This window comes from Leopardus geoffroyi, chromosome B1 (assembly GCF_018350155.1).
Source record: "Leopardus geoffroyi isolate Oge1 chromosome B1, O.geoffroyi_Oge1_pat1.0, whole genome shotgun sequence".
Lineage (NCBI taxonomy): Eukaryota > Metazoa > Chordata > Mammalia > Carnivora > Felidae > Leopardus > Leopardus geoffroyi.
The window spans coordinates 49,537,868-50,621,986 of NC_059327.1; the positions used below are offsets into that span (position 1 = coordinate 49,537,868).

Sequence of the window (1,084,119 nt, forward strand, 5' to 3'; positions counted from 1 at the left end):
GTATGAAAGAATGTGTAAGCCCAGGCAGGCTCTCTGCGCACATCTGGTTTTTCCTTTTATGCTTCTGTGATTTCTATGACACAGGAAATCCATTCTGGAACAACCCTGTCTGCTTTCTAGTGAGTGCATTAAAAATGGGGATTAAAAGTATGTTTATCTCGCTGGTCAGAGCAGAAAGATAAAATCCAGAACAGAACCATTTTGAGGGTGGACCAACTCCAGCTTCATCCTACACTGTGCCCCGGGGGAGGTGCTAGTAACTGAGACCAGAGGAGTGCAAGTCCGAGGAAATAATTTTTGCACAGGCTTAAGACTATCTAGACATGGATTTCACTCTGAAACATACCAGGTACAGGAAAATACCACGTGGTGAAAATACCAATTCAGCTCAACTCAACAAATACTATTAAATACTAAATACTAACAGAGCCCTTCTCTACAAGGTTTCCACATTATAACCTCTGTGATAATAATCTTCTCATAGAAAGTCCTTAAAATGGGCTGATGTAGCCAGCTTTTCCCACCCATTGGAGAGATAACACGGAGCTATTTAAGAGATAAGCAACATTAAATAAGGTGGGAAAGGACAAGAAACATTAGACTGTGAAATTAAAGAGGACTGGGTTACGCTTGGGGTTGCAGGGAGCCTGAAGTCACCTCGGCCCCTAGATTACAAATGTTACTCAAAAAATAGATTGGGGGCTATCAAAAGAGAGAGAGGAGAGATCAAGCAAAGGCAGGACAACCAGTCAGAAGCACAGAATTGCCAGAAAAGTATACACTGTGAATGCCCTCCCAGGCCATCCTTTATTTTATTTTCTTGGGTTCCAATCAACAGTAATAATTAACTTTTCTGCCCCCTGTTTTGGTCATGTAACTCTGCCCTTAAAGCTTTCCTACTTTCCCTGTAGTGGCAGAAGGGGCTGCTGGCCTAGTGAAGTTACCAGAGTTTCATTTTTGTCAAGCTGTTAAACTTCATCCCCTCAAATATATTCCATTTTGTTCACTAGTCTCACATAAGCATTCTGCCATTCTTCCTTATTCTTCTATAGGACCAAACTCCTGCCAAGGCAGGTATGCCTGCCACAACCCAGACCACCCAGATGTCAAGAATGGCCCAGCGGCACCTGGGTGACTCAGTTCAGCGTCAGACTTCTGCTCAGGTCATTATCTCATCGCTCCCGAGTTCAAGCCCTGCGAGTCCTACCAGCCCCACATCAGGCTGTCTGCTGTCAGCACAGAGCCTGCTTCAGATCCTCTGCCCCCCTCTCCCTGCCCCTCTCCTGTTCACCCTCTTTCTCTCTTTCTCTCTCAAAAAAATAAACATTTAAAAAAAAAAGAATGTTTCAAACCCTGTTTAACTCCAAGTGTGCAAGAGTACCATACTTCTTGACAAGCTAAACACAATGGGCACAGGATGATTTGCACCCACTCTCTAAACCGTCGGATGGCAGCACCATCAACACCAGGAAATACTTAAAATTTCCACAGGGCTACACTAGTGTTGGGCCAGCTAACCACTGCGCAGGATTTGGGGCTGATCAACTGGATGACTTTTTGACAAACAAAATAAAAAGATTTTTCTAAAACTCCGTAAACCCATAAGCCAATCAGACAAAAGCGTGTTTCTAAAGGCATTTTAAACGCTGCCAATTATTTTATGACAATTTCTGGCTCTTATGAATCGAACATCAGGGACTGTTCCCTATTTGTACCAAACATTTCATTGTATGTGCAGTTAGCACAATTTCTTACATCTATCATAGGCTAGCCTCCATCACCATCCAGGGGGATATTCCACTGCACAAGACCAATTTGTAAGATGCTAGAAGCAAAAAGGGATTGACACACATCATCTAATTCCCTTTTGTGTTTCAGTACAGATAGCAAGATCTGAAACTTAGATTCTCCTTCAAATTTAATTTTTCCAAGTTCAAATAATTTAGTCACAAAAGCTTCTCTTTGCACAGACCAGCCTAAATTAATTTAGATGAAAAGAATGGGACTTCCTGATCTTTAGTCTTCTGGAGAAAGTCAATCAAACACTTACCATAATCTTACCTTGATAACATATCCAGTTCCACACAGATTTTCTTAACCTACAATTCAGCTAGCTTTAGGCCACATCCTGGGTCAATAATCCTTATAATACATTGGAGTACAAATCATGTGAATTAGTAAAATCCTGTTCAATTACCTTTTTATATTATCCACCTGGGAGCACTCTCATTTTCTCATCCCAGTTTCAGACATGACCAATCTCATAATCTTCTCATAAACTGTTGAATCACCAAATCTCAACCAGCTCCTTCTGACAGTATAATCGATTGCCTCTCAGGTTCCCCCAACAAGCTTGTAATGATTCCTGAGGGCAAGAGAAATGGCTAGCAACTGGGTTTTCAGCCATTTAGCACCCAGCCATGGGAGTGAAGATCTGCCATATACGAAAACCAGATTTCTATCCACTCCCAGACCATTCTAGGTTGTTATTTCTTGGACATTTCTACTCTTCCCTCATGGTTTACCTCCTGATCTAAACTAATCAAGAGAATCTTTGAAATGCACTAGCCAATAATCTGCCAGGCTTCTTTGACATGAATACTAAGAGTCAAAATGGCTGGAAAATCATTACTATCATGTACTTCAGCTTCCACTGGCACCATTGCCAGTATGCTAACCCACCACTTGATAAATGGAAGTTATTATTGTCACTCTGGTTTCTTCCATGTGTCGGGAAAAGGTGCAGGAGGTGAGATGTGATAGCACCTTCAGTTAGCTGGAGGAGTTTCAAAATGCTGATGGCAGACCTGCGAGGTCTGGGTGACAGAGCCAGGAGAAAAGCAAATTCAATTCAAAAATGCCTTGAAAATAATGTGAGTTTTTGTTGAAATTCTCTTTAGGAGGAATCCAAGGAAGAATTTTATCTCACTACACCCAACAAAGCTCCTGGGAATCCTCTTTTCGAATTTCTTCCCCCTACCTCCCACCAACAGCTGTTTCTCTCCCCTCCTCCTCTCTTCCACTGTCTTCAACCTTGTTCTCTTTGCTTCCTTACTACCCCTTCTCCCTCTTTCCTCCCTCCTCAAGTGGAAAAATAAGCCTGCTCCTGACTTCTGTCTCTTAATTTTGTCGAAGACCTAGCAGGTGAGTGAGCCAGCCAAGAATCCTTCCTCTGGAAGTCAAGGAGTGGCAAGGGACTGCTTTGTATACATTTAAATTTTAATTTTTTTTCCTTCTCATGACAGCAGTATCAGACCAGATCCAGTCTCCCTGCTGAGTTCCCAAGGAACACACACAGGGCCTCTACAGTTTTATCCCCATACCCTTAGAATAGCAGACAAAGGATGTGAAGGACCATTCTTCGCTGCTCTCCTTGGACCATTGACCACCTTTTGCTTGGTGACCTAGCTAGCTGTCCATCACCAGAATCATTCAGGAGGAAGAAGAATGATCTGTCAGGGACTCCTTCTGTGTCTGTGATTCTAAATGCCCCTGCTCCTTGCAGTTCAATGCCCTGTCCTCATTACTTCTTTAAAACTGACTGCTCGGGGCGCCCGGGTGGCGCAGTCGGTTAAGCGTCCGACTTCAGCCAGGTCACGATCTTGCGGTCCGTGAGTTCGAGCCCCGCGTCAGGCTCTGGGCTGATGGCTCAGAGCCTGGAGCCTGTTTCCGATTCTGTGTCTCCCTCTCTCTCTGCCCCTCCCCGGTTCATGCTCTGTCTCTCTCTGTCCCAAAAATAAATAAACGTTGAAAAAAAAAAAAAAAACTGACTGCTCACCTTTCTATCCTTTAGCCGATAGCATACAGTTGACCCTTGAACAACACAGTTTGAAACTGCGTGGGTCCACTGATGAGCAGATTTTTTTTTTTAATTTTTTTTTTCAACGTTTATTTATTTTTGGGACAGAGAGAGACAGAGCATGAACGGGGAGGGGCAGAGAGAGAGGGAGACACAGAATCGGAAACAGGCTCCAGGCTCTGAGCCATCAGCCCACAGCCCCACGCGGGGCTCGAACTCACAGACTGCGAGATCGTGACCTGGCTGAAGTCGGACGCTCAACCGACTGCGCCACCCAGGCGCCCCGAGCAGATTTTTTTTTAAATAAAGACACATACAGTATCATAAATGTATTTTCTCTTCCTTGTGATTTTCTTTAAGCTTTTTAAAGTTTTCTTTTTTAAAAGTTTCTTTTTAAAAATTTATTTTTGAGAGAAATAGAGAGGCAGAGAGAGAGAGAGAGAGAGAGAGAGAGAATCCTAAGCAGGCTCTACACCGTCAGCACAGAGTCCGACAAGGGACTCGAACTCAAAAAACCAGGAGATCATGACCTGAGCAGAAATCAAGAGTAGGACTGCAGTTGACTCAGAACAACGTGAGGGTTAAGAGAGCCCCCCCACCCCTTATGATATTCTTAATAACATTTTCCTTTCTCTAGCTTACTTTATTGTAAGAATCCACTACATAACACATATAACATACAAAATATGTGTTAATCAACTGTTTGTATTACCAGTAAGGCTTGCTAGGCATTAGTTTTCAGAAAGTCAAAAGTTATGCATGGATTTTTGACTTCCAGAGGCATTGGGTGGGGGATGGGGGTGGGCACTCTAAACCCTCACGTTGTTCCAACTGCAGTTGTTATCAGTCCCTCTTTATTTACCATCACACTGAAAGCCTTCTAATAATCTCATCTCAAAAATCTCAGTCTTGCCCTCTTCATGCTTCAGGCTGTCACAATACACCAAAGTTAAATGTTATCTGTCCAACTTCTAATTTGGGTTTGTTGAATTGTGTCCTGTTTATCATACAATAATATTGAGGAAGAATTCTATTTTCTTCTGCCTACCCACATCCATGGAACTCACACTTGGTATGACTCATGGGAACTAGAATACTTAAGAAGTGATAGTTGTGGCAAGCACCCAACTTCCATTATTTTCTGAGGGATAAATAAATAATACTGTGCCAAACTTATTAGACAGGCCTCTCTTTGGAGACAAGTGACAGGAACTCAATTCATGCTAGCTTAAGCAAAAAAATGAATTTGTTGGCTCACTTAACTGGGAAATCCAGGAGTTTGTACTGGCCACAGACACAGCTAGGCCCCAGGTTAAAACAAAGTTGTCAGGGTTTGTCCTCTAAACCTCTCATTTCTTTTTGCCCCTTATTAGTCCCAGTCTTTCCTACTTCAAAAGAGTTCCCCGACCCCCCCAAAAAAAGAGCTTCTGTCATGCACTTGGGAAGACTGTTGCTGGCAGTTACCAACTATGACACCCCAATTTAGCAATACCAGCAGAAGACAAAATCTCTCTCTTGGTATTCATATACTAATTCCAGGGAAAGACTCCAATTGATTCTGCTTAGTTGAAATGCCCACCCTTTGGACCACTGTTGCCAGAGGAATGGGATACTGTAGTTTTGAGCCTACACAAAACCACAGGAAAGGGAGAGGACTGATGTCCCAAAGGAATGAATGCTGGACAGAGAAAATGACATATGTCCACTACACGAATGGATGGAGGGTTAGGACACCGTTTGGGAGTGAAAGGATTTGTGTCCCTGTGCTCTTTGTGATTGGGATGTGTGATTGTTGACAAGCCCCTTCGCCTTTTTGAGCCTCAACTCTTCACGTATGAAACGGTTATATGGAAGTTGCCAGTACAATATTAAATTATATGTTACAGTATCTCTGTGCTGGTACCAACTGAATTTTCAGATGATGAAAAACTGAGTTGAAGAAGGCAATGCAACAGCGCCGGCCCCCACTCCTCTATTTTTATGCGAGTACATTTATGGAGCACTTCACATTTTACGAAAAGCTCTTTCATCTACCACACAAATTGGAAAACGAAGCTGAAGGAGCTGGAATGCTTCGAATACAGACTAAAATTAACTTATTTGTGTAACTGTACCCACACGCAGACACGCAAAATATATGACGATACTGCAATTGAATCATTTCCTGGATTAAGAAAAGTGTCAGAGACTCACTCAGGGACAACACGCACGCAGGCACGCGCATCATAAGGCAGGGATCCCTATGAGCACGTAGGCACAGCCCTCTCCTCTGGGGAGTCCACTCTAGGGTTACGGAATTTCAGGGCCAAGCACCGATCCCTAACGTGTGTGTGTGTGTGTGTGTGTGTGTGTGTGTGTGTGTGTGTGTGTGTGAGAGAGAGAGAGAGAGAGAGAGAGAGAGAGAGAGAAGAGTGGAGGCGGGAGAAGAAGGGAGCACAAGACAGACTAGGAAATTTTAAAAACACGCCAAAAAACAAAAACAAAAACTACAGAATGTCTGCTGCTGGACCCTTCCAGGAACGCAGCGGCCTTGGCACCTTCGCGGCAGTCCCCTCCTTCCGCCCACTCCTGCTCCAGACGCTCGAAAATCCGGCTCCGCGTTTTCCCTCTCTCTCTCCCGCCCTTCGGGTTAAAGCTCCCCCGCCAGGAGTAAACAAGCAGCCCAAACAGGCAGCCAGTAGGACTGGCCCCTTCTCCTCGTTTCCTGCGCCAGCCCCAGCAACAGGCCCCGCCCCTCACGACAGGCCCCGCCCCGCGCCTTCCAAGCCGCCCGCCTTCCCCTTGGCGGCGTCCGCCGGCTCTGGCCGTGTCCCGGCCCTGTGCCCAGTGTTCGGCCCCGTGCCCAGTCCCTGGTCCGCCCCCGGAGCTTCCTCCCTCGGGACCCCGCGGCCCGCCCGAGCGCCCCCGGCCCGCGCCGAGGGAGGGTGCGTGGCGCACACGTGACACGTGTTGTGGGCGGAGCCTGCGCCGGCAGAGACGCCGGCGGAGGTGGCCCGGGGGAGGGTGGGCGCGGGCCTCGCCTAGCTCTCGCCCCGGAGCTCGCGTAGGCCTCGGCCGGCCCGCCCGCCCCGCCCCTCCTCTGGCCCGGCCGGGGCCCTGCTCTGGCTCCTCGCCCGGCGAGCGCTGCGCTAGGCCTCCCGTTGACTTTGCCACTGTTACGGCTCCTCCTCATGCACCCTCCGCGCGCAGCGCGGCTTAGGGGCCCGCCCTCAACTCTCCCCCAAGTCCCTACCCGGCAAAGCCTCTTTCCTTAAGTTTCTTGCCTGGGGTCCACAGACCCTGTATAATCACACCCCCACCCCCAACCCCCGCTGCATAAACACACCGCCTTCCTGCCTCCACCCATAGAGACGTCTTTCTGCACACACAGACCTTATATTGTACGGTCTTCTTCCCACACTTCTCCATTACCAACTCCGTAACCGGATTGTTGAAGGGGCCGGTGAGCTCACCTGGTGCAACTCCCTTCCCTTTCTGTCACTTTTAAGTTGGGGAAACTTGAGGTTCAGAAAGGTGGAAATATTTTCTAGATTGGAACTAAGACCGGAGCTCAGACCTCCTATTGCCAGGGCCTTCTTTGTAGCCTGATCCTTTCCTGCAATTCAGAGTCAGACTGACTACCCTGAAACCGGTAACTCCAGTCTTGATTATCCAGTTTGCACCTTCCAGATCCCACCACACATCAGGGAAAATGTATCTGCCTGTTACCTTCTGTCTGTCTGAGGGTAGCTCCAGGAAATAATCGTAGTTGACAGAAAAGAAAGCTTTTACCGGGTACTGCAGAAGAGGCGGTTTTATATCTAGAGGTTGGGACAGCGGACTGTGCAGCCAGGCAGCCTGAATTCCGGTTCTAGCTTCTCTACCTACTAGCTATCTGGGCAGTTATTTGACGTCTCTCGGCCTTGGGTTCCTCATTCATAAATCGAGAATAATGTTGTGAGGTTTAAATGAGTTAATATAGGTATAGTGTTCAGGAAAGCATTTGGCATATAACAAACTCATCAAAGAAATAACTCTGGGCTGTCCACTATGCTGGTTTTCTTAGTGTTCTTCCTGATGCTCTATGTTCTTCCTCTTCCCTGAAGCCTCCCACTCTATATTGCAGCCAGATTTTAATCTATTAGGTCAGGCCCAGCTTTAGAGGACTGCCTTCAGGTTCCAGCAGACAGTTATGGAAGGGCAGAGGGCAGGGTAGCCACGTTGACTGGGGCATCCCCAAGTTGAGAGCTGCACAGCTGACTTGTAAGCTGAGGGGAACAGGATGTGTGGCATAGTGAGGACAGAAGCAGGGAGCTTCTGAGCTCTGCGTTCGTGAGGTGAGCATGGGAGGGGCTGGCGCTGTCAGCCACGGAGCCCAACAGTGCAGAGAGGAGACAAAGGCAACCACCAGGCAGAATGTCAGACAGATAATCAACCAGTTCCTGACCTTTTCTCTTCTGACCCTCATTCAGTAAATTCTACAAGTGACTATGTGTCTCTAGTCCTCCCTTGTGAGTTCCTTATGAGCAAGCCCTGTATTGTGTTCCCCTTTATTTATCCTTTAGCCAGTGTTTTGGCAATCAGTGATCAACAAATGTTTGAGTGTTTTTCGAGTGAAATTATATATACATGTCATGGAGCTGGGCCCTGTGGAGAGGGCCCTGATTTTAGGAAAGGAATCTCAGAGTTTGCCTATCCAACCCCCTCACTTCTGAGTTAAAGGAAGCTGTTTGCCTGGGGTTATACAGCAAGTTGCCAACAGAAGCCAAGTCTCTGCTTCAGTCTGATGTTATTTCCATGACACTGCATTGAACTTACAGCGCAATTGGAAGGAAAAACAAACTCCCTAAAAGCTGTAGAACAAAGTAAGGCAGTGTGTGGTTAAGATATGAGGCATGGTACAAATGGGCAGAAAGGTAGGAGTTGACAGGACTAGCGTCCCCAAGGGCTGGGATCCGTCAGAAAATACTGCAAGAGACAGAACTGGTCCTGAAGGATTGGTGGGATTCAGGACAGTAGAAGAGAGAGAGAATTCCTGGTGGGGGAAGTGGCTTTCCACTGAGGCCATGGTGGATATTTAAAGGTTGAGGAAACCAGTTGGGTTAGAAGAGAGGTTTGGGTTGGATCATAGTGGGAGAAAATGGTAGGTTAAGGTGAGGCCAGATTTAGGAAAATTTCAGATACCATCGTAAGGAGTTTTGACCTTAGTCTGTGGATAACGGGGAACCCCTGAAAGTAGGACCTGAGCTAGGCACTGAACCAAGACAAGACAACAGGCAAGCATCTGCCAACTTGGTCTGATTTGCATCTTTTGTAGACAGTTGCTTGCCATATATGTGCATTTACTTAATTTACCCACACATGAAGGAAACTCTACCAACTAGCTTGTGTGTATTTATTTAGTCTCCAAATACACATATCTGTGTGGGAGCAGAGGAAGGAGTGGGAGATTAACAGAGTTTGTGTGCCTGCTGTAAGACCAGGCACTTTCATCCGTGATAGTTTATTTAATCCTCCCAGTCTGGTGGGGTGTGGGTCCTGCTGCTCCAGTAACACCCAGAGATGGTAAGTAACTTTCCCAGATCTCAGAGCTAGGAAGCCATGGGGCCAGAATTCAAACTCAGCTTTGACACCAAAGCTCTCTCCAGTCCCCTGTCACAAATTTCCAGTGAGAGGACACAGGAATTATGTTCCTACTCTCAGGTTCCTTCTTAGGGACGGGGGTGGGATAACCCAGCTAGGCTTACATTTCTAGCAGTATTTTCACATCCCTGGTTTTCTATGCTTATCTTTAGGGAAAGAAAATTCGTATTTTGTGTCTTTAGAGGCAGATAAAGCTGGGTTTGAATTCCATTTCCACCACTTACCAGCTGGCGGCCAAGTGGACTTTCTGTGAAGCCAATGAACCTTAAGCTTCAGGAACCCCTTACATGAATAGGCCCCTGGCAAGCCCTCTACCCAAATTTGAAACTAATTGTGCATTGTGGTACTTAAAGAGGGCAAGTGCAAAGCTCCAACAATTGTATGGCTTCAGGCCCATAAAACCTGGCTCTGCCCTACCTGGATGATCTATGTCAATTTACTTTCTTAGACTCAGTTTCCTCATCTGAATAAAATCACCTAGACTCTGCCTCTACCAGCTGAACATCCAATTGACACACACTACTAAAAAAGCTGATCTCACCCAGCCTATGCCTAAGGCAAAGGTTCGCGGAGACCCTAGGCCAAAGGAAACACCTAATGGGTCCATTTGTTAAGCAGTTAGATCCAAACAATTTAGTGGTTGTTTCCAAAAATAATACACATAAATGGAAAGAACTAGATGTTTATATTTTATTTTTAAATAACAATTTCTTTTTTAAGGTGATTTTATTAATTTTTTTAAATGTTTATTTTTTGAGAGAGAGAGAGAAACAGAGGGCTAGTGGGGGAGGAGCACAGAGAAAGGGAGACACAGAATCTGCAGCAGGCTCCAGGCACCGGGCTGTCAGCACAGAGCATGACTCGGGGCTTGAACTCAGGAACCATGAGATCATGACCTGAACCGAAGTCGGTCGCTTAACCGACTGAGCCACCCAGGCACCCCGACTATAATTACTTTGTAATGAAATTTGTGCACCTGTGAAGAACTCAAACCTTGGAATCAGATTGCATATAACCACCCTCAGTTCCTTTTCCCCATCAATTTTCTTTGGAACACAGCATCCACTCAAAACCCAACTCTGTAAAGGTAGGATGTTGTCAAAAGAAATGTCATGCAATCTAATGTTGAAACTGTGGATTTCCTTTAAGTAACAGTTTATACAGTTTGCGACAGATGTCAGGTATCACCATCTTTCCTTCAAAAACATAAAATATTCCGAGGCACCCCTGTGAATTTTCTCTGTCCCTAGGGGGTGCCTCTGCTCACAATTTGAGTATCATCCATTAAGGACCATTAAGGAATAGAGACTATTCCAGGAAGTAACCAGAAGGCATCAGAGTTCTCTCTGGCAGAATAGAAGAGGGGGAACCACCTTTACCCTCCACAATCTGCCACAGTGTTACTATTCAGTTCTCCACAGGAAATCTTCCTGAAGTCTCTCTTCCTGAGAGTTCTCTCCACTCTCTGTTGTGGCTATTTACAAAATATCAACAAAGCAAGGAAAGATATGGGTGGGGAGGCCTGGGCTCTAAGACAACATCTTAACCATAGCCTCCTCTTTCCAAAGTCTCTCGAAGCTTTAATCATGTATGAATCTATGAATCCACCTTCAACTTTCTCCTAAGATGCCAACGTTCTTAATTAACTTAATTTTAAGTTGGTCTCATAAGGGTGGGAAGGAAAGAAATGTTTCTTTTATTGTATACATTCGGCAGGTTAGGAAGATGGGAAATGTGCCATCTTTAAATCAAATGAAAATCTATTCTCACGTGAGGCAAATTTCCGAAAGGAGAGAGCAAAGAACAACCAAAAGCTCTGTACTGGGGGGCTCTGGGATGATGGAAATGTTTTTTGATCTGAATGCAAATAACTGTGTTCAGTTTGGGAAAATTCATCACTTTTGATATCTGCATCTCTCTGTATATGTACAAAGAGGGAGGAAAGCAAATTGCAAAATTAAAATAATATATAAATTACATAAAAATACAACACAAAGAATAATATTTTAAAAATCTGACAATGAATTAGAAAGGTGCGAATGTGCTATATGTTCGCGGTAATGTTATAAAATAAATTTTAGGGGCGCCTGGATGGCTCATTCAGTTAAGCATCCTACTTCGGCTCAGGTCATGATCTTGTGGCTCATGAGTTCAAGCCCCGCATTGGGCTCTGTGCTGACAGCTCAGAGCCTGGAGCCTGCTTCGGATTCTGTGTGTGTCTCTCTCTGCCCCCACCCCCCTTGTTCTCACTCTCTCTCTCTCTCAAAAATAAGTAAACTTAAAAAAAATTTTAAGATAAAATAAAAATAAAAAAATAAAATAAATTTTAAATCATTTGAAAAACAAAATAAAGCTCTCTATCCAGCTTTAAGGAAACTTTAAGTGTTGGGCCAGGAGGAGGGAGGATTGTTTCTTCTGCATGACCTAGCAGGATTTTTGAAAGGTTTTCCTTTATACTTGTTCTCCCTTTTACACTACTGAGGGTCAGATGCTTAGCTGAGGCAGACCAATAAAAAAGACAGCTTATCAGGATGTCTTGTGGAGTTAACACAGGAAAAATCCACATTGCTCACTAATTCAGGATTGGCTAAGCAACCATCCTAAGGAGCCAAGAGACAGAGGCCTCTGCTCTTTCTAAGGGCATTGGTGGGATACCTGCTCTTATCTGTGAGGCTAGCTCCTGCAGCCAAGGAAACAGCCAGGGACCAGAGACTGAAGGAAAGAGCACTGGACGTCTGTAATCTGAGCACCTCTTCTGTAAAATGATAGCTAGGCAATGAATAGAGTCTCTTCTAGATTGAAAACGCAATCATTTTGTGATCTAGCGATACTGAGAGAATAGTTAATAGTCTTAAGGAAACCTGAAAGGAGAAGTAAACAGCAAACGCACCCTGGAAAGAATAGTTGGTAAAGCAGTCTTCAAAATTATCACAAGGCCAGTGACCCAGATGGGAGATGCCAGGCAAACACATGAATATTACCGACTTCCAAGATAAGGGCAAAGGGGCGCCTGGGTGCCTCAGTCGGTTAAGCGTCTGACTCTCGATCTCAGCTTAGGTCATGATCTCGTGGTTCGTGGGTTCAAGCCCCATGTCGTGCTCTGTGTTGACAGCTCAGAGCCTGGAGCCTGCTTCAGAATCTGTGTCTCTCTCTCCCTCTGCCCCTCCCCTGCTGCGCTCTCTCTCTCTCTCTCTCTCTCAAAAATAAATAAACATTACAAAAAAAGTTTCAAAGATAAGGGCAAAACAAAAGGCTCTGGGTGCAGCAGCAGGAGCAAGCTGAATTTATGGGGCTGGGGAAGCAGGCCAGCTCAACAGATAGAATACGGTAAAACCACATGATGAAAAATTTGCAGCCAAATAGAAGTAAACATGAAAAGTGGTTGCCGCTGCTATGTTTTGATCCCATCAGTGCTATGCTGTGATTGAGTAGGTATAGCACTCAAGGGTGTAAAATACGTGAGAAGTGTATGTCCTATTCAGGTCACACTCTCTGCAGGTGCAAAGTGGGAGAAGAGAAAGACAGCAACGTGGTATAAGTTACAGAGTATCAAGGAATCAGAAAGCCACTCTGAGCTGCAGTTTCCTCATCTATAAAATGAGGGTCATAATACTACCTTCCTCACGGGGTGGCTGTGACCTGTTATAACACTCAGAGCAAGCTAGGGCTCAATAGAATAGCTATTATTATTCATTCTTATAATGCAATGCCGAAGCTCCAGAAAGCTGCACAGTCCCTTCAGCCACTGATTTGGAGAATAAATCTTCCAGGACCATGACTTGCCAAAGTGTCCTGAGTGGGGAGAGTTTTCCAGAGGGTTCTTCCCCCTCCCCCCATGGCATTTTGCATTTACCTTTATTATAGCATTTGTCCGTTTAAATTTTTAATTTTAATTTTTAATTTTAATTTTAATTTTTTGTGAGATAAGCCTGAGTGAGGTCATTTGTATGCAGAATGTTGCTTCTTTACCCTCCAATTTATTTTATTCTGGAAGGTCCAAGTTATATGGGACCTTTTTTGTATTGAAATATATATTGTGGAAGTTTAAAGTGTAAATGTTGATTTGATACATCTATAGATTACAATATGATTACTATTGTAGCATTAGCTAGCACCTCTATCATGTCACCAAATGATCATTTGTTTTTTCTGGTAGGAATAATTAATATTTACTATCTTAGCAAGTTCGATGTCTCTAATAGAGTATTATTGTCTATAATTACTATATTGAGCATTAGATCTCCAGGATTTATTTATCTACTAGTTTGTACTTTTTTTTAAAGTTTATTTATTTTGGGAAAGAGAGCATGAGCAGGGGAAGGGGCAAAGAGAGGGAGAGAGACAGAGAATCCCAAGCAGGCTCTGCATCGTTAGCATGGAGCCCAAAGTGGGGTTCAAACTCATGAACTGTGAGATCATGACTTGAGCCAAAGTCAGACACTTAATTGACTGAGCCACCCAAGCACCCCAGTTTGTACTCTTAAACAACATTTCTTTTACTACCCTACTTCCCCAACCCTTGGTAACTGCCATTTTACTCTCTCTTTTTATGAGTTTGGCTTTTTTTAGATTCCATATGTAAGTGGTACCTTATGATATTTGTCTTTCTCTGTCTGACTTACCTTAACTTAGTTTAATGTCCTCAAGGTTCATCCAGTGTTGCAAATGGCAGGATTTCCTTCTTTCTCATGACTGAATAATATTCCATGGTGTGTGTGTGCGTGTGTGTGTGTGTGTGTGTGTGTGTGTGTGTGTGTGTTTACAAATACACCATATCTTCTTTCTCCATTGATTGACACTTAGGTTGTTTCTCCAGGGGATTCTTTCTTTTTTTAATGTTTATTTATTTATTCTGACAGAGAGAGAAAGAGAGAGAGAGCATGCATGCACAAGTGAGGGATGGGCAGAGAGAGAGGGAGAGAGAGAGAAACCCCAGCAGGCTCTGTGCTGTGAGCACCAGGCTCAATCTCACAAACTGTGAGATCATGACCTGAGCTGATCTCAAGAGTCAGACACCCAACTGACTGAGCCACCCAGGCGCCCCTCCCGGGGATTCTTAGTAGGAATAATTATTTAATACCTAAGCTTTGACTTCTTGTTGACACCCCCCACCCCAGGAGCCACTGCATCTATAAGCAGGCTGAAGCTCCTGAGGAAAATATTGAAGGAGCCTCACCTGGAGGTAGGGAAGGCCAGGGTTCTAGAAGAGAGATTTCTGACTGATTCCTTTGCCATCTTTAAGATATTGATTGGGTGGTATTGTTTTTAAGCATTAGGGGAATAGAAAATGATGGGGAGACTGAAAAGCAAGAACTGGCCAAAGTCCCCAATAGTTTGAATGTCTGAATCCAAAAGGCTCTGAATTTTTCTTTACATTTTTCATGAGAGGAGGAAGGTAGATTAGAGGCTTGGTGCCTAGGAGAGATGGGGATACCCATTCAAGGCCTGGTGTCTTTCTCTGATCGCTATTCATAGGTATAGTAAGACTGGCCATACACTCAGAGAGACTGGAAATATTAAGACACACATTGTGGAGAACAACTGAATATGAAGAATCAAGAATTTTACAAATATGTTATCTTTTGGACCTTTAAAGAATGAAAATGTTTACATTTTGGAATAGCTATACAATGATAGTATAGAACCATTAAAAAATGATGTGTGCAAGAAAATAAGAAATGTTTAAACACAAAAGTAAGATAATTTGCACAGAATTAGCAATTGTGTGTGTGAGTGTGTGTACCAACATGCGAAGGATTGTCCCAATATGTAAAGTGTTTGCTTGCGGGTAGTGGAATTGTGGGTGCTTTTCTTTGGTCTAATTGTTTACACTTTTCTGTATTTGCCACAGTTTATACAGTAAGCACATACTACTTTGATTACTTGGTGGCAGACGGAGGCTGAAACCGACCTCAAATCTCCTCAGTTTCCTTCCCAATTCTTTGAATCAGGTTTATTTCCTGGGAGGCCCCTCTGAAAAGTTTTGAAGGTTACGCGGGGCCCTCCGGGGACGGCGGTGTCTGGCTCGGGCGGGTTTCTGCGCGTCCCTTCCCCCACCGCGAGTGCAGATGGGGCTGTGCGGCCAGAGCGGTTCCGTGTCCTCCGTCCTCCGAGGAGCGGGGCACCGGACGCCGCGTTGCAGCGCGCGGCGAATCCTGGAGAGGCTGCGTGTGGGCTCGTCGGCCCTCCACCCCGCGCGCCGCCGGGCCCGGCCCAGGAGCGGAGGCCACACGCGCCCCCCGCCCCGTCCTCTCCCCGGGCCCAGCGCCTAACCCTGGCCGCGGCGGGCGGAAGCGCCCGAGCCCGGGAGGGAGAGCGAGGCCCCTCCCCGCCAGCTCAGCCTCAGGGCGCGCGAGGCCGGGAGGGCGGCGGCGCGGACGTGCCCGGGCCCACGGAGGCCTCCCGGCGCCACCCCCGGGGCGCGCGGCTTGCTCCCTCCGGGCCCAGCCCCGCGGGGGGCACGCAGGGAGGGACGCGGAGGAGGTCGGGACCCGGCCCGCAGCCCGGACGCTCGGTCTTCTGGCTCTTTGGGCCCCTTTGTCCCGCAGTCGTGCTCGGCTGGCGGATCGGAATCGCGTCCCTAGCGGTTCGCGCGCGTTAGCGTCGGTGTGGGCTAGCCCGGGAGGCTGAGGGCTGGCGTTGGCGCTTGGCGTCCTTCTTCGCCTGGGCTGTCTTTCGACCAGTTTCCTCCAGTTCTGCCGCAGTTCTTCCCAAGGTTAAGTCTGCCGCACCAAAGGCCTTGAACCTGTCTTTCTCTTCTGTAAATCCGCCTTACCTCACCAGCTTTGGTAAACTCGTTACCATCCACTACCCTCTGCCAACACACGTGCCCAAGGCGAAATGAAATTTTACCTCTACTTTGCCATTGGGACACAAGATAGTGCCCTCTCACTGCCATCAACAAACATTCCCAAAGAAAAAGAGAGTTTACACTTGCCCCCTCACCCCAGAACCAGCTACATAATTTGCAGGGTCTAGGGCCAAATGAAAACGCTGGACCTCTTGCCAAAATGTTGAGAACTTCAAGAGCACTAAACCAAGGCAGAAACTATACATACATTACATTACATTACATTACATTACATTACATTACATTACATTACATTACATTACATTACATTACGTTACATTGCATTACATAAAAATTAATGTTTATTTATTTTTGAGAGAGACAGCAGGATTTGGGGAGGGGCAGACAGAGAGGGAGACACAAAATCAGAAGCAGGCTCCAGGCTCCCTCCGGGCTGTCAGCACAGAGCCCCATGCGGGCCTGGAACGCCCCAATCTTGAGATTATGACCTGAGCTGAAACCAAGAGTCCCAAGCCTAACCGACTGAGTCACACTCACACAGGTGCCCCAGCCAGGGACTATTGTTAAGTACAGGACCCTGTGTGTCTCCACAGGTGGTATACCCAGGAAGCTGGCCCTACCAGCACCTTTTCTATTCTCAAGCCTGTGCTCTAACCTTCACCCACAAACCTTTGTTGTTAAAAGAACAATCTCTTCATTGTGGCTAGTTACTAGAACTGGGGATCTTTTCCCTTGGTCAGCTACCTCCTTAAACTTCTTCACAGCATTGACATGGCTGACTACTCTTTTCCTTATAAAACCCCCTTTTCCTTTGGTTTCTGTCACAGGGCACTATTGAATTTCCCTCCCTCTCTGATGCATTTCTCCAACTCCTCTGCTGGCTTCCCGTTCTCCTGTTCTGCATCTGTGTGTGTTCCCAAAGGTTAGGTCCTCTGCTCCTCATTTTCTCTCTAATTCCCTTGGAGAGACTGTCCTCCCCATTTTAGTCCCCACCTGTGTGCATGTAAAGCTCCAGTCATTATCTCCAGCCCAGATTTCCCTCCCAAGTCCTCGTCTTGCTTTTCTCTTAGGTGTCCTGGCAACTCCAATGTAACAAGTCAGAAATTGAATGTATGCTTCTTCCGCCTTTCCTTCCTTCTTTCCTTCCTTCTTTGTGGGAACTGAGCAACAAATAAACCAAGCCTGGGTCCCTTCTAAGTGCAGGACCCGGTACAATGCCACAAAGCCAAGCCTTACCACCACCTTTCAAATTATCTCCTCACAAAATATTTTAGTAATCAAAAAGGGAGGTGGGGAGTAAGTTTGTCATAGAAAAAAACTGTCAGGTACCATCTTGCATCATGACAGTTACATCACAAGTACTAGATAAATCGGTACTGTGTGCCGTCTGAAGATGCAATGAGCACACAGCCATTTCTGTGGTATTCCAGCCAAAGGTGCATAACCTGGTCTAATCATGAGGAAACACTGGACAAACCCAAACTGAGGGACAGCCTAAAAAATGGCCTGTAATATTAAAAAAAAAAAAAAAAAAAAAAAAAAAGCCAAGGCCATGAAAGTAAAGGAAAGTTGAGGAACTTTTCTCTAGGATGTAGATTTGAAAGACACCACAGTTGGGTGCAATGCATGATCCCGTGTTGGATCCTTTTTCTCAAAGAATGGTATTAAGATGACAGGTAAAAGCTGAATGAGTCTCTGAGCAAAGGGAATAGAATACTTTGTACTATTCCTTTAGTATAACTTTTCTCAAAGTTTGAAATTATTTTGAGGCACCTGGGTGGCTCAGCCAGAGGAGCGTGTGACTCTTGATCTCAGGGTCATGGGTTCAAGCCTCACGTCGGGGTGTAGAGATTACTTAAATAAATACATATATATTTTTTTAAGTTTGAAATTATTTCAAAAGAAAAAAGAAAATTTACCCCCCTCCAAATTAGCTTTTCCTCTAGGCCTCTCCCACTTTCCAAGTTCAAAAACTTTGGGATCATCTTTGATTTCTCCCTCTTCCTCCACCGCCCCTCACCCCAACTCCTTTCTCACTACTTGACTACTAAGTCCTGTCAATTATTTTTTTTAAATATCTCTCACATAGACACCTTTCAAATTAAACTTCCAGCTTTTTTTTTTTTTTTTAATGATACTTCCTACCGCACATGATCATTTTAAGGAGCATTTGTGAAGAGAATTTGTATAACAAAGTACCATATAAACATAAAGTCCTATCTCTCCATCTCAAGCCTGGATTACTGCTGCTTACTGCTGTAATTTTCTAACTGTTCTTCCTGTCTTTGGTTGCTCTCTTTAACAACCCACCCTGTATACAGTTACCAGAGTAATCTGCCTAAAAGCACACATTTATCCTTTAGGGCCCTTGCTTCCCACGGTGGACAGTGGGGCTTAATCCATATTCCCTAGGAAGACTGATGTTCTTTGAGTTGCACCAAGGTGGTCTGCCATCATATCAAATAACCATGACCTTTGTCCTGTTCATAGAGAAAATAAAATTTAATGGATAGAATGTCCTCGACTTGTAAGGTTTTTTCCTCTATGTATTTTTTTCCCATAGTAGTAAGAATCCCAACTTTTATTTGCTATCATAAGCAGATGACAAACTGAATGAAAAAGCAGCAAATTAATAACACATATTTGGCAACAACAGATCATGTTTACTTCAACAGCTTGGTTTTCTCATGCGCGCATGTTTGGTAGCTGAGATTTTTATGATGCATGTCAATTGTATAGTCATTGTCTTCCTTAAAATTTGCTTTTTTATGATAAAGTGAAATGTATTAAAATTTCATCATAAATAAGTTTGAGAAAAAACTGCACTCCCAAATAAACACCTTGACCTATTATTCAGGGTTTTTCCAACCTTATCGCTACTACTCCCCCTTCATGAATTCTTGACTTCAGACAAAGTTGTTTAATCTCTGTTCGCTTTTGCTTTTTTTTTTCCCTTTTGCTTTGCACAAACCATTCCATCTCCCTGGAACTCTGTCCTGGCTCACGCCTGTCCAAACAAACCCCATACAGCCTTAAAGGACCAAATCAACTCTCCACTTGGTGAAACTTCTAAAATCATGATTATCTCTCCTTCTAATGCACCATGTTACATGGAAAACGCATGAGAAAGAACACAATGGTATGCAGCAGTTTCTCAAACATCAGAGGGCATAAGAAACACCTGCAAATCTTTCTAAAATGCAGAGTTTTGGGGGCATCTGGGTGGCTCAGTCGGTTAAGCATCCAACTCTTGATTTAGGCTCAGGGCATGATCTCATAGTTCTTGAGATCAAGCCCTGTGTGGGGCTCTGCTGTCAGCATGGAGACTGCTTGGGATTCCCTCTCTCCCTCTCTCTCTGCCCCTTCCTCTCTGTCTCTGTCTCTGTCTCTGTCTCTGTCTCAAAATAAATGATCATTTAAGAAAATACAAAATAAAATGCAGAGTTTTTTGTTTTTGTGAGAACATTTTAAGTTATATTCTTACCAAATTTCAATTATACAATACAGTGTTATCAACTATAATCACAATATTTCTTGTTTTGAGAGAGAGAGAGGCATGAGTTGGGGAGAGGGGCAGAGGGAAAGAAATAATCTCAAGCAGGCACCATGCCCAGCGCAGAGCCAGATATGGGACTCCATCTCATGACCGTGAGATATGACCTGAGCGGAAATCAAGAGTTGGACATTTAACAAAAGGAGCCACCCAGACACCCCTATAATGACAATGTTTTATATTAGATTCTCAGACCTTTTTCATCTCACGGCTAAAATTTGCACCTTTTCTTTCTTTTTCTTTCTTTCTTTCTTTCTTTCTTTCTTTCTCTCTCTCTCTCTTTCTTTCTTTCTTTTTCTTTCTTTCTTTTCTATAAAGTGATACAATGCAGTGATACCATGCAGTGTTTGTCTATGTTTTCCTTATTTCACTTAGCATAATGCCTTCAAGTTCCATCCATCTGGTCACAAATGTCAGGATGTCCTTCTTTCTTATGGCTCAATAGTATCTTCTTTATCCATTCACCTGTTGATGGACACTTAGTTTGTATCCATATCTTGGCTATCGTGAATAATGTTGCAATTATGGAAGTGCAGAGGCCCCTTTGATATCCTTTTTCATTTTCTTTGGATAAATACCCAGATGTGTGATTCCTGGATCATAAGGTAGTTCTATTTTAAATTTTCTGAGGAACCTCCATATTGTTTCCCTTAGTGGCTGCACCAGTTTGCACTCCCACCAACAGTGCACGAGGGTCCCTTTTCCCACATATTGCCAATATTTGTTATTGCTTGTGTTTTTTTATTTTAGCCATTCTAACAGGTGTGAGGTGATATCTCATTGTGGTTTTGATTTGCATTTGCCTGATGATTAGTGATGTTGACTACCTTTTCATGGACTTATTGGTCATTTGTATGTCTTCTTTGGAAAGGTGTTTCTTCATTTCTTCTGTCCATTTTAAAATCAGGTTATTTGGGTTTTTTTTTTTTTTTTTGCTTTTGAGTTGTATGAATTCTTTATACATTTTGGATATTATTAACCCCTTATCAGATAAATGATATGCAAATCTTTTCTCCATTCTGTAGGTTACTTTTCATTTTGTTCATAGTTTCCTTTGCCGAGCAGAACTTTTTAGTTTGATGTAGTCCACTTGTTTATTTTTGCTTTTGTTACCTTTGTTTTTGGTGTCAAATCTAAAACATCATTCCCAAGACCAATGTCCAAGGACCCCTATGTTTTCTTTTAGGGGTTTTATGGTTTCAGGTCTCACATTCAAGTCTCTAATTCATTTTAAGGTGATTTTTGTGTATGGTATGAAATAAGGGTCCAGTTTCATTTTTTTTGCATATTTGGCTGTCCAGTTTTCCCAACACCATTTATTGAAGAGACTGTCCTTTTTCCTTGGTATATTCTTGGCTCCTCTCTTGTAAATTAATTTACCACATATATATGGGTTTATTTTGGGATTCTAGTCTGTATCATTCATCTCCGGGTTTGTTTTTATGCCAATACAATACTGTTTTGATTGCTGTAGCTTTGTAATGTAGTTTGAAATCAGACTGCACTATGCCCCCATCTTTATTCTTTCTCAGGATTGCTTCAGGTATTTGGGGTCTTGAGTTATTCTATAGAGATTTTAGGATTGCTTGTCCTTTTTCTATGAAAAGTACTATTGGAATTTTGATAGGGATTGCATTGAATCTGCAGATTGCTTTGGGTCATATGGGCATTTTAACACTATTCTTCCTATCCATGAGCACAGAATATATTCCCATTTATTTGTATCTCCTTTAATTTCTTTCATCATTGTCTTACAGTTTTCAGTGTACAGATTTTTCACCTCCTTATTCTTAGGTATTTTATTCTTTTTGATGTAATTTCTTAATTTCTCTTTTTGATAGTTTATGAGTATATAGAAACAACAGATTTTTTCTAATTTTTTAAAGGTATAGTTATTGTTTTTGAGAGATAGAAAGAAAGAGAGAGAGCGGGGGAAGGGCAGAGAGAGAGAGGAAGACACAGAATCCGAAGCAGGCTCCAGGCTCTGAGTTGTCAGCAAAGAGCCTGACGCAGGGCTCGAACCCACGAAATGTGAGATCATGGCCTAAGCCAAAGTCAGATGCTTAACCAACTGAGCCACCCAGGTGCCCCAAAACAACAGATTTTTGTACATTGATTTTGTATGTCTCAGCTTTACTGAATTCATTTATTGTATCTAATCGTTTTTTGGACAATCTTTAGGGTTTTCTACACATAATATCATGTCATTTGCAAATAGAGACAGTTTTACTTTTTCCTTTCTGATCTTCTATTTCTTTTTCTTTTATTCATTTCTTTTTCTTGCCTTGTTGCTCTGGTTAGGACTTCCAATACTATGTTGAATAAAAGTGGCAAGAGTCGGGCATCCTCGTCTTTTTTCTGATCTCAGAGGAAAAGTTTTCAGCTTTTCACCATTGAGTGTGATGTTATCTGTGGGCTTGTCATATATGGTCTTTATTATGACAAGGTATTTCCCCTCTATACCTAGTTTTCATCATGAATGGATTGAATTCTGTTAAATGCTTTCTCTTCATCTACTGACATGATCGTATGATTTTTCTCCTTCATTTTGTTAACGTGGTGTATCATGTTGATTGATTTGTGGATACTGAGAAAGTCCTATCATTTTAACCCATCGATTTATTTTCATCATTAGGGCCACTCTCCCTAATCCAGCCCTTCTTTATCTTATCCTGAATTTTGCTGCATCATCAACGCATGGTTTTTGCTGCATGGTTTTACCCTCGTCTTTTTTTTTTTTTTAATTTTTTTTTCAACATTTATTTATTTTTGGGACACAGAGAGACAGAGCATGAACGGGGGAGGTGCAGCGAGAGAGGGAGACACAGAATCAGAAACAGGCTCCAGGCTCTGAGCCATCAGCCCAGAGCCTGACGCGGGGCTCGAACTCACGGACCGCGAGATCGTGACCTGGCTGAAGTCGGACGCTTAACCGACTGCGCCACCCAGGCGCCTCAGCCCTCGTCTTTTACCTCTCAAATCTATCCTGTTTCTCACTAATCTTCTGGAAGTAGTTTCATCAGATTATTTCTCTCTTCAACAGCCCACAATGCTCCTCACTACATCTTGTTCAGGTGTTGCCTGCCCTTGGCCCTGCCTTCTCCACCTGCCCTTCCTGCTCTGCCCTCACGGGACACAGGTCAAGCTTTGACTCCTCTCCCAGTAGCAAACCCTTTCCTACTCTTCTGGTTCCTACAGTTGCCTCCTCCTTTCTGCCTATACAAGGCCCACCCTTCCTCCAGAGCTTGGGTCACCTTCACAACTGCTTTTCGATCACTCCTGCCCACACTGACTTTGAACTACAACTATGCTTAACATCTTTAAAATGCAGAGGTTCTCCAGTACTTTCTTGTCTATCAGGCACACCTTCCTGTCACATTGTTAGTTTCCTGGATTGCAGGGATCCTATCTTACCTTTAGCATCTTTTAAGGGGTCTGGAAAAGAAACAGCTTTGTTATTGAGTACAAACGATGGTATCTTTGCTAAATACACTGATTACCAGGTGGATGGGGGCTCATGATGAATCAGCTATTCAGTGTTTCAACAATATTAACAAAGGATAAATATCTTGAGTTGGATATCACATTACCCACCCTGATATTTATGCATTCCCCCAGAATCATCACCACAGAGACCTACTAGTACTATTACTAATTACTAATAGGAGAGTCATCTCCTTCATGTGTATTGGGGTTGAGATCACCAATCATGAGAATGCTGAAACTATTGGTGATATTTATTAAAATAAGCCTATTTCTGGGAACCTGGCAGGCTCAGTCAGTAAAGCATGTGACTACGGATCTCGGGGTCATAAGTTCGAGCCCCACCTTAGGCATGGAGCCTGCTTTAAAAAAAAAGATTATTTCTATCACACTGGGTTACAATTGGACCTTTCCTAGAGTGTACATCAATTCTTTGATCTTTGAGCATGAATGAGTAAGACAGTTTGACAAATATGCCAGGTGCAGGAATTACATGCACTTCTTCTCAGGCAGGAACAGGCCACCCTGACAGACAACTCATCTGCTCTTGCAGAAGCCTCTCTAGATTACCTTAGATCCCATTTGTGTGTAAAGGTGCACTCATGAGGAGGCAGCAGTCACCACGCTGGGGACTTTTCTTTCTAAAAAGAAAAGAATACTCATCTAGATCAAATGCTACAGAGAGATCCAGTAGGATGAAGATGGGAGAAATGACCATTTGATTTGGCAATTAGAAGTATCCTGGGAACCTACATGCTATGGTATGAACGTTTGTGTCACTCCAAAATTCACGCTGAAATCCTTACCCCCAAGATGATGATTTTAGGAGGTGGGGGCCTTTGGGAGGTGATTAGGTCATGAGGGTGGAGCCCCCACTAATGGGATTAGTGCCCTTATAAAAGAGACCCCAGAGAGTTCCCTTACTCCTTCTACTATGTGAGGACACAGGGAGAATGCTGTGGTCTATAAACCAAGAAGCAGACACTAAACATGTCAGCAATTCGATCTTGGACTTCCCAGTCTCTAGAACTGTGAGGAATAAATTTCTGTTGTTTATAAGCCACCCAATCTATGTGGCTATATTTTGTTTGAGCCACCCAACAGATTAAGACACCATGAGAATGCAATTGCCATGAGGGTGAGGCTGAGACCAGATTTCCTGATTTAAGGGGAGTAGATCTTGAAGAACAGAAGAAAGAGATGCATGTCACCTGCAGGAGAGTGTTTAGTGAAAATGAAGGAGAGGAACAAGTCTGGGTCAAATCATGACATTTTGGAAGCAGGTTGTAAATGTGAGGTGAAGAATGTAAGACATCTGAAAAAGGTTTAACTGAGAAGGAATGGTCCTAGGCAGCGCAGAGGATGGAACCAGGAGCCTAGGTGGGTAGAGACATTAGTTTCCGCGGGTGCCATTTTGTCAGAAACCTGTCCTCTCCCTTATAGACATAGCAACGCACAACTCTGAGAGTCTCCACCGCCTTAAGAGATGAGGCTGTATCTGAAATGGGGCTCTTAGACACATCTCTCTCTCTCTTTCTTTCTCTTTGTTTATTCTTCCATCTTTAAGTGTAAGATTTAGTAGAATTCGGTAGGTTCACATTGCTGTGTAGCCATCAGTACCATCCATCTCCAGAACTTTTCCATCTTCCCAAACTGAAATTCTGTACCCATTAAACACTTGGTGCCTCTGACAACCCCCATTCTACTTTCTGTCTCTATGAATTTGCCTATTCTAGGTACCTCATGCGAGTGGAATCACACAGTATTTGTCCTTTTTTGTCTGGCTTATTTCACTTAGCATTAGGTCCTCAAGGTTTGCCCACATTGTACCATGTGTCAGAAGTTCCTTTGTTTTTAAGGCTGAATAATATCCTGTTGTATGGATAGACCACATTTGTTTATCCATTCATCCATCAATGAACACCTGGGTTACTTCCACCTTTGGCTATTACAAATAATGCTCCTATGAACACGGGTATAAAAGATACATCTCTTAAATACTGTCTCATAAATATGTTTTTTGATCCTGCCAAAAGTAGGGCTTAACAAGGTGATTTATTTCTACTATAGAAATCTCAGGATAAGTAGGAAGAATTTGGGCTATTTCTCAACTGGGATTTTAAGAGTAATGAGGGTATGAGATGTAAGGAGGAAGGGTAGAAATGCAGTGAGAGGAGAGAATGAACCCTCCTAAACTGAAAAGCCACAGGAAGAAAACCCAAGGTCAGAGTGAGGCCGCTGGCAATAGTTGACCCCGGGGTGGATGCAGAGGATAGGGGAGGCCACATGGTATTTAGAACCAACGCCAGGAAAAGGAAGTACAGATCTGGTTCCTGCCTTGGCTCTATATTAACTGGAACACCCTGGCCGGGTCCATTAACATCTGTGAATCTTGTAATCCTCACCCGTATATTGATGAAAGGAGTATCTTCCATGTTTGTCTCATGAGATTGTTTAAAGGTTCAAATGTGTTGATCGTGTAGGAGAAAGGGCATTGTAATCTAGCAAATACTTTTTTTAAAAATCTGGATTGTGATAAAATCAGGGCAGGAGCTAGAGAACCTAAATTATGGAAATACACAAAATAAAGAAAAAAAATAAGCTTGGGGAGAATGTAGAGTGTCAGAGAGACTACTGTAGCATAAAAACTATAATTTAGGGCATAAAGAAGAACCTAAGAACTTATCTTGCTTTACCTACCTTTAAGACATACATCCTTTAAGATCCAGATCAGTGTTATCCCTGATTATAATTTTTCCTAGTCTCTCTCCCCACATAAAATAATCTGTTTCACTGGGGTGCCTGGATGGCTCAGTCGGTTGAGCATCTGACTTCAGCTCAGGTCATGATCTTATAGTTCTTGGGTTCAAGCCCTGCATCCGGTTCTGTGCCTCTCTCTCTGCCCCTCCTCCACTCACTCTCTCTCTCTCTCTCTCAAAAATAAATAAACATTTAAAAAATTTTAAATAAGCTGCTTCTCCATCATCAGTACTTGCTTCTATTTTAGTACTGGTAACTGTACATTTTGGGTGTTTCTCCCCTTTCTTCCTTTTTACTGTGATAAAATACCCATAACATAAAATTTACAATTTTAACCATTTGTTTTCAGTCTTAACCATTTTCAAGTGTATGATTCAGTGGCACTAAGTACATTCACATTGTTGTGTGACTGGCACCACCACCCATTTTCCAAAGCAGAAACTCTGTACCAACTAAACACTAACTCCCCATTCTTCCCCCTTCCACAGACCCTGGAAACCTTTATTCTACTTCCATCTCTTTGAATTTGCCTGATCTAGGTTCTTCATGTAAGTGGAATCATATAGTAATTCTTCTTTGTGACTGGCTTCTTCTTTTTTTTTTTTTTTTAACGTTTATTTATTATTGAGAGACAGAGAATGAGCTTGGGAGGGACAGAGAGAGGGGGAGACACAGAATCCGAAGCAGGCTCCAGGCTCTGAGCTGTCAGCACAGAGCCCGACACGGGGTTCAAACTCACAAACCGTGAGATCATGACCCAAGCCAAAGTCAGATGCTTAACCTATTGAGCCACCCAGGCACCCCTCTTCTTTTTTTTTTAAGATTCTTTTTTTTTTTTTTTTAAGTAATCTTCACACTCAACATGAGGCTCAAAGCCACAAGCCTGAGATCAAGCCTGAGTTGCACACTCCAACAACTGAGCCAGCCAGGCTGGCTTCTCTCATTTAGCGTAATGTTCTCAAGGTTCATCCATGTTGTAGCCTGTGTCAGAATTTCCTTCCTTTCTAAGGCTGAATAATATTCCAGTGTATGTATAGATCACACTTAGTTTCTCCATTCATCTGTCAATGGCCCCTTGTGCTGCGTCCACCTTCTGGCTATTATAAATTACACTGCTATGAACATGGGTATACTAGTATCTCTTTGAGTCCCTGTTCTCAATTGCTTTGGTTTATACCCAAATTGCTGAATCATAAGGTAATTCCATGTTTAATTTTTCCATAGCACTTGTCACTTTACAACCCTGCCAACAAATACACAAAGGTTCCAGTTTCTCCACATTCTTTGTCAACACTTGTTATTGATGTTTTCAACAATAGCCATCCTAATGGGTGTAAAGTGGTAGGTTACTTTTTAAAATATATATTTCTTCCTCAAAGTTCTGACTTTTTGGGTATTTGATTCAAATGAAATCAAAGACCTGAGCTGAATACATATTTCCCTAAGGGTGTCTGTATAAATATTCAAAATTGTCCTAAACCTCTCCCCAATAGGAGTAAAAATATGTCTTCACCCATGTCAGTCATGTCTGAATTTTCTTTTCTTTTCTTTTTTTATGAAATTTATTGTCAAATTGGTTTCCATACAACACCCAGTGCTCATCCCAAAAAATGCCCTCTTCAATACCCATCACCCACCCTCCCCTCCCTCACACCCCCCATCAACCCTCAGTTTGTTCTCAGTTTTTAAGAGTCTTCTTTGCTTTGGCTCTCTCCCACTCTAACCTCTTTTTTTTTTTCCTTCCCCTCCCCCATGGATTTCTGTTAAGTTTCTCAGGATCCACATAAGAGTGAAAACATATGGTGAATTTTCAAGAGACATAAATGGGCAGAAAAGGTGCTGCTCCCTGGACTGAGATAAGAGAGGAAGGAGCGCCCTCTTGTGCCCGTTCTCTGCCAGTGTCAGTGGATAAGGAAGCCCGCTGAGAAATGAACATTTCAGACCTTCTGATGACATTCCAATGACCAGTCAAACTCCAATCATGTGCCTATTGCATAAAAGAGAATGTGGAAATACAGAGCAAGTGAAACTGGGATCCTCTGAAGAATTCCCAATCTAGAAGGCAGGTGGGGGCGCGCCTGGGTGGCTCAGCTGGTTAAGCTTTTGACTTAGGCTCAGGTCATGATCTCACAGTTTGTGGGTTTGAGCCGTGGTCAGGCTCTGTGCTGACAGCTTAGAGACTGGAGCCTGCTTCGGATTCTGGGTCTCCCTCTCTCTCTCTCTGCCCCTCCCCTGCTTGCGTTCTGTCTCTCTCTCAAAAATAAAATAAACGTTAACAAAAAATTTAGAAGGCAGGTGGGGGGTGGGGAGAGTAAAATATTGCAGAAATAACAATAGATGACTAGAAGCAAAATGGATAGATTGCTATGTGGATACAGAAAGATTAATACTTCGTAGGGGATAAGCCAAAATTTGTATCAAAATGTAAATCCAGCTGGCTAAGAAGGAGCTGTGGTTGGCACTGGAGATTCTCTTAAGGTTCCAGATGCAGGGTGTCCCTGAGCTGGGAGGGCAGCCTCCATGAAGGGGCCACAGGGGTCTAGCTGTTAGGTTTCCAGAGCTCTTTGCAAGGTTTAGACAAGCTCACCTATCTTTTGGAGGGAGGCCCTGGGAACTCATCCCGTGTTCCTTTCTTCCCTTTTGTGTCTTTCCCCTAGCTCCCTATCTCTTGAATTTCATCTCCTGACACTTCCTCCTTCCCTAAACTGGCTGTTGACTGGGACACTGTTTTATAGCTTCCCTTGGCCCCGATGCTCACAAAAATAATTACATAGGTCCTCTGGCTTTAGGGTTTTTGCACATATAACAAGTATGGGGACCAGTTATAAAGGATTAAAAGGCTCTCTCGCAATCCTTGCTCCCAGAAGCAACCTCCAGCTGGCCTCTTAGAGTGGGTAGAGTCCTTCCCTTGGTCTTCATCCTTCTTCAATGCTGAATGAAAATGGAGCTAGGCATGGCAGTAGATGTGACAAAATATCCAATCAGGTAGAAACTAATGTTCATTAGGGAAGCAGCATCATGTAAAACAAAACAAAACAAAACAAAACAAAACAAAACAAAACAAAAAAAACAAAAAAAAAAACCACAGTTCTTTATGGTCAAACACATCTGGGCTTAAAGCCCAGCTCTGCTGTCTGTAGCTGTGGCCACCTGCAGCACATCACCTTATCCCCAATCTGATGCTATGAAATGAGGGTAACAGCTTGCTTACCTCCAAGGATTCTTGTGAAAGTTAAATAAACTAGAGTACATAAATCATTTAGGAAGTACTGCATGTAATAAACGCCCATCTTCTTCCCCCTCTGGCCCCCAGCCTCCTTCTGTTCCTGTAAGTCTAATGGCTATGGCTGAGACTTCTGGGTCAGTGGCGCAATAACAGAATTTTTAGGTCAGCAAGAGCTGTATGGGAAGCAGAAGAATAGTTGCTTTGTTGGTATTCTCATGTAGGGTGGTGTGGGGAAGGTATTTCCAAGCCATTTCCAGCTGCCCAAGCCAGAAATCTGGGAGTCATCCTTGAATTCTCCTTGTCTCTCACCCCCTTATCTACATTTCTAAGTTCTGTTACTTGTCCTCAAGATATTCTAAATCCTAGGGTTCTCTCCATCCCCCTGCATTATTTTAAGTCAATCTTGTCTTGTCCCTGGAAATCCACAATGGCTTCCTCACTGACTTTCAGAATTGTCCCTTTAAAAAAATGTTGTATTTGTTTTATATTGAGAGAGAGAAAGAAACAAGCACTCATGTGCAAGCAGGGTAGGGGCAGAGGGGGGAAAGAGAGAATCCCAAGCAGGCTCCATGCTGTCAGCACAGAGCCCAACACAGGGCTCCATCCCATGAATCATGAGATCATGACCTGAGCCCAAATCAAGAGTCAGACATTTAACCAGCTGAGCCACCCAGGAACCCCCAGAATTGTCTCTCTTCCTAATTAACTAGAAGATAGAGCTCTTCCTCCATCCAAATCTGAGCCAGTCACTCTCCTATGGGAGATCACTTATTGGTTGCTCAACTTCTTTCAAAATGAAGTCTTCATTCCTTAGCACGTCTTGGTTCCCGTTTGGACTCCCGCCTTTTTCAGCTTTCTCTCTCACCAATCCTGCCGCCACTGCACCCCCTCTGTGTGCCAGTGTACTGAACTATTGACAGTGCCAAGGATCAGGAAGGCACAGTGACTGAGGAGTTCCTGGATGTGGGACTTCAGTACAAAGACTAGGCACTACAGGGCTGTGCAAACCAGAATGGCGGTCACCCTAGTTTTGCCTTGGGTCTCTGCATGGCTCATTCCTTTCTCTCGAATGCCTCCCCTTGTTTGACCCACCTCCCATTTACTGCTCAACACTACTCATCCTCCGTTTCTGTTTGGACATCATTTGTGCAGCTCCTCAAGGAGCGGTTTATTTGTCCCTTCCCAGAGCTGTCGCAGCCTGCACAACTTGTAGCTACCACTCTCTTTTAATGGCTGCTTTGTTTCCCCTCCCCCCCCCCCCCCCCCCCCAGTTATAAACCCACTAAAGGTAGGAAGGTTTTTTTCTCTTACCTATATACCCAGAGCCTAGCAGAGCGCCTGGCACAAGGTAGGTGTTCAATAAAGTTCTCTTGAATTAATGAATATCAATATAAATTTATCTTTATCAATTGTCATCTAATTCATATCACTATGGGGGATGTCATGTACCGAATGCTTGTGTCCCCATGCAAATTCGTATGTTGTAGTCTTAACCCCTAGACTAACAGTATTTGGAGATCAGGCCAACAAAAAAGTGTTAGGGTTAAATTAGGCCATAAGAGGGGCACCTGGGTGGCTCAGTCGGTTAGGCGTCCAACTTCAGCTCAGGTCGCGATCTCGCGATCTCGCGGTCCGTGAGTTCGAGCCCCGCGTCGGGCTCTGGGCTGATGGCTCAGAGCCTAGAGCCTGCTTCGGATTCTGTGTCTCCCTCTCTCTCTGCTCCTCCCCCGTTCATGCTCTGTCTCTCTCTCTGTCTCAAAAATAAATAAACGTTAAAAAAAAATTTTTTTTTTTTAAATTAGGCCATAAGAGTGGGGTCCTGATCTGAGAGGATTGTGTCCTTAGAAGAGACACCAGGGAAATCTCTCTTTCTCTCCACAGGTACCAAGGAAAGTCAATGTGAGCACACAAAGAAAAGGCAACCCAAGGAGAGAGGTCTCACCAGACACCAACCACGCCCACCTTGATCTTGGACTTCCAGCCTCCAGAACTTTGAGAAAATAAATGTCTGCTATATAAGCCACTTAGTCTGTGGTATTTTGTTATGCTGCCCAAGCAGACTAATTCCATGGGTGTACCTAGTTCATATAACTGTGCTGTGACCAATGATAATTAAGGGGCACACAGGGAACCATTACCCTGAGGTAGACTGTCTATTCCAAAATGGTCACAATTCTCTTTCTCATCCCACATGTTCTTCCAGAACCTTGCAACTCTCCACACTCTATGCCCGCTCTGCTTGAAACTGGACAAACCTCTGTGGTCTCCAGGGAACAATGGAGTGACACCAAGATACTTCCAAGGCTAAGACAAAAGAGGTGATTCAGAGTCCACCTGTCTCTCTCTTGGGATGCTCATCCTTAGAACCCAACCCCCATGCTAGGTAATCCCAGCCCAAATGAAGAACAACAGTGGCTCCTGCCCTCAGCCCTGGCTGAGTGCCCAGTGGAAGGCTAGCATGCACTTCCCAACCGTGCCCCTACACCATCTTGGAATTGGCTCTTCCATCCCTCTGTTGGGAATACCCAGAGGGTGTTGTGTGGATCAGAGACAAGTTCTTCCCCAGAACCCTCCCAAACTGCAAAGTTATGAGGGGAGTAACAGGCTCTTGTTGTAAGTTTGGGTGTGGCTTGTTTTATAGGAATAGGTAACTCAAATACAGCTTAAGATAAAACCACTTGTACTAGATGAGCCCTTCTTTCTCTTGATAGGTCCTTGCCCCAGAGGATTCTGGTTTATTTCAGAAGATACTGGGGACATACTCCAGACTGGTCCATTCAAACATATGCCCACAATGTGACTGGATCCTGACATAACCCAGGGGGGCCAGTGGGGCAAAGCAGGGCAGAAGCTGTAGGCCATCCCAGCCACACAGCTGCACCTGACTCCTGGGGGCCGACCATGAGGGCTCAGTCTTCAGGAAGAAGAAATCTTAACTGATAGCCAGCTGCTTTGCCCATGGGAAGAACACAAGGTCTCATCCTGGGTGTGTTTTCCTTCTTCTCTGCCTCAAAGTCCTGTATTAGTGTCACCTTGGGTGGTGCAAATTAATCAAATGTAAGCTGGTCATGTTTTGTCCTACACCAATCATTTGGGCATCCAAACCATTGTATCCTGGGCCATGCTTCCAGACCATGGAATTTGAATGTTTTAAACATTCAAATATGTGTATATTAGTACATGTTATGGTATGCAATATAATAACATAACATGTTCAGCATTGCATGATTGACGAACATTTATTTTTCTATCATTCTGCTTTACTTAGGTAAATTAGTATCTTAGAATGGTAACTTCTGGGACCTTGAAATGGTACATGAGTAGGTGGTTTAGTTTAGAATGTATGACTAATACTTTTGCAGCTAAGTAAGATTTTCTGTTTTCCAAATTACTCTTTCGAGCCCACTTATGTTGCTTGACTATCAGTTATAATTCCTTCTTGGGAAATGTAATTCCTTCTTGGGAAACACCCCTCCGACCCACTCCTGGCCACATTTCTCCCCAGGCTTCTTTGTTCTCTGACTTCCAGATAGGTTTGACCAAAGCCAAGCACTGTCAGAGTGTCAAGGGCCAGGGAGTGAGAGGGGTTGGGTCTTCTCCCTTCCCCACTAGGCCTTGGTTTCTGAAGTGGCTGTGTTCCTGCACCACACAGAATACATCCTGTTGGATGGCCCCTCTCCTGTGGCTACAGCTCTTCCTGGGTTCTAGAACAACAGGCCCTTTCCCTTTTGCCTCTTCAAAAGCAGGCCATCCCTGCTAACCTGTGTCCCTTTATCAACCGCATGGTATCTATCATCACATTTGTATCTAAGTTTGTAAATATGTCAGCACTTACGCCATGAATATCTTTCACTGAAATACTGTAGAATTCGCTATCCCAAGAAGGTACCTAAGCAGAAAGTTTCTAATAGATGAGCCAAGTAATATCCAACTCTCCAATGTGTAGAGCACCTTGTCATTTCTATCGAAATCGTTTCACAGGTTTAAACTGACTCCGTATCTGGAGCCTGGATGGGTATTGCCTGAAGCCCAGCGTGCCTCTGGAGATGCTGTGTGAGGATTTTCGTTGCTGCTTCGGTGGCTGGGAGCCCTGCCCACCCATGAGGAGACCAGGCGAGATGAGCAGGAACTTGTAGAGCGGGGCTGGGTTCTGCACTCAGGGATATCTAGGGAGGAAAAACACATCGTTCAAGTGACAGCCACCAAAACATCACAGAGGAAGCCATATAATTAAACTTATTTTAATGACACAAAACAGCTTTATCAAATTGTAGGGCTGGATGGGATTTAATGAGACTTCCCAATATGACCACCCTTAACCCCCATGCAATCTTCACCTTGAGCTAATAATAAGTTTGTTAGTCTCTAAAGTGCTTTCACAACCATAATTTCATTTGAAACTCAAGAAAATTCTGCAAGGTAGGTAGGGAGGCATTAGCATCTCCGTTTTACAAATAAATGGAACCAAAGAACAGGCAGTTTACGTGCCAGCCCAAGTTCACAGACCAGAAAGGTATTAGGGCCTGGTTTGGAGACTTGGGACTCTCAGGCCAGGTGAGCATAGGTAGAGTTCCCATATTTTCACTCACTACTAATCTGTGCATGCACACATTCGTTCTAAAAAGGCAAAGGCAACATATTTGGTTGACATTCCAACCAAAACTCACAGTGAGAAAGGATATCTCCTGGACATCTGGCCGTGAGCAAGAAAGGGAAGAGGGGAAGATGGGGAGAACAAGAGAAAGAAAGAATACGAGCTGAGCTTGCAGGAGCAGGAGCAATGGAGTCTTGTAAGTTCCCTCTTGCGTTGGCCCCTACTTGGCAGAGAGACACAAGGAGACGGGGCAGGTATGCAGATACTGTAGCCTTCCCTGAATAAAATCCTGATCCCACAAGACTCCATATTCAGCTGGCATGGCCCAGCCGTCAGATGGTTTGTTATATCCCTCTCATGCTCTGCTGGGTATGTTTGCAGCAGAGTTTCTGTTAATCTGGGAGTAATCCTACTTTAGACTTTGACAAATCAAAAATTGCTTCAGCCAAGGCGCCTGGGTGGCTCGGTTGGTTGAGCGTCTGACTTTGGCTCAGGTCATGATCTCACAGTTTGTGGGCTCGAACCCCCAGTTGGGTTCTGTGCTGACAGCTGGGAGCCTGGAGCCTGCTCTTGATTCTGTGTCTCGCTCTCTCTCTCTCTGCCCTTCCCCCACTCATGCTCTGTCTCTGTCTCTCTCAAAAATAAATAAACAAAAAAGGAAATTGATTTAGCCAATGACTGCTGTCTCCTGTTCTCTTCTCCAAGGAATCAGGTCCCTCATTATTCCACAAAGATGCCCCACACTGTCTGGTCTTGCCTCACACCCTACACTAACTAGCCTCATGCACTCTATTCCTTCTCTACATCTAGCCTATCCTTCAAGGTCTACCTTCTCCAAGAAGCTTGAGTGTCTTAACCCTCAGGGATTTCTGCCTCAGCTGGATTCCTGAAGCCATTATTATTGAGACCTCAGACTTTGCATTAAACATATGTTCTTGGACATTTGTATTCATTCCTGGATGTAATTATTTGTGCCCTGACGGGACTGCAAACTTCCTGAGAGCAAAGCTGGAATCTTACACTTCAGTGAATCTATGGGTGCCTGCCTATAGGAGATCCATATATTTTTGTTGATAATTTTTCTGGAAAAAAGTAGGTAAAACTGGAATTAAATGTAGTAAGTTGTTAGACTTGGAGAAGAAAAAGGGGAAGAAAAGGGAGTAGGTAATCTTCCCTCTTTTGCAGCTTTCAGTGTTGTTTTAAGAGCAATGAAGAATAAGCATTTTCAGTGTTGTTCTAAGATCAACATAAAGAGAACAGAGGTGTTCCTTTCTGCTATTTTAGTGACAATGAAGATAAAAATAATACTTGTTGAATGAAAAAAAAGGACTAGTTCTCTGGGATACAAGAATGGGCTAGTCACACCTCACCTATAACAGTTTCAAATTTAATCCTATTACTCTGCAAAGCTTATTTATCACTGCATTTGAGGATCTTCTTTCTCCTAAGTCCCCGGGGGAAAGTTCACATGCTGAGGCAGGCTCCTCTCAAGCTCTCCTTTTTAGCCAAGGCAGGTCCCAGGGATTCACTTCCCCATACCCACCATCCCCCCACCCTTGGTAATTGTCATTGCCTATCCAGACTGTTAGGTTCCTCTTTCCTCTAAGATTGGCTCTAGAAAGATGGTCTCCATACATTCACCCTTTCTTTCTGTCCCTGAAAACAAGTTCGTAGACCCTCTTCATTTTAAGGCTTTAATTTCCATCATTGCAAGAGAAAAGATAAGATTTAAGGGGAAAACATGAGGAAGCTACATAAAGCGTATAAATCTGACAGTCTTGTACCTTGATCCACAGCATCTGATGATCTGGTTAAAATAACTGGCAATGTGTTTTATACCAACATTGGTTATAAGATAATAGAAAAATACACATTGGTCTCTGCTCCATGTTCCTGACACAGGGCTCCTCAAACACTTATAATTTCCTGAGTGATAAGAGCACTGGAAGCATCTTTTGTTTTATTGAGGGGACTCTGGATGGGCTCCTGGATGGGGACTGGTCACCAGAAAGGCCAAGCCATGATTAGAAGCTTAGAATTTTCAGCCCCATTGACCATCCTCCAGAGAGGGGAGAGGAGCTAGAAATGGAGTTAATAATTGATTGTGCCTTGGTGCCGAAGCCTCCATGAGAATCCCAAATGGATGAAGTTGCTCTTACAAACAATGTTGTTATAAATTATCTTTACTTACGTGCAGGTCCATCTGCTGTAGCCTTTCCTCAGTCTATTCCCATGAAGAGGGAGGGAATCAGCTACCGATCTTTCTCAACTCACAATGGGGTTGGTTATGTCCCCATAAACACACCATGAATTGAAAATATTGTAAGTCAAAAATGCATTTAATACACCTAACTTACTGACCATTATAGATAGCTCAACCTAGCCTTACACATGCTCGGAACTCTTACATTAGCCTACGGTTGGGCAAAATCATCAAACACACAGCCTATTTTATAATAAAGTGTGGAATAGCTTATACAATGTATTGAATTTTTTTAAAAAGTGAGAAACAGAATGGTTGTGTGGATACAGAATGGTTGTAACTATCAGCTGTTTACCCTCGTGATTGTGTGGCAGACTGGGAGCTGTGACTCCCTGGCCTGCATCACAAGAGAGTGTTGTACTACATATTGCCAGCCTGGGAAAAGATCAAAATCCCAAACTCAAAGTATGGTTTCTACTGAATATGAATCACCTTTCACCATTGTAAAGTTGATGGTTAATCCTAAGTCAAACCATTCAAAGCCAGGGACCATCTATCATTTAAATACATTTTTCTTGCTGGTTGAACTTACTGTTCTCTTTTCTTTTCTCTACACCCTACATACAATGCTGCTGGAACCTATGACTCCGAGGTCAAGAGCATGTGCTCTACCAACTAAGCCAGCTGGGAGCCCCTTACTGTTCTTTTTCTAGAGATATTTACCCAACAATATTTCTTTAAAAAACTTTTTTTTTTAATTTTCTTTTTATGTTTATTCATTTTGAAAGAGAGAGACGGACCACAAGCAGGGGTGGGGCGGAGAGAGAGGGACACACACAGAATCTGAAGCAGGCTCCAGGCTCTGAGCTGTCAGCACAGAGTCCGACACAGGGCTCAAACTCACAAACTGTGAGACCATGATCTGAGCTGAAGCTGGATGCTCAACCGACTGAGCCACCCAGGCGCCCCTACCCAATAATATTTCTATGTCTCGTCAGCCTGTCTTTAAAAGGGAAGACATTTATATGTAAAGGCCATGCTTTACATAACAGAAGTCTCCAGGGTTCTGTTCTTGTCCCACTTCCTAGGCAACCAGTACCTACATCTTCAATTGCTGGTTTTATATCTCTTGCCCCGCTGTCCCTCCTGAGCTCTTGGCTCATAAATTCAGCTCTCTTCTGAATATGTACACTGGTACTCCTACAGGTCTCTCGCACCTAGCATGTCCTGCTGCGTTTCCAGTCTCAGTGATGGGTGGTATGAGCGTTAACACAACTGTCTAATCCAGATACCTAGGAGTTACCTCTTCCTTGATTGGAAGCTTTCCCCCTCCAGCCTGTAAGCCCCTGGAGGGCAGGGACTGTATCTTATTATGGTTGTATCCCTAATGCCCACCCTTGTACCTGTAAATATTTGTTGGATAAATGAATAAATATATGAATGGTTTTTCCTCTTTCATTTCAGGGCAATGGCTGAAAGCACCTTGCAGGTGGACTTTGAAGTAGAGACAGAAAATTCCCATCTTCAGATTGGATGGTCATTTTATTGGGCACAGAAGAGTGAGAATGGGGAGAGGCTATGGAGGCTGAGTGACCCAAGAAAGGGTAGGACCTTATAGGAGGCTATGACCCAAGAAGGGCTATCAACCCAGGAACAAGCAGCTTGAATTGTGTATAGCAGCTTGAATATACTTCTGGGTGTGCCACTCCCCACTTCAATTTTGTTTTCTGGTTCTCCATTCACATTATTTGCAGAAACTTGCAAATGATCATTGATACAAACAACACCACTGGATAAAACCAGGGATCATTTAAGAGAATAGACTAGGTAAGGAGTGTCTAGATACGGAAAACAGATAGATATAGTAACCATAATGACAGCCCTTACTGTGTGTCAATCATCCTTCTAGAAATACCAGTAAAAACAATTGCACATATCTGACTGCCTTGTGCTGTGTCATACCTTTATTATTTCATTTAATCTTCCCAAGCCTGTGATATGGTAAAGAAAGGTAAGGAAGAAAGGTAAACAATCTTCACTCCGTAGGAGACCCTATCCACCTTCCCCTTTTACAAAAATCTACACTCAACACTTTCTTATGACACACAGTTCAAGAGTAATGTGGTAATACTATGTATAAACATGGAATATTGTATTTGAAAATAATAAAGTCAGAAGTATTTTGTTTTAGTCATATAAACACAGCTTCAACTCACTCTTAGAAATTGTCTCAGCATAGGATATGGGTTGAGCAATAAGTAAGGGTCACTGGTGGGGACAAAGGTTCAGAGGACAGAGAAGGTGGCTGAGGAATGCTCGCCTGAGAGGGGTTTCCTTCTGGAAAGAAAGTCTTAGAGTCCTGGATGCTTAATCTCCAGAATGGAGCTGCTTCCTGGATTTTTCAATCTGAGAATTCTGTGAGAAGGCTCCCTGCTGTCCTCCTGCCTGCTTAGGATCCCAGATTGCTGCTCAGAGCCGTGTGGTCACCCTTCCAGGAGGTCCCTGCTTTGTTCAACACTATGGAGAGGGTGTTCTCTTTTTGTCCTTGCTCACTCTGCTTCCGTGAGAAACAGAGGGAGGGTGTTAGGGAAAAATCATCAACAGAGTTTTAAAGAAGTCACAGGCTTGTCTTTGCTCTTGGTTTATCTTTTAAGGAACCTTGGGGTAGAGCTGTGAGCTGTGGAGGAAGACTAAGCAACCCCTAGGCAGGGTTTTGAAATTTAAATCCAAGACTATGTGATGGCACCATTCAGTCTCCCAAGTGAAGTAAGGTAGGGGTGTGTTGCAAAATGTGCGTAGGCCATAAAGTTCCAATGGTTGTTTGTTAGTAATGATTGTGAACTCGGATTTCAAAACAGCCATGTCTTAGAAAATTGGCTTCTAATGTAGTTTGTGGTGAAATGCTATATTACTAAATGTTATACAACACCCAAATATATATACTACATACAACACACATATATGTGTGTATGTGTTCATTCACATATAAATGTGTGTATGTATGAATGTGTGTGTGTATATATATATACATACATGTGTGTGCGTGTATATATATATATATATACACGCACACACATATATACTTTTTTTTTAAATTTTTTTTTAACGTTTATTTATTTTTGAGACAGAGAGAGACAGAGCATGAATGGGGGAGGGTCAGAGAGAGGGAGACACAGAATCTGAAACAGGCTCCAGGCTCTGAGCCGTCAGCACAGAGCCTGACACGGGGCTCGAAACCATGGACTGCGAGATCATGACCTGAGCTGAAGTCGGCCGCTTAACCAACTGAGCCACCCAGGCACCCCTATATACTTTTTTTAAATTTTTATTTATTTCTGAGGCAGAGAGAGACAGAGCATAAGCGGGGGAGGGGCAGAGAGAGGGGAACACAGAATCAGAAGCAGGCTCCAGGCTCTGAGCTGGCAGCACAGAGCCCGACGCGGGGCTCGAACTCACAAACTGTGAGATCATGACCTGAGCCGAAGTTGGTGGCTCAACCGACTGAGCCACCCAGGCGGCCCTATACTTTTTTTTTTTTTTTTTAATTTTTTTTTTTCAACTTTTATTTATTTTTGGGACAGAGAGAGACAGAGCATGAATGGGGGAGGGGCAGAGAGAGAGGGAGACACAGAATCGGAAACAGGCTCCAGGCTCTGAGCCATCAGCCCAGAGCCCGATGCGGGGCTCGAACTCACGGACTGCGAGATCGTGACCTGGCTGAAGTCGGATGCTTAACCGACTGCGCCACCCAGGCGCCCCATACTTTTTTTTTTTAAGTAAGATCTAGGCCCAAAATGGGGCTTGAACTCACAATCCTGAGATCAAGAACCACATGCTCTACTGAGCGAGCCAGCCAGGCAGCCCACATACATATATATTTTAAACCCAGCAGTAACAGTGATTAAATATCTGTCATAACTAATATGTATATAACTAATAATATTACATAACTCACAAACATGGTTCTTCTCTTCTGATAGATCCCAAAGAGAAGCCAATTTGTGTCAAATATTTTGTGTGTAACTCTTAAAAACAAGTAGCCATTATGCTACAGTCTAAATATTTAGTGAGGGGCGCCTAGGTAGCTCAATCAGTTAAGTGTCTGACTTCAGCTCAGGTCATGATCTCGCAGTCCATGGGTTGGAGCCCCTCATGGGGCTCTGTGCTAACAGCTCAGAGACTGGAGCCTATTTCAGATTCTGTGTCTCCCTCTCTGCCCCTCTCTGATTGGCGCTCTGTCTCTGTCTCTCAAAAATAAACATTAAAAAAATTTTTTTAAATAAAAAATAAATATTCAGTAAAAGAGAAGCAGGTAGAGTCACTCTTGTTGGAAATGCCAGGGTAATTTATTATGCAAAGCATCACAAAGAAGATAACAAGACAGAACAAGAAAACTATGCTCTTTTAGAGGCAAAGGATAAATGCAAAGACTCTAAGTAGTGGTCCTTCCTGAGAGTTAATTTTGCCCCCAGGATTCTTAGCAATTAGGCCCTTTCTTCTCATAGGCATCAAAAATTAACAACAACCAATATTGTAATTAGTAAGCAGAGGAGCACAGGTAGCACAGAATTCACAGTATTGAGTTCAACACACATGCACAGTTCAGTCTGAGTGTGGAATAAAAGACCCAATGTCGCTCAGGAGGGAATACATGTATGTATGTGCAGGGGCAGACTGTACAGAGACCATGCAGGAAAAAAAATAGGTAGCTCACATTTCAGCCGCTATGGATGCAATCACTTTCCACATAGTAGAAACCATGGGGGAAAGAAAAGACAAGACAAAGGGAGCTAAAACTGAGGGCAAGTAAAAGTACAAGCGAGAAAGAGAAGCTTATTCCATGGGCGGGGGGGGGGGGGGGGGGGGGGGGGGGGCGGAGCCTGCTGCCAATGTCCAATGTCCCTTGGCTGCTGCCTGACCTCTCCACAGCTTTCACCAACAGTGCTCTCTCTCTCTCTCTCCTTCTCTCTCTCTCCTGCAGCCTCAGGCAGTGACCTGGTGGGATTTTGATACTGGTAATTGCTATTACCTACACCAGCTGCTACTTACTGAATACTTATTTGAGCTAGGCACTACTAAATGCCTTATACCCCCTCTGCTAACTCTGTGAGGTTAGTGTCATTACTAACTCCGTTTTACAGATGAGGAAACAGAACCTCCCAGAGGTTAATAACTGACCCAAATCACTGAGCTACTAAAACTGGTGCCATGGGCCACCTGGCTGGCTCAGTTGGTAGAGCATGAGACTCTTGATCTCTCGGGGTCACGAGTTCAAGCCTATGTTGGATCTGGAGCTTTTAAAAAAATAAATAAAATAGGGGCACCAGGGTGGCTCAGTCAGTTGAGTGGTTGAGCATCCGACTCTGGATTTCTGCTCCAGTAGGGTCATGATCTCACAGTTCAAGGGTTCGGGCCTGCTTAGGATTCTCTGTCTCCCTCTCTGCCCCTCCCCCACCAAAATAAATAAACATTTAAAAAACAAATAGATAAAATTGTGGTATCAGGCATTGAACCTAGGCTGTTTGAGTCCCAAACCTATACTCTTGGTCAGCAAAGTGAAAGATAATACGGTATTTCTTTTTAAGTTTATTTAAGTAATACTCTACACGCAACATGGGGCTTGAACTCATGATCTGGATATCAAGAGTCTCATGTTCTTCCAACTGAGCCGGCCAGGTGCCCTGCAAGATAAGATGGCATTTAATGAGAGAGAACACAAACAAGTATTGAATACCTAAGATACACCTGGCATTTAGTCCGGACAACAATCCTACAAGGGAGGAATCATTATTCCCATTTTACAGATGAAGAAATAGAGGCTCAGAAAGGTTTGGTCACTCACTTATCCAAAATTGTGCCATTTGGTAAAAGAACTCTGGCCTCTCTGACCACAAAGCCCATATTCTTTCTTACTCTGTATTCCAAATGGAACTCTCACGAGTTTCACTGATTGAGCTAAATAATTAAAGATCTCTCCTGTTGAGATTTCTAATTCTGCCCATCCAAACCAAATAAACAAACACCTGGGGAAGTCATCAGACTTTGAAAGAAGTCTATTAAAGACTGCCTGTAAGGAAACCACTGCACAGGTTTGTTTCGTAAATACTTCTGTTACAGTTAATTGTATTTTCTGAAGTTCAAAGGAAAGGATAGGAGACAGAAACCAGTTTCCATTGGTTTATAATCAGAACTCACCAGTGTGATTGATTCTTTCTGGTATTCTATGCAAAGTCACTTTAGTCACAGCTGTGTCCCTCCGGCATCAGAAGAAAGCAGGGAATAAATGTGCAGGGGACTGTGGGGTTCTGCAGCTCCAGGCTTTAGTTAGACAGGAATGGACTTTAAAGATGTTGGGATCCAAACTCTCATTTTATAAATGGGAAAATGAAAACTCAAAGGTTGAGTGACTGCTAGTTAATTGTAGAGCAGAGGCCAGAAAACTGGCTTTCCTGATTCTTAAGCCATTGTTCTTTCACGACAAGAATCAGCTATCACTTTGGAGTATATTCTTTTTTCCTCCTCTTCTGATTCAGAGAGGGGATGAAAAAAGGGTGACAAAGCTTACAGAAGCATTTAAAAGATCAGGACACTAAAAACCAAGTTAGCTTGGAAAGCGTTGGAAGGTAACTGCAGAAGCTTGAATTAGCAGAGTACAGAAAAAGATAAGGTCTTATCTAAAGCAATTAGAGTAAGCAGGCAATTAAAGGCTTTTGTTACTAGCATTTAGGTGAATGGTCTGAAACAGCAAGCTTTTTGAAATCCGTGCCAGATCAGAACCTAGAAAGTGAGGACTTCTCTGATCGCCAAGAAAAAGCAGTGTGAGCTAAAAGGTACTTAATGTTTTTACACTTAACTTGGTAGGAAAAAGAAAAATGACATGAAACAAGATGTCAGCTGGGGTCCTCTGAGTCTACCTCCAGGTCCCAGGAAGTCCAAAGCCCACCCTTCAGTTTTTGCGAATTGTCCCAGGAGGTTTTGTTTTTCCTGTCTTCTAGACTTCCGAGATCTTGCTTCCATGTGTAAATTGAGAATTTACTGTAGAGATGGAAGGCGGGGTTTACATCTCAGTAACAGCAAATAAATTCGGATCTGAATGGGTCCTGGCCTCACTTCCCCACCTGTCTCAGCACCTGGCTGGCTCTTTCTCCACCACTTCTCTCCCTCCTCCCAAGCTGGAAGAGAAACAACAAACTTCCTCTAATCTCTGGCAGAGCAGGTTTCCCTTCCTCTGGAGACCAGGTGCCTGTAACATCCAAGCCCTCAAGGTGGCATCCCTCCCCACAAGCGCATCAAAGCTTTCCCCCAAGGAGACAGCTCCCTCTTTCCCCTTCCTGAACAGGCATTGTAGGTCTGGCTGTTAAGATTTGGAGAAAAAAAAAAAAAAAAAAAAAAGAAAGAAATTCCCATGTCTTTATACAAGATGGAAAATTTTCTTAAGATAGTACTTGCTGGGGTCCCTGGGTGGCTCAGGCAGTTGGATGACTCTTGATTTGGCTCAGGTCATGATCTCATAGTTCTTGGGTTTGAGCCCCATGTTAAGCCCCATGTCTGGCTCTGTGCTGAAGGCTCTAAACCCATTTGGGATTCCCTCTCTCTGCCCTTCCCCTGCTTGCTCCCACGCACACGCGCACGCTCGCGCTCTCTCTCACTCTCAAAATAAATAAATAAACTTAAAAAAATTTTTTTTAAAAAGATAGTACTTGCTGTACTGTGGCGTTTATATATTTAAATTGCTTTGTTCTTTATGAAATTTTAATAACTAAGAGCAACGGACATTTCTTCATATAATTTTAATAAACAATCTTCAAAATTATAAAGCATTAGTGATCAGACCTAGGCTTTATTCCCATCTTCTATCAATGATTCACACCAGAAGGGGTTAAATGAAGCAGCTGTAAAGAGGCAGCTTTAGAATTGAAAGCCATACGTGGAAATCAGGTACCCTTTAAATGGGCAGGTTTTGAAAACTCAAGTCTAGTAAATAATACAAAACATCACAAGTTCACAGTAATACATGTGGATTTGAAACTGTTTCCCTAAGCAGGTTTCTCTTTTTGGAGACATTTCTCATATTTGAAAACTATAAATCATGACAGACAAAAGGTGAAGAAGACGGGTCTCAGTAGCCTCATGGCCACGGTCCTGGAGAGATGACTTAAGGAATATTCTCCGTATTCTCTTATACTCCTGAGCTTTGTTCTGTTTCAACCCTTCCATTCCACAAAGCTCTACCTTTTCCAAGTATCCAAGTATTTTCTGCTTACAGGGGCAAGAAAGACTCAGTGTTCAGGTGTCAGGCACCTGCTGGGCAGAGCTTTGTGGGTCTGTCCTTCTCATCTTCGCCTTAATAATATGCTCCTGAGTTCTGCCTGTTCCCGTTTCTCTAGTTCCTCCTGAAATCTTCCTACATACACCTATCTTAATGATGTGAGACCTTTCTATCAAATGAACACAGGGTTCCCTCTGCTGCAATTGCATAGGACTTTGTCCACCACCCTCTCCATAGTGGCAATTCTCAGAGTTTTCCTTGCTTCTCTCCTTCTGTCCCCTAATTCAATTTCTTCAAAACCCATTTCCTCTTCTCTATGGTCCCACATCCAGCATTTCCAAAATTTGCACAATCGCCTTGCATCACTTAGGAGGTTGCTTATTTCCTCTGAGCTACGTGGCCCACTGAGAGAGCAAACTGCCACCGCCTGGAGAGGGGGAAACCTTAGCCACACGCAGCCTCGTGGCCCAAACGGCCAGATCAGACTGAGAAAAAGATCCTAGCACACTTTTGGAGGGTTTAATTGTGCTTTCTGCTCCTTATCAAAAGTACGAAGCATAAATAGTGATTATAATTAGTACATTTACATAAACAACACAAGTAGATCACTACCATTGCACACTTCATTTTATTAATAGCTTCGTTGTTTTCCATCATTGTTTAATTTGCCCTGGTTTCCCTTCCAGCTTTAATTAGCACAACTTTTAAAGTTTATAAATATAATGAATTTTTTAACTTAAGCAAGCCCCTCTAGTGTGTGACAGATGGTTAATGTCAAAAGCCCATGGGGAAGGCTTCTGTTTAGCCTTTGATTTTGTTTTGTTTTTTAGGCCAGAGAAATGTTTGACTGTGCTGATAATTTGTAAGCATACATCAACCATCAACTTTTATGTGCTTTAAATTCCTGGCTCTCCCCTGGATTTCTCTTCTGCTCCTGGCCCAGGAGGGGCCGGGAAACCAGGCAAAGCATGCCTAAATGGCCTATGTGATAAGCCTCATAAAGTTATTTTTCTCAATTAATGGTTTTCACTGACAATTTTACTGCTCTGCTTTCAGCTTCCTCATTCCCTTGGGCATCTGTACATATGTCTGTGATAAGCCTCATCCAGTCCAACAAAATTGGCCCCTCAGAATACAGACTGCCCTATTTTTAAAAAAGTTCATTTTATAAAAGCTCTTTTTTTTTGAAACATAACACTTGAAAATACATTTAAACAGAAAGTAATAGAGCTTTAAAAGAGAGCTATAAAAGTGATTTATTCACGAGTACATACTTATTCCTCTCCCAATTGACATCCACTTTACATTAATTTTCCTTGCATGTGTATCCTCAGCTTTTTTTCCCTAAATCTTTACTGCTAAAATGAACTTTTTATTCCATCCTTACTCTCTTCTACTTTGCTCCAAAGACTCATACGGGCTGAGAGAGATCCACTGCGGGTACAGAACCACAATTTGGGAAACTCTGCTCTGAAATAATAATGTTCCCTAATCATAATCACTGACTTTATTAGGTAGTCAATTAGCTATTTTTTAACTGGGGAAAGAAAAATTCCTAATTCATTTTTTCTGAAGTTACTTCAAATGCACTTTTATAATCATGCCCCACTGGGAGCAGGAAAGCATACCTTTTTCTTAGGTCAGTGGAACCTCCACTCTATAAGGAAATAATCTATAGAGACCCCCCCACCCCAACAGACTCACAGCAGAAGAAAGAACCAATGATAATTGTGCTCCCTTTATATTGTATACTTTCAAAGCAGATTCATCCATTTCACTTCATCCAGTCTGTTTTTTATTTTTTATTTTTTTAGCAGATAAGAAAATAGAGGTGTAGAGTCTCATGGTAATAAAAGCTACAGGGGTGCCTGGGTGGCTCAGTTGGTTAAGCGTCCAACTTTGGCTCAGGTCATGATTGTGGGTCCAAGCCCTGTGTTGGGCTGGTGCTGACAGCTTGGAGCCTGGAGCCTGCTCTTGATTCTATGTCTCTCTGTTTCTTTCCCTCTCTCTCTCTCTCTCAAAAATAAACACTTAAAAAATTAAAAATAAATAAATAAAAGGTACAGCACAGGGATTATAGGCACTGATATTATGATAGCGTTGTGTGGTGTCATCAGATGGTAGCTACAACTTGTGGTGAGCAAAGCTTAACATATAGAGATGTTAAATCACTCCTTTATACACCTGAAATTAATGCAGCATTGTATGTCAACTATACTCAAAAAATATTTTTTTAATAGAACCTAAGAGAAATTAAATAAAAGATGTCTTTAAGGTCACACAGCTTGTCAGAGACCAGAATTTAAACCACCACTTGATGATTCTGATTAAAAAAAACAAATTTAGTTTCACAAATAGGATTCAAGATCCAGCAATCTTCACAAATGTTATGGTGGGGAAGCTTTTGTAAGCAATACTTACCAGTGACTGTGCTTTCCTTAGTTTAGATCTATCCTGCAATTTATTTTTCTTATCATGTGACTGTCGGCTGAAATCTGGGTTCATTTCATGTCTTTTCCTCCTTCTGTAAATTAGAAATCATTGGAAAATTACAAACAATCATTTTAAATTTGCATGGCTATTTGTCTGTTTGATTTTGTTGTTCCTATGATTTAAATGATTGTTTTCACTCAAGTGGAAATGGGCCAAATGTAGATCATAAGACAACTGGTTGAATAAACTCTGATGCATCCACACAATGGAGTACCATGAGCTATAAAAAGTAAGGCAGGGTAATTCTACATACAACTGTGGAGTGATCACCAGGATATATTGTTACATGAAAAAAGAAAGGGGGGTGGTGCCTGGGTGGATCAGTTGGTTAAGCTTCTGACTTAGGTCAGGTCATGATCTTGCAGTTCATGGGTTTGAGCCCTATGTCAGGCTCTGTGCTGACAGCTCAGAGCCTGGAGTCTGCTTTGGATTCTGTGTGTGTCTCTCTCTGCCCCTCCCCTGCTCACACTCTGTCTCTCTCTCTCTCTCTCTCTCTCTCAAAAACAAATAAACATTAAAAATGTTTAAAAAAAAAAGGTGAATAAAGTGGTATGTTTATTTCAAAAATGCCTGTGTGTATTTGCTTAAATTTTTTTAAATGGAAGGACGACACCATAACATCTTGAAAAATGGTTACCTATAAGTAGGATCCCTATGTGATCCAATCAAGAACAAAGAACAGTATGGAGGGGTAGGAACAGAAGCTAGACTTCTCCAAATATACTTTGTTTTATATATTTGACTTTGGAACCATCTCAATTTTTCTCAAAATTATAAAATAAAACAAAGGAAGAAAATCCCTAAAATCTAAGAATAAATAAAAGAAACAACTCCTAACTATGGAGTTAGTGGCATTATTACATATGGAGGAATTAGTTAGTTCATGGGACTTTAACACAGTAATTTGTCCGCATATTCTTTGTAGTATTCTACTAAGAACTAAGGACAAAAATACAGGCAAAGAAATCTTAAACTGTTTTTTAGTAATCCTATTGTTTGTATTAATATTAGTATTGGTTTTCTAAAACTATCATATATATTAGGATAAAGTAGGGATCAGCAAACTGCAGCCCAGAGGTGAACTCTGGCCCAATGCCTATTTTTGTAAATAAAGTTATATGGGGACATAGTCATGCTTATATTTTTTTGCATCTTGTCTTTGACTGTTTTCAGACTACAATGACAAAGTCGAACAGTTGTGACAGAGATATATCCTGTAAAGCGTTTATTCTCTGGCACTTTCCAAAAAAGTCTGCCTGAAGTAATGGATCTAAGCAATGATCTCAATAGCCACTAACATCACAAAAAAAGAGACAACTGGAGATTTGCACCTCATGATGGAAGTACATGATCCTATCTCCTCAAGCCTCTAGCTCTGACCACCAGTATGGCCAAGTACAGGAGACAGAGGGACATGCCAAGCTGCACGTTGGGAGTACAATCAGCAAAATCAGAATGTGAGAAGCTCTACAGAATAAATAGCCTGATTTCTATAACAAACAAATTGCAAGGGGAGAAAAAAAGGACAGAGGATAAGCCTATAGATCCAAAAAAAGAAAAAAGAAAAAAAAAGATTTAAGTGACACATGGACTAAATACAATATGCAAACCTTATATGGAAGCTGATTAAACAAACCAACTGTTTAAAAATACCTTTTGTGAGACAAAGATACCTCAAAACTGGTTTGATATTTGATTTATTATGAAATCATCCATGGATTTAGATGTGATATGAAATACCACAATTTCAATATATATTGAAATATACATGAATGAAATAATACAACCTTTAGATTTGTCTTCAAAGTAACCTGGGGAAAGGGAAGAAGGGGTGAGGGATAAAGGAAACCAGATTGGTCATGAGTTCAAAACTGTTAATGCTAGCTGATGGTTACAAGTGGTTGTATTTTGATATTTGAATATCCACTATAAAAATTTTTATTTAAAAAGTCCAGCTTTGCTCAAATATCTCTTGTTGCTTAGTTTTCAAAAATGTCCCCCAACTTTTAATTAAGAACTTTTGAATATAAAGAACATTTGAAAGAATAGCACACTGATTACCCATATACTCTCCAACTAGATTCAACAATTACTAACATTTTGATATTTTTGCTTTATCCCTCTCTCTATATAGATACATATATATAGATACACACATCACGTATATATGTATGTGTGTATATATATGTATGTATGCATTTTTCCCATACTGTAAGAAAATAAATTACAGACACTTCACCCCTAAATACTTCAATACTCATCTCCTCAGAGAGTAGATGCCTACCTAACCACATTAGTGTCATCATACTTTGAAAAATGAATGGTAATTCTTTAATATCATTTAATATTCAATTCATATTCAAATTTCTGCAATTGTTCCAAGAATGTCTTCTATAATCTTTTTTTTTAATGTTTATTTATTTTTGAGAGAGAGAGACACAGAGTGAGCAGGGGAGGGGGAGAGAGAGGGAGACCCAGAATCTGAAGCAGGTTCCAGGCTCTGAGCTGTCAGCACAGAGCCTGATGCGGGGCTTGAACTCACAAACTGTGAGATCATGACCTGAACTGAAGTCGGATGCTTAACCGACTGAGCCACCCAGGCACCCCAGTCCTTTTTTTTTTTTTTTTAATCAGAATCCTATATAGATTCAAACTGCATTTGGTTGTTATGTTTCTTATGTCTAGAACATTTTTCCCACTTCTTTTTTTTCCTCATGGCACTGACTTTTTGAAGAGTCCAAGCATCATGTCTGTCTTGGTGAATGTAGCACATGCACTTAAAAAAGGGTGTTCATGGAATTGTCTATTTATCTCTTTAGATCCATCAATTTTTCTCTTAAGTACTTTGAGCCTTGTAATTAAGTAGATATGCATTTGTAACAGTTATATCTTCTTTAGTTAACCCCTGTATCATTATGAAATGTCCCTCTTTATCTTTGGTAATACTCTTTGTCCTGATGGCTCTTTTATTTGATATTAGTGATCATCCTAGCCTTCTTATGCTTACTCTTTGCATGGTACATCTCTTTCCATCACTTCACTTTTAAACCTATCTGTGTCTTTGTATTTAAGGTGTGTCTCTTATAAAAAGTATATGGTCAGTTCTTGCCTTTTTGCCCATTCTATAATCTCTGCCTTTTAATTGGGTGTTCAGTGCATTAACACTTAATGTGATTATTGCCTTTCATAAATGGTATCTGAGTTTCACAGAAAACTCAGGACATTATCAGTTTATCTCATGTTAATGTACCATTCATATGCCTGGGTATCTAAGTTTGTCTCTCTCCTATTTACCACCATAGTCCAGTATAAGGGCCACACACAAACTCTTAAATACTATCTTCAGGAATACATTGATCAATACATAGTCAATACATTCACAATGATCCAAAATTCAAGAGTTCAAAAGGATGTGCAGTGAAATTTTTTCCATCTATTCTTGTCTCCAACTTACAGTTCTCCTTGAAGGCAAACAATATAGTATCAGTTTCTTGTGTATACTCCAAAGATACTTTATGTATAGATATTTTATGGATATATGTGTGTGTGTGTGTATATATATATATATATATATATATATATATATATATATATACTTTCTCCTCCACCTTTTTTTTTTTTTTTTTTTTTCAGAGAGAATCCCATGAGGGGCAGAGGAAGAGGGAGAGACAGAGAGAGAAGCAGGGCTCAAGCTCACCTGATGTGGGACTCAAACTCATGAACTGTGAGATCATGACCTGAGCCAAAGTCAGAGGCTTAACAAATGAGCCACCCCAAGCACCCTCCCACCCATTTTAATATAAATGGTAGTATTTCTTTTAAACTCTGCTTTTTTTTTTTTTTAAGTTTTATTTATTTACCTTTGAGTGAGAAAGAGAGCACATGTAGGAGGGGCAGAAAGAGAGAGGGAGACAGAGAATCCCAAGCAGGCTCCATACTGTCAGCACAGCAAACCCATGAACACCGTGAGACCATGACCTGAGCTGAAACCAAGAGTTGGACGCTTAACCACCTGAGCCACCCAGGTGCCCCCAAAATTTGTTTTATTTTATTTTTTTGAGGGAGAGAGTGTGTGTGCATGCAAGTGGGGGAGGGGGAGTGGGAGAGGGAGGGAGACAACCTCAAGCAGGCTCCATGCCCAGTGTGGAGCCCAAAATGGGACTCAATCTTGATCTCGCCACCATGAGATCATGACCTGAGCTGAAATTATGAGTTGGATGCTCAACCAACTGAGCCACCTAGGCACTCCTTAAACTCTGTTTTGTACCTTGATTATTATTATTTTTTTTGCCCAGTACTTTCTAAGTTATTAGCAACTCAATTAGATTTTTTTCTGATGCAACTAAAATTTAAAGTTTATGAACAGAAAGGCTACACTTCTTGCAAAATCAGTTAATGAGTATTGCAAAGCTAGTCAGTGATGATATAAAAATGAGTAAGGCACATGGTCTGCACCCTCAGAGAGCTTGATTCTTGCCTAATTAGGGATACCACTCTCATCTCACCTCCAAAGGGACTCGAGTAGTCCTGAAAATACAAAATACACAAGTAATCTGAATGTCCCCAACTCAGCAGACTTTGTGGGATTACCCTTTCTTTTACTATAGCCACATAATATAATTTGAGTAAACCATCCTACAAAAGAAGTGCTTACTTAGTACGTGTTAGGCACTTTCGTAAGCATGTTGCATATATGAGGATTACCTCACAGGGATCCTATGAGCTAGGTATTACTATTATTGCCAGTTTACAGGTGTGGAAACTAAGGCACAGAGAAGTTACAGAACTCCCCAGGATCACAAAGCTAGAAATGTGGGAGTCTGGATTTGAACCCAAGCAAATCACTGTACACTGTACACTTTCACTATCTTATGCTGCCTTGATGTTAATCTGTTTAAATATATTCTGAAAACATAGCAGACATATTAAAACATTACAAAACATTTCAAAATTTATTTCCTTTCTTATTTATCCTGTAAACATGTATGTATGTGTATATTAACAAACAGATACATGTGTATATACAGACACAGATGTATATTTTCTTACTTTCTCTTCTTTCTGTACTATGGGTGGCATACTACAGATACTCTCTTGAAATGTGCCTCTCTCCCTTAACAACGTACCTTCTTACTGCCAATCAGTTCAGAGAGCTCTTCCTCATTTTCATATGTGCCTAGTACTCCATTGTGTGAATGGACCATACCCAGTTTATTCAACAGACATTCTCCATGTATGAAAATTTAAGTTCTTCCCAATACTTTAAAATAGGAAACACCCCTGCAATAAATATCCTTATACAGATATACTTCTCATATTTTCTTTTTTTAAAGTTTATTTATTTTCAGAGACAAGAGAGAAAGTGTGAGCAGGGGAGGGGCAGAGAGAGAAAGGGAGAGAGAGAATCCCAAGGAGGCTCCACGCTGCAGAGCCCGATACAGGGCTCAAACTCACTAACCATGAGATCACAACCTGAGCCAAAATCAAGAGTCAGACACTTAACTGACTGAACCACCCAGGTGCCCCTACTTTTCTTATTTTCAAGGTTGACTCCTAGAAGTGGGATTTTGGGGTAAAAATGTAAAGACATATGTATTTTTGCTGGGTAATTGCCAAATATCCCTCTATAAGGTTTGTGCCAATTTATACTCCTACTAGCAATGTATGAGGTACCTGTTTGCCCATAGCCTCACCAACAGAATGTATTGTCAGCCTTTAAACTGTTTGCCAATCAGATAGTTGAAAAATGGTAAAATAATTAGGTTTGTTAGTGGGAATGGGGTGGAAAAGATGACAGGGTGGGAGAGGAATGGAAGAGATGGGGGTGTGGCACTTCTCTGAGTATACCTTTTTTTTTTTTTTTTTTTTAATTTTTTTTTTTTTTCAACGTTTATTTATTTTTGAGACAGAGAGAGACAGAGCATGAACGGGGGAGGGTCAGAGAGAGAGGGAGACACAGAATCGGAAGCAGGCTCCAGGCTCTGAGCCATCAGCCCAGAGCCCGACGCGGGGCTCGAACTCACGGACCGCGAGATCGTGACCTGGCTGAAGTCGGACGCCCAACCGACTGCACCACCCAGGCGCCCCTGAGTATACCTTTTGTGCACTTTCCGTATACATTTTAAAAAGAGTTTTTATTTATTTATTGGGGGGAGAAGGCAGAAAGAGAGGGGGAGAGAGAGAGAGAGAGAGAGAGAGAGAGAGAGAGAGAGAATCCCAAGCAGGCTCCACGCTGTCAGCACAGAGCCCAATTTAGGGTTTGATCTCACTAACTCTGGGATCATGACCTGAACCAAAATTAAGACCCAGAGGCTTAACCTACTGAGCCACCCAGGCGCCCCACTTCTTATTTGCTTTTATGTAGTTTGAACTTTAGAACTATGTAACAAACCACAGTGAAGGGAGATATTTAAAAAAAGAACCCACATAACTTTTGAACACAGTGTTATGAATATATGCCCTCAGACTAAAGTCAAAAAGCACCATAAACAGGGTTGCCTGGCTCAGTTGGTTAAGAGTCCAACTTCAGCTCAGGTCATGATCTCATGGTTTGTGGGTTTGAGTCCCATGTTGGGCTCTGTGCTGACAGGTTGCAGCCTAGAGCCTAGGGCCTGCCTTGTATTCTGTGTCTCCTTTTCTCTCTGCCCTTCTCTCACTTGCACTCTCTCTTGCTCAAAAATAAACATTAAAAAAAAAGCAAATACTGTCTAGTTAGCAGATTTGTTTTAATAATGAAATAGGTTAGCAATTTTAAAATTACTTTCAGTATTTGTAAGTAAATACATACTGTTCGTGTATATGTGTGTGTGTGTGTGTGTATAGTATGCAATTTTTATATAAATTATATATATAGTATATAATCAAAATTATACATGTACATATATAACTTGTATAAATAAATATGAGAGCCTGGTTTCTCACTGTCAGAGAAGGGAGGTGTAAATATGGAAAAGGAAAAGACCAGAATGAACTCTATGGTTCTAGACTGAAATCTGAAGTATTAAAATATCAAAAGAAGGGGCGCCTGGGTGGCTCAGTCGGTTAAGTGTCCAGCTTTGGCTCAGGTCATGATCTCATGGTTCATGAGTTTGAGCCCCGTGTTGGACTCTGTGCTGACAGCTTGGAGCCTGGAGCCTGCTTCGAATTCTGTGTCTCCCAATCTCTCTGTCCTTCCTCTGCTTATGCTCTGTGTCTCTCTCTTTCAAAAATAAATAAACATTAAAAAAATATATATCAAAAGAAGCTGTAATGTGAAATTATAAGAGCTACAAAATGCAAACAAAACTTAATGAACAAGACAAATTTACCAATAATGGTTTACTTCTCAATTACTTTTTGCTTCTATTCATTGAAAAGCATTTTTTTTCACAGTAAATTCTATTTTCATCCTTTCCTATACTGAAGTGCCAGCAAATTGTGTCTAATGGCAAGTAAGTAGAAAAGAGCACGGAGCTTCTCACCCTTGCCAGATTTGCACAATGGGATCACAGTTGTCCAGGTAATTGAAGCGAATGATATCAGTTGGATGTTTGTCAGAGGATCGCCAGGGTGGGAGTTCTTTCTCCCCGTGAGTCTTCTTTCTCAAAGAGGAAGAGGACCGGAAAGCGGATGCTGGAAACTGCTTTTCCTCTGGAGAACTGCTTGTAACTGGTTGAATGTCAGCAACCGCAAACCTGTCTTTTGGAGGTGTCTAGAAGAAGAAAATTACTTCTGTTCTTAAAACATCATAATAATGACAACAAAAAACAAAACACCACCACCATCATTATCATCATCGCCCCAACTGCAATGATAATGGTGACAATAATTATAGCAGCCACCAATCCAGGAGTATTTGCATGTGTCAGGTACTTTCTCAGGAAGTTTTCATGCATTATTTTATTTAACCTTCATAATAACTCTAAAAGGTAATAGTTACTACTCTCATTTACAGAAGCGGAAACTGAAGATAGGATAAACCAATGAGCTTGCCCACTATTACATAAGTAGTAAGACAGAGGGTCAGAATTTTTTTTCTTTAATGTTTATTCATTTTTGAGAGAGAGAGAGAGAGCAAGCAGGGGAAGGAGAGATCAGAGGGAGAGGGGGATAGAGGGTCAAAAGCGGACTCTATGCTGATGGCAGAGAGCCCTATGCGAGGCCCAAACTCATGAACTGTGAGATCGTGACTTGAACTGAAGTCAGACGCGTAATGGACTGAGCCACCCAGGGACCCCAAAGGGTCAGAATTTGAATCTAGGACTGTCTTGCTTTAAAGTCCTTGCTCTAAACCTCTCTATCCTATACTGTCACCTCTTCTACCACATCATTGTATAATTTTTCCACAATTGCAGTGAACTTATTCCTAAAAATGTACACATTCCAAAAAAGGTACTCCAGGCTTAATTATCTATAACACACAGGGGCAACTTCGAGTTATATGGGGGGTAAACTATAGATTTTATCAGTTTTCAAAACCTTAACTGCTCCCAAAGAATACTTTTGCTTTAATTTCCCAAATTGAAAGTCTATTTTTGTGTGTGAAATTCATAAGGTTTTTTATGTGGTTGTAACCTAAGGGAAGTGGTAATGGTATGTTGAGAAGCCATTAAAGGCTTAATTTTTGTTCTTTAAGAGATTAGGGAAGCTTTGCGTGGTAAATTGGTTTGCTTGAATTGTTGGTGAAAATTAAGAAATTCCCCAATCTCTTCAAGCAGAATCAGTTAGTTTCTTATCCTTGTGTTAACTGTTCATTGTATACATTTCTATTACAGAATAGCATGTATTACTCCGTGTTGTAATTATGTATTTGTTTATGTCCTAGGCCACTAGACTAGGCTCCTTGAAAGCAGGGTTAGGACCCTTATACTCAGCACCCAGCATATAACAGTACTTAATACATATTTACTAATTTAATGAATGATTGTTAAGAAGACCTTTCACATTTATATAATTGATAGCTCATTATTGGTTTAGTATTCAATATTTTCTTCAGGTCTCATTTAGAATGGTCATTCATTTCATTTCTCTGAGCTTATATCAAACAGAATCTGTCTGTTTTTGCTGACGAAGACCTTATTTAATACTACTGGGAATAAATAATACACAACACTAAACAATTTCAGGCAGAAAAAACTCATGTGTGTTAGTAATTTTATACAAACATTATTCATTCTGAAAAGTAACAAAATGTTTGACACTTTTTTTTATTTTTTAACGTTTATTTATTTTTGAGACAGAGAGAGACAGAGCATGAACGGGGGAGGGGCAGAGAGAGAGGGAGACACAGAATCGGAAACAGGCTCCAGGCTCTGAGCCATCAGCCCAGAGCCTGACGCGGGGCTCGAACTCACGGACCGCGAGATCGTGACCTGGCTGAAATCGGACGCTTAACCGACCGCGCCACCCAGGCGCCCCAAAATGTTTGACACTTTAACAAAACAGAATAGAAACTGTGATACTTTTCTGTATTAAGTAAACAAAATGTTGTTCACCTAAAGCCTTTTTGAGAATTTTTAAAATCATGAATGGATGTTGAACTTCTGTTAAATGCTTTTGTTGCATATACTGAAATGATCATACATCTTTTTTTCTTTTATTCCGTGAATTACATTGGTTAGTTTTTTAATATTATGCCAACCTTACTCTCCATGGATACATCCCACTTGGTCATCATGTATTATTCTTTCTTTATAAATAACTTGATTTAATTTGCTAATATTTTTAAAGGATTTTTATGTTTGTTTTCATGAGGGACATTAGTCTGGGGTTTTGTTTTGTTTTCTTATAAAGGTTCTATCTGGTTTTGGTATAAAGGTAATGAGTTGGGAAGTGTTCCTGTCTTCCATTTTATAAAAGAATTTATGTAGAATTAATATTTGGGTGGCTCAGTTGGCTGAGCGTCCAACTCTTTTTTTTTTTTTAAAGATCTAATTTTTGTTTTTTTTTTAATGTTTATTTTTAAGAGAGAGAGAGACAGAGTGCAAGCAGGGGAGAAGTAGATAGATGGAGACACAGAATCAGAAGCAGGCTCCAGGCTCCAAGCTGTCAGCACAGAGCCTGACACGGGGCTCAAACCCCTGGACTGCGAGATCATGACCTGAGCTGAAGTTGGAGGCTCAACCGACTGAGCCACCCAGCTGCCCCTGAGCATCCAACTCTTAAAAATGTTTTTTTTAATGTTTGTATTTATTTTTGAGACACAGAGAGACAGAGCATGAGCAGGGGAGGGGCAGAGAGTGAGAGAGAGAGAGAGAGAGAGAGACAGACAGACAGACAGACAGAATCCGAAGCAGGTTCCAGGCTCTGAGCTGTCAGCACAGAGCCCGACACGGCTCAAACCCACAAACTGCGAGATCATGACCTGAGCCAAAGTTGGCTGCTCAACCAACTGAGCCACCTAGGCGCCCCAAGTGTCTGACTCTTGATTTAAGTTCAGGTCATGATCCCAGGGTCATGGGATCAAGCCCCACATCAGGCTCCATGCTGAGTGTGGAGCCTGCTTGAGATTCTCTCTCTATCCCTCTGCCCCTCCCTTCCACTTGCTCATGCTCTCTCTCTCAAATTAAAAAAAAAAAAAAAAAAAAAAAAGAATTAGATTCCTTCCTTAAATCTGTGATAAAATTCACCAATGAAGCTATCTGGGTCTAGAGTTTTATGGAAAGTTATGAATTCAATTTCATAAATGATAAACATTTATTCATGCTTTCTATTTCCTATTGAGACTTTTTGTAATTTGTATTTTCAAGAATTGTGTTTCATCTAAGTGGTCAAATTTAGTGATGTGGACTAATTCATAGTATTCTCTCATTATTCTTCTCATGTTTACAGGATCTGTACTGATGCCCCCTCTTTCATTTCTGTTACAAGTAATGAATGTTTTCTCTCTTTTTTTCCTTGATCAGCCTAGCTAGAAACTTATGAAATTTATTTATGTTTTCAAAGAAGCAGCTTTGGTTTTACTGATTTTTCTTTATTGTTTACTCTGATTTCATTGATCTTAGCTCTTTATTATTTCTTCCTTCTATCTACTTTGGGTTCAGCTTACTCTTCCTTGTCTAGATTGAGTCTTTTTGAAATTATATTGTGTGGGGTGGATAGCAGAGCCTTGCAGATAGTTACAAAGATCATTCTAGTCCAGTCTTCATGTTAAGCTTGAGGAAACTAATATTAACCACAACCATTTGCTCATAAAATGCTTTCAAAAGCTCTGCTGAAGCACATGCCAGGTACAAGGTACTGGGGGTGGGGGGGAGGTGGAAGGGGGAGGTGCTTGAGTGAAGGTAAACTCCAGTGGCTGCCTACGTTCACCATCACTGAAGTAACCTCACAGGAAACTACACAAATTACTCAAGCATGTATGGTGCTGACAGTTGACTTTTTAACCTTAGTCACATGACTTTATTAACCTTAATCACATGACTCTTCAGTGTTTCTGACTTAGGTCTATTTCTTTTTTTTTTTTTTTATTTTTTTTTAATGTCTTTATTTATTTTTGAGACAGAGAGAGACAGAGCATGAGCAGGGGAGGGGAAGAGAGAGAGGGAGGCACAGAATCTGAAGCAGGCTCCAGGCTCTGAGCTGTCAGCACAGAGCCCGACGCGGGGCTCGAACTCACAGACTGTGAGATCATGACCTGAGCTGAAGTCGAACACTCAACCGACTGAGCCACCCAGGTGCCCCAAGGTCTATTTCTTTAATCAATAAGTTTATTAGTAGATTTTATTAACCTTTGTCGTTCTGATTTAGGTCTATTTATCAAGCAGAAAAATTAAAGTTTAATATAACAAAGTGTTTGCTAAAGAAATGTAATACTAAGCAAAGAGGTGGCAATTTTCTCGCATCAGAACTATTCATTATTTTTAAATACAGTTATACATATTTTATAGAAAAGAATTATTGCTAAAGACAAAGCTGTAAAGTCAGTTTTATAAGTAATACTCAAAACCTCTTTTCTTCTATAAACTGGTTAATCACTTTTCTCTTCTCTGCCCCAGAACTGCCCAAGCTTCAGCTATTGAATGACATTCCCTGCCCCCAACTGAAAATGAGAGTCAAGAAAAGCCTTATCAGATCTGAAAAGAAGTCACAGTCATGGTAATTTTGAAAATAACTTCTTCCATCACTGCAACTTAAATTTTTCTTTTTTAAAAGAAATCCTCATGGAGCACAGCCATTACTGAAATCTGAAAGACTAGTTTTATCGTTGCAATTGTAACAATATTAATTATGCATAGTTTATTACTATATTAAATGTAGATGGATTCTACTTTAAAACAATAAAACTAAACCTAAATGAACAAGTTAGGAGCTGACTATTCATCTTTCAAAAGGATTCTTCAATTTTAAAAGGATTCACTGCAATTTTTTCACAGGATATGATACCCCTGTGGTTTTAAAAATCATTTAAAAAATTTAATTTACACATAATTTTCAGGAACTTATCTATTGTACAAAACGATGCACAACTCTGCGTGTGTATAGATCACACCATAAAGAAAAGGCTCATAAAATTTTCCCATGAGTTATCTAATTAACTGTGACTATAAGAATGAACATAAACATTGGTTATAATGCAGACAAAACAACTAGAAAAATTATTCCTGCATTATTTACTTTTATGATCATATGTAAATGCTTTACATTGCTTAGTTTCTAGATTAAAAAGAACTTTAGTATACTCATTACTCATTTCCATAATTACAGATTTATTGGAAAACTTTTCTTTGTAAATGATATACAAATAAACTTTAGCTCACCTGATAGAATCAGAAAATTTGAATTAATAAAGTAAAATTTGATGACCCTTTGATAGCAAATACTGCACATTCTCCACAGAGTCTCAGTGTCAGAATTGCTTGGTGTGTGAGTCAGAGACACAGAAATCCAGAAATCTGAACAGAATGAGGAGTTCCGCAGTCCTAGCCTCCTGGGTGGAACTGTGGTTTTGGGAGTGTCCCATGAGGACTCTCAACTAGCATGGATGTCTTGAACAAGGCTATCAAGTTCTCAGAAAAGGAAAATTTTGACCTAATAGTGTACTTCCTTTCAACCAAGTCCCCTCCCCAACTTCAAGTTTGATCATTTAGTCTTAGTTCTGGAATTCCCTTTTTTTTTTAAGTTTTAATTTATTAAAAAAAGTTTTTTTTAATGTTTATTTATTTTTGAAAGAGAGAGAGTGAGTGAGAACAGGGGAGGGCAGACTCAATTCGAAGCAGGCTCCAGGCTCTGAGCTGTCAGCACAGAGCCAGACTGTGCTCAAACTCACAGACCATGAGACCTGAGCTGAAGTCGGGCGCTCAACCGACTGAGCCACCCAGGTGCCCCTAAGTCTTAATTTAAATTCCACTTAGTTAACATACAGTGTAATATTCATTTCAGGTGTACAATATAGTGATTCAACACTTACATACAACACCAGGTGCTCATTACAAGTGCCCTCCTTAATCCTCACCACCTGTTTAACCCATTCCCCCACCCCCTCCCCATCCATCTCCCCTCTGGTATTCCCAAATAGCTGATATTTGTATATTTGTTGCTTTTCATCCCAAATGTACCTTAGGCTTGGTAACATGAAGTTCTTTTACCATTTGAATGTAGTGCTTCTTCCATATACCCTGCTCAAAGGGAGTTGGAGAGAAATTGATGTACCAGTTAAATCGTAAACATTTGAGCATCCAGAGCTGATCCAGCTCAGTTAAGTTCTTCCAGTGCCAGCTCACCTGAAAAAAAGTAATTGGAAAGAAAAAAAAAAACTCAGTTTACATGCCCATTTTTTCTAGGTCTTGAGCTGTCACCCTGGACCTGAGATAACTCTATTGTTCTTTTCCTCCAAATCACAACTTAAATAATTATCTACCTGAAATGCTCTCTACCTAGGCAGGAGGATTTTCTGTAAATGTTAAATCACACTTAGATTCAGAGTCAACTAATTTTTATTGAGTACGTATTAACCATCCCCACAGCAACCTAAGGAGGTAGGTGTTATTACTACTCTCATGTTGCAAACAAGGCAACCGTGGCTCAAATAGACTTTGGAACTTCCTAGAAGTTCATATGAAAGTTATAGGAGGGTTATAGAAACTCAGGTCTGCATATTATTTACTCATTTTTGGTATGCTTCCATTTTCCCTCCGTTCTCATGATTTAACTAAATAGAAATTTTATAAACAGAACACAATTACTGATATCTTATGGTGTGCCCTATGTAGCCTTTAAGATTCCATAGAGCATACACTGTTTATTCTCTACATTCCATTTCCATGGCATTCTGGTCATTCTCACACATCCAGCAAATGTTGGAGATGACCCTACTATGGTGCAGCAGTATTTATAGTAACTTACTTCAGATTTTGAACAAGTCTTGCTGAAAGCTAGTTCATATATAAAGTTCAGCCCAGGGGTTCTGTGTCGTGTTGTAAGAGTCACAAAGACAACATCTAACCTTCAAACCTAAATTTCAACCTTGGGAAATTAGTCGCTTTTTCAAGATTAAGTCATTAATAATTTTTAAGCACACACACACACAAAGGCAGAACACTATAATATTCATCCATCCATTTATCTAGCCCTCTCTTCCTCCTTCCATCTACCAAATACTGAGTTCCATTATGTTCAGCATTGTTTTCTGGGCTGAAGAGGAGACAAACAGGAGAGGGGAGGGCACAATTACAAGAAATAACAGGTTCAGGAGCTGGAAGAATGAAAAAGGGTAGAAAATCTGACAGAGCCCTGCAGGCAGGAACAGAAATCACATCTACTTTGTTCAATGCAGAAATGAAACAACAGCAACCTTAATCCCCATATGGTTCATTAACTCAGAATTCAGTGGAGAGGTGGGGTTTCGGAGGGATGGGATGAGGAGAAAAATATCTCAATTCTCACTCTTTCCCTCATTTTCCTTACATCTTGTTTTGACCTGGGTATCAAGTTTTTCCCTCCCTCCCCCACTCCCCGGGGGTAGATAAGGTTTTTGTATGTTTTGTTTTTGCTCTTGGGTGTTTTTTTTGCTTGTTTTTAAGGTAGACAGGAATGAGGCAAATTGAAGAGTAGGTAGGAGGGTAGGAGCTTTCAAAATTATCAGACCCTTCCTGCCTCCATCTTTTTAAACAATTCAAAGCTCATTTTAGTGCAATGACATTATTGTTTAAATCTAGCTGAAGAACAACTGCCTGTGTTTTCTTCACAGTCAGTACTGGGAAAAAAACATAATGCCAGGATCTTGTAAGATTGACATATGGTACACATATATGATAGGATTAGTGATTTCAAATAACATTTCCCTCAAATGAAAACAGTCTCAGTGTGCAAAATTTGAAAAATTCCAAGAAGTTTAAAGAAAAATAATACCCAGGGCACCTAGGTGGCTCAGTCAGTTAAGTGTCTCGATTTTGGCTCAGGTGGTGATCCCATGTTAGATTGAGTCCTAAGAAAGAGACTGCGCTGACATCCTGAAGCCTGCTTGGGATTCTTTCTCTGTCCTTCCCCCTGTGTGCTCGCTCTCGCTCGCTTGCTCTCTCTCTCTCCCTCTCTCTCTCTCTCTCAAAAAAAAAAATAAATAAATAAAAAAATAAAATAAAATAATCATTTAAAAAGAAAAACAATACCCATAACCCCATAAATCAGAGATTACCTTTATTAACAACCTGACAGTGTTCTTTTTTTTTCTAGGCGTTGTGAAACAAAATTGGGAAACTCTATATACACAATTTTAAATTGTGTTTCTTCATTTTACATATTATTAGCATCTTTGTGTTTTGAAAACATGTTTTCTAATGTTCCCACAGTAATTTATCATATAGCTATATGATACTCTTTTTTTAAGTTTATTTATTTTGAGGGGGGGGGATAGAGAGAGACTCCCAAGAAAGCCTGTTAGTGGAGAGCCCAATAAGGGGCTCAAACTCATGTGAGATCATGACCTGAGCCGAAATCAAGAGTCGGAGGCTTAAGTGACTGAGCCACTCAGGTGCCCCTAAATTGTGTATTTTCTTTAAAAGCTTCTGGGTATTATAGAATACTCACAAAGCCCTCCTTCCTTATGTTTTCTTTGAGTATTTTATGATTTCCTTTGATTTCATACCAATCTTTTATCCTACTAGAATACTTTTTTCAGATAGCTGCCCAATTGTCCTAACACCATTTATTAATTCATCTTTCTTACTGCATCCATCTTCTTAACTTTAAAAACTGAAGTTAACATGTTACACATATGTGAATGCATGGTGACTAGTAACTTCTAGTGTTACCAACCTCTATGGAAACACTTAATAAAATGGCTACTAGTTTATCTCATAAATGACTGAAGTATACTTTAATACATGGTGGATTTACTTATAAAAAAACAGCAGCCCCTTTTCCAAGGCCACTGGAAGCATGTCTACTCACTCTGAACTCTTACTCTCACAGTCTTTGGTACATATCTTATTAGCACCTTATTTTGAGCTCTTCTGTTTATGAATGGCCTGTACCATACAATTTAGAATTTTATCCTAGTTGTATGCTATGCACTGTAAGACTATCCTGCTGATGAACCATTTCATATATGTGTATCTGTCTCCCCAACCAGCAGATACTATTCTGTGGATACTAATGATGTCTTACATTATTTTATATCTACTTTTGAGCACTAAATACAGAGTTAGGTACAAAGAAGATGGGGATTAATTCAAACTATATAGACTAAACATATTGACCATCTCATCTTATTTCTTGGTTTTGTGCATGTGTTTTTTTTTCTTCTCATTTTAGAGTTTTCTAGGCTATCACTATAAAATGTTGGACACTAATTCTTTGCCTTTACCTGTGCACAACGACAAAGGCTCCGGGGGTCCAGGAAAGAAAAGATGTATAAAGATAACACCCTTGGAAGCTTGGTAGTAAAATCCAGAGCTTCTGCTGGAATTTTTTCCTGAAGCTTTCGACAGCAGAACTTTTGCTGTGCCAGGGAGCAACGTTCTAACAGGCCTGTCAAGATTCTTCTCCGTTGAGAGTCTGTCCATTTGTCAAACTGGAAAAAAGAAAGAAAAAACCCTGCAGGTTCAGTCTAATACCAGAAATTCATTAGAGGAAGAGAGAAGAATGGCAGAGAAAGTAAGTTTCATATTTTATTACTAATGAATAGCATGTACTTCTTCCCCTAATTAGTAAATTGATGTTTTGCCACTTACCTGTCCTTTCTCACATTTATACATGCAAGCACGTACAAGACCTGAGTGCATACACAGAAGTGCACTCAACCTCAGAACTTGCCATTATATAAGATCAGTAAGTTGGGAGCTGGCCATATTTGTAAACTGAGAAAATATACATTTAAAGATACAATTTCAAGAGAAGGCACCTGGGCAGCCCCTTTCCCACCAGAGTTTCTATATTAGCTCATTAGTGCCAAACTCCAGGATCAGAAACAAAGCTTTGCACTCACAATTGGAGATAAGGTAAAATATGCAAATATCCCTGAGAAGGGGAGTATATTGGGTTAAAGCCCCAGTAATGTGTAAATGATTGATTGGAGAGAAAATGTCAATAAGAGGACCTGGAAAAAAGACTGCCAGACACAGGAAGTAGATGCCAGAGTAATCTGGAGGCATGCCAAACAAAAGCTTTGGTTACTTCATAATTTTCCCCAGAGATAACCCTTAATCAGTTCCAAGATCAATGACTGATGAAAGATAAGAATTTGAGGGCTGGCCAAAACCCAGAGAAAGGCTCTTATGGGAACATCTACCAATTGAATGAGTCAGTTTACCAGAGTCTAAATCTGTCTTTTTTTTCCTTAGCCCATTAGAGAAGAGAAATAGGAAAGTTTGGGGCTACCCGTATTCTGTATACTATTGCATTTCATGTATAGGTATTTATTACAGTCATCATAAAGTAATGAGAATTTTATAAGGAACTTTAGTTGTAATCATAAAATACACTACCTAAAAAGGCATATAAAGCATGACAAATCAACTTCATTATAGTCATATGTATTTATATTTAATTGGCAAGAATACTTCTTTTTTTAAAGTTAAAAAAATGCTTATTTATTTTGAGAGAGAATGCAAGCAGGTGAAGGGCAGAGAAAGAGGGAGAGAGAGAATCCCAAGGAGACTCCACACCAGCAGCACAAAGCCCGATGTGGGGCTTGATCCCATGAACCATGCAATCACAACCTGGACTGAAATCAAGAGTTGAAAGCTTACCCAACTGAGCCACCTAGGCACCCTGGCAAGAATACTTCTTAATCAAAAACTATTCACTATTATAGATCTATTTAATGACCCAGGAATCTCAGTTTGCAGACTATAATTCAAGGACGGGAGGGTGAATGTAATAAGCAAGATAGAGTCACTCCTGTCAAACAGTGACATAAGCAGTGAAGGGTGTTGCAGCTAAGACCAGATTTCACCCAAACCGGCACAGACTGGAAGTACTAAGAACTGATAAGAACCTGGAAGAACCAAGAGCTGATAATCACTAGAATCAGAAGAGGCCTGCAAAGGCCCAAGACTGATTAAACTTTCAAAAAAAATTTTTTTAATATTTATTTATTTTTGAGAGATATACAAAGCACAAGGAGGGCAGGGGCAGAGACAGAGGGAGACACAGAATCTGAAGCAGCTGAGCTGTCAGCACAGAGCCTGACATGGGGCTCAAACTCACAAACTGTGAGATCATGACCTGAGCTGAAGTCGCACATTTAACCAACTGAGCCACCCACGCGCCCCAATTAAACTCCTTTCAAAAGGGGGGATTTCTATGGCAAACTGTCAGACTCTCCAGACACTAACCCTTCAACTTCTGACCATATTTGAAAGGCAAATGCTGCCAAAGGCCCCTACTGATTGATCTTGAACATAACAGAGATTCCCACTTTTTGAACATAATAAGCAGTGTGAGCTGAGAGATGACCTAGACTGGACTGCGGCCTCACCCTAACTGTGCACTTAGGGACTGACTAACTTCACATTTGGTTCATTAATTTCTTGCCCCCTGTTGTATCTTCTTTGTTGGGTGACTTTGTATTATGCTTTGTTTTGTGTGACGTGTATGAAGCCAAGTTAAATGGGTAGTGAATTGTCGTTGAGTTTGGAATCCTGACATTGTCAAGACACAACTCCTGTAGGGGCCTTTATGGTGTGCTCATGGCAGGGAAGAAAAAGCCCAAAACCTCAACTTACAAATAAATGAATAAAAATCTATTCGTGTGTGAGTGTTCCCTGATTTCTCCTATCCCTATTTCTGCACAATCCATATTTCCAACTCTCACAATACAGGACTTCTTTCCTTTTGGGATGGATTATTACAATGAAGAGAGAGAAGTCAGACCAGAATGACTGGGGCCAGGGGAAGGACCATGCCTGAGAAGCTGCATTGATCTATAAAATAAAGAACCAAAGGGGAAGTGTGAGGAGAAAGAAAAGCAGTAAGGTTTTGGCTTGTTGGGGGTTTGGGGGTTCAGACAGTCATTCATTGCCTTAGATAGCAATTAGAGAATGAGAGAGCTGAGGAATGAAGGAAGGTGTTAACTAGGAAACCACAGTACCAAAATGGAGTCACCTATGTTAAGGGCCCCACTTCAGCAAACCAAGATTTAATACCTAACCTAATTGCATATCATAAATTCCCCAGGAATATAACTTTAACCAGTCAACATGGAATTTCCCGGTTAGTACTAGGCAATTAATTTACTGACGGATCCCTTCCATTCCACTTAGGAAGAAAACCTTGCCTAAAACAATGCATTCTTTGCTAGTAATTTTGTTTTTAGGCTCCCTCTCTACCTTTAAAAACCTTTCCTTTTCTACGGCTTGATGGAGCTCCTATTTGCTAGATAGGATGCTGCCTGATTCACAAATTGTTCAATAAAGCCAATTTGAACTTTTAAATTACTCGGCTGAATTTCTGTTGTTTAACAAAAGGAGACCTGAGAAGTACTGCTATGAGTTTTAAACTGGTTCTGCTGTGATTTTCCTTTGAGACACAAAGTGAAAATTGGAATTCATTTTTAAAATGACTTATAGGCAGTGCTCTGTGGTTCTGTAGAAACTGAGCCACATGGGGACCCAGGATGATTATGGTTACAAAAAAATTTTTCATGAGATATTATTATCACTGCACAAAATCAGAAATAATCAAAAATGCCTAATAGAGGATGGCATTACAGATTGATGATGGGTTTGGTAATGAGACTATTGGAAGTCTTACTTCCAGTATTCTATTATTTCCAATACTCTTTGGAAATAAATCACTAAATTCCAGCTCCACCACTAACAACCTCTCAATTTCCTCATTTATACATTAGGATAATTATATCTAAATGGTAGGGTTGTTGTGAGGATTAAATAATCTATGTATAAAATTCTTAATAGGATTTATGACTCATTATACATGGCAGCTTATTATAAAATATCAAAGTGATGTTAAAAATAATGAGTATGTGGGTTAAATCAGTGTAAAAAGAGTATATATGCAAACAATTAAATTAAAAAGCATAAAATTATGTCTGTGCATTGGCAAGGATGGGAATTACATTTAGAATGACGGAGGTTAGCTCATCTACTTTCATTGCTGCCCACAAAAAGAGAATGAGCTCAGCTTGAATAACAGTGATTTAAAATGAATGTAAAAGAACACCAGGATTATAAAGTGCTGAAGAAATCTATAAAAGAAAACATTAAAACATTTTCCTCTAGAGATTAAAAAGATAATTACATTGGTTTCTCATTTATTTCCCTGATTATAATGGTCAAAGGTAATTTATATCTGGCGTTGATAGGTGTTTTTTGCCTCGAGGGATTTTCCTTTCTAATTGTGTTTGTTTAGGCTAATACAAAATGAATTTGCATTCCTTGAACTCCTACCAATTGAAGGTGGGTTGATGACTCAGAAGAACGCTTCACAGTTGGGGGAAATCCCTTTGGAATTTAAAAGGTGCTAAGAATAATCCAAAAAGTAAATAATCCATGGAAGAGTTAATTGTCCAGGAATTCGATAATCTCCTTTCAAGTAAAAATACCCATAACATTGTAGCCAGGGATCCAATATGTGAAATTTGGGGAGTAGCTAGGACCATTCTTCCATCCTGTATCACACAGATGGTACCTCCCTTCACAGTTAGTTCCTTTGTTTACATTATATTACATTAAATCAATTATGTTACGTTATGTTCTATCACAATTATATTTTATAATTGTTTTAATGCCTTTTTACAGGGCTTTCTGGACTTAACAGAATTGTGAAAAATCCTATGTTTGGAGTAGTTGTTCCAAGGATTCTTTTTTTTTTTTTTTTTTTTTTTTTTTTTTTAATTTTTTTTTTTTCAACGTTTATTTATTTTTGGGACAGAGAGAGACAGAGCATGAACGGGGGAGGGGCAGAGAGAGAGGGAGACACAGAATCGGAAACAGGCTCCAGGCTCTGAGCCATCAGCCCAGAGCCCGACGCGGGGCTCGAACTCACGGACCGCGAGATCGTGACCTGGCTGAAGTCGGACGCTTAACCGACTGCGCCACCCAGGCGCCCCTATTCCAAGGATTCTTAATGCAGTTGCAGGACATCAGGACAGTTGCTACAGCCATCAGTTTCCACTCACCTCACACAGACTGGCAAAGAAAAGTTTACTGTGAGTGGGGGGACAAAATGAAGAAGGCTTGTTATTTTTTGCTTATTGGTTATTTATCCCAATCTGGTTGAGTTTCTGAGTCCTGTTACCAAAAACTGACTTTCACAATTAAGGTATGGATACATTATTATTCAAGAATTTCATGGGGTGCCCAGGTGGCTCAGTTGGTTAAGTATCCAACTCTTGATCTCAGCCTAGGTCATGATCTCACAGTTTATGAGATTAAGCCCCATGTTGGGCTCTGTGTGGACAGGGCAAAACCTGCTTGGAATTCTTTCTCTCCCTCTCTCTCTCTGCCTGTCCCCCGCTTGTGCACCCACCCTCTCTCTCTCAAAATAAATAAATAAACTTTTAAAAAGTTTCTAACAGGTACATATACAATTAAACATGAAAATCCTCTGTAACTGCTCCTCCCCATCTAATCGCATTCCATTCCCCAGAAATAACCACCATGCAATTCCACTTTAAGTTTATTTGTATTTGAGAGAGAGAGAGAGAGAGAGTGCACGCATAAGTGAGCATAGCAGGGGAGGGGCAGAGAGAGAGAGAGGGAGACACAGAATCCAAAGCAGTCTCCAGGTTCTGAGCTGTCAGTGCAGAGCTGATGTGGGGCTGGAACCCATGAATCATGAGATCATGACCTCAGCTGAAATTGGACACTTAACCAACTGAGCCACCCAGGTACCCACCGCTGTGCATTTCTATGCATTTGCATACACTTATAGCTATCAACAAGGAAACACTTAAGTAAATTAGAGTATACCTATCCTGTGGGATACTGCTAAGCAGTTTAAAAAACAAACAGGGGGCACCTGGATGGCTCAGTTGGTTGAGCATCCAACTCTTGATTTTGGCTCAGTTCATGATCCTGGGATTGTGGGATCAAGCCCCTCATTAGGCTCTGTGCTGAGCATGGAATCTACTTGAGAATCTCTCTCTCTCTCTCTCTCTCTCTCTCCCCCTCATCCTCGGTCCCTCTCCTCTGTTCAGTCTTTCTCTCTCAAATAATATTTTAAAAAATAATAAAATAAAATAACAAACAAGCTGTAGCCATAAATGACCTGATATGTAATGAACGTGGAGCATATTGTTCTCTCATTCATTCATAGTATTTTCATTTTCTCATTTATCCATTCATTATAGCTATACCATGATCTACATACTCAATTTACTACCAATACCATTTAGGTTGTTTCCAATATGAAAGAAAGAAAGACAGACCAAAAAAACCCAAAAACAAACCAACTTCAATATTCCAAAACATGCCTTTTCATGCCCTGTGTGAATATTTCTCTAGTACAGAAACACAGAAGTGGAATTACAGGTTCAGAGGACATTTGCCTTTAAAACTTTAATTGATCCTGTCAAATTGTCTTTTAAAAGTCTTTACCATTTTACAGTCCCTCCAATTGTGTTTAAGCATATCCTCCTACTCTCCAATAAATCCTTACTTATATCAAATATTATCTATCTCCTTAATTTTTGTCACATAGGCAAAGGGAGGGACTGGGAATCTCGTTGTTTTAATTTGTATTTCTCTAATTTCAGTTTTTTGGCCATTTGTATATTTTTGTATATTTCTCATTCTTCTATTAGCTCATTATTCCATAGGAATATCTGTATTTTTCTTATTGATTTGTAGAAATGCTTTACAATCCTAGATATTAATCTTTACCTATCATGCAATTTACAAAATATTTTCTCCTGTTTCTCTTTTGAATTTCAGCTCTGATTACGGTTGTTGCCAGCAAATTAAAAGTGATGCCATCTACTTTTTTCAAATTCTTTATAACACATTCTTTTTGTTTGTTTGTTTAGATTTTATTTTTAAGTAATCTTCACATCCAACATGGGGCTTGAATTTACAACCCTGAGATCAAGAGTCACATGCTCTATTGACTGAGCCAGCCAGGCTTCCCCCTATTATTTCTGTTAACAATGCAGAAGCTGAGAAAAAGTTTGAGATGCTTTCTTTTCAACCAATATAGTTCTGTGTTTGTTCTGGAGAGTTGTTTTTCTTGGGAGGCAATTGCCTTTTCTAACAAGGATTGAAGGGCAGAGAAGATTTAAGACATAAAGGATTAAGTAGTAGCAGGGAGCAAGTGAAGTAGAAGAGGTTTGCAGTTTCTCTTAATTATTTTGTTTGTTACTATACAGAATATCAGATAAGACTATGCACCTATGTATGAACAAAAATGACATTCTATGGCCAAATATATTTTGGACTATTATTGGATAGGTTTTATATTATGTCTTACTTCACAATGACCAGATTATTTTAAATTTTTCTAATGTTTATTTATTTTTGACGGGGGGACGGGGGGGCGGGGGGGGCAGAGAGAAGGAGGCAGGGAGGGAAGAGAGCAAGAGAGAGAACATGCACAAGCGGGGGAGGGGCAGAGAGAAAGGGAGACACAGAATCTGAAGCAGCCTCCAGGCTCCAAGCTGTCAGCAAAGAGCCTGATGCGTGGCTCAAATGCATGAACCATATGACCATGACTTGTGCTGGAGTTGGACGCTTAACCAACTGAGCCACCTAGGCACCCCAGTCCAGATTATTTTAAAAAATGACTTTACTTCTAATACTAGATTGCGCTTTATTTATTTATTTATTTATTTTTAATTTTTTTTTTCAACGTTTATTTATTTTTGGGACAGAGAGAGACAGAGCATGAACGGGGGAGGGGCAGAGAGAGAGGGAGACACAGAATCGGAAACAGGCTCCAGGCTCTGAGCCATCAGCCCAGAGCCTGACGCGGGGCTCGAACTCACGGACCGCGAGATCGTGACCTGGCTGAAGTCGGACGCTTAACCGACTGCGCCACCCAGGCGCCCCTAGATTGCGCTTTAAAACCAATATTTGATCCCTATAATGAAAAGCCCAAGTAATGCTAAGTATTACTTAGTGTGGAATCCAACTCAGGGCTCAATCCCACAACCCTGGGATTATAACCTGAGCTGAAATCAAGAGTCAGACGCGCAACCGACTGAGCTGCCCAGGCACCCTGGCGCTGCATTTCTTATGTTATCAGTCTCATGGTTTTCCTGAAACATAAACCAAAAAAATCTAAAAACTAAAATGGAGATAGAAAATTAATAGGGCAAATTGGAAATAATCCCCTCAAACTCAATTCATGTGGCTTTTGTGGAGGTATATAGACTACCACATGACATAGTAAATTCGGGGTATAAGTTTGATGTTGGACAAAAGAGAAAAACCAGTAATTATCACTTATTCATCTAGAAAGTATTTATTAAATGTCTGGGCGTGTCAAGAAATGTACAAAGAGCAAGATATAGAACTATGCCTTCCCTATATAAACTAGTCTATTGGAGAAGAGAGATAATTAGTGATCTTTGCAAATATATTTCTATCAGCTATGGTAAAAGAATAAACAAAATATTTTTAAAGGTTTAAAGACCTTGAATTTTATACAGGGTGATATTAAAAATACTTTGGGGTGCCTGGGTGGCGCAGTCGGTTAAGCATCCGACTTCAGCCAGGTCACGATCTCGCAGTCCGTGAGTTCGAGCCCCGCGTCAGGCTCTGGGCTGATGGCTCAGAGCCTGAAGCCTGTTTCCGATTCTGTGTCTCCCTCTCTCTCTGCCCCTCCCCCGTTCATGCTCTGTCTCTCCCTGTCCCCCAAAAAATAAATAAACGTTGAAAAAAAAAAGTACTTAACAACCGGCAATCCCACCAACCATTCAAAAGCTGGTCACACCAAACACTGGCTGAACTGGCCTTGGTTATATTAATTCAGGGATTTCCACTGGAATGATAGTATAAAAACAGTTATTCTAAGTAAGTCTTTTTTAAGTTGTTGGTGACAAGTATGAAGTTAGTTTTAAAATGTAAATAGGATATGAGAAAAACTCTGCTAGGTTTAAATTTTTGGTGTTTTTCACTTCTTAATTTTTAGCATATTTATAAAATTTTATTATTTTGAATAGGTAATACATTCATATGATTAAAAATATCAAAAGGTACAAAAGGCTATTCAGCTAAAGGAGTCCCTTCCACCTTGTCCCAGACTCATCCATCTCCCTAGGGGAAACCAATGTTGCCTCTTTTCTTGTGTATCCTTCCAGATATACTATGTATATAAGTTTTAAAAATGTATTTAGGCTAATAAATATCCTAGACAGGAGCTTGTAGACCAACACAAAAAAGAATTGGTGACCAACTAAAACAAATAAGAACATTAAGACATAGTATTTATGTTAGTCTTAGTGCAATGGACTGAATGTTTGTAGCTCTCCAAAATTCATAGGTTGAAACCTAACCTACAAGGTGATGGTACTAGGAGGTGGGGCCTATGGGAGGTGATTAGGTCATGAGGATAAAGCCTTCATGAATGAGATTAGTGTCCTTAAAAAGGAGACCCCAGAGAGTTCTCTCCCCACTCCTGCCATGTGACGCTACAGTGAAAAGAAGGCCATCTATGAATCAAAAAGTGGGATCTTCCCAGACTGAATCTGCCCATGCCTTGATCTTGGACTTCCCAGCCTCTAGAACTATGAGAAATAAGCTTCTGCTGTTTATATGCTACCCAATCTATGTAATTTGTTATAGCAGCCCGAACTTTCCTAAGAACTTTAGGCTGTTATAGCAGGCTAAAACTTTCCATTTTCCTTAGGAAAATGAGTTTCAGTAACTCATAGGAAAGGGCATCCTGTCCAGTTACATTCTAGTCAGAGATGCTCTCTTAAGGAAAAAGTGTTAGCGGTATGCTTAAAAATGGGGTATTTCAAGTATATTACACATAACAAGAGTTAGAGAAATCTAAGGATAGTTTTTTTTTTTTTTTAACATTTATTTATTTTTGAGACAGAGAGAGAGAAAGCATGAACAGGGGAGGGTCAGGGAGACACAGAATCTGAAACAGGCTCCAGGCTCTGAGCTGTCAGCACAGAGCCTGATGCGGGGCTCGAACCCACGGACCGCGAGATCATGACTTGAGCCGAAGTCGGACGCTTAACCGACTAAGCCACCCAGTCGCCCCGGATAGTTTTTTTTTTTTTTTTTTTTTTAAGTAATCCTAATTTATTTTCTAAACTGAGATATAATTCACATGCCATAAAATTCGGCATTTTAAGTTTACAAGTCAGTGGCTTTTAGTGTATTCAGAAGGTTGTGTCGTCAACACTACTATCTATTTCCAGAACACTTTTTTTTTTTTTTTTTTGAGCAGCAGGCAAAAGTTTAACAGAGTATAAGATTAGAAAAGAAGAATAGTAGAAAAGCTCTCCTTATAGAGAGGGGATATTTGAAAGTGAATGCCCCTCTTTTCTTCTTAATGTGTATTTATTAATTTTGAGAGAGAGAGAAAGAGTGAGCACATGCAGAGGAGGGGCAGAGAGAGAGGGAAAGAGAGGATCCTAAGCAGGCTCTGCTATCAGTGGCAGAGTCCCATGTGGGGCTCAATCTCACAAACCCATGAGATCACCACTTGAGTTGAAATCAAGAGTTGGATGCCCAACCAACTGAGCCACCCAGGCGCCCCCCAGAACATCTTCATTATCTCCCCAAAGAAAGCCTGTACCCATTAGAGTCATTCCCCCAGCTCTTGGAAACCACTAATCTATTTTGTGTCTCTATGGATTTGCCTATTCTGGACATTTCACATAAATGGGATCATACAGTATGCGGCCTCTATGTCTGGTTTTTTTCACTTAGCATATTATTATTTTTAAAAAATTTTTTCAATGTTTACTTATTTTTGAGGGGGGAGGTGGGGCAGAGACAGAGAGGAAGACACAGAATCCAAAGCAGGCTCCAGGGTCTGAGCTGTCAGCACAGAGCCCGATGTGGGGCTTGAACTCACAAACTACGGGATCATGACGTGAGCCAAAGTTGGATGCTTAACCAACTGAGCCACCCAGGTGCCCCTTACTTAGCATATTATTTTTAAGGTTCATCCATGTTGTAGCATGTATCATTACTTTATTCCTTTCTCCTACCTTTCAAAAAATTTAAAAATTTTCTTACCTTTAAAAAATTTTAGCAAAATAAATGTAACATAAAATTTACCATTTTAACCACTTTTAAGTGTACTGTTCTGTGGCATTAAGTACATTTACACTGTTGTGTGACCATCACCACCATCCATCTGCAGAACTTTTTCATCTTCCAAACTGAAACTCTGTACTTGTTAAATAATAAGTCCTCTTCCCTTGGTAATCTCTATTCTACTTGCTGTCTCTATGAATTTGACTACTCTAGGTACCTTATATAAGTGGAATCAATACAATAGTTGTCCTTTTGTGTCTGGCTTCTTTCACTTAGCATATTGCCTTCAAAGTTCATCCATGTGGTAGCAGGTAGCAGGATTTCCTTCCCTTTTAAGGCAGAATAATAGTCTACCATAGAATAGATCACATTTTGGGGCACCTGGGTGGCTCAGTCAGTTAAGCATATGACTTTGGCTCAGGTCATGATCTCACGGTTTGTGGGTTTGAGTCCCACATCGGACTCTGTGCTGACAGCTCAGAGCCTGGAGCCTACTTAGGATTCTATGTCTCCCTCTCTCCCTGCTCCTCTCCCCACTCATGCTCTGTTTCTCTCTCTCAAAAATAAACAAACATTTAAAATAAGTTAAAAAAAAAAAAGAATAGACCACATTTTGTTTATCTATTCATCAGTTAATGGATATTTGGGTATTTACATTCTGACTATTAGGAATAATACTGCTATTAACATGCATGTACACATTTTGGCATGACTGTATGCTTTCAGTTCTCTTCGGTGGTAGAGACAGGTGGGGCTCAGAGAGGAATCTGATGAGTAGTAAACACTGCTTAGAGATTGATCATGACCCAGGGAAGGACAATGACCACTGGGACTCTATGTCTCCCTTGAGGAAAGGGTGAGAAAGTTTTCAGTTGTGTAAAGAATAGTGGTACCTTGTTAAATAAAAGCATAAAGTTGTTACAGCTTTCCTTTGGAAATTTAAATAGAGGCAGAAGGGTGTAGATGGATGCTAAGCAGCTCAATGGATGAACCGTGCTGGTTACTAAGTGGTCGTCTCATATCCCAACTCACCTTTCTGAATGCTGTTTTGTGAGAGATGGAACCCTACTTCATGAGTGTAGAACCCTAACCGATTCACACAGATGGTACCAGTTAAATTTCTCAGGCAATATAAGTGTTCAGTTATGTTTATGTTCAAACTGAATTCTTTGGGCTCTATGATAATGTGACATAACATAACATTGAAGTAACTATATTTTGAATGGTTACCCATTTTCCAAGCAGAGCTCTTCTTTCTTCAAATACCTGCAATAAATAAAAAAGAATGGAATGGTTTTATATTTCATGGTTCAAAATACCCATTGTAAGAAAGACATCATTAAAGTATCAATAAATAAAAATTGACAGTCTTTTGACTGTACCAACTGAGTATAAAAAGACAGATTTCATTCCTGAGAGGGTACTTTACTTATTTTTAACTTGGGGAAGGTATCATTTTTCTCAGTTTATCCATGGGGAATAATTCATCTTAAAGAAAAAGTAATCCTTTTTTTAAAGGCAAGAAATAAGAAAAGAATGGAATTGTAAAGTGAAATCAATTTTAGAATTTGAAAAGAGATGAAAGACCTGATAAAGGAAAAACAGGAAAATGGAGATCCTCCCCCAAATATCAACTGTACGAGAACCTGTGAAATTTATGAATGAGCAGCTCTGTTTTTATATCTTGGTATGTACACCCCTCAGTGGGTGTACCTGCACTGAAATGTCTGTGGGCTTAGAAATGTGTTTATGTACACCTCTGGACATACAAGTCAGTGTTTATCTGTATAGGTTTGTTATCATAGACTATTTAGGACAGAAACCACGTCTGATCCATTTTTTACATTTCCAGTATAGAGTGCAAAGCATATTATAGATACTCAGATACTTGTGTTTGCTGGATAATGAATATCCTTATGGATGTATCAGTGCAATGTGGATGGATTTATATATTAGCGCAGAGGTGTTTTTCTGAGCATCAGTCATGTGTGTATTGTTTTTTTTTAATTTAATCAATTATTTAAATTCAAATGAGTTAACATACAGTGTAGTATTGGTTTCAGGAGTCATGTGTGCATTAGAATGAATGAGGGAAGGAGACTGATGTGAGAATGTGTGGCAGAGGAGGGTGTTATGGAGACAGGAAGCAAGGGAGAGTCATGAGCAGACATGAATGTCTCTCTCACTCCTACACACACCCCCACTGGCAGCTTTCAAAATTGGGATTGATGTTTCTCCCTTCCTCTTAGCACTGCCTAGATTTTCCAGCCCTGTAAGAATGTTCCCCCTTGGAGAGAAGCTAAGGCCTATTTCTTCCCTTTTTGCGGAGGAGGGTGAGGAGCTGGTTTTATGTTCTAACAGATAATGCTTTCCTTCCTTTTTTAGACTCTCAAACTCTAGTTTCAAAGGGCATAGGAAAATAAGAATTGAAATAATCGGTCCAACAGCAACCTCATGGCCTGTGAAACATCGGTTTTGCTCCTGGCCAGAAGATCTCACACATCGCAGGTAAACACTTTTCGCACATTAAAGAAGAAAAAGAGGGGCGCCTGGGTGGCGCAGTCGGTTAAGCGTCCGACTTCAGCCAGGTCACGATCTCGCGGTCCGGGAGTTCGAGCCCCGCGTCGGGCTCTGGGCTGATGGCTCAGAGCCTGGAGCCTGTTTCCGATTCTGTGTCTCCCTCTCTCTCTGCCCCTCCCCCGTTCATGCTCTGTCTCTCTCTGTCCCAAAAATAAATAAACATTGAAAAAAAATTTTTTTTTTTAAAAAAAAAAAAGAAGAAAAAGAATGCCCTTCTCCCCTTCCCCCTGTTAACTGTCACCTGGGCTATTAGGACTCTCAAATAATGGCAACAGATAAACTCAGGATTTCTAGATGAAAACAGAAGAGAACCTATAGAATAGAGAAGATTTAAAAATCTGGATTCAAATATTTCCTGGACTCTCGCCCTCTATCTAACCAAAGCCTGTCAATCATCTCTCGCCCAATCCAAGTCACCAGCACCAGCACTTCTCTGATATCTAGGGATCTGGCTCCTCTCAACTCATATTCCACTTACAGCCCACACTCCACTTGGGGTTTATAGGGTTTGTTATGGCTGTCTAGTTGCTTCCAGTCATTTTATGTTCCCATGTGGATTACAGATTTCTCTATAATCTGTATGGGTTGCAGGGCAGGCCCTCAACGAGCATCTGCTGATTGAACAACAATAAAAAAGCTTCAAAAGTCATAGAATTTTAGAGCTAAAAGGAATCCCTAAGAGCTTTTCATTTCCTTATGTTAGAGAGGACAAGCAGAGGCCTGAAGGATTACATTTATAATTTTTTAAGAATCACTGGTTCCAGTCTGTCTGTTCAGCTCAACTCTGTACTGGGTTCCTCACTAAACCTTGGTCTCCCCTGTCCTGACTCCCAGCCCTATTTTCACAATGAACTGCTGCCCATACTTGGGCCTTACAGTGGGAATAAGAAAAGGTTAGATTCCAAGACCACAACCTCCTTTCAAAAGGAGGATGAGATGACCATCATGGTGCCCAATGACAATACGGGGCATTTGGAAACAAAGGGGCACTGACTTGAAGGGGAGAGAAGAGTCAGCAAGAAGGTAGGAGGAAAGGAATGGGGTGGGAGGTGGGGAGTGTCACTCAGGCTAAAACAATAGTCTTTAGAAGGCCAATGACCAAGTCTAAGCGGGTCCAAGCAAATCCAGTTCTTACCAAAGGCATCTAGACCCAAGTAGAAACTGATGGGAATGAGTGGGGAGAGGAAAACCACTAGACAAGCTCAGATATGGTTCTTGTTCTACTCTTGCAAGAAATATAATTTGGGACATGCTATTTGTCAGGTCCTCGGTCAGACTCAGAATCTTATACTCTCTGGTTTGGAGCAAGTCTTCATTCCCAAGATTTGCAATCAGGTTCATCGTCTTAAAGAGCTGGAAAACAAAGTATTGACTCAAAATAGAAATATTAAAATGGATCTTCTTTCCTCGCAGAACACTGCAGTCTGTTTATATCACAGTTTACTCAGAGCCTGCTGTTAAGTCAAAATCCTACGGTTGTATTTTAGTCTGTTGACACTGAAGTTACATATTTCACCATGTGACATCATTACAGTGTAGGAGTAAGACATTTAGGGGCTCCTAAATTATGACTGATTGATGGCAACTAGGTGTTTTTCTCAGAACACCCTTTTAACATGTACTGTACTACATTTGTAAACCGTACTTGAAAAGAAATGTTGGTTACTTTCAATTAAAACGCTAGATGGTGGAGCGCCTGGGTAGCTCAGTCTGTTAAGCATCTGACTCTTGGTTTCAGCTTTGCCTCGTATTGGGCTCTGCACAGACAGTGCAGAACCTGTTTGGCATTCTCTCTCTCCTATCTCTGCCCCTCCCCTGGCTTGCTCTCTCTCTCTCTCTCTCTCTTTCTCTCAAAAATAAATTAAATGAACTTAAAAAAAAAAGAAAATTAAAAAAAAACACACTAGATGGCAAAGAAATGTATATGTTTAAAACATTCTTCCTCTCAAAAATCATAATGCCTAAATTAATTTGAAATCTGTTACATTTGCCTATGCTGATCATGCTATTTTTTAGACACCCAAATTTGAATTCAATCTCTCTGCTTAAAGTCTGCTGTGAAGTTAAAATCCCGTGACCCAATGAGCACCAAGTGTTGTATGGAAGTGTTGAATCACTATATTGTACCCCTGAAACTAATATTACACTGTATGTTAACTAATCAGAATTTAAATAAAAACTTAAAAAAAAGTCTATGATCCTGTTTCAGTCTGAAATAGTTATGTCTTTTACATTTTACGACAGAATTGAAGAAAGACAAAATTAAAACAAAAACAGAAAACAGGACCTCAAAATTACAGTGGTCATTGATGACAAATGCCCTGTTTTAGAAGTGTAGAGGGGCATCTGGATGGCTCAGTGGGTTAAGCGTCTGATTTTTGGTTTTGGCTCAGGTCATGAACTCATGGTTTGTGGGATCAAGCCCGGTGCTGGGCTCTGCACTGACAGTGTAAAGCCTGCTTGGGTTTCTCTCTCTCCCTTTCTCTCTCTGCCCCTCCTCTGCTCATGCTTTCTCCATCTCTCAAAATAAATAAACATTAAAAAAAAAAAAAGAATAATTTCTTTCCTTGAAATTATTGTGTGGACACCTTCTGGCCAGCTGTATCCTTGGTATCTGTTTTTTAATACCTTTTGCACATTTGTTAGAATGTTAGAATGTTAGATCTGGAAGCAACCTCCAAGGTAATCTGGTCGAACATACTCATTTTATTTTTTATTTTTTTTTAACATACTCATTTTATAAAGGATGATGGTAAAACCCAGAGAAAGTAAGTGACTTATTCAAGTCATGCAGGAAATTATCGGTGATCTGAAACCAGAATTTCCATTCACAGAGTTACTGTTCTTTATTTTTATTTACATAATTTTAAAATTGTTTTAAGATTTGTAATTTTATTGCACTATGTAAAGCAAAAAATGAAAGCTTTCATTTTACAGGACCACCTCCCCCAGTGCCATCCACCTCTTTGGGGGAAACGACTATTAATAGTTTGGTATACCCATATACAAATTTTATGTGTGTGTCTATGCACATTTATATAAATAGATACATATGTGTATATACACATGCAAAGATTTAAAAAAATAATTTTACTCCAAACTAAAATCTAACTAAACCGAAAAGTAATTTGTGGTAAAAAATGAGAGCTCTAAAGAACAAAATAAATATTATCTCTAGAAATTATCATTTCTAGACAAAAGCTTTTCAAAGACCAAGATAAGACAATGTAATGCTTGCTGTGATGTACTGCCCTGGGTTTATTCCACCTGTTGGGGAGTGCTGCTGGCTGTTAACCATGAGGTTGAGAGCTCTGCTTTGTCCAAGGTCGGGCTCTTCCATGGGGCAGCTAGCATCTACTGAATGGTCGGTGTAGAAGTGTATGTATGTGATTTTTACACCCAGTGTGGGACTCCAACTCATGACCCTAAGATCAAGGGTAGGATGCTCCACTGACTGAGCCAGCTAGGCACCCCAGTATGGAAGTATAAAGGCTGGTGGCTACAGTGCCAGGCCTCAAACTTGTGACCTTCTCTCCCTTCTCCTCCCTTTCCCCCCTCACCTACCTCTACTCCTTTCCCTTCCTTAGTGCTGATCCAGAAAGCCTTCCACAGTGGATGCTCTATATGCTATACCAGAGTCTGCTTCTCTAGTAAACCAACCTGCAACAGGCAATCAGGCAACTAAGATACTTTTTTTCTCCATAGCTGCTAAATCGATCAAGACTTCCAATTTTTCAAAGAAAATTTCTGAAAATCAAGGCATCCAACAAATATGTATTTCAATTCAAGTCACTTTTTCACATATGTGTAAAATCTTCACAATTCTATGTGGAAACAGATTTCAAATCTAAACATTGAACTTTTAGGGGGGAAAGCAGAGAAGCTGTTATATAAACTGTTGGAAAGTTAAGAACATTTACAAACAGGTGCTCAATAAACAGTTGTTGAGCTGAATAAAAAATACTCCCAATAGACTTGTGTTCATGGCCAGATGAAGGCTGGATTTCTCTCTCTCATTCTCTGCCTTCCTTTTGTTTCTCCTGGTCCCTCCTTTTATTCTATATCTCATTCTTCTTTCCTCACTTTTTTAAAAATCTTTTTCCTTTTCAGTCTCTCTCCCTTTTATTTCTCACTGTTCTGATTGCTGTGCTGGCTGCTTATCTGTCTCCCAAAGTCACTCAGGTTTCACACCAGAAGAGTAGAAACAGGAAAGTACTGAACAGGAGGGGTCAGGACTGAAGCTCTTGCTTTGCCAGAGTGATTAGCACATCAGTTAGGTTTAGAGGGCAAGGGTCAAATCCAGACTAAGAAAGGAGGGATTTAGGGACTAGAAGGCAAGAGAGTCAGTTGAAGGAGGTCCCAGGGAGGATGGCTGAATTCTGACTCCATCTTTTGTGCTTCAGGAATGTTATCAGGCACTGGAAATACAGAGAGAAAAGACAGAATCTCAACTCAACACATTGCAGTTGAGTGGGAAAGTTGGTAAACAGTGATGAGAGCAAAGAAAAGCAAGCAGGAGAAGGCTTTCCAGAGAAAATCGTATTGGAGTTAGTGCTTAGAGGGGGCAACAATGGCTCATCTGGAGGCCACTTAGTTAGCCTGGACATAGGATGGGAGGAAGCAGTGGCAGGGGTAGGAACTGAGAGGTTGGTTGAGGTCAACTTAAGAAAGATCCTCAATGCTATGTGTAGGGGTTTGGAATTTACTCTTTGGAGCAGGGTGTGTTATCAGTTTTACATAATAGGATTAGCTTGGTATTTTACTTTAAAATTTTGTTTATGTTTATTTTAATTTTTTTAGTTTGGTATTTTAGAAAAATCATCCTGGGACCAGTGCAGAAGATGGACTGGTAGGACTAGAGGGAGTGAAGCCAGTTAGGGGTTACAGCACTGCATCAGGCAAAGGGTGATGAGAGTGTAAACTGACAAGGTGGAAGCTGGAGGCATATAGATGAATAATGGAGACAGGCCTGGATGAAAAGGAAGTCTCCTAGAACTTGAAAATGAATTGGATATGGAAATGAGGGGGTGCTGGAAGACATACCTCCCTGGGCCTCCCTCTCATACTCCTAAATGTGTTGGAATACTGAGAGTCATTGCTCTTTCCTTGGGCCATTTCTCCAAGTTATGTTTGGAGCAAGGCAACTTTGAGTAATGAGGTACTGTCTCCTTTTGGGACCAAGAGCAGACTTGCTTACTGCTTACTACAAAAGCAATGGATTCCTTCCAAACTAGTACAGCCACTCTGGAAAACAGTATAGAGGTTCCTCAAAAAATTAAAAACAAAACTACCCTCTGACCTAGCAACTGCACTACTAGGTATTTATCCAAAGGATACAAAAATGCTGATTAAAAGGGGCACATGACCCCAATGTTTATAGCAGTGCTATCGATGATAGCCAAAGTATGGAAAGAGCCCAAATGTCCATTGACTGATAAATGAATAAAGAAGATGTGGTATATACATATACAACAGAATATTACTTGGTGATCAAAAAGAATGAAATCTTGCCATTTGCAACAATATAGATGGAATGAGAGTGTATTATGCTAAGCGAGATAAGTCAGAGAAAGACAAATATCATATGATTTCACTCATATAAGGAACGTAAGAAACAAAACAGATGAACATAAGGGAAGGGAAGCAAAAATAAGACAAAAACAGGGAGACAACCCATAAGAGACTCTTAAATACAGAGAACAAACTAAGGGTTGCTGGTGGGGTGTTGGCTGGGGGGATGGGCTAAATGGGTGATGGGCATTAAGGAGGGCACTTGGGATGAGCACTGGATGTTATATGTAAGTGATGAATCACTAAATTCTATTCCTGAAATCATTATTACACTATATGTTAACTAACTTGGATCAAAAAGAAAGAAAGAAAGAAAAGCAGTGGGTTTACTGTTCCTCAGTAAGGGTTTGTGCTACAAATCCATGGTGTGTAGTATTTTTCTGGGCCTTCTATAGCATTCTTGTGGGACAAGGTGGGGAAGAAACAATGCAAACATGATGCTACAGCTGCTTGCTGCACTGTGAGTAACGAAGTTCTTTGTCTCTCCAAGAATCTTGTGTTTTACTATGAAACAGTAATGTCTTCTATGCCATCAATAACAGGCTAAGTTATGAGCTTGTAAATTGGGGAAAACCAACCCAGAGCTGGCAGGGAGAAGGATGATTTCTGGCTCGAGTGACTTGGTGTAAAGTGATGCCTTTTACCAGGAGGAGGAACTGGTGTGTAGGAGCAAGATAATGAAGTCAGTTTTATTGATGTTGATTGTGTTTTACTGCCAACGAGGTGTGGTCCTTGGAATAGGTATTGATAATAGGAGCTCACAGGCCTGTTGGTAAATTCTGCCTCCAACTGAAGCAGGAATGGAAATCCCCAGAGGCTGGCCAATCTCACACCCCAGCATGATACTCAGCTTCCCATCTCTGCAATCCTTTGGTGTATTCTACTCGTGCTTCCCCAGAATGCAGGTAAGAAAGAAACTTTTTAGGAGAAGCCTAGTAATGTGAGTCATCAGTTGAGATTTACTCATTTTATTTATTTGGTTAAATATCCACCATTATCCAGTAACCGCAACTATAGCAAGAAAATCTTTTTGGGGAACTCCTCACAGAGTACCCTCTTCTCTCTCATTCCTGGCTATTCCAGCAGAGAACCAGTGATGGGAGAAAAAAGGCACTTGGGATGAGAGAGAGAGGAACAGCGACAGTAGAAGAAAGAGCAAATCTAAGACATTTTCATCATGGGCAAAGATTCTGTCTACAACCAGCTTTGCCCATATAGCAAGAGCTCAATAAAAGCTTTTGGAAAAAATCCTACATCTGTCTTTTATTTTAACCCATTACACAATCCTAAACAATTCCTGTTCATATTTTGATAACTAACATTTTTATACTCCCCCCGCCCCCACCTTAAGGCATGGATTCATTGATAAAATAGCTCTGGTCACTTACCCGGTCATTCAAAAGCTGATGGTTTAGGGGTGTCCAGGTACTCATCTTTGTCTGCATTTTGGGGCCATCTATGCTTTTTGGAGGTGCAAATGCCATCATGAAATAACTGAATACTTTCCATAAGAAAAACCATACCTATCAGAAGAAATGAATTATATAATCTTCAGAATATGAAAAATACTAATACCATACCATCTTTTAGTATGTTGAAAGAGGGAAATGGGGGAAGAACATTTACTGGGATCATTTTACATGTTAAGCACTTTACATGCATGCTTAATTAAAGCTCACAACAATCTGGTGAGGTTGTAGATTTTAGCCCATTTTACACATGAAGAAAATGAGGCTCACCGAAGTTACACACCCTGCCAAAGTTTACAGAAGCAGGAACTGCTGGAACTAGAAATCAGATCAGGTCTGTTTAAAATCATTCCCAGGTAAAAATATACCCCATTTGCCAGAAAGAAGTATTTTAACTTATAAAATCATAGTGCAGTATAAAGCACTCCATCTTTGCCCCTGTGTCTTTCTTCCTCTCCTCCTTCTGATCTCTAAGTAACAAGGGTTCTAGCTTGACACCATATTTAAATACCATATTTAAGAAGTAGAATGGTGTAAGGGCACCTAGGTGGTGCAGTCAGTTAAGTGTCCGACTCTTGCTTTTGGCTCAGGTCATGATCCCAGGGTTGTGGGATCAAGCCCTGTGTCAGGTTCTGCGTGGAGTGTGGAGCCTGCTTGGGATTCTCTCTCATTCTCTCTCTCTGCCCCTCCCTGCTTATGTGCACTTTCTCTCCCTCTCTCTCTCAAAATAAATGAATTAAAAAAAAAAAAAAGTAGAATGGTGTAATGGACAAAGCCAAGCCTTTAGAGATGGACAGATTTGGGTTGGAAAATGTGCTATTTTTAGATGCCCAGTATATGTCTGCCTTCATTTGATTAAAACCCTTTAGGGGTGCCTGGGTGGCTCGGTTGGTTGAGTGTCCAGCTTCGGCTCAGGTCATGATCTCACGGTTTGTGAGTTTGAGCCCCATGTCGGGCTCTGTGCTGACAGCTCGGAGCCTGGAACCTGTTTCGGATTCTGTGTCTCCCTCTCTCTCTGCTCCTCCCCTGATCGTGCTCTGTCTCTCTCAAAAATAAATAAACATTAAAAAAATTAAAAAAGAAAACAAGCCCTTTAATTTCCATAAAGAATTACTTTCTTCTCATTGTTTAGAGTCTGCTGGGTTGGTTCATCAAGGTGGCTTCCCCTTTCCCAGGCAAGATGGGGTCATAAGACCAAGCTAGGCCAGTTGGACTGGTGCTAGTTCATCCTTACCTAACAACTGAAGGGTTGTTCACAATAGCACTGATGTTCTGTTAATTTCCTCCCACTGCCTCACCCCTCAGAAGCCCCCTGTCTTTTCTTGTCCATTTTGTGAGCCACCTGATATTCTTGCAATAAATTTCCTCTTTCACTTATTTGCTTCATTGAAAATATTACATTTGCTTACATTAAAAAATTACAAAACTTTTTACCTCATACAAGTTTGATCCTGGCTCCAGAACCTACTAGCTGTATAACTTTTTACAAGTTATTCGATCTATCTGAGCATTTTATAAAAAATGTTTATTTATTTATTTTGAGAGACAGAGAGAGAAGGGTAGGGGCAGAGAGAGGGAGAGAGAGGATCCCAAGCAGGGTCTGCACTGTCAGTGCAGAGCCCAACTTGGGGCGTGAACTCATGAACCATGAGATCATGACTTGAGCAGATATTAAGAGTTGGATGCTTAACTGCATGAGCCACACAGGGACCCCCAATCTATGTGAGCATTTAATCTATCTGCATCTACCATCAACCACTGTTTTGAAGATTAAACTGGTCCAGCAGTGTCTGATAGATGAGCGGTCTCAAGAAGTGGTAGCTTCCTTCCAACCTTTCTTAGAACTTCCTGTCATTTACAGAGTGTCTCGAAACCCATTAGAGAGCCATAGCAAAATATTTTAAGGTGGAAACCATTTGAAGCAGACTGATGGTAGTTTCAATATATATCCTCAGTGTTTCCGTTTGCTTCTGCCTTCCTTGTTCTTTAAAGATGGGTTGCATATTAAAAAGCAGTAGTGACCGAGGAAGCTAGGGCTTGCGTGCCTGATTTATGGGCTCCAAAAATTATTCTACGGTAGCAAAGGCTGGACAATTTGGACAATTAAAAAAAAAAACATTACTTTTCGGCTGATATGGGGCTCCCCCAAATGCTAGATCTGAAATCTTTGAGGTTTTCACTCGACAGGTAATATTCTCTCTTAGGGTTAAGTTATAGCTGAAGAGAAAGCCAATATTTTAAAACCACAAGGTCATCATTACACAATTCCTTCTTGGCAGTAGCCTACTGCCACCATACCACTGATATAAAGAGGACCCAGATCAGCACTCACGTTCTTCCCTACCTCTAACAGCTAATTATCTGAGTCATACATGTTTAGCCAAATTGCAAAAGGTATAGGAAATTATTTCATTACAGTATTATTAATTGGCAGCTATAAAAGTACGTGAGTGAGCAAATTACAGATACAAAGCATGGTCTCGGAGCCTAGATCTGCCCAGTTAAAAATTACATATTTCTTTTTGTATTGTTCTTATTTATGTCTGACCTTTTTTCTCTTTAAACCAGTTGTTATTTTTAATCTTTTTTTTTTGAGGGCCATAAAGATATTTGAGAATATGATAACAGCTAGGAATCCTTTCTGTAGAAAAATGCACATGAATATAATATTTTGCTTACCCCAGGTGAAAAATTCCTGCTGTAAGCTGAGAACTTTCCAGTTTGTATAGGAAACAGGCTAGGTACAATTTCTGAATTAGGGCAAAGTAACTTCTCTTGGGCCTCCCTAAGGCCCTGCACTGGCTATTCTCTTTTTCCTGGTGCCTAACAGCTAGAAATTATTTAAATTAGCTTCTCTTCAATTAACTTGGCTTTAAGGAGATAGGTCTGGCCAGGAGAAACAGCCCTCTTGGTAATACAGTTCTGCTGAAGCATTCAAATGGGGTTGTCCTGCCCTTGCCTTCATCATTATCCTTTTGTGTTTTTTTCCTCCTCCTTCCATTCCAGATCGGCAGTATACATATCTGCATGCACACACATGTTCATAGTATAAACACTCAGTACTATTACAAAGACAGACACTTGTATATAACATGCACAAGAAATAACTATCCCCACTCTTTCAGCAAGACAAAGCAAGTTGTCTTCCTCTCCTTACACATATAAAGCTTGCTGGTGTGTGTGTGTGTGTGTGTGTGTGTGTGTGTGTGTGTGACCTCTTTCCACCTTAATTGCTATCCTGGAATGTTGACCTTTAAGTTTTCTTTGAATAAAAAGGAAGATAGAGGGTCTTTGGCCCTAATCCCCAATGTATGGTATGGTTCTAGTTCCATGTCCAACTGCAAGGATGGGTTCTCTGGTAAAGTTACAGTGGTCACAAATCTCCAATCCCATTTTCTGAGCCATTCTTCACACTGTCACCATTATTCAATTATACTAAGGACCTATTAGCCCTGAGTTAGGGGGTACAAAGATAAGAGTCTCTGCTTTAATATACTATGCAATCTACTGTCAGAAAGGGTTGCTTTTTTGTTTTATTTTTTATAAATAAAAATTGTATGTAATTAAGATGTACAACTTAATGTTTTGGTGTATGTATATATTGTGAAATGATTACAAAGTATTATTCATCCATCATCTCCCATAGCTACCATTTGTGTGTGTGTGTGTGTGTGTGTGTGGTGAGAACACTTGAGATCTACTCAGTAGGTTTCAAGTATAAAACATTATTATTAATTATAGTCACCATGCTGGACATTAGATCTCCAGAACTTACTCATCTTATAACTGAAAGTTTGTACCCTTTGATCAATGTTTCCCCATTTTCCCCATCCCCCAGCCTCTGGTAACCACCATTCTACTAATGCAAGTATTTTTTGAAGGACCAGTTGATTGTGTCACTTTTCAGCTCAAAAACCTTCAGAGGCTCTCTGAGGGCTACAGCATAACCAGACTCCTTAGCATGGAAGTCTAGGTCCACTAAGAATTTACCTCAATTGACCTTTTCAGCCTCATCTCCCAGCCCCTCACACCATGCACTATCCACCCAGACACACTGAACTTTGGTACAAAACAACTAGTACAAAATTCTGAGGCTTCTTGGCTCATGTCATTTTCTTACATTGCTCACCTGAATCTGAATCCCAGTACTACATAATTGGTACTCAAATATTTGTTAAATCAACTGAATGAATACAATAGTGGGGAAGCAGTTTATAGACGAAAACTAATAGGAATGTAGGATAAAACTCAGAACATTATGAGTTGAGCACTGGAATTATACTCAAGGTTATCGGATTTTTATTTGGAATACACAGAGAATAAGATTGAGTTTCTCTGCCAACACACAACTCATTGTGCACTGCAGTATCATCAGAGAAGAAGATCTCAGATAGTATCAGGAAATTATCAGGCAACAAGGTATAGTTAGATTTAAATACGAATTCATCTTTCATTCAACTGGGTAGAGACAAAGCAAAAACTATACTGCAATACAAAGAGCGAGTGTTTGCTAGGTATAGAAATAATTAATTGCTGTTGTTAATTTCGCAAGTACGAGGCATCTGGTACTTTAACTGCAGCTGAAACGGAGCGAAATGTAATCCCCAGGAACACTAACAAGGCTTGCGAGAGGCCCGGGAGGATCTTAGAATGGAGCTCTCAAAAAAGTCTCCATCTTTTTCATGCACTGCCCACTGCTCTCACCTCTTTAGCTCATCTCCTTCTTCAAGCCTCAAGCTCTGGTGTTGCCATGGCAGCTTTTCCTTTGACTCTGTCCAGCCCCCACCCTTCTTTCCAGTCAGTAGTCCAATCACCATCTATAAATCCTTTCGCTGGCATCCGGGGTCTCTTAGGCAACAATGTGTGGTCTCTTGATTGGCCAAGAGATTCAGAAGGGCTGGCTCCAAAATTGGGCACACGGATAAAATTAAAAAGCAAGAGCGCAAGAGGTTGGGAGGGGCTGCAATCTCCCAATATAATGCTGGGAGGAAAATGCATCTGATCCTGAAACAAACAGAATTGACAAGCACTCAAGACATATTTGTGTTCCAAATCAGGACAACCAACTGAGCATGCCCAATTATATTTCTCTGGTCATTCCGAGGCTCCGAAATGCAAACTCCACTTTTCCAGGTTTTAAGAGTGGCCAACAGGTAAAAGAGGGTAGGAGGAAAAAGAATTCGCGACTGGTTCAATTAAAGAAAAGCACCTGCAAAAGGAAGTGGGAGGACACGGGAAAATTGCCCAACACACAAATTCACAAATGCTTCATCCTGAATTTCAAGAGGAATTCAGGCTGACTGACAGATACACCGGAGAACCAGCAGATGGCATGGCTTAATAAGAATAACTCCAAATTTAGAAAATTTTACAATCCAGTCTAATTAAATTTATTGAGTACCCACCACGTAATAAAGGGCAGGGTGAGAACACAAGGATAAAAAAATGAGGAAGACTGGAAGATGCAATGTGTAAATACCTAATATAAGGCCCACACTGATAACTGTTGTGATAGAACTTATAAACAAGTGCTAGAAAACAACCAAAAATTCAAAATTTCAGAAGGAGCTCCATGATAAATATAAAGCAGTTCCTATGGGCAGCAAGCAAAAACAACAACCAAAAAATCCCCAAAACAAACACAAAACAAAAAAACCCCAAAACTTCACTACCTTACATTCCTAAAATAGATAAGAATATATTCTCCTCCAACTTAAATGTAAACCTATGTTTGTATTGTGTTTTGTAGTTTGGAAATCGGCAACATTTGCATACCTCCAGCTTAGGAGAGTGAAGCTCATAGAGATTGTTGCTTTCCTTGACTTAACAAAGGGTCTGTGAGTGGCCAAACTGAAATTAGAACCCAGGTTGTTTGAATTCCAGCCTTGTGGTTTTTCCACATGATCAGGTTGTATATAAATGAGTAAACAAAGCCTTTGGTGGGGGGTGGAGACCTTGGGGGAGGTAGTAGATGCAATACTAAATTACCATGTGCAGCATTGCCAGTTAACATTTATGGTTTCAAAACGGGTTCATCAAGAGACCAGTTTTAACAACATTCCGTTTGAGTGCTATGTCTCTCTGCGAAGTTCTCACTCATTAAAGACTTTCTATTGGTGGTTACAACATGGAATGAAAGAGAGATGGGATAAAAGAAACCATCTCATGTTACCCCTGTTTAATTTGAATAATCATATACGTGAAAACAAGCTCCCTTTTGACTATCCTCTCAACCAGCACTCTCTAGGCTTCCTCTTGTCTGGCACCTTATCATCTAACTGAAGACACTCCTTACCTTCTGTTCTGAATGACAACATTCAGGCTATATTCACAGTGAGCACATCAGTTCAATGTCTGAAATACTTCAACATTACTTCAAACATAAAGAAAAATGTAGAGACTACATAGAAACACCCTTGTATCCCCACCAAAAATTTAAAAAACATTAACATTTTCATTTCATGTGTGTGATTAACTGTTGAAGCCCCCTTTTGTACATTTTCCAGATCTTATTTCCCTCCCCGCTTGCCTAGAGGCAACCACCATCTATGAAATTGGTGTGTAGCCTCCTTTTCCAGTTTTTATGCTTTTTATAGACGCATGTTTGATCTCAAACAATATGGCTGTTTTTAAAGCGATACCATAATTTACATATCTTGTAGTTCACTTTTTTCAATGTTATATTTCTGAGATTTAATCATGTTGACACACGCGGTGATAATTTCTACATCACTCTCACTTCCCATGTGAGCTATGATATGTCCTATGCCTCACAGTTTTCACAGGATGGTGTGTAAACTGCATAAAAGTACATCTAGCTGCACATCTTCAGAGGTTCTGCAGGGACAAGGGATGTGGAAGTACATACCGCATACAGATTTTCACATACACTATTTGCCTCCTCACTCCTCAGTAGAGCCAGTGTTGGCTCAACAGGACACACTGTCTTGCTTAGAATCAGCCTGAGGATCAGTATTACTTTAAAAAACAAACAAAAAACCAAAACTGTTACTGCACAAGTATTTACTATGAAAATTGAAAATGTTGCTTCATATATTAATTTTTGCTTTTCCCCATAGCTCACCTTCTGATGTTAAACTATATTTATGGCTGCCTAAGCTCAATACTCATTACTTATTTAACACTTATTCAGTGCCTTTTAAAAACTGTGATAAAATACACTTAACACAAATTTACCATTTTAGCCATTGTTTAAATGTACAGTTGAGTAGTGGCAAGTACATTCACATTGTTGTGCAACAGGATCAATATACTTTAAGTTCCATGGCTATCAACAGAACAAGATGATGCCTATTAAGTCTAGCTTGAAAAGGGACAAAAAGGAAAACAGTATAGTAAAAAAGAACTGCCTGGTCTTGAATGAATCCAGACTTTTTCTTAAAAAGCTGCGTGACTTTGGATGTCATTTAACCCTTCTGAGTGCTATTTTCCTCGTCTGAAAAATGAGAGGTTGAGTTTAGATAATCTTTAAGAACTCTTTCAGCTCTGAAATGGCTTATGTAGAAAAAGATGGGAAATGCTACCAATAACCACAATCTCCACCTGTGCACTAAGGTGCTGGCAAAGGGGATATAAACTGCTCCTAGGCAAGTATCTTGTCTAGTCTGTTGTTTAAGCGTGAAGCTCTGCAACAGGTCAGATGCCTACTCTTATCTGCACCCAGTGCCACCCTCAACACCTGTATTCCTGCTCTTGACCACCTTCAACCCCGGATCCCTAGGTCAGCACCCTCGTTCGTAGAACAGGTTTTGGTGGTCTTGCAATAACAGAATCCCCAGTTTGGGTAAAGAGTCGCCACGCTTTTTCAGCGGGGGAGGGAGGGCTTTGCAAAGAGGGCTGAGCGCATTTCAGAGAAACGCTTCCAGAGCTCGAAACCACTCCGCCGGAGCGGGATAACTAGCGCAAGGCGTCACCCAAACACGAGGCAGAGACCGGCCGAGAGCTCCGAGCCGGGACCTCCAAGCGGGTCTCAAAATGGGAGCGTGCGGCCGAGTGTGCGCAGCGCGCCTGCGCCGTGCGTGCGCGCGCGCGCTCGCTCCCTGGGCCGCGCGCTCCGGCGCTCCCGAAAGCTCGCGGTTGCTCCGAAGCGGCGCGCGCGTCGGCGGTCCTCGCTGGCTCCGTTTACCTGAGGGACCCGTGGCCGCCCCCGGCCGGCGCTACAGCCCCCTTGGAGCCGGGCCCCGAGATGTGAGGTGAGCGACGAGCCGAGCGGTTCCCCAGTCCCGCTTAGCTGGAAAAGGGCGCGGGGAGTGTGGGGAATGAGGAGGTGCCGCCGCGGCTGCCCGCTCCTCTGCCTAACCCTGTGCTGAGGAGCCACCAGCAGCTCCGGCACCTCCTCCTCCTCAGGGATCGTTATTCTCGTCGCGGCCAAAACAAAAGCCTTCGGCGCCGGGCTGTGGCGGGGCGTCGGAGGGGCTCCTTGGGACCGACGGCGGGCCGAGGGGGTGCGGAGGAGCCGAGTTTGGGGTGAGGGCTGAGGTGGGCAGACGCCCGGGAGATTATTAACCCTCTGTGTCCTAAGCCCGCGCTGGGCAACCTGTGCGAGTGTGGACCGCGGCTCCCCTTCCGCCTCCCCCTTGCCCAAATCCTTGGTGGAGGAGGGCGTCCGCGATAGGCGCCCGCTCCCTGGGTCGGCGCCGCGGGGGCGTGTGGCGCTCCCTGCTCGCCGGAGCGTGGGTGGAGGACGCGGCGGCGGCCGGGGGGAGGACAATGCATCCAGGGCTCTGGCGCCCTGGGCGTCTGGGGCCGGCCGGAGACCCACGTTAGAATTGCTTCAGGTTTAGATGTTGTGTTGGCATTTGGCCGACCTCTTCTTTCCAGTGCCTAAAAGTTGTCCCCTCCATCCCATCAGTTTGCAAAGTCTGCGCTCCCTCCCCAACGCTTCCCCCAGCTGCTCTCTTTTATGCTAATGTGCATTTGCCGTGGGGGTACTGCTGGGTAATTAATAGACGGCCTCGCAAATAAAGGTGCTGTAAAAACGTTTCAAGACATTTTAACATCTTCCTAGAGGCTCGTTAAATCTCAGGAGACTTGGAGTTAGGCGGCTCCTCTCTAGGAGAAAGCTTTTCTTTTTTCTTTCTTTTCTTTCTTTTTTTTTTTTTTTTTTTTTTTTTAGAACAAAAGCGCATGCCATCAATTTAGGCACGGGAGAGATTTGAAGTTGAAAGTTATCTACTCAATAAAAGAAACCCAATTTTTTGCCCTGAATTAAAATGAAATTTTTAATTTTGGTTCCCTAAATTTGGGCAGATGCAGCAGCAGAGCAGACTAACAGCTATAAAAAATAAAAGTATCTTAAAATCTTATTTCATAAAAGTAGCTTTGATAGACCTGTAATGTTTATTTATGGGAATTGGGTTACTTTGCAAAGCCAACACCACAAGAGCAAGGAAACAAAGACCTGACTGACATGAGGGATGTTACCTCCCTCTTCAGCCTCTTTTAGTCTTCAGTGGTGTGCTGACAGTCTAAGGAATAGACAAATCCTTAATTCTGTTATTAAGAAGAAAGATAATGCTTTCCATACATACTTTTAAGCAAATCAATACTATCTTTTTCCTCCAGGGGAAAAAAAAAAAAACAAGGCATTTACGTGAACTACTAAGCCACAAGCTACCACAAAAAGGTAAAAAGATTCAGAATTAGGGAGTGTAGGAAAGAGGTGTGAAAGCTTAACTGGGCTGGCTTGGAAGGATGGAGCTCAGGATTTAATTAAGATGCAGCCCTTTTCTTACCCTGTTGCCTTTTATTTAGTGAAATAACATGTTCCTCCTCAGCCCCCCAAATGTTTTGAAACTATTAGGAGAGTAAGTAAATAATAAAACCTACCATCCTCCCTTTCCTTTCCTACTTTTTTTTTTTTAAATCTCATCCACTTAACTAATATTCTCTACCTCTACACCTCTTCTAAATCTGTAAGAGTGTCCCATTAATAGAAGAAACGACTGTGAGCTCTATCATTCATTTCCCCATTTTAGCTGCTGTATTCCTTTGAGCTTTATTTTGTGCTTTGGGCATTTATTTAGGTGGGTTTTTCTTGGGAGTTCCATGATTGAAATATTTGAAGTAGGGAATGTTGAGAGCAACTTAATAAAGTGCACATTCTTCCTTTGTATTGTACAGCGTGGAAGGCTTTGCCATCAGAGAAGGAGAAAGGAGTTTAACTCATAATAAGTCCTCTGTTTCCCATTTGGCTTCAGGAGAAACTCTACCTATCTTAAATTTCATATTAGTTTGTTAGTAAAACTATCAGATTGTATACTCAAAAGTAATTCTGAGCATATTAATTTGTTGATGTTAGGCTGCTGTTGATTTTATTTTCTTTAGGAGACATGTGGTACATCTTTACTTTTCACAGAGGTGATGTTGTCTTTATGGTATTTTTAACCCCTAAAACTCTAGAACTATGGCTACTTAAAGCTGTAGCTGCCCACATAAAAGAGCAATAAATCAAATAAAAAGAATGATTTGGAAAGTACATGTTGAAGAAATTATTCAATATAGATTTGGAAAAAAAAGTGGCAACTCTTTACTGGCCAGGAAAGAGGTTTTAACTGAAATCCTGGTCTCTAAATTTTATCTTACTGAAATAATTTTATAGCCAAAGCATACAAACCATACAACCTTCCTAAGGGAAAAATCGGGCTTGATATTAGAGAGTTTTCTGATTAATAGATTTTAATTGGAAGAGGAAACTGGGCTAGAATTGCAATCTGATTTTTTTTTTTTTTTTTTTTTTTTTTTTTTAGTTCAGAATCTGGCCATCTTTTAACTTTTCCTTTTTTTAAAGATTTAATTTAAAAATTTTTTTAAATTGTTTTATTTTTGAGAGAGAGACAGAGTGTGAGCAGGGGAGAGACAGAGAGGGAGACACAGAATTCGAAGCAGGCTCCAAGCTGTTGGCATAGAGCCTGACATGGGGCTCGAACTCATGAGACACGAGATCATGACCTGACCTGAAGTTGATGCCTAATCTGAGCCACCCAGGTACCCCTGGATTTAAAAAAAAAAAAAAAAAATCTCTATACCCAATGTGGGGCTTGAATTCACAACTCCAAGATTAAGAGTCACATGCTCTACCCACTGAACCAGGCAGGCACCCCTTTAACTTTCCATTTTGTTTTCAAGTTGGTTGTAAAAGCTTTTCCGTTTTCTTTAGACTGTATTTTGATGTCTACCATTCATTTTGTTTTTTTTGTTTTTTTTTAAATTTTTTTTTTTGTTTTTTTTTTTTTAATTTTTTTTTCAACGTTTATTTATTTTTGGGACAGAGAGAGACAGAGCATGAACGGGGGAGGGGCAGAGAGAGAGGGAGACACAGAATCGGAAACAGGCTCCAGGCTCTGAGCCATCAGCCCAGAGCCCGACGCGGGGCTCGAACTCACGGACCGCGAGATCGTGACCTGGCTGAAGTCGGACGCTTAACCGACTGCGCCACCCAGGCGCCCCTACCATTCATTTTGATTTTGAACCTAAATGTATTTGTTTTTCCTGTTTGGGTTTTTAAACCCTGTCATCACTGAGCACATTGTATGATTAGGTTATTTGTGGCACAGATGGACTTTAAAAATTAGATGAAATAGACCTGAAAAGAAATCCTCATTCTGAGATTAATAGGAATTGAGGCCCTTGAATTAAATATGAAGCTATATAAACTCAGCAACCAGGAAACAAAATTTTGAGACTGAATTTATTTTTTAGATAATAAGATGTGGAAAACAAATGGCCAAAGGATATATGGATTTTAGGAAAAGGAAAGTAACACTTAGAACAGTGAATATGCTTTGACTGTATATTTTCTCTAACAATACAGTAATTTTCCTTGGAGGAGGAACTTCATTATCAAGAAATAGTCATTGCTGGTCCTTGCAGTGCATTCTTGGGAAACTGAAAGAAGACAATATCCCTCCTGTTCCCACTGTAGCCCCTGTGTGTGAGACAACCTGTGGATGGTATTTCATAATTGGAAATGCAAAACGTTGTATATACATATAAGGTGTCAAGAAAATTAAATCTGAACTGAGAATGATGAAATGGATCACTTTCTGTACAATGTGAATTGAAATAGAATTACTGAACATAATCTTTTGCGGGACCCTCTTGACAGCCCTCAGGGCCTACTTTGTCAGTATTTCCGGATTCAGTCTGCTTTCCTCTTCAGTTGCTGCATCCTGCTTTTCCCACCTGTGTTTTTTGGGTCTGGCTTTGTAGCCAGCCTGAAAACAGCCTCCTAAAAGTTGCATCTCCTACCCCCCTCCCCTTTTTTATTTTGAGGGGGAGAGAGAGAGAGAGAGAATATCTTAAGCAGGTTCTAAGCTCAGTGTGGAGCCACACACAGGGCTTGATCCCATGACTCTGGGATCATGACCTGAGCCAAAATTAAGAGTCAGATGCTCAACCAGCTGAGCTATGCCAGGCGCCCCTCCTACCCCTTTATTGCTGTTTTTCAGGACAGATACTTGGCTTATTTTATTTTAAGGGCTTTTATTTTTTATTTATTTTTAAAAATTTTTAATGTTTATATTTGAGAGAGAGAGAGACAGAGCATGAGTGGGGGAGGGACAGAGAGAGAGAGAGAGAGACAGAATCTGAAGCAGGCTCCAGGCTGTCAGCACAGAGAGAGAGAGAGAGAGAGAGAGAGAGAGAGAGAGAATCTGAAGCAGGCTCCAGGCTGTCAGCACAGAGCCTGACGCGGGGCTCAAACTCACGAACTGTGAGATCATGACCTGAGCTGAAGTTGGAGCTTAACCAACTGAGCCACCCAGGTGCCCCTATTTTAAGGGCTTTTAAAATTAATATTCAAAGGAAAGCTGGTAAGATCAGATTTCTGATGTTACACTTTCATAAAAATTAGATGTGTCAAGTCCTTTTGTTTTCTAATGGAATGATAAGTAACTTAGTTTTCCAAGCATCTTTCATTGCTCTGCAAAGGAGTGTGTGTCTTTTCCTACAAGTAGGGCATGAACAGCTATTGCTATATCACTCACTTTCTGATGAGCCCTGGCCTCTGATGGTGTTTACTCCAATTATGTTAACTTAGCAGGTTCCTTTATTTATTTGAGATATTGCAGATTCCTATAATAAACAATGTAATATCAGTAAGAATGCCAAAATGACTGTTAATCTTTGTTTAAGAGTTGCTGTTACATTGGCAGGACCTCTTTGGGTCCATGATCTTCTCTATTTTCTATAGATCTGTAACTTCAACTTGCAACTTTTTCCTAGGTTGTACTTTAGGAAAACCTTAGGAAAAATCACTTTTGTTACCCACGCAATCCTGTTTAGAAGCAGTATCTCATTGTTACTAAAGAGAGATTTGGAATATATATCAAAAGTTCTTTTATTTATTAAAAAATTTTTTTAGGGGCGCCTGGGTGGCGCAGTCGGTTAAGTGTCCGACTTCAGCCAGGTCACGATCTCGCAGTCCGTGAGTTCGAGCCCCGCATCAGGCTCTGGGCTGATGGCTCAGAGCCTGGAGCCTGTTTCCGATTCTGTGTCTCCCTCTCTCTCTGCCCCTCCCCCGTTCATGCTCTGTCTCTCTCTGTCCCCAAAAAAATGTTGAAAAAAAAATTTTTTTTTTAAATTTTTTTAAATATTTACTTTGAATATATAGAGAGAGACAGAGCAGGAACAGGGGTGGGGAAGCAGAGAGACAGGGAGACACAGAATCCGAAGCAGGCTCCAGGCTCCGAGCTCTCAGTGCACAGCCTGATGTGGGGCTTGAACTCACGAACTATGAGATTATGACCTGAGCTGAAGTTGGACACTTAACTGACCAAGCCACCAGGTGCCCCCTTTTATTTTGTTTGTTTTTTTTCTTAGTGTTTACTTATTTATTTTGAGAGAGAGAATCCCAAGCAGGCTCTGCACTGTCAGTGCAGAGCCCAATGTGGGGCTTGATCCCATGAACCCTGAGATCATGACCTGAGCTGAAATCAAGAGTTGGACACTTTAAGCAACCGAGCCACCCAGGCACCCCTGAAGAGTTCTTTTAAAATGTGCATACCATTTGATTCAGCTGATAGGTCATCTGATTTTTTTAATATTGAAAATCAGGTGGCTGCCTGGGTGGCTTAGTTGGTTAAGCATCTGACTTCGGCTCAGGTCATGATCTCACAGTTTGTGGGTTCTGGCCCCACATAGGGCTCTGAGCTGTCAGCTCTGGATTCTGTGTGGATTTTGGATTCTGTGTTTCCCTTTCTCCCTGCCCCTCCCCCACTCACGCTCTGTCTCAAATGAATAAATGTTAAAAAAATATATATATATTGAAAAACAGTTTTGGGGCCCCTGGTGACTCAGTTAAGTGTCCAACTCTTGATTTTAGCTCAGGTCATCATCTCATGCTTCGTGAATTCGAGCCCTGCATAGGGCTCTGCACTGACAGCAGGGAGTCAGCTTGGGATTCTGTGTCTGTCTCTCTTTCTCTCTCTCAAAATAAATAAACTTAACAAAAATCAGTTTTTACTCAAACTAAATTGATCATTGCTCTTTTGCTTTTCTTTCTACCTGCAGTAGGGCATTAGAGTGTCCCCTGGCTTGTTGCTCAATTAGCAGCCAATAAATCAGTGATTCACCAATGTTTATTCTTGTTAGCCAGTCAGTACACATTTATAGATTTAGCAGAGCTAATTATTTCATACACAGAGTAATATACCATAGGTTCTTTCATAAAATCTCAGAGCATTTATTTTATTTTTTAAGTAATTGAAATAGTTTTATTCTGTGCATTTTTTTTTTTTCACAAAAATGGGATATATATGCTGTTTAGGAAATTGTTTTAATTTTATTTTTTACCTATTGTTACTGTCTTACCATGTCAGTAGATACAGATCTTGCTCATTGTTTTTAGTGACTACGTAATATTTCACTACGTGGTTGTGCCATAGTGGGTTTTTTTGTTTTTTGAGAGAGAGAGAGAACACATACACAGAAGTGAGCTGGAAGAGTGGGGGAGAGAAAGAGAGAGGGAGGGAGGGAGAAAATCCTAAACGGGCTCCATGCTCAGCACAGAGACTTACACAGGGCTCAATCCCATGACCTGGGATCATGACCTGAGGCAAAATCAAGAGTCTGACACTCAACCAACTGATCTACCCAGGCACCCCTGTACCTTAGTGTTTTGTTTTGTTTTTTAATTTTTTAAAATATCCATTTATTTTTGAGAGAGAGCGCGCTAGCAGGGGAGGGTCAGAGAGACAGGGAGACACAGAATCCAAAGCAGGCTCCAGGCCCAGAGCTGTCAGCACAGAACCCAATGTGGGGCTCAAACTCCTGAACCGTGAGATTATGACCTGAGGTAAAGTCAGACACCTAACCAACTGAGCCACCCAGGCGCCCCTGTACCATAGTTTTTTTGTTTGTTTGTTTGTTTGTTTGTTTTTAAATTTTTTTTTTTCAACTTTTATTTTTTTGGGACAGAGAGAGACAGAGCATGAACGGGGGGAGGGGCAGAGAGAGAGGGAGACACAGAATCGGAAACAGGCTCCAGGCTCTGAGCCATCAGCCCAGAGCCTGACGCGGGGCTCGAACTCACGGACCGCGAGATCGTGACCTGGCTGAAGTCGGACGCCTAACCGACTGCACCACCCAGGCGCCCCTGTTTGTTTGTTTTTAACAAGTCCCTTATTGGTAGGCTTTTAGGTTGTTTCAAGGTTTTTTTTTTTTTTTTTTCTTTTTTGAGAAAGAGCACTACACTGCAAGTGGGGGAGGGAACAGAGGCAGAGGGAGAGAGAGAATTCCAAGCAGGCTCCATGCTGTAGGCAGAGAGAGGGAGGGAGGGAGGGAGGGAGAGAGAGAGAGAGAGAGAACGACCCAAGCAGGCTCCATGCTGCCTGTGCAGAGCCCAGTGTGGGGTCAAACTCACAAACTGTGAAATCATAACCTGAGCAGAAATCAAGAGCGGGATTGCTTAACTGACTGAGCCACCCAGGCCCCCCAGCTAGTTTTTTATTTTATAAACAATGTTACTCTAACATTTTGTTTATGCATCATATGTACTTGTGTGTTTACTTAGAATAGAGAATATATTTATTGCATCAAATTGTGCACGTTTTAAGGGCTTTTGATGTAAGTAGCCATTTTTTAAAAATACCAACCAGTTTACAGTAGTATATCAAGTTGTTAGAATGTTGAAAGTGTTCTTTTTTTCTGTACCCTCTCCAATCCTGTGTTCTCTTCGTTGTTATTTTTGCCTGAGTGGTGAAAATGTTCTCTCATATTTGCATTTTTTTTATGAGTAAAGTTGAATATCTTTTCACATATTTGTTGGTTATTTGCAGTTCGGTTATAAGTTTATGTTCTTCTCCCATTTTTCTATTAAAGTGTTATTCTTTATTTGCTTTTATTTTTTAAATTTGTTTTATGTATTTTGCTAAGCATTTAATTATTTTTAAATATACCTATACTCTGTTTCTCTTTTAGGATAGCATATCTCAAAACATGACTTACGGGCCGCTTGTAATAGTATCTGAGATGATTGGTTAGAAAATGCAGTTCATTTTCCAGAGATTCAGATTTCTTAGACTTGTGAGGGGATTCATGAATCTGCTACACATTAAAATTAGAGAGAACCTCTGATTTGGAGGAAATATAAAGTAAGATTTTTACTCTTTTTGTCTTATTGAGTTTACTTTTTTCTTATTTCAATAATCATAAACTACAGTCTTAAAATATTAAGATTGTCATCCTACTTCAGCCTAACAATAGATTTTACAGGAGTGTTTTGATATATGGTAATTTGGATGTTGTGGTACACAAAGGAAACCATTTTAGAAGGCGGTGGGAAGCTTCACTTCTACATGAGGAAAAGAAGTAACCAAGAGGAAATCAGGTAAAATAAAGTGGGTAGAAGTATCAGGAGGTGTCTCATCTAGTTTTAAAAACTCAGTGAGGTATTTTTCATTCCTTCTTTTATATGGTAGTTGTCTTTGAACCACAAATTTGAAACAGTGAAATTTTAAAAACTCTTCAGTTTAAATGAACTTCAAAAAATTTTTGGTATTACTATATATTCAGTAAGGAGCAGTGTTCTCTTTAGTAGTTTTTTTTTTTTTTTTTTTTAAAGTTCTAAGCAGATGAACTTGCTGCATAAGCAGCAAACTACAAAGACTGAACTTACATGGATATTTTAATGTTGTAAACTGATAAAGCTTTCAGTAGTTTTTTTTGACACACATTTAATGGTATGCATGATTGTTACTGTGTTGCATGTAATTAAGCTTAATTGTAAATGATTATGTTTACTACCAGTTTTTAAAATTTTTTTTTTTTTTCAACGTTTATTCATTTTTGGGACAGAGAGAGACAGAGCATAAACGGGGGAGGGGCAGAGAGAGAGGGAGACACAGAATCGGAAACAGGCTCCAGGCTCTGAGCCATCAGCCCAGAGCCCGACGCGGGGCTCGAACTCACGGACCGCGAGATCGTGACCTGGCTGAAGTCGGACGCTTAACCGACTGCGCCACCCAGGCGCCCCATGTTTACTACCAGTTTTATATAGCCAGACCCCACATTTCTGGGGCCAGTTTGAAGGAAGGAAAAATATGGCAGGCCAAGAAGCTGTCGCAAAGATCTCTAACTTAGAGATTTTGTATAGAGAGATTAGTCATTTGGAGCAAAGATTGGCTCATAACCTTAATATTCCAAATTCTAATTCTTAGACTCTCCTTTTCCCTTCCTCCACTCAATACCATGTACTACAGGAAGAAACTAGAAAGATTGAACCACTGCTTTATTTTATCCGAATAGTTTTTTCTGCCTAATAACTAAAGCTTGGGATGCAGAGGTCCCAAGCATTGAGAGTGAACAAAGAACAGTTTCTTTCCCTGCTTCAGTGAAACCAGTCCAGGTCTCAAGATCTAAACTGTCATGGGCCCTAGTATTTAAGTTGTCTTATTAACCTGTGTCTCTGAGAATTTCTGAACCTGACCATTCTCATGTTTTCCGAGCTCAGGCTTTCCACAACAAACTTAGAAATACTCAATGCATATAAAACAAAATGAAATTAAAGTAAATTCAACATCATTATTAAGCCAAGTGAAAGTATAACAACTTAGTATATGCTTTCTTCCTACCAGACCTACCTTCTACCCTGTCCACTACCTCTCAGCCCCAAATAAGATATGTATCTTGCCTCTGGAAAAGTAGGAGCAAGTGAAAATACTATAAAGCTTAGTGGAAACCATAACTGGGAATCCTATTCCTGCTGTGTTTTGTTGTTGTTGTTGTTGTTTTTAGGGATGATTTTTATTCTTTGCAGCCTGGCTGTGCAATGAAACATTTGTTAGTCAAATATTTCTACATCTATGGTACAAAGTTTTTGTACTATCTAAAAAGATGATGTAATGTTGGAAAAATTTCCTGATAGTACTTTAGAACCTTCTATTTGCCAATTCACTATTGGTTGATGGAGGTAGCCTTTGTATAACTGTGATTCAGTAATAAAATTACCTAATCTTTGATGCTGCTTTACCATTTTATAAAGTATGTTTACATATATTATCTCAGTTCACTCATATGTCATCCTTGTAAAGGAGGTAGTATTTTCAGAAGAAAAATTCTGAGTTCAGAGAAGTTAAATAGTACGTTTACACTTACACAGCTAGTAAGGGACTTGAATTCATATCTTTCAATTTATTTATATTTCACCTTTTTCACAAATACATTCTGCCAAGCCAGTTCATGTAAAAATGTACTATTAATGATTAAAACACATAAAGTAAATTTTAAATTTAATAGTTCCAATTATGGCATATTTAAATTAGGACAATAGCATAAGCATTTTTTAAAATGGATCAGTTATATCTGTGACAAATGAAAAACTGCCATTCTAGATAAGAAATAAAACCGTATGTTGGCAATTGAGGGAAGAAAATTTGCCTTTAAATTCTGGTTAAGGATTGTCTTAGTATATCTATAGCATAAATGATAAGTAGAAAAACTCTACTGTGTCTCTGAAATACTCATGTATTTTATCTATTAGGTCAGTATGACATCTTTCATGAAAGATTGTTTTATTTCTCTTTCTCTTAGTTCATTGTTGGTGTACGGAAACACAGATTTTTGTATATTGATTTTGTATCCTGCAACGTCACTGAACTCATCAAAGATTTTGAGAGGAAATTAATTTCTTTCATTAAAAAATACTTCTCAGATATTTCAATCAGAGGAAGAAATAGCTCTTCTCCTAAGATGGAATCTGTTGTTTGGGAATGTGGTTGATCAACTTGATATGTTGGCCAAATGTGCCCTATGTAATAAAATGAAAAGAAGAGACAAGATGATGTCATTTTCCCATATTGTGAAACCAAAAACAAATGCCTTTTGTGAGATCAAGCTAACAAACCTCTGACGGTGCAGAGTATTTAACTGTTTGAAGAACTTAACAGTAAGATATAGAAGAAAAACTTTCAAGCTGAGACCTGCAGGTGTATAAAGATCTAAAATACATATTGAGTAGGCCTCATCATCCGAATCTCATTCAGATCCAGGAAGGATGGCTATGAGTTGGATTGTCTTCTACGTTTGGCCCTTGACTATATTTGTGGGGCATATAGGTGGGCACAGTTTGTTTTCTTGCGAACCTATTACCTTGAGGATGTGCCAAGATTTGCCTTATAATACTACCTTCATGCCTAATCTTCTGAATCACTATGACCAACAGACAGCTGCTTTAGCAATGGAGGTAAGACTTGTTCTATTATTTGACATATCTTAGACAATGATTCTTACATTGTCTTGTTACTAATCTAATGAAAGTGATAACAGCAAAAGAATATATTATTTTTAACTGTCTTGTACATTAAAAAATTAGAGATTTAAGTTCAAACTCTAATAGATTGAAGAATTTATGTTTGGGGAATGTTACTCTTGACCTATTTTTAGACATGCTTTTATATAAAGAAATATGAAACACTGGTACATGGGAGATAATAGTTATTCAGAAATTCAAAATTGTGCAAGTTATGATTACATTTTTTTCCTGTTTGGCTGGTCATAAAACCTCAGATAAAGAGTAGACTATAATAATAATATTCACAAATCAATCCTTAAGTATTGAAGGTAACATGATCTTGTGAAATAAATTCTTTTGTTCAGCCTTTAGGCTGGTGTTTGTCATATTTGAATTTTCTTAAAATTTAAAAACATTTTTCTCATTTTACTTTGTTCACATCAATTTAAGAAGGATCACTCCTGATGAATGAAGGTTTGGTTGTGTAAATTATGTTGTTGACCTGTCACAATTTTATGAAAATTTGTTGCCTTTCTTGAATTTTTCTACTGGTAACTCTTCAGGTAACTTTTTAATGATTTTACTTTAGAAACTATGGCAAATTAATGAATACAGTTAACAGTAGGTTTAAATAAATATGCATGCATTTCTGTAGAGGCTTTAGAATTGTGGACAAGGATAATATGTTTACCAGGCGAGAATCAGGGAGGCCGTGGATGGTGGCAGTAGGGAGCATAGGTTTATACAAACCTGGGTTTGAATTCTAGCTCTGTCACTTTCTAGCTTTATTACTTTGGGCAAATTATGTGAACTTTCTTACCATAGTTTCTTTGCTATGTAAAGCTTCTTGTAAAATGGAGCTAATAATAATTATACGTAGAATGTTTTGTACTTTAGCCTTTAATCTATTGTTACAGTGTTTTCAGCACATTGAGGCCTATGTGTTTTGGAATTTTTCATTTTATGGTAAAACCCAAAGATTCATTACTTCCAAGTAGACTAGCATAAGTGTGTCTAGGAAAATTGGTAGAAAGATTATTGTTCATAGATTAAAAAAAAATTTTTTTTTTAACGTTTATTTATTTTTGAGACACAGACAGAGCATGAACGGGGGAGGGGCAGAGAGAGAGGGAGACACAGAATCAGAAGCAGGCTCCAGGCTCTGAGCCATCAGCCCAGAGCCCGACGTGGGACTCGAACCCACGGACTGTGAGATCGTGACCTGAGCTGAAGTCAGACGCGCAACCGACTAAGCCACCCAGGCGCCCCCTTTTTTTTTTTTTTTTTAATTTTTTTTTTTAACGTTTATTTATTTTTGAGACAGAGACAGCATAGATTTTTAAATGTGAAGGGCATCTTATATATTCTAAATATTTGAAAATATTATAGAGGTTGAACAAAACATTTTCTGCTCTTCTGAATATACAAGGTATAACTAGCTTGGTACAGGCTAGCCAAGAGAGATTTGGTATAGACTATCAGATTAGGATATGAAAATGGGTATTGGTTTAGTACATTAATTTGGTTCTGGGCATAGCAGTCCTTGCTGTTTTTTGAAACTATCAATTCTCTCACAAAGAAATTGAAGTAGGAAAACCTTTGTTTTTAGTATCATAAATCAGTGTAATTCCTTTGGGAAGTAGATAGGGTAGTAAGAAGCAAGTCATCAAGGTATTTGAATTGATGTGGGTTCAGCTTTTGACTCTTCTTTGTAGTAGCTTTAAGACTGAACAAGTCCCTTAACAAGTCCCTTAGCCTTGGTTTCTTCATTTGTGAAACTGGCAGTAATAACAAAAATACTTTAAAGGGCTGTTAGGATTAAACAAGAAATTTATAAAGTAGCTAGCACAGTGTATAGCATACAAAGGTGATCTGCAAATGTTAATTCTATTCCAAATTCCATTTCTAAATGATCCCAAAGAGAAGGTACTAGAAAAGTTAATATATTTGTTCCAAATAAACTTGCATTCATTTGTAGGCTCTTGGGACATTCATGATGATGACATAGTAAACTGTCACTAACCTCTTCTTAAAGTTGCCTGTGTAGTCTACGTATTTTATTGGCAATAAGGTTGCTTCTGTTTAAATTTCACACGTTTTAGGGAGAGCACCTCAGTGGGCAATATTTTCTAAGGGAAGGCTCCAGTTCTTTGAAGTAAAGTTGCAGATAGTTTTTTTTTTTTTTTTTTTTTACCATTTAACTGTTTTTTTTTTATTTTATTTTTTTTTATTTTTTTATTTTTTTTTTTTATTTTTTTTTATTTTTTATAATATATGAAATTTATTGTCCAAATTGGTTTCCATAAAACACCCAGTGCTCATCCCAAAAGGTGCCCTCCTCCATACCCATCACCCACCCTCTCCTCCCTCCCACCCCCCATCAACCCTCAGTTTGTTCTCAGTTTTTAACAGTCTCTTATGCTTTGGATCTCTCCCACTCTAACCTCTTTTTTTTTTTTTTTTTTTCCTTTTTTCCTCCCCCTCCCCCACGGGTTCCTGTTACGTTTCTCAGGGTCCACATAAGAGTGAAACCATATGGTATCTGTCTTTCTCTGTATGGCTTATTTCACTTAGCATCACACTCTCCAGTTCCATCCACGTTGCTACAAAAGGCCATATTTCATTTTTTCTCATTGCCACGTAGTATTCCATTGTGTATATAAACCACAATTTCTTTATCCATTCATCAGTTGATGGACATTTAGGCTCTTTCCATAATTTGGCTATTGTTGAGAGTGCTGCTATGAACATTGGGGTACAAGTGCCCCTATGCATCAGTACTCCTGTATCCCTTGGATAAATTCCCAGCAGTGCTATTGCTGGGTCATAGGGTAGGTCTATTTTTAATTTTCTGAGGAACCTCCACACTGTTTTCCAGAGCGGCTGCACCAATTTGCATTCCCACCAACAGTGCAAGAGGGTTCCCGTTTCTCCACATCCTCGCCAGCATCTATAGTCTCCTGATTTGTTCATTTTGGCCACTCTGACTGGCGTGAGGTGATACCTGAGTGTGGTTTTGATTTGTATTTCCCTGATAAGGAGCGACGCTGAACATCTTTTCATGTGCCTGTTGGCCATCCGGATGTCTTCTTTAGAGAAGTGTCTATTCATGTTTTCTGCCCATTTCTTCACTGGGTTATTTGTTTTTCGGGTGTGGAGTTTGGTGAGCTCTTTATAGATTCTGGATACTAGCCCTTTGTCCGATATGTCATTTGCAAATATCTTTTCCCATTCCGTTGGTTGCCTTTTAGTTTTGTTGGTTGTTTCCTTTGCTGTGCAGAAGCTTTTTATCTTCATAAGGTCCCAGTAATTCACTTTTGCTTTTAATTCCCTTGCCTTTGGGGATGTGTCGAGTAAGAGATTGCTACGGCTGAGGTCAGAGAGGTCTTTTCCTGCTTTCTCCTCTAAGGTTTTGATGGTTTCCTGTCTCACATTCAGGTCTTTTATCCATTTTGAGTTTATTTTTGTGAATGGTGTGAGAAAGTGGTCTAGTTTCAACCTTCTGCATGTTGCTGTCCAGTTCTCCCAGCACCATTTGTTAAAGAGGCTGTCTTTTTTCCATTGGATGTTCTTTCCTGCTTTGTCAAAGATGAGTTGACCATACGTTTGTGAGTCTAGTTCTGGGGTTTCTATTCTATTCCATTGGTCTATGTGTCTGTTTTTGTGCCAATACCATGCTGTCTTGATGATGACAGCTTTGTAGTAGAGGCTAAAGTCTGGGATTGTGATGCCTCCTGCTTTGGTCTTCTTCTTCAAAATTCCTTTGGCTATTCGGGGCCTTTTGTGGTTCCATATGAATTTTAGGATTGCTTGTTCTAGTTTCGAGAAGAATGCTGGTGCAATTTTGATTGGGATTGCATTGAATGTGTAGATAGCTTTGGGTAGTATTGACATTTTGACAATATTTATTTTTCCAATCCATGAGCAGGGAATGTCTTTCCATTTCTTTAAATCTTCTTCAATTTCCTTCGTAAGCTTTCTATAGTTTTCAGCATACAGATCCTTTACATCTTTGGTTAGATTTATTCCTAGGTATTTTATGCTTCTTGGTGCAATTGTGAATGGGATCAGTTTCTTTATTTGTCTTTCTGTTGCTTCATTGTTAGTGTATAAGAATGCAACTGATTTCTGTACATTGATTTTGTATCCTGCAACTTTGCTGAATTCATGTATCAATTCTAGCAGACTTTTGGTGGAGTCTATCGGATTTTCCATGTATAATATCATGTCATCTGCAAAGAGCGAAAGCTTGACTTCATCTTTGCCAATTTTGATGCCTTTGATTTCCTTTTGTTGTCTGATTGCTGATGCTAGAACTTCCAGCACTATGTTAAACAACAGCGGTGAGAGTGGGCATCCCTGTCGTGTTCCTGATCTCAGGGAAAAAGCTCTCAGTTTTTCCCCGTTGAGGATGATGTTAGCTGTGGGCTTTTCATAAATGGCTTTTATGATCTTTAAGTATGTTCCTTCTATCCCGGCAGATAGTTTTTTATTGCATGGTTGTCAATATCAGGACAGTGATGCCACTGACAAAAAGAGATGTCAGTTTGAGAGTGTAAAGTTTCTGTAATAGCAGAGGACATGGGAACTCAGCAGTCAACACAACATCCTTCCAAATGGAAGTAAGGATCTTGAGTCCTTACAAGGACTCGAATCTGCTGATGACACCCTCTATCTCTGCTCTCAGAAAATGTATGTCAGCTTTTACCAGGAGCAAGTCATTGGAGCCAACAATTGGAGGACATTTTTGAGTGTTCATTGTGGGACTTGGTGAATTAAAGGATAATTTCCTAAGTGCAGCATCTTTTAGCAGGCCCATGTTTCAAGCCTGCCTAGGGTTCATTCCTGTACTGATGAGTGCCTGGAATATAATAGTATATGGCAGTGAGAGAGGGATACCACAGATGAGAGGAAATATAGAATCTGGGTTATCTCAAATTTGATTATTCATAGTCAACAGGTTGGCTGTTCTTTCATTGTAGATACAGGGTTCTTAGTACTTTCATTGAAATTGGAACATGTTTTTTTTTTTTTTTTTTTTTTTTAATTTTTTTTTTTCAACGTTTATCTATTTCCGGGACAGAGAGAGAGACAGAGCATGAACGGGGGAGGGGCAGAGAGAGAGGGAGACACAGAATCGGAAACAGGCTCCAGGCTCTGAGCCATCAGCCCAGAGCCCGACGCGGGGCTCGAACTCCCGGACCGCGAGATCGTGACCTGGCTGAAGTCGGACGCTTAACCGACTGCGCCACCCAGGCGCCCCGAAATTGGAACATGTTTAAATAAATGGGTTAATGTATCAATTCATTAAGTTAGAAAAGATCTTTGCTTGTATGTTTCTCTGTTCCTCCCTTCCAAAACATACTCATCTATACACAGACACACACGCTAAATTTTTGCAAGTTCTTAACTTGGTATCTTTCTCTTTGAGTATCAGTGGCTTTTGATAGAAAACAACTTTTTTTTTCCTCCTTCCTGAGTTTTCCAAACCATTTTGAGCTGTCTGGATTGCTAAGTTAATTTTTGGGAGCTGTCCAGTGTGGACAACAAATTGTCAACAAATTGTAACTATCTTTACCAACCACACCGTTATCAGGTATTTATGACTCCATTGGTAATAAAAGAGATCTTAAGAGCCTCTCCCCCTATACTAAATAAATGCAGTTGAATAGGAAGGGGACAGTTTAGTGGAAAAAGCACTGAAATGGAGATAAGAAATTTGTATTTTGCCACTAACTAGTTTTGTCACTTCTTTGTGTTGGTTTCTTCTAGGAAGTGATTCTTTTTCCCTGTCCATTTTAAATACAAGGTTGTTAAGATCAAATGATGTAAGTGATCTGTATATTTAAAAACTTTGAGGGGCACCTGGGTGGCTCAGTCGTTAGCATCTGAGTTCGGTTCAGGTCATGATCTCACGCTTTGTGAGTTCGAGTCCCACATCCCGTGAGCTTGTGCCCCGCTTGGGTGAGCACGAGCCCTACTTTGGATGAGCCCTGCTTCTCTCTCTCTCTCTCCTTGTGAGATTCTCTCTCCCCCTCACTTGTGCCCTCTTTCTCTCAAAAGAATAAAAATAAAAACTTTGGAAAGTTAAAGTGCTGTGTGAATGCAAAATAGTAGTCCTTGTTGTCTGTCACCCTGTCATCCTTTTAACTTTAGTTAGTATGTGGAACAAGCACTCTTACCTCTTTAGGAGGTTGATCACTTGTCTTTTTTTTTTTTTTTTCTTTTTTTTTTTTTTTTAAAGGAAACTTGACCACTGTAGAATAATCAGAGGAAAAACTTTTGGGATGGTTTGTGTTTTGCCTCCATTTCCTGTTTTTTGTCATCTGCATTAAAGATTTTCTATAGCATGGAGAGCTGGCTGGCTGGCAGTGGGATAGATCCTGCTGAGAACAACAGAGCCTAAAAGCCTCAAATCCTTGGTATTCTTTATGATTCATTAAGATCAAAACATGTTTGGGGGCACCTGGGTTGGTTCAGTTGGTTAAGTGTCTGACTTTGGCTCAGGTTTATGGGTTTGAGCCCCGTGTTGGGCTCTATGCTGATAGCTCAGAGCCTGGAGCCTGCTTTGGATTCTGTGTCTCCCTCTCTCTCTGCTCCTCCCCCCCCCCCCCCCCCCCATGCTCTGTCTGTCTCTGTCTCTCAAAAATAAACATTTAAAAAAATTTTTTTTGTAAAGAACAGAACATGTTTGAACCAGTCTTGCTGTTATCCAAACTCAAATTGTACCTTAAAAAAAAAAACTTTTGGGGCACCTGGGTGGCACAGTTTGGTTAAGCGTCCAGCCTCGGCTCAGGTCATGATCTCACAGTCTGTGAGTGCGAGCCCCGCATCAGGCTCTGTGCTGACAGCTCAGAGCCTGGAACCTGCTTCAGATTCTGTGTCTCCCTCTCAATCTGCCCCTCCCCTGCTCACACTTTTGTCTGTCTGTCTGTCTGTCTCTCTCTCTCAAAAATAAATAAACATTAAAAAAAAACCTTTTTGGGGCACCTGGGTGGCTCGGTCGGTTAAGCATCCGATCTCGGCTCAGGTCATGATCTCGCGGTCCGTGAGTTCGAGCTGTGCTGACAGCTTAGAGCCTGGAGCCTGTTTCAGATTCTGTGTCTCCCTCTCTCTATGACCCTCCCCTGTTCATGCCCTGTCTCTCTCTGTCTCAAAAATAAATAAAACGTTAAAAAAAACCTTTTTATTATAGTAAATCTCAATTATATGGAAATGTAGATAAGATAATATAGTGGACAACATATATCCATCATCCGGCTTCAAAAATTATCAACTGACAGCTAGTTTTGTTTCAATTGTGACTGCATGTCCAGCTGGGTTACTTTGAAGCAAATCTCTAATACCATAATTTCATCCGTAAATATTTCTGTGTAAATCTCTAAAAAGTAAGGGCTCTTTCAAAATGTATAAACACCGTACTTTTATCTCTTTGTCAGTATCCTCAAATGTCCAGTTGATGTTCAAATTACTTTGATCATTTCACATTTTATATAGTTGGCTTTTCAAATCAGGGTTCATCTATCCCATTCAATTGAGAGGTCTCATAAGTTTCTTTTAACATATAATTTCTCCTTCCCTTTCCTCTCTCCTTTTTTTCTTGTAATGCGTTTGCCATATGGAGTTTCCCATAGTCTTTATTTTGCCGATTGCATCCGTGTGGTTTGATTTACCATGTTCCTTTGTCTCCCTTTTTAATTTTTTTAAAGAATACTTCATAGGCCTATAATACTTGGTTGTCACTCTTTATAATTTTTAGCAGCCATTCTTGATCATTTCTTAGATCGGTAATTTCATTAAAGTTTTGTAAAAGGGTGATATTCTAATTCTGTCACTCTTTTCTCAGCTGGAATGCTTTATAAACAGAAATTTCCTGTCTTTACTGTTGGGCTACTGAGTTAGACTCTTGTACAGTTTATGTAAGAAAGACAGGATATATACTTGATCATTCTCCTGAATTTAGTAGTTTTTAAGATAATGAGTACCCTTCAGAGGTGACCATTGAAGTCTTTTTTTTTTTTTTAAAGGTATCATTATGAACTTGTGAATTTAACATATTTGATGTGTTTCAATCCTACTCGAGTTATTATTCCTATTGGAGCTCTAACTACACTGTCTTTGGTAGTGGGAGCCTCTTCAAGATAGCGCCTGGGTTTTTGACACTACTCTAGCTTGCTTGCTTTCTGGTATGATCCAAGCTCCTTTCTTAAAATTCTGCCTCAAACTTTGAACCAGAGATTTCCCTAGAGAGCACTGGTTCCTTTTAGTTGGAAATGATATTTAGAGACCATTATCTGGGTGCTAAGCCTGTTGATACTAGGTTAGCCATTTTTAGGCCTATTCGTAGACAAAACTAGGAAATAAATTTAAATTTATTTAAATATTTATTTAAATTTAAATATAAATTTAAATTTAAATTTTTAAATTTATTATTTTTTTTTCACTTCTCAGTATGATTTAATTTGCATTTTTCTTATGGATAAGTTAAAATATCATTTTATATACTTAATAGTCAGTTGTAGTTCTTTTTATTTCTTTTTTATATATAATTTATTGACAAATTGGTTTCCATATAACACCCAGTGCTCATCTCAACAAGTGCCCTCCTCAGTGCCCCATCACCCACTTTCCCCTCTCCCCTACCCCCATCTACCCTCACTTTGTTCTCAGTATCCAAGAGTCTCTTATGGTTTGCCTCCATCCCTCTCTGTAACTTTTTCCCCCCTCCCTTCCCCCATGGTCTTCTGTTAAATTTCTCAAGATCCACATGAGTGAAAACATGGTATCTTTCTCTGACTGACTTATTTCACTTAGCTTAATATCTTCCAGTTCCATCCACATTGCTACAAATGGCCAGATTTCATTCTTTCTCATTGCCAAGTAGTATTCCATTGTAGGTGTAAACCACATCTTTATCCATTCGTCAGTTGATAGACATTTAGGCTTTTTGCATAATTTGGCTATTGTTGAAAGTGCTGCCTTAACATTGGGATACATGTGCCCCTATGCATCAGCACTCCTGTATCTCTTGGGTAAATTCCTAGCACTGCTATTGCTGGGTCATAGGGTAGTTCTATTTTTAATTTTTTGAGGAACCTCCACAGGGTTTTAAAAAAAATTTTTAATGTTTATTCTTGAGAGAGAGAGAGCATGAGCAGGGGAGGGGCAGAGAGAGATGTAGACCTAGAATCTGAAGCAGGCTCCAGGCTCTGAGCTCTCAGCACAGAGCTTGACACGGGGCTCAAACTCCCGAACTGTGAGATCATGACCTGAGCTGAAGTTGGATGCTTAACTGACTGAGCCACCCAGGCTCCCCCACTTTTTAAATTTTTTTTAAGTACATCATGAGTTTAAATTGATGTTTTAAATCAAATAATATCACAGTTTTTTTGTTGTTGTTTTGTTTTGTTTTTTTGAGGAGGGAGGGCAGAAAGGGAGAGAGAGAATACTGAGCAGGCTCCACTCTGTCAGCACAAGGCTCTATGGGAGGCTTGATCCCATGAACCATGAGATCATGACGTGAGCCAAAATCAAGATTTAGATACAACTGACTGAGCCATCTGGTGCCTCTATCACAGAGTTTTTATTTACCATTTTAAAATCTTATTTTTGTTTTTCTATTCTCTTATACTAAAGCTTTACAATACACATACATTCTATCATTTCAGAATAATAACAGTGTTATTACTAACAATATGATTATTGAAAGCCGATTGTTTTGTACTTATTTTTGTCTTTAGGGTTGTGACTCACCATTGATATACAGTACAAATTACTCTGCTTTAAAGTTTTAATTTAAAAATTTAAATATTTAAAGTTTTATATTTAAAGTTAAATATTTCTCTGTGTGGTTAAACTCAAAACACATTTAGATTCCTATGTTTCATTTTTTGAGGAATAACTTAAAAATTTTTTTTGGTCTAAATTTAGTGGCTTATTCAGTTGAGTGACTCTTGATCTCATGGTTTGTGACTTCAAGCACTGCATTGGGTTCAGTGCTGCTGGTGCAGAGCTTGCTTGGGATTCTCTTTCTCCCTTTCTCTCTCTGCCCCTCCCCTGCTCAAAATTAATAAAATTTATTTTATAATTGTGTTTTACAATTTTATATATAGAACAAGATATATTCAGAGAAGTTTAGTTTCTGGCCCTTTCCCTTCTACCTTGTTCTTTCCTTCCTACTAAATGTAGTCATTTTACAAACTTTTTTTTGCTTATTCTTCCATTAAAAAATCATAAATATATTTATGTGAAATGTTTATGTAATAAACATGTATTCTTTTACCTTTGATAGAGTATTTGTTTTCTCCATATTTTTCCGTTTAACAATAATATCATGGATATTCCATAGTAATATTTACAGATATTATTCATTACAAATAGTTGTTTTAACTGGCAAAATACATATAAAGTTCACCATTCCAATCCTTTTAAGGATTGTGCACTATAGTTCAGTGCATTAAGTATATTCATCTTGTTATGTAGTCATAACCACTATTTATCCATAGCACTTTTTCATCTAACAAAACTGAAATTCTGTACATAGTAAACAATAACTCCCCATTCTCCCCTCCTCCGAGCCCCTGGCACCCTTCCTCCATTCTTCTTTCTGAGTTTGACTACTCTAAGTACCCAATAATAACAGGAATCATACAATATTTCTCCTTTGTGACTGGCTTATTTCACTTAACATAATGTCTTCAAAGTTCATTCATGTAGGATATGCCAGAATTTCCTTTCTGTTTAAAACCAAATAATATTCCATGGTATATATACACACCACATTTTGTTTATCCACTCATCCATCAAACACCTGAGTTCCTTCGACCTCTTGTCTATGACAAATAATGCTGCTGTGAACATGTGTGTTTGAATCTCTGCTTTCAATTTTTGGGGATATATACCCAGAAGTGGAATTGCTGGGACATATGATAATTCTGTTTAATTTTTTGAGGAACCACCATACTGTTTTCCATAGCAGTTGCTCCATTTTATATTCCCATCAGCAGTGCCACAAAGGTTCCAGTTTCTCCACATTCTCGCTAACACTTGTTATTTTTTATTTTTGTTTTTTGTTTTTATAATATCCTAATGGGTGTTAAGTTGTTCTCATTTTTTTTCATTCAATTACTGTTAATGGACATTCGGGTTTTCTGTCTTTTGCTTTTGAAACCAGAGCTTGTCCTTATTCATCTTTGTATACCTAGTACCCAACATAATGCCTCACACATAGGAGGTGCTAAATAAGTGTTTATAAAGTTATAAAGTTCATTAATTAATTCAAACTGTAAGTTCCTTAAGAGATGATAGTAGTCAGACTTGGTCAGGGTTATGATGTTATATCTAAGCACTTGATCTCCTGGAGTTGTAAATAGGAGTGTGCTGGATGGGAATGGGGATGGTAATCCCAGTACCAAGAGTACTACGTAACTGTGAACACTAGTATTTTACTTTGCCTTTTCAGGGGTGAGGAACAACTGGTCAGAGTGACTCAGAACTTTGAACATTTATGTGTTTGTACTTATAAGTGATGTAATTACGCAAAAGAACAGAGCAACCCACCTTTCCCATCTCTAGGCCCTTAATGTTCCTTCTGCCTTAAATAGTCTCTATCTTTTGTCAGAATTCTAATGGTTGGATTTGATACATTATTAAGTAGGAAAAAAGAGTAGATAACATGTATGGTATCATCCTGTTTTTGTTTAAAAAAATATATATGCATGTTTATGCAGAGTAAGTGATGTGGAAGGATTTTCACCAAGGCCAACAGTGGTTTTCCTGAATTAGTACAATTTATTTGTGTTTTCTATGTCTTATTTAATGTTTGTATTTTTTTATTTTTCTGTAAGAAACATATTGTGCCTTTAAAATAGTGACATTAGTACAGAAACTTTTTTTTTAATAATCCAAATTGTTCTTTTTTGTTTAGTTCTCAGTTGTAGTACCTAAGAGTTAGTATATTAAATATATTTTGATTGAATGACTGAAACAAAGGATCTTATGTGAAAGGGATCAGTTGTAGAAAGTATTTGAATGGGCCTTGAAAGATTTTTTTTGTTGATTTTTGTAAGAAAACAGTATAATATACCCCTGTGTAGTAGTAGTAATTAATGTTTTGTAGGTAGGCTTTTTAGAAAACGAAATTTGATTATATTCTTGCAATTCATGGTTTATATCTTCAGATACATGTATTATCAAATTTATTTCCCTTATTATCTTTTGTTTGGGTTAGTATTCATAGGTGGTTTTCCCTAAGCAAACAACAATCTAGTGAAGTAGCTTGAAAAGTCTGTTGTGTGACAGGGAACCTGTCAGTAATTAAGAATCTTCTAAATAGAAAAATGTACATAGAAGTAGTAGAGAATTAATTGCATTTATTTATTTCTGACTGTGGAAAAACTTAAAAAATTTTTTCTTTGATTTTCTTGTATGACAAATCACTTTAAAGAAATACCTTTAAAATACTTATTTCCAATTAAATTATGAAGTGTGGTGGAATTTTGTAAAGTTTTATCCTTTGAGAGAAACCATAGTTCTGAACTGTTCATGATATTTGAAATATTAAAATTTGCTTCCTTAAAGTCAAATGTTACGGGTTGCTCTGGGAACTCTCCATTGACTTAAGAAGATAAACATGTTCCTCTCATAATGGCAAATTTCTGCAAACCGCTATCTCAAGACTTTTTTTTTTTAATTAAGATTTGTAAAAGAAAAGCAAATTTATAGGTTAAAGGTGTTCTTCAAACCTAGAACTTTTTTTAATACAAAATTCCTGAAGTTTTAGATCCTTTCTCATTGAGAATTTATTTTTACAGAAAAGGAGTTTTTTAAAGGTCTTATTTTTAATCATTTAAAATTATTGTAAAAAGTTGTTTTTGAATAATTTCTTACTCTAATTTGGATCTGAAATAGAATGAATATCATTTTTTTGAATTTCCAAGGCCATTCCACATTTGGTTTCACATTTAGTGAATTTAGTCATAATATTCCCAAACCCAGTAGGATACAGTTTCTATGGTTACCAGACCCTTTGTAGAATGACAAAGATTGGAATTCTGATTCTCATGAGTCAAATTTTGGCCTTTGACTCTGTTCCCTTTTCATACCCCTTGCTAAGCTTGGGCTGTTGCTTGCTTGAAGGCTTGTCAGCTACCAGGTTCCTATGGTAACAGGAATGGAAATTTGAAGAAAGAGAATGGGAGCACAAAGGCTTGGTTGATTTGAATTTGAACAAAGAATAGAAGGTTCCATGTACTGCACCTTTGTTGTAGAAACCAGAAATTTAATTTTAGAAAGTTACTTTTCAGTTTGTAAACTTCGTATACCTTGGTCTTGATTTAGTGAACAAAAGTATTACTATTTAAGGAGGTACTCAGTAGGAATCTTTAAAAAATTAATCAGCTAAATTGTTTTTCTATTTGATAGAACTTTAATAGTATTTCTTATATATTCTCGGCTTTACAGTATTCAGGCTACCTCATTTAATTTTGATTTTGCTGAGTTTAAAATTGTTAGTCAACACAATTTGCTCATTTGAAAAATATTAATATTTTTGTTTTTGTATAACTGCTTTATTGAGGTACAGTATATATACACAACTTCACCTAAAGTGTTCAGTGTTCTGACAAATTATATACCCATGAAACCAATCAACACAATCAAGATATAGAACATTTCTATTACCTCAAAAGCTTTCTTGTATGCCTTTGTAGTCTACCCCCATCGTTACACCCTGCTCCAAGCAACTAGTGATCTGTTTTCTGTCACTGTGGATTAGTTTTCATTTACTAGAGTTTTATATAATCATATGGTACCTATTTTTTTTTTTTTTTTTTTTGGTCTGGTTTCCTTTACCCAGCATAATGACTTTGATATTCATCCATGTTTTGTTTTTCTTTTTAATCACATCATTCCAGTTGACTTTTACTTGTTGAGAACAGGGAATTCAGGGTTCCTTACACCCACCTTATAGGATTGCTATTGCTCTGTTAACTTGCAGTGCTTCCTTAATCCCTTTTTAAAGCTTTTGCTGGGTTCTGTATGCTAACTGTTGAATATACTATTATTTATATGTTCTTAAGACCATTTTGCAGAGGAGAAAATTGAAGTTTAGGGAGGTTATGTAGAACATTAAGTTCAAGGGCTCTAGACAGGAATGTCAGGGTCTTGACTCTTGGGTCTCTTTGTAGCTCTGTGATCTTGGGCAAGTTACTTGATTTCTGTGTCTCATTTTCTTCATATATATTATAAAATGTGATTACTAATAGTACCTACCTTATGGGATTATTGAGAGGATTAAATGAGATAATGTGTGTAAGACACTTAGAACACTGCCTGTCCCTTTAGTGTTAGTAATTAACTAGCTGACATACTCAGCACAGGACACTTAATAGCTAATAAATGGCAAAAGCATGAACTTTTAGCTTTAGGCTCATTGCAGGCAGCACAAAATAGCCACTCAAATCAATGGAGGTTTAACTAACATAGTAACACAGCGATATTGGATTGGTTGGTATGGATTGGTTGGTATTTTATGTATTGCTAAGTACCAAGCAAGTTTTGAGACCTAAGACATACATTAAAAGGCATACATGTGCATATATGTACATATATCATTAGCATGTGGATATGTTTTTAATTTTTAATTTTATAGTAATTTACAAAACAGTACAGAGAAATTCTTTGTACCTTACCTAGCCTGCTCCACCCCTACCTGCTACCCACCCCCCCCATCTTAGTATCTTATATAACTAGCATACAGCATCAAAACTAGGCAATTAACATTGGTACTATAGACATTATTTACAGGCCTTATCATATTTCATCAGTTTTTACATGTACTCAGTTTTTTGTGTGTATATGCACTTGTCCATCTATGTGTAGTCTTTGCAACTTTTTAAAATGTTTATTTTTTTAATGTTTGTTTATTTTTGAGAAAGACAGGCAGAGCGTGAGCAAGGGAGGGGCAGAGAGAAAGGGAGACACAGAATCCCAAGCAAGCTCCAGGCTCCAAACTGTCAGTACAGAGCCTGACTCCGGGTCTGAACTCAACAAGCCTGAGATCATGACCTGAGCTGAAGTTGGACGCTTAACCGACTGAGCCACCCAGGTGCCCCTGCAATTTAAAAAAAAGAAAAAAAAAAAAAGCTCTGTGCCTAACATGGGGCTTGAACTCAGGATCAAGAGTTGCATGCTTCACCAAATGAGCCAGCCAGGCACCCCTAGTCTTTGTAATTATATATAGATATAGGTACACAGATATAGATATATTTCCCTTAAATATATATAAAATATATAAAAATTATATATAAAATATATACCGTTAAAGAACTGTTTTATCACCACCAAGGAACTCCCTCATGCTTATTTTCTCTCTCCTCCCTTTTTCCAATCCTAAGCAACCACTACTTTGTTCTCTATAATTTTGTCATTTCAAGAATGTTGTATAAATGGAATCATATAGTACGTAATCTTTTGAGATTGGTTTTATTTCACTTAGCATAATACCGTTTGGGATCCATACTGGTTATTCCAGGTATCAGTAGTCATTATTTTTAATTTCAGAATACTTTGTTTTATAGATATTCCACAATTTGTTTAATCAACCACCCATTGAAGGACATTTCAGTTTCCAGTTCTTTGCTATTACAAATAACGTTGCTATGAACATTGGTGTATAGGTTTTTGTGTAGACATACATTTTTATTTTGGGGGACAAATGCCCAGGAGTGTAATTGCTGGATCATGTGATAAGCATATATTTGGATTTTTAAGAAACTGCTGAACTATTTTCCATAGTGGTTGTACCATTTTACATTCTCACCAACAGGGGCACCTGGGTGGCTCAGTCAGTTAAGCGTCTGACTTCGGCTCAGGTCATGATCTCACGATTCGTGGGTTCAAAACCTGCATTGGGCTCTGTGCTGACAGCTTAGAGCCTGAAGCCTGCTTCTGATTCTGTCTCCCTCTCTCTCTGCCCCTCCCCTGCTCACGCTCTGTCTCTCTCTGTCTCTCAAAAATAAATAAATGTAAAAATTTTTTTTACATTCTCACCAGCAGTGTATGAGAGATTTACTTTGTCTGCATTCTTACTATCATTTGGTATTATCACAGTTTTTTATTTCAGTTTTTCTAATATATATATACTATGTATGTATATAGTGATACCTCATGTGATTTTAATTTACATTTCCCTTGTGGCTAGTGATAGTGAACATCTTTTCGTGTGCTCATTTGCCATTCATGTATCCTTTTTGGTTAAATATCTGTTTATGTCTTTTGTTCATTTTGCAATGGTTTCTTTTGAGTTTTCAGAATGCCATATATATTCTGGATGCAAATCCATTATTGGATGTATGGTGTGCAAATAGTTTATCCTAGTCTGTAGCATGTCTTTATATCCTTTTAACAAGGTCCTGAAGAGAACAAAAGTTGTAAATGTTAAAATTAAGTCCAATTTACCATTTTTTTTTTCCTTTATGGATTGTCCTTTTGGTATAATTTCTAAGAACTTTTCACCTAACTCTTGGTCCAGAAGATTCTTCTTTCTTCTTCTTTCTTATTCGTTTTGTACATTTAAATCCATGATCACTTTTGAGTTAATCTGTATAAAGTATGGTTCATTTTCTTGTCTATTAATGTCCTCTGGTTCCAGCACAATTTATTGAAAAAACTATCCTTTCACCATTGAATTGCTCTTGCTCTTTTCTCAAAAATCAGTTGTCCATTCTTAGGTAGGTTTAATTCTGGGTTCTCTCTATGTTCTGTTGATCTTTTGTATCTGTCTCTCCACTGATTGTTCACATTGTCTCCACTGATTCTCCACATTGTCTTGATTACTGTTAACAATATAGTAAGTCTTAAAATTGGATAGCATGATTCTTTCCACTTTTTTTTCAAAATCTATTGTTTTTCCCATATAATTTTAGAATAAGTTCCTTTTTATCTATTAACAGTCATGCTGAGTTTTGATAAAAATTTCGTTAAATCTGGAAATCTTTTGGGGGAGAATTGCCATCTTTAATGTTGAATCTTCAAACCATGAACAGTGTTGTTATAGGTTGAATTGAGTCCCCCTAAAACATATAATGAAGTTCTAACTCCAGTACCTCAGAATGTGACCTTTTTTGGAAGTAGGATCATTACAAGTGTAATTAGTTAAAATGGGGTCATACTGGAGTAGGAAGGGGCCCTAATTCAGTTATGACTAGTATCCTTAGAAAAGGGAAATTTGGATACAGACACACATGGAGGGATGATGTGAAGAGGCACAGGGGGAATGCAATGTGAAGATCAGATTTATGCTATCACAATCTGAGGATTCCAAAAGCTAGGAGAGAGGCCTGGAGCAGATCCTTCTCTAGCATCTGCAGAGCAAACATGGTTCTGTCGACATCTTGATTCAGACTTCTAGCTTTTAGATATATGAGACAGTGAATTTCTGTTGTTTAAGCCATTCAGCTTATGGTACTTTGTTACAGTAGCCCTAGCAAACTAACACAAGTATATATCTGTCTTTTTTTTTATATTCCTTGATTTATTTTTATTAGCGTTTTATGGTTTTTTGCATACAAGTCTTATACATGTTTTGTTGAATTTCTACGCAGGCGTTTTTTCTTTCTTTCTTTTTCTTTTTCTCTTTCTTTCTTTCTTTCTTTTGTGGTTATAAGTGTATTGTTTTAGTTTTTCATGTGCTCTTTATATATGGAATGCAAATCTATATAGAAATAGTTGGGGTTTTTGTATGTTTTTCTTGTGTCCTGCAACCTTACTGAACTCACTAGTTCAAAGAGGTGTTCTTTGTAAATGCCTTGGGATTTTCTACGTAGACAATAATGTCACCTGCAAATAGGAACAGTTTTCTTTTTCCAGTCTCTCCTTTTCTTGCTTTATTGTATTGGCAGGATTTCCAGTCCCATGTTGAATAAGAGTGGTAAGAATAGGCATCCTTCCCTTATTTCCAATCTTAGGAGTAAGAATCCATGTTTCACCATTAATTATGATAGCTGCAGGGTGTTTGTAGATGTTCTTTATCAAGATGAGGAAATTATCCTCTATTTCTAGTTTGTTGAAAACTTAAAATCATGAGTGCTTTTTCTTTTTCTTTTTTTTAACATTTTATTTATTTTTGAGAGAGTGTAAGCAGGGGAGGGACAGTGAGAGGGAGACAGAGAATCTGAAGCAGGCTCTGTGCTGACAGTAGTGAGCCCGATGTGGGGCTTGAACTCATGAAATGTGAGCTCATGACCCGAGCTGAAGTTGGACACTCAACCAACTGAGCCACCCACGTGCCCCTCATGAGTGCTTTTTCTGCATCATTTGGTATGATAATGCGATTTTTCTCTTAGCCTGGTAATTTGGGATTACGTTAATTGGTTTTTGAATATTGAGCCAGCCTTGAATTTCTGGAGGAAACTCTACTAGGTTGTGGTATATAATGCTTTTAATATATTTTTGGATTTGCTTTGCTACTGTTTTTTAAGGATTTTTACATTTATGTTCATGAGAGATACTGGTCTGTAGTCTTTTGTGCTATCTTTGTTTGGTTTTAATATTAAACACCCCTTGTTTCATAGAATTAGTTGAGATGTGTTCCCTTCTCTGCTGTTTTCTTGAAGAGATTATGTAGAATTGGTGTTACTGTTTCTTTAAATGTTAGATTTTAGCTATGAAACCATCTGGCCTGGACATTTCTTTTCTGGAGGTTTTTAACCACAAATTCAAATTCTTTAGTACTTAACAGGACTATTCAGATTATCAGCGTCATCTTGAGTGAGTTTTGGTAGTCTGACTTTGAAGAATTGGTCTACTTCATGTAAGGCATCTAGTTTATGTGCACAGAGTTGTTTGTAATATTCCCTTATTGCCTTTTTATTTTTATTTATTTTTATTTTTTATTAAAAAATTTTTTTTTCCTTACATTTATTTATTTTTGAGGGACAGAGTGAGACAGAACACAATTGGGGGAGGGGCAGAGAGAGAAGGAGACACAGAATCTGAAGCAGGCTCCAGGCTCCGAGCAAGTGTTTAGCCCAGAGCCTGACGTGGGGCTCAAACCCACAACCATGAGATCATGACCTGAGCCGAAGTTGGTCACTTAACCGACTGAGCCACCCAGGCGCCCCCCCCCCCAGCCCAGCTGCCTTTTTAATGCCTGTGGAGCCTCAGTGACATCTTCTTTTTCAGTCTTAGTATTGGTAATTTGTGTTTTTCCTTTTTATTTAATAGCCTTGCTAGGGGCACCTGGGTGGTTCAGTTGGTTAAAAGCATCCAACTCTTGATTTCTGCTCAGGTCATGATCTCATGGTTTGTGAGAGTTCAAGCCCCACGTTGGGCTCCATGCTGTCAATGCAGAGCCTTCTCAGGATTCTCTCTCTCTCTCTCTCCCTCTCCCTCCCTTCCTCCCTTCCTCCCTCCCATACACACACACACACACACACACACACACACACTGTCTCCCTCTCTCTCTGTCTCTCTCTCTCTCTCTCTGTCTCTCCCTCAAAATAAATAAACTTAAATAATCTTGCCAGAAGGTAATCAATTTTATTGGTAATTTCAGAGAACCAGCTCTTATTTGAGTGATTTTTCTCTATTTTACTGTTTCCAGTTTTATTGATTTTTTCTTTTTTTTTTTAAATTTTTTTAATGTTTGTTTTTGAGAGAGAGCATGCGTGCACACGCATGAGCTGGGGAGGGGCAGAGAGAGAGGGAGACATAGAATCCGAAGCAGGCTTCAGGCTCTGAGCTGTCAGCACAGAGCCCGATGCAGGGCTTGAACTCCTGGACCACGCACGAAATGATGACCTGAGCTGAAGTCAGACGCGTAACTGACTGATCACCCAGGTGCCCCAATTTTTCTTCTTTATTACTTCTCTTTGCTTGTTTTTGCTTTATTTTGTTCTCTAGGGCTATTACAAATAATGTTCTGTGAAAATTCATATACAAGTTTTCCCTTGAGCATCATTTTTTTTTTTTTTTAATTTTTTTTTTAACGTTTATTTATTTTTGAGACAGAGAGAGACAGAGCATGAACGGGGGAGGGGCAGAGAGAGAGGGAGACACAGAATCGGAAACAGGCTCCAGGCTCTGAGCCATCAGCCCAGAGCCCGACGCGGGGCTCGAACTCACGGACCGCGAGATCGTGACCTGGCTGAAGTCGGACGCTTAACCGACTGCGCCACCCAGGCGCCCCCCTTGAGCATCATTTTTTAATTCTTTTGGGTATATACCTAGGAGTAAAATTGCTGGGTCATATGGTAATCTATGTTTAACTTCTTAAGGAATCACCAAATTGTTTTCCATAGTGGTCGCATCATTTTGCATTCCCACAGCAACACATGGGGGTTCTGATTTCTCCATATCCTTGTCAGCATTTGTTATTTATTCATTCATTTATTTATTTGTTTATAGATTACAGCTATCTTGGTGTAATATAGTATCTCATTGTCATTTTGATTTACGTTTCCCTAATGACATTGAACATTTTTTCATGTTTATTGGCCATTGCATTAACTTCTTTAAAGAAATGTCTCTTCAAGTTCTTTGCCCATTCAAAAAATTAGGTTGTCTTTTGGTTGAGTTGTGGGGTTCTTTATGTATTCTGGATACTAGACTCTTATCAGATATATGTCTTATAAATATTTTTTTCCATTTTGTGAGTTGTCTGTGTACTCTACTGAAAATGTTCTGAAATATATGAAAGCATTCTGTTTAGATGAAGTCTGATATATCTGGTTTTTTTTCTTTTGTGCTTGTGCTTTTGTTGTCTGATCTAAGAAACCATTGCCAAATCCAAGGTCATGAAGGTTTACCTCTATTTTCTTTTGCAAGTTTTGAGTTAATTTTTGTATGTGGTATAACACAGGGTCCCCAGCTTTATTCTTTTGCATGTTTAGACTTCTGCCAATACCAGAGTGTTTTGATTACTATAGCTTTATGTTAAGTTTTGAAATTGGAAAGTATGAGTACACCAACTTTGTTCTTTTTTTCAAGGTTGTTTTGATCTGTTCAGACTCTGTTGCAATTCCATAGGAATTTTAGGATCAACTTTTCCATTTTTGCAAAAAAAAAAAAAATGCCATTTTAAGGGTTTAAATTGAATCTCTGGATCACTTTAAGGACTATTGCCATCTTAACAACATTGTCCTCTAATTCCTGAATATAGGATGTCTATTTGTTAGGTTGTCTTCAGTTTTTTTCAGTAACACGTGGTAGTTTTCTGTCTTGCACCACATTGGTTAACTTTATTCCTGAATATAGGATGCTGTACTTTTGATGGTCTTAAACTGAAGTTTTTTCTTAATTTCAATTTTTTTTTTAATTTCATTTTTAGTATATTCCTGAAAGGTAGAAACATAGCTTTTATCTTTTTTTTTTTTTTTTTCAATGTTTATTTATTTTTGGGACAGAGAGAGACAGAGCATGAACGGGGGAGGGGCAGAGAGAGAGGGAGACACAGAATCGGAAACAGGCTCCAGGCTCTGAGCCATCAGCCCAGAGCCTGACGCGGGGCTCGAACTCCCGGACCGCGAGATCGTGACCTGGCTGAAGTCGGACGCTTAACCGACTGCGCCACCCAGGCGCCCCCATAGCTTTTATCTTTATTGACTTTGTATCCAGCGTTCCTAGTAAATTCATTTATTCTAATGGTTTATAGATTATTTTGGATTTTCTTTGTGACAGGTTTTTATTAGTCTGGTTCTATTAGAAGACAGACACTCTTGGGGCATCTGGGTGGCTCAGTTGGTTAAGCATTCAACTTTGGCTCAGATCATGATCTTGTATTTCATGAGTTCGAGCCCCACGTCGGGCTCTGTGCTGACAGCTCAGAGCCTGGAGCCTGCTTCAAATTCTGTGTCTCCCTCTCTTCCCCTCTGGCACTCATCCTCCCCCCCCCCCCCGCCTCTCTCTCTCTCTCAAAAATATACATTAAGAAAAAAAAGTTAAAAAAAGCAGACACACTCAATGATTTAAATAAGGGAAGTATAATAAAAATAAGCCATTATAGGAGAGTATTTATAAAATATAGAGAGAGCTCAGTAGGGCTCTCTAGGGCAGAGGGACAATCTTGGAAGGGACTTCCAAACACCAAGGCTCAGACCTTAATTGTAGATGATGTAGTTGCAACTCAGTGGATGACAGAGACGTTCACTGGGTTGCCTGGGCCAGAGCTGGTCCATGGTTGCTGGGCAAGCAAGAAGCAGTTCTTCAGGGCATACATAGGCAAGTGTTAGCTGGTGGTTGAGTAGATAGAGGGAGTCAAGGCACTGCCGCAAGTCCATATTGGAAGGATTCAGTGTCCATATTGGAAGGGCTGCAGGAAGGGTGTCACTAGGCTATGTCGTGATTGTGAGGCTACTTACTAAGAGACCTTTCTGGGCACATGGCTGGGACACAGCACCATAGATTTCTTTACATTTGCACTGCTGCCTGACTGCGCAGCAGCCACAACCAACAAGGACGCCCCCTTTGTCCTGCAGTGTTCCTCTAACACTCTTTATTGAGAAAGTTTAAACACATGCTTACTGTAAAGGAGAAGTGGTGACATAAATCCTATCTATTATCATAGAGCATTGATATTGAAGACTGAATGTGGAACAGAGATAAAAGTTTGGGAACTAGAACACAAGTCCTCCATGAATAATGATAGTTTCTTTCTGATCCATATACCTTTAATTTTTATATTTCTTGCTTTCTAATTCTTTTATCTTTTATTCCTATGTTTTTACTGCCTTGGTGAGGACTTTCAATACAGTGTTAAATAAGATAGTGGTAACAGTTATTTTTGTCTCATCTTTGATCTCAGGAAGCCTTCAATAATTTACCAACAAGTATGAGGTTTTCTGTGGTTTGGTGTATATACTTGACATAAGATTTGAGGAAATTTCTTAGTCTCTTAAGAGTTCATAATAAATGGATGTTGAATTTCATCTAATACTTTTACTACAGCTATTTAATGGATCATGTGATTACCCCCCCTTTTTCTTTTTTTTTTTTTTTTAATTTTTTTTAACGTTTATTTATTTTTGAGACAGAGAGCATGAACGGGGAGGGTCAGAGAGAGGGAGACACAGAATCTGAAACAGGCTCCAGGCTCTGAGCTGTCCGCACAGAGCCTGACGCGGGGCTCGAACTCACGGACCGCGAGATCATGACCTGAGCCGAAGTCGGCCGCTTAACCGACTGAGCCACCCAGGCGCCCCTACCCCCCCTTTTTCAATTAATGACATTAATTATATTAACTGGTTTTTCAGATGTTAATCCTTGGGGAAAAAGTGCATTTAGTGTGGTATATTGATTTTTTATATATTATGGATTAATTTACTGATACTGGGATATGGATTTTTACATCTATGGTCATGAAGAATAATTTTCCTTCTTAGGTAGTCCCGTTGGGTTTTGTTATAAAAATTACTCTGGTTTCATAAGATGAATTGGGAAAGGTTCCTTTTTTTCCTTTTTTAGAGTTTGTGTATGATTACTGCAACTTCTTGCTTTGATGTTTGATACATTTTTCTAGTGAAGTCATCATAACTTAGAGGTTTCTTTGAGGGGGGGACCATTGCTAATAATGGATTAAATTTCTTTGTAGATAGAAGACTGGATTTTCTTTGAGTTTTGGTAAATTTTCATTTTTTCCCAAGGCATTTGTTCATTTCATCTAACATATCAAATTTATTATTTATGATATCTACATTATTTTTCTAATAATGTTCTCTCCTCCATTTCTGATATTGGTAATTTGAGGTTTTTTTTTTTCCCCCTCCCTTTTCTTTTCCTAATTATTGTCTGTCTTCTATATTCTCTAAGTTTGGCCACTCTTTTTCTAGCTTCTGGAGATGGTGCTAATATCATTGCTTGTTTTCAGGCTTTCTTAGTTTCTTATATGTGTATATCGGCTTGTAAATTTCTTCTCAGTACAGCTTTTGCTGTTATTTTATTGTTTTTATTTACTTCTCTATATAATCTATATAATTGTACAATTTAAATTTCAATTATGATTCCTTTTGTTGATTATGAGTTATTTACAAGCTTGTTGTCTGCTATTTCAAACAGTGGGTTTGGGCTTTTTCTGTAACTTTTTTCTACCTTAATTACATTTTAGTCATAGAACCTTCTATGAATGATTTTAGTTCTCTGTTTTGTTGTGGCATGATTTTTAGGATCTAGAATATGGTCAATTTTGATAGATTCCATGTGTGTGTTAAATAGGATCCAGTCATTGTTGGGCATCATGATTATAAATATGTAGATCAAATTTGTAGTTGGCTTGTTTAGATTTTCTGTATTCTTACAGAATTTTTGCCTCACTCTTCTGTCACTTACTGAAAGAAGTGTATCAGTCTTTCGCTCAGAGTGTGGGTTTGTACATTTTCCCTTTTATTTTGTCTATTTCTGATTAAAATATTTTGAAGCTATGTTAAGTGGTGCATATATGTTTAGATTTGCTTTTTAGGATCAGTGAATTGATTCTTTGTCTTATGAAATGCTCTTTATCTCTGGGAACACTTGTCATAAAATCTACTCTTTCTTTTGGCTAATTCTTCCATTACCATTTACCTTTCTTTTACTTATTTAAAAAAATTTTTTTTAATTTATTTTTAAGAGGCAGAGAGAGACAGAGTGTGAGTGAGGGAGGGGCAGAGAGAGAGGGAGACACAGAATTCGAAGCAGGCTCCAGGCTCTGAGCTGATAGCACAGGGCTCGATACGGGACCCAAACTCACAAACTGTGAGATCATGACACCTGAGCTGAAGTTGGACACTCAGCTGACTGAGCCACCCAGGCGCCCCTCTTTCTTTTATTTTTAAGCCATTTGCTTATATTGAAAAATGTCTTTTGTTAACAGCATAGTTGGGTTTTTTTTTCCTGTTTTTGTTTTTACCTAGTCCAAAACTCTTAGTCTTTTACTTAGAGTTTTTAGTCCATGTATATTTAAAGTAATTACTGATATACTTGGGTTAATATTTACTATCTTACTATTTGATTTCAGTATGTCCAGACTGTTTTGTGTTTCTTTCTCTCTCCAGTTTTGCCGCCTTTTGTGTTACTCTGTTTGCCTCTCTTTTACCATGTTGTGCATTTTTTTATTGCTTATCATAGAAATTGATATGTACCCATGACATATAATATTCTAATAAAAATCATTGTTTAAACCACTACCCCATTAGTGTTCCTCTGGCCTCCCATCTTTTCCATTTGATTATTATATATTAATATACCTGTGGGTTGTATGTATTTTAAGGCATTATTTTGTTATTGGTACAAGGAGTATTCATTTATATTTTCCCACATATTCACCCCTTTTGTTTCTTTTAAGTACTTCTGGAGCTTTCATCTTTGATCGTTTTCCTTCTGTCTAAAGAACTGTTGAGTATTCCTTGTAGTGCAGGTTTGCTGGTGACCTATTTTCTCCCATTTTTGTCTGTCTGAAAATGTCTTTACTTTGCCTTCATTTATGAAGGATGTTTTTGCTGGCTATAGAATTATGGGTTTGCAGTTCTATTTTCTTAGCTCTTTAAGTTCTACTGATTTATGGTTTTCCAAAGCAAGCTCTGAATGTTAACTGTTCCTCTGTTAAAAGTAAGTTGTCTTTTTTAACACTGGCTGCTTTTTAGATATTTTTCTTCTGTTTTCAACAATTGAGATAACATTTGCCTAGGTGTGATTTTCTTGTATTTATCCTTGGGGTTTGTAAAAGTTTTTGAATCTGTAGGTTGTTGTCTTCAATTAGTTTTAGAAAATTCTCAGTCATCATCTTTTTGTATATTGCCTCTGCACATTCTCTCTCTCCCCTCCTTCTGAGGTTCCAGGTATGCATATCTTAGACTTTTCCATGTTTTACATGTCTCTTATTTTATGTATTTTTTCAGTATTTTTTTGGTCTGTGTGCTTCTGTTTGAATATTTCCTATTGTCTTGTGTTCCATTTTGCCAGTTCTGTCTTCTGATCTAATGAGTTCTTCAGATTGTATATTTCAGTTATAGAATTTCCATTTGATTCCTTTTATAATAGATTTTAGTTTCTGATAAAATACATTTTTGTTTTCCTGAATATATTTGATGTAATTATATACAGTCTTGTGTATTAAGATCAATAGCTGGGTCACCAAATCAATGTAATTTTTTTTCTGGGTTTTAATCGTATGGTCCTGTTTTTGTTTTGTTTTGTTTTTTAATGTTTATTTTTGAGAGAGAAAGAGCGCATGAGCTGGGAAGGGGCAGAGAGAGAGGGAGACAGAATCTGAAGCAGGCTCCAGGCTCCTAGCTGTCAGCACAGAGCCTGATGCAGGGCTCAAACTCACTAACCATAAGATCATGACCTGAGCCTAAGTTGGCTGTTAAACCGACTGAGCCACCCAAGTGCCCAATGTGGTCCTGTTTTTAGAAATGCCTAGTAATTTTTTATTGAGTGTTAGATATTATAAAATATTGGTGAGGTTCCAGATGATGTCATATAGCTCCAGAGGAGGTTCACCCTTTCTTCTGATACGCAGATAAATGGGAGATCACCTTACTTCCAACAGGAAGTGAGCTGAGTTGAGGCTGGGTTACAGTTTTGGCAGGTCTCTGCCTCCCTCTAATTTGCTCCTGCAACTCGAGTATAGCCATTCAGAGGCTGAGTCTGGTATGTTCAGTTCCCCTGGCAGAACTTGAACTCTAATCCAGCATGTAAAACTGCCAAAATCTCCACTCTGCTTTTCAGAGGTTTTCTGCTTAGCTTCTTAGTGTCCTTCCTTATGCTTCAGAATTTTCAAATTTCTTCAAGGGAAAATTGGCTCTGTGTCAGACTCTATCCTTGGCACTTGCCCTTCTCACCTGTGTGTTATTCCTTTTGTTTTGAATTTTGTTTGTAGCCTTGTAAGACCACCACAGTTCTGCTGGTTTCTCCGTTTTCTAGCACCAGCCCAGTCAAAGCCTGATTCACGGCCTCTTGCCTTATGCCCAATTTCAACAAATACCTCCTTGGAAAAGTGGCTGCATTTATCAGGCCACCTCTCCATGTTTCCCTGCTCTCTGTATTCTTGGTTCTTTTAGTTCTTTTACTTCAGCAGTTCTTCAGTAGCTTTAAATAGGTGTTTTTAAATTTTTTTTCTGTATTTTAAAATTGTTCTTGATGGAAACATCGGTATAACATAAACTATTCCTTCATTCATGGAAGTGATGGCCATATATAGTTTATTGTTATTTGTTGGTTACCACATCCATTATACAGTTAACTTCTTTGACATCAGTTTTCTTATGTGACTCTTGGTTTTCTGACTGCATTGTGTATGGCGGACCTTTGGAAAATATTATATATCAATGTAGAAATTGATTCGTACTCAGTAGAAAGGCTTAGTGGTGAAAATATGTGTTACCAGATTAAAATCAGCAATGACTCTGAAATTATTGTATAAATAAGTGGGAAATGTATTTGATAGTCAAAAACCCAGGTGCACATTTATTGGGATATTTGATCTATTCTTGTGGTTATAATTATTTTAACATGGTTTTATGTTTGCGCCGCTATTTTTTCCTTTTATTTCCTTAATATCAGCTTACAGTGTTATTTCTGCTTACATTATGCGATACCAGAGTTCAAAGAACTCTCTATAAAATTTTTAATGTAACAGGAACAAGAAAATATGGACAAATGTGAGAGATTCTTCCCTCTCCCTTACGCTCAAAATAACTACTGCTATGTATAACTACTTCTCTTCCTCCACCCCCTCTCCCTTTCCTCTTTTAACTTTTGTCTGCTCTCTGTTGATACTTGTTAGTTGAAGAAAATGTAGAAATTGAAATACATGAAAAGAAGAAAATCAAAATTTCTTAAAATCCTGTCGCCAAGCAGTAATCACTTTTTTGAGCATTTGGCATATCTTTCATGAATTTTTATTTTCATATGTAAAATTGATCATAATGTGATTCTGAGCCCTGCCTCTTCATTAATATCACCTTTAAGAATTAAAATTTAGATTCTGAGATATAACTCAGTCTTAACCAATTCAGACTCTTCAGGGATATAGCTAAGAGGATTTTGTTTAGAAAAACAAAATCTTTTTTTCAGAAAATTTTAATAACCTCCAGACATTTTTAAAATGGAAAAAAAAAAAGAATCTTGTAATATTTTATATAGTAAACTTTAACTTGTATACAACTCCTCCTCTAATTATTCAATTTTAACTTTTTCCTAGCCATTCCACCCAATGGTGAATCTGGATTGTTCTCGGGATTTTCGGCCATTTCTTTGTGCACTCTATGCTCCTATTTGTATGGAATATGGACGTGTCACACTTCCCTGTCGTAGGCTGTGTCAACGGGCTTACAGTGAGTGTTCGGAGCTCATGGAGATGTTTGGTGTTCCTTGGCCTGAAGATATGGAATGCAGTAGGTGCGAAAATCAGATTTTCATAGATCATTACTTATGGTATGCTGCAGTATGTTAAAATTACCTGTCTTCTAGTTCATCAGTTTTTTAAAACTTTTGAAATGTAGCATATATTAGTTTTAATTTTGAACAGAGGTTTCATGACCTCTGAACTGTTCATTTCCTTAGGGACTTGGAATCACTAAATGAAAAAGGTAGAAAAGAAAAAACGTTTCTGTGAAGAAATTTTTAAAAGAATGAAGAAAAACGACAATTTTTTTCCTCAAAAAATTTCTGGTTATACAAGTATGAGTAATGCAGTTAGAAAATATAGAGAAGAAAATAATCATTCATTACCTCACCATTAAATGTCTTCAATGATGATTTAATGGAAGTTAAGTATCCATATGATTTAAATGTGTTAATGACTAAAGAAGTTCTGTCAACTCTGCTTTTCTGTCATGTATTAGCAAACCAGAATCAGAAAATGTCAGATACTTTTCAGATCACTTCCAAATATAGATTGTAAACATTTTCTAAAGATTCGAAGATGTTTACTAGACAGTCTTACAGATTTATATGAGAGTAATAACGTGTACAGTAATACTGTATTTCTTATATGATAATGTACCTTTCTGTATTGTGAAGTATTTCGAGGATAAAGAATAGTAAGATAAATGGGTATGTACCTATTGTTGTCTAACTTTATCCAGTCTTAACATTTTGTGATACTTGCCTCAGTCACTTTTTTTTTTCCCCCCTCAAATAAAACAATACAGATAAAATTGAAAGTTCCTTTCTTGGTACCTATCTTGATTTCATTCCCTTCTTTCCTCCTCAGAGATGAGGTATTAATGATTGTGTTGTTAATCATTCCTATATTTGTTTTTATACTCTTGCTACATATATACATATCTGTAAACAACATTAATTTTTTTTATATGTGTATATAGTTGTATCTGTAGGTTTGGTTAATTCCTTTTAATTGCTACATAATGGTATTAATATTCTAGGGTAATTTGGCCATTTCCTGTTGATGGTCACTTAAGTTATTTCTGGGTGTTTGCTGTTATCAATAATGCTGCAGTGAACATTCTTTTTTCCTTCATGTTTAAAATTAATTTTGTTTACCATCTAACAATGGCCCTTGGAGGTAGGTTAATAGCAGGACTTGTTACTCTCATTTGGCATTTGAAAAACTTACGAAATAAAACATATATTAGTTTCTCCTAGTCAGTTCACGGACATTTTGCTTTCTTGTATTTGTTATCTGTTTCCCACATGTTTAACCTGTTTTTTTTATCTAGCCCCATGTAACCATTCATCCACCTTCTCCCCAAGAATGTGGTAGTGTTTATAGTTCCTCTTTTAGAAGTCTGTTAATTTCTTGGTGTTTATAACAGCTATGAATTGCTTGGGCAAGAACCCTATTTTGTTTCTTGTAATTAACTCCCACTGTTTAGTAGTCTTTTATATTAACAGTTTGTATACAAGTATAGACATCTCATTATTATCTTTATTTCTTTGTTTTGTTGGGATTAAATCTATTTTATGTCCTCACTGTTGTCTGGGATTGACTATGACTAATTCTGAAACCTTAAAGTCTGGCACAGTGGTCTTTCATAACAACTTTCATTCTTTTTTTTTTTTTTTTTTTTTTTTTTTAATTTTTTTACTGTTTGTTTATTTTTGAGACAGAGGCAGAGCATGAGCGAGGGAGGGACAGAAAGAGAGGGAGACACAGAATCCGAAGCAGGCTCCAGGCTCTGAGCTGTCAGCACAGAGCCAGATGCGGGGCTCAAATTCCTCAACCACGAGATCATGACCTGAGCTGAAGTTGGATGCTCAACCGACTGAGCTACCCAGCGCCCCTAACAACCTTTCATTCTTCTGCATTGCTCAAATCCTTGTTCCTGCTGTTCTTGAACTTAATTGACACTCCCAGACTTTGGATTTTTATTTCCCCTTCCTCATATCCCTCTTCCTAATCTAATTTATTTCCTTACTTAGCTTAAGCTTTGTGCCCCATCACTTGTAATAACATTCTTGCTAGCAATTTCAATTCATTCCTTCTACTAAACTTGTTCAGATCCCCAGCTGGATCCATTGAATCAATTTCTAACAGATTAATTATGCCATATATTTAATGATGCCAACCATAGCCGTTCTATTTGCTGTTTGTCTTTGGTAAATTTCCAGTTTGATCAACAGAATAATTTGTTTATTGCTCTCAGCATCTCTGCCAAATCTATATCTCTTGCTTCAAACCCATATTTTGCCTTTATTCTATATTCCCCTCAACCTCAGCTTGCCCTCTTTTCATGAAAATCATGTAGGCCTTCATGTATGAACTATTGTGGTCGGCTACTTCTCAGACCAGTTATTCTCAATTTTTTTTTTTTTTTTTTTTTTTTTTTTGGATCCTGTTCCTCTTTCTACACCTTAAACACCTTAAATATTGGTGCTTCACAGAGTTCTGTACCTATTCATTTTTATTCTATGTGCTTTCCCTGGATGATCTCATCTCACTCATTTTAACTCTTACTCATCTGCTAATGACTCCTACACCTAAATCTTAGACTTGACTCTTCTGCTGAGTTCCAAATCTGCGTATCTAGCATCCATTTTGGAAATTCTAACCTGCATTTGTCTTAAATTCCTCAGTTGCAACAGACCTAAAATTGATTTATTCCTTTGCTCGTTTTTTAATTCTCTATAAGTTATCTTCTGTTTCTCCTTCATTGACTTTAGCTTCTGCATCCAATCAGTTACAAACTGTTGCTTTTATCTAACCAGTTTCATGTCTGTCTCATTCCCACTGCCTTATCTGTCTTTGTTTTATGTTATTTTTAAGTAATCTCTACACCCAGTGTGGGTCTTGAACTTTTAACCCCAAGATCAAGAGTTGCATGTTCTACCGACTGAGCCAGCCAGGTGCCCCTACCTTATCTGGTTTTCATTCTGGCTCAGCTAGTATCTCTCTGCTCCCATTTTTGCCCAAGTCTGTCTTCCACACTGCTCCTAGTCATATTTCTAATTACTTGGGTTAGGTCTATATGTATATATTTCTTCAACAGTCATTAACTCAACAAATGTTAATTGGATGTGTCCCCTGTGCTAGGTACTAGTCTAGATGCTGAAGATGAGTAGTGAACAAAATATAGTCTTGGTTCTTACAGAACTAAAATTCTAGTGGTTACGGTAGTAGTGGGAGATAATAAATAGATAATGTCAGAAATAGTTTCTTTATGCAGTGTTACTTACTGATGGCTATGTTAGACTATTGTAATAAAGATTACTGTTTGGGGAACCTGGCTGGCTCAGTCAGAAGAGCATGGGACTCTTGATCTCAGGAGTCATGAGTCTGAGCCCCATGTTGGGTATAGCGGTTACTAAAAAGATAATAAACTTTAAAAAAGTACTGTTTTTGGGGCGCCTGGGTGGCGCAGTCGGTTAAGCGTCCGACTTCAGCCAGGTCACGATCTTGCGGTCCGTGAGTTCGAGCCCCGCGTCGGGCTCTGGGCTGATGGCTCAGAGCCTGGAGCCTGTTTCCGATTCTGTGTCTCCCTCTCTCTCTGCCCCTCCCCTGTTCATGCTCTGTCTCTCTCTGTCCCAAAAATAAATAAACGTTGAAAACAAAAAAAAAATTAAAAAAAAAAAAGTACTGTTTTTGAAGTCAAAACAAAATTAAGTATAAAACCATATAGTTTAAAAAAAATTTTTTTTAAGTTTTTACTTAGTTTTTTGAGAGAGAGAAACAGAGTGTGAGTGGGGGCTGGGGGAGAGGCAGAGAGAGAAGGAGACACAGAATCCAAAGCAGGCTTCAAGCTCCGAGCTGTCAACACGGAGCCTGACGTGGGGCTCAAACCCATGAACCATGAGATCATAACCTGAGCCGAAGTCGGACGCTCAACTGATTGAGCCACCTAGGCACCCCAAACCATATCCTTTTTTGATCAACAATGGAAAATCTAGTTGTATGACCCATAAACAAGATATCAACATTTACTTTATTCCTACTTAATGTGATTGTACTCTAAGGATATAAGAATGAATAAGGTCATGAGTACTAAATTTGGAAATCCAAATTGTTTGGTATCCATAGATTTCCCAGTAAGTGAAAATGGTTCTCATCTTGTTTTGTTTTGTTTTTTAGGTTCCCAGATTGTGATGAGCCATACCCTCGACTTGTGGATCTGAATTTAGCTGGTGATCCTACTGAAGGAGCTCCAGTGGCAGTGCAGAGGGACTATGGTTTTTGGTGTCCTCGAGAATTGAAAATTGATCCTGATCTTGGTTATTCTTTTTTACACGTGCGTGATTGTTCACCTCCTTGTCCAAATATGTACTTTAGGAGAGAAGAACTTTCGTTTGCTCGATACTTCATAGGATTGATTTCAATCATTTGCCTCTCTGCCACGTTGTTTACTTTTTTAACTTTTTTGATTGATGTCACAAGATTCCGTTATCCTGAAAGACCTATTATATTTTATGCAGTCTGCTACATGATGGTATCATTAATTTTCTTCATTGGGTTTTTGCTTGAGGACCGAGTAGCCTGCAATGCATCTAGCCCTTCACAGTATAAGGCTTCCACAGTGACACAAGGATCTCATAATAAAGCCTGTACCATGCTTTTTATGGTACTGTATTTTTTTACTATGGCTGGCAGTGTTTGGTGGGTAATTCTTACCATCACATGGTTCTTGGCAGCTGTGCCAAAGTGGGGTAGTGAAGCTATTGAGAAGAAAGCATTGCTATTTCATGCCAGTGCATGGGGCATCCCCGGAACTCTAACTATCATCCTTTTAGCGATGAATAAAATTGAAGGTGACAATATCAGTGGCGTGTGTTTTGTTGGCCTCTACGATGTTGATGCATTGAGATATTTTGTTCTTGCTCCCCTCTGCCTGTATGTGGTAGTTGGAGTTTCTCTCCTCTTAGCTGGCATTATATCCTTAAACAGAGTTCGAATTGAAATTCCATTAGAAAAGGAGAACCAAGATAAATTGGTGAAGTTTATGATCCGGATTGGTGTTTTCAGCATTCTCTATCTCGTACCACTCTTGGTTGTAATTGGATGCTACTTTTATGAGCAAGCTTACCGTGGCATCTGGGAAACAACATGGATACAAGAACGCTGCAGAGAATATCACATTCCATGTCCATATCAGGTAAGGGAAACCTTGTTCTAAATTTCAGAATGTGTAATAGTGGAAAGAAGGCATATTACTATGAAGATCTAATCTTAGCTAGTTTTTTTATTTTAAACAAAACTGTTTATGAATTTCAACCTGTACATTAAAATTTTAAAGTGAAGATAATGAACAAATACATTGTAGAAAGAATGTAATGCACGTGTTTCCATAAACATCTTCTTTTTAAAAGATGACTTTTACGAGTCTAAGCTATGGGCTTTTAAGCAGTTTACTTCTGTTCTCACAAAATAGTTTGCTTGTTGATTGTTTAGAAGTCTACAGGTTTGAGAGCAAGAAGCACTTTACCAACTGATAAAAAGGCACTGTCTTTTGTGAAAATTTTACTGATGGTCGGAAGAGGAATTGTTTTAACAGTTTTGAAAAAATAATAGAATGCACTTGTATGAACTAGTTCATCCCTTAATTGGTCTTAGTTTTTCTTTTTTGCATGGTGAATATTTTATGATTTACCTTTGAGTTTAAACAGATCAGATAATCATAGTCATGAAATCATAGAATTTTAGGTCTAGAAAGAATTTGAGATAATTTATTCGTTTCCTTTATAATTTAGAGTTCTTAAACATCTGTCTCATTCGAGGCTTAGAAATGTTCGATGACTTGCTTCTTATATTTTAAACTGAGATTTCATTGCTAAGGGAGGAATGAAGCAAGGAAAGTAGTCCAGAATAGTTGATGCTAAGTTACGTCTCTATCTTAAAACCTTCTCTAGAACCTGTGCCCCTAGCTATCATCCTCCCTTCAAGACAAGTTTTCTTGAAACAGCAGTCTCCATTGCTGTCTCCTTCATCGTGTTTCAGGTTTGCTGTTAAAAGTACATCAGCCACCCTTTCATCTCCCCTGATCTTTATGTTTTAATTACCTTTATTAAAGTACTTAGGTATTGTAGATAATTTTTGTTTACTTGTCTCTTTCCCCTGCTAGACAGTGAACTCTTTGAAAGCAAGAACTTTTTTCATATTTTTATATTTATTTTTATTTTAGTGTTTATTTTTGATAGAGACAGAGTGTGAGCAGGGAGGGGCAGAGAAAGAGGGAGACACAGAATCTGAAGCAGCTCCAGGCTCTGAGCTGTCAGCACAGAGCCCAATGCGGGGTTCAAACTCACGAACCATGGGATCATGGCCTGAGCTGAAGTTGGAAGCTTAACAGACTGAGCCACCCAGGTGCCCCTTTATTTGCATAATTTCTGAATTCATATTCTGTAGGTTAGTAGATGATAACATTGAGAATGTGGCTATAGATGGAGAAAAGACATTTTCAAGAACTGGTAACAGTGGTACTGGGGACAAAGTGTGATTAGCACTTAATGCTTATAAATATTTAGTGACTGAGAATGCCAATTCCCCTTCTTTTATTTTGCGGTATAAACAGTCCTACACAAAATATTTTTATTATTGTATAAATATTAGCTCTGGGCTTTTAAAAAAAAACAACTACTGAGAGACCAAAAAAAAAAATAATAATAATTGAAATTGAATTTCTTGGCAGAATGACTTATTGAAAACTCTTAATATTAGTTTTCAGACCTGAAGCCAAGTAATGGAATTTTGCCTTTAATGAGAGAGAGATGGTAGAATTACATCATATATGCTTCTCTATATAACTTATTTAGGATTCTAAATATATGTTATCTTAGGACTGTTAAAGAATAATATTTGACTATGAAATGATGATCTAAAAAATACCAAACCTGAAACATGTAAATTGATAAATTAGAGTAGTTGGGATGTCACTGTTTTCAAGACATTCCTAGAATTCTTTCAGTATCTTTTTAAATTTTTTTTATTTTCTAATATATATATTTTTTTAACATTTATTCATTTTTGAGAGACAGAATGCAAGCAGCGGTGGGGCAGAGAAAGAGATGGAAATACAGAATCCAAAGCAGGCTCCAGACTCAGAGCTGTCACAAAGCCCGACTTGGGGCTTAAACTCACAAACGGTGAGTTCATGACCTGAGTCAAAGTTGGATACTTAACCAGCTGAGCCATACAGGCACCCCTATGAGCATCTTTTTTTTTTTTTTTTAACGTTTATTTATTTTTGAGAGAGAGAGAGAGAGAGAGAGAGAGAGAGCGCGCGCGCAAGCGGGGGAGGGGCAGAGTGACGGGAGGCAATCTGAAGCGGGCTTCAGGTTCTGAGCTGTCAGTACAGAGCCTGACGTGGGGCTCAAACCCATGAACCATGAGATCATGACCTGAACTGAAGTCAGACACTTAACCAACTGAGCCACCCAGGCAGGCACCCCTGTCAACATCTTTTTTTAATGTTTATTTATTTATTTTGAGAGAGAGCCAGCATGAGCGGGGGGAGGGGCAGAGAGAAAGGGAGAGAGAGAATCCCAAGCAGGCTAGCCATGCTTGTCAGTGCTGAGCCCAGTGTGGAGCTCAAAGTCACAAACGACGAGATCACGACCTGAGCCAGAATCGAGTCAGACACTTAAAGACTGAGCCACCCATGCACCCCTCAGCATCTTTATAATCAGTTTGAGCTACACAGAAATATATGTGTGTGTATGCATCTTTTTATGGTCATGGGTTAAAAAGTGTTTTTCATTTCCAGCATATAGAAATAACATTGGAAATGAATACTGAAAAGAATAGAGAATGACTTAACAACAATAACATAGTTATTAAGCTGTAAACCCTAGAACATGAATCCCAGCTTCGTATCTTACTTTCATTATTTACTAGCTTTATAACCTTAGGCCAACTTCACCTCTCTCTGCTTTATTTCCTCATCTGTAAAATGAATAATAGACTGTAATAGTAGTAAAATAGTAATAGATAGATAATATTAGGTAGAAATATAAGTAGGATCTATCCCCTGAGGTTGTTCTTAGGAGTAGAGAGGCACACACACTTAGAAGAGTGCCTGCTACATAATAAGTGCGTGGATGTTAGCTCTCATTTTCTTCACCTATTATTGTTCCTACTGTTATTTACACACATTTGTGTGTATATATACATATATGAATATGGGCTTCTTAAAACCATCCAGTACCAAGCTTTACCAAATGATGTATTTGCTTCATGCTTTGTTTATTTAAAATTTTTAAGTAAGCTCAACACCCAACGCGGGGCTTGAATCACGACCCTGAGATCAAGAGTCACACACTCTACTGACTGAGCCAGCCAGGTGCCCCTTGCTTCAGACTTTTGAAAGAAATCTTTACAGATTTGTCTGAAGCTCCCTATGTACCCTTCCCCAGGCCTCTTCACCTCTTATTCCCTACCCAGAGGTAACTGTCATCCTGAACTTGAGTATGCCATTTCGTGAAAGTCTATACAACTGCCAATATGTATGAGCTATAGTAAAACTTTGTTTTACATAATATGTAATACAATGTACTATACTACACATATTTCTGTAACTTGGTTTTTTAACTTTTAACATTTAGTTTTTGAGATGTATTTATAGTAATGCTATAGCTCTAGTTTATTTTTTAAAATGTGTTTCCTTTTAAGGAAGTTTATATTGTAAAATGTTTTAAATATATAGACATATAGTAAGTAATATAATGGATGCTCAAGCATCCATCTCTGCTGAACTCTTTTTTTTGAATTCTAATCATGTAGATTCTTTTAAATATTCTTTGTAGAATTGTTGTCTGCAAAGGACAGATTTGTCTCTTGCTTGCTTTCTGGTTCTTACATTTTAAGATTTTTGCATCTATACTCATAAGTAAAATAGTTTATGATAATTTTTACTTTTCTTGTATTGTCCAGTTCTGAGTGTCAAGGTTATAACAGCTTCATAAAGAGAGGTGTTTTTTTTTCTTTAATTCTCTGAAATAATTTTTACAGCAAATAGGGACTATCTGCTCTTTGAAAGAGTTGGTATAGCCTCCTGTTAAAAACTGTCCTAATATCTTTAAAGTAAGAAGAGAGAAGTTGTGGAAGACACTAGGTTTTTAAATTACTATTTCAGTTTCTCAAATAGTTATATTTCTCCTTTTTAAATAAAATTATTTTTAATGTTTTTTTATTTTTGAGAGAGAGAGAGAGAAACAGAGTGCAAGCAGGGGAGGGGCAGAGAGAGAGGGAGACACAGAATCTGAAACAGGCTCCAGACTCTGAGCTGTCATCCCAGAGCCCAGTGTAGGGCTCAAACTCATGAACTGCAAGATCACCACCTGAGCCGAAGTCAGACACTTAACTGACTGATCTACCCAGGTGCCCCATAGCTTTATTTCTTCTTAGGGCATTTTGTTAATTTATATACTTTTTTTGAATATTATTTTATCTAACTTTTTAAATACACTGGTATAAAGTTATTCATGTATGTTTTGTGAATTGTTACCATTTATTTGTTTGTAATGTATGTTCTCTTTATTCTACCTTGATCAGTCTTGTTAGAGGATTATCTTTTTAATTCAGTTATTTCTGTGCTAATTTTCTTACTAATGCTTTTCTTAGAATTACTTTTTTTATATTCTTAAAAGCTTAACTCATACATTTTCAATATTTTCCAATTGTTTAAGTGCATTTAATAGTCATTTTAGGCTCTTCTGGGTGGCTCAGTTAAGTATCCAACTCTGGTTTTGGCTCAGGTCATGATCTTGCAGTTTTGTGAGTTTGATCCCTGCATCAGGCTCTGCACTGGCAGCATGGAGCCTGTTTGAGATATTCTCTCTCTCTCTCTCTCTCTCTCTCTCTCTCCCCCTCTCTGCCCCTCCCCCACTTGTACTCTGTCTGTTTCAAAATAAATAAACTTAAAAAAATTACCATAGTCATTTTAAATTTAACCAAAAAACTATTATTAACCATGTTGGTCACTCATTTTGTTTCTCATACTTGGCTCCAAGCATATTTGTGATTTTTTTTTTTTTCTTTTTGACAACCTTTTATTAATTCAAGTTACAGACTCTCTGGCCTCTTTTTCTTCATTGAAAATTTCCTAAATCTGATGGAAGGGGTGTATTTCACACTAACACCTCATGGATTAATAATTCTCAAGTACATACATTGTTTTTTTAATTTCCTGCAGTATGTATTTTTCCCCTCAGAGTTAGTATTAACCTTTGTCTTCACATTTACAGTTGCACCAAAAACCATAAGATAGCTAGGAATAAACCTTACCAAAGAGGTAAAAGATTTGTTTACTGAAAACTATAGAAAGCTTATGAAAGAAATTGAAAGCACAAAGAAATGGAAAAACATTCCATGTTTATGGATTGGAAGAATAAATATTAAAATGTCTATACTATCCAGAGTAATCTACATATTCAGTGCAATCCCCATCAAAATAACATCAGCATTCTTTACAGAGCTAGAACAAACAATTCTAAAATTTGTGTGGAACCAGAAAAGATCCCAAATAGCAAAGGTAATGTTGAAAAAGAAAAAGCTGGAGGCATCACAATTCCAAACTTCAAACTATTACGAAGCTGTAATCATCAAGACAGTATGGTACTGCACAAAAACAAGACGCTCAGATCAATGGAACAGAATAGAGACCCCAGAAAAGGACCCGTAAATGTATGGCCAAGTAATCTTCAACAAAGCAGGAAAGAATACCCAGTGGAAAAAAGACTTTCTTCAGCAAATGGTGTTGGGAAAACTGGACAGTAAGATGCAGAAGAATGAACCTGGTCCACTTTCTTACACCATACACAAATATAAATTTAAAATGGATCAAAGACCTAAATGTAAGACAGGAAACCATTAAAATCGTACAGGACAAAACCAGCAACAACCTCTTTGACCTTGGCAGTAGCAACTTCTTACTAGGCATGTCTCCAGAGGCGAGGGAAACAAAAGCAAGAAAGAACTTTTGAGACCTCATTGGGATACTAAAATCTTCTGCACAGAGAAGGAAACAAACAATCAAACGAAAAGGCAACCAACAGAATGGGAAAAGGTATTTTCAAATGACGTATCGGATAATGAGTTAGTATCCAAAATCTATAAAGAACTTCTCAAACTCAACACCCAAAAAATAAATAATCCAGTGAAGAAATGGGTGGAAGAGATTTACAGATACTTTTCCAAAGAAGACATCCAGATGACTAACAGACACATGAAAAGATGCTCAGCATCACTCATCATCAGGGAAATACAAATCAAAACCACGATGAGATACTACCTCACACCTATCAGAATGGCTAAAATTAACAACTCAGGAAACAAACTTTGGCAAGGGTGCGGAGAAAGGGGAACCCTTTTGCACTGTTGGTGGGAATGCAAACTGGTGCAGCCACTCTGGAAAACAGTATGGAGGTTCCTCAAAAGGTTGAAAATAGAGGCACCTGGGTGGCTATTTGGTTGAGCGTCAGACTTCAGGTCACGGTCTTGCAGTTCGTGGGTTCAAGCCCCACGTTGGGCTCTGCACTGACAGCTCAGAGCCTATAGCCTGCTTTGGATTCTGTCTCCCTCTCTCTGCCCACTTTTGCTCACTCTCTCTCTCAAAAATAAATGGATAAACTTAAAAAATTAAAACTAGAGCTACCCTATTACCCAACAATTGCACTACTAGGTATTTAGGATACCAAAGGTTACAAAAATGCTGATTCGAAGGGACACATGCACCCCAGTGTTTATAGCAGCACTATCAACAATAGCCAAAGTATGTAAAGAGCCCAAATGTCCATTGACTGATGAATGGGTAAAGAAGATGTGGTGTATATACACACAGTGGAATATTACTCAGTGATCAGAATGAAATCTGGCCATGTGCTACAACGTGGATGGGACTAGAATGTATTATATGAAGCGTAATAAGTCAGAGAAAGTTATATGATTTCACTCGTGGAATTTGAGAAACAAAATGGATGAACATAAGGAAAAATAAGATAAAAACAGGGAGTCAAACCATAAGAGACTTTTAAATACAGAGAACAAACTGAGGGCTGCCTGAAGGAGGAGAGTGGGGGGGATGTATTAAATGTGTGATGGACATTAAGGAGGGCATTTGGAATGAGCACTGGGTGTTATATGTAAGTGATGAATCACTAAATTCTACTCTGAAACCATTATTACACTATATGTTAACTGCCTTGCATTAAAAATACATATATAACAAAAGATTATGGTGATGGTTGCACAACTCTGAATATACTAAAAACTCTCAACTGTGCACTTTAAAAGGATGAATTTTATGTAAATATATATCAATAAAGCTGTAAAATATTTCAAAAAACAACAAAAACATTTAGCATAATAGTTTAGAGGCTATTCTGGAACATAGTGCAGGCGTGATTAAAGCTTTAGTCTGTGTGTGAATCTCATTAATTCTCTTGTGACTCCTGCTTTTCAATCTTGTTTAAGTAATAGATGTTGAATTAAATCTTGCTTGTTCAAAAAAAAAAGTGCTGTAAATATGAAGTCTTACTAGTATAAACTTCGTTTTGGTTAAAATCTGTTATCTTGATATCCACAAGAACCATATGAAATAGATAGTATGGCTTCATTTCTGACACTAATGGGAGGAAGGTGAAGCAGTAAGAATAATACAACTTACTCAGAGTTACATTAATAAACTGTGTCAGGGGTCAGCAAACTGTAGCCCATCCAAACTATAGCCCACTGACCAACAATAGCACCGGCCATCTGGGTTAGTTTTCTTTTTTTTTTTTTTTTAATTGTGGTAAGATATCCCCAATAAGTGATAACATAAGATTTATCATTTTAACCATTTTTAAGTGTACAGTTCTGTGGCATTAAGTACATTCACATCGTTGTGCAACCATCACCACTGTCTATCTCCAGAAACCTTTTCATCTTCTTAAATTAAAAACTCTCTACCTGTTAATCATTAACTCCCATTTTTCCCTGCCTCTCTACCTCTGGCAATGATCATCTACTTTATGTCTGTATGAATTTGACTACTCTAGGTACCTCATATAAATGGGATCATACAGTATTTGTCCTACTTTATGATTTTTTTTAATATTCAAGTATTAGAATTTGTATTTTTTTTTCATTTTTTTTAACATTTATTTATTTTTGAGACAGAGAGAGACAGAGCATGTACAGGGGAGGAGCAGAGAGAGAGGGAGACAAAGAATCTGAAACAGGCTCCAGGCTCTGAGCGTGAGATCGTGACCTGAGCTGAAGCCGGACGCCTAACTGACTGAGCCACCCAGGCGCCCCAGAATTTGTATTAGTTTTTATTCAGAATTTTCCTTTAGAGGAATCATATAGACTTATGAATTGAGCACCGGAGATCACAAATTCCTATTTGAAGTCATATCACTGAGCATACCTGAAAGAATACTTAACAGCCTCTGATAATAATTCCTAATGGGAAGTTTTTTAAATGTATTAAACAATGATGTTGTCCTTGGGGTAGCCTCTTCAGGTGACTTAACATAATATTTGAGTAAGTTGGTTCTAAGATAAGTAAGGTTGCGGGGAGCCTGGGTGGTTCAGTCAGCTTAGGTCATGATCTCACAGTTCTGTCTGTTCATGGGTTCGAGCCCCACATCAGGCTCCACACTGCCAGTGGGATTCTCTCTCCCTCTCTCTCTGCCCCTCCCCTGCTTGCTCTGTCTCTCTCTCTCTCAAAATAAATAAACTTAAAAAAAAAAGTTAAAATAAGGTTGCTTAATAGTCATTTTGCATGTTACTGAAGTTTCAAATATTTAAACAATAGGTTTGTGAAGTAGTTGATCATTGTCTCAGAACACTAATTGCATTTAATGCAAATTGCATGTATTCGTGTGAAGAAATAATTTGAAGGAAAATGGGCTGGTGTAAAGTCTCTAAAATATTTAAAATACTTCATGCCAACTATTTAGCAAGAATGATTTTTAAAAATGTATTAAATAGTACTTAAGAGGGGCGCCTGGGTGGCTCAGTTGGTTAAGTGTCCGACTTCGGCTCAGGTCATGATCTCACAGTTCGTGGGTTTGAGCCCCGCGTTGGGCTCTGTGCTGACAGCTCAGAGCCTGGAGCCTGTTTCAGATTCTGTGTCTCCCTCTCTCTCTGCCCCTCCCCTGTTCACGCTCTGTCTCTGTCTCAAGAATAAATAAACATTAAATTTTTTTAAATAATACTTGAGAAAGTAGTATTTAATGCCTGAATCCAGAATTAATTATGAAATTTAGCCTGAGTTGTCAGAGTGGTGCATATTTTATAGCTTAAGATCAGTAGAGTATATTCCTAGAATATGTTTCTATCTTATGTATTATTTAAAGAACACAATAATTTTCCAGGTACTTGGGGAGTTTTTTTCTTTAAAAATAATTCCCTCTATTTAGTGCCTTCAAAGAAGCTTAAAGCATTTTATAAAATAGTTAAAGTCTCAAAGATTGTTGATATTCTTAGAAAGCCATTTGAACATAATATATTGGTTAAAAAATGGGCTTTTAAGTCATATTGGCTGGCTTTATGTTCTGCCCCTAACATTCTGAGCTCAATTCCTTATGTAAAACACAAACAATAGGTTAAATATAGTAATATTTACCTCATGGGTAGCTGTGAAGATTCAATGAACCAATAAATTTAAACCTTGTAGTAGAGTGCCTTGCACAAAGAAAAATTTCAGTAATGCTGTTACAAGTACATAATAATTGAGATTTGAAGAAAGATTATCCCTATCCTTCATTTTTTTTCTTTTAAGCATTCATTTTCAAAAGAACACGTGTCCTTTCCTAAACTGCCCCTTTATTTTTTTTAAATCTCTTCCATCCATCCAATTCAGTGCTCTATGTCTCAAGGAATTTTGATACTAGAACCTGTGTTTTGGTAATAGAAATATGTTACCATGATACAAGCAGCTTAGCTAAAACTGTCACTTTCACATTAGAGCCATTTGTAGAATTCTGAAAAAAAAATCTTATAGCAAACAAAAAATTGTATTTGAATTAAGTCACACAAGGGAACCCATCTGTTATTTATCTAGTCTTGATCTAGAAAAATGCAAAAATAGCAGAATAACGTCAAATCTAACTTATGATTTTAGCTTCATTTTCTGATAAGAGTGCTTCACTTTACCAGGCAATTCCCAAAGGTATCAGCAATGCCTATGAAAGGACCATAGGGGAAATGGGTAATATGGGACACTTCCCACAGTGAGTAATTCTGTGTAGATATATATAGTACTACCAATCTTTTTTTTTTTTCTGCTAATTTTTAAAGTGGTAAATGTTGCCTGTGACTTCCTAGCACCAAATTAATTTTTCCTCAGATTTGTTCAGTGTCTGTAGTGGAGGAAAAGAGAATTCCCTGAAAAAATATATTCCTTGTACAAAAATATATAAAATATTAAATATTAAATTTATAGAAAACTATTAATACTATCATATATAGGTTGTAAAATGCTGTCACAATGGCACTTTTGGATAAATAGATTAAAACATACAAGTCCCTATTATTCTGGCTTCTGTTACACTGCCATATTTGTTCTCTCTGGGGATTCCATTTTGTTCTTGGTCTGTATCAGACACCTTTCTGACTTGCTAGGTTGAAGGATATTTCCGAAGCCTTCTATAAAATAAACTGATAATCAGTGCGTGTTGGATGCTTGGGCTGGAAGACTATTTTCTGGAATACCTACAGAGTTCTTACCAGTGGGGTTACATGTTAATGGTGTCTATTCTAAATTCATTATGTTTATTCTAAAACCTGTTTATGTCAAGTAGTATGTGTTACTTCAGTGCAGAATTGAATTAAATAATAGGTAAACCAGTGAAGAATGGATTGGAAAAGAAAGCATTATTTTCATGAAACTTAAGTTGACTGCTTTGGAAAGACTTGATGAAGTCAAGTTGCTTTTTAAAAAGATTGAAGTTAATATAGGCAAGGTGAAGTGTTAAAGGTTGGGTTGAGGAGAAACATCAAGGATTTGCACATAGATTGCTTTATGAGTATTTGAGTTCTCTGTTCACCTTAAAGAAATAGAAACTGGAAATCATGGATGGTGAAAAGCTTGTAACATCTAAGAAATAACAAATATTAATTAGCAGATCAGCAATTAAAGAAAAAGCCTTGACCTTACATCAGATGATTAGCTGTTAATTCCAAATAAATATATTTTGTGTGTGTGATTTTTTTTTTAATATTAACCACCTGTCCGATTATGTCAAATATGAAATCTTCCATTTTGTATCCTTTAGTGAATCACACCTGTTTTATCAGTGACCTTATATATTTTATCAGGTGACTGAGTTCACTGATATTTTCAGATTTTGCTAAAGAAAGAGCTAAGAAGTTTGTCTCTTAGTAGAGCACTAGCAAAATTAAAAATACACTCAACTTCCTAATGACAATAAGACTCCTGACAATATGTCTGAATGTCAGCATCAACAATTAAAGCCTGAACCAATAAAATCTGGGGACAATATACTATTTGAGACATCACTGATCTTACATGATTTAGGAGAGATCACCAAATGGTTCCCCACTTCAAAAATATAAATTGGAACGAGCACAGTAAGAAGTTAGGGCTGGTCAAACCGGGGCTCTCAGGCAAATGGAAGGGGAGGGGTTGTCTGAGGGTTGGTGGTGGAAATTGAGACCTGAGCCAGCTGGGAAGTTAAGGTTAAGAAAGGGAGTCAAGTACTCCTTGTGAGCCTAGATCGCCAGAGTCAGAGGTTTAAGTGTTTGCAAGTTAGTTCTATGTCCTGGCAATCAGCAGAAGCAAATTCTTTTCTGCAGGATCCCCACTGAGTAATTAACCAAATAGCTGGCAATATAATGCTCCCAAACACATTAGAAGACAAGCCCCTATGACTGAGTCATTCCTATGACTGAGTCATTCCATATAACAACATCAAACTTAGAACCACAGATACTGAAATTGTGAGATAATAATAGATAAGTATGTAATATTTATAGAAATAAAAGGTATAGTCACAAAGATTACCAATCTACAAGAAACTACTTGGAATAAATAACAGTTTTTGTTTAAAAAAATCAGATGTCTAGAAACAATTTTTGAAATAGAAACAATTTTGAAATGCAAAACAGTTTAGACTGCTGTTTAAAGAGAAATTTAACTGTGTATGTAGGTGAAAAAGTTACCCAGAATGCAAGAAGAGAGGGAAAATATGAAAGTGATATTAAGAGGAATGGAGGACAGAATGAGAAGTTTAAAAAGAGGAAAATTAGAGTCCCAAGAAATGAGTTGCTAGAGGAGAAAACTGAAATAATGCATAGGAGACAATATTTAAGGAGGTAATGGCTGTAAATTTTACAAAACTGCAAATATGTGAATCCATAGATCAAGGAGGTACTATATACCCCTAGCAGAATAAATAAGAATAACACTTTTGTGAAACTTTTGGTCAGCACCAGAGACAAAAATCTTGAAAGCAGTAAACAAAGAAAGGACAGCTCATCAAAAAAAAAAAAAAAAAAACCCAACCCAAAACAACAAAAAAGACCAACAGAATAATAGCAGAGTCCACAACAACAATGAAAATAGAAGACAGTATAATATCTTTAAATATGGAGAAAAACTTCAACCAGAATTTTGCGCCTTGTGAAACTGCTGTGGTAAGCATGGAGATGCACTGCCAGATCCCCTTCAAAGAAAGACTCTCCATTGCAGGATGTGTGGTTAGCAGACACCCTTTCAGCTGCAGAGAGCTGCCTTATCTGACTTCATCCCTTCCTGGGATGGCCTGCAACTACCAATTGTTAGCGTGGGCTGAGAAGCCCTGGCGATTGGCCCAAAGTGGGACATTTTAAAGGTCATTATTTGCTCCAGGACTCCCTACCAGTTAGTGGAGGCTTTTCTGAGAATTCATGGCAGGTCACTTTTTCCTTTCCTCAGTCCTGCTTCCATGGAACCCTTTGCTTCACAGGTCTCTTCCTCATAAATGCCTTAATACCCCAAAATTCAATTCTGCATCTTCTAGAGAATTCAGCCTGTTCTCAAGAACAAGGATGAAATGAAGCCATTTCCGTATAAACAAAAACAGAGTTTATCACCAAGAGACTTGTACTAAAGGCATTTCTAAAGGTTGTATTTCAAGAAGAATGAAATGATCTCTGAGGGATACTAGATGAAAGAATGACAAGGAAATAAAATTGGATATTAAGCAAAGCAAATACAGTTTCTGTAAAATCCCAGTAACTGCATAATTTGGGGTTTTTATATACCTAAAATCCAGTGGAAAAAAAAGTACAAAAAATGTATGTAGACCATCATTGGGTTAATGCTTCAATCAGTGAGTTGCATCAGAAATCAATTATTCCAGAATCCCTGATTAAATGCCCTTCTCTCTTTACCCTTTTTTGCTTTCTCTCCTGCCCCCTCCCCCATTGGCCACTTGTTCTTCAGAGGTTTGGGGGTTTTTTTCCTGATTGTTTTTTAACTTTTTGAATAGGTGCTATGTTAGAATGATTAATAATAGTAAAAATGTATAGTGGTATAGTGAAAAGCATTATTCCTACTTTTATTCCTCATATTCTCAATTTTCACCCCGTGTCCATAGCTTCTTGTATTTATATACAGAATTTTTTTTTCCTCTGAGACTGTCTTGAGAAAGACATAATATACTTAAAAGAGCTCAGCGCACAGAAGTCACCAGATTTAATTCCCTTCATTCCTTAACCATTTTGACCTTAAGATCCAGAAAGCATAATTAACCATGTATTTTGATGCTAGGTGTCATAACTTTTGCTTTATACCTGTAAACATAAAGTAGCACCATAAAACCATATTTCATGCATGTCTTAATGAAAATTTCAAAGAGCTTTCCTAGCCTTGGCCTAATTGAAAGGAAAACTATTTTTTAAAGTGAATGTGACTAATAGAAACTCATGCTTTCTGGAAAGTGATTCAGGTGTTTCAGAATATATTCATGAAATTGAAAAGTTTGTGCCTATTCCAAATGAAAATTGTTTTTATCATTTTAAGTATTAAAATGTAAGATCAGGTTTTTTTAATTAAGGTATAATTGACATTAGGGTGTACAACATAATGATTCAATGTTTGTATATACTGTGAAATCACCACAATAAGTCTAGTTAACATTTATTACCATACATAATTATAACAGTTTTTTCTTAGGAAAAATTTTAAGATTTACTCTTAGTAGCTTCCAAATATGTGATACTGTAGCATTAGCTTTAGTCACCATGCTATATATTACATCCCTATGACTTATTTTAAAACTGGAAGTTTGTACCTTTTGACCCCCTTCACTCATTTCTTAACTACCAATCTGTTTTACCAATCTGTATCTGTGAGCTTGGTTTTGTTTCTTGGATTCCACATATAAGTGAGATCATATGGCATTTGTCTTCCTCTGTTTGACTTATTTAGCATGATGCTGTAAAGATCCAATCATACTGCCACAAACGGCAAAAGTTCGTCCTTTTGTATGGCTGGCTAAGATTTGTGTGTGTGTGTGTGTACACACCACATTTTCTTTATCACTTCATCTGTCAGTGGACACAGGTTGTTTCTGTATCTTGATATTGTAAATAATGCTGCAGTGAACACGGGGGTGCATAGATCTTTTCAAGTTAATGTTTTCATGTTCTTTTGAGAAATACCCAGAAGTGGAATTGCTGGATCATACGGTAGTTCTAGTTTTAAGTTTTTGAGGAACCTCTACACTGTTTTCCATAGTGCCTGCACCATAGGGAACAAGGGTTCCCTTTTCTCCACATCCTTGCTGACGCATTCTTGCCTTTTTGATAATAGTCCTTCTATCAGGTGTGAGGTGATGTGGTTTTGATTTGCATTTCCCTGATAATTAGCTATGTTGAACATCTTTTCATGTACATGTCTGCCGTGTCTTCACAAAGCTGTCTCTTCAGATCTGCCCATTTTTAAATTGGATTGATTATTGTTTTGCTTTGAAGTTGTATGAGTTATTTATGTATTTTGGATATTGATCCCTTATCAACTATATGATTTGCAAATATTTTCTTCCATACAGCGGGTTGTATGGAAGCATCCTTTTGTTGATGCTTTCCTTTGCTCTGCAGAAACTTTTTAGTTTGATGTAGTGCAACTTGTTTAGTTTTGCTTTTGTTACTTTTGCCTTTGATGTCAGATCCCAAAATTTATTGCCAAGACCAAGTCACGGAGCTTACTGCTTGTATTTTCTTCTAGGAGTTTAGTGGTGTCAGATCTTACATTCAAGTCTTTAATCTATTTTGAGTGCTTTTCTGTGTATGGATTAAAACTGTCTAGTTTTCCTGACACAGTTTATTAAAGAGACTATCCTTTCCCCATTATATATTCCTAACTCCTTTGTTGTAAATTAACTGACCATATATGTATGCATGCGTTTACTTCTGGGCTCTCTTTTCTGTTCTGTTGATCTGCATGTCTGTTTTTATTCCAATACCATACTGGTTTGATTGTTATAGCTTTGTAATATAGTTTGAAATCAGGGAGCGTGATGTCTCCATCTTTGTTCTCCTTTCTTAAGGTTGCTTTGGCTATTTTGTGTTTTGTGTGTGTGTTTTAGGATTATTCGTTCTATTTCTGTGAAAATGCCATTGGAATTTTGGTAGGGATTGCATTTAATCTGTAGATTTTCTTAGGCAATAATGGACATTTCAACCATATTAATTTTTCTAATTCATGAGCACAAGTTACCTTTCCATTTATTTGTCTTGCATTTCTTTCATTAATGTCTTGTTTTATTAATCTGTAAATCATGAGATTGCAGAGCAATTTTGAGGAGTTTCAAATAACTCATTTTTGAACATGGTCTATCCCCTAAATAGTTTTTGCAAGGCTGAGGAAGTTGATCTGTTGTAGTAATGCTTGGCAAAATCTAAACCATGTTTCTGTTACATTATTTTATACTTAATGACATACTAATTTAGTTTCTTTAGTTAATATTTTGGAAGAGAGAATGGAACTTTTCAGAATGATTTACCCTTTATTTGTTGGGGGGAAAAACTAGTTTATTTTTTTAATCTAAAAAAGAAAGATTATGCTTTTCACAAGATGAATGGGCATCATTATATTGTGAATGAACATGAGAATTCTTTATGTGCATCAAGATCAAGTGTAAATTCTACAAAGTTTTTAATTATTTGCTTCCCAGTTATTGCATACATATTGTAAAGTATATGTATATAGTATACTTTCCATTTTCTAGTTATTTCTAATTTGTAAGACTAAAGTGACATCACAGTGATTATTTTTTCTCTCAGATATAATTTGGATGAAAATTCAAGATGTTGTGCTTTATTAATCAAGTGTAACTTCTGAAGAAGTGATTTTCATAATGCCATCAAAGCAAAACAATGGTAGACTGGAATGAGATAACTGGATTATTTTTCTTTTCATTTTAAGTTATTGGATAAATTTTGGCTTTAAGCCTTAACCTCATTTGTGGGTTTTTATGAAGTTAATTAAGTAATAGGCACAATATATCAAGATGTCATGATAAATTTTTGAGATAATAATACTCTGTGGTTACCTTTCTGAGCATTTACTAGTTAATTCCTTCCTAATCAGCTTACTGTATTTATTTTCACAGGGTTAGAAATAAGTCAATAGGCCAAAGATTGGAAAAGATAAACTTGGAAAGTAAAAGGAAGATGCATAGATACAGATCTAATGAAAGAAGTGAATTACCAATTAGCTCTCTACTTATCCTACATAGTACTGCTTTGGTGCCTAGGTGGCTCAGTCTGTTAAGCTTCTGACTTTTGATTTCAGCTCAGATCATGATCTCACGGTTTGTGGGATTGAGCCCTGTGTCCGGCTCTGTATTGACAGTGTGGAGCCTGCTTAGAATTCTCTCTCCTCTCTCTACCCCCCCTTGCTTGTGTTCGTTCTCTCTCTCTCAAAATAAATGAACATTTAAAAATAAATAAATAAATTTTAGAACTGTTGCCACCCCGAGAGGAACAAAGTATTGTAATTATAGGATCCTTGACTTCCTTTTTGTCTTTTCTTTTTAAAAGTAGTTTTAAATGTTTCTGACATACAGAGATATATGAAGAGTAAACATCAGATACCAATAGATTTGTCAACCACTTAATAAATAAAACACTACCAAAACCTCAGATCTCCTTCCCTGATTGAAACTCTCTTCTAAACTATCATTATTTAGGGGCGCCTGGGTGGCGCAGTCGGTTAAGCGTCCGACTTCAGCCAGGTCACGATCTCGCGGTCCGGGAGTTCGAGCCCCGCGTCAGGCTCTGGGCTGATGGCTCAGAGCCTGGAGCCTGTTTCCGATTCTGTGTCTCCCTCTCTCTCTGCCCCTCCCCCGTTCATGCTCTGTCTCTCTGTGTCCCAAAAATAAATAAACGTTGGAAAAAAAAAAAAATTTTAAACTATCATTATTTAGAACTCGGTGTTTTTGTATGTTTACTTAGATATTTACTTACATGTATTTTTTCCTAAATTATATATAGTATTAGTTTATTTCATAACGTTATAGTGTCAAAACTATGCATTTTTTGCAGCTTGCTTTTGTCATACATTGTGTTTGTGAGATACGGTAATATATAGGGATTTATTTGCTTTTTCTGCTGTTCAGTATTCTGTTGTATGACTATATCACATGTGTTTATTTTGCTCTGGATATTCAGGTTGTACCTTTTTTCCTCTATTATAAATAATGCTGCTATGAATATTCTTATGAATAATGCTGCTATGAATATCCATTTGAGCTTCTCTAGAATATACACCTAAAAATGGAATTGTTGGGTCATAAAATCTGTGATTCTTCAGCTTTACTAGGATGTTGCCAAATTGCTTTCCAAAATGTTTTAACCAATTTAAAGGTTTTTTGTTTGTTTTTTTTTTTAATCATTTATTTTTGAGAGAGAGACAGAACAGAGCACAAGTTGGGGAGGGACAGAGAAAGAGAGACACAGAATCTGAAGCAGGCTCCAGGCTTTGAGCTGTCAGCACACAGCCTGACGTGGGGCTCGAACCCACGAACTGTGAGATCATGACCTGAGCTGAAGTTGGGTGCTTAACTGACTGAGCTACCCAGGTGCCCCTGGTTTAACCAGTTTAGACACCCCCATATGAAAGTACAGAAAGTTTTCATTATTTTACATCCTCACCATCATTTGGTGTCATCAGACCTTTTAATTTTGAGCAATCTTATTGTAGTCATTGCTATTTTAATTTGTATTTCCCTAATTTGAGAATTCCTCAAATTCTTTAATTTGTATTGCTAGTAAGATTGAACTTCTTATGTTCATTAACTGTTTAGGTTTTGTCTTCTGTGAATTGCTTTTTTTTTATACACACACACAAATATGCACACATATATTCTGGATTACAATTCTTTGTCAGTTTATACATTACAGATAGCATCTAGCTTGGCTTTTTACTTTTTTAATGGTGTCCTTTGTTGAACTGAAGTTTAAAATTTTAATGTAGATATCCATTTTTTCTTTGCTGTTTTTTTTTTTTTTTTAATGTATTTTAAGAAATCTCTACCTGAAGGTCATAAAAAATATTCATCTGGGGTCAACTGGGTGGCTCAGTCAGTTAAGCGTCCGACTTCGGCCCAGGTCATGATCTCACCATTTGTGAGTTCAAGCCCTGCGTTGGGCTCTATGCTGACAGCTCAGAGCCTGGAGCCTGCTTCAGATTCTGTGTCTCCCTCTCTCTCTCTGCCCCTTCCCTGCTCATGCTCTGTCTCTCTCTCTCTCTCACAAAAATAAACATAAAAAATTTTTTTAAATAGAAGAAATATTCATTTGTGTTTTTGTCTAGCAGTTTTAAAGTTTTGCTTTCCAGATTTATGATTTTTAAACTATAGAATTTATTTTTATATCTGGTGTGCAGGGGAAATACTATTTTTTAAGTATATAGATATCCAATTAGTGCTATTTATTTAGTCCATCTTTTTATCTACTGATCTGTAGTGCTGCCTCTGTCATATGTTAAGTTACATGTGTGAAACTTATTTCACTATTCCATGGTTTGTTTTCTGTCCTTTATTTTCTATCATTGTCTTAATTACCATAGCATTACCATAAGTCTTTATATCTGATGGGGCAAGTAGGTGACTTTTCAAAGCAGAATGAAAGGCAGATAGAGCAATGTAGTGTATAAGTGCACAAAATTTGGAATCAGAAGACCTGTATTCTAAAACTGTTGTCACTTATCAACATGATAGATTCTGCATGAGCCTGATCAATAGTTTATTTTTATGTGGGCTTTAGGGGACCACAGGCTTAATGTAAGTCAACATTTTTAATGAATCTTTTTAAAAATGAAAGCAAAACAGGCAGAAAATAACGTAAAAGAAGGTTATATAAGATGACATTAAATAAATAAAATGAAAGCAAACCTAATGCAATATGTGTTTCCATTAGTGATAGATTCCACTTGATAGGGAAAGTGGCCAAAGACTCCGCAACCTGATTCAAATCCAAAGTCTCAAAAACAATAATTGAATTTAGGTCACCACAACAGCCAAAAATACACCCTTGGTGGTTTTCTTTCTTTGTGAGGTTTTTTTCTCCCATAACATAATTTTTTCTATATAATTAAAAAGAACTTAAGTTCGGGGGTCTTTGGTGGATTATGGTTCTAATTTTGAAAAAAACAAAATATGGAAAAATATTTTTCATATTATGGTTGAATAATATCATATTGCAACGTTCTATTGGTTGAAATTAGAGTGGTGATAGAGGAGATCAGTTATTCAGAAGAGAGTGAATGTAGGCTTTTCACAGCTAGCCAGGTTGTTGTAGAAAAATTACAGTAATCAAGATACAGGGCTTAGAGTAGATGCTGATTGTCTCCCTTCTCTTCCTGGGATTCTCCTTTAGTTCCCAGTAAATAGACCAAAGAAATATGTCAGGTCAGTTTTTTGCATTATTAAGTTGATTTATTTTAGCATCAGTAGGAATATAGCATTTTATTATTTTTTTAACTTTTTAAAACTTACTCATTTTTTATATTTGGGGAGAGCATGTACATATGGGAGAGGGGCAGAGAGAGAGTGAATCCCAAGCAGGCTCCACACTCAGAATGGAGCCTGATGTGGGGCTTGATCCCATGATCCTGGGATCATGACCTGAGCCAAAATCAAGCCACCCAGTTGTCCCAGGAATATAGTGTTTTAAAAGGACAATTATAAACGAGACAGTAAAATTTCTTGTTTGTCTATTGTAATTATACCAGGAACTGAGGTATTTGGTGGGTTTTTTCCTCAAAAGAAAAAAAAAATCTGTAAGCATTCAGCTCAATATAGGGCTGTTTTAAAATAAAAACTGAACATTGTATTCCTTTTCCTTTATTATTTTTTTTTTAATGTTTATTTTATTTTTTTTTTTTTTTTAATTTTTTTTTTTTCAACGTTTATTTATTTTTTGGGACAGAGAGAGACACAGCATGAATGGGGGAAGGGCAGAGAGAGAGGGAGACACAGAATTGGAAACAGGCTCCAGGCTCTGAGCCATCAGCCCAGAGCCCGACGCGGGGCTCGAACTCACGGACCGCGAGATCGTGACCTGGCTGAAGTCGGACGCTTAACCGACTGCGCCACCCAGGCGCCCCTAATGTTTATTTTTGAGAGAGAGAGTGTGAGTGCGAGATGGTCAGAGTGAGAGGGAGACAGAATCCGAAGCAGGCTCCAGGCTCTGAGCTGTCAGCACAGAGCCCAAAGCAGGGTTCAAACTCATTAGCCTGGCTGTGAGATCATGACCTGAGCCAAAGTTGAAAGCTTAACCTACTGTGCCACCCAGGCGCCCCCCTTTTCCTTTATTTAAATATTTTTCTTTAGTGAGTTTTGCCTTTCTAGCTACTACAGATCCTGTTTTACATGCTAACTGCCTGAATTTTTTGTGTGTTTTACAGCTAGATAATAATGCATTTTCCTTCCTCTTTTTCCTTGTGTATAAGGGAAAATTCCTTTCCTTACAGCAATAGGTTGGCCATTCTTTTGCAGAGTCTTGGCCCTCTTGCTCCAGCACTCTTTGCATACGGCACGTTCACAAAGGTATTTCTTGAGTTGCTTTGTCACTGTATTCTGCACATGGGCAGGTGCTGATTTGTCATCCCTGGAATTTTGGTTTTAACCAGAATCTTATAATACAAAATATTCCATGTTATATCCCTCTGTCCTTCAATTCCTCACTGTATTGCCTTGCCTGATTGAAGATTTTGGTTGTTGCTGTTTTTACTGATTTGTTGTTGTTGACTTTACTGCTTTTTGTTTTTAGCACTTCTTCCCTTTAATTCAAGCATTTCTGTTATGTGGACAGTATTTCTGATTCATAAAAGGCAGTACAATGCAGTTTCAAACACTAAAGAAGTTAGAAGGCATGGTTTCTCACTTAGGATATCTTTTTTCCTCCCTCCCCTTACCTGGATAGTCTTGTCCAGTCCAGTGTTTTAGACTATATAGCCCAGCTTCATTTCTGAGTTCCAGACATACACACACACACACACACACACACACACACACACACACGACATTTCCTTTCAGAAATCTACAAGGCATTTGCAACTTAACATGTCTAAAACAGAACTCTTTGTTTTTCTCCTAAAACCTGCTTCCTGTGTCACATCCCCGGTTCTTCCCCCATTTAGTAAATTATGTTATGATTCATGAGTTGCTCTCACCCCAAATTAGGAGCCATTTTGAACCCTCTTTTTCTCACATACCTCATCACACCCAACCCATCAACTTCCAACCACCTTCACTTCTACCTTAGTCCACGCTATTTGATATTTCAACAGTGGCCTTCCAGTTCATCTTCTTGCTTCTATTCTTGTTCCTTTACAATTTATTTACAATAAATGACCAGGGTGAACTTTTTAAAACATAAATGAGGGGTGCCTGGGTGACTCAGTCAGTTTAAGTGTCTGACCAACTCAGGTCATGATCTCACAGCTTGTGAGTTTGAGCCCCGCATCGGGCTCTGTGCCTAGAACCTGCTTCCAATTGTGTGCCTCCCTCCTTCTCTGCCCCTCCCCCACTCACACTCTGTCTCTCTCTCCTTCAAAAATAAATAAACATTAAAAAAATAAAACATAAATGAGATCATATTGTGCCTTCAAACAAAACCCTCAAATGACTTCCTATTACTCTTAATAAAAAAGTCATCATTTTCTTTATTGCTTGCAGGGCCATTTATAATGTGGTTCCTGCCTACTTCTCTGACCTACTGCCTACCATTCTGCTTGCTTGCTCTGCTCTAGACACACTGGTTTCCTTGTTATTGATCTTGAGAAACAACAGATTTGTTCTCTCAGGATTATTGTCATTGCTGTTCCTACTGCTTGAAATACTCTCACTGCAGAGTATATTCCGAATCCCTGTTTAAATACTGTATTCTCGGGGCGCCTGGGTGGCGCAGTCGGTTAAGCGTCCGACTTCAGCCAGGTCACGATCTCGCGGTCCGTGAGTTCGAGCCCCGCGTCGGGCTCTGGGCTGATGGCTCAGAGCCTGGAGCCTGTTTCTGATTCTGTGTCTCCCTCTCTCTCTGCCCCTCCCCCATTCATGCTCTGTCTCTCTCTGTCCCAAAAAAATAAATAAACGTTGAAAAAAAAGTTAAAAAAAAATACTGTATTCTCAGAGATGCCTTTTCTCACTATTTTGATCTAAAATATGTGGCCCATGCATTTGCACCACCTCCAAAACCTTATCCCCTGCTCTGCTTTAGTTCTGAGTTTTTATTACCACCTGATATCACAGGATTTCTTTATTTCCTTGTTAATTGACAGCACTCCACCCTCACCCTGCCCCCACCTCTCCCTAGAATGTAAGCTCAGTGGAGCAGAGAATTTTCTGACTCATTTACTGTTAAATCTCTTGTACCAGGATATAGTAGGCACTCAGTACTTGAGTGACTGAAATAATTAGCTATATGACCTTGAGCAAATCAGTCTACCTCCCTACTTTGATTCCACACATATAAAACGAAGGAATTTGACTGGATAAGATCTCTGAAGAAGAGTATTTTAGACTGCAGATGACCAGTCATCTGGAATTGAAGGCAACCTCAAAGTCATTAAGTTAAAGCCTGCAATTTTTTAAAAATGATTTTATCAAGGTCACATTGCTCAGGCCAGTGCTCTTTTCACATTACATAATAGCTCTACTTCTGTACTCAAATCTGATTAGATCTCCCTCCATACCTTAATTACAGTTTTGACTAGTTTTAATTTTTAGGTTCTTGGCCCTCTTCCTATTTATTATGTGAGCCCTGTCTTTACATTTACAAATAATTGTTTTTCTTCAGTCATTCTTTTCTCACCATTCACTGAATATAAGCTGATATGATTTGAAGCATGCTTCTGAATGGTCTCATTCTTCCCCTTATCTTCCTCCACTTTTATAGGAACTTTCTCTTTTGTGAGTCAAAAGTATATAGTTCTGGTTAAAATATATGTGTTAACTACTATGATAGATTTTTAAATCATGGAAAATAACTTTTGGAGCAAAATTAGACATAATAAAAATTAGAGACTAGTCTCTAATTCCCCTAGAAAATTTTTCAAGAATAGTAGGATTACAGGGGTGCCTGGGTGTCTCAGTCAGTTCAGCATCCAACTCTTGATTTCGACTCAGGTCACGATCATACTAACCTTGAGATAAAGCCCCACCTTGGGCTGTGTGCTGACAATGCAAGCTTGCTTTGGATTCTCTCTCTCCTCTCTCTGGCACTCCCCTGCTCGCTCTCTCTCTCTCTCTTAAAATAAATTTAAAAAAACAACAACACTAAAAACAAAAAGATTAGGGGTGCCTGGGTGGCTCAATCAGTTAAACATCTCACTTGGGTTCAGGTCATGATCTCACAGTTTGTGAACTTGAGCCCCACATTAGGGGCTGCACTGTCAGTGCAGAGCCTGCTTGGGATTCTCTCTCTGCCTCCCTCTCTGCCTGTTCCCTGCTTGTGCTTGCTCTGTCTGTCTCTCTCTCTCTCAAAATAAATACATAAAGTTAAAAAAAAAAAGATTAATAGGGCTACAGGTTATTAGGATAAACCTTAGAATTTATCTAGTCTAATCCCTCAATTTTCACATGGGGAAATTTAACTGTATATAATAGCATTGGAAACACTGGAATAAACAAAGATAAATGGTTGTTTACTTCAGGACTTCTCAGAGCCTTTAATATATGAATATGCATGTGAATCTCCAAGGAGGAATTATAATATCCAATTGTATTTTACCACAGAATATCTTACTATGGATTATCTTTTAGTATCTTCTGGGACAGTAGTACCCATGTACCACATGTTTGAGCATTTATTAGATGTCAAGTGCAGTTCTAAGTACTTTACATGTTTCAACTTATTTTACACACTGTCTGTATTCATTTGTTCTTATTATTATGTGAAGATCTGTGTTCAAGAAATAATGTGCCATAGTAGAGAATATAAGGAAGTCACAAGATGTGTGTGTGTGTGTGTGTGTGTGTAAATGCTGAATATAAGTCCTGGGCATTGATTCATTTACAGCTCATCATCATGTGTTCTATTTAGGTGATCATTGGTCTCTTTATATAACTTACTTTAGATACTTACGATATTCACTATATACTTTATTAAATATGAATATAACTTGGTATTTTCTTAGAGAAATTCATTTGTAGAACATTTACTGGTATCTACCATAATCTAGATTTACACTGTATCTCATGAGCTTTTAACATTCCATTAATACGATAGAAGTTCCCGTGGTTAATATGTTTTGTAAGTGTTGATTATATACATATGGTTTTCTCCACTTAAAAAATTCCAGAATATTAGGAAAATATTATTGTAAAACATGCTAGGAAGAAAAACACACCTCCCCATCAGTATAACCAGTATTTACATTTTTCTTTATATTTTTCTAACATTTAAAAAAATAATGTTTATTTATTGAGAGAGAGAGAGAGCAGAGAGAGAGGAAGACACAGAATTCAAAGCAGGCTCCAGGCTCTGAGCTGTCAGAGGCACCTGGGTGGCTCAGTCGGTTAAGCCTCTGACTCTAACACTTTTTTAAAGATTTTATTTTTAATCTCTACACCCAATGTGAGGCTTGAACTTACAACCCTGAGATCAAGAGTCACATGCTCTACTGACTGAGCCAGGCTGGCACCCCTTTCTAACATTTTGGTAGCTACTGTAGAAATATATACTCTGTTGCCTCCAACCAGTGAATCACACTTTTTGCTCTTGTCTACGTAGTTCTTTTCCTTGAATCGGGCTGGCTTTGTGACTTGTTTTTGATTAGTGGAATGCAGCAAAAGTGATTCTGTGTGACCTTGAGGCTAAGTCATAAGAAGCCTTGCAATTTTTTCCAGGTTTTCTTGGAATGCCTCCTGTGAGAGGAACGAACCTCTAGTAAGAAGTCAGCCTGCTCTGAAACCACAAAATGTGTGGAACTCCAAACTAATCATAAGCTTGTATGGGAGGCTGCATGAAGGGAGGAGGAGGAGAGCAGGGAAAGGTCCCAGCCAGCCTTCCACCTTTCCCAGCAATCCTAACTGATACTCTACATGTTTGAGTGAAGAAACCATCTTTTATGTATATCCATCTCAGTATTACGTTCAGATAGATGATGCAGTTAAATGACAAATGGGGCTGGAATTAACTGCAACTATGCAAGAACCCAAGTGAGAGTCACCCAACTGAGCCCAGTCAACTCACAGAACTGTCAGAGATAATAAGTACCTGTTTTAAGCTATTAAGTTTTGGTGTCTACACAAGAGTAGATAGCTAGAACAGTGCATAGTGATATGTAACAAAACACACTAAAAAGTCATATTTGATATGTATGTAATATGTTACAGATATTGTATGTAATTTTTAAATATAAATGGGAGGCCTGGGTGGCTCAGTGGTTGAGCGTCCAACTCTTGATTTCAGCTCATGTCCTGATCCCACAGGTTGTGAGTTTGAGTCCCATGTCGGGGCTGTTCACTGACAGCACAGAGCCTGCTTGGGATTCTCCCTCTCTCTCTGCCCCTCCCTCGCTTGCACGCTGTCTCTCAAAAAAAAATAATAATAATAAAATATAAATATCATATTTGACACATTAGTCTACACCTGGTAGTGTACTAGAGGTTGCTCACACAGGCTCACAAGAGGCAGTTGTGTGCCTTTCTTCATGACTCCACATTAAGTGAGTAGCTTGAAAGTGGCATGGTTGGTGTATTTACACTACAAACTTTGTAGATGCTACAAAACAGAGCTTACCTCCATCCAGAAAGCCAGTTGTTAAACATTTATAAGCATACCACTGTATCTTCCTTTTTTCACTTTACTTACGTTATCATTGTTGAATGGCTACTTATTTGGTTATTTTTTCTAGATACCTAACTAGAATGTATCTTTATTTAAACAATTTCCTATTATTGGTCTACTGTTCCTTTAGCGTGTATTTCTTGAAACAGAATTTGTCACTTAAAAGGTATACACATTACAATTTTTAGTAAGTACTGTGAGATTGTCTATCAGAAATATTATACTAATTTATATACTGCTCTTCCATGGAGATATTTCCTCATACCACACCCAACTCTTAGTTTTATATTTGGAATGCTCAGACTTAAAAAAATGAAGTTCTCTACTTTTATTCTTAAAAAATGTTTAATAGATATTCACACAGTTAAAAACCCAAAAGTTATATGAGTATATGGGGAAAAAATCTCCCATTTATGCCTGTGTCTCCCAGCTACCCAGTGCCCTTCCCAAGGTAACTTGAATATTACAATGAATTTTTATATCCTTTCAGAGATGCTTATGCATGTACAAGTAGGTATATTCCTTTTTCTTTTTTCACTCAAATGGTAGCTACTATTCACATTTAACTATATATCTTGGAGACTAATACCTGAAGAGAAAAGTCTTCCTCAATATTTTTTATGACCTCATAATATGCCATTCACTGGATAAACACATTGTTTCTAATATTTTACTATTGCAAACAGTTTTTGTATATCATTTCACATAAATGTGAATAAATCTGTACATAAATTTTTAAAAGAATTGCTTGATCAAGAGTATAATTTTTTAGATACAATTGACATATATTAGCTTCATAAAGTATATAATTTTGGTAAATATTACCAAATTGTCTTTTATAGAAGTGGTATGGATTTATATTCCTATCTCCAATATATGAGAGTATATTTCTCCACACATTTGCAAATGCAACATACTATCAGACTTGGATCTTAACCTATCTGATGGGTTAAAAATGTAGAATTGTCATGTAATTTTAATTTTTTTAAACTGTGAGTGAGCTTAAGCTCGTATATTTGTATTTCATTTTTTATAAACTATCCATATCTTTTGCTAATTTTCCTTAAGTAGTAGACTTTTATCTATTTATAAAATATATTTATTAATAAAATTAGTCCCTTTATCTGCCATACATTTGTAACAATTTTATACCAGCTTTTTTATTGTCTTTTGACTTTATGGAAGTTATAGCCATGCAGAAATGTTGGGGTTTTATGAAGTCAGATTTATCTGTCTTCACTTTTATGGCTTGTAGATTTTGTGTTATAACTAGAAAGTCATTCTCCATCCTGAGAATATAAAAGCTTTCATCTTGAACTTTGTGGTTTCTTTTTGGTTGTTTACTTTTTTTTTACATTTGAATTTCGATCTACTAGGAATTTATCCTGGTATGAGATATGGTGTGGCTTCAGTGCTAGTTTTTTCCAAATACCTAACTAGAATCCACTTACTGAATAATTCATCTTTTCCAGATGATTTGAAATATCACATGTAATAAATAGTAAAACTATGCTTCCAGTATACACAATTATATTATAGCTCAATTCTACTTATTTCTTATTTATTTATTTATTTTTAATGTTTATTTTTTGAGAGAGAGAATGCAAGTGGGGTAGGGGCAGAGAGAGACAAGGAGACACAGAATCTGAAGCAGGCACCAGGCTCTGAGCTGTCAGCACAGAGCCTGATGTGGGGCTCGAACCCACAAATTGCTAGATCATGACCTGAGCTAAAGTCAGATGCTTAACTAACTGAGCCACTCAGGGGCCCCTACATATTTCTTTTCTCTTTCAGTTTAGACTTCTGTGTTCTTCTATATGAACTTTAGAATCATCCTGTTTAATTCCCAGGTAACTCTGTTGGTATTTTTATTAGACTTGTGTTAAATTTAATGGCTAAATCAAGGAGAATTTGCATTTTTATAATAGTGATTGTTTCTAGCAAAGAACATGTTTTAAGAGGAGTATATTTTAAAGTTCTTCCAATATATCACTCATTTTTCTTATTAAATTTATTCCTTCCTAGTTGTTTAGCTTTTTTTTTTTTTTTTTTTTTTAACTGTGTTTGTACTTGTTTGCTAAGGCTGCCATAACAGTATACTATAGACTAGGCAGTTTAAACAACAAAAATTTATTTTCTCACAGTTCTGGAGGCTGGAAGTCCAAGATCAAGGTATCAGCAGGGTTGGTTTCCTCTGAGAACTCTCTCTTTGTTTTGTGGATGATCACCCTCTTACCATTTCCTCACATGGCCTTTTCTAGTAGTCTTTTTTTTTTTTTTTTTTAATATGGTCTTTTCTCACATGGTGCATCCTTGGTGTGTAGGTGTCCAAATTTCTTCTTGTAAGGACACCAGTCAGATTTGTTTAGGACCCATCCATATGACCTCATGTAACCTTAATTATCTCTTTAAAGACTGTATCTCCAAATGAGTCATCTTATGAGGTACTGAGAGTTAAGACTTCAACATATGAATTTTAGGTCCTCTTTTTTTGCCTACTAACTGATTGATTGTTATGTATGTATATATGAAAGTGATTTCTGTATTTTACCTTGTACCTTGCCACCTTGCTTATTATTTGTAATAATTTTTACCTTTCTCTTCGTTTTTCCAGGTATAAAATTATATTACTTATAAATAATAATTTTATCTCCTTTATAGTTTCTACACTCACAATTTGTTTCTTTGGTTGCAATCTGTTAGAACTGTTGAAACAAGGCTAAGAGTGGTGGTATAGTACATATTCTTCTTGTATTCCTGACGTTAATGAGAATATTTAGTGGCTTCTGGCATTCCCATTAAGCATGATACTTTTAGATTGAGATAGAGTTATTAAAAAAAATTTTTTTAACGTTTATTTTATTTTTGAGAGACAAAGAGCAGGAGCAGGACAGGGTCAGAGAGAAAAGGAGACACAGAATCCAAAGCAGGCTCCAGGCTCTGAGCTGTCAGCACAGAGCCCTACGTGGGGCTCAAACTCACAAACCGTGAGATCATGACCTGAGCTGAGGTTGGGTGCTTAACTGACTGAGCCACCCAGGTGCCTCGAGATAGTTATTTTGTTACTTTAAGAACTTATTCATCATCTCCATATTTTATTATAACTTTTTAAAAAACAAAAACGGATGTTCAATTTATCAAATGCCTTTGGCGTACATGAAAATGATTATGTATATTTTTCCTTTGATCCAGTGTGTTGAATTTATAAATTGGTTTCCTATTGAACCATCTTTGTATTTTTGTATTTTGTATTTTGGTGATGGCATATTCTTTGAATTTGCTGTTGGATTCTGTTTGCATAAAAATTCATAAATGATACATATAGTTTTATTGTTTTATAGAGTGTTGAGTTAGGTACAACTTTATGCTTGCTTGTGGAATCAGTTAATATTTTACTATCATCTGTTTCAATTAATTTTCAAGTTTATTTGAATGGAATTGAGCAAAGTAATCTCTTAAAGATATTTTAGTTTTGTTCTCTTTTTCGTAATGTTTATTTATTTTGAGAGAGAGAGCATGTGCAAGCAGGGGAGAGGCAGAGAGGAAGAGAGAGAATTCCAAGAGAATCCCTCCCCCCAACACAGGTCTCAATCTTGCAAATTACACGAGCTCATGACCTGAGCCAAAAGCAAGAGGTTGATGCCTAACTGACTGAGCCACCCCGGTGCCCCATTTTTGTTTTTATTGTAGCTGTGTGAATGCAGGCATGTGCATGTGTATTTGCTGTTTTCTTCCCTTTGTTTGTTTCTTCTATTTTTATTAGTTTCTGTTCCTTAGTTTACTTTATTGATAGATAATATAGTTAACATTCCTAGTTAGTCATTGATCTATTAAGGTGAATACAGTTCTTGTTCTGCAGAAATTTTAAGTTTTTAGTAATCAAAACTGTCAGTCTTTTCCTCTTATGGCTTCTTTCATGTTACTTTTTCATTTTTTTTTTTAAATATTTATTTTGAGAGAGAGCACGTGAGCAGGGGGAAGGGCAGAGAGAGAGAGAGAGAAGAAAGAGTCTGAAGCAGGCATGGAGTCTGACGTGGCTGCAATCTCACAAATTGTAAGATCATGGCCTGAGCCAAAATCAAGAGTAGGTCGCTTAACTGACTGAGCCACCGGGTGCCCCTTAGTGTTACTTTTTTTAAAATGGCCTTCTGCACCATCATTATAAAAATGTTCTTCATTCTTTTCATACTTTTATGATTTGTTGTAATCCGCCTAGAATTTCCTTTTCTTATATGAAGTGACATCTAAATTATTTTGTTTCCAGATGGATTGCCAACCATCCCAACATTATTTATTAAACAATATATGATCTTTTCCCCCATTTATTTGAAATACTTTTATTATATACTAAACTTTCAACATTCTATGAAAAATCCTATTGGTCTTTTTGGATTGTACCAAGTTTATAGGATTAATTTGGGGGATAATTGAATTGGTATCTTTAAAACATTGAGTGCATGTAGAAACATGATCTGTTTATCTATGGACTTCAGTTTTTCTCTGTGTCCTTTGATAGAGTTTTATCATTTTCTTTGTATTTCTTGCTAGGTTTATTTCTAGATATTTTTTTAGTTTTTGTTTGCATTATAAATGAAATTGTTTTCATTATGTTTCTTCTCTGGTTATTGATGGTATATAAGAAAACATTTGATTTTTGTATGATCTTACCTTAGTTACTGAACCCTTTGATTCTCTTGGATTTTCTGGATAGTCTTTTGTCTCCTTGTTCCCAATATTTACAGTGTTTTTTTTTGTGTGTGTGTTGCTTCTGGCACGGCATCTTATTGAACTGACAAGAACTTCTGGAATGGTAGCCTTATTCTTTATAGCACCAAAGGACAAAACTAGGACAGGTGGCCAGAATAGCTGGAAGAGGGGGTGCCTGGGTGGCTCATTCAGTTAAGCGTCTGACTTCGACTCAGGGCATGATCTTGTGGTTTGTGAGTTCAAGCCCCACGTCGAGCTCTGTGCTGACAGCTCAGAGCCTAGAGCCTGTTTCCGATTCTGTGTCTCCCTCTCTCTGTGACCCTCCCCTGTTCATGCTCTGTCAATAATAAATAAACGTTAAAAAAATTAAAAAAAAAAAAAAGAATAGCTAGAAGAGGGAAGTGGGAAGGAGCAAGCTTGTATTTTATCATCAATACCACTGTCTAATTATATTCATACAATAACTAGGTTGAAAGCAAATTAATTTGTTAGGTAAAGAATAAGACTAGATGACTTCTAAGTCTTAATGATAGTTGAGAGTATAAAGAGAGAATTAAGGAGTGACTTTAAGAACTCTTGTATAGAGGGTAGTGGGGGCGCAAAGGGTAGAAGAACAGGAGTAGGAAGTCAAGAAGAAAGTAATAAAAGTGAGAATGTAATGCCTTATTAGGAGAATAATCATGACTATACAGTGTTCTAGAAGCCAGGGGAGATCAAAGTTTTGTAAAATGTGAGATAGTCATCAATAACTGATGCTACATAGAAGTATTAAGAAAAAGTGAAACAGGGATGTCTGGCTGGCTCAGTTGGTAGACCGTGCAGCTGATCTTGATCTTGGGGTTGTGAGTTCAAGCTCCACATTGGGTATAGAGATTACTTAAAAATAAAATCTTAAACAACAATAAGCCGTTGTATTTTTTAATGAGGAGGTTATTTGTGATCTGCTTTAGCGTCTCCATCTGCTTCTTAATTATAGTTCTTAACTATTCAGTAGTTTCTTTAATTTGTATTTTCATTTAGATTATCAGCTTGATGGAAACATTAATCAAACCTTACATCTGTTTTATAAGTCTCATGGGACTTTGAAAAGAATTATTCTTAGAGTGGTGGATGATCTATAAACATTTGCTGTTTGATTTTTAGGTAAATCCTAAAGGAATCACACCTTAGTTCTAAGTTATAATTGTAATATAAGTTCTATGTTTTGAGCTTACCAGGCTACTATAATAAACATAAACATAAAATCTAAACATAAACATAAAATCAGTTACAGATAAAACATAACAAAATTTCTAAATGAAATCAATATAAAAGACAAAATAAACTGATTTATATAATAGAAATGCAAACTGATGACCAGTGATTAAAAACATGGGCCTACTCGACTTCAGGTATGAAGTAGCCAGAGGTGATTTGGTGTTCAGTTTCTGGGGAGTATTGAAAAGCAAAAGTATCACATGGAAGTCAGAGGACCAGAACTAGGCTCACTGGTTAAAAATAAGAATTGGTGCACCAGTTGGTTAAGTGGACAGCTCTTCATTTCAGCTCAGGTCATGATCTCATGGTTCATGAGATCAAGCCCTATGTTGGGTTCCGCACTGACAATGCAGAGCCTACTTGGGACTCTCTCCCTTTCTCTCTCTGCCTCTTCCCTGCTCACACTGCCTCTCTCTCTTCCTCAAAATAAATAAACATTAAAAAAAAAAAAGAAATTGGAAATGGGGCTTCCCTGCTCCTGAAAGGAAGTTTGTATAGTGATACCACCTGTCCCCTGAAGCTGTAGTTAATATAAAAATATTATCTAGAGATGTGGGAGAGTGCCAGCACAGCCTTAAGACATTCAATATTTAAGCCAAACTGTAATGACTCCATACCTGAATCTCCAGTAACCAATAATACACAACCTGGTTTTTGATGAGGTTCCTGTGGGCACTGGTGAAGACAAACCAAAAGCTATAAGACAGGGTGAGATGAGGGAGAGAGGAAGGGAGAGAGAGAGAAAATTCTCACTCAAGATCTGCAAACTAAAATCCCAAAGCACAATTTAAAAAAAAAAAAGGCCAAACTTAGAAAGCATCTAACAAAATCAGCAATCAGGAGATGGATTTGCTCCCAGATGAAATGAAAGTAGTAAGATAATTTTTTAAAGACTTAAGAATAAGAATGTTTAGGATTCTCCAAAAGATAAACAATATAAACCATTTTAAAAGAATAAGAAATTATGATAAGTCAGCAGAAATGAAATAATAATAGACAAATAAGAACCAATTTTAAGACATCTTAGAATTGAATTTATGAAAATTAAATCAGTAGATAGAATGAACCCTAACATAAGACATGGTTGAAGAGGGAATTAGGGAAGAAGAAAGTTATTCTCAAGAGTTCACCCAGAATACAGAGTATAGAGAGACATACAATAGTAAAAAATTATGTAATGTAGTTAAGAAACATGAAAAATAAGGATTGAGGAATTTCAGTATACATCTAATGGGAGTTCTAGAAGAAGAGGCCATAAGAATGGCTAAGAAGCAGTAACCAAAGACCTAATGTCTGAAAATTCTCCAGAAATGAAAACTTGGGTCCTTACATTAAAAGTACATTCTGCATACTAAGTAGAAGAAATAAAAATCACAATGAGAAACATTCAGTGCAACTACAAAGTGAAAAGGATAAAGAAAAACTTAAAAGCTGCCAGAGAGAGGAAATAAATCTCTAAAACATTATCAGTTAACCTTCTCAACAGAAACAATAGAAACTAGAAGGCAATGAACTAATGTTTTTAAAATGCTGAGAGAAACTTTACCCATCTATACCACCATTCAAGATTGAGGGCAAAATAAAGACATTTCAGGCAAAGACTAAAATAATTTATCGCTGGCATACCCTATCTGTAAGAATTTCTAAATGTCATCCTTTAGCAAGAAGAAAAGGGAATCCAAAGGTAGGCATAGGGTGTACTTTTTGACAAAAAAGACTATTGTCTTTAGTATAACTAAAGATAATAAAAATAATTATTTTTGTAAAGGTTGCTTTGAATTTCTGGAAAATAATCTAAAGTGTGCTAGGAGTATTCAAAAAGATGAAGGTGCTGATCATTTTAGCTATAATTTTTTTTTTAATTTTTTTTTCAACGTTTATTTTTATTTTTGGGACAGAGAGAGACACAGCATGAACAGGGGAGGGGCAGAGAGAGAGAGAGACACAGAATTGGAAGCAGGCTCCAGGCTCTGAGCCATCAGCCCAGAGCCCGACGCGGGGCTCGAACTCACGGACCGCGAGATTGTGACCTGGCTGAAGTCGGACGCTTAACCGACTGCGCCACCCAGGCGCCCCTTAGCTATAATTTTTTTAATAAAATGAAGTATATTTTCTAAATGTATGTGTTTATTGAGTACCTACTATGTGCTGGCACTGGTCTAGATTCTGGGGATAAAACAGTGGAGAAAATAATCTCTTCATGGAGTGTATATTTTAGTGGAAGTAAACTGTATACTGCTTAAAAGAAACAGTATAACCCAAACAGACAGACTTGAATACATTGGTAGACAGGAAAGGATGCACCTGGAAAATCTATTGCTGTGATGAAGTGAAAAGCTGATGTGACAATATTAATCTCAGATAAAATACAGTTTAAGGTGAAGAGCATTAATAAGCAAAATGAGCAACTAGAGCATTATTGAATTTACATAACATCTAACAGAGGCTTGAAAGTGAAAACTGACAGGATTCGAAGAAAACTGATGAGTCCCCGGTTATGATAGATTTTGGCATACCTCTATTAAAACAGGTGAACAGAAAATTGAATGTATAGAAAATTTGAACGACAGAACTAATTGATATAGTACACAGAGGAGATTTTGTACCCAACAGAGAGTATGTGCTATTTTCGAGTACACAAGGAATACTTAGAAAAATCGTGTCCTAAATCACAAAGGAAGTCTCCAAAATTTAAGGTAACCAGAATAAATATAGACCGTGTTCTCTAACCACAATAATTAAAATTGAAACCAACAATAAAAAGAGATTTTTAAAAACTCATATCAATAGAAACTAGAAAATGTACTTACAGATAACTCAGGTTAAAGAGGAAGCTTGAAAACAGCCAGCAGGTAGGTAGAAGGAAGGGCTATAAAAGATATGCACAAAAACTAATAAAATGGAGGGGGGGGGATTAATACTTCCCTAATTTTATATTGTAATGATTAATGATAGGACTAACAGAATTGGCCAAGAAGAATATAGGTATTATATTTGAGGCTCTATTCCTATTCATGGCTTATTTTCTACATTAATAATCTTTTTCTTTAGAAGATACCATTGTGAGCTAATAAGAAAAATATAGGACTCAAAATACAAAATAGAAACTTAGTTGAAGAGTGTGTATCTTTTACATACAACAAAATTAACTGTAGAACTATGTAAGTGAAAATATCAAATTGTAGAATTACTTTACTGTTGTTTATTTAAAGGATTTATAATGGCCTTTGATAGAAAGTTCTTTCTATATATTTAAGGTATTTTTCTTTCTCTTCTTGTAGGTTACTCAAATGAGTCGTCCAGACCTGATTCTCTTTCTGATGAAATACCTGATGGCTCTCATAGTTGGTATTCCCTCCATTTTTTGGGTTGGAAGCAAAAAGACATGCTTTGAATGGGCCAGTTTTTTTCATGGTCGTAGGAAAAAAGAGTAAGTTGAAATTATCACAGTGTTCACAAACCTCATATTCACATAAAAGTTTTACGTTGCTTATGTTAAAACACTTTGGATTTGGAGGATGTATTTCGACATGATTATAACCTCAGTTGCTACTACTTAGCACAGTAGCGTGTCAAAATTAAAAGCTAAAAGTTTATTCTGACAACGTAGCCAAGTAGAACCAGACTTGAGGTCTATGCCTTACTAATTCAGAATATTTGAGAGAAAGCCAATCTTATTTTCAAAAATTTAAATTTTAACTAAAATTAACAAATTAATGCTTTTATGTATATTATTATTTGATCTTCTCAGTATTCTTGTGAGGGCTGGTATGTATTATTTCTGTGTTACAGATGAGAATACTGACACAGAGAGGTTAAATGCTTTGGCCAAAATCACGGGTATTAGGTTAGACTTTCCTTTCAGTTGCCCATTGTTCTTCCAAGTATACCAGAAATGATATAAAGAGATAACATGTTATTCCATTATGATAAAGTATATGTTAAAGCCAAAATAGATGATATTAAATGCATTATAAAATGATAATGAAATACATTAAAGAAATTATTTTAAATCATTATTGGCCACACTGCATATTAGAATGTCATGGTAAAATATATTTACAGCATCTTTAATCATAAAGCAAAAGGAAAACAAGACTACAGTATTCACAAAGGAACAAATCATTTCAAACTTTTATTCAGTCTAAATCTTACATGTATACTATACCTGAATTATCACAAATTCTAAGTTGAGTCTGTATGCTTATGATTTTACCTAAACTAAGGTCCATGGAAAATGGGTTTTGGGAGAAGGTTTGTGAAGCTCTTAAGGTTATATTTAAAATGTTGTGCCTTGGGGTGCCTGTGTGGCTCAGTCGGTTGAGCATCAACTTTGGCTCAGGTCATGATCTCATAGCTCGTGTGTTCAAGCCCTGAGTTGGGCTCTGTGCTGACAGCTCAGAGCCTGGAGCCTGCTTTGGATTCTGTGTCTCCCTCTCTCTCTCTGCCCCTCCCCAACTCACACTCTGTCTCTCTCAAAATAAATAAACACTAAAAAAAATTTTTTTAATGTTGTGCCATACATGGGTTAATGTACTTTTCCCATGCAACTTAAAATGCCTCATTAACAAAATCTGTATTTTCTTAAGTACAGTAATTAGGCGTTACTATTACACAGATTAGATTGAGATAAAAATGCACAGTTTTAAAATGTACATTTCTTATTACTATATCTGAGACTGCTACTAGTGATATCAGATAATGCATTTCTCCTTTAAGTAACAGTTTCACAGAGCAGAGAAGGAAAGAAGGGGAAAGAGTTATTCAACAATAACAACAAAAACCTATTTCCTGGGCATTCATTTTTTAAGAAAGTCTTTATAGAATGCTTACTATGTGCCATGAACTATGTTGCAACACCAGGGATGCAGCAGCAAACAAATAGGCTGAGTCCCTGCTTTCATGGAATATCTGTCCCTATGGGATTTACTGTGACTTATCTGTATATTCTTTGACATTTTTAAATATATTTTAATCACACTAAGAGATAATACTGAGGAAAGGTCTTGTATTAAACATTTCTGGTCACCTCTGGACCTTATACAAACAGTTCTGTAATAGGGTTATATTAGAAAGTCTAGGTAGAACTAAACCCAAGCTACTCTTATGGAGAATTATCTTAATTATTTGGGGGATCCTGGTTGGGCCAGAATCATTTTGAAACTGGTCAGAACTCCCAAGACCCTTCTATTTGGTTTTCTGTGACCATGGATCCCCACCTAACAAGCCATTGTAATCCTCCAAGCCAGGACTGTGCCCTGGGCTAGAGGGCAGCTCCTTATGCTGGAGCTCAAGGGTATGAGCATCCCATAGCTATTTCTAGCATGTGTCTTCTACTTTAGCCTTGAGAAATAACTGTAAAGTAATCGTAATAATGGTTACCAATTAATTGAGCACATTTAATATTCTAAGCACTGTTCTAAACATTTTATATATTATTAAACCATTTAATCCTTCAAATAGCCTTGTAAGAAAGATCATCATTTCACAAATAAGGAAACTGAGGCATGGATTCAGGGTTTCATAGTGAATGCTAGAATTGAGATTCAGAACCAAGCATTCTGACTCTAGGCTCTAGTCTTTGCTCTCAACCTCTTTGTTATGTACTGTGCTACAAAGAGACTAGTTTCTAAAATTGTGCTAATCAAATTAGTGTTTTCCCTCTAAGTGAAGCCACACTTAAGGTTGTGCTTATACTAGTAATGCTGACACTGATTGAAATATTTTTAGAAATCTTCTTTTGGAATTATCTGGATCATATCACCTAATTTCTCTGTAAAATGAGGGGACAAACCTTTACCATTTCAAGGTGGATTAAATTTTTGGCATAACCAGATGTCAGTTTGAACCAAGTTTTAAAAATAAGTTTAGAAAATAAAGTCAGCAATCAAGACTGACTTGGGATTTATGAATACATGAGTAGGGCCTCTGATGAAGGAGAAACAAATACTGTGTTTTTTTCAGCTATCTTTGACTTGTTCTTTCTTCTATCCAGTTTTTGACACTTTGTTTCCAGGGTGTGTGTGTGTGTGTGTGTCTGTCTGTCTCTCTCTCTCTCTCTCTCTCTCTCTGTCTGTCTCTCTCTCTCACACACACACAGACACACACACACACATATATGTTATGTTTTATCATTAAGTTTGATCCTCGACTGTTGGTTTTATTGCGTGACTTTTGGAAGTTCTCTAATCCTTTAGAACCTCAGATTTTTCATGTATAAAATAGAGATCACAGTATTTATTCTTAATAGATACCTATTCATAACAGATAACTCATACTCTCTTAGAGATACCCTCTTAGGACATTGATCTCCATAATAAAATAAAAACATTATTAAGAAGGATCAAAGGAGAGTGTATGTAAAATACCTGGCACAGTGTGGGTACTCAACAGATATTTGCCTTCCTTTAGCCCTTTTACCTCACTGCTAAAACAGTAACAGTAACAACAATCCTTTTGTAATCTGAAAACTTAGAATATATGCACTCTTTTAAAAAAATTTTTATTCATTCATTTTCATTTTTTTTTAATTTTATTCATTTTTATTTTGAGAGAAAGAGAGAGACCGAGCATGAGCAAGGGATGGGGGAGACAGAGGGGGACACACAGAATCCGAATCAGGCTCCAGGCTCTGAGCTGTCAGCACAGAGCCCCACACGAACCCATGGCTCGAGCCCCACAGCTCGAACCCATGAACTGCGAGATCATGACCTGAGTTGAAGTCGGACGCTTAACTGACTGAGCCACCCAGGCGCCCCTAGAATATATGCACTTTGTTAATGTATGATCCAATCTTTATATGTTAGAGTTTTGTTTTTTTCATGAAATTGTTTATCTAATTTTAATTTAAACGTCTGATTCTCATAGTTGCTTGTTTACATAAACTGACACTGATCTTTGCAACTATTTCACTGGCTCTTCTTATCAGTTTAATTACTGCTTTGTTTATCATCATAAATAAATGTTTTTAACCTTTCCATAGCAGTTAAAAACTTTTGCTCTTGACAGTAATTCATCTCCTTAGTTTTTTTTTCCTTAAGGCTTTAATATATCCGGTAGTTAATTTTATGTTCACTTAATTTTTCATATGTTTTGTTTAATTATGACCAATCATGTTTAATCTAGCACTGAACAACTGCTTTACCATAAAACCAGCTTGTAGCCTGAAAACAACTGTTGTAACTTACAAGTTCAAAAAATAGCTGTGTTACAGTGAGGCCTCTGATACATCCATAAACCATGCAAGAACAAATTTCTCTATTATAAAATCTTTTATAATATTTCAGTGTGATTGAGAATCAAATTTCTTTTTTTTTTTTTTGTTTATTTATTTATTTATTTTGAGAAAAAAGAGAGAGAGAGAGAGAGAGAGAGAGAAAATCCCAAGCAGGCTCTGTGCTCCTCTGCCTCACAAACTGTGAGATCATAACCTGAGCTGACATCAAGAGTTGGACACTTAACTGACTGAGCCACCCAGGCATTCCTAGAATTATAAACTTCTTTAATTGAAAGGAACCTTTTAGAAATGATAAAATTGTATAGCTTCATTTCATAGATGACAAAAATGAAAGAAAGGGAATAATGACTTGCTTAAGATCGTGTATTTATTGAACTAAAATCCTGATTTCCTTATTTTGATGCAGGCTTCTTTCCATCATACCACTTTAGAGTACAGATTGATAGGGATTTTTGTTGTATTCTTTCCTCTGTCAACGATGTTACCTTATATCTCTGCTAAAGACATTATTTGAAGAGCAATTAATTTCAAGAATAATGTCAGTATGTCACAAAAGTGTTGTTTATTGGTCTATGGGAATGTTAGTCTGTATCTTAAACTTAGTATTTTGTTTTCTAGGATAGTGAATGAGAGCCGACAGGTACTACAGGAACCTGATTTTGCTCAGTCTCTCCTGAGGGATCCAAATACTCCTATTATAAGAAAATCAAGGGGAACTTCCACTCAAGGAACATCCACACATGCTTCTTCAACCCAGCTTGCTATGGTGGATGATCAGAGAAGCAAAGCAGGGAGTGTCCACAGCAAAGTAAGCAGCTACCACGGCAGTCTCCACAGATCCCGTGATGGCAGGTGAGTTTTTTTGGAAGCTTAGTTTATTTCATAAGTTGAATTAGTCACACAACTTAAGAATGAAGAGTAGCCAAATCTGAAATAGAAGTTGGACATCATTTGTATTTTTTAAAAAAAATTTTAATTGAAGTATAATTAACATAGAGTGTTATATTACTTTCAGGTGTACAATATAATGATTCAACAGTTCTATACATTATTCAGTGCTCATCATAAAAACTATAGTCTTTTTTTTTTTTAATTTTTTTTTTCAACGTTTATTTATTTTTGGGACAGAGAGAGACAGAGCATGAACGGGGGAGGGGCAGAGAGAGAGGGAGACACAGAATCGGAAACAGGCTCCAGGCTCTGAGCCATCAGCCCAGAGCCTGAGGCGGGGCTCGAACTCACGGACCACGAGATCGTGACCTGGCTGAAGTCGGACGCTTAACCGACTGCGCCACCCCAGGCGCCCCTAAAAACTATAGTCTTAATCCCATTTGTCTGTTTCACCCATCTTAAAGAATTTAAGAATCTTTTTTTGTCTCTTTTTTTCTTTGTTCATTTATTTTGCTTCTTAAATTCCAAATGTAATGTGAGTGAAATCATATGGTATTTGTCTTTTTCTGTCTGACTTATTTTACTTAGCATTATACCCTCTAGGTTTATCCATGTTGTCACCGATGGCAAGATCTTTTTTATGGCTGAGAGTAATGTTACCCCCTTTTATTTTTTAAAGTTTATTTATTTATTTTGAGAGAGAGAGAGGAAGGTTGAGCGGGAGAAGAGAGAGAGAGAGAGAGAGAGAAAATGAATCCCAAGCAGGCTCTACACTCTGCATGGAGACTGACATGGGGCTTGATCCCACAAATGAGATCGTGTCCTGAGCCAGTATCAAGAGTTGGATGCTTAACCAACTGAGCCACCCAGGTGCCCGTATTCCCTTTTTTATATATACCACACCTTCTTTTTTTTTTTTTTTTTTTTTTAAGTTTATTCATTTTTGAGAGAGAGAGATGGAGCATGAGCAGGGAAGGGACAGAGAGAAAGAGAGGGAGACAACAGAATCCGAAGCATGCTCCAGGCTTGGAGCTGTCAGCACAGAGTCCAACTTGGGCATTGAACCCATGAACCATGAGATCATGACCTGAGCCAAAGTCAGACACTTAACCAACTGAGCCACCCAGGCGCCCCTATATACCACATCTTATTTATCCATTCATATATGGGTGGACATTGGGTTGCTTCCATATCTTAACTATTGTAAATAACGCTGCAGTAAACATAAGGGTGCATGTATCTTTTCAAACTCGTGTTTTCATTTTCTTTTGGTAAATACCCACTAGTGGGATTACTGGATCATATAGTAATTCTATTTTACATTTTGTGGGGAACCTCCATACCGTTTTCCACAGTAGCTGCACCAGTTTGCATTCCCACCAATAATGCACTAAGGTTCCTTTTTCTCTACATCTGCACCAACATTTGTTATTTTGTGCCTTTTTTATTTTAGTCATTCTGACAGGCATGTAGTGATATCTCATGGTTTTGATTTGTATTTCCCTGATGATTAGTGATGTTGAGCATCTTTTCATGTGTCTGTTGGCCATCTATGTATCTTCTTTGGGAAAATGTCTAATCAGGTCCTCTGTTCATTTTTTAATTTGATTATTCGTTTTTCTGGTATTGACTTGTGTAAGTTCTTGATATATTTTAGATACTAACTCCTTATTGGATATATCATTTGCAAATATCTTCTCCCACTCAGTAGGTTGCCTTGTTGCTTATTGACAGTTTCCTTCACTGTGCAAAAGCTTTTTATTTTGGTGTAGTCCCAATAGTTTAATTTTGCTTTTGTTTCCCTTGCCTGAGGAGACAGATCTAGAAAAATGTTTCTCTGGCCTATGTTCAAAACATCCAAATTGGTACTGAAGAATAAAACTTAACACTATGTGCAGATGACATGATGGTATATAGAGAAAACCCTAAAGACTCCACCAGAAAACTGTAAGAACTGATAAATGAATTCAGTAAAGTCACAGGATAGAAAATTAATATACAGAAATCTATTGCATTTCTTTACATTAATAATGAAGTAGCAGAAAGAGAAATTAAAAAAACAATCGCATTTACAACTGCACCAAAAATAATTAAATACCTAAGAATAAATCAAAGAGGCAAAAGACCTATATTCTGAAAACTATATAACATTGATGAAATAAATTAAAGAGGACATAACAAATGGAAAAATATTCCATGATTAAGTTTTGGAAGAACCAATATTATTAAAATGTCCTTACTACCCAAAACAATCTACAGATTTAATGCAATCTTTGTTAAAATACCAACAGCAGTTTTCACAGAACTAGATCAAATAATCCTAAAATTTGAGTGGAATCACCAAAGTTCTGAATAACCAAAGCAGTCTTTTTTTTTTTTATTTATTTATTTTTTTCAACGTTTATTTATTTTTGGGACAGAGAGAGACAGAGCATGAACGGGGGAGGGGCAGAGAGAGAGGGAGACACAGAATCGGAAACAGGCTCCAGGCTCTGAGCCATCAGCCCAGAGCCTGACGCGGGGCTCGAACTCCCGGACCACGAGATCGTGACCTGGCTGAAGTCGGACGCTTAACCGACTGCGCCACCCAGGCGCCCCAAAACAGTCTTGAGAAGGAAGAACAAAGTTGTAGGTAGCCTAATCCCAGATTTCACAATATACTATAAAGCTGTAGTAATCAAAACAAGATGGTACTAGGACAAAAATAGACACATCGATAGTCCAAAAATAAACCCACACATATGTGGTCAATTAATCTATGACAAAGGAGGCAAGAATATACAATGGAGAACAGACAGTCTCTTCAACAAATGGTGTTGGGAAAACTGGACTTTTTGTAATAGGCAAAAGAATGAAACTGGACCACTTTCTTACACCATACACAAAAATAAATTCAAAATGGGTGAAAGACCTAATGTGAGACCTGAAGCCATAAAATTCCTAGAAGTTGGACATTATTAAGCTTTTAAACTTTGCTAGGTACGGTTGCCCTGGATTATGTCCATCAGACTTAAAGCTGCTCAGAGGAGTTTAGAATTTAGACCTGATGCAGTAAGCAAATAATGGAGGCATTGAAGGGTTTTGAGCAGGGAGAAGGTCAGGGTGAAAGTGGATATTTTAGTAAGATATATTTAGCAAGCAATTACAGAATGCATACTATGTTAAACACTATGCTAGACTCTGGGAATAAGATGATTTAGGTATAATCTTTGTTCTTAATAAGCTGAAGAAAGATAGTGTAGTCAGTGCTGTAGTTAAAAACATGAGGTCTGGAATGAAAATCCTCGGTTTCCTCATTTGTACAATGGAAATAGAAATATCTGCCCCTTTAGGAATGTTGTAAAGAGTAAATGAGATAATATGGGTAATTGCTTGGAACAGTGCTTATCTCAGTAGATACCTGATATCAACTTCTGTTACTATAAATGAACAAGTAAAGTAAAATATAAGTATGATGGCAGAGTACAGAACTTGGCAAACTTTTTCTATAAAAAGCCACTTAGTACATATTTTAGGCTTTGTGGGTTGAGCACACAGTCTCTGTTGCAACTATTCATTTCTGTTGTAGCATGAAAGTAGCCATAGAAAATGTGTACAGTCAAATGGAAACAGCTTTTCCTTTTTATTTATTTGTTTTTCAGTTAAGCTTTATTTATAGAAATAGGAAGAGCCAGAGTTGGCCACTGAGCCAGTTTGCCAACCCATTTTGTAGGAGCAGTAGTGGCATGGAGGAGGGAGTGAATCTGGTCGGGGACAGGGTCAGATAGCTTCACAGAGAATCTTTGAGAGAAGGCTGGATGTGTTTTTTCGAATTAGATGATGGAGACCCCAGAATTAGAAACTTCTTAGGACTTGGGGCCTGGGTGGCTCAGTTGGTTAAGCTCCGACTTGGACTCAGATCATGATCTCATGGTTTGTGAGTTCGAGCCCTGCATTGGGCTCTCCGCTCTCAGCGCATAACTGGCTTTGGATCTTCTGTTCCCTCTCTCTGTGCCCCTGCCCCACTCATGCACGTGTACTCTCTCTCTCTCTCTCTCTCTCTCTCAAAAATACATAAACATTTAAAACAACACAAATTAAAAAAAAAAGAAACTTCTTAGGAGCTTTTCAATAATTCGGTTGGGAGTTGATGAAGGCTTATATTAGGAGAGTAGTTGCAGTGGGAAGAGAGGAAGAGCTGATTTGAAAAATATGTAGAGGGGCGCCTGGGTGGCGCAGTCGGTTAAGCGTCCGACTTCAGCCAGGTCACGATCTCGCGGTCCGGGGGTTCGAGCCCCGCGTCAGGCTCTGGGCTGATGGCTCAGAGCCTGGAGCCTGTTTCCGATTCTGTGTCTCCCTCTCTCTCTGCCCCCCGCCCCCCGTTCATTCTCTGTCTCTCTCTGTCCCAAAAATAAATAAACGTTGAAAAATATGTAGGAAGAAGAAATGATAGTAGTTGATTACACATTAATAACGCTGGATAGAAGAAATGTGCCAAAAGATCTTTTGTTTATTTGGTTTTGTTTTTTGTGTTTTTAAGATTTCTAGTTTAGGAAACTGAAAGAATGAAAATTCTAATGCCTGAAATGGAAAGCAGGCCATGCTCACTTTAAGACAGTTTAAGCCCCTGGGTGGCTCAGTTGGTTAATCATCTGACTCTTGATTTCAGATCAGATGGTTCATTTTGTGGTTCGTGGTTCAAGCCCTGCATTGAGCTCTGTGCTGACAGCTCGGAGCCTGCTTGAAATTATCTTTCTCTGCCCCTCCCCTGCTTGTGTTCTAAATAAATAAACAAACTTTTAAAACTTTTTTAAATTCAAAAAAAAAATTTTTTTTAATAAATAAATAAAATACCTGTTTCTACAACTGTGTTATATCCTTCAATCTCATTCCAGCCTTTCTCCCAGTCTTCTCTGTCCTCTGAGCATAGGTCACGATTCTTATATGTACTCTTTTTAAACCTCTGGTTTTTTCTTTCAACTTGCTTTCTTTTGCCTTTTAACTTGATCTGCTACTCTGTGTTTAAAAAAAAATAGCAGTGTCTTTGTGATATTTTTTCTATCTTTTATCCATTTCTTTTTTCTTTTCCTGCCAAATTTTTTAAATGAATATTTTGAATATTTCATTTCATATATATCCAGTCTTTTTTTTTTCTTCTTACCCACTTAAACTGTACTTTCTAACATCACCAATGACCTGTTTTAACCACATTCAAAGATCCTTTCACTTTTTTGCTTTTTTCCTTGCGTTCAACACTCGTATGAGAGAAGTGCTCTTCTAAGTGTTAAGGACATACAGATGGAAGACAGAAGAGTAAACAATCGGTTATAATACACTTTAATGGATATAATAAAATCATATACAAAATGCTTTGAAATCCCAGAGAAGAAAAACATTTAACTTATTATAGAAAGTCAGAGAAAACCCCACAAACAAGATAGCATTTCTACTTGGAATAGGATGCAGAGGAGGCAGCTGAAATTAAAGACAGGAAAATAGCATATGTGGAGGCAAGGAGGTCAAGCAGGCAGTTAGGTACCAGAGTATGGCTAGAGCATAGTTTGTACACTTGGGCAGATGAAACATGCTGAGAAATTTGGATTTTTTTCCTGACAGCAATAAGAAACTATTCTTTAATAGTTGGATTTGGAGCCTGGGGATAATAAAATCAGATTTGTGTTTAAGAAAGATTACTTTGGCAACAGCATAGGAGAAGAGGAGATTGTAAGTAATCACAGTTGAGAAGTTTCTGCAGTAATTTATGGGTCCTATCTTAAGGTACTCATAAGGAGGGAGGGGATCTGAGAGTCTTTTAGAATATGTTTTGTAAACATTACCCTCTATGAACTATCAGTATTATTTGACATTGGACATTATTAGCCTCATTCTTTTCAATAAGGAATGAACAATTATTTATAACACACCTCCTATGCATGTGGCATTCTGTGTGTAAAGGGATATATAGAAGAAAGCTAATTTCTGCATTCTAGGAGCATAATCTTATAAGAAAGAGAAGACATATACCTAGGAGCCAATTACATGATAGTGCAAGCCAACATATAATTAAAACAGTGATTGTTAGAGACGATTGACATTATAGAACATTAGAGGAAATATGGAAGGTGAATGAATGGTAATAACAAATAAGTTGATACTGAGTAGAGAATTTCTGAAGGCAAATAAATATAGGGTATTCAGTCTCTCTAATCTGAATGGAACTGGAACTTAGGTAAGGACATTTATAATCATTAAGGTAGTTGACATTTTAACAATATTTGTTTTTCTAATCCATGAGAATAGAATGTTTTTCCATCTCTTTGTGTCGTCTTTGATTTCTTTCATAAGCTTCCTATAGTTTTCAGCGTACAGATCTTTTACCTCTGGTTAGCTTTATGCCTAGGTATCTTAGGGTTTTTGGTGCAATTGTAAATGGGATTGATTCCTTGATTTTTCTTTCTGTTGCTTAATTATTGGTGTATAGAAATGCAACTGATTTCTGTACATTGATCTTCTATCCTCTGACTTCGCTGAATTCACACAGCAGTTTTTTGGTAGAATCTTGGATTTTCCACGTAGAGTGTCATGTTATATGTGAATAGGGAAAATTTGACTTCTTCTATGCCAATTTGTATGCTTTTTACTTCTTTTTGTCAAAAAATTAAAAATAGAAGTACCCGACCCAGCAATTGTACTACCAGATATTTATCCAAAGGATACAAAATTGCTAATTTGGGGCACCTGGGTGGCTCAGTCGGTTAAGCATCTGACTCTTGGTTTTGGCTCAGGTCACTCACAGTTTCATGAGTTTGAGCCCCACATCAGGCTCTGTGCTCACAGTGCAGAGCCTGCATGGAATTCTCTCTCTCCTCTCTCTGCCCCTCCCTCACTGGCACTGTCTCTGTCTCTCTCAAAATTAATAGGTAAACTTTTAAAAAATGTTTAAAAATAAAAACCAATTTGAAGTGCTGATTGGAAGGGACACATGCATACCAATGTTTATAGCAGCACTATCAACAATAGCCAAATTATGGAAAGAGCCCAAATGTCTATCAACCAATGAATGGATAAAGATGTGCTATGTATATACACTGGAATATTACGTGGCCATCAAAAAGAATGAAATCTTGCCATTTGCAACATTGTGAATGGAACCAGAATATATTATGCTAAGCGAAATAAGTCAGAGAAAGACAAATACCATATGATTTCACTCACATGTGGAATTTAAGAAAGAAAACAGATGAACATAGGGGAAGGGAAGCAAAAATAAGATAAAAACAGAGAGGGAGGCAAGCCATAAGAGACTCAACCACAGAGAACAAACTGAAGATTGCTGGAGGGGAGGTGAGTAGGGGAATGGATGGGCTAGATAGGTGATGGGCATTAAGGAAGACACTTGGGATGAGCACTGGGTGTTATATTTAAATGATGAATCACTGGGTTCTACTCCTGAAGCCAATACTACACTGTATGTTAACTAACTTGAATTTAAATTAAAAAGAAAAAAAAGGTAGTTGATAATTAAAATTGTGAGATAGAATTACTTGAAACATAACAAAAAAAAAAAGAACAGACCAAGAACAAGACCTTAATAAATACTTACAGTAATAATAATACAAGAAGAATAGCCAAGATGTGAATCAAAGAAAGAGCTTATTGGCATATGAAAGAATCTATAAAAGTATACTGTCATGAGAACCAGAGGATAGATTATGACTTCCTGTAATGGCCTTTCCTACCTCTGTGCTTAATCAAAATCATACCCATCCTTTAAGGCCTGCTTAATTCCCATGTCCATGGCAGTTAATTGCTTTTTAATCATTTTTATCATTTTAATCATTTTTAATCATTTTATCATTTTAATCCTTTTTAATCATTTATTTTCCATACAGCAGTCTTTCCTCAGCTAAATGTGTAACTTCTAGAGAATGAGAACTAGATGACAGACATTTCTGTATTTCCCCACAGTACCTAGCACAGTTCTAGGCATATATCTCTATCTTCTATATCTATCTTCCTGTATCTGTCTGTCTATCTATCTATCTATCTAGAGAGATAAATCTGTTGAATAGATGACTTTAGAAATAATGTAGGCGGGGCACCTGGGTGGCTTAGTCAGTTAAGCATCCGACTTCAGCTCAGGTCATAATCTCACTGTTTGTGAGTTTGAGCCCCATGACTAGCTCTGTGCTGACAGCTCAGAGCTTGGAGCCTGCTTCGGATTCTGTGTCTCCCTCTCTCTCTGCCCCTCCCCTGCTCTGTGTCTCTCTTTCTCAAAAATAAATAAACACTTAAATTTTTTTTAAAAAAGAAAGAAAGAAAGAAAGAAAGAAGGAAAGAAAGAGAAAAGGAAAGAAAGAAAGAAAAGAGAAAAGAAAAGAAAAGAAAAGAAAAGAAAAGAAAAGAAAAGAAAGAAAGAATGTGGGCATTTAGGGGCACCTGGCTGGCTTCGTCAGTGGAGCATGCTGAGCTCAGTATCATGAGTTTGAGCCCCGCGGTAAAGATTACTTTGAATGTGTGAATGAATGAGTGAATGAATGAATGAATGAGGGAGGGAGGGAAAGGAAGGGAAGCGAAGGGTCACATTTCCCAGGAATTCAGGGCCCAAAACTAAAACAACAGTCTACTAAGGGTGTTGTGTGTGGTACACGAATATTCATACTGCAAGGCCCTCTGCCATAGCCAGAACTTAATAGCAGATCTGGGGGAGCCTTTGTGGCTCAGTCGGTTAAGTGTCTGCCTTCAGCTCAGGTCATGATCTCACAGTTCATGATCTCACAGTTCGTGGGTTCGAGCCCCACGTCAGGCCCTCTGCTGTCCACCCAGAGCCTACTTCAGATCCTCTGTCCCCCTCACTCTCTGCCTTTCCCCCACTTGTGCTCTCTCTCTCTCTCTCTCTCTCTCAAAAATGAATAAGTAAAAACTTTAAAATAGCAGATCTGAAAGATTCCAAGGCCATCTTGAACCTAAAAGTCTAAATAGGGGTTTTCATAATTACAAAAATCATCTCATAGAGATTTCTTTCTTAACTGTCAGTTTTTAAGTTTACATGTTAACACTATCTTTTGGCCATCACTTTCTCATCATCTCATGGTATCTTGACTATGAGATCACACACACACACACACCTACCTGCTTCTCCATATTCACTCTAGTGTAGTATCCATCCTTGATGGATACTTATTGATCTCAGTGCTCCATGAAATAAAATAGCCTGAAGTAAATACACCTACACATGTATGTCAACTTCAAAGAATAAGTAATTGTTACTATGTGTATTATAAGTATTGTTGGATTAGAGGATGGGTAGAAAAGGAAGTGGAAGAGTAAGTAGGTTGAGGTTTGGAAATGAATGATGTGGTGATAAGTAGGTGACATGAGAGGGTGACAAGGGAAAGCTAGAGAATGAATAATGAGATACTGGTTAAACCCAAATGAATTCAATTATTTATATAAATGGTAGCAACTAGTTTAGAGAACCAAAAAGAATAAATCATCTTTAAGTTTCTAGCATTTTGACTTTGGAAATATACCTTATTATCTTTTCAGCAAATTAACCAAATTAATTATTTTGCCTAAGTTTATATTAAAATTAATGTACATTTTTATATTGTGTGTTAGAGTAGATGGTTACAGTTTTTTAAATGACTGGCAAAAGATAAATAAACTTGGTAATTCCTATATATACAATTGAGATTAAACACTATAATTAAATTTATTTTTCTGTGTAGTTGATTCCTAATTATCCATGGGCAGATTGTTCATATTCTAGAATTTCATGGATAGCCTTATATTTCACTTAAGTAGACAAAATAACTCAGTATGGTAACTTTTTCTATGAAAAATGTATTCTTTGAGTCTTATTTGGTAAACTCAAAGATTTAGTTTTATTTTAGAAAATACTCAATTCATATTTTTAAATAATGGTTGGTTTTCATTTTTTAACGACTTTGATATCATTTATTAAGCACTGCATCATACTTTGCTTTTTTTTGTTTGCCAATTCATTTGAAATAGATGCTTATGAAATCATTTGAGAGGTGAAAGATCTCCAGTTAGCTGGCAAATTATATTTGGAAATAATCTTTCACTTGATTTAGGACAGTAATCATGATGTGAAATAATAATTATTAACTAGAATAACAAGCTCATTCTGAAATATTTTCATTTGTAAACAATGTAATTATTTTACCCAAACATGCAAATCGAAGTTAAAACTGTTTGCCCTGAATGTGAAATATCTTTTAATAGATAAGAATTAAATGCTTTTTTACCTGTTAGCATAAGAAGCTTTTTAAATATTTAAGATTCATCTTTTCATTCCTTTTCTTTTTCTTTTTCTTTTTCTTTTTCTTTTTCTTTTTCTTTTTCTTTTTCTTCCTCTTCCTCTTCCTCTTCCTCTTCCTCTTCCTCTTTCTCTTTCTCTTTCTTTTTCTTTTTCTTTTTCTTTTTCTTTTTCTTTTTCTTTTTCTTTTTCTTTTTCTTTTTCTTTTTCTTTTTCTTTTGAGTGAGAGAGAGAGCAGGAGAGGGGCAGAGGGAGAAAGAGAGGATTTTAAGCCTGCTCCATACTGAGCGCAGAGCCCAATACAGGGGCTGGATCCCATGACCCTGGGACCATGACCTGAGCTGAAATTAAGAGTGGGATGCTCAACCAACTAAGCCACTCAGTTGCCGCAATGCATCGTTTCATTTTCATATTTTCTTTTTTGCTTTATTCAAACTGGAAGCAAAAGACATGCTTTCTTTTTATCATTTTAAAAGGACTTCTGGAGTGCCTGGCTGGCTCAGTAGATGGAACATATGACTCTCCAGCTTGTGAGTTGGATATAGAGATTACTTAAAAATAAAATCTTTAAAAAATAAAAATAAATAAAAGGACTTCTCAAATGTTAAACTCTGTGATCTGATGAAAACTTTATTTGATAAGCACTTCTATAAAACTAAATCACCTCACTAGTGTATGAATCAGTCTTTAAAATCTTTAAATTTTATAAATGATTCTTACTGAATCATGAAATTTGTAATTATTATGAAGGAATGACAAAGGAATGATTTTTGACAGCCAGTAGATCTTCAGCTGCTCAGGATTCGTTCTTTTGCTGACTATTTTAAGACGGAATGTACTGCTGAATCCTTTTTAATTTTAGAGGTATTGAAGTAAAATTTAGTATATATTAAAATTATAAATTATATGCAGTTACATTTTCTTTGAGCTTTGTTTTACTAAATTAAATAGTTTAAGAGGGGTGTGTGTGTGTGTGTGTGTGTGTGTGTGTGTGTGTGTGTTTTCTTATCTTTGATGTTCCCACTGTTGCCTTTCAAGATAAGCACAGTGATGGAGAGAAGACTGCCTGCCTGCACTAAGCAGTGTAGCTCAGTTAGCATACATTGTACTACTCAAAAGCTGGGTCTTGGGCTAGGTGTAAGGGGAGAATTTGCTTCGTCTGGAATATAGCTACAGATGTTCAGAGGATGTTACTAGAATATTTAAGTAAATGTAGCTTCTATGAAATAGATGTTCACAGCCTCAAGCCCTAATGAAAAGTAATTAAGACATTTACAGGTAGCTCTTCAGCCATTAGCTGGGCTATCTGGAAAGAAGCTGTCGGCACATAACCGTCATCATTGCTTGCCAATTCATTCACCTTTTTATTTTTAGGTTACACTAATTTGTCCTCTAATTTCATATGCTCCCTCTTCCAACCCTAGTCTTTCAATAAAATTTGTTTTGTTGTACTACTGATTATAACCACCCTCATAGACTCCCTGGGACAAGGCCATGTTGCTTCTATCATTGTTCCTCCTCTCCCATTTGAATGAGCGAAGTATCCATGCTTAGCATAGCTCTGTATCAGCCAGCTCTGTTTAACCTTAATATCTGTTCCTGTGCAAGGAGTAAGACCTTCATTCTGAATTTAATGAGATGGGTTTTTCCCCTTTCAGGTTAGCCGTGTGAATGTCTACTTTTTGAAATTACTATAAATCATCAAAAATTGATGGTTACTTTTTCACTGGTTCGTTTCCTAATCATTTTGCTTAATGAGACGTTTTCATGAGATTTTTAGTTTTATTTTCTAGTGTGTTGTCTTACCTACTTCAAAATAAACTCTTCTGTGTTAGGTATACGCCCTGCAGTTACAGAGGAATGGAAGAGAGGCTCCCTCATGGCAGCACATCACGACTGACCGATCACTCCAGACACAGTAGTTCTCATCGGCTCAATGAACAGTCACGGCATAGCAGCATCAGAGATCTCAGTAGTAATCCTATGACTCACATCACACATGGTACCAGCATGAATCGGGTTATTGAAGAAGATGGAACCAGTGCTTAAATTGTCCTAAGATGGAGAACTTGTGCTGTTTAAAAAGCAGATTTTATTCTTTGCCTTTGCATGACTGATTGCTGTAACTCAACCGTTACCATGCTTTCAGTCAGGTGCAGATTGTGTCCATTGGGAAAGTAAATTTTTGCTTTTTATATTGCATCAACCTTAGAACATCAAGGCATCAAAAATGCTAATAATGATGTCATCACATAAATAATTCTTATTTCTAGGTTATGAAGAGATTATTTGTCTGGTAAGCATTTTTATAAGCCTACTTATTTTATATTTAGAAAAATCCTAAATGTGTGGTGACTGCTTTGTAGCAAACTTTCATATGATATCAACTAGTTGTGAGATAACATTCTGGTAGTTGTATTAATAAAACAAAATTTCAGAATTAAGGAAATTTTCTATGCAAGGTTTATTTCTCAGATGAATAGTTGGACTTTGTAGTTTTCTTTCCACTAAGTGAAAAAGAACTGTGTTTTTAAACTGTAGGAGAATTTGATAAATCAGCAAGGGTATTTTAGCTAATAAGATATAACATCAACAGAAGAAACTGAATAGTCTATTGAAGGCTCTTTTAAAATTCTATCAAAATAATCTTCATCCAGAGACACACAGGATTAGGATTAGCAATGGAATAAAAACGGAGATGGATCTTTTTTCCCCTGTGATTGTGCTGTCTTTATTACTTTTGTAAATATTACTTTTACTGGCTGTGTTTTTATAACTTAACCATATGCATGGTGGAAAAAGTTTAATTTGTAGCCACCTTTTTCCATGTAGTAGTATTGATTCATAGAGAACTTCATGTTCAGATCTGTTCCGTGGAGGCATGTAATAAGATAAGCATCACACATTATAAGCTTTTTTTTTGTGGGAACCACAATTACAAAATGGCAAAATGTTTTCTCTACATTCATTGTTGTATTTTTCTACAGTGAGATGTGATCTTGCCAAAGCCACCAGGCCCCTCCTAACAGTGAGTTGATTGTCTGCATTTGCATTGCCCAGGAGCCACTAGACTACAGCTTTCTGCCCCCACATTCTTATTTTCAGATTCTGGATCATTCTTTCCTTACAGTTGAAATATATATAACTTAAGTCCAAAGTGGTGATTAATTTGAGGTATTTGGAAACCATTGTAACTAAATGAAGCATGATTAGTCTTGCTGTGAAGTATCTTTTAGTCTTACCAATATCAATTCAAAAATGTTTGACATTCTGTTGTGTAATGTTTAAATAATTTACAATAAAACCGTGAACTTTATTAGGCATGAAATTGATCAGAAGGGAAAGAAAAATTCTGGAAAATGGTGGATGTGTTTTATAGTAAAGTGTATTTAAACAAGTGGTCCTCAGCCCTAACTAGACAAGAATCACTTGGGGAACCTCTGATGCCCAACACCTTCCTCTCTTTCAGAGGAGAATTTGTAGGTTTTTTTTGTTTTGTTTTGTTTTCTATGTTTTATTCTAATCTGCAGCCAGACTTCAGGTTGTTTTGAACTAACTTGCCCCCTGATAGTGATCTGATGGCATCATATGATATCACATGAATATCTAGGCGGACTCAATATTTTGCTTTTATATATCATTACCTGATATGCAATTGTTCTCCACTTTATTTTCCATTATAAAATGTGGAATCTGGGGCCCCACTCCTAAAGTTTCTTATTCAGTAAGTCAAAGGTGGTAGGACTTGAAAACCTGAGTTCTAAAAATATCACACGTAATTCTTAATGCAGGTAATGCAAGAATCATACTTTGAAAAATGTTCTAGACTCTAGAGAGGCCTGGCTTTGCCATATGCCAGTTTTTTACCTTTAACAAGTAAACTGCTCTGAGCCTCAGTTCCCTTGTTTATAAATGAAGATAGAGGAGAAGTACCTACCTCACAAAGTTGTCGAATAGGGATCAAATGAAAAATCACACAAAAGCTCTTTGAAAACTGTAAAGCATTATGAAATATAAAGGATTAAGATTAAGGATTTAAGAGATTTGAGGGCTACTATTGTACATTCCTTGACATGTGTTTAATTTATGTGTACTTTTTTCTCTCTCCTTTAAAACAAAAATACCAAGAAATTAGGTGTTGAAAAAAAGGCTTCATCATGCAAAAAAAGTCAGTTTTCTGATAATAATTTGTATATCATATTTCTTTCAAAGTACATATATCTTATTGTTTATTATTGACTCTTTATAGGACATATTTGAACATTTAGCCCCGAAGTCTTTTTCTTTTTCCTCTGTCTTTATTGTCTTTCTCCTTGGAGCTGGAGTTCATACTCAAGATACGCAGAATTTGAAATTCCCTCATAACTGACAATTAGTAAACCGTTTCTCTGAAGGCCAGACTTAGAACAACTCGTTTATACAATAAATCAATAATTCATAAGGCTTTTTTCTGAGAATCTCTCCTGAGAACAGCATGAGAAGACCAAAACAAACATTCAGAAACAAAAATAAGAAGTTAAAATAGAAGGTACCAGTTTGAGCTCAAAGATGTTGTCATCCATCGCCATCTGCATTATATTATCAATTGCCAAAATGTTAATTGATTTTCTTGTGCAAGTAGGCCAAGTGTAGACAGTTAAGTGCACATCCCTATGAAAATCTTAATTTTTGTGCTTCCTGATTTTTATATATTCATTTCTCTTGTTTGTTAAACTCCCTGTTGGCATATATGTAAATGCTATATTGATCTTTCATTTACTTTCAGTATCTTAATTTCGCTCCATGAAATTTACTTAATATCATCAGTCCATTGTTTTAAATAACAGTATTTACTTTGGGTCAGGTTATTTATCAAACTGGTGCTTTAAATTAAGAAATATTTTTAAGAAACTGTTAAAGAACTATAGCAAACCAGCAATTTCAAAGTCTCAATTCCCTTAAACCAACTTGAACAAGTCGAGACAGCTTTCTTACCATATGTTTAACTTTAATTTGTGTTTTGATTGGCATGTGATAATGTTTAGTATTTTATTTGTTCAGCTGACAACTGCGAAAATAATAGTTTCTCCAAGATGTTAATATATAATCAAGAGCTTTCAAAAAGTACTTTGATTTTAGCAATACTGTATTTAATTTATTCAATAATTAAAGCAAAAGATCATACTAAGCTCAAAACAATAATTGGTTTGAAAGAACAATTGATTAATAACAACTAGCACAGGGCTAAGTACAGAGTAGGTTTTTCAATAAATATTTACGAATGAACAACTCATGTTATGCAACTCACATTTACCCTTAGTAGTGAGACTCTCACCTCAAAGGAATTTGAAGTATCTAAATTTAAACTGAATGAAATGAAGTCTCTGCTTTACCAGAATAACATGTGGCAAGTAATAAATACATAACTTACACAAGAAATATTTACATAAGCTTGTACCAAAACTTGATATTAATTTTAAAAGGTGAACACCAATTCTTAGAAGTATTTAAGCTCTTGTTGCTTTATGTGAAATTAAATCTTTGTATACTAGTTGGGTAAACAAATATTCAAGTAAACCTTTATTAGTAGTGATTTTCTTTTTCTGCTGCTTCTTAGAGCAAATGTATGAAAATTCTAAAAATCTTTTTAAATTAGAAAAATTTCCTACATTTTAGCCTACCTCATTAGTTTCTTTGTGATAAGAGCTGGATATAACAAATTATACCTATCTTAGTTGAGGCTATATCCCTGTGATATAAAAGGAACTACTTAAAATGTTTTTAGAAAATGGTGGCCAGAGCTTAGAAAACAGTAACAGACCAAAATTTCATTATGATGATATTTGTACTGCTTTTGACATGCCAAAGGTATATTCCTGTATTATCACTTGGATGATTTTCATCATCTAGTGCAGTGAAAATCCCTTTAGGCTTGGAATTCAGAGACCCATAATTATGATGTGAACAGGACAGGTCATTTAGTCTCAATTTCTTCAGTGTAAAATGAGGATAAGTTAATTGTTGAGCCCCAAACCTACCTCACTGGACTTTGGTTGTAAGGAACAAATGAGATAACATGTATTATCATGCTCTCTAACCTATAAATTGCTCTGATACTGTTTTTGTTAGAATTTGGGGGTTGTAGAAAACAAGGATATGGTCTTCAGTAGTATTTAGCAACAACAACCAAATAGGCAATTAGACCAGTACAATCTTGATACAATTTGGTACAATCTTTAAATCAACAATCCAATTAACTTTTTGAAAATGAGGTTCTTTTTCAAGAGTAGGTATGTCCTGAAACTGTGCTAGCTCTTGAGTATATATAGCCAGTGTGTGCTCTCAAATTGTATACAATTAAATTTGCAGGTCAATCTCAACAGCAAGTTTGAGATCTCCATTATATTATTCTTTTGATGGAATTATGTAAGTACATGAGCTTGACTTCACTGAAACTTGTAAGAAAAATACAAAGAAGAGTGTAGGCCCTTTAACTTTTCTTTGAGGACTTCCATGTGCCTATTTCTGATTAAGAACAAGTTTTAAAAGTAATAGCTGTAACTTGCTGATATTCATCATGGCAAAACTTGAAATTTTAAGTTATTTAAAATTATCTTAATTGTATGTTTGTATATATAATTTTTTTAAACCTACATAAAGTAAGGATTTCTCCATTCTTTTCCGCACATCAACACACAAAAGAGCATTTTTATGGAACCTAGATTTACAAAGGAACTCATGCTTCTTTTAATTTCTTTTATACCTTTTTACAACTGACTAAAATAAGAAAAAGTGTTTATATTCATTTATTTCCTAGTAGCCACATTTATACATTATTCTTGTATCATTTCTATTTTATATGAAAAGAATTATGTTGACATCTCTTCATAATTTAACTAATTCTCTTTTTTTGTTCCAGTTGTATGGGTTTAGGGAAAGGAATAGGGAGACTAAGCATCCCGTAGCCTTCATCTGACTGTAAACAGTCTCCTGGGATTTTTTTCTAATTTAATTTTAATCCTATACTTCTTTAATAGTCAAACTGGAATAGGATTGTAATTTTCTACCAGGATCCAAAATCTTCTAGGATAGAAAATACTAAGGTCTACCTAAAACCAGACATTTCTTAGACATTTCTATTGGATTCACAAAGATGTAATATACTAATAAGCATATTTCCTATTCTGTGATCTCTAATTAGAAAGTAAAATTTTGTTGCCATAAAGATAAAAGAAAGTAAAGTTTCACTTATATTTTAGTCAAATCCCACAGCGGTACATTACATCCTATAAAAGAAAGTAGTTCCATCTATATAAATGCATTAAAGAACAGTTCCCTTCAGATTATTATTTTTTTAATAATTATTTATCTCAGGAAATCTATTATGTCCTTTCTTGGACATTTTCATTGGTATGCTAGCATTGCTGTTAATTTATTTTCATTTTATTGGCTGCTGTTACCAGTTTTTCCTGATAAATAAGTTTTTTACCTTGTAATAATTCAGATTTTGAAGATTCGGTGTTCCATTATTTTGATGATTACCATTTACTAGTAATATTAGTATTTATAAGACAGTGATATTTTTAAACTTATTATTTTATGTTTCCTGAAGTAGGGTGAATTACTTTATTGTTGTTGTAGCCCTGGTGTTTTTGTTATATGTCACCTTGTTTATATTTTAACTTGCAAATATTTCTTTAATTGTCTTGTGCTTATTGACTTAAAAGGCTTTAGAGCTTCATAATTTTCTCTTTTCAGAATTGGCAGATTTCTTTCCCTAATGCTTAGTAAAAATACATTATGTTATTTTTTAAATACCACAGAATTTTGAGTCAGGAGACCTGGTTTCTAGTATTGCCTCTGTTTTCAGTGAGCTTTGTAACTAGAATTTTACCTCTTGGGACCTCAGGTTTTATCATCTGTGAATAGATGTGAAGAAACAGGGGACTAGTTTAGGTAGTGTCTCAAATTCCACCTGCCTGTAATTTGGGTGTCGCTTGACCATTTTGTAATCATTATTCTGGCTTACTTTTATTCTTGTTATTCTTCCCATGAACTATATTTACTAGTTCAGCCAGTACTGTTAATGAAATCTATGCTTAAATTGCTAGGATTCAGTTATGTTATTAACTTTGTTTTCCACTTATAATTTTGAGTAATTTTAAGGAGGAAATTATATTACAGATAATAAAAATAAAAGAAAGGTTACAAATAATTGACACGACCTGTTTTTTTCTTCCATAGGAAAAGTCTCCTAAAGCACTAACATAAGCACCTTAAAACTGATATATAGGAGAAAAATGACAAAATTCTGTGGTCTTTGTTCTCTTAAATATGAATATAGCTATTTTAGCCTTAACTTTAAACAAAATGTATTCATGATAAAATTAGTGAGCAAAGCGGTGATAGCACTGGACCATATAGCTAATTAAAAAGCTCTTGGCTTTTACCAACATTAATATAATTATCAAATGTAAAAGGAATTTCAAGAAGTGGATTGAAATTTTTGTTTAACAATTATTCTTAAAATGTTCTTAGATTCATTGGATAAGTGTAATTGCCAGATTGCCATGAGCATTGTCCTACTTTAAAATGTTAGAGATAAATGTAGTTTTTTTTTTTTTCTGGCTATGCAGAAGATGTTTTCATAAAGCCTCCTTAACTGTCTAATAAAATAGAGATTGCATTAGTTCCATGTCTCAGCAGAGTTCTCTTACAGATTTAATTGTGCTCTCTGAGAACCAAGGAAGAGCCAAGGAAGTTACTTGTTACTTTTAGAGATCACTGCCTCTAATTGTCTGCATTAGCTCATATCAATCTGTTGAACACATTGGTCTATAGATTTATAACCCAGGTATTGGTTTGGTGTTGGCTAGGTAGAGAAGAATAATGGAAGGTTGATGTTGGAAGATGGTGTGATGCCTTTAGCTATACTTGATTCCTTGTCTTTGGTCAGTCCAATGGATCAACTTTCCTGGCTTTCAGAAATTAAATGAGATGACTAGCTTCTCTCATTCAGACACAGCTATATTACAATGTTATTTTGATTGCCTGTAAAGAAAAACAACAACAACAGCAACAAACACCAGACCTTTATTTTCAGTTCTCTGGCTCTGCATGTTTTGTTATTACACTTGTTAAACTTGAATCTGAGGTCCAAACATTTCATTGAAGATTTTCTGGGTTTTGATAATAGGATATTCTAGAAGATAAAGCAGATAATCCTAGTGTGATTTAATTTATATTTATGCATCCACCATTTTTCTACCTACTTCTCCCCTCCCCAGTTTTGAAAAGGATGTTTAGAGTTGTCTTCCTTCACTCCCTTAGTTAGCCCCTGCCTCACATAGTTTTTCCCTAACTACTCTTGTCAGCAGAAACATCTAATAGGAAATGATTCTATATTTCTGGAACAAGATCAACAAAAAAGTTCTTTGCATTGAACTGAGGTGAATATGTACTTGAAAATACTGTATTTTTTTTAATATGTGAACTTAAAATTATTTTTTAATTATAAAAAGGGGTCTCTGGTTTGAAAATATTAGTCTGGAAGTTCTTTTGTCATTAGGTGCTATTTCTACCTTATCAGAGTAAATCTGAATTCTTCATCATTCATCTTTTTAAAAAACTAACTTCTCTAGAATTACTCCATTTCACATATCTTTAACACCAACTTCAAACAACTTTTCTGCTTCTGTTTTCAAACGCCAAATTTTATTTTTGAGTTTTATTTCTTCATTGAAGTTTCAAAGTATTGCATATGTGAAGGAGTGACTGCAGTTTAGACATTTACTTTGGTATGATAAAGATAATACCACTACCACTGCTTTCTCCGAAACCCAGAAAGAAGAGTTCATTTGACACTCAAAAGCTATTAAATTGTCTTATTTTTTTTTATTTGGAAGAGCTATGGAAGCTGTTTCTTCTAATTTAAAATTGTTCAAGAAAATACTGACTTTACTGTATTTTAATCTGATAGTGAATTTAGGGGATTGTTTATATAAATATATGTGTCTACAACTAATAATAGTTCTGAGTTATTTTGTTTTCTATAATATTGTGATACCTGAAGCTTAAATTTATTTAATGTGAACTTTTTTTTTTTAAATTTTTTTGGTAAGCCTTTATTTTGTCTTGTTTTGTTAGTGTTGTGTGTTAGGTTATTATGGTCCTCTCAGCAGAAAATCCTTTGTTAGACAGCCTGATTCTCAGAAAGAACAATTTAAAGAGATTTATACTATGTCATCATAGTTGGATAGTATTATCCTGAACTGTGTGAAATTGCTGGTTTTGTTCATCAAGAGTGATCAAATGTTTGCAATTTCATAATATGTATTCAAGAAACAATCAAACAAAAGGTGTTTTAGAATAAATATATTAACTTTCCATTCTAATTCCTCTTATTAACCTATCAGAGACCTTACGAAGGAGATTCAAACTATAGATAACCATAGGTCCATCAAGAAAATTCTGCTTTATTTTGTAGTTAAATTGCCTAGTTTTAAAGATATTTAGTCAAAATGATTTTAGTAATTGAAAGCAAATACCTTTTGGGAATATGTAAGTTATATAAAAACTTTCATAACCTGGGATATTATCATATATCAAAGGACTAGTATGTAAATATCATTAGAGGCAAAATAAGTCCCCCCCCCCCTTCCATATCTACTATGGACTCAAATTTTGCTAGCTATAGAATTTTATCTTCTTGGTAGGCATTCTGAAATGATACTACTATGTTATAGAGTCAACAGATTTGCCTTAAAATGCCATTTAAAGATTTTCTTTATACCTGTGTTTCAAATTATAAGAATCAAAGTATATGGGTTTAAAAATGCATGTAAAAAAATATGAATCTCCTACACAGGAAATCCAGAATTTTAGAAGAGCTATTATCTAAGAGGTTGTAATTGGATAGATCTAAACTCACACTACATCTCACATAAATAATATTATGAATAATAAGGGCAACACATTAGCCAACAAGAGCTGATCTGGTACACTTCATATTAATCTAGTGTCTCAGTTTTGACTATACTTTTATGGTGGGGAAAATTGACTTAGATCTCTCAGTAATCACTTGGTATACTTCTTTCTAGGAGATACCCTGAGCCCTGCCCAGGTACACACACTCTCCATCTGGCCTATTCCTCTAATGCTACATTCCTCAAGACCTTCCTACCTGCCTTCTATCCCCAGTCTTCCTTATCAGTACTTCCGAAGTATAATCTATATTCAAGCATTAGGAAGAAGGAAATTTGCTTTAATTTGTATTCAAGTGTGTTAGTCACTATAGCCCTTTTAACCTGCTTAAAGATAAATCTGCATTAAAGACAAACACATTGCTATTAGCACAAATTACTATCAATTGGAATATTGAGCTTTAAAACAAAAATGGAAATAGTGTTGGTTGGATTCTTTTGAGGCAAGAGATACCGTTAAGTGACCTAACTTAAGCATCTCTTGCTCTTTCTCTGAATGCATGTGATGTCTGAAAGTGCCGTATATTTTCAGTGACTTTGAGGAGGGGAGCTAGTCATTTGTAATTCTGGGTCATTGAAGTCAGGGTCTTGCTGATCCTGTGTTTTTCAGTTCAAGAGCTGTGTCAGGAGCATCTTAGATGTCCGTCACCCACACTCTTAAGATTCTGTGTTCGAGCCTCAGTTTTCTCTACCTCCCAGCTAGTCCTGTCTATCTTCCAGCTCTGCTCATTGATACTATAGACAATAGCTTTCCTCATTTTACTTTTATTGACAGTGACACCACCTTCTCCTTTTTTCAAGAGATAAAAAGGTAGAAACGATATTCCTTTGTCATTATTTAAAAAAAAAACTATTATTTTTAAACAGCTGGCACTTAGCAATTTAGTTTTCACACCCTATTCTGAATTAAATTGATATGGTGATTCTAAAATTGATTCTAAAATCTTAATCTTGCTTTTATCATGTAAGCATCTAGTTAGTGTTTATGCTAAAGACTTGTATTTTGTGGTATTAGTTCTTCACATTTCTTTTTTATGTATTTAAAATTGTTCATTTCTGAGTGAGTGGGAAATTACTGTTATTGAGCTATGTATAGGGCAGGTGCACTTGATTAGAGCATGAACTGTACTTTCACGTTAGCTGGATGTGCTTTGCACTCTGCTCTTGTAGATTTATTTTGTTTACAGTAGACTGATGTCCATTTTTGTAAATGTTTTTACTTAGCACTTTAACTGTGAGTGTACAAACTGATTTTAAATGTAGTGGTTGTATATTTTGGTTATAAATTGGAAATTTTTAATAAAATTAAATAATTTGTTCTCTATTTTGTCATTAGTATCTGCATATAATTTTCTGTATCACCTTCTAGACTACTTAATTAACATATTACACTGCTATTTTTCAATTGGGTTTCATATTTTATATTCTAATATTACTAATATTTTTCATTTATAACATAGAATTCACATTATTCTGGAATATAGAAATATGTAAACAAAAACCGTCCAGCATCATATCCTTTTCTCTCACACTTATTTTGTCAATATAGATCAGATTGATCTCTGTTTATATAACACTACTGGGCACATAATAGGGGTTCAATACATACCTGTTGATAAAATTGAAAAGTATCTGTATCAGTTTTCTAATTAGAAATCCTACTCACGGGGTGCCTGGGTGGCGCAGTCGGTTAAGCGTCCGACTTCAGCCAGGTCACGATCTCGCAGTCCGTGAGTTCGAGCCCCGCATCGGGCTCTGGGCTGATGGCCCAGAGCCTGGAGCCTGTTTCCGATTCTGTGTCTCCCTCTCTCTCTGCCCCTCCCCCATTCATGCTCTGTCTCTCTCTGTCCCAAAAATAAATAAACGTTGAAAAAAAAAAAAAAAAAGAAATCCTACTCACATTAACAAATCAGTTGATTTTTTTCATGCACAGGAAGGCAGACCAGGATTCAAACTATTATTAGAGTTTCTTGCCTGGATCATACAGCCTTTGGTTCCAAGGAACCTTTGGAATCATAAGGTCTAACTTCCAAGCCAGGACAAAAATTCTTCAAAACTATCTTTTATAAGCCTCTGCTGGAATGATTTCAGTAACAGGAAGCTCACTACTCTGTAAGGCCTTCCATTCCATTTTGAGGAAACTCTAATTGTTGTAAAAGGCCTTGCGTATATTGGGTGGAAAATGTATTTCTTTGTTACCTTCATACACTGGTAGTACTCTACAGATACACTGTAATTCTTTCACAGGACCATTTGCTAGACATTGGAGAAAAGATATGTTGTTTCTTCCAAATCTTTTCTATAAGCAAAACATGTCCTATTTTCCAGTTTCTCCATGACTTCCTATCAGATCCTAGTTGTTCCCTTCCAAAAGACTACAGTTAGGAATATTCCTCTTAAAATTTCCATAGAACTGAACACGTATCTCCAGATTCTATAAAACTAGTGAAGAATCTAATGTACACTATATTCTGTACACTATTACTTGTATTAAGTTTATCACAGAAGAATGGAGCACTTTTTTTTTAATGATCTCCCTCCAATTATTGAAGGATGAAGATATGCATATATACATGTCCATCAATTGTTCAAACTCTAATGTTTGCCAATTTCAGATATTTCTCTAAGGCACTGATTGGTCATTTACTGTGTGCCAGGCAATGAACTAAATAAAATTCTTAATCTCCTGACAGTTTATTTCTAAGGTGAACCAAATATTTAATAAAGATGGGAAAATACCCTAAATTGTTTTATGACTGCTAAATTAGGGAATTTTTTTGAGTGTTTTGTTTTATGGTGATCATTAGCTAACTACACAAATTTTGATCATTAACAGTTTGAGTACTAATCATAGTGTATGTGCTGGGGCAAATACATAGACTAAACCATTGTTTTTTAGCTATGGGATCATTTCATCAAATAAAATAGTACATGTCTCAATACGTAAAACAGATAAAAGCAGGATTTTTAAAAGAGAAAGTGCCTGAAATCTTAATTATTTGACCTAGTCCTTTTATCTCTTCACTACAGCATCCTTGAATCATCTAGACAGAACTCTTAAGAGCTCAAAGATCCAACTTTATAAATTACATTACAATTTGACTATGGCTGTGGTCACATGAATCTACACATGTGATAAAATTGCAGGGAACTATACACAGAAATGAGGGCTTGTAAAACTTGTGAAATCTATATAAAATAGATGAATTGTATCTATACCAATTTCTTGATTTTGCTATTGTACTACAGTTACAAAAAAATGTTACCATTGGGGAAAACTGGGTATGGGTATTATTTCTTAAAACTGCGTGTAAATGTGTATCTCAAAAAGGTTAACAAATTTTTTAAATTAGTGAACTAAGTGATCTTAGGTCCCTTCTAAAATTCTGTAATTAATGCCCCATCCATTTTCTAGCTGTTTTTTTCCTTCTGTTAATTCTAAAGAACCTATTAGAATTATTTTTGAAGAGACTCTTGGTAAATGTCATTTACCCAGGAATCCTTCAGTTCTTGTTTTGCCTTTCCTAATGTGATATTCTCACATGAAAACAAGACCCTGCTAATGTGCTCCATACATTTTGCCTGTTCCCATTCTTCTTCTAAAGTTCCCAGGAATAACAATCAGAATCACCCCAGACTTTTGAGTGTGGTCAGCAGAATAATGGCCCCCAATTCCCAGAACTTGTGAATGTGTTATTTTCATGGAAAAAGGGACTTCGTAGATGAATTTAAGATTGCAGACCTTGAGATGGAGAGATTATCCCAGATTATTCATGTGGGCCCAGTCTAATCACATGAGTCCTTAGAAGCAGAGAACTCTTCCCAGCTGCGGGCAGGGAGGTGAAAAAGTATGAAGGTGTAAGAGAGATGCAACATGGGAAGGACTTAACCCACTGTTGCTGGCTTTAAAGGTGGAGGAAGGAGACCATGAGTGAGGGAATGTAGTGGCCTCTCAAAGCTAGGAATGGCTTTCAGCTGACAGCCAACAAGAAAACATAAATCTCAGTCCTACAACAGCAGGGCACTAAATTCTGCCAACCAGAATGAACAAGGAAATTAATATTCCTCTGAAGTCTCCAGAAAGAAACTGACATCTTCATTTTAGCCCCCATGAGACCCATGTCAGACTTCTGACCTACAGAGATAATAAATTTGTGTTGCTTAAGCCCCTAAATTTGGGGTAATTCGTTATAGCAGGAATCAAAAACTAATAAACTGAGCCTCATACCCCCACATCTGCAGAGTGTAGGCAGTGAAAAAACAAGTAATGGAAAATGGCTCAAGGAGTCCATTAAGAGTCAGAAGCACTTCAGAGAGCTGGTGAGTTGCCTGCAACAGACTGTTGAGGTTGGTGGAGACAGGTTGGAAGTGTTGAGTAATAAGAGCAGTCACTCCCTGGTGCCTATTCTCTCTTTTAGTCTTCATCTTTTCCACCATTATTTTTCATTTTCATTTATTCCCATTCCTCTTATCCTCTCTTCCATCCTTTCCTCCTCTTTAAAACTCTGCTGTTCATTTTTCCCTGTTAATCAAGTATATGTTTTTATATACTCCACATTCCCACCAGCATACCCACCCATTTGTCAGAAGAATAAGCCTTGGAAAAATATCAAGATTTTCAGGTGCAGCAAGGAGCCAAAAGGTTAAGAAACGTAGCTTTATCACCTGGTCTGAGTACTCCATGCACCAAGAGGGTTATATGCAAATTGATTTATTCAAAACAAAACAAAACGGGCTCCTGGGTGGCTTAGTCTGTTGAGCGTCTGACTCTTGATTTTGGCTCAGGTCATGATCCCAGGGTCATGGGATCGAGGCCTGCATTGGGCTCCATACTAAGCGTGGAGACTGCTTGAGATTCTCTCTCTCTCTCTCTCTCTCTCTCTCTCCCCCCCCCCCCACCCCCACCCCTCTCACCAACTCGTGCTCTCTATTTCTCTCTTTAAGCTAAGCAGGAACTCAAAAATTTTTGAAAAATAACAAAAGCTTTTTGCTAAGGTATTGATTAGTCACTATCTTCTATTCTGCAGCTGAAGAATTATGCTGAGCCCTTTTCACTATCTCTGTAGACAGCTCAAAACTAAACACCCTAAGGGGCTAATAGTTCATCAACTTCAAATAATATTAGATGAGCTACTGTACAGTAGTAAATACAGTTGAAGCATTTAAACATGTCACATGAGGTAAATCAATGAAGTAGGTATATTTTTTATTTTAAGAATTTTTTGGCACCAGATTTGTTAGAAAGTGCTGAATATGGGGGATAAATTCACACACTAATACCAACATGCAGACTTCGGGTTTCCCAAATGTCCTGGTGGCTAAAAGGGCAGAAGGGGTGTTCTCTGGCAACAGATCAGGCATGGTTGAGCCAGTTTAAAGGAACTGTTAATAGTCCTGAAGGCAGAGGTAATACAGGTGCCCTTGGCCATAAATTTAGTCGATTCCAAATGAGCCCTTACCATAACAACGAGAAGATAAGTCCCTCATATTCTCAGAGTGGAAATAAGCATTCTGAAAATTCCAAAGATTGTCTAGGTCCTATGGCCGCCAGATACTGGCTTGTTTCTGGAGCCATTGCTACAGCACTTAAATTTGTTAGCAAATCCAGAGGAGAACAAACTAAATCATTTAAACTTAAAAATTCTTCCTTTCCTCTCTTTTTTTCTACTTGCTGTTAATTTCCTTTGCAGAACCATGCCATATTTAACTATAAGACTTTTAGCGATCATAATTTTAGTTGTTTTTTTCAGAGCCAAGTTCATATTTGTAGTGTTTTTCTTGTCCGTTGATGAAAGTTACTTTAGTAAATGATGTTTCATGTTTCTGGGAGCATTCAATAGCATGCATTAATTCATTCTTTTATTCAGCAAATACTCATTTGTTTACCTACTCTTTACCAAGTAGTAAGACCCTAGGAACTCAAAGAAGAAAATGACATGGTGTATACTCTTGCAAAGTTCACACTCCAGTGAGGAGATGAGATTTCTAACACTGGTGTGCTAAAAGTGTTATGTAAGCACAAATGTGGAAGAACTTACTTCTGCCATGAAGACCGGGCATACAGAGAACTTTATGGAATGTGAAAGAATTAATTGATTATGTAGGGGACAAAACAGGCAGTTGTTCTGTGGCAGTCCTGTAATCAGAATGTTGAGTGCAAAAGGAGGAAACAGACAATAAGTAAAAAATTAACATATTAAGATAATAAATGCTATAACTTTCCTATAGGCAGGGGGTTAAGGTCTTGGTAAAAAATTAATGGATTTTGTTCAAAACGCAAAAGGGTGGGAGCGCCTTTTGGCGCTCAGGCCTTTTGGGTGGCTCAGTCGGTTGAGCGTCCAACTTCTGTTCAGGTCATGATCTGTTTGTGAGTTAGAGCCCCACATCGGGCTCTCTGCTGACAGTGCAGAGCCTGTTTCAGATCCTCTGTTGCCCCCTCTCTCTGTCCCTCCCCCATTCACTCTCTCTCCCTCAAAAATAAAAAACATTTTAAAAATTTACAAAATGCAAAAGGGTGCATTGAAGCATTTTAATTAAGTGATTAACATAATTTTCTTTTAAAAAATTATTCAGAGTGTGGAGGTTCCTCAAAAAATTAAAGATAGATCTACCCTATGACCCAGCAATAGCACTGCTACCCTATAGCAATAGCAATAGGAATTTACCCAAGGGATACAGGAGTGCTGATGCACAGGGGCACTTGTGCCACAATGTTTATAGCAGCACTTTCAACAATAGCCAAATTATGGAAAGAGCCTAAATGTCCATCAACTGATGAACGGATAAATTGCGGTTTATATACACAATGGAATACTACAATGGCAATTGTAGTGGCAATGAGAAAGAATGAAATATGGCCTTTTGTAGCAATGTGGATGGAACTGGAGAGTGTTATGCTAAGCGAAATAAGTCATACAGAGAAAGACAGATACCATGTTTTCACTCTTATGTGGATCCTGAGAAACTTAACAGAAGACCATGGGGGAGGGGAAGGGAAAAAAAAAAAAAAGAGGTTAGAGAGGGAGGGAGCCAAAACATAATAGACTCTTAAAAACTGAGAACAAACTGAGGGTTGATGGGGGGTGGGAGGGAGGGGAGGGTGGGTGATGGGTATCGAGGAGGGCACCTGTTGGGATGAGCACTGGGTGTTGTATGGAAACCAATTTGACAATAAATTTCATATTGAAAAAAATAAATAAATGTGCCACTTTATATGCAATAAATAAATAAATAAGATAAAAAATTATTCTGGGGGGGTCCTGGGTAGCTCGGTTGGTTGAGCCTCCGACTTAGGCTCAGGTCATGATCTCTCGATTCATGGGTTCCAGTCCCTCATTCTCTCTCTCTCTCTCTCTCTTTCTTCCCCTCCCCCCCCAAAATAAATAAACATTTTTTAAATAAAAATGAATAAAAAATAAAAATTATTCTGGGGGCACCTGGGTGGCTCAGTCAGTTAAGTATCCAACTCCAGCTCAGGTCATGATCTCACAGTCTGTGAGTTCGAGCCCTCATGGACTCTCTGCTGTCAGTGCAGAGCCTGCTTCAGATCCTCTGTTCACCGCCCCCTCTCTGCCCCTCCCCCGCTCGCAGGCACAGGCACCCTCTCTCTCTCAAAAATAAATAAAAATTAAAAAAATTATTCTGGTAGCTTTATGAAAATGGATTATGAGGACTGAGAATTCACACAGGGAAACCAATAAAAAAGCAGTTGAATTAGTATGGGTTAGAGATAATAGTGACTTTCATGCAGATGGTTTTGCAGAGATGGACAAAAAAGGAAGATTCAGGATGTCTTTTGAAGTTAGAGTCAATAAGACCAATATACTGGATGTTATAGATAAGGAAAAGGGGTGAATAAAAGATAATTCTTAGTTTTTTAGCCAGGGCAGGTAGGTAGGTTATGATGTCACCGAAGTGGAAAAGACTGGAAGGAGTATAGATGTTAGAGGGTTCTGTTTTGGACAGGTTAAGCTTAAGGTAACACTACTAGCTATCCAAGTGAAGATGCCATGTAAGCTGTTGGATAGGAGTCTGGAGCTCCAGTTGAGATTTTGACCTGTGATAGAAATTTGAGACTCATCAAGGTGTAGATGGGATTTAAAGCCATCAGGCTATATGAGATCACCTTGGAAAAAAGTGGATAGAGAAGAGAAGTTGTGTAGAGCACAAAAAGTCAGGAAAGGGGACTGAGAGGGGGAGGCCAGTTAGCTAAGAAGAAAATCAAGGGAATATGTCAGGGAAGCCAGGAGACAAAAGTGTTCTAAGAGGAGGGAATAGTTCAACTGGTCAAATGATGGATAAAGATCAAATAAGATGACTAATGAAGACGACATGATTTTACAACATGTAGGTTATTGAAAAGAAGTGGGAGAGAAGCCGTTGTGGAGTGGATTGGAAAGTAAATGGGGAACTCGCATTTTGAGCAGCTGGAAGACTACATACTTTTAATGACTCTCCCAATGAAAGCAGTCAAAATACTGGATTATATAAAAATCATACTGAAGGAAGTCCATTAGGCCAAAAGGAAATGACACCAGATAGTAGCTCAAGTACACAGGAGGAAATGGATAAATGGTAAATATGTGGGTTCATATGTTTTTTAAGTTTCCTAGATCCATTTTCGGGGTGGGGGGAGGCTATTTCTCATACACACCACCAAGTAATTCTCAGACACTAGCAGGGTGTCCAAGAATTCCACTCAATTCTGACACTGTCCACCCAGAGATAGCATCAGATTCCACAGGATAAGGATTCAGTCCTATACGACCGCCTCCAACCACACTTCAGATGCCAGTGACAAGCCCTAGGCTATTACCTGTGCTTCTGACACACCGGCCACACAATGACCTCCACCTTAGGTTTGATTCATTTGCTAGGGCAGCTCATAGAACTCAGGGAAACACTTTCTTACTTTTCTAATTATTTGTAATTATTTTAATTATTTTATAGTATTAGTATTGTTTTAATTATGTTTTATAGTATATATTTTATTATATAATTTTATATAATATAAAAATATTTTATATATTATAAACATAAAAATATATTTTATTTTATATGTTTTATTACATAAAACAATAATTTTATTATATAAAACAATAATTTTATTATATAAAACAATAATTAAAATGTGTTGGATTTAGGGTCGCCTGGGTGCTCACAGTTGGTGGGTTCAATCCCCATGTTGGGCTCTGTGCTGACAGCTCAGAGCCTGGAGCCTGCTTTGGATTCTGTGTCTCCCTCCCTCCCCACCCCTCCCCTACTCATGCTCTGTCTCTCTCTTAAAACTAATAAACATTTTTTAAAAAAGATTTAGGGGCGCCTGGGTGGCGCAGTCGGTTAAGCGTCCGACTTCAGCCAGGTCACGATCTCGCGGTCCGTGAGTTCGAGCCCCGCGTCGGGCTCTGGGCGATGGCTCAGAGCCTGGAGCCTGTTTCCAATTCTGTGTCTCCCTCTCTCTCTGCCCCTTCCCCGTTCATGCTCTCTGTCCCAAAATAAATAAACGTTGAAAAAAAAATTAAAAAAAAAAAAAAGATTTAAAATTTGTTGGATTTATAATATTTATATTATATACTAATATATGATAATATGACAACATATATGACAATAAACACAAAGGAGGGGGAAGGGAATGGAGCTACATTGGAACGAACAGTCTATACTCGCAATAAATTAGTATTAATTTTAAGTAGTTCTGATAATGCATACTATAATCCCTCATAAAAGAAAATCCATATGGCAAGAAAATAACTGTAAAAAAATACAGTAAAAAAATCAAAATAGGCATTAGCATGTTCTACTACATATTTCTTAAAAAACTTGTTTAATGTTTATTCATTTTTGAGAGACACAGAGACAGAGACAGAGCACAAGATGGGGAGAGGCAGAGAGCAGAGATGGACAACACAGAGTGTGACATGGGGCTTGAATTCACAAACCTCAAGATCACGACCTGAGCTGAAGTCAGATGCTTAACCAACTGAGCCACCCAGGGGCTCCTAAATAATTTTTTCTTTAACACAAAAGAAGGAAGTAAAGGGAGAATAGTGGAACAAGAAGGACAAGAGATATAACAAAGGAGTAACAAAGTAGCAAATGTAACTCTAACCATATCGATAATTACATTTATTAACATGAATGTGATAAATCCTCCCTCAAAAGCTATCAGCCAACAACCTGCACAAAAAAGCAATGTAATCCTATCTGCTCTTTCCAACAGGTACACCTTAGATTCAAAGACACAAATGGGTTGAAAGTAAAAACACGAAAAAAGATATGCTATGCAAACAATAACCATAAGGGAGCTATAGTGGCTATGCTAACACCAGACATGTTAATCAAAGAGAATCAATATTGTTATTATAATAATAGAATTGTTATAATAATAAAAGTGTCAATACTTGAGGAAAATGTAACAATTATAAATGTATACATACCTAAAAGCAGAACCTCAAAATACATGGAATTAAACCTAACAGAAATGAAAGGGGAAATAGACAATTCAACAGTAATGGTTTGGGGTTTTTAGTAACTGGTAGAACAACTAGACATAAAAGCAGTGACAATATAGAAAACTATCAAACACCTCAGCCTAACTGACATATATAAAATATGTGATCTAAATATTGCAGGGGCACCGGAGGAACTCAGTCAGTAAAGCAAAGGACTCTTGATTTCCACTCAAGTCATGATCTCATGATTCATGGGATTGAGCCTAGCATGGAGCTCTGTGTTGATGGAGCCTGCTTGGGATTCTCTCTCTCCTTCTCTCTCTGCCCCTCCCCCATTTGCACACTCTCTTTCTCTCCCTCTCTCTCTCTCTCTCTCTCTCTCTCTGTTAAACACTTAAAAATAAATAGATAAATAAATAATTAAATATTACAGAATGAATGCATATTCTTTCCAAGGACACATGGAACATTCTAGTGAATAGACCATATGCTATGAGCAAAGATTGGCAAACATCTCTTATAAATGACCAGAAAATAATTTTTTTTTTTTTTTTTTTTTTTTTTTTGCTTTGTGGACCATACAGTCTTTGCTGCAGCTGTGCCTATTTATTCTTGTAGCACAAAACTAGTCAGAGATAATGCATAAACAGGCATGGCTGTGTTCCAATAAAATTTTGTTTACTAAACAGGTGGCAGGCCAGATTTGATTTGCAGGCCAGATTTGATTTGCGGGTCATAGTTTGCCAACCTCTGTGCTATGCCATAAAACAAGTCCCAATTAGTGTAAAAGGACTGAAAGAATGCACAGTAGTTTCTTCAAACACAGCAGAGTTAAATAAGAAATCATTAACAGAAAGAAATCTTGAATAACTATTTTCTATATGAAACACACTACTACATAACTCACAAATTAAAAAGATGTCACAAGGGAAATCAGAAAATATTTTGTGATAAATGAAAATGAAAATGAAAACAAAACAATGAGGAGCACCTGAGTGGCTCAGTTGGTTAAGCATCTGACTCTTGGTTTTGGCTCAGGTCATGATCTCACACATTGTGAGATTGAGCCCCACATCAGGCTCTGCACTAAGTGGAGCCTACTGAGGATTCTCTCTTTCCCTCTCTTTCTGCCACTCCCCTGCTCCCATGGTCTTTCTCTCTCAAAAATAAACAAATAAACTTAAAAAAACAACAACAATGAGCTTAGAAAGATCAATCCCAAATTCATTCTATTATCCTAATATCAAAGACAAAGACATCAGGAAAATGAAACTATATACCAATATACCTCACGAACGTAGATGAAAAAATCTTTAATAAGATATTAGCAAACTGAATCCATCAATATTATAAAATATTGTATATACAATATTTATATATAATAATTATATGCATCGTGGCTAAGTGGGATTTATCCCAAGAATGCAATGTTGGTTTAACATCTGAAATATCAACAGATGCAATGTATTATGAACAAAAGGACGAAAGTCACATGAGCATCTCAATATGGAAAAAGCACTTGACAAAGTCCAACACCCCCTCATGGTAGAAACTCTTAGTAAATTACGAACAGAAGAGAATGTCCTCAATTTGATAAAGAGTATTTGTGAACAACTAACACTTTATTTAATCATAAAAAACTAAATGCTTTTCCCTTAAGATTGAAAATAAGGCAAATATGTCTATTCTTTCCTCTTTCAACATTGTACAAGGTTGTGACTAGTACGAAAGCCTAGAAAATGATTGAACGAATTCAGATTGGAAAGAAAGAAAACTGTCTTTATCTGCATATGACAACACTATATGGAGACAATCCCAAAAAATCTACACCCAAAAACCTACGAAGAACTAATAAATGAGTTTAGTAGTGTCACAGAATACAAGATCAATATTTTAAAAATCATTTATTTTCTTAATGTACTAGCAATAAGCAATTTCCAAATAAAATTTTAAAGTCCATTTACAACAGCATCATGAAGAATGAAATATGAATAAATTTACCAAAAGAATTGTGAAACCTGTACCCTGAAAACTACAAAACATTGCTAAAACAAGCTAAAGAAGATCTCAAAACCGTGAAGAGCTAAATCCATCTTCATGGTTTGGGAGACTCAGTATTATTAAGACTGAAATTCTTTTCAGGGTGCCTTGGTGGCTCAGTCAGTTAAGCGTCTGTCTCCAGCTCAGGTCAGGGCCTGCTTTGGATTCTGTGTCTCCCTCTCTCTCTGCCCCTTCCCTGCTCTTTTTCTCTCTCAAAAATAAATAAACATTTAAAAAAAGATTGAAATTCTTTTCAAACGGGTCTATAAATTTCATGTAATCCCTGTCAAAATTCTAGCAGGACTTTTGTAAAACATGACAAGTTGAGTCTAAAATTTATGGAAATATAATATATCTAGAATAATCAAAACAATTTTGAAAAGAATGAAGGTGGAGGACTCACAGTACTGAATTTCAAAACTTATAAAGCCACAATAAATAAGACCATGTGGTATTGGTACAAAGATAGGCAGACAGCAATTAAAATCTTTAATTTATGGTTGATCAATTCTCAACAATGGTTCTAAGAAAATTCAAGAGAGGAAAGGATAGGTTTTCTTTTTTTTTTTTTTTTTTTTAATTTTTTTTTTTTTCAACGTTTATTTATTTTTGGGACAGAGAGAGACAGATCATGAACGGGGGAGGGGCAGAGAGAGAGGGAGACACAGAATCGGAAACAGGCTCCAGGCTCTGAGCCATCAGCCCAGAGCCTGACGCGGGGCTCAAACTCACGGACCGCGAGATCGTGACCTGGCTGAAGTCGGACGCTTAACTGACTGCGCCACCCAGGCGCCCCTAGGTTTTCTTTTTTAACAAATTATGTTGGGACAAGTAGATAACCACTTGCAAAAAAAAAAAAAAAAAATGAACTTAGACCCTAACCTCATACTATACACAAATGTTCAGCTAAAATACAGTGTTCACCAATATGTAAGAACAAAACTAAAAAGCTTCTAGAAGAAAACATAGATATAAATCTTCAGATGTGACAACAAAAGTTGTCCATACAAAAGTTGTCCAACAAAAGTTCAATCCACAAAATAAAAATTGGTAAATTGGCTTTGCCACAATTAAAAACTTTTGTGTTCCAAAAGACACTACTAAGAAAATTAGAAAACAGGCCACAACGTGGGAAAAAAATATTTGAAAATCATATAAAGAGCTCTCACAATTCAGTAATGAGAAAACAACCCAATTAAAAAAAATTTTTTAACATTTATTTTTGAGAGACAGAGAGAGACAGTGTGAGTTGGGGGGGGTGGTGGGCAGAGAGAGAGGGAGACACAGAATCCGAAGCAGTCCCCAGGCTCTGAACTGCCAGCACAGAGCCTGATGCAGGACTGGAACTCATGAACTGCGAGATCATCACCTGAGCCGAAGTCAGCGCTTAACCAACTGAGTCATCCAGGCGCCCCAACCCAATTTTTAATTAAAAACATTTTTGAAGTTTATTTATTTATTTTTAGAGAGGATGGGGGACAGAGAGAGGAGAGAGAGAATCCCAAGCAGGCTCCTTGCTGGTAGGAGCTCAAACTCACAAACCATGAGATCATGACCTGAGCTGGCATCAAGAGTTGGATGTTTAATTTTTTTTATGATTTATTTTATATTTGAGAGAGAGAACACGAGTAGGGGAGGGGCAGAGAGATGGAGACAGAAGCTGAAGCAGTCTCCAGGCTCCAAGCTGTCAGCACAGAGTCTGATGTGGGGCTTGAACCCATGAGCAGTGAGATCATGACCTGAGCCAAAGTTTGGATGCCCAATTGACTAAGCAATCCAGGCACCCCAACAACCCAATTTTTTAAAGTTCAAAAGATTTCATGTTTATTTTTGAAGGAGAGAGAGACAGAGCATGAGCAGGGAAGGGACAGAGAGAGAGGGAGACACAGAATCTGAAGCAGGGTCCAGGTTCTGAGCTGCCTGCACAGAGCCCGATGCGGGGCTTGAACTCACAGCTGTGAGATCATGACCTGAGCCAAAGTCAGATGCTTCACTGACTGAGCCACCCAGGCACCCCTAAAGTTCAAAAGATTTAAAGAGACATTTCCCCAAAGAAGATGTATACTTGGCTAATAGACACATGCAAAGATGCCCAATCTCAGTTACTAGGCTAATTCCAGTTAACCTACAAGTTAAACCATACTCCAGCAAAATGGCCATGCTAAAAAAGACAGATAATAGCAAGTGTTGATGAAGCTGTGGAGAAACTGCAAACCTCATATATTGCTGGTGAGAACATAAAATGGTATATACACGTCGGAAAACAGTTGGGCACTTTCTTAAAAAGGTAAACATAAATTTAACATACAACCCAGGAATTCTACTACGAGGTGTTTGCACATGAGAAATTAAAACATATGTCCACACAGAGACTTACACGTGAATGTTCATAGCAGCATTATTCATAACAGTCCCCCAGATGGAAACAATCCACATCCTTGTTAACTGGTGAATGGGTCAACAAAATGTGGCATATCCATACAATGAGATTCTATCCATCAATAAAAAGGAAGGAATTACTACTATATACAGTGGAAATAAACCTCAAAGACATTATGTTAAATGAAAGAAGCAAAATGCAAGAGGTTACATTTTGTATGATTCCATTTATATGGAATGGGCAGAAATGTCAAATCTATAGAGACAGATAGATTAGTGGAAATGGGCACGAGAGATTTTTTTTTTTTTTGGCAATGATGAAAATGTTCTAAAATTGTACTGTGGTGATGGTTGCACAACTTCATATAACTTTCCTATAAATCTAAACAGGTGACTTTTTGAGGTAAATGACATCTCAAAAAAGCTAAGGAAAAAAAAACCAGATTGACTAACTGTGGAGTCAATACCTACAAAGTCGTCACTAAAAATTTGAGTCATCATTCATTAAAAATAAATTGCTGGAAATTCTGGGGATGAAATGGACAGCATGGTGACTATAGTTAACAGTATTGTACATTTGAAAGTTGCTAATAGAGTAAATCTTAAAAGTTCTCATCAGAAGAAAAAAAATTATAAATACATGAGGTGATGAATGTTGACTAAATTCACTGTGGTAATCATTTTGCTATATATACATTCTTTTGTTCCTGATCATCAATTCTAGAGTGTATGTTGAGGGGGACCTCCCCCCAACACACACACATACCACCAACCAGTCCCTGATGACACCAGCCTGACACTGTCTACCCAGAGATAGCGGGTAGAGGTTCACCTGGACAGTCTAACATTTAGAAGTTGAAAGTGTAAGAGGAAACCAGCAAGAGGGATCAAGAAGTGGCCAGAAAGGTAGGCAACGTGTTGTCCTGGAAAGCGAGGGAAGGAAGTTTTTCCAGGGGGGGTTGCATAATCAACTCTCCTGTTGGAAAGTGCTGCTAAGTCTAATAAGGTGAGGACTGAGAAATGGCCATTGATTTAGCAACTGCAAGTCAGTTTCAAACACATGCTTTTGGTAGAGGAATGAGGCAGAAAACCCGTTTCCGGTGGGACTAAGAATGGAGATAAGAAGTCTAGGCGTATCGATGAGAGTAGATGACCAAGGGGGAGCATCAGAGATGGTTACTGGAGATGAGGTAACTGAGGGTTATTAATAGGTTAGAGGTAACAAGTAGATAACAAAGAGATGGAGTTAAAATGTGCTTTTTCCAAGGCCACCTGGGTGGCTTAGTCGGTTGAGCGTCCAACCTCAGCTCAGGTCATGATCTCACAGTCTGTGAGTTCGAGCCCCACATCAGGTTCTGTGCTGACAGCTCAGAGCCTGGAGCCTGCTTGGGATTCTGTGTCTCCCTCTCTCTCTGCCCCTCCCCTGCTCATGCTCTCTCTCTCTGCCTAAAATAAATAAACATTAAAAAAAAAAAAGTCCGTTTTCTACTTGAGCGTGAGCTTCTTTTATTCATTCGTTAGCTCATCAACATGGATTCACTGGATTCATTTATAGATGAACATCTTTATTTTGGAATAGGTGAGATAAAGACAGGAAATTCTGTGAGGCAGAAGGAAATACAGTGGTTGAGCCTGGGGCTGGAAGGCCTGTGCTGGGAAAATGCTTTGAATGAGGACAGGTCAAAGGTTTTAGGCACCCAAACCAACTTCATCTATTTCACGGTTTAAAAAATTTTTTTAATGTTTATTTTTATTTTAGAGATAGAGAGACACAGTGCGAGTGGGGGGAGGAGCAGAGAAAGAGGGAGATACAGAATCCAAAGCGGGCTCCAGGCTTGGAGCTGTTAGCACAGAGCCCGACGCGGAGCTTGAACCCATGAACTGCGAGATCATGACCTGAGACAAAGTCAGATGCTTAACCAACTGAGCCCACCAGGCGCCTCTCATGGTTTTAGACTAGATGACCCCTTGCCAGTTTAAAACAACTGAACAAGCAAACTCGGCAAGGAACCTGCCTTCTCTGGAATTCCCTTAGTTCTGTCTCCAAAGGTTGTCTTCTTCCTCTTTCATCTCTGGCTTCCCTCACTTTCCCTGGTCATGCCTGAAATAAAATAAATTATTGATACAGAAACAACGTAAATATGTCTGTGGAGGGGGAAGTTAACTTTCTTTTACAGAATGTCAGGGTCGGGGGGCACCTGGGTGGCTCAGTCGGTTAAGCATCCCACTCTTGATTTCAGCTCGGGTCATGATCTCACGGTTCGTGAATTCAAGCCCCGAATCAGGCTCTGCACTGATAGGGTAGAGCCTGCTTGGAATTCTGTCTCTTCCCTTCTCTCTGGGCCTCCCTCACTCTTGAGTGTGCTCTCTGTCTCTCTCAAATTTAAATAAATAAAACTTAAAAAAAAAATGAAAGTATGTCAGGGTTGGAAAAGGCCCTAGACATCATCTAATTTAGGGACAGGCAGACTTTTTCTGTAAAGGGCCAGATGGTGAATATTTTAGGCTCTCAAATTTCAACAATCTGCATCACAATTACTCAACTCTGCTGTTGTAGCACAAAAGCAGCCAGAGACAACACATAAACAGGTGGGGTTGTTTTCCAATAAAACTTTATTTATAAAACCAGGCAGTGGGCTAGATTTGTTCCAAGGGCCATAGTTTGCTAACCCCCGATCCACACCAAGAGGTGATACAACTGAGACCCAATTAGCATGAAGGAAAGCCAGGACAAGAATCTACTTTCCCTGAGCCTCAGAGAAGAGCTCATCTTACTACAACAAAGATTCTCAAATTTTCCTTTGCATAAAAATCACCTGGGGGATAGAAGGGATAAAATTATGAAAAAACAGATTCTCAGGCCCACTCTTCATAGATTTAGATTCATTTGGTCTGAAGTAGGACCCAGAAAAAAGCACACATGATAAATATCCCTTCCCACATCATAGATTCTTGAATCCCCTAGGCAACGAGTAAATCCTCCGTATCACAGATGGACAAGTAAGCGGGGGATGAGGAATGGTTTTGAATACTTCTCCCGATTTTTTTCCCTTCCCCTTTGCTCCAGAATCCCTTGGTCTGCAGCAGCTTGCCTGTGCCATGGGGCGGGCCTGCAGGAAGTATGCCGACACCTGCCAGCTGGCCTAGTGGGCGAAGTTTAACTCTAGGGAGGTGACAGGGCAGTTTTGAGCCAGCTTTCCTAATGAGCATCACTTGTTGACGGACTAGGGGGGAGGCGCTTGTTATGCACTTTTGGCCTGAAGCCTTCTCTGGGATTGCAGATGAATGGATGCCATAAGGCGTCCTTGTTCACCTCAGTAGAAAAAAGTGGAAAAATCATCAAAGCAACAATTTGGTTCGCACTTCTCACTGAAAAGGGTCAGATTGGCTGGAGGAAGCTTGTGGAGGTAGTTTGGCATGGAATTTTCACACTTGATCTATTTCTTTCTTCCTCAATCCATTACCCCTGCCCAGTGCACCTTGATCCCTTGAATGGGGATATTGTCTGCTCCAAGTCATCCAAAACAAAGCCTCTGTTCTTTTGAGTAATTCCTGCCCCCAATCCCCCAGATGCTTAGGAAATATAACCCCTAAGAAAACAACATGTGGTTCAGAATATTATGTCAGGAGTCCCTATTCCTGTAAAGGGACTGGCCTAATCCAGAAACTTCGTTTCTGACATTATCCCAATTTCAAACCCCCTACAGTACCTTTTCCTCATAGTCATTCATCTCTTTGTAAGAACTCTAGAGCTAGGCGTATATATTGGAATTAAAAGTTAAGTTATAAGGGGTGCCTGGGTGGCTCAGTGGTTAAGCGTTTGACTCTTGAGTTGGGCTCAGGCCATGCTCTTGCGGCTCATGGGTTCGAGCCCTGTGTCATGTTCTGCATTGACAGCAGGGAGGCTGCTTGGGATTCTCTGTCTCCTCTCTTTCTGCCCTTCCCCCACTCGTTCTCGCTCTCTCTCTCTCTCTCTCAAAAATAAACTTTAAAATAAATAAATAAATAAATAAATAAATAAATAAATAAATAAATGTTAAATTATGAGATAAGATGGAATTTATGGGGCTCAATTTCAAACTGATTTCCAGGGCCATCCCCATCCGACTCTCCAAGGAAAGGGAAGAGGCCTAAGGCAATGGTCAGATTTAGATTCTTTATGGTTGATGCTTTCAACATAGATAGCCACCTTCTTTAACCATAAGACCACACTATACAGAAGTGCAAAAAGAGAGGTTCCTCCCTCTCCCCAAAAAAGGGAGTTTCCCTCCATTCCTGCCTTCGTTTCTGTAGCGCACAGGGCTGGAAGGCAGGCGAAGCCTTAGCTGGTCTTTCTGGCACCTTTGCTCCTGCTGTCCTTCCATGTCACCTAAGACTCCTACTGACCCAGCCCTGGACAACTTCTGAGCTGACGTCGCGGTGACTCACAAATGTGCGTTTTCATCTGTGTGAATCCCTTGAGAAACAGGGGCTCTGAGAGGAAAAAGACCGGCTGAGATAACGCTGCTCAGGAGTGAGGTCTCCTTTCTGAGGTTTCCCTAGAATAGTTCGTATCTGTAAGTTCTAAGCCACAGTGCGCTCTTGTCATAAGGGGGGGTGTGTCTGGATGAGAGAGAAGAAGGGATGGGGAGATCAAACACACTCTGAGGAAGGCCCAGCTTCAAAGTCAGGTCCAGCACTGATCTAGGTGTGAGAGAGGAGGTGGAAACCAGGGCCGGCTCTTTCCCTTGGGGCTCTTTCCACCCACCTCTCCATCTTCCTGCCTCTGCATCTTCCTCTGAAGAAGATGCTTCTCTGCTTCTCTGTATCCCCGTTTAGACCAGGAGTTTTCAACCTGTGGTTCGTGGGGCCCTGGAATATACAAACATATGTGCATTTTATGGGAAAAGGTCTCTCATTTCTTATATTCTCAAAGTGGACTATCACTAAAAACAGTTAAGAACCATTATTCTAGATTTTTCCTCCTTTTCCTCCTTTCTTTTTTTAAATTTTTTTTTTCAACGTTTATTTATTTTTGGGACAGAAAGAGACAGAGCATGAATGGGGGAGGGGCAGAGAGAGAGGGAGACACAGAATCGGAAACAGGCTCCAGGCTCTGAGCCATCAGCCCAGAGCCTGACGCGGGGCTCGAACTCACGGACCGCGAGATCGTGACCTGGCTGAAGTCGGACGCTTAACCGACTGCGCCACCCAGGCGCCCCTGCCTCCTTTCTGAGCCTCCCTCTGCCTCGCTAGGATTCTGACAGTTACACTGTTTTCACCCTCTTCCCTCAGCCCACGCTTCCCTGTCTCTTCTCTCATGTCTTCTCTCTTTCTCCTTCTACCTTTGGCTTCCTGCCCCGTACCCTCTCTTTTTCCTTCTGAAATCTGCCCATAATACAAACATAAACACTAATAATTGTCACATGTTGAGGTGCTCAGTAGCTAAATGTTTAGGCTCCCTAATTATGTTCTTAATTTTATTTTTTTTTTAATTTTTAAAAATTTTTTTAAAAATTAAAAAAAAATTTTTTAAATGTTTATTTTTGAGGGAGAGACAGAGACAGAGTGATAGCCAGGGAGGGGTAGAGAGAGAGGGAGACAGAATCCAAAGCAGGCTCCAGGCTCCGAGCTGTCAGCACAGCTGACGTGGGGCTCGAACCCATAAACCATGAGATCATGACCTGAGCCGAAGTCGGACTCTTAACCTACTGAGCCACCCAGGCGCCCCTATGTTCCTAATTTTAACAGCCACTGAGTTGGACGTTTTAGATTTTTCTAAAAAAAAAAATATATATATATATATATATATATGTATATATGTGTGTGTGTGTGTGTGTGTGTGTGTGTATATATATATATATATATATATATATATATATATATATGAGGGATAGTTGTTGGCTACTTCTTAGCTTATCTGTGAGAGTCAATTTTGCCCCCATGAGCCCACAGCTGTGCATGAGAACAGTTTCCTGACCTTGGTCTTTAGACACCCGGAGCACACTTGCTCCCCCTACAGTCACAGTTTTAGGTTGCTTACTACATGGCAGAGGAGGATAAGCCAAAAGACAATAAACCTAACAGAATTTGAGTCCATGAGCAGGGACTGTTTTCCGCAGCTTGCTGGGCTATCAAGAAAGATGGCTGCAGACATACAGAGGGAAGAGGCAGAGGAAACAAGGAAGGGTCTGACATCTGAGCAGTAGGAGACCCTCCTTGATTTACCTCAACAATTAGAGCAGATCTTTGACATTCAAGTGTACAATCTGTACAAAGTGCAATCTCGCTTTCCAGTGTTTTGATGTTTCGATATATTAATATTCCAGTATCTTTGTTTGCATGATGCTGCCATCATGTTATTTTTTTAATGTTTATTTTATTAACTTTTGAAAGAGAGACAGAGCAGAGGAGACACAGAGAGAGTGAGACAGAAAATCTAAGGCAGACTCTGTGCTATCAGCAACGTGGGGCTAGAACTCACCAACCGTGAGATCATGACCTGAGCTGAAATCAAGGGTAGGACACTTAACCTACTGAGCCACCCAGGTGCCACCCCACCATCATGGTATTTTTAAAATCAGAAACATTTACATCCTGAGATGTAGTCATAAAATTAGACACTCCATTAATTTTCAAATGGAGTAAATGTGTACTCATCTGGGAAGACTTTATGCCCCTATAATGTTCAAGAAAAGAAAGAAAAATAATTGGTAAAGAATCTCTTACAGGGAGCCTGGGTGGCTCAGTGGGTTAAGCATCTGATTCTTTTTTTTTTTTTTTTAACGTTTATTTATTTTTGAGACAGAGAGAGGCAGAGCATGAATGGGGGAGGGTCAGAGAGAGAGGGAGACACAGAATCGGAAGCAGGCTCCAGGCTCTGGGCCGTCATCAGCCCAGAGCCCGACGCGGGGCTCGAACTCACGGACTGTGAGATCGTGACCTGAGCTGAAGTCGGACGCTTAACCGACTGAGCCACCCAGGCGCCCCAAGCATCTGATTCTTAATCTCAGCACAGGTCTTGATCTCAGGGTGGTGAGTTCAAGCCCAGAATTGAGGTCCATGCTGCTGGGCATGAAGCCTACTTAAAAAAAAAAAAAAAAAAGAAAGAAAAAAGAAAAAAAAGGGTCTTTGTTTTCAAAGACTTTTGAACAAGCAGAGAATGAACGTGACATCATTGAAATGGATACAGATAACTCTGTGTTAGAATCGCCAGCTACATATGACAAAAACAAAAAAAGGTTAAAACAATGCAGACAAAAACTAGAACAATGAAATAAGTGCTATCTCTGGGGTGCGGAGGTGGGGAAGAAGCTGTCCTAAAAAGATTTTTTCAAAGTTACAAAGCATAACAAAAAATATATATATCATTTGAAGATGGACTCAGAGGAGAGTATTTGGAAATACCTTATAACTAGTATTTTCTCACTCTCCCCCTAACTAGGGTAGAGTTAAAAAATGCTTTCTCGGGGTGCCTGGGTGGCTCAGTCGGTTAAGCGGTGACTTCAGCTCAGGTCATGATCTCGCGGTCTGTGAGTTCGAGCCCAGCGTCAGGCTCTGTGCTGACAGCTCAGAGCCTGGAGCCTGTTTCAGATTCTGTGTCTCCCTCTCTCTCTGACCCTCTCCGTTCATGCTCTGTCTCTCTCTGTCTCAAAAATAAATAAATGTTTAAAAAAAAAATGCTTTCTCAGCAATGGGGAAAATTTGTACACATATACTCAAAAGTGAACAGTGATACTATTGGAGTATTTTGTTCTTTAGTTTTTCACTTTTTTTAAGAGCTGAAATTGAATTTCGTGTTAAAATTTTTCATGATCATTTTCATTTTTATTTTCTTTTATTATTATTTTAAAATGTTTATTTTGAAAGAGAGAGAACTCATGTGCATTCAGGAAGGGGCAAAGAAAGAGAGAGAGAATTCTAAGCAGGCTCCAACTGTTAGCACAGAGCCCAACTCGGGCCAGAACCCATGAACCAGAAGACCATGACCTGAGCCTAAATCAAGAGTCAGACCCCCAACCAACTGAGCCACCCAGGAACCCCTCATTTTTATTATTTCAGTATCATTAAATACCATTTATAAATATACATCTTCTATCTGATCGTTTTATGTGTTTATAATTTTTTAATTTGAAGTGCACTAAAGTTTTGTTCCAATATTTAATTTCATAAATTATAAACTAAAAAAAACCCCCAAATATGTAATATCTGCTAAGCACTGTTGTAAATTCTTTGTATTGACTCACTTCATCTTCATAATTCTATTATCATGTCCATCTCACAGATGGGGAAAGTAGAGGAAGATGAAGTAAATTACCCAAGGTTGCACACTAGTTCTGTTGGGGCTAGAATCTGAACTGTGCCATCTGGCTCCAAAACCTACGCGCTTAAACACTGTGTCACACCACCTCTCCAAAAACTGACGCATTGGGATTTCAGTATTACATGAAATAAATAGCCCTATTTTGCTTTGGCACCGGGGTTGTCATCAGCAATTCAAGAAAATATAATCCAAAAGCTTCACAAATTCCCAATTTGCAAATTCATTTGAGGTGTTAGTTTAGAGATCATCAGCTCCACATTTAAGAGGTTTGCTTCCATGTTTACAGGCAAGTAAACAGAGGGCATACAGAGGAACAGCAATCTATGTCCTCCTCACAAGTTCGCTTTGAGGAAGGGATTATCACCCCTGTCAGCAATGAGCCCCAGGGGCAGCTCACAAGAGTCAGCGATGTTAAACCTGGCTGACGTCTACGCGTACCTGATCATCTCCCGCACAACCAACAGCTGTGTCTTGCACTATCACTGTGCTCAGCGGCTGTGGGCAGAGAAGGTGGAAGCTGTGCCCGTGCCCAGGGCATGGTCTCAAGTGAAGCATTTCCTAATGCTGAAGCATTACCTTTAGCGAGGTAGCAAAATGTTACCTTGACATTCAGCAATTGGGAGGTAGCCCAAGCCATCTGCCTCTCATTTAATTTTTTTTTAATGTTTATTTATTTTTGAGGGAGAGAGAGAGAGGGAGGGAGGGCTGGGTGGAGAGAGGGAGACACAGACTCTGAAGCAGGCTCCAGGCACAGGGCTTGAACCCATGAGCCGTGAGATCATGACCTGAGGTGAAGTCGACATTTAGCCCACTGAGCTACCCAGGTGCCCCATCTGCCTCTTTTATCTAAGGACAGCTTTTATGGCATAGATATAGGTTTTTTTCCAGTATTATCACGTTTCCCCTTCAATTCTCTGCCCCTAAACACTCTCGCCTTTCGTCCACCCTAAGTCACATGCATCCCTCCTTTTCTCTTAACCTCCATGTCTCCCTGTCTCTCTCCTACACCCTCTCTCCCACATACTCTTCCCTCTCCTAAGTTTTCATACAGGCTCAGATTCAGCCCCTCATTCCTTTTCCCAGGTAAGAGCCCCTATGACTACTGACTGCTCCTCTTTCCTTCTCTTCTCAGAGCCTTTCATGGGAGGGAACTTTTTCTTCTGCCATTCCCACACACCTTCTCTGACAGAGGTATGAAACTGCTCCTGAGAACTGGGGATTTGGGATGTTCAGTCTCAAAATCCTGCCTAACCCTGCCCTTAAGATCCAAGAAAGATTGGTTTGAATACCCCAGGGAAGAGTCCAGAAGTTTGCCCCCATTTCTGTTATTTCCTGACTCTGAGCCCTGCCTCTACCATTAGTGTAGCTTACAGGTCTCATGCTCACCCCGTAAGAGCTGTCTGTGTTCTGCACTGTGTCCACTTGGAAATGAGATTCAGCCTTTCCCTCCGTTTCTGCCCCAAACCTACTTACAGGAGGTATTTGTGTGAGAAACAAACTTGACTGAGTGTTCAAGAGTAGGGGGTCACAAATGCTTCAAGGCAAACAGCTTCAAAAGGGACATCAGTAATTCCTGTGTTTTTTTCTGTGTGTGTGTTTTAATTTTAAGTTTATTTATTTATTTTGAGAGAGAGAGAGAAGTATGAGCAGGGGAGGGGCAGAGAGAAAGAGGGAGAGAGAGAATCCGAAGCAGGATCCTTGAGATCATGACCTGAGCCAAATTCAAGGGTCGAATGCTTAAGTGACTGAGCCACCCAGATACCCAAATATCTGTTTCTGAGAGAGATTGGTCGTTGCCAGGGGCTGGGGAAAAAGGAAGAAGATGGGTGAAGGTAGTCAAAAGGTACAAGCTTCCAGTGTTAAGATGAACAATGTACAACGCAGGGACCACAGTTAATAGTAGTGTATCGGGTATTTGACAGTTGCCGAGAGTAGGTCTTAAAAGTTCTCACCACAAACACACACAGAAGGTAAACATATGAGGTAAAGGGTGTGTGAATGAACCTTATTGTGGTAGTCGCTTCACAACATATACATATATCAAACCATCACATAGTACACCTTAATTATATCAACAAGTCTGGAAAAGGAAAAGTATTTTTTTTTAAGTTTATTTATTTATTTTGAGAGAGTGTGAGTGTGGGAGGGGCAGAGAGAGAGAGAGAGAGAGAGAGAGAGAATTCCAAGCAGGCTCTGTGCCATGAGCACAGTCCATCAGCTGGGGCGCCTGGGTGGCGCAGTCGGTTAAGCGTCCGACTTCAGCTCAGGTCACGATCTTGTGGTCCTTGAGTTCGAGCCCCGCATCAGGCTCTGGGCTGATGGCTCAGAGCCTGGAGCCTGCTTCCAATTCTGTGTCTCCTTCTCTCTCTGCCCCTCCCCCCTTCATGCTCTGTCTCTCTCTGTCTCAAAAATAAATAAACGTTAAAAAAAAAATTTTTTTTTTAAAGTCCATCAGCCAGGGTGCTGGCTCTTGGTCATTTTCCCTGCCTTATTGCTCTGTCTTCAGTACATCTTACAGCTCTTCCTTTGCCTCTCTTCCTCACATGCTTTTTCCCAGTTATCCTAGTACACGCTTATTTTTCTCTTATTTAACAGGATAATTCAGCATCCTAGCCCACCATTTTTCAATCTGTGTCATAATCCCTTAGTGGGTGGTAGAGCCAAGTTAGAGGGTCACAAAGATTTTCTTTTAAATAAAATAGAAAATACAAGTGTGTGCATAGTAACTATTGTTTTGTGAAATGCATTTTGATCATACCGTATAAATAATAAGAGCTATGGTTAAAAAAAATAGTCTATAAGACACTTTCTGGCTTTAATGGGAGATCTTAGCTCCAGGCCCCCCTTTGCTTAGCCATAACCATCAAAGAGCTCCGCAGAATAAAAGAACCTGCCTCTCTGAGCGTGACCCATTTTTCTTGAAGGCAGCTTGTAAGATGACTTTAAAACATACCCTAACAGGACTCCCATTTTCTGAAGCGGTCAACTCTGCCAGCTTCTGAACATGATTGTAATAAAGCAGAGCTCTTTGGTCGCTACCTCCTTTTGCAACTGATTTGAGGTTGCTGTTTGACTTAGGGACTTGGTGATGTAATTTGGCAGTGTCCAAATGTAAAATGGTTTCCTCGTCTGTTTGTTTTCTTACCATGTGCAAGTCTGACATCCATCTGGGGATGGGAAATGGAAGTCATCGATGGGAGTCTCAGGGAAGGAGGGAGGATATCTGTTTCTCACATTATTGGTGATATTGCTTAAGGAAAAAAAAACACTGATGGCCTTTTAGGCCATATTAAGATGCTCCTACATCAAAGCAGCTGCACCAAACTGCCACAAGCCTGTGTTGGCCCTGCCGACCAAGTAGCGTGGAGGAAATAAACTTACCAACTCATCTTTTTTAAGGAACATGGGATGGATGTGGAAGGGACATGGGAAGGAACCAGCATTTACTGAGCACTACTGTGTGCCTGGCACTGTAACTCATACAGCCCCGGGAGGTAGGTATTATTATTCCTAGTTTTGAAAGTTATTATTCCTAGTTTTGAAATTTTAGGAACATGTTCTTGCTGTGGACATTCTGTTTCTAATTTTAAACCCTTTTATTTATTTTTGAGAGAGAGTATGAGCAGGGGAAGGGCAGTGGGAGGAGGGGGGGCAGAGGATCTGAAATGGGATCTGCATGGCTCAATGTGGGCCTTGAACTTGTGAACTGTGAGAACTGAAGTCAGATGCTTAACTGACTGAACCACCCAGGCACCCCCCTACTGTGGGCATTCTGAAGGGTCCCACAATAGCTACCTGCAGAGCTGAATCAAAGGTGGGGCCAACTGTAGTTGCCCAGACATCATCCTCTAAAGAGTGCTGACACCTGCTGAAATCTAGCGAGGTGGAGAGTGTTTTATTTCCAGTACTTCTCTTGGGGGAAAGGAGTAAACAGCTGTAAAAGATAGTCGGTGGGCCCCTGGCGGTGGGGTAAAATCGACCCCTGGCTGCTAAACGGCCTCCTGGAGTATGCAGGAGGGTGAGCGTCGCAGGTTCTGGTTTGCTGGGTTGCTATGCTGGGTTAGAGCGGAATTCTTCAGGACAGCGGAGGAAGGGCTGAGCAGCTGCCGCCAGAGGGCGCCCTTCCCCCCTCCCCTCCTGCTTGGGGACACCTCCGCACTTAGCAGCCCTTCGCCCTCCTTCCCAGCACTAAACAGTGGCTAAAGACTGCGGGTTTGAAGGCCAGGTAAATCGTTAGCCTCCTGAGGCTACCGCAATCCAGCCCTGGTTCCATCTGCCTCTCACCTGCCTGGTCTCCACGCACATCCCTTTGACCTCTGCAGTCTAGCCCTCCCCCAGGGGAGCTCCCTCCTCCCCGCCCCTACTCCTCTCCCTGTGGGTCATAAAGTAGAAATGAAACAAATTTCCCATAACTGCTTTTCTACCACTAGGCATTTTGTAAGTTATTGTGTATATAAATCGAGGTCATTTAGAAATTTTATGTGACTTTCACTTTGAGTAAATCTTTTCAGTACTTAATAACAGTGTTGCTGGAAATTGTTTTCCTAAGGAGAGAACAGCAAGCCCACCGTACCACAATTTCATTAGGTTTCATTTTTCTAACTTCACAGTGACAGCCGTGCAGTTTAAAAATCAAACATCCGTGTCATGATGTAGATGAGTCTCAATGAACAGGAAAGGTGTTATTTATAAACCCAAATCTGGCTTTTCCCAAATTCCTTTTTAAAATTAAACAATTCAGAATGCTGTAGAAAATCATTAGATCTTTGTTCTACACTGTGGAGAAAAGACATGGATGAGCAGATCGGGAGGAGAGAGGGATTCACAGAGGGGTGGGGATAGAAAAAGAAGTAGGAAGACAAAGAGGGAATGTAGTGGGGGGAGGGCTGGGAGAAGGATGTGAGGAAGAGGATGAAACAGGTGATGCAGGGAAAAGAGAAGAGAGACATGCTGGGCACTGCGCCTCGTGCCTGCCGTGGTGGGTTAAATGGATGGAAAGGAGAGCATGGGTGTTGGTGCTTTAAGAGAGAGTTTTCCTGGACCACGAGGTAGAGTGTGAGGGTGAAATCAGAGGAAAGGCAAGGGGGAAAATAATCACAGAGAGACTGCTTATTCCACTGTCTTTCTCAGGGCATATGCTCATCTTCCAGAGCCACAGCTGAAGAAATTGCAAAAGGAAGGTCCAGAACTACTCCTCTCACAAGGTGAGTATGCTTCCATCTGCCACGCTGTCTGCTTGCTTTGCACATTCTCCCCACGTCATATGCTAACAGCACCCATCGTGTGCCATCCTGGCACAAACACAAAAGGAGGAAGCGAAATTAGAATGTGGGGGAGAGGGATAGAGCACAGCTTATTTTTTGTTTGGGAATTTGTGGTAATACATGGGTTACTTTCTTTTTTTTAATCTTAATGTATTTTCTTTTTAACTGATGTATAACTTCTATAAAGTATACTAATCATGACAACTTTTAATATGTGTATTAGGACCATGTAACCACCCACAAACCAGATTAAGGTAAATTGTGTTTCTGGACTCCAGTAGCATCCCTTATGCTCTCTCCCAGTCTGGATCTCCCCAGAGGTAACCACTTTGCCAGTCTCTATCCCTATAAATGAGCTCTGCCTGTTTGATTTATATATATGGCGGGGGGGGGGGGGGATGGATAGCAGGAGACATTTGTGGGTTTTGGCTCCTTTTTCTCATCATTGTCTTTGAGATTCATCCATGGATGGTGTTGTGTATAGCGATAATGCATTCTTTTTCTTTGGTGTGTATCATTCCATTGTGTAAATGTATCATACTTTATCCATTTTGTTGTTGATGGACATTTTGTTGTTTCTAGCTTTGGGTTATTATGAATAAAGCTGCTGTGAACATTCTTGTACATGTGCTGGGTGTGCATAGACACTCAGTTCTTTACTATATGTACCCTAGAGTGGAATTACTGAGTCAGAGGATATATGCAGGTTTAGATTTAGTAGGTGATGGAACCCTTGGTTACTTTAATCCAAAGTGCCTTAGAGTGACAAGAATTCTCCACAGAGACTCTTATCGGTGGTTTTGTAGAAGACTCAGTAAACTGTCAGAGGATGGGGAATAGGGAGGGACATGAGGAGTACTCTGACAGGAGATTATGAAAGAAAAGAAACAGCAGGAAAGAAAACAGAAATGGGAGACAGGGCTCCAGCACATGGAGTTAAGATTTGGTTATGGGATGTTGAGGTCAAGGCAAATGAAGACGGTAGAGAGGACGCTGTGGCTGGTTATGGATGGTTCTTCAATAGTGAATATTCTCTTGCTGATCACAAAAGAGAAAAAAATGGAGAAGACAAAGTTGTATAAGAGGACAAAACCGATTGGAACCAAGCCAGTTGCCTGTAAAAATGAGTAAATTCATTTCCCTGAAGACAAAAACAAAAGTCATTACCCTCTGAAATCCTGTTCTGTGGCCATCCTGTGGTAGTGATGGTGAACGAAGCCTTGGTTATCGTAGATCAAAACTTAATGTCTCCAGCATGAATTTTCTAGCCTTATTTACCTAAAATTAAAACAGTTTAATTATTTTTAGAGATTGCAGTCGAGAACAACTTTGTAAGCAATATATCCGATCTTACCAGTTAATGTTCAGCCTTCGTGATGGCTGGAGATCACATGCCTTGGAAGCCTGTTAGGGGAAGTCTGTTCATCTCGTCCGGGTTAATTGAGCAAATCATAGCAAGGCGTCGATTTGCCTTTTCATCCTCCCAGTGCTGAGAGGAAAGAAGGTCTGTGCATATAAGTAAATGCTGGTGGAAGTTCAAGATCCCTGCCCCTGTCTGCTGTTCTCAGTCCTAAATCAGTGTTTAGCTACCACCTGAGTAGGAGTAACACTACCCTCTCTTATTCCTTTCTTCATTTTACTAACACTTATTGAGCACCTCCTCTGTGTAAATAACGGTGATAGTTGCTAGGGGGAGATAAAGGAACTTGTAATCTTCTAGGGTAACCCTAGGTATATAAATGTAATTGTAATATAAGGTAAATAAAAGAAGTAATATAATGGATTTATATACAAAAGGGTAATGAAATTTGGGAAAGTATTGGCTTATTGAAGAGTTTCTCAGAAGCTGTAGCATTATAGTTGTGCCTTAAAAATGAAGATGTAGGGGGGCTCCTGGGTGGCTCAGTCGGTTAAGCATCCAACTTCAGCTCAGGTCACACAGGTCATGATCTCGGGGTTTATGAATTCGAACCCCGTATTGGGCTCTCCACTGTCAGCACAGAGCCTGCTTCAGATCCCTCTACCCCTCCCCTGCCGGTTCTCTCTCTTTCAAAATAAATAAACTTGTTAAAAAAAATGAAGTAGCAGGATTTCAGTGGGTCCAGATTGGAGGTGGGGTGGGAAAGAGCCTGAGTACTGGCAAAATAGGAAAAGTTCACATTTGCTTTAGGTAACTAATCTTTCTTAACAACTGCTCTGCCCTGGCTGGAGAGCACCACTCCCATTCAGAATTGTCTCATTTAAGAGAGACCATAGCATTTATATGGCAGGGAGCATTTGAAACACAATTTAACTGTCTTTAAATGGATATTTGAGCCAGTCTCCTTGCAGAAACACATAGAGAACTCTATTTTCGGAGGTCTCCTGGTAGAGATGCCTTTGGATGTCCAGCCAGTTGAGATCCTTTAGAAGAAGATTCGTCCCTTGCCCATGCTCTTCTCACTCATGTACTGCTGCCTGGTTGACCTGGCGAGTTTCTGAATCTTGGCAACTTTCTGTGAGGCAGGATTTAGTTAGAATGAACACTCCCCTGAGACAATGCTCTTTAGTTCACTTTTGGTGGTTTGGAGTTCATTCCTTATTCTATTCAATCAACAAGTATTTGTTGAGTGCCTCCCATGTGCCAGAACAGTTTCTGGACACTAAGGTACAATAAATAAGGTAGATTGTTGTCTCGTAGAGCTTCCCTTCCAGTAGGGTGAGACAGACAGTAACTAGAGAAATAAGAAAATGATCGACAAGTGAGAAGAGCTACATAGAGAATTAAAATAAGGTGATGTGATAGTGAGTGAATGGGTGGCTTCTTCTGTGAGTTGTCTGAGATGGTGACATCAAGCTGAGTTCTGAAGGAGCCTTCCATGCAGAGATGTGAGGGAAGTGCATTCCAGGCAGAGGCCCGGCTAGTATAGAGGCCCTAAGGCAGGACCCAGACTGGCATATTTGAGGCACAGAAACAAGGCGAATTTGTCTAGAGCACAGTGAGCACACAGACAGTGGGTGTGAGATCTTAGAAAGACGGCCTGGGGCCAGGTCACTGAGGACTTTGTGACTCAGGGGAAGGAATTTGGATTTTTTTCTTGCAGCGAATGTACTCATAAATACAGATGAAGAGAAGTTCACTGGGGAGACTTCTAAAATACCAGATAATACCCATTTTAATGGCCTTTGCGCTATTTCTCAGATGGAAAAATGAAATTATAGGTGGATCTAGGTTTTCCTGCACAGCTTATCGGTGGGAGAGGCAGAAGCTGAAACCAGCTGAGGGTGTCCCATGGCAGGTAGCAGAAGCACAGACCCATTGTAGCCCACCCGTGACCTCGCCCCTCTCCAACATGACCTGATACCTGCATTACACTACCTATTGCTGTCAGTTGGACCAGAGGAAAGAGGAAGCAACTGGGATTCCAGAGCCCGGGCACTGAGTACTGGCTCTGACACTGGAAACCAAAGGAAAGGAAAATAGTTATTGAGTACTTTACGTAGTGCGTAAGCAGGGGAGGGGCAGAGAGGTAGACATAGGATCCGAAGCAGGCTCCGCTCTGATGACAGGGAGCCCGATGCAGGGCTCAAGAGTCACAACCTGAGCTGAAGAAGGGCACTCAACGGGCTGAGCCACATAGGCACCCCTGCAGGTTTTCTATCTTAGTTTCCACACCAATCATGCGAAATGGTTCTTCTTATCCCCATTTCACAGATGAAGTAGCAGGGACTCCGACGGGTAAGTATGATTTCTGCAAGTTTGGGAATCCAGCCCAGGTCTACTTGGTTGCATTATCCTCTGTTGTCTCTCCTTGTCGTGTGTCCTGCGGCCAGTCTTTTATAACCTCTCTGGGCTGGGGTCTTCTCATTCATTAAAGGGGACATGAAAAAAATCAATGTTTACGGCCTCAACTAGCTCTAATATTCGGGATTCTAAATGCCTTTGAATGGGTTTAATTCTTTTTCTGAGCGAGAGTTCTGAACCATACTGTGACAAATGCTTTAACCAGAGCATGATTCCCACCCCTTTAAGGCCAGAGAGGATAATGACCTCGAATCTGGAGCATCTGGCACAGGGGTTTGTTCTTCTGACACCAGGAAGTGAAGGCCACTTAGAAATACAAAGGATACTGTCTTAGCTTCTTTGTCCCCCTTGTTTACAGCTCTTGATTTCTTCTTTTCTTCCTTTATGTCTGGAAAATCCTTCTCATCTTCTAAATCCTTGTGCTTTGAAGACCAAGTTGGCCAGAGGAATGTCAAAGGAGACACGGGGTTAAATCAGAAGTGATTCTGTTCACTTCTAGCAGCAGAAGCCTGCCATTGTCACCCCAGACCTCGTCCTCTTGCCTCCATTGTGAGAGCAGAGGCTCCACATTCCAGGGTCATCATTTCCTTTAGACTTTGCCACCAGCAAAGGGCAAGTGGCTCCTTCTTAATTGATGTTTGCCTGCTTGGGGCCAAAAGAGCACCACGAACCCTGATACTGTGACCTGAGCTGAAATCAAGAGTCGGTGGCTTAACCAAGCCATCCAGGTGCCCCTGGTCAAAACCTATCTTCAGTGCAAAAGTTATCTTGGGGGTTGAATAAGTGGGAGTGGTTGTCCATTTATAACATGTTTTAAAACTCTAGGAAGGCAAGTCTTTTCTTAGTATTCTTTATTTAGGTGAAATGTATCTGTCTTATTAATTTTTTAAAGTTTATTTATTTAAGAAATCTCTACACCCAACATGGAGCTCAAACTCATGACCCCAAGATCAGGAGCCACATGTTCCATGGACTGAGCTGGCCCTTATCTTACTTTTTTTTTTTTAATGTTTATTTATTTTTGAGAGAGAGAGAGAGAGCATGAGTGGGATAGGGAAAGAGAGAGAGGAAGACACAGAATCTGAAGCAGGCTTCAGGCTCCAAGCTGTCAGCACAGAGCCCGACATGGGGCTCCAACTCATGAGTCGTGAGATCATTACCTGAGCCGAGGTTGGACGCTTAACTGACTGAGTCACCCAGGTTCCCCTTATCTTATTTTTTATGAAAGATCCAACATGAACAATTTTTATCATGATTGGATGTTGGATTTTGTCAAGTACTTTTTCCGCATCTATTGATATGGTCAAATGATTTTTCTTTAGTCTGTTTATATGCTGGATTACATGAACTGATTTTTGGGTGTTGAACTAGCCTTGTACACCCAGGATAAATCCCACTTGGTTGTAGTGTATAATTCTTTTCACACACTGTTGGAATCCATTTGCTAATAATTTGTTGAAGGATTTTTGCATCTATGTTCAGGAGAGATACTGGTTTATAGTTTTCCTTCTTGCAATGGCTTTGTCTGATTCAGTATTAGGATAATGCTGTCGTCAGAATGAATTAGGAAATACTCCCTTTGCCTCTTTTTCTGGAAGAGGTGATAGATAATCAATGTGATTTCTTCCTTAAATGTTTGTTGGCATCATCAGTAAAACCATCTGAGCCTGGTGCTTTCAGGTTTGAAAAGTTACTAATTATTGATTCCATTTCTTTCATAGATAAAGTCCTATTCAGATTATATATTTCTCCTTGTATAAATTTTGCTAGAAATGAACTTGGTAGAAAGACTTGTGTCTTTCAGGGAATTGGTCTGTTTCATCTAAGTTATCAAATTTGTGAGCATAGAATTATTTATAATATTCCTTAATTATCCTTTTAATGTCCATGGGATCAGTATTTATGGTTTTTTTTTTTAAGTTTTCTTTCTTTTTTTTTTTTTTTCCCAACGTTTATTTATTTTTTTTGGGACAGAGAGAGACAGAGCATGAACGGGGGAGGGGCAGAGAGAGAGGGAGACACAGAATCGGAAACAGGCTCCAGGCTCTGAGCCATCAGCCCAGAGCCTGACGCAGGGCTCGAACTCACAGACCGCGAGATCGTGACCTGGCTGAAGTCGGACGCTTAACCGACTGGGCCACCCAGGCGCCCCAATGGTTTTTTTGTTTTTTTTTTTTTAACGTTTTTTTTAATTTATTTTTGAGACAGAGAGAGACAGAGCATGAATGGGGGAGGGGCAGAGAGAGAGGGAGACACAGAATCGGAAGCAGGCTCCAGGCTCTGAGCCATCAGCCCAGAGCCCGACGCGGGGCTCGAACTCACAGACCGTGAGATTGTGACCTGAGCTGAAGTCGGCCGCTTAACCGACTGAGCCACCCAGGCGCCCCCCCAATGGTTTTTAACTATATATCTACATAATGTATTAATGCATTTTGAATGTACATGGGATCTTTGATTTTTGGTATTAATAATTTGTATCTTCTCTCCTTTTTCCTTGGCTTGTCTGTCCAGAGGTTTATCCATTTTATTGATCTATTCAAAGAATCCACTTTTAGTTTTGTTGATTTTTAAAATTGATTTTCTGTTTTCAGCTTCATTGATTTCTACTCTATTTTTTGTTATTTATTTTCTTGTGCTCACTTTGGATTTAATTTGCTCTTCTCTTTAAGTTCCTAAGGTGGAAGCTCATATGGCTGGTTTTAGGTCTTTCTTCTTTTCTAATATGTGCATTCAGTGCTATAAATGTCCTGTTATGCACTCCTTGCACTGGATCCTACAAATTTTGGTAAGTTGTATTTTCATTTTCACTTAGTTCAAAACATTTTAAAATTTCTCTTGAGACTTCTTTGACCCATATGTTACTTAGAAGTGTGTTTTTTACTCTCTAAATATTTTAGAATATCTTAATGTTGGGGCACCTGGGTGGCTTAGTTGATTAAGTGTCTGACCTTATACTCAGGTCATGATCTTACGGTTTGTGAGTTCGAGCCCCACGTCAGGTTCTCTGCTGTCAGCTCAGAACCTGGATCCTGCTTCAGATTCTGTGTCTCTCTCTCTGCCTCTTCCCTGCTCGTTCTCTGTCTCTCTCTGTCTCTCTGTCTAAAAAATAAATAAACATTAGAATATCTTAATGTGATTGATTTCTGGTTTGATTCTGTATGCTTTGAGAGCATACTTTGTATAGTTTCTATTTTTTAAATTTGTTGATATGTGTTTATGGCCCAGAATGTGGTCTGTCTTGGTGACTATTCCATGTGACCTTGAGAGAAATGTGTTTTCTGTTGTTGTTCAGTGAAGTAATTGGTAGATGTCAATTATGTCCAGTTGATTGGTGAAGTTGAGTTCAACTATGTCCTTACTGATTTTTTAAACTTTATTTATTTATTTTTGAGAGAGAGAGAGAGAGAGAGAGAGAGAGAGAGAGAATGAGTGAGGGAGGGCAGAGTTGGGGGGGGGACAGAGGATCTGAAGCAGGCTTCATGCTGGCAGCAGAGAGCCCGATGTGGGGCTCAAATTCACGAACTGTGGTATCATGTCCTGAGCCAAAGTCGGACACCCCTGTGAGCCACACAGGCACCCCCGTCCTTATTGATTTTCTGCCTGCTGGACCTATCCATTTCTGGCAGAGGGCCATTGAAGTGTCTGACTATAATCGTGGATTCATCTATTTCTCCTTGTAGTTCTATCCATTTTTGCCTCACATATTTTAACAATGTTGTTAGGCACATATACAATAAGGATTATTGTGTCTTCTTGAAGAATGGACTCTTTTATCATTATGTAGTGCCCCTCTTTATCCCTGATAATTCTCCTTGCTCTGAAGTCTGCTTTATCTGAAAGTAATATAACTAGTAGCTACTCTAGCATTCCTTTGATTAGTGTTATCATGGTGTATCTTTTTCCAACTCTTGAATTTTTTTTTTATTAAAAAAAATTTTTTTTAACGTTTATTTATTTTTGAGACAGAGAGAGACAGAGCATGAACGGGAGAGGGGCAGAGAGAGAGGAAGACACAGAATCGGAAGCAGGCTCCAGGCTCTGAGCCATCAGCTCAGAGCCCGACGCGGGGCTCGAACTCACGGACCGTGAGATAGTGACCTGAGCCAAAGTCGGACGCCTAACCGACTGAGCCACCCAGGCGCCCCTATCTCTTGAATTTTTAAAAAATACTCCATGAAATCTATCACTGATGAAAGTATTACTTTGGAAAATGTAACTACTCTTGCAAAAGACAGTGTGTAAGCTATTTTCAGTCATTCATACTTTAGTATGAATTAAAGGGGCAAAAGGTTTATGTGATCTGAAGAGAAACCAGAGTATACTTTAGTATGAATTAATATAGACGATCCTGTTAAAGGTAAAGATAATTTTTTTGTGGAAGGAAATGGGGAAGTGGTAAGAGATTAAGAGTCTGTAACTGAGACAGGAAGATTCAAGCTCCACAGAAAGAAAGGAGAGAGACAGATGTAAAAGGAAAATCTTGTGTTCTTTGAGATTTATGCACAAGGCTGATGTTGCCTGAATGCTTTAGAGCTTTCCTTCCTAAGTGAGCCCATTAGCAGTTGTGCACTGAGGGTAGACTTGGATATGGAGAGGGAGCTACGAATACACAAGGGCTCTAAGGAATGGCCCAGTGACACGATACCTAGTGGCTCCCTGTAGGTCTTAGAACTTTCTGTGGTTTCTCTCACTAGGCTTAGGAAATTGAGGGAAAGGCAAAATTGATTCCCAGGCTTATTCCCCAAGGTTCCTTTTTGCTTCCTTCTTTTAGCCACATCCTCTTGTATCACCTTAAACACTTTTTACTCAGACTGCATCGAGATGGCACCAGTATGTCTGGTTATGCTCAACCCTAAGAAGCAGGACATTCTTTCAAAGCCTGCTTCCTGTCAGAGTGTCTCAGGCTTGAGAGGATCTGTCCAGGCAGGACTGGCCTTTCAGCCAAGCTGAATATGTGGTGTGTCTTGATGGTGTGATTTAAGGAGTGCCAGAAAGGTTGCTACATCCAAAAAATTTTATTTTCCACTCATGCCTAAAATTCCACCCTTAATGATTCATACCTGTTAACAGCTGGTGCCTGGAAGGAAAAGACACAGAAGGAAGATACTGGCTGTTTACTTCCAATTTTGCTTCATGATGGCCCATGACTAGGGTTACAAAAGGGATTTCGGGGGCACCTGGGTGGCTCATTTGGTTGAGCGTCTGACTCTTGGATTTGGCTCAGGTCATGACCTTACAGTTCGTGGGTTCGTGCCCCGCATTAGACTCTGTGCTGACAGTGCAGAGCCTGATGGGATTCTGTCTCTCTCTCTCTTTCTCTCTCTCTCTCTCTCTCCCCCTTTCTCTCAAAATAAATAAAATAAACTTAAAAAAATAAAAGGACTTCTGAGTGTACAATTTGGAATGTCTTACAACTTTGTAGTAAGTGCTGACAATATTCAATACAAGGTCTCAAGGCCTTGGGGCAGGGGAGAGCAAGAGGCTCTCAGTGACTATTTCTTAGGGGGCAGATTAATAGCAATGAGTTGGGTTTGACCAATTCAGTCTAGATCATGCCACTTAATATATCGTCAATTAAATATCCTTGTTTGTCTTCAGTATGCTCTATTACTTATTTTCAGGTAAAAACAGACGAAATGAAGTTGCATGCTGGCATCCCACCACCTACTTGGTCCTTGTTGGGACATATTTGTTGTTATAGTATGATTTAGTAGCTTGACTAAAGTTCTGTTAAGTATTCACATGACCATTTATTCTCATCTCTCTCTTTCTCATCTGCCTCCTATTCTTTTCTACTCTTCTCCTGTTAACTTATTCATACACGCACACCCTACAGTGACCTACACATATTGTTACTTTATGAAAATGGCTGCCTGGGGACATTTATGAGTATCAGATGCAGACCCACTTTTGCCACCCTTGGCCCACTCTTGCATTTTGATAGCCCATCTAGGAAAGACTGTCATTCAGTGGGGCAAAGTGGAAACATCTTTGGTCATAGTCAGGAGGTTTGGGTTCGGGCTCCATTTTCTACATATAAAGGATTCTGTACCATAAATAGGAGTTCACCAGGTCTACAAGAGAAATAAGATCTTATCATGAGGAGGGAAAAACGTGTGAAGTATATGCCAATGTTCAAGAGCAGCATTTTTCACAATAGCCCAGAGGTGGAAGCAATCCAAGTGTCTATCAGCAGATGAATGTGTAAACAAAATGTAGTATGTCTATACAATGGAATATTATCCAGCCATGGAAAAGGAAAGAAGTTCTGGCACATGCTACAACACGAATGAACCTTGAGAATATTATGATAAATGGAAGAAGCCAGACACAAAAGGACAACTATTGTATGATTCCATTTATATTAAATATCTAGAATAGGCAAATTCATAGAGACGGAAAGTAGATTTGATGTCAGCAGAGGTTGGATGAGTGGGGTGTGGGTTCTTATTGTTCAATAGGTACAGAGTTCCTGTTTAGGGTGATGAGAAATTATGGAAATAGTGGTGATGGTTGCACAATATTGTGAATGTAATTAATGCCATTAAATTTTTTTGGTGAAAAGTGGTAAGTTTTATGTCCTATATATTTTCCCACAATAAAAAGATAGTAAAATTAAAAAAACAGGAATTTAATAATAAAACTATAGATGTGACTCAAGATCCTGGCATGGGAATAGACTCATAGAGCTAGGAAAAGAGTAAAAACTTAGAGGAAACACAAAAAGAAGGCCTAGAATCAAGAAAACAGAGCTTGTTTGGGAATGGCAACCTAGACAGAGTGAAGTTACCAGGAGCAGAGCAGCAGATAAAGCTAGAGGGATGAATAGACATCAGATCGGGAAAAGCCTGTGTGCCGAATGACAGTGAACTGGCCCCAGGAAAGGGTTCTTAAGTAGGAGGAACATATATATGATCAGGTTTGCCTGTGAGACAGATCGCTCTGGCAGGTATGGGGGATGTGTTGTACAAGAACAGTATTGAAAGCAGTGCTGAGTACGAACACTGCCAGGTGTGGCTAGGCAAGAGTTACTAAGCTGTGGCCCAGGCTCACCACTGATCTCCACCGTATATACGACACCCTTGAGATACAGTGTCAGTGACAGGAAACCCACCAAGTTGTCTTGGTTTTCTTACCTGCCTTCACACAAGCTTTACCCTGTTGTAAGAGGAGCCCACATGTGTGCTTTGCTGGGCTCAGCCTGACACCAAATCTCTACACTGGGAGGAAGTCCATGTGGGCTGTAGCTCAGTTGACAAGGATCATCTGTGTGAGCCCTGGAAGCTCTAACCTAAATGTGTCGCTTCCTGGTAAGGTCATCCTGGGAAAATGCCCTCATAAAGGAAATAAAAGAGGGGTGTTTCTCTCCAGTCTGAGAAAATTCTGATCGCTTCTCCTGCCCTAAAGCTACCTGTCCTAATTCTCCTACCATACTGGGTGAGCCTCTCTCAGCTCTGAAAGAATGCACTTCCTCCTTTTTGCCTGCTCTGTTTGACCTTCCTGCCCATCGGCCATCCTCACTGCCCTGGAGGCTATGTGTGGACCCTGCTTCTCACTGAGTCATCCCACTGCCCATGGCTCCCCACTAGTACAGCTGCCAGCCGGGGGCTCTTCTCCTAACCCACAAGGGGTGCCCGTTCTCTCCACCTCTCACTGGGGTGCTCCAGATATGGCTCCCTGCTCCCCAGCTTTGAGACTCTGTTAAGCCAGTTATGGGGGCTTGGCGGTATGCTGGAGCTTCAACTCTGTGTTCAGTGAGCTCATGTTGGCAGCTTGAAATCAGCCATGGTGGGAGTGTTTGCACCACAGAAATCTGTAAACCCCACAAATGAGAGCTTTTCTTTCTGGAGAGCCAGTTGTCCTTTTTATCAGTATACCACTGACTGGGCTTCTGGTTCTTTAAACAAATGAACAAACAAGCAAACTGATCCAGAAATCTTAAGGACTTCATTTCTCTCAGAGATCTTCTGGGTCCTCATCACCTCAGAAGGTAGGAGGCAGGGCTCAGTGAAGATTTAGAGCTTCTCTTCCCACCCACGTGGTAAGGTTAATTGGGAGAGGCTGGCTCTGTTTGGGGAGACCAGATTCCTCCCCAGTAGGGCATCCTCCCCCAAGCTGCAAGGGCTCTCATCAGCCTCTTGCACTAAAGATAAATTCTTCAGCAGGAGGGTATTTGTGGGCGCCCTCCAGTGATGGGGATCCTGCTTCCTGTAATTCTCAACCCATGTTCTGTCTGCCCATGTTCCTGAGGTTCAAATGCAAGAGAAGCCACCCTCCTCCCAGGCATTTGGACACATCTTCAAGGCCTTGCTGCAGGAGACTGGACACATCAGATATATTATCTTTAAAGCCTCTAGGCTTTGTTAGCTCATTAACATCCCCAGTTTCAACTAAAAAGGCCTGGATGGCCTTCTGGTTAAAAGACAGAAAGAAGAAAGTTGTAATCAACTTGGTTTTACTGTGTTTAAGTTGTTAGGGTTTTGATATGTTTTGAGATTGCATACGTTATACTATTATTTTTGTCATTCGCCAGGTACAATTTTCGTAAGATTACACTTGGAATCCTGTGATGGGTTGAATTGTGTCCTCTTTCCACCCCTCTCCCTCACCCTCCAATTACTAAAGTCCTAATCATTAGTACCTCAGATCATGAACCTATTTGGAAATATGGTTGTGGATGTAGTTAGAAAAAAGGAAGTCATACTAGAGTAAAGTGGGCCCTTAATCCAATATGACTGGTGTCCTTATGAAAGGGGCAAATTTGGACACAGGCATGGATGTAGGGAGAACACCATGTGAATGTGAAGATGGCCGTCTACAAACCAACAGAGTGGCCCAGAACAGATTTTTTTTTCCCTCACAGCCCTCAGAGAGAACCTTGATCTCAGACTTCCGGCTTTCAGAACTGTGAGACAATACATATCTGTTTAAGCCCCCCAGTCTGTGGTACTTCCTTAGGCGGTCCTAGCAGATTAATACACCTCCCCACCCCACTCCCAATAAATTTATTTCCTTTTGTGTCCCACCAGCATTTGTAGACAAGTAAAATTATCATAGTTCACTACAGCCTCAGAATTTTTTCTTTTTAGATAACTTTGTTTATTGCTTACAGCCAGGGGAAACTGAAATCTTGCATATACTATCCAAAATTAGAACTAGCCCCAACAATTTAGAAATGTTTAAAAAATTATTTAATAAAAATAAAAGAATCTTAAGACACATTAAACTGTATTCACATTCTCCAAAGTTTCTTTTTATATTTGTGAACACATACATTTTCACATGGTTGGAATCATTGGCTTTGTGCTTTCTTGTGTTCTGTGTTTTTCATTTAACATTATTTGATAGAAATCATTCTACAGGGTGATACTCTTCATATTCTTATTTAAATAGGTTCGTATTATTTTTGTGCCTTTCATGTATTATCGGTCATTTGTTATTTTCTAATTTTTCACTATGAATATTTTTATATAATTTACTTTTTAAAAATATACTTCTTTTGAACTATTTCCTTGAGGTACACATGCCCAGAAGAGAAAGTCCTGGATTCCAGTTTCCTAGTTCCTGTTACATTTTTTCCCCATATTCTCTAGACAGGTTGAGCCCATCTGTGGTTTTACCAGAAATAAAAATTAAGTGCAGATTTTTCCATAACGTTGACGTCATTTAGCCTTACAATTTAAAAAATGAATTTCCCTATTTTAAAAAGCTTTCCTGGGGCGCCTGGGTGGCTCAGTCAGTTAAGCGTCCGACTTCGGCTCAGGTCACGATCTCACTGTCCGTGGCTTCGAGCCCCGCGTCGGGCTCTGTGCTGACTGCTCAGAGCCTGGAGCCTGTTTCGGATTCTGGGTCTCCCTCTCTCTCTGACCCTCCCTCATTCATGCTCTGTCTCTGTCTCAAAAATAAATAAATGTTAAAAAAAAAAAAAAGCTTTCCTTAGTTTCCTTAGTTTTTACTTATATCACTACTAGGCAGGGGGCCCCAGGCACTTTGAAAGCATCTGGGTTTATAGTGCTATTTTACTGACATAGGAGCGATGTGCAATAGACACTAGTTCGCTGGGGTGGCCTTGGGCGGTCGGCCTTCCCTCTCTCTTAGCTTGCAGCTCCCGCCGCTCCTGCGAGTGCCCCCACCGTGAGCCCCCGTCTCCCTTTGGAACTGCACCCACCAGGGGTCAGCGTCCGCCTAGCTTTGGGCTCTGGCTTCCCACAATGCACCGGGCCCTCTAGTCCGCGAGCCGGGAGGGGACCAAGCGGCGGCGGCGGCGGAGCTCGGAGGGTTTGGGGCGCGCGGGCCAGGCGTCCGGGGGGCGGGGCGTCCGGGGGGCGGGGCTGAGGCGGGGGCGGGGCCAGGCGCCGCAGCCGCTGTGGCCCACAGCTGTGCGGCTCCTGCGGGCGGCCGCCGGGATTTACGTCGCACCCTTCCCAGCCTCCGAGAGCTGTCCACCTGGCTCTGTAGTAAGGTAGGGGGGCTTCTCAGGACCGTCCCTGTGGCGGGGTGTGTGTGGAGTCTTTTCTTGTTCAAACTGGAGAAGACTTAAGCTGCCAAAATTTAGACATGGAGCAACCGGGTTGGCTTCAAGGGATCTGTTCTAAAACTCTTTTGTCTGCGACCCCTTCTCGGCTCTCTCTAGACTCTGTTGGGCTTTGGGAAGCCTGATTTGGGGAGTTTGTGCCTGGGTAATTTCAAGCTCTTGGTTCATCCGTTCTGCCTTGTGTGTGCAGACTTCGGGGTGGGGTTAGAATGTGTGAGAACTTGTGTGGGTGTGGGCTGGGTTTCTTCGGATGTGTGCATGTGTGAGAACTCAGGAAAATTTAGATGTCGGTCGGGGTCTGTTTCACAGTGTGCGTGGGGATCCTGAGCCCCTGCTGTTTCAGGTAGTGAGTGGCGTCTGTCGCGTGCGCCTCTTGCGACACCCTATCCGGAGGTGGCTATCCTCTGATCGAAAGCCAGTGGGTGTCCTCAAGTTATAATAGACCCAAACACACCGCACCCCAGGACTACTTCCCAGGACCTGCTTCCCGGCAGTCCCTGCTGCCACAGCCAGAGCCCCCTTAACAGCACAGCTGAGCCTAGTTTGGAGATCGCACAGTTTGAGCTTTCCAAAAAATAAAGTTTGCCAAATTGAATGCACTGAATGGGGGAGTGGGCACCTGCGATAGCTTAAGCTTGTTGGCGTCTGTCCTCCTCAGCCTGTTTCTGGGTCACGCTGCATGGCTCCATTCATTCAGTCTCCCTTCCTGGTAATAATGCCAACCCAAAATAATCCCATCCTGAAAACTCCAGGCTTCGGTTCTAAAATGATGTCCCTTCTGCCCACTTCTAAAGGTTCAGAAAAGCCCATTAGTCCTCTGATCCCTATCCCCAGCATAAAATAAATTATATTTTTAAAGGTATATAGATTTAAAAAACCCTTACCCTATATTATATCCATTCTAATCATTATCAATTGATTGATTTTACTTATATACATGCAGTTTTATTTATTGTTTAATAATAAAGATTATAAGTAGGAAAGCTAAAAGATATATTCTTCAGTTGAACGTGATCCTAATTAGCAAACTAGCTCATCATAAAAGGCAGAAGATGGAAAGTCAGACAAGCTTGATTCTAAAACATTTCTGCTTAGAGGTGCCTGGGTGGCTCAGTCAGCTGAGCGTCTGACTTTGGCTCAGGTCATGATCTCATGGTTGGTGAGTTTGAGCCCCACTTCTGGCTCTGTTTTGACAGCTCAGAGCCTGGAGCCTGCTTCAGATTCTGTGTCTCCCTCCTTCTCTGCCCCTTCCCAACTTGTGCTCTGTTTCTCTTTCTTTCAAAAAAATAAAATAAAGCATTTTTGCCTCCAAGAAAAGAACTGTTGGATGATTAAATTTTCTTTATTGTTCCTTTCAAATATAAAATGCCATGAATCAACACAGATTCTTTTTTTGCTAGACACAGCTTTTGATTGGAGATACCAATAAAAAATAAGAAAATTCTTTCAAACTGTAACCACCTTACCTATGCCCAAGGAAAGAGGGTAGGTCTAGAAATTGTTAGAATTCTAAATTTTTGTTAAGCAGGGATTCTTAATGGTCCTTAATGCTGTCTCTGGGTACTTTGCTCCAGAAACGTCAGTTCTCTATCAAAATGTGAAATTATGAATTACTCGTTATGTAAAATATTTTCTATTTGGAAAAGATTTGTATTCTCCACATTTGACATTACTACTATTTTTATAGCATTATGCGTTTATGAGTAAAAAGATACAAACCTTTAAAAAACTAAATACAAGAAAAAAATTGTGTTGGTATACATCAGTGGTTCCCATCATGAGGTCTTCAGTTATTGACAATAAACCTAAAAGATAAAACCAAAATCCAATATGTCGTTAATAGTCACCAACACCCATAAGAACGAGAGGGGACTCTTTGAAGCTTAAAAGGAGCAGTTTAAGAACATGTTAGAGATAACTTTGCATAGTACATTGTAAGCATCAGTGAGCCCATAGCCTCAAGAGAGTCATATGGAAAGACACCGACACCCACATAAGGAAACTTAAATACAAATTCGTGGGCTCACAAAAAATAAGCAGATCAAATGTTTCCTATATCAGCTGTAAATATATGCATTTTAGGTTAGCTTAAACAACCCATTGCTTTTACAGTCTTCCAATGCCCTTATTCAAAAATGGCACAGCTGGCACAGTTCTTGCTTCTGAAGGAGATCCACTTAAAAACTGACCTCTAGCCACAAGCTGGTTTACAGGAGTTAGCACAAACAAGCAACTCATAATTTACTCCTTTCTTGAGCAGATCTTTATCAGGCACCTACTAAGTGTAAGAGTGGACTCACTGCTTTAGTCTACTCCTTGTGAAAAATAGCTGTAGGGAAGATCTCTTATTGGGGGCCGTGTCATCAGGACCATACAATTAGGGGCCTAGATAGTTCTTGCCTGCTAAGGAAGCAAAAGCATCTTTCAAAAGAACCGTGAAGGGGCGCCTGGGTGGCTCAGTCGGTTAAGCATCAAGACTCTTCTGGCTCAGACCATGATCTCGTGGTTGGTGAGGTCGGGCCTCACCCTGACAGCATGGAGCCTGCTTAGGATTCTCTCTCTTCCTCTCTGCGCCCCCTTGCTTGAATGCATGCGCACACGCGCTCTCTCTGTCTCAAAATAAATACTTTTTTTTTTTTTTAAAGAAGAAGCACCATGAAGACCAGAGGACCTCAATTTAAAGACACACCAATTATTTTGGAAGGAGAAGGGGATAGAGAAAATACCTTTAAATATTTCCCCTTTGGCTTCTATCCCTTATGGTACCAATTAACAACAACAACAACAAGACACCAAATTAACAAAAAAATCATTATATAGTGATACTAAAATTATTCTAATGATGGAGTCATGTAATATGAGATTATAGAAGCATTAACTCAAGAGTTAATCATATGTGAACTATCCCAACTTTACAATAAAACCACCCTAGTTGTTCATATTCATATATTTATTCAATAAACATCCTAACACTGTGCTAACACTGGAAATGCAAATAATCTAACCCCTGACTTTAAGAAGCTGATTTAGTTGGGGAAATCAACTTACAGATAATTCCAAGAAAGTGTGTGCTTGGTGTGATGATGTCTACTCATGGTGCTATGGGCTCCTATTATGGTTTGGTGGAGTTGGGAAAGGCCTTCTGGAAAAGGCAGTGCCTGAAATTCATATGAAAGAATGACTTTTAGCCAGGAAAGGGGAGGAAGAGTTCTCCAGGTAGAGGGGACAGGTATTAACAAAATCATGGGGGTGAAGTGGCAATATAGGAGGCCTACAAAGATTAGAAATAAGACTGAAGAGAGAGGTAGGGGTCAGCGCAGAAAAGGCCTGGGCAAGGGGGAGGGGAGCCACTGAAATCTTCAGCGGGAGAACAACAGGATCGTATGTGCTTTAGACAGTTACTCTCAAGCCTGAGTGAAGGCTAGACCTGGGAGGCCAGGAAGTAGGTGGCGATAGCAGTGATTAGAAAAGCAATGATGGGGGCGCCTGGGTGGCGCAGTCGGTTAAGCGTCCGACTTCAGCCAGGTCACGATCTCGCGGTCCGTGAGTTCGAGCCCCGCGTCGGGCTCTGGGCTGATGGCTCAGAGCCTGGAGCCTGTTTCCGATTCTGTGTCTCCCTCTCTCTCTGCCCCTCCCCCGTTCGTGCTCTGTCTCTCTCTGTCCCAAAAATAAATAAACGTTGAAAAAAAAATTAAAAAAAAAAAATCTTCCTAGATGGTCTTTAAAAAAAAAAAAAAAAAAAAAAAAAGAAAAGCAATGATGAGGGCTTAGCATTTGTAGAATGCATTACTATTTCTGGCTTTCTCATATTTTCATTTGGTTTTTAGAACCACCCTTTGCAATCAGGGTAGGGTAAGATTCATGTCTTCGTTTTCTAAGTGCTTACCTGAGTGCTTTGTGTGCATCATCCTCAACCCTCATAATAACTCTGCAAATTAAGTATTATTAGGTTACTCTACAGATGTTGATACTGAGGCAGGGTCAGAAGTGGCTCCAGATCCAGTGTCTAGTGCAGGATTCATTCTGAACAGCAAGTGGGTCCTGCCCCTCTTGAGAATGAGGCAAGACAAGCCTTCTAGGCAAATCTATACCCTGGAAACACCTCTCAGGAGTCAGCCTGGCAAAAAGACTGCAATACCAGTTTTTTAAATTTTATTTATCTTGAGAGACAGAGACAGCATGAGTGGGGGAGGGGCAGAGAGGAAGGAGACAGAGAATCTCAAGCGGGCTCTGTGCTGCCAGTGCAGAGCCCAATGTGGGGCTCAAACCCACAAAACCGTGAGATCATGACCTGAGCTGAAACCAAGAGTCTGATGCTTAACCAACCGAGCCACCCAGGCACCCCCGCAACCCTAGCTTCTTAAGTAGTTCTGTCTTTGCATTTAAACGTCCCATTGAACAAAACAGTGTGACAGTTCCTCAAAATAGGAAACATAGAATTACCATGTGATCCAGCAATTCCAGTTCTCGGTGTATTACCCAAAAAAGTGAAAGCAAGGCCTCAAACAGATGTTTATATGCCTGTGTTTATAGCAGCATTATTCACAGGAGTCAAAAGGGGGATCAACTCTAGTGCCCATCAGTGGACAAATGGATAAACAAAACGTGGTCTATCCATACAATGAAGTATTATTTACTCAGCCTTAAAAAGGAAGGACATTCTGACATGTGCTTCAAGACAGATGAACCTTGAGGACATCATGCTAAGTAGAGAGCCAGTCACAAGAGAACAAATAGTGTAGGATTTTACATATGGTAGAGATGGAAGTAGGCTGGTGGTTGCCAGGCACAGGGGAAGAGGAGAGCGGGAAATTGCTGTTTAATGGGTAGAGTTTCAGTTTAGATGAGATGAAAAGAGTTCTGTGGATTAGCAGAAGTGACGGTGGCACAACAGTGTGAGCATGCTTAATGACTCTGAATGGTACACTTAAAAATGGCTAAAGTGATCAATTTTATTTTACCACCACTGCCACCACAAAAAAAAAAAAAAAAAAAAAAAAAAAGCCTATTGAGCCTATTGAGCACTTTGGTCAGATGACCAAAGTCCAGAAACTTTAAGTAAATTTGTGATAAGAAGACTAGGCAATGTAAGTCAAAAATTAAAGCAGACATCTCGAAAGGCCCAGCCCAAGCAAAGAATGCTGGCTGGATTCCCGGAGGACAGATTACGGAAGTGTAAAGTTGGAAGGTCCCAGAGGTACCGTTTAGTTCAACCTCCACCTTTTACAGATGAGCACAGTGAGACCCAGAGTCAAGTGACTTGCCCAGGGTCACTGAGCAAGTTCAGTCAAAGGGAGAATTTAAAGCAAAAACCTGGCCTCTGCCAGACAGTTGTGCCTGGTACTGGCAAGGCACCTCTTTGAGCTGACAGAGGTGTGCTTTGGCTTTCTTTCTAAGGAGAAAGAAACCAGGATTTCCATCTTTATTAGCCTTGCTGCAGTCAATGCAGAGGATTACAATTATTGCAGAGATTTGCGTGCTTGGCACTGGTGTTTGGTTGCTGGCTTTGTCTAGGTATCAAGGTGGGAAAGTGGGGAGAAGTTAGAGTTTGTTCATTCATTCATTCATTATCAAATATTTGAGGGCCTCTGTTGTGCCACATATCCTTTCCAGTTTCCAATTTTTCCATCAAGTAACAGCTGTCTGCCAGCTTTATTCTAGATGCTGCTCTGCCAATCACCCTTGGACATAAACTCTAAGTTGCATTAACCTTCCTGACTTACAGAAAGGTCAAGAGGGGAACAGATCCAATTGGAGGGGAAGTGACATGAGGGTGACAGATGCCAAAGAGAGTTGTGCTTCCCGAGAGGAAGCCACATGGAGCTAAAGGATTCTCATTAGGACGTGTGTCTAGTGGCTGCAGACCCATCAGGATGGGAGTCCTACTCATGTAACTCTCCCCGGCACAGACAAGTGTGGGGATTGCCTGAAGTTCTTAATGCCTGCATGGAGGGTCAGTGATACCCACAGTGGGAACCCCAAAAGATAAACAAAAAGAGTGATACACAAGAGACAAGCAGAGGTAGAAAGAGAGAGATGTGGAAGACAGGGCAATCTGGAAAAGCCCTGATATTCATGGAATGACACCCCTATCGTGAGGCCTGTAAGGATAAAGCCAGGTTGGCTCTTCACAACTATGTGCATAAAGGTGAACGGAGCCTTTTTTTCTTTCCAGTGTATGGACTTACCTGCTTTCAGGAGATCTTAGGTATAGGACATAAGGTAAAACAGAACTTAAAAAATAAGGCACTAGGGTAGTTCAGTAAAACAAGCACCAGATTTGAAACCACTTAAGAAGGAAGGGCACATGAGAAAGTCACAGTGCCTGGCGTAGAGGAGACACACAGTGTATTCAAGCTAGATTAAAATTGTAACATGTAAAAGTGGTCATAGCAGTGAAGCAGAAATAGATTCTACTAGGCACCTGGGATGAGACGCTTTGGCATGGAATTTGGCTTTATGTTTCTTGGAAGCCACAATATAAAAGGAAACAGGTTGGGTTACATCATATTCTTATTCTGGCAAGATAAAGTATACAGATTCAACTATAGAGAAGACCTTTTTTTCCCCCTGGAACTAAATTCAAAGAAGGATTTGTCACATAGGCTCCCTTGAATATAATTTTGAAGCTGTGGACAATATCTTCAATACTATTTTATAATCCACTCTGAAAACATCATGCAGATAGGAATGGTTTTTATGCAACTAACACTCTTAGCTTTGGTGGAAACTATCTGGAGTTATCACTGGAAGTGTAAAGTACTTTTCTGTTAGAATGCTGTTGTGGTAGGATCCCAGGGGAGTCATTTTCAGGAAGTTACCTAAGGATGAGTCATCAGAAGAACTTGGGGAAGTGGACAGAATTGGACACCTGAGCAGGAAAAGGCTTAACTGTTCATTGAGTTTAGTCATCTTTACTGTCATAAAGAAGAGTATCCCTTGGCAGGAAACAAGAACTGAGTGGCCCAACAGGCATTTAAGCTTTGAAGCAAGAATAGAATAAGCCCTGTGCTACTCTTGACACAAGATGGCGGGCTCCAGGAACAATAGTACCTGCTGCTCATGGGTCAACCAGCAAGTAACAAGCAGGCAGTGAATTTACTTCATGTTAACTAAACAGGAGGTTGTGAGGTAATGGAAAGGCCACAGGCTTTGAAGTCAGATAAATCAGGTTCAATTCCTAGCTCTGCTACTTATTAGCTATGTGATTTCACAAATTACTTCATTTTTCTCATCCTCCATAGGATGGTAATATCTTCCTTTTATGAGTCATTTTACTGATCAGGGATAAGATGTATAAACAAAAATAGTAATGGTAGCTAACAATTATTGATGCTTACTTTGGATGAAGCATTATGTGAAGTGCTTTACATGCATTATTTTGTTTATTCTTCAAAGCAGTTCTCTGTGGTACATACTACCTGGCACCTAGATTCTCAACAGTTGGTGTGTACTAGTATTATTGGTATCAGTTATAATAATAAACTGAGTAGATAAAAATGAAGGAGGCCATCTTTGCCCTGGGAACTAGTGCCTGGAATAGGGGTCAGCAAACTTTCATCCACAGGCAATCAAGCTCATATCTGTTTTTGTATAGACAGTGAGGTAAGAGTGTTTTTTACATATTTACATGGTTGAAAAAAGTCAGAAGAATACTATTTCATGACAAATGAAAATGATGTAAAATTCTGCCCATGCTGGAGGAGATGATCACCCCCACCTTTTTGCCCATCTACCTCCTATCACAGCACCTGTCCCTTTATATTTACTTAGTCTATGAATCCTTCAAAGTTAGGGAAGATGTCCTAATCGCTTACTTCTGGGACGTGGTAACCTCCACGTGTGAAGGCTGAGAAGGAGAATCACAGTATTCTAAAGGAGGAATGAACTCTCCAGCTCAAGAACCTGGAAAGATAGGTAAGAAATGGGGCAGATAAATGAAAATCCAGGCAAGGAGGACCCAGGATAGCAAAGTTCCTGGCTGGGTTTTTGTTTTTGTTTTTGTTTTCTGAAGAACATTGAGTAATTCCATTTAGGAGTACCCTCAACCCTAAAAGACAAAAAACACTCTTCAGAGTATGGGCATCATAGCTTCCTGAAGATAGACATCACAAGACTCCATTGTAATTTAGAGAAGATGTTTCAGGAAGGGCTGAGCTAATATGGTCCCCAAACCACATGATGGTAATGGAACAGGGCATATGGATAAACTTGAACACGTAGATAGCTAACTGGACAGAGGAAGGCCATCTCTTCATGCAGATGCCTCACATGAGTTCTTGTCACTCTCGTCTGAAACTTCAGAGTCTTGACACTGCAAAGGGACCTTATCTAGTAGCCTCTTGATATTTGATATTCTGTCAGCCCACGGGGTTGTATCTGCTCTTACAGAGAGCAGAGAGCTGTCGCCCATAACTTCGATCTCTTCATTGGGCTGTCACTAAGATCTCAAAACCTTTAGTTTACCAGCATGGTTTGAATTTTGATTTGCTTTGAAAACCGAGACTCCTTATCATCTCCTAGCCTGCTGCATCTTATCAGCCACTTTGGGCTTGGTCACACCATTTTGTGAGATCTTCCTGTGGTTTATCTCCATCAAGTTGGCAGTTCACTGTGCAGAAAAGCTGAATGTCATAGAAGCATACTTAACAGTTCCTCCTTTAGATTAATAATGACGAATATTCCAGTACTAACATTTTCTTTTATTTATAAAAGAGACTCTCTTATAATGGTCTTGTTTGTAAATCAGTTGTCTCATTATCATTAGAAATTTACTTTCAGGTTTCGTTCTTTCTTCGACTTACCAGATTTGGGTAAAACCAGGGAATGGTTACTGTCATAAAGTGGGCCCTCAGAGTTTGTAGTCAATTCTTTTTTATTTTCCTAGCCTCTCTCCTGTTCCCCAGAGCAAGTTTTCAAACAGCCTCTCTTCTCCTTAAACCTCCCACCACCCAGGTTCTCCTTGCTCTCCACAAAGGACCATGCCCACTACTTTACGGGGAAGATAGAGGCGGTCAAACAGTAATGCCTTGAGTTCCTACTGCCATGTGAAAATGTCTGGTTAATTTTGCATGTATCCTCTGCTCTTTCTGTACAGTCCCAACTCAAGAGGTATCCTTCCCTTGAGTTAGGGCCTGCCTTTAAATCTGTGCCTTGGCCTGTGCTCTGGACCTTCTCCACTCTCCTTCTCAGGGACCCCTCCCAATGATTGCTGAGTCCTTGGCACTAGCCTTTATACATGCCTCCATCTCACCCATCTGAAAACCACTCCCTCGGGCAGCCCTTCTCTTCACGACATGACTTATTTAAAAAAAATTTTTTTTAAATGTTCATTTATTTGAGAGAGAGAGAGAGAGAATGAATAGGGGAGGATCAGAGACACAGGGAGACAGAGGATCTGAAGTGGGCTCTGCACTGAAAGCAGAGAGCCTGATGTGGGGCTTGAACTCACAAACCATGAGATCATGACCTGAGCTGAAGTCAGACACTTAACCAACTGAGCCACCCAGGTGCTTCCACAACTCAGCTTCTTGATTTAGAATTGTTTCTATTCTACTTCCTCATCTCAACTCTTCAGCTTTCTTTACTCTGGCTTGTACTCTTATCACTCCACTGAAATTGTCCTTACAAAGGCCACCGACTACTGCCGTGTTGTTGACCCCAGTGCATTTGTCTTATCTCTCAACAGCATTTGACTTTACTGACTACATGCTTCTCTTTGAAGAGTTGTCTTCTTTTGACACTATACTTTCCTGGGTTCCTTTTTCCTCTTGCTTTCTTCTTGGGCTCACTTTCCTGTGTCACCTCTTCAGTGGTAGTTCTACCCTGGGTTCTGCCCCCACTCTTCCCAGCGTTCTTTTGGTTCCAAGTAATAGGACCCCAATTCAAATTGAACTGAACAACCTACCAACCAAACCACCACTACCACCATCACCACCACCAAAAACCACAGCAAAGGAAATGCATTGATTCGTGTGCCTGCTGGGATAGCCGGTCCAGAGACATAAAATAAGGACGTCACAAACAGCCTCACTCTTTCTATCTCTTAGCTTTGTTCTTCCTGTGTTGACTCCATTCTCAGGCAGCCTCTTTCCAAATGATGGCAAAATGCCTGCCAGCAACTCTAGGCTTATATCCAATCCTCTTAACAAACAATGGAAAAATTTCTACCCAATTTCTCAATCTGGAGTTCTAGGAATCATTTTTTGAGTCCTCTTCCCCCACTGCTTAATCACTAAGTCCCATCCCAGCTTCTAAATATCTATCCCCTCTCTGCTGCCAGTATTTTAGTTCAGGTCACCACTTTTTGTCTATATTCCTGCAACAGCCTCCCAGTGATTTTCTCAATTTTTTCTTCACATTCCAACCAGGGTCATCTTTTGAAAATGTTCATCTGATCCTATCACAAGCCTTTGATGACCCCACATTGGTGGGAAGCTAAAGGCAAGTTAAGTTCTGTAAACACTTGTGTGATTCAGCTCCTGCTTATTTCACTTTTGACTTCATCTCTTGTTCTAGGCCGTTCAGCCATAGATGCCAGATTAGCCACCTGTCTCCCGGCTGTGCACCTTTTCACGTAGCGCTCCCTGCATCTGGACCATTTCCCTCTTGAGCCCCTTTCCTCATGAACCTCTACTTCTCTTTTCAGTTCCCACATTAGATACAACAGTATTGAGAAAAGCCTTCCATATTGCATTGTGCACACAGTTTTTCCTGTAAGAGCGTTCTACTTTTCCCATCTTAGCAATTATCACACTCTGTTGTAATTGTTAAATCATCTATACCCCGCAGCAGACCATGTAGTCTGCGAAAGCAGACATTTCCCATGTTTTGTGAAATATCCTCAGCATCAGAGTAAGACACTCAATAAATATTTATTGCAATTGTGACATAAAATGAGACATTATTGTCCTAAGGGATTTTCCAGTTTTCTTCTAGATTTTAGAATCTAGGTTGTTTCAATAGGCTACTGGAATATCTAGAATACAATGTCTACTGCCTTTTTGAAACTGTGCTTATTGGTCCTCCTTAAAGAATAGTAGTTTTCTTTCTTTCTTTCATTCTTTCTTTCGGGCACAAGTGTGTGTGTGGGGGAACAGAGAGAGTGAGAGAGATAGGGGGAGGGAGAGAGAGAGAGAGAAGTGGGACTCACCCGGGGCTTGTGTTTTTTCACCCAAAGCAAGGCTCATGCTCACCTGAAGTAGGGCTCAAACCGTGTGATCATGATCTGAGCTGAAGTCAGATGCTTAACGACCGAGCCACCCAGGCACCCAAGAATAGTAGAGTTTTAGAACCGAAGAGGATCCTAGCACTCATCTAGCACTATCTCCCTTCATTTGGCCAATGAGAAAGACAGCCCAGAGGGACTGTAACATGTACAAGCCACAGAGCTAATTGGACTAGAACTCAGAGCTCATGACTTGCAGAATGGCTTCTTCTTCTATGATATCATGATATCAGCACTTCTAACAGACTAGTGTAGTATGATTATTATATTAATTCAAAGGAATCTTATTACCTCTAACCTCACATGTTTTACTTTTTAAAATATACTTCATGACCCTGTACATCTCAATAGATTCTAACACTTTCTCAGGATGAAAACCACTCCTTGGTCTGTGGATACCCAAGTGTCATCTGGAGTTCTCTCCTCCCAGGTAGGGTTGATGGTGGATGCCCTTGGCTCTCTAACAAAGAACTAGAAGTTACGCGTTGGATTCATTGCTTCACTGTTTTGCCTCAGAAGGGTAATTACTGAGTAGATGCCATCTGGATTTGATCTGAGGAACACTCATGTTGTGTAAAGGAAGCAACACACTTCTGTTTAACTCGTGTGAACTTCTGTTCTCCATTGCCTCTCTGATGTCCAATATGAAACAGGAGCTTGAAAAGAGAATTGCTTCTACACTTGATTTTAGCCAAAAGGCCAAGAAGCGATGAGAATTGCTTTTATAAAAGCCAAGTCGAGATGTGGAAAAAGACTGGGTGAGAATAACTTACTAAGGATAATTATAATAGAATTGAGTATGGGTGAGGGCGCCTGGGTGGCTCAGTCCGTTAGGCATCCAACTTCAGCGCAGGTCATGAGCTCACAGTTCATGAATCGAGCCCCGTGTTGGGCTCTGTGCTGACAGCTCAGAGCTTGGATCCTGTTTCAGATTCTGTGTCTCCCTTCTCTCTCTCTGCCCCTCCCCTGCTCACGCTCTCTCTCAAAAATAAATAAACATTAAAAAAAAAAAAAAGAATCAGGTATGGGTAAGGAAACAAATATTAGGGAAAGTTTTTAGTTAATTAAAATTTTTTTAATTTAAAATTTTAATTTAGTAAAATTTTTATTTTACTTTATTTTTGTGAGAACTAAAATTATATGACATTTTAATTTTAGGCTGCAAAAACAAAAACAAGCAAACAAACAGTAACAACAAAAAAACCTGAAATAGGCTTGTCAAATGATGTAAATTCATCCTTTTCTTTTTTTTTTTTTAAACTTTTTTTTTTTTTTCAACGTTTATTTATTTTTGGGACAGAGAGAGACAGAGCATGAACGGGGGAGGGGCAGAGAGAGAGGGAGACACAGAATCGGAAACAGGCTCCAGGCTCCGAGCCATCAGCCCAGAGCCCGACGCGGGGCTCGAACTCACGGACCACGAGATCGTGACCTGGCTGAAGTCGGACGCCCAACCGACTGCGCCACCCAGGCGCCCCGTAAATTCATCCTTTTCAGGGAAGCAGAAGGTAGACCAGTGCAAGTTATCCTCAAGGCCACTTAATTTGTTAAAAAAAAAAAAAAAAAAATTGTAAGGAAACCAAAAATGGAACCACTTAACCAAAGCATTATGAAATTCCAGTTAATGGACCTATTCCAAAAGAAAATGCCTTGACGGTTCATTCAGAGATTGTGTATAAATAAATGTTCTTCAAGCATTAATTTAAAATATAATGTTCAATATATTTTTTCATCATGATGCCCTGCTTTTCAAGGGCTCGGACTAGCCCTGCATATTTCCTTTCTTCTAAATCTTTGTAGGGTGCCTAATGCAATGTTGTGCATATGCCTTTGATGATGGAATTTTGTTTCCCAACCTATTTTGGGGGCCAGCTATTCTTCCTTTGTTTTTTGTTTTATTTTGATGGGCCATGAACTTTTATTATCCCTATTTGAGAAGCCACAGTATTACCAACTAGTCTTTCTCACTCTGGGTCAACATTGTTTTGTTTCATCCTTACCCCCTTCTTTTTAACTTGCAGACACTATTTCTTCCAAAAAGGAGAGAGAGAAATAGAATATATAAGGAGATGCTCAATCAACCAGTCTCTGTTGGAGGCTTGGCATGTTATTTGTCGTAGTTCTTGATACTAAAAAGGAAACTAAAAATGAAGTGAAAGACAAGTTAAAGTATATTTAAAACAGATGTCTGTGCTTAACTTAAAAAATTCCAAATGTAACCCTTTGACCCAGCAAGCCTACTTCTCGAAGTCGATCCTATGGAAATAATTAAACACATGCAAAAAGATTTATCTCTACCATGTTCATCTCAGCCTTGTTTATAATGGGGAAGAATCAGAAACAACTTGAATTTTTAGCCACTGGGACTTAACATATAAATACAATGGAATTCCTCAGTTAAAAAAGATGCACTTATGGACATATAAAGATAGTTACCTTTATTAATTGGAAAACGTAAGTTATAAAGTGTATACAGATTCAGGGCACTTGGGTGGCCCAGTTGGTTGAACATCCGCCTCTTGATTTCGGCTCAGGTCATGATCCCAGGGTTGTGGGATTCAGCCCTGCATGGGGCTGGTGCTGGGCATGGGCCTGCTTAAGTGTCTCTCCCCCTCTGCCTCTCTCCCCTGGGCATGCATGCTCTCTCTCTCTCAATATATGTATTTATATATAAATAAATAAAGTGTGCAGTTTCACCCCACTTTTGTAGAAGAAAAATAGACAGAAATGACTAGGAGGAGATACAAAGATTATATGGTGGTAATGAAATCAATTTTTTAATCTGTAATTTTTAAAACTTTTATACAATAAATTTCTATAAGGTTATATTTAAATTAGAAACTGCTTCAAACAAAACAGTTTTCATTAATGTCATTATTTTCTATGATCTTTTTCTTGAGAAGTAATTGATTGTAAATAAATGTGGAGATATTTGAGGTCTTATGAAAAGGAAAGTGTTTCTTTTATTTTCTTGCCTTCATACTGTTTTTTCTAGATGCAGTGGATTCCAAATCAATAGCTATGTTAGTTGGAGTGTTGTGAGAAGAAAGCACACTAGTTTACTTCAATTCTCTTTAGAACTTGGGACGTTTAGTGGTGCCTGGATGGCTCAGTCGGTTGAGTGTCCGACTTCAGTTCAGGTCAGGATCTCACAGTCTGTGAGTTCGAGCCCCGCATCGGGCTCTGTGCTGACTGCTCGGAGCCTGGAGCCTGCTTCAGATTCTGTGTCTCCCTCTCTGCCCCTCCCCTGCTCATGCTCTGTCTCTCTCTGTCTCAAAAATAAATAAAAACATTTAAAAAATTAAAAAAATAAAAGAACTTAGGACATTTAATTTTTAGCTTTTTGTCCAGTAACTCTCTGTGAAATGTGGAGAACTTCCTCATTACTATCCCAGCAGAGACACTGGATAGTGGGCTCTACTCCTAGACTAGAACATGGCCAATCTTTGCCAAGAAGCCATAGGTACACATAATAAATACTAAATTAAGGGGAATCAATTTACTATAAAATTCATAATAATTCACCTGGCCACCTAGGGTAACTCATCACTCTTACCCAAACTACTGTGAACATTTACTAAATTGTCAAAATAATTCTGAGCTATTAATTCAACAAATATCTGAAAATTGACAACCTGGAATCAAATCCTGGCTCTTCCCTTTAACTCTGTGAGCTTGGAGAAGTAAGTTAGTTTCTTGGGGCCTTGGTTTCCTCATGTATAAAATGAATAGTATAATACATTGTTGTTGTAAGGATTAAATGAGATACGAAATGTATAATGCCTAGCACATAGTAAGCTCTCAGTAAATAGCAACTATTAAGTACCTAATATGTGCCAAATACTGAGATTCACACTCATTGATTCAGCAAACATTTATTGAGTGTTTAGTGTGGGCCAGAGTTCTAGGTACTTGGGTTTTACCAGTGAACAAAAAAGACGAAACAGACTTTCCTGTTATCATGGAGTTTACATTCTAGCAAATGCAAAGATTAAATACAATGTAGTCCAACCCATGGTTACTGATAATACAAATTTCTGTTATTACTATGAATATGTTATGTGCCAGGCACTGTGTGAGTGATTTTCATATATAATCTTAGTTTCTCATTAACCTTGTGAGGTAGGGATTATTGTTGTTACTTGATGTTGTGGAAACTGAGCATCAGAGAGGTAATGTACATTAAGTTAGCAGATAAGTGGAGGAGTTAATATTCAAAGCCACTTCACCACCACACCTTGCCGCCTACACTTGGTAAGTCATTGGTGATTGTTATTTTCTTCACTTTCTTGCCAACGCTTTTTGCTCTGCAGTGGGAGCTTCAAGGGAATGAAATTTGAGTGTTCCTTATTTCGTATTAAAATACTTAATTATCTTTGCAGGAAATGCTCAGAGAGGGAATAAATGACTCTCCTCCATGTGTAGAAAAGGGGTCACCATTAGAGGGAGAAGTCACGATGCAGTCTTGAGAGCGGCACGTAGATGGGGTCTGGGGGGAGACTCCCAGGGGAGTTCCCTTGATGCTGATCATCCTACCAGGAAGGAAACAAAGAAGTTGATGCCTCCGGTTTGTATCTGATGGTGTTGCATCATTTATGTTTCCTGGCTCGGAGTCTTTAGGAAAGAAAGATGCAGCTTCTCCAGCTCTAAATATCTCTCGTCTTCTGTAGTTGCCCAACTGTCTGGAATGTTCATGTCCTCAAAGCCATGCTGGCTAACTACTGCTAGAATTTCAAAAATTACTCTTATGAAATATTTCAAGGGTCTAGAAAAGTGTGAAGAACATCATGTACTCACAACTTAGTTTTGTCAAATCTTAACATTTTGCCTTTTTGTTCCAGTTCCTTTTTTTTTTTTTTTTTTTTTAAGAAAATGTATGCATGTAGCTGAATCCTCGGTGAAACCCTCCCCCCAATTTCACTCTCCTCCCTCCCTCCCTTCCAGAGGCCACGACTGTTCTGAATTATTGTTACAGGGCATGATTTCATTCTGTCACTTGCTACATATACATATGTGGATAAACACACTTAACACATGATGCTCTGAGGCACATTCTTGTAGCCGGGTCCTTGTACACTTGGGTGGGAGTTTCTCTGGGGTGTTTGTCTACAGCTGCAATTGTTGAGTCATAGTGAATGTACCCTGATATCGCCAAATTTCTCTCCACAGTGGTTGTACCAGTTGATGGTTTGTGTGACAGCTTCTGCTTCTGCACTGCCTTACTTATAATAGTCATGCCTACTGTTGTCTGACTTTTACAATTTTTTTTGCCAATCTGATCCATGTGAAATGGTTTCTCATAATGGTTTGTATTTTCCTGATTACTAATGAGGTTGAACATTTTTTCATGTGGTTATTGGCCATTTGAGTCTCCTCTTTGTTGAATTATTTGTTCATATTCTTTGCTTTTTTGTCTCCTGTGTTGTTCTCTTTCTTATGGGTTGAAGTAGTTCATTGTATGTTCTGGTTACTTACCCTTTACTAGTCATACACTGTGCAGGGATCTCCAAGTCTCTTGCTTGTCTTTTGCTTTGTTTATGGGGTATTTCAATATACAGACAAATTTAATTTTAAACTTAGTGACCTTACAATATTTATTATTTGTGTTTTCAAGTCTTATTTATTTTTAAATATTTATTTATTTTAAGAGAGAGAGCACAAGTGAGAGGAGGGGCAGAGAGAGAGAGGAGAGGGAGAATTCTAAGCATGCTCCAAACTGTCAGCACAGAGCCAGATGTAGGGCTCAACCCCACGAACTGTGAGATCTCAACTTGAGCCAAAATCAAGAGTTGGACGCTTAACTGACTGAGCCACCCAGGTGCTCCTTCAGGTCTTATTAATTTTTTTTTTCTCCCAATCCAAAAGCATATGCATATTTTCTTTCTAAATTTTTTTTCAGGTTTGATATTCACATTAATCATGTAACACATCTAGAATTTATTCTGTGATTGGTATCCATTTCTCTTTTTCTTTCATACAGATAATCAATGAGTCCAGCACGTTTATTGTATAAGTAAATCAGTTTCTTTCTCCACTGATCTGTTATGTCTGTCTGAAACCAAGTTTCCATACAGTTGGGTTTGTTTTGGGGACTTCTTTGGTTGATTGATCTAGTTATCTATTCCTGGGCTAATATAACACTATCTAAGTACTATAACTTTTTATACATCTTCATACCTCATACGGACAGGAGGTCTACCTTGTTTTTATTTTTTTCAAAATTGTTTTCTGTTATTCCTAGTTCTTTATTCTTCCATTGGATTTTAGGATCAGCTTATCTAGTACCAGAGAGGTACAATCAGTGAACCTATATTGATGCCTCATTATCTTTTTTTTTTTTTTTTTAATTTTTTTTTTCAACGTTTATTTATTTTTGGGACAGAGAGAGACAGAGCATGAACGGGGGAGGGGCAGAGAGAGAGGGAGACACAGAATCGGAAACAGGCTCCAGGCTCTGAGCCATCAGCCCAGAGCCCGACGCGGGGCTCGAACTCACGGACCGTGAGATCGTGACCTGGCTGAAGTCGGACGCTTAACCAACTGTGCCACCCAGGCGCCCCCTCATTATCTTTTTTTAAGTTTATTTATTTATTTAGAGAGTGTGTGTGAGTGGAGCAGAGGCAGAGAGAGAGAGAGAGAGAATCCTAAGCAGGCTCCATGCTGTCAGCACAGGGCCCAACATGGGGCTTGATCCCACGAACCTTGAGATCATGATCTGAACCGAAATCAACAAGTCAGCTGCTTAACTGACTGTATCACCCAGGCACCCCATCATTATCACCCAAGGTTTATAGTTTACATTGGGGGTCATGAGTTTTAAAAATATATAATGACATATATTCACCATTATAGTAGCAGACAGAATAATTTCGCTGCCCTGAAATCCTCTGTGTCTTACCTGTTTATCTGTCTCTCCCTTCTACCACTCCCTTTGCCCATTTTGAAACTGGGTTGTTTGTTTTTGTATTGTTGAGTGTTAGGAGTTATTTATGTATTCTGGATATTAAACTTGTATTGGATATATGGGTTGCAAATATTTTCTCCCATTTTGTGGGTTGTCTTTTCATTTTCTTTATAGTGTCTTTTGATACACAGAAGTTTTCAATTTTCATGAAGTCTAGTTTATCTATTTTTTCTTGTGTTGTCTATGCTTTTGGTATCATATTTAAGAAACCATTGCCAAATCCAAGGTCATGCAAGGTCAATCCAAAATTTCCCCTATGTTTTCTCTAAGTTTATAGTATTAGCTCTTAAATTTAGGTCTTTGATTAATTTTGACTTAATTTTTGTACATGGTATAAAGTAAGGCTCAACTTCATTCTTTTTCATGTGGACATCTGGTTTTCCCGGCATCAGTTTTGAAGAGATTGTTCTTTCTCCTTTGAGAGCTTTTGGCACCCTTGTTGATATCAGTTGGCTATAGATTTGGTTTATTGCTAAGTTCTAAATTTTATTCCATTAGTCTATATGTCTGTTTGTATGCCAGCAACACAGTTTTGACTACTACATAGTTTTGTAATAAGTTTTAAAATCAAGTGGTGTGAATCTTCCAACTTTGTTCTTCCTTTTCAAGGTTATTTTGGCTATTCTGGGTCCCTTGAAATTCTGTGCAAATTTTTAGGTTGGGTTTTTCCATTTCAAAAAAAAAGACCTTTGAGATTTTGGTAGAGACCACATTGAATCTATGTGTTGCTTTGGGTAGTATTATCATCTCAAGAATATTAAATCTTCTAATCCATGAACATGGGATGTCTTCCTATTTATTTAGATCTTTACTTTCTTTTAGCAGTGTTTTACATTTTTTTCACTGATGGCTTATGTTGTTTGTTTGCTGATACTTGCTGGGAAGATAGTAGCACTCTCTATAATACAACGTAAGAGATTTTCCCTGAGATGTAAAGTCCTATAAATGTTACCTAAAATGGGAGAAAGCAACATAGTATTTACTTTTAGTACCAGAATTGGTTTCCCTAGTCATAATCTTGTAGGATTGTTTAATAAGGAAAAAGAGATAGAAACTTCTCTGGCTTAAAGATTCTTAGGACATTTTGTTGACCTCATTGTCCTCAGAAGGTCACAAGAGATTAGTTTACTCTATGTTGAATTTGACTAAAAAAATTTTTCAGGAAGATTTTTTTAATGTTTATTTACTTATTTTGAGAGTTAGAAAAAGAGAGAGAAAGAGAGAAAGAGAGAGAAAGAAAGAGAGAGAGAACAAGCTGGGAGGGGCAGAGAGAGAGAGAGAGAGAGAGAATCCCAAGCAGGCAGGCTCTGCACTGTCAGTGTAGAGCCAGACATGGGGCTTGATCTCATGAACTGTGAGATCACGACCTGAGCTGAAGTCAAGAGTTGGATGCTTGACCAACTGAGCCACGTAGGTGCCCCAGAAGATCTTCTTATTGAATCCATCTTCAATATTGCAAAATCTTCTCTAATTACATCTTCTATCGTTATATTCCATTACAATCTATATCATATAATAATATAGGACAGAATACTCCAGGTGTTTGATCCAAAGCCCTGTATTCTTTCTCCTACCCCAAGTTAGTCATAATTCTTCAAACATTTAAATTTACTGGCACATGCTACACACTCCTCCTAACCCCATCATTAACAGTTCAGCAGTATGGTGTGAAAATTACTTAAGTTACTCAAATTTTACTAAAGCATTCAGGAAATTAGCATTCTCAAACTTTTCTGTCTCCTTAAATACAGTCCCAAGAAAGACTCCAAGCCTTTTTCTTACAGATAACTGTTCTGCATCAAAGCAGTGCTTAGCAAAGAAACTAAGATCTACTTTTTAGGCAGACCTTCCAGGCTTAGGAGGAAAAAATGGTGGCTCTTTGTGAGCCAAAGCAGGACGAGAGGAAGGGAGCAGATTTAGTCTACTGGCTTATACATTTACCTTGCATTTGCTTACTGGCCTTCGTAAGGTTAGCATAAGTCCTCTAATATCAGAAGCAAATATTAGATATTCCCTTAATATTCTGGGCATTTTAAATTCTGTCACCTGTTTTTACAGAAGGTCTTCAAGACAAATATTATTATGCCAGTTTTATAAGAAAATCAGCCTCAGAGAAATCTAATAACTTGCAATGGTCACACAGAGAGTAAGTAACAGGTCTGTGTTCAAACCAGAGCTGTCTGGTTTCAACATCCATGCTCTTGTCATTTCCTAGGCTTGGCTTCATTAATCTTAAACTTTGGGACTAAAAATCATTTATTTCTCAATAGGTATTTGGCAAATAAGAGCCTAGGCATCCTATTTCTCTTTCTAGTATTTATAGAATGATTCAGCCTGGTTATAATGTCCTGAACCAGGATGGTGGTACATCAAGGGGAGGGGACTAGATGGAGGGTTGCTATTGACATAGAAATAATAGGATTTAGTTGGTAACTGAGTGGGTGGTAAGGAGCAGGTGGTGTCAAGATGAGTCAGGATGTAGGCTCATTGAGAATCATTCTGCCTTTTTATATAATCTATTCATTTTAGAGAAGCACCTTCCATTAAAAATGCTTTTCTCTGAGGCATTATAGACCCTTGTTATTTATAATTTACCATCTGTGAGCAATCGGAATCCATGACATAACAGTTTGGATTGAGCTAAGGTGGAATAATCTTGAATTGTGTGTGCTGTGAGGCTGGTGTGTGGGAGGGAAGCTCCTTGCTTCTGAGAGCACCTAGGCAAAGGCTCAGTCTCTTTATCTCGCTGTAGCTTTGCTGCATAAAAAATAAAAAAGGACTCCCATAAAAGTTGAAAAGTCACTTACATTTTTCAGTTTTACAATATTCTTTTATACTGGAGTGTAGTAGCCCTCTGTCTTTTTGTTTATTTATTTTGGTCTGTCTGGCACCTTCTGTATACTGAGATCAGCTTTTCCTTTACTTCAACCACGTGATTCTAGAAGGAACTGCCATGTTCTTAGAGCTCATTGGTCCAGGGTGGACACCTGACCTTTGCTGACCAATTAAAGACTCTTCTCAGGATATTTGAACTTAAGACCAGAAAAAATTTGAGCAACTCCTTGCCAATGGTGATACTAGATGGACCTCTCAATGGCCACGTTTCCTATCATGTGGTGTAGGAAATGAAAATGGCTTGCCTGGAGAAGCATAAACGAGAGATGGACAGAGTCTGGACAGTGTATGTGTCCCTGGGTCCTATTTTTTTTTGGTAGCCTACTGCACCCTTATCTTTTCTTAGATTTGGTTGTTCAGCCATTCCTTGAATTCTGTCATGTGATATACTACTTTTTTTGTCATCCGAGTGCCTATCATTTACAATCAAAAGACTAATAAAGGGGAAAGTTTTATGTGATAATGCTGTTGTCACATTTGGGATTCAGAAGGGTTTTAGGATGGATCCATTGCAAACATCAAGGGCCACTCTATATTTTTTCTTTAAAAAAATTTTTTATTAAGTTTATTTATTTTGAGGGGGGGGGAGTGCGAGCAGGGGGAGGGGCAGGGAGAGAGGGAGACCCAAAATCTAAAGCAGGCTCCAGGCTCTGAGCTGTCACCGCAGAGCCTGATGTGGGGCTTGAACCCACAAGCCATGAGATCATGTCCTGAGCTGAAGTCAGATACTTAACTGAGCCACCCAGGTGCCCCAACTCTATATTTTTTCAAGCACTGAAGGGCTCGATTTTGCATCTAACTCTACTGACTTTTCTTTAGGTAAAACTGTTTTTTAAATGGTGAGAAACCTTGTTATCCTCAACTATGTCCAAACGTAATCCAGTAATTTGAATATTAACTTACTTTTCCCACAATTACTAAGGAGCTGAAAGGAAAAACTGGCCAACTTTCAAAAAGTATTTGTTAAGGTTCTGAGATGAATAGGACTATCATCATCATTTGAGTTTTTTTTTAATTATTTATTTAAGATCAGTTGAACAGAATAGAGAACCCAGAAATGGACCCACAAACGTATGGACAACTAATCTTTGAGAAAGCAGGAAAGAATATCCAATGGAAAAAATGACAGTCTCTTCAGCAAATGGTGTTGGAAAAACTGGAAAGCGACATGCAGAGGAATGAACTTGGACCACTTTCTTATACCATACACAAATGTAAACTCAAAATGGATGAAAAACCTAAATGTAAGACAGGAAGCTATCAAAATCCTAGAGGAGAAAGCAGGCAGCAACCTCTCTGACCTCGGCTGCAGCAACTTCTTACTCAACATGTCTCCATAGGCAAGGGAAACAAAAGCAAAAGTGAACTACTGGGACCTCATCAAGATAAAAATCTTCTGCACAGCAAAGGAAACAATCAGCAAAACTAAAAGGCAACTGATGGAATGGGAGAAGATATTTGCAAATCACATATCAGATAAAGGTTTAGTATCCAAAATCTACAAAGAACTTATGAAAGTCAATACCCAAAAAACAATCCAGTGAAGAAATGGGCAAAAGCCATGAATAGACATTTTTCCAAAGAAGACATCCAGATGGCTGGCAGATACATGAAAAGATGCTCAACATCACTCATCATCAGGGAAATACAAATTAAAACCACAATGAGATACCACCTCACGTCTGTCAGAATGGCTAACATTAACAACTCAGGCAACAACAGATGTTGGTGAAGATGTAGAGAAAGGGGAACACTTTTGCACTGCTGGTGGGAATGCAAACTGGTGCAGCCACTCTGGAAAACAATATGGAGGTTTCTGAAAAAATCAGAAATAGAACTACCCTATGACCCAGCAATTACATTACTAGGTATTTATCCAAAGGATACAAAAATGCTGATTCAAAGGGGCACATGCACCCAACGTTTATAGCAGCACTATCAACAATAGCCAAATTATGGAAAGACCTTAAATGCCCATCAACTGACCAATGGATAAAGAAGATGTGGTAAATATATACATACAATGGAATATTACTCAGCAATCAAAAAGAATGACATCTTGCCATTTGCAACTACGTGGATGGAACTAGAATGTATTATGCTAAGCGAAATTAGACAAAGACAAATATAATATGATTTCACTCATATGTGGAATTTAAGAAACAAAACAGATGGACATAGGGGAAGGGAAGCAAAAATAAGATAAGAACAGAGAGTGAGGCAAACCATAAGAGACTCCTAAATAAAGAGAACAAACAGGGTTGCTGGAGGGGTGTTGGGTGGGGGGATGGGCTAAATGAATGATGGGCATTGAGGAAGGCACTTGTTGGGATGAACACTGGGTGTTATATGTAAGTGATGGATATTCTACTAAATTCTGCTCCTGAAATCATTATTACACGATTTGTTAACTAACTTGGATTTAAATTTTAAGAAAAAAAAAAAAGATAAAATAATGATAAAGTTTATTTATTTATTTTGAGAGAGAGAGAGAGAGCACAAGCAGGAGAGGGGCAGAGAGAGAGTGAGAATCCCAAGCAGGCTCCGCACTGTCCGCATGGAGTCCGACCTGGGACTTGAATTCACGAACCATGAGATCATGACCTGAGCTGAAATCAAGAGTCAGATGCCCAACCGACTGAGCCACCTGAGCGCCCCACCGTTTGGGTTTGAAGTGCTGGATACAGAGTTTCAAACCCAATGAAAGAATGATTGGGCAGGCCCTGGCTGTGACCTGGAAAGCTAGGACTAATACAGGCATCTCTTAAATGTCTGCCCTTTCCTGCCCTGGAACCATGGACAGTTCCACTCTGCCTAGCCTGACGAGGCAGGTCACACTGACATACAGTTAGGTGACATCTTCAACATTATAGGAAAATTAAAAGAAAAATTACAGTATTCTTATTTTTATTGTTTACAGCTGTAAAATTTTTTTGAAATTGTATTTTGTTATTATTATTATTTTTTAAGTAGGCTCTATGCCCAACATGGGGCTTGAACTCATGACCCCAGGATCAAGAATCACATGCTCTATCAGCTGAGCCAGCCAGGTGCCCCTATGCCTGTGAAATTCTTATGCTGCCCATTTGAGCTGCCTTTCTTTATCATTCAAAATTTCTGGGCTATGTAAGAATCATGGTTTGGTTTTTAATATATATATACATCTTTCACATTGTATGCAATATTGTTTTCTTTTTCCTTTTTTTTTTTTGCAATATTGTTTTCTAAGAGTAATCTATACTGATTTAAAAACAAAATTGGAAAGCACATCAAAGCATAAAGACCAGGGGAAAAAAATTACCCATGATTACACAATTTGAAGCCATCAGCATTCACATTTGGGCAGATTTCTCTGGTATCTTTGGGGAGTATTTGCTAAGCTTGATTTGGCAGGCAGCCAGACATCTGTCCCAGACTCTTTGACCTCCTGCGCGTTACTCTTCCCTTAATAGAAATTTACTTAATCAACCCTACCCTCCCCCTTCTACCTCCACCCCCACCCCACCCTGCCATAGTAAAAATTAAAGCCAGCTGCTTGAGGATTCTGGTAACTGGTGAGGATGGCTGGGCATGAACATCCTGGCAACAGGGGAGGCAGGAATGGAATCTGGGCTCTCATGAACGAGAGGTACTGGGCAGGGAAGCATTTCAGCTGGGCAGTGGCTCAGAAGCCTTCAGTGCTGCAGTGCAGAAACTATGTGTTCTCGCTCCCTTTCATTTTCCCTACTGTTCACAGAGCTGGCCGAAGCGTAGGTCCATGCCTGACATAGGGCAAAGAGGAGTCCCATGGAAACCAGTTTCATCCTCATTATGCTGGGCCTCCTTGGGGGGTGTTTTTACATTACTGTCTTCTTAATTGTCTTGAATGGGAGGACATTCACATGGTTCAAAATAGATCAGTGTGTTTTATACAGCAAAAGTCTCCCTCCTCCCTTCCACGGCACCCTCTTTTCCCCCTCCAACTCACTGCTGGTCTCAGCTTTTAGTTTTTTGTGTGTATTCATCTAGAGTTTACTTATGAATATCAAAGCAAATACAAATATATTCTACATTCTTGTTTTTCCCTCCTTGTAAACAAAAGGATGCATTGTACATACATTTTCTGCAACCTGCTGGGGTTCCTCCCCGCCACCCTCCACACCTCTTAGTAGATCTTGGAGACTTTTAAAAATACCTGTGCACTGAAAGCTTCCTCATGCATTTTTATACCTTCAAATATTCTGTTGTATATACATAGCATAATTTATTTAACCAGTTCCCTATTCAAGGGTATTTGAGTCCTTTCCAATCTTTTGTTATTTTGAGTCATGCTGCAATGAGTAACTTTGTATATATGTCATTTCTTAAGTATGGCGGAAACACAAATTCCCAGAAGTTAAATTACTAGGTCAAAGGAGATACTTGGTTGTAATTTTTATCTTTGTCCACAGGAGTTCTGTGGGATCTCTGTCCACAAATTTCTTCCACAGGGATTGTACCAATTTTTACATCCACTGGGAAAGTATGAGAATTGTTGTTTCTCTTGGGGGATTATTACATGCTTCTTTCATGTTGCTTTGAATTGTTCTTCAGTTGTCTTAACTTGGATGCTGTCCTCCTGATTAGGTGGCAGGTTTATTGAGAGCAAAGACAAAGCATTTACTGCTTTTGAATCATCTGCATTTATAAAATGATATCATATGGCACCCTAGGAGCACAATAAATTTGTTTTCAGTGTCATTTGGGAAAAGAAGCCTGGTATTCCCAATCCTCTTTCTGTTTGGTGCCCAGGGAAGTGTGCCATAGTGAGAACAGCATGGGTGAGAGGTGTTCTCATCTTTCCCAAAGTGGAAGAAGGACTATTGGGGAAAGGAAGAATTTGCTCATGCAGCACAGGCAAAATCTCAGGCAGGTAAATTGTTGAGTTTTTGTTGAGTATATGGAAATTGATTCCCTCAGCTGCTGGTGCCTCGTACCATGTAGAAAGTGTTTGTATACCCCGACGTGAAGACCGCTATTTGTCAAAACCCCTAGTTTTTTCCACTTTACCACAACTTTCTTAAACCTGCCCTCAGTGGAACACACTTCAGATAGAGGTTATGGTTATCTTCTTTTTTCTGTTGTGTAACAGGGCTGAGGAGACTGCTGGTCCAGGCTGGTCACCGGACTGCAGACACTTGATCTTAAAATGCAGACTCCAGAATTTGGCTGCTCCAATGGATAGGGGTTATGAAGAGACTCTTGGGAAAAGAAGAGAAAAATAGGAAAACATTGCTATCTCCGTACCTTTCAGAATGCAAGTGGGGCCTGACCTGGTGTTAGCTGGGTCTTCTCTCTTAGCCTTGTCAACAACGCGAGTGTGCTTGCTTGCTTGTCCACTTAAAGGGATTCTCAAAGCTGATCCTCAGTGAAAAGTAAAATGACATTTTATATCATCTGTATACTTGTGTAAGCCGTGGGTATTTTTAGAAGGGGCAGTTTGATGTTTAAAATCGTGACAGATATACACCTGAAATTAATACAATGTTCTATGTCAATTATATCTCAATAAAAATAATAAAATTATGATAGATATTCTGTTGAGTGATGGAAAAACAGTTACCTCACCATGAAGCTAAAAAACAGTTTGGTGAAATTTGACAGAAACTTTGTTGCTGGGGGAAAAAAAGGAAGAAAAAGACAGTCCCATAAATCTGTTATGAATTTACGAATATGGGCTCTTTTAGGGATGCTTGCAAAAGAGGCAGAAGCCTAATAAGTAAGCTAATGGGGCCCTAATGCTGAAATATGAATGTTTATTTTATAGAAGGAGATATACAGATTTTCAGGTATTCAACATCTTCTTTATCTGTGACAGAGTGACCATTTGATAAAAATGCACTTGACAAACAATTGATGTGAGAATGAGCAGAGAGAAGTGAAATGGAATTTGGCTGAGTGTCTTAGTGCGTTCGGGCTTATATAAGAGAATACCACAGACAGGGTGGCTTGTGAACAGCATTTATTTCTCACAGTTCTGGAGGCTGGAAAATCCAAGATCAAGGCAATGGCAGATTCTCTGTCTGGTGAAGTCTGCTTCCTCATTGATGCTGTAACCTCACAGCAGAAGGGGTCAGGAATCTTTGTAGAATCTTTTCATAAGGGCACTAATCTCATTCCTGAGGCTCCACCCTGTCAAAGGTCCCACCTCCTAATACCAACCTACTGGGGATGAGGTTTCAACAAATAAATTTGGGGGAAAGAAAACATTTGGTCCATAGCAGTCTGCTTAGGTGGCTTAAACAACAGAAATTTATTTTCTTACAATTCTGGAGGCTGCAAGTCTAAGATCAGAATGCTAGCATAGTTTGGTTCTGGTAAGAGTTTTCCTCCTGGTTTGCAGCCAACCACCTGCTTCACCTCCATGCTTAGCACAGAGCCTGATGCAGGACTCAATCCCAAGACCCTGGGATCATGACCTGAGCTGAAATCAATAGTCAGATGCTCAACTGACTGAGCCACCCAGGCACCTCAGAATATGAAGGTTTTAACCCAGACTGTGCCACTAAGTGGCTGTGATCTTAGGCATGTCACTTTATTGATTTTCTGGGTGTTAAGGCAAACATTTTGATTGTGGGGAATGGTGCACCCTTCTGTGGTAATACAAGATCCTGAATTGAGGAACAAGTTGCATTTTGTTCACTGCATGTTTACTTTGGCAAAAGATAAGACAAATACATTCAAAACTATTTTAAAAATTACAAACACTGAAAGAGAGCCAGAAATTTTAAGGCATTAGCGAGAAAAGCTCAATATTCCAGAGAGCCCTCTGATAATTGGGATTTTATAGTACACCAGTACCAAAAGTATGACAAAAGTCAGATGGTGGTGGTGGGGGGACATCTGTGTAGGGTTGGAGCGATTAAAGAAAGGAATAAGGCCAATGTCCGAGTTTGAGTTCGGTGACTCATCTCTCAGCGAGCACCAGGGTGGAAGGAAAGGGCAAATGACCCACAGAAGAGTACAGAGCATCTCATTCATAAAATCGCCTGCCATGATTTCATGAGACCCAGATCACTCCCTCTCTTGGATTTTTTTCATTTTGTGTGAGCGAACACCTGAAGTAATTTTTTTCAGATAGGATGAGTGTTGTAGACTGTCTTGAGTTTTTTTATCAAATAAAAAACAGTTTATTCATAATCTGAATGTTATATTTTGAATGATCGTTTAACCACAGAATTCAGAGCTCCAAATATTCTTTCTCTCAGGAGTTTGAAGACATTTCTCTATTGTCTTCTAGCAACCAGTATTGTTGATGAAGTTTGATGTTCGTTTAATTCTCTTTCCTCTTCATAAACATTTTCCCTCTTGTTGGAAACATTCAAAATTTCTTGAAGTTTTAACTTTCCCAAGAAGGTGACTAAGTTGGGTGTTTGTTCGTTTGCTCTGCACAGCACTCAGTGGGCCCTTTTAATCTGAAGACTTTGGTTCATTTTCAGCTTAGAGACATTTTCTTCAATATCTTTTATGATTTCCTTCCCTTTCTTATTTCTTTTGCTCCATCTGGAATTCCTATTGAAAGAATATTAGGCTACCTGGCTCTATCATCCACAAGCCTTATCTTTTCTCTCTTATTTCCTTATTTTTGTCTATTTGCTCTTTATTCTGAAAGTTCTCCTTTATGTCCATATTTCAAATTGAGTCTTTGCCTATCAAAAAGAATGAAATCTTGCTATTTGCAACAACATGGATGGAACTAGAGTGTATTATGCTAAGAGAAATTAGAGAAAGACAGATATCATATGATTTCACTCATATGTGGAATTTAAGATACAAAACAGATTAACATAAGGGAAGGGAAGCAAAAATAATATATAAAACAGGACAAAACATAAGAGACTCTTTTTAATTAATTTTTTTAATGTTTATTTTTGACAGAGAGAGAGAGTGAGCGAGCACAGGGGAGGGGCAAAGAGAGAGGGAGACACAGAATCTGAAGCAGCCACCAGGCTCCAAGCTGTCAGCACAGAGCCCGACACGGGGCTCGAACTGACGAACCATGAGATCATGACTTGAGCCGAAGTTAGATACTTAACTGACTGAGCCACTTAGGCACCCTAAGAGACTCTTAAATACAGGGAACAAACTGAGGGTTGCTGGAGGGGTTTGGGGTAGAGGGGGCATGGGCTAAATGGGCAAGGGGCATTAGGGAGGACACTTGTTGGGATGAGCATTGAGTGTTATATGTAGGGGGTGAATCACTAGATTCTACTCCTGAAATCATTATTGCACTATATGCTAACTAAAAAAAAAAGAGAGAGAAAAAAACAAATTGAGACTTTGCCTGTGTATGTTCTAATAAATTCAGTTCTTCTATTGGATTTCCTCCCCACCCCCAATAAGTATAGTTTCATTACCAATTGCTTTTTTTTTGTTCTTTTCTAGACCAGTTTTCCATGTTTAGCTGGAGGGCAAAAGCTAAATTTGTTTAGGCGGAGAACACTGGAGGTCCCAACTTTGCCAGCAGCCTAGAATGCTTGTTAACAAATTACTCTAATAGTTGTCTGTGGGGCACTCTTGTACTTTCTATCTGTTGCCACTCACTTCGAAGCTTCCATGGAACTTCTTTTCAAGACCTCTGTTCCCCTGAGGTGTTTAAATTGTGGTGTCCTTAGCTTGTTCTTTGTTAACCGCATTCTAATGCTCTCTGCCCTCTAAGAGTTCTCAAGATTTCTGGGCCTATGATGGCCACCTTTTCTTATTTTTGCACTGCTGTTATGACTTCATTCTTTCTCGAAATATCTTTGTAGCATTTCCGTGGGCTTTTGGATGGGAGAGGAGAAAGGTCTTATACCCACCAGTTTAAACTGGAAGGCTTTCTTCCTTAAAATTGTAGCCTGGTCTTCTCCTCTCCTCCACCCCCCTCCCTTCCCTCACACACACTCTTTGGCTTATCTTTTTAGTTTGCAGGAAGGTTCCCACAACCAAGCATTCTGGAAAACTCTCTAGGTAGACTGGATTTGGGAGCTCCTTATAATGGTAGGTTTGTTGAGTCATCACCAAGTTACTCTGTGACTGCAGGGGTGAGAGAATACAAGCATACTAACAGCTCTTCCAGTGTTTGCCTATGCCCTGTCAAAGAAAAGTTGTATCAGACTAATTAAATAGGTGAGGAAGACTTTATTCAAGACTAATGCATTAGGGGGTCAAGACTGTTGCAGTAGGGGTGAGAGATGGAACTCAACTCTGGATACAACAGAAGTAGCTGGGGTGTTGCAGCCAACAGGCAGGATGAGAGGCATCAGTGGATGGGAAATTACTAAGAGGAACTTGGTTAGATACCCAGGGTTGGGGGATCCTTGCTAAACTGGTTTGGCAGGATTGTGCTGAACTGGCCTTAAGCAGGCTGAGGGTGGTAGCTTTAGGACACAGTCTAGTCAAGAAGAGAGCTCAGAAGAGCTGGACCAAAGTTTGGTCAAAAAAGGGATCCTTGTCAGCCCCTTCCTCATTCTATGTACATGTGAATATTTCCGTTCAGTACTGGGATTCTTGGCCTCCTGACCAAGTGGCTATCATCCTAATTGAAATAATAGTCTAGACTTAATGTGATATCTCATTCTTATTTATTTGTTTGTTTTTTGTTTATTTATTTATATTTGATTCATGATATTTCCTTAAAGGTTAGTTATTTCTAGCACTTTAGAAAGCAGAAATGAATTGCAGTTCAGAGAACATGCTTTGGAATGGGAAGCACTTGGGGTCAGATCTTTGCTACTTATTAGCTGTATGGCTTCAGGCAGGTCACTTAAAAATACCTTCTTCTAAGAGTTAGCTATTAATGTAATTATCACTGCTAATTAAATGGAAGCTACCATTGATATTAATATTATTTTTGACCCAGACTCACATTATCTGGATCTCCTGAAGCTAACCTCAACAGTATTCCCTATACCAGGACTAATACACAAATTTCCCTGAACCTGGCAGACTGGTGAATATCTACTAGATGCCAGTAACCTATAGAGTAGCCCCGTTTGCTCTGGTAGAAGCAGAATCACTGAGGCCCTCAATGGTAGCTTTCTTACTCTGAATAGTATTCTCGGGTTCCTTCATCTTACACTGTGCTACCTATAAGGAAAATGTCCTAACTTTATTCCAATAGGCACATCAAAACCATTGGAACATTCTTTTTTAATGGCATAATTACTAAAGTGGTTACCTATATTAGTACTTAGAGTGGAGTGTTAATGTTATACAGCTTATCTGCTCTCTCATGCCAATCAGATGCTTCTCTTTAAGTTACTATCTCCTGCAAAATGCTGTTACTCTTTTTAATTAATTGATATGTCCTCTATGGCTTTTTTACTTTCAAAAAGTACAGCTAAAAGTTTTCAGAAATTTGACAAGGAGTGTGTGTGTGTGTGTGTGTGTGTGTGTGTGTGTGTGTGTGTGTGTGAAATGGAGCAGGATCCTTGCAAATTATGGAGACCACAAACATTGTTTCTGCTTTTGATATCATTTCTAACTTCTCTACTCTCAGATAATAATAAAGAAAAATGAACACTGCCTAGGTTATAACAATGGCTATCTTAAATGAGCACATGTTCCCCTTTCAGCAGGTTTCAACCTGGACTTTACTTCACCAGGGCTGAGAGCACAACAGGGCTGAAATCACCAGTGAGTCACTGAATCAGAATCACCTCTACTGAAATGTCTAGTTACAGACATCCTTTAAAGGGACTTTGGTAGAGGTTGCTAGGAATGGTGCTGATTTTTAATTAAGTAGAAATTAAAGCAGAAAACAGGTGATTTAGAAAGAAATTTGTGTCCAGTGCTGTATTAGGATTCTTCAGAGAAACAGTATCAATGGGATGTGAGTCCGTGTATGTGTGTGTAATCTCTTTTTATATAGATAAAGAGATTTATTATAGGGCATTGGCTCGTGCAGTTATGGAGGCGAGAAGTCTCAAGATCTTCAGGCAGCAAGCCAGAGGCCCAGGAGAGCTAATGGTGTAAGTTCTGGTCCAAAAGCCTTCAGTCTCGAGACCCCAAAAGAGCCAACATTTCAGTTCGAGTCTGAAGGCGGAAGAAAGATCCACATCCCAGCTCAAGGTAGTCAGGAAGGAAGAATTCCCTCTTACTCAGCCTTTTTGTTCTGTTCAGGCCTTCAGCTGAGGCTCACCCACATAGGTGAGGGCAGTCTGTTTTACTTAGTCTACTGATTCAAACATTAACTTCATCTAAAAAAGACCCTCACAGACATGCCCAGAATCCTGTTCAAACTTCTGGGCCCCATCCCCTCCTGGCCCAGTCAAGTTGACACATAAAATTAACCATCACAAGTGCCTCCCCATCTATATTATTTTGATAATAATATAGAGGATAATCCCTTCAACTTTGGGAAACATAAAGAAGGACAGAACAGTGTGACAGCAAATCCTTAATTCTTTTCCTGAGAGCATCAGGGTGCCTGCTTGAAATGTTAATTGGACTCTTAAACTCACCTGATGTTAACACATCAGTCACTAAGCCAGGATAAATAGTAGTTACTAAAATTCTTCTTTCCACCGGCACCACTCTGTGAGGAGAAGGAAACCTCAGGAGAATGGGAAATCATGGGAATGATTTCTTTATTGTAGGTATTTTCTGCCTTTGCTGCAGTTGTTTTTCACAGGAGAAGAGCACTGCAAGCGTTTGGAACCCATGTTCCTCTTGCTTTCCCAAAACTTAGCTTTTATATAACAGCTGACGTTTTCCTCTCATAAGTAGCATGGAATAGGCAGAGGCTGTTAAAATGTATAATTGTAATGATTATTTGCTTTTCTTATGATATGGTTTTCTTGAGGCACGCAGGGTTAGTCTCTCTTGGTGGTAAAGATTGGCAGGTATAGGAATTCTACCCTTGACTTTGCTGCTTCTCAAAGCAGCAATATCAGCAATATCAGCATCACCTGGGAATTTTTTAGAACTAGGAAATCTTTGGTCCCACCTCAACCTACTGAATCAGAAACTCTAGGGTTGAGACTCAGAAGTTCGCATGACATCAAGCCTTCCAGATAATTCTGATGCTTGCTCAAATTTGAGAATTGCTAATCTGGTGTATTTGCAATTAATGCTTGGGGGTGATACACATATCTTGAAGTTGAGGAACCATAGCCATTAGCAGGGTATGTAAACCATAATTCTAAAGAACTCCAAAACTATACAGAAAACATTCTTCCTCAGAGCAGATATTTTCATTACTGTGTGGTGAATATAAGCCTTGCTTGATTTAGTTATGTGTCCTTTTATATGTTTTGATTGATCATCAATTTGAAGGGGGGATCACCCACAAATGGAATTTGTCATAACTGGTGTCCTTTAGTAATGACACACAAGTTAGGGGCGCCTGGGTGGCTCAGTAGGTTAAGCGTCTGACTTCAGCTCAGGTCATGATCTGACGGTTCGTGGGTTTGGGCCCTGCGTTGGGCTCTGTGCTGACAGCTCAGAGGCTGGAGCCTGCTTCAGATTCTGTGTCTCCCTCTCTCTCTGGCCCTCCTCCACTTGTGCTCTCTTTCTCTCTCTCAAAAATTAAATAAACATTAAAAAATTACAAGAAATAATGACACAAAGGTGATACTTCTTGTGGCCCAAATGGTGTGAAACGGATGAGGGAGAAGAGATGTATGCAGGTGAACTTGTCATCGTGATTGTGCCCTTTTAGCATTGGCTTTCTCTATCAGCTGACAGAACTTCTGAAGATTAGGTTAAAGAAGCTCATGGAATGGGGACAGAGATGGAGCACACAGATTATGACCGTCAGCAACCCAAGGTCTTACTGTTTTCTCAGCCCTATTTGAAAGAAAATCTGTTGAGGGGCTCCTGTTTACCTGCATGGCAGCTGCCATGAAGAAAATCATGTGGAGAGTTTGTTTTTCCTCCTCAGAATTAAGTAGAGGGAAAGACATTTGCCCAAGGACAAGTATGCCTGTTATTGGCAATAATACCAATGATTAGACATTGTGATAGCCTTAATAATACAAATGGTCATTTTTCCTTGCAGATCCAAAGACTGAATATATTCCCAAAGACACAGTAAGATTACCCCCACACTGATTTAGGTGTCACTCCATGTACCTCCCTAAGCTTATCCCTCATGTCAAATTGAGTATACTGTTAAAATTATTGGCCTACTTGTTAGCTTAGAGGGCAGAGAGTTTTTGTCTTGCTCATTGTATCCACAATGCTCCTTGCATGATATATGTTCAGTAAATTTTTGTTGGGTGCACCAATTAACATAAGGAAAAAAATTTTTTCTAAACATCCTCAGTGTCAGGGCCTGTGCTTGGTGCTGGCTATACAAAGGCAAATAAGGCAGGCTTCCGGCATGAAGGTGATCTAGCCTTATTGCAGAGAGAAACATTGGTAAGTACTCTATAGTGTAAGGAAGACTTCCCAGAGGATTTGACATCATCTGAGTGAGGTTTTAGAGGATGGATAGAAGTTTGCCAGGACCACCAGCTGAGGTAGGAAGGCATACAGAAGGAAGAACATATCAGAATCAGGCACTAGTAGGTGCCAAGACACAAAGTTGCAAAGTGGCATGGGCCATTCCCAGAATGGGAGGTCATTTGATACTACTGAAATATTTGTTTATGGAGGGGAGGATGGATGCGAAATACATTGGAGCCCAGGTTAAGGGGCTTAGGAGTTATGTAAACAATGGGGATTCATTAAAGGGCCTTAAGCAGGGAGGTGATGGGGTGGCAGCATGAAGGAGGACTGATTAGGGAAGAGGAGCATTGACAGGGTGCACACTGGGGAAGTGGTGGATGTGGAACTGTTCGCGCTTGGAGACTGGCTCGGAGTGGGTGAGAGGAAGCAGGATGCTGAGGAGTTCGAGGTGACTATGTGGGTGGTAGTGCTACCCTGCAGCCCAGTTAAAAGAGATGTGGAGTGGGTATAGGAGGAGATACTGGGTTTGTCTGAGATCTACCGAGTTTAGAAAATTGTGCAACATTTTGGCAGAAAGGTCCACAAAGCAACTGGCCGTTCTCAAGGCTCGGAGACGAGGCCAGGGAAGGAGTGATTCTTAAATTGATGCATACCTGTGTTCAAACAAACAACTAAACCAGTCTTTGGGTGGCTAAGATCACTTAGAGAAAGGAGATAGCTCAGGAAAAGAAGAGGCCAGGACAGAGCCTTGGGGAGTCAAACATTAAAGGGACATAGGAAGGCATTCCAAAATGGCGAGGAAGCAGAAACATGGAGCGGAGGCAGTGCTTCTCAAACTCAGGTTGCCTCAGAATCACTTGGAGAGCATATTAAAATGGAAGATCTTGGACTCCCACCCACGGAAATCCTAATTCCGTGGCTCTGGGGTGGGCCTGAGGATTGCATTTCAGATGCACTTCACGTGCTGTTGATCCTGCTGGCCACAAGCCACACTTTGGGAGGCACTGGAATACTCAACAAGGAGGCAAGAGAGTGGTCATTGGAGGGTAGTTCGAGGCTCCAGGGGATGTAAGAACCTTGCTCATGTTTACAGGTTGATGTGAAGGAGACAGGGAGAAGTTGGACATCCTGGAGAGGAAGGCAGTGATTCATAGACGAGATCAGAGGAATGATCCCAAAAGAAGATGGAGGTTCCAGATATGGTCCCAGTAAAAATATCAGAGGGGTGTGACGTCCACTTTAAATACTAAAGCCCCTTTAAGTAAGATGACTTTCTTATAGCTTCTCCTTCCTCTGTTTTGTGGTTTTATCTCCTGCTTCCTCGGGCTGCTGTTCACTTTTACCTCTCTGGCTCTCTCACTGTGCCTGGGAGCCTTTGTCTCTCTGTGAAAACCCTCCCAGTGTGGTCACTTCTGGGTACAGACACATAAAGACACGACTTGCTACAGATGAATGATCGGTAATGAATAGGCTTTCAGCAACACAAGGCATTTCAAGGATAAAGGAACATTTCAAAAAAGGTTTGATCATTATTGCTAAAATTGTGTTTCTACCACCTTCTTGCTAGAATTGCTGTCAAGCTGCTTGGCAGATCCCCTGGGATATCGCTCCCTGGTATTGCCATCACAGTGAAGCACAAAGACACAGCTCTCTCTCTCTTACTAATGAAAGCCTGCTTCCTTGTAGCCCCAGAGCCCTCAGACAAACTAGAAAAGCTTCAAAAATCACTTTGTATGATTAAAAAATACAACCACCACCACAAGGATAGCTGTGAGCAATCACATGCCTGTGTATGCATCACATTGTCTGAGTTCAAGACAACAAAAGTTTACTGAGGGCTTGTCATAGAACAAGCCACCACCAAGATCCAAAGGTTAGTAAAATAATGTTGGGAACCTGAGGGGGCCTTTTATGCCCCTTTCTTTTCCAAGTCCTGAACCAGAATGACATAGAGGAAACAGACTGGGATTGAAATATCATCTTTCTTGCTGCTAAAGCTGGTCTGGAGAATGTTGCTTAGACCCGAGCCCAAAACTGGCTTCTCATTTCTTCCTCCGGGAACTGAACTTTCTCTCTGGACATAGGCAGGGTGGCTGGAAACTGCTTAACCTGCCACTGCATGAGGAGAGAAGAACACATATGGCCCGTGAGGCAGACATCTCTGAAAGACAAACTTGCAAGGAGCTTGGGTAGTGAGTGTGTAATGACCCTGTAGGTAGGCTTGTCAATAATCTAAGTGATGTGTTTCTTCCTTGAGGAGTATATAAAGGAAGTGGGAATAGAAGGATAGAAGCTATCTTCTCAGTACTATGGAAAAGACTATTTCCTATATTCTTGATCAAAGCAAGCATGGGGAGGATGGGAGGAGCATGGTTTCACCTACACTCTCCCATGGTCTGATCTTCTAACCCATGAGTTTTATTTATTTATTTTTATTTTATTAAAAACATTTTTTGTGTTTGTTTATTCATTTTGAGAGAGAGAGAGAGAGAGAGAGAGAGAGAAAGAGAGAGAGAGAGAGAGAGAGAGAGAATCCCACGTAGACTCCACACTGTCAGCACAGAGCCCAATGTGGGGGTCAAACTCACAAACCGTGAGATCATGACCTGAGCCAAAATTAGGAGTCAGACACTTAACCAACTGAGCCACCCAGGCACCCTTAACCCAAGGGTTTTATAATTAGCCCTGTGGCCAACTGAGGATGGGACTGCCCTCCTGTTACACATGTATTGGAAGTGATAAGACAGATACATCTGGGGTTGTAATTCATCTCTACCTTCAGGGGCCCTCTCCCTCATACATATAGCACCCTTGTGTATCTGCATGGGACCAGAGGGCTTTCCAGCTTTGCCGGCAGAAGTCTCCATAAAAGACAGAACGGTACATTGTAAATCAACTCCAGTACTTTCCTATGCTACAAACTAAGTTTTGTTTTCCATTCTAGTTCTCATCTCAGCAATGTCCAGCCATGTTTTGCAATGAGCCCAAATTGTAGCATCATTGTACTCTAGTAGTAATACAATGCCAGCAGCATAAAGTTATCCTGAAGGAGAATACTTCTCCCATTATTAAATTCCAAAGGCAACTTAAGTTCCTGCCCCAAGAGGCTCTCAATCTAGCAGAATAAGACAAATGCTTAAATAAATAATTACAACCCAATCTGAGCATTTTAGAGTAAAAATCAAAACATTTAGGGGCATAGGGGTGGCTCAGTTGTTTAAGCATCTGACTTTTGGTTTTGGCTCAGGTCATGATCTCATGGTTCAGGGTTTGAGCTCCTCACTTGGCCCAGTGCTGTTGGTGTAGAGACTGCTTGGGATTCTCTCTCTTCCTCTCTCTGCCCCTCCACTGCTTGAACTCTCTCTTTGTCTCTCAAAATAAATAAATAAACTTAAAAAAAACCTCATAGCTTAGAGGAGGCAGCATTAATTCTAACTGGGAGAGTGGGAAAATATTTTACTTGAGTTATAGCTTTAAAAAAAACAACAACCTTATTTTGAAAAAAAATCAAACTTATAGAAAAGGTGCAAGAATGGTAAACATTAACTCAGATTCACCAATTGTTAACATTTTGCTTTATTCTTTCTCTAGATACATACAGACATGTTTTAACTGTTATTTTGAATTTTGCTGAAACATATTTTAATTGTAGACATTACCATCATCCTAATACCAGCATCCTAAATACCTCAGGATGTATCTCTTAAGAACAAGGACATTCTCTTCCATAACTACAGTGCAATTTTTAAATTCAGGAAATTTAATATTACTGTAATGCTATTATATAATAGAGAGTCCATTTTCAAATTTACCTACTTGTTTCTATAACGTATTTTATAGCATTTTTTTTTCCAAACTAACATCCAACCCAGGAATACACATTGCATTTAGTTGTCATGTTTCTTTAGTCTCCTTTGATCTTGAACATTTCCTCAGCCTACCGCCTACCTCCCTCCTTCCCTCTGAACTTCCTCTCTTTTTTTCATGACATTGACATTTTAAGAATCTAGGCCAGTTATATGGTGAAATGTTCCTCAACTTGGGTTTGTTTGATTGTTACTGCATGGTTAGATTGCCCCATGCTTTCTTCTTTTTTTCCTTTGAAACAGTTTCAAACTTACATAAAAGCCAGAATTATATGGAGTTTTGCAACTTTTTTTATAAGTTCCAAATGATTCTTACCCAGATTCACCAATTTTTAACATTGTGCCATATCCACGTTTACCATTCTTTCTTCCTCTTCTTCTCCTTTTATGTTTGGTGGGTGTGTGTGTGTGTGTGTGTGTGTGTATAGAATAGTTTTTTTTTTTTAAAGTAAGCTCTACGCCCAAAGTAGGGCTTAAACTCATGACCCCAAGAATGAGCCAGCCAGGTGCCCCTAGACTAGTTTCTTTTTTAAATTCTGAACCAGTAAAGAATAGCTGTCACCCTTTTAAATTTTTTTTTTTCAACGTTTATTTATTTTTGGGACAGAGAGAGACAGAGCATGAACGGGGGAGGGGCAGAGAGAGAGGGAAACACAGAATCGGAAACAGGCTCCAGGCTCTGAGCCATCAGCCCAGAGCCTGACGCGGGGCTTGAACTCACGGACCGCGAGATCGTGACCTGGCTGAAGTCGGACGCTTAACCGACTGCGCCACCCAGGCGCCCCTAGCTGTCACCCTTTTAATGACAGCTTACACTTTTTAAAATTTTATTTCATTTTATTATTTTTTTTTTGAAAAAATATTTTTAACATTTATTCATTTTTGAGAGAGCATGAGCCAGGGAGGGGCAGAGAGAGAGGGAGACACCGAATCTGAAGCAGACTCCAGGCTCCGAGCTGTCAGAGCAGAGCCCAATGCAGGGCTCGAACTCACAAACTGCGAGATCATGACCCGAGCCGAAGTTGGATGCTTAAGCGACTGAACCACCCAGGCGCCCCTTAAACTTTTAAAAATTTTAAATAAAAAATTTATATATTTAAAGCATACAACATGATTTTGTATGTATATTCATAGTGGAATGATGACTGCAATCAAGCTAATTAACAAATCCACTTCCTCACCCAAAAGTAGTTACCATGTTTTTCTTATTTGTGGTGAGAGTACCTGAAATCTAACCTCTTAGCAAATTGCCAATGTTCAATACAATATTATTAACTATAGTCATCATGATGTACATTAGATCTATAAACTTATTCATCCCATTTAATTGCAGCTTTGTACCCTCTGATCAACATTTCCCCATTTCCCCCACCCCCAGGCCCCTAGAAACCACCATTCTATTCTCTGCTTCTATGTATTGGACTTGTTTAGATTCTACATATAAGTCACATCATGCAGTCTTTTTCTTTCTGCATCTGGCTTATTTCACTCAGCTTAATGTCCTTCAGGCTCATCCAAGTTGTCACAAATGGCAGGATTTCTTTCTTTTTTAAGGCTGAATAACATTCTATTGTTTGTGTGTGTGTGTAGGTGCATGTGTACACATACACATATGTAATACAGTTATGGCATAAATGTATATCAAATTTTTTTATGCATTTGTCCATTGATGGACAATTAAGTTTTCACCATGTCTCAGTTATTGTGAAGAATGCTGCAGTGAACATGGGAGTGCAGGTATTTCTTCAAGGTAATGACTTTACTTCTTTTGGATATATACCCAGACTAGGGATTGCCAGGTCATATGGTAGTTCTTTTTTGGGGGGTGGGACCTCCATACTGTTTCCAAAGTGGCTGTACCAAAATTAGATTCCCATCAACAGTGCACAGGGGTTCCCTTTTCTCCACATCCTTGCCAACACTTGTTATCTTGTATCTTTTTTTTTTAATCTTTTTTTCATTTTTGATAGAAAGAGAGCGAGCAGGAGACAGGTTGAGAGACAGGAGGACAGAGGACCCAAAGTAGGCTTTGCGCTGACAGCACAGAGTCCAAAGCAGGACTCGAACCATGGACTCATGAACCAGGACTCATGAACCGTGAGATCATGACCTGAGCTGAAGTTGGATGCTCAACCAATGGAGCCACCCAGGGGTCCCTGTTATCTCTTACTTTTTTGATGATAGTCATCCTAACAAGTATGAGGTGATAATCTTATTATGGTTTTGATATGCATTTCCCTGATGATTAGTGATGCTGAGCACCTTTTTTGTACTTGTTAACCATTTGTATTGTTATCTTTGGAAAACTGTCTATTCAGGACTTTTACCATTAAAAAATTTTTTTTTTTTTTGCCACCGAATTGTAGGAGTTCTTTCTACATTTTGGATATTAACTCTTATCAGATATATGGTTTGCAAATGTTTTCTTCTAATCTGTAGTTTACCTTTTCATTTTTTTGTCTTCTTGCTGTGCAGAAGCTTTTAAACTTGTTTACTTTTTGGTGGCTGAGCTTTTGTTGCCATATAAGTGACAACTTTTGAGGTAAGTCTTAAGGGGGATGAATAAACTTGCCAGTTGGACAAAAGAACTTGGGCACAGGAAGGGAATTATAGCCAGAGGGATCCACATGTGCAGAGATGTAAGCTAGTATGTACAGAAATAGCTGGTGAGCAGCCAGTATTTTAGAGTAACTGGTCTGGGAGAGAAGGAACCAGAAAGCCAGTTGGAACTTACCATGTTAAGGAATTTGGACTTTGCTCCATAGGAAAAAAGAAAATGTTGAAGATTTGTAAGCAAAGAGATAATAGTATCTTATTTATTTATTTATTTATTTATTTATTTATTTATTTATTTATAAGAAAGACTAGGGCAATTTGGAGGAGAAAAGGGCAAGGGAGACCAAATAGGTAGATACTGTATTTCAGCAGGTGGTGAAGAAGACCCGAAGGAAGAGGTGTAGGGGAGTGTTTGCTGAAGTCCTACTGTGTGCTGGCCATCTTGCATGTGATATCTCATTTCATCATCACAAAAACCTGAGGTCAGAGAGGTTAAGTAATTTGGCCGAGAACCATCATAGTTAGTATTTGGACCCAGGCCCATGTGACTCTAAAGCCCACTTGGAACTACAGTGAGGTCATGAAGGATGGAAACAGGAAGAATCACAGCTGGAGTTAATCAGGAAAATGACTACGAGGGGAGGGAAAGAATTGGGGAAGTCAGAATGATGATTGTGTTAACAGTACCTATAAACATGGTTTGGGTGACTGGCTGGGTTTGTGAAACACCTAGGGCAAGATACCTAGTGGGCAGTTTGGCTCAGGAGCTCAGAAGAAGGGTCTCGGTTCTGGGTAGTGATCTGGCTGCTAAAGTCATGAATACATGCTCAATGAGAACGGAAGATGATGGCACACCAACATTTAAAGGGTGGTGGGGAAAGAAGATTCAGTGAAAGAAAAGAGAGAGGGTAATGAGAGAGCGATGTGTTGAGAAGCCAGGATTGAACCATTTCAAGAAGCTAAGTGTAGAGGATTAAGAAGAATTCCAAAGGGAGGCCTGAGAAGTTTCACTGGCATTACTGAATGAGGAAGTCTCTGGTTACCATAATGAGAGCAATTTCAGTAGTTTGACAGGAGCCAGCTTTCTGGATATAAAAGAGTGAATGGTGGTAGAGAAGTGGACATAGAGTAGAGATTACTCTTTTGAGAATTCTGGTGAATGATGATGATGATAGCAGTTAAGTAAGAGGGCTATTTGACAGGCACTGGACTGATAATTTATACTCATTATCTAGGTTAATCCTTATGGTATTCCTGTGAGGTGTGTACTATTATTATCCCCATTTTCTGATGAGGAAATTATAGTGAGGAGAGCGTATAGAGGTTAAGTAATATGCCCACGGTTACCCGACTAATAATAAATCAAGGTTTCAAAATCTAAATCTTTGGGAATTCAAATCTGGTGTTGTAAGATGGTGGTAGTTTGGGCCTGGGCCTGAGCCTGTGTATAAGCAGTGGGGGTATAAGCAGTGAGATTTCCTCTGTAATGAGGAGAATATTGACTATATACAGAGAGAATAATTGACAGAGCAAGGTCAGAGGAAGGAAGGATATCAGATCACATTAAAAAAGAGAGTGCTAGTCTTGGACATCCCTTTGTCAAAGGCCAGAACAGATGAGAGAATAATCCATGAATATGGACCCAGATGTCAGTTAAGATAGATTTTTTTTTTTTGAGATTTAAGTAAAATTGACTTAAGTTCCCATTCCACATTGGGATTTCATGTGGAAGTTCAATGCCTATTCCAAGATTTCTGTTAATTCCTGGGAGCTCATCTAATAGTTTCTTTAGCTTTTGAGTTTTGCTTCTATTAAATTCTTCTCACTTGTAATTCAGTTCCCATGTTCTTATTCCTTATTTCCATCTGACCCGGCTGCAGAACTCAGACCAGTCCCCTCTACATCTTTTTCCCTTGATCTCCCCCCAAATCACTCACATAAGGCACTTGTGCATATGTCAGATATTACTGAAGACTTCAGGGATTTTATATCCTTAGCAACACAAACAATGTGAAGTCCAATAATAGATATTTCTATTTTAAACATGCTTTCAGCTCCCCCATCACTGGAACTCCCCAACCTTCAGCCTCCCACACCATTATTTAAGCCTCATCTCTTCTTACTCTCCTCCCATTTCCTGTCCTCTTTGCCGTGTTCCAGTCTTCATATTCTTCTTTTTCTCTTCTTCCTCCTCCTCCTCCTTCATCTTCTTCTTCTTTTTTATCCAGATCTGTTTAGCTATCTCTGTTTTACAGTTTTGTTACAAGCCAAGCTTTCTTCTTCCATACCCCAGGTGTCATATCAAGATAGTTTCCTCAATAAGGTATTTTCTATTCCTAAGAGGAGCTCTGGCATCAGCTGCTAAAATAATTTTTTTTCACCTCAGAGTTTAAAGATGGTGTAAATGTGGGAGGAGAGAATTGAAAGGATTGCTTCTATTTTCTCAGTGCACATGAGAGATCTTCTGTTGAGGTAGGGATGGATCTAGGAAAGATTTGACAGCTAAGGTGAGGGATTCTGTCAACAGAAATTTATCAGATTTCTAAACTATGATAAAATACCACATTTACATAGAATGATTCCTTTAACTAAGCCTATAAAAACTTATAGAATTGATTCCTTTGCTAGACATGGATTATTCAGTTTACCAAGTGCTCTGGTCAATATGAGAAAAGTAGAAAAAGCAATGGAGAAGGGAAGAGTCAGTGTATGTAAACTAAAGTCAGGATAATTGAGATCACAGTCCTTGCTAATCCTTTCTCCCCCCCCCCCCCCACACACACACACAGGCATGAACACAAACATGCTCAGCAGTTTTGGCATATTCATCTTGTAGCTGAAAAGGGATACAGGAGTCGTGTTAGTTATTTGTTGTTCCATAACAAATTATCTCAAATGTAATAATTTAAAACACAACTACTTATTATTTCTTACTTTCTATATGTCAGGAATTCAGGGGCACTTAGCTGGGTGGTTCTGGCTTGGGTCTTTCAGAGGCAGCAGCATCATCTGAAGGCTAGACTGGGGCTGGAGGAGGATCTGCTCCCCAATCCCACTCACATGGCTGTTGGCAGGAAGCCTCAGTTCCTCACCACAGAGGCCTCTCTACACTGTTTCTCAGGACATGGCATCTAGCTCCTTTCAGAGTGAGTGATCGACAAAAAAAAGAACAACCACAGTGAAAGCTGAAATGCCTTCTATAAATTAATCTCAGGAATGACACACCATCACTTCTGCAGCGTCCTGTTGGTCACATAGATCTTCTGTGGTACAGTGTGGAAGGGGACTATATGAGGGTGGAAATACCAGGGACAGAGATCATTAGGGACATTTTGGAGGCTGGTTACCATAGAAGTCTTTCCAAAAACATTTTGGGTATTTGTGTGTCTGTGTGGGCTCATATTTTAAAATGAAGGGGTGTAGTTAAATAGTTAGCTGACTTCTGGATTTAATGGACTGGTAAAATAACAAGTAATTGGTGGTCCGGGGGTGGGGTGGGAGCAGGGAACCAAACTAAGTATGTCTCAATATTCTGTCATGTAAGGAAGATTTTTAAAAAGCTGCCATCACTATCATTTCATAAAAACAAATTTTAACACAAGAAAGGGGAAAGGACATAATCTCAAAATAAAGGACAATCTTTAAATTGAATAAAATTGAAACCTCAATAACTTGCCTTTGCTTTTCTCATTTAACTGTGGACTGACAAAAATTTCATCCTATATTGGTCTACAAACTATCATTCAGGAACTACTGAGAACAGATATGGAATGTTCTAGTACCTGTAAAGATGACTATGAGAATGATGTAGAAACACATAATAATCCATTCAAAGTAAGTGAAAAAGGAAGAAATTGAAATGGTTGATACATAAAGATAGCAATTTTATAAAATTATGCTTGTGAGCTCGAAGGAAGCCACAGAGCTGGCAAATATTTATCAGTTTATGTGTTTTTTATTATTTGTGTTCCTACGAATATTTAAGTGTTTATTATTTAAGCTAATTAAAGATGAAATACAAAAAATTGAACATTGGGGTGCCTGGGTGGCTCAATTGATGGTCTGACTTCGGCTCAGGTCATGATCTCATGGTTCCTGAGTTTGAGCCCCCCATCAGGCTTGCTGCTGTCAGCCTGTCAGCATAGAGCCCGCTTCGGATCCTCTGTACTCTTCTCTCTCTGCCCCTCTCCTACTTGTACACGCTGTCTCTCAAAAAATAAATAAAACTTAAAAAAAATTGACCAGGGGTGCCTGGCTGGCTCAGTCGGTTAAGCTTCCAACTTTGGCTCAGGTCATGATCTCACAGTTCGTGGGTTCGAGCCCTGCGTCGGGCTCTGTGCTGACAGCTCAGAGCCTGGAGCCTGCTTCGGATAATGTGTCTCCCTCTCTGTCTGCCCCTCCCCTACTCATGTTCTGTCTCTCTGTCTCTCAGAAATGAATAAATGTTAAAAAATTAAAAAAAAATTGAACATCATTGCAGCATAGTTAAATGTACATAAAAGTAATACAAATGCGTGGTGGTATTTGAACTTTTAAAGTATTTTCATATTTAGTTAATATATAGTTAATATATTTTTGGATTATTTGCTTCATTTATTTCAATCATCTTTTTTCTAAACAATCACCTCTTTGGGCACCTGGGTGGCTCAGCTGGTTGAGGGCCTAACTCTTGATTCTGGGTCAGGTCATGATCTCACAGTTTTATGAGTTTGAGCCCCGTGTCTGGTTCTGTGCTGACAGTGCAGAGCCTGCTTGAGATTCTCCCTGTTCACACTCTCTCTGTCTCTCTCAAAATAAATAAATAAATAAACTTCAATAATCCCTTCTTCATTTTAGAGATATGTATTTCCTTATAACCCACACAATGTTATCATGTGTGTCCCTTTTTACAGAAGATGAAACATCTGGAGTGCCTGGCTGGCTCAGTCAGTGGAGCATGCGACTCTTGATCTCAGGGTTGTGAGTTCAAGCTCCTTGTTGGATGTAGAGATTACTTAATAATAAAATCTTTTTTAAAAAGGTGAAGAAGATGAAATATCTGAAACTGTCCATTAGGAGTGAGCTTTGGGTTGTTAATTTTAGCCCACTGAATTGGTGGATTTGGAGAAATGTCACATTTTCATTTGGTTTCATTTTTGACCTGTGGCATAGTATTTGCAAGGCTGAAGGCATGGATTGAGGAAGGGATCAGTGATTAGTTTGTTCTGGCATTGACTGGGTCCCACTAGATTCATGCTCTTATCATTTAGGTTGAGAATTAATCTCAAGCAATATTTAGGAAAATAGTGAAAAACCTTCTCTTCAATAAAATCTTACTGTAAACATTCATGAGTTGGTTTAAAACCTACACATTTTTCTCTTGATAATGGTTGGTAGAAACTACGGTTTGTTTGTTTTTTAAATATACATGACCTCCATGTTATTACCAACTTACATATATTTTTAAAGTTTTAAAAAGTTTTTAGTATTATTATTTTCAGAAATTTTCCTTTCAATTTTGATTTTATAGCTAAATGGGTTAACTAAGAAGTTAATTGATGTTCTGTAAGTACTTCTATGACATTCTGCCCATTTTCAAATGGAGTGCCTTGTTTATGTGAGGCATTTTTAAGTAGTGAGTAGTTGATTTTTTGAATATATGGGTAGTTTTTTTGGTGTAAGGACAATCCTGAAGTGATAGAGCTGCATACAGTGTGACATTGGAACTTTATCAATGCTCGACCTGATTTTTCTTCTTCTCCTTCTCCTTCTCCTTCTTCCTGGTTACAACTCTCATTATGCTAAATTCCGCAAACACTCAGACATGCCATGTTGTGGCATGTTGTTGTAAAACTGAGCACAGTTTTACTCCTCACTGGCATGATTTAGGGTAAATGTTAGGTGCCTGTATTTTTGCCTTGGGGGGACATTTGTATCATTACTTGGAACTTCCAGGAGCAAGCTTTTGATGGCATTTGATGTCTACTGATGGTCAAACCTGACTGCCTCTGGAAGCTGTGCCGACATGGTGGGGAGGGAATAAAAACTCACAGGGGAAACAGTGCTTGAAAGAAGAAGGGACTTTAAAGACAGGTTATATTTTAGGGACGACAGCTAATTTTTAGAATGTTAATTGGTCATTACAGATTATAAGTCTTATGTAAGTGACAGGTTTGAGCCATGCTAAGCTTCCTAATGAATGTGAAACTAGTACAAAATTTATTTTTCACAGCCACATGCAAGATAGTGAGTACTATGACATGAGGCAAGGAGTTAACAAACCGTCTTCTGACAATAATGTGTGTTTTGTTTTGGACCTGATATTAACTCAGTGTTCTTACTACAAAGTATTTTACAAAACATCCGAACTGTTGCACCTTTTGCCAGATAAAAAAACAGCCACTTTTAAAAGATAACATCAAAGCCAGGACTTTCAGAGTGAGCCACTTAGCAGGCTAGTGAGTGCTATCCATGGAGCCTCAGAAGATGACCTTTTGTCTTTTTGGCACTGATGGACCAAAGGGAAAGAGTAACCTTGGAACTCCAATCTGGAAATTGTCATGCATTGTTCTAATTATAAGCCACAAAAATTGCTCAATCATTTATATATAGAAAAGATCTTGAATAGTGGTTGTCAGCACTTTCCTTTAAAATCAAAGCATTACTGATAGAACAACTTCTTACCTGACTTAAACTCACTGATAATTCCTGAATCATACCTTTTGAAGGTTGCTGGGGGTCACCAGTGGCTTGCCTGTGATTGATCTAGCAGCCTTGCTGAGTGGATTGTGGGTCTGGCAGCTACCTTCATGGAAAGTGACCACCGGTGCCTCTCTCCTTAAGACTTGAAGTTAACTTTTATCAATTTCTCCTTCCATGAGACTAAACCCCCCCTTCTCCTGGATATTAACATTTTGGGAGAAACAGGTAACCAGCAGGGATCTTCTAAGAGAGCATTTTGCTGAAATCTATAAGATAAATTTCCTGGCATAATAACACAGTCTCATTAGTATAATCTGTCACACTGCATGCGTTTTATATTTCTCTAACATCTACAACTCAAAGTATAATTCCCTTGTGAAAGAAATAAATGCTTACCAACTTCTTAGGCAGCCAGTCTTTTAATCTTTTGTACCATTTCTACATTTGAACTCATTTAACGGAATCAGATGCCTTAGTTAAATCCATTAATGCAACATAGAAATCACATTGCCGTCTTCTGCATTTCTGTTGCACTGCAGTGTAGGATAGTTTTCAGATTTCAGGCTCTGGAGTCAGACTCCTTGGGTCCAAATCCTGGCACCACCACTTACCAGGTGTGTGATTTACACAAGTTACATATAACCTCCCTGGGCTTCAGTTTTCTCAACTGTGAAGTGGGACTCATAATGGAACTGAACCATATAGGGTTGTTAAAAGGACTAAATGAGACTATACATTCCACACACAGAAACATATTCACCCTAGCTTAAATAAGTAAGGTCTTCTTTTCTTTCTTTTTTTCAGTAGTAAGGTGACATGAACAATCTCATGGATACCCAGTGACAGCTGGGATATATGCGACTTGAGCTGGAGAGTGAGCAGCCTCTGAGGCTTTCCCCTCCATTTCTCACAGGTTTGTTTGCTTCCTTCTGTGTGTTGGCTCTGTTTTCTGCAGACCAGCGTTCTTGGCTTATTGCTGTGTGTATGTCCAGGAATTATTTTTTTTCCAGTTCCATACAGTTTATTAGATGAAGCACTCTTATCACCTGACTCAGCTTCACGTGTCCTGCTCCCAAGTTTCCAGATGAGAAGGAAGTCCAGTCAGCTGGGGCTGAAGGGGATGAGGCCATGTGATAAGAATGGTGGCGATATGCAAAGGCTGATAGTGGCTTACGGTCTCTAAGAAGGTGGTGTAATGGTGCAGGTATGTGCAGTAATTGGCAACTCTAGGATATTTATAGTGACAATGTTCAAGGGTGCTTAAAGGCTTGTTTTGCCCATGAATTACTTTTTTCAAGTTTATTCATTTATTTTGAGGTGGGGGATGGCAGAGAGAGAGGAGAGAGAGAATCCCAAGCAAACTCCATGCTGTCAGCGCAGAGCCCGGCATGAGGTTTAAACTCACAACTGTGAGATCATGACCTGAGCTGAAATTAAGAGTCGGATGCTTAACCAACTGAGCCACCCAGGTGCCCCATGAATTACTTATTTGAAAAATCTTTTTATTAAGGGATAATACACATATAGCGAAGCATACTAACATAAGTGTACAACTTGATGAATTTTCACAAACTGATAACCTGTGTAAGCAGCATGCAGCTCACAAAATCGCGCATGACCAGTACCCGTGTAGCTCCTTTTGTTCTCCTCTGGTCACTGCTACTTTTTTTTTTTTTTTAAGTTTATGTATTTATTTTGAGAGAGAGAGGGAGAGAGAGAATCCCAAGTAGGCTCTGCGCTGTCAGTACAGAGCCCAACCCAGAGCTCGATCTCATGAACTGTGAGATCATGACTTGAGCTGAAATTGAGAGTCGTCTGACACTTAATCGACTGAGCCACCCAGGCACTCCTGCTCTTGTCATTGCTCTTGACAGGTATATTAGTTTTGCCTGGTTTTATACTTTTTATAAATGGAATCATATCCTATGTACCTTTTTGTGTCTGGCTTCTTTTGCTTAGCATTGTTTGTGAGATTCATCAGTATTGTATGTATTTGTAGAGCATTCTCATTGCTGTAAAGTAGTCATTTGGGTGAATACACTATACTTTGTTGATCTAGTCTATCACTGATGGACTTTAGGTAGTTTTCTGTTTCTGTCTATAACTCACGGTGCTGTTGTGAGCTTGTTTGGTAGAATATGCACACATTACTACTGATTACTTTTTTTTAATGTTTATTTATTTTTGAGAGAGAGAGAGAGAGAGAGCGCACGCGCATGAGTGGGGGCGGGGCAGAGAGAGAGGGAGACACAGAATCTGAAGCAGGCTCCAGGCTCTGAGCTGTCCCCACAGAGCCCGACGCGGGGCTTGAACTCGTAAACCATGAGATTGTGACTGGAGTCGAAGTCGGATGCTCAACCAACTGAGCCACCCGGGTGCCCCACTGCTGAGTACTTTCACCACCACAGGCTCATACAGGGTGTGCTGAATTATTTTCCATCACACGCAATTGAATTGGTCGTCTCTTATGGGTGAATATTGTTATGCATTTTATCTGGTGATTTCTTATCTTTTTATGTTGTGTATTTCATGGTATGAGGGTAGGGTTAGGTTGTAAACATTTTGCATATATGAAAAAACCCGGAATATATTTTGAGAGGGTGCTCAAGTATTTGTTGATGGAATGAATGAACAAATGAACAATGGTGTATGCTGTTTCCTTTTCTCGGAACAAGCCCTATTTATGTGAGAGGCTCTAATTGCTGTATTTAGACAAGGCTGACCTGCTGCTTAGCCAAAACTGATTGATCGAGGGGTTGACACAGGAGACAAGCCAGGACAATCATGTCTCTTTTCTGGAAATTTAAAATTTGGAACAGAAAGAGAGAGACTGGGTACTGCAGAGTCCCTATGACTGTGCTCTAGAGAGAAGACCCATAGGCTCCTGAAGCAGATAACGATCTGCATATATGATTGTTAAAGAACAATGCAAAACTATTTTGATTCAGTTCCAAAATACAAAGTAGAGACAATAAATGTAGGTGAAGGCTTTGAGTCTTAGAAATTGATTTAGTGTGAGGGTAAAGAGAGAAGTCAAGATGATGCCAGGTTTTGAGTTTCTGAGTTAGGAAAGATAATGGTAACACCATTATCAATATTATCAAAAGGACATTTGAGGAGAGCAAAGGGGGAAGCAGTAAAGATGAGTTCAGTGTGGGATATACTACGTTTAAAGTCCTGGTGAGGTGTGACTGGGTGGCTCAATCAGTTAAGTGTCTGATTCTTCATTCTGGCTCTAGAATTGATTCATGATCTCACAGTTTGTGACAGCATGGAGCCTGCTTGGGATTCTCTCTCTCTCTCTCTCTCTCTCTCTCTCTCTCACACACACACACACACACACACACAATAAATAAAATCCTACTTCGGATTCTCTCTCTGCCCCTCCCCTGCTCACTTGCTCATGCGCACTCTCTCTCTCTCTCTCTCAAAATAAATACATAAATAAATAAATAAATAAATAAATAAATAAATAGACATTAAAAAAATAATAAAGTCCTGGTGAGACAATCTGATTGTTCTGGTGAAGAATACTGGCTTTGGAGTTCAGAGGACTTGGAGTTCCATTTGTACTTCACACCTCACTCTGTGATCTTGGGCACTTTATTTAGCCTCTTAATGTCTCAGTTCTCCATCTATACACTTATATCTCCCTGTAAGGATTAAAATGAGACAATGCCTATAAAGGGTTTAGCTTATTGCTTGGCAATTAAGTATTTATAAAACATGTATTAAGAGGATGACAATGATGTGATGGTGTCTGGAGTGCAGCTGGAAGACAGGGACTGGAGCGCCGTAGGGAGGGATCTGCTTAGAGGTGCAGATGATGCAAGGGAGCTGACTGAAGGCAACAGAGTGTGGAGAGGAAGAAGAAAGTAGCCCGTCATATCTTTTCAGGGAACACCTCTTAGGAGTCAGGAGAAGGAACAGGAACCAGAGGAAGAGACTGAGCTAGAACTGTTTGAGAGAAGGAGATACGAGAGAGGACAGGCTCAAAAGAGCCAAAGGAAGAGGATGGTCAGCATTCGGGGCTCCAGTAAAGTCAAGGATACACCATATTTTGGTTGGGTATCCCTTTTTCGTCTTAAAGCCTGCCTATCCTAAGAATCAAATAGATCGACCAGGTGGTGAAACAATGTGTTAATTCACTCAAAAGTGTAAGAAGTTATTTAGGCTGAGTCCTCAGGTAGCAGCTATTTGCAGGTCCTCTCTTGTCAGCGTGGAGATGAACCAATACCTGGTAATTCTTACCCTAGCTTTTGGGCCATAGCTTCTGGGCCTGTGTGTGTCTCCTCCCACACTGCCAGACTTCTGCCTGCTGCCACACACCTCTGGAGGAGAGCCAGGAAGATGAACTGTTTAAAAAAAGAGAAAGAGAAAAGAAAAAAGCCAACTTCAGATTTTTCAGGATATTTGGGCAACAGTTTTCCTCATTTTCACTTCCTGGAATGCTTCTCATTTTTAAAAATTTGATTCCCCCTCTATGACTTTCCTGAACACATTGGTAAAAGAAAGGTTTTTTTGTACATACGTAATGGTGGTGAGGCTCTGGATATTTGTTGATAGTGAAATTATTACAATAAAGTAATAAAGGTAAGGAAAACAGTGAGGTATGAGAAGAAAGGGAAATAGGGGTGAGTAAGGAGGTGTCAAGAAAGAAGAAAAAGGAGGATCAGAAAGAGGAGGGGCTGATGGGTGTGGAGAGATGAAGAGTATGTTCTGGAAAACAGTTTGTTAGGTTTTTTTTAAAGTTTTGTTTTGCAGATGGAATCCTGAGCTCAAACTGTCCCCTGTGGGAAACTAATCAATCTTCAATGGTTTCTCAGCCTCCTAGCTAGAGCGTGGGCCTGGGCTCCAGCAGAAAGGGTGTTTGGATGGGTTATATGGCAGCTGTGGACCTGTCTCAGGGGGTGCAGTTCCTCTGAACTACCAGACCACCCACGCACAGGGATGGGAGCCGGCCCCTGGCCCTCCTCAGCTTCTCCAGGTTCTGGTGTGTTTTTGGTTTCCTGCTTAGGAAACCCTGGAATAGAAGCCCTGCCTTTTGGGGATTAAAAACATGCTAAAAAAAAAAAAAATGTTGAAGCAAATTTAATCTCAGATTTTACTGCATTTATAGATTTTAGATGGTTTAAACTCATTCTTGAGTTAACAATAATGATCAGGTGTGTCTTTTAAGATTGGTAGAGTTCCTTCGCCCACCCCCATTGTTCCAGTTACCCTAAAAGGCTTGTCCTGACTTTGCAGGTGTTGGAGTGTCTCTTAGGATTGTAGAATATGTGCATTTTCAGATTCACAGGGATTGGCTCTTAAGCGTTTCAAACGGTATTTCTTTTCCCTCCTAGTTTTGGTTGATCTTGCCACACGACTGGATTAAGCTATTGTTTTTGCAAAGCCCCGGGCTTTTTGTTTTTGTTTTTTTCCCCGAAGCATCCATGCCGCCTGGCCTTTTCTTTGTTATTAAATATTAAAAGTGTTTCAAAACTCCAGTCCATTGTTGGAGCCGGTCAGCTCATTTAGGAAGGCCTTTTCTACGGGTCTGGGTTTATTTTTGGATTGAATTTCACTGGGCCCGCTGGAAGCAGCTGAGGCTGTCGTAGTCGCAACCTGTTCCAGAACTGTCGGGGGCATTCTCTCCGCACTCCATAGGTAGGTTTTTCTAAAGGACGAGGAGCATTTGTAGGGCGCTGGTTTGAGGGCTCAGGGGACCTGCCGCGTCTTTTCTTCCAGCTCGCCCGGCTGGCCGCCCTCGCACTCGCTTTCCCACAATCCCCGGCTCTGTCGCCACCGCCACAGTTCCTGGACCCTGGCGAACCCGGCGGCTGAGCCCGAGGCCTCGGCGGCCCTTCGGGCGCTGCCCGGAAAGTCGCCCCCGCCCCCCGCCCCTCGGCTCGTGAGAGCCCGGGTTCGGCCATTTCCGGCCCGGCGCACTTCGGCAAGTTCCGCAGACGCTTGTCGGAAATGGCTGCCCACCGGCAGGGGGAGCGGAGGATCCGGCGCGGCCTGGAAGGCGGGCGGCAGGCGGCGAGAGCGGCTCTTGGGCACCCGAGTTTCGCACAGGCGGCGGAGGCTAGTCCCTGAGCTGGAAGCCGGTCGGACTCCTGGCGACGGCGGCGGCTGGGGCCCCGAGCAGGGAAGCGGCGACCAGGAAGCGGCTCGTGGTAGGGATCCTGGGGCTGGCCCTGAGCGCTGGGCACCGGGCAGGCGGGAGGGACCGGGTCCGGCAGTGCTGGGGCCGCGGGAGCCCTGGGGAGACTGCTGCCCTGCGCGGCGGGGGCGTGCAGCTTCGGAGTAGGCCTTCCCAGACGTCTCGAGGAACTGGGGAGAGGACCTCCAGGGCCTTAGCCACCAGCAAGGAGGGGTTAGCCGGGTTCCGGGGGTTCTAAACACGCCCCTCCCTCTCCCCGGCGCCCCTTGTAGCCTCAGTTTGGGGCTGCGCTCCCACCTCCACCTCTTCTTCTGGAAGCTCGGCTTCAGCTGTGCAGCGTCTTCTGTTCCCTAAGCCCTCCATCCTCCTGCCCCCTGTGTTTGTCCAGCTGCTTGTGTAAGAGCATCTTCTGTCGACGAAGGGGCAGCCCATGTCTGCCTCCCTCCCATGTTCCCGGTGCACACACTCCCACATCTGCTTTGGGCTGCGTTCAGACACAGTCGCCCGCAGCTGTTTCTCCTTTGGCTCTTTTCACGGGGTTCACCTCCTTTGATCGTAAGCCCTCAGTCAGAATAGCCACTTCCTATCCGAGGGTTCAGGTGCCGCTGTTCTCTGCATTTGGGGCTCTTGTGCCCAGGCCCAGCTGTGTAGCGATGGGCCTAGCGCTGCTTGGGCAAAAGGGCTGCAGGGTGCCTGTCTGCACTACTGAAATCTTAGCCCAGTGACCCGACCCGTGCGCTGCAGGGGACAGTACGAATCGCGAACCTTTTGAAGATCAGGCAGGGCTGCCAGATAGAATGTTTATCTCTTCTCCACATTGAGCCAGTGGTTCAGTTCCTTTTTAGGTATCTGTAGTTCTCAAAAGACTTGAATTTGGTAGATGTGAACTTCTTTTCTTTCCTTTTAGAAAATTCCAAGGGCTTCATCAAATCCTCTTGGTTCAACTCCCATGGAGGAGGAGGGGAAGGAGGCATTGCAGAACAACGTATGTCCTCCCCCCGCCCCTTATGTGATTTACTTAAGAGGTGTCTTTGGCAGTTCTTCCCCTCACTTTGTCCAATTTTTCCTCTAATTTAGGTAGCTTCACTTTTTAAGGCTGGGCTCTCCATATTTTCTTTTGTTTTAAAAAGATCTTTGTGTGTTGTGGTCATGGAGACTATCTGAATTTTTCCCTGTTTTGCTTAGTGGTTAGTCTTGCACTCTGTCCAGTTATTATACGATATATCCAGAGTGCCTGGGATAGTAACCTGTGGGGTCTTGATAGTCTTGAGTGAATCTAAGCATTCTCCACAACTTATTTAGCAAGGAGGCTTTTCAATATTTCCTGATGAAAGAAAGGCTGTCTTCTAAAACTCTTATTTGGTGAGTTAAAAATACCTTATCCTGTGGGAATTTCCTGATCTTCTGGGGGAGCCTGAGGAGTCCTAAGTACTCATAAGTATGTGGGATGCTAGCTTAAATACTTTCTAGAAGAGAATTAGAATTGTGAATCTTCGGAATACTCGAAATTTTTATTCAATACCCGAAGAGAATGGTCAGTGCTCTCAGTGGGCGTAGGTACTAACCAAATATTGAAAAGAATGTGTCTTCATTTCTTCATATTTCTCTCCATTTTCTAGGGAAAAAACTGGCATTAAATGTTCGGTGGGTAGTTGGAATCTCTTAATGATGAGGCCTCAGAGTTGTAACCTATGAGTAAAAAGACAAGTTAGAAATGGGTCAGGGGTTGGGCCTGAGAAGTGGATTTGTATGACACTGTGGAAGGTTCAAAGGATGGTTGAATGCTATCAGAAGAATGTGGTGGTAAGATAAGGACGTGCCCTTTCCCTCACGACACTAGGCTCGCTGTTGTGTGGAAAGTCATTGACAGGTGGTGTGGAGTGAGGTGGTGGCAGGGGTGGGTGTGTGTGTGGTCCCTACCTTAGGTGAGATTGGTAAGTAGTCCCGGGAGGAGGATTGGAAATATTGCTGAAGTAGAAATAGAGTCAGGTATTAGAAAAATGAAGATACCTCTAGATCTACTGTTGGTAGAGATTTGAGTGTCTTTGCATGTAGTAACTTAAGAGTGAGGCAAGGAATATGAAATCTTTCATAAAGTCCTAACACTGTGCACTTATTTCTGCTGGATATTAAGTTTATATCAGAAAACTTATTTTAGCGTATTTATTTCTATTTTATTTTTATTCCCTCATAGTTTTTGGTAACTCTTTTGAAGATGTATGATAGGATAAGAGGAAAGAAAAGATTTTTCACGTATTTGTATGTTCCATGAAAATAGTGGGGCTCAGACACATGGTAGTCTGAGAACTTAAGAGGGACAGAGGTAGATTCACCTAGAAGCACCATTTTTTCCTGCCTGAACCAGTCCCACCTCCTGTACACTGGGAATTTTTCACCTCTCTTTGCTGATGTTACTAGGTGGAAGAGAGGCAGGATTAAAAATTTTGTAATCTTGAGTATGTAAAAGGAATATGGAGTCTCCATTTAGCAGCACATTTGCCTCCCCTACACCTAGGCCATAATGTTTAGTGTAGGATTTTGCACCAGAATGACCCAGTAACATTCCAGGGATGGAACCATAGGAAGATGAACTATGTCTCAGTATTCAGCCACCTGTGTGGTTTGTAACCTGAGAGTACCTTTACAGAAAAGTAGGTAAACTTTTTCAGGGATGGAACCATAGGAAGATGAACTATGTCTCAGTATTCAGTCACCTGTGTGGTTTGTAACCTGAGAGTACCTTTACAGAAAAGTAGGTAAACTTTTTCTATAAAGGGCCAAATAATAACTATTTTAGGCTTTGCAGCATTTCAGCTATGCTGCTGTAGGGTGAAAGCAGCATATACGTAATACATATTACAATAAATAAATACAGTAGTATATACATACAATCCATAATTGAATGAGCAAGGCTGTGTTCCACTGTAACTTTATTTACAAAACAGGCAGCTGGCTGTAGTTTACCAGTGCCTGCCTTAGTGGATCAGCCCCTCACACACATGTCATTACCTTTTGTATATTCCTCTGCTTGTGCACAATACCTTTTAGACTGGTCGGTGATATTAATGATTAACATCCTGGATGTTTGCTTTGGTGACGGTTTACTCTGTTATCCTATCTTCTTATATTGTTGTCAGTTTAACCTTGTTTTCCACCTTCCTTTGAAACATTTTTTGCAGCAAATGTTTGATCTGTGGGAGGAATAAAAAATGAATTAGGTTGGGAATATACGCCTAGCTTGTATAATAAAAGAAATACATAAATACCTTATGATGGTAGATTGTAATAATGTCTTAAATGACTGTAGTTCTTTGGCATCATATAGTACTCTTTTTTTTTTTTTTTTTTGTCACATGGGTTTTGATCTTTACAGTAACTTTGAGAGATAGGAGACTAAATGTTAACAATATTCCTTCTTTTGAGGGGGAAGGAAGGTCGGAAAGAAAAGTGAGATGTGGGGAGGTTTAGTTATTTGACCAAGTTTAGTGGTAGTAAGTGCAGAATTCTTGAACTGGCCAGTAATACTTACAGAGCTGTCTCCATTTGAATATTTACAATGACATGAACCTCCCTGGGCAGCTCATTTGAATTTGTAGATGAGTTTTCTTTTTCCTAATTGAGCTGCGGTTGGCCTCTGTAATTGTCCCCTTTCACGGCAGTATGAAACAAATCTATGCCTCTTCTCTGTGACAGTTCTTCAGATGTTGGAAGGTAGTCATCATGTTTCCCCAGGACACGAGTTGCAAACTGGTGTGCAGGGGTCAAATAAGGCCTGCACACATAATCATTTGGCTGCCCAGTTTATGCAAAAACTTAAATTGGGAGCCGACTTTTAGAAATGGGGATATTTCACATAAAAATTTCTATCTGGCATTTCTTGAGAAAAAAACTTAGAGGATTCAGTGATACAGAGCTCACAATTTCTGATGGTAGTAATCTCCCTTAGATGCTAAATATACTCTCCATTTTGCTAAAGTGTCTACCTGCTGGCTTCACTAGTTTACTTCACTTTGAGGGCTTTTGTAGTCCTTGAGATTGCTGTCCTTTTCTTAAGGTTTTCTATTCCACAGTCTAAATAAATATTCCCATTTCCTTCACATGTTTCTTATTTGACAGTTTCAGATCTCATCAGCTTCTTAGTCCTCTGCCTTTCATTTACTTTTTACTGTCCCTCTTAAAGTGTACTCAGCACAGCTTATGGTATTCAACATTCACTGTTGCCTTACAGGGTGGAGAGTAACCTTTACTCCTTCCTATTTCAACACTAGGTTAAAAAAAAAAAAAAAAGAAAGAGAATAGCAGAAAAACAAAGTTTAAGGGTTTTTTGCCCTAAGGGTTTTTTGTGTGTGTATGTGAGTGTGCATGCTGCAGTTAAATCAGATCATTTCCATGTAGTTTCGGCATCTAAGTGCTGAACTTCCCTTTATCTCTATTAAATTTTATCTGCTTTGATAGTCCAGATTGATAAAATCTTTTTGTATCCTGAATTTTTTTCCAGCCTTGACTTATTCTTCCCAGCATGACTTGTTTATTGTTGAAGTAGAGCTGTAAAATATAAAAGCACTGTGGCTTAGGAAATAGTTGATGAGGACCCTGTTACAAATGGAAAATTAAGGGGGGCCTCAAAGAAAGCATTGTGTTGAAAATCTTGGAGGTGAAACAAAAGGTCTTGGGAAGAGCCTAGCTGTCCTAAGTTGACGTGTTGGTACTATTCTACCCCCACAATAAAATATATATGTATGTGCTTTCAGTGTGCAAGGTGGTTGTAAGTCAGTGGGGATCCAAGAATCTAAAAGGATCTTTGAGGTCATCTACTTCAGTCCTTTAATTTAGGAGTTTAAAAAGGATAAGGAGCATATGAGTCCAGAAGGACAAGAAATTGTGAAGTTAGAGGACCTGATGAATCAGATGGTAATGAGAGAGGGACGTTAAAACTGGAGTCTCAGGTTGAATTCACCCATGAAGGTTGCAGTCAGATGCCTGAGTCATAAAGCTGATTTATGTGTGACTTAGTACACTTTTACTTCACTTTTCTGTGCCATTCATAGCGTAAAATAAAAATCATGTTTTCCTGAGTCACAGAAACCTTAGAGAAATTAGTTTGCACTCTAGGTACTTGTACATCAAGTTGACTGTTCCAGGAAGATACTTTAGCAAAATCCATCTGAAGACCTTATTTTTAAAAATGTGTTTTTCCACCTCCCTCCCTCCTGTATAGTGGAATCTCTATTTTTCCACTGAATATTTTCCAATTTTATTTAAAATGATTGAAAAGCTTATTGACAGCTTGATAGTCATTTTAGTGACATGGATTTTATCATACTTTATACTTAACCATGCTTCTAATTTTGGAAATTTAATTAAAATTTTTATTTTTATTTTTGCTATTAAAAAGAATGCTGTGGTTATTACATCCTTATAAAACAAATCTTCGTTCACATGGAATACATTCCTAGAAAGTGAAATTGCTGGACATTTTAAAGACTTTTGTTACAAATGGCAAATTACTTTTCCATTAACCTTCCTACTAACTCAAGCAAGAGTACCTGCCACACGGCATAGCTGCCCATGTGGTGCAGAGCCGCACTGTACCTTATTAGTGGTATACTTTGTAGTGTTTTAGTGTGAACATTCTTGAGTTTAAATCTTTTTTCTCATCCCTGAATCTTACCTAATAATAATTTCTGGAAGTGGAATTGTAGGGTCAGAGTGTAGGCACAGTTTCAGGGCTCTTATTACTTACTGCTGAATTGTGCTCCAGAGGTGTGCCAATTTTCACTTCCAGCGGCAGAGTGTGGGGATGTTACCCTTAATCCAGGCTAGCACCGTATGTTAAAATTTTACAATTCTTTGCTGATACACATGTGGAAAATGTCCCTGTATCTTGATTATATGTCAATTTCTATGATTGTCAGGGTAATCAATCATCTAAAACTGTTTATCATTTGGGCCCTTCTTATATACTGGCATACCTCAGACACATGGCAGACCACTGCAGTAAAGTAAGTAACACAATAAAGCATGCCAAATGATTTTTTTTTCCTCTGTGCATATAAAAGTTATGTTTATGCTGCAGTGTAGTCTATTAAGTGCACAGTAACATTATGTCTAAAAAATGTACATACCTTAATTAAAAAATATTGCCAAAATATGCTATCATCTGAGCTTTTGGCAAGTCATGATCTTTCTTCTGGTGGAGGGTGTTGCCTCAATGCTAATGGCGGCTGATCGATCTGGGTGGTGGTGTTGGAGGGTGAGGTGGCTGTGGCTGTTTCTTCGAAGAAGACAACAGTGAAGTCTGCCCCATCAATTGACTCATGAACAATTTCTCTGTAGCATATGAAGCTGTTTGATGGCATTTTATACACAGAACTTCTTTCGAAACTGGAGTCCGTTCCCTCAAACCCTGCCACTGCGTTGTTGTTCTAACCCCTTTGTTGTCATTTCTACAGCTTTCCCAGCATCTTCACTGGGAGTAGATTCCATCTCAAGAAACCACTTTCTTTGCTCATCTGTAAGAAGCAATTGCTCATCTGTTCGTTATCATGAGATTGCAGCAAGTCAGTCGTAACTTCAGTTGTTAGGCTCCACTTCTTTTTTTTTTTTGAGAGACAGAGAGGGAGGGATAGAGAATCTCAAGCCGGCTCCACACCTGGCACAGAGCCTGACATGGGACTCGATCCCACAGACCCTGGGATCGTGACCTGAGCCGAAATCAAGAGTCAGATGCTCAACTGACTGAGCCACTCAGGCGCCCCAAGAATCACCTTTTAAATCTGTAGATTCCAGTGCTTATGCCAGACCCTGTGAACCTGAATCGTGGGGCCAGAGCCCAGCCTCTTTCAGGTTCCACTCCTTGTTCTTGTTCTCTTGCTGTTTGCACCACATGTGCAGTTACTTCCTCTGCTGAAGTCCTGAACCCCTCAAAGTCATCCATGAAAGTTACAATCAGATTTCTCCAAAATTCTGTTCATGTTGATATTTTGACCTCTTCCCATGAATCACAAATATTCTTAATGGTATCTGGAATGGTGATTCCTTTTCAGAAGGTTTTTAATTTACTTTGCCTAGATCCATCAGAAGAATCCCTGTCTGTGGGAGCTGTAAGCCTTACAACATATATTTCTTTTTTCTTTTATTTTTTTTAGTTTTCTTACTTAGCACACACAAGTGGGGGAAAGGCAGAGAGAAGGGGAGACAGAATCCCAAGCAGACTCTGTGCCATCAGTGCAGAGCCTGATGCGAGGCTCGAACCCACAAACTGTGAGATCATGACCTAAGCCGAGATCAAGAGTCAGGCACTTAACTGACTGTCACAGGTGCCCCACAACATGTATTTTTTAAATAATATGACTTGGAAGTTGAAGTGCTTCCTTGATCTATGAGCTACTGAATGGATGTTGTGTTAGCAGGCATGAAAACAACATAAATCTTATTGTTCATCTCTATCAAACTGTTGGTCATGAGTGACCAGGTGCGCTGTAAGTGAGCAATAATATTTTGAAAGAAATCTTTTTTTTCTGAGCAGTAGGTCTCAACACGGGCTTAGAATATTCAGTAAACCGTGTTGTAAACAGATGTGCTGTCATCCAGGGTTTGTTCCATTTATAGAGCACAGGCAGAGTAAATTTATCATAATTAAGGACCCTAGAATTTTCACAGTGATAAATGAGCATTGGCTTCAACTTAGCTGCATTAGCCCCTAACAGGAGAGTCTATCCTTTAAAAAGCTTTGAAGCCAGGCATTGTCTTCTCCTCTCTAGCTATGGAAGTCCTTGATGGCATCTTCTTTCGATAGAAAGCTGTTTCATCTATGTTAAGAATTAGTTTAGCTTAGCCACCTTCATTAATTATCTTAGATCATCTGGATAACTTGCTGCAGCTTCTACAGCAGCACTTGCTGCTTTACCTTGCACTTTGATGTTACAGAGATGGCTTATTTCCTCAAACCTCTTGAACCAACCTCTGCTAGTTTCAGGCTTTTCTTCTGCAGCTTCCTTATCTCTCAGCCTTCACAGAATTGAAAACCTTCAGGGCCTTGCCCTGGATTAGGCTTTGGTTTAACAGAATGTTATGCTGGTTTGATCTTTTGTCCACACCACTTGCTTCATATTAGCAACAAGGCTATTTTGCTTTCTTACCGTTTGTGTGAACATTTTTAATTTCCTTCAAGAATTTTTCCTTTGCATTCACAACTTGGCTGTTTGGCATGAGAGCCCTAGGTTTTGGCCTTGTGGCTTTCAACATGCCTTCCTTACTAAGCTTAATCATTCCCAGCTTTTGATTTAAAGTGAGAGACATGTGACTCTTCCTATAACTTGAACACTTACAGGCCATTGTCTGGTTACTAATTGGCCTCATTTCCATATTGTTGTGTGTCAGGGAATAGGGACACCTGAGGAGAGGGAGAGATACAGGGGAATAGCATCGGTGGAGCAGTCAGAACACACACACACAACAGTTATCTATTAAGTTTGCTATCTTAGATGGGCACGGTTGGTGGGGCCCCGAAGTAATTACAATAGTAACATCAAAGATCACTGATTACAGATCACCCTAACAAATAAAATAATGATGAAAAAGATTGAAATATTGTGAGAATTACCAAAATATGACATAGAGACACGAAGTAAGCAACTGTTGGAAAAATGGCAGATAAACTTGCTTGACTCAGGTTGCCACAGGCTTTGAACTTATAAAGAACACAGTATTGTGAAGTGCAATTAAATGAAGCAAAATAAAATGAGGTATGCATGTAATTTCCTGTTTATTTCCCTTGACCACTCAAGTTGTATTGCCTTTACTTCTATTAATGTCATATTGCAAATATTTTCCCCAGTCTTTTCATTGAATCTCAACTTTTAAAAAAGTAAATATATAGAATCTTTTGAGACTTATGTAGTCATATCTGTTGAACTTTTACAGATAATATTCTTCTTTGAATTTCTGTAGTAGTGGCTGTACTCACTTTGAGATGATATTACGTGTATTCCTTTTTTTCTTTTTATGGTTTCATTTATTACAATTACCTCTTGAATCCATCTGGGACTTATTTTTAGATTTGGTTTGTCATACAGGAATTTGAATTTATTTTTTCCAGAAAAGTGAATTGTCACATTATTTTTTGAAAAATCTAGCGTGGTGTACTTTAAAGTGATGGCAGCAAGGTAATATTTTTCTTTATAAAACTAATACATGCTTTTTGTAAAAATGAATGATGACAAAAATGAGTGTTAAGTAAGCAAATAGTTGACATGTGAGTAGCATGGTATAGAACAGATCGACCTGGATTTGTATCTGGGCTCCTCCACTTATTTGCTGTATGGCCTTGAACAAGCTACCTAACATCAGTGATTCATACTCCTTTATCAGTAAAGAAGAAATAATACCTACCCACAGATGGTGGACATGAGGATGGAATGAGATAATATGTGTAAAGTGTGTTATCTAGAGTAAATTGTAAATATAAATAAATATAGTTACAACAAGTGAAAAGCCTCCTCTACCTTCCATGTCTTCCAAAGGTGTAGTCTGTAGAATTCTTACTTGAATAAGGTGTATTGTCGTTGGCCTTCCTTAGTTGTGTCTAATTACATTGATTCAGATGTCATCAATCTGAATGGGAGTTGTCATTAATTCTTTGTTAGTCCAGTGGTTTTGAGTTAGAGTTGTGTGTCCTGTGTTAAAATCACCTGGGAGTTTTGTCAAACCACAGGATCCTTGGCCCACACTTTGGAGTTCTGATTCAGTTAATGTAGGCAGGGCCGCAGTTTATCATTTGAAAAAATTCTTGAGTGAGTTGTGAATCTGATTTGTAACCTTAGTTAAAAACTGACTGGTGAGGCAATATCCTTTTGGTTTGTGGGACGTTATGAAACTGGTGGGAAGGGAAACGTATAGGAAATGGCATAATTTTCAAATTGAAGACTTATGTTAGGAGTTGAGAATTCTGGTTTCAGGTTTATTGCTGACTAAACAGGTGACCTGGGTTAATCAGTAATTTTTGTTTACTTGTTAATACCTTGATTTGTTGGCGAGTGATATTTGTGGAACATCTTTGGCCTTAGAAATCTGCTCTTGAGCCCAAAGAATAGTTGTTTTCTAACAGCCCTATAATAAAGGTGGCTTCACTGTGGTTAAGTTTGTGATTGTATTGTAATCTTGAGTCTCAACTCAGTATGTTAATTTTTCTTACTTTGGCTTTTAATTGGTGACAACTTTCTATTTCCATTGTTTTATACCCAGGTTGAGTTTATCCAATAAATAAGCTACTGTGGTTGTTGTATTGTGAAAAACACATGGCTCAAAAAACTGCTAGAACTGATACATGAATTCAGTAAAGTTGCAGGCTACAAAATCAATGTACAGAAATCTGTTGCATTTCTATATACCAATAACGAAGCAGCAGAAAGAGAAACTAAGAAAACAAAACAGTTGCACCAAAAACAATAAGATACCTAGGAATAAACCTAACCAAAGAGGTAAAAGACCTGTACTCTGAAAAACTATAAAACCCTGATGAAAGAAATTCAAGATGACACAAAGAAATGGAAAGACATTCCATGCTTGTGGATTGGAAGAACAAATGTTAAAATGTGCATACTACCCAAAGCAATCTACACATTTAATGCAATCCCTATGAGAATACCAACAGCATTTTTCACAGCTAGAACAAACCTAAAATTTGTATGGAACCAGAAAAGACACCACATAGCCAAAGTAACTTTGAAAAAGCAAAGCTGGAGACATCACTGTTCCAGACCTCAAGTTATATTACAAATCTGTAGTGATCAAAACAGTATGGTATTGGCACAAAAATAGACGCAGAGATCAGTGAAACAGAATAGAAAACCCAGAAATGAACCCACAACTATATGGTCAACTAATTGACAAAGCAGGAAAGAATATCTGTGGGAAAAAGTCTCTTCAACAAATGGTATGGGGAAAACACCAAACACATTTGGTTAGCTACATGCAAAAAGTGAAACTGGACCACTTCCTTATACCAAACACAAAAACAAATTCAAAATGGGTTAATGACTTAAATGTGAGATCTGAAACAGTAAAAATCCTAGACAAGAACACAGGCAGCAGCCTTTGTTGGCTATAGCGGCATTTTCCTAGATATGTCTCCTGAGGCAAGGGAAATAAAAGCAAAAATGAACTATTGGGACTACATCAAAATAAAAAACTTCTGCACAGCAAAAGAAACCACAGCAATAAAATTAAAGGCAACCTTCAGAATGAAGAAGATATTTGCAAATGACATCCGATAAAGGGTTGGTATCCAAAATCTATAAAGAACTTATCAAACTCAACACTCAAAAAACAGTCCAGTTAAGAAATGGGCAGAAGACATGAATAGACATTTTTTCCAAAGAAGACATACAGATAGCTAACACATGAAAAGATACTCAACATCAGTCATCATCAGGAAAAGCAGATCAAAACTACAATGAGATATCATCTCACACCTGTCAGAATGGCTAAAATTAACAATACAGGAAACAGCTGATGTTGGCGAGGAGAAAGGGGAACCCACGTGCACTGTTGGTGGGAATGCAAACTGGTGCAGCCCCTGAGGAAAACAGTGTGGAGGTTCCTCAGAAAAATAGAATCACCCTACAATTTAGCAGTTGCACTAAGTATTTACCCAAAGAATACGAAAATACAAATCAAAAGGCTGCATGCTCCCCAGTGTTTTATAAATAGCATTGTCTACAATAGCCAAATTCTAGTAATAGCCCAAGTGTCTATCGACTGATTAATGGATAAAGAAGAGGTGATATATACGTATACAGTGGAATATTACTTAGCCATCAAAAGAACGAAACCTTGCCATTTGCAGCAACATGGATGGAGCTAGAGAGTATTATGTTAAGTGAAATAAGTCAGAGAAAGACAAATACTATGCATACGATTTCACTCATATTAGAATTTAAGAAAGCAAACAAGCAAAGGCGAAAAAAAGGCACACTGAGAAACAGACTCTTAACTGTAGAGAACAAACTGATGTTTACCAGAAGGGACGTGGGTGGGGGGAGGGGTTAAATAGGTGATGGGGATTAAAGAGTGCACCTGTGATGGGTGCTGGGCGTTGCATGGAAGTGTTGAATCAGTATGTTGTACACCTGAAACTAGTATTACACTGAATGTTAACTAGCTGGAATTTAAATAAAAGCTTAAAAAAAATCATAGTGGGGAAAAAAAACACCCATGGCCTCTATCTCCTTTATCTTGTGAAGTGCCTATGTGCAGTTCTTACCAATTATGCTTTATTTACAGTTAGCTTCTCTGGAAAGTGCCTTATGTTGTTTTGAACAACAGACGAGAGTAGTCAGAATCTTAACAGTAGTACTAGTATTGGGGAATTGTTTAGTGCTTTTTAAAATACTTCCTGATTTTTGAACGAGGCACTACCTTGCCATAACAGGCTGTTAGTCATGCCTGTGTTTAGTAGGAAATCAGGAAATGATGTTCTTTTGGATTGCTGGTATTTAAAAACAAAACAAAACCTCTGAAATATTGCTTTCAACAACCTTACTGAAATGATTTCCTGTACAGAACTGTGTTTACCTAATTTGAAGGGCTAGTGGCAATAACAGCAGCAATGTACAAACAGTTCTGTAGAACCTGCACCTGGGTTGAAATGAGATGCTGCCTCCTTGATGGGCCAATTTTGACTTAAAAAAAAAAAAAGGTAGCACTGCATCCACAGATACACAGGTAAGTCATAGGTTACACCAGCAAAGGTATTTTGCTGAGCATATTATTGTCTTACTTTGTTTAGCAGATAAATACTTCAAATATGAATAGAGTGTTAGCTTTTGGTTCTGAAGTAGTATTATTGTGTTTTAATTATAATTATCCATGGTTACAGTGGAGCAATAGTAATATGGATTATTTTAAAATAATTTATGCATGGTATGCATGTGCACTGTGTTCCTTGAGTTAATGTCACAGGCAATTCACCATTAATGGTTAAGGGATTAATAGTGTGAGCAACTCTAAAATGAACCCTCAAATCAAAGCAACTCTAAGAGTTTGATTTGAAGCTAAGCTTTATTTAGTATGGATGGTCTTAGGCAAATTACCTAACCTCTGTTCTTTGGTTTCCTCGTGTGAGAATTAGAGTAGTACCTGTTTCATAGGATTGTTGTGTAGATTAAGTATGTTTAGAAGTATAATCAGTTTAACCAGGAACAGTAAACATTCAATAACTGTTAGCTATTATAATTACTGACAATATTAAAGTCAGTTGAAAGTTTCATTTGGGAACGTCTTATAGTGTTGAGCTTCTTCCTGTTTCTTGCCCCATTCACTCTTCATACCTTTCAGATGTGATACATGATGGCAGCCCAAATGGAACCAGCTATTCCCTTCTTTCTTCTAATTTTTTTCTCTTCCCCTGTGTGTTTTACTTTAGGTTATTTTTGTTTTTGATATGAAGAAAATTATATAAGTTTATTAAAAGGCATAAGAGAAGACCTGAATAAACAGACATCCCACATCCATGATAAAGAGTTTAAATATCAAAGTATTTTAGTGGTTTTTAAAAAAATTTTTTTTGAGAGAGGGCATGTGAATACACAAGTGGAGGAGGGGAAGAGGGAGAGGGACTCTTAAGCAGGTTCCATGGTCAGCACGGAGCATATTACAGGGCTTGATCTCCCAACTGTGAGACCATGACCTGAGTGGAAACCAAGAGTTGGGTGTTTAAACGACTTAGCCATCCAGGCGACCCCCAAATATTTTATTTTTTAAAAATTTTTATTTATTTTGAGAGAGAGAGAGCGCACGAGCTGGGGAGGGTTGGAGAGAGAAGGAGAAAGAAAGAGAGAAATTCCAAACAGGCCCTGCCCTGTCAGTGCAGAGCCTGATGAGGGGCTCAAATCCACAAACCATGAGATCATGACCTGAGCCTAAATCAAGAGTTGGATGCTTAACTGACCAAGCCACTCAGGAGCCCTCAGAGTATTTTAGTTTTAAAAGAAGAAAAGTCCATTCAGTAGGATGGTTGTTGTATCATCAGACCCTTGAAAGCCAACTCCTGATCACAGGTAACATTCCTGCTGATAATAAGAGTTTGCCAGTTGTGAAAAGGAATGTTACAAGAGAAGACTGCTGCAAAGAAAAGGTGATAACAGAGAGCATTGATATGAGGAAGATGAGGGGGGAATACAAGTGCATGCAAAATTCTGAATTGGAACTGTAAACCTCTTGGACTTTTGAATTGAGTTTTTCATATTTCTACTTAACAGGAACGGAACTTGTTTCAAGCCCTCAAGCAAGTGGATAGTGGATGAAGAATTCTACTTTGTATTTTAATCAGCAAAATGTTTTGATTAGAGGAAGATTAGAAAGTTAGGGCATCAGCCAGCCATGATCTGAATGGTAAATCACCGTGTACAAGTATTTAGAATTTTTTCTTTCTCTTTGCTACAAGAAGAAACTTAACTACTGTAACTTCCTTATAATCATAGATGTACTCTTATTACCATTGGAACATTAAGGTGTGGATGTCTGTGTTGCTGACCATGGAAAGGGAGATATCAGGAGGAGGTCAAAGTTAGGTAAATTTAGAGTCATCTGGTTGAGGGGGCTAATTGAAGCTAATTGGTGAGCTCTCGTAAGTGAATACTAAAGGAGGACAAAGGACGAACTGGTGAAGAACCATTGTCTTTAAAAGTGGTGAAAGGAGTCAGAGAAAGAGCTGTTGGCATGGAGAACCAAGAGAGCAGATGACTAAAAAAGTATAAAATACAAATTAACTTAGTATGAGATAAGAGGTGTGTGTGAGAAAAATGACAAAACATTTTGATGGAAGAAATAAAAGAAGATGTGAATAAATGGATGGATTTTCATGCTTCTGGATAAGATTATATGAAAATAATACTTCCATACTTAAATGCAACATAATTCTTTTGTATATATTACTGAATTCTGTTCACTAATGTTAAGTTTTTCGTCCCTGTATTCATGAGAGATATTTGTAGCTTTCTTTTTTGGTGGTTTTTGTCTGGTTTTGGTATCAGGGTAATGCTAGCTTTATGAAATAAACTGAGAAGTATTCCTTGTGGTAGAGATTGTATCATGGGGGCTGGAGATTTCTCTGTGGGGAGGGGTTAAAATTATAAAGTTGACTTATTTATAGAATTAATTATTTCAAATGTTATTTCATTTCACCTAAGCTGTCAAATTTACATGTGTAGATGCACTGCATTAGCTGAGTCCCACAAATATTTTTTGTGTATAATATGTTATTTCAGTCTTCCCTTACTATCTTTTTGATGCCTGCAGGGACTGTAGTGATCCTGTCTCATTCTTGACGTTGGAATTTGCAACTTTTCTTTTTTTGTCAGTCTTGCAGGTTTTTCAAAACTCTTGACAAACTTGGTTTTTAAATTGATATTTTGTTTTTGTTTTTCTGTTTTTTTATTGGTTTGCTCTTTCCTTCCTGTTTACTTTGTGTTTATTTTGTTCTTTTTCTAGGTTCTTTTTTTCCCCTAAGTTTATTTATTTATTTTGAGAGAGACAGAGACAGCACAAGTTGGCGAGGGGCAGACAGAGGGAGAGAGAACCCCAAGCAGGCTCTGCACTGTCAGCATGGAGCCCGATGTGGGGCTTGAACTCAAGAAACTGTGAGATCATGACCTGAGCTGAAACCAAGAGTTAGATGCTTTACCTGACTGAGACACCCAGGAGCCCATTTTTCTAGGTTTTTGAAGTAGGAGCCTAGGTTATTGACTTAAGACTTTACCTCTTTTCTGAAATGTGTAAGACTTTACCTCTTTTTTAATGTGGGCACTCCATGAATACATTTTCTTTTGAGCACTGCTTTAGCTGAGCCCCGTGAATATTTTTTTTGTATAATATGTTATTGAACCCTGGAAGTAGGTAGGGATTTTCTTTTCTTTCTTTTTTTTTTAATGTTTATTTTTGAGAGAGAGAGAGAGAGAGAGAGAGAGAGAGACAGAGCACGAGCATGGGAGGCGCAGAGAGAGAGGGAGACATAGAATCTGAAGCAGGCTCCAGGCTCTGAGCTGTAAGCACAGAGCTTGACATGGAGCTCGAACTCATGAATCATGTGATCATGACCTAAGCCAAAGTCAGATGCTCAACTGACTAAGTCACCCAGGCGCCCTGGGGATTTTCAACATCACTTTAAGGAGGAAATTATATAACATTCCTAAATTATCAAAGCTTTGTGGAGTCCTGAGACAGATGGTATGGCTGCAAGTCCAGGTGGCCTTCAAGCTTCCTCCTAGCTGTGAAGTTCTCTTTTTATTTTACAATGTTTTATTTTCCTTGAATCAAGACTACCTAGTCTCTAAATCTTAAACTTGATGTAGAATGAAAATGTAAATTAAGACTTTCAACTGGTATCATTATTCATTGAGCAATGATTAGATACCCAGAACTTTGTAGTGTTCTGTGGGGGGATTTCAAAAGTGGTGAGAAAAGTAGTTTCTTTCTAGAAGGAGTTTTAATCTAGCTGGCAAGAAATAAATTACTTAAATAAAACTAATGAACCGTTGATTAAGTTCTGAATCCTCTGAAAGTGGGTGTTTAGAGACTTGAGAAATCAAGTGTAGTTGGAGAAAGATTTATGAAAGAAGTCAGTCTTTAAAATGGCCCCACTCTGTGCTGACAATGTGGAGCCTGCTACGGGTTCTCTCTCTCTCGCTCTCTCACTTGCTCACTCTTTCTCTCTCTCTCTGTCCTCTACCCCTCTCCCACTGGCTTTTTCTCACTTTCTCTCAAAATAAATAAACATTAAAAAAAATGTCCCCAAAGAATAAATGGGTAAGTGGAAAAGAGAAAGAATGCCAATCCAAGTGTCTGTTAGTGTGTCTGTTGGGGAGGAGAGATGGAGAAGATTGGAGAAAGAGCCACAACTTGAGCTGACTCATTCTTTGCATTATGGGAGCGCTCGAAAGTGTCATGATTTGAATGTATGTGGAATAGTTTAAATAAGGTGGATAGGTAGAGCAAACCTTGTTATAGAGGTTTCCGCTATTAATGATCATGTAGTAAAATGTCTAATGATGTGGGACATTAGACTGTTCTTGATGTCAGGGAAAAAATCAAATTACAAAAAGAATATATATGTTTAGTATGTTTTTGTATGCATATTTATTCATGCATAGAGAAAAGACTGGAAGAGGTCTCTGGTTTTGACAAAATAGCAGACCAGATAAATATAATGCCCCTGCTGCCACAAAATGCATATTGTACTCTCCAGAAAAAAAGGTAACAATCCTCATTAAAATAAAAAAGTGTGGTAGGAGCAGGCAAGGATGGGGATTGAAAAAGCATGTGGTGTGCAATTTGATGTTATATTCCCTTAGAGTGTTTGCTAGTCTTAGTAACTTGCATTTTAGTTTCCATAGAGACCAGAGAAAAACCCTTAGGCCTGTGCGTGTTAGAATTGAGACAGCAGATAAGAGTATATTCAAAGGGCTGAACATTCACTTAAGGAGTAGATAGACTAGAAAAAATGTGCCTGTGAGCATACACAGATGTCTCTGTTAGTCTGGATCCTGGATTTGTTGGGGAGGGGAGTGCTGAGAACTCAAGACCATGACTTTCCCCTTCATGTCGGTATTATGTTTGAATTTACAGTACATGTGGGGTCTGGGAGAATCTCCAGATTGAGAATTGACATTAAAAAAATGGTTTAAGGCTGAGATATGACAGAGGTATTTGGAAAACAGAAACTGTTCTAGAGGGGCATATCCTCAACCCAGAACACATGTAATTCCCAGAAATAAAACACTACCAAAAATGAACTTAATATAGAATTATAAAGCACGTGAAGAAACAGTCCATTATTCCTCTAAAAGCAAGAATTAGCAGATAGAACAAATTAAACACATGAAGGGAAGGAATAGAAAATATGATAAAGAATAGGTGCTATCATAAACATAAGGCCACTTAAAAAAGAAACTAGTAGAATTTCTGAAAATGTAAAATTTAAACCCAGTGGGTAGGATAAACAGCAGCTTAGAAACAGAAGAGAGAATTAATGAGCTAGATCAGAATTTGGCAAACCATGGCTTTTTGGGTGAATCTGAGTTGTGGCTTGTTTTTGTATAGCCTGCATGGCAAGAATTTTTTTTTTAATATTTATTTTTGAGAGAAGAGTGAACACAAACAGGGGAGGGCCAGAGACAGACAGACAGACACACACACACACACACGTGCGCACGCAAACAATCTGGAGCAGGCTCCAGGCTCTGAGCTCAGAGCCCAATGTGAGGCTTGAACCCACAAACTATGAGATCATGACCTGAGCTGGTCAAATGCTTAACTGACTGAGGTATGCAGGTGCCCTGGTAAGAATAGTTTTTTATGCTTTTAAAGGATTGTTTAAAAAAAAAAAAAAGACTAAAGAAAACATTCTATTTATGTAGACTGTATGTGGCTCCCAAACCCTAATATATTTACTTTCTGGCTCTTTACTGAAAAAATTTCCTGTCCCTAAACTGGATAGATCTGAGGAAATTTCCAGAAGGTAGCACAAAGGACAAAGAAAATATAAAAGAGAGGTTTAAAGACATGGAGAATGGAATGAGGAATTCTGACATGTTCTAGTCATCTAATAGGAGTTCAAGAAGGAGAGAATGAGGGATAGGCAATATTCAAAGAGATGATGGCTAAGAATTTTTTAGATTAATGAAAGACATGAATCTTAAGAATCAGTGTTTAATGAATGCTGAGTGCCCCTTCCCCCACTACCCCAATTGTACATGTAGACACCTGCAGAACCCCACAAGTGAAAAGATATTTTATTACAAAATTTTTTTTAATGTTTATTTTTGAGAGAGAAAGAGACAGAGTGTCAGTAGGAGAAGGGCAGAAAGAGAGGGAGACGCAGAATCCCAAGTAGGCTCCAGGCTGTGAGCTGTCAGCACAGAGCCCAACGTGGGGCTTGAACTCGTGAACCGTGAGATCATTACCTGAGCTGAAGTCAGATGCTTAACCGACTGAGCTACCCAGGCACTGCTGAAAAGATCTTAATGACCAGGATAAAAAGTCTGATTATCCATAAAGTACAACCATTAGACTGACCTTTCACTTCTCAGAAGCAGCAGTGATGGAATCCAGAGGATTCTTCACTCTTGGTGGAAAAGAATTGTGAACCTAGAATTGTCTATCTAGCTAGATCATCATTTTGATTTAGGGTAAAATAAAGTATTTCCACATAAAAATAGTTTATCACCAGTAGTCTCTCACTGAGGGAACTACTTAAGGAAAAAGAAAACCATAAGGTGGGAATGAAATGCAAAAAGGAATGGAATTCTGAGTAAGGAAATTGGTAACTATGTGGGTGAATCGAAACAAGCATGAATCCTATTAGTAATGATAAGGGCTAATATTGAGCATAAAAACAAGGTGGAGCTAAAATATCAGTCAATAATGACATGAAAGTCAAGAGGTAGGTCAGTATAGGTGAAGATCTTTTATTTATTTTTTAAATTCTTTAATGTTTTATTTTTGAGAGAGAGAGAGAGAGAGAGAAAATGAGTGAGGCAGGGGCAGAGAGAGAAAACAGGCTCTAGGTTCTGAGATGTCAGCACAGAGCCTGACGTGGGGCTCAAACTCATCAACTGTGAGATCATGACCTGAGCCAAAGTTGGATGCTTAACCGACCGAGCCACCCAGGTGCCCCAAAGATCTTTTGTTAATTGAGAAGAGGGAGGAAATATTAGAAATACTGTTAAACTTTTGACTTAGGAATGCATGATATGGGGAGTCTGGCTAGCTAGGTCAGTAGAATATGTGACTCTTGATCTCAGGGTTGTAAGTTTGAGCCCCACATTGGGTGCAGAGATAACTTACAAAATAATAAAATCTTAAGAAAAAAGAACGTATGTTACATTTTAAGAGTTAACCTCTTAAAGATGAGTATTAACTTATAGACTGGTAGAGGGGTTAAAAAAGAACAAAAACCTTGATAACAGAAGATAAGAAAGCGGTGAGGAGCATGGAAAAACATAAATAACACAGATTAAGAGTGTTATAAGTAAATCTTAATGTATCACAGTGTAAGTGGATCAAACACTAGTTTAAAGACAAAGATTGTTATATTGGAGTTTTATTTAAAAAATGAAGTCTTGTTCTCAAATGTTTGTAAAAGGTACCTGAAACACACGAATATGGAAAGTTTGCTAGAAGAAGAATGGAGAAAGTTCAGCTAAGCAAATATTAACTAAGACCTCAGTTTCTGGAAAGGTGGAAACAGCCTAAGTGACCATCAAGAGATGAATGGATAAACAAAATGGTGGTATAGGCATACAATGGAATATTGTTCAGCCATAAAAAGGAATGAAGTTCTGAGACATGCTACAACATAGACAAACCTTGAAACATAATTATGCTAAGTGAAATAAGCCAGGCACATAAGGACAAACATTGTATGATTATACTTATATGAATATCTAGAATAGACAAACTAATAGAGACAAAGTTAATTAGAGGTTACTAGTGGCTTAGAGGAGAAACAGAGTTACTGCTTAATGGTTACAAGAATTTCTGTTTGGGGTCATGAAAAAGGTTTGGAGATTAGTGATGATGGTTGCACAACATTGTGAATGTAATTATTACTGCTGAGTGGTACACTTAAAAGTGATTGAGATGGCACATTTTATGTCTTTTATACTTTTTTTTACCACACAGTAGAGGGAAAAGGGCCTAATGGACATTCTAGAACTGAAAAATAGAATACCTAAAATTAAGAATTTATTGGATGAAATTAATGATAGACTAGATATGGTTTGGTGAACTCAAAGACAAGTCAATTGAAATTATTCAAACTGAAGCACTATTAGATGAAATAAATACTGACTTAGAGTAAAACAGGATAAATTGATGGAGAATGTGAGATTAGGCATTATGGTTTGTTATGGTCCAGTACTAGACTGAAGGCAGTAGAATAAAAGGGATAAATGCAAACATTATTATAAATTATTATTATTGCTGTTATAAATATTATTACTGTGATTATTATAAGAAAGAATGAGTATAGTTTGGCAGGAGGTCAGATGTGGACATAAGCAGTTGGAGGAATTAAAAAATAACTCTAAGACTTGTGGTTAATAAATAGCCTACAATATGCTAGATATGCAAGGTTTTTTTTATTTGCTATTTCTAATTCTCATAACAGTCCTAAGCATGACTGTTATCTTTTTGCTGATGAAAAAACTGTGCCTCAGAATGGTTAAGTGACCATCTAATAGCTTGTAAAGCTGGGATTTGATCCCAGTCTTGCGAGCCCTGAAATCTGTTCGCTTTCCTGTATATCACATTGTTTTTAGTTGGAAAGACTGGAAGAATGTAGTATCATGGGCAGCACTGAAAGTTATTGGAAAGATGAGGTATTTGGAATCATGATGGTGATATATATCCTAGGAGAGGTATCCTTCAGGGAGTTGGAAATATTGGTCAAGTAGTGCAGAGCAGAAAGGCTAAGGTTGGAGTATTAGCTCTGGGGGTTGAAGCCATTTAAGTGGCTGGATTCATTACTAGGTTAAGTTGAAAACCATGGTGGGCAGCATTTTCCATATGAAATAGGTAGAATACTGGTTTGTTTTGCCAACAAAGCAAAAAGGGTGAGTAAATTGGGGAATTCGGTAGAACACCAGGAAGTATGGTTTCATGAGAAATTAAGTAGAATGTAGAATGAGAAAGCGATCAGTGATATAATTCATTTATTTAACTGATATTTATAGAGGACTTATAAATACACTGTGCTGGGTACTGGTGATATAGTAGTGATCCAAGCAAATGAGATTCCTGTCCTCAAGGTTTTGGTGGGAAAGATAAATAATAAGTAAATGAAAAGATATGAAGGAAATAAATAGATCAGTGCCGTAAAGTGTCAGGAGGTAAGAATGCCTTCAATGGGAACAGCAAGGAAGTTAAGAACTGAAGGATGAGAGTCAGCCAGAGAAACCCTGGGGAAGAGCATTTGAGACTAAACAGATGGCAGATATAAGAGTTCTGAGGCAGTAAAGAGCTTGGTGTAGTTAAGGAATTGAAAGGAGGCTAGTTTAGCTAAAGTTGAGGGAGCAAGTGGAACAATGATGGCAAATGAGATTAGATAGGTGGTCAGGATGTAGTTACGAAGGGCCTGGCAGTAGAGTGGGAAGCCACTGAAAATTTTTAAGGACAGGAAAGACATGGTTTAATTCCTGTTTGTTTTTTTAACTAATATGTAATAGACATACAATATTCTGTTTTAGGGGTACATCATAGTGACTTGATATTTTATCCCCATGGTAAGTCTGGTTACTGTCTGTCACCATACAAAGTTACTACAATATCATTGATTATATTCCTTATGCTGTACATTATATCCCCATGACTTATTTATAACTAGAAATTTGTACTTCTTAATCCCCTTCACCTATTTTGCCCACCCCCAACACGAATTCAGTCCCCCTCTGGTAATTAACAGTTTGTGTCCTGTATTTATGAGTCTGTTTCTCTTTTGTTTTGATTGATTGTTTTGTTTTTTAGATATATGTGAAATCATACAGTATTTGTCTTTCTGTGTGTGCCTTATTTCACTTAGCATTATACCCTCTACGTCCATACATGTTGTCTTTGATGGCAACATTTCATTCTTTATGGTTAAGTGATATTCTACTGTGTGTGTGTGTGTGTGTGTGTGTGTGTGTGTGTGTGTGTATACACACCACATCTTTATCCATTCATCTATTGACGGACACTTAGGTTGCTTTCGTAATCTTGGCTATTGTGAAAATGCTACAGTGAATGTGGGGGTGCATATATCTCTTCAAATTGCTGTTTTTGTTTTTTAATTTCAATTAATTAATTAATTTTTTAAGTTACATCCCAGTTAGTTAGCATATAGTGCAATAACGATTTCAGGAGTAGATTCCAGTGATTCATCCCCTATGTATAACACCTAGTGCTCATCCCAACAAGTGTCTTCCTTAATGCACCTTACCCATTTAGCCCATCCCCCCTCCCACAACCCCTCCAGCAACCCTCAGTTTGTTCTCTGTATTTAAGAGTCTTTTATATTTTGTCCCCCTTTTTGTTTTTATATTATTTTTACTTCCCTTCCCTTACGTTCATCTGTTTTGTATCTTAGAGTCCTCATATGAGTGAAATCATATGATATTTGTCTTTCTCTGACTTATTTTGCTTGGCATAATACCCTCTATTTCCATCTACATAGTTGCAAATGGCAAGATTTCATTCTTTTTGATTGCTGAGTAATACTTCATTGCATATATATACCACATCTTCTTTATCCATTCATCTGTCGATGGACATTTGGGCTCTTTCCATACTTTGGCTATTGTTGATAGTGCTGCTATAAACATTGGGGTACATGTGCCCCTTGGAAAGAGCATATCTGTATCCTTTGGATAAATGCTTAGTAGTGCAATTCGTGGGTGATAGAGTAATTCTATTTTTAACTTTTTGAGGAACTTCCATACTGTTTTCCAGAGTGGCTGCAAGCAGTTTGCATTCCCACCAGCAGTGCAAAAGAGATCCTCTTTCTCCGCATCCTCACCAACATCTGTTGTTGCCTAAGTTGTTAATTTTAGCCCTTCTGACAGGTGTGAGGTGGTATCTTGGTGTGGTTTTGATTTGTATTTCCCTAATGATGAGGGATGTTGAGCATTTTTTCATGTGTCTGTTAGCCATCTGTTTGTCTTCTTTGGAGAAGTGTCTGTTCATGTCTTTTGCCCATTTCTTCACTGGATTATTTGTTTTTGGGTGTTGAGTTTGATAAGTTCTTTATAGATTTTGGATATTGACCCTTTATCTGGTGTGTCATTTGCAAATATCTTCTCTCATTCTGTTGGTTGCCTTTTAATTTTGCTGATTGTTTCCTTTGCTGTGCAGAAGCTTTTTATCTTGATTAGGTCCCAGTAGTTCCTTTTTGTGTTTTTGTTTTCTTTGGATAAATACACAGAAGTGCAATTTGGATGGTCTCGTAGTTCTGTTTTTGAATTTTTTTGAGGAACTTCCGTACTGTTGTCCATTTTGACTGCACCAATTTACATTCTCACCACATTTTCTTTTCTCTACATCCTCACCAACACTTGTAATTTTTCATCTTTTTTGATAATACCAGTTTAATAGGTGTGAGGTGATATCTCATTGTGGTTTTGATTTCCATTTCCCTGATGATTAATGATGTTTAGCATCTTTTCATGTGCTTTTTGGGTGTGTGTGTATCTTCTTTGGAAAAATGTTTATTCAAGTCCTTTGCCCAGTTTTTAATCAGTTTGGTTTTTTGATATTAAATTGTGTAAGTTCTTTATACAATTTGGTATTAATCTCTTATCAGATGTATGATTTGTAGATATCTTCTCCCATTCTGTAGTTGCCTTTTCATTTTGTTGATGGTTTCCTGAATTGCTCTGCAAAAGCTTTTTGGTTGGATATAATCTCAATTGTTTTAGTTTTTGTTGCCCTTGTCTGAGGAGACTGATCCAAAAAATATTGCTAAGACTGATGTCAAATAGATTACTGCCTATATTTCCTTCTAAGAGTTTTTTTAGATCTTACATTCAAGTCTCATCCATTTTGAATTTATTTTTGTGTATGATATTTTTGTGTAAGATAAAGGTCCAGTTTCATTTTTTTGTACATAGCTGTCCAGTTTTTCCAACACCATTTATTGAAGATAGTATCCTTTCCCCATTGTATATTCTTGGCACTTCTCGTGTAAATTGACCACATAAGTGTGGATTTCTTTCTGGGCTTTCTATTGCATTGATCTATGTGTGTGTTTTTTTGCCAGTATCATACTGTTTTGATTACCATATCTTTGTGGTATAGTTTGAAATCAGGAAACATAATACCGCCAGCTTTGTTCTTTCTCAATATTGCTTTAGCTATTTGAGGTCTTTTGTGGTTTTATACAAATTTTAGGATTGTTTGTTCTATTACTGTGAAGAATGCCGCTGGTATTTTGATGGGGATTGCATCAAATCTATGGATTGCTTTGAGTAGTATGGACATTTTAACAGTATTAATTTTTCCGGGGCACCTGAGTGGTTCGGTCAGTTAAGCGTCCGACTTCAGCTCTGTTCGTGATCTTGCAGTTCGTGGGTTTGAGCCGCGTGTTGTTGGGCTCTGTGCTGACAGCTCAGAGCCTGGAGCATGCTTCCAATTCTGTGTCTCCTTTTGTCTTTGCCCCAACCCCTGCTTGCATTCTGTCTCTCTGTCTCTGTCTCTCTCTCTCAAAATTAACATTAACAGTATTAATTCTTCCAATTCATGAGCACAGAATATCTTTCTATTTATGTTGCCTTTAGTTTCTTGTATCAATGTCCTATAGTTTTCAGAGTACAGGTCTTTTACCTCCTTGGTGAAATTTATTCCTATATATTTTATTCCTTCTTTTTTTCCAAGAAGCTTATTGAAATATTTATTCATAGTCCCACTATTTTAAATGTGTATTTATGGACTGTCCAAAAGCAATAGTTTCAGTACCCCTCAGACTCCTGGAAATGTTAAATGATCCAAGAAACTTTTGTGAAGGTCAAGTTTTCTTTCTTTCTTTTTTTTTTTTTTACTGAGGACATCTTTAGGTCACCTTTGTGCTCCTAGAAAAGATTCAGTTAGCAGCAGTCTCTGTTTCAAGCATCCATCTTTCACCTGCAAAGTTAATGATATTCATTTGATTTTTGCAGAGTTTTACAACTTGAAACAGTTATCAAGATCTAAACCTTAAATGGCACCTTAAATGGTGACGTGATTTCACACTGTGATAGGGCAGGCATACATGACAGTTATACAGTGAGGTCTCTCTCTTTTGCATGAGAGAAATCTCTGCCTGGCATACAGCTGATGACGAGTAAACTAAAATGTACTCAAACCAACCTCCCCATATCCTGGCACGGGAACACAGACTGGGAGCCTCTTGGGGACCTCTTGAGGTCTCCTGGACAATGTGGTCTGGGCCAGGCCACTGCCCTCCACACATTCAGGTCATGGGACCCTCAGACTCACCCCTGGCCTGGTTGCCCAAGAGGCTGTGTATCCTGAACTACTTACCATTCCAGAACCCCCAGTGCAGCACATCAGCAGAGACAGAGGCAAGATTAAAAATGGCATTTTATGTTTTCTGATGCAATTGTAAGTGGGATTATTTTCTTAATGTTTCTTTACAGTCGCTTGTTATTAGTGTATAGAAATGCTACTGATTTTTGTATGCTAATTTTGTATCCTGCTGCTTAACTGAATTCATTTAGTGGTTTGCTGGTTGAGCCTTTAGGGTTATATATGTGTATATATATATATATATATATATATATATATATGTATGTATGTATGTGTGTATATATATAAAATCTTATATATATGCATATATATATGTATATATATGGTATCTTATCATATGCAAATAGTGTTTTACTTCTTTTTCCATTTGAATGCCTTTTATTTCTTTTCCTTGCCTAATTGCTGTGGCTAGGACTTCCAATGCTATGTTGAATGAGTGGCAAGAATGGGCATCATTGTCTTATTATTGATCTTAGAGGAAAAACTCTCAGCTTTTCACCACTGAGTGTGATGCTAGCTATGGGTTTGTTAAATGTGGCCTTTATTACATTGAGGTACATTCCTTCTATGCCCATTTTGTTGAGAGTTTTTTTTTTTTTTATCATAAATGGATGTATCATTTGTCAAATGCTTTTTCTGCATCTATTGAAATGACCATCTGCATTTTATCCTTTGCTTATTTAATGTGGTGTATTGTGTTGATTGATTTGTGGATGTTGAACCATCTTTGCATTCCTGGAATAAACCCCATGTGATTATGGTATGTGATCCTTTTTAACGTGTTGTTGAATTCAGTTTGCTAATATTTTGTTGAAAGTTTGTGCATCTGGATTTATCAAGGATATCATCCTGTTATTTACTTCCTTTTTGTGGTGTCTTTTTCTGGGTTTTGGTATCAGGGTAATGCTGGCATCATAAAATGAGTTTGGAAGCATTCCTTATTTCTTTAAGTTTTTTGGAATAATTTGAGAAGGATCAGTACTAGATATTTTTTATGTAGTAGAATTCATGTGTAAAGCCATCCAGTTCTGGACTTTTGTTTTTGGGGAAGTTTTAAAATTACTGACCCAATTTCATTACTTATAATTGGTCTATTCAGATTTTGTTTCTTTGTTACTCAGTGTTGGAAGGTTATGTTTCTAGGAATTTATTTATTTTTCTATACTTTCCAATTTGTTGGTGTATACTTGTAAGTCTTTTATGATCCTTTTGTATTTCTGTGGTGTGAGTTGTAACTTCTCTTTCATTTCTGATTTTATTTATTTGGGTGCTTCTTTTTTTCTTGAATCTGGCTAGAGGTTTATTGATTTTGTTTATCTTTTCAAAGAACCAGCTTTTAATTGATCTTTTTTTTTATTGATCTTTTCTGTTCTTTATCTTTGTTTCATTTATTTCTGCTCTGATCTTATTATTTCTTTCCTTTTTACTGACTTTGGGCATTGTTTTTCTTTTTTTAATTCTTTTAGATTATTTATAATTTGGGATTTTGTCTGTGTTTTGAGAGAGGCTTGCATTGCTGTGAACTTCCTTTTAGAACTGATTTTGCTTGTCCCATAGATTTTGGAAAGTTGGGTTTCTATTTTAATTTGCGTTAAGGTATTTTTAAAATGTTCTCTTTGATTTCTTCATAGATCCATTGGTTTTATTTTTTAGTAGCATATTATTTAGTGTCCACATGTTTGTGTTTTGGAATTTCTAGTTTTATTGTAACTAAATTCTAGTTTCATACTGTTAATAGTTGGAAAAAATGCTTGATACGATTTCAGTCTTCTTGAATTTATTGAGACTCGTTTTGTGGCCTAACGTGATCTATCTGGGAGAATGTTCCATGTGTACCTGAAAAAAAAGTGTATCCTGCAGTTTGTGATAAAATGTTTTGTATATGTATCTATTGAGTCTTTCTGTACAATGTGTTGTTTAAGGCCAATGTTTGTTTACTTGTTGATTTTCTGTCTAGGGGATCTATGCATTAATGTAATTGGGAGTTTGATGTTCCCTATTATTATTGTATTATTTTCAGTTTCTCCCTTTATGTTCATTAATACTTGGTTTTAATATTTAGGTGCCCCTATGTTAGATGTATAAATACTTATGCATATTATGTCCTCATTTTGTATTGACCCTTTTATCATTATGTAGTATCCTTCTTTGTGTTTTTTTACAATGTTTGTTTTAAAATCCATTTTGTCTGATACAAATATTGCTACTCCAGCTTTCTTTTCATTTTCGTTTGCATGGCATGGAATGCCTTTTTCTATCTTTTTACTCTGAGCTTTTGTGTGTCTTTAGATCTGAAGTGAGTCTCTTACAGGCAGCATATTGGGCCTTTTTTTTCCTTTCACACTTTATCTTTTGATTGGAGCGTTAAGTCTCTTTACATTTAAAGTAATTATTGATACATACGTACTTATTGCCATTTTGTGAATTGTTTTATGGTTGTTTTTGTAGCCCTTTTCTGTTCCTTTCTTCTTAGTGTCTTTTCTTGTGGTTTGATGGTTTTCTTTAATGTTATGTTTGGGTTCCTTTGTCTTTATTTTTTGTGTATCTTTTGTAGGTTTTGGTTTGTGGTTACCGTGAGGTTCATATATATTGACCTATATACATAGTTGTTAGTCACTTAAGTTCAAATGCATTCTAAAAGCACTACATTTGTACTCTCCCACCCCCACCATTTTATGTTTTTGACTTCATGTTTTACATCCATTTTTTTTGTATCCCTTAACTATTTATTGTAGTTATGATTGATTTTCCTATTTCTAGTAATGGGCTTTTCTTTTCCACTTAAAGACTCCTTAACATTTCTTATAAGGCCAGTTGGAGTGAGCATGGGCCAAAGGATGCATGCAGCGTGTTACACAGGAGCTGCCTTGGTGGAACGGCTGGAGCTAGTGTGGGTTGGGAGTCTGGGATGTGCTGGGGAGGCCCTAGCAGGTCAGCTAGAGCACCTGGACCTTGCTCTTGTTCAAACTATCAAGGTGGAAGGGCTCACTGGTGCCTCTGACTCCACAGAGCTCGAGCAGTTTCCCTCCTGTATGGTGTATGCTCAGGAGTTAGTAAATGAATTTCCCTCACTTGTTGTGTAGTTGCCCTTTAAATCACTGTTTTCTCACTGGGGTACATGAGTCAGTGCACAGGCCCCTCAGTAACATTCCTCCCTACTGCAGCTTTATGTTTTGTGGGTGGGGTTCCTGTCATTACAGTGTCTCTGTTTCCTACCCCTTTCTGTGTGTTCCCTCCATTGTTTGTTGTGTAGAAGCTGTTCAGTCAGCCCTCGATTCTTCTTCAGGAGGAATTGCTTTATATGTAGGAATAGATTCAGTGCCCCTTGGTAGGAGGTGAATTCATGGTCTTCCTACACTGCCCTCTTGAACCACCAATATTCTAATTCATGTTTTGGAGTACCTGGCTGGTTCAGTCAGTTAAACGTCCAACTTCACTTCAGGTCATGATCTCACAGTTCATGGGTTCGAGCCCCACATCGGGCTCTGTGCTGACAGCTTGGAGCCTAGGTGGAGCCTGCTTCGGATTCTATGTCTTCCTCTTTCTCTGCCCCTTCCCTGCTTGCACTCTGTCTCTCTCTCTCAAAAATAAATGAACATTAACAAAAATTCTAATTCATGTTTTTAAAATGATGATTCTGGTTGCTGTGTGTAGAATGCATTGTAAAAGCAGGCTAAGGGGTGCCTGTGTGGCTCAGTTGGTTAAGTGTCCAACTTCTGCTCAGATCATGATCTCACGGTTGCTGAGTTTGAGCCCTGTGTCAGGCTCTGTGCTGACAGCTCAGACCCTGGAACCTGCTTTGGATTCTGTGTCTCCCTCTCTCTCCCTCTCTCTTTTCCTCTCCTGCTTATGTTTTCTCTCTCTCTCTCTCTCTCTCTCTCTCTCTCTCTCTCAAGAAAAAAAAAAGATTTAAGAAAATTTTAAAGCAGGCTGACAAGTTAGGCATTCACTGCTGGGGCAGATGGTAAAGAATAAGGCAGGTTATATTGTAGTTGGATTAAAAAAAAAAAACAACTCTGGAGATTGCTTCTTATCAGTGTTTCATTGACATTTATTTCTAGATCCTAATAACTTCATTCCCATTTTCCAGGGAATGACAGAGGAGACTGGGGGTTTTCTTTTTCTTTTGTGCTTGCAATAATTTAATTAGCTGTTTAGGAAAGAACGTTTATGCTCCTGGACATTGATGACAGTTTTGCTTTATTCCAATAAAAGAGATGGAACTTAATTGGAAGAAATTCTTTTGAATCATTATTGAATTATTGGTTCCCATTAGAACTTTTGTTTTTTTTCCTACCTGTGTTCATATAAGTTGGTAGCACTAGCAGTATTAGATTAAGTGTAGCCAGTTTCCAGATGACATTAAAAAAAACATTTTGTTTAGACTCTGTGTAATATATTTGAGAGTTCTAAATGTAAAAAATTACAAACATGTAAATGCAAACTATAGTGTAATAAATCCCCATGTATCCCCATCATTCAATGTCAACAGCAGTTAGCTCATGGCTAATCTTGTTTCATCTATACTTCTAAACACTCTTCACCACCCTCATTCATCCTGTTTACTTTTAAGCAAATTCCAGATAAATTGTTTTCTCTGTAAAAATCTCAGTATATACTTCTAAAAGGTAGGAACTTTTTTTTTTTTTTTTTTTAACATTTCATTGTTTTGGTTTATTCCCTCTTCTTAGAGCACACAAATAGGTAACTATATATCTGGATGATTTGTCTTCAAGAGTGTTAATTTATGCCTCTTGTTCCAGTGTAATTTTTGATAGCATCCCTTTTCACTTAAAAGGGTGTCTCTGTTTGAATGTTAAATTCTATGGTGATTGATATTGAGCATCTATCTTTTCATGTGTCTGTTGGCCATCTGTATGTCTTCTTTGGAAAACTGTTCATTTATTCTCATTTTTTAATTGGATTGTCTGTTACCTTTTAGTTTTGTTGATTGCTTCATTTACTATGCAGAAGATTTTTATTTTGATGTAGTCCCAATAGTTTATTTTTGCTTTTATTTCCCTTGCCTCAGGAGACGTATCTAGAAAAATGTTGCAACAGCCAATGACAGAGACCTTATTGCCTGTGCTCTCTTCTAGGATTTTTATTGTTTCAGGTCTCACATTTAGGTCATTCATTAATCCATTTTGAGTTTATTTTTGTGTTTGGTATAAGAAAGTGATCCAGTTTCATTTAAAAAAAATTTTTTTTAATCTTTATTTTTGAGAGAGAGACAGAGTCTGAATGGGCAGGGAAGGAGACATAGAATCTGAAGCAGGCTCCAGGTTCTGAGGTGTCAGCACAGAGACTGATGCGGGACTTAAACTCACGAACCGTGAGATCATGACCTGAGCCAAAGTCAGATGCTTAACTGACTGAGCCACACAGACACCCCTCCAGTTTCATATTTTGCATATAGCTATCCAGTTTTCCCAACACCATTTGTTGAAGAGACTTTTTCCCATTAGATATTCTTTCCTGCTTTCTTGAAGATTAGTTGACTATGTAGTTGTGGGTTCATTTCTGGGTTTTCTATTCTGTTCCATTGATCTAGGTGTCTGTTTTTGTGTGAGTACCATACTGTTTTGATTACTACAGCTTTGTAATGTAACTTGAAGTCTGGAATTGTGATACCTCCAGCTTTGTTTTTCTTTTTCAAAGTTGCTTTGGCAATTCTGGGTCTTTTGTGTTTCTATATAAATTTTAGGATTGTTTGTTCTAGCTTTGTGAAAAATGGTATTGGTATTTTGATAGAAATTACATTAAATGTGTGGATTGCTTTGGGTAGTATAGACATTTTAATAATATTCTTCTCTATGAGCAGGGAATATCTTTCCATTTCTTTATGTCATTTTCAGTTTCTTTCATCAGTGTTTTATAGTTTTCAGAGTACAAGTCTTTCACTTCTTTGGTTAGGTTTATTCCTAGGTATTTTACTAATTTTGGTGCAGTTGGAAATGGGATTGTTTTCTTAATTTCTCTTTCTGTTGCTTTATTATTGGTGTATAGAAATGCAACAGATTTCTGTACCTTGATTTTGTATCTTGTGACTTTACTGAATTCATTTATTGGTTCTTGTAGAATTTTTAGGGTTTTCTGTATCGTGTCATCTGAAAATAGTGAGGTTTACTTCTTCCTTACCAATTTGGATGTCTTTTATTTCTTTATGTTGTCTGATTGCTCTGGCTAGGATTTCCAGTACTCTGTTGAATAAAAATGGTGAGAGTGCACATCCTTGTGTTGTTCTTGACCTTAGGGGAAAAGCTCTCAGTTTTTCCCCATTGAATATGATATTCACTGTAGTTTTTTCATATATGGCCTTTATTATGGTGAGGTATGTTCCCTCTAAACCTACTTTGTTGAGCTTTGATCATTAATAGATATTGTACTTTGTCAAATATTTTTTCTGTGTCTATTGGGATGATCATATGGTTTTTATCTTTTTTCTTATTTATGTGATATATAACATTGATTTGCAGAGACTAAGCCACCCTTGTATACTGGAATAAATCCCACTTGATCATGGTGAATGATTTTTTTAATGTATTGTTGGATTCTATTTACTAGTATTTTATTGCAGATTTTTGCATCAATATTCATCAAAGATATTGGCCTGTAGTTCTCTTTTTTTGTGGTGTCTTTATCTGGTTTTGGTATCAGGGTAATGCTGGCCTCATACAATTAATTTGGAAGTTTTCCTTCCTCTTCTACTTTTTGGAATAGTTTGAGAATAAAGGGTATTAACTCTTCTTTAAATGTTTGGTAGAATTTGCCTATGAAGCTGTCTGGTCCTGGACTTTTCATTCTTTGAGGTTTTTTTTTTTTTTTTTTAGATTACTGATTCAGTCTCCTTGCTGCTAATAGGTCTATTCAAATTTTCTATTTCCATCTCAGTTTTGGTAGGTTATTTGTTTCTAGGATTTTATCCCTTTCTTCTAGGTTGTCTAATTTGTTGGCATTAGGTTTTCATAATATTCTCTTGAAATTATTTGTATTTCTGTGGTGTTGGTTGTTATTTCTCCTCTTTCCATTTATAATTTTATTTGAGTCCTCTCTCTTTGTTTTTTGATGAGTCTGGCTAGAGGTTTATGAATTTTGTTGATCTTTTCAAAGAACCAGCTGCTGGTTTATTTATCTCTTCTGTTTTTTTGTTTCTCTATCATTTATTTCTGCTCTAATCTTTATTGTCTCCTGTTGTTTGGGAGTTTTGTTTGTTATTTTTCTAGCTCCTTTAGATCTAAGGTTAGGTTGTTAACCTGTATTGCTGTAAACTTCTCCCTCAGAACTGCTTTTGCTGCATTCCAAAGGTTTGGGACCCTTGTGTTTTCATTTTCATTTGTTTCCATGTACTTTTTGATTTCTTCTTTGCACTCTTGGTTGACCCATTCATTGCTTAGTAGCATGTTATTTACCCTCCATGTATTTGTGTTCTTTCCAGATTTTTTTTTTTTATGTGTGTGTGTTTGATTTCTAGTTTCATACTGTTGTGTTCAGAAAAGATGCATGGTATGACTTCGATCTTTTCGAATTTGTTGAGATCTGTTTTGTGGCCTAATATGTGGTCTGTTTTGGAGAATGTTCCATGTGCACTTTGAAAGAATATGTATTCTACTGTTTTAGGATGGAATGTTCTAATATAGCTATTAAATCCACCTGATCCAATGTGTCATTCAAAGCCATTTTTTCCTTGTTGATTTTCTGATTGGATGATCTATCAACTGATATAAGTGTCGGGTTAAGTCCCCTATTATTATTGGGGCACCTGGCTGTCTCAGTTGGTAAAGCATGTGACCCTTGGTCTCAGGGTTGTGAGTTCAAGCCCCACATTGGGCACAGAGCTTGCTTTAAAAATGAATAAACAGGGGCGCCTGGGTGGCGCAGTCGGTTAAGCGTCCGACTTCAGCCAGGTCACGATCTCGCGGTCCGTGAGTTCGAGCCCCGCGTCAGGCTCTGGGCTGATGGCTCAGAGCCTGGAGCCTGTTTCCGATTCTGTGTCTCCCTCTCTCTCTGCCCCTACCCCGTTCATGCTCTGTCTCTCTCTGTCCCAAAAATAAATAAACATTGAAAAAAAATTTTTTAAATAAATAAACAGAGGGGCACCTGGGTGGCTCAGCTGGTTAAGTGTCCAACATCGCCCAGGTCATGATCTCATGGTTCATGAGTTCAAGCCCTGTGTTGGGCTTTGTGCTGATGGCTCAGAACCTGGAGTCTGCTTAAGATTCTGTGTCTCTCTCTCTCTCTGCCCCTCCCCTACTCATGTTCTATCTCTCTCTCAAAAAATGAATAAACGTTAAAAAAATAAATAAAAAAAGATAACTAGATAGATAAATAAGTAAAGTCCCCTACTATTATTGTATTACTATTGACTAGTTCCTTCATGTTTGTTATAAAATGTTTTATGTATTTGGGTGCTTTCATGTTGGGTGCATAAATATTTATAATGTTATATCATCCTGTTGGATTGTCTCCTTTATTATTATGTAGTGACCTTCTTTGTCTCTTGTTAACAGTCTTTATTTTAAAATCTGTTTTGTCTGATATGAATACTATGGCTTTCTTTTGACATCCATTTGCATGATAAATATTTTTCCATTCCTTCACTTTCAGTCTGCACGTGTCTAGGTCTAAAATGCATCTCATGTAAGCAGCATATAGGTGGGTCTTGTTTTTTAATTGATTCTGTCACCTATGTCTTGTGACTGGAACATTTAGTCCATTTACATTCAAGGTAATTATTGATAGATAGGTATTTATTGCCATTTTATTCCTTGTTCTGCAGTTATTTTTGAAGTTTTTCTCTGATTTGTTCTTCTCTTTCCCTCGCATGGTTTACTAGTTTTCTTTAGTGATATATTTGGATTCCTTTTTCTTTATTATTTGCATATCTATTAGTAGTTTTTAATTGTGGTTACCATTAGATTTATATATAACATCTGCATATAACAGTGTATATTAAGTTGATGGTTGTTTAAGTTTGAACTCATTCTTTACTTCTCCTCCATACATTTTAGGTATGTGGTGTTATATATCCTTTTACTTTGTGAGTTCCTTAACTGTTTTTTTACAGAAATATTCATTTTTTTTCTCTTTTGTTTCCTACTTTCATACTATCACTTTTGATATTTCCTTTCTACTTGGAGTCCTCTTTAATATTTCTTGCAGGGCTGGTTTAATGGTCACAGACTCCTTTATTTTTTTGTTTGTCTGGGAAACTTTATCTTTCCTCTATTTTGAATGATAGCTTTGCTGGATAGCATATTCTTGTCTGTAGATTTCTCCCATTTGGCACTCTGAATATATCATGCCACTCCCTTTTGGCTTTCAGAGTTTCTGCTGAAAATCCACTGATAGGCTTATGTGGTTTCCTTTGTATGTAACTGCCTTCTTTTGTTTCTTTAACCGTGTTTTCTTTATCACTACCTTTTGCCATTCTAATTACAATATCTCTTGGTGTGGATTGCCTTCTGTTGATTTTGTTGGGGGTTCTCTGTACTTATTGGATCTGGATGTCTGTTTCCTTCCCCATATTAGGGAAGTTTTAAGCTGTTATTTCTTCAAATAAATTTTTTGCCCCCTTTCTCTCTCTTCTTCTTTTGGGACTACTGTAATACTAATGGTATTATGTTTGATGGAGTCACTGAATTCCTTAAGTCTGTTCTTGTTTTGTGTAGTTTTCTTTTCTCTCTTTTGTTCATCTTGATTACTTTCTATTACTCTGTCTTCCATGTCATTAATTTGTTCCTCTGGTTCTTCCAACCTGCTGTTCATTCCATCAAGTGTGTTTTTAATTTCATTTATTGAGCCCTTTATCTCTGCTATGTTATTCCTTATCTCTGTGTTAATGGTCTCAGTGATGCTTTCCACTCTTTTCTCAAGTCCAGCTAGTATCTTTAGGATCATTACTTTAGATTCTCTGTCAGGCATGTTATTTATATCTGTTTCACTTATATCTCTGGCTGTGGCTTTCTCCTCTTCTTTCATTTGGGACAAATACCTCTGTCTTCTTATTTTTTCTAATTCTCTGGTCCTGTTTCTTTATGTTAGGAAAGTCAGGTATGTCTCCTGTTCTTGAGGGTAATGGCCTTATGAAGAAGAGATCTAGTAGTGCCCTGCAGTGTAGTGTCCCATGTTCCCCAGGGCCTGGCACTTCAGAGAGTGTCTTCAGTGTGTGCTGCATGTGCTCTGCTATTGTGTTCTGGTCACTTTATCCTTCAGGCCAGTTGTCTGCAGAGGCTTTCTTTGTCTGTTGTGAGCAGTGTTTCATCCCTGGCCTGAATGTGGTGAGTTCTAACTAGATGTGCTCTGGTCTGCTTATGAAATGAGACCTGTTACCACTACTGCCTGAACCAAAGCCCTGCAAAACTCCCAGGTTGGAAGATGTGGTGTGGGCAGGGGGTTATGCCAGTCTCCTGGGGTAGGGGTCCTGCTGAGCTGGGATTGAGGGCAGTTCCACCTGAGCTTGAGGGGTTGGGGGCTTGGTGTAAGCAAGTTAGGTAGGGAGTGTCAGCCCTGTGCTGGTTCCTGCAGGTGACTCTGTGCTTATGCTGAGGTGCAGGGGAGAGAAGTGGTGCAGGTCAGTTCCATTGTTCCTAGAGAGGTCTCTCTGCAAATACTACCCAGGCTCTAGGATGAGCAGGTAACCTCCCCACTGTGTGCTCCAGGTGCTCTTCAGATTGATGTTTCTACTGAAAGTCCACTGACTGTGCCCTGCCTTCTCTCTAGGAATAGTTCCAATGCCCTTTGGCCTCTCCCTTAGTCTGTACCTTCCCACCACCCCCCAGCTCCTCCCCCCCCCCACCCCCCCCACCTACTGTTAAAACTCCAGGCTTTAAGCCCCACCAATTGCAAGAATTCATGACATTCGGCCCCTCTCGCTTTCCGAGCCAATTGCTATGGGAATTTGTGTTCCCTGTGTCCTGGTCTCTCTTGCCCTTCTGTGGCTCCCCACCCACCACAGTGGCCAGGATCCATTTCTCTCACAAACCATGTGTCCACCCTTCCTGCCTTCTCTACCTTTAGTTGTAGAGTTTGTTCTTCCAGCCTTTAGGTTTATTTCTGGGGTATTGAGGACTATTTGGTGGTTATCTAGTTGTGTTCATGGGACGAGGCGAGCCTGGGGTCCTCGTACTCCCCCAGCATCTTCCCCTTCAGTAAATACATTCTTTAATAATGCCTTTAGTATTGAGTATTTTTCTAATAGCATGTCACTTTTCTATTTTCTATCAGGAGAGCAAGCCCTGGACCCGGAGCTCACTATTTTAAGAAATTATATACTGAAGTAAAATGCTGCATGAGTTAGAGAAAGGAAGGATCCAGAAACATATGGTAAGGAGGGAATGAATCAACTGAATTTCCTTGATTATGCATTCCTTTTTTTCTTCCACTTAATTCTTTCTTTGTTATAATTTATTTGTAAGGTGTAGAGAATATTCTTTTGAAAACAGGAAGAGAAATTTTTAACATTTGATTTAAAAAGATAATGCTTTAGAAATATTGACTTACATTTTCTGGGATATTTGGTTAGCTGTTAATTATCCAACTTTTGATCCTCCAAGTTTAAGCTTTTTTTGTGATCAATAGTTTTTGTTTTTTGTTGTCATTATTCTCTTATTCTGCTTACTCAAGCCTTTTATTAACATTGGCAACTTTTTTTATTTAAAGGAGAGGTGATTCTATCCCAACTTTAATAATTTTACACCTCTAACAAGCATAGAAGCTAGAGAGAAGATTGAGCACCTGTGATGTGCTACTTATACTACCCTGTAGTAGTGTCCTTGCTGTTTGTTTATATTTTATCTCTTAGGTTAAAGGAGGTTCCACAAGGTTGAAGATTATTTTGCATTCTCACTTCTCCTGTAGTTATACTGAGCATGTTTTAGACATGTTAAGAGTATGGTAAATACTTTTTGGAGGAAATAAATGAAAGGAATTGGGAATATTCTTTGGCGCAGAATATTATGAATTCAGTTCTAGATATGTTGAGTTCAAGATGAAAGCAAGTGAAGAGCTTTTGTAGCCTGCGATAGTAAAGTTGGTAAATGAATAGGAGTGAGAATGTTGTTTCAAGATTTATTAGCTGAAAGTACTCTCACATTCTCTGTCCTTTCTTGTCATAGCAACACAATATATTGTTTCTGTCTCAGTACACTTATCTCCATTTGGGGAGATTAGGAAACTGAGGTATAAGGTTTGAAAGCAAATCTGTCTCCAAAGGAGAAGAAATAATGCCCCTCATTTCTAAGTATAGTAGTCTTTCTGAAAGACCAAGTTACTATTTATATTTTAAAGAGGAACACTTGATGTCTGCTAGCATAAGATAAATGAGAAGCAAACTAGGAAATACATTTTGTCTCTGGATTAATGCACCTACTACTGGGTAAAGATCAAAAGAGTTCTCTTCCATTTATTTCAGCTCTGACTGTAAAGCCTTGAGCTTTTCAGAGTTTTTTTTTTTTTAAGTGGTTCAAAAGGAGGCTCATGTTAGGAATGAACATGACTATCAAGGCTGGACAGGATGGTGTTTCTTTCCATTTAGAATAACAAATTGTTGCATACATCTTTGCCCTCTGTTAAATGTTGTTGATCTTCATTTTATAGAGCTCTAATTCTGCCCTGTATCTTGTTAAATTGGAGGACGGGGTGTGTCTATGTGTATATAAAAACTGAAGTTGTTTTTGGACGCTTACCCATTTCTTATTAGCCATACTGTAAAATATCCATACTAAGACAACCTGAACCGAACTTAAAATGTTCTGTGAGACACATATCAGTGTTCCAACTATTATTTTACCTTTTCAGATTTAAGCATTTTCTAGAAACTGGGGAAGGGTGGGGTTGTCGCACATAATCTTTTCAAGACTTACATGGTTCTCTTTTTTTTGCAGGCCTCATTGTTGGCAAGGACATCGATAAGAGGCTGACATTCATTTCTGTTCTAACCAGCTACTTTATAACTGTGAATAGTAACTATGCATATTTGTTGCTCAGCAAAACCAAGGAACAAGAGCTATGGCAGTTGAAAAAGTCTGTCTGATTCCAGGGTATTTTTCCTGGGTTTCATCATCAGGGACCTTCTCCTTTTCATCTCATCAACAATGTGGTACCTTTTACCATTCAGTAAAGATTAAGGACATGTTCTTTGGTCAGCAACCAGAACTTAAAATCTGCTGGAATAAGGTCAGAGACCATTTCAATTACAGCTGAGGAAAATGAAATTTCCATTTTATTTGGTGCCTTGTACAGGGAGCACACTAACTCTTAACAGAAAGGTCTGAGTGAAAAGAGATTGAGTTCGTCTAATAGAAACTCATGGTTATGGCGAGTGACCCAACGTGATTAGAGGGGGCAAGAGCCACACAGGAACTCATGACGGGCTATACCATGTTGCGGAATGGGGGAGTGGGGAATGGAGGTCAAACCTGTATGTTACGGTGGTCCAACCGGATCCGACTCACGTGGCTCAGTTTCACGCTCTTCATCATTCTGGTTTTCTTCCCCCTTATTGCTCACTACTATCTCACCACTCTGGATGAGGCTGATGAGGCAGGCAAGCGGATTTTTGGCCCAAGGGCTGGTAATGAACTATGCGAGGTAAAGCATGTGCTGGATCTTTGCCGGATTCGTGAGTCTGTAAGCGAAGAGCTCTTGCAGCTGGAAGCCAAGCGGCAAGAGCTGAACAGTGAAATTGCCAAGCTGAATCTGAAGATTGAAGCCTGTAAGAAGAGCATTGAGAATGCCAAGCAGGACTTGCTTCAGCTCAAGAATGTCATTAGCCAGACTGAGCATTCTTACAAAGAGCTGATGGCTCAAAATCAGCCCAAACTTTCTTTGCCTATCCGATTGCTTCCAGAGAAGGACGATGCCGGTCTTCCTCCCCCAAAGGTCATACGGGGATGCCGGCTGCACAATTGTTTCGATTATTCTCGCTGTCCTCTCACCTCTGGTTTTCCAGTCTATGTATATGACAGTGACCAGTTTGCCTTTGGCAGCTACCTGGATCCTTTGGTCAAGCAGGCTTTTCAGGCTACAGCACGAGCCAGCGTTTATGTTACAGAAAATGCGGACATTGCCTGCCTTTATGTGATATTAGTGGGAGAAATACAGGAGCCAGTAGTGCTTCGGCCTGCTGAACTTGAGAAGCAGCTCTATTCTCTACCACATTGGCGGACAGATGGACACAACCATGTCATCATCAATCTGTCGCGGAAGTCAGATACACAGAATTTACTATATAATGTCAGTACAGGCCGGGCCATGGTGGCCCAGTCTACTTTCTATGCTGCCCAGTACAGACCTGGATTTGACTTGGTAGTGTCACCACTAGTCCATGCCATGTCAGAGCCCAACTTCATGGAAATCCCACCACAGGTGCCAGTTAAGCGGAAATATCTTTTCACCTTCCAGGGTGAGAAGATTGAATCACTGAGATCCAGCCTTCAGGAGGCCCGCTCCTTTGAAGAAGAAATGGAGGGTGACCCTCCAGCCGACTATGATGATCGTATCATTGCCACCTTAAAGGCTGTACAGGACAGCAAGCTAGATCAGGTCCTGGTAGAATTTACCTGCAAAAACCAGCCTAAACCCAGTCTGCCTACTGAGTGGGCACTGTGTGGGGAGCGTGAGGACCGCTTAGAATTACTGAAGCTTTCCACCTTTGCCCTCATTATCACTCCTGGGGACCCTCACTTGGTTATTTCATCTGGGTGTGCAACACGGCTCTTTGAAGCCCTGGAAGTTGGTGCTGTCCCAGTTGTGCTGGGGGAGCAAGTCCAGCTTCCCTACCAGGACATGCTGCAGTGGAATGAGGCAGCCCTGGTGGTGCCCAAGCCACGTGTTACCGAGGTTCATTTTCTGTTACGAAGCCTCTCAGATAGTGATCTGCTGGCTATGAGGCGGCAAGGCCGCTTTCTCTGGGAGACGTACTTCTCAACTGCTGACAGTATTTTTAATACCGTGCTGGCTATGATTAGGACTCGCATACAGATCCCAGCTGCTCCCATCCGGGAAGAGGCGGCAGCTGAGATCCCCCATCGTTCAGGCAAGGCGGCTGGAACGGACCCTAACATGGCCGACAATGGGGATCTGGACCTGGGGCCAGTGGAAACGGAGCCGCCTTATGCCTCACCCAAATACCTCCGCAACTTTACTTTGACTGTCACTGATTTTTACCGCAGCTGGAACTCTGCTCCAGGGCCTTTCCATCTGTTCCCCCACACACCCTTTGACCCTGTGTTGCCCTCAGAGGCCAAATTCTTGGGCTCAGGGACTGGATTTCGGCCTATTGGTGGTGGAGCTGGGGGTTCTGGCAAGGAGTTTCAGGCGGCACTTGGAGGCAACGTTCCACGAGAGCAGTTCACGGTGGTGATGTTGACTTATGAGAGGGAGGAAGTGCTTATGAACTCTTTAGAGAGACTGAATGGCCTCCCTTACCTGAACAAGGTCGTGGTGGTATGGAATTCTCCCAAGCTACCGTCAGAGGACCTTCTGTGGCCCGACATTGGCGTCCCCATTATGGTAATAGAAAAAAGCAGTTTGTTTTACTGCATGAGATAGCATTTTACTCCTTAATCCTTTTTCCAAATATATATAAAGTGTATCTTTATAGATACACTTTTTCCCCCCCATACAGATTTCCTTTCCCCATGGAATTTCTGCTTGCTTCTTTTTCAGTCCTTTCAGGCCTCGCCAGTTCCATTTCTGCTACTCACTTCCTCTAAATCTCCTAAGACTCTCCAAAACTGAAATCCATACTGGCCTCATGAAGGTTTACAAAAGCCCTTCAGTTACCCCATTGATGTTTTCTGTGTCATAACAAACATGTTGATGAGAACGATGATGACAGAGCTATTAGTAAGCACCTGTGATTTCAGGGTTTATAGAATTTAGGATTTATAGAACTTACATTATTATGGTCTCTTCAGTTTATATCTATGGAAACTAAGGCTTCGAGAGATTAACTGTTCTGCCCAAGGTCATGATTAATAAAGGACAAGCTGAGCTTTAGTGTCTGATTCCAGAAGCTGCATTTTTAATCACCTCCCCGTTTTAGCAGGAAGACCCATTTCTTTATCAGGATATTATAGAAGTCTTTTGAAGGATTAGAGTTGGGGGTTTGAAATATTTGGGAGTTGGAGATCCTGCACCTTTTCTATGGTCTCTCACAGGTTCTTTCTCAGATTCTTTACTTTATCTGTTGTGACTTGGTTGCTGTATTTTACAGGAAAAATAATAATCTGTTATGTAGAATAGGGCTTTAGTTCTGAGTACTTTGTTTATCCACCTTCTGACATAAATTTGGCTTTAGCAGATTACCCATTTATCTTAAATGTGAGGCCTTAGAGCAAGTCATAAGCAAACAAAGTTCCAACTACTTACCCAATGGCATAGACTTTCCAGAAAAAGGTAGCAAAGATAGGCAAAAGTTCTGGTGGGCCATCCATTGCCAAAAGCTTGCTTAAGAAAATTAGTGTAGTTTTTAGAGTTTTTAGAACTTGTCTGAAGGGGAATGTTTGGACTAGACCAGTGTTTTGAAAATTTATATCAAGAAACTAATTCATGTGAAGTATTTTCTAAGCAGCAGCATGGTATAATGTTAGGACAGTATGAGTTTTGGATTAATATAGACCTGGGATTAAGTAGTCCTTTTGGATCTTTGATGAGTTAATTAACTTCTTTGACTTATGGATTAAACAGAAAAATAAAATAATACAAGTAAGGAATCTAGAAAGGTGCCTAATAATTTTTTGATTCCTACTCACCCTTTCATGTCCAAGAAGATGGGAGGCAGTATGGATATCTGTCTATGTTGTGGACAGGGTTAACTCACTTCACTGATAAAGGCTTCTTGTATCCTCTGCATAACAGCTCTTACTACTTGCTTTCTCCTGTACAAATCTTTAAAATTGTCTTTCTTATTACTGCTGCTATGTGCTTACCACCACTGCTCATCTTTTCTTTTCTTTTATTTAGTTGAATTTATACTCTGAGGCTCTTCAAAGACTGTGTAGTGTTCTAAAAACTTTTGATCCCAGAATTTATCTTGTATATTAAGAAAAGTGTTATAAATAGGGAGATTTCTTTATAAGATTTCTTTCCAAATAAATTTCACTTTTTTCTTTCTCAGTTACAGCTTCTTAAATGTCATTGAAATTAAAAAAAAAAAGCATTTGTTCTGTGAAAGGTGGATGCTGCTCAAATAGAATAATAAAGCAGCCTTTGTTTTCCTTTTTTCCTGAGTTTTCTTTGAATTTGATAGGGATGTAGAGAAGCTGATGCCACCCTGTTAACAATGACTGAAATTAGTTAGAGAACTTACCAGAACTAATCCTCTCTTTTAGCTCTGGTGGGAAATAAGTACTCCTCTTTGATTACTGGGCAGCTCATTGCAATAATACAATGCCTAGTTGGAAAGTGCCAGAAACTTTCCAAATGGGGGGCCATTCTGAATAGCTTGCCCATACTCATGATACCAGTTTTTTTCCTAGTTCTTCTGAAAAAGAGGAAACACTTTTAAGCTGGAGAATTCACTGTATTCTCTAAATATTTTGCCTGTTCTTTCTGTTTAAGAGAGGCAGGTTTTTTGGGGGGCAGTGGTTGAATTGCTGACCTCTTGGGCACAGAGCCAACGCTACCAGGTATCAAGACTAGGAGGGACTGGCAGCTCTCTCTCTCCCCTGTGGAGAAATGGCACCGTTATGAGACGTTGCAGAGTAGTTTTCCTACCCAGGATGCAGATGTACCCAATTCATTATGTTATAATTAACGGGTCTTTATAAAATTAGCAGTAGGGTGGTTCCCAGGCAATCTGTCAGATTCCAATCCTTAAGGGAAAATGATTTCAAATCAGCATATTTGAATTAATCTAGGAACCCACACGTATCATTTCAGAAATTGAGGGGCAATTTGTGCTTCCCTTGTGCTCAGGTTCTCACCTAAGCATTAGGCATAAATGGTAAATATTTGTGGGCTATGAAATGTATTGAGCACTAGGTTTTTGAGTAGAGGGGGATTGTCTTAGGGGTGCCTTCTGGGATTTGTCAAATTCCTCATACTTGTCTATTATTTAGATGACAAAGGGGAAACTACATTGGATCCGGCTTAAAGCAAATGTGATCTTTACCACCATCCTTTGACACTCTCGCCCCAAAAGATTTAATTCTCTTCAGTTCAAATGGGAAAGGGCCTGGGCAAGGTGACTAGACTCCACCCAGAGAGATGGGGCAAGTGCCACTAGTTGAAGTAGCTGACTCGTCAGAATGGGGCGGGGCTGCTGAACAGAGGTGGTGGTGGTGGGTGACTGCTCTGTCTCTTGCCTGTTTTGTAAACAGTTGAATCAGGTTCATTAGCTCTGGGAGCTTAATAACTAAGAATGTCTAATGGAAGTGGAGAGTAGTATTAATTTTTTTTTTAATTTTAGAGAGAGAGAGGGAGTGCAAGTGGGAGAGAATGGCAGAAGGAGAGAGAGAGAATCTCAAGCAGGCTCCACACTGAGTGCAGAGCCCAATGTAGGGCTCAGTCTCAGGAACTGTGAGAACATGACCTGAGCCAAAATCTAGTCTGACACTCAATGGACCCAGCCATCCAGGTGCCCTGTGTGGGGAATAAGTATTATGTCAAAGGATTTGAAAGCTAGTCCTTTGAGAAAAACTCCCTACTCGGTTGGGGACCACCACTTTCATGTGTCTTAAAGATGTTCCAGTGTTTTCAGATCTCCCTTGTTTCTGATGGTATGTCAGTGGTCTTCAAATTTTTGTTTTCCTATATGGAACATGTTCTTTTCCTCTGGCTGCTTTCAAGACTTTATATTTAGTTTTCAGTGCTTTGAACATGATATGCCTTGGCATGGTTTTCTTCTATTTGTGTTCTGACTGGGGTTCACTAAGCTTCTTAAATCTGTCAATTTATTTTTTCTTCATATATTGGAAAATTTTTATGTCCTTATCTATTTAGGTATATTTTTCTGCCCCATTCTTTTCCTCCTCTCCTTTGGGGGCTTCATTGTATGTATATTAGGCATTTAAAAATATTTATTTATTTTGAGAGAGTGAGAGAGCATGCATACGCATGCTGGGGAGAGGCAGAGAGAGGGAGGGAGGGAGGGAGGGAGAGAGACAGAGAGAGAGAGAGAGAGAGAGAGAGAATATGAATGAATCCCAAGCAGGCTTTGCACTGTCGGTGCAGAGTCCGATGTGGGGCTTGATGTCATGAATTATGAGATGATAACCTGAACTGAAATCAAGACTCAGATGTTCAATCAACTGAGCCACCCAGATGCCCTGTGAATATTAGATATTTTGATTCCATCCCACAGTTCTTAGTGTCTCTATTCATTTTTTTTAATCTTTTTTTCTGTTCTGCAATTTTGATAATTTCTCTTGATTTATCATCATGTTCACAAACTTTTGTGTCATCTCCACACTTAAGCTCATCCAGTCAATTTTAAATTGCAAGTATTATATTTTCCAGTTCCAGAATATCCATGTTTTTAAAGTAATAGTTTCCATTTCCCTGATGAGATTTCCTCCCTTTTTTTTTTTTCCATTCTGAGTACATTTTATTGAGCATAGTTATAATAGCTACTTTAACACCTTTGCTGATTCCAACATTTGGGGTTTTGCTTTCATTGATTTCTCTTTTTTCTTGAAGGTCATGTTTTTCTGGTTCTTGGTACATCGCACAGTTTTGTATTAAACTCTGTACATTGTGAATATTACATTGTGGAGACTGGATTTTGTTTTATTTCTCTGTGAAGTATTGATACTTTAGTTTTCACAGGCAGTTTATTTGGTTGGACTCAAATGGCAAGTTCCGTCTCTTGAGTGAGTGGCAACTCAAATGTTAGTTCAATCTTTTTATCTTTTATTAGTCTGCTTACAGATAGTACCAAGCATGCATGCATGCTTGGCCATGGTAAGGATTCTAGATTTTATTAGAAGTATGTTAGGATGCCATTAGAGGATTTTGAGCAATGGGTAATATGTGTTGGACTATGGGGAAAAGAGCAGAAGAAACAGTTCAGAGGCTATTATTGCAGGAGCCTAGGTGAGGGGTGTTGGAAACTTGGAGCAGAGCAGCAGTGGTAGAGAGGGTCAGCTAAGCATATCACATCTCCCTACTAGAATCCAAGGTCTCTGTGGAAGTGTTAAGACCAGAATGTGCCTATTTTTCCAAATGAAAACTATATAGAGAGATACGAGATTGTTTTTCACTGCCATTTTCCCTCCCTCCCAGCCCTTAATAGTAAAACTGTAAAAGGAGAACCCCATTTTGGAAACCTAATGTCATGCCAGAGTAGTTATTGTCATGTCAGTCATCATGGTCAACTAAGGGAACAAGAAGGAAGACTAGAAGAGAACTCAGTGTCATTAATAATCAGGCTTGGACCTCTGCCAGTCAGGCTGTTAGAGGCTTTACTTCTGGCTAGACCTCAGGCAACAGTAGAGATAATAATAAAGGCTATTTCTTATAAAGTTGATACACATTGTTTTTTATCTGTGTCCACTCTCCTTTAAAAAATATTACTTGAGGCGTGCCTCAGTGGCTCAGTTGGTTGATTTTAGCTCAGGTCTTGATCTTAGGGTTGTAAGGTCAAGCCCTGAGTTGGGCTCTGCAAGTAATATATATGTTACATGAATAGATCAGATGATATTTTCCTAAAATTGCGATTTCTAAGCAAAACTAACAGGAAAAATCTTGTCCAGTTTTTCTAGGTCTAAGATTGTACAAAGTCTGGTAGACTTCACTAGGTTTAGCATCTCTGGTTTTTTTCTTTGACATTATTTAATAACTTGGTGATTATAGCTATGGCTCTCTTTTTTCTGTTTGAGAAGAGGCTACGTGGCTGTGAAGGAGAATTCTATAAAACAGAGCTACCAGAAATCAGAAATTATAGCAAAAATTATAAATGTGTAATATAAAGGAATTGCTGAAAAGTCATGTTGCATAAATGATTTCTTAATTGCTACAAATCAATTCTTTAGGGAATGTCTCTTCCTCTTAGTCTATTTGTACTCTTTACTAATTCAAAGTAAGGAATCTGAGACTGAGAGAATTTTATTGTTTTGGGTCACTCAACCAATTAATACCCAAATTAGAACTTAGGTCTTAGGACTTCTGACCATGGTCAGTGCATGTTTTTCTTTTTTACCAAATCTAAATTTCTTGAAAAGGCACAGCTTACATGCATAAATAAAATGTTTACAAAGTAAAATAGAAGGAGATTGTATTAATCTTATGTGATAATAATTGCTAACAAGTTTTGAGCATTTTCTATGTGCTCGGTCAGCACTGTGTTGTCCTCTTGATATGCATTCTCTTGTTTAAAAACTATTTATATATTTTGAGAGAAAGCAAGGGAGCGTGGGCCCATGAGTGGTGGAGGGGCAGAGAGCCAGGGAGAGAGAGAATTGCAAGCAGGCTTTGCACTGTCAGCGTGGAGCCCGACTCAGGGCTCCATACCAAGAACCCGTGAAATTTGATGGTGAACCTCTAACCTATGCTATTTGACCTACAGTTTTATAGGGATCATGTACAACTTCTTTTATGAGTTAAAACAGACTTATCTCATAACCTAAAATATAACCTAAAATCAAAACCTAAATTGTTTTTTAATACTGCATCAGACCCAAATTTAAAGTAAGTTATAAATAGAAAAGTAGTTCACTGTGTTCACCTTCTTATTCCTTTCCCTTTCTTTTCATTACCTAACTTTCCCTACTACTTAATGTTTATTGAATGAATGAGTCCCTTGAAAAATCAAGATATTTTAATGCTCCTTGGTCTCTCTCTGTTGATTACCTCTTCACCCTAGTCACCTCAAGCTGTTTCACATGGGTCCTTGTCTCAAAAGCAGGTATACAGGACTATGAGCTTCCTTTTGTACCTCATTTTCTTAATTCCTGAGCTCTGTGATGGGTTACTTCTTTTTAAAACTTTTTAAATTTTTTAAATATATTTTTTAATGTCTATTTTTGAGAGAGAGAGAGCATGAGCGGGGTCGGGGCAGAGAGAGAGGGAGACACAGAATCTGAAGCAGGCTCTGGGCTCTGAGCCGTCAGCACAGAGCCCGGCACGGGGCTTGAACCCGTGAAGTGTGAGATCATGACCTGAGCTGAAGTCGGAAACTCAACTGACTGAGCCCCCCAGGCGTCCTGGGTTACTTTTTTAAGTTAGAGGAAAGGGGAGGATGGAGGACAAAAGCTAATTGCTGTTTACCTTATTGCCTGTATGGTGACTTGACATAAGGCTCATTTTCAGAAATGGATTCATTACAGAAGTGTATCACACACATGTGTATGTGTTGTTTGAGACTGGAGACTGTTGACTTTGGCTAGGCAAAATTTTATCTTAAGGAGAGAAAGGAGAACATTTTAAGTGTATTTAAATTGCTGAATTTAATAGGTGGCATTATGTGTTTGTATGGTGCTTTATATTTTCCACATATATTTTCTAATTTTATTACTTGTCAAGTATGTTTTACCTTTTTGTGTTCCCTGTTCTTGGTCTACTTTATGACTTGGGTTCATACACTTAATTTCTTCATGCCCTATTTTTCTTGCTTCCCAACTTCAAAGACCTGCCTATGGCTAGTTGTGAGCTGCTTTTATAAAAGATTCCATATTTAGGTAGTTCTTCCATTTGAATCCAAATTCCTCTGCTGCACTTCAGCAACTGTCACTTACCAAATTGTAGAAATGTTCGATTGTTGCTTGTTAATAGCAATAACTACTTACATTTCCATCCCTTACATATTAAGAGATATTGGCTATCTATTAATTGGGGATCTAACTTATGATAGCTAATTAAATATTTATGATGTAAATTGATACTTTCCTAATTAATGTGAATTTGCTGATTTCTGCCAGGATTTAGAAGCCAAATACCTTATTAGCATACTAAGAGAAAGGATCTTTGTAGAGTAGTAGCTCTTTATCATTCATAAATTCCAGAATTCCTCAAGAACCAACTTAAATGTTATGTGAGGTTACTAATTATTTTTTGATCATGCATGTACTTGCATACATTTGCATACAGTAGGACTCCAGGCCATGACTGCTGTATTGTTCCATTGTGATGGGAAGAAACGTGCAGTGAGCGGAAGTCTAGGCTTTTATGAATGATGGTAGAACTAGTCAGCAGGAGAACTCATGTAGCTTCCCCAGGAAGCATTGTTCATGAGACAAAAAATGAATGTTGGCGTGCATGGCTCCTGACTTGGCAGTTGTAGGTTGATGGATTGTTTTGCTCTGGAATACTAGATTAAATGCTAGGAGGTTTTAGTATGTAGAATGTTATAGTTTTGATACATAAAGTTATCAAGTCTTTATTCCATATTCTGAAAATAGAATGGACAGGGCTAAATTAGGGTTTATTTCCTAGTCGTTTGGTTATTTGCTCATTTATAAAATGTGTTGAACACCTACCGTATGCCAGGCACATTGCTCGGTACATTCTGGTCAGTGTCATAACCAGTAATTGACTTAGTAACTTGAGGGTCAGTTTTCATGTCCACAAGTTACCAAGGTAAAATCATTAGGCATGAGAAAATAGCCAGTGTTGAAGAAGCAGGAGCTGTTTTTTAGTTTTAAAAACAAAACAAAACAATGTCAACAAAAATGAGCAACATGACTTACTACTCTGGTTGACTCATTTCTTTCCTTTTCGATCTGCCGTTTCTCAAAAATCTTAGATGCCAATGCTGATCTGATGGATGTCTGCATTACAGATATTTAAGTTTTTTAGTCCTTATGTTTTTGGTGCCAGAATTGATAACAGTAGGTTTGCTGAGCAAAATTTTGTCTAGCTATTAAGCAGTATAGCTTTGAAGCAAAACTGTTAGAAGAAACCTTTTACTCTTTCCTCCTAGTTAATTTTAGTTTATATTTGCAATGTCTGTAAGTGCAGAAATCTCCTTTTGGTTGTAAGGAAAAGGTAAATTGTTCTTAAATAATGAACTGTATGTGCTGTACTGTCTTCTGAATGTTGACTCTAAATCAGAGTATCTCCTCAGTGGCACTAATGACATGTAGGGCTGGATAATTCTTTGCTCTGGGTGGTTGTCCCGTGCTTTGTAGTATTTAGCAGCATCCCTGGCCTCTGCTGACTAGATATGAGTAGCTCACCCCGTTCCACTACCAGTTATGACAACCAAGACTGTCCAGCGTCATTGTTTTATATGTTTCTTGGGCAGAATCGCTCATAGTTAAGAATCACTGCTGTAAATTCTTAAAGCAGACGTTTTGACCACAATTGTTTGTGAGCCAACCAGAAATAAGCTGCTGCAGTTCATGATGCTGTGTTTCTGTGAATCCTTAAATCTTTCCTTTCATTCTGATGGCTATTGCATCAGTTCCCTAATCCTGAAAATCTTGCTGCCATCCAGCCCAGAGGGGTTGTGCCAGGATGAGCAAAGGTAGTATGTATACTATATTTCTGGAATCCACAGTAGTTGTTTGTAATGGACTTGCCTCTTACTGGACTTTAATAAACTTGCTAAAAAATACAGATGTGAAATCTAGGCTAAAACACATTTGGTATTAGATCTTCAGTTCTAAGTTTTCCAAAAGACAAGCAGGTCCTCTTGATTTGGTTTATTTTGTAAATTGGACAAAAATTCTGGATGTGTTCTAGGCATCAAATCATGACTATTTTAGTTTGTGTTGTTTTTAGAGTGAATGATGTTGTTTATAAGATGGTCACGTTTGGCTGATGAATAAGTTCCATTTTTGCACACAGTATGGGGCTGTATTTAGGAGAGAGGTTCCTCACTTACCTTTGCACAAGTAAGTGGTGAAGTGGGAATGTGAACTCAGGCTTTTCTTTTTAAAAAAAAATTGTCTCTATTTTCTTTTCTTTCTCCCCCCGCCCCCCCCCCCCCCCCGCCTTTTTAGAAAGAGAGCGTGTGAGCTGATGAGAGGGTCAGAGGGGGAGAGAGAGAGAGAGAATCTTGGTCTGGAGCCTGACACAGGCCTTGATCCCATGACCCTAGGGTCATAACTGAGAGTCGGACACTCAACCAAATGAGCCATCTAGGCGCCCCCAGGCTTTTTTGATGGACTCCAAAAGCATGCTTTTCCTCTACCAACCCTCTCAAAATTTAATGTGCATAGGAATCACCTGGGGATTTTGCAGGTTTCTGACTTGGTAGGCTTGGGGTAGGCCTGTGTTACAAGAGAGCCCTAGGGGAGGCCCGTGTTGGTGGTGTTTGGCTTACACTTTACTAAAGTTCTGCGCTGTGTTCCTGGATTGCTAATTTTGCTGTAGATAATCTTCCTAGTGTCTAACCTGTAAAACTGATAATCTACAGTTGAATATTCAAGAATTGAGTATTTTTTCTTCATTTTAAGCTGTGTGTATTTGCTGCTAGAATTGAGGGGGAGCTTTGTCCACCTGAGCTGCCAGAATTGCAGTTCTGTATTAAGTGGATGCTAGGTATGTTAGGAAAGTAAAATGAATGACCAAGAGTGGTTTGTTGGGGGTGGTTGAGCAAACAGCTGCCATAGTGCATTGATTCTAAGGTGGACGTTATTTTATATTTTAACATCTCTGAAATTGGGTGTGTCTTAAGATAGATGGCATTTTGTGTTTGCTGAGGTTGGCATTTGGCTCCTGCTACTTCTGACCATTTCCCTGCTCCCTGGGGATGGAGCCCAGCAGCTACTATGGTGAGTAGTTGGTCATCTCCCCCTCCCTGCTCGTCTTTACTGCAACCCAGACCTCAGTGCTTTGTTCTGCAACTGCTGAATCTGAGCTTGGGAGACCTGGGCTTGCTTACAGGGACTTTTTATATGGCCAAACGTGCTGCAGGGCAAGGGGGATTTCTGTGTCTATTGCTTGGCTCTGACATCTGTTTTCTGTAGTAGCAAATCTGATTATAGATTATAGATCCTTTCTTGTCTTGACTTGGGAGGAACTCCTCTGGGGCTGAGGCAAAGTCTTTTAAGACTTTTTAAAGCTCTTTAGTAAAGTAAACATTCTAAGTGATGTTTGGTTTGATGAGATTTATAAATTTAATGTAAGTTTAGCAGAAAAAGACTGATTTGGAGTTAGAAGGCACCAATTAGTGTCTAGCTCTGCCACTTGCCATTTGTCCATGTACAAGGTGAGAGTTGGCTGTATGATCTGTAAGGCCTTTTGATCTCTGAACCAATTGGATTCTAAGTATGTTAGAATGCATTAGTTGAAGTATGAGGACTCTGCTCTAAGAACATAGAAGTGATTGGGGCGCCTGGGTGGCTCTGTTGGTTAAGCGTCCAACTTCAGCTCAGGTCACGATCTCGCGGTCCGTGAGTTCGAGCCCCGCGTCGGGCTCTGGGCTGATGGCTCAGAGCCTGGAGCCTGCTTCCGATTCTGTGTCTCCCTCTCTCTCTGCCCCTCCCCCGTTCATGCTCTGTCTCTGTCTCAAAAATAAATAAAACCTTAAAAAAAATTTAAAAAAAAAAGAACATAGAAGTGATTAATTTTGACAAGGGTGTAAGTGACAGGAGGCATGTGAGCTGGGTCTCCAGGGAGAGATTAATTTGATAGAAGAAGAGGAGAAAGAGTATTTTAAGCTATGGAGACAGTATTTGTGAGATCACAGGAGTACCTTTGAAAGCATTCATAAAGTTTTAGACCATGGATATAATTCCATTCATCAAGCTAGGTAGAGCTTATTCTCAGTACAAGTAAAAGTTTCTGTTGAAAGTAAGATGACCCTCTCTGTCTTTCTAAAAAGATGATTCCTCAGGAAGTTCCCTTTATTTCTGGTTTTTGAGAATAAATTGATAGTTTCCCACTAGGTGGATTAATTAGATATAGGTACAGTAAAAATAAAATGAGCTATTAAAGTACTGAGTATGGTCATCTTCATATTGGGCAAGGTGAATAACAAAGCTACCACCTACATTGTTAGTAAACTGTGCTTATCTAAGATGTCTAAGTAAAACATTTTCTTTGTAATGTAATTCTGTTTGGGCACTAATCTTTGTTTTATGAAGAAAATACTGCTTTGCATATATGGGTCACTTTGGATAGAGAATCTTTGAATTGGGATTTGCTGTAAGTTAACACAGCTGTTAATTTTGCTGAGTTAGGTACCCCTTGAAAGAAGAAGCATCTGTATGTGTAGTCAGTGGGAATTGCAAAGGTGAGGTAATTAACCTCAACTGGATGGGCTCTCCTTTTTTAGGCATCAGAAATGACACAAACTCAAGGGATTTCTGAGTTGGGTTTTAAAATTTATGAGTAAGCCTGGGGATTTCAGAGCTGGGAATTATAATCTCAGTTCTACTCTGCCACCTTGTGTTCTCTTGGGAGAGTTATTTTTAATTTCTGTAGACTGTTTATCATTTATGTAAAATAATCCTCAGCTTTAACTTGTTTCACAAGAAAATTAGTTGGCAAATGAATAAAGCTTAAAATGTGAAATCCTTATACATTTGCTGAATTATAAGATCAGTTTCTGTTCCTGAAAGACATGTACTGGTTTTATGAGTGGTAGGCAACCTGGCAAGATTATTTAGTAAATTTAGCCACAGTCTCCTTTGACCAGAGGCAGTTTTGGTTTTGCATTCTATAATGCAGCATTGATCATTAGTGTTTTTCCTTCCTCCTTACAGGTGGTCCGGACTGAGAAGAACAGTTTGAACAACCGATTCTTGCCCTGGAATGAAATTGAGACAGAGGCTATCCTGTCTATTGATGATGATGCTCACCTCCGCCATGATGAAATCATGTTTGGGTTTCGGTGAGCAGCTACTTTTTAATCAAGAAACACTTTTGTTTGCAAGTGACAGAAAACCAACTCAAAGGTGGATTAGGCAGCAAAATGAATTTCTTGGCTGATAATAAGTACTTAGAGGTAGTAAGGGCTGACAGGACATAGCTGGATTTTGGGTCTTAGGTGATGTTGGAGAACTCCATTTCTCTTCATCTCTAGGTTTTGCTTTCCTCTTTGTTGCCTGTAATCTCCCATAGGCTCTCCCTTTGAGGGAGGGCAGGGAGATGGATTCTGTGATTGGCTAGATCAGGGTTATCTGCCTGGCCCTGGAGCTGAAACTATATCATCCTCCAGCCACAAACATGGACTGAGTGGAGGCAAGAGATAGTTCCCTAATGGAAATGTGAGGTTTTTGTGTTTGCAGGAATAGCTCCCAGTCAGGCAGAAGCAACATGTTGCTATGTGTTAGGGTAATGGAATGGTGCCAGAATCCTGGGGCTTGAAAGATTTGGGGAAAGATGGGGTTAGGAGCAAAGATCCAAAAGGAAAAAGAGAGGGAGGAGGAGGTGGTTCTTATGATCAAAATGCATGACATTTTTGAATCCATACTGTGTTCCAGAGACTAGCTGAGCACTTTGTGTGATTTTTATCTCATTAATACTGCTCTAAAACTTGACGATGTAAGTTGTACTCCTCTCCGTATTACATAGGAGTAAACTGAGATCAAGGAGAGCAAAACCATGATGTTAGAAAGTAAATGGCAGAACTGGAATTCAAATGCAGGTTTGTCTGACTCCAGAATTTCCAGTCAATCACTAAACTATATAGTTTTCTTGAATCTTAATAGTTCTTACCGGGGTTTATATATCCCAGTTGAAGCATCATTACAGATAAGAGAATGGAGTACATCAGGGTTATTCACAGTGTGTCTTGGACTAGTATGCAGGCCCATGGGCAGTTTATTATGTGTCCACAGTGAAGTAAGTACAAAAATGAGGGTAGGCCTTAGCAACTTTAAAGCAATTTGACATTTATTGTGACATCCAAGCTTGTGATCATTTTCTCGCAATTCATTTTTGGGTAATGTTTATTGAATACAATTCATAAGTCATACAATTCACTCATTTAAGTGTAATCATTCAACAGTTTTTAGTATATTTACAGAGTTATGGAACCATCACTGTGATCTTTTTAAAATCTTTTATTACCACTGAAAGAAACCCTGTACCCATTAGCGATCACTTCCCATTTTCCTCCACCTTCTCTAAGCCTTAGGCAATTATTAATCTATCTGTGCCTCTATAAATTTGCTTATTGTGGATATCGAAAATAAATGGTTCCATATAACATGTGCCATTTTGTAACTGGCTTCTTTCACTTAATAGATTTTAATAGGTTCACCCATCTGGGGGCGCCTGGGTGGCTCAGTCGACTGGTTAAGCATCTGACTTCAGCTCAGGTCATGATCTCGTGGTTCGTGGGTTTGAGCCCCGTATCGGGCTTTGTGCTGACAGCCTGGAGCCTGCTTCAGATTTTGTGTCCCTCTCTCTCTGTCCCTCCCCCACTTATGTTCTGTCTGTGTGTCTCTCTCTCAAAAATAAATAAACATTTAAAAAAAAAAAGGTTCACCCATCTGAGCATGTGAGTGTATTTCCTTTTGTATATATGCATTTGGTTGGTCCATTTCTCTGTTGATGGACATTTGGGTCATTTCTGCTTCTTGGTTATTGTGAATAATGCTCTTGTGAAAATTTATTTAATTTTATTTTTAATTTTTTTTCCTGTGAAAATTTATGTACAAGTGTTTGTATGAACATTTCCTTTCTCTTAGATATATACATTGGAGTGGAACAGCTAAATCATGTGGTAACTCCAACATTTTGAGGAACTGCTATATTTTTTTCCACAGAGGGTGCACCATTTTATATTGCCACCAGCAGTATATAAGTGTTCTAATTTCTCCATGTCTTTGATAATACTTGTTTTTCATTTTTTATTTACAGCCATTCTATTGTGTGTGATGAAGTGGTATTTCAGTATAGTTTTGATTTGCATTTCCCTAATGACTAATGATGTTGAGTATCTTTTTATGTGCCTAATAGCCGATTGTAGTGTGTTGGTAATTAGAACATTAGCACATTTAAAGAATAATTCATTAAGGGTAAGGCATACCAAAGCATGACCTATTATAATATGGCACATGAGTTAAACATATTTAGTGCAGCGCAGGTTGAGTATAAGGTTAAGGAACTGATTATGTCCTTTGTTTTTATATGTAAATCAGTAGCATTATTTATAGTCAATATTTTAAAATGCCTAACTTTCAAATATTCACTGAGACCATACTGTCTAAAACTACTGATGCATTGCCCCAAGAATTTATTTAAGCCTTTATCTGAATTTATCTCATACCAGTGCTTCCGTATTGATTTTTCCCCTTATTATTTAATAGCTAATTAACCATATTTTTATGATATATAATTAGCCTTATTTATTATTATTTAATATATAATTGACCATATCATGGTTGGCAGCCCTTAAAACAAATTAGATATGGTACCTTTTGATATCATGTATGTAGCAAATGAGATTCTGTCTTATTAAGGACTAATTGCATTATATTGACATAAATTAGCCAAATCAGATGATTAAAATATTCAGTTTCTGGGGCGCCTGGGTGGCTCAGTCGGTTGACCATCCGACTTCGGCTCAGGTCATGATCTCGCAGTTCGTGAGTTCGAGCCCTGCGTCGGGCTCTGTGCTGACAGCTCAGAGCCTGGAGCCTGCTTCGGATTCTGTGTATCCGTTTCTCTGCCCCTTTCCCGCTCATGCTCTGTCTCTCTCTGTCTCTCAGAAAATGAATAAATGTTAAAAAAAAATTAAAAAAAAATTCAGTTTCTTATTCTTTCTGCTGCTATTTCAGGACTAGTAGAAGTAATAGGCATTTGAAGAGATCAATGTTTTTAGGAGTATTGGTAGAACATTTGGATATCCTGGTGGTATTTATTAGTAATTCTTACATTCTGTAAATGTCAAAGTATATAATAAAAACTTCTTGTAGCTTTTTGGGCTAGTAATTTGGAGTCCTTCTTAGGAGATAAATTAGGACAGAGGTAAGACTTGGATAAGAGATGGCAGAAGGCCACCTAGGAGGCTGTTATATTGTGATAGAAGTTGTGGTTTCTGGTGTATTGGACTAGATTAATTGCTTTCAAACTTAATAGGAGAGGAAGTCTTTTGGAATGAAATCTTTTTTGTGTTTTAGGAATTGAAACTCCATGTAAGTGATGAGAGAGTTTCTCAGGCAGTTTAAATCTCTGTTTGGGGGTGAGATGGAGTGGGGATATGGTGGTTCATTGCTTATGAAACCAGAAGCACTTCTACAGCTTGTAGGGTTCTGTAGACGATAAGTACTTTCAGCTCTATGATTTTAGCCTGTGAAATTGGGGAACCAATTTTATTGTCCTACCTTACCTATAAATTTAGGGATTATATAAAAGTTTAGCCTGGAAACATACTGAATTCTGAATTTATTATTTCATGCATTTATGAATCTTTCATTTGTATAGTCCTATAGACCACTTCTTTTGATGGTACAGGTTTTGGCCTCAGCTGTGCTCAATTCAGGAATTAAGACTGTTGCACCTACTCCAAGCAATAGTCTCCTGTGGTTAAACCAGTGGGCTCCAAGTTTTTTTTTAATGGTGTACCCCCTCAGTAAAAGAACAGTTATGTATGCAATATACGTAAATTATATACAAGTCCTACTGTACTAACATATTATGCTCATGTAAAACAAAACTTTCGAGAAAAAATAAAAATAGAAAATAGAACAGAAAAAAATAGAAAATAGCACATAAAAATATAACAACTATTTTTTGGAAATTAAGATTAAAAATAAATAGAAGTAGAAATTGATATTTCTTCCTACTTGTTAGCAGATTGCTGTTCATACCTCATTTTGGAGACTCTTGACTTCTAGTTAACTCCTTTCCATGTTATTCCAGCTTGTTCTTTCTGTAAAGGCTTAGAGAGGTTCTGGCTGCCAGAAGTTAGAAGAGCAGTAAGCAAGTGCTTATTAAGGAAACTACATGTGGCACTCTTTGCTTGTTTTTATCCTGTTTGGCCTGTGATTGATTGATCTTGTTACTTAAAGAAAAACCTTTTAAAGGAAAAAAGAAGTAACAGCCCAAGGACCAGAGCCTGCAAGATAGAGACGGTAATTTTAAACTTTCTGGTTATCTTAGAGCTTCATACTCAGGTGTGTGCATATACTTGTGTTTTTCAAGGGTGTGGAGAGAAGCACGGGACCGCATTGTGGGTTTCCCTGGCCGTTACCATGCGTGGGACATCCCTCATCAGTCCTGGCTCTACAACTCCAACTACTCCTGTGAGCTGTCCATGGTGCTGACAGGTGCTGCCTTCTTTCACAAGGTAAGAAAAAGCTTGATAAGATTGGCATGAACTTGGTTAAGAGTTGAGCCTTTGGGTGGTAGTGAAATGCTGCCCTAAAGTTAGCCATCCTAATGTTTCTTATATGTTCGTTTTTTTTCTTTTAATTTTTTTAAATGTTTATTCATTTTTGAGGGACAGAGTATGAATGGGGGAGGGGCAGAGAGAGAGGGAGACAGAATGCAAAGCAAGCTCCAGGCTCTGAGCTGTCAGCAGAGTCCGATGTGGGGCTCCAACCCACAAAGTGTGAGATCATGACCTGAGCCGAAGACCAACACTTAACTGATTGAGCCACCCAGGTGCCCCTCTTATATGTTCCTTTTATGCTAGAAGTAAGTTATTTCTATTTTTAAAGATTGTTTTCAAGATGCTCAAAGCAACTCTGGAATAAAAAGTCAAGGTAGTAAGGCTGCCTGCACGATTGCATGTAGGCCATTAGGGAAATTAGTTTACCTTTCTGGGCATTGGCTCTCATCCTTAAAACTGGGAGCTTTGGGCTAAATGCTGTTGTTTTACCATTGCCATCCTAGACATGGCCTGGCTGATTCTCTTCTGATTCAGGCTAACCCACACTATCAAACCCCACTATGAGCCTCTGTAGTGGTTGTGCAAGTTTTGTTTATTCCTTAGAGCTTTCACCATGGCATGCATCCCAGTTTTTAATGAATATCCAAAATGCATACCCCTGCAGTCATTACTTTTCTCCTGTATTGTTATTGCTAAATGTTTTTGCTCCTGACTCATCTTTCATCTGTATCTTGTCTATACTATGAAGTAGCCACTGGCCACACGTGGCTATTGAGTACTTGAAATGTGACTGGTCATTATTGAGATGAGCTGTAAGTATAAAGGGCACACCAGATTTTGAAAATTTGGCATGAAAGAAAGAATGTAAACTATCTCATTAATAATTTTTATATTGATTGTATGTTAAAATGCAATTATTTTGGATACACTGGGTTAAATAAAATATGTTCTAATTAATTTTACTGTTTCTTTTTTTAATTTAATTTTTTTTTAATTTACATCCAAGTTAGTTAGCATATAGTGCAACAACGATTTCAGGAGTAGATTCCTAAGTTACCCTTACCCATTTAGCCCATCCCCCCTCCCACACCTACTCCAGTAACCCTCTGTTTGTTCTCCATATTTATGAGTCTCTTGTGTTTTGTCCCCCTCCCTGTTATTGTGTTATTTTTGTTTCCCTTCCCTTATGTTCATCTGTTTTGTCTCTTAAAGTCCTCATATGAGTGAAGTCATATGATTTTTGTCTTTCTCTAATTTCACTTAGCATAATACCCTCTAGTTCCATCCATGTAGTTGCCAATGGCAAGATTTCATTCTTTTTGATTGCCGAGTAATACTCCATTGTATATATATACTACATTTTCTTTATCCATTCATCCATGGATGGACCTTTGGTCTCTTTCCATACTTTGGCTATTGTCGATAGTGCTGCTATAAACATTGGGGTGCATGTGTCCCTTCGAAACAGCACACCTGTATCCCTTGGATAAATATCTAGTAGTGCAGTTGCTGGTTTGTAGGGTAGTTCTATTTTTAGTTTTTGAAGAAACCTCCATACTGTTTTCCAGAGTGGCAGTACCAGCTTGCATTCCCATACCGTTTCTTTTACTTTTTAAAAATGTGGCTACTAGAGATGTGACTCACATAATATATCTTAGATAGTGTTGCTCTATACCTTTCCTTCCAAGTACTTCCTCTGGGCTCTGAACAATCCCTTTTCTTAGATAGCCAATTCCCTGCACCCCTCACTTCACAGAATACCTCTTCTGTCTCCTTGACCTGATTAATACCTGACTTTTCTCTGAGGACAGTGCTTCCCCTTTACCCTTTTCCTATATTTCTTCCTGGGACAGTGATTTAGTCTGCTCATTTCCCCAGATACGTACTTTGGAGCAGGGAAGGTACAGAGAATCATTTTTATTGCTTACCAATGACACTTCCCAGACAATTCTCAGCTCTCATATAAAATCTCATTTGAATCTCATTTGAGCATCTGTCTTGTTGCTTCCATCTAGGAACCTCCTAGTTATTTCTTCCTGGTCATCAAAGACATTGGCACGTGGCCCATCATCCTGATCTCCACTCCATGCCCTCTCTCATCCTGGGCAACTTGCACACTCTTTTCCCCATAAATGTTGAAGTGTCTTAGAGTTCTGGCTTCTGTATCTAGTGCTCTTCTCACTTTGTGTTTTCCCTAGACATTCTCTCATATCTCAAGGTCTTGTGGATTAACATCTACAGGCTGGTGATTTCTGTGTCTATATTCCAGCCTTGGCTGTTGCCTGAATTCTGTACTCCTATACCTAATGATGTTTTCAGGACATCCCCTATATGTCCCTCTTCAAACTTCAAACTGATATCCCAAGTTTCTCCAGTCTTTTGTCCCTCATGTATTTCATATTACCTGTGGTGGCATCTTGTGACCCACCTCAAACAGAACCTTGAAAGCCATCTTACTAGGGACACTTTGAACTAGACTAAGAAATCATTAAACTTTCAGATTTTTTTTTCTTTTTAAAACTTAATGTGTGAAACTGATATGCTTGTTCCATCTTGAATCTCACCCTTGTGCTTATTTTCCAAACATGGGTGGGCTTTGGTTGGATAGAAGTTGCAAGTAGGATTAGAAACTATCGGCTGAGAAACCATACTTAACTGGAGTCATTTATTTTCCTACTGGTCATCTGAGAAAGAGCCACCAATTTTAGCATTGCTACTCATACCTTAAGAATTTACTTGCCTTCTGAAAAGTCTGCCTGTTCTCAAATTCTGATTGCTCTTTAAAAGTTACAATAGCCATATCCCTTCACTTTTAAGTAATAAATAATTTACTTATAAACCTTAGGGTTTTTTTTTTTTCTATTTGAAAATCTAGAGCAAAGGTTATAGAGTAGCAGCCCTCAAGCCTTCTGTGGCTAACAGAAATGTTTATTTAGTCCCCTAATGCCATCCCATGCACTGCCAGGTTTTAAACACCAGAGAAGTTTACACAAACATCTAGACTTTGGTGAACATGAAGATCAGGTCATATGTGGGTGTTCTTCCTGCCTGGCACCAATTGCCTGAAGCTGTGTAGTCACTGTCCCTGCTTATGGGCTTGTATGCACTTATTTGCCCCACGTCTCTTTATTTTTCTTACACCAGTTTCTTTAAAGTGTCACTTATTTATTTACCTTACTTGTTTGGTCCTTGAAAGCAATGAAGTTGGTCATCCCTGATTTGAGAAATCAAGTTTTCTGTTTATAAGTACCAATCAATAAAAAATTTTAAACCTGTACCTCATATATGTGTGTATTTATTTATATGCACTACTGTACTTACAGAAATTTTTATAATGTTGAGATAAAGATGAAATAAAGTTTCAAAATGATATTCTTACTGAATTTTTATATTCTAGTGAAAGCAAATGATTGAATATTCTTCTTCCTCCCTCCTTCCCTCCTTCCTTCCTTCTTTCCTTTTTTTTGTTTTATTCCAGTTAGTTAACATACAGTGTTATATTAGTTTCAGGTGTATTATCTTTTAAAACCTTAATTTGACACTGTCTTATGGCAAGTCAGAGATCTATTTCTTTTTTTTTTTTTAATGTTTATTTTTGAGGGAGAGATACTGAGCATGAGCTGGAGAGGGGCAGAGAGACAGACAGACAGACACACACACACAGAACTGGAAGCAGGCTCCAGGCTCTGAGCTGTCAGCACAGAGCCTGATGCGGGGCTTGAACCCACGATCTGTGAGATCATGACCTGAGCTGAAGTTGGCTGCTTAACCAACTGAGCCACTTGGGTACTCAGATCTATTTCTAAAGTAAGCATATTTTTGATACTTGGTTTTAGTCACTGTCCATGTAAGAAATGCCACATTGCTGGGCTTATTAAGTCATGATATTCATCCACTAATTTGGTAGCATTTTGTTAAAATCCGCTTAGAATTTTCATCTTCTGAAATGCCTTTTGTTTTTTTTTAAGGAAACTAATGAGAAAGTGTTACTTTTTCTTAGAGTAGGTTCTAAATCCATTGAAACTTTTCATTTAAAATATTTTTAGGGGCGCCTGGGTGGCGCAGTCGGTTGGGCGTCTGACTTCAGCCAGGTCACGATCTCGCGGTCCGTGAGTTCGAGCCCCGCGTCGAGCTCTGGGCTGATGGCTCAGAGCCTGGAGCCTGTTTCCGATTCTGTGTCTCCCTCTCTCTCTGCCCCTCCCCCGTTCATGCTCTGTCTCTCTCTGTCCCCAAAATAAATAAACGTTGAAAAAAAAAATTAAAAAAAAAAAAAAATAAATAAAATATTTTTTAACAGGCTACAAAGTTTTTATTTTTTTTAAATGTACAACATGAAAGCGTTTATTTATGGCATCAATCATAATCACATAATGGTGGAAATACTTCTAAACATTTGTGTTCATAATGTCTTCTCCATATTTTTATTTTTTTATTTTTTCAATATATGAAGTTTATTGTCAAATTGGTTTCCATACAACACCCAGTGCTCATCCCAAAAGGTGCCCTCCTCAATACCCATCACCCACCCTCCCCTCCCTCCCACCCCATCAACCCTCAGTTTGTTCTCAGTTTTTAAGAGTCTCTTATGCTTTGGCTCTCTTCCACTCTAACCTCTTTTTTTTTTTTTTCTTCCCCTCCCCCATGGGTTTCTGTTAAGTTTCTCAGGATCCACATAAGAGTGAAACCATATGGTATCTGTCTTTCTCTGTATGGCTTATTTCACTTAGCATCACACTCTCCAGTTCCATCCATGTTGCTACAAAGGGCCATATTTCATTCTTTCTCATTGCCATGTAGTACTCCATTGTGTATATAAACCACAATTTTTTTTATCCATTCATCAGTTGATGGACATTTAGGCTCTTTCCACAATTTGGCTATTGTTGAGAGTGCTGCTATAAACATTGGGGTACAAGTGCCCCTATGCATCAGTACTCCTGTATCCCTTGGGTAAATTCCTAGCAGTGCTATTGCTGGGTCATAGGGTAGGTCTATTTTTAATTTTTTGAGGAACCTCCACACTGTTTTCCAGAGTGGCTGCACCAATTTGCATTCCCACCAACAGTGCAAGAGGGTTCCCGTTTCTCCACATCCTCGCCAGCATCTATAGTCTCCTGATTTGTTCATTTTGGCCACTCTGACTGGCGTGAGGTGATATCTGAGTGTGGTTTTGATTTGTATTTCCCTGATGAGGAGCACCGTTGAGCATCTTTTCACATGCCTGTTGGCCATCTGGATGTCTTCTTTAGAGAAGTGTCTATTCATGTTTTCTGCCCATTTCTTCACTGGGTTATTTGTTTTTTGGGTGTGGAGTTTGGTGTGCTCTTTATAGATTTTGGATCCTAGCCCTTTGTCCGATATGTCATTTGCAAATATCTTTTCCCATTCCGTTGGTTGCCTTTTAGTTTTGTTGGTTGTTTCCTTCGCTGTGCAGAAGCTTTTTATCTTCATAAGGTCCCAGTAGTTCATTTTTGCTTTTAATTCCCTTGCCTTTGGGGATGTGTCAAGTAAGAGATTGCTACGGCTGAGGTCAGAGAGGTCTTTTCCTGCTTTCTTCTCTAGGGTTTTGATGGTTTCCTGTCTCACATTCGGGTCCTTTATCCATTTTGAGTTTATTTTTGTGAATGGTGTGAGAAAGTGGTCTAGTTTCAATCTTCTGCATGTTGCTATCCAGTTCTCCCAGCACCATTTGTTAAAGAGACTGTCTTTTTTCCATTGGATGTTCTTTCCTGCTTTGTCAAAGATTAGTTGGCCATACATTTGTGGGTCTAGTTCTGGGGTTTCTATTCTATTCCATTGGTCTATGTGTCTGTTTTTGTGCCAATACCATGCTGTCTTGATAATGACAGCTTTGTAGTAGAGGCTAAAGTCTGGGATTGTGATGCCTCCTGCTTTGGTCTTCTTCTTCAAAATTACTTTGGCTATTCTCTTCTCCATATTTTTAAAAGAAGACAGTTCTTTCTTCTTGTTTTCATGTCACCTTCCCTTGTTGAGGATATGGATTATGTTCTCTACCTATGTTCTCATTTGCACACTAATGGCAGCCACTGTCCATTTAAAGGGTCGACAGGCACTTGGGTGGCTCAGTCAGTTAAGCATCCCACTCTTGATTTTGGGTCAGATCAGAATCTTTTATTTTGTGAGATCAAGCCCTACTTCGGGCTCGGCATTAACATCAAAGAGCCTGCTTGGGATTCTCTGTCTCCCTGTCACTGTGCACCTCACTTGCTCTCTCTTTCTCTCTCTCTCTCAAAATAAATAACACTTAAAAAAAATAAAGAGTCAGCAAATTTTAATCATCTGTCTTTCTATAAAAGAAAAATGTATAATTCATCTTTTAAGTTCACTTAAGTACTTTGCCGTAAGATAACCAGCAAACCACTATGTGGTACAAAAATTTTATTATCATTATTTCACTACATAGATTCTAACTATTTAAGGTAATAAAATATATAAATCCATTTTACTGGGCACCTTACCTATTCATTCATCATTAGCACATTGCAACACATCATAATTAATAATTGCCTTGTTTTATAGCATTTGTCCTTTTCTGTGGTATAAGTATTCTTGCTGCGACTGATTTCAAGCTATGGACATGAGTCACTGAAATTGAAGTTAGGAAGGGATGGGCAGTTCTGCACCATTATATAGTATTTTCACCATCCAGATATGGTAGATATAAACAACCTCAAGATAACAGTAAAATGTAATAAATAATAGTAAGCTAATTAAGGGATGTGCTTTAGGTATTTATTGGTTTTAATATAACTTATTTAATTTTAAGTTTATGTGATTATATTTTTAATAATAGCTATTTTTCATAACATGCTCACAGAATTCTTAAACAGTCTCACAAAATTCTTGGTTAGCAATTGATATTCATTAGCAGGTGTGAGCCAGCTTTCGCACATCATTTTCTGGGCCTTTCAGGACAATTTTCAGAATGTAGACCTTGGGGCGCCTGGGTAGTTCATTCGGTTAAGCATCTGACTTCAGCTCGGGTCATGATCTTGTGGTTCGTGGGTTTGAGCCCCGTGTCAGGCTCTGTGCTGACAGCTCGGAGCCTGGAGCCTGCTTCAGATTCTGTGTCTCCCTCTCTCTCTGCCCTTCCCCTGCTCTCACTTTGTCACTCTCTCTCTCAAAAATAAAATAAAACATTAAAAAAAAAAAAAAGAAAGAAAGTAGGCTTTTACTCTGAGTGAAATGAAAAGCTGTTGAAGGGTTTTGGACTGGCATGTTTGGACTTGTGTTTGAACATGATCACCCTGCTGTGCATAGAACGGACTGTAGGGAAGAAAATATGACAGCAGGGAAACTGTTTAGGGGACAGTATGAATAATCCAGGCAAGAAATGATGGTGGCTTGGAGCAGGGAGTAGCCTATGGCAATGGTTGAGAAATAATCAGATTCTAGAATCCATATGTAGAGGAACTGAGGGATTGGATGTTTTATGGCTCAATAACCAGGCTTTCCCCCTCACTTATCCCTTATTGTCGTTGTCACAGAATGTTCAACTGAACCACTGTCTGACCTAATTTGAAAAACTCTTTATATTGTTGTAAAATGAACTTTTGATCCTCAAAGTGGGGTGATAATGGCGATTTGGGTGGGAAAATTATTTATTATTGCAGAAGATCTGCCTTGTAGGATGTTTAGCATCCTTGGCCGCAACCCCCTAAATAAATGCCAGTAGCGATTCCACTAATGATTGTCACACCCAGCCCTCCCCCCCCACTACACTTCCTAACAGCTCCTAGATCCATGTATGTTTTTGCTGAAATCCAAAGAACTGTGGCCTCTAACAGAGTATGTGATTCTTTTTTTACCCCTGACAGTATTATGCCTACCTGTATTCTTACGTGATGCCCCAGGCCATCCGAGATATGGTGGATGAATACATCAACTGTGAGGACATTGCCATGAACTTCCTTGTCTCCCACATCACTCGGAAACCCCCCATCAAGGTGAGGGTGCCAGGACTTCTGGAACTGGGGGTGCATGTGTACTTGAGTCACTTATTTTGCGGTAGTGCAATAGGTAATGAACCGTACCTCAGAGTCCTCATCTGCAGTTGTTGCAGAGTTAAGTGAGTTGTTCATACAGGGGCTCTCTGCCGCTAAGGCGTAAATGGACAGAACCTGGAGGGTTTGGAACTTGGATGGGGAAAATGTTACATCTTTAATTTTCACTAATCTCTAACTGGAGTTAGCATTTCCATCAGTTATCAAACATGCTACAGTTCCTAAGAGTATTTACAGTAACTGATTTGTCACCAATAGAACTGACAGATATTTTCATATCACATTACATTTGTTGCTGCATCTTGAAGTATTATTTATGTTCACCATTGCTTTGAAATTATGGTAGTTACTAACTTTTCCATAGATCCATGGCATAAAAAATGTAAGGTTTCTGTGTTAACATACGTAAAGCTCTAAGAATAGTTGGGGCGCCTGGGTGGCGCAGTCGGTTGAGCGTCCGACTTCAACCAGGTCACGATCTCGTGGTCCGTGAGTTCGAGCCCCGCGTCAGGCTCTGGGCTGATGGCTCAGAGCCTGGAGCCTGTTTCTGATTCTGTGTCTCCCTCTCTCTCTGCCCCTCCCCCATTCATGCTCTGTCTCTCTCTGTCCCAAAAATGAATAAACGTTGAAAAAAAAAATTAAAAAAAAAAAAAAAAAAAAAGAATAGTGCCTGGCACATAAGTAGTGGTATGAAAGGCATTTACTCAAAAACAAATCATCAGTACCTTCTGGATTGTAGAAATTTGAATTCTGTTTTTGTCTTTGAGTTAGTGAATAGATTTGACCAGAATATAATAACTTCATACTCTGTGCACAGAGAGACTGGTTACATAACCTTTTATGTCATCATCGCAGGTTCAGACAAGTGAAAGCTCTTCTGGTAGGGATGAGGGTCGGCCTGGTAAGGACCTTGCAGCAGTTAATATTTGAGAATCTGTTTGTCAGTTCAAACTAATAGTATTTATAACTGTTCTGTCAGTATTTATGTTATGGATTCACACCTGCTGTCCTTGAGGTTAAAAATTAAAAAGCTGATTAAGATCCTGTTGTCTTTATTGTTTAAGAGGCATATTATTTAATTTTATAAAATAATAAGTTTACCTTCACGTATTAATTAATAATAATTGGGCGGATATTTCATTCCTCTTATATTTTGAAGGTAAGTTATAGACGAAGTAACCACCAGCATATGCTAATGATACTCCAGTCATATCTGTAGTGGTAGCAGAGTGGTAAACAGAGGACCTTGGGTCCATGCAACAAAGCATAAAAGGAAAGAAAGAAAAGCAATCGGAGGCCTTATGCATTCATTTGCCTAATCAAACCTTTTCCCAAGTATGGCTCAGCATTATAACTTAACTCCGGATTACTCCATAGTTTTTTTTTCTATTCCTGGGCCTTCTGCTAAAGCCTCACAAGAGAAAAATAATTAGCAAAACAGTGCACCAAAATTTTTTTTTAAACTGTGAATAATAGTCATTACAATTACTTATATAAAAGTATAGTATGTTTCCCAGGTGCAGTGATAGATACTAAACTAATTAAATATTAAATGAAAATCTTTGTTTTCATTTTATGTGATGTTAAACAGATAAAAAGCACACTTCCTTATAAACGTTAAGCTAAAGAGACAGGGTTCTCAGAAATTAATGATTGGTGCAATTTTCTTTTCTTTCTTCATCCTTTCTTATGTGACCAGGGACTAAACTTCATCCAAGATGTATGCTTCTATTTATACTTCCCTAGTAGATCAGAAGACATTATCCATGAAAATTTAAAGTATCTGAGTGATTAGGTACCTAATAATATCATCAGTCACCTGAAGCACTCACAGACATGATGAATTTTTCATCCTTATTAAAGCGTGTTTGTCTACCATATTAGGCCAGTGTTTCATGAGCCAAACCATCTCTTCAGTGTAGAGAGTTAGACACAAATAATTTGCACTTGGTATACATGATCCTTACCAAGTAAAAACTTGAAAAATAAGTATTCTCTGTGAATTTTCTCAGTTCTGTGAGAATATAAGAAGAGTTCAAGATTAGGATGACTTTTTTAAGTCAAAAGCTCAATAAATTAAGAATGTCTTCAAATTCTTAAGTTAATTCCTTCAAATTCTGAGTCCAGTGATTTACTTAATAGTATAGAACCAGTTTGAGCTAAATATTTCAATTAATTTACCTAATTTTAATAGTATTAGGTATATGTGCTATTTTATGTTCTAAAATAGTAATTCTTTTTTTCCCTTTAACTACTTCAAATTTTCACTATCAAACTATATTCTCTCCCTTGTTATGATTAAGCAGGTATGACTGTTTTATACGATTAGCAGTGTTCTTTGAAAAATGTTAATATTGTAGGTGCTCCTGGGTGGCTCAGTCATTTGAGCATCCGACTCTTGATTTTGACTCAGGTCATGAACTCAGGGTCGTGGGATCCAGCTTCTCGTCAGGCTCTGTGCTGTGACGCCTGCTTGAGATTCTCATTCTCTCTCTCTCTCTCTCTCTCTCCCTCCCTCTCTCTCTCCCTCCCTCCCTCCCTCCCTCTCTCCCTCTCTCCCTCTCTCTCCCGCTTGTGCTCTCTCCCCCACCCCCACAAAAAGTATAATAAATAATAATAAAATGTTAATATTTTAACAATATTGACTAAATAAAGAATAAGGAATTCGTTTCATATTATTGCTTTGAAAAATGTACTGTTTTCATTCAAGGAGGAGAAGATCTAGAATGTAAATAAGCTTCATTCAGAATAAAGGGCTTAAGGGGCACCTGGGTGGTTCAGTTGGTTAAGCATCTGACTTCAGCTCAGGTCACGATCTCACAGTTCATGAGTTCAAGCCCCATGTGGGTCTCTGCACTGACAGCAGGAACCTACTTGGGACTCTCTGTCTCCCTCTCTCTCTGCTCCACTTCACACACACACACACACACACACACACACACACACTCTCTCTCTCTCTCTCTCTCAAAAATAAATAAATAAACATTAAAAAAAAATAAAGGATTTAAAAGCCCAGCAGGAATTAAAATGGAAGTAGAGAGTGATAAGGAAGTAGAGGTAGAAAGCATAAGTACGTATCTTAATTCTCTGGTAATAAGAGAGTCTCACCATCTGTTGAAGGGCTTTCCTTTCTGTTACTATGCCTGACACTAATACTTCTCTTAGACTGAATGTTCCCACATAAAATATAATCTATAGTATTGGTTAAGTGTTAAAAGTTCAAACTTCATTTTATAGTACAGCTGTTGCTTCATGTTTCTAAATTCCTTTGTTTTGTTACATAATACAGTGTTTTATAATATATAAATACATATCCCAAAATGTATAGAAATGTATTTTATAAATGCACTGGGGTTGCTGTCTCAAATTTATTTTTACTGGTGGGGCACATAGTTAGAAACCACTGCTTTAGTGAGAACAATATAAAATATCTTTTTGTGTCAAATGGGATCATTTGCAGGGTTAGGGGCTTCTCTGTGGTTAGATGGTGTCTGGGATGAGGAGGAAGATTTTCAGGTATAGGGAGAACAGAGTAGAATACTGGACATAGATGCTGTTTGATAATATCCTTCTCTTGACGAATCCTTTTTTTTTTTTAAATGTTTATTTATTTTTGAGAGACAGGGAGGGAGGGAGGGAGGGAGAATGAGTGGGGGAGGGGCAGAGAGAGAGGGAGACAGAATCCGAAGCAGGCTCCAGGCTCTGAGATACCAGCACAGAGGCTAACACGGGGCTTGAACTCATGAACCACGAGATCATGACCTGAACTGAAGTCAGACACTTAAACAACCCAGGCGCCCCTTTTGATGAATTCTTGACACCCATCTCCTGTTTCAGTGAGGGTGGTGGAAAAAGTGGTAACTCGCTACTTCCTGTACACAACAAGGATCCTGTGAGAACTGGGAAGTGGGGGGGGCCTGGTGGGCTCCTTCACAGGGACCACCTCTGTAGAAGTCCTGACCCCCTCAGACTTTTGGCTGTGTGGTGAGCAGCACCTCGGAGCACTGACCACTGCTCACCCGGTTCAACTCTGGAGACTTGTGCGCTGACAGCTATGATTGGCTATATGTGATGTTTACTTGTTAGCTAAAAATTATGGGATGAGTAATTTAAGCTTAATTTCTTCCCTCAATTTATATTAGTAATAATAATTTTTAAATTATTTGTTAAAATATCTGTTCATAAATAAAAATTACTCAAGCCTTTTGTCATATTTTTTTTTGGTTGTCTGTGGTGGTAGCCTTTTTATTTTTATTTTTTTTAAATATGTATTTTTTTGTAGTCTGCTTTTTAAAAAGTTCACAGTAAATTTTCTGGTTCTGGCAGTATTGTGGACTAGGTAACCTAAAAATAACATGTTTTTAGTGTTTATGTAACAGACTTTTCTTTCACTGTATAGTTGGGCTTATTATAAGACAGGAAGGGGGAACTAAAATGAGAGTGGCAAGCATGTAAGGTGTCACTGGAGCTCCCTTGGCTGGGATGCTGTTAATTTCATCCTTCCAGAGGCTTGTGTTTTATCACTCACGTGAAAAGGAGTGAAGAACCGTTGGGCCTGTCAAAGGCAGAGAATCAGATACATCTGTACATATATGAATAAAATGCTTATTATACACACACACACACACACACACACACACACACACACACACACACACATATATATATGGAACGCTTGCTATTTACTACTGGTTGACAATATGTGAATGAAATGTTTTTTTTTTTATTTTAAAAAAAAATTTTTTTTTTTTTCAACGTTTATTTATTTTTGGGACAGAGAGAGACAGAGCATGAACGGGGGAGGGGCAGAGAGAGAGGGAGACACAGAATTGGAAACAGGCTCCAGGCTCTGAGCCATCAGCCCAGAGCCTGACGCAGGGCTCGAACTCACAGACCGCGAGATCGTGACCTGGCTGAAGTCGGACGCTTAACCGACTGCGCCACCCAGGCGCCCCAGAATGAAATGTTTTTAAAAAGGGAAGAATATAACAAACATGCGTACCCAGCACTTTTGCCAAATATTGACATTTGCCCTATTTGTTTCAGATTATATATTTTTCTTCCTTTTTTAAAAAAGAAACAAATGGAGTAGATCCGTGTATCACCCTGTTCATTCCTCTTCTGCTGGGTCATGGCTACCTGTACCTTCGGTTATACTTGATTATGCCAAACTATCTTCAAAACAGATGTACCAATGGATATTCTCACCCACACTGTATAATAGTTGCAGTTCCTACACATCTTTATTAACATTTGGTACTGTTAAACTTTCATTTTTGCCTACTTGATAGGTATAAACTGTATCCCATTGTCTTAATTTACACTTGCCTGATTATTAGGTTGAGCATCTTTCTCCTTGTTCCTTAGTCATTCTCCCATACCACCCGCCCTGGAGGGAGGGCAGGGCGAAGAGAGGCCCGGCTCCCACAGACAGGGGTGGGTGGGAGCAGCTCCCAGCAGGCCTGAGAGTTCAGCCAGGGAATGGTAGTGAGTCAGGGTCTTTTTTTTCTGTTGCAGGATCAGCTTTGCCTTTTTTGAACTTTATATAAATGGAGTCATACAATATCTCCTCTCCATGTCTCTCAGTCTTGCTTTCGTATTTTTTAAAGCTTTTAGTTGATATTTTCTATTTATAATAATTTTATTATACTTTTCATCACTGACCTTCTCTTCACACCCATCCATTGATTGAATTCAGTATGCTTTTCATTCCTATTCTATTTGGTTCTTTTTCATAGTCTCTAGGACTGTTTTGATAATCCCTTTTTTCTTTATCAAACCTTAAGTAATCTTGCAAAATTTCCTTGCACGTATAAACATTTATTGTCCTAGTAACCATCTGATAATCCTGCATTTTTGCAGGGTTTTGGGTTTTGTGATTTTACAGGGTTTTGGAGTCTAATTCTGTTGTTTGTTTCTGCAGATTTTCCCTCATGTGGCTCATTCCCTTTTCTTGTGTGTGACTTTTGATTGTGAAATCATATTCTTTGGGATTTTACTTATGGCATTTGTAGGAAGGAGGCCTGCATTTATGCCAGAGAGGATTTGCTTCTTCCATGCACCTGGGGTCAATACCTTGAGACCTGTTGAAGCTAAATTAGCATCTTGGGGCTTTTCAGGACACACAGGTAACATAACTCAGGTGTGTGAGGGCTAGCATGTGGTTGGTTATACATTCTCACAGGTGATGTTTCCTCTTCCACTTAGAGCTAAGACTGGGAAGAAAACAGCTTTCTGTGGAGCTGCCTCCAACCCATGCAGCCTTCCATTGGGTCCTGTTGTGTAAAAAAGTCTCCAGTAAGGTTTTGTAGCTCTTGCCTCCCCAGCCCATTAAAATCCAAAGCTCCTGGCTATCTCATTGGATTCAGACTTTTTCATTATTTTGGCCTCTGAGGATTTCACTTCTTTCCTGACATTTCATCTCCTTTCTTTCATTATGAGCTTGGCCATACATTTAAAGAGATAGTGTATATAGTTCATACTGAATTTTCAGGTACTCTGTGCTGAGGGTGTTCTTATGTCATTTGGTCTGCCACATTGCTGATCTTGAAGCTGTTAAATTATTTATTATGCTTTCTAATTTCTTGAAATTTCATGGGCATCATCGTAACTACTGCTGTATAACCACTTTTCCATGCCTTTATAATTTTCCTAAACCTCTTTTTTTGTAAACATTTTTTTAATGTTTATTTTTGAGAGAGAGAGATAAAGTGGGAGCGGGCGAGGAGCAGAGAGAGAGGGAGACACAGAATCTGAAGCAGACTCCAGGCTCTGAGCTGTCAGCACAGAGCCTGTTGCCGGGCTCGAACTCATGTGTGCTGGGAGATCATGACCTGAGCTGAAGTCTGACTTAACTGACTGAGCCACCCAGGTGTCCCCCTAAGCCTCTTTTTAATGGATGTGTAGTATTTTATAATTATTTAAATAGTCCCCTTTTGATGGGTACTTTTCTATTATCTTGCTATTGCAAAACATTGATGAAATGAACCATCTCATACCTACGTCTTGCTGTGCAACCAAGATAAATACTACAGGTGGAGTTACTGAGACAATACTAAACATTATAAGGCTTTTGGTATCTACAGTTCAGGTTATTTGGAAAGAGCACCCTTTTCAATGATATAGATACATATGTGACAGAAAGAGAGCCTGGGCTGTGGCTCCTGACGTGCTCTGTGGGTGAATGTGGCCACCCAGGGTCACTGTCTTCCCTGGGAAATTGGAAGCATCGGATTGGTTAAGCTGCAGGATTTCTGTTGTACTAGCACCTGCGATGCTCACTCTGTTTGCTCTTTCTTCCCTATTCCCAGGTGACCTCTCGGTGGACTTTCCGATGCCCAGGATGCCCTCAGGCCCTGTCACACGATGATTCCCACTTTCATGAGCGGCACAAATGTATCAACTTTTTTGTCAAGGTGTATGGCTATATGCCCCTGCTGTACACTCAATTCAGGGTGGACTCTGTGCTCTTCAAAACCCGCCTGCCCCACGACAAGACCAAGTGCTTCAAGTTCATCTAGGGGCATTGCAAGTTTTAGGGAGAGGATGAGCAGAGAGGGGGAGATGGCTCCTAAGGTTCCTAGACATTGAAGGACCTCAGGGACATCCGCTGGGTGGGTGGCCCACGCCCTCTGCTGGGAGAGGTGGCAGGAAGAATGGAAAGGAAATAGCCTTCTTTCTCTTAAAGTCGGCCACACTGGGCCTGGAACCCTGGTCCAAGGACACCGGGGTTCCCTATACAGGGCACTGACTGATAGCTTACACTGAGGACCATGGGGACTCCGGAGAGTCACTCACGCAGTTCATAAGCCCAGGAAGCTGGTTTGTGATTTTTAAATTCAGTAACAGCTATTATTATTATTTAAAAGGAAAAAGTTTCAGATTTGCCATTCAAGGCTTATTTATATATATGTGTGTGTATATATACATATATATGTGTGTATATATGTATATAGATGCACACACACACTCACATACATATACATATACATATACATATATATATATATATATTTGGGGGGGGGGGAGTTTGAAATTTCTGCCTGTTTCACAAAGTGAGGGACCCATCAGGTCTTCTGATGTTCTGTATGTTGGTGGAGACGGATCCTGGCCTCATGGTATCTAGCTCATCCTTAAGGATCATCTCCACACTCCCCAGGGCATCATTGTGCAGAAACAAAAAGGCCAGGCTTGACGAGATAAGCCGTGTCGGTTTGTTCCTTCCCCCATCTGTTGCCACCCGGCGATCTGGAACTCGCATCTTCCTGTCGCTTGAGTCCGTGGGGAGGACCTGCACCTCTGGGAACAGCGGAGCTTCCCTGTGCTGGATTCAGTGGTTTCAAGGATTCATCGTTAGGCCGTGCTGTCCCAGAACTTGTCCCTGCGCCCCCATTCTCTCCCCTGTTGGAAAGAAGAATGAGGAAGGAGTGAGACCTGAAGACAGCTCTCCCAGATGGCTCTTTTTGTTCAGCCCTCCTTTTAAAACACATGTTGTGCTTTGGCTTCAGGCTTTCCTGAAAGTTATCTCTTGTGTAAGAGAACAGAGAACTGGCAGGCACTTCCAGGTGTGATCTGCAGTGGTTTGCGGGTTGGCCTCCTCTCTCTGGCATAGAATGAGTGAGCGTCTTTTGCGGATCCCCACCCGGCTGGCCGGGAAGTCTTACAGCAAGGCGCCTGCCTTGGGATAAATACCTTGGTGAAATTCACCTTCCCCTCCGCCTTTGTCTGGACCTGTACCCTATGTTACCTGTAGTTTTTAGGTCCCCAATGCCAGGTTGGTTCCAGGACCCCTTGAAGTTTGGTATGTGCCAGAACGATAGGAAGATCTAATTTGTTAAGTTAGGCTCCAGTCCAGCCTGAGATTTCACAGGCATTTGTACCCACATTACCACTTTCACTCCAGGTTTACATTTCTATTCCTTGGGCTGAAATGGAAATAAGCTATTTTTTTTTTATTTTTTTTTTTTTTGGTGGTAGTGGCAGTAGGGGAATGGAAGAGGGTATTAGAGGCATTTGGCAGGGATTTAGCCCATGGCTTGTACCATTTTTCTGGACCCCACTTTCTTTCAGTGAAGTTGAATATAGGTGGTTTCCCACAGCTGGACAAAAGCTCAGGTCTGTCCTGGTCATGCACATGCCTTAAGCCAGTTCCGTCTTCCCCAGACCTTGACACCCTGTGCTTCTATTTCTTGGGGGCACGTTCTCCTCTGACATGTCTGTATCAGTGGGTCTCTTCAAATATCATTTCGAAGCCAGACTCTGTCCCGTATAGATCCCATCCAGCTGGAGGGCTAGCTGGACCTAAGGGACCTCTCCTTCTTGGCAGACAAGACCAGGGCTGCGCCTGGGACTTGTGTCGTCCAGACGTTCCCACTGGCATCCCACTGGCTCTTCCACAGAGGCAGCTACCCAGGAAATTCAATTCAGCTTCTCAGCAACCCAGCAAAGGGGTCCAGACTCCCTGCATCCTAGCTTTCTAACTACCCTTTTCTTGACTCCTGACTTTATCCTTTTTAGTGGTAGCCTTCTTCCCTCCGGGGAGCCAAAGAGTGTGGTGTTTTGAGCTATATATGTGGCTGCTATTTTTATCTTGTTTATTTTAATGTGAGGAACTCATAAACTGACTTTTAGTGGGACCTGGGTAGAAAAGAGCAGTCTGTGTTAGGACCCCCATATATTGGAGCCAGGTTTTTTGGTCCCTGAATGCTCTTGGTGGATCCAGGAGTAGCTGAGTGGTCTGAGATTATGGATGACATCAAAGCATACTGCAGAAGGACTAGGATGTCAGAGCCCCTGACAAGGCGAGCACTGTTTTGACTTGAATGGAACACTAACCTGAAGGACTCCGAACAGCAGGCCCTGGTGGACACTGGCCATGTTCTTAAGGGACACTCCTCAGTAGCAAGAGGTGGGGCAGTCAGACCTTTTATGTTGCTTGGTTAGGTGCTACTGGAGAGTGAGTGGCTGCTGCTTTTTGTAAGGTGGGTTAGGGGGAGGCCCAGCTCCGTGCTTCAAATGCCTTTGATGCTGATAGGTCACCTTGGGAAACACAGATGTCATCTCTACCATGTAACTGTGACTCGTTTGGAAGACGAAAACCGCTCACATGGGTTTCCCCAGCTGTCTGTAGGTAACACCTTGTTGCCTAGTCTTTGCACCCAGGGCCCAGGACATCCTTGTCCCCAGGTAGCCAGTTCGCTTTTCACCATGAGGGACATTCACCTAAGTGAGAGCCTCCCCAAGGTGCTCATCAGGCCGTCCTGAGCCTTTGCACTCCTGGCAGTGGTTGTCTGTCTGGTGCGGACTGCTCCTCAGGCCGGGCCGGCTCGTGGTCACCGGGGTCCTGTGTTGGCAGGTGGAGTGGTCTGTGCAGGAGCTGCCTGTGTGTGTGCTCAGGGAGCTCCCGCTTTGAAATGATGATATGTTGAAGGGGGAAGCTCTTTGATGTCCATGCCGTGTCCATCCGCCCCACCCTTTTTCCAGTCATGAGCACAATGGTCTTATGTTGGATTTTTGTAAAAAAAGAAAAAAATAAATGGAGACTTTAACTCAAGCAGCCTGGAGGTCCTTTGTGATTTTCCTCTGCAGGAATGGAAGAGTGACCCAAGAGAAGGTGCTACCTGATTCCAGGGAGCCACAGCTGGGGCCCCTGCCAGCAGAAGGCCATGGGCTGTGTGGTTTGGTCTTGGTGCAGCCTTCGCACTTGAACCTGGGTGATGTTGTAAACACACATGGATGTGGGCAGCCTCGCCTGGGTCCATTTCTGGGATTAGCCATTTGATTACATTGAAAGGAATTTGGGTGTCCTTTAACTGAATTGACTGGGATAGAGGATGGCATTTGCCACATTCTACCTCCTTCCTTTTTTCATGGTAATTAAATGTGTTGTGATGCTGGGGGGCTAGTGCGTTTAAATCTCAAAGATCTGCTGAGAGTTAATAAATGCAAGGAGTCTGCTGTTTGGCATGCAGTACAAATGAATGATTACTGGGGTAACGCGCTGAGAATTTCTCAGCAGCTCTTTCTGCATTCCATTTGTCTTAATGCCAACTCATTGTTCAAGGCAGTTGAAGCACTGGCTTCAGGAAGTCTTCCCTTCCTCGACACCACTGCTTGCCCCTGCCCCATCTCCTGTTTCGGCAGCTTGACCTGCCCGTCACCGCACCACACACCTGATGGCTTCCAGCTCTGCAACCCATGCCACATTGGAAGTCTCTTGAGAACTGAGCACATCCTGAGTGCTGAATAGCTTTTTGATAATAATGATTTGACAAATCCAAAGGGTCACCTAGGAATCCTAGCTGGCAACAAGCTGAATAGTAACCAGTATCCTAGCATTTTTGGACTAGAGCTAATGTGGTATTATCAGATAGTGAAAGGAAGCCTGGCCCGTAAAGGCTGACAAGTTTTTATTCTTTAAATCTTCATTGACGAAGACGAGAGAGCATGCCAAGAAGAGTTAAAAGACACAGAATGGGTTCCAGAAGAGACCATTAAAGTAAGGTGGGCAAGCCTGGTTTGTTACTTAATTTCACCTGTTTCTTCACTGACTGACATATGTATGTATGTATGCTTGTTTTCAAGTTTTTCAAGTTTTTACTTAAATTATAGTTAGTTAACTCTTAATTCAGCCAGTTGTTTTCTCTTTCTCAATTTGTCTTCATATTTTGTGAAATTACAATCCTCATATTGCAGGGTTGTCCTGTTAGGATTTATTTAAACTATTGGTCTCAATATTTCATTATGAAAAATTAACTATAATTTTTATGGTATAAACTTGTATACCTAACAATTATTTTACTATACTTGCTTTATAGCTATCTATTTATTGCTCCGTCCAGCTATTTGTCCCTCTATTCATCCTTTATTTCTATTATTTTGATGTTTATTCATTTTTGAGAGAGATAGAGTATGAGCAAGGGAGGGGCAGAGAGAGGGAGAGACAGAATTTGAAGCAGGTTCCAGGCTCTTAGCTATCAGCACAGAGCCCGACGTGGGGCTCAAACCCATGAACGGTGAGATCATGACCTGGAGCTGAAGCTGGACACTCAACCAACTGAGCCACTCAGGTGCCCCTATTCATCTTTTTATTCATCCTATTTCTGGTACATTTCTAAGTGAATTACATTAGTACACTTCCTTCCAAATATATAAGCACACATGTCATTAACTGGAGGTCAGTGTTAGTTTCTGTGTGTTCCATGTAAAATTTAAATATTAAATTTACACACTGAAGCACTCAGATCTTAGTGTACATTCTCTTGAGTTTTGACAAATGCATCCACCTGTGTAACCCTACCCCCCAATCAAGATACAGAACATTACTGTCAAGCCCAGAAAGTTCCCTTATGTTTCTTCCTTGTCAATCTCTGCTTCCACCACCCCCCCCCCCGCCCCCCGAGAAAACCAATGATTTTGATTGTTTTTTTCACATTGGATTAGTTTTCCCTGTTCTAGAATTTCATATAATGGTGTCATATAATTTTACTTCTTTGTGGAAGGCTTCTAGAAACTCTGCATAATATTGTTGAGATTCACCCCATGCTGCATTTATTAATTGGTTCCTTTTATTGCTAAGTAGAATATACTTGTATGGCAACATTTGTCCATTCTATTGATGGGAATTGGGCTGTTTATGGTTTTTAGCTATCAGGAATAAAATTGCCATGAATATTCATGTGCAAGTTTTTTTTTTTTTTTGCCTTTTTTAAAATGTTTCAAATTTTTATTTCTAGTTAGTTAACATGTAGTGTAATATTAGTTTCAGGAGTAGAATTTAGTGATTATCATTTACATGTAACACCCAGTGCTCATCCCAACAAGTGCCTTCCTTAAAACCTGTCACCCGTCTAGCTCATCCCCCACCCACCTCCCCTCCAGCAACCCTTAGTTTGTTCTCTGTAGTTAAGACTCTCTTTTATGGTTCACTTCCCTCTTTTTATTCTTTACCCCTATGTTCACCTGTTTCATTTCTTAAATTCCATATATGAGTGAAATCATATGGTACTTGTCTTTCTCTGACTTATTTCACTATTTCGCTTAACATTATACTGTCTAGGTCCATCCATATCGTTGCAAATTAAGATTTCATTCTTTTTTATGGCTAATAAATATTCCATTGTGTGTGTGTGTGTCTTTATCCATTCATCAGTTGGGACGAGCGGACATTTGGGCTCTTTCCGTAATTTGGCTATTGTCGATAGAACTGCTATAAACATTGGGGTACATGTGTCCTTCTGAATCATTATTTTTGTATCCTTTGGATAAATACCTAGTAGTGCAATTGCTGGATTGTAGGGTTTTATTTTTAACTTTTTGAGGAATATCTATATTGTTTTCCATAGTGGCTGCTCCAGTTTGCATTCCCACAAACAGTGTAAGAGGGTTCCCCATTCTCCTTCCGCATCCTTGCCAACATCTGTTGTTTCCTGTGTTAATTATGGCTATTCTGACAGGTGTGAGGTGGTATCTTATTGTAGTTTTTTTGTTTGTTTTGTTTTTTTAGAGCATGAGTGGGGAGAAGGGAAGAGGTAGGGAGAAAATCTTAAGCAGGTTCCATGCTTAGTGTGGATCGGTGCCTGACATGGGGCTCAATCCCACAACACTGGGGTCATGCCCTGAGCTGAAATTAAGAGTGGGACGCTCAACCACTGAGTCACCCAGGCATCCCTCTCATTGTAGTTTTGATTTGCATTTCTCTGATGATGAGTGATACTAAGCATCTTTTCATGTGTTTTGTTAGCCATCTGGATGTCTTCTTTGGGAAAATGTTTATGTCTTCTGCCCATTTTTTAACTGGATCATTTTTTGGTTGTTGAGTTTGATAAGTTCTTTATAGATTTTGGATACTAACCTTTTAATATGTCATTTGCAAATATCGTCTCCCATTTTGAAGGTTGCTTTTTAGTTTTGTTGATTATTTCCTTTGCTGTGCAGAAGCTTTTTATCTTGATGAGATCCCAATAGTTCATTTTTGCTTTTGTTTCCCTTGCCTCTGGAGATGTGTCTAGTAAGTTCATGTGCAAGTCTTTTTGTGGATTTATGGTTTTCTCCCAGATAAATACCTAGGAGTGGAATTGTGTGATAAGGTAGGTATATATATATATATATTTAGTTTTATAAAAAAAATGCTGGACCTTTTCCCAAGGTGATTGTACCCATTTCATACCCCCACCAATAATGTTGAGGGTTCCAATTACTCACCTCCTCATCAGTCTATGCGGTTGTTAGTCTTTTTAGCCATGCTGGTGGGTAATGGTATCTCGTAGTTTCAGTGTGCATTTCCCTGAAGACTAATGACATTAAGCATGTTTTTTACATGCTTACGCCATTTATATATATATTCCCTTTGTGAAGTATCTGGACAAATCTTTTTGCCCACATGGGGTTTGTCTTTTTTTTTTTTTTTTGTATTGTTTAAAAAAACATTTTTAACAGATTTGATTTTTTTGAGCAGTTTTAGGTTCACAGAAAACTTGAGTGGAAAAGGAGAGCTCTCACCCTTATCATCTTGCATTAGTGTGGTAAATTTGTTACAACTGATAAGCCAGTATTGACATATTAACTCAAGTCCCAGCTTACATCAGGGTTCATTCTTTGTGCAGTATATTCTGTGACTTTGACAAAAGTACAGTGACCTGCCCCCACTATGACAGTTTTCCATGGAAGTTTCACTGTCCTCCAAATTCTCTCTGCTCCCACTATTTGGTGGCTCCTTGTCTCTAACTCCTGGCAGCCATTAATCCTTTAACTGTCTCTTTCATTTTGCCTTTTCCAGAATGTTACATAGTTGGAATTGTATAAATGCAGCCTTCACAGAATGGCTTCTTCCACTTAGCAATATGAATGTCAGGTTCTTCATTGTTTTTGTGGTTTGATAGCCCATTTCTTTTTATTGCTGGATAATATTCCATTGTAATGTCTTTTTATTGTTGATACTGGTCCACTGTCAGACATCTGTTTTATACATATTTCCCCCAACTTGTGGCTTGCCTATCCTTTTTCTTTCTGATCAGCAGAAGCTTTTAATTTTAATGAGGTCCAATTTATAACATTTTCTCTTTGTTATTGCTTTCTACGACTCAAGAAACCCATGCCATGAGTTCTAAAGACATTCTCTTATGTTTTCCATTGAAAGCTTTATGGTGTTAGCATTTACACTTAGGTCTAGGATCCATCTCAAATTAATTTGGGGGCATGGATATAGTAGTCAAGGTTCTAATTCTTTCTTATTTTCTATTATGAATGATAATTTTTTTTTAATTTTTTTTTTTTTTTACATTTATTTTTTGAAGACATAGAGCACAAGTTGGGGAGGGGCAGAGAGAGAAGGAGACACAGAATCTGAAACAGGCTCCAGGCTCTGAGCCGTCAGCACAGAGCCTGATGCGGGGCTTGAACTCACAAACCATGAGATCATGACCTAAACCAAAGTTGCACGCTCAACCGACTGAGCCACCCAGGTGCCCCTGAATGTCCGATCATTCTAACACCATTTGTTAAAGACTTTAATTGAGTTGCTTTGGGGCCTTTGTTGAAAATGTAGTGACCGTGTAGGTGGGGTATTTCCCATCTCTCTCTATTGTCCGAGCTGATTTGTCAGTGCTGGTTGCTAGCACTGTCCTGGCTGGGTTACTGGAGCTCACGAGGTAGTGTTCCAGGAAGTAGACGTCCTCCAACGTGGTCACTGTTCTCAAGATCGCTTCAGGTACTATGGTGGTTACTTTGTAGTTCTCTAAATTTTAGGGTTAATTTGTCAGTTTCTTTTAAAAACCTAAAATTAAAATATTTTTATTCTGGTAAAATTTACATAACGTACAAATGACCTTTCAGTCTGTTTTTAAATGGACAATTCAGTGTCATGAAGTACACTCACAATGTGTAACCACTACCACTAGCAATTTCTGGAGCTTTCTCGTCTTCCCAACAGAAAAAGTCTGTTCCTTACTCCTTTCAGTCCCTGAGAACCTCTGTTTTGTCGCTATGAATCTGTCTATTCTGGACATTCATATAAATGGAATCACATAATATGGAGTTTTAGGTGTCTGATTTAATTTACTTAGCATGTTTTCAAAGTTCATCATGTAGCATGTGTCAGAATTTCCTTTCTTTTTATGGTTGGATAATATGTCATTTTGCACACACACACGTGGTCTTGGAAATTTGTTCTTCTGTACTTAGGAGAAATTTAGGAGAAACTTAATATATATATATTTTTTGAGGGTAAAAAAATAAGCTTTTATTTTTTTTTCAATATATGAAATTTATTGTCAAATTGGTTTCCATACAACACCCAGTGCTCATCCCAAAAGGTGCCCTCCTCAATACCCATCACCCACCCTCCCCTCCCTCCCAACCCCCATCAACCCTCAGTTCTCAGTTTTTAAGAGTCTCTTATGCTTTGGCTCTCTTCCACTCTAACCTCTTTTTTTTTTTTCTTCCCCTCCCCCATGGGTTTCTGTTAAGTTTCTCAGGATCCACATAAGAGTGAAACCATATGGTATCTGTCTTTCTCTGTATGGCTTATTTCACTTAGCATCACACTCTCCAGTTCCATCCACGTTGCTACAAAGGGCCATATTTCATTCTTTCTCATTGCCACGTAGTACTCCATTGTGTATATAAACCACAATTTCTTTATCCATTCATCAGTTGATGGACATTTAGGCTCTTTCCACAATTTGGCTATTGTTGAGAGTGCTGCTATAAACATTGGGGTACAAGTGCCCCTATGCATCAGTACTCCTGTATCCCTTGGGTAAATTCCTAGCAGTGCTATTGCTGGGTCATAGGGTAGGTCTATTTTTAATTTTCTGAGGAATCTCCACACTGTTTTCCAGAGTGGCTGCACCAGTTTGCATTCCCACCAACAGTGCAAGAGGGTTCCCGTAGGAGAAACTTAATTTTTATGTTATTCTTGTGAACTAAAGTCAAAAGAGCACAATGCATAGATTATATAATAAGTGCCTAATAAATGCTCATTGATGACTGGAAGGGCCTATAGATGACTGGAAAAGACTTTATAACATCAAAGTTCACTATTTTCAAAATACTCTGAACATTGTAACTAGTTACTAGATTAAAAAGTTATATTAGATAATGTAAAAAAAAAATGTTATCACAAGATTGTAGCAAGTCAGTCCCATCTCCAGGCTCCACTTCTATTTCCCTCGCTATTTACACATCTGCGGTTACTTCCTCCACTGAAGTCCTGAAACTTCAACATGTAAAAAATGCAGTATCTGCAAATCACAATAAAATGCCTGCACAGTATTTGTCTTCTCTGACTTATTTCACATAGCATAATGCCTGTAAGGGCTAGCTGTGTGGCTGTAAAAGGTAGAATTTACTTTTTTTATGGCTGAATAATCTCCCACTATGTGTGTGCGCACGTGCGTGTGTGTATATCCCACATTTTCCTTATCCATTCATCCATTTATGGACACTCAGGCTGCTTCCATGTTTTGGCTGTTTTGAATACTACTGTAGTGAACACAGGGGCTGCAGATACCTCTGAGATAATGATTTTATTTCCTTGGAATATATGCCTAGAAGTGGAATACTGGATCACATGGTAGTTGTAGTTTTAATTTTTTGAAGTAGGTCATGCTGTTTTTCACAGTGACTGCACCAATTTGCATTCCCACCAGTAGTGCACAAGGTTCCCTTTTCTCCACATCCTTGCCAACACTTATTTCTTCTCTTTGATAATAGCTTTTCTAACAGGTGTGAAGTGATATCAATATTTACATTTTCCTGATAGTGATGTTGAGCACCTTTCCATGTACCTGTTGGCCACTTGTAGGTCTTCTTTGGAAAAATGTCTATTCAAATCCTTTGCCCATTTTAAAAAGTTTTTTTTTTTTTCTGTTGAGTTGTAAGAGTTCTTTATACATTTTGTATATTAACTCCTTGTTAGATAGATGGTTTGCAAGTATTTTCTCCCATTTGGTAGGCTTCCTTTTATTCTGATAGTTTCCTTTGCTGTGCAGAACTCTTTAGTTTGACGTACTTCTACTTGTTGAGTTTCACTTTTGCTGCTTGCGCTTGGCGTCCTATCCAAAATATTATTGCTGAGGCCAGTGTCAAGGTGCTTTCTCCCCTATATTTTCTTCCAGCAATTTTGGGTCTTAAATTTAAGGCTTTAATCCTTTTAAAATTAATTTTTGAGTGGTGTAAGATAGCAGTCCAATTACTTTATAATATAATTTATGGGGCGCCTGGGTGGCTCAGTCGGTTAAGCGTCCGACTTCGGCTCAGGTCATGATCTTGGAGTCTGTGAGTTTGAGCCCTGCATCGGGCTCTGTGCTGACAGCTCAGAGCCTGGAGCCTGTTTCAGATTCTGTGTCTCCCTCTCTCTCTCACCCTCCCCTGTTCATGCTCTCTGTCTCAAAAAGAAAATAAAAACGTTTAAAAAAAATTAAAAAAATATATAATTTATTATCAAATTGGTTTCCATACAACACCCAGTGCTCATCCCAAGTGCCCTCAATACCCATCACCCACTTTCCCCTCTCCCCTACCCCCCATCAACCCTCAGTTTTTTCTCAGTATCCAAGAGTCTCTTATGGTTTGCCTCCCTTCCTCTCTGTAACTTTCCCCCCGACCTTCCCTCCCCCTTGGTCTTCTGTTAAGTTTCTCAGGATCTACATGAGTGAAAACATATGGTATCTGTCTTTCTCTGACTGATTTCACTTAGCATAATACCCTCCAGTTCCATCCACGTTGGATAGCAATCTAATTACATTGTTCTGCATGTGGTTATACGGTTCCCATTTACTGAAAAGACTATCCTCTTCCCATTGAGTATTCTTGCCCCCCCCCCCCCCCCCGCCCCACCGCCCCGCCTTGTTAGTTGACTGTTTAAGTGTGGGTTTGTTTCCGGGCTCTTGAGTCTGTACCACTGGCTTATGTGTCTATTTTTATGCCAGTACTATACTGTCTTGATTACTATAGCTTTGTAGTAAAGCTTGCATCAGGAATTGTGATGCCTTCAGCTTTGTTCTTTCTCGATTACTTTGGCTATTCAGGGTCTTTTGTGGTTCCACACAAATTTTAGGGTTGTTTTTTCTATTTCTGTGAAAATGTCATTGGAAATTTTCTAAGTATTGTATTGAATCTGTGGATGGAAAAATGTTTTTATGATATGACTAAAACCTATTAATAGGCTACTAAAAAGCAGTAGAGACTGTGGTGTTTAGTCTTTAGTAAACAAACTCATGATTGATGTTGGCTTTATCCTCTGGCAAGATTAGACATCTTTGGCTGTTCTACACTGCCTGTCTCAAGGTTTTGCAACTTCCTTTAGAATTGTAGCTGGTTATTTCTAACCTCATTCTGGGTTCAGAGAGTAACATTATTTACCCCTAGTTCCACTACGGTGGTTTTGAGAACATCAGATGTTCTCAGTGTTACCCACAGTGTAGCAATAAAACACTGAGACAACATTCAACTTCCTTTATGGCTGTAGGGAAGACGACTCAGGGCCAGAGAAAAACAGTATCTCCCTTTCCTATCTACCAGTTTGCTTGGCTCTTATGAAAGTATCATCATACAGCTTAGGAGATGTCTTCATTCTTATTTCTGCTGGTAATTCACTATGGTCTGGAAAAGCCAACTCCTGCCTCTCTAGGACAACTGTAAAGTCCAAAAAGCTTCAAGCTCCCAAGGGATCAAGGAGAGGCGTATCTGTTGCCTTTCTTGAAAAGCAGTGGACGAACAGGTATGTCCCCTTCCCCAGCTCGATCCTAATCCCTGATACTCACATAGGACATTATGGGAAGGCAGATACCATGTACTGACTATATGTTTTGGGAAAAGTTACTTAAACTTTGTACCTCAGTTTCCTCATCCAAAATCTTAATTGAAGTCCCATGGAGAGACCACCCTGAGGCAGGAGCACCCAGCCAAGCCAGGTCAGATTCCTGACCCACAGAAATGAGATAATGTTGCTTTAAGCCACCGAGTTTTGGGAGTAATTTGTTGCACAATAGAATACCGCTTCTTAGATGAAAAGAAATAACAAAACCAGGTTCTCCTTCACTATTAATGGTTTTTCAGTTACTAATTATTAGGATTTTGTTGTTGGGCTTGAGTAGACACTGGTCTAAATGTCATACCCTTCACCAGGTCAGCATCAGTGGGCTGCATGTCTATACCACTGACACGCCATCAGTGGTATAACTGTAGCATGGGAAGGCAGGTCCTGCCATTTCTTCTGGGTCTTCTACCAACCAACCTAGTTTGCTATCCAAATACCTGAACTCCAGGTAGTTATTCATAACTGCTCTCTCCTAATACTTGCAAAGGCCAGTTCTAGATTTTTTCTCTGCTCTAACAAATCACTCTTTGCTTCTTCCTGCCTCTCTGGCTTCTGCCACTAAGTAGGTGATGGTGACTTGATTACAGCCTTTATAATTTCTCAATTATTTCTTGCCTGTCATTGCTTCTCAGCCTTTTGGCTAAGATCATGTGTATTCCTTGCCTGACAGTGTACTAATTTGCATTTATATACGGTTTCTTGAGTAATCACCTCTCAAAGGATCAGTGCCTGGGGCTCTCTGAGCAAGCCCTTTAACAAAAATCAAACTTGGACAAATCCAAGTAAAGTAACCATTTTTTCTTGAGCTCTATTTTATACTACTTTTGTATTTTTAAAGATGCTTGAAATTTAACTTGATTTCTCTCAAAAGTTTTCGTAGAAAGTATTCCTACATGTGATGCATATTTATCATCTCCTCCTAAAATAAAAAGTAAACTTTCACGGTGATGGCTTGTCAATCTCTTGTAATGTCAATCCCCTCCCATGGCTGTAGCCCCGCCCCCCCCCACTCTCCCAACCCCCCAGGTCATTCTGTAGACACATCCTAGGCCCCCTGATTGGGGTGATGACCTGTACCCTGGAAAACAGAGGCCTGCTGAAGCCGAGCACTCCTGTGTCCGAGTCTGGCCAAGTCAGAGAAGGCATCGTCCTCTAATGAAGAATTCCTTCCCATTGGTAGGGCCATTCCAGAGAATGGACAATCCAGTCTCCATAAAGCCTAAGTAGTTCTATAGGATTTTACATCATTCATTCTTGACTCAGTAAATCCCTTTGTGACGCTTAGCTGGTAGCTAAGTTGGAGGATGGGGACTACTGACTGAATTTCAACCAGTCTGCAAAGACTTTAGGGACAGGCTGACCTGGGCCTACTTCCCTAGCTGACCAATTCCAAGACTTGTACTCTTACCCCCCAGCCTCCCCAGTATTGCATAACTGGTGTGTGTGTGTGTGTGTGACAACTGATGCTTAGATAGATGTCATCTGGTACATATCTGTTTTGAACAACTAAGCAGTATTATTTCCAATGCAGTAGCTTACTATTATGAGGATCTATGGGCAGTGGAGTTTAATGCTCTGCTTAATGCAGACAATCCTGATAATCTGCAAGGAAGGCAGTGATGGGCAGGGATTAACTAGCAGAGCCTGAACTGATTGTTCTGGACCTTCCTCCGGAAGGTTAGGCTGCTGATACCAATCTGTGTTGGTGGGTTTTTTTTTTTTTTTTTAGTTTATTTGAGAGCGAGCAGGGGAAGGGGCAGAGAGACGGGCAGTGAGAGAATCCCAAGCAGGCTCCGTGTTGTCAGCACAGAGCCAGATGCAGGGCTTGAACTCATGATCTATGAAATCATGACCTGAGCTGACATTAAGAGTCAGACGCTTAACTGAATAAGCCACAGGCACCCCTGTGTCAGTGTTTTTTATACAGATACAGCTCAGATAAAGTTAAGCACCTTTTCATACAGTTTAAGAAAAATATATGAATGCACACATCAAATTAAAATTTGCCATGGTATTTTCTAAGTTTATGCCGTTCTGTATATTTTCATAGGTTTTCAGACACTAAATAAATATATAAATTCTAGGTTAAACAGGGCACAGATACTTCTATAAAAATAAGTTTTATTAACAAAATGGGCTCACAATATAAAATAAAGATGGTTCATTTTACCAATTTGGGGGATCATCTTTCTTATCGGGTGTGGCACTGTAGACAAGTAAATAAAACACAATCGAAGACTAGTTTTCCTGCCCAAGGCCTGTGAAACCATGAAAAATAAACACGGACCACTTAAGTCAGTCATCTTTTTACCTACCCCTTCCACCATTAACCTCTTGGGAAGCTGCTTCTGTTACTTTTATGCTACTCCTCAGCTCGCTGCCTTACCGTTCCCGGCTACCCAGAATTGGGAAGAAAATGAATGTAAGTTTAAAGCAAAAGTTCTCCAGGAGATTCTGGCCATAACTCCTGATAATCACGCCCCTCAAGGGTCACTTATTCCTTAAGCCACTGACCACAAAGACATGGCCAACTGTACCCTTCCTTGGTTTCTGCTGGGTAGCCACAGTGAAGAACTGGAGGGTTTCAGTGAAATACAAATGGTTTAGATGTTCCATTTAGAACTTCTGTAGGAATTTGAGAACGAGGTCCCGCAGTCGTACCCTGAGCATCTCATCATTGTCACAAATGATATGGGTCGAATCTTCCTCAATCTGGATGAGTGTCTCAGCTTCCTGGAGCAGGACAATATGGCCCTTTGCTGTGTCTTCTACCTTAATGTCGCTGAAGCCATGCTGTTCCAAAGAAAAGAGAGGAAGATGATGGATACTCTGAAAGCAAGGGGCTGCCTGAAAGGCTGGAGGATATTGCAACTGACAGTTCCAAGAAATGACACTCCCTACGGGACAAGACAAGGATGTCCCCTTTCACCACATTATTCAACACAGTATCACAAATAAAAGGCATCCAAATCAGCCAGGGAGAGCTCAAACTCTCACTCTTCACAGATGATGTGATATTCTATATGGAAAACCCAAAAGATTCCACCAAAAAAACTGCTAGAACTGATCCATGAATTCAGCAAAGTCACAGGATATAAAATCTCCTCTTGCAGGAGAGGAGGCAGAAATGGCGAAAAGGAAGAGTCCAGGTCAGATCCTAAGGGTCAATTCCTTGATGAGCCAGGCGAACTAAGTGAAGGTCTTTCTGGGAGAGCAAGTTGTTCCAAGTTTATAAAAAACAAGTCAAGCTCAAGTTCTACCAACAGGGGCTGGAGCACTGCAAGGTCACAAGGAAGTGGTGACTGACATGTTCACCTGCATCACAGGGGACACTCCCATGTTAATTACTAGTGATCCTACTCTCAGGGGCTAGGAGGGCTGCACAATGTGGCTGCAGTCTTCTTCAGGGAAAATTAAAATTCTAATGGATGGCTGCCGATTTGGGAAAGGACCAGTGTCTTCCAGGTGACTGCTGATTTCTTCCCTCTCCTCCCACCCCGTCTGGGGATTGCTGGCCCTGCTTCTAGAATTCCCAGGGATCCAGGGATCCAGCAACACTGGCGCCTCTGCCCTCACTGCCCCCCAGGCCCAAGCCTCTATCTCTTGTGACAAGCCACGTTGGTGCTCTGGCAGCAAGGGGTCTGCTTGAGAAGTGAGGCTCTAAGGGGCGGACTTCCTGGCCGCTCCCACCTTGCCCATCCATCGCATCTAGGTTTTTGAGGAAGGGACTTCCTTGGTTTAGTTCCCACAAGACATAGATGTCATGAGGGAGTCTTCTAGCGGCCTGGTGCCTGATGGGGAGGAAGAGGCTGGCAGAGAAGCAAGCGGGGGACCTACAGCGAAGGAGGGCATGGTCTTCTCTCAACTCTGTGACCCTCCCCTGGTTCTGTTTCCTGCCATGGCCCTGGATCAAGCAGATGCTTCAGAGACAGGAGCCCAGACTGTGGAGACTATGAGAAAGACAGCAGCACACATTCCTTGAAGCAGGTGAACAGCAGGAAGGGAGGCTCCCGCGCAGCTTTTGCAGGTGCAAACTGAATGCGCTCACCTTCTCCAGGGCCTGCACGAACTGTTCTACCGGGATGGAGCCGCTCAGCAGTGGCTTTAGCACTTTGCAGTCTGGAATGTCATCGCTCGCCCGCTTTCTCTTCTTACCGCCTGTGGGCTGGGTGGGCCTGGGTGGGGGCTAGAGAGGGAAAAAAAACACCATCTCAGCATGAGGTCAGTGCAGGCCGCAGCCAGAACCCGTCTGTCCATCCTACCAACACAACCTTTTTCCTGGTGGAGGCCCTGGCGCCCGGCCCGGCGTCACCCTGTGTGAGGTCAGCCAGCTCTTGAGTTCAGAGTCACTGTTAGCTGGGGGCTCCATCTGGAGTTCTTCATAACATAAGCTAATGCCAAAGCATCCACACAGCATCAATATCTTTTTTGGCAAAGAGAGCTCCCTTTTATCAAGACTCGTCTCTAACTGATTCAATTCAGTATCTTCTGAATAAAATTTTTAAGATTTTATTTTTTTAAAGTTTATTTATTTAGAGAGAGAGTGCGAGTGGGGGAGAGGGGCAGGGAGGGGGAGAAAGAGAGAATCCCAAGGAGGCTCCAAGTTGCCACCACAGAGTCCAACATGGGGCTCCCTCTCATTGAACCCTGAGATCATCACCTGAGCTGAAATCAAGAGTCGGATGCTCAACTGCCACCCAGGTGTCCCTTCTGAGTAAATTCTTAATAACCTGTGCTGGCCACTGCAGGTGTAGCAACAGCAGGTTGGTCGCAGCCACTAGCGGTGGGGTCAGACTCATGGGCTGACATGAAGGTCAGAGAAATTGTCTAAAAAGCGGTGATGGCGGAGCTTCGGGAGGGTGAAGTAAAGGCGAAGTGGGAAATACAGCAGGTGAGGGCACAGCATGCGCCTCATGTATTTGAAGTGGCAGCTCCGTGCAGATCATTCAGGATGTCAGAGCAGCACAGCCAAGTCCGGAAGGAGTTTTTCTAAGGGGGATGAGGGAGGATGAGTGCCTGAGGAGCTGCACCGCGAGGCAGTGAACACGCGTGAACGTAGGACACGGGGTGGGGGTGGGGGGCGCAGAGGGGACAACCGTGGGTGGGGGTGGCTCCCAGGCCCCACCCACTTCCGCAGGTGTGGGGCTGGCGCCCACCCAGCTCTCCGCACTGCCCGCTGCCTAACAAATGCGCCCGCGGGAGCTGAGTGGGGCCGGCACTTTGGGAGCCGGGAAGGGCACTCAGGCTGATGTGTGGCCTCCACTCTATGAGTAATAGCTGCTCTTCCCTTTTATCTCTCTGAGGCGTGTGGCCAGAGAAGTAAGTAGTGAAGAATCTATATGCAGGGCCCTCTTTGTTTCAGATCGAATCCATTACGTAGTGTGCTAACTTCCGCAGTGGGACACTGGGACCATGATCGTGGGCGCTTCCTCGTGGACTCAGGCGCAGCCCACCCTCCCCCATACCTGAAGGACGTGCTTGTTATCTTTCGTGTGCAGCACTGCCGAGACCGTTGCCAAGGAAATGCCAGGCTTAATCTCCATGGGCACCAGTGAATCTGCGAGCTGGAAGCACACAGGGGTTTCAGTCGGGCTCGCCTAAATTTGGGGATGAGGTGCAGCAGCTGTGCTGTCCAGTCAGGACCTGGAGGCCACACCGGGCTGGGGCTCAAGTGACCCCGCCAGCCTGGTGGGAAAGACACGGCATCAAACGCCATAGCGCTGAGCCTTTCATGATCACCTTTATTCATTTCCTTTTCTTTTGAACTTCTGTCTACATCACTGCAGTCTAACATGGCCACATAATTTTAAGGAAGAAAGAAGGTAAAAACATTTTTAAAATTACGTTAATCAAAAATGTATTGCACACACAAATGTATACCTCGGTTGTAATAAAGAAAGGAGGTAAGAGAAGCCACAGAGGCAAAGGGGATAGTGGTGGTGGGTAAACTGGGCTGCGAAGACTTAGAGAACTCGTCCGACTGCAACTTTTTTTTTTTTTTTTTTTAACGTTTATTTATTTTTGGGACAGAGAGAGACAGAGCATGAACGGGGGAGGGGCAGAGAGAGAGGGAGACACAGAATCGGAAATAGGCTCCAGGCTCTGAGCCATCAGCCCAGAGCCCGACGCGGGGCTCGAACTCACGGACCGCGAGATCGTGACCTGGCTGAAGTCGGACGCCTAACCGACTGCGCCACCCAGGCGCCCCCGACTGCAACTTCTTAGACAGTGTTCTGGGTGCCCTTCCCGGCGACAGCCCAACACTCTCCAGCCGTCACCCACTTGCAAGCCTGTGCCACTGCGTGCTGGGACCCCAGCATGCTGACCCTTCTGCTTCTCCCTTTTGTTAGCTCCACCCCCACCCCAAATGATGAGATGCCCACACTGTGCTAAGGGCCCATCACCTGTATTGCCACAACCTCACATCCATCTTTCAGGTGGCTTTCAGGTGGCTTCCAGGCAGCTCTGAACACTTTCACAGTATTCTCCAAAACCTCAGAGGGCTTCTCTTTATGCAGAAATACCTACTGAGTGCTGACTTTTCATGCTAGCCTCCGCCTCTGTCCTCATGACCACTAGGTGACTAGTGTCAGGCAGGAAGGACAGGGCAGTAGCATTTGGACTAAGTGAGCTAATTCCTGGAAACGTGACTTCTCCCAAAGGCAGAACATCCAACCTTTACCTGGGGGGCCATCTCTTTCCCTACCACCCGAATCTGAGGTGTACCCCATCTCCTGGGCAGCTTTAGAGCTCCCTGACCCCGCCACTGGCAGTGATGTGTGATCTTCTTAAGAGGCCGTAGCGCTCAGCTTTAGTTGGCTATTGCTCTTGCTGTTTTATTAGGATTCTGTGACTATAAGAGTTACTTTCCAACAACAGTATGCATACTCTCTCTGGAAAATTTGGAAAACAGAATACACGTAGACCCCGGTCTGTCCCAGTCTCCCAGATTTAAGAACAAAAGTAAACAAATATGCAAGATGCCACTTAGGTAAATATGAAGATCTGTATCACATGGACAGAGGAAGCAGCTCAGGGTATTTAGAAGAACTGGAAAACGGAATGTGAAAATTGTTTCACGAAATAAGAAAACATATGTGGCACAAGTGTGAAACGTTCCCCCCCGGGGAGACATGTCTGCTCCGGTCTCCCGACAACACCCATCCGTGAGCATCCTTTTCCTTCCTACACTGCAGTTACGCCCATTACAGGGGAGCCTGCCTAGCAGAACTTTAAAGCCAAAGAACTGGCCTGGGAGGTTTGGGGATGGCACTGTGGGAACCCAGCAGGTGAGATACTCTCCCTGGGCGGCCCTGTGAGGGAGATCTAAGACTCATCTAAGCTTGAGGGAGGTCTTCACTCAGATACCTCCGTGAGGGAGGGAGCACCCCTCGCCGCCCTCGAATAGACAGTCTTCCGAGAACCCGTCCATGAGGGTTGTCGCATCCGATCTCCCGTCTTGCACTCAGAGGGACAAAGGGGGAGGATTTATGGGAAGCTGCAGAGGACACACTCTCATTTGGGGGAGGAATAAGCATCCTTTAGTAGCAGCAAAACCTAAAGAGCAGCGCCAGATTTTAACCTCCTCATCTCGTACATGCGTCTCCCAGGCAAAACTCTACATTACGTCCATGGACAAAAATTTATGTAAAAGAATGTTTCTGAAAGCATTACTTATAATATAGAAAAAGCAGAAATAATAAAGCTCACCAATGAAGGAATAGTTATGATAAACTTATGATAGACCATTACATCCGCACTAAGATATTTACTTGTCGCGACCTACTACTGTTCCATGACCAAGGCAGCATGCTGGGTAGGATTCAACTACACACAACACACACACACACACACACACACACACACACACACACACACACAGAACAGACAAGGCAAATACACAAATTCTGAGCAGTAGTTATCTCTGGCACAGGGGCCACGACTGATTATTTTGTCTTTATCCTTTTTTTTATTCTATTTTCCGAATTTTCCAGAAAGAGTATACGTACTTTTATTGGAAAGTAACTCTGATAGTAACAGAATCCTAATAAAACAGCAAGAGAAGGCAGAAGGGCCTTAAAAAGATGGCTGTGCAGAGCACTGCTCTCAGGAAAGTGTGGGACCTGAGCCTCTTTCAGGGGCATCGTGGTCAATGTGACTGTCCTAATAATGTGAGTTTTAGCCTTTTCACTCTTGCTATCACGAGTGTTCACTGGGATTTTCTCAAGGTTATATGACATAGATTATCCACAACAAAGTGAAAGCAAAAGGAGATAGGACAGTCCACAAGCAGACATTAAAGAGATTTGCAAATGGAAAATAGTGCCCCTGTTCTCATTACCTTTTTTTAGAAACGTTTTCTCATAAAAGATATTTTAGTTGTGTTAGCATCTAATGGGTTTATGTCATTATTTTTATAGCTTTTTAAAAATTTTATTTTAGAGAGAACAAGATCACAAGAGGGAGAGGGGCAGAGGAAAAAGGAGAATCTTAAGCAGGCTCCACGCTCAGCACAGATCCCGACGTGGGGCTCAATCTCAAGACTGTGAGATCATGACCTGAGCCAAAATCAAGAGTTGGATGCTCAACCAACTGAGCCATCCAGGCACCCCCTAAATCATTATTCTTAAAATGAATAAATATTTTTAAAATGTCTTCGTTTTAACATCTAATATAGCAAATATCAATAGATGTAACCCACATAAACAAAAGCTCTTTGAGGTTCTAATTTTTTTAAGTAGGCTCCATGCTGGGCATGAGATCACGACCTGAGCTGAGATTAAGAGTCAGATGCTTAACTGACTGAGCCACCCAGGCGCCCCTTGGGTTCTAATTTTTAAGAAGTTTTGAGACCAGGAATTTTGAGGACATGTTCAAGCTATCTCAAGAGGCAAAAGAAAGCCAAAAGTAGCTTCCTACAGAGCCTTCCACACTGACATTGCAGGAGCTAGGCCATGTGACTCGGGCTGCCTTGCCCTCAGTTGGTCGCTCATGCACAGTATACCTCAACTGTCTCACATGTACAATATGCACACAAATAATCACATTTATAATCCTTATATGTTGATTACTCTTATTTCCCTCCATCTATCTCTGAATTTGATGAAACTTGACTCACACTCAAATGAGGTCCAGAAAGGATGAGAAAAATCCACCGTGGTCAGGGACGGAGATGACATCAGTGCCTCTGTTCTGAGAGGCCCTGGCTTCCTGGCTTAAACACGTTAAATGTGAACACAAGCAGCGGTCCTGATATTAACAGCTGTTACTTCATTGCCTGAAAAATAAGGCGGTTCTGAAGATCCCGCCTCTCTTCCCAGTTCCTTGCCTAAGGGGCTGTGTTCTTTGGTTCATCCGCATTTGACAACGCCAAGAAAGCCACCTCTGAGATCATCTTTTTTCAGATACTCAAGTGGAAAACCTGGCTCCGACCATGAGAAAGAGAACAGCTCACCTCTGGCATGATTTCGATCTTCTCGTACCGACGCTTGAAAGGCAAGGCAAGGACCTCGGCCCGCCGATAGGACATTGCGGGCGGCTGGCAGTCGATCATCAGGTCCATGCGGTGGGACTGCGCTGGGGGTGGCTGCGTGTACTGCTCGGGGCAGACCACGTGCAGCGGCTGAGAACCAACAGGAAAGGGGCAAGTAAGGGAGGAGACCCACCTCAGTGTGCCCGCACTCCTGCTCCGCCTCACCACCTCCTGACCCCCCCTCCTCTCAAACCCAAACACTGGGCAGCAGGAGAGGGGAGTGCAGTACGGGGAAAGAATAAACATTTCAGAGCAAAGCCCTCAACTGCCAGTCACGTGGACTAGTGGGGGATCCACTGCCTCCATTTGCTTTTTATGTTTTCACTGTTTTTAAGTCATTTTGATGGTAACTTCCATAGGTCTATGCCCAACTGGTGCCCAAGCCCCTTGAGGGCAGTCTTCTTGTCACACCTACCATCACTGACCAGTACAGCTGTTGGCCGATTGGCAAGAACTGCTGACTTTGGTGCTAGTCTGGTGTTTTGGGGTGGGGGCTTCTCTGGTATCTGCAGGTGCACTGGTGCTAGACAGTGGGCAGTGCACAGCTCACATACTCCACTGTGTGGGACACACTGAATCAGATCTTTTTTGCAAAATATCTCTTTGTTATTCTGAGAGACAAAAATAGTAAACCAACATTTACTTGGGACAAATACCACCCAAGTGAAAATGGATCCCGGTAGCCCACTGAGTTGTACTGACACTGCTTTTACTTAAGAGCCTGGAGCTCACCTCCAGCTCCTGGAAGGCCTTCCAACAGGAAGCACTGGAACAGCCGACCGGATGCACTAAAAACAGCACTTGTTCCGTTGGGCTGATCCTTTTCTTCCTCCTGACGGAAGGTTAGGTTAGGATCTCCTAACTCTTCTCAAAGCCATCCGAGTGCATAGTCGCAGCCTGAGGACCCGTCCCCGCTTCCCTCTCCTACAGTGGGGACCAGGTGGCCTCTGGCTCCCATACTCATATACCGCCAGGGGCTCCATGAGCACACCGCTGCCGTGCGGACCACAGGGGGAACTTAGTCATGAAAACAACAGGCTCTTAACTGCTTCTGCCAGTGTGCTGATGAGTACACGGTGGGTATCGAATTGGCAAATCAGGACAATCCTGATTGGCAAATCAGGACAACTTATCCACTACTCTCAATCATGTCTAGAGAAAGCCCATATTCTTTCCTTGTAGGGCCAGCAAGCTAGTGATGGCCATAATTCATTATTTCTGCATTCCTGAGGTTCTTCAGCTTTCCATTTCTTGTTACCCTTCCTCAGAGCTCTGGGTAAGTGCCTCCCATCCTGAGGTCATAGGTTCTGTGAGGAGGAAAGCAAACTTCTGATCTAGGCCAAGAAAAATGAAGGGAGCTAATCGTACCTTGCTAAATTACTAGGTGAAGCGACAGAAGATGTGCCAGGGTGCCCTGGTGCTCCTTTAAGCTCCTGAGGCAATGGGGAATGAGAAGTTTTCCTCTTGCCTCTCCCTCGCCAACTGCAAGCAGCCTCCCCCAACCCCACTATCAAACTTGTGCCAAGAGGTTGCTGACCCGGTGCAGTGATTTTTACTCCCCTCCCCCCCCCCCCCCCCCCACTACATTCTCCTGTGTAGATGGTCTTCCTTAACCCACCGCTTTACCCAACTACTTCTTCCCTTGCCCTACGGCAGAAGATGCAAAAGGAAAAAACAAACAGAAGCCACAAAAAATAAACCAAAACAAACCCCTAATAAAAAGCAAAATAACAGTGTTCGTGGTACTAACCCACATCTGCAACGAGGAACCAGTACAGGTTTCAGTGAAACTGTCTTTCGGCTTGAGGAGTCTGTTTCTAGGGCTATTTTGGTGGGGAGAGGGGCGATTTGCTTTTGACTGCACACAGACGGTCCTCATCAAAAATAACAGGCTAATGCTTTCCTTCCCTTCCACCTTTCTTTTTTTTTTTTTTTAATTTTTTTTTTTTTAACGTTTATTTATTTTTGAGACAGAGAGAGACAGAGCATGAACAGGGGAGGAGCAGAGAGAGAGGGAGACACAGAATCTGAAACAGGCTCCAGGCTCCGAGCTGTCAGCACAGAGCCCGACGCGGGGCTCGAACTCACGGACCGTGAGATCATGACCTGAGCCGAAGTCGGATGCTTAACCGACGGAGCCACCCAGGCGCCCCCACCTTTGATTTCTCCAGAACAGAAACTGCTTCCAGGTCTTAAAGCCCCCTACCTGGGGCGGGACGAGGGGGGGTGGGGGCGGCGGTGACCGACACACGTGCCAGCATGCTGCGGACTCGGACTCCGGAGACACGAGGAAGGGAAGAAGCCCAGCCAGACAGCCTGCCCTGCCGCAAACTCCCGGCTGTATCAGGGCTGTGGGGGAGACACCAGCACTTCCCTTCCTCACCTGTACTTCTTTGAGCAGCTTTGACACTTGGATGAAGTTCAGTCGTGTATCGATGGGGCAGTAAATGCATTTCATGGCCAAGGGCTGGTAGGGAGCCAGTGCTTCCAGGTAGGAGAAATCAGGTTCTAATGGGAGCACAAAAAGGAAAATTTAAAATGCAAGCAACAGAGTTGCTACCAAGTGAGGAGGCGGCTGGTGTGGTCAAGGCCAGGCGGGATCCGTACAGAAGTGCAGAGGCTGGTGGGAGCTGGATTCCTGATCACTGCAGAGGGTCACTTACTCACAGGTAAGGACAGGGAGAGGCCAGAATGCACAGGGCAGGGTGGGTGTGGGCTCAAGATTTTCAACACAGAGAGACGGAGGAGATAAATGAGGGGTTACATAAGTAAATGGGGGAGAAGAAAACTCTTTGTTGCAACAGAATGCCAAATAAATGTAAACAATGAAAGTAAAAAAAAATTTATCATTTGGCAACCATCACAGGAATAATTTCTTTGGACCAGGATCATCAATAGATGCAAAAAAAATTAGATAAAAATTTGAGGAAGACAAGGATACATAGTCTCAAAGTGTCCCCCCACCCAAGATACTGATTAAATGTAAAAACTGACTTCACAGTGGGGAAACCTGGCACAGGCCTCTCGAATAAGTGCTCGAAGTTAACAAGCAGGTATGAGACAAATGACATACCACTGACTTGACAGGGCAGACATGAGAAAAGGACCCTGGCCTCATGTCAACAGATGCTTTTGCTGCGACTGTCATGCTCCTCTCGGCAAAGCCTGGCATGCGCGGTGACTGGGAACCACGCTTGCCATGACGGCCCATTTGTTAAACCCAGAACTACTCACTGTGGCCTGTGTGGCAGAGATTACATTTCTGGTGTGAAATATAATACTTAGACTCCCAACAGCCTGTGCCCCCATGAGGACATCACTTCTTACAGCCCTCTAGCTTACATTTACCCATCCCATTAACTCTCCCAGCGCATTAAGGATGACTGATGGAACTTCCAGATTTTTATTTATTAAAAAAAAAAATTTTTTTTAAAAAAAAATTTTTTTTTTTTTTCTTCAACGTTTATTTATTTTTGGGACAGAGAGAGACAGAGCATGAACGGGGGAGAGGCAGAGAGAGAGGGAGACACAGAATCGGAAACAGGCTCCAGGCTCTGAGCCATCAGCCCAGAGCCCGACGCGGGGCTCGAACTCACGGACCGCGAGATCGTGACCTGGCTGAAGTTGGACGCTTAACCGACTGCGCCACCCAGGCGCCCCCCCAAAATTTTTTTTTTAGTGTTTATTCGAGAAAGCGAGCGAGCGAGTATGAGCAGGAGAGGAGCAGAGAGTTGGGGGGAGACACAGAATCTGAAGCAGGCTCCAGGCTCTGAGCTGTTAGCACAAAGCCTGATGTGGGGCTTAAACTCACGAACTGCAAGATCATGAACTGAGCAGAAGTCAGACACTTAACCGAATGAACCACCCAGGCACCCTGGAACTTCCCGATTTTTCAATTACTTCCCCTTGGTGGCTCCTGTTTCTCTAAGAAGAACCCCCCAAATATGAGGCAAGGACAGCTACCTAGGAGAAAACTGACTCCCTTTTTACGTGCACTATGTGAGCTACAACTTTCCCACAGCTGTAATACAATCCAAAAAAGTGGTCCAAAATTCATCTCTGACGTGACCAGACATCATACATGACATAGCTGCTCTGAAAGTCCCTCAAAATGGGTTTAGATTTAAATTCATTACCAGGGTTGTTATGGACAATCAAACAACCCTTGATTTCTTCTTAGCTGGCTAAAGGAAAAATTATACTACAGCAAACACTTCTTACTGCGCCTATAAAAATACTGTACCCACTGTCATATCAGAGTCAGTAACCCCTCAAAAAGAATGAAAGACCACCTTTAGTCCTACTACAATGTTCTCCAGAATACCTCTTGCTTAGCAAAAGTTGGCCATGGTGAGGTTCTGGGTATTGTGGGTCAATGTCTTGTGACCTGACTTCCTCTGCCTTTGGCCAAAAGGGGGCCTAGGAAAGAGAGAAGAAGCCCCTGAAGCTGCTTTTCTGAGCTCTCCTGGCACTTTCTACCAGGTCTTGGAGTTATAGCCGGAGCCGGCCTGTCAGTCACGGCCAGGCCATGTTGTTCTCCTGTTGGACATCAACAATTTCACAGAACCCTGACACCAGACATGGCCATTTGGTGACCACAATGGATCAAGACAAAAACAAGAACCCCTCCATAATCATGCCTGAACACACAACCCCAACACTGTTCGAACCACAAAAGGAACAAACATTACCCTATCCTGGCTCCATTCTTCTTGCCTTCTAGATAAGAACTGTTAAGATACTCAATCATTTAACCACTCCTGCTTCCTAACAGCGGCCAATCCAGAGCAATGTCCCACATCTGTGAACCTACCTCAAAATCACCCAACACAAGTCCAAATCCATAAGTTCTTTCCAACATGTTCTGAGATGCCTCCCACTTCCCCATGTGTTCTTCTCAGCTGCAATGAATCAATAAAGCCAACTTTGTTTGACCGGTGGTGTGATGGAGGCCTCTGGCACTCCTCACAAACAGGCTGAGCACAGGAAAGGGCCCCAGTGTCCCTGATCTTGAAGATTTGGGCACAGTTAGACTCTATTCCATCATTCAAGTCTTAAAAGCAATGAGAACGAAATCAACTGATAACTTTCTCAACAACTTTTATGTGCCAGGCACTGCATGAAGTGCCTTCTGATAACATTTCAGTAAACACAGAGTTGCCTAAGGAAGGAGCCATCAACAATCCCATTTTACGATGAAGAAAGTGAGGCTCAGGGAGGTGAGGTAACTTGGCTTAGATTATAGTACACTGGACCAGATTCAGATCAAGGTTTTTCACTCAATTGCCCGTAAGATTTCCAAATCCCGAGGCTGTCTGAAGACCTAAAGTTGCTAAAATAATATAGTGATTAAGTAAAACCCCTGCTTGCCTTCATTAAAGGATTTGTTTTACTCTGAGGGGTTTGTCTCCAGAAAAAACAGTGTAAGCCAGAGCAAACGATAACCAAAGGAGAAAAACCCAACTCAAGAAATAATTCCTAAAGGGTAACACAAGAGTGGTTACTAGGATTACTGCCGTTCTTGAAACAGCTTACAAAATCCTATCAAAAGCAGTTCAGTAGAAATCTGCCTCAGGGAAAAATCTCCGAAAAATGGATATGAAAGCTTTGTCCAGTACAGTTTCCTAACAGTCCATCTTGCTTTACTCTTTCCCTTGTGTTTTACGTCAGATGAGTGTTCATATTTATGCCTTACTGAAGTTTCATCCTGGTCGGTGCACTGGGTGAAAGTCCCAGTGGAAAGGGCAGGGTTTTATTTGTTTGTTTACTTACCTGTGAATATGACGGTGTTGAGACTAGATTTCCCCCAGAGCTCCATGAAATGGACCACGTCCCCAAATCGGAGGGAGGGGTGCCCGGTGAACACCACACATGGTTGCCGGAAATCACTGCTGAAGTCTCCGTGGAGGCTCGGGTAGTGCTTCAGCTTGTTGGTCTGAATGAGCTACAATATGTACAGGGAAGCACACAAAGAGATGTTAGCCTGTCCAGGTGGAGGGAAGGACTGCACAGCATGGGAGCATGAGCAGAAGGAAGAATACAAATGAATCTGATTACAATTTGTGGAAGATTGAATTTTTTTTTTTTTTTTTTGTTATGTACAATGTGACTTTCTGAACAGATGCAACCTTCTGGTACGTATTAACATATTATTCAGGCTGTTAAAGGCCTGATGCAGTCTAACCCTTCCTTTAGAGCTTCCTGACACTTGGGAGTCCCGGCCCTAGAAGTTCCCAGGATCAGTTATTATTTGAAGTACAAGTAATTTTCCCCAAACATGTGACTCACCAAGTTCTGTCAACAATAAACACTTCACACAAGAAAAACTGTTTACCTGCACAGGACCACCTCTTGAGATGTAAGTTACTGCGGCAACTTACCAAAGACAAAGGCCAAATTGGCTTTCAGAAATTTGGGAGTGTGATGTCCTCCCAGAGATGTCCTACGCAGAGAGCTGTAGTAAGAAGTGGGCCATGTACAGCCTCAGACTCATCTCAAAAGTGTACGTTTTGAATGAAATGATCTCCCTTCCAGAGCAATACCTGGCAATTCTCTCCCAACGTCATAACCGACCCAAGGCAACACCATATAGTTACAGCCACAGATGGCATCTTGTGACATGGCTCAGCAGCTCTTCCTGCTGCCCTGGCCCTGCCTCCACCTCCCTACTCTAGCACCAAAAGGTAAGATGACAAACACCCAGACTTCAGAGACCTTAAATGCCAGCTAGATCAAAGGGAATACTGCCCTGAGATATCGTCTAATAGATAAAGAAATAGTCTGTGACATAAGTTAATCCTGAACCAACCAATTATGCATAAGAGGGGAGCCCAAATCCAACTGAAGTCACCCAAATAGTGAAGTGTGGCCAGAATGGGACAACCCCCAAATGGAAGCTAAACTCTCTTCACTATAAAGATTTAATTTTTAATTCAGAGAGATTGCTTTTACTGGTAACACTACAACACTACTCTAGAGATCTTAGCCAGAAATCCCTGGCTTGGATGGGATATGTTGTAGTAAAGACGGGACAAATGCTGAATTTCCACCTCCCTTCCAAGTTATATACAAACAAAAGGGACATTCTTTTTATAGTTATAAAAAGATCTGCCCCCAAATCATTACTTGTCCCATTGAAATGGGTGAGCGCTGTCTAAAAGACTAAGCCTACTGTATCCATTGCCGTCAAGGAGACGAATGGGATTCTAAGAATAGCAGTGGGTCTTTGCACACAACTTAAATCACTTTTTAGGCATTACCTACAGTTCCTGAAGTTCTACTGATCAATGCATAGCAACTAAGATAAATTCATCTCTTTTCTTTTGCCAACTGGAGCTACCTTTCTAGCTGACTTACTACATTTGACCATTCATTACCTCTGTACTTATTTAAGGTCCAACTGTATAGGCAATGAAGCTGTAGCGTAGGAGTTCTGCAAAAAAAATTTTTTTTTTTTTTTTTAATTATCAGTACTAAGGCTAGAATATTTTCTCTTTGGCACTGGTCACAATACTGAGTCAACTCCATCATGTCCTAAAGTAGGCAAGTGCGTTTCAGGAACCCTGCTCATGCAACTATGGTCTTTTCATATTCCTAACTAAATGGGACAAAGGTAATCTGTGACAATATGTGGGTAAAAACGTAGAGTAACACTCTTAGAAAACAAAAAAAGGCTAATTTTTGTTGGGGGGAGAAAAACCAGCCTTCAGTGGTAAAGTCCACCATAAAGTATGCTTTGCCACGCTTAATTTTCAGACATCACTGCATTTCTAGCCTGAAGTTCACTGTGGTAATGACAGAGCTTGGAAAAACTTTGGCTGCTGTAACGGAATGTGTGGACTGAAAAATGACTTTGTCAGAACCTTCCGCATGAAATTCTGGCTCATAAAGGTCCTTTGGAGTAGCAATAAGCAGGGGTGGCAGGAGTTGTCAAATTTAAAATAGTTAGCGGGACATTTGTTGCTATTTACACTGAATCAAATAGTTAACTGTAAAACAAATAAACCAACTAAATCCTATACAAGCACATCCACACAGACATCTGTGGATGGATGAAGTCTGTACAAACTGAAAAGTCCATGTTCCCAACTGCACACTAAGGAGCAGTGTGACCAGCTTCTTAGAGGTTCCCCTTTGTCCTTTTCCACTTACTACTGCCTCCAACCCCACCTCTAGGATAACTGCAATCCTGGCTTCCGATACCACAGAATTGTTTTGTGTGTTCTTGAACTTTCATATAAAGAAAATCACACTGTCTACTTATATCTCACTTATTTCACTCGCATGATGTTTGTGAGATTTGTTTACATAACTTCGTATAATTGGAATTCATTCATTCTCACTGATGTAAGTAAGGTATTCCATTGTACAGAATATACCACAAAATCCGCTTGACTATTAACAGCATTTAGGTATATTTCAGCACTATTACCAAGAATGCTCTGAAGATTTTTGTCTGTGTCTTTTGGTGACATACCCATGTATTTCTGTTTGGTATATAATTCAGGAACAAAATTGCTGAAGCAGGGAGTAGGTTATATTTCAGCTTTAGCAGATACTGCCAGTTTCCTAAAGTGGCTTATACCAATTTAAACATCCTTTTTAAAAATGTAACAAAAAATTGGGAGTAACTCTTTTGTTGGATAGTAAGAGAATGGTTAAGTACATTATAATATGTTCACATGATATGCTATGGAATACTAGGCAGCAATAATAATAATAGCAGGCACACAGAAAAATATCCATGTACACTGTTTGGTGAAAAATGTAATGAAAACAAAACTGGCTATATTATGTTGTTACATTACATATATTGTATTTGTTTCAAGTGTCCAATAATATATATATTGTGGAAAAAAAATCACCACAGTAAGCCTAGTTACCATCCATCATCATAGATAGTTACAAAATTTTTTTTTGAGAACTCTTAATATCTGCTCTCTTAGCAACTTTTAAACATGCAATACAGTATGGTTAACTACAGTCACTATGATGTACTTACATCCCATGAATTATTAAAGTTTGTACCTCTGACCCTCTATTTTTTAAAAACTTAAATGTTATTATTTTCATTATTAAAACTTCACATCTATGATCAACATGACTAACTGGAAAGAAGACTTTGACTGTAAACGAATCTGTTGTTATGCAAAGAAATTAGTAGTAGGGGTCAGATAACACTCAGTGAACAGAACAGAGGTAGGTTATGAACTGCAGACACGTACTGGCAATAGAATGTGTTAATAAGAAGAGAAAGTAACATATCTTGAGTTAGAGTACTTCGCGGTCATCTCACATGGGAAACAAGGGACTATATGAGTTTACCTAAGGATTTCTATAATCCAGTGACATGTTATCATCCATTTATCTACAGTTTTTTCTTGCTTTGACCCAATAATGCCATTTCTTACCTCTGCATGAGGAAAAGGTGGTTCTGGGAGATACACCTTAGTCTGTTTGTTGTGACAAAGCCTTTTAAAGAGGAAAAACGGATGAGCCTGTTAGGGTAGGGCATACAGGATCATTTGTTGCCACCTAGTGGTAGCAGCAAAAACACTAGTAAAGTGTATTCAAAATTTTCCTGGTAACCAATCTCACTGTGATTGAAAGCCAGGATCTACGGAGTATTCAGAACAAGTCCCTTGTGAGCATTTTTTAACCATTAAAATTCCTGAGTACATTTTTTCCTTGAAAAATAAGCTTGTTATTTTGGAATAATTTTAGATTTATAGAAAAGTTGCAGAGACAGTACTGACTTCCCTTGGGCCCTTTACCCAGGGCCCCCTTAATGTTAACATCTTACATAACCATGATACATTTGTTGAACTGTGAAATTAACATTAGTGCATTACAACTAACTAAATTCCAGACTTTGTTTGGATTTCACCAGTTTTTCCACTAATGTCTTTTTTTTTTTTTTTGCTCCAGGATCCAATTTGAAATATCATATTGCATTAGTAGTGATCACTTTTGGGGAGAAAGTGACAGGCTTTCTTCAGAGACCCAACTTTCTATTTTGCACATGCACTAAGCAACACTGGTCACTGAAACTGGAGAGTAACATGGTATCTCAACTGGGAGACTCTATAAATGCTTTAGGTAGTCTATATTTCTTTCCTAGACAGAGCGAACATTTAAAAATGGAGATGTCTGAATAAAGCAATTGTGGCCAAAGTTAACAACTGATAACTCAAAAGACAGGTGTTCTGTAGGTTTGGCGTTATGTAGTAATAATGTATGTTTGTTCACGACTACTTGTAAGAATTCTACTAAAACAGTATTAAAGTATTTCAACAGTTCTACCAGATACTATTTTTTGAGGAGTAGTTCAGGACTCCAGGGTTTGGGTTTTATATGAACTTCATGAATACAACTTATTAATTTTTCCTACACTTAAAATTTTCTTTAATCTTGATTTAAAAAACATTACTTTATATCCTTTTTGGAGGAAGATGTAAATAGGGAAGGAAGATATTTTTGGAGGGTTACCTTATAATATCTAAATTACATATATTTATATACATAGAATTATACATAATATCTAATCAGGAAGACAAAACTTTTTAAAGTCAGGAAGAGAGACAAATAGAAGATCTTCATTTAAGGTTTCTTAGATTGTTGCAAAGGATACTATGTTGCATTAGTTAGTATCAATATGTAAAACTAAAGTATTTCTGACAAAAAAAAAAACAAGACAAAACAAAACAAAACAATAACCTAAATGCATTGTGGTATCCTTGACTGGATCCTGGAATAGAAAACCGACATTAGTGGGAAAACTGGTACAATCTGAAAAAGATTGTAGTTCAGCTAATAATGTGTGCTAATGTTCATTTCTTGGTTTTGATACATGTGTATGGCCATGTAAGATGTGGCCATTAGGGAAAACTAAGTAGAAGGTATATAGTTCTTTCTGTACTACCTCTACAACTTTTCTGTAAATTCAAAATTATTCCAAAGTAACGACTTTATTATTTAAAAAACAAATCAAAGCTAAAATCCAAAGTGCCAAGACGGGGGAAAAAATATCTGCAGATGTATAACAAAGAGTAGAGTTCAAATAAATTGGTAAGAAAAGTATAACATCTCTAATCAGTAAAAAAGGGACAATTTACAGAAGACAATGGGCAAGAGGAACAATTTACAGAAGACAAAAATCTTTCTGGAAAGCAACTGAGATTTGTATAATCAACATTAAAACATATTTATACTCTTTGTTCCTGTAATTCCACTGTTAGTAATTTACCTAAAGCAAAAGATGCAGTCGTATATACATACAATGATATTAATTGAAGATTTATTACTAAAAGGAAAAAACTGGGCAAAGCCTGTTCGTCCAACAATAAGACAACAGTTAAATAAATAATACAGTATACAAATGATGTAATAATGTATTCATGTAAAAATTATGTCCTCAAAGTTTTATTTTAATCCTCTAATCTCACATTAAAAATGTGAAATTAGCAGGGGGCACCTGAGTGGCTCAGTTGGTTGGGTGTCTGACTTCAGCTCAGGTCATGATCTCGCGCGGTCCGTGAGTTCAAGCCGCGCGTTGGGCTCTGTGCTGACAGCTCAGAGCCTGGAGCCTGCTTCAGATTCTGTGTCTCCCTCTCTCTCTGCCCCTCCCCCACTTGCACTCTGTCTCTCTTTCAAAAATAAACATTAAAAAAAAAATTAAAATATTTAAAAGTAGGATCCAAAATTAAATAATTGGTATGATCCCCATATAGAAAGAAGAAATCCATCCAAATGCCAACAGTGATATTACTTCTGGATAGTGAGTTTACAGGTTCAGTTTTTCCTGTTTTCTGTAACTTGTATTGTTTTCTATAGTAAGTGTGTATTACACATATATTAGAAATGAACAAATATAAAAACCCAGAAACAAAAACAACCTACTCTAATTAGAGTGGTCCTGACTTCTAGCCCGTAAGATATTATTTTGAAAGAACAGCACACAGTGGGGACGGAGTGGCTTTGAGGAGCACACCATCCCCCAGGCCTCGCAGGGCTGGCTGGAGTTTTTTATTAAGGATCTGGATGAAGAAATTCAGAACATGCTAATTGTGCAAGTGATCCTTAGGCTGGACTACTAATTATTCAAGATTAACTTCCTATGCTGGGGGAGAAATGACCCAATGCAAAGGATAAAATTCAACAGGTACCAATAAAGTGACGGCCCTACGGACAAACATGACTAACATGCACACAGGATGGAGAAGTTTGTCTGAATGGAGATAGAGAAAAAAAGTCCTTGACTACAACTTTTAAAAGGGGAGGAAAAAATGCCCTTTAAGAAGGTGGAGTGGGGAGACAGCATATAGAACATGTTAGGACAGAATGAGATACAAATCCCTTCTTAATTAGAAACTTGGTAGAACACTGTGTCCATTACACTACCATACAATCAAAATGGATTACACACCCTATGCAAGTGTCATGCCCCCGTCTGAAAACACCACCCTAAGGCACTTGAAGGTCGACTGTAAAAGTTCTGTATTTCCCTCATCCCTCCCTTTTTTGGGCCAGGTGAGTTAGATTCAAACATGCATCTAAATAATCCTAAAAAGGTTCACTAACTTCATACTGTTCAATAATTTACCCACCTCAGGACTGGATCAAACAATTTCCTACTGTAATAAAACTTAGTTTTATCAAATATCATGCTATTGAAATGAAAAAGAACCTAGCTTTTCTTATCATCAGATTTGGTATTAGAAATTCCAGACAACATGAACTTGGGCTTTTTTTGAGCCTCTAGAATGTCACTTCACTTTGTAACAGGCAGAGGGTAGCATGGGAGAAGATAAATGTATAATATTTTGTCACTGAATTTGAAAGTGCTAAGTTAACCCTTTGCCTTTCATCCTTCCTTCCTTGACAACTATTCCTCCAAACTCTAGCAATGTAACAGATTTGGCTTTTATTAATACAATTTTCACATCACAGACATGGAAAGACAACAAAATCAAAGTCTCATAGTAATGTGAGAAAAAAAAAACCCTTTATATTTTTATTTTTGACAGAGAGAGAGAGTGCGTTATGTGTGGAATGAGAGTGTGTGGACATGCACGTGAGTGAGCAGGGGGTGGGGTGGGGTGGGGTGGGGTGGAGAGAGAGAGAGAGAGAGAGACAGTCTTAAGTGCAGAGCCAATGCAGGGCTCAACTGTGAGATCACGACCTGAGCCAAAATCAAGAGTTGGACGCTTAACTAACTGAGCCACCCAGCCGCCCCTATACTTTTTTCATTAAAAAAAACTTTTTCCATTTTATTCTTACTGCTTGAATGTACTGAATCATGGAGAAGAATGCAAACATACCACTCAGCAAAAATCTGGGAAAACTCAAGTGAACTGTTGGCCACGGGGGAGATGAAGTAGAAAGGGATGTTGGAGAGGCCGGCGGAGTCAATGTACTGATACAGGCATTCCAGCAGGTCATAGATCACTCCAGAAGGGTAACAGGGCACCAACACGTTTCCTCCATTCCGAACTGTCAGTGCTAGAAAAGTTGAAGTCAGAGAGAAAACAGTGGTGTCAGAAGAACAGTTTTATAAAGGTAGAAAGAAACTTTAAAAATAATATTTGGATTTCTTTCATTTCCTACTTCTGTTCATACAATTCATTTCTCAGGTACAATGATCTGCTTCTTTTGAAGAATAGCACAAGAGTGGGAGAATCCAGAGGCTAACAATCAGTTGGGTTTTTAATGGACGTCTCAGTCCCTGGGAACAAGGTGTGCAGTTAAGGGTTTGGGCTTTAAAGGTTACCAATGGCAGCCGAGCTTCAGGACAGACCCTCCAAGCTCCTCTTTTTAGCTCCTGCTCAAAACTTTGCTGGATTTGTCTCTGTTCAGTCTCTGACCACTGCTGTATGACCTATAAGGAAATAGGCCAAGTTTTTCCATTTGACTCATTTTAGTGGCATTTTCTTTCATTAATGTGTTATTTGTAAGAAAATCCTCTACACTTTAAACACTTAAAAACAAGTTATCAAACGAGGACTTGCAACTTAATGGGTATAATTACATTAGAAGTTATAACTGGCTACAAAAGAAAAAAAATATCAAAGCCCTCTTAAGTTTCTCTTTTGTTTAGTTTCCAAAACAAACTGAAACGCAGAGCTTTCAGGTGTAGATCTTGAAGCCTCTGGTGTCTTGTATCCTCCTCTGTTCCCAACCCTGACATATGGGTTCTCCCAGGCGCTGTACTTGGGAGTACTGGTTGACCTGCTATTACTAGAGTATGGTACCGAGGGGAGAGACAGTGGTCAGGGCTCAAGAGGCTTGGATCTACTCCTGCATTCATCACATGCTATAGGACCCCATGTAAGCCACTGAAACCTGGCTGGGCCTGTTTCCTGATTGGTTATGAGAGGAGTGGACTAGATTAGTGGTCTTCAAGCTTTCATAAGTGTGAAAATTGCCAGGGAACATGTTGAAAATGTAACTTTGCTGCTGGGTCTCTCCTGTCCCCAGAGAATCTGACTTACTAGGTCTGTGGATGGGCCCTCAAATTTGCATCTTTAAGAAGTGGCCTCACTGATCATGAGGCAAGTGGTTAGTGGACTTAAGAAACAGTAGATTAGATGCAAGGTTCCTTTCAGATCTAAAGTGTTTTGAGTCTGTGATTCTAGACAATAAGCAAACAAAACATACAAATCAGGGGTGCTATTTGAGACTAGTCCAATAATTTTTTTTCAAGGAAGAATAAACTGTGTGAAAAGGGTGAAAGGTCTGAGCTCGTTAACTCCTCTTTGGCAACTGTTATGGACTGAACATCTGTATCCCCCTAAAGTTCATATATTGAAGCCCTAACTCCCAATGTGATGGTACTGGGTCAGCGGTGCTTTGGAGGTAACTGGGTTTAGATGAGGCCATGAGGGTACAGCCTCCATGATGGGATTTTTGCCCTCATGAGAAGAGACGACACGAGAGCTGCTTCTTTCAGCCAAGGGAGGATACACTTGCGGGTGTCTGCGAGCCAGGAAGAGAGCCCTCTTCCACTGATCAGACCCTGACCACACTGACAATCTGATCTCAGACTTCCCTGCCTCCAGAACTGTGAGAAATGTTTGTTCTTTAAGCCACCCAGTCTGTGGCATTTTGTGACAGCAGCCCAAGTTAAGACAGTAAGCAACCTATACTTTTCTAAAAGAAAGGCAGGATTTCTAGATTTTACTGACAATTATATCCAAAGAAACATACGTTTCTTCCGGGTAGCAAGTCTCTTCTCCAAATTTAGTCTTCTCTCAAAGAAAAAAACAACACTGACCAAATATTGGTGGAAAAATGTATCTGCTCAGTATATTGCTATTGTGAATGCAAAGTATTAAGTCTTTTCTGTGCTATTACTTACAAGCAAAGATGTGATTCTTCCCTTTTTTGACAACTGCTATCCTGTATGCACCCCCGTCTTGCCCCCAAATCCCACCACAGAGCAAACAAATGAGAATTTTCAACATAAATCAAGTGGGAGAATGTTGAGTATCTGTTGCATAAACGTGCTAAACATTTGAATTTACCCTTACAACCATTCTTACATTCTTCAGATTTATGTTGCTTAAGAATTGCTTTTGCTGACAACAGCAAGCTTTGAAGGATGGGCAGGAAGGGTAGAGTAGGCGGGGCAGGGGAAGCCTTGAACCGGGGTATCAGAGGGGGTGAACGTGAAGAGAAGGAACACAAAATGCTACAGAAGCAAGAACTGAAAAGTAAATTTAGCACATTTCATCCCGTTCATGGCCTGAGCTGGACACATACCCAGGTTGCTGCAGAACTCTCCCACCATGCCGTCCGGGTTGGCGGTGGGGATCTGGGTGAGGCCTGTCAGAACGAGAACGTCGCTGTTTTTGAGAGAAGCTTGGTCCATGGGCTGAAAAACCAGAGAGAACTATGCTCAGTACTTCAAAAGGAAATGGTAAGTGCAAGTAGTGAAGGAAAAAGAGAATAGTCATTGCTCTTTCTGTGTTTGGCTCATCATTGTCCTGTTCCCTTACTTCCTCTAATGAAGTCTGTCAGTGAACAGTTAAGTAGCTGCCCACTGGGGATAGGGACAGATGAGAGGAGGCATGAGGGAACTTTACAGCCATGATAAAAGAGTTCTATGCCGGGGCACCTGGCTGGTTCAGTCAGTTCAGAGTTCGACTTCAGCCCAGGTCATGATCTCATGCTTCGTGGGTTCGAGCCCCACGTCGGGCTCTGTGCTGAGAGCTCCGAGCCTGGAGCCTGCTTCAAATTCTGTATCTCTCTCTCTCTCTCTGTCTCTCTCTTGCTTGCACTCTGTCTCCCAAGAATAAAGAAATATTTTAAAAAATAAAAAAAAAAAAAAAGAGTTCTATGCCTTGGCTGGTGTGGTAATCACGTGATGTGAAAATTCATAGAGCTGTATGCTTAAGATCTCTGGGTTTCACTATACATAAAATTGTACCTCAATGAAAAAAAAAGAGCTTATGATCTCAAATTTGTAGAGTGCTTTGCTCTTTTGAAAATGTCATGTCACACATGTCGCTGGTGGGTTTCCAACATGAATGTGTATTAGAATTACCTGGACAGTTTACTTAACTGTGGATTGCTGGGCACTGAACCCAGAGTTTCTGATTCAGGTCTGAGGTGGACCTAACAATTTGCATTTCTAATGAGCTACCAAGAGATGCTCCTGGTGCCGGTTTGGGTCACGCCTTGAGAACCATTGTGCTATATAATCTGATTCTCAAGACAGCTCTGCAAAATGAAAACAAGTGTAAAGACTTGAAATAAATACATGAAGTAAGTTTATATTACGAAAACATGCAACCTGGGACTCAACCAGTCAAGGCAATTTTCCCTAAGTCTCAGTGGCAGAGAAGCCAGGAAGAATACTGAATTAGGATCCAGAAACAACGAGCTTCCTTCCCATTCTCTTACCTAGGTCACGGACCTCAGGTAAGGCTCTGAGCTGGATTTCTCATAACATGGGCATATTTGTGACCCATAAGGTGACCCATAAGCCTTCACTGATTTCTGAGAGTCTTATGAGCTAATATACATGATCTTCTTGTAAACTATGAAGTCTCCACAGTGCACTATTATGTGATCCTCAGGATGTTGAATTTTTATTTTACCTTGCACAGTCTGAATTTAATTTTGATGGTTTTCAGAGCATCTAAATAAATAAGTAAGTAAGTAAGTAAGTTAGTTAGTTAGTTAGTTAGTTAGTTAAGTAAGTAACTGCCTTTTCCAAAGAAACCGGGATTCAAACTGAAAACAAAAATGAGGGCCCAGGGATTGAGATGCTAGGTCTCATTTCGTAGCATGTCTTTTCCTTAGTGTCGTTCCACATACTCAATGGAACACACAAAGATAAAAGTCAGAAACCCAGTTTAGTAAGAAGCTTCATCCCTCCTTTCTCTGTTCAACCCATATTTTCCAACAAAGAAAATTCCAAACAGTAGCACAGCAAAGACCCACCACCTGCAATGTTATCTCTGAGTATATGTGCCTTTTGATGTATATTCCTTTAGCATTTTATATAAACATGGATATAAGGGCTTCATTATTTTTTTTAAATAACATGACTGCAGTTATATAAGCTGCTTTCTAACCTGAGAAACATTTCTTTAACACGGATAAGTATAGTCGTGACAGCTATATCGAATAGATTCTGATTCCTATTTACACTTCTCTAATAAAATACATATGCATTGTTTCCAGAGAAGAAGAAATACAGTGGTTTATAGTAGCAGATGTGCAATGAGCCTAGAAATGTTCACTGTGTGCATGCATCAAACAGAAGGACCCGGAATGGGGACAAAAGGGATCAAACTTTGTTAGACAGCATATTTAGCTTAAAATGACAATTTTATAAGAACCTTATTAATTTTTTTTTTTTCAACGTTTATTTATTTTTGGGACAGAGAGAGACAGAGCTGAACGGGGGAGGGACAGAGAGAGAGGGAGACACAGAATCGGAAACAGGCTCCAGGCTCTGAGCCATCAGCCCAGAGCCCGACGCGGGGCTCGAACTCACAGACTGCGAGATCGTGACCTGGCTGAAGTCGGATGCTTAACCGACTGCGCCACCCAGGCGCCCCTATAAGAACCTTATTAGAACAAACCAATAATGATTCACAGGGCTGATGGGGGAATTCAGATGGTCTAGGAACCCTCAAAATAGCATACACAATTCTGTGTGCGCGCCTATGTACATTTTCCCAGAGGTGACTGGGCTGTCATATGGGGCCATAACCCCCAAAAGGTTAAAAACTACCAATCTGAATGAAAGCCTCTAATGGAGATCAAACTGTGGCCCTGAAAACATTATCTCTGTACCTCAGTCATCGATGCTGCCGTCCTTTGAAAATTAAATGTCCACAAAAAAAAAAAAAAAAAAAAAAACAACAAAACAAAACAAAGGCAGTACTGTAATACAAATACCACCAAGTTGGAAGTTATGAGATACTTCATGATCAGATCAGATAAGATGTTTGTGATTTTAGGAGACATACTTGGGAGACATTTCTTGTAGATTACTAGGGTTACTGTAAAGAGTTAGCCCTTAACACCTTGTAGTGACACCCTCTGAACCAAGCTGACATTGCCAACATCTCCATTTCATCACCAAAGAGCAAATGTATATATTACAGGTGTCTATGGCAACTCACTGAGTGCTTCAAGTGGGAACATTTTATTCAAACACACACTTTGTATGTTCCAAAACGACTACGATAAATACAAATTAGTGTTCTAATCAGAAATATAAGGAAATAAAAATATTTTAAAAGAAAACAAAAATTCCACTATGAGATTCCCAACAAGATAGAGAATGAACACAGGCCGCTGGCTCCCTTCTAGAATCTAAACTGAGAGAAAGCACAGAAATAAGGGCACCTGACAGTTTTGAGAAACTAAACAACCATGATGAATTCCTGGGAAACCACGGGTGTTGGAATAGGGACAAGATGGCAAGCAAGGGCCAAAGAGGGCTTGCACTGCAGGAAGAATAGAGGGTGGCAAGGAACTCCTTGGCCTTTTCTCTCTCTTCCATACTGCCTATGGCCTGCTCCACCATACTGTGAAGCAGAACATACCAGAATAGTGGGATAAATGTTCATAAAAGGTACAGGCAGACCTATCAGCCGTTCCTTGCTTTCCTCACACTACCAGGCTAAGTGGTAACACATCAGGAAGACAAATCCTGGGAAAAAAGCAGTGTCTAGAGCAGAGGTACAAGAGGATGTCCCTGAAAGCCAAGTAGTAAGAGCTCACAGGGAAATAAAACAAGACCACTGAGGAAAACAACATCTACTAAATACAATAAGCTAAAAACCTACGCCACGTGGAGAATTAATAAACCAAATGAACAGCAGAATATGCATTAAAAAAGTCCACACACAGGGGCGCCTGGGTGGCGCAGTCGGTTAAGCGTCCGACTTCAGCCAGGTCACGATCTCGCGGTCCGTGAGTTCGAGCCCCGCGTCGGGCTCTGGGCTGATGGCTCAGAGCCTGGAGCCTGTTTCCAATTCTGTGTCTCCCTCTCTCTCTGCCCTTCCCCCATTCATGCTGTGTCTCTCTCTGTCCCAAAAATAAATAAACGTTGAAAAAAAAAAAAAAAAAAAAAAAAGTCCACACACAAAATAAGTAAAAGAAACACAAGTACAAAGAGAAACATTTCAAAATATTACGTATAAAAATACAGTGACTGAAATAAAGAATCCAACACAAAGGCTGAAGGGCAGTATGGATAGAGCTAAAGAATGAATTCTTGAGCTGGAAGATCAAGTTGAGGAGTTTTTTTTCAGGAGGCATCAAGCAGGAGAAGGGGGTAAAAAAAAAAAAAAGGAAGAAAGAGATATACAAAACATAGAAGTGTCAATATCTGTGTATGAGAAATTCCATAAAGAGAAATAAAAAATCAACCAGAGGAATAATTTTAAAAACAATTAAGAATCTTTTTGTGTTAAAGTTGGAAGATTTCTCAAAGTATTATACTGACAGAAAAAATACACATTTAAGATATGTCACAGTAAAACTTAAGAATATTTAACATAAAGTGAAAATTCTAAAAGCAAATCCCATAAAGGAACACAAATCTAAAGAGTTTTGCAGTTCTTAAGTACAACAAGGGTACAAATGGAAAATGAATAAAGATTTTCAAAGCTTTATAGTTTCCAAGTTCTTTTCCTTGAATTTTATATCTATCCAAGCTATCATTTAAATGTGAGAAAAAATTAAAACTATTCTTAGTACTTCAAAGCCTCATAAGGTTTAGCATTTTAAGACGCTCTTGGTGAACATTCCTCAAGCACTCCTGGAAGAAGGAAAGTCAATCTAGAGGATTATGAGATCTATGGGAAGGTAGGTTGGAAAAAAACCCCAAAAACAACTCAGTAAAGCTCACTGTCTAAATAAGTGATATATTCAACACTTGATGTATAGCCTAGATAACCCAGAACTAAAATTCCAGACAGTATGAACATGGTGGGTCAGGGGAGAAGGAAGAGGAGAAAGACAGGAAAGACAAGAGGAAGGTGTGGCTCTGGAGGGAAAGACAAAGATATTGATAAACTTAGGACACTCAAAGGAAAAATAAATGAACAACAACCCAGAAGAATAAAAATAAAATGTGTGTTCAAACTTACAGAAAGAAATTATGTCATCTAAAAGAAGGGAAGAAAGGATGGGGAAAAGAATGAACTAAAAAAACATGAAATAAAATTACAAAAATAAACCCTCAGTACAATAGTAATTACAGTAAATATAAATAGTTTCACCATTCCAGAGACTCTTGACTAAAAAAGAAAAAACCCTTACTATGTCTACAAGGGACTCACTAGGAAAGGATACAGAAGGAATGAAAAGAAGCAGATGGAAAATAGTATGAGGCAAATATAGAGGGGGAAAATGTCTCTTGGCTTTTAATGCAGGTTTGATACAGAAAAAAATCAGCATCCTGATAAAAGGAGTAATTGTTCAATAAAACATAATGATCACATATACATCTGATTACATTGCTTAAAACCATAAAAAGCAATAACTGGTGAAAGTATAGGCAGAAGTAGATAAATCAACAAATAACTTTCTTTCCAGAAACTGGGAACTAAGCAAAGATATGATAGAACAGAATTAACACAATAATTAGAAAAGTTTTCATTCAACGGTAAACACAGTCTTTTACAACATACACAAAACATTTACAAAAATGGACTGTGTTTCAAAGCAACACTTCAGTGAAGGAGTATATTCTTATCATAATGCCAATTAAAAAAAAAAAGAAAAATCCAGAAACATTTAAGCATGATTAGAAAAAGTCCCTTGTCTAACCCTAAGTCTAATCATATTGGATGGACCAGAAACAAACACAAGCACTATAAAACAACCTTTGGCTACTTAAATTATGAATATTATGAAGGAAATTATGATATACTGAGAGATGAATGACAGACCCCTACATATTAACAATTTAACAGAGTTAAATGATACTAAGAGAGAAACATAGCTTTAAGTACACTTATTGGAAAGCACAAAAGGATGGAAATGAATGAGGTAAAGTATTAAAGGAAAAGCAACAGAGAAAACCCAAAGATGAAAGGAAGGAAATAATAAAGGGCAGAATAGAAAATGAAAATACAACAAAAACAATTAAAAACAAAAACTTATTTTTGTTTTTAATTTTTTATTTTTAAAAATTTACATCCAAATTAGTTAGCATATAGTGAAACAATGATTTCAGGAGTAGGTTCCTTAATGCCCCTTACCCATTTAGCCCATCCTCCCTCCCACAACCCCTCCAGCAACCCTCAGTTTGTTTTCCATATTTATAAGTCTGTTCTGTTTTGTCCCCCTCCTTGTTTTTACATTATTTTTGTTTCCCTTCCCTTACGTTCATCTGAAAAACTTATTCTTTAAAGAAAATCAGTAATGCAGATAAACCTCTGGCAAATCTGATCAAGAAAAAAGAGGTGTTAAAATGTAGAATGAAAATAGAATTACACAAAAAAGTTTAAACAAATAAAAAGGGTAATAAACAACTTCCATGGATATGATTTTGGAAACCTAGGTAAAATGGACAAATCTCTGCTATATTCGCACAGCTCTGACCCAGAGAATATAGTTCAATAGTCATGAGAAAGTTAAATTGATAATCTCAGGCCTGGATAATTTTATGGGGAACTGACTTTCAAAAAAAGAGAACAGCTATCTTGTGTATAGCTATAGAGTGAAAATGGGGCTCCTGGGTGGCTCAGTTGGTTGAGCACCTGACTTTGGTTCAGGTCATGATCTCTTAGTTTGTGAGTTCCAGCCCTGTGTCGGGCTCTGTGCTGACAGCTCAGAGCCTGGAGCCTGCTTCAGTCTGTGTCTCCCTCTCTCTCTGCCCCTCCCATCTTGTGCTCTCTCTCTCTCTCTCTCTCTCTCACAAATAAGCATTAAAAAATTTTTAAAAAAAGAAAAAAAAAAAGAAAAAGAGTGGAAGGTGCTCAAATCATCTCATGAGACTAAATGTATCCTGATGCCAAACAAATGAAGACAGAATGAGAAAATAAGGTATGGGTCTATTTTTCACTTATGAATACAGATTATAGGCATAACTTGGAGATATCACAGGTTGAGGCCCAGACCAATAAACTGAATATGGCAATAAAGAGAGTCAAACGAATTTCTGGTTTCCCAGTGCATATAAAAGTTACATTTATACATACTATTAAGTATGCAATAGCATTATGTCTTAAAAAAAAAAACAAACCCTACATACTTTAATTAAAAAAATATCTGATTGCTAAAAAATGCTAACCATCATCTGAGCTTTTAGCAAGTTAAAATCACTGATCACAGGTCACCATAACAAATGTAATAACAATGAAAAAATTTGAAATGTTGTGGGAATTACCAAAATGTGACCCAGAGACACAAAGTGACCAAATGCTGTTGGAAAAAAGTGCTGATGGCCTTGCTCAATGCAAGGTTGCCACAAGCCTTCAATTTGTAAATAAGGCAGTATGTAAGAAATGCAATAAAGCAAAGCACAATGAAATGAGATATACCTGTATAAATTTCAAAAAAAATACTGACCAACTTATATTCCAGGAGTATATTTTAAAAAGAAAAAACTGATCAAATAAGATTTATCACAAGACTAAAGGATGGTTAAATGTGAGAAAAGCTGGGGGTCTGGGCGGCTCAGTTAAGTGTCTGACTCTTGATTTTGGCTCTGGTGGTGATCTCATGGTTCATGGGTTTGAGCCCCACTTTGGGCTCTGTGCTGACAGTGCAGAGCCTGCTTGGGATATTCTCTCTCTCTCTCTCTCTCTCTCTCTCTCTCTCTTTCGCGCGCGCGCTCTCTCTGCCCCACTCATGCTCTCTCTCTCAAAATAACTTAAAAAAAAATGTGAGAAAAGCTAATACTACAATTCATTACATTACTGGTTTAAAGGAAATAAATCACATGATCATCTCACAGACTGGAAGAAGCACTTGATAAGGTATAATGTCTACATCTGACTTTTAAAAATAAGAAAATTAGGAACAGAGGAGAAACTCCCTAACCTGATAGACAAAAACCAGTAGGAAGCCATCCTATTTAATGAAGAAGCTACAAAAGCATTCCCTTTAAAATCTGATATAAGAAAAGGCTGCCACTGTCATCACTTCTGTTTACATGGGACTAGAATATGTGATTGTAAGACAGGAAAACGAAATAAAAGATAAAAAGATTGAAAGAAAAGTGACAAAATTGTTACTTCTTTGCAGATAATATTATCATTAGTAGATAAATACTAGAATATAAGAATTCAGTATGTTGTTGAACACCAGATCAATAGGAAAATTAGTACTGAGGCTTTCCAGTCAGTAAAAGCTAGTTCTCTTCTGCCCTTTGGGATGGGATGCTGTACTTTTGTGGGCCTCAGTTCTCCTCTAACTCTCCATTCTTATTCAAGATTATTTTTCTTCCTTCTACCTTCTATTGGTAAATGTCCCTCACAGCTCATCAGTCTTTCCCCTTAGGCTCTTTACATACTTTAAAAAATCTGATGCTCTAATTTGTCTCAGGCTTGCTGTCACATCCAAGTTCCAGTTCTAGATTTTCATCTGTCCCCGGTGTTCACTCAAATTGCTATGCATCATACTCACTACTCCCTTCTAAAACCAGAACCCCCTTTGTCAACTCCTTCTTGTCAAGTGGGTAAGTGTCATCATTACCATTCTCAATATCATCTTGGCATGAAATCTCTGGCCTGTATTTTTCCTACCCTGGAGACAGCAAGCATTCAATAAGTATTTGTTGAAATAAAGACCTGCCAATGTTTTCTTTGTCATTCCATTCTTACCACTTCACGCTTAATCCAAAGCCTCACTCTGCTATGCTTATTAGATCACTAAAGCAGCCTATTTTTTCTACCTAGGGAAGTTCTACTCAAGTAGACCAGTGGTTGGCCTTTTCTGTAAAGTCTAAAGTAGAACTTTGCTGGTACAGTGTGCAAGTAGCCATAAACCATCTATAACCAAATGGATGTGGCTGTACTGCAAGAAGACATCATTTATGAAAACAGGTAGCAAGCCAAATTTGGTCCATGGACAATAGCTTGCTGACCTTGGAAGCTGACTGTTAAGTTTTTCAAACTTAAACTTTTCTTATCCTTGCTAATTCAATGCAGAATCCAATTATCATTGCGGCGCCCAGGTGGCTCAGTCGGTTGAGTATCCAACTCTTGGTTTTGGCTCAGGTCATGATCCCAGGGTCGTGGGAGCGAGCCCCTGCTTAGGATTCTCTCTCTCTGCCCCTGTTCTCTGCTTATGCTCTCTCTCTCTCTCTCTCTCTCTCTCAAAAAAAAAAAAAAAAAAAAAAGAATCCGATTATCTGGGTGAAAGGAAATCAAATTATCTTTTTTATATACAACACTGGTTGCCAGCTTGAAATTAAAATTAATTACTTAGGTATGTTGCTCATTACTTTCAAGACCTTATTTTCCCTTTAAATTTACGAACCTTGGAAGAATAATTTACTGGAAATTACATCAGTAGTACTGTAAAGCCTTTGATCTAAGCAGGACAAATCGGAAGAGTTGGCAGCCAAAAAATTTTTCTGTCTTTTATGGAAGAATATATCAAGAATGATAGAAGCTGCCAATAAAGTATTTTGATTCAATGAAGCAAATTAAGATGACATTGATGGGCTTTTGATTTCAATAAGCGGGAAAGGCTCAGAATTCTGCTAGCTATAGGGAAAAAAAAAGCAACTTGTCCCCTCCTCTAGACCTGGAGATGAAATTTGATTATAAAAGAAGGTATGAAAAAAACCAATACATGGTGATAGATCATAAGCATCCTATTGTTCTAGACCTACAGCAGGCATTTTTCCTCTTCGTATTAAAATAAGATATGGGCTTCCCCAAGTTATCTATCTACATATCCATCCACCAGCTAACTATCTGATTTCTGCCCCTCCTTTACAAACATGGAAAGAATCAGGATTTATGAAATGGACAATAAATTCATTACAAATACCTAAAAAGGAACAAACAATACATTTGTAACAATGGGTACGTATGTACTTAGCTTCTTGCCAAATATGACTTAACAAATGACCAAGCTAAAATCTTCTAATAGCTTCCCTCTACACGTTTAAATAAAATACATTAAGGAGCGCCTGGGTGGCTCAGGTGTTAAGTGTCCAACTTCGACTCAGGTCACGATCTCATGATTTGTCAGTTCAAGCCCCACATAGGGCTCTGTGCTGACGGCTCAGAGCCTGGAGCCTGCGTCAGATTCTGTCTTCCTCTCTCTCTGCTGCTTCCCTCTCTCCCTCTCCCTCTCTCTCAAATTAACAAACATTAAAAAATAAATAAAATACATTAAAATAAAATCCAAATTTCTCATCATGGTCAACAAAGTTCCACCTCACCTGGCTGTGCTCATTTCATGGACACCCCTGCTGACAGCATGCTGCAATCACAATGGCCCCTCCTTGCTCTTCTGAACATAGATTCATGAGCTAGGACTTTGCCTGTGGGTCACCATGGACACTCTAATACCTAATGAATGCTTGACACATATACACAGTAGACCCTTAGTAAAGAAATAATTAACATCTGCTGAGTAAATGGGTGACCATTTCTGTTGTATATCAGGCTATGGTTATTGAAAGTGGTGGGAAATCTCAAAATCCTAGAGATGGACCCAAAGGCAGCAGGATCTTACAGAGGACCTTGCAATCCTAAACACTGGGACATGGGAAATCTACCTTTCAGGAAGAGTGTCTTAACATAAGGTTTCAGTTAAGCAAGATAAGCTCTAGAGATCTGCTATACAACACTGTACTGTAGTCAACAATAATGTATAGTATAAAAATTATTAAAACGGTAGATTTCATGTTAAGCATTCTTACCAAAATAACAATAATTTTTTTTTTTTTTTTTTTAATAGGATACATGTAGAAACCAAAATTAGGAAGATTTAAAAACAACTGATGATGTTCTGGATACATTATCAATTTGGATTCAGTAACCAAAACACTGAACTGTTAAAAGAGAATCAGAACTACCTGGGGATGTGTGGTAAGTAAGGAGGATCCGGAGACATAGGATACTTTCTCATAATGGGACTGGATAATCCAGTTGGAGCTTCCAAGGGCATAGCCTGAGCTTAGTGGAGTCACCTGAACTGCACCAAAAAGCTCCTAGAAAAGAACCACAGTAAGAGAATGTGTGATGAGCTTTCAGCAGTACAGTCATACCAGATAAGTCTTTGCAGGAAAAAAGAAAAAAAAAAAAAGAAACAAATCAAAAAACCCAGAAATATCCTTCTCTACTTAGATATAGAAATTTTAAAGTAAAACAGAAAGTATAAAGCAAAAAAAAAAAATCAATGGAGACCAGATGGTAGACCCAGAAAGCAATCCTTACCCCCTGAGTTTCAGAATATCTACATTTACCAGGCACTCAGGCCTCACTCATGAAAAGACTGAGGCAATAGATTTTTTAATTTTTTTAAATAAAGAGGCAATAGATTACCAGCAACACCAAAGAGACAAATACTTGGGTTTTCTTTTTCTTTTTTTAGGTTAGGCATTAATTGCCTGGTTGTTCTATACTGAGTGGCTCTGGGCCTACGTTAACAAAAATGGGGACACTTACTATCAGGTCAGAGCTCAAAAGTTATACCTGCCAACAAATCGCTTCTTGATCTGTTTTATGCTCTTGTATTATTTCACTTGTCCAAAATCTATAAAGCTGCACCCACTGTTCTCAAGTGAATAGGATGAGATGTCTTTCTCCTGACTCATTACATGCTGGTCAGTAGAATTCTGGCTAATGATGGGGAATGTAAGGGTTAGGAAAGAACACAACTATCAGCCTGGAGGGTGGAAGACAGAGGATAATGACAATTGCTCTGTTTTTTCACCTTGTACAAGATTCTCAGTAACTGAATGGCCGAAGAAAGGGAATGAGAAGATCCTCCCAAAGGGTAACAGGATGAATCAAAAACATTCATGCATCACTTAAAACCATATTAACACTCACAATTTTCTGAGAATATCCCACCAGCTGGATTTTGCTAAGGGCAGAGTTCACCTCTTGCATTGTATAACATCTTCTCCAGGTTGATACTTCGACTGCGTCCTTGAGTGGAGAAGGCAGCAGCCTGTAAATGTATCACAATGCCGACGCTATGTTATCACGAAATCCTTTCAAGTAATTTGTCCACTTTATCTGAGTTATTACGACTTACTGGCATATAACTGCCTCCAGGATTCTTTTATTTTTTATTTTAATTTTTTAAAGTTTATTCATTTTTTTGAGAGAGAGACACAGAGAGCGAGTTGAGGGAGATGCTGACAGAGAGGGAGAGAGAGAATCCCAAGCAGGCTCTGCACCATCAGCATGGAGCCTGATGTGGGGCTTGAACTAAAGAACTGTGAGATCATGACCTGAGCTGAAACCAAGAGTCGGAGGCTTAACCAACTGAACCACTCAGGCACCCTGACAGGATTCTTTTATAATCATTTTTATTTCTGTAAGGGTGGTAGTACTGACCCCCTTTCACTTCTGAGTCCTCTCTCTTTTTTCTTGGTCTAGCTAAAAGTTTTTCAGTTTTGTTGATCCTTTTTTAAAAAACCCTAACTTTTCTCTATTTTTCTATTCTCCATTCTGTTTATTGAGCACAAAGCTGGATATGTTTTTTTTAATTTAGTCTGACCATCTCTGCCATTTGGACTGCTTAATACATTCACATTTATTATTGATATAGTTGGATTATGTTTCCCAATTTAACTTTTGTTTTCTGTGTGCCTCAGGTCTTTTTTTCCCCTCTGTTCCTCCTTTACTACTTTACTACTGATGCAGCCTTTTAATTTCCTTCACAATGTTTCACTGTATTTTTTTTCCTTAGTGATTATTCTAGGGCTTATCATATACATCTTAACAAAGAGCATTTCAATAGGACATTTCAACTGCTCCTCCCTGTTCACGAGTGATATATGAAATACACTTTACTCATAGGTCTGCAAAGCTATAGAAAGGGATTGAGTTAAACACTAGCTGAAGCTTGGCATAAGGGAGGAAAATAAAATACAATTTGTGACCTTTCAGATTAGCATCAGGAGTATCTCTTAAAACAAGCAAACAAAAATTTGTCATTAGAAAAACAATGTATTGTTTGCTGTAACAGACTCAGGAACAGAACTGAGAGAGGGACTTCCCTGAGATTCTCTGTACAAATAGGTCAAGGATTTTCTGGTGAACTGAAAGTGTGCATTAGTTCTGTTCTCTCTCCTTAAATACCACTGAATATAGTAAAGGGCTACACACACACACCTCTTTAAGACAAAGAGAATGAGAGAAGAGACATAGCAACAGCATTTTAGAAAGTGGAAAGTAGGAAGACAAAAAACTGACTTAGCAGACACAGGAAAGTTTAATTCAAGCAATTTATACTGCAGAACCCATAAAAAGCTCAGCAATCTGAAACAATAGGTATATCTGGAAGTGAGACTGAAGGTGAGCCTAAAAACAAGGGGATTTGTTGAAAAAAACTGATGAGAAATAGAACCTTCCAATTCTCCTCATCTATTCCATATAGCTCAGCACTGCCTCTTCTCCTCCCAGGCATGTTGCTAGAGGTTATTCTCTGGAGAGAATAAAAATGAGGGTCTGGACTAGGGGAAACCAACAAACTAGAAGCAGCTCTGTTATTTTTGTTTCTTTTAAATTTTTTTTAATGTTTATTTTTGAGAGAGAGAGAGAGAGTGCAAGCAGGGAAGGGGCGCAGCACACACGCGCACACACACATACACACACACACAATCCGAAGCAGGCTCCAAGCTGTCAGCACAGAGGCCAATGTAGGGTTCGAACTCATGAACCATGAGATCATGACCTGAGCCGAAGTCAGATGCTCAACCAACTGAGCCACTCAGGTGCCCCTAGAAGAAGCTTTATTAGGCAAAGTTTATATACCAAGAGTAACAATTTTCTTCTCCTCATATGGCTCCCAGAACACTATCAGTCAGGCTTATATCCTCCAGGGGGGGTAGGAGACCAGAAGAAACTTCTCTGAAAAATTTGATCAGTACCAAAGAAAACAATCAACTAAAAGATACCGCCACTGGGGGTTTCATGATAAAAAGGCCCAATCAGATTACAGTATGGTGAAGTCTATAATTCAGCAAGACTTAACTCATGGTACACAGATTTTCTAATTAGTTTTTTTACTGTCCAACTCTTTTTAAAAAAATCTTTTTTTTACTGTCCAAGTCTTCAACATGGGCCAAGAACCAAGGATTACCATACATGTGAGGAAAGTCTCTAAAACGATAAAGGCCAAAACAAATGAAGGGAGGAGGACAGGAAATAAATTAGGCTGGTAGAATAAAACTTAAAAAAATACTATCATTATGATCCTTAGATAAATAAGATAGTATATCTAAGAAAAGAGAAGAGACTTTTTAAAAAAGAGGGGTAATGAGAAAAAGCTTAGACATAAAAATATAACAGCAGAGAGACAATGAAATCATGCCAACATATCAAAATTTCAAAATAAGTTAAAAACATAAAAAAAATTATACAAGACACAAAAGAACCACATAAAACAAAAATCAGGCAAGGAAGATGCAACATTCAGAGCACAGGAGTCCCTAACAGAAATCCAAGCCAAATACTAAAAACTCTAATTGCTAAAATAAAAAGAGGCTTGAAACTACACACTGAAAGAACCGAACACATACCTGAAATACTGACCCAGAAGAACACAAGATACATTCTGGGAAAATATTTACACTATAAGTAAAACAAACTTTGGGGGCAACTAGGCAAAGAGAGCAAGTGACTTACAAAGGGGAAAAATATGATACCAGAGTTTCAACAGCAATGCTGTTTTACTCAAAGAAAACAGAGTAAAATATTTAAGACATTCAAAGCAAGAAAATGCAAGCCAAAGATTATACAACTAGCAAAACTGACTTTCAAGGTCACTGAGCACAGATAAACAATTATTAACCTGCGAGAACTCAGGGAATATTGTTCTCATGATCCCATCCTGAGACAGCTTCTGAAGAATGAGTTTCCGATAACCAAATTGACTACAGAAACATCAATGTATCAGCTGAGCGTTTATGTGCAGTTTTCCAGAAGTAAGGCCAAATGAAGGTTCAGAGGGAGAGAGGATAGAATGTGAGGGCTGTATGTTCTGATAATATAAATATAATAAAAGCATGAAAAAAAGGGAAGGAAAAATACATATGCTCCTTCCTTTGAATGACAACCTAGAAACAACAACCAATCAGAAGTAAGGAGTATTGTTAGCAATCAGAACGGGAACTTAAAATTCCATTTCCAACTAAAATACAGAGTTTTTTAGAGAAATGGGGGCTTCCAGATTTAGGACAGGGAATAAACAAGAGGAGTGTTAAACTAGATTAGCAAGGAAACAAAGGGTACATACAAAGGTCACAATAAAAGGACACAGTGGACAGCATGAAAAGGCTCACTGTCCAAAGATGGGAAAATCTGAGCTGCAAAAAGACAATATTGGAATGGGTCAAAATCCATGACATATGTGTCAGAGTGGATTATAATTAGATTGGGGCACGGAGAGGGGTTTCTGAGTTACTGGAAATCTTCTATTTTAGGCCTGAGTAGCAGTTATAAGGATGGTTGCTTTATAGTAATTTATTAACTATATATTATCTGTTTTTATTTGTATATTACAATAGAAGTTCATTTAAAAAATAGAAAAAACTATGCCCAAATAAGAAATTATAATAGCAGAAATGAAAAACTCATGGATAGGTTGGGAGGTAAAGAGAATTTCTCAGACGAAAGAGCAAACAAAAACAAAGGGATGGAAAAAGAAGACAGAAAAAAAACCTGAGTTCCTGTCCAAGAGGTTCAACATCTAAGTGTTAAGAATTCCAGAAAGAAAGAACAGAAAACACAAGGGAGAACATTTTAAAAACAAAAAAATTTTTTTGCCAAAATTGAAGTTCTTAACTTTTCAGACTTAAAGTTTTTATACAGCAAACATGCTTTCTAAAAAAACAAAACAATATTTTAAGCTCTGTAGACCACATTCTGTCGCATCATTCAACCTAGCTATGCAATGCCACAGAAAATATGTAAATGCATGAATGTGGCTGTATGCCAACAGAACTTTACTTATAAAAACTGGCAGGACACATTTGGCCCACAAAACAGGGGCTTGGCCACAGTTGCAACCTCTGTTCTAGAGAAGGACCCACTAAGTACTCAGCCCATGAATGAAAACTGTCCCTTAGTAAAACCACATCATCATGATTTTCTTTCTTTCTTTTTTTTTTTTTTTTTTTAAATATCATCGTGAGTTTAAGGAACAAAGAGGATATTCAAAGTTTTCACAGAGGAGTAAGAGGGATACATACCACAGATTTAGACTCAGAATAGTACTGGACTTTTCAACAGCACTTCTGGAAGCTAGAGAAAATTATATCAAATCCAGATTTGTATCCATTGGAGGGTGAGGGCACAACAAAGGCATTTTAGATGTGCAGTGTCTCAGAAAGTTTGCCTCCCATGCACTCTTCCTCAGGAAGTTAGTAGGGAATGTGCCTGGCAAAATGAAGGCATGAACAAGAAAAAGACCCAGAAAACAGAGGTTGCAACAGAAGAAAGAGGTGAGGACCTCTTCAGGATAATGGTGAAGAAAATCCTACATGGAGAGCCATGCTGCAGGCCCAAGAGCAGCTGAGATCAGATGGGGGAAAGAGAAGGTTCTGGGAGAGAATTTCCAAGAAGATAAAACTGTTACAACACACTGAGTTTGAACATACTGAGAGACTGGTACAAAGAGACAGGGTGGAGATAAATTAGTAAGAAGTGTATAGGAAACTAAGCAGACAAGATCATTACTAACTCAAGGGAAAACAAAAAGTTGTACAAGAAAGAAAAGTAATCCTAACAATGTTATAAGGCCAGGGAGTTGCATTTATACAGTCAGAATAATGTAAACACTGAATAGAGGTTTAGCTAACCTAGCACATGGATCACGCTGTCCCAATTCTCCTTACCTTTGTTTCTCCAGCAACAAAATATTAATAATCCTTCTTTTTACCTTCTGCATAAACACACTCATGAAGATTTTATTTCACTTATCTGTCCTACATACACTGGATTGCTTTAGGTTTTACAATATTTATTCAATAAATATTTAGCCCTGACTACGGCCATAGCACTGAAGTCCTATAAGGGCTAGAACAGGCACAACATAAAGGCTTCTGCTCATAAGGAGTTTAAGTCTAAAACATTTTTACAACAGTACAAGGCAATAAAAAGATGTTAAAAGCCATGAGTCATCCCTGCCTGCAGACTTGCCTTCTCTCACTGAAGGGTCTAAAAGATATATTGAAAATGCAAATCCACACACACACACACACACACACACACACACACACACACACACGCCCACCCACCCTCCCTCCCCCTTTTCACTTTAATGCTTCCCATTACATTCAGAATAAAATCCAAGGCTCTTAGCATGACTTTATAAGGCCCTTCTTTATCTGGGTCCTGCCTCAGCCTTTGTTCTGTATACTGAGCTATAAACAGCTCTCTTGGTGCCAGGCTTCCTCCAGCCTGTAACCTATCATGTTGTCTCCTCTTCATATTTTGTGTGGACAACACTTACTCCTTTAAAATATAGACAGCTTCTTTTTCTCAGGTCTTGTGACAGTGGTCAAGGCCAGGTACACATCCTATGTTCTCTTTGGGAGAATGGCCTAACTGTGTATCAGAGACAGGGAAGTGGTACAGGAGAGCCCTTTGGATGCAGCTAGTGGTAGGGGCTGCTGCTACTGCTTCCCTTTTCCTTTCACACCCCTGTTGACTCTCTGCCAACTACTTGGAGGAAGGAGAGGTTTCTCTCAGAGGCACCTGATGGAAGAAACAGGATTTACAGTCTTGTCTGGATATAAATCCCAGCATTACTTCTTCACCTCTGAGCCTCAGTTTCCTTATTTGTGAAACTGGGAGAGCAGCACCTCTAGAAGAATTTAGAGTTGTTCTGTGAGGGGTAAATAGTATAATGTACATGAATGTCTGGCAGAGAACAGATGCTGAATAAAGATGGTCTCTAACCACTCCCTCCCCCAATTCCTCCCCTCCCAAAACACAGCCAACACAGCTCCAGGAACATACGCATTTTCCAACAGTATCAGAGTAAACTTCAGCCCAGGGTGATTTACTTCAATGAGCAGCAATGACTCTGAACTTGAGTGGCCCACGCACTGCTCTATAGGGTCTCAAGAAAGAACCCAAGCTACTCCCCTGCTTTAGCGCCTTCTTTAAATTCCTCAGGATCAGGGAGCTTCATGGTTTGGGCACCCTAGTGCTGACCTTCATAAAAATAAAGACTTCTTACTTTGGGCTGGGTATGAGAAGAAGGGTTTGTTTCTAAGCTTTAAGCCAGAGCTGGAAGGCTATTATGGGAGTGGCTTGAGAGGGTGGGGAGGATGAAAAATAACACTTGCAGCCCAATCACATCTTTCAACTTAGGTGAATTTGTCTTACACTGCCCTCAGCTTTGCCAAGGTGCTGCAACAGAGTCATCTCTGTTAGAGGTGGAGCAAAAAGTCATACTCAAGGCTAGATTCAACCCGCTTTCCTTACAGTGAACCTTCTTCCCATCCCTTGACAACCAGTACGGCCATTACCCAGAACAACTTTCTGGGCTTTACTTTCTTCCCTTGAGGACCCTTCCCAGCATACTCTCCCCTTGCCATCTGGGACAATGTCCTCTACAAATTAAGCAGATTAAAATATGAAACAGTCTTTCTCAAGATGAGGCATTTGGCTAATGTTTCCTTCACTCTCTGTTGGAGATTAAACAATCATATATTCAACCTCTAGAATAAGCCAGCAAATGCTGAGCCCTTGATAAGGGAAAAAGGGAAGACCAAAGATGTGAAATATCTATTACTTTTGTCTTCAACAGTCCAGAACCTACTTCTGAAGAAATTACTAGAGTGTAGAGAATAACAATTTCCTTAAGCAAAACAAAAGACTTGTGAAAAATTCAGGTATATTTCAACTTGGATCTTCTCTCATCTTCCTGTTAGGGCAAATGGCATCGAAATAATAAATTTATGTTCCAGAGAAACTGAGGAAAGCATCTGTTTATAAAGAAACATTCATGATGATTTTTTAATAACTAGTTTAGGAGAGCACTGTTGGGAAGGAGATAATAGCCTTGTTAAATACAACAATAAAAACAATAACATATATGTTTTTATTCCATTATATCGTATTACTCACACCATAGTATCTTTTTGCATTTTTGTATCCTGACTGAGCAGTGCCCAACACAAAAGACACTCACAAAATAAAAATGTCTGTTCACTTGTTGCCCCAGGAAAGGTAGGAACCAGTGAGTCAATTATTGACAAGTTCTGTCCAAAGTGCACCAATAAGTTTGGCTAGAGAGCCCTATGACAGTGTGTGAAGAGGTGAGAACTTCAGGGAAGAACCAACCAGTGAGCCAGAAGAGGAAGGCTATGCAGGTCCCAAGGACTCTGGTCTCGAGTCTGACCTGCTCAGTGCAGGGTTTTATGGCAGGCAGCTTCTAACATGGTCCTAAGGATCCCTGGCCTTCTGTATTCACTCCCTTGTGTGGTTCCCCTCCCCAGAGGGTGGGCTGGACCTAGTGGTTTGCTTCAAGTGAAGAGAATATGACAAAACTGAAGGGATGTCACTTCTTCTAAGATTAGTTTACTAATGACTGTGACTTCCATCTTGCCCATATTCTCTCTTTTGTCCTCTTGCTCACTATGATGAAACCGCTGTGAGACGCTCTGTGGAGAGGTTCACACACAAGGGCCTGAAGGAGGCTTCAGTCCATCACCTGTGAGGAACAGAACTGTGCCATCACCCACGTGAGTGATTCCTTCCCAGTGGAGCCAGAGAGAGGTGAAGCTCTTGTAGGCGACTCAGAACAGACAACCCAGTGTTATTCATAAATTATAGTTTTCTGGATCACATGTTAGCACAGAACCCATGTTTAAATACCTTAACTAAGTCTGGGCTTTCCTGAGGTCTCCTCAATGACATTTTTATAAGCACTAATTATACAGAACTTCTGTAGAAGGGTATTCTTCATATCCAATTTAACTTCAATTTTTGCTTATTTTGGTTGCAACATTGAGCGATTTACTTAACCTTTTCTTTCCACCATATTTCTAAACTGAGGGTAAAATACTTCCTTCAAAGATTGTTGTGAGGACTACAGCAAATGTGTTATTTATATATATATATATATATATATATATATATATATATACACACACACACACACATACACACACACACATATATATATAATCATCATATATAGGATAATCAGTGCTTTATGAAATTTAGCTTAATGAAATTCAATCACTTTTTTTTTTTTTTTAATTTTTTTTTCTTTTTTTTCAACGTTTATTTTTTGGGACAGAGAGAGACAGAGCACGAACGGGGGAGGGGCAGAGAAAGAGGGAGACACAGAATCAGAAACAGGCTCCAGGCTCTGAGCCATCAGCCCAGAGCCTGACGCGGGGCTCGAACTCACGGACCGCGAGATCGTGACCTGGCTGAAGTCGGACGCTTAACCGACTGCGCCACCCAGGCGCCCCTGAAATTCAATCACTTTAACTCCCCCCTTATACTTAAATTCTTGGGGTATCTTATTCTGGTACCTTTTATTGAGTACACTATTTTTCAGATTTAAAACTAATTATTTGTCATTTTTCTATTGGGAAATATCCAGAGGTTTCCTTTTTCATACAGGTTTGGTGACAAAATTTCCACAATTTTGGTGAATTTCCTATCAGCTGCAGAAGAGATTTAAACTAGGAATTAGTCAAATATACTGGTGGCTTTTTCAAATGACCAAAGTTTCAATAATCTTTTCTACAATGTTAATTTCCAATTCTTTTCTCTCTTTCCTGGTATGCACTGGCTGGTTTGAACCAATCCAGTCACTTCTCAATCATGCCATGTTGCCCTGTTTTTGCCTCTACCCTTCCTTTATCTTAGAATCGCCTCTTCCCTCTTTGAAACTCTATTTAAATCTGCCAAGTCCAGTGTAAGTCTGGCCACTTAGTATATAATCTTTGCTTGACAAGCTCCTTGGGTACAGGGATTATGTCTTAAACTTTTGGGGGTATTTTCCTGCAAACTTATCATGATGCCAGGCACTTGGCAGTTAGTCAATAAGTCGTCTGAATTCCATATTTATATTCACAAATTCCTTTTATTGACACCCTTTTCTTACTCCTTTGCGGTATTTAGTCACTTGGTCACTACTTCCTTATATTTCCTAACATCTAACCTAATTTTCCCTAAAATTCTGCTTGTGCTTACCTGAGGCTGTAATTATAGAGAGGGATTTATAGAGCCATTCGAAGCTATTAAGATGATTGGCTGATTCAGGAAAAGTTGGATAAAGAAACCCAGTGGGAACTAGTTCTATTTTTTCTGGCTTTCTAATTTATCAAAGTCAAGTTCTCAGAGTCTAAATGTTTAATAAGTACTTTCTAAAAGATTTCATTGTTTTGTTTTTTCTTATCACACTTGAGTACTTAAGAAACTTTCCCTCAGTGTTCTGACATCATGCCAGAGCTCTGCTGTCTCTTCTTCCATCCTACCAGCATCCAACAAGCAGCAAAGACCATGTGTTTGTGTTAAAGAGTAAGACTTTTAAGTCCATAGGGACCACTTAAAAGCTTAGAGATAAAACACTGGTTGGGTTTTTTCTGAGTGTGTGATGAATGAAGGAATCTGCAAAATGAATGTAAGAGCAGAATACAAAGAATATAAGCAACAGCAACGTCTTTTTCCTCTCATTACAGGAAAGTGTGCTTAATATACATGTGAATGGGGTGGGGTGGAGATGTTTTAGCAGAGTGATGATCTATGTGGAGTTTACTAAAGTGGAGCTTGATAATCAAGTATTTCTCAATATTTCTTTTTAAGTTTATATAAGAGAGCAAAAGCATGTGAGCAGCGGAGGGGGTGGGGGCGAAGGAGTGAGACAGAGAAGAGGGAGACGGACAATCCAAGTAGTCCTGCACTGTCAGTGCAGAGCCCGAGGTGGGGCTTGAACTCCTGAACTGTGAGACCATGACCTGAGCCAAGATCAAGAAGAGTCTGACACTTAACCAACTGAGCTACCCAGGCGCCCTGGGCATTTAATATTAACCTAAAACTATAATCTCTGATTTTTGTTTTAGACCCATTTATCTCTAAAAAGGACAAAGGCAATTGCTTAGGCTACTAAAGCACAATAAAAACAATTCTCCAGAGTACCTAAACTACCTTTGCTTTGATTCGATTCTCATCAAAAAAACCTCTTATCTATAACTTGATCTCTTAAGTGGACTTGCTGACCAGACCGGAGTGTCCTAGATAGATGAACCATTTTAGTTCTGGAGCCAGGCAGATGTCTCAGTATAAAGTAATTAAATGGGATTTTTGTTTGTCAGTCAATATCCTGGGAGTTTAGTTAGCCGGAATCAGTCCCTCAGAGGCTAATCAACTCTGAGTGAAATGAAATGATTAAGTTTCTGGAACTGCAAAGCTCAAGGACAAGCAGTGATGACTTCATCAAAGTACTGCCACTCCATGAACACTGGCTTAAGGAGCCTCTCCCTTGGACATCTTTAAAAGCTGTAACCTAAGTGAACTTAGAGATAATTTAATTCAATTCTCTTGTTTTACAGAAAAGGAGACTGAGTGCCAGCGTCTGGATGACAGTGCTAACTAACAGGAGACAACTGTGGAATCAGAAAAATGGTTTTCCTTCTTTTATACTACCTTACTTTCATCAGGAAAGGTAGCATCTAAAGATAAATTAGGTTGTGGAAGGCACATGTGTGCTGATTATGGAAAAGAGGTTATGTGAGCCAAGAGTATCATTAAAGGGGAAAAGGATGTTGGTGTTTACAGAGCACCTACTATGTGCCTTGCACTGTTTGAAGGACTCTCATGCTACTTATTTAGTCCTCAACACAACCCTGCAAGGCTGCTAATGTTATTCTTGTTTTATAAATGAAGAAACAGAGCCTAGAAGAAATAAATTGCTACAGCTACTGGGAAGCAGATATGAAATTTAAACACCTGTCTATTTGATCTCCAAGCCCATAGCTTTAATTTTTTCCCGACCATATAGTTAGCCCTGATAAATTCCTCTACAAATACCCATGGAGCATCAGAGCTGAGGAACTTCAACCATGTCTTCTTTTATGTTTTTTATAAGGGATGAACCCACATATTTGAGCTCTGACTACTGAAAACTGCCACAACATTTCTGTCAGGAATATATCGGTGCATAATTCCTTAATGCTTGCAAGAAGGTTATGACAATATCCTGTAATGATTTATCCTTAATTATAACCGTAGACTTCTAGGCTAATACCGGAAAATCCTACCTGCTGGTTTAGTTTCTTAAGTGGAATATTCTGTTCTAAATTTTCCTGTTAAAAACCCTAAACCTTGAAGTGGGTATGGGAAAGTCAGAGACTCAAAAATTATCTTGCAGAGGGAGTCTCCTTTTCCTACCCTTCAAAATCTTTTTCAAGAAGAGTAAACTGCGGCCATCAAAATGAGGAAGAAAGATGTCTAACTTCTAAATAAATCTCAAGGAGCGGTGTCAACTGAGGCAGGGGAGTCAGACAGCTGCCAAAAAGCAAGAGTAATAGCTTCTTTTGCTATACATCCTAATAGTAAATCAAACGCTAACTCAAACTAACTTCAAATGATTTAAGAGAATTTGTCAGATTCCTTTGACCAATGAGTCTGAAAGGTTTTAATTAATTTATTTTTTTAGTTCATGGTCTTATTAAATAACTTAAGCTACCAAAATGCATCAATTCTAGGCACTTAACCAAGAGACCGCCTGTGTGAAGTTTAAGTCAAAAACTTGGGGCCTGAGTCTCAAATCCAACTCAGAGGTGTTTTACTTGGATCATACAGGATTTTATCTTCATGTGTGAGCCAACATTTTAAAAAGATGAAAAAAAAAATCACATTTAAAACATCCAGAGTTTGGGCTTCTCTTAAAAAAAGAAAAAAAGAAAAAGAAAAGGAAGATTTGGCAGCAATAGACTCACGTTTCCATATGGCCATAATCTGCTGAAGCTGTGCCCCTTTAGAGGGATGTGATCCCTAGTCCACAGTTACAGGTGGCCCACCTTACTCCTGTATTGACCTTTCCCATCCCTGGAGTCATCTGAGTTTGTAAGCCCTACTTAAGACCCCTCTCAACAAGGTGAGTACAGGAATTAAAGGGGGAAGAAAAGAGGGGAATGAAAAAATAGAAGACACAGCCCATATCACTTGGGAAAAATGTCAATGTAACAGACAGCAAAAAACAGTGTTTCTCACTCAATTTAGTGTGCCACAGTACTTTGGGACACTAGATATGAACTGGCTCGTGACAGAAATTTTAAAGTGATGTAAAGCCTTCAGCATAAATGTTATTCAAATGGAGCACTTTTAGTATTCTGGCCCAAGGTTAAATTCTAGGTGAGTATTTCACAAGAACTCTTTTGTCTGATGTCAATTACAAAACAGCTCTTCAAATTCCTCTACCGCTTGTAATATTTATGCGGAGTTTATCCAGGAGAAAAAGAGGACATGGCTTGCTCGGTTTGTTTCTCTAACACTCAGCATATTCTTTCCAATAAGAGTCTTCTCTTTCTCTATCAATAACTATGGCTCATCTTGTGCTCAGATGCCAAAACACAATACTTGATCAGGATCAGAAATATGGTTTCAATATATGAAATAATGAAATGAGGTCTTCTCCACTAGTCCAAGTTATTCAGCTTGCTCCTTTACCAAGTTAGCTTTCAACAGTTTCAGATTTTTGCCCACTAGGTGGCGAATTCAAGGTTTTAATTCAAGGAGCACCCTTCTTTAAAAGGGAGATTTCCTAAGCATCTTAGGAAATAACTTTCAGTCTACCCCTGCAACCTTGCCCTCCCCATCCTCTGCTCCTTCAAGGTCATTTCACCCTTCTCCCTCATAAACGATGGCACTTCTTTTGTAAGTCAGTTATCTCGTTGTATTTTACAAAGAATGGGAGGCAAAGGAAAATTGCCAAGGACTCTGCCCAAGGTCACAGAAGAAAAGGCAAAATAAGGACATGGGACTTCCTAAGACTTGGCCCAGGGTTTGGGAGCCAGGAAACAGTGACCTTTGAACATCACTTCTGGTGTGCCAAAATTATCTGTGGAAGAATACTGTAAGGGGTATAAATTTAAAAGGAGGAAATAAGGGCCAATGTGTACATATTCCATGGGGAAAGAGAACAAAGTCCTAAAATTTCTAAGGCGGGAAATGCACACAGCTAGGTCTGATGTGCTCCAGTGGGCACACAGGAGAGAGAAAGAAAAGGGGAAGGAGGGATAGGAATGGGCAGGAGGAGAGGCAGCTGAGAACAAGAATGCAAAATGAGAAGGGAAAGGGACCTTGTCTTAGGCAGGTGGGTGTACACACAGAAGAGTCAGACACACGTGTGAGTCTTTCCTACCATGAAGCCATACAGACACCATATCCCTAAATCACAGAAATCGAGACCCAAACAATATCCATAAAACAGAGAAAAATGAGCACAGTTACACATACTTCCTCCTCTCCTCACCTGAGGGGGCTCACATGCACTCAAAAAGTGACATGTGTGCCCTCAAGGCAGCCCGGCATAATGGTTAAAAGCACAAACTCTGGAACCAGGCTAGCCCTACTGCCTGGGTTCTAATTGAAATCCTACCACTCACTAGTTGGCTGACCTTGAGCAAGTTACTTAACCTATCTGTGCCTGTTTTCTCTTCTGCAAAACGATCATGTTACAGAACTAAATAAATTAAGTAAAATGCTGAGACTTTAAGTGAATTAAGAAAAACAAGTGTCTGGCACACAGTGTAAGTTAAATAAAACAACACATACACAGAGGAAACTCATATGCTCAAACTCTGAAACAGTTACAGTATAAAAACAAAGCATATTCTCTTAGCTACACATACATATTTTTGTAGAAGGAATAGTCACAAAAACTAAGACATTCTAAAGCTTAGATAACTAGAGAGCTCACAAATCACTGACCTAGAGGGAAAGAGAACTCAGTGGCAAGGTGGCTGGAAAAGAGTGGACTTGGGCAGGCACACATGGGACACACACTACTTAAAAAGCCAATGACGAGTTTTTACTCCAGACTCTGGATGCTAGGCCTGGAAGGCTGGGACCACCGTGATGGAGGGTAGGCTCACAGAAACCGCAGTATGCTCAGACTGGCTAGGGTCCTCCGCTACTACTGAAACATGAGCATGGAAGTAGAATCAAGCTGCCTCCTTGCCTCTACTATTATATTTCTACTATGTCACCTCTTACGATCTGGTTTTTGATCCTAGCACTCTAGTGAAACTAACCTCCCTGGGACTTCCATTAACCAAGGGTCTTACCTCCATCTTACATGATGATATTTCTGCAGCATCTGATACCAAATGACAAGGCCAGGTGTGGGGAAATTCCCTTTTACCCTGGGCTGCCGCTCAGCTCTCCTCTGATCTTCCTAAGGATGACTTCACAGCCTCTTTCACAATTCATATCAATTCTTCTCCATTCTGTCTTAGAAATTTCTTCATGCTCCCTGCTACTGCCTCCGTTCAGGCTTTTGTTCTCTCCCCTGGGTTTCTGAAAGAGTCCTACACCTGGTCTTTTGCCTCCATCTCGGCACCCAACCCATCTTTCGTGCTGCTTCTAGAGTCACTCTCCCCCAAATGTGTGATCACAACATTCTCCTTACAAACCTCCACAGAGGGACTTCCCATTCTCCATAATACAAAACTCAAACTTCACACATCAGATTCTTCATTATCTTGCTCCAATGTACCTCTATAGTTTCATTTCTCACCTCTCTGCTTTCCCACTCTCATCCACCCTGTACTTCTCACTGTTCCCCGAATATACTATATCCTGTCATGCTGTGCTGGGACGCACTTCCTGACCTTTTCTATCAGGAAAGTCCTTTTCTTCCTTCAAGACCCACCTTAACTGCCACCTCCTAAGGATGTCCTCATCAGCTTCCCTACACAAAGAGTTCTTCATTCTCTGAGTGCCTATAGCACTGTGACGAGCACCTCTTACAATACATGCCATCCAAAGCTGTAATTTATCTGTCAATGATCTGACTTCCCATCAACCCCTGAGCACCTCAAAGACAGCGCCAATTGTTTTACTAATTTTAAAAACCTTTTGGACCCTGTACAGTACCTTGGACATGGTCTCTCACAATATATTGGTTGTATCAAACATAGCCCTTCCATAAGATAGGGAGTTCTAACAGTAAAAGTGTAAAGCATAACACAAGGAACAAATGGTACTGTTTCACAAAGCCTGTGGGTCTACTGTCAAGGGGAACAGACAGGTCTACTGCTCACCGCTGAATATCCTTGTTCTTCCACAAGGAGGCAGACTGAGCCTTGGGCACTCTTTCAATGAAATTCACCAGCTCTTCCATGAGAAGCCTGAGTTTAAAGAAAAAAGTGATGAGCACTCATAGAAAAATGAGAAAAACACCACATTCGTAACATGGTAGCCAAGACGAGTGGGCTTGTCTGCCTTCCCCCTCCCTAATCATTTTTCTCTCTGTTGCATATAAATTTGGACACCCATTCACATAAACCTGAACAGAAACCCAACCATCTCGTTGAATTTCCATGTTAGACATTTCGAACATAAATGATTTAATTCACCTTTAAAACAAGCCTGGCATGTATCTTATCTTTGGACACTGAAATATACAAGCCCATGGTTTAGCTCTTATTCTTAAGATCTCTGCCTTAATGGAACTAAAAATATGAACGGAGGAAAAGCCAAATGACTGTGAAGTACCTGATTTTGGTGGCAGCAGGGGTGGGGTAGGATTGTTTTTTTAATGACAATATTAAGTGGAAATTTTACACTGGAAAAGCACGTTTTCTTGACATGCGTTTTGGGAATTTACAAAATTCCACATGGAAGAATACTCTTAAGAATTAATCCTAAAAGCCTAACTCAAGACTTGCAAAAGGACAGGTTCTGTGTGCAGATCATGAGATAGATTACCACAAAATCACAACAGAGGGGAACCTAAGAAATGCTTTACTCGAGTGGATCGATGATGCAATGTGCTCTGAGAAGTGCATGGCAGAGACCTGTGAGAATCCTGGATGACTAGAGGATGACCAAAATGCGAGAAAAAGATTTTCAACATCTTGACTCCCCTTTCAGAACGCAGTAGAGAGGACCCATATTGACTCAAATCCTCTCCCAATCAACATAGAGATACGGTAGGCTGTAGTTTTACTAGCACTTGAACGTTGAACAACTTCATTTCATTTCCATCGATTTATTTATTCCCCATCCCATCTCCTTTCATCTTCAAGGAGCAGCACTAGTTCTAGCACATTCAAAGATCTGGGACCTAGGCACATTATCGTTCTGGCTGGAGTTCCTGGAGAACAGTCTGGCGTGTCCTTCCTCATGCTTTAACCTTTTCAGAGTAGAGTCTGATGCTTTCAGCTTATCCTCTCATTATCAGTGATCCACCACCATGAGTTTGCCTTTCCTATAATGTCCCTTCCTCAGATCTCCAGGCTTCTCCTGTACACGTGAAATGTTCTTTAACGTGAGCGGACACAAAAAACAAGGACACATTTGGTTTCTTTCTGGTAATTCCATCTTGTACTTTTGCAAGACACTGGAACCCGAAGCTAAGAGTCTGTATCAACACCTCGATCCTGTATTTTGAGTCTTGCTAGTTTCACTTTATACTATACTTGTTAGTCTGCTTCAACATAATTCTTTTTTCTGGGGTAGATAATTTTCTTCACGTGATTTTTCTCTCACTAAATAATGCTATAGGTACTGGCAGCAACCACTTGCATCGTGAAGGCTTGGGAGGGGCAGAGGAAGAAACAGCAGAGCATTCTCAGAGACAAAGGCAGGCTCCTTTTACTCCTTAGAGCTCTGAGTTTCACCCTGTCACAAGTACAGTCAACTTAACCATCTAATTACTTATCCTGTTTTCTACAAGCTGTCTCCATTTACAGTCTGTGCTAAATCATACAGGGAGGAAATTCTGAAAGCAAAGTAATACGATCTCTTCTTTTCTTCAATAGGCTATGCTCCTTTCTCCTGAAGCTCTTTGCATTACATCTTTGTGACATCTTACTCAACGTTACCTCCCCTAATTAGGGTCATCTGCACAGAGGACCTGTCTCTGCGAACACCTTCTTCCACTCTTTGTTTCAAAAAACCAAACAAAAGACTGAGACTACTTGCTGCATTAATCTTGAGGCAATTCCAATGAATGTTTGTTTTATTTGTGGAGAGTAGTCTACTCACACCAATTCTACTTCTGGGTTAGCTGCTCAGAAGGAAACACCAATCACTCTTGGCACAACATTCTGTTAAATGGTCACCAAGGAAGGAAGGAGTTCTTCAGCCACTTTCTGCTGGGAGAATAAATACTCTCACCTGCCAATCTGGACGGTGGGCTCTGTGGCATACACTGTGCCTGTGAAACCAGTGTGCTCAGTGATGTAGGGCAGTGCCATCATGCAGTGGTAGTTAGAGATGAGGATCACATCTACCGTAGACAGATCTATTAGCTCGGTCTGAAAAGAAAGGGGAGGGAATGATACATATCTGTTCAGGGCACATAGATCAACATGATGTGACTGAAAAATGATGCTGTCAGAATGCAGAGGAGTTGTTCTTGTACTACAGAATAATGATGCCTTTCACGCAACGCTTCTATTCTCTCATTTTAGGATGTTTCCTAATGTTGGCATTAAGTAGCAGGACAGGATGGCTAACAGCGAGAATGCAGCCAGTCAGTGCACCAGCAGCGCTCAGATTTTACCGAAATAGAGTTCTGAGTTAGGCAGATGAGGGGAAATGACAACAGGACGTCTCAGCAGCTGCTGCCTAGCACGTGCAACCAGGTACCGTGAAGCAGAAAGAGCATGACAGAAGCCGTGAGGGGAATGCGAATCTAATGCACCACTGCCATGGATTACTGGTGACAGAGGGAGCAGCTTAGGCACAAACTAGCCCTTCACAAGGCAAATGCAGGAGGAAACTTCTTTTTCTTCTAGAGGGAAATTTTGATCACTAGTGCTGGATACAGATCCAAAACAAATCTAGTGTCAGAATCACAAAAGGAAATTATACTATCATATTCTGCCCTAGCCTTAACCTTAAATTTACCTTTTACTCCACTATTAAGGTCACATGAAAAGGGAAAGACAGGTTGGCAGGTGAGGGAAAATGCCACTTGTGTTTAGTAAACTTTATGAAAACTCTTTCAGCAGAAAGGAATGTTTCCCCATATATTTAAGTCCTACTTGTCCTTTAAAGCTTAATTCACTTCCTCTGTTAAACCTTCCTGATTTGCCCAGATGAAAAAAACACAATTCTTTCTCAGAAAGAATTACCAAGGCATTTTCTGGAAGCCCTCTTTTTTTTTTTTTTTAAGTTTATTTATTATGGGGGGGGGAGAGGGAGGGGGAGAGAGGGAGGGAGGGAGGGAGGGAGGGAGGGAGAGAGAGAGAGAGAGAGAGAGAGAAAGTGAGTGAGTTTGGGAGGGCAGAGAGACAGAGGGAGAGCATCCCAAGAAGGTTCTGCACTATCCGCCTGATGTGGGGCTTGAACTCACAAACTGTGAGATGATGACCTGAGCCAAAGCTGGATGCTCAACCAACTGAGCCACCCAGGTGTCTCTATGTAGATGCCCCTCTTATGACTGTTGCCATTCTGTAAAACAACTCCTCAAAGCACCACTTTGTCCCTCCAATATTAAATGTCTCTGAGGGTAAGAATCCTGTGTGACTCATCTCTGTCCCCTCCCAGTTGTGGCAGCCAAGTGCAAAACAGGCCTAGGTGCACTGCTGTTGGAGGAATGCATCATTAGAACTGGCACTTTCTGTGGGAAAAGTGAATTGCGATTATTCAGAGACATTGTCTCAATCACTAAAGTTACCTCTGAGAAATTGTATGGTGTACTAAGGACAGCATAGGGTAAGTCAAGGAAGCGTTTTAGTTGGGAGAATGGGTTGTTGAGCTATTATGTCTCCCACAGAGAAGAAGTAAGAACAAAGAGCTCTGTGCCATCTTGCAAATAATAGAGACAGTTTTCCATTTTGGCTGTGGGTATTTTCTGGTTGAATGGCTTTACATACAAAGTAAGTTAATTTAATAAAGCCGCCAAGAGATAATCAGCTCCTGAGGACAGCATGTAGATTAGAGGTCAGAAGTTACTCACTGCTAGGGCAATGGCAATCTGTGTGAATAAAATGCCTAATGACAGTAACAGCTAATTTACACCACCCTTAACTCCATGTGTGCATTGCACTTCCAGGACAATATCCTCATAAGGAAGGGTCAGGTAACATTCCAATAGTTCTATTCCCTACTACCTCTCTAGAACCATTCTTAAACAAATAAGAAAATTAAGACATAATCGCAGAGTGACAGATCCAGAAGAAAACAAGGGAATGCCTGGGTGGCTCAATCAGTTAAGTGTCTGACTCTTGATTTCGGTTCAGGTCATGATCTCACAGTTTGTGGGATTGAGCCCTGTGTCAGGCTCTGTGCTGGCACTGTGGAGCCTGCTTGGGATTCTTTCTCTCCCTTTCTCTCTGCCCTTCCCCACCCCCCCCCCCAAATAAATAAACTAAAAAAAAAAAAAAAAAAACTTTAGAAAACAAGAAAACAATGGTTAAAACAACAAGAAAGCTCAAAAGCATCTCCTTTCCCTCTTGCACAGAGAAACTGGGTGAGTTTGAAATTTCTCTTTAATATGTAAGAGTCAGCCCACAGAGTCTAGAATGATTAGAAATTTGGTAAGGACAGCTAGAAGAAAAAAATATACGTATACATATATATTCTGTCTGTATATATATCAAGGGTGCCTACATAAGCATTTTTTCCTGAGAAATAAATTTAACATCCAAACCATGTTTATATACTCGCGTTTATGTTTTTGTTTACATTCTTTCACTCAAAATCCAATAAAGATTATTTTAATTTTAAACTTGTTGTATATAGACATTTGGGTTCTATAGACCATGAATTGGGTCAAACACTCATAATTTATTGGTTTCTTACTATATTGCCCTAGACTTTATACTCAGTCTACAGTGTGGACTTAGGCAGATACAAAAATATTTAAGGTAGTTGCACTAGATTTTAAATTCCAGGAAGACTGGGATTAGCTCACCTATAAGTTTCTGAAGACTGCACTAGAATAAGTATATCTGTCCTGATTCTGTGACTCTCCTATTTTCTCCCAATCATACAATGCCCTGCCTCTACCTTAAAATAGTGACTATTACTAACTTGACACAAACTACAAGACAATACAAGCTGAAAAAACTTACATAGCTCTAGAAGCCTAAATATATCAATAATCCTTTAGCCAAGCAAAAGGTGAACTGTGAAATAGTAATTTTTAAAAAATGTTTATTTAAAACATTTAAATGAGAGAGACAGAGCATGAGCAGGGGAGGGGCAGAGAGAGAGAGGGAGACACAGAATCCAAAGCAGGTCCGGCCTCTGAGCTATCAGCACAGAGCCTGACACAGGGCTCAAACTCATGGACCGTGAGATCATGGACTTGAGCCGAAGTCGGACACCTAACTGACTGAGCCAACCAGGTGCCCAAAATACAAATTGTTTAATTCCAATTTCTAATTGATTAGTACTCCGTGGAGCAGGTCCGAAAGTCATCAGAACACCAATTCATAAATTCTACACTGTGGTCCATAAACTGAAGGTTGCTGCAGTCAGTGCCATATGTAGCAAGCTGAAAATAAATGCAGCACCTGGGATTAGGAATCTTTGAACAGATGGGGACCTGCCCCACTAATTCCTAAATGACAAATGAAGGTGACAAAAGGTTTGAATAGCAGTTAGGAAGAGCTCAGGATTCTTGGCAACTCTTTACCTTCACTGTTTCTCTTACTACTTTATCTCAAACTTGTTCCCTTGTCTGCCACCTTCAGTTACCAATCTTGCTCCACAACTCCAAAAGGGCACATACACATACTTCAACGAGAGAAAACAAGTTTATCTACAGAATATCAAAGAAGGTGTTAAAATGGAAAGAGACGGAGAAAGAGTACAAAAATAAGGGAAATAGTACTTCAAATTTTCTTCTGGCACTGAATTGTGACAGTATTTTCTAGAGGCACCATAATCCACTGGGTACATGGAAAGAACAGGATGGTAGCTTCTCACTGATTTCCTTAGGAACCTGGGACTAGCTACTGGCCTCCCTATACTTTGTCTGTTGAGAATGCCATCTAGACCGCTCTAGAGATCAGGACTCTGTCAACTGAGATTACTTAGCTGCTTTTAAAGTGAATGGGGCAGGGGCACGCCTGGGTGGCTCAGTTGGTTAAGTGTCCGACTTCGGCTCAGGTCATGATCTCATGGTTCCTGAGTTTGAGTCATGTGTTGGGCTCTGTGCTGACAGCTTGGAGCCTGGAGCCTCCTTCGGGTTCTCTGTCCCTCTCTCTCTAACCCTCTGCTGCTCGCCTCTCTCTCTCAAAAATAAATAAAAACAAGGAAACAAAAAATTAAAATGAATGGAAACTGACCTTTGTTTTCTTTAAAATGATAAAACTGACCCCAAACTCTTAAAACAAGTGTCACTGTGATAATAATATGTAAGTGAATAGGTATCCGTGGCTCAATTCAGAATCTGTGAATTTCAAGCAATATTTGATATTACAGGTTACTGTATTGGTTGAATAACAGCAATTCCCAATTACCCACTGTAAGCAAGACTACAAACAGTATGGCTAATCTAAGACACAGGGATATAATTACAAAACTGAAAGCCTTGAGTTATTTCTGTATCATGCTCAGAACGATGCCCTGGTACAAGTGTCAGTGGGGATTATAGAAAGAGCTAGGAATACAAAAAGGAGAGTTAAATTTCTTACAGATAATATAAAAGGCTCCTAAATGATTATATTTTAGTTGCATGATAATGTGCCTGGAATAATAGATTCATTTCATTTTGAAAACAGACAGCTAAGCCCCTTAAGATTATTTCTTGACTTCCATTTTGAGAGATGACAAGATATGCTTTGTTTCTACAATAAGAATCACTTTCATCTTACCTCTGGCAAGCAGAATTCAGGCACAGAATCCACAAATACATGACCTGAGCACTCTTTTAATTCCTAAAAGAAACCAAAAGGAAAAAATTCTAGGAAGAGATATCTAACAGATATAGCACCAAAGAAACTTCATTCCCAAACCAAACTTTCCATGAAGAATCACAGACTGCTAGAGAGTTGGAGGGAAGTCGGAAGGTTATTCAGGCCAACTGCTTTCGTGTTTAGGCTCAGGGAGGTTAAGTGTCTTATGCAGGATAAAAAACGCTGGTTGGTGGCTGACTTGGGGCTTGAATGTGCATTTCTCGATGTCTCTTCAAGCATGTGTGGATATACGCTGCTTTCTAAATCACAATGCGGTGCTTCCCAAGTAATAGTTACATAGCCTATACCAGCAATATCAGAATCATCTGGGAACGCTGATGGAAGTAAAGATTCCTAGGCTCCATCAAGGGATTAGAAATCTGGATATGAGGCCTTGAAACCTATATTTATAATAAGCACCTCTAATGATTTTGTTATGCAATCAGGTTAGGAGTCCTGGCCAAGGACAAACGACTTAGAGGCTTTTTCTCCTCCTACCAAGGATCGAGGGGTGAGGGACAAGGGGCAAGCAAGGAGGGAGATGAAGCGCAGAGGGTAGGGATTAAACCACCACCACTACTACCACCTCTGTGAACGTAACCTTTGTCCTCACGGAGCGCACAATTCATTTACCATTGTAAACCACATGTATTTATTCAAAAGAAAAAAGTACACTTATATAGAAAGAGAATATAGTACAATTCCCTACTCTGCTTGTGCCCTACCATATTTAATATGTCTTAGTTTGAATTCCCTCATAAACAGACCTTGAGAAAACGGTGAGTGCAAGCTAACACGGAAGTGCTGAAAAAAGGGCAGGAGGATGGGCGCCCTGATGGGCAATCAGGGGAAAGGAAGGGGGCTGATCATGGGTATGTTACTAAGCTGTACCCCACTGTGGGCAGCTGGGACTTCTTCCCATGGGGAACTCTGAGAAATGGTGTGAAAACACACCTTGGAGTTACCCACCTCAGAGGCAACGGATCTAGGATATTTATTTACATGGTAACTCCTGCGTTTGTGCAGCTTCAGGGGAAAACTCTCTGGCAGACTCATACAGGTATGGGCAGCTGAAATTATGACAGAGCAGCACACTGAAGAGGCACGAGGGGGCCACCTATGGGGTCTGCTACAAATGCCTCCAGAAAGCCACTCGAGTGGCTATCTTCCCACATTATACTTGAAACTGAAATCTGTGGAGGATTTTTTGCTTCATCAAGGTCAAAGTTTTCTGTGACTTTATAAGGAAACCAGTAAAAGTGAGAATTTGCTCGACAGTTTGCTCTTTCCAGAAAAAGAAAAATACTGTTAGAATTTTGTTGCATCATGTTTTCATTAGTCATTTAACATGTATTTCTATATATTCATATACAAGTGTCTTTACACATGGGAGCTTGAATGGTTTTATTCTCAATCTTTATCTGAAATTAGGGTATTAACTATGTAATTCTCCTTTTGAATTTTACAGGTCTTATATCAGAACCTTGACAGAAGGTTTCCTCCCCTTACCTTCCACAGTAAACTCTGGTTCCGGTTCCTCTCTTTATATGACCACCTTTTAAACAGTGAAACACTAAGCCAAAAACGGACTGAAAATAGTTCTTAATTACAATGTACCTGCTAGGTAAAAACAAATGAACAATTATGTTTAATGGGAGAAGACTCCCAACTCCCTTAGGATGAGGTTAAATATGATTAGAGACAAATCATGGGAAATTTCAAAGCCCTGACTGCTCTTAAACTGGCTATGTAATCTTCTTCATAATGCTACACATCAGGGCATGTCTAGCTCACATGACAGAGCCTCTTCTGACGCTTTCTGGCCTGGAGAAGCATATTTGCATTCCACGCACTTACAGTGCCCCTGTATTTTATTCACCACTCCCTTCTAATGAAATGCTCCCACATACACATGCAAGTCATTTTCGCTCACAATGCACTGGTAATGGGATGCTTCTGAGCCTTTCTCAGGGAATAATGATTTACAACCAGCAGGAGAGTTAGGCTGAAATCAGGTGCACAGGTTTCTGAATGTCACATAATTTTATAGTTGGCTATGAGGGAAACCTGGTTTCAAATTATGCATTTGCCTTGCACTGGAGGTTGGGGTGCAGTTACAGAAATTAATTCTGTAAAAACATCCCCTCTTTATTTAACAGTACCTATTACAAGAAGGAAATGCCTTATGCAGATGAGTCATTTTGAGGATCTTTAAATTTCTTTAGTCTTTCAATTGTGAAACTTGGGAGAGGAAGAATGATTTAGAGGACTGAGAATGGCATGGATGAGCTTCACAGTTTTTGACCTTCCTTTGCCTGTGATTTTTTTTTTAGGAGAAAATGTGACTAGATCATAGTTTTAACATTTTTTGTACCTTTGGTCTCTCATTTATAAATTAACTGCCTAAAAACTGGTCGGAGGAAGGAATTATTGTGATGATAATCCAATGTCAAAAATTTAATAGCCTTGAAGAAAAAAGTTATTTAAGTCATTTACTGTAGGGCTAGTCCATGATTAAAGTCAGAGTAGGGCCCCAAATCCTAGATTCCTACTTGTGTGCTCTCTTTTCATACCTATAAGGTTATCCATTCCAGGCTACCAGGAAAGGCTGGAGTGAGATCCTAGTTCATAGTTTGGAAGGCCCTCAATTTGAATTCACCCAAGATCATGTTACTCTCCCACTCCCCCAAGAACATTGCCTGGGAAGTTAAACAATGGCTTCATAGTCTGTTCCCCACAAGGCAGCAAGAGATCTGATCAGATGATGACACTGCCCTCCTGCAATCTTCCATGGCCTCTCCTCACCCAAAGAGTAAGAACCAAACTTTTTTCAAAGCCCCACCTTCCCTAAGCATGGATAGAAGCAGTTTAAAACTCACATACTTGAGGATTTTAAAGTCTTTTTTTTTTTTTTTTTTAAGTTTTACTCTTTCCAGTCATGGTGTCAGTCTAGCCTGAAAATAGAATGAATTGGATGGAACTCTCTATCAGTATTACCTTTGAAACTTTCATCGCAATTCTAAAAATAATAGTTTTCTTTCTGTGGTGATAAAATGTATTTGCAGCAGAAGTTTTTAGATTTTTACATACGAGCAAGTTGGACCTGAATTTGAACACTGAGATTCCCTAAAAGGCTCTTAAAGACAATAATCACCAAGTACTGAAGACCCTACATGGATCTTGGGGTTTTTCTGAGAGAATATATTGAGAAAAAAATGAACCCATCAGTCACAGTACTATACGGTGGCTCTGGTGTGACAAGATGGCTTTCCACTGGGTATAGATATGCTTCAGTTATCATTACCTTGTCCAAGAAAGCATTTCCATCCTTTAGGGACCAGCCAGGAAGATTAGACAGCCTGGGACTGCAAAACAAAAGATTAAATTATCCTAAATCGATTACTGTCCTCAGTGATTTCATGGTGACTGTTATCATCTCCATAAAGTTAAAAACAGTTTGAAATTACTGGCAACAATGTCCACCCAAAATACTAATCAAAAAGATGAAAGAAAAATAACCACACTGTATCAAGCTTAGGAAATTATGTGGCGATGGAACATTAACAAGCCAAAGAGTTTAGCACTCAACTGGGAAAATTAAAAGAATCCTATGCAAAATAATAAAGAGAAAAAAGAAAGATGAGACACTAGAGCATTTTACAGTTTTCCAATTACTGCCCCTGACTTCACCCTGCTTGTGCCTGACAACAAGCCTGCGGGGAAGGCTAAACAGGATCATCATACTGTGGATGAGAAAACAGACTCAGAGGAGTCAGGTGCTCTGACAAGAACACTTAGCTGCCTATCAGTCTGAATTCACTGCAAATAAAAATACAGTACCTGAATTCTGGTCAAGTCCACATTCCACATTCACTGCTTATAAGTGGATTAGTCACTTTGCACCTATGGCTTGGGTTTCCAAATCTGGAAAACGAACCTAGTTTTCCAGAGTGTTACAAAATGACAGCATAGGTGAATAATTTCTAGGAGGTGAGGCTCGTTTCACGTGTAGGATACACTAAGAAAGTCTAGATTCAGAAATCATGCACTTTTGGCAATCTCAGGATTTAACTGTGTGCTATCAGTTGACTAGCAGAATTATGCTGAAGGCTGAAAATGCAAATACCTTAGGGAGAAATATGCTGGTTAAAAGAAGAACTTAATGATCAAGGTGTTAGGTGAAGAAAAGCACGTTGGGAGTACAAGTTGGGTGGCAACAGGATTTTAGCGCCTCCTCACAAAATTAGTCTGTAAAGTAAAAATTAAGGGCAAGGTAACAGTGTGGGACTAAAAGACTATAATCAGAAACCAAATTAATATACAGTCCCTTAGCCTCTTGCCAAATAGGTTTATCAAATTCTGACTTTGTAATTAGGTGAAAGAGAATGAAAATAAGAAACATAAATATTGTGAATATTTTCCAATCTTCTAGGAAAGGCTAAAAGCCTGAATAAAAATACACATGCATCTAATTTTAGAAAACAATAGGAATTTGGGGGATAACTATTAATTTTGAAGTAATTCAAAACTTACAGAGAAGGTGTGAGAATGTAAAGACTAGGAAGTCCCACATACGCTTTGCCTACATTCTGTTTACATTTTGCTTTGATTTACCAAAAAGTGAGAATTTTGATTTCATACTTGGGAATGAAAATTACTACTAGCAGAGCAAGTTTGGGTCATATAAGTTATACCTGATAAGCTTGTTTTTTACACTCTGGGAGTTTTCTGCACTAACCTCACAGAAAAATATTCTATCATTAGCTCTTTAATTCCCATCTCGTTTCAAAGTCATGTGTGTCTTCACTTATAGACTTATTTCTTGAAAAATACATTGACTGCCAGGTCAGATTAAAAAAACCAAGCATTCAGATAAAAATGTAATGACAAAACAGTGTGAATACTGTTCTCATTCTGTGCATGCTAGCTCTCTAAAGGAAGGTTGTAAATATTCACTTCCCTTAAAAGTGAACTGAATCATTGGACATGCATTCTGTTTCCCATCAGACACACAGAAATCAGCCTTCAAATTACAGATAACTGATTCAGTTAGTTGTCTTCAACAAATGATCAGAATGGTACACTGCTTATCAGAGAAATTTGTTTGTTTGCTTATTTAGAGAGCGAGAGAGGGAGCAAGAGAGCAAGCAAGAGAGTACAAAAGCCAGAAAGGGATGGAAGGAGGAAGGGAGGGGGAGGGGGAGTGAGAGAGTGAGACAGAGAGAGAGAGAGAGAGAGACAGAGACAGAGAGAACCTTAAGCAGGCTCCACACTTACAATGGAGCCTGACACAAGGCTCAATCCCATGAACCTGGGATCATGACCTGAGCTGTAATCAAGAACTAGACACTCAACCAACTGAGCCACCCAGGAGCCCAAAAATAACTTTTTTAAAAAGTAAAATTTTCAGATACTGTACTTTTTTTTTTTTAATGTTTATTATTTTGAGAGGGAGCAAGAGAGAAAAAACACAAGTCGGGGAGAGATACAGCGAGAGGAGAGAGGGAATACCAAGCAGGCTCCATGCTGTCAGCGCAGAGTTTGACATGGGGTGTGATCTCATGAACAGTCAGATCATGACCTGAGCTGAAATCAAGAGTCAGACCCATAACTGACCGAGCCACCCAGGTACCCCCCCCAACCTTTTTTTTTTTTTTTTAAGATTTTATTTCTAAGTAATCTCTACCAAACTGGGACTTGAACTTACAGCCAGCCCCAAGATCAAGAGTCACATACTCTACCAACTGAGCCAGCCAGGTGCTCCTAAGATCCTATAGTTTTAACTCTTGCTAAATACTTTTTTTTACACATCAAAGCCTTCTATAAAACACCTGTGGTTATTCTGGATTTGCCAAATTGCCAGTAAATGGGAATGACTGCTCAAAGAGCATGGCCATGTTATAACAATAGTGCCAAAAATGAGGGCCACAGATGTGTCACCAAATGGCAAAGGATGCTGACTACAGAGATGAAAATATTTACTTACTGAGTTCCACTCAGTTAATGACTAAATCATAAAGAGTCAGTACACTTTAAGCTACCAAAAGGGAAGGGACTTAGGACTTTGCTCTTAATGATTACAGAATTTGTATTAGTTAGTTAGTTATGTGCACAAGTAGGGGAGGGACTAGTGGAGAGGGAGAGAAAAAATCTTAAGCAGGCTTCACACACAGCGGGGAGCCTGACACAGGGCTCCATCCCACCACCCTGGGATCACGACCTAAACTGAAATTGAGAGCTGGACATTCAGCTGATTGAGCCACCCAGGGGCCCCTAAGTTTTTTTAAAAAAATTTTTTTTACATTTATTTATTTTTGAGAAACAGAGTGAGACAAAGCGTGAGCGGGGAGGGGCAGAGAGAGAAGGAGACACAGAAACTGAAGCAGGCTCCAGGCTCTAAGCAAGCAGTCAGCACAGAGCCTGATGTGGGGCTTGAACCCACAAACTGTGAGATCATGACCTAGCCACCCAGGCACCCCCTAAGTTTTTTAAAGCAAGGAAAAAGAAGTGTCTCCATAGAAATATACCTTAATAAAATATGAGAGGTGAAGATATTAGGTAAATTATGATTATAGATTAACACATCTTTGCATCCCCTATTTAATAATTTCTTAGAAAAGAATGCCATTAAAAATATTATAGTCGAGAAAAAACATGTATACAAGATCTTTTTCAGTATTTTATATTACTGACTGACAGCATTAAATTAGGTTTAGGTGTACAATATATTGATCTGACAATTCTACATATTACTAAATGCTCACCATGGGAACTGTAGTCACCAGATTACCATACATTACAATATTAATGACTGTCCTTTCTGTCTCTGTGACTTATTTACTTAATAACTGGAAGTCTGTGCCTCTTAATCCCCTTCCCCTGTTTATTTAATTTTTTTTTTAAATAAGTAAAATATTATTGGGGTGTCTGGGTGGCTCAGTCGGTTAAGCATCTGACTCTTGATTTTGGCTCATGTCATGATCGTGGGATTGGGTCTCATGTTGGGCCCTGTGCTGGCAGCACAGAGCCTGCTTGGGATTCTCCTTCTCTCTCTACCCTCCCCCGCTCATTCTCTCTCTCAAAATAAATAAATATTTTTTTAAGTATAAAAATTAGGTAAAATATTCCCATAGGTAAATAACCCAAGGCATTTAAAAGTAATCTGTTATCGGGGCGCCTGGGTGGCTCAGTCGGTTAAGCGGCTGACTTCGGCTCAGGTCATGATCTCACGGTCTGTGAGTTCGAGCCCCACGTCAGGCTCTGTGCTGACAGCTCAGAGCCTGGAGCCTGTTTCAGATTCTGTGTCTCCCTCTCTCTGCCCCTCCCCCGTTCATGCTCTGTCTCTGTCTCAAAAATAAATAAACGTTAAAAAAAATTAAAAAAAAAAAAATAAAAGTAATCTGTTACCTAACAAAATAGCAAAAGTTAGAATGAACATGGTATGCAATTCATTTTCCCCTTATACTTTTCATTTTTCCAAATGCCTATTTTGAAATGTATTACTTTTATAATCAGAAAATAATCTAAGAGGCATGACTACATTCATTCATTCAAATAATATTTAATAAAAGCTTACTCTGAGCCAAGTATACAAAGTGCACATAACAATGTACTGTAATGTAATGACAGTTCAAAATAAATCTTGAGTTTTAGGAGTTTGCACTTTAGTAAAGCGAGATGGTAAATAGCAATTAAACAGAATAAAATAAAAGCATGATGGGGTAAGCAGAAGTGTTACAGGTTCACATAGGAAGGGCACCTTTGACAGTGTGTGGTGTTGTGGGAGAGCTGGGAATAGGAGTTAGGAGGTGAGGGTGGAGGAAGTGTTTCCATAAAAAGGGAACATGGAGGGAAGAACTTCAATATTTGGTGTAGTACTGTAGGAGTATTGTTCATCTTCACTCATTCATTAATGAATATTAATGTGTCAGGCATGCTGGTGATATGACGGTGAACAAAACATACCTGTCCCCAAGTTAGCAGGGAAGACAGACATTACAAGTAATCACACAAATAGAGAAGAAGATACTAAAAATGATGATGCAGGATGGTACAAAATTCCCTAAAGAGGGACTGGTCTAGGCAGCATCAAAAGACTTCTCTGGGTCTGATGACTGAGCTGAGATCTGGACAGTCCTAGATTGAAGGGGAAACTGGGCCAAAGGACAGGGTCGGAGGGAACAGAGAAAGACAAGACCCATATTTTCCTCCAGTAATTCTCACCAGCCTTTGGCATGGACATCTTACATAGAAGGTTATTCAAATGAAACTTCAAGAAGAGGCCTACACACTCTGTCCCCCTCACCTGACCAGAATACCATCTTTATGTCCTTCTTATATAGAAACTGAAGTCATAAATGACCTGAAACACGAGCTCCTGTGAAGTAGGCTCAGGGAAAGCAGGATGGGGCTGGGGGAGAAGAGCCTTTACGACTGACGGAAAAAATGAGTGTGACTGCTCCCAGGCAAGAAATATGATTTCTTTGAAACTAAAAGGAAATAAAAAGTAAGATACTAGAGGGGTAGGCATAAACTGTAATATACCAAGATGAACTTGGTATTTATCCTAAGAGCGATGAAAACCAGTGAAACGTTTTAAACAGGTGAGAGACAAGACTAGATGTATATTTCTACAAGACAATGTTGAAGAAAATTGATATCATGTGCATTCTGATAACATATACCACCATTTGTGTGGTATTTCTATCAAAATAATCCTAACCTAATCATGCAGAGGTATCAGACAAATCCAAACTGAAAGACATTACATAAAATAATTAGCCCGTACTCCTAAAAATGGCAAGGTCATAAAGATAGACTGCAAAACTCTTCCAGATTAATGGAGACTGAAGACAAAACAACTAAATGAAATGTGTGATCTGCACTGGATCCTGGAACACTACTGTTATTCTTCTTTTTTGCTATAAAAGGCATTACACTGAAATATGAATTGGTGTAACTTGGGAAATACGAAGAAGCTTAGATACTAGCTTAGATACTAGTATCTAAGCTTAGATACTAGCTTAGATACTAGAAGCTTACATACTAGCATAGTGCCAGTGTGAGTTTCCTGATTTTGATTATTGTATTGTGGTTATGTAAAATAATTTCCATTTTCCTAGAAAATAGGCCTCAAGTATTTAGGTGGTAAAGGAGCATCCTGTCTGTATCTTTCAAATGGGTCAGAAAAAGTTGTATGCATATGTATAAACAGAAAATTATAAAAGTACATATGATAAAATGTTAACAAGAGTAACTGGGAGATGTTTGTACTATTCTTGCAACTTTTCTGTAAATCTGAAGTGATTTCAAAATGAAAAAGTTACACAAAAATGGCTCTGGATTCAGAAAAGGGCAAGATCAGAACTGAAGACACTGATGAGGAGGCCTTGGCAGTAATGCCTGTAAAATACGATAACACCTGCAGCAGAACTTAAAGAGAAGTAACTGGATTCGAAACTGTTTGAGAAGGTAAAACTAACAAGGCTTCATGAAAGACTGGATACGGGGAATGAGAAATAGTGGCATATCTAAGTTAACTCCCAGTTTTCTGGCTTTCAGAACAACATGCCAGTCATTAAGATAGGGTACTGTGGGGGATAACCAGGTCTGGGAGGGTCTTCTCTTCTGAACCATCAATTCATGAGCTGAGCTTGGGGCATGCTGAGTTTTGAAGTACCTCCAAAGCCACATCCAAGGAGAGAAACTCAGTAGGCATTTTGGGTTTATGAATCTGGAACTCAGAAGAGGATTACTAACTAAAGATACACATTTGTAGGTTATTGTTTAGATGGTAATCAAAGCCCTGAGCATTTAGGAAATTTCCTTGGTGGATACTCTGATGGCTAAGTACTGGATATCGAAGAATTCTGATATATGATTGTCAGTCAAAAAAAGATGAATCTCCAAGGTAGATAGAAGAGGAAGAGTTAGAGAAGAGGAGAACCAGGAATGCATTATGATGGAGGAGAACAATGCCGAATGGCCAAGTGGGGATGAGAACTGACAAACGTGCATCTAATGACACGAAGTCATTTGTGATTCTAGTGAGAGGTGTTCTGGTAGGTGGTGTGGGCACATAGACTGGAGAGGAGTTAGTAATGCTGAAACGGAAAGTGGAGTCGAGAGTAGGTTAAAAAAGGTTTTTTTAAATATTAAGTTAGAAGTAATTGAGCATAATTAAATGGGAAGAACTGAATCAAGATGGGAAGGTTCAAGATAAAGAAAAGATTATAATGAATAATGAAATCACACCTCAAGAGGGCAGGAATCCAGAGAAGATTCACTCATAGGACAAATCTTATACTGAGTAGCTACTACGTGCCAAGAAGTATTTTAGGCAAGGGGGATTCAGTGGTGAACAAAAAGATCCCAGCCCTTACAAAACTTTTAGTGGAGAAGACAGACAACATATAAACTAAATATGTATATATAATGTAAGGACAAGTGCTATGAAGAAAAATAAAGCAGGACGAAGGGCTAGGGAGGGACTGGGGATACTATTTTGGCCAACTGTATCTCTAAGGTTTCTGGCCTGAGGAACAGAAAACACTTTTTTTTTTTTTAAGGAACTACATATGGGTTGACAATCATCCCTCTAGTATAACTTCCCTCTGAGAGAAGAAAAATGCCAAAGGGGAAGAGAGAGTAGAAGTGGATTCCAATGCTGAGCTAAGGCTGTGAGAACACAGAATTAGGTAAAGACAAAAGTGAACAGGAAAGGGAAAATATGTAGCTAAAATTGCCCAATTCAGGACTGGAGCACCTAGATAATTCATGACTTCGCAGTGCATAGAGGCCGCCTCTTGGAAACTCTCATAGTACTTATATTTTGTTTTTTTAGTAATTATCACAAGTGTATAGTTGTTCTCTTAACACAAGTATAATGAAATTTTCAACTGTGGAATACTTTCTCTCCAACACAATGTAAGCTCCACGAGAAAAAGAAAGTGGTCTTGTTTAGATCTGTATCCCCTGCTCCAGTCCAGTGCAGATTCTTAATAAACAACAAACAAATGGACACTGTAATGTTTGGGGGATAAACAGACAATAATATCAGGCTATTTTAGTATGAAATAACTTGTCAGTCACTTTTGTACAGAAATATACGTGATACCTACAATTTCTGAAACAGTTGTAAATATATATATAGATAGATAGTATCTGTGGATAATAAATGTATTTCTAAGTTTTAGGTGTGATTATAACTGAATTTTATCAGCTTTACACAAAATGTAATCTGGAATTATCTCTGTCCCCTTTACCTTATTGGTATTCCTTGTCTCAAAAAAACAAAAACAAAACCCAAAGACGGATTTTTAATTATACTTTTTCTAGATGGTTCAGGAGATTATCATTATGAATAATCATTGCATACGGTGATATCTTCAGGAATGAGGTATATTAGATGGTTTACCTAGGCTGCTATGCTTTTAAGCTCTTAAATCTGTTTTAGATAGCTTTTCTGTCTCTCCTATGTGATACCACTTTTTATTACTGGGAGTATATTTGCTTATATAAGTTACCCACCTCTCTTATAAATTGCTGCTTCCAAATAACAGCAAACTGGGAAGCCGATTTCCATGACAAAGTATTAGTAAGAGTAAACAGTGGTGACTATAGTCTTGAGATATCTGCTTTAAGACAAGAACTTTGGGGGCGCCTGGGTGGCGCAGTCGGTTGAGCATCCGACTTCAGCCAGGTCACGATCTCGCGGTCTGTGGGTTCGAGCCCCGCGTCGGGCTCTGGGCTGATGGCTCAGAGCCTGGAGCCTGTTTCCGATTCTGTGTCTCCCTCTCTCTCTGCCCCTCCCCCGTTCATGCTCTGTCTCTCTCTGTCCCAAAAATAAATAAATGTTGAAAAAAAAAAAAATTAAAAAAAAAAAAAAAAAAAGACAAGAACTTTGGCTTCATATATGATTCTATGATATCTACAGCTGACAATTATGAATATAATCCATAGATACCTATCAAAAAGAAATGTCAGGCTCTATGATGTCAAGTCGCTGCAAAGGCAGTTAAATGGTTCTAAAATTCAATTCTTGGGCTCATCAGCTGACCATTTATCAGCTCTTATATGAATTAGCAAGAAAGATGAAATATACATGACCTCACTTGCATAGAGCAGTTGCAGGAACATTTTACAGAAGCTCAGAAGTTATAATAAAGAAGTCAATCAATAAATCAATACAACACTTTCCATCAACCCAGCCAAAGGAAATGATTCTGATAAAGAACATTTTTAGGGAACAAAGTGAACTAAGGACAACACACAAGCTACTAGTAATCTTTATGCTAATCAGTACCATTTTTTGAAAAACGAAATCTCATTTTGTCTCAGATGCAGCAGCACATACCTTTGAACAAGTGGCAAAGGAAGGAAATTGAGAGTGGAAGTCATGTCCAGTCCACAGTCCAACATAATAGTAGTTGATTTGAATTTGAGCACATTGCATGGTAAGGTTGGGTGCCCTGACAGGCAATACTGAAAGAAATAAAATCACTTTTATCAATAATCAGTTACAGAAAAAATCTAAGAAGTGATATAGTGAATTAAGTAGAACTGATCATTTTCTCTCATAAGAATAGCATGTACATTCAGCTAACTTTCTATGCAGCTTCCTCCCTTTTACAGCTCTGGGTACCACTTCCCTCAGCAGCTCAAAAATCTCAGGTCATCATTTTTCACAGAGTACCAAGTTCCATCTCAGGCAAACACAGTTTTGAAGAGACCAAAGTTATTCCAAGTAGAAGGTTTACAGGCTATAGTTATCTGTCCCACTCCCACACGACACTTCCAAATCTCTACTATCCCACTGCACCTAACTACTGCCTAACGCTGTGGAGGTCCATTAAATTCTAATCTGGATTCTCAAACTGTACTATAGGTTAGGTTTTCTCCCGTAAATAAGTGATTTTCCTCAAAGAGGAAATGATTGGGAAGGGTTAACAAGCAAGTATCAGTAAGGAGTTATGGCCCTTCCTTGTCAGAAGACAAGACTCAAAAGGACAAGTGACTGTCCTGATGTGCAGATTCTAAAGCAGGAGTGAGGGGCACCTACTCCCAACCAATCAACAGTCTCTTGCCTGTGGAAGCAGACCTCAAAAGTGAAAAGGGCACAAGCCACAGTGGCATATTCCAAGGAGAGTGATGAGGCAAGACAATACACTGACCTCAAACATTTCTCATGTCTTCCTCGATGTAGTGGGGATGACAGATATGCCACAATGAAAATTATTTATATAGGATGTACCCTGTCACCTTTCATAATTCTACTACTGCTGTGAAGAAAAGAAATGGAAGAAGGAAAACACCTTTCCCCCCACCTTTAAAGTCATTCCGGAGAAGCCTGCCTTGAACAGCAAAGCCCAGAAATGGAAGGATCAACGTTCTTAATCCCTCAACAAGTAACATTCTCTCTTTCTGATTTCAGTACAAGCTCAACACAAGTCAGGGTAATGTGGCATCAATGCCTGGCCCCGCACAGACACAGTAGGTCAGGCTGCCTTTCTAGGTATTTGCTGCTCTGTTGGTTCTGTCACTGGATAAATTTCCCCCTTTTCTCCAGAGGATGTTACAGGGACTGACGATTTTTTAAAACTGCATGTTCTAAAAATGATAAGGACAAGAGCCAAGAAATTGTGGTTATTCTGCAAGCTTTTTTTTTTTTTATTCCAAGTTTATGTCTGGTGATTATATTTTCCAGACCAAACTTCACAACTCATGGTCTGAAATGGTACAAGATAACCTGCAATGAAAATATCACAAGTTATTTAAAATTGTAATTGTCCTAAAAAAGTCCAGGAAGTATGATTCGGGTAATTATACTTTACATAAGTACATTCTTTGACAGGTATCAGAATTACAGAAAAAATTGTCCTACTAATTAAGACAGAGCTATCCTTACCCCATCCTCCATCTGGTTCCCTATTGCTAGTTTGGTCTTTATCTCTGTATAAGAATTACTTGTTAAAGGTAAACTATCTTGGGGCGCTTGAGTGGCTCAGTCAGTTAAGTGTCTGACTTCGGCTCAGGTCATGATCTTGTCGTTTGTGGGTTCATGCCCTGCATTGGGCTCTGTGCTGACAGCTCAGACCATGGAGCCTGCTTCAGATTCTGTGTCTCCTTCTCTCTCTGCCCCTCCCCTACTTGTGCTGTCTCCCTCTCAAAAATGAATATTAAAATACAAAAAGGTACACTACCTCAAAGAGAAAACGTCATAATAAACTTGCCCCAAACATACAAATGATCTAATGAGAGCTTTCCTACAGTTCTACTTAAAAAAAAAAGTCCTATTTAGAAAAAATTAAGAAGAAATAAAATGAAATGTATAATGGTTATTTCTTGGTGGGAAGATTATCGCATAGCTTTCTTCTTCCAGGATTCCACGTTTTTCACATGTTCAACAATGGCCACTTACTTTTTTTTATAATCAGATAAGAAAAGGATTACAACAAAACTGAAAAGTTTGCTGGCCATACTGAATGACAAAATCTTTTCTTCCTTCATCCTTAACTCTAAATTACAGATAACAAGTTACTCTGGAAGACTGATGTGTAAAAGCTGCTGCTCAAAAGATTTCAGACAAAAGAAGTTAGTTGAAAGACTTTATATTTGCTCTTGTCATGCAAAGAGAAAGGTGAGGAACACTATATAAGGGCCATAATTGAATGGAAGGAACATTTTCAGAGCATCTACTAAAGGAGTGCCAGACCTTGATCTCACTAGCTCCATTTTTATGGATGAGGAAATTGAGCTTTACAAAGTTTGAGCTACTTGTCTAAGAGCCAAAGACACACACAGTAAGGTCCCCTGACTCCAAAGACTCTAGTCATGCTTTGCAAACTGCACTGCTCACTTCATGGGTCAAATGAGTCAGCTGAGACAGAGTGACTGGCCGAGGTTCATGCAACCAGTAAATGAAGCACCTGCAAGGTTCTTGAAGTCTGTCTGTGTCCAGTGATGCTCTCTGCATGTTTTTTAACATGCAGCCTGCAACCACACAGCTTATAATCAAGCAGTTGTTATTATCTAGTGAGGGTTAGGAGACGAATACACAAAAACACTAGGTAATCATGTGACTTAAATCTTAAGGTTAGGAATAAATTTATATTACAAAAAGCTTGAAAAACAGCAGAAAGAAAAAATATTCCACACAGTTTTCTATTCCATCTTTTTTTCATATTTGTAAAGAATGTAATTTTTGTAAACATACTGCTGTGTGCTACTTTGACAACTCAAGATGCCTGTTTTCTTTGTGCTGCATCACACTTCATTTTTATTGGCTGCCTAAGTAAATATACCATGGTGTGTTTAATCATTCCTCTACTGATGAACATTCAGGGTTGCTTCCAGTTGCTCTATTACAAACATGGCTGTGGTGATCACTGTAGTGCTTATGGCTTTTTCCATATTAGACTATTTCTTTAGAGGATTCCCAGAAATGGCATTAACTAGGTCAAAAAATGTGAGCATTTTATGGCTCTTGAAATATGCTGCCAAAATGCTTTCCAAAAAAGGCCGTACCTATTTACAATGACATCAGTTATATATCAGAAGATCTGTTTCACTGCTTATTCCCATCAGCATTATGGTCAAAACCATCTAGAAGCTATACTAAAATGAAGCTGAATGTTAATAGTAGCCATCTTAAAGCAATTACATGGCCCTCAAAAGGAAAGTCAACTACTTGATACAAGGTTTTAATTCTGAGAGGGGGTTTGGAGAAATGATTTAAAGCAGGGGGTCTGAAATAAGACTGCCTGGGCTCAGATCCTGGTTGAGCTCATTATTAACATGTGATTTGGGGAAAATCACTTCATTTTGCAAAGACTAAATCCTCCTATCTGTAAGATGCAGATAGACACTACCCTCCTTAAGTTGTGAGGTCTAAATGAATGGAAACAGTGCCTGACCCACAGAGTGTGTTTACTGCTAGTTAAAGAACCATTAAGGGACTGAAAAGGCCACTTAATTTGGGGGGCCACCTAAATCGACAGCGTTTTAGAGAAGAAATTCTATTCTATAGTAGCATTTACTAATGTCTTAGATACTTGTTATCCCAGAAGAGTAGGTACAGTGAGTGAACAATTTTATAAATACGGCCTATTGCTAGTTTTCCCTCTAGTTAGATACAGTCACTACCAAGTACGTAAGTGAATATTCTAGCCAACATAAGGTTTCACAATTTTTTTTTCTAGCTTAATAAACACACACCAATGCTTTCATGTTAATTTTATTTCTAACTAATACCAAAGCTGCAGGTTTTTCTGTGTAATCATTTATTATCAATACTTCATTGTCTGCCTGTTGATCCCTTTTTTCCACTGAATAAATAGAATGTGGTTATAGAACATATATGTTTAACATATATAAATGTTGTTTATATTTTTGGATAAAAATTTTATCAGTTATACACACTATATATCTTTCCCATTTTTTTTACTTTATTAAAAAAATTATTATGGAAAATCCCAAATATACAAGTAAGCAAAACTAGTATAATAAACTCCTATTACTCAACTTGGATATGTTTAACAACTATCCTTATTCTGCCTTTGCTGTTTTCCTTCTGATATTGACACGTTTCAGAAGAATAGCTATTATGGTGACCAACCTATAACTGATCTCTGAAAATAGATTTTTGTAAATAGTCCTAAATTCATCTCTTATCCACAACAGGGACAAAAACCTAAGTCCATTTTCCTCAGGGTCCTAGCAAAATTCATTAAAGGTGATTCCTTTCACATTTAAGTTATTCTTGGTTTGTAAGTTACACCTCCAAGTTCTGTAATATGTTATATATATATATATTTTTTTTTAATTTTTTAATGTTTTATTTATTTTTGAGACAGGGAGAGACAGAGCATGAACAGGGGAGGGTCAGAGAGAGGGAGACACAGAATCTGAAACAGGCTTCAGGCTCTGAGCTGTCAGCACAGAGCCCGATGCGGGGCTCAAACTCACGGACTGCGAGATCATGACCTGAGCCAAAGTCGACCGCTTAACCAACTGAGCCACCCAGGCGCCCCTGTAATATGTTATATTTTTGAAGCCTCTGTTCTATTCCCTGGTCTTGTTTTTCATTTTTAATACCAATGCTGTAACACTTATATTTTGTAATATTTTCAAGTAAATTAGAATGACTAGACTTCTAATGACTCATGTTCCCCAAAGATGTCAAAGGAGGCTACTTCATTCAATCTATATGTGAATTTACAGAATGCTGCCATTTTTATTATACAATAACATTTCTCAAGCCAGGAGCAATGCAGTGTTTTTTTCTTCTATTAATTTTATTTTTTCTTCCTTTACAATTTAAAATATTTTCCCTTGGGGCGCCTGGGTGGCTCAGTCGGTTAGGCCTCCGACTTCGGCTCAGGTCATGATCTCATGGTTTTTGAGTTTGAGCCCCGAGTTGGGCTCTGTGCTGACAGCTCAGAGCCTGGAGCCTGCTTCGGATTCTATGTTTCATTCTCTCTCTGCCCCTCCCCCACTTGTGCTCTGTCTCTCAAAAATAAATAAATGTAAAAAAAATTTTTTTTAAATATTTTTCTTTAGTACATAAGCAACTATTCAATTATCAATAACGTTAAGTATATTTTGCTTTTCAATTTTTTTTAACTTTTTAATTTTTTTTTTTTTTTTTTTTTCAACGTTTATTTATTTTTGGGACAGAGAGAGACAGAGCATGAACGGGGGAGGGGCAGAGAGAGAGGGAGACACAGAATCGGAAACAGGCTCCAGGCTCTGAGCCATCAGCCCAGAGCCTGACGCGGGGCTCGAACTCACGGACCGCGAGATCGTGACCTGGCTGAAGTCGGACGCTTAACCGACTGCGCCACCCAGGCGCCCCTTTTTTAACTTTTTAAAAAATTATTTATTTTTGAGAGACAGAGAGAGAGCATGAGCGGGGGAGGGACAGAGAGAGAGGGAAACACAGAAACACAGAATCTGAAGCAGGCTCCAGGCTCCAAGCTGTCAGCACAGAGCCTGACACAGGGCTCAAACCTACGAAACCATGAGATCATGACTTGAGCCAAAGTCGGATGATCAATTGACTGAGCCACCCAGGCTCCCCTGCTTTTCAATTTGTACTTATGTTCTCAGTTTTATTGTTCTGTTACATTTTAGAAATTTCTGCTGTTAAATGTACAGCTGATTACAATATGCACTCAGGCGAGGGCACCTATGTGGCTCAGTCCATTAAGTGGTTAACATTATATAAATCAGACTTTCAACACTCTCAAAGCAATTGGCTCAAGCTCCTTGCAGAGACCATCTTCCTTATTGACTTCTTGAGCAAGTGAATGATACTTTTCTAGTTCTCCTTTCACTTAGGCACATAGCCCTTTGGAGGTTTCAGATTACTGACCGTGAAATACGTGTTTCTGAATATTACATCTATTACTACCAAGACTCACATCACGACCTCAGGTTTCAGCAGTTCTAATACTTTCAAAAGCTGCTATGAAGGCAAAATGACAACTGGCTAAATTAACCTCACAGAAATCTTCAAAAGCAGTATGAATTACTGTAAACTTCATAAAACAAAACCAGAAAATTTAACAAATTAGTACATTTGGTACACTTGGCAATTTGGTCATAGCAAACTGAATTTTAGAGAATTGGCTGTCTTCTGCAGAAAGAATCATGGACCAAAATATCATATATGTTCTTCTACTTCCTAGTGTTGTTTAAAATAACAATATACAGTTATTTTGATATGGTGTTTTTTGCAGTGTAAGGCACTCTGTAAAAACTTTATATTTAACTTCTTTAATCCTCTCAAGAAAATTATGAGGTAGGAAGTGTATTCCTATCTTACAAATGAAGAAAATGAGACACAGAGATTATGAAATTTGCACATGTTCCCAAAGTTGTAAGAGCTGTATCAGGACTCGAATGCAGGACAGTGAGATCCAGAAAGAGTACACTTAACCACCATGGCATTTCATGTAACACAGAGAAAAAAGAATCATCAGAGATTTAAAAAAACGTTTTTTTTTTTTTTTTTTTTTTTTTGGCAGAGATAATGTGCTCTAAAAGGACACAATGTGAATTGATAAGAACATAGACTGAATTTATAATCTAGTTGAGAACAAAGAAAATTAGTTAGCTGGCTAGTGTAAGATAAAGCAAAGATCCCAAGTAAAACACAATATTAAATTAGTCTATAATCCATCATAACAGAAATTTTCTTTTCTTGGGTGTTCTCTTCCGTTAAAAAAAAAAAAAAAAAACTATTAGGATTCTTTCACTGTAAAGTAGTTTTGCTCTGAAATTACTTTTCATTATCTTTAATGTAAACTATAACTTTAGGTTGAATTAATGCCAAAAGCTCTTTAATATTGTTTGGGACAATTGCACAGCACTATAAATGAACTGCTTTTTATAGGCAATTGTGTTAATGAAATAAGTTATAAATGATATCACCATTTATTTCCTTTTTCTCCTTTGTCTATTTAACTAAGTCATATATTCATTATGGAGATCTATGAGCAAAGAGAAAACAGGTTTAGTTTGCTTTTCTCCCTGGCAGTGAAATAAAGAAGTGACTTTGGTTGCTTCTGATTCAAATACAATATTAAAAAAAATACTTTTAGGGGCGCCTGGGTGGCGCAGTCGGTTAAGCGTCCGACTTCAGCCAGGTCACGATCTCGCGGTCCGTGAATTCGAGCCCCGCATCAGGCTCTGGGCTGATGGCTCAGAGCCTGGAGCCTGTTTCCGATTCTGTGTCTCCCTCTCTCTCTGCCCCTCCCCTGTTCATGCTCTGTCTCTCTCTGTCCCAAAAATAAATAAAAACGTTGAAAAAAAAATACTTTTAGCCAATTGATTTTTGTGTAATGGTTTTGCTTCCTGGTACAACATTAGAAAACCTATTAATATAATTCAGATATAAACGAGTATAGGAAAAAACAAATCTCAATAGATTCAGAAAATATATTTGAAAACCACAACATTGATTCCAGGCAGAAACTCCTAGCAAACTATAAATGGAAGGGTATTTCTTTAATTTGGTAAAAGGTTCATAACCAAATCCTTTATCATAATGATGAAGCACACAAAACTTATAGTCAAGAACAAAACAAGGATACTCACTATGACTGCTTAAATTCAACACTATACCTGGAAATGCTATATAATGCAATAAGACAAGAAAACTAAAAAAGATTAGAAATGGAGAAACAAAAAGTCATTGTTCCCAGTTGATATGATTAAAAGACACTCTGAAAACAAACTATTACAGCTAATAAGAGAGTTCATCAAGGTTGCTGGATACAAAAATCAAAGTACCAAAATTAATTGAGTTATTTTATTTATTTTTTATTTAAAAATTTTTTTTTAATGTTTATTTATTTTTGAGAGAGACAGAGTGTGGAGCAGGGCAGAGGCAGACAGAGAGACACACAATCTGAAGCAGGCTCCAGGCTCTGAGCTGTCAGCACAGAGCCCAACATGGGGCTTGAATTCACAAACCATGAGATCATGACCTGAGCTGATGTCAGACGCCCAACCAACTGAGCCACCCAGGCGCCCCTTAATTAAGCTATTACATGCCAGCAATAAACAATTAGTAAAAAGTAATAAGAGTTAAAAATTAGAATACCATTTATATGGCAAAAATTTAAATGCACCATAAAAGTAAAAAAGTGTAAAATATTTACCAAAAAATTTTATAAAACTCTTGTCAGAGATAATATTAATTGGAAAGGAAAATAAACTTTTGCAAAAATAGCAATTCTCACTAATTTTTTATAGAGTTTAAGAATCATATCAAAGAGTCAAGGGCTAAGATTACCTAGGAAAAAACTAAAGACCAATGATTAGTGAAGAAGACTTAAATTTTCTGATATTACAACTTAACTACAATGTCATTAACAGTAGGATGTTGAACTGTGATAGTTAATGGACAAATGAAATAGAAATAAACAGTCCAGCAAACAGACACACATATCCAGGGGCTTGCCATATGATAAATGTGGCATTTCTAATATATAATGCTGGGGAAGTTTGCAACCCATCTGAAAAAATTTACCTCACACCATACACAAAAATTAATTCCAGATGACTTAAATACTTAAGGTACAAAGGCAAAAAATTTAAAACTTTTAGTGAAAAATAAAAAGAGGGTAAGTTCTTTACTACCATAGGGTAGTGGAGACTTTCTTCAGAGACAAAAAAGTACAAATAAGACAAAGATTAAGAAACCTGACTATAGTATTTTAAAATGAAAATCTTCAGGGCGCCTGGGTGGCTCAGCAGGTTAAGTGTCCAACTTTGGCTCAGGTCATGATCTCGTGGTCTGTGAGTTTGAGTCCTGCGTCAGAATCTGTGCTGACAGCCCAGAGCCTGGAGCCTGCTTCAGATTCTGTCTCCATCGCTCTCTGCCCCTACCCCGCTTTCACTTGCTCTCTTTCTCTCAAAAATAGACATTAAAAAATTAATAAAGTAAAATGAAAATCTTCAAAAGACACCATTAACAGAGTGAAAACACAAGCCAGAGATTGGGAGAGGATATTTCCCACACGTGTTAATAAAAAAGCACTAATAAAGTTATTAATAACTAATAAGTTATTACTAATAACTTCACTAGTGCTTTTTATTTGTAACCTATTCAGTATAAAAAATTCATATAAATCAACAAAAAAATATTTAAAAACCCAATAGAAATGAGGAAACAAGAGTGGGCAATAAATGTAGATATAAAAAGCTCAAAATCACTAGAATCAGGGAAATGCAAAATAAGATGATAATGAGCAAATGGACTAATGAAGCTAAGTACTGAAGAGAATATAGTACAAATGGAGTATAAATTGGTGTAACTCTCAAGAATTTGGCAATACTAATAATATTGAATACATACTTTAAATACACTAAGCTAATAAAGGTATGTATAGGTATGATGCACATCAACTTGAGGAAAGTAGTAAGGGAGGAAAAGCAAAGGTTGGTGATTTTAACCTTAGATATAACTATGTCTTTAAAAAGGGGTTAAGGGGAGCAAGGAGATCTGGTTTTTTAAAAAAGGCAAACTATTTACAACTATTTAATATTAGTAACAAGTGCTAAGGTGTCTTTTCTGTATTGTTACCAGAAACTTCCGCAGACATCAGAATTATTTAGTTATACCTTTCCTACCATTGTCAAAATATGTAGTGCTGTTTTCCTTATGACAAAAGTCTCATGGTACAAGATATGGCCTTGGGCAGGGGGAAAGGAAAGAAATAAAGGTAACTCCCAGATTTTTAGCCTAAAATTTTGAGATTATGTTAGTACCTTCAGTGAACTCCTCAATGCTTCCTAGTCTTATGAAGTTTAGTAAAACACTTCCCTAACAAGATTTGGCAAGGCTTTATAATTTTATAAGAAGTTTTTCAAGTGATGTTGAGCTTTATTTAATTACCAGAAATGTTATATTAATATGATGGCTATATTTATAAGATATACATATTCATAAAAATACACAGTAATGCTGACACTTGAAAAGGAATTCTAAAAATAAAATTAGACCACAGCTCAGAAAGGAGTAGCAACTGGAAACTTCATTGTATGAATTACCTTCACAAACAATAAGAATTACTGACAAATATTTTCTATCCAGTATTTAATTAGTCCTTTCCCAACAACTGAAAAGATGTTATTGATACTAACTTGACTGTCAAGGCCCAAGATCACACAATTAATAACAGACTGAATGTGCACTCAAACCAGCACAAGTTCTAACTGCTTTCTCTTAAATCTTTCCACTAATATACTAGTAGGAAACCTATGATAGTGTACTATATTAAGAGCAACATATTTAATATGGATAGGAAAAAAACTTAAGAATCTTAGAAACAAAAGTGACTATAATTTGTTCTAGTCATCTTTTCCCTCAATATTGCCTTCCTGTTGTACCACTAACCCCTGCTAGCTTACTTCTAAGGCAGACAGCTTGGGATTAAGACTACTGACTTACTGACTACTAATTAAGACTACTGACACTGTCATTTCTATATCCCTGAGAAGTTGTACCCTAGTGCATTTTAACATTAAAAAATATATTTCTTAATGATAAAATCTAAAGATTAAAAAAAAATTTAATTCTTTTTCCCAGCTTTGCTTATGTTCATTAGACTCTTAGCTTCCATAAAAATCATAAAATATTGAGGTTAAAGGGGCCTTTAAACTTGGAATGGATCATAGAACTAAATGTAAGAGCTAAAACAATAAAAACTTCTGGGAAGTACATGCAATATAAATACAATACACGCTACATACATAATTTTTAATTTTCTAGTAGGTAAATTAAGAAAGTAAAAGGAACAGGTGAAATTAATTTTAGTACATTTCATTTAACCCAATATATCTAAATTTTCAACGTAGAATTGATATAAAATATTAATGAGACATTTTTACATTACTTTACGGTACCAAGTCTCCAAAATCTAGTGTTAACATTATACTTGCAGCATATTTCAATTCAGATGATAAATTTTCATCTGAAATACTTAGTATGTATTGAGATTTCATAAAACTTACAGTTGAAAAAGTAGATCCACATACTCAAGTTCTTCCAAACATACTTAAAATTTTCTCAATAATTGAATTATCAGCTTTTATTAAAAAAATTTTTTTAACATTTATTCGTTTTTGAGAGAGAGAGAGACACAGACAGACAGAGTGTGTGCAGGGGAGGGGTAGAGAGAGAGGGAGACACAGAATCTGAAGCAGGCTCCAGGCTCTGAGCTGTCAGCACAGAGCCTGATGCGGGGATTGAACCCACGAACCGGGATATTATGACCTGAGCCAAAGTCATCCGACTGAGCCGAAGCTCAACTGACTAAGCTACCTATGTGCCCCGAGTATCAGCCTTTTAAAGTTTAATTAAAATACATTTTAAATTTCAGTTCCTTAGTCATAATAGCAACTTTGTGTTTAATAGCCATATACCACTGGTGGATACTCTACTGGACAGGGCGACTCTAGTAAAACAGAGGAAAATCTTTGTGCTTTAGGTTAGCCAAAAATTTTAGATTAGACACAGAATAAGAACCATAACAGAAAATCTATAAATTGAACTTAATTGAAACTTGAAACTTTAGTTCTTCAAAAGACAGTCTTCAGAAAATGTAAGATAACTCAGACTGGGAGAATATACTTGCAAAACACGTATCTCATAAAGAACTTGAAAGCAGAAAATAAAAATAAAATAAAATAAAATAAAATAAAATAAAATAAAATAAAATAAAATCCTTACAACTTCAAATCTTTTCAAATGAAAAGATGCTCAACATTAGTCCTTAGAGAAATACAAATTAAAACCATAATAGGATACCACTACACTTTTACTACAAGGGTCAAAGTGAAAGACTGACCAGAGCTGGCAAGGAGGCTGAGCAACTCGAAATTTCATATACTACAAGCATAATGTTTTTGAGATTCATCCTTCTTGTTGCTCTCAGCAGGTCATTCCCTTTTATTGCTAAAAAGTATTCCAATGTATGGATGTACCAGAATTGGCTTATGCATTCACAAGCTGATGGACATTTGGGTTGCTGTTCCAGTTTTTGCCAAGTATTAATAAAGCAGTTATAAGACATTTACATTATAGGTTTTTGTAGGGGCATATAATTTCATTTCTCTTGGGTAAATACTTAATAGTGACATTTCTGGGTTAAATGTTTAACTTTATAAGAAACTACCAAACTGTTTTCCAAAGTAGAAATTTATTTTTAGCTTAAAAAAAAAATCAGTCAGATTTTATTGCTGGGCTGTGATTAGTTCTAGGCATAAAGTATTAGTTTTTAACTTTGCCTCTAATTTGTTATTAGTCCAAATCCCTAAATTCTCTGGGCCTCAAATTTCTTTACCTGATGAATGAGACTTAATTAGATTATTTCTAACCTCTCTCTTAACACAAAAAAGTTCCTTTTCATCATTCCATCATTTCCCTGGGTGGACCAAACCCTCACTCTTTTATATAACCTGTCATCAAGATGTGTTTATACCACTGTGTTGTTTACAATTGACTTTCTGAAAACATAATACACAATTTATAAGATCATCTAGTCCAAATACCTCTTTGAAAAATGAGGAACCTAGCTCTTAACAGGGCTTGTGAACTTTCTTTGAACCAACACCCCTGAGTGTACATACACTTGTTGCCATGGATAGTTACAGCTCACTAGGAGATACTCTATGCCCCAGTAGAGATGTATAAGATTCTTAGTGCCACAGGGAAAGAGAGCACACTCTATTGAGAATCTCCACCTTGTACCACACCATCCTGAGTTAAAAATGGTTACCGCTGAGCCAAATTTGCCTAATTCGGAACTATTACCCCTGCTAAGAATTTTCAGCAAGGCTTTCCAACACTCAGAGATTTCTATAAATACATCTCAATTTTATTTGGTAATCTTGCACTTTCTTTCGCTTTCCATCTTGATTCTATCTTGCAGGAGAGCTGTTAAATGTGCCAATCATACTCACTGTCAAGCTGACTACACAGCTGGATAGAGGGATAATTTTCCATTTGAGCAGAGAATCTGCAGCATGCATGGTGAACACAGTGAAGCCACTTTCTGGTTGGAGAGTGGCTAGATAACACGCACAGTTGGGGAATTGACACTTATGGCTGCTCCTTCATGCTTATCCTCTTCTCTGACTTGACTCTTCAGTAAATGCATAAAGCAGCGGAGAGCGGTCATAGAAAGAAAACAGCCCAACTTAAGTTCAGGAAGGGTGGGAATGTTGGCAGTCAATATTAAAGAGAGAGGGAAAATAGGCAGGAGTTGGCTTGGGAACAAACATCATTGGCTGCCTGGTACCAGAACTTTAAAAATGTTATAAAGTAATTAGAGTTGATGGTAAAGAAATTCACAGAGCTACGCATATGACCTCATTTATGTAAATATATATATGTAATTAAAAAAGACTGAGTGCATATACCAAACTGGTAAAAGTGGTTACTGCAGGGGAGAGGGTGGTTGACAATACTGCAACTTTCACTTTCTACTTTAGCTACTTCTTGTACACTCTTGAGTTCTTTTTAAATTTTTATTTTTGGTGTTTATTTTTGAGAGAGAGACAGAGTGCGAGTGGGGGAGGGGCAGAGAGAGAGGGAGACACAGAACCGGAGACAGGCTCCAGGCTCTGAGCTGTCAGCAGAGCCTGACACAGGGCTCAAACCCATAAACTGTGACATCATGACCAGAGCCGAAGTTGGCCACCCAGGTGCCCCTTGAATTCTTTTTAAAACCAGATTTCAACCAGATTTTTGGGGGGATGGGGGGAAGAACCAAGACATTTTTTTTTCTCTTTCGGAATACAGAGCAATTACCACAGAAGTTTCTATTAGAGACAACATTTTAAAAGGTTGACAGCAAACAGGTAACAGCATTTAGAGGAAAGGAAATAAGGAATATGGGATATAAAGATAAGGTTAGAAATAGTTAATGATAATAATAAATTAAAAAAATAAGTACTACTCTAACCTAATCTTTCACACTATGGATATATCTACACTTCAAAGCAAAAGCTGTGGTCCACCACCACCAAAAAGAAACTGCGTTAAAGATCATACACGACAGGCCTACATGATGCTTCTGTTCAATAATGTTTGTTTTATTTGAGATTGGTTCTCAGGTGTTTAATGAACATTATTAACCTAGTATGTCCTATAAGAACAAAAGTAGCAAGGGTGATAAAAGTGCTAGTAAAAAGCAACATATGAATATGATGGATAAATGTAAAGATACCATTAAAAAGGGAGAGAGAGATATGGAAACTACAAGTATTATTTATGGGATGAATAATTTAGAAGCAGAGGCAAGTTAAGGACAATAGAATTTATATGAGTTGCTGAAAATCCACAGCAATGACAATGGGTGAGAAAAAAGGAAAAAGGTTAATAAAATGGTACACCAGTAAGTGGCTAAGAAGATCAGCATCAACAAGGAGAATCATTATTCGTTTAACATTAATTCAAGAGTAAGCTAGTTTATTCTAGTCATGTTATGTTGGGATGAGAACTGAGTGTTGTATGTAAGCGATGAACCATGGGAATCTATCCCCAAAACCAAGAGCACACTGTATACACTGTATGTTAGCCAATTTCACAATAAATTACATTAAAAAAAATAAAAATAAAAACGTTGTGCACTCCCCCCAAACCAAACCACAGATAATGCATTGGTTCAAACTTCAGTGTCCAGACAAATGTGGACATCAAAGTCAACTGTGAAGGAGAGGGCACAGATACCATGGTCACTAGGGAGTTCCCTGTGGCACGTGGGTAGGTAACTGGCAAGAGGTGTTACCTAACTGAACAGACTTTCAATGCTGACAAAACTGTGCTGTTTAGTGGGAAGGTGTCAGATATAATTAGGGGACAAGCCCCTTTTAGTCCTTTAGATTTTCAAAGAAATGGATTTAAAAACTGCTTTTGATTAAGTGAAGAAGTTTATAAAAACAGCTACCATTTATTGAACACTTTATGCTGGGTCCCTCACATGCATTTATGTCTGGACAAAAATCAGGCAATCAGCAATGTTTTGGGGTCTAGAAAAGGCTTTTCAACCAAAAAATTTCCTACTAATCACACCAGTTAACATGTCAGGGATCAGAGTAAAGGAAAGGGTTTTTGGGACACCTGGGTAGCTCAGTCAGTTAAGCCTCTGACTTTTGATTTCGGCTTAGGTCCTGATCTCCTAGTTCATGAATTTGAGCCCTGTGTCAGGCTCCGTGCTGGCAGTGCAGAACCTGCTTGAGATTCTCTGTCTCCCCCTCTCTCTGCCCCTCCCCTGCTCCTTCTCTCTCTCTCTCAAAAGAAATAAACATTAAAAAAAAAAGTTTTCATTTGCCTGTACCATCTGGGTCCTTGGGAGAGAATAGAAGAGGCAGCTTCTTTTACTAATTAATACTGAGCCTGCAAAAATGGCAACAGGGAGACCCACACTTACTGGGGAAAGCAGTTTGATTTTGATTTTCAGTTTGTTGTAGTTGATAAAGTATTTCTTTAAAAATCTTTGTATGGAATACTAGAGAGAAATTCTAAAACTTTAGGGAAATATTTGATATAATCTTGGGGTAGAAAAGGACTTTTAAGTGTCATCCTAAAGCCATGATCCTGAAGAAAATAACAATAGATGTGTTTATTTATGTGAGAAACAAAACAAGGCAAAAAAAAAAAAAAAAAAAAAAAAAAGAAAGATATACTGGCAAAAACTATAAAACCAGGAATTGATATCCTTAATATATAAAGAACTTTAATAACTGAGAAAAAGACAAAGATTCCAAAAGAAAAATGAGCCAAAATCAGAAACAGGCAATTTGCAAACGAAGGCCAACAAAATACTGAAATCACAAAACACCAAAAACAAATGCAAAGCTGATCAACCTTCAAGTAATGAAGTGTAGATTAAAACTACAGAGAGGAAATGGTTTGTCCAAACACTCACATAAAGAAACTAATCATGAGGACATGGGGAAATGGAAACTCAATTATTCCTGGTAGGTGAAAATGAAAGGACTTCTGAAAAGCAGAATTGAATCAAAATTTAAAATGTGCATGTGTAGTCCTTGACCTTGCAATTTTACTTAAGGAATTTACTTACAGTAAGACAAAAACCAGGTGGGTGCAAAAAAAAAAAAAAAAAAAGGTAAATAAAAATATGTTCTCTTCAGCATTGTTCAGGATAATAGGGGATGGAAACCAAAATATTCAACAGCAGAATAAATCCACATAATGCAATACTATAAAATGCTCCAAATGAGCGATATACATATTTAAAATGGAAATGCTTGTGACACTATTGTCCCGTTATCTGTATCTCCTTCTGTCCTTTTAAAGGAGAAACCCAAATCTCAGCTGGAATTATGGCCATCTGGAATAAAGGTTATTTCCTAGCTAGTCTCTCTAGCAACTAGATTAGCAATATAAATTCTGGTCAAAAAGATAGATCAAAGTGGTATATGCAACTCTGAGAAACTAACAAAGGGAAGGCGCCTGTCTTTCTTTGCCTCTTCCTCCTTCCTTGAAATAAGGACTTGATGGCCTTAGATGAAAAAGTCACACTGGATCACAAAGAGTAAGCCACATATTGAAGATGGTGGCAATAAGGTGTCTAAAGATGATGGACCTGTTATATCAGCTCTGGACTATTTACCCTCAGACTTCATTATGTAAGAGAGAAACAAACATCAACCCTATTTAAGCCATGATTATTTCAGGCTTCCTATCATTCAGAGTGGAATCTAATCCTAAGAGATTTATAACTTTACAGTTACTGATATAGAAGGATATCAGTGCACACATCCACCACAGATTACCTGCCAAAATGTTAAACGGTGATTACTCTAAGCAGTGAGATTACAGGTGATTTTTGTTTCCTCCTTTATATCTTTCAATCATATTATGAAAAAAAAAATTATGTATTGATTCTACAATAGTTATTTTTATTTTCAGAAAAGCATTCTAAAAATTCGAGTGAATTAAAAACCAAGTTTTATTTAGTCCCTCTGCAGAACTCTGATAATTCAGATTGATTTCTTTTTAAAAGAAACCATGTTGTGTTTGCCCGACAGTCTCCCACTGAATTGCAGTGGCTTGCCAAGCCCAGAAATAGGTTTTACCAGGCTGAATTTCTCAGGGTTCCTTCAAGAACCCTACAAAGAGATGGTAATCTCACAGGCAGCTTGCCAGTCCTCTACAAATTGCTCTTCATCATGGGGGGGGGGGGGGGGCAGGGGGGCATAGGTTAGCCAACAAGTCAACAATTTCATCCTCCAAAACTTTCAGGTCAACAATGTGTTGAGTTAAAGAAGCCAGACATAAATGAGAACACACATGAATGCATAACTAGATAAAAATTCATCAAACTATAAGCACACTTGAAATTTATGCTAGTTTAAATGTACGAAAATTATATTTAAAAAAATCCAAGGACAGCATCACACTTTCTAGTGATGTATCTATATTCAAGCTGTCGATGTAACCAAGAATATTCTATGCACTTATCAATTCTGTAGGAATGGGACCCTTGCCCAGCTTTTTCTCAATAGAGGTGAATGTCAAGGAATTTACTGTTTCTGTTCTCTCCTTTTTTTCCCTATCTGGGTATTGTTCTTCTATGGTGCCCATCAATTTGTCCCACTGATTCTCCAAATCCCTTTCACCTTGATGTATTTATGAATTCTGTTATTGCTTATGAGGTCCTCGTAAAGTACTTAGAAAAATCTTGTCCTAAGTAGGGTAATTCTGACTTTGTGCTTACTTTGATGCATTTGCTATCTTTCCTAATGCTTCTTGATTATATGTCACTTTTCAAAATATTTTCTGTAACTGCAATGAACCATACTTTTCTGATTTCACATTCCGAAGTTTTTCTTAAGTGTGTAAAATATAGTTCTTCCAATTCCTTTGACCTAGATTTCCAAAGGGATAAATTAAAAACTCTAGGTGTTTAAACATTCTTACTTTAAAGCTCCAAAACTTCATTGAAATATATATGTGTGTATGTATGTGTGTGTGTGTGTATATATATATATATATATATATATATATATATGTAAATATCCTTACTCTGTGACTGTCCAAACCACTAAGTCTCGTATTCAAAGCCACCACTGTGGCTTCAATCTACCTTTCTAACTTTTGTTTCTCAGAAAGTTCACCCCTGACTCCACTGGCAGTGACACAAAACTCTTCTGACATACTTGCCAGCCAGCATACCTTTCAAGGCCAACTTAGATTTTACTCTTCTAGACAACTTCGATTTTCTGGTTGCAATACATCCTTCATAATCCTAAACTTACAAACCCTACTACTTCCTTTTATCAAAGTCTGTTACTAAAACTACATACACTCTCACATACGTACACAGTATACATATACATAATATACTGTATACATAATACACTGTATCCATGGTTTGTTAAATAGTGAGTTATTGATAGTAGGATCTATCTCTTACTCATCTTTAGTACGTCCCATGACATCAAGGAGGTTTTGTATGTGATAGGCATTTAGTAGCATTTGTTGGATTGTACAGCCAAACAAAGGATTTTTGTTACTGCTTCTCTTTTCTGTTAATTTTAACTATCACATAGCCATTCATCAACAGTTTCTTCCTACTGGATCTACAGAGCTTGAATCAAACACAGCTTAAAATAAATAAGCCCCTGCCTAGGGCTCTGAACCCTTTTGTTTCTACAGAGATTTTTTTTGTTGTTGGTGGTGGGGTAATTATGTTTATTTTAACAGACCGATTTGTTTACATTTCTTGCCTTTATCAGGCCTGTCTCTTAAGTACAGAGAGAGAAACTATTTCTGGCTGTTCTGTTTTCTAAGGAAACCCTGCAATTTTCTCTTAAGGTCACAGAAGTCTTTTACTTCTGTGAATCTGCTATACACCACCCAAGACTTTAAGTTCTAAAAACCATTGTTTTCTCAAAAGTCTGGAAATGGCTTGCAAGATATAATTAGCTGACTAGAACAAACAATACCCTACAACACAAATAGATCTTCCCCTTAAAAAATAACTTATTGTTGGTCTATGTGAAAGAATCTCACTTTCTTAGTGACTAGAAAATTCTAGAGCAAGAAAGTAGCTAGTTACAGCATGTAAATTAAAATATACAAAAATTTCAAGCCAAAAGTTGATCTAATAGTGACATGTCGAATTAAAGCAGCATATCCATTCGTGTCAGAAATAGAACAGAGAGGGGCGCCTGGGTGGCGCAGTCGGTTAAGCGTCCGACTTCGGCTCAGGTCATGATTTCACGAGTCCCGTGTCGGGCTCTGTGCTGACAGCTCAGAGCCTGGAGCCTGCTTTGGATTCTGTGTCTCCCTCTCTCTCTGACCTTCCCCATTCATGCTCTGTCTCTGTCTCAAAAATAAATAAACATTAAAAAAAAAAAAAAAAAAGATTCTCTGCAAAGTTATACACCTGGAAGACCCATAAGAATTAGTTGGAAAAACTACTAAAAATTAAAACAATTCAACAAGGGAATGTAGAGAGAATACAAGAAAGAAATACCCATCTTATATGTAAACTATGTAGGAAAAGATTCCAATTACAGTAACAACAAAAAAAGATGTTTAAGATTTAAAGGAAAGCACATTTGTTCTTAGACTCAATTATATGTTGAAAGAAATAAGTCACTTCTCTCCTTACATTTTATAAATTTAACCTGATTCCAATAAAAATAGAAATATTTTAGTGGGAACTAATAATTTTAAATTTTATATGACATCTAAAATTCTAAATTTTATACAAAAAATAAATGTTTGACAGCAGTCTGGAAAGTTCTGAAGTGAAGAGCAATGAGTGGGAACAAGTACTATACACCCTAAAACTACAAAAGATGAAATAGTTTAAGTACTGTAAAATTAATAGATCAAGTGGGATAGAAGAGTTGAGAAGGAAATAGAAACATAGATGCTTTTGTAAACACATAGAAGTATGTTCTACATCTTACACCTAGGAGGAAAAAATTTTTTAAAGTCTAATGACACACTATTTTTCACTTTTCAGTGAGAAAAATATAAGACAGTGTGATGGTTACATTGCAGTGGGACACCGGGCTATGCTGCTGGAGAGTGTAATCTGATAGGTCTCTATGGGGGCATTTTGGCAATAAAATGAAATAAAAAATGCACATACCCTTTGAAACACCCATTTCACCCAGAAATGTATCCTACATACATCTAGAGATGCTCACAAAGGAGATCATCCTGCAACATGATTTCTAATTGCAAAAGATTGGAAACAATGAAATGCTCATCACTGAAGGTTTGGCCAGATAAATTATGGTATGTCTAAACAATAAAAGACTACCAACTGATTTTTTTTCTAGCAATAGTATGACATATTTTTGAGATATGTTGACACTAATTTCATGTTATGTCTTATATTAGCAACAAAACCATGCCCTAAACAATGAATGATTTCAAAATCATTGTGAGGGATGTAGGTGCAGGGAGTAGAACTGTATCTTCCAGCCCAACATCCATAATTCTAAACTCAGCCTTTAGACAATGAAAATACAAAATGTCTGTTAGAAATATTTTTAAAGTATCTGAAAGGAGCACTGAAAATATTTTATTGCCTAGCATGAAAGTATTGTGAAAACAGATGACCCAAGATCTTATCGAATGCAGACTCTGACTCATTAGGTATGATTATATAGTGTTTTATAAAATGAAGCCGTGGTAGATATTGATATGAAATGATAGGTACGATGCATTTCTAACTTAAAAAAGAAAAAGGAATTCACAAAACCAGTGTGGGTGGGATCTCACCGTGTATGTAAAAAAATTTTTTAAAAAGGATGGAAATTTTATATATGTAAGTCCACAGAATATCTCTGAAGGGTACACAAGAAACTGATCACTGAGACTGCTCGTGGGGAGGAAGACACAGATAGGAGATCTCTTCATTTTTTTTTGTCTCTTAAACTTGTTGTACAGTTTACCCTTTTTAAAAGTTAAACAATGTACATGTATTACCTATCTAAAAAAATACAAAAAGATGCTCAACATCACCAAACATTACGGAAATGTAAATGAAAGTCACAGCGAGAAACTAGTTCACACCCAATAGGATGGGTATTATCAAAACAACTGAAAATGACAAGTGTTGGCAAGTGGTGAAGATGTGGAGAAATTAGAACACCTGTGTCTTGCTGCTCAGAATGTAAAATGGTGCAGGTGCATATGCTGTGAAAAACAAGTGTGTTCATTCCTCAAAAAGTTAAACTGAGAATTACCGTGTGATCTAGCAATTTTATTTCTGGGAATATATCCCAAAGAATTCAAACAGAGATCTGAAGAGGTATTTGTACATCCATGTTCAAAACAGTTTTATTTGCAATAGCCAAAAGGTACAAATGACCTAAGCGTACACAGACAGATGAATGGATAAAATGTGTTATACACGGTTGATGGAGTATTATTCAGCCTTGAAAAGGAAGAAAATTCTGATACATGCCACAACATGGACAAACCTTGAAGATATTATGCTAAGTGATGTCTGGAGATCAACGGTGATGGTCACACAACAATGTGAATGTACTTAATGCAGCTGAACTGTACGCTTAAAAATGGTTAAAACAGTTAATCTTATGTTGTGTATATTTGACTACAATTTCTAAAAACCGTAACACACAAAGAGAAAATCTGGAGACCTATATAGCAAGTAAAGAAAGTGAATCAGTCAATTAAAAATCTGTCCATAAAGAAAAGCCCAAATGACTTCATTGATGAATTCTATAAAACATTTAAATAAATGGTATCAATTCTTTGAGCATTCTTCTAGAATGCAGAGAAGGGAACATTTCCTAACATGTCCTCACTCTATGAGAACAACATTACTCTGATACCAAAACCAAAGATCTCATAAGAAAACCACCGAACAGGGGCACCTGGGTGGCTCAGTCAGTTGAGCACCTAACTTCAGCTCAGGTCATGATCTCACTGTGAGTTTGAGTCCCACATTGGGCTCACTGCTGTCAGCACAGAGCCCGCTTTGGATCCTCTGTCCCTTCCCTGCTCACTCTCTCAAAAATAAACATTTATTAAAAGCAAAAAAGAAAAGAAAAGAAAGAAAGAAAGAAAACTACAGAACGATATCTTTTGTGAATATACATGCAAAAATCCTCAAGAAAATACTAGCAAACCAATTCCATTAATATGTTTAAAGGATTATACATCACGATCAAATGGGAATTACACCTAGAAAGAAAGACTGACTTAATATTCAACATTCAATCAAGGTAACACACCATAATAATAAAGGACAAAAACCATACAATCCTCTTGACATGTAAAGAAAAAGCATTTGGTAAAATCCAAGACCCATTCATGATAAAAATGCTCCACAAACTAAGGATAGAAGGGAACACCCTCAACCTGATCTACAAAAAAACCAAAGCTCATATCTAATCCAGTAAAGACTAAATCCCTTCCCCTTCAGACGGGGAACTGGGAAAAGATTGGCAGGGATGTCTGCTCACACTGCTTCTATTCAATATTTACTGGAGGTTCTAGCCAGTGCAATCATGCAAGAAAAAGAAATGAAAATATGGAGATATTAGAAATGAAAATTCTCCACACATAAGTGAAAAGCCCCAAAGTGAAAACAATCCAAATGTCTATCAAATGGTTCATGGATAAACAAAATGTGGCATACTCACATAGCGGAATATTATTGAGCAACATATGCTACAACATGGGTGAACCTCAAAAACATTATGGTAAGTGAAAGAAGTCAGACACAAAAGACTACAAACTGTAGGAGTCAATTTACATGAAATGACAAGAAAGGGCAAATCTACAAGACAGAAAGTAGATAAGTGATTGTCTGAGCCTGGAGATAGTAATGGGGATTGATTGCTAATGGGTACAAGGGATCTTTGTGGAGTGACAGAAATATTCTAAAAGTGGATTGTGGCGATTATTGCATATTTCTGTAAATTTACTAAAAGCTACTACATAGTACCCTTTAAATGCATGAATTCTGTGGTATGTAAATTATACCTCAATAAAGTTGCTTTAAAAATGTAAAAAAAAAAAAAGGTGGGGGTTATAATATCTACTAAAAAAATTTGTAAATGTTTATTCATTTTTTGAGAGAAAGAAAGAGAGACAGAGCGCAAGTGGGGGAGTGGCAGAGAAGGAGGGAGACACAGAATCTGAAGCAGGCTCCAGGCTCTGAGCTGTCAGCACAGAGCCTGATGCGGGGCTCAAACCCACAAAGTGAGAGATCATGACCATAGCTGAAGTCAGCTGCTTAACTGACTGAGCCACCCAGGTGCCCCTCCTCTACATTATTAACACTACTGCTTGTTTACTCCTATTTCCACATGTTGGAAAAACATATGGGAAGGAAGACTTATTAAATTAGAACATCTAATTATGCCTTCCTTTATTTCACTGAAATTAAAAAAAATGCAAAAATATTGTATTTCGGAAAAGAGAATCTCTGCTTGGGCCATAAATCTGAGGAATGGATTATGCAAGACCTTTTATTATTCACCTCCTCCCACTCTTTCATAAACATGAATGATGAAAAATAAACTGTACCTTAAGGGCAAAAAGGGTGTTCGTTTTGCAACTTCTATTTAAAAAAACACTTTCTTGAATATCATCTATCTGATTATATATCCTTGAGAGAGCTAAAGTTCATTCAGTTGTGCATTCAATAAATTTAAATGTTTTAGACCTTACAGGCATTTCCTTCAGATATATGGTCAATCAGGGACAATTGAAACTTCCTGTTTTTCTCACAGTAAAGTTCCCACCACATAGTTCTTAGACTTGATCACTGAGTGTCTTGGGGTTTTCAAACTGACTCTTTTCTTCTTACAGTGTTTCTTATTCCCCTTCATCCTTTTGGTTTGCAGCGTTGCTTTTTTTCTTAATCTCTGAAAATTCTGGCCCTTTTTCTTAGCCCTTCCTGATACATCAAGTTCTAGCTTCATCTCACAGGTTATTCCTTTTCTGGGGATGATGGGGGATCTCATCTGTCATTTACACACACCTGGTCTGGTTGCCTTTCCAGCCCATTTGATCCCAAAATATTGCCATCTTAATTACTACACCCATGCACATCAGCATTTTCAAAGCAACACCAAAAATTCTTTAAAAAATTCCTTTTAAAGACTCTTATGACACCACTGTTTTATCTGAAGAAACGTGTTCCCCTTTCCGGTACATTTTCCCACATCCATACATCACTACTGTAAGGATGTTTTACTAAATATGGCTGAAGTCTAAGAGACAAGAGGGTGTGTGGATTGATGAAAGGAAGTTGCATTAGGAAGACACATAGTAAGAGTAAAGAAACAGATGGCATTGTTGGCAAGGGGGAGGAAATGCATTCTCATACGCTACTGGTACAATGGTAAACTAGCAGGCAAGTTGGCCATAATTGTTAAAATTGTTAAATGCATTGTTTGGCCATTACATTAAAAAAATGCTTGAGCCAGTGCCCAATGACATCTCCACATCAGGAAGTTCACCGTAATATTGTTTGAATTGCACCGGTAAGTCCACTAGACATTACTTTTCATAAAGGCAGGGAGTAAATCTGTTTTGTTCACTGCAATATACCCAGTACCTTGAGCAATGCCTAGCACAGAGGAGGAAGGTGTTCAGGAATATTTGTTGAATGAATAAATGAATCATAATGGAGATCTGAGGGGTAGTTTGTGCCTGGACCTCAGTTGGTATTTAGCACGCCAGGAGCAAATTTTCCATTTGGAATACTGTATTTTACTGATTTTCAGGCCATGCTACACTCCTGGCCTTTGTCTGCCAAGTACACTCTACTGATCATCAGAGACAATGGTAGCAGGATTTGAGTGCTCAAAGCAAACCAGTCACAAAACAGACGTACTACTGAGTTATATGCAACACTAATGATGTCATGCTTACATTGAGAGCCAATATAACTATTCCAATTCAACCATTATTTTCAACTATCATTGCTGAAAAAAATCTATGATTGGTACACTTTTTTTTTTTGCATTAAGTATAAAAGATTTATTCACAGTAATAATGACTTTGAAATGTCCCAAAGTAAAATATCTGTTTTTATCTCACAGCACTGCTGAACAAAGTATGTGACTTGGCCTTATGTTACACATTGCTTTTCAGTTTGAGGAAAGAAAGGAAAAACACCTATCATACCAAATACCAAGGTGGTGATAAAACATGACCTTTCTGAAGCTCAAAATGATATTACATCAAAAAGACACACGAGGGCACTCTAATCAACCAGCAAAAAGAAATAGAAAAGAGTGAAATCAGGTTGACATTTTAACAATCAGTCTGAAATAGGTGAATTAATAAGCACTGGTAAAATTGTGAATGTTGGTAATTTATAGCAAGAGATTTTCTATTCTTCACCCAAGTTCTAAGAAGCCTAAAGGATTCTGCAGTTCTGTAAACTGGAGAAATAAAATATCACTCTCAGATCCAAGTAAGGATTAACCACACCCATCCTAATAATTTGTTACATTGACTTTGTGGTAGAATTTGCCCCTTTCAAGTAAAGATCTTGTAGATCATCTACAATTCCAGTTGGTATTTTATCTGTCCTCCACAGGGAACAGTCCATGAATCCATTTCTCTGCTCCATCTGTTTTCCTAGGAGAAATGGTGAGTGAAAAGTTTGAGCCTTCCCCCAAATGAAATAGTACTTTGTATAAAGGAGAATAGATCACTGAAGAACATCTCCTGGCCTTCTTGAATTTTTTAATTTGTAAATACAACTATAGCATACAATTTCCTCCATCAAATTAAAAAAGTATTTAAGTAACCTTCCTTTCAGGGGCGCCTGGGTGGCTCAGTTGGTTGAGCTTCTGACTTCGGCTCAGGTCATGATCTCACGGTGAGTTCGAGCCCCGCGTCGGGCTCTGTGCTGACAGCTCAGAGCCTGAAGCCTACTTCAGATTCTGTGTCTCCCTCTCTCTCTGACCCTCCCCCGTTCATGCTCTGTCTCTGTCTCAAAAATAAACATTAAAAATTTTTTAAAAATAAATAAGTAACCTTCCTTTCAGAACTTTAACAAGACAGCAACAATAACTACAGAAAGCCACGGACTCTGAGGTAATCAGGCTCATTCACTAAGGATTATCACTAATCTTAAAGTCACATTCAAATTTGTGCCTCAGCAAAATCCCAATAATTTCCTGTCATCAATTTTTGGGGTCAAACGTAAAAATTAAAATGGAAAGTATTAAAACTTTGAATGCCAGTATACTGTGGTTGCATAATAAATCTCTGTTGACTTAATAAACTAGAAGATTCTCTCCATGTCTGGAACTATCTATAGAAAGTATGACAGGGGCGCCTGGGTGGCTCAGTCGGTTAAGCGGCCGACTTCGGCTCAGGTCATGATCTTGTGGTCTGTGAGTTCGAGCCCCGCGTCGGGCTCTGTGCTGACAGCTCAGAGCCTGGAGCCTGTTTCAGATTCTGTGTCTCCCTCTTTCTGACCCTCCCCCGTTCACGCTCTGTCTCTCTCTGTCTCAAAAATAAATAAACGTTAAAAAAAATAAAAAGTATGACACATGCTGCATTCTCGCGCACTGCTTCTTTTATTTATTCACTTTAATCTTCATCTATTTGAATGACTAAATTCCTGGATATGATGTTCCAAACTCAATTTGTCAATGTATTCAGTATTTTTTTTGTTCCACAAGGTTCTTGTTAAGGACCGTGATGAATTCCAGTTTCTATCCTTTGCTGAATTGGCCATCGGGGCATAGCTAATTATGCTGTTAATACTAATAACAGAACATGCTGTAAAATATCCTGATTTAGAGGATACACTTCCAATTTTCCAGTTCTTTAAAAATGATTCTGGTTAACTGAAGGTGCCAATAAAATTTTTTCAGTTAAATAAAGCCACCTGAATACTGCATGATATTGTAGACAGTCATTAAGATCCTTTTGAGTTAGTATCTCTCTAGGGAGGAGATATCCAAGGATTACTTTATAGTGATATCCATTGTCTTCCCTCGGGTGTGTGAAAAGCCACCGAGAGTGATGTGTAAAGTTAAGAGAACTATAAATGGTATTACAGAGGCTAAACTAAGCAGTATAAAAACTAACCTGAGCATGCAACCTCATTGGTAATGATCTGATATGGAGCCCTTTATATTATTAAGGAAGTTTCCCAACTCTGATTTCTTTACCCGTAATCTTTTTCAAAGATCTTAACTTAATCACATTTAAAGCTAATTTTTAAAAAAAAAAATTTTTTTTTTCAACGTTTATTTATTTTGGGGACAGAGAGAGACAGAGCATGAACGGGGGAGGGGCAGAGAGAGAGGGAGACACAGAATCGGAAACAGGCTCCAGGCTCTGAGCCATCAGCCCAGAGCCCGACGCGGGGCTCGAACTCACGGACCACGAGATCGTGACCTGGCTGAAGTCGGACGCTTAACCGACTGCGCCACCCAGGCGGCCCTAAAGCTAATTTTAAAAACAGCCTTCAGGGGCACCTGGGTGGCTCAGTACGTTAAGCATCAGACTCTTGATTTTGGCTCAGGTCATGATCTCACAGCTGTTAAGATTGAGCCCCAAGTCAGGCTCTGTGCTGTTAGTGCAGGGATTCTCTCTCTTCCTATCACTTGCTCGCGTGCTCTCTCAAAATAAGTAAGCTTAAAACGCACTCTGGCTTCCTTTTATCAAGAGATCACCTAACATATGCCACGCATTGTGAAAGGTGCTGGAATCCCTGCTTTCATTAGACAACAGACTCTTGAGGAAGGAATCTTGGTTCTACCACTTTTTCATCTGTGTAACTTTGAGCCACTTCACTTCCCTGAGGCTCAGACTTTTTATCTGTAAAATGGGAATACTATCACCTAGATCAAAGGAGTAAGTGGGACACCAAATAGCAAGTGCCCAGCACACAGCAAATTGCTGCTTAAACACTCCTTAATCTTTTCTTATCAACAGTCACAGATCTTGACAATCTTTCAGAAATTATTCAACTACTATTCAGTGGCATCATACTATGTGTCAGGCCATGGGAATATATGAGGGAGGACAGACATAAAACCAACAACTGCCACAAAAAGAACATGTGCCATGGAAGGATATAACAGGGGTGCCCAATTCAAGGAATCCTTGAAGAAGTGCTCAACCAAGACCTGACCTATATGAAGAAAGTGGGCAAGCAAAAAAGTCTTGTAGGTGATGCAACACATTTAAAGTCCCAGAGACAATGGTGAGCTGAAGGACCTGGAAGATGTGCAATACAATTGAAACCGGACAGCAAGGGAGATGAGGGCTAGACAGAAGCCTGAAAAGGTAGGCAGGGTCATATTTTGCAGGACCAAGTAAGCCAAATTAAGAATTATAAGACCTTATCCTAAGGGCAAAGGAAGCTACTGAGGGGTTGCATGGAACTCTGCAATTTAAAAAAAAAAAAAAATTTTTAACGTTTATTTATTTTTGAGACAGAGAGACACAGAGCATGAACGGGGGAGGGGCAGAGAGAGAGGGAGACACAGAATCGGAAGCAGGCTCCAGGCTCTGAGCCATCAGCCCAGAGCCCGACGCGGGGCTCGAACTCACGGACCGCGAGATCATGACCTGAGCTGAAGTCGGATGCCCAACTGACTGAGCCACCCAGGCGCCCCATGGAACTCTGCAATTTAAAATAACTTCTGGGATGCAGAGTAAAGAACAGACTGGATGGAGTTAAGATTGAATGCAGGGACTGGGCACGTGGGTGGCTCAATTGGTTAAGCGTCCAACTCTTGATTTCAGCTCAGGTCATGATCTCAGGGTTTGTGGGTTCGAGTGTCAGCCACTGCGCTGACAGTGTGGAGCCTGCTTGGGATTCTCTGTCTCTCTGTCTCTGTCTCTCTCTCTCTCTCTCTCAAAAATAAACATTTGAAGAAGATAAAAGAAAAATAAAGATTGAATGCAGGGAGATCAGATAGAAGGTATTGTTGAATTCCAAGTGTCAAGTGAAAAGAGCCAGTACAAAAGTATTAGTGGGACTGGAGAGAAACAGACTTGTTCAAGAACAGACGGAGAATCAACAAGATATGGTCAGATTGTGCATGGGGAGGGTATTTTGGGAAGTCATAATCTCAAAAACATGGATGTGCTCAATAAAATATATTTCTGTGTTTCATGATATAAATGTAAAACATGACTTATTACCACATTATTCCTGAAGCAGTGCACAAAGTTAAAAATTTTAGGCCATCAGATGATTTATTTCAACTTTATGGGAGGCATGACCCACAAAAGAAGTCTTAGTGAGTGTCAATGGTTTTGAAACCACTTTGCTATGTTGACAGTAATTCCACATTAAAGATCATCTAACCACCAAATGAGTTTTAATATGTAACACATGGATTGAAAGTAAAGCGGGAGGGACTATAGATAGAACACTTTCTCTTCCTTTGAGGCACCCCACATTTTTGTTCTTAACAAAAAAAATTTTTTTAGGGGCGCCTGGGTGGCTTAGTGGGTTGGGCATCCGACTTCGGTTCGGGTCATGATCTAGCGGTTCGCGAGTTAGAGCCCCGAGTCTGGCTCTGTGCTGACAGCTCAGAGTCTGGAGCCTGGAGCCTGCTTGGGATTCTGTGTCTCCCTCTTCCTCTGGCCCTTCCCTGCTCGCACTCTGTCTCTCTCAAAGATTAAAAAATTACATTAAAAAACATTAAAAAAATTTTTAATCTTTATTTATTTTTGCCCCAGGCGTATTTTGGTTCTTAAAGGAAAAAATAAGTTACTTTTTTCCCATGTTTTCATATTTGTAAATAAATTAAGCAGGAGGATATTACGAGCAAACCAAAGTTTATGTAAACTTGGCTCTCCGATACTCAAATGAGTTTTTATGGAAAAAATTGTTTCACATTTGCATGCCTTCTCAGTAAGCACACCAAATGTGATTTATCCTTTATTGAGGAACATGGTCTGTGTTCCAACCACTTAAGTGCAATTTCTTTGCACCTGTAACCAGAGCCCTCTTCATGGAAGGCCTACTCATTTTTCCTATCAGTTTGAGTCTTGTCTATCTCCCTCCTCTCTCCCACCCCATTATCCTTTCAATTCCCCAAACCCTGAACACGCTCTTCTTTTACCATGATCATAATGCATTATAATTTTGCCTCTTTTCTGTCTTCTTCATTAAATTACATACTTCTTTAGGGCAAGGCAGTGACCTTCAATTCTGCATTCTTATGTGTTTTACACGCTGACCCAGGAACAAATTAACAGTCAAGATTTACTGATCTGTACCCTTCTCCCTACATAAACAGCTTGAAATGGACGCAGTTTTGAAGTTAAATCTACTTTAATACTTTCTGTGACTTCTTTTCAGAAAACAACTGACACTTCACAGAGTATATGTCTATAGTATGTGTGCGTGGGTGTGCGCATACGGGCACACATGCTTTGGAAAGTATGTTCAAATAGGAAAACAAACCTTTTGTTTTTGTATAAAAATCACAGAAAGTAAAGCTTGACAATACTTGGCTGCAGGAACAGGAATTTTAAAAGGTTGAGAAACAGTATCTCACACCGAATTATGCTATTAATTCCATACAGGTAGAATAAACTAGGTAGATTACACAATACGAGTAAAATGGCCCAAAATAAAGGTCTTGGAAGCTTTTCTGTATGCCAAGTATTTGGGTTTTGTGAAACAAAGACTTCTCCAGATATACCGGCATGTTCCCTCTAACCTTGGCTCATGCAGTCCCTAGGTTGGAATGCCTTAATACTTCCTCTCAGTCCACTGTTACAGGATTTAAGACTCAAATCTTTCAAGATCACACCCTGACTTTTTCCCTCTCTGAATTCCTAGGGCAGTTAAAAGTCTATAACACAAAATTTAATAAGTGATTACCCTCTGTTCAGTATTTTCTACTCTACTCATATCTAACCAAAGCCACGTGAACGGTGGGAAAAACGCTAATCTAGTGTAAGAAGCATGAAAGAAGTTAACCTATTACAACACTCACGTGGCAGCTGAGAAAACCACCCTGGTTCGTAAAGCCCAACTTTAGTTTGTAGGAGAAGAAATGCGACAGAGTGAACGTCTTTAACCAAAGGGACCCGCCAATGGATGGATACGATCTCCGGGTAGCTGGGGTTGAAGAGTGGGGGGAATAAGATTCAAACCTCAACACAGCAGTTTTCCTTGGTCCACCCCACTGTCTACTTCCCTTCCCAAAGTGGAAACGACGAAGTCCAAAAGGATATGGCATCACCTTTGCCCTCTGACCTAGGAGCGGAGACTCACCAGTTTCATATTGGACTTTTGGTTGCTCAGTACCAGACAGTCCACTTCTCAAACGCAGAAAGCGTCTTCCGGTTCAATCTCTGCCACTAGCCCGCCGAGAGCATCGCGGGACATGCAGTCCTTTTTCTCTACGCCCCCTTCCTGGGGCATGATGGGAAATGTAGTCCTCTCTCCGTGCATCATGGGAACTGTGGTCATCTTTCTTTTTCGTCCCATTCCTCTCCAACACCTCCCTCGGTCAGCTCAAATTCATCCCCGCCGCCAATTCATCCTCCCTCTGCACCCCAGCATGATATCATGCCCCCTAGCCCGGCCTGGGACCCATGGTATTCTGGGATGTGTAGTCCCTATGGCTCTGGCCGCCCCTTTCCCCTCCTCCCTGTGGGAAGGCAGATGGGCGCGGGACTTGCCGGGATTTGTAGTTCCCTGGGGCCTCTGGATGCCAAGTTCCGAGCTTTTACTCAAGGGAGGCAGGAACTACAACTCCCAGGGCCGCCTGGCTGCAGCAGGTGGGAGCGGGGCTGTTGATATCAATATGGCGGTTGTCAGCCAGACAAAGACAGTCAGTCTGATGTGATTGAGACAAGGGAGGTTTTCAGGGGGAGACTGGGAGATAGGGGCCTCCCCTCCCCCTTCTCCTCTTCCTGTGCCGGCCTCAATCCCTCCCCAGTCCCCTCCCGACTGGCGCCCCACGCGGAAGACACCCCTCCCCCTCCCGCTTTCCCCTCCTCCCTGCCTCAGCCTTTCGTACTGGGACGTTGGGGAGGGGGCTGTGCCGGGCGGAGAGAACTCAGCAAGGATTCTGAGGTGAGTCGAGCGGTTTTGAAGCCGGACTACCTCAAGTCTCTTTCCTCACTTCTTTCTCTTCACTTTTTTTGTTTTTTTGAGGGGTTTTGGGGAGAAAGTGAGTGGGCTGGGGATGGGTCTCTTAAGCGGCCCGATTGAGAAGAGGGAGGAAACGGGGCTTCCGAGTGGGTAACCCGAACGCAGGGTGTGGGGTGGGGCAGTTTGTGGGGGGCGATAATTGAAAGGCGTCGGCTGCTCCCCAACTCTTTTCTCCTGGTTTCCTCCAGTGTGGGCGGAAGGTTTGAATCCTGGAGGTGGGGTCTCCTGTTTGGAGTTTGGGAAACTGCGAGGTGAATTTGAGGTGTGTGGATTTGTTTGGGGTTTATAAGTGTGTTTTAAACTGTGTGACGTGTACTTGTGTGATGTGTTAGTAACGAATAAATGTCTGTAGATACGAAGTTAGAGAGCTGGAGTCATAGCTTTTAACTGGGCCTGGGCAGAGAAGCGTGCGTGAGGTCCCGAGTCCTGGACCTCTGGGCTGGCGACGTGGTGCGGGGTAGCTGGGGTTAGCAACTCGTTTGTGTCCCATTGCCGGCTCACACTTCTCCCTGCCTCCGCCCCCTCCCCTGGACAAATCTCCACCCCAAACTCCGGGCTGAAGAATTTTAGAAATGAGGTGGTTTGGAGATGGATTTTTGCATCCTTAAGTCCATAGATAGGTGGGAAAGGAAAAGTGTTCTTAATATTTTATTCCGGAACCGTGTTTTGGTTACACTATTGGGGCTACTTTGAAAGGAGTCCTCCACCCACCCTCACCCCGAAACAGTAGGTAGATGTATCTTGTCGTCTTCACGTTAAATGAAATAAACATTACTTAAGGTTCGGGGGCGTGCTATGGGGGTCTGGAGTGCTGACATGTGTATGCGTCTCTGTGTGTCTACTAAGGACATAGAATGACTGTTGTGTATCTTAAGATAGGGAGACTTATTTTCGTAGTAGGAAAACTGTTGGAAATTATTTGGGGGCGGGGGGAATAGCAGAAAAGCGCTGCTTGTATTTTTCGTCTACCCCACCCTGTTCTGTTTCGGATTTGTCTGAAAGCTCGTATGGAAGAGTGAGGAAGCATTGGGTGAGTGAAGGATGGAAGGCAGTTGACATGAAAGATACTATACTGTGTAAAGTTGAATGGTGTAAAGTGATTGCTGCTTTTTACCCTGAAGCTTTAAGAAACCCTGATGTATCTAATAGGATAGAATGATGTGACTAGTTCATTTCTCTCGGATCCTTCAGGTATAGAAACCTCTGTCTTCCCTTCCCTTCTTCCTTCCCTTCTTCGTTGTTTCAGTCCTTTCTTTCTTTCTTGGCATGCTACATTTCTTTTCCTGGATGGACATGATGCCTGTTTATTTAGTTTGTGCTAATATGATTGTGCTTTTTGTGGTTTTGCTATAAAATGCATCATTAGATGAAGAGGACTTGCATTTGTTTTTATTTTGCATTTATGCCACAGGTAATTGTCACATCAGGATTGAAGTGCTTTGCATTAAACTGATTTTAAAATTGCACAACTAAGTTGTTAGAGCTAGGTGAATTGGAATATTTGAATTCTGATTTTTTTTCTCAAGTTTAAAGTAGAGTTATAAAGGCAAGAGGATTGCAACATCTTTTTTTCTCACAGTCTTTAATATTTAATAACATTACACCAGGAGAATTTAAGACCGTATATTTTGTAGTTTTTTCAGTCCAAAATTGAAAATTTTCGCTAACCCTTCCATGACAGTTGTGTGTGTGTGTGTGTGTGTGTGTGTGTGTGTGTGTGTGTGTAATGGACCTTTACATGACTAAAGGAATTGGCATAATTGCTCTTTTAACTGTTGAGACTTCAAAGCATTTACATATTTGGCTCCAAATTGATCAATTCTTGAACCTAAGAGTAAAGGACCTCAGATTCCATAAAAACTGAAAAGTCACATAGATATAATATGTGGTTTTATGGTATGTCTTATAACCTTAGATTTGAAATTTCTGCAGTTGATCATTCACACAAATAAGCTGACTATAAATATGAGGTAGTATGTATATTTAGATTGACCTGAATAGCAAAAAAACTTGTGTTTTTTAAATCTCAAATTTAGGCTATGTTGATACAAGGCTGAACGTTTGATTTGTTACAGACTAGGATTTCCACAATTTTTTGTTTTAATCTTCTATCTTAACCTGAAATACTACTTTGCCAAAACTGGAGGAAAATCCTGTATAATTATATAATAGAGTATACATTTGCTGAAAGATATCCTTTTAGATGTAGTTTTTAGATGTTCAGTACTTATTTTAGAAATAAAAAACTCAAATGTTTAAGAGTTGGTAAAATATTATCTTCCACCTTCCCTACCTCAGATTTCCTTTTTGTTTTCTTCCGTGGAAATGCAAAGTTACTTACTGGAAAAGCTTTCATTAAACTTTTTCTGACTAGTAGTCTGGTTGAAATCACTAAAGGTAAACCAAACTTATTCCTTGCATTTAGTGGAGGTGATTCTGTTGCATTTTAAGCACTGAGCATTAAAATGATGTAAAGCCTTTACTGCAGGTTAAAACATAAAACACTGTCAGCGTGTGGAAGTCATATGGTTTATGAAAAAAGTAGAAAATCAGGGCATTGGTGCCTGTCCAGCTTAAAATTTCATCCCGTAACTGTGAAAGACACATTTATTTGAATATGATTGCTTCTAAAAATGTTGCCTGTATTATGGGAAGTTGAGAATCCAAACTGTTTTTAACCAATCTGTTGCTAGTTTAGTGTATTGCATATCATGAATACTGTGGTTGCAAATGTGCATCAGGGAGCCTTTAGGGGTCAGCTTTATGTTGAATGTCTTTGGTGAGGCTTCATTTTCACTGGTGTATGAACAGATTTCACTCTTCTTAGCACAAATCCATAGTTGAAGCATCACTAATAGTATTGGTAAATTATAAAATATATTGCAACAAATCTCATAAGTTAATCATTTTTAAAAAATAGAGGTAACCAGTTTATGGCTGTTTTTGTGGAACGTGTTGAAATGGCATTGCTTCAGTAGATGTTGAACACATTGGGGATACTTATACTAAGTTTGTTCATTTGGGGTCTTTTGTATGTTATTTTCAGTCCATCCACTTTTAAATGTTGCAGACAGCTTCCGTGTTTCTTGTAAAACCGTGTTTGCTTTTTTGGTTCATTTCTTTGCAGCTCTTGCATCTATTATTTTTGTCTGCAGATCTTTAAACTTGAAGTATTTCTCTTGGAAATTAGAAATTTACCCTAGGGTGTCATTTTTCATAAATGAAAGTTGGTGTACCACTCAGCCTTTTAAAAATGTGAACATTTATAGGTAAACTAGAAAGTGCTCAGTGAAAATGTGTTGAATTTGTTTGTTTTGAGAACCTGCTTTATTTAGTTTTTTTGGCTTCCAGAGTTAATTTTGTAGCTCCCTTTGCTTTTTGGCTGGATTTTTCTCTTTAACTGCTGGGTTTTGCTTCTCAATTTAGTAGAACTTTAATTTATAAAAAAAAATTGTTATGAGTGGAAATCACAGCTTGTCTAGAGTGTCATATAGCTATATTTACATATGCACTCACATAAAGCACCATTATGTTTGTTTATATATGAAATTGGTGTATATTTGTGAGACATACAGCCTGTAAAAAAGGAATCTGAACCATAGATAACAGGAGGCTAAACAGTGGCTCAAACTAGAAACCGGAGTGACTACCACCATATGCTGTCCACATGATAGGAACTATGGAGATTTTCAGCATCATTATAAAGCATTATTTTAACAGATTCTGCCAAAATCTGTTTCTCTCAAAATGGAAGCTATTGGTATTGAAATTTTTCTCAAAATAGTATTAATTAGTAGGTGACTTAGATTCCTACGTGCAGCTGTCTTCCCACCTGACCCTTACAGGTCTTAGGGCCCAACATAACTAAAGATTTTTCTGATTATTTGAGGTATAACTTCTAGTTAGAGACTGTTTAAACTTAATCCAGTGCTTTAGATAACTTGCTTTTCTTGATCTTAGATGAAACAAGTTGGAAATTTACTATAACATGTCTTGGACATTTTCCAAGAGCATTTAGTTACTGGAAGTCTTTGGCTCTAGCATAGTTTTACCCTTACAATGGTAATAAGGTTGAACTTACAGTAAGTTTTTCCAGTAGTTATTATAATTCTGATGCAGTACTTTACAGATCCTTGACTTGGGGTATAAGTAAGGATAGCAGTTTTTATTTTTCCTTTTTCATTTTTCAAAGGAGAAAAAACTATATTTAGCTTCGAAGTTATGAGTTATTTTACTTTCTTTGAATCTTACAATAGGTGTCTATAGACCCTTCCTTATAAATGATCAGATGAATCTAATTTATTCAGAGGGCATTTAGGTTTTTTTTACAACTTAGATTGCCAGTTAGATAAGAATGTTTACTAAATTGCAGATATTCTCAGTAGCTTCTCTGTATTTTATGTTCAGTGATAGTCTGTGTGTGGTTTATCAAAAACATTTAATAGCTCTCTTTACTGCATACATATTAAACAATTAGTGTGGTGTTGCCAAGGGGCAGTCATTTTAATGTATATAGTTACAGTTTTCAGAAAGGGGAAAGTCAAATGCTGTGGCTATTGCTGAAATGAAGATGACCCGAGACTAAATTTATTTGCTTTAAGATTTTGATAAAGTAGTGGTGTGATTAAAATGTGAAGCTGTAGGGTGGGGCCTAGTCAGTCAAGACTTGAGTTATTCTGATTCTCCACATCCAATCATAGAATCAAGTTGATTTTATATCCTTTGTATCTATCAGTTCACTTTTCATTATATGCTATTCCCTCAATTCAGGCCTTTATCATTTCTGTCTTGCCACATCAGTCTCTTAACTAATCTTACTACTTTCACTATTTTTTCTTAGTCATTTTTCACTCCTACTGAGTGATCTTGCTAAAACAAAATGTGAATTTGATTGTTAGCCGTAACTTTGCCTGTAATCCTTCAGTGGCTCCCCAGCCTTTCAAATAAATCTAAACTGTCATTCACCTGTGTCCCAGTCCTGGCTTTGCTAATTACTGGCTATGTGACTTTGGGTAAGTCATTTAATCTGTCTGTTCCTCATTTTCCTCATGTGTAGAATGGGGATAAACAGTCCTCACTTTATAGGATTATCATGAGCCCTTAGAATGCTGTTAAGTCCCTAGAATACTTCAGGCATATCATAAATGTTAACTATTATTATTATCATGTTATTCCATGTATTTTGTGTTCTGGTTCCTGCCTTGTATTTTATCATTATCAACTCCAGACCCTATGCCTTTGCCATGCCAAACTACTGGTAGGCCAAACAGGCACTCTTTAGCATAGATAAGGAGGGTGGGGTACATTATTAGTCTGTAAGGGTTGCAATTGTTAGTAATGTCTTCAAAAGTAAGGAATTAATTGTGAACTTTAAAACCTATTGCTGTATAAAGAATGATAGTATATTCTGTTGCTTTGGCTTCTGTTTTTTCCTCTCTAAATAAAAGGCAGTATTAGATTATTGCCTAATTCAGACAATTTAAAGTTTATTTTTTTTGCCTTGTTAATACATTTTTATGTTTCTAACATAGTTTCCCCCTTGCTAATCCAACCTATTCATCTTCTTACCTAACTTCATGAAAGCCCTTTAAATCTGTATAGTTTCTTTCCCTTTTTCCCCACATATCCAAATTCTTACTCTATTTCAGTTTTGTTTTTTTGTTTTTTTTTTTTTTTTTAACATGGCTATAGAGACAATTGAGTAGTTGCATTACGGGATTTGGAAGCTTCTATGACAAACATCTGTTTTATTTACGTCCTAATATTTATACTTGAGGTTGGGTGGCTAGTTTATTTCTACTGCTTCAGTTGATTTTCCAAAGTGGTAGATGATACACATATGGCAATTTATATTTGTGTCTCATTCCTCTCAAGGAGGAGAAAGAATGTTCTGTTTTTACCAAATTGAGACAAGGATAAATGTTACCCAAAACTGTGGTATAGAGGCAGCAAGATGATAGCTAAGGTACCAGTCCAGATAAAATGTAATTTTTGTAGGAGGCTAAATTATGACTGTAGTTTGCAGTCAGTCATTTAGCTGGGCATATACATTCATAGAACATAATTGTTCATCGTGGAGAACTTGAAAGTAGCTGTTCTGAATATTATCTTTATTTGGTTGAAAATCCATTTTCTGGAGTCAAAGATAGCCTATGTTTAGTTTTACATAGTAGCTGTTTAGAACCATTCAGGACAAGAATATTTGCTGTACACTCTGTTGTCTGAGGAAGACCTCTCTGAAAAGATGGCATGATGTTATTTATTTGAAATTCTGTATCCTCTTTTCCAATAAACTTTCATTTTCCTCCAAAGGTGGTAGGTCTAAAGGTTAAATAAAAATATTTTTTAGTTTTTTGCCTTCAAAAAAGTACTTTTCTTTTAGTAAAGTATAATAATTTAAAAATAAATCTATTACTCTTATTTCAATGCAACACAGCCATCATCCAACCTTGTCTTCCCTAAAACAAGGAATTATTTACAAGAGTACAAGTTATTGGTTACTTCCCATTTTAAGTTCCATTTTCTGAAATAGAATGTCTTAATTGACAGCATGTCAATTAAGTGAGTTCACTATGTTATTGACAATGTAAGTTTGTATGTATAAAAGATTAGGTCTCTACTTTCTGGTCAGCTAAATAGGCTATTTAGGTTAATTAAAAAAAATATATATGGTATTTTTTGTTATTAATTAAAGTAATAAGTTGTTTGCTTATTCATTTATTTTGAATTATTATTCATTTTGAAATAATTGTAGATTCACAGGACGATGCAAAAATAGTAGAAAGGGCCCTATACCTTTCACCCAGTTTCCCCTAATGGTTACATCTTATGTAACTTTAGTGCAGTATTAAAATTGGGAAATTGATATGGGTACAGTGTATGTTTATAGTTCTATACCATTTTATTATGTGTGGATTCTATAACCACCACCACAACCAGATACTATTCAAGAACTATTCTGTTGTTATAAAGATTGAGTAAGTCCCCTCTTAGTCATAAATTTTGTTTTGTCAAATATAACTAAGGAGAAGGACACCAATTAACCAATTATTGAATCAGTAATTTCACTCTTTTGCCTTTTGTAGTAGTTCAGAAATTCTTTTGGCACATCTTGAAATTTCTTATGGAAAATTCCAATGAGACTTTCTTGTGAGAATTTAAAAATTGGCAAGCTTTACTTAATTGAGGATTTATAATATTAATACCCATTAAACTTGTTAGTAAAAGTTAGTAACCTTGACATTTTTGGTAAAGTGCAAGTTTTAAATGAATTCAAGGCTTAAGTGATATATTTCTTGCCAGACTGGAAGTATGCTAGAATCTGTATAAGATAACCAAATTATAATTATTCTGATGTTAGTTTGGTCTTTAACAGTGTTAAAACAAACTTGCCAGATTAATTCATTGTGAGCTCATGTGGTAGTTTTATTTTGGATTTGTTTTAAGGGAACGCTCTTCAGAGAAAGTCAGTTCAAAGATTGTTTCCAGAGAAAGGATCTGTAGAGGAAAAAAAGTGTTCCAGATACTATTGTTAGTCTAGGTACAAGAAAGGACTATCAGGTTAAAGGCTGGTTACAGGACTGACCTTTGCCTTCTCTTTATCAGTTGTGTAAATTAAGAAACCTGTCTTTAAAGATGAGGCTATTAATTTAATATACTACTAATTATCATAGACATCAGATAACAAAGATCTGCTTTAAACAGGCTAACAAAAGATTTTCAAACATGTTACCAGAAAAGATATATCATTGTGGGCTTTTTGTCCTCTGAGTTTGAGACAGTTTTTTGTGCACAATGATAATTTCTTTTGAAAACATCAATTAAATTCTAATTTGTTTCATTGACGAGAACATGGCAAGTATTGGTGGTACTTTCTCATAAGTCAGGTTCGTATTTAGAAAACTTTTTGGCTAACCTGAAATTTCACTTCCTGGTGCAATTTTTTTTTCCTCTTTGGATTTATCTGTTGCCAGCTTTTTATTTATCTCGGTGTATAATCTAAAAAAAAATAGTATTTTAATCAGGGATTCTTTTGGCTTCAGAGGGAGGTTGTTACAGGGATCCAGCTGTTTGGGGTTATGCAAAAGGGAGATCTGTCAGGAATCTGAGAAGCTAGTCTATCTGCCTCTCATTCTATGGATGTATGGTTTTTTGTCTTGCCTTCTCTTTTTATGTCTGCTTCATCAACCTTTTGTTACTTCTCCTTTCCACTTCTATTTGCCTTGCTGTATTTTTTCCACAGTTTGTTTCTCCATGACTTTAACGTACAGGTGGATTTGGTTTGCCAGTGGTGCTGACTTGAACTGTTCTTTTCTTTTGACTAAAGCTTACTTCTTAGTGGTGACTGTGCTTCTTTTATTTAGTTCAAGTGGCTAGAGAGAAATCTGAATGTATTGCATGACCATGAGTTAGATGTCAATTTGTATTTCATGACCTTGGGGATAGGACACAAGGGGAAGTCACCTTTTTATACAAGGCTAATGCTTTTGGTGCTCTGCATGAGGAGGATTCTCTTGTAGAGGTTGAACAGGGCACTCAGTTAAATATGTCAAGTATAGCAGCGCATGTTTAGGTACTCTGTGGGATATAAAGATTAGTTGGATTTAATCCTTTTCTTCAAAGATCAAATAATTTGCAGGAAATGGCAAAAGTCTCAGTGTAATTTAGTGTTAGCTTTTTATGTTCTTCACCTCAGGCAAACCAGAAAGATGACAAAGTAGAACTATGGAACTAGACAGGATTAAGGACAGAACCAGAGGTAACACTAGACATGGCTGTTCCATCTTAACAGTTTGAATCACAGATCTGCTAAAGTTTGAAAGTACATGAAGCTATTCTTTCAGGATCCTAGTTGCTGCTGTCAAGGTGGGTCCCCTGTTGACTAAAGAGGCTCTTTTTTCAGTTCTGTCTCTTATCAAGTAAACAGCCTGTTGGCTTTCATTTGCCCCATCATTGAGGTCAAGAGACATCTTAAAAGAACTCACTTTTTCAGAAACAGGAACACTGCTGTAGATATGGTCTATATGGTGACAACCATTTTCATTTCATGAAAGATGAAAACGTCTTTCATTCCTGACAAGCTTTTGTGCTAAATTAATACCCATTAAACTTTCTAGCAAAAGTTAGTAACAAAGATGGAACATTTGGGTCCCCTTACTCTAAAGGCAATAAATAGGCATTCATATGGTGAGTCTGTAGTAGTGAGCATTTTATTTTCTTCACTACAGATCTGACAACGTAAGAATTGACATACTGGGTCAATCCAGTGTCTAGTCAACAACATATGTTATATTTAACAGAGGATCCATGATGTCAGGCAAAGGAACTAGAGCTTTCTTCTCCCTGTGTCAGTATTGGAGTTGGTATGGATTTAAGAGCTAAAAACTCCAAAGCTAAAGTCTTGATTGTGTTAACCAAACCAAGACTGGGATTTTAGAATAAGTCAAGCATAGGCAATGAAAGAATTTAGAAGATCTGTGTCAGATTTTATAAGCCATCGAAGATAAACAGTTGGTGAGTCCTAGAGTTCTAATACTTAGACAACACAGGAAGACAGTACATCTCAACTTTTTGAAAAATAATTGCCTGGAAAATATATTAAGATTTTTGTTTTCTGAGCTCCACCCCCAGATTTAAAAAATTTTAGTTGGGCCCAGGAATGTGTCCTTCGTAAATGCCAGGTAATTCTAATAAGATGGCCTTTGGAACTTTTGGAAAATGCACAGACATAACATAAAACCTACTGAGAACTTGTGCTTGGTTTTATGGTAGAATACTTAGTAATGTTAAATGTCTATACAACTTGAAATGTTTCCTCCCTGACATGTGCCTGCCTTATTTTAAATATCCATATCCATCCTCTATAACTGCTTATGCCACTAAATTGTGCCATGGGGTGTGTTTTGGTTAATCGTGGCTGTTTTTCTAGATGTTATACTTAATGGTTAGTATTATACCCCAAATCATCTAGTCTTTTATGGTATATCATCCATTCATTTTCTTTAACTTTTATATATTTAAAAAAAATTTTTTTAATGTCTACCTTTGAGAGAGAGACAGAGAGACGGTGTGAGTGGGTAAAGGGCAGAGAGAGAGACAGAGACCCAGAATCTGAAGCAGGCTCCAGGCTCTGAGCTGTCAGCACAGAGCCTGACATGGGGCTCAAACCCACATGACCTGAGCTGAAGTCGGATGCTCAACTGACTGAGCCACCCAGGCGCCCCTTAAACTTTTATGTTTTTATATACCAACTCTTAAGGCAATCCTTCCCCTGGTCCCTACTCCCACCCCCCTTTGGTCGATAAGTTCTCCCTTACCCTTGTTTTCTAAATCTATTAAGCAAGGTTTTTTTTTTCAATATATCTGCTTTGATATATCAACCATCTCATGAACCTTTACCCTCACAAAGTAATTTCTCACCTTTTTTTTCTTTTTCTTTTTTTTTTTTAATGTCATTATTCTTCTCAGAGTCTTTTAATTAATCCTAGAATATTGAGCTGATTGAGAACATGGACTTGAGACTACCTAGGTGTAAATCTGACTTCCACACAACTTTCTGTGTAACTTTGCATGAACCTTGCTGTATGTATCCATTTTTCTTTCTATAAATTGGAGATAAATAATTGTACCCATATCACAGGATTGTTGTGGGCATATGAGGCAATATTTGTAAAGTGCTTAGGAGACTGGTTCCACAGACGAAGGCACACCTTATCATTTTACTATTAGTTGGCCTCTGCTTCTGTTTCTAAGGTATTTACTCTCCTGAATCATTAGAATTCTCATATGTTGCAAGTAATGTTTTTCTAGCTATTTTTGTTCGTTGATTTGTTTTTCTTCTCAGTTAACCTTTTGTAGGCTTTAATTGCATTTGATGCAAATGCCTATTTCCTTTTAGTTAAAATTCTTTCTATCCAGATCTTCTCTCTTCCATCATCCTTTTACTTTCTTTTTAAAATTATCTCTGGTCTCGGAGTTCCTGGACTTAAAACCTTTAAAACACCCCTTTAGTACTTTCCTTTTCATGCTTCTCTCCCTCCTCTCCCATCTAATTCATCAGCAATGTTCCACTGATTCTTTCACCATCACATCTCTTAGATCTTTTTACATCTATAGTTGCCATCCTCATCACTTCTTGCTGAGATGATTACAACAGTAAAACTGGCCTCTCTGCCTCTTCCCTACTTTATTCCATGGTGCACAGTACTGTTAGAATAATTTTCATCAAACACTTTTCATCAAGTCATTCAAGAAGTTGCTGTACCTTAGTTTGAATTGTGTTGTATTCCAATTTTAATCCCCATGCTTTTTTTTTAAGGTTCTTTAACATTTTCTTTCCTCCCTTACTGATATTGTGTTTTCTTATTCCTAAAGATTTTTTCTCAATTATGTTCAAGTAAATTACCTTTCTTCCTGCTATATGTTTTCAGCCTTCATTTCTTGGTATTTTCTACTTTCTCCCACTTAATATCTTGTATATCCTTATCTTGCCAGTTAAAACCTTCTTAATAAAGCCCACTTAAAGCCTTTTCTCTCTGAGGAGGTACTTTCCGATGAACTCTGTCACACTTGGCCCAGTCATTTACTCCATATATAAGCTGTACATGTGCACTCAGCTAATAGTATATATAATTTGAATTTACTTACAATGTGTATCACATTTTAAATATTCTAGTTTTCATTTTGTGTATGAATTAGATTCTAGCTGAAGTGTAAGTTCCTTCAGTCTCTTATTGACTTATCCCTCTCTGCATTCTTTTTCCTTCCCCTTTAATTTTCTAAGTCCATTTATTCTTATCCATCTAATATTGATTACATATGATATATAAGACATAGGCCTAAACTCTAGGAAGCTCACAGTTTGGATTTGATAAGATCAGAAAGAAGACTGAACCCAGAGGTACAGATTTCAATACTGCACCTGAGTTATTCTTGGTTCAGTAATTTCTCTGATCTACCCTCAAAAATAGTGATTAACACCAGGTAGATTGCCGAGTTTAGCTTCCTGACAAATACTTTTGGCTGTAGAATGCTGGTATCAATGACAGTGATTAAGAATGGTCAGTGTAGATGATACGTAAGAGTTTTAAGTTCCCTCTTTCCTGAGGATAAGCTCAGTTTTCCCCTCTTTTTGCCGGAACAGCAGGAGATATACGGACTTAGAATTGCAATTATAATGTTATTACATAGAAAAGAATCCAAACAATGAAGAAGTATTTGTAAAATAATAAGTGTAGCTACCCTCTCCTCTTCCTAACATATTCTACCCCAGTGTTCTATTACTCATAACAAACCTCTTCAAAACAGTAGCTTAAAACAACAAAATGATTTTATTTTTCTCTTACAGGGTTCTGGGGGTTTAGTTAAGTGATTCTTACTTGGGATTTCTTTTTTTTTTTTTTTTTAATTTTTTTTTTTTAAATTTTTTTTTTTCAACGTTTATTTATTTTTTGGGACAGAGAGACAGAGCATGAACAGGGGAGGGGCAGAGAGAGAGGGAGACACAGAATCGGAAACAGGCTCCAGGCTCTGAGCCATCAGCCCAGAGCGTGATGCGGGGCTCGAACTCACGGACCGCAAGATCGTGACCTGGCTGAAGTCAGATGCTTAACCGACTGCGCCACCCAGGCGCCCCATGGGATTTCTTACCTGGAGTCATCTGAACTAGCTCACTCATGTGTCTGATGCCCAGGTTGGGAGAATTCAAAACAACTGAAGGCTGGTGGTTCTCCAGTATGGTGGCTTCAGGATAGTTGGACTTCCTATATGGTACCTCAGGGCTCCAAACTCAAGTGTCGCAGAGAGAAAGAAAGCTAGGCATATCACTTTTTATGACTTAGCCTTGGAAACCACACAATGTTACTTCCTCTGTATTCTGTTTATTGAGGCAGTCCTGCTGGCCTGCCTGGGTTCAACAGCAGGGAACACAGAATCTTGATAGGAAGAGTGGCAAGGTTCTAGAAGAGCATGTATGAAGGAAATATTGTTATGCCAGTTATGGAAAATGCAAGAGGGATTGCATGGGATAAATGCTATTAGTAATTTGGTTTACTGTCAGATCTTTTTCTTTGCACGTACAAATCGTATTTCCAAATACCAACTTAAATAATTGTATCATATCCAACTTACATCTCTTTAACAATATGTGATGGTGTCAGTACATAAAGACTCACCTTAAATTTTTGTACATCAAAATGAGTGAATCATACATAATTTGCTATTACAATGGTAGACATTTAAGCTTTCTGAAATTTATGCATAAGGAACCTCTCTTGACTGGTGTTGGATGGTCCTGCAGTAAATGTTGCAGTCAATAGAACCGTATAGTCAAAGATAATAAGCTTTCTCCTTATGCTGCTCTTCCAACCATCTGGAAGTTGTTTTTTAAATTTCTTTTGTTTCTTTGCTGCTTCTGCCATCTTTTCCTGCCCTGACCTATTCAGTAACTCTGTGCTTCTGTTTTGATCTCAGAAAGATTGTGCTAGAAATGGGAATATCATCATATATAAATTAAAGCTATCTTATTCACTTACTATCTTATCCACGTTGTGAAGTTAAGGGTAGTTTTTTTTTTTTCTTCCTGTTATGTATATAGAAAAGCCATCTTATAGGACTTAATTTGAATTAGTAGTTGATCATTTATTCAAAAAAGTTGGTTATAGTAAAAATCATTAAAAACTAATTACTTTAATGAAAATATATACATATACATGTATTCATCAATTGTTTGATACAGGGCAGTAGTTCTCAGTTGGGATAATTTTACCCCCTAGAGATATTTGGCAATGTTTGGAGACATTTTTGATTGTCATAGCTGGGTGAGGGTGCTGTTGCCGTTGTGGGTAGTAAAGAGGCTAGGGATATGCTGCTAAACATCTTTGAATTCAGAGGGCAGTATTGCACCACAATCTCCAAAGAATTTTCCAGTCCAAAATGTCCATAGTGCCAGGATCAAGAAACCTTGATCTAAGGTTAAGGGCTTTCTTTTCTTGGTATATGAATCCACAGATTGGCACTCTGCATTAGATTTTCATGCATATACTATACCCAAATGTATTATTTACGATTTCAAGTTTTGATTTCTTTAAAATGGAGAGAGACCTTGAAGACACTTACTTTATAATCTGTGAATCAAATCTTAATATTTTATTATTTTCCCCAAGTTTTTTATGGTAGTCTCACCCACACGCAACTCAATAGCATTTTCTTTTTTAGAATTTTTTATTTTATTTATTTTTGAGAGAGAGAGAGATTGTGTGTGCAAGCAGGGGAGGGGCAGAGACGGAGAGGGAGACACAGAATCTGAAGCAGGCTCCAGGCTCTAAGCTGTCAGCACAGAGCCTGGTGTGGGGCTCAAACTCATGAACTGTGAGATCATGACCTGAGCTGAAATTGGACCCCTAACTGACTGAGCCACCCAGGTGCCCCAGTATTTTCTTTTTTAAAGTAAATCATCTATTATACCAAAATATTCCATCTATTTTTTTCTACTTAGTTTTCATAGAAACAATTCTTCATACTCCTATTTTGTTGGTTTTAGATGATAGATAATTAAATCCCACAATTGCAAGAATACTTGATGTATTCCTGTGAGGGATACAAACCAACCTACTCTTGGTTGGCACAAAGAACAGTGTATGAGGTAGGTGCCATTAGCATCCCATATCTGGTTTAAAAGGGGAATTTGGATGGCATTGATTGGTTGTGATGGTTGGTTAAGTGGAGGTTGGCTAAGAGCTTCTACATGAACAGTAAGGAACTGAGAAATTTTTGTTGTTAAAAAGAATTGTTCTCAAAGTAAGTTCATTGAAAACCATTTCTTAAATAAATGAACAAGTCCAAAACAAACCATACACACGTGGAAAGCAAACACAGACAAACAAAAAAAGTACAAGCATAAGACAGTGTTATATTACAATTGAGTTTTGTCTTACTCCAAACTGGTAGAATTTGTGAGGATATCATGGAGGATAAAGGACAGAGGCAATACCAGTGGTGGCCTTCAAAAGAGAATAATGATCTTCACTCTTGATGTACGTGCTTTGGAATTTAGCAATTTTAGGTATTTGTGATTATCAGGAAGCCATTTCTATCTAAAAATTAATAAATTGTTTGCTGGGTTCCAATCCCTTTCATGAAGCATATTTTTGTGTGTACTTCAAAGACTATTATCAGCTGGCTATATCCTATTTACCAACTCTGTTTTAAGCAGGTTAAGTTCCATGATTGTCTTGTACTTCTGGATTACCTTTATCTGGATCTTTGCATAATAAACCCCATCAGCCAGTTTCCTGCTTTTTACCAAAACATTTTTTATACTTCTTTAAAATACTTAAAGTCAGAATCTCAATTTTCACTAAATAATTGGTTCTAACACATTTTCAATCGTTGTATTACTAGCACATTTTTTAGTTTTGATTATATGATTTTTCATAATATATGCATAATTTTGGCTACGTGAACTTGTGCAAGCTGATTTATTGCCTAATAAAGTGGTGTTACTTAGAATTTCATCAGAGATTAATCAGAGAAATCCAGAAACTGGCATTTTAGATACCCAGTGAATTATCTAATAACTAGTATCCAGTGGGAAATAGAACCTGAATTAAATGGTTGCCCCTTTCAGAGCTAGAAGATTAAGCTCAATTAGAATAGAATTGTTAAAGTTGTTAATTACTATTTGTGTAGTTATTGGGGGAAAATATTACCTCTTTTTCCCTGCACTTTCTCTTAATGGTGTTTTTTGTTTGTTTTGTTTTTGTTTTTTTTTTTTTTAAATCTAGAGAAACAGTAAGAGAAGGATAAGAGATTACTTAGAGCATCATGGCTGGGTTAACTCTTAATGAGATTTTTAAAAATAATCATTTCTTTTAAGCTTTTAGGAAAACAAAATTTATTGCATAGAAAACTATTTTATTTGTGTATTTATGTAGTTGTCTTACATGACATTTATAAAATATATTACATGTATGAAATACTCATGTGAACATTTTTTTTACTTTGTATTTCCATTTCCACTCCCCTTTTGTTTAAAAGTTTATTTATTTATTTTGAGAGAGACAGAGTGTGAGTGGGAGAGGGGCAGAGAGAAGAGAGGGAGAGAGAGAATCTCAAGCAGGCTCCGTGCATGGTCAGCGTGCAGAGCCTGATGTGGGGCGTACCCCTCTGCCTTTTCAAGCCTAATAGTATAAGTAGAGATTCTTAGGAAAAACTTTTTGAAAAGGATGTTTTGAACAGATTATCAAACTAATAATTCCTGATGTATCAAGATAATAAATTTTAAGCCAAACATATTTTAAATGTTATCACAATTATGTGGAAAATAATTAAATGGGAATTTTGAGACAGAAAAATTAATTTCTTTAAAATGAAAGATTATTTTCCAAATGAACCATATATGCAGGATTCAGTTTAGAAGAGGCACAGTAAATATTTTAAGGCAGTTTATTGAATATGTGTCATGATGATTTTTCCATTGTTGGTACTTCTCTCAACAAGCTTTAATGCAGAATCCTTGAAAGGAAAGGACCAAAAATAATCTGGTTTATCAGTTGTGTCCAATAAGGAAATGAAGGGAGAAAATGTTCTTGTCTTAAGTCTTATTGCCAGGGTAGAACCCAGGTCACCTATCTTATCATTTTACATTCTCTCTATTGTACTACATGTTAGAAAAGGCAACTGAAACTTTCTAATTCATTGTGCTCAAATTCTGTAAATTTGTGATGGACATTTAGGGAATTTGAATAACTTCCTTTTTATAGATTTTTAACAGTGATTCATTCAGTTTATGTCTCTTGTTTACATTATTTATTATATAATAAACATCATCTAAACAATCCTATACAAGTAGTATAAAAATGATTTATACAGTTAGTGATTTTCTTATATGCCTGTGTACCTGACTGTATGTCATAGGAGGTCTATAGGCTACTCAGCATCTTTGAGGGATCTTAGCTTCTCTTCTGCTTTTGTTTTGAGTTGTCTAACCATTTGTTGACCTTCACATTATACCCCTCTCCTAGAGATCTCCTAAGTAACGTATGTATGCTTGGTCTTTGTATTACCTGATTTAATTTATTGATACAGTTTGGAACATCATGTGTATAATGTCTAGTTAATGGTTTATGCTGATTGAAATATAATTTTTTGCATTAATTTCCAAATGAATATAGGAACATGTTGTTTGGTTTGGTTTGTACTTTTATTTTAAAATGAAAATATAATCAGCTTGCCTTGTTTTGATTTATAGGATCTTTCTTAGGACAATAATTTATCTGATTTTAAAGACTAAATTTTTCCTTCAAATTCAGACCTACTTTTTTATTGAGGGAAAGGGAAGAAAATTGACATTAATTATATATCGTTTGAATTTTTATCTTTTAATTATAAACTTGAAAATATATTTATAAAAGCAAAAATAGATGAACATTTATTAAAATCTGGATTATGCAGAAGGCCCTAAAATTTGGCATTGATAGATAATACTACCAGAGTAGTCGGAGCATTTGAAAACTTATGTTTTTTAATGCCTCTAAGAGAGGCAGTGAGAGAGGGGGACAGAGGATCCCAAGCGGTTCTGTGCTCACAGCGGAGAGTCCAAATAATGGGGCTCAAACTCACAAACTGTGAGATCATGACCTGAGCTGAAGTCAGATGCTTAACAACTGCGCCTTCCAAGGGCCTGCAACACATTGTTTTTTAATTTTCCAATCAGACTGACTGATTCTTCTGTAAAATATAATAAAAATGAATGACTAGAAAAATGAAATGGAAAAAAATAGCCAAAGAAATATAAGATACAAGTCCAAATATTTTATCAGATTCAACAGATACAGTAATACTACTTTGTCAAATCGTTATTAAAATTTATTTTTTTATTTTTTGTTTTTAGAGAGAGTACATGTGTGTAGTGAGGGGAGCAAGGGGCAGAGAGAGAGGGAGAATCTTTTTTTTTAATGTTTGTTTGCTTGTTTATTTATTTATTTTGAGAGAGAAAACATGAACTGAGGAAGGGCAGAGAGAGAGGGAGAAAAAGAATCCCAAGCAGGTTCCGCCCTCTCAGTGTGCAGAGCCTGATGTGGGGCTCGAACTCAAAAACTGTGAAATCATGACCTGAGCTGAAGTTGGATGCTTAACCAACTGAGCCACCCAGGCACTCCAGTGGGAGAGAGAATCTTAAGCAGGCTCCATACTCAGCAAGGAGCCCTATGTGGGGCTCAGTCTCACGACCCTGAGATCATGACCTGAACTGAAATCAATAGTTGGATGTTTAACCGGTTGAGCCACCTGGACACCCCACATTGTTATTAAAATTTCTAAACATGTATTCTCAACTTCTGTAATTACCTAGTCATGGACCAATTTCATACAGTAATAGTGCACATAGATAGGCATTGGTCTGCAGACTACACTTTGAGGAGCACTGTTCTAGAACACACAAATGTTACAAATAACTAGGCTACAAAGCTCTCTTTTTACAGCAAATACTACCTACAAGTAATATGCAAGTGCTTGACCTACTGAAGTGCTAAATTTGCCTCTGTGACCAAAAAGTGAGACTTGGGAACATAGAAAAAAGGAAAAAACACAATTTTATTGAGATGTAATTTAGATAACATAAAATTCAATTGTATTAAGTGTACAGTTCAATGTTTTAGTAAATTTGCTGACTTTTTGCAAAATATCACCTGAGGTATAAACCCAAAAGAACTGAAATGAAGTATTCAAACAAAAATTTATACATTAATGTTCATGACAGCATTATTATTCATAATAGACAAAAGTAGAAACAACTCGAATGTATATCAGTTGAATGGATGAATAAAAATATAGAACATTTTCATCATCTTGGTAATATCTTTGATGCTCTTCTATACTTCATTCCTATTCCTATCCCCAGCCTCAGGTAAGCCCAAATCTACTTTTTGTGACAATAGATTTGCCTTTTCTGGACATTTTATGTAAATGAGATCATACAGTATATGGTCTTTTGTGTCTGGTCTTCTTTGCTTAGTGTAATATTTTTGAATCTTATACATGTTGTGGCATATATTGGTATTTCATTCTTTTTTATTGCTGAATAATATTCCATTGTATGGAAATAATACATTTTGTTCATTCGCCAGCTAATGAATATTTGGATTGTTTCCAAGTTTGAGGATATTATGAGTAATGTTATGTGAACATTTGCATGCAACTTTTGTGTGAACATGTTTTCATGTCTCTTGGATAGATAAGGGGTGGTATTGTTGGCTTGGATGGTAAACTTATATTTAGTTTTTTAAGAAACTGCAAAATTGTTTTACATTCCCACCAGCAATGTATTAGGGTTGAAGTTTATTCATATCCTTGTTGACACTTGTTATTTTCCTTTTGATTATAGTCATTCTTGTGGAAGTAAAGTTAATATTTCATTACTTTTTAGTGGTACTAATTTGCATTTCACTAATGACATTGTCTTTTCATGTGTTTATTGGTCATTCATATATCTTCTTTGGTGAAATATTCATTCAGGTATTTTGCCCATCTTATAATTGGGTTGATTGTCTTACTAAGTTGTAAGAATTCTTTATCTTCTCAGATATTTGCTTTCCTGATGTTTTTAACTACTGTTTGGTTTTTTGCTCTTCTTTCTTTTACTGATGTGTTTTGAAGTGATAATTTTCCAAATGGTTCCTTATTTTAAAGAACCACAGGAACTAATGAAAGACCAGTTTTCTGTTTTCAGCCCTATTTCAGAAAGGATTTACATGATCCTAGAGTTTGTTTGCTGAGTGATGCTTAATAACTGAGTCAGTATTTGAAACCAGATATCCTGGTATGTATGTTGGGGGAGCTGTTTTCCCACAGTATCATTGACATAAAGATCAGCTTTTGTTGTAATTCCTCAAGCAGTCAGGTTTCTTTTTTTTATTTTATTTTATTTTTTATTTTTTTAACGTTTTATTTATTCTTGAGACAGGGAGAGACGGAGCATGAACGGGGGAGGGTCAGAGAGAGAGGGAGACACAGAATCTGAAACAGGCTCCAGGCTCTGAGCTGTCAGCACAGAGCCCGACGCGGGGCTCGAACTCACAGACAGTGAGATTGTGACCTGAGCCGAAGTCGGACGCTTAACCGACTGAGCCACCCAGGCGCCCCAAGCAGTCAGGTTTCTTAGTTGGAGCAACAAAAACTGACTATGACTAAGCTAAAAGTAAATTTGTTAAGTGGATGTTAGGAAGCTCTCAGCATTTCTAGGAAGACCAGAGAACCAGGCTTGTACAATGGGAAGAACTGTTGGGAGCTGTTCCCTGGCAGGAACCACAGCCAGGACCAGTTGGCACTTGACTTTTGTTGCTCCCCTGAAACTTAATCTTGCTGCAATGGACCTTTTTATTTAAGGAGGTTCTTTCTGGTTGTTTGTGACAAAAATTCCCCATTCAAAGTCTAAGTTAGGTACATCTGCTTATGCGCTGTTTCTAAAGGAAATTGGGAAATGAGTATTTGGCATTTTCAAACTTGTTAATGAGAGACAAATCCTACCTCTTGTTTAAAAATGCTCCAATATTGGGGTTAAGTGTCCGACTTTGGCTCAGGTCATGACCTTGCTGTGTGTGGTTTGAGCCCCGTGTCCAGCTCTATGCTGACATCTCAGAGCCTGGATCCTGCTTTGGATTCTGTCTCCCTTGCTCTCTGCCCCTCCCCTGCTCCTCATGGTTGGTCTTTCTCTCAAAAATAAACATTTTAAAAAATGTTTAAGTATTTTCCAACTTAAAGAGACAAAACAAAAGCTCTCTCAACCTCATTTTCCCATGCAGATTCTGCCATATATCTCTTCTCTCCTCTACAGATGATATTGACTACCCTCACCTCTATTTCCTGACCTTTTATAGACTCCTCAATTCACTATTCTCACTAGTCTCCAAAACTGTTTTCTACAATATAGCTAAAATCCATGGACAAATTTCAGTCTTCTAGTTTGATATCTCAACAGTTTTTGTCAATGATTATGCCTCTTTTCTGAAACACTTCCTTACTTCTTTGATACCTCCATCTTTTGGCTTTTCTTCTTAGTCTCTCAGAGGCTTCTTCTTGTCCTCCAAATTCTTCATATTCCTCAAGGTCTGCTCCAGGCCCTGTTATCATTATGTATTGCACAGGCAAGCTCCTTTATTCCCATAACCTGTTACCACTTGTCCAGATTTGTCTGTTGAATTTCAAAAAGAACTTTATATCCAACTAGCCATTTCTTCTTCTGTCTCAAAGCCATCTCCAAATTACTATTTTTAGAAACCACACTCAGGTTTTCCCTTCTTCTAGTATTGTTATTGCTTGAAATGACACCACCAATCAACATCTGTTTAAGCTAGAAACCTGGAGATTGTCCCTGATTTTTCTGTCTCCTTCACACCACATCTTCTAGAATTACATTTACTAAATAACTGCCAGTTTGCCAATTCTTTCCTTTCCTCCTGCAGTTACTCTGGTCCAAGTCACAGTCAATGATAGCCTAGAATGGTTACTGTAGAACCTTCTAATAACACTTCCTGGTGCTGGTCTTGTCCTCTTTCCCATAGGCTAACCAGATGGATGTAACTCCTTAAATCTTTTAATGGTAATCCCTTGCCCTTAGAGAGTCCAAACTATTTAATGTGCCTGTTAAGGCTCTCTAGGATACTTGTACCCACTTATCTGTAGAATTCTTTATTTTTGCTTTTCTTGCAGTTGCTATTCTAGCTATACTGAACTTCTTTCACTTTCTCAGTTGGGCAGTCTTCTTCCTGCCTCTGTTATCTCACCTGCTATTTAAGTAGGACACTTTTTCCTCCTACTTCTCCTCTGCCTAAATTATAAAACTAAGTTGTCAAAGTGGATATTAGAAAATGATTGGAACTTATGTCATAAAATCTGTGTTTAGGAACTTAAGAATGAAATTGTAATTCTGAGATCAAATACATAAACCTATCTATAGAATGGTCAGTGGGAAATTTAACTTCTTAATTAAAAGTTTACAAAATTTAACTCCCATCAAATATATAACCTATCAAAGATGGTCAATGGGAAATTTAACTTGTTAATTAAAAGTTTACAAAATTTAACTCCCATCAAAATGATCTTTTTAACTTTTAAGTCATTGTTTTGCAGAAGAGGCAAATATCTGAAATATGCCTTCATTCTTCTCCTTTATTCTGATAAATATCTGTATCAAATTCAGCCTAGCATCCTTTGAACCATAGCACTAGACTAGAAACAGCCATGACAGATGATGTGACAATGATATTTGATATCCCTAGCCTAAGTAGGGGCTCAATAATATTTGAATTCATAAATGAATATGCAGTTTTCATTTCAGTGAGAATTTCTTTTTTTCTATTATTTCATTGAGAACCTACTTATTTGCTTAGAATTTATTCCACTTTATTTGAAAACAGTGTTAACTTCTAATATCTAGAATGGAAATGAAGTACTTTATGAAAGTGCTTTATTAAAAAATGATAACATATAAATGGAATGCAATATTTAATGTAACATTAATGTAACATAATAAACATATATAAATGGAATGAAAGAATTACAAAAAAAATTTCTACAGAACACCAAAATATTCAGCATGTAATCAGCATAAAAATTATTGAGATGTTTTACATTCTTTTTATTTTTCATGCTTTGTCTTCAAAATCATGATGTATTCTACACTTCTAACACATCCCGGTTGGGACTAGCCACATTTCAAGGGCTCAGTAACCACATATGACTAGTGGCTACTTTAGTAGACAAACAATTTTAAAGTTTCTGCTTTTTCTGAATGCTGCTTCTCCCCATTTCCTCAAGTTGGCCATCTGCAGTCAGTGAAACCATCCAGGCCTAGAGGGTTTTTTTGGGGGGATTTTAAAACTATGATCTCAACTTCTTTTATAGCTGTTGGACTATTTAGATTTTTCTTTTGGTAATGTGTGTATTTCAAGGAGTTGGTCTATTTTATCTTAGTTGCTCAGTTTATGGACGTATACTTGTTTTTATTTTATTGTTTTAATTTCTGAAGGGTCTCTAGTGATGTACTCTCTTTCATTATCAAAAAACTGTAACTGATTAAATGTTTGAACTTCATTTGAGTGTATAAACATAATTTTATGACCAATGTACCAAACTTGAATGCTTTCAAACTTTCACTTAGCCTAAGTGTCTAAAAGTGGTAGAATTGAGGTCATTCAAATACACAGTCCTTTTCCCTTAACTATAGAGAACAAACTGATGGTTACCAGTAGGCAGGTGGGTGGGGGGATGGGTGAAATAGGTGATGGAAATTAAGAAGTATACTTGTTGTGATTAGCACTGGATGTTGTATGGAAGTGTTGAATCACTATATTATATACCTGAAACTAATATTACACTGTATGTTGACTAATTGCAATTTGAATAAAAACTTTAAAAAAGAACAAATATAGTCATTTTCTGGGACATGAGTGAACAAATAATTTAAAAAGGGCTGCTGATGGTGTTTATGATATGTTATCAAAGTATTTTAAGCACGTGAATTTAGTGAGGACCACTAAAGTCATAATCCAGTTTTAAATAGCCAGAGCCTCTTCTGAAGACGTTATCCAAACATTGTAGTCATTTTTACAGCATTTTTTATACTGTCAATTCTAAATTGAAAAATTTGGGAATTAAAAAACATGGAAGTTTTTTCCTGGCCAAAGTACCAAGAGGAGAGTGACAGACAGAATAGAATATTGGTTTCTCAGTGTTCCCGTCATAGCCAACTTTCCTTTTACAGTGAAGGATTAACTCTCTTAGCAGATATGTGCAAAAGAAAGATGTAGAGGGGCTCCTGGGTGGCTCAGTCAGTCGAGCATCTGACTCTTGATTTCAGCTTAGGACATGATCTCACGGTTCATGGGTTCAAGCCCCACTTCGGACTCTGTGCTGACAGAGTGGAACCTACTTGGAATTTCTCTCCCTCTCTCTGCTCCTCCCCACACTCACACTCTCTCTCTCTTAAAATTAAAAAAAGAAACAAAGATGTAGGATATTCACAACTTGATTCTGGATGGGAAAGTAATAAACCTATTTAACTTTCTTTCAGCAAAAAATATCCTTGAGAGGTAGTAAATAATTTGAATTGTCATATACCAAATTTTGTTGCAAATGCCATAAGGCAGAACAGGTAAAGCTAAAAAAAAATTCCTGTTTAAAAATTTTTTGGAAAATCAGTACTCCTAGATCTTTGTTAGAAAAATTTAGTCTTTGTTTATCCTTTTTAAAGTTCACAGGTAACTGTAGATATGGATTTTGTTTAGGTGAGTTAACATTACCTTAATTTAAAAATGAAAGCCTTAGTCAAAAAGATCTTTCAGATGTTAAATATTATGAAGAACAAGCAGAAATTTTTAAAGCTAGTCTCAGAGATGTATTGCATACAAAATTGGCTTATGAATAAACAGTTATGTTTATTGTGACAAATATAGCACTTTAAAAATATTTCTTCTAGGATTTAATATTAGCCAGGTAAACTTGATAACAGCTCGAGTTTCAAATCTGTGTGTTAACCTTTTATATATATTATTTATTCAGTTTACCAAATTTTTATTAAGTTCCTACTATGGACGAGGCACTGGAGTAAGGCTAGAATACAGTTGTGAATAAGACAGACTTGGTTACACCAGACCAATAAACTCTTTATTTACTATGTTTGTAAATTAAAACCCTAGACAATATTTGTTTAAACCATGAATATATTTTCAGTTATGTTATTATGAGAATTTTATGTGTTAAGTTCAAATTCAACATTAACTTGTGATATCCTTATATGTTTATTTCTACTCATATTTATGCATACCCATACATATATACTACATACATGTATTGGCATGTTTGGAACATAATTAGAGCATAGTGGTTGACAGCATAGACTCTGAAGTTACGTTACCTGAATTTGAATTCTAGATATGCTGTTTACAAGCTGTGTGATCTTAAAGTAATACTATCACCTGTCTCAGGATTGGATTTAAGGAGTTGCCTGGTATAAAGCACATAGATTTGGTGCCTGTTATATAGTTAGGGCTCTGTTTAATGTTATCAATTACTATGTCAACTAATACCTGTGTTTTGCCAGAAAATAAGTGATTTTATTAATTTGCAAAAATTAGAATAAAGCCTGTGAAGTCTCTGTTAGCTGCAAATGAGCTTTTTCTTTTGTTAACTGCCCCGGTTATGTTTGGAGTTTTTCTCCAATTTCGACTTAGCTGACTCTTTCTACTTTAATCTCATAGACCAGAACTATATTATATGGACATCTCTACTCAAAAGTGTCTGGTGACTCCCATTGCCACTACAAACAAAATCAGAATTTGGTTAGTAAGGAATAAAAAGAGATTTTTAACAAGCAATTAGCAATGCCTGCCATAATTATTTTCTGTAGAATAATTTTTCTTTCTCTTGTTTTTGTAGCTCATATCAGGAATTTCCTTTCTAAGCAAAACAATAAAAGACTGATACAAAATAGAAGTGTTGGGGACGCCTGGGTGGCTCAGTCGGTTAAGCGTCCAACTCTTGATTTTGGCTCAGAGCATGATCTCACGGTTTGGTTTGTGGAATTGAGCCCCATGTATTGCTCCGTGCTGACAGCCTGGAGCCTGCTTGGGATTCTCTTTCTCTGCCCCTACCCTACCCTGCCCATGTTCATTCATTCTCTCTCGCTCTCTCTCAAAATAAAAACAAATAAATAAACTTTAAAAAATAAAGTGTTGGAAATAAATTTAATATTTTTATAAATGTAATGTGTGCCATACACCATCTATGTACTCTTTAAGTGATACGGTGATGTTATAAATAAAGATTGATAGCTACTTGGTTCTAGATATTAGGTGATCTTGACTCCAGTGAAATTTTAACTTAGGCTCTGTTTTATGGAGAGGGAGGATAGTTTAAGTACATCCTATTCTTTGTACTTGAAATATGTGTAAAGGGCTAAGTTATTCTGGCACTGCTTGAAATTTATCCCATGACTATTTTGTGCTAACATAATAGAAAAGACAGAGCTGTTAGGATATTGTGTGGTTGGATTATATTAGGAGCTTTATCTTATTTAATGATTCTATATAAGCATGTGTCCCTCATACCCAAATACTTCCTCAAAGAAGTTAATGAACAAACATTTATTGAGCACGTAGTATATCAGAGACTATGCGTAGGTTTTAGAAAAAAATAATATGAATGAAACACAGTACCCTAACCTTATAAGGTTTACTGTATGATGAAGGAGATAAGAATATAAATGAAGTGAGTAGTGTGATTATTGCCATAGTGGGAATATGCCCAAGATGGTTTAGAAGGAAAGAGAAGGAAAGTGCTTAATTATGGTTTGGTTTTTGAGAGGTGAGTCTCAGAAAGGGCTTCATCCATCTTTCAAGAGACTAGAAGTTCTATAAAATAATGAGGGATGCAATAATAATAATAGTGGAGAACCTAGGATAAATGAAATTGCTAACTTAAGTGGAGATTTATTTCCTATTTAAAAAAAAATTTTTAATGTTTATTTTTGAGACAGAGAGAGACAGAGCATGAATGGGGGAGGGTCAGAGAGAGAGGGAGACACAGAATCTGAAGCAGGCTCTAGGCTCTGAGCTGTCAGCACAGAGCCCGACGCTGGTCTTTAACTCACGGACCTTGAGATCATGACCTGAGCCGAAGTTGGATGCTCAACTGACCGAGCCACCCAGGCGCCCCTTTATTTCCTATTTTGAGTTAAAGAATGACTTAAGTAAACTAGACTAACCATAGAAGAAAACTCTTTATGGATTCTAGTGTAATTTATGAATACCTCTAACATTGTGATGACCACCCCCCGCAAAAAAAAACCCTTTTAAAATGAGCATTTTATAAACATTTAGATCACATTTAGGCCAAACATATTTTAATAGTTCCTTTGTCATCATTTGATGTCAAAATGATGGCTAATGACCTTACATTCTTAGTTTGTCACGCAGTGAGTAGTGTGGTATAAAGGAAGTCTGTAAAGGTTCTGGAAAGATTTTAATTTATTTCTCTCCCTGTAGATAAAGTAAGCATTTATGGACAATACTAATAGTGCAGTGAAGCATTGGTATATGTGGTTGGCCAAATGAGACAGCATGGTTAGGAGTGACTTTAATGATGACTTTGATAACTGAATGTGTTTCATTTTATTGTTAAAACTGCAAAATTGTCCCAAAATATATATGTCATTTGAAATATAGACTATGAACCTTAATAAATAAAACATGCTTATAACTAATTTTAAAAGACATGTGGAGCATATAAAAGTAATTCACAAAGGTAATACTTAGAAGAGGAAGGAAGAAAAAATAATAAATAATAATAAAAGAAATAATTATGAACTAACTCTTCAGGAAAAGCTTCAGGGAAGAGGCTGGACCTAACCTTAACTTTGAAATAATAAAGCATTACTTTGGTAGGCTTTTATTTCTGAGTTCTACTTTTTTTAAGCACTTTATCTTTGCAAGACAAATCTTTTCTTTGAGAAATCAAACAAATCGTTCTTTTGTTTAATGGAATCTTTGTGGCGTATCAGTAGTTGTCAACCTGGGTACCATTGAAATCTAAAAATCATAAATTGTGTACTCATAGTGATAGACATACAGACGCGCATGCACACATACACACACACACACACACACACACACAAAATTTCATATAATTTCAAGCAGTTCTCAGACTTCTGGTTAAGAACTCACCAAACATAGGGGCACCTGCTGGCTTAGCTGGCTAAGTGCCTGACTCTTGATTTGTCTCAGGTCATGATCTCATGGTTTGTGAGTTTGAGCACTGCATCAGGCTCTGCACTGTCAGCGAAGAATCTGCTTGGGAGTCATTCTGTCTCTGTCTCTGTCTCTGTCTCTGTCTCTCCCTCTCTCCCTCTCTCCCTCTCTCCCTCTCCCTCTTCCTTCCTCCCCCCCTCTTTCTCTCTTCCCCTCCCTCCCTCTCCCTTGCCCCTCTCCTGCTCGCTGGTGTGTGCAGTGTGTTCTCTTTCTCTCTCTCAAATAAACTTAAAAAAAAAAAAAAAAAAGAACTCATTAAGCATTAATTTTATAGTTATTTTCTTAAGTTGTTCTTATTCTATAATGGAGACTTTGAACCCATAAAGTTGTGTTTGAAGAGGAGTGACAATGTATAACTTCTAATATATTCATTCTATCAGCTACTTGAATATATACTACTATATACTATAAAATATATTCCATATTCTGTGAATTCTCATTTATACAGAGTGTGTTTTGGTAGCAATCATACTTTTCTGGAATAATAATAGTTTATAAAGAGATGCTATGTACCCAGTCTTATTTTACACATGTAGATAGGCAAGCATTTTCCCCTTCTTTTTCTTTTTCTTATAAGATTTTTTTTTTACTGTGGTAAATGCACATAACACAAAATTTTAACCATTTTAATGCATGCAATTCAGTGACATGAAGTACATTCACAGTGTTGTGCAGCCATCACCCCTATTTAATTCCAGAACTTTTTATCACTACAGAAGGAAGCCCTATATGAAGCAGTGACTGCCAATTCTCCCTCCCCCTATCCCCAGGCAAGGAAGGAATTACATACTTTCAGTCTCTATGGATTTGCCTATTCTGGACATTTCCTATAAATAGAATTATACACTGTATATAGCCTTTGTGTCTGGCTTATTTTACTCAAGATGTTTTTAGGGTTCATCCATGTTATAACGTGAATCAGTACTTCATTCCTTTTTATAGCTTAATAATCTGTTATATGGGTATGCCACGTTTTGTTTATCCATTCATCAGTTGATGGACATTTGGATTGTTTCTACTTTTGTCTATTATCAATAATGCTGCTATGGAAATTTGCAAATTTTTGTTTGAACACTTGTTTTCAGTTCTTTTGGGTTTATATCTAAGAAGGGGAATTACTGGAATTATCATATAGTAATTCTATGTTTAATTTCTTGACGAACTACCAAACTGTTACCACAGTGACTATGCCATTTTACATTCCCATCAGCAATGTACAAGGGTTCCAGTTTGTCCTCATCTTCATTCACATTTGCTGTTTAACATTTAAAAAAATCCTAGCCACTGTTATAAAGTGGTATCTTGTAATTTTGATTTGCATTTCTGTGATGACTAATGTTGAGCATCCTTTCATGTGCTTGTTGGTCATTTGTATATCTTCTTTGGAGCAATGTCTACTCAAGTCTTTTGCCCATTTTTGTATTCAGTTTTTTTTTTTTTTTTTATCATTGAGTTTAGGACTTCTTTGTATATTTTGAGTATTGATTTGCAAAAATATTTTCCAATTCTCTGGCTTGTTTTTCCATTCTTGTGTTAGTGTCCCTTGATACACAAAAGTTTTTTTATTTTGATGAAGTTCAGTTTACCTGTTCTTTAATTTTGTTGCTCATGCTTTTAGTGTCATAGCCAAGAAATCCCTTGCCAAATCCAATATTATAAAAATATTTCCCCTATGGTTTCCTCTAAGAGTATTACAGTTTTAGCACTTTTACGTTTGGGTATTTGATCCATTTTGAGGTAATTTTTGTATGTATATATATTTTTTATTGTTGAAGAAAGTGAAGTTTACTGAAATCATGGATCACATATACATAAGAGCCAGAACACATCATCTGGCATATTAGTGATTTTTCTTCTAGACCATGGGTTGATAAGCTACCAGAGTCCATTCTGGTTGATCACCTGTTTTTGTACAGCCCATGAGCAAAGAATGATTTAAAATTTTTAAATTTAAAATTTTTAATATTTGAAAAAAATCAACAAAATAATATTTTGTAACAAAAGTATAATTGTCCACAATATAGTTTCAGTGGAACACAGCCACGCTTGTTTGTGGTGGCTGTAGAGTATATCAGGTGTTTTTCATCAATGATTAGGAGCTGAGCCCCTGAGGAATACCTTAAGAGAGACTAAGCCAAGATTTACGTCTGGTCAAACTGGTTTGCAGAAACTTATTTCCCCAGGGTGTTCTTCTTAATCCTAGTTTTGTTCTTTTTAAACTAGAGCCATATAGTTACTGTTTAATCTTTTCTTTTGTTTCTTTATTGGCTAACAGTATATTTCTTATTGCTTCCTTTCAGCTACTTAGTGATGATGGGAAAAATGTTTTGAAAGCATGTTGAGTTCTATAAGTGAAAATTAAATGTGTTTCTAAGTAAAACACTGCAGGTAAAGTATTTTGACCCAGTCAGAAATATTGACTTAGTCTTGAGGGTTTAACTCAAAGCACCTATAACCCTGAAAATCATTTGTGAAAATATCTCATTATTTTATAGGCATCCATCGACGCTGTTTCTTTCTCATGTTGTTTCTTTCTTTTTTTCTTTTCTTTTCTTTTTTTGGTCTTTTTACTAGAGGCATCTTTTATTTCAAAGAAATGTTTTTATTTAATCCTTATGAAGTCAATTTGTCTATATTTTTAAAACATATGATTCTAAAAATAAACTACATGTGACTTACAGCTGTTATCTCAACGTTGTCTTTGGTGACCTTGAATCTACTTTTAAATATTTGTGATAGGTGAAAGGTTGGACACAGCTAAAGTCTAGTGTGCAAATGGCAAAAATGATGTTTATTTACTCCAGTGAAGCACAAACATTTCATAAGCTTTAGTTTTTTGATATTGATTTATTTGGTTATTAAAAATAAATCTGAATTTGTTGCTGGCCTTCTACAAAATTTGGTAAAATACTTAAATAATTTCTATTTAAATATGAAAGAATTTTGTGACTTTATTGATGATTATACACACATACACATCCCTACATATGTACACATTCATTTAGAAGATGTATTAAATATATTAAATTTCTAATGTTTGAATTTTTACCTTTGATTTTGAGAAAATACTTCTCTCATAAAATTACAGTGCTTCTGCCAACCTCATGACTTATACCAGATCTAGTTTAAGAGGCATTCAATTTAATTCTTAATTTACTAGAATAGAACATTCTAAGATAAGGCTTTATTACTATGAATTCAGCAATTTGTTTTAATTTTTTCAATAACAATTTTTACAAGGCAGACAGTCTTTAATCAGATCATCCATACAAAAAATAGGAAATTGACACTGAAACGACTACTATAACCAACTACTATATAATATATATATATACTATATACTATATACTGTATACTATACTATATACTATATACTATATATGCTATACTATATACTGTATACTGTATACTATACTATATATATACTATATACTACTATAAACGACTACTATAGTTGCATGGTGCTATGCCTGCCAGTTGGACCTAGTTTAGGAAGTCAATAAAGACTTTTCTTCACCTGCAGTCTGAGGGATGAGTAGAAGTTAACCAATCTGGAAGGAGAAAAAATGATTTGAAGCAGAAACCCTGTGGTAATGTGGAGTTTGACAAAAATAAGGATCAGCCAGTATGATTAGAGATGAAAGATCTGACAGGTGTGATACAATAAGGCAAGGAGAATAGGATGGGGTCAGATTACCCATGGCCTTTTATAACATGTCTTAAGGAAATTAGTCTTTATCTTAAGAGTAAGTGTTTTAATGTTTTGAAAAATGTTACTTTGGTTGCTCTGTAAAGAATGATTATGGGAAGGGAAGTAAGGAAGCAAGATGAATATGGACTAATCAAGAAGAGGTGATGGTAGCTTGTACTTGGATTGTAGTGGTGGTGATGATGACAGCAGTTGAGGGAGGTAAGTGACAGATTCTAGAAATATTTGGTAGATTAAACTGACAGACTTTGGGCAAGTGAAAGAGAGTAGAACATCAAGGATAACTCCAAGGTCTGGCTTTTACAGTCTTCATGGAAGGTATTATCATTTACTGAAATAAGACCGTGGTTTTTAGTGGGTTATCTGTTTAGGATATAGAGATTGGAGAGTGGGAAGCATTCATGCATTCCCTTTGGACCTGTTTGAGTTTCATGAGTTGGATATTTATGTCTGGAGCTCAGAGGAGAGATCTGAGATGGAGAAATAAATTTGTGAGGTCCCCTCTGACTACCCTTTTTACAGTGAAACACTGCCGTCCTCTGCTCCACACACCCTTGGTTCTTCTGTGCTTTTCTCTCCCCCATAGCACTTATTTTCTAACATACTATGTCATTTGTCATGTCATATGATACAAACATATGTCACATATTGCTTATGTTTATTGTATATCATTCATACCCTCCCCGAAGTCCCAAAAGGTAAGGTCCAGGAGGACATGAAATTTTGTCTTCACTGTGTCTCCCACCTGGAGATCAGTGCCTGGCATTTAGTAGGCCTTCAGTAAATATTTATTGGATGTTGAAAGAATGAATGAAGGGAATGAGATAGAGAGTATAAGGTTAGCTTGAGATAAGAAAAGGAATATTTCACTGTTAAGAGTTTAGGAAGAGAGAATAGAATGCAGTTGTAGGTATGTTTTTTGCATTTCATATTGGTAAGATGTTGGGGTTCTTGCCTAGTGGTTAGTTTCTCTAAAGTTGGAGGAAATGTCATCTTTCATAACAAGAGAGAGAAGTGTCAGTCAGAGGATCAAAAAAGTTGGAGAAGATTTGCAGTAGCCATGGGGGCATGTGGAAGAATGCATTAACCAAAGAAATGTAGGATTGTTCCCTTGCATGGAGGTCTCCTTTGAGATCAGTAATGATGAGTTAATGGAACCAACTTGTCCTTTGGAGAACTCTCCCTAGTAATTGCTTGACTGCTCAGGTGCAATCATGCATGGAGAAAATGGATAATAATAGGATATCTAAGTTATTAATGTTGGTGAAAGAGCATTTTGAGTGATGATCAGGGTCCAAAATTTTACCTTGGCAATGGAGGTTATGATGGCGTGAAGGAGAGTATTACTGGACATAACCTGAAAGCATACTGTTGGGAAAGTATTTCTTTTGGATCTGAAATGATGACAGGGCTTAGAGGAAGGGGGCTGTAAGCTGGATGCCAAAGACGTACACAAATGAGGAGAGGATGCCTGGAAAGTTAAAAAATGATAGCAGTGAGGAGGAGAGAGATGGTAATATAGTTGAGAGGGCCTGAACATCAAAGAAATAAGTTGTTTTGTTTGTTTTTTAATGTGTTGATAGAAGAGTAATTTTTGGAGGTTAGGGTAGGACCAGGGAAACCCCTTTTTTCCTCTGAGCCCTGAGGTGACTACCATGTAAAGGGAAAAAAATAAAATACACACACACACACACACACACCACTGGATGGGCTGCAAGTTAGTATTATATTTAGAGGAGAGCCAGCTTTATTTTAAAGTAAGGAGATACAATCAGAAAAAAGTTTGAAGATAAAATGTCTGGGTTATTGCTAAAGAAAATGCCAGAGGCACACTGGATCGGTTTAGAAGGTAGAGAATCATAGGTAGAGTGAATTGGCAGGAAAGCACAGGGTGTTCTGGGCATAGACTTTTAGTAATATGATGAAAGGTATTATGGTCTTATTTCAACTGCCTTTTTTTTTTCAATTGAAATGAAATTCACATAACATGCATTATTATTATTATCATCTTTAGAGAGAGTGTGAATGGGGGAGAAGGACAGAAGGAGAGAGAAAGAGAATCTTAAGTAGACTCCACACTCAATTGTGGAGCCTGATGTGGGGCTGCATCTCACAACCCTGGGATCATGACCTGAGCTGAAATCAAGAGTCAGATGCTCAACCAACTGAACCACCCAGGAACCCCTAAATTAACCATCTTAAAGTGTACAGTTCAATGGCTTTAATGTGTTTATAGTGTTGTACAGCCATCACCCCTATCTAGTTCCAAAGCATCTTCAAAAGAGACCTCATACCCATTAAGCAGTCACTCTCTATTCCTTCCTCCCATATCAGCTATCATTTTAAGGATGTTAGGCCCTGAGCTTAATGGCAGAGAAACACGTCTCACTTGGCTACTTGATGGTGTATATAGAATCACTCATTAGATAGATGCTCTAGAAATTGGATGTGCCATTATTGCTTCAAACCTATTTCTGAAATCAGACTCTTACAGCTCCTCTCTATCTGGACTTCATACCATACTCTTGTAACTGAGTCTAAGCCCTGGCAGACTTTTTACCTTCTCCCCCAGTTATCATCATACTCTGATAAATTTCGTCCTTTCTGTTTTCACTGTTATCACTTTAACCTGCATCCTTATTAACTTCAGACTGCATCTTTCATAACCAGTCTCCTTGCCTCCAGTTTCTTCTTTATCCTCTAATGGATGGAGTAGTCCCTCTTAGATGCTGTTGCTAGATATTTAATACCTGATATTCAGGGCACTCTGCCATCCACCCTTTCTCATATGGTTGTTTTGGTGATCAAATGAGGTAATATAAGTGAGATATTATACAAATATCAAGTATTACTTTAGCTATTAGACTTCTTTTTCTCTCACTGTTACCTTTACCAGTCTCTTGTTTCAAACTAGTGTAGTCAGTATCCTTAAGCATACTTAGTGTTTTTTTTTTTTCCTCTGTTGGCATCTTTGTTACAGCAATTCACTTTCCTGGACTAGTCTTCTTTTCTTTCTACTTATCTAATTCCCACATCTTACATGAAATCTTAATTTATTTGCATTTTGTGATCATTCGTTTGAATCAGTTGGAACATATATTGTTTGTAACACTTGTTTAGTGTTAGGCCTTTCTGCCTTAAATTGTTGTTTGTTTGTAACTATATTTTAATTATCTTGACAATAGGTTGTAAAAGTTATGAGGTAGGGAAAATGTCACTCATTACCTAGCTGGGTATTCTGAATAAAATTATAGGCAAATGATTTATGATTATGATATACTATGGTATTGAGAGAGTGACCAGGAATTCTTTTAGAAACTCTTTTTTTGCTTTTTATTAGCACATTAATTTTCAGTATATTTTAACTAAAAGTGATTGTTTTCCATTGAACTTGAGATTTATTTATAATCTCAAGAGAGGAGATTTAAAACTAGTTAGATTAGTTTTCAATACCTAATATATTCCAAATGATTAAAAATTAACAAATGTAGGAAGTTATATATTGACAATTGGAAAGACTGTATTTGTTCCTTACCCACCAAGTTCCTGCCTGCATTCTTTCTTATGTAATACTGTTTTTATTTTATTTTTAAAAATACATTTAAACATTTATTCATTTTTTTAATGTTTATTTTTGAGAGAGAGAGAGAGTGGGGAGGAGTGGAGAGAGAGAGAGGGAGACACAGAATACAAAGCAGGCTCCAGGCTCTGAGCTATCAGCCCCCGATGTGGGGCTCGGACCCACAAACCATGAGATCGTGACCGGAGCCGTGTCGGAGGCTCAACTGACTGAGCCACCCAGGCGCCTCAACATTTATTCATTTTTGAGAGACAGAGAGAGACTTGAGAGACAGAGCGTGAGTCAGGGAGGGACAGAGAGAGAGGGAGACACAGAATCCAAGACAGGCTCCAGGCTCTAGGCTCTGAGCTGTCAGAGCCTGATGTGGGGCTCCAACCCATGGACCACAAGATCATGACCTGAGCTGAAGTCAGATGCCTAACTGACTGAGCACCCCCCCCCCCCCAGCGGCCATGTAACTCTGTTTTTAGATTGTATGCTCTTCAAGTATTTCTTTATGCAAATAACATACTCTTATTTTCACTTCCTTTTTCAACTAAGGTAGCATATTTTTATGTTTTTCATCTTATATGACAGTTGTATAATGGCAGGTTTTTTTTGTATCGATGCATAGAGAACTTCCTCATTCTCTCTTACATTTGCAAAGTACTGCATTGGGTGGATGTATTAAATACCACCATTGGGTGGATGTATTAAGTAGCTCCATATTGCTCATTTCATTAAGATTTGGCTAGAATGAAGGTTAGCACCACATTCCTGTAAAATTGTGCTTTTAATTACTTACAAGAGTCATAACCCAGGTGATACCAAGAGAGGAAGAAAAACAATGACCATCAAATTTGTGTTTTTTATTCACTTGACATAGCAAATTTAAGTGAAATTCAAGAAAAATCATGTGTTGAGTGCTTGCCAAATACTGTTGAATTGTTTATTCTTAGGAGTTACAATAACATTTTAGAATTGAAAATCTTTCCTCTGACATGTGTCTAAAATATCAGTTTCTCAGGGCACCTGGGTCGCTCAGTCAATCAAGCATCTAACTCTTGATTTTGGCCCAGGTCATGGGATTGAGCCCCACGTCAGGTTCTACACTGACAGCATGGAGCCTGCTTGAGATTTTCTCTGACCCTCCCCTGTTCATTCATTCTCATTCTCTCTCTCTCTTTCTCTCAAAATAGAGAAATAAAAAATAAAATATGAATTTCTTTTTTTTCCCTAGTGAAAAATAACATACAAGGTTTATTGATCATATTAATTGCAGAGTATTTCATGAATTGCATCAGGAAATTGTTTTGAGTTCAGTTGTAAGAAACTCTAATGCAAAAAGTATAGCTAATTACCACCTGGGTGCCAAGTTAATTAAAAGCTCCCAATAATGTATGTAAACCAATTTGATAATAAATTACATTAAAAAAAAAAAGCTCCCAATAAACAGTATTGTTTTGAATGGTAGGGTTATAGTAGACAAGACAAGGAGAAGAGCAGAAGTTTTTAGTTGTATGTTAGGCACTCCAACTGAGAAGATAGAGAACTTAAAGTGGTTTTCTGTTATTGGTGTACAAACCAAGTTCTTGCAAAATGCAAAAAAGAGGAAAATCAGTAGCAGAAAAGGAAGGGAAGGATGCAACAGAGAGGGAGAATTAAAATCGTAAGTGCTGAGGTGACAAAAAGAAATTTTGTTGGGTGAGCATAAAGCAGCAAACTGAGAGGAAAATTCAGATAAACCAGAAATTGTTGGGAAAGTGAAAGAAAATGGAGACAAAGATTTTCAAAGAATATTCAGAAGTTGTACAAATTTTGCCTATTTCAGAAAATAACAACAGCAAGTACCTAAACATTCAAAACATCTAGATTATAATACATATACCTCGTTTCATTGCACTTTGCAGATAACTGCATTTTTTTTTTAATTGAGGGTTTGTGGTAATCCTATGGGGAGCAAGAATATCAGTACCATTTTTCCGACAGCATTTGCTCACTTTGTGCATTCATGTCACATTTTGGTAATTCTTGCACTATTTCAAACTTTTATTTTTATTTATTTATTTATTTTTTTAATTTTTTTTTCAACGTTTATTTATTTTTGGGACAGAGAGAGACAGAGCATGAATGGGGGAGGGGCAGAGAGAGAGGGAGACACAGAATTGGAAACAGGCTCCAGGCTCTGAGCCATCAGCCCAGAGCCCGACGCGGGGCTCGAACTCACGGACCGCGAGATCGTGACCTGGCTGAAGTCGGACGCTTAACCGACTGCGCCACCCAGGCGCCCCATCAAACTTTTATTTTTTATTTTTTTTATGTTTATTTATATTTTTGAGGGAGAGAGACAAAGCGTGAGTGGGGGAGGGGCAGAAAGAGAGGGATACACAGGATCCAAGCAGGCTCCAGGCTCTGAGCTGTCAGCACAGAGCCCGACGCGGGGCTCGAACTCGTGAACCTCGAGGTCACGACCTGAGCTGAAGTCAGATGCTCAACCGACTGAGTCACCCAGGCGCCCCATCAAACTTTTCATTATTAGTATATTATGATGATTTGTCAGTGATCCTTGGTGTTACTATTGTAATTCTTTTGGAACACTGAGAAGAGCGCCCATCTCAGATGGTGAATTTAATCAAATGTGTGTTTTCTGACTGCTTCACCAGCCTGCCATTTCCCTGTCTCTCCCTCTTCTTGGGCCTCCGTATTCCCTGAAACAACAACAACACAAATTCGTCCAATTAATAATCCCGCAATAGCCTCTCAGTATTCAAGTGAAAGGAAGAGTCGTATATCTTGCACTTTAGATCAGAAGTTAGAAATGATTAAACTTAGAAAGGAAGGCACGTGGAAAGCTGAGATAGGCTGAAAGCTGGGCCTCATGTGCTAAATAGCCAAGTTGTGAATGCAGAGGAAAAGTTCTTGAAGGGAATTAATAGTATTACTTCAGTGGACATACAAATGATAAGAAAGTCAAGTAGCTTTTTTGCTGATATGGAGAAAGTTTGAGTGGTCTGCATAGATCAAACCAGCCACAACATTCCCTTAAGCCAAACCCTACTCCATAGCAAGGCCCTAACTCTCTTCAGTTCTGTGTAGCCTGGGAGAGGTGAGGAAGTTGCAGAAGAAAAGTTTGAAGCTAACAGTGGTTCATGAGGTTTAAAGAAAGAAGGCATCTACATAACATCAAAGTGAAAGGTATAGCAGCAAGTGCTGCTTTAAAAATAGAAGATCTAGCTAAGATAATTAGTGAAGCTAACTATGCTAAGCAATAGATTTTCAGTGTAGATGAAACTGTCTTCTGTTTGAAAAAAATGCAATTTAGGACTTTCATAGCTAGAGAGGAGAAGTCAGTGCCTGGCTTCAGAACTTCAAAGAACAGGCTCTCATTAGGAGCTAATGCAATTTTAAGTTAAAGCCAATGCTTATTTACTATTACGAAAATCCTAGGGCCCTTAAGAATTATGCTAACTCTACTCTGCCTGTGTTCTAAAAATAGAACAAAGCCTGGATGGCGGCACATCTGTTTACAGATATTCTAAGTCCACTGTTGATAACTGCTCAGAAGAAAAGATTTCTTTCAAAATATTACCACTCACTGACAATGCGCCTGGTCACCCAAGAGTTCTGAGATGACTGTTGTTTTCATGCCGCTAAGCCAACATCCATTCTTCAGCTCATAGATCAAGGGGTTATTTCAATATCCAAGTGTTATTATTTAAGAACTACATTTCCTAAGGTTATAGCTGTCATAGTTAGGGATTCTTCTGATGGATCTAGGTAAAGTAAATTGTAAACCTTTTGGAAAGTTTTCACCATTCTAGATGCCATTAACAATATTTGTGATTCATGGGAAGAGGTCAAAATATCAACATTAACAGGACTTTGGAAGAAGTGGATTCCAGCCCTCATGGATAACTTTGAGAGGTTTGAGACTTGTTTGGAGAAAGTGACTGCAGATGTGGTGGAAATAGGAAGAAAACTAGAAGTAGAGCCTGAAAATTGGACTGAACTGCTGTAATCTTGTGATAAACCTTCAATGGATGAAGAATTGCTTCTTACTGATGAGCAAAGAAAGTAGTTTCTTGAGATAGGAACTGTTCCTGCTGAAGATTCTGTGAAGATTGTAGAAATGACAACAAAGGGGTTAGAATATTACAGAAACTTAGGTAATAAAGCAGTGGCAGGGTTTGAGAGGATTGATTCCAATTTTGAAAGAAGTTCTGTGGGTAAAATGCTATCAGACAGCGTCGTATGTGACAGAGAAATTGTTTGTGAAAGGAAGAATAAATCGATATGGCAGACTTTTTTGCTGTCTTATTTTAAGAAATTGCCACAACCATCCCATTCTTCAGCAGCTACCACCCCTATCCATCAGCAGCCATCAACTTTGAGGCAAGACCCTGCACTAGCAAAAGGATTATGATTTGCTGAAAGCTCAGATAATGATTAGCATTTTTTAGCCGTAGAGTATTTTTTGATTAAGGTATATATGCTGATTTTTCAGATATGCTATTGCACACTTAGTAGATAGTTTAACATAACCATTATATGCACTGGGAAACCAGGAAATTCATTTGACTTGCTTTATTGCGATATTTGCTTTATTATGATAGTCTGGCCCCAAACCTGCAATATCTCCAGGGTATGCTTGTATTCTTACTAAATTAAACAGTACAGTGGACTCTTGAAAGACAACATGGGTTCACTTATACACTGTAAATATATTTTATGATTTTCTTAACGTTTTCTTTTCTCTAGCTTTATAAGAAAATAACATATAATGCATATAACACACAAAATATGTGCTAATGTACTGTTTATATTACTGGAAGAACCAACAATAGACTATTAATAAGTTTTGGGGGAGTCAGAAGTTATATGCGGATTTTCAGCTGCATGGCAGGGTGCCTCCAACTCTGCATTGTTCAAGGGTCTACTATGTATCAATATACTTTAGAGGGATTCTCAGTAATCAACTACTATGGAATATTGTTGCTTTAAAATGAATTCTCACATAACCAGAGTATGTAGAAAGGACTCATTCCTGATCATTTCAGTTAAATGTAAGTTATTGTAAATAATTGTAGATGAGATCTCAGGAAAGGCTTGAAATGATAATTTTAAATTGAGTTTTACTGAGAGTGGAATTCTGTGTCATTGTGCTTGGCATAGCTATTCATAGTCTCTCTTTTTACTTTTTTCACTTCAGTAATTTTATATATTTGCATATAAGTGATTATCCCATTTTTGTGTCCAGAGTAGTAAATTTCATTTGTTGAATGCCTGTGAACCTGGATTTCTTTCTGCATCCAGCTACCAAAAGCTATGTAATTATGTGAAGTTGTATGTATACATTTATTTGGCCATTAAGTAATATTCAATTTCACTAGGTGATTAGTACTATAAAAGATAAAAGAAATACGGCTGCTATGCTGCCTGTGACTTAGAGGATAGAGCATAGAGCTCATAAGTCCAGGTTGTCACATTCTAGACAACCCTCAAATAGTCTCAAAAATTACTTGAAGTTACTGCATGAAATTCCCCACACCTGGAAATTTCTTCATATACAGTACATAGTGTTATAAAAGCTACTCAGTAAAAGTTTCCAAATTTTTAATACCAGAGTTGTTCAATTTCTGCCTCTCTACATTGTTGTCACACTCAGTATATCCTTATGAGGATGGAACATCTCTCATTACAGAGTCCTTCTGCCTCTCTTTCTAAAATACAGTCAAAGTTTTTCATGGTGTTTTCTGTGGGCACAGGTGAAAATACTTTTGGAGTTAACAAAATCACCTAAGCTCCCTAACCTAGGAAATGAAGTGGATTCTCTTCTTTCCCAGTAGTATTGGAGAGCTCCCACAGAATTAATCCTAATTCCTGATGCTATCTTTCCTAGGAGAAAGTGCCTTTTGATTATGCCATTTACCTCTTAATAAATAAATTTAATCACATGAATTTCCTGGAGACCTGTGATTTGATCTATTCCTAGGAGCTTTCTTCTAAGGTGACCTTTCTTCTAAGCAACCTTCTAAATGGTTGCTTTGGTTTTGAGACCCAGTGACTGGTAGTTTAGACACACCCACTATCTGTCTTTAAATATATGCAAATAAAATATCCAATAAGGAGTTAATACCCAAAATATATGAAGAATTTAAACAACTCCAAAAAAAACACAAAACAAAACAAGAAACAATTCAATTAAAAAATGGTCAGAGGACCTGAATAGACATTTTTCTAAACAAGATACAATGATAGCCAACAGACACATGAAAAGCTGCTCAACATCACTAATCATCAGGGAGATGCAAATTAAAACCAAGAGATATTATTTTACATATATCAGAATGACTAAAAAAAACAAACGAAACAAGTGTTAGTGAAGATGTGGAGAAAAAAGAACCCTAGTGCACTGTTGGTGGGAACGCAAACTGGTGCAGCTGCTGTGGAAGACAGTATGAAGGTTCTTCAAAAAAAAAAAAAAAAAAAAAAAAGAATTACCATATGATCTAGTAATTCCACTACTGGTTATTTACCCAACGAAAATGAAAATAGACATCTGGGTGGCTCAGTTGGTTGAGCATCCAACTTCAACTCAGGTCATGATCTCACAGTTTGTGAGTTCGAGCCTCGCATCAGGCTCGCCGCTGTCAGCGCAGAGCCCGCTTCAAATCCTCTGTCCCCCTCTCTTTGCCCCTCCCCCACTTGCATGCTCGCTCGCAATCAATAAACATTACAAAAATAAATAAAAACAGTAATTCAAAAAGATACGAACACTCCTGTGTTCATTGCAGCATTATTTACAGTAGCCAAGATGTGGAAGCAACCCAAGTGTCCATCAATAGATGAATGGGTAAAGGAGTGGTATATATGTATTATTATTCAGCCATAAAAAAAGAATGAAATCTCGGGGTGCCTGGGTGGCTCAGTCGGTTAAGTGTCTGACTTTGGATCAGGTCATGATCTTGTGGTTTGTGGGTTTGAGCCCCGTGTCGGGCTCTGTGCTTAACAGCTCAGAGCCTGGAGCCTGCTTGGGATTCTGTGTCTCCCTCTCTCTCTGCCCCTCCCCGGCTCGTGCTGTGTCTCTATCTCAAAAATAAATAAACATTTTAAAAAAAGTGAAATCTTGCCATTTGCAACAACATGGTTGGACCTAGGAGGTATAATACTAAGTAAAATAAGTCAGTCTAAGACTAGTATCATTGATTTCACTTATATGTGGAATTTAATAAATGAAAAAAGAAAAAGACAAAAACTAGGTGTATTGAAACAGACTTTCAGAATTTAATGATTTTTTAATTTTTTATTTTTTCAAAATGTTTATTTTGAGAGTGAGTGTGTGAGTAGGGGAGGGGGAGAGAGACAGGGTGAGAGAGAATCCCAAGCAGGCTGTCCATGCTGTTGGTGCAGAGGCTGTCGCAGGGCCTTATCCTACAAAATGTGAGATTATGACCTGAGCCGAAACGAAAAGTTGGTTGCTTAACTGACGGAGCCACCCAGGTGCCCCTAATGATTTTTTAAACTAAACTTAGCAGTGTCATTTTCATGTGAAACGAGTTTACATATTTTTACAGACTTTTCAAAATTACAAAATGTATGTCCGTGGCACAGATTAGCTTAAGAACAATGTGTACTTTTCTAGAAGTCATGCAACATCATAGCAGTTTATAAATGTAACAAAATTAACTTTTTTACTTTGAAAATTTAGTACCTAGAAGAACTTTTTATTGTTCAATAATCTCAAAGCACTTGGGATTCATAGTGCCAATCAGAGTTGAAAGACAGCCCTGAAATATAGGAACTATCAGTCTAGAACCAAACCAAAAAGTCACAGTAGCCCTCTGACTCTTCTGTATCCCGATGTTTATTAATTGACAAACAGTGACAGTGTGTTCTTCATCTGACCTTGATCTGCAGATGCCTCTTCTATGTCAAGACAAGTTAGTACTTTAAAATACTGAAATGTTTGAGACTCTTTTACTTGATGTGGCATATTCTGTTGCTTAGTTCAAATGGTCTAGGATGAAATGTGCTATGTACAGTTTGTGTAAGCCCCTTTTCATTTAAAATTAAATCGTGAGTATTTTCTGTGTCATTAGGTATTGATATCCAAAATTTTTCCTTAAGAGTATATATTAATGAATTCTGTAACCATGTTGTTATATGTAACAATCATCTATTGTTGGACATGTGAGGTTCCAATATTTCATTATTCTGAGTATCCTTGCAGCTTAGTATTTGTACACATCTATGTAGATGTAGATATATACCAAATTTGAAGTTCTCTTATTTGTATAGTCTTATTTTAATATTTAATCTACTTGTGTCTTCACACATATTAAGTAAACCTGCTTTGGTATTTCCTTCACTATAGATTTCCATAAAAAGTTATAATCTATCAGAAGAATAATTTAAATGCCAGATAATTATATAAGTCATACATGTAATGTCACAGAAGGCTTGAGTGCTCAAGAAAGACTTATTGAAACATCAGTATTTGTGATTGGACCTTTTTGTACTTTTGGTTGCCTAGTCAGTGCATCTCTCTTTTTCCCCTCCTTGTAGAGCTCTGATTGTTATTGTGTAGGTTGGTGTACCTATACATGGCCCTATCTATAGCTTAAATCTCTTAAGCTCTTTTTTTCTCATTTGGGATGGCTGAGCAGGTAAAAGGGAAAAGGTTCTTTGATAAAGATCTTTGGTTTTCTCAGTTAACTTATTCTGAAGCTGCCTTATCTTCCTGACTTCTTATTATATGAAATAGTAAACACTCTTGTAAGTTTAAGCCATTTTGAATGGTGCTATTTATTACTTGCTCCAGAAAGCATACGGTTAAACTTTGAGAGATGGAATTGGTTTTGTAGAGATGAAAAATCCTGCATATAAACATTTCTGGTGGGAGAAATCACATAAGCAAAGATGAGACATGTTCCAGGATTCATCAGACTGATGGACATACATAAGTTTCTCATGCCTTCTACCAAAGAAGGGAGAGTTGCCCTATCAGACTATCTGTTTTTAACAAAAGTGTTATCTCAGTCCTAAAGTGTTGTTTAGGACTCTTAGGGGTTTCTGAGGGTATCTTACCTCATTTTCTCCAGCAGGCTTGAAGCTTGGCTTTGGGGCTTGAATTGTGTTTCGAGTTCTCTTGTGAAGAAAGTTACAGTCAAAATTCTGTCAATAGGAGCTAATTAGAAAGCACTAGTGTCATGTGCTCACACAGAACCCTGGTTTGTAGCATAAAGTGTGGGAGTTGTGCTAGCACAGACCCTTTATAGTTAAGGGTGACAGCTTATTAAATAATTGAATGCTTTTCTTATACCTTTCAAAATGCTTAGTTCTTTATTAATAGGGAGCTTGATTGTTCTCAACTTTTCCCTCATGGGAGTGGGGTGAGAGTCCCAAACTAATACCTTATCTTTACATAATTCATTTATTAAGAAAACAAGTATTTAAGCACTTCCTGTGTGCCAGACACTATGGTCTTGGGAATATAGTTTATTATTCTAAGCAGGGTCACAATGGTGAACTAGCCTGAAACAATTTTACCTTTTTTTTTTTTTTTTTCCCCCCGAGAGAGAGAAAGAGCACGAGTGAGCCAGGGGCAGGGAGAGAGAGAATCCCAAGGTGGGGCTGGAGCTCACGAACTGTGTGAGACCATGACCTGAGCCAAAGTCAGATACTTAACCAACTGAACCACCCAGGCACCCCAACGATTTTTACTTTGATAGAGCTGGGAGGACAGATACACAAATAAATAAGTAAATAATTTTAGTAAGTACTAGAAGAATGGAAGTCAAAGTTATGATAGTCGGTAGTATTTTAATTGGGTTGTCAAGAAAGGTCTCTCTGAGGTAACATTTGAATTAACATCAGAATAAGAAACTAGCTGTGAAAAGAATATTTTAGGTAGAGTGTAGTTGAAGAATCTAAAATAGGAGTGAGCGTGGGGTATTCAAGGATGAAAAGTAAGGCAACTTGTGCCTAGACTGGGGGAATGAAGGGCAGAGGCCATATCTTGTAAGACAGTGTAGATCATGATAGAAGATTGTAAGTTTTATTCTCTGTGCACTGGGGAGGCACTGTAGGGTTTTAAGTAGGGACATGACATGATTTGAATTACAGCTTTAAAGATCACTCTGGCTACCATTGAGAATGGGTGGTAGGCTCTGTTTACCAAAGAGAGCAGAGATTAGCAGGCATTGAGAGTGTAAAGCAAATATATAAATTATGGGAAGCCCTTATTTAAGTTTTTCTACTTCATACTCCGTCTTTTATCTTTTTTTCTTTTTTACTTTTGTGGCTTTTAATGAGTATGTTTAGCAATATCTCAATTGATTTAAATCTTATCTTTATGTTTTTCCCTTAACAACTCCATAAAGAGAAAAATCTTTTATCTATTTTCTATCAGTACTCAGTAGTTTCAGTTAACTACAGATTAACCAGCCACTTTAAAACTTAGGAGTGAACAACAAAGATTTATTATTTGTCATAGTTTTGAGAACTGATTGGGCTGCTCCTCTGTTGGCTTAGCCTGGGCTTACTCATGGGGCTCCATTTAGGTGGAGGTTTGGCTAGGCTGAAAGTCCAAGACAGCATTACCTACATGTCTGTCTGCTGGCATGCCTTGGTTCTCTTCTGTGTGGCCATCTTCTTTACAAGGTAATCTCAGGGCAGCTCTCCAAAAAAGTGAAAAGCAGAATTTACCAGAGGCTCAAGGTTTGGTTTGGGAAGTTGTATAATCTCAGATTCCAGTTCTCTCTCTCAATGGACAGAGGAGCAAAGTCACACACCAAAGGAGAAATTATTACAACCATCTATGAAAATAATTACCACAGTCCACTCTCAGGCCACTACGTTTTATATTTCTCCCACATGGAAAATATACTTATTCTCTTCCCAAATTCCACAAAGTCTTATCTGATTATAGTCATGCTCTCCAAGTCCAAGATCTCTTGATCTGCCATCAGGTTCAGATGTGAATAGGCTCCTTAAGTTCAGTTCCTTTGGTGCAGGAACTCTTTTGATTTGGACTTTTATAAACTAAATAGAATACCAAATAAGTTAACTAAGTTTCTAGCTCAAAAAACTAGGTAAAGATGAGCAAATATCTTTCCCAGAATAAGTCAAGGGAAAGAAATAATCAAGAATGATAATCAATGAAATAGAAAATAAGCATGAAAATCAGTGAAACCAGTAGCTAGCTGGTTCTTTGAAAAGATCCATAAAATTGACAGACCTGTCGAGATCAAGAAAAAAAGAGAAGACACAACAAATATCTGGAACAACAACAACAACAACACCACCACCACCAACAACAAAAGGATGTCACTATAGATCCTGAAACATTAAAACTTAGATTAAAAAAAAAACAACTTATGATCAAATTCCTTCTTGGATACAAACTGTGAAAGCCCACTCAAGAAGAAATAGATCAACCTGAACGTCCCTATGTCTATTACTTAGATTAGATTTGTAGTTAAAAATTTTCCCACAAAGAAAACTCCAGGGCTTTATAGCGAATTCTCCCAAACATTTAAAGAAGAAATAATGCCAATTCACATAAACTCAGAAAAGAGAAGAGAAAAGGAACACTTCTCAACTTGTTTTAGGATGGCTGTATTACTCTGATACCAAGACAAAGACATGACAGAGAAAGAAATCTGTAAACCAATATTCTCAGGAACATATGCAGAAATTCTTATTGAAATATTAGGAAAGGATAAACAAAATAACAAATTGTAAAAAGTTAATACCTCATGACTAATGTAATGTCAAAATAAGGTTGGTTAGTTTAACATTCTGAAATCAGTGTGATTCATCATATTAATAGACTGAAGTGGAAAAACTATTGTAATTTCATTGCAGAAGATGCAGGAATTGCAGAAAGTTGTACAGAAGATGCAGAAAAATGCCACTTGTGATTTAAAAACAAAAAACTAAAACTAGGCAAATTAGGAATAAAAAAGAACTTCCTTAAACTGATAAAGGATATCTACTAAAAACCTAAAACTAATGTCATATTTAATGGTGAAAGACTGCATGCTTTTCTTTTATGATCGGGAATAATGCAAGAATTTCTGACCTTACCATTTCTATTCAACAGTGTACTGAAATTCCTAGCCAGTGCAGTAAGGTAAGAAAATAAATAAAAGACACATAGACTAGAAAAAAATAAAACTGTCTTTATTCATAGACAACCTGCTTGTGTTTCTAGAAAATCCTAAGGATTTTTTAAGAAGCCCTTAGAACTATTAAATCAGCCTAGTGAAATCACAGTATATATAATCAATATACAGACACCATTTTTAGTTTTGTATACACTTATCAGATAATAGTAGTGAACAATTGGAAAGTGGAAGTTCACTAACAGTACCATTTATAATAACATAAAAAATGAAATACTTAAAAATAAATAATAAATGTGTACAAGATCACAAAATACTGTGATGTTATAAAGAAGACCTAAGTAAATGGAGATGTATACTATTTTCATGGATCAGAAGACTCAAAAATTTTAAAATTTCAGTTCTCTCAAAATTGATCTATAGATTCAACAGAATCTCAATCAAAACCCTAGGAGGCTTTTTAGTAGGACTTGATAAGCTGAGTCTATAATTTATATGGAAATTCAGAAGATCTAAAATAACACATTTTTTTTTAATAGAACAAAATTTGAGGAATTAACACTATTTGATTTTAAGATTTGCCATGATAAAGTTGTAGTATTCAGGACAGTTGTGTTGTTAGCATAAGGACAGATCAGTTGAACAGAGCAGAGTCTAGAAAGATGTACACATTTATGGTCAATTGATTTTTGACAAAGGTGCCAAGGCAATTGAGCATATGGTGCTGGAGGAATGGTATATCCTTCAGGTTTATGGTATGTGCTGTGACCCTTATGTCATACTGTATCCAGAAATTAACTTGAATGAATTATAGTTGTAAACCTAAGAGCTGAAACTTATTATAAAACTTATAGAAGAGAATGTGACTTTGCTAAGGCAATGTTTCTTAGAGAAAACCCAAAAAGCATGAATGATATGAGAATGAATATTGATAAATTTCACTTCTTGAAAATTAAAGACTTACTTCCTTTGAGAGACATGATTAAAGAGCAAGCAACAGGGTGACATTACAAAAAAAAAGTATCCTGAGATGAGTGTAATTTGTATGTAGCCTTATTATGCAATCCATTACTCCAGTATAGTGTAGTAGAAAAAGTGCTGGGGTTTAGACTCAGGAACTTCTCATACATAATCCTAACTTTAGTACTTGTCAAAGGTCCAGTTTATGCAATTTAGTGTTTTTTCACATTCTCTGAGCCTTGGTTCATTCTTTTTTGTGAAATTGTAATATTCGTACCTATCTAATAGGCTTGTAATGATGTTCAAACAAAATAGGTATAAAAATATTAGAATGCTATTGCTATTTTTTTATTAATTTTTTTTAAAATATTTTTTTATTCTTGAGAGAGAGAGAGAGACAGAGCATGAGTGGAAGAAGGGGCAGAGAGAGAGGGAGACACAGAATCTGAAGCAGGCTCCTGGCTCTGAGCTGTCAGCACAGAGCCTGATGCGAGGCTTGAACTCACAAACCGTGAGGTCATGACCAGAGTTGAAGTCAGACGCTTAACCAACTGAGCCACCCAGGCACTCCATAGAATGCTATTACTATTCTTAATGTATCATTGTCATCATTATTGTTATCATATATAATTGGTCCTTAGTTACTCCCCTTAAATAATGGTTAGTATGAAAAGACCTCTCCTTTTCACATAACCAACTATAATTATGTCTTTTTAAAATTTTTTTTAGTGTTTATTTTTGAGAGAGAGAGAGAGCACACACGAGCACAAGTGGGGGAGGGTCAGAGAGAGATGGAGACACAGAATCTGAAGCAGGCTCCTGGCTCTGAGCTGTCAGCACAGAGCCTGACGTGGGGCTCGAACTCACGGACCACAAGATCATGGCCTGAGCCTAAGTCTGACTCTCAACCAGCTGAGCCATCCAGGTGCCCCTAACTATAATTATATCTAAGGAGAGTCTAAAGTTTTTAAATTTTTTTTAATTAAAAAATTTTTAATCTCTACACCCAATGTGGGGCTTGAACCCACAACCCTCATATCAAGAGTCGCATGTTCCATGAACTGGCACTGACTGAGCCAGGCAGCATTCCCTGAAAATTTTTTAAAATATTTTACTAGCTGTATGAACATCCCTAAACTCCAGTTTATCCTTCTGATCCTTTTTGACCATGGAAATCAAAAGTGGATATAGTCTTTTTTTTTTTTTTTACTCTTAAGGGACAGTCTACTCACACTACTTTTGTGTGTGCTCTGTAGTTTTATACCAAGCCAGTTCTTTTTAACAGCAGTATGAGCTATTGAAGAAACATTCTCTAGAGAGGTAGAGATAATAAGTAATAATTGTGTCATTTTCCTATAAATAAATATATACTATGTGTTATATATTTAAACTATAATAACTAGGATTAATTGGTCATTAGTTTACTTTTTTAGTGTAGTGAAATTCAGCTGTGCTCTAAAACATGTAATGATCTACTGTAAGGAATGAAAGATAGTTAAGTGGTTACAAAGAACATATTAGGTACTTTGAGCTAAAAAAAGAATGATTTCATGTCAAATGAGATAAACTGTATTGCTTCACAAATCTACTTGTCTTTGGCACAGGGAAATTGAGTTTTTTAATATCTGAAAGTTAGATTACAGAGACTCACCCATGACTCATCCATTATAAATTTAAACTTTCTATATTCCAAAGGTTAAGAACCTTTTGTTTATCAACGACAACTGAACAAAAAAGAATGGCAACCAAGGTCACTTTTAAGAAAACCAAATTAAGGGATTTGGGAGCAAGAAAATTAGAAAACATTATCGTCATTGTACTTGTAAAGTACATGGTACATATGTGAATATTACATAGAACAAAGAACATATTAGGTACTTTGAGCTAAAAAGAGAATGATTTCATGTCAAATGAGATAAACTCTATTGCTTCACAAATCTACTTGTCTTTGGCACAGGGAAGATGGGTTTTTTAATGTCTGAAAGTTATAGAGACTCACCCATGACTCATCCATTATACATTTAAACTTTCTATATTACAAGAGTTAAGAACCTTTTGTTTATCAAGGACCACTGAACAAAAAAGAATGGCAACCAAGGTCACTTTCAAGAAAACCAAATTAAGGGATTTGGGAGCAAGAAAATTAGAAAATATTATCATCACTGTACTTGTAAAGTACAGTATTATTCTTCATTTTATATTAAGGTAGATAGGATATAAGACAGTAGAATTGGAAAAAATTGAAAGAAAAAAACCACTATCTTCCTTGTGTCTTCCTTTTTTCAGTTGTTCACTACCTGTTTAGTCACCCAGTTCATTGGGACAGGATGAGAAAGATGGACAAGAGGAATGATACAGGATTGGTAGTGAGGATGGTATAGCTGAGGTAGACAAAGAGATTTATAAATTGGTTCTGGAGGATTTAAAGTGGGTATTAGTATTTCCATACAGAGACCCAAAATTCTTTGGATTGTGGTAATAAGTTATTACTGTTTGTTATTCATACTCATTGAAGTTCTCTAAGTTTCTTACTAGCAGTGAACTGTTACTCCACCTCTGTTCTTTCCAACTTTATGCTACCTTTTTACTAAAGAAAATTATTCTTATATGTACAACATAATCACTTTATGGAGTACTTGTTTTAGGCCAGATTCATAAGCCAGAGGCACCTAGTTCCATGGATCAGTCTCTGTGTGATTTGTATCTTCTTATTCATGGCTTTTAAAATTTGTTTTTCTATAGAAAAAAAAATGTCCTTTCTGTTTGTAGGAATAAAGTGCAACAGATTTTGTTGAATACAGAATAGTGATTGGACCTGCTGATGTTGCCAAAATAAATAAACCTTTGAGACTGGTGACTTTGTTTTTGTATCTTCCATAATATTTTATGCAAAGTAGAGACTTAATATTTATTAATAAAACTAAGATTGTTATTTGCATCATTTAGAATCCTCATGTGTTAGAAAAGGTAAAGAGCAATAAGTATGTTTGATGGCTAAGAATAGCATCGAATTTCAAAGTGTGATCATCAAGAGATTTCTTGAAGGCAACTTCTGGGAGAAAACTGAAAAATCACTTCAAAACATTACCAAGTGCTGTTTGTGTTTCCGCTTATCTGTTCACTTTTGCCCTTCAGTATATTATGCTACTTTGTTTTGCCCTACCTCCTTAGCCCTTTACCCACAATTGTTTTTTTTTTATACCTCAGTTATTAGGGCTTATAAGGGTGCCTCATTTGAATCTCTTTCTGTTATTTCCTGTTTCTCACTGTCTAAGAAGACCACATACCTATTATTACTTTCATTTAATTAAAAACAAATAACTGGCTGTTGCCTTAAATTACTATAGTAGAGCTCTTATGTATCTTAGAATCCCAGGCCTGGTCAGTTCTCCATATTTCAGATAACAGACTTTGATATCTGTTCCACATCCTGATGATCAGGAATCTATAACGTTAAAAGGAAAGAGCAGTGTTGAAATGTGACCTTGCACAAGTCAGCCTCATTTAGCTGGCTTTCTTTATCTGCAAATTTGAGAGAGTTAATATTTGTCCTTGAACCTAATAGAATCTGTTGTGGGTTTAAAATTAAACAAAGCCTTGTAAGCTGCACAAAACCTCTGCAATTCTAAGATGTTATAGGGATAATATTTCTAAAGTACCACTTAGAAAAGTCTACATTAAAATAAAACATTCACACTTCCATGAAGCAGCAAGGGGTGTCTTTTCAGTCTCTTCATTTCTTTTTCTGTAGTAGCCTCTCAATCCTTGATGGAAATTCAGTCCACCTCTAAAAGCCTAGGGCAAATGTCACCACCTTCATAATTTATCTCTTTATGCCCTGAATTAAAAGTAATATCACCCCTTAGAATTCAGATAAAACCTTTAATGGACACAGCAGTTGCCTTTTATTTTCAGTCTTTTCAATCCACCCATTACTCTTGAGTGAAACATCTAAATATTATAAAATAAATTGGAGTAGGGCAGTAGTCACTCAAACCTTAAATGTGTCTAAGATCACGTGGGGAATTTTGATCTCTTCCCTTAGAAGTTGGGAGTTAGAAGTTGGGAGTCAGGCCTTCTGCTTCCGACACACTGTGCTTGTGTTTTACATGGTTGCTTGTGTTTTACATGACTTCTCCAGCAGGTCTTTTGCACATGATATTGCCTTAGTCTAGAATCAGTGTTTCCTTTCTCTCTTTGTTTGTGTGGTACCTATCCATAAGATCTGAGGTTTATCATTAATTCCTAAGGGAATCTTTTCCTAGCTTACTAACCGATTCCTAGTAAATCCTTAACTAGGTCAACTCCCCCACATTATATATTCTCAGAGCACTGAGTATTCCATCACAAGTGAAGCTTTGCCATGTATTTGTAAAATTATTTGAATAATGACTTTCACTAAACTGGAAGCTCATGAGGGTGAAAATTATGTATGTTCTTGTTCTGTGTTATATTGCTATTGCCTGCATATATGCCTATTGTCTATAGTTCCTGGAACACTGTCTTAGCTTAGTAAATAGTGTGCATAGATGAATAATAGTCCACAGACATCATTTAGACAAGTATTGGACCAAAAGTTCTGGACCCTTACATTCTATCCCTGGCTTACAACTTACAACTGACTTGTAAGTTCTCTCTTAACCTTTCTGTTTGGGGATCTAAAACTGAGTGAAACCTGTCCTACCTACAGGGCAGATGTTCACGGGGTATTGAGGACATTATCGAGGACATTAAGTGAGAAATGTGCAGGCACTTTGAAAAGTCTAAAGTGCTATTTAAATATAAAGTTACATTAAATAGTGATATGAGTGGAAGACACTCATGGATACAGAGTGTAATACATGAGCCATGTTATTGTTATTTATTGTTTAAGCCATAGGAATTGCATTCAAGATGGAATTTAATCTCTACTTATTGTACGTTTGACTTCTTGTTTATTTCACAAATTATAGCTCTCACTACCCATTCTTTATGGTAGTGAATATCATTTATTTCTACTTGTGAAAAACATATGAACCAAAATTGCCCAAGACTAGCCTTCAGATTTCTTTTTATGGTTCAGCAAGCCCTGTGGTATTAATATGTACCTCATCTTTCACAAATGGCTTATCTATGTGTTTGTAATTACTTAATACTATGTGCTGTTAGGCATAAAGGGATTGTATATGTTAACTGGGTAAAATGGAATAGGAAAACATCAGTTAAACAGATTGAATGGATACTTTGGTATATTTTTGGAACAGGGCAAGATACCCTCGACTTTTAAAACAGACTCTATATGTGGTCATTCCATAATTTTCTTCCACTAGCCTATTAAAATATATTTATGTTGCCCCCCCTCTGTGTTTTATGTTCCCAGTTCTTTCTACCTTCATCCTTTTTCATTCCTCTAATTTTTCCTCTTTTTAACTTCACAATTTGGGTTGCAGGGGAAAAAACCTGGCACTTAATCAAGAACATGATCTCATTGCTTTCAATGGCTTAGAAAAGAAACATTTTAAAGCAGTTGAAAGATTTCACTTTGGAAAGTAGGTACTGCATAACTAAGTGTGTTGGTTCCCAGCAGAGCCTTGAGTAACCTCTTTCCAGCCATCGTCATGTTTTTTCTCTTCTACTTCCTGTTCAGTGAGCAATAGCCTAGGTTTAAAAAAAAAAAAAAAAAAAAAAAGGCCAGCAAGACTTTACTTCTGGCTCTCTTGCCAGGGTATTGTTTTCTGTTCTTTCACTCTTCTGCATAATACTTGTATATTTTTGTAGCATAATGTTTCTAGGCTTCATCACCTGTATAGACATAGAATATAATTGTTAGTTCCCTCCTGCTCACACAAGCCCCCCAGCCCTTTTCAGAGTTCCCTTAGGTATTTTGGGGAGTCTGAGTGGAATGTAACATGTGTTCAGGAACATGAAGTGAATATTCTTTTCTTACAGCTTACTTGGGAAGTCCATCCGCCTCAAGCCACCCCAATGTGGTACCTTTTCACTGCCACTGCTGCTGGGTCTTCTGTGAGGGGTAGTAGCTAGATTCTGTCTTTGGTGCTTTCAGAGCTGCCAGCCTTCAGAGTACCTGGGAGTGCATGGCTGAATTAGAGAGTTCTCCCTACTTCCCATCTCTGTACGCTTTGTCCCCAAATCCCAAAGCAGCAGAGTTTGTGCTCAGAGTTTCAGTCTCTCTTGAAAAGATTTCTTATCTTTTCCATCTATCCTTTTATTTCTGGGCTCAAAACCAGTTCAGAGAGCCAGATGGAAAAAGATATCATGCCATTTCTCCCATTGGCCTTTATTTCATCTCACTCTCCTTTGCTCACCCTCTCGCCCTCCTCTAAATTCCTGCTGAAATTTGCATCATCCATGATAGTTGCTGAATTCTTAATCATACTTGGAATCAGCTCAGTCAACCTGTTACTTCTTTAAAAACTGGTTTCACTTGCTACAAAATTCAAAAGATACAAAAATATGTCCAGTGAAAAGTCTCTTAGTACTTTCATCCCACAGGTGTCAAGTTCCCCACCCTGGGGGAATCAGTATTACCAGTTTCTTCTGTTTCCTTCTAGAAATTCTTTATGTGTGTATAAATAAATCGGTATAGTTAATGTATATATTCTTCCCCACTCTCCCCCTTCTCCTTCACAAATGACATGTTTGCTCTGCTTGTCCTTGTTCTATTCACTAGAAGACTGTTTTGTATTAGCAATCAAGACTTTGCTTATTTTTTAATGGCTGCATTGCATGGTTATATAATAACTTATTTATCTTGTCCCCTAATGTTGGATATTTAGGTTGCTTCTAATCTTTCTCTATTACGAGTAATGCTGCAGAGAATAACATTTAACATAAGTTATTTTACCCATCTATATCTGTGGGGGGTAAATCCCCAGAACTGGAATTGCTAGGTTAAAGGTTATGTAATTTAGAACCTGCTGCATTTTCAGTTACTAAATTCTTAGGAGTTTGTTTTTGATTTCTAGCTTATATTCTAGACTCCTCCTTTAATGAGCTGTGTCACTACCTCATTTTATTTGGTGATTGCTCAGGTAGTACCCAGGAATCATAAAGTGGACCAGGTAAGGAGAAAAAATAGATTGTTTTTGTTTTCATACTTTTCATAGAGATAAAAGTACAAAGAATTATTTCTCTATCCTGGAACAAACCTTAGTATAAGCTTGGTGATGAGTGGCAGCTGATATTTAGTGTCTAGAAATAGTAGGGACTGTGCTGAACTGGAGGGTGCATGCCTTATATGAAGAGGGGCAGTGCAATTCAACTCCAGCCAATTGTTGGCACACTAGGTATTACAAACTTAGTGGTGACTCAGTGGTGACAGATGCTGCAGTTTTTTTCTTTAATTCAAAGGCTTCATATTTATATTCTGTCTCCTAACGTCAAAATTCCATGTAGACCAAACAAAATCCATGGGATTGATCCAACTTGCTAAGCCTCCAGTTTATGCCCTCCACTGTTGCACATACAGAGGTAGCTTATTTGGTCTATTTCTCCAGCTCTGACTCCCACATTTTCTGGTTCTTCACCATCTGCTATCAACTAGATACTGCCTCTGGGTGTTCTATTGATTCTTAAATATTCAGTTCTGGATATCATCGTTTTCTATTTTCTTAAATCTTTATTTGAAACTTCCTTCGCCCTTGAGGACAACATACAGAATCATGAGATTTAATATCTCATTTCTATTCATTTAGTTGCCATATCCCATGACTCCAGCAAACATTTTCTATTTTAGAGGTGTAAAACTTTAGCAGGCAGGATCAGAAAACACTGATATTCATTGTTCTTTCCATGATCTCTACCAGAATTCTTTCTAGATTTTGGTCATTATTTGAAGGGACTGGGAGGATATGATCATAGATGTTAATAAGTATTCAAGTAAAACTTAGCCAGGCTGTAGTCATTCATGGCAGCATTTTGAATGTGTTTTGTTCAGTGAGGTATTGGAAGAGGAATTAATACCTTGAGCCGAAGTCCCCAGACACTGATGATTCCCATTGGATCAAAAACTGTTACCTACGTAGTTCATATTTTTGTATTCCATGTTTCAGAATTTCCTACTAGAGAGTGTTATACAATTGTTAATATTACCTCTTCCCTCCCTCTTGTCATAGACTTCCATTGCCCCCATCCCAGTCAGATGGTTAGAAACTACTGCCCTTGATGTTTTTTCTCAAATAGTTTAAGTCACTTATTCATACTTAGAGTAATTAAAAGGTTATTTGGAGGCACTATAAAAAAAAAAACAAAAAAAAAACTAGATTTGGGAGGAAAACTCTTGGGACAGTGAGTCCTGACAGTTACTGGGGAGAAGCAAGCGTTGTCCAAGCAGTTCTTGGCTGAGAGCTGTCTGTCTAGCTCTCCATTTCTGCATGCTCACAAAACTACTTTCTCATGGTATAGTTTTCCAAATAAACTCCCCTACTAGAAAGCAAGTGTTCTCAATACCAGCCATTACATTGTCTTTTTGATAGTCTCCTTAAATTAGTTTTCTCTTAGGTTACACTAACCTTTTTGAAAGATTGATAGTTCATACTGACAAAGGAGCAAGGGAGCTAACCTTTCCAAGTGCCTACTTTAGGAGGTTTTTTCTGTATTTTATTTTAGTCCTCATAGTGACCCCTTGAGGCAGATATCACTGTTTACAGTTCGCGGAGGAGGAAACCAGGGGTTAGCAAGGTTAAGACATTTGTACAAGACCAAACTGTTACCAAGTTGTAGAACCTGAGCTTTCAAACACATAACCATCTTGCTCCAAGTCTCTTATTCTTTGTATTATTCCATTTTATTCCCAGTTTTGAATTTTAGAAAGATTGTTTTGTTAACTATGTATCACAAGAATGGAGATAGGACAGTTGGAAACCATGGTATTAATGCAGCAGAAAAAAGGTTTCAAGTACAAGAGAGAAGGTCACAGATAAAAGAACCTGGTAAGAGAGTAATTGAAACGTTGGTTTAGCATATACTTGTGTGTTCTTTTAGTTTACTATATAAAGAGTGGATTTTTCAAGCTATAAATTCCAGTTTAAAAAAAAATTTTTTTTCAACGTTTATTTATTTTTGGGACAGAGAGAGACAGAGCATGAACGGGGGAGGGGCAGAGAGAGAGGGAGACACAGAATCGGAAACAGGCTCCAGGCTCTGAGCCATCAGCCCAGAGCCTGACGCGGGGCTCGAACTCACGGACCGCGAGATGGTGACCTGGCTGAAGTCGGACACTTAACCGACTGCACCACCCAGGCGCCCCTATAAATTCCAGTTTAAAATGACAACCTATCAATTATATGTTGAAGCTATTAACACTTAGTATTTGGGGATATGGCATAAAGTATAAATCAGAATCTTAAGACTGAATCATTCTCTGTCCTTTGTAGAGATTTTCTTTAATATGAATGTGCTTGATAGGTATTTTTAAATCTCTACTTTTATTTGTATATTAATTCATATAAAAGAAGTAGTAAAGAGCACAGGATTTAGCACATTTTTTTATGCTGGTTAGACATAATATACAAGAGTGTAAAACTCATTTGAATCTGGAAATTATTCCAAAGATTGAACAAGTTTTGCCACTTATAATTAGATATGAATCCATTGTACAGAGAGTGCTTTTTGAGAGCTAGTTGTATTTGGTAGCATATAATAAATAATTTAAAATATTAATACTGTATATTTGTATCGTGCATTATACTTTGTTACTGAGGTTTGAGAACTCATGAGTTTGTCAGTAGATATCTGAGGAAAATAATTCAGAATAACAGATCTGAAATATAAAGAGATTATAGCAAATAAAATTTAGATAATCCATTATGATTCTGGAGTAGAGTACATGATCTTGTTGGGAATGGCCAGGTCATGGGGAACATAAAAGAGCAAAAAGAATAGGGAAAATGAGATGGTATCTGCACCCCCCAGGTTTTTAAAGATGAGCATGAGAAAGCTCTATGCTCCCTAACTCAGGTGGAGAGCCTTTTCTAATGACTTGAGGTGCTGTTCAGATCTGTTCAGTCAGGCAACACAAAATGCGAGGCTCTGAAATAACTATAGACTGGGAATGCAGGAAGTAAAAGAAACTGCAGCTGTCCTTTAGTGTTGTAAGTATTGGGATGAAACATAACTTGGCTCCCTGGAATTTGATTTCAAGTTCAGTTGTAAAACATAACCTGATTGGCTACCTCCTTATTTTGAATTATATATTAGCATATCCTCCTGAGATGTGGAAGGTAAAAACACTTCTCCGCTTCTCTTGCAATGAAGAGCATATGAATTCCCTCATCCTCTGCCTTTATATCCTCCTTTTAGCACTCACCTCCTAATAAATTGACAAGAGGATGCTTCAAAGCTAGTCATAAGAGTAGTTGATGATGCTCTCTAAAGTCAATTTAATGGATGCTGGGAATGCCCCAAAATAACATTTCTATTAACCTGTTGTTGATATTATCAGAAATTTCTACCATTACTGATTCATGCTAAGTTTCCTATTAAATTGAGTCATCCCTAGTGAAGCTACTGATTTAATTTCTATCTAGCCAAAATAATATTTAGTATTTTTAATAGAAATTTTCAACTACAGGTTCCTCTTTGATCTGGGCCTCCTGGTAGCTCCCACTTCTCTGATTTCGTGTTCTATTGTTCATGCAACTCTAGCCACGCTGTCTTCGGTGCTGTTCTTTGAACATGATAGACAGTTTCTGCCTCAGGGTCTTGATTTTAAATGCTTTCTCCCCTTTATCTACATGGCTTGCTTCCTAACTTCATTCAGGTCTTTACTCTGATTTAACTTTCTCACTGAGGCTTTCTCTGAGCACCCTATTTAAAATTGTAACCCCACCACCCACAATCCCTAAATGCTTTCCCAGCTTTATTTTTCTCTGTTGTACCTACCATGATTTAAATACTGTATGTTTGATTTTTTTTTTTAATTTGCCTGCCTTTCATCACAAGAATGTAAGCTTTATGTGAATAGGGATTTTGTTCATTGCTGTATTTCCCAGTGCAATTTCTCACATGTAGTAGATGCTCAGTAAATATTTGTTGAAAGCATAAATGAATACAAGGTACTGCAGGATTGAGCATAAAAAGAAGTGCCTACAGGGAAAGTGAATACCAAACAATTATCTTGTTGTGTAGTTTTTCTTATGTTGTTTCGCAAAATATGATGAATTTTATTCATCCCTTTCCAAGAAATACTTGCCCAGGACCAACTATGGACAGCTTCCGTTGGCATGTTTATAACAATTCTGAACTCAACAAAACCTTTAAATGACACGCATTTATATAGACCCTAAGTTTCTAGAGCACTATGTTGGATTTTTTACACTAACCTGGGAGTCAGGGTTTCTGGCTCCTATTATCTGATTTTTGTTTTCATCTGTAAATAGAGGTGATTGGAAAACACTAACATCTGTTCTAGCTTAATCTAAGATTTTATGATTTACTTCAGTGTAGCTTAATGAAATCCTTTATGCCAATTCTATAATTATTTATTAAACTTTGGAAAACTGCTGGGATAGGGGAAATGCAAAAATGGGAAGAAAATATTGAATCTTTTAGAAATGCAGAACCACAAGGGTTTGCTCTGGAGGTTGTTTATCAGTATGTTATACCCTTTGCCTGCAAAAGAAAATAGAGGCTTCAAAGCCATATGAATGTTTGAGCCGTGGATCAAGGCATGTGAATTGGTTCTGTGAGTAAATCGTTATATTTTAATATCAAAATACTCTGGATGTGTGTCAATAGGGATTTTTTTATGTATTTGTTTTAGTCCAGGGGGTAGTTCCATTTTTGAATGATAGTACACAAACTTTAAAAATTATTTATAATGAGGGCACCTGCGTGGCTCAGTTGGTTAAGCCTCCAACTCTTGATCTCAGCTCAGGTCTTGGTCTCAGGGTCGTGAATTCAAGCCCCGTGTTTGGTTCCACACTGGATATGGAGCCTACTTAAAAATATATATATAATGATGATAGACTTTGCCTTCAAAATAAGTCTTCCTGTTGTCGTGAAGTAGAATTCTACCAAATTTGCTTTCAATTATGAATAAGATTAAGTACTCAGCTTAGAGTATTGATTGGTATGGGAAATAATAGGAAATATTTTGGATGACATTATTCTCAAAATTGTCTTTATGCCTAGATGTTATATTTTATACACCAGGTATGACATTGCCATATTAATTCTTTCTTGTTCTCTGGCACTGTGGTATTAGAGTTCTTGCTTGTTCTCTAAACTAGTAGTTTCCAAGCAGCATTACCTCCAGGAGCTGTTTAAAAGTATTCTTGGACCCCTACCCTCAATTATTTGGGATCAGTAGGTACAGAATTGGCTAGGGATTCTGTGCTTTTAATTCTGATGCATGGCACAGTTTGGGAACACCTGTCCTAAACTGACGTGGTACAATATATTTGTACTGCAATTCAGTAAGAATGAAGTAGGATCATGTGTAACTTAACATTAACAACCCCATGAGATTCAAACACCCTGAGACTTTCATAGTAAGGAATGCAAAATAGTATAATATAAACAGTATGATAATAAATGAAAACAGCTTCATGTGTTTTGAACTCAAATAAATAAAATCTGGAACTACAACTCTTTCAGATATAAATCCACAAGAAAGTGTTATCTAAACCGACTGTAACATAAAGGTGCCTCTGGTTGGAGTCCAATACATTTGAGGCCACATATAAAGGCGGAGAGGTTGGCTCAGCCTCTGACTTAAGCATATCCTAACATTTCACAGCATAGTTAAATAGAGTTTACTAGTGACCTTCTATTAACAATGTATATTTTTATTTTCAGGTTATATAATTATTTTAGAATGGAGAAATGCAAGTAATATTTTGAAGGTAACATCAAAAACCACCATATATCTTAAAGTAATCAAAACCTTTAACTCCTATATTAGATGACCATAGTAAATTCTAGAGGGCATGTGGCAGTCATGTGGCTTTTCTGATTAATTGTGTTTATTGATAATGCTTCAACATCTAACAGTGAAGTATAGTAGCCTAGAGACTCCTTCCAAGAAGCTATAAAAAATATGAATGTTTTACCCTCTTCTGTCTATTCATGAGTTAGTTCAACAAATAACTGTAGTGCCTGTTGTGTTCCAGATACTGCTTTAGGAGCTGGTACAGATAATTGGCAATCGTGACACAGGTAATAGACACATACGATAAATATATAACATGCTGATTAGTATTAGTCATATATATTAATCATATATAGTAAAGATTAATATTTGCTTAGAAGAAGAAGCAAAAGTGAAACTATTTTGCTTTTTTGTTAAAAAAAAAAACCTGAGTTTAGGAAAGGGAAGTTTGGCATAAAAAAGAAGCCTTATTCAGTTAACATCATAGATATTTAATCACTGCTTCATGAATGAATGTGTGGAAACTTTTTTTTCTGGAAATTTAGTACACACAAAATTGACTTGGTAATGGAAAACAGTAATATTGTTTTAGGTCTAGTACCAGAAAACCTGTATCCTGCTCTGATTAGGCTCTTTGCAGAAGTGTTGTGTCAAATTTGGGGAGCCACTTTTTAAGAGAAGACAGGATAATGACAAATGAGGAAACCATGTCAAACTGGAATCAGGACTGGGAATACTTAGCATGAAGACTCTTTGCAAGATTCTGCAGATAATTTAAAAGGCTGCCTTGTGGGAGAGAAAAGGTAAAATTTAGTCTGTATTGATCCAGCCAGATGAGTGGATTGAAGTTCTAAGAAACAGTTTAGAATTTTATAAAAGGAAGACCTTTATCAGCAAATCTCTCCATTAAACTTCCCTGTCACTGGAAATGTAAGAAAAGCCACAAGAGTATATATAGGTCTTTAAAAATTTGACAAGTAGCATATGTAATAATTATTTTGGAATAAAAATCTCCATGGTATACAATATCCTTTAATCCTGAATCATAATGAGTAAAACTTGATGTAAATACTAGATTTTTTTTAGTAGTGTGTCTGTTGTTGAACTTGTTGCATGGTACCTATCACAGTGAAACATTGCCCCAGAAAAATGATAAAAAATTGTATCCCTAAACTTATACTTGCAGAAAGATGAAGCCCAACACAAGTACTTATAGTACAGTTCTAATAAGAAAAGGGAAGTCCCATTAGTTTATTGACGTTGGGCAAGTAGTGTCTTGTCTTAATTCCCTACCTCAGGGAATTGTGAGATTAAATGAGTTTGTATTTGTAAAATACTTAACCAGTAAGTATTTGGCCCAGGGAAGTAAACATTAAATAGTGGTAGTGGTTGTTATTTACAGTTTTAAACTACCTAGAGGCATTATTTGAGAGGTTAGTATTCTAATCTAGATGAGTTAATTTGCAGTATCTGTGGTTCTGTTTTCCTCTAGTCACCAAGCATTCTTCACTGCAGAACTCTGTAAGTTGCCTTTCAAATCACAGCTAAATGTAGTAAATCCTCATTTACCCAACATTGTTCAGGGGGAAATTGTTTAGCATAAGTGAAACACCTTCTGATTAACTTCCTAAAATGTAAACTTTTAACCATTTTTAACTTTTGAAACAAGTGTATCACATACTTTCCTGCCTTTTTAAAACAAAGACCCTAAACATGACTTTAATTTTTTGATGAGTTAGTGTTATGTGTATCTATAATTGAATAGTTGTTTTCATTTATTTTATTTTGTTCTTCTCAGGCAGCTGTGATTTTTTTTTTCCGTGGTAAAGCCTTTTTAAACACTCCCAACCACTTTCTAATTTTCTGTGTCTAATCTGTTCTGGATTTGGAAACCAGATATTCAGGCTTGCTAAGAATTGTATGTTAAAATGATTAAGATGTCTGGAATTCACTTGAAAATAATTAACAACTCCCCTCCCTTCTTAATTATTCAAGCTGGGTGATGGGCACTTGAGCATTTATTACTCTGTTCTAACTGCCCTTGTACATGTTTGCAAATTGTCATAATAAAAGTATTTTAAAACCACCATTAAAAAAGGAATTGTATGGTAGCTATATGCAGGGCTAAGTATATTTATTTCTTAATTTTTATCTTTATAAGGATTCACAGGAAACTTAACAGTATTTATCTTTGGACAGAAGGACTGAGAGCTAAGGGAAAGGGATGTTCACTTTAGAAGAGTTTAAGACCTTTTTTAGCTTCGTGTGTGTGTGTGTGTGTGTGTGTGTGTGTGTGTGTGTGTGTGTGTTTACTGTATATCTAGTCAGGAAGGAGGTTCACTTTAGTAAATTCTTTGAATTCACAGTCTGTAAATTGAAAATACTAACAGCATCTAACTTGCAGAAACATGAGACTTGTGTACCTCTGTATTTTAACATATTTTTTGCTTTATTTTAAATAGTTTAAATGGTAGCACTGGGTTCTGTGTGAGATGCTGAAAGAGCAGTAAAAAGAGCTCTGTAATGGCTGTTTTAAACTTTTGAGAATTCTTTTTTGGTATCCAAATCTGGGCCTAAAGGGTCACTAATTGATGTTTGCAATGTCCCCTGTCATCTCTCCTCTTGATGGCTTGCTTACTGCCTCTGGTACAGCTAAGCTAACTCTTCACTCTTTCTTATGCTTTGATTTCTTCCTAAAGCCTTACACTCCTTGTTTCTTTCTTTCTTCCTTGATTTATTTATTTATTTTTTTGGGGGGACAGAGAGAGACAGAGCATGAACGGGGGAGGGGCAGAGAGACAGGGAGACACAGAATCGGAAACAGGCTCCAGGCTCTGAGCCATCAGCCCAGAGCCTGACGCGGGGCTCGAACTCACGGACCGCGAGATCGTGACCTGGCTGAAGTCGGACGCTTAACCGACTGCGCCACCCTGGCGCCCCTTTCTTCCTTGATTTAAATATTCTGTCCTTTCTGTGTTTACTATTATTGAGTGGAACATACAAGCTGAACTGCAAAGTATAAATTCGATTGTAAATTGCCACTGGATGTACTGGATTCACAATTAAGCATTACCTGAAGGTGGGGAGTATAAATTGTTGCCTTTTTGGGAGGCAATTTGACAAAACCTAGCATCACTTAAAATGTACATATTCTTTGTTATAACAATTTTTCTTCTGGGAAATTATCATAAAGTTATAGTCACTCTTGTACTAAGATGTATGAAGAAACTGAATGGTGTCTAAGTGGAAGAGAAAAAGGAGTTTGGAGTAAGAGGCAGACTTACCGTTTATAGTATAGGTCTTCTGAAATTCACCTTTTCCTTTACCTTCTACAGTTACTACTTTTTATGTTAAAGAGAAAATGTAGGGTAAAAAAATAACAACAACCTTTTACCACCTGTGGATTACACAGCATCTACAGGTTCTTATTCCTAATGGATTTTCTGGGTTTTATTTTTCTTCAAGGGTCAACAATGCTGATAGTAGGCTTCTTCATTGCTCAACTTGACTTTGTGTAGTATTTTGATAACCCTAAATTAATCATTTGATAATTGAGTCCATTTCTTTTTTTTTTATTTTTTTATTTTTTTTATTTTTTTAAATTTTTTTTTTCAACGTTTATTTATTTTTGGGACAGAGAGAGAGCATGAACGGGGGAGGGGCAGAGAGAGAGGGAGACACAGAATTGGAAACAGGCTCCAGGCTCTGAGCCATCGCCCAGAGCCCGACGCGGGGCTCGAACTCACGGACCGCGAGATCGTGACCTGGCTGAAGTCGGACGCTTAACCGACTGCGCCACCCAGGCGCCCCGAGTCCATTTCTGATATTAGGAATTTTTATAATTTTATTACATAAATGTGGGTGTATGTGTATCTATTGCATAGATGCATTTATCCTTCCTGATCATATTCCAAATACACATACCCGTCCTTAATCCCAACTCCATTATCTGTTGACTACCTGTTTTTCTATGTTCAGGTACTTAGGTATGTGTCTATGTATGTATATAGGTATACACACTGACATAAGACATAACATACAAAGTGATTTTTTGGTTGTAGTTTCTTTTTTTTTTTTAATTTTTTTAATGTTTATTTTTCAGAGAGAAAGAGAGAGAGAGAGAGAGGGAAAATGAGTGGGGGAGGGACAGAGAGAGAGGGAGACATAGAATCTGAAACAGACTCCAGGCTCCGAGCTGTCAGCACAGAGCCTGATGTGGGGCTCCATCTCACAAACCGTGAGATCATGCTCTGAGTTGAAGTCAGTCGCTTAACTGACTGAGCCACCCAGGTGCCTCTGTAGTTTCTTTTTCTTTAAGCCTGATCATATTATACTCATTTGATTGCATGTTGCTTTTTTTTCAGTCGTCAACTGCATTGTGCAGATCCCCACCAAGTCACTTAGTAAAACTGATTTATTCTTTTTAATGATTGCATTGTGTTAATTGATCAGAGTATATTGTAATTTATTCAGCCATTCCTGTATTGATTGAAACAACTCTGCTTAGGGTGCCTGACTGACTCAGTCAGTAGAGCATGTGACTCTTGATCTCAGAATTGTGAGTTCAAGCCCCACATTGGTCATAGAGCCTATCTTGAAAAAAAAAGAAAGAAAGAAAGAAAGAAAGAAAGAAAGAAAGAAAGAAAGAAAGAAAGAGAAGAAAGAAAGAAAGAAAGAAAGAAAGAAAGAGACAAATAATACTGTTTATACAGACAAGAAATTGGAAAATAAGTGACAGTAAACATCTTTGTATATATTACATATGATTACTTTTATTTCTGTATGATAGATTCCCAGAAATTGGACTGGTAGGTTACAGGTAGAAGGAAGTACTTTACATTTTATACATGATACCAGATTTCTTTCCAAAAATGGGGCACCTGGGTGGCTCAGTCAGTTAAGTGTCTGACTCTTGATTTCTGCTTAGGTCATGATCTAACTGTCGTGGGATTGAGCCCTGCCTCATCAGGCCTTGCACTGAGCTGCGGAGCCTGCTTTGGATTCTCTCCCTGTCTCTTTGCCCCTCCCCTGTGTGCTCTTGCTCTCAAAATAAATAAACTTTAAAAAAATACACAAAAGGATGTCATAATTCATTTACATGATAAAATATGACAGTACTTTCTTGAGATATTATCAGTCTTCTAAATTTTTGCTAAAGTGCTGTCTCATTAGAACCACTTAATTGTTATTTCACTTTTAGTAAGTTTGAGTATTTTTTATAAACTTGATAATTTGAATCTGCTCTGTCTCTACATGTCAAATATTTTTTCCAGTTTAATTGCTTAGTTTGTTGATGCTTTTTTCACTTTTTATGTCTAGGAAATTTTGAACTTTTATGTCTGCCTGTCTCTTCAAGTTTTTGCTCTTTGTTAAGATTGTTTAAAAGACATACCATCTTATAAATTTTACTGTAGAATGTGTTGCTGTGATTTATTTTTTTCACTTGTTCTTCTTTATCCCACCTGGAGCTCTTTTTTTTTTTTTTTTTTTAATAAATAATGTAAGATAAAGATCTATTTTTTTTGCTTGATAATCAGTTTTGTGATGATCATTTGAAAAAATAATTTATCCTTTACTGCAGAAGTAGAATTTAACTTCTGACTTGTACATTTTTTCATATGTGCTGGAATCTATATTTAAGGCTTTTATTCTGTTCCACTCATCTGTGTGTCTATTCTTAAACCAGTGCCATATTGATTTGATTATTGTCTTTTGAATGTATTCTGATATATGTCAGTGAAGTCTATTTTTAGTTTTCTCCTTTTGCTCAGGTTTTTGGTGATTCTTGGACTTTTTGCTTTATAACTTTAAGTTCCTATTTTTAAATTAAAAAAAAAAAACAAATCTTTTGGCATTATTTCTCAATACGGTCATGTATAAATATTAGGAAAAAGTGTGAATGAAATATTTTTCCCATTATTTTTGTATGTGTTAGTTTCTAAACTAGAGAATTTTTTTTATTTTTTTATTTTTTATTTTTGAGAACTTTTTAAAATTTTAACTGTATTGTATCATACCTCTTATTGATAATTTATTTTTATTTCAATTTTCTTTTACTATAATTGCTTGCATTTTCTAAGTATTCCATCAGGTCATTAACAAAAAGGTATTTTCTCTTTCATTCTGATATTATGCCAGTTAATTCATTTTCGTGTCTTAATTAGTCCCTATAGTCTTTAAGTCATTGTTGAATTTTAAAGGGGTTAGTGGGCTTCCTGTTCTAATCCCTAATTTAATTAATTTTATTTATTGATTTATTGAATGAGTGATGATTCAATGATTCATATGATTAAAATAATAAAAATTAACTGTGAATAGTCTCCTTCCCATCTTTTCCCTAATCGTTTCATTTCCCACCCTGTACTCAAAGTAACCACTGTCACTGGATCTCTTCCACAGATCATCAGATTTCCATATAGAAGCAAGTTCTTGACCTATACATAAACACACATACCTCTGTACAATGTATGTACAAATTTATTGTATGTTCATATAACCTTAATTTTATTTGAAATGGTTATTGTGTTTTGCTATATATGACACTTACTACTGTTCTTTTTTTCAGAAATGCTTAATTTTTTTGTTTTATTTTTTTCCATAGAGCTTTATTAAAAAGCTGAGGGGCGCCTGAGTTGCTCAGTCAGTTAAGTATCCTCTTGGTTTCTGTTCAGGTTATGATCTCACAGTCGTGGGATCAAGCCTCACATTGGGCTCTGTGCTGAGCATGGAGCCTACTTGGGATTCTCTCTCCTCTCTCTCTGCCCCTGTCCCCTGCCAGTACTCTTTCTCTCTCTCAAAATAAATAAATAAACATTTAAAAAATGGTTGCTGAATTGTATCAAATGCTTTTCAGCATCTAATGATACGATGATACGATTTTTTTCTCCTTAATTTGTTGATGTATTAGATTATGTTGATTAAAAAAGAACCACTTGTATTTCTGCAATAAATTATAGTAGTATATTATTTTTGACATGTGCCTGGACTCTATTGTCTAATTTTATTTTTTTAAATTTATAATTACATTTAATTTTTTTTTAATGTTTATTTATTTTTGAGAGAGAGAGAACACATGTGTACAGACACAAGTAGACTGCACTGTCAGCACAGAGCTCAACGTGGGACTTGATTTCATGAACCCTGGGAGATCATGACCTGAGCTGAAACCAAGAGTGGGATGTTTAACTGACTGAGTTTCCCCGGCACCCCTAGAATCATATTTAACTTTAAAGTGAAATCAGCTTATGGGTATATTTTATGTACTAGTACCTTTATTAGATTTTTGCATCAAGTTATTTTTACTTGATAAAATGACTTGGAACATTTTTTGTATTTTTCTGTGGTTGACTTTTATTAGAATTATGTTTTTTTTAAAGATTAAGAATCTACTGAGAACCCAGCCCAGTGTTGATGTTTTTCTATAGTAGATTTTTAATTACCTTTAATTTATGGTGTTTTGTTCTACTCAATTCATTTCTCTTGGGTCAATTTTGATATTTTCTATTTTACTGGGAAATCATCTTCTCTTTCAGGTTTTGAAATGAATTGCCATGAAATTGCATTTGTCTTTTTAAAATTTGTCTTGTTTTCTTAATTATCTCCTATACTTGTGGTTGTATTTCTCTTTCATTCTGAATCTTGTGAGTTTTCACTCCTCTTGTTCCATTTTTTTTCCACCCACTCATTAGACTCTGATTATTTAATCATCTTTCAAAGAGCTACCTTTTTGATTTATGTTCTCTATAAAGTCTTTACTTCTTATGAATTTTAAGTAATATCTCTTAGTTTCTTCTTCCTAATTTATTTTGATAAATTTTGTTTCTTTTCTCATTTCTTTTTTAAGTGTTTTTCTCTCTTGTCTTTTAAAAATATTAAAATTCTTTAAGGCCATAAATTTACTTCTGCATATAAATTTTACTGGATCACATGGGTTTTAATTATGATTTTATTTATATATTGTCATAGCTTACCACATAGAGCATAATTTCCCTTTTGATTTCCTAATTGATCCAAAGATTATCTAGTGTCATAGGTTTTAAGGAAAGATACTGTAATTTTTTTTTGAAAATTTTAAGGTATATATCTCTGAAGTTAATTAAAACTTTCATTATGACCATGTTTATGATAAGTCATGGTAGTGAACATAGGAAAATCTGTTTTTGGTTAGAGGGTTACAAGGTAGCTTTTAAAAATCATGTTAATTGATACTATAATTAAATTTATATTCTTTCCAACTGTATTTGTCTATTCTAAAAAGTATACTGAAATTACTGTATATTTCTATTTTTAAAAATAAATTTATTAAAGTTCTAGCAAATTTTGCTTTCTTACCTGCTATGTTATTTTGTGTATACAAGTTTGTAACTCTTATATTTTAATCATAAACTGTATATTTTATAATTATATAATCTTTCTCTTTATACTGATAAGTACTTTTGACATTAAAATTATACCTTGACTGATACATGTTTCTCTGCAGTTACCTGAAAACAAAATACTCTTTTCCCCCAAAAGATGCTCATTGCTTTCCTTGCCAGCTCCTTGACCTTGAAGAGATGAGGCTTTTAAGGGTACTTTTATTTTCTGCCCCTCTTCTTTTTTTCCCTTGAGCCTCTTCTTACTTGTGAGATATTGGAAGTATTTTTACTTCTGCTTACCTTCATCTCACCTGTCTACAACTCTTTTACTTTGTATAGTTTAGAAATTTATTAAAATTTCTTTTATGATATAGTCTTTGTTTCAGGAGTCTTTATCATACAAGTTATACATTCCTAGACATTTGGTTATTATTTAAATGTGTATTATATAATAGAAACTGGAAGTTTCATTGCTTATAGTATTATCCTTTCTCTTCATCTTCCCTATTACCACATCTTTTATTCTGGTTTGTTTTTTCTTAGTTAGAACCTTTTCTTAATTATTTTTCTTAGTTGGGATGCCTGAAAAAATACATTCTCTGAATTTTTACATATTTACAAATTTTTTTCTCATACCAAAATGTAAGCTTTGTTGGTACAGAATTATTTTATCTTTGTCATCTGAGAATGTTCTTCAATACACACTCTGTCTCTCTTTCTCTCTTTTTAAAGTACAAAAGATGAAGAGTCCAATGAGGAGCTGATTCTTTAACTTTTATAAGTTACTTGCTTTTAATTTTATTTTTATTTTTTTAGAAAGAGACAGAGCATACACAGGAGACAGAGACAGGGGAAAAAAGAGAATCTTAAGCAGGTTCCATGCTCAACCTGACGTGGGGCTCAATCCCACCACCCTGGGATCATGACCTGAGCCAAAATCACCAGCTGTGTGCTCAACTGACTGAGCCACCCAGTGGCCCCCTAGGTTACTTGCTTTTTAGAGCTGAATGTGATCCAGTATCCATGAACTTTTATCCTTAAAACCTTCTTAAGCTCAGATTTCTTATGCTTTAAGTTTTTTGAGTATAGTTGATACACAATGTTACATTAATTTCAGGTATACAACATAGTGATTCAGCATCTCTTAATGTTATGCTATGCTCACCACAAGTGTAGCTACCACCTGTCACCAAACAGTGCTTTTGCAATATCATTAACTATAATCCATATGCTGTACCTTTTATTCCCATGACTTATTCATCACAGAATAGGAAGCTTGTATCCCACTTTCCTCCCATTTTGCTTATTTATCCCTTCACCTCCCTTCCCTCTGGCAACCATCAGTTTGTTTTCTGTTATTTATAGGTCTGATTCTGATTTTTCTTTGTTCACTTATTTTTTAGATTCCATACGTGAGTGAAATCATATGGCATGTGTCTTTTTCAATCTGACTCATATCTGACTCTCTGGGTCAATCCATGTTTTCTCAGATGGCAAGATTCCATTCTTTTTTATGGCTGAGTAATATTGCATTGTATGTATATGCCACATTTTCTTTATCCATTCATCTATCAGTGGACACTTAGGTTGCTTCCATATTTTGTCTATTCTAAATGATGCTGTAATAAACATAGGGGTGCATATATATTTTTGATTTATTGTTTTTTATTTTATTTGGGCAAATACTCAGTAGTGGAAGTACTAAATCATAAGGTATTTCTATTTTTAGTTTTTTAAGAAACCTCCATGCTGTTTTCCGTAGTGGCTGCACGATTTGTACATTCTCACCAGCAACGTAAGAAGGTTTCATTTTCTCCACATCTTTGTCAGTACTTGTTATTTTCTGTTTTTTTTTTTTTTTTTTTGATAATGGCCTTTCTAATGGCTATGATCTTAATATACATCTTTATTTAATTATTAAACTCATTTTTAAAACAAGGTGTAAAAAAATCTGTTTTCTATGTAGAGGGGGCTTTGTGACAATGAGCCTGAAAGTAGAGAACTCATAACACCGTACTTGCTTGCTTTTTTAGAATGTTTTAGTTCTATTTTATTTTATTTTATTTTATTTTATTTTATTTATTTATGTTTTTTTCTTTTTAACTTAGAGAACACACAAGCAGAGGAGGGGCAGAGAGAAAGGGTGAGAGAGAATGAATTCCAAGCAGGCTCTGTACTGTCGGTGTGGAGCCTGATGCAGGGCTTGAACTCATGAACCGTGAAATCATGACCTGAGAGATTCTTAACCGACTGAGCCACCCAGGTGCCCCTAGAATATTTTAGTTCTACTGAATATTTTAAGCCCATTTATATCTATAATATGAATGACATAAACACAGTGATTTGCAGTTACACAAGTCTGTATCAGTAACTTTATATCAGTTTCCTCACTTGTGAAATGACAATCTTTGGTGATTTACTTCTGAGATTGTCTGATTCAGTTGTACTGTGGTCCTCATACTTGCATAATAAAGGTCAGTCAGGATTGTTGTGACGCATTTACCAGCCCTCTGAAGATTGTGGAAGGATTCCCTTTCTAGTCTATATATTCCTCACGTATACATGTAAAAGGCCGTCAATAAAGGTCTATTTAATCCCTAAACATACCTCATAGTCTCCTTTAACTGTTCCTTCTCCCCAAAATCTTTCCTCCATGGATTCTCACACTTCTCTTCACACTTTGGTTTGGTGGAAGTCTTATTCTAATCTTCAGCTAACAGCTGAGATCTCACTCTAAGAAGTCTTCCCAGTTCTCTGTAGCCTAAAATAATCTCTAAATTGTTACTCTCAGAAACCTTGTATTTTTAGTCTTATCACATTATGCATGTTATTATAGAGGTAGGGGTGTGTGTGTGTGTATAATTTTTATTTGACCTTCTCCTATAGTTTAATATGCTCCTGCATTACTGGGGTCTTATCTTACTGTTATGATTTTGTGCCTATCTCAGGGCAAGTAGGTATTTAGTGTATTTTTTTAATGTCTATTTATTTGAGAGAGAGAGAGAGCGAGCAGGGGAGGGGCAGAGAGAGAGGGAGACACAGAATCTGAAGCAGGCCCCAGGCTCTGAGCTGTCAGCACAGAGCCCGACGTGGGGCTTGAACTCAGAAACCGTGAGATCATGACCTGAGCCGAAGTCAGACACTTGACCGACTGAGTAACCCAGGGGCCTCAGAATTTAACATATTTTAACTGGATTTGAGCAAGAATGAAAAGTGTATATTGACCATTAATCAGTTTTGTGGCTTAGTTTTGATATTTTTACAATCAGCAGCATTTTCAGTAGGTTTTCTTTGTACTTCTGTTTTTTTTAGGACAGGTATTTTTTAAGTCAGCAAGAAAATTAACCACAACAGGAACTTCATTAAAGCTACAATTCAGGATATGCAAATATGAAAGGTTTCTAACTTTACCCTGTACATTTTGCATATATCATCAGTCACTGTTAGACACTTTGGTCTTGCTTAATATAATTCACTGCTGAGTGTGTATTTTAGTGTGAGAGTTTTGACATCAACATTTTTAACTTTCGTGTAATTTATAATCTTAACTTTGAATTAATGGAAATTGTTGCCTCTTTAGATTGTGGTTTGAAACTGCTAATAAGTCCAGTCAGTAATACATGATCTTTAGCTTCTAAACCATGAATAGTAGATTTCATTTTTTGTTAAAATCTATGTCTAAATTGAAAGGGGTCGAAGGGTCTGAATGGTGAATAAAAGCAGTAGAATGCTAATCAGAAGATAGAAGTACTAGACTCACTCTATTAATTTACATTGTGTTCAGTAATCTAAAGCAACATGCGTATTAGTCTCCTTTTTAAATTGGTAATAACAGCCCCTGCGACTTGAGAGTTTGTGAAGTGCTTCATGACCACCATTTAAAAAAATGTGTTAACTTCTATAGCTCTTCAAGGTAGTTATCAATCATCCCTGTTTTATAGATGCAGACATTGAGACTTAGAGAAATTAAGTCACTCAAGATTTGGCTAGTAGTTAAATAAGTACTAAAATACATGGAAGTAGACCCCAGAATTTATTCCACAGTTAAAACCTTTAGCTGCAATCATGGCTTTTTTGCTTTAGAGGATTCTACATAAATGCACTGATACTGTTATCAAAAAGTTGTCTTGAGGGGTGCCTGGTGGCTTAGTCAGTTAAGCATCCAACTTCAGCTCAGGTCATTATGTCAGGGTTCATGGGTTCGAGCCCCACATCAGACTCTTCACTGACAGCTCAGAGCCTGGAGCCTGCTTCAAATTCTGTGTCTATCTACCCCTCCCTGCTGTGCATACACTCTCTCTCTCTCAGAAATAAACATTTTTTTTTTAAAGGCTTGAATGTCACAATAATATATATGTTCTGTCACAAGTTTAAATGTTTCCCTGGGTGATGTCTGATAACAGATTAAATTTCAGGGGTATGATTTTCATTACTTTTTCCAAGGTAATAATTTTGAAAGCTATCAATAATATTTTTTTATTTTTAAAATTTTGCTTCAAACCAAGGTTTCACTTAAAATTACAAAATAATTTTTAAAACGTGGCTACTTGATGTTGACTGTTAATATCTTTACGATATGTAATTAAAATTTTTATTCAACATTTGATTACCAAGTATTTCTGAATTTTCTGTCTTTATTCTACAGAATGATAAATAACGCTGATCATCTCTAGAAAGGATATTGATTCACCTCATGTAAAGTATGCTCAGTTCCTTTCCAGTGGTGTAAGTATCTAGTCCTTTTCTTAATTTTATCTCTTAATTGTTTTAATAAAGTGAAGAAATCATTATGATTATGATCCAGAAATGACAGCAGTCATTTGTAGAGTTGAAAGAATTTTTTCATAATTATGTGGAAAGGAATGACTTTTCAAAATACCTTTCTCTTCTGTTTTCAACTTTGAAGTCTGACATTAATTTTCAATTTGAAACTACTCTACTAATTATTTCAAACTGTTTAATAGCCTAGAAACTTCCAAAATAGATGGCTAGCTACTATTCGATTCCTTGTGACAAGCAGAATATTGGAAGCATGTTACTTTAACACTGCCTTTGTATGCAGACTCCTAAGCACCTTAGCCATTTTCCTTTACCTACTGGAGATAATGTAGTTAAGTCTATTAGCTAATGTCATTGGTAGCCTTTCTTTGGAGTCAGGCAAAAAATACAAATTGAGATGGTGGTATTATGTTGAGAGTTTGTTTGTTTTTTTTTTTTTGTGCTAGGATATGAACTGTAACCACTAGTTCATATTAAATAGGCCTCTGAATAAAAGTATTCCGGGAATTTCAGATATTAGAGAAGATAAAGTATCTATTAGCTCATTAAGTGCATCTTTGAAGTCTAATGCAGAGTGCCTTTAGCATAAGTATTTTCTAAAATTTGGTGTAGTCTGTTTCGATTAAATTCCTTCCGTTTGTTTGACAGTTCTCTAATCCAGTAAGTAGACATTAACATAGATTTTCTTTATTATTTAGGTTTTTCATTAAAGTTTTTTCCTGTCTCATTGACTCTATCACATATCGAAAAGTCTCTGGAATAGGCCCAAGTGATGTAAACTGTAGCCTGAATTTTTGGTAAATAGCTATCTTTGGGAAATGGCAAGGCACTGCATTGCTTTGGGACTTAATTTCCTTTTTTTTTAATGATATAATTGCTGATAGCTATTTTTAATAGCCATTAGAATGTAAGCATCATGAGGTGAGGAGTTTTTGCTTGATTAGTTCCTTGTTGCATCCTTTCTTCCTTGTATAAGGTCTGACACATAGGGCATATTCAGTAAATGTTAGTTGAATGAATGATTTTTCTCTAAATGGTGTCCAGATCTCTGATTCCATACCTAATTTATATTTCCTTCTATAAACTTGCATGTTTTTACTTGAATTTGTTTCCCCAAACATGTATGAGGTGGCTACAATAAAAAAATGTCATTAATGATAATTTAAAAGTAATTATTGTAAAGTGTGATTGGCACAGTGAAATATAATTTTGTTTCTCTCAAAGTCTTTTTATATATGAAAGAACTTTTTTATACTGCTGTCTTTTTTATACTGCTTTTTTATACTTTTTTTATTGTTTTGCTTTAGTCAGTTCTCCTATTGGTTTAAATTATAGAATCATCTTAACATACTCAATCCCCAGTAAATCTTCATTTCTCACTTATTCTCACTTCCTGTCATTTTTAAACTTTAAGACTTCCACTCCTTTGATGACAATAATAATTATGAAAGAGGTTAATGTGCCATAAATACTAAGAAGGGCCTGAGTACATCTTTAGTTGAATATTATGATTAGAATGTGTTAGATCATCATGTGGTAAATACCATGTATGCAAAACAAAAGTAACTTATGACTAGATCATATTTTGCTTACTCATTCTAGATGAAAAGATAGCAGAATCAAACTGAAGAAAATGCTGTTATTTAATAAAATCTTATTAACTGTTAATGCTTTACAAGCAAGGTAGTAATGTCATTTTTGCACAGGTGATTTCAAGATTAATCATTTGTGGATGGTTTAACCTTCTTTGCTTTATATGTTTGTAGAATTTAGGTTTTTTTTTTTTAATATTTTTTTTAATGTTTATTTATTTTTGAGACAGAGAGAGACAGAGCATGAACGGCGGGGGAGGGTCAGAGAGAGAGGGAGACACAGAATCCGAAACAGGCTCCAGGCTCTGAGCTGTCAGCACAGAGCCTGACGCAGAGCTCAAACTCACGGACCATGAGATCATGACCTGAGCCAAAGTCGGACGTTTAACCGACTGAGCCACTCAGGCGCCCCTGTAGAATTTAGTTTAAGAAAGTGTTCTGGACCTCATGGTTATCTAAGAAGGGTTTAGGTGCATATCGAAGTAGGGATAAAATTTATTATAAAATAGGTTTACTATTATGGTCTGATACAGTATCGTCTTTTAGAGTATCCGTTTATGAACTGAGCCATAATTCCTGAATTTAATTGTTCTTTTCTGCTTTAAACATTGTGTTACTGCAGTGTCAAAATTCTTCTCACATCATTTTCAATTATTGTTGGCCTGAGTCTGCATTCAGATTAGTAATTTAAAGTGAAAGATACTCCTTATCCTGTGAATAGTATTTGTGCTACAGAAGAAAATTAATTCAGTTTTTACACATTATCTTTTTTTCTGCTTATAAAAGAACTGCTGGTATTGTGGACATAGATGAACTTTGTAGGTCATTTACTGCCATAATTTCAGGATTACGTGCTTTAGGTAAATTATAAGAAACAAAGTGTAGAAATGACAGAATGTACCTTTGTTAATGTTAATGCACATTGAAATACTATTCTTGATATCTAAGAAAACTTCTAATCTTGGCATTTTCTCAGTGAAACATAGTATCTTCAGTGTTATGTGTAGGATTTGATCCTGCTCATCATGCCATTGTTATTCTACTCTATAGTGATCATACCTTTCATTCTAGCAATTGTAGATCTTTTTACGTTAGGTATATCTTTGTACTAGGGACCTCTCTTGGTGCAAGGCACAAACATCTAATTTAAACAAACTTTGGGAGGAAATTTAAGCTCTTACATCACATACAGTAAGAGCAGAGATATAGCAGGGTCTCAGGAATTGCTAGAACAAAGAATATGCACACTGCAGAGCTTTCCCTTTTGCTCTGCATTTCCTGCTATGTCTGCTTTATTCTGCTACAAAGTGGCTTCTTCCACAAGGTGAAGAATGTACCAAACTAATGTCTTCCTGCAACTGAGCACAGTTAGAGTGACTGTCCATCTTCCTGCTGGTCTAACCTAAATATTTTGATGAAAGCAAGACTTGACTTCCTTGTGTACCTACCCCTGTGATTGGAAACAGTGAGGCATTCTAGGCAGACAAAATAATACACATTATCTCCTTTTCTGGCTGTTATCTCCTTTTATGGCTTTTGGGATAAAAGTGTTTCCCATAGTCAGTTAATCTGAAATTACCTAAAATACTAAATTGTTTTAGATTCTGTGTGAATTGTTAGTTTTGATATTTCCAATACAAGCTTTAGGATGGATTCTTTTCAGTAATTGGTTAAATTCACATAAAATTTATTTTAGCTTTATGCTAACATACAGACTGCTGCTCCATACAGAGAAAGGTTTGAAGAATTATATACAGATACTATTATATTGATTGATTTTTTTTTTTTTTTTTTTTTTGGTCCATATAATAAAACAGTTCTTGAAGTCTCATTTAAGTAAGGTCAGTTTTGGGGGCACCTGGGTGGCTTAGTCGGTTGGGTGTCTGACTTTGGCTCAGGTCATGATCTCACAGTTTGTGAGTTTGAGTCCCACCTCAGGCTCCATGCTGACAGCTTGGAGCCTGGAACCTGCTTCGGATTGGGTGTCTCCTCTCTCTCTCTGCCCTTCCCCTGCTTGCACTCTGTCTCTGTCTCTGTCTCTGTCTCTGTCTCTGAATTAAAAAATAAAAAAAATTTAAATTAAGGTCAGTTTTGGGGTGCCTGGGTGGTTCAGTCAGTTAAGTGTCCAACTTCAGCTCAGGTCATGATCTCGCAGTTCACGAGTTTGTGCCCTGTCAGGCTCTGTGCTGACAGCTCAGAGCCTAGAGCCTTCTTCGGATTCTGTGTCTCCCTCTCTCTCTCTGCCCCTCCCTCACTCATAATCTCTCTCTCTCTCTCTCTCTCTCTCTCTCTCTCTCTCTCTGAAAGATAAATAAAACATTAAAAAAAATTTTAAGTAAGGTCAGTTTATGAAGTATTTTGAAAGCATTAAGACTGATGTTAGCAAAGGACAGGCCTACTTTATTTACAAGAGAAAAGAATGGTGTATGGAAACCTCAGCCTCTCAAATCAGTAAATTAAGGGGTCAGTTTTTTGGATTACTAAAGGGATTGGGCAGTCAATCTTTTATTTTTTAATTTAATTTTTAATTTTATTTCCAGTATAGTTAACATGCAGTGTTATATTAGTTGCAGATGTACAGTATAGTGATACAATTATATACTCAGTGCTCATCATAATTGATGACAGGATTACTCTTAATCCTCTTCACCTATTTCACCCATCCCTCACCAGCCTTCCCCTTGGTAACCATCAGTTTGTTCTCTATAGTTAAGAGTTTGTTTTTTGCTTTGTCCCTTTTTTTCTCTGCTCACTTGTTTTCTTCCTTAAATTCCACATATGAGTGAAATCATATGTATTTGTCTTTCTCTGACTGATTTATTTCACTTAGCATTGTACTTTCTAGTTCTATCCATATTGTTGCAAATGGCAAGATTTCATTATTTTTATGACTGAATAATATTCCATTGTATATCTATACCACATCTTTTTTATCCATTCATCTGTCAGTGGATACTTATTGTAAATAATGCTGCAGTAAACATAGGGGCTCATCTATCTTTTTGAAATAGTTTTTTGTTTTCTTTGGGTAAATACCCAGTAGTAAAATTACTGCATCATAGGGTAGTTCTATTTTTAAATTTTTGAGGAACCTCCATACTGTTTTCCACAGTGGCTGCGCCAGTTTGCATTCCCACCAGTAGTGCACGAGGGTTCCTTTTTCTCCACATCCTCACCAACACTTCTTGTTTCTTGTGGTTTTGATTTTAGTCATTCTGACAGGTGTGAGGTGAGATCTTGTAGTTGTTTTTTTTTGTTTTTGTTTTTTTTTTTTAAGTTTTTTGAGAGACAGAGCATCGGCGGGTGGGGGGGGGGGGGGGGAGGGACAGAGAGACACAGAATCTGAAGCAGGCTCCAGGCTCCGAGCTGTCAGCACAGAGCCCAACACGGGGCTTGAACACATGAACCGTGAGATCATGACCTGAGCCTAACACAGATGCTTAACTGACTGACAGGTGCCCCTAGGGATCTTGTAGTTTTGATTGGCATTTCCCTGATAGTGATGTTGACCATCTTTTCGTGTGTCTGTTGACCATCTGTATGTCTTTTTTTTTTTTTAACGTTTATTTTTGAGACAGAGAGAGACAGAGCATGAATGGGGGAGGGTCAGAGAGAGGGAGACACAGAATCCAAAACAGGCTCCAGGCTCTGAGCCGTCAGCACAGAGCCCGACGCGGGGCTCGAACTCACGGACCGCGAGATCATGACCTGAGCCGAAGTCGGCTGCTTAACCGACTGAGCCACCCAGGCGCCCCAAGTATGTCTTTAGAAAAATGTCTGTTCGAAAAAAAAAATGGAAAAATATTCCATGCTCCTAGATAGTTAGAACAAATATTGTTAAAATGTTAATACTACCCAAAGCAATCTACATATTCAATGCAATACCTATCAAAATAACACCAGCATTCTTCACAGAGCCAGAACAAACAATCCTAAAATTTGTATGGAACCAGAAAAGACCCTGAATAGCCAAAGCAATCTTGAAAAAGAAAACCAAAGCAGGAGGCATCACCATCCCAGACTTTAAGCTGTATTACAAAGCTGTAATCATCAAGAAAGTATGGTACTGGCACAAAAACAGGCACTCAGATATGGAACAGAATAGAGAACCCAGAAATGGACCCACAAACGTTTGACCAGCTAATCTTTGACAAAGCAGGAAAGAATATCCAATGGAAAAAAGACAGTCTTTTCAGCAAGTGGTGCTGGGAAAACCAGACAGCAACATGCAGAAAAATGAACCTGGACCACTTTCTTACACCATACATAAAAATAAACTCAAAACGGATGAAAGACCTAACTGTAAGACAGAAAGCCATCAAAACCCTAGAGGAGAAAGCACGCAGAAACCTCTTCGACCTTGGCTACAACAACTTCTTACTCAAAAAGTCTCCACCTCCGGAGGCAAGGGAAACAAAAGCAAAAATGAACTATCGGGACCTCATCAAGATAAAAAGCTTCTGCACAGCAAAGGAAACAATCAGCAAAACTAAAAGGCAACCGATGTAATGGGAGACGGTATTTGCAAACAACATATCAGATAAAGGGTTAGTATCCAAAATCTATGAAGAACTTATCAAACTCAACATCCAAAAAACAAACAATCCAGTGAAAAAATGGGCAAAAGACACAAATAGACACTTTTCCAAAGAAGACATCCAGATGGCCAACCGACACATGAAAAAATGCTCAACATCACTCATCATCAGGGAAATACAAATCAAAACCACAATGAGATATCACCTCACACACCTGTCAGAATGGCTAACATTAACAACTCAGGCAACAACAGATGTTGGTGAGGATGCAGAGAAAGAGGATCTCTTTTTCATTGCTGGTGGGAATGCAAACTGGTGCAGTCACTCTGGAAAACAGTGTGGAGGTTCCTCAAAAAACTAAAAATAGAACTACCCCATGACTCAGCAATTGCACTACTAGGTATTTATCCAAGAGATACAGGTATGCTGTTTCCAAGGGGCACATGTGCACCCCAGTGTTCATAGCAGCACTATCAACAATAGCCAAAGTATAGAAAGAGCCCAAATGTCCATCGATGGATGAATGGATAAAGAAGATGTGGTATGTATATGTATATACACACACATACCACGCGTGCGTACATACATACATACATACATACATACAAACAAACAATAGAGTATTACTCGGGAATCAAAAAGAATGAAATCTTGCCATTTGCAACTATGTGAATGGAGCTAGAGGGTATTAGGCTAAGCAAAACTAGTCAGATAATCATAGGACTTCCTCATGTGAGGACTTTAAGATACAGAACAGATGAACATAAGGGAAGGGAAGCAAAAATAATATAAAAACAGGGTGGGGGACAAAACATAAGAGACTCTTAACTATAGAGAACAAACAGAGGGTTGCTGGAGGGGTTGTGGGATGGGGATGATCCAAATGGGTAAGGGGCACTAAGGAATCTATTCCTGAAATCATTGTTGCACTATATGCTAGCTAACTTGGATGTAAATTAAAAAAATAAGTTTAAAAATATAAAAACAAAGTCACTGTTATAGAAAATACAACAGAGAAAAAATGATAGTTAAAAACAGTTGAATGTTAATATATATAAAATAACACATATTACCTTTATGACATATAATAAATCTTTTACATAATGTAAAAAAAAGAAAAATGTTCTTGTCTTCTCATTTGTTAATTGGATTATTTGTTTTTTTGGTGTTGTATAAATTCTTTATATATATATATATATATATATATATATATATATATACTTAATATAATTTATTGTCAAATTGGCTAACATACAGTGTGTAAAGCGTGCTCTTGGTTTTTGGGGTAGATTCCCGTGGTTAATCGTTTGCATACAACACCCACCCAGTGCTCATCCCAACAAGTACCCTCCTCTAGGCCCATCACCCATTTTCCCCTTTCTCCCACCCCTCCGTCAACCCTCAGTTTGTTCTCTGTATTTAAGAGTTTCTTATGGCTTGTCTCCTTCCCTCTCTGTTTGTAACTATATTTTTTTCCCTTTCCCTTCTCCCATGGTCTTCTGTTAAGTTTCTCAAGGTCCACATATGAGTGAAAACATATAATATCTGTCCTTCTCTGACTGACTTATTTCATTCACCATAATACCTTCCAGTTCTATCTGTGTTGCTGCAAATGGCATCATTTCATTCTTTCTTATTGCCAGTAGTATTCCATTGTATATATAAACCATATCTTCTTTATCCATTCATCAGTTGACGGACAATTAGGCTCTCTCCATAATTTGACTATTGTTGAAAGTGCTGCTATAAACATTGGGGTACACGTGCCCCTATGAATCAGCACTCCTGTATCCTATGGGTAAATTCCTAGTAGTGCTATTGCTGGTTGTAACGGTAGCTCTATTTTTAATTTTTTGAGGAACCTCTATACTGTTTTCCAGAGCAGCTGCACCAGTTTGCATTCCCATCAACAGTGCAAGAGGGTTCCCGTTTCTCCACATCCTCGCCAGTATCTGTTGTTTCCTGAGTTGTTCGTTTTAGCCATTCTGACTGGCGTGAGGTGGTATCTCAGTGTGGTTTTGATTTGTATTTCCCTGATGATGAGTGATGTTGAACATCTTTTCATGTGTCTGTTGCCCATCTGGATGTCGTCTTTGGCAAGTGTCTGTTCATTTCTTCTCATGTCTTAAGTGGATTATTTGTTTTTTGGGTGTGGAGTTTGGTAAGTTCTTTATAGGTTTTAGATACTAACGCTTTATCTGATATGTCATTTGCAAATATCTTCTTCCATTCCATTGGTTCCCTTTTAGTTTTGCTGATTGTTTCCTTTGCTGTGCAGAAGCTTTTTATCTTGATGAGAGCCTGATAGATCATTTTTGCTTTTAATTGCCTTGTCTTTGGAGATGTGTCGAGCAAGAAATTGCTGTGGCTGAGGTCAAAGAGGTTGTTGCCTCCTTTCTTCCCTAGGGTTTTGATGGTTTCCTGTCTCACATGTAGGTCTTTCCTCCATTTTGAGTTTATTTTTGTGTATGGTGTAAGAAAGTGGTCCAGGTTCATTTTTCTGCATGTTGCTATCCAGTTTTCCCAGCACCATTTGCTGAAGAGACTGTCTTTATTCCATTGGATATTCTTTCCTGCTTTGTCAAAGATTAGTTGGCCATACATTTGTGGGTCCGATTCTGGGTTCTCTATTCTATTCCACTGATCTGAGTGTCTGTTTTTGTGCCAATACCATACTGTCTTGATGATTACAACTTCGTAGTAGAGGCTGAAGTCTGGGATTGTGATGCCTCCCACTTTGGTTTTCTTTTTCAATATTACTTTGGCTATTCAGAGTCTTTTCTGGTTCCATATAAATTTTAGGATTTTTTTTTTTTTTAGCTTTGAGGAGAATGCCGGTGCAATTTTGACTGGGATTGCATTGAATGTGTAGACTGCTTTGGGTACTATAGACATTGTGACGATATTTATTCTTCTAATTCATGAGCAGGGAATGTTTTTCCATTTCTTTGTGTCTTCTTCAGTTTCTTTCATAAGCTTTCTGTAGTTTTCAGCAAACAGATCGTTTACATCTTCGGTTAGGTTTATTTGTAGGTATTTTATGGTTCTTGGTGTAGTTGTAAATGGGATCAGTTTCTTGATTTCTCTTTCTGTTGCTTCATTATTGGTGTAAAGAAATGCGATCAATTTCTGTACATTGATTTTGTACCTGCAACTTTGCTGAATTCACGTATCAGTCCTAACAGCTTTTTGGTGGAGTCATTCAGGTTTTCCAGTAAGGTATCATGTTGTCTGTGAAAAGTAAAAGTTCGACTTCTTCTTTGCCAATTTTGATGCCTTTTATTTCATTTTGTTGTCTGATTGCTGATACTAGGACTTCCAGCACTATGGTAAACAATAGCGATGAGAGTGAACATCCCTGTCATGTTCTTGACCTCAGGGAGAGTTCTCAATTTTTCCCCATTGAGGATGATATTAGCTGTGGGCTTTTCATATATGGCTTTTATGATGTTTAGGTATGTTCCTTCTATCCCAACTTTATTGTGGGTGTTTATTAAGAAAGGATGCTGTATTTTGTCAGATGCTTTTTCTGCATCTATTGGCAGGATCATATGGTTCTTATCCTCTCTTTTATTAATGTGATATATCACATTGATTTGTGAATATTGGACCAGCCCTGCAGCCCAGGAATGAATCCCACTTGATCATGGTGAATAATTCTTTTTATATGCTGTTGAATTCATTTTGCTAGTATCTTGTTGAGAATTTTTGCATCCATGTTCATCAGGGATATTGGCCTGTAAGTCTCCTTTTTGGTGAGTCTCTGTCTGGTTTGGGTATCAAGGTAATGCTGGCTTCATAGAATGAGTCCAGAAGTTTTCCTTCGTTTCTATTTTTTGGAACAGCTTGAGATGGATAGGTATTAACTCTGCTTTAAATATCTAGTAGAACCCCCCCCCCCCCCCCCCGGGAAGCCATCTGGCCCAGAACTCTTACTTGTTGGGAGATTTTTGATAACTCATTCAATTTCTTCACTAGTTATGGGTCTGTTCAAATTTTCTATTCTTCCCATTTGAGTTTTGGTAGTGTGTGGGTGTCTAGGAATTTGTCCATTTCTTCCAGGTTGTCCAGTTTGTTGGCATATAATTTTTCATAGTGTTCTCTGATAACTGTATTTCTGAGGGATTGGTTTTGATAAATCCATTTTCATTCATGATTTTATGTATTTGGATCCTCCCTCTTTTTCTGAGAAGTCCGGCTAGCAGTTTAATAATTTTGTTTATTTTTTCAAAAAGCCAGCTCTTAGTTACATTGATCTGTTTTTCTTGGATTCTGTATTGTTTATTTCTGCTTGGCTGCTGGCCTTGGAGTTTCTTTGTTGTTTTGCTTTGAGTTCCTCTAGGTTTTCTGTTAGATTTTGTATTTGGGATTTTTCTTGTTTCTTGAGATAGGCCTGGATTGCAATGTATTTTCCTCTTATGACTGCCTTTGCTTTGCTGCATCCCAAAAGGTTTGGACTGTTGTGTTTTCATTTTCATTTGTTTCCATATATTTTTAAATTTCTTCTCTAAGTGCCTGGTTGACCCATTCATTCTTTAGTAAGGTGTTCTTTAACCTCCATGCATTTGGAGGTTTTCCCAGACTTTTTCTTGTGGTTGATTTCAAGTTTCATAGCATTGTGATCTGAAAATGTGCGTAGTATGATCTGAATTCTTCAATATTTATTGAGTGCTCTTTTGTGACCCAGCATGTGATCTATCTTGGAGAATGTTCCATGTGCACTCAAGAAGAATGTGTGTTCTGCTGCTTTAGGATGAAAAGTTCTGAATATTATCTGTGAAGTCCATCTGGTCCAGTATATCATTCAGAGCCATGGTTTCTTTATTGATTTTCTGTTAGATGATCTGTCCATCATTTTTTTTTTTTATTATATGAAATTTATTGTCAAATTGGTTTCCATACAACACCCAGTGCTCATCCCAAAATGTGCCCTCCTCAATACCCATCACCCACCCTCTCCTCCCTCCCACCCCCCATCAACCCTCAGTTTGTTCTCAGTTTTTAACAGTCTCTTATGCTTTGGCTCTCTCCCACTCTAACCTCTTTTTTTTTTTTTTTTTCTTTTTTTTTTTTCTTTTTTCCTCCCCCTCCCCCATGGGTTCCTCTTAAGTTTCTCAGGATCCACATAAGAGTGAAACCATATGGTATCTGTCTTTCTCTGTATGGCTTATTTCACTTAGCATCACACTCTCCAGTTTCATCCACGTTGCTACAAAAAGCCATATTTCATTTTTTCTCATTGCCACGTAGTATTCCATTGTGTATATAAACCACAATTTCTTTATCCATTCATCAGTTGATGGACATTTAGGCTCTTTCCATAATTTGGCTATTGTTGAGAGTGCTGCTATGAACATTGGGGTACAAGTGCCCCTATGCATCAGTACTCCTGTATCCCTTGGATAAATTCCTAGCAGTGCTATTGCTGGGTCATAGGGTAGGTCTATTTTTAATTTTCTGAGGAACCTCCACACTGCTTTCCAGAGCGGCTGCACCAATTTGCATTCCCACCAACAGTGCAAGAGGGTTCCCGTTTCTCCACATCCTCTCCAGCATCTATAATCTCCTGATTTGTTCATTTTGGCCACTCTGACTGGCGTGAGGTGATACCTGAGTGTGGTTTTGATTTGTATTTCCCTGATAAGGAGCGACGCTGAACATCTTTTCATGTGCCTGTTGGCCATCCGGATGTCTTCTTTAGAGAAGTGTCTATTCATGTTTTCTGCCCATTTCTTCACTGGGTTATTTGTTTTTCGGGTGTGGAGTTTGGTGAGCTCTTTATAGATTTTGGATACTAGCCCTTTGTCCGATATGTCATTTGCAAATATCTTTTCCCATTCCGTTGGTTGCCTTTTAGTTTTGTTGGTTGTTTCCTTTGCTGTGCAGAAGCTTTTTATCTTCATAAGGTCCCAGTAATTCACTTTTGCTTTTAATTCCCTTGCCTTTGGGGATGTGTCGAGTAAGAGATTGCTACGGCTGAGGTCAGAGAGGTCTTTTCCTGCTTTCTCCTCTAAGGTTTTGATGGTTTCCTGTCTCACATTCAGGTCCTTAATCCATTTTGAGTTTATTTTTGTGAATGGTGTGAGAAAGTGGTTTAGTTTCAACCTTCTGCATGTTGCTGTCCAGTTCTCCCAGCACCATTTGTTAAAGAGGCTGTCTTTTTTTCATTGGATGTTCTTTCCTGCTTTGTCAAAGATGAGTTGGCCACACGTTTGTGGGTCTAGTTCTGGGGTTTCTATTCTATTCCATTGGTCTATGTGTCTGTTTTTGTGCCAATACCATGCTGTCTTGATGATGACAGCTTTGTAGTAGAGGCTAAAGTCTGGGATTGTGATGCCTCCTGCTTTGGTCTTCTTCTTCAAAATTCCTTTGGCTATTCGGGGCCTTTTGTGGTTCCATATGAATTTTAGGATTGCTTGTTCTAGTTTCGAGAAGAATGCTGGTGCAATTTTGATTGGGATTGCATTGAATGTGTAGATAGCTTTGGGTAGTATTGACATTTTGACAATATTTATTTTTCCAATCCATGAGCAGAGAATGTCTTTCCATTTCTTTAGATCTTCTTCAATTTCCTTCATAAGCTTTCTATAGTTTTCAGCATACAGATCCTTTACATCTTTGGTTAGATTTATTCCTAGGTATTTTATGCTTCTTGGTGCAATTGTGAATGGGATCAGTTTCTTTATTTGTCTTTCTGTTGCTTCATTGTTAGTGTATAAGAATGCAACTGATTTCTGTACATTGATTTTGTATCCTGCGACTTTGCTGAATTCATGTATCAATTCTAGCAGACTTTTGGTGGAGTCTATCGGATTTTCCATGTATAATATCATGTCATCTGCAAAAAGCGAAAGCTTGATTTCATCTTTGCCAATTTTGATGCCTTTGATTTCCTTTTGTTGTCTGATTGCTGATGCTAGAACTTCCAGCACTATGTTAAACAACAGCGGTGAGAGTGGGCATCCCTGTCGTGTTCCTGATGTCAGGGAAAAAGCTCTCAGTTTTTCCCCGTTGAGGATGATGTTAGCTGTGGGCTTTTCATAAATGGCTTTTATGATCTTTAAGTATGTTCCTTCTATCCCGACTTTCTCAAGGGTTTTTATTAAGAAAGGGTGCTGGATTTTGTCAAAGGCCTTTTCTGCATCGATTGACAGGATCATATGGTTCTTCTCTTTTTTTTTGTTAATGTGATGTATCACGTTGATTGATTTGCGAATGTTGAACCAGCCCTGCATCCCAGGAATGAATCCCACTTGATCATGGTGAATAATTCTTTTTATATGCCGTTGAATTCGATTTGCTAGTATCTTACTGAGAATTTTTGCATCCATATTCATCAGGGATATTGGCCGCTGGTTCTCTTTTTTTACTGGGTCTCTGTCTGGTTTAGGAATCAAAGTAATACTGGCTTCATAGAATGAGTCTGGAAGTTTTCCTTCCCTTTCTATTTCTTGGAATAGCTTGAGAAGGATAGGTATTATCTCTGCTTTAAACGTCTGGTAGAACTCCCCTGGGAAGCCATCGGGTCCTGGACTCTTATTTGTTGGGAGATTTTTGATAACCGATTCAATTTCTTCGCTGGTTATGGGTCTGTTCAAGCTTTCTATTTCCTCCTGATTGAGTTTTGGAAGAGTGTGGGTGTTCAGGAATTTGTCCATTTCTTCCAGGTTGTCCAATTTGTTGGCATATAACTTTTCATAGTAATCCCTGGTAATTGTTTGTATCTCTGAGGGATTGGTTGTAATCATTCCATTTTCATTCATGATTTTATCTATTTGGGTCATCTCCCTTTTCTTTTTGAGAAGCCTGGCTAGAGGTTTGTCAATTTTGTTTATTTTTTCAAAAAACCAACTCTTGGTTTCGTTGATCTGCTCTACAGTTTTTTTAGACTCTATATTGTTTATTTCTGCTCTGATCTTTATTATTTCTCTTCTTCTTCTGGGTTTGGGGTGTCTTTGCTGTTCTGCTTCTATTTCCTTTAGGTGTGCTGTTAGATTTTGTATTTGGGATTTTTCTTGTTTCTTGAGATAGGCCTGGATTGCAATGTATTTTCCTCTCAGGACTGCCTTCGCTGCATCCCAAAGCGTTTGGATTGTTGTATTTTCATTTTCGTTTGTTTCCATATATTTTTTAATTTCTTCTCTAATTGCCTGGTTGACCCACTCATTCGTTAGTAGGGTGTTCTTTAACCGCCATGCTTTTGGAGGTTTTCCAGACTTTTTTCTGTGGTTGATTTCAAGCTTCATAGCATTGTGGTCTGAAAGTATGCATGGTATAATTTCAATTCTGGTAAACTTATGAAGGGCTGTTTTGTGACCCAGTATATGATCTATCTTGGAGAATGTTCCATGTGCACTCGAGAAGAAAGTATATTCTGTTGCTTTGGGATGCAGAGTTCTAAATATATCTGTCAAGTCCATCTGATCCAATGTCTCATTCAGGGCCCTTATGTCTTTATTGACCGTGTGTCTAGATGATCTATCCATTTCTGTTAGTGGGGTGTTAAAGTCCCCTGCAATTACCACATTCTTATCAATAAGGTTGCTTATGTTTATGAGTAGTTGTTTTATATATTTGGGGGCTCCGGTATTCGGCGCATAGACATTTATAATTGTTAGCTCTTCCTGATGAATAGACCCTGTAACTATTATATAATGTCCTTCTTCATCTCTTGTTACAGGCTTTAATTTAAAGTCTAGTTTGTCTGATATAAGTATGGCTACTCCAGCTTTCTTTTGGCTTCCAGTAGCATGATAAATAGTTCTCCATCCCCTCACTCTCAATCTAAAGGTGTCCTCAGGTCTAAAATGAGTCTCTTGTAGACAGCAAATAGATGGGTCTTGTTTTTTTATCCATTCTGATACCCTATGTCTTTTGGTTGGCGCATTTACTCCATTTACATTCAGTGTTATTATAGAAAGATACGGGTTTAGAGTCATTGTGATGTCTGTATGTTTTATGCTTGTAGTGTTGTCTCTGGTACTTTGTCTCACAGGGTCCCCCTTAGGATCTCTTGTAGGGCTGGTTTAGTGGTGACAAATTCCTTCAGTTTTTGTTTGTTTGGGAAGACCTTTATCTCTCCTTCTATTCTAAATGACAGACTTGCTGGATAAAGGATTCTCGGCTGCATATTTTTTCTGTCTAGCACACTGAAAATCTCGTGCCAATTCTTTCTGGCCTGCCAAGTTTCAAAAGAGAGATCAGTCACGAGTCTTATAGGTCTCCCTTTATAAGTGAGGGCACGTTTACCCCTTTCTGCTTTCAGAATTTTCTCTTTATCCTTGTATTTTGCCAGTTTCACTATGATATGTCGTGCAGAAGATCGATTCAAGTTACGTCTGAAGGGAGTTCTCTGTGCCTCTTGGATTTCAATGCCTTTTTCCTTCCCCAGTTCAGGGAAGTTCTCAGCTATTATTTCTTCAAGTACCCCTTCAGCACCTTTCCCTCTCTCTTCCTCCTCTGGGATACCAATTATGCGTATATTATTTCTTTTTAGTGTATCACTTAGTTCTCTAATTTTCCCCTCATACTCCTGAATTTTTTTATCTCTCTTTTTCTCAGCTTCCTCTTTTTCCATAACTTTATCTTCTAGTTCACCTATTCTCTCCTCTGCCTCTTCAATCCGAGCCGTGGTGGTTTCCATTTTGTTTTGCATTTCATTTAAAGCGTTTTTCAGCTCCTCGTGACTGTTCCTTAGTCCCTTGATCTCTGTAGCAAGAGATTCTCTGCTGTCCTCCATACTGTTTTCAAGCCCAGCGATTAATTTTATGACTATTATTCTAAATTCACTTTCTGTTATATTATTTAAATCCTTTTTGATCAGCTCATTAGCTGTTGTTATTTCCTGGAGATTCTTCTGAGGGGAATTCTTCCGCTTGGTCATTTTGGATAGTCCCTGGCATGGTGAGGACCTGCAGGGCACTTCCCCTGTGCTGTGGTGTATAACTGGAGTTGGTGGGCGGAGTCTCAGTCAGACCTGATGTCTGCCCCCGGCCCACCGCTGGGGCCACAGTCAGACTGGTGTGTGCCTTCTCTTCCCCTCTCCTAGGGGCGGGATTCACTGTGGGGTGGCGTGGCCCGTCTGGGCTACTTGCACACTGCCAGGCTTGTGATGCTGGGGATCTGGCGTATTAGCTGGAGTGGGTAGGCAAGGCGCACAGGGGCAGGAGGGGCAGGCTTAGCTGGCTTCTCCTAGGTGATCCACTTCAGGCGGGGCCCTGTGGCAGCGGGAGGGAGTCCGATCCGCTGCAGGAGGTTGGCTCCGCAGAAGCACAGAGTTGGGTGTTTGCGTGGAGCGAGGAAGTTCCCTGGCAGGAACTGGTTCTCTTTGGGATTTTGGCTGGGGGATGGGCGGGGGAGATGGCGCTGGCGAGCGCCTTTGTTCCCCACCAAACTGAGCTCTGTCGTCTGGGGGCTCAGCAGCTCTCCCTCCCTTTGTCCTCCAGCCTTCCTGCTTTCCAAGCAGAGCTGTTAACTTATGACCTCCCAGACGCTAAGTCGCGCTTGCTGTCGGAACACAGTCCGTCAGGCCCCTCCGCTTTTGCCGGTCAGACTCGGGGGCTCTGCTTGGCCGGCGAGCCGCCCCTCCGCCCCGGCTCCCTCCCGCCAGTCCGTGGAGCGCGCACCGCCTCGCCGCCCTTCCTACCCTCTTCCGTGGGCCTCTCGTCTGCGCTTGGCTCCGGCGACTGGCGACTCCGTTCTGCTAATCCTCTGGCGTTTTTCTGGGTTATTTAGGCAGGTGTAGGTGGAATCTAAGTGATCAGCAGGACGCACGGTGAGCCCAGCGTCCTCCTACACCGCCATCTTCCCCGATCTGTCCATCATTGTAAGTGGAGTATTAAAGTCTCCTGCAATTACCACATTCTTACCAATAAGATTTCTTATGTTTGGGATTAATTGTTTTATATATTTGGGTACTCCCGAATTGGATGCATAAACATTTATAATTGTTAGCTCTTCTTGATGGAGAGACCCCATAATTATGATATAATGCCCTTCTTCACATTTTGATACAGCCTTTAGTTTAAAATCTAGTTTGTCCAGGGGCGCCTGGGTGGCGCAGTCGGTTAAGCGTCCGACTTCAGCCAGGTCACGATCTCGCGGTCCGGGAGTTCGAGCCTCGCGTCGGGCTCTGGGCTGATGGCTCAGAGCCTGGAGCCTGTTTCCGATTCTGTGTCTCCCTCTCTCTCTGCCCCTCCCCCGTTCATGCTCTGTCTCTCTCTGTCCCAAAAATAAATAAACGTTGAAAAAAAAAATTTTTAAATAAAAAAAAAAAAAATAATAAAAAAAAAATAAAATCTAGTTTGTCTGATATAAGTATGGCTAATCCAGCTTCCTTTTGACTACCAGTAGCATGATAGATGGTTCTCCATCCCCTCACTTTCAATTAGAAGGTGTCTTCAGGTTGAAAATGGGTCTCTTGTAGACAGCAAATAGATGGGTCAATTCTTTATGTATTTTGGATACTAAGCCTTTATCAGATATGTCATTTGTAAGTATCTTCTGCCATTTATTAGGTTGTCTTTTAGTTGTGCTGTTTCCTTTGCTGTGCAGAAAGAAGCCTTTTATTTTGATGTAGTCTCAATAGTTTTTGTTTTTGTTTCCCTTGTCCCAGGGGTCTATCTAGAAAGATGTTGTCAGAGAAATTATTGCCAGTGCTCTGTTCTGTCTAGGTCTTTTATGGTTTCAGGTCTCACAGTTAGGTCCTTAATTCATGTTGAGTTTATTTTTGTGTATGGTATAAGAAAGTGGTCTAATTTTATTCTTTTGCATGTAGCTGTCCAGTTTTCCCAACACCATTTGTTAAAAAGAATGCTTTTTCCCCATTGCTTATTCTTGGTATTTTGCCAAAGATTAGTTGACCATATAATCGTGAGTTTATTTCGGGGCTCTCCATTCTGTTCTATTGATCTACGTGTCTGTTTTTGTGCCAGTACCATACTGTTTTGATTCCTACTACTTTGTAGTAATGGTACTTTGTAGTATATCTTGAAATCTTGTAGCAAGGTACTTTGTAGTATATCTTGAAATCTGGGATTGTCATACCTCCAGTTTTGTTCTTTTTTAAGATTGTTTTGGCTATTTGGGTCTTTTGTGGTTGCATACAAATTTTATGATGATTTACTCTAGTTCTGTGAAAAATGCTATTGGTAATTTGATAGGGGTTGCATTAAATCTGTAGATTGCTTTGCATAGTGTGGACATTTTAACAATATTGGCTTTTATAATTCATGAGCATGGAATATCTTTCCATTTGTTTATGTCATTTGCAGCTAATTTTAAAGAGAAGTTCCTAGGATTAGGGGTTAATATATTACTAAGCACTGGATGGAGCAGACAAAAGGTTAAGGGTTATAACAGAAAGTGGAGTGTTAAGTGTACTTATAAGCCACTCAGAAAATGTTCACATAGATATTCAACAAACTTTATTTAAGCATAATATACCTACCGAAAAATACACCTATCTATAGTCACAACTTGATGGATATTCACAGTGAATATAACAGTGTAATGTTAACTAGCATAGAGCATAGAACATTAGCAACACTGCATAGCATTTTAATAATATATCATTTATGTTAAGCAGGGTGTATTGTTCTTTTGAAATTGGTCAGGAAAAAAAGTACATGAGTTACTCTGGTTGTGAAATTTTCTCTTCTCTGTCAACCAGCTTATGATATATGTGGCAGGGGGGCATTTATTAAGCTAACAAGTAGTAAAGTACAGTTGTAATAGCCACAGTATTTAGGTAGCTAACGATTGGGAACAGTCCATGTGTCTAAAATAGAATGGATAAACATGTAGTATATTCCCATAATGAAGTACTACTCAACAATAAAAAGGAACAAACTACTGATACAACGTTGTAGATCAACCTCAAAAACTTTATGCTGAGTGAAAAAAGTACATAGAAATTACACAAAAGAGTACATAGAACTTCCATTTACATCAAGTTCTAGAACAGGGAAAACTAATCTGGGGTGGGAAAAATTTGAGCAGTGGTTCCCTATGAGAGAAGCAGTCCCGGATTAACTCGGAAGGGGCCAAGGATTAACTGGAAATGGGCACTTCTTGGAGTGGTAGTAAAATTCTTTATCTTCATGCACATTTTCACAGATTTTGTGTGTGTGTGTGCGTGTGTGTGTGTGTGTGAGAGAGAGAGAGAGAGAGAGAAGGAGAGAGCACGCAGATGTTTTCACAAGTCAGGGAGGGGCAGAGGGAGAGGAGGAGAGAGAATTCCAAGTAGGTTTCATTCCCAGTGTGGAGCCTGATGCAGGGCTCGATCTCATGACTGTGAGATTATGATCTGAGCCAAAACTAAGAGTCAGATGCTTAACTGACTGAGCCACCCAAGTGTCCCTTTTTAAATTATTTTTATTTTATTTTTTATGTATTTCATTTTTACAGTATGTACTTCTCAAAACTCTTAGAATGGTAAACATAAGATTTATGCATTTTCTTTTATGTAAATTTTACCTCAAAAGAAAAACGTGAACAAATAACAACTCAAGTTAATGAAATGCACGTGGAAGTGTCTAGGAGGAAGTGTACAGATGTCTGTAACTGAATTTGAAATGCATAAAAAAAGAAGATGATTGTAGGTATGAATGTAGGTATGAATGCATAGGGAATGCATAGGGAATGGATAGTTAATGGATATAATGGATAGTTATAAAGTAAGTAAAATGCTAATGGGAAAATTCAGATGGTTAGTATGTGGGTGTTCACTGTAAATTTATTTTAATTTTTCTGTATGTTTATTATTTTTCATTATAAAATGTTGGAGGAAAAAACTTAGGCAATACAGTAATCATAAAAATAGGACTTTTATCATGGATAGCTTGTCACAGTGAGTATTGGAAGAAAACAGAAGATAATGTTTAGGTGTAAGACATTGTAGCCTGTGACCACAAATGGCTTGCAACATGTTATTTTTGGTTCACAAAATGTTTGTTTTTACTTTTAATTAGCCTGTCTCTAAAACTAGAGTGATTTCACATAAAAGGTCTAGATTTCTGTCTGCTTATTTTTAGGATTTGAAAGACAAAACAATCAATGGAATAGAATAGAGAATCCAAAGATAGATACAGATTTGTATGGATATTTTGCCTATGAGAAAGGTGGTATTTCAGGTTAGAGGAAAAGAAACATATTACTCAGTGAAGTATTTGGGAAAAAATAAAGCTGAAATCCTTTCACATTTACTAAGTAAATATAAATTCCAGATGGAGCAAAGATTAAAAAAAAAAGAAAAACTATTCCTAGAACCCCTAGTCCATCAGTAGAGTGATTTTATCTAAGTGGTTTTAACTGGAGACTTAAAAAGAGTATAGCCTATATCCCAGATCATAGGATTCCAGTAAGTTCTGCAATATACTGGAAAACGGAATCATACATGCTTTTGGAGTCAGTAAGATCTAGGTTTAAATCTTTTTTCTGCTCTTAATCAGACTTTTTGCAAGGTACAGAACCAATCTGAGCCTTAGTTTCCCCAATAATCAGTCAATATAAAATCTTAAAATTCTGCCACAGAGGGTTGTTTTGAAGATTAGATGAAATTTCATTATATGAAACTGTTGCCCAATTCCTGCCGAGAAGTGAACGTTCAATAAATTTGCAGTAGAGAGGGATGAAGAAACAGACTTTGAACAGCTATGGAGAACTGGCCCAGAACAGATATTTACCTGTAAAGGTTGAGAAAATTCCTTGACGTTTATTTCCATTAGCAAACACTTATCTAGAGCCTACTGTATGCCATGAATCCTATTTGGCACTAGAACTATAATAGTAAAAATAGAAGAAATTACCACTTAAAAAAAATCTTAAATTAGGATAGTCAGGTTTTATAAGAAAAAAATTCAAGTAGTGAAAATATTTAAATTTGATAATTTCCTTAAACTTAATATTGTTATGACTCTGGCATTTTGTGGTGTGCTACAGTTTCTTGTGTTAGTTAAAGGAACCATGTGGAAGCAATTTTCTAAGAAAAATGAATAGTTTGGCTACAACCATGAAAGATCAATTTCTTGGGATAACTGTTAAGAGAGAATGCATTACGGAGATGAGATACTAAACGAAATTGCTAAGTGGTGGGTGAAATGCTTAATGAGATTTTTAATGTATTTCTCTTTTCCATTTAAATATTTTTGCTAGTTACTAGTATTTGCCTAGGCTTACCTTACCAAATCATTTGTTTACACTAAATGAAGATAATAGAGTTCCTAGGTCAGTTTTGCTGATATTTAGTAAATCGAGACAATACAAACTATTTTCTCAATAACTTTTCATTAATAGTACTCTAATGTAGAGTACTGAATTTGAGATGGTAAAAATACCTGCAAGTAATCAGATAAACTAGGATTAAAAGTATATGTATCTAATCTGTTATTTTGGTATTAATGCCATATCTGAAATTGTGCTTCAAATATTTACCAAATTGTAGAAAATGTAAATTGTATGCCAAATTGGGTTTTATGTTATATCTAATGTCCATCTGCTAATAAACTCCGTAACTATACCAATCCATTTGCCATGACAATAATGTTTTGGCATGGAGAGATTATTATAATATATAATGTAATTTTTTATAATAGTAATGTCTTAATCACTTTCATTTAAGGTGTAGAAATATTTTGCATCTTCTGAGCATTCTCTATAATGATATGTTTTTTGGTAGTATTGTAAATAAACTTTTTTTTTTTTTAGTTTGCTGGAAACCATGTCTCACTATACAGATGAACCCAGATTTACCATAGAGCAGATAGATCTGCTTCAGCGCCTTCGGCGTACTGGAATGACTAAACATGAAATTCTCCATGCCTTGGAAACGTTGGACCGTCTTGATCAAGAGCATAGTGACAAGTTTGGAAGAAGGTCCAGCTATGGAGGAAGTTCTTATGGGAATAGTACCAACAATGTTCCAGCATCTTCCTCTACAGCTACAGCTTCCACACAGACCCAGCATTCTGGAATGTCCCCATCACCCAGCAACAGTTATGATACCTCCCCACAGCCTTGCACTACCAATCAAAATGGGAGAGAGAATAACGAGCGATTATCTACATCCAATGGAAAGATGTCACCCACTCGCTACCATGCAAACAGCATGGGTCAGAGGTCATACAGTTTTGAAGCCTCAGAAGAGGACCTAGATGTAGATGATAAAGTGGAGGAGTTAATGAGGTTAGTTATTCTGCTTACTCAAGAGTCCCCAGAATGTCTGTGTTCTTAGATTGGTTTTGAGTAATATACTGTATTTCAGCTACTTACCTGTTAAGAACTGTGATTTCCTCCTCCTCCTCTTGGAGATGAAAGAAAAAAAATTTCTAATTTTATGATTATAATTCAGATTTTGTCTTCTCTACCTTAGTCCTTTCTCTTTGCTGCTTGATAAACCTTTTACATTCTGTTTACCAAAGCAGAAGTTAGCCTTCTTTTTGTAGTTCTAATTGCTAACATCTGTATTTTCTGGATTTTTAACAGACACATTCTGATCCTTAGAATTTTTTTTTTGATCCTTAGAATTTTTGAGAGAGATGATTTTATGATACAAAATGTATACACTCTTAATTTTTCACTCTAACATACCACAACAAAAGAATTTTGAGGACCTGTTATTTAAAAAGTGTTCTTACGAAGAATAGACATGGTTTCTACCCCTAAGAAGCTAAAGTTCTAATTTAAGAGATGCATATATTTATATATTTTTTGTTATCCGTTACAAGGGAAGTATAAGCCTTTGTTGTTTTAAACACTGAAAAAGAGAGAAGTCCACTTTCAACAGAGGTGATTAGGAAAGACTTCACACTGGACCTGGAACACTTTGAGGACAGAACCATGTGTTTTCAAATGTTGTGTTTCCAGAATCTAGAATTGTCCTTGACACAGAGTAACGGTTTAATATGTTATGTGAATGGATGAATTTGAGCTAAATCTGGAAGAATAGCCTTTGTTTTGAAATATAGGAATTTTATTTAAAGTTAAGGGAATAGTAAATAATAGGTAGAAAAGGCAAGACATGTTTAGGCTTCTAAAGATTGTATGGGCTAGACTATGGTAATAAGAATATTACGACTCAGTACAGGTTTTGGAAGACTTGAGTTCCACGCAAGTAGTTTATGTTTAATTTGACTGGAATTAAGGCTTTTTTACAGGTCTGTGGGAATAGACATGATAAAAGCATTGTTTTCAATAGATTACCACTACTGTAGTAGGGAGGAGAGCCTGCAGGTAGTTACAATAGATAATGAAAGAATTTACAGTACGAATTTTGTCAGAAATAAAATTAAAACCTATGAGTTATAGTTCTTCCTAAAGATTTTAAGACTTGAAGATAGTATAATGGTGACTTAATATTGCCATATGGAAGATCTATTCTATAGTACTGCCGTGGTAAAATACCTTTTAAACAAACAGTCCCAAATTTGTTTTTAGGGTTACACTGCCTTATATGGAATCATGAGTTGAAGGGCTATTGCATCTAGATGCCAATGTAATTCCTGTGATGAATAGGTTCATAGAGCAGCCATTGGACCCTGTTATTTAAATGTTTAAAACTTAAAAATATAAGAGATCAATTTGGCTTTGAATTCATTGTCATTTATTAAAGCAGCTAGCCACAGTTTAGGTGTTCTTTTGATTTTAATATGTATATCATTGTCATGATTGAGCGAGAAAACCATTTGGGCAAATAGAAGTTACTTAAGTCACTAAAATATAACAAGGTTAACTTTTAATTATTCTGAGTAGAGAGGGTATCACTAATAAAATTTATATGCTACTTGTTTTTTGTTGTTGCTGTCATTAATCAGTTTTAATAGACTTTTAACATATAATAGTTAATTCCCAAATGTGTATTAGACTGCCATGAAATTTAGGGAAACTTTCATGTTAACAAAGGGCTCTGGGAGATTGACCAAGATCTAAAGCTTGACTACAATGGTCTAAAAACTTAACTATTAACTCTTACATTGGCATATTGTTGTAATGCAACTATGTTTTCAAAATAAACAGAAAACCTATTTAGCAATGAATAGGATTTGTAATTAAATCCCACCATAAATGCACATTCACGTTTCATCATTAAATGTATACATGTTTATGCACTGTTACCAGCATTTAATTTACAAACTGCCACTTGTATAGTTAGGATACTTTGTCCTATTCTCTGCTTCTTTGAACTTCTACTTTGGTTCTCTAATCATCTAGGGGGTCTCACTGAACTTTCTGGCTCTCTGTGGTCCTCTGCCATTGTGTTCTCACCCACACTGGCACTCCTCCTTTGTACCCACTTCTAATTTTTCTCAAGTTTGCACATAGTAACCTTAGATCAGAGGGAGAAGTTTATTGCATAACTATTCTCAACCTTTTAATCATCATAACAGTGCTGTGTGTGAGGTGAAGCAGAAAAATTGAGATTCACAAAATTTAAATAACTAGCCCAAGAAAACGTAAATATTAAGTGGCAGAGCCTGAATTCTGACCCACGTCTTTATTACCATGTCTCTGGTATCTGTTGCCTCTGTAAATAAATTTTTCACATCTGCAGATTTCAGTAAGATTTTAAGAACAGTGGTAGATACAACACAAGACAAAGTTGTGAATGCCTTAATGGGCTGTTCCTCCCTCCCTCACCCCCCACGTGCATTTGCCACTTCAGATCATTTACTAACCAGATGAATTTTTATTTGGTAGAGTGTTAGAGAAATTTTTGAGCGGTGGATCTTTCAGTATCCTGTGCCCACATAGGGCTATCCTGCCCTCACTAATCACTCAACACTATGGTGACATTATAGTGAATTAGATTTGGTGGGCTGTAAGTAGGGAGAATGAGTACCTGAATGCCTTCCTGTCTCCTTTTCTAGATACATGTAATTCACATCTTGCATGCTCACATTTCCCTGCGTCTACAGCACTCAACCATAAGATAAATATTTTTCAAATTACATAAGCCGTTGAGTTCAGACTTAATACCTAATAATTTCAGGGCACACAAGGAAATTTTTTATAGAAATTAGGTTATAATTGTATATTTGATCAACTTGTTAGGAAAGAACCAGAAAGAAAGTAACTTTTCTCATTTTTAATTGATCATGGTGAAACAAGAAAGAAACTAGAATGTGAGCTCTCAACACATTATTGAATATATAACATTTTAGGAAGAACTTTAAAACCAAGAGCTAGAATGAAAACCCATTTCACATATTAATATTTTTTAAATGCATCTATTAACACATATTTATATACTGTTGTATATATACATCCGTTTATATTACAGTGTACATCTATTAAAGTGCCTGCTCTTTCACGTATGTATTATAAAATAAGTAAAATGAGGCTTATGAAGAAGTCATAAACAATGCCATATATTATAGGTGTTATGCTTAACTACTCATGTACTTAAATGTTAGTATTTTATACAAACTGTGTTAGTATTTTATACAAGATCTAAGACTTTATTCTGAGTGGTTATCTATATGCCTAACAATAGGTGATTTAGGATATTTATTTTCTAAATTCAGTTATCATGTTGTTTATACATATAGAGTAGCTTTTCTTTTAAAATTATCTTTAAAATTTTTAAATTATGCTTTATCTCCATGAGTAGAAATTAAAGGAGCAGGTTTTTATTTAAAAGCTAAAGAATTTATATGTAATTATATTTTCTCACCTGTGAAATAGTCTTTGTAGGGACTGGTCCATCTCTGGAAGTCTTTGAGATAGATGGCTACCTTTAAGGGGTCCTAAAGAATGTGTAGTGTATATCAACTGAGAAAATACAGAAGATCTTGAAGCATACAACTTTTAAACACGTAGTCTTTAATAGCCTTCATTCTGGAAATGGAAGGATCACCATTTTGAACTAGCATAAATAACTCTTTTTCTATTCTGATTTAGGAAACTTAAACATATCTGAGATTAAGAATTTAGAGCTGTTTTATAAATTATCTAGATCAGGTTTGCCATACTACAACCTTTTATCTTCAACTACAAATTTGTTCATTCACTGAACAAATTAAGCTCTATTATATGCAAACCCCATGATGAATAAGATGCAATCTTTGTGCCAAAAGACTTCACAGGCTAGTAGGAGCGATAAGACCAGGTCTGGGGAACTGCTATAATACAGAATACCATGTAATAGGTTAGCATGTGAGTAGTATAATTGAAATGATAAAGTTAGTTGTTGTAAGAAAAGATCTTTCTTAGCTGTATCAGGGAGAACGTCTCTGAATAGATGACTGTTAAATTGTGTCTTAAAGAAAGGGTGATTCTACAAAGAGGCATTCCTGATTAATTCATTTGGATGTTAAGAAAGGTCTGTGGGTAACAATGGAAAGTTTAGCAAGTTATAAAAATAATGACAATGGAGGGTGGAAAGGAAGAATTTTATCCTCATGTAGAAATCACCCAGATAGATGAATTCAGCATGGCTGTGATTTGGAAAAGGTAGTAGGAGGAGAGGACATCGATTTTAAGTGGTTCGATGCAAATAGAGTGGTAGATTATCTTGAAAGTAAGCCATGGAATCAAAGAAGATCAACTTGTGTTTCACTTTAATTTCATAAGACTTGAGGAGTACAAATCATGAGGAATGTGAGATTTTATAAGAGAAGTGAATCATGATAAGCACTTGGTGATTAAAATAAAAACTTGAAAAAATTGGTTTTCCTAAAAAAAAGAAGTGAAGAAAAAGGGATCCATTCTTTTTAAAGAGGATGAAAAATTTCAAATGAAGACAGAAAGTAAGCAGTAGGAGAATATAAGGAAATTAGGTTTGGAGTAAACAAAAGAGTTTTCACATCAGGAAACTGGTGATTTCAGAGTCTTGATGTGGACAGTAGGAGAGCCTTGTTGTTAAAGAAGACTGAATGAGGGGGAATATGTGAAAGTTTAAAGAACATAGTTAACCCTGTAGAATGGAGGTCTTTGAAATACACAAGAGAACTGGACACAGTGAAAGTTGAATGCTATTACTATTTTGAAAATACAGGTCTCCCCTCACCCCCCGCCCACCATCTGAAAGCTTGAGTTATACCACTTCACTTTTAGGAAAGACCTACATTCGTACCTGTTTTCACTAACCGAAATCTGAAGGAGATTTTGGCTTTTACCAAAAAATGCTATTACCATACTAATGTAGCTCTTTTATAAAAGCAGAGTGGCATACTGCGAACCTTCAGAAAGCAGGGGATACCTATACCTGATGAAACCAACTAAACACATCACTACTTGTGTCTAAATCTTTCCATGGTGCCTTAAAGCACCTGATATAGATGTTTACTTCAGATGTAGGTAATTATAGCAGATCCTTTGTTTCTTCTTCTGGGATTCTTTCTGGAGTTTTATAAAATAATAGTCATTGTTTAATGGTTTACAGTTTCAAAAAATTTTTCATTGAAGAATTTTTGATTTTTTTTTTTTTTCAACGTTTATTTATTTTTGGGACAGAGAGAGACAGAGCATGAACGGGGGAGGGGCAGAGAGAGAGGGAGACACAGAATCGGAAACAGGCTCCAGGCTCTGAGCCATCAGCCCAGAGCCCGACGCGGGGCTCGAACTCACGGACCGCGAGATCGTGACCTGGCTGAAGTCGGACGCTCAACCGACTGCGCCACCCAGGCGCCCCTTGATTTTTTATATTATGCACATATACACACATATACATACATTTAATACTAAATTTTATTTAAATTTAATTTCCATGCTTGCAGAAAAATTTTAAAAGCCTTGTGATGGTGGTATTAATGTTCTCATTTTACCAGATGATGAAACCAGGGTCCAGCTTTATTAAATGACTTGCCCAAGCATATCCTTATCTTTTAAGTCTTAAGTTTTTCTTCAGTTTGAAAAAGCTTCTCTCTGGTAAAGCAGTTGACTAAAGAGGTTTTGTTACTATTATTTTTTTAACTTATTTTAACTTGGTACTTAGGAACTTGCCAAGTATCTAAAAATATAGTCTATGGGAGGGTAAATGAATTGCTGCTGTTTTGCAGACTTTTTGAAGTTTCTTCTTGTCTTTCTGCAGCCCTTGATAATGTCATACTGCAAGGCTGTGAATAATTCACAAATTGGATATTTCCTATTGGAATAATTGAATGTTATCTCCTCTTTATGATTTAGTGTCTACTCTAGGTGAATTTGATTTAAAATAAATTGATTTAAATTCCAATTTAAATCCGTAGTCAAGAAAATACCATTTAATCATTTTTCCCAGAAAGCACGTTTTTTATTTAACCTTAATAAATATTCTGTTAAACTCACTTTTCATTTTCCTAGAAGGATAGTCTATACATTGCAATGCAGTGCTTTATTTAAATTTTTTCAGATTAATTTTGAAGCTGTATCAGAGACCAAATGATTTGGTTGTTTTATTTACGTAAGGCAAATTCATACTGCTGAAATTATCCCTTGTGCAGGTATTTATTGGTGGATTTTGAGAGCCATTTGGTCTATACTACCTGTATTATACAGAGCAGTTTATTTTATTTGACTTTAAAATGTATTTAAATGTATTGTGCCTTTTTATTTCAGATACACAGTTTTAAATCAAATGAGAGTGCATGTTTTTCAAAGAAATAACTTCCAATATGAACAAGCATTTTGGAGGGAATCTAGCCAGTATCTAGATCAGAATCTAGAGGAGTATGAGAAATTTTAAGTATTGGATTAGGAGATGTTTTCTTTCTTTAGGAATCTTTTTGACTAGCATTTCTAACCAGTAGGTCAGGAATATACAGTAGAGCTTCAGATTGAAAGCTTGTCACTACTATTACTTCTCTGCTCTTTTCCAGAATTCCTGAAAGGGAACATTGGTATCCATTCACACAATGTATAGCCCCTCCTCACGAAAGGGCTAACATACCTGCTCTAAGTTAAATCACAACTGATTATTTTTGGGTAGGATCTTTTCTTTTGTTACTCCAAATAATCTTTAGAAAGACTTGGGCTCCTATAAGTAGTTTGGAAGTTTGTGGTTCATTTACAAAATGATTTGTAAAGATTTCATGATCCTTTTTTCTCAGATTAGGGGTTGGAAAGAGTAGATGGTAAACATCTTACACTTTGTGGCCAAGAGGCAAAATAGAGGATATAATACACATACTTAATACTTAACATCTAAGAGGAAAAAAAAAGTCACAGATTTTTATTGACAAAATACAATATTGAATATAGTTTTTAAAACATAGGCCTACCAATAGAAGGATGGAATTTTTGGTGAGGAAATAATACTTTGCTTAATTCATGTTCAGAGTTAGTGTTCTCTGTCATCACATAATGACTGCAAGTGTGAAAAACATTCTTACTTAGCTCTTACAGGTTGTATAAAAACAGTTGGGAGGCCAGATTTAGCCATAGTTTGCTGACCCTGTATGAGATTATAAATTACCACTATTCTGTGGTTTTTTTGAGCTTGATCAAAAATCAATACTTTATTTATGTAATCCTTTTGAACATAAAGTATTCAAAGAGAAATTGGTTGGTTTTAAGGGTATAAGTTTTACTTAAAGTGTATTTGTTGTGGTGGAGAAATAGAAGTCTTGCCTTTCATTGTTGTTCTAGTAAATGTCTCGTCTTGTGAGAATTTGTTGTTGTCTTAGTGGAGGAAAAATTAGATCTATAATATGTATGTAATCTCAAGGACACAATATAGTTTTAAGTACTCTATATTACATATAATAGGAAATTAATGTTGCCTTTTTATATTAAAATTCTATATTCATTTCATCCCACTTAATTTTTTTTTTTTTTTTGGTTTATACAGGAAAAAGAAGGCAAATTAAAATTTTCAAATGGCTAATGTTTTTAGCAGTTGTAAGAATGATGATGATTTCTGTTCCTTTAACAAAGGTTTTAAAATGAACATTATTTATGCAGTTTCATAGTTAACATGCGAGCCCACAGTCTACTCACAACTGATTTTTGTTTTTGTTATTGCTTTTTATTTTTCTAGGATTTCTGTCTGTGTAAGGTATATTCATTCCTCAGTAATGAAACTTAGTATATACCATATGGCAGCCTTGTTCCTAATGTGAATTATACACAGCATGCGATTAACCATCGTCTGGTATGAGACTTATATCTACTGTGGCATTCACTAAAGCGTCTGTCTGATGGTGTGATGTTTTAGGACTTGAATATTTGGTGTTTCTTGGTTTTAATTTCATATTTTCACACAAGCTTGGTCTGTTTACCTTTATTTTTGTGTTCTTTCTTTCTATGTGCTCCCCACCTCTCTGCTTCACCTTTCTTAGCAAAGATGAGGATTTCTACCTTCAACATACATTGTTGGTCTTGTCTTCTGTTTTTGTTAGGAGGGACAGCAGTGTGATAAAAGAGGAAATCAAAGCCTTTCTTGCCAATCGGAGGATTTCCCAAGCAGTTGTTGCACAGGTAACAGGTAAGAGCTAAAGAGCCCTTTATTCTGGAATCATGTCTAGTCTCTGCCTTCTGGTGCAGATGTTGGAATATTGCTTGCATTTCTGCATTGCAGTGCAGACCTGTCAACTTAGGCATAATAATGTATGCCTATGATTTAAAACCCATTGTCTCTGATATCATGAAACTTCTCCAGTGATTTTTTTTTTTAAACTGGTGCTAGTAAATTTTATAGCATTTGTGATAACCACAAAATTCCCCATTTTATGACTAAAAAAGGGTCTCTGGTTTTCTTGTAACTGACAGAGCTTATGACACATGCACATCCAACTGCTATCTACATTTCATGTTTTTAAAAGCTTGCAGTCCTCCTGATTCTCGATTTTACCAATTAAAAAATTATCCATGAGAGTAAAGGAAGTTTTTTTTTTTAAGCCCTTTTCGTATGTGAAGCTCTCTTCGAACCGTTACTGAGAAGATAAGAGTTATCATTGTCTTCTCTTTGTTCTTTATATACCATCCCATTACCCACCCCACCGCAGCCCCATCTCAAGTATGTGGTGTATATGTGTCATTCTCTATTCAGATTGCGTTTTTTATGGAGTTCTTAAATATGGGGGTAGCATGTCGTGTTTGTTGGTATGTATTCTTTCTTTCTTGGATATCAGTGATTTATTTATAGACCTAATATAAACTCAACTATATCTTAGTCGTTAGAAGAACTGGAAACTCTTTTAACTACATTTTGTATTTGGTACGTTGTTGTATGTTGTACATTAATGGATTTAAAAATTAGTTTTTTCCTCCTCCCCTCCTTGTTTGACATGCCATTAGCACCTACGTGACTTTGGGCTTTTTAGCCTCTGCATCTCAGATTCTTACCTATATGATGAAATAGTTGGATCTAATCACATAGTACCTTCCAATTTTAAGATATCATTTCTGTTCTCTAGACATCGGTATTTATTGAAGCTAATTTATGTAAAAAAGTTGTTATTGACCATCAGTATGGTAAAAAATGAAACTTGAGATTTCAGAAGTCTTAAATTTCATCCCAAGAGTCAACCAATTCTAATACATATGTGTGTGTGATATATAACACTAGTAATATACTTTTACAAATGATGCCTATATTCATGGTAAAAGATTCTAATTAAAGGCATATCCTTCCATGTAGAAATCTTTCTTAATAGAAGGATGTGTACACATTTAATTTTTATACCTTTCAATAGAATATTTAAAATACATTTTTACCTTTATCTTCAAGGATTAAGGAATATGCTAAGGGCATTGTAAGGGCAAGTTTTGGTAAAACCCACTGATGTGCACTGTGAAAAGACAGAGTATTGTCTTTTCAGGGCTTTTACTTTATCTCTAAGAGTAGAAACAATAGTATCTTCTAGTTTGTCAGCTACAAAAAAGAATAAAACTGTAGTGTTATAGAACGGTATTATAGAGTTGATTATTTTTCCAGGTGGAAGTGTTTTTGAGGATCTTGAATCCCCCGAATCTTGAGTCATCTTAGACTTTTAAAATAGTAGCTTTTGGGGTGCCTGGGTGGCTCAGTCAGTAAACTGTCCAACTTTGGCTCAGGTCATGATTTCACAGTTTGTGAGTTCAATACCCACATCTGGCTCTATGCTGACAATGCAGAGCCTGCTTAGGATTCTCTCTCTCTGCCACTCCCCTACTTATGCTCTCTCTTTCTCAAAATAAAGAAATAAACTTAAAAAAATGAAAGTAAATAAAATAGTAGCTTTTGAAACCCATCTGACATTGATTCACATTATAAGAAAATACCTTTAAAAGGAATTTCTTAGGAACATCTAAAGGGAATAGCTATAGCATAGTGGATTAAACACAGTAGTATTGCCTTTTTGGAAAGGGAAGCTGAAAGATGTTTTAGCGTCTTGCTACTCAAAGTGTAGTCCGTGGAACAGCATTATTTGGAGCTTGTTAGAAATGTAAAGATACAGAGTACCACCCTAAACCTGCTGAATCAGAATTTTCATTTTAACCAGATCCCCAGATAATTTGGGTTTGAGAAGTACAATTCTAGGAGATTGGTAAGCTTTTCTGACATTAAATTTCAGTGGACTGGCATATTTTTAACATTGTGCCACTCAGTAAGAGTCCTCATAATGCCATCTTGTGGTTCTGAAAATATTTTTACACATTTATTATTTGTTATATCACGTGACCTTTATTTTGCTTCTATAATCATAGGATTTGGTACTGTTAAAAACTTCTTCCCCCATTTCAACCTCAATCCAACTTATTCTTCCTCCTCTTCATTCCTATTCCAAAAGCTTGGGCACATTTTCCCTTGATCACATATCTTTAATGGTTCTCCATTGTCTGAAAAATGAAACTCCTTATAGTCTGACTCCAGCCTTCTTTTTATTGCCATCTTCTGTTCAGTATTCTCCCTAACTAAATTTAGGTACTCACCATTTTCAGAATTCTCACTTCGATGCTTACAAATCATTGTTTGTGCCTAGTATGCTTTTCCCCTTCACACTTCAGCCTTATAATGTTCTGTTTATCAAGATTACCTTGAGGTGCCTGGGTGGCTTAGTTGGTTAAGCATCTGGCTCTTGATTTCAGCTCAAGTCATGATCTCACAGTTGGTGAGTTCAAGCTCTACATCACGTTCTGTGCTGATGGTGCAGAGCCTGCTTGGGATTCTCTCTTTCTCCCTCTCACTCTGTCCACTCTCTCTCTCTCTCAAAATAAATAAAATTAAAAAAAAATTTTTTTTTTACCTCAATTATTATCCTCATTCTGGCTTCTTTGATCACTTTAGCACACATAGATCTCTCTCTCTTTTTTTTTTTTTTTAAATCTTTACTTATTTTGAGGTGGGGGTGGGGCAAAGGAAAAGAATCCTAAGCAGGCTCCTCACTCTCAGCTCAGAGCCTTATGTGGGGCTCAATCCAATGAACTGAGATCATGACCTGAGTTGAAATCAAGAGTCAGATGCTCAATCAACTGAGCCACCCAGGTGCTCCTAGAATTCTCTTTTTATGAAATCAGTTACACTAAGTTTACCACTCTTAGGTACTATGCCTCATTTCAGTTATGCATTTGAGAGTAAAGTTCTTTAAAAGCAGTGATCTTTCAGGGCACCTGGGTGGCTCAGTCAGTTGAACATCTGACTTCGGCTTAGGTCATGATCTCATGGTTCATGAGTTCAAGCTCTGCATGGGGCTTGCTGCTGTCAGTGCAGAGTCTGCTTCGGATCCTCTGTCTCCCTTTCTCTCTGCCCCTCTCCTGCTCATGCTTGCTCCCTCTTTGCCAAAAATAAATAAACATTTTTTTTAAAAAGCAAAAAAACAAAAAGCAGTGATCTTTCTTGCACATTCCCAGAGAGTCTAGCATTATACATACTTTCTGAAGATTTCATGTTTACCTAGCTGCCTTGTAGTGCCGTCTTGTAGGGTAAAAGGAGTTTTAGTGAAGCTGACACAAGCTGAACATATGAAAGCTTATCCAATATTAACTTTGTCCAGTGACGTTCCCTCTCCAGAAATAATTATTTGTTCACCAAATGCTGTGTGAATTTCTGCCCTTAAAGAATTTGCATCTTTCTTTTATCTGCTTTAATTCAGTTATTTACATAAGGCAGGGGAGTGAGGGTGATTTATAACAAGATTGTTTCATTGTCCCATTGGTCAACTTAGTGAATTCATGTATTTCTCATTTATTACTGTGTTGCATTTTCACTTGGCCCAACAAACTAGCCTCAGGGGCAGGGCTTTTCATTCTAGAAAAGAGATCCAACTAGAAAATAGTGAGTTAGTGAGAATCCATAGAAAGCTTGTCCATCATAATTGGCATACCTGGCATAGAGAAGCCTACATAAGCTTCTAGACATCTAGGACTCACTCACTAGGGGTACCTGATCTTAACATATAGCCACTTTTTGTCTTTAAACAAATTAGTGAAGTGTATCTTACAAGAATATCTCTACCTGATGAAATCTTCCCAAAATAAAGTTTAAGGTGTGGAGCCCCAGAATCTATGTCCAGTTACGGAGTCTTTAAAAAGTTAAGTTCAACTCTAATATGTGAAATAATGAAATAAATCAACCTTGAGATAAAAATGAGAATGAGTAGGGCCTAACAAAAGAAATTGCTAAATAAAAAAAGTGTGGTGAGGTGCAAAATTATAACACATGTGCTTGTTCCAGAAACTAATACAGAGGCTTCTTTTTATAGATTTGGAGGATTTCTATAATAAGATAAACAAGAAGTTCATGGGTGGGGTCTGTATAAATAATATCCTACTGATAGGAAAAATGACAGTATAAACAGGATATAATAACAGTGCCTGCTGAATTTCCCAGCATGTTATTTGTAGCTTCTTTCACAGAGTCACAGCTGCTCCCACTAAGGGTGGATTTTTACCTCTGTAAGAGGTCGAGCAAGATTCTAAATTCTGACTATCAGTGGTGGGATCGGGAGCGTAGCCCTTGCTTGAATAATAACCCACACGTGGGTTTTATATTCACTTTCGTGGTGAAACATTGTCTTTGGCTTTTAGCATTCTTAAAACATGATTTTCTTTTTATATGACCTCTGGGAAAAATCAAGCAGGCAGAATAAATGAGTAAGTGGGCAGAGCTCGAGTGAGTGCTTATCAGCCAAATAAATACACTAATTGGATTCTTATCCTCTTAAAGTGGAAGAAGAAAAAAAGTTACATCTGTGTCTTTTAAGAAATCATAATTTTGTTTTCTTTAATGGTAGTAGTATAATGAAAAGACAAACTTGAAACTTTAGAATACCAAAGTTCTAGTCCTTCTATCTTAAATAGTCCTGGGGAGAATCATATAGCTTCTCTGAGCCTCTGTTTTACTTATTTTAAGATGAGGAGCTTTGACCCAATATTTCCAAGTATGTTTTCTAGCTAGCTAATTCTAGGCTGTTTTTAAACTAAGTACATTTAACAAGTGTGGATCTTACTCATCTATTACTGACTCTGATTCCCAACATGTAAGAATTTGTGTAAAGAGAATCTGAACTGGTTTTAGAAATGTTCCAACTGTACTGAGATCATTTCTCTTTTTCAAATGTATCTTTAAAATGAAGTATGAGAACATTGCACATTCAATTTATATAATAGTTTCTTTACAAAGTGGGTATATATTGATCCTCTCCCTAATCAGAGAACTTCATACCAGCTACTAAAAACCAACTAAAGTGTACATACACCTTTTTAAAAAATAGACTTCATTTTTTAGAGCAGTTTTAGGTTCACTGCAAAAGTGAGTAGAAAGTAGAATTTCCTTTTGCTCCACGCCCCCTACACATGCACAGCCTCCGTACATCTGGCACCTCCTCAGCATCTGGCACTGAAGTGCTACATGTGTTATACTGTGTGAACCTACATCGACATCATCATTGTCAAAGTCCATACTTCACATTACATATAAATGGTTTTGTACATTCTGTGGGGTTTTGAAAAATGTGTCATGACAAGTATCCACGGTTGTTGTATCATAATATGATACTACAATTTCACTGCCTAAAAATCCCGTGTTCCGCCTATTCATCCCTTCCTTCTTCCTCACTGACCCTTGGCAACCACTGACTTCTCCATGGTTTTGCTTTTTCCAGAATGTTACCATATAGTTTGTAGCCTTTTCACATTGGCATCTTCCTCTTAGCAATATGCTTTTAAGATTACTTAAGGTCTTTTCATGGCTTACTAGCTCATTTCTTTCTGGTGCTAAATAATATCCCATTGTCTCAAAATAACAGTTTATTTTTCCATTCACCTACTGAAGGACATCTTGGTTGCCTCCCAAGTTCTGGCAGTTATGAGTAAAGTTACTATAAACAAGTAGAATATGTCTACATTAGAAAAGCAATGTTGATAGGGCATTTATCACAGACTAAAGAATTGTCCTCTTGTCATATAACCAAATATAATTAATTGTCTGGCGTATTTAACAAGATTTTATCAATTCCTATCTAATAAGTTTCACTAGTTTTAGGTAGATCTCCAATTTGAAGGCAATTATCTGTCTACAAAAAGGGCAGATTTCTGTATTTGAGATGTAACTTCTGTCTCCAAATTGAAGAAGATTAGAGGTTTTGTTTATTAGGAGAAAAACGTATTTTCAGATCTTTGAATGGATTTCAGTTACCAACAATATAAATATTTTTGTAGAGTGAATTTAAAATTTTCTCTGGTTTTATAGACTCTAGAGAATAAGAACAGATGTTGTCCTGTGGTTCAAAAAATTCTTAAGTTTTTATCTCATTTTCTTCTATCTTCTGCAATTTGTTGGCTATTTTATTACAAACACAACACATTTTTTTCCATGAAAAAAAATCCAGCTTCTATATCTGAATACTCACATTTTCCCACTTTGGTGATGGCTAAATGAAAAGTTGGGATGAAATAATTTCAGAGGATACTTTTGTTGTTCGAACATCAGTTTTCTACAGTTCTTGAAATTTGTTGTCCTACCAGGGCTTTCATCATCTCAAATGCAGGGTATAGGACTGTACATTTTTAGTGTCAAAGTTATGAAGGTTGGTTTGCAAGTAAGAAGATTTTTCTTCCACCTGTATTTAAAGTGGAAATTATGTTTAAAAATTTTTTATTCTACCATAAGCTTTGACAAAAGTGACTAAAAGGTTAGACACAAATGGCTTTTCCCCCCAATCAGTAATTTTCATTTTTGTTTCTCCCTAATTCTTGTTTCCTAAGATTGTGGAGGAAAGTGTGTACTTGAGGTATAAATATTACTTAGGCAGTTTTATAAATTATTTTTTACTTAACCCAAGTTAATTTTCCTTGTATTTAAAAAAAAAAAAAAGCGACAGGGATAAATGACAAGAAAACCTTAGTAAGAAAGTCAGAAGAAAGTCAAAGAATACCCTAGTAAGAAAGTGTCTGATGAAGTAACAAAGTCTAAAGTTCAGCTGAAGTCCATGTGAATCATCAGGCAATATTATAAATAACTTCCTGCAGGAGAAAGCTCTGAGGGATAAATAACATTTTTTGTAAACATAGATATGGTCTTTTGTGCAGTAAGGAATTATCCTGTTAACTCTTGAAATTTACTTAGTGATAGATCTTAAAGGATTTGACATCAATTGCTACAAATAATTTGTTGTCAGAAAGATATACTAGATTTAGTAGTGTGTAGTTACTAACTTTAGTTAGGTAAGGAACTGAAGCTTGAACTAACCAAACTAACCAGTTTGGGGGCAGTGACAGCTGAGACATCTGTGAGGCCAAATTCTTTTGGCCTTTAAGAAAGCCTTTAATATCAACATGGGTCAACTTCAGCTAAATTTAACTATGTCATGTGATCCTCACAAAATAAACTTGAGGTGTGCACGGGAAATGTGGGTTTTTGTCTTTATTTTTAATCACTTTATAGTCAGATAAAATTTGTGTAAGAGTAGAGTTCTCTGAATTGTACCAGATTTATACAGTGGTATAACTAAAAGCAAGAGATAAAACATTGTCAGTATTTCATTATGTTCTCTTGCCCCTTTGCAGTCACATACCTCACCCCACTGCAAGTCCCTGCCAGTCACAGATCTGTGTTCTGTCAGGATAGTTTTGTATTTTCTAGAATATCATGTGACTAGAATCTTACAATATATACCTTTTTTTAATGTCTGACTTCTTTCTTTTTGTGACTTCTTTCACTTAGCATGATACTTTTGAGATTCATTAAAGTTGTTACATGTATCCGTAGTTTGTAAGTTTTAAATGATGAATATTAGTCAGTTGAATGGATATAACAAAATTCACTTATCCAGATTAATTGATGGGCATTTGAGCTATGTTTAGGTTTGGGCTATTATGAATTAAGCTGCTGTGAACATTCGTTTGCAAGGTTTTACATGGACATATGCTTTCTCATACCTAGGAGTGGGATTGTGGGATTAGTGGTAAGTATATGTTTAACTTTTTAAGAAACTGTCACACTGTTTTCCAAAATTACTAGACCATTTTGCACTCCTACTAGCAGCATATGAGACTTCCAGTTGCTTTGCATTCTCTTCAGCTCTTGGTATTTGGTATTTGTGTTTCTCTTTCAGTTTAGCCATTCTAGTGCATATGTAATAGCATCTCACTCTAGTTTTATTTTGCATTTTTCTAATGACTAATTATGTTGAGCATCTTTTCAGATGCTCATTTGCTATTCATGTGTCATCTTAGGTGAAATGTCTGTCACATCTTTCACTCATTGTTTTTTAATCAGGTTGTTTCACTTATTATTGATTAGAAGAGTTCTATGTATATTCTGGGTTCAAGTCCTTGAATATGTGGATACACAGATATCCTAGTCTGAGGCTTGTATTTTCATTTTCTTAATGTTCTCTTTCAAAGATGAAATGTTTTTAATTTTGCTGAAGTTGTGTTTTTTTTTTCCTTTATGGTTCATATTTTTTGTGTCCTAAGAAAATATGCCTAAATTAAGTCTCAAAGATTTTCTTATGTTTTCTTCTGAAAGTTTGATAGTTTCAGCTTGTACATTTAGGTCTGTGAACATTTCAAGTTAATTTTTTTGTGTATGTGTAAGGTAAGGGTTAAGACCTATTTTTTTTTCCCTATGGATGTCCAATTGTTGGAGCACCATTTGTTGAAAATGGTCAGCAGTGGTCACGAGACTAGTCTTTCTCTAATTCAGTTACATTGGCACCTTTGTTAAAAATCAATTGAATATGTATGTGTGGGTCTATTTTTGTGCTGTCTATTGTGTCCCATTGGTCTTTATGTTTATTCTTATACCAATACAAAATTGTAAATTATTGTAGTAGTCTTGAAGTCAGAAAGCATAATTCCTCCCAACTTTGTTTTTCTTTTTCAAGATCACTGTTGTTATTCTAGATCTTTTGAATTTCCATGTATGTTTTAAAATCAACTTGTTAATTTCTTTTATTTTTTTTAATGTTTAATTTTGAAAGAGAGAGAGACAGAATACGAGTGGGGGAGGGGCAGAGAGAGAGAGGGAGACACAGAATCCAGAGAAGACTCCAGGCTCTGAGCTGTCAGCATAGAGCCTGATGCGGGGCTCAAACTCATGAACCATGAGATCATGACCTGAGCCAAAGTCAGAAACTCAACCAAGCTATCCAGGTGCCCCAATCAACTTGTTAATTTTGACAAAAAAAATATTTGTAGTGAGATTGGGATTGGGATTGTGTTAAATGTATAGGTCAGTCTAGCATTTGGAATTGACATCTTAACGATACTGAGTGTTTTTGTCCATGAACATCGTATATCTCGATTTGTTTAGGTCTTCTTTATTTTCTCTCAACAATGTTAGTTTTCAGTGTATAGGTCCAGAACATTTTTTTCTTGAATTCATCTCTAAATATTTTACATTTTTGATACTATTGATATTATCCTTAATGTCGATTTCCAGTTGTTTATTTCTTATGTCATAGAATAATTGATTTGGTTATATTGATCTTCTATTTTGTAACTTGGCTAAATTCGTTTATTCTAGTAACTTTTAAAAAATTTCTTGGGATTTTCTACATGGACAATCATCTTATTTGTGAATAAGGATAATTCTACTTCTTCCTTTTCAATGTGTATGCCTTTTATTTCCTTTTCTTACCTTAATCCACTGACTAGGACCACCAGTTAAATGTTGAACATGGTAATGAGAGCAGACATCTTTGCGTTTTCTCCAAACTTAGGGAGCAGGCATTCACTTTTTCACCATTAAATGTGATCTTAGCTCAAAGTTTTTCATAGATGTCCTTTATCAAGATGCCCGTCAAGGGAAGTTTCCTTCTATTTCTGGTTTCTGAGAATTTTTATCATGAATGGATGTTTGTACTTTATCAAATGCTTTTCTGCATCTATTGAGATTACCATATGGTTTTTCTTATTTTAATCTTGTTAATATGGTGAATTACACTGATTGATTTTCAGATGTTAAACCAGCCTTGCACTCTGGGAAAAATTCCATTGAATCATGATGTATTATCTTTTGTGTATGGTTTAGTTCAATTTGCTGATGCTCTAGTATTGTAAAATTGGTAGTATCTGTGTTCATTAGGAATATTATTCAGGGTTTGTTTTGCTTGTTCCATGTAATGTCCTTGTCTAGTTTTGTTAAGGTAATGTGGCCTCATAAGACATGTTGGAAAGTGTTTCAGTCCCTTGTGTTTCTAGAAGAATTGGTATAGAATTGGTAGTATTTCCTCCTTAAATACTGTCCTTGATGATGATGATGATGATGATGATGATGATGATGATTGTCTTACACTTGGCTATTATTTAACTAAAGGATCTTAGTTAAGGGCTTGTGCCCTGTACTGAAGGCAGCAGATAGAATATAGAAATAGTGGAGATTATTAGGTCCTTAATACCTCAAAGGTTGCCAGCACTCTTCTACATGATTCTGTCCTTGGCAGAAATACTTTTCTCTTGCCAGTTGCCTAAAATTGCCAGGTTACAAACCACAAACCAAATTGAATTTGCTTTAGATAGAGCCATAACCTTGTGCCCTCCTATGCCTGAGTATAGAACATAGTTTTCACTCACTTAAGCTATGAGATTTTGCTTCCTGTAGTAGTTTTAAAAATACTAAGTGACTTATCTCTAAATCTCTTCTCAAGCAGATCTGTGGACAACTTCTTGGTTTTGAACACATTGATTTAATGTATGAATCCAATATACATTGCCCCAGGCTTATTGTCATTGTTCTTGATGAGAAACATAGGAAAGAGTTTTTAGAAACATTCTTAATATGATGTTTATTTAAGACCTAGAATATGCTGTTTTCATAAAAGTACATTTTTTGGGGCGCCTGAGTGGCTCAGTCGGTTAAATGTTCGACTTTGGCTCAGGTCATGATCTCACTGTTTCTGAGTTCGAGCCCCTCATCGGGCTCTGTGCTGACAGCTCACCTGGAGCCTACTTCAGATTCTGTGTCTCCCTTTCTGTCTCTGCCCCTCCCCCCACTTGTTCTCTGTCTCTCTCTCAAAAATAAGTAAACATTAAAAAAAATTTTTTTAAGTGCATTTTTTTTTCCTTTGTTAAAAAGATTGAGCATTGCACACAGGCCCTTTCATTGCTAAATATTTTTTGGAAGACATATTATCAGTTTGTCTTGATTTTTCTAGGACATAAAGAATGTCTTTGAAATGTTTGAGTGCTAAGTGTTAAAATAATTATCACATATAATAGTATGTAGTAAGAAACAGTATCTCTTAAACCATTATTGCCCATGCTTTTTTTGTCTTTAACTCAGCTTTATCATTGTGCTAAGTAACCTACCAGGAGAGCATATAGCCCTCTTGAGTGGTTTGTAGATGACCCTTGGCTCTGCATTTTACTTCTGTGCACCTGGTTAGCTAAACCTCTCCTTTTGGAGGGTTTTTATTTTTAGCTGTAATTTATTTTAACACTTACCAAGGTGCTAGATGCTGTGCTAACTGTTTTATGTATTTGAGAGGCAAGTGTTAACTTCTTCAGTTACAGATGAGAGAACTGAGAATAAAGGGGAGTCCATCATTTGCTTATAGTCACACAGCTAATTACTGTTTGTCTTGCTGCAAAGCCAGTGTTCATGACATAGCGTTTCAGTATATAGATGCAGTATAGTGCAGTGGTCTACAGCATAACTTTGAAGGTTCAAAATATGACTTCTGTCACTCACTAGTTATATAACTTTGGGCAGGTTACTGAACATCTTAATCTTCAGTTTCCTCTTTTGGAAAATGAGAATAATAGTAATACCCACCTAACAGCGTTTTTGAAATTAAATGAATTGGTTTATGTAAAGTTTCTGGCACACAGTGATGCCACAGAAGTGTTTTTTTATTATTATAATTATTAACCATTATAGTCCTTCATCCCTCTACAAATTGACTTTTCTGAAACTAAGCTTCCTAAGACTAAATATGTTAACCATAATGTTTCTAACTTCTGACCACTTAATAATGAATTTTTAAAAATATATAGCACCCCCCTGTTCATTGCAGCATATTTATAAGCCAAGACATGAAAATAACCTACCCAGGGGAATATTATTTACCCATAAAAAAGAAGGAGATCCTGCCATTTGCAACAATATGGATAGACATTGAGGATGTTATGTTAAATAAGACAGAGAAAGATATTGTATGATACCATTTATATGTAGAATCTTTAAAAAAAAAAAACAAAGTCATAGATACAGAGAACAGATTGGTGTTTGCTAGAGGTGATGAGTAGGGGGCTGGACAAAATGGGTGAAGGTGGTCAAAAGGTACAAACTTCCCACTTATAAGATAAATAAGTTCTAGGGATATAATGGGCACAATAGTTAACAATGCTTTATTGGACACTATAGTTAACTATAGTTAACAATGCTTCATTACACATTTGAAAGATATTGAGAGTAAATCTTAAAAGTTCTTATACACACAGAAGAATTTTAACTATGTATTGTGATGGATTTTAACTAAACTTATTGTGGTAATCATTTCATAATAAATATATCATTATATTGTACACCTAAAACTAACAAAATTTTAAAAAGTTCATGATAGTTTGGTGGATTTCAATATAAGAGTGTGAAAGGGGCGCCTGGGTGGCTCAGTCGGTTGAGCGACCGACTTCAGCTCAGGTCATGATCTCACGGTTTTTGAGTTCGAGCCCCGCATCAGGCTCAGTGCTGACAGCTCAGAGCCTGGAGCCTGCTTCGGATACTGTGTCTCCCTCTCTCTCTCTCTCCCCCTCCCCCCACTCATGCTCTGTCTCTCTCTGTCTCAGAAATAACCATTAAAATTTTTTTTTTTTAAAGTGTGAAAAAGCTTAGTGACTTCAGATTCAACATTGCAGCTAACCTTTAAAAATATATCACTTGTTAAGTTTTAGTGTAATATCAGAAAATACCAACAGTCATTGCAAAAAGGTATTAAAATACTCTTTCCTTTTCCATCTAAAAAAATACTGTGTAAATTTCATTTTGATATTAGCATGGGAAACTTTTTTCACCCTTACTAGTCTTACACAAAATTACACAAAATTCCCTTAAAAATGTTAGGCGGGAAGGAAAATATCCAGCTCCCTTCGTAGTGAGATCTTCCTTTTCTCTGCTCCATAATTTTTCTACTTGCAGACATTGCCAGGATTCTGTCTAATATCTCATTTTATTATTCAAAAGGAGGGAAAATCAATTGTGGTGATGGTTGCACAACTCTGTACTAAAAACCATTGAATTGTACACTTTAAATGGGTGAATTGTATGGTATGTGAATTATATTGTAATAAGTCTGTTTTAAAAGATAGAAGGGAAAATAAAAAGCTTCAAAAATATCCTTTGAAAAGAGTTCCCCAAAGTAGAATTTTAAAATTTTGTATGTATTCTTATTACTGAATAAAAGCCTAATAAACTAAAAATAAAATAATTAAATTATAAAATATAAATTTACTTTTTGTATTAAAAAATATATTCATGTGGTTCAAACTTCAGATTACATAAGGGTGCTAAATCTGTCTTCTATCTCTGTCTCTCAGCCTTAATCCCCTTCCCAGAGGATATACGGACATTACCAGTTTCTGGAGGGATACTTTATGCATTTAAAAACAAATAGTATGTCTATAGTCCTTTCTCGTTTTTTGCCAGACAGGTAATGTGCTGTTTACACTATTCTGCACTGAACTTTTCTAACTTGGAAATTTTCCTGTATCAATACATAAAGAGTATTATCACTGGGTTTGGTTGTTTTGTTTTTGTTTTTGTTTTGGCAGTTTTGTTCTTTTATTAGTACATACAGTAATGATTATCTTATAATTGGTGTTGTCATAGATTTGATGAAATATGGTAAAATATTGATGAACATCCTGCTTGGCTTGACCTCCAAATCAGTTGTAACTATCTATACTTTAACCATTGCTGTCCATTTTTGCCAAAAATTTGTACGTTGTTTTGCTAACACGATAAGTGTGAAATGGTATTTCACTGCAGTTTTATCTTTTTATTTTTTAAGGTATAATTGACAAATAACATATTAGTCTTATGTGTGCAATATAATGATTCAAAATTTATATACATTGTGAAATAATCACAATAAGTCTATTAACATCCATCACCATACATAGTTACAAAATTTGTTTTTTGTCTTGTGATGAGGACTTTTAAGATTTACTCTCTTAGCAGATTTCAGTACTGCAGTTTTAAATGATTTTCCTGATTAATATTTAGATAAAGCATCACTTCATATGTATTGACCATTTACACTCTCTATGAATTGACTGTTTAAATCTGTCACCAATTTTTATAGGGTTGTCTTTTTCTGTTTTGTTTTAGTTTAAAATTTTTTTTACAAATAAAATTATATATAAGATGTAAAATGTGACTTTTGGTATATCACTGTTGAAAAAATGCATAATATCCCATCTTGTAACTACTGCAATTTTCAGTCAGCTGTTAACATTTAGCAATTTAGTAACTGCTTAAACTACTTTTTTGCCTTTATCCCACATGCAGATACTAACTAAATACTTGTTTAATAAATAAATAAAATTTAGATAAATATTTAAATAAGGTTAATCTTGATGATAATGATCATCTTTTAAATACACATATTCTTTGGGGTGCTTGGGTGGCTCAGTCATTTAAGCATTGGACTGTTGATATTGGCTCAGGTCATGATGTCGCAATTCGTGGGATTGAACCCTGTGTCAGGCTCAGTGCTGGCAGCTGGAGTCTGCTTGGGATTCTCTCTTTCCCTCCCTCTCTGCCCCTCCCCTGTTTTCTCTCTCTCTGTTTCAAAATAAACAAACATTAAAAAAATTTTTAACTACACATATTCTTTTGTATGTGTAACTTTTTTTGTTTAATATTTATGTACACTCCCTTTGACCATGTAATTTATCTTCTAGCAATTTATCCAATAGAAATAGTTGCATATGTCTAGAATGATGAATATGCAGGAATATTTATTGCAGCATATTATAATTTAGCAAAAGGTTGCAAATAACATTATCTAAGTGTCCAGGACTAGGAGACTAGTTAGGCAAGTTATGGTGTATCATAATATGGAGCACTGTTTATAAAATAAGGCAGCACTATATGTCTACAGTAGGATGAGGAAGGGAATGTGTTGTAAGGTGTGGGAGGGAGGTGACTGATTTTATTGTTAAGCATCAATTTTTAAAACATATACCATGTTACAGGCTCAATAATAATGTGCACTGGCTAGATTCACCTCAGGTATTACCAGCTTGTTCTATGTACTTTTTGATACCAATCAGAGTGTCAACAGAATTTTGTTTTTGATATAATTCTAAAATTCAACACTAAGGAAAAAATGCATAAGCATAGCTAAAACATTCTTTAAGAAAAACAGAGGAGAGTTTGAACAAATTTGCCCTATTAGATATTAAAGTATACTGTATGGTTAGAGTAAATAAATAAGATCATATTGTCAGATGGTACAGAACAGAATTCATTAATAGATCTTGTATATGAGGAAATTGAGCTTAAAAGAAGTATTTCAAATCTGTAAGGAAATGGTGTTTTTCCATTGGTTGTTTTTTTGAAAGTGAAAATAATCAAAATAGGTGCTGACATCACACCAGAAACAAACACCAGTTTCCATATGGAATAGAGAGCTAGATATATATACTTTTTAATACTGGATGAAAGTTACTGTTATATTACTATTAGAAGAAAATATTGAATATTTTTTTAATTTTAAGGTGAGAAAGCTTTTCCTACATAATAAATAAAATCCAAAAGAAAGTTAGGTGGATTTAACTATGTAAAATTTTTAAGATATGTCCAATAAAAGACACTGTAACAAGATTCACACTGAAAGATATTTGCAATATAGAGAGCAAAAGATTTATATCAATGATATATCAAAAGAAGAATTAATGTTATGAAAGCAATAAATAATTCAGTATAAAAATTTACAAAGGCTATCAGTATGTAATTTACAAAAGATTTAATATAAATGGCCAGTAAAGATAAAAAAGATTTGCAGCCTCTTGGAAAATTAAATAAGAACAATCAACTGCAAGTTAACAGTGTTTTTTTTTGTCCCCCCCCCCCCCCCATTAGACCAGCAAACATTAGAAGATTAAGGGAAAGTGCTGGTTTAAAATAGCAGTATAAGGTGCACCTGGGGTGGCTCATTCAGTTAAATGTCTGAATTCAGCTTAGGTCATGATCTCATGGTTGTAAGATCTAGCTCCACACTGGGTGTGCAGCCTGCTTGAGAGTCTCTCTCTCCTTCTTCCTCTGCCCCTCCTCTCCTTGCACGCACAAGCACATGCTCTCCCTCCCTCCCTCCCTCTCTCTCTCTCTCTCTCTCTCTCTCTCTCTGGGAAAAAAAAAAAAGGAATAAATTTTTTCTTCACTTCTGGTTATCATAACCAAGCAGAAACAATAAAAATAAACAAAAAGAAAAGAAAAATTCTGTCTTCGATGGACTTTAAAACACAGACTGAATCAAATAAAAATTCTGATTCAAACAAGAGAAAATGATGGGAACTGACATGCCTCTATCCTGAAGAAGGAAATAAGTTTGCCTGAAGGTATTTTAGTTATGAATGATTGATCCATTATTTTTGGTTTAAGAATAACAGTTCCAGGGGCGCCTGGGTGGCGCAGTCGGTTAAGCGTCCGACTTCAGCCAGGTCACGATCTCGCGGTCCGTGAGTTCGAGCCCCGCGTCAGGCTCTGGGCTGATGGCTCAGAGCCTGGAGCCTGTTTCCGATTCTGTGTCTCCCTCTCTCTCTGCCCCTCCCCCGTTCATGCTCTGTCTCTCTCTGTCCCAAAAATAAATAAACGTTGAAAAAAAAAAAAATCAAGAATAACAGTTCCAGAGGGATGTTGCAACAAGAATAATGGAAATATTCCTTTATAGATAAAGTTCAACATAGAAACTCCATACCTATAAGCATTCATTCCCCAGTTCTTCATTCCCTCAGATCCTGGCAATCACTAACTTATTTTCTGTCTATAGATTTACCTGTAAAGACAAATTTCTGGCTGTTTCATAAAATAGGCTCATTTACTCTGTGAATTTTCATGTCTACCTTCCCTTTACTTAGCATAATGTTTTCAAAGTTTACCTATGTTGTGGCATGTATCAGTACTTTTAATAGATAAATGATTTTCCACTGCATAAATATACTACACTTTATTTACTCATCGGTTGATGGACATTTGGATTGTTTCCACTTTGGGGCTATTGTGCACAGTGCTTTGAACTGTGAAGTTTTTGTGTAGACAGATTCTCTTGGAATATACCTAGGACTGGAATTGTGGGTTATATGATAATTCTGTGTTTAACATTTTGAAGAACTGTCAAACTGTTTTGCATTTTGCAAACCCACAAATGTATGAGGGATCCAATTGCTTCACATTATCACTAACGCTTGTTATTATTCATCTGTTTAACTATAACCATCCTAGTGGTTGTAAAGTGGTATCTCATAGTTTTGATTTATATCTCCTTAATGACCAATGATGTTGACCATATTTTCATGTGCTTTTTGACCATTTGTATGTATTTTTGGAGGAATGTCTAGTGAAATTGTTCATCTATTTTTTTAAATGAGTTTTATTTTTTAGTATTGAATTGTAAGAGTTCTTTATGTATTCTAGATAAAAGTGCCTTGTCAGATATAGAGTTTCCATATATTTTCACATTCTTGGTGGTAATCTTTGAAGCACACAGTATTTTAAATTTGATGACATCATTTTTTTTGTTGTTGCTTTTGGTGTCATAGCTAAGAAACCATTGTCCAATTCAAAGTCACACAGATTTATATCTCTTTTCTTCTGAGAGTTTCATAATTTCAGCTCTTACATTTAGGTCCCTGATCCATTTTGAGGTAATTTTTGTATATGATATAAGATAGTCCAATATCATTTTTTTTTGCAGGTGGATATCTAGTTCCAGCACCATTTGCTGAAAAGACTATTCTTTGCTTATTGAATTTTCTTGTCAACTTTCTCAAAAATCAGTTGACCATAAATGAATGACTGGACTTATTTGTTGACTCTTGGTTCTATTCCATTGATCTATATGTCTATCTAAATGCCAGTACCACATAATCTTGATACAATTTGACAGTAAATTTTGAAATTGGGAAGTGTGAATCCTCCAACTTTGTTCTTCTTCTTTTTTTTTTTTTTAAAGATTGTTTTGTCTGGGTCCCTTACATTTCTATAGGAATTTGAGGATCACTTTATTAACTTCTGCAAAAAAAAAAAAAAAAAAAAAAAAAAAAAGCAGCTGGAATTTTAATAAGAATTACTTTGAATCTGTAGATCAATTTGTTGAGTGTTGTCATTTTAATGATATTAAATCCTCCAATCCATGAATATGAGATGTCTTTCCATTTACTTAGGTATTCATAAATTTTTTTCAACAGTATTTTGGAGTTTTTGTTGTACAGGTTTTGCATTATTTTTGTTAGATTTATTCCTAAATATTTTATTCATTTTGATGCTATTGTACGCAGAATTAGTTTTTGAATTTTTTTTTTTTTTTTTTTTTTTTTTGCGTCATTGCTAGCGGATGGACATAAAATTTAATTCTGTATGTTGATATTTGTGTTCTGCAACCTTGGTGAACACAATTCTAATAGTTTTGTGTGTGTGCATGTGCTCATGTGGATTCGTTCAGATTCTTCAGTACTCAACATCCTGTCATCTGCAAACAGGTTATTTTCCTTTTTCCTTCCCAGTCTGAATGCCTTTTATTTCTTTAACTTGTTTTATGGTTGTCCTGGCTGGAACCAGAGCAAACTTTCTTGTGTTGTTGCTGATCTTAGTGGCAAAGCTCTCAGTCTTTAACTACTAAGTATGATGTCTGCTGTGGATTTTTCATAAATGTTCTCTATCAAGGTAAGAAAGTTTGCTTCTGTTCTTGGTTTATTCAGTGTTCTATATCACAAAAGTGTGTTGGGTTTTGTCAAATTCTTTTTCCTGTCTATTGAAGTAATCCCATGGATTTTGTCATTTACTACTACAGTATATTACATTGATTTTCACATATTCAGTGAACCTAGCTTTCCTGAGATAAATCCCACTTGGTCATGGGATAAAATCCTTTTTATATGTTGTTGAAATCAGTTTGCTAGTATTTTGTTGAGGATATTTACATCTATACTCATAAGGGATGTTGATCTGTAGTTTTCTTGCAGTGTCTTTGTCTGGTTTTGGCCTTACAGAATGAATTGGGAAGTGTTTCCTTCTTTTTCTAATTGAGTTTGTGAAGGATTAGAGTGAATGTGTGTATGTGTGTGTTAATTAGTTTTGAAACACTTGGTAGAATTTACCAGTGCAGTCATCTGACTTTGTGGGAAGATTTTGACTACTAATTCAGTACCTTTACTTGCTATAGACCTGTTCAGATTTTCTGTTTCTTCTTGAATCAGATTTGGTAGGTTGTTCTAGGAATTTGTTATTTCATGTAGGTTTTATAATTTGTTGGCATATTGTTGTTCCTTTTTATTTCTGTTAGGTCAGTAGTAATTCCCTCTCTTTCATTCCTGATTTTAGTTTTGAGTCTTCCCTCATTTTGCTTGTCAGTCTACCTAAAAGTTTCTCAATCCTATTTGCCTGTTTCAAAGAACAAATGTATTATTTTGTTGGTTTTCTCTATTATGTTTCTATTTTGTGCTTCATTTATTTCTCCTCTATATTATTTCATTTTCTTTCTTCTGCCTGCCTTGGAGTAAGTTTGCTCTTTTTCTAGAGTTTTTAAGGTACAAAGCTAGAGTATTGATTCGTCTTTTTTTTTTTTTTTTTTCTTTTTTCAGTAGAGACACAGCAATAAATTTCTCTCTGAGCACTCTGAGCACTTCTTTATCTTCATCTCATATGTTTGGTATGTTTTGTGTGTTTGTGTGTGTGTCTGTGAGTGTCTGTATGTGTTTTAATCATCTCAAGGTATTTTCTAATATCCGTCATTTCTTCTCTGGCTCATTGGTTAGGACTCTTAATTTCCATATGTTTGTGAATTTTCCAGTATTTTCTGTTATTGATTTCTAATTCATTCTGCTGTGTTTGGAGAGCCTACTTTGTATGATTTAAAAATTATTGAGACTTGTTTTGTGGCCTAACATATGTCTGTCCCAGAAAATGTTCCACATACACTTGAAAAGAATGCGTGTTCTACTGTTGATGAGTGGAATATTCTTAAGCTGTTTATTAGGTTTAGTTGGTTTATGATGTTCATGTCTTTTTTCTTATTAGTCTTCTGTCTGGTTGTTTTATCTACTGTTAAAAGTGAGTATTGAAGTCTCCAGCTATAACTGTTGAATTGTCTATTTCTCCTTTCAATTCTGTCAGTTTTTGTGTCATGTATTTTGGCATTCTGTTGTTTGGTGTGTATGTGTTTTTGTTTTTTTTTTTTTTCCTCATGTGTTATCCCTTTTGTCATTGTAAAATGTCCTTTTTTTGTCCCTCCTTACAAATTTTGTTTAAGTCTATTTTGTCTGATATTAGTATTGCCACTCAGGTTTTCATTTGCCTATGCTTACTTGGTATATCTTTTACCATTCTTTTACTTTCAACCTCTTCATGTCTTTGAATCTAAAATGTATTTCTTATAGACAGTATACAGTTGGATCATGTTTTTATTTCATCCATTCTGCCAGTCTCTGCTTTTTTTTATTGGGGTGCTTAATCCATTTAAATTTAACATAATTATAATGAGGTAGGATTTACATCTGCCATTTTGTTATTTGTTTGTCATGACTTGTGTCTATTTTGTTCCCCTTATTGCTTGGTTACTTCCTTCTTTTGTGTTAAATAGATATTTTCTAGTATATCAGTTTAAATCTCTTGTCATTTCTTTTACTATGTTTTTTTTCAGTTATTGTCTTAGTGGTTGCCCTGAGGATTACCATTAACTTATAATTATGTAATTATAATTATTTAATTTATAATAGCTTAGTACAGATAAATAGCCACTTAATTTCAATAATACAGAAAAACCTGCCTCCCTTATAGCTTCATTCCTTCTCCTTTGTGCTATTATTGTCACACAAATTAAACGCTACACATTGTGTGCCTATCAACTTTGATTTATAATTATTGCATTATCTAATTTGAAATCAAATAGGGATAAAAGTAGTTCCAAACAAAAAAATACTTTTATACTGTGTTTTGTCATTACTTCATCATTGCAGTTACTGGCACTCTTTATTTCTTTTTGTGTATTTGTATTACTATTTTGTGTCCTTTCATTTCATCTAAAATAATTCTCTTAGCTTTTCTTGTAGGTCAGGTCAGCTGACAGCAGATTCTATCCAGTTTCACAATGTCTTTCTTTTTTTTAAATTTTTTTAATGTTTATTTATTTTTGAGAGAAAGAAACAGAGCACAAGTGGGGGAGGAGCAGAGAGAGAGGGAGATAGAATCGGAAGCAGGCTTCAGGCTCCAAGCTGTCACCAGAGAGCTGTCAGCCCCCAGCATGGGGCTTGAACCCACAAACTGTGAGATCATGACCTGAGCCGAAGTCAGATGCTTAACTGAGTGAGCCACCCAGGCACCCCAGAGTTTGATAGTGTCTTAATGTCTCTTTCATTTTGGAAGGATAGTTTTGCTGGATATAGAGTTTTTGATTGACATTCTTTTTTTCTCCCCAGCACTTTGAATATATCATCTTACTGCCTCTACTGACTGTTTCTAATGAGAAATCAGCTATTAATCTTACTGAGTATTCCTTGTACATAATGAGTCACTTTTTTCTCTTGCTGCTTTCAAATTTTCTTAGTCTTTGATTTTCAACAGTTTATGTTTCTACGTGTGGATCTCTCAAAATTTACATTACATAAAGACTTCTGAGCTTCTTGGATGTGTAGATTAATGTTTTCTTATAAAATTTGGAAACTCGCCATTATTTTTTCAAATATTCTTTCTTTACTTTTCTGTTTCTCATAATAGATCATCTCAATTGACCTGTCTTTAGTTTTCTCCTGCCAGTTCTGATGTTGAGCCTCTTTAGTAAATTCTTCCTTTCACTTTTTGTACTTTTCAACTCCAAAATTTCTATTTGATTTTTTCTTATAATTCCTGTCTCTTTATTGATGTTTTGTTTGATAAGGCATTTTTCTCAGTCTTTCCTTTAGTTCTTTAGACATGTTTTGTCTGCTTCTTTGAATATCTTTAAATTTGTGTCTGGTAAGTCCACAAATTTCTTCAAAGACATTTATTGATCGCTTTTTTTTACTATGCATATGTCATACTTCTTATTTCTTTGCATGGTTTATAAATTTTATTTTTCAAATTGGGCACTTCTTAAATAATGTAGAAATCTGGAAATCAGATTCCTCCTTACCCTTGGATTTGTTGTTATTAGTGTTTGATATTGTTGGTCTTTCTTTGTTTAGTGACTTTCTTGAACTAATCCTATATACAGTGTGTGGCTACTGAAGTTTCTTGTTAGCTTAGTTGTCAGCTAATTATTGGACAGAGATTTCCTTAAATGTCTGGAACAATAAGTTTCCCAGCTTTGTAGAGGGGCTCTGAATGTGTATTGTGGTATGCTTTTAATGCTCAGATAGGCATTTCATAATTCTGCCTTTGCCTTCACTTTCTCTTTACACCATGCCTCAAGGTCAGCCAGAAGTGAGAGCTTAGGAGTTTCACATGTACGTTACTCTGATCATGCACATGGACCTAGGCATATACACAGCCCTACACATGCACCTGGCCTAAAAGGCCAAAAATATGTCAAAGCATTTTTTTTTTTTTAAATAGGCCCATGCCCAGTATGGGGCTCAAAGTCATAACCCTGAGATCAAGAGTTGCATGCTTTACAAGTGCCCCTGTCAAAGCTTTTCAGAGATACTCATAGACATCTCATTCCTCAGCTTTTTAAATATTTTGATCAATTGCTTGTTTGCCCCAACTGTTGTCATTACCTCAGTTAACATTAATGGTGTTGTTAAATGACTGCCTCTGATTGTTTTCAACAAACCACCACCCTTCTTCTCCCCTCTCAGGGAAAAGGCTATTCACCCTGAATGAGGTCTGAATCAATAAGGACAAGACTTGCACATGGGAGTTGGCAGAGAATTGACAGGTCAAATAATGACAGTTCTCTTTGAATGGTGTTTTAGAGAACTCCAAACCTGTTTTACCCCCTCCAGTGGCTACTAGGCTACACCTGGTTTCCACTGTGATTACAGGAATATTGGTTTTCAAGTCTACTGTGCTGCTGGGATGATGGGAATGGGTGTAGGTCTGGTTAAAATGTCAAACATCTCTTATTAAAATTTAGCATTTTTTCTTGAATAAGTACTCCTTGGATTGTTGCAAGCCTTTTGTTAATTTCCAGAGTTCTGAAAACATTGATTCTAATAATTTTTGCCAGTGTTTTTATGGTAGAGCTGCTTTTGCTCTTGTTGCATTTATGAAGGACTGGCTTTTCGGAGGCCCTTACTCTGCCATTCCCATTGACATCACTCCAGCCAAACAGATTTCGAAGGAAACCCTAATCCCCCCAATATTATTTCCCTTGTAGTGTTGTCCTCAAAAAATAAACATGGAAGACAAACATAAGCATACAAGGACTGGGAAGAATAGCATCGATAAACCTGCAGTAATAAAAACTTCTTGATGAAGAAATATTGCCAAAAATTAAATTGAAAATGTAGAATTTGGGATTAACTGGAAAGGCACAAGAAGGGTCTTTTAGGGAGCATGAAAATAATCTATTATACTAATTTGAGCAATGGTCATATGTGTGTATACACAGTCAAAAGCCATTGAAATATATATTTAAGAGTAGTGTACTTTACTGTAGGTAAAATATGTTTCAATTAAAAACAAAAAATGTATAGAGTGGAAAACCTGGGGAACTGTATGGTAAATCTTGAATCCATTCAAATTTAGAACTTTGAGTAAACAACTATGGGAATTATGAATCCAGAACAGATTACAAATATTAACTATGCAAAAATATATTCCAAATATCAGGAGTGGGGTATAAAGGCCAGGGAGAGAGATGGGGAAAGTATAGTATATGTATGCATATGAGTTATCTATTGCTGCATAAGAAATAACATAAGATCTAGGGGTGCCTGGGTGGCTCAGTTGGTTAAGCATCCGACTCTTGATTTAGGCTTGAGGTCATGATCTCATGGTTCAGGAGACTGAGCCCCGCACTGGGCTCTGTGCAGACAGTGCAGGGCCTGCTTGGGATTCTCTCTCTCTTCCTCTCTCTCTCTGCCCCTCCCCTGCTCACACTCTTTCTCTTAAAATAAATAAACATTAAAAAAAAAAAAAAAAAGAATATCAGATCTTAACAACTTGAAACCTAAATATTTATTGTCTCAGTTTCTCTGGGTCAAGAGTCCAAGAGCAGCTTAGATCTTTCTGGTTCAGGGTGTTCTCAGGAGGTAGCAGTCATTGGGAGTCTTAACTAAGACCAGAGGACTCCCTTCCAGGGTGATTCACTTGCATAGCTGTTAATAGAATGACTCCGTTTTTTGCCATATAAGTTTATCCATAGGTCTGGTTGAGTGGTCTCACAGCATGGCAACTAGCTTCCCTCAGAACCAACTTTCAGAGCAAGGCAGAAACTGTAATGTCATTTGTGACCTAGCACAGAAGTCACAGACTGTCATTTCTGCCGTAGTCTGTTAGTTGCATAAACCAACCCTCAAGCAGTGTTGGAGGAGATTACACAAAAGGAGGAAGACAAAGAGGATTATTAGGGGTCATCTTAGAGCCTGGCCACCACAGCCTGCTAATTCCTCAGCTTTTTAGCCAGGAGCCATTACATTCTGGCCAGAAGTCAGAAAGTAATGCTTCCAGCCTCCCAGTGCTTTTGTATAATCCTTTTTCTTGTTTTAATGCATTTTTTTAGGTATCTTATTTGAATTTGCTAAATTCACAGAAGGATTTACTAAAGTTGAATTGATCTTTATTTACACTCTAGTTTATTAAAATTTTTTTCTTACATCTAAATCAGACTGAATTTTATGTTTTTATTTTTTTAAATTCTGTCTGTAGTATGTCATTTTAGTAATTCTGCCTATCCTATGTCTACATATGCTTGGGATGATCTTGTTATGAGTAATATTTTAGTGGTGAGAATTTGGATGTGTGTGGGGGTGGGGGGTTTTGGGGGTTTTTGGTTTTGTTTTAGATGTGTATGTTTTTTATTATTTATTTATTTATTTATTTTGAGAGAGAGAGTGCACTGCATGAGCAGGGGAGGGGCAGAGAGAGAGAGAGAGAGGGAAAGAAAGAATCCCAAATAGGCTCTGCACTGTCTGCACAGAGCCCAACATGGGGCTTGATCTCACGAACCATGAGATTATTACCTGAGCCAAAATCAAGAGTTGGACAAGTTGGACACTTAACTGACTGAGCCACCCAGGTGCTCCTGTGTTTTGTTTTGTTTTTTTAATTAGTTTTCCTCTTATTTTTTTTTCCTTTTGAATTGCTTATAATTTTTTTTATAATGAGCATGTATTCCAAAATGAAAGACTTTCAAAAATAAGTTTTATAGTATTCAATAATCGTGAGAATGTAAGGAGACATTCTCATCACTTGGTTAGAGTATAAAATGTGGTACAATCCTCTTCGGTATTGTCACAAACTTAAATGTTCATATACTATGTATGAATCAAAACTTCCATTCTTGTGACTCTCTCCTAAAATATCCATTCATATGCACAGAGATATGCATAGAGTGCTTATTTCATCATCATGTGTAATTAAACCATAATTATCCTGTATCGTGTGTGTGTGTGTATATGTGTGTGTGTGCCTATATATATATATATATATATATATATATATATATATATCATGTATGTCATGTATGTCATGTATGTCATGTATATATCATGTATAATTAAACCATTAGCAACAACTGAAATGTTCAATAACAGGTAGATATGTAGGTGGATTGTGGTGTAGAATATTACATAGCCATTAGAATGATGAAAATTCATTATGTACTACATGAGAAAATTCCAAGGCATTATATGCGAAACATTACTTATTATGTATAGAATAACTACAAATGTGTGTTTGTTTTTTTTTTTAAACTATATATGTATACAGATACATGTTTATGTCTTAAAAGACATAAGTGCATAGGAAAGAGTCTGGAAGGTTTCATGCCAAATAAACAAGGATATTTCTAGGATAGGGAATAAGAGAAAAGTTGAGATGGAGGATGGACTTTTTTCTGCATGTTAATGAATTATTTTTATGGAGAATGCGTTTTTTATTTTATTTTTGTTAACGTTTATTTACTATTGAGAGACAGAGAGACACAGAGCATGAGCAGGGAAGGGGCAGAGAGAGGGGGCGACACAGAATCTGAAGCAGGTTCCAGGCTCTGAGCTGTCAGCACAGAGCCCGACGTGGGGCTCGAACTCACAACTGTGAGATCATGACCTGAGCTGAAGTCGGATGCTTAACTGACTCAGCCACCCAGGCGCCCCTATGGAGAATGTGTTTTAACTTAAAACTTTTGAGATACAACTCTGGTTACACTGTGGAAGGTAAATTATAGAGATGACTGCAGTTCTCAGGTAGAAAATTACTTGAAGAATCACATTTTACTTTTTCAATTGTGCAATGATCTTGTAATAAAAAAGATCTGATCATGAGGATTTTGTAATTTGTGGATCTTAGATGGCTTGTTCTTGTATCAAAGTTATTTCAATTCTCCAGGCAAAAGGGGGTGAGATTCCAAACTGCAGACATGAGAATTAGAGAGAACATAAAGAGAATTTTAAGAAGTGATTGGATATAGTAAGCATGTGAGATTTGGAGGAAAGAATAGAATGGTAGGTAAAATTGAGATGGGAGGGTGGGGGACACAGAAGAAGAGCAGATTTAAAGGAGGAGGATAATGAATTAAATTAATGATATTGAATACCTGTGGCAAAATTTCATGAAACTATCTAGCAGATGGTTGAAATAACAGTCTGGTGCTCTGGAAGTCATCGACACTTAGAATTTTAATGTCACGATTATTGACAGTTGAGATGACCAAAGGAAGAGTGTGTAGAGTAAGAGAAGATTCTTAGAGATGGAACCCTTGGGACACTAGCATTTAAGGAGCTAGCAAAGCAGTCCCTGAAGCTGACTGAAAACTTGCACTGGGCAGTTGTATCTGGCATTTCAAAGATGAAGATGATGGGAGTGGTCAGTAGTTGTGGCTTTCCACAGGAAGCGGAAGGAAGAGAGAACATTTAAATTGTAGCATTAGGGATTTTGACCAGATTGGGTTGTGGTAGAGAGCCCTCTAGTGGAAGGGAGCGTGGCATTTGAGGAACTGGAAGGAGCATGACAAAGCTGAAGCTCAGAAAAGAATGTGCATGAGACTGGCATTTTTTTGTCCTTTGTGATCCATCACTTTCTTATTGGAAAGAAATTAATGGGGGTTAGTTGTAGTCTCTGAGTGTATGAAAGTTATATGTAAATTTTTCTTTTCTTCTGCCCTATGAAAGGTGGAGAAGGGGTTATGAGGAGCTAAAACATGTGGAGAATGACTTTTTATTTTTTTCAGCAGTGGGAGGGGAGTTAGGGAGTTTTTCTCCCAAGAAGGAGTACCAAAGCAGACAAAAGCAGCAGGGCTTTCTGACACCTACCTCAGTTGAAGCATGGACCAACTCAACTGAACCATGGACCAAAGGCATGGACCAGCCACAGAAGGATGCATGTTAAAGGAACCTCACCTATCAGCAAGCTGCTAACCAAGAAAAATGACTGTGAAATGTGTTATTGTACATACTCCGCTTTTGTAGTACCTCTTCTGGAAAAAACTACTTGCTTTATTACTTTGTTTTCTGTATTTAGTATATGAAAACGAATTAAATTTACAGGGAAGAAGTTCTTTGTTTATTATCTGCACACATAAAAGACTAGACAGGAGGTTATTCTTTATTATCTTCTTTTGTTTTATAAATTAATAATTACATATGGAGAAAATTGTGGAACAACATAAATTAACAGTTAACATTACTTACCTCAGTGGAATTGGTGAGGGAAGGCTGAAATTAACTTCTTTTTGCACATCTCTGTTGTTTAGCATCATTACAGTGTTTTTAAAGCAACCAACAAAGTATGTAGTGTTTATAAGGAAAGGCTAAATATAAAATAAACTAATACATATTTGTAGAAAGATTAAGAAAATAATGTAGAGGTATACAATGTATGAAAAATATGCCACTCTGAATTCCTATTGTGTATCTTTCTATATATAAGGTTTTGTTACTTCACAAAACAATGTAGATTCTGTAAAAATATATTCATAAAACTATGTACTTTTTCATTTATTCATGGGCATCTTTCCATATTGATACATATCAATGTATTCTTTTAAACATTGCCTACAATTTTGAAAATGTTTGGGGCAAACTTTTTTTTAATTGAAATATTCAGTAAAAAGTGTCCAGCTTAATGATTTCTATAAAGTGAATATACACATATAACTGTCACCCAGATCAAGATCAGTAATGATGCCAATCACTACATAACCCTTCTTTATACTGCCTCTCCTAACTGTAGGTAACCGCTATTCTGATTGCCACCCATATAGATGAATTGTGTCTGTTTTTTAGCTGTATATGCATTGAGTCATATAGTTGTGTGTGACTTTTTTATGTGCATCTAACTTTTTTTGGCCTATATTATTTTTGTGAGATTTATTCATATGGTTGCATATAGCAGTGGTTTGTTTATCCTTTTGCTATTTGGTATGGTAGTCTCTAGTTGAATGTACAAATCATTATTTTTATGTATTCTCCTGTTGATAGGCATTTGAGTTGTTTCAGATTGGGGATCATTATGAATAAATGCTCCTGTGGGTCTGTACATGTACAAGATGTACATGCCTTTTGCACACACTTCTATTGAGTATGTACAAATTGCTGTATATCAAGGAAAGAAATTACTAGGTCATGCGGTATGCATTTATTCACCTTTAGTAGATACTGCCCAGTTGTTTTCCAAAGTGGCCCTGACTTCTTACCCTTCCATCAGCAGTATGAGAGTTCCATATATTGTACATTGTTGCCAGCCATTTGGTATTGATGCCTTTTGTTTGTTTGGTTTGTTATTATTTGTTTTTGATGGCTGTTTTTGAATATTTTTAAAAGTCTGCCAGGGGCGCCTGGGTGACTCAGTCAGTTAAGCACTAACTTCAGCTCAGGTCATGATCTTGCAGTTCATGAGTTTGAGCCCCATGTCGGGCTCTGTGCTCACAGCTCGGAGCCTGGAGACTGCTTTGGATTCTGTGTCTCTGGCTCTCTCTGCCCCTTCCTGACTCATGCTCTGTCTCTCTCTTTTTTTCTCTCTCAAAAATAAATAAACATTAAAAAAAAAAAGTATGCCCAATATTTTATTATGTGACTAGATCATAATTTAATCTCTTTTGATGGGCTTTTTCCCTCTTCCTCCACTACAGCACCACCAGAACCTGGACAGTTCCAATATCTACTGGCTCTGTGATCTGTGTGCAGATTTAATACTGAAAGTTTCAGAATCTCTGTATATTCTTTTTTTTATTTTCTCAACAGATTTTTCTCAAATTACCTCTGGTTTCGAGTAGTATGGTGCCAATATGAAGAATCCATATTAAATATTTTCGTTTTATGACCTGAAAACCAATTTTGATTTCATAGTGGGAAATGGTTGTTTTTTTCACTCTTGTTTAAAAGTAGTGTAAAAGGTAGTATAATATCTGAAACTAGACTTTTGATGAAAGCATTGCTAAACACAGCCAATTTAATTATCCAGAATAATTTGCATTCTCTTAGAACAAGCATACAGTGCTAGCTGCCAACACCTGCATCACATACATCTTCAGTCCACTGGAAAACTGTGAATTACTTGATAATGTAATCACTTAGGTTTTAGAACCTATTTGACTTTCACCCTTGAAAGTGAAGGGTATTTCCAATCAGAGAAATTTTCTTCGAACCCCAACCTTTCTTTTAACAAATCTCCTTTCCCTGGTTTCCTGAAATATTCTATTAACATTGGTCTTTAAAGTATGAAACTCCAGGGGCTTGCTTTTAATGAGTTAAATGTGATCACCAGACCTCCAGCTTCTTCTCATGTTAGGAGGTGTGATTACTTCCATGATAGCACCCTTCCTATTGTGCATTATGGTTTTAAACAGGTGTTGGCACAGGTGGCATTCGGTACTATCCAGTTACCATAAGTAATTCCTTGGGAGAATTTAGATACTGTTAACCCTCTGTGAGAACTGAAGGGTCTTTTGGAAGATGCCTTATGAGTGTATAAGAGAGTTTTATCTTTCCTATTATTCTTTGCTTTTGCCAGTTGTATATTGAATTATTCATTTTGGAATAGCTACAATGACCAGAAGAAGCATGATTCTCATACTAGTAAGTTTTAGACATGTGTTTTTACTTTCAGATGTGGAGGTTTTTCACATTTCTAGTTAATTGCTGTCACGAACTTTTTAGAGGTAGTTGAAAACTACTGCTTTATATTCTATTCAGTTTTTTTACTGTTATAAGTCTGTGTCTTAGAAGAATGTCTTTACCTCTTGAGATTTTTTAAGAGGTCATCCTGCAGCTTAATTCTAAAATTCTTTCAATTCTTCATTACCTGTACTAATAGTAACACGTCTGAAAACACCTACGTAAATTAACAAATAAGCCAGAAACCTTATTGAAAAGGTTTTCATGACCTCTCCTTTCTCAGTCCCTAAATCTTTTTCATCAGTATTTATAATGAATAGCAAAACTTGCTGGCTTCATTTTTTTTTTTTTTTTCTTCTCAGTATCAGGTAAAAGTTCTAATATTCTCAACCAGGATTGGGGTATAGGTGGTGATAGAAGGAGCACAAATCTAATAGACTTCTGACATATAACTATTAATTAGGAATCTCTTCATTTATCTCACATGAACCTAGCTTATAGATTAATTTTAGAGACCACTTTCAAGTCTCAGTTAATAAAATGCTTTCACCTCTAGTAGATCATTGCTGAGTATAGTCTAGCCAGGGCGGGCAGTCAGCCTTTACAAAGAAGTCTTATCAGGAGAGAGTTTGCTCGAGTTGCTTCCTTATAGAGTAACACAGAGAATAAAGCACCCACTAATTTAGGACCGACATAGCCCTCAGCTTCCCTGTAATTTCAGTACCCGCAACAGCTGTTTCTCTTTCTACACAGGGATCAGTCAGAGCCGGATCTCTCATTGGCTGTTGCAGCAGGGATCAGACCTGAGCGAACAGAAGAAAAGAGCATTTTACCGATGGTATCAACTTGAGAAGACAAACCCTGGTAAATATCATTTCCTTATTTTATTGCATCTGAAACAAGACTATAATTAATCACTTTTTTAAATTTGTATGCTGACTTGTCTTCACTAAGGTAGTTTCATACTTTCCTGTTGTTCCTTTTTCCTTCTAAACTATAAAACCTAAGCTCTGATTATATCAGTTTTTAGTTTAGTGTCTAATACTAGTCCTTTTCACTCCTTCCTCCAAGGCACCTCTTTGTTTCCAGGTTATATGCTTTTTCTAACCATAGTTTGAAAACAGCAGTGGCTGATTTCTTTTTTCAACTATAGGTTCACACATAAGATTCCATATCTATTTTTTCTAAGTGTTACTTTAGTTAATAATGTTAATTTCATACTTTTATTTAGTTTATTCTATACTGTATCCAGTGATCTCTGCTAATGATCTTCTATTTCTAATTACCTGGATGATGAGCATGCCTTTGGACTTTAGATTGAAACTGCCCTGATGACTTTGGCAGCAGCAATAGGTTGGAAAGTAGAATGAAATCTGAAGGAAAAAAGATCGCGAGAACCTTTATGTCTGAAGTTGCCAGGAGTAGGCAAGATCTGTTGTAGGATACCCTTAACAAGTGGTATATAGAGTCTGATGTTGTATGACAGCCTGTATCAATCTACACACTACACAGACTGGTGGCAGCGAGCCTGATCTCAAGGTTAGCCTTGTGATTGAGCTGTATTCTGTAATAGCACAGCATTAAAGCCATTGCTTATTATAGGTTAAATCATCAGTTGGAATATTGCATATTGAAGACTTAGCTAATAATAGTATTGACTCTGAGGTAGAAATACTGTTGCAAAACATATTTATGTGTATGTGAGTGGTAAGTTTTTTGTTTTTGTTTTTTTAAAGATCACATTCCTGATCTGAAAGGCCCAGGCAGGACAAAATAGACAGACCATATCAACATCTCTGCAATGGATTTTTTTTATCTACCCTCCCCCAGTTTCTATTTTGAAATGTTTCAGATGTACAGAAAAGTTGAAAGACCAACACAGTGAACACCTGTTTACCCTCTTTTTAGATACAATAATTGTTAACATTTTGCTGTATTTGCTTTATCCCTGTAAAATAAATGAATAAATTTAAAAATCTATTTATGTATATGCATGTATACACCTGTCTTTCTCTTCAGCATTCCTCTCCTGAATAAAAGAATAATCGCCTGAATAACCACAGCCCCTATGGTTATATAATAGATACAAACATCTAGTTTATATTCCTATTTCTCTAGTTGCAAGAATGTCTTTTTTTTTAGTCAAATAGTATCTGATTTAGGTTGACAAATTGGAATTTGTCATATCTCTTTAGACTCTTAAGTCTGGTCACTCAAACTTTTTTTTTTTTCATAACATAAACTTTTTAAACTCTCTAACCTTACAGAATGTCCCATATTCTGCATTTTTCTCTTTCCTCTTAGGGTCAATTAAATTATTCCTCTCTAGTGCCTGTATTTCCTGTAAACTACAAGTTAGGATTAGAGGCTTGATTAGATTCAAATTAAACATTTTTGGCAAGAATACTTCATAGATTATTTAGAGAGGGCATGTAGTAATGTCTACAATATACTTTGAAATGCATCAAAATAAAGTGGATAAGGAGGTAGATAATGTGATGAAGTAAATGAGTACAATGTTATATGATATGAGTATAGATTTTCATCATAAAATTTCTTCTTTGTTTCTGTATGCTTGAAAATGTTCACAAACATTGGGGCAAAATGCTTTGTGAGTAACGTTTACCTCATGTATCAAGGTTTATGTAATGTCAGGTTGTAGCACTGTTCGTATGCTAAGTTCGATCATTTGTTAAAGTAAGAACCACTGGATCTTGTCTTTGCAATTTGTAAATAATCTGTAGGGTGTCATTTTGTCACTGGATGAACAGCAAACTTTTGTTAATGGTTTTAGCATCCATTGATGATGCTTACTTAATGAGTTATTCTGTTGGGGATTGCAAAATGGTGTTGAACTTATTTATTTAGTATTCCTTCAACATTTATTAGCTGGCAGTTTTTCTGCAAAGAACTTTCATTTTTAGGTATTCTTATGATAGGTAGATAGGCAAGCAGATCTCTCAAACTAATGACTCTATTGTTGCTGCCATTAGCTAAATGTTCTAAAGGGGCACAATTCAATAGAAATACAATGCAAATGACATGTAATTTAAAATTATCTAGTAGCCACATTTTAAAAAGTAAGAAATAGCTAAAATTAATTTTAATAATCTATTTTATTTAGCAAAGATATATTGACACTTCAAGTTTAATTCGATACTTTTCAAAATTATTGAGACTTCTTTCTCTTTTTCTTTCTCTTTATACTGATTCTTTGAAATTCAAGTGTATTTTACACTTGAAGCACACACCATTTTCAACCAGCCACTTTTAGGTGCTCAATAGCCACATGTGGCTAGTGGCTACCCTATTAGACAGTCTTAAGATAAAATCATACTTGAAGCAACACTTAAAACTCAACTCTAAGCAGTCTTCCCAAAGACATCACTTCATCCATGACTCACATACAACAAAGCAAATCAGATGGTGAATGACAAAAACTTGGCACTTGGTCTGCTTAATAGAGCAGTTTAGGCTGATAACAAAGGTTCAGGTAGGTAAATAAGGAGCTATACCTAGGGGGTTCATAAACCTGGCACATCTCAGCAATTGTCTGCCAGGAGGGAACACCAGAGAGATTGTCAAGATATTCCAAAATGTATAGGGCAGAACAGTGAAGAATTTGAAGGACAAATACCAGTCAACTGTGTCAGGCATTCATCCTCCATAAGAAAAGGGATTTTTGTCTCTTGCATTGGCACTTAGAACAGTGCCTTGACATATCATCACAGTTGGTGAGGCTACATTCCTATCTCACACTGGGATTTCAAGGCTGAGCTCTAATTCCAGGAGGAGACTAGGATGCCAGGAAAATAAATTCACCAGAAAGAGGAAGGGGACTAAGGTACAGCTCTCAGGCCACCGCAGCCTTGTTGTTGTAGCTGATCTGATAGCACTGCTGACTGTGGAATACTACTATTGGAGTCCAGTTTTTAGCACTGGGGTGATATAGTGTTCTTCTGAAGCTGTTTTATTAAAAATTGTTGAGTGCTTGGCTGAGGAGCCAATGGGACAAAGCTGCCATCTGTGGGATTATGATTAAATGTGTCTATGTCAGAATCCCGCCCAGATGGAGCAATACAGCCTGGGGTCAGGACCGGTGGGGTACAGAGAGCCCCTAGGTCAGGAAATGGGTCGGCTGGAGAGGGGACCACCCCTCACCCCTCACGCAGTGCACTTTGGTGGGGAACCTGGTGCTAAACCATTCATAGGTGACCTGCTTCTGGGTCCAGGTTTCCTACATAGCAAAGCAGCTCCCTAGCTGCGTTCTATTGAAAGCCCTCTACACAAGGGTTTGTAAAAGTAAATTTTCTTAACTTAAAAAAAAAGAGGGACACCTGGGTGGCTCAGTCAGTTAAGCATCTGACTTCAGCTCAGGTCGTGGGTTCAAGCCCCACTTTGGGCTCTGTACTGACAGCTCAGAGCCTGGAGCCTGCTTTGGATTCTGTGGCTCCCTCTCTGTCTCTACCCCTCCCTTGCTCATGCTTTGTTTCTCTCTCTCTCTCTCTCTCTCTCTCTCTCTCTCTCTCAAAAATAAATAATCACTAAAAACAAAAAGAAAAAATGTTTTGTTTTTTATCTTATTTTTTTATTTCAGTTTGTCTTGGGATCAGAGTTCCACTAAACCATTATCAGGAAATTGGAGGAAGGTGGAACTAGGGCATTAAAACAGGAAAATGGGAAAACACTAATAGCATTCATCCAGCTGTTGATAAGGAATTGGTTTCTTTAAGGAGCTAGTACCTCCTTTTAAAAATAAGTTCCCCTAGGGGCACCTGGCTGACTCATTTGATAGAGCATGTGACTCTTGATCTTGGGGTTGTAAGTTTGAGCCCCATGTTGGATGTACAGTTTACTTAAAAGTAAATAATAAAACACTAAATTCCTCTAATTATGTACATTTGGTTTTCAATGAAGTTGTATTGCTGATTGTCCCCTTTTTAAAGGACTTCCTATTTTTATTTGAAAACCAAATCCATATAGGTTCCAAGTTCTTTCTAGTCTGGTTTTCTGTAGGACAAAATTTAAAGTTAGCTGAAGAGAGGATAAGTTTATAATTGTCAACTGGTAGTTTTCATAGCATTAACAGTAATTGGATGTTAGTGATTGAAAGTTAATTTTTAGAAGTTTTTCATTGCATTTTCACCTTCAATATAAGAGCTAATATGGTATAGAATTCTTTCTAGGTATAAATGCATCTTTGTTGACTTTAAAATAACCTTTGATTGTAGCTGAAGAATTAGTATTGTTTTTTCTTCATGGACCTTTGAAACTACTATTCTGTTTAGATAAGATGAACTAAAATTATGTTAATACCTGAAAATAGCTTATGCACTGTCCAGTCATTAGTTGCTTGTAGTACATGAGAATTTTCTTTGCAGGTCATTGCAGGGGTGATTGGAATCTACCTAAATGCCTCTTAATCAAGAACCAGTTAAATGAATTATAGTATATCTATAAAATGGAATAGTATGGAGACTAAATAGCTAGTTTTTAAAGAGGGCTTTATATGAGTTAAACTTATATGTAGAAATATCAATTCTTAAGTGAATAAAGTAAGGTGAAAACATTAGAGTATACTGCCATTTATATAGAGGGAATACATACACACATGTATATGCTTATGTAAACATAGAACATCTCTAGCAGGCTGTATTCGGACCTAAGAAAAGTTCTGTGGAGGCTCTGAAAGACTGGGAGTACAAGGTAGCAGGAATACTATTAACTGTATAACCTTTTGTATCTTTATCAATTTTGTACTTGTACTATATATTCAAAAAGTACATACAAAGTTTCATGGAAAAGAGAGAAGGAGGAAGAAAGGGAAAGAAGGAAGGGAGGGAAGGAGAGAGAGAGGCAAAAAAAAGAAATTAACCTGCCTTGTTAACAGCTTTCAAGATATAAAAACTACAGAACCTAGGTTCACATAGTCCAGACCTGTTTATTGATAAGTTCTTTTATATCATAATTTTTTACTTGCTCATCAGAATAAATGGAAATGGTACCATCCCATTGCATATATTCTGGGGGGAAATGCAAAATTAAGAAAAATCATTAAGATGAAAAGTGCTTTTTTTCTAAATATAAGTATTTAGAAAATAAATTTAAAAAATGTTTGTACATTCTGTCCCTCTATTCTTGGGCTCAGATCATTTCTCTCTATATTACCTTGACTGAAGTTCTTTTTTTTTCAACCTTTTCATTCTGGATCCATTTGGATACAGGATTTTGTTTGTTTGTTTGTTTGTTTTTTAGTCTCTTTTTAAGTAGACTCAGCAAGAAAAAGAATAGAGTAGATATTTAGGTTGTTTTTACTGATAATCCAGTTGATATAGATATAGTGTAGTTCTCTGATAACAGACGCATCATTAAAATTTCCCAGCATATCCCAAAGCCTGCCAAGGAGTATGAATAAAATGGACTGATGGAAACTGATCAAATACATTTTATCTTGTTTCTTATGAAAACATTTACAAGAAAATACCTATTTCTTTAAAGAAGTGTGTACTAAATTCACCGTGGTTGACATCAAACCCCCCTTTATTTAATCAAATTAAGCTCAGCAGTCTTTTCCCTTGCCTAATTTAAACATTGCTATAGCAGACAGGGTTTACTGAGTTCCTCTTGGCTCGTGGTACTGCTCTGCCTATTTCTAAATTAAACAAATAAAATTTGCCAGGAGGCTCATGCAGGGAGCACATGAAGTAAAATAAATTTGGAGAGCAGAAGTAATGCCTTCTCTCTTCACTACTGCAGTGTCAAGAGCGTCGGGGAAATCAACGTGTGTGACATGGGGGACAATGAGAAATTGCTTTTGAAGAAGCTAGTTTCTCTGAATGGGATAGTATGTTGTAGTCATACTTTTGTTAGTTGATTGGCAAAAGCTCGCCCAAAAGTAAACCTGATAAGCAAGAAAATTATCATATATACAAAGAAAACATTTATCAAAATCTAATGATCTTAGCAAATTAGGAAAAGGTTTTTTTCCTTTTCCTCTTGGGTTTAGATTTGCTAGATAAATGTGCAAAATTTTGTTCTTAATGAGAGCCCAGATACAAGATAGAAAAAAATGTTTCTATAAAGAAAATAGGTACACATTTCCCGTAGGGAAAAAAAGTGGGTTCTTTAGCTAATCTAGAACTCCTATATTCAGAGGGGTTTAGAGTCTTACATACATTGTTCCTGCATTCTTAGTATCTTTGTATTTTTCTGTCAGAGTCCAGAATTTTGAACCCATTCTTGGATTATTCATTGCTCTCCATCCATGTTGACTAAAGCAAGATTAACTAAGGTTTCTAGAATAAATCTGTGTTTATTGGAGTATTTCCAGAATGCTGCTTGTGCTATTTTTAAATACTGCTATATTGAAAAAGAAAAAGGAACAAGAAAAAAAAATCAAAAGTAATGTGATAATACTATGTTTCAAATTCAGTATATTTACAAGTTTGAAATTATAGAGTTTCCAGAGTTTCCACCTTGTGCATAAATTATAAATTGCCTTGATTTATTTTAAAGTAACCAGGTCACTACTTAATTTCATCTCTTCTTTTTTTCCCTCCTTCATTCTCTCTCCCTTTCTTTTTCCTTTGTGACCAATTTTATTTCACCTAAGTTTCCTTTTTATAGAAAAACTGGACAATACAGAATATTATAAAGAAGCATAATTACATGACCAATAAGCCCCAATACCAAGAAAGAGCCATTATTATCAGTTAGTTTCTTTTCTTCAACCTCATCTTTGTATTCTTTGTTTTATTTATACCCATTTATCACTCAACTAAGAAAGCATGCCGTAGTTTTAATGTGGACTGCTAATTATAATTTATTGACCTATTCCTCATCCTTCATCTACTGAAACTTTATCCTTTACCAGAAGCCAGGCTTTGGATGAAAGGACCTACTACTGCCTTAGCCAGTCTGTTTTTACCTCATCTTGATCAGCCTTGATAGCTGCTTGGCTCTGTTTTGAACCTTCTATCATGGCTGTTGAACAAAATTTATATAATGTAACTTAGGTAGATTCTAGAGCCCTTGTTATTCTGTAATCCCTGCTTGCATTTAGAAAATGCAAAGACTTTGAAACACTCCAACCCCATATTTTTTCCTTTGCCTAAACTTTGTTAACTTTGATGCAAATGTAATGTAAATGTAAAACTTTGATATAAATTTAACATGTAAATGAATGAGTATGGCTGTGTTCCAGTAAAACTTTATTTAAACTATGGCAGCAAGCCATAGTCTGCCTACATTTAAGCCATGAATCTAAAGCATTGTGTGATGATACATTTGTCCATTTGAGGAAGAAGGTAAATATTTACTTCACACACAATAGGAAATCATATCTATTGAGGGTTCAAACAATAAGTCTGTAAAAATATTCTGAATGATAACAAAACATATTGGCCATAAAAGAAGAGGTTGACAAATTTGACTTCATTAAATTTAAGATCAGAAAGCACGCCATAAATAAAGATAAACGGTGAATAACAAACTGGAAAAAAAGTTGTAATCTGTGTAACTAGCAATTGGTGTTGTTTTAACACACCAGTAAGGTGAATAACTCAAAAGAAAAAGCAAAAGACATAAATTCACAAGAAAAGTTATGTGAATTTTGGTAAACAAGAAAATATACTCATTAATAGTAAAATCTCAGTATTAAAGGAAATTTTTTTTGCCTGCCAAATTTGTAAATGTGAATAGTTAGTAATACTCATAATCCTCAGTACGTTGGGGAATATGGGGAAATAAACAACTGGAGATGGTTGCAGTGTCTTACATTTATTTTGTATTATTGTGCAACAGATTACCCTACAACTTAGCAGCCAAAAACAGCAAACATTTATTATCTCACAATTTCTCTGGGTCAGAAATCCAGGAGTGGCTTAGCTAAGGTGGTTCTTCTGCTCAGAGTTCTCATGACGTTGTAGTTGAGCCGTCAACTGACTGGACAGTCTACCTCTAAGGCCACTCTTGTGAGGGTTGGCAGGCCCCAGTTCCTTCCTCATTGCCCAGGGATTTCCAAGTCCTCGCCACATGGGCATCGCCTCTGGCTCCCCAAGTGTCCTTACAACCTGGCAACCATTTTTCCCCCAAGCAAGTCATTCATCTAAGAGATAGAGTACCCAAGACAGACACCATGGTATATATATTCTATAACCTGATATCAGAAGCACTTCTACCACATGTTATTGGTCACACAGACTAATCCTGGTATAATATGAGAAGGAACTACACAACAGGGTGAATACCAGGAGGCAGGGATCCTTTGGAACCATCTTGGAGGCTGACTGCCACATGGCTATATTGGTACTATATGCCTAAGGTCTTATTCCTCTCTGTCTGCTGGGTTATACTGTTCTCTACATGGTATCTGATGTAGCTAGAATGTCCAGAATGGCTTTTTTTCCTCAATTATGGCACCTGGGAGCTGGCCAGGCGTCTTTTTTGTTTGTTTTATTTTTTTTTTTTCTCATGTGTATTCTTGAGAGAGAGAGAGAGAGCCAGTTTTGGTGGGGGGCGGGCAGAGAGACAGGGAGACAAAGAATCGGAAGCAGGCTCCAGGCTCTGAGCTGTCAGCACAGAGCCCAATGTGGGGCTAGAACTCATGAGCCGTGAGATAATGACCTGAGCTGAAGTCGGACACTTAACCAAATGAGCCACCCAAGCACCCCTGACCAGGCATCTTTCACTCCATGTAGCTAACTTGGGCTTCCTTACAGTATCATAGGGTCAGGTTAGTCATACTTCTTATATGGCAACTGGCTTTTCCCAGAACCAGCATTGCGGGAGATCTAGTAAGAAGCCGCAAGGCTTCTTATTACCTAGCCTTGAGCTGTTTCCGGTTTCTGTTGTCAAAACATGTCACAGGACAAACTTACATTCAAGAGCATGATTACCAAGAGGTGTGACTTACTGTGAAAGGCCATCTTTGGAACTATCCCAGGAAGTTAGGCTTTGGAGAGATGATGCTGGCTTGTTCTAAAGCTAGTGGAGGTAATACAAATTGATCTGAGCCTGGATATACTTTGAAGATAAAATTGACAGGGTTTGCTATGGACTGGTTATGTGGTATGTCAGAGAAATAGAGAAGTCAAAGATGAATCTGAGAATTTTGCACTGAGTAATTTGAAGAATAGGGATGCTATTTACTCAGATGGGAAGGACTGTAAGACAGCAGGTTTGGAGAGGAAAATCAAGATTGGTTAAAATATTGAGCCTCTGTATAAGAGAATGCATATAAATATATAGCTATTAAGGTGAATCTACATAGAGATCTATATGTAGTGAAGTAGAAACACTTCCCAAGGTATTAATTACAAGGTACAATATACAAAGTATGGGTGCACCTGGGTTACTTAGTTGTGCGTCCAACTCTTGATTTCAGCTCAGGTCAGGTTATGGGATCAATCCCTGCATCCGGCTCAGTGCTGAACATGGAGCCTGCTTAAGATATTCTCTCTCTCTCTCTCTCTCTCTGTCTCTCTGTCTCTCTCTCTCTCTCCCCCTGTCTCCCTCTGCCCCTCCCCAGCGTATGTGCACATGCATGGTGTCTCTTTCTCTCTCAAAAAAAAAATAAGTAAATAAATAAAATAAAAATATTTTTATGAAGAAATAAATATATATTTATTAATATGTGCCATTATTCCACATAATTCTAATAATTTATAACCTTTCTAGGGCTAGATTAAGAGTTTGTATTTTATTCCATAGGCAGAGGGAACTTTTTGAAGGCTTTTGGTCACTGGAATGCTGTGATCATAATTATGCTTTGGGAAGATGAATTTAACAGTATAAAGAATGAAGGAACAATGGGAGATCCAGGGACTGAGCTCTGTGAATGCATACCAAGTTATATTTAAATTCTTTGAAATAAGTCTACAGAGTTCAGAGACAGTATTGCTCTTTTGTTTTGTTTTGTTTTATTCATAGCTTCTATAGCAAGCTAAGTCTATAGCAAGCCAAAAGAAGCGGGGTGGGGGGGGAGGTTGGCGAATGGTGAATACACACATTATCAGAAGTTCATTATTTGAGAAAAGGCTAGTCTAAATTAATAAAATATCCCAGTTACATTTTTCCCCATTGGTTTTATTACATTCAAGAGGTAACAGAAAACAGTATAGCTTTAAGAGGTGGTAGACCTTTGGAGATCTAATTTGGTTACCTAATAGACTAACATCATGTCAAAAACTACCTTACTGCCTTTGTGCTATATTTAACTTTTTTTCTTTAAGAGTTTACAATAATTAGGATTATTTTAAATTCATCCTCTACCTGCATACATTCTTTAAGGCCTCCATTTTCTCAATAACAAAAGTCCTTTGAGTGGTAATGAAAAGTTTTGAAATGTATTGTATATTGTTCAAAAAGATTAAAACGGGTGCCTGGGTGGCTCAGTTGGTTGAGCGTCCAACTCTTGATACCAGCTCAGGTAATGATCTCTAGGATCGTGGGTTTGAGCCCCACATTGGGCTCTGCACTGTTAGTGTAGAGCCTGCTTGTGATTGTCTTCTCTCTCCCTCCCTCTCTGCCCCTCCCCAACTCACACTCACAGTCTTTCTCTCAAAATAAATAAATAAACTTTAAATAAATAAATAAACATTTGTTTTAAGGAAAATTAAGTTCTCACTAGTTCAAAGACCAACACTTCCCTATTCCCCTAAAGAGAGAGATTTTGGGCTTTGTTTCAAAAAATGACATAAATGACAAGCGACCAAAAAAATTTGACATTTTAAAATAATAAATGATGAATTTTTTTTTTTTAATTTTTTTTTTCAACGTTTATTTATTTTTGGGACAGAGAGAGATAGAGCATGAACGGGGGAGGGTCAGAGAGAGAGGGAGACACAGAATCGGAAACAGGCTCCAGGCTCTGAGCCATCAGCCCAGAGCCTGATGCGGGGCTCGAACTCACGGACCGCGAGATCGTGACCTGGCTGAAGTCGGACACTTAACCGACTGCGCCACCCAGGCGCCCCAATGATGAATTTTTTAAGGAGAGTTTTTTTCCCTTTGGATTTTTGTTTGAGCAAATTTTTTTTTATTTCTCCATGCTTCAGTGCCGGTAGCCTGTGGCACAGAAGCCAGGCAATGTTTCAAGGCAACAGTTTGCACTGGCATGGGGCACTGTGAGAGACCCTGGGGATTTTTTCTTTTTAATGTAAATAGCAAATGTATTTGGCTCACAAGTTTCAATAGAAGGACAAAAATTTATTGTTGATTTCATGATTATATTTGTCATTGGTTTTAATAAATTGCAAGGTATTTTGCTAAAAAGTCTTGTTTGTTTCAGGGGCTACACTAAGTATGAGACCAGCCCCCATTCCAATAGAGGACCCAGAATGGAGACAAACACCTCCCCCAGTCTCTGCCACATCTGGCACCTTCCGACTACGACGAGGGAGTCGATTTACCTGGAGAAAGGAGTGCCTCGCTGTCATGGAAAGGTATGTGTCTCCTTTCCCATGAGCAATGTCCCAAACTTAGGAAAGAGAGAAACTTCAGATAGATTTGAACAGTTTCCATTTCAGACGAGTAATTTGGGATGTAGGTTCTATCTCAAAATATATTTTGGGGTATTATAAACGTTACATTATTGAAATAAGATCTTACCATTTATAATTCATAAAACTGGAGTTAACATGTATGAATACAACTAAATAGTGTTCTCAGTAACTTAAGAAACTTTAGAAGACTTTTTCTGAGTTTAGATCTTTATATTTTATTTTGGAAATGCTCTTTGAAGTCTTATTTTCATCAGAAATATTGAATAATTATATAGAAGGCCACTGAGATTTTACTTCCTTCAATCAGGAGTATGGCCAAAATGAGCTCAGTCCCAAAGGTTAAAAATACTGTTTTTTACTTTGATTTGTTAATTTATCTTCTGACTCTAGCACCAGTACCTTATCCATAGTCAGTATACTCAGTATGTTTTAGATTGGAATTTGATCTTAGCTTCTGTTTTTCTATCCAAAATGGTATAGATTAATTAAATATGATTATTAAATGTTCAGTATATTTAGGGTAGATCCTGTAGTAGAATTGCCCTTTTAGTCTCCTACCTAAAAGTAATGTTTATGGAATTCTGTTTTGATGGAGAGTTTTATATTCAATAAGGTAATAATTTTCCACTTAAAAACTATTTACTTCCCAAGAATAAATATAGAAAAAAAAGAATATATTAGGCAAAGGTAAAAACAATTGAATTTTCATATTGAGATTTCTCAATAATTTCAGTAATGGAAAAGAATGGAATTGAACATTTAAAACTGGGTTTAACTTCTAAGTTAAACATAGAATATGTTTACATAGAATACAATGTTGACATAGAATACATATTGACATTGAGCCAGCTTCACCTTTTTTCCCCAATTGTCTAATCTGATCAGTCGAACAGCAAACTGGAAAGAGCATTTGACTGCGAGTCAAAGACCTGAAACCCGGATTTGGCTTTGCCGTTAACCAACTGTGCAACTTTGTGCAGCTCACAAACTCTAAGCAGTAACTTTTTTATCTATAAAATGAAGGTTTTTAATATATCATCTGGACTTCTGTCATCTCTCTTCCTGCCTATTTCCTGATTATCTCCCAGCTCATTAGACATCACTACCTGAAGTAGAAGGAGATTTAAAATGCCGAAGTTGAGGCCATGTTTTTTGTTCTTGTGGTTAGGTTGAAATTAAAAGATTTGCTTAATGAGGATGTTGGATCCAGTAGCCAAAATGAGACTATAGATTATTCATTGATGTTATCATCTATAACTTTTCTCACTCTGTCTATTGTAGATTAGCATAGAGGCCATTCATTGAATAACAAATCCTTATATGCTTGAGCAGTTAAAATAGAAGAGTGAGACATTTTCATCCCAGAGACCTGACGTTTATAATCTGCTTTATTTTTTTCATCTAAAAATTTTTATTCTATTAAAAATTTCCCCAGAACTTACACATAACACACATAAATTTAAATAATACCAAACTTAAAAATTATTTGTGGTACTATACCTTTTCCTCTTGGTAACAAAGTAGGCTTTGGTATTAGTTTCTAGTTGGTGTAAGTTCTAATTTTGCTACTGATTCAGCCATTTAATTTACTCATAAAGATACCAATATACATTTATCACATAATGTTTGTATGAGAAGAGATTAATTTTAAAATTGATAATATTAGGGATGGGAAAAATAATAAAATTGATAATATTAATAATGATAGGCGATATTCCTAATGCATTTTCAGAATTGAACCTCATAAGCTTTGCGATTCTTTTTATTTTTTCCCAAAGCAACAAAATCTACCCATGGAATCACACTAATTAAATTTCAGTTAAAAAGACATTGAACACTTACCCCATGTAAGACTCCCATTTAATCTTAATTTTCATTTTTTAACCTTAATTTTAATAAGTGTATCCAGGAATTGGTTATCTTAGGTTTAATTTTATCTTACTTGGCACAACCAGTAAGAAAGTATGTGGTTTATTCCAGTAGTTGTAGAAACGCAAAAAGCCTTTCAAAGTATTTAATAGCATTAGTACAGAAGATCATGGAATGATTTCATTTTGTGAAAGTGGAACTTTTTATTTTCTAACATGGAATATAAAATTCCCTAGCCTCAGAGCAATGTGTGATGTTTTTTCCTACACTGAATAGGTGGATAAATATTTATGCACAGACTGTAAATCCAGCAAAGTACTAGGGTTACTCAAATATATTAGAAGTCAAAGTCACTCCATTCTTCATACCGTACACAAGACAAATTTCAGATGAATCAAAAAAGGTAGTCCATATAAATAATGGAAGAAAGTATGGGTATCCTGGAAATGGTGAAGTTTTTCCTAACTAGGACTCAAAATCCAAAATATGAGAAAGGATTGATAAATTTGATTACATAAAGTAAAAGATAAACTTTGAGGGGGCTCCCAGGTGGCTCAGCCGATTAAGTGTCCAACTCTTGGTTTCAGCCCAGGTCACAATCTCATGGTTTCATGGGCTCAAGCTCTGCATCGGGCTCTGCACTAGCAGTGGGGAGCCTGCTTGGGATTCTTTCTCCCCCTCTCTCTCTGCCCTTCCCCGACTTCTGCTATCTCTCTCTCTCAAAATAAATAAGTAAACTTTTTTGAAAAAGAAAAAAACTTTGGGGAGAAAAAATAAAAACAAAAGAAAAATTGGAAAAAATATTGGCCACATACTATTATCCCTGATGTATAAACAGCTTTAATAAGAGAGAGACCAACAGCTCTGTAGAAAACTAAAGATATCAGCAGAAAAGCAAATGCAAATGGCTCTTGAACATATAAAAAGATGTTCAATTTAACTCATACTAAGAGAAATTCATATTAAAATTACACTGAGATACTATTCTTATCCTATCACACTGGCAAAAATCCAAAAGTTCCATAACATTTTCATATTGATTGAGCTGTAGGGAAATGGGCACTCTCACATACTGCCTGTGGGGAATGCAAAATGGAACAACTTCTGTGGACAGGAATTTGACATTATTAGGGACAGTTATTCACAGATTTGCCCTATGACTCAGCATTCTCATTTCTAGAAAATTATCCCAGAGGTAAACTGACAAAAATATAAATACAGCATCCCTGTTTGCAATAATGTCAAAATATTGAATACAACCAGTGTGTCTATGGGTGGTGGACTTGGGTAATTAAATTATAGTGCACCCACACATTGGATGTGCAGGCTCAAATAATAGAGTGCTATGCCACAACAAAAGGAATGAATTTTCCTTCCTAGAGAATGAAAATCATACTGTGTCCTTCTGTACTATCACTATTAAATATTTCGTAAGGCTTTTTTACATTTTTGTAACTACTGGAATGAATACTTTTCTATATACAGTGATCTCCAGAATATAATGTTTAAAAAAAACATTTTTTTGTCTGTTGTATATAGTTGGCTATCATTTATGTATTTATATATTTGCTTATAATTTGTTTTAAAATGAAGGAATACACCATAAAATAAAACGGCTACCAATAGAAGAAGAGAAAGAAAAAACGGAAGGAACAAGAATAGAAGCTCAACTTCTCTAAATATACCCTGTTTTGACATTGTAACCATGTAAATATTTTATGTATTTATAAAACAAAATTAAGTTGAAATGGGGGGGGAAGGTGACCCCTAAAATATAATGAAACAAACCTCACTGACTTAAACATTCATAACCTATATCAAATAACTTTATAACACAGTATTTTGACTATGCTTCTTGGTGGGATACAGCTTAGGATAAGAAGAACTACAAAAAAATCTTACCTTCTTTTTACTAATTTGAGAATATTAATATTGTTACCCAGTTGCTATTTTTATTTGTGTAGATACAGATATAAATAAGACAATCATAATTAATGTTCCTAGGAATCAAAGTTTTTGGTGTAAAACAGATATAAACATAAAATCAAAATAATTAAGTAAAACACTATAATGTGTATGTGTGTGCATATAGAAATTTATCTCGAATTTATTCTTTTTTTTTTTTTTTTATATATGAAATTTATTGTCAAATTGGTTTCCATACAACACCCAGTGCTCATCTCAAAAGGTGCCCTCCTCAATACCCACCACCCACCCTCCCCTCCCTCCCACCCCCCATCAACCCCCAGTTTGTTCTCAGTTTTTAACAGTCTCTTATGCTTTGGCTCTCTCCCACTCTAACCTCTTTTTTTTTTTTTTTTTTCTTTTTTTTTTTCCTTTTTTCCTCCCCCTCCCCCATGGGTTCCTGTTAAGTTTCTCAGGATCCACATAAGAGTGAAACCATATGGTATCTGTCTTTCTCTGTATGGCTTATTTCACTTAGCATCACACTCTCCAGTTCCATCCACGTTGCTACAAAAGGCCATATTTCATTTTTTCTCATTGCCACGTAGTATTCCATTGTGTATATAAACCACAATTTCTTTATCCATTCATCAATTGATGGACATTTAGGCTCTTTCCATAATTTGGCTATTGTTGAGAGTGCTGCTATGAACATTGGGGTACAAGTGCCCCTATGCATCAGTACTCCTGTATCCCTTGGATAAATTCCTAGCAGTGCTATTGCTGGGTCATAGGGTAGGTCTATTTTTAGTTTTCTGAGGAACCTCCACACTGCTTTCCAGAGCGGCTGCACCAATTTGCATTCCCACCAACAGTGCAAGAGGGTTCCCGTTTCTCCACATCCTCTCCAGCATCTATAGTCTCCTGATTTGTTCATTTTGGCCACTCTGACTGGCGTGTGGTGATACCTGAGTGTGGTTTTGATTTGTATTTCCCTGATAAGGAGCGACGCTGAACATCTTTTCATGTGCCTGTTGGCCATCCGGATGTCTTCTTTAGAGAAGTGTCTATTCATGTTTTCTGCCCATTTCTTCACTGGGTTGTTTGTTTTTCGGGTGTGGAGTTTGGTGAGCTCTTTATAGATTTTGGATACTAGCCCTTTGTCCGATATGTCATTTGCAAATATCTTTTCCCATTCTGTTGGTTGCCTTTTAGTTTTGTTGGTTGTTTCCTTTGCTGTGCAGAAGCTTTTTATCTTCATAAGGTCCCAGTAATTCACTTTTGCTTTTAATTCCCTTGCCTTTGGGGATGTGTCGAGTAAGAGATTGCTGCGGCTGAGGTCAGAGAGGTCTTTTCCTGCTTTCCCCTCTAAGGTTTTGATGGTTTCCTGTCTCACATTCAGGTCCTTAATCCATTTTGAGTTTATTTTTGTGAATGGTGTGAGAAAGTGGTCTAGTTTCAACCTTCTGCATGTTGCTGCCCAGTTCTCCCAGCACCATTTGTTAAAGAGACTGTCTTTTTTCCATTGGATGTTCTTTCCTGCTTTGTCAAAGATGAGTTGGCCATACGTTTGTGGGTCTAGTTCTGGGGTTTCTATTCTATTCCATTGGTCTATGTGTCTGTTTTTGTGCCAATACCATGCTGTCTTGATGATGACAGCTTTGTAGTAGAGGCTAAAGTCTGGGATTGTGATGCCTCCTGCTTTGGTCTTCTTCTTCAAAATTCCTTTGGCTATTTGGGGCCTTTTGTGGTTCCATATGAATTTTAGGATTGCTTGTTCTAGTTTCGAGAAGAATGGTGGTGCAATTTTGATTGGGATTGCATTGAATGTGTAGATAGCTTTGGGTAGTATTGACATTTTGACAATATTTATTTTTCCAATCCATGAGCAGGGAATGTCTTTCCATTTCTTTAAATCTTCTTCAATTTCCTTCATAAGCTTTCTATAGTTTTCAGCATACAGATCCTTTACATCTTTGGTTAGATTTATTCCTAGGTATTTTATGCTTCTTGGTGCAATTGTGAATGGGATCAGTTTCTTTATTTGTCTTTCTGTTGCTTCATTGTTAGTGTATAAGAATGCAACTGATTTCTGTACATTGATTTTGTATCCTGCGACTTTGCTGAATTCATGTATCAATTCTAGCAGACTTTTGGTGGAGTCTATCGGATTTTCCATGTATAATATCATGTCATCTGCAAAAAGCGAAAGCTTGACTTCATCTTTGCCAATTTTGATGCCTTTGATTTCCTTTTGTTGTCTGATTGCTGATGCTAGAACTTCCAGCACTATATTAGACAACAGCGGTGAGAGTGGGCATCCCTGTCGTGTTCCTGATCTCAGGGAAAAAGCTCTCAGTTTTTCCCCGTTGAGGATGATGTTAGCTGTGGGCTTTTCATAAATGGCTTTTATGGTGTTTAAGTATGTTCCTTCTATCCCGACTTTCTCAAGGGTTTTTATTAAGAAAGGGTGCTGGATTTTGTCAAAGGCCTTTTCTGCATCGATTGACAGGATCATATGGTTCTTCTCTTTTTTTTTGTTAATGTGATGTATCACGTTGATTGATTTGCGAATGTTGAACCAGCCCTGCATCCCAGGAATGAATCCCACTTGATCATGGTGAATAATTCTTTTTATATGCTGTTGAATTCGGTTTGCTAGTATCTTATTGAGAATTTTTGCATCCATATTCATCAGGGATATTGGCCTGTAGTTCTCTTTTTTTACTGGGTCTCTGTCTGGTTTAGGAATCAAAGTAATACTGGCTTCATAGAATGAGTCTGGAATAGCTTGAGAAGGATAGGTATTATCTCTGCTTTAAACGTCTGGTAGAACTCCCCTGGGAAGCCATCTGGTCCTGGACTCTTATTTGTTGGGAGATTTTTGATAACCGATTCAATTTCTTCGCTGGTTATGGGTCTGTTCAAGCTTTCTATTTCCTCCTGATTGAGTTTTGGAAGAGTGTGGGTGTTCAGGAATTTGTCCATTTCTTCCAGGTTGTCCAATTTGTTGGCATATAATTTTTCATAGTAATCCCTGGTAATTGTTTGTATCTCTGAGGGATTGGTTGTAATCATTCCATTTTCATTCATGATTTTATCTATTTGGGTCATCTCCCTTTTCTTTTTGAGAAGCCTGGCTAGAGGTTTGTCAATTTTGTTTATTTTTTCAAAAAACCAACTCTTGGTTTCGTTGATCTGCTCTACAGTTTTTTTAGACTCTATATTGTTTATTTCTGCTCTGATCTTTATTATTTCTCTTCTTCTTCTGGGTTTGGGGTGTCTTTGCTGTTCTGCTTCTATTTCCTTTAGGTGTGCTGTTAGATTTTGTATTTGGGATTTTTCTTGTTTCTTGAGATAGGCCTGGATTGCAATGTATTTTCCTCTCAGGACTGCCTTCGCTGCATCCCAAAGCGTTTGGATTGTTGTATTTTCATTTTCATTTGTTTCCATATATTTTTTAATTTCTTCTCTAATTGCCTGGTTGACCCACTCATTCGTTAGTAGGGTGTTCTTTAACCTCCATGCTCTTGGAGGTTTTCCAGACTTTTTTCTGTGGTTGATTTCAAGCTTCATAGCATTGTGGTCTGAAAGTATGCATGGTATAATTTCAATTCTGGTAAACTTATGAAGGGCTGTTTTGTGACCCAGTATATGATCTATCTCGGAGAATGTTCCATGTGCACTCGAGAAGAAAGTATATTCTGTTGCTTTGGGATGCAGAGTTCTAAATATATCTGTCAAGTCCATCTGATCCAATGTCTCATTCAGGGCCCTTGTTTCTTTATTGACCGTGTGTCTAGATGATCTATCCATTTCTGTTAGTGGGGTGTTAAAGTCCCCTGCAATTACCACATTCTTATCAATAAGGTTGCTTATGTTTATGAGTAGTTGTTTTATATATTTGGGGGCTCCGGTATTCGGCGCATAGACATTTATAATTGTTAGCTCTTCCTGATGAATAGACCCTGTAACTATTATATAATGTCCTTCTTCATCTCTTGTTACAGCCTTTAATTTAAAGTCTAGTTTGTCGGATATAAGTATGGCTACTCCAGCTTTCTTTTGGCTTCCAGTAGCATGATAAATATTTCTCCATCCCCTCACTCTCAATCTAAAGGTGTCCTCAGGTCTAAAATGAGTCTCTTGTAGACAGCAAATAGATGGGTCTTGTTTTTTTATCCATTCTGATACCCTATGTCTTTTGGTTGGTGCATTTAATCCATTTACATTCAGTGTTATTATAGAAAGATACGGGTTTAGAGTCATTGTGATGTCTGTATGTTTTATGCTTGTAGTGTTGTCTCTGGTACTTTGTCTCACAGGGTCCCCCTTAGGATCTCTTGTAGGGCTGGTTTAGTGGTGACAAATTCCTTCAGTTTTTGTTTGTTTGGGAAGACCTTTATCTCTCCTTCTATTCTAAATGACAGACTTGCTGGATAAAGGATTCTCGGCTGAATATTTTTTCTGTCTAGCACACTGAAAATCTCGTGCCAATTCTTTCTGGCCTGCCAAGTTTCAAAAGAGAGATCAGTCACGAGTCTTATAGGTCTCCCTTTATATGTGAGGGCACGTTTACCCCTTGCTGCTTTCAGAATTTTCTCTTTATCCTTGTATTTTGCCAGTTTCACTATGATATGTCGTGCAGAAGATCGATTCAAGTTCCGTCTGAAGGGAGTTCTCTGTGCCTCTTGGATTTCAATGCCTTTTTCCTTCCCCAGTTCAGGGAAGTTCTCAGCTATTATTTCTTCAAGTACCCCTTCAGCACCTTTCCCTCTCTCTTCCTCCTCTGGGATACCAATTATGCGTATATTATTTCTTTTTAGTGTATCACTTAGTTCTCTAATTTTCCCCTCATACTCCTGGATTTTTTTATCTCTCTTTTTCTCAGCTTCCTCTTTTTCCATAACTTTATCTTCTAGTTCACCTATTCTCTCCTCTGCCTCTTCAATCCGAGCCGTGGTGGTTTCCATTTTGTTTTGCATTTCATTTAAAGCGTTTTTCAGCTCCTCGTGACTGTTCCTTAGTCCCTTGATCTCTGTAGCAAGAGATTCTCTGCTGTCCTCTATACTGTTTTCAAGCCCGGCAATTAATTTTATGACTATTATTCTAAATTCACTTTCTGTTATGTTATTTAAATCCTTTTTGATCAGCTCATTAGCTGTTGTTATTTCCTGGAGATTCTTCTGAGGGGAATTCTTCCGCTTGGTCATTTTGGATAGTCCCTGGCGTGGTGAGGACCTGCAGGGCACTTCCCCTGTGCTGTGGTGTATAACTGGAGTTGGTGGGCGGAGTCGCAGTCAGACCTGATGTCTGCCCCCGGCCCACCGCTGGGGCCACAGTCAGACTGGTGTGTGCCTTCTCTTCCCCTCTCCTAGGGGCGGGATTCACTGTGGGGTGGCGTGGCCCGTCTGGGCTACTTGCACACTGCCAGGCTTGTGATGCTGGGGATCTGGCGTATTAGCTGGGGTGGGTAGGCAAGGTGCACAGGGGCAGGAGGGGCAGGCTTAGCTCGCTTCTCCTTAGGTGATCCACTTCAGGCGGGGCCCTGTGGCAGCGGGAGGGAGTCAGATCCGCTGCAGGAGGTTTGGCTCCACAGAAGCACAGAGTTGGGTGTTTGCGCGGTGCAAGCAAGTTCCCTGGCAGGAACTGGTTCTCTTTGGGATTTTGGCTGGGGGATGGGCGGGGGAGATGGCGCTGGCGAGCGCCTTTGTTCCCCACCAAACTGAGCTCTGTCGTCCGGGGGCTCTGCAGCTCTCCCTCCCTTTGTCCTCCAGCCTTCCCGCTTTCCGAGCAGAGCTGTTAACTTATGACCTCCCAGACGCTAAGTCGCGCTTGCTGTCGGAACACAGTCCGTCAGGCCTCTCCGCTTTTGCAAGCCAGACTCCGGGGCTCTGCTTGGCCGGCGAGCCGCCCCTCCACCCTGGCTCCCTCCCGCCAGTCCGTGGAGCGCGCACCGCCTTGCCGCCCTTCCTACCCTCTTCCGTGGGCCTCTCGTCTGCGCTTGGCTCCGGCGACTCCGTTCTGCTAATCCTCTGGCGGTTTTCTGGGTTATTTAGGCAGGTGTAGGTGGAATCTAAGTGATCAGCAGGACGCGCGGTGAGCCCAGCGTCTTCCTACGCCGCCATCTTCCCTCTCTCACCTCGAATTTATTCTTTTAACAACAGTCTTATTGAGATACAGTTCACCTAAGTAAAGTATACCATTCAGTGCTTTTTAGTGTATTTACAGTCATGCAACCATCACCATAATCAGTTTTAGAATATTCGCTTCACCCCCTAAAAAGCCCTTGTATCCAGTAACAGTCACTCATTTTCCACTCATTTTCCCCCAACCCTACATAACCATTAATCTGCATTCTCTGAATGTAGATTTTGCCTATTCTGGACATTTCATATGAATGGAATAATACAAATGTGGCCATGTGTGACTCACTTCTTTCACTTAGCATATCTTCAAGGTCCATCCATGTTGTAGGTTTGACATACTGCATTCCTTTTCGTTGCCAAATAATATTCCATTGTATAGATATGCCATAGTTTAATTATTCATTCATCTGTTTATAGACATTTGGAGTTGTTTCCCTTTTCCAGCTATCCTTGCTAATGCAGCCGTCAACAAAATTTGTGTACTAGTGGAATTACTGGGTCATATAGTAATTGTGTTCAGCCTTTTGAAAAACTGCCAGACTGTTTTCCAAAGCAGATGTACCATTTTACATTCCACCCAGCACTGTATGATGGTTCCAGTTTCTCACCAATACTTATTATCTGTCTTACTGTTACTACCCTCCTAGTGTGTGCAAAGTAGATTCTCACTGTGGTTTTGATTTGCATTTCCCTGGCCAATAATGTTGTGCATCTTTTCATTGGCTATTTGTATTTCATCTTTAGAGAAATGTCTATCCAGATCCTTTGTCAATTTTATAAATTGGGTTATTTGTCTTTGTATATTGAATTGTAAGTTTTCTTTATGTATTCTACATACAAGTCACTTATACATGGTTTCCAAATATTTTCTCCCATTCTGTGGGTAGTCTTTTCACATTCTTGATGATGATCTTGGAGTACACAAGTTTTTGACTTTCATAAAGTCCAGTTTGTTTTCTCATCTGTTGTTTGCACATTTATTGGCTTGTCTAAGAAAGTTGTGCCTACATCAAAGTCACAAGATTTATTTCTATGTTTCTAATAAGCGTTTTGTACTTTTAACTCTTAAATTTAGGTCTTTGATCCATTAGAGTTAATTTTTACATCTGATGTGAGTGAGGTTAGGGACTGAACATCATTCTTTTGCATGCGATATCCAGTTGTCCCAACACTGTTGAAAGAACTATTCTTTTCCCACTGACTAGTCTTGGTACCCTTGTCAAAAATCAGTTGACTAAAAATGTGAAGGATCTCTTCTTTTCTATTCTGTTCCACTGATCTGTATATCACCCTGTCATGATTACTGTTTTATTGTAGTAAATTTTGAAATCTGGAAATACAAATTTTCCACTTCCTTCTTTTTTAAGATTGTTTCAGCTATTCTGGATTCCTTGTATTTCCACATGAATTTTAGGATCAGCTTGCCAATATCTGCTAAGAAGCCAGCTATACTTTGGTGGGAAATCCCAAAATCTTGAATATGAATTATAAATAAGAATGTGAATTTGTTATAGTTTCTTTTGGAAAAAAGGAGGGGGTGTACTTTCCATCTCTGCTTAACTCAAACAACCCATGAACAGTGATCAACTTAGTAGACATTAGCAGTCCTAGGGCACAGAGTGTGGTCATAAGTGCCACTAGCACTCCTTGGAGAAATGTCTGATTCTAGACTTGGCACAGGAAATATACATGATAAGACTAGAGATCCTGTTAAAGCAAGAAGGCCATTACAGATAAGTGAGTAATACCAAAGGGACTCAGGAGCTAACTTGAAGAGGCTCCCCCTTCCAAAGATGGGGGTAATTTGAACATTGAATTATATTACCATTATTATTATTACCATTGGTAATAGATTGAAGCACAACAAACTTATTAAAAATCCATATATAATAATGTTATTAAAAAAATTATTGGTCACACCAAGAGAATGTTAGAGAACCAACTAAATATTTAAAAGTGGTAAAAGGAAAGAACTATTTAACTTGTCTTTCGCATATGAACTTTATCCCTGATTAACCAAAAGGCTTTCTTTAATGAAGGATCTCAACTAATAAATGAAAAAGGAATAATATAATTAAAATATCTTCATTGTGTAAACTCCTAATGAAATAATAGATCTGACAATGATCATGAATAGGTGCTAACAAAAAGACAGACAATCAGGCATTATATACCTCTTGGAGGATGTAAACACCACCACCCACATAGAGTATTCTGCTAACAAAAGTGAACCTGAATCAAATCAAGCATGTAGATCTAGCTCTAGGTTGGTAGGAAATATTAAACAAAGTTCTGTCAAACAATACTATGAGGAATTCAGGTCAACAAAATCCATGATGTGAGAGATACTAAGAATATAATAACTCAGTTATTTCAAGTGTTTTTTTAAAAATGTCTTAGCCAATTAAAGAAATTTGATACACTGGATAAATGATGATTCTAATTTCAGTTATGATAACGGTAGCTTGTATGTAAGTGGTGCTACGTTTATAAAAGAGTTTTTGTCTTTTAGAAATATGTACTAAAATATAGAATATGATGAAATGATATGATATCTGGGATTTACTTCAAAATAACACAAAGTGGAAAGGCAGAGGCAAGGGTGTGGGTCAAACAACAGTAGTATTTGTAAGTTGATGGTTTCTATAGCTTCTGTAGTACTTACTTGGGGGTTCATAGTACAGTTTTCTCTACTTTTGTACATATATTTTATGTGTGTTAAAGATCTAAATTTTGGATCAAATCATGTAGAATTATGAGAAATGAATGTCTTTATTACCAAAAACCTCAACTACACAATGTTATCTAATAACATTTACTTAACAAATAAACAAATGTCACTATACAATGCAATGGTGTGAGCATAAATAGTTCTTTCAGTCTTGGAGTTTACAATCAGCTTGGAGAGACAGACATTAAACAGATAATTAGACAAATCGAGGTAAAATTGCAATGGTAATACATGTATGAAAGGAAAGGTTCATGGTGCTGTGAGATATTATAATAGAGGATGTGGTAAGAGTTAATGAAGTAAAAGGAAAAGGGCAAACATTGCAGGTGGAGAGGAGAGCTGTAGTCATCTAGAACTGCACTGTCTGATACGGTGGTGACATATGACTATTTAAATTTAAATTACTTAAGATGAAATAAAATTTAAAATTCAATTCTTCAGTCACACTAGCCACAATTTAAGTACCTACTAGTTGTGTATGGCTACTGACTGTAGTTTTAGACAGTATTTCTATCACAGAAAATTTTATATGGAATATTTGTATTGCTGCAGAAAATTTGATTAGATGGCTGTGATACAGAACAACTGTCACTCATCCCCAATAAAGAAAATAATGGGTATATTTGCCCCATAATAATTTGTTTTTGTTTTTCTTTTTACTCAAAATCATAAGGCAAATACAGATACAAATTAAAAAGCAAACATTAAGTCTACTGAAATATTTTAGAAGATTTTCTATGTGACAGTGACAGAAACAGATTTTACTCATTCCCATATCAAAATTATTTTGCTTCTGTATCCACATCTAACCCTGCTTTCCACACCCAGCCCTGTTTTTCAGAGTATAAGATTTAAGAATTTATTATTTATAATGATTGGTCTTTTTTCTCCTTTAGTATGCATGCATACATGCATTCATTCATTCATTCGCCTGTTTATCAAAAGTATTTATATATGCTACATTTGGTAGATATGTCTCTTGAGTCTTTTAATTTGCATTCATTCATTCACTTGTTTATGAAAAGTATTTAGGGGCGCCTGGGTGGCGCAGTCGGTTAAGCGTCCGACTTCAACCAGGTCACGATCTCGCGGTCCGTGAGTTCGAGCCCCGCGTCAGGCTCTGGGCTGATGGCTCAGAGCCTGGAGCCTGTTTCCGATTCTGTGTCTCCCTCTCTCTCTGCCCCTCCCCCGTTCATGCTCTGTCTCTCTCTGTCCCAAAAATAAATAAAAAAAAAAAAAAGTTGAAGAAAAAAAAAATTAAAAAAAAAAAGTATTTATACATGCTGCATTTGATAGATGTTTCTCTTGAGTCTTTTAATTTGTAACAGTTCCTTACACGTGTGCATGCACACACACACACACACACATGCACACACACACACACACACACATACACACACACTTTGTTCATGTTGTTCATTTGTTGAAGATACTAAGGCATTTGTTGTATTCAATTTCCCAAATTTTAGGTTTGGTCAATTACATCCTCTTATGTGTCTCTTAACATCACCTCATATTTTCTGTAGACTGGTAGTTAGATCTAGAGTCCTCATTCGATTTTGGTTTAGCTCTTTTGGCTACTTTGTCATTACTAGTACATCATATAAGGAGGCACATTATGTCTGGTTGTCCCATTTTTAGTAACTATAGGATTAACCATGGGATTCAGTTCTGTCATCTTGATCCACTTATTAGTAAGTTCCCCATCTAGTGAATAGTTTTAGGGCAGTGATTCCTAATTTTGACTGCATATTAGGAGCACCTGGGAGGTTTTAAAAATATCAGTGAGACACTACCCCTGACCACAGGGACATAGGCAGAGGTATATTTAAAAAGTTCCCAAGTGATTTTAAAGTACAGCTAGAATTGAGAATCACTGTTGTGTCATCCACTAATGACTTTTTCCTAGTCACTTTTTTAATAAGGGGTTACAAAATAATTACATTCCTAGGGTGCCTGAGTGGTTCAGTTGGTTAAGCATCCAACTTTGGCTCAGGTCGTGATCTCACAGTCCATGGGTTCAAGCCGTGCGTTGGGCTGTGTGCTGACAGCTTGGAGCCTGCTTCAGATTCTGTGTCTCCCTCTCTCTGTCACTTCCCTGCTCGTGCGCTCTTTCTCTTTCTCTCAAAAATAAATAAACATTAAAAAATTTTTAAATGGTTATCTTCCAGTTTTTTCATTTCTTCTGCATTAGTCAGCTAATTCTTCTATAAAGAAGAACTTTCCCTCATCAACTCTTTAGTTACCCTGAAATATATTCCTTTACATTATAGTAAGCATATAGCGGAGCATTATAGTATAAGCAATTACAGAACTGAGGAATAAATGCTATTATGAAGATGGGTACTTGAGTTTATGGGACCATGAGATGCAGACAATCAGAGGAAAGAGACTTTAACAAAATGATGACATTTTGGTTGCATTTTGATGGATGACAGATTCTAGTTCACCAATTAGAGAAGGAGAAAAAGAGTATTGTAATATTAGATTATCACTAAGTTCTTTGTGGCAGAACGTGGAGTTTTTCGTTAGGAGCATCTCTACCTTGATTATACAGGACTTAGTCATACTGTGCATGCTATAATTAAATAAGTCCCATGCTTAATTTATTACCACGGCTTGGTGTTCAGGCTTTTTCAGAAAGGAGATTGTACCTGATTAGAATCGTCTGTTAGATAATATTAGTAAGAGTATGGAAGATAGGCAAGAAATCAGCCAATCAAGTATGTATTTGAACACATACCAGATGCCTAGAGCCAAGGGTAAATAAAATTTAAATAAATGTTAAGTTGTAGTACCTGCCCGCATATATCTTAAGGCATCTTATATTTGAATAAGATTTTACAGTTTGTATACAATAATTGATCTTACTGATAATTCTGTATGACAGTTGACCTTATTTAATCTTCAAAATTTTGTACTGTATATATTTTATTATTTACAGATTTTATGTAACAGCATTAGAGGAAGGAAGTATGACTAGCCTACATGTAAATGGATTGGAAGTGGGAAAAATGAAGGCCAGCTAGGAAGCTGTTAGAGTAGTCTATGCATGAGTGACGAGGGCCCAAAGGATAATATCAAAGCAAACAAAATGGATGGAAGGTAATAGGTATAAGAAAAAAATGTGAAGAAAAGAACAACCTAACCTAGTTACAGACTGAACATAGAAATGACAAAGCAGGAGGTGTAAAAGAGAACTTAACAGATTCTGGGAAACAGAATCTGTACCTTTAGAAAATAGTTTGATTTTGGGCAAATCATTCAACATCTCAATATTTGAAATATTTAGAAAAAGAAGAGTTAAGTATTACGATACAGTAAAAAGCGGATGGGCTTCAGAGTCATACAGATTTACGGTTTAGTCCCAGCTTCATTTTATGTTAATCCTTCAGAATTTCAGTTTTCTATAAAATGGGAGATGCTGTTATGAGAAGAGTTGCATGAGATCATGTATGTAAAGCACACAGTAGAATGCCTTCCTCATAACTGGTGTTGAGCCAGTGTTCTTTTTCCATTTAAGTTCTTTCCACTTAGAACTTTGCGAACTCATTTCAAGATGTTAAGAGATCTCAGTGTCTCTAGAAAAGGAGATTTAGGAGGCATCATTATATCAGGTACAGTTAAAGCCACAGTGTATCAGTGAACCCTGGTCAAATCCACGTCTTGCATTTTGCTTATACTGTTTCTGCATTTTTGTAGCTAAATATGGCTAGAGAAAACTTTAAACTCTGCAGACTGATCTCATTTTAAATTCATGACCACGAACCTCAAGTGGGCCTGTAATTCTGCCAGACATTCATACTATACCCACCTGGTTCAGTCTTTCCCAGTATCCTAAACAATTATTTCACACTTTGCTCTCTCTGCCAACTCGCGTTCTCCTCATGGTGACATGCTTCCTGTTTAAATGAGGCGAGTGAAACACTCAGAAACACAAACATGTATAGATTTGAAAATTTCCATAATTAAAAAAAGATTATTGTTACAAATTTAAAGAGGACCTGGCTAGATTTGAATGGATAAAATAGAATAGATAATTGACTAATACTTATTTATTTTTATAGCATCTGCTATGTGCTAGCACTGAGGTAAGCTTACCTCCAGTAGTTTGCATACTCACAAGAGGAGAAAATATCATATATATCATAAGTCAGAAATAGCTGCTTGTGCAAATAATGTAATGTCAGACTCAAATGTGGTTTTTCTTCAGCAAACCTAACTATCCTTTTGCTAATTCAACAAAGGACTTACTAGGTATGAGGCAAGGTGCTAGGGATGGATACCTTCTAGGTGAAAGGAGTAGAGGGATGATGAACCTAGTTGGCTTGAGTCTTTAGAGTTTATGGTCAAAAGTGTTGGAGGCTTTATGGCCCAGGAACAAGGTGTCTAATGTACTCCTTCCTTTTTTCCTTTCTTTTCCCCTTTCAGCAATTTGGGCAGGGTATGTGGAAACAGGTGTGGCTCTGGAGTGTTAGGATATGACTGGGACACAAAAGAATGAAACCTGGCTGTGCACCTGTTCTGGCCTTAAGGGAGAAAGAGAAAAGAACACTTCAAATCTCCGTATGTAGGGTTTTCAGCCCAATTAAGCGAGATAGAAAGAGAAGCAACCACTTGGAGAGGACTTTAACTAGATACAGGAATAAATGTAAGAGTACCTGGCTGTGACAGGTAGAAGAAATAGCACATAGTGGTTAAGAGTACTAGCTTTGGAGCCAGATTTGTGTACAGAGGGTACTTCTTGCTGTTAATTTTCATCACAGTAGCTGAATAATCCGTCTGTATCTGAATGTGTCCAGGAAAACGGAGGCAAAATGAATATTTTGTAATTCTTTGTGTATTTGTAATTAAAACTATTTATTGCATGTTTTTATTTTTTTTATGGAACCAGTATACCTTTATACTATTTTTTTTTTGTTTCTTCTCTTTCCATGTTCATCTTCAGTGAGCAATATAAAACAAAATCATTACTAAAGCCCAGAACCCTCTGAAATTATAAAGAAAACATTTTTTGTTGCTGTTTAACTTTTGTCAGTCTCCAAAACAACTTTTAAAAATAAACCCAAAATATTCTTCCCAACGGCAAAGAATCAGTATTAAAAATTTTAGCTTGAGAGTGTCTCTCCTCCCTGCTCCCCCAATTTAAGCATCTAAAAATAGCTTCTTAGGATAAAAGTGCCTCTTCATGAGCAAAAATAGCGTCACAACCACAATACTATAACAAACCAAAATTAAATCATAGCTCTAAATTTGGTGTCACTGCTGTTAAACTGACATGTTATACAGTCTGAATATATAATCTGAATTAGAGACATGGGTCTAACTACATAAATACATTTTGTATAAGTGTGTTCTACATCCTGGTAGAATCTGCATAGAAGAGACAAATAAGTTTGTAAAGTGTGTTTCTAGAATGTTGCTTGAGGCTTCTGTAATTTAATTCTCTTGTATTTACTGCATCTTGGAATTCTTCCCAGGACAGTTTATTAGTACTTGGATTTTGGTTTCAGTCTCTTTCCTTTCTCCTTTTTACTTTTAATTTTTTCAGTGAATACTTGGACTGTGAAGGTTAAGAAGACCAATAGTTCCAGAAACTAAATTCTATATTTAACTGCAGACTGGGTGTGGCTCAGACAACTGCAGTGCAAGCTTGCTCGTGTTTTGCCAGTCATCAAAACCCTGACCTACAGGGAACATTCCTTTTCCTAGTCTTCTGACTTTGAAATATGCTGAATTATGATGATATGATGATATATAGTACACACGTTGTATGTATATACATAAAATAAAGACCAAAGAGTCGCATAGGTTCAAACTTAAGTGGCCCTGGAAGATGTTTTTTTCTTCTTTGATCTTTTATAGTAATCTCCCAGTGATATTAACCCACTCTGTTTTCATCGTGCTGCTTCCCATCATTCTTTTATTACTTTTAATTACCACTGTGTGATTTAAAAAATTTTTACACAGGACATCTTCTCCACTTCAGCTCCCATTTCATGAAGCCATATTTTCTTTTAATGTTGTTTTCTTCATGTTTTGCATTATATAGGACAGTTATTAGTGTAGTATAGTTTGAGACTTTATTTACCATAAAAAAATGGAGAAATAACTGCTTGTTCTCCTAGTAACATCCCTCCCCGCCTTTTTTTTTTTAAAAAAAGCACTCTGTCTCTTGGACAGAATCCTGTTACTTTGTAAAATGAAAAAATAACCACCCAGTATCCTTCTGTATTATTTTGTAGTGTCTCAATATTATTTGATGGTATTCATACCAAATACGAATCCAAGGAGTAAGAGACCCTGCTCATTTCAGTAAGATATACCTAGCCAGAAACAAAAAATGTTTTCCTAATGTTGCTCTTCTTAGAGCTTGAGACCTATCCAGATGTTTCTTTGAATGACAACTTGTGTCATATGAACCATAAAGGGACTAATTGGTGTCCGTTGTACAAAAATACATAAATTACATCTTCTGACCACTGATTTAGTTTAGCCTCATTTGAGCTAAGAACATTCCTTTGATTTTATTTACCTATATTTGGTCACTATTTCTGCAGAGAATAAGGAAGAGACCCTAAAGATCATACAGTTCAAATAGTTTATTTTTTTAAACCAAGAACCTATAGTTAATAGGTTAATCAACTTGGCTAAACTCACAGAAGAAATGAGATTAAGTTGCTTATTCTGAATCCATTCCCATATGAACCATAGGATATGATTTTTAAAAAAGCATATTCGCTGAACTTCTCAGCCCTTTTTTTAAAAGTTTATTTACTTAAGTAATCTCTACACCCAACGTGGGGCTCAGACTCAAGAACCTGAGATCAAGAGCTGCATGCTCTTCTGACTGAGCCAGCCAGGTATCCCTCAGCCCTTTCTATCCTCTTTAATTTTTATGTGATAAACATTTGTGTAGTGTCTACTGTGTGCTAACCTGCATGCCAAGAATTGGGATGCAAAAATGAGTAAGACAAAAGTCCACTTACCACATTTCACTGAATTTCTTCTTGTCTGTGCTTCTTTATTCATCTCTTACTTCTCTCATGCCCTCTGAGTCTTCCCTTTTCCCTCCCTCACATTTTTTTTCCTTTAAGTACACCTTCTGCCATCACACCTCTGTTCTTAGTTGATCATAATGTGAACTGCAATGTATACTTTAGTATTTCCTATACTTATTGAATAAAGTATTATGCTCCTTTATCATTTAAAAACAAATTGGCCATTATATCTTTCAAACAATTAGTAAATGTTATATAATTTCCGAAGATCTTTCAAGTTTTCAAATTGTATTGCTCTATCATTCTAAATAATTTGTTTCGTGTGGACCCTTTGTTCTTAGACTCCATGGCTTTTGATAGGAAAACACTTCCAATCCTAGAATTAAATCTTTAGAAAATAATTGGTGCTTAGCATAACAACATGAATAGACTAATAACTTCAAAGAACAGAATCACCTCCATGATAACTAAGTTCTATCAGAAGACTAGTTATCTAGGACTGTATTTATGTATATTCACATAATCTGTCTCAGCACCTTGTCAGTCAGCTTGTGTTCTGATCTCTCAATTTCTGTGTTCATATATTATAGTAATGAAATACCTTAAGGGTATTACAACCTGAAAATGCATAGAAATCATTGTTCACCTACATTTTATGAGCTTAGGTAGTAAGGATTACTTCCTTCTTTCTTATGAGAAAACAAAAAAATATCCTCACTCATTAGAAGAAATTTGCTTACTCCTATTTTTCATTTTAACTCTTAAGAGTAAAACTTCCTTCATTACTTTACAATTGCAAAGAAACTTACATCTCATTTTCTTCTGTGTTATGTTGCTGCTAGATTGAGTGGACTAACTGAAGAGAATAACTTCTTCACATCTAGGACCAAAAAGGTCATGTATCTGACTAAGATAGTAATTTTGTTTGGATAGGAAATTCAGAGACTTTTTTTCTTTCAACTTCTTTACATGTAACCATGATAGCTTTTTAGGAAGTGCCTGAGTCAGTGATGATCAGTCTATTGAATGGAATGTCATGATAGAATGACAGATGTGACCATGTAAATCTGAACAAAAATGTGAATGAAATAATGTTAAGCAATAAAAGAAAACTTACATTATTAAAATAATGTAAAAAAGATATAAAGATACATTTAACATACAACAAAACATACAAAAATAAAAGATTGGGAGAGGTAATAAAATTTCTCAATAAATGATTTCCCCTAAATGTTGAATAGTTTGTACATTTTTATGATACTTTTGTCTTTTTGTTTCTGAAAATATAGTGGTTAAGGACACAGGTATTTGAGTTAGACTGGGGTTCTAGTCCCAACTGTCTTAGTTACTAGCTATATATCCTCAGTCAATTCCTTGCTATCAAATGACTATACTAATCATACCTATCTTACAGGAGTGCTGTGATTTAATGCTAAACAACAGTGCATGTAAAGTACAAAGTGTGGTACAGGACACACATGTAAGAGTTTAATAAATATATGCCTCCTACTCCTAAATACTCAGTGCAGAAATATTAAACAAGTAAGAACTTTCAAAAAGAATTTTAGATGTCTTCAAAATGGAATTTTCTGAAGTTATTTTTTTGTATTCCTAAGTTTCAGCCAATAGAAGTCTATTTAGCATTTCTCTACTCAAAAGAAAGTCATTTATCACCTTTGTGCCCAGCACTGTAACAAGTGAGTGCTGAGACATATGTAAACATATTGAAAGATAGGGCATTACCCCAGTAGGCCTCAGTCTTTTTGGGGGAGCCAGGCTGAAAAAAGCTCATAGAAGAGATAGATACCAAGTGCAGTGGGACCGAGGAGAGTGGTATGAGGAAAGGCAATACTGAGGCAACATTCAAGCAGGGTCCTATAAAGCATTGTGGTTTTGATGCATTGGGAAGAGGAAGAAAAGCATTCTTGGCAAAGGCACAGAGGCATGAAAAATTAGGTAACTGGAGTGTCTGGTCAGTCAGGCAGGAAATGGGGCTGGAAGTAAGTTGCATCCAGATTGTGGAAAACCCTTGTAGCGCCACAAGTGTAACATTTGTCTTTCTCAAAGGAGGTGTATTTGCATCCATGCCCAAGTATGGTTGTTCTCCTGATTGGAAGAAAAAAAAAATCTCTTAATCCATTTTCTAGGTTGTTCCTGCCATTTTCCTCCCACGTATAAAGCATCAGTAGGAACTCTTTTTTGACAGGGAGTCAAATTATTTTGAGGATAGTGGCAGATTTTGTTCTAATATTTGCGAAACATCCTGTGAATTAAAAAATTGAAACTATTTTGAAATATCTTTTCAGCCTTCCTTTTTTAAAGACAAGAGCCTAAATCATATTCCCTTTTCTATGTGTTCAAGGAAATATGTTAAAATTCCAACTGTTTCCATTTTTTAAAGAAATCTTTTGACCCATTTTTTCCCCTGCTCACTTGCATTACAGAAGTGGATTATCATAAAATAAAATCCAACTCCTACTGACTTCTGTTGTAGAAGAAAATTTGAACTATATCTTTACCAGAATGAGTTATTTCACTATCCATGAAGTAAATTTTACCTGGCACTTCAGGGGTGAGGTTTATATGCTCCCACAGGCTAGGGTGTGGTTATGTTTAGCTGGCTCCTAGGCTAGCACAGTGCTGTGCACGAAATCTGACATCAGTAAGGGTTGCTTGAAACTTAATCGAATTGAATATTTAGGAAGGCTCTACAACTTCAATTAGAAAATGTTATCCCCATGTATCCCCTATGAGACATATTAGGCTCAGAATAAGGGATTTTTTTTTGTTAAAGTTGTAAGTCCTTCAATTCAGTTCAATTCTATGATGAATAATAATTTGATGATTTAAAATGATCCAATCAAAATGATTCAAAAACAACAGAAAAATGACTTTCAAGTGCCTTGATGTCATTTTTTCTTGGCCTGACCATCATGCCACCATTTCCCCACACACACAAACCACTCTGTGGGAATAGAGTTGAGTCCTGTAAAATCAAATGTTTGTTCTGGTCTAAAATGAATGAGAACCTAAAATATATGTACTCTGCCCTCCCTTAGGTTGTCTTGCCATCACTGCAACCCCTGGCAAGCTGGTTTTCCTTTCCCTCACTTCTGATGTCATTGCTGTTCTAAGATGGAAAATGCTGCAAGAATTTCCTATAAATTTTGGAATTAATGGATGCTGGAAGTTGAATTTTAAAAAGAGTTCAACCTCTTTCATACTTCTTATGGAATGACTCGGGTAGAACATAATGAACTACACCTCCTGTATCTCTGCAAATAGAAGGAAGTTCTTAACATTTATATAAGACAGCAGGAGCCTGGACATGACCTCATTTCAATCCATTAGACTATTTGAGGAAAAAAACAACAAAACTTTCCCACTTATTGACAGGTAAAGTTATCCCAATCCATTTCTCATAGCCAGTAAGAAGATGAACTGTCCTTAAATGCATTTTAAAATTGGCAAATTACACTTCCTGGTTCCTTTTTGGTCAAACAGAAATAGCCAAAAGAAATTATCACAGTGTTTTTGAGGCAGATTAAAAATTCTCACTATCCTCGTATAGATTTGCCAGCAGTTTCATTTTGTAAAAAAAAAAAAGACCCCTCATTTCTCTAGTCCCTTGACCAATTAAACACGACAAAGACCCCATGTTCCTCATACTGTTCTTTGGACACAGTTTACAAAGAAATAAAGTATATATAGTTTGGGAAATATTGGTGTTGTAGGTGATGAGTCACCAATGAAGATATGATTCATCCCAGAAGCAGAATTATAAGCATATTATAAACATTAATACAGACAGAGACCAGTTTATAGACTAACTGAAAATTTTTCACAGAAAATGAATGAGCATTTTCTTTTTTAAACTCAACAAGTATTTATTGAACTTCTACTTAGTACCCACTCATTGTAATAGTGCATTAGGAAGTCATTATTGGTAGACTAAACATTCACAGCCTGTACCAAGGTTTGCTTATGTGTTTTATGTTTGAAGATCTTGGGATAGTAGAATCCCAAGTTTTAGTTGCCTTTTGGTTGAGGAAGTCTAAATGGACTATGTAATTTCAGCAATAGGAAGTAGTATCTGAAAATGGTCTTTATACTTTGAAAACCTGCATATCCTAGAAATCCCAATCATAATAGTGCCTCATCATTCTGTCTCATTGGTTCCTCCTTTGAAATGTCATTTACTAAAAGGTTCTAACCATTTTGAGACTATCCTATAATTATCATCTTTCTAAGGAATAGGAACTATACTTTGTTACCAAAACATCTTCCTTGGAACATAACTATACCCCAGATTTGCTTTGTAGTATTACTATGAAGGAATTTAACTTGTATACAGTTGGTATGATAACCTTGCAGCTCTGACAATATTGATGTAAGTAGTATGTTTTTTGTCAAGTGTTATCAGAATTAATCTGGCTTTTTAAAAGGCAATTAGAGTCATTTATCCTGGGTGGTTTGATTGACTCCCAATAAAAACAGCAGTGAACCTATGACACAGGAAGTAAAAGGTTAAGTTTTAGAGGAAGTAGTAAGTACCCCTAAGTACAAAGTAGTGTGTTTCTCCCTCTTCAGGGAGGTATGAGGATAATCCCCAACTAGTGTACTGATTCTCTATAAAGAATCTGTGCTGTTGTCTGTGGTTGGTTTACTATTTGTTGAGACCTCTCCCTGGGAGAACAAGTTCTCATTTTAGATACAGACTGTTCCTTTTAGCAAGAAGTAGTTACTTTGTAGAATAGTATTGATCGTAAGAAAAACCATGCAGGAGACAATGGATTGATTTGATCAATCCTCTTCTGTTGGTCTTCACTTTATTTATTTATTTATTTTTTTAATTTTTTTTCAACGTTTATTTATTTTTGGGACAGAGAGAGAGAGACAGAGCATGAACGGGGGAGGGGCAGAGAGAGAGAGGGAGACACAGAATCGGAAACAGGCTCCAGGCTCTGAGCCATCAGCCCAGAGCCTGATGCGGGGCTCGAACTCACGGACCGCGAGATCGTGACCTGGCTGAAGTCGTACACTTAACCGACTGCGCCACCCAGGCGCCCCTGGTCTTCACTTTATAGTGAGTTTTTGGTTGGTAGTGTCAGGTTGGTAAGTGACCAGTTTATACTCAGTGCTTTATATTTAAAAATAGGCTTCCTGCCTTAGGATATCTTGTACACCAGGTGTTTGATACTTAATCACATCACCTTACAAGTCTCTTTTGTAAACTTACTTCCTATCAGCAAAGGCTGACAAAACAGGGAAAGGAAGATATAGCTGCAGCCCAGCCAGGAGTGAAGCAAATAGGGCCAGGGGCACACCAGCTTCAATGCCTTGACTTCCAAGCCTTCAGTGCCTCTGAGCATGCCCTCTGGTAGAAACAGGTCACTCTCCAAGGTACCACAGTTCCCACCGGTATGGTAGATGAAAATTTTATGTTTGGGCACATTTCATACATGGTATCCATAATTCTCTCATATATGGATTTTTCTTTTTTTTTTTTTTAATATTTTTTTTTCAACGTTTATTTATTTTTGGGACAGAGAGAGACAGAGCATGAACGGGGGAGGGGCAGAGAGAGAGGGAGACACAGAATCGGAAACAGGCTCCAGGCTCTGAGCCATCAGCCCAGAGCCTGACGCGGGGCTCGAACTCACGGACCGCGAGATCGTGACCTGGCTGAAGTCGGACGCTTAACCGACTGCGCCACCCAGGCGCCCCTGGATTTTTCTTTTTTAAGCAAGTGAAGAAAAGCATCTTACCATCTTGATATGAACTTGGAAAGCGCGCGCGTGTGTGTGTGTGTGTGTGTGTGTGTGTGTGCGCGCGCGCGCGCGCGCGCACGTGCACGCTAGTGTCTGAAGAGGTACTGCTAACTTTTCTGTTAGGTTAACTACTCTATATACATAGAATTTAAATGTGTATTATTACTATGTTTTAAGGAACAAGTCCCACAGTTTATTTAGTTCTCCACTGCTTAGGGGGAAAATAAGTAGGTCAGTGTTGTGGTTGTCTCCAAAGCAGTTTTAGATTTCCTAATTGCTAAGAGCCTTTAGGTGAAGATATAGCTGTGGTCCTGGGGCTGTCCTGGGTTTCTTACTGATGCTGTCACATCTTTGCTTCCAGGAGCGCTTGTGAAATTTACAAGAGTTTGGTTTAGATGATTCATTGCTACAGAAATTTGCATCTTAAAGGAAGTCTGAAACAATACCAAGTCTTAACGGAATAATGACCATTCCTGTGCGGCCTTCGAGCCAATGAACTGAGTCAGGAAACCTGAGATCTAGGTCATGTGACCTTGAACAAGTCAAGTCTCATCTGTATAAAGTTCATGTCCTCATCTGCAGAATAAAGAGGGTGACTTGGTAATACTTCCAGCTTAAAGTACTTTGATTCTTTGTCAGGATCTACTCTGTGATATATATAAATCCATGTGTAATGAGTTATGTTTATGGCATTCCATTGCATTTATGAATTAGGATTCCAAAATTCAACTTCTCATATCTGAATTCTTTAATTTGTTCGTAGGGTAATACTGATTTTTCCACTTTACAGGCTTTCCTATTCTGAAACTTTAACAAGCTGCAAAGCCATGAAAACTTACAGCTTCTTCTGTAATAGAACTCATTTATATTTTAGCTTTTCTTTATAATCATGTGAACCTTCCAGAAGGCTGATTTGGAGAAAGCCGATATAAATCTGTAGAATTCAAAATGAACTCTTATTTATAAAAAATACATTAGTATAGAAATCTTTTGTTTGTTGTATTATAGTGAGTTTGCAAAACAAACATTAAAAGTGTAAATTTGTTGCTGAAAGGCATTAAGAAAAAGCAAGAAAATCATTTAAAAATAATTTATGCAATGTTATTTTGCTCATGCTTTGAGACTGCAAACTTTATTTTAAGATTTAAAATTACAAAATTAGCACATGCATATTATATAAAATAAAGAGAAATGTAAGGAAATATAAAGAAGAAAACTAAAATACCCTTTAACACCATTATTTAGAGATCATCATAAATATTTTGTTGATGAATTTTTCAGTCATTTTTGTGTTATGTATATAGCTTTTCAAAGAAGCTTATACCAGATACATAGTTTTAGATTTAGGATCATTCATATGCTCTTTGAAAACATGATTTTTAATGACTAAATCCATTTTAAGAATATATATAATTTATTACCCAGTCCCTCGTAGGTGGACATTTAGGTTGGCAACTGTATCTAGTTTGGGTCCTGACTTCATAACTGGCTAGATTGACAGTTTGTAGACAGATACAGGAATGGTGAAAGAAGAGAATGGCATTTTGAAAAGCAGTTTTAAAATTAATCAGAAGTATTTTTTTTTTGTAATATTACATAACTCTGTTTTGGGTAACATTTTATTAGAAAGTTGATAGTTACACATTGTAAACTTTTAGAAAACATAAGGTGTAAAAAATAAAATATTTCCATTCATAAATAACACTGAAAATATTTGGGTACATTTAGTGTTTCTATCTATGTATCTCTCTATATATAATTTTTAACATAATTAGAATAACACATACATGATTTTGTAACCTGTTTTTTTTCCAACGTTTTTTCATGTCATTAAGAACTCTTTGAAAATGTGATTTTTTTTTTTAATGGCTTTCTTCTTCAGATAATTTATTTAACTATTATTACTTTATTAAACATTTAAATCTTCCCAATTTTGCCCTCCTAAATAGTACCAACAATGACCATGTTTGTACTTGCTTTTTGTCTTAAGAATAATGATACATTTGGGGGCACCTGGGTGGCTCCGTCGGTTAAACATCCGACTTCGGCCCAGATCATGATCTCACAGTTCATGGGTTTAAGCCCCACATTGGGCTCTGTGCTGATGGCTCAGAGCCTGGAGCCTGCTTCGGATTCTGTGTCTCCCTCACTCTCTGCCCTCCCTGCTCACACTCTGTCTCTCTCTCCTTCAAAAATAAACGTTAAAAAAAAAAAAAAAAAGAAGAAGAATGATACGTTTGGCCATATTACCACCACTTCCCTCCAGAAAGCTGAATTGATCCACATCACTAACAGTGGCCTTGAGCATATACTGTCCCTGTCACCAGAGCCTGCCTTCCATGCACACTGTAATCATCTTTTTGTGGAGGGAAAAATCAGCCTTGTTTTGCCTGTTCAGTAGGTGTGAAAGCGGGGTTTTATTTTTGTCTACTAAACTTCTCTGATTGCCAGTGAAGCTAAACATTGTACATGTTTATTATTCATGTTTGGTGTTTATTTTTTCCTTTAGCCATTTTTCTGTTGTGTATTACTTGTATATTAACTCTTTTTAGAATGAGATCATTAACCCTTTCTGCTATATATTTGCACTTGTTTGTAATTTATTTTTCATTCACATATAGGTAAATCTGTTGCTCTATTCTTGTACAGCTGCCTCCATCATTTGTTTCCTTGTTCACATGCTTTCTTCTTCTAGTATGTATGTATGTATGTATGTATGTATGTATTTTATTTATTTTATTTTATTTTATTTTATTTTATTTTATTTTTTAAATGATTTCACTTTTATATTTAACCCTAATATTATTGGGTCTGTAAATTGAGGATCTAGTTTGGCCTTATTTTCTAGATAGCTGATTTTCTCTTTCTTCTTCAATTTAAGATTCTTTCTTTCTTTCTTGGGGCAACTTGGGTGATTCTGTCAGTTAAGCGTTCGACTCTTGATTTTGGCTCAGGTCATGATCTCAGTTTCCTGAGTTCAAGCCCTACGTCGGTCTCTGTGCTGACAGTGCTGAGTCTGCTTGGGATTCTCCCTGTCTCTCTGCCCTCCACTATTTGTGCTCTCTCTGTCTCTTTCAAAATAAATAAATGAACTTAAAAAAAAAAAAAAAGATCCTTTCTTGCATATAAAGTTATTATATTTGTTGGTTCTGTTGATCTCGGTAATCCTTGAATCACAGTTTTGATTATTATAACTTTATAATTTCACAGTATTTGACAAGATAGGGCCCATTCATTACTATTTATTTTCAAAACATTCTTAGCCATTTACGTCTGTTTTTCCAGGTGAACATTGAAATCATATTGTTGACTCCTACCACTCCCACCGAGCAAAAGGAGAGAAGAAAACAATGTGTGTTTTAATTTGATTAAAATGCATTAAACTTTTAATTCATTTTGGAAGAAATGACATTGCCATATTATTCATTCTTTTTTTTTTAATGTTTATTTATTTTTGATAGAACACAATTGGGGGAAGGAGAAGAGAGAGAAGAGACACAAAATCTGAAGGACGCTCCAGGCTCTGAGCTGTCAGCACAGAGCCCAACATGGGGCTCAAACCCACAGACCATGAGATCATGACCTGAGCTGAAGTCGGTCGCCCAACCGACTGAGCCACCCAGGCACCCCTCATATTATTCATTCTTATCTATCAATGTGTTATATGCCTCTTTGTTTCTTATTATCTTTTTTATACCTCAACACAGTGAGTAAAATATTTTTAGTTTTTTATGTGGTTTCTATATTTTTCTCGTCAGCTATTTTTATGTTTCTCATTTCTCTTGGTCTCTTAAATAGATGCTTTCTTCTGTTAGATTGTATCAAACTGATTATTACTGATACATTGGGAAGTTTTGATATTTTTGTCTATTTAGTGCCCAACCATCTAATTATTTCTGAGGCATTTTTAATTTATCCCTTGGCTTTCTTGGTATAGTATAATATGCCAATGATAATTTTGTGGCCCTTCTTCCCAATTTGTTTCTTAATTTTGTTTCATGTCTTATTCTACAAACTAGGACTTTCAGAAAAACATTAAATTGTAGCCAGAGAAAAAATTGGGCTCTCTTACATTGTTTCTGATTTAGTAGGGATGCTGCTAGCATTTTATCATTTTATTATTAATGTTTTCCTAATATTTTATTATGAAAAATTTTAAACATACGGCAGAGTTGAAAAGTTACCACCTAGATTCTACCAATAACATTTCGCTATACTTGTTTTATTACGTATCTCTTAGCAGATTTTTTAATTATCAGCAATTTTGGTTGTATTACAGAAGTAGTTATCAGTACTTCATGCCCCAAGATTTTTCAAAATCAGCACTGCACTAATTGTTGCAGATAAAAGTGAATATGGCAGTCTCGTAGCCCCATTTATCAAGAAGTAGCCAATCTAAAAACTTTTAATAAAGCTTTGAAATGGGAGCTTATGAAAACTGTTCCATTGAAGGACAGTGTTAAGCATCAGAAGAAGGGTTGTAGTCTAACTTGGATTACAGAAAGAAACGGAATTGAAGCTTGAATGTTTCAGTATTTGACCAAACTTTCTAGAGAAGAGAAAGCTTTTGTTTAGCTGATAGACTACTTACTTACAAAAACAGCTGCTTATTCTAGTCTGCAGTGAACTAAAGTCCATCAAACTGTGATAGTTGAACCACATTAGCCTTTAAGGCCATTCTTATACTGACTCTATTTCCCTGATGTATTAGTCTCCCAGGCAGACCTAACAAATTTCTGTAAACTGGATGGCTTAAAACAACAGATGTGTACTCTCGCACAGTTCTAGAGGCCAGAATCTGAACTCAAGGTGCCAGCAGAGTTGGTTTCTCCTGGAGGCTCTGAGAGGGAAACACTTCTACACTTCTCTCTACCTCCTAGCAGTTGCCCACAGTCCTTGACTTGCACATGCATCCTCCCAGTGTCTGCTTCCCATTTCCACACTAGTCTTCCCTGTGTCTGTGTTCTCATTCTCTTCCAAGGACACTCTTGGTGGTTTTAGGGCCTAGTGTGAGCTCATCTCGAGCCTTACTATAATTACATCTGCAAAGACCCTATTAACAAATAAGATCACTTTCTTAGGTTCTAGGCCAACATGAATTTTTAGGTGACACTATTCAGCTCACTACACCCAGCAGTGTTCTTAGCAAGCAGTAGTAGAAAGAACATGAGTTCAGGAGAACAAAAGCTTGGCTCTGATCCTTGCCAGTTCTATAATTTTGGGAGAGCTTGTCATCTATAAGCTTGTCATTGTCTCCATTTCTCAAATGAGTATGTTGATCAGTGCATAATCTTTCAAGGTCCCTAATTGTCCTGAAGTCTACATTAACTAGTGAAGAATCATATGCATAGCTAATTTCTAGCTCTACTCTTGTGTTTCTCTGGTCCCTGATTGTTTCTCAGGGGTACTTTAAGGTCTGATTAGTATCAGAGGGACTTTGACATCTTTGGATAAAATATAGAATATCACTATCCTGGTTTGTATGTGAATGTGAACTAAGGGGGTTCCTTAGGCCTTTATGGATCAACAAAAGATAGCTGCTACGCTTGGAGGTTTTCCCATTTCGTCTCGGTCTTCAGTCTGTTATTTAAAAACAAACGAAAATAAAGTGTAGAATTTTTTTGTTGCCAAAGATCATGTAACACATAGATGACTCAAGTAGGAGATGGGACAGTTGGGTTCCAAAGTGCTTTAGTTTCATGTTATTCTCTTTCCTGTCTACTGCTCAGTAATTTTACTTAGTGGTGAAGAAATGCACACTGGGTTATAGATAGTGGGCAGTGTTTGAAGGTCCTGAAACCTTATTTTGAATTACTAAAATAGTGAGGTTTAAATATCTCTCCAGGAGACATAGTTCACATAAAGGCATAGGGGGGGAAAAAGTTCATTTACATGCCATTATCCCTTAAAGAGTCCTTCTCCATCTTTTCTATATGTTCACCAAGACACAAAAGGAGGAATTTTCTGGCTGCAATTTTTATAGACTTCAGTGTTATTGAAATGAAAGTGCTTCAAGGACATTTCCATTTGTTACTAGCTTATGGTTTCTCATTTCATGTAAATTATTTTGCCACTTTTCATTTTAATTCTTTGCTGTCATTGTCTGGCAAAATGATCATTTGATTTCTCTCTGTGAAGATATTCACTGATTACTCAGCTGACAATGTCCTTTGTCTATAAAAGTGTAGTGCCTTAGGATTTATTTTATTACTTTTTTATTACTACCTGTAGATTTCTGTTTACATTTCTTTCCCTTTTTTGTCTTGGACAATGTCTAGGACTATAAAATATTCTTACTTGGGACAGAAGTATGTTTTGAACTCCAGAGTTCCAGTGTAGAAAAAGATCTCTTTCAGAGTCTTAGAGACTTTAATATGACAAATTCTCCTATAATTTGTCCACTCGGTAACAGTAGAAATATCTATTTCTTTGACATAATCTAAAGGTTAAAATGCTTGAAGGTAAATGATAAATAGTGTGGACTATTCCTAAGGCTATCTTTTTTGTGTATGGGGATAGAGGTTCCTAAATGCAGGAGGTCTTGAGTTATTCCCATGTTGAAATGTCTCTTGAATCTCACCTTCTCTCTTTCCATGCCTGAGCCTACTGCAGACCCTCTCCTCAGCTATTGCCACGTTAACTGGCTTCTGTGTCAAGTATAACCAGAGATACTGCCCTACAAAAATAAATCTGACCATATAATACCCCTGTAAAAACCTTCATTCCCAGTTGCCTAAAAAGTTTACTGCAAACTCTGTCATAATAAAATCTGGACCCAGTGTCTTTTTTCAGTTTGATCCCCAACTACCCCACCTTAGGTACAATATATTCCAGCCACGTTCCTCCACATTCTCAGAACATTCTAAGCTCTTTCATAACTCCCTTTCTTTGTATATGTTGTTACCTCTGCCTTGTATAAATTCACTTTACCCACCCTCCCTGCTCTTTTTTTAAGACCCTGCACAAATGCTCGTTCCTCTTTGTTCCTATATACTATATTTATACCACCAATATAGTACATTCTTTTTTTTTTTTTCTTAAGTTTACTTATTTATTTTGAAAGAGACCATGTATAAGCTAGAGAGGGAAAAAGAGAATCCCAAGCAGTTTCCACGTGTCAGCATGGAGCCCAATGCAGGGCTCAAACTTATGAACTGTGAGATCATGACCTGAGCTGAAATAAAGAGCCACCCAGGCACCCCAATGTAGTCCATTCTATAATATTTTATATGTTTTATTACATACACACATCCCTGGTCTGATTATCTTTGCCACCATTTAGCCAATTGCCTGGGGTAAATGAGGACTTAACATTTTGGGAGGGGGGTGCCTAAATGATTATTTCCAAAATTAAAGTCATTAGGCCTATTTCCCAACCTCGCTGATAATCTATTCGTTATATATATGTCAGAAATAAACATTATACTAATATAACTTTATTCAACTATATCTTAGTCTAAATATATAATATGGTGAGATCTCAGTTGGCTTTTTCCTGAAAGATATTCTTGGTTTCATTAAAAGCCTTAACTGAAGGGGCGCCTGGGTTAAGCATTGGACTCTAGGTTTCTGCTCAGGTTGTGATCTCACAATTTATGAGTTTGAGGCCTCTGTCGGGCTTCCCACTGACTGTACGGAGCCTGCATGGGATTCTCTCTCTCTCTCTCTCCCTCTCTTTCTGCCCCTTCTCTGAGCACTCACATACTCTCTTTCAAAATAAATAAACTTAAAAAAACTGAAAAAAAAAAAACCCTTAACTGAAACCACTATTCTCTGTTTTTATCTTTGTTCTTTCTTTCATTCATTTATTCCCTCATGTATTTATTTATTCAACCATCTATTAATCAAACAGTTGCTTACTGAATTTCTGTTATGTGCCATGCAGATTCTTTGGGCTTAGATAGCTCCTCTTTTGAGTAACTGGATAGAAACTATAGTTAACCATCTTCTTTGATGCTTCCTTTTTTTCTGAGCAATTAACATGCCCTCTTTCAGAGAGCACATATGAAAAATATTAGGGCATTTTGACACTAAATTCAGATAAGTCAATAATGTGATGTGGTTGCAGAGTGACCACGTATTGCCTAAAGTGGGATACTTTGGGCAAGTGAGTTTGTTAATCATTCAAGGTAACAGCCCTATCTCAGGCAAACCAAGATCTCCCTGTAAATAACCCCTATAGTCTAATCAGATTGCATTACCAGTTGTCTTGTTTTCCAAGCACATTTCAGGGTTTTATGCCTTTATATCTTTGTCTGTACTGTTAACTTTGACCTTTCCTCACCAACACCTGGAGTCTGTGCCTTCGTCAAAAGCTTGCCCAATTCAGTGAGCTTTCCCAGATCAGGGTTGGGAAATCTATTCTGAATTTATTTAGCACATCATTTATATTCTTAGCGGCTAGGTGTATTCTGGTTTGTCTGTTACTGTTTTGACTGTTGTTTTGACTCCTTCTACTATTTAACTTTTTTTTATATATTCCTCCTCAGCTGAACCACATGTTCTAAAGATAAGGGCTTATATTTGAACTTACGTTCACTCCTCAAGTACAGGGCCTTACTCACATTCATGTAATACATTTTTGTTGGATATTTTATTTCCTGGCCTACCTTTGTCTTTCCTAAAACCGCTTCCACTTTATGTTGGTATTGTGTATCTGTTCCCACTGCAAAAAAAAATTTTTAAGAGCTTTGCAATGAATATTTTTAATTAGTACATCTTAAACTTGTATAATTACAATGGGGTATCTTAAACTGTATTTTATCAGTTTAGATTATACTGTCTGTCTTGAATTCATATTTTTTAAACATTGAAATACTATAGAAAGGCAAAAGATGAAAGTGGTATTCCATAGTCTGGCATACACACTTCCAGCTGTAGTAGTACATTTTACTGAAAATTTATATTTTCAGTACCCCTACATTTCTAATTATAAAAATAATAGGACCTTAACAGAAAAGAAATGACTAATTGTCAGGCTTAAAGATTTAAAACTATAGTGAGTTCTTACATTCTTTGATTTGGAAGAAGTTACTGACTTATTTTTACTCTGATCATCTTACTTTTATATAATTAGATCCTAAAAATACACAGTAAAAATGATTTTTAAGACTTTTTAACTCATTAAATCACATATGCCATGAATAACTGCAAATTCTAACTTAGCTTCCAAACATACTGTGGCTTTGTTCTACTAATCATTAGAATAGTAGTCACAATCCTAATATTTCCTGGCTGATCTAAATACACTTTCCAAACATAAATTGTTTATGGAGTATTAATCATTAAACTAGTGTTTAATTGTTTCAGTGTTTTCCCAAAGTTCTTTTATTAAAAATGTATAAAAATAGCATATGTTCATTTCAGAAATTCAGCTGAGAAGTATATAAAACAATGTGAAAACCAATCTTAATTACCACTAGTATTTCCCTGTGTTCCATTCATCCCAGTATTCTTGCTCTTAAGAGATAATCATCTCTTTAATATGTATCTTTGAGACCCTCTTACAATACTTCTATAACTCTTGATTTTCACCAGTTCACTTACAGTGGTATTTATTTCTTTTGGAAACTCCTACACTGGGTTGAGGGTGACTTTACTTTGTTCATCATTATTGACTTGTCAGTGCTGTCATCAGTGAGGAGGGCATATAAGGATGAATCAGACTTGTACCTCAAGTGGCTTTCAACGTAGTCGGGGAGAGATGTATACAGTGATAACTATAATACGAGATGAAAAAATGTAAGAGAGGGACAGATGGAGTGCTGTGGGATTCATGGAGTGATAGTTACCTTTGACTGGCCAAGAGCTAATACCTGACCTATATCCTGAAAGACAAGATTTGGGCTGGGGGGAGGCAAAAAGCAAATACACTGGCAGGAGAAGGGCACAGAGATACTAGGAGTTTACAAGGTTATTCCATTTTCCTAGACTGTAGTGTGCATATATAGTAGTAGCAGCAGATAAAGAAGCTAAGGTAGTTTGGGGTAGAGCTCTGAACACCTCTATAATAAATCTTTAAAAAGTTTTAACAGAATAGTGCCATGACTAGAGATGTGCACTAGGAATCTTAAGTAGACATTATAGGGATATAGAGTCAATCACTGGCTTTGCAGTAATTTGGAAGAAGAGTTGCCATAATGAGGTATAGTGGCCCTAGAGCTGCTACTGAAATAGAACCTGTAGGTCTGAACCATATTCCATCAAATCTGAGAAGGCGTTGATTGTAAGACACACCTTTATTTTGTGTACAGTGAGGGGAGACAAAAAAAACACTACCAGTTATTTTTAGACACCACTAATTATAAGATATAACCTGATTTTAGAGATTATGATAATAAACATACATCATAAAATCAGCAAAATAGAGTAATTGCATATATATAGGGAAAAAGGTTGGGCGCGCAAGAAAGACAGGAGAGAGCTGAGCAAATGAAAGAAAGGAGGAAGAGATCAAAGATACAAGTGGAAAAGGAGACCTTGAAGAAGAGAACACATCTTCCTCTACCATGAGATAAAGAAATGAATGAGCAGTACTCCGAGAAGTTTAGAAGTTGAAAAGCTAAAAACATTAAGCAAACTTCATTAAATAACCTCTATCTTGGTAAAAGAGGAGGCAAGGTCATTTGTCAAAAGAATGACAGTGGTGGGTTTGAGGGCTTGGGACTTAAGAGTGAAAAGGTTTCAGGTAAGTGGGGCCTGAAAGATGGAATATTAAAAACAGCAAGGACTGAATGAGTTCCCATCAGAAATGAGGGGCCCAGTTAAGGTTGAAAAGCACAGATTTATAAAGAAACCAACTGGCCCTATTTTATGACTTTGTCCAGGAACACTTGGTACCGTGAGAGAAGGATGGACGAAAACTTGTGGAAGGTGCTTTCTGCAGGGTAGGAGATTGGCTGGACAGGTATGGTGGAAGGACAGAAAAGCTAAATAATCTAAGTTTCTCCCAAGGGATATTATTGATTTGGCTCACCATGAAGTTCAGGCTAAGAAATGAAAGGTGAGGCCAGAAAAAGAATAGATAAACAGATTTTTTTAACTTGGGTGGGGGGAGCATTTTTAAAGGGATTCAAGGGACCACCTGGGTGGCTCAGTCAGTTGAACATCCAACTCTTGGTTTGTCCGACTCTCACAGTTTGTGACATCACTCCACCCACACCCCTGTATCAGGCTCCTCGATGGGCATGGAGCCTCTCTCCAATTCTCTCTCTCTCTCAAAATAAATAGATAAAAACTGTATTAAAAAAAGGATTTGAGGGATGCCTGGGTGGCTCAGTTGGTTAAGCATCTGACTTCAGCTCTGGTCATGATCTCACAGTCTGTGAGTTCGAGCCCTGTGTCGGGTCTGTGCTTACAGTTCAGAGCCTGGAGCCTGCTTCAGATCCTGTGTCTCCCTCTCTCTCTGCCCCTCTCCTGCTCATACTCTGTCTCTCTCTCTCAAAAATAAAATAAACATTTTTTAAAAAGGATTTGAGATTATTAAGAAGGTGAAAAAATTATTTTGAAGAGGAGGAGTAGGTAAGTAGAAAGTTGATTGGAGAATTTCAGAATTAAGATGATGGAGGTTGAATTCAGAAGATTAAATCTGGAAGATGTGTAATCTTTCTAAAACACAGATCGGAGTATGTCTCTATGTGACTTGGAAACCTGTATTTCAAGATGATGTCTGTACTACTGACAAGAACAAATAAGGCTCATCACAAGCTGACCCCATCCTACTTTTCCAGGCTAATATCTCCTCATTTCTTCCTGTGAACCCCATAGTCCAACCACTCTGAATTCTCTGTGGTCACAATCCTCAACGCTTTTATCTACCTTTTGCTTGTACACATGCTGTTCCCCTTGCATTAAGTACCCTTCCTCCTCTTCTTTGCCTTGCAAACTCCTGCCCATCTTCAAGACCACACTTCCTCTGCCACATCCTTCTGGGTGCCCGCACACCACACTGAGCACACTTTCATCTGTGCGCCAGGAGTATTCCCTTCAGACAGCCTATGGAATTTGGCCACAAGTATATTGATTTCCATGTCTTCCTCCAGTAGATTGTAAACTCCTTGAAGTCATAAACTATCTAATTCTCTTTACCCACAGTGCAAACATACAGTGTTAGGTACTTAATAACTGCTTTTGTTGTCTTCGTTGAGTTTTAAATGAAGAAGCTAATCCAGTGCTTCTCAAACACTAATGTACATTCGAATCACCTGGAGATCTTGTTAAAATTCAGATTCTGATTCAGTCTGAGGCGGGGTCTGGGATTCTACCTTTCTAACGAGCTCCCAGTTGATGCCGGTGCTGCTGGCTCCTGAGACTAATTCAGAGTGTTTTCGCACAAGTGGAGTAAAGGTAAAGGTCCAGTGAGAGTGTGGGAGTGGGGCAGTTACGGTGACAGTCACTTGGTATGAGCACTAGAAAATCATGTAGGATGAGATGCTTAAATCACAGAATCAAGCAGACCGCTGTGGAAGATGGTTGACAGGACTGGTATGATCTAGTTCTAGGACTTCCTGTTTTCAAAAAGGAAAGGCTTTCCAGTCCTGGCAGCTGTGTCGGGACCACAGCAAAGGATGCACTCCATGGAGACGGCGGGGATGGGAGGTGGGGTCAGAAGTCGGGTTTGGGGCCTCACAAGAAGGGTCTGCGGCCTCCCGTGTTTATTCCTGGTGAGTGGCACATCTACCAGAGGGGGACAGAATGGAAAAGCTGCATTGTAAGAGAAGGGAGGCCCCTGAAGAGAGGGGAGGTTTAGCACCTTGACAAGGGATTATTTCCTGATCATAAGTTGATGGATTCAAAGTATGAAGATCTTCTTTCTTAAAATCATAGATGACAACAGAAGTAGCATTTAGTAAGCATTCTCTTCCCACATAGAGTCTCACAGGTCTGATAATGCTAAAGAGAAGTTCAGTAAACCTAATTTCTTTTAAGTACTATCGTACAGAAGTAATATGTGCTTTTGTAACATATGAAAAAAGACAAAAATATTTAAATCTCCTCCACCAGTCCCCTTCCCCCACAATGAAGTAATTGATTTTTACAGCTTGATGTGTACTCTTCTAAGCATTTATCCATGCAAATTTATGTACACATAGACAGGATTTTTTCAAATTCCATAATGGCATTTTCCATGCATACTATTCTGCAGATTGTTTTTCTCACTTAGGAATGTTGTAAACATCCCTCCAGGTCAGTGGATAGAGCTCTTATTTTTTCCTAGTTATTTTTAAATAGCTGTGTATAAATATAGATGTCCTGTAATTTGTTCTGCACAATTTGGTAATTTAAAATTTTTGCCACTACAACCAATATGACACACACAAAAAGGTCCTACTGTTACCAGCACCTCCGTAACACAACTCTATGATTTCAGCCAACTGTATGTATACAGGCAACTTTTATATCAAGGACATCTTTCAATGAGGCAAAGCAGTAGCTAGGCCTGCACTAATGTAGTAGCCACTAGTCACATTTAGCAATTTAAATTTAAATTTGCTAAAATTAAATCAAATTAAAAATTCTCTTCCTCAGTCACATCAGCCTCCTTTCAGCTGCTCAGCGGCCACATGTGAGTAGTGGCTACCCTATTGGATAGTGAACAGACCATTTCCATCCTCACAGAAAGCTCCATTGGACAGCCTGGACTAGACGCCGTAATGCCACATCATAAAGAAGAACGTGATTTTTCAGTGGGTTAGCATTTTAATGAGAGCACGTTTCTTAAAGTACAAACTTTGTGTCTTAATTGGTTGCCCCTGCAGTTACTTCAATGAGAATCAATACCCAGATGAAGCCAAGAGAGAAGAAATTGCAAATGCTTGCAATGCAGTTATACAGAAGCCAGGTAAGGCGGCAGCTGCCACTTAACTCAGCAGTGGAGCTCTCGGCCTCACGTCATCATCTGGGACAAGAATCTTCTTTTACTCATTGCAACTGAATGCCCTAGGTTCCATTCCCACCACCCTCCTGTGCAGTCACTGCCCTGTCCTGTTCGGGTGGTACTTCTCGGGGATGTAGTTATGGTGGTCCAGATCAGGTGTTCATATGGAAGGTTGCAAGAGAGTATCCCTGCTTAAGATAGGAGGCCTGGAAATGATAAAGACTATATAGATGCCTTTAAAAATAGAGCGTAACTATATCAGTTCCAAAATAATTTTAAAGTTTGGAATATTTAAGCAAGTCTTGTAAATAAATGAAAAGATGTATGTATGTATGTATGTATTTTGCAAGTGTTATATAATTCTGTATTCCTGTTTGAAGAATGAATTCTTATTAAAATTGGCTTGTTAATCTTTCCTGCATTGGGATGAGTTCTGCATCGTTAGGAAAAACTTAGGGTAGTTCCATTCTAAAGTCCTGTTGTTCCCGTGCAAGTCAACGGAGCCACTTAAAGATACAAGACTTTTTTTCCATGTGTTAAAATGTTATTCCACATTTTACGGTTTTTGTTACCAGAAACTGTTCTCAGTTAAGATGATCAATTGATCTTCATTTGGCCAGTTAATTTGAATGGCCTAAAGGCTATAGATACAAAAGTGTCAATATTTTATCATAATTAAACTGTAATTTATTCTCCCTTACCCGGAAGCCTGACTTCTAGCAATCTAGACCCTACAGACACATCTCCAGTGACACCTATACCCTAACCTCACACCAGCCACAGTCCCACCCCAGAAGCTGTGCAGGAACTCAGAGCCTTCCTGGAAAACACTTCACCCTGTGTCATCAACACCTTAACCTTTTTTCTGGCTTCTCCACCCACTGTGGATTAAAAGCTTAGTAGACAGAAAAGGACAGGGGAGGAGGAAAAGGTACAGGTGGACCCTTGTTTGCAGGCATGGTGTTAATCTGTAAGAATTCACATTTGACAGCAAAGAAGGTAATAAATTTAAAATGCAACCTGAATTGTGCTATGTGTTCTCGTATAGTTATAATAATGGATGGTCAGAGTCAAGAAAACATGGACAATAATTATTCTTCTGTCTTAAGACAGCAGGAAACTAGTTTATATAAGGCTTTAAAGATTTAAGTAAACTTCAACTACCTGGAAACTTGATGAAGAGTAACACACTCATCTAGAATGATGCTAATTGAATGAAGCCTCCATATGTTATCATCTGACCTTTGAACCCTAGAGTTGAATTTGTGGAATTTATTAATTTTGTATTTAGTATTGCAATTTCTTTAGTATTGTGTGGTTTTCTGAAATATTTTGTTATTAGTTGCTATTTCTGTATTTAGTGTTTATTCATTCAGTAATAATTTAAGTGCATACATACTACTAAAAAAAAAAATCCCCCTGTATCTGTTGTTCTGGCAATAGATGCAATCAAAAGAACTTTTCAAAAAGAAAAGTATTATTCCTTAAAACTAGTCTCAGATTCAGACTATCTGAATTTTATTGCATGCATTCACAGGCAAAAAACTGTCAGATCTGGAACGAGTTACCTCCCTGAAAGTATATAATTGGTTTGCTAACAGACGGAAGGAGATCAAGAGGAGAGCCAATATTGGTAATGTATCAGAGAGGCTGCTTTCTTTTTTGAAGCAGTCCTAGACATCAGTTTTTGGTTTTTGGTTTTTGGTTTTTTTTGAAAGTACCTTCAGTTTAGAACTGCAGGTCTTAACAATCCTTACTTTTAAGCCTAACAAGAATTGTCCTTATGTTTTTCTTTGTGTTTTTAAGAATTAGTATTTCTTGCAGTATTTGTATTATACTAATAATGGCATTGTTCTTAATGTTCTAGAATCTAGAATTAGACATGGCCCCTGACCAATTACTCCTGTGCCTCATAGTAAAGATGCTTGTTAAGGACTTGAGAGAGGGAGTGAGACCCTGAGCTTCTTTGTTGTTACTGGGCTGTGACTTAGGTATTAAGAAACATATGATTAATAGAACTGGAATGAAAGAGTCTTAATAGGGAACATAGCAAAACACAGATTTTTTATTTTATTTATTTATTTATTTATTTATTTACTTATTTACTTATTTACTTATTTATTTTCAATATATGAAATTTATTGTCAAATTGGTTTCCATACAACACCCAGTGCTCATCCCAAAAGGTGCCCTCCTCAATACCCATCACCCACCCTCCCCTCCCTCCCACCCCCCATCAACCCTCAGCTTGTTCTCAGTTTTTAAGAGTCTCTTATGCTTTGGCTCTCTCCCACTCTCTTTTTTTTTTTTTTTCCTTCCCCTCCCCCATGGGTTTCTGTTAAGCAAAACACAGATTTTTAAGAAGAGCATTTCAGAAACATGAATTAATGAGATTGGGGTGGGGGGTTGGTTTTGAGCTTCTAAAATTGTGTTTCAATTCTAAACTTACTCCCCATCAATACAATTCTCAAACACTTTACAGAACCCCAAGACAGGAGGGCTGTTTAATTAGTTGGTAAGTATTTATGAAGCACCTAACAGTCAACCACTCAGATGTGGCATGTGAGGCAGCAGGGGCTCCAGAACGACCACTGTGTTCCTCTCCTGGCCTATGTGCAGCTGAATTCTACCTGTCTGCAATTTAAAAGAACCAAAATGTAGAGGAATCTAGGTTCTTGTTTAATTACATTCTGATTTCCTCAGCACAAAGATTAATTCAGTGTTTTGGCTATTACAATAATGTAACAGATAATTTAGGGATCTATTTGCTTTTTTCGAAGAAGCAGCAATCCTGGAGAGTCATGGGATAGATGTACAGAGTCCAGGAGGCCATTCCAACAGTGATGATGTTGACGGAAATGACTACTCAGAGCAGGTGAGCAGCTGAGCAGAGGTTCTTGGTTACAGAGTGGGTGGGATAGTATGACAACTCAATTCTGTGGGTGTGTTTTGTACGGGGTGGGAGAGAGGAGACAATCTAATGTCCCTCCACTCTGCTCATGTGTGTAGTTAGATTTTCATGTAATTTGAAAGGAATGTGGTATAAGATTCAGTTGTCCTGTAAAATTTGTAAGAAACTGTTATTCACCCACATGGATTTATTGTCATACAACAGGATACTTGGCAAGTACGCAATGGGGAGGAGGAGGAGGGAAGAAGTTCAGAGGGAGGCAGAGAAGCAGAGAAGGTAGAAGAAGAGAGGAGGATCTGATCCAAACAAGCAAGTTACACCATCCACCACACACACACTCAATGTTTGAGAATACTAAGGGCTACTGGGTAGCTATACTCCATGCCTAAACCTGTACCAATGCAGCACACAGTGGAAGGTCCCGCCCACCACGGCCCCATTGCAGTGAGAACCCTCATGCCTGGATGAGTGGTTCTTCCAGAGTCTCTGGCACATTGACACACACATCCTCTCATAAATGCATGTCTTCTCACCTCACCCTGACTTAGTTTTCATTGCTTGGGGGAAAATATATATATTTAATTGTAGCCACTGGATGGAATAATTCAGTAACTAAGAATGTGGGAATTTTCCCCCCACATATCTGTTGACAGATTTCATTAAAATTTTTATAGGATTTAAAATTCGTTTCTGTTTGGAATATGAAAAAAATGTATGATGTCTTCTGGACCACAGCAGGAGAACGTTTGCTGTTTCCTGTAGTGTATATATATCTCTTCCTCGCCCCTCAGTCAGTTCTGAAATAATAGCCCACTTACGTTCTTCCTTCTGCCATCCATTTTGCAGCCTCTGTTTACCAGCTTCAGCGCAGACACTGCAGGAATGCACGAACTTTACACGAGCCTCTTTTAAACTCTACAGACCACTTTGTGGAAATGAGAATGAAACAGTGAGGCCCATAATTCCCAGGGGTTACCTTTTTTCTTTTTACACTCCCAAATCATAGCTCCACATTTTACTGAAGAAAATATCTGTCTTTCTAATCAGAAACATTCCTGTTATTTTTCGGTCTACTAATGTAGATGGATCACTCCCCGTTTTTTTTTTTTCCAGATGCCCTAAGGGCAGCACATCCCATGATTCCCTCCCTCCCCACCCCACCCCCCCAACCCACCAGGATCTTACCCTTTCCCAAGCTTTTTGATGCGAGAGTTCCCCTGAAGGCATGACAGGTGAGAAACTTATCCCTTATTTGTAACACCATCTTCTGGTGCCTGACAAACATCCTGCGGTGCCAGTTTCCTTCACAGCTTTGTTGTTTAACACTGAGCTGTGCACGGAGGGAGAGCTTCCCACTCCCCCTAAATATGACACCTGCCACCTGCCGCTTCCCTGGTGTCTTCCTGCAGGAGAGCACCACACGTTTTCACCCATAGCCATTGCTGGCAGTTATACTTTTGTCCTGTTGTAATCGAGAGTTTTTTTGGGTCTTTTGTTCTTTTGTGAAAATGCATTTTTATCCATAACATGTTGGTGTCTGTAGTTTAGTCTAGTTTTCTCAGCTCAGTAGAAAGATACCATGAGCTCTGATAATCTGTACGAGTACTAGTCCAGAATTCAATAGCTCACTAGTATGGCCTTCAGTGACTAGTGCTATGTTTGTTGCAAACCTAGAATGATCAGGTTTGATTATCATCACCAGCAATCTTTCTGATAGAAGGAAAAAATTCTTAGCAAGAAAAAAACATTTTGGTGCTTTTTATTTGTTGAATCATGGAAATGTCAACTGGAAGTCTGGACCTATTTCCATTCAGTGTCTACTTAAATACATTTCACCTCTACTTTGTCATGAGCCCCTCACCCACTGTGTCCTCCCACGAATGTTCTGCCTCCCCTTGCCCTCAGCATGCCTTTCTGTGAGTTGGAGAATTTTACCAATCCACTAATAACATTTGTTTCTTATTTCTGCATGTCTAGGATGACAGCACTAGCCATAGTGACCACCAAGACCCCATCTCATTAGCTGTGGAAATGGCAGCAGTCAACCACACTATCTTGGCCTTGGCCCGACAAGGAGCCAACGAAATCAAGACAGAGGCCCTGGATGACGACTGATCAGGGAGGGTTGAACATGAGAAGTTAACTTAGTTTAGACGTAGCACCTTAGCAGACTTTCCTCGGTCCTTAACATGTGTTCTTACAGTATAACTTGCAGTTTCTTGTATGTCAGTTAGCCCTTAGGGTCTTGTTCTGTGAAGATGGCATGGTGCCCTCAGCCTTTGCATATACTCTCTCAGTATTAATTCCCAGTAAATAATAACCAACCAACCAACCAACCAAACTTCCCTCTCCCAGCCCCCGAGGCTAGAAAATCTTGCTGCTCTGTCTTAGCATTCCAAGAAAGTGCTTCCAGGTATTTAGATAGCCCTCAGTTCTCAAATAATAGGCTACGTGTAAAACCTTGGGTACCTTTAGATTCCTGTAACACTAGTCTGTACCCTTTTCCTTCCCCAAGACTGATAGGATGCAAGCTGAGGTAGTGTGGCCCAGGATTGACAGACACCATTTGGGGAGTATCTGCAGAGTAAAAGGAACACTAGAATTCCCACTCAGCGTGGGAATAATTGATTTCCAGCTGCAATAAGCCGTGCCTCATAATAGTCACACTGTGGCTAGATTATACTTCTTTGGGTGCTGTGGAAAAATGTGGAATGTCCATGGAAAAACTTGATCTCAGATTTTGGTTGATGTTAACATGCCTGACACAGACATCCTTTCCTCTCACAAGCTGTGTGACTTAGTAGATAAAATACTGCCTTCTGCCTTTGGGACCATGATTCAAACACACAAAAAAACAAAAGTCATTTAAAAACAAAACAAAACAAAACAAACCCAGCTTGAGAGCATTGGAAAAAAAACAAAACAAAAAACATGAGCTGAATGTCTAATGGATGTTAAGTCCAGTTCTCAGAACCACTGTACGTTACGCGGCACAGGTATGTGCCTGCCTGCAAAAGTGCTGGAGGTCATCATGGACGCTGCTTTGCCTCCTGTTTGTGTCCCCTTTCCCTGCTACCAAAAAAAAGTCTTTCAAGGATGGAGCTAAGGTCACAAATGAGTGAATGAACTTCCAGTCTTTGTATCCATTAACTGAAGCCCCCTCAATATGAGAGGTTGATAGAGGACTTTATGGTGGGATTATGCTGACTGACTATCACAATTGCAAATACTTTCCTAAAAAGGAGCAGAAAAAAGCAGGGGACAATTGCCACTTGCGTGGTGTGTCTTCAAGATACAACGTGATGTGACTGCTTTGGTGTTCTCTTTACTCTGTCCTTGTAGAGGTGTGAAAAGCTATATTGCTACAGGCAATTTATTTAATAATTGGAAGCCATATTGATAATGGATGTGGTAATATTTGTAAAGTTTAATCTACTTTAAGCGGCAGTAACTAATGGAATTTTTTTCCTTGATCACATATGTAGCACTTTTGTTACTTTTTAAAGATATTTATATTTGATAAATCTTTTTTTCATTTTGAGAACTCAAAATACCAAACAGTGAACTTGCGTTATAAAGTCACCCTGTGATCACCTTGTCATCTAGTAGCAAAATGATGAACTATTCATGCATCAAAGAAAATTACATCTGCTGGCCTTGTATGAAAATGATCTCTTGGCATCCCGATTAAATGACACACTGTCACTGTGGGGAAGAGGAAACAGCCTTCAATGTAGCGGCGTAGGGTGCGTCTGAGGGAGGCATGACTGCTGTGTATTTTCTGCCTCGTTCCATCTCCTTTCTACGCACAGTGGAGCCTTGTTTAAAGGGGGATTTGGGGCTGGCTGTTAACTGTCTTTTCGTCCATTATCTAAGAACAATTTCTAAGATGGAAGGAAGGTGCCATTTCCTTACCTCTTCACCTCCATGCCCCCACCAGATGTATTCAACCTAAAACCATTGAGAAGAGAGTGAGACTGACCTTCTTTGTTTGTCCCTTTCTCATTAGTAGATATTAAATACCCACCAGTTTTTAGCTGGTCTGACTCCATTTAAGGCATATGCTGACAAGGTCTTCTCCCTGTCTGTTCATCCTGCCTACGCCAGTGTGCGGAAGCCTTTAGAGGGCATGAAAATGCCACCTTATATGGGTCTGTGACTTTAAAGAGCTAAGGGCAGGGACTGGGCCTGCTCTTGTCTGTGGATTTCAGGAAGAAAATGTATATACTTCTTCCAGCTTCCAAGAATTGGAGTAAAATGGGGTAGTCTTTTCTGTTTTACTGTATTACTTGAACCAACAGATTCAAGAGTAGCATTTGTTATTCTCAGGAATGATCGCCCTGCTCATTTTCTTTCTTGGTGTGTTTGAGTTTTTATTTCAATTAGGAGATTATGTTATCTTTCTTTCCTTTTATATTACTTAGAAAAAAAAAATGTAACATATTGTATCTTCCCATTCCGGTGAAATTTTGTCTTCTTATTCTCAGTTGAATCAGAAAGAAAAGAGAGGAAAATATACTGTCTGACAAGCCACATCCATGATTTATTGTAAGGAGATTATTATAATTGATAGCTTCTTTATGATGGGATTGCTAGTATCATTTGTTCTTGCTGGTCTTTTTAAAGAAACAGACTCAAACTGTTAAGACAGCTGCAGTTTCTAAAGAAATACAGTGATTGCCAGAGAAGAGCTAAAAGGTTTCATTGTTTTAAGGCCTTAAGGAAGGAGAAAAGCTTCAGAGAAAAAGGGGGAGTCAGTATCCATGAAAGCAGTAGCAGGCCCTATCTGGCAACCTGGAAAAAGTAAGAGCACATGTCTACCAATGCAGGATAGCCTCATATTGGGTTCAGAAAGAAGGAATCTTTCATCCAGAATTCTTCTTTTAATTGAAGAAGACTGCTGGCCTGCTCTTAAGACCCGCTGCCTTACATATAACTTTTGCTTTTTCACCGAGAGCAAAAATACAGTTCTTTGGGGCCTAGATTTAAATCTGCCATTGTTTTTTTGTTTTTGTTTTTGTTTTGTTTTTGTCCCTGGGTTCAATTCTGCTGTCTTGTCCAGTCTACCTTAGTTCTCATAATGGCACACAGAGTTGTCACTGTCTTAATTTGTCGTATCTTTGGATGGTGAATTTTTTTCTTAAAAAACCCTAAATTCCTGTCTTACTGAAGGGAAAAGAGCCAGACTCAAAAAAAAAAAAAAAAAAAGAAAAGAAAAAGAAAAAAAAATCCCATTATGTACTTTTGGGTTGATCTACCCCTCTTTTCTTACTCCATCCTGTACATCCCTTAGGCCCCAGAGGACTGTTTCAGGACTGCTCTTCCCTAGTGAAGAAGACTAAATAAAAGGGTGGGGTGGAAACCTTGTCAGCAGTTCTTATAGGAACTTGTCTGGTTTTTTTTGAAAGACACTTTCATTGAATTACTATAGTCACATGGGTAAATTTCCTACTCTTCTTACAACACAGCCTTACAAAGGGACCTTTTAAAGATGGACCATCTGAATGAGATTTCTGATTTGCTGTTGATAACCCTAATGTGGGGTGAAGGCCAGGGAGGGCAATACAGTAACACTCTTAGCTGAGACCTTTTGGTGTCAGTCAGTACCAAATAGACACTTTGGTTTATTTCAGCAAAGCTTGTAATTGTTGGGTAACCCTTAGGGCATTTCTTCACAGTCTCAGTCCTTTAAGTGGTTGAAAAGTGCGGTTACCTTCCACCTACCTATGGGATCTGTACAGTTCCCACACACTGTCTTTGGGTGGGCGGCCCCTCCCCCCACATTCTCCTGTTCCTTCACAGGAAGAAAGTTCCTGGAACAGGAAGACCCCTTTAAGGTACCTTTCACTGAAGCTCAGTAGAGGTGACCACCTAAAAAGATACGGGTGAGGAAGCAGCTGCTCATCAACAGTGAAGTATGCAAATCCCGTACTGTGGTTCCTGGTAGATTTTCGATGGCACGCAGTCCAGTAACCGACAGTACCGCTGTTGGGGCCAGATATCCACATATATTTTTACCTCAAAGGGGACAACTCATGAAGAGCTCGCTCATACACTCATTTCAGTTCTTTACAAACTTCCCTCCTGGACTCTAGCCATCAAGCACCAAGTGTAAATAGACTAATTTCATCAGGAATCTCCAGTCACATTCTCTCCCTCTGTGAACAGCTCCCCTTCCATTTGCCTCTGGGCTCCAATACTAAGGGCCTCATCTTGAGCAGACATCTTTGCTGGGATTTTTATCTTCCACAGAAGGCAGAGCATGTGGGTGTGGTCCATCTCTTCACACAAACACTCCTTTCTGTCTTGCAGGCCATCTTTGTGACCAGCTACATATTCCACTGACCAGCTACATTATCTCTGCCCATAACAGTGGAAATAATCCCTTTTTCACACACAGTCCTACCCATCCTAAAAATGTGAACTTCAAGTCCTTACTCTCTTGGTCCTAAGAAGGGTTTGGGTAGAAGCAGTCTTCCCATGTAACTTGTAGCTCTGCCTTTTAAAATTGCTTTTTGTCTTTTTTTGTTCAGAGAACAACCGGAGTATTTTTCCCCAATAAGTCTCAACAGATTCTTAGGCAATAATTTTTCTTGTTATTGATGATCTTGTGCTCAGTAGCACTCTACACTGAATAGTCCTGACCCTTCACGTTGTGCGTTGGTTTTCTGTGTGAATCTCTGTCCATGATTTAAACCTTAGGTCAGAGTGGTGATAGATTTTGTCATTTTGTTGTTGTGATTATTAGTAATGTTTTACTACTGTATTCACTGGGGCTGCATTGAGACCAGCCAAATCCATTTATAGCTTTACTGAGCCGGTTTTGTTTGTCAAGATTTCCCAAGTGAAAGTTGGGCGCACTGACCAGCTGTTGGCTGACAGCGTCTTTCTGGAGCATAGGGATGGGGTGGGGGATGCACTGGGGAAGGGGTGGGAATTACACATTTAAAACATTCCTTTTTGTGTGCTCTCTAAATAGCAAGGATGTTTACTCAGGATTCGGGTATCAGTTGTCAGCCATGTTGATTTTGGCTAACTGAGCTGCCTGCCCGAAAACCTTCTTCCTGTTTCTTAATTTCCAGACTAATTTACATTACTTCAGTAATACCTAAGTTTTCCAGTTTGAAGGTATTGTACCATAATGAGAACACAAGGTTTTCCCAGGGAGGCAACTATGAATGGCCACGTTATCTTGTAAGGATTTCCCTAGTGGTAGCGTATTGTCAGAGTAGAGGCCCTTTCTTTTTCAGTACCGCGCTCTCCTTCATCACATGCTCTTCTCTTCAAAAGGTGACTATCACCTAAGAGGAAAGCTTTCTTTACCCCTCTAAGGAGAACTACCATACTGAGATGGTGGGAAAGACTTTTTAAATATATCGACCCCACAAGTTCCTTTTCCAGTCACAGAAACTCCTCTTATAAACAGGTTATGTTCAGAAAGGCTGTTCTTCAGTCTCTTTACTTATAAGCTAAAAGTGATAAGCGACTGCTTTTGTCATCTTAAAGGACCAACGGTTGACTCACTTATCTCTGAAGTGCAACTCTGTTCCTATCTATGGACATTCGAAAGCTGGAAGTCTTGGTGGAGATGAAAAGTAGCAGCAAAGAGAAAGCTAACGATGTGAGAAATCCAGTTTCCTATAACGTTAGTTTTCTTTTGTAATTAAAAGGGGAGTACGTAGGGTGGAGAAGGGAGGGGAAATCTGCTTGCACCAAAAGATCTTGCACCCCGTGCTTATCGTCACCCAGGGACCTTGAGGGTGTAGTAGATGCTGTGGGTAACCAGTGTGCAGAACCCTGGACTTCTGTTTTATCACGCTTCATAGGACGCTTGGGGCCAAGCGTTGCGCAGAACTAAATCTAACTGATTCAAGTCAAGTCTAACTTCTGGCCGTCAGCCACCCACGTTTCACGCCCGTTATCTTGTTAGCCCGCGCAGCGCCCTGACAGCAAACAGGGATGCATCTGCAGGAGGCTCTGCCTTTCAGTCCTGACACCTTTTTTGCTTGACAAGTTTGGGAATTGATTTGCCCATCTGGATGGCATGACTGTGCCTTCCATGGGTGTCTGAGCCCCAAAGTGCAGTGGTGTGGGGCAGCTGTCGAGTGTGCCCTGTCACTATGACTGCCACACGCTGACCTGAGCAGGGCGTGTGTGCCCGGCTCAGACATCTTGGGATGCCGCTCCCTTAACTCCATTTTCATTTTCTCTTTTAATAAAAGTGTCTCTATACAGCCATAATTAACTCTCAAATTCACATTGGTGTGCTGTGATCAAATGAAGGTTTGCCTGAATCCTTTCAAATTGTAACCATGGTAATTGAAGGGGGTGGCACAGAATGAATATGTAAAAATATAACGACAATTGTTCTGAATGACTGAGTGTCCTCCTGACATGTAATTAGCTGTTTTAGCAAGATGTAGATTGGCATGGTCATAATTAAAAGGATTTCTGTCCTTTATGTGATTGGAAATGGCAGATCTCCCATTCCCTGTTCCCTTTTAGCACTGATGCTCCCAAGAACATTTGGAACAGCAGCTCAGTAAACTAAAATAATGACATGGTGCTCGTGTCCTCTCCCTTTAGTGAAAGAGAAGGATTTGGAGTTATTTCAACTTCAAAATGGAAGCCTTCGCTGTTGCTCCCCACTTGACTTCTATATCATTTGAAACCTCTGTCTTACATCCAGTTTTGACTAGCTCCACCTTTGGCAGAAACTTTAGTCAGAACCCCAAACTGAGTCAGTCCCTGACAAGCCCTTCATGACTGCCCCACTTGCTGGCCAGCTAAGCACATCGTGTGGCCTCACTTGAGGACATTTACTGTCTAACAAACTTCCTGGGATTTTGATTTTCTCCTTGGTTACTTGATATTTCCATTGTCACCATTAGAAAGTATCAAATGGGAATGTACACGTGAGTTAAATAGCGTTTTCCTCACTGAATCATAGGATCTTTGACAGACATGATACAAACAGATGTAAACACGTGAGCTTTTAACAACTCTGTGGCATAAATGGAGTCCTGATACTTACAGTGTCCTGAAGTTAATGTATATGCATGAGTGGCCCCCAGATTTCCCCACATCGCTCTTACAGGGCAAAACCAGGTTCCTTATGTCAGCAGGCTTTTGTTATCCTGAGTTTTCCCCATTGCTCTGCTGAGTCAGTGGGATTGTCTCCCCAGCCCACCCAGGTGCATGTTTTCTCTCCCTTTCACTTTGCTTGCTTTCTCTTCATCACCTTGTCCCCCTGAGCATCGTGTGGTCTTGACACCTTACACCGCCTGCCCAGGATGTCTGCTGTTCTCCCGCCGAGGCCTCCCACTGGAGGGGAGCTGCTGCTGTGTCGCCAGCTAGCTTTTCTCTAGAATATGCTTTGGTTTTTTCCATCACTTGCAGAAGTCTTCATTCAGTTCTATGATCAAGTGAGCCTCCGCACAAATACCAGCACCCAGCATAGTGCCAAGCAGCCTCTCACAAGCTGCTTCGTTTCTGTGGGGCTCCTAGCTGTGCCCGTGAGCCTGGGCCACGAGCGCCTTCTTCCTTCAAGCCTGGACACTCCGGGATTGCTTAGTAACCACTGAGAAAATGCCACTCTTGCTTTTGTTCATATTTTGCTGCTTACCCTCATACAAACCTTTTCCCCTGTCTCCACATATCAGAAGGGATCCTAACCAAGTGCTAGTTATACTTCATTTTGATGAAAATGCTGAGGCAGGCTGCTTCTCTATAACTGTTCTCTCCCCGTCCACAAACAGAATTTGGGAAAACGTTCTGCCTTGAGGTCTTTTATTCTTGTTCTCCTCAAAAATACCTCCAAAATGTGTAGTCATTGGGCCAGATCAGGAAAAATGCCATTAAAAGTTCTTACACGGTGCTTCTCTTCCTATAGGATCTAAAAGTGACTTTCAGCCCCACCCCCACGCACCTACTTTCAAGATACATGTGCTAGTGTGGAGACTTCCCTGTGGGGTCCTATCAGTCTTCTGACAGTTGGAATGATTGTGGATTTATGGCCCCAAAGAGCAGAGTACCCCATCCCTTATTTTCCCAGCTGCTGAAAGATCACCATCTCCATTACAGTTGAGAAGTTGTTTTAAGATTAGAAATTCTGAGAACTCACTGGAGTATGATACCGATTGCTGAGACAGGCATTCAAACAGCCAGCACAATGTTCTGATTATCTGCTTATATTCAAACAAAATAGAATTATCACTGCAGTTAAAACCTAACACAATCTGCTATTTTAGGGATCAAAGTATTAGATGTGCCGCTTAAGGAATGGTGCTACTAAAAAAGAACTGAAGTTGGCAAGACATTTCCCTCCCCAGTTGTTTCCACAGGCCATTTTGGTGATTCCAAAAACCCTACACCTTATAATGCCATTACCACCAGCAACCCCCACTAAAAAGAAAAAAGCAAAAAAGAAAGCCAACTCACCCAAATCCCTGAAAGCATGGGTAGTACTTGGCCATGAAATAGTATTTTTTTCTTTTTTTGGAAGAAAACACCAGAAGTTACTCTTACAAGAGACCAGAGTAAAGAAAGATGTCATTCTAAATCATAATGCAACAAGAGACAAACATTCAGACCTCCTGAGCATTCAGAGCTCATGATAATAGCAGCTGACATTTATTGAGCATGTACTATGCACCAGGCACTGTGCTGAGTGTTCTTACTGTCTTGTTTATTCTTGAAGATTCGCAGACCTTACACTGAGCAGCATCACCTTAATGGAGTCGAGGAAAATCTCCAGTTGCTTCTTTCACGTTAGTAGATGTTATTTGGAGAACAGGTTGCAGGGTCTGCCTGGCATTGCTCTGAGTGAAATCAATGCACTTAACCTATTTTGTTCTCTCACAAGACAATGCTGGATGATCCCCACTAGCACACTGTCACATTGCTATCCTCTGTCTGTGCACTTCATTCCCCCTGACACTGAACTAGTGTTACTTTGATGATCTAGACATTAGAGCATCCCTTCCCCTTGGCCTTTCTCCGTGGTTAGTGATAGTGACAGAAACGCAGTGAACTCAGTGAGGCTCAGCAACAGTGATGTGAAACCTGTTTCAAACATCCTGTCTCTAGAAGGCAAATGTGAGGTCCTGCCTTTTGGGGGCAGGAGGAGAAACAGAATGGCTGTCTCATCATCTGCGTTTTGAGGAGAAGTAGAATTTACTAGCACTCCTTGGGTGTAGTTGCAGTTAGTTGAGGCAGAGAGTGCACTTCCTGTTTTCCCTCTGTTTAGCTCTTTGAGCATTTTCTTAGTGCCTGTTACTGTTAGGCATCCTGCTTCTGCACAGAGGTGTTTAGCTAAGCCGTTCCAGCTCATTCTGTCCCATCATAGATATGTGAGACAGTGGGGCTGAACCAGTACTTTTGGAGATTCGGGGATTCTGGTATTAGTGTCTGCCCTACATGGAGACAGGTCCAGATTTGGGATCAGCATAGAACTGTCTAATGAACCACAGTCCAGCAAAGGGGCCAGCTGCCTAGGGATTCAGGTGGCAGTTCAGTGACCATTGTCAGGGGCCTGGGCTCCAAGCTGACCGGAGGACTGAACTAAAATTCCATGTTTCTCTCCCCCTCGCTTCTCCAGCTCTTTTCCTCTTGAAACTAAGTTGTTCCCAGGGGCTGTCACTCTCTTCTCATCCACTCCATCACGTCCTAGGCATCCTTGGAACCCAAGAGACTGGAAACCATCCCAGGAGGAAGGCCCCAGTTGGAGTGGCCCTGTGAGCAGATCTACCAGGTTGACTATTTGAGTTTGGTGGCCCTGTAATAGGTACCTTGTTTCATTAGCTGGCTAATGGGATTTTTGATTATCCCCCCCGCCCCACACCAAAAAAACCCCCACCCTAATGTGAAGGGAACAAGGTATGTGTGCCTTCTGTTTAGCTGTTGGTCCAGATTTGGCATCTCTGGTGGCAGTTGGGTGCCACTGAAATTTTGGAATGGAGACATTAACTCCATGCTTGGAAAGAGCACGTGACTCTTACCAACCAGTATGGGTGGCAGAGATGAGTCACAAGATTTGTGTTGCCTTTATAACTTTTCCAGCTTCCCATCACTTCCAGGTCAAGTTGAAGTCTCCGTCTTGTTTTCTGGCTTCCTTTAAGCCCAGAAACCGCTCCCCTTTTGTTGCTTTACTGGAACTAAGAGCCCAGCGTAAACTTATGAGGGTCATTTTTCCACTTCATCATTCACTGAAGCTATTAAACTGGAAACAAAACGACATTAGTGCTATATTAATGTAAACAGCAGCCACTCTAGTGATATTACATTGAACTCTTTTGTTTTTATGCCAGATTCATGGGCGGGGGCAGGCAGCGCATACATTAGTAGAGTGGATGGAACAGAGGTGAGGGCTCAGCTGTGGGCTCCTTTCAAGAGCATTATTGTTAGTGATTTGCCTTGAAAACCACATTTCAATATGTTAGAAGTCAGTGAGCCCCTTAATCCTGCATCTCTGAAAATGGGCACCACAAAACCAAAGTTCTTTGGGGGCAGGGGGAGTTCTCCCTTCAAGCGTCGGCATCTCTGGCAAGGCTTTTCTTTGTTGCTCACGGTTTCGCCGGAACACTTCTCTCGAAAGGGCCTCTTCTAGTAGTTTTTTCTCACACGGGAAATAGCAAGCAAGCCTGTGCAGTCCTGTAGCCGTGAGTCTGGAGCAGACCGTCTACACACCCGCTCTGCCCCGATCCGTTTGCTCTGGTCTGCAGAAACAGGGAAGAGCAGAGCTGCTGCTGGGCCCAGCCCCGGTGTTTTCATCTTCACCCAGGCTGCAAGGTGGGACATTGCCCCTGCCAGATGAGACCAAGAACATCATAGTTGCCTCCCCTGGAAGAGCCCACAGCCTTCTCTGATTCCCCATGGGCTCCCCTCCCTCCCTTCCATGGCCATAGTCACCAGTAGGTATGCAGTACCTTCCAAGGATACATTTCTAGTTCTGTTTTTTAAGTGCCTAAGCAAGTTACAGACCTCTGGAACCTGCCGGAGAGTCGGCCTGTGCCCTGCCCCCTCCTCTTCCCCTCCCTACACTTAGCCCTCAGGGGCGGGTGCAGATAGCTGCCCCTCTGCAGGGCCCCCAGCATTCTGCTGGCAGAACAACTACAAGGGCAAGCTCGTGGGCAGGGCGGCATTGGCACTGCCCCGTCAGGCTGGCTCCGTCACTCTGTCCTGCGCTGCTTTTTAAGAGTGTCTCTGTCAATGGGGTTACGGTCTCGGTTCGTAGAGAATGTTAAGGAGCCTGCTTAGCAAAATCTACAGCTGTCGAGTGGGGAGATCGGGGAGAGCAAGACCGCCTCAGCGCAGAATTCGGTCTTTGTCCGCAGCTGGAAAGTGCATCCAGACCCAAGAGGGCAAAGAGTCAGATAATCATGGTTTAAAACACAATGATTCATTTGCCATCATTAATCACTGGAACCCTGGCTGCCTCTTCTTGTCCTCTCCCTAGATTTGAGGGATCAGGGTGTCTGCTCACAAGGGCTCAGAAAGGCCATCGTCGCTGGGGGTGAAGCAAGATCACAAGTGTGTCTTTGAAAATGAGTGTGAGATTATCTGTTTGCTTCTTTTTTAAAGTAATTTAAGTCTGACCTAAATTTGGGGCCTTTATTATGTGGTGGGTGTACGACGGATTATTTTGTGACTGCACTCTGTTCACATCACGGCACTAAGCAGCGCTCAGATGATTTGTTGGTGCATTAGAACGTTTTGCAAAACGGACAAATCCATACCAGGCACTTTATTTTCATTAATAATCCAGCGTTTTTGTTCAGACAATGTCATAACCCAAATGGTGGGCATTCACATGTAACAGGTATGGGCAAATTTGCCAGAGGAATTCTTGGGATTGGGAGAGAGAAGGGAGGCGGGTTGATGAAAGTGGTCAGACGGGAGAATATTGAATCCGTGGTGGTAATGGAAGGGAGGCTTCTCTGGAGCGCGTCACCCCAACCCGGATCCGGGCAGCGCGCTGTTGCTCTGTTCTCCAGTTGCTCGTGTTTACGGGTTCTACGAGTGCTTGTCCGTTGTCCCACTGAGCGTGCGCGGGAGCACTGCAGAGCAGGGGACAGCAGTGCAGCGAGCGGCACCACAGCCCCCCTTTCTTCTCAGTTACCTGGACCCGAACACCCCGGCGCACAGAGTGCGGGGGACTGTTTTCTGTTGCGGAACCGTGTGCAGCTGTGTCTCCCTGTTCGCTGCGGGGGTGGGAACTAGCTGGCGCAGGTTGGAAAGTGGAAAGTGAGGTTGACGGTCGTAATCCGATCAGATACCATGGACCAGATGCCTTGGGACTGCCTGAAAGTCTTTAGCGTCCACCAAATACTCGAGTATCTGCGACGGGCTGTGTGGGGTCCCTGCCAGATGGCTTTGGGGCAGAGTGCCCTTCCCTGCCTTGGCCGTCGTGTGTCTTAGTCTTTGTGTTTCCCTTTGGCGTCTCCTGGTCTCTGTCCCCCATCCTGTGCACCATGTGTCCCTGAGGGGAGTCGCACCTGTGTCTGAGTCTGCTGTAAGGTGTTCAGTCTACCTCAAGGGGTCATCATGGTCAACTCTGTCCCATAGCAATCCTTCTGACATCGCCACACACACTGGAATGTATATCTGCCCCTGGCCCTGGCCCTGCCTTCCCTGTCAGTAACCTCCTGACCCCATCTTTCCTATAATCACCACAAACTCCTAGTGCAAATTGGATGCTGCTTTAAATGTGAAAACAATTGTTCAAAAGCTATAAAACCTGAATGAAAGCTAAAGCTGAATTTATAAGCCTTGTTGCATATGAGCCAAAAGTGCAAAAAGCTCTATATAATGAACTAACCTGCCACTCGTATAAATATAAATATATATAAATATATTAAAATCAGACTGTTCTACAAAATTGTGTATTTGTATTTTTGTGTACGTACAATTTTCTGCTAAGCAGAAGGAGGATGTAGTATAGGATGCTGTGAGAAGAGATTTGGTTTAATCCTATTTCTTTGTTACTTATTTTTGTTAACATCAGATGCCTGTCTTTGTCTTCTCTGTGTATGACACTGTTTGGAAAGCTGCAGTATCTCTCTTCCTTAGGTCCAGAGTCCGTTAGAGAATGAAATCTGGGGTTTAGAGAGTTGTCCAGGTCACCAAATGGACAAGCAGAGACACAGCTTGGCCGTCTACTGCCCAGGAGCTGTTCGTGGTTCTGAGGCAGCAGTGAGGCAGGGCACAGCCTCTGGGAAGCAGAATCCCACTTCTAGAAGGCAAGTTCCAAAACACAAGATTGTAACAGGTCTCTCTCAACAGAAGACTCTCCACCGGGCCCATCAGGAGGGGATGCAGGGCCTCTCTGAATGGAGGAACGGGACCTCTTATTTCTGGGCCAGAAGTTTGCCCAGAAGGTAGCAGGGGGCTCTGCCTGGCCGTAGTGCCCAGCTCACTAGCCGTCCCTGGGCTCTGTGTCCCTCTTCTGAGTAGTCGCTGCCTTTTCTCAGATCAGGTTACCAAAATGCCTCCCCTCTGCTGAGCTGCTGGCGCTTCATCACCCAGACCTCCAGCCCCAGTTCCCTGGAGCATCTCAGAACCCACTTTCCCGGTGCTAACACACAAGAGGGGGGTAAAGTGGCTGCCAGTAATGGCCAGAAACCAACTATCTGGGAGGCCAGGCCGGAAGACAAGCTCCGCGCACCCAGGGCAGTCGGCCCATCCGCTGGGAAGGCTTCCGGCAGCCCTGGGCCCGGGCCCCGCCCCCCACCCACCTCTCAGCCCCATGCAGTCCCTCGTGGCCTGAACCTTCTCTAGGGAGAGCGATACTGCACCTTCACCTGTGGGACTCATATTTATAACAATGTGTAATGACTGTAGCAAAAAGCCCTTGTTTCTAGATGTAAATGGTCAAAGAAACAAGTGCTCTATTGTATTGATTAAAATAGTTCAAATGAGTCCTGTATCATTGTATCTCCTATTCTGGATTAGTGCCTTTTGGACAGTAGACTGTTCTGTAATTAAAATGTAGTATACTGCTTTTTTGTACAGTTTTGTTTTAATAAAACTTTTTTTTAATTTGTGTTTATTTTAGTATTGTACCTATTAGAGAATAAAATGTATAACTGAACAAAGCCTGGCCGGGATTTCTTTGGGGGGGAAGAACGACCATTTGGGAAGCTCCCCAACACTAACGGGTGGCAGCCTTCCGTTTTGGACATCAGTCCCTTTGTGCTTTAAAAAGCAGTTGGCACGCCCAGAGGCCGAGGCCGAGGACACCTGGAAAGGGTTGAGGTGACAGACACTACGCGGTGGGGCAGGAATGCCTTCTGCTCTGGAAAGCCCCTGAACCCACCCACCTCCTCCATGGGGCTCTCCTACCCCAGGAGAGGCCACACCTTCCCCTCGCTCCCTTGCCCTGGCTGGGGGGGCACCCTCACATCGACCCCAGCCCCCTCCCTCCCTTCCCTCTGTCTTCCCACATCTCAGTGCCCCTGGGGTCCTAGCAGCTTGTCCACGCTGACAAGCTCCACACACTTTCCTTCTCGGGCTCCAGGCCATGTCCCAAGCACCTGATTTTCTCAAAGAGCCGTCTTTCCGTTTGCAGTGAAAAATGAAAAGAAGCGAAGCTGAAGCTTCATTGTTTTTCCTTAAAGACACCTATGGTTGGGGGCAGATTCTTACCCAGGACTCAAGGACAGAGTGCCCAAGCCCCCCTGTCCCCCCACTCATCCCACAGCCTAGGATTGACTTGTTTTACCCCTCCTCAGAGAAAACCTAAGAAATAAATGGTTTCCTCTTACAGACTTAGGAAGGGCTAGGCAAAATTTTAAGTTGCCCCAAACCCTAAGTCCCCAAGTGGAGGTGAGCAGGGGATGGGGGAGGGGATGCTGAGGACATTGTCTCCTCACGCTCCTCCTCTGGGCCAAAGCCTGCAAAGGAGTCCTGCAAACGCACCAGCCTAGAAGGAACGTCCTCAACCGCTAAAATCCTCCAGGGCCCCTCCCGCGAGCACCGTGCGCTCCGACCCGTGGGGACTGGTCGGGATTGCCCATCCGCGCTGTTCGCTCGCTACACAAGGCCTGGTGCGGAAGAAGCACACAAATGTTCACCGAGTGACTCAGCGAGAGGACTAAACGTGACACAACCACTAGAGCTCGTTTTGGGGTCTGAGCGACCGTAACAACCCCACAGCCTCATGCTGTGGGAGTTCTCATGAGCTGCAGGAAAGTAGCAGCTTGGAAAATTGAGATTCATCCTAGGAGCTAGATCAATTCTACATTCTGACTTGCCTCAGAACAGGGCAGCTCCCGGCTGCCAAATTTCTGTCATAATTTGGCAGTACTTATCTCAGAGAACCCAGAGAACTTAGGAATATAAACCAGCCCTGCAAAGATGTGCCCTGACTGGTTGGTGGCCACCTCCAGTCGGCCTTCCACCTGCAAGGACATGATCCATCAGAGGAGAGCCAAGTGATTTACTGATGCAGGGCCGCCGGGGAGCCCGTTTGCCCGTGAAAACAGCACACCCAGCAGCCTTGCCCCTGCCTGGTGCTGGGCTCCCTGCAGGCAATCTCAGGAGACCTGGTCACCTCCCCAGGGAAGAGGGGCTGGGCACAGCACCCCTAGTGCCCTTGCGAACCGTGCTGGGCCCCGGCCAGGAGCGACGTCCTGAGGATGCTGGCCTCATGGGTACGAGCAGGAACCAACAAATAACACTGGGTTCCAAGCCTGCAGGGTGTGACCCAGCCCTGCCAGTGTCCACAAGCATCATCTCCTCCCCCAAATGCCTGCTGCAGAACCTTCAAGGGTCAAGCTGCTTGTGCAGCAGCGCAAGGAAGTCCTCAGCTCGCAGGTGTGGGGCCGATCACGTAGATCAAGGCGGACAGTGGAGCCGTTGCCTGAGAACTGGGACATCCTGCTCCAGAGAAGGGGACTGTCCCCCCCAACCACCAACCTCCTCCAGACCAGCTGTCTCCCAGTTAGCCCAGAAGCTCCAGTTACCCTAGTTCTAAGGCCATCAGAAAGTTTCTATTGGCTCTTGGCTCCTGTAAGAGGGTCTCGACCAAGGGGAGTAAGACTTGGCCACGGAACCCGTGGGGCCTGCCCGGTTCTTGAGTCCAAACCACAAGGGGTGCAGGGTTCTGGAGACGTGCACTCAGGGACCTGCGGCTTCCCTGAACCTCCCCGTCCTAGTCTCAGTCTTGAAGAGTCTTGGACCCAGGCCACCCCTTGCCCCATGGGACAGCCTGGAATGAGCTCAAACACCCCTGCCTCGGGGGTGGGGGGAGGGGAAAGCAACGAGACCAGCCTCGGACGTAGGCATGAAGTCATCTGGTTTTATTTAGAGGCTGCTGGTCATATGACGGAAAGGCATATATGGTACAAAAGTACAGACCTTTAGTTCATTATATAATACAAATCATTAAGTCTTTACAATTCATTACAGACTCTTTGGATTTTTTAAACTCCCACTTCATGTGCAGCAAATCAATATAGTCGCCCAATCAAAATCATTTCTTTATACGTGAACCTGTTGTATTTACAGAACTCCACACGTGGAGAAGACCCTCCAAGACCCCCACAAAATTAGTGTCAGCAGCCTGGCTGAAGGCACAATGGACTTCTCTGAGAGAAAGACATGTGTGGGGATGGTTGAGCCAGTGTTTTAGGCTGCAAGACAGGCTGTACCCACCATCCCCAGGGTAAAAAGGCACGACAGACAGGTGGCTGCCTTCTCAGGCACTCCCTGTCCCAGACGCAGGCCTACAAGGCCAACCTCAAGCAAGTGGAGCTAATCTCAGCCAGGAAAATAACTACCCTTGAACTTCTTGTGGGTTTCACATACAGGGAACGTTAAGCCAAGATGAGAAAACGTAAGGAAGTAATGAGGGATTTAAACACCGTTTAAGCCTTTCAAAATATTCAAGGGTCCCATTCACAGCTCAATGGAAGCTCAAATCTCTCACTAAATGCACAAGGCCCTTCGTGGCTGACCCCAGCCACATGCACTGGCCGTGCTCTCTCACTCTCCTGTGCCCTCTGGCCAGGCTGGGATTTTGGACGGCTGCCCCCTGTGGCCAACCCCCCCCCCCCCCCCCCCGCTCCGCCCCACCACCACTGCAGTGCCCTGGGGGTGACAGCCAGTGGAGATTGTACATGTGCAGAAAGGGAGGCAGAAGCCCAGGAGGATCCCCCGCCTGGCCTCTGACACATCCTGGTGCTGCCTGGGGCCGTTGGGGGTGGCCCCAGCATCCAGGTGGCCCATCCCCTCCTGCTGTCACACCCAATCCCAGAGCCTGGGACCTGCTGGAACCACATCTCAAATCTTAGTGCTGACACTTCATTTAAAACCAGGCCTATTAGTAAGGTGAGAACAGAAGGTGGGTGCGATGGAGCCCCTCCCTCCACCTCCCACGGCCATGCCCCCGGCAAGACTGCACCTTTGGCCCAATAAACGCTGGGCCATAGGGACTGCCTGGGCTATGGCTTTAGTGAGCACGTCTTCCGCACGCCACTGCTTTTCTAGTAACAGGTTAACATGAGTTTGCACCGAGGAGCGAGAGTGAAGGCCGCAGACCAGAGCAGGGAGGCCTCCCTCAGACTCGCACTGCTTATCCCCTGGGGGAGGAGGGCTGCCCAGAGCTGCCCAGGAAGACAGCGGACTGCAACGGAGTGACACCTGCACCCTGCTTAACCCAGCGACACCCGGACCTTGAACGGACGCGCCGGTTGTGAAGCAAGAAGATAGGGAGGGTTGGGACTGCAAACCCTGTCCCTATGACGAGCCACACAGGCCTCGTGGCTCTCAAGGTGCCTGTGGGGCCAGAGCTGAGTCAGGACAGCCAGACCAGCCTCTCCAGGTCCCGGGGCAGGCCCACTGTTGACTCTCCAGCCACAGTGGCAGCTCGCCAACGACACCAACGGGACAGACGTCTCCTCTCTCACACCCTGCAGGGCGAGGCCCAAAACGTGCTCCAAAGCAGGCGAGAGCTGCATACCAGACAGCAGCCACAGTAATGCCTTCCTCCCGAGACCAATGACGGCCCTCCCACCCCGCTGGCAGCCAGACTGTCCAGGGCAGGCCCTCTGCTCAGCTGCTCACACTGTCAGCTGCTTCCGCACAAGACCCAGGGGAAGCCATGGCTGGGGCAACGCTACTCCCCTGGGAGGCAGACCTGCAAGGAACGGGGATGGGTGGTTGGGAATCTCAGGCAGAGGAAACTGGGAATGTTGGAAAAGCAGGCCCAGGGGACGGAGGGAGGCCATGCTGGCTGCAGACGGAACCTTGGGAAAAAGAGAAGGTGGTCCCGAAACCTCCTTACACCCCAGGCTGGTCTCTTCCACAGCTCCTGCAAGCTCCAGCTGATATGACCCCGCTCAGGTCCATAATTCCACTGCAGTCCACTCCATGTCAACCAAGTAACAGAGACAGAGCATGACACCCATCTCCCAACTGGCCTTCCCGACACAGTTCTGCAGAAGGCTGCTGAAGGCACGCGCAGGGCTGGGCTCCGGCAAGTACCTTGCCAGGTAAATAAGGATCATAAACGGCCAAATGACCTTCCATTTGTTTTCCCCAGTGAGCCGGGCGTGCGACGTCTGCCCACAGGCAGGTCGTTGGAGGCTGAGAGCATCGCTGCTCCCCTCAGAGGAAGGGGTGGTGCCAGTTCGTTCATCAACGGACCACACTGATGCTGGTGTCCGCAGAGAAAAGTCCTACCTGAACACAGATTTGTGGAGGACTTCTGCGCTGGGAAGGAGGTTAGGCAGAAACTGAACATTTGCTGAGATAAAGCTACACGAGGGGTGTGCCCTTCAGCTCCGGGCCCGTCCTCCTGTGGCAGCTCGAGTCACGGGGGCCCAGCCCAGTGAGGAGTGAGGACTGAGGCACACGGGGTGGGCGGGAGCGGCAGCTCTCACCTGGCACACAGCTGGCTGTTAGGAAGCTGGGCCCCAAAGCGGTGGGCGGGCGGGCGGCGCCACGTGTAATTAATGAAAGCTAATTAATCCCGGGCTCCTCCCCAACGGGGATTCGGGCCTGCGGCAGCTGCAAACCCTCAGGTACCCGTGGGCCCCACACAGCCCCACTCTGGGGCAGGGAACCTGACATGACTTCTCTGTAGGGGCTTCAAATCCCTACGGAACAGAGATTTTTCAAAAAAGGCTTCCTGGGCATCGTTTCTAAGAGTGAGAACTAAAAACAGGCCTCCCAGTGCCGTGCACAAATCCTGACCCGGGGTTTGTCCCCAGGCTGCCAGGGTGTCCCCTAGGCTCCTGCTCCCTTGTGAGGACATACATGGCAGGTAGCTGAATGCTGGGCACTAGGTCCCTGGGCTACCCCCGTGGAAAGTTCCAGAAGCACTAGCTCTCCCATGGAGGTTCCATCCCACCTGGCACTCCCCACCGGAGCCACACGCCACCCCCTGGTCCCAGAGGCACCAGCCCTCTTCTCACTTCTGCAGCCTCCGTTCCAACTGCCAACCAGCCTGGCGGGGAAGGGTTCCAGGAAGTGTCCTGCGAGAGCTGGGCAATGCTCATGGAGGGTCTCCTGCTGTCCAGGTCTGGACTGGTAGGGACAGTGGGGAGCTCTCCTTGCACAGGCCCACCTGCTAGGCCACAGCCCCCCAGCCTTAGGGAGTCATCAGGGTATAGAACTGCCAAGAAGTTAAACTGGTCTCAGGCCCTTCCAAGAAACCAAAATTGCACCAAATAGGGTCGTGACACCTCTGCTGACTTTGCCATTGCAGATGCACCATAACATAATCCTCCAAGTTTTTGCTCTCTTGGAGTAAGGCCACTTGTGCGTCTGTGTCAATGATAACGTAAGGAAGGGCATCACCCTCTGTCCCCCTGGGAACCCCTGCCAGAGGCAGGAGGCTGGCAGCTGCTGAGCAGCCTCAGAGGCTGGTGATGTGCAAGGCAGGCCCGGGGCACTCATGCCTGGGCAGATGATTGTGGCTCGCGAAAGATTTCGGATTTTGAAAAAATAAATATAAATAAATATATTCCAAGCACTCTGTTAAGGGAACAAATGGCAAAGAGAAAACGCTTTCCAGGTATAATGACACTAACATGCCCACAAAGAAACCGCTACAAAACCCTGCGGAAAGGAGGAGGGAAAGGTGGGAGGGTCAGGCCCAGTGCCCGTTGCTGTGGCACCCAGGACCTTGTGCCAAAAGTCCCACCAGAAGCACTTGTGGGAGTCTGTTACTTGGTGTTGGGTCTCTGGGGGGCCAGAGGATGCAGTGAGCTTGGGGAGCAAGCCAGAACCACGGCGGGTCGGCTGGGGCGCTGGCCCTGGAGGCAGAGGGAGGATGCCCTGCCTCTGGGAAAGAAAGGCACTGGTTACGAGGTTGGTTACGAGGTTAGTGGGGTCATCAGAACAGAGAAGAGGAACAACAGCCCCAGGTGGGGAAATCTCCAGGCAGGGGCCTGGCTCCCACCATCCAGGACTGTTCCGGGCTCCTAGAACCTTCAACCCCTCTGCCTTGTGGAGATGCCTCTTCTCTGAGCAGAGGAAGAAATGAAGCTTCCAGAGTCCCGGGAGGAGCAGGGAAAGGTCATGAACCCTGTGTTGTGCAAAAAGAGTTCACTGCCCTGCTCCCCAGGGAAGGGGGTCTGAGGTGTCACTGCCCACCCCAGGGCCGTCACCGGCAAGGCTCGGGAGCCACGCCCTCCGGCAGCACTGGCCAGGGAAGCAGGCCAGCAGCCCAGGAGGACCGTGAGGGAGGAGGGCCGGGGCGCCGGCTTAGCTGGCCCAGGACTTTCGGTTCTCCGGGTTCTTATGGCTCCTGTCGGCCCTCAGCACTGTGGCGCCTTCTGCCTTGGCCAGAGCCGCCGTCAGGGAGGCCAGGTTGGTGGCGGAGCCAGAAAGGGTGCTGCTCCTTCGGGGCTCAGGGGCGCCCTGCAGCCTGGGCCCCGCGCTGCGCCGCTGCCCTGCACCCGTTGCTCTGCGCACCCGGCTCGGCCTCACCAGCAGCCCGTGGCCGGGGTTGCACTTGAAGTACTGCTTCCCTCCGATGGAGCCGTCATTCTTACCTGAGGGGAAAAGAGAAGAAGGCACAGAGGTGGCTTCCCAGGGCCCCTCGCTCCCTGTCAAACAGATGAGGCCGAGGGCACAGGCTCCCAGGCAGCATGTGCTGGCCACCGGTGACAGGCACCCCCAGGCAGCCCAGGTGTGAGGTCGATGTGCCCGTCCTGCCATTTCCCATGGCCAGGTGCAGGCAAGTCAGCAAAGCAGAAGTGGCACCGACCCCACCCTCCTCCAGGGAAGAGACCATTTTCAACCTGGATGGAGGTGGTTGGTGGAATGATTATTTTTCCTGAATCCATTAGATGGAAACTGGCAAATTACCAAATTGTAGCTAGTCAGATGTCATGCTTAATGTGTCAAAATGGAGGAAAGAAGTTTCCTTTGTAAAAACAGATAGAAAATGCATTAAGGTGAAGAATGAGAACCCAGTGCTCAAGTGGGTAGAGAGAGAGGATACCTGAGCAAAGGGACCACCCTGACCCCTCAATGTCAGTATCTCATGGTGACAGGTTGGTGGGGAACATGATCTTTGAAGCAAAAACAATCATGAATTGTCTTCACTCACTGCACATCCTAACCCACCCTTCTCTCTTCCCCCGACTCCAAACAGGCCCACCCTCACCACCTCCTCTCTGTCAGCAAGGACCCCTCAGTAGCACCTCTCAGCGCATCTAACAGACCATGTCCCTCACTGCGTGGCCACCGCTAATCCCTCGGCTCCCGGGGCACACCCCCCACCCCTGCCCACCAGCTCCCCACTTCCAGTCTCCCCACTGTCCTCTGCCCACTCACCCCATTTCGTTTTCTTCACAGCACTTACTACTATCAAGTGTTAATTATTTCTTCATTTGTTTACTTGGTTATTTTCTCCCTCCCAAAATGAAAGTCCAGTGAGACCAGGGACTTTGTTTCGCTCCCCAAGGTATCCTTGGAAACCAAGACAGTGATTGCCACATGGTGGGTGCATAATTGTTGAATGAATTCATCTATTTGCTAATTCCACTTTAATTCTGGAGTCCAACTGCAGATATAAACTTCTCTCCCAATTTCCCTGCACATAATAGCAGACACTTCTTTAAAAAATGTCTGGCCTGTGCTGCCTTACTCTTCTAGAACCACTTCCAACTTACAGCATTTTTCACAGCAGCCAAAAAGTGGAAACCAACTGATGAATGGATGAACAAAAGGTGGAACTTCCACAGGCTGGAATATTATTTGGCCAGAAAAAGGGATGCAGTGCTGACACAAGTTGTAACCAGATAAACCTTGGAAAATTATGCAGAATGAAAGAAGCCAGTCACAAAAGCCCAGCATATTGTAGGATCCCTTTTATGTGAAAGTCCAGATTAGGACATTGTATATAAATTTAGAGAGATGAAAAACTGATTATTGGTTGGTTAGCTAGGACTTAGGGAGGGAGAGGGCCTTCAAAACAGACATGTGGCTTCTTTTTAGGTTGATGAACCTGTTCTAAGATTAGACTATGGTAGTGATTGCACAACTCTGTAAATCTACTCAGAACCATTAAATTAATTGTACACTTTTAACAGGTAGACTTTACAATATGTGAATTGGTATCAGAGTAAAGCTGTTTTAATAAGAAATATCTAAAGGACAAAGTATTTCCTTAAGTTGTGGCCCTGGTTTTTCAGAAAATGGTGATCTATTTGCTTTTAAGGTATGCCATTCTGTAATGAGACATAAGAGATCACCTCTTCTGTTCTCAAGCCAAGGCATCCAGCCTGCACACAGGCATCAGTGTTTGCAACCTGAGCAGAAACAGCAGACACAGCTACTGTTACACTGTTACAGTTCAAAAGCAGATGCCTCTGTGACTTAAAAAAAAAAAAAAAAGGCATTTAAATTCATTACCAAATTGATAGTAGCTTTCAATCAATGTCTTAGGTTTCTGAAAAATGTCTGGAGGTTTAACAAAGAGAACACTTAGGTAACTTTCATTCCTGATTTTGAAAAGTGACCTCGAGGCTCAGGGAGGCCAAATGATGTGCCCAAGGGCACACAGCAAGTTCCCCGCAGTGCTGGGACAGGGCCAGTACTCTCCCCCCCAGACCACAGTTGGCAAAATCCCCTTAGGAGCCCCGGGAACCGTCCCACACAAGCAGCACTCACCTGAAGGTGAGTGTAACTCTACTCCGATCCACGTCCCCTCTTGAAAGTCAGTTGGCCCGATGTACCTCACAATGCCTATCTTGTTGGTGCCCACGGTGACACATTCTCCCTCTTTGAGCCACTCTGGGACTTCGCTGGCTTCTTCAGAATCTGAGGAAACCTCCAGCTTTCCCAGGGCCTGTGTCCCAGCACTGCTGTCGCTGGGCCCCCCGGAGGCCGGCAGGTCCTCCTCAGCACCAGAGGGGCAGCTGGAGTCCCCGCCCAGCATGCGCGAGAACGACTTCAGCTCAGAGGTTCGCACCTTCTGGATTCTGAATGGAGACGCCAGAGCAGGTGATTGAGACAGGAGGTCTGGAGGCTGTGGTTTGGAGACATCCAGCTCTAAGCTGGCGGCAGGCTTCACATGGTCCGTGGCTCTTCCGAGCTGCTTGGTGGCCGAGGAAACTTTGCCGCCGCTTTGCTGGCTGGGTGATTCCTTCTGGGGGGCAGGCGTGGGGAGATGAGTCAGTGAAGCCCTTGCTTCTTCATTCTGCTTCTCCGAGGAAACTGCCCCCCTGGCCTCGGACGCACCATTGCTGTTGCCCCAAGCATTTTGCGTTGCCGGGAGTGGCAGGGACAGAAGGCTGCGCTGACCCTCCAACCGGGCAGGAAGATCACTGTCTGCAGTGGGAGCAGCAGATGGAAATGGGAGCTCCGTGTCCGGGGTGGCCGGGCAGAGGGCAGGAGGGGGCGAGCCAGGCGTCTGGCCCCCCACTGCAGCCGCGGCATCAAGGCTAGGGACCAATGCATCGGACAGCGTCGCGGTGGAGACGCTGTGGGAAAAGTACCCACTGGAGGCCTCACTCAGGGGGCTGGGCGGCCCTTCCTGAACTTCGGGGGCCTGGGTGTTGGCAGTGACGGACTGCTGGGGAGGTGCTTTCGTGGGTCTGTCACACATCTTCACGGGGGCCATCTGCACAGTCACATCAGGAGCCGCACTAATCCCCACGCTCTCTCGGTAAGCCTGAAGCAGGGAAGGGCCAAGAATAAAGGTTAAAATTCAAAGTCAGCTGCTCATTTCCAAAAGAATTCAGACAGATCTTGTGGTCAGTTGAAACATTACAGCTTTGACAGTGAAAAGAGCACTGCCGTGCACCTGGGCAGACCGGGTGCCAGTTCTGTTCCACCACTTCCGTCCAGGTGACCCCAGTTTTTTCCGCAGCACTGAGGAGCCCGCACTCTGCACTATGCTGAGCACCAAGCAAACAGTCACCCACCTGCTCGCTGCCTGAGATAGAGTGACTTATAATAAGAAATACATATTTGGCCTTCATCCTGTTTCTGCCACAGAGCTCTGGAACCCTTGGAGTTTCCTAAGTGGTAAGAGTGATAAAGGCGTTTTGATATTCCTAGCCAGCCCCTTCCAACAACATCTGAGTTCATGTTAATGAGCTGACTCTGGGTCTGCACCTAAGGATGGGGGCTGGTTGCCAGGGCAACCCACCTTGTGATTTGAGCTTCAGCCCCACAGCCAACCTCCAAGGAGGGAAGAGGGGCTAAAGGTGAGCTAATCACTAATTGCCAATGATTTAATCAATCATGCCTATGTAATAAAGCCTCCACAAAAACCGAAAGGGACAGGCTCCTGGGAGCTGCTGGTTTGGTGAACACATGGAGGTATGGGGAGAGTGTTGCACACAGGGAGGGCGTTAAAAGTCCACGCCTTCTCCCCACACCTGGCCCTATGCACCTCTTCCACGTGGCTGTTCCCCAGTGGTATCCCTTGTAATAAACTGGTGATCTAGTAAGTAAAATGTTTCTCTTGAGTTGTGTGAACCATTCTGACAAATTAATCAAACCCAAGTGGAGGTTCATTGGAACCCCTTATCTACAGCTGGTTGATCAGAAGCACAGGTGACCGACCACCTGGACTTGGGACTGATACTCAAAGCAGGGACATTCTTGTGGGCCTGAGCCCTTAACCCATGGGCTTTGATGCCATCTCCAGGGAAGACGGTGTCAGAATTAAATTGAACACTCAGCTGCTGTGGGACAAGGGCTTGGTGGTGGGAAAGAAGACTACTCGACGGCCATGTAGTAGGGTCAGTGAGGCATGGCAAGGTCCTTACCACAGGGTGCAGCACACAATAGGTGCACATTAAATCTCGATTCCCTCCCTACCCACCAGCATCCCCAGTCTCCCAGCACTCAGGCTAAGCACCCTGCTCTGATGGAAACAGATCCTCCTGCCCACCACCAACTTCACGAGGGACTGAGAGAATCACTAGAAGCCAGAAGAATACTTTCTCCTGCAAAGTTGAAATGAGGATCTCAGTGAAGGGTGTGGATGTGCCTCAACACAGCTTCGCCAGTGCTGCGAGGAATGACCCTTGGGCCTGGTGGCTAGCTTGTGGCTCCTGGCCGGGAGTCAGGTGGAAGAAGAGGAGACAGGCTGCCTGCAGGCTGGTCCCATGTCATGGTTCGGGGGCCCTCTGGTCCAGGGAGATGCAGGCCAGGCAGTAACCTCCCCTGCAGTGAAGGGGGGCTGAGCGTGGAAGGAGCCGCAGAGGCTGGCTTCCCCATCTCGTATGACTTGTCTGCCTCACTCTGACAGAGACACACAAAGCCCCATCCCCTGGGGAATGACGACAGCCACTGCTCGTCCACGTTCTACTGGTTCTGAGGTGCTCCTAGGGTGCTCTTTTGGTGATAACTGAAGCCATTTGAAGAAGTTAGCAGATTATCTCTCTATTCCTGATTCACAATGACAGGGGTAAGAGAGAAGGCAGGAACAGGGAATGGGGTTGGTGCTCTGGAGAAGGATGCTGTTCAGAAAAAGAAATATGTTTTCCAATATTTACGGAAAGATTATTTATATTACAGGAATGGCCATTTTCCATTTGAAATACAGGATTTATTTGAACTGGGAAACAGCTGAGATCTATAAGTCTCTTACAGTTACTTGGCTTAACTCAGCAGTCTGATAAATCATGCATTTTCACGTGAATTGTCATTTATATTCCTGTCTCCAGAGGCCCTCCTTTCCCCACAAGGCACACTTTCAGGGTACGAAATTAACGGCACCTCTTGAGATTAACAGCCCATTTTTGTGATGGATCTCCAGGCTGCAAAATTTACTAAATCCAATAGATCAATAACTGTCACCAACATAAATACTCTAAAAGATTAGGCAATCCTTCAATCATTTTTCTTTTGCAACTTGTACATGTTTTATTTATCCTTTTCTATTTTATTTTTAATATCACTGACCAGGCAGGGAAGAATATACAAACAAAACTACCAGAGTCTAGAATCTGAACAGGAACTGTGGTTCTGAAATAGTACATGTTCCCTATTCTCCAATGGTAACACTGCATCATTGCCACACGGACAGCTGTCTGCAAATGGCCAACTCAGTCCTGTCCTGAGGAGGTGACGGTCCAGTGACAGTGGCTTGGATTTCCCTGGTCATTATCCCATTTGCCTCCACATGAATCCTTCAATGTAGGCCGGCAAGTGCTACCATATGCATTTTACAACATGGCCCAGACAGGTTAAAGGATTTATCTAAAGTCTCCAGTAAGTGACAACCAGGGATCAGAGGTCAGATCCACAGTGACAAAAGGGACCAAAGGTGGCAGAAGGCAAGCGCTGATTGCTCGGTTCTTTCCTGCTGAGCCTGAGCACAGCCTCAGATTCCTTCCGTTACAGCACTGCAGGAAGCCGCTCCCACTTGACTGGAGTTGATATGTGAGTGGAAACCGTCTCCCCCCATCTGTGGGTTATTCCCTTACCGCTGACACTTCCAGAGCTGCCCTGAGCCACAGAGGCTGTCACAGGTCTGGTGCCCTCACCCGTGAAAGACGTGGTCTCCCTCTGTCCCACTGGCCTTGGGATCCCAATCCTGCCTCAGCAAAATAACAAACACAACTCACAGGGGACAGGTTGGGGGGGAGGGGTGCACATGAACATCAAATATGTTCTGGATTGAAAAGGGCCTTTTTAGAAAGGAGTGAATCCATGGAGGTCTGAGTTCTCTTTCAAATCATTTGCCCTTTTTGGCCGTTGTTTTAATAAATAAAATTTTCCGATAAAGATACAGCCCTTCCTAAGAGAATGAACGCACAGTGGGAGAAAATAGATTTGCTATTCATAAGATGAGAAGTGCTGTTCATCTGTGGGAGATCATAAGAGACTATTTTCTCCCCAGTTTAGCATTAGTCTTTTCACGCTGATATCATGAATCAGAATGAAATGTAAAACTGAGAATTAAGCAAACACTCAGGATAAGGAGATTGTTCTGTTTATAGAAATCGCCTTTGCCTAGCAGTGGGCTATTAAAGCAGCAGACTACATTAGCAGTCAAGCACCTAAAAGTTTAGCAATCATATGATTAACAAGTTGAAAATAGAAAAGTAGAACAAGGAAAATATAGAGGGAGAAGACAGTGACCTATATTATAGCTAATTATCAAAACGGGAACACTAAAATGAAAAACCCATGGGTGTGGACTCAAAAATTAGAGCCTTGGGGCCACCCACCACATGTGGGGCAGCCACCAGCAAAGGCGCCACCTCCGCCCGACTAACTCACCTCCACCATTCTGGGCGTCCCCACGTCCGGGAAGGCAGACTGCACCATGATTCGGGGCACGGGCTGAGAAAACAAGTGAACAGGCAGGCGTAAGGGACCAAGAGAAGCAGAGAGATCACCACAGAAGGTTTTAATTGAACAGACGGGACAGCCCATCAGGAGGACGCACTCAACGTGAACTTTTACACCTTCAGGAATTCTAACAAGTCCCTGCCAGTTAGGCATGCCAAGGCTAGTGGCGCCACACTCCACAGGGAAGTGTAGGAAATACGGAGCACAGCGAGCACGTATACCCCAGTTGGCAACACAGGACACATGCTAAAAACCACACCATAGATGGCACACCTACACACTCACAGGCTCCCTCTCCACTCACATATGGAGCCTGTTTGTCAAGGGCTGTTCTGCACATACTAGTGTTGCAGGACTCTAGAGAGAAATGGTTGGGACAGGAAAGGCTTCAGGCAGGAGGTGGGACACAAAGCAAGCCTTGATGGCCAGGGAGAAGTGGTGCCCAAGCATCGTCACAGGAATTGAAGAGTAAGGAAGCTGGTCTGGCTAGCACACAAGTCTGGGGCATAAAACAGAGCAGGACAGACATATGGATAGAGGCTTTGGTGTCTGCAACTACCCTCATCAGGTAATGACGAAAAGCACTACAGTTGCCTGAGTGGAGAAAGCAGAAGCTTGAGGAGATGGATCTGGTGGTAGAAGGAGAACTGATTGAAGAAATATTTAAAGGCTAAGGTAGATAAATTACGATGAGACTCCAGCAACAGAGCAGATATGAGGGGTAAGAGCCTGAATTAATGGGTGTCAGCAACAGCACAAGGAAGGACTCATTACTTATGGACATGTGGTTCAAGGAATATTAAAAAAAAACCAAAAGAGTGAAAAAATAATTAGCACCAGGATAAGGAAAACGTATGTCAAAAGAAGGAGCTGGTAACTGCAAAGGGGAAGAAATCAGATATTTCTTTAGTAGCTGCTGGGTTTACAGACGTGATTCTCTCAAAGAAACCAAGAATCCACCACTTCTGCCTTTATTCCAACAATCAACCTCTGGCCCCTTCCCAGGTCTCCCTGTTCCAATGCAAGAGTCTGGACCTTGCCTCAGAATGCTCAGCCCCAAGAGGGCTCCATCCTGGCACCACAAACAAGCCCCCAGGAAGAGCCAAAATTGGGTGTCACAGTTTGTTTCCGTACAGTATGAGTGTCCTTTCTCTTCTTGGATCCAAAAGGAGAAGCAGCAAACCACGGATCTACTACCTGACCTAAACTGCCTAGACATGTAAACTTCATATGTCCCCAATTTCCTTCTGACCCCCTTCGGACCCCAGGTCCTCCCAGTTCCCAAGATGTATCTGGGTGCCTGAGGCTTCTCTGCCATAAAGATGCTCTCTGGACAGGGGTGCTGGGTGCTCATCGATTAAGTGTCTGACTTCGGCTCAGGTCACGATCTCATGGTTTGTGGGTTCAAGCCCCACGTTGGCCTCTGTGCTGACAGCTCAGAGCCTGGAGCCTGCTTTGGATTCTGTGTCTCCCTCTCTCTCTGCTCCTCTCCCACTTCTTCTCTCTCAAAAATAAATAAATGTTAAAAAAAAATTTTTTTTAAAGATGCTCTGGACAGTGTACAGGCACTAAGACTGGATGGCCAAAGTCCTGCTTCCTACTAAGCAGCCCAAACTTTTACCTGAAGGGAGAGGGGCCCACTTGGAACAAGATGGCTCACTTAGGAGGTAAACCTGAGTTCACAGCATCAAATAACAGCATTTTAGCAAAGAGTACCATGTTTTAGCAAAGGGTACTGCTGTAACCATGCTTTGCGACTGCCTTTGGGAGAAAAGAGCTAGAAGGGATTAATTCTGCTGAAGGTAAGGGGGATGGTGGTGGGATCTCAGAAAAGGCAGAGACCACAGGCACTTAAGAAACAGTGGGAGGTAAGTCTAAACACATGGAAGAACCTAGGGATAAACTAAAGGAAAGTACACTTTACCCTGCAACACTGGGGAGCCACCAGGAGCTAATGGCCAGGGAGAGCTAGCATCAGAGGTATGTTTAAGACAATGTGAGGGGCACCTCAGTGGCTCAGTCAGTTGAGCATCCAATGTCCAACTCTTGATTTTGGCTAAGGTCATGATTTCATGGTTCATGGGATCAAGCCCTGCGTTGGGGTCTGTGCTGACAGCATGAAGCCTGCTTGGGACTCTCTCTCTCCCTCTCTTTATGCCCCTTCTCCACTCATGTTCTCTCTCTCTCTCAAAATAAATAAACTTAAGAAAAAAAGAAAGAAAGAAAGACAGACAATGTGAGTGGAAGAGAATGAAGGAGAATATCCTGGTGGGGGAAAGGCAGCTGCACGTGATGAGGGCCTCAACCACAAGACCTTCCAGCCTTTCCTTGGATTCCCGGACCAGGAAAGCCTCTCCCCTCAACTCGCACAACACATCACTCCCCCATCCCTCACAGCACCTAGCCAGTTCTCTCTCACAGGAATCTCCATCTCTCCACTCTGCTGTCAACTCAGTAGACAGTGATACTCGAGTTATTTCCAAGCAAGTATCCTCCACCCTGCTTTACAGTCTTCGAATACAGGGGCTACTGTCTTTATTTTTATATTTACTTTCTCCCATAGTATCTGAAGTTATCCCTGGTACCCAGGGCCCAATGTCATGGCTATAGGCCACTAAGCTGAGACCTCACATCTTCCTCTCACAAGCTTCCTGTCATAGTCAGTCACCCCCATTGGCCATTTCATCAAGAAACACATCTGCTTCATAAACAGGCCCACCCCAACTCCACCAGTCAGATGACAGGGGTGCAGAGCAGGACACTGGACACACAAAAAATAGTGTCAAAAATAAGATGGGATCAGGTCTGAGCGGGGTCCTGAGTGTAATGTCAAGTACTTTGCACACACCTACTTCTCTGGTTCACATGCTACCCGCTCATGATGCCCACTCCGTGGGAAGCCAGGCAGTGGTGGCTGCCAGAAAACCGACTCTGGCCAAGTAAGCATCAGGTAGATATTTCTCCACCAGAGGACTCTGAGAGGTGCGTGCAAATGACGGTGGGGTATGGGCATACAAACTTGGCCATGTATTCATTTTTTTGATATTTTTTTTTCTTTTTGCTTTAAAGTTTATTTATTTTGAGAGAGAGAGAGTAGGGGAGGGGCAGAAACAGAAGAGGGGAGAGGGTGGGAGGAGCGGCAGAGAGAGACAGAGACAGAGACAGAGACAGAGAGAGAGAGAGAGAGAGAGAGAGAGAGAATCCCAAGCAGGCTCCACACTGTCAGAGTGAATCCCAATGTGGGGCACAAATCCATGAACCGTGATATCATGACCTGAGCCAAAACCAAGAGTCAGACACTTAACCGACTGAGGCACCCATAACTGTTACTAAAACTAGATGATGAGCACACAGGGGTTCACTGTGGTATCCTCTCTACTTTTAGGTATTTCAAATGTTTCCATAAAGCTGTCCTACATGAAGGAGATAACTGGGACTCTGATTCAATGTCCAAATTCAGTTCAACAAAGACTCAGGTATTGGCACAAAAACAGACACATAGACCAATGGAATAGAATAGAGAACCCAGAATGGGACCCACAAATGTATGGCCAACTAATCTTTGACAAAGCAGAAAAGAGTATCCAATGAAAAACAGTCTCTTTAACAAATGGTACTGGGAGAACTGGACAGCAACATGCAGAAGAATGAAACTAGACCACTTTCTTACACCATACACAAAAATAAACTCAAAATGGATGAAGGACCTGAATGTGAGACAGGAAACCATCAAAACCCTAGAGGAGAAAGCAGGAAAAAACCTCTTTGACCTCAGCCACAGCAATTTCTTACTCAACACATCTCCAAAGGCAAGGGAATTAAAAGCAAAAATGAACTATTGGAACCTCATCAAGATAAAAAGCTTCTGCAGTGCAAAGGAAACAACCAACAAAACTAAAAGGCAATCGACAGAATGGGAAAAAAGATTTGCAAATGACATACCGGATAAAGAGATAGTATCCAAAATCTATAAAGAACTCACCAAATTCCACACCCAAAAAACAAATAATCCAGTGAAGAAATGGGCAGACGACATGAATAGACACTTTTCCAAAGAAGACATCCAGATGGTCAACAGACACGTGAAAAGTTGCTCAATGTCACTCCTCATCAGGGAAATACAAATCAAAACCATACTGAGATACCACCTCACACCGGTCAGAGTGGCTAAAATGAACAAATCAGGAAACTATAGATGCTGGAGAGGATGTGGAGAAACAGGAACCCTCTTGCACTGTTGGTGGGAATGCAAACTGGTGCAGCTGCTCTGGAAAACAGTGTAGGGGTTCCTCAAAAAATTAAAAATAGACCTACCCTATGACCCAGCAATAGCACTGCTAGGGATTTACCCAAGGGCTACAGGAGTGCTGATGCATAGGGGCACTTGTACCCCAATGTTTATAGCAGCACTTTCAACAATAGCCAAATTATGGAAAGAGCCTAAATGTCCATCAACTGACGAATGGATAAAGAAAATGTGGTTTATATATACAATGGAATACTACTTGGCAATGAGAAAGAATGAAATCTGGCCATTTGCAGTAACATGGATAGAACTGGAGGGTATTATGCTAAGTGAAATAAGTCAGTCAAAGAAAGATACCCTATGTTTTCACTCATATGTGGATCTTGAGAAACTTAAGACCATGGGGGAGGAGAAGGGGAAAAAAAAGTTACAGAGAGGGAGGGAGGCAAACCATAAGAGACTCTTAAATACAGAGAACAAACTGAGGGTTGATGGGGGGTAGGGGAGAAGGGAATGTGGGTGATGGGCACTGAGGAGGGCACCTGTTGGGATGAGCACTGGGTGTTGTATGGAAACCAATTTGACAATAAATTATATCAAAAAAAAAAAAAAAAAAAGACCTGAGCTGAGATCAAGAGTTGGTTGCTTAACCAACTGAGCCACCCAGGTGCCCCTCTATTATTTTTAATTAGCTTGAGGTTAAAAATAAGAAATTAAGGGGCGCCTGGGTGGCTCAGTTGGTTAAGCATCTGACTTCGGCTCAGGTCATGATCTCACGGTCCGTGAGTTCGAGCCCCGTGTTGGGCTCTGTGCTGACAGCTCAGAGCCTGGAGCCTGCTTCCGATTCTGAGTCTCCCTCTCTCTCTCTGACCCTCCCCCGTTCATGCTCTGTCTCTCTCTGTCTCAAAAATAAACATTAAAAAAAATTAAAAAAAAAATAAGAAATTAAGTGGCTTGCATAAAAAAAAAGTTTATTTGAGAGTGGGGGAGGGGCAGAGACAGAAGGGAGGGAGGGAGGGAGGGAGGAAGGAGGGGCAGAGAGAGAGAGAGAGAGAGAGAGAGAATCCCAAGCAGGCTCCACACTGTCAGAGTGAAACCTGATGTGGGGCTCAAATCCATAAATCGTGAGATCATGACCTGAGCCGAAACCCAAGAGTCAGACACTTAACCGACTGAGCCACCCAGGCACCCGTAATTGTTACTGAGACAAGGTGACGAGCACACAGGGACTCACTGTAGTATCCTCTCTACTTTTATGTATTTCAAATGTTTCCATAAAGCTGTCCTACATGAAGGAGATAACTGGGACTCTGATTCAATGTCCAAATTCAGTTCAACAAACACTCAGGTCTGAGTGTGCAGGTTGCTGCAACAAGCGCTGTGAGGAACACAAAGGTCACAAAGTCACAGGCTTTGCTCTCAACAGACTGGCAAGGACATGTATGCAAATAACTGAAACATCAAGGAAAATGATAGATATTAGAATCAAAGTTTCAAACGCAGAGAAAATTCAGAGTAGAAGGAATGATAAATGAAACAGGTCTAGAATACCCTCATGAGGGCGATTTTACTTTGAGACAGGCCTTGAAGACTGAGTGGCTTTCCTGGGGCAGGAGGACACTTTCAACATGAAGAATGACATGGCAAAGGAGCTGCTCTCTGAGTCTGATCTGTTCCCTCTACTGCCACCTCTGCCCCAAGAAAAGCTACTCAATCTTCCAGGAGGTCTTGGGGAAGAGAGAATGATCTAGAGTGACCCACATCAGGCAGAGGGAAGCAGGTTAGGGTGGCGTTCAGGAGGCCATGTGAGCTCACGGTTGATTTTCACCCACAGGAATGAGCTATTAAAGGTACTGAATGAGCAGTGATAAGAGCTACATGTAGACAAGATTAATCCTGAACCAGGGGAGATACGAAGCTTGAAGAGATCAATCAACAAGTTGCTTCAGTGGTTTGGTGGAGAGTCAATAAGTCAATAACTTGGATGGTAAGAGAAAAAGGAAATGGAAATTTGGAGATATGAGGGAGACTACTGAACACTTGGAAACAACCGTCGGGGGAGGCTGGGGAAACAGAGTCAAAGGATGATGCCCAGAAAGGATGGATAACAGGGAGGAGGGTAAACAGTGGTATTAGCAGAATCGGTGTCTGTTTGTGTACGTGTGTACACACCTGTGCATGTGCTTATGTGTGGGGGGCAGGGGGCACCCAGCTTTCTGTATTTGGTGAGGGCCTGTGATGAATACAAGAACTTCATTAAGGATACCAAAAATACCTACAAAGTGTACTGAAATCTTAAGTGTGCCATTTGTCCTTCACACATAAGAGCTCAAATTTCCAAATGTGTATTGTTTGCATTTTAATGCTCTTTTACATATCCCTTGTGCAGGCAGTTGCCTCCTATTTCAGGAGCTCAAAACATTTCGGATCATAAGTTCATTAATCCTTACGACACATCTGGCAACTATTAATAAAAATGACTGCGAAGTATTTTGCAGCTATAAATATTAAGGAGAAGTCCCATGAGGCAAGTGAATAGAAGTGTAATTATCTACATCTCACACTACAGAAACCAAGGCTCAGAGACATTCACCTAATGGTTAAATGCATCCAGGCTACCCCATGAGTTAGTGACAGAGATGGAAAAGGACTGACTTCTCAAGCACCAGCTGAACCTGCAATCGTGCTGTCTGCTGAGCATCACTGAAACTTAACAGATGAGTAGGTTACAAGCAAGAGAACTGCTTAGAAGTATTTCACGGAAAAGATGAGGGTCACTTGCCGTATCATAGCCCATCATTTTTTAACTCTGGTTTTCACATGCCACATGAATGAAGAAAATAGGGAAGATCAACTCAGAATTTCAACTAGGCATAAGACTTACTGGGAGACCCCCTTGCCTAAAAGAATATAAAGGTTTAACATCTTGGCAACACGTACAGACCCTCACCTCTCCGTGAGGCTGCACCCTCTCCTCACTTGTTAGGCTAACTCCACTCTGCACTGACTACACTGCTCTGTCAGAGCCTTCCCTGCACTCTTCTTTCTCCCTAGGCAAAGATTTTCTTCCTGGTGTGCAGCCAGTCACGTTTGTTTCAGCTAGAGCACACCTTCACCATGTCAGCCAGCCTCAGACATACACAGACTACAGCATCTACAACATCATCCTATTTGGCTTTCTGAAGGGTACGGATTATGGCTCAATCATCTCTGTATTCCCATACAGAGGAGAATAACTCCATGTTTGTTGAATGAATACATACATAAATGAACAAATTACCTAAGTGACATGAAGAAGGCCAAACTGTACAGTTACAGACAATCTGGAAAAGATTAGACATGCTGAAATTTGGGCACAAGGGTAGGTAGAGGGGAGAAAAAATATTTAAAAAAAAATTTTTAATGTTTGTTTATTTTTGAGAGAGAGAGAGAGAGAGCATGAGTGGAGAGGGGCAGAGAGAGAGGGAGACACAGAATCCGAAGCAGGCTCCAGGCTCTGAGCTGTCAGCACAGAGCCCAATGCAGGGCTCAAACTCACAAATTGTGAGATCATGACCTAAGCTGAAGTCAGATGCTTAACCAACTGAGCCACCCAGGTGCCCCAGAAGAAATATTTTAAAGCAAAAAATACACAATTTGTTCCAAAACACTGAATTTTCTGATGCAATTTTTTTCTTGTTTGAAAATGAACCTTTCCTAATAATCACCCCTTCACCCTGAACTCGATAAATTCTTAAATGTCATTTTCCAATGGATCCTACGCAAATATGATCTTCCATGTCTTTTAAGATTTTATTTTTATTTATTGTTTTGAGAAGAGGAGAGGGACAGAGAGAGAATCTCAAGCAGGTCCTCACCCAGCACGAGGATTTATCTCATGAACCATGAGGTCATGGCCTGAGCTGAAATCAAGAGTTGGATGCTTAACCGACTGAGCCACCCAGGTGCCTCAAAATTTTACTTCTTAAAGTAATCTCTACACCCACCATGTGGCTCACACTCACAACCCCAAGATCAAGAGTCACATGCTCTGGTGACTCAGCCAGCCAGGAGCCCCCCCCCCCCCCCACCGCTCCTTTTTAAAACTCTAACCAATCATTTAAATCCAAGCATAAGAATACATAACAAGAGATGTAGGATTTACCTTTGCTACAAATAATCAATAGACAACCTTTGATTTTCATGCTGCTAAAGTGAGAAAAATATAATAAACGAGACCAACCAAGCAGGGCGAGTGCATATAAATAAAATATTTCCTAATCCTTGAATATGTTCTGATAAGCGTAATAAACAATGGATAAAAACAGTCATGTACAATTACCTAAAGATCAAGACTCAGCAATAAATAACCTAATCAATATAAACATACTTTTTAAAGGTTATGTTAATCAGAGGCAGAGTGGTTAGGGTGGAAGAAGGGGAACTGGAAAGTCACAGGAGGAAGGCTGGTAGGAAGCACCCTGCACTAGTCCAGAGACTGACACTTCAGCTGCCTGCAGGAACTGGTTCACATAGCCAGCTCCCCACTCACAGAGCTGGCTCATGATTTACACGCTGCCTCTCCAGGGTGATCAGGGTAAGAGTGTGTTAGCTATGATGACTCCAGCACTTTTGTCCATCTGGCAATTAGATTTCTTATTTTAAATTTTTTTTTTTTTCAACGTTTATTCATTTTTGGGACAGAGAGAGACAGCGCATGAACGGGGGAGGGGCAGAGAGAGAGGGAGACACAGAATCGGAAACAGGCTCCAGGCTCTGAGCCATCAGCCCAGAGCCCGGCGCGGGGCTCGAACTCACGGAACGCGAGATCGTGACCTGGCTGAAGTCGGACGCCTAACCGACTGCGCCACCCAGGCGCCCCAGATTTCTTATTTTAAATGAGTGACTCAGCATTCTACCTGACCCATCAGTCATTTGTTTGTGTGTAAGCCTGATCATCTCTGGTGTTGCACATCCAGAAGGTGGTAATCCAGTCCACATGGATTCTCTGAGCAATGCCACACAGAGTGGAAGACAGGTGGCCACCAGCTGGTCCCCTGCCAGACACACTTTTATTCCACCTGCCTCATGCCCCTTTCAATCAGTGACATCAAATATCAATGTGGCAGGCATGGGAAGGTGACTTCATTTTTCTGCCCAAAATTACAACGCCTCATGAGGTTTTTAGATACACTCAAATAGATTCTTTCAGTTTTATCCTCTTCTAATCTACCCTCCAAATTGCAGTCAGAAGAACTTTCTGAAATACAAATTTGACCATGTCACTCTCCTGCCAGAAAGCAATTAATGATTCTCCACTGCCCACAGATAATTTTTTTAGAAAGGAATGGGCAAGAAAATACAAATAGGTCCTACTCAGTGTATTTCCATGGTTTGACCAGTCCCTAATTCAAATATTTTACTTATTTTGCTTTTTTAATGCTTAGTTTTGAGAGAGAGACAGACAGACAGCATGACCAGGGCAGGGGCTGAGAGATGGCGACACAGAATCTGAAGCAGGCTCCTGGCTCTAAACTGTCAGCACAAAGCCCAATGCAGGGCTCAAACTCGTGAGCCATGAGATCATAACCTGAGCTGAAGTCGGACGCTTAACTGACTGAGTCACCCAGGTGCTCCCCACTCCTTCAAATACTTTAGATTCATTCACTCTATAAATATAATCGCTTGTAATATTTTAGTCAGATCCAGTGAAATCTCTTAAGGTCACAACTGTGCATGCAATTTTGTTCCTTGAATATAAATCTCAGTATTCCACTCACTAGGCTCTGTAACCTTAGATGAGGTGTTTAACCTACCAAAGTCTCATTTTCCTCAATATCTCAGTATCTAATATCACCCTCTAACCCTGTGCTCTCCAACATGGTGGCCACCAGCCCATGTAGCTACTGAGCACTTGAAATGAAGCTAATGTGACTGAGGAAGTGAATTTTTAATTTTACTTAATTTTAATTATTAATATATAAATTTAAAAATTAAAGTGCCTTTGAGTACGTTTAGAACAGATTGGGCACGGGGATCTATTTTGTCTACTTCATGAACTCTAAATGCAGATCAAGTATTTCCGACAAAAATTTAGTATCCACATTGAGATGTGCTAGAAATGTAAAATACACACTTGATTTCAAGAACTTTACAGAAAAAAAGAAGGAAATATCTCAGTAAATTTTTTATACTGATTACAGGTTAAAGTGACAGTATTATGACTATACTAGGTTAAGTAAATTATATTACTAGAATTAATTTGACCTGTTTCTTTTTACCTTTTTAAATGTGCCTGCCAGAAAATTTAAAATGTCACATAGGGCTCACATTCTTCTTTTGGACAGCGCTGATCTAACTTAGCACCACTACTGAGCTAATGCATATAAAATCTCTGGCACGCAGTAAACACTCAGCACATTTGGGGAAATACCATGGTTTTCCTAATCACTGGAATTTTGTGGTGTCTTCAAAGATACTTCTAGCTTAGGTTGCCACAAGCCCAGTTTTAAATAATCAACAATTATATCTGATGTAAAATATAAATCCAAAGATTCTACTTCGGTTATCAGTCCCAAAGCCATTCAGGATACAATATTTTTTTTAATATGAAATTTATTGTCAAACTGGTTTCCAGACAACACCCAGTGCTCATCCCAAAAGGTGCCCACCTCAGTACCCATCACCCACCCTCCCCTCCCTCCCAACCCCCATCAACCCTCAGTTTGTTCTCAGTTTTTAAGAGTCTCTTATGCTTTGGCTCTCTCCCTCTCTACCTCTTTTTTTTTTTTCTTCTTCCCCTCCCCCATGGACTTTAATTCCATTTTCTTTCAAATAAAGAACCTTAGATATCATCAATTTACTCATTCACAAACACATGTCAGGTGTCTGCTATATTCCAATGACTGTGCCAGAAGCTGGGGATATAGGGGGAGCAAAACCACACACAGAGTCCCTTGCTCCTCAGAAACAGGCACTCGGGGACTAACTTACACTCCCATTTAACTTTAATTATATAAAACAACTAAAAGGCCCATTTCTTCCATCAACAAGTAAACTATTTTATCAGAGGGTAAAAGTGAGTGAGACCATCAAAACAGACTTTTTATTTTACTATATTATTTATATATGTGTTAGTTCAACTTATTTGAGGTACTATGTATAGGAAATTTTAAATGCTAGTATTTCTGGAGTTGTGATAAAAGATAGTTTCTTATTTTTACTTTTTAAACTTCCACATGATAGCTATTAATGGTGACTTAAATATTCATGTGAAAAAAACTTACATTTTTTTTAAAGGATGTAATATTCACTTCATTAAAAATAACGGTTGTTGGTTTTTCAAGTGTCTATGAAGGACAAAAGGTGTTTACTTAAAAGAGAATATTTTTGTTAATCTTAAAATTTTAAAAACTGGGTCTAAATCTAGACTATCACCTGTTTGGTATAACCTGTAAGCTAAGAATGATTTTTATACTTTCAAATTATTGAAATAAAAGAATACTTTGTAACATGAAAAAATTATATGAAATTCAAATTTGGGGGTTATAAATAAAATTTTCTCAGAACACATCCAGATTCATTTATTAGAAGTATTATCTATGGCTAGTTTTGACAGGCCTACAAAACCTAAAATAATACTTTCTGGCCCTTAAAAAAAGTTTCCCAATCCCTGATCTAGAGAATCATACAAAAGTATACAATGACAATTTCTGAAAAATGACTGGCAGACTGAGGTATCTTCAATCAACTTCAGTAATGACTCAGAAACTCATATTTTCACTATTTTTCAGATCAGCTATTATACCTGACTGTGAAGACAACACTGTCAACTCAGTATCTTTCAATACAGTGTCCATACATTTCTGGGGCAAAGATAGGCAGCAAAACATGAAAATTTTGGAAAACTGACAGTACTAAAAGTGACTAAGAATTCATCCCTAAAGCAACTGAATGGAAATCATTTGCCTTAAATTAAAAAAAAAGCGGGGAGGGCGCTAGGTGGCTCAGTTAGTTAAGCACCCAACTTCAGCTCAGGTCATGATCTCACAGTTCGTGAGTTCAAACCCCACATCAGACTCCGCACTGTCAATGTGGAGCCTGCTTGGGATTCTCTCTCCCTCTCTCTCTATGCCCCTCCCCAACTCATACTCTGTCTCAAAATAAATAAATAAACTTAAAAAAAAAAAAGTCTGTACTCCAAAGGCAAACTTGCCTTTATGAACTCAAGAACAACTGAATGTACGATAACATATTCAAATATATTTATTACATGTGGCACTTACTAAATTACAGGCGGGAAATGCAAATATACATTATTTTTTTTTAAGTTTATTTATTTATTTTAAAAAAGAAAGAGAGCATGCATGCAAACAGGGCAGTAGCAGAAAGAAAGGGAAAGACAGAGAATCCCAAACAGGCTCCATGCAGAGCTGGGGCTCTGGGCACGATCTCATGAACCATGAGATCATGACCTGAGCCAAAATCAAGAGTCAGATGCTTAACCTACTGAGCTACCCAGGCACCCCTACATTATTTTTTAAAGAATCTGAACAATTAACGAACACTGAAGGCTGGAAAACAAGACATAAAGCCTTTTTCTTATTTTAGTTAGGTATGGTGATGACACATGGGGCAGCATTGATAAGGTTTGTTTCATCAAGGAGTCCACGTATGAGTAACCCATTAAAAACAGCATCTGTGTGCACAAGGGAAGAACTAGTAGTTGGTTTGTTTTTTCCCATTTTATTTCTTTATCTTTTCAGGTTTGCTTATTTATTTTGAGAGAAAGAGAAAGAGCACAAGCCGGGGAGGGGCGGAGAGAAGAGAGAGAATACCAAGCAGGCTCCGCACTGTCAGCACAGAGCCCAACTGGGAGCTCAAACTCACAAACCTGACCTGAGCCGAGATCAAGAGTCAGACACTTAACTGACTGCACCACCCAGGTGCCCCTTCCCCCCCCCCCCCCATTTTATGTGCAGAAGGATTGCTGACACAAAGGATGGAATAGCTAACTACACAAGCATCTTTTCAATTAGTACTGGAGATGTGCAGTGCTGCTCTCTCACCTCAAGGCTTTGTCCATCCTCCATGCTGGAAACAGTGTTGAAAGAGAGAAAAATATCCCTGTGGTTGACAAGATAGCCCCAAGCAAAGTGCAGGACACAGAAAAGGGACAGACTGTAAAACATAGATAGGCTGAAAATGGGACTGTGCTTTTGATGGTGAAAATTAAACCTGAATATTAACTCTTTAATTCTCCAGATGAACCAGAGGCATTATTTAGAGTCCCAAAGTTTGAAGCACATAAATAGCTTCATCTGAACACAAACTTCTTGATACATGAAAAAAGCTATTATGCCAAATTAATTCAATCTAACTAATTAGAGAGCAGGAAGTTCTTTCAATTATTTTATGTGCTGTCTGAGACACACACTTGAATATGAGTACAGATTTCATTAATTGCAGTTCATTATTTTCCAGATTAGTTACTAAACTTGCATCAGAAGGTCAAAGACAGCAATTTTGTCAGCTGCCACCTCTTTCAGTGCAGTATCTTTGCATTTCTGGAACTCGGAAATTGATTACAAACAAAAACAAATCTCCATAAAAATGAGAAACATAAGTCTTTATGAACATGCTCAAACCAAAACATTTTGTACAATGTAAGAATCTTTGTTTTTAAATCTTCAGAGTAAACTATTAACTTCTACCGTACAAGAAAAGATCCATGAATCTTTTCAAATACTGAAATATAATGCCAAAAAATAATAGCATCTTGATGTGAAAACCTGCTGACTCCAAAGAACAAGTTAATAAACATTAATCTTTTCGTTAGAGTTTCACCATAGTTGTATGTTTGTATCTTTCCATGAGGGAGAGTACTGAACACTCTTGTTTGAAAATGTCAAGGACACTCTGATTAAAAGTACTTTTCTGAGAATAATCCTGCCTTCATTACACAACTTCTGTCTCTCTTCCACCTAACAGTGAAATTATAGGAATGACTGGTAGAAACAAGACCTATCCCATTCCTCAGTTATTACCTGGACTATTTTTATATTTTCAAAATCTTATTTTTTAAAAAACAGAAGTGACAGCAATTCCATGGTGCTTTTTTGAAGAGAGCACCCTGCTATCTCTAAATCATTCTACTTATTCACAGCTGTTACCAGTCTCTCTGTTAATTTCACCTCTGTCATTCTGCGCCTTCCACCCCCTGCTGTAGCAGAGCCATCCTACACAGCTCTCACCGCCTCGGTGCTGCCGTCCCTTGACTGCTTATACAGTCAGCTCTCTTAGTCATTGTTTGGTCAAGCTATAAATAGCTCCTTTAATCCTTCCTCATAAATCATTTCTGACGTTATCCCCTGAAATAATTCCAATTGGTCAATGGATTTCCCATAGTGACACATCCAGGACCAACTGCAGTAATCTAAGCGTGGTCTAATAATGCCAAGGGTGGTGTTCAGGTGAGTCCATGTGAGTTTCTTCATTATTGTGACTATTTCAGAGAAGAACTTTAAGTCTTCAAACTAAACTGGGACAGAAATATAAAAAAGGAAGAAGTTTTAGTATCTTTCATCATAGTTCAGTGGGAAACAGCTTTAAAAATGATAAAAAGAGAAAGTTGGGGGGAATAGAAATAAAATAATATCCTATCATATGTGGTCTATTTGGTTACCACATATTGTTGATACTCAAACCATTGAGGTTTTGGGGGTTTTTTGTGCTGTTGCACATTATATAGCTTCAGCAAGGTTACTATCTATTATCTCTACATCTTATGCAGTATTAATAATTTATCCTTTCCCATACTGTAGAATTGATCCAGATTCCTTTTAGGATATGCGCTGATTTCTATTTTTCTGGGTTCTATCTTTGATGTTATTCTATAACACGCTAAGTTTTTTAGTCTTAGGTATTGATTATTTAATGACTATTTATACAGGCTACTGAAATGAGTGTACTAACAAAGCACTAGCAGCAAATAAAACACAGAATCAAAAGGAGAGCAAGGTTCATGGCATTTGTGTATTTCTTTGCACTACTGGTAAATGATACCACTAGATAATTCACACAGAGCTATGGCAAAGCCAGGCAGCAAACAGAGTAGTTTAGGAATGTTTGCCAGCATGAATGTGTTTTAGGCTTGTTACAAGACTGGGGATACAGGGAAAGACCACAGACGTGGTGTCCCTTTATTTCCATAATGTATCTAACAAAGTCTCCCATGATCTCTTTGGTAGAGAGAGGAAGAAATGTGGACTGGAGATGGTAGTTGCTGAACATGTAAAGCTGAAATATGCTGATCTGTCACCCTGTGACTTGAGGAGTGATCTTTCGTTGCCTATGACAGGGCTCTCTCTTCGGCCCTCTAACGTTCAATTATTTTACTTATGACTCAAATGAAGACAGACTATGCCCTTAAAAAGTTTGCAGAGATAGCTGGATCAAATGTATTTTCTAAATAATTACTTAAGAAATACCTTGATAGGTACCTGGGTGGCTCAGTGGGTTGAGTGTCCAACTTCGGCCCCGGTCATGATCTCGCAGTTCGTGAGTTCGAGCCCCATGTCCGGCTCTGTGCTGACAGCTCAGAGCCTGGAGCCTGCTTCGGATTCTGTGTCTCCTTCTCTCTCTGCCCCTTACCCCCACTCATGCTCTCTCTCTCTCAAAAATAAACATTAAAAAATTAAAAAAAAAAAAAAGTACCTTAATATTCTAGGAGCATTAAAACAAAACTAAGATGAAAAATTTTAGAAATGAATCTAAAGTTCCTTAAGTATTTTTATACATCAGCTAGGCAACACAGTAATAAAAAAGAACTGCACTGACAAGAGTGTAAACAAACAAACAAAAAAGGGAATGTTAACTGACCAGAGGCACAACAAGCTAATACTGGCTTTAAAAAAAAAAAAAAAAAAAAGTACAGTCATATGTTGCTTTGGTAGAAGTACATTATTTAGAAGAGGAAGATGATGATTCCACTATTTTCAAGTGTGGGCTTGAAAATACTTCCAGGCTCCCCACTTGAAGCAAGACTCTGACAAGGCAACCGAAGAATGATGGAGCATTTATTATGAGATATAGTGGACTAACCTATAGCTATTAATTAAGTCTAGAGAGAATCTTCTCCTCCCCTCCCTTTAACTCCTAGGTAACACCAGAGGAAACTGAGGCAAAAACTGGTTGGAAGGAAGCGGATTGTTTTCCTGGAGGACTAAGAGTTCCCACAAGGAGAGGCAGGACAGATCATCAACAACAGTAAGACCCTCAACTTTAGGTATCAAAGCTCATTTCCAAGTGAATGGGATGCCATTATAGTAAAGACTACTATTTAAAAAAAATTGAGCACTAAAGAAGTCTAACCAATACAGCATTCTTCTTACTGCTGTTACTTTGAAATTACATTTGCATTACAGTGCTCCATTTCCAAGGATGAAACACCATTCAGGTGGCAACAATTTAAAACATATTTAAACAAAAGAAAACTCCATATTGGCAAAGTCATTTAAAATTATGCTTTACTTCTCTGAGAGCTTTATCCCAGACAGTCAATAAAAATGATGTGAGCACAAGCATCTTTGATCAACTAAGTCCTGATGATACGCCTAAGTTTTCCCCTCCTTTAGGAATAGTTCTTCAGTGGAACTTGTATCAATCTAGGCAAGAAAGTTCATAATTATGTCTTGATATCGCAAATCCCCACTCAGATGTGATTCCCTCACCTCTAAGCTGCAAACATAGTACTTTATACCACTGGATGACACTTGACACATACAAACTATCTAATATTATAATCTGCATATGTCAATGGTCAACCAATTCTAGAGAAGAGCTAATAAACATATAAACATAACAATAACATCCAATGAAGATTAAATATGGTAATAGTATACTAATGTGGTGGAAGCTATTGTTTTAGTTTAGCTGGTCAAGGCCTCTCTAAATGCAAGTGTACTTCCTTAGACTGGCCTATCTTGACCACTCTAAATAGTAGACCACTCTATTAGAGACCTAGTAGCCATGCAAAAACTTTGGGAAAGAGTATTCCAAGTATAAGGAAAGGCAAATGCAAAAAATTCTTGAGACCAAAATGAACTTCATGTGTTCATGAGATTAGGAAGCAAGGGAGGAGGGAAGGTAGGAGGGAGGGAGGGAGGGAGGGAGGGAGGGAGGGAGGAAGGAAGGAAGGAAGGAAGGAAGGAAGGAAGGAAGGAAGGAAGTTAGGAATGAAGGAAGAAGGGGAAAAGGCCAACATGACTTAGTATGGTGAACAAAGAAGAAATAAAGGGCATAAAGATTAGAAGTCAGGGGAACAGATCATATAGGATGCTGTAAGGCACAGTAAGGAATTTAGATTTTATTCAGTTTTAGTGAGAAGCAGGGGAAGACTTCAAGCCATGAATTTAAGTAAGATTTTGGAAGGTCACTTTGGTTACTTCATGAATAATAGACTTTATGAGGCAAAAAGTGTCAGACAGACCTGTATGTAGGCTGCTGGAATAATCTAGGCAAGAGATGATGGTGGCATGAATGACTGATGAAGATGGAGATGGTCAGAAGTCACTGGATTGGAAGCAGTACCTATAAAATTTTACTGATGCACTCTGAGATATGAGCAACTAGGTGGACATTTGTGCTACATACTGAGATGGATTTGTAGTTTTAAGTAGTTTGTGTGTTGGGAGTAAATAGACTTGTGAGCTGAAACCAACGGTAATGTTTTGGACTTATAAAATGTGAATGCCTAATTGATTTATGAGTGAAAAAGCTTAATGGGTAGTTGGCTCCATGAAGCCCAAGATCAGGGGCAAAGTTTGGGCTGGCAATAGAAATTTGAGCGTTGAAAATGCATAAACGAGCCATGGAAGTAAATGGGGTGACCCATGGAAAGAAGGCCCAGAATGGAGCTCTGGGGCACCTGAATATTTGCAGCTTGATGGAACAGATGGTCCCAGAAAAGTCAACTGAGAAAGACTGAGCAGTCAGAGGAAGGGATGCCAGGAAATGTCACAGCACTGAAGCCTAGAGATGCAAGTGTTTCAGGTATGATGTCAAGTCAGACGAGGACTGGAATGGTGCAGGCAAGATGCAGCTCCCTGGTCACCTTCAGGAAAGGTCCTGCAGTGGGGTCGAGCTTTCACAAACCGAACCCCAACTGGACTGTTTAACTCCACCAATAGGCATCTTCATTCAGGCAAGTTTTGTATTTATATTATCATTTATTTATGAAGTGGGAAATATCTGGGCTACTCTCTCCAATGCCATTGCTCATATATGCTCAAAAAAAGTAAACCAAATGGACAAATATTGCGTAAGGTATCTTTGAAATATCTCAAGATTACCTTCTTAAACTGGACATTACAAAATGCAGTTATTTGCCAATCACTACATTTCTTTCTAACACATTATTGTTCCTCTCATATCCAGAAGAATCAATCATTTACTGGCAAAACAGTAAAAATAATTTATTGTAGCAGGTGATTTGACTTGCAACATCAAACACTCAAAGTAGCACTGAAAAACTAACTATGACTACAGAGTATGATTCAATAACTTCTAATGCCGTGTCAATTCCCTTTAACTTCTATAACTGTCTTCACCAAATAGCAATTGGAAAATGGTGGTTATCAAACTTTATATTTTGATAAAATCACCTGGGTGCTTATAAATACAGATTATAAAGGCACTCCCAGATGGGGTATGGATTATGAGGTCAGGCTGTTATTGCTTTTTTTAAAGTTACATTCTTAAAAATCTACCATGGAAATTCTGACACAGAGAGTCCATGCATCATACATTACAAACCAATGATGTAGTAACAGAATATTATATACAAATCCTTGGAAAAATCATTTTTGCCTAAACCCCAACCAAGGATTAGACTTGCTATTTCTTTTAGCTCTCATGGTCATAGATTCCTTCAATAACTGTCAAGCACTCCTTCTTATGTGCTTAAATTTAGCTTAAGCATCCAAAATCATGATTTTTTTCCACCCAATATGTGTAAATGTCTGCTTAAGTAATGTTTATATAATGCTAAGTTGAAAAAATTATATGTCTATATTGCAGCCTTACAAAACTAATACCACCCCCCTTGAATATGCATTCATAAACTCAGAAAATTCTTTTAAATAGTTAAAGGTCTCAAACAAGGACTCACCTGCATTTCTGCAACTTGAACGTTTTAAGTGAATGTGGATAAGCTGATGTCAAAAGACCTATTTCAACAACTGAACTTGCACTGTATGTGTTTTTGAAGGAGTATAAATAAATCCTCATTTATCATTTTCTGCTGAATTCACACCTACATAAGGCTGGAAATTACATTTCCAACAGGCTTCCCATTCACCATCGCATAAGAGCAGGTTCCTGATTATGTTGAAAACCCTCTAAGATTTTCTTTAAAACTTATTTGAAGGCTGGGTGGAGAGTTTTAAGAAAAAGGGGAAATAAGACAAGTGATCACTTGTAACATTTTAAATGAAGGAACAGGTAGACCACAGAAGAGGAAAAAGAGGTGGAGAGGGAAGGACAGTGATGACATAAAATTGTTTGAAATAAGAAATGAAATCAAGAATTAAAAATAGAATTACATTTTCTGTTTGGCAATACACAAACAACACTAAGTGCACTTCATAAATTTTACTATTGTTGCTCTAAGTAATATTACCATAAATCACATTAGCAGTGTACTCGGCACTTTTTAAAAGCAGAAAGGATTGAGACTGTCAGTAAGTTTCAACAGCTCTGTTACCTCTGAAGAGAGTGAAGGAGAAATTATCACAAGCTTTTACTAGGCCTAAAAAGGCTGGTTCTAAGGCCCCACCACCACTGCTATCCCTCCTCTTCAGCATCAATGCGACGACACAGAGCATCATTCCACCAGGAATTAGGAAATGTTCACCGTTGCTTTCCTGATGCTTTTACCTGATGTACAAGGGGAGACGGCTGCTTGCCCCTTTTCTCATCACGGACAGGGAAGAGCGACTTCAAGAGCTTTGGCATCTGCGGCACAAAGGATTTTACTGGATTCAAGTAGGAGGCTGCTAGGCTACTAAATCCTGTCAACAGTATTGAAAGGAAAAGAGATAAAATGTAAACAACTACATAGACGTTTTCTTTCTTGCACATTTGCCAAATTTCATTTGTAGCAAATATAACAATATAAATTATTCAAAAGTATCCTTTAAAAATATTAGAAAAACATAGTATTATTATGGCTCTCCTCAAACAAAATGTTATTTCCTTTTCCAACTAAATAACAGCAATTAGGGTAGTCCACAAACGTTCTAATATCCAGTGTTCCTGTTAGTATCCGAAGGGTAATCCAACCCCAGTCCTGTCACAAATTGGTTCAAGTACTACCTTCTGCCCTAGAATAAGATGGGGGTTTTCATTTTTACATCACACAGCTGGTGACACACATGTATAGCTCTCTATCTAGACTTTAAACTCTTTGAAGTCAGGGACTATGTCTTCTCCAGCTTTAGCTTTTCATACCTGCTTACTGAATGAAGATGATGAAATGGAGCTTTTAGGAAGAAGGTGGTGTTTGAGTTGTTTTTACAGGAGAGGGATCAATGCCCTGACCAACCACATTCTTACTTGCTCTAAATTACCAAAGGCTGGGATCAGACATGCAGACAATATCTATGATATAAAAAGATTTCTCTCCCCTTAGTGAATAAAACTGAAGTTTTAGGAAAATGTAACCTAAGTCACAAACTGTAAAACACTGTATCCACATAATACTTTAAAAACAACAAGCAAGTCAACCTGAGGAACTGTGTGTGATGCTGCCCCAATGGAAGCACACAGCCACCAGCATACCTCTACTCTACACTGGCCCCTGAAATGACTTTAAGTTCATTGGCAATACAGTTGCGACATGGACCCATACAGTTCCAAGGTTTGTAAATTTTACATAAAGTAGTATAATAACTCTAAGTAGACTGTGAAAGGTAAGGATATTTTATAATCATGAGAGCAATCACTAAAACAATAAAGCAAAGAGATAGCTATAAATTCCAAGAGATGTGTTAAAGCGGATTTCAAAAAAGTCAAATAATTTACAAGAAGGCAAAATTAGGAAAGAGTAGAACAAAACAAAGGAAACAAATAGAAAATAAGTTTGAGATGAATAAAGAGCCAGAAGGACATAATCATCTAAATGCTGAGACCAAACAACAGGGACAATCTAGACTTCTCCCTACAGTTAAATTAACATTCTACACTGAGGAAGACCCTTAATTAAATGAAGATCTGGCCAAAAATCTTTCAAAGGCTGCATATATCACAAAGTGAGACAATCAGACACAAGGTGTCTCTTGAGGTAAGTACACAAAACTACCCTTCCATTTATCCTACCTTCCACCCCTCCCTCAAAATGGCCTGAATCTGCTCAAGCCTGTAGAGCTAACTACAAATTCACAGGAAATAGAGAACCCTGTTTAAACAACCTCAGGGGGATGGTAACATAGTCTACTGTGCAAAAGATGTGGTCTCTTCAGCAAATACAATGGATGGGGGAAAAAGACAAAGAACATATAGATTAAACTTTAACTCAAGACACATATCAACTCATCACAATAAATGAACCTTACTTAGATTTTCATTCAAAATAACTAAAAGGTATTTTTGAGCCAATTGGAGAAATCTAAATACTGACTAGATATTTGATGATATCAAGGAGTTTCTTAAGATAACATTTCTTAGGAGTGAAATGTTATCAGCTCTAGAGAAATGTTACTGCTCTAGAGACACATGTACAGATATTTACAGATGAAATGATATCCGGGATTTGCTTCAAATTATCCAGGAGAGGGCTGGGAGATGTAGCAGGAGTAGGGGTACATCAGACTAGTGATGAACTGATCATTCTGAAGTTGGGAGGGCTACCTGAGAGCACATGGTGTTATTCTTTCTACTCTTGTATGTTTGATATTTTCCATAGTAAAAGGATTCTTCAAAGTGAAGACAAAATAAAAACTTAAAATTTTTTTTTAATGTTTATTTATTTTTGAGAGAGAGACAGAGCATGAGCAGGGGAGGAGCAGAGTGAGAGGAAGACACAGAATCCGAAGCAGGCTCCAGGATCTGAGCTGTCAGCACGGAGTCCAACGCGGGGCTCGAATCCACGAGCTGTGAGATCATGACCTGCACTGAGGTCGGACGCTTAACCGACGGAGCCACCCAGGAGCCCCAAAATAAAAATTTCTAAAGGGTTTGTCACTAACTGATGACTGCTAAATGCACTGATGATAGATGTAATTCACAAAAAAGAAACTAAACTCAGAAAGACAGAGTGGGATGCAAGAAGCAATGATGAGCAAAGCAAAGTGGAAAATAATGTAAATCAAGTAAGCATGGATTACAAGCTTTAAAACAACAACAACAAATTTACAGAACTTTAAAACAAGGTATTTCACTCCTAAGTATTAACTCAAGAGAAGTGTTCACAAAAACACTTATACAAGAACAAACTTTATTCACAGTAACCAAAAACTGGAAATAAGCCACATGTCCATAAATAGAAGAACTAATTAAAAATTGTGACAAATTCAACTGTGATAGTGAATGTTTCTCAACAACAAAAAATAAATTACTGAAGGATGCAACCGTGTGGATAACATGAACAGAAATGTTGAATAAAAGAAGCATAACACAAAAAGAGCATATACTGCATGATTCCATTTGTATGACATTGTAGAACAGGCAAAACTAATCTGAAGGAATAGAAATCAGAACACTGGCTGATTGTGGAAAGTAGCTGGAGTCCTGTACATCTTGTAAACTTGACTGGTGGGTAGGTTACACAGGTAAATGCATTTGTCAAAACTCATTAAATATGACCCATAGTCAAGAAAAAAGCAGTCAATGTAAATAGACCATGAGACGGCCCAGATGCTGGATTTAGCAGATAAATATGTTCAAGTAGTTTTAGACACAGGCCCAAGGAAGTAAAGAAGAATCTGATCTTAACAAATGTATAGGTATAAAATATCCACAGAGAAATTAAAACTTTAAATAAAGAAACAAGTGAAATTCTAGAACTGAAAAGAATAATAATGAAATAAAATATTCTCTGGATGTACTTAACAGAAGGTTGGAAATGGAAGGAGAAATTATGCAACCAGAAGATATAAGAATAAGACAAAAGGATGAAAAATAAAAATTAAAAAAAAATTGAGCTCCTGTGACCTGTAGGGTAATATTAAACAATCTAATACGTGTAATTTGAATCTCAGAAAGAGTAGAGAAAAATTGTTGGGGGTAAAATGTAATAATAGCTGAACATTTCCCAAATTTGTTGAAAACCACAACTTACAGATCCAAGAATATCAATGAAACACAAGTAAGATAAGTACTAAGAAAACCATACCTAAGTATACCTTAGTCCAAGTGCTGAAAACAAAAATTGAGAGAACTATGAAAGCAAACAAGAGAATAAACACAGACATATTACATATAGGAAAAAGAGACAGAAATGATGGCTGATTCTCAGCAGAAAAGGAATCTAAAAGACAATGTAAGATGTTTGAAAAGAAGCTATCTACCCAGAATTCTCTAGCTAGTGAAAAAATTCTTCAAATAAAGTGAAGTGAAGATAATCTCAAAAAGGGGAGACAGCATTCTTTTCTCTCCAAGAGAACTTCACAATAAGAAATACTATAGGATATTCTTTGGACTATAGAGAAATGATATTGGATAAATATAAGACTTCACGAAGGACTGGATAGTGCCAGAAATAATAAATATGAAGAAAAATATAAAAGATTTTCTATAGTCTTTTAATTTGGCTGTTTTAAAGCAGAAAGAGTAACATCGTAAAATGGGTTCATAATGTCTATAAAAGATATAACAACAATAATACAAAATAAGAGGGGTCCAGGAACAGGCAAATGGAATTATACACTTACAAGGTTCTTATATTTGTGCAGTGGGAAGTGATGTATTATTAATTCTAAGTAGACTATGATAAGTTAAGAATCTATACTAGAATCCTTGAGCAAAGACTTTAATAAATAAATACAGAAATACCAAACAGCCCGAAATGGAAATAAAATTAAATACTAAAAAATATTTTTCCAATTATCCCAAAAGAAGGCAGAAAAGAAGTTACAGCAGAAAAATAAAATAAAATACAAAAGGCCAAAGAGAAACCAACAGCAATGTAGCAGACATAATAATAATAATATTAGATGTAGAAGAATTAAATATGCCAAGAAAAAGGCAAAACTTGTCAAGCTAGATTAGAAAATAAGTTAGAGCTAACTATATGCTGACAAGATAGCAAATATTTGTTCATTTAAAGAGCGAATATAGCTAAAATTTTAAAGACTGAGAAAAGGAGACACCATTCAAACAATAAGCAAAAGAAAGTTGATGAGGCTACGTTAATATCAAGTGAGACAGATTTCAAAGTAAGAGAATTCCAAAGATATAAAGGGACATTTAATAATGATAGAAATATCACTTCACTGGGAAAAAATAATGTATATACCTAACAACAAAGTTCCTACAAGAATGATGTTAAAACAGATAAAATAAATGAAAAAGTAGGTAATTTTTCATAATCATATTTGGAGATTTAATGCCCTCTCTCAGTGATGGATAGGACAAATAGAAAAAAAATCAGTAGAAGGACAGACTATTTGAAGAACCGATCTGACTGAATAAGCTTATCAACCACACTGACCTGATATATACAGAATGCTATGCCCCCAAACAGAACAGACCTTCTTTCCAAGCATACATGGAATGTTTACCAAGGTAGAACATAGTCTCAAAAACATTCCAAAAGACTGAAATATTAAAAAGTCTCTCTGATCATAAGGAAATCAAATAAGCAATCCATTAATAAAAAGATTCTCACCAGACACATGAAAATGAATTAACATGCTACCCAATAACTTACGAGTCAAAGAATAAATCAGAGGGAAATTAGAAAATATTTTGAATAGGATGAAAATGAAAGCACCATATTCCAAAATTTGTGAAATGCAGAAAGAAATAGAAATCAATGAAACAATAAAAAATAAAAACAAAATCAATGAAACAAAGAAACAATGAAGAAAGTAAGACCAACTTTCGTTCTGAGAGAAGACTGAGAAAAATAAGACATGCCTCAAATGTACTCAAGAAAAACAGAAAGAAAACAAAAATTATCAAAAATAAAAAGGAGGGGTGCCTAGATGGCTCAGTTGGTTAAGCATCTGGTTCTTGATTTCAGCTCAGGTCATGATCTCACAGCTTGTGAGATTGAGCCCCACATCCTGCTCTGTGTTGACAACGTGGAATCTGCCTGGGATTCTCTCACTCTCTCTCTCTCTCAAAATAAATAAATAAACATTAAAAAAATTTTTTTAAATAAATAAATAAAAAGAAGGAATATCACAATAGATCCTATAAACATTAAAAGGGCAATAAAGGAACACCATAACATTTACTGAAATAAGAGTAATAATTTAGATGAAACAGAAAATTACCTGAAAAACATAACTTATGAAAACTGACTCACAAATACAAAAAGTTAAATAGCACTTTATTAAAGAAAATGAAGTCATAATTTAAAAGTTTCCCAAAGAGAAAATTCCAGGCCCAGATAGTGTCACTGGTGAATCCTGTCAAACATTTAAGGAAGAAGTAATACCAAGCTTATATAAAATCTTTCAGAAAAAAAGATGGTAAGGAAATATTTCCAAGTCATTTTATGAGGCCAACATATTCATATCAAAACCTAACTAAGGCATTATTATGAGAAAAGAGAAGTATTCATTATAGAACATAAACACAAAAATCCTTTACAGAAAGTTAGCAAGTAGAATAAAGAAGATATAAATGATAACACATCAAGTGGTATTTAGCACAGTCATGCAGGATAAATTCAACATTCAAAAATCAATGTAACAACATGTTATAAACCAAAAAAGGGAAAAAATCAGATGAGCATTCACTAGTAGGATAGTAGTTACAGGGTAGGAAATTCTGTTTTAAAATTTGTCTGTTTGTTTATGTATGTTGTATGTATGTATGTATTTTGAGAGAGACAGAGAATGGGAGCAGAGGAGGGGCAGAGAGAGAGAAGGTGAGAGAGAATCTCAAGCAGGCTCCATGCTGTCAGCACAGAGCCTGATGCAGGGCTGGATCTCACGTACTGTGAGATCATGACCTAAACCAAAACCAAGAGTTGGACGCTTAACCAACTGAGCCACCCAGGTGCCCCAGGAAATCCTGTTTTAAACTACTTCTGAAAGATGCTCAAATTCCATGACAGTGGTTGACAAATGAAAATGTAACCTACCTGGGTCGGGAGAATGGTTATTATGGGGACGGTCTGGGAGAGATGGGGCAACAGGAGCTATCCCTCTGGAAACTGCAGTTTGGGATACATCCTGTTGACTTTCCCACCGGCCCTGTTAAAAACAAAAACAACAATTTTTATTCAAGTCAAATAGTTGACAGAAAAACCTGAAGATATTTAAGAAAAACCTGTTATCATTTCTAAAGCTTTATTCCCTTTAAAGACATGACCGATTTGATTGTTTATGTACCTTTCCTCTTGTACTTTCATCTTTATAGTGCAAATTTCCCAAATACTAACAATACCTCAAATTTGGATCTCCTCTCCAGTTCACAATTCAGTCTCCTCAGCTCTGTCCTAACCTTCTGTCTGTAAATCATGCTGCTTCCCAGGAAATACAGATACATGAAGACATTCCTTTTGAAAACCTCCCTTACGTTCTGCCTCAGAGAGGCTGTTTCTTTCTGCTCATCTGCCTCAAGATCCTTTCACTTCAGATTCTCAGCTGAGACTGAGGAAAAACTCTAATGGTGTAGGCTGTGTCTTCTCCCTTCTCCAGGGTGTATCTTCCCATCCATTCACATACCGTTCATGAAAGTAAAAATTCTAGAACAGTATATTACCAAAGCTCTTATTTTCAACACGCATTAAAGTTCCAGTTGAGCACTAATCAAGTAATCACCAGTTCCCAATAATGGAAGTCTCTGGATTAACAAATTTTATTGTACCCTGAACTTATCTTGTAAATCCCCATTAAAAAGATTTCACTGCATAATACAAGAACACCACCAGTTGGGTGATGGATTAATGGTGATATCATCACAGCACTTTTAACTTCAGTCCCATCTCATAAAGAAATAAACCCCAACCAAATGCTAGAAGTACAACATCCAGTAATGGGGATGAGATGCAAATCTTATAAAAGCTTTAAGTTTCCTTTTGATCCTTTGATAATCACTCTGACTTCTTTTGTATCCAAGTTAAATAAGAGTATTTTACTTTAGTTTAAGCTGGTATCCCACAGATGAGTGATGCTAATGACTTTTGAGTTCTCCTTAGTAATCACCTGCAGAGTGAGTTCTTCACTGCTCCCAAAGATGGATGGAGGTGGAAAGACCTCTAAGGTTTCAGATACGTATTGGAAACCTATCCACTTTTAGCAGCAACCTAAGTACTGATCATAAAATCAATAAGCCCTAAGTGATCTGGATCCTGTTTACCTCTGAGAATGCCACTTTTCCCTAGGAACTCTCTCAGCCCTTGATAGTTTTAAAAAAATGGTATGATGTTTTAGCATTAGGAAGCCAGGAAACAAAACAGACATGAAAAGATGATTAGGGAAACCATGAACTCTGAAATACTTCACTGTAGGAGCATTTGTGTTACTATGAATCACACACTCATTTACATACTTTAATGTTTCGTTAATGTCTTTTGCATTTAAATTTAATTGTCTGTCTGGGAAGCTGCAGCTTTGTGTATTCTGGGACATCACAATCAGGTAGCTGAACACTAAGGTCAATATTCTTTGGAGCTTCTCAGAGGAAGAAAAGCCTCATTCTTTGTTTACAGTGTTAAGCTCATGCAAGGTTGTTTTGAAGACAACTTACTTAATTTGAGAATAAATGTATTTTTGTGTTTCAGATTTCTCTTTCTTGTTTGGCAGCTGACATAGTGGCACTCTGTCCCTTAGGAAAACTAAGTAGCTGATTTGGAGTCAGCACCTCAGCCATTTGGTGTATAATGGTCCAATGACAAATAATGTTGGTGTCCTCTCTTCCCCCAAGGCACACTCGGGGCTCCGCTAGCTTCCCAGGTAATATTTCCCAGCTGGCACCCCCACACATAATGTTACTAACAAATCGGAATGGAAGCAATAACTTTTACTGCATCATATATTCAAATATCTCAAGTGAGAACATTTGAAAGGACGCACACAGTATATACATACGGCCTTAGCCATACCACTAGCCCTGTCGGATAATGAAAAATGGAAATACATTTCGCTTCATCCATCTATCTTAACCGTCATCTTAACCTTGAGGAATTCCACATGCTAACTATTCCCAGGTCTCACCAATCAAAGGCAGGGACACAGAGATCTGGGGTAGAACAGACGCTGCTTTAGAGGGAACAACAAATTTCGATGATAAACTGGGTACAACACTCCTCCCTCCTCTTTCTGACACCCACAGATCTCTGGGGAAACATTTTACTGAAATCATTCACTTATTCTTTTCCTCCTATAATGCATGTCCATTCTCTTGCCAGAAATGAAACCTGTGGTTCAGTGTGTAACTACACACACTGCCCCCCAGGGACAAGGCAATTACTGTCTTTCCAATAAATTTTACATCCCTGGCTGTTCCACAGTTATTCTCCCTTTACTAAAATGTTGGGGGAGGGGGGGAGGTAGCATCCCAGTTACAGATACTTCAGAGGGAGATGAACTCAGGACAGTGAATAAACAGGACTTGGCCAAACACTAGATCATTCTGATCTCTTAGGAGCTCAGCTCTCAAAATGAAGAAAGCATGTATGTATGTATGTATACATATATATACATACATACCTGGAATCTAAAAAGGTAAATCTGGGGTGCCTGGGTGGCTCGGTCGGTTAAGCATCCGACTTCGGCTCAGGTCATGATCTCACGGTCCGTGAGTTTGAGCCCCGCGTCGGGCTCTGTGCTGACAGCTCAGAGCCTGGAGCCTGTTTCAGATTCTGTGTCTCCCTCTCTCTCGGCCCCTCCCCTGTTCATGCTCTGTCTCTCTCTGTCTCAAAAATAAATAAACGTTAAAATTAAAAAAAAAAAAAAAAAAGATAAATCTGTGATTTGTTTCTAACATTCTACATGTCTATCAAATTTCAGAAATCAGCCAAGATGAGGATATACAAGGGAGAAAACTCCAGCTTTGTTTAAGATCTTTAAACTAGCTTCATACTTATTAGGGATTATTTGTGCTAACAGGCTGAATTCAAAGAAATAAAACTCTATTTGAGACAGCAGTTATGTGTGGCTACCATCATGCTTAAAGACAAAATCAATCAGGGAAAACACAGAGGCTCTCAGCTGATTTGAGAACATGCTTAGGTCCTCCTGGTACACCTAAAATTTCCATTACTGCTCTTTCCAGACACAAATTCTTTAGGTTTTTCAGAAAGAGGTCTGTTTTTGTTTTTGTTTTTTTTTTTTTTTTTTTTTTAATTTTTTTTTTCAACGTTTATTTATTTTTGGGACAGAGAGAGACAGAGCATGAACGGGGGAGGGGCAGAGAGGGAGGGAGACACAGAATCGGAAACAGGCTCCAGGCTCTGAGCCATCAGCCCAGAGCCCGACGCGGGGCTCGAACTCACGGACCGCGAGATCGTGACCTGGCTGAAGTCGGACGCTTAACCGACTGCGCCACCCAGGCGCACCAAGAGGTCTGTTTTTAATCAGGAAAGAGATAAAGAGGTAAAGAATGAGAAGTGCCAGTGACATTACAGGTCCAAAGGTGGCTTCCAATGCAACCAAAGAAGAAATGACTCATATTTGGCATCAGCCTTTACCTGTGCCACACTAAATCACTGCAGTTTTCAGGAAGGTGAGGCAGCCAAAACACACAAAAATCAGTTTTGTTAACTGAATATTCATTTAGGCATTTGGCTACTGCATCAAAAACTCCAATCAGAGGACAATAAACACAATATCTTACTAACTTAAAAAAATATAAAAATTATAAAAAGTATAATTCCATCTAAAATGGCTTTAGAAATATCAATATTTTTAAGTTGACAGTGTTCCTTGCATCACAAAAGGTCTCAGTGCACAGCCAATTTTAGATGGAAAAACAAACAATCTGCTGAAATTAATTCTGCAAGCGAAGTCCATCTTGGTAGACTGGTCATAAAAAGCTTGCTAAGTTTTCATTATATCTATTAAAAAACTGGCTTACAATAATGACAGTAACAGTAAATAGCAGTAAATAGCAACATCACTGCAATTTTATATCTATAGATAGATAGATAGATAGATAGATAGATAGATAGATTTTTTCTATTTCTCAGTGCTCATCAAGATAAGTGTACTCTTAATCCCCTTTATCTATTTTACCCATCCTCACAACCACCTTCCTTCTGGCAACAGCCAGTTTGTTCTCTGTATTTAAGGGTCTGGTCTTCAAGGGTCTTTTTTTTTGTTATTGTTCGTTTACTGGAGGGGAGATGGGTGGGAGATGGGCTGAATGGGTGATGGGTATTAAACAGGGCACTTCTGATGAGCACTGGGTGTTTTATGTAAGTGATGAATTACTAAATTCTACACCTGAAATTAGTATTACACTGTATGTTAACTAACTGGAATTTAAATAAAAACTTGAGAAAAAAAAAATGAATGATTGCTTTTAGGCCCTAAGGTGAACTTAAAAGTTGGGAGTGGTTCATCAAATTCCATTTATCTTTTTAAGATTAATTAGTCCATCAATTCAATCTTGTTGGAGCTCAGTACAGCAATTCCAATTCTAACATGGAGTGAGCATCGATAATAAGGGCATGTAAAATATGGCGAATTGCAAGTATCATAGGCCAAACTAGAGACTGTTTTAAAAGTAGCTCACCATCTCCTCTCACCTCCCCAAGAGCCCTAATCCTACGAACTCTCTGCCCTTGCCTCCCTCCCACACCGTTTAGTGTCACTTTGTCTGAAATGACTAATCTTTGCCATATCAACTGAAAATTAGGAGGAAAAGGGAGATGTGAACCTCTTCTGTGGCCTCTCCCCGCTTCTGAACATCATTTCATCTAACCTGAATGCTCCCATATTACACAGGGAAAGACAGCACATCAAAGTCTGTGGTCTATAATTCTGATTTCATAATCAAGATCAGAGGGCTAGACACAGAAATGAATGGGACACAGACCCCAGAAATAGGCCCACACAAGTTTGCAAGGTAAATGTAACTAATATTCAAGTATTTCAAAACTCATTTTCTAGTATCTTAAGCAAGCATCATCAACTTCAGATTAAAATTATGTTTCTGACTCAACTCTCTTGTGCATTAAATACTTTCATTGCAAAGAAACCAAGATGGTCCTGCTAAGGAAAGTTCTGTGGTGTCAAAGAAATGCCCCAAGCACTTCTGCCATTTTTTTTTTTTTTTTACTCCTCTTTCCCTGTCCCATGCTCGAGAAAAGGACATCTTACAAGTTCTCAAATATTTATTTATATTATTTGCTTAATATGAATTATTCCAACTTCTCACATTCCAGAGCCTTCTAAATTCAGTAAGATGTCTTAATTCCTGGGCTCTTTTCACAGATACTTTCACAGTCTTAGAATAAGAAACATTTGAAAGGAATCCTACATACTGACTACCAAAGTTATTTTTACAATAAAGAGCCAAAAAAAAATGATTACAGTGTCAAATTTAGTCATCTTACAAAAGCTACATTTAAAAATTCATTTTTTATAATTTTTAAATATGTTTATTTATTTTTGAGAATGGGTGAGCATGAGCAGGGAAGGGCACAGAGAAGGAGACACAGAATCTGAAGCAGGCTCCGTGTTGTCAGCAAAGAGCCCGACGTGGGGTTCAAACTCAGGAACTGTGAGATCATGACTTGAGCCAAAGTCGGATGCCTAACTGACAGAGCCACCCAGGTACCCCTAAAAATTCATTCTTATTCTCAAGGTAAAAACAAGCATGATACAAGTTTTAGGTAGTAGGATAGTATTTATATCCCACTCATTAGGAAAACCTAATGAATTAATTACCTCTCCCTGGATCTCTGAAAACTGAAGAATGCAGGAAGTTCCCCAAAGAAAAGAAAAGAAAAAAAAAATGAGTCTGAGATTTTTCAAAACAGTTTCTTTTAGGATTTTGTGTATAAATTGTTATAAATAAAGCAATTGGAGACCTCCTCAAACACTATACACAAGAGAACTCTTCCTACTTAAAAGAGTAGGAAGTAAAATTCTTCACTTCTGTTTTTTAAAGGGTGTTGAATTTTGACAAATGTTTTTCTCTGCTCCTATTGATATTTTCATACATACATGTTTTATATATGTTATATATGCTTTTTAATTCTAATTTATTTTTTAAATAGCTAATATGTTCACATGATCCAAAAATCAAACAATAGAAAAAGGCATCATGACAAACCTCCTACCTTTACCCCTATCTGCTCTTCCCCACACACTTCCACCCTCTCTCCAGGCAGGTAAATAATGGTATTAGCTTCTTATATATCCTTGTAGGGTTTCGTAGGCATATGCAAGCAAATCTATACACAGTCACACACGCTTCTCTCCTGTCCCTTTTGTAATACAATTGGCAGCAAACTATTCTGCACTTAATTTTTTAATTTTAATTTTATTTTAATTTTCGTGAACATACAGTGTAATATTGGTTTCAGGAGGAGAATTCAGTGATTCATCACTTACATACAACACCCAGTGTTCATCACAAGTGCCCTCCTTAATATCCATCACCCATCTAGACATCTCTCACCCACCTCCCTCTATCCGCTCTGTTTGTTTTCTATCATTGTGCGCCTCTTATGGTTTGTTTCCTTCTCTCTTCCCTCCCTTCCCATATGTTTATATGTTTTGTTTCTTAAATTTCACATGAGTGAAATCATATTGCATTTGTCTTTCTCTGACTTATTTCACTCAGCATAATACACTCTAGCTCCATACACATTATTGTAATTGGCAAGATTTCATCCTTTTTGATGGCTGAGTAATATTCCATTGTATATACACCACATCTTCTTTATCCATTCATCAGTTGATGGACATTAGGGCTCTCTCCGTGGTCTGGCTATTGTGTGTGTGTTTTTTTTAAGTTTTTTCTTTTATTTATTTTGAGAGAGAAAATATGTACACGTGTGAGTGCGAGAGAGTCGGGGAGGGTCAGTAAGAGAGGGAGAGAGAGAGAATCCCAAGCAAGCTCTGCAATTCACAAACCATGAGATCATGACCTGAGCTGAAGTCAAGAGTCAGATGTTTAACTGACTGAGCCCCCCAGGTCCCTCTCAGTTGGCTACTGTTGATAATGCTATTAAACCTGGGGTGCATGTATCCTCTCAAATCCGTATTTTTGTATCCTTTGGATAAATACCTAATAGTGCAATTGCTGGATCATAAGGTAGCTTTCTTTTTAGTTTTTTGAGGAACCTCCATACTGTTCCCCAGAGTGGCTGCACCAGTTTGCATTCTCACCAGCAGTTTGTACTTCATTTTTAATCATTAGGTATATCCTGGTTATTTTTCTATATTAGTACCTGGAAGGGCTCCTAATCATTCTTGCAGCTGCATAGTATCCCATTTATTTATGTGTGTGTGAGTGTGTTTCACACGCGCATGCACATGTGCAGCATGTGCCCAGATAAAGTGTATTTAACCAGACCAAACCAATGGACATTTGCATCCAATCTGCTGCCATTATAAACAAAGTTTTGTGGACACTCTTGTCCATATCTCACTTCACATGTAGGTAAGCACTGCTACTGTGTAAAGGGATTCTGGTATTTTGTATGTCAATTAGTTAAAGCACCACCCAATCTTGAGGAATTCTATTATGGGTAGTGTTAAAAACAGATTTTGAATACAAGGCCAATGCTGCATTTGAAAATGTTTTCCATTGTTTCCTTTAAAGGCCAGAGGGAGAGCCTCTGTTCCTTGCTGCTATTAGCAGGGAAAGGGTTTTGTTTTTGTTTTTGTTTTCTCGCTAGCAAGAAAATATAACTTTAAGAATATTTATTTTTCCTAAAATCTTTTAAGAAGCTCTGCTTTAGATGATACAACTACTGAGGAACCTCTCCTCTGAAAATGGGGCAGCTACTCTGTACTCCCTTCTGAAGTGAGCCTAGAATCAAATCCTCTTTGCTTTATATTCTTTTCACTTAGTTTTCTAGCATCACGGATATAAGCCTCTATCAGCTGAATATCCTTACCCATTCAACAGGTCCATCCCATAAAAATCAGTCTTAGAAACAGTTTTCTCCTCCCTTTCTCCTAGTGAAAAGCAAAAGGTCTCTAATTATGATGTATGGACATTTCATTCAACCTAGCGAGAAGTCCCAGGATGCCCACAGCAATGAGATGGTGACTAAAGCCCAGCTACACCTACTAACCTCAGGGCCCAGGGATGCCAAGAGTCCAAAAAGAGGTAAAATAATAGCTTCACAGCTGAACTGGGAGCAAAGTTAGTAATGGCAAGCTGGCACCTTCCGTTTTCCCTGACAATACTTCCAGAGGGTGGGGAACGCTATGGTTGGGGAGAAGCAACTGAAGCCAAATTTTGAGGAAGATTGTCAACTGCTGCCATGGGAAAAAAGAGGCATTTAACTTGTTTGAAGTGTATGACAACTACTAATATACACTGAAATAGAGTGGAGGGATCCAAATCCTTGTTGCTGTGATGGCACCATGACACCAGTAAAACCTGAGAGGGTGAAAATCAGACTTTCCTCATTTTCACTAAGTTACTCAGGGACCCCAAAAGGTCAAGATGACTAAAAAAGGAAGGTCCTCAGTAGAGTAACAAAAATGTGTAATGTTACAGTTATTCACTTAATATGATAGGTCCTGCTAACTTCTCCCCAACCCTCCACAGAAATTGCCATGGGAAAGGCTCCAAAAATCTCTTCACTGTCACATCTGAAACAGTCTTTTCAGTCCTCATCTTGCGGTCCCTGAGGAAACTGGAAGGAGTCCTTCTTCAAACTTAAAAAGTCCTTTCTGCCCAGTTTCCAAGCCACTCTCTGTGGGGTCTTCTTTGGGGACTCCTTCTCCATCAGCCAGGCCAGCTTCTCCTCGGGCACATGCTCGTGAGTATTATCAAGCCCTTGAGCTCAGCCTTTATTTAGATCTAAGTCCTCACTCAGTTGTTCAGCTATGCCCCTCAGCTCTCTAATCTGTCTTCTGCCCAGGCTTCCAGACCCTTCAACTGGCACAGACACCTTATGTCAAAAATTGAACTAAATCATTTTCTGCCCCAAACTTGTCCCTCCTACAGTTCATCTCTCCATTCTGTCACCTTTGTCTCCTCCCTTGCCCAACCTCATTCTTCAGGTCCTCAGAGTTCTAGACATTCTCTCTTTAATATACCTGAACCGCTCTTCCTCTCCCTCCCACTGCTGAATCTACTCCCCTGATCTCCTCCATCCTCCAATTAAATTTTTTTCACACTTTTACATTGATAACTGTATGTATTTGTACTACATCCATTATTCTAATGTAATTTTATAGGCCACAGCCAGGAACCCAAGTGGGGTTTAGGTGGACTGTTAAAAAATACTTTCCACTTCAACTTTAACCATGTTACTGCCATTACTCCTTCAGCAGCTACCTGCCTCCCCATTACTCCTTGGCACAAAATGTTAGAACTTCTATAATCAGGCCCCTTTCCTCTGGGTTCTACCCCCCCAGTACCCCCCCCCCCCGCCTTCTTTCAGTCACAATGCATGCACTGTCATGAACTTAGCAAGCTTTTTCATCCCTCCATGTTTTTGTTCACACTGCTGCTTTGACTCCTTCCCTGCCTTGGGTGGACTTCATTATTCTTCAGCTTACAGGGATTATCACCTCTCTGCAGCCTCTCCTGATCTGTGAATACTGCCTATAAAAGTGTCCACTCCCTCCTTTGGTCTCCTACTTCTATCATACTTCTAGTATAGCATCCATGTTCCCTTACTCCATTTATTTGTGATTTAGATGAAGCACAATAATTTTCTTTCGAGTGATGATATTATTTAAACATAAGGAAATCGGGGTAGATAGAAAATTTTGGCCATTTCTTTCAAGGAATTTATAATATAATTGAGAATTTGGGTTAGAAGTAACGTAAAAAATGCAAAAGTCATGTTTTTTTTCTTTATATTTTCCTTAAAGTATTTAATTTATTTACATTAAAAAATAATGACATAATCAATTTCCCAAAATCTCAGCTTTGTTCTGGTAATCACAACTTATGCTGTGTTGATCAAGAACAAATCAGGGGTGCCTGGGTGGCTCAACTGATTAAGCTCAACTGATTACGGGGTGTCTGACTTCGGCTCAGGTCATGATCTCACATTTGCGTTGACAGCTCAGAGCCTGGAGGCTGCTTTGGATTCTGTGTCTCCCTCTCTCTGCCTCTCCCCGACTCATGCTCTGTCTCTCTCTCTCTCTCAAAAATAGATAAATGTTAAAAAAAAAAAAAAAAGAAAGAAAAAAAAAAGAACTAATCAAACCCATCACTGGATCAGTGTAAAGGAGTAGTACTTAGTACACTTTGAGATACATGGTAGGTGATTAGTAAATTAATAAGCTGGAGAGAAACTTATATGCCTATAAACATATATATATATAGCTCATTTTTCAGATCTAGGTTACTAGAAGTTTGCCTGAAATAATAGTGTGTGTGTATATATATATATATACATATACATATATACATATATGTATATGTATATACACACATTTTTATGTATTATTTCAGGTAAACTTCTAGTAACCTAGATCTTAAGAATGAGTCTAATTATTCATCAAGTTAATTGTTCTTTTTCTTAAGTTTTCATGAGGAAAATTTCAAATGCACAAAAACAGAGTGTAGAATAACAAAAGTAGAAAGGATAGTATAATGAATCCCATGCAGCTATAACAATTATCAGTAAATAGTCCATCTTTTTTTAATCTATACCCCTGTCCTCTCCCTCAGATTCTTTTTTTTTTTTTTTTTAACATTTTTTTTATTTTATTTTTGGGACAGAGAGAGACAGAGCATGAACGGGGGAGGGGCAGAGAGAGAGGGAGACACAGAATCGGAAACAGGCTCCAGGCTCTGAGCCATCAGCCCAGAGCCTGACACGGGGCTCGAACTCACGGACCGCGAGATCGTGACCTGGCTGAAGTCGGACGCTTAACCGACTGCGCCACCCAGGCGCCCCTCCCTCAGATTATTTTCAAACAAATGCCTGGCATCAGGCTATTTTATAAGACACTTTTTATAAGTCACTTTTAACCTCCTCAAGGGTTAAGATACCAATACAGGGCTTGTTGCCCACAGTTGGTTGAATGTCACAATATCTAACCAGGTCCCTCAAAAAACATCAGACACAAAAAATACTGTGATATAGGACATCCAGTTATAACAATTTCAAGTGTGATCCCTTTAAGTAAATGGTAAAGAATTATCTATGCTTAAAAGTCTCTTAAATTGGGGAACACTACATTAACAATGAATAAATTCCAGCTAACAGAAGTTCTATTCCCTTATTTTTCTTTCTTCTAGCAAATTAACTCTCAGATAAAATCTTCTTATTCTTCACAGATGTGTAATCATTCCATCGACATTTTACTATTAAAAATCTGATTCGAAGTTCTTTTATTGACACAAACAGGAAGATTATTTTAAGTAGAAACATGAACCTAAGTAACAATATTGGGGTTTAACCCTTAAAGAGTAGAGTAATAAGGCATAGTAAACCTTAATTTAACTGGCAAATAAAAAGAAATGAACTCTAAACACTTTCAAATAAATTTCACACGGTATAGAAGAGAAGGAGAAATTCTGACACGTAAAACTAGCGTGTGGTATTTGAGCAGGGGAAGCTGAATGGGCAACTAACTGTTCTAAGACTGACAGAAAACAAGTTATAAACACTTACCTTGTTGCTGCCTAGACTGTAGAATGGAATAAGGTCTTGTCGGCTGCCAGACAACTGAAGAAGAAATACAGAGGGTGTTAGTCCTTTATGTGAGAAAGTATATAAATTTACAGTCCTGGAAATACAAGAATTTGAAAACCAAATCAACAGGACGTTAAAGTCTGATAGCAGAGACGTTGTGGAGACCAAAGCTGTAAACCAGGCTAGTGTAAACTTTGGGATGTTATTAGGCACAATTTTTTTTTTCTTTTTAACTGAATGGAACTTTAAGGCAGAAGGCTTGTGTAAGATCAGATACCCCATTTACACTGAGGCAACAACCGGCTGGGCCTGAGTAAGGGTACTTCATCTGTGTTTCCCCTTCTATTGAAAGGATACCAGGTTACTGGTTATCTTACCATGTCCTGATCTTATGACTTCCTTCTCTGGATATTCGTAGCAGATGTATAGACACAAGCTATTTAATTTTAAACCATAGGATTCTAAATGCCAAACCTCTGCAAGTATCTCTGCATTTTGATGTGTCATTTTCTAAAGAAATGAGAAGATTTTAAGTTGAAATAAAATGATATTTCTTACTGTCTGAGAATGTTCCCAATCTTTCAGTCTGAGATCATTAGTGATGTCATTCGGTCACTCGGAGGCCCCATGTGCCCTCCCATCTGATACTCTCCCTACCTGTCACTATGGTCTCTCAAACACTAAGGTTAAGGGTCAGCTGCTCTTTACAATGTTTGTACTGTGGTTTTCCTTAGTGCAAAATTCAGACAAAGGTAGTATTTTTCATACCCACATCTTTGTCAGAAGTAAGGAAAGGAAAGATAAATCACAGGGCCACAATCATATTTCTTTGTGAAGAATTATTTGTATGCTTAATATGCACATAAATTATATCTATGCTTCAAAAACAACAATAAACTTAAGACACTGTTATGAAACAAACCTAACTTATTTTACTCATGTATGCTACCCTGGATGGCCTTTCAGCAACTGAGTCTGTAAATCGAGTCCAGACTTCTCCTCAATTTAAAAGTAATGAAGTTAGGCCCAGAAAATTCAAATGACTTACGCAAGGCACTTGGCTAGTTTTGCTTTAGTTCAACACACACTCACTGAACACCCAGTCACTGTGCTAGGCACTGCTCATACAAAAATAAAGGAGAGACATTAGAAACATACTTTAATGGATACTTTCCTTACCACACTGGCTAGCACAGTAGCACAGTCGCTACATCAGTTCAGAGAAGGAAATGATACCCGAGATGAGAGTTACAAGGATGGAGAAGAGTTATCCAAGCAAAGAAGAAAAGGGAAGGAGAGCCCAGGCAGAGCACCAAATGGGGAGTCCATGTACTCACTCTGTTCACATTTGGAGAGCTAATACTCCTCCTACTCAGTTTCCCCTTTCCTGTCAACTGTTCCTTCACTGTAACTTCCTGTCAGAAAATGTACACAGGAAAAACACGTATCTGAAACAGACCTCCAAAGCAATGGCATGTAAAGCAGTCTTTGAGCTACTATCTCTACACACACGTTCCTCGTTCTTTAAATAATGGCTGTTACTTCACATGATGGAATGACCCAATTCCAATCACTGTGGAATATTCAAAGTTAATTATATAGCTGTTGGTTACTTAGATCACTCTTTTATCTCTTGATGGCCCCCTTGAAGCTGGCCAGAAGTTAGTTCCAGGAGAAAGATCATGAAAATTAGATCATTCACTTTTATTTTTCATTAGGATCTTTGGTTAGAAATAATAAAAGTCTCGATATTGCTATGTAAAATTAGGTTTAAGTTTCCACTAAGGATTAGGTTTACTGCTGGCATCTCTATTATCCCTTCTAGAGAACCACTCTAAGGCTGTGGCTGGCATATCCAGCTAAGCAAAGAAGGGTCCATTCTGCCTCATACCTACGTATTTCTGCCACAACATTCTTGTCCATTACCAAAGAGTTTTTAAAATAATTCTTCAGCCAGAGAGAGTTAAATATTTTCTCCCATTAACTCAAGGCAACTAGACACCATTTAGTGTACTGGGAAAAGTAACTTCCCAGTATAGCTTTTGTATGCTCCAAGACTTAACTGATAAGTTGAATCTAAATTAATATGCCCCACTTAAACAGATGCTTCAAAGGTTTGGATGTAACAATCCTGTGAATTGTAGAGAGGCAAAGAGAATCAGGCTGGGTCAGCACCACTGCTACCAGCTCTGTTGGCTAACCTGGCGAAGACGATCCAAAGTGAGAAGGTTCTCCACAGCCAGCACACTTCTGAGGTATTTTTCAATATAAGCCTCTGAGTCAGCAGAAGCGGTGTTTTCAACATTAGCTGCCATTCTTGCTAATGTTTCTCGTTCCTCTACTCCCTGGGCATCCTGGAGAACAGAAAGTTGTGTATTAAAATTAAGTACTTGGTAGAAGAAAACATAAAAGCTTCTTCATCTATACAAGTACACACACACACAGAGTACTGAACTAAATGGGACATATTCCAAAACTCCATTTTACTGCCAGCTTTCAGAACTCAAAATGCATTTCCCCACAGAAATTACGGTATGAATTGGTGGTTAGGTTAACTTGAAAGGTTAACACAGTGCCACTGAAACATAGCACATTCTCAATAAAATTGTCCTCTGCTATGTTTCTGTTGCAAACAGAAATGTTACTGGTTACAAAGGATTTGGTGGAAATAGCTGGAAATATACCACCACCACAATACTTCAGAAATAGATCATGAGGGGCAAGAGAGAGGAACAAGAAGCTGGGGTGACAGCAGGACAGGGGTCGGGTCCAAATAACTCCAGTAGGAGGCAGACACAGGTATGGAGAAGAAGAATGCAAAGGAAGGTTGGCTTTCCACCCGTTCCCTAAGCAGCAGACCACGGACTACACGTCCAAGAAGTAGCAGCTTTTAAAACTGGTCTCAGTCCTCAACTCTGGAGTGAGACAGGCCAAAGGCAGCATTGCACCCACCAAGAAGAAAAGTATCCTGGGAAATTCTCGCTTGCTGTGCTCTTGCCAAGAGCCCATCCCTGCTCCTCTGACATGGGCGGCCCGTGCAGATAAACAAGATGTTCACAAGTCAGGGAGGGACGTTGTTAATGTATTTAATCATGTCAAGCAAGCTTGGCTCCTAACAAATTACTCTATTCAGAGAAAATCTGATACTTTATTTACTTGCGAATTTGTCAGAATAATGTCAAAACCCACAAAATATATATCCATATGCCACTACATCTTTAGATGCCATCAACTTTAAGGAAAAGAAAAACATTATTTTATATACCACTAAGGAGAAAAGAAAAAATTCTGCCAATTAATTTTAAGATATCAATTATTAAACACATTCTAACGTCAAAAATATTTTTTAAAATTTAAATAAGCTTTAAGAACAGATAAAATGTGGAAGAATCTGGAAGGTGGCTTAACTTCACAAAACTTCTGTCTCCTACCACTATAGGATTCATTTGAGCCTTTTAATAACTCTGAAAAGAAGCAATCATCCTCATTTCATGGATGAGGAAAGATGAAGGCCACGTAATTGGCAAGAGAGTCAAGATTAGAACTTAGGTCCCCTGATACTCCTGACAAAGTAGTCCTTTTACCTCTCAACACACAATACTTTTTGGTGTCTGAAGGGAACAGGCATTATCCTGATTTTATAAGAAAAGGGAAACTTGAGTTTTATAGAAACAGATACACTCATGTTACCCATGTCCCTATCAAGATACAAAACATTTCCATTACTTCAGAAAGTTCACTTACGGCCTACCCTTCCCCCCAAGGCAAGGTAATTTCTTTCACCACAGATTAGTTTCACCGGTTTTAGAATTTCACATAAATGGAATCATCCTTTCTTGTGTCTGGCTTCTTATATTCAGCATAATGATTCTGGATTCATTGAAGAAGTTCATTTCTTTGTGTAGCTAAGAGATAGTCCACACTATGGATATACCACAATTTGCTTATCCATTCATCCACTAATGGATGTTTGGATTGTTTCCAGTTTTGGGTTCCTCTGGATTCAGCTGCTATGAGCATTCCTGTACACATCTCTATGACACACATGGTCACTTCTCTTGAGTAAGCACCTAGAGGTGGAATTACTGGGTCCTGGGGTAGACAGTTGAAACCATTTCCTATTCTCTGGCCTACCATCAGTTCTTTTGCCACCAAGCTCTCATAGCTGTTATAACAGGGAACACAGAGAACTTTTCAAGGATTTTTCATGATGAAACCTAGCTCCTTGAGGAATCTTTTTGTTTCTAAATAAAAAATAAACTAAGTGTAGTCCTTTTCCTGTTAAGTTTTAAGTCTCGCTGTTCCTTTTTCTTTATCATCAGGATTTGATAATGTGAAAATAACACTTGCCAACTTAGATGTTTAGATAATTATTAACAAGCAGCCCAACCACATGAGGCCATATGCTTCTCTCTCAATGGATCCCCCTGCATTTCCTCCCTTTGAAAACGGTATCACTCAGGGAATAAAAGCACCTTTAAAGAGGATAAGGAACCTACAGTTGGGAGGGGATGAGACAGGAGGGGAAGGAAAATGAGAGAAATGGAAAAATGGAAGAGAGTTCACTACAGCAGTCATTGTTTCTCAACTGCATTCAAACCATGTATAGAGTTAAAGTATGAAACAACCAGAAAGACATAAAAATTCAGACACAGAGAATAAACACTGGATCTCCTGCTGAGCATATAAGTATACAAAGAGTAATCAACTACAGACCCAAGATTTTGCAGCTAGTCTAACTCTGAAAACAGACTTATTTTTAAAATGTGCAGCAGGCTCCAAATTAAACAGTTAAACAGCTAATACTTACTATGTAAGTCTAACACTTTGGAGATCCAGTACAAGACTTCCTGCGGTATAAGAAATCTAAAGCAGAGCCTAAGCACTATATAATCTTTTCACCCTTCCAAAAACTCACTGCTTAGAATACATTTTGTCCACCTATTGTTCACTCAACAGAATCAACAACTTCCAGCACTCAAAAATGAAGCGTAGGGTGCTGCTGTGGACCGTGTGGTTAGTAGGGAGTGTCCACTCCCAGCGCACTCTCCCATTCTTCACTCCCTAGGAAAGTATAATCTGCACCTCCTCACTCCTCGATTCTGGATGGTGAGCGTGACAGACGGGACCGCTCTGATTTCCCTTTTGCAGAGTCCTTTTCTAAGAACCCTCATGTCTTCCTACCCCTGTAAGGAAGGCCTCCATTGCCAGCTGTGTCGAAGACCAGGTGAATAAATCTGGGATTAAATATTAGGTAGCAAATGAAAACTACATCGTCCAGCAAGCTTCTGTCTGGGGGTATTTGAAACTCCATTTGTTTGATTCCTATGGCTCTCTCAGTTCAGAAAGAGAAATAAGGAGAGGAAAATAATAATAGGATCTATAATAATGGCAATTACAATTTACTGCTGTGTGTGCGTGTACAACATCCTTAAAAAACAACCCTGTACAGAGGTATCACTAACCCAATTTGATAAATGATAAAATTGAGGCTCAAAGTAACTCACTAAGTGCACCTCACTGAGAGGTGATGAAAGTAAGATTTCTGTGTGATTCCAAAATGAATCTCCAAAGCTTGAATCTCTATTTTGAGCTATGTTGCTTCCCTTTGAGGGTTACAATATTGTTACCTTATGTCTACTAGAAATGAAAAGGAGTGCTGTCTTCTAGGAGTATGGATTTGCTTTTCAAAAGAAAGTTCTTCTTCAACAAAATACTAAAACCAGAACCTTTGAAGCCACAAGTACATTTTACTATGAATCACATTAAGATTAGAAAATTCCTCTACAAACCTACAGCATTTGCCTAAACACACATTTTCATGGACTATGTATTTCTTGGGTAGGTGACTTTTCAGGGACAAAGCTCTTTTTACATGTTTATTTTTAGTAAACTCAAATTTTGTACAATCCTTCACCTCTGGAATATTGGAGACAATCTCAAAAGTCACTCCACAGCCAGGAATAGAACTTCGATGTGACATCTTTTTTAGGAGACTCTGAGCAAAACCCTAGAGAAAAACAAAACAGAAAGATACGGTTTCCTACCTCAAAAACTGAGTGTTCATTAACAAAGCATAAGGGATACTGCATTCATTCTAACAAAAAGAAACAGAGTATATTTCCAACATAAGCAAGCTGAAATCCAAATCACTAAATAGAGACTCCTCAACTTCATTTCAGTGCACAAAACCAATTTATTAGATTCTTGCTGCGTGACAGGTGCTAGACCCATTATATGAAGAGTATAAACCCAAAACTCTGGAAACAGACACTGGGCATCTGGTTCAGCTCTGCCTAAAGGCTACAGAAAAAAAAGACTGTTGACTTCGACACAATAAAGTGACCTTCTGAGATGTAAGCAAGGACTGGTACTCTTATACTTTTTTTTTTTTTCCCCCAGTACAATGGACATCTTGCAGCATGAATATTGACAAGTTCAGGCATTAAATTCTTGACCAAAGCAGGATCGTTATGAAGAATGATTTAAGAGTGCATGGTCATTGTTTATGCTGACTGTGCTCTTTGCACAGTTAAGAATTGAACTGTTGAATTAATGCATAGATGACTCATTTGAAGATGCTGCTAAGACTGAACATCCTGTAGAGGTTGAAGAGAGCAGGGATGAGGGAAGAATACAATTGGTGAATCAAGATAAGAAGAAGAGAGAATATTAAACTGATGCCCAACTTTTTCCCTCATTCAAAAGGGAAGCAGGAAATATGTGAGAACCTCCGAAAAAAAATAGAAAAATCCAGCTGTTTGGTCCTAGAAGTACATATTTTCACAAACCTCCTTAATAATAATTTCTCTCCTCTTCAGTGATCTATAGTTAACTTTTTAAAAGACTGTAACTTTTATGGGGCACCTGGGTGGCTCAGTTAAGCCTCTCTTGATTTCGGCTCAGGTCATGATCTCCCAGTCTGTGGGTTCGATCCCTAAAGCAGGCTCTGTGCTGACACCATGGAGCCTGCTTCGGATTCTCTCTCTCCCTCTCTCTCTCTCTCTGCCTCTCCCCTATTTGCTCTCTCTCTCTCTGTCTCTCACAAAATAAATAAATAAGCATGAAGAAAAAAATAAGAATAAAAATTAAAAAACAAAAATTAAAAATTAAAATAAAAACTGTAGTTTTAGAATGCAAACAGACCACTGATTTCAGCCCTTCATTCTACCCACTGCCAATTACACTGGTCAGAGCTCAGCTGTAGGTTTGTTTTCTTTTTAACGGGTGGGGAGGGAAGGTGTGGGTGCTGTTGTTACCTACTTTTTGCTTTCCTTCTGTACAGAACTACTGAAGCTGATTTGCACACATTAGCGTCATAAGGAAGTCCCTGTTCTTGTATAAAGAAGCAAATTTTGGGAATGAAGTATCTGAAATCAGGAGGGAAACTGGCATGCCCTGAAACACTATTACATCATTCAGCATCAATTTGATAATGTCAAGTCATTTCAACCAGGGAAAAAATGTGGCAACTTCTTGTCACTATAATAAAAAATAAAAAATAAAAACAAACTAGAGAAACACACACACACACACACACACACACACACACACACACCCCACAAGGAGTTCAGTGATGCCATGATGCACCCTTTCTGTTAAGGATTCTGTGGGGCTGGTGGTTGTCCCAGGGCAGTCTCAGTGCCTGGCAACCAGAATCTCTAGCTCAGGCATGGCAAATCGCTCTTCAAAACGCTCAAGAGCAACACGTCTTTTTCAATCCCTTAAAGACTTCCGAGAAAAGAGAGATGGAGAAGAGTGAACGGGAGCCACACCATATACGTCTAGCTAACCCGATGACCTGGATTTTATTGATGCTGGATTGCCAAGCTAAAGAGCTGCAATTTTAACAGCATTACCGCCAGTCTTCATTTCAAAGATTGATATCAGTGTGACATTTAGAACTAAAGATTAATTTTTAGGGGTGGAGATTACATCTAGGACTCTGTCAACCATGACTGTGCTCTTTTAAATGAAAAGATTTCTTTTCATATGTCCTGGTTTTAGTCAGTGTACTGAGAAGGCCTCAAAAAAAAAAAATGAGCACAGACAGTTAAAAGAATCTCCAGAATGAGCCTCCCAAGTCCTATATTTGCAAAGCCAATGAAAGAAACAGTTTATACCCTTACCTAGAAATTTTCTACTAACCCCAGTCACATGGCACAAGGTTCTTCCTGATCCAGCTGCAACTGCGTGGCCGGCCACGGACCTGGCCCCCCCCCCCACCCCCAGCACACCTGTCAACACTCTGCTTCTCGTGGTCTGAGCCCTCCATGCCCTGTCCCTCCTCACTACCCCTGCACATGTGTTTTCTCCTCTCCACAGAAGAGTCAATTCCTCCTCTGCCTGCCAAACTCCCCTGTCTGTAAAGGAGTGGCTCGCATGCTACACCCCTCTCTGACACCTGCTCTGACTCCCTTGGTGTGAATTCTCCATCCCTCGGCCTGCAGCCTTCCAGCACTCAGGGAGCACCAGCATTACAGCACTAACCCAACAGAGACAGATCACCTGTTCATATATGTCTACATACACCAACGGACACTAGCTATTTCAAGATGCAGACTACTTCTAACTTATCCTGTTACCCAAAGCTTGACAGAGTACACTCTCTAAATATGTGAATCAGTGAATTAGCAGAGATGACTGAAAGGGAAGAAAGAGATGCAAAGCGGAGGGTAAGATGTCCAAACAACAGCAAACCTACAGAGAACCTTCACATCTTGCGTGACCCAAACGAAAAGTCAAAAAACAAAACAGTGAACTTCACTTTGGGCTCTGTGGCAGCGAAAAGAATGGCATTAATTTGTGACTATGTAATAAGAAAGACTGATTGTAACAACTTAATGTTGTCTTGGAGAAGTCGGGATGGAATGTGCCAGAACGAAGCAGGCACAGTTACAAGACAGTAACAGGCACGCTGAAGAGAAAATGCTTCATAGAGTCTGCTTAGATGAGAGGCCAGAACAATCATTCCCTGGCCCTGCCCTCAACGTCAGACCTGTGATTAAAGTCATTTCTTCAACGAGGATTAATGACTCACCTGCCGGCCATGAACACTGACACAAATTCGTTTCCGTAACACTAACTGCATGTCAGCTGGATGGCTGAGCTGGACTGTCACCCGCACTATCAGATACACTCGCTCATCCGCAGGGGTGCCTTTACTGAGCTGAGGACAGCTGTGCACTGCAGAGTCCCAAGAGGCTTCTGCTCTCACCTGCAGAGACAGAAAGAACATACTTTTCCCTCTCCTCCTGGAAAAACAAAACAAAACAAAACAAAACAAAACAAAACAAACAACAACAAAAAAAAACAACCTCACGAGGAAACATCTTGACTTGGCTACAGTCCTACAGGCTGGTCATGAGTGCAGATGTACTAGAACCTCCCTGAAAAGCTATGGGATAGGAAGATATGGTCTCCATCACCCTAGTCTGGGAAGAACAGAGCATGATGTTCCTGGCTGGCTGGCTTTTAAAATGTTTTTATTTTGAAAAATGCTCAAACATAAAGTGCAAATTCAGGACAATGAACTCCTGTATATCTTCCATCTAGAATCATCAGCTGCTCAGGACAATGAACTCCTGTGTATCTTCCATCTACAATCATCAGCTGTTAATATTTTGCCACTTTTCCTTTCTCTTTCTCGCAACACATATACACGCAGTATTATTTTTTTGCTGCACTACTTTAGAGGAAGTTATAGACTTGTAAGTCTACATGCCTACATACATTAACAAGTATCTTCTAACAGCAGGTGCATCCTCTGACTTAACCATAGGACAATTATATTCAGGAAATTTAACATCAATAAAATACTATTATATAATACATAGTCTACATTCAAATCTTTCAGCTGTTCCAATCCAGGATCACTAACTGCATTTAGAGGTCATGTCCCTTTAGTCCATGTCAATCTGGAATGGTTCCCCACCCTTTCTTTGTTGCTCATGACACTGACTTATTAAAGAATGTACAGAATGTACAGAATTGTACAGAATGTATCACAGTTGGGTTTGTTGTCTTTTTCCCTGCTATTAAAGTTTTGCATCTTAGGAATACCACTAAGTGATAATGTGCCCTAAGCATCACATCAGCTTTCCTTGTTTAAACTATTTTATTGTTTTTCCGATATACTCAAAATTAGAAAATAAGCTCCCACTATATACCCATCACCCGGATTCAAACATTATCTAGATTTTGCCACACTGACTTCATCTTTTTTCTCCTCTTTAAAAAGCCTTTACCACAGGGCCACCTGGGTGGCTCAGTCGGTTAAGCGACTGACTCTTGATCTTGGCTCAGGTTATGATCTCACAATTGGTGAGGTTATGATCTCACAGTTGGAGGGTTCGAGCCCCGCATCAGGCTCTGCACTGACAGCACAGAGCTTGAGATTGTCTCTCTCCCTCTCTCTCTGCCCCTCCCTTTTCATGCTTTCTCTCTCTCTCTCTCTCTCTCTCAAAATAAATAAACTTTAAAAAAAAAAGTCTTTAGTAAAGAATTTCAAAGAAAATCCCAAACATCATGTCGGTTTATGATGGACCAAAGCTGACCTGAACTATGAATACTAACAGAGAGAGATCCTTTACCAGGAGGGGAAATAAATGGCAAATAGATGTAATTTGACCATCTACTCCTTCTGGAAGCGGTTCCAATCTTTCTGGAAGTCGTAATGAAAGGTTTTCATTTATGCATCTTGACAAATGTAAGCATTAAAGTGATTACATTGCTGATTGTTTAAAAAGTCTCAAGGAAAGGTTAAAGAAACTACTTTTCATCTGATTTTCCCTGGTTATGCTTTGTTTACCTCTCCATCATGCTGTTTTACAATCTGCAGTTCAAAGAACTCATCCTCTTCTTCTCCAGTGAGGGTAGCATCCCATCCACCAGCTTCTGGGTCATCAAGATTATCCTGGGAGCTGAAATCATCAGCTAAAAGCAAAGAAGTTCCATTAAATACAGAGATCATTTTAAGGGATAACCCTTACCAGCTAAATTTCAATGTGCTTGGTATTAAAATTCTACTGCCTCAAATTTCATTTGCTTTTGGCTCTAAAATCTTACATGACATGGAAGAGGACCATTAAACAGTTCTTAGAGATGGATAGACTCTCAAGAAATTATCTTATCCAATCTCTTACCTTTATGCTTTATTTTACATGGAAGGAAAATGAAGCCAAGATACCCAAGAGGTTATTCAAGGTCAGCCCATAAATGTTAATGATAGGATTATAACCGAAATTCCCTATTTTTTAGTGCATTGAAAAATGAGAAGCGAGAGTGATTCCAATTATCTGACAGTTGAGTTCAACAAAAGAATCAATTGGCTACCTGAGCCGGAAACTTGGAGGGTTGCCCCCTGACCCTTTAGTTATTTAGTTCTAAGCCTGGACCTTCCAACACCCTATCCATTTTAAGCTTGTGAGCAGGCACCAAAAGTATCTTTTCTAGTATGTGGGCTTGTGTGGATCAAGAATGGGCAAAAGGCTGAACAAGCTCTTGACCATGTCTTGGAATATCCATACAAACAGGTCTTCTATAAGCATATTCTTTTCCACTCTTACCCTCCTCCACATGCACACACAAGCACACACAAGAGCACCTCACCTATCTAGGAACCTAACATAAGAATAGGCTGGAGTAACCCTCAGCATGCAAGGCTCAAGAGAACAAGACAGGATAGAGTGCTGTGGCAAAACATTGAAACCCCATCAGGTAGACAGACAGTAGAAATGGCTAAATATTATTTACTAACTCTGTGTGCATATAATAATTTTCCATATATCTAAATAAGTTAAGTAGTACAAAATGCTAAATACCTCAGATATTATAACTCACTTTCAGCTAGGTGGAAGAAACACACTGAGGACATCTAAGCTTATCTATTTAGGATAGTTAATTTTAACACATGGTTTTCCTGCAGATATTTAGGAATGTAACTGCTGACTTTTAACTTATTTTTAGCTCTTTAATCTACCTTTTCATTTTTATTTTCCTTCCCTGGGCAGAGTGTAGGTAAAATGTAGCCACATCCAAAACATTTTACACGAAAGAGAAAAAAGAAAGGAAAAATTGACAGGTTCTCATAACTAAGCAATGCAGGAATGAAGGGCATAAGAACTCACAGAAAAAGTAAGAAATTTATTAGATAGTTCTAAGAAAACACCAGATAAAAGAAGCATGCTACATGAGGATCTCTTTCCAGACAGAAGTCTTTTCCTAGGAATTAAAGAAAAAATTATTTTAAGTGCAGGAAAATACTACCACTACACCCTAACCTGATGATGAGAACAAAGCATACACACAACTGTATGGATTATAGATTGAAATGTGAGAACGCACCATGATGAAACATACCTATCACTGCTACAAAAAATATTATTCTTACAGAAAAGTCATTCTTTGTCAAGTATCAGTGTCCCTCAGCATACATAATATAGACCCTAACCTTAGGCTCAAAGAACTGCCTAACTGCAAACTTTGTTAGAATCCAGGTGTTACTTGGACACTAATTTGTCAGAGGTAAGCCTTCAGAAAGCACCTCCTAACTTACCATTTAAGTCAAGGAATATAACAGGAATGTGTGTTTCCATCCCAGGAACTGGGGTCCTAAAACATAATGAACAAAGAGCATCTCAAATAAAGCAGACTTTCTGAGCAGCATGTACCTTGAGTCACAGCATTAATCCACACTGAGAATAGTACAGATGAAGCCAATAATAACTGTGGGTATTGTGTTTTTGTTATAATTTCACATCAGAGATGCCCCTAAACTGACCTGTAACTGCTGTTGCTTTTCACTGGTGCTCTCATGTATAATTATCATATGCTCTGATACTAGAATTCAGTCTTCTAAGATACCTCCACCTGTTTATAATACAGCACACTTGTTTAAAGTTACTTTTTTATAAAATTACATACCGAAGGGCCTCATATGGCTTAATTTACTATTTTTAATTTCGATAAAGTGGCACAGAACATTTGCTGACAGTACAGTTTAAGCCAGCCCCAAAACCCAAAACTCCTGGAGATGCAATTTTATTATGACCGAATGGTCTTTTAAGGGAATGACCCAAGTAATTAACATATTAACTTTTTTTTAATGCTAAGTGCACTGGTATTAAATATTGATTTAGATTCTCAGAAATCTTAATTACTTGGGCCAATAACAATATTATTTAATAAAACACGGTTTTAGGCCATAGTTATTCCAATTCATGAAAATAATTTAACACTTCCTCTAATTCTTTTCCCCTGTGCTAGGATGAGTCTTCCATTAATTGAAACACAGGCAAAATTCATACAGAAAGCAGGCAGCTCAGGGAACACCTGGAACATCAGAACACATGTGACGGCATTCATACCATTCTGCTGGGGCCCCTGGAATGCCACTGCCGGCAGAGGGGACCATTACCGCATTCCGCTCCTCAGTCAAGGTGAGTCTCATCTCTAGAAGTTGAGCTTCACGGTCGGCATCATCCTCTGTTTTATCTAGAACATCAGGAATAAGGATGAAGTACAGATTTCTCACACAGATTTCTCACTTGATATTTACACTTCTGTCCAGCGTATCCACAGGATTTGCCTGCATTTCAGTCACTGGTTGATGAGGGTTCACCAAAAACTTATTACTTCCCTAATTAGTGATTAAAAAAACAATCATGATAAAAAGTGAACTGTAAGAGCATGGCTGTACTCTTACAGAAAGGTCATCTTTGGAAAGCCAACATGGACCACCAGCACATGAATAATTTCTTCCAGAGTTGAAGGATTCAAGTACTTTTGGATAAGAAATCAAAAATGTTAGCACCCTCCTTAATTTATTTTTGAAGGACAATGTTTACATACTATATTTTCTCTCTTTGTTGCGGGTAAGGGGAAACCTATAGAAAGATATTATTACAGTTAAATAAATGTTATTCTGAAAGGACAGGACATAAATAAGAAACATTCCTATGCTCTTGCCATCCCCATTATTGATGTGTTCATCTACTTCTAATTTATGTGGCTGCAAATAGAGATTAATTATGCACAGACTGGGGGGGTAAATATTCAATTTGCTTTTCCTACCATGTTTACTGACAAGCTTTTGCAGTTGTTGATCTAAGTACTCCTGACGTTTTGTTAATGCATTTAGCCATTTTCTACGCAGTCTCTCTAAATCCCGATCCTGGAAGAAAACGAGGGAAATTATGGCAAATATAATGGCAAGACAAAATACTTGAAACCAATGCTCCATCTACCTTACTCTAAGTCTTCAAAACTGTAAAGTATCACACATCAATATCTTTGTCCCCACTACTAGTTGACACTAATCATTATTTGGAACAGAAAGTTCCAGAAATCAAAGAATTGTTGTTCTAGAACAAGACAGCTTCTGAAAAGACATTCTCTGATACCTAGAACCAGTTTTATTTCTATTGGTTCAAGGGGCAAGCCTTACAACTAAGATCTACAATGTCCCTTTGCTGGATAAAAATCACAAATACTGGGGCGCCTGGCTGGCTCATGTGACTCTTGATCTCGGGGCTGTAAGTTCAAGCCCCAAACTGAATATAGATCCTACTAAAAAAAATAAGTAAATTAAAAAAAAAAATCACAAATATTACTCAACAATCTTAAAATTTATATCCCTGGGAACCATCATAAGAATTCCTCAAATCTCTTAACTTGTTTCAGCCTTCAACTTGTTTCACTAGTCTCTACAAACAACATGTAATGTTTCTCTCCCTTGTTTCTTGTGTGTAGGGGGCAGTTTGGAGGGGGAGAGGGCGTTATCAACAGACTAAGAACTCTACCATTCAACACCTGACTGTATACCAATCTTGCCTCATTTCCTTTTGTAATAAAGTTAACAAGACTGGGTAGATCAGTGGAATGCTGAAGATACAGTGTGTATCTGGATTTCACTAAGGCACTTAACCAAATAGCTCATGACATTCTTGTGGACAAGATGGAGAAATGTGCAATGAATCTACTTGAATGAAATCATAAATGACTGAAATATCACATCCAAAGAACAGTGATTAATGGAATAATGTCAGCTTAAAAGAAGTCTCTATTGTTGTGCCATAGGACTCTGTATTTAACCCTATCTGATACAATATTTTTATCAGTCACTTATAGGAAGGCAGACATTTTTATCAAATTAGAATGATGCAAAACCAGGAGAGTGACTACACTGGATGACATAATCAGGATCCAAAGAGCTCTGACAGTCTTAAACAATGACTAGCAAGACTAACATGATAGAACTGGACAGACATAAACAAAATCTTGCAGGAGATTAGGAAGGGTGGAGAGGGCAAAACCAAACCTGTGTGACTCTTGTAAGTGGGGAAGGCAGACCTGGTTTAAAAGATGGAAAACACCTAAGCAGTGTGGCTTGACTGAAGCTCAGTATGAGATAGCTCTTACAGGGAAAAGGAGGGGTGACTCCACTCAAGGAGAGAGGGAGTGCAAGGAAAAGGATCTGGAGAAATGGATCTGTAGGAAACTTGGATGGGGAGCTCTAAGTTTGGAAAATGATGAAAGTCACAAATGATTTCTTATACATAAGACTACAAAACTCTGTTTTAATTTGAGAAGAGCAATATTTGAATCAAAATTAATTGTGTAATTATTAAATAACAGTATAGCAAGACTCAGGAATGTGTACTTCAGTACTTTAATCAAGCTCATTTGATGAAGCTAACAGGTGCTTCCTTACCTGGTAGCTGTCCATGTCCTCCTCTTCCTCCTAAAAGAAAAAATATATTACACATAACTAAAACAATTATTTTTTCAAGAATCAGGCTATGCTCAACAGCCAGAATCTTTTGCCAGACTTTATATTTTCTAATTTAATGAAAATACTGTTTCATCTCCCACCTATGTTCACCCTCACTCTTTGCTTTATAGTTTTCAGGAAGTTGGGAGTAAAACCTTAAGCTTCTCATAGGAAAGTGAAGAATGCTCATTTGACCTTTTCAAGAACCAGTACAATACTCTCCCTGCTGGGTTTATAGTCCCACTCCCCAGGAGAAATCAAACACCTGCTGGCAAAGAGTCTTTACAAGCCAGTAGGGGGTTTCTGTAGAAGGGTGGGTGATGGGGGAGGTTAATCACTAGTAGGCAACTGAGGAATTCCTGGAGCCTGAGATGTCTTAACCCTCAGTTTGCCATGTACCAGGGCAAAACCAGAGTCTGGTTGAGGTGCACTGATTTCATGCACAAGTAATACAATAACAAACAAACAAAAAAAGACATCAAATTAAAAACTGAAAGAAGTGTTCATGGAAGGCAGTTTTCTGGCAAGTTCCAAAACACTCTCTTATCTCATTGGGTCTTTCACCAAGAATATAACTGGCACAGAGACAGAAACTTACATGAAAGGTCTCAAGAGTCTTGGGGGATCTGAGTGTTCTAACTTTTACACATCCAATGCCAACAGACAATATACATTCTTCCATCAGTGGTAAAGTCCCAGATTCCTGCACAGACTTCACTTCCACCTGAACTCGCCGAGACTGTCCCTGTATCAGAGACAAATTTAAATTTATTAAAATCAGTTTAATTTCCAAATATTTGGTTTAGAGAGACCCCTACAGGCTGATGTTGAGAAAGCATTTAACTTTGGAGACCTATCTCACCACATCTTTAAGCAGTAAACTACAAATTGAAAAACTAATCAGGAATAATAATTTACCTTTTCAGCAAGTAGAAAGACATGGACTATATGGACTGCATATTTTTTCAATAAAAAGAAACATTACGAGAAAAAATTCTAACAAAGGAAATGCAAAAAGGAAGGGACAAGCAAAACTGTTCAACTCACTTACCATCAAATAAATGCAGATTAAAATAAGCACAAAACACTTATTTTCACTTACTAAACTAGCAATTACCTTTTAAAAAGGCAATTTTCAATATTTCCCAAAGGTTATGAATCAGGCAATTACATACATTGTTAGTGGGAATATAAACTGGTACAGCATTCTGCAAGGCAATTTGCCTTAAAAATTTAAGTATCCCCTGGCTCAGCAATTCAACTTTCTAGGAAGCTGTTCTCAGTAAATAATCATATATGTGTATAAAGATCTTAAAACAATGTTAAGAATAACAAGAAACTAGATGTAAATAAATGCATAATATTGACAACTGCTTAAGCTACAGTATATAAATATAAAATATACAGTCATTAAAATATTGTTGTAGAAAAACATACCTATTAAGCTAAAAAGTATGATAAACAATGTTAACCAGACTTAGGAAAAAAAAAAAAAGAAGAGGGATTACCAAACCCAATAGATACAGTAGGATCTACTTTTAAAAATCAGCAGAGTAAGAAATAAGAATGGTGACCACTATCCTGGAATCACTGCTCTAATCCCAAATCATTTAAAACCATGTTGCAAAATGAAGAACTGAACAGAAAGCTGTTCCTTCTTAAGCATATTTTCATAATAAACACTATGTGATCCTGTATGTTTACAATGAAACAGTATTTTAAAATTCCCAATATTCCCAAATTACTGATTTCAGAGTTGGCTTATAAATTTTAGGGATGTAAAACAGAATCTGAACAATGAAATTTGAATATACAATTTCAAATCTCCTCCCCCCTTCCATCAGATTTTTCATTCCCAAGAGCTTTGCATTATCAGGGAAATCAATTTAGGCAAATGATTAATCTGAAGGCCAGATTTGAAGAGATGAGTTACAGATGTCTTTTGATTTAATATTTTCCAATAACTATGCATCACTTATTTTGTGGAAAGAGTACCCCCAGAAAACATTTTGATTGTCTAAAATAGTTTACTCATTTCAACTAGCTACGTTTTACTTCCCCTAAGACAGAAAATAACCCACTTTCCGTGGGTGCCCACATGCAAAAGGTGAAGTACAGGCACTGTGTCGGGGGAGTGTTCAAGGTAGGCAGAAGGAAGAAAAGGACACAGAAGATCTGAAACTGCTTACTGTTCCACAGAAAAGCTTTGAACAGTATACCTAACCTAACAGATTGAACTTCGTGTAACTGCTGATATTTGAGCATTTTTTAACTACAAAACTGGCAATTTTTTATGGCGAACCTAATCAGTTCTCCTCTGCCGCTTTCCTGTTCGAGAACAGTACATTCTGGTTTTCAAATATATTAAATTCAAATGAGACTACTATCCAAGGCCCTCTATGAACTAGCTGCCACATGTTTCTATAACCTCCTCTGTTGCTGCTTTCCAGATCTTCCTACATATTACCTTCTACCCAAACTTACCTAATTCCAACTACTGTATCTTTATTCTTGCTGTTTAGGTATGAAAAATGTTTCCAGCCTTTGCACGATTGTTTTGGCATCCACATCAAGACCCACACCCTTCAGAAAAAGCCTTTCCTGGGGTGCCTGGGTGGCTCAGTCGGTTAAGCATCCCAACTTTGGCTCAGGTCATGATCTCATGGTTTGTGAGTTTGAGCCCCGTGTCGGGCTCTGTGCTGACAGCTCAGAGTCTGGAGCCTGCTTCGTATTTTGTGTCTCCTTCTTTCTCTGCCCCTCCCCAACTTGTGCTTTGTCTATGTCTCTCAAAAAATAAATAAATGTAAAAAAAAAAAAAAATTTAAGAAAAAGCCTTCCTTGATTAACTCAACTCATTGAATACTTTTAGTAAATGTTGTCAGATATATGACAAATGCTTATATATTCTATTTATACTAACAGAAAATTATCTGGTCTTGCCTTCCAGGCGATGAATTTCTAAGGCATCCAAGGAAGATTTCATATATATATATATACACACACACACACACACACACATATATCTTTTCTTTAACAGATGTTCAGAAAAAGATGTTCTTCACACCCATGAGAATCCTATTTTATATATATATCTGATGTTATAATTTAAACTAATTTCCTTTTGCTTTTAGATCTTTGCCCATATATGAATGAATTTGCTAAAATTCGTTTGCTAGGGTCAGAGAACAAGTACTTACCACCTTCCTCCTTCTAAAACATTCAGAAACTTAAATATTTAAGCAAACTTTCTTTTTCCTTTAACCATTTCTCATGTTTTGCTTTGAATGATTTTGATATTCATTTTTCAAAAGCTATTCTAATATTTTACTATTGTTCTAAAGTCTGGAAACTATCAGGGCACCTGCATGGGTCAGCCAGTTAAGCATCTGACTCTGGATTTCGGCTTAGGTCATGATCTCACAGTTCATGAGATCAAGCCCCAGGTTGGGATCCTGCTTGGGATTCTCTCTCTGCCCCTCCCACAGGTGCATGCTCGCTCATTCGCTCTCTCTCTCTCTCTCTCTCTCTCAAATAAATAAAGTATGGAAACTATCATAGGATACAATATTCTACTAAATACTGAATTAATGTAAAGTATAGCAAAAAAAAAAGAGTATTTCCAAATCTTTTATGTAAATTCTATTAAGATATTCTCTCCTATGGCAGTGTAGACACTTTATAGGTTACAATCTGCCTGCAGTTAAGTGAAATTTCCCACATATTTCTCTGCTGTATTGATTTCTAGCAAATATTCATGCAACTCAGCTGCATTTATGTAACATCTCCTATAGTATCATACAAAGATACTTTGTCTTTGTCCTCAGATCCTGGCAGAGAGCTCCTAAAACTCACAGAACTTCCTGAGTGATAATGATTATAGGTGCATCTTTTAATGACGCAACTTAAAAAAAATTTTTTTAATGTTTATTTATTTTTGAGAGGCAGACAGAGAGCGTGAGCAGGAGAGGGGCAGAGAGAGGCAGACACAGAATCTAAAGCAGGGTCCAGACTCTGAGCTGCCAGCACAGGGCCCAATGTGGGGCTTGAACTCACAAATCATGAGATCATGACCTGAGCCGAAGTCAGTTGCTCAACCGCCCCTGCCACCCAGGCGCCCCTTAATGATGCAACTTTAAACCTTACAATCCTCGGCAAGCCCCTAGATAGCTTCAGGAGAGGGGCCAATAGTCCAAAAAAAACAAGCCTTGATCAGAAGTCTGGAACTGTCAGGTCCACCCCAAAACCTCAGGAGAGAGCAGAGAAAGGATGGAGACTGAGTTAATCACTCATCAGTTATGCCTACATAATGATGATCCATAAAAACCTACAAACAATGAGGTTCAGTGAGCCTCCAGGTTGGTGAACAAAACAAGGTGGTGGGAGGGCGGCATACAAAGGGTGGATGCGGAAGCTCCTTATCCCTCCTCCCGTACTTTGTCCCATCATCTCTTCCTTCTGGCTATTCCTGAGCTGTATCCTTTATTATGGAAACTACAAATAGTAAGTAAAGGGGAGGAGAGTTGGGTGAACCTCCGATTTCATAGCCAAGCTAGACAGAATTGAGGACCAGATACTTGCAACTGGCATCTGAAATGAGGACAATCTTGTACTGAGTCTAAGCCCTTAAACCTGTGCAGTCTGACAGTAACTATGAGTGAACTGAGGTTTCAAGTCAAACCGAACTGTAGGACACCCAGTTGGTATCTACAGATAATCAGAGAATTGGGTCTAGACGGAAAAAAAACCCTTTCATTTCCCAAGTACCAAGCACTGGGCTTCATACACAGTATCTCTATACCTCACACCTGTCCTACAAAGTTGGTGTTATCATCACACTTTCCACTGTATACCTAAGGAAAGGTTCTGAGAAGTGACTGAACTTGCTCACAGGTTTACAGCTAGGCTGTAGGAGACCAGAACTGAACCCTGGCATGTTAGACTGTAAAGTGCCTGTTCTTTCTGCCACATCACAATGCTTCTCCTTGTCCTTATAAATATTCTAATGCTGCTTAATGTTTCTATTATTGCCCATGATTCAATTCTAAATTGTTCTTTAAGCTTATCTTTTTTCTTACTAAACCTATCGGGTGCTGATTTTAAAGTATTATAAATAGCAATATTTTTTTTCTTAACATTTATTTATTTTTGAGAGAGAGAGAGACAGAGTGTGAGTGGGGGAGGGGCAGAGACACAGAATCCAGAGCAGGCTCCACACTCTGAGTGGTCAGCACAGAATCCGATGCAGGGCTCGAACCCACGAACTGTGAGATCATGACTTCAGCCAAAGTCAGACACTTAACTGACTGAGCCACCCAGGTGTCCCACACAGCAATATTTCTTTAAATGAAAGAAAATAGACATGAAGTAGGAGACAATTTTAATACAAAAAATGGACTTGGCCAGTCTAGATTTCATTATCAATGACATTTCCGCTAATAGGAATCCAATATTAAGCTTTATGGTGCCAAAGAATTTAATGTTAACATTCAGAATGATAACATTCACAATTTTGTTACCTGCCGGAGTTGGAAGATTCCTCCTGTTGGCACATCCTTTGCAGAAATTACTTCTACAGGGCAGTATTCACCATTCTCATTCTGTTCCAAGATTTGGACCCAGAATTCCACTTTTCTGGTGACTTCACTCCATCTAGGAAATACGTGAAGTTCTTGGAAAATCATACATTTCTATTTCAGCACAGACAGCTTAGGATCCTTCACATGACAACTAGCAATGATAATGACCTCCAAACAAACTAATTCAGTAGAATGATCTGATTCAGTGAGTAATACACAAATACATACTAGCACATATAATTAAAAGCAAAATTAAACAAATTTAACATCAGAACTAGAAATAGTTCTTTTAATTCATTCTAAAAGGTATGATAATGGGGTGCCTGGGTGGCTCAGTCAGTTAAGCCTCCGACTTCAGCTCAGGTCATGATCTCATGGTTCGTGAGTTCAAGCCCTGCATCGGGCTCTGTGCTGACAGCTCAGAGCCTGGAGCCTGCTTTGGGTTCTGTGTCTCCCTCTCTCTCTGTCCCACCCCTGCTTACACTCTCTCTCTCAAAAATAAAAAAATGTTAAAAAAAAAAAAAAGGTATGATGATTATATATTCCAAAGTGGTTATTCAAAAATCCAAACATGGTAATCAGATGCACAGAAGCAAGTACAATGATTATCTTTTCATAGATAAAGGTAGTGCTATATATGCTCTGGTAACTTGACAAGTATCTTTGCTCAGGTTAGTAAAAGAATCAAGAAAAAAGTCTCAATGTCTAAGTTTAGGAGTTGCTAAAACTTTCTACATGCAAGAAAAGAAAATCTGGTTCTCTTCTATAATAAAATGAAAAGCACAAATATATGCTCTTTCAGTCATTCCCCTTCAACTTTTCTTTTTAAAATTCTGGTCAACAAATAAACCTGCTTCCTTCCATGACTGATGGCATTTCACACTTGATCTTAGCCAAAAGGCTGAGAAGCAATGACTGATAGAATTTCAAAAGAACTTTGAGCTAAAGACAAAATAAGTAAAACCTGAATTCTCAGGTATATCATGATCCATTCTCCCTCTAGTTGATTAACTAGAAGTAATTCAGAATGGGGTGCCTGGGTAGCTCAGTCTGTTAAGCATCTGACTCTTGGTTTCAGCTCAGGTCATGATCTCAACAGTTTGATGGGTTCAAGTCCTGCATTGGACTCTGCACTGGCAGCATGGAGCTTGCTTGGGATTCTCTCTTTCTCCCCACCTCTCTCTCTGCCCCTCCCCTGCTTGCACTGTCTCTGTCTCTCTCAAAATAAACTTAAAAAAAAAAAAAAAAGTAATGCTAAGCAACTATTCTCTAAAAATTCATTCGTTCTTTATTCTTAACTATCTATACATTTAATTTCTCTTCCTTCACTCTTTCAAGTTCACTCCTCCAAGGAAGTTTAACTGTGCTTTAAATACCCTGGAAATACCATCTATCCCTGGAACACTAGTAATGCTCAGGAAAGGGTTACCTTTATAAATAGCAGTATTAATCTCTAGCAACTCTTTAAAATTATAAATGGAATCAGATGGTATCTAAAATTCACCTGTCCCGAAGACTACGTGTTTTTGCTTGGATAATCCCTAAATCCCACAGGGCTGGGTTTTTCCGAGGATCATTCATCTTATGGCCATATACTTCAATTGCCAATGCCCCTTCTGAAAGATGCTCAATGAAGTCTTCAGTAATGTTAACAGAAAACTCCTAAAAGAAAATAATGACAAAAGAGGAAATACCTTCTGATAACCTTATGATTATTCATACCCACCATCACATATCTACTCCATTATGGAGAAGAGAAATGGAAAAAAAATGTTTTAGTTCTAAAACAGAATCTTTGAACATGCATGATGAGTGCTCAGAAGGTCTAAGGTTCTTGACTTTAAATATAATTGTAACTCTGATTTAAAAAAAAAAACTTTTCGCCTTGAAAATCTGTTGTGAAAGACCAGCACTGTATTCTATTTTGTTAGCAATATTTGGGAAGCTATTTTAAAAGTATAAATAGTTATATTAAGAATTCCAACAATGAGAGGTGCATGGCTGGCTCAGCTGGTAGAGTATGTGACTCTTGATCTTGGGGTTGTGAGTTCAAACCCCACACTGGGCATGGACCCTACTTAAAAAAAAAAAAAAGATTTCCAACAATGATCTACGATGTCTTCATATAAAAGTTATTACATGCAATAAGGTAACAGTGTTAGAATAACAATTTTTCTAGCTTTAGGACACAATTATCTCCAATAACAGGAGAGCAGGAATAAACAATGATTATCAGTGCAAAAAAAAAAAATCACCCAATTTTTAAAAATTCTCCCAACCTATCCATCTTTATAAGATATATATGACAGCATTTTGCAATAATTATTAAGTTCCAAAATAGTTTATTTTAAAAAGTCATAAAATCCACACTCTCTCTCTTGGTCTTTAACACACAAAGGTATTTCTATGTTTAAAATAGATGAAAAAGAGACCTCTCTCTTGAAAGAAATGAGATGGATCAACTGTGGTTCACTAGAAAAACAGAATCGACAGTCTGACCATCCTGGCTCTTCTAATCACTCGCCACAGGTAAACTGACTTCTCTGAACTGACTGCTGCTGCTAAAACAATAAAAGCACTATCATCAAATACAACAGTGGTAAAGATCAGATGAAGAATAATATAAACTGCTTAGCAGGGCATCAGGTGTTCAATGAAGTTCATCATTGTCTCTCTTCTATCTTCATTTTCTCAAAAACACTAGTTTCTTACAATTTTTAGATGACAATCTCTCCAGTACTCTAACTCAACACATGGATTCCGTTGAGAAGAGTATATATGGCCGACCCGTGAACAAAGCAAGGGTTACCAAAACCCCGTGCAGTCAAAACTCCACACAGAACTTTGGACTCCCCCCCAAACTGAACTACCAATAACCTGCCATTGACCAGAAAGCCTTACCACTAACATAAAGGTTTTTAAAATTTTTTTAATGTTTATTTATTTTTGAGAGAGAGACAGAGTACGAGCAGGAGAGGGGCAGAGACAGAGAGAGACACAGAATCTGAAGCAGGCTCTAGCCTCTCAACTGTCAGCACAGAGCCCAACGCGGGGCTTGAACTCACGAGCCATGAGATCATGACCTGAGCCAAAGTTGAACACTTAACTGAATGAGACACCCAGGCACCCCTAAACAGTTGATAAACACAGATTTTGTATGTTATGTTTATCCTATACTGTATTCTTACAATAAAGTAAGCTATGGAAAAGAAATGTTATTAAGAAAACTGTAAGGAAGAAGCACCTGGGTGGCTCAGTCAGTTAAGCATCCGACTTTTGATTTCAGCTCAGGACATGATCTCATGGTCGTGAGATTAAGCCTTGAGTAGGGCTCCCTGCTGAGTATGGAGCCTGCTTAGGACTCTCTCCCTCTCCCTCTGCCCTTTCCCTGCTTGCAAGTGCTCTCTCTCTCAAAATATAAAAAAATTTTTTTAAAAAGATATATATTGATACCAAATTATTCAACAAAATATTGCTCACTTTACAGTTTTGTTTTTACCTAAGTATTTAAATGCTGACAGAGTCTGGAAAACAAACTTACATTGCAGTGATCAAAGACAACCATGCATTGAGGCTCCTTGCTGACAGGAGAGGAGGAGGAGGTATCAACTTCAGGTGCAACAATTACTGGCTCCTGTTGGTCCCAGAAGTTGTATTTGCAGAACACAAAGTGGGACAGATGCTGTGGCAAGCCAGTGGCTTGAAGTATTTTAACCTGAAGGAAAAGGAAGGCTCTATTTGTTTTTAACTCAGAAAAGGTGCAACAAGTACTCTGAGTTAGAGATGGACCCCAGTCTTGACTCTGTCACCAACTATTGGTTTTTGTTGACCAAATCCCATTCACTCGGGGACTGTATTTCTGCATCTGTGAAAAGGTGACGACAACTATTATATTTAGTGAGAGGTTGACAAGAGAGTAACATGACCTTGACTTGGATGTTTTCAAGTATCTACAGAGCAATTCTAGCTTCTTATAACTACATCATCATCACCATCAATCTCATCATCATCATATTATTATTATTAATTATAATTAACTGAGAAAAAGAAGGTTCTCAACATTAACACCATTCAATGATATGAATTTGGCTAACTATGGATGTGCCATAAGAACATAAGAGTGTTAAGAATGATTTATGAAGAAAGAAATCAGCATCCATGACAATAAGGAGTATTCAGTAAAGGGCGAAAAACATTTATTTGATATTTTAAAGAATAAGAAAGAATAAGGTTCTTGAGTAGAATATTATATGCTACTAGAGGATTTTCTGGAAAATTTAAAACGCCTTGGGAATGTATACTTTGAAGATCTGAAGGGATAAATGGAGATTAAAGATGGTGAATGCTGACCATCTCTGTACCAACTCTTACTGAATGCCTCCTCCACACAGATTCAGGGAAGAGATGAATCAAAGGAAATGCACCCTGGACTGTAGGAGTGCAGGGCTTTGTGATAACAACATGCAATTAGAAATATATGTCTAATCAGGGGTGCCTGAGTGGCTTGGCCAGTTAAATGTCCAACTCTTGATCTCAGCTCAGGTCTTGGTCTCAGGGTCATGAGTTCAATCCTGTGTTGGGCTCTGCACTGTGTATGAAGCCTACTATAAAAGAAAGAAAAGAGAAGAGAAAAGAGAAAAGAGAAAAGAAAAGAAAAGAAAAGAAAAGAAAAGAAAAGAAAAGAAAAGAAAAGAAAAGAAAAGAAGAAAGAAATGTATGTCTAATTAGACCCAAATGTGCCAAGAATAAATGCCCATAATGGATTTTAAAGCAGTCAAATATTCTAAATATTTCTTTTGGCAGGCAGTGTCAAGTTGATTTTTAAGTTGGAATTTTTGTGATAAGTTGTGACATTCTAAAATTCCTCCAGCTATGACAGAAATTAAATTCTAAAATTAATTGAGCAAAACTAAATTCTGACTTTATAATTGATTAGGGGCTGACTTTCATGACTGAGCATTGATTATTTATTATGTTTTTCACTTAGTCACTTCCTGCATGTTGTATGATGTACTGTGTCTCCAGTAAATAAATTTATTAAAAATAAACTTGAATATGTGGCTGAAGTTGGTATAGTTCAGCAACCACAAATGTAATCATCTTAACATTTCAGGAAGCAATAATAAGACAGAATATCATGCAAAGTAGAGGACTATTTTCTCCTATACCAGGTACATAAGGGGTAAGCAATGGTGGAGAACTCCATTATTATTCATTATTCCCTACAATGGCAACAAGATTTTGAGACATTCAGATAGCAATTCCCCTGATAGGCTACAAAAAAGACAGATTGACTAATGCATTTTATTTGTCTAAACCCAATAGAGCAATCAGTGTTTGGCAATTAACTTTTTGTTAAATTTAAAAAAACCATCACTTTTTCACTAAGTGTTTAAATTTTTTTTATTATATTCTTTAAGGTGAGACAATATGGTGTTTGAGAAGATTGCAAGATTTCTGTAGAACATAAATCTAAATAAAAATCTCTGTCACATGTTAGCTTCTGCTTTTGAACAGATTAAATTCTTGGTTTTCTCAGGCTGAGACTTCTCCTATGTGAAACAGGACAGCTACCTAATGATACTGGCCTGAGTACCGACCATACTAATGGAATGAAATGAAAACACATCAAAGCATTGAGTGGACAGATGTTTGATACTATTCTTTGTGATTAAATTCCATCGGAAAGCCAATTTTTTTCCCTTAGAAATCAATCTCAATTTTAAGGTTGAAATAAATTAAAAAGATTTCATATGCTGAACTATATCCTACAGGCAATTTATCAGGAATAAGACTGCCAGGAACGAAGAATACCAGGAATGAGGAATATCCTGCATCCAGAACATAGTTTTTGGGTCTTTTTGCTTTTTAAGTTTCTACATACAGAAATCAAAATCACCACAAGGTGTCAGAATACCACAGATTTCGACTTGCCACTGTTCATTATAAAGCCCAGGAATGTCAGAAGACATGTTGTTTGGGGTTTTAAAATACACTAATTTAATTTAATGTAATTGAAAACATCAATATGTGAATATGTGCACACTTATCTTTCATCATAGAAAAATAAATCTAGACTGCTGTTATAAGCTGGTGATACCTATTATTGTTAAGTGTCCCAGAATGATTTGTTTTTCCCACCAATATTTTATTGTCATATAATCTGTCTTCCTCATTTTACACAAAAGACTATTATATGCTTAGAATATGGTCTCTAAAAAACACTTTCCACTGAAAGGAACTAGGTTCCTTGGAGACATAGCTGATTCTAGTTCTGGGAGAGGAAATGTCTAGAATGAAACTAGAATATTCATCATACAAGGAAGCAAGAAAGCTTGTAGCATAGTCTATGAGGGTTACGTTTGTGTCAAAAGGACTCAAGAGATAACTGAAGAGGAGCCCACAGGCCAAAGATGGGATAATTTGAGCTTCAATATAGGTAATAAATACAATGGATCAAAACACATCAAATATTTTTAAATCAAAGAGTTCACAATGACATTTGGCCAAAAAAAAAAAAAAAAAACAAAAAAAACCAACAAACACCTCACTGGCCACTTTTGTATGTTTGTAGGAAAACCAATTAATTATTTTGAAAATTAGTTTAATTTTTTTTTTCAATATATATTTCTGAGACAGAGAGAGACAGAGCATGAGTGGGGGAGGGGCAGAGAGAGAGAGAGAGGGAGACACAGAATCGGAAGCAGGCTCCAGGCTCTGAGCCGTCAGCACAGAGCCCGACACGGGGCTTGAACTCACAAACCGTGAGATCAGGACTTGTGCCAAAGTCGGTCGCACAACCGAATGAGCCACCCAGGCGCCCTGAAAATTAGTTTTTTAAAAAAAGGAAGAAAGAATGCAACATTTACCCTGCCTTTCCTATACAAATTGTATCCCTGAAGAACAAAATAGCTGATATAATAGGAAGATTCTCTCTAGAATCTAGAGAAGAGTTCTATTTTTTTAATATAATTTATTGTCAAATTAGCTAACATACAGTGTGTACAGTGTGCTCTTGGTTTTGGGGGTAGATTCCCGTCTTCACTTATATACAACACCCAGTGCTAATCTCATCAAGTGCTCTCCTCTATGCCCATCACACATTTTCCCCTCTCCCCCAATGCCCCCATCAACCCTCAGTTTGTTCCCTGTATTTAAGCATCTCTTATGGTTTGCTTCCCTCCCAAGAATCTAGAGAAGAATTCTAGCTAACAAATGGTGACAGAATTATAGTATCATTCTTTTCTAACTCCTAATGAAATATCTAGGTAATAATCATCAGTAATTGCTAACATCTCCAGAAGAAAACCAGACATAATATGACTGCGGATGGAAGAACACACCAACACCTATAAAATGCCCTTGCTACTCCCCTTCCCCATATTATCACCTTCATATCTAACTACCAGTTTAACACATTCAATAATACCAATCAGCAAAATCTAGATTATGAGATAATACAAGACCAGTAAGTCAGTTTCTACAATAAAGAAACTATAGGGTAAGAGAGAGAGAGATAACAAGAGAGGAAGCAAGCCAGCACAAGGCCAGTGACACTTTAGATTCAGATCTAAATCTAAAGATTAAGATTTAAGTGACACATCACACAAGCCAATCAAGGAAACTGGGTAAATCATGATATTAAGAAAGTATTAATTTTAGATTATGGTATAATAGTTATTTTTTTAAGTACTCTTCTTTTGGAGATATATACTAAACTATTACAGATGAAATATGATGTCTGGAATAGCTTCAAAATAATCCAGGGGAAACAGACAGCACAGAGCAGCTTGGGTGTATGAGTCAGACATGATTGACCATGAGTTGATAATGTGGAGGGAGGGTAAATAGGGATCAATAACATTTTTCTCACTACTTTTTTATATGTTTGATATCTTCCATTAAAAAAAATCTGAAAATATTTTAAATTCTTTTTTTTTTAAAGCTTATGTTACCCACTATATAATACTTTTTTTTTCAGTTCTGACTTTCTCAAATGAAACTGTATCTGTGTATGGTACCTTACTAATGGTAAACTTTTACATAGTTGCATTTACTAGTCCGTCACTTTTAAAAGGAGCCATTATGGAGTCATCAAGTCTATGTCTCCACCTTTGATAATCATACAACCTCAGAGAAAATGTTCTAGGATCAAGAATAATACAGTAAGGATTAACCTTTTAGTGAATTAAGAATTTTCCCCCACATTCTGAAGCACCTGACTTAAAACATCCGAGGCCTTCTTAATACATACAAAGACCCATAGAAAGGAGCACATCTTTAACAGCTGTAGTAGCTTCCCCATAGTTCGCAGCAAATGCCTCACTTACTCTTTTCAGTATTAACTCCAATTTTAGTATTTAGTATTTCAGTGTTTAGTATTCCAATTTAGTATTTCAGTATTAACTCCAATATTTACTGAGACATGGAACTGGACTGAGGATGGATTATGAACTACACGTTAAGTTTACGCTTCCTTCATTTCACCTTTTAATGGCCTTCTTCTCACTCATACACTGGTCCTATGATCCTCGTGGATTTCTCTTCCTCAAAAACCCTTTTAACTGGGCCCTACAGAGATTCTCAACCAATGGCACACTGGATCAACACACTGTTTGGAAATGTGTAAGGGTTTTTTCATTGTCCTAATGAGTGACAGAGGTGGCACTAACTACACCAATTGGGTAGGAGTTCAGGAATGTAATGACCTACTTAAGATCTACCTAGCTATTACCCATGAAAATACGACAGTACCCTATGGAGAAAGAGGTTTATATCACGTGCTCCCCCACCTTCAAGTTCACTCTGAGTCTCACTTCCAGAAATTTTCCTCAGACTTTACTCTCTGAATTAATTACCTCTCCTCTATGTCCCAGAGCAACTCTTTCAACCTCTCTCAGAGCACTTGGGTCACATGATATTGGATTCTTGTGTGTCCCCCTCCACATAAACAGAAACTACACAGGTTGCTCCTTGACAGCAGAAATCCTGTCTTATTCATCTTTATGTTCTCAGCACAATGTCTAACAGATATCACTCAAAAATACTCTTGAATTGTATGCATGGAAAGACCAGAAAGAGCAGGGTTTGGGATGAGCACATGCTGGAATAGCATACACAAAGGCACATGGGTAAGGGGAACAAAAAACACATGGAAAAACACGTGAAGAATGACTTCTACATAATAGGAGCTTAGGAGCAGAACCAAGACTGGAGTAAATCTCTAGCATCAGCAGAAGTCAAGAGGTCCAATAGGAGGAAGAAATTCATGTGAAAAAAACTTTGTTTCTCTACAGAGAAGTTCACATAAACATAAATCCATACAACTTTGGAGCAGAATGTTCCGGAAAAAGAGGTGACTTATCTGAAACTTCAAAGAGGAAGATAGTAGAAGTACCTAACTGGTAAATCAGTATATATGACGAAATATGGTCTCCAGAATACCAATACTAAAGATTTCTTTAGAGACAGGTATTTCAAAATTCGAAAGAGAACACAGTATTTATTGTCTAACTACCCACAATCCTCAAAATCCACCACACTTCCATTACTTCTAAGTGAAACTGGGACTTACCATGCACACAAGTCTATTCTCCTGGGTTTCCTTATCACAGGAGAGATCTGTGGTGTCATCACCTCCAGCAATCCTTTCCCCAATGTCACCACTGATTCGCATCACCTCTACATGCAGCCGACCTGCCACCTATAACAAGAGAAGAAAAATGGGATTTTGTTATTTCTCCCATTTTAGAGTCAGGTGGTTGGGTTAATGGTAAATGAGAATTTAGAAGTGTAGGTTCTGATAGTTACTTTTCCTCAAAGTACTTGGAATAATCACCACCAAGCAGATGGAAACACAGGTAATAATAATACACATAAATAACACTTATTATTGATGAAAAAGAGTCACAACAATGTACTACCACCACTGTAATGTTTCCTAAACTTTTCTCTGCAGGGTATAAGGCAAAAAGAGAAAACTAACCTCTCCTTTCTGGTTGACAATTGGAACAGCATACTGTAACTTCACATCATAGAAGAGGGACTCGAGGAAGACATTCGCCACCCCAATGAGACTGTGATTTTCCTGTTCGTCATAGAATGGATCAGCACGCTTGAAGTAGGACCGTATGACCTTTAAAGAGATTTGGAACATCGCAACTTCAGAAATCACTTAAAACAAATTAATTCAGGGAGGCTGGGTGGCTCAGTCAGTTGAGCGTCCAACTTTGGCTCAGGTCATGATCTCATAGCTCGTGAGTTCGAGCCCTGCGTCGGGCTCTGTGCTGACAGCTTGGAGCCTGGAGCCTGCTTCAGATTCTGTGCCTCCCTCTCTCTCTGTTCCTCCTCCACTCATGCTCGCTCTCTCTCTCTCTCTCTCTCAAAACTAAACAAACATTCAAAAAAAATTGAAAACAAATTAATTCAACCTACTACCACCTTTTCATGGCCAGTAAGAAAGTGATCAAACTCAGCTTAAGTACAACACTGGGTCACACCCACTCCCTCTTCCTCATCCCCATCAGAATGGGGATCAGCATCCTTCACCCATGACAGAGCCATCTCAGTATATCATTACTTTATTTCTTCTCCTTTATGTGGAAATCTTGCCATGAAAATAGAGAACACATATTGGCTAGAAAAAGAAGTCGAGTGTACAAAAGTGCTCTTCAGTTGTCATTCATATCTATTCCACTTGTTCCTGCCAAACCATAAGATAATGGTGCTGCTTAACGAGAGCTGACCCCATATGCAAGAGTGGTTTGCTTTTTTGTAATTTGTTAATGTTGTTTTATTTCTAGGCTGACATACAAGAGAAATACAGAAGAAAAGAAAAAAAATTTAAGAAAAAATGTCATCTAACTATAAAGTCATTTTTTATGACAATCTGGAAAAATAAACATTTATTTTTAAAAACAAGATGCTAAGGAAGTAAACAACTCTGAGGAAACAAGACCAACAGTGTTGAAAGTTGTATAAATATACATAACATGTATTTCTGTTTTAAATATGCACAAGTACATGGCCGACCTAAATGGGAAAACCTGCAACTTGAGGAGAAAGTTCCAGAGTACAGCTCTACATCACCCACTTTAGGATCAAAACACCTTCAAAATCTGCTCTTAATGGTATAAATATTAAGGTACCACTGATGTTGTACTCAAAAAAGTGATACTACAGGATACTATTTGCAAGGTTAAATGTGTGGAGAAGTGGGAAGAGAGATAATAAGGCCTGGTCTCTGTCCTAAGTAAATTCACAGTTCTGCACAGGACCAGACACACATGACAACTACAGATGTCAGAATGGAATGTAGAAGATTCTACAAGTAATCCAGAGAACATACAATGAGGAGAGGAAAGAAGATTCTTGATTAGCAAAACAATTTAGAAGGTTAAAATAAGTATTATTCTAGAAACAAGATTACTATTTTAGAAAAATGAACAATTCTTCCCTAAAATGGTTAGGCTCCTTCCTGCTTGATTCTTTCTATGACTACTGGTTAAGTCCTTTTTCTCAGATAACTTACTGGAGTATCTTCTTCACACTCCTTCCACTCCTGATAAAGGTCTCTCATATCCAGCAATCTGTTGTCCAGTTTTTCTAAAGACCAAATCTGTTTTCCTTTTCCTTTTCTTCTCACCTGGATTGCAGGCTCACTAAGAAGAGAGCCTCGCTGTAAAACAGTAACAGTGACCATGTGAAACACAAAGATATCCATCACGGAAGTCAACCCTGACCATTCTCTACCCACCAGTCAAATGTCATCAACCCAAACTAAAGCTGCTATCATCCTCTATTCAGTTCACTGCAAAACTTCCCAGAAACCTTACAAGCTTAATATGATGCCATTATATTCAATGGCGATCAAAATTTAAATTTAAGTATATAAATTAGATGTAATTTACAAAGTAAATTTACATAGTATATTATTCATATAGTAAATGGGATATAAATTTAAATCTAAAACCTAATAGACTAAATCATGTTTAATGGGATATTAAAAATGTTTTATTCAGACCATCGTATGATCAGAGTCCCAGTGGGTAGAAAAAGAGTCATAAGCATTGAATGCAAAGGGAAAGTTTGCTGGGATGGAGAGCCAAGAAATGATCTTTTACTTTCAAGTTTGAATTTAAATATCTTTTTGAATGGGTAGTATGTTAATGTGGTACAAAACACAAAATGTTTAAAAGAGCAAACCATGAAAAGAATCCCATTTACCCATTTGGAGGCAACAAATGACACCAACGTAAAAATACACATAGCTTGAATGTAAAATTTAAAATTTAAAAGAACAGTATAGAACTAGATAGAGATGCTGGTCACACAACACAGTGAATGCACTAGAGGCCACTGAACTGTTTGCTTTAAAATGGTTAATTTTATGTTATATGAATCTCACCAGAAAAAAACCTAGAATTTAATGAAGTTTTTCCAGCTTAAAAAAGCAATGTGTTTTTAATATAGACAAAGTTTTTAAAACCACAAAGTAGAAAATAAAAATACCCCTGTGAATCTCCCCCAGAGAGACGTATCTATCAGTTACTCATCAATTTAGAGTCACCAGATAATTTACCAACTGTTTGGATATGTCTACTCGGAACTTTAGGGGACTGTGAATACACCCATGTTACTTTAACATCCCACGTATAATCATTTTCAAAGAAACAGAATTTACATGATGAAACAAAGATTTTAGAATTCTGAAGCTAAAAAATTACCATTCTCTCATACTATAAAGACTCCCCTACCTAATACTCAGCCAACCAGGGAATAAATACAAAAAGCTCATCAGTGATCTGCAGAGAGTGGTACTACAGGCAGAGAATGCTAGAACCAGGAGGAAATGGCAACCAGCAATATGCTGAAGCATCAAGACTTGGCCCTCCTGCAATTACAATAAGCATTGGAAAAAAGAAAAAAGAAAAAAAAAAAAAGAAAAGAAATTTCTGCCTCTCACCAAAATCACCAGAAAGAGGCGAGTACAAGGTCAGGAGTAAGACCAGAACAAATAACGGTGCGCACAGCATGGACATGACATTAAGTGAAATGAAGAGTTTTCAAGTACCAAAACCAAAAGATATTGTTGGATAAAAGAGTTAAGGCCCAGCCTGAGTTAAGGAGACTCTCTACTTAAGAAATACTTTCTTGTCAAGCTCATCTCTCCAGGTGAAATCTGAAAATACTAATCTAGTAAATCTATGATAGCAGTGTAGATTAGTAGCCGTCTGTTAACGATGGCTGCTTCAACACCAGCAATGTGCATCATCTCTACCGGCCATCACATACCCCATGAACATACTCCCAGGTGTCTGGGAGAGAGGGATGCCCAAAATGACCTGCGTCACTTCTAGGTGTTGACCTGGTTGCCTGGAGACAGGGTTGATCTTTCCAACAAGGCCCGAGCCAGGATACACAGAAAAAGCTACAGAAAGTCATGCTTAATGGGGGAAAAATGTTTATGTTTCTGTTTTTCCAACTCAAACACTACAGAATGGAAAAAGACCTTGCTCTGCTCAGTCTTCTAGAAGAATATAAGCCCTATACCTTCTGCCCAAGATTAGCTTTCCTCTACTGCTTTTTGTCTGAGTCCCACTGTACCCATGGTTTGCCCTACAGATGCCAACAAGCAAAATAAAGTTCTAAGTTCACAGAATATATACCAAAAGACAAGTCTCAGGGCACCTGGGTGGCTCAGTCGGTTAAGTGTCCAACTCTTGATTTCAGCTCAGGTCATGATCTCACGGTTTGTGAGTTAGAGCCCCATGTCGGGCTCTGTGCTGACAGCATGCAGCCTGTTTGGTATTCTCTCTCCCTCTCTCTCTCTCTCTCTGCCCCTCCCCTGTATGTGCATGTGCATGCTCTCTCTCAAATAAATAAAATTTTTAAAAAAATGCAAGTCTCCATAAAGCAATGAATGTATCACATCCACAATACCTATATTACTAAAAACATTAAGTATCACATTTGCCAAATATCTATTCTGTGGAATCATTGACCTTGATGTTGTGATGCCACAAGAAAAAGATAGATGTGGTCCTTGCTATCAAATTAGAACACCCAAGAAGGATTCATTAAACCTCTGCTGTGTCAAATACTGTAGGGGAAACAAAGCACACAGACCCTCAAAATATTTTTCTGAATATAACATTCTATCATAAAAATTACATATGAACATGATTGAGAGCTAGAAAAGAACCTAAATAACAAAGAAAACACCTGAATGGCAAGGATAGAAAACTCTGATGGGAACTTCCCTCTATATTTTATTAAGCTTATTACATTATACCACAAAAATTTGTGACCATGAATACACACATGAGACAACTAATAAACAGTTTTGCAGAGCAATCTGTTAGCAAGTGGAAATAACATGGTTTACGTAAAATAAACAGGTACGTTAAGGGAGGAGGGTTGTACAGTGGTAACAAAATGAAGGGAAACACCACTTTCAGAAGATTCATCAGGAAAGACTTTTCAGAAATCATTTAAACAAACTGGAAGAAAGGGAGTTGAGGGAAATAAATTGGTAGAGTGTGGTGGGTGGAGGTGGAGAGGATATTCTTGTGGAAAAGGACATATATGCACAGAGGCAGAGAATTAAAAGCAAATAAACTCTACTGGAGAGCAAGTACAAAAGGATACAGACTGCAGAAAGTACAGGTGGGGAGAAGGGCAAATCCACTGGTGTTTAATAACACTGGTGAAATAGACAATGTCCCCAATGACATCTTTGCCTCTTCCATGAATGGCAACCTCACCTTCCTGTTGGCATCCAGGCTGGAGGCTGGAATCTGCAGGGTTACTTTATACTCTGTTCTTTTATCCAGTTCCTCTGCAATGTAACTAGCTTCTCTCACCAACAGATTGGCTTTAACAATTTGTTCTCTCAGCCTCATCAGGCTGTTATTCAGTGTTGCTTCTCTTTAAAAAAAAAAAGGGGGGGGGGATAACCGTCAAGCAGCACATCAGAATATTATGTACTACATAATACACAAATGCCAATCTGCGAACCAAGCTTTACAACTGCCCTTTGCACACAGGGAATACATTACTGACACCGACCCATGCACGCGCTTGTATCCGGGCTACGTTATACGTACAGGCACACGCTCGTGTAACAAGCTGGCCGTTGATTAGGACAGCGCTCACTTGACTGTGTATACAAGTCACCTGGGGGTCTTGATAAACTGAAGATTTGACTCATGAGTGCTGGGCTGGGACCTGATATGCTACACTTCTATCAATCACCACCTGAGAGAGATGCTGCCTGTCTGCAGACCAAACTTGGAATGGCAAGAGGTTAGTTAAGTACAATCTGTAACCGTGGATGAGACATTTTAGTGCAATGCTAATTAGCCGATATAGAGATCAAACTTGCAATCTGCATCTCATTAGCACCATGCTTTACCTACCTGAACTAATCAGTCCAGATAACCACCTTTCTTTTTTTTTCTTTTTTTTTAAAAAGCATCTACCCAAGCTTCAGAACCTAAAGTATAATACAATGATAAAGTATAACTTCTAAGTACAAATATTTGTTTATTCAATCCAAAAGCCATACAAACTAAAATGTGGCAGTACCTAACAAGGGCAACTTTAAAGAAATCAATATAAATTGGTAATTCCTGTTTTTTTCAAAAATGAAAAAAATAAGATAATGCCAAATGATTCTTAAGCTGTAACACTCTCTTTTTAATCTAACTTTTTTTCAAGTAATTTCTAGATCTCTTCACCCTGCATCTGACCTGGGCAGGTTATAGTAACAAGCACTGGCTGTGCATGTGTAATAAAGGCCCTATGCACCTACCTCTCTTCAGCCCACTGTCTCAGTCGCTGTTGAGCACTGGGTGAGTGGAAAGAAAACCTGTCCCCGCTACGGCAGTTTTGCTTCTCAGGAGACAGCCTTCTTCGTAGCTGCTCCAACTCATGTTCATACATAAGCCTCTGGCGCTCTAATGCAGATCGTTTCTCTTCTTCATGCTGTTGTTCTAGGCTGTTCAATATGGACTGCATTGGATCTAAACAAGGGTTTTTTAAAAAGGTAAATAATGAACGAAAGGTGATTGTACAACACAATATATTTCAAATGCTGTTCTATATATTGCTATGCTGTTTGTCACCCTAATTAGTAAAAGAAGACTCTTGAAGACAGTTTGGAATAAACTCAGTTTTCCTTACTCACAATTACTCATCATATCATCTATTCTTGTTAGATATATGCCGAACTGTTTTCCATCCAGAAAAAGCAGGTCTTATTGTATGTTCTACACATAACCTAAGAGTGGCAGTCAAGTGTCAAATCTGAGAAATTCTACCACTAAGAATAAAGTTGGCAGTGATTTGTAATCAAGGCTGAAAGAATGAAAAGTTTATATAATAAATTAAAACCAAAGACACAAAAGAATAGAGTGCAGGGAATAACATAAAGATTTCCTTTTTTGGTTAACATTTAAAAGGTCTCAGTCACAAACATGTTTAACTCTCCACCAACTTTAAAAGATTCTAAAATGCACAACAGATCTGCTCACCATTATTACCCAGAGCCTTCATGGTAACCTCCATCTGTGCATACTCATAATTGAAGTTGATTTCACTGGACACCTCACTGGAGGAGTCTCCGTCTACATCCAGTTGCTCAGAACTGGTATCATTCTTCATGGAACTGTCTTGTTCCTCATCCTCTCTATCTGCTTTCTTCTTCTTTTTAGGCAAATTCAGTCTTGGGAGAAAAAAAAGAGTATTATTTTTAAAATAAAGATAGGCACGTATTCATTCCATTCATTAAATACTGGTATTTGTTAGATGCCAAGGGGGCACCATGTAAGTGTAAGGCAATTACTATACCCAGGAAGTTTATCCTCTACTAGTAGAAATACATACACATACGTGTGAATAGTTACAACAGACAGCATGACTTGGCCACATGACTAACAAGTGAGGTGCTGAAGAAAAGCTGAGGAACACTGTGATAACAACAGAAAGGATGACAGAGTAGGAAGTCATCTGAGGCAAGCCTTAAACAATAAGGAGAAAGCAGGGCATTAGGGCAGTGGGAAGAGCATGAGAAGAGATGTAGAAATGGAAACTCTCATAGTCTGGAGAAATTATGAATAAAACAACACAGGGGCACACAAAATGTCTATAGCAGGAATTGTGGGAGATAATGCTGGAAAGATCAATTATCCCAAACTATGAAGGTTTTGAAAACCAAGCCAAGCAATTTCCACTTGATTTAGTTTGAGAAGGAAAAAAATGAAAAATATTTTCCACATACTTTGTACCCCTCTACCCTTTCCTCAGTAATCAAAATATCGACTGGCCTACAAGCAAAGGATCTCCATTAGCTATAAGAAAAGTCAGCTGATATCCCAAGCAGGGTGACCAGTGACAGGAAGAGGAACACAGCAGGATTCTAATTCTGTACAATCTCTAGTCCGCCCTTCCTTAGCAATACAACACCAGTTTTCTATGGGAAATAATGTGTGCAGTCCCGGGACACACACTTTCTCAGCCTCTCTTACAGGTGACAGGCAAATTCTAGCAAATGAGACAAAAGTAGAAGGTTGCTGGGGACTCTGGAAGATTTCTGCTTTTTCTGATCAAGAAGACAGGGCTAGTATCACCACCCATCTCTCTCAGTTTCTTCATATGTGCCCAGATGCTGCTTTGATGCCTGGAGTGGTGTAGCCATCTTTAGACCACAGACCACAGGGAAATGCCAAGACAGTGAAACAGTGACAAGACTTCTACCATGACAGTTTTGAAAGGCTTAGCCAATGCTACCAACCATCCACCTTTGGATTTCTTATTCTGTCAGTGAACAAACTGTTTAAGTCATTTTAATAGTTCAGTTTGCTATTACTTGCAGCAGAAAACATTCCTAAATGAAATACAAATTTTATTTCATGAAGAAGGAAACTAAAAGTACTACTCTTCCAATAAAAAATAAACATAAAAAAATAAGCATGACAGAAAAAAGATTAATGAATTCTTATACCAGATGGCAAAACAATCATCTTCCACTGGGAAATGAAAAGGGAAAAATAAGTAAGTAAACTCCTTATTGTCCCTGAGTATAGGGTTCATATGCCTCTAGGCTCAAACCATATAGTGAACAAACCATATACAGTCAATAAATATATATGTACACAAAATAATGTCTAATTTTTATGGAGCTAAGTTTACCTAATATATATTCTTCTATTTCAGAGTACAATTTTCAACAATCTCTAAGAGCCATGAATAATGTCATACCTGAAGAAGTGGTTGTTTCCCCATAATATCCTGTCCCCATGGTGTAGCTGTATAGGACTAGATACAGAAGAGCCATTTACAAATGTTCTGTGGGGAGAAGAGGTCAAACATGCAAACAATGATTATCAACGTTTTCTCCTTTACTATACCATAGAGATGTAGTTACCAGGAAAAATAAAATAATCAATTCCCCAAATTGATTCCCAGTAAATTTCATTATTTGTATTTACTTCTTTGCTGATTTACCTAAAAAGCTTATGGTACTAAGTATATTATTATCCTCTACTTTTCAAAGTTTCAAATTTGTTATATAGTATATTAGGGAGTATAGAACTATTATAGCCAATAATAAAAAGCTGGTAGCATATACATTACAACTCAAATTGAATATGTCCAATCTACATGGATAAGAGCCAATCAACCAACTAGAATCTAGAAATATCTACAGATATCAGTAATAATAAATGAGACCTATGCTAAAATCTTCTGTAACTTCCTAGAGCACAGAAAAAACATTCATATCCTACCAATATATAAAAGACTTGTCAGGTCCACTTGACTGCTTATCTTGACAATGGAGTTCAACAGATGGATGAACAGAAGGATATGAAGGGAAGAATTTGCAGAGGCAGGAAATAAACAGAAAAATTATGCATACCACTATAAGACTGATATTCCTGGAATACCAGTTTCATCAAGCCTCCTTCCTGCTGAAGGACTCATTTGCTTAGATACAGGATAAAGGTCAAGTTCTTTAACTTGATACTCAAGGCCCCATAAAAGGAAGCCTTCTTTATCTCCTTTCCCCTTTCCAGTGAATTCTCAACTCCAGCCAAAAAAACAAAAGGTTTATGTTCTGTCCACTGAATATGGCTGACTTACTCTTCTTTCAAAGCCAGGCTTATACCAGCCAGTCCTGCAAACTAGAACAGAGTTCCTGTCCCTCTCCATTCCCCCCAAGTCCTCAGCTCTCACAGCCCAGCTGGTTTCGGCTTCCTCTATAAAGTCTGCTCATCACCCCAGCCTATAGTATCTTAGTTTCTTTGCCATCCTAAGCACTACCTGGCTTTATATTGCTAATTACTTTTTATGTATATGCATACACACAAAATCTTACTCTCTGTATCTAGATTTCACTTGCCATGTGGGTTTTTAAACACTAGAAGTAATTGGTCCTCCTATAGTCTGATTATGTAAATCTCGAGGCTCAAAACATATAACAAGAGGGAACCTACTAAAATTAGCAGATTTTAGCTTTTATGACACAAATTCCTTAAATACAATGAGGAGTTTAATTAAAGGCAAACTTATATAGAGGTTTATTTTTAAAGGCAACAGCAGTTAAGCTATAATTAGTAAATAAAAGCATGAACACAATAACAGTTTCCAAAGTGTGGTCTCTGGGGGGTCCCCAAGATCAAAGCTATTTTTATAATAATGCTAACCTGCCCTTTTTCACTGTGTCATTTATACCAGCAAATGAGTAAAACTGCTGGTGTTTTAGCACAAACCAAGGCAGTGGCACCAAACATTTCTAGTAGTCACTGGACTACTCACTGCCATGCACTCACAATTTTTAAAAAATGTTTCCTTTGAGAATGTCTTTGATGATGCAGTAAAAATTACTATGTTTTTTTTTTTTTTTACTCTTGACTCTGGGTACCCAACTTTTTAAACATTTCAGGTGACAAAATGGGAAGTACATAAAAAGCACTGTGTCCATTCATACCAAAGAATGAAGGGTGTCATGAGCAAAAGATATACACACAAAGTGTTATTTTGGGCATTTTCTTGCAAATAAACAAAGCGAGGAAACAAATGGCAGTATTTGTTGCCAACTGTAAACTTCAAGTGAGAACTGGAGTTTGGAAGACTTGTGTCTGTGTCCTCCACCCAAAGACCATGAGGAGCACTCCTGTGGTGAACATGCACAGGGAGAAGACACAGCCCCAGGAAGCACAGGGTATCTCAGTGAGACTGTGCTGGGAAGGACTGTGGCAGGATCTGGGCTTTAGCTGGATGACTTGGGAAGGGCTCTGACAGCATGGGGTGCTGTATGTGCTGGATGCTGTATGATCAGGCATTTCAAAAAATCTTATCTATGGAGGGGAGACTCCGATGAAGATGTGACAAGTGAAGAAATAATCGCTCACCTCAACCAAGAGAAGGTGTTTGGTATTTGGTGTGTGGCAGAGTGACCTTGATTTTTGTCTGTGCTGAAACAAAATGATGATGTGGCCTGCTTTGTCTTATTTATCACAGCCTCAGAGTAACATTGCCTGAGGTTGATTTTTTAATAGGAGAATGGCATGCCCTAACTGGGAGTGCCAGGCCCAGTGTCTTCTCTTTTTTTTCCCCTTTCTTATTTGCATCCTTCACCATGAGCTTGATTGCTTACCAATATTTAAAGACTTTGTGGATAAAATCAGTAATGATATTAATGATTATTCAGTATCACAGGATGAAATGGTCCAACATTTGGAAATTCAATATAAATCAGTTAACAGTTATGGATCATTATATAACACACAGCCCAAGGAAACAAACTGACAAACATTTAATTTATATAATGGTACACCTCTTCATTCATCCATTACTTACTGAGCACTTACATACTAGTCTTCTATTAAATACTAAGGACAGAGAACCAAAAATAGAAGGGTCCTTGTCCTCAATGAGTTCATAGTCCACTGGGGTTAAAGGCTAAGAGACCACAAAAATACAAATACAAAGTGTTGACAGGAAGCATAAGGTGTATGGGAATATGTACTAGGGGCCCTTCACTTAGACCAAACAGGAAATTCCCCCAAAGTAGATAATGACAGAGCTTAACCTTGAATGTCAAACAGGAATTAGCTGCCCAAAGGAATGGCAGACATAGAGGAATAGGAGACAGACAGGAGGGATGTAAGGGATTTTGTATCAAAAATAGTAGAAAGCCATTCGGCTATCTGGTGAGTGACCCAGGAGAAAAGGTTCCAATCAAGATAGAATAAGGGCCTTATTTTTTTATTTTTATTTTTTTTTGATGAGGGCCTTATTTAAATAAGGCCACGAGGGTGAGTATAGAGAGGGAACATGGCTTAAGAACTACTAAAAAGTTAAATGTAAAGGCCTTGGTAACGAAGTGAATATCTTCATTAAGTGAACTTAAAAAGCAAAGGCCAAGCATCCACAAGTAGTGTCCTTTCTTCCTCTTAAAGATTATGACATTAACACTAATTAAAGTACATTACCTGGTGTTCTTCTGAGGAGTCAGCATAACCTGGCCTTCTGATGTGATGTCTATAATACAATGTTCAGGAAGAATTCCCATTCCACATAGCTGGATATCTTGGGAATTTGCTGACCCTATCAATGTATGTTCCTACAAAAGAATCAAATTCACTGATTAACATTGTATTCTTACATGTATAGAAACTGAAATCATCTCCCCTGAGCCCTCTTATATTGATCCATTACCTTAGCTAAAAGATTTTCTTAAGCAAATGGAATGGGGTAGGGGGAATTTCTGGCTTTCTCTGAAATACATTCTATAAATTGTATTTCCTAATAAGGAATAATGCAGAGTTGAGTTATACCTTTTAAACCTAAAGCTATAGTTTTATATTAATGTCTATACTATATTCATTATTTTCCATCGCAATCTTGATTCCAAATACTTTATACTACTCTCAGAGCATGAGCCATATGTCAATGATATACCAAAAATATTGGTCTGAAGACCACAGTTACTTAAGCTGCACATCATTTATCTGGTCTCAATCAAGATGAGTCAACCACAAAGATAAAAAGCTATTCAAATCTAAGCATTTTGAAAAGATTACAATTATTTTATGAATCCCATGGTCTCTCTAATCCTCACAGAAGATATGATGGATGTGTTCTTCTTACTATAGAGTCGCAATTATGCAATTCTTGAAGCCCCAATCACCAGCCTTGCTTTCTGGCTGGCAACTGAGAAAGTGGATGTAAAAGTTAAGTTCCCTGTTCTGCACTTCAACATCGGACTGCCCATACATAATTAAATGCTGATAAGACCTGGATGTGTCCCTAGGCCACCTCCTCCTTGCATACACCTGGATCAGGGGTCAGATACAAAATATGTAAGGCTTTGCAAGTTTTATAAAACCATTCTGCCTCATAGTGTGAAACCAGTCAGATAACACACATATGAACAAGTGTGGCTACTTTCCAACAAAACTTTATTTATGAACACTGAAATTTGGACTTCATATAATTTTCACATGTCTGAAATATTATAGCTTTTCTATTTTTTTTTTCCAACTATTTAAACAATGTAAAAACCATTCTTAGCTCCCAGGCCGTATAGAAGCAGGCAGGGAGCTAGATTTGGCCAGTGGAAACAGTTGCTGACCCTTGATCACAATGACTTCATCCAGCCCCATGGGTTTTAAATGCTGTTGAGACAGGAAAACTAAAGGGACCCTATGAAAAACTGCTTGTTTTGCTCCTTTTCCTGCTTCTGTTCTTGCTAGGACCCACATCCCCCTACACATACACATCTTATAGAACAGATAATGTGTCCTCCCGGTAAAGGCCAAGGAGTTAATGATTTCTTTGGAGTCTTCCAGCACAATAGACACCATCTAAGGAGTGACCAAGACCACTGATCCACCAAGAACTGTGGCCCTAGGGCACAAGTGGCTTATGGAGGACACCTAAACACTTGTCTATGTTCCTGGATGCCTGAGAAGACACAACCCTCAATAAAAACCCCAGGCTTCAAACAAAGATGAGACTTACTTTCCTTTCAGAGTCTCCCAGTTGCTCTCTCTGTATCTGCTTTCTCTACATATCTTCAATAAACTGCTCTCATTTCCTCTTGGCTTACATTTGGTTTCCATCCTGAATGAAGTCAAGGACCTTCTTGGCTGGTTCTGGAGAACCCCACCTGGGTCCTCAGACCTCGCCTGCCTGTGACACTGTTTCTATATAAATTAAATCACTAACCAGGAACCATAAGCTTTAGTTCATTATTTTCCTGCCTCCACTACCACTATTCTAGTCTCAATAACCATTATTTATTGCCTACTTGGATGTCTAAAGACATTTCAAGGTGTCTAAATGTCTTTAATGTTCATTTATTTATGAGAGAAAAAGACAGAATGCAAGCAGGGGAGGGGCAGAGATAGAGGGAGACACAGAATCCCAAGCAGGCTCCAGGCTCTGAGCTTTCAGCACAGAGCCCGACACAGGGCTCAAACCCACAAACCACAAGATCATGACTTGAGCCCAAGTCGGAGGCTTAACCAACTGACCCACCCTCTAAATGTCGTTCTTAATGACATTTGAGTATCTAAAGACATTTCAAAGTGAAAGGGCCAAAGCAGAACTTTTGCTCCCCCAACCTCCACCCAATGAGTCTATTCTCTTCTCCATTAATAGTGGTACTGCCACCACCCAGGTAGTCAACTAAAAAGGTTAGGTGCTACTGAGCCCTATCTTCCCCTTACCAGCCTACTCCTGGATCCATGTTGATCAGAACATCCCTACAGACTGTCCCTCCAAAACATATCAAGAATTGGCTCATTTTCCCTCCACCTCTACTATCACGCTTTACACTCTATTGCTCGGGTGAATACAGGTGCCTCCTACTATCTCTCCACTCCTAATCCCTCACCCCCCATCCACTCCCAGCACAACTGATCATGCAGCCCCCCCTATTTAAAACCCTCAAGTGGCTTCCCTTTGAACTTCTAATGAAGTCCAAATTCTTACTCAGGCTTACAAAAAACGCTCAGTGATGTGGCCCTGCCTGCCTCTCCTATCCTAGCTCCTACTACTCCCCCTTCTCCTGGAACACGATAAGGCCATACTGGCCTTTTATCTGTTCTTTGAGCACACTGGCTGGTTCCTCCTCTAACCTTGATATTGGTAGTTTCTTATCATTTCTATCTCACCTTTTAAGGGAACATTCTCAGGGAGGTGTACTCGGAACTGACAATCAGATATAACCACCCCACCACTCTCCTATTTCAATTCCTTACCTAGCACTGACTATGGGTTGGTTTACTATATGTCTCCACAGCTAACATGGAAACACCACAAGAGCAGAGAACAGCCTGACCTGCTCCCCACTGTAAACCAAGCACTTAACACATGCCTGGCACAATTAGTCATTAAAAAAATATAAAGGAAAAATAAATGATCATTTGTCTTCAGACTCAAAGGAAGATGATTCTCTCCTCCTCTTTGCTGGTAACCCTTCTAATTATGTTGTGGGTCCCAGTGATTCCCATCTCTTCTGGGACCTCAATCTCATAAAAAGGGCCCTTCCCCACTAGTATATTCATTTCACCTTTCCTGGGGGTTTCTTCTCTCAGCTGTACTGCAGTGGTGATTCTAAGGAAACAAAGAGCTGGGATCCAGAGCTGCCCCATGGTATCCTATTCGGTCCCCAAGGAGTATATAAAATACAGAGGACATTCCACATAAAGCTTTACTCTTCACTATTAGCTGAGGCTTCCTGGCCAATCCTATACTTTCCTAATCTGGAGAACAGGGTTTGACTCCATGAAACTACAAGTAATGCTTTGTGATGTTCAGTAGCAGGCCTAAAGAATCTATTCCATGCCTATCTGCATTCCCCACTTTGGCTCCCCCCGCCTCCCCCCCCCCCCCCACCGTACAACACCAACCCCACAGTGAAGTGAAGTTCCAAAAGGGGGGAGAAAAGAGTCTAAAGAGAAAAAGGGCCAAGACTACCTAAAAAAGAAGGAAAAATTGTCAAAGCACTTGCCTTGAACTATATAACCCAGGTTGGGGTTTGAGTCTAGAACCAACTCCCACTACCATAGTCTGACTGCACACAGATTCAGGTCCACGTCTGTGCCTTTGCTCTTGTTCTCTTTGCTTGAAAGGCTCCCTCTTCCCTTCATCTAAATACAGGGGTCTTCTAATTGAGGGTCATCTTCTACTTGAGAAAGTTTCACCGGTAGGCAACACTGACTTCTTCCTCCTCTGAATCCCCTTAGAGGGGATACCATATTTCACTATCAATTGCACAAATGTTGCTTTTTTCCTTTATTTAGACAGCAGTCTTCACAGAACTCCTGCATCTTCTACAACAATGAGCACAGTACATGACACATGGTGTATGCTAAGTATCTGTTGATAGACTGAATTATTGGAGATAAGATATTAACACAAACATGCAAAGGTCTAATCCAAATTCTGGAAGGAAAACTTCATTTTTTTCACAAATGTATACTAAGTACCTATTATGAGTTGGGCACTGAGTCACAAGAGACAAAGTCCCAATTATGGTGCTTACAATGTCAGTGGCAACTTAAATCTCTCAGTTGAGGTTATAATCTATTCTGATTTGGATGATGATTCATTGTAATCTCAAACACTGCACTCTAACAGCTCAATCTGCCAAAGCCTTACTGTTTGATGTTTAGGCAACTTAAACAATAAGCTTTTTGATAAGTTCTTCCTATTGTGCTCTAAGCACTGCAATAAAAACACTGACAAGGAAAAAAAATAAACTTATCATAGGTTGGCACAGTTTATCTAATGAGTATCTAAGTGCTATGAAAGTACAAGGTAATCAAAACAAGATAAATTAATCAGGGGTGGCTTTTCATCTCTTTGTGATATGTGGATACAATGATTCTTAAACCAGACTACTTTTGGGGCACCTGGGTGGTTCAGTTGGTTAAGCGCCCAACTTCAGCTCAGGTCATGATCTCGCAGTTCGTAAGTTCGAGCCCCACATCAGGCTCTGTGCTGACAGCTCAGAGCCTGGAACCTGCCTGGATTCTGTGTCTCCCTCTCTGTCTGCCCTTCCCTTGCTTGTGCTCTGTGTGTCTCTCTCTCTCTTTCAAAAATAAATAAACATTAAAAACAAATGAAAAAAAATAAAGTAGACTGGTTTTAGGGAAAACTTTAGCAAATATAAAATACCATATGTAAAAATCTCAGAAATAGGGGCGCCTGGGTGGCGCAGTCGGTTAAGCGTCCGACTTCAGCCAGGTCACGATCTCGCGGTCCGTGAGTTCCAGCCCCGCGTCAGGCTCTGGGCTGATGGCTCAGAGCCTGGAGCCAGTTTCCGATTCTGTGTCTCCCTCTCTCTCTGCCCCTCCCCCGTTCATGCTCTGTCTCTCTCTGTCCCAAAAATAAATAAACGTTGAAAAAAAAAAATTAAAAAAAAAAAAATCTCAGAAATAATCAGAGGCTAGAAATGGTTTTTAACCTTTTTTCATCCGTTTAAGTTTAATTTCACTGGAGAAGATTAGTTAACTATTCTATGAATTTACTGTACCTTGCTTCCTTTATAAATCAACTATTTATGTGGCTCTTTTGAGAATCTCCCTTCGACCAGCTAAGTCCTAAAAGAAAGAGCAAGATAGAGACAGAGGGGAAAAGAGGGAGGGGAAAAAGGAAGATGAAGAGAGACAGGACTTGTCCACTAGTGACATATTTCACAGGGTAGCTTTTCCCAGCCTGCAAGAATAAAAAGTAGCATATGGATAAAGCCCATGAGGTCCCTCAGTCTTACCAGCATTCCCAGATAATTTCTGAAGGAAAAGGTAAATAAGTACCAAGAGCACTAAGCAGAAAAGTACCTGTTACTCTTCACATATCTAAGTAATCAAAATTCTTTAATAAAGAAGTCATGCTAGCCTAACAGAACCTAGACTCTGAAGACAGCTTTTCTGGAATGGAGGTGAAAAGGGCAGGAATGCTATCTTCCCATCTTTTACAAATTCAAACACTACACCACACAGACCAAACCGCTGCCAACCCAAGAACTCCTACTGTGCCATGACTGTGTCTTCTTCATCTTGGGGTCCTTGGGGCCCAACCCACAGCTCCACAAACACTGAATGGCTGATGCCTCTGCCATTCTCATCACTTCAGTCGGTGACTGTGAATACTGGCAAAGAGGACAACAGGCAGTTTACTTTCAATGGGAGCTATACTGTAAAAGACATGTGTTTTAAAATTGCTGCCGAGGGGTGCCTGGATTGCTCAGTCAGTTGAGTGTCATGATCTCACAGACCGTGTCGGGCTCTGTGCTGACACCTCAGAGCCTGGAGCCTGCTTAGGATTCTGTGTCTCCCTCTCTCTCTGCCGCAACCCACTCACATTCTGTCTCTGTCTCTCTCAAAAATAAACAAACATTAAAAAAAAGTTTTAAAGGGGCACCTGGGTGGCTCAGTCGGTTAAGCATCCGACTTCGGCTCAGGTCATGATCTCGCAGTTTATGAGTTCAAGCCCCACATCAGGCTCTGTGCTGGAAGCTCAGGGCCTGGAGCCTGCTTCAGATTCTGTGTCTCCCTCTCTCTCTGCCCCTCCCCCGCTCACACTCTGTCTCTCTCTCTCAAAAAAAAAAAAAAAAAATTAAAAAAGTTGTTTTTAATAAATAAATTAAAACTGCTGCCTGGGGTACCTGGGTGACTCAGTTGGTTAAGCAACCGGCTTCAGCTCAGTCATGATTTCACGGTTCATGAGTTTAAGCCCCACGTCCCACTCTCTGCTGTCAGCACAGAGCCCACTTTATTATTTTTTTAATTTTATTTTTTTAATTTACATACAAATTAGTTAGCATATAGTGCAACAACGATTTCAGGAGTAGATTCCCTAATGCCCCCTACCCATTTAGCCCATCCCCCCCCACAACCCCTCCAGTAACCCTCTGTTTGTTCTCCATATTTAAGAGTCTCTTATGTTTTGTCTCCCTCCCTGTTTTTATATCATTTTTGCTTCCCTTACATTCATCTGTTCTGTCTCTTAAAGTCTTCATATGAGTGAAGTCATATGATTTTTGTCTTTCTCTGACTAATTTTACTTAGCATAATACCCTCTAATTCCATCCACATAGTTGCAAATGGCAAGATTTCATTCTTTCCGATTGCCGAGTAATACTCCGTTGTATATATGTACCACATCTTCTTTATCCATTCATCCATCGATGGACACTTGGGCCACAAAGCCCACTTTAGATCCTCCGTCTCCCCTTCTCTTGGCCCCTACTCCCTACCCTGCTAGTGTGTGCTCTCTCCCTGTCTCAAAAATAAATAAAAACATTTAAAGTTGTTGCTGAATCGCTGGTATGAATCCTTATCAAGTGTGTACATGTATAATTTGCTCCAAATCCTTCAGAATCAGCCTTGTTTCCAGGGCCATTAATAGCTGACTTGTGCAAAGAGCAGATCCAGAACCGCATAAGCAAAATAGCCCTCCTGAGAGATCTGGAGGATAATTGAAAGGCATGATGAGAATCAATTATACTGTAATCCCATTTCTGTAATTTAAAAATATGTATCAGTATAAGCCTATAGACATACATATAGGAATAGACCCAGCAGATACAGATAAAACTATTAAATGTTAACTGTGGTCATCTCTGCATGTTGGAATTTGGGCACAAATCCCCCCTCTTTTTCTAGTATGTGTTTATAAAACTCTTCAGAAAACAAGGTGTATTACTAGCATAATGTTTTTAAGGTGGGGGAAGCAGCTCTTCCCTCTAGAAGCTTGGCTGGCACTGGTATAAATGTCCAAGACTGTCTTAGAATCACAGGCAGTCCTTGATTTGCATGAGAGCAAAGGATTGTAAAAATAACATTGCAAGGAGATCTTAATAATCAATGGGGAAACTGCAATTATTCTGTGACTTTTTAAAATGTCTGTAAAACCATTAAGATTTTTCTTACTATTACAACATATAGGATAATGAAAAAATGGTAAAACCGATATTTATTTAGTATACTGTAATTTAGACTATTAGAAACACTGAGGGGCGCCTGGGTGGCTCAGTCGGTTAAGTGGCCGACTTCGGCTCAGGTCATGATCTTGCCGTCCATGAGTTCGAGCCCCGCATCGGACTGGGTGCTGACAGCTCAGAGTCTGGAGCCTGTTTCAGATTCTGTGTCTCCCTCTCTCTGACTCTCCCCCGTTCATGCTTTGTCTCTCTCTGTCTCAAAAATAAATAAACGTTAAAAAAAATTTTTTTTTTTTAAAAAGAAACACTGAAATTTAAAGCATTTTATTTCTGGGGTGCCCGGGTAGCTCAGTTAGCTAAGCTATTGGACTCTTGATCGCAGCTCAGGTCTTTTTTTTTTTTTTTTTTTTTTTTTAAGATTATTTATTTTGAGAGAGAGAGAAAGGGAGCATGAGCAGGGGAGAGGTAGAGAGAGAGAGGTAAAGAGACAGTGAATCCCAGGCAGACTCTGTGTTGTCATCGCAAAGTCCGACGCAGGGCTCCAATCTTACAACCGTGAGATCATGACCCAAGCCAAAATCAAGGGTCAGATGCTTAAACGACTGAGTCATCCAAGTGCCCCATCTCAGCTCAGGTCTTGATCTCAGGGTCGTGAGTTCAAGCCCCACTTTGGGCTCCATGCTGGGCATGCAGCCTATTTAAAAACAAAAAGTATCTTATTTTTGTTAAAAGCTTATCAGGAGTAGTATAAACAGTACCTGCCTTCTTCTCAATACGTAACTTACAATATGGAGGGAGCATATTTCCTGTGCCTTGGCAAACTGTGATACTCCTTTCTAAGCTTCTACCGTTTTAACCTCTGTGCTCTAGATGCTGTGAAATATCTCCAAGAGCTCCTTTAGTGTGAAGTGTTCTCCAGTGTCCCTTTGAGCCATCTTCATCCTTCTCATCACACTTTCATTATTTACATTGGTAAGTTCATCTTCACAACATCTCCCTGGCTGCATGTGTAGAATCTCACAAACGGCAGTGGCGTCAGCATCATCTACTAGATTGTGGTAACTGGAATTTGTGTATGTTGGAACCATGACATGTAAGGACTACCCACACATGCAAATTAGATGCAAAATTATTTTGTGAGTTATGTTCCACCTATGGTTTGGCCACCATACCTTGCCTCTACCAGTTCCAGACAAAACAAGTATATGGAGGATTCTGTTCTGGAAGAGAATCATACCACTTGGAACTAAAAAGAACGTTAGAGATAATTTAATCCAGGGTCCTCTTTTATAGATGGGGTGCTGAAAATCACCCAGAGATATGAAGTCATCTGTCCAGCATCTAAATTGATTTCAGAATTTGAAGGCAAGAAATAAAAAATGCTCAGCCTCCAGATTCTTCCAACCCACATCATGGTATCACTTTACTGAAGCAAAAACTGTTCTTGGATTGAGATCATCCTTTTGAATGTGCTTGGTCATGAATATACTTTTGTCACGAGGTTAGCCTGGGCAGTGAAGAAATCAACACTGCCTTAGACTCTGCCAAAACAGGCTTGACCACACAGTCTGAAACAGAATCCCAACACCTCCACACAAGATGACCAGAAATATTTTGACTACTCTCCAAAAGTCTTTAAATAGTTTCTTTGTTTAATTTTTTAGTTAAGGAACAGATAGAATCAGGTTTTTTTTCTTGTTGGCGTATGTGTGTGTTCCAATTTGAACTTCATCACATCAGAAAGAAAAAGAATTCATAGTTCTGAGAAATAAAAAGGGCAGAATATTTGTGTCTTATTCTGTCTTGTACCTCTCCTAAAGCATATGAATACCTATAGCTGAAACCCTAACAGAAAATGCTGCCCACATCATTAAGAAACATAGTAAGTGATACGATCACTTATCATTTTTTTGCAATAGACAAGGGTAATATACATAAGGTACCACGCTGAGTATCAAGTAAGAAGATGGTATGTGGAATATTTTATATTTTACAGTGCTTCTGTTTACAAAGTACTTTGTAAATATCAAGTCTTATTTAATCCTCATAGGGCTCCTGTGAGGGAGTCAGACAGGGAAAGCACCCTTCTATAGAGGATGGATCTGTAGACTGGAGGGGGCAAAGGACTTGAGATCACACATCCGTTCAGCAGCATACCAAACTAAAAACGTGGGTCATCTCCCTGCCACTCCCATGTTGCTCCCACTTGAACACAACAGCTGAGAGTGCACATATACTATATGTATCAAAAACACAATTTAATTCACAGCATAATACAACATGGTATCAGATACTCATTAATAAAGGGGCTTTATTTATCAAAATAACACAAACCAATTACCCCAGGATATCTTTAATAAAACCTGGGAAACTAGCCAATGCATCGTGAATTCTTTAGTCTCTTTAGAAATGAAACCACACAATTTTCTAATTTTAAAGCAGTTTCCAACTTTACCAGCTCATTATCTTTAATTTCTTAGTCACTTCAGTTAAACCTACATATATAGTAACCATATTGTAAGGGTGGAAAAGATTTCCTCCCAGTATATATTAACCACAAGTCAAAATCATATAGCCCATTACCTAATTCATTTACGCCCTGGGACAAGGGGATTTTGGTGAGCTCCTCCTCGTAATTTATGTAGTGTCTCAGGATTCCTGCTTATTCTAAAGTTGTCTCTTGTCTTCCTGACAAGTGCCACAATTTACAGATTTCAACATACATCGCTATTTGGGTTTCTGACCCTCTCACTCTCTAAGTCATCTATTCTTTTTTTATAAGTCAATAATCCAAATTTTTGAATTTTCCTAAATTACTGGAAACAAATTTCATAGTAAGTGGTCCTACACCATAACTTTCTTTAAACATTTCCTCTTGTAATCTGATAACCACTCAGAAAAGGGTGTGCTTCATATAAATGACAAAAACTTTAGTCTACTAATAAATTGTTTAGTTCGAAAAGTCATTCTTTAAGCTTTAAAGTTATCTACTTAGCTCCCTGGCATAAATCACAGTCAATCATAATAGCTAAGATACTTAATGTCTTGAAAATAACATCAGAATATTAGTTTTTATATTACTAGGTTGAATTACATCACTTGAAGACTAAAAAGGGTAACTAATCTCAGAAACTCAATATTTTTCTACCTTCTAGTTTATTCGAATAGAAACAATTGTGTTAATTCATTATTTTTGAATAAGCATGTTTCTTCAAGTTAAAAAAAATACTATGAAATATTGTTCTATATCATGGCAGGAAATAGCAGCAAAGCCTGTTACTTCACCTTTAAATAGTAAACCAGAAGTTCATTCAGAGCAGGATCAGCATTCAGATTAACAAGGAAGCATTTATCATCCCCAACTTTAATCCCAGAAGATTGAAGAGATATTCCAAGACTCTCAAGTTGCTTCTGTCGCTCCTATAAATGTATTAGAGAAGGATTAATTCCATAGCTATTGACACAGCAAGATATAAAAGGTCTCACGTTGTAATAATCATTAAATAATTTTATAATTTAAGTATGTTATCTTAGGACATGGTATTATAGATTATTGCATTTTTTCTTTCCAAACTATATAATGTTTTTCATTTTGTTAATTAAAACTTTGTTTTGAAAAATAAGCCATTACCAATATCAACCAAGTATACTACTGAATTCTCAATGTTCCTTCTTAAAAATATCTAACATCTTGAATTTGTGTTTCTCACTTAGTTCTATACATATGAGCAAAGGTGTTTTACCAACTGTGATCTTTCTAAAAGGCCAAATTTTCAATACACTCCCTTGCTTGATACCCTCAGTGATTCCCCAGCAAGATAAGGGCCAAACTCGCTCAACAAAGTCCACAAGGCCCTTCAATCTGGCCCGTTTCCTCTCCACCTTCATGTCTTATCATTCCTACTCTCAAAGCCTGTGCTATAGTTAAATGGAACTCTTTCAGGTCCCTCAAAGTGTCAAGAATGCTCTCTTAAGAGATTTTACACCTGTTTCTTCTTTCTGAAGTATACTTGTTCTCATACTTGGTAACTCAGACTTGTTTACTTGACCATTTCTCTATGAGGGCATGGATCGTATCTATCCACTGTGAATTCCTGGCACCTAGCAAGAACAGTGCATAACCAGTGAGCACTCAAAACATCAGGTTTGTAAATTTACCAAAATAAAACTTGTAGGGGCACCTGGGTGGCTCAGTCAGTTAAGCATTTGACTTGTGATTTTGGCTCGGGTCATGATCTCACAATGGTAAGATCGACCCTGCTGCATGTTGGGCTCTGCACTGGGCGTGGAGCCTGTTTGCAATTCATATTCATTCTTATTCTCATTCTCTCTCTCTCTCTCTTTCTCTCTACCTCCCTGCAGCCCCTCCTCTGCTTGAGCATGTGCTAAATAAATAAATGAATAAAACTTGCATATGCATCAAGTACTACTTTCATAATAAGAGTATGAACCTTTCTTTTTTATGACTGTCTCTGAGACCACACAATATATGAATGTCTGCATATAGGGGGATACGCATGACTCCTGCAACCAATGCTCTACGATTAAAGTATATGAATTGGGGCAAAGTAGGGTGTCTTTGACTATATATAAATAACAAATAGTAATGAGTCACAGCCACCAAAAGCCTTTGATTCTGAGGAAAGACAAGACAGGCTAAGTCATTTAATTAGGGCCACACAGTAAGTTGCAGCACAATTAAATTACAGCCTGAAGAATTTGCTATTTTTAGGGATACCATCCCAAAGTTATTTGACCATGGACCATTTTTCTTCCCAGAAGACTTATTAACAATTTGTGGCTATACTGCCAGAAATACAATTTGGGATATGCTCGTCTCTTTTGGAAAAAGGTCAATGACTAACAGACCAGGTCTTTTCCCATGAAAGAGGAGTTAGCAAGCTCAGCAGCACTGAAGCCTGGGGGCTTGCAAAGATAAGGTGCTAAATGAGGTGTGAGATAAAATCAGGCAGGGTTCTCAAAAGGGACGTGTGAAAGAGGCAGAGAACAGTTAGGTAAGGAAAAGATGCTAACGGTAAGATTCACCAGTATTCACCAGTATTCACACTGCAATTTTACTTAAGACCGACCGACCGTGTCTTGTAGCAGCAAAGCAACTCAAATACAGCAGCACTTCAGGGTCAATGTTTACTTTTGGAGTAGCTCAAAAAGGCTCACACAAATTAGTTCTAAACTGGATAATTATTAGAATGACGTATAATTTATGAAAAACAAGTGAAATATGTAACGAGAAATGGAGTTCATACACTGGAATATTCTCTTCTCTGTAATTTGAAGGATATGTATTAAAATAACCCAGGATAGGGATACAGTTAAAACAAGATGGATTACATGGTGATCTTTAATGAAACTGGGTGATGGTACATGTAGATTCATCATAACTCTTCTCTTGTTTTCATCTATTTTGAAAATGACTATAATAAAAAATATTTAAAGTCTGTCTGCACTAATATAAATATAACATCCACTTTATGCTACATAACAGTAGTACCATCCTACAACATCTGATGTATAGATTGATTCTGGGCAGCACATTTAAAGATGGAACCTGCTGGGTGACAAAAGAAATACCAAGTTATATATATTTACTAAACAAGAAATCGTTGAAAACACTAGAGATTTTTAACTTTAGAAAAGGAGGGGAACAGGCAGAGGTTACCTTACCATGAAAAGACTGCTCAATGGGGTACTGAACTCCACATTCTATTTTTAAGAGCAGAGGCTGAACATCCATCTAACAGGAAAGCCATGGAGCAAGTCTTTTACTAAGTAAACAACTAGACATTTAAGATTCTTTCCAAATGCTAATGTTCCTACCTTAAAATTTCACAACTCTACCTGTATTAAGTGTGAGAGACAGTCACCTCAGATTTAGGTATTTCATATTACTTTTACTGAGTTGTCATAATGAAGCCAGAGGCTTATAGCCTAATATATCTACCACTAAGCATTTTATAGTTTGGGTAAGTTCCTTAGGTCTTACTTAACTAGGTATTCAGAGTCAGAGGCTACAAAGTAGTTATTTCATTTAAAAAACTTCTACGACCCTAAACAAATATTTCTTACACAATGAACAATTAGTTGTAATTTGTCTTCTTTATCTTTGTAAGGCACAGACTCTTGAATCTAGGTTCTTATTAGTGGTGCTAGATTTGCCATCTTCAAAGCTAAAAAATCAAAATAGGAACCCAAAATGACATCTGAGTTGCACTGCACAAACTGCCAAGAGGTTTCTGTGTCTTTAATCAGAAAGCACAAACCTGTGCAATCTCCTCGGTTTTCCTTAATTTCTCCTCCCAGGTCACAGTCATTTCCTGGATTAGCTTCTCCGATTCTTCTAGCCGGTCTTTTAGCTCTGGAGATTTCATTGCCTATAAGCAAAATGTTTATTTCATGAAATGTCTGTACCATGCTCTGAAGAAAGCATTAACTAAATCCAGAAGGATAAAAATAACAGTCTGCCTCCTCTCAGCTCTACAAGTCACCAAGGTCTCTGATCTACTTAAGACATAACAATGAATGCCACTGACACACAGCATCCAGACTGTATGCACCCCACAAGCTCATTCAGTCATCCAAGGTGGGCTTGAAAGGAAGACCTAACTGCTTCCTTTTCCTCCAACCAATTGTCACTGTGAAGATGTAGCTTCGCAGAAAGTTCAAGTTCTCAAGGGCTTATTTTTAAACCCCAATAGGTCATATATCTAGATTTATACACAGGATTCATTCTAGTCTCTACTAATGACTTCAGGTATTGATTCAAGTATATACAGACGTACATGTTACAAACTGAATGGTGTTATTAATACCAGGAAGACAGAAACAAAATTTCAAAGAATCTTAATAAACCATAAAATTATTCCTATAAAAACAGGATAAGTTTCAACAGGCAAAAATATAACTAAAATGATGTTTTGACCATGTATTTTACCAATCTACTACCAGAAAACAGGTTATAAGAAAAGAAAGGGCTAATGTCCCAACACCAGGAAAGAGTCCCATAGTCCTGGGAAATTGTGGGAACAGAAATGCTAATAAAGTAGAGATCCTGAATCTGGTATTTTATTTCACTTTTCAAAAGAAAAACATTTGGTTGCAGGTTAGAATTGTGTAGGTTTCAAATTCAGTAATGGAACATAAATACCATACGTTATAGAATGTACATAGGGTAGTAGAAATAGAGTACCTCTAAATAGGTGGGTATTTCTGCTATAAAATACTTTTTCTATAAACATAATTAAGCCACATGAAAAAACTAGGTTATCAAGAAGTGGAAGATGTCCTTAAGATTTTCATTCTGACTTCAGCCAGTGAACAAATGATACAGCAAATATCTGCTTGAGTTCTCTTCCAGTTAGTTAGTCTATGCCCACTCTTCACCATTTTCTGCGCTAAAATTATATACATTTTGTTTCAAGCGTCTCTCTCCCTCTCTCCCTTATTCAATTATACCTCTTCTTTCTTGTCTGCTGCCTATACTGTGGAAAGGAACATTTTCTCAATTCCCTATATTCTCTCTTTCTGTTCAATCCTTTCACACCTGTAAAAAAAAACTCTCTAAATTTCAACTATGAAAATCTATCTGCCTTTATTCATCTCAAATTTCTCTTACTATAGGAAACTCAAAAATTTTAAGTGGACTACTTAGCACTTACAGCTAAGGGGAAGAAAATTCAAGTTCTAGCTTTTCCTAGACCCATAAAGTGTGGCTTGGCTGTGCCTTATACCTCTGCTTTAGTTAGCTGTTCTCGGAGCTTTTCTACTTCTTCCCGGAGATCCCGGATAATTCGTGCATTAGGATCCTCATTCACCACAGCATGGTTCACGATGTGCTTGGCGCGGTCTGCATACCGCAGAGTTGAAAGGGTTTCATCATAGTTATCGGCGGCTGGACTAACAGTGGCCACCATGGCTGTCTTGCTGTTACCCCCAAGACTGTCCTAGATGAAGAATGAAATTGAGTAGGATTTTTAAGTTGGAAGAAAACATCATATGAGAAAGATGAAGTCAGAAAGGGTGAGAGAACACATATTTAAGGACAAAACTAGAACTGAAATACCGATATGCTGAACCCCAGTCCCATGCTCTTTCTTCTCTGCCAAGCTACGTTTCTGCAGAAGGGAGATCTGGTTATTAAGAAAGGACGGGGAAATACAAAAAAGGCTCTATTTATTTCAGTTTAATAACAATTGGTTCTAAGTTAATTTGTCCTCTTCTAACAGGCAATATGATGTCGTAAGTCAGCACACTACTCAAAACAAAAAACAATGATTTCTTAAATGACTAAAAATCTTCCTTAGAGAAACTGAACAATCAAAATGTTATTTGTTATCTGATCAAAGAGTGATTACCTACAATCTAGCGCATGATGCCATGTACTTGGAATCTATGTGAAGCCTAAATAATGGCTCAGAAAGTGTTGCTGTTACAGACTATCAGTCATCTTGTAATTTTTTTCAAGAATTTTTCAAGAATTCTAGGCAGAATTATAGTCTTTAAAACAAAAGATATGTTGGAGGCACCTGATTTTATTCCCTCTGACAGCACTTCAAAAACTACTCAAACAGGCTTTACTTTCTACACGACCACTTCTACAGTTCAGACAAGGGTGCTGAAGAAAAGATACTCTCTTCATTATACTAAAACTGATCAGTATGGTGAAATGGGCTTTAGAACAGGCTCCAACAAATTCAAAAAACTTTCACTAGACAACACTAAAAAAACAACTACATATAACTCAGAATTACAAAACTAGAAATCAAGTCCACCCGGACTCCGCTTCACCATCCAAAGGCTGTATGTCACCCTCCTGTGGCAGGCGGCCTCTAAGACAGCCCCCCAGGATTCTCATCTCCAGGTATTCATACCTCAGTACCATCCCCCTCTCTTGAGTGTGGGCAGGACTTCTGATTTACTTCTAAGGAACAGAATACAGCAGAAGTGATGGCATGCCACTTTTGAGGTTAGATTATAAAAAGACTATGGCTTCTGTTGTGGGTATTTTCTCTCACTCTTGGGAAACCACTGTCATGAAGTGAGGTGGCCCTATGAAGAGACCTCAAAAGTCAATATGGAAAGAGATCTTCTGGAGCCTGCCAACAACCACTGAGGTGAGCAGATCCAACCCCAGGTCAAACCTTGCAATGACGGCACCAGATGACACTTTGATTGCAGCTACATGGGAGACCCCAGCCAGAACCACTTGGTTAGGCCACACCCAGAATCCGGACCCACAGAAACTATGAGATAATAAATGGTTGCTGTTTTTAGCTATTAAGTTTTAGGGGTAATCTGTTACATAGCAATAGACATCTAATAATACACTAATATACTATCCCAAGATGAAAAGAACAACCCAAAAAAAGAGATCTGATACCCTCTTTCAGCAATAGGATATCACTGAATTATGGATTCTCAAGCAGGCCAATATGGGGAATCAAAGGTCATAAAAAAGTCAACTTTTTATCTTTGAAGATAAAAGGTTTTTCCAATATCAATATATCTAAAATTTGTTTGTGCAATCTGTGATTTATACCATCCTTGTACAAATTTTACTTAGTCCTCAGCCTTTTGTGAATTATTTTACAGATAAAAAACAAAAGAAAAACCAGAGGTTTGTTCTGACAAAGCAGGTCAAATACTCTGCCTAAAGATCCAGAACTAGTAAACTGAACAATATTCTAATCCAGTTGTATTCTGCCTTCAAGTCCAATATGATTTCACTCCCCCACAGTCACCCACAATAATATAGCAACAAAGTGCCACTTGGCAACAGAGCGAGAGCTCAGATCTGAGGAGCAAGTAAGGTGACTGGATAGCTTTCCAAGTTATTTTGTCTTAGTGCCAGAGTCAAAATAATTCCCTAGGTACTGCTAACAGTTCAATACAATCACAGACTACGTATCTGTTTATTCATCCACTACTGAAAACTAGGTTTTCCACAGAAAACAAAGCTTAATGAGGTCTTTGAAGGAAATACACTCCAGCACATGAAAAGGAAGGAAACATAAGTAATCTGGACTCTAGAAAGCAGAAGCAACTTCCGCCAAGTCTGTGTGATCACTTGCTTTCCTCTTCGCTTCTAGACACTGATATCACACTGTTGGTGCCCAGCTTTGGCAACGTCCAGAAGAATACCAAGATGCACATTAATGCAATTCCAATGTTATATATAAAGATCACATGAATTACATGTCAGATTATAATTCAGTTCACCAACAGCACCATGGTGGAGTGTTGCCCTTCAAGAACTACGGCATTCTGTTAGCCCACATGAACAGCAAATGCTATTGGGTAAAAGGGGATTTGTAACAATAACTACCAAAGGGAAAAAGCATGCATATTGTGCTTTAATTTGTGCTGAGAAAAGGAAACCTGGCAAATGACAAATACTTGATATTTTAAAAGCCTTTGTGCATGAGTAACAATATGCTTATATTCAAAAATGGCCTCATGCCATTAGCAACAAGGAAACAGCAACAAAAGAACTGGCACTCATTCAAGGAGAAAGTATAAAGCTTCTTGTTACTCTTTAATTGTTTAATTAGGCAAATCAGGCAAGCTTTGTTTCAAATGTGGCAATTGCAAATTAAATGGACATAGGAAAGAAATTGAATTTTGGAAGGCAGGATTTTTTGAAGCTGAAATAACTCTTTGAAGTTATCTAATGAAATTACTTCATTTTACAGATGAGAAATTGAGACCCAGGAAGATTGACAGACTTACCAAAGGTCATAATGCTGGTTCAGAGCAGAGCTGAAGGTACTCATTCACTCAGCTCTTTACAGCGTTTACATCTAGAGGGTGGTGCTCTACATACAACAGAGTAAGAACTAGAGTAGGGATAAACACAACATGGTCACAGAAAACAGAGAATGAGCAGAAAGCCCAGTCTTGAAACGGTAGGGAAGACTTTCAGAGAAAGTGACATTTGAGACCTAAGATGAATAAGCATTGTCCAGATAAAGATTTATGGGGAGGGCAGTGGGAGGGGAGATTGTAGAGAGGAGGAAGAATGTTCCAAACACAGTAAGAATAATGTCCTAGAAGTAAGAGGACTCAACACTTAGCTAGGACTGATCATATTAAGAGCAAGAAGAACAATAAGAGGTAGTGAGGGGTCAGATTACTGAAGGCCTAGAAAGTCACAAGTCATTAAAGAATTTGGACTTTATCATAAGGGCCTCTAACAGAATTATTGAAGAGACTGAAGTTTAAGAAGAGTATTAATTTTAAGACAGTACAACCTTACTATAAAGAAGGAATGGATTAATAAAAAAACTCAAGGGAGATGTTTCAATCATCTAGGCAAGGGATGAAAGTTGCCTTCATTAGGTAAGAACGAAGAAGGTGGATGAAGTCAAAAGATATGTATTATTTGAGTGTTTATTACCAGAAATTATTTGACGTTAAGAGGCTCACATTTAGAAGGTTACACAGAGAAGCAAAAAAATCTCTTGATAAGAAATGGTTCTCCACTGACCACTTACCAAATGAGTAACCACTCAACCCACCCGGAGAGAAGAGTGACAGAAGAGCGCTCATATGTATGCCCCACCAAATCACCTAGGGTACTCATTTTCTCTGACTCTCAGATGTGGTAAATATCAAGAGCATAACACAATTATAATGCAAATACAATGCAAAAACACTTTTAAAAGAAACTGCAAATCTGATAAAGGCTGAGCAATCTTATGAGTTCAATGATAGCTATGCTGGAGAATACTAGAATCATACGAAGTCGAACAAGGATCAGGGAGAGTTAGACTAATTTAGAATTAAAGAAGGACAGAGCAAAAAGGACATAATAGCTACTTCAAAGGAGACTGATTTATGTATCAATGGATTCTGAGAGGCCTTTGGGAAAACTGTTTAAACATCGGAATAAGTTTTGCAAAAATGCCCCACTTGTGATCTTGCTGCAAAAGTTACACATGACAAAGAAGGTCACATAGTTTTCAAGTAAAAAACATGACAAGAAAACTTCATTTTTTTAGCCTAAGAACTGACACACGGATGTTATAATTACAACCTAATTTTATTGAACAGAAGATAAAGTGAGTTTTCGAAAATATTTAGTTTTGTTCTTCAAGTATTTTCATGAGTTTCTATCAACATGTGGTAAAAGTAAAGTGTTTCTCCTTCTAACGAAAAGTAACCTTTGACAGGATGTACACTACATAGCCTAGGCAAGAGAAGATGGGCAGCGAAGTCAGCCCTAATCTTATTTCTGCGACCACTGTCCCACTGTAACATGGGAACATTACCATTTGCTTTCAGAGAAGTAAATGAGATCATGTGTATGAAGCACTTTGCAAAGTAATTGATTCTTCTGGCCTCCAACCTATGGAATGGACACTCAATAATTACACTGGCTATTTTAATTCTGTGAATTAATTTAATAAAAGATTATTTCCTAGTGTTTGTTTAAATGGACTGAGGTAGTAACACTGAAACAGGACAATGAATATTACGTCTTTTAAATCAGGCACATCCAGGGAATAATCATGAATGATCAGGAAACGTTTCTGTGGGAAAGTCTGAGGAATAAATGAGTATCTTATCAAAATGTCTCCTGGAAATTAAACACATGAGATTTCAAGGTTAATTACTGATGACCAGCATGATTAATGTTTTGTAATACCCCTTAAATTCAAGACCTATCTACAAGTGTTTTTTAATTATCAAATTTTGTTTGTTTATTCTTTTGTTTTAAATTTCTATTTTTTTTTTTTTTTTTTTGCATTTTGGCCAATGGAAGTAATCTACCTGATTTTTTACACTGTGGCCAGTTTCACTTAATGAAGCATGCTCAAATGGTGTGCAGAGTTCTAGAAAGTAAAGATGAATACCACTAACCTTTTGAGAGAGTAGAAAATAGAAGAAAACCCAGCTTCCTTTATAAACATGTTATAGACTAAGTCAAAAGTTGTGTCACCTTGGAATAACAAATATTGTTAAAATGTCCATACTACCCAAAGCAGTCTACACATTTAATGCAGTCCCTATCAAAATACTAATAGCGTTTTTCACAGAACTATAACAAAAAATCCTGAAATTTGTATGGAACCACAAAAGACCCTGAATAGTCACAGCAATTTTGGAAAACAATTCCAAATTTCAAGTTATATTACAAGGCTGGAGAAATCAAAATGTAATGGTACTGGCACAAAAACAGACATATAGATCAATGAGGCGGAACAGAAAACCCAAAAATAAACCCACAATTACATGGTCAATTTATCTTCGACAAAGCAGGAAAGAATATCCAATGGGAAAAAGAAAGTCTCTTCAACAAATGGTGTCAGCTACATTTGAATGAATGTAACTGAGTGGTCCAGAATGAAACTGGACCACTTATCTTACACCACCCACAAAAATAAATTCAAAATGGATTAAAAACACCTTTAATTGAGGTGAAACCATAAAAAATCCTAGAAGAGGGGCACCTGGGTGGCTCAGTCGGTTAAGCGTCTGACTTCAGCTCAGGTCATGATATCATGGTTTGTGGGTTTGAGCCCCAAATTGGGCTCTGTGCTGACAGCTTGGAGCCTGGAGCCTGCTTCAGATTCTATGTATCCCTCTGTCTCTCTGCCCCTCCCCCGCTCTCTCTCTCTCAAAAATAAACGTTAAAAAAATTTAAAACAAAATCCTAGAAGAGAGCACAGAAATGTCTGTGACATTGGCTATAGCAACATCTGTCTAGATATATCTCCGGAGGCAAGGGAAATAAAAGCAAAAATAAACTATTAGGACTACTTCAAAATAAAAAGCTTCTGCACAGTGAAGGAAACAGTGAATGAAACTGAAAGGCAACCTACTGAATGAAAGAAGATTATTTGCAAATGACTTATGTGATAAAGAGTTAGTATCCAAAATATACAAAGAATTTACGCAAATCAACACCAAAAAAATAAATAATGAACAATCCAATTAGAAAATAGGCAGAAGACATGAACAGACTCCAAAGAAGACATCCAGATGGCCAACAGACACATGAAAAGTGCTCAACATCACTCATCATCAGGGAAATGCAAATTAAAATTACTTCATACCTCTCAGAATGACTAAAAAACACAAAAAAATAATAAGTGCTGGAGAGGATGTGGAAAAAAAGGAACCCTCTTGCACTGTTCATGGAATGTAAAATGGTGCAGAAACTCTGGAAAAAGTATGGAGGTTCCTCAAAAAGTTAAAAATAGAAGTACCCTAAAATCTAGTAATCCCACTGTTGGGTATGTACCCAAACAATACAAAAACACTAATGTAAAAGGATACATGCACCCCAGTGTTTATAGCAGTACTTTTTACAATAGCCAAATTACAAAAGCAGCCCAAGTGTCCATCAACCGATGAATCGATAAAGAAGTGGTATATATACACAATGGAATATTATTCAGCCATGAAAAGGAATGAAATCTTGCCATTTGCAATGACATGGATAGAGCTACAGAGAATAATACTAAGCAAAAATAAGTCAGTCAGGGAAAGACAAATACTGCATGATATCACTCATATGTGGAATTTAAGAAACAAAACAAACAAGCAAAGGGAACAACAAAAGAGAGAGAGGGAGACAAACCAAGAAGCTGACTCATAACTATAAAGAACAAACTGATGGCTACAGGGGTGGGGAGGTGAATTATGGTATGGGGATTAGGAGGTGCACTTGTCGTGAAGAGCACTGGGTGATGTATGGAATTGTTGAATCATTATATTGTACACCTGAAACTAATGTAACATTGTATGTTAACTACACTGGAATTAAAATAAAAAATAAAATAAAATTTTAAAACAGCCAAAAAAAGGAGTTGTGTCCTATACTAAGTGTTATATTCTCAACCCCTAGCACAGTGAGCAACAGGTGTTCAATAAAGTCTTGATCAGTGACAGAATAACCTATCACAAAACTAAACAGAGCTCATAAAATTATTTCTTTATTTTAAAAAAATAGAAAAAGTATTAGGTAAAATATTTTGTTCTAGGTTGGTAACTCTATACAGAGTTAAACTGTCACTGGATTTTCAATCCTCTAGCTCCCAGTTTCATAGCCAATTCACCACGACACCTCCAAGAGGACTACAGGGAGGGGCGCCTGCCTAGGTGGCTCAGTCGGTTCAGCGTCTCACTCTTGATTTTGGCTCAAATCATGATCTCATGGTTCCTGAGATTGAGCTCCATGTCGGGCTCTGCACTGGCAGCATAAAGCCTACTTGGGATTCTCTCTCTCCATCTCTATGTGCCCCTCCCCTGCTTATTCTCTCTCTCTCTCTCTCAAAATAAATAAACTTAAAAAAAAAAAAAAGAGACTACAGGGAAACTTGAAGACGAGAAGAGACCTGGAAATAGCCTCTCTCTTCACCAAACACTATTACATGTCCTTACTATTTCTCTTATGGAATCACTGACTCTTTTATAATATTTTGTGTACACATCTTATCTCCCTTACTAGATCCTGAGCTATTATAGAGGGAGGAGGGTCTTACATTTCTTTACATTCTCCTCATAGCACTCCACAGTCTTTTTTTCTTTCTCATTTCCATCTATCTTACACATACTAAGTCAATTAACAAATTAATGACTGTGTGCTCTACTCTGTATCCTTAAACAACATCTAAGCTGAAAGTAAATTAAAATGATCATGAGTAGTCTTGATGTTAAACAGAAAAACAAGGTCCAAAATGTCAGTCAAACAAACGGAGTCTGTGAGAAAGACAGAGTAGTCCAGCTGAGTCCATAAGACAGTGGAAATCCTTTCCTATGACTCACTAGGCTATCAGATTAGCAGGAGGTCCTTCTGCTACACCCCAAAATCTCAGAGGCAACTGTGTGATTCAGTGTGCCCTAAATCCCATTGCTTCCAGATTCTGATGAATCAGGTGCTTAATCTACTGAAACTACGATTATCATGTAAGATTTTAAACTTGAACATTATTAGAAGAATGGTAATTGGGAGGAATTAACAATCTACTCTTCTCTTCCTTTCTACCAACCACTAAGAGTACGCCAGAAAGGATGGGGGTGGGGGAGTGGGGAGCTTACTTTGAGCAGCCAAGTGAGAACTGAGTCACGATATGGAACAAATTTATTCTTGTTTTTGCCAGCACTCTGATCTGCTAGGGCTGAGATAACGAGACCGAGGGTCGTGAGGGACCTGCATGGTGCAACAAACCGGAATAACCATAAAAAACTGAGTATATTAAGTATCATATTTTAGCACAAAACTGAACATCAAGATGCCTTGTACCTGCATTAGAACAGCACTGCCATCAGCATTTTGCTGCTCAGTTAAAAACCCATGAACTCTAAAAGCTAATATCCTTCTAATACTACTGCAAGCAATTAAATTGCTTAGCTCTATTATTTTTTTTTCATTTTTGTAAATAGCAACATGAGCTGTAAACCTTTAGGTTAAGATAAGATACAAACACCACATATCTTTAAGAAAGGAAGCCACAAACAATACAATTAATTAAAACTTAGTATAAGGCAAAAACATTTATATATGTGTGTCAGTGTATCTATCTGTCTATGTCATATATATCTATAAATATATCACACACAATATCATTCATATATATCACCATTCAATAATACAATAACAACATAGCATCTGGATGATGGTCTTTTATGATCTCCAGTTAGTGACTCTCACTGTGTTTCCTTCTGGATTCCTGCCCACAGGAGCTAATAATTTAGCTTGAGGTAGAAAATATAACCATTTAAAGGAACTGGTATACAAAATATTACTTTATAAAACCCTGGCTTCTTGGTATAAATAAGCACCACAACAGTCATAAAAGGAAAAGCTCAACGTGGCTAGTACACAGGTTGATGTTTGCTCAGACCGTGACACCCAGGCTGAGATGTCTCAACAGCTTTTCCATAGCTTAGACCAGTGGTTCTCCCGTGGAGGGCTACTGTGCCCCAAACAGGGAGCAGCTGGCAATGTCCACAGATATGTTTGGGTTGTTACAACTGGGGGTGGGAGAAGAGAGGTGGCAGGTACTACTGCCATCTAGTGAGTAAGGCCAGGGATGCTGCTAAACATCCTACAACACAAAAGAACAGTCCCTGGGACAAAGAATCACCCCAAATCTCAGTAGGGCTGCTCTTTAGAAACCTCTGACTTGACTGTGCTCTTCAGCCCCATTAGACATCTCAACAAAACATAAAATATGCTTGGGCCCATAAATATCTATGTCTATATAAATATAGATATATATTTGAAAAAAGTATATTTATATGAAAAAATTCTCAATTATTTATTCAATATAGCCTCAATAATTCCAGAACCTTATTCTTTTAATAACCACAGAAGTTCCCCATTTGGCTCTTAAGTCAGTAAAGTAATAAAAGTAAGCTTCTGGAAAACTTACTTGTTGATGTTGCTCCCCTCCTTCAACCTGTCCCCTGCGGCTCCAGTTTTCGTTGCTCGCTCGCTGCCAGCTAAGTCAACCAAGCTCAGTTTGCCCACTTTCTCTCCAGATGTCTACAAAGTAAATCAACAAACACTTATAAACAGTTAAAGAATACAGAAAATGCTACATCTCTACCGAATGATTTTATTATCTAAATCCTTTATTAAAACATTTACTGTTATTTCAAAATTATCTTGTGCTCACATAAAACAGTGTAAGAGAACTGTCCAGTCTAGTAGTAGATAGATACACACAAAATATTCACAGCTTTACTAATTCAGACAAGAGTGAAAGCTGCCTCAGAAAAATAGTGCCCCCAAAATGGGATATTTGAAGGGAGCCCAATAAAATTTTCATATAACGGCACTTGTAAAATATAAATTTTAATGATATAAAGTTGTTTAAAATTTCACAAATATTTACCAATAACCCTGAAGGAAAATATTTGCAATTCTTACTGATGTAAAAAAAAAAAATTAAAATTTTATATAATGGGGTCTCTCAAAAACCCAACACTTGCTTAAGTTTTTCATATTATTTATATATAATAATTCCTTACTTCATAGTTTCAAGTATAAACTTACATATTTTTCTAGTTATAATATATATACACATATATTGATATGTCGTTTATCAAAAATGTTCTGTAATGTAATCACACACATAACACATATTTTATACTTCAGCAGAAATACAAGAAATGTGGGAAAGCAATGCCCAAATCTACAGACTGGATCTTTTTTTTTTTTTAATGTTTATTCATTTTTGAGAGGGAGAGAGTCAGAGCAAGAGAAGGGCAGAGAGAGAGGGAGACACAGAATTGGAAGCAGGCTCCAGGCTCTGAGCTGTCAGCACAGAGCCTGATGTGGGGCTCAAACTCACAAACCGTGAGATCATGACCTGAGCCAAAGTCAGATGCTTAACTGACTGAGCCACCCAGGCACCCTCCAGACTGAATTATTTTTTAAAACTTTTCTTTAATATACACATTTATATTTATTTCCATAAATAAACTATGTTGCTAACAAAAGGATATTCGGCTTCCCAAATCAAAAGTACTTTTGGTTTAAAAAAAAAAGTCATCAGTATGTTTTTTGTTTTATGCTGAAAAGGAAACAGAAAACAAAGAACTCTTTGTTGTTACACTAATCTTGCTGTGATGGCAAAAAAAAGAAAAATATGCTTTCAGCAAATGAAAATCTTACCAAAATCTAGCATTTTGCCAGCATGATTATTTTAGCTTCTGGCATTTGAAACTGATTTGCTGGGGTGGGGGGTAAGGCATCATAATAAAATATGCAAATATTCACATAAAAAGTAAGTAGTAAACCAAGAAAGGTTTCAGTATGGTGGAAGCATATACATCTCTGGCTCTGTTTACTCTTCATAAGCTTCAAAACCAAGTATTCAAAACATTACTCTACAAATCCGATACTTTTATAGTACAATTTCCCCAGTATAGTTTATTCCTTCTAATACTTAGCTGTTTAGCAGAAGAGAACATTTCAAAAGAATCTCTACTAAATTAGCTAGAGTTAACATTAGCTTCTGCAGTCAGCCATCAAAGTTTAAAGCTCAAAAAATTCTGTGGCAGAGACCGTGAACCATCAGCATGTTTAACTTCTGTTCCACGTTCCTTTAGTTGGACAGGATGGGGCTAAAAACTACATTTTTCAGATTCCCTTACAGCCAGGGTTCATGATGTGACTTAGGTTCTGTCAAGCAGATACATGTGCTTCAGATTTGGAAAGGAGAAGTAAAGTAGAGGTCATCCCCCGGACTGTTTTGGCTGTTTTCTGCTGGCAAGCAGGATCACGGAAATATGAGGGTTTCTACAAGTGTCTCAGCTTACATTCTCCAGCTTCCAGGTCACTAAGAGGCAGCTTCATTAACTCCTATGGCCTAGATCACAGCTACTGAGCATGCCTGGATCTCACAGCCCTGGTGGTAGCCTCAGAGGTAGTCTCATCCTTGATGGGTGAGATCTGTGTGATTATTCCTAGAGATTTACTCTAGAGCCCACTCCCCCTCAGGTGTTCTAACAACGCTGTAATCACCCAATTCCCTCTGTTAAATCCCTTTCTGTTAATCTACAGTGGCTTCTGTTTCTTGCTGACTCCTAATTCATACCCATGTCTAGCTAGGATTCTAAGTTATATGACACTTGAAGGAATAGAGTAAGATAAATCGTGATCCACTTTTAAAATATTAAACAAACAAACAAACAAAAAGGTCAGGCATCTGAATACCTACCCCAGACTTCACATCATATAAAGTATGGGTAAGGGTGATTTTGAAGACTGCATGGGATCGACTGCTCTCCTCATTCATGTTCGTGGCAGCAACTGTACGAGACTTGTTACCCTCAGACATCAAAGACTCAATATCCTAAGTGGAAACAAGTCATAGATACACATTGCATTGTCAAATAAAACTCTGCTATCCTATGAAATGCATTACAAGTATCACTACTCAGACACCCACATTTGGAGTTTACACATCTACACTTTGTTTTTCAGTGAACATTAAGCCCAACAGAGTAAAATAGCCAATGCTGTCTCTGAAAACTAAAAAAAAACCACATTTATATTCTGTAGATGCCAAATAAAGTAGCAGCTTTGAGAATTAGGAAAGTTTAGAAGCCACGGGTGGAGACCCACAAGATGGACAAACATAACCCCTCATCTAATCTAGAAATTTCAAAAAATTTAGTTTCTTTAACGACAGAAGCAACAGAAGACAATTGTTAAATTAGATCATATGAATAAGCAACAAACAAAAATGATTCTAAACCTTTCACACAGGCATAGCAGTGCTGCATCACCCACGTTAGTGTGTATTCTACCAGACCTGTTTCTGAAAACTGAGACATCAAGAAATGAATGTCTGCACAGATTTACTACTTCGTTGCCATTACTGCTAAAAGGAGACAGCAAGATGCACTTGAAAGATCATGGGATGGGATCTTCATTTTTTTAAATGTTACAAGCTCTAAAAATAGTTACTTAACCAAACTGAATTCTAGTTTCATAAATAACAGTACAGAGCTATAATATTATCTACCTTACAAGAATTTTAATGAGGAACAAGAAAGATGTATGTATGAAAGAGTTGACTAGTTGTCTCCTCTTACCCCATCTCCTTTTCTTTCTAGTAAAGGAACCCAAATTTTAGCTAAGCACCTTGCCGTGGAACTAAGAGACTATATCTCCCAGATGCCCTTGCAGCTCAGTCTGGCCATAGGACTAAGTTTTAGTGAATGAGATGTAAAGTCATCTGGGAATTCTCCTTAAAGGGAGTAGGCATGCTGTCACATCTTGGTTCTAAGAGCTAAGATTTTGAACTATGAGAATAAGGGTATTACTACAGAGCTGGCTCTATGTGGAAAGCTGGAAGGAATCTAGGTCCCTAACAGCATCTTGGAGCTACTATATCAGCCCTCTCACCATTCATTCTTTCATTTATTCATTTAAATATATATTGAAGTCACCTATTAGATGCTAGTGCATTTTGAATACTGAAAATAATGAACAAAATAGATAACAATTTACATTCTAAAGAACTTAAATCCTATTATATTTTCCTGTTACTTGCAGCCAACACAATCCTGACACATATATATAAAAAACTTTGAAAATCATAATTTTCTATTTTACCATAGCAATGAAAAAGAATAATGTTTAAGGAAAAATTCTATATGACAAATACAAAGCCTCAAAGTAGAAACATTAACTATAAAGAGAAGTTTAAGTAAGCACCAAAATGGAAAATTCAACACAAAAAGAAAAATTCAAAATTTTTTAGATCTATTAAATCTGACCATCCTGAGACTTAATGTAAAAGCTTCACCCTATTTAACCTACACTTATTCATTGGCCTCTAATTTGTTGTCTCATGCATAAACTCTGTATTGAGTCCTTCTTTTTTCTACAGAGAGAGAGCACGTGCACACAAGTGGGGGAAGGCCAGAAAGAGAAGGGGATAGAGGATCTTAAGTGGGCTCTCCACTGACAGGCTGATAGTAGCGAGCCTGATGTGAGGCTCAAACTCATGAACCATGAGATCATGACCTGAGCCAAAGTCAGAAGTTCAACTGACTGAGCCACCCAGGTGCCCTGAGCCTTTACATTTTTTAAACAAGCAAAATGTCTCTTGTCACTTTCCAATCTCCTCTGAGCATTCAAAAACATCTTGATCTCTCTCCAGTGTTGTATAAATAAGTCCTCAAATAATCATTATTAAAATAACAATACTTACTAACATTAATACCCTAGGTTTCTCAAAGACTTTTCACATGCATTATCTATTTGATCTCCTCCAGGAAGTCTTCCTAGACTCCACCCTCCCCAGACACCTACATATTCATTTAAGTTAGGTATCCCCCTCCTCCAAACTACTAATCCTAGACAAGAATTTCTCATTGCTCTTAGTCATGTTGTTTCAGAATACCTTTATAATAACATCTACAAGTATCTTGAGGGGATGGACCATCTCATTCATTTTTTATATCCTCAGTACCTAGTACAATGTCTGGCACATGATAGATGTTCAATAGATGTTAACCAAATGAAGTAACTAACACCTACTAAATGAAGTATCATTGACCAAATGACAGCACTGATTAAAGAACAAAAAAAACCAAATGGGCCTACCACATAATATACTCAAGACAATACAACTAATTTCCGTTTTATAACTTGGGACAAAGAGGCTTTTAGTGAGGTAGATGAATCCAAAGTCATACAAGAGTCACACAATAGGATTAAGTATCACCAGATCAATATTCTGTGACTCTTTTTTTTTTTTTCAACGTTTATTTATTTTTGGGACAGAGAGAGACAGAGCGTGAACGGGGGAGGGGCAGAGAGAGAGGGAGACACAGAATCGGAAACAGGCTCCAGGCTCTGAGCCATCAGCCCAGAGCCCGACACGGGGCTCAAACTCACGAGCCGCGAGATCGTGACCTGGCTGAAGTCGGACGCTTAACCGACTGCGCCACCCAGGCGCCCCCAATATTCTGTGACTCTTAATCCGAGGTACATGACATCACAGCATCTCACTCCACCCCCATTTCCTCAACACGCAAAGCCTGATGGATCCACACAAAGCAGAAGTGTGAAGTTGGAAAATGAAAAGAATAAAAGACCAATGCGTGATCCTCTCAAATTAGAAACAGACTTTGAATTCCAACTACCCAATTCATATATTTTATTTCACTAAAACAATGAAATCATAAGCAACTTCATTATTTTATGTACTGCTAGGGAAGAAAAATGCTGCCATTTATAATTTTAAGATGTAACCATAAGGAATATCACAATTTTAGAGTTCATAAAATATGAAAAAATATGTATCTCACAACAGATGACCAGGTATGCTTGGCAAATGTGTATAACCTTCTCTCAAAATTAAACTGTCCTAATAGCCATACATAGCTTTTCAAGACAGATTTTTGTAAAAAGTAGCTTTTAAGTAATACTACTATAATTTTTTTTAATTTCAAGAAAAATCATCATCACAATTTAAACAAGAATTTGCTACAGTGACTGTAAGCAGTTTACATAAAGGATGTTATTACCTTGTAGCTTGTGACAGCCAGTTTAGAAAGTCCATCGACATAGGGTCCCAACACACTGTGCTCTCTGACTTTTAATGTTTGACGACTTCTGCTCATTAAAAAGAAAGAATTTTAAAACAATAACGTGTTTTTAAAAGGACTCAATCGTCCTCCATAAAAATATACACTGAATTCAATAAAGATCCCAAGTAAAAAGAACCAACTAACTTGATTCAAGAAGAATCTAAACCAAAATTTAAAATCTTGACTGGTAAGAAAAACTTCATAATGTGGTAAAATATCACATCACTCAAAAGGGTACACTGTGGGATGTCTATTTCCTACCACAAAGAATGCAGAGTCAAATAAATACAAACAATCTACTTGTCATTTCACAGAAAGTGGTACAAAGAACAGAACTCAATAAATGTTAACTGTGCAAGAAAGCTCAGACCAATCTCAGTCATGAATAAAAACAAACAAGCCAATACACTGAATTTAATCATGATTTAAAAATGTAACATTAGGCTGATCCCAGGGCTGCTAGGTTGTTTTAACACTGATTCATGCCCATTATCACACTATACTGATAGACTAAATGGGGAACAAAACACAATCATTTCAATAAATGTAGTGAAAAGGATTCAGTATAATTAAATACTTATTCATGATTAAAAAATAAATAAATACCACTTAAAACAAAGAACTAATAAACCCCATAAGGGGAATCTGCCAAAACCTAGAACATACAGCATACCTAATACATCAACCAAAAACATTAAGAATATTTGTTGATGATTGTACAGTACATGAATTCTCTCTCAAAAAAGCTCCTTAAAAAATATAAACAATACACAATGGGGCACCTGAGTGGCTCAGTAGGTTAAGCGTCTGACTTCGGCTCAGGTCATGATCTCACAGTTCATGGGTTCCAGCTCTTCATCAGGCTCTGTGCTCACAGCACACAGCCTGGAGCCTGCTTCGAATTCTGTGTCCCCGCCCCCCCTCTGCCCCTCCCCCACCTCTCAAAAATAAACATTAAAAATTTTTTTAAATATAAACATTACAATGAAAAAAAGAATATTTGTTGCTGGTGGGATTACAAGTGATTCTTATTTTATGTACTGATTTTCTAATGATTTGGAATCCTCTAGCACCCTAGGATCAACAACCAAAAATTTCACTTACCACTATAGAACTGTACATGAAGTAAATATAGAACAAATATTTGACTTAATTCTGATCTCAAGATATACTATAACTTTTTCCTTTAATTTTTCTTTTCTTTTAAAGATAATGTGTACTGTATTACCTCCTGAGTATAAAACAACATAATTACATCATTACACACAGTAGATACTGAATTCATAAAATGAGTACTTGATTTAAAAAACTAAGTTCTCTCAGACAGTCTTTCACTGAAAAGGGATCACTTTTAGAGTTTTTAATTCTATTCACTTCAACTCTTCAGAAACATTACAAAAATCCTCAAGAAACTTTCATGGAGGAGACAACAGCAGCTAACTGAGCACTTACTATGTAACTGTTCTAAGACCTCAGGTGTATTATCCCAGCCAATCTTCACAACAGCCCTCTGCAATATTATGTAATATTATCATCCCCTCTGTACAAATGAGGCCTAGAAAGCATACGAAATTTGCTTAATAGATAACAATTAGAGGGACCCAGATGCAGAGCTATGTGAACCCCAAGCCCATGCTGCTAAATACTAACTATATACAAGACAAACATAAGAAATTATTAAAGACTCCAGGCAAGCACAAGCTTGCACAGGCAAGCACAAGCACAGACTGCACACAAGCAATGTGGAATACGAAGTCAGCTAAGAATTCCTGGCAAAAAGAACTTTGGGATCTCAAAGAAAGTGATGCTCTTCACTGAGGTGAAGATGCAGAAAAAGTACAAGGACACAGTATTCAGCAAGATGTGGGTACTTAAGCTAGAACCTTCCTACCTCTGGCCTCCTTTGGTTCCCTGTTTAGATTTTCATGCTCAGTGCCCTCCAGCCATGCTCAGGGTCCTCCAGCCACCCTGGACAGTGGGGTCACTCTCCAAGCAAGTGATGTCTTATACCTCCATCCTTTTAGCATAGGCTGTCCCCTATGCCTGAATGGTTCTCACCTAACTTCTCAGTGGACAAACTGCTACTCAGCACAAAAATCATCCAGCACTCTTCGTGGACTCTTCCCTTCTCCTCATTCCCTCTTTCCCCTCACCTATTTTATATAAGCCTCCTTCATAATTTAAAAGCATCACTGCACTGTATTATAATTACTTGTTTCCAAAACTCTCATTCTGTCCACACTGTGAGATCTTCCTTTACAACTTGCCTAGTGCTCGGCATGTAATAATGATCATTCAATAAATGTTAAGGTTTTTTTTTTTAATGTTTATTTTTGAGAGAGAGAGAGAGAGAGAGAGAGAGAGAGAGAGAGAGAGAGAATGACTGGGGCAGGGGCAGAGAAAGAGGGAGACACAGAATCCAAAGCAGGCTCTAGGCTCTGAGCTGTCAGCACAGAGCCCGAACGGGGCTCGAACTCATGAACTGTGAGATCATGACCTGAGCCGATGTCACACACTTAACCAACTGAGCCACTCAGGCGCCCCTAAATGTTAAGTTTTACAGAGAAACACTAAGTGCCAATTGAATGTCATTGTGAAAGGACCGAAGATCATTACCTTTGACAAAGAAAACAGATACCAGTGAGGGATTGACACGTTTTCTTACGACTGAGCATCACTATGATTCACTGCTTCTAAGACCACCTTTTTTTGATCATCTTCTTCGTCCAAGCATAATTATGCATCCCCTTGTAACTCCACATTCTAAGCCTCAGTTCATGTGGCTCTTTGACCTTATAAACACTGTTCTTACATCTATAAACCACATGCTGTGGTTATTTGTTTCTTTTTCACCATTGTTGCACTTCCTTAAAATCTGACTCAGAAAACTGTGCAATGGACAGATTTCCTCAGATACTTATCTTCCTCATTAGGTTCAGTTATGACTGCAGAGGGAGAACAGCATTTTCTAAGGCTTTCTAATACTTTCAAACCACTTCTCTTTCAAAGTCTATGCCATAAAATGGGACATTCTTTTTCTCTGGGGATCTTTAAAATTAACTATCCTAAAGTCCAGGTTTCAAATCTCTGATTATGCCCTTCTCAGCAAGCAAAGAAAAAATGGCTAATGACCTGAAATTTCTTGGCCTTTTATAAAAGAAAGAAAAGAAAGAAGGAAACTCCACTTGATTAAGGATACAAGTTCCTCATGATACTAAGCAACTCAATTTTCATTGCGTATTTTTTGTTTGTGCTTTGGATGTATGTGAAAAAAGGCAGTATGAGGCAAATACATGTGGCTCAACAATACTTCCCTCCCCAACTCAGCCCTAAACTCAAAAGCCAGAATTGACTGCAGGAAGCTGCTCAATGTGACTGAAAACACAGTCACAAGGACAATAAGTAGATAAACAGATAAAAGCACGAAGAATTCTACCAGAGTTCAATATAAAAAAATTCACTTAAGTCAATTTAGAAGTCTGTTTTAGTCCTTAATGCTATAACATTAAAGTTTCAAAGTCCTTTACCCTTTGGGATCAAGAAGGTCTCTAACTTTTTCATTATAAATTTCCATATAGGACACTTCTACTTTAAAACTCTGCTCCTCATTTTCCTCTTTCTGAGTTCGTTCAAAGAGTCCACTGCAAAGTCTTGGAATTAATCCAGGTTGGTCGGCTGTGCCCATCATGGTATAAGATTTTCCAGATCCTATAAAGTGGAAATCATAGTTATTACTGTCTCTGAGAAGTTTAAATACATAACTCCCATTCCATTGCTCATAATAAATTATAGCACTTAGTAAAATGCCCAAAATAAAATAAGAAATATACCAAGTATAATGATAAGACTAACCAAATATGGAAGCTTTCCTATTACACATGTAAAATCTAAAGTAAACACTTTTGGGGAGCCTGGGTGGCTCAGCTGGTTGAGCATCCAACTCTTGATTTCGGTTCAGGTAGTGATCTCACAGCTCGTGGGACTGAGCCCTGCCTCAGGCTTCAAGCTGACAGCGTGGAGCCTGCTTAGGATTCTCTCTCTCCCTCTCTCTCTGCCCCCACTGCCCTGCACACGCACGCTTTCTCTCTTTCAAAATAAATAAAATAAGCACCTTTTAGGAAGAAAATAAAAACATAATTTAACCATCTTCATACTTTAAAAAAATTACCTAAAACAACTGAAAAAAAGTGAGGTCTAACTAGTTTTCTAAAATTAACTGGGAAGATCCATATGATGAATACTACTGTGACTGTTCCCAACCACTAATCATAGCACAAAAAATACACATTATCCCTATAGGCCCCAGAGCAAATTAACTTACTACCCTTTGGCAACAGTGTAAAAACCAGAGTAATCTTCTTTCTCTACTATAAAATTATTTTCTCCATTGTACCAAAAATACATATTCATTAAAGAAAATTTAGAAAACACAGGAAAATAGAAAGGAAAACATTAAATCATGCATAGTCCTAACTTAAGTATAACTCTTATTCCTTCTTTAGTAGCAATGCTTTTATAAACATATTTTTAATTCTATAAATTGCTGCTTTTATCACTTGACATTTATCATTGTCATAATATCTCAAACCAATACACCACTTCTTAAGTACCAGGCTTTTTCTGTAAGTTTTTGATGTTAACTAATTGTGACAACCCTATAAGGAAGGCTTACACTTACCAACATTTTACAGATAAGAAAACTGAGGTGTAAGTTTCATAGGAGCTGGGCTGGAGCTGGGCTACCCTGGCTCAGAATCTGTGCTCTTTTAACCACATCATATACTGGCTCTTAAAAATATCACAACCATTCTAATTTTTTTAATGTTTATTTATTTATTTTGAGAGAGAGAGAAAGTGGGGGAGGGGCAGAGAGAGAGGGAGAGAAAGAATCCCAAGCCAGTTCCATGCTGTTAGTGCAGAGCCCAACATGGAGCTTGATCTCACATAAGATCATGACCTGAGCCGAAATCAAAAGTCGGGCGCTCAAATGACTGAGCCACCCAGGCGCTCCCAGAACCATTCTTCCACAAAGACTAGTTTTCAATTGGACAACCTATGCAACATACCCTTATAAGAGTGACTCCTTCACTTTATATAGATTTTCTTTCCTGTTAACCACAGAAGTACAGAATTCAAAATGTTCCTTATCAATTGTAACTGATAAGATGCTAACAATATGTATTCTCTTTGTTACTTTCTCTGTTACGGTCTTTAAAGCTTAAAAAAGTATATATTATTTAACATTACCAGTCTGTCCATAGGCAAAGATACATGCATTGTAACCATCAAACGCATTCTGAAGGATATTCTCCCCAAGGCACTTGAAAACATCATCTTGACCTGAAAGAGAGAAAAAGAATAAGAAAGGATATTTTAACTACATATGAACAACTTTCTAAAAACTAAAAACAACCCCTTCCAAAATGCACTTTTTCAAGTTGTAGATCTCCAAACAAGATTTTAGGACTTGATGAAGGTGTCCAAAGGCTTATGTCTTTCAAGTATTTCTAGTTAGCCCAGGATAGGAAATGAGTAAAAAGTTCCTGGATAATACGAACTTGAATTAATAAACACTGGCCAAAAATCCTCTGCAATGCAAAAAGCTAATGAACTGCTAATTTTGTAAACGATGATTAAAAATATCCAAAGTTTATATCTGGAACCTCAGTAAACCTGAATTAAACAATTATATATATCAATCTCCTCTCCTTTTCTTCAATGATAATTTTTAATTATAGGGTCTACAATACATACCAGCTAGAAGAGAGAAGATCTTGAAAATTTCTTCTAGCTTTCAATCATGGACAAAAATAATAGGTTCAAATTCTCTTCCACAGGCTAAATTAAGTATGTCAATAATCAAACAAAATCACTCAGCCTCTCTTTGAGTCTTGAATATAATATGAAATATGAAAGACCTGGATGCTGTTATGCATCCAGTTTGTTATATACTTATATATATACTTACATAGAAAGTATGTTTGTTAGAATGCTAAAAATAGCATTCCAATATGCCCCACTTCCTAGTTAATTTCCCAGATTAGCATATCATCCTCTTATTTCCAATACAGAAGCAATCTGTAAGTAATCTGTCAGGCCAGCTATACTAAACTAACCTTAAGTTTTTGAACCAGCTGTAATACTACTCTGTCTCATGACAAAAGCCAATACAATATGACAATATTTAAAAGATACTGCTTAGAAACAGGTGTCATAAAAGCAGTTGGGAATAAAAGAAATTAGAAGGCTGTCGCTGTAGTCCTAAACTTGTAGACAAGTTCTAAACTTAAGACAGTCATCGTTGAGTAGAGTAAGAAAATAACAGAATTCCAAGCAAATTTGGAGAATCCATTAAAGAGAGAAATGAAACAATGAAACATAAGTGACTTACTAGTCACAGAGGCAGGTAGGAGCAGAGCCTGGACTAAACTAAGGGTTTCCTTTTCTCCTTGGCTCATCTTATATCAAGCTGCCTTGCTAGACTCATCACGGACATCGAAGAGAATCTAAATGGTTAGTGTACTCCAGGTCCCATGTAAGGCCTGGGAATGCGTGTGATAACTTCAACCATGTACCCTATTAATCTACCTTCATTGTCTTATACCAAGAACAGCACCTTGTTAATCTATATCCTGATTAATATAAAAACAGCAAAGACGGGAGGAAGTTCTCTATATAATTTTTAAAGTTATACAAAAAATAATGCTGTCATACTTTATGGAAAAAACATAAAAACACCTTTTCTATATTGTAAGTAGTTAATAGGATGCTGTGCTTACCTGCATATTTTTCTCTGACTGATTCATCCATGGACCAGAAACAATGATCATATGCAAACACCTGTTGAAAAATAAAAACAGTACAGTATGTACTAAGAATAAACCCTTAATATACTTATAATGCTATAACAATGTTGTAACATTGATAACATTGTTCACAGTAGTGAAATAAAAATAACTTACCGTCTTCACAATGGAGGTTAGTTAAATTATTTATGGTACAGTTTTACAACGAATACTCTATAAATGATATAGACCTTTATTTCACATGGAAAACCCTTCACAATGTTAAGTGAAAAGGGGGAGGTTACAAAACAATATTTATGGTGGTTATTATACACATATACATGTACACACACCTAGTTACACATATAAAATTTATTTCTGCATAAGATTAGTGATCTCTGTCCTCTTTATGCTTTTATACATTCTCTACAGTTTTAGTTTTCTCAGAGAAAATACAGGTATTTTAAAAGAATTAAGATGTAAAGATGATTACTACAGCATGTTGAAAATGTTACAAGACAGCAGAATCGAAAAATTATAACACACCCATGTACAATACTGCATAGCTTTTATCAGCAGAACACTGATAAGAAAATGTTCATGTATTAATGTAAAAGTTATAAAGTCTGGACCACAGTCCCATGTTTGTTCCAAAATCTATACAGATGAAAAGCTTAGTAAGAATACACACTGGAAAATGGTTAGTGGTTAATGCCACCTGGTGAGATATCACAGACCAGCTCTGTTTGGATCTTTTACATTTACTACTTTCCAAAATATGCTTGCTTGCTTGCTTGCTTGCTTGCTTATTTATTTATTTAGCAATCTTTAACTTTTTTTCATTGGTTTTTCTTTTTTTGATTTCATGTTTTATAATTAAGTCTCTAAGGATTTTAAGTGTAATTGTTTTTAAAATCATTTCAGCCTGTAGTTCAAACTCTCCAATTTTGGGAGTCGGCTGCCTCACTTCCTGATAACAGTTTTCCTCTTGGGCCTTTATATGTCAGTTTGCAAGTGCATCTGAATAGGGAGTTTGTGTTTTATGGTTTACGTGGTTGCTTGTTTTTTTCCTCTCCCTCTGGCCACCTTTACATGACTAGTCACACGGCCACTCCCAGATACTGAAGCCCAGATTTTGGTCTTTCCAAAGTCCAATGTCTCCACGCCCTCTAATTTCCACAGACAGCTCAATGTTGGTGGCCAAAATCTTTTTCTTAAGACTTCATTCATGTTGGAGCCTCACTCAAATCAGTTTTCATATGATGAGTTCTCCAGTCCTCATCCACCCATACATCAGGGCCCCCTCTAATCTAATCTAATAAGAGGTGAACCTCTAATCACTTCTGAGAACCTGTGTCTGATCCCAAGGTCCAGTAAACACTGCGTTAGCCCCAGCTTGCTGCTAGTCCCTAAAGTTACATTATGTTGTTTTTGAAGCAATCTTTTTTTTGAGAGAGAGCAGAAGGGGGGACGGGGAAGGGGAGAGGGGAAAGGGAGGGAGGGAGAGGGAGAGAGAGAGAGAGAGAGAGAGAGAGAGAGAGAGACTCTTAAGCAGTCTCCAAGATCAGTGCAGAGCCCAATGACGGGCTCAGTCCCACGACCCTGGGATCATAACCTGAGCTGAAATGAAGAGTCAGATGTCAAACCAACTGAGCCACCCAGGCGCCCCACATTATGTTGTTTTTGAGTATGATGACATGATTTCAGTATTTTAAAATATTTTATCTGTCCCTCCAGGAGAGTGCATCTGTGTAAACTCACAAGACTACCTGGATCGAAGTTCCAAAAGTTAAAAAAAATTTTTTTAAAGAAAGGAAATTAGATTAAAATGGTAAATTAAGTATGCATGCCTATATCCCCCTCCCACTTGAAATTAACTCAAAATGATGGAGTGAAAGAAGGGAAAGGGCCAAAAGGGGAAACAAGAGGGGAAAGGAGAGCAAGTTTTCGAAAGCTAGACTGCTTGTTTCTATCTGGATAGAAATGGAGACTCTCTGAAAAATAGCTATAATGAGACTGATGGGGGACAGGGTAGGGCAGAATGGGGCCAAAACACTGCAGAAGAAGATGGTTGCAAAGGTAAGAGCAGTTCTGGGAGAGCACCAAGGGAACAAGTAAATGGGCATGAGAGCACTCTGGGGGCAGCCGCCAGGATGACTGGTTAAAAAGACCTTTAAAGCAGAGAATGATCAGAACACCCCTATCTTTCTGCAAAACAGCAGACAGGGAGGTGTTTGTTCCCTGGGAGGGGGCAGTGATGGGAATGCTAGACCAAGAAGGCAAGGAGAAGCCCAATGACTGGCAAGACCCAGGAAGAGGTAGGAGCCCTGGAGCCCAGAAGCCATCCACCGGCTGAAGCACTATGTTGTACATTACTGACCCTCAACATTTTTCCAAAGCTAGACCTGTATCTGTCAAGAGTGGTGGCTCGCTGTGTTAGCAATACTCCAACAGAGAGAGGAGGAAAAGAAAAAGGAATATGGAAGGTGGTTCCAAAGGACTTGGGTTGGGGCAAACTGCATTTTGGGTCCTTTTCAAACGGTATTTGTCAGCCATAGTGACAATCATTACGGCATGGTGAGAATGAATAAAATGTGAAATTCAAATTAGGTTTCTTCTGTTCTAGCTTTCAACTCTCATCTCTTATTTTATTTAATTCTGTTCTTAATCAGGATAAGTAGAAACTATCCTGCTTCTTGTTCTGTAAGCTTAGCTCTCACTTCAAAGGTGCCATCCCCATATGCATGCACTTACCAGAGAGCAGGCTCAGTCATTATGGGTTTGTTTTTTTTCCTTTTCTTTCTTTTTTTAATTTAGGGATTTCTTTAACAATTGCATTTCTAATTCTCAATTGCAATAGAGATGCTACCATTACAGAAACCACTAGTCAATACAGGTGCTAGGCCCTGTTCACAGGACACTGAGGTATAAAGAAATTAAGAATCTGGTAGCTGGCAGGTGAGGGAGCTGGGATTGGAAACCAGCCTTTCAGCTGGGGTCTGCTTATCACTAGGCTCTCCATCATTAGGTTGGATTAGCTGTATTCCTCAAATTATGTGAAAGTGCCACAGCCTGGTACAAAGTTGGGAACTAATGAACACTTAGTTCTTATCTACTCACAATGCTGAATGGTCTCTAAGTTTAAGCAATTTTGTTATATAGGAATCTTCCAATTATAAGAATCTTCAGCCAAGGATGTCCTAAAGGACAAGCCCTTTTCTTTCTAAATATTGTTCCCTTAAAATAAAATAAAACTTTTTTTTCAAATAACAGTAAAGAAGCACACATTCACTACACAAAGTCAAATAACACAGAAACATAAAGTAAAAATTAAATGTCTCCCATTCACCAAGCATACCTCTCCCTAGAAGTAACCACTATGTTAGTAATGTGATGTTGGTCCTTCTATACTTCTTATGTCAACAAAATGTTGTCTCTAAACATGAAGACACAACTGAACTAAGTAAAACATGAATAGTTTTTAAATGGTCATGTAATGCTTCCTCACATCTTTATTGCAATCTCCAGTCTCTGGCTCCATCAAAAAAAATAAGAAAACAAAAACTAATCCAATACCTGTACACAGAAGAGATCAAACTAGTAAAGTGAGTTTTACAAATATAAAGAAATCCAGTGCCACATTATACTATTAAAAACTTATTCAGTCCCAAAGAGCCATTCCTATACATATTTTAGCAACAATAATAGAGATTGGAATTACAATTCAACCAGACTCTTTTTTTTTTTTTTTTTTTTTTTTTAATTTTTTTTTTTCAACGTTTATTTATTTTTGGGACAGAGAGAGACAGAGCATGAACGGGGGAGGGGCAGAGAGAGAGGGAGACACAGAATCGGAAACAGGCTCCAGGCTCTGAGCCATCAGCCCAGAGCCCGACGCGGGGCTCGAACTCATGGACCGCGAGATCGTGACCTGGCTGAAGTCGGACGCTTAACCGACTGTGCCACCCAGGCGCCCCAACCACAGACTCTTAAAACAAAAACAAAATTCTAAGAACTTAGATAAAAATCTGAATTTCCTGACAAGTTCCAAGTAATGGCAGAGTATGGTCAATTCAAAAATATAGTCCTTGTGCCCACTTTGGCACACCTATGAATTGCTTAGGAGATACTGATGCGCTCCACAGAAGTTTCTTTAGAATCTGGGCTCAAATCTAAGATGAAAGCACATTTGCCTGACAAAGCTGTGGGCCAGGACTGCTTTCTGTTGGCCTGAGAATGTGTCCCCAGCTGTCTCAGGAGCAACATGGATGAGTCTGCCTAGCACGGTTCTGACCACAGTCTGGAACGACCAGTTTCGAGCCAATCCATGGTGAACAGTAGAGCACAAAAGGAATCTGTGTTATAGCTGCCAGGAAACTGGCCAGAATTGGTCAAAGTACAAATACAGCTTTTCCATAAACCTCCAGTTCCTCCTATGCCAATAAATGATTTTGGATTTATGAACAGGCTGACAGCTTGCATTACTTTTACAAAAGTGACAGAAAAAATTTTTGAGAAGAAAATTACCAGTACTTATAAATACACACATAAGATCTTCACAAGCATTTATAATAAATCAAGTATCTTACCTTTGGCTGGCTTCTGAGTTTCCAAAAGTGACGTCATTGTGGACATGAAAGAAGAGGAAGAAAGTTAAAAAAAATTTTTTTTCTTGGTTAGAAGACAATTTTTGAAGGGTAAAATGATAATAAATATCATGTAAATTTTTATTACTACTACTAAATGTTAACTTTGAAATCAAATAGCAATTTAAAATAAAGGCTAAATTAATATCTATTAACTAGTAGGGTAGAGTCCTTAATTTTTTTTAATGTTTATTTATTTTTGAGAGAGAGCTCGAGCAGGAGAAGGGCAGAGAGAGAGGGAGACAGAGACCCCAAGAGGGCTCCCCACTGACACCAGCAAGCCTGATGCAGGGCTCAAACCCACTAACCGCAAGACCATGACCTGAGCAGAAGTTGGACACTCAACCAGCTGAGCCACCCAGGCACCCCTAAGAGTCCTTATTTATAGAAAACTAATTTGTATCTCTTAGGAAGAAGAAGCATCATCTGAGCACTGGATAGTTTTTAAAGTCCTAATATTTCTGCTTTATCCATTCTGCTTATCCTTGTATGGGTCTTGTAAAAAATATAATTTAAACCTTCATTACTTTTTACCATCTGATTTCACTCCCAAGTAGTTTTCTCTGCTTTGATACAGCAGTAGCTCACTCTTTATATAGGTCCTTCTATTAAAAAACTGAATTCTGGGGTGCCTGGGTGGCTCAGTCAGTTAAGCATCTGACTTTGGCCCAGGTCACGATCTCATGGTTCGTAAGTTTGAGCCCCGCGTTGGGCTCTGTGCTGATGGCTCGGAGCCTAGAACCTGCTTTGGATTCTGTGTCTCCCTCTCTCTCTGCCCCTCCCCTGCTCTTGTTCTGTCTCTCTCTCTCCCTCTCAAAAATAAGCATTAAAAATTTTTTTTTTAAAAACCTGAATTCTGTTCTAAGGAAAAAAGGTTAAATTTAAGGAACAACTAATTTTTTTCCCAGTAAATTACTACTTACTGAATTACTCACTTATTCTATGCTTACCCAGGTGCTTCTAACCTCCCTCACCCCAAAACTGCCACTCACTGACACCTCCTCAGGGTACAGGCATACAACTCAACCCAATATAATTTTGAGATTGTTTTTTAAAAGTGTTTTAAGTTTATTTATTTGAGGGAGGGAAACAGAGAGAGAGAGAGAGAGAGAGAGAGAGCAAGCAGGGGAGGGGCAGAGAGAGAGGGAGAGACAGAATCCCAAGCAGGCTCTGTGCTGCCAGCACAGAGCCAATGTGGGGTTCAAACTCACAAACCATGAGATCATGACCTGAGCTGAAATCAAGAGTCAGATGTTTAACTGACCCAGTCACCCAGATGCTCCAAAATAGTTTTAAGCTTAGAGAAAAGTTGCAAGAAAAGCACAAGGAACTCCCTTCCCCCAAAACAACTTCACCAGTTGTTAACACTGCCACAGCTACTCTATCATTCCTCCCCACCTCCCATCTCTTAATCACCCAAGAGTAAGCTGCAGACATGCCCATTAGTGCTAAACATTTCAGTGTGTAATTCTTAAAAACAATGATATTCACTTTCACCACCACAGTACAATGTCAAAATCAGAAAGTTTAAGAATAAAGGAAAGGACTTTTGAAACTGGAGTGAGACAAAAACAGTAACTGGCATTTTAGGAATAACTGGTTTCTCTCCAAGGATCAAAATGACAACTCAAGCCTAAGACTTTAAAGGAAACTGAACACAGAAATGCTTCCTTCTAATTGTCTATACAACTTCTTGTCCCTTTGTCTCATAAAAAAAATTTCTTCTAAAAAAATTTTAATACTTACTTACATCAAATGATTTCAGATAAGAACATAAAAGTACCAAGGAAAGGGGCGCCTGGGTGGCTCAGTCGGTTGGGTGTCCGACTTCGGCTCAGGTCATGATCTCACAGTCTGTGAGTTCGAGCCCCGCGTCGGACTCTGTGTTGACAGCTCAGAGCCTGGAGCCTGCTTCACATTCTGTGTCTCCCTCTCTCTCTCTGCCCCTCCCCTGCTCATGCTCTGTCTCTCTCTGTTTCAAAAATAAATAAAAACATTCAAATAATTAAAAAAAAAAAAAAAAAGAAAATACCAAGGAAAGTCTACCAAAGAGTGACACTTGTCTAATGGATCCTGGGGTGACAGCCAATTATGGCTGACATACAAAAGAAAGTAATTTCTCTGGAATAAGAGATATGGAAAAACTTCCCAACAAAAAGACCCTATGAAATACTGGTAGAGATCACTGACACATGCTGTCATCTTTGTGGTTTTACTGTTTTTCGGGGTTTTGTTATTATTGTTGTTTTTTAGTATAGTTGACAAACAACGTTATATTAGTTTCAGGCATATAACATAATGATTCCACAAGTTTATACGTTATGCTGTACTCACCCCAAGCAGGGCCACCATCTGTCACTATACAACCTTATTACAATACCATTGATTATACTCCCTATGCTGTACCTTTCATCCCCATGACCTATTCATTCTGTAGCAAGAAGCCTGTACCTCTTACTCCCCTTCACCCATTTTGTCCATCCATCCACTGCATGCCCTCTGGCAACCATCACTTTGTTCTCTATATTTACAGCTCTGATTCTTTTTGTTTGTTTATTAATTTATTTTTTTAGATTCCACATGAGTGAAATCATATGGTATTTTGTCTTTTTCAGTCTGACTTATCTAGGTCCATCCATGTGGTCAAAAATGGCACGATCTCATCCTTTTTTATGACTATGTAATGTTCCATTGCATATATGCATCTTTGCATAGGTCTTTAAAAGCAAAGCAGATTCTCGTCCATTGCAGATGGCTTAGTTATAAACCTAGCTGGAGGTAAGAACAGAGCTGGCATATATGAAACGCCCACATCAGGCCAGGGACATTGCATGCTACTTCATGTAATTCTCACAATAATTTTGCAAGATACTATAATTTTTCCAGTTTTACAGATGAGAAACTCAAGGCTCAGAAAAGTAAAATGACCTGACTTAGACGATAAAGAGCAGTGATGGGTCTGGGATGTAAAACTAGGTCTTCTGACTTCCCAGTCCAGGCTCTTCCCCTCTTCCACACTGATCAAAACAGCCTCATCAAGTTTCTTCTAGACTTAAAAATCTATGAGTCATACATTAACAACTGTTCTTGCTAACAGAAACATTTCCCAATGTATTAATTTCCTCCATTCTAATTATTACCCAATAAAAGATTACCACCTGGTGCTTATGCCAGTGTCAGTTTACTTATTCATTATATTTATAAAACTCCAGACAGTCTTTTCTGAGGTAAAAATATGATATTTAGCATGATATTTCAAGTTTAAATATTTTATACAAAACTCAGCTCTTCCTAAGAGACAATCGACAAATATAAAATTCAGTAATATATGACCCATCACATAAGAATCCATGAGACTAACCTGAATTCAGAACCTAATAATAAAAACAGAAACAAACCAGCAAATTAATTACAGAGCTAAGTTTCCAGCTAGGGATTCTGGTGACTACAGCAGCAAAGCTCAAATAACCTACAGAGCCATTGGAAACCCAAAGATGTAATTACAGCTCTGTACAAAGATAAATAAGTAAATTAATGAATTAAACAAAACCTTACAAAAAGTGTAGTTGCAAGCCAATATAGTAATGGCTAACTTCTCCCCAAATCCCTCATTTAGAAACCTCACAGTGTCCAGTGTCCAGCTCACAGTGGGAATTTAGGAAGCAAAGAAAATCAGTCCCTGACCAATCAAGAGAGATGTCACAAAATAAAAACCTGAAAGTCTTAGTTCTCTCAGCTGAGTTGAATTACTTTGTTGTTATTGCTTAACTTCACTTTAAATACCTTCAGAATCACAAAACATTCCAAAAATAGCACAAAGAATTCCTGTGTATGCTTCACCCAACTTCCCCAAATGTTGACATCTTACATAACCACAGTCATAATGATCAAACCAGGAAATTAACCATCAACACAAAACATTAAGTAGTCTACAGCCAACCTACATAAACATTTTGCCAATTGTGTCCCACTGATGTCCTTTCTCTGGTCCAGGATCACACCTGAGATGCAATTGTCTGTCTCCTCCCATCTGGGAGAGTCTGTCTCTCATGACCTTGACACTTGAAGAGGACCAGCCAGTTATTTTGTAGAACGTCCTTCAATCTGGGTTTCTCTAATGCTTCCTCAGAACTAAATTCAGGTTAAGCATTTTGGCAAGCATAACACACAAAAAAAATCTTGTGCCCTTCTCAGTGCCTCATACCAGAAAGCACATGATGATGTCCATCCACATCTCATAGCTGATGACAGTAACTCTGTGATCACTTGCTTATGGTTGTATCTACTAGGTTTCTCCACTAACATTACTAGTAATGTTACTAGTTATCCCTTTGAACATTTTTCTTTTAAGGGGAGACTTTGAGACTATGTAAATACCATTTCTCATCATACTTTCACCCATGAATTTGAGGATCCATTGATGAATCTTGCCTGCAACAATTACTGTTTGCCAAATGGTGACTGTCTAGTTACGGGAGATGTTAACAGCTCAGGTGGATGAACACGGATGGATGTGCTTTTCAGGAAGAAGTCAACTTGGGAAACAAATGATTTAGTTGCATAGTTTGGACAGAACAGTTATCTGTGGATAAGCTACTCATCTCCTTCTTTTTACTGACCTGGTTTAGGGGTGCAGCTTATGTCTCATTTAAATAATAAATCCATACCATAAAATTATGTCTAATTACACTCCTAATTTTTAGAATGCCACAATATGAAGAAGAAATTTAATGACAATTTTATATGTTAGTGATCTTTGGAAATTTTTATTGATATTTTTTACCATAACAAAAAAAAATCAATTTGGGACTAAAATAACCCACATAGTACCCTCTATGTGTAAAACACAAAGCAATATCAGTAGAATTACAAGTTACAGGGGCGCCTGGGTGGCTCAGTTGGCTAAGCATCTGATTTCAGCTCAGGTCATGATCTCGTGGGTTGTGAGTTCGAGCCCCACGTTGGGATCTGTGCTGACAGCTCAGAACCTGGAGCCTGCTTCAGATTCTGTTATCTGCCCCTCCCCTGCTTGCACTCTCTCTCTCTCTCTCAAAAATAAACATTAGAAGACTTTATTTTTAAAAAAATGACAAGTTACAAATCAATTAATGCTGTCCACCTACCAAAATTAAACATTATATCCAAATATCAACACCTCTTTTAAAGATTTAAGTTTCTGAAACCTTCACAGTTAGAAATATTTGAAATCTCAATTTTAACAGGATCTCTCTCCAACTTACTCCATAACGGATGTATACATCACAAAGAGCTTATTCTAACACAGCCATGCTACGTAATGATATTGTTGCTTTTCTGGACTTAGCTGGCAGTACCAGCAACCAAACAACAATCTGTGTGGTGATCATTATTTTTTCTTGGTCACCCCTCCCCCAATGTGCTTTCCACTTAAGGAATAAAGCTGATCTGACTAAAAATCTTGACACTGACCAGACTCATGAGTCAATCTTTGCTTCTCTAGCCAACTTTAATAAGTATAAACATCACTAAAAGCCCTATTTATTGTTTTATTGACATTTGGAGTACTCCACTTTTGAAGAAAAATTTTAAAAGCATCATTGATAAACTAGAATATTTTGGAGAACAGCACTTAGGATGTAGAAGGGTTTGAAAATGCTACCACTGAAAGAATAGATCAAAGGACTGGAAATATGTAGCCTGGCACAGGGCAGGGAAGATTAAAGGAAGACATGACACCACCTTCTGATTTGAGAGGGTTCACATACTTGTCCCCAAGAGGAGAAACAGACTTGTTCTAGGTCAGTTTAGAGGCTGAATTTGGTGATCCACTGGAGAAAGCAAAAAGAAGAGTGATCTCTCTCTAATACAAGAATAATAAGCACTGTGTTGGGGCACCTGGGTGGCTCAGTCAGTAAAGCATCCAACTCTTGATCTCAACTCAGGTCTTGATCTCAGGGTCATGAGTTCGAGCCCCATGCTGGGCTTTGCACTGGGCATGAAGTCTACTTTAAAAAGGCAGGAGTAGGGGAGGTCCTGGGTGGCTCAGTCAGTTAAGCACCCAACATCTTGATTTCAGCTCAGGTCATGATCTTACATTCATGAGATCGAGCCCTGTGTTGAGTCCCATGTTGAGCCCCACGTTGGGCTCTGTGCTAGGCATAGAGTCTGCTTAAGATTCTCTCTCTCCCTCTGCCCCTCTTCCCTGCTCATGCTCTCTCTCTCAAAGAAAGAAAAAGAAAAGGAAAGGAAAGGAAAGAAGAGGCGAGGAGAGAAGAGAAAAGAAAAAAGAAAAGAAAGAAGGATAATTAGCACTGTGTTAAAGAGCCAGTTCCCCATTAATGGAACTATCTAACGAGGGAAGAGAGAGAGAAGAGAGAAGCAGCTGGTAACGATGTTGCAGAAGAAATGAGAAGTTATAAACCTGATCACTTGTATAGCTCTTTTTACTTACAATAAGAACATGAACATCAAGCATTCAACAAGTTCTATTTCTGGTTACTTCTAGCACTGATATTTGCAGATGCCTGGTATGTAGAGGCAACCCAAGTTACTAGTCGAGCATCATCTCCCACATCACAGCCCTATAAGATTCCTCCTCTCCAGCAAGCTAGCATACTTCCTGTATTCCACATACCTACACTCAGACAATGCCACTCCCTCTAACAACTATGTTTATTCAAGCCCTACCCCGTGAGTAAAGCTCAAACTCTAGCTCCCTAAGAATCCTTCCATAGGGGCGCCTGGGTGGCTCAGTCAGTTAAGCGTCCAACTCTTGATTTGGGCTCAGAGGTCAGGATCTCATGTTTCATGAGTTTGAGCACTGCATCGAGCACTGCATTGGTCTCCATGCTGACAATGCAGAGGCTGCTTTGGATTCTCTCTCTCCGTCTCTCTCTCTGTCCCTCCCCTGCTCTTGTTCTCTCTCAAAATAAATAAATAAACTTAAAAAAAAAAATCCTTCCACAAGAACCCCAAAAGTGAGTTTTCCTCCCATAATTCCTACAAGTCAAAACTATCTCTACGTTTACTTACTACCTATCATTTGGTCATATTACCTATCATTTGGCTGCATGATATAAACTTTTTAATACCTGGTAATCTCTTCAGCTAGACCATAGGCTTCTACAGGACAGAGTATATCTCTCTGAATTTATCAGTATCCAACACAAGGCTCTTTGTTATTCGGCAAACACTGTTTTAAGCTCTCTAGGTGGCCTGGCACCTGCCTCTGTCTCACCTGCAATCCAGCATCACAATCCGGCACACAATCCGGCACCGTCTGCCTTTGGCCCACGCTGGCCATCTCTAATTGGCCAGGGGTGCCCAGTTTTCTAGCCTCAGGGCTTTCATTTGTGACTTTCTTTCTGTCCTGAAATCTTGAGGCTAATTCCTATCCATACATCATTTCTCAGCTTAATTATTTCTCTATATTTATCTTTCTTAAACATCCAATGGTCACTTATGTTATTCCCAGTCGCATTTACCCCGGATAGAATAAAGACATTTCCACCAGCGTTTCTGCTAACATCATCCCCCAAACAATAAAGCAAACAAAGAACAAATACAAATTCTGTCTTCAATGAGAAACTAGGAGATAATTATAAATGACACACATTACATGAAGAGAGAAAATGCATCCATGGACTGCCAGAAAAGATCAGAAATGGGCAATGCTGAATATCCCAAAAAATGAGGCAGGGAGGGGTCTTCAGAAATGGAAGAACATTTGGGTCACTACCTCTGACAGTCCTTGGAGAAACAATCCTCTTCTATTAGAATCTTCCACCCACACAAACTACAACTGGTTGAAAACAGGGGAACATCCAAAAAATATGGCTGGTGAACCACAACTGGCATATTTCACAATCACAAAACTTTAGAAATATGAAAACCCTTATTTATAAATTCATACAATTTCAATGATCAATATTGGGATAGCGCAATTCAAAGAATACATTCACTATTAACTCAGTCACTTGAAAATCACCTGCTTCTTCCCCTCTGTGTTTATCTTTCTCCTAAGACATGAGCACAGTAAATTTTAATCTATTGGCCACCTGAGCTCGAAAGTTTAAATCTGGCGAGAGAATTACAACAATATTGGTGCACTTTTGTGTGTGGAGGTTGGGGGGGGGGGTTGTGAAATATATTTCACATCTATGTTAACAGAATCATACATATTCATTTTAGTAATCATATGTTAAAGTAACTTCCAGGTATACAAGAGATTAGTATAGATTACCGAAAGACTCTTAGGCTCCAAGCAAAGCAGCTCTTATAATTACTTCTCTCAGTGTTTGTAGTTATCCTTGGGTTTCTAATTTTATGAACCCATATTTCTCCAGTTTTATTGTGATTAGACTTCTCTTTGATTGGACTGGATTTAGCAGGAAAAAGTTTTTACTGAGTATGAAATTAACTCTCCTGTTCCCTTACTCTTTTTAGCTAGATCCAGACTTCAGTCTCCAAACCAGAAGTCACATACTCAAGGTCCACAGGCCCAATATAGCTCACAGCTGTCTTTTGTTTAGTCCTCACAGTATAGAACAAAAGTTGAAAATTGGAAGATTCCTCATCAGAATTCTCTTAAAAATTCAGAGGATCTGGAAACACGAGGCCTAAATTCCCACACATCAACATTGGCTACATCTGAACTACTGCTGTCTTCCACATGGATCTGCCAGGTGGCAGCTGAGTTTTAAATTCCTATTAAGAAAGAAAAGTAGAACTGGATTTTATTCATACTCAAAGAAAATGGAGGCTTACAAATTCACAAACATAAGAAGGTTTCCATATCCAATCTCAAGAACCCAAAGTAGAGTGCCATCATAATCCTATCAGGACTATACTACAGATTCTGCCCACCCAATTAAATAATACAATCCTCTTTAATATCTCCACACATAATCCTGGCTGTCAAATCCTAAATAAGGAGTCCCAAACTCAAATGTCACATGCAGCAGTAATGACATTAGAATCAGTAGCCAGGAAACAGAAAGAGAGCTAAAGCCTTTATCTTCACTATAAGCAGTAACAGGCCTAGAATTCAGACTAAAAGTGGAAAGGCTGAGGGCTTCAAGGAAAAAAAGAGCATATATATCATGCCCGGTGCACATACATTCATGCACGCTCAATTTTGATTCATGAAACAACGTTAACTTGGGGGTTAAGTCAGTTAGCAGGTTGAGAAAAACTGTAATTTCTAGTTCATTACTATAATTACTCTCCAAATCCATTACTTAGCAAAGATTTCCTTAGCTTCCTTAAGTGGAAATTCAATGTCCAAGAATTCCCCAACTACATACTTCACTACTTAGAAGGATAAGAACTGCTTAGTTAACTTACTAAAGATTGCTGTGTTTATCCTTCTCCTGAGACATGATTTTCATCTTTGACACGTCTCTCAAACCCATCCCCTCGTCCCTTCTCACATTCACCCTTTCCCTCAGCAGTCTTTACTGAGTATCTAGGAAAAGCCAGGTGCTAATCTCAGTACTGGCAAAATTGCACTGAATAAATCAGACAAAAATCCTAGCCCGGTTAGAGCTTAAATCCTATTACAGTTGAGTGAATGAATGAATGAATGAATATGTAATACAGTAAGTGCTATGGGAAAAAAAATAAGGCAGGGAAGGGGAGTACGAAGTGAAGCTGGGGTTGACATTTTATTTTTTTTTTTATTTTTTTTTTAAACTTTTTTTAATTTATTTTTGAGACAGAGAGAGACAGAGCATGAACGGGGGAGGAGCAGAGAGAGAGGGAGACACAGAACCGGAAGCAGGCTCCAGGCTCTGGGCCATCAGCCCAGAGCCCCACGCGGGGCTCGAACTCACGGACCGTGAGATCGTGACCTGAGCTGAAGTCGGCCACTTAACCGACTGAGCCACCCAGGCGCCCCTGGGGTTGACATTTTAAACAGGGTGGTTAGAAGCTTCATGGAATGGCATTTGCATGGAGGCCTATGGGAAGTAAGAAGGCATATGCATTGGCAGCAATGCCCTATTTCTTCATCTCCCTCTAGATTTACCCACCATGTAGCTTCCTAACTGTGCTCACGTGCCTTCTATCTGTTCTCTACAATTCCTCTCTCATCCACTATGTATTTAAGTCACGTCTCAGCAGGTCATAATTCTGCCCTACAACCCTTCACTGGCTCCCTATCCCCTAGAAGGTAAAATCCACTCTTCGAGCAGGACAGGCTCTGATGCATATACATTCGTGCATGCTCCATAAATGTTAGATATCATCATTATCGTGATTTGAGTCCTGATATAGTGGTAACTTGGGGTAGAACCTCTTCCCACCTCTCCAGTCTCAGTCTCCTACTGCTCCTCCCTGGTAATGCCTTGTGCTTTACACACGTTTGGATGTGTCATGTCCTTCAGGCTTGGTTACTTTTGTACTTTCGGCGACCTGCGTACTTCTCTCACTTTTCAGCCTAGTAATGACCTTCTTGTCCAAAACTACAAAAAGGTACCTTCTCTATCTGTTTTTAGGAACTTTTAGGTCCCCTAGGTCTTCTTTCCTAAGAAAGTGTTGTGGCTGTATTTCCTCCTCCTTGATAATGAGTTCCTTGAGAGCACAGGGCATGTTTCATTCTTCTTCGTTTTCCCAGTGCCTGACATATGGCAGGCGCACAACAATGCTTATTGGAATTACCAGATGATGAGCTTGTCCAAACTGTTCAGTTCTTTTTTTTTTTTTTTTTTTTTTTTTTTAATTTTTTTTCAACGTTTATTTATTTTTGGGACAGAGAGAGACAGAGCATGAACGGGGGAGGGGCAGGGAGAGAGGGAGACACTGAATTGGAAACAGGCTCCAGGCTCTGAGCCATCAGCCCAGAGCCCGACGCGGGGCTCGAACTCACGGACCGCGAGATCGTGACCTGGCTGAAGTCGGACGCTTAACCGACTGCGCCACCCAGGCGCCCCAAAACTGTTCAGTTCTTAAATGGACTCCTGATTTACAATATCCCCAGGGTCTCTATAATTCTTTGAGTGTCCTAATGTTCATCCAAAAAACATTTGCTGTTAGGTACATACAATAAGATACCTTTTTAACCAGAGATTAGAATATCATTTACCAACTATTCAGAATATGTTTAAATCAAAAGCAAACAATGCTTCCAGAAACAAACAAACAAACAAACAAACAAAGCCAGACACCATGCTTTTCTCTACAGAACAGACCAGGACCTAAAGACTTAATATCATAACTGTAATGTAAAGCTGTAGACCAGAGGAGTTCGGCTCGTCTGTTTCCCTCTAACGATCTTGACAGTTTAAGGAGAATCTGAGGTGACATCTTACTAGAAGCCATCAGTTGTTGCTTGAAGGGATGAAAAGAAATGTCAACAAGAAAAGCACAATATCCTAGGGCCAATTTGCTGTACAAACCCTGAGCAAGTACTCGTTTTAAAATTTACTGACAGATTGCAGAATAAATAAGGAACCACTCTTTGCCCTCAAGGAGCTCTTCATGTTCCTCATGAGAAAGATTCTAAGCCATTATCTTCCATCGATTTTTTTTCCCCGTCAGGGAAATAAGATGTATTTTAGAAAGCTTTATATAAAAAAACTATTGAAATGATAAAAAGTTCAATCTTTTTTGTGGCTGAATGAGCTTATTTCTCAGTATCCAGGAATGTTGACTCATCTGGCATGTCATCTCCCATGATACTGCATAAAAATTGTGCTGTTTAAACACATTTGTACATATACTTGTTCACAATGACTCCTAAGGTATAGGGAAGACTAGTCAAAACTTCATACAAACAAAATATTGTATCATAGTAACAAAATGAGTAAATATGCATGAAAATAGGTGAGATCTTTGGTCCATGGATGGGCCTCAGTGGGTCAGTAAATTCCTGATTTTTTTTTCTGGGTAGAAGAGCTATAGTTTTCAGATTCTCTAAATAGAGTCTATAACCCAAAAAAGGTTAAGAAAGAGTGCTGCAGAGACATTTTCCGAAGAGCAATGGAGTTTCATGTCCTAATCCACGTTTGGCTTAAAAGACTGAATATACACAGCCCCTTGAGGCCAGGCTTCTGGAAGTCCCTTGGGCTGGCCTGCAAGGGGAAAAGTCAGCTGTGGCTTTGTCATCACAAGTGAGGGGCCTGATTCTGCTGATTCAGGGGCCAGAGCAAACCCACGATGTAACCAAAAGCCCACAGAGCTCATCGCTCAATGTCTTGGTCTAAAGCAGCCCTGGTCAGATTTTAAGATGGTTCAACCAGTTGTAAGATGAGCCTGGTCGAATTTCAAAGATTACTCTCACATGTAGAAATACATGCAAATAAAAAAAAAAAAAAAGACTGAATATACAAATGGGCAATGTCCAGACCATATACGACAACTAGAACCCACAACTTCTGCAGCAATTGACCCAGAACAGTCAGGAATTGGTCAGTGACTTCCCTATTTTCTGCCCCTGTTTACAACTCAGAACCAACCAGAAAAAGCCAAATATGCTCCCAAACCAACCACAAATGACACCTGCTTCTAGTTAACCAGCCTCCAGCTTCCTCATGCCAACAACCTCCATCAGAAGCACACCTGAAATGCTCTTTTTTTCTTTTCATTTTTTTTTTTTTTACTATAAAGCTTTTGTGCTCCTCTGCCTGCCTTTGAGTCTCTGACAAACACAAGTGACTGTAGCAGACTCCCTTGCTATAGTAAACGCTGAACAAATAGCCTCTATTTGTTCCCATCTTGGTTTAATTTCCATAGATTGATTAGCTAACATTTTAGATAAGAAATAAGAAAGACACTGAGGACCAAATATAAATGAAAGGCATCGGCAGAATAAGAAAATAACACTACCTTGCAAATTTTTATTTCGATAATAAGGTACTTTCAAAAGAAACCGAAAAGGAATGACCAAAGGAGGAAAACCAGGTAAGAGTGGCATCGCAGGGAAAAAGAGAATTTCAAGAAGGAAGAAGCATAACCAGTATCAAACACTATTGAGAGAGCAAGCAAATTAAGGAGGGTAGAAGGCTCCATTTGGTCTACCTCCTAATTTTAGTGGGGACTTTTGGTGGTGAAATAATGTACACATAAAAAAATTTTAGATGTCAGTTATATCTCAAAAAAAAAAAAAAAAAGACAGTAATAGGCTCAAGGGGATGGTATCTAAAATTAAAGTTCATGGGGCACCTGGGTGGCTCAGTCAGTTGGGTGTCTGACTTTGGCTCAGGTCATGATCTTGCAGTTCATGGGTTTGGGCCCCGCGTTGGGCTCTGTGCTGGCAGCCTGGAGCTTGGAGCCTGCTTCAGGTTGTCTGTCTCCCTCTCTCTCTACCTTTCTCCTGCTTGTGTTTTGCCTCTCTTTCTCTCTGTCTCTCTCTTAAAAAAAAAAAATAATAAATAAAACATTTACAATTAAAGTTCACAGGGGCACCTGGGTGATTCAGTTAGTTGAGTGTTTGACTTCGGCTCAGGTTATGATCTCGTGGTTTGTGAGTTTGAGACCTGCATCAGGCTCTGTGCTGACAGCTCAGAGCCTGGAGCCTGCTTCAAATTCTGTGTATTCATGGCTCTCTGCCCCTCCACCACTCACACTCTGTCTCTCTCTCCCTCTCAAAAATAAACATTAAAAATTTTTTTTAAATAAAAGTTCACAGAATTATTATTCATTATACTTTTGATTGCAAAAAAATAAATTAAAAAAAAAAACTTGAATTCCAGGTTTCTTTCCAGAGCACAAGGCCAGTCTTATAGAGCCATCCCCCACACAGAGGGCTGTGTGGTTAAATGTTTCTTGCAGGGAACACCAGCACAGGACTTTTTTTCTGATCCCTTCCAGGCGAAGTCACACCCACACACACCCAATACCATTTCCAGCCTCACTCCCCAAAATAATGCCCCGAGAAAATACCATGTTCCCCCCAAATTTATAGGACTCCATTTTGATTAGTTTGACAGAAACAAACTGTGTGGGGCAGATAACATTTGTTTCAAGCGAACTAATGAGAACCCAAAGGAAATATTTGGTCTTCAGATATCTACTAAAATGAGTTCCTGACACATTTTCCTACTATGTAATTCAAAATAATGTCAAGGGGGGCGCCTGGGTGGCGCAGTCAGTTAAGCGTCCGACTTCAGCCAGGTCACGATCTTGCGGTCCGCGAGTTCGAGCCCCGCGTCAGGCTCTGGGCTGATGGCTCGGAGCCTGGAGCCTGTTTCCGATTCTGTGTCTCCCTCTCTCTCAGCACCTCCCCCGTTCATGCTCTGTCTCTCTCTGTCCCAAAAATAAATAAACGTTGAAAAAAAAATTAAAAAAAAAATAATAATAATGTCAAGGACCTTTTCCCCTGTCCTTAGCCTTTAACTTCTTGCCAAATTTATTTGACCCCTCTTTTGAATGGAGAATGTAGAAAAAGAAATTTTCAGCAAGTTTTCCTCAACATAAGAAGTACAATTGGAGTACAAATGTTCCAGAGTAACAGTATTAATTTTCATTTGCTCCAGCAATTGACACACTATGTGGGGCTGGAAGAAGAGCTGTACCACGTTAAGCCTGACCACCGGCCATGACACACAGTTGCATGTCAGTGTACTGCACAAAGGAACACCTGGCCAGAGGTGCAGTGCGAGCTAAAACACAGCCCCTGCTACAATGACCAAGCACTAAATGGGCCATGGCAAAGGAAGGGGCTCAAATACAAAGGCACCATTTGCTTTTCACAAGACTGGGACAGCTCAGAAGGAATGCCTATTTCTAACTGGTCTGGCTAGAGGGGCCACCTTTTCTTTATTTGCACAAAAGCACCATTTGCTATAAAAGCCCTGTAGAGTACTTGGACTCACAGTAGCTGTTTGCCCTCAGAGCTGCAGGAAATGTTTCTCCTTAGTATTCAACAAGGAAGTTAAGATAAGTCTCCAACTCTAGCCAAGACAGAATAACTGGTTCTAGCTCTCCTACCATAAACAAGAACACTGCCCAAAAGATATGAAGCAAATGTTTTCATAAAATGGCAGTGCGGGATTATGATCTTGGGGAGAAGGCAAACAAGTAAGATGGGCCCTACAAATGCCCGAGCTTTCTACCTAGAGACGCTCTGTACAGGAAGAGGGAACCAAGCCAGAACAGGTTGGCCTGGGCTGAGATGGTAAGATTGGACATCTGAGATCTGACGCAGCTGGAATTTGTTGGCCAGAGACGTAAACAGTCCAGAAGAAAAACTCCAGGAATGTGCATGGGGCCCCCACTGTCTCCGACTGAATACTAAATTGCACATGCAGAAGGTGAGACGCCAACCAGCCATAAAAACTATCTGGGAAAGAGCTACTGCTGGAGAAGTAGGTGTACTTTGCAGAGCTCACACAGGGTTCAGAGATAGGAGTTACAAGCAGCCACAGTGGACAGATCTCCTTGGACACTACAGAGCAGCTAGTGGATGAGCCCCAAAAGGCCTCAGTTTAGGTGTACAGCTAAACTTGCCCTAGAATAAAGGCTCCTCTGGCCCCAACCTAACAAAGCTTATAAACAGGCCAAGATCCAGTTGATCCATAAGTAAATTACCCATGAGGACTTTCCAGTGTCTCACTCACACCAACAAAGGATGGAGCAACAACTCACTCAATCTGGACTCTTCTAACTTGGAATCCTGTAGATACAGGCTTAACACAGAACTGATTTTATGGAATGGTAACCAAGCACCAAGCACTATACTAAGTACTTCACAATCATCATATCTAACATGGTAAACCCTATGAGATAGTATCCTCATTTTACACCTGAGTCAATTAGTACTCAGAAATTAATATAGCTAGTGGAGGTGAATTAAGATTCAAACTGGCATCTGCCTGATCCAAAGCCTATGTTTAAAAGGCTGGGTGCGGGGCGCCTGGGTGGCTCAGTCGGTTAAGCAGCCGACTTCGGCTCAGGTCACAATCTTGCGGTCCGTGAGTTCGAGCCCCGCGTCGGGCTCTGTGCTGACAGCTCAGAGCCTGGAGCCTGTTTCAGATTCTGTGTCTCCCTCTCTCTGACCCTCCCCTGTTCATGCTCTGTCTCTCCCTGTCTCAAAAATAAATAAAAACATTAAAAAAATTTTTTTTTAATAAATAAATAAATAAAAGGCTGGGTGCTACAAAAATGGAGCAAATACAAGGCAGTCAGCCATTTCCCCATTTCAAGCTCATGGTGAAGGTCACTAATGAATCATGACACTTTTGTTCTTCATTAAAAGAAATTTCATAATCTGAGATACTATTGGAGGGAATGTGCTAAAAGCAAAATCATAAAACATTAAAAAGTAATGCTAAAATGTGCCAGAGAACAAAGTAGGAATACAATATTTGGAAATTACTTAGCTTTACAAAGATAAATGTGACAAGGTAAACAGAATATTTTCACAAAAAACCTCCAAATCAAAATTGCATTTGTATTTTTAATCAATTTTAATTATACTATTGATATTAATTTCTTCTGCCAAAAACTAACTTGGATTTATCTGCTAGAATCTCTGCTACATATCACAGAGCGAAATATTCTACCATTGTTTTAGTAAAAGCCTGAAATGTGAAGGAAAAAAAGACACCTATTTCTCATTGTATAGTTACAACAGTCTTTTTTTCCTTTTTGTAAGCAGGAATTGTGTTCATTCACCTTATAACATTTCCCAAAGGAAATAAATTTTACATCATCCAAAAAACACCCTGCTTCCATTAATTTCATCTCTGTAAATATTGATTTTAATAAGCAAAGAAATAACAGAGAAAGCAAAATAAATCAATAAAAGCCTTGGTCATTTGTGGAATGAGAAAAGAGTCAAGCTATAGAAAGAAGAAAAAGGATTAAGGATTAAACTGAGGCCACTAGCAAAAAATGGCAACATTTTACAATGTAGGAACAAAGCTATGGCGATAGTTATTTTGAGGAACCAAAAAATGCTTGGAGCAGCAAGAGCCAAAATGAATGCCAACTGGAAGAACTCCTTCTTTAGACCAAATGGATTCTTTAAACTATATGCATCTGGGGTGCTCAGGTGGCTCAGTCAGTTAAGAGTCCAACTCTTGATCTCAGCTCAGGTCTTGATCTCAGAGCCGCGAGTTCAAGCCCCGCTTTGGGATCTGCACTGGGTGTGAAGCCTACTTACAAAACAAAACAAAACAAAACCCAAAAGACTACATGCATCTGCACAGTCACCCCATGTTCCTTCACATTTTGTGTGAATTAGCCAATATCAGCTGCTGGAAGAAGTGTGAAATATTAAGTCACAGAGGAGTGAAAGCTCAGGTAAATCTTTGGCATTTCCTCAAGAGTTGCCAATTCTGGCATCTTAAAAAAAAAATGCAAGTTTCAAAGATATAAAAAAACCTAACAAATTCTAAATATGTGTGTACATAGTTCCTTAACAGACCTATTGAGATATAATTTATATGCCATAAAATCACCCATTCTAAGTGAACAGTTCAATGACAATCTGTTTTGAGACCATTTCCGTCATTGCTCCAAAAAGTTCCCTCGTGCCTGACTGCAGTCAATCCCAGGACCTACTCCCAGCCCCAGGCAACTACTTATCTGTTTTCTTTCCTCCTTATTTTCTGGACATTTCATATAAATGGAATCATACAATATGTGGTCTTTTGCATCTGGTGTCTTTCACTTAGCATGTTTTTGAAGTTTATCCACGTTGTAGCATGTTATCGGTTCTCGGTTCCTTTTTATTGCTGCTGAATACCATTTTTGTTTCTTCGTTCATCAGTTGATAGGCATTTGGATTGTTTCTGGTTTGGGGATCTTATGAATAGTGTGGCTGTGACCATTCAAGAACAAGTCTTTGTGCAGACGATTCTTTTTATTTCTCTTGAAGAGATGCCCAAGAGAAGGAATGTTGGGTCACATAGTGTATACCTTTGTCTACCTTTTCAGGAGACAAACTGTTTTCTGAAGTATATGTACTGCTTTATATTGCCACAAGCAACAGGTCAGAGTTACAACCGTTCCATATCTGTACCATCACTTAGTACCACCTGTCTCATATGACAGCCATTCAAGTGGGTATGGAGTGGCATCTCACTGAGATGCTAATTTACATTTCCATAAGGACCAAAGTGGTTGAGTTTTTTAACAAGTATTTATGTTTCACTGTAGAGAACAGGAAAATTCCCATATCCTTACTTTTAGACTACTATAAGGATTGGCAAACTCCTGGTCAAATCCACACTTTTTCTTTAGTCTCATTCATACTCATTTCCCTGTGCCATTTCTATTATTTCGTCCACTTTTTCTACCTCTTTAACCAGTTCCGAGCTACTTCACAATCTTTGTGTAGACATTCATGTTTATTTCCCTTGGATAGCTAAGAGTAAAACTGCTAGGTCATATGTTCAGCATACATTTAACTTCACATTTAATACTTTTTAATGGTCCATATGTGCAAAACTGCCTATTGAAATTTAGACCAATCTTTTTTGGACCAAGCTCAACATGTGTAAATTAATTACAGTAAATTGTATTTAATTACTCATGTCCACACTGGATGACTCAACAAATACACCTGAATCATTATGCTAAAGTAGTCTTTATTGCTTTGTCTCCAGTTTCTAACTATGTAAGCATCTATAATCAGACGGTACCATGCACTTAGCTGAAGTCCTCAAGAACCTTGCAATACAGTGGATAAAACAACACATCATTAGATATCAAAGACACTGCCTTCATGACATGCTGCTAGAGCAAAAGGCATCTACACCAGCAGTTAAAGAGAAACCTTCGTTTAGTTAGGTTCTGCCTTTCACTAGCTTATGATCCTAATGGTCAGTTAACCTCATCAAACCTCTCTGCTACTTCAGTAATCTGGTGGGGCTACTACTACATACATAACCTACTTGACACTAATGTACAATGTCATGTGTATGGTGGAAGTAAGCCAACTTGGGTTTCAATCTGGATCCAATAAAGGTTTGTGATCTTCCTGAGTCCAAGCATTATTTTAAGTGCATCCCATGTATCATTTTCTTTAATCCTCACTACAACCTTAAAGGATAGATCCTATTATTATCCTCATTTTATAAATGAGGGAACCAAGGCTCAGAAAGATTAAATAACCTGCTCAAAGTCAACAATTACATGTTAGACGGGGATTCAAACGAAGACAGAAGCAATATTCAGCTGGAGGGACAAAATCGAAACCATACAGTTCTTGTGAGATCATCAACACTGAATTTTCTTTTCAGGACCAAGTTGCTAAAGCAAATTGTGTGGTGGCTCTTCCTTCTGTGACTTAGTCTTTCATGGTTTTGTTTTGGTCCTCCTTCCCTCCCTCCTTTCCTGAATAGGAAAACAGACCTGAGGAAATGTGTTCCAGTCCCCAAGTAGACTAAGTGGTGTGTAGGGAACAGGGAAGGGGGGTTACAGGTACAAAAGATCTATCAAGCCTACCTAACAAACAAAAACATTAATTTTTGTGCAACACAGCAGTGGGAGCTAGGGGTTGGGGGGTAAAGATGAGAGGGACAACAAGGGAAATGTGCTAGAAAAGAAAAAAAGCACCTACATCCTTTGTTTATTTAATATCCCAAGATATAACCAACAAACTCTTAAAGAAACAGTTATGCCATCAGAATTTATGATATTCTTCAACTAAGCTAAAATGTTTTACAGAAAGGAGCAGCAATCTTTGAATGCATTAGCTTGAAGGACAAAGAAAAAAAGCACTGGAAGCTTTTGAATGCAAATTTCGACTCTCAGAAATAAAAGGGAAAAAAAAAGATGAGGATATGAATTCTTACATTTAAAACCTGATTTGCATACAACATATAGATAACCAGTACCACATATTGGAGGCTTAGTTGCAAATTAGTTTTGTGCACTCACCTTCATACATGAGTGTGCCTACAGATAACCAGACAAAATACCCAAATATTCATCAGTATTCCTGTTTCCCAGCAGTGTTGAAAGGAGACTTGCCTAAAAAACCTGTTCATATAAAATTATTTTTTAAGCTGAAATTATTTTTTAAGCATTCAACAAGCTTAAGTCTGTATTTTTCATATCTTTATTAACATTAGAAGCTACTTTTTGTTACTGTCAAATACCTGGCATACTTTATCTCTAATCCTCACACCGACCCTACATCGTAGGTCTTACACTCTCTATTTTATAGATTAATAAGGAAAGAATAGCACAGAGAGATTAAATGATTTATTCAGTGGCAAAATTGGGATTCAAACCTAAGTTTCTTGTTCTAAAAACTATGCTCTTTCTACTTTAGGATTTTGCCTTTCTCTTTTCAGGGCAAATGACGTGGGGGAACAAGCAAAAAACAACTTTGCATGTTTCAGGAAACTTGAGGAAGGATGTTTGTTTAAAACGACCTAATTTGGAGTTTTATAGTTTTTTGTTGTTTGCCTTCAAATGAAACGGATGGCATAACAAAGTGACCTATAAACTGCAGAAAGCTATATGGATAAGTACATACAGTGGCAGAAAACTGAAGTTATGTAAGCTTCAGGTGCTTAGTTTAAATCTTGCCTGTTGGGGAAAGGCTGCCCTTTCTCTAAGCTCCTGCCTACCTATGCTAAGTATCCAAAAGACTCGGCCTTTAATGAATCAGGAGTGCTAAGGTGAAGATATTTAATTCCTCATTCCTCGTGTTTCCATGTGGAAAAATTCAAAGTAACACTCCTGATGTCTCTAAGTCCCTTCACTCCATCCTCCTGAGGAAAGGAAGGGTGAATTATCCAGTCAGTGATGTTCAAGAGAAGGGACAGGGTAGTACACGGGATCTGTTCCTCCACAACCACAAAGGAGGCATACAAGTTGTCCAGTTTGCCTGTGCCTGGGAAAGTCTGTAATTCAGGGGTGAGGAATCGGGAAACCCACTTGTTTCAGTCCTAAAGCCATTTTCTCCATCTGTTCTATCAGTAACTGAGGTAAAATGAGATGCGTAAAAATAGTGGTAAAGAGATCAGGCTCTGGAATCAAATTGCCTGATTTTGAATCCCGGCTCTACCACTTACTATGTTACATTGGACAACTAACCTAAACTTTCCATGCTCTGGTTTCCCTTACCTATAGGTGATAAGAGAACCTATTTCACAGGATTGCTATGAAGATTAGAACAGTGCCTGGAGCATATTATACACCACATGTAGTGTTTTTATTTTTGGTTTGTATATTTCCTCTATCTTACTAACCCACATGACTACCTCAGTTCACAGTTGGGGTGGACAAAAATCCCAACAGAGAAAAAGAATCTCTTTCAAAAGTGGGGATGAATGCCTTTTGGCTACGATGACAAGATGATGCAAATGTCTTATTTTACTCTCTGGTAAACTAGTTTGGAGGAAACACCAGAATAAGAGCTAGTCCAGAGGAGACAAGGAACTCAAGTGCCTAGTTCAAAATTTCCCCAGTCATATTCTACCAAGTGGAAACTCATTTGCAAAAATAAGTTTTTTCCAGGCCCAAGGGCTGTCAGGGCACACCCCTCAAGATGGTTCTTTATACTTTGCTGTATTAATCGGATCACTGACTAATAATATATGCTAAAGTAAGGCGGCTTTTCCTAACACCACCTCCCCTCCCCTTTCCTTTCTTTTATGGGTATCAATTGATTCCCCCTTGAACCTCTTTAAGACTTGTTTCTTATCTGAAACACCCGTTGCGTCTTAGGACATTATAAACATAGTTACATCATGCTTCCTGGATAAGATAAAAGAATCACAGTAGTGAAGGATTAAAATACTATAAAGTTTCCAGAATTCCTTAAATATGTTTTCTTATAACATGTTTTACATTATATCAACTGCCTACAGGTGCTTCTGCAGCCTGCTGCTTCCACAACAGCTCCTTCATCTTGATATCTCAGCCTCTAAATATAGCTCAGTCCCTGCCAAATTGTAGGCATCAATGACTGTTTATTGAAATGAGAGACTAAGAGTTAGGTTAACCACGACTACGCCCTGTCTAAAAAAAATCTTTCCTTATAAGCCTCTCCTCAAATCTCCAGTAGCCACTTTTCCTATGTATATTCTTTGTCAACATCTTGTCCTTCCTCAATTGTTACACACTAGACTCCAAAGTACTAATTTCCTTAAGAATTGATCTAAAAATTAAAAAGAAACTGAAAATGTTAATTATTCTTCACTGAATTCCAGATAAGGAATTGCACAGGAGCAGGCTGAAAGAGCAACCACAAGACAGAAGGCTCTGAGGTAGAGATCTCTGGAAGAATTTAGTAGAATGGTATAGCTAAGAATTTGGAAGGAAAATTTTAAGAATATGAGAAAGACAATCAAATATTTTTTAAAACTGCAGGAAAAATAAAAAGCTATTCAGTAAGCCATAGTCCAAATACAACGCAAACAAAAATGCAGTAAAATCTAATACAAGTGACAGAATTTAAGAAAAGAGAATTTATTTGCACTTTATGCTAGAACAATCTCCATCAAACAGCCTGTGGGTTGTGATACTGAACCCAGAGAAAGACCAGCAATCCCAACACACTATTTGGTCTAGCATTGAGAGATAGATAGACAAAATGGATGGGTGAATGCGTAGATGGATGGATGGACGGACAGACAGACAGGCAAGATGGCAGGTGGGTAGATAGATAGATGGATACATACATATATCATATAAAATAATGTCAACTTAAAAATAAAGCAAGTACATTATGAAAAGAGTTAGACAGGAGGAGGACAGGGTCCTTAGCTTGTTAAAGAAATAGTGAAGAGATAATATTTAAGGTTAATTTAATAAGAAATACAAGTTTCAATATGTTATGTAAAAACATCACAGAAATGACCAACAGAAGAAATAAAAATAATATAAAAATCAAACAGTGGGAAAAGAGGTATAAACCTTATACTATATACTTTATATAAGTAAATCTTCAGTGAATCATTGAATATATGTCTAAGATTAATAAATCAAAGTACATGCCGATTACTTACAATAATCCTCAAGCTTTTTCACTCATGGACCCCCAAATTATCTTATAACTTCTAATATATTTTTAAGTTGACATATAAAATTTTTCAAAATTGAATTTAAATAGTTACAAAAGATAAAATTTCTGAAATACCGTATTTTAAAATAAAATTCCCTTGGGGCGCCTGGGTGGCTCAGTCAGTTGAGCATCCAACTTCAACTCAGGTCATGATCTCACGGTTTGTGGGTTCAAGCCCCACGTCAGGCTCTGTGCTGAACACTCACTCAGAGCCTGGGGCCTGCTTCAGATTCTGTGTCTCCTTCTCTCTCTGCCCCTCCCCTGCTCACGCTCTGTCTCACTCTGTCTCTCAAAAATACATAAATGTAAAAAAAATTTTTTTAATAAAATTCCCTTAATTATATCCTTCAGAAACCAAGTACCATACATTTTTGCAAATTTGGGTATTTTATGATTTTTATTATTGATATTATCAACTATTTTTTTAATAAAAAACTCTTCTTTAATAGTAATTTTATACCTTTACTTTTTTCCCCATGAACTCATGTTTCCATTCCATTCCACTTTCCACAAAGTATCTTATCCTAATATAAAATCTTTTGTTAACCACTCTACCATTCTTTTCAGCAAAAAATCTATGTAAATTAAAATTTTTAATTTCTCTACTTTTCTTCTAACCTGGGCTATCAATACAATTAGTAGTAGTACATGATTGATCAGAATAAAACATATTACAAATTGTGATAGACATAACAAGTAAAACTGTACTGGAAAAGTATCTCTTTTGTTGTTGCTTTGTTTTTTTTTTGGGGGGGGGAGGTTAAAGTTTATTTTGTGAGAGACAGAGAGCAAGAGCGAGCACTAGTGGAGAAGGGGTAGAGACAGAGGGAGAAAGAATCCCAAGCAAGCTCTGCGCTGTCAGCACAGAGCCCAATGCAGGGTGTGATCCCACAAACCATGAGATCCGAGATTATGACCTGAGCCAAAATTAGGAGTCAGATGCTTAACCAACAGAGCCACCCAGGCACCCCTGGAAAAACATCTTTTAATGAAATGAATCCATGGATTGACTATAGCTTACTACTAAAATGAGACGTCACCAAACATTAATTCTTTTTTTTAAGTTTTTACCTAAATTTCAGTTAACATACAGTGTAATATTAGCTTCAAGTGTGTAATAGAGTGATTCAAAATGTCCATACAACACCTGGTGCTTGGGGCGCCTGGGTGGCTCAGTCAGCTAAACAACACCTGGTGCTCATCACAGGTGCTCAACACAAGTGCCTTTAACCCATCACCTATTTAACCCATCCCCCCAACTGGTAACTACCAGTTTTTTCTCTATAGTTAAGAGTCTACTTTGTTCCCTTTGCTCATTTGTTTTGTTTGTTAAATTCCACGAGTGAAATCAGGGGCGCCTGGGTGGCGCAGTCGGTTAAGCGTCCGACTTCAGCCAGGTCACGATCTCGCGGTCCGTGAGTTCAAGCCCCGCATCGGGCTCTGGGCTGATGGCTCAGAGCCTGGAGCCTGTTTCCGATTCTGTGTCTCCCTCTCTCTCTGCCCCTCCCCCGTTCATGCTCTGTCTCTCTCTGTCCCAAAAATAAATAAACGTTGAAAAAAAAATTAAAAAAATAAATTCCACGAGTGAAATCATATGGTATTTGCCTTTGTCTGACTTACCTCACTTAACATAATACTCTAACTCTATCCATGTCGTTGCAAATGGCAAGACTTCATTCTGTTTTATGGCTAATATTCCATTGTATGTGTACATATACATATATACATGTACACATACATATCTACATCTATATATACACACACACCACCTCTTCTTCATCCATTTGTCAGTCAATGGAAAGTTGGGCTGTTTCCATAATTTGGCTATTGTAGATAATGCTGCTATAAACACCAGGGTGCATGTATCCCTTTGAATTAGTTTTTTTGTATTCTTTGGGTAAATACCCAGTAGTGCAATTGTTGGATCATAGGGTAGCTCTATTTTTAACTTTTTGAGGAACCTCCATACTGTTTTCCACAGTGGCTGCACCAATTTGCATTCCCATCAACACTGTAAGAGGGTTCCCCTTTCTCCACATCCTTGCCAACACCTGTTGTTTCTTGTGATGTTGATCTGAGCCATGCTGACAGGTATGAGGTGATATCTCAATGTAGTTTTGATCTGTATTTCCCTAATTATGAGTGATGTCAAGCATCTTTTCATTTGTCTATTGGCCATCTGGATATCTCCTTTGGTGAAATGTCTGTTCATGTTTTCTGCTCATTTTTTAGGATTATTCACTTTTTCAGTGTTGAGTTTTATAAGTGCTTTATGTACTTTGGACACTAACCCATTATTAGATATGTCATTTGCAAGTATCTTCTCCCATTCTGTTGGTGGCCTTTTAGTTTCGTTGACTATTTCCTTCGCTGTGCAGAAGCTTTTCATTTTGATGAAGTCCCAAACTTTATTTTTGCTTTTGGTTCTCTTGTTTCAAAAGACCTATTTAGAAAGAAGTTGCTACAGCTGTTGTCAAAGAAGTTACTGCCTGTGTTCTCTAGGATTTTTATGGTTTCAGGTCTTACACTTAGGTCTTTAATCCATTTTGAATTTTTTTACGTGTTTGGTACGAGAAAATTTGCCTGTTTCATTCTTTTACATGTTGCTGTCCAGTTTTCCCAACACCATTTGTTGATATTCTTTCCTGCTTTGTCCAAGATTGACCATATACTTATGGGTTCATTTGTGGGTTTTCTATTCAGTTCTACTGATGTGTGTGACAGTTTTTATGCCAGTACTATACTGTTTTGACCACTACAGCTTTGTAACATAACTTGAAGCCAGGAATTATGATGCTTCCAGCTTTAGCTTTGCTTTTCTTTTTCAAGGCTGCTTTGGTTATTTGGGGTCTTTTGTGGTTCCATACAGATTCTTAGTTTGTTCTAGCTCTGTGAAAAATGCTGTTGGTACTGTGGTAGGGATTGCATTAAGTGTGTAGAAGGCTTTGGGTACTATAGACATCTTAAAAATATTTATTCTTCCAATCCATGATAATTTATGGAATATCTTTCCATTTCTTCGTGTCATCTTCAATTTTTCATCAGTGTTTTGTAGTTTTCAGAATATAGGCCTTTCACCTCTTTGGTTAAGTTTATTCCTGAAAATAGGATCAATTCCTTAACTTCTCTTTCCATTGCTTTATTATTGATGTGTAGAAATGTGACAGATTTCTGAACATTTTGCATCCTGCAACTTTACTGAATTCATGTATCAGTTCTAGCCATTTTTTGGTGGAGTCTTTAAGGTTTTCTACATAGAGTATCATGTCATCTGCAAATAGTAAAAGTTTGACTTCTTTCTTGCTAAGTTGGATGCCCTTTATTTCTTTATGTTGTCTGATTGCTATGGCTGGGATTTGTTGTACCCTGTTAAATAACAGTGATGAGAGTGGACATCCCTGTCTTGTTCCTGACTATAGAGGAAAAGTTCTGTTTTTCCCCATTGAGGATGATATTATTGTGGGTTTTTCATATATGGCCTTTATAATGTTGAGGTATGTTCCCTCTAAGCCTATTTTGTTGAGGATTTTTATCATGAATGGATGTTGTGCTTTGTCAAATGCTTTTTCTGAATCTATTGAAATGATCATACGGTTCTTATCCTTTCTTTTACTAATGTGGCTTATCACGTTGATTGACTTGCAAATATTGAAACACACTTGCAACCCAGGAATACATCCCACTTGATTGTCGTGAATTTTTTTAATGCATTGTTGTAATTGGCTTGCTTGTATTTTATTGAGAATTTTTGCATCCATGTTTACCAGGGATATTGGCCTGTAGTTCTCTTTTTTAATGGAGTCTTTATCTGGTTTTGGTATCAGGGTAATGCTGGCCTCACAGAATGGGTTTGGAAGGTTTCTTTCCTTTTATATTTTTTGGAATAGTTTGAGAAGAAGAGGTATTAACTCTCCTTGAAATGTTTGGCAGAATTCACCTGTGAAGCCATCTGGCGCTGGACTTTTGTTTGTTGGGAGTTTTTTGATAACTGGTTCAATTTATTTGCTCATTCAGCATTAATTCTATTCCTGTTTTCTTTTGTACTAAAGCAAAACACTGAAAACCTTGCTCAAATATATAAGGTATGAGACTGGAAGGAGTTTGTTATAGCAACATCACTCAAATCCTTGCACTTCTGCCATGGTACATGCCAAAAAAAAAAAAAAATCACATAGTGATCTAACATCAACTATTATTTTTAATGATCTATAAGCTAATGAATCAATTAGGCTCCTGAAAGCAAAGAACTGGAAACTGCCTGACTTGTAAGAGGAGTTGCACTCACATCACAGAGTATATTCATGGATATATGCCAAAGACTTCATCATAACAAATTAATCACACTTGCTACAGTTTTGCTTACTGGAACTTTGCTTAGCCTCTGAAACTCATAAAGAAAAAAAAATCAAACCTTAACTCATTACACCTTTCAGAAAATACTACTACTTAACAAAATTATATCCTCTTATGACATGCTTTAAATATATTTTCCTCAAAAGATTGAAGCAGCCTTTTTAGCTGATTCAATTTATGGGAAAGTTTATCCCGTATAATATGACTGGAATGTGGCTTTAGTATCAAATCCTTATCTTACATATCTTATCAAATCTTGGTTATCTTATTATCAAACTAACCAGGTAAATAAACATGATTTCTGTACAAAATAGCCTGACCTCTTTTTAAAATTTAAATAAAAGTTTTAACATTCATTTCAAGGAGAACTGTATTATGGAATATATTTTGGAAGATAAATCACTAAAAATAATCAGGTAAGGATTTAAATTATATACATCTAGTAATTTAAAATGTATAAAAGACAAGATATATCAGTATGTTGTTTCTCATTAATTGATTTATAATAATAAAATTTAATGTATAACTAAAACTAGAAGCTATTCACAGAACACAGGGTATGAAAAAGACATAGTATTCATTCGGTTAACACATATATCAAACTCTAGTATACTGAGTTCTTGAAAATAATTAAATAGGAATGAGAAAGAAGTCCATTAACTTTTTTTTTAATATTTGTTTTGAGAGAGAGAGTACACATGTGAGCGGGGGAGGGGCAGAGAGGAACAGAGAGAGAGAATCCCAAGGAAGCCCTGCACTGTCAGCACAGAGCCGCCCACATGGCTCAATCTCATAAACCGTGAAATCATGACCTGAGCCAAAACCAAGAGTCAGACACTTAACCGACTGAGCCACCCAGGCACCCCAGTCAGTTAACTTTTTTAAACATCAAATTAGACTTTTTCTACATATTTAATGGAAGATTGTAAACTACTCTAGCAGTTGGCATAAAATGCTGTTAACAGGTGGCAGAAAATATTAAATATTTTATCACTTGAAATGAGGATCGACTGTAACTGAAATAAATACTTCATGATGTGATTTAATAAAAGTACATTTTAACTACCTTATTGAATCCCTATTAAATAAGGTACATCGAAAACCTGAAACAAATGGTATAAACAGTTTACCTGTACATTTTGCTGATGCATCCTAAGGAAATAATTCCAGTTTTCCTGCTTTGACTGAAAGTACCTTGCCTTCCAATTAACAGCTTGTCCCAGGGATGAATATTAAGAATAGAAAAGAATTGCTTGCACCTTCCAGCCTGGAAACCTACACTTTGGTAACTGTAATTAACAACTAGATCTAAACAGAGGCAATTTATCAAGAAACCACAGTTTAAATCAGACCGCTAGTCTGTCAGCATCGAAGTGAAAAATAAAAAACATGGAAGTAAAAATGGGAATATAGAAGAGAACATATTTGAGGGACTATGAGGGTGAAATTTTTAACATTTAGTCTTGACTGACCTGAAAATCCTCATTGCTTTATGGTGGTTTAAAAACAGGGTCACCTGGGTGGCTCAGTTGGTGAAGCGTCCAACTCTTGATTTCAGTTCAAGTCATGATCACATGGTCATGGGATGGAGTCCACGTCAGGCTCTGTGCCAGGCGTGAAGCCTGCTTGGGATTCTCTCTCTCCCTCTTTCACTCACACTCTCTCTCTCTCTCTCTCAAAATAAAGAAAAAAAAAAAAAAAAAAAACACCATACTTCTGAGCAGAGATATCAGGGAGTCTGAGGTCAAAGGAAGAGCTGTGTGGGTAAGCATGCTGGGAAAGGACATCACAGGACTTCCTGCCCACCTGTCACAGGCCCCTAAGAAACGTCCATCCAATCTATGAGGCCTGGAGGTGAACCTGGACACAGCCAGTAGAAAGCTTTGTGACCAGGAATGAATTTACTTCATCCCTATAAATGCAGAATGTGGATTAGGAATGTTCTATGAACTCCCAGTTAGCGCCAATCATCTATAATACGGAGAACTATGGGCCCTGGTTATTTATCTGCCAGGCAGTACAAGTTCACATTTTTGAGCCCTCTTGAATCTGTCAAAGAACTCACTACACTGCCAGGAACTTGTCCCAGACCTAGGAAATCAGGACTCACTGAGGTGTCTGCTGCATTTTACATTCAAGTATGAATCAATCCTGCTCCAGGTCCAAAGTGCACTGTTAGTCTCCCCTTGGCCTAAAACTTTCCCTCGTACTTCTCTGGAATTTTCTCAAAGTGATTGCTAACAGTGAGCCAGAATTTGAATGTTCCCTTTGCTGTGACAAGGCCTAGGTAGTGTATCTTATAACTGTGAGCTTAGTCACCATGTAACACTTGGGAAGCTTTCTGCTGGTGTTTCTATCTAGACAAGTGGCTAAGTGGATGCTTACTGTAAACATTAACTGGTGCTTACAATAAAAGCCTGCCCACAATGATCATTCTATAGGCAGTAAGAGATACTTATAGGAATTGATCCAGCCAAGTACATATTTTAAACGGGCTGGTAAAAATCTCTATGTAGAACCCTGGACTTTCATTTCCAATTTTGAAGATGTTGCCTAACTTGAAAATACAAACATGTAGACTTCCAAGTTGGAAAATGCTTTTCACCTATTCTCGCTGCTCAGTGTTCAGGCCACAATAACCATCTTGTACCAGTATCACCTTAACAAGTCTCTGACCTGATTTTCCTATCTCCAGTCGTGCCCTGCCTACCCTCTCCTCCACACCATCATCAGTGTGATCTTGTATTGAGTTGTCCTCAGTCCAGCGGAGCCAGACAGGCCTAGTTGTTGTCTCTGGGCAAGATACTTAATCCCTCCATGCCTGTTTCTTCATCCATAAAATGCAAATAATAATAAGACTGCTGCGAGGATTAGATAACTTAACATGTTTAAAGTACTTATAACTGTGCCTGGATAACTGGGTCACTCACATGTGAAAGAACTTCTGTGCCCTCCCTTCCTTCACGTGTGGCTCCATCCTGCCTTTCCAGCTTCCGCCCCCACCATCATACTAGTCTCTCTATCTGAAATATCTTTATTTCTGAACCAGACAGAACAAAGCCTGCTAATCATATATTTTTCTGATGTCTTTTTCAACCTCAAAGAAAGAATTACAGTAATTATAACCTTCATTCCTTCTCCTCACTTTTTTCCAACACCCACAGCACACACCACTGTATTCATGTTTACCTAGATCCTCTTATCATATAGCCTCTATTTTAGACAAGATCCTCTTTATGGCTCTCTCCTATGGAACTCCTCACACCGTCTGTATTCATTATTTGTACAATGCCATCATCCCTACTAAATTATACCCCCCCCCAAAAGGAAAACAGTGATCAATGCAAGTGTTTGTTTTAATCCACATATAGGGATAATTAGTTAACATTTGATATCCTAATCATGAATATATACTCCAGGGTTGATTAGGTAGCATATGAAAGATTCTCGGTTGAGCATCTAGCTCTTGATTTTGGCACAGGTCATGATCCCAGAGTCATGGAATCTAGCCCCATGTTGGGCTTAAGATTCTCTCTCTCTCCCTCTGCCCCTCTCCCCAACTTGCTCTCGCTCTCTCTCTCTCTCTCTAAACTAAAAAAAATTTTTAAAAAATGCACACCTTAGAGTAGGGAAGATTAAACTGGATAGAAAGAATGAATGCCTGAGAAGACAGGGAAAAAGTTATACTTTGATTTTTCATGAACTTATAACTGAAGTTTAGCAATTACTCTCAATTATTAATGTAGGTAATACATTACAGTATTAGCAGTGACACTGTTACCAATAAAAATCACACCTATTTTCAGATCACATTTCAATTGCTGCAAATACCTTACATTTACATTTGTCACAATTTTGAAATTAAAGCAGCAATGGTTCCCAACACTAGATCTTGTTAGTTAATACCCTAATAAATAAGCACATATTACTGCCTCACATAAATAAAACATTTCTAATAACTACATTTCATCATTTTCGGTGTCCTGTAAACCTTTGTATTTTATGCTTTTACAAGATTATTCTGAGGGGCGCCTGGTGGCTCAGTTGGTTAAGCATCCGACTTTGGCTCAGGTCTCATCTCACTATTCGTGAGTTTGAGCCCTGCATGGGGCTCTGTGCTGACAGCTCAGAGCCTGGAGCCTGCTTCCAATTCTGTGTGTCCTTTATCTCCGCCCCTCCCCTGCTCACACCGTCTCTCTTGTGCACGCAAAAATAAACATTAAAAAAATTTTTTTTTTTTTAAAAAAAGAAAGATTATTCTGAGGAGGGCCCACAGACTTTATCAGGCTGCCAAAGGGTTCATGGCAAAAATGGGTTATAAATTTCTGCTCTAGCAGTAGGTTTTATACACCATCCACTATCTTTTTCCTTTTTATTTATTTATTTTTAAAATCTTTTTTCTGATCAACAGTGGAAGGTTTGTTAATCAACACAAGGAATGTTAGAAATAAATTTTCACTGATAAAAAGTGTTGTGTTAAAACCATGTAGACTGGTTAGAAATATTATAATAGGTACTTCCATTCTTAGGAGAACAAAGTCCAGGACTCTCACAAACCTAGCATCCTGTGCCAGTGAGAACAGTATTATTGGCGTAGGGCTCCAGCTTGACCTGAATTAAGATTCTGTCACATAATTCCAACCAAGGGGTACCAAATTTTGCTACATTTGTCTCAAGGGAAACTTTCTAGCAAGATTCTTATTTGAAAGCTGTGACCTCCCTGAGCTCATACAAACGGGTTTGTCTGACTAATGTTGTGCTTACCTGCTAATGAACGTGTAGCAGAATTCAGCCAGAATTTCCTGGTAGTGTAGTTACGGGGGTGAAAATACCTATAGGTGACTACTTAGCTCTAATCCTAGGTGATTATATCTAATCTATATCTAATCTGATTATAAATAACCAAGATAGCAGTTCATAATACCCCTGCTAGACTAAAAAGCTCCATAAAGCCTGGAACCTAAATTTTCTTCTGTTCATCATTGCTTTCTTAGGGACAATACCATCCTGACATACACAGAGGTCACTCAACAAATAGTTGGTGAATGAATTAATGAATGTGATATACTTAACAGTGTAAGGGTTTCCCTAACTCCAAGATGTAAGTTCCTTTAAAAAAAAAAAAAAAAAAAAAAAAAAAAGAGCATTCAGAGAAAGACAAATACCACATGATTTTGCTTATATATGTTATTTAAAGTGCTCGCTTCGGCAGCACATATACTATATGTTAAATTTTTTTTTTTTTTTTAACGTTTATTCATTCTTGAGACAGAGAGAGACAGAGCATGAACAGGGGAGGAGCAGAGAGAGAGGGAGACACAGAATCCGAAACAGGCTCCAGGCTCTGAGCTGTCAGCACAGAGCCCGACACAGGACTCGGACCCACGGACCGTGAGATCGTGACCTGAGCCGAAGTCGGATGCCCAACCGACCGAGCCACCCAGGCGCCCCTACTATATGTTATTTAAAAAACAAATAAACAAAAAAGCAGAAACAGACCCATAAATGCAGAGAACAAACTGATAGCTGCCATACAGGAAGGGGGAGGGGAGATTAGCAAAATAGACGAAGGCGAGTGGGAGATACAGGCTCCCAGTTATGGAATGAATAAGTCACAGGGATAAAAAGTACAGCCTTGGGAACACAGTCAATGAATGGTATTGTAACAGTGTTGTATGGTGACAGGTGGTGGGTACACTTGTGGTGAGCACAACATAATACATAGAGTTGTGGAATCACCATGTTGCACATCTGAAACTAATGTAACTTTGTATGTCAACTATATTTCAGTGGAAACTAATAATAAAATGGTGAAAAAATAAAAATAAAAGTGCTCCTTAAATTCCAAAGGAATAGGGTGGCACCTGGGTGGCTCAGTCGGTTAAACATCCGACTTCAGCTCAGGTCATGATCTTGTGGTGTGTGACTTCTAGCCCCACGTCAGGCTCTGTGCTGACAGCTCGGAGCCTGGAGCCTGCTTCAGATTCTGTGTCTCCCTCTCTCTCTCTGCCCCTCCCCAGCTCATGCTCTCACTCTCTCTCTCAAAAATAAACATTTTAAAAAATAAAAATAAATTACAGAGGAATAATTAAATAAAATAAAAGACCTTTTCAGTCTGAAAAGGAAAAACTAAAGACAGATGTAGAGTAAAACATTTTTTTAAACAAATCTCAGGTTACTTAAGTTTTGAAATTAAAAGTTCTAGTTATATCTTGGATAAGCCTTCCTTTTGTACCTTGTTATTCCAGCCTTAGTTCCCAAATGAATTCATTCCTCAAAAATGTAAATTTCGTAAGACCAGGTACTTTGTTTTATTCACTACTATATCCCTAGCACCTAGAACAATGCTTGGCACATAGTAGGCATTCAATAAATATCTGCTGAATTAATGATAAAAAATAAACAGTAAAGGAAACTGGGTGACGGGTAAACAAAAGAATTCTCTATAATAGCTTGGCAATTTTTCTGTAGGTCTAAAGCTATTCCAAAATTAAAAGTATTTTTTTAAAAATCATTTTTAAAAGAGCAGTTCAGGAGTGCCTGGGTGGGTCAGTGGGATGAGTATGTGATTCTAGACCTCAGGGTCTACATGGATGTAGAGGTTACTAAAAATAAACTTTAAAAAATAAAATAAATAAAAGAGCATGTCATATTTATCTTTCCCTTATCAGGCACCTTGCCAGGGTTACATAATAATAAATATCAATCAATAACTGCTAAATGCCTATTTGCTCTAATATGAAATAACCAATTATAATTTTTTCAAATGTTTATAAATCAAGAAGAAACTCTTCTGTAAAATCTCAGAAGGAAACAGAAACAATGAGTTCATCTGACTTTGAGAAAATGAGCTCAGGAAAACCTGAGTTCCAATTCTAGCTCTGCCACTTACTAATTGTGTGATATCAGAAAGCCCTACTGCCTCATTCACCTCCAGAAAATTATGAGAAAGCATGGTGCCTGTATCTGTTGTTGTAGGTACTTTTGTTATACCTATAGATTAAAAAACTCTTGCAAAGGATCTAACACACTGTAAGCAATAATACAACCTATAAATAAGTGCTATTTATCAACAATCAGAAGATCCAAAAACTAAATTCTATTCACTCCTTGTATTTCTAAGAACTCTGAACTAGCTGTCTCTGCATTTCCTACACCTTCAAGTATTCGAAAACCTTGACCACTGAGTTCCTTTTACTATATATAATAGTTCTTTGCCCAGAACAAGGAAACCAACTCTGAGAAACAGTACGCAAATCAATGCACTTCAGAGGAAACCCACAATCCCTGAAATAAACATCTTGCAGTTGCTATCTAGAGGGTTAAGAAACTAGAAACCACAGCTTAAACCACCTCAGATTCTTGCCAATTAAAAGCAAAAGGGGATTATTTGTTATTAGGAACATGGTATGATAGTTTACCACATGTCTAAGCCAGCCAATAAATATTTACGGAGTATCTAGCATATGTCAGTGTTGTTTGAGAAAAAAAATTATTGGGGCACCTGAGTGGCTCAGTCAGTTGGGCATCTATCTGACTCGATTTCAGCTCAGGTCATGATCCCAGGGTTGTGGGATTGAGCCCTGCGTCAGGCTCCGCACTGAGCATGGAGCTTGCTTAAGTCTCTCTCTCCCTTTGCCCCTCTCTCCTGCTCATGCTCTCTCTCTCCAAAATAAAATTTTAAAAACTTTTAAAAAGAAAAAAAATTACTTAAAATATGACATTTCAATAAATAAAAGTTTTATATAGTTGATCAAGATAAATAAATCAGACTAATAGCAGCAGCTACCATCTACTAACCCACCATGTGCCAAGCATCTGATATAAATAACTCATTTATGCCCATGGTATTATCACCTCCATTTTACAGAAAAGGAAACTGAGGCTCAGGGAGGTGAAGGAAACTTCCAAAGTCACACAGCTGGTAAATGGCAGACCAGAATTCAAAGTGTAGTCTGAGTCCTACTTCTTGAATGCCCTTCAACCAGCTCTTGCCTATCCTTATAAACAATGATGATGGTTAACTCTACTGGCAGCACCTCAATCCTTACCATTTCTAATTCTTCCAAGGTTGATAAATTTAAAAATCAATTCACTCTATGATCAACAAGCCTATCCTCTTCCTGTTAAGTTCAAGTCTTTATTATTAGTACCAGGTTAGGCCAAAATACATCAGATCAACTGATAGTCAGCTTAATGCACAATCAAGGGAACCCATTACCATATAGAGTGAGGGCATACAAAAAGGATGTCCATTCTCAGCATGGATTCCTCAGAAAGCAAAACCTAAGGCTTATCATAGAACACAGTCCCAGGAAAAAAGGGGAAGAGGAGGGAGCCATGAGGTGTCAGATTATGTCCACATGAAGTTGGTCAGCATCCAGTTTGAGTTGGCAACAGCTAGGGCTACAACATGATGAAAGGCTCTAGGGAGAATAAGGCCAGGAAGATCTGAAGTGACACATAAGAAGTGTGTGATACAGGAGACGAAGGTGAAAGAGTCAGAAAACCTATGAAGCTTACAGAAATGACAAGGCCTTAGTTCAGTGCCAAGGTATGACTTAATCTTGAGCCAGCCTCTGTCCCAGTATGCTGCTTTTAAGCATCCTTCCTGATGTAAGTGGATAAAGGCCAGCATATGGGTTCAATTCTAATAAATCAAACTTTCAGGGAAAGAATTTTCACACAATAGGGTTTTCCTATACTAACTTATATAACTTAATTATAATGACTAATGTGAAATAGTACCAAATGTGTATATGGTGTCCACTTGCTTCCATTATATTGCAGTTTCCAATCCCCTCAAAGAGTATATAGCAGACTGCAAGGGTAGCCATGACTAGCCCAGAGACTAAGTGAGAGTAATAACTGAACAGGCTAAGATTTTGCTTACATATGGGGTTTTTGTTTTTTGCGAATAAAGTTGAACAAGGAAGTTTATTTGTTACATATGACCAAAACATCAAGTCACCCAATTTTCTACACTGAAGGATATGTTAAGTCAAGTAAAATTATAAAGTATAACTATAAGAACAGTAGCTACTCTTCAGGTTCTTATGATGGTTTTCATTTTGTTGGGTAAAATTTATTTTTTTTACAACACTTGATAATTTTTTTAAGTTTATAACATCTAAGAAATAAAAAGGAAAAGGTTTTACCTTAATAAAGATTTAGATATATATGTATTCTTGCATAAAATTGCTATAAAAGTCCCAGGCTGCAAAACAAAGAACTCTAATCAAAAGTGCTTATGCATCACAAATTCAACTTCCCAGAAATCTGTAAGTCTTCAGCTACATAAAAACTAACAGATATCCTGAAACTTAAATTACTATATTTCCAACTGAAAATAAAAATAAGATTAGTCTTGGCCATCCTTTTCTCCCTCACAGTACCTACATTCCGTTGACATCTGAAATCTTTAGTTACCGATCTTTCTATTTAGGGATATTTTTTTTTAATTATTTTTTTAATGTTTATTTATTTTTGATAGAACACAACAGGGGGAGGAGAAGTGAGAGAGGGAGACACAGAATCCAAAGCAGGCTCCAGGCTCTGAGCTGTCAGCACAGAGCCCGACGCAGGGCCTGAACCCACATACCATGAGATCATGACCTGTGCCCAGCTGATTGAGCCACCCAGGCACCCCATCTATTCAGAGATATTTTTCAATTTTTTTGTTAAATTATTATAAATTTTCCAACATACAAATTTACAATCAAATAAATCCATCCTGTTGACAATAAGCAGGATTTTGATTTCTCAAAGGTTTCTTGCTTTCTTCACTTCACTTTTAATATAAACTCATTTCTTGCCCTTTCTGTCCTCTTTAATACCCTGGTAGACACAGAACTTCACATAACCCACTATGAAGAACAGACCTGTCCCGGGAATCTCACACCTGGAGGAGCTCCTTCTTGAAAGGTACAACACAGACCAAGAGAGCCATCAGAACTAGCCCTCCTCAGGACCAGGGATGGCCAGGCCAAAGTCCCTCCAATGATCAGCACTACAGTTAAAATACACCTAAATTTGTCTTCTCCACATATACTCTTGTAAGACTTGTAGAGCCTGTTCCAATCCACATCATAAAGGAAATTGTATGAGATTAGGCTGAGGACTTTCCACTTTCCTCTTAGGGCAACAGGACAATATACGTGATTTTTTTCAATCTAAAAGTATCGCTTGAGCATCTGCGTGTCCAGCCCTATGCTAGATATTAACACATAGATACTCTATACCTATTAATCCTTTGAACACGAAGGATAACTGGATAAGACTCAATCCCTAACCCAAAGGGATCTAAAATATAGTTGGAGGAACAAGATAGGTGTTGGCAACTAGAGAATTTAAAAAAACCAAGCATGTGTCAGGAGTACACGTGCTATCCTTCTACTTGGACAGCTGCCCAACTGAACTGGCCTGGGAATTCCCCTATCTGCAAACAGCTGCTGGGAACGTCTCTCCATACTGTCTATCTCCCTGTCTATCTCACCACAGCAAAAGCAAAGGAATTCCTCTTCTCCACCCATATCTTGCTTTACTTAACTCTTCTATTACTCCAGTAATATAAGGTGAAGACTCTGTAATGATAGAACAAAGTACACCAAAGTGGAGAGAGGAAGAAAGATTCCCTCCTTGATCCTCTGCTGGGGACAAGTGATGGGTGACTGATAGATGGAAAGAAGAGGGAGGAGAAACTTCGGAAGTCTTGGCAGGGCATGTTCTCTCCTAATTTGTCCACTCCTCAAAGGAAAGGAGGTAGGAGTATTTCAAACCCCCAAAGTCTTTAAGAAACCTGTTTTCTTCTCCACAACTCCTTCTCTCACCCTCTAGCATCTCAATCTCACAGGAGAGCCCCCCAAAAAATCCCAAATCACAAAAAATTACATCTCAGTTCTTCAAATCCTCTTCCCACCGTTTACCCGACAAACTCTATCAAGAGCAAGAGAACAATCAGAAAGGCTTAGAACCAGGTAATCCCTGACTCCCCACTATAAAAGAGAGGGTTAGATTTCTTAGCCTTGCTAACCTGGAACTCTGAATCAAAGAATTGTTTGCTTAAAATGTCTTAGCTAAATAGTGCTATAAACTTCAGAAATACCATGGGCTAAATAGGCTTTTGCAGGGACCTAGAGATGATTTGCTCAGAAGGGGAAAAATAATTATGTTCTAAAATTTTGGTGTGTGCCTCAGACAATTTTAATTATCCTTTAGGATCAGAAATTCTTAAACCTTTTGGTATCAGGACTCCTTTACACTCTTAAATATTACTGAGGACCCTAAAGAGCTTTTTTTATAAATTACGGTCCATGTTTGAGTGAGAATTTAAAACTGAGAAATTTTTAAAACATTTTATTAATTAATTTAAAAAATAGCAAGATTATAGGTTAACATAGTATTTTAAGAAAAATAACACTGTTCTGAAAACTATATATGTAAATATAACTATACATTTAGTGAAGATAGTATTGTTTTATATTTTTACAAATGTATACAATGTATTAAGTTGAACACTTAATAATTTATAAATAAAGTCATGTCAACAATTATGGAATTTGCATTTCTTAACAAAGAAGAACTGATAACATATTTAGAGTGCAAACACTGATGGTCTCAAAGAGTAATGTGAGCCCCAAACCCCTAGGCTGAGGTCAGGAAAGAATGTGTTTTGTGACTGAACCAGTAAGAATCTACACCAAAGGTTATAAATGGAAAGGTCCACAGGGGCCAGGTAAACAACATAAATAAGGGAGTTCACCAGCTGGGGACCTGAAGAGCTCATGGCCTTGTCAAAGGAAACAATAAGCCCAGTGTTGCCAGATTTTGGGTCTGTTTAAGAAAAACTACAAATCTGAATTTTTATATGAAACTTCCTGATTTTTAAATACTGAAACTGCAAACCAAAACAAAACACATCTATGGGTAAATGTACCCCGTGGCACCCCAGTTGGCAAAATGTATTTTCTATATTACAGAGTTATTTAATCTTCAGGAAATTCTTCCCAAAGGAAATTTATCCTACAGTAGGATCCTAATATTAGATCACTAGGAAATGGTAAACTTAAATATAATGAAACAGCATTGAAACAAAAGGTTGTTGTCCAAACGACAAAAATAAAACAAAAGCCGTGGTGCTATGGGAGTAAACAAGCTACTGTATCTAGTGGGCAAGAATACTAGAAAACTGCCCTCCATATGGTAAAGTGGATGGAGAAGGCTCATCAGGCTCTACCACTGTCTTGAAAAATACTCTTCATAAAATCTAACTCCCTGATCTATAAATCACCCTTCCAATTACTAATTGGGGGTAATACCAGAACGAGGGAGCTTCTGAAAACAAGCACTAATACAACAGCTATAATCAAGAAACACTCACTGAACACCTTGTTTGAAAGTACTGCAAGTGACACAAAGAATAGAAGTGGTCTCAGCTTTCAAGTAGCCAGTCTAAAAGGGGAGGGGCCTCAAAACACACAAGAAAAAGCTAAACAATATAAGCATTTGAAAATAGGACAGGACAAACATAAAAGACGTCACCTAGACAGTGACATTTCTTAGTTACTAGAAATAACAAATGCTCTAAATTCAAAAGATTCTAGAACACAGGAAGTAGTGGCAGTCTTGAAGGTAGATCAGTCTGGTATTAGTGGGTTTCAGAAATCAGTTAAAAGCTATGTTGTAATCTAAACATAAGGCAATTACGGTCCTTAACTAGGGTAATGTCAGAGAGAGGAAAGGAATTTGGGGATAAAAATACTCACCAGAAAAATCAGGAAGATTTGACATCTAACTAAGGATAACACATCCTCTGTAATAAATTCACCTCTTTATCTACAGAACAAGCAACCCAGTTTCTTCAACAACTGAAGGAGCAATAAATCAAAAAACATAATCCAATCACAATGTAGAGACCATATTTATATGCTATTCAAAACAAACTATAGGGAAAAAACTTTATCAGATAATTAGACATGTGAACACTGAAAACTTGATGATAATATAGGAAAGAGGAAAGAATTGAAGATCTGATTAGGACCTTATTAGCCACGAGCTAATGATTTAGAAGGCTGAGTAACAGGCACATGGGGGTTTATTATACTATCCTATCTACTTTGGTGTATCTTTTAAATTCTCTGTAACAAAAAGTTTTTAAAAATTAAGTGACAAATACAACTTTTACCTACTTAGTGATCTTTATGCAAATTCCATTTCAGTTTTCCTAAAAGTAGAACAAAGGGATTACCGACTTATTTCATATAAGGGCCAAAACAGGAAGATAAAGACTCAGTATTGCTCTTAATTATTACCCATTTTATACAAGTCTTTATGTAATTATAAATATATATAAATGAGGTTTGATGAAAATGAAGCAAAAGTAAAATTCACCATCAAACAAGACACTTCTTTAACAAACTTAGGAAGAAGTAAACAGGGCTCCAGAACCGTAAACTACTAATGTTCAAAATAAATCATTTTTCATTTTAGCTAAATATCACTCTCATAAAAAAATGCACAATCCTCAAAATTAAACAATAGAATCATTTCAAATCTGAGTCTGCAAAAATCTAACCTTACAAAGTCCACAAGAGAGTAATTCAACTTCTCAACTCTTCAGTCTTCTGTTTCGCTTTGTGTTTTGTTTTACTAGTGTTTACAGACATTCTAAGCTAAAAATAATTTAACCACGATGTAATGGAACTAAGGATTAATAAAGATTATCCTAACTCTTAGCTTGATACTTGGCAAAGAGCTGACGTTGAACTGTTGAACGGATCATAAAGATTGCTAAGGTACTGTGATACAGCAACTTTTTGGGTTAGAGTGGTTTCTCATGTGACACTTCCTCAAGGAGTAGTGCTACCTCTATCTTTAAAGAAAAGTCTGGATGCTTATACAATATCTAGTTTACGTTAGCAACAACTCGTACACTAGAGACCGAGACAAAGAACCCTTAAAAAAAATGTATTGCTAAAGAACAAAGACAATTTAAAAACCTCAATAGTGAGACTTGATAGTTTTACCTAAAATTTATTTGTAATTAGATATCTAATATATATTATCTGATAATTTTCTGTGCCGAATCTCGAATTCTGGATAAATTCAAAACATTTAATTCCTATTAACCTTAATCTAGTAACTAACACACATAATGCTAAGTTCTCATTATAGCAAATGTTAGTAAACAAGTAGACTTAGTGATAGACACTCTCTATTCTCGTATTTTAAAAAACGGTTATTTCTGGGCGCCTGGGTGGCTCAGTCAGTTAGGTGTCTGACTCTTGATTTCAGCTCAGGTTATGATCTCACAGTTTGTGGGTTTGAACCCCATGTCAGGCTCGGTGCTAACAGTATGGACTCCACTTGGGATTCTCTCTCTCCCTCTCTCTGCCCCTCTCCTGCTCACACATGCATGCTCTCTTTCTCTCTCTCAAAATAAATAGACATTTAAAAAATAAAGTTAAAAGTTTATTTCTTGTTATACCAATAAAAGGATGAGATAATTAATATTTATATACCCAATGGCAATGTTAAAATATCACCAATTCTACTATAAAAGTCTAATTTTTGTTCAGGCAGGTTTACTAACAAACTCTCACATTTCATTTTGGCCATCTACTAGCCTTTTCTGGCAAAACTTCAAAAAAATCTATATTTAAAGCTATTTATTTGCTATATTAACTGTATAAATATATGAATACAGTTATACATATTTTATTATCTTTTCAGCTTTAACAATCTGATTCATTTTCATAACTATATTCAAAAGTAGTACATGACTTCTATACTCAATGGTCATAGTACTTTTTTAAAATAGAGGGAAAAATCATCTTAACTTTCTGAGTATACTGAACAATGCTCTCCTCACTTTACTCTGACATAATCAGGGTGGACAGGCGCCCCAAGGAAGAGGCTCTTTATAAAATTAAAACATACCACATACTGTTCTCCAGAGGAGTAAATTCTATTTGGGCAGAATTATTAGCCTCACTCAAGTCATTTCACAGCAGAAAGAACAAACAGGTCTATTGTACATACCATAATTACATTTTGCATGACTTCCTTCAATTAAAATCTTTATTTAAATTAGTATCCATATAGCAGTAGAAAATTTTAAAAGTCATCATCTAATATGACCTAATGATGCCTTCCACTAACAAGGAATTGCTCCGAAAATGACTTCTGATATTTCAAAGCAATTATTGGCATTAGGCCCTCTCCTAGGCAGCATTGCTCAATCCATTTGCAAGAGAAATGTATATGCATGGGTCAGCCTCACTAAAGTTTGTATATATTTGAATGTATATGCACATATTCATTCTTCTACCAGGGTCAGAGTACTATGAACCTCCAAAGAAAGACGGAGTATGTTTTGCTCATATTAAGTAATAATGACACGACTAAAGGGGTGCCTGGGTGGCGCAGTCGGTTAAGCGTCCGACTTCAGCCAGGTCACGATCTCGCGGTCCGTGAGTTCAAGCCCCGTGTCAGGCTCTGGGCTGATGGCTCAGAGTCTGGAGCCTGTTTCCGATTCTGTGTCTCCCTCTCTCTCTGCCCCTCCCCCATTCATGCTCTGTCTCTCTCTGTCCCAAAAATAAATAAACGTTGAAAAAAAAATTTTTTTTAAATAATGACATGACTAAACTGATGTCTAGTATAAAATCAGAAGGAATAAAAAAAATTTTTTTAAGTTTATTTATTTATTTTTGAGAGAGCAAAAGAGTGCAAATGGGGTAGGGGCAGAGAGAGAGGGAGACAGTGAATCATAGCAGGCTCATAGCACAGAGCCTGACTCAAGGCTCAATCCCACGACAGTGAGTGAGATCATGATCTGAGCCGAAATCAAGAGCTGGATGGACACTCAACCTGCTGAACCATCCAGGTTCCCCAAGAATAAAAAGATTTTTAATGACCTTACTAACCAGTACTGGTTGAGACCAACATCTCAGGTATTTTTCTCACTAGACTGGCAGTTATCCTCATACATATCAATTAGTCTTTAGGTTAAACATGACCAAATGGGAAAAAAGAAGGAAGCACCATAGTTTTACTATAGAACAGAAAAACACTGCATATCTGTGCCATTTATGGCTAATGACATGTTGAAGAAACTCTTCTAAAGAACAGCCGATTTCACAAAATACAGACCATGTACTAAAGAACAGACCATTTCACAAAATACCACGAAAAAATCAGTGTTCACATTCATTAAGGTCTTAAAGTCTAACTCTCAAATGTTTTCTATTTCAGAAAATTCTTACCTTCAAAGCTTACATTTGGTAGACAGGGTGAAAAAGAATTGTAAGAGAAACTCCCAAGTTAATGTATTAACTCTTACGGTGTTACACAACACACGCACACACACACACACACACACACGCACACGATAGAAAACACAGAGCTAAAGAGGAAAGTAGACTAGTGGACCAAGGGATTGAACAATGCAATTTTTAGTGAGAATTTCCTTCTCTTTTATTAGGTTTCAGCTGTGGTGTTTCAAGCAGCACCTCTGAACAGGCACAGCTCATTGATCCACAGTCTCCTCAAAGGGTTGGAGGCACACTAATACAATGTCACTGCCATTCTTGTCTGGAAGTCACTGCAAACAATAGAGGAGGAGGGAAAAGCTTTGGTTTAGGTCTGGTTTTTTTCAGAGGAAAAAAGGAGGAATATGGTATGTGATTAAATATCAACTTTTAGCTTCCCTCCTAAGATAAACTTATGATATTTCTTTTGGCTCCTATTAACACTTTTTTTTTTTTTTTTGCTTTTAAAAATCAGGCATTAGGCAGCTCTTCCTGCCCACGTGTCCTGTCCCCAGGCTATAAATCAGTCAATCAATCAGGCATTATACTGTATAAATAGTCAAACTTTGAGTCACTTATCTATCTGATCTTTTACTAGAAACAGTCATTCGCATACACGTAATATATGCAAACAATTTACAAGTACACAAACTAAAAACATAAAGAAACACAAGGGAAAGATAAAAAAAAAAAAAAAAAAAAAAAACTTCAGGAAAGTGGTTAACCGTAGTAGAGAGGAAAGGGATTAAAATTGGAAGGAGGTTCACACAAGACTTAAATTGTTTGGATTGGCAATGGTTTGTTAATGTGACCGATTAACATAAAAGTGTTTTATTCTTTAAACCTTTTTGCATTGTTACTTTTTAAAATTTGCTCAATTTTTAAAAAGCTGTCAAGAAGTCAGACTCAGTAGGAAAGTATCCTGGAACCTGGGGTTCCAAATCAGCAGCCAAGGGCTGAATCTGGCCAAGACCTGTTTTGTTTGGACAGCACAATGTTTTGTTTTGCTTTTTAACTGTAATTTGAATGCCTTCAGGCAGGGTATGCGCTCTCCAATTAGCCAGAGTCACCACCATTTTCCTTTCAGTAAATAAGCCTTCTTTAAAAGCTTGAGAAATGAGAATCCTCATACAATGCTGGTTAGGAATGTAAAATGGTGCAGCTGCTTTGGGATAGTCTGGCAGCTCCTCAAAGTATTAAGCATGGAGTTACCACATGACCCAGCCATTCCACTCCTAGATATCTACCTAAGAGAAATGAAAACATATGTCTACACAAAGACTTGTACATAAATGTTCACAGTAGCATTATTCATAATAGCCAAAAAGTGGAACAACCCAAATATCCATCAACTGATGAACGGATAAACAAAACAGAATACAATGAAATATTATTCCACCATGAAAAGAATGAAGTACTGATAAATGCTACATGGATAAACCTCAAACACATTATGCTACATAAAAAAAGCCAATCACAGAAGACCATGTATTGTATTATTTCATTTATATGTCCAAAATTGTCAAATCTCAAATCTACAGAGATAGAAAGTAGAGTGACAGAATGATTAAAATGTCATAAAATTGGATCGTGCTGCTGGTTGCACAACTCAGTAAATATAATAAAAACTACTAAACTGTTTAAACAATGAATTCCAGTGAATTACATGATATATTTATTACATTTCAATAAAGTAGTTTAAAAGTAAATAACCAAAGACATCCATCCAGTTCTTACAGGCTATAAATGAATGCCTAAATTTGGTTCTTTTTTTTTTTTTTTTTTTTTTAAATTTTTTTTTTTCAACGTTTATTTATTTTTGGGACAGAGAGAGACAGAGCATGAACGGGGGAGGGGCAGAGAGAGAGAGAGACACAGAATCGGAAACAGGCTCCAGGCTCTGAGCCATCAGCCCAGAGCCCGACGCAGGGCTCAAACTCACGGACCGCGAGATCGTGACCTGGCTGAAGTCGGACGCTTAACCGACTGCGCCACCCAGGCGCCCCTAAATTTGGTTCTTAAATTGTCATGTAATGGGGTGCCTGTGTGGCTCAGTTGGTCAAGCCTCCGACTTCAACTCAGGTCATGATCTCACAGTTTGTGAGTTCGAGCCCCACATCAGGCTTTCTGCTGACAGTGCAGAACCTTCAGATCCTCTGTCCCAGTCTCTCTCTGCCCCTCCCCTATCTCTCTCTTCTCTCTCTCTCTCTCAAAAATGAATAAACATTTTAAAAAATGTTAATTGTTGTGTAAGGACTCCTAGTGGTCTTGAAGTAAGAACTATGTTCATAATAATACCGTTATTTGCCTTTTTCATTGTTTCAAAAACAATAGTGGGTTTAACTGCTGGGACTTTCTGCATGGTGACACTAAAGGATTCTGGTTATTGATAGTCTTGCATTATTCACTGCCAAACACCCAGAGCCAAAATATATATATATATTTTTTCTCACTTCAGAATGTCCTCAATAAGGAGGAAAAATTATTAATTTTATTCAATCTCAACTCTTGAATACAATCTTTTTAAAATTATGTGTGACAAAATGAAGCACTTCTGCTGCATACCAAAATGTAAAAATATGTGATTGATTCCATGAGTCGTGGGCCAAACTAGTCACTTTTTTAATAGAATAGCATTTTTACGAGGAACAACTGTCAGTTCCCATGGGAAAATGCATTCCCATTTCCAAATTCACCTATATATAATTTTATAACATAACTGTTTCATAAAGTAGATGCTGCCACTCTCCATGGGAAATCACACCTTACTCCCTTTTAAAACAATATTAGTATTTCAATGGACTTTAGCCAGGGTTAGTAGGAAAGGCCTGTTTGGTGGGTAGATGAGGGAAGGAATAAGGCAAAAGGCAGAAGATCAACCTCAGCCTAAGAAACTATTTTGCCTTATCATGGTGACAGGCTAACTAGCATTAACATTTATTACAGGATAAAATTTTAATAAGTTTTAAGAGTTTAAGTTTTAAGTTTTGGGTTTTTTTTTTTGTTTTTTTTTTTAAGTTTATTTATTTTGGGAGAGAGAGAGACACACAGAGAAAGAATACAAAGCAGGCTCTGCGCTGTCAGCACAGAGCCCAATGCGGAACTCGAACCTACAAACCATGAGATTGTGACCTGAGTTGAAATTAAAATTTTCTTTTAGGGGCGCCTGGGTGCCGCAGTCGGTTAAGCGTCCGACTTCAGCCAGGTCACGATCTCGCGGTCCGGGAGTTCGAGCCCCGCGTCAGGCTCTGGGCTGATGGCTCAGAGCCTGGAGCCTGTTTCCGATTCTGTGTCTCCCTCTCTCTCTGCCCCTCCCCCGTTCATGCTCTGTCTCTCTCTGTCCCAAAAATAAATAAACGTTGAAAAAAAAAAAAATTAAAAAAAAATTTTTCTTTTAATTTAGACCAAATAAGACTTAAAGGTTTATTCAGTTATTTAAAAGGAGACTGTTCTTGGGAATGCAAGCTGGTGCAGCCACTCTGGAAAACAGTATGGAGGTTCCTCAAAAAATTAAAAATAGACCTACCCTGTGACCCAGCAATTGCACTACTAGGTATTTATCCAAGGGATACAGGTGTGCTATTTCGAAGGGACACATGCACCCCCATGTTTATAGCAGCACTATCGACAATAGCCAAAGCATGGAAAGAGCCCAAACGTCCATCAACAGATGAATGGAGAAAGAAAATGTGGTGTGTATATATATATATACGTATATATATATATATATATATATATATATATATATATATATGTGTATAGGAGTATTACTCCTATATACATATATATATATATATACATATATATATATATATATATATATATATATATAGGAGTATTACTTGGCAATCAAAAAGAATGAAATCTTGCCATTTGCAACTACATGGATGGAACTGGAGGGTATTATGCTAAGTGAAATTAGTCAGTCAGAGAAAGACAAATATCATATGACTTCACTCATATGAGGACTTTAAGAGACAAAACAGATGAACATAAGGGAAGGGAAACAAAAAATAATATAAAAACAGGGAGGGGGACAAAGCATAAGAAAGACTCAAATATGGAGAACGAACAGAGGGTTACTGGAGGGGGTGATGGAGGGGGGATGGGCTAAACATGTAAGGGGCATTAAGGAATCTACTCCTAAAATCTCTGTTGCACTATATGCTAACTAATTTGCATGTAAATTTTAAAAAATAAAAGTATGATGTTGAATAAATAAACAAACAAATAAATACATATATACATACATACATAAAAGGAGGCTGCTCTATACCATGGTATTATTTGTAACTTAAAGTGCTCCTAAATGCTAAGAATCAAACATTGAGAATTATAATTGTAAAAACGTACCAAAAATAGATAATGAATTGGTCATTAGCTCTAAAAGATGATCTGTGAACATGGTGCTTATGAAGATTTGAAAAACCCCCAGGACGAATCTAGAAAACTAAACTGATTCAGGGCAAGAACGTAATTCCAAAAAAACAGTTAATTGTACTAGTAGTCCAAGCCGTGTGGCACCGCATGAGAAAATACATAGAGTAAATCTGTGAGTGTGTACCCAGTCCTCCATACACAAGAAAAAGATCGTTCTGGTGGATGCAAACGTATCAGTCTCTAGTGGGTTTTTTTGTTTTTGTTTTTTAATATTTATTTTATTTTTGAGAGAGAGACACAGAGCATGAGCAGGGGAGGGGCAGAGAGAGAGGGAGACACAGAATCTGAAGCAGGCTCCAGGCTCTGAGCTGTCAGCACAGAGCCCGACATGGGGCTCAAACTCACAAACCATGAGATCATGACCTGAGCCAAAGTCAGACGCTTAACTGACTAAGCCACCCAGACGCCCCATAGTCTCTAGTGTTTTGAGTATTGTAGAAATAGAAATACTTCATCCATAATCTTTTCCATATTTGATAAAATGTCCTTTTGTTCTTACCCTATGCTCACAAACAATGTTTTGATCTGGTTTCCCAAATTAGTTGATACTAAGGAGAAGCTTGATGGCAGGGACTAATTATTTTATTCATTGTAAACATAAAATGAAGGGTCATAGCTTTCTAACAGATGGCATGTTAGTCCCTAAGTGCTCTGTCAACTTTGGGCAAACTAGATAAAATTAAGTTTCTGACCTTGCACAGCTGAAATTTTTATAGAACTAGGTAATTTCTTGATAAGCATATATACTCTATTATTGAACTGAATATATTTTGTCTTAAAAATTTTTACTTCCTTTATGAAGTTATATTATATCTCACTGAATATACCATAAATACAGCCCATAATAATAACAGTAATATTTAAACTAATAGCTAACAGGGGCGCCTGGGTGGCCCAGTCAGTTAAGCGTCTGACTTCGGCTCAGGTCATGATCTTGCTGTTCGTGAGTTCGAGCCCCACATAGGGCTCTGTGCTGACAGCTCAGAGCCTAGAGCCCGCTTCGGATTCAGTGTCTCCCTCTCTGCTCCTCCCCCACTTGCACTCTGTCTCTGTCTCTCTCTCAAAAATAAACATTAAAAAATTTTTAATAAAGTAATAGCTAATATTTATATATGGTTTATTATATACCAGGCACTGCCATTTTACATATTTTAACTTGTTTAAATTGCCATAACAACCTACAAGCAGGTACTGATGTAATCTCTACTTTATAGGTGAATAAACAGAGGCAGAGGACAATTAAGTAACCTGCTCCATAACACACATGGTAAATGGTGAGGCTGAGATTTAATCCACTATTTCTGGCTCCAAAGTTGGCATTCTTAATCTCTTCTCTAGCTTTGTGTTATCAATTTTCTGAATTTTAAGCATCTTACTTTATAGAACAGTTTTGAAATTCCATATCTAGCACAGCAAAAAATATTTCCCAAATCCCCATGATGAAGCTGTTATATTGAAAATAGTTTACCCATTCAACTATAGCTTCTATTAGTTTTAATAAGCACAAACATCAAATCATACAACTGCCAGAAGTTAACACAAAATTAATCAGAAAAATATACAAATCATTACTTTAAAATGTATATATGTTCACTTTCAAAGTATACCAACTTGAGTTGTTAAGTATACATATAAAATTAGTCATGATTTTACATTAATAAAATTGGATACTATTCTAAAAGCAAGGATTTTATAGCTTTTAAAGAAAAAATATTAATTTGAGTCTTTCTGACTACTAAACTTAAGTCCTAAACTGACTACTTGAGCCTTAAACGGACTCAAATCACTTACATGTTAACTTCAAATTCCTGGCTCTCTAGTTATAAATACGCTAGCATAACTTGTTGTTTTATGGATTAGCCATTCTACAAGCTAGACTGTAATTAACCACACATCACATAAAATAGCTTTTTATTTATGCTTTCCTTCCAATTACTCCTCAGATTTAATAAAGTCAACACATATCACTAGACTGCTATATTCCAAAATTTCTATTTTCTCTTTTTACCTTGATATTATATTAAAAGAAAAAGCATTTCTCCAGAAGCAATCTTTTTTTTTTTTTTTAAGTTTATTTCTTTATTCTGAGAGAGAGAGAAAGAGAGACAGCAGGGAAGGGGCAAAGAGAGAAGAAGAGGGAGAGTCCCAACCAGTCCCCACGTTGTCGGTGCAGAGCCGGATGCAGGGCTCAATCTCGTGAACCGAGAGATCATGACCGGAGCCAAGATCAAGAGTCAAATGCTCAACCAGGCACTCAGAGACAATCTTTTGTTTTACTAGCAATGTTCTTGGTTGTTTTTTTTTTTCTTTAAGTTTATTTATTTTCTTTTAGTTACCTCTACACCCAACATGGGGCTTGAACTCACAACCCTGAGCTCAAGAGTCACATGCTTGTCAGACTGAACCAGCCGGCATCCCAGCAATGTTCTTGTTTTTTCTCTGGGTCCCACTTACAGGAGTGTATTCAACTTATGAAAATTATGAAGCCATGTATACTTCGCTATATGTATATTACATATGTCAATAAAAAGCTGTTTTTTAATGGGTGTCTGGCTGGCTCAGTAGGAAGAACATGTATGCTTGATCTTGGAGTAGTGGGTTCGAGCCCTACGTTAGGTGTAGAGATTACTTAAATAAATAAGCTTTTTTTAAAAAGCTGTTTTTTAAGTCTGTGCTTAACTTTCCTTCATCAAAAACCATTACATATCAACCTTACTGGCAGCTGTCATTTAAAAAAAAACATTTTTTACAATGTTCTATAGCACTGAGTGATATTCGACTTGTATTTTCAGCACATGGAAAAAAAGAGCCATCCAAGATATTCTGCGAAAGCAAGAAAAGCTATTTGATTCTTTCAGAAACCCCTAAGATTTAAAGATCTCAAAAGGAAAGAAAATATTTTTCAGCTTTTATATTGTCATGTTTTTCTCACAACAACTTTATCAGGTAGATACTATTACACACTTGTGGGAGATTGTGTTTTCCAAAGACAGCCACAACAATACATATCCCAACCCAAAGGTTTTTCTCATGTGACACTGATGTTCCTCCATTAAAAGATTAGTCTATGTTCTCTCTCTCTCTCAAAAATAAATAAACATTAAAAAAAAAAATTTAAAGGGCGCCTAGGTGACTCAGTTGGTTGAGGGTCCAACTTCAGCTCAGGTTATGACCTTGCAGTCTGTGAGTTTGAGTCTCACATTGGCCTTGTGCTGACAGCTCAGAGCCTGGAGCCTGCTGCGGATTCTGTGTCTTCCTCTTTCTCTGCCCCTCCCCCACTCGCATTCTGTCTCTCTCTCTCTCAAAAGTAAATAAACATTTAAAAAAAAGATGAGTTTATGCCTCCTCTTCTGGAAACTGTTTAGATCTTTATATCAGCCTGAGTAAATAAATGGGACAGAAGATACTGTGTGACTCCCAAGGTTAGGACATAAAAGCCAATACTATTTCCACCTGGCTTTCTCACTCTCTCAGGACACTTGCCACCAGATTGTGAGTAGGTATTCTGCCTACCACCCCAGCTACACTCAAGCCAATAGGCAGCATTAACCACCAGACCTGGGTGACTGGGCCTTTTCCAGATGATTCCCATACCCAGCATTCAAGTCTTCCAGCTACACCCCAGACAGCATGGGGCAGAGACAAGCCCTCCCTGCTTTGTCCTGTCTGAATTCCTGACCCACAGGAGACCATAAGATAATAAATGATTATTGTTTCTTAAGCCACTAAGCTATTAAAAGTAACTGGTTATGCAGCAATAAGAAACTAAAACACTTTATAAATAAGGATCACAGGTGGGTAACCATCTACCAAATGGCAAAGCCAGAATTCGAATCCATGTCAGCCTATAGGTAAAGCCTATACTCTTCCTACCATAGGATATTGCCTCCATGTTTGTTCCGAGGTACCCACATTTTCAAATAAAGCAACAATCTCCAGATTGAGAATTCTAAGAGCAATAAACAGCCTCCAGTGTTAGTGACTTCAATTAATACTTAGGACAATAGGTCATTCAGTTAGCAAGCTCAAAATTCTAGCATTATTTTTGACACATCTATACCCTTCACACCCTAATAACATCCTATCTAATAGTACCCATATCCTAGTGATGCTTACAAAATCTATGTTGGGGTGCCTGCGTGGCTCAGTCCGTTAAGCATCCCACTCTTGATTTCAGCTCAGATTATAATCTCACGGTTTGTGAGTTCAAACCCTGTATCCAGTTCTGCGCTGACAGTGTAGAGCCTGCTTGGGATTCTCTGTCTCCTTCTCTCTCTGCTCCTCCCCTGCTTGCACTCTTTCCCTCTCCCTCTCAAAACAAATAAATAAACTTAAAAAAATTTTTTTCTACACCAATGACAATAAACCTGGACAATTACAGAACACTTTACAAAGTACTTTAACAATCACTAATTTGATCTTCAGAAAACACTTCTATTAGATAGGTAAGGCATACGCCATACAGATGAGGCTCAAAAAAAGTCAAAAATAACTAGCTACTAATTTAGTAGCTACTTAATAGTTAAAAACATCATGGATAAGTAGGGATTCAATTTAAGATTTTCTGACACTAAGTTCAGTGCTCTTTCAACTCAAAGAATCTGAAAGAACATTTATGGATCACTTCTCGGCCTTTTGGCTAAGATCAAGTGTGAAAGAACATTTATGCAATGCCTTCTGTGTAAATTTCCACATACAACATTTTCTCTACAAATTTAAGTACCTACTTCATGCTAAGCACCATGGAAGGCACTGTTTAATTTATGTTCTTCACTCTGACTAAAGCTGATCTCTATGAAAAGCCAGTCTTTCCCCACTTGGAACCATTCTCTATATGGCCAATTACCAACTTTTCCTAATCTACCTGCTTAACCACAGTGTTTAAAAACTGTCAAAGATGACATCTTACCCATAAAAATAAAGGTCAAATTTCCTTATCTTCTTTCAAGATCTTCTGTAATCTGATCATACCTTATTTTATTAAATTGACTTCCCTGCACTTGCTCAGAAAAACCAAATAAATCTCTTGCTTCTTCCCCAAATTCGCTTTCTTAACACTTTCTTGCTCTTTTTTTGTTTATACTGTCATCCAAATCTGGAAGTGATTCATCTTCAACCCTTGATAGACAGTCCCTTCCCTCCAACACCTTACAATCCACCATTGAGCTACAAGTAACAATCTAAAACAATGTATAATAATTCAGTTAGGTAGTACACATTATAGTTTACAGGGATTTAGAGGGGAGGAATCACTGAGGGATGCAGCAATGCCTTCAGGAAGAAGTAACACTTGAAATGGGCTCTAACTGACAGACAGGATTCAAAGTGGCAGAAGTAAAAACAGCCCAAGCTGAAGAACCACCTAAAGGCCTTCTCTTCTACTCTACTTCTTCCCATTTACATCTTACTAATCCTTTAGCCAATATCATCTCCTTCAAGTCTTCCTCAGTTACTCCACCATCTTACCTAAAGTTCTCTTCTCTGAGCTTCTGGTACAACGGCTATCTACAACACTCGCTCTAACACGTAATCATTCCATATTATAGACCTTTCCTCTTTGACTTGACAGCTACATGTCTCTACATAGTCATTAGGCATTTGTTATCTGCTAAGCTGAACTCAACTCAGCAGCCATTGTTGCTTTCAGTCATTTAAAAATCCATGAACAGGGGCACCCGGGTGGTTCAGTTGGTGAAGTGTCTGACTTCAGCTCAGGTCATGATCTCGCCATTCATGGGTTTAAGACCCACGTCAGGCTCTGTGCTGATGGCTCAAAGCCTGGAGATTGCTTCAAATTCTATGTCTCCCTCTCTTTCTAACCCTCCCCCACTCACGCTCTGTGTCTCTCTCTCTCTCAAGAATAAACACTAAAAATTTGTTTTAAATAAATAAATAAATAATAAAAATCCATTGAACATAACACTGTTTCTTAACTTACCGGGCATCTCCTTTGGAAAGATTAGTATTTACAGGACTAAGAATAACCTTGTTTGCATCTACATCCACCACACATTTGGTATGCAAGTCAATTTCTGCAGATGAAAAAAGAAAAAAAAAACAGAGAAAATAGTCATTTTTAAAGTAGTTTATTTCAGAAAAAATCATTTGACAAAAATCCAACACTCTTTACACTCAACAAACTAGAAATAGAAGGGAACCTCTCAACCTGATAAAGGACATCTACAAAAGCCTGCAGTTAATACCGTATTTGATGGTGAAAGACTAACATCAGGAATAAGAAAAGGATATTCTATGACTGCAACTTCTGTTCAACATTGTTCTAGAAGTTCTGGTCAGGGCAGTTAGGCAAGATAAACAAAAAGGATCCAGATTGGAAAGAAAGAAGTGAAACTATCTCTACTTGTGATGATATGGTCTTATAGACAGAAAATCTTAAGGAATCAGGGGTGCCTGGGTACCTCAGTCAGTTGAGAAGAGGACTCTTGATTTTGGCTCAGGTCATGATCCCAGGGTCATGGGACGGAGCCCTGTGTTGGGCTCTCTGCTGAGCATGGAGCCTGCTTAAGATTCTCTCTCCCTCTCTCTCTCTCCCTTTACCCCCTCTTCCCACACGCACTCTCTCTCTCTCTCTAAATAAATAAATTAAATTAAAAAAAGAAAATCCTAAGGAACCCATTTTAAAACTATTAGAATAAACAAGTTTTGCAAAGTTGTAGGATACAAGATCAATACCGTATACAAAAAGCAGTTGTTTCTATACACCAGCAATTAAAAAAAAAAAAACAGAAACAAGAAAACAATTTCATTTATAACGACATCAAAAAGATTTAAATACTTTTGAAAAGTATTAAAAGAATATAAAATAAAATATAAAAGAATAAATTTAAAAGAAGTGCAAGACAGGGACACCTGGGAGGCTCAGTTGGTTGAGAGTCCAACTCTTGGTTTCAGCTTAGGTTATGATCCCAGAGACATGGGATTGAGCCCCACATAGGGCTCTGAGCTGAGCATGGAGCCTGCTTAGGATTCTCTCTCTCTCCCTCCGCCCCTCTCCCACACCTGCACTCTCTCTTTCTAAAAGAAAAAAAAAAAGTGTAAGACTTGTACAATGAAAATTCCAAAACACTGTTGAAATTCAAGACTTAAATACACAGAAAATTATTTTACATTCATTAACTGAGAGACTTAATACTATTAAGATGACAATATATCCCAAATTGGTCTACAAAATTCAAGATAATCCCTATCAAAATCCCAGTTAGTTAGATTTTTTTTTTAAACAAAAAGTACCAAGGTAATCCTAAATCTATATAGAAATGCATACAACCAGGAATAGCCAAATAATCTTGAAAAAAAACAAAATAGAAAGACTATATTCACCAATGTCAAACTTAACTAGAAAGCTATAGTAATCAAGACAGTGCAGTGCTACTATAAGGACAGAAGGACAGACATGTAGATTAATGGAATAGACAGTCCTGAAATAGACTTGTCATATTTATGGCCAACTGATTTTGACAAGACAATCCAGTGGGGAAACTACAGTCTTTCCAGCAAATGGTGGTGGGACAACTGGATATCCACACACACAAAAATGAACACCATACACAAAAACTAATTCCAACAGATCATAGAAATAAATATGTAAGAGCTAAAACTATAAAACTCATAAGAAAAAAAAAAAAAAACATGAGTCAATGCACATGATGTTGGGTTAGGTAATAGTTTCTTAGACACCAAAAGCACAAACACAAAAGAAGAAAACAGATAAACTGGACAGTATCAATATGAAAAAACCTTTGTACTTCAATGTACGCCATCAAAAGAGTAAAAAGACAACCCACAGAATTGAACAAATATTTGTAAATTATATATCTAATAAGGGGCTTACATCAGAAAATATAAAGAACTCTTACAACTCAATAATAAAAAGACAAATAATCCAACTTTTAAATGGGCAATGATCTGAACAGATATCTCTCAAAAAAAGATACAAAAATGGCCAATAAGCAGAAAAGATGCTCAACAGATTATACATTAGGAAATGTAAATCAGAAGTACAATGAGATACCACTTCACACCCACTAGCATAACTATAGTCAAAAAGATAGATAATAACAAGTGTTAATGAGGATGTGGAGAAAATGGAATCCTCATACATCACTGATGGGAATATAAAATGGTGCAGTTACTTTGGAAAACAGTCTGGCAGCTCCTCAAAAGGTTAAACAGAGAGCTGGTATATGACCCAGTAATTCTACTCCTACATATATATTCAAGAGAAATGACAATCTAGGTCCACACAAAAGCTTGTGCATAAATGTTCATAACCCTAGTATTTGGCTATTCATAACAGCCAAAAAGTGGAACAAGCCAAATGTCCATTAACTAATAAATGGATAAATTTATTATATCCATAAAATGGAACATTATTTGGCAATTAAAAGGAATAAGGTACTGATACATACTACACGACATGAACAAAACTTGTGTGAACTGAAAAAAGTCAGTTACAAAATACCACATGTTGTATGATTCTACTCATTTGAAATGTCCAGAATAGGCAAACAAGACACAGAAAATAGACTAGTTATTCCTATGGCTGTGGAGTGACTGCTAATGGGTATGACAGGGTTTTTTTAAATTGAGGTATAATTGACATATAACATTGTATTAGTTCCAGGTATAAAACATGTAAAATGATTCCATATTTATGTATACTGCAAAATGCTCACCACATAAGTCTAATTAACATCTGTCACCATATGCAATTACAAAAAAACTTTTTTCATTATGAGAATTCTTAAGATCTACTCTCTTAGCAACTTTCAAATATGCAATACAGTATCACTAACTATAGTAACCATGCTGTTACATGGGTATAGTTTTCTTCTGGGGGTATGAAGATATATTACAATTGATTATGCTGATAACTGCACATAATACAAACCACTGAATTGGTTGAATTGTATGATATGTGAATTATATCTCAATAAAGCTATTTTTTTGTAAGTATAGGCCATGGCATGTTTATGTTCTCATATTTTTATATTCTAATATTTTTCTGACCCAAAGTATGAAACTATTTGTTTGCCTTATTGCCATTACCAAAAGATAAACCCTAAGGAAAGGAGCTGCACTGCCCTGGAGCTATTTTGTATTTCCCAAAGAACCTTGGCCAAATGTCAATGTCATCTCATTATAACTTAGAAGTATTTCCACTCCCAGGAAAGGTCATTTATTTTTTACATTTTAACTTACATAACTGAGACAAATTAAAAAAAAAAAAAAGCAAAACAAAAAATTCCCTCCCTGTACCTGACACAATTTTACTTATATTGGTTATTCTACATTTGTTCTCAAAAATGTATTCTAGAAGTATAAAAAATTTAGCAGTCTTTCTTCTGGCCAACACATTTTTTTTAGGCAAAGAAAACTGAAAGGAAAACTACAGAGTTAGGTGTGGAAGACTAATCCCAAAGCAGCAAGCGTTCCACTGTGGTCAACTGACACTAAAGTCTATAGGCCCAGAGCTCAAGAAAGTTTCTAATCATCATACTTTGTTAACACCACTTCTTAATGGTGTCTGACCACATTGTATTGGCTGGCCCCTCACAGTCAAATCTATATTATACACAAATGCATTATCAACCCTTCGGAAACTGTGCTGTGACTCAGAATCTACTGTCTCACCACCCACCACAAAATTAGTTATTAGTGTCTTGCAAGAGTGTTTGGTCTGAGCAAAGGAGCTGTGTGTATAGTTCTGCATGCAAAAGTACACATTAGAATGCATGCCTGAAAAACTGTAAATCCAATATTTTCTCACTAAGTGCTCTGCCATCATTTTAAATGATTTTGAATTGAGAAGGGATCCAAACATTTTCCTTCAACATTTGTATACTTTTTCCTTATTCTCTTCATAGCTCCTCCCTTCTCTGCCTCTTCTTCATGACTTCAGTAGATACAACTAATAATTTGGGAGCATTAATGACATCATGAAGGAACCAACGCCTGGAAAATCCTATATAATACACAGAATCACCTAATAACTAATATCCAACCTAAATTCATTCTGTCCTGAAGACTGCAACACTTAGAAATGTCCCTACGTCGAACACTCATGAAAGGTGGCCTTTAAAATATTCACAACTATCTTTACTTCATTACTTCAGTTTTTTTTTTTTTTAATGTTTATTTTTGAGAGAGACAGACAGAATGCAAACAGGGGAAGGGCAGAGAGAGGGAGACACAGAATCTGAAGCAGGCACCAGGCTCCAAGCTATCAACACAGAGCCCAATGTGGGGCTCAAATTCACAAACCACGAGATCATGACCTGAGCCAAAGTTGGAAGCTCAACCGACTGAGCCACTCAGACACCCTCATTAGCTCAGTTTTTAATCAAACAAAATTCCCACTCCAATTCTGTTGATTGATGAATAGATACTAAGACAAGGCTTTTCACAAGACTGTTTAGAATATGGGTGGAACATCTAGGACACACACACAAGCAAATAAAATCTGTGAGGTCTGAAGAGAGTTTAAGGATCAGATATATGAAAAACATTTAATATAAAATGCTATAGCTAGAGTACCATCAAATGCTACTAGTTGGTTGAATTCAATTATACTGCAACAAGATTCTAAATATGATATGTTCTCCATTTAAGACTTCTTGATCTATACTGCTTAGAAAGTAGTAGTTAAATAACAGTAACAAATTTAGGCCCTAACTTTAATGTGAATTTTAAAAATTAAAAAAAAATTTTAAAACACCTACCAAAAATTCAAAAGATAAGCAGCTTCCTCTTAGTTTGGAGCAATACTTAGATTAAAAAGATAAGGACCTGGGGCACCTGGGTGGCTCAGTCAGTTAAGCGTCCGACTTTGGCTCAGGTCATGATCTCACGGTTTGTGAGTTCGAGCCCCGCGTCAGTCTCTGTGCTCCAGCTCGGAGCCTGGAGCCTGCCTGGATTCTGTGCCTCCCTCTCTCTCTGCCCCTCCCCCACTTGTGCTCTGTCTCTCTCTATCAAAAATAAATAAAATGTAAAAAAAAAATTGTTTTTTAAAGATAAGGACCTAACTTCTATGAGCTGCCTTTGCAAAAACTGCACTAAAGTATACCCATGTGCACAGCAGTAGTCACAATACCCAAAAGGTAGAAACAATCTAAGCGTCCATCAATGAATGAATGGAAAAACAAAATGTGGTGTAATTCAATGTAATATTATTCAACCTTAAAAAGTAATGAAATTCTGCTAAAACATGGATGAACCTTGAAGACATTATGCCAAATGAGATATACTGGTTGTAACAGGTCAAATACTATATGATTCCACTGATAAGAAGTACCTAGAGTAATCAAATTCATAGAGATAGGAAGTAAGATGGTAGATGCCAGGGGCTGGGCTTAAGAGTCAACAGAGGAGTTTCATGGATACAGAGTTTCAGTTTTACAAGATAAAAACGTTCTAGGAGTAGATAGTGGTGATGGTTGCACAACAACTTAATGCCGCTAAACTTCACCCTTAAAAATGGTTTAAGATGGTAAATTTTGTTATATATACTTACCACAATAAAAAAAAAAAGGCACTAAATACTCACCACTATTATAATAAGTAACACATGGACAACAGTTTATACCTAGCAAAGTTTATAATAATGAGATTGGGATTTAATTAGTACTATGTCTGAAAACCAATAAAAAACCAGAATGATCTTAAAGTTAAGTAATACTATAAGTTTATGTCATGACTAATTGAGTTTTATCATACTTAGAGCCATGAATGCTTTGATGTATCCATGAGTCCTTAAAAAAAGGAAATTTACTCCACTAACATTAAAGATCCCATAGTATTTCCCAAACAGGATCCTCTTCTAGGTCAAGTTCCTCAAGATGAATATTAAAATATTAACAGCTGACAATTCAGCTTACTCAGCCAGCAAATTAGTCACCCTGTACAAGTGAACAATCATTTGAAACAAGTCTTTCTTCAATGCATAAATCAACTATGGCTCGTTCCTCAATGACTTCACAGTGAAAGACAGGCAGGATCTGGGATACTCCCTTTACATAACTCATGTTGCATCTGAGGAAATGTATCATTCTCAGTGTGAATTAAATAATTCTGACTTGCCCATTTACTAATCTGTTCTCTAATTCTCCAGAAAATTATTAATAATTTTCAAACCAAATATTCTACTCAGAAGTGTAAATGTACTTCCCTTTACCTACCAGTCACATTCCTAAAGAGCTTATTGTATCTTACTCTTAAATTCAATAGTCAATTGATTTTCAACAAGGGTGCCAAGAAAATCCAGTGGGGAAAGAACAGTCTTTTCAATAAGTGGTACTGGGACAACTGGATATCCATATGCAAAAGAATAAAATGGAACCTTTACTTCACGTCACATTCAAAAATTAACTCCAAACAGACCAAAGACCTAAATACAAGGTCTAAAACTATAAAACTCTTAAAACATATAGACATAAATCCATGTGACCTTGAGTAAGGTAATGATTCCTTACATATGATATCAAAAGCACAAGCAACTAAAGAAAAAAAAAAAAAAACAGATACATTGGACCATATCAAAATGAAAAAGTTTTATGCTTCGGGGTGCATGGCTGACTCACTCGGTGGAGCATACAAGTCTTAATCTCGGGGTTGTGAGTTCAAGCCTCACATTGGGTGTAGAGATGACTTAAAAATAAAATCTTAAAAAAAAAATGTGTGCTTCAAAAGACACCATTAATAAAATGAAAAGGCAACCCACAGAAATCAAGAAAATGTTTGCAAATCATTTATCTGATAAGGGACTGGTATCCAGAATATATAAAGAACTCCAATAGCTCAATAATAAAAAGACAAACCAATTTTTAAAACAATGATGATTTGAATAGAAATCTCTCCAAAGATATACAAATGACCAATAAACACATGAAAAGATGTTCAACATCATTAGATACTGGAGAAATGCAAATCAAAACCACAATGAGGTACTACTTCACACACACTAGGATAGCAATAATCAAAAAGATAAAACAAGTATTGGCAAGGAAGGACATGGAGAAAAACTTTCATACATGGTTGGTGGGAATGTAAAATGGTGCAGTCACTTTGGAAAACAATTTAGGAGTTCCTCAAAAGTCAGAATTACTATATGACCCAGCAATTCCGCTTCTATGTGCGTGTGTGTAGTATATATGTGTGTATGTGTATGTACGAACATGTATGTATATATGTACATATATATATCATATATATATACATACACACATACCCAAAAGAAGTAAAAATATACATCCACACAAAAAGTTATATACATAAATGTTCATAGCAGTATTCAAAATAGCTAAAAAAGTAGAAACAAGCCAAATGCCCATCAACTAATGAATAGGTAAACACATGCAGCATATCCATATCGTGTAATACTATTCTACTTTAAAAAAGAATGAGTACTGACTCATGCTACAACAATGTATAAACCCTGAATACATTATGCCAAGTGAAAAAAGTCAGATACAGAAGTCCACATACTGCATGATTCCATTTACATGAAATGTTCAGAATAGGCAAATCCATAGAGACGAGAAGTAGAACAGTGGATGCCCGGGACAGGGGAGAGAGGTAGGTGTGTGCTGGAGGACAGAGGGTGTCAGGAGGGTGGACAGTGACTGCTAGTGGGGACAGAGCCTCTTTGGGATGATGAATATGTTCTGCCATTGGATAATGGTGATGGGTACACAACTCTGCAAAAACACTAGAACCACTGAATTGTACACTTTTGATGCGTCAATTATATCTCAAAAAAATTAGCAAGAATGACCCCACTGCCCTCAACAGATATAAAATATGGTTAGAGCCCTTTAATTAAATTTCTGAACATTGCTCTGAAGATCCCAGTCAAGCCAATCCTTCTTACTCTCAAATAACAACCTCACAATCCACCTCATCAAGAAAATTAAGGACTCCAGGGCTTTCCCATTATATAATTATCCTCTTCTTCCCATATTTCAAAAATTTCCCTCTCTTGGCTTTTTCTGTCTACCACAAGGCTCAAACATCTCTCAGACTCAAAGGGGAAAAAGGTCTGTTCCTAGGACACCTCCGGATGCCACTCTATCCTTCCCTTCTAAATGGAGTTTTTTGAGGGGTGCTTGAGTGGCTCAGTCAGTTGAGCATCTGACTCTTGATCTCAGCTCAGGTCTTGATTTCAGGGCCATGAGTTCAAGCCCCACATCGGGCATGAAGCCTACTTAAAAAAAAAAAAAAAGAATTTCATAAATGGAGTTTCTTGAAAGAATATTCATGTATACTCACTTCCACCATATTGGCAACCCACTTACATCTCAACCCACTACCAACACACCAACACTAATTTATTCATTCAGTCAAAATTATTCTTCTGAAAATTACCACTGACCACCATATTGCCTAGTCCACTGAACACAATTCATACATGCCATTATCATACATGCCATTCTGTGATCTCCTACTGACCATTCATATTTTGACACATTTTCTCTCTGGGTTCCATATTACTTTTACCTGCTTCTACTTATGTCTCTCCTCTTGGCCTCTATGACCTCCTCCTTTGCACACACCTTAATTTGGTATTCTATCTTATACCTACAGTAATGACCCCCAAATCTACACACATCTCCAGTTCCTTAGGTTCAGACTCCTATGCAATAACCTTCTGGATCCACCCACTGCACTGCAGACACCTAAGAGTTTCTTCCACCTATGTACAATATCTTATTCATAGTCGTAGGGGCAGTAGGCACCACTGACTAAATATTGTTGAATGCCCAAGAACAGAACTCATCATTTCCTACACCTCCACCCTAAAACCGGCTTCTCCTATACTTCTGATGTCAGTTAATGACCCCAACATTTGTTCACTTAGTCATATAAATCATCTAAAACAGAAGCTTTACAGTCTTCCTGTATTTCCTAACTTTCAGTTGCTCTAATGCCATCTTGACATGCTCCTGCTGGTGGTATGAGCTAAGCCATAAATGCTCTTTACCCAGCACCTCTGTCAAGAATCGGTCTGCAGTCAGCAACTTTGAGGGACAAGTTTGTCCTTCAGGACAGCGAGCAGGCTTGCTTACCACTTAAAACAATGGATTCCCCAAGCCCTGTGTTCCTCAGATGCAGCGCAAACGAATTGCTTGCACAGCATCCATTTGGACACTCCACATCACCCCTGTGGGATTGGCCAGTGAAGGGAGCAACTCACAATGGCTGCTCTGCCATGAAGTCTTCTGACCCAGAAGTCCTATGTCTTCTCCTAGCATCCATGAAACAGTAACTAGCTAACTTATTAGCTTATGAGCAAGGTAAAAATACATAGATTAATTCCAACAACTTGTGTTATGTACCCCACCTACCATGCATGCCTCCCTGCCCACTGTCTTCAACTCAACCCTTACCATTCTCAAGTCCCACCCCCATTTCTTTCATTTGTAATGCACTAGCATCACTGTGTACATATGTTCTTGTAATTGACTCACCTGTGCATGCATCTCTTATTACAAACAAGACAGGGAGTCCCTTTGGTCAAAGATCATGACTTATGCTTCTCGTATATCCTGCACATCTTTGAAAATTACATAAACTCAAAAATGCAAGGTCCCTTTAAAGATCATCACATCCAATATAGCAGTAAAAGCACAGGCTTCAATGGGAAAGTGGGTGAAACTCAGGCTCCAAAATACTGGTCTTGTAATCCTGGGGAAATTTACTTATCCCTGTCTGAGATTTTGTTAAATGGTAATTCTATAAACTACCTTTCAAAGTTTTGTTTAAAGAATAACATATACAAAGTACTGAACTCTGTAGCTAACAAACAGCTCTTAAAAAGGAGTAGCTATTATTCTTTGCTTCGATCAACGCATACCAAATGGGCTAATACCATCTTTTAAAGATATCTACAGCAGGGGTACCTGGGTGGCTCAGTCAGTTGAGTGTCTGACTTTGGCTCAGGTCATGATCTCATGGTTCATGAGTTCAAGCCCCACATCTGGCTCACTACTGTCAGCATGGAACCTGCTTCAGATCCTCTGTCCCTCCCCACCTTGTGCTCTCAATCAAAAATAAATTTAAAAAAATAATAAAGGTATCTCTAGCACCCAAAAGCTCAAGCCCAGTACCAATTAAGTCATGGGTTTGTGTCCTAGAGATCAATTAGTTTCACATACTTCCCCATAAATTACACTGCTCATCTTTGCCAAGTTTTTTTTTTTTTTTAATATGTTCTGTTGAACACAAGGGAAACCTGATCAGCAAGCCAAGAGATCAATCAATAATAATCCATTTCCACTCACTCAATAAACATCTCCATTCATCTGCTTAATGAATAGTTTTGTCAGTAGTATCCTCCATCTTCAGACCTTAAGGACTGGAAAAGTTGGACATTAGTCATTGTTTTATGGAGGTGAGGGGGTAAAAGTAAATGCCAACTCAAACAAGTTTTTATTTTATTTTATCATGTAAACTTGTACTTTCTTCTCCAAAAGCCTGTGGCCCTGTATGTATAAATCCCAATTTCAGTCACTGAGTAGACAGCAGAAACAAAACAATGTTGTAAGAGTTGTGTGTCTCATTCTCCATTAGCATATCAAGCAGATGCTAGAAAACAAGGATCTTCTGTTTTAGAAAGTATGTCAGAAATTTCCATCCACAGCCGTCCTCAACTCCAGTATCAGTCATCTCTCTGAGCCCACCAATGTCCTGAGGGTCAAAACCACCTTCCTGTATCAGAATCTCCTTGCTACCCTGCCCCTTCATTTCCTAAGGATCACGTGTGTCTTCCCAGACTGTCAGCATGTTCTCTAAGCTTCCTACTTCCTCAGTTTCACCTTGTAGTTTCACCTTGTCTTCTGAGTCATGACTGCTTACCTAAGTTTTGACCAGCCTCCTTACTCTTCCTATTCACATGGCTTCATTTTCACAACCCGCTCTTAAATGTTGCCCAGCTGTGCCCTGAATCAGGCATTTACCCAGGCTTTTGATCCTGCTCTGAGACCTGGCAGTCTTCCTTCTCCATGCTGTGTCCGAGATCCATGCGAAGTTCTACAGAGCTAAAGAGAGCACACGAACGAGCCACCCTAACCCGGACTTCTGGGCCGAGCCAGCACTAAGGGCTCCCTGCAATTCCACCCTACCTTTCTAATCTCATCCTTCTGGCAGGCTTATCTGTCTCTGCCGCCTAAACTTGCCTGGTTCATTCCTGTTTCTGTGCCTTTGCTCTCAGGCCACACTTCCTCCTCAAAGACCCAACGCTCTCTCCTCCCCTCCTACCACGCACCCATTCCGATCATAAGCTTCCTCCCTCTAAGTCTAACCAAGGTTCTCCCTCCCCAAAGAAGCCTTCCCTGATCACCAGGCTTCCAGGGACCTTTCACTCCTCTGAATTCCAGTATTGCCAGATCACTCACCTGGCAATCTGTGATAGGTGCTTGTTTACCTTTTAATCTTATCTTTTCACAGGACGGCCATTTCCTCATGAGCGTGAACCATGAAGCACATTTTAAAAAACTGAATATTACAATACTAGTCAACACTAAGAGTTTTTAGGATGTTAAGATTCTCCCAACAAGAATAAGCAATCTCATTTTTTCATGTTTCTTTCTAGCCCTTGCCCATCCCTGTTTACATTTGTATACAGTAATAAAATTAACAGCAAATTCAACCTTACAGTTACACATTCTGTTTTACATTCTGGTTTTTCTGCTAACATAGAAAAGTCTTCCTTGTTGGGGCGCCTGGGTGGCGCAGTCGGTTAAGCGTCCGACTTCAGCCAGGTCACAATCTCGCGGTCCGTGAGTTCGAGCCCCGCGTCGGGCTCTGGGCTGATGGCTCAGAGCCTGGAGCCTGTTTCCGATTCTGTGTCTCCCTCTCTCTCTGCCCCTCCCCCGTTCATGCTCTGTCTCTCTCTGTCCCAAAAATAAATAAACGTTGAAAAGTCTTCCTTGTTAAATGATGTCCATTGTCATCATTCTTAATAGATACATAACAATTTTTCCACTGAGATACTAGACTATGATTTCCTTAAGCACTGACTTCTATCAGTACATTCTTCTTTGTGTCTTTGAGCCTTTCACTGAATTAAGTACTATAAAGTGCAAAGTAAGCCCTTGAGAAATACCTGTTGAAATAAATTTATTATCCATGTTTCCTAACTGAAATAACCCATTTCACTACTCTTCTCTCTAGCTAAACATCTAATGTAATTTTTGGTTTCACTACCTTAGACCAGATAGATAGCAAAGGTATTTTCCAAACACTTTTGGTGTAAATTTATCTATTTTGGTAATTGATTTTACACATATTTAAATATGGGAAACCTCTTGCAAAAAGGCAGTAAGATCCCATACTATCTAATATAAGCTAGACATCTGGCAGTCATTCAGTAAATACTAAATATTTTTTAAACCATCTGAAGTCATAAAACATCAAATTCCTGAATAGGAGAGTGTCACTGATCTACCTAGTGCCATCAATTATGCTTGTAAACCTTTCGGTTCATTTAATAATTATACTGGTTAATAATGTATGAATGGGTGTTCCTTACAGTGGAAGAACACAACCAGAGTTACATGGTAAGTTGTCCACATCTGAAAAAGAACATGAAAAACCAAACAGTATCTGCAAATAGAACTTCAAGATAGCATGACAAAACAGGTTTACAGCTTTTCTTCAGCTCGTTTGAGTTCATATTTCAGATGAAGAAAAGCAAAACAGAAGTTGTAATGTTAAAACTAGGTAAAATTACATATAATTTTTTATATTGGGTATATTTACATATACCCAAACCCACGTATAATTTAGCAAAAAAAGACTGAAACACTCTTACTTCCATGATAAATGTTAAATAATAAGCCAACTAACTACCTTAACACCTTAGCAGATACTGAACCACATGAAGATCTTAATGGTACGTTAGAAGCTTCCTGCAAATTTCAATTTTCCTCAAAAAGTAGCCGATGAGTCCAAACATCAGAAACCCATTCTCATCTCAATCTTATTTGTGAGGAGTGATATCTGAGGTTGCTTCCTGAACTAATATGCTATGAGAGAAACAGTTATGACTAAAAGTTTACTATTTGTCATAATCATATACTACTACTTAATACACTAATTTTCACAGAAGTAATGATTAGACAAAGTAATATGATTCTTCTCAAAATTCCTGGAAAGGAATATAGTTCCATTGTAGTCTTTTTAAACAAATTCTAGATAGCAGTTTAAAAATCACTGGCTTTAGGGGTGCCTGGCTGCCTCAGTCGGTGGAGCATGCAACTCTTGATGTTGGGGTTGTGAGTTCGAGCCCCAAGCTGGGAGTGGGATTACTTAAAAATGAAATGTTAAAAAAAACAAAATCACTGGCTTCACAATAATAATACACTGAATTCCATAACTTCTAGATTTATGTAAATGACTACTTCATGACAAAACAGAAATAGAACCAATCTTAATTATCTGTGGTAATTACAGAAAAAAGAAGTCCATATGCATTCAGGAAATAACAAGGCTAGGTAAGAGATGGCACTAAATGAAGGGGGAAACAGTTACCAAAATAATGCACTTCTATTTGCGGAGTAATGAATCTATGTATAAACCTTAATTTAAATCTTTTTTTTTTTTTGGGGGGGGGGCAGGTTTGTTTGTTTTTAGAGATAGCACAAGCAGGGGTAGAGGGAGTGAGAAAGAATCCCAAGCAGGCTCCACACCCAGCGTGGAGCCCCATATGGGGCTCGATCCCATGACCACGAGATCATAACCTAAGCTGAAATCAAGAATCAGACACTCAACCCACTGAGACACCCAGGCACCCCAAACCTTAATTTTAAAATGAGTTCAACCAAAGGAACAGCTAATATCCATTCCAGAGTGAAAATTAGTATTCTATGTGTCCCTGGGCACTCTGATACAACAATTATTATAATCTAATTAATGACAATTTATATAGTACCTTCCCTCAAAAACTGAAATTCATGGGGCGCCTGGGTGGCTCAGTCAGTTAAGCATCTGACTTGATTTAGGCTCAGGTAATGATCTCACAGTTCTCTGAGATCAAGCCCCATGTCAGGCTCTGCACTCGCAGTGTGGAGCCTGCTTGGGATTCTCTCCTCTCTCTCTGCCTCTCCCCTGCTCTCCCTCCTTCTCTCTCACTTAAAATAAATAAATAAACTTAAAAAAAAATAACTGCTGCTTCAAATTCTGTTTCCCTCTTGTTCCCTGCCCCTCCCCCACTCATGCTGTCTCTCTCTCTCTCAAAAATAAATTTAAAAAAACATTTAAAAAATGTTTAAAAACTGAAATTCATGTGGGGAGGGGACGAGGGTAGGATTCTAATGATCTGAGATAGGTCTTTTGTGATGATTAGCTACATCTTTTTAGCACTGACATTTCCAAGTTTTTTGTGAAAAGGAAATTTTAAGAATGTGCTGAAACCATCCTTTCAGAATCAAGTTCCAGATAAAGTTGTGTTTTATATGGCCTGCTTTTTCATTTTTTTTAAAATCATTGTAATGGTAATAAACTTGAATAAAGATGCCTGAGCACCTAAGAACAAAAGCTTCTGAAAACTTTCAGAGTTCATCTAAGACCCTTTGATTTTGTCAAAGGAAAGACTGAAGACCCAAAATGTGCACTAGTTTAAGTTCTTAGGGGAAGGAGAAAAAAATAAAAAAACAAAACTCTCCTAGGTCACATGACAGCCTTACACTGACCTAGCAACGCCAAAAGAAATGATCTTTTGGGAAGATCTGACTCCTAGGGAAGACATAAACTAACTTGGAAAAGAAGGACAAACCAACAAAACAGACCGTCAACTGGCTGATCTGTATATCTCAATATATACAAAAGACAGCAGAGAAAAGGAAAATTGGAAAACTCGTGATTTCTACAGACTTAACACTTGAATATGAACACAGAAGCTGCAAAAAGAGTCTTATCAATTGAAAAGTCATCTCCTGGGATTATAACAGTGATCTCAATAACATAGCCTTGTACAGAAAGTGTTTTCAAATATATTATCTCATTTAAAGTTCCTTGCTCAGTCACGCTGCTGCTTAAGCATTAAAGCCAAGACCCAGCCCACCTCCTCGCGGTACTCTTCACTCCATTCGACAGTCTAAAGCGGATTTAAAATGTACTCGGTTTATCTGCTTTCTCTACCCTCCCTGCAGAATTGAGAGAATGTCTGAAAGATACAATTTCACAAGAATCTTGGCACTTAAACTATTTATTGTTGAGAGATGACGAATATGACTTCAAGCAAAAACAAAACTATCTCAACAGTCAAAAAGCGGGGGATGGAAGGGCATCTCTTCTCACTTCAAAGTTTTTACAATTCTTTATGACCGCCCAGTTAAACGTATAGAATGAAAAATGAAGACGAGGAATTTTTGCACTTGAGTGCTTTCTCAAGAGTAAACCAAATTCCCTGCCATTTTTTCCTGCCGCGGACCACAAAAGTGCAGGGTTGAGGTGACTGGGCCGGAGACGTGGGGCCTCGGGGTGCCTGGCCGTCCCGGCCAGGGTGGAGGGGTGAAGGCCGAGGGGCGGGGGCCACTCTGACAGCTGGCAAGGAAAAAGCAGGGGACGCGTCGGTGCACGGGCGAGGAGTAGGGGCGGGGGAAGGAGGAAACGAGCCCGGGGCGAAGGATCAGAGCGCCCTCCCGCAAGGGCAGGAGAGGCGTGAGGGCGAAAGGGCGCCGGGGCGGGGCGGGCGCGCCGGCGGAAGGGGCAGCGGACCGGGACGTGGGGCCCGCCGCGTCCCGGACGCGGTGCGGGCGAGGGGAGGGGCGTCCCCGCGCAGGACGGGCGGGCGCGGGGAGACAAGGATTCGGGGTGCGCCGGCCGCCCTCTCGCTTGGTCGCGGACTGCAGGGGCGGGGCCGGCCGGACCCCACACGGCGGCCGCGGGTGAGGGAAGGGCGCGCCAGGCACCTGCCGCCTCCACCGTGGCGGCCCCGGGCGGGCTCGGCTCTCACCTCTCCGGTTCATGGGCCGGATCCGCACAGCCACTTTCACTTTGGAATCCCCCATCCTGCTGCTGCCGAGACTCTCCCTCGGCTTCCGTCTGCCTCGGCCACCGGGCAACTCTTCGGGGCTGGCCGGGCGGGAGGGGGCTGCGGGAGGGAGGGGCGGGGAGGGGGCGGAGTCGGGGCGGGGCGGGGCAGGTCGCCGAGCTCTCGGCGCTCCCTCGTTGCATGACGGGACTTGTAGTCCCTGAAGGCAGTCGTGGGCAATGGGCAGGACAGCGGCGGAGGGGCTCGGGTGGGGCAGGAGACATTAGGCGCATTTCGCTCTCTGGAACGTGTAAATGCTCCTCTGTTTCTACATCATTCTACTCTCACAGCTAGTACTGAAACATACGCCGTCGGTAGGCTGATACCACACCTGAAAATAGTTGAATAGATGACATTGGAGACCCTGAGAGCGATTTCTTCAGACTTATTTCCTGCTAACCTTAAAGTTTGATCCCCGCCTCAACTTCCTCTGCCTGGATTGCACTCCCGGCCTTGTTTGCTGAAATCTTCCTTCAATACAAGGCAAAAGTTAACCTCTTCAGGATGTCTTCATAGATCCGCAGGTTAACCGTATACGACCTCGCCCTCTGAGCCCCTACCAATCTATTCCAGTCTTGACCTTGGGCTCTGGAACCAATCCGAATTCAAATCCTGCACCAACACTTTCCACCGGTGTGACCATGGACAAGTGATTTGATATTTAGCGCTTGTCTTTTCATGATTAAAATGGAAACATTAATGCCTACTTCATAGGATTGTTGCAAGGCTTAAATGAGTTAATACGAATAAGTTCTTTTAAAACTCCCTGGCACATAAGAAGTGATCAATAAAAGTAAGTCATTATTATCTTTGCTTTGTTATAGCACTTATGCTGCGATTATTTGTTCTCCTGCCATATATTTTTTAAACCATATCTTATGTGTGTAGTTTAGCAGGTAGTAGAGACCCAGTAAACATTTATTGCGTGAATGAGTGAATGAATGAATGCATGAAGCCGCGCTAAAATTAGCTCGTTATTAAACCCAAGCAGAGACTACTAACTGGTGGCCTACTGGCCAGATCTGACCTGTGAATATGTTCCATTTGGACCAACAGTACTGTCATGAAAATTAGGAGACTTGTCTGTGCAATTCTGGGCCTGTGCAATTACATCCTGAGAATAATGGATTAGAACTAGGTGGCAGTGGCCACTTTTATGAGAGGCAAGTTTCTCCCTTTCACCATTGCCTACTTCCACTCGGCTTTACCACTCATGTGCCTGGATCCTGTAGGTTTGTGATGCCTACTTGGATATGTTTTAATGATAGTACAAAACTCAGAACTATTTTACAGGTGAATAAATACAGAAAGCCAGCATGACTTGCCCTTTTACCAACCATCCTATCGTTGACCTGTCAAAAAGGTTAAAAGCACCTTTAAGCGGAATGTAATTCTTGTACCACGTATAGATGAACATTGAAGACATTATGCTCATTGAAATAAGCCAGACACCACACACAAAAACACTGTGTGGTTTCATGTATATGAGATACCTAGAAAAATGAAATTCATAGAGACAGAAAGCAGAATGGTGGTTGCAGGGGGCTGGAGGAAAGCAGGAATGGTAGTGTGTTTTGTTTTGTTTTGTTTAATGTTTGAGAGAGAGAGAGAAAGAAATGGAGCTCGAGCAGTGGAGGGGCAGAGAGAGAGGGAGGCACAGAATCCAAAGCAGTCTCCAGGATCTGTGCTGTGAGCTGTCAGCACAGAGCCTGACACGGGGCTCAAACTCATGAGTTGTGAGATCATGATCTGAGCCGAAGTTGGACGCTTAACCGACTGAGCCACCCAGTGCCCCAGCGAGTTAGTGTTTAATAGAGTACAGAGTTTCTGTTTGGAAAGATGAAAAAAGTTCTGGAGAAGGATAGTGATGATTGTTGACAACAATAGGGATATACTTAATGCCACTGTACACTTAAAAGTGGTTTAAATGGTAAATTTATGTTATATTTTACCACAACTTTTTTTTTTTTTTTTTTTTTTTTTGAGACAGGGAGAGACAGAGCATGAACAGGGGAGGGTCAGAGAGAAGGAGACACAGAATCCGAAACAAGCTCCAGGCTCTGAGCGGTCAGCACAGAGCCCGACGCGGGGCTCGAACTCACAGACCATGAGATCATGACCTGAGCCAAAATCGGATGCTTAACCGACTGAGCCACCCAGGTGCCCCTACCACAACTTTTTAAAAAGGTTTTGTTATGTCCCCTTTACCAGAGTTGGGTACTCTGGTCCTAAACATACTTCCTAATAACCATCTTCCCACATTCAGATTATAGCAAATAAGGATTTGCAATGTGTCAAGGTTCCTGGGCAGCCGTTCTTCCCTTTATATCTCTTTTATAATGTGGTAAATGTTGGTTTTAAAAGGCATGTTGTTGGGGCGACTGGGTGGCTCAGTCGGTTAAGTGTCCGACTTCGGCTCAGGTCACGATCTTGTGGCTCGCGAGTCCGAGCCCCGTGTCGGGCTCTGTGCTGACAGCTTGGAGCCTGGAGCCTGCTTCCGATTCTGTGTCTCCCTCTCTCTCTGACCCTCCCCCCATTCATGCTCTGTCTCTCTCTGTCTCAACAATAAATAAACGTTAAAAAAAAATTTTTTTAAAGGCATGTTGTGATGATAGCTTGAATCTAGCATTGTAAACCGAGGTCAGACAGGCAGAAAAAGAGAAGGCTGCACAGTTTCTGTGGGAACCTTGTGTTTGAATTTATGCTCAAATTTCAGAAGAAAGCCCCTAAGGAGGTGAAGTGGGGGTGGGGCAGAAATTAATAGGGAAGAGGTGAGGACTTTCTCTAAAGTTCCAAAATCATTTCAATTGTCGGGGAAATGTTTGATTGGAAGAAAATGATAGTAGCTTCCCAAAGGACTGTAGAGAAAACCCCTGTGGGCCATTCTCTGTTCTGACTTCTATTCACACCAACTTCTCTCTTTTAACTTCTGCAATGTAGATGAGGAGAGAGGATTCTTAGAGAAGAGAGCCCAAGACCAGAAGTGCCTTTATCTTCCCATGGAAAGTCTTCCTGAGGTAGACCAGAGAGAAAGGACTGAGATACAGGTTACAACCTGCAGCCCAGGAGCTTGGGGGCTTTAACATCAGGCGAACCTGGAAAGCTGCCTAGTCACTACGCAGGGGGTGTGGACTCAGGCTCCAACAGGAGACAGGAAAAGTCAGGTCTCTCTCTTAACTACTCAGAGGAATGAGGGGAGAAAAAAGAACTTGGTAAATAAAGCACTCCCTTGGACCTTTGTTTTGTAAAGCAAGGCTTTAAGAAGCCAACCAATATTTATTGGGTACCTACTAGATTCAAGGCATTGTGATAGGTCTGTTTAAGGTTGATTTTGAGCTGTGTTGATAAGTTTCTTATTTTTTGCCCTGACATTTTGCAAATTTACTCATTCTAAACCTGATTTCTGGTTTACTTTTTGTTACTTTGATCCACTCATTCAGCAGTTTCTGGTGACGCCTGCGTAGACTGAGGAATACGTTTTGCCTTCTCTTTATAAGATCATCACTTACAGAATAATACTAGCTAACATACTCTGAATGCTCACTATGTGCCAGATACTGTCATAAACATTTTACACGAATTAATTCACTTACCACTCACTAACTCTGTGAAGTACTTACTGTTATTATCCCTGCATTACAGATGGGGAAACCAAGGACCTGAGCAAATCACCAAAGGAGCCGCGGTGCTCCTACTGTTCAGACCTCCCATCCACAGTCTTTCCAGATGGGAGGTGTCTACATGCAGATTGCTCAGCCCCTTGGAACCTGAGATTTATTTTTCACCATTCTACTTTCCAAAAATCGTTTCTAAAACTCCATTATTGTAAAAAAGTGGGAACTGTGTACTAAGTTCTGTTTTTGCCTTTAAAAAGGAAGGAATGAGCTAATGGCTCCATCAGGCAACACATTTCTTTCCAGCATAAATCAGGATTTACCTGTGTGTCTTAGCTGTGCCAGAGCTTAGTTTTCCCAATTAGAATTGTCTCTTCCAGTCTCCTCAGCTATACTGTGAACACAAGGAGGGTGACTTTTTCAAGTCTCTTTGTCTCCGACACTCACTACAATGCCTGGAACTGAGTAGGCAGGCACTTAATACATTTAGGGGAATGAAGATACTAGCAACACAGCATCACAATTGACCTCAGACAGATTGGTTAGATGACTTGCCTCAGATCACACAGTTAGTAAGCGGCTGGGCTGGAGGACAAACACAAATTGGTCTGATTCCAGAAATCTAGGCTGTTTTCACAAAGAAGCCATCCCCATGGGTCCTTTCATGTATTTCTCATGCTTTTCTACCTTGTGAATCCTTGGTGGGAGACTCGGCCTCCATAATAGCAGTCATCATGTCATAGCTGTTATTTATGGAATGCTTCTGTGCCAGGCATTGTGCTCAGCACTCCCCATATATGATCTCATTTAGTTTTCACAACTATCCCATGAAGTGGGTGCTATGATTATAGCCTTTGACAGATGGACAACTGAGACTTAATAAGGCAAGTTAACTCACACAGTAGCCTGAGTAAGAAGTTCCTGAATGCAAATCCTGGGTGTCCCTGGTCTAGACTGCCAAACCATTACCACTACCCCACCCTGTCTCTTCATGTAGTACCTGATGCTCAGCTGGTCTTTCAGTGTTTACTGACACTCCTCATCAACCACCCACTAACAGGACCACACCTGGATCTTGCCATGACCTAAGACTGCTCCACCTATGAAATTCAATAACTCTCATCCATAACCTCAACTTCATCCAAACTCCCTCACCCTCCTACTCCCAAGGACCAAGTACATCGTTCTTAAGCCTCTAGTTCCTCAACCTACCTCATTTCTCATACTCAAACTCCTTAAAAAAAAAAAGTTTATTTATTTTGAGAGAGAGAGAGAGGGGGGCAGAGAGAGAGGGAGAGAGAGAATCCCAAGCAGGTTCCATGCTGTCTGTTCAGAGTCTGATATGGGGCTCAATCTCACAAACCTTGAGATCATGACCTGATGATCCAAGAGTTGGATGAAACCAAGAGTTGGATGCCTAACTGACTGAGCCACCCAGGTGTCCCTCATACTCAGACTCCTTCAGGGGTTCATTTTTACCTTATTTTCTTTCTTTCTTTCTTTCTTTCTTTCTTTCTTTCTTTCTTTCTTTCTTTTTCTTTTTTGTTCTTTCTTTCTTCCTAGAGATAGTGAGTGGCGCAGGGAAAGAGACAGAGGGGGACAGAGGATCTGAAACAGGCTCTGTGCTGACAGCAGAGAACCCAACATGAGGCTTGAACTCACGAGTTGTGGGATCATGACCTGACCCGAAGTTGGACGCTCAACTGATAGCCATCCAAGTGCCCCAGAGATTCATTTTCTTACAACCCTAGTCTAAACCTTATTCTTGACTATATCATCAACACCACTCATGACCTGTAAATCCCTAAATTTATGTAATCAATTTCCCTTGTGTGCCCAGGAACCCAGCTGGAGGAAGTCACACATCCATACACAGTGGTGGTCTTTGATCAAAGACCAAATCTGTGGCCTTTGATCTCAGCGTGGCCCTCAGTAGAGCTTGAAAACTGTTCTCCTGCTCGGGTCTCCCTCCTGTTCCTCCAGAGGCTTTTACCATCTTCATCACTGTCTTCAAGCCCCCAGCCCAACAAGGCCACCCAGCCCAGCATGGCCACTCCCAAATCATGCCACTCCTGCATTGCTGTAAAAGATCAAGGCTCTCAGGTGAAAATTCCCTAAATTTCCTATGCCTGTAATTTTATCTATGACTATATTAGCACGAACTTTTCCCCTCCAGTTGCAGAGGTAGGTGTGCACCTTCAGCTCAAGGCTAAGACCTCTGTTCCATGATCTTTCATCCCACCTCCACGGCAAAGTTGTTCTGTTAGTCATTCCCTGTCTAACCAATTCAACCTTTCCTTCTCCACTAGCCCCTTCTCTTTAGCTGGTATCTCCCACAGAAAAATCAACACAAAAAATAAAACTCAAGGGAAAAAAAAAAACAAGGACAACTTTGTGTCAACCCTTGGTCCACTTGTAGTTACCAGCCTTTCTGCCTCATAGCCATCCTCCCCCAAATAATAATCCATACTCATTGTTTTTCCTTCCTCACCTGTCATTAGTCAACCAACTATTAATTTAATCATGCTTTCACCCACCCTCACCCCTCTAATAAAACTGTCATTGCAATCAGCCTTCCTATTGCAAACCCAGTAGGGTATCTTTCAGCATTTTACTTGATACTTGATTTCTCTGTGATATTTGGCGTTATTAGCCATCCCTCTTCTTGAAGCTTTTGAGTCTGTCCCTTGATTTCTATGGCAGCACTCTGTTCTCCTTGTTTTAATTAACTTATTACCCCAGTCAACAAACTTCCCTATCATGTGCTTGGCACTACTGTGTTAGGTGCTTTGGATACAAAGAGAAGAAAGACATGGTAACTGTCCTTAAAAACTAAAAGATTTGCTTAGATTTCTGGAAAATTAGTAACTTCTTCAAGTTCTTTTGCTGCCTCTTTGCTTGTTTCTCAGTGCCACGTAGGAGTCCCCTTTAAAGACAATGGCCTCAAAAAGGGGCAGGCTCAGTATGCCAGGCCTGAGAGATCACACAGAAGGCAAAGCTAAGGATACTCCAGCCAGTTCCAGGGTGGGGGAGGAAGAGCCAAGAGATAGAATGGGCAGCTAAGAGGTAGAGAAAGTAGGCACAGAGGAAGACAAAGGAAAGAAACAGTAGTATGCACTCTCCTAAAAAGGTAAGGCCACAGCCCTGGGGTTTAGGAGGCTGAAGGAATTAGCTTGGATTTTGAGAGGTTTAGATGATTAGAAGGGTGCTCTTGAGTATTGGAGATTAAAGATCTCCTCTGAGGGGCACCTGGGTGGCTTAGTCAGTTGAGAATTCAACTTGATTTCAGCCCAGGTCATGATCCTGAGCCCCATATTGGGCTCCACATGAGCATGGAGACTATTTAGGATTCTCTCTCTCTCTACCCTTCTCTCTGCCTCTGCCCTTCTCTCTCTCTCTCTCTCATAAAAATTAAAAAAAAAAAAAAAAAAAAAAAAAAGATGTCCTCTGAATATACTAAGTAGGGTGGCCCCAGACAAGGCCCTCTTTCCCTGGGATCTCATTTGGAATGAGATATGGTTTATGAGACCAGAGAGCAAGGTGTAACTTGTAAACTCAATTATTTACGTATTAATGTTCTTTTTGTTCTCTTTTTGTGCTTAGTAAACTTTTCTTAAACTTATGTTTATTTGACCTATGCTAAGGGGAAGCAAAGGAAGGGGCTTTTTGACAGATCTTTAAAAAGCAAGTCTATCTCTGAGGCCAATGTGGTAAGGGCAGTGGGGACTGGGAAAAGACCACAAGAGTCAAATCAGAAGTACAGATTTGAGATCACTGGGTTCTGCTCCAGGAGAGTCCTCTCTTCATGCTGGCTTCACAGACCTGGGTTTTACTCTTTTATGGAGCGTGGCATTCCTCATCTGCTCTTACCACTTACTGCTCTCCAAGACTGTTGGTACAGTCTCTATCATCCCCCAAACTTGCTTTGATTACTCTCACTCAAAACTGCTACTGTCCGTAGGATGCCCTCCCTCTGCCAGTTGAAATCTAACCATTCAAGCCCTATTTTCTCTATAAAGTCATCCCTCACTAATCCTACACGCATTACTATTTCCCTTCCGGAAACTTTTCTAGTACTGTACTATGTTAGCGTCGGGTTACGAGCCGACTTCAATAATGTATATAAGTCTTGTCTTCTCCAATTAGACTGAGAAGTCAGTAGCAGGGATGATGTCTTCTCATTCTTGGTATTGCTCAAAGCAAGGAGCACACAGCCAACACCGCATATACTAGGTGACTGAATTGTTTCCATTTTCAAAAGGCACAGAGGTGGAAGAGTCAGGAGACAAGAGAAGGGATTTAAGTTAATTATTTTGACTGATATTCTAGAGTAACAAGAAATTCCAGGAATAAATAAGCCTGGAGAGGGAGTGGGGTAGAAGATCTTTAGAACATCATTTGGCCCTTTTTATTGAGGAAATTTAAATTCCTACTAATCTCTGAAGAGCCAGAAGATGGCCTTCCAAAACACAGATTTTACACTAAGCCCCCCCAAAGTGTTCACTCTATGTACAAACATAAATTTACTTCCCCCTTTGCTGAAAAGCAACTCTTGGGATGCCTGGGTGGCTCAGTCGGTTAAGCATCTGACCTAATTTCGTATTAGGTCATGATCTCACAGTTTGTGGGTTAGAACCCCACATCAGGCTCTGTGCTGACAGTTTGGAGGCTGCTTGGGGTTCTCTCTCTCTGCCCCTCCCCTGCTCGTGCACTCTGTCTCTCTCAAAATAAATAAATAAACTTAAAAAAAAAAGAAAAGCATCTCTTAAGGACATCAATAACGAATCTCTGATAGGCTTAGTGCATCTCCATAAATCATTCAGGAACAGAGGTCAAGAGGAGGTATTCTTTTGATATTATTCAAGCCAGATTGTACAGATCAGTGCCCATAAGTGAGCACAAAAGGACATCTATAAAATATTCATGGGCTATGGCACAAAGCACTGACTGCTTGGGGGACCCGCTGCACCCCCTAAGGGATTAGATTAGTCAGATCTGTGGTTGCAGTGGTCTACTCCCTTAAACTCAGAGATTTCCACAGCTCACCAACAAATCTGACTTAGAGTTTAAAGGGATTTTTTGAATCTTTGAAAGTTTAGGGCAGGCTGGAGGTAAACTATTTGGCTCAGGTTCCTTGCCTAAGGGAAGCGACTGACTTTTTCACAAAGAAGGCTATCTGGAAAAGGAGCAAAAACCTCCTCTGGGAAATATTGTATAGAGTTGGAAGAAAATTAATCTCTCAGGAATATACCTTGAGAGGAATCTTTGCCATCAAAGATACTCTCCTCCCTTTGTTCCTTATTGATATTGTTAAATCAAATATTATTTAATCTAACCAATATTTATGGTTTTTTTTTTAAGTTTATTTATTCGTTTTGAGAGAGTCAGAAACAGCATGAGCAGGGAGGGGCAGAGTCTAGAGAGGGGGAGAGAATTCCAAGCAGGCTCCACACTGTCAATGCAGAGCTGGACACGGAACTCTATCCCATGAACTGTGAGATCACGACCTGAGCTGAAACCAAGAGTCGGACGCTCAACTGACTGAACCATCCAGGTGCAACTAATCTAACCAATATTTGATTGCATGTGTGTGTGATCAAATACTTGCCTGTGATAAGGAAGCAAAAAATGAGTATGACAAGCTCTACATTTCCAGAAGGTTACAATTTATTTGAAGATAAGTATGCTGTTACAATGGAAGGAAATATCCACAGAATTCCACCTTTGATACGAGGGAGGTAATTAAGATCCTGTTTTCCCGGGGAGATTGTCACATATCACAGTAGCAAGTGGGTGGGGTGGAGGCCAAAGTGTAGCTGGGGAGAGAGGACCATTCTGAGTCACCGCAGATTCAGATCTAGAAGGTGTCACCTAGGCAGGAAGCATGAGGGTGGGGCACCCAAATCCCAATACTGGAGGGAAGACAAGAGGAGAGGAAATGTTCCAGGCTAGGATAGATGCCATGTGTAGTTTTAATCTTCTAGGCACCAGGCATGAAGTGGTTAAAGAGAAACCCAAGACAGCTGTAGCCTGGGGGGGCCTCTGTAATAGGAAGTATCATAGAGTTCATTTTTCTATGTCACCAAGGGAGACTTCATTCAGCTGGGACCCAATCTGGAAGCTATTCTACCCACTAGAAAGCCAGGAGCTATAACACCCGCCCAATGCCACAGAATGACTCAGAGGCAGCTGAACAAGCCCCAGAACAGAGTGGGGACAGCTGCACTATTCTCTCACTGGCACATCATCTGTGGAAGGAAAAGCAAAACCTCCTTCGAAATATAGAAAGATGTAGCCATCATTCACCAGTATGATTCCAGACAGATCAAAGGCTTACATGCATCAACTTGAACTAGAGAAAAGTAAAAGTGAATATTTAGCTGATTGCAAGCAAAGAAAGAAGTCATCAGTAATAGTACAAGTACCAAGAACTTGTTCGAGGTCTGTATAGGTGGAAGTGGGACTCAAACGTGGGTCCGGGCAACTCCAGAACCCTATTCTCAACCCTGTGCAAAACTGCTTCTTTAAGAAAAAACAAAAACAAAAACGGGTAGTTCAAAAAACAAAGATTTCTAAAGCATGCCCAAAAACTTCACCAAAAAAATGGAAAGACCAAGCCACAAATTGAGAAGTGTGGCAAGTTTGATTGACATAGACTTACAGTCCTAAAGATTTATAAATCAAAAAGACAGAAAGAGACCAATAGAAATGTTTTTAAATTTATTGTTAAGACCAATAGAAATTTTGATAAAAGTAAGAAACAGGCTGTTTCCAAAGGAAAAATATGTGGTTCATGAACGTGTGAAAAATGCTCAATCTGCTTCATAGTAAAGAAATGCACATTTGATGGTGTGCCCGGGTGGTTCAGTCAGTTAAGCGTCAGGCTTTGGCTCAGGTCATGATCTCGAAGTTCATGAGTTTGAGCCCCACGTCGGGCTCTGTGCTGACAGCTCAGAGCCTGGAGCCTGCGTCAGATACTGTGTCTCCTTCTCTCTCTGCCTCTCCCCCACTTGCACTCTGTCTCTGTCTCTGTCACTCTCTCTCTCTTAAAAATAAACAATAAAAAAATATTTAAAAAAGAAATGCACATTTGGCAAAGACATGGCAATTTTCCTTCTAACAAATTGGCAAATTTCTAACAAAAAATTAATGCCTAGTTTTTGGTGACATAAAGTTGGTAAAGGGACTGTTTTTTTAGAGAGCCAACCCAGGACACAATCATTCCAGAAAACAATTAATAACAATAGAATATATAATAAATAACTAGATATATGTGTTGTTATTTTAAGATAAAAATATGAAAACAAGATATTAATCTAAAACTATATGTTATTTAGTATTGTTTACTTATCCATTACATAAATTATTTATTTATTTATTAAATGTTTATTTTTGAGAGAGTTGAGTACATGCACACACACACACATATGCATGAGCAGGGGGAGAGGCAAAGAGAGAGGGAGACAGAGGATCCAAAGCTGGCTCTGCACTTACAGCAGAGAACCCAATGCAGGGCTCAAATCCACGAACTGTGAGATCATGACCTGAGGCAAAACCAGACGTTTAACCAACTGAGCAACTCAGGCACTCCCATAAATGCTATTTAAACAAAACCACAATAAGACTAGTTAACAAGGGCAACATATATTTGGTAACAAGACAAATTAGAAAATGATGTGCAGGAAAAATATGATTTTTTTAATGTTTTTAATTTTTAAGTAACCTCTACATCCAATGTGGGGCTCGAACCCACAACCTCAAGATCAAGAGTCTCACACTCCACCAACTGAGCCAGATAGGCGCCTTGAAAAATGATATTTTTATCATGTTTCTTTCGATTCTCTGATACAGCAACTTACTTTTAACTTTTTAAAACTCTTTATTGGATATTTACATTTTGTAGGCTGTATTATTATTGTGTATGCTTAAGATACACAAATGTAATACTTTTCAAAAGGGGAGTGTAAATACAATAGGACTAATTAAACAAACCTTAACCTATGTTTAATAAAAAAAAAACAAAAGATGTTTCTTTCTCTCCCATAATACCATAGGATATTTTTACCCTTTCTGTTTCTTTTATAATAACTTAGAGCCTCCTTTTGTTTTATATAGTGATAGAATAAATATACTCAAATGTAAAAGTCATTTTGATTTACAGAGATGCTCCTATCAAGCCCACATTACACTAATTCCAATGTGATGGAAACAAGCTAATATCCTCTCAACAAAGCATTTCAGCATGGAATACTTAGGATTTTACTTACTAGTAATAGCAGGGTTTTAGACATGCAAGAATTTGTATCCAACTCTCCAAAAATGTTCATCCACTTTGCAACTACAAGCTTGTTTTGGAAGAAATAACAGCTTATCAATGTCTTTATCAATAACGTCTTTGTGTCTCTACATCCATCTTATCAACTATTCATATCTAAAATGCTCATCATTCGTGAGCACTCCAAAGCAAGCCATTCTCCAGGCCCATGTCTCAGAAGGCTATCTCCTTCCATTTTTATAGCCAAATATCTCATTAAGTTATTCTGCAGTTTTCAAGAGCCTGAAAAAGGACCAAAGCTTTTGTAATGAAAATCTCAATTTGATAGGTGAGCAAATCACATCCCTCTTTTAGCAATGTGGTGGTGGTGTACAAGGTATGCAAAATATGTAGCAGAAAAGATCTTTTTTCATAGTCTTTGGTGAGAAAAGTATAGACGGAATGTAATTTGCCCAAATTTACATTTTGAACTGTCTGCCAAATATGCAGATAAGCATGATCCAGCTTGTAGTTGGATAATATATCAACAACCTTTTGTTTTATGTTTTCTATAGTTGCACTAAAGTCTTCATAGAAATCAAGAAGATGATTTGGAATTCCATTTCTCCTATCAAAGTACCCAAGAAATAGAACTTTTTTTGCTGTCAGGGAGGAAGAAGTTTTCCTGTGCCCTCTTAGTTCAGTAGCTGGAGCCTGTGAATTAAACTGACAAAGACCAATTAACAGGAGAAAAGGTATAATTTTTATTTAATATTTATGTGCCCAGGAGTTCACAGAAAAGAAGTGAAACTCAAAGAAGCAGCTAGACTTGGGTGTGTATATACCATTTGAACAAAGGAAAGGAGGTTTGGGTTCCAAGAGATGATAAATCACAGGGAAGAGATTGGGGAATATATGGGGGAACTAATGGAAGATAATGGATATTTTAGTAAGGTCTGTTTATGCAAACCCATCTCAGTTTCGACTCCCTATTTCTGATGATGAAAGTGCTCTTCTTCCTGGTGCAAGGGGCAGGGCTGGGGGGAGGGGTGGGGAGGCACCTTTCTCCAGGGAAAATTTAATGTTTTTTTATTTATTTTTGAGGGAGAGTGCATGTGAGGAGTGTAGGGGCGGGGGGGGGGGGGGAACAGAGGATCCGAAGCAGGCTCTGTGCTGACAGCAGTGAGCCTGAGGCAGGGCTCCAACTCAGAAACCGCAAGATCATGACCTGAGCTGAAGTCAGATGCTCAACCCACTGAGCCACCCAGGTGCCCCCAGGGAAAATTTATATAGTGCTTTGAGGCAGATGGAAGAGGGCAGAGAGCATGTTTTGTATCCGCTGTTTCTCTAGTGACTTCAGCTCAAAAGAATATGCCAAGCTGGCATATTTAGGGGTGGCATATCCTGATCCCCTTTAGTATCACAACTGTTGCTGTGATTTAACTTATCACTTGATACACTATAGAAAGTGTAATGTTGGTGAGCTCTGCCAGAGTCCCTCTCCATTGCAAGAGGCCAATACATTCGTTATCAGAATTTCCTCTTTTCGTTCTCCCGTTCTCCCACAGGACACTTCAGTTTTAACCTCTGAATCAGGAAATGTGACTTCACTCAGTCACAGAGCAATCAAAAGGAGTATTATGAAACTGTGTGTTCCTTAGTGTGGTATGTTCACGCTAATTCAATGGCCACTCTTTTCCACAAAGCATTGGTGCCCTTTGGAGAAACAAACAAACAAACTTTTGATTGTCTCATCTCAGACTTCTGAGATTCATTCTTCATCTGTGATTTTATATCTTCTCCACCATACCTGACTCCAATTTTTTTTCTGCACCTGCATAGTGTGCCCTGTTTTGGTTATTTACCTCCCCAACCACGTCCCTGTGTCTTTTCATCTGCCAGTAAAATGACACAGTTTAGCCTTCGTTTTCAGCGACGTCTGGGTCATGCTGGAGTTGGTATTATAATCTGAATTCTTAGAAAACATGATCACAATATTCACAATGTTAAATATTAAACTCGCACTCAATACAAATTCTCAGTACAAAGCACAACAGCTAATCCATAGGCAGAGACAAAGACAGTTAAGCCTCACAGTTACAAGGCATTTTGAGTTACACTCTTAAGTCAAATCATGCTGATGATCACAAGGAACTGAAAGTCATGGCAGCCAACATGGGTAGTTGGTGACCATGGAGGGTGGATAATCTATGCCATATCCATTTGACGCTAAAAGCAATGTTGTTTTCAGCCCACATGTTTTAGCAACCACGTGCATCTTATACTTTCCCCCCAAGCCTCCACACCCATACTGAATGAAAACTTGGAGATCTAGAGGGGTTTCCTGGAATGTGGAACTTTCAGTGCTAAAGCCACAGGGGGACAGTCCCTATGACAACAGCACTTTCAGATATTTCAGGTAGGAAGTATATATTGGTGCAACTTTTCTAGAGAGCAGCTTAGACATTAAAGAGTCTTAAACATGTTTATACCTGTGAACTCGTTGGTCATTCCACTTCTAGGAAGTTTATCCTAAAGAAGTAATTAGAGGAGGTCATAAATAAACATTTACAATTATGGATAATCAGTTGGGTTTTATTTATAGTATTCAAAAACTGAAAATAGTTTAAATTTCCAACAATAGGGACATAGATAAACTGTTATATGTACTTTTTATAAGGGGATGCAGTCATTACACACAATCATTAAAATTCATGTTTTTGGAAAATATTTAATGGCATGGAAAAATACATTCTAGCAATAATTAAAAAAAAATTTTAATGTTTATTTAGTTTTGAGAGAGAGAGAGAGAGAGACAGAGTGTGAGTGGGGGAGGGGCAGAGAGAGAGGGAGACACAGAATCTGAAGCAGACTCCAGGCACTGAGCTGTCTGCACAGAGCCCGACATGGGGCTTAAACTCACAAATCACAAGATCATGATCTGAGCCGAAGCCAGACGCCTAACCGACTGAGCCACCCAGGTGCCTCCTAACAATAATTTTTAAAAACAGTTTTCAGTATGATCCCATTTTTACCTAAGATATGCATTTATACCCATATATAAACCTGTACACTAAAAGAAAAAGAACAACTAGAAATACCCCAGAATGTTAGATTTTAGTTGGGAGGACTATGGCTAATTTTAATGATTTATTATACTTTCCATATTTTCCTAATTTTCTATAATCAATAAATTTTTTCTGACTTTTTTGCTTTTGTGACATTTAACCATTTCATATTTTTGAATTACATATTTCAATGACAAAAAAAGTGCTATAAAAATAAGACAGTAAACTTCTCTGTACTGTAATGAAATCAGAGCAGTTTTAAGGTATGGCCAGATTTCTTGATTAGCCACTGTCAAGATGAAAAAGTTAAAACAGAATTTTGATAGATATCATCCAAGGTCCAAGCGAGTGACACCAAGGGACCCTACCCTTAGGGTCACTTCATTCAGCTACATTTTGCATAAAATTCAAGCTGGCCTTCATTCACAGGCTCTTCTCAGACTTGGAGCCATTGTTTCTTTCATAGACAATTGATGTAATTATCCTTCAGACCTTCTCTTGTAGATTTGCCTGATGGCTTAAAAACATAATTAGATCAAATGTTTTAATACTGTCTGAGGAAGGAGCAATTGCCAACCATGAATGTGAGTTTTCTGGAATTAGTCATAAGGGTCATAATGGAAGGAAATTACTTTTTTCATTATAGGCTAATATGGGATGCTACTGATGAAGTAAATCATAAGAAAATAGGAGACTCTGCGAAGAAATTTGTCCAAGTTTTCACCAAGATGTAGAAAAGGAATTAATATCAAAACGCTACTCCATATTATTTATAGTTATAATTTAAATGATTATATTTAAGCTAACTATAGAGTAAATTGTACTCAGTTGTCATTTCCATAGTGTGGATTCCCATATTCTTAGAAAATCTTTTAGTTGCCTGTCAAGTCTTAAGTGAAAGAACCCCTTGAGATGTCATCCCAGCTGGATTTGTGAGCTAGGTTGCCCTCAACTGACAACTGTGGAAGGGATGTAGGTGCCGGAAGTGAGCTGATGTGAGAAGCAGCACCCCTTCTCCTAAATTGAGACTGGCAGCTTAGACCTGCATGACCCAAGGCAAGGAGGGAGGAGATGACCATCTCAAGTGTACCACAGGGGCCTTAATTAAAGAGCAGGACCCTTCCAGATTAACGATACAGACATTACATGAAGGACCTATACAAATACTGAATGCTGGTACCTGTCACTTTCTTTGCCATTCTGCAGTGGTTCAATTTGATTCTGAAATCTCATTTTGCCCTCACTGTAATAGAAATTCAGATTTCCTATTTGGGCTCCATGTGTTTTGTGTGCTAAAAGGGAGGAAAGCAAAGCTGGAGGAAGGAAGAAATAAGGAGTGGAAAACATGCTATTTAGATGGAAAGGACTGTGATTTTTGCAGTCTACTGGAATACCCTATGCGTTACTTTAGGTTCCTAACACACACATGCAAATGTAAAACTGCCCCCCTCCCTTTTTCTCTGGATTAATTTATTCCAGACCTCTTGCTTCCTTGTTGTTCAAAGCTCAGCTTGTCACCCAGTTCTCTATCAGAAAAGTAAGTAGAATCTGGTCACCCCAAGTGTACTGGCTGGGATGGGGGCCGGGGGGGGCCTGGGATGGGGTTAGAACCACAAGATGGAAGGTAAAGATTGTAAACGCTCAGAAGGCTAGGAGCTATCCAGGTGAAAGTCAGGAGGCTAAGTCCTAAGAGTCAAAGAAGTAATCAACTCCTGCCAGTCTAAGACCAGGGAGGAGCCCAGAGAACGTGAAATTCCAGACCCAGCCAAGGGGTGAAGGGATCACTGCAGGTCAGAAACAGGTTCTCCAGCTAGGATGTTATCAGTAAAGTGTAAACTAGATCAAGAGTCCAGGAAGTTATGAGGGTGAGTCAAGATGTGTTCGTGGCCTGATTGAAGACAAGGCTTGTTTTCCTCCGAAGGTACTTCTTTATGAATCCTTCAGGGTAGGATGTGTGTCTGGGGCCTATACCAAGCAAACTGGGAACAGGAACAGCCAGCTAAAAAGCAAGAACCTCAGAACTGTGTGGTTGCAGGTAAGTTGGCATGAAATACCAGGTATGACAAAGCAGAGGTGATCAGAGTGCCACTCGATCCTGGCTGCATATTAGACTCATCGGGGAGCTTAAAAAAAAAAAAAAATCCCACTGTGCAGCCACACCCCAGACCAATTAGATTGGAATTTCTGGGTGTTGGGCCTACTCTTCGGTATGCTTTAAAAAGCTCCCCAGGTGATTTTAATATGCACCTAGGGGTGGGAACCACTGAGTTTCAGGTAGGTTCTCAGAATGCTTCCCTGAAAGGTTAATACTGACAGATTCATTTTCTTGTGATCAACTCCTAATTACAAAAGAAGCTTTACAAAAATGGTGCTTAAAAAAACATTTAAACAATAATAAACATGTTTATTTAAACACATCTAAACCATAAATCAATACCTACTGAAGTTAAGGAGTTGGGGCTTCATCCAAATTGAGCAGGCCCCTGGAGGATTTTGATCAGGGGGATGATATGACAAAAGTGACATTGTAGAAAGAGTAACTGAACACTGATGTACAGGGTAGAGGAAATTCAATTCAGCAAGCATTTATTAATAATAGTGGCTAGCATTTAAAATTTTTTTTTAATTTTATTTAAAAAATAATGTAATAATGTTTCAGGAGTGGTGTAATAATGGTTTCAGGAGTAGAACCCAGTGATTCATCACTTACATGTAACACCCAGTGCTCATCCCAACAAGTGCCCTCCTTGATGCCCATCACCTATTTGGTCCATCCCCCACCCAACATTCTCCAGCAACCATCAGTCCATTTTATATACGTGTGTATGTGTGTGTGTGTGTGTGTATACTCACACCACATCGTCACATTGTCTCTATCCATTTGTCAGTCGATGGACATTTGGGCTTTTTCCATACTTGGGCTATTGTCGATAGCACTGGAATCAGCTTTTTTGTATCCACTGGATAAACACCTAGCAGTGCAATCGCTGGGTCATAAGGTAGTTCTATTTTTAATTTTTTGAGGAACCTCCATACTGTTTTCCAGAGTGGGTGCACCAGTTTGCATTCTGGTGGCTAGAATTTATTGAAGCAAACCCTGTGACAGTCTTACTCAATCCTGTCAACAGTCCAGTGCAGTGGGTACTTGGGTTACCTTGTTTTGTAGATGGAGAATCTAAGGATTAGAAAGGTGAGGTGACTTGCCCAAAGTCACAGATGAGTAAAGAGCAGAGAGTCAGGATTTGAATTCAGGCAGTGGGACTCCGAAACCCCCTTCATAACCACTTAGCTGCACAGCTTCTTGTTCAATGAATGACTGTGCCCATGAATTCTTCAAGAACACAGAGATCACAGACAAGTCAAGAAATAACCACAATGCTGGGGGATAAGTGCCTTAATAGTGTTCTGAGGACACAAATGAGGCACAGTTAATTCTGCCTAGAGGAATGATGCTGGAAGAAAGCAACAGTGGGCATGTCTTTGATCTTAAAGAAGAGAAAGAGTGGAAACAGGGGCCTAGTTAGAAAATTATTAGTAGAAAATAATCAGGTCAGGAGCTGGGACTGTAGCTTTGGGGTTGGAAAGCAAGGGTCAGCAGGGTGGGACTAAGGTGAGTGTCCTAGTCCTTTCAGGCTGTAAAAATAAAAATAGCACAGACTGGGTGATTTATAAACAACAAAAATGTGTTTCTCACAGTTCTGCAGGCTAGAAGTCCAAGATCAAGGTGCTGGTAGATTTGGTGTCTGCTGAGAGACTGCTTCCTGGTTCACAGCTGGCCATCTTCTTGATGTGTCCTCATATGGTAGAAGGGGTGAGAGATCTCTCTGGGATCTCTCTCTAAGGGTCCTAATCCCATTTACAAGGGTTGCACCCTCATGACCTAGGTCCTAAAGAACGAGGAAATCCAGGGTAAACCTGACCTTCATTCTCTAAATCTTTTCTGTATTTGGCTGAGGGGAGAGTGACCACTCAAGTATATTTGGAAGAAAGTATATTTGGAAGAAAGTCAATCCATGACACTGATGGACTAGATGGGGGTGAGAAGACCCCAGCTCACCATCATAGCTTCTGTGTCTGTGAGCCAGCCCCTCCTTGGGCCAGTGCAGAAGAGGACTTAACCCAGGACTTGGACCAATAGTCAGGTCTGTATCATGCCCCTGTATCTATAGTATTCATTGGTGGGTTTGCCTCCATTCTCACACAAAGTATGCAATCACTTAAATTATGCAGTTCTCATCTGGTCCCTAATTACTAGTCAATGATTATATTTCTTGTGAAAGGTTTATTTATTTATTTTTGAGAGAGAGAGCACAACAGGGGAGGGGCAGAGAGATAGGGGCACAGAGGATCTGAACCAGGTTCTGTGCTGACAGCAGTGAGCCCAATGCTAGGCTCTAACTCATGAACCATGAAATCATGACCTGAGCCGAAGTCAGATGCTCAACTGCCTGAGCCACCCAGGTGCCCCTATTTCTTGTGACTTTTTAAGGACTATAACACACCTATCATTTATTTCCCTTCCTCTAATGAAATTAGCCATTCTGATATTTTCCAATCATTCTTCAAGATGCCCTTTTGGAAAGTTGTCTCCTCCTTATTTCTGAAAATTTTATTTACCTAGGCAGGAATTTTCGAAGAATGCCCTATGTCTGTTCTCTTTTGTCTTATTGTGACTAAAATAGAATTCTGAGTTATAAAATAGTTCCTCTTTCATCATTTCTATCCACTTTCTGTGGCAATTTTGCAGCTGTTTTAGGCTATGCCAGCCTAGTGGCTGTTGTTAAAATCCAGTGGGGTGATATACATGAAAGAACTTTGAAAAGCATGAAGACACCACTCAGAATGACTCGTTAGTGCTGTTATTCCAAATGGACTTTATTTTTATTATCATTTAAAAAATGTTTATTTACTGAGAGAGAGAGAGAGAGAGAGAGAGAGAGAGAGAGAATGAGGGGGGAGGGGCAGAGAGAGAGAGGGAGAGAGAGGGAATCCCAAGCAGGCTTCATGTTGTCAGCACAAAGCCTGATGTGGGGCTTGATCCCAAGAACCGTGAGATCATGACCCAAGCCGAAATCAAGAGTTGGACACTAAACCAACTGAGCCACCCAGGTGCCCCTCCAAATGGACTTTAAATAAAGTTGTGTCTTTTTACTTTCAGAACACGTACAGTATTATCACTTGAAACTATATGTAACCTAACAGAAAGCAACTACTGGAAACAACCATCAGTTTTACTGTTTTTTTTCTAGTGATGAATTCTACATTTTTCATGGAGTAATTTTTTATTTTATTTTTTATTCATTTTGTTTGTTTTTTAAAGACTTCATTTTTTTTTTTTTTTTGGTAGTCTTAGGTTTGCCACAAAATTGAGAGTAAGGGCCAGAGATTTCCCATATACTCTCTATCCCCACACATGCACAGCCTCCTCCATTATCAACATCCCTCACCAGAATGGCACATTTTCTACTAATGATGAACCTACATTAACACATCGTCATCACCCAAAGTCCATGATTTACCTTAGGGCTCACTCTTGGTGTTGGACATTTTATGGTTTTGGACAAACAGTAGAATGACATGTACCCATCACTATAATATCATAGAGTGTTTTCACTACCCTCAAAATCCTCTGGACTCTGCAGATTCACTTTTCCCTCTCCCTAACCCTTGGTGACTACTGATCTCTTGACTGTCTTCATAGTTTGCCTTTTCCAGAATGTGATGTAGTTGGAATCATACGGTACGTAGTCTTTTGTGTTAGCTTCTTGCACTTAGTAATATGCATTCAAGTTTTCTCCATGTCTTTTTGTCCTTGACAGCTCATTCCTTTCTACAGCAGAATAATATTCCAATGCATTGCAGTTTATTTATCTATTCATCTCTGAAGGATATCTTGGTAGCTTCTAAGTTTGGGCAATTATGAACAAAGCTGCTATAAACATCTGTGTGCAGGTTTTTGAATGGACATAAGGTTTTTTATTTATATATTTTTTTTTTTAATTTTTTTTTTTTTCAACGTTTATTTATTTTTGGGACAGAGAGAGACAGAGCATGAACGGGGGAGGGGCAGAGAGAGAGGGAGACACAGAATCGGAAACAGGCTCCAGGCTCTGAGCCATCAGCCCAGAGCCTGACGCGGGGCTCGAACTCACGGACCGCGAGATCGTGACCTGGCTGAAGTCGGACGCTTAACCGACTGCGCCACCCAGGCGCCCCTTATTTATATTTTTTAACATTTATTTATTTTTGAGAGACAGAGACAGAGCACGAGCTGGGGAGAGGCAGAGAGAGAGGGAGACCCAGAATCTGAAGCAGGCTCCAGGCTCTGAGCTGTCAGCACAGAGCCCAATGCAGGGCTTGAACTCATGAGCTGTGAGATCATGACCCAAGCTGAAGTCAGATGCTTAACCAGCTGAGCCACCCAGGTGCCCCGAATGGACATACGTTTTTAACTCCTTAGGGTAAATACCAAGGAATACGATTGCTGGATCTTAGGGTATGTTTAGTTTTATAAGAAACTGCCAAACTGTCTTGCAAACTGACGTGACTATTTTGCATTCCCACCAGCAATGAATGAGAGTTTCTGTTGTTCTACATCTTCCTCAGCGTTTGTTATTGTCGGTGTTTGCCTTTGGGCCATTCTAATAGGTGTGTGGTAGCATCTCATTAAAGTTTTAATTTACATTTCCCTACTGACATGATGCAGAGTATTTCAATTTTTAAAATATCCCATTCCCCGGGCACCTCGGTGGCTCAGTCAGTTAAGTGTCTGACTCTTGATTTTTGGCTCAGGTCATGATGTCACGGTTCTTGGGATCAAGCCCCGAATCAGGCTTTGTGCTGACAAAGCCTGTGTGGAACCTGCTTACGATTCTCTCCCTTCATCTCCCTCTGCCCCTCCCCCTCTTGTGCACACACACTCTTTCTCTCTCAAAATAAATAAACATTTAAAAAAATAATAATAAAAAAGAAAATCATTCAGAATGGAATTTGGCCAATGCTTAGATTTGGATTAAAAAAAGCAGAAACCAAGAGTGTCTATTACTGCTATGTGGAAGAGAGGCAGCACAGGCCACAGGAGGAAGCAGGGAGCCCATTTAGGAGTCCAGGTGAAAGATGGCGTGGCCTGGCCTTAGAGGGTGATGGGGGCCAAGGTGAGAGGCTGTCACCTTCTGGACCTATTTTGAAAGTAGAGCTAATGTGACTTGATGATGAATTAGATGGAGATAAAAGAGAAACAGACCTCAAAGGTGACTCTTGTTTTTGTTTAGAATTTTATTTTGGTAAAGTAAATGCCACAAATTTACCTTCTTGACCATTTTTAATACACAGTTCAGTGGCATTAAGAACATTTACATTGTTGGGCAACCATCATCACCATCCATCTCCAGAACTCTTGCCATCTTCCCGAACTGAAACTCTGTGTCCTTTAAAGAACAACAACTCCCCAATTCCCCCTGCACCCCCCACACCATCCCTGCCAACCATTTTTTATCCTATGTTCTGTCTCTATGATCTGACTACTCTAGATACTTCATGTAAGTGGAATCATATAGGATTGGTCCTTCTGGGACTGACTTGTTTCACTTAGCATAATGTCTTTATGGTTTATCCATGTTGTTGCTCTCCTGGGTTTCTGGCTTGGCAACTTGGAGATACCATTTGCTGAGATGGGGACTAACCTTTCTACTCAGTTGGTTGTGAGCGCCCCCTCGAGGGCAGAGACTGATATCTCATCCCTATATGTCTGAAGGACAGGTACATGATAGGTGCTCCATAAAATGATTGAGTGAAATGTAGTCATCCGCTATGTTTTAAGCTTTTATAATTAAGTAGACAGGGGCGCCTGGGTGGCTCGGTTGGTTAAGCGTCCGACTTTGGCTCAGGTCATGATCTTGCGGTTTGTGGGTTTGAGCCCGGCGTCAGGCTCTGTGCTGACAGCTTGGAGCCTGGAGCCTGCTTCAGATTCTGTGTCTCCCCCTCGCCTGTCCCTCCCATACTCATGCTCTGTCTCTCTCTGTCTCTCAATAATAAATAAACGTTAAAAAAAATTAAGTAGACAAAGATGATCCTGAATGTGTGGATCTAAAAACTAGGAATAAAAATAGAATTATGAACTTTCGACAAGAATAGAGAAGAAGAATTTCTTTTGAAATTCAAAGTTAGGAGAATCATGAAGAACAAGTACAGTCTATTTAATACATTCACCTGCAGTGGGCATTTCAAAATACAGACTCAGCGAAGCACTTCAAACAAATGCCTGGAAACTTGAACTGTGAATTTTCTGTAGAATTCTCTTCTAGAAGCGTTTCAATTCCCACTGCAAGAGAACATGCATGTCAGCAAAGTTACTCTGTGAAAAAAATGGGCTGCCATGATTCATCGTGTGCCATTCTGGTGAGGGATGTTGATAATAGAGGAGGCTGTGCCGGTGTGGGGGCCGAGAGTATATGGGAAAACTCTGGCTCTTACTCTCAATCTGGCTTGGCAATGTAAGGCCTTATTGAAATATTTGCTACTTCTTGCAGGGAGCTTCAAAGGACAAAAGAGTGAAAGCATAAAGCATGCCTGATGGTTTTCTTCTGAAAACATTGCCAATCCAGATTTGATTAAAATGGTCCAAAATATTTTCTTCCTTCATTCATAATCAGGAGAGAGTGGGAACCAGGGCAAGTGGCCCACTTAAGCACATGAAGCAAGTAATTTCTCTTTTCTCATCCTGTGTAATTAATGAGAAATGTGATATTTCTGATACTGCTATGAAGTCAAATGTATTGAGAAAGTTGAAGCCACTGGCAATCTTTTTTTTTTTTAATTTTTTTTAATGTTTATTTATTTTTGAGACAGAGAGAGACAGAGAATGAACGGGGGGAAGGTCAGAGAGAGGGAGACTCAGAATCCGAAGCAGGCTCCAGGTTCCGAGCTATCAGCACAGAGCCTGACGTGGGGCTCGAACTCATGGACTGTGAGATCATGACCTGAGGTGAAGTCGAATGCTTAACCAACTGAGCCACCTAGGTGCCCCCTAGCCACTGGCAACCTTAATCTTTGCCATATTCAGCTCCAACTCCAGGTGCTGACATTTTTAATTGCTCAAAGGATGTTTGGGGAAAATTGGGTTAAAAAATGTTTAGTGAGGGATGCCTGGGTGACTCAGTCGGTTAGGTGGCCGACTTTGTCTCCGGTCATTATCGCACAGTCTGTAAGTTTGAGCCCCGTGTCGGGCTCTGTGCTGACAGCTCAGAGCCTGGAGCCTGCTCCGGATTCTGGGTCTCCCTGGATCTCTCTGCCCCTTGCCAGTTCATGCTCTGTCTCTCTCTCTCTGTCTCCCAAAAAAATTTTTTTAATTATGTTTATTTTAGTGGATTCATATGAATAGCATTGGTATGAATGGACCTCTCTGCCCTTTCCTGCCTTTAATTTTTTATGGTCTTTGCTGGGTATTTTTTTTCCTCTTTTGGGTTAAAAAAAACAAACAGTCTCTAAGATGGTATAGAATAATGCATATAATAATATTTCTTTGCAAATATAAAAAATAATACAAGTAAATAAACTGGCATGCATAAATGCTGTTTTCTAGAAAGGTATGCCAGCAGGAGCTTGGCAGAGAAAAAAAGATTTTTGCTTTTATTTCATGCATTTTTTGTAAGTTAAAAAAATTGTTTAACTACATGTATTTATTTTATTTTATTTTATTTTATTTTATTTTATTTTATTTTTGGTCAATATTTTTCAGTGATGGGATTGTGAGTCTTCTAGAATGCTTTTCTGGGGCACCTGGGTGGCTCAATCAGTTAAACATCTGACTCCTGATTTTGACTCAGGTCATGATCTCACAGTTTGTGAGTTCCAGCCCTGCATGGGGCTCTGAGCTGACAGCATGGAACCTACTTGGGATTCTCTCTCTTCCTCTCTCCCTGCCCCTCCCCTGCTCTAGCATGCTCTCCCTCCTCTCTCTCTCTCTCTCCTGTCTCAAACTAAATAAACTTAAAAAAAAAACATTTTTCTATATTAAAAGTTAATTTACACCCCCCCCACCCCCACCACATGTGTTGGGGCAGGCTCACTGCTTCTCTGTGGTCTCTCTCCTTTCCTTCTTTCTCATTTGTTCCTCCTCTTGCCAGAAGTTATCACTAAAGTCTTTGACTCTACACACATTGGGCCCGGAGGTGCTCAGGGCGCACACTCTGGGACTATGTTTTTTTCACTGCAATGACCATTCAAGCAGGTGTTTCATTTGTCACCCCTCATTTTTCATCACAGATTCTACTTACACCTCTATAGCCATGTCGGTGGTGTCTATTGATGGGAAGAGCACTCTTAATTTTTTCCCTTCATTCTAGAGCTCAGAAATTGATGCCATAAAATACTCTGATGTTTTTGGGGTTTTTTGTTTTTTGTTTTTTTAGGGAAGGTCTGCTAATGGGCACATGATATACATAGATACACCCATACACATATACATATTATCTCCTCCTCGTATAAGCCACACAGGGGCTTCTCTGACACATGTTGCTGTCCTACCAGCGGCCTCCAGAGCAGAGAGGTATTTCTCTGTTGACCTCTCACCTTGACCTGCTGATCTCTTTGGCTGTTTTTTTGTTTTGTTTTGTTTTGTTTTGTTTTTTAATGTTTATTTATTTTTGAGACAGAGAGAGACAGAGCATGAACGGGGGAGGGTCAGAGAGAGAGGGAGACACAGAATCCGAAGCAGGCTCCAGGCTCTGAGCCATCAGCCCAGAGCCCGACACGGGGCTCGAACTCGCAGACCGCGAGATCGTGACCTGAATTGAAGTCGGACGCTTAACTGACTGAGCCACCCAGGCGCCGCTGTTGTTTTTTTTTTTTTTTTTTTTTTTTAAGTTAATTTATTTATTTTGACAGAGAGAGAGACAAGAGGGAGCACAGTGGCGGAGGGGCAGAGAGAGAGAGAGGGAGAGACAGAATTCCAAGCAGTTTCCATGTTCGGCCAGGAGCCCAATGCGGGGCTTGAATCCATGAACCGAGAGATCATGACCTGAGCCGAGATCAAGAGTCCCACGCTTAACCGACTGAGGCACCCAGGTGCCCCCCACCCTTTGGCCGCATTGACTACAGTTTGTTGTTGTTGTCCCTACCAGGTGTGGTGGCACTTAGTGAAAATTGCTAGAAATGACTCCTTAAATTGTCTGCTTTCTGTGATTCAATTTTTTACATATTCTCAGCACACCCCAAACAGGCCAGAGTCATGATAATGACTAGTGTAGAGGTGTTCTCGGATGAAGCCGCCAGCCCCTGCCTTGCAGACTCTCCCAGTCTTTTGAGAACGATGGGCAAGGTTTCTCATAAAATGAAACAGAAAGACCACATGATCCAGCAATCCCACTTCTGGACATATACCCAAAGGAAGTGAAAGCAGGGTCTGGAACAGAAAGCTGTACATAGCTGTGCATTATTCACAACAGCCAAAAGGAGGAAACAACCTGTGTCCGTGGATAGATAAATGGATACACAAAATGCTGTACACGTTCGATGGAATATTATTCAGCCTTGGAAAGGAAGGAAATTCGGACACAGGATGAAATTCGTTCACATGGATGAACCTTGAGAGCCATCAAGCTCAGTGGAATAAGCCAGTCTCCAAAGGACAAACACTGAATGATTCCACTTACAGTAGTCAGAGTCAGAGAGGCAGAAAGTAGAATGGTGTTTGCCAGAGACCCGGGGTGGGGGAAGCGGGGAATGGGGAATTGTTGTTTAGTGAGTACAGAGTTTCAGTGTGGGGAGGTGACACTTTCCGTGGATGGATGTTGGTGATGGCTGCACAACCATGTGAATGTACTTAATGCCACTGAACTGTACACTTGGAAATGGTTAAGAGTAAATTTTGTGTTATTATATCTTACCCCAGTTTTTAAAAAAACAAGAGAGAGAGAGGCAAGTTACAAAGGAGATCAGCGTGTTAGTGTGGAACAGGCAGGTGATCAAGGCCCTTTGAGGGAGCGGGGTGAGAAAGCACTTAACTCTGCCCACGGCTGCCAGGGAAGGCTTCTCCAAAGAGGGTTAATTCATGATGTGGTGAATTCTTTCCTCGGTCTGTCTTCTCCTCCATTCAGTGTTGCGGGGCTATGAGCCGCTTAAAGTTCCTTGTATGTACATCCCACATTCCTACCACCTCTTGTGTAGACTGTCAGCTGCACGCTGGAATCACTGGGGAACTGTAAAAGCCACTGATGTCTGAGTCTCATCCCGGAGATTCAGATTTAATTGGCTCGAGGTGTGCTCTGGGCAGTAAGGGAATTTTGAAATCCCTCTGGTGACTATAGCATGCGGTCTGAGCTGAGAACCCTTGGACACTGTAGTTCAAGACCAGCAGCCTGGGAAGCTTGAAATGCTAAACGCTGGGCCCTCCTCAGCCCTGCATTTTAACACCATCCCCGGGTGATTTGTTTGCAAATTAACGTTTGAGGAGCTTCATTCTTCCACGATGCTCTTCTTGCACAGGATCTTGGGTATGAAGTCCCTCCAAGGACTTTTGCTTGCTTCCAGCATCTGGTCTGCCATTTCCTCACACTTACCCACCCTGTTCAGCAGGCCCACCTGCTTTTGGGTTGCCTCCGGTTTAAATTTTCTTTCCTGGGGCCCCTGGGTGGCTTGGTTGCTTGAGCATCTGGCTTTGGCTCAGGTCATGATCACAGGTTTGGTTCGTGAGTTAGAGCCCTGGGTCAAGCTCACTGCTGTCAGCACAAAGCCTGCCTCGTATCCTCTGTTCCCCCTTCCTCTCTGTCCCTCCCCCACTCGCACTCTCTCTCTCTCTCTCTCTCAAAAACAAATAAACATTAAAAAAATAAATTTTCTTTCCTTTCCTGTTTACTTGGGAACTCAGCTAAATGTCCCCTCCTCTGGGAAGCCTTCCCTGACAGCTTTGGGCAGATTTAAATGCTTTCTCCTTCCTTCACCCTTGAAGGGCCTTGATCTGGTGATGTTGTCACACAGCAACACATTGTTTTCCTTGTTTGTAACTATCTCTCCTGCAGGGCTGAGAGACCCTGCATGGCAGCAGCCAGTGGCTTCATCTGTCAACCCCCTATGGCTAGCGAGAGCTTAGCACACAGTAGGCGCTCGAGGTATGCACTGTCTCATTGATGGAATTGAACAATCTTCATTAAAGCCGTATCAGAGCCTAGTCCCACTGGTTTGGCTACAGGAACAAAAATAAAGTTTTCATAATGTGCAGAGTGGAGCGTAAGGTGCTTTACCTGTATATAATTCCCTAAATTCTCACAGCAACTGGATGATGGGTACTCTTATTCTCCCTCATGTACAGATGAGGAAACTGAGGCACAGAGAGGTTAAGTCACTTGCTCCAGTTTAGATGGCTTTAGTGACAAAGCTGACCCTAAAACCACTTATAATAATAATAATAATAAAAAAACCCAACCATGAGCATATTACTGTGGAGCCCCCACACTGATCCTCACAAAGAGCCCCACTTCCAGTACAGGGCCCCCCGGCCCCACCTCCTTTGCTAAAATTTGTGGGAGAGGCTGCACAGGAAAAGCAGAAAGAGGATTCTCTGAGAGGAAGATGTATTCACATCTCAGAGCCACCGTCAGCTGTGTGCCTCCAACCAAGATCATTAGCCTCAGTTTTGCCTCCATAAAAATGGGGCTAATCGGGGCATGTGGGTGGCTCAGTCAGTTAAGTGGCCAGCTCTTGGTTTTGTCTCAGGTCATGGTCTCATAGTTCATGGGTTTGAGCCCTGCGTTGGGCCCTGTGCCGATAGCATGAAGCCTGCTTGGGATTCTCTCTCTTTTTCTCTCTCTCTGCCCCTTCCCCCTCACTCTCTGTCTCAAAATAAATAAATCAACTTTAAAAAATGGGGCTGATCATAAATTCTTCTTGGGACTGTTGTGAGGATTAAATAAAGGATGGCCCAGAGTAGATACAAATGAATTGTTTGGAGGACAGGAGGTGGGGGCATTCTGCTGAATTGGGGTCATTCATTTATTTGCTTCCAGGTTTGAGATTTTACATTTATTGCAGATTCAACTTCACCTAATTGGGTCTAGCTGTTGCTGCCAATTTAGGTCGTTCTGAATCATGATCAAAAGTGTTTGATAACCTTCCCTCCTTTGTGTTGTTGAAAACAGGGTCAGGGTCTGGTGAAACACAGACCTTTTAACTCACCTCTGGAAACCTCCCTCCCCCCCCACCCCCCCCCCACCCCCCGCACCGTGTACACACATTCAACACTCATTTCTTTCTTCCACAAAGAATAAGACCTTGGCCATGTCTTACTGAATGACCGCATAGAATAGACACAGAGAGAAAATTGAGCCCAAGCAGAGTATACTTAACGTCTTAGCTGAGTAACCCTATCAGAAATAGGAAATGAGCTCTAAATTTTGTCTTCCTCTTTTCTTGCTCTGATAAAATCAAGTTGAATCTCAGATGGACCCAAAGGTAGAGACTGACTGTGATTTCATCATTGTGCCCATCATTTTTCCTCACTTTCCAGATTTAGTAATTCAAACTAACGTGGGGATCATTTAGTCTGATGGGTGGAGACCCGGCATCCCCGCGGAAAGGAGAGGCAGAGGAAAGGTTGACGCTAAGGCAACAGCGCCACCTTGTGACCAATATTTTTCCTGCAGTCAACGTGTCCCAGCAGTAAGGCTTCAAAAGCATGTAAAGAATATACACAGTATTCCTTTTCAAATCCTTTGAGTTTTGTCAACTGTTGAAGTCTTGAGCATCGAACATGGATTATATATCTAAACCATAGATGTATGTAGTATGTTACCCATTTCCACATGTATCTTGAGAATCGTAGATTCTGGAGAATTGATGCACTTTATTCATTAGAGGCTTGCTAGCAAGTCTTGTTTTTTAAAAAAAAATTTTTTTTAATGTTTATTTATTTTTGAGACAGAGAGAGACAGAGCATGAATGGGGGAGGGTCAGAGAGAGGGAGACACAGAATCCGAAACAGGCTCCAGGCTCTGAGCTGTCAGCACAGAGCCCGACGCGGGGCTCAAACTCACGGACCGCGAGATCATGACCTGAGCCGAAGTCGGCTCCTTAACCGACTGAGCCACCCAGGCGCCCCAACAAGTGTTGGTTTTTAATATATTATCATCAACCCATCGCCAAGCTCTGTAGTGACACTGGAGAAGACATGACATATGGTATAGAATCTCTGACTTCAAGCAGATTACAACCTGGTCAAGGTGATTAAATTCATCTTGCCTCAAACTGGCCTGATGTCTCCTTCCTGCAAGCTTATGACACCAAAATGTGAGTAAACACTGACATTCAGCTGATGCCAAATACCACCACTTAATTCCAACACATTTGTCATTAGCCAAAAACGTAATTAGGAGCTTGCTTGATCTAGAAGATTTCCTCAATACATATTTAGTTCTTCCCTAACCCAAGGAAGCTCTATCCAAGGACATGTGTCTTCCTACATTGAAAAGGAAAATATAATTATCTTACCCTGAGTAGATAGTTGGACTTCTCTAGCTAAAACTGGTGTTTCCTAACATCCGGGCCTCTGCATCCCAAGGGAATTGGGAAGCCCTATACGTCTCAGATTCCCTCTCTCCCTCTCTCCAACCCTCTCTTCCTTCCCCTCCCTCTCCTTCTTTCTTTCTTTTTAATTTTAAGCATTTCAAAGCTCCACTGGATGTTTTACATTTCCCCATGGGAAAGTTAACTAAAAACTATTGGGGGGTGGTGGTAGAATTTTGTAATACTGGTTATCTCAGAGTGATCTGAAATGTATGGAGGCTATTATTTGCATCTTTGATAAATAAAATTTTGAAACCCAAGTTGATTATTTCTTTATAAACTCAGTTTGGCAGACAAAATATTTCAAGGTGGTTAGGCTTTAAATGAAAAAGGTAGCAATTCTGCTTTAGAAAGGGAGAAGTGCTGACCTCTAGTGGAACTACATAACATTACAACCTATGAATGAGGCTGGGGGTGTGGGGAAAGATATTGCTGGACAAGTGGCTATAGAATGCGTTCTGTAGAGTGCTGTTTTCTTCTTTGAGGATTCTTTGGGGAACGCCTGGGTGGCTCAGTTGGTTTAGCGTCCAACTTGATTTTGGCTCAAGTCATGATCCCAGCATCATAGGATGGAGCCCCTCATCAGGCTCCATGTTGAGTGTGGAGCCTTCTTGAGATTCTCTCTCTCTCTCTCTCTCTCTCTCTCTCTCTCTCTCTGTCTCTTCTCAACCCTGCTCATGCAGGTCATGATCTCACTGCTCATGAGTTGGAGCCCCATGTCGGGCTCTGTGCTGACATCTGAGCCTGGAGCCTGCTTTGGATTCTGTGTCTCCGTCTCTCTCTCTCTCTCTCTCTCTCTCTCTCTCTCTCTCTCTCCACCTCTCCTGCTGGAACTCTGTATCTCAAAAATAAGTAAATATTAAAACAAAAAAATTTTTTAATGATTAAAAAATTTTTAAAAAGTAAGGTTAGCATCCAACTCTTGATTTTGGCCTCAGGTCATGATCCCAGGGTCATGAGATCAAGCCCTATATTGGGCTCCGTTGCGGGTTGTGGAAGCTGCTTAAGATTCTCCCTCTCCTTCGCCCCTCCCCAGCTCATGTGTGTGTGTGTGTGTGTGTGTGTGTGTGTACTCTCTCACTCTCTCAGAAAAAAAAAAAAAGAGGATTCCTTGGGACCCTGAAAAATTGTTCTTTATCTTCTTAACCATCTTCCACATCCTAGCAGCCACAAAATATCTATAATTCCCTGACTAATAAGCTACCTAATCATCTACTTCTCATAACTAGTACCTTTCCTCTTGCCTGCATGTGGCCTGATTACAATTTTTTATTCGTAAAGCATCCAGATAACCCATTAACCAGGGCTTCTCCTAGTTCTGTTCAGTGTCCATTTCTTGCTGCTGGGGCAAAAGGTAGAGAAAAGGGAATAAGGAGATATTGAGCAATTTCTCTTCATTGTGACCATCAAGGGCCAGTTGCTGGTGGTCTTCTACTCTTGCAACAAGTGTCCATTACTTCATAACATATACAGGCCATTTATACAAAACATATTAGTGAACAAAACCCAAAAGGCATTTTCCCTTTCCTTGAATAGCAAGGCAAACAAGGATGAAGCAGTGTAAAGTCTTTTGGCTGGGGAAATGAACTAGGTTCTAGCCTTAGCCCTACCCAAATGGCCATGGGGCACTGGGAAAGTCCCAGTCCTTTAGTTTCCTCAACTGTAAAATGAAAGCATTGGATTCAGTGAGTTTTAAGAATGAGTTCAGTTCCACTTTTGTAGTTTTACTTGTATTTTTGTCTGGACTTCTCTTCAGAGGTACTTTCTCTGATGATTTTAATTATGTGTTAGTGTATAAACATGCTCGGGAAGACAGTGTGGTCTCAGATAGACCTGTCCAATATCAGACTGCCTCATCTTAGCAGTATGTATTTGTTCTCTACTGTGTACACATGACTCCAAAGCTTAGTGGCTCCAAACAACACTTACTATCTTACAGTTCCCATGGGTCAGGAATGTGGCCATCACTTAGCTGGGCTTTCTGGCTCAGGGTCTCTCAAGATGCTGTAATCATGAAGATAGCCGAGGCTGCAGCCTCGTCTGATGGCATGGCTGGGGGGAGGATCTGCTCTCATGTTCATGTACGTGGCTGTTGGCAGACCTCAGTTCCTCTTGGGCTGTTGCACTGAGGGCCTCTATTTGTTTACATGGGCCTCTTCATAGGACAGCTCATGACATAGGCGCTTGCTTCATTGGAATGAAAAAAGCCAGAAGGAAATACAGACAGTGAGATTAAAGTTAGTGTTTTATAACCTAATCTCAGAAGGGACATCCGACCACTTTTCTTTATGCTGTTGATTAAAGCGAGTCACTACTTTTAGCTCACTTTAAAAAAAAATTTTTTTTAAATGTTTATTTATTTTTGAGACAGAGAGAGACAGAGCATGAGCTGGGGAGGGGCAGAGAGAGAAGGAGACACAGAATCTGAAACAGGCTCCAGGCTCTGAGCTGTCAGCACAGAACCCGTGGGGCTTGAACCCACGAATCGCAAGGTCATGACCTGAGCCAAAGTCAGACACTTAACTGACTGAGCCACCCAGGTGCCCCTACTTTTAGCCCACTTTCAAGGAGGAGGGATAATACACAGTGTGGTGGGGATACCAGGAGGCAGGGATCTTTGGGAACCATTGTGGAAGTCGTGTGTCATGCAGTGTGACTTCAGGAAAGTGAATGTCTTCCTACCTCAGTTTCTTCACTTGTAAAATGGAGATAATAATGCTTATCTCATAGGTAAGAAATAGATGTAGAGTACTGGGCACCTTGTAATTAAGAACTCAATGACCATTAGTTCCTATGTATTCCTGGTAGAAGACCTCTCATATAAATAATTGTAGATTGAATTACCCAGGCTGTTTCATGTTTTCTCCCCAAATAGGCTTTGAGCTCTCTGAGGAACAGTAACAAATGTAAAATAATGGAAACACAATGATTTATTTTACCCTAAAGTTATCAATCAAAATAATAAAATAATCTTTAAGCTGCCAATTATATCCAGGAAAGAAATTAAGTAATCATTAGAAGGCTGGTTTCTGTATTTCTCAGAGTTGTATTCTTAGCACCACTGCATCTGATTCATGGCAGACACTTAATAAATATCTCCTGAATTATATGCTCTTCTTTTATGAACTATTTCCCAAGGAAACTAACATAACATGTTGCTTTAACTCTAAGGGACAAGCTTCTTAATATATTCTTAATTCATAGAGAATGTTATTAAAAAGAAAGAACCCAGACATTATTGTCTTCTCCTTGTTTAAAGCTAGATATTTCTCCACATGGAACACTGAAATTTCTGGTACTTTAAGAGAAAAGTTCCCAGTGAAGGATATTTTGAATGAAGATCATAATATGAAACTCAGAGAGCCATATCTTTAGAGTAGTGATGACCTGGCCCTCAGAGGGATTTGTCTGTCAGGTTTATACCATCTGAGTGGTTCAGGAAACTTTGGGCAGTGTTGGGGCCTGTAGCATCTCCACACCAGGGAGGAGCAAATGCAAATCCTCTCTGGGCAAAAAAACTTCATCTGAGGCCTCAAATACTTCTTGTAAGTAATTCTCTCTAGTACATTAGCAGCACACATAGATGATAAATGCAAAAGGAGAACAAAACTATGACTGAGAACCAGAAGAAACAATAAGACAAGACTCACAGAGACACAAGTTATTGGAATTGTCAAGCATAATTAAACAACTGTGCTTACTATATTTAATAGATAAAAGATAAGCTTGAATATATTTATAGGGAAATGGAAATAAATGGCAAGAACAAAGTTATTTTAATAGAAAAAGGACAAAATAGAATATCTAGAGGCAAAACTTCAATAACTGAAATTAAAACCTCAGTGGATGAGTTCACCACTAGATTAGACACAGCTGATGAGAGAATAAATCATTTTGAAGAAAGGTCTTAAAATTTTTCCAGCAGGTAGCACAAAGAAGCAAAAAGATAAACACACACACACACACACACACACACACACACAGGAAAAGGTTAAAAGAATGAAAAGGTCTAACGTATATTTAATCAAATTTCTATAAGGAGAGAAGAAAAAAGGGCAACAGCAATACTTGATGAGAGAAAGGCTAGGAATTTTCTAGAACTTTCTAGAAACAATAAGAGACACCAACCCAGAGATGTAAAAACTTAAGAATCACAAGGTGTTTCAATTTCTTTTTAAGTCCATATTGAGATTAGAAGACCAAAAACTAAGACCTGATCTGAAAAGTATCCAGAGAAAAAAGATCTTCAAAGGATTTACAGCAAGACTAATAGCTGACTTCTCAATAGCAACAATGGAAGCCAGAAGACAATGGAATGAAATTTGTCAATTCATTAAAAGAAAATAACTGTCACTTTCTATACAGTGAAGATAGATTCCAAGAATAAGGGTGACATAGAGATTTTTTCATACAGAGAAACACGAAGAGAGAGAGTTTGATAATATCAGAAGCTCAATAAAGCAAATTCCAAAGGATACTTTAAAAAAAATTTTTTTATGTTTATTTATTTTTGAGACAGAGTCAGACAGAGCATGAATGGGGGAGGGTCAGAGACAGAGGGAGACACAGAATCCGAAGCAGGCTCCAGGCTCTGAGCTGTCAGCACAGAGCCCAACGCAGGGCTCAAACTCACAAGCCGTGAGATCATGACCTGAGCTGAAGTCAGAGGCTCAACCGACTGAGCCACCCAGGCACCCCAAAAGGATACATTTCTAACAGAAATCATATGATACCAAATTAATAAATGAATAAAGACAAAGTGGCAAATATCCAGATAAAATCTAAATTAACATAAACTAGATAAAACAATAATAATGTCTTGTAAGGTTTAAAATAAAATTAAACTACATAACAATAATAGGAAATATGTTGGACAGAGATAAATGGAGTTAAAGCATTCTAAAGATTTTTAATTGTCTAAGGAAAGAATACCAATCTACTAATTTTAGATTTTGGTAAGTTAATTAAGTATGTTTTAATTTTTAGTTATCCATTAAAATAATAGAATTACAATATTATAATATATAAATCAGTAGGGAGGAAAACAGAATCATAAAACATAATCAAGTGAAAAGATGCAAGGAAAGAGAAAGAGAAACGAAAATATATAAGCAAAAAAAAAAAAAAAAAGAGAGACAGAATAGATAGGATAATTAGAAAGTATCACATTAGGTATTAGACTTAAACCCAAATATATATAAGCAATTGCATTAAGTGTAAGTGGATCCTATGCTCCAGTTACAAAACAAAGATTATCAGACTGTAAGGAAAAATAAAAGCAAAATTAAATCATACGCTGTCTACAAGAGACTTTTTAAGCATAACACTTAAGAAGTATGAGTAAAGGGATAGTGTATTACTTTTCTATTTCTGTGGTAACCAAGTTACATGGACCATGAACTTGGTGGCTTAAATAATACAAATGAGGTCTCACTATGCTAAAATCAAGATGTTGTTGGAGCTGTGTTCCTTCTGGTGGCTGTAGGTGAGAATCCATTTGTTTGCCTTTTCCAGTTTCTAAAGGCCGCCTACATTCCTTGGTGCATGGCCCCCTTTCTCTATCGTCAAAGTGAGCAATATTAAGCTGAGTCCTTCTTACATTGTACCAATCTTACCTACTCTTCTCCTCTGCCTCTCTCTGATATTTTTAATAACCTTTTTGATTACATCAGACTCATCTGGATAATCCAGGGTAATTTTTCTATTTTAAGGTCAGTTGATTAGCCTGATCAGTCTTAATTCCATCAGCAACCTTAATTTCCCTTTGCCATGTAACCTATCATTATGCACAGGTTCTAGGGATTAGGATGTGGACATTTCTGAGGGGGCACAGGTAGGAAAAGATACACCATGCAAATATTGACCTAAAGGAAAGCTGGTGTACTTATATTTCTATCAGGCAAAATACACTTTAAGAAAGATATCAAAGAGAGTCTAAATAAATGGAGATATATGCTCTGTTCATCAGTTGGAGGACTTAATTTCATTAAGATGTGAATTTCCCCTAGTTTGATTTGTATCTTCAATGCAATTCCAATTAAAATCCTAGCTGGAGGTTTTATAGTTAGATGAATTAAATCTAAAATTTACATAGAAAAGCACAGGAGGGGCACCTGGGTGGCTCAGCTGGTTAAGCTTTGGGCTCTTGATTTCTGCTCATGTCATTATCTCACGGTGGTGAGATTGAGCCCTGTGATGGGCTCTGTGCTGACAGGGAGGAACCTGCTTGGGATTCTCTCTGTCCTCTCTCTGCCCCTCCCCTGCTTGTGCTTTCTCTCTCTCTCTCTCAAAATAAATAAAATAAACATTTTTTTAAAGAGCACAGGAAATAGAATAGTGAAAACAATTTTGAAAAGGAAGAAAAGTTGGAGAATTTCCATTACCTAACTCAAGGAGGAAAGAATAATCTTTTCAACAAAAAATACCAGAACAATTGGACAATTGCAACCCTTGCCCCCAAACAAGCCCCTCAAAACCCTTGACCCATACCTTAGATACTATATAAAAACAAACTCAAAATATATCATAGACTTAAGTGTAAGATGTCAAACTATAAAACTTCTCAAAGAAAACATGTGAAAAAAACTTTTGACCTTGAGTTTGAGAAAGTTTTTGGACATGGCACCAATAGCATGATCCATACAAGAAAAAAAAAAGGGAGGTCAATAAAATTAAAAACTATTTAGTGGTGCATCTGGGTGACTCATTCGGTTAAACATCTGACTCTTGATTTCGGCCCAAGTCATGATCTGGTGGTTGGTGAGATTGAGCCCTGCATCAAGCTCTACATTAACAGTTCAGAGCCTGCTTGGGATTCTCTCTCTCCCTCTCTCTCTCTGCCCTTTCCCTGCTCTTTCTCTCTCTCTCTCTCTCACTCAAAATAAATAAGTAAACATTTTAAAAAATTATTTATCTTTGAAAGACATTGTTAAAGGACTGAAAAGACAAGCCACAAACTGGAAGAAGATTATTTGCAAATAACCTTATATGGCAAAGGACTTGTGCACAGAACTCTCAAAACTTGACAACAAAAACCAACTAAAATTTTTAAAATGAGCCAAGGTTTGAACAGACACTCACCAAAGATATAATGGATACCTGTGTAAAATTGTTCAGTATCATTAATCATTAGAGAAATGCAGATTAAAAGCCCAATGAGATACTACTACATACTTCACAAAATGGCTAAAATAAAACAAACAAAAGCCTGATAATACCAAGAGCTGACAGCAATACAGAGCAATCAAACTCACACCCATCACTGGTGGGAATGCAAAATGGTACAGCTACTTTGGAAAATAGTTTGACAGTTTCTTATGAAGTTCAATGTTGATGTACCATATCACCTAGCAATACCACCCCTTAGAGGCAGAAAAGGTTTGTTTTCATGAAAACCTGTATGTGAATGTTGATAGCAGCTTTATTTCTAACCACCAAAAAAACCCTGTAATGAACCCAGGTGTTTCTCAGCTGGAGAATGGATAAGTAAATTTCAGTACAATCATAATATAGAATACCACTTAGCAACAAAAAGAACAAATTATTGATGTACACAATAATATGGATAAATCCTGAATGCATTATGCTATTTGAAAGAAGCCAGACTCAAAAGGCTGTATACTTCACAGTTCTCTGTGTGTGATATTTTGTCAAAGGCAAAACTATAGTGATAGAAAACAAATCAGATCACCAGGGATCAGTTGTAGGAGTGTGTACAATGGAGAAGCATAAAATCATTTTGGAGGCTGAAGGAATTGTTCCATATCTTGATTGTGGTGGTGGTTACACAACTCCATACACTTGTCAAAACTCATAGAACTGTACCAAAAAGAATGAATTTCAGTATTCGTAAAATAAAAAGACACTATAAAAGGACTTTAAGGCAAAAAGCAATTCTAGACATAAAGAAGGTCACATGAAAATGATCAGAAATATTGATTAATTTCTAAATTTGTATTTACCTAATAACCATTCACAAAACTTAATATAAGAGAACTTGACAGAATCATAGGAGAAAGAACCAATCTACAATTATCCTAGAAGATTAAAAAAACTCTCAATAATTTATAATTTAGGGATATAAATTTAATAATTCAGGGATCTCTCATTAATTTATAGAAGAAGCTGCAAAAGAATCACTAACAATGAAGATTAGAACATCATGATTAACAAAAGGGAACTAACGTAAATATTTAGAACACTGCTTCCAATAACTTCAGAATAAAAACATTTCTTTTGAGTGCACATGTTATACACTTTTTTGAGTGGCCACTTCTGGGCCACAAGTGAAAAAAATCTTGATGTATTAAATCATGCACTGCTTATTTTTTGAACAAAATATGATTAGGCTAGAAATCAATAATGAAAATATAACAAAATAATCTCCATAAATTTGGAAATTAAGAAATGTACCAGTAAATAACCATGAATCCAAAAAGAAATAATAACAGAAATTTTGAAATATTTTGAGTTGAGCAATAATAAAAATATTACATTTCAAAACTCATTGTTACAGCTAAAATAATACTTAATGGGGCATTTACAACTCTGAATAATTCTACTCTAAAAGAAAAAAAAAAGACTGAAAATAAATGAGTTCAACATCCATTTTCACTAATAGGAAAGAATAATAAAATAAACTTTAGAAAGTAAAAAGAAGGATTAGTTATGATGAAAGCAGAGATTAGTGGAATGAAAAACGAATCCACAGCAGAGAGGTTTGATACGACCAGAAATTGTTCCTCCAAAAAGATTAATAAATTTGACAAACCTTTGGTGAGACTGATCAAGGAATAAAGAAAAACAGTACAAAAATACAGGAATGGAAAGGAGAGATAACTTAGATACTGGAAAAATTAACAATATAATAATAAGGTATTATAAACAACTTTATGCCAAAACACTTGGGTGACATGGATGAATTCTTAGGAAAAAAAAAAAAACACTTGCCCAAACTGAGTCTGAGTTCTAAAATAGGATTGTAGGTGCACAACTCTGCAAATGTACTAAAAATTATTCAATTATACACTTAAGACGCTTGAATTTGATGAGTGCTTGGGTGGTTTAGTTGGTTAAGCTACTGACTCTTGGTTTTGGCTCAAGTCATATCTCCTGGTTCGTGGGTTTGAGCTCGACGTTGGGCTCTGTGCTGACAGTGTGGAGCCTGCTTGGGATTCTCTCTCTCTCTCTCTCTCTCTCTCTCTCTCTCCCTCTCTCTGCCTCTTCCCTGTTCACTCTCTCTCTTTCTCTCTCTCTCTCTCAAAATAAGTAAACTTAAAAAAAAAAGATGCTTGAATTTGATGCTATATAAGTTATCCCCCAATAATGTTTAAGATGAAAACTGACTCTGGAAGAGAAAAAAAACCCTGAAAATTTGTAGAAGTGATTGGAAAAATTTAATTAGTAATTAAAAATCTTCCTACAAGCAAAATCCCAGGCCCACAAGGCTTCACTGGAAAGTTCAACCCAATATTCAAGGAACAAGTGATGGCAGTCTTAAACAAATTTTCAGAAAACAGGAAAAGAGTTTACTTCTAATTCGTTTCTGAAGCTGTCATAATTTTGCTATCAAAATCTGATAAGGGTATGGGGCACCTGGGTGACTCAGTTGGTTAAACATCTGACTCTTGGTCTCAGCTCGGGTCTTGGTCTCAGGGTCATAAGTTCAAGCCCCCAGTTAGGCTCTGCACTGGGCTTAAGGACGACTTGCAAAAAAAAAATCTGATAAAGATAGTATGTGAAAAGAAACTTCTAGGCCAATCGCACACAGATACAAAAACTCTAAACAATATAATAACAAATAGAATCTAGCAATGTAAAAAGGGTAATATATTAGCACCAAGTTGGTTTATTCTAGGAAACTAGGGTTGGTTTAATTAGAGAAACAATTAATGTAAATCAGCACAGTAACAGATTAAAGAAAAAACACTTGTGATCATTTTAAAAGATAGAGAAAAGGCATTTTATTAAATTTAGTGTCCATTCATGGTAAAATTCATAGCCAAGTGGGAATAGATTTTTTTTAACTTTATGAAAACTGTCTTCAAAACAAAACACAGTAGAGTAAAACAAACAAATAAAAAACAAATCCTCAGGGCCCCTGGATGGCTCAGTCGGTTGAGCATCCAACTTCAGCTCAAGTCATGATCTCATGGTTCGTGGGTTAGAGCCCCATGTCAGGCTCTGTGCTGACAGCTTGGAGCCCGGAGCCTGCTTTACATTCTGTGTCTCCCTCTCTCTCTGTCCCTCCCCTGTTCACGCTCTGTCTCTCTCTCTTTCTCAAAAATAAATAAACATAAAAAAAATTTTTTTTAAATCCTCAACAAGCCACACACTTAACGAAACTTCACTTTCTGTTTGAGATGGAGAACCAAATAAGGATCCACTATCACTGCTGTATTCAGTAAATAGAAGTCCTCATTAGCACAGTAATGCAAGAAAAACAAAATTAATAAGGAGGAACAAAAGTGTCATCATTTTATGTAATCTGGTTGTATGCATAAAAATTCCCCAAGAATTTATGGTTCAAAGGTTAACATCAATGAATGTTTAGCCAATTGACTAGATACAAAAACCAGTTATGTTTCTATTCTACTAGTCATAAACAGAAAATGAAAAATATTTAATGTGAATATAATTTTATAACATCAAAAACATGAAGTACATAAAAATGTCTGTATAATACTTTTACCAAAATAAATAAAAATCTTTAGCATGAGACATTAAAGCATACCTAAATAAATGGAGAAATATACCATGCTTGTAGTTTGGAAGACTCAATATTATAAAATGTTATCTTGGGGTGCCTGGGTGGCTCAATTGGTTAAGTGTCCGACTTCAGCTCAGGTCATGATCTCACGGTTGGTGGGTTCCAGCCCCGCGTGGGGCTCTGTGCTGACAGCTCAGAGCCTGGAGCCTGCTTTGGATTCTGTGTCTCTCTCTCTCTCTGCCCCTCCCCCACTTGCACTCTGTCTCTCTCTGTCTCTCGAAAATAAATGTTAAAAAAATTTTCAAGTAAAATCAAAATAAAATAAAATAAAATGCTATTTCTACTCAAGTTTATCAGTAGATTCAGTGCAATCCAAACAAATTTTGGGGGGAACTTGATGAAGCCAATTCCACAACATGTATAGAAGTACAAGGGGCCAAGAAGAGTCAAGGCACTCATGAAAAGAAACATGGTTGAAGCAGTTATTTTACAAGTTATTGAAAATAATTGTAAAATTGTAATAATTAAATTTTTTTTAATGTTTATTTTAGAGGGAGAGAGAGAGAGCATGAGTGGGGGAGGGACAGAGAGAGAGGGAGACACTGAATCTGAAATAGGCTCCACGGTCTGAGCTGTCAGCACAGAGCCCAAGGCAGGATTTGAACCTGAGAACTGTGAGATTATGACCTGAACTGAAGTCTGACGCTTAACCAACTGAGCCACCCAAGCTCCCCTAAAGCTATAATAATTAAAAAGGGTAGTATTGGGATAAAAATAAGCAGATAGATCATTGGAACTGCAGAGATATCCAGAAACATTTAAGGATACTACATGTATTCTAGAGTTGGCTCTGCAGAGTAGTGCAGAAGGAATGGTATTTTCAGTAAACAGTGTTAGGATGAGTGGATACCCATTTGGGGGAAAAAATGAAGGTGGATTCTTATGTAACATCATCATTTGCAATAAAGCATCCCAGGTGGAAAAAAGTTTTTAAAATGAGAAGAAGAAAAATTAGGAGGTACAATAAGAGAATATTTTAATAATCTTGAAGAGAAGGATTTTTTTTATGTAGGACATACAAAATTTCCTAATCTTATGATGAGGAAAAGACTATATATTTGACTACATAAGCATTAAGAATTTCTATTTATCACACCATATAGTACCTAACTTGAATGTAAATTAAAAAAAATAAATAAAATTTAAAAAAGAATATAGTCAAAGAAAAAAAGAAAAATAAGAATTTATATTTATCAAGACTATGAAAAGCCTTTTTAAAAAGACACAGAAAAGAAGAGATTTGTTTCAGCACATATAATTTACAAAAGATAGATCTAGAACATAAAAAGAATCTCTGTAAATCAATAATAAAATGACAAACAGCCTTCCCTAAATGAGCAGAACACTTGAATAGAAGAAAATTTAAAAGTCCAATGAAAATATAAAAAATTATTCAACTTTTGGTAACCAGAGAAATGCAAATTTAAACGACTGTAAGATACCAATATGCATTCATCAGCTGGTAGAAATAAAAAAATCTGCCAACTATCCAACATGTCAGGAAAATTTAATACCAATTGTTCACAAACTTTTTCAAAATGCAGTAGAGAAAGGAACACTTTATTTTATGAGGCTGGTATTATCCTCATATCAACACCAGGCAAAGACATCAGAAGAAAAGGAAACCACAGACCGATATCTCTTATGAATATGTAGTTGATATGGGTTTGAATAACATGGATTTGAACTACAAGGGCCATTTACATGTAGATTTTTTTACAGTACAGTCCTATAAATGTATTTCTCTTTTTCATGATTTTCTTAATAATGTCTTATTGGTTTACTTTATTGTAAGACTACAGTATATAATACATATACAAAATACATGTTAATGGACTGTTCCTGTTATTGGTAAGGCTTACGTTGACTGTGTGTGAGGTCGGTGTCCCCACATTATTTGAGAGTCAACTGTAGACACAAAAATCCTCAACAAAAATTAGGAAATTGAATATAGCAATATATGCAAAGATCTTACATTGTGACCAAGTGGGATTTATCCCAGGAATGCAAGTTTGGCTTAACATTCAAAAATCAGTGCAACATTTAAAAAAAAATGTGTGATACACAGCATCGATAGAATAAAGAACATGATTATCTGAAAACATGTGGAAAAAAGCATTTGACAAAATCCAGCACATTCTATCATGATGAAAGCACTCAACAAACCAGGAACAGAAGGGAACTTCCTTCATATGATAAAGGCCATCTATAAAAAGCCCACAGCTAACATCTTACTTAATGTGAAAGCTTTTCCCCTAAGATCAGGAATGAAACAAGGATGTCTGCCCTCACCACTTCCATTCAACATTGTATGGGAGGTGCTAGCCAGGAGGATTAGGCAAGGAAACTAAAAATTACAGAGCATGGTTGACAGGAATTAAAGGCTCATTCTTTGGGCCTTTAATGATGAGAAGATATCCTATGTTCATGATTGATTTTGTTATCATGATTGATATTGTTAAGATGGCAATACTCCCCAAATTGATATACATATTCAATACAGTCACGATCAAACTCCTAGTTGACTTTGCAGAGATTGCCATGCTGCTCCTAAAATTCACATGAAAATGCAAGGGATCCAAAAACAATTCTGAAAAAGGACAAAGTTGGAGGATTCATACTTCCCAGTTCAAAATTTACCACAAAGCTGTGGTAATTAAGACAGTGTGATATTGGTATAAGGATAGACACATACATTAATGGAATAGATTGAGAGTAGTCTACAAATAAGCCCTCACATTTTCAGTTAGTTGATTTTTAACAAAAGCGTCAAGACAATTTAATGAGAAAAGAATTGTCATTTCAACCAGTAATATTAGGAAAACTGAATATCTATATGCAAATAGATATCCTCATGGAATAAAATTGGACTCCTATCTCACAGTATATATAAAAATTGATTCAAAATAGGTTAAAAATCTAAGTGTGAGAGCTGAAACTATAAAAGTATTAGAAGAAAATGTAGATGTAAATCTGTATGGTCTTGAATTAGGCACAATAGTTTCTTAAATACAACACAAAAACATAAGCAATAAAATAAAATATAGGTAAACTGGAAGTTAAATTTAAAACACTTGTGCTTCAAAGGACACTAACAAGAAAGCGAAAAGACAGCCACAGGATGGGAGAAAATTTTTGCAAATCATGTATCCAGTAAGGAAGATATATCTATCTTACAACTTAGTAATAAAAAAATAGCCTAATTAAAAAATGGTCAATGGATACAGAAAAAAATCACTTCTCTAAAGGAGATATACAAATGACCGATATGCACATGAAAAGATGCTCAACATCAGAAGCCATTAGGGAAATGCAAATCAAAACTAGAAAGAGATACCAAATTACATCCACTAGAATGGTTATTATAAAAAACCAGAGATAATAACAAGTGTTGGAGAGGATGTGGAGAAACTGGAACCATCATGCATTGTTGGTGGGAATGTAAAATGGCACAGCTGCTTTGGAAAACAGTTTGACAGTTCCTCAAACGGTTAAACATAGACTCCATGTGATCAGGATCTCCACTCCTAGGTATATAATCAAGGGAAAAGAAAACACGCGTCCACACAAAATCTTGTATGTGAATGTTTCATAGCATATGTTCACAATAGCCCCATAGAGAAAGAACCCTAATGTCCATCAACTGATTAATGGATAAATAATATATGGTATACACATACAGTGGGATATTATTTGGAAAAGAAATGAGACACTAATACGTGCTACAACATGGATGAGCCTTGAGAAATTATGCTAAGTCAAAGATGCCATCATTAAGTTCCACATATTGTATGATTCCACTTATATGAAATGATCAGAACAGGAAATGTGTAGAGACAGAAGTAGATTAATGGTTGCCTAGGGCTGGGATTGGAAGATTGAGCAATGATGTCTAAGGAGTGTGGGGTTTTTATTTGGGTGGTAATTAAAATGTCCTAAGAATTTAAAGATATTAATTCTTCTTTTTTCAGCTTTATTGAGGTATAATTGACAAATAAAATTGTGAGATATTTGAAGTACACATTTTGATGCTTATATATATATATATATTCCCCCAAATTTATTGTGATGACAGAAGCACAACTTTGTGACTATATTAAAACCCATCAAATTGTACACTTTGAAAGGGTGAATTGTATGGTGTGTGAATTATATCTCAACAAAGTTGTTTTAAAAAACTCTCTGACAGGGGCGCCTGGGTGGCGCAGTCGGTTAAGCGTCCGACTTCAGCCAGGTCACGATCTCGCGGTCCGTGAGTTCGAGCCCCGCGTCGGGCTCTGGGCTGATGGCTCAGAGCCTGGAGCCTGTTTCCGATTCTGTGTCTCCCTCTCTCTCTGCCCCTCCCCCGTTCATGCTGTGTCTCTCTCTGTCCCAAAAATAAATAAACGTTGAAAAAAAAACAAAAAAAAAAAACAAAAAAAAAAAAACAACTCTCTGACAATACCACGTATTAAGGGTTATATAGAGCAATGGGAAATCTTAGGCACTGTTGCTGGGGGTGGAAACTAGTATAACCTCTCTGGAGAGATGTCTGGCAATATCTAGTAGTTGAAGATATGCATACCCTTGATTCAGCAATTTTACTCCTGAGTGTACCCCTAGGGAAACTTGTACACACACATACCAGGACGCATTTACAGGAATACCAGCATTACTTGTAATACACAACCCAAATGTGCATCATCAGTAGAATGTGTCATTAAGGTATAGCCATATAATGGAAGACTATCAAGAAAGAAAAGAAATGATCTAAAACTGTTTTCAACAGAAAATATAAATTAACAAAAATTAAAAAAATAAAACTGTTTGGGGCGCCTGGGTGGCTCAGTCAGTAGAGCGTCAGACTCCTGATTTCAGCTCAGGTCATGCTTTCAAGGTCACGAGATGGAGCCCTGCATCAGGCTCTGCACTGAGAATATAGCCTGCTTGGGATTCTTTCTTTCTGCCCCTCCTCTGCTCAAGCACATAGACGTGTGTGCATGTGCGCTCTCTCTCAAAACAAATAAATAAAATAAAAAAATAAAAATTTAAAATTTAAAAACTCCTATTCTTAGCAAACATGAATAAATCCTAAAAAACCCAATGTTGAGGGAAAGAATCAAAATACAAAAACACACAGTCCATTTACATAAATCCCAAACCAGCCCAAACTAAAGTTTAGGATTTAGGAGTATATCCATAGACGGTAGAACAAAAAGAAATGCGAGAAAATGATTATCTCAGAAGTCAGGATGGTGTTTACTTTCCCTTTGTGGGAAAGGGACACACAGGGGGGTTGGAGACCCTGGCAATGTTCTTTCTTGACGTGGTATGAGTACATAGCTGTCCCTTTAGCATGGTTCATTAAGCTGTATATTTATACATTTTTGGTTTTTTTTCTGCATGAAATAATGCACAATAAAAAAGGGTCAAAGAAAAGTTTGAAGAAACTTTTGGAACCAATACAAGGAACATTGTGTTAATATTTTAAACCCACTTTTATTTATTATTTATAGGTATTTGGAGTGAAGTGGGAGAATTATATGTGCTTACATATAATACTGCCCTCCTGACCCAGAAGTTGATATACTGCATTATAAACAAAAGAACTCATTGTCGGTAGTGCCTGGAGTGGGACCATACGCTGAGGTTCAGGAGAGGTTTAGATGAATTGATGGAAGAGAGATCTCAAGTGGTGATACATAAGATAAATTCCTAACCTTTTGAAGTGGATGTCAAAGAGGGTAATTGGATTCCCTTCAACATGTTTCTTGTTGCTGCTGTCAGATAGAAAGCTAGACTGGATCGATGGAGGGGCTGACCCAGGAAGGCAAATCTCATCTTCTTCTGTAACTACAGAAGATACAATTCTTCCCCAGAGGATCTCAGCCCATGTCAGGTGCCCAGAATGAAGGTTGCAGCTGATCAACTAGAATTTGCCATATAATCTTGGACTAGATGAGATTCTTGGTCCCTGGTTTCAAAGAATTTTCAATCTGACTGGGGAGACAAAACTGACACCTGAATGGAAACTTTGAATTTTGAATTATGGGGTTTTAATCACTAATGTATTAAGAGGGAAAATATTTGCAGATAGAGTGCCAAAAAAATTTACAAAGCAATAAGATAGAACAATCCAATAGAAAAATGTGCAAAGGACCTGAGTAGGCAGTTCACAGAAAAAGAAATTCAAACACATGAATAATAAGCATATGAAAAGCTGCTCATTTTCCCTCATAATTAAAGAACTGTATATCAGAGCTATTTCTTATCACCTGTCAGATTGGCCAATATTTACTGGTTTGAAAATAGCTGGGGTTGGTGAGGGTGTAGGGAAATAAACATTGTTTGTGGCTGGTAGAAGTGCAAATTGGTATTTACTAAGTCCTAATTAGTATTACTAATTATTGAATTGATGTTTATTAATAACTCAATATTTACAAATTATGTGAGTAATTTTATATCATACATTTTATATGAAATTTATTGTCAAATTATGTGAGTAAATTTATATCCTAAGTTTTATATGAAATTTATTGTCAAATTGGTTTCCATACAACATGCATTGCTCATTCCAACAGGTACCCTCCTCAATGCCCATCACCCACTTCCCCTCCCTCCCACCCCCCATCAACCCTCAGTTTATTCTCAGTTTTTAAGAGTCCCTTATGGTTTGCCTCCCTCCCTCTCTAACCTTTTTTTCCCCTTCCCCTCCCCCATGGTCTTCTGTTAAGTTTCTCTGGATCCACATAAGAGTGAAAACATATGGTATCTGTCTTTCTCTGTATGACTGAGTACAAACTTTTTGAAGGACAAGTTGCAGTATCACCTAACAACCCCACAAAACCACTATTCTTTGACCCAACAAAGACCCCACTACTCCAAGCTATACTTGGAATATAGCTCTTGGATGTTCTCTTCACTGTATGGCAATGTAGACATAGGTAAGAAAATAGTGACATTAATTGCCTCTATGGATGGGGCAACTGGGTGGCTGGGGGTTGGTGGAATGGGGATTATAGGAAAGAAGAGAAGACTTTTTACTCTATACCCTCTTGTACATTTGGATTTTGAACCATGTGATGTGTTACTCTTTTTTAAAAAATAGACTTAAAAAGGAGACCTCAAGCCAACTTCATTGGAACATTATTACAACAAAGAACTGAAAATTACCCAATATCCACCAGTAGGGAGCTGGTTAAGTAAATATGCATGTGGTAGAATACTATGCAGTAGTTTAAAATAGTGAGACAGGGGCGCCTGGGTGGCTCAGTCAGTTGGGTGTCCGACTTTGGCTCAGGTCATGATCTAGCAGTCCTTGAGTTCGAGCCACGCATGGGGCTCTATGCTGACAGCTCAGAGCCTGGAGCCTGCTTTAGATTCTGTGTCTTCCTCTCTCTCTGCCCCTCCCCCACTCACCTTCTGTCTCTGTCTCTCTCTCTCAAAAATAAATAAACATTAAAAGAATATTAAAAAAAATAAAATAGTGAGACAAATTCTATAGAAAATCTCCCAGATGCATACAACAAAAGCAAGCTGTATATATACATATATGCAGGGTAATTCCATTTTTTTATAAATATATGTACGTGTGTGTGTGTGCGTGTGTGTGTGTGTGTGTGTAATCTTTGGGGAGAACTGGCGTTGGAGAGGGAGATTTATCTCTATTTTGTAATTTCTGTATTGCTCGAACACTTTACATTTTGCTTTTTTAAGTATGATTTTTAATTTAAAATATTTTAGTAAAGTTCTTTGGGACATCATTAATTCCGCAAACACTTCTTGACGTTTGTTGTGTTCTACACTCTGTCCTCGGCAGAAGAGATGAGATGTGAAAAGACACAGCACCTTTGCTGGAGGAACTCAGTCTAACTGGAAACCACAAAAGTGTTTATAGGGAATTGTCATATAGCGGAATAAGCCCTGCTGGGAAAGAGTAACAGACACTATCTAGTGAGTCAAGGGAGACCTGGATATTGCAGAATCTGTGAGGGTGTCCCAGGCAGCGAAGAGAATATTGTCCCAAGCCAGGCAAGTAATGATCAGGATCCAGTCTGGAGCAGTACAGTGAGGATGGAGAAGAGATGAGGGATTGGAAAACTGTTTCAGTAGTGGAATTGACCCAATTTAGGTGACTCATGGGATGTGGGTGGGGCTAGGGGGTGAGGGAGGGTTATTTCCATGTGATTGGGTTAGAGACATCAACTGAATTTGGCATTATTCTCAGAGCAGCAGAAGCTTTTATGCATACGGACTATGCTAAGTGTTGGCAAGCAAGAAATGTACAGTAGGGTCCTTATCCCCAAAGAGGGTTACAATCTTGTTGATAAGAAAAATAACATTGGCTTCTACTGACTGTTGGTTTCACTGATCCTTCCGTTCACTGAAACCTGCCCTTTTACTGACAACCACTCATTGTCTCTGTGCAACATTTGTTAACAAGCACCATCAAACACTGTCATTGTGCAGCATTGTTGTGTGGAACCACCCTGTCTGACTTCGTCACTTAATGGCTACATGATCTTGAGCAAGTGACCCAGCTGCTCTACACCTTACTTTCCTTATCTGTGAAATGGGCATGGTAATAACACCCACGAATCAGGCTTTTTATGACAAGTAAATGATCAAAGATGTATAGAGAGCTTAGCACAATGCGTGACACATATTTATGCTCAATACATGTTATCCCCTATTGCTACTATGTTATATTTATATATATTTATATATTATTCTTATGTTATTTATGTTATAAAAATTGTGGAGGTAGGAACTTAGATCCTCATCAGCAGAACTCCTCCTGGATATTTTAAATTGTGAATAGGCAGCAATGCTACTTGAGCTATGAAGGTTAAATACATATATGCAGGCTTTGAGAATAAAATCCACAATAAAGGTGGTCCAACCATCTGAGGGAAGTGTATGTTTGTAGTTGTGCTACATGGCAATTAGATATATACAGCGAGCCATTCATATAAATAAAAATAGTTAGTGTTTCCTTTTATAGTTAAATAATGTTCCATTATGCATATATACTACATTTTGTTCATCCATGCACTGGTCGATAGACATTTTTGTTGCTTCCACCTCTTGGCTATTGTGGATAGTGCTGTTCTCAACATGGTGTGCAAATATCTTTTAGATCTTGCCTTCAATTCTTTTGGATATATAACCAGAAGTGGAATTGTTAGATCATATGGTAATTCTATTTTTAAATTTTCAGGAACTACCATACTATTTTCTATAGTGGTTGCACTATTCTGTAATCCTACTAACAGAGAACAAGGGTTCCAATTTCTCCAAATCCTTACCAACACTCACTATTTATTTTTTTTAAATAGTAGTTATCCCGATGTGTGTAAGCTGATATCTCATCGTAGTTTGATTTACATTTCTATGATGATTAGTGACACTGAGCATCATTTCATTTTGGCCATTTGTATAATTATCTGTGGAGAAATGTCTGTTTAAAGTCGTCTGTCTGAGTGGCTCGTCGGTTAAGCGTCAGACTTTGGCTCAGGTCATGATCTCACAGTTGGTGGGTTCGAGCCCCATGTTGGGCTCTGTGCTGACAGCTCAGAGCCTGGAGCCTGCTTTGGATTCTATGTCTCCCCCTCTCTCTGCCTCTCCCCCACTCACATTCTGTCTCTCGCTCTCAAAAAATAAATAAAACATAAAAAATTTTTAAGTCTTCTTATTTTTAACTGGTTATTTGAATTTTTTGTTGTTAGTTGTAGGAATTTTTTGTATATTCTGGACATTAACCCCTTATCAGATATATGATTTGCAAATATTTTCTCCCATTCTGTAGATTGCCTTTTCACTCTGTTGACTGTGTCCTTTGATGCACAAAAGCTGTGAGGCTTGATATAGTCCTATATGTCTACTTTGCTTTTGTTGCTTGTCCTTGCCATATCTAAGAAATTATTACCAAATCTACGATCACAAGTATTTCTCCCTGTTTCTTCTAGAAGTTTTATAGTTTGGGGTCTTATGTTTAGGTAACACATTGATTTTTAAAATTTCCATGAGTCCATACTAATAGCTAGAATAAAGATAAAAATAAAATTAATGATAGAAGAAATGAAAGCCATTTTTTTAAGTTCATTTATTTACGTTGAGAGAGAGAGAGAACAAGTATGTACAAAAATCAAGGAGGGGCAGAGGGAGAGAGGAGAGAGAATCCCAAGCAGGCTCCACACTGTCAGCACAGAGACCCACATGGTCCTCGAACCCACAAACCATGAGATCATGACCTGAGCCGAAATCAAGAAGAGGTGGGTGCTTAACTGACTGAGCCACCCAGGTGCCCCAAAAGCCATTTTTTAAAACCTCTACTGTAATAGTTGATTCAGGTATGGATTATGAGTGGATGAATACAATTGTTGAAGAATAACTTATTCCCATGGTCTCAAAGTTTCCCCCCTCAGAATCTTACTAATTACCAAGGACAACATGGACCTTTAGAGTGGGCCATTACCTGAGCTCAGAGATTAAATTTAGCATCACTAGTCATGGGACATCCTAACATTCTGTGCCTCCTGAAGTAGAGTGATGGACAAGAGGTGCAACATCACCTAGGATGTACTCTTGCCAAAAATGTCTAACTTGAAACTAAGTTATGAGGAAGTAATAAGACAAATCCAAAACATGAGGCTTTCTATAAGACAATCGGACAAGTGACCCAGACTTGTCAAAAACTATAATAAATATAATATAATATAATTAATATAATTATAATATAATATAATATAAGTAATATAAGACAATATATTAAAAAGGCAATGAGACCATTTTAACTTAAAATAGAGTAGAAAGTCATTATACAAATGCATGACATTTGATTAGATCTTGGATCAAAATAAAACAATACCCTAACCAGCAGAAATATTCTTAGATGACTAGAGAAATTTGAATGCTAACTGTATATTGGATAATGTAAAATTATGGTGAAGTTTTTAAGTGTGATAATGCTGTTGTGGTTCTACAGGAGATGTTCTTTTCTTAAACAATGCATTATTGAAATATTTAGGGAAGAAATATCACAATATGAAAAGAGAATGGGCAAAATGGCAAATATTAACTAGTGAAGGGTTTGTGGAGCTTCTTATGCTAGTCTATCACTTTTTTGAACAAATAAGTTGGGAGAGAAATGAAATGTTATGTGCCTGATAATGCAGCAGGTGATCAAAAAGTCACTATTATGATGATCATATGTTCATTCATGCTAATGTACGTGCTTATGTAGCCCTTAAGGATTTTTGTTTTGTTTTGTTGTTTTGTTTTGTTGTTTTTTTGGTTTTTTTAAAACTATGTTCTCAGGGCGTCTGGGTGGCTCAGTTGGTTAAGCGGCAGACTTTGGCTCAGGTTATGATCTCATGGGTTGTGAGTTTGAGCCCCACATTGGGCTGTCTGCTATCAGCACAGAGCTTGCTTTGGATCCTCTGTCCTCCTCTGTCTCTGCCCCTTCCCTGCTCCTTTTCTTTCTCAAAAATACATAAACATTAAAAAACTTAAACAATTAAAAACAACTGTGTTCTCTCTGACACATTTTAAAGTTGACACTAAAAATGTTTCATTATAAGTTTAAATATTTGCAAGAGCCATGAAATCCAATATACTGCAAACACTGAAAATTTTAAACAAACTATTATATAACTCTTAGTATATCCTTTGGAACATAAATGTTATGGTGATTTGATACCCAGAATTACCCACTTAAAAAACTAAATTAAACATTTCTTTAATAGTTAGAAATTTTACATAATTCCATTTCTCCTTGGAACTTATAATTTTACTATACTTCCTGCACAGAATTTTATCCTAATGTGACTTTTTTCGTGTGTTGGCAGATTCTTCATTGATCGTCTTATCGTACTTTGCTACTATAAAATATGTATATAAAGTGAAATGTTAAATTTGAAATCATAAGGCTCTACAGTTCAACACATTTTTTTTCAGGGTTGAGTTAGTTTTATCATTAATATGCAATCAAAACAACCTAAGTATTTTAGAAATAATGATTCTCTCCATATTCATTTCCGGGCTGGGAAGTTAGGATGAAGGCTCACTATTTAACCAAAAAGATAGTCAGGGTTTTTTTTTTGCCTGGGCTTTTCCTGTACCACAACCAGTTTGGTTCTTTCTTGGATAAATGCTTGGGGTTGTAGAAAAGTGTGCTTGCAACTGAGGGGTTTCCCCTCAGGAATGCAGGGCTTTCAGGGATAACACTGGGACAGTCCCAGCAAACCAAGACGGTTGGTCACTCTATGTCTGCTTACAAAGCCTTGATTTGGACTCTGGCTTGGCTACTGTATCAGTTAGGGATCAACATAAATAAATTATACCACGCAAATTAAGATAATTCAAAAAAGTAGAAGAATAGTACAAGAAACACTCATAAACGCTTCACCTATTAACATATACCACATTTGGATACGCTTCCACTCTCTCTTTCAAATTAAAACAATTTGAGAGGGCTTTGTTTACAGAGTAACTCATTTCAAAAGTGTTGTTATGTGAAGAGGAACTACAAGAATGTTGTAGGAACATGGGGCTAGCAGCACTGAAGGTGTTACCACTCTTAAGGTTGAGGGGAAGAAGTTTCCAGAACTGGGAGGGAAAGTTATGTAGAACAGGTTGCCTTGACCTTTGGTCCAGAGCAATGACCTTTGGTCCAGATTCATAGCGCTTTGAGAAAACTTTATTTTTTTTTTTTAATGTTTATTTATTTTTGAGGGACAGAGCACTAGTGGAGAAGGGGGAAAGAGAGGCGGAGACACAGAATCCAAAGCAGGCTCCAGGTTTTGAGCTGTCAGCATAGAGCCCAACGTGGTGCTTGAAATCATGAACTAAGTCATGACCTGAGCTGAGGTCTGTCGCTTAACTGACTGAGCCACCCCGGCGTCCCCCTTTGAGGAAACTTAAGGAGAGAAACCAGGGGAATAAATATCCTGACCTCTGTCCCCTCCCTCCCTTCTTCTGATCCCTTGCCAAGCTCCTCACTGGCCAGACTCAACCAAAGTCACATGGCACAGGACCCTGCTGGTCACATGAAAGTCAACTTTCTGTGACACTGATAGGGTGGGAAGAGTGGATGTGGAGGGGCCAACAACAGATGTCTGGCACGTGTAGATATTGGCTCTGTGGTTCGAGGCAACCTTAGAGTTGTCATAAGAAGTAAATGGGGGTGATTCTGGTGAAAACGTTGGCTAAGCCGTAAAGAGTTATTACATCAATTCTATTTCATAAAAACCGTATCTGCTCCAACTTAAATCCATTGCTTCTTGTCTTATGCAATTCCTAGTGTGGTCCCTAGTACCAACAGGAATCTGGTAAATGTTTGTTGAATATATGATTGGTGGTAGTAATTAGTGGAGGTGGGTTGAGTGGGTGGCTTGATCATAGCTAAATACCAAGATATGCTCGGTTAATATTATTTCTCTTATAATTAAAAATAAATAAAATGCAATAAGAAGAAAATGCATGGCTAATAAACTCAGAGAATAATGAGAGAAATTTTTGGTAGAGAAAACTTAGCTAGGGTAAAGACGTAAGGAAGAAACCTCAGAGATTCCATGCCAGTGATAAGGGGCTAAAACACAAAGAACAAAATGTGAAATGAAAGGAGAGGCATTTCTGGAAGAGGGAAGAGTCCTGAGGCACCATGCATGTGTGGGGCAAGGGGTCTGTGGGAAATGTCTACACCTTCTCCTCAATTTTTCATGAACCTAAAACTGCTCTAAAAAATAAAGGCACTAAAAAAATGAGTGAGAAGGGAAGGGTAGGGACAGGCAGTGACTTTTTTGCTGCCTAAAATGTCTCTTCAAAGAAAAAAAGCATCTATTGATGAGCTGTAATACATTCCTCCACTTGACATTTGGAGGTAGTTTGAGAAATCCTGCCTCAATATACTGGGGGTTGCATGTTAAAGCCTGTCTAATCCCAGATGGCTGGATGGGGGTGAATTTCTTTCCTCTTGTGTTCTGTGCCAAAGATGCCTTTCGAATGAGGACCCCTTGGCCTTATGAAAACACAAAAGGGGAAGTCGGCTTCCTTGGGTGTAGAAAGTCAATGCTGGGTAGAGTGGAGGATATGGGGTCTAGTTGTTTACTGGTGGCCTGTGTCTCCATCACTATGCCACGTCTTCAAGCCCTGCTGATATGTATCCATGCAAATACATAAGCATGTCCATCTCAGCAGATGTCTATTCAGCAACAGCAAGTTCAGTGCTAATGTGTGGGCTGACCCATATGATCCTTCCACCAAAAAGTGGAAAGCAGGCCATCAACTCCTAAGAAGCCATATGCCTTTCTTTCTCTTATTTCTCCCAGGGACACCCATTGACCTACAGGTGGTCAATGTTAAATTCATATGCAGAGGGGTGGAAGAAGAAGAGGAGGGGAACACAGACATAGTTCACAATTTATCAAGAGTGATAGTGGCCATGCTTTATTAAAAGTATCTTTCTAGAGCACCTGGGTGGCTTGGTCAGTTGGGGGTCTGACTCTTGATTTCTGCTCAGGTCATGATCTCACGGTCGTGGGATCGGCTCCCTGTCAGGCCCTACGCTGACAGCACAGAACCTGGTTGGGATTCTCTCTCTCTCTCTCTCTCTCTCCTTCTCTCCCTGCCTCTCCCCTGTGCACACTCTCTCTTTCAAAAATAAATAAACTTAAAAAAAAAACCTTTCTATATTATTGGCCCCTTTTAGCAATTTGCAATGTCACTTTTTATATTAGGATCTACAGTCATACTGACTGAGGCTTGTAAGCTTTTAAAGAACCTACAAAATAGATGGAATGAGACATAGAAAAAAAATGCATGGCTCCAAAATTAAAAAAAAAAAGGAAAAAAGAAATTAACAGATGTTGAACTAAATATCCACAAAATATAATTTTATATCAATTTAATAAATTATTAAAGTTATTGTTCATAAAATTCATTATATTTATTATACATATTATATATACATATATTTTTTAGAGAGAGAGGGAGAGAGAGCATGAGCGGGGGAGAAGGGCAGAGGGGAGAGAGAGAATCTCAAGCAGGTTCAATGCCCAGCATGAGGTGGGGCTCCATCCTATAACCCTGGGATCATGACCTGAGGCAAAATTAAGTCAGACACCCAGCTGATTGATCCACCCAGGTGCCCCTAAAATTCGCTATATTTAAAAGCTATCTGTTGGTTTGATTTTTCTCAGTTTACAAGAATTCTGCTATATGGTAAATGATTGCTGAAAAGTCATAGCCAAATTAAATGTGCTCCTTACAGCTAAATTATTTCAAAAGCAACTTATAAAAATCCTTTACATTTTTACTGCAAAAACAGTGATGTTTGATGTGAGCTGGAGGTGTATTTTATAATGTTTGGTATGATGTGGGATGGAGCTGTAAGAATAGGCTGTAATCTTAAAATGGCAATGCATGCAAATACCTTTCTACAAGGATGTTCATCACAGTGTGATTTACTTACAAGGTTGTTCATCACAGTGATTTGAAACAACCCAATTGCCAACAACTGGAGGCCATTTTAACAAATGATGGTACCACATAATGGATACTAGATGACCATTGAAAATGAAGTTGTGGGAAAATATTTAATGATCAAGAAGGATGTTCACAATACATTAAAATATAAAAAGTTTGTGTGAAATGATTGCTGTTGTTTGTAAAAGAAAAAAAATATTCTTAGATAAAAGACTGGGAGAACATATACCAACATGGTAATGATTAGTGGTTATCTCTGGATGGTAGAATTATAAATCAGTTAACTTTTCTTTTCTTTTTCTTTCAATTCTCTATATTTTCTACCACAAACATTTATCGTTTCTTGAAGCAGACAGATAAGGTTTATAGAAAGAGGAAACCCTTTTGATTTGATGGTTCTTTCTCTGATAATTAATAAATTCTAACCCCAAAAGCTTATGTGTGGATTGAGTAGAGTTTGCTCACATTTACCTTTCTCATGTCTAAGGTTGAACACCACGGGAACATCATTTCAATGTAGATTTTTTTTTACTGAATAATGGCAATAAACAAACAGTGACTTGTTTTGATGCAACCAGTGGTCAGAATAAGCCACTTAAAAAATAAATTAGGGGCGCCTGGGTGGCTCAGTCAGTTAAGCATCCGACTCTGGCTCAGGTCATGATCTTGCCGACCGTGAGTTCGAGCCCCATGTTGAGCTCTGTGTTTACAGCTCAGAGCCTGGAGCCTGCTTTGGATTCTGTGTCTCCCTCTCTCTCTGTCCCTCCCCACTTGTGCTCTGTCTCTCTCTATCTCTCAAAAATAACTAAATGTAATAAAAAATTTAAAAAAATAAATTAAATTTTGTAGTCCTTTAATGTCTTCTCCTTATTCTTAGGATAAAATCCTAAAGCTTTATCACAACTTACCCCCTTCTCTACAACTCTCTCTGTATCTCTAGGGTCATTGTCAGCTACTCATATGCTCCAGTGTGAGAATCTGTAGTCATGAAAAGATGCCCCTATCCCACTGGTGAGGGAAAGGGCAGATTACCAAATCATATTTATGGCTTATTCCCATTTATGTAAAAGTGAATACCTATATTTTAATTTGAATATATGCACAGGATATACTAGAAGTATATACTAAAAAATGTTAATGGTGGTTAACCTTGGGTAATGTCATTTTGAGGAACTTAATATATGGTTTGAAATTCTTACAGAGATAAAGTGTCACTTTTACAAAATTGATCTGTGACTCTTACGTTGTTTGACGCACTGCTGTTTACTTTAATAGCTCTGATGGAGAAAAGCAAATTAAATAAAGTCTCAAAAGTAAATTTTTAAAGAGGGAAATGGATGGAAATTGTTCTAGAGCAGTAGGATGAAGTAGAGCTGCTGAAATGTTTGGTTTCATCCTGTGAGCATGCATGTCTGGTCTTGAGGCTAAAATAACCACTGAGTGTGTTATGAGAGGGACATGAGTATTTGTTGATTTTTCTGCAGGCTAAAGGCTCAAGATGTCAACACTGCTGAGGCCACTATTCTTCCATAGAGGGGAGGAGAGTCATTCTCCTCTAGGCAAGAGTCATAAATGTGCCCAAGGGCCCTACTATCTTGGAGGAGGATACCAAGTTGCAGGCAAAGCGCATAAAAGAAGAAAACCATCTTTTGAGAGCTGAAACTTAAACAGTCAATTTAAAGAGTTGTGGGAGGTGCTATAGGAAGCTGGTTCATTGGAAAGGTCTGGAGTCAGAGAGGCTTCTGTTCCAAGTCTGCTTCTACCACTCACTAGGTTTGGACCTTCTTAACATTCCAGACTCATCAAATGGGTGATGTGCCACCCATTTCCTGTGTCAATGAAGTACTCTTTGCCCCAGCTGCCGGAAGTGTGGTGAGCAGACTTTTTCCAGTTGTTGGCCTCTTTGGGATTTACTTCAGCTGCAGAGCCACCTTACCTAAAATCCACCCTTCTGAAGGATCCATGTCCAATGACTGAGAGGGAATATAAAGACCTGGCCATCTCAGCCCAATCTGAGGCAATTCTGAAGCACCATTCTGGCTTCAGAGCTACCTATGGGTTGGCTGAGGCTGTCAATGGGCATCATAGCTCAACTTCTCCTTCTACCCACTCCCATTACCATCCCCTCTGCTCCACAGGTCCTAATCTCAAGGGCATTCCCTAACAAACATCCAGCACAATAACTCCAGGGTCTGCTTCCTGGGCAGCCCAATCTGGGACAATTCAGTTACTTGACCACTCGGAGCCTCCACTTCTTCATCTATAAAAATCATCTTCATCTATAAAAACCATAATAATAATAAGCCCATTACATATGGTTGAGAATTACCTGAGATTATGTATGTAAAATGCTTACCAAAAGTCTGGCATATAACAATTATTCAATAGATGGTAACCATTATTATTGTAGTTACAAAAGAAATAGCCTATCCTTGACCACCCACCACCATCATTAACAGTTTATCAAGAGTTTGTCTCAAAGAGAAGGGTTTTGAAGACATGGATATAGGGTAAAGATATGTTGGTGGGAAGAAGAAGGTTGGGAGCAAAGGTTATTACCAAATGAGGACAGCCTACAGGATATGCATTCTCCTAATAAAAGAGTCAGTCAACAGACATCTGGTTTACCAGTGAGTCTCTTACAAGATTGGTCAGCACAAGGTAGTCCTGCAGGGCCTGGCCACTTTGGAGCAAACTGATCAAGTTGAAGTCCTAGCCTGCAAGGCTGAGAGAAGGAGCTATAACCTCTGTGTCTCCTGGAAGATCGAAGTATTCTAAACAGTTCACCTTCTTGACGCATCATATATGACCATGGTGGCTTACATGGGTAGCGTAAGGGCCCTTAGCAGGGCCATGGGTATGTGTGAAGGCAAGCCCTAATTCTTTAACAAGGAATGGAGATCAAGTGGACTGTGTTGTTAGAGGAGCATATGCCCTCCCTCTGTTACCACTGTGTTCTACTGACCTCCACTCACCCTGCACATTTCCAGGGCTTTGGTATTTACTTTGTGGACCTCCCCTACTCCCCCACCCTATGTGCACGTGGTGCTCAATTCTGAGTAGCAGAGTGATCGATGACTTTATAGTGACTGGGACTTTTTGTTCCCTGGGTTGTTTTTGTATCAGTCTTGGCTGCATTTTATTCTAGAAATCTGTGTCCTGGGTATAGATTTGGCTTTGAGAGAACTGTCCATCTGGATTTGTTTGATTGTAAAGTTCTGTCTTGTATTTAAAGCTATGGTTGTTCATGATGAAGAGCAGACCTGTGGATGTGGTTTTCTAGTGCAGAGATTGCACAAAGTCTCTGGGGCTTAGATGAATATGGGAGGCGTGTGGTCTGTAAAGTCATCTGGTGTTCTGAGACACCCAATTTGTCCCTAAGCTCTGGCAAGTGATGTTCAGAGCAGCCTTTGGCTTCCAATCTCTTTACACAGTGACTATAAATTTTAGAAATCTTACTTTAAGGATACTGTTTAGCTAGCATATAATTTTTCTGATGGTTTATTGACACTCAAAAATAATATTTGCAATATTCCAAGTTTGGGCCAGTATGCACTGATGGTCTACCATCTGGATCATTAGGAAAATAGGGTAATCCTCTCTCTAAAAAATGATAATCCTATTACATAGGAAAGTCACTTTCAAGGTAAACATTTCTAAGATATAATACATACTTCACCTTTTTTCAAAAATTCCTATTATTATTGAATAATAATAATAATAGCCATGTACATACATTATTGTATTCAGCCCTTAACAACCCTGTAGATGGGTATGCAGTAAGCAACCCTCTATGCAGTAAGGAAAACGGAGACTCAGAGAACTTATGTCACTTGGCTAAAATCACATGTTGGGTGAAGGCCAGAATGGGGATTTGAATCCAATTTTGTCTAACTCCAAAGCCAATGTTATTGCTACCACACTGTGATAACTCTCCTACTTTTTACAAATTAGAGATTATCAAGTATATATTTATTTTTTAATTTGATTTTTTATTTTTAAAAATTTGCATCCAAATTAGTTAGCATATAGTGAAACAATGATCTCAGGAGTAGATTCCTTAGTGCCCCTTACCCATTTAGCCCACCCCCCCACCCCTCCAGTAACCCTTAGTTTGTTCTCCATATTTATGAGTCTCTTCTGTTTTGTCCCCCTCCCTGTTTTTACATTATTTTTGTTTCCCTTCCCTTATGTTCATCTGTTTTGTCTCTTAAAGTCCTCATATGAGTGAAGTCATATGATTTTTGCCTTTCTCTGACTGACTGATTTCACTTAGCATAATACCCCCCAGTTCCATCCATGTAGTTGCAAATGGCAAGATTTCATTCTTTTTGATTGCTGAGTAATACTTCATTGTATATATATATATATATATATATATATATATATATATATATATATCACATTTTCTTTATCCATTCATCCATCGATGGACATTTGGGCTCTTTCCATACTTTGGCTATTGTTGATAGTGCTTCTATAAACATGGGGTTGCATGTGTCCCTTCGAAACAGCACACCTGTATCCTGTGGATAAATGCCTGGTAGTGCAATTGCTGGGTCGTAGGGTAGTTCTATTTTTAGTTTTTTCAGGAACCTCCATACTGTTTTCCAGAGTGGCTGCACCAGCTTGCATTCCCAGAATATCAAGTATATTTTAACCATTTCTTGATAAGAGACAAAATTATAAACATTAGTGATAACACAATGCTGAAGTACTGCTTTTGGTGAGACCCTTGGTTGAAGTAACAGAAATCCAGCGATGCTCACATAAGCAAAGGAAGAAGGATTTATGAGAAGATCAGGTACATTGCAAGGTGTGAGAGCAGCATGCAACCAGGTTTAGCAGTGAACTGGGACTTGACACTCAAGCCCATCAGACCTTCCCTGTTCCTCATCCCTGCTTTACTCCATGCATCTTTTTTTCTATTTTCTTGTTTCTTTTCATGCAGACTTGTCTGAGGGTTGGTGCCATGGTTCTAGATCATCAAAGACCTAGATACCTTGTAGCTGCCTGCCTGATCTTTCTTTTACTTTTGTTGTCATTATCAGAAGATGGTTGCCATATCTCCTGACATCAAGTTCTTATTTCAGGATAGAAGACTGGAAAGGTGATGGGCAAGAGGGAATTTGCCTTCTTATTCAAAGGATGTTCCAGTGCACAGAATGACTTCCTCCATCTTTTTTATGCTTACATAGTATTCCAAATGTATGGATTTATTATAATTTATGTGACTCTTTAAAAATTTTTTAAGGTTTTTACTTATTAAGGGCTGTTTTGTGACCCACTATGTGACCTATCTTGGAGAATGTTCCATGTGCACTCAAGAAGAAAGTATGTTTTGTTGCTTTGGGATGCAGAGTTCTAAATATATCTGTGAAGTCCATCTCATCCAATATATCATTCAGGGCCCTTGTTTCTTTCTTTATTCTCTGTCTAGATGTTCTATCCACTGCTGTAAGCGGAGTATTAAAGTCTCCTGCAATTACCACATTCTTATCAATAAGGTTGCTTATGTTTGTGATTAATTGTTTTATATATTTGGGGGCTCCTGTATTTGGTACATAGACATTTATAATTGTTAGCTCTTCCTGATGGATAGACCCTGTAATTATTATATAATGCCCTTCTTCATCTCTTGTTACAGCCTTTAATTTAAAGTCTAGTTTGTCTGATATAAGTATGGCTACTCCAACTTTTTTTGACTTCCAGTAGCATGATAGATAGTTCTATATCCCCTGACTTTCAATCTGAAGGTGTCCTCAGGTCTAAAATGGGTCTCTTGTAGACAACAAATAGATGAGTCTTGTTTTTTTACCCATTCTGATACCCTATGTCTTTTGGTTGGAGCATTTAGTCCATTTACATTCAGTGTTATTATAGAAAGATATGGGTTGAGAGTCATTGTGATGTCTGTAGGTTTCATGCTTGTAGTGATGTCTCTGGTACTTTGTGGTCCTTGTAACATTTCACTCACAGAGTCTTCCTTAAGATCTCTTTTTTATGGTTGCATAGTATTCAAAATATATGGATTTACTATAATTTATGTGAATCTTTAAATTTTTTTAAGGTTTATTTGTTTATTTTGAGAGAGAGGCAGAGAGAGAGAGAGAGAGAGAGGGAGGGAGAGAGAGAAATTCAAGCAGGCTCCGCACTGTCAAAGCAGAGCCTGCTGCTGGGCTCAAACCCATGAACAGTGAGGTCATGACCTGAGCCCAAATCAAGAGTCAGATGCTCAATTGACTGAGACACCCAGGAGCCCCTATAATTTATGTGACTCTTGAGGACTTTTAAAAAATGCTCATGCTCTGGGTTTGCCCCAGATTTAATATCTGGACATGATGTGCAGACAGATGTGAGAACCACTGGGGTAGTTTATTGGTACCTTTCTTCTTCAGTCTATGACAAGAATGAAGCTGGTTTACCAGAGCTCAGAAATCTGGCTCAGGGCTCTGGAAAGTCAAATGAATCCCTTGCTTCTGATGAACAGAAAGCAGTCATAAATAAGATACTCCTTAGCAAGAGACACAGTCACAGGAAATTGAGAAAAGCTGGTTGAAGCCCTGGACCTGCACACAAAAGGAGGGTAGGGGATTGCAAGGTGCAGTCTCCAAGTATGCAGACTGCACAGAACTTGCCAGGTAGTGAAAACACAAACTGAGGGTCATAGGATGGAAGAATCTCCTGCCAGACTCTTTGAGCTGCAGAAAAGTATCAAATGAGTTTCAGCATGGCTAAATAAAAGATGGAATATTGAGAAAAATAATAATCCAAACAATACTTAAGGCTTTTTGGGCTAATTGTTTGTGGAAAATATTAGACTGTTCTCTGAGTTTATCAGCTTCATGTAGCCAAAAAAAGTTAACTAAGTGTGGGCCCAACCAAGAAAGGTATTAAAAACATAAGAGAAAATATTATCATTGTACTATCATTTAAAAGTATTGCGTTCTTGATTCTGATTTCTATGTGGAATTTTAGTCAATAAACCTCAGAAAAATATGCTAGGACTCTGAAAAATATGCTAGGATTTTAAAAAGTTAAAGGAACAAGCAACAATAGGGATAAGAGAGGAAACAAAGTAGTTGGGCTTTTGAATATGATAAAACTGATGGCTAAAGACCTAATTTAAAATATTTTATTTATTTAATTAATTAATTTTATTTTTCAATGTTTCTATTTATATTTGAGAGAGAGAGAGAGAGAGAGAGAGCGTCTGAGCGGGAGAGGGACAGAGAGGCAGAGACAGAATCTGAAGCAGGCTCCAGGCTCTGAGCTGTTAGCACAGAGCCTGACGTGGGGCTCAAACTCATGAGCAGTGAGATCATGACCTGAGCCAAAGTCAGATGTTCAACTGACTGAGCCAACCAGGTGCCCCCAAAGACTAATTTTTTGAAAAAAATTTATAAAATCAAATAGATTTTGAAACTGGAAACAACCCAAGTGTCCTTTAGCAGGTGAATTATTCAACTGTGCTACATACTATGGAATACTATTCCATATATACTATGGAATACTATTCTGTCAGAAAAAGAAATAGACTATTGACACCTGCAGCTACTTGGGTGGATCTGAAATCTTGAAAGGTTACCTACTATATGGTTGCATTTATGTAACATTCTATTAACAAAATTATAGAGCTAGAGAACAAAGTAGTGGTTGCCAGGGGTTAGGGAGGGAAGGGAGGAAAGGAGGTGGCTTTGGAATGGTAGCATGCCAGATCTTTGTGGCAAGAGAACTGTACTAAAGCTTGATTGGGTGGTGAGTACACAGATCTACACCTGTGATAAGATTACATAGAACTGAACACACACACACACACACACACGCACGCACACACACGTGTATGTAAAACTAGTGTCTAAATAAGGTCAGTGGATTGTAGCAATGCCAATTTCCCAGGTGTGATATTATACTGTAGTTATGTAAAATGCTTCCATTAGTAGGAGACTGGGTGAAGGGTGCATGTGGTCACTTTGTATTATTTCTTACCCCTGCATGTGAATCTACAATTATCTAAAATCTAATTTAAAAAATTAAATAAGCCTACAATATTAGCATTAGAGAAAATTAGAAGTGGACAAAGCAACACTGACATTGATTTTTATCCCATTCAAAAAGGGGCAGCTCTTGACCTTTAATAGAAGTAGATTTAAAACCAATGGGACTATGTATCCTTTCACACACTGAGTAATGAACTTACAAAATGTATTCACCTAAGAGATGTGAGATAAGCACACTTTTAAGGATTTAAATATACTTTTAAAAAGCAATAATGGTCTCTAAGACACATTAAGATGTTTTGGAAACTTTTTGAATCTTGGAGCTCGATGTCACAAAGAAGAGCTACATACTTTCACAACACGGTCACAATGTGAGATGTAGGAATTTTTAAATTTATTCAGAACACCTTTGCTGAGCTCCCATTTTGTGGCAGGCACTGTCCTAGGTGCTCTGTGTCAGAAAGGCAAATGACACAGCCCTGTCCTCCAGAAGCTCATTACCTAGAGTTCTTCTGTAACTCTGTAAATGTTCCACTGTTCAGGAATTCAATGCTGGTGACATTATTTATGGAACAGAAATGAATGTCATCCTGACAGATATTATTTTTAATGATATCCTGATTAATAGTCACACTTGAGGCTATTTTAAAAATGGAAGCAGCCACCACGAAGTGTGATAGGAGTTACCCCAAAATAGACCATTTTATCCTCTGTGAATAATTTAGACCCTGGCACTCCAAATGCAGTGAGGAGCATGAGGACTGTGGAAGAGTTGATTGGGAGCTTTCAGAAAGTAGGGCCGGCATCTTATTTCTGTATTTCAGGACTTAACAGTGTGTGCTTGGTATGCAGCAGGAGCTCGATAAATGCTGAACTGACAACCTAGAGGATCTTTTTCTCTAATTTTATATGAGTTAGGCTAGGAGGAGCTTATGAACTTGCCTTTCATGGCTGCGAATTGATTTTGACTAGTGTCAGAAGGATCTGGAACGGGATATAAAATAAAAGAAAAAAGCTGAGTAGAGATATAAAAAACCATTGACAAAGGACTGACATGTAATTGCACCCGGGGAATGCCTTTGTCAACCGGAGGGACTCAGGCCTGCACCAGATCAACTCTGCACAGTGGCCACTCTGCTCCCATGGACTTGAGTTTCTCCTTTCTGGATAAAGGGACACGATCCCACCTGCTCACTCCTTTCCTTTCAGAGGTAGCATGGGGATATGCTTTGATCGACCATTAAACTTTCATGCACAGAGATTAGCCTCACATTGTGAACATTATGAAATGATGCCATGGCAGTGGCAAATCATTGTGAACACTTCTCAGTGGTGAGCTTCTCAGAAGGCAATTATCAAAAAAATTATGGGGGGCAAAATGTGAAGATGGCCTTTAGCACCCTTGCCTTCACGGACTGCCATCAGTGTTGTTTTTGACCTGTAGGAGAAAATAACAAATACCTACCAATATGGTGGAGATTATGCAGTGATAAGAAGTTTACCTCTGCAATTAATTGGAAGAAGTGGATATTGAGATCAACATTCAAGGATTTAAAAACATGATGTGTTTATTCTTTTGTTGAATGTAACATTTTTTTTTTTTCTCTTTCTTCCCAGTTGGAGTCAGAGAAGGCCTGGAGCACTGTGGAGTAGTGACTGAGCTTGGCCGACTTCTAGCTACAGGGATCATAAGGGACCAATTTCCCTGGCTCTTTTTTCTGAAATCCGCAGCAGTATTTGTGCTGAGTCAGGACTTCCCATTGGGTACTCCCAGTCAGTGACTAAATGTGCAAGGATACTGATAGTTGATGTTGACTCCAGTACTTCTTAGTGGCCTTGCTGAAACTTTCTTAGACTTCATGGCAGTCCAGGATGTTTCCATCTAACCTTCTTTCCTCCCTCTCTCCTTCACCTGGGAGAAGTGATCTGACATGGCTCTCTAGCCTTTGGGGCTTTCTTCCCATTTGCTCTCCCATAGGCATTTCCCCTTGCATGCTTATTCCTTTCATGGGTTTGATTCTCAGAGGACTTGGACTAACACAAGTGAAGTGGTGTGAGAGTGGTGTGAGAAAATAAGGGGCAAGATGGGTATGCCCACCACTCACCCAATATAGAAAGAGGAAGCCATTTTGATTAGTAGGTGGGTCACGAATAGTCACCACAATGTGGTGGCTCAATTGCTAAAGCTATCACTGGTGGTGACTTGAGAAAATGTCATAGTGGAGGGTAATTCTGTGGCCGGTGTGATGATACAGGAATTTGGGGAGAAAACGGGGAAAACAGTGCCTACAGAGACAATGGAGCTGACTGATTACTGCAAAGTTGTACTGGTATCCTGCAAAAGGATAATGAGAGACTGAAGGCTATTAAAAAGCAGATAATGGCTAAATGCAAGATCCAGAATGTCTTGGTGGTAGTTCACAAAGAGGCTTTTTCCACCCAGAGTGAAAAGGCAGACACACTTGAGCAGCAGGCTGAAGACCTCATTGTGAGTCACAAAGCCCCAAATATGTTTGAATGCTCAGCTAAGGCAGGTGCATTATGCAAAGGACAGGGCACTGTGAAAATCTGTGCTATGAACTGAATTGTGTTCCCCTCAAATTCATATGTTGAAGCTTTAATCACCAGCTTGATTGTATTTGGAGACAGGACTTTTAGAAGGTAATTAAGTTAAATTAGATAATAAGAGTGAGACTCTAATCTGACAGGACTGTGGCCTTCCAAGAAGAGAAACAGAGATCTCTCTTCCTGCCATGTGAGGACACAGAAAGGCAGCCAATCTGTAAGCCAGGAAGAGAGCTCTCACCAAAAACCAAATCAGTCAGCACCTTGATCTTAGATTTCCAAACTTCCAGAACTGTGAGAAAATAACTCTCTGTTGTTTAAACTGTGCAGTCTGTGGTATTATGTTATGGCAGCCTGGGACCCTAAAGCATGAGACTGGGCATTTGGATGGATGTTGAAGATATTAACTCTACAACCACCATAGAACATTCTGGGCTTGCAAAGGTAGCTCATCCTTCCCTAGTAAGGCCCAGAACTTTTGTTGTGCTGGAAGATGCTGCAGAAATCATTCCCCTACAATCGGGTGCTTCCCCTAAGGAGTTGACCTCCTCTCCTCTCCTGGCTGCCAGGCTGATAACTAGTTAAATTTCAGCATAGATTTAAATCTGACTGGAGATGTGCTCAGCAAGATGAAGGAGAAAAGAGACTTTATACCTAAAGAATTATAAAAACTAGATGACATATACTGGCAGGAGCCAGGGGGCATGTCTGGGATTGAATTTTAGGGGTACTTGATCAAGTACATGGGATGTGATGCTGGACAGGCAAGAATGTATTGACTTGATGGGGCACCTGGGTGGCTCAGTCGGTTGAGCATCTGACTTCAGCTCAGGTCATGATCTCACAGTTCGTGGGTTCCAGCCCCATGTCGGGCTCTGTGCTGACAGCTCAGAGCCTGGAGCCTGCTTCAGATTCTGTCTCTCCCTCTCTCTCTGCCCCTCCCCCACTCATACTCTGTCTCTCTCTGTCTCTCAAAAATAAAGATTAAAAAAAAATGTATTGACTTGGAGGCCCCTCATGAGATTTAACACTCTATTGAAGACTCCAGAGGATGGAAAAAACTCAGCTGCTTGCTGGGGTTGCTCTTAGAAGCCCGGAAAAAGACAATGGCCAACACTAAGCAAAGTGGAAAATGCCTGAGTTACTCTGGAAGATGGTAGTAGAAGGCAGAAAGAGGAAGTGGGTATACTAGAATGGACTTATAACAGGAGGCCAGAAGAAGATCCATCAGAGGATTACGTTCCATGGGAAGGCCCAGAGGATACATCATTTTACCAAGGGCATCAGGAATGAATGAGAAAGTTCCGTAGTGTCTTCCCTCTGCAGGCCAAGATGGGTAGAAGTGGTTGCAGAGCTAAACCTATTAATCCCTATTGGGATTACTTATTACTTATTATTACTCCATTACTGTTGCAGTGGAACAGGGAGTACTCCTCCCCTCTACCCACAGCATCTCATGGAACTAGTGTTCTGTGGACCACACCACGGAAACGCTGGATATGCTGGCATAGAGAATAAAATCCTGGATTTCAAGGCCCTGTCGTCTAGGCTGTTGAAGCCTATTTTCCTTCCTAAACGCTTGTTCCAGGAAACAAACCACTCACTGTGTCTTCTTATGAATATGTCTGCCTTTGGACATTTTGCATTCTTCCTTCTGTTTCTATTGTCCTTTTTCCTCTTTACATGTTGAAATTTACCTGCCCTTTCAGGCACAGGTCCATGCTACCTCTTCCAGGAAGTCTTGTCTGAAATAACATGATATTTTTAAAAATTGTGGCAAAATACACATTTATAAAACTTATCATCTTGGCCATTTTAAAGTGCACCATTCAGTGCTAATGAAAAATACATTCATATTTTTGTGCAGTCATCACCACCATCTGTCCATGGAACTCTTCATCTTGCAAAACTGAAACTCTGTGCCCATTAAACAATTCCCCAACCTTCCCTCTCCCCAGGCCCTGGCACCACCGTTCTCCTGTCTTTCTCTATGAATTTAACCATTCTAGGTACCTCATGTATGTGGAATCATCCAGGATTTGTCCTTTTGTGACTGGCTTATTTCACTTAGCCTAATGTCTTCAAGGTTCATCCATGTTGTCATGTGTGTCAGAATTTTACTCCTGTTTAAGACTAAGTAATATTCCATTGTATGGATAGATGACATTTTGTTTATCCATTCATCTATTGATGGGCTCATGGGCTGCTTTCACCTTTTTGGCCATTGCAAATAATGCTGCTATGAACATGGATGTGCAAATATATGTTTGAGCCTTTGCTTTCAATTCTTTTGGATTTGTACCTGGAAGTGGGGTTGCTGGACTATGTGGTCCTTTAATTTGTAATTTTTGGAGGAAACTGGTACTGTTTCCCATGGTGGCCGCACCGTTTTATATTCTTGAAACTACATGACTTTTTTTTTTTTATTAATTTTTTTTTTCCCAACGTTTATTTATTTTTGGGACAGAGAGAGACAGAGCATGAACGGGGGAGGGGCAGAGAGAGAGGGAGACACAGAATCGGAAACAGGCTCCAGGCTCTGAGCCATCAGCCCAGAGCCTGACGCGGGGCTCGAACTCACGGACCGTGAGATCGTGACCTGGCTGAAGTCGGACGCTTAACCGACTGCGCCACCCAGGCGCCCCACATGACTTTTTTAACAGCAGTCTATGTTAATTATCACTTTCTGTTATGTTTTTAGCCCTTTATACAAGTCTTCTCTTCCCTGTATTGTAAGTTTCTAAAAGTTAAGATCCATATCCAATTTTTCTTTGTTTCTTCCCATACATCTGGATTAGTGCCTTAATGTAGTGCTGTTCTGCCCATTATTCTTGTGACTCCCTGCTTGCTGGACTGAATTCCTATCTACACTGACATCCTACTAATGGTATTCACAAAGAGTCACACGTACACACTCACATCATAATCTTTCTACTCTTCATCATGGCAAATGAAACCTCTATCACAGGATATCAAGGAAAATCAATATATTTATTTGCACCAAGAATATGGTCCTGATGCACCAAAGTGCCCCAGAACACTGAGTAGAGATGGGGCTTTTTCAGTGTTAGTTATTTGTTGCATCAGAACAAACCCACCTCACAGATTCACAAGTATTGCTTTGGGCTGGATGTTTCCATCCTCCCCTACCCCCAAATCTATATGTTGAAACTCTAATCCCCAGTGTGATGATATTTGGAGGTGGAGCCTCTGGGAGGTAACTGTTTGAATGAGGTCATGGGGATGGAGACCCCATGATGATTGGCGCCCTTACAAGGGGATAGAGAGACCAGAGCTCTCTCCCTGCCACGTAAGGACACAGGAATAGGGGCACCTGGGTGGCTCAGTCGGTTGAGCGTCCAATTTCAGCTCAGGTCATTATCTTGCAGTTTGTGAGTTTGAGCCCCATGTCAGGCTCTGTGCTGACAGCTCAGAGCCTGGAGCCTGCTTCAGATTCTGTGTCTCCTTTACTCTCTGCCCCTTGTCCACTCATGCTCTGTCTCTCTCTCTCTCAAAAAATAAAAATAAATAAATAAATAAATAAACCTTACAGACACAGGGAGAAGGCAGATGTCTGCAAACCACGAAGAGAGTCTTCACCAGCAATTGAGTTGGCTTCCCAGCCTCCATAACAGTAAGAAGTAAGAGTCTGTTGTTTATGCTACCCAGGCTATGTACTTGGTTTTTTTTTTTTTTTTTTTATGTTATGTTTTATGTTATGTTATGTTATGTTATGTTATGTTATTTATTTATTTATATTTATTTGAGAGAGACAGAGAGAGAGAGAAAGAACACAAGTGCGGGAGGAGCAGAGAGAGGGAGACAGAGGATCTGAAGCAGGCTCCACACTGACAGCAGAGAGCTCCATGCGGGGACCTGAACGGAAGTTGGACACTTGCCTACTGAGCCACCCAGGTGCCCTATGGTATTTGTTATCGTAGCCCTAACTGACCAAGATAGGATATAAAACTGGAAGGCTTCCAGGTAGCTCCCAACCTCCCTGTCAAGGTCAGGCTTGGTATCCTGCTTCCATTCCCATCCTGGAGCACAGCTTCTCTGTTGAATGAAGATGGTGAAAATCTCCATCTTTCCTACCTGAGAAGGAAATGAAGGGGAATGGGAAGCGGTTCTTAAGCATTCTCAATCTCCACTACTTTGGGAGGAAGACATCCACACAGCAGGCCTTTCTGTTTTCTCTTTTACATTCTTCTCCCATAGCTCCTGTCCTTCTTTCCTCAGGTTAACATTTAACTTGGGGAAAAAAATCAGCTACTTAGAATTTTGAGCAAATGTTAATCACCAACAGCAGTTTTAGTAATCTGCTTTTAACATTTCTCCTGAGGTGGGCAAGGCTAATTTAGCTCTTCAGTGGAGGTTCTGTCTGCTATTAACCTCTTCACCTCTTTGTCTTTCCCAAGTCTAGTTGCTTTTGCAGGTTTAATTGGATTAGGGTTAGGGTCTCAGATACTTTCAGATCTGGAACTTTTATTAGATGAGACAATGGAAAACAGGAGGTATGGGGGTTGGGGGACAGTAATTCAATGCCTGGCTCACAGGAGAGAATTAAATCCAGAATTAGTGAGGCCTGGAGGCAGGGCCTTTCTGTGGGGATTTCCTTCAGGTCCCAAATTACTCTGTGTCCAGGAACCCCTGGGAGATGAGGCCATAGGCATTTCTGGTGCTCCCCCCACCTTTTCCTTTCTTAGGGAGGAGATAAGAAGTATTAGTGGCTTGCGAGGGAGATAACACAGTAAGATAGAAGCAGGGTGGTGTTGTGAAAATCACCAAATGTTATACAGTTGGTTAAAAAAAAAAAAGTAACAATTTGTAGTCTTCACAACCAGCTTCTCTCATAAACTAAACTTGACCCTGAAGCTTGCCGGGAGCTTGGCACCAGGGTCAGAAGTGATTAGCATTTTAAACTACAGGACTCCAGGGGAGCCTGGGTGGCTCAGTCGGTTAAGCGTCCGACTTCAGCTCAGGTCACGATCTCGCGGTCCGTGAGTTCGAGCCCCGCGTCGGGCTCTGGGCTGATGGGTCAGAGCCTGGAGCCTGCTTCCGGTTCTGTGTCTCCCTCTCTCTCTGCCCCTCCCCCGTTCATGCTCTGTCTCTCTCTGTTTCAAAAATAAATAAACGTTAAAAAAAAATTAATAAATAAATAAATAAATAAATAAACTACAGGACTCCAGAGGATGTAATGGGCTCTGGTGCTGAGGCCTTCTGAAGAGAGAGGGTATAGGAGAGAGATACCAGCCTGGTGGCTTTGAGTCCAGAAATAGGATATTCTACCAGGACCTCCATCACAAGTCCAAGGGCACCATTCACAGGACATGGGTGGTCACAGGACATTGTGGTATTAACTAGCCAGTACCTTTTTCTAGGTGGACACCCCTCCCTTACATCCACAGTTAACATGGGAGCTCCATGCCTACACCTAACTCACACTTAACCAGTTGGGGCTTTCCATCTCTTTGGTCAAGTTGATTGGCCCAGGGGTGGGCATCTGACCTAAGCAGGCTATAAAATGTAAAACCCAGGAAAATCCCAATGGCCACATGTCTTGCTGTGAAGACTTGGGAAGCAGAGGCCAGTTTGCAGAAAGAGAAGAATTAAATACAAGCAGAAAGGCATAGAGACAGAAGACTAAAAGAGTGCATGTTTCCAGCCGTCCTTTAGTTACAAACAGATTCTTGTACAGGGTTTCATGAGTCACTAAATTCCCCTTCATGCTTAAACTGGTCCACATTGGGTGTCTGTCACTTGAAATCATCAGAGTTCTGGATAATATGCCAGAGGTCAGGGTCATGGATGTAAACATACTACTGTTTGAAGTCCTTCATCAGATTTGGAATAGGAATCCTCCAGTGGTCAAGCCTTGCCCTGAGGAATTGGAGGCAGGCAAGAAGGGTTTCAGAGATCCAACCAAGGAGGAACGTTTGAGGATTTAAGCACAAAGTGCCAGGAGACACGTGATGATCAGAGGGTGTGCAGGTGACCAGGGCGACTACCTGATATTAGACTTAGGGCAGTAAAATTTTATTCAGTGGGTTAGGACTCCTGACTCCACTCCATTTGTCAGAACTGCCTCAGAGTAATGATTGTCACAGCAGCAACAAAACCCAATTAAAAAATGGGCAAAGGACTTGAACAGACATTTATCCAAAGAAGATATATAAATGGCCAATAAGCACATGAAAGATGCTCCAACACCACTAGTCTTGAGAAAAATGCAAACCAAAACCACAACGAGATACCACCTCACATCCACTCGGGTGATTGCTATTAAGAAAAAAACAACAGAATAATAACAAGGGTTGGCAATGTTGTGGTGAAACTGGAATCCTTGTGCACTGTTGGTGGCAATGTAAAATGGTGCAGCCACTATAGACAACAGTATGGTGGTCCCTCAAAAAATTAAAAAATAGGATTACTATGTGCTATGAACTGAATTGTGTCCCTCCCACCCCAACTTCATATGTTGAAGCCCTAACTCCCCACGTGATGGCATTTGGAGATGGCAAATAGTATTTGGCAAATGGTATTTGGGAGGCGATTAGGCTTGGGTGAGGGTGGGACTATCATGATTGCCCTTATAAAAAAAGACCAGAGTTCTCTCTTTCTCCCTCTTTGTCACATGAAGACACTGCAAGAAGACAGCCATCTGCAAGCCGGGAAGAGAGCTCTCACCAGAACTCGACCATGCTGGCACTCTGATCTTGAACTTCCAGCCTCCAGACTTGTGAGAAAATAAATTTTTGTTGTTTAAGCCAGCCAGTCTGTGGTATTTTGTTATGGCAGCCTGAGCTAAGACATTATATGATCCAGCAATTCCCACATGCAATCTGGCCCCACACTTTCTTTCTGGTATGTTGTCATTATACCTAGGCTTAGTCTTGCAGAGTCTTCACATCCCTGGGATGGTCCTCAAGCTAATCTTTCCATTTAGGATGCTCCCCTCCCCTCAATATCCCACCCGCCTCTTGAAGTTTCCCTAACTCTCTCATTGGAAAAGGCATTTTTCTTTTGTTTGAACTCTCCTAGCATTTTGACTGTCTCTCTCATATGACACCAATCACACTTATCTTAGTTTTTCTACTGGTCTGTAAGATTACTGAGGGCAGAGAGGGAGTGAATCCTATGTATCTACAAGTTCCTCCTAGCTGACACCAATGTTTGACACACAGCAAGATTTTAATAAAAATTGCTTGAAAAATGAATATGGAGAAAGCTAGAAAAGGTCCGTAATTAACAGTATGAGAAATTAGCACAGAATTAAATTTAGGAGCATGTCCCATACTCGTGTCTATTTTCTCTCACATACAATTTGGTCTGTGAATAGGAACAAATGTCAGTCACTAGTGTGACCACGTTAGTCCTGTCATTTCTGTTGCACAGATGTACCAAGTTATTGTTGCCAAGAATAACCCTCCACAAAAGCCTTGCTCTCCCTGCTCCTTACACATGCACACAGCAAAATATTCCTAGCAATTGCAGAAGCCTTCATGAAATCACAGAGGGGAAGGTCAGGAAGGGCTCGTCTCACAGGCCCTGGGTAGAGCAAAGGACAGGCCTGGTCCAATCTAGAATCTGAGGGAAGAGAAGGAGTCATTCCCTGTGTCTGGGGAGGGATGGACCCTGAGAGTAATGGCCAGTAAGCATTTATTGAGCACTTAGTGTGTGCCAAGTATTATGCTGCAACCTGCATTGTCTGGCATGGGAGCCACTGGCTACATGTTGTTAGTGAGCATTTGAAATATGACTACTACAACTGAAGAATGGAATCTTTAATTTAAGGTTAAAAACACATGCTCTGTTTGGTTATTAGAAACTGTTAAAAATGGTTAGAACTAACTTGGGCATGTGAATTTACCTCTTTAACTATACACTGTATGAAATTGGAGTATGAAGCAAGTATTTCTGATGAAAATTTAGCATATGAATTGAGTCATTCTATTGACTAAAATGCTAAGTATAACATACACATCAAAGTTTGAAGACTAATGATGAATAAAAGAATGTTAAATACCTTAGTAACAATTTTTATATTGATTACATGTTGAAATTATAATGTTTTGGGTTACGTATATTGGGTTAAATAAAACATGATTAAAATTCATGTCACATGTTTCTTTCTACTTAAAATGTGGCTACCAGAGAGCTTAAAATTCCATATATGCTTGCATATAATTCTGTTGAATATTGCTCCGTGCTACGGTAAACATTTTAACACGCGTTGTCTAACTTAATCCTGACAACAACTCTATAAAGTAGGTAGCATAATTATCATCACTGTCTTACAGAATATGCTCAGAGAGGTTTAGCAACGTACCTTATGTCACATAGCTCGGTGATGGAGCCAAGAATCAAACAGAGGTGGTCTGATGCTAGAGCTTGCAATCATATTCCCTATGCTATGCTCTCTCTGGGGGCCAAGGGCAATGCCTGAGCATACAGGATTTTCTGCTCGGGTGCCAGAGTCACAAAGGGTCTCATATGCAGACTTTTTGGTAACATTTTTGGAAGATGCTATACATACCACCCAGGTTGAGTAGCAGAATTGAAAGCAGACATTAATCATGTAATTTGAAATTCTTCTTTCTTTAAAAATTTTTTTTTTCAACGTTTATTTATTTTTGGGACAGAGAGAGACAGAGCATGAACGGGGGAGGGGCAGAGAGAGAGGGAGACACAGAATCGGAAACAGGCTCCAGGCTCTGAGCCATCAGCCCAGAGCCTGACGCGGGGCTCGAACTCACAGACCGCGAGATCGTGACCTGGCTGAAGTCGGACGCTTAACCGACTGCGCCACCCAGGCGCCCCTCTTCTTTCTTTTAAAAATCGATAGTTCCTCTTTTTATTTCATGTATTATGTTTTTATTTTTTTAATATGAAATGTATTGTCAGATTGGTTTCCATACAACACCCAGTGCTCATCCCAACAGGTGCCCTCCTCAATACCCATCAAATTCTTAACTATAAGCACATAAAGTACATCACAAATTTGGTAACCCTGCTTTCGGCACGTCTTAATTTTATAATATCCTGGAGGCCTCAAAAAATGGAAGAAAACCAAATCCCTCCAGACTTCTGGGAGGCTCTGCTATTGCATTAAATAATGTTCCTAGATGCCCCAAATGCTGTCTTGGATAGGTTTTAGTCAATAGAATGATGAGTGATTCAGGAATTGAATAAGACAGGTTTAACGCAACAGGGATTCAGTATGGCCTGGCAGCAAGATTATGCTCCTAACTTCTCATGCTACCTTGTTGCTATTGATTAATTGTCCACAAGAAGGTGGCGAGATGCTGAGGTAGAAGAGGAAGAGTGGAAAGATGAGAGACATTTGACATTTTCCAAATCCAAGTTTTCTAAGAGGTTGGCAGAAAGCTGAGAAGGCAGTTACTGTATGTGCTGGAAAAAAGTCACAACCTTTTCTGCTTCTTGCCCTACAAGAACATGCTCCGGGTCCTGACCTTGCCATTGTCTGAAACATAGATGCGCTGTGGGGACAGGACACAGTCAGGGTGTCAAGGGGAAGAGGGAGCTCCACTAGACAAGGGAAGGGTCAATTAGAGAGAGGAAAGTGAACAAAACCAATGCTGGACTGTGGCAAAGTCAAGCTCTACCCAGTTCCAATTGTGCCTGGAACTCCTTTGAGTCTGCTTTGGATTCTGGAGTGAAGTGGGATCACCATGTCATATAGGCCAGCATTTAAGTGAATAATTAATTGTGATTCATGGAACAGCAAAATCAGAATTCACAATTATGCAAAGTGACATGAAAGGGCTGGTTTTAAATGTGGTGGCCATAGCCTGGGCCAGTAGGCATTTATTATGCAAAAATCACAAGTGTTTTTCTTAAAGGCTCTAGGTGCTCCTCCCTGCCTTCTATACGAACTAGGATAATGTCAGAGCTTAAGGTGGGAACCAACAAGGATTCATTTGGGGTTCTTGGAATGTGGGATTTTTAAAAAAAATTTTTAAATGTTATTTATTTTTCAGAGAGAGAGAAAGAGAGAGCATGAGCAGGGAGGGGCAGAGAGAGAGGGAGACACAGAATCCGAAGCAGACACCAGGTTCTGAGCTGTCAGCACAGAGCCCAAAGCAGGACTCGAACTCACGAACCATGAGATCATGACCTGAGCTGAAGCTGGACACGCTCAACCGACTGAGCCACCCAGACACTCCCTTGGAATGTGTTTCTTAATGAACTATGTCATATCTATGTGTTTGGAGCATTGGTCTGTCTGGCAACGATGCTTTCCTCACACAAAAAGTGGGAAAGCTGGTATTTCCCAACTTTCCCAAGTTGATGTTTCTCTGCTTCCCCACTTTTAAATACTTTTATAAGAAACTCCAACTGAATCCCACTTGTTACATTAAGCATCTCTTCTAAAGTGGAAATATCTCTGGGACAGTTAAGAGACTGAGCCATTCACATACTGGTATGAGATGGCTTGGCATCACTGATTTTCTCCTAACACCTGTTGACCATTGAGAATATAGATGTTTTCACCGGGCTGGGAAGAGGACAGTAGAAGGGAATAGAATTGGTATTTTTGTGTTTACTTACAGCACACCCCCATGGGGCAGACCTTGGATGAGATGTGATTGGGGGTGACGAAAGGGAGAGATTTGCATAGAAGGGTAATTAGAAAGTGAAAGAAGTGCTCTACAAGGAAGATAGAAGGATTTGTTTGTTTGTTTGTTTTTACTCTGAATTTATGTCTGGGACTGGGCATGTACACAGTCTCTACAACGCATGGACCACTTGGAAACCAAACTCCAGACACCTGGATGAGCTAAGCAAGGCTGAGGCTAGGGGACGAACCAGAAACATCTTTAGACCCCTTCATTCTGTGAGGTCACTCTATTCTCTGCCCAAAAGGCCTGAATGCACAATTGGAGCTTTTCTGCAAGAAAAGCAGGACAGCTGCTGCTAATTGAATTACATCCAATTTGGTGGTATTTACTGAGCCTTATGTGTAAGGCACCTTCTTAACAGTGTTCCAGACCTACATGCACCCTCACTTCCTTCCTCTGAAAAACCTGACCATGGGATTCCCAGGCCATGGTGAAAGCCTTCAGCCTCCTCTGGCTTCATCAGAAGGGGAGGGGGCCTCCAGGTGGCTCAGGGAGGCCTCAGCTAAAACCAGTTGCTCTGACATTTTGTTTTCTCTCCATTCGATTCCGATGCTGACACTATGCAGGTTGCTATAGAACTTCCAGAGATAAATGTAAGAGCACATCAGAGCATTTAAAGCATTAATTCAAAGGGGGGCTGGAAGAAGGGAAAACAGACAAAGAAGGATCTTCCTGCTGTCGTTATGATTTTCACTTTTATTTTCCTGTTTCCAGAGCACCAGTAATGGGAAGTGCTTGCTTCTGTGTATCAGTGAACTCGGGGCACACAAATAAAAGGAGGCAAAAAACTACTTTTTTTTTTTAAGGCTCTTGTCCCCCAGTTGCATCAGCTCCACATGCTAAGGAGTGAAAGCAGGAGCGGTTTCCAGGGTATCTGTGGTAGAGACAAAAGCTGCCTCCTCATCTCTCAAAATGGTTCCTTTTTCAAATCGCATTTTCAAGTTTCCCTCCTTGAAATATGAAATGACATGGTCTGGGCACTGTTAGAGTCCAAGGTGTCATATACATGCAGTAGGCAGCTCGCAGGCGGCCCCTGGGGGAGGTGACAGGAGAGCCAGGCTGCAGGGGAAACTCTAAGGATGAGGCACCCTTGCTTCTGGCTGAAACAGGCTACTCCAAAAACCGCTCCAGAACAAGGAAGCCCAGAGGTGGTGAAGAGAGAGTTGAAAAACTTAAATTTTCTTTTCTAAAAAGTGCCGATTGTATACTTCACCTGCGAAGAAGAAATTTCTCTCAAAAGGAGAAAAAAAAGTCTCAAAGTAATTCCCCCTCCCCCCCCCCCAAAAACTGCGCTGAGTGCTGGGACAAACAAAATGACTGATGTGCCCTGTAAATCATCTAGGGGTGGGGGAGGGGTCTGAATCAGGCAAAGGGAAAAAAGCAGAAGCCAGGCATAGTGTTAGCTGATTCCAGCAGAGGCAGTAAGCAGCAAGGGGCCTGGGCTATGGGATACATAATTGGCTAACGAATAATAAAGCCAAAATTGGATATTAACAGCAATTAGTTTCTGTAGAGGCACTAGGGAAAAGAGCTGCAGAAAACCCCATTGGGCCTTAAACCGAGGCAATCTGAAATTAAACCAGTGTCTCAATTAAATGGGAATAAATATTGCCACATCAATCTGTGTGAGTGTGAGAGGGGGCTGAAGGGAGGCCCCCTGTGAAGTCCAGGTGCACTTTCCTGTATGTCAGAAGCTTTCCGTGGCATGACCTTTGCCAGGCACGTTCTGGTCCCGACCTGTGGTCTCTTGAGGCCAATCGGCCTCCTTTTCCTGGGGCACATGACCTTGAGACCAGGGCTCTAAAGGTTATCTCAGGGCACTGGTCTGTTAATCCGAAGGAGCCTCACATCATGGACTCTGCACCCTGGTGGGCCTAGCAGGTGAGGAAAAGGAGGGAATTAAGTTCTTTTTAGAAGAGAGACCGCGCCCAGGGGACAGGAAGGACTCCTGGGAGAGCGGCAAGGGTTCGGAGGTTCACGAAGAAAGAGCATGTCTGCTTCTCTCTTTCAGACCAATTTCTCGGCTCCCTCACCTGTGGCGTAAGACTAGCATCAAGGCTAAAGGAGAAATGTGTATTTTCCTTCTGGGTTGAGGGTTTTGTGTTGCTGTTTTGGCTTCTCTAGAGAGTGCTGCGAGGGTGCGGAAGGAGGGTGTTGGGGATGATGAGGACGTGTTGCTAGGTCCTGGGGGAAGGTGCCCGCTGACCCGGCCCCGTGGCCAGGTCACCGTGGGTATGGGGATAGGAGAGGCTGGTCGCCGTAAAGGGGAGTCAGTAGGATGCACTGGGACGGAAATCCCTCCCCTTCCAAAAATCCACCCTGAAAGTGCTTTCACCCTGCCGCCGGGTTGGTGGGGAGTCGGGGGAGTGGCTGAACAGTGACCTTTCGGTAGAGCCCCAGTCTCAACCTCCTCCCTGGGCTGTGCCCGCCCCTCTTTCTCGCACATTCTGAGGCTTTCCGGGGGTGCGGGATGAGGTTGTGGAGATTGCAGCTTCTAGAGTGGACAGGAAGGCGGCCTGGAGGAGGATGAGTGGAGAAGAACGGCCCCTGGCCCTCCCCGCGCGCGCGCAGGCCAGGCCGGGGGCCACGGCGGGAAGGCGCAGGGTCTAGGCCGCAGCCTGCGGCTGGGCAAGCGCTGGGGTGCCGAGAAGGGAGGACATTCCATTCTGCCAAGGCCTTAGGTTTGCCACGTCCCATTTTTCAAAGCTAAAGATGTACCCCCGCCTTGGCCCTCCCCCTATTCCCACCCCGACTCCGTAATCGTCTCTAACGTTGACTGTCGTGTGTCCATCTGGCGCTTGAGCCAAATTGGGAAACGGAGGTGAGCGGCAGGGGGAAAGAGGTGGGCCCTCCAGGGCTGTCTTCACCGTGGGGGTTCCGCGGCTACCCCTGAACCTCGGATCAGTCCGAAGCTTTGGGAAATGCAGGACGACCCAGGGCCTTGGGGCCCAGCTCCTGCTCCTCTTCGCCTTGCTCAATTTAGAGGTCTCAGGGGCATTGGAGAAAGAGAAAAGTGAAAGCCTCCTGCACGCTGGAAAGCAGGTCACTGGGAAGCCCTGGGGGTGGGGCCGCAGGCCGGGTGGGTGGCGAGGCCTAGCTGGGTATCCCCCGCTACCGCTACCGAGGCTGGACCGCACACTCGTGCTTTCTGCAAAGAACGGCCTTAACCGGGCTAGGCGAAGTAGCAAGTTGAACTTCCCCCGACAGTACTGCCTCCTAGGTTCTAAGTCTCAATATTTGGACATGTTTAAGAAATAGACTGGATTTTAATTTAAAATAAACCTGCCCCCACTTTAGTTCTGAGAAAGCCCCTAGTGATCCTCGAGGTTTATTTTGGGGGGCTTATGCAGCAATGACCCAGGTCCTCATTTCTGGGGAAACGCTTCTTAGGACAAAGGGAGAAGGGTAAGAAATGAGGTGAGCCCTATTGAGAGCTGCTGACACTTCATTTCTGACCTGGAACATTTTTTGCTCTCAATAAGGCCTGCATTTTTTCCAGGCCATCTAAATTTGGTGCAGATCTCTCCAGGCCCCAGGCATCCAGGATAAGGTGGCACAGAGCAGCACACATTGACTGGACTTCAGCCCCTTTGAAGTCCTTTCTCTTGTTTTAGGTCTACATTGGAGATGCAATGAACTATTAAATGTTTTAGTTTTTTTTTTTTTTCTTTTAAACTGGAGTCAAATTGAGTAAGACTTGGCAAAAACACCCCAATGAAAGAATTGTAGATGGGACTTGGAAGAAAAAAATCTTTATTAGGCATCATAATTCTCATAATTGTTATTATTGACATACTCATCACTGTGAATCAGCCAGGCGAGCCTCAAACACATACTACCAGCACAGCCCTCAGTCCCGGTTGACTCATGGGGCTCTAAAACCACCCACAGAGTAGATGAGGGAGGCTCCATCTGTCCTAGGGAGAGTGCTTTGCAGCTGCCCCCAGAGGACTCCATTCTAAGGTTGGAACAAGGGGGTGGGGGTATTATGTAAGTTCAGTAGAGGCAAAGAGAAAATTATTTCCCTGTGGAGACAGTATAGATGGATAGATTTCTGTGTGTGTGTGTGTGTGTGTGTGTTTGTGTGTGTGTTTAAATGCTTTCCTATAAATGTTAGCGATGGATGTGGTTAGGAGAGAAAATGTATGTATATATGTACATACACGGGCATATGCCTGCTCAGAGAGCACCCTTCCGCCCAATTATTTATTTCTCTGGCTAAGGCTCCTCATGCAGCCACAAAAATTGTCTCTGCTCCCCACCCCTTTGGTGATAGAAATGACAGAGGAGTTTACCTTAGCTTTTGTGTTTCTTTTCTGCTTAAACAGAGATCTCAGCCTGGGCCGTCGCTGGCAGGGGAGACAAGAATATTACCAATTTTTCCTTTGATACATTTCTAAATCCATCTTAATGTATCTCATACAGTCACCTTGGGCAACATATGAGCTCCCATGGTCACGAGGACCATAATGATGGTGATGTGTGTGGACTCATGGGGGCCTTCTTAGCATATTCAGTCAGCACACTGCCTCAACGTGTCCTGTGTTTTAAAAATCATGTATTTTTCCCTTCGTTTAAGTCACAGGATATAATTAGAGGGGCTCAAATGGACAGGGAGGGGATCTGAGAAATGCCTTGGAAGAGCATCAGTCTTCAGTTTTCTTACATAAATATCACTAGGCATAAATAGGCCCAGAATATAGCAGAAGGGAAGAAGCTAGGACTGACCTTCACTCAGATACCTCTGTTTGGTGAACACAAAGGGGGCCTTGAAATTACACCAGGAGCAGAGTGTACATTCATCTCTGCCATTTGCAGCCATTAAAGCCCCACATAAAAATACATTTCATAATGAGACCTGGTGAACACAGGAAAACCCCACACCCATGCACACAGACCCGGCAAACCTAGAACACTCCCACACCCATTAAAGCTTTCTGGAACAAGAGTTTACATAAGTAATAAAAAATATGCCCCTCCCTTCCATAGTTTATCAGCAGCAGGAACCTGGCAGGCCTTGTCCATGGTGCCTGTGGTTGAAGCTCTCAGGGAGAAGCGTGTTAGGTTTCCACCTAAAAGGGCCATTACTTGGGGGAGGCATCTGGAGACTGTGCTGACGGGCAGGCACATCAGTGAAGGGTACAGCCCTGTCTGATGGAGTTATGGGAAAACAATCAGAGATGAATCTCACTATCGTGGGCAACCGTAGGGCAAAGGGTTGGTCATCGGAGGCTTAAATTGTGCCCCAAAACCACAAAAGCAGCCTTTTTAGGGGAGGAGGGAGGCAAGGGGATTTATGCCCCAAGGAGGCACCATTTGGAGGATGATCTGTTTTGAAGGCAGTGGCTGCCTGTGCCTCTTAGGACAACCCTGGCTAAGGTTCAGGGGGCAGAGAAACTGCGCTCTCTTCTGTCCTTTAGCCAAACTTGCCTTCTGGGAGTTGAGGGATAGCACCATGCCTGCAGTTTGCATGATGGAAACTGCAGCCTTCTAGAGAGAAGGGGTAAGCAGGTGGTGGCAGAGAAGGTTCTGGGAGTATCTAGATGGGATACAGCACATTTAACCTCTCCTGACTCCAGATACTCCTTTAGGAGGGCAGAGAAAGAACCTAAGATATAATCATTACATGGTGATTGGCACATAATAGGTACTTAATAAATCTTTGGGAGGAAATGAGGCTTGGGATCCATGGTATCTTTAAATGCTAATTTGCTAAGTGGGCTAGACTGAGGCTTTGCAGAGGAAAGAATGCCTCAGTAAGCTTCACCCCAAACTCCTTTAGGCCTTGGTTAACGCGTGAAGAATCAAGACTAAAATCCTGTGCATCCCTTATGGCCTTGGTCTTGCAAAGACAGGCCTCTGCCAAGGGTGGGAAAAGGGATGCAGCCGGCTTCCTGGTAGGATGATCCAGCTCTTGGCCTCCTTTCTCTGCAGGGACCTGTCCCTCTCCCATTTCCTCCACCTGGAAATTTATGAGTTTAGGTCTTGCCACCATCCACTGCAGCTACGGGGGCTCTCTAGGATCAGCTGCTGGTCTGTATTGAGTGCTGGGGAGGAAGGCCTGATTTGGGAAGCAGGTTCTTCAGAATGAGGGAGGGTTAGCGCTTTCCATTCCCTGACAGCCCCTTGCAAAAGAGGCTTTCCTCAGAATCAACACTTGTGCACATTCTGTTTTTCCTTCAGTTCAGATTTAAGAAGGAATTCATCCCCTCCCCCCTTTGGTACATGTAGGTTACTGCGCCTCTCCCTTCCTCTGCATCTCCTGGATCTCTGCCTGAAACTACAATTACAGCCGCAAGGAGGAAGTGAGATGCTCCTAAGAGCCCTGGCCACGCTTTCAGCCCTGATTGAGCTTATGAACCCTCCAGGAGTTTGTTCCTTCTTCCTTCTATATCCCAATGACTTCCTTAAGCTTGTCAGGTGCCCACAGCTCGACAGCGAAGAATGACAAACACCTCCCTCCTCCCTTCCAACTGGCTACCCACTCCGCCCCCCCCCCCACACCCCCAGCCTCAAGGAGAACACAATATATCTGTGGTCCAAGCCCTGGCACAGACTGCCAGTCTTCTGGATGCCAGATTATTTTTTTTAAAGGGCGAACCAAAAGCTAAGCCCAGAACAAAAACACAGCCACGGAAGGTGTCGACCCACATACAATGCGCCCCGAGCCCAGAGAAAAATATGCACACAGAAGCACTCCGTAATGCGCTCACAGGCACCCCCCCTCCGCCCCCATCGCATCTGTGCTTGCACAGATCTGTTTCTGTCACAGAATCAGCTTCTCTCCCTGAGTCTGTCTGCCTCTCTAAGCCCATGTCTGTCACAAGCTGCACACCTCCCCGCCCCAAGGGCTCCGGTTCAGGGTTAGCCCAGCCAGCGGGAGCCCGAGACCCCTCCCGCCCGAAGCCGCGGCGCTGAGCTCTGCGGTGGGCGCCTCGGCTCTGTGGCTCCTTCCCGGCGGGCCCTCGCGGACCGACGGTGCTCAGCCAGCCCCATTCTTGGCATTCACCGCGTGCCTTAATTGTATGGACATTTAAATCAAGGTCCGCTGTGAACACGGAGAGAGAGGCCTTTCTCCTGAGGAAGTAAAGGAGGAAGGAAGGACAGGTGGAAGAAAGGAAGGGGGGTGGGGAGAAGATGGGATGAAAAAAACAAGGAAAAATAAGTAAAAAGAAGGGCGCGTGCGTGCGCACTGACAGCGGGGAGAGGGTTGGGGGTGGGGAGGCAGGGAGAACAGGACCACAGCATCCTCCCTACCGCAGCTCCCCCAATCACACAGACAATGAGATAACAGCGACGTCTTCCAAAGGCTCTTTGTTCTCCCCCATCCTTTCGGATCCAGGCTTTTTCCTGCAAAGCGGAGGGGGTGGAGGGTTGGGGGTGTGGGTGGAAGTGGGAGACGGAGGGGTGCCTCCCCCGTGTTAATTACCCCGACTCCCTTACCCCCTTCCTCACGCCTCGCCTCCCCTGCAGCTCCAGACAATGAAAAAACAAAAACAAAAACAAAAACAAAAAAACAAAACACAACACCAACCCCACCTCGCCCCAGCACAGCAAACCCTACCCACCCATCTCTCACTCTCAGTTTAGCCCAGTAAACTGAGGGGGCCAGGAGGAGGAAGTCGAGGGCACAGAAAGCGGAGGGCAGCGGGGGCTTGGCAGCGGCTGCCAGAGCAGGGCGCGCCGCCGCCGCCTTTACCTCGCTGGCTGAGTGCGGGCGCAGCCTGGCCGGGCGTGCCGCAGGGGCGAACTGCCGCGCTCCGGGCCGGGATCAGCCTTCCGAAACTCGCCTGCTGCAGTCCTCTTGCTCAGGTCCCAAGTGGTGGAGGGGAAAAAGGAAAAGGGGGGAAAAAAAAGGGAAAAAAAAAAAAAACCCATAAGAGCGAGGCCCATCTGGCCCCTCATCAGCTTTGTCAAGTCTTGCATACGCTAAAATGCTAATGACCTAGATAGCTCATGCAAAATGCAGCAGGGAGGGAGGGAGTGAGGGAGGTGGGAGGGAGGAAGAGAAAGAGTGATGGGGGGAGAGCGAGGGAGGAGGAGACGGAGGGGAGGGGAGGGGAGGAGAGGAGAGGAGGGAGGAGGGATGAGAGAGGGGGAGAGGGAAAGGGAGAGGGGGGCAGAGAGAGGGAGAGAGAGAGAGAATATATATGTCTTCGAAACACCCCTACCACTCTCCTCACCCCACCCCACCCCACCCCAAACTGTCAACGGGCTTTACCAGGTAAAGGGTGGGCGTAGATTTAAAAGGTCACTCGTGTCTAATGCAGCTGGATCCCTAGGTCAAAAAAGGGGGGAGGAACAGAGGATGAGAGTCCCCAAAGCCAAAGGGATAATAAGACATTATTTTAAGCCCCCTCCCTCCATGCGCTCCTTCACCTCTCCACTCTGTTTACACACAAATCCAGACGCCTCCTAAGTGTGTACATGGACATATCAATTTTTCATCAATTTCTCAGAGCTTCTATCGGCAGACACCCATATTCTCCTCCCCAGCAAAACTCATCTTGTGAAGCTGAAGGGGGTTTAAAAAAACCTCTTTTTTTTCCCAAAACCCTCCTCCAGCTGGCCAGTCCCCACTCACCTACACCTCACTCCACTCTCCCGTTAGCCCCCGGACAACATCTCCGGTGTCTACTTTTTTTCTAAGCCTTCTACTTCCTAGTCTCTTCTCCAACACCTGGATCTCGAGGAGGGGAGGCAGAGGAGCAGGAAAGCCAACTTAAGTCTACCTGACCTCCCACCATTCAGTTCTCTTTCCCAGAAAAAAACGAAACAAAACAAAACCTTACCCCTCTCCAACAATGTCATCGTTCAAGCATGCCAAAAGGATAAATAAAATTCAATCCGAATACCCTCAGAGATCCGCACGCTTCATGGGCGCTCTTTGGCACGGGAGATCACTCCAGTTCCCAACCAGCGCTCCCGCGCGTCCCTTCTTGCCGAGCCCAAAGTGCTTTGTCCTGGGGTCCACTCAAAGTCTTCCTCTTTTTGTTCTTTTTAAGAGACTGGTCGCAGTCCGAAGTGTTTCAGCCAACCCATCGAAAGGCAGTAGATCTACTGGAATAAAGGGATCAAGATATATACATGCAGATGAATGAGGGAGGGATGCGGACAGGCAAAAGGAAGCCCACATCTAGGGAGCGGCCGCCCCGGCCCGGCCCCAATTGCTTCCTTTGCTGGGGAAGGGGCGGGTGGCGAGAAGGCGCTGGTGGTCGCTCCACCTGGCAGGAGGAAATGATAACCATGATAAGGAGCATCATGGTGATGATCATAAGCATGATAAAAAATTCAGAATCTCCCTTTGGTGAACCAGAGCATGCGTGCAGGAGGGACTGCACTGCTGGCTGCAGCGGCCGGGGGGAAGGAGAGGAGCGCAGGAGGCAAAGGTTGTGGCGGCAGCACCCTCAGATGAATAATAATAACGCGCAGCGCAAGTTGCGGTTCAGCCTGAAAATCCAGCCCTCCGCGTGAACTCGCGTCGAGTGCGGATTGCAGGGGATGAGGAGGAAGGGGGGGAGGGGAGGGAGGTGAAGGGAGGGGGAGGCGGGTAGAGAGGAAGGCAGAGAGGGACAGACAGAATTTGGAGCCTTTTAATTTATCCTTACCAAGCCCTAATCTCGTTCGCCATCCTCTTTGGGTGAGGTCGATCTCCTTTTTAAAAATTATTATTCCTTTAACGGATTATTCAGCTAAAAGAAGCCACATCTGCTGACTGTACCGAAAACAAGAGGATTAGGAGCCGGTCCACAGAGCGGGGCCCGCAGCCCCCCACCCGCTCTCTGCACCAGCACACGTCATTCTCACTGCCCCCGGGTACCTCCCTCTCCTTCTTGCTCGGGGAGAGCTGTGCCAAGGAAAATGCGGATTTGGGGAAAGTGAGAAGTGGGAGCGCTCGGAAGAGCGGGAAAGCCAAGGTTGGAGGTGGCAATTCGCACCCCCACATTCACACGCGCTTCCGTTTATCCGTTTCTATCCTGGGCAAAGGGGGCGCTTTCGCGATGCCCGCAGCGCGGCACCTGCAGTGAAGCGTGCCCTCCGCCCCCTAAACGTAACCGCGGCTGCACCAGTCCCCGGCAGACTCCCTTCAGCAGTCCTGGGTGTCAAACCTATACCTTAGGTCGACCGCCCCCTCCCCTTCCTTCGCCCCAGTAGCCGCGGCACCAGGGTTCACCCACTCCCTGTCTCTTCCGCTTTTGCAAACGGAGTGGGGGGCTCAGGGCACCCTCACGCCCCCAGCTTCTCGTCCCCAGGCTGGAGGCGCCAGACAGAGGTTTCCGCGGACCGCGGCGCGGGCGAGGCCCAAGGTGGGGGGTGGATGGGGGGGTATGCTGCGGCGGATGCGGTTGACATCACTGCGGAGAGCACGCGGCTGTCCGGCCGCAGCAGCGCCGTGAGCGTCTTTGCACCTCCCCTCCTTCCCTCCCTGCCAGCCTCCAGCAGCGTCTGGGCAGGACAGTGGCGGGGGTGGGGTGGCGTGGGGAGAAGGGTTGTGGTGGTGGGGGAAGGTAGTCCCTTCCTCCGCCCCCCGCCCCCCCGCAGTCAAGGTGAATGTGAAGGAGAGCGGGAGCGCGTGCCCGCGCCTCTGGGTACGTGCGCGCGCCCCTCCCGGGTCCCCTCCTCCCGGTTGCCACCACCCCCCCGCCCCCCGCCCCCTGCCGCCGCCTCCGCGCCCTCCGGTCCTCCCGCGCCCGCCGGGGCCAGATGGACTCCCGAGATTAGAGAGGCACAAAAGTGCGTCTCCACGTCCGGCCGCCACCCGTCCCGCGTACATTTAGACTCACTTCGGGAGGCGCCTTTGTTGTGTTGGTTGTGGCCGTGTAGTGTGTTTTTCCGGGAGCACGGGGTTAGCTTGGCCTTAAGGAAGGACTCAGGATGAATCTGCCTATGAAAACAAAACCCAAAGGCACCCCCCCAGACCAGACCCTCCGCAAAAACCCAGCGCCAGCAATGAGAAATCTTCGGTCTTTGCGAAGAGTCTGTTCTGCAGTCGCGGGAGTCCACCTCAATCCCGGCGATTTCCGCACACGCAGGGCCCATCTGCTTCTCCTGTTCGGGCTTTTCTTCTTTGATGACTTTTAAAAAATCCACAACAACAACAACAACAATAATAACAACAGCAACAACAACAACAACAACCAAAACTGTTTCTTGGGCAGCACTGGATTCAATGCAAGGAGGGATGGATAGGTAGAGCAAGCCCCTGACAGCTAAGAGCGGCTCCTCAAATCAGATGGCCCGTGCGGGGCGGCCGAGAGAGCGGTCCTGCGGGGGTCGCTGCAGATGGGCGCCCACCGAGCGGGAATGGTCCAAATGAATGGAGACCCTGGGCGCTGTCCTGCCAGCTTCAAGGCCATTTGGGCTCTGGTCAATTACTAGGTGTTTGTCCCAATGAAAGAATAGCAATCTCAAAACCTCTTAGCACTGGCTTTTTGCCTCCAACAGTGTACCACGAGAAGCTTAAAAATAAGCAGTTTTTGTAAATTCTAAGACAAGGAAAGCTTTGGTTTAAATTGAAAAGGGAGACTGAGACAGACAAGGAGAAATAGAGCCAGAGAAAGGAGAAGAGAATATAAAACACTCCTGCAATAGATTTTTTTTTTTTTTTTACTTCTGAAGACTGTAGTTAGTTGGAAAGAGCCATCATCTGGGATACCTTTCCGGGGGAAAACTTAACCATCTGGTAACGTACCCCTCAAACTAAAATACTTTTCTGGTGGAAAAACTATACTGGCGGTAGTTTGGTTCAGGACTTCCACCATTTTGATAAGGGTTTTAGATCCAGGACTATTTGTTTTCTATTCACTAAGAATTCCTTAAGCAGTTTCTGAACCCCTTCTACGTGGAGGGATGGGGCTGTGACTTGCAGTTTGTCTTGACTGAGAGGAGGCAGGGCACACGGCTGCTGCCCTTTCCTAGGTTTCTCTTAAAGGCCTGGTTTTGTTTGGCTTGAGGACGGTTTCAATGCAGTCCTCCCGCGCTGTTGCTGCAATGCAGGATATTTGCTCTCTCATCTTGCGGCATGGGGGGAGGGGAGCAGAGAGATGGTTTTGTAACAGGCTCTGCAGGCCTGAGTGGGAACGCCTTAAATGATGAGCCCCGGGTTAGAAAAGAAAAGAAAAGAAAAGAAAAAAAAAAAAAAAAGCAGCTGATGCTGAATTAATAGTTACAGCATACCCCTGGGGCTGTCTCCAACGAGGGGTCAGGAGTCCTTTCCCTTCCCCCAGTCACACATTTCTTATCTGTTTTTAACCAGTCTGATCAGATGCTGGGACATTTGTGATGGCTTCTTAAAACCTAAACCCTTGGGCTTAAGAGCTGTCTCTACCCCTGATCAAACTCACCCCAAATACTAACACGTTAAGAAATTACATTGTAAAACCTCCCCAAATCCGATTGACTGGGCTGTTTGGGGCCCATATGGCTGGACAGCTGTGCTGCTCCACGTGAAAAGACACCATTGCCCCTCGGATGGTATAAAGCGGGGTTCCCCAGAGAGCTCAGACATGACCTAAGTATTAGCTTAGCCTGGGGTGAAGACTGAGTTAAATCTCTCTCTTCTTGGAGGTTAAAATAAAGACAACAACAAAAATCAAAAGAGGTGCACTTTTGAATTCATTGTAAATTGCATGCCTCCTGCTGGTTCCACCAAAGGAAGGAAAGAAGACCGGAGAAATAAACTCTCTTCAGCTTACCAGGAGCATGACGTTAGGCAAACTGAAGACACAGGAGATTGGAAAGAAATATATTATTTGCCAGGCGTACCATGTGTCTGTGACATTTGTGGTTCCCTGTTCAGAGAAGCAGGGTTCTGACCTCAGCCGATGCCTCAGTGTTAACCATAAAGAACAGCCATCAGAACGCAATTTCCATGGTGAGAAGATGAAACCGTGCTTTAAAAAGGAAAGCCCATTATGAAATGCAGCCGGATTTAATTTTTAATATGATGGCGGATCCTCTAACGCATTCTTTGCTGGTGTTTGCATTCAGGAGGAGTGATTCATTCAGTGGCAGAAATCAAAATAACACTGCAGTACTTTTAACCGGCCTCCTCGTTCCTAAAGGTGTCCTGAAATAGAATATTCTATAACCTTCAAGTTGTGGTGGCTGAAGAAACTGAATACAGAGCTCTGTTCCTACTGAAGTGTTCAGGCTAGATAAGAACCAGGCTTGTTCTTACTTACTTATGGGTGCCTACACTTACTGCCTACCTATTCCTAGTTCTCATCAGGCCTTAACAAACCTTTTTAAATAAGGAAGAGGGGAAAAAAACCCCTCACAAGTCAAGCTGGAAAGTGAAATGGGGGAAAAAAAATACTGGTTAGAGGGTTGGATTCATAAGCTCTTAGTCCAAAGTCAGTCACCATTGTTTTGGAGAATTATTTCAATAGTGAAACTACCTCCTTTGAAAGCTTTACATAAATTTAGCAGACACTTCCTTTAGTATCAGTTCACATCTTGGAAATAGCTACAGATAGTTCGGCAGTTACTGTGGCTTCCAAAAACAAATCCGTTTTGGAGATATCATTTGAATAGCATAACTAATGATGGAACCCTGGAGAGCATTTGGTTTTCTTCTTATTTAGATAAAAGAGGAAAGCAAGAGAAAAGCAAGGCCCAGAGAGAAGGAAACATTGCTTCTAGAAATCATGTGTATGGTGTGTAGCAAATCCAGTGATAAAGTTAAAAAGAAAGCCAGTTCTCTTCGTTCCTTGCCTGTATATTTTCCTCATATCACATTTGACCTTTAAGTTTTCCTACGACTTTGGTAAATACAAGAAATAGCAAACTGACCCTAGCAAGTACATTCAGTGAGTAACTTGGATTTAATTTTGAAATTCAAGTCTCTATTTAAATTTCTCTAGTTTCAATGATATTTCAGAACATATTTAGAAAAACACACACTGCCAGCCTCTTGTGGCCCCAGAGGGATAGGGCGAGAGTCACACAAAAGTTTCAGAGCCTTTGGCCAAGTACCACAACATGCCTAGAAAATAATTACGTTAAAGCCTGGGCCGGAGGTTTTGAGGAAGAACCCCCAAAACAGAGGTCTGGCAAACAGCACCCTTTCATAATCATTTTGGGGGAAGGATGAGGCACGTGGCAAGAGTATCTGACCCATATCTAGTTTATCAGGTGGCAGTTACCAAGTCAATTTGTTTTGTTTCTGCATTATTTAATCAATTATTCATATTGTACAAAAGTGAATCTCTAAAAGAAAACAAAAGAAAATGAAACAGTTGTATGATGAAGGTGACTTGTATGACCTTGGGCAAGTAAGTCACTTTCCTCCTTGTCTCACATCCTCTCATTCAACATGAGGTGGTTGGAGTACATGACTTGTAAAGCCCTTCTCGACACAAATAATGTAGGATTCTATCGTTTAAAACAAAATCCACATGTTCCTGAGTCTGAAAGATATGCTCTCCCTTTTAAAATCTATCTGGCAGACACTTTTCAGGGCCTGAAAAGTTGAACACAGAAGGCTTAGAGAGAAGTTGTGTGTGTGTGTGTGTGTGTGTGTGTGTGTGTGTGCGTGTGTGTGTGTGTGTGTGTGTGTGTGTGTGTGTAAATGTCATTCATCTGAAAGTACAACCCTCTTTGTTCTTGATTACTCTTTGGGTCAGGAAAAGGCCATATATCAGGTGAAAGCATTTTTCTATCCCCCTTAAAATGCCTCACCACAATGTAGCTGTCTCTTGTGCCTTCACATAAGCAGATCCAACCTGAGCCCTGTAGCCGATTTAAAAGCCCTTCCCTTTAGCTCCATCCTGACCTAGATTGCAGGATGACGACTAATGATTCATTTGCAATGCTTATGATGGGCATTTACTGCATGGCTCTCCCTCCCCCTTGCTCAGAAAGAAACCCTGTTACCCTTATCATCTGATATTACCACAAGTAAATATTTTTGTTCAATTGCTACATAGGGCATGAGGCTATTTCCTAATGAATTATCTGCCCCAGGGAGAAGATCTATAACTCGCCAGTGCTTCAGGCAATTTTTAGCCTGTGTCAGATTGTGTTTGCATTGGAGAACTTGGACTGTTTGTGTGTGTGTGTGTGTGTGTGCAAACTGTTTTTCTTTTCGTCCTTATGCAGAGATATACAATTCAACATACCTTTACAAAGAGAAAAGCCTTGTTTGGGTTTAACAGCCTGACGGGAGCATGCAAACAGTGTTCATATGTATAAAGGATGAGAGCCTAGAGAGGATATGATGTTTGTACTCACATGCCAGATACTGTTTTCATGCAAACTGGACAAGGCTTTCTTTGAGTTTCACTTAATGGCAGCTACCTTGTACTGTAAATTATGAAGTCAGTGCATTACACTGGAAAAAAATGGTCCTGACTGATAATGAGGTGCCGATTGGTGTGTTCATTAGATATACAGATTTGAAGCAGAATTAGTAGAAATTAACTGAAATGGAAATCTTGTCAATCATAAATGAGACAGCTGACAAGTCAGAGGGAAAAAAAAATCCCAAACGTGATTCATATCTTGTAGGATTGTGTCTGAGGATGATTTAAATAAATTTGGACATTAGGTGGTGACAAGATGAAAATGAAAAATAGCATCCAATTGGGCAAAAGACTGTAGTAGGACCTGGGGGAGTGTAAAAAAAAAGTACAGGGGAAAAAGGAAGAATGAGGGGGTCGTTTGGAGGATAGCTTGTTTGTAATGAATGAATGAATAAATGAAATCTACAATATTTATTTCCCAGTAGCCGACACTCCGGAGACATTCAACTATTGTTCATAAAATAAAATCAGTGTCCCTTCTGTGTTGAGCAGCACCAAACAGATTATCTGCATATATAACTCTGCTGGAAGGCCAAAGAATCGTCAGCCAGAAGTAGAGTGCAGGGAATGTCAGCTTACTTTCAATCTTTAATTTCAAACTGCCGGTAAACAGGCATTTAAAACCACTGTATGTGAAACAAAGGGGGCTGCTGTATGCCAGTCAGCTGCGTGCCAGGCACAGTGCTGTCTAGGTGTTTTTCATATATTATCTACAATCTCACAGCCTTGCTAACTCCATTTTACAGAAGAGGTGGCTGCTTCCCCGAGCGGTTAAATGACTTTCTCAAGTGCATAAGCTGGAATTGGAATTCAGTTATGACCGGCCCCAAAGATTCTGCTTTTTCCATTACAACTCCATGCTGCAGGCTTCCCAGAACGAACAAGAATAACATTATATAATGTAAAGCTGATATAAAAAAAAATCATAAGCGTTTGTCCTACCTCATGTACCAAGTTAAAGCAAGCAGTGTGAGACTGACAGAGCAGATGAGAAACACCACTTAAGATAATTTTTCCTGCTAAACTCTGTTGTACACTATGCAAATATGATTGCAAAAGTGGAACATTATCAACACTTTAATGCTAGTTATCTTTCAAAGATGATACTTAGAGTAATCAACATAAACTTAGTATACTGTATCCTAAATAATAAAAATGTTGGCTTGCATCATTCTGACATCTTAGTACGACCTAGAAAGCTGATCTGGATGATATATGGTGATAATAACATTCTGCATTTAAACAGCATCTTAACCAGTCACAGTGTTTCATCACCTGGGATGAGGTGGGGGAGGGGAGTTGGAAAATGGAGAAGGACTTAGGGGCTCTTTTAAGGGCAGAGTTCCCTAAAGGAAATTCTTGGGATGGAGGATGGTAAACCAAGGTGAATATACTTCCATTTTGTTCTGGGTGATCTCAGGTTCCCTGTCTCCCCCAAGGCAGGGCTGATAAGCAGGACTCTTGCTTGGCAGAGATGTTCCCTGTTTTTGGTGCATGATCAGATACTCTGAGCTGATACAATACAAAGGAAAACAGTGGACTGAAGCAAGTGATAGACAAGTTAGGAGGGAATAAAAGGGACGACGGGAATTTCTTTTTTTTTAATGGGAATTGTTTCTCTCTTTAATATACACTTTTTAAATTATGGGCTACCCTAAGACAGGAAAAGAGGGCATTTCATCCCAAGTTCTTTACTCATTATATGTCAACAACCACAATATTACCAAGAAAGTTCCTTGCAGCATGCAGCAAGGCACTGGTCTGGGAGGCCTGAGTTCTAATTCTTCCTTTGCTGCAAGTAGTGACCTTAGACAAGTGATTTTTCCTTTCTGAGCCTAATTCTTGTCTTACTGGGAAATGGAGGGTGAAGGGATTTTTTCCACTCACTCAGAGCTCCAAGCTTTCTTTGTTCTGTTCTCTTCTCCCCTTTCGTGAGGCTCCCTCCTGATGCTTCCAGAACAAGATCCCAGTTGAGTAACCTGTACCTAACTATGTTTCTTCTCTTAGGGGAATTTTTAAAAGGTGGTAACATCAATTAATAGCATTTTGGGGACTCATAAGCCAGTGAATGATGGATGTTTGGAGAAGACAGAGGATGTTTTCCTGGCACTTCTGAAATTGTGCTCGATTTACATAGGTCTTTGACTTCTACTGGAGAGTGTGGATTCTATGGGAGAACAAGTGTGGGTTTTAGAGCCAAGACAGATGTGAGACCACATACTAGTTCTACTACCTATGTACTTTGGGCTGTTTTACATACAATACAAGGGATGATGATAATGCTGGCATCATAGGACTATTGTTTACTGAGAGCACATCTGTACTGCTCTATCTTTCTGCCTTCTCTTTGAAGATGGGCCCAGAGATGATTGGGCTCCTTTCATCATCTCCTCCACCCCAGAGAAAGGGGTCAGGGAAGCAGGCAGGTGAAATGCAGTGTCACATGCTGTGTGACCCATGTCAGCCCCAGTCTGAGCAGAAGGGAAGCCTAGGGAAGGATATTTCATGATGTATCCTGTAGTTGACCCACAATCTGACTGAACACGCATTGTAAAAATAGCACATTATGAAACAGGGAGAAATACAGCCATGAATTCCTTCTGAATTCTGGGGACAGATTTTGAATCCTGAGGATCTCAGAAGCTCCAACAGAAACACAGCTCTGCCTCCCCCTGGTACACTGGCAGTCTGGACCCCATTGTATGTGAAGTCGTCAGAGATGAGAATCTTAGAGCTAAAAGATAAGGAAACTGAGGCCCAGGGGAGTGAAGCATCTTGCCCAAGGCTACACAGCTACTAAGTGGCTAGAAGTCAAAGACAAAAGGGCTATACAACTGTGTAGAAAACCAGAGCTGGGTACAGATGAGAAGAAGTAGAATTCTATGTTGGGAAACTGTAGAGTCTGTTGATTTGCTTTCTCCCTGGGCCTGAGCCCAGCTCTGACAGAACCTCATACTTTGGAGGTCCTCTTTTACAGGGATAATAGTTATATCTACTTCAGAGAGTTATTGTCAGGATAAAATGACATAATGCATAAAAACAACAACAACAACCACAGTGCCCCATCATAGCAAGGGCTAAACAAATATTAAAGACCTTCTTTTTCAACTTAAAAAAAAAGGTAGCTATTGGCAAAGAAAGACTGTTAGTATAATTTGTTATTAATGAAGCCAGATAAGTCCCTCAATGCCTTATGGTAACAGCATACCATTAATTTCCAAGAAGGCCAATTGTAACCACATTTTCCAAGGGTCTAAATAGCTCTATTTCCTCTGAAGACCTGAGCCTTAAAGTTAAGGTCTGTTTTCAAGTAAGGGCCAATCTACAAGATCTACTTCATCATTTCACTTCTGGTACAAATCTATTAGCAGGAATAAGAGGAGACACTAAAGACTTCAGTTGTAGATGTAAAGTTCTTTGGGGATGTCTGGGAGGGACAAGATGAAATTTGATGTAATGGAACAGCACAGACTGAGTGAGAGAAAGGGTCAGTTTTTAACACTGTAAAGGGAGAAACAGTGAGAAGCACCCTTAGAAATCTTACTAAATAATGTGGTCCTAGACCTTCATTTCTGGCAATAAGAAACCTGAAAACCTCCTAGAAGTCAGTATCTAAAATTTTCAGATAAGATATATGAATATTCTTCTAATGGCATAGCAGAGCTCAAAGGAAATAAATATAACTGGACCAGAAATAAAAATCTAGCTATGTGCTGTTTGAAAGAGATGCATAAAAACATGTTAACAAAAGGGCTGAAAGGAAAGAATGGGAAAAGAAATAACAGGTAAATACTAACTAAAAGAAAACTGTGTAGTTCATTAACGTCAGATAAAATAGACTTGAAGACAAAAGACTTTACTGGTGATTAAGATGCTCTCCACATAATAAACAATGTAAGAAGAAGAATTAAGTAGAAGAACAGTTTTAAACTTGTAGGCCCCTAGAAACATAGCTTCAAAATACAATGGCAAAAAAATAATTTGAGGAAGAAAAAGACAAATTGGAAATGATAGTAAGAGATTTTAATGTAGCTCTCTTGGTAATTGATAAGAATAGTTGGAAAGGATATAGAAGATTTGAACTATCAAGCTTGCTGTAATGGACAAGCTTGGAAATCCCTTACCAGTAATTAGAAAAAGTACAATTTTTTGGAGTGTACATGGGACATGTACAAAACTTGATCATGTAGTAGCCCACAAATGAAGACTGAACAAATACTATGATATGATGTCATACTGATTGTATTATTTGACTACAATATAATTTAGTGAGATATCATTACCAAAAAAAAAAAAAAAAATCCACTTGCTTCTTCCCATGTGTTTGGGAACAAAAGACATTTCTAAATTGCTCACTAGTCCAAGAATAAATCATATTGTAAAATATTAATTATTTGAAATAATTAATTAAAATATCAAGACCTTGTGTCTTGCAGTTATTAGAAGTGCTTAAAGGAGACCTTGGTATTAAAATGCTTATATTAGTAAAGAAGAAAGACCAAAGATGAGTGATCTAAGTGTCCAATAGAAAAAGTTTAAAAAAAGGAAAACAGAGTAAGCCTAAAGAAAGAATGAGAGGAGAAGAAAAGGAAGGACAGGTGGTGAGATTTCCCCTCTAATAACATCTGGAATAGATTCATGGCTATTTAATGGATGAGGAGAAAAATCCCCCATGCAAATACCTTTCCATCTCAACAGAATGTATAGTCTCTCCCCTCTGAAGGCCCTTCTCACTGAATCTGTGCCATCTTTGCTGCAGACTGAAACTGTTTTGTTCACCTCTGTAGCCTTCACATCTAGCATAGGTGCTCAGCAATTCTATCCAATGACTTTGCTTCTTTGTATTTCTGTATTTGCCCCCTTTGCTAGACTGCAAGCTCTTTGAGGCAGAGATGATATCTTTCTCATCTCTGCTCCCCAAAACATGTAAGCCAGGATCTTGTGCAAAGAAGGTACCTGCTATTTAAATGTGTTTGAAATTGAATTGAGTTTGCAGATAGAGGTTTAGCTTATAGACTGGGAGAAAAATGGGAGAAGAAACATGGAAGTGATTTCTGACTCTTCCAGACTTGGGAATCTGTTCATAAATAGGTTACTGTTGACCTTAAACGCAGAAAGGAACTTTCCCAATGTGTGGGCATTATTTTGTGGCTTCTTAAGAAACAAAAACAAACAAACAAACAAAAAATACCTAAGCCCTCCATTAGAGAGGGAACACATTCCTTTCTGAGTCCTGTCTGTGGTGAGAATAAATAAGGAATGGTTGAGGTAGAAGACTTTGGAGTCTTTCTACCTAGGTTAAATTTCTCTGCTGCTGTATTTATTATCATGGTAAAATATACATAATATAAAACTTACCATTTTAACCATTTTAAATTGTGCAATTCAGTGACATTAAGTGCATTCATAATGTGGCACAACCACTACCACTATCTATTTCCAAACATTTTTCATTATCCCAAACAGAACCTCTGTCCCCACTACTTTCTAACTGCAATTTTGGTCAAGTTGCCAGTTTCTTCATCTGTGAATTGAGGCTAATCATATTATCTACTGAATAGGATTATTGTCTGGATTAAATGATGTAGTGCATGAAAACTGTTTAGCAAAGTGCCTGGCACTGTGTTTTACTGAGTAAGTACTCAATAAGTGTTATTATAGAAGAGAGCAAGGGGAAAGGAAATTCAAATCATTTCCAGCTGGGAGGGGACTTGAGTAGGGCATACTTGGTTCCCAGAAAGCATGCTGGATCATGTCTTGATGGAGCTTGACTAGAACTACACCTGCGTGAGTAACTCTGCAGGCTTGAAAAGTGTGGGGCTGGAGGAGGTTATCTCTGAAATTCCTTCCACCACCAACACTACATCTGGTATGTCATGGGAACTCAAGAAACACTTAAGTAAGTGAATGAATGAACACATACATAAGCATTTCAATGCTCAAAGGGAGGATAGAGATCATCTAGTCTTTGTTGTCAGTTTATCAATGAGAAGATTCAGAGAAGTAAACTGACTTATTCCAGATCACACAATTAGGGGTAGAGCTGTATTTAAAGAGCCAAGGTTCTCAGGCGTGTTGTGCAATCTTAACTTGAACCAGAATCCAGAAAAATAGGAGAAAAACCTGAGAAAACCTAAAAGGCCCATACAATGCCTAATTTAGAGTCAAAACCTGCAAATGTTCAATGTCATTTTCCCTGATCTGACTACACATTTGATCCAGAGTGTTGCAGATAATGGCTTTTCGTTAAGGAGAGAACATTTCCTTCTATTTCAGGGGCAATGGTCATTCTGGTAAAGAGGATCATAGAAAATAACTATTTTTAAAACCACAATTCTTAGAATGAGGAACTTTTAAAGACCCAAAATAGCCTGCATACTTGAACCTCCCTCAGCCTCAGTTTTACTTGTCCAAGATGGATAATAATGCTTCACAAAGCTGTGAGGAGAATGAACTGAGGTAAAGAATGTGATGGTGTCTGGCATATGGGTGGCACTCAGCAAATATTTGTTCCAAGCAAAGGGGGATATTATTGATGAAGCACACTGTCTAGCCCTATCAACAGCCCACTTGACCCCGCCGGGAGGATTTGCCGGTGCTGTATACACTTTGTTTGCTGTGTGACCAGAGAAATCACCTCGAGGGAGGAGGTTGCCATTAGGACTGGAACAATTTACGGCAAACACGTGCTGCTGTTTTGCTGCTGTGCCCCAGATTGCAGTTAGTCAGAAATGGCTTCCCATGCTTACTGGAAACATCCAGAAGGGTCTCAGTGACACTAATGCTGTGGTTACAGGATTCAGGGATACAGGTCACTTGGCATAGAGGCAGTCATCTTATGCCCATGTATAGCAATGGGAAGAATCCTGCACTGGAGATCAGAACACTAGGTTCTAGACCTGGCCACTTACTAATTCTGTAGTCTCAGGCAAAAGTCTTCACTTCTTTGGACCTCAGGATCCTCTTCTGTGAAATAAGGGGCTTGGAACGCATGATTTCTATGACCCCCTCCAGCCTGAAAACACGACATTCTATCTATTTATTCCACTTATAGCTTTCCAAGTATTGCTGCTCAGTGAAAATATGAGTGCCCATATATGTGTACAATTACATATGCACACACACACACACACACACACACACACACACACACACACCCTCTTACACCCAGAACCTTCACTTAGGAAAATAGCACAAAAACCTAATGCCCCAGTGAATAGCCATCTTACTCACCACCTTTAGAGTGACATAGCCCAGCTGCTTCTGGACTAGAACCTCATCTTCCCTGTGACTCGGTGCTTCTGCTGCCAAATGAGGTAGAAATGGTGCAATCTGATTTCCACCCCCTAGAGCAACTGCTGCTGCTGCGGCTGCTGCAGCCGCCCGCCTTTTTTGACCATGGATGCTGCATCAGCACAGAAATGCTGAGCACAGCACATTTCTGAGCTTTGGGAGGCAGACCGGCTTGCTGCAGAGGGAAATGGGTTTCCATTCTTCCAAGGGCTATTTCCACCCAGTGAGTTTTAGTGGCGGGAGGAAATTTTGTTTTAAACATTGCAGCCCCCAAAGGGATGACTTTGAGAAACCTTGGCTTTTGCCAAGATCAGGCCCCCCTTGTAAAGTCAGATTCAATCATCTGGGACTGTGATCTCACTTCCGACTCCAGACATATACACTAAGGCAACATTTGTGTTTGTTGATGGGGATGGTGACAGTGTCTTTAAAGCATCCTAGGACAAATGCCTGGCTTTTTTCGTAAAAGATGATGTTTCTGCAGGCTTCCTGGGTTCAGGACAACATCATTCAGCCTGATAGAATGAGATATTCTTTGTGGTGCTGGCTTTCCTGGCATACTCTGTTAGGAATACAACAGAGCAGATCCTGGGACTCAGTAGCTATGGGGGTGGAGTTTGCTTGTTAATTTCCACAGCTGTCTCCCTGAATTGCTCACTCAGCTTTTGGGGTGTCAGTTTCATTGGTGGCCAGTCTTCACTTCCACATAAATGTTTTAAATTTTATTTTCAAGAGAGAGTGAAAGCAGGGGGGAGGGGCAGAGGGAGAGGGAGAGAATCTTAAGCAGGCTCCACACTCAGTATGGAGCCCGATGTGGGGCTCTATCCCACGACCCTGGGACTATGACCTGAGCTGAAATCAAGAGTCGGACACTCAACCAACTGAGCCACCCAGGTGCACCCACTTCCACATAAATTTTATAGCTCATGGTCTCTGGGCATTTTTTGCCACTCTGAGTTTCAGTTTTCTTAACTGCAAAATGAATACCACTCACAAGTGATTCATGAGGAATTTTTCAAATGAGTTATGACATTGGTCTCCAAATCTTTTTGAGAATGTTTTCCATCAGTAAACATGTATTTGTGTGTGTACCCCCAATATATGTATGCTTATGTATTTGTAAATTGCATCACTTATACCATTAGCTAATATCTCAAGTCATAATATACACTAAAGATAAGGTTTATTATTGATGGTAGTGGATGTCAAATGATATTTTAAACAGTTATGATAATTTCAAAAATTTTTGGCCAACTTCCTAGATATGAGTAAGTCCTAATTGTCTTGATCTTGTATTATGGCTATTATATGGTTGAGCTCTTACTAGGAGTGGAAGTGTCAGCCCTGCCTATTCTTGTTGCTTGTGTTATAAGTATTCACTTCCATTTGCAATTTCTATTTATTTATTTATTTATAATTTTTTTAATGTTTATTTTTGAGAAAGAGAGAGAGAGAGAGAGGGAGAGAAATAGAGAGCACAAGCAGTGGAGGGGCAGAGAGAGAGAGGGAAACACAGAATCTGAAGCAGGCTCTAGGCTCCGAGCTCTGAGCTCTCAGCACAGAGCCCAATATGAGGCTCAAACCCACAAACCATGAGATCATGACCTAAGCCAAAGTCTGATGCTTAACCTACTGAGCCACCCAGGTGCCCCTCCATTTAGGATTTCTTTCTGAACCAAGCATCCACTTTGTGTGTGTGTGTGTGTGTGTGTGTGTGTGTGTGTGTGTGGTGGGGGGGGTTAGTTTAATTAAAACTAGATAATATAATCTGCAACCCCACATAAGCCTTCCATGTTGTTGTGGAGCTCTCACTCTTTCCCCAGGTAACACATATCCTGTGTGTTACACTTGCACTTCTGACACAGGGACAAAAAGTCATCAATGTCAATCCATATATTAGATATTAATAAAAATTAATTTTGGCTATTTAACACAGGGGCTCAGATATTTTCTTTCCTACAGTTCATGGATGGTTCTGCCTATCCCCTGGCATATGTATGTGCTTGCACCCTTTTTTGGAGATCCCTAAGTTAATGAATGTAAATGTGCTTTATAAGCTGCAAAGCACTGACTACAGAAAGCAATGGTGAGCAAGTATATTCAAAGAGGAATGTGTTCATGAGCAGAGGCTATACTTACCTAAAGCTTTATGGACCTGTGAACATTTTTTAAAGAAGGATCAATCCCACTGGTGCCTGGTCATTCCTCCTTTGTGATTGGAGTTCCAGGCAAGTTGGGTGGTCACACCTGGTCGTTTCTGACTCCAGCTATGCTCCCTGCATGACTATTAGAAGCACCTTGAGTATAGGTCTCTGCTCCTCCTTCTCTGGGTTGGAGGCCTAAGAGAATGCTCTATAAGGATGATTTCTGTGGGTTTAGTGTAGCTAAAGAATTATAAATGGGAAGAAAGAAAAAATGCTTTTGCATTGCAACTTTGGAAGGCTTTGTTGGACTTCAGAGAATCAGAACTATTATCCTTCCCTGGATCCTGAGAAATTCCAGTTCTTTCTTCAAAAGCAGTTAGGTTACAAGGTTCTGATATGAAATATGTGAGGTCAGGTCATATTGGGCATTGAGCCAGAAGAGATGTTGCTATGACCAGCCAGATCTGGGGAGAGATAGGTTATTCACAAATTATTAGATAGCTAAAACTTCAACCTGGAAAGTCTCTGTAGCTCATCTTGCATCACATACATAAGGAGGGGAAAAAACTATAAGACATTGTGCCCTCCAGATTTTATTGAGCATGGAGAAACTCTAGAACATAGGTTTTCTCTAGAACAGATAGTCCCTGAAAGTCTCTTTGATAGTTTTCTGGTCACTTTGAGGGCAGGTGAGAATGGCCCTTATCTGGAGAGCATTTTGGCTTGACCACTGCCTTGGAGGCAGTGATTCTCTCTGGAATAAATTTGGCTTCAGAAAGAATAATAGGGTAGAAAAGGCTCAATGAATATGTGTTATCCAGCCCCAAAGTGAGGAATAAAATACAAAGAGATAATTTTAGGGTCCTCTTAGTAAGCTGTCTCTTGAAAGTGGAACAGTAGCCGGGCACATGCTTTGTGGCAAGACTACCATTCCCAGCTTCCCTTGCTATTAGGTATAGCTATGTGATTGGGTCCTTGGCAACAGAATTTGAGCCACTTCTAGGTCTGTTACTTAAGATATTGGTGTGTCTCCACCATGCTGTCTTTCTCCTTCCCATGACATGAACCCAGACAATATAGTGACCCAGCTTTGGAAATGTGGATGATGTCAATTTTCTAAGGGATGGCTAAGCAGTGATGGGATCCTTGAATGGCCATGTAGAGTCAGATTGCTGCCCCCATTCCAAAAGCTGAACTACTGTGTGGTGAGCTGCCTAAATTTCTCCCTTCAGATTGGAAGCCCTCATTCCCCCTGATTTGGGGAACATTGGCTGCTGAGGGTGCACATTTGGACTTTTTAGGAGTTGCTGTTGGCCAAAGAGAGTTGCCCCACCTTAAGTTCTATTCCCTCCTCCAGGGGAAGACCACCATCCAGTGATGGTCAATGTGTGGTCAAAGGGCCTGGCCCCCATGCCTCAATTTTGGACAACTGTAAAGGGAATCCCAGCTACAGAGCTTCCTGTGATATTCCCTGAAGTTTCTATTGCAATTGCAACAGCCCCTCGGCTAGTTCCTGTTCCAGAAAGCACTCCCCAGTAATACTCTGGCATACAAGTCTCCTTATCAATCCATTTTCTGGGCCATCCGACCCCATATACCACTCACATTGTGACTGCTACATGGATGGGTAAAATTCTTATTTATACTTCATGTCTCTGCAGTATTGGATTTATTTGTTGCAACACCTCAAACTTCACCTTAATTCAATTATTGAGTAGTGAGAAACAAATTGACCTGGGAATTAGAAGACACGAATCCTAGTTCTGTTTTCTCAGGAACTCGTGTTTTGACTTTGAACTTCACCTCTCTTGGCCCTAATCTTATCTGTAAAATGAAGGTGTTAGATTAGATCATTTTAAAGGTCTTTTTCAACTTTAATAATCTGTGGTTATGCTCTTTCTAAAAAGTATCTCTTCATGAGGCTACAGCGATATCCAGTGGCAGTTATATTAGTTGAAGATTTCCACCCAAGCCAAGGATTTAGAATGTAACCCTATATCATGACCTCTCTTTTGCTTCTCCTCATCCCATCTCCTTTCCCTTCTGCCTCCACCACCTGTCCTCTATTCCTTTCTGATTCATCTCATCCACCAGCCAGAGAGTAGGTCCAGAAAACCTCAGTCATTTCTTTGAGCTCAGCTGCTGCTGTATGCTTCCAGCTGAAATTCCATCTGGAGCTACTGTTTTAGGCCAACTCCTCCTGTGAAAGCCGTCTTTTTTCTATTGCACCTCTCAGCTCTTCACCCCAGGGATGGCTTGGGCAGAACTGGCCACTAAGGACAAACATTGTCCTTTTTCTTTCTCCAAGTCAGAGCTCTTTTGGAATAAGAAAGTTCTTGACAACTCTCTCTGGGAACATGATGCTTTGCTAGGCACTGGAACCAGTGAGAAGAACCCAGCCCTGCCTTCATGGCACTTACACACAAGCTCAGGTATTGTCACTCAAAGAATCAGAAAATGGTTAGCCTTTTGTTTAATAGTACTTTGCAGTTTAGGAAGTATGTTTTCATATTATGTCAATTCATCTCTGAAATAACTCAGGGAGTCTAGTATTATTACTCTTCTCACTTTGCATGTGAAGAAAGAGAAGCTAAAGGACTTTCATAAGATCACACTGTAATTGGCAGAATTAGGACTGGAGCCCACATCTTCCAACCATAAAACCTGCATGTTTTTTTTCTTTACCCTTTTATTAACCTGATAAACTTATTTTCTAGATCATTGCTTAGATCCCCTAGACAGGTCTCTGGGCCTCCATTAAACTTGGCTCATGTCTTGATATATAAATTATTAGTTTGCATGATGCCACCCATCCCCTCAACTGTGTTGGGGAAGCTTTGATAATAAAGCCTGTGTCTTGGTCATCCTTATATTTCACCTGAATGACCAAATATCTATCTATCATCTATTTTTATTTAAATCCAAGTTAGTTAACATATGGTCTAAGAATTATTTCAGGAATAGAATTTAGTGATTAATCACTTACATATAACATCCAGCACGCATCCCAACAAGTGCCTTCCTTAATGCCCATTTAGTCCATCCCCCATCCCAACACCCCACCAGCAACCCTCAGTTTGCTCTCTGTATTTAAGAGTCTCTTATGGTTTGCCTCCCTCTCTGTTTTTATCTTAGTTTTGCTTCCCTTTCCCTATGTTTTGTTTCTTAAATTCCACTAAATATTTTTGGTTTATAGTAAGTTCAATGTGTTTTTTCCCTATAATACTAAAACTTTTCACATTGTGTAATGGCAATAATAATGAGGACTGGTTATACGCAGAGACAATAGGAGGCTGCTTATGGGTGTGATGTTGGAAGTCTGGAGGAATCTCCTCCTTCCTTATTGCCTCCCAAATACCTTTATTAAATGGTGGTGTAACCTTTCATTTCATGGCATGTAAGTTCTCAAATGACTTAAATTCATTCTAGTTTAGAAAAGATTACTCCCAGACTCTCTTCCAAGAAGAGGAGAAGCAGATTGTGGAAGACATGTACTTGAGACAGGGTAAGGAGGAACCACAGATAGACCAAAAGGGACACAAAAAGTGGATTCCTAGGATATTAGTGGCAAATGATCACACCTTCCAGTTTGCTTGGTACATGTCTCAGAGCTTCAAAAATCCCTTTTCTGTTTCTTCAAGAAGCTTGTGGGAGTGGTGGGAATAAAGGTAAAGGTGGGCATTTTAGGCGCTTTTGTCTCAGTTCTGAAACAAGCAATTCCAGGGTTGATGGAAGCATGACTCAAGAGAAATCAGAAGTGGAGCATGGCACAGCCCGAAATCACCCTTTGCTGTCTCTGCATGTTCGGGCACAAGGCTGTGCTACTTCAGCACCGAAGACAGCGCCACGAGGGCCCCCCCCCCCCCCCCCCATCCTCTGAGCTGGGGCTCTGTGGCTGTTTACACTGGGGAACTTTGCATGTTTGATTCAGTGTCCTCGGCAAGCTGTGCCAAAGATTGGAACCTGGAGTCTTAAGGAAGGCTCAGCATCCAGGAGTCTAACTCAGATTCCTTTGGGTTTTACTCTAGGCTAGTAATCACTTCCTTTTTAAGTTCATTCTTTGGGCTTTAAGCCTCTCCCCTTTCCCCCCAGGCTACTTGAGGCATTTATCTAATCCTTTCTGTCCCATTCTATCAGAAAGAAGATGGAATCCTGTGGCATCTCCCCTCCCCCCCCCCCCCCCCCCCCACCACCCCCAACTAACCTCATCCCTTTTGGTTTAAATATACTCTTTCATTCTTTGGATCTCAGGCTGTTTTCCATGTAAGATTTGGCTAAACAGCCCTGGATTTCAGGGAAGCATGGATGGACACTGAAGTATAATTGACAGAGAATTGGATGCCCATTTCTTTTCCATTTTCCAAGGCAGTACTTGGACCCTATGGCAGGGATCTTTTGAAGACATCATGTCTTAGCTCAATGGACATGTTCCCATGAGTAGGAATTTCAGGCTTAGCTTCAGGGCAAGATTGAAGAAAGTCTCTAAGACTCTTCAAGGCCTCCAAAATGCCACAAATTATGCAATAAAAGGCACATTGATATTCTGCCTCTATGAAAGACCACCCTGGATATAGTTTTAATTTTTCACCATCAAGATTAGAACAGGTCACCCAACTTCCCTGAGTCTCAGTTTCCTCAACTGTAAAGGGTGATAATAACAAATACCTATCTTATATAAAAATTAATGGGATCGGGGAGCCTGGGTGGCTCAGTCGGTTAAGCGTCTGACTTCGGCTAGGGTCATGATCTCGCGGTTCGTGAGTTTGAGCCCCATGTCAGGCTCTGTGCTGACAGCTCAGAGCCTGGAGCCTGTTTCAGATTCTGTGTCTCCCTCTCTCTCTCTGACCCTCCCCAGTTCATGCCCTGTCTCTCTCTGTCTCAAAAATAAATAAACGTTACAAAAAATTTATAAAAAAAAAAAACAACTAATGGGATCATCTATGAGAAATTGTTTTGTTAACTGCAGAGTGTTACCCAATAATTAATAATAACAGTCTCTACAAAAAATTTGATGGGAAGATATTGGCATTTCTGGTTTCATAATCATTATGGACTATAAAAATGTCAAACCATGCCCGTCAGAGATGAGAAGATAGTGATGCCAGGACAATTCAAAGAGAAACTTGTTATTCTGCTTTGAGTTGGCTGTTGCTTGTGAACTTGGCTTTGGTCCCTTCTGTATCTTAAATTTTTTTTTTCTTGTATTAACTTAATAAACCAGGGACACTCACACTGACACTCTTGATTTATCAGACAGTCACAGTGCTGCTGGAAACAGTTAGTGACACACCCCCTCCTCCACTCTCATTTCCCACTGGCAGTTAGACATTTCAGACCCTTGCAGAAGCCTGTGGGTTTTATTAGTCATTGCCCACGTGTTTCCATCCATCCCCCAGCTACCTTCATGTCACTTCCACTCATTGCTGCATATCTTTTGGATGATTTGACCTTCTTCTGGAGTTCCTAAGAAAGATCACTTTGTATTGTGTCTAAGAAAGAATAAGCCCTATCATCCCTAAGTCTGTGGACAATACAATTTCTGCCTATATGTTCATTTAGGTGTTTAACCCTTGCCAGTGGTCCCATTATGCCCTTGGATGGTTTGGGTAATGTTTGGTTGTCTACACACCTCCATTTCCCCTTCTTTCCCAACAGAACTCCAATTGTGTTCATTCATATGTCCTCCATTCTCCATGTAGCCATGTGCCAACCTTACCTCCCAGCTCCAGAGTAGGTCTGAATGGGGAAGGGGGTATTTCTCTTCCCTGTACCAGTGGCTAGTCCTGCAAAATCTCTGCAAAAAGCTTTTTTACTCTTAAGACACAGTGAAGTGTCTGGATGAGATGCTGAGAATTGTTGTTGCCAAGTTGCTACCAGCCTAATATTAAAGCTAATACTGCACACCGTAGGGCAGAGACATGAAGAGAACCTGGTTCCTTGGTGACATCGACAGGCCACTGAATCAATTCTGAAACTTGCATTTCTTTGGCCTTCCTGTTATGTGAGCTAGTCAAGTTCTTTATTGATTGAGCAGGGGTTTCTGTCACTTGCAGCTAAAAGCATTCTAATACACTGAGTTGCTAGTCTAGGTCATTTGTGGAAGATATAGCGCACGCTCAGTCTACTGTTGAGCCCCACAATCAGTACTCCAAATTAATCTACAGAGCTTCTTAAACCAATAGCATTTTCACCCATTCCTGCCACTTTTAGCCACATGTGTCAGATGATGTAAGGTGGCAGCAGTTAGGAGACATATTCTGCCAGTTTGTGGATTCTATGTTGTTGGGGGTATTCTGATTCATTCTTGATCATCACTGGTTCTATTTCCTCCAGGTGCCAAGCTTCATTTGCTAACTTAATTACTTAATTCCTTGATTACTTTGTTTTAGTAAAAGAAAGAGTTCCTTCAGCTACATAGAACAATGAATTAACCAGGGAGGGAGATATTTGTCAAGTAGAAAGACCCTTTTGCTCCTTGGAAGCCCATGTAGGGACCCAGGATTCTGTAAATAAAAGATTTCTGGGGGCCACATTTATTAAACTTCTGTAAAGTAACACATTGGGAGGGTGTCACAACCCCTCTGTGCAAGACTCTCTGATGATCTGTCAGTGGGAACAATAATTTCTTCTGACTCACAAGGGTGGTAGAAAGTGGAGGAAGCCATTTTTAAAGACTGATTCTCCACACTCATAGATAAGCTACTGAGGGAAATTAGAAAAGAAAGGACAGATGGGGAAACTGAGGCACAAAAGGAGCTGTGAGGAGATTAATTACATATTCCCCCACAGATCCGGTAGTCAAATCCAGTCAAGAAATCATACTGAGTGCCTCCAAGTGTAAGTTTGGTGAGAGAGGCACTGACTTTCTCTGTCATTGGGGTTTCATTGTCTAGTTGAAAGATGATATAAACAAGCAAAAAGTTACTTTTAACTATAAAACTGCCTGAATAGAAGATATGAATAATTGTTCTGGACAACAATAAGAGCTACAATGAAAAGATAGGTCATCAATTTTTCAAATGAACTGTACAGATAATAATCTAGAAGAGAAAGGAAATGGAAGCTACTATGGACTAAGAAATAATGGAAGATGTGGGGATGATTTCACTACCTCTGCTGTCCTAATTACTATTACCACTGTTACTCTGACAAGAACAGACTCTGTTAATTGAGCATCTATTGTAAGCCAACACTAGGCACTTACTACAGCCACTCAGTCTTCACAACAACATTGTCAGGTATTATACCCGCTTTGTAGCAATGAAACTGAGAATTAGATGCTAGGAATTTTTAAAAACAGTTTTATTGTGGGGAGCCAGGATGGCTCAGTTGGTTGGGCGTCTGACATCGGCTCAGGTCATGATCTCACAATTCATGAGTTCAAGCCTTGCGTTGGGCTCTGTGCTGACAGCTCAGAGCCTGGAGCCTGCTTTGGATTCTGTGTCTCCCTCTCTCTCTGCCCCTCCTCTGTTCTCTCTCTCTCTCTCTCTCTCTCTCTCAAAAATAAACATTAAACAATTTTTAAAAACTTTTATTGATATAGAATTCACATAGCATAAAATTCACCCATTCAAAGTCAACAATTTGGGGCACCTGGGTGGCTCAGTTGGTAGAGTGTCCAACTCTTGATTTCAGATCAGGTCATAATCCCAGAGTCATAGGATTCAGCCCTGCTTGAGATTCTCTCTCTCTCTCTCTCTCTCTCTCTCTCTCTCTCCTTCTGTCCCTCTCCCCCCCCAACCCACCACCAAAAAATAAAATAAAATAATTAAGTGTACAATTCAATACTTTTTGGTATTTTCACAATTACACAGCCATCACCACAATCAATTTTCAAACATTTTCATCACCCTGGAAAGAAACCCTAAATCCATTAGCTCCATTTCTCCCCAAATCCCCAAGACCTCTAAGGGTTTTAACTCAGGCCTGTTGAGTACTGAAGGATTTGTAAAAGATTACAATTCCTGAGTTACTAGAATATTACTTAGCTCTCCAAGCCCTACTAAGTTTGAGACTGATTCTGACAAGACAGGTAAGTAAATGGTTTAATTGAAATATGAGGGTGAATTGCTGGATGGATTCTTACTACATAGTGTCTATTGTGCTCAGTTTTCAAAGGTACTGACTGGGATAGGAAGTTCTACAATTGCACTTTTAGGCCATTTCTCTTTTCTCTGTTTATGTGCTGTCCAAAGCTGGGACTACTGCAAATTTCAAATAAAATTTCCTTTGCAGTTTGGGCTGAGAGCGGAGAGCAGAGAGAGCTGATTCACAGATGACTAAACAAATAATGTTTAACATCCTTGGCCTCACCTTCAAACTGGGAAATTGGTTACTAAATAGCATGCTTTCCAGAAGCAAAAGCTCTGTCTTTTCTCCTTTCATCATTGAGTGGTTTAGCCAAGTTGGAAATTGGTATGTGTTCCCGTTATAGAACTCCCAAAAGATCCCTCTGTATTGAGAACCAGTCAGCAAGACTTAAACCCTAATGTCTAAATATAAAAACTTGGTGAATTTGAGATGTGGAATCCAAAACTGAATGTTAAAAACATTTGAAACACAAGCACTAGGATACTGAAGCATAAAGCAAGGACCTGGAATCTTCTGATATCTTACTTTCAGTAAACAAGGACAGGAAATCAGAGAGTATATGGGTCTGTCCAGACTGTCCTTTAGCTCTGAGATTGAAAGCATATTGAGTAACTTGTCTAAAATCACTCAGCTATACAGTTGAGGAAGAGCTGAACTTTAAACCCAAGTCTGCCTGATTCCCAAGGGCACATTCTTTCCACTATATCAATGCGCTAAGAGCAAGTAGAGTCCTGGAGAAAAACCAATGAGCCCAGAGAGTGAGTGATAACAAAACATACTCTGAGCATCCTAGTGGGGAGTAGAAATTGCTTCTCCCTGCCAGCAGGAAAGGTGGACTCAATATGAGGTTATTTTGAAGGGGGGTAGCAGAAACTCCTTCCCTTTCGTTTGCTTATTCTTTCAGGGCTTCTGTTTGTTCCTCTAGAAGATGCCATGTGAGTGCGGGGTGGGGGGAATAGGGCTTGAAACACTAACATCCTTCTCATCTTTATTGTTATTTTTTTTTTTAATGTTCATTTATTTTTGAGAGAGACAGAGTTTGAGCGGGGGAGGGGCAGAGAGAGAGAGAGAGAGAGAAAATGAAGCAGGCTAAAAGCTCCAAGCTGTCAGAACAGAGCCCGACGCGGGGCCGGAACTCATGGACCATGAGATTATGAGTTGAGCTGAAGTTGGCTGCTTAACCCACTGAGCCACCCAGGTGCCTCTATCCTTCTTATCTTTAAGAGGCTACAGACCTTGCAGCATATTTATTTCTTGATATTTTAAACTTGATGGAGCAAACTGTGGCCCTCACATAAATTCCCATTTACATGTAACAGTGCCAGGAGCATGACATCTTTATCTTTCATGCCAGGCAAGAGAGGAGTAAAGAGGAACAAGTTCAGACACATGGGCAGGGGCCATGAGCCTCCTTCTAGACTCAGCCTACAGAGATTGTCCCCGTCCCTCCTCTGGGCTTTTGCTAAGAGCCTGTGGAGAAGAATGTGATCCTGTCTGAAAAGTGAACTGAACTTGGAGCAAGAAGCTAAATAACTCCAAGGTCCACAAGTGCCATTATCTGTCTCTTGTTTCTAATCCTGATTCAAGGACCAGATTGAGTTTATCTTTTAAAAGAACTGGTCAGCTCTCAAATCAAAGAGCCTAGTCCTCTTATTTTCCTCTTCTGGGTTTTGGAATAGTGACGAGAGCCCCCAGTGCCATGGCAACAGAGCTGTAGAAAACCTAACCCAGAAATGTGGGATGGAAAGGAACTCGTGGAGATGGCAGCTTCTGAGGGACAAGAGAGTCATCCTCCTGAAGGCAGATGGGAAACTGGTCCTTCACTCCATTGTGACTGTTGCCCACTGCAGCCAGGATTTCAGGGACTTGGCATGACAGGGAGCCAAAACATGCAGTGCTCAGTCTGAATGCCAGCTCAGATACTTACCAGCTGTGTGACATTTGGCAGGCTGATTAACCTCTCTGAGCCTATGTCATGGGATAGTTGTGTGGATTATACAGAGGCTGAATGATTGTAAGTGCTTGGCACATATTAGATGCTGAACAAATAGAAGTCATTATGGCCTATTTTATGCATTGGGTTTCTCACTCTAAGTTCTTTCTGATGATGTGGTTTGTCTATTTGGAAGAGGCATGGTGAGAACAAACTCCCATATCTCAGGCTTACTTAGATCTGGGATAATCTGGGGAAAACCTGCCTGAATTTTCTCTATATATGCAGCTCTTCCTGCTCAAGTTGTGATGATAATGGAGGGAAGAGAAAATTTGCAGGCAGAGAGCCAGGAATGGAAAAACCTGGATTTCTACAGCCCAACTCACAGACAGACCCTGGGCAAGTCATTTCCTCTCACTGGCTGTAGACTTCTGCTGTCACATGGGTTCCAAAAGGTTGCAAGCTCGTTTAAAAAAACACATATCAGGGTTTGGACAAGGTTGCCCTCCTCTGCAAAATACCTTTCTACTCAGCTCCCTAAGGCCTGAAACCCTACTGCCAGAGTCTCCTTCCCTGCACTAATCCAAATAGGGGTTTTGTCTGCTGGGCCAAATGCAATCACTGGATGAATCACCGGGTACATCACAGCTCTGGGGAGGTTGGGAAAGGACAACCTTGTGCAGGGAGGAGGAAGGAAGGTAACAGAAGGCCAAAGCTGTAAGGCCCCAGGGCATTTTCTACCTTCAGCATTTCCCCAGAGCTGGTCCATTGGCCACCTACAAACAAAGTCCCCATGAAATCAGTAGAGATGATAGAGGGACTCAGGGGCTCACTGTGTACCCTTGGGAAGGTCACTCCACCTCACCAGGTCCCAGTCCACATCTGTAAAATGAGAGGGTTGGACCATTCAAGTCTGGAGCTCTGATTGGGTTGAGTCTGTGGGAGGATGCTGCCCTCCTGGGTTCAGACTGCCAGGGGTTAGCGGCCAGGAGCTCAGAGTTGGTGCTTTTAGCAACAGCCCTTCTGAGGCTAAAAGCCTGCTCAGAGGGAAAGGCACAGCTCACTGCTGAAGGAAAGTCCTCTTGAACTCTCTTGCAAGACCTCAGTGAGAGAAAAGGGCCGATTGGAGACAGGAATTCTGCAGGAAGTGGTGGCTGGCGCATGGACAGAAACCCCTCTCCCTTTCCTGTTTACTGTTATTTTATCTTTTCAATATGTATTGAGCACCAAAGGTATAGTAGGTAATTGTTCACATCAGTATACAAAGCACACAAAAGCCATGGCTTTGTAAAGCATATGGTCTAGTACAGGGAGATAGGCGGTAAAAATTAGAAAACACTAATTTACAGTGTCTTGATGATAAGGACTATGGGAGACAGAAGCAGGGTGTCACGGTGTGGTTTTGACGGGGGTGTGGTTGTGATGAGAACAAGTGACTTTCGAACAAAGATTGGAAGGACGTTGGTTGGTGGAGGGGAGAACATTTGGAATACAACTACCTATGAATATTCACAAAACGCCCTTTAACGATGCTATGCATTAGTGCTACTTGTTTGTTAATAATTAATAAATGAGCCATCATCTGTTCATTCGTTTTTCCCCCTTCGTAAAGGTTTATGCACTCTTTGTGTTCCCCAGGCTGTCCAACTTTTCTCTTTGTCTCCCTCTTCTTAGGGATGCTACTGTTTCTTCCCTCATTTCTTCCCCGTCACCTGGGGTTTTTCCATCCCGGTTGTTGCCACTGCCGCGCCCCTCCCTGCTTCCTTTCCCCCATGTCCCACCCCCCCGCCGCCCCCGCCCCCGCCAACCCGGACCCCGCTTTGCTTCAGCTCCCCGCCAGCCTGTCAGTTTCAGTCCGCTGCTGCCCGCAAACAGAGTGGAACAGCGGGGCAGAGGGAGACGAGAGGCAGGAAAACCCTGGGGCCATCAGAACGCATTGCGGGTGCTCCTTGGGGGCGCTTCTGCTCAGTTCTCCTTCCCAAAGTGATTGGGGTGCTGAGGACAACGGAGGACGGGGAGGAGGCCTGAGTTGGGGGCGGGGAGGCTTGAGTCCCCTTTCTGATGCAGCTGGGCCGCCTCGAGGAAAGGCACCCCAACTGCAAGCCCGTTTCCTCAAATTGGGAATCAGAATAATGGTAATATTAATCATCATACTAGCTCAGAGTTCTTGTGAAAGTGGAATAAAAAAAAAAAGTATGTGACAGTGCTTTGGTACATGCCCTACTAAAACTCAAGATGTTATCGGGGATGCGGGGCAGGAGGCCCTGTACTGGGCTCTGAGGGGGCTCCCCATGAACACACAATGGCTCGCAGGGGTTTGTGTTTCCCTCTGGGGCAGAGGTGTGCCACTGGCTTTAACAGCTCACAGACTATGGCAAAGCCCGGCACAGAGCTCTATCCTGGCCTGAGGATTAGCAACTATCCCTTCTTTGTATTGGGCTGGAGGAGTCTAAATGTAACTGTGATTGCAATATGGTAAGGAGCCGATGATGATGGGGCTGAGGAGGTGCAATTCAAGGACAAGTGTCCGTGTGGAATGGGCTTCCATTTCCCATAAGGAGTTTGGTGACCGGACATGCCGGGTAGCACGGAGGATGCTGAGCCCAGCAGGATGAAGGTAAAAGGGCTGAGGATGTGGTTAAGATGCTGCTGGAGCCCTCTCCCCGCCTGCTCACGGATGTCACTTCTGGTCCTTCAGAGTCTGTGGTGAAGGGGGTGTATTTTTACATTCTGTGGAGGCAGAACAATTTTATTTTATTTTAATTACTTTTTATTTTATTTTTTAAATTTATTTTTGAGAGAGAGAGAGCAAGCAGGGGAGGAGCAGAGAGAGGCGGAGAATAGAGAATCCCAAGCAGGCGCCAGGCTCCATACCATAAACCGTGAGATCATGACCTGAGCTGAAATCAAGAATTGGAGGCTCAACTGAGCCGCCCAGGTGCCCCACACAGGACGATTTTTGTGCAAGCATGTTTGTCACTGTACCCATTTTCCATCGCTCTATTTGTATTGTTTTGTATTATTTTTTGTTTTATTTGTATTTTTAAATTTGCTGAGGCGCTTAATATACTGCAAGCAATACTCCTTTTCTGGCCTGCTGTCAGTACTTTTTCCAGTTTGTGTTTTAATTTGTTTATCATACTCTTGACACATTTTTTGGGGTTTAGTTGGTGTACAGTAAACTGAGCATATATAAAGTGTTCAATTTTATGAATTTGGAAACGTGTGTATCAGTGAAACCATTATCGTGATCAGACTAACATGCCTTTTTATCACCCTCTGAAGAGTCCTTCAGGCCTTTGGTAATCCCTTCTTTTTCTGCCCTCATCCACAGGCAACCCCTCCGTCTCCTTTCTGCCACTATAAATTAGTTTACATTTTCTAGAATGTTATATAAATGGAATTACACAGTATGTATTCTTTTTTGATCTGGCTTCTTTTACTCAGCATAATGATTTTAAGATTCACCCATGTTGTTACATGTATGAAAAGGGTGTTCTTTGTTGTTGAGTAGAAGTCCATTGTATGGATATACCACTGTTTGTGTATCTGTTCACCTGTTGATGGACATCTGTATTGTTTCCAGTTTGTGGGTATTAAAATTTTAGCTGCTGTGAATATTTGTGTTTAAGTCTTTGCATGTCAAGTGGGATTTTGATGGCTAGAGATGCAAACATGTTTCAGACAGAGGGAGTACATGGCCACAGAGAAGTAAAGACAGGACACAAAGATTGGTGTTGTTGCCATCTGGGGTAGGCAGAATATAAGATATTAGCTCAGAGAGCAGGGGAGAAGAGAGGTAGGTTGGAGTTGGATCTCAGAGGGCTTTGGAGTTGATGGGTTGGGCTTGTTTTATTCTATACACAATGGGGAGCCATGGCAATTTTTTTTTTTTAAGCAGGAAAGACACAATTAGAATTTCAACTCTGTTCAGATTAATATCTCCTCAATCCATATTTTGCTGAATAGTTAAGCTAAATAGTCAGGTTGCTTTTAATGTTAGCATTGGGAAAAATTTGCTTAAGCTGAAGCTTGGAAGTAGCCAGTGGCAGAGCCCCAGGGACTTGGGATGAAAGTAATGTCCTTTATCTCTTATTTTCCCAATTGTATGATAAAATAATTATAATGAACTGTCCCTTGTGCAGGTATGCCTTTCTGTAGTGGAATATATATATTCCAAAATGGTTTGTAAGATGTAAAAATGGATTTCTGGTAAATAAATTCTAATTTCTCATTTATTTCCATTGGAAAATTGGATATTCATTACTGTAGAAAAATAGCACCTTACAAAAATAATCCTTATAAAGTGAATTAGTCAGGGTCCCAAGAGGAAAAAGGCAACAACTCAAAATGGGATAAGTAAAAGGGACTTTTTTTTTTTTAAAGAATTTTTTTACAAAGGCATGAAGCTATAGTGTGGGCCCATAAGAGACAGTGTGTGAGCGTCAGAAGGGACATGTGGAATGAGCATTTCTTATGGAACCTGAATGGAGACTTGTGTTCTCAGCTTCCCTTTGTTAAAGTAGAGATAATACAAAACAAACAAACAAATAAATAATAAATAACACCTTGATCATATTCTCATCTTTGTCAATGGCTAAACCCAACTAGAAGCCAGAGATCATGGGATGTGGCCCTTCAATGGGGTCCTCACAAGTAGAAAGTAGGCTGGAGAAGGGTAAGAATACATTTGTGAGGTGTATGAAATCAACTTCTGTCACATTTGCCTCGGGCACCCCTTCCCCCTCCTGCTCTACTCTCCATTCTTCACTCCACTTTGCCTCTCAGGGTCACCCTTGCCCTTTGGTTTCTGGTTAGATTTGGCCAACAGGAGGCACCACCAGAAAGAGTGGTAGGGTATTAATTCCCCTGGCTCCCTCCTTGCTGTATTGCTGCAGGCTGGCTGTGCCCTGTACCAAAGGCCACAGCTGCTGTCAGGGAGTGTCTCCCTATAGAGCTACTTTCCTCCAGGGTCTGGCAACCTTTGTCCCTGTGGGTTCAGAAATGGTAATGAGTCCCTGATGTTTTAGCCCCGGGGACATCATCCCTGGTTAGTTTCATCTAAACTGCCAACTTCTTTATAAATAATTTCTTACCATCTCTCCTCTTTTACCTGGCTTGGATTGTTACCCATTTCCTGTCAGACTCTGATGGATAAAAAGTCAAATACAAGTAAAATTGCATTGGCTCTCTTAATATGCAAGTGACTCTCTGCATCTAGGTAGACTAACATGGCGCCTGGAAAGGTTGGCCCATTCCACATCTCCTGGCCTCGACTTTCCATACAGATTGTATTAGAGCCTCAGGGATGCTCTTCTACTTCTGCCTCCTACACCTGACCGCTCCATCTTATCTGATCACTTTTGGGGAGCCTCCACTTCAGGCCTGCTTCTCACACACGCAGCCCTGTGCAAGGAGGCACAGCAATGGGGAACTTCAGTTTCCCTCTGCTTGCTCATAGCTGCATCCAGCCTATCCCAATTTGTGTTGTGCAGAAGTGAGATCTTTCCTTGAAAGACAAGGGAAGCCAGGCCGTACATTGGAGTAAGACTTGTTATTACAGTTTCTCCTACCAGTGAGCAGTTGTTAGCAACATAAACTACATTATGGGTACGTTGACTAAAGATCACAGAATAGGAATAGTGGGTCAGTGGTTCATACCTGTTTTAATTTATCTTTTGATGCATGGCTCCATGTCTAATTCTCTGTCCATTTTTCTTAATTAGGTTGCTGGCATGTACCTTGCCATAGAATTTTTGTTCTCCTCAGAGTCCATCAGCTTGCTCCCCACACTGCCCTGTCCAGGATCTCCTTGTCATTCCTTGTCTGGGCGAGGTGTTTTCTCTGGCTTCTGGTAGAGTTGCACACCAGAAAAGTTTCTCTTATGACTCCTGGCTTTCTTCAATTGATGGAGGGGTTAGGAAAGGCCAGGTGTCACTTAATATTACTGAGTTCATAGACCTTATGAGGCCAGGTGCCTGGTTACACACAAAACACAAACAACAATCATAAAATATTCAAGATATTTGAACATGAAAATGAATGGAAACCAGGAGTAAGTTTATTTATTCAACAAATATTTATTGAATATATACTATGTGTCCAGCATTGTTCTAGTTACCAGGGAATGGATTGGGTCCATGGACTATTTCCAGCCTAATGGTATTAGTATTAGGCTACTGTCGATAGGTATGATTAGATATTAGTGGCTTATTGAGGTATTGGTAAGTCACCAGCTAATTAAATAATTAACTTACAGACTATTTAGCACATACAATGGGAATTTATTGGGCTTGGTAAGGTTAATTCTGAGGAATGTTAATGCAGTTTATTTAGAACCTTATGACATCATCACACTTGCAAGGTAGCATGTTATCAGACTGTATTGTGTATTGTGGTTGAGAAGACAAAATTTGCAGTAAGCAAAGCTGGTCTTCAAAATCTGACTCTGCTGCCCACTGTCTGTGGGATTGTGGGCAAGTTAAGTAACCACTCTCTCCCTTAGTTCTGTTCCTTATCAAATGGGAATAACTGGAGTATCTACCTCGGGTAGATGCTTCCTAAATGGTAACTGATACAGACACAACCCTTATGACCTGCACAGTCTGTCTTTGAATTGTAGTTATTTTTGTACTTTGCACCTCCTCTGATTGCATGTAATTTGTCTTAATCCACTCAGGCTGCTCTCAGAGAATATCATCAACTGGGTGGCTTATACAGAAGAAAGATTTATTCCTCATAGTTTTAGAGTCTGGGAAGTTTAAGATCAAGGTGCCAGCTGAGTTGATGTCTGGTGAGAGCCTGCTTCCTGGTTCATAGACAACTATGACAACTATATGTGTCCTCATATATGAGCAGGAGAGAGGGAGATAGTTGGAGAGGGGCGGAGGGGAGGGAGGAGAGAGAGAGGGAGAGAGAGAGAGAGAAAGAATCTTAAGCAGGCTCCATGCTTAGCACAGAACCCGATGTGGGGCTCAATCCCACGACCCTGGGATCATGACCTTAGCTGAAATTAAGAGTCAGATACTCAACCACATGAGCCACCCAGGCACCCCTGTGGGGTCTTTTTTATAAGGGTACTCATCCCAATCATGAGGCTCCACCTTCATGACCTAATCACCTCTCAAAAGGCCCTGCCGCCTAATGCCATCACATCTGGGGGACACGAACATTCAGTCCATAATGTACCTTTAGTGTATCCCTGTGTTTCTCATGATGCCTAACATAGGAGCTTGACTGGCAATTACTGAAAAATGTAAAATAGCTGCTACCACTTACCAAATGCTTACTACATGGTAAGCATGTAAGGTGGTACTGTTCTGACCTTTGACGTAAGAATAGTCCTATGAAGGAGAAACCACTATTATTACAGTTTCACAGTTGAGAGAATGAAGGTACAAAGAATGTTAAGATTATAGAGATAGTAAGAAACAGAGTATGAATTTGAACCCACAGGCTAACCACTGCGTTAAAATATCTCCCAGAGATGTGTTTGATGGGGCCCTGTACTGAGGCAATTACAGTAAGCATAGAGGGATGGGTAAAGACAGCTGCACAGAACCTCACTTTCTCCACACTGGGGAACGGTACAACTTCCTTATGTCCCTATTTGCTTCCTTATTTGTCCTTATTTGGTTCCAAGGCCTGTTCAAGTCTGGCATCTGCATTTGAAGAAGTTGTTGCTGACTCCTTAGAGTAGATTTGCTTATTCTTTTTCCTGTATTCTTGCAGATTTACCTGGACTCTCATAGTCTCTGTTATGCTTTGCAAAAGTCAGGGCTTAGATTATGCTATGGAGCAGAGTGAACCCAACTAACTGAGTATGTGCTCATGACTTTTTAAGTTCTTGTCAACTCTTGTCAACTCTTGCTGCCCAGAAGGCCCTCCAACTCAAGAGATGGTGGTCTGGGACCCTGAGGAAAGAACACTGACCTGGGACTCAGATATTTGGCCTTAATTGTGGTTCTGCTTTTCATTAGCCAAAGGTCATACACAAGGAGTTCAACCTCTCTGAGCTTCACTATCTATTCGTGTAATAGAAAGGCTTTTCCCAGCTTGACATTTCTGATTGCATGTAATTTCTGCCCTATTTATTTGAGGGCTGGCCATGTGCTAAGCACAGCTAAGTATGAGTGAAATATGATTTTTGCCCTTAAGGAACTCTTGGTCTGGTGGGCCTGGGGAGTTGATATGTTGAAAAGGGGATAATCAGGCATCAGAACAAGCTGAGGTGCCAGTTAAGAATGCAGATTCCTGGGCCCCACCTCCAACATATTGAATTAGACTCTGGTTCTTATGCACAATAAGGTGGAGGACTCTTGCTGTGCTGTATTTGGATGCTGGTGGTGATGGAGCACAGATGGAATGCCCAGCAAGAGGTAACTGCCCCACAGAGGATGGCATCCGTCCCTGTACCACCTTCATGTTCTTTGCCATAACTATGTAAGCCTGCTCTGTCATTTACTTAATAGTTTTCTTTAGATTCATTTATTTAATGATCTGAAATATACTTATTTAAAATAAAAAATTTATGCCGTAAGTGTAGATGGTAAACAAATACTGCTTGTCATGATAGAAGGGAACTGCAAAGGGAGCACAGTGGGAAAACAGGTTACGCAATGCCTTGAGTCCACATTTTCCCCATTAAAGTAGGAAATTAGCAAATGTTAGAGAGATGGGAGCTTGTGCTCAGAGAGTAAAAGAGGAGTTACTGAACGGAGGTCAATTTGATGTCTGTGGTGCTAAACACTTGAATGTTGAACAAGAAGAGAGCTTTGCAAATTTATTTCTTGACTCTTCCTCAGAAAACACTATACGGAAAGACTAGTGTGTAAAACAGATAAAAAGCAACAATAACAAAACACAAAACAAAACAGCCGCTCTGAAAAAAGCCAGGATAGGGGACCCATTCCCTACTATGTCAGAACCCAAAGCATTCAGACTGCACTTAGAGAAACACTGGCTTTAGGGACCTGGGGAGCCTGGGGGCATGGGAAGTACCCAGAGCTGGAGGACTTGGCTACAAGGACAGGACTCTGCAACCTCAAGGACAGTGGGGACAGTAGAAGCATAAGGGGTAGGTGAGGGAGAATGATCAGAAGAAATTAGCCATACTTGGGGTAGGACGAGGGTTATGAGATTTCTGACCTAAGAATGAGGCTATTTTATTTTACTAGTTTCTTTAGATCTACGGAGGCAACAAGACAGCGTTCTCTTGGTCTAGAGCAAATAGCTGGGTTTGTCCTTTGGTTCAGGAGGTTCAAGGGAAATCCAGGCATGGTGGTTAAGAGAGCTGACTTTGTATTCCAGATTATTTGTTACGGAAAAGGTTTCTGGAATTTGGGATTACTTGAGGCCTGGCTCCTGCCCTGTCGCTCTGGTGAATCAGGGAATCTTTGGAGCCTAGAAAGAAACATCATATGATGATCATTCTAACCACTTCTTGGGAATCTTTTATGACACCTAATTGAAAGCCTTTTTGACTCTGGGAAAAAGTCTATGGTGAATCAGTGTGCTTAACTTTGGAGGAAAACCAGAATTAGATTAAGTCATAATTTTTAACATGAGAAGTTCAGTCAAGATAATAGCCGACTGTAGTGAACATTGTAGGGGTTCAGAATGAGTTACCCCAAGATAGTCAACTTTGGCACACAGATTATTTTGAGTTAAAAACAAGGCCCAAAAGACTCAAGAAGAACTTTCACTTTCCCTCTAACTGCCTAAAAGATAGAGGACATGCTCCAGGAAGAGAGTTAACACCCAACATATCTACATTACAGTATGAACTAGTTATGGTAGACAGGGAGGAACCTAGCAAGGCCAGTTTGATCAAAGTCCTTTCTATGTCTCACTGTTTCTGGATGGCCCCCAAAACACTTGTTCACCAAACATTTACTCTTTCCATTTGTCTTGTGAATTGCCTTTCTTCCCTTTGAAGCCCCAGAACCCTACCCTTTCCTCCTTAGTTCAGGATGACATATGTACCTCATGTTGCCCAACTGGTTTGCAATCTCATGCTTATGTGCATTCCTCATATGTATGAAATTAAAATTGATTTTCTCCTATTAATCTGTCTCATGTCAACTTGATTTTTATACCAGTCAGAAGAACCTTAAAGGGCATAGAAACATTTTTCTTAACCAAGAATATTGTGGCATTCCTCCTAGATCCCCTTTCTGGGGCCAATATGCCCATCCCCGCCCCTGGGAGCACTGGTTTATGAAGGGCTCAGAGTTGCGTCTCCTGCTCAGATTTGCCCTTGGCAACAGAGAACGGCCTCTTCCAAGGTTATATTCCCCTCAGGAGGAATCCTGCCTGATGACTGGCTGATATAGGAATACAAAGGCTGACCCCTTGGCTTCACTCTGGGACAACCCTGAAGGGCCATCCTAGCTTAAGAGTCTTCTGTGGGGTTGATTCAGGTCTCAGTTGCAAGCTCATCCTAGGTCAGCTCCCATCTTCCTGCATTCTTGGTGACATCATGATATAAAACCAGACAACGGAATTAAATAATATTAAGTTTCCAGGAAAGTGAAATTCTCCTCAGGAGTAAGGATGCCTCCAGGCAACAAAACTGCTCAGAGCTGTAGAACCTGTCTTCCAAGCCTCCTGTATGGGGTGGCTCTCCCTGTATTCAGGGGACAAGTAATAAAGGCAAGTGAATACTGATAACACCTGAATGTGTGTACATAGATACACAATTCCAATATAAAAGTGGCATCCGTGTCCATCGGTGTGTACATCTGTTCCAGATCCAGTTTATACTCCTTCCTGATTTGCTCAGTCTCAACTACCCTCTAGTTTTGGCTGTCTGATCAGTGAAGAACTCCAGCTGCTTCCTCTGTCACCTCATCTCCTAACACTGCCATCTGTCTCAGCCTCCCCCGAGTGAGGACCAGACTTTGGCAAGGCCTCTGTAACGTCTGCTGTGGTGGTAGCCACAACAGCTCCAGTGTGTAGGGGTGACCTGATGCACCCACAGAGGCATAGGTGCCCTCATGTCTGGTTGCAGAGGAAGCACCAAGTCATGGCCATGGGGCTTGGTTTCCCCAGTGGCTGCCCTGAGGATGTGGATGACACAACCTGGACATGTAGAAACAGGAATTTTATTTTATTTTATTTTATTTTATTTTATTTTATTTTATTTTTTATTTTTTTTTGACATTTATTTATTTTTGAGACAGAGAGAGAGCATGAACTGGGGAGGGTCAGAGAAAGAGGGAGACACAGAATCTGAAACAGGCTCCAGGCTCTGAGCTGTCAGCACAGAGCCTGACGCGGGGCTCGAACCCACGGACCGCGAGATCATGACCTGAGCCGAAGTCGGATGCTTAACTGACTGAGCCACCCAGGTGCCCCGAAACAGGAATGTTAATGCCCATTGGATGAAGTTTGACCAAAGAGAGCCAGGAGAGAGAAAGGAACCAACAAATAAATGACTCCCTTTTTCTCCTTCCTGGTGCCACAAATTCCATGTAGTCTTTCTGGAGACTTCCATTGTGACTAAACAACTGGCTGTTTTGTTTTGTGAAGCTGTAGCCAGCTCGGTATTTGTCTCTGTTCTTTCCCACCTCACTTCCCTTTTCCCCCTCACCCTGGTGGCCCTGTGTTTGTATCGCTAGTAATATGTTGGCTCATCAGATTTACATCAGACTGCTTTCTTGGGAACCTGGGGTAAGGCAGCATCTGAGAGTTTTCATGTACACTGAAATGAATATTTTATATTTAAGTACTGTGTTTAGCATTCAAATGTGAATAAAACACCAACATGAGCATAACAACTGAACTGAATATGTGCAACAATTGAATAAGTGTATTAACATCTGAACGGACCTGGGGAAGAGCTAAAATGGGGATGCAGAGCTTGTGGGGGTCGTACATGTTAAAACTGGTGCATTGGTTATCTATTGCTGCATTACAAATCACCCCAAAATACAGCAGCTGAAAACAGCAAACATTTATTATCTGACAGTTTCTAAGTGGGTCAGGAATCTGGAAGTAGCTGAGCCAGCGATTCTGGCTCAAGGTCCCTCAAGAGGCTGCAGTCAAGTTGTCAGCTCAAGGTTCCACTGGGGGAGAATCTGCTTTCATGCTCACTCCTGTGGCTATGGCAGACCTTTGGTACTCACCATGTGGGCTCTTCACAGGGCTGCCTTGCAACGTGGCAGCTTGCTGTTTCTAGAGAGAGCAAAGGGGATCCCTAAAATGAAGCCATAGCCTTTTTATAACTGCGTCTTGGAAGTGACATACCATCATTTCTGCCATAATCTGTTCATTAGAAGTGAATTGATAAATCCAGACAGCACTTAAGGGGAGGGGATTATGCAAAAGTATAAATACCAGAGGGGGGGATGATTGGGGATATTTTAGAGATTACCTACCACAATGAGCATTCTCTTCCAGTGTAATTTATACCAAGTGCCTCTGCTTAGTCTTAGAGAAATCTCCTCATGTCTTATCGCAAGATTCCCTTGGATTTGTTCTGATGATTATTCTGAATGAGCTGAATAATTCTGCTGCTTTTGTTTCCAGTTGTGTGGGATCTGAAAATCCCAATTTTCCTAACTGTGTTTGTGATGGTATTTTGTTCAAAGCTGGGAGAAGTATGGCATTTATGTGGGAGCAAAGGTGGACAAGGCTCTATTGGAATGCCATGAGGACAAATCACCCTGAGAGTAAAACTATAGGCCTGAGAAATGAGGACAGAACTTTCTAGGTGGCATGGCCAATCTTGTCTTTGTGTTTAGGAGGCAGAGAGTTTCATGCAGCACTTCCCACTGAGACCTGCTATCTCAGTATTGCCTTAGGTACTGTGAGGAATGCACAGGTGAATTAAGACAGAATCCCTGTCTTCATGAAAGTTATTTACAAGAGCCTAGAGCTCAGAGAGGGAGGTCGAAGCTACAAGGGGCATATATTTGGTAAAAACACCAAACTATGGGACTATTATAGGGGAGTGGGTGTAGATAGAGCCCAAAGAGGCTGAAGACAGATCACTGGGCACTCCAATATTTAGTGATTGGGAAGACCTAGAAGGGAAGGGAAGTCAGAAGTCTCATCTTATTTGTCCTTAAACAACATTTGACCCAGCTTGGTTAGTACCTTGTTATGAGACTGGCTCTGGCTCCCCCCTGAAACCCAGTTGCAGGTCCCCACACCCCCAGTTTAGAATAACCACAACCTCAGGGGGCTCTCAACAATAGTTTTTTTTAATCTTTATTGTAAATCGACTCCTTTTTAGAATGGTTTTAGGTTCACAGCAAAACTGAGCAGAAGGTACAGAGATTTCCCATAGACCCCTATTCCCATATATGCATGGCCTCCCCTACCAGAGTGGTACATTTGTTATAACTGATAAACCCACAGTAACACATCGTAACCACCCAAAGTGCATAGTTTACATTAGGGTTCACTCTTGGTGGTGTATGTTCTATAGGGTTTGGACAAATGTATAATGACATGTATGTACCATTCTAGTATCACACAGAGTAGTTGCATGGCCCTAAAAAAATTGCTCAGCAGTTTTTAAACCCTTTTTGTAACAGAAAAGTGGAGGGGGTTGGGGAAGTAGAGGGCAGCCACTCTACATGTGGCTTCAAGGATAAAGCAAGATGTCATCCTCAGTCTCACAAAGGACACTTAGGCTGACCACTGCCACTGTCTGTCCTTGCACCCTGGCCTGCCCGGTTATGGCTTCAGTCCTGCTCACTCTTACTCTGTTTCTCTGTTCCCTTTACAACATGTGGGAACATTTATCTGGTTTTTGAGTCAAGCTATCCATGTTTAAATGTTTTCTAAAAAACATGTTATCTGTAAGTGCTATGTGTTAGAGCAGATATGTCCACCAAAATTTGAACTTACTGCATCATCTTGACTGCAAGTTTCTGTATGGAGCCAGATTTGCTTTCTTTTGGGTGTGAGTGATCCCTGAATCTCAGATTCCAAGAGTTGAGTGTGATGAAGGCACACGAAGACTGAATTTTATTTAGGTCATACCAGAGGGAGGTGGGTGATCATTATAACTCAGGGAGTACTGATTTTTGATTGTGAAATGAGAAAAATAGTATCTTGCTTTGCACTGAGTCTTAATGAAATGGTATATGTGGAGGTGCCTTGGAAATTGTAAAGTGTCTTATGAGTTATAATTGTGGCCAAAGAAGTGTCATCAACAGGGAGGAGACTGTTTCCAAAGATTTGATTCACAGAAACCTAGGGTACTCAGTCTAATTTATTCAAACAAAGTGTGGTAGGCAGAACCCTGGGTTTAAAAAAATGCACATTCACTCCTCATTCATCCCTCCCTTCAAGCTCTAGGGCTGTAACCAGATATGGACCTGAGGCCATGCCAAAATGAAGGGAGAACCTCTGGCCAATAAAAGCAACCTTTCAAACTGGTCCAAAGATTTGGAGCCCAGATCTCTGGTAAATGACTGGCTGAATTTTCTGATTCAACTGGTAAGATGTTTTGGGGTTGCATAGACACTACTTAAGAGATCAGGGGTCAAACAACAAATGGAGAGTTTAATTGGGCTTAAAACTTAGAGTGCTTGTGTTGAGCTAGGCTGAGCTCACCACCCAGTTCTTGGGAGGGGCCTCTGAGTCTGTAGGATGGAAGCTGGGGAGTCAGGGAGATGAGTCCTGGAAGGAGCTCAACCAGGTTCATTTTTCTGGGTGTTAGTCAGGGAGCTCCTTCCTGTCATCCTGGTCCTCTGAGTCTTCCCAGCTCCATTTTAAGTGTCAGCAGTGATGGATCACTTCCTAAGGGATGCTCCTTCCTTTAATACACCTGGTTTCTGGGGAGCTGTTCTTTCCTGCTCTTCTCCCTGGATGCTTCCTTTCGGGTCAAGGCCACCCTGGGGACACTCAGCTTATCAAGACCAACCTATTCTCATTCCCAGAATCATTTCACAGACTGAGATCAAAGAGGCTCAGAGGCCTGCATGGCAGGAAGAAGGCTCAGGAAATAGAAGCCAGAATTATTAGGGGAAAACTGAGACACGGAAGGGAAAAATTAAGAAAACTCTCCATAGCACATTGTCTCAATGAGATAATACATGCAGAATGCTTAGAACAGCACTTGACACACAATTAATACTCAAAAGATGTTAGGGACTATGATGATTATTATCATCATTACCATCTGAGTTTCTCATAGAAGTTTGTTCCTTTTCACTTTGTAAGAGAGACCTCTGAATCTAGTGAGATAATGGATACAAAGCTCCTAGCATTGGGCTTGAAAGTTGGTGCTCAACCCAAGTTTTCTTCTATGTATGTGTCTTCTTCTAGTCTTCTCTGTATCTGCCACAGTGCCTAGCATAAAGCTGATGCTGGATTCAGTATCCTGACTGAATAAAGAAGCTTCATTTTATTTGACATACCAACAAACAGGTTGTTCCTTAATGGTTCTCAGTTGAGAGAACTGTTTTCATAGAAAGGGGAACCATGGCCACTCATACCACTGCATGGTAACATGGGTTGGATGTCTGCAAAGATAAGGACTGCCATTTTTTTCTCCTCACTGGGAAATCCAGGGTGAATGTGTCCTCCAACCTTTCTTCCAGGAAGCAATACAGCCTTCCTGGATTTCTCAGTGAGTGTTGATAGCTGCTTTCTGCATTACATCCCCACTTACCTCCTTCTACTCCTAACTGGCTGCCCACAAAATACTGCCCCTGAATTTCACTTAGTCCTCATACTACCTCGTGGCTAAGCAATATCCTGACCCCTCTCTCAGAAAGCTGCCATTTCAGACCTATTTCCTGCCTCTCCAGGGCCTGAGCTGTAAGAGACTCTGAAGCTCATATAGTTGAAAAGACTAATCCAGTCAACCAATCAATGAAGAAGCACAGCTGCAATCAGAACACAGGGCTTCAGACTCTCCATCCAGTGCTCTTTCCATTTTACCTAATCTAGCTCTCACTTCCTTTCAAATGTGTGACCCATGTGAGGTTCCTTTTCCTTTTGTTCTTAGTTGACTATCGAAAAGGGAACGAGTTACTTCATTTCTTATAAGCTCAGCATGAATAACATCTCCCAGAGATGCGGCTACTTTTCAAGGCTACCCTAACATGGTATCTCAGGTTGGATGACAGAGTGTCTCTCGAGAAGGAGTCTCTTTAGGGGATGAGAAGAACCTGTGGGATGGCTGGGAAGTTGGCCGGGAATTGGTGGTGGGTGGATGAGCTCCAGAATTGAGAGCCTGGATCATTTGTCAGCAGGTTGCCGGACAAGGGTATGTCATGGTTTGGCCTCATCATAGTTTATGCTGAATATCCCTTTCCTCTCAGTCGATCTGTAGTAGTTTATTTATTGAAAGTACAGGTCACAGAACAGACCTGCTTGAATGTTCTTTTTGATCATTCCTTGGGTCCCCTCTCTGGATGGCAGAAAGGCCAAGTACGTACATTAGGGTAAAGTAATCAGTCAGCCCTGCCTTCCCATACTGGCTCTCCTGACCTACCAGTTATATTAGCCTAGTCAGGATAATAATACCTATGGGTTGTTGTGGGACTAAATATAATGTATGTACATAGTAGGTGTTTCATAAATAGTAGTTAATATTGTCATGAACATTGTTAATTATATAATCTTGGGCAAGTTACTTAACCTCCCTGAGCCCCAGCCTCTCCTCTGTCAATTAGGGATAATTTTATTTTTAGTATAATCAAATGTATCAAACTTTTTTTAAAAGAAAAAGTTGTTTTGGGCTCTGAGGCTGTAAAGATTCAAGCTTCCTATTACTTTTATATTCATGTGCACCTTTCTTGCCTCAAACAGTTCTTTCTAGACATTAACATCACTTTGTAACACAGTTTTGCTTGCATACCTCCTGTGATAACTAAGGAATATCTAGTGCTTTAGCTAGGACCTGAAGTGCCCCATGTGTCCTATGGGAACCATGCCATGGAGCTTCATATAGTCCCTATGAAATAGATTCTAGAGAAATTCTACTTTATAGACAAAGAAGTAGCCTTACAATGGTATGTAGCCTAAGAGTGGACAGGTTTTTTGCTTATGGCAGACATGTTAGCTGATCTTTTTAATCCCCTCCTGCCTTGCCCCCTTTGGCTACAAAGTGTGGGAAAGCTAAATGCTCATTCTCCCAGCCTTCTGTGCACTAGAAATGGTCATCTGCCAGTACTGGCCAATGAGGCCTAAGTGGGGCTCTCTGGTTCCTTCAGGAAAAATCTTTGTTTTCTTAATAAAACGGACAGATTTACAGGAATGACATCCCTTCTCCCTTCTATCTTTCTTGAATGCAGATGTGATCCTTGGAGCAGGGGCAGCTATCCTGAGACTTAGTGACAAAAAGCCAAGAAGCTAAGCCTGGCAGAGTGGGAAGATAGAAAGATCCAGACTTCCTGGTGGCATTAGTGAGGTCTAAACAAATAACCACCTACCTCCAATTAACTCTCTAAAATGAAAAGCTATATGAACATCCATATTGTCCATATGTGGGGAGGTGTGAGTCCTCTTTATGCCGAGAGAGGGTAATAGAACTTCTTGGCTCTGTCTCAGGGCAGAGTGAAAGGGATGGCTGAATGCACAGCTAGGAAGTTTGCTTTTTTTTACATTACTGAGTTTTGAACACATTTCTCGGACAATCTCCACAGAGGGCCCTGCTATGAGCTGTCCGCCAGGGTGGTGCTGATATGCACATAAGCTGGCTAGCTAGTGAGGATCCTAGGAGCTGTCCCTACTACAGCCACAGCACGGCAGCAGCAAGGAAATGACAAGGTGTGTGTGTGTGCGTGCGTGTGTGTGTGTGTCTGTGTTTCTACCATTCAAGTGAGAGTCATTCCTCATAACTGGGATAGCTCACTGGCTATGGCATTTTCAAATATTCTTCGCGAAGAAAAGAGAATCTTATGGGGATGGGGGCTAGAGTTCTTGTGCAAGCCCCACTGACAACTGTATGAGAGCCTGATTTATTTCCCAGCCCCTTTGGTTCAATGTGGGATACAACAAGGGGGTCTATGAAGTCTAATCACGTGGGTAATTGGTTCTGATTTTCAGGTAGATGAGGAATAAAATCCTGAAACATCTCAAGGACATGTCCCACAGGAGCCTTCTTCTGGGACACACTGTCATGAGGACATATCTGGATCACAAGAACAGCCTTTACGGTTTGATTTTTCCTTTGAGAACCTGAAAGATTGGACATTTTGCTCATCCTTTTTGCTGTCCTGTCTTGTCACAACCTTACCAAAGAGGGCATAGCACATAATTTTTTTTCCTCCTCTCCTCCCATTCCTTGGTGAATGCACAATCCTAAGCATTTTTGCTGAGAGTCATTCCAGAGATACTGACATGGATAAAAACAAAACAAAAACCAAACATAGGTCAGTTGCTAAGTTACATGAAGTCGTAAAAGCTTTTGAGAAATAGCTGGTACTGATCTTGGTTGAAATCTAAATGGAGCTTCTTTTGACTCTATTTAACCCCTTTCTGACCCTTTCACAGGCCCATCTCTTGGATTTTTTTTCATCCCTTGAATTCTGATTTGATTCACTGGACTGGTGCTTTTGTATCTCTCAACCTCCTTCTCATTCAGCCTTTGGCTATAGAAAGGCAGCAATCCACTTTATGGAAACTGCGAGGTACTCAGGAAGACAAGGACGATCCTAGGGGGCTAATGAGAAGTGAAATGTGCTGGTTCTTATCTTCACCCTGAGCTCTTTCTTGGAGGTCTATTCCATGCTTATAGTTGGAAATATATATATATATATATATATATATATATATATATATATATATATTTGTTTATATATTTATTTCAGAGTCCATGACTTGTGCTTAGTAATTTAAAGAGAAAGTCTTAAATAGCTATACCTTTGGATTTAATTATGACAATCTTTTCCTACTTTTCTTTCCATTTTTAATTTTCCATTCAAGCTCCATTTTTTTTTCTGTGAAGGTTTCAAGTAGTCCAGCATGGAAGGATGTATTCTTTTGGCACTTAGAGTTAAGATATGCAGGATGACTTGATTAACACTAAATTACTTGTGTATTGTGTTGCTCCCAACCAGAATGTCTCTGTTGCTAGTTAAGAACTCACAGATGCTCCTCATGTAATTGAATTGACTGTATTTTGAAACATTTTGGATACCATCACGAGAAATCCAGAGATGAGTAAAGGTGGATTTAATCATGATTTAAACACAGTTTTCTTATTTTTTGGTGATCATTCACTTTTTTTTTCTGTCTACCTCTGATGAGCTGTCTACTGATCAATTTACTCTCCTTACCAGTCTCCCACCTGCTTCATTTGATCCCCGATCTTCTAGTTACAAAAGTTACGTGTTCTTTTATCTATCTACATATCCACATTTCCCCAATGCAGGACTCCTTTGAGTATAGGTTCCCTAACCACTGGACTCTCTTTACAGAACTCAGTTCTCTGGCACACAAACAAATTGTACTCTGCCAGATATCTATGGGTTGATCTTCCAATCACAGTCTGTTTGGGAACTTCAGCTTTGTAGAACTCTAGATTTAACAAAAGCTTCATTAGTGGGTGATTATCCATTTTACAAAGGATTCCTTTAAATAGCAAATTCCCAGAATGGGCTTAAAATAGGTTTAATTTAACTCCAGTCCAATTGTACACTCTGTTCAATAACATGATGATTGTTAAAGATAAGGTACACTTATGCTTATTTATAGACTAATTGCTTGTTTGTCCTTTTAGTCCCCCTACTTTGTACCTAGTAGGTCACACTCCCTCTTTCAAATTCTTCAAGATTCTCTCCTTGGGAAAGCTATTTTCTCATGAAAAAGAATACTGTCAGGTAGCTCCAGCTTAGTCCTGTCATCACTACTGTCCATGATCAAAGAGAAGAAATTATCTCCACCAAAAGCCACCCCTATACACATAGCCTCTCTTATCTCTCTTTGTCTCTTTATTGGTCTCTCTCTCTACCTCTCAGAACACCTAACCAATGATTGTAAAGTTCATAATTGACTTTAGTCTGGGTCTCTGGGTCCCCTTTACTGAGATAGTGTTCAACCCACACATGGTCTTTGAGATAATAGAGAGAAAGACTACGGTCTCATTGCCTGTACTCATCATTAAAACTAGATGAAGGGAAATCTTCCTTCTGCTGAAATTGTACCTGATATTCCACAATAGATATCACTGCATATTTCAGTGCACATAATCTGTGATTCTCATGCTATGGTTGTGTCTATAGGATTCTGACTAAGCTGGTAGAAAATGAAAGTGGCTTGAGGAGAAAGTTCAGCTTATCTTTACAAGTATTTTTTCAGTGTTTCACTTATCAACTGAATGTTTTGGAAGGTGGCCTATAGGTGGGTCTATGCATAGGCCATTGTTAAAAAGCTGTTTAAAAGGATGGTTTAGCTAAATGGGTGAGGGGTACTAAGGAGGGCACTTGTTGGGATGAGCACTGGGTGTTATATGTAAGTGATGAGTCACTAAATTCTACTCCTGACACCATTATTACACTAGATGTTAACTAAATTGGATTTAAATAAAATTTTTAAAAAGGATGGTTTAACAAATTGTTGCCATAGCCTTTTGACTGGTCTTCCTAAAATCCCACCTTTTTCATGAAAATGTCTCCTCTTTAACTGTGCACCTCAAACTTTAATGCATGTGGATCATCTAAGTTTGTTAAAATGCAGATTCTGATTTAGTACATTTGGGATAGGAGCTGGGATTTTTTTTTTATTTCTAACAAGCTCCCATGTGATGCTGATGATGCAAGTCTGTGGATTGCACTTTTGAGTATCAAGGCTCTATAAACTGCTAGAGTCATCATTCTAAATGTGAACCTGATCATATCATTTTCCTACTTGAAATCCATCAATAACCCCCATCACTTCCCAGGCCAAATCCAAAATCTTTAGATGGCATAAAGGGGCCTTTATAATCAGCTCCTTGTGTTCTAGTTTCATCTGCCACTTACATCATTTCCAGAACTTGTCATGTTCTTCGTCACCTTGGCACAGATTATAGAACCCCATTGACCTAGCAGATTTCCACTCACCCTTCTAGATTCAGCTCATAGTTACCTTCTCCAGGAATCCTCACCTGTCATCATGAGGCTTCTATACTTCCTCCTTGTGCTCCCCAAGCACCTGCTATGTATCTCAATTACATATTGCATGGATGGAAAGTTTTGTCTATATTTTGTTCTCCCTATTAGACTGTCAGTTCCTGTGGGGGCATTGGTCATATTCTCTTAATCTCAGACTCACCAACCCCTAGCACTGTGAGTGGTACACTTAATAAATACTTGAGTTAATGTAGAAACGAGCTAGTAGTTTTGTCTTTTTGATCGCTACATGGCACTTTCTCAGCTGGGGTCAGCCTATATCTGATTGTTGTCTGCCAACCTCTCGTTCTCAGAAATTCATGCTCTACCTTCTATCTGGGGAGATGAGTCTGATACCTAAAGTCATGTCTAATTCCATGGCCTGAACATTAGCAGCAGTTAATTCATTGCTGTTGTTTGGAAAATACTAATTAATCAACATGATTTGTTGGGTGCCCAAGGGAAAAAATAAAAAACTATTTTAAAAACAGCACTTACTTCTTTAGGTAACTAAGTTCTGTTAAGTAAGGCAGTGGGTCTTAACCCAAGCTGCCCATTAGAACCACTTGGGGGTCTTTTAAAAAATGCTGGTGCCTGGTCCCAACCCCAGGGAATTCCAGTTTAATTGTTCTGGGGTTAGGGTCTGGCAGCAATATTTTAAAGAACTACCACTGAAAATCACAGTACCAAGTTAAGTGTCATAACTAGCAATCATATCTCTTTCCTAATAGAGTTGCCACTTATCTGATGATGGCTTATCCAACCATTGTTCCTCCCTGGAAACTCTTGATTTAAATTTCTTCTTGACATAATTAGCAAAAATGATAAAGTTCTTATTTCAACTTATTCAGTAGCTCTCATTTACCGTTATGCTTCTGTGCAGTCTATAATTTTACTAAGAGGCCTTTTGAATTAAAACCCTTGCTTATCAACTCCAATCGGGTTTGAATCAGAGAGAGGGAAAATCAGCTTCAGGTTGTTTTACATCAACCCTAGAAGTTTTCACTGCTTATCTCTAGAACGTACATATGCATGAAGAAAAGTTCAGGCAAGGATAGGGGTACAACTTTTTGGTTCTCTCCGGGTCAGTTTGGATGGAGTAATTTCTTTATAGCACTGTGTAGTCTTAGAGCCCCCAGATATGATTTATGAATTAGTTATAATTTTGAAGTAAAGCTGTTAATGATATTTTTCTTTTTGGCACAGAGAATTGACAGTAGAACTTATAAAATGTTACCATGGAATCTTGTAGAATCAGAGGTGATTTTTCATAGGGGCCCTGCTTTCCCTTCAGAAGGAATGAGGTTTTTAGGGCCTGGTTTGGGAAGGTGTCTCTCCTCACTTGGCAGGAGGTGTCTCTCCTCACTTGGTGAGGAGGAAGTGTTCTCTCCTCACTTGGCAGATACAGGCAAACAGGGTCCTGGGAGCCACTATCCCATAAAGGGAGATTTGAAGGAGACCCATAAACACTGGCAAAGAACACCATCACACATTTTGTAAGGTTATAATGCATTCTGGCACCAAACACATGGGTTCAAGGGCCCAGTGTGAGGGTCAGAGCACAGGCTACTAAGCTTTTTGTCGACAAGTGGTAGTTTAAAGTCATTCATAGTGCCTGGTCTGGTTCAAAGGAAGGTTAGCTTTTTGGATCATACATGTTTCAGTAGATTTCCCACCTTCAATTTATAAATCTGTCTCCTAAATAAGATCAAGGGTTTTAGAGTGGTTTTGACTCAGACTGGTAATGCCTTGATAATCCTAGAAAAAAGTCAAGAATTTTTTTTTCTGGTAAATTTATAGGAAAGCTTTATTTCATTTCATTTTATTTATTTATTTTATTTATTTTATTTGAAAGAGAGAGAGGTGGAGGGAGCAGAGGGAGAGCGAGAGAATCTTAAGCGGAGCCTGACACAGGGCTCAATCCCATGACCCTGGGATCACAACCTGAGCCTAAAACAAGACTCAGCTCCTTAACCAACTGAGGCGCCCTTTTAAATGCAACCCCACTAGGGGTGCCTCCAGTTCCTGAGATTAAGCTCTGCACCAAGCTCTGAACTGACAGTGTGGAGCCTGCTTGGGATTCTCTCTCCCTCCCTCTCTCTTTGCCCCTGCCCCAGCTCATGCTTTCTCTCCCCCACCTTAAAAATAAATAAATACGAATAGCCAAAGTAATTTTGAAGAAGAAGACCAAAGCAGAAGGCATCACAATCCCAGACTTTAGCCTGTACTACAAAGCTGTAATCATCAAGACAGTATGGTATTGGCACAAAAACAGACACATAGACCAATGGAATAGAATAGAAACCCCAGAACTAGACCCACAAACGTATGGCCAACTCATCTTTGACAAAGCAGGAAAGAACATCCAATGGAAAAAAGACAGTCTCTTAACTGGGAGAACTGGACAGCAACATACAGAAGGTTGAAACTAGACCACTTTCTCACACCATTCACAAAAATAAACTCAAAATGGATAAAGGACCTGAATGTGAGACAGGAAACCATCAAAACCCTAGAGGAGAAAGCAGGAAAAGACCTCTCTGACCTCAGCCGTAGCAATCTCTTACTCGACACATCCCCAAAGGCAAGGGAATTAAAAGAAAAATGAATTACTGGGACCTTATGAAGATAAAAAGCTTCTGCACAGCAAAGGAAACAACCAACAAAACTAAAAGGCAACCAACAGAATGGGAAAAGATATTTGCAAATGACATATCGGACAAAGGGCTAGTATCCAAAATCTACAAAGAGCTCACCAAACTCCACACCCGAAAAACAAATAACCCAGTGAAGAAATGGACAGAAAACATGAATAGACACTTCTCTAAAGAAGACATCCGGATGGCCAACAGGCACATGAAAAGATGTTCAGCGTTGCTCCTTATCAGGGAAATACAAATCAAAATCACACTCGGATATCACCTCATGCCAGTCAGAGTGGCCAAAATGAACAAATCAGGAGACTATAGATGCTGGAGAGGATGTGGAGAAACGGGAACCCTCTTGCACTGTTGGTGGGAATGCAAATTGGTGCAGCCGCTCTGGAAAACAGTGTGGAGGTTCCTCAGAAAGTTAAAAATAGACCTACCCTATGACCCAGCAATAGCATTGCTAGGAATTTACCCAAGGGATACAGGAGTACTGATGCATAGGGGCACTTGTACCCCAATGTTTATAGCAGCACTCTCAACAATAGCCAAAGTATGGAAAGAGCCTAAATGTCCATCAACTGATGAATGTGTAAAGAAATTGTGGTTTATATACACAATGGGGTACTACATGGCAATGAGAAAGAACGAAATATGGCCCTTTGTAGCAACGTGGATGGAACTGGAGAGTGTGATGCTAAGTGAAATAAGCCATACAGACAAAGACAGATACCATATGTTTTCACTCTTATGTGGATCCTGAGAAACTTAACAGAAACCCATGGGGGAGGGGAAGAAAATAAAAAAAGAGGTTAGAGTGGGAGAGAGCCAAAGCATAAGAGACTGTTAAAAACTGAGAACAAACTGAGGGTTGATGGGGGGTGGGAGGGAGGGGAAGGTGGGTGATGGGTATTGAGGAGGGCACCTTTTGGGATGAGCACTGGGTGTTGTATGGAAACCAATTTGACAATAAATTTCATATATTAAAAAAAATTAAAAAAATAAAAAATAAAAAGTAAATAAATAAATAAATAAACATTAAAAAATAAGTGCAATCCCACTAGATATAATTTCTTTGTGGATAGGTGGCTATTTTGTTCACTTTTGTATTATTCCCTCTACCCCTTCCCTACATTGCTTTGCATATTATGGATATTTGTAAATGATAGTAAATAAATATAGCTAAAATTATATACAGCACTTATTATATGCCAAGTACTCTATGTACAACCTTTAATTAAACCTTATCGGTAACTCTGAGTGGTCAGTGATATTATCAACCAGTTTTACAGATGGAATTATTGAGGGTCAGTGAAATAAAGTAAATTTCTCAAGGCCATATAACCAGTAAGTGGCAGAAATAAGATTCAGCCTAGGTTTGTGTGATTAACATTTGCTCTTAATCTTTTTTTTTTAATTTTTTTTAACGTTTTATTTATTTTTGAGACAGAGAGAGACAGAGCATGAACAGGGGAGGGTCAGAGAGAGAGGGAGACACAGAATCTGAAACAGGCCCCAGGTTCTGAGTAGTAAGCACAGAGCCCGACGCGGGGCTCGAACTCACGGACAGTGAGATCGTGACCTGAGCCGAAGTCGGACGCTTGCTTAACCGACTGAGCCACCCAGGCGCCCCAATTTGCTCTTAATCTTAAATAGAGCTAGGAGTGTCTCAATCAGACTCATGGGGTAGGGGAGACAATTTGTAGAAATGCAGATTTCTGATTCAATTGATTTGATTCTGATTTAATTGGTTTGATGTGGGACCCAGGGGTCTGCTGTCTCTCAGTTACTTGCTTGTTGGATTGCCTGGCACATCAACTGAGCTTTCTTGGAGAATAAGCATCTTTGTCTTCCTCTCCTGTGGGTGTTGTCAGGACACCCAAAAATGGTTCAAAATTTCCAAGCTCAGACTTTCCTTAGCAACATTAGCCCTCTACACATCAAGAAGAGTTCTTGTGTAGCACAAACACACATTTCACCTTGGTCTCTTATGAGGCAAGTAGCTTCACCTGTTTGCTGAAGTGGGTCCTGTATTACCTACATCAGTATTAATGTATGAATCACATACAGTAAAAGCTCTTAGAATCTCATCAAGGAGTTCCTCAATACCCTCTATCACTGTAAATTGTGCTCTTGTAGGTTTTCTCAAGTGTGGCATTTCCGTCAGCCTTAAATGTTAATTCTGCATCAATTTATAACAGTATTTGTTCAGATTCTCAGGTAATGTGGGCTTCCTCCTTCCCATGAGTTCTAGAATGTGACTTAAGGAAGACTCTTAGACTAAGCAATGGAAGGAAACTTTGAGGTCCTTGTCTGACTTCCCAGTTCCCTATGTCTGATAGAGGAGAATTGTTGTACTTGTCTGCTCCATTAGGGGGTGCTCACCCTCTCTACAGACCGTGGATGCCATTGGTTGACAGCTCCAGGTACTCCTTAAATTTTTTTTTTTTTAATTGTAGAATGTATCATACACATACAAGAGTGTATAAAATGTACCATGTAGAGTTGAAAAATAATAGTGAATGAACTCTGTATATATCTCTCACCAGGTTTAGGCACTAAACATGACCAGACCCTTCAAGCCTGACATAGGTACCTCTCTGTATTCCTTCCTCCCAGAGGGGTCTTCCTTCTGGAGTTTTGATATTCATCATTTCTTGATTTTATTTCTATGTTACCACTTACATATGAATCAAGTTGTTTCCTGTTTTATTGTAGAGTCTCATGGCAGAGTCTACTAGTGTGGACTCAAGAGCCACACTTCCTGGATTCTCATCTGATTTGTCACATGCCAGTTATGCAATACTGGGAAAACAATCTATCTTCTGTTTTCCTAAGTTTTCCTCATCTGTGAAATCAGAGGAATGATAACAGTTCCTGCTTTACAGGGTTGTTGTGAGAAGTAAATGAGTTTACATTGCAAGCATTTATAATAGGACCTGATATATAATATTATGACAGTGTTATTGTTCTTTACATTAAGCTGATGTCTACCTTCCTGTAGATCAGTGCTTTTCAGATATCTCTGTGGTGGAGGATTTAAAAAAAGTTTTTTTCCAATCCATTGTGGACTGATAATTTTGTAAAATATAATAACATTGAATAAGTAGAAAAAATGAAATAAACAAAACAGACATACAAAATTCAAACTCTAATTTTTTATTGTTAGAGTCAACAGAAATAAAATTACCATGTTAAATTGCTATAAGTGTTTTTAGATAATTACTTTCAATTTCTGCACTTACTTGTCATGAGCTGGTAGCAAACAGCTTGTGGATAGTCACTGGCTCACAGACACACTCCACGTCTCCCTGCTCTAGACTTCCACACACTGGCTTTTGCCCAGTTCTGTATGAGGCCCATTTCTTGGTTTGGCAGTCTTTGGTTGGGTGACCAGGATGTTGTTTTTCTCATAACTGTTTCTTAGAACTGCTTTTCACCTGTTAGAAATAGAAATGATTTTATAAATTTTTTACTTATTTTTGAGAGAGAGAGAGAGAGAGAGTGGGGGAGGGGAGAGAGGTAGAGAGAGAGGGAGACACAGAATCCAAAGCAGGATCCAGGCTCTGAGCTCTGAGCTGGCAGCACAAGAGCCCAATGCAGGGCTCAAACCCAAAAACCATGAGATCATGACCTAAGTGGAAGTTGGATACCTAACCAGCTGAGCCACCCAGGCGCCCCAAAATAGAAATGATTTTAAAATAAACAAACATAGGGGCACCTGGGTGGCTCAGTCAGTTGAGCATCCAACTTCGTCTCAGGTCATGATCTCACCATTTGTGAGTTTGAGACTCACATTGGGCTCATTGCTGTCAGCACAAAGCCTGCTTTGGAAGCTCTGTCCCACACTCTCTCTGCCCCTCCCCTGCTCGTGCTGTCTCTCTCTCAAAAATAAATAAAGCATTTAAAAATAAAATAAACAAACACATTTGGTTATAAACAATAAAGAAACAAAATAAGTGCTTGGCTATTACCAGAGATCACAGTTCTTTTTCCTTCCTTCCTTCCTTCCTTCCTTCCTTCCTTCCTTCCTTCTTTCTTTCCTTTCTTTCTTTCCTTTCTTTATTTGTTTTGTTCTCTCTCGCTCTCTTTCTCTCTATCAAGAAATGATTTCTTGTGTTAAGGAATCTTAAAGACAAAGAGAAATGTGGGTCTACATTCTGAATTTTCTATTTAGGACTAAGAAAAGAGCAAAATTCTAATTTTCTGAGTCGAATTAGATTGTGAGCTCTTTTTTTGGCAAAAGTTTATTTATTTTGAGAGAGAGCGAGAGTATGTGCACAAACTGGGAAGAGAGAGAGAGAATCCCAAGCAGGTCTACACTGTCAGAACATCCAGAAGTACAGAGCTGGATGCAGGGCTTGATCTCACAAACTGTGAGATTATGACCTGAGCTGAAATCAAGAGTTAGATGCTTAACTGACCAAGTCACTCAGGCACCTCTAGATTGTGAGGTCTTAAAGCCTTCTGTCTCTTCTCCCTCCTGTCTCTCTAGTAGCACCTTGAGTCTAGTGGACACAGTGGGATTCACAAGACAGCGATCAAGAGACCCATTCATGTTATAAGGTTGAACCACATGACCTTGCTAATGCTCTACCATTTTTGATGATACAAAAGGCAATTTCATATGGTCCAATGTACTATTTAAGTTTCCAGGTTTGACCCATTTCATCTGGAGCCTCTCCCCACAGCTCTGTTGAGTCATCCTTATCTGGGAATGGGATGCTTCCATTTCTAGGTACTCACAGAAGTCTCAAGTCCTGGGTGGGGAAGGGTGGCCTATTGGCCTCATCTTGCCTCTGTGTCCTAGCTTTTCACAGTCGCTACTGGAACTCAAGTTCAAGGAGTGACCTTACTCCCACCCCAGGTATCTGTCAAGGAAGAATCTGTTTTACTATTAGAGATGAACAAAATCTGGCTGACTTGAGAACTGTTAAAGAAAAATTACTCAGGACACTTGTTAGAGATGGTAAGAAAGATGTTGTTGAAAGGTAGCTACTACAATGAGGTTGTGCGGTAGGAGAGAGAGATTGGGCTCAACTCCAAATACAGGAAAGAAGGGGGGGATTTGTAGGTGAGGAGCAGAGAAGCGATCAGTGGATAGAACATTACTAAGACAGCACAACAGGAATGGGGGGGATTCTTGTCAAACAGACTCAACATGATATGTATTGAAGGCAGGCCACGGGGATCCCATGTTACCAAAGGTGGTGGCAGATGAGACAATCTGAGCAGATATTGAGGGTGATCAGCTATTGAGGACGGGCATTCACTCCAAATTGACTTAGCAGGATTCTTGCCAAAACTAGATTTAGAAGAGCAGAGATGAAAGGCCAAGGTGGAGCCTAGTCAAGCAGGGCTCAGAGGACCCTGACTAAAGTTTGGGCAAGGAGAGAGTCTTTGTCAGAACGTAACCGTCGACCAAAGTTGGAATGCCTGGGTTCTTCCCCAAGCTCTGCTGTGAATTTGCAGAGGGTCATTCTGTCTCATAAATGCAACATTCCTGCAGCAACCCAAAGACATCTACACATGACTGAGATCAGGATTTAAATCAGATGATAGTTCAGAGCTTCTTCTGAGCTAGGAAGTCTACTATTTATTTTTAAACTATTAATGTTCACCTAAGAGTAGGGGTCAGAGGCTCTGTCTATCTGATGTGAAAATAACTGTTTTCAATTCTAACAACTGACCAATTCTATGGGGGCAAAACCAGAAAAACTGTTTGAATTTTAGTCAAAAAATCGTCAATCTATTGACCCTGAATTAACATGTATGTTTTCTGAAAGTCCCCAAGAGATGAATTTTCATTGTCATCCTATCTGAGAGAAGGAACATGTCAGTTGCTGCCTGCCAAAATCTGCCATACAAAATTCATGCCTTCCACTGGCCCTCAGACTGAAGGACGAGCTGCCAGAGGCTGTCACAGGTTACTAATCCTGTGTTCAGAGGTGTGCGCTTGAGAGAGCAGGAGGATGGCCACCCTGTGGTAACCTCAGCCTCGCTCCTTCAACAGACACATGTGCTGAGGTTTGCACACGGCCACGTTCATGCAAATGCACACTTGTAGACACACACACATAGATCACCCACAAACGTCCCCAGTCCCATACTCATGCCATATGCAATACCACACACCCCACTGCTAGCGGGAAGGGAGTTAGAAAGATGGTTAAACTCAATCTCAGCATAATTAGTGGACAGTATCTCACATGGGGTAAAGGATGAGGAAGACAAGCACAAAGGATAGTCCAATTTAGAAAAATAGTAAGGGAGAAAAATTAAGAGGTTGAGCAAGCAGCAGGTGGACTGAGATGGGGAAATTACCCAGGGGGGGTGTACATGAGAGTCACTCAGTGGCAGGTGGTTTGGTTTGGGCAGTGAAAGGTCTGGGTATAAAGTAGCTGTGCAACTTTGGGGCAGTCACTTTACCTCTCTGGGTCTCATGGGCAGCCACGAGGACTAACTATAACTCTAAGTTGTTGCAGTTCTCAATCGTCAGTGATTTTGTCCTACAGAGGCCGTTTGATGATGTCTGGAGACATTTGTGATTGTCTTCAATCAGGGAATGTGCTATTGGCATCCAGCAAGTAGAGGCCAGAGATGCTGTTAAACATCCTACAGTGCACAGGACAGTCCCAACCCCCAACAAAGAATTATCTGGTTTAAAGTATTAGTAGTACCATGGTTAACAAACTTTGTTCTAAGTGATATTCAGGTAGGTTTCACTTTGGATGAGGTTGGTAGATGCTGGAATACACTGGGTGGTAAGATGGATGTTGAGTTCTCATACCCCAGGAAGGAAAACGTTTACAAAACTGACCCAAGACTCTGCGAGCTAGGTTCTGCTCCTTGTCCCAAGACCTCACTCAAGGCTGAGCAGGGCAATTGTGACCCTTCGGAAGCTTACAGATCTCAGATCCAGGGAGGCTGCCCAACGAAGCACAAGGGCTGGCTCCCAGCAGAGTACATTCCTGAAGCCACATCCATCCAGGCCCTGCACTGGATTAGGACAGTACTAGGTGTTGATTGCATTGTGTTTCCTTTCTCTGCTTCCAACTTGTACGCTAGTGAATGAGGACAGCCCGTGCACGTTCTGATTGCAAGCTTCACATTATCAAGTCCCTAAATTTGCAGAATGTTGTAAGCCAGAAAGACGTGTGTGTGTGTGTGTGTGTGTGTGTGTGTGTGTGTTGTGTGGTGAGAACCACATATTCAAACCATTCCCTATTTCTGCACCTCATCCTGCCAATTACAATCTGCTTGGTGGTGTGAAACTGACAGCCGGCAGCAGTGATGGAGACAGGAGAACGATGAACAGGGCTTTGTGCATTCTCAGCTTTAGAGAGAATGTTCACTGGGGCGGACAGGCATGTAACTGGCAGGTTTAGGAATCAGTAAAAACCAAGAACTGGAAGTCCTAATTTATTGTCTGTTTCTATACAAGGCTAGACACAGGCTATTTAATATAATGCATTGTTTACAAGTGGAGGAGAGTGGAAGTTATTGATGCATTACAAATGCAGGCAAATGCATTTCATAAGCCAAGGGGTAGGTAATAACAATTGCAGAAGACTAAATTTGACTTTAATCCCCCCCCCAAGAGTGGCATGCATACAGCTTAAAATGATAAAAGCTGGAGGGGGGGGTGTGGTGTGGGGGAAGAAGGAAAGAAGGAAGGGAGACAGGGGAAGAGAGAAAGAGACAGAAAGAGAGAAATGAGAGCTGATTTTCTCCTGGGATTATGCATTTCTCAATTAGGAAATAGAGTGGAAATTGAAAGAAAAGATTTTTTTTAACCTTGTTTTGATAAACAGCATCATGCTTGGCAGTGTGTTTTCGGTAGCAGGTCTGGCGTCGTGGTCAAGCAGCTTGGAGTGATTTAAAGACCTGCCAATCCCTTAGATAATCCTAAAGACAGAAATAGAAAACAAGTCTTCGTTTGATTAGTGCATATAGCCTTTTCTGTGTCCCCCCTTTCTGGGGTTGTTAGAGCCAAGGCCACAGTAGCTGGGTGTAAACAAGCTTGCCCTCCTTTGTGGCTAAAATTCCCCACTGCTGATACTTGGTGCATGATGCCTTGGAAAGAGCAGGTGTCCCCTGAATGCTGGCTGAGTGAATAGGGGCAATGAAGATGCCGATGAAGAAACGATGTAGCTGGACTCCATGTTTCAGAGTCTCAGCAGCCAAGTGGCTTTACAGTAAGCAAAACTGAGTCCACTCCCCGCCAAATCCCCTTTGCAATATTACTGACAAAAAGTGTTCAGGGGCACCTAAGGGGCTCAGTCGGTTAAGCATCCTGCTCTTGATTTAGCTCAGGTCATGATCTCATAGTTAGTGAGACTGGACCCCATATCAGGCTCTGTGCTGATAAGGCAGAGCAGCCTGCTTGGGATTCTCTGTCTCTCCCCTGCTCTCTCCCTCTCCCTCTCAAAATAAATAAACATTTACAAAAAGTGTTCAAATGTGGAGTGAAAAATCATGGGATAGGGCACCTCTTGTCCCTGATGCACCCCAACCCTTCATGGAATGGGATTTAATAACTGTCAATATTTATTGGGTGTTTTCTGTGTGGCAGTCACTGTGCTAAAATCTCTATGCGGTTTATCTTTATGCATATATCCAACTTAGGAGGTAGTACGCATCTTTTCCTTTTAAAGATGTTAAAATTGAGGCACAGAGAGTTTTCACCGCTGGTAGGTGGTGGAGGAGGCTCACTCAGTGGGTCACACTAGGAAGTATTGGGGACATTCTTTGTGTTGACCCTGAGTTGTGCCTCCCATTGCACCCAATGGACCCATGGTAGGCGTCAGTTCTATGGGCTGGTGTGCCCAGTGTTGGATTTCTATTATCAACATGGTTCACATTTGCCTGGTTTATGGATGTGTTTGCAGTGCACCATCTGCCTTCTCTGGTGATCCAGTGGCAAACAGAGGGAAAAGGAAGATTGGCACTGGAAGATCTTTCTATGACAGCTTTCTAAATGTGACAGCCAAGTGCATCTAGTTTGGGTCATGGAGCACAGAGTCCCTGGTCATAACTGCAGGAAGCCACTATTTGTGGATCACTCTAAGATAAACAAGTGAACTTACTCTGGAGAAAGAGCAGTGGTTTCAGTGGCCCCCATCTGTGCGCTTAAGCTGGTTGAATCCTAAGGGGAGCCAGAATTTCCACCTCTCTAGGCTAACCCCAATATGGTAGGCCCTCGGCAAACATTTGTCAGCTATCTGATCTGACAGCATTTCTGCTGATGGTAATGCTGCCAGCTCATGGCCTCAGAAAGGCTGAGCCTGGAGAGAGGAAACATTTTTTATTTGGAAGGATGATCTTGACCATTTGTCTGTGACTTTGGGGGTAAGAAGACCTCACAACCTGGAGTCCTGTTCTCTTGCAACTGGTTTATATTTTCATGCTTTGTGTTATGGGCGTTTGCCCTTTAGGCACAGTGGGGGTCTTTGCTTGCACCTGGTTTCCTATGGAAAGCTGTGGACAAATCACTTCCTGTCTCTGGGATTAGAAAGGTCTCTCCAGATGCTTCAAAGAAAGAAGCTAAACAATTTCCAACAAAATATATGGCATACCCCCAAACTATTGTGATTATTTCCTTCTCTTTCTGAGGACTGTTTCTTCTAATGGAATCTTAATTTTTTTTTTATTTTTTTATTTTTTTATTTTTTATTTTTTTAATTTTTTTTCAACGTTTATTCATTTTTGGGACAGAGAGAGACAGAGCATGAACGGGGGAGGGGCAGAGAGAGAGGGAGACACAGAATCGGAAACAGGCTCCAGGCTCTGAGCCATCAGCCCAGAGCCTGATGCGGGGCTCGAACTCACGGACCGCGAGATCGTGACCTGGCTGAAGTCGGACGCCTAACCGACTGCGCCACCCAGGCGCCCCGGAATCTTAATTTTTGCATTCAGACAAACTTGAAAAAAAAAACAGGGGTATCTTTGTCCTCTCTCCTGATTCTCACATTTAATCAATTGCCCATCCTCGTGACTTTATTTCAGAAGTGTCTCCTAGGCCAGTTTGGGTCTTCATCATCTCTTAGTTGAGCAGTTGTGGGAATCTCCTAACTGGCTTTCTTGCTCCCAGCTCTCAATCTACTTTGTTCCTGCACACAGGCAGAGAGAATTTCCTAATGAGGTGGTATTCAAACTGTGCCCCAGGAGCCCTAGTGTTTCCTAGAAGTGTTGTAAAGTAAGAGGCCAGGGCTCCAGTCTCCAGAGGTCTCTGGGGGTCCTCAGTGCACTTTAACTGCTTCTAATTTGAAAATCTTTTGAGATTTGAAATAGAAAGACTTAAAAAGCCATAGAAGATCAGCTCAATTTTTTGTCTGTTGTGGGACTTTTGTATGAAATTTTACTTAGAGAAATCTATAACTAAGATTTTTGAGAATCCTGGTCTAAAACACAAGACTTTGTTGAAGAAACTATAAAATGGAGACTTAGTCTAGATTTGAAAGCTTTCCTGGTAAGAGAATCATTTTCTCAACTTATGTCTTTGGCTTCCAAAGGCTAGTGGGGCATGGGACATTTGGGTTTCTTACAAACCAAGTGGGGGATAGTGGGAGTGAAGACAGTCCAAGGAAAGGTTGGTTGAGTTGATTCAGTTTCTCTAAGACTTTTTATCTAATCCCTGAGAAGACAAAACAGGAAATGGCTTGAACTAAATCTGAAATTGAACAGGGGAACAACTTAGATATCACTGCCACAAATCAGGGAAAGGCATTTATTTCTTCTCCTGCTGTTGGTAAGGTGACATACTTTGGAAGTCTAGAGAGGGAGAAGATGTCTAGTGAGTCCTTGTCTCATTTGTGTTTTTTTTTTATTATATGAAATTTATTGTCAAATTGGTTTCCATACAACACCCAGTGCTCATCCCAAAAGGTGCCCTCCTCAATACCCATCACCCACCCTCTCCTCCCTCCCACCCCCCATCAACCCTCAGTTTGTTCTCAGTTTTTAACAGTCTCTTATGCTTTGGCTCTCTCCCACTCTAACCTCTTTTTTTTTTTTTTTCTTTTTTTTTTTCTTTTTCCTTTTTTCTTTTTTTTTTCTTTTTTCCTCCCCCTCCCCCATGGGTTCCTGTTAAGTTTCTCAGGATCCACATAAGAGTGAAACCATATGGTATCTGTCTTTCTCTGTATGGCTTATTTCACTTAGCATCACACTCTCCAGTTCCATCCACGTTGCTACAAAAGGCCATATTTCATTTTTTCTCATTGCCACGTAGTATTCCATTGTGTATATAAACCACAATTTCTTTATCCATTCATCAGTTGATGGACATTTAGGCTCTTTCCATACTTTGGCTATTGTTGAGAGTGCTGCTATGAACATTGGGGTACAAGTGCCCCTATGCATCAGTACTCCTGTATCCCTTGGATAAATTCCTAGCAGTGCTATTGCTGGGTCATAGGGTAGGTCTATTTTTAATTTTCTGAGGAGCCTCCACACTGTTTTCCAGAGCGGCTGCACCAATTTGCATTCCCACCAACAGTGTAAGAGGGTTCCCGTTTCTCCACATCCTCTCCAGCATCTATAGTCTCCTGATTTGTTCATTTTGGCCACTCTGACTGGCATGAGGTGATACCTGAGTGTGGTTTTGATTTGTATTTCCCTGATAAGGAGCGACGCTGAACATCTTTTCATGTGCCTGTTGGCCATCCGGATGTCTTCTTTAGAGAAGTGTCTATTCATGTTTTCTGTCCATTTCTTCACTGGGTTATTTGTTTTTCGGGTGTGGAGTTTGGTGAGCTCTTTGTAGATTTTGGATACTAGCCCTTTGTCCAATATGTCATTTGCAAATATCTTTTCCCATTCTGTTGGTTGCCTTTTAGTTTTGTTGGTTGTTTCCTTTGCTGTGCAGAAGCTTTTTATCTTCATAAGGTCCCAGTAATTCACTTTTGCTTTTAATTCCCTTGCCTTTGGGGATGTGTCGAGTAAGAGATTGCTACGGCTGAGGTCAGTCATTTGTGTTTTACAAGCAAAGCCAAAGATGATGGCAGCTTGGTTCAAAGTTCTCAGAACACAAGAAATGAGGCATCTATTCTCTAACTTTCTTTCTGGTCTCTGGTATGGAGCATGTGAGGTTTCCCAAAGCTGGGATCAGGTGTGCACTGCCCTGGAAAAGCTGTGACTTTTGTTCAGGAATTTTTACAGGTTCTGGTTGTCATGTACATGAGACTTGGCTGGGATGGATGGTTGGAATAACTGAGTCAGTGAATGTGAAAGGAAATCTAATATTTATCAAATGCATCCTTTATGCCAAGATTCAAAGCAGGTCAGTCTGATGACCATGCCTATGTTCTTACTGCCATTAGCATGCCATTGAGGTAATTTAGAAAGTCTAATTGCTATACAAATGTGAAGTATTATGATGATGATTATTATTACTCTTAGTGTCTGACACAGCATGAAACTACAGGTCTCAAAGAGGAATGTGGCTGTATTGTTAAGTGATTTTACTATGCCCTCTCCAAAAAAGACTTAAATAAAAGACATAGAGCTAGTAAAGCTTAAACCATGAAAACAAGAGTAAGATAACAAGAACCAAGTAATAAAAAGGAGTCAGGAAGTACTTATAAATCAGAAAATGTAGGCTAGATAGCCATTTGTCCTGACTTCTAAGAGCCAGTTGTGAATATCTCCTTTAAACTCCACGCTCAACAATATCCCATCAGAAGTAACAATGGTGGGAGTATTCACACCACAGAAATTGGCAAATACCTCAGATCAGGGATCCCCACTCCCCACCTCAAGAGCCGGTTGTTAACTATTTACCAGCACACCAGTGGACTATGGACACTGCTACACTAGCATGGTGTGCTTTAAGCATTTAGACCTGCTATCCACGAAGTCCTGGTTCCCTACAATCAGCGGGAGTGCTTTCCATTGTGACTGCTGGTGGCAGTGGTGATGGCATCACCCAGTTGGGTGAGTGGCTAGGATGGGAAAGATTATCTCAGAGACTCTTTGTTTTGAGGGGATAAGATCCCCTAAAACTGGCTTAAGCAAAAAGAGAAAGTCATCAGAAGGATAGAGGCATCTCTCGAAGATCCCAAGGACAGAGTACACGCCTGGGTCTCATAAAGGGTTGGAACCAGCAACTGGAAAACTCACAGGAAGGAGGCGTTCTCAGTCTCTCTCTCCCCCTGCTCCTCTTTCTCTATCTCCCTCCTCCTCTCTCCTGTGCATATTCTCATTCTTCTTCTCTCCAGATATCTACTTTATTTTTTTTCTCTCTGCAGACCACATTTCTCAGTTTGACTTCCATATGGAACAATATAGTCTATTTGTCTTGACCATGTTCCAACTTAGTACTCAAAGGAGGCTACTAGATTATCTGGAACAATGATTGCTCCTTGGAAGAGAGAATCTGGTTGGCACAGTCTGGATCAAGTGGTCATCCCTGGTCCACTGGCTGTGGTTGAGGGGATAGGTCACTTGCTACTGCTTACTCAGCAGGAACATTGGGAGAAGGCAAGAAGACGAATTGACTGATATGTGGTTGTAAGTATGCATTAGTGTCCCTTGTGTCTGCACCAATACCAAGGGGTATGGATGTCAAATCTGGACAACAAGGCATACCATATTGGTTACATTTCCCTTTTAACGTGCATGGTCCTCCCCTACAACAAAGAATGAGTTGTATTAAAGGAAAACTTAACTCTGTTCTTAGTCTTTTAATGTTCATATTTCAGGTAGTTCATGCTACATAAAAAGAAAGAGAAGGATAGTGGTAATGGAGCAGGACAAAGAGAACCATGGCAGTGAGAGAAAATATCAAGCAGTCTTCTGGCCCAGGCCCTGTGTCTTGATAGTCAGCAGGTCATTTTCCCAAAACAGATAATATGTCCTATTTACATGTTGAGTGTTAAAGCCTGGTGCAGCATTTACTGGTGAAGGAATTCTTTCTCTTTTATTATTTTTTTTAACGTTTATTTATTTTTGAGAGAGAGACAGACAGAGTGTGAGTGGGGGAGGGGCAGAGAGCAAGGGAGACACAGAATCTGAAGCAGGCTCCAGGCTCTGAGCTCTGAGCTGTCAGCACAGCGCCTGATGTGGGGCTTGAAATCACGGACTGCAAGATCATGACCTGAGCCGAAGTCGGATGCTCAACCGAACTGAGCCACCCAGATGCCCCTATTGGTGACGAAATTCTTACTGTATTTGTGTTATTTGCCCATCTTTCCACACTGATAAAATGGGAAACAGTGTCTGGAGAAAGAACTCGGGTAGGCTGCTATGTGCTGTTTACCTATGAGTATGAGCCAAATGCTGGTTACCAGGGAAAGGAGGAGAAGGTGCAGGGCTGCTGTGCAGCGGGGTGTGATATCTGCCACTGTGTTGGGATGTAGGCATCATGAGCGTGGCTATAATTTATTGAGCACCTACTCTGTGCCAGGCATTGCTCAAATGCTGTTCATACATAATTTCTAATTCTTGCTACAGTTTTGCAGTATAGATGCCTGTATTATCATCCTTATTTTGGGGATCGGCAGCTGGGGTTCCGTAGAGAGTCAGAGCTACATAGTTGGTACTTGGCAGTGCCAGGAATCGGGTCCAGCTCTTTGGCTTTAAAGCCCACCCCTCTGTTCCCTGTCCTTTTCCCCACATCACCCTCCTTCCAGAGTCAGCGATGGAAGAAGAAATCAAAGGCAGAGTCATCTGCAAGTCACTGAGAAAAAAAAAGGGGAGAGGAGGGTAATGACTTATTTTTGTTAGGATTTCATTTAGGCTTTATTTTATTTCGGCTTTCACATGGTGATGCTATATGCCTTATCTGAAGTTGCTATCACTGATAGTTATATGATGGGTAATGTGGGGTCTTTAAAGGTCTTTCTTTAAAAATGAAAACGTACATTATGTGTATATTTTATTTTTTGGGGGTATGGGCCCCTGATGTAAGACATCTCCAGAATACAATCACAGCCGGAGAGCAGTGGACAGGGCGAGGGGGCGCCAGAGGGTCTGGGGTCTGAGAGGCAGAATGGTAAACAACACTGCTTCTGGAGGCATAGGTTTCAAGCCAGAGAAAAACATTCCTGTGTGACGTGTTGTGGAGAACTATTTGCCACGCATTTGTCTTTTTAGCTGTGTCTGCTCCCCTTGAGAGGAAAACAACAAGGCATACCTGTTTTAATTTTGAAGAACTGGAAAGGCTCTTAGGAGGATTGTCCAGAAAGCCAAGAAAAAGCATCAGTGATTTATTTCTTTGAACTTTGAAATCTTTGTAGTTGGATATTACTACTTTCCCATATTTCTGATGCCTAGATAGTCTGTATATATTGTTGAGATCAAGTAGGCAACTAATTTGGAAATCTTTTCATTCATTTGGAAATTGATTCATTTGGGAATTGTTTCAACCACAGAGCCAGATATTTTGGGAAATATTATTAAAAATTCTCACTTGAAAATGAATGTTTATATAATATTTTTAAAAATTGTGGTGAATTGTGGTGAATTAAAAATTGTGGTGAACCACTTGGGTGGTTCAGTTGGTTAAGCATCTGACTCTTGGTTTCGGCTCAGGTTATGATCTCATGGTTCATGAGTTCGAGCCTCACACATCAGGATCTGTACTGACAGTATGGAGCCTGCCTGAGATATTCTCTCTCTCTCTCTCTCTCTCTCTCTCCCTCCCCTGCTCGTGTCTCTCTCTCTTTCTCTCAAAATAAATAAATGAACTTAAAAAATTAAAAAAAATTGTGGTGAGTTATACATAACACAAACCCCACCATTTTAATTATTTTTAAGTGTACAGTTCAGAAGCATTAAATACATTTACATTGTTGGGCAACCATTAGCACCATCCATCTCCAAAACTTTTTATCTTCCCAAATCAAAAGTCTGTCCCAGTATTTAAATTTTTTTTAATTTTATTTTTTATTTTTTAAAATTCACATCCAAATTAGTTAGCATATCGTGCAACAATGATTTCAGGAGTAGATTCCTTAATGCCCCTTACCCATTTAGCCCATCCCTCTCCCACAACTCCTCCAGTAACCCTCAGTTTGTTCTCCATATTTATGAGTCTCTTCTGTTTTGTCCCCCTCCCTGTTTTTATATTATTAAAAAATTTTTTTAATATTTATTTTTGAGAGAGAGAGAGAGACAGAGCGTGAGTGGAGGAGGGCGGAGAGAGAGGGAGACACAGAATCTGAAGCAGGCTCCAGGCTCTGAGCTGTCTGCACAGAGACTGATGTGGGGCTTGAACCCATGAACTGCGAGATCATGACCTGAGCTGAAGTCAGACACTTAGCTGACTGAACCACCTAGGCGGCCCCCCCCATTATTTTTTTTAAAGTTAAACTACTTTTATTATTTTTTAAAATGTTTATTCATTTTTGAGAGACAGAGAGGGACAGAGCACGAGCAGGGTAGGGGCAGAGAGAGAGGGAGACACAGAATCTGAAGCAGGCTCAGGCCCTGAGCTATCAGCAGAGCCCTGCATGGGGCTCTAACCCATGAACCATGAGATCATGACCTGAGCTGAAGTTAGATGCTCAACCAACTGAGCCACCCAGGCACCCCTAAAGTCTCTCCCCATTAAACACTAACTTCCCATCTCTCCCCCTAGCTCCTGGCAACTACCACTCTACTTTGTCTCTATGAATCTGACTTCTCTAGGTATTTCATATATGTGGAACTGTTTATCCTCTTGTTCCTGGGTTATCTCACTTAATATAATGTCCTCAAGGTTCATCCAAGGCATGTGTGGCATGTGTCAGAATTTTGTTCCTTTATGAGGCCAAATAAAATTTGTTGTATATATAGATCACATTTCATTTATCCATTCGTTCCCCAACAGGCACTGGGTTGCTTTTACCTGGAAATGAATTTTAAAGCAATGTTTTATGTGGGAACAAATACTGATGACTCATAGAGACAACTGTCGTAAGCTTGTTTCACGGGGCCATCGGAAATATTTTGATAAAATTGTTGTTTTATACATTCAGAGTCCAAACATTTTCTGTAGGATTGTAGTCAGGTTGCTCATATCTAGATCTAAACCAAGCTGGGGGCCAAATATTCTGGTGATGCCACATTTAGATCTGCTTGTGGTAATCTACCCTGAACCAATCCCTAGAAAGTAAAAGGTGGATCAAGGCGGGAAAATGTGATTCTTTTTCTAGGGTCACATATCCTTGAAACTTTTAGGGTCTTACTTTTATTTTTGATGCAATTACACTGTTGCCAGAGTCAGAATGCAAGGAGAGCCCACTTTGGCCAGGGGTGAACTTGGCAAGTTTGCTCTGACACAACAGAGGATGTGAAGTGGTTAAGGAATCACATCTAGGGATGCTGCAGGCAGGGATCAAGTGCCAGAAGTGGTCAGCCAGCAATGCTTTTACAGAGGCAGGGAGAGGAAACAGTATCTATTTGAATTTGCAAGTTAATATTCCCATCAAAAGGAGCAAGCTTAGAAGTTCTCTACCTTCTTCTAGGATTTTGAGGGAACATGGAGATTTCAGACAGAGGTAGTCAGGGAGAGACAGAAAGCCGCAGTCACGTATGAGGAAAAACCAGTCCTGAGATGACAAATGACGGGCAAACAGGCATTCAACAGAGAGCACTAAAAGAAAAGCAAGCATTCTTCTCTAACTACAGTAGTTGAAGGCAACTTCAAATCGAGGGCAAGAGACAGGTACTTTCTGAAATTAGTAATAATGACACTAATCTCAGGAAGTAACCATTCCAGCACAGAATGGCATAGAACAAGAACAGCTTGAGACGCACAGGACCAGCAGAACCTTAAATCACTTGAGAAGAAAATAAATCCCCACAAGACCAGACAAAACCCATTCCCTGCCACACCTGACTTAAAGGCTTTTTCACCAGTTCCCCAATGAGGGGAGATTGGAAGTTAACATCAGAACGTTGCTGTAGATTTCTTGTTGCTGTTGTTTGTATAATTGTGTTTAAGTTAACCGAATATTAAACCGTATATACTTCTCATTCCATCGTGCAGACTCATTGATTTCCAACCAGCCTTTTCGTTGTCTTCATAATGCCTTGAGTTAGAGAGCCTCTTCAGGTGTTCTTGTAGACTGATTTGTGAACAGGCTGGAACCTTCTTACTTCTGCAGGGAGAATTCTGGTCCTGAGCATCTTCCTTATGGAAGACAGCCTTAGCCTGGAGTATTTCTGTCTGCATGGGCTACACAGTACCCAGCTATTGTTAACAAAATGAAAATTTAGCTTCAATTTACTGCCTCGATTGATTTTGTGTTCTACCATCCTTTTTGCTTCTTTCCAGTACTTTCTTGATGCTGCTAAAGATCTCAGCAGATGCAACGCATGAGTGGGGAGGCACTGAGTTTCCCAAATGGCTTCACTCTCAATAGAAAGCAAAGAAAAGGCTAGCTGGGCTAGTAATCACCAGACTGACCTTGGGAACAGGTAGAGGCCATTTGCAATGATAATGCAGCAGCCTGAACACAGGGCAGGGAGCAGCTGAGAGGGTGGCTGCTGGCCAGCCGTGCCTCTTGAGGTATGACCCTAAAGCTTATTAAAGCGATTAGCCTTTGGGGTTGCCTAAATCTTCCCTCCTAACTCCTGTTGACACACCTGGATGCAGAGCACTTGCTCAGCTAACATGTCCCTCTGCAGGGCTGCTCTGTGCCAGAAGGTGTTCCCTGTGTTCACTGCCCTCACGAGCTGACATGCCTGCTGGGCTTCCATGTATGGAGACACTGAAAATTACTTCCCCCCCCCCCCAATTCTTTTTTTTCCCATGGGGAAAGGGAAAACGGATAAGGGTAGGCTCATTTTCCATTGAGTTAGAGCTGTCTTATTTTTAGTTGATTCCTACTCGGGGGTGGGGGGGCTGGCTTCTGGGATACAATATGATTTTCGCTCATCAGTTTCTGAGTCACAATTGATTTTCTGGATCACCTCAGATGGGACCTTTCCCTTTGCCCCTGTTTTGACATCTGTGAATTGGAAAATTCTAGGTCGTTTTTCTGTATACTTCACAGGCATATAGAACAACCAACAAAGCTGTGTTCTATTACAATAAAATAAGTATTTGGGGGAAAAGAGTCTAGACTCAGTTTTCTGAAGTGTTTTCATAGATAGGAAAGGCAAGTTGAGAATATTTACACTTCGATATCTTCTATTACATATGACAGAACTGTAGTCCAGAGAGGCATATGACTTGACAAAGGTCACAGAATAGCTTCATGGCAGAGCTGGGTCTGGGACTCAAAGCCTCTGACTCTCAAATTATGTCTCCCCCGACCCCCATTGTGCTTTGCTCTTTTCCTATTGTCTTTGTTTAATGTATCTTGTCAATTCTGAAACCCCAGACATTTAGGTGCCTGTGTACACCACTCAAAAATGATTCTGTGTAGAAATGAATGTAATTAAACTAGCTTTTCCTTAACAATGGGGCAAGATTGACATTTTAGTGGCTTAAGTCCTTCCCCCCGCCCCCCCAACAGATTATTTTCTTTATTCAGATAAAGGCTGTGTTCTATTTTGAATGCTGGGAGAATGTAGATTTTTTTTTCATTTAGAGTTTGAGGTAATTAGAGCCACAAATTAATTTCTCACATTAAGAGGAATGTTTTGTCCTCCGATCTGCACCTGCTCAACCCCATTTCCAGCAATTTGTAGGTTGTAATACTAAAGAGGAAGAGGAAATACTTAGGCAGGGTCAGAGGGAATTACTAATGGCTAATCAATAACTATGGAGGATTTCAAAACTCTAAAGAGACATGGCATAGTGTTGTGGAAGATAGTGGGACCACTTAGTTGTGGTTTACTTGTATGGGGTTTCCGGAAAGATCCAGAATTGACCACCAAACATCAAACAACGCCATTTATATGTCTTTTAGTCACTTCAAACTCAAGGACAAATTCATGTATCTCCCTTACCTCTCTGTTCTACTCCCAAATTTACTTCTTCTCTGGTATTTCTAGTCTTTGTTAAGGGTGTCAATGTCCACAGCTATCAGAGCCAGGAATCTTGGTGTGTCTTTGGTGCCTTGTTCCTCCCCTTCCATCCATGGACAGGTTGGCTTCTTCCCCAGCATCCATTCCTTCCCTTTCCCATTGTTCACAGAACCCCGCTTTCTTTTGGAGGAATCACTCCCCCACCCCATCCTATATTTGTTATGTGATTTGGGTAGAATTCACCCTGCCCCTAGCCCCAGTGGTGCGCCAATCAACATGGTTCCATCTCTCTTGCTACACAGATTGGCTCAGAGGCCCAAGCCATTTAGTGTATGGCCCTCCCCTGGCCCAGAGGGTGGTCCAGTTTGGTCTAAATAGAGTAAATGCAGGGGCTTTGTGGGATGACTGCAGAAAAACCTCTTTTTTCCCCACCAAATGGGGTGATATGCAAATACGAGGTCAGGAGAAGCTGAGCCTGTTTTGCTCCCATGAAGAAGGCCAGTGAGAGGGTGCAACCCATTCACCTGGGACAGCAGAGCTAAGCGAATCATGGCAAAACAGAGTCAGAGCCCAGGGCATGTCTGAGGCATGTCTGGAGCCCATTCTACAGCTGGATTCTTTCAATTACATGGGTGAACCAGTTTCCTTTATTGTTTATGCCAGTTTGTGTTGAATATTCTGACAATCAAAAGTATCCTTAGCTAATATACTCTCTTCCAATCATTCACTACATCCTCCTGATTCTGCTTCCTTAATATATCTCAAATCCAGTCTCCCTTTGCTCTCCCCACTATCACTGGATAGTACACTAGATAGTCACTATCTTAGTTATTGGGACCCAACTTAATTTTTGAAATAACATTTTTATGATTGAGAAACTTTCTAATAATATGGAAGCCCAAAAAGTCTGAGATTAGAAAGCTGACTGATGATCCCCAAAGCTACCAAATATGTGGAGTGTTTGTTTATTTAGAGTGACAGAAAGAGAGAGAGAGAGAGAGAGAGAGAGAGAGAGAGAGAGAGACAGGAGGAGGGGGAGAGAGAGAGAAAGAGGGAGAGAATCCCCAGTAGGCTCTGCCAATGCGGGGGCTCCCTCTCATGACTATGAGATCATGACCTGAGCCAAAATCAAGAGTTGGACCCTTAACAGACTGACCCACCCAGGCGCCTCTATGTGGAGTGTTTTATATTCCACACAAAAGCCTTTATGTAAACAAGGCCCTTCATGAGTTTGTTCCAGTTTCCTAACCTCACCTTCCACACCCCTTGTCCACATGCCTCATGCTTTCTTGAAGAAACCACCCCATGTTTCTTGAAGTTTCTTGAGTTCTACAGTCTGTTATTGCTCTGTACTTTCTACTTCTTTTTTAATATTTATTTTCTTATTGTATTAAAAAAACACATAACAAAATTTAGCATCATAACCATTTTAAGTGTATGGTATTGTTGTGCTATTCGCATTGTTGCAAAATAGTTTTCCAGAAGAACTTTTTTATCCTGCAAATCTGAAACTCTATACCCATTGAACACACTACAGCTCCTTTATTCTCCTCCCTCAGCCACTGGTAACCATGATTCTACTTTCTTTTCCTATGAATTTATCTATTTTAGATACCTCATATAAGTGGGATTGTACAGTGTCTTTTGTGAAATGATTATTTCATTTAGAGTAATACCTTCAAGATTCATCCATATGTTAGCGTGTGATAGAATTTCCTTCCTTTTTAAGGCTGAATAACATTCCATGCATGCATATGCCATGTTTTTAAAAATCTGTTTATGTGTTAATGGACATTACTTTGCTTTCACCTCTTGGCTATTGTGAGTAATGCTGCTATGAACATGGGTGTGTAAATATCCCTTCAAGACCGTGATTTCAATATTTTGAATATATACCTAGAAGTAGAATTGCTGGATCATATGATAATTCTATTTTTAATATTTTGAGGAAACTCCATACTGTTTTCCATACACTTGTATCATTTTTCGACTCCACAAACAGTGCTCAATCCCTCCTTTTCCTACCCAGAAAGCTGCCACTCATCCTGTAGTGGAAACTGGAAATGTATTAGTCTGCCATATTGGGACAGATGTAGAGACACACAGTCCTGACCAGGACCAGGGGTCAGAATAGATTGACCCAAGGCTCTTGAGTCAGGTGATCCAGAGACTGGTGATTAAAGCATAAATAGGGCTCAGGTGGTTATAACAGGTTCACACAGGCCAGAAATCAGGGCCAGAGTATCTGGCAGAGTTAGAAGGGGGGTCATGCAACAGCGGCCCAGTTAATGGTGATGTTGAGCAGGACTTGAAAAAGAGAGGGCAGACCCCAGAGCTCCAGGCTCTGTGTGAATAGTCCTGAGCTCACTGTGGCTAATCTTAACCAGAAGAAGTCAGAAGATAGGAAAAGAATCCTACCCTTGATTTAGGGACCAAGAGAGTCATGCTGAAATTAATTTCAATGGTCATTTTAACTTAAGATATGAATGACAGGAAAGGAAGGCTAAGAAATGGCTCAGAAATCACGACTCTATGGGGGAAGAGTACCCACATTGTTTGGCTATTTTCAGAAAGAATTTTTGAGGCCACTGAGAAGAAGGTATTCTCCCCCTCAGGAATACTAGGATCTGGAGATGGGGGAGATGGTGATGTGTGATTTTTGAAGAAACTCTTCAAGTACTCCTGATGCACCCCCCCAACCTGCACTTCATACCCCAGGATTGCCCTGAGGGTGATCCTGTATCTGCTTGTATTTGATTCTTCTGCCCTCACTTCCTCCCTGTATGCTCCCTATTTACAAGTCTCTGCCTTTGCTTGTGTTGTTCCAGAGTGTTCTTTTTCCATGTTGCCCTCTGTCACACACCAGCTCATTCTATTCATATCAGCCATCCTCAAGCATTCTATTCTCAATTCTGTCCCCAAACTTCTCTCCCCTTCTACTCCAAGTTAAAGCCTACACTCCCTCTGCTGTCACCATAACCTGACATTCCATTTTAGGATGCATGCTTTGTCTTGCCATTATTTACCTGCTTTTATGTCTTACCAGGGGTGAACTCTTTGAGGGCTAGGACTGTTTTTTCCTCTCTAGAGCCATAGCTTTTCCTGAACATAGTAGGCTCAATTACTAAGCACATGAATATATGCATGGACCCATCAAATGGAATAAAGGCTGTGAGGGCACTTTGTAAAGCATAAAGTACGGCAGAGATGGAAAACATTATCACCACTAGTTAAAAACACTGAAAAATCTCAGAAGTCTCCAAATTTTACATTTCCCTTGAATGTCCCCCCAAGACAGAATCAATGACTATTTTCTTAGAATTCTCTCAGTGTACTGCACTTGGCATCTTTTTCCCAGGATGCTTTATGCAAATTACAAGCTTATGCACTTGTCTTCTTTGGTAGATAGAAAAGTCCTTTAGGAGAGAAACGTGATGGCTTTATCCTGGGGATCCTTCCTGGAACCACCCCAGTGCTTTGAACATTAATATCAGTGGGCTTCCTGCCCTTCTCCATCCCCAGGGCAAATATCTGTAGTTGCATCCAACTTCTCTCCTTCCCTGCTCTCAGAGGAAGAAGCAAACTTTTACTCCATTCTCCTGTGCCCTTGGGTGTTGAAGATGGGGCTGGATCTAGTTTCCTTTAATCACTGACAGCTAATGTGTCTGCATGATGGATAAAGAGAAGAGGCCTCTTTACCTCCCTGAAGAGAAGCCTCAGGGAGAATTAGAGAAGGGACACAGGAGCCATGTGGAGGACAGGACTTTGGATGGTGAGGGCTTCCTGAGCAGCCGATGGAGCCCAGTGGGGTTCTGCTGGTGTCTGTGCAGAGTCCAAAGCATCCTTGATGGGGACTGAGCCTGGGATTGGCTGGATTTAATCAGGTTGTACAGCACCTTGTGGAAGCAGTCTCTGAGCTGACCTCTGCATCTAGCCTAGGATTCGGTGCTTGCCTGAGCTTAACATAAATAGTGTTACCCTGCTTATTGGTCCTGTCTGTCCGTGGTGAAGCAGCTGCTGTTTTCCTCAAATGGAGGCCTGTGTGAGCACTGTGAACTGATGACCAGCCCAGGGAGGAGGCTGGGGGGAGGGGAAGAGTTGCAGTCACAAATAAAGCCTGGAGCCTCAGGGATGGCAGATGGAGCTAGCTGGCATGGTGTGGAATCATGGGATTCTGGGGCAGGAGGGGTAGAGATCATACAGTGCATCATTTAATGGATAAGGACCTTACAAATGAGGCCCAGGGACTTGCACAAAGTCATTGAGTAGTTAGAGCCTTAGTGAGAACAAGTCTTACAGCTGACGGACTAGAGCTCTGTCCATGGTACCACAGATTGGGCACCTTTGTAGACAAAAGGGCTTCATGGAGGTCAAAACAAGAACAGTTCTTCATCCTCAAGGGTTGAAAGCCCATGGATGGATCAGGAGAGAAGCTGGCTTGGACCAAGAAGATATTGGGATGGGGCAGAGAGAGTGGGGCATGACATCTCTTGGTGGCCCCTTTGCTCCAGTGATGGGCCTTACCTATGTTATCCTGCGGCTATATTAGCTCAGTTCTTTTTAAAAAATTTTTTTTAATGTTTATTTTTGAGAGACAGGGATAGAGCACGAGTGGGGGAGGGCAGAGAGTGAGGGAGACACAGAATCTGAAGCAGGCTCCAGGTTCCCAGCTGTCAGTATGGAGCCCAATGCGGGGCTCAAACCCATGAACCATGAGATCATGACCTGAGCCAAAGTTGGACACTTAACCGACTGAACCACCCGGGTGCTCTGATTAGCTCAGTTATGTTACTACATGCTACTTGTCTACTCATGATGAATAAAGCTGATTTCCTCCTTTTCTCTGTCCCTCTCTTCTCTTTCATTGCCTCTTCCCTCCTTCCCTCCCTTTCCTTCTCTATTCCTTCCTGTGTTTTTCTTCTTCCCCTGCCTCTCTCCTTCTTTCCCTCCTTTTTTCTTTCCTGAGCATCACTCTTGTGTCAGACATTGTGTACTGTTGATCCAGAGATGAAAAAGATCAGTTTCTGTCCCCTAGGAACACACGGTATAGAGGGGAAGAGATGGGCAGCCAGTTGGATTCTGTTGGGGAATTAATCTTTGGTTTGAGGACTCCCTTACATGGAAATAATAAAAGAACATCAAAATAACTCTGGAATAAAACAAGATGCTCTAAAAGGCAACCCTCATTATTCAGTGTGAGAATCATTCACGTATGACTCCTTTCATGATACCCCCACTTCCCTGATACCTCCTTGAATTTATTTATATTTGACCTTCAGCAAAGTTTCATCTACATTCATGCATTTTTATAAACAACAAACAAGTAGAAGGACCATGCACACAGATACGCATTTATGGAATGACAGCCCTACACGAATACACATCCCTCCTCAAACATTCATAAGTATAAATGTGTACAAATGTCAGTTTACGTGGAAACACATATATACAGATATCAGCAGAACTACATAAATATATACATATACACGTACATGAAAAAAGCTGTGTTAGGATTTGCATAACAGCATTTTGGTTGAGGAAGGACAGATAAGTGCTTTTTCAAAACAACAACGACAACGAGAACAACAACACATCGTACCTGAAGAAACATGGCCAGGTTTCAAGTAATTACAACTTTGAATGCCTTGACTCTCACAGCAGAGCTCAGTCAGAGAAAATTCTTCAAAAAAATCTGGTGTTCCATCAAAAGAAGCAGTAGAAATCTGGTTTCTTCTTTCAGAGGAGCACTTTGTGCAAGAGAAGCCCTTCCTTTGTTGTCATCACTGGCTTATTGATTTGTTTCTGCCACTAGACCATAAGTTTCTTAAGGCACCCAGTGTTGCAGTCACCCAGCTCCTAGCACAGTGCTTGATTCAGAGTAGGGGCTCAACAAATATTTATTGACTAGTCAACATGACTAATCAAAGAAAATACACACGCACATGCACACACACAATTGGATACTAGTTAGACGTAGAAAGGAAGGAAATCCCACCATTTGTGACAATGTAGATGGACCTTGAAGGCATTATGCTAAGTGAAATAAGTCACACAGAGAAAGACAAATATTGTATGATCTCAATTATATGTGGAATCTAAAAAAAAACCCAACCAACAAAACTCAGAATAGAAATTAGATTTGTGGCTAGCAAAAGTGGGAGTGGGGAAATTGGGTGAAGGTGGTCAAAAGGTACAAACTTCTAGTATAAGATAAATATGTTCTAGGGGTGTCTGGGTGGCTCAGTGGGTTAAGCATAGGGCTCTTGATGTGAGATCAAGCCACACTCTCAACCCAGAGCCTGGTTGGGATTCTCTCTCCCTCTCTCTCTGCCCCTCTCCCCTCTCAAAATAAAATAAATAAACTTAAAACAGATAAATATGTTCCAGGGATGTAATGTACAATATGATGACTACTGTTAATAACCATATAGTTATGACTATAGTTAATAACCATATAGTTAATGACTATAATTAATAAGCTAATACTGTTTTACATGTTTGAACATTGTTAAGAGACTAGATCTTAATGTTTTCATCACGAGGTAAAGAAATGTGTAACTGTGTGAGGTGATGGATGTTAACTAAACTTACAGACAGTGGTGTTCGTTTTGCAACATACAAAGGTCACCCCTTCCATTTTGGTGCATTTCCCTTCCTCTAGGTGTAGCAGATAGTGTGGCTGGGATCCCTAAGCCTCTATTTCAACCTCCTTCTCTCTAGAGTCGTATTATTACAGAGTCTGGAAAGCCAGGAATGACACTCTCCAGATTCCTTTGCAGCTATACTTCTGGATGTGATTTAGATGGTGTCAATCGGCTGCACTAGCGGCAGATGCATGGTTGATGCTGAGAGGGGCAGGCAACTGCATTGCAGCAGACGTGGTGGGGCTGGGGTTCATTGGTGTAGTGGTAGCTCTCTGATTCACTCAGGAATTTCCTGATTGAGGTAGGAAACTAGGTGGTCCAGTTCTGCACTGTGCTTTTTGGAAGGTCAGTGTGGAGCTCTCTGAAGCTGTCTGTCTCTGATACCATGAGCCACACATGGGATTCCTTGTTGTTAATCCCTTTCTGTTCAAATCAGGGAGAATGGGGTGTGTTCTTTGCAGCTTATCCTGACTAATCCACTGTCTCAGGGACAAGTGTGATCTGTGCTTCAATTTTAGGGAAGCCAGGAGCACAGTTCACATTGAACAGATTAGCCTTCTCATTACAGTATCCATGTGAAATAGTTACAAGATATAAAGACTGCCCATCTTCTCAAATAATAAAACCTGACATGTTATTTGAGATACAGAGATGAAAAAGACCAATTAGCCTGCAGTCTAGAACTGGAGAAAAAACAGGGAAGCTGCTAGGAGGCGGTTAGGCAGCAAATCTAGCAAGAATGCAACAGAAAGTGGGGGTCACCTGACACACCGGGACCCATAATGGTCAGGCTCTGTAGGAGAATGCTCTGGACTGAATATCTGTGTCCCCTCAGTATTCATATTTTGAGGCCCTAATTCCCAGTGTGGTGCTGTTTGGAGATGGAACCTTTGGGAGGTAATTTGGTCTGGGTGAAGTCATGGGTGGAGCCCCCACAATGAGATTGATGCCCTAATAAGGAGCTGAAGAGATTAGAGCTCTTTCTCTCTCTGCCATATGAGGACACAGGGAAGAGGGCAGTCATCTACAAGCCAGGAAGAAGGCTATCACCAGACACCAGATCTGCCGGCCTTTCGATCCTGGACTTCCCTGCTTCTAGAGGTGTGAGAAATAAATGTTCGTGGTTTTACCCACTCTATCTATGGTTATTTTTGTTATAGCAGCCCAAGCTGTGAAGACAGAGGGGTAGTTGATGCAGCAGTGAGCAAAACAGGTAATGTTCTTGCCATCATGGGGCTCACCTTCTGATAGGTGTCTATGGATAGAAAAAAATGACAATTAAATACATAATATGTCAGGTAAATTCACTGACAGTTTATGTATGTTTGCCTCAATTTTTCAGGAAGTTTTAAGGACCTTGTGGGCAAATGGTCTACCATTTTGTGACCCCATAATAATGCCTAGCATTGAACTTGTGGTAAATAAGAGATAAATGCTTGTTGACTTATTACTTGAGGTTAGCTGGATTGCATGGCAAGGCAGAGAGATATACAAATTGGGCCTCACTTACATAATTCCAAATGCTATGGACAATTTGCCTCTCACTGGGTTGGAAGTAATATCTCTTGTTTTAAGATCTATGCAATTTTTTTTCTCTGTAACTACCATGATTGTTTTAAAAATCCAATGGTACAAATACAGGCTGAACATATATTACATTTATTTCATCATGACTTGGTTACAGAACAATATAAAAAGGAAAGAGAAGGAATTTTATTAAAATCTTTCCAAGCACTATCCCCAAAGTACCGCTGTAATATGTGCTATTATCCTATACTCTCCCCTTTAAAATGGATTTTTTTCCTACAAACCTGCATAAATTTTGCTTTATAGCCATTTGCCTTCTATATCTATATATCATTAAAACTTTATTGCTTTAATACAAAATTGTATGCTCCTTCTAATTACAACCAAGCAAAATGATGTTTGCACATGGACAAAAGCCAGAAGAGAATAAGAAAAAAGGAAATCAGTTGTTGGGTGAGACTCTGAGACTAAGGGTGGTTCTCTCTTCTTTTTTAGGTATTCCTTTCATGCTCTCATCTCGCATTTATACAAGACTATAATTTACTATTGATTAGGTTTAAAAAAGAAGCTTGTCTGATTGAAAAGAGTTTAAAACCCAGCAGAACCACCCAGAGAGCACTGGTCTGTGCCACGATGCTGCTGGCCTCAGTGAAGCAGCCTGAGGGGTGTCCTTGAATGCACTCTCCACACCTAGAGGATGCAGAAAGGATTCGCTCTCCCCAGATGTTGTGGGCTCCAAGGGCCTCAGAAGGGCCTCAGAACTCTCTGGAACTGGCTTCAGTCAGGGAAAGCACTGGGTAAGGAGGTCTCTGGGGAAGCCATTGCCATCCAAGACCCCTTTGGATCTCTGTTTATGTCCCTTATTTGATTATGCAGACTTGATGTTATCATTTTGCTACTATCTCCTTTCCTCGTCTCCCCTGTCCCCATCCCAAAGATGTAACACAAAGAGAAAGGAACTATGACTCTGGAGAAACTCAGGTCTAGTTCTGGTTCTGCCACTACTGCTTAGCACGTCCTCTTAACAAATTAGTTCATCTCGCAGAGTCCCAGTTTCTCACACATAAAAATGAGGACGTTTGGTGATCATTTCTGGTATTCCATGATTCTAAGAATAAAAAAGGACAGTAATGCATTTTGTTCATCAGGCAGAGCTTTGGGTCTCAGTCCAAGAATACTACTGTTGTGGCTACTTAAGAGGCCCCCAAACTCAGAAATTTAGGCACCCAATCTAGTGTTTACAAATCAACAAATAATGCTTCCTTATCTTTTCCTTTTTAGTTTATTTATTTATTTATTTATTTTGAGAGAGAGATTGCAAGTGTGGGAGGAGCAGAGAGAGAGAGAGAGAGAATCCTAAGCAGGCTCCACAAGCGCAGAGCCCAATGCAGGGCTCGAACTCATGAGCCCAGAGATCATGACCTGAGCTGAAGTCCAACACTTAACCAACTGAGGCACCCAGGCACCCCTCTACCTCTTTATTTTTAAAGACAGCATTGCTAGGTAAGCTTGGACTTGCCAACAACAAAAAAATTCTACTATTAATTCACATAGCTAGGAACTTCTAATTTGTTATACAAACACACAACAGAAGGCATGAAACAATGCAGGTTTATAAAGACAGGAAGACAAGGACCTCAACTGGAAGTGGGGAGGGGATAGAGGGAGTGGAACAGTTGTTGAATACTAGGCTTTTTTTTTATTTTTAATTTTTTTTTTTTGAGAGAGCGAGCACAAGTGGGGGAGGGGCAGAGGGAGAGAGAATGCCAAGCAGGTTCCACGCTCAGCACAGAGCCTGATGAGGGGTTCAATCTTATGACCCTGGGATTATGACCTGAGCCAAAATCAAGAGTCTGACACTCAACTGACTGAGCCACCCAGTTGCCCCCATACTGGGCATTTGTAAAGGCAAGTTCCAGAAACCGAAGTCAAAAGCAGACTTTATTGGCTTATGCTATGAATGTGTTCTCCCAAAATTTGCATGTTGAAATCCTAGCCCCATGGTGATGGTATCAGGAGGTGGGACCTATGGGAGGTGACTAGGTCATGAGGGTAGTGTCCTCATGAATGGGATTAGTGTCCTTACATAGGAGGCCCCAGAGAGATCCCTTGCCCCTTCCACCATGTGAGGGCACAGTGAGAAGACTCTGAGGAAGCTGTTCCTCCCCGGATACTGAATCTGCCAGCACCTTGATCTTGGACTTCCCAACCTCCAGAACTGTGAGAAATAAATGTCTCTTGTTTACAAGGCACCTGATTTATGGTATTTTGTTGTAGCAGCCCTAAGAACACACCAAAAGAGCTCACATAATAAAAAATCCAGTTTTGCATTCAGCTTGACTGAGGGACTCTAACAATATCATCAGATCTAGATTGTTCTCTTTCTCTGTCTCCTGATGCTGGCTCTTCCATGTTGGTTTCACGCATAGGCAGGCCCTTCTTTCAAGGTGGCCTCTGTCCCTTGGAGCATATATCATGCTCACTTCCAATCTCACTCCCCAGGGCACCCACTTTTTCAGCCATCCTTGTTTTGGGTTCTTTTGGTTAGTCATTTTTATAGTCTCTAAAACAAATGATAATATACCAATATAATCAGGCTTCTGTCACTATTTCTTCCTTTATCAATATCAATTTCTTTTCATGATAGAGAAAGATCAGGTCATTCTTACCTTGTCTAGCCCAGCAGAGTTCTAACACTATGCTTGGTTTCTTCTTCCCTGGATGACTTCAGCAGCAATCAACAACATATTTATTCTTCATTCTTGTTCCAGTCACTGTATTTTTACTCTTTATTTTGTAAGAGGAGGAGTCTGCTCTCCTCTTCCTTCCATTCCTTCCAACTGCTTTCCACCTCAAAGTTGGTAACAACTACAATGTATTCCATAACTACCATGGATTTTTCCAAGATTTCTCAATGTGTTGATTCTATAATCTTAAAACCAGGAAGCATTGTTTACATTATTATGATCATGTAAATATTGTTCACTGATGTACAAAGTACCACACCCGGGTTTATTTTCTGTGGGTGTAATACCATCACCACTTTGCCACTTGATGGAGATTGTACCTAACGTTGAGTTCAAGCAGATATTTTTTTACACTCCACTACTTGCTTCTATCATATCCTCAACTTTTTCTAACTTCAAACCCTATTTCTATTGCTGTTGTTGTGGTTATAGTTTATATTAGTGTATGTGTTTTCTTGTTTTTTTTTCTGCTTACTTTTACAATCCCTTTATCCTTGGTGTTCTGAAATTTCATCATGCCACATCCAGGTAGGGATCTTTTTTCATCCTTTGAGCCTTTGCTCAAAGGCTTTCCTTTTAATCTAAAGACTTGTGTCTTTCTTCACACTACTTCCTTGATAATTTCTTCTCTCCTGCTTTCCTTGTTACCGCTTTCCAGAACACTTTTAATCGAATGTTGACCTCCTGTCTGATCTCTCACTCTTAAAATTTCTCTCATATTCCTCAAAATTTTTTCTTCTTCTACTCTGGAAAATAGTCTCAAACTTATCTTTCCATCCTACTATGGCACTTTTCAAATCTCAACAACTGTACAGCCAGATTTTTGAATTCTAACAGCTCTTCCTTATTTTCTCTTGGCTCATTCATAGAATATAATTCTTGGTTTTACAGACTTTGCTTTGCTTGTGTTTTTAGTTTTCTTCTGTTCCCTGAATTGGGGTGTGTGTGTGTTTGTGTGTGTGTGTGTGTCATTTTTCCTGCTTGATTTTTTCATTTACATTGCAAACTTTTGTTTACATTTAATACCAGAGCAATAGAAAATGAATTGGGATTTCTGTGTATAGAACTGGGGTTGTTGACTATGAGGCTTTTGGACAGGACAGGTGGGGAGCAGGCTGTTATGGGGAGCCCTCTATATGGAATTAAATGGAGGACTCTATTCTGTGGGGATACTGATTAGTGGATGCCCTTATTTCCCCCCAGATAGCATTTAAAGTTGAGAATAACTTTTTTTATAAGTTAAGAATAACTCAATTTCTGGCCAGGGAGAAAAATCTGACTGTGGCTGTCCTGCGTTGAGGGGCCACATATCCAACAACTGGCTTTCATTTGCTCTTGGTGTTCTCAGCTCTGCTTCTCACACCTGTGCCCGAGTCACCTGCTATCTCAGAATCTAGAGTTTTTCAGGTTCTGCAGATCCTTTCATTTATATCTGAGGCTGATGCATCCTTTGTTTCCTTTCACCAGTCAACATTCTTCCATCTGCTTTATGTCTTCCAGCAATTTATTCAAACTTTTCATCTCTGTTGGCTCTTCTCTTGGTTCTTTTGGGGTAATATCTTTGAAATGATTTTACCATCTTTATCTTTTTTTAAATTTAAATCTAAGTTAGTTAACATATAGTGTAATAATGATTTCAGGAATAGAATTTAGTGATTCATCACTTACATATAACACCCAGTGCTCATCCCAGCAAGTGTCCTTCTTAATGCCCATCGCCCATTTAGCCCATCTCCCCACCGCCATGCCCCACGAGCAACCCTCAGTTTGTTCTCTGTATTTAAGAGTCTCTTCTGGTTTTCCTCCTTCTGCTTTTATATTATTTTTGCTTCCCTTCCCTTATGTTCATCTGTTTTGTATCTTAAATTCCACATGTGAATGAAATAATATGTTTGTCTTTCTCTGATTGGCTTATTTCGCTTCACTTAATACACTCTAATTCCATCCATGTTGATGCAAATGGCAAGATTTCATTCTTTTTGATTGCCAAACAATAATCCATTATATATATATATATATATATATATATATATATATATATATCACATCCCCTTTATCCATTCATCAGTTTTTACTATCTTTTTCATGAGATCTTGGAAGGAGCTGAGATACCCATGTGTGCTTGGCACTCACCCTGCACCACCCAACTTTATGCTGATGTTTTGTGTTGGATGACTCTCTGGATTTTCAATTGATTATGAATGTGAAGAGACTTTGAATTTACTTCAGAATCCTCCAGTTTAGGGTTGGAAGGAACTTTGGACTGTAATAAAGAAATCCCACCCACCTCTAATTTTATCAGTCATGGTGCAAACAGAGAAGCATGACCACTAGATAGTCATTTATTTTTTATAGGAATTTGACCTTACACTATTGTGGGAGGTGACGAAAAATCTCTCTATGACCATTATCTTTGTTTTAGATCCTGGCATTTGAATTCTGCAGGGTGGGCAAGAGAGATAAATGTAAAGCAGGGGAGAGTAGGAACAAGGTGGAATCCAGAAACATGAGCTGGAGCCTATGAGGATGGAATAAAACAAACCTGTGTCTGTTCTTATTGCCTTTGACCTTGATGGTGTGGATGTCCTGCTGAAGAAGCTGGTGCCCTTCATCAAAGTGGTAAACACAGATCTATTCCAGGATGTGGAGAAGCTGAATGAAGATCTGAGGGAAGGCAGAGGAGTTTCAGACTGACTGCTGCCCACACTAACAAGTGGAGCCAGCATGTGACAATGCACATGAGTGCCTGGCCCCCTGCACCAACCTGCTGAGCATAAGAACGATATGGCTACTACTTTACTATGACCGTCCAGTTTTGGAGACCTGTCCTAGGTGGGAATTTAAGGGAAGGGAATTTTAGGATCTGGTTTAGTTTCATCAACTTGACACATTGTTGAGCCACCACATTTCAGATTTGAAAAATTAGGCTCAGAGACATGATGTGAATTAGCTAAAACTCAGTAATTTTTTCAGTGGCAAAACTTGGACTAGAACTAGGTCTCTTGATTATCAATTCAAATATTTTCTAAAACGTTCCCCCTCCATCACTAATGGACACAACACATTCTTATTCAAAAAAACTGGAAAATTAAAAGATCACCCAGAGTTCCATCATTTAAACTCAGCCATTAATATTTTAGTGTATTTCCTTTTTATTCCTTTTCCTATGCATATCTGTCAATATTTTCAAAATTATACTATACATACATATATGTGAATAGTTTCTTATGCATTAAATCCTTATCAGCATCATAAATAATTTATTTAACTATTTGTCTAAAATAGGCATTAAGCGGGGCGCCTGGGTGGCGCAATCGGTTGGGCGTCCGACTTCAGCCAGGTCACGATCTCGCGGTCCGTGGGTTCGAGCCCCGCGTCGGGCTCTGGGCTGATGGCTCAGAGCCTGGAGCCTGTTTCCGATTCTGTGTCTCCCTCTCTCTCTGCCCCTCCCCCGTTCATGCTCTGTCTCTCTCTGTCCCAAAAATAAATAAACGTTGAAAAAAAAATTTTTAAATAGGCATTAAGGATATTTCTAATTTTCTGGCTATTACAAATAATGCCGAGTAATACAAATAATGATGAATATCCTTGTGTATACATTTTTATTCTATCCTTATAACAGAATGTTAAAATTGGCAGCAAATACTCTGAAATTGCTTTCAACAAAGATTATACCAATTTATCAGAAGTGTGAGAATATCTGTCTTCCTCAACCTTTGACAGCATTGGATATCATCTTTTAAATACCTTTGTTATCAAATTTTATCTTAACCTTTTTTTAAATTTGTATTGCTTTGATTACTTGAGAGGGTGAAAATTTCACCTGAGTTTGTTAATTACTTGTATTTAATTTTGGTGAACTCTTTGTTTATGCACTTATGAATTGAAGGTCTTAATTTTATGTACTGTCTTTCACTAGATTAAATATATTAACTCCTTGTTATTTTGTTACAGATACACTTTTCTCCTGAGCAATTTGGTGCTCTTAGTCATAATGATGACAGACAATGGGCCCCTGAGAACAGAAGCGCAGCCATGTGGGGATGGGAACTAGCTGACATTTAGAAATATTCTGGTCAAGAGTTTCGATTGCTGTTTGTGTTTTGGGGATGCTGGTGTGAAGCCCAGCTAAGTCATCAGGTTTAACAGGTAACCCCTGAGCAGATCAGCAAAGCCCTGTGGGGCGCAGAGAGAAGACAGAAGCTGGTGAAAGGCACATGCCTAGGCCTTCCTGAGAATCAGGAAGAGTGGTGAAGTGGATGTGATGGGAACAGTTGGAGAGTGTGACTCTGACAACTTAGAGTTACAGGCAAGCACTGTCCTCAGACTTTGGGGGAAACGTATTTGAAAAAGTTCAGATGACAGATGGATGCAACTCCATTCCCTAGGATGAAGGAAGCTGCTCAAAAACAGAACTATGACAAACGCATGTAAGAGGATCCTAAAAATTTAAACTTGGAGGAAGCAGCCAAAATGTTTTGCTTTTCAATGTAGGGAGAGCAATGGGAAGTATGTTTGGATACAGATTTCATTCTCAAAGGACCAATGAATTTTGTACATAGTGAATGGGAATAGATATTCTCACCTAAATAGCTTGCATATATCATATATCTCATATGCTGAGAATATAGAAGTTAGGACATAGAACATAAATGATTAATGTGGGCGTGTTTCCTTCCTCTGTCTGAAGAAGGCTTTGTTTATTTGGAGGGCCTGTCAAGGAGAGAGGTTCTGGCCAGGTTTAGAGTATGAGAGAAATAGTATAAGAAAGGGGATTTTTACTAACAGTTGATGTAGTCTATGTAAACTCCCTTTAATGTTCCAAGAGACATGAGCAAATAATGGTATCCCCTCTTGTTTTTCATAGTCTGTTGAACTGTACTTTTGGTAAGGAGTGAACCATCTATGTCTCATAAAATATTGCCTTCAACTTTGGTGTATAAAAAAGTGAGATACGAGGGAATATAGCTTTGTACTCTCAAAGGCCTTTGTGTTCGTTTATTTTGGGCTCCATTTCATTCTAGGGTTTGGGCTTTCCTGTTTTTCCTCTGCTGCTTCCTTTACTGGGAGTAATTCCTTTCCTTCTCTTCTCCATGTAGTGAACTCCTACACATACTTGAAGAGCCAACCCACTTATCACCTGCTCTCTGAAACCTTCCCCAGCTTCCCTGGGCATGAAGAACTCCACTTTTGCCGATGGACGACTACCACGTTGGATTGTTAATAGTTTCTGTGAGATTATAAACTCCCCGAGGTCTCATTGCTCTCTATATCCTCATTATCTAGCCCAGAGCCTGCCAAGTATACATAAATGATTGAAGCATGAAGCACAGAAAGTCCTTCATGGTGAATGGACTTCGTTTCTTTTTGTTTTTCTGTGTGGAGGGACTGAGAGCAACATTTCCGGCCTCCCCTTGCTCTGCTCCCCATCCCCTTCATGTCTCCCCAGGGGAGAAGGAAGGATACCTCTGATTAGCTTGGGCTCCTTGGTCAGTCTTCATGCAGTTGGACTTGACTGAGAGGTGAGTTTAATTCTGGGGTGAAGCATGAGGAAGTTCACTGTGGCCCTGCACCTGAACCAGCTGTTATCAGTAATAAGTCTGACAAGCTGATCTCAGTCTGGCTGACTCCCTGTGTCTCTTTCTCAATTGGTTCCTGACTCAGGAGTGGAAAAGAGGCATTATCTATTGCTCCCCTGCTAAACCCCCAACATCTGACATTTGTACAGTGCTTTTCAGTTTACAAAGCACTTCCACATCCATTATTTCGAGGGTTGTAAATAAGGTAACAAAGTGCTGTGGGAGTTTTGGGAGCAAGTGATTAATTTCAGCTGGGGAAGCCACAGCTCACATGGAGCTGCATGTCTGTAGGCCTCGTTCAGCACAGGTGTCTGGCTGGAAAGTCTCTGAATTCTGCCCCTTCCAAGCCTTTATAAAAAGAAGGGAACCAGTAGGGGACATTAGCCTATTTCCAGAATTTGCCTTATCTACTGCCTAGTTTGCTTTTTCTGATCCCCTGCACATCTTGTGTGTCTTCCCCCGAGTTCTGATGTCTGTTGGTTATTCTCCGTTATTTCCAGTTCTTACCTCGGAGGCCCAGGCTTTGTCAATCTCTTTGGATATGCTACTGCTCCGTGACCTGGCATCCCTATGGGTCAGGACCTGATAATCACTCTCTAGGATCATGCTCTGTGACCATTGCTCCTTTCCCCAATCTTACCACCATAAAATCAGCTGGCACAGACAGCTTTGAGCTCTAACGTTCTATCATCATTGGCCTTAATAGCTTTAGAAGCGACTGGATCTCTTTGCTCAGTCACAGCAAAGGCCTCATGACATCAGAGGTATTGTCACATTGGAGGCACACACCGGGTGACTTTGTAGATGCCAGCAGTTTTCCCAGGATGTGGGTCCACCAACAGACACTGCATTGATGTGGATGTGCTAAAAGGCATTTTGGAACAAACAGCTTCCACAAAAGTGCCAAATTCTAATTGACATTGTTTTTCAAAGTGTTAGAATATAAATTGAATTTCAAGGCAAAGGGGAAAAAGTTAGAATTGGAAGTAAGAAAGTGAATTTGCAAGCAGAAATGAAATGAGTCAATCTAATTTCAAAGTCTGTCCTGAACCAAGGGTAAAATAACAAACAGTGTTTGTGAAAAAAGAGAATCTAATATTTATAAGGGGTTCAACATCTAAGGGATGATAAATTGCACTTGAGAGGAAACGCTGCATTAGATAAATTTTATCTTGACACTGAACCCTTTAACATGCCTGTAGAGCTTGTCTTGTACATCTGTTGTAGCCCACATACCAGTCTGTCCCTGGTAGTCACCGAAGGGTTATTTTGCTGAGAAAAATCTGTTTGACTTAGAAGCTGGAAGAAGGGAGAGGCAAGCACAGAGATTGGAATCTAAATGAGTAACAGAAAAACTTCAAATGCCACCATGGCAGGAAAAAGATGAACAGGTCTATGATAATTGACGCCTCTTCTTACATCCAATTCCATTCTATATGATCTCCAAACACATTCTTAGCCTGGTTTGACATCATTTATGTCTGTTTGGAATCACAATAGAGAATGTGACAAAGGAAGTTGAATCAGTGGAGTGCATTGTTGGGTGAAATTATTTGTGGAGATACAAACCCATGGAGATGGGACATGAGGTGGTTCTGTTTCACCATGGGCCCTAAGTACCTGTGGGTCTTCTTTGATAACAGGTGTTGATGGGACAGAAGGACAAGGAGAGAAGGACAGAGTTCAAGGTTGGGAGTATATAGGCTTGGGTGGGTAGGGAGTTAGGGGCTAACTGAAATCATGTGCGTGTCTGTGTGTATGCGCGCATATATGCGTGAATGCCTACAATGAATGTAGAGTGAAAATCGGAATCTAATGAGTGGGGTATGTAGTTGTGGTCGGGTGAGGTTATGGCCACCAGTTTCTGTTATAACATCTTTCTTTGCTTCATGATTCAGCTTCTTTAGTTGGTGATTGACTTCACTCATCAAAGCTTCAGAAGGGACATGTAAGACAAGGCACTTAATGCAAATAATCCAAACTATGCCTTTAGGATAATCTAGGTAAAGGATAGACATTAACCAGTGTTTGTTTAATACCAAGTATGATAGTTTTATATGAGTGCATTTTAATTTTACATATAAATAATGAGATGATCGTGATATTTTCTTACCTTATAAGTATTTGCTGATGAATATTTGATTTGACACTATAGATATTAAATTTGTTTTAAATGTTTATTGAGTTTTGAGAGACAGAGGGAGAGAGAGAGAGAGACAGACAGAGTGTGAGCGGGTGAGGGGCAGAGAGAGAGGGAGACACAGAATCTGAAGCAGGCTGTCAGCACAGATCCTGACGTGGGGCTCGAACTCGTGAACCGTGAGATCGTGACCTGGGCTGAAGTCAGACGCTTAAACAACTGAGCCACCCAGGCACTCCAATACTATAGATATTAAATAGATATGGATTCGAATCCAGTTTCCACCTTACCTTGGGAACTTTGAGTTCTTTGAACCCAGTTTTATCATTTGGAAAATGGGGATAAAATCCACCTTGAAGGCTTCTGATGAGTATTGATTACATGAAAAAAATTGTAAAGAACCTAGAACACATTAGGTGCTCATTAAATTCCCCTTTCCTACATTCTGGATAAATAAAATTTGATTTTCTTAAAAAGAGAAGTGTCAAATGGTAGATTTTTGTTTCAAAAAGTCATTTTTGTTTAGACCTTAAATATTTGATCAAGGCACTTCATCCCAAATCTTCAAAGTAAAAGTGATAAAAAATACTATATAATTCTTTTGAAAATAACTGAAAATTTGAAGAAAAGTTTCAGGAATAGGAATAGTACAAAGAAGACCTGATTACATTTTATATGGATTTACCTTTACTCAACATGTTACTTCATTGGCTCTATCATTCTCTCTTTCTCTCTCTCTGTATGTATATACATATACATATATATATACACATTTTTTTTCTGAACTGTTTGAGAGTGAGTGGCATACATCCCAGTCCTTACCCTTCAATATTTCAATGTATATTTTCTAAAAATAGGATGTTCTCTTATCTTACCGTAATACAGTTATCAAGCTCAGCAAAGTTAACATTGATAGAATACTTTATAGCTAATCTCCCATCCTAATTCCAGTTTTGTCAATCAACACAATAATGTTTTTTACAGCATATTTCTTTTTTTTCTGCCAGTATAGGATTGGTTGCTGCATTCAGTTGCCATGTCTCCTTTAATCTGATTAACAAAGATTATATATTACCATTTATTTGATCATTGATAAATGATATACATGGCTGGCTAATTTATTTATGATTTAAGTAACAGTGCAATAGAGTAATCAACATAGCAACAATTTTAAACTCATCTGCCTAGCTTTCAAGTCCTCTGTAATCAGCCCTCACTTTTTTTTAAAGTTTATTTATTTATTTTGAGAGAGAGAGAGAGAGCACAAGTGGGGGAGGAAGGCGGGGTGGGGGGGAGAGGGAGAGAATCCCAAGCAGTTTCTGCACTGTCAGTGCACAGCCCAAGGCAGGGCTTGAGATTACCACCTAAACCAAGATCAAGAGTCAGGTGCTCAACCAGCTGAGCCACCCAGGAACCTCTGCCCTTACTTTAATTACCTATATGCTGCTCCCCTATGGTGGCAGCACCTTGTAGCTGGAAAAGCACAAGCTTGGGGCAGGTGCTCTGGGTGTGAATCCTGGCTATACTGCCTTTTGACTACATGGTCTGTAACAAGTTTCTTAACTTCTAGCTCCTTCCAAAAAACTTGTAGCTATTCAATTAATAATTGAGGAACCAATAAATAAATCTAGTGCATAGGCTTGGTAGGAAAATCAAATGCAATCATTTGCCTAAACAAGCCCACAAATGTTCTTGGCACATAGGAATTTCTCTGAAAATGTTTATTCTTTTGCCTTCCTCCTTGCCGGAGCCTGGTTGTTGCTACATTCATTCCTGCCTCCCTCGCTTTGTTCACGCAGGTCCCACTTCTGCCTCTTTTTGAAGCCTACCCAAAGCCCAAGTATTTGTTAAGATTCAGCTCTACTTTTTTTTTAAATTCTTTTTTAATGTTTATTTTTGACAGAGAGAGAGACAGAGCATGAGTGGGGGAGGGGCAAGGAGAGAGGGAGACACAGAATCTGAAACAGGCTCCAGGCTCTGAGCTGTCAGCACAGAGCCCGACGTGGGGCTTGAACTCACGGACCGCGAGATCATGACCTGAGCTGAAGTCGGGTGCTCAACAGACTGAGCCATCCAGGCGGCCCCCAGCTCTCCTTTTTTTGTATTCGTCATGAAGTCCTCATTAATCTCAGTACTCTCTCTACCTTTGAAGTCTTTATGATCCTTTATTGAAATATTTTCCTTTGTAGTTCTTAACTAGCTGGGCATTCCCCTGCGCCACTGTTGATGTCATCTATGATGTGATGAGGGTGGTGGCCATCAATAGATTGGGCAGTCCCCAGGATCTCTCTAGTGATTCCAGAGAGTTCTCTGGCTAGAGATCGGTGCTGCGTCTGTCAGGCAATGTTGATAATCTTGTCAGAAGTGATGTTTCCGCTGTGCTTGAAGTTTTTCTGCTCCTTTCTGTATCTTGGCGGTTCCTTGAGGGCTTTTTGATAATCGGAGCAGAGCCAGAAGGTACCACTTCAATCTGGGCCTGTGTATTCTGAATGGTCACTTTCACTGTCATCCTCAGACCCTTCCCATCACCAGTTGCATTGGTGATATCATCACAAACTTCTTTTAGAGACAGACCCAGGGGACCGATCTTCGGGGCCAGGGCAGATGTGGCACGGACTGCCCCGCCTGTGCACCTCAGGTATATGCCTTTGATCTCTTTGGGGTCGAACTTAGGCAGCGTGGTGGAGGCGGCTAGCGTGGGACGAACCAGGGTTTGGGATAACCGAAGAGAGTTGCACCTAGGCCTCCTCCCAGCCAAAAGCCTAAAGTGAATGAGATATTAGACACTAAAATTTAGGGGTCCCAATAAGGCCATAAACAGAGAGAAGCTCTCACATAAAGAAAGGAAAACACTCAACAGTTACTGAACAGTGACGAGTGCTTTCCCTGTACAATTATGTTTATCCTCACAATGGCCTCAACAGGGAGGTCTTCATAGTCCTGTTTTGCTGATGAGAAGCCTTTGGTGCAAGGTCACAGAGCTGGAAATGGCAAAGGTGGATTTTGAACCCACGGTTGGTTGCACACTTCCTTTTAGGTTGGATTGCCGCCTTCACTGACATTTATGTTAAAAAATATTGGTTTTTAACTCATGAGTGATAAGTCCACATTAAGTTTTTGAAAAACTACAATGGTAGCAGAGATGGGCATATCTAACCTCTCGTTCAACATAAATTAATTTTTGTCCCCGTGAGTCAAGGTAGCCTGTGGTTTACTCAGTGTGACTCAAAAATGACAGTTTTATGTGCTTCGGAGGGAGAACTGGTTGACTAATGGGTAGTTCAGAAACCTTTTACACACAAAGAGCTCAATAATTTCCCACTTTAAAAGTGTCACTTGCAGGTATCAGTTAACGACCAGCAATGGCTACTCAACAAACAGGCATTTATGATGAGTGCTTCAGTGTGAGAAGTTGGACAAAATGACCTCTCGGGACCCTCCCCATGGATGTAATCAATCTCATCAAACCTCAGGCTCAGTTGGAGGCCAGAGTGGAGCACTGTTCTCCTGTTTTGAGCTGTTACGTTCCTGTTTTGAAGGAACACACCTTATCTCCCCAACTGGGAGGTTCTGTGAGGGTAGAGACTTGACTTTTCGTTTTTCTCCCAAAGCAGCAGGTGCAGAATTGAGCACGTAGTAGGTACTCAGTAAACACTAATTGAATGATTACTTCAAGATCTTGTAACTCCAGATGCTTATAATACGGGGACACTTAAAGCAGGGTCAGAGCAACAGGGGACTCTAAATAATGGTTCTGAAGAACCATTATAAAATAGATTGGGCAGACTCCCCAGTAACAGACAACATTTATTGCTTTAGAGATCTAGTAGCCACTTTGTTATTGTTGTTTTTTTTTTAATTTTTTTTAATTTTAAATGTTTATTTATTTATTTATTTTTTAATTTTTTTTCAACGTTTATTTATTTTTGGGACAGAGAGAGACAGAGCATGAACGGGGGAGGGGCAGAGAGAGAGGGAGACACAGAATCGGAAACAGGCTCCAGGCTCTGAGCCATCAGCCGAGAGCCTGACGCGGGGCTCGAACTCACGGACCGCGAGATCGTGACCTGGCTGAAGTCGGACGCTCAACCGACTGCGCCACCCAGGCGCCCCTAAATGTTTATTTTTGAGACAGGGAGAGACAGAGCATGAACAGGGGAAGGTCAGAGAGAGGGAGACACAGTATATGAAGCAGGCTCCAGGCTCTGAGCTGTCAGCACAGAGCCTGACACGGGGCTAGAACTCACGGACCGCAAGATCATGACCTGAACCGAAGTCGGCCGCCCAACCAACAGAGCCACACAGGCGCCCCTGTTATTGTTGTTGTTAAACATGGACTTAAGTAAAAGAATAGGTCTCTTTTCTCAACTCTGATTCTATTTTGGTCTTAACCCTGACAACATGTGATACAGAAATAAGCCTGTCTTTGTCCCTAATAAAGGAAGTTTCTTGAGTTAGAAACACTGATCAGTTTTAGCGGTTTAGAGATGTGTGAGCCAGCATCAAGATTTTTCATAAGCAGAAGTATGGGACACCTTTGTAAAGAAGATAGAGTAAAACTAGATCATAAGCTCTTACTCCTACAGTACCTGATGGAATGAATGACCACGTTAAGAAGTCAAAACAAAATAAAACACCAGAGAAAGTTTTTAAAAAATGATGAGCAGCATTTAAACAAGAAAAAGTGTATTATTTTCTTTATATTTGATCCTAATTTTATAAAAGTATTTCTTATATCCAGTTTATTTAAAATTTTTTAACTGTTTATTTATTTTGAGAGAGAAAGGGAGAGAACATGTGTGTGAGAAGGAGAGAGGCAGAGAGAGAGGAAGAGAATCCCAAGCAGGTTCTGTGCTGTCAGTGCAGAGTTGGACATGGGGCTCAAGCCCACCCACAGTGAGATCATGACCTAAGCCCAAACCAGGAGCCAGACGGATGCTTAACCTAAGCCTGAGCCACCCAGGCGCCCCTATCCAGTTTATGCACACATGGAGAGCTGCTGAGGTGATGTGCACTTTAATATTATGGGGCGCCTGGGTGGCTCAGTTGGTTAAGCGTCTACCTTCGGCTGAGGTCATAATCTCACCATTCATGAGTTCAAGCCCCACACTGGGCTCTCTGCCATCCATGCAGAGCCTGCTTCAGATCCTCTGTTGCCTCTCTGTCTCTCCCCCGTTTGCACACTCTCCCTCTCTCTCCGTCTCAAATATAAATAAAACCTTAAAAAGATACACTAATAATGATTTATTTCATGTGGTGGTGTTTGAGCTAAAACTTCACATTTGCGTATTCTACATTGCTATGTATATACATTACTAAAAAGTCAATATATATTTTGAATGCTGCATTAGCAACTTTTCAGGGTATTGCAAACTGAGGCAACTTCCTCCTGCTCATGTATGGCTGTACTCATGGCCTGTACTCAGCTTCGCTTCTTTTCTTACTCTGGACACTAGTCAATGTATGCACAGCTAATTCTAGATGTAGAATTTCTTCTCCCCAGAGTTCTGCCCTGTGGTGTTGCTATAGATTGAATGTTTGTGACCTCACTCTTACCCACCCCCCAAGTCACATGATGAAATCCTAACCCCCAAAGTGATGATATTGGGAAGTGAGGCCTTTGAGATATGATTTGGTCAAGAGGGTAGAGTCCTCATGAATGGGATTCATGCCCTTATAGAGGAGACCCCAGACAGCTTCCTTATGCCTTCTACCATGTGAAGACACGGTGGGAAGATGGTCAGCTATGAACCGGGAAGTGGGTTCTCATGAGACACAGAATCTGCTTGCACTTTGATCTTGGACTTCCCAGGCTCTAGAACTGTGAGAAACAAATTTCTTTTGTTTACAAGCCACTCACTCCACTGCCTAAATGGATTGAGACAGGTGTCCAGTCTGTCCTGAGGTGGCCTCCTGGCCACTATTTTCTTAATGTTGGAGTTTTACATTGCTTCTGCTAAGGATGGAAATTTTAACTTGTCATCACTGTTTTTCTACATAAATCTTCGTTCATAACTTTGACTACTTTCTAGGATAAAATCTTAGAACTGGGGTCAAAGCATATGACTTCTTTTCTCTTTTAATGCTCATGATTTTATATAGCCAGATTGATTTTCAAAAAGGCTATACTAATTGATGCTTTCACTAGAGGTATTTACAAAAGTGCCTCTTCTGTAACTCTCTTACAGTCCTAATCATTTTTTGTTTGACATTTGTGCCCATTTGATAACTAAAAATGATATTTAATTGCTGCTTTCATTAGCATTTTTATTATGAGTGAGGTTGACTGGTTTTCATATGAAGATTGAATTTTTTAAATTTCAGTGGAATTCTATAAGTGGGCAGGCAACACAATTATATTTATTTATTAGAATAAGAATTTGGGGGAGGGTGTTGCACATGGGTGGCCAGAGGAGCCCCAATGTCAGGGATACCAGAGAGGAGACCTCAGTGACCATCCTGCTGGTAGGTTATGAGGGCCTGAACCAGGCAGGGAAGGCAGGAAATTCGAGGGCATTCCACCTCCACCTCTGACTTCCTTTTAGGCTTCCAGATTTCCTGTTACAGTTTTCCACTCTGAAAAATTAGTATAGCAATAACCGTGTGACCCAATTAATTTCATGATGTTTTTAATCTCCTTATTGGGGGAAGTTTTATAATTCTCCTGAAAGATCCATTTCTACATTCCGCATCTAGAGAATCAATCATTCAGAAAAGAATTTGGCTGCCAGGTGATGAATTTTCTTCCCTGTGACACCTTTGTGGGGAAAGGTGGAAATGGATTCTACGGATCTAAGTATGATGAAGAAATGCCCTGATTTGCTACCAGCTTTTTGCTAGTGCTGGTTAGTCTCTTGGCTTTTACCTTAGAGTCCTTGTATGTTACATTTTTAAAACAGAGAAGCGAAACATACATAGTCAGGTTTTAGCCAAAGCAAATCCTGATGAAAAAACCACGGGCCCTCTGTCATTCTGAGCTGGATTGTAATTCTTTGTTCTCTGTAGACTTCAGATAAAAGGATTCATGTGGGATGGTAGATAGGGCGGTTTTAATTTGGATCAACTGGACTTACTGCTGGATTTTACACCAGCCACGCTGTGAGGCAGGTTCTTTGTTTTCAGCAATTATCAAACTAAGCCTAATTAAACTTGCTTTGCTTTGATGTACTGTAATGTTTTCCATAATTTTATATTCCGAACCATTTTCATAAGTCCTTGTTTGAAATCAAGGATGGACTAGGGATTCATTTTATATCTGTCATGTCATGATTTAGTATGTATCTAATCAGGCTTGAAGATGCTTACTTTGGGTTGATGTAATTCAACATTCTTCTTGTTGTTGTGTTTTTGCAACTGGGACCCATGGGATTGCTTTTAAATACAATATGCTAATATAATAAATACAATAGATATATGTGGAAGGAAAGTGCAGACTTTCAATCCTACCAATTAAATATAGCTCTTAAATTGTACAACGCACTCCTCTAGCTTGTAAAATTCAATTGATTTCACTTTTTGTTGTGTTGTTCCTTAAGGGGAATTTTTTTTTTTAAACAGCTTGTTTGGCCCAATTGACTCCATGTATATTTCTTTTGTGTAGCTAGGTTAAACAAGGTACTTGGTTTTTTTTTTTTTTATATTCACAAGTTGTTCATTTCCCACTTAGTGGAGGGTCCATTAGATCTCTTTTGCTTTATGGGTGCTAGCACAGAAGAGGTGAATGTTTTTCAAAGAGAATTTTTCTTCATCAAATATAAATAATTTAAGAACACATGTACTTCGTTCATCTAGCATCATACTTGGAGTTCTTGTTGCCACAGTGCCCTTTGCTGCCTTTCAAAATACACTTAACTGGTTTTTTTTATCCTAATTTCCTGTGGCTTTTAGCTTATCAGTTGGAATGGGCAGAGGATACAAAACTTGATCAATTATGTTGCACAGATTCCTCTTTCAGCCCATCTGTAGAGGGGACTTTGCTACAAGACCCTCTTACACATTTTCAAATGAAGTAATTCCTCTGTCTTCAAGATTTGTCATGAAGAAATATTATTCTTATCTGTTGCCATGAAAATCGAGAAAACGTAGGGCTAGAAACTATTATCAATATTAGAAAAACTTTGTATTGCTGGGCATAATTTGATAATATTTTTTAAAACTTTGTGTGGCAGTATAATCCATATAGAAAAGTGAGTGCACAGCTCAATGAATTTTCACAAACTGACCACACCTGTTTAACCAGTACTCAGACCAAGAGAGAACATCCCCACCATTCCAGAACATATACCCCCTCATGCTCCTAACTAGTCACTGCTTCCCACAATTCACCCCCAGAATAACCACTTTCTTGACTTCTAACACCATAGTTCTGCCTGCTTTTATGCATTATATACATGAATTATACAGTAGGCACCCTTTGATGTCTGGCTTCTTTTTTTAACATTGTGTATGCAAAATTCATCCGTATTGTTGGATGTGGTTGTAGATGTTCATCCTCATTGCTTCATCCATTGTATGACTCTACCACAGTTTATGTATCCATTTTACTGTTGAAGGGCAGCTATGTGGTGGTGGGACGTGGTGAGAAGGCACTGGAAGAGGGGTCAAATGACTTTACCTTTAATTCCTGCTCTAGTATTAGCAGGAACTGTACACAAGTTAAACAAATTTGATTCTAACCTTCCAGTGCTTGTTCATTCTAGATAGTAAATACCTGGAGGATAAGGGACTAGCTTGGTTTATTTTTCTCCTCCCACTAACTCAGTGCCTCCTACAAAGGCACTCAAATGAATGTTGATACAATTCAAAATAGCTTGCCCAGGCAGAGAAGCAATAAAATGCAATTATGAGATGTACAATGTGAGACATGAGAAAAATAGTGCAGGAATTTCCAAAAGAAGAAATGGCTGAAAGATAGAGAAAGGGGGAAAAGATATAATATAAAACAGCATAAAACAATACTTATTTATTTTGCTATCATGTAAATGAGCCTAATTAAATAGAGTTTGTAGGGCATTACTACATCATCTGTTAAAATGTATAAATAGAACAGTGTTTTGGTTTGCTGTTTTCTTGTTCACTGCACAGTAACCTCCCTTGATCTCCCATCTTTGATTATTTTACATGTATTTTGTTCAATTCACATGATTTTTTTGACTGCCCAAAGCATCAACTGAACTGAATAAACCAATAATTGTATGAAGTTGACATTCATCACAGCCATGTAAATGTTTGGTATTTTAGCCAATTTTGCTTTTCCAGTTTGTTTTTGTATCAGGCTTCACTGTGGATTCTACAAATTCTAGTTGTTGTTGTTTTTTAAGAACATATCATAACTTATATTATTTTATTTATTTCTTTTATTGACTTGATTGAAGTTGCCCCACAATCTCAATAATCAGTACACTAATACATGAATAATTATTGCTATGTCCCAGTAAGGGGTAGTAGATAATTGTAGAGCTAATACCAGTGCAATAAATAAATTATTCATTAAAACATACAGTGCCTATTTGAATATATTGTTGCATTCTACTAGCAAAAGCATCTAGTACTTTATTGGAGGCTCCCATTTTGATTAAAAAAAATAAGATGGCCCATTCATTCTGGTAGATTCAGAGAGTTAATAATTTGACTACTCTAGGAATTGGCCTCAAGGGAATGTAAACAAGTGACAGACTTGGAAGAAAGGCAGGGTGGAATTTGATATGGCTGATTTCTGATCTTTGTGTATTAGTTTGTTAGAGCTGTCATACAAAATACAATAGACAGTGGCTTACACAATAGAGGTTTGTTTTCTCACAGTTCTGGAAGCTGGAAGACCAAATTGAGGTGCTAGCAATTTGGTTTCTTCTGAGGCTTCTCTCCTTGACTTGCATATGGTCATCTTCTCCCTTTGTATTCATATAGCCTTCTCTCTGTGTGTGCCAGTGTCCTAATGTCCTCTTCTTATTAGGACACTAGTTATATTGGATCACAGTCTCCCTAATGACCTCATTTAACCTTAATTACCTCTTTAAAGACCCTATTTCCAAATACAGTCACATTCTGAGAGGGCTCGGGGGAGCTAGGACTTCAACATACAAGTTTTGGTGGGGGGATACTTTAGCCTGTAACACTCTGTCAAAGACAATACTTGAAACTGATATGAAATACTCAGATCAGGCACATCTCATACTCCTTCTAAGACTCAATGCTGTCACATTCGGGTCCTCAGCTGCTTGTTCTGCTTCAGCTGCTGCTCTGGCCTTCCCCCTCTGGGGCTGCATGGCTCCATTACCTGGACGTGGCCAGTCACTGGGGCCTGATGCACAACCAGACTGATCAGTCACCACCCTTAGTTTTTGTCTTTTCACCCTCCTATAGATCATGGATGAGATGCTGTGTGGTGGGGCATGGGATCTCATTTTTAGAGCACCAGCAAAAGAGGCTAGAAGATGCAACTGAAAAATTCAGATGGGTTAAGTCCCCACTGGGGCAAACTTTGACTAACAGAAGGAAATAAGAGATGGGAAGGAGCTGGGTAGATGAATTACTGCTCATTACTGCTTCCCATGGCTGGTCCCAAGCCACAGTTTCTCTGTATTAGCCTGTCTAGAGACTCTGGCCCAGTGGTTATATCTACTGAGTAGTCAGCTTTATATCCTCACAGCTTATCCCTTTTCTCTCTCTAACTTCCCTGGCACTGCAGCTATCAAATGAAGCACTAAAACTCAATCCTTGTCTCAGGCTCTGCTTTCTAGGGAATCTGGAATAAGATAATATTTTTCATGTTATAGAAATCTCACCCTAATTGGAGGGGTAGGAATAAATTTGAATATAGAGACTATTATTTTTTTTTTTAATTTTTTTTTTCAACGTTTATTTATTTTTGGGACAGAGAGAGACAGAGCATGAACGGGGGAGGGGCAGAGAGAGAGGGAGACACAGAAACGGAAACAGGCTCCAGGCTCTGAGCCATCAGCCCAGAGCCCGACGCGGGGCTCGAACTCCCGGACCGTGAGATCGTGACCTGGCTGAAGTCGGATGCTTAACCGACTGCGCCATCCAGGCGCCCCAAGACTATTATTATTTAATATTTATTATAGAGCAGTTAGTCACTGTTCTTGAGATCCTACTAGCAAGGGGGCTACAATAAAGTTATGATAAATTACAGTACACAGTGACAAGTATTAACTCAGTAGCACCCCTAGCCTTATGTAGATTTGTCAACTGGACTCATCTGCTTTGCTAAATAATTTTTCATTTTAGTTTTTATGAGAAAATGTGTTTATAATTTGAACAAGAGTATTTCTGTTTTTAAAAATTTTTTTAACATTTATTTATTTTT

General features: G+C 39.2%; 6 protein-coding genes, 3 long non-coding RNA genes and 2 pseudogenes across 34 annotated transcripts; 3 read left to right on the forward strand and 8 right to left on the reverse strand.

Annotated features, from left to right (window-relative positions):
• Positions 1-23,046: 23,046 nt before the first annotated feature.
• FBXO16 (F-box protein 16) lies at positions 23,047-89,059 on the reverse strand. 7 transcript variants are annotated; one of them, XM_045461549.1, is made up of 9 exons: positions 88,734-89,054; positions 83,949-84,083; positions 75,640-75,675; positions 63,594-63,800; positions 60,349-60,513; positions 54,274-54,503; positions 46,742-46,844; positions 33,206-33,420; positions 23,047-23,909 (listed from the first exon to the last, which is right to left on the reverse strand). In XM_045461549.1, the coding sequence occupies exons 2-8, from the start codon at positions 84,045-84,047 to the stop codon at positions 33,238-33,240; spliced, it is 1,023 nt and encodes a 340-aa protein (XP_045317505.1). In that variant the 5' UTR covers positions 84,048-84,083; positions 88,734-89,054; the 3' UTR covers positions 23,047-23,909; positions 33,206-33,237. The 7 variants fall into 7 exon arrangements, with proteins under 7 accessions (XP_045317505.1, XP_045317514.1, XP_045317524.1 ...); XM_045461574.1 differs by lacking the exon at positions 23,047-23,909 and adding an exon at positions 33,922-33,947 and having other exon boundaries at positions 33,320-33,420; positions 88,734-89,048; XM_045461558.1 differs by lacking the exon at positions 23,047-23,909 and having other exon boundaries at positions 32,475-33,420; positions 88,734-89,059.
• Positions 89,060-92,084: 3,025 nt separating this feature from the next.
• Positions 92,085-191,101, forward strand: FZD3 (frizzled class receptor 3). Of its 3 annotated transcripts, XM_045461607.1 has the most exons (7): positions 92,085-92,242; positions 103,080-103,731; positions 131,954-132,150; positions 136,283-137,300; positions 172,675-172,823; positions 177,249-177,482; positions 189,621-191,101. In XM_045461607.1, exons 2-7 carry the CDS (start codon positions 103,543-103,545, stop codon positions 189,832-189,834), a joined length of 2,001 nt encoding a protein of 666 aa, XP_045317563.1. In that variant the 5' UTR covers positions 92,085-92,242; positions 103,080-103,542; the 3' UTR covers positions 189,835-191,101. The 3 variants fall into 3 exon arrangements, with proteins under 3 accessions (XP_045317563.1, XP_045317579.1, XP_045317571.1); XM_045461623.1 differs by lacking the exon at positions 103,080-103,731 and having other exon boundaries at positions 92,098-92,242; XM_045461615.1 differs by lacking the exons at positions 92,085-92,242; positions 103,080-103,731 and adding an exon at positions 116,875-117,020.
• A 36,465-nt stretch (positions 191,102-227,566) lies between these two features.
• On the reverse strand, positions 227,567-231,474 carry LOC123582830. Its single transcript, XR_006704594.1, has 3 exons — positions 231,213-231,474; positions 228,537-228,671; positions 227,567-228,460 (listed from the first exon to the last, which is right to left on the reverse strand). It is a non-coding gene; the product is annotated as an uncharacterized LOC123582830 (long non-coding RNA).
• Positions 231,475-241,310: 9,836 nt separating this feature from the next.
• EXTL3 (exostosin like glycosyltransferase 3) lies at positions 241,311-372,039 on the forward strand. Of its 3 annotated transcripts, XM_045461645.1 has the most exons (8): positions 241,322-241,428; positions 289,886-289,994; positions 332,514-332,612; positions 334,172-336,800; positions 348,884-349,011; positions 353,274-353,418; positions 361,302-361,430; positions 368,798-372,039. In XM_045461645.1, the coding sequence occupies exons 4-8, from the start codon at positions 334,653-334,655 to the stop codon at positions 369,005-369,007; spliced, it is 2,760 nt and encodes a 919-aa protein (XP_045317601.1). In that variant the 5' UTR covers positions 241,322-241,428; positions 289,886-289,994; positions 332,514-332,612; positions 334,172-334,652; the 3' UTR covers positions 369,008-372,039. The 3 variants fall into 3 exon arrangements, with proteins under 3 accessions (XP_045317609.1, XP_045317601.1, XP_045317591.1); XM_045461653.1 differs by lacking the exon at positions 289,886-289,994 and having other exon boundaries at positions 241,311-241,428; XM_045461635.1 differs by lacking the exons at positions 241,322-241,428; positions 289,886-289,994 and adding an exon at positions 294,881-295,242.
• Positions 372,040-383,407: 11,368 nt separating this feature from the next.
• INTS9 (integrator complex subunit 9) lies at positions 383,408-484,573 on the reverse strand. 2 transcript variants are annotated; one of them, XM_045461687.1, is made up of 17 exons: positions 484,328-484,561; positions 452,920-453,047; positions 443,869-443,929; positions 440,484-440,546; positions 435,829-435,968; positions 433,749-433,835; positions 418,330-418,450; positions 417,351-417,485; positions 406,598-406,709; positions 404,158-404,338; positions 400,249-400,309; positions 396,611-396,782; positions 393,222-393,346; positions 390,761-390,928; positions 386,772-386,870; positions 385,355-385,492; positions 383,408-384,099 (listed from the first exon to the last, which is right to left on the reverse strand). In XM_045461687.1, exons 1-17 carry the CDS (start codon positions 484,334-484,336, stop codon positions 383,923-383,925), a joined length of 1,977 nt encoding a protein of 658 aa, XP_045317643.1. In that variant the 5' UTR covers positions 484,337-484,561; the 3' UTR covers positions 383,408-383,922. The 2 variants fall into 2 exon arrangements, with proteins under 2 accessions (XP_045317643.1, XP_045317654.1); XM_045461698.1 differs by lacking the exons at positions 383,408-384,099; positions 385,355-385,492 and adding an exon at positions 386,013-386,295 and having other exon boundaries at positions 484,328-484,573.
• LOC123589553 lies at positions 392,399-393,215 on the reverse strand. Its single transcript, XR_006708385.1, has 2 exons — positions 392,995-393,215; positions 392,399-392,753 (listed from the first exon to the last, which is right to left on the reverse strand). It is a non-coding gene; the product is annotated as an uncharacterized LOC123589553 (long non-coding RNA).
• A 257-nt stretch (positions 484,574-484,830) lies between the features above and the next one.
• On the forward strand, positions 484,831-691,064 carry HMBOX1 (homeobox containing 1). Of its 11 annotated transcripts, none has more exons than XM_045461720.1 (12): positions 484,832-485,134; positions 552,639-552,704; positions 559,242-559,321; positions 581,211-581,687; positions 589,820-589,905; positions 621,012-621,122; positions 632,548-632,701; positions 671,945-672,027; positions 673,601-673,696; positions 674,844-674,938; positions 675,179-675,250; positions 676,952-691,064. In XM_045461720.1, the coding sequence occupies exons 3-12, from the start codon at positions 559,299-559,301 to the stop codon at positions 677,087-677,089; spliced, it is 1,335 nt and encodes a 444-aa protein (XP_045317676.1). In that variant the 5' UTR covers positions 484,832-485,134; positions 552,639-552,704; positions 559,242-559,298; the 3' UTR covers positions 677,090-691,064. The 11 variants fall into 11 exon arrangements, with proteins under 11 accessions (XP_045317742.1, XP_045317669.1, XP_045317685.1 ...); XM_045461739.1 differs by having other exon boundaries at positions 674,847-674,938; XM_045461786.1 differs by lacking the exon at positions 675,179-675,250 and having other exon boundaries at positions 484,831-485,134; positions 674,847-674,938.
• Positions 691,065-693,252: 2,188 nt separating this feature from the next.
• Positions 693,253-897,919, reverse strand: KIF13B (kinesin family member 13B). 2 transcript variants are annotated; one of them, XM_045461673.1, is made up of 40 exons: positions 897,772-897,919; positions 881,737-881,830; positions 827,697-827,706; positions 823,102-823,162; positions 821,570-821,662; positions 819,850-820,030; positions 816,260-816,347; positions 812,935-813,069; positions 810,640-810,752; positions 809,303-809,414; positions 800,989-801,201; positions 799,522-799,632; positions 796,526-796,660; positions 785,781-785,911; positions 782,545-782,631; positions 780,819-781,009; positions 780,098-780,308; positions 779,049-779,211; positions 775,814-775,960; positions 774,269-774,418; positions 773,858-773,986; positions 767,825-767,998; positions 765,788-765,945; positions 764,224-764,356; positions 759,306-759,452; positions 758,648-758,677; positions 757,009-757,108; positions 756,303-756,429; positions 755,492-755,547; positions 753,746-753,870; positions 751,976-752,152; positions 748,853-748,945; positions 745,137-745,289; positions 744,273-744,350; positions 742,915-742,968; positions 731,281-731,392; positions 724,905-725,038; positions 704,672-704,734; positions 700,100-701,102; positions 693,253-697,974 (listed from the first exon to the last, which is right to left on the reverse strand). In XM_045461673.1, exons 1-40 carry the CDS (start codon positions 897,824-897,826, stop codon positions 697,685-697,687), a joined length of 5,817 nt encoding a protein of 1,938 aa, XP_045317629.1. In that variant the 5' UTR covers positions 897,827-897,919; the 3' UTR covers positions 693,253-697,684. The 2 variants fall into 2 exon arrangements, with proteins under 2 accessions (XP_045317629.1, XP_045317620.1); XM_045461664.1 differs by having other exon boundaries at positions 827,697-827,709.
• LOC123596657 lies at positions 765,027-765,196 on the reverse strand (annotated as a pseudogene).
• An 81,598-nt stretch (positions 897,920-979,517) lies between the features above and the next one.
• On the reverse strand, positions 979,518-986,237 carry LOC123589558. Of its 4 annotated transcripts, none has more exons than XR_006708393.1 (6): positions 985,897-986,237; positions 985,390-985,496; positions 984,574-984,838; positions 984,003-984,059; positions 983,481-983,588; positions 979,518-983,131 (listed from the first exon to the last, which is right to left on the reverse strand). It is a non-coding gene; the product is annotated as an uncharacterized LOC123589558 (long non-coding RNA). The 4 variants fall into 4 exon arrangements; XR_006708390.1 differs by having other exon boundaries at positions 983,481-983,584; positions 984,574-984,841; positions 985,897-986,232; XR_006708391.1 differs by having other exon boundaries at positions 984,637-984,841; positions 985,897-986,231.
• Positions 986,238-1,074,917: 88,680 nt separating this feature from the next.
• LOC123596351 lies at positions 1,074,918-1,075,572 on the reverse strand (annotated as a pseudogene).
• Positions 1,075,573-1,084,119: the final 8,547 nt, after the last annotated feature.

Excerpts from the sequence above, each read along its gene's own strand:
- FBXO16 (XM_045461549.1), bottom strand. The coding sequence starts at position 84,047 with ATGATGGCATTTGCACCTCCAAAAAGCATAGATGGCCCCAAAATGCAG. Across the intron at positions 75,676-83,948 it reads ATCAGCTTTTGAATGACCGG|GTATTTGAAGAAAGAAGAGC; the intron begins GTAAGTGACCAG and ends TATTTATTGCAG. Across the intron at positions 33,421-46,741 it reads TAAGGAAAGCACAGTCACTG|ATATCCCTGAGTGCAGAACC; the intron begins GTAAGTATTGCT and ends TTTCCTCCCTAG.
- FZD3 (XM_045461607.1), top strand. The coding sequence starts at position 103,543 with ATGGCTATGAGTTGGATTGTCTTCTACGTTTGGCCCTTGACTATATTT. Across the intron at positions 103,732-131,953 it reads CAGCTGCTTTAGCAATGGAG|CCATTCCACCCAATGGTGAA; the intron begins GTAAGACTTGTT and ends ACTTTTTCCTAG. Across the intron at positions 177,483-189,620 it reads CACAGATCCCGTGATGGCAG|GTATACGCCCTGCAGTTACA; the intron begins GTGAGTTTTTTT and ends CTTCTGTGTTAG.
- EXTL3 (XM_045461653.1), top strand. The coding sequence starts at position 334,653 with ATGACGGGCTATACCATGTTGCGGAATGGGGGAGTGGGGAATGGAGGT. Across the intron at positions 336,801-348,883 it reads ACATTGGCGTCCCCATTATG|GTGGTCCGGACTGAGAAGAA; the intron begins GTAATAGAAAAA and ends TCCTCCTTACAG. Across the intron at positions 353,419-361,301 it reads GTGCTGCCTTCTTTCACAAG|TATTATGCCTACCTGTATTC; the intron begins GTAAGAAAAAGC and ends TACCCCTGACAG.
- INTS9 (XM_045461687.1), bottom strand. Across the intron at positions 443,930-452,919 it reads CCTTTGCCACTTGTTCAAAG|TCCCAGGCTGTCTAATCTTC; the intron begins GTATGTGCTGCT and ends TTTGTTTTGCAG. Across the intron at positions 393,347-396,610 it reads CAACACCGTCATATTCACAG|AACCTGATTTCTCCTACCTG; the intron begins GTAAGTAAACAA and ends TGCTCCCATTAG.
- HMBOX1 (XM_045461713.1), top strand. The coding sequence starts at position 559,299 with ATGCTCAGTTCCTTTCCAGTGGT. Across the intron at positions 559,322-581,210 it reads CTCAGTTCCTTTCCAGTGGT|TTTGCTGGAAACCATGTCTC; the intron begins GTAAGTATCTAG and ends TTTTTTTTTTAG. Across the intron at positions 581,688-589,819 it reads AAAGTGGAGGAGTTAATGAG|GAGGGACAGCAGTGTGATAA; the intron begins GTTAGTTATTCT and ends TGTTTTTGTTAG.
- KIF13B (XM_045461664.1), bottom strand. The coding sequence starts at position 897,826 with ATGGGGGATTCCAAAGTGAAAGTGGCTGTGCGGATCCGGCCCATGAAC. Across the intron at positions 773,987-774,268 it reads TTGTCAACCAGAAAGGAGAG|GTGGCAGGTCGGCTGCATGT; the intron begins GTTAGTTTTCTC and ends CTCTTGTTATAG. Across the intron at positions 755,548-756,302 it reads CCAGGGGCCCCAGCAGAATG|GACCCCAGTTCCTGGGATGG; the intron begins GTATGAATGCCG and ends ATTATGTTTTAG.